This window comes from Schistocerca gregaria, chromosome 10 (assembly GCF_023897955.1).
Source record: "Schistocerca gregaria isolate iqSchGreg1 chromosome 10, iqSchGreg1.2, whole genome shotgun sequence".
Taxonomy (NCBI): domain Eukaryota; kingdom Metazoa; phylum Arthropoda; class Insecta; order Orthoptera; family Acrididae; genus Schistocerca; species Schistocerca gregaria.
Genome location: NC_064929.1, coordinates 222807446 through 223911072, shown reverse-complemented (window position 1 = coordinate 223911072; position 1103627 = coordinate 222807446). Strand labels below are relative to the sequence as shown.

Sequence of the window (1103627 nt, the reverse complement as noted above, 5' to 3'; positions counted from 1 at the left end):
GACAGTCTGGGACCAAGAAACAGCTGGACCACCCTGTTGTCGAGCACAACACCCAACACGACATTCTTCATTTCAATGCTTCACAGCCTGTGCCATCTGGATCCTTCCCATCAACACAATCTTTTCTGAACTGCACTGGCAGGAACTCTCCCTGCAACACATCCTATGTTCCCGTAACCCTCCTGGCCTCAGTCTGCATTAGTCATTGCCCTTACTCATATAGCCCATTACCTGCTCCCATATCGGCACTATACAGTCCTCTGTTCCACCACCACACCCTGTCTTTTTACTCCTCTATTGTTCCTCTACTCTCCCTCCGCTGTCCTTGGTCTAGCCTCCTGACTGCACCTAACTGCCATACCCTCTCTCCACCTCATTTTTGCTCGCTCCCAAAAGCAGCACTTTACAGTCCCCCACCCCTGTCCTACTATCTCCCCCCACCCTGCCCTCCTCCTTACCCACACCACTTGGTTGTCTCTCCCGTCATGCAATGCTGCTAGCAGTCTGGCTTCAGCTGCCAGTGTGAGTTGCGTTTGTGCGTGTGTGTGTGTGTGTGTATGTTCATCTATTTTTGACAAAGATCTTGTTGGCCGAAAGCTCACTTCTGACAGTCTTTCTGTTGTGCCTGTCTGCGACTCAGATTCTCTGTTATATGGTAACAATTATCCTATTCATAACACTGTAACATTCCATCCTGGATTTTCCATTGTTTAATAAATGTAATTTATTGCACATAAATAGGCGAAGAGACCCATTACAGTTGTATTATGCTATCAATGGAAACAATCACAACTGTTAAAAAGACCTAGGAATAACTGTCCAGAGTGACCTGAACTGGAATGGCCACGTGAAATCAACAGAAAGAAAAGTAGATGCTAGGTTGAGGTTGGTCAAGAGAATCTTTTAAGTGTTGTAGAGAAAATAGGATCCAGCTATTCATTAGAAATTGTAAAGGTGTAAATGGAAGACGCAGTACCTATGTAATTTGATAAAATTGAAATTCAATCCACCCCTCCTACTGAAATTAGGAAAATAATAAATTCACTCAAAAGTAAAAGTTCACATGTAATTGATGGCATTTCCAACAGAGTACTAAAACCTTGTTCCCAACAAATGAGTAGGATTCTCAGCCTCATATGTAGTAGCTCACTGAAACAGGGCATTTTTCCAGATAGACTGAAATAAGTTATTGTTAAACCATTGTATAAAAAAGGGGACAGATCTGATGCTAACAACTACCACCCAATCTCACTTGTGACAGCTTTATCCAACGTTCTTGAAAAAGTAATGCATTCGAGAGTAGCATCACACATTTGTAAGAATGAGGTTCTAACAAAATGTCAATTTGGTTTTCAGAAAGGCTTTTCAACAGAAAATGTTATATATACTTTCACTGATCAAATATTAAATACATTGAATAAATGAACACCACCCATTGGGATATTTTGTAATCTCTAAAAGGCACTTGGTTGTGTGAATCACGAAATTCTTCTAGATAAGCTTGAGTATTGTGCCCGGAATGAGATTTTCACTCTGCAGCGGAGTGTGCGCTGATATGAAACTTCCTGGCAGATTAAAACTGTGTGCCCGACCGAGACTGGAACTCGGGACCTTTGCCTTTCGCGGGCAAGTGCTCTACCATCTGAGCTACCGAAGCACGACTCACGCCCGGTACTCACAGCTTTACTTCTGCCAGTATCCGTCTCCTACCTTCCAAACTTTACAGAAGCTCTCCTGCGAACCTTGCAGAACTAGCACTCCTGAAAGAAAGGATATTGCGGAGACATGGCTTAGCCACAGCCTGGGGGATGTTTCCAGAATGAGATTTTCACTCTGCAGCGGAGTGTGCGCTGATATGAAACTTCCTGGCAGATTAAAACTGTGTGCCCGACCGAGACTCGAACTCGGGACCTTTGCCTTTCGCGGGCAAGTGCTCTACCATCTGAGCTACCGAAGCACGACTCACGCCCGGTACTCACAGCTTTACTTCTGCCAGTATCCGTCTCCTACCTTCCAAACTTTACAGAAGCTCTCCTGCGAACCTTGCAGAACTAGCACTCCTGAAAGAAAGGATATTGCGGAGACATGGCTTAGCACAGCCTGGGGGATGTTTCCAGAATGAGATTTTCACTCTGCAGCATTACCGATAGAGGGCGCCATGAACTTGTAAGTCATTTTAGCCAGGTGTCCGGGTACTTTTGATCACGTAGTGTACATCTGTTTCTGTGTAGTCTAAGTGTAGTGTGTGTCTCCTCGCGTATTTTCTGCAGAAGAAGACAGTGCGTCCTGGGGAACCTTCTTTCCCGCGTATGCTCGCAGATGTCTGTACCACTTCAAGTGCGTGGGATAAGGTCCGTGTCCGGTTAGGAGATGGGGTCGATGTGTTTCATTCTCAACCGCTCCCTTATGTCAGGAAGGAGGTCGTGCAGTCTGTGTCCCTTATCAGTTACATCGCACTCACCTTGCCATGTACTCAAACGCCAACTTTTAAGGTGACGTATCGTCTGTATCGGCACAACAGTTACGTTGTATGTACTTTATCTAGTCTCTCCATCTTTAACCAGTACCTTGCAACTGTGTATTTGATCGTGATACCTATGGGGCATATTCCGAGAACCACAAACAGTGCATCCACTGAGGTAGTACCGAAGGCTCCAGATAGCCTAAGTCTGGCTGATGGTTTGTCGGTGACCAGATTCAGTGTGTGTGCCCCCGAGGTAGCTGCGAAGAGCGCACAGTGGTACGTCAGCATTACTGGTAGACGCAGCCTGTACTATTTCGAATTTAGCCTCACCAGTTTATGTAGATTTTTTCTGCTTTATCTGTTGTTAGTCTTGTGTGTTGGTAGAAATGCAATTTCGCATCAATGTGTACGCCAAGATAATGTGTAACATGTGCTCGTTTGATGTTTGTGTCCCGTATTTTAACTGAATGTTTCGTTTGGAGTGATCCTTTCAGTAATATGTGTGTTGTTTTGTTCTTGGCTATACTGAGTTTGTTGTGGTGGCAAGACTGTGTAATTGTTTGTAGTATTCGACTGCCTTCCTCTTCTAGCTGGGCTCTGCTGGTTGCCGCGACTACAAGCGACTACGTAGGCGACAGTTTCGTCTCACCTCTCATTCCATCTACAAGATATCGGAGGGGTTCGATGGAACCGCAATCGACCTTTGACGACTTGAGAATTCACGACGCCCTCGGTAATTCTTTTAATTACTTTCCGGCCGTCCATCTGCCATTCGACAACTCGGTCTTTACAGTAGTCTAGGAAACTGTCGTTAAGTGATTTCGGTAGCTTCAGAGGTGTAACGTTTGAAGCATTGCCGGCTGTTCTCCACCGCTTCAGGTCATCGGTCTAGAGGGGGCCGTGCTGGCGGATGCTGTGGGCTGGTCGCTCGTGCATGCATCGAGCACAACTGGAGCCACTGCACTTCCCCACGGGAGGCCCGTTTCTCTGTGATATCCATCGGCTACGCTGTTCTCGGAAGTCGAAGAAGAGTGACGATGAGTCTAGTTAGGATAAAATGCTTGCTGAGGCTGTACACCTTAGCTAACAGCAGCTCGTGACTGACTCTGCTGAAATACCGCCCCTGTCACCTTACCAGCCTCAAACACCTCTTCGATAAAGTGCGTGAGATTTAGTAAGTGTCCGGTGCAGTTTGATAAAGAATAAAAGAATGTACAGGGTGCCCGGAAATTCTCGTTACAAATTTCTAAGACTTGTAGAGGTCACTGAATACATAATATTTTGATTTGGAGTCAAAGTCCGGAAACGTACCGTTTCCGTGTTGCAACCATTTCAAAACATGTTGGTAACGCGATCAATTTTACAAGTAATTTATTACGCGTGACCCAGTACATCACTTGTTCTACAATTCGATACATTAATAACGAAAGAAATAAAAAGAAAACTTTGTCGGTTTTCACAAACACCGTTGTCTGCACTGCGGCCTCTTTTGATCCATTGTGGACGTGGGACTGCGGCTTGTCAAATATTTTGATAAACAAATTTGTAAATACTCGTAGTTGCGACAAGTCATCGAAGGAAGCACCTGAGAATTCACGACGTCCAAAAACAGATGGCACCAGCGTGCCAATATCGATAATTTCTGAGAGGTGCTTATGGGTCCTGAAGGTGGCATAAAGAATTGCCGAAACTGGTAGCGAAAATAAAGTAAAAATAAAATAATTTCTCAATTTGTTGAATTTCTTTCTTAAATCTTCCAATTCGAGTGTGCGGCGTCTCCTCGGAGCAGCACAGCTACCGTTCCTCGAAGCCATTGTGTAATTGTGGCGAAAAGGATATGCGATGGATCTCGATAAACGCGACGAACAGCTCTTCCGTTACCGTGAACTTCATCAAAGAGAAGGATCGTGCCGGTGTATTCTGCAAATGTGTACTCAGTTATCTTGCTCAACACTCACAGACACGTGAATGAGGTTCACAGCAGGCAAGAGAGGTAGCACGGGTGTCACATAACGTCAGACATTCCGACATGATCACCCACACCGTGACAACGCTTTTGCATACCTACCTGGCAAACATGTTTTGCAACGGCTGTAACACGGAAATAGTATTGTCTACTCATTCCCCTCTACAGGTGCTATACGTTTGTAAAGGGAACTTCCGAACACCCTGTTTAACGACTCGGGATATTTGAGCAGATGTTGAAAGTGTGTGGCTTTCTTACAAAAAATTGAGTGTGAAATTAAAATTCGTAAAAGAGGACAAGAAGTTTTATCATTTGCCCCACTAATGCTGTAGAAAGGAAAGAAGGCAAAAATAAAAGAAAGTATGAAATCAAAAGTGGAATGATAAAAATAAAAAATTCAGCTCTAACTATGGCCATGTACCAGGTGCATAGCGAGTCCTTGGCCTGGATAAGATGTGAAGGATGTTGTCACCAGAGCAGAGCCTCCCCCATTGCTGCGGCTCCTTTTGGTCGGGAATCCCACGGCCATAATGCGAGTATTTGCGGCCGGAAAAACCCCGTTGACGTGACGCGTTGCGCAGCCCACGACACATCGCTACGGGTAGCAGGCCGCTGGAAAGTGCACACAGCGCACATAAAAAAGAATGTCCATTTTCAAACGTGTAACACAAATACACGACGTATTAGCAGCAAAGAAATTACACTACGTAAATTTTCGTCACATTTCGTGTTTTATTAACTTTAAAATCATTTCGTGTAAATTTCTGTTAAGCACAAAAAGGAAGGAAAAAAGGCGAGTCTCTCGTAATTTCGATGTCTTTTAAACGAAAAAATCATTGCACAAAGGCAATAACAATTACACTGAAATTTCTCACATTGAGGAATGAGAAGAAACGATCTTTTTTACTTGGTAAAAAAAAGAACTTTCCATAGCCAAGTTCGGTTTTGAGACTCTCTGCTGTCGCCTCCTGGTCTTCAAAAATTCTTGTTACAAAACGTGGTAATTGTGAATTGGAACCTCATTCCAAGTTGTCATATTAGTTGATAAAATGTAGTGCATTATTTGTCAGAAATAATACGTTTACAATCTAAAAGCACCTTGCGCAAGTGGCTACGACAATATATGAAGGGCTTATTTCAATAGTGGTACAAGTCTATTTTTGTTCCTCCTGAGATACAGAGTCCTAAAGTTAAATGAGCGCTGAAAAATCTGCAGTTGAGATACCACAAATATTCAACTTGAATACTTGAGCGCTTGCAGATTTTTGAGCGCATTAACTTTAGGACTCTGTATCTCAGGAGGAACAAAAATTGGTTAAGTCTTAAAACCTCAATATACAGTAAAATATACAATAGCACAACCATTTACGTTAGCTTGACACATTCCATTCATTAATGCTCCCCCTTAGACAGCGTATATGGTACAAATGGGCTATATACACGAAGAGGGCTAGTTGCACGAAGTGCTTTGTGACTGTAAACTTTTATTTCTGACAGACCTCTGCATAATGGCACTACGTTTCACTAATATGACAACAAAACTAATTGTAGAAAATAAAGAAATATCTATGCGATCTTGGATATAGAAAGTCTATTGCCAATAACAGCTACAAAACGATAGCCTAGGCAGTCTGTAAGAGCGATATGAAGACAGATTTGTAACGAACCCGAAACTCGTAATGTTATATATCGATATATATTTCTAAACCATACTCGTCGCTGGTCGCTGTTTTGAATTATAAACGTTATATGCAACTGTAGTAGAGCCACGGTTCTCACGATGTGTCTGCTTTCGGCAAGATAGCGATACAAAGTACAGTCACAGTAAAAAAAAGATTGGAACACCGAGAAGGGGTTGTGCGATGTAAACGAAAGTTGCTAGGCGTCTTTCTACACCTGAAAGATGGTGTCTATTCAGATTTTGCGCCAGTCGTATAAGAGTTCCGCTATGAGGATGGGAATCAGGTTTGCTCTGAATACACGCTGTGACGGACGTGGTGAGTTGATGTTAGTCAAGAATGCCTTTAATGCGACAAAGACGCTATTGTCGGCACCTCGTCGAGTTTGAGCGAGGTCGTGTAATACGGCTGCGAGAAGCTGGATTTTCGATTTGCGATACTGCAGAAAGATTTGGTAGGAACCTAAGCACTGTACACGATTGCTGGCAGCGGTGTACCGTAGGTCTCTAGAAGAGCGTAGCGTTCCAAAGGATTAGAAAAGGGCACAGGTCATCCCCGTTTTCAAGAAGGGACGTCGAACAGATGTGCAGAACTATAGACCTATATCTCTAACGTCTATCAGTTGTAGAATTTTTGAACACATATGTTCAAGTATAATAACTTTTCTGGAGACTAGAAATCTACTCTGCAGTAATCAGCATGGGTTTTGAAAAAGACGATTGTGTGAAACCCAGCTCGCGCTATTTGTCCAAGAGACGCACAGGGCCATAGACACGGGTTCCCAGGTAGATGCCGTGTTTCTTGACTTCCGCAAGGCGTTCGATAAAGTTCCGCGCAGTCGTTTAATGAACAAAGGAAGAGCATATGGACTATCAGACCAATTGTGTGGTTGGATTGAAGAGTTCCTAGATAACAGAACGCAGCATGTCATTCTCAATGCAGAGAAGCCTTCCGAAGTAAGAGTGATTTCAGGTGTGCCGCAGGGGAGTGTCGTAGGACCGTTACTATTCACAATATACATAAATGGCCTTGTGGATGACATCGGAAGTTCACTGAGGCTTTTTGCGGATGATGCTGTAGTATATCGAGAGGTTGTAACAATAAAAAATTGTACTGAAAAGCAGAAGGATCTGCAGCGAATTGACGCATGGTGCAGGGAATGGCAATTGAATCTCAATGTAGGCAAGTGTAATGTGCTGCAAATACATAGGAAGAAAGATCCCTTATCATTTAGCTACAAAATAGCAGGTCAGCAACTGGAAGCAGTTAATTCCATAAATTATCTGGGAGTACGCATTAGGAGTGATTTAAAATGGAATGACTATATAAAATTAATCGTCGGTAAAGCAGATGCCAGACTGAGATTCATTGGAAGAATCCTAAGGAAATGCAATCCGAAAACAAAGGAAGTAGGTTACAGTACGCTTGTTCGCCCACTGCTTGAATACTGCTCAGCAGTGTGGGATCCGCACCAGATAGGGTTGATAGAAGAGATAGAGAAGATCGAACGGAGAGCAGCGCGCTTCGTTACAGGATCATTTAGTAATCGCGAAAGCGTTACGGAGATGATAAACTCCAATGGGAGACTCTGCAGGAGAGACGCTCAGTAGCTCGGTACGGGCTTTCGTTGAAGTTTCGAGAACACACCGTCACAGAGGAATCAAGCAATATATTGCTCCCTCCTACGTATATCTCGTAAAGAGACCATGAGGATAAAATCAGAGGGATTAGAGTAGACACAGAGGCATACCGACAATCCTCCTTTCCACGAACAATACGAGACCAGAATAGAAGGGAGAACCGATAGAGGTACACCGTCAAGCGGCTTGCGGCGTATGGACGCAGATGTAGGTGTACGGTCGCCAGAAGGCCGGGTTCCGGACGGCGACGTGGCACTACCAGGGGGAAGGCCATCTCGTTCGGCGTATGGCTCTGGCGCTTCGTACTGCACCTGCACCTGCAGCAGCAGTCGGCACCGCAGTGACTCAGCGAACTGCTACGAATCGCTTACTTCGAGGACAGGGCCGTGGCATACGCCCCGTAGCGTGCATTCCACTGGCCCCCAAACGAGCGCCATTTGCGCCTCTAGTGGTGTCAAGCGAGAGCGTATTGCACGGCACGTTGGAGGTGTCTGTTTTCTGATGAAAGCTCGACCCGTCTGAGTCACGCTAGTGGCCGTGCCTTGGTTAGCAGGAGGACAGTTGAGGGCCCGCAGCCAACCTGTCTGCGTGTTAGACACGCTGGGCCCGCACCTGGTGTTAAGCCGTCGGCACACGGTCCGTGCATCCGAGCGTTGAGCGTGCCGAGTTTCTGGCGTCTCAGCGTGGAACAGCACGTTCCGGAGTCTTTCCGAACGTGCAGAGCAATATCTGGCGTATCAGATACTCTGAGCGTGCGTCTGAGTGTTGACCAATGAGGTGGCACAACGGCACCTACGTCGCACGCACGCCGTCTCCCTTCAGTACAGAATTGTGAGGCGCCATGTTGGCATTCATTTCAAGCCTATATGTATATATTCCGTTTCTGAGCACCAGCGAATTGAGGATCACTGGAAAACCCGTTGTTAGTTGCGTGATTCGTTCCAATAAAATAATGAGAAACATCGTATTCGTGGCAAAAGAATTACTGTAACCTGCGTATTACGAGAGTAGGCTATTTGAAGGCAGCGGCACACTGAAGGTCCACCAAAAATGCATTGTTCTCGGTACAATTCGTTATTATTTGATTTCAATTAGTAACTTAATTATCTACGATCATCGTTTTTAGCATGGGGTAACGCGGTAACACAATATGATTAAGTATAAGAAAGGTGTTGTTGGTTCAGCGTAAAAAAAAAAAAAAAGCGCGATGAGTAGCGTTTCTGTCCAGAAATGAGTTTTTGTTGGGGCGGTGGTTCGCGTCTTAGCACCTCCAATTTGTTTTTCCTCAACATTCGCGTTTTTATTAGGTTCTGATACTTTATTATTAGTTTAATGTAAGTATATGCTGTAATATTTGATGTTATGTAAATATAAGTTCACCATTTTTGACGGGTGACTTTGTTCGATTGGCTTCATCTAAAGGACAGCTTGCGCTACTTGTATAAAGATATTTTGCTCCTTTTTCTTTTACGCTTCGTAATTCACATGTTGCAAAGATTCTGCTAATGGGTAGGAACAGTGATCAAGCAAGACTGACCTTGGCGTTTTTAGTAAAATGTGGAAATGATGAAATAATGTTTATGTTATGCGGAGAAGTATTCCAAATTTGTACCGCGCTGTTTGTAATGCAACTTTCATAAGCCTGTGTCGTTATTGATTGGACATGGTACTTTCCTTTTCGTGGACGATGGAGGAAATGTGTGTTTTAATAGAACTAACGTCGGTATTTTACGCGCGCCCGTTGAGTAAACAGTGTGATTTACGGACTAGAAACATCCCTCAACTGCCGCTGGAGTGCGTTGCGATCGCGTATACCACGTTGGAGCCCACGTACCGTATGTACAAGTCGCATCGTTCCTGAGCGTTCAGCAGCACGTCGAACTTGGCACGCTCAACGTTAACGTTCGACAGCACGGTCCGTGTGCCGGCGGATTTACGGTCTGAAGTGTGGTTTCGTATGACAGCAGGACGCACCCTGACTGCAAACTCGTACGGCAATCTGGCGATTCGACCTGCTCCGTGCCCTTCACCAACAGCATTGCAGGACTTGTTGTCCGTCAACATAACGCTCGCCTGCATACCGCTTTTGTAACGGAAGATCCTGCACGGAGTGTGGACGCGTTGCCTCGGCCTTCTCGGTCACCACACCTGACGTACCGGACGTCAAAGTGGTTCACAAGGCTCTGAGCACTATGGGACTTAACACCTGAGGTCATCAGTCCCCTAGAACTTAGAACTACTTAAACCTAACCTAACCTAAGGACATCACACATATCCATGCCCGAGGCAAGATTAGAACCTGCGACCGTAGCAGCCGCTCGGTTCCGGACTGAAGCGCCTAGAACCGCTCGGCCACCGCGGCCGGCTGCGGGACATCGCCGGCGTCGTTCACAGGCAACATTAGCCGCCCCTGTGCTGACCCACCATTCCACAAAATGACATCTGGCACCTGTACAACACATGCTTGTATTCAACGTTCTGGTGATTAGCAGCGGTTCCTAATATACCAGAATTTCACATTTGCAATAGCTTATATCGCGCTTTTTGCAGTGTTAATCACTTGAATATGTGGTGCTACAGAAGAATGCTGAAGATTAGATGGGTAGATCACAGAACTAATGAGGAAGTATTGAATAGGATTGGGGAGAAGAGAAGTTTGTGGCACAACTTGACTAGAAGAAGGGATCGGTTGGTAGGACATGTTCTGAGACATCGAGGGATCACCAGTTCAGCATTGGAGGTCAGCGTGGAAGGTAAAAATCGTAGAGGGAGACCAAGAGATGAATACACTAAACATATTGAGAAGGATGTAGGTTGCAGTAGGTACTGGGAGATGAAGAAGCTTGCACAGGATAGAGTAGCATGGAGAGCTGCATCAAACCAGTCTCAGGACTGAAGGCCACAACAACAACATGTTACCTCGACAAATATATACCTGAAATATCATTTCTCTTCGTTAATAAATTCTTGGCCCTGAGATTTTTTCCCCTGCAGTGTATTTTTGAGGGAAGGTGGCCGTGACCCAAATTACACCCCCTTCCCCTCCATCCCCGCTCTCGTGCTGTGGGGCGGTAGTGTGGGAGCCGCCGCCAGGTGTCTCTGCGGCCGCAGCAACAGGTCTGGGATCGATGCCGCCGCCGCCGCGGCTGTGGTTATTTATAGACCAGGGCGGGGCGCGCCGGCCCGACCCGGGAAACCAACCAGCCGACCGTGCTGCCAGACGTCACTCAGTGCTGGGCAGCTCTGCGCTCCAACCTGGACCACCGGCCCCACCGCCAACTCAGGGAGCGGCAAGGGTCGCCCCGTTTGAAGACGCACTGTCCGCGGCGCGCCCGGCGCGAATTCTGCAAGTGGGCGCAGCTGCCTAAGTCTGCGTTTGTGATTTCAGTGGTGCGGCCATACTTTCTGTCGTGTCGCATTTCTGAGATCCCGAACACAACAAGATCCCGACTGTCCAGCTCACCGATTATCCGTGCGTAGTTCCGTGGTTTTTGAAAAAAGAAATAAAAAGTAGTCCATAATATTATTGCCCTTCTCCCGACCTGCTCACAGCCGGCATTGTTAGGAGCGGGCGTGGACTGAAACCTCCTGACAGGTTAAAACTGTGTGCAGGACCGAGACTCGAACTCGGACCTTTGCCTTACGCTGGCAAGTGCTCTACCGTATGAGCTACCCAAGCACGACTCACGACCCGTCCTCAGAGCTTCATTCTGCAAACATCCCCCAGGCTGTGTCTAAGCCGTGTCTCCACAGTATCCTTTCTTCCAGGAATGCTAGGTCTGCAAGGTTCGCAGGAGAGCTTCTGTGAAGGTACTGGCAGAATTGAAGCTGTGAGGACGGCGTGAGTCGTGCTTGGGTAGCTCAGATGTTACAGCACGTGTGCGCGAAAGCCAAAGGTCCCAAGTTCGAGTCTCGGTTCGGCATACAGTTTTAATCCGCCAGGAGGTTTCACGTGAGCACACACTCCGCTGCAGAGTGAAAGTCTCACTCTGAACTTGGTTTGGTTAATGCAGGGGTGGTCAGAGATGCCTCCCTCCCTGTCGTCAACCATTCAATCCCCCCACACTCCCTCATGGGGCGGAACTTGGGTTCCCTAAATGTGCGCGTGTAGTGTTATTTTCAAAATGTTTGAGCACCGTGTACCTCAGGCGGGAACTTGCGTACCAGTAACATCGTCACCAAGTCGGGTGTGACAAACCGTGTAAAACTCACAGCCAGGCTGTGCAACACACCAACCGTCGTCGTTAATCCGGCCGACGTTTCTCCCCGTCCCGAAAGGAGCGTGCCAACACGCGCGGCTATCCATACTGCTAAGCCTCAAATATTGTGTTGACGCATACGTTCTTACCGTTTTTTTTCACAACTTTAGTACGAGTCGGTGGAGATCTCTTCTGAACAGCACGTTGGAAGAAATCTCAGATATGCTCCATAATGTCGATGTCTGGGTAGTCTGGTGGGCAGCGGAAATGTTTAAACTCAGAAGAGTGTTCATGGAGCCACTCTGTAGCAATCCTGGACGTGTGGAGTGTCCCATTGTCCTACTGGAATTCCCGAAGTCCATAGGAATGCACAATGGACACGAATAGATGCACGTGGTCAGACAGGATACTTCCGTACGTTTCACCTGTCAGAGTGCTACCTAGACGTATGACGGCTCCCATATCACTCCAACTGCACACGCCCCACACCATTACAGACCCACCAGCAGCTTTAACAATCCTCTGCTGACGTGCAGGGTCCACGGTGTCATGAGGTTGTCTCCATACCCGTACATGTCCGTCCGCTCAGCGCATTTTGAAATCAGATTCTTCCGATCAGGCAACATGCTTCCAGTAATCAACAGTCCAATGTCGGTGTTGAGGGGCACAGGCGAGGCGTAAAGCTTTGTGTCGTGCCGCCAACAAGGGTACACGAGTGGGTCTTCGGCTCCGAATACCCATATAGATTATGTTTCGTTGAGTGGTTCGCACGCTGACACTTTTTGATGGCCTAGCATTGAAATCTGCAGCAGTTTGCGGAAGGGTTGCATTTCTGTCACGTCGAACGATTCTCTTCAGTTGTCGTTGGTCCCGTTCTTGCCGGGTCTTTTTCCAGCCGGAGCGATGTCGGACATTTGATGTTTTACCGGAATCATGATATCGACAGTCTGGTGAAACGGTCACACGGGAAAATTCCCGCTTCATCGCTATCTCAGTGGTGCTGTGTCCTATGGCTCGTGCCCCGACTGTAACACCACGTTCAGACTCACTTAAGTCTTGATAACCTGCCATTGTAGCAGCGGTAACCGATCTAACAACTGCGCCAGACACTTCTTGTCTTATATAGGCATTGCTCACCGCAGCGCCGTATCCTACCTGTTTACTTATCTCTGTATTTGAATACGCATGTCTATACCAGTTTCTTTCCCGCTTCAGTCTACCATCTCCTTCACTATTTACAACAGTTTGCCAACGCTGGTTTAACTTTTCGGTTGCGCGACTGCGGATATCATGTTGTTTTGAGCCGAAGAACTCGTCGAACCGTGTTTGGAGCGCGTTTTTATCCAGAAATGAAGTACCTTGAAGGTTGGTCGATAGAGAGCGGAAACCGTTAAGTCGAATTTTCTCATTTTAAGATAACTGAAGGGTGACATGTTTAATTGTCAAAGACCATTCAACAGCCGCGATCGAGTAAAATATTTTTTTTAATATTTAAGACAACAAGTTTAATAGACTATGATGTCATATACAGGTCTTAAAATCGTGTACTATGTTCACTTTATGCTGACATCACGCACAAGATGACAAGTGGACAAAAGTAGCACATTGTAAAAAGTTTGTCACCGCTAACATATTTAAAAACATAAAGCGCCTTGTGCAACGGGCTATGCCCATATACATATTGCACACAGTTGCTTATCGCATCATATAAACACTGTACAGAATAGCATAACTGTGACGTCCAGCTTATGTAAACAGTTGTTATTGCATACCGTGCATATGTGAGCAATACGGATATGGACATAGCCTGTTGCACAAGGTGATTTAGCGATGACAAACCGTTTATTATGTGCTATTTTTATCCACTTGACATCTTGTGCGTGAGGCCGGCGTAAAAGATTTTTAAGATCTGAAGATGACAACATTGTCTGTTGAAACCCGTTGCCTCAAACATGGCCGGCCAGGGTGGCCGAGCGGTTCTAGGCGCTACAGTCTGGAACCACGCGACCGCTACGGTCGCAGGTTCGAATCCTGCCTCGGGCATGGATGTGTGTGATGTCCTTCGGTTAGTTAGGTTTAACTAGTTCTAAGTTCTAGGGGACTGATGACCGCAGCAGTTAAGTCCCATAGTGCTCAGAGCCATTTGAACCATTTGTCTCAAACATGAAAAAGAATTATGCTGTTTTGGCTGTTGAATGATTTTTAACAGTTTGGAAAAGGTTAAAATCTAAGGGCACAAGATCAGGTGACTAACGTGGATGCGGAATGACTTCCGTACTCAACTCCTTTATAGTGTTCTTGTCGGTCTAGCGGTTCTAGGCGCTTGAGAGCCGCGCTGCTGTTACGGTCGCAGGTTCGAATCCTGCCTCGGGCATGGATGTGTGTGGTGTCCTTCAGTTGATTAGGTTTAAGTAGTCCTAAGTTCTAGGGGACTGATGACCTCAGATGTTGAGTCCCATAGTGCTCAGAGCCATTTGAATCATTTTTTTCTGTCTGGCAGAATGCTTGAGGTCGTTATCAAAAAATGGTTCAAATGGCTCTGGGCACTATGGGACTTAACTTCTGAGGTCATCAGTCCCCTAAAACATAGAACTACTTAAACCTAACTAACCTAAGGACATCACACACATCCATGCCCGAGGCAGGATTCGAACCTGCGACCGTAGCGGTCGCACAGCTCCGGACTGTAGCGCCTAGAACCGCTCGGTCACTCCGGCCGGCGGTCGTTATCGTGGAGTAGCATCCCTTCACGCAGTCTTCTTAATCACTGTTCTCGGACTGCGTCTGTAAGACGGCTCAGTTGTTGACAATACATGTGAGCAAAGATGTTTACGTCCAGGGGAAGCACTTCTCAGTACACCACAGTGTCTCCGTTCCACCTGATGCATAGGAAAGGAATGGGGGCTGTTGTGACGAGCAAGCAGAGACGCACAGAGGACCACCCGCTGAGTTTTGTGATTTTCGTGCACACTTTCCGGTGCCCATAGACCCGATTTTTGAATCTTCCTCATCGCACGCAAATGTCGGTAGACAGTGGAATGATCGCCGATCATCAACCTGCCGGTTCCCAAGTGCAGGGACACGGTTCGTTGGGTATTAATGCGTTTAAACGACCTTCGTCAAACACCTACGGTCTTCCTGAATGTGGGGAGTCACTAATATCCAAACGAACCTCCTTAAAGCGAGAAAACCATTTTGTCGCCGTGCTCTTTGCAATACCACCGTCCCCATGCACGGTGCAAACGTATCTGGCGGCCTCGGTTGCTGTCACCCCCCCCCCCCCCCTGCGGAACTAAAGCAGATGTACACAAACTCAAATACCAAACGTGGACTACAAATAAAAAATGACAATTGATAAATAAAGCCATAGCAACCGGAATGCCAACATGCAAACGAACGCTCCGAAGTATGCACCTACCTATTATTTTATCACGATTGTAACTAATATCTACGTCAGAATACGAATTTGTGGTTGTGAAATCGTAGACGGCTGAAACATCCCCGAGTGATCAAACACCGACGCCCATGAGACCGTATCTGACTCACCAGATAATGAGAACCGTATTTGGAAAAGAACGGGTGAAGAATGGAAAAAAGCGGGTGAAAATGGGAAAAAAGTGGACAGTTATTTCCCTAAAATGAAATGAAAGCAAGTGTCACTTAATGCATTGCGTTAAGTCTAATTTGGTAATCAGCCTGTCAGTTTCCGGCGAATGATGCAGGAGGGATTCAAACTTGAGAGACGGATGTTTCGTAAACACGTGTGTAGTCTGTACTGTCCGTGTTTTTTAGGTTATACGTGCAGTCTCGGATCCGCGGTAACTCTGACGATCGCAAGTTTGCTGTGATGGTACCGTATCGTGTTTGATACGTGTCAGCATAAATACAACAAAAATACGGTACACGTAACCCTAAAAATATTCAAAACTTACATAACACGTCGAGACAGCCATCACATTGCAGAATGTGAGCAGGCCAGCGGTTTAAACGGACGAAACCTGTCTAGTGCCGCACACAGCGTTACGTAACGATGCGCGGCCACGTGTGTCGGGTATTTTATGGCCGTGCACCTACGTTACGCTTACCTGGTTCGCCTCCTGCTGCCACCGCCAAATCAACGTAATCCTGTAATGTTCATCGGGCATTCACTCAAAGACGGCCACACACCTGGCAAAGAGTCACGTACATATATTTTGTCACAAAATATTGCGTACTCTGGGCATCCGTAGCTGTTAAAAGGCACGATGTTAAAGTCAGCTAACAGCTGGTAGGATTGTTGTTTTATTGAAAAACACCCTGTTTCGCGGCCTAAAACCGAGTCATCGCGTTCAACCTAGGCATTAGAGATTAATAAACATCGTCTCAACTTTGTGAATATTAAAATTATTAAAGGCAACATCTAACATATACTCAGAATGTAAAAAGAACGAAGGTGTACCCATCGCTCCTAATCGAGATATATTATTCTGTGTACATTACCTTGGCGAACGATGGCTGAAAAGGCGAGATCTATTAATGTCGTAAAAACTGCTGGTGGGTGGATCATCCAGTTAAAGGGCTGTGTTTTAAAAAATGCCTGCATCGAAAAGTAGTAAAAATATTTCCCGATCACATTCTTAGTAGTTCGTGCAAGCCGCTTCTACCCTTCCTGCCGTCACGCCGGTAAGTCACGTTAGCTGTGACAATTTTTGTGGCCAGTCGGATCTTTCAAATACTCGTATTATCTCACTAGAAAATATTTTTTCTTCTCTTTTTATGAAATTAAAGATCTCGTATTTGTCACCATTCGTTCTCCAAAATAATGAAGGTAATATCTTACATTGCGCCTCTCCGTTTAATTAATTTTTTCTATAAAATGAGATTTGAAAAGTGTTAATTGCTGTTGCAAATTGCCTTTAAAAATCGTAATGAAATAACTTCCATTTTTTAGTTGACCACAATAATGCAGTTAATAATGAATATTATTATTTGCCGGCTAAGCCCATTTATATTCCATTTCGAATATTACGTATTACAGTTTTTACGTAAGGCAGAGAGAGGAATAAAATTCGTAGTGGCCTGCGCAGACGTTGTTTAGCATCTGTAGTAATACCAACTGCAGCAGAAATACTTTACTCTCATATTAGTTAATGCTTTTATTGACCGTATCAAGCAACGGTCTTTACTGTTCAAAGAATATTGTAAGTGCCAAGTCTCAAGTCGGGCTTTAACTCAAAATTCAGTAATAAGATGTTCCGGAATTGTACTGCTCACCTTGTCTGCTGTTCTGAAAAAGAATGTATATATATATATATGATGGTCAACATTCAGGGATATTTGACAGGAATGATCATTCTAAGCAAAAAATTCAAGTAAACATGGGTTCTAAACCGCATACCTTAAGAGCCATGAGCAATTCTTGATCTTCGATAGTGTGTAATGAATCTTTTCTAATGCAAGCACTTTGGTTTCCGTGTTTTGGCAAGTGGTAGTATCGACCAAAACAAGAAGATAATGTCCGGTAAACATTTGCTCTAAAATGCATACCATAAAAGTTATGAGCACTTGGTCACTGGAAGTGTTTCAAAGTAGCTAAGATGAACAAGTTCTGATAGCTCTTAAAATATGCATTTTAGACCATAGGTTTACTGGACATTTTTTTCTTGTTTTGGTCAATACTGCCACTTTTCAAAATATGGAAAGAATTACTCAAGCAAATACAGTTCGACCATTAATATCGAAAGCAAATAGAAGAGAGAGCGTAATCTGTAATGTCGGTCTTTTTTTAATAACGAAAAATTAGCATGACCTCAGATATTATAATAATGTAACTCTAAGATACTTCTTTTTTATTTTAACATGAAGCTATTCTTTGATGATTATATTAATTACAAGAACCAATTTTTTTATAAATACATATTCCGTTTTCAGTACACAAGGATTCTTACCGTTTTGTGAATGTTTGTTAGGAAAACGTTTACGTTATTGTTTATTATTCATCGTTCGTAAGGAGATGTTATACTTCAGCCTGAGCGATGGATACACCTATGACCTTCCCACATCGTGAGCACACAGGGTTTTTCAAAAAGGATGACCTGATTTCAAAACCCTTTATTCACAAATACACGCTAAAACGTGGGATGGGGTGCAAAATACTCACAAAGTCTTAAAGTTTGGACTGTGGTATTACAAAAGCTCTGTGTGTCCGCCAGCAACAACATCTGGACGATAGCTAAAGTAGTCATAAACCTTAAAAAAGTATCTGCTTTTACCGACGTTGTGGCGGCTGTTACCCTGTTCTTCACTTCTTCTATGTGACGAGGTAAAGGGGACATGAACCCACTTTCCTTCACATATCTTCACAAGAAAACATCGCAGGAGGTGGTGGCTGGTGATCTTGGAGGCCAAGAATGCAGAGCAGTGCCTCGGGATTCGGCGCGTCCAATCCGGCATCGATTCTTCTTTGATACTGCAGAATTGTTTCTTCGCACAACTCCAGCAGGAGTCAGATGACTTCATTTTCCAGCAGTACGGAGCCGCATCAGACTGCCACAACACTCTGGACAGGGCGCACGGAACCCTCAAACACTGGCCCGCATTCTCGGCCTCCAGGTTTGCCAGACATTAACCCATCCAATTTTTTCTATTGAGATGATATGTGAAGGAAAGTGTGTTCATCTCCCCTTTACCTCGTGACAAAGGAGGAGTGAAAACAGACTAACAGCCGCCATAACTTCTGTAAAAGCAGATACATTGTGTAAAGTTTATGAAGAATTTAGCTATGGTCTGGATGTTGTTTGTTTGTTCTGCTGCTAAAGATCCCACAGGGCATTTGTAATAGCATAGCTAAAACTTTTTTATTTATAAATTTGCAGTTTTGAAGTCAGGTCAGTCTATGGAAACACCGTGTACTTTAAATATTGCTTTTATTGATTTTAATATTCACGAAGTTGAGACGATGTGTATCACCGACTAGCATTTAGGTAGCATCTGACGATGCGGCTTTAGGTCGTGAGACTGGTTGTGTTCTTATGAAACAACGATTTTACCAGCTGTTGTCGGAATTCTTCTTAACACGAACTACATTCTAGCAGTGACTTGACGTCAGTTGCACGGTTTTCAGCTGATCTGATCACACAGTGAACGTAAATACGGTGGCGTACAAAACTTGAGAACCAAACTGACTTTTGTATTACGTGTTACTGACAAGTAACATTGTCGGATGAAGTTTGACCCGTAACTGCTACAGCACAGGGCACAAGGCCACTGAAAGAAGTACCCAGTGAGACGAACAGAAAGCACACTTTTATCGGAAGACAACAGTCGCACCGAATTCACGGCGATTCGCGGTGGTCCCCTGGACGTCACGCAAGGCGGGACACGGCTGTCTTTATCATCAGGCACGGCGAGCGCGGCGCACAGCGGCTGTTCGCCCTCCACAACGCAGCCCGCACGTGCTCGACGGCCTGTAAGTCGGGGGAACCCATTCTTTCCCCGAGTATTGGCTCGTTCCAAGACGGCTCCCACCTGCCCGATTCGGCGTGGTCGCGCATCGTCATCCGTAATCCCGAAGGCAGGGACGACTGCACCACACGGCGAGGGAGTGCAGTCTGCCGATGGCGGAGAGCGGTGAGCGTACCGTGTTCAGAGATTTGCAGGTCAGTCCGCCCATTTGTCATTTGTACCCAGGTAATTAATGTAGAAAGGCTTCCGACGTGATTATGGCCGCACGACGGCAATGCGGAATGGTAGCTTGACTACACGCACGGGACATTCTGTTTCGAAGAGGATGCAAGCGCGGCGGTGGAACGAGAGCCGACACAAACGCTACAGCAGTCACTTGTCGACCGATTTGTCTTGCTTGCATTGGAATTGTATACACCGCCATGTGTTTGCGACACCATTGTGAATACGCAAAGTGAAGTATTGTCAACTTAAATTACTGTAATAAACTCCATTACTATGATTTGCTTCAATTGTTGTCTATCGATGCGAGAAAACAGCTTCCTAGGCACCCTATATTAGTCGGCAGCATACTACACGTTCCGTTTCGCAAATCCTTAGGGGATTCCATATTGCAAGATCCAGTGTCGAGATTATGCCGAGAATGCCAACATTCACGGATTGCCTGTCACCGCGGACAACACGGTGGCCGGCGGCCTTGACGTAACGAGCGAGAGCAGTGGCGTATGCACGGAGTTCTCAGTTCAAAAAATGGCTCTGACCAGTATGGAACTTTTGAGGTCATCAGTCCCCTAGAACTTAGAAATACTTAAACGTAACTAACCTAAGGACATCACACAGATCCATGCCCGAGGCAGGATTCGAACCTGTGACCTTAGCGGTCGCGCGGTTCCAGACAGTAGCGCCTAGAACCGCTCGTCCACCACGGCCGGCGGTCAGTGCTGGCAGACAAGCAACACTGCGTGAAGTAACTGCAGGAATCAGTGTGAGACGTACGACTAATTTATCCGTTCGGGCAGTGCGGCGAGATCTGGAGTTAATGGGCTACGGCAGCAGACGAGCGACGCGAGTGCCTTCGCTAGCAGCCTCTACTGGGCTCGTGACCGTATCGGTTGGATGCTAGACGACTGGAAAACCGTGGCCTGCTGAGACGAGTGCCGATTTCAGTTGGTACGAGCTGAGGGTAGGGCTCCAGTGTGGTGCTGATCCCCCGAAGCCGTCGGCCCAGGTTGTGAGCAAGGCGCTGTGCACGGCAGCCCCATAACGGTGTGGGCTACGTTTAGATGGAATGGGCTGGGTGCTCTAGTCCAACTGAACCAATCATTGACTGGAGAATGTCAAGTTCGACTTCATGTTCCCAGAGGACGAACGAATTTTTATGGATGACAGTGATTCGTGTCACTGGGCCACAGTTCTTCGTGATTGATTTGAAGAACAATATCGACAGTTCGAGCGAATTGTTTGGCCAGCCACACCGCCACCGACCGAGGTGGGCTAGTGCCGGCCGTTATGCCCGAGCGGTTCTAGGCACTTCAGTCCGGAACCGCACTGCTGCTACGGTCGCAGGTCAGAATCCTGCCTCGGGCATGTATGTGTGTGATGTCCTTAGGTTAGTTAGGTTTAATTAGTTCTAAGTCTAGGGGAGTGCTGGCTCAGATGTTAAATCCCAAAGTGCTCAGAGCCATTTCAAACACTTGAGGTGGGCCAGTGGTTAGAGCACTGCACTCCCGTTTGGGAGGACGACAATCGAAACCCGCGTCCGGCCATCCTGATTTAGGTTTTGCGCGATTTGCATAAGTCGCTTCAGGCAAATGCCGGGATGGTTCCTTTGAAAGGGCACAGCCGTCTCCCTTCCCGGTCCTTCCCTAATGCGATGGGACCGATGACCTCGCTATTTGGGTCCTCTCCCCCAGATCAATCGAGCAATCTACACTCCTGGAAATGGAAAAAAGAACACATTGACACCGGTGTGTCAGACCCACCATACTTGCTCCGGACACTGCGAGAGGGCTGTACAAGCAATGATCACACGCACGGCACAGCGGACACACCAGGAACCCGCGGTGTTGGCCGTCGAATGGCGCTAGCTGCGCAGCATTTGTGCACCGCCGTCGTCAGTGTCAGCCAGTTTGCCGTGGCATACGGAGCTCCATCGCAGTCTTTAACACTGGTAGCATGCCGCGACAGCGTGGACGTGAACCATATGTCCAGTTGACGGACTTGGAGCGAGGACGTATAGTGGGCATGCGGGAGGCCGGGTGGACGTACCGCCGAATTGCTCAACACGTGGGGCGTGAGGTCTCCAACAGTACATCGATGTTGTCGCCAGTGGTCGGCGGAAGGTGCACGTGCCCGTCGACCTAGGACCGGACCGCAGCGACGCACGGATGCACGCCAAGACCGTAAGATCCTACGCAGTGCCGTAGGGGACCGCACCGCCCCTTCCCAGCAAATTAGGGACACTGTTGCTCCTGGGGTATCGGCGAGGACCATTCGCAACCGTCTCCATGAAGCTGGGCTACGATCCCGCACACCGTTAGGCCGTCTTCCGCTCACGCCCCAACATCGTGCAGCCCGCCTCCAGTAGTGTCGCGACAGGCGTGAATGGAGGGACGAATGGAGACGTGTCGTCTTCAGCAATGAGAGTCGCTTCTGCCTTAGTGCCAATGATGGTCATATGCGTGTTTGGTGCCGTGCAGGTGAGCGCCACAATCAGGACTGCATACGACCGATGCACACAGGGCCAACACCCGGCATCATGGTGTGGGGAGCGATCTCCTACACTGGCCGTACACCACAGGTGATCGGCGAGGGGACACTGAATAGTGCACGGTACATCCAAACCGTCATCGAACCCATCGTTCTACCATTCCTAGACCGGCAAGGGAACTTGCTGTTCCAACAGGACAATGCACGTCCTCAAGTATCCCGTGCCACCCAACGTGCTCTAGAAGGTGTAAGTCAACTACCCTGGCCAGCAAGATCTCCGGATCTGTCCCCCATTGAGGATGTTTGGGACTGGATGAAGCGTCGTCTCACGCGGTCTGCACGTCCAGCACGAACGCTGGTCCAACTGAGGCGTCAGGTGGAAATGGCATGGCAAGCCGTTCCACAGGACTACATCCAGCATCTCTACGATCGTCTCCATGGGAGAATAGCAACCTGCATAGTTGCGAAAGGTGGATATACACTGTACTAGTGCCGACATTGTGCAAGCTCTGTTGCCTGTGTCTATGTGCCTGTCGTTCTGTCAGTGTGATCATGTGATGTATCTGACCCCAGGAATGTGTCACTAAAGTTTCCCCTTCGTGGGACAATGAATTCACGGTGTTCTTATTTCAATTTCCAGGAGTGTAGATTGCCCGACACGAATCCTGTCGAACATTTATGGGACATAATCGAGAGGTCTGTACGTGGAAAAAATTCTGTACCAGCATCGCTTTCGTAATTTGGGTCGGCTGTAGAGGCAGTACGACTCAGCAGTTCTGCAGAGATCTCCAACGACTTGTCGAGTCCACGCCACGTCGCGTTGCCCCGCTACGCCGGGCAGAAGGAGATGCGGCACGATATTGGTGGGAGTCCCGTGGCTCCTGTCACCCCAGTCCAGGACGCGTGGCCGCTATGTCTAGGTGCGAACAAGCAGCCGTCTCAGATGTACGTCTACGTCCGCAATCTGTGAAATACTGTGAAGTGCATGGCCGAGGGTGCATCACACCGTACCGTTTATTAGGATTTTCTCCCTTTCCAGTCACGTATGCAGCGCTGGTTTAAATGCCTCTCTGCTCGATGTAAGTGATCTAATGTTATACTCACGATCGCTACGTGGTTGCAGCGTACTCTTGGTGCCACCACTTACGTCCGGTGCTAGACGCCAGCTTGCAGCAGCAGGCGTCGCACACTCGGTGCCCTACTGAGGCGCGGCCGGTCGCCACGCACACGGCGGGACGCACCTGGCCACACAGTGCGAGCGATGCGCCAAAAATATTTCCATCATTTCTCGTCCCTCCACATTAATTTTAAATTAACAACAGCATCAGTTGCAATGTTTACCTAGAGTTACCTAGGTTTCAGTTCGGATAAGCCAGCCTTCTTCAGAATAAAACTAAAAACTATAATATAGTAATACATCGTCATATAACTTATCTGGGAAACAATACGACGATGTATTACTATATTATAGTTTTTAGTTTTTGACGTTGTCCAATATGGACAAATCGCAGTTCCTTTTATTCTGAAGAAGAATGGCTTATCCCAACTGAAACCTAGGTAAATCTAGGTAAACTTGGCAACTGAGGCTGCTGTCAATTTGAAACAACGTGCACTGCCTGTGGCCCACACCGCAGCTGCCCACAGCGCCACCACGTGCAGCCCACCGCCGCGTCGCCACTGCTCAACGTCCCATTCCGTCAACAGCGCCGCGCCCCGGAGAGAGGTTTGGAGACACTGTGCAAAGCGTGCCGGCCACAGCTTTCGTGCCACTACCTGTGCTCCATTTCAGGGGCAAACATTGGCGGCGAAACCTCCTCCCAGCACCAGGATTCGAAAGCGCTACCTCCTGTTCGCGAGCCACCGCACCCGCGCAGCCACGTGCTAGGGAACTGCGTTTTGAGCGAGGTAAGCAACTAGAGCAGTCCCCTCACACTGTTAGCTTTACCCGGACACTGCTTTTGTTATCAGCACATGTCTCGCAGGTAGCTAGCAGCTTTCATCTTTCTGGAGCACCGTATAAATTCACATCTGTCACTCAGGATTCGTGTGCGCTGATACCGAGGAACTTTTAGGCTATTCTGTACATTCGAAACTGGCCACGTGTGAGCAGCACGCTGGTACTCTGTTCCCGGCATGGACGAACCGTTTGTATGTACGTAATTAAGTTTGTACGGAACACTGACAGTCTCGCCAATTTTCACCCGTTACCGACCCTGATACCGGCGAGATATCGCTCCCAGGCATTCCAAGATTTTCGGCAAGTTTTAATTTCAATGATATAACTGCGACATAAAGTGATGCAGGAGGCAAGCGATTATTACAGTATAGTAATCAGCAGTTTTCTCTGCCTCGTGATGACTGGGTGTTGTGTGATGTCCTTAGGTTAGTTAGGTTTAAGCAGTTCTAAGTTCTAGGGGACTGATGACCATAGATGTTAAGTCCCATAGTGCTCAGAGCCCTTTTAAGCAGCAGTTGCCCATTCAGGCTGACTGGTCGCTGTGGTGAAAGTCAGACAGGCTGGTTCTAATAGTTTTGGCTTTACAGCCATTATATTCGGCTGCAAGAAGCTCTTCTTAGGAGCAGTAGAGAACACAGCAGTGGCAGGATGACGTAATGTGTTGTGAGGTATCGTGAGAAAGGTCGCCTAAATTATGCTCCTTCTCCGCGATTGGCTGCTGCATCGGTAGTTGCGCGCCGAAATGGTAATCGTATGTTATCAATATCGGACAAAATAAACATCGTTTTTACGTGCATTTCAGATTAAAGCATCTCTCAATAGCGTGGTATCATTCAGTTATTTCACAACTATTAATAACAAGCAGAATAATAAACAACTGCTAAGCGAAAAGGCAGATTAAGCATTTCGGTGATCTTCGGAACGCGCCTGACTTGGATGGTGGGCGAAGTGGTTCGGCTGTAAGATCAGAACCAGTTTTCGCAGTGTCGGAGGACAGATGTGTTGTCTGCCGCAGTCAGTTTCGAGACTTTATTAGCAGTCTGTGGTTATATGGACGTGTACTTGAGAACAGCGTGACAGTAATTACCGTGAGGCACAGTTCAGTATTTTCCTGATGAACGGGAGTCATTTGTGAGTGTAAACATGGCATTCCATATAAACAAATTATCTGTATCCGGATCCCGTTCCATCTACTGCCGGGTCTGGGTTGTTACTATGGAGCTGTGGCAATGACAGTGTCAGAGGGTCGCCGGATTCCCTTCCTGTCGCCACCCCGTACCCCTCCCCCCCCCCCCCCCCCCCCCCGGGTGAAAGAATGCGAACGTGTCGCGAAAGTCTGCGAGCCGTGTAACTGCGGCGGGACAGGGGGACCAGCCCGGTATTCACCTAGTGGGATGCGGAAAACCGCCTAAAAACCACATCCAGGCTTGCCGGAACACCGGTCCTTCGTCGTTAATACGCCAGGCAGATTCGATCCTGGGCTGGCGCGCCTACCTGAGTCCAGGAAGAAGCGCTTTAGTGCTCTCGGCTAACCTGGCGGGTATGTAAACAAACCAATTGGAAATTTATTTATTCACATATCAATTCCTCGCTAAGAGTCTCTTACAGCCTTGAGGTAACGGATTGGCCACCTACGTGCTGTTTTCTGCGCAGTGGAGAATAACTATTGTAGAAGACTGCAGGTTGGTGAACATTTATTAGAACTTTTGCATTCCACTGAAGGCGGTGGAAACAAATAGCACCTCGCCCGTACTGAAATCTTCAAATAAGATCAGTGACACGAGCCCTGTGGTAACACAGAGGAGGTGTGAAGGAGAGATATTTTCGAGGAAAAGTGTTTATCATACGCACGTATATAATATATATCCCTCTCTCTCTTTACTTGTCGTATAATCGCGAATATTCGTCTCACATACAACTTAAGGCGGTATATCTACGTCCTGCCTATCTGATGATGGATAAATTCCTAAACTCGTCATATCAGTAGTACAGTCACTCCTTGCCTGACATCTGACTTTTACCACCCCGGCCGGCCGCTGTGGCCGAGCACTTCTAGGCGCTTCAGTCTGGGACCGCGCGACCGCTACGGTCGCAGGTTCGAATCCTGCCTCGGGCCTGGATGTGTGTGATGTCCTTAGGTTAGTTAGATTTAAGTAGGGACTGATGACGTAAAGTCCCATAGTGTTCAGAGCCATTTGAACCATTATACCACCGCGAATCCGTCAGACTCAACGCACAGCTACTGATGGTTTTAATTTCAAGTTAGTCGTCGGATATCGAATGACGAAAGAAATATTTTTTTCTTGTGATGTAATTACAAATTAACAGTTTCTGAATTTTTCTGCTTTACCTTTACTATGAAACCTTACTTCTTGCCAAATTTCACCATTGTACATCAACGCCGCGCGGGATTAGGCGAGCGGTCTAAGGCGCTGCAGTCGTGGACTGTGCGGCTGGTCCCGGGGGAGGTTCGGGTCCTCCCTCGGGCATGGGTGTGTGTGTGTGTTTGTCCTTAGGATAATTTAGGTTAAGTAGTGTGTGAGCTTAGGGACTGATGATCTTAGCAGTTAAGTCCCACAGGATTTCACACACATCTGAACATTTGAACCTATCGGTTTTGATCAGTTAGTTAGTATGCGTCAAAGTATGTGACGTAAACGGCCATATCTTTTGGTTACTTTGACTAGAAGTTTACATTTATTACACCGCCAAGGACCTACAGACCTTAATATGTGACCTAATTTTCATCTGATACAACTATCCCTTCCTGAGAAAACGTTTTTGACCATCAGACGGACATGCAGACAGAGAGTCTGACAACAAATGACATTTTTTTCGCCTGATATAAATGTACAGGTTTAGAATTTTTTCCTCGGTTCTGCTGTGAAACTTTGGTTCTTGGCAAATTTCATGCTTCTAGGCCAATAGAAAGTAGCATATAAGTTATGATGAGTGACGTAAGTGTCCGTATCTTTTGATTGTATTAACTTAGAAGTTCAGTACGTGACATAAATTCCAATATGATACAATAAAGTGATGGTGTACGGGTTCCGTTTATATAGACTGAAGCACAGAATGCTGAAAATGGAGCTATTATCTGTCTCCTGCATGTACACATTATTTTCACTGTTCTCATACACGTAATTGTGTTGGACACACTGAGAAAGAAATAATCATACAAAGCTTTTACTGCATTTTTTCTTTGTCATCAGACTCATTCGATGCGGTCCGCCACGAATTCCTCTCCTGTGCTAACCCCTTTATCTCTGAGTAGCATTTGCAGCCTACGTCCTCAATTATCTGCTGGATGTATTCCAATCTCTGTCTTGAGTTTTTGCCCTCTACAGCTCCCTCTAGTGCCATGTAAGTCATTCCCTCATGTCTTAGCAGATGTCCTATCATCCTGTCCCTTCTCCTTATCAGTGTTTTCCACATATTCCTTTCCTCTCCGATTCTGCGTAGAACCTCCTCATCCCTTACCTTATCAGTCCACCTAATTTTCAACATTCGTCTATAGCACCACATCTCAAATGCTTCGATTCTCTTCTGTTCCGGTTTTCCGACGGTCCATGTTTCACTACCATACAATGCTGTACTCCAGATGCACGTTCTCAGAAATTTCTTCCTCAAATTAAGGCCGATATTTCATATTAGTAGACTTCTCCTGGCCAGGAATCTCCTTTTTGCTATTGCTAGTCTGCTTCTGATGTCCTCCTTGTTCCGCCCATCATTGGTTATTTTACTTCCTAGGTAGCAGAATTCCGTAACTTCATCTTCTTCGTGACCATCAATCCTGATCTTAAGTTTGATTGATATCCTTTCACCTTGAATTTTAATTCCACTCCAGAATCTTTCTTTTATTTCCATCCTTGCTTCAAAAATAGTTCAAATGGCTCTGAGCACTATGTGAGTAGATATAATATATTCCTTCTGGGACAGTCCCATTTTTAAGGTAAAAACTATCCATAACTCAATGATGTATTTTAAGGTTAAATTCGACCTTAAAATATTATCTAACCACACTTTAACTAAATTGTTACTTTTAGCCTTAACTTATCTTTATAATCTACGGCTACTTTAAACCTTAAAAATTATTTCACTATCTTATTAGCTACCTTATTAGTTGTGGTTTGTGTCTACCTTAACTTATATTATTTTCTTATTGTTGTTTAAGATCGTGTCTACCTTAAAAATTAATTAAATAAATATAAATATATTTTTCTCTTATCTTTACGGTGTGCTCTATCTCTACCTTAAATAATTTCCTCAATTTTTCTCTTTCGCTTCTTTAAGATTAATTTCCTTTAAGTGTTTGCCGAAGTCTTGCCTTTCTACACCTACTTTATAGTGTCCCCAAGACAAGGTGTGAATGCCATCCTCTAAAATACACCTCCTATCATCGAAGCTACTCAGAGCCTTTTTATTCATTTCTACTGTATGGATATCATGGTTTTTGCTTCTAAATAGTTTCTGCTTCCTGTACATACTTTCTTGTGAAAATAGGCATTTCTTATAATCATCAAATGAAATCTCATTCTTCACTACGACCTTTTTAATACCTTTGGCTTTCTTGAACTTGCAACTTAACTTATCATCATTGAATATTTTTAGGGCGTAACACTTGGACCTAAGACCGACTACCTCTTCCAATATTTTCCCGTTGAGCTCGTCCTTAAACTTCCCTAACACTTTCTTGTAAACTTGAGGCAGTCCATAAACATTATCCGTTGGGTAATCAGAAGTATCCACTTCATCGATTATATCTTTCATGTCACAGTAGAAGTCCTCAGTTTTCACAGCGAAAATAAGAGAGTCAGTGTCCTCGTACAGAAGCTTAATACTTTGGCCATACTTTTGTTTCAGAATGTCATACCAGAATCTGTACAAACACAACTTGGATGGCTCCAGAATCGTCATACCAACGTAGATGGGTTTATTTAGGATAATGCTTGTCTTTTCCATATCGACCGCTGCCAAATTTTCACTAAATATTGTTCTTGCTTTAAAATTTGGTTTCGCCACAAGCTTCTCAATTTGTTTATTGCTACTAGATAGCCTAATGTCTACCCTATTCCTTACGTTTTCCATAGTTTTACCGTAAACTGCATTATTCATCAACTTGAAGAAATCTTTTTCGAAATAATTTTTTGCTCGAGTTCTTAACTTTGTATTAAATTCTATGTACGATTTCAGCCATGGAGACTGATTAAATTCAAGAACGCGATGGATCTTTTTCAGTACAAGTCCGTGCTGCAAGTAGTATTTCAAAGCAGAGTAGTGGCAAATGTAGTTCTTTTTGTCGTAAAGTGTGGTCATGAGTTTGGGTAATTGTTCTCCGTTTATAATGTTCTCTGGTGCCAAGGGAAAGTCAGAGTGAGAGTCATGCAATTCTTTTGGATATTCTAAATCTACTTCCAGAAAGTACCCTTTGGACGAATCGTCATTGATCTTCGTAACATCGAATGTTTCAATGCGGTCCTCTCCAAACCATCTAAAGCCCCTGTAAGGCAAGTATTTTTCAATAGCGTATCCATATTCATTGTTAGCATCAAAATATCCCAAGTAAACTAACAGTTTCTTAGGGTGATACTTCTCTTTCATGTATTTGTTGTTTGCTCTAGTATATCTATTACTACACTGTGTTATTCCTCCTCGAATACCTTTCTCGATAAATAAATACATGTTAACATCTGTCAAAAGTTCTAACTTAACACCTGTCTTTTTTAACATTGCGTCCCAAGCAAATCCTGGTAACGTAAAATACCACGCTGGGTCCAGCTTATAATTGATCAAAGACACTTCTCTAAAATTTTCCATTATATCAGCCAAAAGTAGTACATCTATCTTATTGTATAGTTCGGTAAACTCTCTCAAGTTTTTAATGTTGAATCTTTCCCATATTTCTAAAGCATTGTTGTATTCTTCGTCAGATACTCCTTGATTAAGGCTGCTGTAGAACTTCTCTTTTGGTGGCAGGCTTGACTCATCATACTTATGATCACTATCCATATACTCATAAGGGTAAGCTAATTTTCTTGTTACAAGGCTTAGAGTGTCTCCCGGAAAAAACTTTGCAAGTTCATTGAAGTTATCCTTGTTCAAATTTCCAGCCAATTTCTCCAAGCTACTTTGTAGAAATTTGAATCAGTCCACGAAACGCAGTTTTATGCTCTACTTGTCACCACTTTCAGTTGTATAATTTATATACTTAGTAAATGAGATGTACCTCTCTTCCGTATTTGGAATAAGGTCGATCCTCCCAGCATCATTTCCAAATTCTTTAATGAAAAGATGTGCGTCATACCCAGCCAAATTGTGAAAAAATACTGGGATAAAGTTGGGGTTTCGGAAATTAAGATTGCAGATAGAATGTGCAGGTCCTCTGAATTCGCCAGTGAGATGGTCATGATCCATAACTTTCTTCATATTCTCACGTAAGTTAGATTCAAAAATTTCCAACTCTTCTCTATATTTCGAAGCTTTCTCCTCGTCCCCAACTTTAACGTAAAACTTAATGATTTCATTTAGAACATGTCGTTTCTTTTCTAGCATTGGTGGAAGCTTATTAAATCGTCTCTCGCAAATGTAACATTCTTGTGGGATCGTGTATTTGTACATCTCTTTTGGTTTTAGGGGAATCATAGGTAGAGGTGAGTCATACAGCTTTGCAATATTAATGGCCTCTTCTTTTAAGCTTTCATAAAATTGTGTGCCACAATCACTTCCCCAAAATGTAACTGGCGGCTTATACACATCTTTATTCTGATATTTTATATAATAAACGTTGCTTTTCGCTTCATGAGATTGGATTTTTACTGTGTAAGAGTCATTTGGATCGGTTTGGGCACCAGCTATAGAGCGCAATAATGCTTCAAAATCAGCATACATTGTAAATGGAACTTTTAAGGCGTGGTTGTATTTTAGAAAATTTGTAATCTTATCATATGGCTTTGGTAACTGTGCTTTCCCTTCTTTGTGCATACCGCAGTATTTTTTGTGCTCATGAAGTACCTCTTCTTTACCAAAATCATTCAGACATCTCTTGCAAAGATATATTCTTTTGTTATCTTTTGTTATCTGGTCCCTGCCTGCAAGTCTCCACAAATCTTTAATCCAGCAGTAATGGTCGGTGGTTGCATTCTTTATATACAATAAATCTACATGCTTCTCCTTCTCCTCTTTAGTTATATGTAGTGGGTGGATGATGTAATTGATATTGTAGTAGTACACATTTATCGATACACCTGCATTTCTTTCGAATTTGTCAATATCTGCAACTTTCATAGGAAATTCTATGTCTTTCAGTGCTGAATCAAACTCATGTTCAAATTCTTTATATTTTGTTATTCTTTCAGGGTGGGTTGCGACAGGGTGCAGCACTGCTAAAACAGACCATAAAAACACTTATTATCCTCATTTTTAACATTTTTTACAGCTTTCTTGGCGGCAATTTTTTAAGCAGTTCAACATATGAAGATCCTTTCCAGGGTGTGTACTTATTTGTTCTCAGTTCCAACCTTAAAATCTTGTTTAGTGTCCATCCGGAACCTTTTATTTGAGATTCGCTCCTTTCAGTGTTTACTGTTTGTTTTGCAGTTTCGTAAAGCTCGTTAAGATTTGTGGATTGAAGTACTACCTGATTTTTGGTCTTGAAATTAAGTTCTTTGTATTCCATATTTTCATCATTAGTTCCTTTCTTATATTCCACATACAATACCATGTTCACCTTTAAGCCCATCCGTGTCCCTGTGTGCTTAATTCTTCCAATAACCCCATTCTTCACATCATCTAGAAACAAATCGATATCTTTTATATTCTTGACGTTCTCAATTGCATATGTTTCCAGTCGTGATTTAAAAGCAGTTTCTTTCTTTTCAAAACGTATATGCTGTTTCGGTTTGTTAAAAATATTTTTGTTAAAGTTGAATACACGGTGAAGTTTCCTATGTTTAGTTTCTTTGATGGTGTTAGTGTTGTTTTGATCCTTAATTATCTTCTTGGGGGTATATTCGTTGAAGAGGCGCTTACTGAAATTAAGTACGTTACCCAGTTTAATATCCTTTGTTCCCAAATGTTTCTTAGACTTTTTATGCCTTGCCCAGTTAACTCTACTAACTTTCGAGTCACATTTCTCACACCTAACATACTTATCCTTTGGTTCTTCTACTTTTTCTGATAAGTGCTTGTTAGACTTGAGGTGCCGAGCCCAGTTAGGCTTAGTAATATTAGTATTGCATTTTTCGCAAATTATAGTTTCGTTTCGCATCATAATGCTGTTCATTTATTTACTTATTTTATTTTAAAAATTCATTTTTATAAACTCGTAAAAATCTTCCTTTAATGGTCCAATTTAACCATTAAAGAATATTCAGAGATACCAAAATTTTAAGGTTAACTCCAAGCACCCCTTAATTTTAAGATCAAAAACTACCCTTCATATCCAAATGTCTTATCAAAGTTTTGTCTCAGTTCTCTTTTTGTTTCATCGTAAGCTAGTATTCTCAATTTAGCTTCACAATCCTTCTTAGAAAACCTAATTTTGCTTTTCTTAAGGTACTCTTTAACTTGTTTCAAAGTGTGTAAATGAGGGCTTTCCTTCTCCTCGTTACCGGACGAAGTCCCGAAGTATCTCTCTTTTGCTAAGGTTTCACTGAACTTGTACTCTTTATATTTGTGTAGTATGTTCTCCAAAGCTTCTGCGTTAGCTTCATAAAACTTAAATTCCGGACTCTCCACAACCTTCCAGAATCCACCGAATTTCTCACAAAGTCTAAGTGCTTCAGGTGACAAACTCATTGTTGCTGTTTATTTATTTATTAATCATTTTCTTAAAATTAAAAAAATCAATGTTAAAAGGAAATAAAGGAAATGATTGAACCGCAGATATTGAAAAATTGTTTGAAATGGAAAATTTGGTCAAAAATATAGTACACGAATTTCATAATATTAAAGATTATGAAAAATTTTTAGTGGTCCAAAGTCGTACAAACTATGAGCATAGGACAGAAGAGGAAGAAAAACGAATCAAAAGAGCAATTTTTACTTATAAAGGTTTACTTAAGGTTATTTTTAGATCAAATTCAGGTACTGGGTATCGTTTCCGTCAGTGGGCTACTAAAATGGTGTATACAGCTCATCTCGGCACTGATGAACAAAGATTTGAACAAGCTTTAGATATAGCTGAAGTAAACGCAACTCTTGTAAAACCTGTTGTTTCCATAAATTTTAATGGTTCAAAAACCATTAAAATTAAACCTTCTCTATCAAAAGTTTTCAGTAATTAGTCCATGCTTAAGATCATAAGTCAGATTTCTTTTACCATACATAATTATGTATGCCAAAGTGTTATCAGGAATAGGCGCATTAAATGTCGCCAATAATTTCATTGCTGTTTTTTGAGCAGTGACAACATTCTTAGGTCTACTCACATTGATGACGTAAACAGGGTACGAATTAATGAAATTGTATGCACTAATTTTAACGTCACTCTTTAATTCAGTTATTCTCTTAAAGTCTGCAAATGCATCGTATGCATCCAAACAAGTACCAGGTGGATTAATGTTCCACAGTGCTTCAGGAAATATCTCATTTCGACCATTCTTTAGATAAATATTTTGTAGGTGAACGTGATCATACACCGATGAGTCCGCATCTTGGTTTCCTTTGCTTTCCTTGAAACACGAAATATGGCATGTCGAACTCCATAGAATTGTAGTAATTTGTTATGTCTAGTTCAAAGTTCCTTTTACCACTAATTCCCGCTATTTCCTGCGTTTGAAGATCAAAAAATAACATCGGAATCTTAGGTTTCTTTAGGATCTTTTACTCTTAGCTCTAGTTCATAGTTTGGTTCATACTTTACAATGGGCACTCGGATTTCCATATTTGTAATGTTTACTTTACCCAACTCAGGTCGAGAACCTTCAATATCGGCACCACTATTATTTTTTGAAAACCATCTATACAAGGCATCGCCAGCATTTGCGCTTCCCACAAAAGTAATGGTTAAATCACCTTCCCACATGATTTCTTTGTAGTCCTTAAAAAATCCACCCAACATTTTTAGTGGGTACAACACCTCATTTTCCTTTCTTTGTAACTTACCATTGTTAATGAAATTACCCTCGAATCTGATGTCATCGTTGAGAGAAGAAGTAAGGTGATACAAAACTGTTGAAGAAATACTAGGGTGTTCTAACCTGTAGATAATGTGTCCTCTCTTCTTAACAATTACTGCACTCCACAGCTGACTTGGAAAGTTGTCAACTAGTTTCACATTTGATTTTCCTTCATAAGAAGTGTAATCTGAGCCATTTGCATGAGTAACGTTATATGTCATTTTCAAGTAAGCATTGTTGTCAAACCAACCATCACCAACTTTGATGTCTATTTCTACATCTTTGTTCGGTAGGTTCAAATTATTTCTAGTCTTCTCATTTACTGGAAAATACTGCCACTGATAGCTTTCTATCTTATTCATTTTATTTACTGCAATATTTTAATTTTAAAACATTTCTAAAAGGACAGTTACCGACGCTCCTCCGAAATCTATCGCAGCATCATTTTCATCCGTTACACTTACTTCCAGGTTTTGAACTATGTTGTCATGAACCGGAAAAAATAATGGATAGCTAGGCTCGTGTATTATCGGACTACCAAACTGTAAATGGCCACCCCCCTCCAACTTGGGTTTAAAAGAAGCAATAATATTGATCTCTCGATGAAAGTGGTCAGAATCGTTTTACACACATACCATCAGCTAAGTTAAAATGCACTTTAATTTTTTCCAAAGGTATTAGTTTCGGTAACTCATTTGCAACCACGATTGTTACAGGTTCCACAATTTCGTCTCAAAATTCTAGAATCCTCCCAATACTACATTCCTTGTTAAAATACAGCTTAAATTCTGAGCTTTCTATCTCAACTCTGTTTAGGATTTCGTTAGCCTTAATCTTTATATTACTAGTATTGAAAGGTTCCTGGCTCTGAATAATCTTCTCTAAGTTGTGTAGACTATACTGCCCCGGAGGAATATTTATACTGTGAACCACACCGTCTTTCTCATAGTGTAATCTGTTATTATCCTTTGTGATATTTGGGGTTAAAAATGTTGAATAAAAACCAACCAAACCAACCTTTGTGTACGTGTTCCATATAGGCACATTAAGCCTCTTTTTTAAGTTAGAGGATGTACCACTGATTTCAAAAATTCTATTCATTTATTAAGTAGTGAATAAAAAAGTAAAATGACTAAAGATAAAACTGATTGGGATCCAAAGATCAGAATTCGAGAAAAACGAATCAAAAACAGACATGGGAAGCAATTACCTAGTTCAATTCGTTGCGCTATCGTTGGTCCAAGTGGTTGTGGTAAAACAACTTTAATGGTTGATAACTATCTGTTATGTCCAGGTTGGCTAAACTGGAATGATATACAACACTTGTACATCTACTCAAAAAGCTTAGAACAAACCAAATACAAGCATGTTATGGAAAAATGTAAACGAATAGAAAATGAACACCGTGAGAAGGTGGCTTGGCCACCTCTGTCAGTAACAGTGATGACGTCATACCCTTAGATGAGTGTGAAGAGTGCTCTGTTGTGGTGTTTGACGACTTTGTATCAGAAAATCAAGATACTGTTAGAGAGTATGTTACCAGAGGAAGGTATAAGAACATCGACTGCTTCTACTTAGCACAAACATACTCAAAGATACCTAAGCAGCTAGTGAGAGACAACCTTAACTTTTTGAACATATTTAGGCAAGATGACATTAATCTGAAGCACATCTACGACGACTTCGTGGGTGGAGACTTGAAATGGAGTGACTTTAGAGGCTTGGAACGTGGACTTTGGATTCATAACTGTTGATATGACTAAAAAATCGAATGGAGGAAAATACCGTAACAAAATTAAAACATGCTTTATAACCATTAAAATATCACATTTCTTTTATTTACCCAACTATTGTGTGAGCTATCAAAACCTAACCACTTTACAAATACTTTGTCACCCATTTTTCTTAAAACTTTTTCTACAAGATATACATCTGGGTACTTCGTTTTTTGTAACTCATGTTCGTAGAAGCTTCCTTTGATTTCTTCTTCACTCGTATGTAGGTGCATTTGTATTACTGATCTGACCCACTTGAAATATTTCTGTCGACCAATTAGCAGTATAGCCTTTCTCGAACAAGCCTTTCAGTTTACTTATCCTAACTTTGTCACCTATCACAAACTTGGGTGGATCTGTGTTGAGTTGCAACGTAGGTACCATCTTTTTGGCATTCTTATTGTTCTGTGTTTCCTGTTGTTGTAGTCATACACCAGTTTTGGAAGTAGCTCAACCCATTTTTGATTCCCCTGAAGTGCGGACTGTTTCCACATTTTTTCTTTTAGCGTCCTGTTAAACCTTTCAAAGACTGATGCTTTAAGTTCTGTAAGGGTTGAGTAGTGGTTTACATCTTCGAACTTCATCAACTCCTTGAAATTATTATTGTAGAATTCCTTGCCATTATCTGTTTGTAAGTTTTTTGGCTTCCTTTCTTGTAGAATACGTTTGAAAGCGTTGGTTACACTTATCCCTGATTTTTCTTTAACAGGAATTGCCCAAGCATACTTTGAAAAGACGTCTATTACAGTCAGTAAATACTTCATACCGTTATTGAATTTGGATATACCTTTTAGGGGACCAGAATCCATCTCAACCAAGTCAGCTTGCCACAAATAGTCTATACCGTAGGATGTAACAGGTTTTCTTGGAAAATTCTTTCACACTGGTTTGTGGCGCTCATGTATAATTTCTTCACGAATACTTTTACTTCTCGAAGACATTACTTTATTTTTATAAACTTACTTTTTTTTAGTTCCACACACCCCACAATGGCCCTCAATCCTGTGACGACCGTTTTTCGTCACAACTCTTTTAGGATGAAATGTAGCAGTAAATTTTTTGCAGCTTAGACACCAAATATTTTTTACGTTTTATCATTTATTTAATAGAAAATTAAAGATCAAACTTCTAAGCTCTCATCATCAATAGCATCTTTAACTGATGCAAGTTCTCCAAATAGTAAGAGTCTTACGTCAACGGGGACTGTCTTTGCCGACTCTTTTAGTCTTACAGTTACAAAATTTCCTTTATGAATTAATATTGGGTTATGGTTATTCTCAATTACGTGTACTTTGTCATACACACTTACTGCAACATCAAAATCATTAAATCTTAAATCTTTGTTTATATCTTTTCCAATGACAATAACTTTTTTCAGTACAAAATCATACTTGAAGGTGTACATTTGTTGTTCTAATCCAGTCATAAAAGTGATTGAACTGTTTGTTTATCACATATTTTGTTCTGGCCTAGTTCAGTTTTGTTAATGTATTGAGATAAATCACCTTTTGTATAATAATCTGAGAAAAGTTTCTCTAAGTCCTTTTTACTGTAGTAATGGCTAAGATCAGTTTTGTTCACGCAATTATTCAATAATGTTAGAATACTTGTGTATTCAGCTTTCGTGACAAGATTATTTAATTCATTTTCTAAATATTGTTTCGTAACTGCATCGTAACCACTTACTGGATCTTTTAAATCTACTAATCTTCTACCTTTGAAATCAATATAACTTTTAGTTGTCTTAAAAATGTTATGTAATTCTTTATGAAACTGTTTAATTGAACTTTCTATTTTTGGATCAATTTTAGATACTTCAGTTTTGATGTTTTCTAATTCTCCAGCGTTTATGTTGCAACCTTTAGGATGCCCCTTGTTTCCAAATATATTCATTTATTGTATCAAGAATTTTACTAAAACTCCATCCGTCTGTAAATAGCTGCAATACAAGCATACACAAATGGCCACATATAATCTGGTCGAAATTCTGAATTCTTTCTGCGTTGTAAAACAAATTATCTCGCCCCAAGTAGTGTACTAATGTAAGTGGAATACTACCACCAAACGTGTCGAAAACGGATACGTCTGATCACGTAGGTACTCACGGGATATGCTACTTCAAGAAGGGTAATGAAAAATTCAAGTTAACTACACCTGATTCTACTTTTTTAGGTTTCAAAGGTAGCTCGTCAGCCATGAATACACCTCTAAAGGTTTTGATTTTTAAAGACTTTACCAACCTCTCGATATCATAGTTGCTCAAGGGGTGACCATATTTTTGCACAATTTTTTCGACTTTTTTTAAAGATACCGTATCCCTCTTTCTTTTCCATTTCAAGAGTATACCTCTTTTGCTCCGCTAACTCAGCGTCTTCTTTTTGTTTTTTGTGCACAGCGCTTGTTATTGCGGCAGCACCCCCAGCTAAAGACCCGATCGCTCCCAACGCAGCAAGTATAAGTGGTAGAAATCCACCTTCATGCTTATTCAATCCAGAACCTTCTTTCAATCTCTTAGAGCTTAGGTACTCCAGTATCTTCTTCAAGACAGGTATAGAAAATGTTATCAACAAGCTACCACCTTTTTTAAGTTTATTAGCTTTCTGTTTCATTTGAGTCTCTGTAAGATAAGCATCTAGAAAGCCATGATTTTTCAAATCCTCGTTGGACACTTTTTTTTAATAGATTTCGCTCTAGGATTCCCACTGGAGGGAATGTTATAGTCAATACTAAATCCTCTGATTTATTAACTGAAATAAATAATAAATTAAAATTTTTAATGCAACATCCTTATTAAATTTTAATAGGTAACAACCCATTAAAATTACACCTCTTCATTCACATTTATAGTGCCCAACCATTATCATCTAAGCCTAGCCCTAGCTTCCTTTTCCCAAACATTATTTCGGCAACAGCTGTTGAAGCTAATCTTTCTCCTAGTGAAGCATCTTGGCTGAACCTCCTTTCCTTTGTTGCTTTCTGCAGTTCTTTATCAGCTTGATGTCTCTGTTCCAAATCTTTATGGTCTCTGTAGGCAATATCATGCCTTTTACACGCCTCATCTAGAGGATTAACTCCTACATCATCTCTAGCTAATCTTTCTTCTAGTTTGGTACCTGGCGGTACACCCTTCAAGGTTCCCCGAAGGCCGGACTGTATCTTAATGGATCATGGAAGCTGATCAGGCTTCTCACCACCACATCCGTTCAGTCTCTGAGACGGCTCCATACTAGACTGATCTGTGTAAAAATTGATATTTGCTAGAACAGGAACTCGCCTGCGGATTACCCAATCCTAATCGTTTTTACCATTGGAGCCGGTCATTACCCAGGTTCCCTCTAAAAATTTCCAAATAGAGGTGGTAGATTAGGCTCTAAGGGCGTTCCCGCAACAAGGTGTGTATTGCCATACTCTTTTCAAGCACAACAGTGGCCCAGTTAACCACAGTAATTGTAACCAGGGAGATTGTTAATTAGCGTGTTTACTAAACCCTTTCCATAACTTTCAGCCTTCCAGAACGTATGAGGAAGATTATTCAAGAAACGAATTAGGTAAGGTATCCCCTTTGGATTATTTACTATGAAGTCATTAAGTTTACTCGTAAGCATCTTGGTTATTCCGACTTTCTCGTTGTGGTAGTTATTATTTCCCGCATTCTCTTCACCGTGAATAACCATTAGCCTATCAATTAAATCTCTGACGTCATTCATCCACATATACTCGACTGGTTTGTCTGTATACCTCTTTGCAAAACCCATACCATTCTTTGAGTCTGGTGACGATGTCTCAGAGTTCATACGTTCTCTCTTGAGTGACTGCCAAATCGGTTTAATAATAGTGTTGTATTTTTCTGCAATACTTGATTTGGGTTTATTCCCCTTTGGATCGTTATTTTGAAATATTGCGTTGGTCGCCTTCAGCATAGTTACGTAAGCATCGAGATCATCCTCAGTGCAGTCGTTAGAGGATACGTTTTTAGAAGTTAATAGTTTCATCAATCCATCACTAGCATCAAATTCTTTACCATTAACAGAGATAGTATCGTTGTTAAACGTTACTGCGGAGTTACCCATGTAGTGTCTTCCTTGGTCAAATCGTAACCCAAAGGTTGTATCATTGAGGGCACCTAGGTATTTTGAGACCGTTGGTCCAAGGTAAGTTGTTGAGTAGTCTGAAACAGCCTTCATCTTCTGCCGTTGCTCGTCTTCAGTTTGTTCCAACAAGGGTTCTAATCTTCTACGCGTGTTCGGTGTGATAGGATCATCAACAAACAAACTTCTTTCAAACGATGTCTCCTCAGGAGTAGGTGGTATAGGGAACATATCGTCAAACCCCCCATCGTAAGGTAGTAGCTGCTTTTCAATCTCCCGATTTTTTTCTATAGCGTTAATTACGTCTTTCCCTATCGCATCTAATTTATCAATAACTGGTTGGTCTTCTTTTTTGTATTTTTCGTATTCAGTTATAGGCCTAATTTTCCATTGTTTGAACTGGTCTTTAAGCTATTCAAACTTTTTCCGGTTCTTCTTTGCTTGCTTAACAAGCTTTTGATCATACTTTGCAAACATTTTATTTACTGAAAAATTCTAAAAAAAATTATTGGACGTAGACGTTGACGTTGGTACGTTGGTACGTTGACGTTGGTACGTTGTCGTTGGTACGTTGACGTTGGGACGTTGACGTTGGTACGTTGTCGTTGGTACGTTCACGTTGGTACGTTTGAGATTTTAAGGGCAAAAAACCATTAAAATCAATTTAAAAGAACTCAATATCGTATATCTTGTTGTCTTTGTTTGTTTCTTTGGTACCATTGTATAACATCTTTAATCCAACCAAAGTATTGCAATCATCACAGCTTAATAATTTGGTGTATCTATCGGATAATATAATCTTGTATTCACTGTCGAGTTGTAGAGAAATCTTTTGACCATATTTTGTACTTATATCCTCAGCATTTGTAATGGTATAAGTGTGTCCCTTTTCTAAGTCATTCAGCTTCAGCTTCGTAAACGTTTTGTTGGCGCTGTTAAGTTTCAATAGCAGCTGATTTCGTTCCATTTATTTACTGCAATATTTTTTTTAAAAAAAAATCTCGTTTGGGTTTTAATGTTTCTAGCTCAGTCACAGTATCTTTTAAACTCTTCACTGGTGCCATAAATGAAGATGACTTCTTGGGACAGTTTATGCCAAATAACGAAAGTTCGAATTTTCCTGCTCTTACTAGTACGTTTGAGAATTCATTGTATTCATAAAATATGCCATCCTTAAAGTAGTACAGCAAACCATTTATGTATCTGAAAACAGAATCAAAGGCAGTAGGTACCCCCGGGAAGCTTTTACTAATCACACCGTAAGCTTTTGCTTTAAAGCTACAATCATCGATTTCTGCAAAATATATGTGGTCATAAAAAATGAAGGTTCTACCAGAGTAAGTGTTCACAGCTCCATGTACAACAGAATTTTCTCGCAACCCTATATCAGATACTCTTTTTGGGTAACCAGGTTGTAACGTTAAGCTCGGTATCTGAACCATGTATATCATGTTATTAATGATCAGAACGATTTCACCTGATGGTCTATGATAAACAGCAGATACATTTTCGAATTGTTGAGGTAGAAACGTTAACCAGTCTCTTATTAGTTGCGGTTTTGAAAGCTCGTCATTACTATTAAGAGCAGTCATCCAAACCCACGTTCCATAAAAAAATGTATAGAAACTCATTCACACTTACAGAACTTCCAAACTGCTTCAGTGTGCACAGTTCAGGCTCTTTTTCGGGTACTGCTTCGGGCGAGGGTGAAGCCGGAGTAGAAGTAGGGCGCTGTTCCGTATCGCTAGAAGCACGTTTCCCATATAAACTTTGAATACCACGTATATCATCTTCAGATAGGCTCAGGATAGTGTTATTGTAAAATGCTTACATCACCGATTCAGAGAAATCTGAATGTGCCACACCCAACGTGTGACCAATCTCGTGAACTAGAACAACAAACAGGTTTGCCTGTGAAGAAGGTGTGTTACCGTCCATTTCCATGTACCAATATTCATCCTGATCAACGTGGATTTCAATGGGGTCGTTGTACAATTAGGAAAATCTGTATGAGCTAGCACGCTTCCTCTACCATCAAAACTTCGTTGACAGAACTGTAGGGCTGAGTTTTGACGTCGGTGTGCTCCCCTCTTAGTCGAAATGATAATATCAGGACTTTGGTTGCTGTTCTCAAAAGTAAAATCCGTGTGTTCTTGCCACATTTTAAATGCAGATTGTGCCACCTGTAACATTTTCCTAGTTGCGAGATAGTAATGCCATTTTATATTCTTCTTATTCCACTTGTAGATGTGTGTAGTAAAGCTTAAAACGTTATCTTCCACGCCACACCTCGGGTTCTTCATTAATTGTAATGTTTCATCAGTCAGCTCACCATTAGCCACGAGATGATATTTCTGTTGGAATAACGTAAGTGCATCTTTGTACGCTTCTTCACTCAGTTGAGAAAGTTGATCTTCTTGATAGTCCAAGTACCCAAAGCTGTGCAAATATTTTATTGCTGCTTCATTGTGAGAAGATACCAAGGATAATATTGATAATAGAATTATTTTGTTCATTTATTTGAAAGGAAATTATAAAAATATTTCGAATCCAAGAATTTAAAAATTTGAATTTTAAGTTTGTATAGTAAATTAAATAAAGGGTGAGGAGTAAAGTTGTGTGGACAAATAAGTGCTTACAAATATGAAGATGCACCACCACTTCTTAAATTATTAGATGATGAATGTTTTAAGGATAAAAACGGGCATCCTCTTAACGTTGAAGTGAGAGGTGAAAGAAGCGAAGATAAGGTTGTTTTTAAAGCTAAAGATATAGCTAGAATTTTTGAGATGGAAAATTTATGTCATACTATTGTTGGCAAAAAATCGTTTATTAAAGGTAAAGATTATCGTATTTATTCTGTTTATAAAGCACTCCCTTGTAGGGAGATATCTAATATTAAAAAAACGATAATAGTGAGTTATCTACGAATAAAAGTAAAAATATAAAGGAAACCATTGGCACAAGTAAACCATTTACATGTTTGACTTATAATCGTTTATTAAAGGTTGTCCGTATTTTCATTGACGGTGGTTCGAGCAGCCTTGTCCCGCCTCGCCTCTTGCGATAGCTACACTGGCAAGGCCGCTGCGGTAGCGATAGCAGGCTGGGAGGCCAGCGGTGAAGGTCGGTCCGCCGACATCATCAGTGTCTGCATTAGTCACAACGGCGATGCTCTAGCGTAATATTTTAACTTAAATGTATAATATTCACTGATAAATTGTTGTTTTTGTGTGTTGTTGTGTATGTTCCACTACGTAATGTAAGTAAAAATATAAGTCGGATGAACTGGCGTAATGTTGAGACTAAGCTTAGTACCTTATTCGAATGCATTTGCTTCGGCGGCGCGGTAGCTCAGCGCGTTCGTCCGGGAAGACTGGCCACCTTTCTGAAGAAAAAAAAGTGAGTAAAGTTTTCATCGTGGAATTTTGAGTGACGTCATGAGACGTCCGCAATGATCCGCTGTCCCTCATCTGCTAAGAAGTATGAGACGAGACGTGGTAACAAAGAGGAAAAAAACCCTGTGGGGCAGAAGAACAACAACGACGAAGAAATGATACAGACAAAAGACCCCACAGGGTTCCTCGGCGGCGAGGTTTTGCTGTTTTCGACAAAAAATATTATATTTTTAAAAATATTGCAGTAAATAAATGTCTATGAGCAATAAACTAATACCTCCTTGTAGCATGACGGCTATATAATGAAAGGCGGCGACAAATCAGCAGTACTTCCTTTTGATATAAATAAGGTGCCAGAAAACCTAAGAGATATCGTTTATAATTATCTGCGCAGCCTTCAGTATTTACAACTGATTGTTATGGAACACGTAGAAGACGAGAGAGAACTCAACGCAATAGGTGAAGGTATGTCACAGCTAAAAAAACAATTTAAGAAGTTGATGGTTGAAATAATACCACATTGTAATTAAATTAGATGAAGATATTATTTTTAAGGTCTACGAAACCTTAAAACTATTTGTAGAAGGTAGACGAACTGTACGTATGTACAAGTAGGAAGATTTTTTCGAAAATAAAAAATTGATTTTTTCAAAATAAAAAATACATATAATAAATGAATATGTCGGAAGGAAATGAATATAACTATGCAGATAAATACTGCAACAAGTGTGGGTGGGAAATCACTTATAAGAATTGGTCCAGGCGCTTGAAATCAAAGGGTCATCTTAAGAATGACCCAAACAACGAAGAGAAGAAGGAGCAGAAGAAGGATAAAATATACCGCGAAGATCTTAGAATCATGGTTAAAGATTATAATATTAGTGGTGTTTCGAAAATGAAGAAATCGCAAATAATTAATGCTTTGGATAAGACTAAGGACATGTTGCATAAGAAGCAGGATTTCGAAAAGCTCAGGGTACCACAGCTACTAGAGATAGGAAGAAGTAAAAACATTTAGGTGACTGTTAGGATGAGGAAGTCTGAAATAATTGAATCTATTTTGAAGACACAAGACATTGTCTTTCGTAATAAGGTAGCTAAAGAGTTAAGATTTCACGACGACTTAATGCAACCACCTAAGGAAGAACGGAAGCCATCTTAATAGATATTAATTACATCCGTAATTTAAGATTAATAAATGGACACTCAAACAATGAAAATGTCTATAACAACATTTTTGTATGTTTTACGGGGATGATGACGTAAGCGTATTCATAAATCAGCTGACTGACGGTGCTACCGAGTATGTTTATAATCTTAACGGTGACGAGATAGATATAGTTTACAATTACTATAAGAAGCAAACACATACACCTGACTCCGTTTCAGATTTTTAAATTATTTTTGTATTAATAAATGAACAAGACATAAACCACAACTAATAAGGTAGCTAATAAGATAGTGAAATAATTTTTAAGGTTTAAAGTAGCCGTAGATTATAAAGATAAGTTAAGGCTAAAAGTAACCATTTAGTTAAAGTGTGGTTAGATAATATTTTAAGGTCGAATTTAACCTTAAAATATATCATTGAGTTATGGATAGTTTTTACCTTAAAAATGGAACTGTCCCAGAAGGAATATATTATATCGACTTATGTGGCTTAACATCTGAGGTCATCAGTCCGCTAGAACTTAGAACTACTTAAACCTAACTAATCTAAGGACATCACATACATCCATGCCCGAGGCAGGATTCGAACCTGCGACCGTAGCGGTCGCGCGGTTCGAGACTGTAGCGCCTAGAGCCGCTCGTCCACTCCGGTCGGCCATCCTTGCTTCCTCGAAATATAGATTGTATAGTAGGGGCGAAAGGCTACATCCTTGTCTTTCACCCTCTTTAATACGAGCACTTCGTTCTTGGTCGTCCATTTATATTATTCCCTCTTGGCTCTTGTACATATTGGTTCAAATGGCTCTGAGCACTATGGGACTCAACATCTTTGGTCATAAGTCCCATAGAACTTAGAACTACTTAAACCTAACTAACGTAAGGACATCACACACACCCATGCCCGAGGGAGGATTCGAACCTGCGACCGTAGCAGCCCCGCGGTTCCGGACTGCAGCGCCAGAACCGCACGGCCACCGCGGCCGGCTGTACATATTGAACATGACCCGTCGTCCCCTATAGCTTAGCTCTACTTCTTCCAGAATTTCGAACATCTTGCATCATTTTCCATTGTCGAACGCTTTTTCCAAGTCAACAACTCCTACGAACGTGTCTCGATTTTTCTTTAGTCTTGCTTTCATTATTAACCGCAACGACAGAATTGTCTCTCTCGTGCCTTTACCTTTCCTACAGCCAAACTGATCCGAATCAGCAAAACAAAAACAAGGAAGATCCTGTACAGCGTCTGTACAGATAGCTTGACAGCAAAGTGTTCCTGAAAGTGGTAAAGGAAAGAAGAAGATGTTTTAGGTTTCCGTGGACAGCTAGATCATTAGAGACGCAGCACACCGTCAGGTGGCTTGCGGAGTATGGATGTAGATGTAGATGAACTCGGTCGTCCCCTTTCGGTGGTAACATCCCGGCATTTGCCTGCAGCGATTTCGGGAAATCGCGGAAGACGTTAACCCGGGTTGAGCCGCCGTCCTCTCTGGTGCGAGTCCAGTTTACTGCTGGCCGCTGCCCCGGCCAGAGCAGGTCCGCACAGGGCGCCGACCAGGAGGGATCCGGCCGCCGACCAGGCTTACACTCACGGCCACCGCGGCCCACTGCTGCCGAACGGGCCCTCCAGGAAGTCGAGATCGGAAATGAAAACATCCAAGAGACGACCTTGCCAAGAGGAAACTTGTTAAACTTCGGAAATTTAGCAAAAAAAAAAGAGAGGCTCGAAGCTGGTTGCACGATCCAGAACGGTGTGAAAACAGGTGCGACAGGATTGGGTGCGTGCGGGACTCTGGAGGAAACGCTCTGTCCAAATAATGCGGCCCTCTGCTGGTCGCGAGGAAAGAGCGAAAATAGAGAGAGGCGTGCAGTTTGACAAGATTGATAAGGTGATGATGGCGTTGAAAAGGCGAGATACGTACTGAACTTTGTGTGTAGAGCACGACGCGCAGCGGTGGTGGGGGGACCGTAAACAGGGAGACAAACGACGCATATCGAGGCTGTGCGCGGCCGCAGGGCCGCCAACTTTACGAGCGCGCCTCGACTCGCGGGTATCGATCGCTGGCGAGCGGCGGGTCGACCGGCGCCCGGCCGGCGCCTGCGGCGGTGGCGGCGTCTGGGGGCGGCGTCTGGGGGCGGCGCGGCGCCCGCCGGCAACCTGCACGCCTGTGGACCGTCTCGAGTGATTCAAAGGAGTCTGGCACCTCATCTAACTGGGGTGGAATTACATCAGGTGTTCCACAAGGTTCGACCGTGGGTCCCCTCCTGTTCTCGATATATGTGGATGACCTCCCTTCTTATGTGAAACAAGATGCTGAACTAACAGTGTTTGCTGATGCTACATGCATAATTGTTAATCCAGTAAAAGAAAGTCCGATAGAAAATGATACAAATAAGGTCTTTGGAAAAGTTACTTATTGGTTTTCTGCGAATGGGCTTACTGTGAACTTTGAAAAAACACAGTACATCCAATTTTCTGCTGCAAAAAGTATAATTCCTTCAATAAACATGACACATCAAAAGAAGTCAGTAGCCAGGGTAGAGTGTATTAAGTTTTTGGGTGTACATGTAGATGAGAATCTTAATTGGAAAATTCATATTTTGCATCTCCTAAAGCGACTAGGTTCAGCAGCTTTTGCAATCAGAATAATTGCCAATTTTGAGGATTTAGAAATTAGTAAGCTAACATACTTTGCATACTTACACTCTCTGATGTCACAAGGAATAATATTCTGGGGCAACTCAACACTTAGGCAAAAGGCATTTGCTGCCCAAAAGAAAGTAGTGAGAATAATGTGTGGGGTTCATAGTCGCACATCTGTTTAAAAGGTTACATTTAGTCAGTGATGAATTTTTTCTCAACAGCATGGACCAGTTTAAAATCAACAGCGACATTCATGATTACAATACCAGAAAAATGAGAGACCTACACCATCCTTTACTTAACCTGTCTTTGGCACAGAAAGGGGTAAAATATGCAACTATAAAAGTTTTTGACAAATTACCAGATGAAATAAAATGTCCGACAGAAAGCAGTAATAGTTTCAAAAACAAATTGAAATCATACCTCCTTGACAACTCTTTCTATACCATAGATGAATGCTTGAATATAAATCTGGAGATAAAATATATGCATTTCGAGCCATTTAAGGGAATGGGATAGGTAATAGAAATATTTAGGTGTAACACTATAATGTAAAAAAACGCATTCCTTGTGCATTTGACACGTTCCACATCATAACCGTTTTCCGTGCTGTTGATCAATGGAACACGTAACTAACTAACACAACTGATGCACGGTGCAGGGCAGAGGGTGCCTCCTGCCGACGTTACCGGCTCCCTGCCTACATCCACATACGTCCTGTACCTCGCAAACCGCAGTGCAGTGCGTGGGAGAGCGTACTTAACAGGACCCTATTACGCTTCATTGCTGGATCGTCTGAAATTTGGGTTGACTGGAAAAAGACCGAGCTTGGCACTCAAAAAACCTGCTCTTTCACCCAAAAATGAATCATCCCATACATCAGCGATAACAACGGCCAAAGCGCACGGACTTGGCTTTGCACTGATTTCTCATCCACCCTGTTAATGAAACTTAGTCCCAAGTGAGTTCTTACTGTTAACTAAGTTGAAACTGTGGCTTGCTAGGAAGAAATTTTCATCAAATGAAGACTTGCAGTCAACGAGTATTTCACAGAGTCTGACAGAGCCTATTTCTCCGGAGGGACGAGAAAGCTGGAAGGTCACTGGATCAGCAGTACGAGACAACGTCGGGAACTAAGGTGATTTGTTAGCGAAACACTCTTACTTTCTCGGTTTTTTTTTTTTTACCAGACTTGTCGAACTGCCCTTGTATAAACTATGGTATCTTCCAAAGAACGCCTGCCATAACAAAGTCGGTGACTCGCATCGGCCGGCCGCTGTGGCCGAGTGCTTCTAGGCGCTTCAGTCTGGAAGCGCGCGACCGCTACGGTCTCATGTTCGAATCGTGCCTCGGGCGTGGAAGTGTGTCATGTCCTTAGGTTAGTTGGGTTTAAGAAGTTCTAAGTCCATAGTGGTCAGAGCCATTTGAAGCACTTTTGAACAGAACCCAGTGTGTTATCCTCGACGGCTTGTGTTCATCAGGGACAAGGGTATCGTCAGGCATGTGTGGTAGGACCGCTGTTGTTCTGTGTACACGTAAAAGACCTGGCCCACTGAGTGGACAGCAGTTTGCGCTTGTCTGCCGACGATGCTGTGGTGTACGGGAGGGCGGCGTCTTTGAGTGGCTGTAGCAGGGTAGTAGACGACTCAGACACAATTTCTAGTTGGTGTGATGAATCGCAGCTTGCCCTAAATGCAGAAAAATGTAAGTTAATGCGGATGAGTGAGAAGAACAAACCCGTAATGTTCGGGTACAGCATTAGTAGTGCCGTGCTTTTGGGGAATGAGGCAATGAAGGCAAACGGTCTACTTCGTTCCATTGGAAGAATTTTGGGAAAGTGTGGTTCATTTGCAAAGGAGACCACATATGTAGCACTGGTGTGACCTGTTACTGAGTACTGGTAGAGTGTTTGGGATCCGCGCCTGGTCCGATTAAAGGAAGACATCAAATAAATTCACATGCAGACTTTTACCGGTAAGTTTGAACAACATGTCGGTGTTACAGAGAAACACGGAACTCAAAAGGGAATCCTTAGAGGGAAGGCGACTTTCTCTTCGAGGAAGATTGTGGAGAAAGTTTAGGGAACCGGCGTCTGAGGCTGACTGCAGAACGATTCTACTGAGGTAAGCGACATTAGGGCTCATAACGGGGCACATGGACAGTCGTTTTTCCTTCACTCCATCTCAGAGTGGGACAAGAAAGGAAATGCCTGGTACTGGTACAGGGTGTAGGTCTACAGTTGCGACTCAACATTACACTTAAGAGTGCAAAATAATGTTATGCAGGCTCTAGCAGAGTACGGGGCGGGTTCGTCCACCAGCGGGCGGGCGCACCTTTACGTCTGCCGTAGAACACAATAACGGTTAAAAGAGCATGCGTTGAAAATTTTCAATATATGTTTGTTAGGCAGTAAACTAGATTACTTAATTACTTTAACCAATTAACATGGTAAAAGACAAAAATTTTACTGGCCGGTAACAAATTTCTTGGCAAACTTCCACCTGTCAGCATATTGTAGCGTAGGCCTACATAGATGTCTGAATATGAATTAAAAGCCTATTCATCATAAAAACTTTCATTTACATTGTGCAGAGTGGTATATCAACCGGTTTTGAATTATTTCAGAATGAAAACAGTCTCGATTGCAAAGGTATTGCGTTTCATCCTTTTGGGGCACCTTCAGATTCTCCACAAAAAAAAAAAAAAAAAAAAAAAACAAGACACCAATCAGTTACAGAGCAACAGAGGGAGGAGCGTGGTCCCATCTTGTAGGACTACGAAGGTAAAATAAAAGTAATAGAAACTTATTCAAAAGTTGCTGGATGTGTAACCCATCCGTCTTCAAAACACATAAAATACACTGCAGATTCAAATAGGCATGCGTATTCAAATACAGGGATATGTAAACAGGCAGCGTATGACGCTGCGATGGATAACGTCTATATAAGACAACAAGTGCCCGGAGCAGCTGTTAGATCGCTCACTGCTGCTAAAACGCCAGGTTATCAGGATTTAAGTGAGTTTGCACGTGGTGCAATGGTCGGCACACGACTGGCGGGACACAGTATCTCCGAGGTAGTGATGAAGCAGAGGTACCGTGAATATCAGGAATCCGGTAAAACATCAAATCTCCGACATCACTGGCCGGAGAAAGATCCTGTAAGAAGGGGACCATCAACAACAGAACAGAATCTTCAACGTACCAGAAGTGGAACCCTTATGCAAATTCCTGCAGATTTCAATGCTGGGCCATCAACAAGTGTCAGCGTGTGAACCATTCGACTAAACATCATCGATATGGGCTTTCGGTGCTGAAGGTCCACTCATGTGCCCTTGATAACTGCACGACACAAAGCTTTACAGCTCGCGTTGGCCCTTCAACACCGACGCTGGACTGTTGAAGACTGGAAACATGTTGCCCGGTCGGACGAGTCTGGTTTCAAATTAAATTGGGCGGATGGACGTGTACGGGTATGGAGACAACCTGATGAATCCGTGAAGCCTGCATGTCAGCAGGCGACTGTTCAGGCTGGTGGAGGCACTGAAATGTTGTGAAGCGTGTTCAGTTGGAGTGATATGGGACCCCTGATACGTCTAGATAAGACCTTGACAGGTGGCACGTACGTAAGCTTCCTGTCTGACCACCTGCATGCATTCACGTCGATTGTGCATTCCGACGGACTTGGGCAATTCCAGCAGGACAATGCGGCACTCCACACATCCAGAATCGCCACAGAGTGGCTGCTGAGTTTAAACACTTCTGCTGGCCACCAAACCCTCCAGACATCAACATTATTGAGCTTATATGGGTGCCTTGCAACGTGATGTTCGGAAGACATCTCCACCACCTCGTACTCTTGCGGATTTGTGGGCAGCCCTGCAGGAATCACGGCGTGAATTCCCTCCAGCACTGCTCCAGACATTAGTGGAGCCCACGCCGCTTGGTGTTGCTATCCTCCTGCTCCTCGTGGGGGCCCTGCACGATATTAGGAACGTGTACCAGTTTATTTGGCTCTTCAGTACAGTAAGTGGGCCTAAGTGGGTCAGTATATCAACAGGAACGTACAACAAGATGGCGGAGAAGTTTGAACGATTGTCGCATCTTACGTTAAGTACATCAGCTGACTCCGCCATAGCGGCAAAGAATAGGGCCACGCTTACAAAATAAAGGCGGTATCAGCCGCACAAAGAGCAGAGTGTCCTTTCGGCGCGTATACAAATGTGACAGACGACGCCACGAATAGCGCGGTAACAGGTAGGTGGCCGTCGGCTTGGCTACAGTGCACGCTCTCCCCTGCCACCCTCACGAGCAGTAGCTGCGTTCTGTCAAATCTGTGGTCCACCGCATTACTAACGTACTGCTCAGTCAGTGCTCTTTACAAAAGAATTGGGCAATTTGGAACGCATTGCTGTAGGGAAGGAAAACAGTCCTGCAATTGTTGATAGATAAAATATTAGTGCACCTGGAAAGACGGTGTGGAGTGTTATCTGGTGGCGTCGTGCTCCACCTGGGGATACCGGATGTACTGACACTGGTTTCAGCGCCGTTGTCCAGCAGGTAGGGCAGTGGCACAGCTACCAGAGCGCTATCTGTTGTCGCAAAAGGGTCGCGTATGTGAGTAGAAATGCATAAGATTGCATAAGATGAACCTGTAGGAAAGCAACCTGATGTCAGCCAGGACGCTGAGAAGCAGGAGAGGTTGTGTTTACGTGGTAAGGGACGCTGGAGTTACGTGACCAGCTACGACAGAATGTTCTGGAAGGACGGCAGGACACGGGAGGCGCGCGTGACCGCGGGGGATTGCGTCAGGCGAGCCGCTGCTGTTGCTGGCAGATTTCTTCGACAGTTACCTCAGAGGCTGGACCTGTGTTACTCTGCCCTCGAGAGGCACTTAGCTGCACAGGATACATGCAGGGTTGCACAACTTAATTCGATGTGTTTGTGCCCCTTAAGGTTCGACAGTGGTCCTATCCTACCTCGTGTTTCGTCTCAGTCATTTCATCAGAAATATACGTCCTTTATACCACCGAGTTCCCTTATCTGCAAAGAATTTCCAGCTTGTTTTCCAGCACCGGGACTTGGAGTTGGACGAGCCACGTCATTACTGGATTTAGCGTCTAGCTCCTGATCCGCTCGCAGGAAACTACAGACGCGACACTGTGTCTACCCTTTAGTGGGGAATGCTCACAGCCAGATGGCTCAGTGTGGTGGAAACGTGTGAAGTACGCAGTTAACCGTGCCCCGTGCTTCCCAGAGCGAAGTGAACGAGTCTGATAGGTGTTAAGTTGAGGCACTCCGTGTGGCGGGATTGTGCTGTCGAAGAACTGACACACAAGTCGGAGATGCTGTCTCAGTTGTGTATGAGGGTTCCCACCCCTAGGCGACGCTCTGAGTGTCCACGCAGCAAAGACGGCCACCTGGCTCGTCGTGTTGTAAGGGCAGCGGGGTTCAGTTGGCTCAGCACGCGTCAACACGGGCTGTTGCTGAGCAGTGGTCGGCAGCCGTGGCCCGCACACCTGCAGCCTGTCTTCCACTCACGCCGCAGCATCGGCTGGTGCCGCCAGAGGACCGCCTCAGAGATGCCACGCTGTGTCGTGGTCCTCGGCGATGAAGGCAGATGTTGTCTGCAGGGAAGGTGTGGTCGTTTGCGCTTTCGTCCTAGACATGCCGGCCCCATCCCAGGAGTTACGGTTTAGGGTGCGATAAGCTACGACACTCATTCACGTTTGGTGTTTCTGGAGGGGACTCTAAGCAGCGCTCGGTACGTGCAGAATGTTGTTGAGCCTGTTCTTTTGCCGTTCTTGCAACAGGAATGTGACGTGTCGTTCCAAAAGGAAAACGCTCGCCCACACATTGCCAGTTAAAACTCAACGTGGTCTGCCGCTTCCCTGCTCAGCAGGGTGTCCAGGCTTTCGAACAGAGCACGTCTGCTGGGATCTGATGGTATGAGAAGCGACTCGCCAGCCGACAGCTCTTGCAGAGCTAAGTGGACAGGCCGAGCCAGCTGTACGACCCCTGGGCGCCACAGCCTGCGCCTGCGCAGCCGCCGTGCTGGACGCGCCACGTTCTAGTGTGGCTGTTTCAGCAACGGTCGCTACCTGCTACCTCTCAAGCGCTCGTCCTATTCATATGTAAATGTAATCATTTCATGTACTCCATATGCAGTGTTTCAACAATTAATCTTGATTCAACTGGAAACATCTAAAAGGATGTACTAATTTTTTTCCCCAGAGGCGCACACAAAGAAAAGACACACCAGTAGCTGAGCACAGGGGTCTCCCCGTGCCGCTGCCTTCGAGGTCCAAATCTGGGAGGATACTCATCCGGTGGACGCGTCTTGTGTTCTGGTCAAGCATCACGCTTGAAAACCAGGATCTGCGTGTTGTTTTCACTACTGTGGATAACCGTCAGCATAATTACATCGTGAAAGGCCGCATACGAATATGTATTCCAGTGTGGTCATTGTGAAATGTCGTACATCGGCCAAACCGGCAGAATGTTTAAGAGCAGGTCCACTGAGCACGTATTAAGTAAGAAAGGCCACATTAAACAGAATTTCGCGTTTGCTGAGCATCTTAAGTCAAGCAGGCACCATTCTGCCCCACTCGAAAACTTGAGGAACCACACCTTTCTCGGAAGGGGGAAAGCTGAATATTCTCCAGAAGCTGCGAGTTGTCATACACCACTGTGTTCATAACAACAAGTTGCTGTGCTACCAGTTGATTAGCAGAGATCAAGTATAGCAGAATGGAACGGCAACATTCTTTGGAATGTTGCTTCGGTGACACCTTTCATTATATACTGTAGAGCGAAACAAACTGGTACAGCTCCCTAATATCGTGCAAGGTCCCCACGAGCACGCAGAAGTACCGCAACACGACGTGGCATGGAATCGACTAATGTCGGAAGTATTCCTGGAGGGAACTGACACCATGGATCCTGCAGGGAGTCCATAAATCCGAAAGACTACGGGAGGGGGGGGGGGTGAGGGAGAGAGGGGGGGGGGGGGGAGATCTCTTCTGAACAGCACCTTCCAAGGCATCCCAGATATGCTTAATAATGTTCATGTCTGGGGAGTTTCGTGGCCAGCGGAAGTCTTTACTCAGGAGAATGTCCCTCGGGCCGCTTTGTAGCAATTGTGCAAGTGTGGGGTGCTGCATTGTCCTGTTGGAATCGCCCAAGTCCATCGGAATGCAGAATGGACTCGAATGGATGCAGGTCGTCAGACAGGACGCTTACGTACGTGTCACCTGCCAGAGTCGTACCTAGACGTATCAGGGGTCCCATATCACTCGAATTGCACTCGCCCCACACCATTACAGATCCTCCACCAGCTTGAACAGTCCCCTGCTGACACGTAACACCCACGCATTCGTGAGGCTGTTTCCATAAGTGTACACGTGCATCCGCTCGATAGAATTTGAAACGAGAGTCGTCCGACCAGACAACACGTTTCCAGTCATCAACAGTCCAGTGTCGCTGATGACGGGTCCAGGCGAGGAGTAAAGCTTCGTGTCGTGCAGTCATCAAGGCTACACGAGTGGGCCACCGGCTTCGAGAACCCACACCGACGTTTCGTGGAATGGTTTGCATGCAAATACTTGTTGATGGCCCTCATTGAAATCTGTAGGAATTAGCGAAAGTTGCACTTTTGTCACGTTGAACGATTCTCTTCAGTCGCCGTTGCTCCTGCTCTTCCAGGATCTTTTTCCGGCCGCAGCGACGTCGGAGAATTGATCTTTCAACGGATTTCCGATATTCACGGTGCATTCGTGAAATGGTCGCACGGGAAAATTTCCACTTCATCGCTACTTCGGAGGTGCTGTGTCTCATCGCTCGTGCACCGGCTATAACATCACCTTCAAACTGACTTAAATCTTGATAACCTGCCATTGTAGCAGCAGTAACCGACCAAACTGCGCCAGAAACTTGTTGTGTTATATGGGGGTTGCCGACCGCAGCGCCGTGTTCTCCCTGTTTACGAATCTCTGTATTTCAATACGCATGCCTATACCAGTTTCTTTGGCGCTTCGGTGTATGTCGACAGCATTATTTGTTAACTTTCTCGTTTTGTTATGAGGGAAGTTATGAGAATTATATTTCAAGAGGGTCTTTTTAATGGCCTTACTTTATCGCAAGTGAGTTTACTTTTTTATGTTCCATAGCTTATATATCTTTATTCTAGTGACAAAAAATTGGTTTTTGTCTCTAGTTTTCAATCTTTACGACTGCACCTGGTCCTGATACTTTGATGTCTGAAGTTGTTGACCTTGAATGGGTTAGGTGTTCATACACTTTAACATTTAGCTATTTTACTCCGTGCGACTGTTTAGTGACGTATTTTGATACTTTTCATCTCATCATGTTACCTTTATTTTCGCTCTATGTAGGGCTGCCCTGTTAAATGTTTCATTGCACTTGATTGTATTGCCCAGTCTTTATTGCGCAACCTTGCCCCGCGGCCGTCGTGGGCGCCTCGTGGACACCCCTTGCCGCACCGCGCTCCGCCCTGTCGCAGCAGTGTTTTGTTTGCGCGCCAGGCCGACGTTTACGTGCTGCTAGGGAAGAGTCAGTCTGGTACGCTTAACGTAGCATGCGACGATTTCTGAAATTCCTCCACAAACTTCTTATACCTTCTTGAAGACATACTGGCGGTTTTCTTTTAGCTAGGCCCCCTTTCCATTTTACATGTTGCATGACGGATAGATCCGTGTTATATGTCATATGGATTTATGACGTCATGGGTTACACATCCAGCTACTTTTACGTAAGTTTCTGTTACTTTTAGTTTATTTTACCTGTGTAGTCATACAAGACAGGTCCGTGTCCCTTCCCTTATTTCTTTCTGATACATGGTTTTCTAGTTTTTGTAGACAATCTCACGATGCCCGAGAGGGTGAAACGGGTTATTGATGTTTAATAACTCTGTAAGAAAGACTGTTTTTATTCTGAAAAAACTTATTCATTATCATTATCCGAGTTTCTAATTCATGCACACAAAAAACTGATGTTCGAGAAAGCACTGCGCCCAATATTGATTTCCTTTTTGATCGGCTGTATCACTCAACGTACGTTCAATATGCTTCTACATCTACACGGTGTGCGAGAAGTGCCCGTACCAATTAGTATAGAATACTAACTGATTTGATTTGTTTTGTAGCACAAGTACTGACTTACGTATTTACGGCCCATTACATTGATATGTTCCCCATCACACTGCGAACACATTTCCATACGCCTCCGTGTTGTTCTTGACATATAGGGTGACAATTATTGAATTATATTGAAAAAGACGTAAATCAGTTAAAGACTACGGCGTTAACACACTTTATTCAATATGAAAACGTCATTACAGATATTCGGATTTAGGTTGTGACATGGTTGGTATGCCTGACACCAGTGGCAGGTGATGTGGTGCAGACGAATAGCGAAGTTCAGAGTGGCCCGAAGTGTCCGAACATCGATGCTGCCGATCACGTCCTGAATGGGTCTTTCTCAGCTCAGCAATGGTTTGGGGTCGTTGCTGTACACCTCGTATTTAATACAGCCCCACGAAAAGGAGTCTGACATGTTCAGATCCGGAGAATACAGATGCCAGTCGAAGCCCATGCCAGTGGCCTCTGGGTGCTCCAGAGCCAGAGTGCGGACCCCAAAGTGCTGCTCCAGGGCGTCAAACACTCTCGTTCCTCCGTCTTTCAGGAACCACATCTGGTCGAAGTCAGGGTCACTTTGGATAATGCGGATGAAATCATCTTCCAAAACCTTTATCTTGCGTTCGGTAGTCACCGTGCCATCAGGGAATATTACACCGTCTATTCCGTGACTGGACACTGCACAACACACAGTCGCACGTTTGAGGATGAAGAGACTCCTCGATCGCGAAATGCGGATTCTCAGTCCCCCAAATGCGCCAATTTTGCTTATTGACGAACCCATCCAAATGAGAGTGTGCTTCGTCGTCGCTAAAGCATACTGTACTGGACATACTAACTCACGTCACGCCCCGCGGCCAACCGTGCACTTTGAACGTCCTAATAATGACGATTTTGTTTGACGTAGTTTAATGACTGTCATCCTGTAGCTTCGGGCGTGTCCGGTGTTTTGGTGCGAAGTGGGTACTCAGCAGCGTGGCGCATAACGACGTGCAGATACACGCGTCTCAATGACCCCCCATAACGAGTCGTCAGGTGTGGCGGGGTCGGGACCGCTGGGCGGCCATTTCAAGGCAGCCGGTGTTGACGGTGGACGGCGACCTCTCCGCCGTCCAGGACAGCGTTCGTGTAGGAGGTCGCGTCCTGCAGCCGTGTGTGTTCTGTGAGGACCCTTTCCTCAACCTGAGCTATTAACCATTCTGTAAGATTTGTGAATAATTTGCATAGTTCACAGCCCCTTCAAAAAAGTTCGGTCGAAACGGATGTAGTGATGCCCTCGCTGCCGATATCATTACCTGAGGTGGGTTTCTTTCTAACTCGACTGTGTAATGAGGATTCTCTTTGGCCGAAACGACAATATTTGTACCGCGTGATGTGCAACAGATGGCACTTTTATCTGATAACGTAACCTTGGTACGGTTCACTGCATTTGGAAATTGTCTTAATAGACGACGGCATGCTGATACGCGCACATTCCGGTCTGTATCCTATAAGTGCCGGCCGCTGTGGAAGAGCGGTTCTAGGCACTTCAGTCCGGAACCACGCTGCTGCTGCTACGGTCGCAGGTGCGAATCCTGCCTCGGACATGGATGTGTGTGATGTCCTTAGGTTCGTTAGCTTTAATAAGTTCTAAGTTCTAGGGGACTGATGGCCTCAGATGTTAAGTCCCATAGTGCTCAGAGCCATTTGAACTGTTTGTATCCGGTAACTCGTTTACGAACTCGTCGGAGAGGCCTGACAGCAAGGTCTTTCTATGTGATCTCGCAGTGGTGTCACGAAGTACGTTTGCGTCTCGATCTCGTAGGAGACTGTTCAGAGACTCCGGCGCGTGTATCCCCTCGCGTCTCCTTCCTTCGCGGCGTACGAAATTGTCTCGAATGAAAAACAGGCACGCCTGCTGATCGAACCTACCGAAGGCCAAAATAACAGCACGTCTGTGAATGGCTTCGGTGTCTTCATTTAACCCGATTTGGTGAGCATCCCAGACACTCGAGCAGTACACGACAGTGGTAAACGTAATCTTCTTACAACAGAAGTTTTAAGTTTTATTTGCCCAGATCACTCTCTGCACCCGCGAAAGAATATAGGTCCATTCAGTATTAGAACTCGAGCTGTTCCATTTCCTCCAAGTTTATTCTCGACGCTAATAACATGTTTGTAGACAGGCATGTGGTGGCAGCGTTGACGATACACACGTCGGCGAGGCAACGTGGTTCAATGCTGTTGCAGATAGAGCTCACAGCGTGCACTGCCCGCTTATACAGGGTGTTACAAAAAGGTAAGGCCAAACTTTCGGGAAACATTCCTCACACACAAAGAAAGAAAATATGTTAGGTGGACATGTGTCCGGAAACGCTTACTTTACGTGCCACACCTCATTTTATTACTTCTCTTCAAATCACATCAATAATGGAATGGAAACACACAGCAACAGAAGATACCAGCGTGACTTCAAACACTTTGTTACAGGAAATGTTCAAAACGTCCTCCGTTAGCGAGGATACATGCATCCACCCTCCGTCGCACGGAATCCCTGACGCGCTGATGCAGCCCTGGAGAATGGCGTATTGTATCACAGCCGTCCACAATACTAGCACGAAGAGTCTCTACATTTGGTACCTCGGTTGCGTAGACGAGAGCTTTCAAGTGCCCCCATAAATGAAAGTCAAGAGGGTTGAGGTCAGGAGAGCGTGGAGGCCACGGAATTGGTCCGCCTCTACCGATCCATCGGTCACCGAATCTGTTATTGAGAAGCGTACGAACACTTCAACTGAAATGTGCAGGAGCTCCATCGTTCATGAAGCACTTGTAAAGGCACATGTTCTAGCAGCACAGGTAGAGTATCCCGTATGAAATCGTGATAACGTGCTCCATTGGGCGTAGGTGGAAGAACAGGGGCCCAATCGAGACATCACCCATAATGGCTGCCCAAACGTTCACAGAAAATCTGTGTTGATGACGTGATTGCACAATTGCGTGCGGATTCTCGTCAGCCCACACACGTTGATTGTGAAAATTTACAGTTTGATCGCATCGGAATGAAGCCTCATCCGTAAAGAGAACATTTGCACTGAAATGAGGATTGACACATTGTTGGATGAACCATTCGCTGAACTGTACCCGTGGAGGCCAATCACCTGCTGATAGTGCCTGCGCACGCTGTACACGGTACGGAAACAACTGGTTCTCCCGTAGCACTCTCCTTACAGTGACCATGTACAGCAGTAACTTCTCTGACGCTGACATTAGGGTTATCGTCAACTGCACGAAGAATTGCCTCGTCCATTGCAGGTGTCCTCGTCGTTCTAGGTCTTCCCCAGTCGCGAGTCATAGGCTGGAATGTTCCGTGCTCCTTAAGACGCCGATCAATTGCTTCGAACGTCTTTCTGTCGGGACACCCTCGTTCTGGAAATCTGCCTCGATACAAACGTACCGCGCAACAGCTATTGCCCCGTGCTAATCCGTACATCAAATGGGCATCTGCCAACTCCGCATTTGTAAACACTGCACTGACTGCAAAACCACGTTCGTGTTGAACACTAACCTGTTGATGCTACGTACTGATGTGCCTGATGCTAGTACTGTAGAGCAATGAGTTGCACGTCAACACAAGCACCGAAGTCAACATTACCTTCCTTCAACTAGGCCAACTGGCGGTGAATCGAGGAAGTACAGTACATACAGACGAAACTAAAATGAGCTCTAACATGGAAAGTAAGCGTTTCCGGACACGTGTCCACATAACATATTTTCTTTCTTCCTCGAAGTTTGGCCGCACCTTTTTGTAACACCCCGTATACAGTGCGAGCTTGCTGTAGCCCCGCTAGCACCACGCAAAGTCGGGCGGGTTGCGTCACCGACTCGGCAGGCGCTCAGCGGGCAGTGCGCCACTATGTTTCCGAATGTTTTCAAACTGTTGCATCCTTGAGCCCCCGGTTCGCGATGTGCTCTCCCCGGTTATAGAGGTCAGGGATCACAATATAGTACAAAATAATATATCCAGTTAAGTTACACTCTCCGCAAGTACGACAAGTCCTTTCATCAATACATGTATTTTTTCATCATTACTAACTTTTCTACGAGAACGTGTATACAATGTAAATTGCATATTACTATATACATAACTAGGTCTACTTTGGGTCTTGGGGCCAATTCCACAATGCCAGGTTTTGTAGGTGATGATATCTCGATCGGCGAAAGATTCGAGTCCAGCAAGGGAGGCGGTTTCACAACGAACGATAGCCAGTGTAAACCAACCACTACCAGAATTTCCGGTATATATATGACTAGTTTCGGCAGTTTAAATTACCACCTTGAGGTCACCTATATTACATCAACCATCGCGTCACTCTCATCTAATCATAAACATATTTAGGAGCCGCTCGCAAAATGTCAGGTGATCATAAGAATGTCGCGCTCGTGTTCTGTACGGGGCCCCCTTTATAGATGAGCTGCACTTTCTAAAATTCTCCCAAGAAATCGAAGCAGAGCATTCTCCTTCCTTAGTGCGGACCATGTTTCAAATCGCTTTATAGCGCTACGTGACTGTGCCAAACAGCAAACCACGAATACTGTATTCGAAGATCGCAGGATCGTTTTTCCTACTCATCTGCGCTAACTTACGTTTTTCTACATTTAGAACTACCTGCCATTGACCACGCCAACTAGAAATTTTGTCTATGGCATCCTGTATCCTCTAATAGTCACTCAGCGTCGTCACTTTGCTGTACCCCACATCAGCGGACAACGGCGTGCTGCTGCTGTTTATGTCCACACAGAGAACAACAGCGGGCTGATTAGACTTCCCTGGGTCACTCCTAACAACACCATTGTCTTTAAACACTCACCGCCGCCCAGGGCAAAGCACAGGGTTCTATTACGTGATAAATCTCTGAGACACCTATCTGACGACCTATTGCGTACGACCGGACCTTCGTCGGCAGTCTGCAGTGGGACACCACGTCAAACGCTTTCCGGAGATCTGGGAATGTTGCTCTTCACCCACGGGTCTTAGGATATCGTGTGAGAAAAGGCAATTTGAGTTTCGCACGAGCGATCTTTCTAAATCAGTGCTGTTTTATCGGCAGAAGCTTTTGTGTATCCTAGCTCAGAAAACATTCCAGAATTCTGCAGCAAACAGCTGTTAAGGATACTGGTCAGCAATTTTGCGGATTCGCTCTTATATGCAGGAGTAACCTGCGCTGTTGTCCAGTGCCTTCGGACTTGGAACTGGGTGACAGATTCTCGATGAATACAGGCTGGGTAAGGTGACGAGCGCTCTCTGTAAAACAGAACTGGGACTGCATCCGGACCTGGCGACGGTTTATTTGTTTTCAGTTCCTTCAGTTGTGTCGCAGCGCCAACCATACCTATGTAATCAATCTTATTTTCGCAAGAGTTTGTAAGACGGCGAAACGACGGTATATCTGCACGATCCTCCCGCGTAAAATGGTTCTTAAAGGCGGTCCCAGTATTTAAAACTTCGTCTTTCCTTTAGCTCTCTTCTGTTATCACGTCATACTGGTCAACGAGTGACTGAAGAGAAATCTTCTAGCCGCTTAGAAATTTTACGTACGACCAGAATTTTCTCAGCCTCTCGGCAAAATCTTTCGCCAACGTATGACGGTGGAAGTTGTATCCTTCGAGCGTCGATCTTTGTACAGAATCAGCCAATTTCTACAAATTTTGCCTGTTGGTATACCTCGGTTCTTTTTTGAACCGAGAATGCACCGAACTAAGTTTCCTCAGCATCTTCCGAATTATATTATGTAAATATCCTCGGTCTTGTACATCCTCAATCCACTTTCTTAGTGCAAATTTCTTGAGAGAGCGATTTACAGGAAGCTTAAACTTTGCCCGTAATTATCCTACATTAGTCGTATTGGAACTAATGATACGCATTCTTTGTCTGAGCTTACGTCTACATGACTACTCTGCAGTTCACACTTAAGTGCCTGGCAGAGAGTTGATCGAACCACCTTCAGTATTTTTCTAACCTTCCATTCTCTCGAACAGCGCTTGGAAAATTGGAACGCTTAAATCTTTTTGTACGATCTCTGATTTCTTGTTTTATTGCGACAACCATTTCTCCCCATCAGGATTGGCGTCAGTAAACCGTTTTCACTGTCGGAGGAGAAACTTGGTGACTGAAATTTCGCTAAATGATCTCGCCGCAACGGAAAACATTCTGTTTCAACGATTGTTTCTCTAATGGAAACTATTTTGGCTATTTCGCGATAATGTAGAACGAGCTGTCTTCCTTTGGACTTTTTTCAATGTCTTCCATGAATTCTATGCGCGTACGATCCCACAGACCATAGCAGATAACGCACGAGTGTAGCGTGAGCAGTCTCCTTAGCGGACCAGCTGCATCTTCTAAGCTTCCAAACGTAGGCTTCGGTTTGCCTTCTCCACAACATTACCTCAGCTCCAGTTCAAGTTGTCCATGTTGCTAATTCAGAGGTATTTAATTTAGCAGCCTTTAGAGTTATGTGATTCGCCGTATAACTGAAATTTAACAGATTTCTTTTAATTCTCGTGTGAATGACTTCTACTTTCCCTTATTTAGAGTGAATAGCCACGTTTCGCACCGTACAGATATCTTGCCTAAATAATTTTGCAATTCATTTTGATCATCTGATCATTTTACATGACGGTAAATCACGGCATCATCTGCAATCAATCTAAGAGGGCTGCCCATATTGTCTTCCCTGACAATACAACACTTTCTTGGGGAACGCCAGCTATCACTTTTGCTTGACTCGGTGACTTCCGTCAATTACTTCAGACTGTGATATCACTGACAGGAAGTCATTAGATATGGCGCGTTTTGCCTTCTGTCGACTAGGAATTTGTGTTACGTCTGTGGACAGAAAGATTCTGCTCGGAGCCCTACACGAGGGCCGCCTTAGAGCCGTGCGGGGTAGCCACGCGGTCGGGGCCCATTGCCACGGTTCACACGGTTGGCCCCGTCGGTGTGTGTGTGTGTGTTGCCCTTAGCGTAAGTTAGTTTAAGTTAGATTAAGTAGTGTTTAAACCTAGGGACCGATGACCCGAGCAGTTTGGTCCCACAAGAACTTACAACAACAACAAATTCGAGGAAGGCGGAAGTGCCTACCAGCAGGTAGAATGGGGCCTTCTGACTGCTTTCACGTAATTGATTATGGTAGTCTTGAGAGTAACTTACGCATAAGTAGGTTAGGAAATAGGGGAATTTACCACACAGCTCTGTGTTTGGTGATACGCCTCAATCACCCGCAAGGGGAAAAAATATGTTTCCGTACAATAGAGCAGACCGACAGAATGATACTTAGGACAGAGAGCCTGGCAGCCGACCATCGTGAGGTCTGCAGACTTTTAGGGCAATCATGCGCACGAAGAGGTGAAGGTTTAAACACAGATAAAGTTTACAAGAACCTCTTCTAGGGGCATGGCCGCGTTTACTACGATCCTAAAGAGACAACACCCAAGTGCTATGCCTTTACTAGAGACCGCCCACTGTGAAGGTCTGCAACTAAACTGCGATAGGAGCACTTTGGTTGGAAAGAAACTCGGTAGACTTCTGAACGAACTGCAGGCAGATACACTGAAGCGCCAAAGAAAGTGGTATAGCCATGCGCATTCTAATACAATGTAAACAGGCAGAACACGGCGGTGTGGTCAGCAAAGGCTATATAAGACAACAAGTGTCTGGCGCAGTTGTTAGATTAGCCGCTGTTGCTACACGGGCAGGTTATCAAGATTTAAGTGAGTTTGAACGTCGTGTTACAGTCGGCCCACGAGCGATGGGACACAGCGTCTCCGAGGTACCCGTGAAGTGGGGATTTCCCCGTACGGCCATTTCAGAAATGTACGGTGAACATCGGTGATTCGGTAAAACATCGCTGTGGCCGCAAAAAGATCCTTCAAGAACTGGACGAACGATGAGTGAAGAGAATCGTTCAGCGTGATAGAAGTGCAACACTTAAATTGCTGCTGATTTCAATGCTTGGCCATCAACAAGTGTCAGAGTGCGAACCATTTAACGAAACATCATTGATATGTGCTCTCCAAACCGGAGGCCCATTCGTGTATCCTTGATAACTGCAAGACACGAGCTCTACGCCTCGCCTGGACCCGTCGACACCGACATTAGACTGTTGACGACTGGAAGTATGTTGCCTGGTCTGACGAGTCTCGTTTGAAATTGTATCGAGTGGCTGGACGTGTACGGGTACGGAGACAACCTCATGAATCCGTGGACCCTCCATGTCAGCAGGGGACTATCCAAGCTGGTGGAGGCTCTGTAATGGTGTGCGGCGTCAGCAGTCGGAGTGGTATCGGACCCCTGATACATCTAGGTACGATTGTGACAGGTCACGCGTACGTAAGCATCGTGTCTGACCACCTGCATCCATTAATGTTCATTGTGCATTCCGATGGACTTGGGCAATTCCAGCAGGAAAATGGGACACCCCACACGTGCAGAATTGCTACAAAGTGGCTCCAGGGACTTCCTTCTGAGTAAACACTTTAGCTGGCCACAAAACTCGACAAACATGAACATTATTGTGCTGTTCAGAGGAGATCTCCACCCGATACTACTCTTACGGATTTACGGACAGCCCTGCAGGATTCATGGGCTGAATTCCCTCCAGCACTAGTCCATGCCACATCGCGTTGCGGCACTTTTGCGTCTCGCGGGGGCCTACAAGATATTAGGCAGGTGTACCAGTTTCTTTGGCTCTTCAGTGCATTATCTGTCTCCGAGAGCCACATACGCGTGGCGGGAGACTTCCAGGCTTCCCAAATGTAACAAATACCGGGACCCGAAATGCCAGCGAACGTAAATTACACAGTCGCAGAAATAAAACTTTGTTCTGTACATGCAGCCACAGCATGGACGAGAATCTTGGATTATTACATCCATGTATGCCCAGTATTCATGTTACATAGAGCCTTTTGCTGACCAAATAAGAGATATAGCGCAGGTTTCTAGGGACAAAATATTATTCATAGTTAGTGACATCAATGCACGGTCGACTCTACAGCACGCAGGCAATAGGGGGCAAATCGTAGTGGACGCAGTAAATGAATGGAGTCTTTTCGTTCTAAACAAATACCTACATACTGCAATAATGCAGGGGGGGGGGGTGCAGCAATACTGACATCTCACTAGCAGATGCGAAATGGAAAATATAAGCCGACAAATGGAAAGTACAAGAAAATGCTACACACAGTGGCCACGACGCCATACTCATCCAGACAAACACAGAAACTCACATCAACAAAAACAACGACTTCTAAACAAGGACGAATGGCAAAAATTAAGGGACGTGGTCGAAGAATTTTTCCTCCATACAGTCAATGGAAGCATAGACTATGAAGCTCACATTCTCACGCACATGCTTCAAAAACCAAAACATTAGCTATCCGAAAGACAAACCGTGCACCGAAACAGAAACTCCCCTTGGTCCACTGGGTTAACAAAACCAAGGAAAGGCGCTAGACTCAAAAGGAAACGTCACCAAAAAGCAAAAGCATCACAAGGGAGGAAGGCAACTTTGGAACTATACCTTGATGCAAAGCACAACTATAAAAACAAATTATACAAGACTAGACAGGATCACTGGAACAATTATGTCAAAATTCAGCTACAAAACAATACGCGTGGGAGAATTTAAACTTCTAACAGGTAAGGTAAAGATGCCGACAGTACTGTCAAGTGTCAGGCCCACAGACGGCACTGCTGCAAGCGGCCGCAGATGTCCAGCAGGGCAGCTGCGGGTGGAGCTTCCCCCTGGTGGCGACAGAGTGGAGGACACCTACACAAATGGCGCCGTTACCGTCCCATCGGCCCAAGAAGAGCCAGCGTTAGCAATAAAACACACCAAGAGCAACAAGACGCCCAGTCGCGGACGACATACGCTCAGAAACACTAAAAAATGCTGTCGCACAGCTCCCTTTCAAACAGAGTTGCGGGGTGTAGCCCTTCTGCAAGGCAGGGTCCCTGCCACGTGGAGAACAGCGAACGTAGCAATCATCAAAACATCAAAGGATCGTGACTCAACAGACCCAAAAACTTGCAGGGCCCTTTCCCTCTTAAGCACTTTGGCTAAAGGTGCAGGAGGGCCTCCTGCGTAATCGACTGCAGTCACACAGTTCGGCCCTAGTCCACACAAGCTCGCTTTTAGACCTAAAAGCTCAATCAACGATGCAGGTAAGCGCACGCTGGAAATAATACAGGATACACAAGAAAAATAGGCAGTAGCAGTGGCAATAGATACAGCACACGCCTTCGCAATCCCGGTGGCCTGCCTGGTTCGCAACGCTACGAGAGATGAAGACACCAACAGTCTTATACAACAGCTTACTCGGCTACTGCAAAGATATGGTGGTGCAATGGCCAGCGGGAACACAAACGGTTATCAAGAAAATAACAAAATGATGGCCACAAGCTCAATCTGTGGGCCATTTTTTTGGGATATTGCCATAGAACTAAACACTCTGCACGAAGATGATGGGGTGGAGGGTTCTGTAACCTGTGCCGACGACTTGCTGGCAGTAATAACCGCAGACTCGAGAATGCGACTCAAAAGCAAAGGATAAGTGACTGGTGCACTCATAACAAGCTCATAACTGCGGCAAACAGGATAGTATATTTACTGATCAAAGGGGCTTCGCGCAGAAACCTCACCATTAGGCTGAACAACACTAGCATACAAAGGAAAATAACAGCAAGATAACTGGGGATACACGTCGACGAACGACTGATATTCAACAACCACATAAGACCTACAACTGAAAAACCGACAAGACTAATGCATAAACTCGCCACGCTAAACTCAACTCATTAGGGACTACTGCGAATGTATCATACAGTTCTCTTTGAATCTATAATGTGTTTCGCAGCGAATGCCTGGACGCATAGACTGTCGCTCGGGACCCAAAAAGCTATGTTGAGGCGAGGACAAAGGGGTGTATTGTTCAGAATGTCAGGGGCATCTGGTACCACGTCCGTGGAAACCCTATGCGTTGTACTTGCAACATACCCTACTGACGTAACCTTTAGACGCAGAATAGTGGCTCAAATTGGGGAAGACTGGATAAGGTATATGAGATAACAGGGGATCACATTACAGAAAAACGACAATTAAATCTTTGGAAGGATGAGACACGACAAAAAGAATGCTACACATCTGACAAGAACCGTCGGGCTTTCTCCTTCTTCCCGAACATCCGGGAACGGTTGAGGGTCAGATAGGTTGGCCCAAGTCGCGGTGTGGCACACTTCGAGACGGGCTGCGCCCTTTACCTGCAGCGCTTTGGCCGTAGCCAAAGTGATATGAGTGAATGTGGGTAACATGGCTCCCCCGAACACATCACACTGAAATGTGGCACACACACACACACACACACACGTAAGGCCGACGTCAGACGTGGGGCAAGCTTTAAGAGACCCAGGTAGCTGGAGAACATTTAACCGCATCACTGATGAAATATCGAGAGCACTACACAAGACTTAAAAGTAGCAGCGATCATATAGAAGGTCGCTACCCGAAACTCACACTACGATAATAGAGATCGAAACACTGATATGGAAACGGGTTAACATACAGACACAGATGATGACAGGGACACTCTAATATCACCATTCACATGTACGGCATAGTAGCAGATCACACGACTGCAACAGTACTACAACTAATACATGAAAAAATTAGAAATAAGTTAGTAATAGATGTACAAGTAAAACAAGTAATTATTCAGTTCTGTGGATCATTATTTTCAAATACGTAACTGTGTAAATTGTGAAATGTATAAGATTCAAGCTGTAAAACATGCGAACTCTATAAAATTGTGCATAAAAGGTTGATATGCAGTGCAGTGAGACGTAAACACACACAGAGAAGCGCGCGACAGAGACAAGGAGCGCCCTGCGCGGAGGCGAAGCTCGTGGCGGAGGTTAAGTGGAGGAGGAAAGCTGCAGCGACAAGTGGCAGCAACGTCATACTTTACGCACAAATCACTTGGAGTTAATATCACAACATATCCACATGCGTGTAGTGGTTATTTATTTATTTATTTAGCGTATGGCATTACATATGAACAGCGACTAGCAATTGTGGATTATATAGTTTTACAAAATTTTACAAAAATATATTAATTTCGCAATGTATAATTTAAAAAATGTCTATAAATTAATATCTAATTTGTCGATGCATTCAAGGGCTACCTCTGTCACTTCAAAGAAATCTTCCAAGCTCCCATGCTAGGTTCTTCTGCTACAGCTTGTTACAATATGGTGGGTCGTGCGGTGCTCATTTGCACAGCCACGCTGAGAAGATGGACAGCTTCCCCATCGGCAGAGGTTTCCAGCACAGACGCCGTGGCCTGTGCGGATCCGGTTAATTGTTTTCCAGGCACGTCGCGCTAGTTCCATACCAGCTGGTCTTGCGTCAGGTCTCTGGAGAGTCTGATGTTCCTCACGGGCAATAGTGTTCAACATTTCTGACCAGTTTTTGTTCATACTGAAAGCGGTTGCCTGTAGCGATTCTGCCAGTAGGACACATGGCTTCCTAGATTTCAATCGGTTCGTTCGGAGTGCAGGAACGTCAGAGTGCATTGGAAGGTCGCGTATTTTAAGTAATTTCTGGTATTCCTTGAGGAGGGCGTTCTGCCTTCGGAGGTCTGGTGGCGCGATGCTGCTTAGAGGTGGTAACCAGTATAGAGGAGCAGATTTGATGCAGCCTGTAACTGTCCTCATTGCTGTACTCAGCTCGACGTCGGTTTTCCTCAGATGTGTGCTGTTGAGCCACCGCGGGACGCAGTATCCGGCAACAGACCAGACCAGCCCTGAGGCAGCGCGTCGCAGTCTCGTAGCTCTTGCACCCCACGAGGTACCACTCAGCTTCTGTGTCATGCTACTGCGTGATCTCACCTTTGCTGCGGTATTTTCTATGTGCTTCCTGTGAGAGGGTTGGGGAGAAGAGAAGTTTGTGGCACAACTTGACCAGAAGAAGGGATCGGTTGGTAGGACATGTTCTGAGGCATCGAGGGATCACCAATTTGGTATTGGAGGGCAGCGTAGAGGGTAAAAATCGTAGAGGGAGACCAAGAGATGAATACACTAAGCAGATTCAGGAGGATGTGGGTTGCAGTGAGTTCTGGGAGATGAAGAAGCTTGCACAGGATAGAGTAGCATGGAGAGCTGCGTCAAAGCAGTCTCAGGACTGAAGACCACAACAACAACAACTCCTGTGAGAGGGGGTTTTATCAAGTGTCACTCCTAGATATTCTGAAGAGCCTTACTGGTGAATGATCTGACCATTACAGGTGACATTCAACTTCGCATTGGCCATTCTGTTGCTAAGGTGAAAGCAGCTGACTTCAGTCTTCGTTGGATTTGGTATCAGTCTCCACTTTTTGAAGTATTCATCTATTTTGCTTAGATCTGCAGATAGGATTTCCTCACCAGCTTTAACAGTTCTCTGCTCGGTGGCCTAGGCCAGATCGTCTGCGTAGATGAACTTCCTTGATTCTGTTTCCGGGATGTTTACAAGTTGAACAGGATTGGCGCCAAAACTGAGCCTTGAGGAAGATCATTATCAAATTTCTTCTGTCTGCTTAGTTGGTTGACAAGGACTACTTGGTATTATCTCTTAGACAGCATGTTGTTTATGAGCCCGATTGTGGTTTGGCAGTGTATTACACTGGCGAGTTTGTACAAGATTCCTTGTCTCTATACTGTATCACAGGCAGCTGTAAGATCAATAAAAGCAGTTGTTTTAAGGCGACGTTGAAATCCAAAGTCTATGTGGGTAGTTAAGCTGAGCACTTGGTCTGCGCAGCTTCTGTTTGGTCTGAATCCTGTCTGTTCGATGGGGATAACTTCATGGATCGTTGGACCGATTCGGTTGAGGATGACTCTTTCCAAAAGCTTGTAGGAGCAGCACAGGAGGGCGGTTGGGCGATAGCTAGCAGTTTTGTTCAGTATTGCTATGATTTTTGTATTTTTTTAAAGGCTTTTGGCATGTTCCCTGATAGCATAATATTAGTGAAGAAACTTGCGAGCCATCTACGAGTCCTGTTTCGACAATTGATGAGGAACTCTGGATGTATCCTATGAAATCCTGGAGCTTTCTCTTTTTTCATTTCTTTGCGTGCTGTAGTGATCTCATCTACAGTGAAGTCTCTGGAGTACTCTGATTTGTTGGGTGCCTTGTGCTTCAGGTTTCTAAGCTTTTTCTTAGCCATTCTTGTGTGTGGCTTATTTTGGGGTGCTTTGGAGAGAGAAATTATTCTGTTCGCAGTCTGGTCTGGAGTTACTTGAGGATCTTTTTGGGGTGGGTGGTCGTCATCCTCCCAGTTTCCTCGAGAGGTTCCACGCCTCTCTGCTTGACCTCTTAAAATCCAGACTTTCTGTTTCTCGCTCCCATCACACTTTGCGAGCTTTATCAAGGTTCCGCTGTCATTAGTGGTTAAATAGGACTGATTCGTTCGCAGTCATTACTCTAGCCTGGGATATATTCTCTCCGGAATCCTCTAGGCATGCATTTTTTTGCTGTTGTTAGAATTGCTCCGACGAATCTTTCATAATTTTCACTTAGTGGGGGGGATCCATCTATTCACTTTATCAAATTCTTTGGAGAATTTAGTCCAGTCTGCTTTTCCATCTTGGTCTAGGCATTGATCAGATTACAGGAATTTGAATTGCTAAGTCTAGAATTACTGGCCGGTGTTGGCTTGTTGGGAAACCTCCAAGCACTGTCCTCGCTGTATGGAGAGGTTGTCCCTGGGAGTCTTGTTACAAAATATAGGTCAGAGTTGGAATCCTTGTTCCAGCCTCCTCCTGTGAGTCAAAAACTATTTTCAAGGTCCTCGCCATTTTTGTCAGTATCGCTGTATTTCCAATTGCTGTGATGGCTGTTGAAACGGTTCAAATGGCTCTAAGGACTATGGGACTTAGCATCTGAGGTCATCAGTCCCCTAGAACTTAGAAATACGTAAACCTAACTAACCTAACTAACCCAAGGACATCACACACATCCACGCCTGAGGCAGTACTCAAACCTGCGACCGTAGCAGCAGCGCGTTTCCGGACTGAAGCGCCTAGAACTGCTCGGCCACAGTGGCCATCTCATTGTGGGGCAGGAATTAACCTAAAATTCACAGGCATCTCGTAAACCTCTTTTTTGTCATTTCCATTAATTTTTAAAGGCTTGTGATGATAGATCGCTAGGCTGCCACTTGACCTGTGAACGTCCTCTAGAGGTTAAACAGCGCTGACGCCGCAGATTGTGCCGAACTCAAGAGAGCTGTGCTGCCCGAAAGATGCGGCGCCGCGCTGCTGAGTGAGGCATCTCCCGGCTGGGACGGAGGAAAGCCGCGCGGCGCGGCGCGCCTGCCGGCTGGCTGCTGGCTGCTGGCGCGCTGCGCTGTGGGCTGCCTACTCGCTCCGACACCTGCGCACACTGGAGACAGAAGTCGCGCAGTGCAGCCTCAGTCCCGGAAAGTCTGGAGCACACTCGGCCAGCGCCGGAGCGTCGCTGCCAGCCTCAGGTCGGTGCGCCGCGTGCCACGGCGGCCGTCAGTAAACAACGAACTGGACGACACGTTCTCAGATACTGCTTGCGTGGCCTCTTTGATACATGACAGCGGTCCCGCCTAGATGTCACAATAAAACGAGATGTGTAGTAGTCGAGAAGATAGGTTTATGACATTTATAGCTAGCACAATGACATACACAGACTTAAACTAAACTACTACCGAACTATTCGCAATAATTGGCAACACGGTGACTCTCCACTTTTGTAAATGGTTCTCCTGCTACAATAGCATATTTAACGACTGCAAACGTATTTGCGTGCACATATTTACACTATTTTAGTGCACGCTCATTTTCGTACCGTGGAGCAGTGCCCATTATTGCAATTATATCATAAATTCTTGTGTGCACAAACAAGTCATTAGGGTTTCCTGTACAATTATTGGGGAGCTATTCGGAATTGAGCTCAATTTTTTTTGTTTTCGCAAATTAGCAAATGACTTTTTTTAAAATAACAAAATTTGCGCTAGCGATATTATTTTTCTCACGAAATACTGGAGAACTATTTAAATTCTCCACATACAACTTTAGAAGTAAAACGTATCTACCAAAGAATCTGAAAAATGTATATTTCGCGAAAGTGGTGCCAACTTCACTGGACTCACAATATTGTGCAACAGTGTCCTGTGCCGACATCAGCCCACATAGTTTTGGTGCTCGGACGTGTGCCATAATCGAAACTGCTCCGTTGCCGACTGGTCGGCTGCCTGAAGATGCCCAGGAAGCTCGAAAAAAGGATAACCAATGTTACCGAGAAGGCAAATATTCTCGTGAGGAAACGATGCACGTCGTATTCCATCTGCTTCTGGAATCCTCGGAACCATTCGTGCCGAGAGTCCTGAAAATGACAGTTGAAGAAGATAAACAGAGACCATCTGAGGTAAGAGAGCTGCTTCTCGAACACTCTCCTGCTCAGCGGTCAGCCGCACGGCGGCTGTTCTGACAGCAACGGCGTAGGCGACTAACGTGACTACGGTTTTGACTCAAAAGTGTAAAACATCGAAGAAAACGTTTCAATAAGACAATATCGAGTTGTAACTCGTTATAAATACCTCATAATACTTTATACCCGAATAATTTATGATTTTTCTTCCTTCAAATTGGATCTGCCATTTTCAATTTTGTAATTTCGACATCTGATTCCCAATCAGCAATCCAAAGAATGTAAAAAGAGCACAGTTGTGTAGAATGTTTTATCAGTTTAACTATTATGTCCAGGTTTTGCAGCGAGCTGGTCCACTGTGCGCTCTGCCCGGTCCTGCCCTACCACCTAATATTACTCGCTCGCGTAGGGACTTGACGACAACGTGCGCGCTCATTCTTCCCGCAGCCGGCCGCGGTCGTCTCGCGGTTCTAGGCGTGCAGTCCGGAACCGTGCGACTGCTACGGTCGCAGGTTCGAATCCTGCCTCGGCCATGGATGTGTGTGATGTCCTTGGGTTAGTTAGGTTTAAGTAGTTCTAAGTTCTAGGGGATTTATGACCTAAGATGTTGAGTCCCATAGTGCTCAGAGCCATTAGAACCATTCTTCCCGCGCTGGAAAAGCGAGACCAATGAGGAGGAAGTGTAGTGGATGATACGATGCCAAACACTCTCTCTCACGCTCTTCACGTGCCTGTATGTTTGCGCGGTATGGATGTAAACGTGGACCGGCGTGGCTGCTGCCGCCCCCTGGGCCGGCATTCCGCTGCTGGCTCTCCGCACGCCGCGCTCGCTTCGTCGCCGCGTACGCCGATCCCAGCAGCGCCGGGCGTAATTAAATTTTTGTGACGCCCAGATGCCGGCATCCCTTTTGCCGCGGCTGTTTCGCGGGTCGCCTGTAGTCTCCACCGCAGGGGCTCTCTCTCGCGTGAGGCAACATTCTGGCGTTATTGGGACGGACAGTTCCGGTTTCCGTTACGTGCGCCTTTGTAGCCGTCGAATGCAGCTTTTCTCCGCAATGTAATAAAAATACCAGGTTCTGTTTTTTTATGCAGGACGAAATCGTAGTATTTCAATTAAAAGCGTTCTCTCGCTATTGTGGTGGTGTGGCAATAAATCCACCTCTGAGAAAAAATATACGGCGTGGAAGGTTATAATCACCATGTCCAGAAACGAGGGTGTAGTGTTGAAAAATAGACGGCGCGGAAGGTTATAATCACCATGTACAGAAACGAGGGTGTAGTGTTAAAAAATATACGGCGTGGAAGGTTATAATCACCATGTCCAGAAACGAGGGTGTAGTGTTAAAAAATTGACGGCGCGGAAGGTTATAATCACCATGTACAGAAACGAGGGTGTAGTGATAACACCCGAAGGAGATGAGAGAAAACTATTAGTTGAGAGGGGAATGAGAGAAATTTGTAGAGTTCCGACGATGTTATTCGATTTGTACGTTGAGCACGTAAAATCATATTAGTACCGATAGCTAATACCAACGAGCTACCTGCAATACGACGAACACGCGAAACCAGTATTAGTGAAGCGAATGGAAGATTTGGATTTCTTGGAAGTGTTCTGAGAAGTGCAGTGGTCTCGCACACAAGACGCTCTGCAGCAGCTAATCAAAAGTATCCGGACAACTGGTACTGAGCGCACATTAGCGCAGCGTGTGGGCGGCCTTCGGCTTTATGACGGGCCGAGCCCTGCTCGAGGTACTTTCAGTGAGGTGGCCGGATGTCCGCGGTGGCCCGCTCGTCCTCGAGATCCGAAACCAGAGCACGTAGTGACGTCGATCGCTGGAGTGCGGAGCGAAGTTCAGAGTTGTAAAGGCGCTGCCGCTCTGGGCAGGCCAGTGCATTTCAGGAATGCTGTTGTCTGCAACCCACTGTCTCAGTGATGCCACTTTATGACAGGGTGCATTGTCATGCTGATACAGTCACCGTCATTAGTCGACTCTACGCAGTACAAAATTCTCTAAGATAAGTTCGTATCGGTCTGCATTTACCACTTTATTAACCCGAATAAGCGGAGCTCGTACTAACCCCGAAAAAGAGCCCTGTACGGGAACAAAATGTCGTATGTGCTTCTCTGCTGCCCCTGCGCTATCCAGGCATTGGACAAACGCAAACACTTGCACTGGATTGGCGGAGGATATAGCTCGGTTTATCAGCCGAAATCACTGTTTTCCAGTCGTTCGCTGCCTATGCGCCTCTCTCTTCACGCCACTCCAAGCGTCGCTTAGCGTTCAATTGACAAACGTATGGCTTATGAGGGGCTGCTCCACCACTGTACGCCATGGTTTTCACTCCGTACCTGCGGTCGACGTGCTGTATGGGCTGCTGGTGGCGGTTTGGGACTCTCTGCTAATTTCGTGTCACTTTTTACACTCACTTTCTACAATTCTGACCATTCCTGGCCGATAGTTGGTGAAGTCTGCCGGGTCTCGGTTTAAATGCGATCGTTCCTTCTCGTTTCCACTTCACAGTCGCAAAAGACGATTAGGGGAAGCAGTGGAAGGGTTGAAATGTCGGAGTTTCTAGGCAGGTGACCTCCAATGAGTGGTCGATTTTGGAAGTCCCCTCTGCCATTGCTCCTTCTCTATTGATAACACAACACTGACCGCCTCTTTTTGTACTGGCGGGTCCACCTCTGACGACACGCAGTGATTACGTAGCGGTGCCGGCATACTTCAGACGAGACAGCGTATGTTGCAGCACCTGTAGGAGCACCGACAGCAGCCGTCGAATGAAGTGAGAGGGGCGCCGTAAGAGGATGGGAGAGTGCACACGAAACCGAAACACGAGTGTTTCGGGAACGTAAATGAAAATTATCGGACGAGGTAAGCCGCAGCTGTCGCGAAGCCATGTTGAGCAAGTTTAGAGAAGCTAGCGCGGAGAGCAGCGTCACAGCAGATTCCGGACTGGCGTTGACAACTCGTCACATCGTTCGGCTGGAGTAGGTAACCTGAGGAAGGCGTACGAGCGCAGTCCCTCTGTGCGCCAGTACAGTGGCACAGAAAATCTGCGAGGAGCGTTCGACGGATAATGCAAGACATTGTTTATCCTGGAAGTAGATTGGTCTTATTTAGGATTGCAGTACAGCATATTATTCCCCACCCTTTTGGCTACAAAACCCTATTTTTGAATACAGTCTCCGTTGAGTGTGACGCCCTTACGGCCCCTTCGTGAGGCGGCCTGCATGTCCGCACTCTACCTCTCTGCTGGTCGGCGTCTGCTGCGTCAGTAACCTCCCCGTCGCCCACGTACTGCTTCCCGCGGAGTGCAGCCTGCGTTGGGCCACACAGATGGGAGTCTGGAGGTGCGAGATCTGGGCTTGGGACGGACGAAGAAGAGCAGACCAGTGAAGGTTTCTGAGCTCCTCTCCGGAGCACAGGGTTGCGGGATGTGTTGCCTTGTCGCGGTAATGGTCTAGTTTGTTTCCATTCTCCCGGCGACAAAAACGATGAAGTTGTTGCTTCACTTTCCTGGCGGCAGCACAATACATATTCGATCGTTGCACAATAATGGAGGAGAGGGCATGCAGTAAAGTGGCGTAAAGCCGTCGCATTGAACAGAGATTATGTTGAAAAATAGGGTTTTGTAGCCAAGAGAGCGGGGACAAATATGCTGTATTATTATCCTGAATAATACCGATCTACTTCTAGGATAAGCAATGTCTTGCATTACCCGTCGAACGCTCCTCGTAGGTACCGCATCGAACTTTTACTTTGGAGGAGAGGTGATGTGGCGGCACTCCACCCATCGCCGTTTTATTTCCGGTTCGAAGTGATGAACACGAGCTTCATGTCCTGTGACGAAGCTAGACAAAAAATTGTGACAGTCGGCCACGTAACGTGCAGGCAACGCATACAGGCGGTCCTTCGTTGTTCTTTATGGTCTTCTGTTAGGCGGCGAGGAACGCAGCGGGCACACACACACACACACACACACCTCTGAGTACCCCAACTGGTGGACGAGTGTGTCGGCACTGACGTCCACTTGAACAGCGAGGTGTTTGTGATCCGTCAGTCACCTCGAATGACAGTGTCCGCACGATGCAACACTGCAGGAGTCACAGCTGAGTGCGGCAGGCCGGCGCGGGAGAGATCGGGTAGGCTTGCGCGACCTCGTTGCCATGATGACAGTCGCGCCGCTCAACGAATCGCCGTGCTTTTGTTCTCTGCCAGGTCTCAGTAGGCATTCCGCAAGCGCCTACGAAAGTCTGCGATGCTTTGGTTTCCCGCCGAAAGAAACCCAGCGTCCGCTCTGCGTTTGGAACGCACCTCCGCTACACACTGCGTATAGCGGCACCACCTATGGGAACTTCATGAAACTACAGCGGCTGAAGCGGCAGTGTTCCACCATGTCCCACAACAAAAAAAGAAGTGTTACATTACATATTGAACGCCCCTCGTAGTACCTTGTAAAGAAGTTTATTCACATTACGTACCTCTATAGCAGTGTATCTGTGTGTGTGTGTGTGTGTGTGTGTGTGTGTGTGTGTGTGTGTCTCTGTGTGTGTGTGTGAGTGTGTTCCGTTCTGTTCCACAGTACACAGGTTGTGGCGTATGTTATTGCTCTCAGATCATAGACAGTGACAATTCTTGATGATGTCTGACGTAACTGTCACATAGTGCAAATATTGACAGGTCAAAGATTCTACATTACCTGTCTTTCGTTATTTCTAATGCGTTCATATATATATATATATGGTGTTACAGAAAGGTGCGGCCAAACTTTCAGGAAACATTCCTCACACACAAATAAAGAAAAGATTTATTGTGGACATGTGTCCGGAAACGCTTAATATCCATGTTAGAGCTCGTTTTAGTTTCTTCTTCCACCTACGCTCAATGGAGCACGTTTATCACGATTTCATACGGGATACTCTACCAGTGCTGTTAGAACATGTGCCTTTACAAGTACGATACAACATGTGGTTTCGTGTACGATGGAGCTCCCGCACATTTCAGTCGAAGTGTTCGTACGCTTCTCAACAACAGATTCGGTGACCGATGGATTGGTAGGGGCGGACCAATTCCATGGCCTTCACGCTCTCCTGACCTCAACCCACTTGACTTTCATTTTTGGGGCATTTGAAAGCTCTTGTCTACGCAACCCCGCTACCAAATGTACAGATTCTTCGTGCTCGTATTGTGGACGGCTGTGATACAATACGCCATTCTCCAGGGCTGCATCAGGGATTCCATGCGACGGAGGGTGGATGCATGTATCCTCGCTAACGGAGGACATTTGGAACATTTCCTGTAACAAAGTGTTTGAAGTCACGCTGGTACCTTCTGTTGCTGTGCGTTTCCATTCCATGATTAATGTGATTTGAAGAGAAGTAACAAAATGAGCTCTAACATGGAAAGTAAGCATTTCCGGACACATGTCCACATAACATATTTTCTTTCTTTGTGTGTGAGGAATGTTTCCTGAAAGTTTGGGGGTACCTTTTCGTAACACCCTGTATACATATACAGGGTGAGTCACCTAACATTACCGCTGGATATATTTCGTAAACCACATCAAATACTGACGAATCGATTCCACAGACCGAACGTGAGGAGAGGGGCTAGTGTAATTGGTTAATACAAACCATAAAAAAATGCACGGAAGTATGTTTTTTTAACACAAACCTACGTTTTTTTACATGGAACCCCGTTAGTTTTGTTGGCACATCTGAACATATAAACAAATACGTAATCAGTGCTGTTTATTGCATTGTAAAATGTTAATTACATCCGGAGATATTGTAACCTAAAGTTGACGCTTGAGTACCACTCCTCCGCTGTTCAATCGTGTGTATCGGAGAGCACCGAATTGTGTAGGGATCCAAAGGGAACGGTGATGGACCTTAGGTACAGAAGAGACTGGAACACTACATTACGTCCACATGCTAACACCTTTTTATTGGTCTTTTTCACTGACGCACATGTACATTACCATTAGGGGTGAGGTACACGTACACACGTGGTTTCTGTTTTCAATTACGGAGTGGAATAGAGTGTGTCCCGACATGTCAGGCCAATAGATGTTCAATGTGGTGGCCATCGTTTGCTGTACACAATTGCAATCTCTGGCGTAATGAATGTCGTACACGCCGCAGTACATCTGGTGTAATGTCGCCGCAGGCTGCCACAATACGTTGTTTCATATCCACTGGGGTTGTAGGCACATCACGGTACACATTCTCCTTTAACGTAACCCACAGAAATAAGTCCAGAGGTGTAAGATGAGGAGAACGGGCTGGCCAATTTATGCGTCCTCCACGTCCTATGAAACGCCCGTCGAACATCCTGTCAAGGGTCATCCTAGCGTTAATTGCGGAATGTGCAGGTGCACCATCATGCTGATACTACGTACGCCGACGCGTTTCCAGTGGGACATTTTGGAGCAACGTTGGCAGATCATTCTGTAGAAACGCGATGTATGTTGCAGCTGTTTGGCCCCCTGCAATGAAGTGAGGACCAATGAGGTGGCCGCCAATGATTCCGCACCACACATTTACAGTCCACGGTCGCTGTCGCTCTACCTGTCTGAGCCAGCGAGGATTGTCCACGGACCAGTAATGCATGTTCCGTAGATTCACTGCCCCGTGGTTTGTGAAAGACGCTTCATCGGTAAACAGGTAGAACTGCAATGCATTCTCTGTAAATGCCCATTCACAGAATTGCACTCGATGATTAAAGTGATCACCATGTAATTGCTGATGTAGCGACACATGAACCGGTGAAAGCGCTGACGATGCAGTATGCGCATGGCACTACTTTGACCCAGTCCACCGACTTCGCAGTGTCCCGTGTACTCCTGTGTGGGTTCATGGCAAGAGCAGCTAACACACCGACTGCACCCGCTTCTCCTGTGACGGGCCCGTTTGCGTGCTACGACCATACCTGTTGCATACAGTTGGCGGTAGACGTTTTGCAATGTGCGGCACGTTGGATACTCTCTGTCCGGGTACCGTTAAGCATACACCCTGCAGGCTTCAGCTGCATTTCGTCGACACTCGCCATAGATGAGTATCATCTCCGCCTTTTCAGAGTTCGAATACACCATGGTCACAGTTCCTACAACACTATACTACCACAGACGTCTGGTAACACGGTGTACTACAGTTGGTCTGCGTGCGGAGACGAATGCAGAATAACAACAGCAACAAGCGCTACATGCGGACACTGTGACAGCTAGACCAAACCACAACAGTCCACTACAGCCACACTCGTAAACATGGTCGTCATCGTAAACATGTTCCTGCAGATGCTGCTCGCCGACCGTGGCCCGTGTTTGTTACAACACGCAACTGAACATCGGAGGTTTCAAGCGTCAACTTTAGGTTGCAATGCAACAAACGGCACTGATTACGTATTTGTTTATATGTTCAGATGTGCTAACAAACCTAACGTGATTCCATTTTAAAAAAAACGTAGGTTTGTGTTAAAAAACATACTTCCGTGCATTTTCGTATGGTTTGTATTAAACAATTACACTAGCCCCTCTCCTCACGTTCGTCAGTATTTGATGTGGTTTACGAAATATATCCAGCGGTAACGATAGGTGAGTCACCATATATATATATATATATATATATATATATATATATATATATATATATATATATATATATATATATATATATAGCCTTTTGACAGTCAGTATATTAAGGTAGAATGTATGAAGGTATAAAATTTTAAAGTAATCCAACACACCATGCCAAACTACACAATTTTACCTGCAAGTTGGAGAGACTCCGAGCCAAACTTATTCGGTTAAAGCACTGCTGAAATTTTGCCTATACATCTTATTCCCTAACTCTGTTTGTTCATTACGTATGGTGTGCGGTTGTTGCGTCATAAGGGCATGTATTTCAATTTTAGTATATTTTATAATTTGCCTTTTTCTGCTGTATGAAGAATGGTGGTGTTTTTATTAATGTCATTATCAGAATAGTAACATTCTCTTAAGTGATCGCTGAATGCTGAGGGATTGGCCTCACTAACATTAATATGTTCGCTGGATGTTCTTTTGAAGTTTCTCCCTGTTGGTCCAACGTAAAATTTATCACATTCGCTAAATAATATTATATATGCAGCTGACATGTTATATTTGTAATGCTTCTCTATATTCTGTATAATATGTGATATTACATTGTTCTCTGTGATGAAGCCAATCTACAGCCTAGTTTTTTGAAAGAAAGGGCTTAATAACTTGCGTGTAAAACTTTCCAATTTGAAGTGATATGTCGCATTATTTTGCAGTTTTATGCACACGTCAAAAAAAGTTTTGCATCACCTCGGTTCCGAGAGTTCCGGAACCTGTACAGAAAATTGAAACAGAGATCAATATAAACATCATTTCCGCCTTTATTGCTTCTGAAGATCACACATTGCATGTTGTACCACCATACAGGGAGACCTCCAGAGGTGGTGGTCCACAATACTGTACAAACTGGTACCTCTGATATCCAGTAGCAAGTCCTCTTGCATTGATGTATGCCTACATTCGTCGTGTCATACTATCCACAAGTTCATCAAGGCACTTTTGGTGCAGATTGTCCCACTCCACGGTGATTCGGCGTAGATCCCTCAGAGTGGTTGGTGAGTCACGTCGTCCGTAAACACCCCTTTTCAATCTATCCCAGGCATGTTCAATAGGGTTCATGTCTGGAGAACATGCTGGCCACTCTGGTCGAGCTATGTTGTTATCCTCAACGAAGCCATTCACAAGATGTTCCTGATGGGGGCGCGAATTGTCATCCATGAAGACGGATGCCTCGCCAATATGCTCCGATATGGTTGCAACCATTATTCAACATTGTGGCGTTGCTTCAGGGTTCCTCCGAGCCACAATCCGTAGGTAGCGGACATCCACTGCAGTAGTAGCCTTTGGGTGCCCTGGGCGAGGCATGTTATAGACAGATCCTGTCTCTCTGTATCTCCTCCACGTCCGAACAACATCGCTTTGGTTCACTCCGAGACACTGGACACTTCCCTTGTTGAGAGCCCTTCCTGGCTCAAAGTAGCAATTGATCGTCTAGGCATGGCAGAGCTACAGACAACACGAGCCGTGTACGTCCTTCCTGGTGGAATGACTGGAACTGATTGGCTGCCGGACCCCCTCCGTCTAATAGGCGCTGCACATGCATGGTTGTTTACGTCTTTGGGCGGGTGTAGTGACATCTCTGAACAGTCAAAGGGACTGTGTCTGTGATACAAAATCCACAACGTCTGTCTTCAGTTCTGTTAACCGGGATGATGCAAAACTTTGAAGTGTGTAGTTTTACTAGCGAACGCAGCAACTGCTAAATGTGTGTGGTATAGGTGTACATCCTAGTCTCCTTCATACCTCCTCCCCCGTTTCCGCCCATCTCGTCTCCCCCCCCCCCCCCCCTGTCGGTCCATCTGCTGCTCCTTTCCCCTGTCCTGTGTAACTCCAACACCGTCCCTCACCTGCTACCCCTATCACTCTCCACCTGTTCGTCGCTATCTCTCTGTCCATCTCCTTCTGTCCCCTCTTTCCATATGCATTCTCCCCTCCCCACACACTCTGTCGATTTCGTGTCTGCTGCTCTCTCTGGTCTTGAGCTTTGTTTATTGTTATCGCCAACAAATCCTTGAGGAATTGATGTCGCTTAAAATGAATCGTATACGCTTTCTGAGAGAGACCTCTCGAGGTGCTGGATCTGTGGCGATAGAAGCCTCAGCGACAGTATTTCGCATGGTTTTAATCTGTGAAAGGCTAAGATCACAAAGATTTGGTCGAATCAGGTTCTTTTTGGTGTTCTAATCGTAATAAAATAAGCCACAAGTGCAGTTTTCTTTTAAAACCGACTCCGAGAAAGAAAACAAAACGATGCACAGTTGTGTACTCAGTTTTTGTTTAACATTATACTCTGTATACCAGCGCACACTCCGCTGCAGAGTGAAAATGTCATTCTGGAAACATCCCCCAGGCTGTGGCTAACCCATGTGTCCACAATATCCTTTCTTCCAGGAGTGCTAGTTCCGCAAGGTTCGCAGAAGAGCTTCTGTAAAGTTTGGAAGGTAGGAGACGGATACTGGCAGAAGTAAAGCTGTGAGTACCGGACGTGAGTCGTGCTTCGGTAGCTCAGTTGGTAGAGCACTTGCCCGCGAAAGGCAAAGGTCCCGAGTTCGAGTCTCGGTCGGGCACACAGTTTTAATCTGCCAGGAAGTTTCATATCAGCGCACACTCCGCTGAAGAGTGAAAATTTCATTCTGTATATTGTGCATAGTCAGAAAATTATCACAAACGACCTACTAGCGATGTAACCCATTTTTGCGATGGTAGCATTCCCTTGCGAGGAATGACTGCCGGTCACACACACAGTGCGTGTGGTTTCAGTGAGAGTGCTGTCCGTGTTCAGGATGGGCAAGGCGGGCGATCTGTGTGAATTTGACGGAGAGCAGATTGCGATGGTCCGGAGGCTCGGCCGAGCATTTCGGAAACAGCACGACTTGTGGGGTTTTAGAGGTGTGCTGTTGTCTCTCCAATACGCGGCGAAACCGCGTCCAGGCGTCGCGGGGCAAGGCGGCCAGGCCTCACTACAGACGTCGGGGGTCGTAGGCCGGTGAAACAGGGCAGGCAGTGAACTGTGGCGGAACTAACATCGGACTTCAGTGCCGGGCAGAGTACAAGTGTGTCTGGACACACAGTGCACCGAACGCTGCTAACGGTGGGGTCTGCAGCCGAACACCCGTGCGTGTGCCAATGTTGACACCACATCGGCAGCTACGACTGAAAGGGGCACGTGACCATCGGGACTGGTAGTTGGGCCGGCCGGAGTGGCCGTGCGGTTCTAGGCGCTAGAATCTGGAAGCGAGGTTCGAATCCTGCCTCGGGCATGGATGTGTGTGTGATGTCCTTGGGCTATTTAGGTTTAATTAGTTCTAAGTTCTAGGCGACTAATGACCTCAGAAGTTATGTCGCAAGGTGCTCAGAGCCAATTGAATCATTTGAACCTGGACGTTGGCGCAGTGGCAGGGCGTTGCACGGTCTGACGAATCCCGATAGCGCCTTCATCATGGCGGTAGGAGGGCACGGATCCGTCGTGTTCCAGCACAACAGCTCCTTGACGTCTGTACTGCGCGACGGGGGGAAGCTGGCGGTAGGTTGATAGCTTGATGCTCATTCACGTCGCCATCCGTGCATCGAGCGGAGCACCGCGACAGCAAAGGGCTGTCGTGGACTGACTGCAGACCACGCACACTCGTTCGTGGCGATCACCTTTCCCGACGGCAGTGGCATTTTTCAAGAAGATAATGCGCAATGTCACGAGGCCGAGGGTGTGATGGAATGGTGCGGCGAGTTCCAGTTGGTGTGCTGGCCCCGAGGTCGCCAGATCTGAAGCCGACCTGGGATGTGAGTGAATGTGACGTCACGGCTGCCCGGGACTTACTTCTGCCGTGGTGGCGACTCCCTGCAGCGACCTGCCGAGGCGGCGCTGCTTACGTGGCGCCAGGTGGCTGACCGTAGCTCTGGGGCACACTAGTGCACTGCGCAGTATACAGTGCAGACGAGGGCAGTGCTGGGCAATGGACGGTAGCGTCGCCGAGACTCACAAATTCTTCTCGGTTTGTGTCTGCATTGTCATTATGTAAAACTTCCTACGTTTCGGTCGCTGTTGCAACTGACCTCCTCCAAGGATCTTTTTGTTTACTGCCAAGTGAGAAAACTTGGTTTCTTACATACTTGCAGCCGTGGCTGTCATTCAGTTCTGACAGGCTGTTACGGATGAAGGGGAGGGATGTTAGGAGTTCTTTATTGGTGTTTTTATTATTTCTTTTCATCATAAGGCGCTGTACAAAAAACAATCAAACCAATGAAAAGAAATAATAAAAACGCCAATAAAAATCGTCTAAAATATCTCCGATACGTACTTAACAGATTATCAGAACTGGATGACCGCCACGTCTGCAAGAATACAAGAAACATGGTATTCTCATTCAGTGGTAAACAAAACCACTCTTAAGAAGGTCTCGCAACAGTGACCGAAACGTCAGAAGTTGTACATAGTGAAAATGCGTTCACAAACCCAGAAAATTTTTTTTGACTGTCACAATGGTCGCTAAAGCCTATGTTTAGAATCAGTAAATTATTGTTTGACATCGTTTGCAAGAGGCGTTATAGCAGACACATACAGAAAACGGCACATTTACACGACAAGTTCCACTGTTCATTGGTTTAATTGGTAGTATACGAACATATGCTGCAGCTGGTGAGTCCCTGATATATTCAAATGTTTACTAGAAGTTTTGAGGGCTTATTTCGTGCCTTGTGCGTAATTTTCTCTCGTCTTTTGCAAGGCGAGCAACTGTGTCGCAACACGTGCGACTCGCACACCGTCGAGCGCCGACTAACAGACACGGCCCGGGCGCGAGCGCTGCGCCGTCCTCTGCGCCGCACACAGCGCCACTGCTGCGAGCAGCAGGCCGCCTCCCCGGCAAGCCTCTCTCCAGACTGCTGCGTGCAGCAGGCCGCCTCCCCGGCAAGCCTCTCTCCAGACTGCTGCGTGCAGCAGGCCGCCTCCCCGGCAAGCCTCTCTCCAGACTGCTGCGTGCAGCAGGCCGCCTCCCTGGCAAGCCTCTCTCCAGACTGCTGCGTGCAGCAGGCCGCCTCCCCGGCAAGCCTCTCTCCAGACTGCTGCGTGCAGCAGGCCGCCTCCCCAGCAAGCCTCTCTCCAGACTGCTGCGTGCAGCAGGCCGCCTCCCCGGCAAGCCTCTCTCCAGACTGCTGCGTGCAGCAGGCCGCCTCCCCAGCAAGCCTCTCTCCAGACTGCTGCGTGCAGCAGGCCGCCTCCCCGGCAAGCCTCTCTCCAGACTGCTGCGTGCAGCAGGCCGCCTCCCCGGCAAGCCTCTCTCCAGACTGCTGCGTGCAGCAGGCCGCCTCCCCAGCAAGCCTCTCTCCAGACTGCTGCGTGCAGCAGGCCGCCTCCCCGGCAAGCCTCTCTCCAGACTGCTGCGTGCAGCAGGCCGCCTCCCCGGCAAGCCTCTCTCCAGACTGCTGCGTGCAGCAGGCCGCCTCCCCAGCAAGCCTCTCTCCAGACTGCTGCGTGCAGCATGCCGCCTCCCCGGCAAGCCTCTCTCCAGACTGCTGCGTGCAGCAGGCCACCTCCCTGGCAAGCCTCTCTCCAGACTGCTGCGAGCAGCAGGCCGCGTCCCCGGTAAGCCTCTCTCCAGACTGCTGCGTGCAGCAGGCCGCGTCCCCGGCAAGCCTCTCTCCAGACTGCTGTGAGCAGCAGGCCGCCTCCCTTGCAAGCCTCTCTCCAGACTGCTGCGTGCACCAGGCCGCGTCCCCAGCAAGCCTCTCTCCAGACTGCTGCGTGCAGCAGGCTGTGTACCTGGCAAGCCTCTCTCCAGACTGCTGCGAGCAGCAGGCCGCGTCCCCAGCAAGCCTCTCTCCAGTCTGCTGCGTGCAGCAGGCTGCGTCCCCGGCAAGTCTCTCTCCAGACTGCTGCGTGCAGCAGGCCGCGTCCCCGGCAAGCCTCTCTCCAGACTGCTGCGAGCAGCAGGCCGCATCCCTGGCAAGCATCTCTCCAGACTGCTGCGTGCAGCAGGCCGCGTCCCCGGCAAGCCCCTCTCCAGACTGCTGCAAGCAGCAGGCCGCATCCCCGGCAAGCATCTCTCCAGACTGCTGCGTGCACCAGGCCGCGTCCCCAGCAAGCCTCTCTCCAGACTGCTGCGTGCAGCAGGCCGTGTCCCCGGCAAGCCTCTCTCCAGACTGCTGCGTGCAGCAGGCCGCGTCCCCGGCAAGCCTCTCTCCAGACTGCTGTGAGCAGCAGGCCGCCTCCCTTGCAAGCCTCTCTCCATACTGCTGCGTGCAGCAGGCCGCGTCCCCAGCAAGCCTCTCTCCAGACTGCTGCGTGCAGCAGGCCGTGTCCCCGGCAAGCCTCTCTCCAGACTGCTGCGAGCAGCAGGCCGCATCCCCAGCAAGCCTCTCTCCAGTCTGATGCGTGCAGCAGGCTGCGTCCCCGGCAAGTCTCTCTCCAGACTGCTGCGTGCAGCAGGCCGCGTCCCCGGCAAGCCTCTCTCCAGACTGCTGCGAGCAGCAGGCCGCATCCCTGGCAAGCATCTCTCCAGACTGCTGCGTGCAGCAGGCCGCGTCCCCGGCAAGCCTCTCTCCAGACTGCTGCAAGCAGCAGGCCGCATCCTCGGCAAGCATCTCTCCAGACTGCTGCGTGCACCAGGCCGCGTCCCCAGCAAGCCTCTCTCCAGACTGCTGCGTGCAGCAGGCCGTGTCCCCGGCAAGCCTCTCTCCAGACTGCTGCGTGCAGCAGGCCACCTCCCCGGCAAGCCTCTCTCCAGACTGCTGCGAGCAGCAGGCCGCATCCCCGGCAAGCCTCTCTCCAGACTGCTGCGTGCAGCAGGCCGCGTCCCCGGCAAGCCTCTCTCCAGACTGCTGCGTGCAGCAGGCCGTGTCCCCGGTAAGCCTCTCTCCAGACTGCTGCGTGCAGCAGGCCGCCTCCCCAGCAAGCCTCTCTCCAGACTGCTGCATGCAGCAGGCCACGTCCCCGGCAAGCCTCTCTCCAGACTGCTGCAAGCAGCAGGCCGCATCCCCGGCAAGCATCTCTCCAGACTGCTGCGTGCACCAGGCCGCGCCCCCAGCAAGCCTCTCTCCAGACTGCTGCGTGCAGCAGGCCGTGTCCCCGGCAAGTCTCTCTCCAGACTGCTGCGAGCAGCAGGCCACGTCCCCGGCAAGCCTGTCTCCAGACTGCTGCGTGCAGCAGGCCGCCTCCCTGGCAAGCCTCTCTCCAGACTGCTGCGAGCAGCAGGCCGCATCCCTGGCAAGCATCTCTCCAGACTGCTGCGTGCAGCAGGCCACGTCCCCGGCAAGCCTCTCTCCAGACTGCTGCGTGCAGCAGGCCGCCTCCCCAGCAAGCCTCTCTCCAGACTGCTGCGAGCAGCAGGCCGCATCCCCGGCAAGCCTCTCTCCAGACTGCTGCGTGCAGCAGGCCTCGTCCCCGGCAAGTCTCTCTCCAGACTGCTGCGTGCAGCAGGCCGCGTCTCCGGCAAGCCTCTCTCCAGACTGCTGCGTGCAGCAGGCCGCATCCCCGGCAAGCCTCTCTCCAGACTGCTGCGTGCAGCAGGCCGCCTGCCCGGCAAGCTTCTCTCCAGACTGCTTCGTGCAGCAGGCCGCCTCCCCAGCAAGCCTCTCTCCAGACTGCTGCGAGCAGCAGGCCACCTCCCCGGCAAGCCTCTCTCCAGACTGCTGCGAGCAGCAGGCCGTGTCCCCGGCAAGCCTCTCTCCAGACTGCTGCGTGCAGCAGGCCGCGTCCCCGGCCATCCTCTCTCCAGACTGCTGCGTGCAGCAGGCCGCATCCCCGGCAAGCCTCTCTCCAGACTGCTGCGTGCAGCAGGCCGCGTCCCCGGCAAGCCTCTCTGCAGACTGCTGCGTGCAGCAGGCCGCATCCCCGGCAAGCCTCTCTCCAGACTGCTGCGTGCAGCAGGCCGCGTCCCCGGCAAGCCTCTCTCCAAACTGCTGCGTGCAGCAGGCCGCATCCCCGGCAAGCCTCTCTCCAGACTGCTGCGTGCAGCAGGCCGCGTCCCCGGCAAGTCTCTCTCCAGACTGCTGCGTGCAGCAGGCCGCGTCTCCGGCAAGCCTCTCTCCAGACTGCTGCGTGCAGCAGGCCGCGTCCCCGGCAAGCCTCTCTCCAGACTGCTGCGTGCAGCAGGCCACGTCCCCGGCAAGCCTCTCTCCAGACTGCTGCGTGCAGCAGGCCGCCTGCCCGGCAAGCTTCTCTCCAGACTGCTGCGTGCAGCAGGCCACGTCTCCGGCAAGCCTCTCTCCAGACTGCTGCGTGCAGCAGGCCGCGTCCCCGGCAAGCTTCTCTAAAGACTGCTGCGTGCAGCAGGCCGCCTCCCCGGCAAGCCTCTCTCCAGACTGCTGCGTGCAGCAGGCCGCCTCCCCGGCAAGCCTCTCTCCAGACTGCTGCGTGCAGCAGGCCGCCTCCCCAGCAAGCCTCTCTCCAGACTGCTGCGTGCAGCAGGCCGCCTCCCCGGCAAGCCTCTCTCCAGACTGCTGCGTGCAGCAGGCCGCCTCCCCGGCAAGCCTCTCTCCAGACTGCTGCGTGCAGCAGGCCGCCTCCCCAGCAAGCCTCTCTCCAGACTGCTGCGTGCAGCATGCCGCCTCCCCGGCAAGCCTCTCTCCAGACTGCTGCGTGCAGCAGGCCGCCTCCCTGGCAAGCCTCTCTCCAGACTGCTGCGAGCAGCAGGCCGCGTCCCCGGTAAGCCTCTCTCCAGACTGCTGCGTGCAGCAGGCCGCGTCCCCGGCAAGCCTCTCTCCAGACTGCTGCGTGCAGCAGGCCGTGTCCCTGGCAAGCCTCTCTCCAGACTGCTGCGAGCAGCAGGCCGCATCCCCGGCAAGCATCTCTCCAGACTGCTGCGTGCACCAGGCCGCGTCCCCAGCAAGCCTCTCTCCAGACTGCTGCGTGCAGCAGGCCGTGTTCCCGGCAAGCCTCTCTCCAGACTGCTGCGTGCAGCAGGCCGCCTCCCCGGCAAGCCTCTCTCCAGACTGCTGCGAGCAGCAGGCCGCATCCCCGGCAAGCCTCTCTCCAGACTGCTGCGTGCAGCAGGCCGCGTCCCCGGCAAGCCTCTCTCCAGACTGCTGCGTGCAGCAGGCCGTGTCCCCGGTAAGCCTCTCTCCAGACTGCTGCGTGCAGCAGGCCGCCTCCCCGGCAAGCCTCTCTCCAGACTGCTGCGAGCAGCAGGCGGCGTCCCAGGCAAGCCTCTCTCCAGACTGCTGCGTGCAGCAGGCCGCCTCCCCGGCAAGCCTCTCTCCAGACTGCTGTGAGCAGCAGGCCGCCTCCCTGGCAAGCCTCTCTCCAGACTGCAGCGTTCACCAGGCCGCGTCCCCAGCAAGCCTCTCTCCAGACTGCTGCATGCAGCAGGCCGCGTCCCCGGCAAGCCTCTCTCCAGACTGCTGCAAGCAGCAGGCCGCATCCCTGGCAAGCATCTCTCCAGACTGCTGCGTGCACCAGGCCGCGTCCCCAGCAAGCCTCTCTCCAGACTGCTGCGTGCAGCAGGCCGTGTCCCCGGCAAGCTTCTCTGCAGACTGCTGCGTGCAGCAGGCCGCCTCCCCGGCAAGCCTCTCTCCAGACTGCTGCGTGCAGCAGGCCGCCTCCCCGGCAAGCCTCTCTCCAGACTGCAGCGAGCAGCAGGCCACGTCCCCGGCAAGCCTGTCTCCAGACTGCTGCGTGCAGCAGGCCGCCTCCCTGGCAAGCCTCTCTCCAGACTGCTGCGAGCAGCAGGCCACCTCCCCGGCAAGCCTCTCTCCAGACTGCTGCGAGCAGCAGGCCGTGTCCCCGGCAAGCCTCTCTCCAGACTGCTGCGTGCAGCAGGCCGTGTCCCCGGCAATCCTCTCTCCAGACTGCTGCGTGCAGCAGGCCGCATCCCCGGCAAGCCTCTCTCCAGACTGCTGCGTGCAGCAGGCCGCGTCTCCGGCAAGCCTCTCTCCAGACTGCTGCGTGCAGCAGGCCGCGTCCCCGGCAAGCCTCTCTCCAGACTGCTGCGTGCAGCAGGCCACGTCCCCGGCAAGCCTCTCTCCAGACTGCTGCGTGCAGCAGGCCGCCTGCCCGGCAAGCTTCTCTCCAGACTGCTGCGTGCAGCAGGCCACGTCTCCGGCAAGCCTCTCTCCAGACTGCTGCGTGCAGCAGGCCGCGTCCCCGGCAAGCCTCTCTAAAGACTGCTGCGTGCAGCAGGCCGCCTCCCCGGCAAGCCTCTCTCCAGACTGCTGCGTGCAGCAGGCCGCCTCCCCAGCAAGCCTCTCTCCAGACTGCTGCGTGCAGCAGGCCGCCTCCCCGGCAAGCCTCTCTCCAGACTGCTGCGTGCAGCAGGCCGCCTCCCCGGCAAGCCTCTCTCCAGACTGCTGCGTGCAGCAGGCCGCCTCCCCAGCAAGCCTCTCTCCAGACTGCTGCGTGCAGCAGGCCGCCTCCCCGGCAAGCCTCTCTCCAGACTGCTGCGTGCAGCAGGCCGCCTCTCCGGCAAGCCTCTCTCCAGACTGCTGCGTGCAGCAGGCCGCCTCCCTGGCAAGCCTCTCTCCAGACTGCTGCGAGCAGCAGGCCGCGTCCCCGGTAAGCCTCTCTCCAGACTGCTGCGTGCAGCAGGCCGCGTCCCCGGCAAGCCTCTCTCCAGACTGCTGTGAGCAGCAGGCCGCCTCCCTTGCAAGCCTCTCTCCAGACTGCTGCGTGCACCAGGCCGCGTCCCCAGCAAGCCTCTCTCCAGACTGCTGCGTGCAGCAGGCCGTGTCCCTGGCAAGCCTCTCTCCAGACTGCTGCGAGCAGCAGGCCGCGTCCCCAGCAAGCCTCTCTCCAGTCTGCTGCGTGCAGCAGGCTGCGTCCCCGGCAAGTCTCTCTCCAGACTGCTGCGTGCAGCAGGCCGCGTCCCCGGCAAGCCTCTCTCCAGACTGCTGCAAGCAGCAGGCCGCATCCCTGGCAAGCATCTCTCCAGACTGCTGCGTGCACCAGGCCGCGTCCCCGGCAAGCCCCTCTCCAGACTGCTGCAAGCAGCAGGCCGCATCCCCGGCAAGCATCTCTCCAGACTGCTGCGTGCACCAGGCCGCGTACCCAGCAAGCCTCTCTCCAGACTGCTGCGTGCAGCAGGCCGTGTCCCCGGCAAGCCTCTCTCCAGACTGCTGCGTGCAGCAGGCCGCGTCCCCGGCAAGCCTCTCTCCAGACTGCTGTGAGCAGCAGGCCGCCTCCCTTGCAAGCCTCTCTCCAGACTGCTGCGTGCACCAGGCCGCGTCCCCAGCAAGCCTCTCTCCAGACTGCTGCGTGCAGCAGGCCGTGTCGCCAGCAAGCCTCTCTCCAGACTGCTGCGAGCAGCAGGCCGCATCCCCAGCAAGCCTCTCTCCAGTCTGCTGCGTGCAGCAGGCTGCGTCCCCGGCAAGTCTCTCTCCAGACTGCTGCGTGCAGCAGGCCGCGTCCCCGGCAAGCCTCTCTCCAGACTGCTGCGAGCAGCAGGCCGCATCCCTGGCAAGCATCTCTCCAGACTGCTGCGTGCAGCAGGCCGCGTCCCCGGCAAGCCTCTCTCCAGACTGCTGCAAGCAGCAGGCCGCATCCTCGGCAAGCATCTCTCCAGACTGCTGCGTGCACCAGGCCGCGTCCCCAGCAAGCCTCTCTCCAGACTGCTGCGTGCAGCAGGCCGTGTCCCCAGCAAGCCTCTCTCCAGACTGCTGCGTGCAGCAGGCCGCCTCCCCGGCAAGCCTCTCTCCAGACTGCTGCGAGCAGCAGGCCGCATCCCCGGCAAGCCTCTCTCCAGACTGCTGCGTGCAGCAGGCCGCGTCCCCGGCAAGCCTCTCTCCAGACTGCTGCGTGCAGCAGGCCGTGTCCCCGGTAAGCCTCTCTCCAGACTGCTGCGTGCAGCAGGCCGCCTCCCCGGCAAGCCTCTCTCCAGACTGCTGCGAGCAGCAGGCGGCGTCCCAGGCAAGCCTCTCTCCAGACTGCTGCGTGCAGCAGGCCGCCTCCCCGGCAAGCCTCTCTCCAGACTGCTGTGAGCAGCAGGCCGCCTCCCTGGCAAGCCTCTCTCCAGACTGCAGCGTGCACCAGGCCGCGTCCCCAGCAAGCCTCTCTCCAGACTGCTGCATGCAGCAGGCCGCGTCCCCGGCAAGCCTCTCTCCAGACTGCTGCAAGCAGCAGGCCGCATCCCCGGCAAGCATCTCTCCAGACTGCTGCGTGCACCAGGCCGCGTCCCCAGCAAGCCTCTCTCCAGACTGCTGCGTGCAGCAGGCCGTGTCCCCGGCAAGCTTCTCTGCAGACTGCTGCGTGCAGCAGGCCGCCTCCCCGGCAAGCCTCTCTCCAGACTGCTGCGTGCAGCAGGCCGCCTCCCCGGCAAGCCTCTCTCCAGACTGCTGCGAGCAGCAGGCCACGTCCCCGGCAAGCCTGTCTCCAGACTGCTGTGTGCAGCAGGCCGCCTCCCTGGCAAGCCTCTCTCCAGACTGCTGCGAGCAGCAGGCCGAATCCCTGGCAAGCATCTCTCCAGACTGCTGCGTGCAGCAGGCCGCATCCCCGGCAAGCCTCTCTCCAGACTGCTGCGTGCAGCAGGCCGCGTCCCCGGCAAGTCTCTCTCCAGCCTGCTGCGTGCAGCAGGCCGCGTCTCCGGCAAGCCTCTCTCCAGACTGCTGCGTGCAGCAGGCCGCATCCCCGGCAAGCCTCTCTCCAGACTGCTGCGTGCAGCAGGCCGCCTGCCCGGCAAGCTTCTCTCCAGACTGCTGCGTGCAGCAGGCCGCCTCCCCAGCAAGCCTCTCTCCAGACTGCTGCGAGCAGCAGGCCACCTCCCCGGCAAGCCTCTCTCCAGACTGCTGCGAGCAGCAGGCCGTGTCCCCGGCAAGCCTCTCTCCAGACTGCTGCATGCAGCAGGCCGCGTCCCCGGCAATCCTCTCTCCAGACTGCTGCGTGCAGCAGGCCGCATCCCCGGCAAGCCTCTCTCCAGACTGCTGCGTGCAGCAGGCCGCGTCCCCGGCAAGCCTCTCTCCAGACTGCTGCGTGCAGCAGGCCGCATCCCCGGCAAGCCTCTCTCCAGACTGCTGCGTGCAGTAGGCCGCGTCCCCGGCAAGCCTCTCTCCAAACTGCTGCGTGCAGCAGGCCGCATCCCCGGCAAGCCTCTCTCCAGACTGCTGCGTGCAGCAGGCCGCGTCCCCGGCAAGGCTCTCTCCAGACTGCTGCGTGCAGCAGGCCGCGTCTCCGGCAAGCCTCTCTCCAGACTGCTGCGTGCAGCAGGCCGCGTCCCCGGCAAGCCTCTCTCCAGACTGCTGCGTGCAGCAGGCCACGTCCCCGGCAAGCCTCTCTCCAGACTGCTGCGTGCAGCAGGCCACCTGCCCGGCAAGCTTCTCTCCAGACTGCTGCGTGCAGCAGGCCACGTCTCCGGCAAGCCTCTCTCCAGACTGCTGCGTGCAGCAGGCCGCGTCCCCGGCAAGCCTCTCTCCAGACTGCTGCGTGCAGCAGGCCGCCTGCCCGGCAAGCTTCTCTCCAGACTGCTGCGTGCAGCAGGCCGCGTCCCCGGCAAGCCTCTCTCCAGACTGCTGCGTGCAGCAGGCCGCCTGCCCGGCAAGCTTCTCTCCAGACTGCTGCGTGCAGCAGGCCGCGTCCCCGGCAAGCCGCTCTCCAGACTGCTGCAAGCAGCAGGCCGCGTCCCCGGCAAGCCTCTCTCCAGACTGCTGCGTGCAGCAGGCCGCGTCCCCGGCAAGCCTCTCTCCAGACTGCTGCGTGCAGCAGGCCGCGTCCCCGGCAAGCCTCTCTCCAGACTGCTGCGTGCAGCAGGCCGCCTCCCCGGCAAGCCTCTCTCCAGACTGCTGCGTGCAGCAGGCCGCGTCCCCGGCAAGCCTCTCTCCAGACTGCTGCGTGCAGCAGGCCGCGTCCCCGGCAAGCCTCTCTCCAGACTGCTGCGTGCAGCAGGCCGCGTCCCCGGCAAGCCTCTCTCCAGACTGCTGCGTGCAGCAGGCCGCGTCCCCGGCAAGCCTCTCTCCAGACTGCTGCTTGCAGCAGGCCGCGTCCCCGGCAAGCCTCTCTCCCTGTCCACAGCTGAACGCTGCACTGCCCGACTCAGCAGTTGCCGAGTCAAGCCCCCGGGTTCGATTCTAGGCTTTGCTCCGGACGAGGGCTCGGCGCTGTGTTGATCTTAGATCGTATCGTCACAATTGACGCTGTTGTCTGGACACGACCCAAAAGCAAATAAAACAAAAACAAAAACAAAGCCGCACAGTCGGCGCCCACCTGCGACTGTCTGTCAGAGATGGTGGTTGTCGCCGAAACAAACGGTTTTTCGCTGCTTCGGTTCTGCTAGCTAGACTGTTAAAGCCGCTCAAAATTACCAGTTTCTGAAATAACCGATTTCCTTTTTTTGTCGCTGTTACTTCCTGTAATGAAAGTGGACATAGAGAAAAAGACTGAAAATTTCTAATCAAGGTGAAGCAGTAGGAGAACACGATGAATACAGGGCTGAGGCTGCACCAAAGGTCGCTCTCGCCGACCCCAGCAGAGGCTGCGGAGGTGCAGCGGGCGCCGCAGCCCGCTCACTCCCACGCATCCTCACTTTCGGACGGCTTCAGTTTTCCACCCTGAAGTAGCCGTAAACTTAAGGGTACAGTCATTTCCCCAAGCCTGTGGAACATCAATAAAATTATAAAGGCATCAGTCAAGTGTATTTTTTCTTCCAAATATCACTGTGGATGTTTCTTCTCCTTATACGACGTCACACCAATATTCGTGAACTAAGCTACAGGCCCATATCATTAACGTCGATATGCAGAAGGATTTTCGAACATACATTGTGTTCGAACATTATGAATTACCTCGAAGAAAACAGTCTGTTGACACACAGTCGACACGGATTTAGAAAACACTGTCCTTGTGAAACGTAACTGGCTGCTCTTCACTCGCACGCCGGCCGCGGTGGCCGAGCGTTTCTAGGCGCTTCAGTCCGGAACCGCGCTGCTGCTACGTCGCAGGTTCGAATCCTGCCTCGGGCATGGATGTGTGTGATGTCGTTAGGTTATTTAGGTTTAAGTAGTTCTAAGTTCTAGGTAACTGATGACAGCTGTTAAGTCCCATAGTGCTCAGAGCCATTTGAACCATATTCACTCGTACGATCTGTTGAGTGTCATTGACAAAATGTCAAATTGATTCCGTACTCACGATTTCCGCAAGGCTTTCGACACTGTGCCACGCAAGCGGCTCGTAGTGAAATTTCGTCCTTATGGAATATCGTCTCAGTTATGTGATTAGGTTCGTGATTTTCTGTCAGACAGGTCAAAGTTCGCAATAACTGACGGAAAGTCATCGAGTAAAACGAAGTTATTTCTGGCTTTCCGCAAGGTAGTGTTATAGGCCCTGTGCTGTTCCTTATCTACACAAACGATGGGGGAAACTATGTGAGCAGCCGTCGTAGGTTGTTTGCAAAAACGATTTAGAAAAGATGTATGGTGCAAAAATTGGAAATTGATTCTAAATAACGAAAAGTGTGAGGCGATCCACATGAGTGTTACAAGGAATCTGTTAAACTCCGGTTACACGATAAGTCAGTCAAATCTAATGGCCGTAAATCCAACTAATTATCTACGAATTACAATTTCGAACAATTTAAATTGGAATGAACACATAGAAAATGTTACGCGGAAGGCTAAACATAGACTGCGTTGGCAGGACACTTACAAAATGTAACAGACCTACTAAGGAGACTGCCTACACTACGTTTCTCCGTCCTCTTTTTAGAATACTGCTGCGCTGTCCTTACCGAATTGAATTGACGGAGTACAACGAAAAAGTTCAAAGAAGGGCAGTGCGTTTTGTATTATCACTGACATAATACACAATGTCGGGTGGACATTATTAAAATAAAGGTGGTTTTCGTTGGGAATAAATCTTCTCACGATATTTCCATCAGCAGCTTTCTCCACCGAAAGCGAAAATATTTTGCTGTCGCCGACCTACATAGGGGGACAGACCACCATGATAAAATAAGGGAAATCAAAGCTCGCACGGAGAGATATAGGTGTTCCTTTTTTCCGCGCGGTATGCATTTTGGGTTGGGGTTGTTTTCGGGGAGGAGACGAGACAACGAGGTCATCGGTCTCATCGGATTAGGGAAGGAAGTCGGCCGTGCTCTTTGAAAAGAACCATCCCGACATTTGCCTGGAGCTATTTAGGGAAATAACGGAAAACCTATATGAGGAAGGCGGGACGCGGGTTTGAACCGACGTCCTCTCGAATGCTAGTCCAGTGTGCTAACCACTGCGCCACCTCGCTCGGTACGGTATACGAGGTTGGAATAATAGAGAATCGTGAAGCTGGTTCGTAGAACCCTCTGCCAGGCACTTAAATGTGATTTGCAGAGTATCCATCTAGATGTAGTTGTCGCAATTTTCTAGTGCCTGCTCCAGTTTTTAATCTTTTAAAGTATCGTGCTTCATTGCTACCGCAATTCTTAAAATACTTTGACGAACTAGGGCGTTCAACGGGTGTGTGAAGGTGACTGCGAGGAACTGCCGTACAAACCGTCTGACACGCCACGCGCACGGCAGCACGTACAGTACTGCATTTGCAGCGCTTTGCCGATTCTCGTGTCACGTATTTCTTTCCAGTTTATAACTGTAGGCATTGCCATTAAAATAGTGGAGACCGCTTTTCCCATTGTCTACAATACTCCAGTACTTCAAAATAATGAAAGTTTTACGAATGAACGTATTCTTTATTAAAAATATTTTATTTAAAAACCAAACATTTTAGCACTGCTGCTGCGGCACATGAATGTGCCACTTTTCTTATCCGATTATTACTACATATATCTACTACATAAGAAACTATCAGCCGCGATTGTGGTAATGAAACCAACCTTTACCTAGGTTTCAGCCCAAATAATTGAGCCTTCTTCAGAAGATATGCCTGAACCTATAATTTGTCTAAGAGGGCAAGGTCTAGAAATAAAACTAAAACAGCCTGAATAGACTGAATTTCTAGACCATGCCGTCTTAAAAAAGTTATAGATTCAGGCATATCTTCTGAAGAAGGCTCAATTACTTGGGCTGAAACCTAGGTAAAGGTTGGTTTCATTACCGCAATCGAGGCTGATACTTTCTTATATATTAGATTATCGCGATTGTTGATTGTGTTTCAATGTAGAAAGTACAAAAACATATACCTGCATCTATGTATGTAGTTACACTGCAATTCACAATTAAGTGCCTGCCAGAGGGTTTATCGACCGCTCTATTTCTCTACCGGTCCACTCTGGAACAGCGCGCTTTAAAAAAACGAACACTTAAATATTTCCGTTGGAGCTTTGATTTATCTTGTTTTATTACGCTCATCGTTTCTCGCTATGTAGGTGGGCGCCAACAAAAAATTTTTACACTCCTGGAAGATAGTTGGTTATTGGGATCTTTGGTGTGACGTCACATACAGTGGACTGCTGATCAAATCGCTCGCCGATACTTCATAAAGTTTTAGATTTCCGATACTTATTTTAAAGTTTATTGATGTTAATATTTGCTGTAAAACTAATTTATTAGTGGATTTTCATTCATCCCAATCTTTATTTTTGTGTTATTGATTCGAGTGGTCTGTTATTCGTGTGTGTCCTTCCGCCGTTCATCGAAGTCGCAGCGGTGTGTTTACATTTTTGCTGTGTGCGGTTGCAGCTGTAGCGGTTCTAAAGGTAAGTACTGACAAAGTTGTATTCGAATATTAAATTTAGTAGTTTTCAGTCGTTCATCCAAATATTAGCGGCGTGTTTACATTTCACGGCGTGCAGTTGCAGCTGTCGCGGTTCTCAAGTTCTGACGAAGTTGTTTGATTACTGTTATTCGGTTATTAAATTTAGTAGTTTTCAACGGTGCCTCGTACTGTTTCTGGCGAAATAAACCATCAGAAACTTAGCCCACTGTATTTTTTAGAGTTGTACGTTGAAGTCATTTATGAATTTAGTACAGCAGCTATCAGCTTACGTTTCTTATTGTTTGAAGTGAAATATTTCAGTAAAATTTTGATTCATTGTGTTTAATTTCGTCGAGTGTTCGAATCGTCGCTTGAATTTTTGGTTTTAGATAAGAAATTGTATGAACTTTTCGTGGTATTGGTATTAGTTGTGGTTTAGTAATATTAATGAAAGTAGTTGTTTTCTTAGCATAGAGCGAAATTCAGGATAACTACTGCCAGTTCTTTAAATAGTTCTGCTGTTGTAATTGAACTTGGGTCACGTAGACGTTTAGTTTTTTCAGTAACTATTAACATTTTACCATGAGTGAGAAGTGCTGGCTTTGTCGTAGATTTGTGAGCAGCGGTTTACGGTAAGAGATTTGTTCATTAATGGGGGGGGGGGGGATGGGTTCATTGGGGAAGCCATTGCGAATCCTAGCGAGATCCTCTAATAGAAATGCAGAATTTATAGCAGTAATAAGTTGACAGAGGAAGAGGAGCGTAACATTTCTGCCCTTCAGGTGCAGTTACAATGCACAAAGGAGGAAGTAGAAAGGTCGAGGAGGCTCTTGGTAAGAAGGCAGCTAGGAGGAGGATCACGTTCAGAGGTGGTCAGGTATCCAAGTAGCGAAGCAACTAGCATATTTCATCAAAATATAAGAGGTATTAGAGATAAAATTAGTGAACTGCTTATAGATGTTGACTCACATTATTTGTGTATCGGAGCGCCACTTAAATGACTTGACATTTCAGAGGCTTCATTTACCAGGATACGGATCAGATGGTTCTTTTTCAAGCAGTTTCTTGCATGGTGGGGGACTAGCCATGTTCGTAAAAAAGAAAAAGAAAAAAAGAAAAAAAAGACAGTATTCCATTTGAGTCCGTAGACGTATCACAGCACTGCAATGAACAGGTATTTATATGTGTTGGAGGGACAGTTACATTTAGTGAAACTACACTTTCGACTGTTGTTGTTTACAGGTCCACTGACTTCAAAGCATTTCTGCTCAAGCTAGAGGGGGTTCTTGGTTCACTTTATAGGAAGTACCAAAAATTTATTATATGTGGTGACCTCAATATTAAGGATGTTAGAACATTTCCTGAATTCATATGATCTGCTGCAGACCGGTATTTTTTTTCTTTCAACAAGGCTGCAGGGGAACAGTAGCACAGCCGTAGACAATATTTTTATCCATTCTTCATTACTAGATGGACAATGTTAGTAAAAGGCCTTTCAGACCATGATGCACAGATTTTAACATTAAATGGTTTTTGTACTCAAACAAATGTTCTATATAGTTACAAATTACGTAGAAAAGCTAATCCTTCGGCAATAGAGTTTTTTAAACCTCGTTAAGGAACAAGAGTGGTAGGATGTTAAGAGTGCCAGTAAGATAGGTGATAAATATAAACCTTTCTTTAACACATTTCTCAGGATCTTTGAAATTTGCTTTCCATTAGAACCTTCTAAACAGGGTACTAGCAGTAAACGGCAGCCTGGGTGGTTGACTAATGGCTATCATGTAGAACAAAGAGGGCATTACATCAAAATGTTAGATGTAGTCCCAATCAAGCTACAGTAACCCATTACAAACAGTACTGTAAGGTGCTTAAAAATGTTATTACGAAGGCAAAGAATACGTGGTACGCAAATAGAATAGCTAATTCGCAGGATAAAATTAAAACCATATGATCAGTTGTCAAGGAAATGTCTGGTCAGCGGCTCAAGGTCCACGATATACAGTCACTTCGTAATAAAAATATTTCTCTTTGTGATGAAATTAATCTCGGGTGAACAGCCTAGCGTACAAAGGACAATATTTCGGCAATCTACCTTGTTGCTATCATCAAAAGAAGCATATTTCTGTTTCTGATAAGTCAGATATACGTACAGTATTTGACAATCATTTCCTGAGCATTGCTGGTGAATTAAATAAAAGCTTCGTTTCCACATCTCTTCGAAAATGTGCTTCCTAGACTGTCTGAAATACTCCTGTGTGATACAGACGAGGGGGAGATTGAGTTAATAATTAAGTCACCGGGGACCAAGCGCTCTCATGGGTATGACGGAGTGCCTGGCACAGTGTTAAAGTACTGTGCTGCACGTGTTAGCCCTTTATTTAGCCATATTGGTAATTTTTCATTTAGGAATGATCAGTTTCCTGAACGATTAAAGTACTCAGTAGTAAAGCCGCTTTATAAGAAGGAAGAAAGGGATAGTGTAACAATTTTAGACCCATTTCTATGCCATTGCTATTTGCTAAAGTTTCCTAAAAGGCTGTGTATGTAAGGATAACTGATCATTTTATTTCACATAATTTGCTATCAAATGTACAGTTCGGTTTTAGAAGTCGTTCAACAACTGAAAATCACCCATGCGGGTCTGGGGGTAAGAATAGGCCCGAGGTATTCGTGCCTGACGTAAGAGGCGACTACAAGGAGTATCTCATGTTTCGGCCTTTATTTAATGGTCCCCTGTAGGGTTTGATCTCCATTTTTCAAAATTTTCCCCAATATCGAGCCAACTGGGGAAGAACGCCTTACATGGTGCATCGTGTCCGTCGTGCATTGACATCTTCATCCCACGTTCTCGTCGTCGCATTGCAGTCCCGCCCATTCTCCATCTCTTGGTCGAGGACCCTTCCTGGGTGCGTTTTCGACCATGCACTGTGCAGTGTCACTGTCTGTGCCGACGACGACCGTGCACTTCTTTGTACCTCATATCCGGCGCGGTAGCTTGTCCATTGTGTACCCTGTTGGTTGTAGCCCCCTCACCACGCAGGGATCGCTGTGCTGATGCCTGCACCGTTAACTCGCCACGTATGCCAAGGGGTAGATGCCAATCCCTCTGGGGCATCGGGACTCCCGACAGTGGCCATCCTGCCAGGTGGCCTTTGCCGTGGCTGTGTGGCGCCCGTGGGGAGGGCCGCTGGTCGGAGTGGGTGGCATCAGGGCGGATGACCCGCCATGAAGCATAGTGCATCATCCCTTGCTGGTCATCCACAGTCAGCAATCTCTAAGAGGGCAAAGTCAAATTTTAATGCTAAGAAATATGACCCCAAGTCGTTCCGCTCCCTGACCACACCATGGGAGTAACGCCAGGCTAAGGATGGGGGTGAAGCTTATTCGCGCTAGTACCTTGTATGTGTGAGTGTTGACGGGGAGTCTCTCATGCCCATGAAGCCTCAGTTTTTTGTGGAGCATTTGCAACTGGAGGGCTTGGTCCAAAATGTGCTCTGGATCACTTTTTATCAAACAGTATCCTCTGCCCAGTCACAGGCATTACTCGCTTGTGGTAAGTTGGGGGATGTTTCTGTTACCATCACGCCTCATAAGAGCTTAAATATGGTCCAGGGTATTACAGGGACCTTCTTTTGCAGTCTGACGACGAGCTACGCGCCAATTTATAGCGGCGAGGTGTTCATTTCGTATGGCGCGTCCATCGTGGTCCGAGCGATAACCAGGTTGCCATTGGTGCCTTCATCTTGGCCTTCGTGGGTGACCAATTGCGCGAGAAGGTCAAGGTGATGGTCTGCTACGGTGACGTCAAGCCCTCTATCGCTCCCCCGATGCGGTGCTCTAAGTGCTGGAAGTTCGGCCGTATGTCTTCCCGCTGTACTTCCAGCCTCACATGTCAAATTGTGACGTCCATTACATCATAATACCATCTGCGCCCCGCCTCCCATCTGTGTCAACTGCAGAGAGCACCATCCACCTTGCTCGCCACACTGCAGCATTTTACAGAAAGAGAGGAAAATCATGCAATATAAGACCCCCCGGGCCGACTCACTTACACTGAGGCTAAGAGGAAATTTGAGCACCTACATCTTGTGGCTATGACCTCCTCAAACGCTGCCGCTAAGAGAACAGTTTTCGCCCCACCAGTTCCTCGAATTCCTGTCGCTTCTCAGAACCAGAAGACTACACCTGCTTGGTGGGAAGCACTTCCTTCCCTGTTGCTCCCGCACCACCTACTTTAGGAGCAACACCCCTCCCCCCCTCCCCACCAACCATTGGGGATTTCAGTCTTACTTCTGAGCTAGAGAAGCGTAAGGCTTCTTTGGCTCCTCTCGCTAGGAAGGGGTCACTCCCTTCCCGGGTTTCTGCTTATGGGAAAGGTGACACCTGCCAGAGGCTGAAGAGCCCAAAAGAAGGGCTTAACGCTCATCCTCAGTCCCGGAGACTGAGCCAGTCAAGTCGTCCCACCAGCGAAACCCACGGAGCAGCATGAGAAATCGAAAAAGAATTCGGCACCTGGATCTCGCTGGACCCTCAGACACAATCGATATAGACTGCTCAGGCAAAAAGTCGGTGGAAGCAGGTGACCCTGAGGCGTAAACTGCCTCACTGAATGTTCCATGCCTTTCCAGTCTCACGATGATATTATCCTAGAGTGGAATTTCTGCGGTTTTTTTTCCACCGCCTGGCTGATCTAAGGCAACTGTTAAGCTTTACATTTGCTTTCTGCATTGCCCTGCAGGAAACCGGGTTCCTGGCAATGCAGCCCCCTGCCCTCCGCGGCTATAAGGGATATTACAGGAATCGTAGAGACTATAATCGAGTGTCAGGTGGAGTTTGCGTTTATGTCCTAAACTCGGTCTGTAGTGAACATGTGCCTGTTGAAACCCTCCTTGAAGCTGTGGCTGTCAGAACACGGACGACGTAGGAAATAACTGTCGGGAATGTATATCTTCCTACAGATGGTGCAGTACCCCTGAATGTATTGGCTGCACTGACTGATCGACTCCCTAAACCTTTCCTACTTTTGGGAGATTTTAACGCCCATAACTCCTTGTGGGTTGACATCGTGCTTACTGGCCGAGGCAAAGATGTCGAAACTTTACTATCTCAGATCGACATCTGCCTCTTAAATACTGGGGCCACCACACATTTGAGTGTGGCTCACGGTAGGGTAGTGACTCGGCCATTGATTTATCAATTTTCTGCCCAGGACTTGTCCCACCTGTCCACTGACTACTTCCGCATCTTCCTGTCACTGAGGCCCACGGACGCCTGCCCAGATGGGCTTTGAACAAGGTGGACTGCGAAGCTTTCACCTTTGATGTCACCGTTAACTCTGCCCCACATGGTAACATCGATGTGATGGTTGATCAGGTGACTACCACAATCATTTCTGCGGCAAAAACATGATTCCTCCCTCTCTAGGGTGCCCCTGCCGAAAGACAGTCCCTTGCTGGTCGCCGGAACTTCCTGAGGCAATTACAGAGCGTCGGCGAGCTCTACAGCTGCATAAGCGACACACTTCCCTACAGCATCTCAGCCTTTAAGCTATTTGATAGCCAGGCAGACACCCACTTGATGTGGATAGCTATCGACGCATCAGCCTCAGCAACGTTGTTTGTAAGCTGCTGGAATGTTTGGTGTGTTGGCGGTTGGGTCGGGTCCTGGAGTCAGGTGTGCTACTGGCTGCATGTCAGGGTGGTTTCGGCCAGGGTCGCTCTACCACCGATAATGTTGTGTCCCATGAGTCTACCATCCGAGCAGCCTTTTCCAAACGCCAACACCTTGTTGCCGTCTTTTGATCCATGCAAAGCGTATTACATCACTTGGCGACATCATATCCTTCCCACATTATACGGGTGGGGTCTCCGAAGCCCGCTCCCGATTTTTATCCAGAATGTCCTGTCGCTCCATACTTTCCGTGTCCAAGCTGGTGCCTCCCATAGTTCCCCACGTATACAGGAGAATGGGGTCCAGCAGGGCTCTGTATTGAGTGTATCACTATTTTTAGTGGCCATTAACGGTTAAACAGTAGCTGAAGGGTGTGGTAGATTCTTTTATGTGTTTGTCTATTTATTGTTTGTCTGTTGTCGATGTATTATGCTCGCAGTAAAAGGTCGTAACAACGTGATAAAATTGTCTCTGATAGTGCTGTTAAAAGAATTACTGTTTGTTGCGCGTATGAAGAGTCTTGGGAGAGACGGCTGGATATTTTTAGCAAATATTCATTCGTGAGGTTGCAGGTACGAATGCTCTTGTCCACGTCTCTTCCCGTAGACGTCGCGTTCAATCTGAAACAATTTTGCTATTTCAATACTTCCAAAAATACTAATAAAGGTCGTAACGCCCACCTTAGTTCTCATAACGGTTTATTGTGTCTCTTGTACAATTCTCCACATAACATCAAAAGAAGCGAAGAGAAATCTCTAGTTACCCTTAGTTACGAGTCAACCACACAGAGAGTAATATTCCGAGGCAACGATACAATTATCATAGAGTCTCTCAGATAACGTCTTTGCCACTTAGCTTTCTCACAGTCCGTTCAGTACATTACATATTTATTACACTAGAAGGGTCTGTTTCTGCATAGTACCAATCGTGCACAGGCAGGGTGACCAAATGGTGCAAATTACCCCATAGCGGGTTGAAACCGGTTGGCACCAAAATAAATAATGCGATTGTCTCATTTGGAATAATTGATTATAAGTAAATTAATCGCTGTTTGTCTCCATACAACTATGTTGTCTAAAAATTCCTCCATTTCCTTACAATTTTTTGGTGACGCGCCTCCTCTGTATACGACAGCATCTTCCGCTAAAAGCGTCGTGCAATTTCCCGACGCCATCCACTGTGCTATTTACATGTAACTTGAAACATAATGGTCCTAAAAAGAAAAGAAAAAAAAAAAAACACTGAGGGAGCTCCGAAGTTAGTTTTACGTGTGAAGATGCCTCTCCGCCGAGACTGTCGCACTGTGTTCTCTTTCGCAGGAGTTCAATCACCAGTTAACATTGGAAATGAAGTGGCCACACTATTTTGCAGTTTACAGACGCGGATCGGAAATGAAAGATCGAAGTCATGTACGAAGTGCTTCTTGGTGTCCACTGGTTTCACTACCAAAACAGGTTCGGAGTGCTCGAGAATCCGTACATACTACAAAAATATATGTACGAATGTATGTGCGTGCTTGCGAGAGTGTATGTATGTTCCGCATCTCCTCGTACGCAACTGAATCGGTTTGAACCAAACACTGTACACACATCACTGACTGTCAGGCAAGAACCGCAGTTGCGGTACAAACCCTGTACCTATCATAGATCGGGAGGTATGATGTCATAAACACGGAAAACTGCCACATTGTGCATGGCGTTTAAATTTATTGCTTGTTCTCTACGCAATACATACTGCAGACAGCTTGCACACATGCCGCACAACGTACGTGAAGCAGGAGACGCGTAGGAGAATGGCACACGATGCGTACGGTTTTAATGCCTTCATTCTTTACTAATGCGACACTCCCACAGTCGAGTCAACTTGAGGTGATCCCCGACACGTGGCAGCTCGTCTTCTGCACTTACAGACGGAAGCATATCAGTGCTAGAAAATTCTAGTTTGTTAGATGAGTCCCAGCAAACAAAAGTGTTGCTGTTAACGGAGCCGATGGATGCAGTGAGAGCAGTGAAAGGTCGGGGCTGGTCCAGGACACACGAGCTCTGCGCTGTGAAAATACTGTAGCGCAGAAGTCGACAGAACGAAGAAACCTGTAGTCAGACGATGCAAGCGGTCTGGGTTAAGAGTCACAGCGGAGTGACCTGTAATGGGAAGGTTGACCAGCTGGCAAACGAGACAGCTCCTTACGAGTGGATTCCGATTGCGCGCGAAAAGTTTTACTCTTCGCCCAACTGCACGAGAGAGGGTTCAAAATTACCTCAGCAGACAGCTCGCCTGCGCGTGAGGGCCTAACGTTGGCATTGAGCACTGCTGTCGTTAGTCACTTTCTGAGAGTGCAGTGCGGAGCTGTGCCGTGTGTTCCAGCTGCTACTGCTGCCCGAATGCGACTAGCGAGTCAGAAGTGAATTGCAACGTTCCTGTGAGCACCTGATCCGTGAAAGCGGCCACAAACTCATCGTTGTTGGAAGAAATAAATTCCAGAGAGACAGAGCAACTCAACGTCGGCTACCGATCAGGAGCACAATGAAGACATGTAAATCACACGTTTACTTGAACGATTCTTTAATCCGCATTCTATTTACTAATTACGTCACTCGCGACCTTTCAGGCTTCGATAATTTTGAGACATACAACTTACAATAGTGTGAAACGGAAGGCTACTACTGAATAATGCGAACAAGTGTCAAATTAATTCGTAAACAAGTTGCCTCCAATTGACTCCATACTTCTAGTCAGGGTGTTAGCAACAGTAAAAAATGTTTGTCCGGTCAGAACGTCTCTTTTGCCGCCATTACCGAAAACGTTAAATGAAGTCCATGGTCCTTTTGCAGGAAATGACTAATTTGACTGTAAAAAAGAAGAAAACGCTTTTCATCAACGACTGTAACTCTAAAATAGTGTTCTTTTCAACTGAAAGTAATTTAGGACCGCTTTGCGATAACGACAGAATTGTTGTTGACGGTACCTTCGACTGATACAATATTTTTATCATTTATTTTTAATTCACGTTTCATACACTGATCAGTACATACTCTTAGTATTTTATTCGCTTAAAAGTTTTTGGAACACTGTTCCAGGCAGAATAACGATCTTTATAATATTGAAACTTATTTCAATCCATATAGTCGTCTATTTTTAAATTGTTTAACGTAAATGCGATCACGACTGTGTGTAGTTATTTTATTTGTTGCCTAACAAAACAGCGGTCACGTACGAAAAAGTATTAACTGAAAATGTAAATGCTTGAGACGATCGAACATTAAGTTTCAACCGTCATCATTGTCTGATTTCGAAGTAGCTGTGCACTAATCTGTTACTCGACTGAGTGACCGTTTCCACCAGTAAAAGGATGCGGTTAGCCGTCAAACCTGGTGGAGGGGAACTGACCCGTCAGGGCTGTCTTCCGATTGTAAACAGACACAGATGTAGATAAATAGTTGCTCTAGGTGTCTGGTTTGGCTTTCCCCCTGCTGACGAATTTGGGGTATATTTATTGCAAATTTAATAAGCCTTAAATGTGAAAGTGAATTTAATAGACTCACAATGTGGGTTTACGCGCGAAATTTAGGCTTCCTCTTTTATAAAGAACAGCCAGTGCATTTCACAGGGCTTTCGGCCCCGTGTCCAGACCTCTTATCCTCATCCAAAGCATTCTGTGGACGCTACCTCTGAAATTCGGACGACCACCTACATTATAATGGCATCTTAAGTCGCTGAAAATTTGAAGCTAAGTGCTGTAGTGCTCGCTCAGCCTGTGTCCTCCTTCTCCGCGCGCAGTTGACTGGATTCCCAAACCGACTGCAAGCTGTCTATTTCGAAAAGTGAAAGCGGCCGCAACTGAGCAAGAACAGGGAAAATTTTGGATGTGCGCGCAGTCTGTATCAGCCGTTTCTAATAGACAACATATCGGTATCAAAGCTCCCATTTGCAGAATTTTATACCTGCCGGCATGAAGAATGGCGACTGACAGGCGATGTGGAACACGTCGAAACTCCTACGGTGAAGGCGCTAAAGGGATATTTCCAGAATGAGATTTTCACTCTGCAGCGGAGTGTGCGCTGATATGAAACTTCCTGGCAGATTAAAACTGTGTGCCCGACCGAGACTCGAACTCGAGACCTTTCCCTTTCGAGGGCAAGTGCTCTACCATCTGAGCTACCCAAGCACGACTATGCCCCGTTCTCACAGCTTTACTTCTGCCAGTATCTCGTCTCCTAACGTAGGAAATACGAAGCTGCGATGCGGCAGCTGAATTAGTTACGTATCCGGTACCCACAGGAGATTATTTCTCGTTACAGTGAGAACAAGGCGTAAATTTTGCAGGCGACATTAAATTAACGTCGTAAAACAATTTATTTTGACAGTAATTTATGAACTCTTGAACATGACGACAGTAAGCAACTGTAGAATTATGGATACGATGGGATTCATACAGCGAACCTGTTGCACGTCGGAAGTTTATCAAGTGTCTACCTATGTTTCGACGGATACAAACTCGTCTTCCTCTGAAGAAGTAATAACACGTTTTACATATTGCATGAAAATGATGCATAAAGATCCTATGGCACAGTCATAAGGCTTATTTAACGATAAAAATGATCCATGTAAAATCTAAACCTACGTGTATCATACACAGAAACAGACAACTCCGAGCTGTTATTACTTCTTCTGAGGAAGACAGGTTCGTATCTGTCGGAACCCAGGTAACGGTTTGAATAAATTTGTGACGTACAAGTGGTTGGCTATATGGTAGCCACTGTATGAAGTAATTTATCTTAAGCTACAAACCTTGTGTGTTGTTACTCTATACCGTTTTAATGTGTGTTTAATATGGGCTGTGTTTCAACATGTATTAATGCTTGTTGAATATTGTACCTGCTTCACTGGTCTTTTCTGGTGAATTGATCGTAAAAACTGAATAGTACTTTTATTGCACCCGAAAAGCCATAGTAGTTCAAAATCCTTGTATACAAAATTCTTGTGCCAGAGTGGTAGTTGCCATACTCCTTCGAAACGACTCTATCGATTCTGATGAAATTTTTCATGTATATTCGGAAGGTCTGGGAATCGGTCGTAATCTGTTTCTCATACCCTTAAGTGATAAGGGTGGTCCACCCCGAAAATGTTTCTTATTTTTTGGAGGGAACTTTTTATTTTTTATGATGCGGCATTAAAAAATACAACCCTAAATTTTGACCCTTCTACCACCAACCCCTTATTTTTTAATAGCGATTTTACTAATTTAATAATTTTCAACACCAGTCGATAGCTGATCAATTATCACTGGATCAGTTATCCCCGTCAGGTGTCTTTCGGTGATAGTCCTATTCGATAGATAGGTAATTGAAGAAAACGTACCAAAAGCGACAATTCGAATATCCCTCTTTGAATCGACGTAACTAGACCGAGAAGTTTAACTAGGTAGCACTCGACATTCCCCAAACCGACATTTAAGCCTAGCGCACACCCTTAGATTTTTATCGTATTTAAAGCTATTGTACTATCAAATTCTTTTAGTGGAACAAAGAAGTTCGTATGCTCTCCGTTGTTCCTCTAAAATAATTTAATCGTACAATACATTTATTTACGATTAAAACCAATGCGTGTGCGCTTGGCCTTATTCATAATGCAGGCGAACACGCTTCGACACGAAATTGCCGCTATGTTTGTATAGTCATGGACGAGCCGCTAGACCGAATAGTAGCCGGTACTGCTGACTTCCCCCTAAGCCTTTCCTCACTCCCTACACAGTTCTGTGCCATTATTGTTTGTGGCACGAGCTCCCGCCAACAACGGCTATTGTGTTACACGCATACATTATTCTTATAGACTAGAGATAATTTGTATGGCAAAACAACTTCTGCCGGGTCAGCTGTAACATATAAAGATTTCAGAGGGGGAACGATGTTCGCCGTGTATGGCTAGTATAATTATAATATTGCTTTGGCCCATAAGTTCACGCCGTTTGTCAGTGTGCTCGAGAACTGGCAAATGCGGTGAAGTATGATCATTCCACTGTCATTGGACATTTCCATGCAGAGGAGAAGTTTCAAAAATGGGGTGTATGGGTACCGCACGCTCTAAGCCGAAATCACAAAAATCAGCTGGTGATTATACGTGCATCTCTGCTAGCTCGTTATGAGTTGGTTCGTGAGCGACACCGACCATTGCTATCCTGTGTCGTCGCTCGTGACGAGAAACCGCGTCTTTATGCTAATATAAAGTAAAATAAAGGAACGGTTGAGCCCAAACAGGGCAGCAACTGTCCGTACAACGACGTGAGCGCATACACAAAATATAAAGTCATGCATCTGGTGCGACGGTGTGGTGTGCTACGAATTGCTTCCCTGAGGTGTAACCATCAGTGGAAACATTTGTCAACAACGGAGTCTAAGGGCAGTGGTCAGGAAGACAGCGTGAGGTGGTGCCGCCCGCATTCTACATCTTCATCTACATTCATACTCCGCAAGCCACCCAACGGTGTGTGGCGGAGGGCACTTTACGTGCCACTGTCATTATCTCCCTTTTCTGTTCCTGTCGCGTATGGTTCGCGGGAAGAAAGACTGTCTGAAGGCCTCCGTGCGCGCTCGAATCTCTCTAATTTTACATTCGTTATCTCCACGGGAGGTATAAGTAGGGGGAAGCAGTATATTCGATACCTCATCCAGAAACGCACCCTCTCGAAACCTGGCGAGCAAGCTGCACCGCGATGCAGAGCGCCTCTCATGCACAGTCTGCCACTCGAGTATGCCAAACATCTCCGTAACGCTATCACGGTTACCAAATAACCCTGTGACGAAACGCGGCGCTCTTCTTTGGATCTTCTCCTTTTGTCAACCCGATCTGGTACGGATCCCACACTGATGAGCAATACTCAAGTATAGGTCGAACGAGTGTTTTGTAAGCCACCTCCTTTGTTGATGGACTACATTTTCTAAGGACTCTCCCAATGAATCTCAACCTGGTACCCGCCTTACCAACAATTAATTTTATATGATCATTCCATTTCAAATCGTTCCGCACGCATACTCCTAGATATTTAACAGAAGTAACTGCTACCAGTGTTTCTTCCGCTATCATATAACCATACAATAGACTGGCTGTCGGCGCTATGTAGGATTGGGTTGGAAAGTCACTCCGCACCCACCTTATTCACCTTTCCCGCTCTCTGTCCATCACCCTTCAAGGAACTGCCTTTCCGGATGGCTAGACGAGTTTTTCACCTCGGATGTACTTGATTTCTACAGTCGCGGAAACGAAAAGTTACCCTAGCTTTGGCAGACTGTTATAAATAGTGAGGGAGAATATACAGGGTGAGTCACCTAACGTTACCGCTGGATATATTTCGTAAACCACATCAAATACTGACGAACCGATTCCAAAGACCGAACGTGAGGAGAGGGGCTAGTGTAATTGTTTAATACAAACCATACGACAATGCACGGGAGTATGTTTTTTAACACAAACCTACGTTTTTTAAAAATGGAATCACGTTAGTTTTGTTAGCACATCTGAACATATAAACAAATACGTAATCAGTGCCGTTTGTTGCATTGCAACCTAAAGTTGACGCTTGAAACCTCCGACGTTCAGTTGAGTGTTGTAACAAACACGGGCCACGGTCGGCGAGCAGCATCTGCAGGAACATGTTTACGATGACGACCGTGTTTACGAGTGTGGCTGTAGTGCACTGTTGTGGTTTGGTCTAGCTGTCGCAGTGTCCGCATGTAGCGCTTGCTGCTGTTGTTACTCTGCATTCGTCTCCGCACGCAGACCAACTGTAGTACACCGTGTGACCAGACGTCTGTGATAGTGTTGTGTTGTAGGAACTGTGACCACGATGTATTCGAACTCTGAAAAGGCGGAGATGATACTCATCTATGGCGAGTGTCGACGAAACGCAGCTGAATCCTGCAGGGTGTACGCAGAACGGTACCCGGACAGAGAGCATCCAACGTGACGCACATTGCAAAACGTCTACCGCCAACTGTATGCAACAGGTATGGTCGTAGCACGCAAACGGGCCCGTCACAGGAAAAGCTGGTGCAGTTGGTGTGTTAGCTGCTGTTGCCATGAACCCACACGTGAGTACACGGGACACTGCGAGAGCCGGTGGGCTGGCTCAAAGTAGTGTCATGCGCATACTGCATCGTCTCCGCTTTCACCCGTTTCATGTGTCGCTACATCAGCAATTACATGGTGATCACTTTAATCATCGAGTGCAATTTTGTGAATGGGCATTAACAGAGAATGCGTTGCAGTTCTATCTGTTTACCAATGAAGCGGGTTTCACAAACCACGGGGCAGTGAATCTACGGAACATGCATTACTGGTCCGTGGACAATCCTCGCTGGCTTAGACAGGTAGAGCGACAGCGACCGTGGACTGTAAATGTATGGTGCGGAATCATTGGCGGCCACCTCATTGGTCCTCACTTCATTGCAGGGGCCCAAACAGCTGCAACATACATCGCGTTTCTGCAGAATGATCTGCCAACGTTGCTCGAAAATGTCCCACTGGAAACGCGTCGGCCTGCGTGGTATCAGCATGATGGTGCACCTGCACATTCCGCAATTAACGCTAGGATGACCCTTGACAGGATGTTCGACGGGCGTTTCATAGGACGTGGAGGACGCATTAATTGGCCAGCCCGTTCTCCAGATCTTATACCTCTGGACTTCTTTCTGTGGGATACGTTGAAGGAGAATGTGTACCGTGATGTGCCTACAACCCCAGAGGATATGAAACAACGTATTGTGGCAGCCTGAGGCGACATTACACCAGATGTACTGCGGCGTGTACGACGTTCATTACGCCAGGTATTGCAATTGTGTGCAGCAAACGATGGCCACCACATTGAACATCTATTGGCCTGACATGTCGGGACACAGTCTATTCCACTCCGTAATTGAAAACAGAAACCACGTGTGCACGTGTACCTCACTCCTAATGGTAATGTACATGTGCGTCAGTGAAAAGACCAATAAAAAGATATTACCATCTACATCTACAGCCATACTCCGCAAGCCACCTGACGGTGTGTGGCGGAGTGTACCCTGAGTACCTCTATCGGTTCTCCCTTCTATTCCAGTCTCGTATTGTACGTGGAAAGAAGGATTCTCGGTATGCTTCTGTGTGGGCTCTAATCTTTCTGATTTTATCCTCATGGTCTCTTCGCGAGATATACGTAGGAGGGAGCAATATACTGCTTGACTCTTCGGTGAAGGTATGTTCTCCAAAGTTTAACAAAAGCCCGTACCGAGTTACTGAGCGTCTCTCGTGCAGAGTCTCCGTAACGCTTCCGCGATTACTAAATAACCCTGTAACGAAGCGCGCTGCTCTTCGTTGGATTTTCTATCTCTCTTCCATCATCTAGTACGGATCCCCCACTGCTGAGCAGTATTCAAGCAGTGGGCGAACAAGTGTACTGTAACCTACTTCCTTTGTTTTCGGATTGCATTTCCTTAGGATTCTTCCAATGAATCTCAGTCTGGCATCTGCTTTACCGACTATCAACTTTATATGGTCATTCGATTTTAAATCACTCCTAATGCGTACTCCCAGATAATTTATGGAATTAACTGCTTCCAGTTGCTGACCTGCTATTTTGTAGCTAAATGATAAGGGACCTATCTTTCTATGTATTCGCATCACATTACACTTGTCTACATTGAGATTCAATTGCCATTCCGTGCACCATACGTCAATTCGCTGCAGATCCTCCTGCATTTCAGTACAATTTTCCATTGTTGCAACCTCTCGATACACCACAGCATCATCCGCAAAAAGCCTCAGTGAACGTCCGATGTCATCCACCAGGTCATTTATGTATATTGTGAATAGCAACGGTCCTATGACACTCCCCTGCGGCACACCTGAAATCACTCTTACTTCGGAAGACTTCTCCATTGAGAATGACATGCTGCGTTCTGTTATCTAGGAACTCCTCAATCCAATCACACAATTGATCTGATAGTCCGTTTGCTCTTACTTTGTTCATTAAACGACTGTGGGGAACTGTGTCAAACGCCTTGCGGAAGTTAAGAAACAGGGCATCTACCTGGGAACCCGTGTTTATGGCCCTCTGAGTCTCGTGGACGAATAGCGCGAGCTGGGTTTCACACGACCGTCTTTTTCGAAACCCATGCTGATTCCTACCGAGTAGATTTCTAGTCTGTTCCTTCGCGTACTCTGTGTAAAATCGAACTGGTATCCCATCAGGTCCAGCGGCCTTTCCTCTTTTGAGCGATTTTCATTGTTTCTCTATCCCTCTGTCGTCTATTTCGATATCTACCATTTTGTCAACTGTGCGACAATCTAGAGAAGGAAGCACAGTGCAGTCTTCCTCTGTGAAACAGCTTTGGAAGAAGACATTTAGTATTTCGGCCTTTAGTCTGTCATCCTCTGTTTCAGTACCATTTTGGTCACAGAGTGTCTGGACATTTTGTTTTGATCCACCTACCGCTTTGACATAGGACCAAAATTTCTTAGGATTTTCTGCCAAGTCAGTACATAGAACTTTACTTTCGAATTCATTGAAAGCCTCTCTCATAGCCCTCCTTACACTACATTTCGCTTCACGTAATTTTTGTTTGTCTGCAAGGCTTTGGCTATGTTTATGTTTGCTGTGAAGTTCCCTTTGCTTCCATGTGGACGTAATGTGCTGTTCCAGTCTCTTCTGTACCTAAGGTCCATCCATCCTTTGGATCCCTACGTTATTCGGTGCTCTCCGTGAACTTTAGGTCACAATATCTCCGGATGTAATTAACATTTTACAATGCAACAAACGGCACTGATTACGTATTTGTTTATATGTTCAGATGTGCTAACAAAACTAACGGGGTTCCGTTTAAAAAACGGTTTGTGTTAAAAAACATACTTCCGTGCATTTTTGTTTGGTTTGTATTAACCAATTACACTAGCCCCTCTCCTTACGTTCGGGCTGTGGAATCGATTCGTCAGTATTTGATGTGGTTTACGAAATATATCCAGCGGTAATGCTAGGTGACTCACCCTGTATTATTGACTAAAGTCTCCGTTGTATGTGTGTGCTGTGTGTGTCGTGTTTATTAAACTTATGTTGTTGTTTTTGGGGAAGAGACCAAACTGCGAGGTCATCAGTCTCATCGGATTAGGTAAGGACGGGGAAGGAAGTCGGCCGTGCCCTTTCAAGGGCACCATCCCGGCGTTTGCCTGGAGCGATTTACGGAAATCACGGAAAACCTAAATCTGGATGGCCGGACATTGGATTGAACCGTCATCCTGTAGAATACGAGTCCATATCAAACTTATGGAAGAACGTTCCGAACGTGTGCACCAAACCAATAATAGAAGAAATTGAAAGCTTACGGACAATGTTGATGATGGTCATCAGTGCAAAATACTTCCAAATTAATTCGTTGACCGTGAATTTCCTGACACTGGCTGCACTGGGTGTTGATCTCCTACCCAGTAATGACACATGAAACTGTGGACTACATCAGGACTAGAACCCGGATTTCGCGCTTACAGCGAGCGATCGCGGCAACTGCTCGAGCTATTCGTGCGCGCTGCGCGGACCCACGCGAACTTCCGTGTGCTTCACTGCCCACGTCCTCATACCGTAGTGCACTCAAGTCCTCTCCTAATGCTCGCAACATCACTTGGATTCAAGAATGGCGGCGACTCAGTGTTCCAATGATGCGGAGAGCCACAGCTGTGTTACGTCACGGTGTGCGAAGCCACTATGACGTCACAAGTCCTGCGTCCCCACTTGACAGTGTGTCGAGGAGCCGTGTTTGAACAGCCCAACCGTGGCCCGCACGTCGCACCTGTCCCCGTGAACTGTGGGCGGGGTGTCGAGGCACTCGCGTCATTATTGAGGTCGGTGCCCACATGTGTGTCTGATGCGAAGCGAGTGGTACCAGCAGGGGCGCCAACCCCTCCCCCGTTGCCGCTAGCCAGGATGCCGAGTAAGAGTTCAACAACAGCTGAGAGGGTGGGCCATCTCGCCCCAGGAGTGCGAGGGCTCTGCCACGCCTTTCCCAACGGAATCAGTGGATGCGTACAGGCCAGCAGGAGTAACTGGCAGCTGGGCTCGCTCTGTCAGTTCCTTTGTAACCCTGACTCCATTTCGGAAGTTTTATTTTATCAAAAACTATGTCAATGAATGCGTGGGCGAAGTTCTTGTGCAGTGGTGAGTCGCCTGTGCGTGCTTTCGCATGATAGATTATTAGTAATTCATTTCTGGTGATAATTTGTATTTTGTTTTATTAAAATTAAGTTTGGCTTCGTAAATTCACAATTTCTTTTATAAAGTCTTTCTGCGACTCCTCTGGCTGACTTAGGAACTAGCGAGTGCTCGAGATTAAGTGATCGGCCGCGTGGCTCATCAGCCAATAGCGATTAACCATTGTCCGCGTTTTTAGAAGTGCTTTATGACACGGTTCTGCGTACCTGGGAGTCTACGGAAACTGTCGCATAACGCAGATCAGTGCTGAACCGCGCTAAACATATATGTGCTAATATGGAGGAAATGTAATTATAAAGCGGCTACATTTTTGTACATTCTAGTGTAAGTATGGAATTTGTAGGTGGATTTGTGTGGAAATTACCCGCTTGTGAACTTTCTTCTCGCACTGCAAACTCCGCGTCGCGTGTTTCGTGAACATCGCGAGACAGTACGGCAAGTACTTGATTCTAGGAAGCCCACCGCATGACTTTACGCAGTAACTCGCTCATAGCTGTGGGCCAGTGGCTGCACGGAACGCTGAGGTCATTCTCGTCGCAGTGGTGAACTTCTGACTGCTTTCGTGTGGAGAGCTTGTTGTGAAACTTGCGTCAGCGTTTGTTCGCATTAAATACGGACTCGACAGGGTTTTGGAGGCAATGAAGACTAATTAGTTGAGATTTAAAAGATTTTCAAGCAAACAACCTTCTGTCCGTTCGGTGAGCGCAACTGGTTCGGTGAGAACGTTACTGCCACTAGTGTCCGGTCAAGTTACCACACAGCACCGTTTATCCATGGTGTATCGGAATATGTTGGCAGAAAGTTAAAAAAGACAAAAGTCTGTCCTGCATTGTTTAGTCCAAGAAATGTTGGTAGTAGTTACAGACATAATTAAAAGGACCCTGGCGTTTATGAGATTGCCTGCAATGGGTACTCCTAGAAATTTAAAGGTCACACTGGGCGGGCGCAATTATAACACCCGCACTAGACAACGCGTGAGCTTCCCTGCATCGCCTACCTCAGGTCATCTAAAAGAAAGGGGCCACCCTATTTCCAACATTGAAAAGAATTTGTGTATTATATTTAACAACACAAAAGCAAAGGTTTTAAATGGTTTGGAAGAAATACATATCACAAAGGCACTAAAGCGAGCCCCAGATACAACTTTGAACAATCAAACTGAACTGAAACACTACAATATCATATGGAATTTTGACTGAGTTGTCGCCGGGGGTCATTAGGATGATTTTCGAGTTGTTTTAGATAGTGTATAATGCTCAGAAACTACTACTTTGGTAATTTGTAATACTGAGGTACTAATGTAACGCAGATTACGTTTTATCTTCTACTTTATATGTACAATAAACTACGGATTTGTTTAAAGTTATATAACACGGTTCCCAGCCTTGGGTTGTTTTCCTAGTAACGGTTTCCTCCTCGCAGCTGTTTTTTTTTCTTTTTCTTTTTTCCGGTACCTCGCCCGTGCGCTTTCCAGTGTACTGCTGCCACCCACAGGCTGCTTACGCTGCATCGAGCAGCACGCACGCCACACGGCATTTTACGTTTCATTTACACTGCTTTCGTACAGGTGGCGTGTACCAGATCTTACAGAGTCCTACAGGGTGTCATGCCGTAAGCCATCTTTCTCATTTCTTCCATTCTCGACATTTTGGGATCTATATTACAGGGTTTTTTTAATAATTTTTCCCGTGTGCCTAAAGTAATTTCCCTAGACGCTAGCTGATTTTTAGGTATTTTTTCCTCGTTCACAGTACTGTCTTGTTCATTATTGGTTTTTCCCTCGCTTTTTTCCAGACTTGGCTCATTGACGTCCACACTAGATTTGGAGCTTTCGTGAAACTTAGCCAGTCTTGGGGATTTTCCGTTCTTTTGAATTTGGCATGCTTTTTTCGTTGCTTCTGCAACAGTGTTCTGTCTTGTTTTGTGTATCTTGGTGAATAACTTATGCGGTATGAATCTATCTATTGCTGTCGATACTGTATCTTTGAATTTGAGCCATATCTGGTCTACACTTACATAATTAGCTTGGAAGGAATGGAAACTCTTAGGAAGGCATCAAGCAGAATTTTTATCTGCTGTTTTAAGTAGATGTATTTTGCATTTATTTTCGTGGTTTTGGTTGATATTGTTGTGAGCCTCGCTACAATGACCTTGTGTTCATGGCGCCCTCTGTTACATCAGGATTATTTGTGGCTAAGAGGTCAATCGTGTTTTCGCAACCATTTACAATTCGTGTGGGCTCATGAACTGGTTGTTCAAAGTAATTCTCAGAGAAAGCATTTAGCACAACTTCGGAAGGTGTTTTCTGCCTACCACCGGCTTTGAACATGTATTTTGGCCAACAAATCGAGGGTAAATTGAAGTCTCCACCAATTATAGCTGTATGAGTGGGGTACTTATTTGTAATGAGATTCAAGTTTTCTTTGAAGCGTTCAGCTATTATATCGTCTGAGTCGGGGTGTCGGTAGAAAGAGCTAAGTATTGTTTTTATACGGCTGTTGAGTACAACCTCTAACCACAGTAATTCGCAGTATCTATCTATTTCAACTTCACTACAAGATAAACTACTACCTACAGACACAAACACAGCACCACCTACTTTATTTAATCTATCCTTTCTGATCACGGTTTGCGCCTCTGTAAAAATTTCGGCAGAATTTATCTCCGGCTTTAGCCAGCTTTCAGTTCCTTTAACGATTTCAGCCTCAGTGCTTTCTGCCAGCGCTTGAAGCTCTGGTACTTTTGGAACACAGCTACGACAATTTACAAATACACTACCGACTGTTGCTTGGTCGATTCTCGTCAATTCTTTGCCCTATACCCTTTGAGAGTGGAGCCCTTTTTGATCTTTCCCAAGACTAACCTAAAAAGAAAGTGGTGCAGTCCACGCCACACAGGCCCTGCTACCCGTGCAGCCGCCCTCTGTGTGTAGTGGACACCTCACCTATTCAGCGGAACCCCAAACCCCACCACCCTATGGTCACGAAGTAGCTGAAGTTAAGGTATCGTGCTACCTATGCAGCAAAATTACTCACGACGGACAGAGCAAGGAGGACATCGAAAGCAGACTAGCGCTTCCGAAAACGGGCTCTTCTGGCCAAGAAAATTATAGCAGTATCTAAACTAGGCCTTAGTTTGAGAAGGAAATTTCCGAGAATATACGATTGGAGCGCAGCACTGTGTGGCGGTGAAACGTGGGCTGTAGGGAAGCCGGAACAGAAGAGAATCGAAGCATTTGAGACGTTTTGCTACAGAAGAATGCTGGAAATTAGGTGGACTGATAAGGTAAGGAATGAGGAGGTTCTACGCAGAATCGGCGAGGAAAGAAGTATGTGTAAAACACTGTCTTGTATCCCGCCTGGGAGGCGGTGCGTGGGTCTCCTCCTGAGATCTGCAAAATAAACCGAATGGAGGAAGCGAGTAGGAGCAGTGAGGTAAAGCACTTCGGTACTGCAAGTAAAGTTGAAGCACCTTTACTGGTGTATAAACATATACAGACACATTACTTAACTTTTGCTACAGATGAGCATGTAGGTGCGAAGCCGTTCATGTATCAAAGTTAACTGTTACTAGAAGTAATGGCTAAGCGGCGCGGCCCTCTGCTCCTGACCAACTGGGCAGAAAGCACAGCGGCGCTCGTTGAGCTCCACAGGGGTCTCCTACTGCAAACCTGCGGAACTATCGATACCACGCACTGACAAGCAGGAGGGGTAGGATGACAGAACATGTGTTTCAAGATATCATCAAATGACTTGTGCCGTGATAGTCATTTAATGAGATAGCTGTAGAGGATAAGGCCCCAGGGGCTCAGCATTCATTTGCTGGGTACGGGCTTGGCGACCCCGGGGTCCTGAGCTGGGGACTGGTAGGCGCCGCCAGTCTCCTGTCACCGTAACCCCCGGACATGCTTCAGCGACCACCGTGCGGCGCGGCGGCGGAATGTTGGGGATCTTGGCTTGGCCGCCCGGATCGCGAGGATGGAATAAACCTCTATAAACTACCCCTCATTCTCAAGGTGTGCTGCGCGCCTACGAGATGCGTGCCTGTTGAGGTGGAACAGTCGCTAGCCGGCAACCTCTGGGGAACCTGCCGCACCCCAGTTGTATAAGGCTTACCTAGGCACGCGGGGCTCTGTCTAGGTGGACTTCTAGTTCCCTAGCTGCTCGTGGGACCGAGATGGAACCCTCCAACTTTTCTTCTTCTCCTCCCAGCGGAAAGGGGGGGCCGCTGGAGGGTTCTAACACCCAGTCTCTGGCGAGGGCTCGTGCAGTCAGTCCCCCTGGCTGCAGCACATCTTTGACAAGTGAAGTCTTTAGTAACAGGATGCATTCTGGTGCTCAGAATGTGTTTCTCATTGTGAACCGGAAGGAGGGTAGTTTCGAGAAGGTTTCGCCCTTCTATATACAAAAGGGATTGGAGGGCACCTGTGGCTCCTTGAAATCGGTGAAGCGCTTACGTAATGGGACCTTGCTAGTGGAAACTTCCACTTCCCAGCAAGCAACTAACCTCCAATCTGCTAAATGTCTCGGAGAGTATGCCATACACACTGAATTGCACAGCACCTTGAACTACAGCAAAGGTGTTGTGACATGCCGGGATCTAGTTGACATTCCCAAGGACGAACTGCAACGTGAGTGGGCTCCGGAAGGTATCGTTGATGTCCAACACATCATGAAGAGGGTTGATGGCAATCTTGTCAAATCCGACTCCTTTATTCTGACCTTCAGTAGCACAAAACTTCCTGAACATGTTAAAGCTGGCTTCCTTCGCCTTAGTGTGAGGCCTTATTTCCCGACCCCAATGCGCTGTTTTAAATGCCAGCGTTTTGTGCATACCACCTTAGGATGTAAAGGCGAAGCGACTTGTGGAAACTGTGGTAAGGCTGCTCATGAAGGAGTTGGGTGCTCATCTCCGGCTAAATGTATTAATTGCTCTGGGAACCACCCTGTTTGGAGTAGGGACTGCCGAATATTTTTAGAGGAACGCAAAGTCCAGGAAATCAAAACAACCAAGCGAATCCCCTATGGTGAGTCCAAGAAGATCTATAAGTCGATGCAACCTCCCACATTTGCTACATCTCTCGCATCCCTGGTTCAGAAGCCTACTCCAAAAGTCGATGCCTCAACGCAGACCGAGGTGGTGAGTGTTGGCACTAACACCTGCAGCTGTCAGTGCAGTTGCAACACAGCCAGTGTTTCAGAGCCGGTAGCCCCTACTCGAACGGCAGACAAGGGTATAGTGGCGAACTTGGGCCAGCCCCTGTCGCCTTCAACAGCTGAGGCTGTTCCCAAGCCCAGTGCGCCAATTACCACTCCCACATCAGCTCCCCCAAAGCCCACCAAACCACAGAAAGCTCCTGTACCGCAGCAACACCGGGTCAAATCCCGTGGTAAACCGTCTGACCATGCGGCTGTTGTTTTACGTGAGGCTTCATCTGATTCTTCACCAGAGTTGATGGAATACGACGTATGTGTGGGGCAATCAGCTCACCTCACACCTGCCCCTCCACCTGCTGCGGTCTCCCCGCCCCGTCGGAGAGACAGGATGAAGGTGCTACCCCCATCATAGATGGCTCCCATACTTCAGTGGAACCTGCAAGGGTTCAGGACGCATGTGGAGGAACTTCGTCTACTCTCTCAGGGTAGACCACTGTGTCTCTGTCTCCAGGAGACTTATTTCCATCCCTCATACTCCCCTGAGCTGCGAGGCTATACACTCCACAAAAGGACGACCTGCGTGGAGAGAGAGAGCTAGAGGAGGTGTAGGTATTTTCGTCAGGACGGACTACCACTCCTCGCCTCTCTCGCTTATGACGACTTTACAGGCTGTCGCTGTGTCTGTGCAAGTACGTCATCCATTGACTGTCTGTTCACTTTACTTGCCCCCACATGAGGCACTTGATGAAGTGGCCCTCACCGACCTTCTTACACAGCTCCCCTAACCATTCATTATTTGTGGTGATTTTAATGCCCACAATGTGCTTTGGGGCTCTGCAATTGAGAGGCTGCTCCTGTCATCCTGTGCCTACTTGCTCAATGGGGGACAGAGTACTCATTTCTGCACAGCGACTGGGTCGTTCTCTGCCATTGATCTCTCGCTTTGCTCTCCAGCTCTTGCCGCCAGTGCTCACTGACTTGCATGGCAGTGATCATTTCCCCATCTGGATTCACCTGCCAGATGGCGTGGGCCCCAAAAGGAGACCACCACGATGGATGCTCAGTGGAACTGACTGGACACTTTATAGCCAGTTGGCCCAATTCGAACACTGTGCGACTGTTGTGTGGGTGAATCATATTACCGAAACGGTCCACCACGCCGCTGCAGCATCCATCCCACAGTCCATGGGCCCCCGGAAGAGGCCACCTGTGCCTTGGTGGAGTGCCGACTGCCGCTCTGCCATCAGGACCACGCGTGCGGCTCTGCGTCGGTTCAAGTCTCGGCCGACTGCTGAGAATCTTGCAGTATTTCGGGTGGCGAGGGCAAGGTGTCGCCGCATTATTCGTGAGAGCAAGAAGAGGTCATGGCAACAGTTCCTGAACACCATTAATCGTTCCACCAAAAGTTCCATTGTGTGGGAGACCATCAGGAGAATTTCTGGCAGAGGAGGGAGGTGTCCCATAGCTGCTGTACTGAATAACGGCAGTCTCCACACGGATCCGCGAGACATTGCCCAGACTATGGCAGCGTATTTTGCCACAGTTACTGCAACAACCAGTCAGGATCCAGATTTCCAGCGCCATAGGGCCGTTGCTGAGAGATGTAGTCTGAACTTCCAGTCCACATCTCATGAAGTTTACTACTGCCCATTTTCTATGTGGGAGCTGGATTCTGCATTGTCTGGAGCTCGTGACACCTCCCCTGGTCACGACATGGTCCATTACAGTATGCTATGGCACCTCACAGTGCGCAACAAAGAAATCCTCCTCGCACTTCTTAATGGAATTTGGGCGTCGGGTCACTTTCCTGACGCGTGGCGTGAGGCAGTTTTAATCCCTTTTTTAAAACCTGGGAGAGACCGTACGAGCCCGAGTAGCTACCGTAGTTTTGTCTCACTAGTTGCATAGGGAAGACCTTGGAGCGGATGGTCAACCGCCGCCTTGTCTGGATGTTAGAATCCCGGCAACTCCTTAGTCGCTTTCAGTGTGGGTTCAGGAGCTTTCGTTCCACCTTCGATAACCTGGCCCTACTGGAGGCGGCTAGAAAACAAGCTTTCCTACGCCGTCATCAACTTCTAGGTGTATTTTTTGACATTGAGAAGGCCTACGATACCACTTGGAGTCGTCTCATCCTGGAGCAACTTCACGAATGGGGTTTTCGGGGTTGTCTTCCTCTTTTTATTCAGTCTTTCCTCTCGCCACGATATTTTAGATACCGAATTGGTGACGTCCTTTCTGATCGCTTTGAGCAGGAGAACGGTGTCCCTCACGGTAGCGTTTTAAGTGTCTCTCTTTGCCATCGCTATTAATAGCATTACGTCCATAGTGAAAAGTCCTGTCCAGTGTTCTTTTTTTGTAGATGATTTCTCTTTGTTTTGCTCTTCTTCAAGCCTTGCAACGACAACTCGTTAGTTGCAACTTACGATTAGACGTTTGGATGACTGGGCGCGGAAGAGTGGTTTTAAGTTTTCCACCGAGAAGTCTTTATGTGTTCTTTTTAACCGTTCTCGTTCGATTTTACCCTTTCCTTTCTCACTTTTAAAGACACGGTGAGGTTTCTGGGGCTCATTTTTGACTCGAAGCTCACGTGGTTACCTCATCTTAAAGACCTTAAACGGCGGTCGCTTAAGGCTTTAAGTATTTTAAAATGTCTTAGACACAGTACATGGGGAGCTGACAGGACTTGTCTGCTCCAGTTTTACAGGGCGTTTGTGCGATCTCGGCTCGATTATGGGTGCACGGTGTATGGGTCGGCGAGGCGTTCTTACTTAAAGATGTTTGACGTTGTGTACCATGAAGGGCTTCGGTTGGCCACTGGGGCATTCCGAACTGGCCCCATACCGAGCCTCTGTGCAGAGGCTGGTGAACCGCCACTTCCTATGCGGCAACAGCTACTTACAGTGCGCCAGGCGTATAAAACTTTGTCCACACCATACACCCCTACATATCATGCCGTTGCTCAGCCCCCTCTGGCACAGTTATTTCATAACCGGCAACGTGCGACGCAGCCCTATGGGATTCGCGCACAGGATTGCCTCGCTGCGATGTCTATGGCTGGTCTTCGTGTTTTGCGTCGCGGTTGGAGCAGATCTCCACCTTGGCGCCTCCGGAGACCCAAACTTATTTTAGATTTGACTAATTTTAAGAAAGATCGCACACCAGATTTTACGTTCCAATGTCTGTTTTTTAACATTTTAGATGTGCATCACGGTTTCACTGTCGTGTACACTGATGGCTCCAAACAGGAGAATTTCCTTGGCTGTTCTGTAGTGTTCCCTGATCAAGTTACCCGGATTCGCCTCCCTGCTGAATATACCGTTCTCGCAGCGGAGCTCCACGCGATCCTGAAGGCACTGGAGCAGATGAATCGTGTTCGGGGCGATCGATTTCTTCTCTGCTCCGATTCTCTTAGTGCCTTACAACCACTGTAGAACATGTATCCGACTGAGGCGATGGTCCAGCTGATACATGACCGACTGTACTTGCTCCAACGGCGGGGTACAGAAGTATGCTTCTGCTGGGTGCCTGGTCATGTTGGCATCTGGGGCAATGACCAGGCCGATCGGGCTGCCAAGGAGGCCTGCAGAGAGCAGGGTGTGGTCCAGTGTCCTATTCCCTTGCAGTCAGTCATCGCTGCACTCCACAGGAAGTGCATGGAGTTGTGGGAGGACGAATGGCTGGCGGTGACGTCCAATAAACTGCGGTTGATAAAGTCAACCACTCGGTCGTGGCGTTCCGCGGGAAGAGGTGGTCCTCACACGTCTTCGGATCGGGCACTGTCCTCTCACACATAGCTTTTTATTACGGCGGGAGGATCCACCGTTTTGTGATGCTTGTGGTGTGCACATCTCTGTTCGGCACATTTTAACAGACTGCATTTTATACCGTGATGCACCGGCAGAAGCACAAGTTGCTGGGGATCTGCCTTCGGTTTTAGCTAATGATGAGACGTGTGTGTGTAGGGTTTTTAAGTTTTGTGATGTGGCTGGACTCTGGCCTAAAATTTTAGGCTGGAGGTTTTAGTGTATTGCAGAGTGGCTGACTCCTCCTCTTTTCTCCTTGCGGTCAGCCAGCTACTTCCATCTGCTACATTGTTTTAGCTTCTTTTATCATTTTCTTCCTGTGTTGTCCATGTTTTACTGCTGATGCTCTGCTTCATCCCACGCTTTAGTGTGGGTGAGCACATGTTTTTCGACGATTGTTACCCATGTTTTCTGTTCCGTTTTATACTCCTGTTCTGGGATTTTTCTTGACACCCGTCTCACTAAGTTACTGAACGGGCGCTGAAGACCTCGCTGTCGTGCGCCCCAAACCCCTCTACTACTACCTGCTACTACTACCTGCTACTACTACTACTACTACTACTGTAGAGGATAAAACTGTAGGGCAAAGTCATTTAATGAAGTTACTCTAAAGGATAAAAACTGTAGAGGAAGACAGAGATTGAAATACATCCAACAAGTAATGAGGACGTAAGTTACAAGTACTTTTCTAAGATGAAGAGGTTGGCACAGGGGAGGAATTCGTGGCGCGCCGCTTCAAACCAGTCAGAAGAGTGATTAAAAAAATTATTACCCGAAGCAGCCTCCGTCCGTGCCTGAGAGCACGTTTCGAGCAGGCGTTCTCCTGGATGACAGCGCACCCGAACACCACCACGAAGCTGATGCAACAAGGGACGTAGTTCATCCAACCGAGCGCCCGTTACCTTCCCACTGCGTTCCACGATTGTATTTCCACTGGAATCGTAGGTGACGATGTCGTCGGATCCAAATGGGGACAGGTGTGGTGGTCGACCGTTACGGAACCCCACGACCGCCAGCGAGCACGAACGCTGTGCTCAGAAACACGGTCTCGCGGTTCTAGACGCTCAGTCCGGAACCGCGCGACTGCTACGGTCGCAGGTTCGAATCCTGCCTCGGGCATGGATGTGTGGATGTCCTTAGGTTAGTTACGTTTAAGTAGTTCTAAGTTCTAGGGGACTGATGACCGCAGCAGTTGAGTCCCATAGTGGTCAGTGCCGTCCCTGCACCAGCGCTGTGTTTTCGCCTCATATCTGCCACAGACAGCAGTGTGTCCCGCTTTACAAAGCGGACACGTCCACAGCACTGCGTGCCTCACGTGTGCTCCCACCGCCTTCGACTTCTTTCCACTGACGGCCACGACAGCGGCCGACCTGCTCCGCCGAGTTGCTAGTGCCCAGGCACCGGTTCCGTAACGATCTGCCCTCTGTCAAAGTTGCGTACGTCAGTGGATTTGCCCGCTTGGGACCCGTGTCGTCGGTAGAATGGTTCCCCACGAGTCTTTGTTGCGTTTATGCTGGGTGCAACGGGTATAAGCGCAGATACTTTTATTGGTGACTGAGGACGGTGTAGTGAACAACATTACACCAGTATTTACATTTGCAGCCTTATAATTAGAACTGTAACATGTCGTGTGTTTTTAGGTTGGTTAGTACTTCCACATACATGTGGCAAGAGCAAGCCATTAATGCTTCTTTTGCCCTGGGTAACAGGTCAAGTGTGGATGCAAAACCACTAGACTACACTGATGGTGGTGGTTCGTTTGTTTGTGGGGCGATCAACTGCGTGGTCACCAGCGCCCGTACAAAGTTGCAATTCAATTTTTTCACAGTCCTACTGGGGCACTGTCACGGATGATGATGATGATGATGTAATGATAACACAAACAGCCAGTCTCTGGGCAGAGAAAATCCCCTACCTGGCCTGGAATCGAACCCAGGACGCCGCGATCCAGAGGCAGGACGCTAGCCATTAGACCTCGAGCTGCGAACTTAGTTTACACTGACAGGCGTAGTCCACTTAGCGGTGCAGTGTGACCGTGCAGAAAACATCAGGTGCCGTAGTTTTTGTCGTACCTCGAGAAATTTGTTGTTCGATGTAGGGAAGAAAAACCGAAACACTGCTGTGTTTACACATTGAGGTACCGCATATAAAACAATCTGCACTTGTATCCGACACACACTGTGTACTTTCCTTAACGCGTCAAGTGTGTCCAGCGCCACCGTGTGGTATACAGTTGCGTGGTGGGCGGCAGTCGAGACGTTTTCTCTTATCGGTGAAGCAGCTGTCGCAGACGGGGATTTCTCTAATTCCTGTGGACGTAGCGCTGCCAGTGGTCAATCGTGGGTAGTCCACGTGGCTGAACTGACCGCGTGTTGAGTTTTGACCGCTGTCTTAGCTCAGACGTATAATCGGGTTGTGGAATGAAAAGAATAACGAAGGAAAAGACCATTGTGGCTTAAGAAGTGGGCTCTAAATAGTTCACCAGAAGCGCATTGACCAGGTGATATCAAGGAGAGCAATTTGATTGCCTTCCTGAATGCGTTTCACCTCTGATTTGCCAATAAGATATTAAACAGTCCGTGCAGAGACAAAAGCCCGAGCTACTTTATGCTATTAAGGCTTGGCAGATTCCACAAACGATCTGAAACTTCTATATCCTGTTCAGAAACATACAGTCAGTAAACCCACGGCCCATAGCCCTGAAGAAATTGGAAAGCCATTTACACAGTTCATAGAGATAAGGTAAATGTTATGTGGCTTTCGCTAGGAAGTTATTTACTGTTATAATTCTATTTAAGATTTTATTATAGGAATTGACATTTTTGTGAAAGGTATGTTACAAGTGAAACTACAGAAACGTTGTATCATAATCAAAACACCAGTAATACTCTCATTACTGTTGACAACTCATGTTCGCCTATGGATTACATCAACGCACAGGACCCGACATACATGAAGGCATACTGGTTGGTAGTGGCTTAGTACGAGCGGGAGGATAGTGGCTGGGCGCACTGAGTTAACTGAGTACTCACGCTGTCTTGCAGTCTCTACACCTGGCAATTGGCTGTGTGGATCGTTGCTAAACATTCATTTGCCGGATCCGAAAGACTCCTTATGTAAATGTTTTCAGTGCTGGTGCTGGCTTTGTAGTGTATTTTCTTCGTGTCCTGTCTTTGACTACGATTCAGCTTGTTAAATTTTGCAGTCTACGTAAGCACTTTCGAAATTCCTTTTCTTACGTCTTTATTTCTGCAACGTTCCATACTTGCATAATACAACTTCGTTTAACCTGCTTACAATTTCAACGAAGCGCAAAATTTCACTCTCTCGTTATTTCATACTCCGACATGGCGGAGGAAAACTGCTGACAGTCTAACAGCAGCCACGCTTTCCTGTGACGTCACAGGATGAATATTAGTGTTAACAGTAGCCCGAGACTTTTCGTAGATGATGCAGTTATCTACAACGAAATATAGTCTGAACGAAACTGTACAAATATTCAGAGAGACACTGATAACTTTTCAAAGGGTTCAATGACTGCCAGCTTGCTTTAAATATTCAGAAACGTTAGATTCTGCACTTCACAAAACAGAACAACATACTATCGTATCAATATAATATCAGTGAGTCAAAGCTGGAAAGTTCGCCAAGGGTCGATATCAAAATCATAGCACATGCAGGTGATATCATGGTTTTGGGAAGAAAATGAGTGGAAATTAGAAGAACAGCTAAACATCTGTCAAAGACTAATTAAAGACGTAAGAATGAAAATAAGCTTAACAGAAAGAGAGAAAAATGAAGTAAAATAAATAAAACACGAAAGATGCAACTTCCAATGGAAAAATTAGTGAAGAAGGAAATATCAAAAATGAAATTTCGGACAAAATAGAAAATTATTGTAAATTTTATTATTGTGTATCGGACGCAATTAGTAATTGGCAAATACCTGCGAAAGCAAAGATGATAATGTAGAAATCATACTGTCTTTTAATTATGACCTTTACTGTTGTCTGCACTCCATAGACGGGTTTGATGCAGCTCTCCATGCTACTCTATCCGGCGAAAATGTCATTATCTCCGAGTAACTTCTGCAACCGACATCCTTCTGAATCTGCTTACTGTATTCATCTCTTGGTCTCCCTCTACTTTTCCCTCCAGTACTAAACTGGTGATCCCTTGATGCCTCGGAATGTGTCCAACGAAGTTATCCATTCTTTACTCAGATTTTTTTCCCAATGCTATTCAATATCTCCTCATTAGTTACGTGATCTACTCATCTAATCTTCAGCATACTTCTGTAGCACCACATTTCGAACGCTTCGATTCTGTTGTTGCCTAAACTGTTTATTGTCCGTGTTTTACCTCCATACATTCCTACACTCCATACAAATACTTTCAGCAAAGACTTCCTGACACTTAAATCTATACTCGATGCTAACAAATGTCTCTTCTTCAGAAACGCTTTTATAGCCATTCCGGTCTACTTCCATCACCATCAGTAATTTTGCTTCCCAAATAACAAAACTCTTCTACTACCTTAAGTGTCTCATTTCCTAATCTAATTCCCTGAGCATCAACCGACTTAATTCGACTACAGTCCATTATCCTCGTTTTGATTTTGTTTATGTTCATCTTATATTCTACTTTCTAGACACTGTCCATTCCGTTTAACTGCTCTTCCAAGTCCTTTTGTGTCTCTGACAAAATTACAATGTCATCGGCGACCCTCGAAGTTTTTATTTCTTCTCCATGGATTTTAATACCTACTCCGAATTTTTCTTTTGTTTTCTTTACTGCCTGCTGAATACACAGATTGAAAAACATCTGGGAGAGGCTTCAACCCTGTCTCACTCCCTTCACAACCACTGCTTCCCTTTCATGCCCCTCGACCCTTATAACTGCCATCTTGTTTCTGTACAAACTGTAAATAGCCTTTCGCTCTTTACATTTTACCCCTGCCACCTTCAGAATTTAAAAGAGAATATTCCAGTGGACATTTTCAATAGCTTACCCTAAGTCTACAAATGCCATAAACGTAAGTTTGCCTTTCCTTGACCTATCTTCTACGAGACGTCATAGGGTCAGTATAGGCTCGCTTGTTCCCACATGCTCCGAACTCCAAACTGATCTTCCCCGAGGTCGGCTTCTACAAATTTTTCCATTCTTCCGTAAGGAATCATGTTAGTAATTGCAACTGTGACTTATTAAACTGACAGTTCAGTAAATGTGTTGTCTGCGCAAATGAAAAATCTTCCTGGAAACATGTTTCTTCGGGAGTGCCACAAGGATCAGTCTTAGGACCACCGTTGTTTTCTTTATATGTCAACGATATTTCGTCGGTTTTGTCCTCCTGTAAACATCATTTCTATGCCGACGACTTCCAGCTCTACCTAAGCGTCAGACCTGAAGACGTAAACACTGCAATGGCTCTGATGAATGATGATCTGTCTTCAGTAGTGACATGGGCGAAAAACCTGGGGCTTAAATTAAATGCAAAAAAGACGCAAGTAATCTTAATAGCCCATCAGAAATTAATAAGTTCAGATTTCTGCGAACGGCTACCTCCTATTCTGCTCGAAGGTACTCCAATACCATATCAGAAAACAGTGATGAACTTGGGTGTAACTTTGAACGAGCATCTCAACTGGGCGGAGAATACAGTCGCAGTGTGCCGAAAGACGTCTGCTTGTCTCTATGCTCTCAAAAAGTTTCGGAACGTATTTCCACAGGATTTGAAACGCCAGCTCGTGCAAGAACTCGTTCTACCGAGCCTCCATTATTGTGATGTGATTCAACAAGGCATGAGTAGTGAAAACAAAAGACGGCTAGAGCTAACCATGAATGCCTGTGTGCGTTACACTTGCAACATTCACCGATATGATCATGTTAGTGCTTCATACTCCGAGCTAGGGTGGCTGCGGCCGGACAAACTGCGTGACTACCACACTGTCTACTTCACCGGCTCCTCATCGCGCAAGCACCCCAGTACCTAGCTTCAGAGATTAAAATCCTGTCATGCCATCATAATCGAAACACGAGGTCACTCTTATCTGGTATCCTAACTGTGCCCACTCACAAAACAAAAACTTTTGCAAACTCCTTCTCAGTTGCCGCTGTCCGCCTCTGGAACAAACTGCCCCTTACCTTGAGGAAAATTCAATCTCCTGTTGCTTTTAAGAAGAAGTTGAAGCATTTCCTACTATCATCCGCATAAAATTCTCCACAAAATTAATGTGCAAGGCCAATCCTCTCATCTGTCAAATAGCAAAGCTAGCGTCTCCTATCTTGCTCTTGAGATGCCTTCCACTTCATCTATCTCTATTAGCCACGCAGTCTTCTTTTCCTTTATATTTTCCTTAATCATGTTTCATCATGTCTCTCTATTCTTCTCCTCCCTTCACCATGAGTCTCCCTCATACTCCCTGCTGCCAGCACTCCTATCTAAAATCTTTCTCTTCAATAATGTATTTTTCGAGGTGTACCTTTCTAATTGTTTATCTCACTTTTTGTATTAGATGTAGTTTAACATGCCTACTAAAACATATGACTGTAAAATAAGTAGAATGCCTGGTTAGATGTAAGAGAGGGCCTGATGGCCCTAATCTTGCCAGGTTAAATAAATAAAATAAATAAATAAATAAATAAATAAATAAATAAATTTCACATGTCGCCACTTGCATTCTTTGGGGTTGGAATTATTATATTCCTCTTGAAGTCTGAGGGTATTTCGCCTGTCTCAAACATCTTGCTCACCAGATGGAAGTTTTTTATCATCGCTGGCTTTCCCAAGGCTGTCAGTAGCTCTAACTGAATGTTGTGTACTCCCGGAGCTTCGTTTTGACTTAAATATTTCAATGCTTTGTAAAATTCTTCACGCAGTACCGTATCTCCCATCTGATCTTCATCTACGTCATCTTCCATTTTCATAATATATCCCTCATGTACATTGCCCTTGTATTGACTGTATGTATAATCTTTCAATTTCCCTGCTTTGCTTAGGACTGGTTTTCCATCTGAGCTCTTGATATTCATACAGCGGGTTCTGTTTTCTCGGAAGGTCTCTTTAATTTTCCTGTTGGCGGCATCTATTTTACCCTTACATTTGTCCTCTAGTTATTCCTGCTTAACTATTTTGGACTTCCTGTCAATCTCATTTTTTAAACTTTTGTATTCTATTCCGCCTCTTTCACCGGCCGCATTTTTGTATTTTCTCCTTCCTTCAATTAAATTCAATATCTCTTGTATTACCCGTGGATTTCTACTAGTCCTCGTCTTTCTACCTACTCGATGTTCTGCTGCCTTCACTATTTGGGCTCTCAAATCTACCCATTCTTCTTCTACTGTGTTTCTTTCCCCTGTTCCTGTTTCGCTAATGCTACCCCTGAAACACTCTAAACTTCTGGTTCTTTCATTTTATTGTGGCCGCGTCTCCTTAAATTGCTACCTTTTTGCAGTTTCTTCAGTTTTGATCTGCAATTCACAACCAATAAATTGTGGTCAGAGTCCGCAGATGTTCTCGATTTGAATTCTAGAATACTTATTGCGTCTGCTGTGGTGGAGTGAACGTTTTATTACGATAAGGGGGTTTCGACCTGGGTCGTCCTGAGATCTCTACTTGTAATTCCGTCCTGTTTTCGCTTGTAATGGGGTATGGACAGTAATAGTGTGAAGTTGTTTGCCGACTGCAGGGAGCCGGACGTTTGGCCAGCCCGGGCAGCTTTAAAGAGCAGCAGGCTGGGGAGGGGGTCGGCCTTGTGGGTTACGTAAGGCCATCGACCTGCAGGGCAGGAAGCCGCGGCGTGTAGCGTGGCGCGGCGGGCTGCCGCAGCCGGGCATCGATCCGCAGACTACTCCAGTCCAGCCGCGCCTCAGACGGCGTCTCGAGCAGGGACTGAGGGGTTGCACCGGCAAGGAGCACTCACAGCCAAAGGGGAGGGTGCGAGCACAGCAGGAGGGACCTGCTGTCCCACACCGACCTGTACACTCAAGAAAACGGAGGAATTATCCGGGTGGTACGGAAATCACTTTGAGAAATCAATTTGAGAAAAATTGAATGATTTATTCGAGAGAAAGAGCAGGATATGTTGATAAAATAGCTGCATATTTAGCAATTATATTCAACCACACGCCCACAGAAAGAGCCGTACCTAAAGACTGGAAAATTGCTCAAAGTCATACCAATACCCAAAAAGGGAAGTAGGAGTAATCCGCTGAATTACAGGCCCATATCACTGACGTCGATTTGCAGTAGGTTTTTGCAACATTATCAAGTACCTCGAAGAAAACGATTTATTGACACACAGTCAGCACGGTTTCAGAAAATATCGTTCTTGTGAAACACAACTAGCTGTTTACACTCATGAAGTAATAAGAGCTATCGACAGGGGATGTCAGATTGATTCCATATTTTTAGATTTCCACACCGTTCCTCACAAGCGTCTTCTAACCAAAGCGTGTGCCTACGGAGTAACGCCCCAGCTGTGCGACTAGAGTCGTGATTTCCTGTCAGAAACGTCACAGTTTGTAGTAGTAGACGGAAAGTCGTCGAGTAAAATAGAAGTAATATCCGGCGTTCCCAAGGAAGTGTTATAGGCCCTCTATTGTTCCTGATCTATGTTAACGAGATATGTGAAAACCTGAGTAGCCGTCTTACATTGTTTGCAGATGATGCTATCATTTACCGTCTTGTAAAGACATCAGATGATCAAAACGACTTGCAGAATCACTTAGATAAGATATCTGTATGGTGCGAAAAGTGGCAGTTGATCCTGAATAAGGAAAAGTGTGAAGTTATTCACATGAGTACTAAAAGAAATCACCTAAATTTCGATTACCCGATAAGTCACACAAATCTGAAGACTGCAAATTCAACTAAATACTTACGGATTACAATCACAAATAACCTAAATTGGAACGATGACGTAGATAATATTGTGGGTAGAGCAAACCAAAGACTGCGATTCATTGGCAGAACGCTTAGAAGGTACAACAGGTCTACAAAAGAGACTGCTTACACCACGCTTGTCCACCCTGTTCTGGAGTACTGCTGTGCGGTGTGGGATCCGCATCAGGCTGGACTGACGGACGACATCGAAAAAGTACAAAGAACGGCGCCTCGTTTTGAATTATAGCGAAGTAGAGGACACAGTGTCACACACATGATACGTGAATTGGAATGGCAATCATTTAAAAAAAGCGATTTTCGTTGCGACGGGCTCTTCTCATGAAATTTCAATCACCAGTTTTCTCCTCCGATTGCGAAAACATTCTGTTGGTACCCATCTACATAGGGAGAAATGATCATCATGATCAAATAAGAGAAATCAGGGCCTCCACAGAAAAATTTAAGTGCTCGTTTTTCCCGCGTGCCGTTCGAGAGTGGAACGGTAGAGAGACAGCTTGAAGGTGGTTCATTGAACCCTCTGCCAGGCACTTTATTGTGAATAGCAGAGTAATCACTCTGCTAATGTAGAGTAATGTAGAGCAATTCAGTAACGCGTATGTCTGCCTCTGGCCATTCTTCGGCTTGATTGATAGAGATTTGGATGTCCTCCAGACGGATATCGTGCCAGATTATGTCCACCTGGCGCTTTAGACCGTCGAAATACCGAGCTGGTTGGAGGGGCTTGCGCATAATGCTAGAGAAACATTCTCAATTGGGGAGAGTCCCCGTGACTCTTCTGACCACGGTAAGGTATGGCAAGTACGAAGCAGTAAAGCCTCGCCGCAGGCCCGTGGGCTTTATGTTGCTGAAATGTAAGCCCAGGACGGCGTGTCGCGAAGTGGGGCAACGAGACGCTGTCCTGTAAGGGCGGCGCGGGTGACAGCCAATGGGGCCTGGCCTCGAGATGCGATGACAGTTGTACTCCAGTCTGTGACATTTCAAACCGATGTAATTCAGTCTGTTCATTGAGCAGGCAGTAAAGGGAAGAAAAGAAAATTTTGAAGTGCGAATTAAAGTCTAGGGAAGAGAACTAATTACTTTCAGGTTTGCCGATGACATTGCAATTCTGTTCGAGACAGCAAAGGACTTGAAGGAGCAGTTGAACGGAATGGATGGAAGGATATAAGATGAGTATCAACAAGGATAATGGAGCATAGTCAAGTCAAATCAGGTGAGGCTGAAAGACTTAGACTACGAAACGAGTCAAAGTAGTGGATGGGTTTTGCTATTTGTGAAGCAAAATGACTCATGATTGCCGAAGTGGAGGGGATATAAAAAGTAGGCTGGCTGTGGTGTTTCTGAAAAAGAGAAATTTGTGAACATCGAGTACAGATTGAAGGGGTGGGAAGTCTTTTCCGAAAGTATTTGTATGGGGTGTAGATATGTATGAAAGTGAAACATCGTCGATAAACAATTTAGAGAAAAAGAGAATCGAAGCATTTTAAATGTGGTACTACAGAATAGTGCTGAAGAATTGATGGTAGATCACATAACTAATGTGGAGGTAGTGAAAAGATTTGGGGAGAAGACGAATTCATGGCACAACCTGACTACAAAAAGGGATCGATTGGTAGGACACGTTCTGAGGCATGAAGGGATGACCACTTTAGCACTGGAGGGTAGGAATCGTAGAGGGAGACCAAGAGATGAATTCAGTAAGCAGATTCTGAAGGCTGTACGTTCAGGTAGCTAATCGGAGATGATGAAGGTTGCACAGGATAGATTAGTACTAAAGACCGCAACAACAAATCTCGCTGAGCCAGTCGCCGGCGCTCCATCCTGCTGGATCCACACACGACCGACCAGTGGAATAAACCAATCGTGTGACGTGGCGAGGCACGGCTTCTGGTTCACAGCGCTGTCAAAGAAATGCGGGCCTTCCAAGTGGCTTGCAGACAGTGCAGCCCGGATCATCTACATCTACATTTATAGTCCGCAAGCCACCCAACGGTGTGTGGCGGAGGACACTTAACGTGACACTGTCATTACCTTCCTTTCCTGTTCCAGTCGCGTATGGTTCGCGGGAAGAATGACTGTATGAAAGCCTCCGTGCGCGCTCGAATCTCTCTAATTTTACATTCGTGATCTCCACGGGAAGTATAAGTAGGGGGAAGCAGTATATTCGATACCTCATCCAGAAACGCACCCTCTCGAAACCTGGCGAGCAAGCTACACCGCGATGCAGAGCGCCTCTCATGCACAGTCTGCCACTTGAGTTTGTTAAACATCTCCGTAACGCTATCACGGTTACCAAATAACCCTGTGACGAAACGCGCCGCTCTTCTTTGGATCTTCTCCTTTTGTCAACCCGATCTGGTACGGATCCCACACTGATGAGCAATACTCAAGTATAGGTCGAACGAGTGTTTTGTAAGCCACCTCCTTTGTTGATGGACTACATTTTCTAAGGACTCTCCCAATGAATCTCAACCTGGTACCCGCCTTACCAACAATTAATTTTATATGATCTTTCCTCTTCAAATCGTTCCGCACGCATACTCCCAGATATTTTACGGAAGTAACTGCTACCAGTGTTTGTTCCGCTATCATGTAATCATACAATAAAGGATCCTTCTTTCTATGTATTCGCAATACATTACATTTGTCTATGTTAAGGGTCAGTTGCCGCTCCCTGCACCAAGTACCTATCCGCTGCAGATCTTCCTGCATTTCGCTACAATTTTCTAATGCTGCAACTTCTCTGTATAGTACATCATCATCCACGAAAAGCCGCATGGAACTTCCGACACTGTCTACTAGGTCATTTATATATATATATATATTGTGAAAAGCAATGGTCCCATAACACTCCCCTGTGGCACGTCGGAGGTTACTGTAAAGTCTGTAGACGTCTCTCCATTGATAGCAACATGCTGTGTTCTGTTTGCTAAAAACTCTTCAATCCAGCCACACAGCTGGTCTGATATTCCGTACGCTCTTACTTTATCAGTGTGGAACTGTATCGAACGCCTTCTGGAAGTCAAGAAAAATAGCATTTACCTGGGAGCTTGTATCTAATATTTTCTGGGTCTCATGAACAAATAAGGCGAGTTGGGTCTCACAAGATCGCTGCTTCCGGAATCCATGTTGATTCCTACAGAGTAGATTCTGGGTTTCCAAAAACGACATGATACTCGAGCAAAAAACATGTTCTAAATTTCTACTACAGATCGACGTCAAAGATATAGGTCTATAGTTTTGCGCATCTGCTCGACGACCCTTCTTGAAGACTGGGACTACCTGTGTTCTTTTCCAATCATTTGGAACCTTCCGTTTCTGTAGAGACTTGCGGTACACGCCTGTTAGAAGGGGGGCAAGTTCTTTCGCGTACTCTGTGTAGAATCGAATTGATATTCCGTCAAGTCCAGTGGACTTTCCTCTGTTGAGTAATTTCAGTTGCTTTTCTATACCTTGGACACTTATTTCGATGTCAGCCATTTTTTCGTTTGTGCGAGGATTTAGAGAAGGAACTGCAGTGCGGCCTTCCTCTGTGAAACAGCTTTGGAAAAAGGTGTTTAGTATTTCAGCTTTACGCGTGTCATCCTCTGTTTCAAAGCCATCATCATCCCGGAGTGTCTGGATATGCTGTTTCGAGCCACTTACTGATTTAACGTAAAACCAGAACTTCCTAGGATTTTCTGTCAAGTCGGTATATAGAATTTTACTTTCGAATTCACTGAACGCTTCACGCATAGCCCTCCTTACGCTAAATTTGACATCGTTTAGCTTCTGTTTGTCTGAGAGGTTTTGGCTGCGTTTAAACTTGGAGTGAAGCTCTCTTTGCTTTCGCAGTAGTTTCCTAACTTTGTTGATGTACCACGGTGGGTTTTTCCCGTTACAGGCATCTTATCCGCACGGCTGTAACGGATCGTGCAGCCACATCTCGATCCCTGAGTACACAGTTGGGGACGTTTACAAGACAACAAACATCTGCACGAACAGTTCGACGACGTTTGCAGCAGTATGGACTATCAGCTCGGAGACCATGGCTGCGGTTACCCTTGACGCTGCGTCACAGACAGGAGAGCCTGCGATGGTGTACTCGACGACGCACGAATGGAAAATCGTGATTTTTTCGGATGAATCCAGGTTCCGTTTACAGCATCATGATGGTCGCATCCGTGTTTGACGACATCGCGGTGAACGCACATTGGACGCGTGTATTCATCATCGACATACTGGCGTATCACTCGGAGTGATGGTATGGGGTGCCATTGGTTACACGTGTCGGTCACCTCTTGTTCGCATTGACGGCACTTTGAACACTGGACGTTACATTTCAGATGTGTTAAGACCCGTGGCTCTACCCTTCATTCGATTCCTGCGAAACCCTACTTATCAGCAGGATAATACACGACCGCATTTTGCAGGTCTTGTACGGGCCTTTATGGATACAGAAAATGTTCGACTGCTGCCCTGGCCAGCACATCGTCCAGATCTCTCGCCATTTGAAAACGTCTGGTCAGTGGTGGCCTAGCAACTGGCTCGTCACAATACGTCTGTCACTACTCTTAATGAACTGTGGTATCGTGTTGAAGCTGGATGGGCAACTGTACCTGTACACGCCATCCAATCTCTGTTCGACTCAATGCCCAGGCGTATCAAGGCCGTTATTACGGCCAGAGGTGGTTGTTTTGGGTACTGATTTATCAGGATCTATGCACCCAAATTACGTGAAAATGTAATCACATGTCAGTTCCAGTATAATATATTTGTCCAATGAATAACCGTTTATCATCTGCATTTCTTCATGGTGTAGCAATTTTAATGGCCAATAGTGTATTTAAAACCACTTGTGCTGCCGTTCTGTGAATACGTCCTTCGTCAGCCTTATATGGAATGTGTTCGACACACACGAGCAAAATTCCAAGATCTTAGGCGAAAGTGTTTGGTACGCAGTTTCCTTTGTAGACTGGCTGCACTTCCCCATTGTCCTGCCAATAAACCGAAGTCTGTTCACCTGAACCTGTGTCATCGTTCCACTTAGTGTCCCTGCCAAGTGTAACACTCAGTTGCTCGTACGAGTTTACAGACTGCAGCTGTAGCTTATTGATATCGCAGTCACGGGATACTAAATTTCCTTTTGAAAAGTCCACATTTTGCATTTTTGTTCATTTGAACAAGTTTACAATCTTTGCCTCACTCTGAAATGTTATCGAGACCTGACTCGGTGTTTGTGCTGGTTTTGTAAGCCGCAGTTTTTGTTATAGGTGTCTCCATCATCAGGGGAGAGTCTGCTAGTATTCATACTGTGCGGTAGTGCAGTGACATGCCACGCCGGAAGTCAGCTGTACTGCTCTCCACACTGCGCCCTCTCTGCCAGTTCAGAAGAGGGACAAAGGTCGTCCCATGTGCCGTACCACTGTAATTTCGATAATTAGTGTTTCTGGCTGACTGCCCTGATGTGAGACTTTTCAGGATGTGACGTGAGAAGAGCTTGCGTTTGGTTTCTCGTCACTGGTATGGCGGCAATCGATGGTGGTTGCCATGGAGATGTTATAGATACCTGTTCAGTGGTGTACGTCTATGATGTATACGTGGCTACATCGGGCGTCTTTACTGAGCTCCGCTCTTCGGGCACGCACCCCGCACAGGACGGCCACCTCACTGCCGAGAGGCACAGACTCCGAAAGCGACCACCATACGAAATCCAACTGGCACTTTTCTCACGTGATATCCTCTGCCACCAATAGAGGCAGTGAGGTAGGCGCACTATATCTACGCTGATTGTCAAAAGTACGAGGGTATGGGGTACCGAGCGAAGTATTTGACTGGACTGAGAATTCCTCGGCTGCAGTGCGTGGCGCGTTACCTCGCTCCACTGCCCCCATTGTTCGTCGTAGATCCCGCATTCATTCCTGCGGTTTTTCACGCAGCGTTGCTTGTCTGTTAGCACTGACAACTGTACGCAAACGCAGCTGCTCTTGGTCGTTAAGTGAAGGCCGTCGGCCACTGCGTTGTGCGTGGTGGGAGGAAATGCGTGAGATACGGTATTATCGGCGCGCTGCTGGCATTGTGGACCTCGGAATATTGTATTCCCTAACGATTTCCGAAATGCAATGGCCGACGCGTATAGCTCCAGGTAAGATCCAGCGTTCAAGGTGTGTTAATTCGCGTCGTACGGCCATACCCACGTCGGATACCTTTTCCACGAATCACCTGTGCAAGTCTCTTCTTCTCGGAGTAGCTACTGCAACCTACATCCCTCTCAATCTGCTTCATGTATTCGTCTCTTTGTCTCCGTCTAGGGTTTTGACCCTCCTCCCCCCCTCCCCCCTCCTTCCTGCTTCCTAGCAGTAATAGGTGGTGATCCCTTATTGCCTCAGAAAGTGTCCTACCAACCGACTCTTTATTCTATTCGGGTTGTGCCACAAATTTCTCCCCAATCCTATTCAGTACCTCCTTATCAGTTACGTCATCTACCCATATACTCATGAGGATTGTTCTGTAGCACCACATTTCGAAAGCTTCTATTCTCTTCTTGTCCAAACTAGTTATCGTCCATGTTTCACTTCCATACATGGTACACTCCATACTAACACTTCCAGAAACAACTTTGACACTTAAATCTATACTCGATGGTTGGAAATTTCTGTTTTTCAGAAATGCTTTTCTTGTCATTGCTAGTCTACATTTTCTACCATACCTACTTCGAGCATCATTACTTATTTTGCATCCCAATACCAAATCTCACGTACTATTTTGTGTCTCATTTCCTAATCTAATTCCCTCTGCATCACCTGATTTAATTCGAGTATATCCCATTATCCGCGTTTTGCTTTTGTTGATGATCATCTTACATGCTTGTTGCAAGACACTGTCCAACCCGTTCAACTGTTCTTCCTAGTCCTTTGCTGGCTGTGACAGAATTAAAATGTCATCGCCAAACCACAAAGTTTTTATTTCTTCTCCCCGGACTTCAAATCCTACTCCGTATTTTTCTTTTGTTTCCTGTACTGCTTTCTCAATATACAGATTCACTAACATCAGGGATAGGCTGCGACCCTGTCTCACTCCCTCCTCCACCACTGCTTCCATTTCGTGCCCCTCGACTCATAAAATTTGTAAATTTGTGTTAAACCTTATGGGACCAAACTGCTGAGATCATCGGTCCCTAAGCACTACTTAATCTGTTATGGACGACACACACACACACACACACACACACACACACACACACACACACACACACACACGCCCACTCTGTACAACTGCCACCTGGTTTCTGTACAAATTGTAACTAACCTTCCGCTCCGTGTATTTTACCCCTGCCACCTTTAGAATTTGAGAGAAACCATTCCAGTCAACATTGTCAAAAGCTTTCTCTAAGTCTACACTTACAGATCATTTCTTATACATCAGAAATGATGTTTATGTTACTCAAGTTAATTAATCAGTTGTTTGGAATTTCATTAATGCCTCATCTGGGCTTCAGTGGCGGTGTGAATGGTAATGTAAGTATTCTCCCTGTAGTCATGGCAGTCATTAAGTGACACTTCCATTTGGTGAGTGCTTCTGCTGCCCGACTTCCCGCTCCTAAGTTCGCCATAGGATGAAACTCCAGAAGAAATTGCAGCCCTCGCAGCAGGGCGTGCGGGCGCTGTCCGTGCAGTGACACCGCTCGAGAGTGGACTCACGTAGCATCATCAGTCCAAGGACATCCTGGAGGAGGAAGAACACCCTTGTCTGGTGACCAAAATTTCTGCCAGCAAAGTTCTCGTCCTGCACAGCATCGTGGATTTTCGAAAACAGTGCAGCCGTCCGATGGGCAAGGCGGCGGCATTTGTTTTGCACATCACCACTTGAACAAAAATATCGTAATTGCCGTTCCATGTGTATTTTTCGAGCCGCGTGGGCTAGCAGCGCGGTCTGAGGCGTCCTGTCACGGTTCGCGCGGCTCCTCCCTCGGGCATGGGTGTGTGTGTTGTACTTAGCGTAAATTAATGGCTCTGAGCACTATGGGACTTAACATCTGAGGTCATCAGTCCCCGAGACTTAGAACTACTTAAACCTAACAAACCTAAGGACATCACACACATCCATGCCCGAGGCAGGATTCGAACCTGCGACCGTAGCTGCAGCGCGGTTCCGTACTGAAGCGCCTAGAAGCGCTCGGCCACAACGTCCAGCTAGCGTAAGTTAGTTTAAGTTAGATTAAGTAGTGTGTAAGCTTAGGGACCGATGACCTCAGCAGTTTGGTCCCATAACATCTTACCATAAATATATATAAAATGTATTTTTCCATACTCCTCTTATAAAGCAGTAATTAGTGTTCGCGTTTAATTCACTTCGACTTACTCCTTTCTTAAGTTTTACAATTTGAAAATCTCACAAATTGGCTGTCTTGCAACAATAGACTCCATTAGCGTCATTCAGACTTCAGTACACGTTCATCTAGTCGGATGATTAACACCACACTGAGTCTTTCGTTTCCGCCGTTGCTTACTTGCGAAGTCCAGAGAAAAGCAGTGCGCGCCCAGACCGCATAGCTCGTCTCTCGCAGGCACATATCGCAGACTGTCCCTTTCCTTTTCTATTTTTTAATTTCGTCGCGTTACGTGACTGTGAGAGAGCCGCACCAACCCTCGTAGAAAAACACTGCACAGTCCGGGCTGACAGACCGAACAGTCGGGCAACTTCGTTGACGGGTGCGTCTTATAGCTGCTAGGCTTTTTAAATGCGCCGTCACAGCACACACGTTCGCTGGTGAAATTCGTCATAAATAATCCATCAGATTCTAAGGAGAACAGTGATGTCCACACTTACATCACTAGACGAAAAAAGAGCTTCGCTATCCATTATCAAAACTGTCAGCGGGTCAGAAAGGAGTTCGATACAAAGTAAGAAAAATTTATGATCATTCGCCCAATAATACATAATGTGTGACAGGTAGATTTTAAATCTAATTTAAAATCAATTTTTCTGGTCAATGCCTTCTATTTAGCCGGTGAATTGTTACTTAAAACCTGGCAGCCAAAAAAAAAGAAAAAGAAAAACTTCGTTTCTAAGCCTCCGTGAGTAAGACTAAAAAGAGGTGTTCATTAATGTTGTAAGTACACTGCGCAGTGACTCGTTCCACTTCATTTCAATAAAAGATCACCTACGCAACATGTAACTAAGTAACTAAAAGTACACTACTGACCATTAAAATTGCTACACAACGAAGATGACGCGCTAGAGACGCGAAATTTACCCGACAGGAAGAAGATGCTGTGATAAGCAAATGATTCGCTTTTCAGAGAATTCACACAAGGTTGGCGCCGGTGGCGACACCTACAACGTGCTGACACAAGGAAAGTTTCCAACCGAGTTCTCATATACAAACAGCACATGACTGGCGTTGCCTGGTGAAACGTTGTTGTGATGCGTCGTGTAAGGAGGAGAAGTGCGTACCATCACGTTTCCGACTTTGATAAAGGTCGGATTGTAGCCTATCGCGATTGCGGTTTATCGTATCGCGACTAGCAGTCGAGATGAGAGGCATGTTATCCGCACGGCTGTAACGGATCGTGCAGCCACGTCTCAATCCCTGAGTCAACAGATGGGGACGTTTGCAAGACAACAACCATCTGCACGAACAGTTCGACGACGACGTTTGCAGCGCCTGCGATTGTGTACTCAACGACGAACCTGGGTGCACGAATGGCAAAACGCCATTTTTTAGGATGAATCCAGGTTCTGTTTACAGCATGACGATGGTCGCATCCGTGTTCGGCGACATCGCGGTGAACGCGCACATTGGAAGCGTTTATTCGTCCTCGCCATACTGGCCTATCACCCGGAGTGATGGTATGGGGTTCCATTGGTTACACTTCTGTCACCTCTTGTTCGCATTGACGGCACTTTGAACACTGAACGTTACGTTTCAGATGTGTTACGACCTGTGGCTCTACCCTTCATTCGATCCCTGCGAAACCCTACATTTCAGCAGGATAATGCACGACCGCATGTTGCAGGTCCTGCACGGACCTTTCTGGATACAGAAAATGTTCTACTACTGCCCTGGCCAACACATTCTTCAGATCTTTCAATAACTGAAAACGTCTGGTCAATGGTGGCCGAGCAACTGGCTCGTCACAATACGCCAGTCACTACTCTTGGTGCAGCTCTACCTGTACACGCCATCCAAGCTCTGTTCGACTCAATGCCCAGGCGTATCAAGGCCGTTATTACGGCCAGATGTGGTTGTTCTGGGTACTGATTTCTCAGGATCTATGCACCGAAATTGCGTGAAAATGTAATCACATGTCACTTCTAGTATATTTGTCCAATGAATACCCGTTTATCATCTGCATTTCTTCTTGGTGTAGCAGTTCTAACGGGCAGTGGTGTATGTGTGGTTATGGGCACGTCCAAGAACGATAGTTAGTTTGTGTGATACGTCTTGCTTCGCTATTTGCATACGAGTGACAGGTACATGGACAGTGCCGCTGCACTGAGATTCAAACTGGACAGCGCGCCCTTCAAGGTGGCCCCTGAGGTCGGCAGGTGGGCGGTGCGGGGCTTGGGGAGGGCAGAAGCGCCCCCCTGCCCCCCCGCCCCCCTGCCCCCCTGCCCCCCGGCTGCCCCAGACACGGACGGCGCCGCCGCTGCGGGCCCGGCTGGCTGGCGCAGCAGTGACGTCACCCCGTGTCCAATCGTTACCCGCGTGACGTCACGAGGCCGCCAGCGCCGCAGTGCGGTGACGTCACTGCCGGCGGGCGCAACAGCGGCAGCGGCCAACCCTCACTGTCGCTATCACTATAGTGCACTAGCGCGGCGGCTTGTGGACTGTAGCGTAGCGTAACGTAGTGTAGTGTAGTTTAGTGTAGTAGTGGGTAGCTGGCTCTGCCCACACGTTTGGTGACTCCTACTTGCGTGACCTGCGTCGCTCGACACGGGGGCAGGAAAGGTCGGGAAGAGGAGGGGGTGGAGGACACGAGTAGGAGAGATCTGGGCTGACAAGTACTAAGTAAAACCGTCGCACACGTTACTGGGTCTCTGGATTCCTATTCCGCGTGATCGCTGTCGGACTCCAGTTAAAATAGAGGACGCGAACGCCAAACGAGCACGTTACGAACTGTCTTGTGGCACACACAGATGCGAAACTGCATTTCCACGAACACAGAAGGCTAACAACAGACCTAGCAGGAAAAGTACTACATAAATTCGTGAGACTAACTTGAAAACGGTACTGACAGACATACCACTGTGCACAGGTAGCACGTGGACACAGCAGATTGAACCTGGTCACCAGCAAAGCATCAGCCAGTGTTCTACAGAGGCTGTCTGGCACTGTGTGTGGTGCTCGGAATATACGCCATAGATATGAAGCTGCAAGGCACCGGTTAAAGATGGGGAGACCAAGTAAGGCAGACACAGCAACTGGTGTACCGGTGCAGGAGGCACGTCGCCTTAAAAGTTGGCGTTTGGGTGGACGGCAATGTGAGTAAGGGAGGTAAGGGAGCGCTCGAAAATGAAACGTACCGATCCCAGGACACAGACCTTATCCCACGCAGTTGAACTGTGTGTGTCTCAGACACTAACCTACATGCACACGCGGGAGAGAAGGTTCCCAGAACACAGTGTCTTCTTCTGCGGGAAAAACGCGAACAGTAGACATACACTATACTTACACTACACAGGAATTTTAAGAGGCAAAGTACAATGGGCACAACTAAATGATTAACGAACAGTATTTTAAAAAAAACCAATACTTGAAGAGTATTTGTGGACCTGTCATTAAGAGACATGACTATATGAAGGGTACAAGTCCATTTTTGTTCATTTTGAGATACCGAGTCCTAAAGTTAAATGAGCGCTGAAAAATCTGCAGTTTCTTTCTCTTTGTTTGGATCATTAATTTCAGAAGCATTATAGGCAGAAAAGTTGAGATAATCGACTTGTACCACTATTGAAATGAGCCCCTCATATGCACTGTAACAACAGTCTCCAGAGGGTGAACAATGACAGCGAAAACAGTGGCACTGACGAGGAACAGGAAGAAGATGGGATGTAGTAATAAATAAGACACCTGGAACTATGCATCAGACAAAACATGCTAAAATGCGTCGACAAATTGTACATATCAATCCAATAATAGTTAATAGCGAATTCTAGAATAAACGCAATGTAAGCTTCTGGCATTATAGCCAAGAAAGCATTCAGTTTAGCAATACCGTTTCTCTACTACCAACTATGAACTATTTTGTTGTAAATGGCAGTAAACAGCCCTAAGAATCAGTTCGAGGTATTCACCGTTAGTCAGAACTTGTGATGGCAGTAACAAATCAATCGTCTATAGTATCATATTTTTACACTCTTCTTAAAACAAAATATTTATATATCAACCTCAAAATATTGTTATTTTTTAAAAAGCAGGCTGTTCTGTGACACATAATGTGCGTAAATTTAAAAAAAAGGAAAACATACGAAGAAGATGACAAGCGAAAACTGAATATCTGCATGTTTTAAAATATCAGGTAATAGGTCTTTAAATTTGTAGTAAACAAGTTAAGTAGCGGACTGCGGCTAGAGTTTGAGCCCTCGTCTGGTCGCCACTGCTTCCTTCCTGCCGTGAAACGCACGGTCAGGGGGTGGTCTCTGCTGCTACCAACATTTTAGCTTTACGGAATTCCATTTCGGCCGTGATCCGTCAAAACGGTCGTTGATAAATTAAAAAAAATATGTCGTACATTCAAAATCGCACGTCTGCAACAACTGGAAACAAGGCTAAAGTATCAGGAAATCTGTGAAAATATTCTTGTAAAGCTGCCAACGACTTGTTACGATTATGCAAGACTGAACAAAAAAAAGAATACCACTAAATATACCGCAAAAAGTACTGCAGCATGTTAAACAAAAGAATAGAAAGCAAACCGAGCGAGGTGGAGCAGTGGTAGCACACTGGACTCGCATTCGGGAGGACGACGGTTCAATCCCGCGTCCGGCCATCCTGATTTAGGTTTTCCGTGATTTCCCTAAATCGCTCCAGGCAAATGCTGGGATGGTTCCTTTGAAAGGGCACGGCCGACTTCCTCCCTAATCCGATGAGACCGATGACCTCGCTGTTTGGTCTCTTCCCTCAAACTATCCAATATAGAAAGCAAAAACTGTCTTACATGAAGCGGAATGTGAGCATGCTAAAAGCTGGTAAACAGTCGTCTTCTGTGAAACTGCCTGTCAGATTAGAATTGTATGTGGGCCGGAACTGGAGCCTGGGACTTCAGCGCCTTGAGGCAAGTGCTCCACCAGCTGTGCTACCTGAGGACGACTCGCTACCCATCCCGTCAGTACCTCCTCTCCTACCTCCCAAACTCCACACAACATTGCGGTACTGAGACTCCAGGAAGCGAGGATACTGCGGAGGGACACGGCTTAGCCACAGCCTGGGCGATGTTTTCCGGTGTCCCTGCAGCCTTTGTAGCTGCAGTGCGTCAGCCTCCCCAAGGAATGCAGGAGAACTCGTGTGGCGCCGGCGGGAGTAGAGCTGTGGGGGCGGCTAGCTCAGCTGGCAAGCACATGCCTGCTACAGGCGAAAGTCCCAGCCCCGAGTCCCGTAACGGCACGCAGTTTTAAGCTGCTGCCAGGCTGCTTCAGATCAGTGCACACACTGCCGCAGAGAGAAAATTCGTTCTCGAATAATCTTGTTTAATTGAACGACGATAAGTATAGTGCGTCCATGTAATACAGCGAGCAAAATGCCAGAAAACGACATATGTCTCTAACAATCCTTATATGTTCTAAAAAAAGTGTAAAAGAGTTGCTACGTGTGATTATCTGAAAACGAACGAAACTCATCTAGCTTGAAGGGGAAACCAGATGGTACTATGATTGACCCGCTAGATGGCTCTGCGATAGGTCAAACTGATATCAACTGTGTTTTTTAAAACAGGAACTCCCATTTTTTATTACATATTCGTGTAGTACGTAAAGAAATATGAATGCTTTAGTTGGACCACTTTTTTCGCTTTGTGGTAGATGGCGCTGTAATAGTCACAAACGTATAAGTACGTGGTATCACGTAACATTCTGCCGATGCGGACGGTATTTGCTTCGTGATACATTACCCGTGTTAAAATGGACCGTTTACCAATTGCGGAAAAGGTCAATATCGTGTTGATGTATGGCTATTGTGATCAAAATGCCCAACGGGCGTGTGTTATGTATGCTACTCGGTATCCTGGACGACACCATCCAAGTGTCCGGACTGTTCGCCCAATAGTTACGTTATTTAAGGAAGCAGGAAGTGTTCAGCTGCATGTGAAACGTCAGCCACGACCTGCAACAAATGGCGATGCCCAAGTAGGTGTTTCAGGTGCTGTCGCGGCTAATTCGCACACCAGAAGCGGACAAATCGGGCGAGAATCTGGAATCTCAAAGACGTCGATGTTGATAATTCTACATCAACATCGATTGCACCGGTGCCATATTTCTATGCACCAGGAATTGCATGGCGACGACTTTGAATGTTGTGTACAGTTCTGCCACTGGGCACAAGAGAAATTACAGGGACGATGACAGATTTTTTGCACGCGTTCCATTTAGTGACGAAGCGTCATTCACCAACAGCGGTAACGTAAACCGGCAAAATATGCGCTATTGGGCAACGGAAAATCCGTAATGGCTGCGACAAGTGGAACCTCAGCGACCTTGGCGGGTTAATGTATGGTGCGGCATTATGGGAGGAAGGATAATTGGTCCCCATTTTATCGATGGCAATATAAAAGGTGCATTGTATGCTGTTTCCCACGTGATGTTCTACTACAAGATGTTTCACTGCACGTCAGAACGGCGATGTACTTCCAACATGCTGGATGTCCGGCACGTATCTCGCGTGCGTTTCAAGCGGTATTAAATATCATATTTCATGGCAGGTGGATTGGTCGTCGAAGCACCATACCGTGGCCAGTACGTTCACCGGATCTGACGTACCCGTATTTCTTTCTGTGGGGAAAGTTGAAGGATGTTTGCTATCGTGATCCACCGACAACGCCTGACAGCATGTGTCAGCGCATTGTCAATCCATGTGCGAACATTACGTAAGGCTAACTACTCGCTGTTGAGAGGTATGTCGTTACACGTATTGCCAAATGCACTGAGGTTGACGAACATCATTTTGAGCATTTATTGCATTTATGTGGTATTTACAGGTAATCACGCTGTAACAGCATGCGTTCTCAGAAATGATAAGTTCACAAAGGTACATGTATCACGTTGGATCAACCGGAATAAAATGTACCTACGTGCTGTATTTTAATTAAAAAAAACCTCCTTCTTACCGACTGTTTGTCTAAAATTGTGAGCCATATGTTTGTGACTATTACAGCGCCATCTATCACAAAGTGAAAAAAGTGGTCCAACTAAAACATTCGTATTCCTTTACGTACCACACGAATATGTAATAAAAATGGGGGTTCCTATTTTAAAAAACGCAGTTGTTATCCATTTGACCTACGGCAGCGCCATCTAGCGGGTCAATCATACAATCATAGCGCCATCTGGTTTCCCCCTTCAAGCTAGACCAGTTTCTTTGTAGTCTTTTCGTTTGACGCTTATTTCGTGAGTTATTTGGCCTGGTCACTATCAAAGGACCACCCAGTATATATATATATATATATATATATATATATATATATATATATATATATATATATATATATATATATAGTGTTACAAAAAGATACGGCCAAACTTTCAGGAAACATTCCTCACACACAAAGAAAGAAAATATGTTATGTGGACATCTGTCCGGAAACGCTTACTTTCCAGGTTAGAACTCATTTTATTACTTCTCTTCAAATCACATTAATCATGGAATGGAAACACACAGCAACAGAAGATACCAGCGTGACTTCAAACACGTTGTTACAGGAAATGTTCCAAATGTCCTCCGTTAGCGAGGATACATGCATCCACCCTCCGTCGCATGGAATCCCTGATGCAGCCCTGGAGAATGGCGTATTGTATCACAGCTGTCCACAAAACGAGCACGAAGAGTCTCTACATTTGCTACCGGGGTTACGTAGACAAGAGCTTTCAAATGCCCCCATAAATGAAAGTCAACAGGGTTGAGGTCAGGAGAGCGTGGAGGCCACGAAATTGGTCCGCCTCTACCAATCCATCGGTCACCAAATCTGTTGTTGAGAAGCGTACGAACACTTCGACTGAAATGTGCAGGAGCTCCATCGTGCATGAACCACATGTTGTGTCGTACTTGTAAAGGCACATGTTCTAGCAGCACATGTAGAGTATCCCGTATGAAATCATGGCGGTGAATCGAGGAAGTACAGTACATATGGACGAAACTAAAATGAGCTCTAACATGGAAATTAAGCATTTCCGAACACATGTCTAGATAACATCTTTTGTTTATTAGTGTGTGAGGAATGTTTCCTCAAAGTTTGGCCGTACCTTTTTGTAACAACCTGTATATATATAAAGGGTGGCCAGAAAATGTGTGAAATGGTTGTAGGGATGTTACAGGGCAGGTTGTACTGAGAGAGAAATGTTGAGAAAGAAATCCGATACGTTGCTCCGTTTCCGAGTTATTTAGCACAGAATTCAGCCAATCGGGGCGTCGCGCGCGCGCATTCAAGCGGCCTGCCAGGGGCGGCGTTGCACCGCCCAACGAGTCAAACTTGCATTTACGCGCGCGACGATATATATATATATATATATATATATATATATATATATATATGTGTGTGTGTGTCATGTTTGAGTATTTCACGCTGAGGAGGAGCGCTCTGTTTTACTTGGTAAAAATTTCTTTATTTACAGACAACCGATTTCGACAGACTTCTGTCATATTCAGGTCCTTAACAGTTTGTGTTACAAAACGCGCTCATTTTGAGGTGGATCTCACCCGACGTTGTCTACATGACAACTTGGCGTGAGGTTGTAGGTGCCGGGGCTAGCAGTGTATTTAACACTAAATTCTTCTAGAATCTGCATATGTAAATAATGCTCTAACCCCCCCCCCCCCCCCCCCCCCCCGTTCTAACTCCGACTTTTGCTGTTGCACATGAATTAAAAAGAAATGCGAACTGACTTTAATCGACCCTGCAACTGGAGTAGAAAAGAGTTTGGGACCTGCAATAATTTAATTTGATAATTAAGTTAAAAAAAGGAAATGTTTCATTAACGTAATGAGAAATGATAGGGTTGCTCTACCGATTAACAGAATGAAAGTTCTGTCCAAAATAACAATATGATTTATTATGAGTAAACTCAAAATAATAAACAAAAACACATGAAACATTTACAATACATCAAATTGGCTCAAATTGGATACTCAAATAAATGCTGTGAAGGTGAAGTTGTCCCTAAACTAGATTGTGACATTTATGACGAAGTGGTATGTGGAGCCAATTCCTTGCAAATCAAATCTTACGAAGAGACCCAGCGAACCCAGCATTAATTGCTGCTACATTAGTGAGAACTCAGACAATGAACACCCAAGACAGAACAAAGAAAAGAGAAACAGGCGCGCTCTGCTGAGCTCTGATTATCACCTAGCAAAATTGCCTGCTTTGCCGGTGCTGCGGACGTACATTACCAAGCTGTCTTCTTAACTGCACGGACGCGATGGCTGGTTGCTTCGACGTCCCGTCGTGGTGATGATAATGTCGCGAGTATAGCCCGAAACAAATTGTCCTGGTCTGGTTGTTCCAGACTAAAGACTTCCTAGCAATACAAATGCGCCTCTGACGGAGACGAAGAAGGCTCGCCACACAATCACTGACGGTACAGTGATTGATTTTAACAAGCGAAGTCACAGACTGACTCCGGTACAGTCAGCTTTAGCCGAAACTGCTCAAGACTGACAACATAGGCCGCTTGAACGCAGAACGCTCAAATGCCAACAGTACTCGGAAAGTTACGTTGAAGTTTCGACAAAGACTGTCGGAATCGGTTGTTTGTAAATAAAAAAATATTTGTGACGTTACGTTTAGAAAGTTTGTACCTGGTGTATGTATATGTGTGGCGGATGGGTGAGGTGGGGTCTGAGGGTCCTGCAAGAGGCGGACTTGAGGGGGTGGGTCAGTCTGTTAGGCTGACGCATTGAGATGATTTACATGTACAACTCTGCATTTCGTGCAGCTGATCTTCCAAGATTAACGAATCTAAATGGCTGTACAGACAGTGTAGCGTCGACTAAACGATGTAAGGCTGGAGGCGACAAAACGAGAAAACATACTATCCCGTGTTTGCGCTATGATTTAACTACAGTTGAATCCAGCGGTCTCATACAAATAACTGGGAGTATGTAGGGATACGGAATTGCTCGGTCGCATAGGCTGAGTCGCAGGTAAAGCACGTGAGGGGCCAGCACTCGTTGATGAGCTATTGGGAAAATAGTAAGTCTAATAGACGAGGTTGCTGACAAAACACTCGTCCGAACCATATTACTAGACTGTCTAAGACCCGTACCACATAGTTGCTTAGATGGGGATATTGAATGTGAACTGAGAACGGCAGGACCAGTGATCACAGCTTTGCCTAACCTACGGAAGACAACCACTGACACGCTGAAGAAACTTGGTTGTGAGGCGCTTAGCCGGCCGCGATGGCCGAGCGGTTCTAGTCTGGAACTGCGCGACGGCTACCTTCACAGGTTAGAGTCCTGCCTCGGGCATGGGTGTGTGTGCTGTCCTTACGTTAGTTAGGTTTAAGCAGTTCTAAGTTCTAGGAAACTGATGACCTCAGACGTTAAGTCCCATCGTGCTCAGAGCCATTTGAACGATTTTTGTGAGGCGCTTACAGATAAACATGCGCTGTCTGGCGAAAGTCTACTCTTAAAGTTTCGACAGGTAATACACTGTCCGTCGACGCCAGTCTAGGAACCTTCCATGTTCGACGACGACGTACTGCGGGCGCCCACAGGTGGCAGCTGGCAGCTGGCAGCACCAGCAGTGGAGGATATACAAAGCGTGTCGGCGGAACGCGGGAAGTCGCTGTCGTATAATGCGGAGCGATTTGTCTGACGAGCAAAAGGTATGGCCATTGGCTTTGGGGTCGAAGCATTTGCGAAACGGCTAAATTTGAAAACAGTTCGCGTGTCGCCGCTGTTAAAGTATAGCGTGCGTGCCTGAATGGCGCTATCCAGTACCGGCACCGGCGCAGCTGTGCTTCACAGGTTTTGTGGGTGGACGACGGCTACGGCGCCGTCTAACACACGACATTAATCAACAACCACCACACTCACAAGAATCATAACAGAGGTACTATTTGGCAAGGAGCTAAACATTTGTCTGGAACTGGAAGTTTTTCAAAGTCGTATTTCGCAAAATAGAAGTTGCGTTTTGACGCTCTTTCTTTTGTTATTCGTCATCGAAGTGGTAAATGTGTAGTTTCCGTGAAGCTGTTAAAACACAGGACGTGGCAAACATCTGTGTAAGGTGAACAATGCGGCTTTTGTTATTGGAAAGCGAATGAAGGACAGGTGAATTTGGAAGATGAAACTTTTCCGTTATCGATTTTCTGGAAGCCGTGGCTGCGTATTCAATATAGATGCAGATAACCGTTCAGAATGGTTCAAATGGCTCTGAGCACTTTGGGACTTAACTGCTGAGCTCATCAGTCTCCTAGAACTTACGACTACTTAAACCTACCTAATACACTCCTCTAAATTGAAATAAGAACACCGTGAATTCATTGTCCCAGGAAGGGGAAACCTTATTGACACATTCCTGGGGTCAGAAACATCACATGATCACACTGAAAGAACCACAGGCACATAGACACAGGCAACGGAGCATGCACAATGTCAGCACTAGTACAGTGTATATCCGCCTTTCGCAGCAATGCAGGCTGCTATTCTCCCATGGAGACGATTGTAGAGATGCTGGATGTAGTCCTGTGGAACGGCTTGCCATGCCATTTCCACCTGGCGCCACAGTTGGACCAGCGTTCGTGCTGGACGTGCAAACCGCGTGAGACGACGCTTCATCCAGTCCCAAACATGCTCAATGGGGGACAGATCCGGAGATCTTGCTGGCCAGGGTAGTTGACTTAGACCTTCTAGAGCACGTTGGGTGGCACGGGATACATGCGGACGTGCATTGTCCTGTTGGAACAGCAAGTTCCCTTGCCGGTCTAGGAATGGTAGAACGATGGGTTCGATGACGGTTTGGATGTACCGTGCACTATTCAGTGTCCCCTTGACGACCGCCAGAGGTGTACGGCCAGTGTAGGAGATCGCTCCCCACACCATGATGCCGGGTGTTGGCCCTGTGTGCCTCGGTCGTATGCAGTCCTGATTGTGGCGCTCACCTGCACGGTGCCAAATACGCATACGACCAGCATTGGCACCAAGGCAGAAGCGACTCTCATCGCTGAAGACGACACGTCTCCATTCGTCCCTCCATTCACGCCTGTCACGACACCACTGGAGGCGGGCTGCACGATGTTGGGGCGTGAGCGGAAGACGGCCTAACGGTGTGCGGGACCGTAGCCCAGCTTCACGGAGACGGTTGCGAATGGTCCTCGCCGATACCCCAGGAGCAACAGTGTCCCTAATTTGCTGGGAAGTGGCGGTGCGGTCCCCTACGGCACTGCGTAGGATCCTACGGTCTTGGCGTGCATCCGTGCGTCGGTGCGGTCCGGTCCCAGGTCGACGGGCACGTGCAACTTCCGCCGACCACTGGCGACAACATCGATGTACTGTGGAGACCTCACACCCCACGTGTTGAGCAATTCGGCGGTACGTCCACCCGGCCTCCCGCATGCCCACTATACGCCCTCGCTCAAAGTCCGTCAACTGCACATACGGTTCACGTCCACGCTGTCGCGGCATGCTACCAGTGTTAAAGACTGCGATGGAGCTCCGTATGCCACGGCAAACTGGCTGACACTGACGGCGGCGGTGCACAAATGCTGCGCAGCTAGCGCCATTCGACGGCCAACACCGCGGTTCCTGGTGTGTCCGCTGTGCCGTGCGTGTGATCATTGCTTGTACAGTCCTCTCGCAGTGTCCGGAGCAAGTATGGTGGGTCTGACACACCGGTGTCAATGTGTTCTTTTTTCCATTTCCAGGAGTGTATAGGGACATCACACACATCCATGCCCGAGGCAGGATTCGAATCTGCGACCGCAGCGATCGCGGGGCTCCAGACTCTAGTGCCTAGAACCGTTAGACCACTGCGGCCGGCCAGATAACCGTGACCCGTCACCCAAAATTGTTGTGGAGGCTTTTCAGGCTGACGTAGAGGTGGGTCATGCAGAAAGCGATGCGTTGACTTTGCACACAAACATAAATACTGGGTGTCGCCGTAAGTCCACCAGGCACCGAAGCTGCAAAGAAACTGCTACAGGCGTGCGTGTTCAAATACAGAGTCGCGCGGGATTAGCCGAGCGGTCTGTGGCGCTGCAGTCATGGACTGTGCGGCTGGTCCCAGCGGAGGTTCCAGTTCTCCCTCAGGCATGGATGTGTGTGATGACTAACTGAAACCCTAAGCTGCCGACAGGTGTTGTTGATACGCCTCGATGTGGACAGTTGAAAATGTGTGCCCCTACTGGGACTCGAATCCGGGATTTCCTGCTTACATGGCAGACGCTCTATACATCTGAGCCACCGAGGACACAGATGAAATGTACCTTATAGACCGTGCAGCTTTTCCCTGGAATAATATATATATCAACATCACCTGTCGGCAGCTGAGGGTTTCAGTCAGTCATCATTTATTCCAGGGAAAAGCTGCGCTGTCATCAACAGTATTGTTCTTTCGAGAACAGTTACTGTCTTCACAAATATGGGTGTGTGTGTTCGTCCTTAGGATAACTTGGGTTAAGTAGTGTGTAAGCTTAGGGGCTGATGACCTTAGCAGTTAAGTCCCATAAGACTTCATACACATTTTTCAAATACAGAGATATGTGAACAGGCAGGATACGGTGCTGCTGGCGACAGCGCCTATATAATACAACAAGTGTCTGGCGCAGATGTTGGATCGGTTACCGTAGTTACAACGGCAGGTTGTTAGCATTTGAGTCTGACTGTGGTGTTTTAGCCAGCGCGCCAGTTGTGGGACACAGCATCTCCGAGTAGCGATGAAGTGGGAATTTTCCAATACGACCATCACCCGAGTGTACCGTGAACATCTAGAATCCGGTAAAACATCAAATCGCCGACATCCCTGCGGCCGGAAAAAAGATCCTGCAAGAACGGGACCAACAACAACTGAACAGAATCGTTCAATATGACAGAAGCGCAACCCTTCCGCAAATTCCTGCAGATTTCAATGCTGGGCCATCAACAAGTGTCTGCGTGCGAACCATTCGACGAAACATCATCGCTATAAACTTTCGCAGCCGAAGGCCCACTTCTGTACCCTTGATGCCTGCGCGACACAGATACTTACGGTTCGCCTGGGCCCGTCAACAGGGACGCTGGACTGTTGGTGACTCGAAACACGTTGTCTGGTCGGACGAGTCTGGTTTCATATTGTATCGAGTGGATGGACGTGTACGGCTATGGAGATAGCCTCATGAATGCAAGGGCCCTTGCATATCGTCGGGGGACTGTTCAAGCTGGTGGAGCCTCTATAATGGTGTCGGGGCGTGTTCAGCTGGAGTCATATGGGACCCCTGATACGTCTAGATACGACTCTGATACGTCACACGTACGTAAACATCCTCTCTGATCACCTACATCCATTCCATTGTGCATTCCGACGGACATAGGCAATTCCAGCAGGATAATGCGACATCCGACACGTCAAGAATTGCTGCAGTGTGTCTCCAGGAACAATGTTCAGGGTTTAAACAGTTCCTTGGCCACCGAACTCGTCAGACATGAACATTATTGAGCATATCTAGGATGGCTTGCAATGTGCTGTTCGCACTGTTACGGATTTCTGGACAGCCCTGCAGGGTTTACAGTGTCATTTCCCTCCAGCAGTACGTCAGACATTAGTCCAGTCCACGCGACCTCATGTCGCGGCGCTTCTGCGTGCACGCGGGGACCCTACACGATATTAGGCAGGTGTACCAGCTTCTAAGGTTCTTTAGTGTAGATAACCCTTCTAAAATAGAGATATTGCGTCTGCTTTTTGCGAAATATATCAGGTACCTCGCTTTCCACCACAGTGTTCGTCAAAACAATATTACTTTTTCGATTTTATAGTTCAGTTCTAGCTTCTGCTTCACCAGCAAAAATAGCACAACATTTTAATGAATTCCAAATACAGATTTACTGTATCACCTGACATTTAATTATGATAGTGGCTGTTTTTAACTATTTGCTTTCCGGTGTAAGACACACATTATAGAATCTGGATTAGTTCGTTAGTTACCAATTTTCAGACTCTGGTTAGAAAGGGCATAACACAGAGGCGCAATGTTCCAGTCCTACTGTACAATCTCTACATCAGGGAAGTGACTGCGGAAATAAAAGTAAGTTTCAGGACTGCGCTCAAAATGCAGGATGAAAAGATGGCGATGGTGAGAATCGCTGGTGGCATCTGCTATCCACGGTGAAAGTGAATGTTTTCGTTGCCGTCACACCTTTCTCAATGTTCAGGCAGGCTGAACAGTAGCTGAGAGAAGTTCCGTCCTTACTATCTTAACACCCTTCCTAGTCCGAGGACTTCTCCCAGCGTCTCCAATTTTCATCCTTCCCTTTTGGTTTCAGCAGGTGTTAACCGCATGTCGCAGGTGTTTTTCTTATACACTACTGACCATTAAAATTGTTACACCAACAAGAAATGCAGATAATAAACGGGTATTCATTGGATAAATATATTACACTAGAACTGACATGTGATTACATTTTCACGCAATTTGGGCGCATAGATCCTACCTAGAACAACCACCTCCGGCCGTAATGACGGCCTTGATACGCCTGGGCATTGGGTCAAACAGAGCTTGGATGGCGTGTACAGGTACAGCTGCCCATGCAGCTTCAACACGATACCACGGTTCATCAAGAGTAGTGACTGGCGTATTGTGACGAGCCAATTGCTCGGCCACCATTGACCAGACGTTTTCAGTTGGTGAGAGATTTGGAAAATGTGCTGGCCAGGGCAGCAGTCGAACATTTTCTGTATCCAGAAAGGCCCGTACAGGACCTGCAACGTGCGGTCGTGCATTATCCTGTTGAAATGTACGGTTTCACAGACATTGAATGAAGGGTAGAGCCACGGTTCGTGACACATCTGAAATGTAACGTCCACTGTTCAAAGTGCCGTCAATGCGAACGGGTGGTGACCGAGACGTGTAACCAATGGCACCCCGTACCATCACGCCGGCTGATACGGCAGTATGGCGATGACGAATACACGCTTCCAATGTGCGTTCAGCACGATGTCGATGTATATCACAGCATATTCTTCCTGTCAGTAAAATTTCGCGTCTGCAGTACGTCATCTTCGTGGTGTAGCAATTTCAATGGCCAGTAGTGTACTTTCGAACACCTTGCATCACTGTGTTAGCAAACGATTTTTCTAGGTTGAAAAATCCTGTAAACGATCCTTGATTTTTGTGCAGTCTTGCCCTCAGTTATCAACCGCAACGGCAAAAATGCCTCTCCGACGCCTTTACGAGTACCTTACCTAAAACCAAACTGACCGCCTCCTAACACACGGCCACTTTCCTTTTCCATACGCCTGTAAAGCATTCTCGGCAGCAACTTGTACGCATGAGCCATTAAGCGGATTGTGCGGTACTTCTGGCTTTTATTTACCTTCGCTATTTTCTGGATTGTGTGGATGACAGTTTTCGGAAACTTTGGTGGTATGTTTCTAGGCTCGAAGATTTAACACTGTAACGTAAATAATGGTTTGGCTGGCACTTCGTCAAATGATACAGAAAGATTGTTGTGTGTCCGTCCTGCCTGGTTCTCTACATTTACCGACGACATGTGCGTGTGTACTCCGGAAAGTGAAGACTTACGGTCTGTGGCGGAGGGTACTTCACCTCCCCTCTCTGCCCCTTTCAGTTCCAGTCCCGAATTGTTCAGGGGGAGAGCGAAGTCTGTGTGTGGGACTGAATTTCATTTTACCTTCGCGGTCTTTTCGCGAGTTATGCGCGTAGCAGGAAGCAATGTACTGGTTGTGTCTTCTAGCAACGTACGCTCTCGGAAATTTAGCAATAAGTCGCTCTGCGATGCAGAAAGTCTCTCTTGCAGCGCCTGCCGCTCTAGATGGCTTTCGCCATCACTAAATGAACCAGTCACGAAACACGCTGGTCTTCTTTGGACCTTCTCTATTTCGAAAGCTTCTGCAAAGTTTGGAAGGTAAGAGACGAGCTACTGGCGGAATTAAGGCTGTGAGGACGGCGCCTGAGTCGTGCTTGGGTAGCTCAGTTGGTAGAGCACTTGCCCGCGAAAGGCAAAGGTCCAGAGTTCGAGTCTCGGTCTGGCACACGGTTTTAATCTGCCAGGAAGTTTCATTTTTTTCTTTACCAGCAAAAATTCCTGCAGGAATAATTAACTACCGCTTTGCTATCTATCGCCACGATACGTGAAGCTTTTTTCCACACACTTGTGCGGTCCGCCGCGAGATGAGAGAGAAATAGAAATTTTTTGTTTCAAAGTGCTTTTATATAACGGGGATCTCCGCACTCCGTCGCGTCTGCGTCGCCAAGTGTGCCTTCAGCCAACCACCGTACCACCGTCTCGCTAGAGGTGACTACGTCATTATTTTTCGTGCTGGCTTGCAGCCTAGCTCTGTTAATGATCTGCCGCCACTTACCCTCGTTCCCGGCCGTATCTACGTAAAAGGAGTATTGTGTTGTTCTGACCTTATCCCCTGCTGCGCTGAAGTTCGCCGTTCTCTTGCTGATAGGGAGTTTTACCTCATTTACCACCTGCTCTGTTCGTCGCCGAAATGCGTTTCGCTTTAACTCGTTTGTTCATGCCAGTCCATATATTGGTAGATATTGTTTTGTTAGTTTTTGGTGCATAAGATAAACTACAATTGCCTTCTGTTGATATAATGTAATTATTATTTTCTGAGGATCGCATTCTGTATCGTCCTGTCGTTATGGATAAACCTCGTGTAAGGTCCATAAAATCCGGACGCCTTACATTGTAAATTTGCGAAAAGCTACTAGAAATACTGAAATAGAGTAAAAATGATAAAGAAATATGTATCTGAATGATCATTGTATGTATTAACGGCTGTTGCCGCGGATATGCTGTTTCAGGAATAGTACATTCAGAAGTGCAACAACGGGAAATTTTATCTGCGGGGCAAACATACAATAATGATGATAAATGTTAGACGGAAAGCGAAAAGGGACCTCTTGTGGAAAATGTTCGAGTTTGCCTTATTGTAATTTTTACATTCACTATTAAATTCCGAACAGTTTGTAAACAAAATATTTTTATCTGTACATCTGAATGAATAATGACAGGCTGAATGTCTGTGATTGAAACGAGATGTTTTGGGATAATGCCTTTTAATGTTTCACATTATTGCATTGTTTAAGTGGGAATAACTAAGAAACAATTTCTGCATATCAATTACCCTTAAAATGTCCTTTGTGAAATAGTACAGGTTTTTTTTTAAAAGTTAACATCACATTTCATGTGGTTAACCCCTTCAGACCTATAGCACATTTCAATGCACGTAAATTTAAAACCGAGGAAATTGGCCCCGCATTAAGAGAAATTAGTGAACCCTGTGCTGCTTTCTTTTGGCAGAGTATTTGTGGTTTTTTTTTTCTACGTTATGGTTGACTGCAATATTGGCTACATCTATAGGCATTAATGAGTCTGATATAAAGAAGGGACCACTTGTCTTCTTTGGTATTATTGTAATCACAAGATATTCTTCTTTTATACAAAAGTACTCTGAACTCTTTAAAATTTAGAGATGCTATTTTGCGAAGCGTTGCATGCACAGCTGCGATATATTAAAAAAGGTCCTCTGCTGGGGCCAATGTCATTTCTCCACAACTGCAGGTCTGTTTTCACAGGACAGACGTCGATTGCTTTTAATGATATTATTGACTCCCTTTGGGTTCGAGCAAGCCTGAAATCGATACAGACATGTACAGAATGAAGCAAATTAATAGAATACACAAAAAACGAAAATAAATGTTTTAGCCATTATCGCTTCCTGTTTCACTTGTGATGATGATAATCTTGTTGTTTAGTAACCACGTTGTGTAGAAGTGTAGAATGATGTGAAAGATGATTTTGTTGCAGTCCCCCTGAGAGTGGGCGTGAAATTGTCACCAACCACGTTTGTTGCGCAAATTGAAGTCATCTGAAAGCAACTGTTGTAGTTCTGGATTTGTGTTGGGAAATGTGTGGAAAACGTTCATGTTCCAGAAGGCAACGAGCGTAATGGTTGTCGCTGCGCGACGAATGGCGCCAGTTTGACTTTGCCACATCCGCAGCGAAATCCAGGAGTTGCATTTCTGCATTGGTCTGCACTGTTATCAATTGTCACATCGTTGTGGAATGCGTATTCAACGCAATGCTTGTTCGCTTTCTTGCACGATTATTCAAATTCATTCTCACGCGATTGGTCTCTACTGACAGATGGTGTCTCGTTTCATGCACATCGTCTTCGTTTGGATTTTGTCTTTCTTCTGCTGTAGGTGTTTAGAAAATCGATTCCCGTTCGATTTCATTTCGTTCTTCGCGTTTCTCTGCAGTTCGGTTGGATTGAAAGTTCGCTCGGCTTGCAGCACTGAGAGTTCTGTGATCTAAGCTGCTTCGTCTTATTGGCAGCATTTCAGTGCGATTAAGTTGTGTCGGATCTGTTCAATTGTGGCGACTGCAACACAGCGTCCGATACGTATAATCAGATATCATCTGAAAATGGACAACTGATTCGCTTTGTTGTTAGTGTATAGCCGTTTGTCACTTCAAAACTCACACTATTTCGTAGGCAAATATGTAAATTTATTTGAGATAAATTCGTGAAGTGACTTCGATGAACTCATAACATACAATAAGTGAAAATAAACGACTGAATCATTTTTTCGTCACTGTATAGCCGTTTGGCTTGACTCACAATTTGACAATGGACTCTTCAACTACATTTGCGTACGCAGTAGCGAATTACATTGGAATTGGAAAAGAAATAAAACTACATTTGTCGAAGTGATTGGAAATCAATAAAAAAGTAAAAAGGAATGTACATTTATTTTTAATTAGGCTGGAATGTGTTTTTTGCCCGATTTATTATCCACATCTCCCAGATTTTTTTCCATCAACATTCAGTTGAGATATTTCCATCGCCGGAGTAAACGAACGAAAAAAAAAAGTAAATACTTCATTCCTATCGTGAGTTTTGATCTTGCAGACTGACCTGATTTTCCGACTTTAGTTTGTAGCTGTCCCGAATATTTTTTTCCTGGAAACTTTTCCAGGACCGTAACGAACAAAACAAAAAAAGAACTACGCGTATCCATCTCTCGAATCGTGAGTTGTGGCCTTCGTGGGAAAACCCCATAGCCAAGTTTTCACGGGTTTTCCAATTTTTCTTGAAGCTTTTCGAATGTTTCTTTTCCTAAAGACCTCCTTCGGGCTATTACAAACCAATTTTTTTTTTAATTTGGCAGATCTGAGCAGCCGTTCTCAATTGATGCGCTTACCAGCGAGCGCCATTTAATTTTGATTCATACAGGTGACAAGTAATGGTGTTGTGCCATACCACCCATCTGATGTCACTGTTGCCTCTACAGCCGTTGAGAACGACACGGCGCGTGTTGTTTGCTGTGGACTGAGCTACTCGTTAGCACTGCCGGTCAACGAGCTGTCTGTCAGACTGGTGGAGGTTCTGCAGATGGTCAGTATGTGTCGGTTCACCTCCTTCCAGTGAGCTGCTTTGAGCTGTTGTCGCTACGTCGTCGCCGAAGCTAAACTTCACAGAAGAGGAGGTGAGTACGGTTATGTCGATGGTGTAAAAATTAAATGAAAGCAGGTCCAGCAGCGGGCCCTGTGGCATATCATTCTTTATGGTATGGGATTTACTGGCGGTTTCTCTAATTTTAACTTCAAAAGATTGCCTTTTAAGCGAGTTTTCCGTTAGTGCTGCGATGTTTGAGCTCGGAACGGTTTGGTTCAGCTCATACATTTATCCTTTCACTGCGGCACCATCAAACCGCGACTCGCAGAAGCAAAAGCAAACAGGTGTGTGGCACACACCAAAGCGCTCGAATTAAATAAATATTTATTCGTTCTCGTTTTACATCTCAAAGTTCGTTTCATTTCCCACAGCACTGGGGAACCGCGCGAACTGCAGTTTTATGCATTACCTGCTTACTTTTCCACGTACACCTCGCGAAGTGCGTGGTAGTGGGTACTTTCGGCGCTGCGTTGTGAAATGCCTGCCTGTAACAGTTAAGCTGTGCCGCGAGGGCATCCTGACGCTAGCTTGTGGCCCTGAGAGGCACGCTATAAATCTGGCCAGTTTTAGACCGTTTAAAACAAGAAACTGCGCTACAGTCTTGTTCTTCCTATCTTCCCACAATTTCTTCATGCGCTGACTGATGGTCCGCATCTGATATTATCCTCTGATGTTGTGGTTTTTGTTGTAGGATACGAATTTTCGATGTACTGATGTGCCTTAAATTTGCCCTGGCCTACATGGTCTCTTGTGTAATATTAGGTCTGCTCAGATCCCTTCTTGGCTCTTCCAGCCATCCTGTGGAGATTATTCTTAGTTTGGAAATGAAACGGAAAATTTTCTTGGTTAGCCTATTCTCATTCATACTGTGAATATGGCCGTAAAACTTTAATCTCTTCTTCCTTACTCTGTCTCTGATTGCTTCTGTATTTCTGTGCAAATATTTATTTTTCCTCTTCATTAAGCTGTTACCTTTGTTCCTTTGTAGTCCTAAAATTTTTCTCAGTATTCCTCCTTGCTTTCCACTTCTTTTTTTCGGTGTAAGGCATTCAGATCCGTACACTGCTGGCAGTTTAATTACTTTTGGGTTGTGTCTAATTTCTGCGTGGAGCGACGGCAATTTTCGTTGTATGATTTTTGCGTGCATTTGTACGCTGATTCCATTTTCTTTCATTTTCCCTCACTTCTGGTATTATCTCACCTGTCTAATAGTATCAAAATGAAAATATCTGGGAGAATGGACACACTTTCAATACCTCTGTTGTTTGTGCTTATGTAAATGCATTCCGTTTTGTTAAAAAATGGTTCAAATGGCTCTGAGCACTATGGGACTTAACATCTGAGGTCATCAGTCCCCTAGAATTTAGAACTACTTAAACCTAACTAACCTACGGACATCACTCACATCCATGCCCGAGGCAGGATTCGAACCTGCGACCGTAGCGGTCGCGCGGTTCCGCACTGATGCGCCTAGAAACGTTCGGCCACCGCGGCCGGCGTCCGGCGTCCGTTTTGTCTTCTCTTATTTGCAGCAGGCTTCAGGCTTCAATTTTGTGAAGTTTTTCTCTCAGTATCTTTGCACCTGTTTTGTCCTTAGAATTTACTGCAAAATCGACAGCAAAAGCGAAACATTTCACATCGAATCATCATCTTTCGCGTCCCAAATGGATTCCTTCCATGTTACCTCTAGTGGTTCTTTATTTGACTTTCTCATGCTCTTGTCTTATACGAAACGGAGGAGACTCAGTGAGAGCCCATCATCGTGCCGAACGCCGTGTTCATTCTGACTGGTTCAGAAAGTTGCTGTAGGAACTTAACTCTTGAACAAATATCACAGAAACCAATAGAAGACAAGAAGCTTATCCGAGGAAATGTCCTTCCAGGTACGTAGAAATAGACGAAGCTGGCTTATTTGTCCTGCTAATTTATTAAGCACATTCCTAACTGATTTCTGCTGCTACCTCCCTTCTTCCTTTACAGATGGTTCACTCTCCCTTTTCACTGGTCTTCATGCACTTTCTTGGTGTCAGTAATATGATACAAGCCTACTTACCGAGCTAAACAGCAGCAGATTCCACGCCACTCCTGTTTTCTCCCCTCTGAACTCACAAGAAAAGAAATTGTTCTTATCAGCAGACTAACAGCAGGTCACAGGGTACTAATGGAACGAGACACTTCATAAAATATTTGCCGTTGCCAAATGTCATTCCTATCTCACTGAAGAAGACATTATACGTAAGTTAATACAAAGATGATAAATACAGTCATCGAAGACTAATTGCACTGTATTGTGTTTTAAAACTTACCTATTATTCAGGGTAGCGGACATTTTTTTTGACAGAACGATGTCTGTTCAAATGACATTCGAAGGCTCTTGAAAACAAGTATACAGCGATATAACATTCGTTAATGTCGACGTTAAAACTTTTTGCAAAAGCATGCGGCAAATGTGCTGACATTGTCATGTCAGGCTTTGTGGCACAAACCGTGTGGATGAAACAAATCTGTGACCATTCGTGCTGACCTTCTCTGTATACGTCCAATATCCTCTGTTAGTCCAATCTGATACGTGTCCCATACAGATGAACAGTATTCTAGGACGGGTCTCACAAGTGATTTGTTAGCAATATTCTTTGTAGACTGACTGCACTTCCCCTGTCTTTTACCAGTAAACCAAAGTCTACCATCTGCTTCATCAACAACTGAGTCTGTGCTATCGTTCAGTTTCATATACCCACAAACTGTTACACCCAAGTATTTGTACGAATTGACCGAGTCCACCTGTGACTTACTGATATTATAGTCATACGACACGACATTTTTCGGAATGTGAAGAGCATAGTTTTACATTTCTGTGCGTTTCAAACCAAGTTGCAAACCTTCGCACTACTTTCAAATCTTATCAAGATATATTTGTCCAGCTTTAATAGGACTCCAACATATATAATTTCTTCCCCTGCAAAAACTCTGAAGATATTATTCTCTTCTAGAACGTTAATGTAGAACATGAACAGCAAGGGTCCCAACACTCTTCCCTGGGAGGAAGCCCGAAGTTTGTTCTACATCTGAAGATGACTCTCGATCCAAGACACCCAGTTGTCTTCTCCCTACCAGAATAATCCGAAATCCTGTTACAAATTTCAGTTGCTACTTCATACGCTCAGACTTTTGACAATAAGTGTAGCTGTGGTAGTGCGTCAAATGTTTTTCGGAAATCGAGAAATGCTGCACCTACCTATCTTGATTCGTGGCTTCCACTAAATCAGGTGATAACAGTGCGATTTGGGTTTACCATGATCGATGTTTTCGAAATATCTGCTGGTTTCGGCATGTAGGAGGTCATTCCGTTCAAGATACCTCATTATTTTTTAGTTCAGAATGGGTTCTAAGGCTCTACCATAAATGTCCGCCTGCCGGAGGTTGGGGACCGCTTGCGCTCCCCTTCTTCTAGACGGGCGCGACCCGAGCTCTTCTCGGTTTAATGGACTCTCTGAAGGTGTGGCTAACTCGGCATAGTAGCTGACAGGGATTCCATCGGGCCTTGGAGATTTGTTCAATTTTAGTGATTTCAGTGATTTCAGTGATTCAGTGATTTCGAGTAAAACTGAAGTGATATCAGGTGTTCCCCAGGGAAGCGTCCTGGGACCTCTACTGTTTCTGATCTATATAAATGACCTGGGTGACAATCTGAGCAGTTCTCTTAGACTGTTCGCAGATGATGCTGTAATTTACCGTCTAGTAAGGTCATCCGAAGACCAGTATCAGCTGCAAAGCGATTTAGAAAAGATTGCTGTATGGTGTGTCAGGTGGTAGTTGACGCTAAATAACGAAAAGTGTGAGATGATCCACATGAGTTCCAAAAGAAATCCGTTGGAATTCGATTACTCGATAAATAGTACAATTCTCAAGGCTGTCAATTCAACTAAGTACCTGGGTGTTAAAATTACGAACAACTTCAGTTGGAAGGACCACATAGATAATATTGTCGGGAAGGCGAGCCAAAGGTTGCGTTTCATTGGCAGGACACTTAGAAGATGCAACAAGTCCACTAAAGAGACAGCTTACACTACACTCGTTCGTCCTCTGTTAGAATATTGCTGCGCGGTGTGGGATCCTTACCAGGTGGGATTGACGGAGGACATCGAGAGGGTGCAAAGAAGGGCAGCTCGTTTTGTATTATCGCGTTATAGGGGAGAGAGTGTGGCAGATATGATACACGAGTTGGGATGGAAGTCATTACAGCATAGACGTTTTTCGTCGCGGCGAGACCTTTTTACGAAATTTCAGTCACCAACTTTCTCTTACGAATGCGAAAATATTTTGTTGAGCCCAACCTACATAGGTAGGAATGATCATCAAAATAAAATAAGAGAAATCAGAGCTCGAACAGAAAGGTTTAGGTGTTCGTTTTTCCCGCTCGCTGTTCGGGAGTGGAATAGTAGAGAGATAGTATGATTGTGGTTCGATGAACCCTCTGCCAAGCACTTAAATGTGAATTGCAGAGTAGTCATGTAGATGTAGATGTAGATGTTTCTCAACACCACTGCCACTACTATCTGTATCACTCATCTTTCCAGCGATGCAATAATTAAATTGGGAGAATAGCTTTGGATTTTCGTTTGCAAAGGAACATTTAAAAATGTAGTTCAGCACTTCTGCTTTTGTTTGCTACCTTCGGTTTCAATTTCTTTCTTAGACGTGGTAGTGGGGCACTAACTTCGGTACCACTTACAGTATCACGTAGGATCCGAATTTCTTTGGATTTTTTTTTTTCAGAGATGCTTCGATGATATTCTGCTACGGGGGTCGCTGAAAGCTTCACGCATTGCCCCTTGACAGCCAAACTCGTTTCCTTCAGCATCTCTCTGTGTCTAGTGTTATGCTTTGCCTACCTGGTGGTTACAATAACAGTGCATCTACTTACTGAGTTGCAGTGTGGGCTGTAATTATCGCATGGCAGCAAAACTCGGCAGATACGCTAACACCTTAACGCCGGAAAAAATTAGTTGCGGCTGTAGCCACCAGGTGCAAATCTGGCGCTCAACACTGTTTGACGGAATGACATCCACGCTGTCATTTGACAAGCCACAACGTTAGTCAGCACTATGGATATCTAGAAGGGAGATGGTCTGCAGTTAATGAAAGTGTTATATGTGAACGGCAGGACAGAGAGAGTATCGCCGAGTGAAAGATGTGGGGAGAGGCCTGATGTCGTTAAAAGGCTTAAGGAAGGTGATAATGAAATTCGAAAAACATGGGTGAGCATGTCGTGGCACCTGGAACAGGAAGGCGTCCTATCCTGGTGCACTTATTGACCAGACTACTGATGCTTTAGCTGATCACCCGGTGATGGAAGTGCCCGTGCACTGTTACGAGAGTTGTCCATACCGTGATCAGCAGTACAGGCAGTCGTCCGGGCTATATTACACTGGTACCGGTAAAAGATCCAGACGGTGCAGCAACTGAAACTTCGTGATCTGCAGGAACGTTCTGAATTTGATCTTCAGTTTCTGGCAGGGATCGAAGTTGATGACATGTGGCGGGGTAATATCCTATTGAGTGACGTGGTACGTTTTACACTACAGAGTACAGTGAACACACAGAGCCACTGAATGGGGGTACCATTAACCCTCGTGTTTTGACGAAGAGCCACTGCACTCACAGTATGTGGCTCTGTGGTGTGGATCCAGAAACACGCTTATCCTTGGTCCGTTCTTTTTTGAAAGAATACATCTAGAGTACCTTCAGGTGCACCGTGAAGGCTGCACGTTATCGAGACCACCTTGAGCACCACGTGATTCGTGCTGTGGAAAAGCGCAGTGAGACGTGGGTACTTACGATTATAACTTTCTTTTCACACAACCTGTTTATTTAACAATATATAATCATAATTTTTTCACAAAATTAATTTGTTAAATGAATAAGCTTATGCAGGAGAAATCACAACAAAAACAACATGACAATAATTACAAGACGACCGGTCCAGCAGCCCCTCGTTGTCGGGTGAAACGGCGGTGTTTACTACCGCCCTGCACACAGGCTGTCTTATTAAATGCCCTTCTGCAACAGGCGAAAACTATATAAGTACCATTGATGAAAAGACGGATTAAGTTACTCAAAACAGGTGACGTAACTTTTAATTTGGAAGCTTTATGTCGAAAGGTCCGGAGTTAAGATGCTCAACTGCGCTTAAAAAATGGTTCAAATGGCTCTGCCCACTATGGGACTTAACGTCGGAGGTCATCAGTCCCCTACAAGTTAGAGCTACGTAAACCTAACTAACCTAAGGACATCACACACATCCATGCCCGAGGCAGGATTCGAACCTGCGACCATAGCAGCAGCGCGGTTCCGGACTGAAGCGCCTAGAACCTCTCGGTCACAGGGGCCGGCCTACCTGTGCTTAACCGAGCGAGGTGGCGCAGTGGTTAGCATACTGGACTCGCATTCGGGAGTACGGCGGTTCAATCCCGTCTCCAGCCATCCTGATTTAGGTTTTCCGTGATTTCCCTAAATCGCTCCAGGCAAATGCCGGGATGGTGCCTTTGAAAGGACACGGCCGATTTCCTTCCCAATCCTTCCCTAACCCGAGCTTGCGCTCCGTCTCTAATGACCTCGCTGTCGACGGGACGTTAAACACTAACAACCACCACCACCTGTGCTTAAAGGTAAACAGATTGTCATAATTGTTTCCTGATGATAAGGCTTACATCAAAGCAAGCAACCTCTTAATTTCAATCAGCAACCAAGGTGCGACTGGAACCCAACCCGTCACTTTTGACAATCTTATTCTGACTAAAGCCCTGGTCACAGTTGGCTGTTAATATTTGAAAAGTTAAACTGATTGTCAGTTATGAAGACTGCTCTTAAGGAACGCTTTAAAACATTACGTATGAGAATACTTATTACAAGAGAACTAACTCGGCGGAACCACAAGATACACCAATAATGATCCGGTCTTTCAAAGACAGCAACGCACAGCTTAGTACAACAGGTTGTTCAGATTATAACTAATGCAATTACAATCAAGGAATTGAACCGGTTAACATCTAAACCTAACCAAAAGACCCCTGTTGGTTTACCGGCAACCTGGGCCTTGTGCAATTGTTCCTATTGTATTTACGGCCGGGAGCTGATTCATTAGAACATTAACGGACGGGTATAAAACAGAAAGGAAAGGCAATAGAATAGCGGGACCAATTTTTAAACCAGTGTGTTAGTACAATACTACGGTCTATATTTACGACCAATCCGGCCGAGTAAAACCCTGACGGTCGGGTAAAAACCAGGAAATAATTAGGAGTGCAGAAAGACACTGGCACCAATCACCACGAGGATTACTCCCCTTCATCGGCAAGCAGTTCCATGGATCCACGGTGCGTCGCGGCGGTTACTGAGTGGTGCCGAAGAGAGCCAGGCAGAGGAGGGCAGCCAGGCCACGAGCGGTCGTCCGGCACGGGTGTTGCCAGCCAGCAGGTGTGACTGAGGCCGGCTGTTCATCGTCGGCGCTGACCCGGGTGAAGCACTGCGGCATCTCACCGCTGCGCTGGCCCTCCTTGCGCAGCTCGTGGCTTCGGCAGCTCGGACCCCGTGACCACCTCTTGTCGCGGTGCTATCGCCAATGCCCAAACTTGGTGCCTCCTCTCTGTCCAGCGGACCCGTATGTGCACTCATGCTCATAGATTAGGGATAGTGCTGACACATGGTGAGCGACGCTCTGGTGGGCGGTTTGCGGGCTTAAATCACGTCGGGGTACGGCCGTGCGGTCGTCGCACGGTGGCGCTGGCAGCAGTCCACACACGCAGAGGTGTGTCGGTGCGTGTCAGAGGACGGTGCAGCGAGTAAGTGTGCACACGTTTTCTGACGTGCTAATGGTGACTGTGTGTTGAAAATGGCTCAAAGAACACGCATTGATGACGCGTTATGAGGGGTAGAATGCTAGGGTGTCTGGAGGCTGGTCGAACACAGCAGGTCATGCCACAAAGTGTGATCTCACGATTATGGCAACGATTCCAGCAGACAGGAAACGTGTCCAGGCGCTACAGTACAACACCGCAAGAAAACATCTCTCACCACCAGTGCCCGCAGACGGCCACGGAGTATTGCAGGTAGCCTAGCTCGGGGCCTTACCGCAGCCACTGGAACAGTTGTCTCCAGACACAGTCTACAGGCCACTGAACAGACACGGTTTATTCGCCCGGAGGCCTTGAAGGTGCATTCCACTGACCCCTGGTCACAGGAGAGCCCGTAAAGCCTGGTGTCAAGGACACGGTACGCGGTACATGGTCATTGGAGCAGTGGTCCCAGGTTATGTTCACGGACGAGTCCAGGTATAGTCCGAACAGTGATTCTCGCCGGATTTTCATGTGGCGTGAACCAGGGACCAGATACCAACCCCTTAATGGCCTTGAAAGGGACTTGTATGTAGGTCGTGGTGGGATTATGATTGGTGCTCATACACCCCTGCGTGTCTTTGAGAGACTAACTGTAACAGGTCAGGTGTATCGGGACGTCATTTTGCACCAGTGTGTCCGCCTTTACAGGGGTGCAGGAGTCCCACCTTTCTCCTGATGGACGATAACACACGGCCCCACCAGCTGCCATCGTACAGGAGTACGTTGAAACGGAAGATACCAGGCGAATGGAGTGGCCTGCCTGTTCTCCAGACCTAAACCCAATCGAGCACGACTGGGAAGATCTCGGTCGACGAATCGCTGCACGTCTTCAAACCTCCAGGACACTTCAGGAGCTCCGACCGGCACTGGTGCAACAGGGGGACGCTATACCCCAGCAGCTGCTCGACCTCCTGATCCAGAGTACGCCAACCCGTTGTGCGACCTGCGTATGCGTGCGTGGTGATCGTATCCCTTATTGATGTCGGGGTACATGCGTTTTGTAGCACATGTGTTTCGGGACGGTTTTCTCAACTTATCACCAATCTGTGTCGTGTGACTTGCCTATGTGTCTATACTAGTCTATACTATTAGCCCCAGTTTTGTGTAGTACCACGTTTTGTGGCACCACATTCTGCAGTTATCCTTAATTTATGAGCATGAGTGCATATCGGCAAGCAAAAACCTTCTAAGGCGCAACCTAAAGATACAAACTCTTACTGACGGATATTGGCAACGGGGCCGCAAGAGCGATAGTCGATACCACCATCGAGCTAGTGGCGCCAGGCTGAACAATCTACTAATTTGATGGCGCCACGGCCCACACAGGTGTATGGAGACCACTGTTTCCAAGCAAGATGGAGCAACACCTCGTGTCGCATTAAGTAGACATATCCTGTTACTGGACGAGCAGCTTCCGCGAACGTGTTATCTCCGGAGGTTTCCCAGATGCGTGGCCTGGAAGATCACGTCATCTGAAGCGATGAGACTCTCGGCTCTGGGGACATTTAAGAGAACGCGTTTCTCAGGAACACGTTCGGCCTCTACCTGATCTGAAGGCCAGTAAACTGGAACACGATGCTCAGATTCCACCGGAACTGCTGCAAGCAACTGCTGATCACGCTGAATGGATGCTGCATATCGTCGATATCGCTGGTACTTATACTGAACAAGTTGGGTAAGGGAAAGTTAATAACAAAATCAACATTATGCCTTTTTTGTCCACGTCCCGTTCCTAATAGATCACATATATGGAAACATTTCCACACGCCACTCTTGCATTCAGAGTGCCAGATTTGCAACTGGTGGGCAAAGTTGGAACTAATTTCTTCCAGCGTAAATCGGTTCCGTACTAATGCACTAGAGTTTCTACAAGGCTTCGATACCATACGATATCACACCCCACACTGGACCTCTGTCAGTGGCTGCAGTTTAGTAATTACTAGCAGCCGGTGCCATGCAGCAGTCCCTGTTTCCTTAGGAGGCTCTTTCCAACGACTATATACTATAGACGGTCTCTGCCATCATTAATTGTTCTACTGAGCACATATCTGTCAAAGAGCTGGTCTACCATTCTAAACCTGAGCCACTATCCATCTACAGGCTGCAGAGCTAAATATTTAGAGCTCCTTACTGAGATGTGACACTACCGCCGCTTGAGCTAATATGATGATAATATAAGCCCTTCTATTTCTTACGTCACTGTTTATACTTCGGTAATGAGCTCCTTTGGAGAACCGGCATTTGCGGTTGGCTGCAGAACGATTCTATTGCGAGTATGGACCAAGCAGGTAAGATCCCTCTGGACTCTTTCTTGTGACGAGAGACGTGCAGTCTTGGTTACAAAAGCCTGCTGAATCATAAGAGGAGCTGGTAGCCCCGATAACGGCAGCTGCAGTGGGAATTAAGGACACTGCGGCAGTCTTTGGCCATAGAAGATGATCGACCGGTGTCACCTCAGTTAATAAGTCGATGAAGGCATTTTTGAACCTCCAATTTAAGTAACTGCGTTGCGCTAATGTTATTGTGTCTTATATTTTGTCCTGACAGGAAAGCCAATTAGAAAAAATGTTTTCACTGCCCATGCAACCTCCGAGAGTTTGTTACTTTAGTTAATTCTCATCCAGAGAAAACTCCCTCGACCGGCTTAGAAAACGCTCGCACGAAAATATGACATTGGAGAAAAATATTTATTTCGGTGTGTCTTATAACCTCTACATCTGGATATGTTCTCTGCTAGGCACCGTACGGTGCGTGGCGGAGGGTATCCTGTATGTACCACGACTAGGCAGTTCCTTTCCTGTTCCACCCGCAAGTAGAGGCAGGGAAGAACTTCTGACTGCACGCCTCAGAATGGGCCGTAATTTCTCGTACACGTTCGCAGTCCTTACGTGCAGTAGAATCGTTCTGCAGTCAGCTTCAAATACCGGTTCTCTGCTCCTCGAAAAGAACGTCGCCTTCCCTCAAGGTATCCCCATTTGAGTTCCCGAAGCACCTCCGTAACAATTGCGTTTTGTTCGAACCTAACGGTAACAAATGTAGCAGCCCGTCTCTGGATTGCTTCGATGTCCTATTTCAATCTGACGTGGTGCAAGTCCCAAATAGGTCAGCAGTTCTCAAGAATGGGTCGCACCATTGTCCTGTATAGGATCTCCTTTACAGATGAACCACAGTTCCTTAGAATTTCCTCCAAGGAACAGAAGTCGACCGTTCGCCTTCCCTGCCGCAGTCATTGCATGTCATTTAATGGCTTTGCAACTTTAAGGCCCACACACTTAATCGACAAGACTCGGCCAAACAGCTTTGTTTTTCCCACTCATCTGCATTGCTTTACAGTTTTGTACTTTGAGAGCTAGCTGCCGTACATCACACTAACTAGAAATGTTGTCTAAGTCGTCTTGTACGTACATATGTTCCTACAGTCACTCGACGACGACAGCAGAGTTCGTCGATTTAAATAATGTTGACCCTATGTAATAAAACTGGTAGCAGCTACCTTGGAATTTTGCAAAAACAGACATAATGTCTGATGGGATAGCAGCAATCAGTGATTGTAGGATGTTACTTATAATCCGTCTTGATTTCAAATTTTTTTTATTGATATGACCAGTTTCGGTTCGTTCAGAACCATCTTCAGATCTGATATTTCAGTTACAGGAGTAACCCGTCCAAATCCAGCAATCATGATGCGACGCAGCATGTGAAAGCTGCTGGATTTGTAACTGAAATATCAGATCTGAAAATGGTTCTGAACGAACCGAAACGGTCATATCAATAAATTTTTTTGTAATCGTGGCGGATTATAAGTAACGTGCTACCTTGGAGGATTCGGTTCAGGATGTAATATTACGACTCTTCCGTGCTGCAGGTCGAGCTACACAAAAGGTATTGACGGCAGAGGAGCAGTCTGGAGGCGGTTGTACGAGGCCCCTGAGGGCTCTCGAGTGTGGCGAACTGCGGAGCAGCCGTGCAGACGTAGGCAGGAGCGGTGCAGTGGGGGCCGCGACTTGTCCGTCTCGAGCGTCACAGCGGCTGTGACCCGCGCCGAGAGCCAGCGGCCAGCGCGATCACCTACAGCGGCACCGCCTCTCACCCGCCCACCTCTCTCGCCAGCCTCCCGACTGCTTCGATGCAACCGCGCCGCGAATTCCTCTGCTGCAAGGTCGCAATTCGCCGCAGCGAGGCACCTACCCCTAACGCCCTACATTATTTCCTGGTTCTATTCCAATCTCTGTCTTCCCCTGCAGTTTTCACTATGCACGGCTTCCTCTAGAATCGTGGAGGTTGTTCCCTGAAGTCTTTACCCGTGTTCCATCACCCTGCCCTTCCTTCTTTAGAGTGTTTTCCGCGTTTTCCCTTCCTCGACTATTCTGCTGTGACCATTTCTATTTCAACAGCCGACCTAATTTTCAGCATGCTTCTGTAACGCCACATCTCAACCCTAAAATCCTCTTGTCTCCTACCTGCAAGAAGTATTGATCTCTAATGCTGTGACGTAGCGATATTGTACTCTTTATTTGCGGCTTCGTTCTGGAATTTTCCAAGTTAAGCGCGCTTTCTCTCTGGAATAGCGCTTCACAATCTGTGTTCCGCAAGAAGTGCATGAGTGCTCCGTGAAAAACAAGTAATTACATGGAGCTTTTTCGAATTTTTTTCTTACTGTTATGATTTCTGTGTTATTACTTACGAATTGAAGTACTCACACTCAGTCTAAATGCTACGGGGAAATCATACAAGAAAACGGTCTGTAAAAAGCTGCAATCGATCGCCGTCAAAAAATGACAACTGCAGTCAGATTAACACAAAAATTTATAATAAAAAAATCACTCCCAAAATTCAGTAAACTTAGGCATTACAGCACTGTAATCAAACCGGACTGTGTTTATGTAATTTAAATAGAAAGAGGGACATTGAAGAAATTCAAAAGAAAGAAGGAAAGAAATATTGTTAGGAAAATATTAGGCCCCAAAATTACATATGGAGAGACTTATAAGCTGAGTGGAGTGGTAATAAGGAAATCGAATAATACACGGACATACATGGTGACATGAGAAAACGAAGACTTACATTTTATGGGCACATTAAAAGAATGGCACCCACTAGGCTGCAAAAACAAATAGCAAAATTCTACGGAAACAGATGTAAGGCCAAAACTGAGCTGCGATTAACGAGGATGGTAAAGTAGAAAGTAGGAAAACAGTCAGGCAAAAGATACTACCTTGGAAAGCTGGTCACAGGGAAATTAGAAAACGGACTGGAACACCGTGGTCTCATGAAAGAAAGAGACTACATTCTGAAAGGCTGAAATAAATTTGGACAAAAACGAAGGCCAACAGTCAAAAGCGACATTGTAGCCCGCGTGCTCCTATTGGGCCCATACGTGAATAGTAATAGATTAAACAAGTTTTTCATATTTTTAAAAAAAGTTCTCCACCAACTGAGCTACCCAAACACGACTCACACTGGCTGTTGATATACTTTCCGGGATGTGAGGTCCTGGTCCAAGAACTTTTCTGCTCCTTACGTTTCGCCTAGGACTGCGCTGGACTTCCTCAGAGTCGCTGTTCCGCTGAGTCTTGACGACTCACACTGTGTTCTCAAAGCTTTACTTGTGCCAGTGTATCTTCTCCTCGTCTCCTACCTTCATATCAGCGCACACTCCGCTGCAGAGTGAAAATTTCAGTGCTGGAAATCTCGATCTATTCCACGAAAGCCTACCTACTTGGGAATGTAATTGCTTTTCAGTTGTTGAACTCTCTGCCGACGTCTCCGGCGTTGTAAGGCGAAACGCCAGGCAGAGAACTGTACCTCGAACCTCGCATGGCCTTTTGTCCGTACATGAAATACCGGCTGCGGACCTAGTTGACCTACTTGAAAAGTTTCATCAGCCAGTATTGATTGAAGAATCTGTCGGTCCTAGTGCTGCCTCCTTACGATCGCTCTTGCAGCGAACGCTACTGCTAGATTAATTACGGCTCCATCCGTACGCGAACCGGACGGTGGGAGCCACAAATACGTGAAGTACCCGCTGCCGTGCACTTCCCCGCTTCCTGCACGGCGTAGACGCAGAGCCTACAGCCGGGGGCTGCGCTGAACCGAGCTGAGCCGTGCTGAGTCAGCCGCCGGCGAGTGTAGACGCCCGCTGGTCGATGGCTGGCAATCGATAGCGCGCCAGGTCGACCGACTTGGCGAGGTCGCAGCAGGAGGAACGTCGTAGCCGCGAAAGCTGTCCGGCTGGGGGCGGCAGGGCCTGCCGGTCTGTAGGCGCTGTCTGAGTACTGGCTGTACGGTTAGGCCGGTCGCTACTGCGGTGCAGTCCAGTGTCGTCCTGACGTAAACCCACCAGCGGCTTCATTTAAGTCAGGATGCAGAAGCAGCAGCCACCCTCACTGTTCAGCTGCTCCCCGGAGGCCCGCCGAGTCTGCCGCCAGACCACGTAAGCCGTCAGTCTGAATAGTAGGCCATGCAAGTCAATTCATGTGTGCCTGACGCAACTGAAGTAAGGCTCACAAGCCCAGGGAAGGCTGGCAATAACTCGAATCACGTTCGTGGTAAATGAATCCGGCAACGTTGTAAAATATTTTCATTGACCAAAGTGTTGCACTGCACGACAGAGTTCGCTGTACATTACTACCGTTTCGGGGTCTTAGCCCCATCATCAGGTATATGTGAATTGTAGCAATAGTAGGACTTCATAGCCATGCCGAAACAGATTTTAGGCAAATGTGTGCCGTACGCGGACCGTCAAAGAACATCCCAAATTGTAGCTCCAAAGAATCCCAGGTCGTGACTGAAAGTAGTAGTTCTCTGCAATCATGAGTTGCGTCGCTATTTGACAGTCCACCTACGGTAGATGTTTGCCCGTACTATTACTAGATTTCACTCACTCCGGATGATGGGGCTAAGACCCCTAAACCGTACTAATGTATAGGAACTTCGCTCATGCAAGACTTGGGTGAATTAAAGTATTCTATGATAGTGGGGGTTTGTTTACAATGAAGATCGTAGACAACAGTTGCGGATGTCCCAGAAATAAATACTTTAATTGTAATTATCTTATTGTTGGGGAATCGTGATAACTAGTCAGCTGGTTGCACAATGGATGCACGAATGTACGACAGACACTGGGACACGAGGTCATCCTTGCTGCCACTCAGGTGATGGCACGAGTGCTGTTGCCGCGCTGTGTCGTTAGCTGATGGAAATTATATATATGTCACAGCCTCGCCTCATTGGGTAAGGCTTTTATTTAGCAACACTGTCAAAATCCTGAACAACTACCTTTTTCAATGCGGAGAGCACTGAGATACGCAGGAAGAGAGACAGTGGATCCTGGAAGGCACCGACCTGCATGTGGAGCCACGCCGGCTCCAGTACCGCCGCCACATTCGTTACGTCTTCCGGCTGAGGATCCACGGCGTGAACAGCTCGATCGAGACAGTTCCACAGATTGTCGACTAACATTAAATCCGGGTAGTTCGCTGGACTCGGTGGACTCATGCTGGTGCTCTTCGCACCACGCACGTAGACTGCGAGTCGTGTGACGTGTCGCATTGTCCTGCTGGTAGATGCCATCGTTCCGAGGAAACACAGACTGCATTATGGACGGAGATGGTCCCTAACGATAAATTCATGTTGGTATTGATCCTCTGGCCTTCCAGAATGTCTAGATGAGCCAGGTAATGCTTCGGAAACCGTCCCTATACCTCGACACCACAGTGTTTTTTCTCTGAGACGCTTCACGCCGGGCACGCCACTGGCCATCTACTGACGGAGCATTAAACGTGACTCGTACGAAAAGGCCCCGTGCCGCCAATTAGCGGGCGTCCGCGTGCTGCAGTGGCGTGCAGCCTGCAGCCTGCAGCCTGCAGCCAGCGAGGCGCCACTTCAGGAGGCTGCACGCTCGTTCAGGAGACACTGCTGGCAGACCCCAGCAGCTGCTCGCAGCCGTCCTGCATCCCCGCATACGCAGCCCGCACCACGGCTTTCTCGGCGCCCGTCTCGGATAGCACCGTTACACCGTTACACCTTGCACGGTGTGCTTAAAGCACGACGGTGCGCGAACGCCTTACATACTTGCTAGTTTCGGAAGTGATTCCACCCTCGTGCCCATTTGGAGGTTGGAGGTCAGATAAACCGCTCCGTTTCTGCCTCACGACAGCGACTGCACTGCTTTCCGCCCCCCTCCCCCACCTTCACTGCTAGTGCTGCCACCTGCCGCGTGTGAGTGGGTTACTGCATGTTGAAATCGAACGTGGGCGGTGGTCACATTAATACGACAAGATAGTGTACGGTTTCCATTGTCCTGTTATCCGAGCGCTGCGTGCTGCGTGTGCAGGGCGAACACTACGGAAACCGACAAGCTGCAGGGACGGGTTCCTGACTGCAAATTGGGGAAAATAGCTCCTATGAGTGGTGTGTCCGGGAATGCGTCGTTGCCACTGTAGACGGCGCTGGCGAACGGACGTTACCCTGACCACGTGCCGTGCGTTCCTTGTCTGTTGCAGGCTGTGTGGTCCGACACAGTGTTTGTGTGCGGTCGGGCTGATGGAAACGGTCGATACCACCAAAACAGGTACCCTCACAGACGCCAACCACATCACACCACATTTCAAGCCGTCTTTGGGCGTTTCTGTGATCACGGTTACTTTCAGACGGACGAAGCTGCAGAGACGGCAGATTGTGGATACAGGAACGGGTTCTACAGGATATTGAGAAGAATCCTAGTACAAGTGCCCCAGTGACGGGTGAGAGCTGCTACTGTCCCGTCACCTGCAGAGACTACAAGGGTTGCCAGCAGCGGACTTCTCTCTACGGGAAGGATTTTGTCGGTGCTTTTCGCCACAGGCCGTCACAGTTATGGGATTTCTGTCATCAGTTCTTTTCACCGACGAAACAACTTGGCATCATCAATCTACACAAGAGGAAGTTTCATTCGTCAGCGCCATCTACTGTGGCAACGATGCATTTCCGGACATAAGTTCATAGGTGCTCTTTTCCTCCATTTCCACTCACGAATCCGTCCTTGCAGCTTGTCGGTTTTATTAGTGTTCACCATGTATACATCTACGTGATTACTCTGCTATTCGCAATAAAGTGCCTGGCAGAGGGTTCAACGAACCACCACCAAGCTGTCTCTCTACCGTTCCACTGTCGAACGGCACGCGGGAAAAATGAGCACTTAAATTTTTCTGTGCGAGTCCTGATTCCTCTTATTTTATCGTGATGATCATTTCTCCCTGTATAGGTGCCAACAGTATGTTCTCGCAATCGGAGGAGAAAACTGGTGATTGAAATTTCGTCAGAAGAGCCCGTCGTAACGAAATACGCCTTAGTTTTAATGGTTGCCACTCCAATTCCCGTGTCATGTCCGAGACATGCAGCACAAATACTGTAACCAGAAACTGAGTACTTTGTAGACTTCATCAGGCCCCCTCTCCCACGTTTGAGCGCCGTCCGTCGTTACACCGAGTGGAAACGTAGTCCGTGTCTTCCTACTGTACTCCGCGATCGTCCACTTCCGAAACGTTCTTCCACACAACAGCGTCGTCGGCGAAGAAATGCGGAAGAGTACCGCTGCAGGATGAATGCGACACGTCGTGGAGCTCACGCTTCCACACGTCACGACCGGTAGTTGTGGTAAAAATGAAGCCATGTAATAAAAAAATTTTTGTCTTGCAGGTAGATTCCGCGTCTGCGCCGCGCCACACACTCAGATCCCCGCGGTATACTCCAGTAGCACGTCGCCCCAGAAACCGAAATAAAACCGCGCAGCCCATTCGTAACACGGGCTGTCGGGCGGCGGTTCACTTTCTGCATATCTACATCAACATCCATACTCCGCCATCCACCATACGGTGCGTGGCGCAGAGTACCTCGTACCACAACTAGCATCTTCCCTCCCTGTTACACTCTCAAACAGAACGAGGGAAAAATGACTGCCTGTTTGCCTCTTTAGGAGCCCTAATCTCTCTTATCTTCGTGGCCTTTCCGCGAAATATAAGTTGGCGGCAGTAAAATTGTACTACATTCAGCCTCGAATGCTGGTTCTCTAAACGCAGACAGCCACCGTGATGCCGAGTGTTGCTGGCGACTTCCGTGCACTAATGCTCACAGGCTCTGCTCGTTAGGGGCTAACCGTTTCACCAGCGTGTAGTGGAATTTTTAAAAAATAGTTTTTATTAGGGATAATTTTTTATTCAAAGACACTAGAATTTTTCAGATACGTGCGTTTTATCATCACTTCCGGACTCGTCAAACTCTGTAACGGACGGCCGCGGCTACACCTATGCTGCGCATCACAATAAGAAGAAAGAAACTACAGTTTCACTTAACACTATTCACGTAAGTATAAAATACCTACAATCTCCGAGCAGAGCAAGCCGTTTATAAAAGAATACGTTCACGTTTTTATACCACGATTGATGACACACTGGCAGCCGCCCGAGTGCTTTGCATTGTGTCTCGCGTTTATACTCGAGACCACGTACTTGACTTCTGCTCTTGCGGATTGTGGTGGGTGAGTCGGTAAATAAACTAAACACACTTCGCACAACGGGTAGTTTGGTTTTGTTTGTGATTCCAAAACACCGTATTATGCCCCACTCTTTCGGCTAGGAAACCTTATTTTTCAACATAATCTCCGTTCAGTGCGACGGCCTGTATGACAACATGTTAGCACGCTGCTGGTCGGAGCGAACGTCCTTCTGCGTCAGTTGCCTCCCTAGCGCACACACACAGTGCTTCCCGCGGAGCGCACGCTTCGTTGCGCCAAAGAGGCGGTCCTTCGTTGCTGTTCGTGGTCTCCTTTTAGGAGGCTGGGAACCTTCGAGTGCTCCAACTGGTGAACGAGTGTGTGAGCTCTACCAACAGAACCGCCCAACTGTGCAGTGACCCTGTTTGACAGCGATCCGTCGAGCACGTCGAATGAGAGTGTCCGCACGTTCCCACGTTCTAGGAGTGGCAGCTGCGCGCGGGAGGTGGGACAGGTTTGCGCGACCTCGTTGCGACGATGGCAGACGTGTCGCCCAACGACTCACCGTGCTTTCGTTCACTGCCAGGTCTTCGCAGACGGTCCGCAAGCGCCTGTGGATGTCTGCTATGCTCTGGTCTTCCGCCGAAGAAACTCAGCGACTGCTCTCTGCTCGGAACGCTCCAAGGCTACGAATAGAGCCATCAACTATGAGAACATCGTGAAACTTCAGAGGCTAAATCTGGAGTATTCGACTATGTCCCACAAGAAATTCCGCATTTTTTAATCGAAATTGGCACAGAAGAAAGTGTGTTGCATTATTTATTGAAAGGCCCTCGCATTAGCTCGGAACTATATTTTTTACTCGAGAAATATACTTGGCACTGAAGCAAACTTTTTACCCTGTTGGGAAGAAGGAGGAGACAACGTGTAGAACTCTAATCTAAAAACAAAACAAAAAATGGCTCTGAGCACTATGGGACTTAACATCTACGGTCATCAGTCCCCTAGAACTTGGAACTACTTAAACCTAACTAACCTAAGGACATCACACAACACCTAGTCATCACGAGACAGAGAAATCTAAAATCATTTCAAAAGTTATTTTCCACGTCTTTCCTCCAAAGAGACAGGATTAGCATTTAGAGGCGCACGTTCATGTGTAACGTTAATTGTGCCACTGTATTAGCGTTGAAGGAGTCTTATTGTAATAAAAAATGATGTGGACGTACTCGAAAAAGTTCTGGTCTTTCCTTGCTCGCCATTTCTTTGTTGTATCACAAGCGAACTGCGCTGCGGAAACCCCCTGGCGACATCACAGCGGGCTGACCGTAGGAGACACGCGGTGGCAGCGCGTGCTGCTCGTCTGTGTATTCAGTTGCCGGTGGTGAGTGCGTGTAGAAAGATCCCCGGTGCTTCACCTTCTTTCTCTGACAGCGTCGGTATGTGTGGGGCCGTGCTGTGGCGGTCAGGGGGCACGAAGCTAGGCTACAGGGCAGGTCCGGACTGCCGCGGCTCAGGTGGAGGGTGCTGGACTGTTCTGAGCAGGGCAGAGGTCGGCCGTGTCGTTCGCAGTGTGTGTGTGTGTGTGTGTGTGTGTGTGTGTGTGTGTGTGTGTGTGTGCCCCAGTGCTCTGCTGAGCCGAGGTCGACGCCACACTCCCCCGCCAGCCAATCAATACATACCGCCGCACAGCACAGCGCCGCCTGCTGCCTACCAGGACAGCTGGCCAAGGAGACATGCAGAGCCCAGTGTAGAAGCTGCCGCCACAGGGCAGGTGCACCGCAGAGAAAAAGTTGACTTCGCCCTACGCACCAACCAACCAACAGACCGACCGACCATTTGACGTGCAGCGTACACGCATCCCGAGCAGCTTCACTCAGCGATTGCAGCGCCGCCCTGTTCGAATCGCTATTTGCGAATTATTTCTAGAAAATTAATTGGGGTTAATTTCGGCGAGATGTTGCTGAATCAAAAACTGTGAATTGTCTCGACTGTTTTGGATGCTACAACGCCAAGAAAAACCGAGAAAAAGCTGTGGGCAAAGAAAGACATTAACTCACGTTCTTTTACTTCAGGATCTGGGAGCGAGCGATTTTCGCAATTATCTTAGAATGGAGGAACTACGCTCTTCGGAGCTGCTGAATATAATGAAACAATTTCGTAATATGTTCACTACTGGCCATTAAAATTGCAACACCAAGAAGAAATGCAGATGATAAGCGGGTATTCATTGGGCAAATATATTATACTTGAACTGACATGTGACAACATTGGCTGGTTCAAATGGCTCTGAGCACTATGGGACTTAACATCTATGGTCATCGGTCCCCTAGAACTTAGAACTACTTAAACTAACTAACCTAAGGACATCACACAACACCCAGTCATCACGAGGCAGAGGAATTCCCTGACCCCGCCGGGAATAGAACCCGGGAACCCGGGAGCGGGAAGCGAGAACGCTACCGCCCGACCACGAGCTGCGGACTGTGACAACATTTTCACGCAGTTTGGGTGCATGGATCCTCAGAAAACAGTACCCAGAACAACCACATCTGACCGTAATAACGGCCTTGATACGTTTGGGCATTGAGTCAAACAGAGCTTGGATGGCGTGTACAGGTACAGCTGCCCATGCAGCTTCAACACGATAACTCAGTTCATCAAGAGTAGTGACTGGCGTATTGTGACGAGCCAGTTGCTCGGCCACCATTGACCAGACGTTTTCCATTGGTGAGAGATCTGGAGAATGCGCTAGCCAGGGCAGCAGTCGAACATTTTCTGTTTCCAGAAAGGCCCGTACAGGACCTTCAACATGCGGTCGTGCATTATCCTGCTGAAATGTAGGGTTTCCCAGGTATCGAAAGAAGGGTAGATCCACGGGTGTTAACACATCTGAAGTGTAACGTCCACTGTTCAAAGTGCCGTCAATGCGAACAAGAGGTGACCGAGACGTGTAACCAATGGCACCCCATACCATTACGCCGGGTGATACGCCAGTATGTCGATGACGAATACACGCTGCCAATGTGCGTTCACCGCGATGTCGTCAAACACGGATGCTACTATCACGATGCTGTAAATGGAACCTGGATTAATCCGAAAAAATGACTTTTCGCCATTCGTGCCCCAGGTTCGTCGTCGAGTACACCATCGCAGGCGCTCCTGTCTGTGGTGCAGCGTCAAGGGTAACCGCAGCCATGGTCTCCGAGCTGATAGTCTGTGCTGCAGCAAACGACGTCGAACTGTTCGTGTAGATGGTAGTTGCATTGCAAACGTCCCCATCTGTTGACTCAGGGATCGAGACGTGGCTCCGCGATCCGTTATAGCCTTGCGGATAAGATGCCTGTCATCTCGACTGCTAACACTCATAACATACCGCCGTTTGAGTCTCGTACAGATTCCCTTGTGGAGGACATAGTGATAGACATCCCTGGGGGTTGTGAAGCAGCTGAATGGGTTGAAAATAAATATATCGCCAGGTCCTGATGGGATTCCAATTCGGTTTTACAGAGAGTACTCTACTGCATTGGCTCCTTAATAAGCTTGCATTTATCCCGAATCTCTTGCCCAGTCCCGAGCGACTGGAAAAAAAGCGCACGTGACGCCTGTATATAAGAAGGGTAGAAGGACGGATCCTCAAAATTACGGACCAACATTCTTAACGTCGGTTTGTTGCAGGATTCGCGAACATACTCTCAGTTCGAATATAATGAATTTCCTTGAGACAGAGAAGTTGCTGTCCATGCATCAGCAGGGGTTTAGAAAGCATCGCTCCTGCGAAACGCAACTCTCCCTTTTTTCACATGATATCTTGCGAACCGTGGATGAAATCAGACGGATGCCATATTCCTTGACTTCCGGAAAGCGTTTGACTCGGTGACCCATTGCAGACTACTAACTGAGGTACGAGGATGTGATATTGGTTCCCAAATACGTGAGTGACTCGAAGACTTCTTAAGTAATAGAACCCAGTACGTTGTCCTCGATGGTGAGTGTTCATCGGAGGTGAGGGTATCATGTGGAGTGCCCCAGGGAAGTGTGGTAGGTCCGTTGTTGTTCTCTATCCACATAAATGATCTTTTGGATAGGGTGGATAGCAATGTGCGGCTGTTTGCTGATGATGCTGTGGTGTACGGGAAGGTGTCGTCGTTGAGTGACTGTAAGAGGATACAAGATGACTTGGACAGTATTTGTAATTGGTGTAAAGAATGGCAGCTAACTCTAAATGTAGATAAATGTAAATTAATGCAGATGAATAGGAAAAAGAATCACGTCGATTAAATATTTGGGCGTAACATTGTAGAGCGATATGAAGTAGGACAAGCATGTAATGGCAGTTGTGGGGAAGGCGGATAGTCGTCTTCGGTTCATTGGTAGAATTTTGGGAACATGTGGTTCATCTGTAAAGGAGACCGCGTATAAAACACTAATACGACCTATTCTTGAGTACTGATAGAGCATTTGGGATCCCTATCAGGTCGGATTGAGGGAGAACATCGAAGCAATTCAGAGGCGGGCTACTAGATTTGTTACTGCTAAGTTTGATCATCACGCGATTGTTACGGAAATGCTTCAGGAACTCGGATGGGAGTCTTTGGAGAAAAGGAGGCGTTCTTTTCGTGAATCGCTTCTGAGGAAATTTAGAGAACCAGCATTTGAGGCTGACTGCAGTACAATTTTACTGCCGCCAACTTACATTTCGCGGAAAGACCACAATGATAAGAGAGATTAGGGCTCGTACAGAGGCATATAGGCAGTCATTTTTCCGTCGTTCTGTTGGGGAGTGGAACAGGGAGAGAAGATGCTAGTTGTGGTACGAGGTACCCTCCGCCACCCACCGTATGGTGGATTGCGGGGTATGTATGTAGATGTAGGTCTCGATCTCGACCAGCGCGAGCAGCAGTGTCGCGATGCGATAAGCCGCAATCTGCGATAGCCTGCAATCCGACCTTTGTCAAAGTCAGAAACGTGGTGATACGCATTTATCCTCCTCACACGAGGCATCACAACAACGTTTCACCAGGCAACGCCAGTCACCTGCTGTGTGTGTATGAGAAATCGGTTGGAAACTTTCCTCATGTCAGCACGTTGTAGTTGTCGCCAATCTTGTGTGAATGCTGTGAAAAGCTAATCATTCGCATATCACAGCATCTCTTCCTGTCGGTTAAATTTCGCGTCTGTAGCACGTCATCTTCGTGGTGCAGCAATTTTAATAGCCAGTAGTGTATCAAACATTTACGACACTACTGTGTTCTATTCACTGTATCAGATTGCTCTACAACGTTTCCACTGTAGGAAAGTAGAAACCTGCTTCAGTTCTCTTTGTTACGCCGCTGGCATATTATCTAATTTACGAGTCGGAGTCAGAGTTGTGGCGCCTGGATGAATTCATTGCAGATTTACAACGAAGATGTGATTGCTGCATTTCCTGCTTTCTTGTCACTTTATTCCTTAGAATTAATATAACAAAGTCATTTCCTATCGCAGTAATGCTGTCGTTTTAATATGATCACCCTCGGAATCTGTAGTGTTTGTCATTTCACTGTTGTGAGAGTCATTTCCTGCGCCATACAGCTGCCAACGTCTGTGAGGCAGTTGGTACGATAGCGCTGATCGCGGCGAAATTTGTAGCCGGACATGGTGGAGGGGGCAGGGTGGCGCGGTGCGGAGTTCGGCTGTCGGGTCGTCATACCCGACCAACCGCGCGGCGCGAAAAGTTGGTCGGTCGGTTGGCTGTCAGCAGCGCATACGACCATTTTGTTGCTCGGTGGGTCAGTGCGGTTGTAGGCCCCTTAATAATTACGAGACTAATAGCACACAGCTGGCCGTGTGGCCGAGCGTTTCTGGGCGCTACAGTCTGGAACCGCGCGACCGCTACGGGCATGGATGTGGGTGATGTTCTTAGGTTAGTTACGTTTAATTAGTTCTAAGTCCTACGCGACTGGTGACCTCAGCAGTTAAGTCCCATAGTGCTCAGAGCCATTTTTTTAATAACACAGACACACGTGGCTGAGCCCGGAGATCATGTCCGTAAGTCTTTGTCGCGCAGTATTTGTTTCGCCTTTAACGTTATCGTACTGGGTCGGGGCCAAGGAGATTTATAAGTCCTGTGGCGTACGTCACAGCACTGCAGCGACTGCCTCCATCGCTTTAATACCTCGTAGATGCGCGATGAAATACCCTCACGATGTCCATGTCATATGACGAAGTGAAGGAGTTTATTGGGTACTTTTCTGTTGGCATTCTGATTTCAGGGCTGCCCAGCTGCCTTTGTGTTTTTATTGATGAGGTGATCCAATTATAGCCTCTGTATACTCATCACCCAGCTGCACGAGCTGCTTCTTGCTGATACCGTAGAGCCTAGCATCAAGATCCCTGACGTGGTCTGCTAATTCTTTCTCTATTTAATCTCATAAAAATCTTTTTTAAACATCCATTTGTTGACATTCTGATTTGCAGCCTGTATGGCAGAAAGGCAACTAATGTGCCTTTCGCAGCGGTACAAGGACCCAACATGAGACAGTGAAAATGTTCGTCGGAATGCAAGTTAAAATCGGTACTACGTTGAAAATTACAAAATAATGAAAACTGTCAGTTTCTTTTCTGTGGTCAGTCTCGTGGCTGGCATGATGCGGCCGCCACGAATTCCTGTGCCAGCCTCTTTATCTCAGAGCAGCACTTGCAACCTACATCCTCAGTTATTTGCTGGGTGTTTTCCAGTCTCTACCTACCTCCACAGTTATTACCCTCTAGAGCACTCTCGTACTACTATGGAAGTTGTTCCCTGATGTCCTACCATTCTGTATCTTCTTCTCAGTGTTTTTCACATATTGCTTGCCTCGACGATTCTACGCAGAACCTCCTCGGTCCTTACCTTAACAGAGCGAGGTGGCGCAGTGGTTAGCACACTGGACTCGCATTCGGGAGGACGACGGTTCAATCCCGTCTCCGGCCATCCTGATTTAGGTTTTCCGTGATTTCCCTAAATGGTTTCAGGCAAATGCCGGGATGGTTCCTTTGAAAGGGCACGGCCGATTTCCTTCCCAATCCTTCCCTAACCCGAGCTTGCGCTCCGTCTCTAATGACCGCGTTGTAGACGGGACGTTAAACGCTAACCACCACCACCTTACCTTATCAGTCCACCATATTTTCAACATTCTTCTGTAGCACCACATCTGAAATGCTTCGATTCTCTTCTGTTCTGGTTTTCTCCTGGTCCGTGACTCACTTCTACACCGGTTATTTTGCTGCCTAGGTATCAGAATTCGCCGGCCTGAGTGACAGTGCGGTTCTAGGCGCTACAGTCTGAAACCGAGCAACCGCTACGGTCGCAGGTTCGAATCCTGCCTCGGGCATGGATGTGTGTGATGTCCTTAGGTTAGTTACGTTTAATTAGTTCTAAGTTCTAGGCGCCTGATGACCTCAGAAGTGAAGTTGCATAGTGCTCAGACCCATTTGACCCATTTTTTATCTGAATTCCTTAAGTTCGTCCAGTTTGTGATCCCCAATTGTGATATTAAGTTTCTCTCTGTTCTCACTTCTTCTACCTTTCATTGGTTTCGGCTTCCTTTCATTTACTCCCAGCCCTACTCTGTAATCACTAGCCTGATCATGCCACTCAACACATCCTGTAGTTCTTCTTCGCTTTCGGTGAGGATAGCAATGTCGTCAGCGAATCTTACCATTGATATCCTTTCAATTTGAACTTTAATTTCACTCTTGAACCTTCTTTTATTTACGTCATTGCTTCTTTTATGTACATATTGAACAATGGTGGTTAAATACTACATCCCTGCTTTACACTCTATTTGATCCGAGCAATTCGTTCTTGGTCTCTTAGCATTATTGTTCCCTCTTGGCTATTGTACAATGCAGTGAATGAAGAGTCTTATGATTGTATTTAGCTTGTGTAACCGACTTCACACAGGGAGCTGATACGATATGGTGTCGTAGTGTGGCCATATGAGAGTGTGTGAGTGGGACAGTCTACATCTACCATGTAATCGTCCCAAGTATGTGCTATTTTGAGACGACTTCAATGACTCTCATTTGTTTTTGTCTGTAAACTCCGGCTATTATGTCTTGTCAGTGCATGGGGGCTTATCTGTATCGAAGTTGTTTGATTTCTGACCACAATAAGTTCCATCTGAAAGTTATGAAGAGGTCAGATCTTCCATATTTTCTTATGTAGATCATGGCATCTTGAGTATATTCGTGCATATGTCTCGGACTTTCTACGTATGACGAGGGTAAGATTACAATTGCTCCAGTGTCTTCAATATTTTCGTCATTTATGAGTGCGTCCCGAAGGTGAATGTATTCTTCCGTGCGTAGTTTTTTCTGATTTGTTTTTATTTAAAGCATCCGTCCCGCTTCTATTTTTGCATACATATCGACCAGGAATTGATGGAATAAACGTCGAGTGTTGAAAATGTGATTTTATGATTCATTGTCTCTCACCATTAAGCGGCAAGCAAAGAACTGCCTGGAATGGAAGTGACTTTGTTTGCTTCTATGCCTGTTTCAGACTGGATTTGTGGTCGCAGTGCAGAAATACTAGTGGGTGCTGGGGGCCGTGACTGCGTGCCACGGCTTCTAGTCCTTGACTTCTCCGTCGTACAGTTACGTCACGGCTTGCGTTTTCGTTATCCACGCTTACGATGGCGACTTCGTCTCTCTGACGTCCATTGAATCGACGTTCGTGTTCTCCAGGTGGTGTTCTGTCGGCTCATCAGAAATCATTCGTTCTAATGCTGCTCTGAATACGTGAATCAGTTGATTGTATTCGTGTAAGATCCTCTGTAAATCTCGGACTTCCCGTCTCAGTCCACTGATATTTGTGCATCTTTCATCTATTGGTATTTCTTCATTTCCGATGAAATACATTTACAGAGCCGGCCGGAGTGGCCGACCGGGTTCGACTCTACAGTCTGGAATCGCGCGACCGCTACGGTCGCAGGTTCGAATCCTGCCTCGGGCAGGGATGTGTGTGATGCCCTTAGGTTAGTTAGATTTAACTAGTTCAAAGTTCTACGGGACTGATGACCTCAGCAGTTAAGTCACATAGTGTTCAGAGCCATTTTTTACATTTACAGAAATTCATGGTCTTAGTTGGGTAGTGGTAGTAACGACCCCATGTCGTGATAAATGTACTCTTATATGAAGAAAACATAATTGATTTCATCTCTGTTAGTGTTATTCGAAGTGGCACCGAAATAAGTCATTTGGAAACACGCGTTGTACGCTTTTATATTTTGAAGAAATTGTTTCGATCCTGGACTTCCCCGGTCATGTAACGTAAAAATTCCTGCGGAGGTGCTTCCAGTGGAGGTAAGCGAATTCTTTCATTCATGCAACAGAATGCTGGTGTTTCTGTACTGAATTTTTTCGCCTTGCGAAACTGGTATATGTTATCTATTTTTCCGATTACGACGTGTTTACGTTTGTTATATTCTTTCTTCGGGTCGCAGTGGAATGCTTCATTTGTTAGGTTGTAGTTTTTCCTGTCCACTTCCGCTCTTCTCGTGGGTTGGTATTTCCATGGTTGGTTTGAGTTCGCAGTCTTGTTTCGTAGTTCTTGATTCTTGTGCCCGTTCATTTCGTCGTTCTTCGGTTTCCCGCCTCCTCACTCGTTGGGACCTGAAACGCGCCCCGCGCTCTTTGTCTGCTTCGCTTTCTCACTGTTCTTTTCGTTTTCGCCGTTTTGCCTCAGAACTGGCAACATGTCCTCCTCTTTTATGTTTGGGCATACGCACTTTTCTGACTGTATTTTCTATTTTTATTCAGTCATGTATCATTTCTCTATTAGTGAAACGTGGGACTTAGGGAGAGCAGGAAAATGAGGACGGGGCCTAATCAGTTACCGTTGGTTGCACAGAAAACAGACACACTTTATTTTTTAAAGAAAGAAAACTCTCAACAATCATTTTTAAAAGATTTTACTACATTGACGGCTGAAACCTTATTAGAAGAATGGTAAGTTATCGTCGGCGGAAGGCTACAAGCAATGTGACACACAATCAACGGCTGAAGGTCTGATTAAGAAGGTTGAAAATTATTCGTGGGCTGAAAGCCACAAGCAATTTCAGAATACGCAAGGGCTGAATTGCAAACAAGAAAGGCAGTCGCACCTTTTTAAAAGAATCTTAACTAAATGTAACAGGCTATAGTGACGGCTGCAGGCCTTACAAAGAGAAAATTGAAAATAATTTGTCGGCTGAAGGTCACAAGCAGTGTTACAAAGAATTACAGGCTGAAGGCCGGAATTGCAAACGGGGAAGCCAATAACATGTTGAATTATTAGAGTAAATTTCAAACAATAATGACAACTTGTCGAAATAAGACGGAGTGATCCACAGACAGTGCTTCCTGGATCGACCTGAGGAAGGTGACTACAGCTGTGTAAGCGGTGAGACAGGCAGCCAAGAGTTGTACTCACGTAGGAGGATGGCAACCCACACCAGGGGTAGCTCAAGCGCCGACCGACCGACCGGCCTACCAACCAATCCGCCTAACGTCCGATCACCGGTACAACGGTGGAATATTTTTAGGCAAGGGCGAAAAGACGGACAGCACCACGTCTTCAGAAACACACCCAAGGCCGAAGGAAGCACTAGGGCCAAGGTAGACCTCCCAAAAACATGTGCACAATGCACTTCAAGGGGCTGTCGAACTACACGCCGTGTCAGACAGAATCAACACGACGAGGAGCGGTACACTGTCGGAAAAGTACGCTAGCCTCCAGGGCAGGTAACTGAGGCGTTAGCGGACCCAAGGAGGAAAATACCGCCGGTTGCACTTCACTAATAAGAATAATACTGACTCCAAACTAACATCAAGGGCTGGAAGGCGGCCAATAGCTTCCGGCAACCTGGCAGACCCCACTTGTTGCGGCTGGCCTGGGAGCAGCAACACGCAAAAACAACAGCGAGATCTCAAAGAGTGGAGGTTTCAGCGCTGGACACGGTTCACTCAACTCCAAACGTCCTGGGTTCGGTCCTCGGCTACAGCCCCCCGGTTCGACAGTCCTGCACGTCGCCAGGTTCCCGGCCTGCCCGCGCCCTGCAGACCACCTCGCTGCTCCGCCCGAAGACGAAATGACGTCCGTTCGCAAGTCTCACTAAATCCAGTTCGCAGACAGCATTAAAATAACTGCTCATTCAAAACCACAAGATACACATGGATCCGGGAAAACAGTTCCACCAACAACTCAAAATACTAAAAGCAGTCACTGTGAAACAAGACGGACGAATTATAAGTCGGTACAAACACAGAGAAGCAAGAAGCGGTCGGAAGACGACATGACGTCGTCCGCTGCGACGACCGACCGACCTACCGACCGAGTGAGGCACGGGGAAGAAAGATCCCAGTGTAAATCGTCGACTGACAACTTGTTGCCATGAGGGCGCTTCGACGGGCGGACACACACACACACAGGTGAAAGTTGCGCTGCTCGGATACCGCGGTCCACTCCACTAAAACTCGCTGAATGCGCTCCTTGACGTGGCTGTGCACTCTCGCGGCCACACCCTGCCGTCGGGCAGCGCCTGCGTGCCGCCGGCGGTCGGGCGAGTACCGGCTGTCCGGACCTCACTGCTGCTCCGTCCCAGCTCGCTAAAGCTCGACACACGACCACCCGGGAGTACTAGAGGCCGCGGCTGCTGCTCGCCACCCTCGCCACGGCACAGGTGCCGTACAGCAGCCAGGCCTGCGGGCCCGCCTGGCGCCCGTGTCTGTGCTCCAGCGTGCCACACTCGTCGCGGTGTCTGCACGTCTCTTCCAAACCCGCTGCAGGCAACACGGACCCCCGCGACGGTCAACGAACGTCGCTTACGAGCTCAGTGCCTTACTACTTTTTCACGCTATTTCTCGCTGTCGGCTTTAAATTTGCTACCTTCACCCCCTATAAGGACGACAACAGTACTGTGCCGGAACACACAAGACGTCGAGGCAGTACCAAAAAGTTTACGAAAATTAGGGTCACGCAAAAACGTTTATGTGAATCATTTCGAAAATGTATAAAAGGTTCTAAAATTATTTTCATTTAAACCAGAATTCGTCCAGTGTCGCAAGGCAGTATATGTAGCTGGACGTTTAGTTTCCTAACCCACGACTGATACTTGCGACAATGTTGGAAAGTGAGATACAATTCAAATAGAGTCTCAAAAACCCCTGTCTACATCCAACACAATTTTTTTTCTTAGTTGTACCGAATCGAGTATAATCGTAATGTGACCACTCCCTACACTACAATGAGAGGATCGCGTCCCTTCTTTGGTCTCGTTGACAATACACTATGTACAAATGTACACTACTGGCCATTAAAATTGCTACACCAAGAAGAAATGTAGATGATAAATGGGTATTCATTGGACAAATATATTATACTAGAACTGACCTGTGATTACATTTTCAAGGAATTTGGGTGCATAGATCCTCAGAAATAAATACCCAAAACAACCACCTCTAGCCGTAATAACGGCCTTGATACGCCTGGGCATTGAGTCAAACAGAGCTTGGATGGCGTGTACACGTACAGCTGCCCGTACAGCTTCAACACGATACCACAGCTCATCGAGGGCAGTAACTGGCGTATTGTGACGAGCAAGTTGCTCGGCCACCATTGAACAGACGTTTTCCATTGGTGAGAGATCTGGAGAATGCGCTGGCCAGGGCAGGAGTCGAACATTTTCTGTTTCTAGAAAGACCCGTATAGGACCTGCAACATGCGGTCTTGCATTATCCTGCTAAAATGTAGGGTTTCCCAGGAATCTAATGTAGGGTAGAGCCACGGGTCGTAACACATCTGAAATGTAACGTCCACTGTTCAAAGTGCCGTCAATGCGAACAAGAGGTGACCGAGACGTGTAACCAGTGGCACCCCATAGCATCACGCCGGGTGATATGCCAGGATGGCGATGACGAATACACGCTTCCAATGTGCGTTCACCACGACGCCGCCAAACACGGATGCGACCATCGTGATGCTGTAAACAGAACCTGGATTCATCCGAAAAAATGACGTTTTGCCATTCGTGCACCCAGGTTCGTCGTTGAGTACACTATCGTAGGTGCTCCTGTATGTGATGCGGCGTCAAGGGTAACCGCAGCCGTGGTCTCCGAGTTGATAGTCCATGCTGCTGCAAACGTCGTCGAACTGTTCGTCCAGATGGTTGTTGTCTTTCAAACGTTCCCATCTGTTGACTCAGGGATCGAGACGTGGCTGCACGATCCGTTACAGCCATGCGGATAAGATGCCTGTCATCTCGACTGCTAGTGATACGAGGTCGTTGGAATCCAGCACGGCGTTCCGTATTACCCTCCTGAACCCACCGATTCCATATTCTGCTAACAGTCATTGGATCTCGACCAACGCGAGATCAATGTTGCCATACGATAAACCGCAATCGCGATTGGCTCAATCCGACCTTCATCGAAGTCGGAGGGGGGGGGGGGGGGGGGGGGAGTGGAGAGAGGAGAGAGGAGAGAGGGATTGCCGCGAACCTGTGCCCTTGTCAAAACGAGGGTGCTGACTCACTATTCACTATACCACAAATCTTTGGCCGCCATTGGTCATCATTTTTATTCAAAAATAGCTGCACTAGGCCACGTGTTGCCGAGCCTCACTGCTATTCAAATGGAAAACGAAGAAAAGACGAACCACACGTTTCTGATATGCGTGGGAATTGGATATACGTCCTAGACTTCTTGTCTCCCCTGTCTCCACCTCTTTTCCTTCTCTCCTCACCTGCTCCTGCCGAACCTCACCCACTGTCTCCCCACCACCTCCTCGCCCTCCTCCTCCTTATGCTCCTGCCCCCTCTGTCTGTCCATCTCCTCCTTTCCGTTTTCTGTGTCCACTTTCTCCCATCTCTGTCCCACCAATCTTAGCCCCCGTTTCTGACTTTCAACCTTGTTTATTGTTGTTGGGAATTCAGGTTCTGTAGGAGTACTCTAATCATAAGCCAATAAGACACAAGTACATCTTTCCTGTTTGCTAAGAACATTTCGCTATTACGTATTTTATATATATTCATAAATGATATATACTAAAAATATACATATGAGTCGAAAGTTTCACAGTAACGTGTAAAAATTTGAAGTGAATTGGTCGATTAATTTGTTAGGTTTTAGGTAAGAAAGTATCTCATGTCTCTATTACATACACACACACAGATGCCCGAGGGAGGAGTCGAACCTCCGGCGGGGCAGCGGCCGTCCAATCCACGGCTGCGCGGCCGTTCCACGCGGCTGTGAAGAAAAGAGGCAGACCCGTGATTCGGGATACACACACATCACGAAAGGAAAGAGGCCAAGGAATTGCCTTTAAAGGACTATTGTGACATCTGTTGTGCAATGTGTGGGGATACATTCAGCCAGTTTACGTGCGTTTCCACAACCGGATTTCGTAAGCCGATATCCCAGTTCCGCTTTTGGTTGGTCAGGTAAACACTTCAAAATCGATTCTGCATATCTGCTTTTATAAAGTCGTTTTCCAGTTCCACAATCGATTTTCGTGCCCATGTAAACAGCTCGGGAAGCCTAGGTATTTTTACGTCTCTGCGTATCCACTGGACGGCAGCTGTCAGTCCTTAGCGGCGTTGCAGCAGTGCACTGTCAGTTGGTAGCTGGCATAACTGGCAGGCGGCATGGCAACAGTTTAGTTACAGCTGACAACTTCAGCTACTACTTGGACACTATATCGTGGCAGTCTGCCTTGACTGTAAACAAATTAGGAAAGAATTATATAAGAAGACAAAGCATTACACAGAACGTAAGACTTTTTTTTCTCAAAGGAAACAATTCTGGATGAGGAGGTTTTATTTTTACAAGTTGGCACGTGAAAAGTTCTCATTTGTTTACGCTCGCAGCCAGTTGCCACAATATAGTGTCAGAGTAATAGCAAGTAATTGTAACTGAAGTATAGGCAGGCCAAAGTTTTAACTGAGAGGCCGGAATATATTATAAAGAAAAGAAAATATCTTTAGAGATGATTTTAATTTTCGTAACAAAAATGTCAATGCCAACAGAATTTAATTAATAATTATTTTGTAAATGATGGAAGACAGAAACAAAATTCCTACAGAGTTATAGTTCAGGTACGTTCACTTCTTCTTTACTGTAGATGAGTCTGTAGGAATAATAATGGAATCCTAATGTGATGGTTGAGGGTGCTTCTGCTGACACAATTTTGAAAAGTTGGGTTCAATTCTTGACAACTGGAGACAGATGTGTGGTTCCGCATCTAGACAGCTTCGGTACTTAGTTTTGTGGGCAGCATCCAGATTCACACATGTATGTTGAGGCAAACGGAAGAAGTGCACGTTTTGCTTTTTCAGTAAGGGGGTAGTATTTCTTTTTATCCAAACGGATCCAAAAGTGTGAGTAACCGTCAATGTCAAAACTTGATTTCAAGGTAGGATCTGTTGAAATTTCTATCAACAACACATATTCATTTGATGATAGAATGTTCGGCTTTTTGGATACAGTGAATAGGTTGACCACCAGTTCTTATTTCTGCAGCTTCTCATATTCAGCTGTTGGGGAAATAATGCTCCAACAAATCAAGCTTCGCAGATGTTCCAGGATTTAATGAAACAAATTTTTCCCAAGCGTCAATGTTTTGTTTTTCAAAAACTCCTTGAGAAGAGGAAAACACTCGACCTACCCCTCCTCGACACTCTCAGCCCAAAAATTGATTTTCCTCTTGAATGGTCGAACTTTGTCTATAGGAGTGAGCTTTGTTTCACTTTGCCCTTGGAGCGAAATATTTATTTCGTTAATTTTGGAGAAAATATCAGACAAATAGGCAAGTATACACTGACAATTTTTGTCATTAATAAGATCTCCTAATTTGATGTTGTGCTCCGGAAGGAAAGCTAAGACATCCAATCTAAATTAGTACAACCGAGAGAGTGCAATCCCATCTGAGAGCCACCTCACTTCTTTGTGGAGAAGCAGGGAACGATGAAGGCTTCTCATATCTTCACACAGCGTTGTGAAAAGTCTTGATTTCAACAGCCTTGATTTTATGTAGTTAATGATTTGAATGGATTCGTCGAAATTTTCTTGAACGAAACAGGCATTTTTTGTAGCTAAAGCGTATCTGTGGAGAGCACAATTACAACTGCTGCAATTCTTGGCGTTTTCTTTTATTTTCATTATAGCTCCGACTGTAGGACCCGTCATAGCTTTTGCACCATCTGTGCACACATCTATGCAATTACACCATGAAACTTCGTTAGTCCTTAAAAAATCATCCAATGGACAGAATATTTCAGCACCTGTTGTGTTGTCAGGTAGAGATCTACACAATAAGAGGTCCTCCTCAAAACATCCAGAGTATTCATAACGGACAAAAGCCAACATCAGTCCTGCAACATCAGTGGATTCATCTATCTGCAGAGAAACAAGAGTGTCTTTCACATCATTTGACATGTGGATTCATCTATCTGCAGAGAAACAAGAGTGTCTTTCACATAATTTGACATGTCAACAATGCGTCTCTTGACAGTATTGTTTGATAATGGCACCGAAGATACAAGCTTTGCTGCCATTTCGTCTAGCATGCAAGAAACAATATGATTAACACACGGCTTTATGAGATTTTCTGCAGTGCCATGAGCTTAGCCTGCTTTTGCCACTCGATAACTGACCAAGAAAGAAGCTTTTAATGAATTTTTATTAATTGTTTTTGCATGAGTTTTCATGCAATGCTGAGAAGCAGCTAGTACAGCACTCTTCCTTTTGAAAAAATCGACGCCTTTAGCCTGGAAATCGGGGTGAGTACCTTCAAAATGACGGCGCCATTTAACTGGAACCATTGAACTGTTCGGAAGGGCTCGCTCACGAATTACACACTGAGCTTTACCCTCCTTAGTCTCCATAAAGCCCATTTCTAAATAGCTTTAGTTGCACTTACGCTTCTTGATTATTACACTTCCACAGGATATTACAACCAATGGAGTCCTTGCAGCGTTTTGACATAATAAATCCGGCTGTGGAGCTTCTTGTGATTATGTTCTTCGTTTGGTCGGCCTCCCTCCTCATTCATTTCAACTGGAAACTTCCCTTGTTGTGAAGGTTATGGAGAAACTGCACCCTTCTTCAATGTTTCTGACTTCAGCCACCAATCTATGTTAGAAGTGATAAACTCGTCAAAAACCGACTTATGAAACAGGTAGTGCACTGAGAAAGCAAGTTTAACATTTAATTGTGCCTGGGGCTGCATACGTGCCAGCGAGCGTTGTGATTGGTCGACAAAGCTCGCTCCGCGCTTGCGTAAAAGGTTTCAGCGCATCTAGCGCCGTGAGCCGGAGCAGAAACGACCCCCGTATTGTTGCTAAACAGTCGATCAGAGAAGCCGCATTCTCCGGCACTAAACTGTGTATGCGTTCTCAGTTAGGAACCGCAAAGGCTGCTTGGGAATACTACCTGAAGTAAAAGTATACATGTTTCTCACACAAAAAAATAGTGATGAATTTGATTTTCACATTTATATTCAATAATTTTACTCATTATTTGACACGATTTCGTGAAATGTGGCTGCGGACCTCCTAGAAAGAGCCGGCGGCCCCCTAAAGGGTTCGCAGACCACACGTTGGGAAGCCCTGCTTCAGGGCATTCGCTACGATCTATCCACCGACGAAGGCCAGTGGTGAGACGTTAACAGGTTTAAGCTATCTGGAAAAAAATACGAAATTTTTTATGAACATGCCTAGTTTACAATTTCCATATTTAGAAGTTATTGATCCTTGATTATTGCTTAAAGGGGATTTATTTAGGGAAAATGTAAATTTCGTTTTCCTAGGGCGGTAATATTTGATTTTGTAATACTGGTAGAAAATTAAGACAATGACTATTATACACACAGACTTTCATTTCATAGCACCAGTAGCAGCCAGTGTTTTGACAATACGAGCAACTGTACTTTATCGCTGTTTTCCCTTCCACTCTGAGGAGGTGATGTTTCCGTCAGTGTCTACTGGAATTACATGGAGAGGGTAATTTGGAAATCTGCTGCGAATTGTACCTGTTTTGAGAATCTTTATTTTGGAACCATTTCATAATCTGCGTTGGTAAAATGTTGATAGAAAACTGCTGATGAAATAGGTGCCGTTTTTGGTGCCGAGATTTTCCGAGAAATCACTCGTAAACACGTAGGCTATTCCTTAGGTCATTAACCGGCAACCCGTGATAACGTACGCCACCAGTTTTTCCTTTTTCACTCTCACGGAGCGGCACACGGCAGGAAGGTATCTGTGAGGAGTAGCGAGTGTATTTCGGATTATTATACATTGCAGAAACGTAGTATCGGCGTACCCTCACCACAGATATTCAACACAACGAGCAACACACACAACAGTAGCGTGAATGCTAACAGTTCACCAGTATGTGTAGCGGCATATCCTTTCGTTAAAAGGTGGCAGTGATTAGAGGCTAATCTGCAAACACAAAAAATACAGGGCACATATTACGTAGTGACTATTCGCAGCCTACACGGGCCCTTGTAATTCTGACGCTAACTATTCCAGAGTCCAGGAATGCCTGCAGATCTGTCAGTGTGCGGGGTAACGTACGGGAAAAACTGAAGCGCCACCGACACGCCCGCTCTCACGATATCTGGCAAAGTGCCGCGGCAGTTGGAGCACACTGGCGGGCTGTGCGATACCCAAGTGTTTATTTACTGACGGTACAGTCTGTGGCTTCAAGACTTCAAGAAGAATATAATAATTCCAATCCCAAAGAAAGCACGTGTTGACAGATGTGAAAATTACCGAACTATCAGTTTAATAAGTCACAGCTGCAAAATACTAACACGAATTCTTTACAGACGAATGGAAAAACTAGTAGAAGCTGACTTCGGGGAAGATCAGTTTGGATTCCGTAGAAACACTGGAACACGTGAGGCAATACTGACCTTACGACTTATCTTAGAAGAAAGGTTAAGGGAAGGTAAACCTACATTTGTAGCATTTGTAGACTTGGAGAAAGCTTTTGATAATGTTGACTGCAATACTCTCTTTCAAATTGTAAAGGTGGCAGGGGTAAAATACAGGGAGCGAAAGGCTATTTACAATTTGTACAGAAACCAGATGCCAGTTATAAGAGTCGAGGGGCATGAAAGGGAAGCAGTGGTTGGGAAAGGAGTGAGACAGGGTTGTAGCCTCTCCCCGATGTTATTCAATCTGTATATTGAGCAAGCAGTAAAGGAAACAAAGGAAAAATTCGGAGTAGGTATTAAAATCCATGGAGAAGAAATAAAAATGTTGAGGTTCGCCGATGACATTGTAATTCTGTCATAGACATCAAAGGACTTGGAAGAGCAGTTGAACGGAATGGATAGTGTCTAGAAAGGAGGATATAAGATGAACATCAACAAAAGCAAAACGAGGATAATGGAATGTAGTCGAATAAAGTCGGGTGATGCTGAGGGAATTAGATTAGGAAATGAGACACTTAAAGTAGTAAAGGACTTTTGCTATTTAGGAAGTCAAATAACTGATGATGGTCGAAGTAGAGAGGATATAAAATGTAGACTGGCAATGGCAAGGAAAGCGTTTCTGAAGAAGAGAAATTTGTTAACATCGAGTATAGATTTAAGTGTCAGGAAGTCATTTCTGAAAGTATTTGTATGAAGTGTAGCCATGTATGGAAATGAAACATGGACGATAAATAGTTTGGACAAGAAGAGAATAGAAGGGTTCGAAATGTGGTGCTACAGAAGAATGCTGAAGATTAGATGGGTAGATCACATAACTAACGAGGAGGTATTGAATAGGATTGGGGAGAAGACAAGTTTGTGGCACAACTTGACTAGAAGAAGGGATCGGTTGGTAGGACATGTTCTGAGGCATCAAGGGATCACAAATTTTGCATTGGAGGGCAGCGTGGAGGGTAAAAATCGTATAGGGAGACCAAGAGATGAATACACTATGCAGATTCAGAAGGATGTAGGTTGCAGTAGGTACTGGGAGATGAAGCAGCTTGCACAGGATAGAGTAGCATGGAGAGCTGCATCAAACCAGTCCCAGGACTGAAGACCACAACAACAACAACAACAACAACAAGGAAATAGTATCAGAAATAAGTTGAAATTTACCTTATAATTCTGTCAGAAACGTATTAACTATTATAATATAGTCTTCGTGGCTGCATCTGGAATATTTCTTGATTTTCTTGTAGGATGTCTTTTTTTTTTTCATTCTCCCTGGTCCTCTTGTTCTCCGTCTCATGAAATTTTCTTGAAGTTCTCACTGTCTGGATTAATGCATAAATTTGGCGATAACCATTGCGAATCACTACTGAAATAACTTGAAGACGCCGTGTGTTCTTTTCATAATAGTTTTAATTTCCACTTAAAATCATTCATTGACATCAGCGCCGAAAAATACACGTCTTAAACGTATGAAGACAAGATAACAAGATAGTAATGAACTAGCTGTTAAAACAAGCACCTACGCAAAAGTAGAAAAAAAAGATCATAATTACTTATGAAAATCTGTCGCTGGCACAGCGCTCTTCAGCATGCGCGATCGTAAATCACATCTTTGACTGGAGGAGGCGCGGTAGTCAAAGTACCGTTACAGTGTCCTGAACGATGATTAGATTCCGTTGAAAAATATATAAGATTTTGATTGTTTAGGATCGTCAGTGGATTAGAAGTAACGGTGAACGAGGTGCAAAATACTTTCCTTAAACCTTGACCATGGTTTCGACGGTTGAAAACCGCCTTCTTCAGATGTTGTACGCATTAACGAGATGACAACGTTGTGAGTGGAAGAAAGTAACATACAATAAGCAGAATTATAGGGAGTATTTAAAAAGAATTGTTGGTGAAGCACACTCGCTTAGAATCGCATTACCTACAGCCAATGTCGGAGTTGTTGACTCTCGTCGGTTAATCTCCATTTAAAATACATTTTTATATAAAAGTCTTTGAAAGGCTTTGTCCTAAAACTTTTTTAAAATATCACGTGTTTGACGCTAGGTAAAACAAACTATAGTATGCCACTTGGAAGTTTTATACAAAACTGACATTTAAGTACAAATCGTGACGTACAGAGCCAGAGCCAGAGCCAGAGGTGAGGCGCTGGCGTCGAGTCACCTCAGGTGGGGGCCGCTCGTGCGAGGCTGCGGTGGGCAGCGTCACCAGTACGTGTCAGCAACAGAATCAGCGAATTAACGAAACAGTTAGAAAGAGGGAGAGCAGAGAGGACACACTCATATGCCTTATAAACAACCTGCAGGCTCAGCTGAACAGAGCAGACTCTTTACAAAGTGTACAAATCGCACGAGAAGCACCTGTGCGTGAGTACGCAACCGTATAAAGCATCAGCAGCAGAGCAAAACAGCTTCAGTGAACACCACCGTTGTACCACAGGCCCGGCTAGTCTCTCCTCAGATGTTAAGTTCCGTAGTGCTCAGAGCCATTTGAAACATTAGACTCCACTTGACCCCTGTCACGCTAGATCATCGTAAAAGGACGCATCGTGACAGAGAAAATGAAAATGTTAAAAAACAAATGAAACTTGGGAAAAGAGGAGGGGATCTAGGAGGGGGGTAGGTTGTCGCTTGTAAAGCATCGCGCCGAGGGCAGTAGACTTACTGGTAAACCATGCTATATGACCACATGTACTAAACACACAATGCTATAAAATAACAAGTAAAATAATAATCGAAACCTGACCATGAAGTGTATATGCCCACAAATCACGACTCCCACGTTACACGACTCCCACATTAGCTATAGGTAATATGCTCCTACGTGAGTATGCTCCGCTAAAAAAAATTTGTAAACATTTCCTGTAATTTTGTTTATTGTAATGTTACTATCTTTGTTCCACGAACAATGTTCTAATCTTGTTAACAGGTACATCTTCTGAAGAAGACGGTTTTGAAATCGACTAAACCATGGTCAACGTTTGATTAGCCTGTTATTTCTACTCCACTGAACCTCTTGCATGCACAGTTACTGAAATGTAGCCATGTTCAAAGCCTAATATAGCATCTGTTACAATATGATGTAAAATATCCTTCAGTAAGTACTAATGTTACCAATAAGTGCAGAAGTATATGCCATACTTTCCATATTACATAAAAAATTGTACTCACGTTTTTATGTGCTCCCTTCTGGTCACACTTAAATTGCAATAGTTAAATGTGCACTAGTGTCTTCTGTTGTACTCGTGTGTTTTACTCATATTCTACTATACATCAGCTGTTTGACTCCCAAGTGCTGATCTGCTAAGATGATAAAATTAACGCAATTGTTAGAATACATTCTCTGCTTACAAGTATTCCGCAGTTAGGTTTTAATTCGCCCTTACATGAGCCATATGCAAGACACGCTTTCCACGTATGAGGGCAGTTCGTAAACATGCACACTTCTGCCCGTATGCACCTGTCTCACCTCGTGCTGTGTTTATGCGAAGTCGCTTCCAGCTGCTCCAGCTCCGTTTCCAGGCTACTGGAAAGTACAACGAACTGCCACTACACCGTCGGCCCATGGCGCCACCAACTTTCAATAAATAAAATTCTATGCCAGGCTTTTGTTAGCTATTTTAACCTAAAACTGTATATTGACACTTAAAGTTGAGCCTTTTTGTCTGTCGTGGAACCTCCTCTTCGTGTCCTTCGAAAACATAGTTTTGCTGCTAGCGCAGCTACCTGGCTCTGTATGTTTAATCCGTGACTGGTACGCCTGGGTCCTGGGGACCCGAGAGAAATTTATTTTTAAATTAAAAGGAAGGTCAGCGCTGGCCGTAATATTGCTATCAGTAAACCGTCAACATTACGGCCAACGCTGACCTTCCTTTTAATTTAACGTATATGGTCGTTGTGCACACAGCACTCCATGGAGTCGCCAATCAGTAAATTTATTTTTTCCAGCGCTTGCGCTCCAATGTTCGCAGCAGCGCTGGCCCGCACTCCTGTGTACTCTCCCAGCATTCAGTTGCCTACCAGCCCACAGCATTGTCTCTTTGCCAGTTTTGTATCTATGAAATTACGCAGGTCCCAAGGACCCAGTTGTATCGGCAGTAAAAGTTTTTTCCTAGCAATATTTTGGATTTATTGTATCAGATTTCATAAAAATGAATGAGGAAGATATCGTCGATAGAACGAACCAGTAGACAGACAGTGATATAAGCGTAAGAGACCATCAAAATACCAATGACGATGACAGCAATGAGGGGCAACCTACAGGTAGCTATATTTACGGGTGGAATAGATTCAAATGATCAACAATAGCCCGCATACGTGGAAGAGCCCCACAAAGCAATATCATCTCTCCAATTCATCTTCCTGGAATACGTGGCCCAGCTAGACAGGAAAACAAAGAGACTCCTCTAGCATTTTGGGAACTACTTTTCACTGATGATATGGTTGCAGAGAGAGTACTCAGAACCAATGAAAAAATTATATCATTACTACATGAGTCAAAAAAAATTGTTTATTTTCAAAAGTAACAGATAAAGTGGAAATAAAGGCCCTTAAGGGTCTTTGTTATTTCTCGGGAGCCTTAAAATCAAACAATGTATGGTTTGTATGCTACAAATGGCTGGTACACTAATTTTTAGAGCAACTAGGCCCTTGAAACGTCTATTATTTTTATTGCGTTGTCTTCGTTTTGACGATTCAGCAACCTGTGATGCCAGAAAACTCAGAGACAAACTGTACCACATCTCTTGGCTATTCATTTCATTTGTAAAAGCTTGCCAAGAAAACTATTCACTTGGAGAATATGTCACCGTGGACGAAATGCTTGTTGGATTCCGTGGCAGATGAGCGTTCAGGATGTACAATCCTTCCATACCAAGGAAATGTGGAATAAAAATATTCATCCTGACTGTTGCCAAAATGCATTACTGTTCGAATGCTGAAGTTTATAGTGGAAAATCAGCTGTAACCACCCCACAGCGTATGCTCATTCCAACAGCAGTTGTCATGAGGTTGGTTGAACCAATTAGAGGAAGCAACAGAAATGTGTCTGGAGACAACTGGTTCTCAAACGTAGAAACGCCATTTCACTTATATTAGCACTATAACAAATTAAAAAATGTCGTGTCACTAGGGTCTCCCGTCGGGTAGACCGTTCGCCGGGTGCAAGTCTTTCGATTTGACGCCACTTGCTCGTCGATGGCGTTGAAATTATGATGAGTAGGACAACACCCAGTCCCTGAGCGGAGAAAATCTGCGACCCAGCCGGGATTGACATTATGTGGCGCCGATCAATGCATTTTGTTCGTATTGATCGTTGTGTGTGTCGTTGCGGACGTCGCAAGACATCCTGTTCAATTTCGGTGGTTGATCCTTCCACTCAGATTTTAATTTTTTTTTTATAATTACAGAGTCCAACTGGCTCTCTGACCGAACACACTGAGCTACCGTGCCGGCACCACTCAGCTACCGGGGGCGGACACTATAAGAAATAATAAGGCTGAGCTACCACCGAACTTTTCGACAGTGAAAGGCAGAAATGTGTCTTCTTCAATCTATGGATAATCTGGCTGTATAATTCCACTTTCACACATCCCAAAAAAAAAAAAAAAAAAACTAGTGAACACGATATCAACAATGCACTGTAGTGAATGTGAGGTGAAACATAAGCCTGAAAATATACACGACTACAATAGAACAAAACAGGGTGTTGACGCTCTTGATGAAAAGATTCGTAACTATAGAACATCCAGAAGACCAAGGCGATGGCCTATGGCAATCTTCTATACTATATTGGATATAGTTGGTGTAAATGCTTTTGTTTTACTCCATGGCAAAGATGATGATGATGATGATGATGATGTGACTCGTAGAGAATTCCTCTTTCAACTAGGACATGTACTTGAGAGCATATGAAAAGAAGACTGGATTCTCCATTTCTGAGAAAAGAAGTGAGAAATTGGATTTGTGATATTTTAGGAATGAATCCTAACGAGGCACCAGGAACATCCCAAGCCCTGCTGCTAAATCTAAGACAAAATGCTGCTCAACGTGTCCCTCTAAGAAAGATCAGGAAAGCATCAGGAGAGTGTGCCAGATTTGAAGCACCATTGTGTTTGGAATGTTCCAGTGTTTTGTGCTCAAAGTATTTCGGTGGTTTGGACGCGAAAAATTACTGAACTTAATTGGTAAAACCAGTAAATTATCTAAAACCTGAGATATTTAACCAATTTCTGCTATTTTTTTTTCATTTTCATCAATAAGGTATGCCATTCGGCTGAAAATGTTACCATAGAACCTCCCCAGAGACTGTGCCTGCAGAAATCTTTATACTGTATGTGAACTTTTCTTTCCTTCGGTTTACAGCTTTGAAGAAGAGTCAGTTTTTTAATGGTAAATGTCTAATTTCAGTTATATAGGTTAAGGCTTGTAGGTGACGAGTAGGACTCGACAAATGTACGTTTTTCACTTTTGGTGCTGTAACTACCTCACTGCCAGTTAGGGGTTAAGTACGCACCCGTATGGTATCGGCCGACCGACCGACCACTTCCATGGCAGCCCGCGCACCTGGCCGTCGACTGTCTCGTGTCCTACCAGAGCGACATGGCGGTCAGTCAGTCAGGACGCCTGCACACCTCCAGTTTGTCGGTCGGTCGGTATGTATGTACATTTTGCAGTATGTCATACTAGTATGGTTTATTAACGAAGCTGTCTTATTTTTCCGACTCTTCGCTACTGCATATCAGAAAATATTTTCACTTAATTTTTTTCGGATTTCTTAATTGTGTGCACCTAATTTGATGTCCACATATCCATGTTGTTAGCTAGTGCAGAGTAAAATTTTTGTAATAATCTTCTTGTCCTTTACACACACACTTACAACCACGTACCAGTTGTCTGTACCTGGCTTCGTAAGCTAGGTCACCTTGAAACGTCCCCTGTGAAAAATTATACACGTCTGTGCTTAAACTGACACACAATATTTTTAGCGCAACGCAATCTGACTTTCAATAATCCCTACAAAAGAATGGCCCTGACTAACATTAACCTATACCTTTCACAAATCACTTACCTCACAAAAAATCTTCGTTACTCGAACTACTGCAATACAGCGAGCGCCACTTCTGCCAGCTAAATAAAAGATTCAAACTACGGAAGGCACTAACTACTGATAGGTATAGTTAGCAAATGAAAGATTTTAATAGAGAACAAACAGTGTATTTACCTTAATAGTCAAAATATATATGATAGTTCATGACATCCAGTCTTACAAATTACAAAACTCCGCCATCTCTCTCCCCACGTCCACCACTGCTGGCGGCTCACCTCCAACTGCGCAACGCTACGCGCTGTTAGCATCCAGCTGCCGCTGCCCAACACTACAATGGCGAGTATTACAACAATGCCAACCAGCCACAGACTGCACACGGCACAGCCAGTGATTTTTCATACAGAGCGCTACGTGGCGGCGGCGTTACCAATAAAAAAAAACCTAAACAGCCTACTTGCAACCTCACACACGCCTGTGCTGTTGTGTTCACCTCGGAGGTAAGCCGGTTCCAATCCTCGTGTCGCTTCTAGTGCTAGACCGGCAAGGGGCTGAGAGGTGGTGGTGGTGGTGGTGGTGGTGGTGGTGGTGTAGAGTTCCTGACCGCCAGACTTTTACTCCAGAGTCGTGGGTTAAATTCCGAACCTCTCCACAGTGTCTCGTGAAATGCGCGCATGTGGCACAGTCGGTCGTGGGTGATCCCTCCGTCGGGTGTGGGCGTTAGCGAAGGCTACACGGAAGTTCGTTTCAATGAAACGTTTGTGCAATAAATAAAGCAAAATGATGTGGCTACACTCTGCGGAAATAAACTCACACTGTGGAAGGACAGACGCTTTCTCAAGGTCGCACCGCAGACGGATTTCCTTGCCCCAGAAGACGCTGGTGGAAGTGGCCACACGTGTGTCCACTGGTGACATCGACTGTCGAGGGTTGCTCTGCATCCACTTTGCTACCCAGCTCGACAGTTAACTATGTAATCTGATGGCAGTGAAACGCTTAGAATGGAGGTTGAAAAGCACAAATATTTGTAAGATGTTCGCGACACTGATTATAAAAACAGTTATAGGAAACAAGATGCATGGCGTAGTGTATGTCGAACATTTGTCGGAGATCGATGAGGAAATGGGGAGCAGAAGAAAAAAATCAAATAGGTCGGCAATTGAAGCGTTATTTATTATAATTCGTAAAATAGTACAGCGATAACAACTCCATAAGCGCGTTAATGTTACTTAGTTTCATTAAATCCTAAGAGGCTGTTATGAAGTACGTTTGATAAGTAATTAGGTGCATAATGAAAACAATACAGACAATTTTAAGATTGTCAGTTACATCTCATTTTGTATAGAATCCAATCCCTCTATCTATATGCAGTCATTCCACCACGGAAGTAACCTGTGACGCGAAGTGAAATATACGGCAAAATTTTCTCGTACGTCGATTTCCCCACGATTTCCTGTAGTTCCAAGAGGTGATACACTTTCTAAAGGATACAGTAACGTGTCTTTCAACTCGAATCCGTCCCTTTTCCTGACGAAGTTATATAACGAAAAACGCGTTTCAATCATGGCATCCGCAAACTCAGTCAGAACGTAGAGTGGACGCCCAGAATTCGCCACTTGCACGCCAGTATTCCCAACCAGCAAATCTTCAGATCTGCTGAGCCGATAATTGAAAATTATTTCTCCAGATGTTAGAATTTTTCTTGGACAGGCCACTGTATAGATGGTAGAGTAGTAACAATTTTGACTCATTTCTAAAAGTGAGCGCTGGCTGCACCATACATTGTCATAACCTTATCACATCGCATAACTTATGGGGGAGTTCCCTAACGTTGTCAAAGCTAGCCGTAATAAGCCGACGAATCAGAATAGGATTATACTCATTACCAGTAAGAAAGTAATGTAAACCGTATTTACTTTTGTGATTCTGCTACTGCAATCATTGATTCCTACTACAGTGTATTTACTTTTCTTACACTACTTTCGATAAGATCTGTCTATTGGTGAACTACTGTTGTATAACGTGTTGTAGTTTCGCGGTTCCAGCGTTCCATTTGTGTTGTTCTTTCTAAGGCGGTTCCTGTGCAGTAATAGGATAGAATTCTTCTGTTCAACAACAGCAGGCGATATTAAGAGACTGAAATATAATTTTGCCTAGTTACTGGAAATTTGGTGACAAGAAGACGAGATGCACTGGAGAGCGAAGTGTCCTTATTGGTTTTATAAATCATTGCACAGCAATGATGTATGCTATCCCTATTTTCAGTGCTCAAATGAAGAATATAAGGAACAGACTTCAAGATGACGCAAGCTAAATACCAACTCCGAACACTTCGGCGGCTCTGGCACACTCGATGAAGTTTTTTTTTAATTTTTTTGTCATCAGTGTACTCACTGGTTTTATGCGGCCCGCCACGAATTTCTCTCCTGTGCCAACCTCTTCATCTCAGAGTAGCACTTGCAACCTCAATTATCTGCTGGATGCATTCCAATTCTAAACCTTCATGGTGGTGTTGGTTTGTTCAATATCGTGTCTCCCTACCACTTTCGCGCAACGACTCTCTCAGCATCTTTTTTTAAGGAATTGACTAGTTTGAACCTGGGACCTGTTGCTGGTAAGGAGACGCCAGACCACACATGACATGTAGAATTCAGAAGAGTTCAGTGAGACTAGCGATGATATAAACAAATACTTAATGATTTCAGTGTCAGCTCCACGGCACTCCCTGTAAAAGAATCTTAATACTAACTAAATGTAGTGGAAGGGGTTCAAGGCTTTCCTATTGTTAGTTAGCTGGTAAAATAACGTCGAAAAAGCAGTTAAGTTTACCATTGGAAATTTTATTCTACTCACAAAACATCGTTTATAAATTGCACTATTGATAAAAGGAAATGTTTTAATACAGGATGGTAACAACCAAATGCGTTCAACAAAAATGTGAACGAATATTCCCTGAATGGGTTTCCAAGTTCTACAATGGATCGAAGGATGACCTATGCCATATCACATCTATAATCTAGGTTTAATTTAAGTTTCACAAAAGATAAAACTATCAAAATAGTCTACAGTGACCCTCAATTATCTTTAATTACTTATCTAATTTGTCGTAAATTACAGTGGCTGATGTGGCTTCTCAATAACTATATAACAGAAAAACCATCGCGTTTCAGATTTTTACTTCAAGTGGCAAATGTGAACACCATGAGCTTTAATTTACGATCGACACTACTATTACGCAAAAAGGAGGTGTAACAGATGAGACTTCTGCAGTTCTGAGTGAAGCTTTATGCGCTGTTACGCAACATCGCGTGCGTTCATTACCTTGTCGGTGTTCGTTAGGAGGGCGGCAGCCGGCGCAGCTCCGTCCAGCTCGCCCTCTCGGAAGCAACTCCTTTCTAACTTCTCCTTACTACAATTTACCGAAGTTGGTTATAAAAAACCTATCTGGCTGTGTTTTCATCAGACCAAGCAGGGTCTCAATGTTAACCTTAAGCTCCGCCTACAAAAATTCTGTCTATCCAATTAGAAACGTTATACTTTTCGTGGTGGGGCAATGTTTTTAAGGTTTGCAACGTAACAGAGACGCTAAAAAGTCTCACGCTAAAACCTGCAGCTAGTGTGGTCCTTTTAGCGTTATCGTAAGATCTATACTGCTCTTCTGGAGGGCTCTAGCTTTTAACATGGGCTGGGGGGTGGTCCTTGACGTAACAGAGACGCGAAAAAGTCTCATGCTAAAACGTGCTGGTTGTGTCGTCCTAGTGGTTAGCTGGCTACGTGGGTGTCCAGTCCGTCCCTTATCGTAGGGCCTTCTAGCTTAACACGGTTCTGCTCTCGGCTTCTGTTGTCGTTTCTCCCCTTGGAACTGCGTCGGTCTCACAGTGGGAAGGTATGACATGCATTTAGGCATTCTTGTGTTAGTCTGTGGTATTCCATTTGCTCACTCGTTACTCGTATTACTTTGGTTAATTTAATGTCACGATTTATTCGGAGCTATGTGACATACTACTGGATTTGCTTATCATGTCAGGGTTTTCATGGAAGGTGTTGGATTTACATGACACCTTACACAATCTCTATCTTCCTCGAGAGTTTTTGCCCTCTACAGCTCCCTCTAGTAGCATTGAAGTCATTCCCTCATGTCTTAACAGGTCCTATAATCTTGTTCCTTCTTCTTATCGGTGTTTTTCATATATTCCTTTCTTTTCCGATTCTACGTGGAACCTCCTCATTCCTTACCTTATCTCGATGAAGTAGAAAAAAATCAAACATCTGGGCAACATTTTGAAACGCGGGTGTTTATTGTCGCAATTGTAAACGCAATGACCGCATACCGGGATGGTGCCGCCACCCAAACACTTGGAAGGCGCTCTCGCACTTCCAAATAATATTTACTCTGCACGTGGACAGGTGACGTGAGCAGATTCATCGCAGGGGCAGCAGTGGGTCAGGAATGGCTCCCACTCACCAACTGCCACTGTCCGCCCCCGCCAGCTGAGTGGTCAACGCAACAGAATGTCAATCCTAAGGGCCCGGGTTCGGTTCCCGGCTGGGTCGGAGATTTTCTCCGAGCAGGGACTTGCTGTTGTGTTGTCATAACCGTCGTCATTTCATTCCCATCGACGCGCAAGTCGCCGAAGTGGTGTCAAATTTAAAGACTTGCACCCGTCGAACGGTCTACCCGACGGGAGACCCTAGTCACACGACATTTACATCTTTACCAACTGCCATATACGTCAACGCAGACAATGTAAAGGAAATGAACATGAAAAAGAAGAATCAACATTATATATCTCACGATTTATTTTGGCATACTGTGAAAATTACATTTCTCAGAGCATGTTCTATTTCAGCGTACAACGCAGGGCATATCCCGCGTTTGAGAGCAGTTTTTCAACCTGAGCGCTGAAGCGCTGTTTATATGTAGCTTTCGATAAGCAGTACCGTTGATGTGACTCCATACGTGGCTCTTGTTTGAGGCCTAGAAGTCAGTCTTTCAGGTAATTGCTGAATTGTCATGGTAGGCTCGTTTCTCTCCCAGTTCGCAAATTACTCTTTCCTTTAGGCTGTTTTATAATTTTCGCTGCATAAATCAAATCGACGTGTCACCGACCGCACCTGCAATCGTTTAAACAATTTCAAGCAAATCCCTGATGGTTTCCTTTTCCTTCAAGCATGCTAAAACATGGTGAAAGTGTACGTCCTTGAATGTAGGACCGGGCAATGTAGATGTGAATAGCAGGTCAAGACAGTTCGTGGTAAGGGTGCAAAGTATAAATACGATATCTTCTAAAAAAATTGCTCTCTTTCTTCCAAATTGACGGCGAAATGTCATTATGAGCTTGAATCACACCGGACCAGGAACTCTACAGACAGTAAATACTTAGCTTTGGTTTATGTTCTACCGAGAAACCTTCGTCAGTGGAGCGCGGTTGTCTCGATGCGAGGAACCCCCGGCCCCCAGTGGGTGTTTCCTGAACAATCCGCCCCGTTTGTTTCCCCAGCTGACTTTGCATCTGAAACGCACTGACATCGAGCATACCTGCACGGCAGAACACTCCGTGTGTGGGACCGGCGCGTCGGCGTAGTTTGCATAAAGACAATCCCCAAACGACATGGCAACTTTTGACAAACTTCAGGTTGCCTAGGATGTTAAGAACTGGTGTAGTAACACTGATAAATAGATTGAGTCGTCATCTATTGAAGCTGATAATCAAGTGTATAAACGCTGTCTGAGCTTACGCAGCAGCAAAAGAAACAAAATCAGTCGAACACACAGCACACCACGCAACAACTTGAAATCAATAGGCGCATGCCTTATACCCTTCAGCATCACACAGTGGTATAATTAGTCAGAAAATCCTATCAGAACTGCAAAGTGTGGATGTTGTCGGTTTTTAGCCAGAGTGAGTGCAATGTGATAATTGCTCGTAAATGTAATCATACGAGGGTTGCGCAGAAAGTAATGCACCGCATTTTTTTTCTCAGCCGAAAACAATGCCACGGATGCGAAACGTTTTGTATGTATTATTTGAAGTCTCCCGTCACTTCCGGCAGATAGCGTGACTGCAGAACATTTTCAAAATGGCGTCTGTAGGTGAAGTTCGTTTCAAGCAACGTGTCGTCATTGAATGTTTCACTGCAGAGAAAGAAACTGTGGGGAATATTCATAAACGCTTGTGCAAAGTTTATGGAGCATCTGCTGTCGACAAAAGTACAGTTAGCCGCTGCGAACGGAGGGCGAGGCCATCAGAAGGCGGTTCGGCGGAGCTCCAAGATTTGCTGCGGTCTGGGAGACCGTCCACGGCTGTGACGCGTGACACGTTGCAACGAGCTGATGTCACTCGCGTTACGGCCCGGCAGTTGGCGTTGCATCTGTCAATCGGCAAAGGAAGGTCACACAGCGAAGCACTGGCTCCGCCAACAGGACGAGGATTCGTACCGACACGGCATACACACCGTTGTTCGCGCTGGAGGAAGGCCATAAAACGGGATGGAGTTTACGTAAAGCCGGCCGGTGTGGCCGAGCGGTTCTAGGCGCTTCAGTGTAGAACCACGCGACCGCTGTTGTGGCAGGTTCGAATCCTGCCTCGGGCATGGATGTGTGTGATGTCCTTAGGTTAGTTAGGTTTAAGTAGTTCTGAACCTAGGGGACTAATGACCTCAGATGTTAAGTCCCATAGTGCTCAAAGACATTTGAGTTCACGGTGTGTGTAGATTCTGTAGCGTGTGTAGTTCAATAAAGAATTGTTGAGGGGAAAATGCGGTACATAACTTTATGGACAACCTTCGTAATATTCTAAGCTGAAAATGGTCTATCACTGAAGCTCTTGAGTAATTGTGTAGTTCAAGGGCAAAATCTGAATGTACTATCGCGAAAGCTGAAAGTGTCCCTGTCGTTTCGTGTGCAAGTCTTTCCGTCATTACATAAGTACGTACACCGCAAAAAATCTCCCACAGCAATCTGCATTCTAAAAGCAGCTTGGAACTCACCCTCCACAATCCGACAAGTAGTCATGCTGTAGAACGGGGTATTTATTACTCATAAAGCGGCAGAACTGTATACGATTGGGTTGTGTTTTATTGTCTGTGCCACGGATAATCATTGAATAGGCAAAGGGGAATGTTATCAGTATGGCGTCACATAAAAGCCTGCATGAAAATGAAATGAATGACTTGGGAGAAGACAAATGAATGACACTAATACTAAAAATGATACTCTACATTAACTTCAGAGTGATCCAACGACAAGATATACACTACGCGGGAACGGCAATACACGTGAACATCAATCAAAGTTTTAGTAATCACTGAAATTCAAGTTTTCTATACGCGTCTTTCAAAAAAGTACTTACTAGTCCTAAATGCAAGGAAGATAAATCTGAGCGGAAAATGCAGCCGACTGAATAACGGCGACACGATCCTGTAATCAGCCTCCAACTCAGGAAACTAGAACTACCTCTCTGCCTGTGGAATGTACCACGACTGGAGTGTATCAAACGTTGCCTACTAATAAATATTGAAACGGTGTCACCAAATTTCTCCAGAACTGCAGCAGGTTCCTCGCTCCGACGTCCAGAGCAAAGTACCACACGGCCCACCTGAAGACGCCCTGCAGCGGAACCTGCCAGCGGTGGAAGGCAGCGGCAGCGCACAAAGCCTGCACCGCCTCCAAGTTGACGATTACAGGATATATTTGTGAAAAGACTACTTCCCGATCTAAAGAAAACAAAACTGTGAGTGTACTGAAAGTGCTGTTCGACGCACATCTTTGAAAGTTGCACAGGTGTTGCAGTGGCTTCATTACGACACGTGTTCAGAAAAAAAGAATCTTTCAAGTAGTGAAAAGATTACCACAGCTCTCACGTGTAGTCTTCGGACACGGGAGGTCAGTACTTTGCGTCTAACGCCTGCGCCACTGTTTTGGGCGAGGCGGTTTCTCTCCTCCACTCTCATACAGCAGCTTCAGCTCACACTTCGGAGTACAAGTCCTGCGTTTTGAGCTTTTGGTGCAGAAATTTCAGTTCGACTACATCGATAGGCTTCTTGAAGCCCTCTTCGTTGATGGATGTTGGTCCAGCAGATGAAAATTAGCGTTCAAGGAACACCGACTAACAACTACCAAGCAAAGGCCACATAACTCAAAATTGGAGGCGATATCTGTAAGTCCGTAAGAAAATATCGGGCATTTGCGATTCTAGCTATTTGCATAAAATTTGCAGTGCGATAGGGTCCGCAGCTGCGATGAATATCTTGAAGCCTTAAGCTTCCATTTTCTTTATTTCCTGTACGATTGTACAATTTCGGCCTTAGGTCGTTTTCAAGTAATATATGTACGATTTTTTGGTTACAGATTATGTCATATACGTCGTTGCTCCTATGACAACATGTTATGCTCATAAATTAGTTCGAGGTGGTCACGCTATTTTAGGTGCTCCAACCAAAAAATCAAACATTCAGTACTTGAAAACGGTCTAAGGCTGAAATTGTACAATCGTACAGAAAATAAAGAAAATGGCAGCTGAAGGTTTCAAGAAATCATTCAAAAAAATTTGCATAAAAGTTCAAAGTGTCAATCAGGCTTTATTGGCTCCGAACAAATTCTAAATGAGTGTAAAGTCGATATTTACTGCACAAACTACTATCAGTGCAAGTATGTTTCTGTTCGACTACAGGTCAAGCAGCCAGAATTCGGCCAGCCCGTCGCCAGCAAACTCCGCGCTGCACGCCCTACACACTGACCAGCTGCTGTTCGCGGGCTGCCACGTCAAGTCGTTCGGTGGCCTTCTTCAAAAGGAGTGCTCACCCCCATGTCTTTAACTTAAGCAAATATAGGCTAAGCGAACTTACCAAATTACTAAACCAATTTAAATAAAAAAAAGGTCCGCTGTGGCTGAGCGCTTCTAGGCGCTTCAGGCCCGAACCCTGCTGCTGCTACGCTCACAGGTTCGAATCCTGCCTCGGGCATGGATGTGTGTGATGTCCCATCATTGAACTTCTGTAATTAGTGTATGATTAATTCGATACTGTAGTGAAGTATAATCTCTGCAATGATATGTTTTGTCTTTCTTACATAATCTCTTTGGTTATCTTTGAGGATGGATAATTTTGTTTAAATAATTTTTTATAGAAATACTAATATGTGAAAATGTTCTGTTTTATTTAAAATGTTTGTTTGGTGTTATGTAAACTGCTGACCTTCACTTAGTTATTTTGTATGTAAAAGGTGTAGTGGTTCCCCTCGGGAACGGAACTGTGCAGCGCGCGCAAATTGTGGTTGGCCTAGGTAGAAAACATGGAACTAAGAGTCAGTCGGGGACGAACTACCAACCAATCAACTGCTCTTGTAAAAGTTGCGTATTTTGCTGGTTCCGAGAGAGGCTTTCCCTGACGCTTTCCAACGCCTCGGATGGAGCTGCAATTATTATGAAATTGCTATCCATCATCGCCACCAAGAAGGGACAGAGTCCAGCAATTCTACCTGCAATTCCACCTACCAACATGCAATCGCCACCACATTATGCAATCACTGTAATGGAACAGAAGAACTATAGTAATGTAGGTGAAGGATCAGCTTATTGGATCTGTTAGTGTGCTCAAATATAAGGTAATTTATAACTGAATTTATGTACCTACCTTAATTTTTTTTCCTTATCATAATACCTCTCAGATTCCTCTCTGTTTGAACTTAACTGATTACCGAGTGTCCTTATTGAAAGAACATTAAAGCCTAATGTTTTACTAATTAATGCCTGTTGAACATAGTAAAAAGTAAGTTAAAGTTAATATGGCAAGAGAGTGAGTTAAAGTAAATGATGCTTGCTGAAAATAATTTTCCTATTAATAGTGCTTACTAATATCTTGTTGCCACCTTCAAAATTAAAAGTTCTTAAGACTGAGGCTTATAAAGTTTTGCTTAGTAAATGATCACATTGCTGCCTGCTGTAAATCGCAAAAGGTGAGTCAGTATCTTACTACTGTGAGACACAAAATTAATATATTTGTAACAGTGGAAAACTGCAATAGTGGAAAGTTATATACTCATGCTTGCTAAGCACTTGTTTCTTTTGGGTATTGGAAGTGCATATTAATAGTGTAATAGGATCCACAGGTTATCCTTTATGCTCATAATAAATAACAATTAACAGAAAGACCACTAATTATGAAAACACTAATTTTTTATTCAAAAGACAGTGAGAAGTAACCTGTTAGTGAATTCCAATTACCTTTCATTCTAAATAGAATAGTATTTAGTTGAGAGAGACTTAACCTGTGATCAGTTCATAATTTTGCAGTGAACTACATTTACAATTTTATGTCAGCTAGGTAAATGTGTGAAAAGTAATACTGAACCTACAGTATATCCAATTTAATATTCTACAGTGAATATTAATGGTAATGTTGTAAAGACCATTCAGTTTGAATAAGCCCTGAAAGTAATAGTGTCTATTGTTATCTGTTATATATATATGTCAGTAGTTTGTACTGATCTGTTAACTTCAACCTCAACATGAACACACTGTATTCAGGTGCCAGAGTGGCAAAAGTATAGGTTGTGTTTGTCCATTGAAGTCACTCATACCTATTTTCTTAAACAAGAATCTTAATCATTCTCTTGACTAATTAGGCTGGCGACCGTTTTCTTTATTCTTTAGATAGTGTAGCTAGGTAGAATATTATTTGTTACTGTTCGAATATTTACGTAATTCTTTCGCTTCCGATAAGCCACCTCCGTTAGGTACAACGCGGTCAACATGACAAAATTCCTCTCAGAGGGTAACACTGCTGCTTCTACATACTATAATTACTTGAATAAGAATAATTTCATTATACGAACTGCCTTCGGCTTTGAGGTTATAGTATAGTAGTAGCAGACGCTAGTGTTACAGGTTGATTAGGTTTACGTAGTTCTGAGGCTAGAGGACTGGTGACCTCAGATGTTAAGTCCCATTGTGCTTAGAGCCATTTGAACCACTTGAACCAAATTACCCCCGGAAATAGAATATTAATCCATTTAATTGCTAATTGTCCTTCTGGCTGCTTTTACACAAAAGCACGTAGACTAGACATACGTCACTTGACTCCCGTGATTGGGCGAGAGCTGCTCACACAAACTCAATAAAATAAAACCTCTCTGTCTCCCGTCTCTCCGCCTCTCCCCACAACACACACAACAAATCATAATTAATCAATAATTTTGAAATGATCACTTTTACGTCAGAAAACTATTGCAATGAAAATGTGATATAACAGTTTCATTGAACTCGTATATTTGTTCGTAGTTTTTAGATGAGATTGTAAGTAAATGCATTAAAATCGCTAACTCTGTTTTGTCTTACAAGAAAAATTATTGTGAATTTTATGTAAAATTTCGTGTCTGCGAAAGTATTTAATATAATGAACTGAGATTTTTACACTATAAATCAAACAAATTAGCAACACGAGACTATATGTGGAGTGCTAAAAAGACGGAAGAAAATGTAATAATATTTCTTTAAATTCATGGGGCCTGTGAACACGTTTCTATAGTACTCTACCACTCCCCAACCTCTCATCGTCAGTTGCGCAGACGGGAGACCAAAACAAAAGCGACCTTCCCTTCCAGCTAAAAATTATATTAGATTAGTTTGCGTTCCATAGATCCGTGTTGAGGAGATCCTAGTGGATGTGGAACATGTCACTTTTTTTAAGCTGAAATAACAATACTAATAGTATAAATATATACATCATTTGTTTCTATTAAAAAATTCGTCAATGGAGTAGGAGTTGGCCACTAGTAAGTCTTTCAGGCTCTTTTTAAACTGATCTCTATTTGTAACTAAATTTTTTATGTTTGCTGGCAAATTATTGAAGATGAGTGTTCCTGAGTAGTCGGCCCCTTTTTGAACTAAAGTAAGTGCTTTTAAGTCCTTGTGCACAACGACACACCGTAAGCTGGCGCTCTTCACTGCAAAGAATAATAACTGAGAACATAGCCCCAGGGCCGATGCAATTCCTGTCATATTCTGCACTAAATCTGCAGCTGAGTTGGCCTCTCTGTTAACTAAGACCTATCGTAGGTCACTCGACCAAAACACTGCGCCCAGTTTTTGGAAAAAGGCACAGGTCACACCTGTGTCCAAGAAGGGTAGTACAAGCGATCCACAAAACAACCGTCCAATATCCTTGACATCGATTTGTTGTAGAATCTTGGAACGTGTTCTGAGTTCAGATACATTGAGGTGTCTTGAACGGAATGACCTTAGCTACGTCAACCAGCATGGATTCCGGAACACCGACCATGTGGAACCCAACTCGCACATTTCTCACGTGACACACTGAAAGCCACGGATCAAGGCAGTCAGGTAGCTGCAGTGTTTCTTCATTTCCGAAAAGCATTGACTCAGTACCAGGTCTACGTTTACTGTCAAAAGTTCGTTCATATGCGGTAACAAGTGAAAATTGAGATTGGATTGATGATTTTTTTGGTAGGAATGACACAGCATTTGACTTGGATGGACAGTCACCGTCAGATGTAGAAGTAACTTCAGGTGTGCCCCAGGGAATTGTGTTGCAAACCTTTCTGTTCGTGTTCTATAATAATTACTTTGCGGACAATATTTATGGTAACCTGAGACTTTTTGCACATGATGTAGCTATCTGCGATGGAGGCTGTCTGAAAGGACCTGCATAAATAATCAGTCAGATCGTGATAAGGTTTCAAAATAGCGCAAAGATTGGCGACATGCTTTAAATGTTCAGAAATGAGAAATTTTACATTTCACAGAACAAAAAAATGTAGTATCCTACGACTATAACATGAATGAGTCACAGCTGGAATCGGCCAATACATACAAATATTTGGGTGTAACACTTTGTAGAGATATGGAAAGGAATGATCACATAGTCTCAGTGGTGGGCAAGGCACCTAGTAGAGTACTGGGGAACTGCAGCCACTCTGCAAAGGACGTCGCTTAGAAATCACTCGTGCCACCATTTCTAGACTATTGCTCAAGTGTTTGGGACCCGTACCAAACAGAGGGCAGGGGACGTGGAACGCATACGGAGAAGTGCTGCACGGACGGTCACAGGTTTGTCTGACCTGTGGCAGAGTGTCACAGAGATGCTGTAGGAACTGAAGTGGAAGACGTAAACTATCCAGAGAGAGACTTATAACACAGTTTCGAAAACCGTCCTGCAATGACGACTGTAGCAATATGCTACAACAGCCTACGCATCACTCACACAGGCATCGTGAGGATAAGACGAGAATAATTACTGCACGCACAGAGTCATTTCAACAATCGTTCTTCCCACGCTCTATATATGAACGGAAAAGGAAGACGCCCTAATAACTGGGCGTACCCTCTTCCATGCAGTTCACGGTGCTTCTCAGAGTACATTGAAGTTTGAATAGTTATGCGCGATCCCCCTCGTCTAGTGGCACGAAGGTATATATATTTGTTACACTCAGTTTAATTGAGGGGCCCAGAGACGTCACTGTTTTTTAAGCTGAAATAAAACAAAACAAAATAGGCAGGCACTGCGGTCAAATTTAAAATATTGAGTCACGTCGATTTATAAATTGAACATGTAGTTTATTTTTCTTCAGTATATCCACTAAACACTAAAAATGCAGTCTGAGGGGCTCTTAAGTAAGGGCGGCCGTTAATAACTGATGCTACAACAGTTCACTATAACATTCATATGTCGCGATCGCCACACTCGACAGTCTGTTCTCAATTCACAAAATACACGCTTGTCTGCTGTCCTAAACCACTATATTGCGCTCCACTTGGTCGCTTTGGAACGTCGCTACATACATACCGGGTGATCACAAAGTCAGTATAAATTTGAAAACTGAAAAAATCACAGAACAATGTAGATAGAGGGGTAAAAAATGACGCACATGCTTGGAATGACATGGGGTTTTATTAGAACCAAAAAAATACAAAATTTTCAAAAAATGTCAGACAGATGGCGCTTCATCTGATCGGAATAGCAGTAACTAGTATAACAAAGTAAGACAAAGCAAAAATGATGTTCTTCACAGGAAATGCTCAATATGTCCACCATTATTCCCCACCAATAGCTGTAGTCGAGGAATAATGTTGTGAACAGCACTGTAAAGCATGTTCGGAGTTATGGTGAGGCATTGGCGTCGGATGTTGTCTTTCAGCATCCCTAGAGATGTCGATCGATCACGATACACTTGTGACTTCAGGTAATCCTAAAGCCAATAATCGCACGGACTGAGGTCTGGGGACCTGGGAGGCCAAGCATGACGAAAGTGGCGGCTGAGCACACGATCATCACCAAACGACACGCGCAAGAGATCTTTCACGCGTCTAACAATATGGGGTGTTTTTTTCCTAATAAAACCCCATGTCATTCCAAGCATGTGTGTCAATTTTTACCTCTCTATCTACATTATTCCGTGGTTTATTACGTTTTCAAATTTATACTGACTTTCTGATCACCCGGTACTTGTCCCCGAACGTGGCTACCAACCGACTACTAACGCCAGATTCGCGGCACGTCCGGCTCATAGCCTCCCTTGTCATCAAAGATGGCCGCCCTATCCACCCTCGAAACGACTGCATAACTCAAACCAATGTTTGACAAAATTTACGAATATTCTAAAACTAAACACAAAAACCTATATGATATATTAGAAAATATGGAAATATTCCGGGTAGTAACAATTTAAAGTCCAATTTTTTGTATGTGCCAGCAAATCTTCACAAATCATGTTCTATTGACGTGATTTTGCTTATCCCTGATTTTTTATACTAAACGTAAACAAACAAATAAACATACATGCTTAATTACTCATCTACCTCTTTAAACTTTAGAATGCTGCCGCTAATTTCGTCTCTTTAAATTTATTTATTACCAAAGCCACAGTTGCTCTCAGCGAATCCCATATTCCGATCTCTCATTCAAAATTGGTATAGGTTTTGCTTAATGGGCTATAATTCCTCAGTGAAGCTCTAACAGCCGCGTCCGTAGACACTTTATTTATATTAATCAGCCGAGGCACTGCCGAGATATTAGCTTTTGAACTATCATAAATTTACAATTTTTAAGACGACAACTTTTAAACTATTACATATTTTTGTGGCGCGTCTAGATAATTCAGTTTGACGTGTTTCTCTGTCCACGAGCGCCAACTCGCATCTCCGTGTCCCTCTTAGTTGTGTTTTTGTCAATGTTTCTCTTGCATACAAATTTCTCTAAGAGCGCCAGCACGGTCATGTGAGCCCTGCCAAGAGTCCACTCGAGTTTCTCCGAGGCCGCGTAAACTGCCGCCACAGCTTGTATGCTCACAAGTCACATATAATACCTCGATGTCGGGTTGTTTCATTGGCTTAGGTTTCGATATTGAAACATCGTTGACCTCCTGACACCAATATTTTGTAACTGTCGAATATCAGCCAACGTCCCTAACCGAATCATAAGCATCTTTGATATCTACGAAGGTCGCTACGGAATCTTTACTTTGTTGTTTCAGGTAATTGTTGTTGTTGTGGAAGCCATTGGCATCATTGCTAGTTTATAAGTGGGGGACTTGACAAGTTGTAATTATTCGGGGGGGGGGGGGGTGGGTGGCGGCAAAGACAGAAACATGCCGTCTCCCCCTTCCCCCGTCTCGTGCAGAAACAAACCGCGGAGGCTGCTTAACGCGTTGCCCGGTGTGCTGTGGTGTGGTATGGTGCGGTCCCCTCCGAGCGTCGGGAATGCAGCCCGCACCACAGGGGCGTCATGAAAATTGCAGGCCAATATGAGGCCAGGCGCGCGCCGTCTCCTGAATAATAACGGCGACCGCCGCGCGTGTCTATGTGGGACACGGGGCTACCCGACACCCCAGCCCCTCGCCGGCACGCAGTGCAGCGCCGCCCGCAGTTCCTTCCTTCCTTCCTTCCTCTTTATTCTCACTGCGGCCGCACTCGTGTCCTATTTGGCAAACGGCTCCCTCTACATCTACGTATTACAGTTGTGGCAGGGCAGAGGCGACTGTTGCAGCGCCCTAAACTTCTGAGAGAGACACTGGCAGCCATCTTGTCACGGCGTGCAGTGAAAACACGCTGCTGACCTTTTACACAACAACACAGTCAGCGCGACATGCGACAAACCCCAAACTGGCGTGGAGTGCACGGCTACTGTAGGCTTCGGTGTGCAGATGACTGGCATTCGTCGCAACGGCGCAAATCAGGCAGTATGTGCGCTGAGGCACCAGGGGACCTGGTATAGGCAAATACAGCAATATATATAAAGGCAGAATACCGCGCTGCGGCCGGCAACACCTATATAAGACTACAAGTGCTGGCGCAGTTGTTAGATCGGTTACTGCTGCTACAATGGCAGATCATCAAGATTTAAGCGAGTTTGAATGTGCTGTTGTAGTCGGCACACGAGCGATGGGACACAGCATCTCCGAGGCGGCGATGAAGTGGGGTTTTCCCGTACGACCATTTCACGAGTGTACCGTATCAGGAATCCTGTAGAACATCGCTGAGGCCGGAAAAAGTCCCTGCAAGAACACGACCAACGACGACTGAAGAGAATCGTTCAACGTTACAGAGGTGCAACCCTTCTTCAGATTGGTGCTGATTTCAATGCTACGGCATCAACAAGTGTCAGCGTGCGATCCATTCAACGAAACGTCTTCGACATGGGCTTTTGGAGCTGAAGGCCCACTCGTGTACACTTGATGATCGCGCGACACAAGGCTCTACGCCTCGTCTGAGCCCGTCAGCACCGTTGCTAATTGGAAACATATTGCTTGAACGGACGAGTCTCGTTTCAAACTATATCAAGCGGACGGACGTGTACGGTTATGGAGACAAGCTCACGAATCCATGGACCCTGCATGTCGGCAGGGGACTGTCCAACCTGGTGGAGGCTTTGTAATGGTGTGGGGTATTTGCAGTTAGCGTGATATTTTTTTATTCGTGTCAGAAGCACCATGGATACAGGAATATAAAAAAATGAATAGCACGCAGAAAAAAATTAATTACAGGCATATGAAAATATATATAAATATATATACAAATATGTGTGCACAGAAACAAAATGTTATAGGCATTTGGCCCATAAGCGGGCTACGTCGACAGCATTTGGGGTTGCCAACATCAGATCCGCTAAAGTGCAGTGTGAAGGACATTCAGGGCAGTTATACATGTGCTGGGTCGTCTGCACCTCTCCACAGTCGCAGAGATTAGATGTAGTACAATATCCCCACTTCAGAAGGTTATCTCTTGACCGTGCAGTGTTGGTGCGTAGCCTGTTTAGTGATCTCCAGATCACCCATTCCTCATCGTAACCTGGTGCCAATTCTTCCTTTGGTTCCATCCAGTGCCCTTCTCCCGACCGCTTCCATCTCTCCACCCTAGATCCAGGTTGGCGCTAAAACCTTCAGTTGCTCTGAGAAAACTGCGTCTAGATTTCAAGTCTTTGGTGGCTGGCTGAGTTTTGTGAGGGAGGTGGCTCTCTGCCATCTCAGCCCTCGCTTTTTCACTATAGGCTGCCGCTTCTCTTCGCACTGCAGGAGGTGCAATCCCAGCAAGATGGTAGAGCTTGTCTGTTGGCGTCACTTTCAGACATCCAGTGACGAGCCTGCAGGTCTCGTTCAGAGCAATGTCGACCTGTTTAGCGTGGGTAGAGTTGTACCAGACACTGCTTGCATATTCGCCCGCTGGGAAGCAAACTGCTAGTGCTGTGGTCCTCACTACCTCTAGCTTTGCGCCCCAGGAGGAGTTCGTTATTTTCCGAAGAATATTATTTCTGCCGCTCACCCTCATTTTGGTGTTAATACAGTGCTGTTTATACGTCAGAGCCCTGTCTAGGGTTACTCCTAGGTATTTGGGGTTAACGCAGTGTTCGAGAAGTGTGTCCTTCCAGAAGACACGCAGCTTACGGGATGGCTGCTTGTTCGGAGATGGAAGGCGCAAACTTGTGTTTTGCTAGGGTTCGGCTTGAGTTGATTGTCTAGCGCATCCGTGAGCTTTGTCTCAACATCCCCAAACGAGTCACCCTGTACGGCCATAGCACGGTCATCGGCGTAGATATAGTTTTCCGTACCAGCTGGCAGCGGTTGATCATGTTAAAAAGTCAGGGTGCCAGTACGCTGCCCTGAGGGAGACCATTTTTCTGGGCCCGCCACCTGCTATGCATCCCTTGGAATTCCACAGAGATCCTACGGTTCTCTAACAGACTTCTAACTGTGGATGTCAATTTAAAGTCCCTGGTAATGGCATACAGCTTCTTCATTAGCAGACGTAAGTTGACGGTGTCATATGCGGCTGTCAAGTCTATAAAGGCGACACCGGTTATTTTCCGGTTCTCATAGCCGTCTTCAATCAGCTGCGTGAGGTTAATTACCTGAGATGCAGTGCTTTTCCCTGGGCGGAAACCTGCTTGTTGGGGGATTAGGTAGGGTTCTGTGGCCCTGGAGAGGCGATCCCGGAGTATTCTTTCCAAGATTTTAAAGATATGGCAGCGAAGTGGTACGGGTCGAAAATTTCTGGGATCATTAGCATTTTTGTCTGGTTTTAAAATGGCAATAATTTTAGCCTTCCTCCAGATTGTGGGAATCTGACATGTTTTCATGCAATTGTTAAACAGTTTCAGTAGCCATTGTTTAACGTTGGGACCAAAGTGTTTAATCTGTTCAACAAAAATCCCGTCCAGGCCCGCGGCCTTCCTTAGCTTGCATTTCGCTATGGCTTTGTCCAGATCTGCCATTGTGAGAGGGGTGGTCAGAGTTGAATTTTCTTGGTGTTCAATCCTGTCTATTTTGGTCCCCGACTTCCTGATTTTGGTGTCGGGTTTCCCATTCTTGAGAAGCTGGTGGGCTATTTGGTCGGCTGTGACGGGAGCATGTCCTGGAGAGAAAGTCGGGTCATTGTAGAGACGTTTAAGGAGTGTCCAGGCTTTCTGACTGCTCCTTCTCATGTCCAATTCCTCTTGTCCTCAGCCGATCCTCTCTCCTGGTTTTAGCTAGTGACTCGGTTAGCTGCTCTCCCGCAGTGATAGTTTCCGCGGATAGAGGGTTTGCGTCAAACAGTGTCAGGTATTGCTGCAACTGGTCCTCTAATTCTGGCGTACGGCCTTCAACATAATTGCTTCTGCATCCTCTAGGGATCGATTGGTTGGAACACCAGTGCACAGCCTTCACGAAATTGTCATAGAATCTTGGTTCAGGTGGTAGGTTGTTTACAGAATCTTCCACGAGGTTTTGAAAGGTTGACCATTATGCTTTCTTAAAATTGTACCTACGGCGAAAAGGTACGCTATGGAGTTTAACAACAGATGTGATCTGGCACATTATTGGACGGTGCTGGGTGTTTGGTATTGGTGAGCAAACTCCTTTTGAGCATTGGGATGTTACCTGATGGCTAAAGAAGATGAGGTCCGGGTTATAACCTCTCCCCCATCTGCCACTGTTGTAGGAAGCAGGCAGTTTATTGTCATGTATCAGTTTTAGGTTGTTTAGCTCGGCCCAGTAGATCACAGCCTAGCCATTGTCGTCGTCTTCTTGGTAGCCCCACTGCGTACTGTGTCTGTTGAAATCACCGATTACAAAATTAATTCTGTCTTTGTTAAAATTGTTTACGTTGGAGCTGGAAAAGTCCACAGTTGGTGGTTTGTACACTGATGTAACAGTGCAGTCCTTAAGTTCAATGGTTAGCACTTCAGTATCATTGATATCGTTTATACTGCTTGAAAGGATCTGTATGTTTGGCCTGGTAAAGAGTGCGCTGCCATACTGACGGTGTGGCCTTTCAGCTACTAGTCGCATGCCGTGTATCTTGGGCTTTTGAGTGTGCTATCTCTGTGAGTTTCTTGTAGACACAGGACGTTACATTTCTCTTTCTGACAGAGGTCTTGTAGACGTTCTTTGCATGCAGACAGGCCTTCAATATTTACAGAGATAATCGTCAGTGCTGGGCCTGATAAGGCCCTTCTCTGTAGGATTGTCGTGTTTCTTCTGGAGTGAAAGGATCAGCCGGTATACAACCTCCCAGAGGACGCCCGAGTATGTGTATTGCATTACTCTTCGTGGAGGCTCCTTTGTTGTCCCCCATGAGACCCATGATACGTCTATGTACCATTCTGATAGGTGACACGTACGTTAGCACTCTGTCTTATCACCTGCATCCATTCATGTCCACTGTGCATTGCGACGAACATGGGCAATTCCACCAGGACAATGCGACACCCCAAACGTCCCAAATTGCTACGTAGTGTCTCCAGGAACGCCGTACTGAATTTAGACACTTCCACTGGTCACCAAAGTCCACAGACATGAACGTTATTGAACATACCTGGGATGGCTTTCAATGTTCTGTAGTGTGTAGTAGACCTACACTTCATGTCGGTTTGAGATCTGTTTCATGTCGCGTTGATGGTGATGTGATTTTAAACGCCAGCAGCGTATTTCTTGTGTACACCCGGACTGGATGGTTGCCAGTGTGTCTCATAGTAAATTACAACGTCGTGCCCCACGGGGTACTTTCACTACATGAACAGCGGGAAAGTAGTAAGCGATAAACATTCTCCCTTCCATCATTTTGTACTAATTGTAAGCGATAAAGAAGTTCGTAAAAATTTGAAATTATGTGTAAAATTATTGCAGGTCGCTAAGTGTTCTGTTCTCAAATACCGGACGGATAAGTTCGCGAGTCACTGGCTACGCGTCGTTTTCACCCCCACCCTCACCCCTTTGATAGGTAGGCGGTTCTTACACGAAATTACGCCTGACGATAAGATATATGAGGTACGACAACAACTGACTGATGTGAAAAAAAATGTTGCTCACCGTTTTAGTTAAGTTTAGTGTTGTCTCCTTCAAAGTAGTTCCCTTCTGATTGGACACACTTTTTCCAGCGCTTCTGCCATTGATGGTAACATTTTTGGAACTCATCTTCTGTAATGTCCTCCAACACCCTCGTCACGGTTTTTTGGACATTTTGTGTTGTTTGAAAATGGTGTCCCTTGACCGCCGTTTTGACTCTTGGAAATAGCAAAAAGTCGCACGCAGCGATATCTGGCGAATAAGGCGGCTGTGGTAGTACTGAAATTTGTTCTGAGGTTAAAAATTGTTGTATTGACAGAGCAGTATGGGATGGCGCATTATCGTGATGCAGAGTCCAATTATCAGCAATGTTGGCACAGACACAAAGTCTTTCTAAAATTTCTTTGTAGTAATAGTGGCTAACTGTTTTTCTTCGATCAGAAGAGTTCACGCACCCTGGCCAAGTTGAGATCAGTCCGTGAGGTTGATGGTCGTCCACTGCTGTCTTCATCTTCATTCGTTCTCCCTTCACTAAACATTTTATGCCAACGAAAAGCTTGAGCTCTTGACATAACCTCCTCTCCAAAAGCCTTCTGAAGCTTGAAACGTCCACTTAGAACAATTATATAAGACTGGTCTATGTGAAACGTCCTCTTTGAACAATTATACACGACTGTGCTTAAACTGACACACAATATCTTTAGCGCAACGCAATCTGACTTCCAAAAATCCCTACGAAAGAATGGCCCTGACTAGCATTAACCTATACGTTTCACAAATCACTTACCTCACAAAAATCTTCGTTACTCAAGCTACTGCAATACAGCGAGCGCCACTACTGCCAGCTAAATAAAAGATTCAAACTACTGAAGGCACTAACTACTGATAGGCATAGTTAGCAAATGAAAGATTTTAATAGAGAACAAACAATGTATTTACCTCACTTGTCATAATATATATAGCAGTTCATGACACCGATTCTTACAAATTTCAAAACTCCGCCATCTCTCTCCCCACGTCCACCACTGCTGGCGGCTCACCTCCAACTGCGCAACGCTACGCGCTGTTAGCATCCAGCTGCCGCTGCCCAACACTACAATGGCAGACAATAATGCAAACCAGCCACAGACTGCGCACAGCACAGCCAGTGATTTTTCATACCGAGCGCTAAGCGGCGTTACCAATAAGAAAACCTAAACAGCCTACTTACAAGCTTACCGTAAGTTGCCGTGGCGTTTTCACCCAATTTAAAGCAAAAAGAAACGGCATACCGTTGCGTAATATTATGCGGCTCCATTTGCGTGACGAGAGACACGAACACGCGTTAACTCATTACAGCACAACTCACGACTGAGCAGTTGCATCGATGTGCCGCTTGGACTAGAAGCAGCTTATAGACCGAGGACAAAGATATTGTGCCTACGCAACACACACACACACACACACACACACACACACACACACACACACACACACACACACACACACACGTGCTTCTTTCATCCAGACCCAGTATTTGAGAATGAGAGCACGTGGCGACTCGCAGCAAACTTTACACATACAAACGTAATTTCAAACTTCTACGAATTTCTTTCTCGCTCACAATTCCTACGAAATGATGAAAGGAATTTTTTTTATCTCTTTCTACTCTTCCGCCGTTCATGCAGTAAAAGTACTGCATAAGCATGACGTTATAAATTATTGCTTCTTTACTACTAACTGTGTTCGCGACACGTTTCATAGGCGATACTCACATCTGCCACTGAATGTACTTGCGAAATTATGTCATTGTACAAACTATAGTGCAGGAGGAATGGCGTCATGAAAAATGAGATGCATGAAAAACTGATGAGCTAGGCATAATGTTTACATTTATTAATACGCTGCTGCTACATCCATACGCAACACATTTTTCAGACGGATCAACATAGGTGACTGAATGTACCTACAAGGTTATATGATTGTACGACACACAGTTCAGGATATGTGACGTCACAGACACTAAGCACGAGGCCATAGCCGGCCGGAGTGGCCGAACGGTTCTAGGCGTTACAGTCTGGAGCCGAGCGACCGCTACGGTCGCAGGTTCGAATCCTGCCTTGAGCATGGATGTGTGTGATGTCCTTAGGTTAGTTAGGTTTAAGTAGTTCTAAGTTCCAGGGGACTGATGATCGCAGATGTTAAGTCCCATAGTGCTCAGAGCCACTTGAACCATTTTTGAACGAGTCCAGACGCTGCGTGGACGCACAGCCGAAAACAAACTCCTGCCCAGCACCGTGTCTCCGCGCTAGTTCTGTGTGCAGGGTCTTTGGTAATTGTAACATCTGTAAAACTACACATGGGATCCAAACGATTTACATTTAAAATTTGTTTCTCTCGGAGGGAGCCATTAAACGATAATAAACTCGATCGCCCACCCCACTCCTTAGTGTGTGTGTGTGTGTGTTTTTTTAAGGGGGGGGGGTAGCTTTGGAATATTAAATAGGAATCAACTTTTTTATTGCAGAATCGGATTCTAGGATAAAAATACGTGAATTTTATCCTAAACATTTTCTTCGTTTGGCGATAGATGTCGCCTGTAAGTTTCAAAATGCTGTCCAACGATACTTGAATTGGCCCACCACCCGCACGCTACGAGGGCAGAACAGGCGATTATTTAACACCTTTAAATGGGAGAGGCCGCTCCCAGCACCGTGTGCTCCTCCGACAAAACGAAAAGGGGGCTGCTCGACGCGCGGCTGTCGCCTTGTAGCAAAATATGAGACACGATTCACCACAGCAGGCAGCGTGGTCCCGTTAAAAGACATGAAATAACTGTCTGGCCCACCCTCGCACTGAGGAGGTGGGAAGGTAATTAAAGTGTAATTGGATAACATTCTACCCATCTTGAATTTTCAGATAACAGTGCCATCTGTTGCGCAACGAAAAAAAAATAATTCAGACAAAACTTAGGTATTTTTTCCGTAGAATCCAAATCTGCGATAAAAGTGGGGGCTCGCATTTAAGATCAAAGTTTCTCCCTCCGCAGCATCCTCAGACAGGGGGGCTAAGTTTGGTGTCATTAGATGTCCCCCTCTGAGACGAACAAATTTTAACTGCAAATATTTTGGATACAATGTGTTGTCTTCGAGATATTTCACTTTCTCCAGTTAAGAAGAACACCGCGTATGACAGGCGACAGGCGCCTGCGACCCGATGCCAGAATTTGGCAGCTGCAAGTCCACTACCCATGAAGACTACGATTTATCGGTCCGCACTGTTTACGCTAGCGTTGGTCGAAATGCTGCGACTGCTATGCGAATAATGAAATCGATCGGTCCAGCAGTGCCATGCATGACGTAAACGATCCCGCGCGACTAGCGCCCGAGAGGATAGACATGCTGTTCTCTCGGCCGTGTCTGATCGTACGGCGACGTCACACCGGCCTGACCCAGGTAGTGGGTTTGTCTCCAGCAAGGCAAGTGGTCTACATTTACCTTCATAAACGGCCCATTAAGTAAAGGGCCGACGATTTATGCTTCGTGAATATTGCGAACATTTCAGCTAATAAGTTTTTCTTTACCACTGAACTGCATGGTACGGTTTTTGTTTCTGTCTCAGGAGCGACGCAGGAGGTGTCGGCGGCGGCGGCAGCGGCGGTGTTCGGCCCGCCTGCCGGTCCGCCGGTTTCAGCGGCTGGCCGCGTTCGCCTCGTGGTCCACCGCCTCAGGGACAAACAAGATAGACGGGGGTTTAATGATACCAATTGTGCCGGTTTTTGAGAAATAAAACATGAAATAATGAACTGGAAATTTGATTTGTATAGAATCAGTGTGCATAAGTCTGGACCACTAACTGCAACTGTCCAGTCAGAAAAGAAAACATGTGAAATGTTTTAAAATTTATCTGGAGATTTTGAGATTTTTTTTCTTTTCTTTGTAAGTGTGTCTACCTGATACCTAGCTGAATTTTCTAAAAGAGTGTAATTAACTTCAAGCTTCATTATTTGAAGTGTATTTGAAGCAGATGCTAACAACAGGTCTCTCCAGTTTAATTTCGCAAAAAAAAAAAAAAAATCACATTCCAAATGGCTCTGAGCAGTATGGGACTTAACATCAGTCCGCCTGCTAGACTTAGAACTACTTAAACCTGACTAACCTAAGGACATTACACACACCCATGCCCGAGGCAGGATTCGAACCTGCGACCGTAGAGGTCGCGCTGTTCCAGACTGAAGCGCCTAGAACCGCTCGGCCACACTGGCCGGCTAATTTCACAGAAGCTGGCATTTAAAAAACTACAATAGGGGAGATTGAGTTTGTGTGAATTAACTTGGTCTAATAAGAAGTGTACAATCTTTAAATATACAGGTAGAAAAAGCCTCGGCTGTGCACTTATTTAAATATCTTGTAGTGGACAGTTAAATTTTGGAGCAGATTTAAGTATAAGAGACCCAATATTGCAGGACCTCTGGTGAATTCTAGTTACGTGAATTTACACTCAAGCCGAGATTAACGTATTGCATATAGATATCAGGATCCAAACTGATGTTAGTACCTACTAATTAGCCCGCCCGGCTAGCTGTGCGGTCCACTGCGCTGCTTCCCAAGCGAGAAGGCGTGTTGGTGCCCGGCACGAATCCGACCGGGGGATTAGCGTGGAGGTCCGGTGTGCTGGACAGCCTGTGGGTGGTTTTTAGGCGGTTTTCCTTCTGCCTCGGCGAATTCGGGCCGGTTCCCCTTTTCCGTCTCAGTTGCACTATGTCGGCGATTGCTCCGCAAAAACTGTCTCCAAGCGCACGTACACCACCATTACTCTACCATGCAAACATTTGGGGTTTACACTCGTCTGGTGTGAGACGTTCCCGGTAGGGAGGGACGGAAGCGCTGGTCCTCTGGGGGCCGAACCACACTATCACCCTGGGTTCGGTGTGGGTGGACTGCTGTGGCTGGTTGTGGAGCTGTGAAACACTGAGGCCCACGACGGGACGCAGCCTTTCCGTCGTTTTTAGGTCCCCGGTTCAATACACACACACACACACACACACACACACACACACACACACACACACACACACACACACACACACACACACGCACACACACACGCACGCAAACACGCGCGCGCGCGCGTTATTTTATCGGTTGCATCTAGACATAATTTGAGATTAACTCAAGATACGAAAAGTTATCAAGCTATGCCGCGAATGCGGCACATTGAGGTATCGGCCGCTGAGGTGGCCGCTGGTAGCGATGGCACCAAGGACTCGACAACATCACCACGACAGCGGACTCTATTCAAACTGAAGACTGATTTTTCCGATCACTGTACACTATTAACTGCCCGCAGTTAAACTTCGAAACACCAAGAAACTGACTACCCTGATGAACATCTTCGTATGCTGGTGGCTTACGTTCTTAGCAGGTGTACCGAACTTGTATCGCTAGAGGCAGCCACGTTACATAAAATCACAACGCACTTGTTCTAACGAGGAAGGTTGTGACATTGCAATCACCTAACGAAACTCAGTGACGTTTTTCTTACATTCCATTTCTAACAACTTATACAGAAAGATGTTTTTGTATCCTAGTGCGACCCTAAAAAACATACAAAAGCTGAAAATAACTAATTTGTCATGTCCGGGTTTACAGTCACGTTCTATCCCATCCTCTCTCTTTCCTGTTTCCTTCCTAATCAAATAATCTTTATTTCGGTTCTTCCAACTTCTGTAACTATCCTCTTCTTACGTTTCTAAAAAGACATTTCTATTCGCCATTAACACTAGCAAACTTTTTCACAAATGGTTCAAATGGCTCTGAGCACTATGCGACTTGACTGCTGAGGTCATCAGTCGCCTAGAACTTAGAACTAATTAAACCTACTAACCTAAGGACATCACACACATCCATGCCCGAGGCAGGATTCGAACCTGCGACCGTAGCCGTCGCTCGGCTCCAGACTGTAGCGCCTAGAACCGCACGGTCACTCCGGCGGGCAAACTTTTTCACAATTGTAATTTCGACCCTAAGGTGAATACCACGTGCTCTGCTGCGGACGAGTGAGAGTTAACTTCGACTCACGTCACATGTTACACTCCACCGACGAATACGCGAGTCATCGCCGTATGTAAGCCTTAAAACTGCGAGAATACGATGATGAGGTGTGCGCGCGTCCGTGGATTTTCGTGTGTGACGTCTGCTGAACCACACTCTTGCGCAGTACAGCACGAGGGAATCGCCGTAAGGTCGAAATGCCAATTGCGAGAATGGAAGTTTTATAGAGACAACGGCGAACAAAAATTTCTTTTTAGAAACTTAAGGTTAGTTAGAGAACTTGGAAGAGTTTAAGATTATTTGCTTAGGAAACAGGAAAGAGAGAGGACAGGGTAGAACGTGTAAGATTCCACGACCTGTGTCATTCCAGATGCAAAGCCTTGCACAGAAACCCGTCTCCTGTACCTGGCCACTACTGATTTATAATCTCAGAGACTGGCTGGCTGCAGCAAAGCAACTCTGAGTCAACGTACAGGCGCTGCCTTAAGGCTGCCTGACAATATTTTCTGTTCTAGTCTGTTACAATGTAATCTCCCTATTGTTCTATACGTTTGGTTAGTGTATTCCATTTATATGTCATTTACCGATAGTAGAGGTATAGGTCTAGGGACCCTATATAAATATTTTTCCTTTATTATTGTGTTTTATTAATAACACTTTGGAGTAAATGTCAATACATTCAATAATACCTGTACTTGAACACACATGTTTCAGTCTTCAAGGGTGACAAAAATATGGAATCACCAAAAACACGACACATTACCCACGCCTGATACAGTCTAAGAAAACTATTTATCGAATCCACGAAGGCTGGAAGCCGTTTTGGCTGGCAACAAAGATCCCGTAAGGTTGGAGATGTTACTCTAGGCGGGTGTAAAATGAATGCGCAACGGAAAAACTGAATCCGACAATGAAGATTTGGCCCTATCTGACTACCCCCTGAAGATCTTCCTCCTTCTTGCTCTTTAACATATAAATTACAACATAAACATAAATTAATGATTAAGGGAACTAGTAACTATAAAATGATAAATGCTGTTTCTGCTTGTACATTTATTGTACCGAGTGATCAAAAAGTCAGTATAAATTTGAAAACTGAATAAATCACGGAATAATGTAGATAGAGAGGTACAAATTGACACACATGCTTGGAATGACATGGGGTTTTATTAGAACCAAAAAAATACAAAAGTTCAAAAAATGTTCGACAGATGGCGCTTCATCTGATCAGAATAGCAGTAATTAGCATAACAAAGTAAGACAAAGCAAAGATGATGATCTTTACAGGAAATGCTCAATATGTCCACCATTCCTCAACAATAGCTGTAGTCGAGGAATAATGTTGTGAACAGCACTGTAAGGCATGTCCGGAGTTATGGTGAGGCACTGGCGTCGGTTGTTGTCTTTCAGCATACCTAGAGATGTCGGTCGATCACGATACACTTGCGACTTCAGGTAACCCCAAAGCCAATAATCGCACGGACTGAGGTCTGGGGACCTGGGAGGCCGAGCATGACGAAAGTGGCGGCTGAGCACACGATCATCACCAAACGACGCGCGCAAGAGATCTTTCACGCGTCTAGCAGTATGGGGTGGAGCGCCATCCTGCATAAACATCGTACGTTCCAGCAGGTGTTTATCAGCCAGACTGGGGATGCGATTCTGTAACATATCGGCGCACCTCTCACCCGTCACGGTAGCAGTTAAAAAACTAGAATCACGCATTTCCTCGAAGAAAAAAGGCCCGATAACGGTAGATGTGGTAAATCCAACCCATACCGTGACTTTCTCGTCGTCCGATGGAGTTTACACGACAGTTCAAGGATTTTCGGTAGCCCAAATTCTGCAGTTGTGGGCGTTGACAGAAACTCGGAGCGTGTAATGAGCTTCGTCGGTCCACAACACGTTACTCAACCAATGGTCATCTTAAGTCATCTTTTGAAACGCCCACACCGCAAATGCCCTCAGCTTCACTAAATCGCCAGGTAACACAGTTCATAATGCCGATGGATTTTGTACGGATAGCATCGGAGGATACGCCTAAGTGCCAACCAAACAGGAGTGTATGGAATGCCGGTGCGACGTGCGACTGCACGAGCGATGATTCCCCGTGCATAGACGAACCCGCTACATTCTCCATTTCTTCCTGAACTGTCTCACCAGCATTACGCCTTGTGCTCGGTCTAAACAACCAGTGGCTTCGAACTTCGAAATCATCCTCGCCACACCTGCATTTGTCAACGGACCGTTACGCGTTCGAATCCCCTTCCTATGGCGATAGGATTGTAACGCTGAACTAGCACATTCCCCATTCTGATAATACAGCTTCACTAAAAGCGCCTTTTCAGGTAACGTCAACATGCTACGACTGCTGGCGTATCTGATCCTCTCTCTCTCTCATTACAGCTCCTTTTAAACACGATTGTCATGCGCAGTGACTGACGTTTTGCTATCCAGCGCCATCTGTCGGACATTTTGTGAAGCTTTTTTTTTGTTCTAATAAAACCCCGTGTCATTCCAAGCATGTGTGTCAATTTTTACCTCTCTATCTACATTATTCCGTGGTTTATTTTCACCCGGTACATTAAAACCCCTTTATATATTACAATGTTTGAATATCAGTGTCCAATGGACGTAAAGAGACACAAATGAATTTCCTAACTAATATCAGTGATCAATTGCCCACATGTTCCCCTTTTTATGGCTACGCGATCGAATATAAATAACGCGAGTTGACTGACATCATCTACGTACCAAACACTAGAAGACACTACTGTCAAAGATGATCTACAGGGTGTGCAACTTCAGTGGAAATACAACTTACGTGATCACAGCTGTTTAGTCTTACAGCCCTAATAAGTCGAAGTAATTAGCAATACCACCGTATGTACTGCGTCCTGTTTGTCGGAGTGACGGTTCTCGTACACGTCTGCGACGATGGAAGAACTCCAGCCACAAAATAAACTCTTTCAGACACTAGGACGGCAGAAGACGGTCCTCTGACTAATGTAATCTAATGCTGTGTTCTCCTTTCTGTATTCTACAGACGAGAAAGGCGAACTTCCAGCCACAATGACGGAATTCAGATAACGTCTAACGTGAGTATAGAGAGAGGAACTGCTCTCAATCACTGAACGCTGCATACTCAACGACGACTTCCAACCCGGAGGCGAAGTACAGAATCGAATAAGTTCACAACAGTACAGTTCCTAACCGTTATAACTACAGAATCGCCTGAGGGCAAAGACAGCATTCCGTCTGTATCAACAAAAGGTGATCCTGAGCGATCGTCAAACTTGGGCGCTAAAACGGAAGACCTCTTCTCTCCACTGCTGGCTTCCCAGCAAAGCTGGGCTCCCCTTTCTCGTAACTGCAGAAGGCGAATCATATTCTCGAAACCACGGAATATTCTCCCTCTGTACAGATTCTTCCGAACGATGACCAACCGTATTTTAGTCTTTCGTCGTCCAGCGAGAAAGTTTGCGAGAGAATATCTGTACTCATACAATGGTATGCTTCGCAGAGTTAAAATCCTCGGAAATAACCGATCCTGCAATTACCGAGATAACGCTTCCTCGTTCCTCTCTGCTGCGTCCAAGCTTTTCAGAGTTTCCGAAGCATTATCCGGTTATTCTTCTGGCCGCACTACACACCGGCCGGCCGCCGCTGTATCGTGGTTCCGCGCTCAGGTGGCCTGACGTCCGTGTTGGCTGCTTCCTGTGTGAAGCAGGACCAACACGCCAGTGCGGGCTTCCCACCCAGGGCTAGAGTTGCTCCTGCCGTTTCATTTCCACTGGCCTTCCAACCTCTAAAGCATAGGTAATCATTCATTACGCCGTTTTGATAATAGACACTCCATCACCTTTCATGCACTAAGCGTTAATAACTATTCACAAGGTGTCCGTGACAATGTCAGTCTTCTTTAAATATTCATATGTACGATATACAACCTATCAAATGACACCTAATTGCAATTGTAAATCACGGAAAAGTATGTAGACGAGTGCTTGTAAGGTGCGAAATTATAGCCACCTTACAAGGTTCAAATGGCTCTGAGCACTATGGGACTTAACTTCTGAGGTCATCAGTCCCCTAGAACTTAGAACTACTTAAACCCAACTAACCTAAGGACATCACACACATCCATACCCGAGGCAGGATTCGAACCTGCGACGGTAGCGGTCGCGCGGTTCCAGACTGTTGCGCCTTGAACCACTCGGCCACTCCGGCCGGCTACAAGGTTTTCAAGGGAACCTCACACCATTATTCCTAGGAAGTTGTGACAAGCTAAAGAGATGATGCCACGGGCGGATAATGACCACGGGCACCCTGTTCTCCAACGTAGACCATAGAGACTCATTGAGATAGGCCCCGCGACACGCGACAGTGGACGCTCGTCTTCCTGGACGACTCGGCTAGTGTGGACAGGGGGAAGGCGGCACTCCACCGGGGAGCTGGTGCTGTGCTGCGCTGTGGGCCTGGTCAGCCGGGCTGTTCACAGAGAACTCGGCAGCGACGCGCCCGCAGCTTCTGTGGATGATTACGCTACTGGAGACGAAATCATCAGCGAACCGTCCCCGCATTTCACGCTTGGGGCGTAAACTGGCGCAGAAGACGGAAACACGGCGAAACCAGGCTCATCCGACCAAATGACATTTTTCTGTTGCTCCATAATCCAGGTTCGGCACCACGTTTACCCGTTGCAGGCAATTGCATCACTGGTGAGCGATTTTGGAAATCCAGCTCTCCTTGGAATTGCGTACACGTCTCGTTACTGCACGAGAGACCGCTTTCCACTATCGAAGCTGAACTATCGAGAGTAAGGTCGATGACGAGAGAACGCCGAGGGTTGACGTGGCGGCATCGCTGCTGAGTTGGTTTTGCGTTCGTATAGAGGCACCGATGAAACATTCAAATAAATATGTGCTGCACGTTATCAACGCGAAACGCGAGAAGGCTCTCGTTAATGCACTTTTAATAACTTTTCTTATGCCTTGACCATAGTTTTATTTTTGAAATACGCTAGGGAGCCGGTGCTGAGTGGAAAGGTACTGGGCAATTTATCAACTTTCTAAAAACACTAACCAATTCAAGAAGCAAAAATCCGAGAATAACATTAACAAATTACCTCCAGAACTGGAAGGACCCCAAAGGGGCAACAGTATAAAAGCACTTCGTTTTAGTAAGGAGTATTAAATGAAGTGAAAATACATTCACATTACAAACAGCAAAACATATGATCAAATGAATATGTCACATCAATCACCGACTATTGCTAGTAATTATCAAAACGTCATTGCCTTCGAAGTAGCCAAAATAACTGACAAATGTGGTTCAAATTTGATAATAGAGGCGGCGGCAGAGGCAACACCAGTAGCAATAATTCGTCGTTCTCTGCTAACATAGGACGGCGGTTGCCGCTACGACAGCACTAGAAACATTCGTTAAAAATTTTAACCGTGGTACACAGGCATCTGTAACTAAACCGCAGTTAAGAAATACAGTCACCTATTCTGTAACACAGAGACAACTCGTTAATTACTTAGGAAAAATTAAACATACTACAAATGCAGAGACGTACGAAATTTATGCAGGAAACTTTGTTTTGACTAGTGAGGCATAAAATTTTCCTTTTCTTTGGTAGATGCAAGCAATTTGGTAAACAATTCGAGCTCGTGATAGCAGCCAACAGATGACTATAGACATGCCTCAGAAATAAGGTAGGAAGAGTAAATAATTTTCACTCACTATAAAGTACAATTCGTAAATCAGAAGAATTACATCTGCATTCTCTACCCTTAGATTCTACAATCAGATTGGAACAGTGACAGCCACAAGCCCACAGAACTGAACTCAAGTAACAACGTTATTACTTAGTGGAATGTCAGGTCTTAAATTACTACAGAGAATAATTGAAATCGTGTGAGGAGTCGGGACAGGTTCCATTAGACTGGACGAAAGCAGTAATCACACCAATCTTTAAACATGGAAACAGAAAAGATTGTAACGACTACACAGGTATCTCTTTAATCAGCTTTATGGGTAAAATCTTCTCAGGTATTGTTGAAAGGAAAGTGCGAGTATTAGTTGAGGACAAATTGGATGAAAATTAGTGTGGGTTTAGGCCTCTTAGAGGTTGTCAGGACCAGATCTTTAGCTTAGGGCAAATAACGGAGAAGTGTTCCGAGTGGAACAGGGAATTGTATCTATGCCTTATAGACCTAGAAAAGGCATATGACCGGGTTCCTAAGAGGAAGTTATTGTCTGTTCTACGAGATTGTGGAATAGGAGGCAAACTTTTGAAAGCAATTAAAGGTCTTTACATAGATAGTCAGGCAGCAGTTAGAGTTGACGGTAAATTGAGTTCATGGTTGAGAGTAGAGTCAGGGGTAAGACAAGGCTGCAACCTGTCTCCACTGCTGTCCATATTATATATGGATCATATGTTGAAAACAATAGACTGGCTGGGTGAAATTAAGATATGTGAACACAAAATAAGCAGTCTCGCATACGCGGATGACTTAGTTGTGATGGCAGATTCGATTGAAAGTTTGCAAAGTAATATTTCAGAGCTAGATCAAAAATGTAAGGACTATGCTATGAAGATTAGCATCTCCAAAACTAAAATAATGTCAGGTGGAAAGAGATATAAGCGGATTGAGTGCCAAATAGGAGGAACAAAGTTAGAACAGGTGGACGGTTTCAAGTACTTAGAATGCATTTTCCCACAGGATGGTAACATAGTGAAAGAACTGGAAGCGAGGTGTAGCAAAGCTAATGCAGTAAGCGCTCAGCTACGATCTACTCTCTTCTGCAAGAAGGAAGTCAGTACCGAGACTAAGTTATCTGTGCACAGTTCAATGTTTCGACCAACTTTGTTGTATGGGAGCGAAAGCTGGGTGGATTAAGGTTACCTTGTCAATAAGGTTGAGGTTACGGATATGAAAGTAGCTAGTATGATTTCAGGTACTTGTAGATTTGAGCAATGGCAGGATGGTGTCCACAATGAAGAAATCAAAGAAAAACTGGGAATGAACTCTATAGATGGAGCAGTCAGGGCGAACAGGCTTAGATGGTGGGGTCATGTTACACGCATGGGAGAAGCAAGGTTACCCAAGAGAGTCATGGGTTCAGCAGTAGAGAGTAGGAGGAGTCAGGGCAGACCAAGGAGAAGGTACCTGGATTCGGTTAAGAATGATTTTTAAGTAATAGGCTTAACAGCAGAAGTGGCCCCAATGTTAGCACTGAACAGGGGATCATGGTGGAATTTTATAAGGGGGACCATACTCCAGACTGAACGCTGAAAGGCATAACCAGTCTTAAATGATGATGATGATGATGATATAACAACTGGCGACCAGGACACGTAGTGGAAATGGCCACTAGGCGACACCACGTGAGGTACACAGAAAACGCATGCTCAGCGCGGCTCCTCGTAAAGTCCAGCGCCCACTGACAAACGCTCGCTTACAGAGCGCCGACAGAAGGATGTTACCAAGACTGCTCGCAGTCGAAAACCCACGGGTATCATCCAGTACTTGCAAAGGTCAGACCCGACGCCAACCCGCCACCACAGTGGACACAAGCTGCTTGCAACTTCAGTAGCAGAGGTGCACGCTGAATACTGTGCGTGCTGCCGAGGTAGCTTTTAACGAGCCATGTTGACGGCTGCGGCCGGCACTCGGCCCCGCCGCTCCTGCACAGCCGCCTCCCCTGCCATCCTGCCATCCTGCCAGCCGCCTGGACACAACACCGCGCCGCCTCAGTCGCGTTCCCCCCCCCCCCCCCCCCCTGTCACCGTGTCACACTCTGCTCTGCTCCAGGTCGCCGAAGCCCTGAACTCCCTTCTCCTCCGACAGTAAAGCTCCGTGCGCTCTTGCGGCCAGAGGCTTTCCAAATCCGCGGGAATTACGCGTGCGCACTGCGCAATTGTTCTACAACCTTACACATTTCGACTTTACGTCATTTTCAGAGGCAGTGTTATGTCAGTCACATAAACTGCAGTTTGCACTTGTCTAGTGATCGAGAATGTTGACACGATACAACGTATCTACTCGTTTTATGTGACGGGAAGTGGAAACGTGTAAGGTTGTCGAAGCCCGCCCGGTTAGGCGATCGCTGTAGCGCACGGCTTTCCCGATTGGGAAGGAGCGCCTGGCCCCCGGCACGAATCCGCCCCGTGGACATGTGTCGACGTCTGGTGAGCCGGCCAGTCTGTGGATGGTTTTTAGGAGGTTTTCCATCTGCCTCGCCGAATGCGGGCCGGTTCCCCTTACTCCGCCTCAGCTTCACTATTTGGCGATTGCTGGACACACAACTTCTCCACGTACGCGTCCACCACCATTACTCTACCACGCAAACATAGGGGTTACACTCCTCTGGTGTGAGACGTTCCCTGGGGGGTCCACCGGGGGCCGAACCGCACAGTAACCCTGGGTTCGGCGTGGGGCGGCGGAGGGGTGAAGTGGACTGCGGTAGTCGTCGTGGGGGTGTGGACCACTGCGGCTGCGGCGGGGACGGAGCCTCGCCGACGTTTCTAGGTCCCCGGTTATCATACAATGTTGTTGAAAAATAAGAGTATGGTCAAGACGTAAGAAAAGTAATTAAAGGTGCATCCAAACGGCCGCACCCTCTGACAGCATTCTCATGCAAATCACGAGCGTCAACTGTGCTCCGGGCTGTAATTCGTGGAGGAAGCGAGACTGTTTTGGTGTGTGCAGCGGTCACGGTACGGTGGGTGACCGGCGAAGCAAGGTGTGCGTGCGCGGCGCGGGAAGGGCCTCGAACTGAACTGAAGCGGAGGTGCGGCACGGCGCGGGCTGGCGTCGCTTCAGAGCACGCGCTCCCCCAACAGTCCGTGGAGCTCGCCCCGACAGCGGTGGCAGCACGGGAGTCTCCAACAGGGTTTTCGGCGGCGAATCACTACCTCGCAATCCTGCAACGAGGTGAGCCGCAGCCGGGGCGGACACTTTGGAGGCCGGCGCTCTCAGTAACCAGAGTTCAGTATTGTCCTCTCTTTGCTGCTACAGCTGTGATATTGTTTGGATCGGCGGCGTTGTCGCTGCACAGGACGGACACAGTAACGTCCTGCTTGCTCTCGTAGAATTATTTCATTAGTGTGCGGAATGGTGGTCATTTTCTCTCTCACTCATTCAGTGCATTCGCCGTGTTTTGGCCCATTCTCATTTGTCACATAATAAGTAAACGACTTTCTTGAGTGCACAAATTTGCGAATCGCCATTACGCGATGTGCGCGGCGGGTGAAGCTGCCAGGAAAGTGATTTGAGGTGATTGGCCCGCACTACATTCGAATCTGACATCTGATGTCCATGTGGAAAGGATTTGCCTTGCGTACATCACTAACCGAGTTGCATGGCTTTCGCACCTTAATATACTTTGAGTAGCTCGAGAGAATTTCTCCCTGCGTGCGTAGTTATTCTTCCGCAACATTAAATGGTTCAAATGGCTCTGAGCACTATGGGACTTAACATCTGAGGTCGCCTAGAACTTAGAACTACTTAAACCTAACTAACCTAAGAACATCACCCGAGGCAGGATTCGAACCTGCGGCCGTAGCGGTGGCGCGGTTCCAGGCTGAAGCGCGTAGAACCGCTCGGCCACCCCGGCCGGCAAAGCCATTTCCAAGGGCTACAAGCAGATAAAAGCGTATCATGTAGAGACTATTTGTATAATTTTCTTCCTCTTTTATTATTATTCGTAGGAGTAGTGGACAAGCCTTTAATCTCTTAAAGGAAATGAAGCATTGTACTTCATTACTCTGTCGCTTCGGAAAAGTATTTGCAGACCAGAGTTGCGTGCCATTTTGCGACACAACGGACGTCCGCCTCCGACAGAGAGGAAGCACGGCGTGGAGCGGGTGTCGCACACGGCGCGCTCCTCCAGCCACGACCCACGGCAGTCCTTACGCCACCTGCCACTTGCTTCTTTCCGTTCGCATTGTTATTCAGACAGCACACATCACTTTTCTCGTTTACTACAATAAAGCAATATTTCAAACGAATGCAAATTCTACGGATAAAAATGACTCTTTTTTTAAGAGAGATTAATTTAAAAATGAAAAATTGTAGTGTTTCGGCTATGGCTAATTGATATTTCGGTCTTTTTACTAGGTTAATGGTAAAAAATATAAAAAAAACACTTGTTACAACCGAGACCAAACAGATACAGGAAAATACGGGCTACTCAAAACTAAAACACCGGTATCGATTTCAATCGGTCGCTACGCATGTGGGGCGAGATTAGGCGACGCCCCCCCCCCTCCCCCCTCTTTCCCCCTCCCCCTGCGCCCACACGACGCAGCCAGCCAGCCGTGTGCTGCTCTTGTGTACGCCTCTCAGTGCGACACACTAGATTCTGCTTCATTTTGTCACTAGGGAGCGGTAGCTCATTTGCCGACCGATCTGATTGACAATCAAACAACTGTGGTACTACTATTAATGTTTTTTGAACTGTTCAAGTTGTTCACTGCAATTTTTATGGGTATGCCTGTAATACGTTATTACGGTGGCTGGCGCACCCGTCTTTTTGGTAAGTCATCAGCGAGCGTCAGATTGCTGTGAATCTATTTCAGTTTTCCTCTTGTCTCACGTAATTCTGCTTCACATGGAACCACTTTTAACGCTGTTTTCCACGACGTGACCTAGTGCCACGGGTGAGATTGAGCGGGAGTGAATGCGACTGTATCTGAAACTGGTTTGTATCAATTTCTCGCATTTTCTCCATTTTAACCTCACCCGTTTCTGTTTATTTCGTAGGGCCGGTGATAAGTTCGTCGGTACTGCAGACGTTTACCTGCTACCTGCAAACAAACAAAAAATTAATTGCGAAGGTTATTTTACTGTAGGTGATACTTACACTGAAGAGCCGAAGGAAGTGGTGCAGCTGCGTCATATCGCGTAGGGTCCCCGCGGAGTGTGTGGAATGGACTCCACTGCCTGGAGTAGTGCTGGACGGGACTAAACATGAATCCTGCAGGGCTGTCCACAAATCCGTAAGAGTATGAGGGGTCGAAGATCTCTTCTGAACAGCACTTGCAAGGCATCCCATGTACGCTCAATAATGTTCACGTGTGGCGAGTTTGGTGGCCAACGAAAGTGTTTAAACTCAGAAGTGTGTTTCAAGAGTGACTCTCTAGCAATTCTGCACTTGGGGGGGGGGGGGGGGGGTGTCGTATTGTCCTGCTGGAATTGCCCACGTTCGTCGGAATGCACGATGGGCATGACTGCATGCAGGTGATCAGACAGCATGCTTACATGCGTGTCACGTGTCAGAGACGTATCAGTGGAACTGCACACACCCCACACCATTGTAGAGCTTCCACCAGCTTGAACAGTTCCCTGATGACATCCAGCGTCCATGGGTTGACAAGATTGTCTCCGTACCCGTAAACGTTCATCCGCTCGATACAATTTGAAACGAGACTCGTCCGACCACGCAAGATGTTTCCAGTCACCAACAAACAGTCCAATATCTGTGTTGACGGGCCCACGCGGGGCTTAAAGCTTGATGTCGTGCAGTCATCGAGGGAACCTTCGGCTCTGAAGCCCGCATCGATGATATTTCCTTGAATGGTTTGCACGCTGGTACTTCTGATGGCCCAGCATTGAAATCTGCGTCAATGTGCGGAAGGATTGCACTTCTACCACGTTGAAGGATTCTTCTCAGTCACTGTTGGTTCTGTTCTTGCAGGGTTCTTTTCCGGCAGCAGCGATGTCGGAAATTTGATGTTTTACTGGATTCCTGACATTTACGGTACACTCGTGAAATAGTCGTACGGGAAATCCCCACTTCACCGCTACCTCGTGCGCCGACTGTAGCACCTCGTTGAAAGTCACTTACATGACGATGATCTGCCACTGTAGCGGCAGTAACCGGTGCAGGAACTGCGCCAGACACTTGTAGTCTTACGTAGGCTTTGCCGACCGCAGCGCCGTCTTCTGCTCGTTGACGTATGTCGGTTTTTGAATAGGCGTGCCCACGCCAGTTTCTTTGGCGCTTCAGTGTACTCGTATGGACTTTAACGGATAGAGTCTGCCCCTTGAGACAGCCGCGGTCGGCCAGACAGCCGCTGCGTCTGCACGGTACGTGTGTGTGTGTGTGTGTGTGTGTGTGTGTGTGTGTGTGCGCCCGCTGCCCGCGCTGCACGCCGTGTCCCGCTGGTGACGCCCCCGGCACCTGTTGACACGAGCTGCGGCCACCGCGGCCGTGCGCCAGCCATGCGACAGCACACGTCCACGCCGACGAGCCCACACACTGTCGCGTCGTCTTCAAAAGTGGCGCAAGCCTTTTCTCATTTTCAGACGGCATTTGTTAACTGTTTGCGTCGCAGTGGAATCTAAAAGCCGTGCCCACTTAACACCACCGCTCATTATTTTCGTTATCCTGTCTATCGCACTAGCACGCTAGAAAAAAGCTTTGTCTCGCTGAGGGCACACCGCACTCACGCCGTGTGTGGCGCCATCCCTGCCAACTGGTAACGGCGCGGCCTCATTTCGCATGCTTCGGGTACCCTGCGTACAGCTGAATCCTTTTGTTGGCGAGTAATCGCTGTCAGAGCAGCCAAATTGTGAGGATGCTGCCTGCTATGTTTTACCCGCTGCTCCAGCCGGCCCCAAACGTTGAGCCGGCCGAGGTTCTGTCGGCTACCCGAGTGCGCCCAAACCACAGGTGGTAGGGCGTTACTCGCGAGGGCCAGCCGCCCTCCCTCCCGCGGACAGCTTGCACACAAAACAGCGCAATTCAGCCAGGAGTTTACAGTTTGACTGCACGTACAATCAAGTTTATGACCGGAAGATCACGTGGCCGGAAGTCCGGCCATGGTGGATATTTAGAGTATAAAAGGAGGCACGATCAGTCTTCGGTGCAGTTGAAGGTGTCAACATGCACTGCTCCAGAGTGCTTCACATGCCTCAGCTGTTACAGAGGAGGACGAGACCAGCAGACGAATGCTTTGCAGAACGAGGACAGTCTTGGTTCTAACATTGGCAACGTAAAGTACGCCGAAAATGGTACGCTCCTTAGCAACAATAATTTACATGTGCTTACTCCTATTAGAGGACCGCTTGCGATAACATTACGATGGTTAAAATCTGTGATCGAGAGGACTTTCAGGAGGCGTTAGGGAAGGGACGATCTGTAATGTTGAAGAAGGAGATGTGTGGCTCATTTAACTATTATGTGCGTAGTAAATTCTCCAAGTTCGTAGCTGCAAGACGTGTTGTCAAGACGAAGCTGCCATTTATTCTACATCGAAGCGACAGTGTGACAGCAAGAGGAATATTGGATGAAATCGTCAAGGAAGCACTGGAAACCATTTCGAAGAAATATAAAAATCGTGTGTCTATATACCAAATAAAGTGAAATTAAGCTACGTTAAATTGAATGTGCTAATGGCAGAGATGCCTGGAATATTGCAGCAGCTACTTGTAGACGGTTATTACCTTCTGGATTTACACATAACGCAAAACTTCGCAAGAATTTTTAATAAAATGCAGATGTGCGACTACCTAATATCAACTCACGACTTCTGTATGGAAGGAGACCATCAGGGAAGCAGCAATGTGATTATGGACAACGATAAGACAGCTGGAATAGACTGTTTTAACGTGGATGAGCTCCAATAGTAGAGTAAAGGTATATAACAAATATATATGTCAAACCACAAGTCCAGGAGTAAACAAAGTTATCGGTAACCATCTTATAGACTTTATAAAGTGTCCAGACACGCGACTGCGGGAAACTTTTACGTCTTCTATGGCTACGGAGCATGGTATTACCAGCCTGGACGCTACAACATGCAACTACAGAATGGATCGTGTGTTCGACCCAGTGCAAAGCTGCTTAAGTGTATTACACACTAACAAGCAGTATTAGCAATGTGGTCCTCCTTACTGAAAGCCAACTGACTCCATGTGTTTCAGCTAACTAATAGTTTACAGAACAGTTGCTGTGTGCGGACTGCTAAGGTCGCAGGTTCGGCTCCTGCCTCGGGCATGGATGTGTGTCATGTCCTCAGGTTAGTTAGGTTTAAGTAGTTCTAAGTTCTAGAGGACTGATGACCATACATGTTAAGTCCCATAGTGCACAGAGCCATTTGAACCATTTTTGAGTTGCTGTGTGCTGTTTAACAACGTACTGCAATTTGTCTACTGGGGCAATGAGAACATTCGAAAATTGACTGGTGTGCAAGTAAGTCTGCCGGACTCTCAGGACCGAGAAGAGCTTACAAGTTATGCTCTGTCTGCATACAGTTTCAATCATCTAGCTGTCAACTACCAAGGGATTCTTAACGAAGACTCCAACAATGACAGTATAAGAATTACGCAGAAGTGTTACATTAAACCAGGAGAAACTTATTTTTCACACTCTAGAACACTGTTCTCCACAATACATATCGCCGCATTGGGACTCGTTCTTACGAGTAATGTTATACTTCAGGTCTTAACAAAAAGAACCAGACTTAAATCAGTCCCCATTAAATAAATTACACCTTTAAGTGCAGTTAATGTATTAAATGTACGGAAACGGAAATTGGGAATGGACGGCTTCGAAGTAAGGAAAAGGAAACTGGAGGATATGGAGGCGACAACCGACGTAAAGGAAGAATATCGGCTGCAATTGCAAAAGGAAGCAACTGTTGGCGATGTGTAGGCCAGGCTTACATACGGACTTAAGCACGCTGTATGGAAAAGTCTGACTACGAAAGGGGAACAAAATTTTGGCATTTACAGCACACAGCGATGGAAACTGGTCACGTGTTGCAGTACTGACCGAAATCAGTGGAATCGGGAACGTTTACTATATTAAGGAAGACACAAACAATGTGTTGATTAAGCTCTGTTCCCATTTGGATCGGCTTAAAAAGGATGATTATATTCTATGTACGTGTGGCGAGCTGGATGTTGTCCACCCAGCAACAGTACAGCCATTTGCCGAGTTTAAAACTGATGGAATAACTACATTTAATGGGTACTCATTTGCAAAAGTACTAAACTTTAAGTTCTATACAGAACTCCCTCAAAAATGTGGAGCAGAAGAATTGCTGACATACACATAGAATAGGTGGAACGCTTTAACAGTAGCGTGACGGAGAAGACACGAGGAAAAATTAAAATCCCCGAATGCTCTCGCCTAGAAGAACTGCGGGAAGAGACTGAGCTAATAGTCAAAGCCATAAAACAAGTACTTTACAGGAAGAAAATTAGATATCTATTAGAATTCGATAATATACCTTCTCTGTATTTATCAAAATAACTGGATGGAGAAAGAAATAGATGATGTGGATTTTCTACATCTACATCTACATGACTACTCTGCAATTCACATTTAAGTGCTTGGCAGAGGGTTCATCGAACCACAATCATACTATCTCTCTACTATTCCACTCCCGAACAGCGAGCGGGAAAAACGAACACCTAAACCTTTCTGTTCGAGCTCTGATTTCTCTTATTTTATTTTGATGATCATTCCTACCTATGTAGGTTGGGCCCAACAAAATATTTTCACATTCGGAAGAGAAAGTTGGTGACTGAAATTTCGTAAAAAGGTCTCGCCGCGACGAAAAACGTCTATGCTGTAATGACTTCCATCCCAACTCGTGTATCATATCTGCCACACTCTCTCCCCTATAACGTGATAATACAAAATGAGCTGCCCTTTTTTGCACCCTTTCGATGTCCTCCGTCAATCCCACCTGGTAAGGATCCCACACCGCGCAGCAATATTCTAACAGAGGACGAACGAGTGTAGTGTAAGCTGTCTCTTTAGTGGACTTGTTGCATCTTCTAAGTGTCCTGCCAATGAAACGCAACCTTTGGCTCGCCTTCCCGACAATATTATCTATGTGGTCCTTCCAAATGAAGTTGTTCGTAATTTTAACACCCAGGTACTTCGTTGAATTGACAGCCTTGAGAATTGTACTATTTATCGAGTAATCGAATTCCAACGGATTTCTTTTGGAACTCATGTGGATCATCTCACACTTTTCGTTATTTAGCGTCAACTACCACCTGACACACCATACAGCAATCTTTTCTAAATCGCTTTGCAGCTGATACTGGTCTTCGGATGACCTTACTAGACGGTAAATTACAGCATCATCTGCGAACAATGTAAGAGAACTGCTCAGATTATCACCAAAGGTCATTTATACAGATCAGGAACAGCAGAGGTCCCAGGACGCTTCCCTGGGAAACACCTGATATCACTTTAGTTTTACTCGATGATTTGGCGTCTATTACTACAAACTGCGACCTTCCTGACAGGAAATCACGAATCCAGTCGCACAACTGAGACGATACCCCATAGCTCCGCAGCTTGATTAGAAGTCGCTTGTGAGGAACGGTGTCAAAAGCTTTCCGGAAATCTAGAAATACGGAATCAACTTGAGATCCCCAGTCGATAGCGGCCATTTTAGTTATAAGTTAAAAATTAAATTGGGCAGCATTAAAACTACACCTAATAACAATAAGGAATGAGTTGTTTTCTGTGTGTAAGTGTATATGCAAAAGTAAATAAATATTTTGTATGAGAATATTTACGTGTCTTATTCGCTAACCTACCAAAAATCTTACGACATTTCGTATATACTATCTATGTACATGTATTTCGGATGTGGAAGTCGCTGGCTGGATGACCTTGAAAAGCAGCTGAAACCAGGTAGTCAAAAATTATAGCGATCCCCTTTTCATACCTATATGAACGTGTCTGTGCATCAGTGTACTGCATTATTTTGTGGACGTGTCTGCAGACTCTGCAATGCATTATTTTGACAGTTTATAATTAGTGAGAGTGTTTACATAGCGTTTTACAAGCATCATTTTGACAATGCACCGTTGTTTTTGTGTCTGTACATCAGTGTAGTGCGTTATTTCGGTAATTTACGAGCAGTTTGCACGTCTGTAGGCTATGGATTGTGACCCCAAGCAGGGCGAGTGTTTTGTATCAGGGTAATACGTAAGCTATGGGAAATACAACCTTAAATAAATTGTTCCAACTTCTCACTGAAAATAAGTAAACCTTCCTTTCCAGCAGGAGTCTTTTTCCTGTCAGTTCCGAGGAAGAGGTTTCTCTGCCTCGTGATGACTGGATGTTGGGTGCTGTCCTTAGGTTAGTTAGGTATAAGTAGTTCTAAGTACTAGGGGACTGATGACCACAGCTGTTAAGTCCCATAGAGCTCAGAGCCATTTTTTGCACTGAGGAAGAGGTGGCGGTTGGACGACTTATGTTAGTGGAGGTAGCCCAAGTGACCATTTTTCCAGCCAAAATTTTTCCGCCATTTTCTTTAGTGAAGGTAACGCAATTGATCTATCTTCCCGCCAACATTTGAACTTCCCGCCATGACGTCATTGCGACGTTGCCACATCTATCAGCACCATCTTGGATGCGTCGTCTTGAATAAATTTGGAAACAATGCAACGTTTTGGGCGACGCTGCCTTTGTCCTACTACAAACAGCAACATCTGCCCACAACCTAAGACGGCTGCTCAGATGGTCTCCTAAATCGTTTATACAGGGTGAGGCAGCTATGTCATAAGACGCCTTGTGTCTCCCTAACCGTAACAGACACAAAGATGCCGTTTGGACAGTGAATTGCAGGGACAAGGGCTACTTGAATACATCACATTTCATGTTTGTGCTATTTTTTATCGCAGGGATATGAGGCTATCTTTGTTTTCTTTTTTTTTTAAATGGAACTCTATGTTAAATTTTAGCAAAACATGATGGGCTTAAAAAGGCGGTTTCAAATATGTCTTAATATTTAGGCGAATAGTTTTTGAGACACAGATATGTTCCCGTATCGTACTCGTCCTTCGAAGTGGCGTTGTCCAGTGCGACCTTTCCTGTTGTGTAGAGTACACGGTAAACGTCGCGAGTCCGTCCTTACACAAACAATAGTAATACATTCTGCGATATTTTGCTCAAAAATTAATTGATGATGTCACGCAAATATTAATCAGTTATTAGACAACTGTGATACCAAAGTAGTAGACAACACACAGTACTAAAGTACTACGAGGTGTTAGTACAATTTAAGTAACAGAAATACAAATGTGAATGAGGAGGCCGTTATTGGTCACAACTACTTCGTATGTATTTGTTTTTTGTTTGAAAATATTTACTATTGATCACAATACGAAGCAAATACAAAGATGCAAAATACATACCAAACGCGATAGAAAACTTTACTGAAGCATGTGCTCAAAGTGCTTCCCCTCTGCTGCAGCGCACATTTGCAGTCGCCATTCGAATGACTTGTGAACGGCTGCGAGGGTGTCACGTGAGATATCAGCGCACGCTTCGATGATACGTTGCTTCACATCGTCTGGCGTAGTTTGTATTTGAGCGTACACTTTATGTTTGATTGCTCCCCACAGGAAAAAGTCAAGAGGGGTCAAATCAGGAGACCGGGCTGGCCGCTTCACTTCAGCACGTCGTCCTATCCAACAGCCGGGGAACTTTTCACTTCACAGCTCTGCAGCCACACGCAGTGACGCGTAGATAGTGGTACCTCTCACAGCAAAATGGGCAGAACGTTTCGCAGGAACTGTGCACAGTTATTGCCATTTAGTGTACCAGGAATGACGTAAGGCCCCCACAGTGACATTTCCGACGATGCCGCACCACCGGTTACTGATGCTGACCCTGTCAAAGCCGATGAGGGTTTTCCATTGACCAGTAATGCATATTATGCAAATTCACGTTACCGTGGTTGGTGAAAGTCGCTTCGTCCTTAAAAAGCACCCGTTGAGAAAACGTTGGATCATCTTGTAGGCGCTGCAGAGCAAACCGGCAAAATTTCTGGCGCCGTTCGAAATTCAAACCGGGGAGTGCTTGGTGTAATGAGAGGTGAAACGGGTGAAATCTGTGCCGGTGCAATATGGGTAGAGCACTTTTCTGACTTGTACCACATTCCGATACCTCGCAGTAGGGTCGTTATGCCCCAACGCTAGGACGCCCTCTTCGTGTACCTCCGCCAGTTGCAGTTTTCCGCCTTGTCCTCTGTATGGCGCTCCCTGATCCCGATTCAAGTAGTTTCTTGCAAATACGTGGAAGAAGCTGGCGCGTAGGACGCTCACGATCAAGATACAGCATTCCACATCGCTTTATTGAAGCATATCTAACTTTTCTTCGTTGGTGTACATGTCTGCTCCAAGAAACTGTGACGGAAATGCGATGTCTCATTACCCCAGCGGCACTTTCATCATACCCTTCGCTCCAGCTATTTTACGGCGTTATCGAGAAGCAGGAAAGGAACACCTTCCATGTCAAGTTCCTCAGTGGTCAATAGAAAAGGTCGCATTGGACAACGCCGCTTCGAAGGGCGAACACGATATGACAACATATTTGTCTCTCATAAACTATTCGTCTAAATATTATGATATACACATATTTAAAACCGTCTTTTTAAGCTCATCATGTTACGCTAAAATTTAACATAGGGTTAAATTTTAAAAAATCAAAGATGTCCTCATATCTCTGTAATAAAAATAGCACCAACATGAAATGTGATGAAACTTCCTGGCAGATTAAAACTGTGTGCTGGACCGAGACTCGAACTCGGGGTCTTTGCCTTTCGCGGGCAAGTGCCCTACCGTGCACTGGTCCCGAGTTCGACTCTCGGTGCAGCACACAGTTTTAATCTGCCAGGAAGCTTCATATCAGCGCACACTCCGCTGCAGAGTGAAAACCTCATTATGAAATGTGATGTATTCAAGTAGGCCCTGTCCCTGCAATTCACTGTCCAAACGGCATCTTTGTGTCAGTTACGGTTGGGGAGAGACAAGGCGTCTTATGACATAGCCGCCTCACCCTGTGTAGATAGGGAACAGCAGCGAGCGCGAAACACTACACTGGCGATGACTTTGCGTCACTTACTCTGTACTGTTGCCTCACTGACAGGAAATCGCGAATCCAGTCACATAACTGAGACGATATTCCATAAGCGTGCAGTTCCACTAGAAGCGGCTGGTGTGGCGCAGTGCCAAAAGCCTTGTGGAGGCCGCAGTCTTCTGCAGTGGCCCCCTCTGACACCGCCAGCAAGTGAGCGACGCACGGATCCCGTTTGTTTCCAGCGGTCGCTGGAACACTCGTGTGGAGAGGCGGCGCTAGGTACCCGGCGGAGCCGTGCGCGCTCGTCGGTAACCGTCAGGCTAGCTCACAGGCCGGCGATTCCAGCCATCTTTCGATTTGCAAATACTCTTACCGCGGTTACTTGGAGTCAACGAGGGGGCTCCTCCTCGCGGCTGGACAGCACACGCGCCTCCATACGCTGCTGAGTACACTGTCGTCATTCCCGTGCGATCCGCTTCTTCCATCTACCATTGTGTGAGTGCGTGGCTCCCATGTTCAATCACTAATTGCATTTGGAGAATGAGTTTATCGATAGATGGTGCTCGGTCTAGGGTCACATTTTATGATATCGTGACCTCTGCGATTCTGTGCCTTTCTATGTAGAAAACATTGCTAGAGTCACATGTCTGGCAGACTCAGCCCATTGTCGACTTGGTGCTAGGTTTACATTTGGTCGCTGATTCTCTTTTTTTTTTCGTGACGTGCCTCCTGGTATGGTTCACGTGTAAGGGTGGTGCGGGGAGGGGGGGGGGGGGGGAGAATATGTACGTGTTGCAGCACTTCGGCTCACGTCTGACGTATACTCGTTATTAGTGCACAGATAAGTCTTCGCAGCGGAAACAGAGCTGTGCTGACTGTGCAGAGTTTCTTTGGAGTTCTACGGGTCAGTCGAAATTACACACCGTTCTCGAATTTTCTCACGGTTAGTATACGAGACTTACAAGTGCGAGAATTATCGCGCAATCAGCTTAACAACCCATGCATCCAAGTTGATGACAAGAATGAGAGAGAAAGTTGAGGGTGTGCTAGATAACGATCAGTTTGGCTTTAGAGAAGGTAAAGACACGTTCATAGGATTTGTCGACCTGGAAAAAGCGTTTTACTGAAATTATGCAAAATATTCGAAATTCTGAGAAAAGTAGGGGTAAGCTGTAGGGAGATACGGGTAATATAAAATATGTACAAAAACCAAGAGGGAATAACAAGAGTGGACAATTCGTCCCTAATGCTCAGTCTCTACATCGAAGAAGCAATGATGAAAAAAAGAAAGGTTCAGGAGTGGAACTGAAATTCAAGATGAAAGAATATCAAAGATACGATTCCCTGATGACACTTCTATCCTGAGTGAAAGTCAAGGAGAACTACATAATCTGCTGAATGGAATAATCAGTTGTGAGTACAGAATATCGACTGAGGGTAAATCGAAGAGAGATGAAAATAATCAGAAGTAGCAGAAATGAGAACAGTGAGTTTAGACGTAACTCGTGAAGTTGGGTGCAGCGCGCAAAATTGCGGATCATACGTAGGACTGAGAGCACTCGTGTACGTGTGTGGCTGAGGCCCCCGCTGGTGCCTGGCAGACCTCAAGCACCGAAACTTGTCATCAACAGGCGGCCGCCCGGCTCCAGTGTGTCCCAGTTTTAAAAGACGGGGAGTGTCCGTGCCTCAGTGTCACTCGCGTCTAATTCCGAACTGCCACTGTCTCAGGGCGTCAAGACGTCGACGCGATGTCGGGGACAGTCTTATTTTCATTGGACAAAATACATAAAATTGTGGAAAGTCCAGTAAAAGTACGTAAAAATTGAGAAAAATACCAAAAACTGAGTGTGGTTACCTATCTGCCTAGGCGAGGGGTCTGATGGTGCCACGTAATATTGTTATCAACAAATGGATCAAGAGTGAAGTATTTTGTTGTAAACAAATAGACACCACATTTCGGTATGCTCCAGAGCGCCTCCAGTTATAAAATACGAAAGTGGATGAAAATACTTAAAACTGGGGAAACTACGAAAAATATGGAACTGTGGATAAAAATGAGAGTAGTTAGATATCTATCTGGGTGTGACATCTGCTGGTGTCAGGCAAATTTGTGAATAGCAAACAAAAGTGAGGTGACGTGAGTTAGCGCAATGCTACAGGTATTATTCCCCTCGGCTACAGAGTGACCCCTGCGAGGCAACTGTCCCAGCTACGGAAGGTGAGGGCGGAAACGGGGTACGTGGTCCTCACTGGTCCCGCCACTTTTATGACAATCGACGACGTCACCTCGACGCATTCCCTGCGGTTCCTGGGGGGAGGGAGGGGTGGAAGCGAGGAGCCCAAGTGAGTAGCCCGACACGGCACGTGCAACATGACGCTGGACGCGATAAGATTGTTACCTGCGGCAGTGGATAACCTACTGCTATCCACTGTAATGCCATGTGGCCTGCCTCATACAGTCGTAATAGAGCAGGACGCAAAACAACAACTTTTTTTAAAGATCCGAAATGGCAGTCTTAACTATTGAAACCAGTCGTAGGAAAAAGTTGTACTGAATGCATTCTTGGTTATTAATTTTTCTTCAAAGATCACTCTTTCTTATTTCTAATTAAGAGAAATATCAATCAAAACTTTGTAGTTTGTCATGCTGCCTCAAGTTGTTCTCCAATGGATTGTTCCTACGCTATCGACGTTTCGACGGCTCTGCTGGGATCTAAAGGCTCTTGTGGTATCCAGCGCTTGTTCCGAAGAAATAGTGTTATCTGGTGACCTTTTTTTCGGTTTCTGTCGGTGGGCTATCGACATTGGATAGTAAACGAAACAGGCACAGCAACAGGAGGGGAATCTTAGTCTAAATACTGTCCTCTTCCCGCGGAGGTCACTACTGGGTTCGTGCGTCGTGGCTTCCTATTTACTTGCGTCTTGGAGAAAAGTCACGGAGCTGTAAGCTCATAGATGCAATTTCTATTTACGTTGCATTTGTTCTTGGAAGTCTTAACAGCTTCACGAACTTCCTTGCTGGAAATGTCGCTTTCGCCGCAGCGCTACCGCAGCTTCCGCGCTTTGTTTTAACCTCGTGTAGCGTGCTGGCGTGCTGTAGTCTGTTGCCTCGATGTCCGGCCAGTTGCGCTTGTACCCGCCCTGCCACAGTCACACATCACTCCACAGACTCAGAGGCCGCCGAGGAAGACGCTCCGCGGCGCTCACGCAGTCCCCGTACAGATGATGATGTCGCTTTGAGGGGCGCTCCACATTGCGGTTATCAGCACCCGTACAAGTCCTACATCTTTCCGTTTCCCGTTTCGGCACTTCCCAAATGATCATGAGATGATGAGGACAACACAAACACCCAGTCCCTGGGCGGACAAAATCCCCGACCCGGCCGGGAATCGAACCCGGGCCCCGTGATCCAGAGACAGTAGCGCTAGCCACTAGACCGTGAGCTGCGGACAGGCCGTGACACTGCAGGTGTCTACGGCGGGGGACCAGCAAGTATAATAACTTTCAACTGCGTGTTTAATTGCATGCGAGCTCTCTATAACACAGGAGAAAGGTAAGACCTGTTCATTGGCGTACGGATTTCCCGTGGGTCCAAGACGGAGTCGAGCGGGCAAAGCGGCTGATGTGACGTCACGAGTCGTATTTCTCTCTGACCCCGACAAACGCCCAGAGTGTGGAGGCGAGCAGCTTCATTAGCTTCCCATCGGAGAAAGTCTACTTGTGGTGTCACCGGCAGACACCACACTTGCTAAGTGGTAGCCTTTAAATCGTCCACGGTCCGGTAGTACACGTCGGACCCGCGTGTCGCCACTATCAGTGATTGCAGACCGAGCGCCGCCACACGGCACGTCTACAGAGACTTCCTAGCACTCGCCCCAGTTGTACAGCCGACTTTGCTAGCGATGGTTCACTGCCTACATACGCTCTCATTTGCAGAGACGATAGTTTAGCATAACCTTCAGCTACGTCATTTGCTACGACATAGCAAGGCGCGATATTCAGTTACTATTCTGAACAGATAATATTGTGAATCAGGTACCGTAAAGAGCGACGTTCATCATTAATGGATTAAAGTTAAGTATCAAACCACTTAGTCCGATTTCTGAATTTTAATTCCTTGGCATGTTCCAGACCTCACGTCAGTATAGTTCTTCCCTCCTCACGCCAGCCTGCATGAGCTAAAAGGCGTGCATTTCGGCCTCCACTAGTAACACGGTGTTGGCTCTTCTGCCAATACTACACTACTCTTTTGCTCTGACCGGAAAACGTGGTCTCTATAGCGCTCTTACGTACAGTTCTGCTAATGTGGTCAGCAAGTCTAGAAACGAATCGCAATCTATCAGAGTGAGAGGCTGTTTCCTCGTCCTTAATAGAGTAATTAATCACGGAACATCGTTCTAAAGACCCGTCTGCAGTTGAACCATTGTGGATATGCCTTCGTTGTGTTCTTTAGGGAATGGAACACTAATGAAGGTGGGCGCATGGAGACGAGTGTGGAGCACAGCGTTCCTCATTTTGCCCAACAGCCCCACTTCTTCAGCATAAGCGGGGAAAACTCCGTGTTTACAAGTGTTAAATCCTGCCCAAGCGTCTAGCAGGGGGTGTCGAGGAGACCTGCTTTCTCAGATCGCTAGACAACATTCAAACAAATGCTATTAATGAGTTGTAGAATACAATACTTAACTTTGTGTTACACAGATGTGTCTCAAGCAAAGGGTTACCTACGAAATAAACAAGCTTCTTCAGGACATACAGTTCTTAAGTCGATGCTACACGAGTGCCTAATGTTGATGCTGCTGCTCAGATGGCCGCGACCAGAGCAGAAGAAACTGAAGAGGAACATTACCCTACAAGATTTTATCAGTTATTATTAGTTTCTCCGTCTTAAGCTTATTGCAGTTTATGTTTTAGTAAGCGGTACAGTGTCGGTGAGGTTTACCAATCTCGGATAGAACTGATGTTTTTCGTTAGAATGGGTGTAATTTGTGGCTTTCAAGTTTGGCAATCTTTTCTCTGTGAGTCTTTAATTTTCTCTACCACTATATATATACGATGTCCAACCTACCTAACAAGTTGGGAGAACAAAGCGGTATTATTCAGAACTTCCGTATAATTGAGTTGTGCTCTGTATAGCTCCCCCTTCAGGACTTGCTTTTTGGCAGAAACAGAATTGATTTCGTTGTTCCGCCAAATTTTTTGAGCTACTCTGTTCCTTTTTAGCATTGAAAGAACAGTTTTTTAACCTGTACAGTAATACATTTAGGTACAATATTATTTGATCTGCAAGTGTGCTCAAAAGTGCCTTCTAATCAAATTGCGTGCCTATGGACTATCGTCTCAGTTGTGCGACTGGATTCTTGACTAACTGTCAGAAAGGCCACAGTTCGCAGAACTTGACGGAAAGTCATCTGGCGTTCCCCAACAAAGTGTAATAGGCCGTCTGCTGTACCTGGTCCACATAAGCTATTTAGGAGACCATCTCAGTAGCCGTCTTAGATTGTTTGTAGATTGTGCTCTAATTTACCGCCTTAAACATTCATCAAATGGTCAAAACGAATTCCAACTCGAATTAGACTACATATCTGTGTTACGTGATCTATACATCCGATCTTCAGCATTCTTCTCAAGCAATACATTCCTACAGCTTCTATTCTCTTCTTGTCTAAACTGTTTGTCGTCCATGTTTCACATCTATACATGTCTAAATGGACGATAAACAGTTTAGACAACAAGAGAAGAGAAGCTATCGTCCACATCTATACATGGCTACCCCCCCCCCCCCCCCCCGATGTACCATGGATCTTGGAGTTGGGGAGGCTTGCATGCCTCAGAGACACAGATGGCCGTACCGTAGGTGCAACCACAACGGAGGGGTATCTGTTGAGAGGCCAGACAAACGTGTGGTTCCTGAAGAGGGGCAGCAGCCTTCTCAATAGTTGCAGGGGCAACAGTCTGGATAATTGACTGATCTGGCCTTGCAACACTAACCAAAACGGCCTGGATGTGCTGGTATTGTGAACGGCTGAAAGCAAGGGGAAACTACAGCCGTAATTTTTCCCGAGGCCATGCAGCTTTACTGTAAATGATGATGGTGATCTCTTCGGTAAAATATTCCGGAGGTAAAATAGTCCCCCATTCGGATCTCCGGGCGGGGACGACTCGGAAGGACGTTGTTATCAGGAGAGACAAAACTGGTGTTCTACGGATCGGAGCGAGGAATGTCAGATCCCTTAATCTAGCGGGAAGGTTGGAAAATTTAAAAAGGGAAATGGATAGGTTAAAGTTAAATATAGTGGGAATTAGCGAAGTTCGGTGGTAGGAGGAAAAAGATTTCTGGTCACCTAAATACAGCGTTATAAGTACAAAATCAAATAAGGTAATGCAGGAGTAGGTTTAATAGCGAATAAAAAAATAGGAGTGCGGGTAAGCTACTACCAACAGCATAGTGAACGCATTATTGTGACCAAGATAGATACGAAGCCCACAACTACTACAGTAGTACAAGTTTATATGCCAACTAGCTTTGCAGATGACGAAGAATATGATGAAATGTGTGATATAAAATAAATTATTCAGATAAGACTGGGTGACTGGAATTCGATAGTAGGAAAAGAAGAGAAGGAAACGTAGTAGGTGAATGTGGAAGGGGGGTAAGGAATGAAAGACGAAGCCGCATGGCAGAATTTGGCACAGAGAGTAAGTTAATCATAGCTAAAACATGGTTCATTAATCATGAAAGAAGGTTGTATACATGGAAGAAGCCTGGAGATACTGGAAGGTTTCAGATAGATTATGTAATGGTAAGACAGAGATTTAGGAACCAGGTTTTAAATGTTAAGACATTTCCAGGGGCAGATGTGGACTCTGACCACAATCTATTGGTTGTGAACTGTAGAATAAAACTGAAGAAACTGCAAAAAGATGGGAATTTATGGAGATTGGACCTGGATAAACTGAAAGAACCAGAGGTTGTAGAGAGTTTCAGGAAGAGCGTTAGGGAACAATTTACAAGAATGGCGAAAGAAATACAGTCGAAAAGGATGGGTAGCTTTGAGGGATGAGTGACGGCGACAGAGGATCAAGTAGGTCAAAAGACGAGGGCTAGTTGAAATCCTTGGACAACAGAAGATGAATTGAATTTAATTTATGAAAGGAGAAAATATAAAAACGCAGTAAATGAAGCAGGCAAAAAGGAATACAAACGTCTCAAAAATGATATTGACGAAGTTCAAAACGGGTAAGCAGGGATGGCTAGAGGACAAATGTAAGGATGTAGAGACTTATCTCACTAGGGGTAAGATAGATACTGCCTACAGGAAAATTAAAGAGACCTTTGGAGAAAAGAGGACCACTTGTATGAATATCAAGATCTCAGATGGAAACCCAGTTCTAAGCACAGAAGGTAAAGCAGAAAGGTGGAAGGAGTATTTAGAGGGTCTATACAAGGGCGATATACTTGAGGACAATATTATGGAAGTGGAAGAGGATGAAGATGAAATGGGAGATAGGATACTGCGTGAAGAGTTTGACAGAGCACTGAAAGACATGAGTCGAAACAAGGCCCCGGGAGTAGACAACATTCCATTGGAACTACTGACGGCCTTGGGAGAGCCAGTCCTGACAATACCCTCAGACTTTAAGAAGAACATAATAATTCCAATCCCAATGAAAGCAGATGTTGACAGATGTGAAAATTACCGAACTATCAGTTTAATAAGTCACAGCTGCAAAATACTAACGCGAATTTTTTACAGACGAATGGAAAAACTGGTAGAAGCAGACCTCGGAGAAGATCAGTTTGGATTCTGTAGAATGTTGGAACACGTGAGGCAATACTGACCCTACGACTTATCTTAGAAGAAAGATTAAGTAAAGGTAAACTTACGTTTCTAGCATTTGTAGACTATAAAGAAAGCTTTTGACAATGTTCATTGGAATACTCTCTTTCAAATTCTGAAGGTGGCAGAGGTAAAATACAGGGAGCGAAAGGCTATTTACAATTTGTACAGAAACCAGATGGCAGTTATAAGATTCGAGGGGTATGAAAGGGAAGCAGTGGTTGAAAAGGAGTGAGACAGGGTTGTAGCCTGTCCCCAATGTTAGTCAATCTGTATATTGAGCAAGCAGTAAAGGAAACTAAAGAAAAATTCGGAGTAGATACTAAAATCCATGGAGGAGAAATAAAGACTTTGAGGTTCACAGATGACATTGTAATTATGTCAGAGACAGCAAAGGACCTGGAAGAGTAGTTGAACGGAATGGACAGTCTTGAAAGGAGGATAGAAGATAAACATCAACAAAATCGAAACGAAGATATGAAATGTGGTGTAACTAAATCAGATGATGGTCAGGGAATCAGATTAGGAAATGAGACACTTAAGCTGGTAGATGACTTTTGTTATTTGGGAAGCAAAATAATTGATGGTGGTCGAAGTAGACATAAACAAAAGCATAGGTCCATGGAATGTAGTCGAATTTGATTAGGAAACGAGACGCTTAATGTAGTAAATGAGTTTTGCTATTTGAGAAGCAAAATAACTGATGTTCGTCGAAGTAGAGAGGATATAAAATGTAGACTGGCAATGGCAAGGAAAGCGTTTCTGAAGAAAAGAAGTTTGATAACATCGAGTATAGATTTAAGTGTCAGGAAGTCATTTCTGAAAGTATTTGTATGGAGTGTAGCCATGTATGGAAGTGAAACATGTACGTTAAATAGTTTAGACAAGAAGAGAATAGAAGGGTTAGAAATGTGGTGCTACAGAAGAATGCTGAAGATTAGATGGGTAGGTCACATAACTAATGAGGAGATTCTGAATAGAATTGAGGAGAAGAGACATTTGTAGCACAACTTGACTAGAAGAAGGGATGGATTGGTAGGACGTGTTATGAGGCATCAAGGGATCACCAATTAAGTATTGGAGGGCAGCATGGAGGGTAAAAGTCGTAGAGGGAGAGCAAGAGATGAATACACCAAACAGATTCAGAAGGATGTAGCCTGTAGTAGGTACTGGGAGATGACGGAGCTTGCACAGGGTAGAGCAGCATGAAGAGCTGCATCAAACCAGTCTCAGGACTGAAGACCTCAACAGGGACAGCAACAGCTGCTGCGGAAGATGGCCATGCAAAAATGTACAAGATTTTACCTTTAACGAAAACGCCCGTGAAAGTCTGCAGACTTACAGAAAACGTTTTGTTTTTGTTGTTTTGGTGTCCTGAAGGCTAGTCTGACGCAGATGTCCTCTGTCTGTTCCTGCAGCTCGTAGCCTCGCCCTCCTCTGCAAAACTCGATCTACCCATCTGATCCTTAGCATTTTTTACGTAGCGTCACATTTCGAAAGATTGTATTCTCTTCTTGTCTGAACTGCTCACCATTCAGCTTTCACTTCCTGAGAAATACCTTCAAGAAATAGTTCCTAACTTTTAAGTTTATATCGAATGTTAGCAAATTCCTCGTATTCCTATAGCCACTCTGCATTTTATGTCCTCTCTGCTTCGACCGTCACCCGCATCTTGCTTCAGATCACCGCGCAGAGGTGTTTGGTTCTGGACCGTTAGAGTCACAAGTTACGTTTCTTTCACGATGTGATACATTGCTAAGTTTCCACAGTAATGCCAAAAAGAAAGTGTGTATTTACTGACAAAATTAAACCCGAGCTTCCGTTTGTGATGATGGAACAGAAAAGCGATAAATTGTTTTGAACATTTGTATACACGTGATGATAATAATAAAAGAATACAGTATTTGTTCGATTAGTAAAGCACGCTAATTTGATGTATTTTTAGTGTGAGTCATACCAAATGAACGCTATGATGAATGCAGTTGTAGCATAGAAGAAATATTTCAACCCAGATCTACTATACAGAGAGAGTTTAACCAACGTTTCCACAAATGTCGATTCATTTGAACACCTAATTTGAGTCCCATTTTGCGATTTTGGAAATCTGGTTACCCTAAAATAGATAATCAAGCGAGAATTTCACTTTTGTAGAACACAGAAATTCAACGGAGATTTTCTAACGTCGCGGAAATAGCCGAAGGCCGTACTCGTCCCGACGACGCGACGGTTTCCAACCGATTTGAATCGGACAGCAGACTCGGCACGTTGACGCGCAAAACGTTTGAAGGCGGAATCTCGTGTTTCATTTTACCGTCGGCGCTGCTGCCCTTTGTTTTACTACACCTCTACGAGTGTGCCGCGTCCCGCCAAGAAATTGCCCGTCAACAATCGCGCCGGTGAGGAAAAAAAAGAAAAAGTAGTGGAACGTTGGCAGCCGTGCGGGGAGCGCAGCGCCTCTGGCGGCGGCCGCGCGCACTAGCGCGACCTGGAGAGGCCGCGAAGCCGCGGAGGCGAGTCCAGTCTGCAGCGGACGGCGGCCGGCGAAGGTGTGCGGGCGCGCGAGGAAGTCACAGAGCAGCGGATAGGGTTAGGTGAGGTGAGGCGAGTGCTGAGGGGGAGCCAGGCAGGGAGAAAGTGCGCCGAGGCGATGGAGGGCCCGCGGCCGACCGCGCTGCTGCTGCTGCTGCTGCTGCTCACGCTGGCCGCTGACACAGCCAGCGCCAAGGGCGACAAGTCGCTCGAGTATAAGATACGAGACGACCCGGACCTCTCACAGGTAAACACGGCGCACTCCCGCTTCTGTAGCAGCCGACTGCGTCTGCAGCTGTACTGTGACGTGCGTGGCACGGCGTGCTCCCAACTCGCTGCCTAAGCGTCTCTGTGTGCGCTGTAATTAGTGTAATCGTATGCCTTCACTGTCCGCACGAGATCGACCTACATATATGCTCCGCGAACCACAGCACGATGCACGGCGGACGATACATCTCATGTCACTATTAACATCGACTTTCGTTCTTACTCCATACGTATGTTCGGCGAGGAAAAAGACGACTGTACGTCTCTGTGGGCATCTTAATGTCTCATCTTTTTCGTACGCGATGTATACGAAGCGGAGCAAAGTTTCGCGTTCTGCTGCAAATGGGCCAACCCGATCTACCGACCGCCGTACCATCCTGTGCCAGTGGCGTCATTTGGATGCGGCTCTCCTGGTCGCTGAGCGCCGAGCGCCACCCCCTTCCCGCCAAGAAAAATGTCCCTGGCAGTGCCAGGAATTGAACTCCGAACCTCCGAATGCTAGCCAGGCAGGCTGAACACTGAGGTCCGTAGGTGGACCGACATATGGGAAGCTGCCAGCATAACGTTCGGCGATCTCTTTCGAATACAATTTCTCTAAATTTAACCGACGACGTTCCGCGAGAACTACGCCTTACTTCCAGTAACGTTCTCCGAACACCTCCGCCAAACTTCCGTGTTGGGTATACAGCTATACCTTGAAGCCTTGTAACCGCGCCTCTGAATTCGTCCCGTGTTTGCTGTCACTACTACTTGATACGGACTCCAAACACTGGAGCAGTACTCTAGAATTCGTCGCAATAACATCCTTTATGTATTTTCTTTGACTAACGCAACACATCTTCCGAGCATTCATCCAACACACCTAACACTTCCAATCTTTTTACTGGATATTCATTTTTCTTGACAGTCTTCTGTCACGCTGCTTCTCAGTATTCCGTTAAACAGGTGATGTGATATGTAGGGGTCTGTGATCTGTACCTAGATTCTTTACGTAATAGCGGTACTGGAAACTTTGTAAGTAGGTTCTAAATAATGAATCCATTTTGAGAACCGCCGTAGGGTCTCAGTTTTATTATCCAAGAGTGCAACCATGTGTGCATATATATAACATTACTTCCAATATCGGGCGTTCAGCATTTTCAAATTGCCCTCTGTTTTAACTGACAATCGAAGGAATTATGTGGGACTCTTAATTATTTTTTAAGAAAAATGAGACAGCTACATATTCCTTTGTAGTTACATTGCCTTTTCTATTGTATTTCTTGGGTATTAATTGACAGTTTCAGAACATTTGACCGTAGTTCGACTTTCTTCAACGATGTTTGATGGTGTGGTCGGCCATGCGTGAGGTGGGGAAAGAGTGAATGTAGTAATGTAAAACTTATTCCCTCTTGTTTTCTAACACTGTACGCATTTTTAGCGACATTCGTTCGTGCTAATTTTCGTAAGGGCGATCATGACGTCAAGGTTGAGTGCCCCCCCCCCCCCCACCTGATACACACACACACACACACACACACACACACACACACACACACGTCTCATCTTCAGTGGTCTGCTACGTCAGGTTATGCCCAAGACCCTCTACGGCAGGTTAATCCAACATGTCGCCTTCTTGTCATTTCATGGCAGACGTAGTGGCAGTGCTTGGCAGACTCGGGTCAGTCACATGAGTGGGATACCACAGGGAAAGCGAAATGTGAAAATTATACAGTACAATAAAAATCAGCAACATTCACAAATCAGCAGCATTTTTGACGTGTTGACTTCTTAGTGGAGGCTCTCTGATAACCAACCGAAGCCCTTGTGATGAAGTCTTTCCGAAATTTGCATTACCATTGTAAATTTGATGACAAAGTAGAAGACGGACTTTATTATCACGTTTTCCAAATAGTTCATCATTTCTTCCACCTATCAACTTATGCGTTTGCTATTTCCTGGAAGTCTAACTTGGTACGCGTTCGACACACTTGAGCAATATTCTATTACCGGTCGCACCGGTGCTTTATAAGGAACGCTATTTGTAGACTGCATGTCCCCGGTACTCTACCAGTGAAGCTATACACGCACCTATAACCGAACCTATACGATTGTTCCGTTTCGTACCTCCACAAAGTGTTACACCAAGGTATTTGTGTGAATTGGCCGATTCCAACTGAGACTCGGTGGTGGTATAATCATAAGGTACTACGCAGTTTGAGTTTTGTGAAATGGGCAGTTTTAGATTGCTGAACATTTAAAGCAATTATGCATCACTTTTTGAATCTGATCCAGAGCTGCGTGGATAGTTGCGTAGCTTTCTTTCTAGTAGTATTCCATTAGAGACAAACACATTATCTGCGTAAAGGCCGACGTTGCTATTAGTATTGTTCGCAACGTCATCAACGTACAACATGTATAAGAAGGGTTCCGACAGACTTCCCTGAGGCTCGGCTGATGATACTTCTACATCTGTCGATGACTCTGCATCCAAACTAACATGTGTTCTCCGTACCAAGAAATTCTCAATCCAGACGCAGTTTTCGTATCCGCTCTGTTATAGGCAGGTATTTTTGATTTTGCCCTATTTCAGATTAAGCTTGTCAACTTCAGCTTGTATCAGGTGGTTTCCTTATCCATACGGCACCGATGTCTCAGTTGCTGTCACAGTACTCTACAAGTCTGCTCCATTGATGTTGGTGGAGCAATTGAAGGCTTGAAACATTTGCTGTATACCAGTGTACCACTGACGTAGTTTTAGAATGGTACGATAAAAAGTACGTCTTCCATTTAACACATCTTCTGACCCACCTGTCAATACAGCTGTCAAGTAACCTCATTGCGAAATAAACTTTCATAATTCGACGACTTCACAAATAACTGCTCCAGCAAAAGTTTAACACCTACTGTAGCTCCACTAACACCAGAGAAGCAAACGTGTCCTGTATTGTGTCAGCAAATGAGACATCGACGCCACATGGATATCGAGACCACCTGACGTAACCTGGAGACGCCGAAATAGGCCTCTTATGATAAACAGTATAATCCAACGCTGAAGCGTCTTTATCTCACGGCATAACGTCAAAGTTCCAGGTGTTCTGTTTTTACAGCGTTGGTTTTTTCTGCACTTTTTTGAGGGAAGCCACAATTACTGTGTCAGAGAGGTGGAACATACGACTTTATCCTGGATGGAGATAATATCCAGTTTTCTGCTGCCACTAAAGTATTGTAATTCTTGTTTTCTGAACAATTAACTTTCCGACATAATCACAAACTATTTCAGTAACAAGTACGTTCCCCCCGCGACTGCTACGGTCGCAGGTTCAAATCTTGCCTCGGGCATGGATGTGTGTGATGTTCTTAGGTTAGTTGGGTTTCAGTAGTTCTGAGTTCTAGGGGACTGATGACCTCAGATGTTAAGTCCCATAGTGCTCAGAGCCATTTGCACAGGTGTGGCCCAAACCGGAATTTCGTGTTCAAATAGTCTGAGACTACAGGAAAGTGAACTGTTTTGAAAACGTGCACTTGAATAGCGAGTGACTGAGTTTCTGGCGTCTCCTCCCACGCCTAAAGGAACACCTGGTGCTCCCCAGGGCACTGTGGTGGGGCCGCTGTTGCTGGACACTGTTACTTGAAAACTTAGGTTTTTCCGTAGCGGCTGGAGCTCTGTGTCTCTGCGATAAAAGTTGCCGCAATGTCGAGTTACACATCGACGAATTGTAGGGCTGTAGCAGCTGGGTGCAAGATTCTTCAAATGGCTCTGAGCACTATGGGACTTAACAGCTAAGATCATCAGTCCCGTAGAACTTAGAACTACTTAAACCTACCTAGCCTAAGGACATCACACACATCCATGTCCGAAGCAGGATTCGAACCTGCGACCGTAGCGGTCGCACGGTTCCAGACTTAAGCGCCTAGAACCGCTTGGCCACATCGGCCGGCTGTAGCAGCTGGGGAAGTGGACTGCACAAACCGCCTCGCCTTCCATTTTTCGGACACTTCTGCGAAAAGTTTTAGTGCCGACAGTAACGAAGGTTACATCACTCCACTCGTGTTTCCAAGAGCTCTGGAACGGTATGAAAAAAGTTTATGTTTCCATTTAGCAAAAACTATATCTCCTTCAATACCTCTGCTTATGGAAGAATTAAGAGGATTAGAAAAAAGTCAAAATTACAGCCCCATCTGCGTGCTATCATTTGCCGGAAACTGCATTTCGACATCTTGAACCGTTCACGAAATGAATGGGGCCTTAAGTGTTACGCGACACGGTGCATTACGGAGCGAGGAAGAAATGGACTTTTTATCTTATTTTGACGATCCGTGCCCGAGATAAGCCGTGGAGGCGCCACGCTCGCATTGCAGCCTCTCTGGAATAAAAAAAAGAGCCACCGAGAGGTACTCGCGAGCACGCCGCTTCGTTTAACTTTCCTCGACATGTCTGTTACACTTTCGCGTTTGTGTGCCGGTTAATCAATTATTTCTGCTCCGGACTGTGTTTTGTGAAGACTGCGCCTACTAATCAGAATAAAAAAGTACGTAATTGTGCGTCAGTCAGAAAGTTCTATTTCATCCACTTTATGCTCCAGTGGTTAACTGTCGTCATCGGATAGAAGGGACCTTTTACATACTTACCACTGACAGCCGTGCAAAAAGCGCCTTGTGGATGAAAGACCACTTTCTGACAGGCGCATACTTACACGCTTTCATGCGGTCCGTACCTCCCTGTTACGGACCTATGATCACGTCTCCCAATCCATTCGATTTGTGCTTCCACGCCTGATTGATGAGGACCCCAAACACTGGAACAGTATTCTAGAGTTGGCCGTCTTTTACGTTGTGTCCTTCGCAAATTCACCGCTCTTTCCCAGAATGCTTTCAACAAATCCAGGTTGCCCATTCGCCTTCCCCAATACTGGTTTTCTACGCGATATTCCCTTTTGATATACTATACATTATCGCCTGATACGCTAAAAAATTGATGGCCTGTAAAAGCAGTTCACCAATCCTGGCTAAAGGCTGCCTCCAAAGTACTAAGAAGTGGTGTTCTCCCCGTGGAGACAGCAGAGGCACGTTTACACTAATTACAGGGGCACGCAGGCATAGCTCCTTACGTAAAGAAGCCGTAATAAATGGGACAGTGCGAAGCGCCCTGTGCCGTGCACTGCACAGTGGTTTGCACAGTATAGCTGAAGGTGTAGACGAATTGCAGTTGTATGCTAGAAACGACAAAGGTAACGAAAACAGGTAGGTGGAAGCGAGACGTGACCAGAATGAAAGAAGTAATGTCTGTTTTCATCAATTTCCTCTTACAAATACTCTCCTTTCTGTGTCGCCCCGCACTCACTCCGCTACTTGTATTCTGCTGTTGTCCCGCTTTCCACTTACCCAAACCTCGTTTTCACATCCATAGCAATCGTATACTTATTTCGAGCACCTAGTATTGTCTACTGGAAGCTGTGACTGAATATTACACGAGATAAACCAAAACACGTGTTATTAAACCTCCACCGAGCGTTTCGAGCATTTCCAGTGCCATCTTGAGTGCTCCCCACTTGAAATTTTCGCTTACTGCAGCCGGTCGTCTACTTTGCGTTACATCTTAGCTGTAATCTACGCTGTGGCACATTACTCTGTGAAAAATAGCACAGTTACTCAAGACTGCTTCCGCAGAGCCGCATATTGAACGGTATTAACATACAAACACCTCGCATTACTGACTGTATTCGCGAAGACAAACTGTCCATAGACTGTGCAAACTGAACTCGAAATCGACCGCCAGAGTTTTCGGCGTATTTTGTTGCGAGAGGCCCGTCGCCTCCAGCAGCTCGCTACAGAGTACTAGCGTTTCGCTGTTTCCCTGTCCCCATTTCTGCTGGCCGACGGTGTGTGGCGGAGGGTGCGTTTGGCGCCAGTGCGAATGACGCGTGGCTGGAACGACTCCCGGTACTCCCAGTTTTCCGTTGCGCTCATTTCCGGAGACGTGTGTGGCAGGAAGCAGCAGCACGAATCCCCGCTGTTCCTGTAACAACCCACTCGAAACTGAGTTTAGATCTTGAATCTAATAATAGTCCAACTTTAATTTACGTAAATCGCATACTGAAAATTCTTTCTTTGGCGGAAACTTATTAAGAAGAACTGTGGCCAAGAGATGAAATTATTTGTCTTTAATCTAGCGTAATCTGTTTCCATGAAAGTCATGAATAATTAATAGTGTTATTGGTTCGGTTCACTTAATCTCTGATAACAGCTACGGCCCACAGTGAAGAAATTTCGTAATTTTTTGTAACTGACCGCGAAAAGAGGAGAAGTACTCCCTTCGGAAAACATAATCCGGAAATAATATCAGACGTCGTAAAATGAATATGGCTGGAATTTCTACGGAATCAAGGCAAAATGGCGCCTAAAATGATCGTGAACAAAACGAAAAGCTTCCGTATTTAAGCATTCTCATTCAGTTAGGTACTTTACTATCGTTTGCACTGCTTTAAATGACGTAATCTCTACATATAAAATACTTTTAAAATCTTTTAAATGTGAATCAGCTGTTACACAGGTTCACTTTATGAAGTCAGTCAGAGAGACGAAGAAGTCGTAAAAGTATATATAATAGTTTAGTAATAAGATATTTTTCTTGTGTAAAAGAGATTTGTCTGTTTTTTAATGTCATTAATGGTTGTAGAGTTCATGCATCGCCGCTCAACTTAGATGTTTAGAAAAAATAAAGTTAAATATCACTTCAACCAAACGCACTGCCGGCCGGTGTGGTCTCGCGCTTCAGTCTGGAACCGCGTGATCGCCACGGTCGCAGGTTCGAATCCTGCCTCGGACATGGCTGTGTGTGATGTCCTTAGGTTAGTTAGGTTTAAGTAGTTCTAAGTTGTAGGGGACTGATGACCACAGCGGTTGAGTCCCATAGTGCTCGGAGCCTTCTGATCCACTCTGCACCAAACGCACTAGTGACTGTCCTGTGATAAATACCACTCCTGACACGCTGGACATTCTCTGAGCGCGACACTGCCGCCTCTCTCTCTCTCTCTCTGTCTCTCTCTCTCTCTCTCTCTCTCTCTCTCTCTCTCTCTCAATAGCAGTTCCTCCCCCCGACTCCCCTACCCCTCTTGTAGTGCCTGCCACTGCAGTTGGTTGAACATCTCAGGGAGGCTTTTGCTCCTACCAGGAGACTACGCGAAGAAGGGGCCCGCTCTTCATTCGACGTTCTCCATCCCTTCCATTAACCGCACTTGTCAAACGTCGCAGGCTGATTAACAAGAGCCGCAAATCGGTCGTGCCAGTGTTCTGTAAACCACTTTTTTTCGTGGATGAATATGTTTTTGTTTAAGAGTCTCCCAGTGAATCTCAAACTGGTATTTACTTTTGTTGCTGCTATTCACCAACCATCTATCCTCATGGAGCAGCGCGGGGTAGCCATGCGGTTTGAGGCGCCTTGCCACGGTTCCCGCGACTCCCCCCCCCCCCCCCCCCGAAGGTTCGAGTCCTTCCTCGGTCATGTGTGTGTGTGTGTGTGTGTGTGTGTGTGTGTGTGTGTGTGTGTGTGTGTGTGTGTGTGTGTGTGTGTGTGTTTTTTGTCCTTAGCGAAAGTTAGTTCAAGTTAGATTAAGTAGTGTGTAAGCCTAGGGACCGATAATTTCAGCAGTTTAGTCCCACAGGAACTTACCACCAAATTTCCTCGAGGAGTTTTCCGCGCTATCCACTAAATGAGCTATGTATGCCGCAAACAATAACGACCCTCTAACACCACCCCCGGGAGTACATTTGCAGACGAGAGTCGTTACCTTCCCTCTGTGTTTTATGTGTAGAGTGTTAGAGATTTCCTATTACAGGCTATTTCACTGTTGTGGTGAAATTTTGACAGAAACGAAGGTAACCCGGGTACTAAGCCGAATAAATCCTATTTGTACCAGTAATCTCTAACGAGGCACCGGAGATCACGGTTAGCTTATATTAAAATACTCGCAAAATATGCCAGAACAACGTTCTGAACTCTCTTGGTGGATTTGAGGTCGACCATACGCAGATAAGTACGAGCAGTGGACCATATGTCAAATAACACTGAATAATTGCATAAGGAACTTATCAGCGTTATGTAGCAAGTCATAGAAAAGAAAACCTAGACCAATTCCTTTCTGTCTCACAGTTTTTTCGTGAATATTGCATTTTCGTACGTGCTAACGTATTTCTATTACAGTTGCACTAACAACCAGTGGACCCCCAATTGTTTAAAGAATGAAACTCCCATATACGAAATAGCTTCAAAACTGTGGTTACTTAACGAATGAGATACTGTGTTAAATATTTGACTTTAAGCACGTGAGTGAGAAAAGGTCGAGAGAAGGCTTGGAATTATGTTTAAAGTGTTTTGGAAGTTGCGGAGTGCTCTTCTTCTCAAACACTGGGCGAATATACTGTGCTTTGGGAATTTTTGCGCCTTGTGATCTTCGCTCCTCAAGACGTTTTAAACTTTTAGCATAAGGTTACGTTCTTAACGAGCAGATTGTGACGGCATTTTAAATTTCAAAATTCGGTCAGTAGTAATATGCAATACTACCTCAGCGTCCCTTGCTTCGCTCGCGTTCATGTAGTAATGCCAATAAAAATATTTTCGTAAACATATATTAGACCTACCGAAAAATTAATGTATCAGGGAGTCGTTTTTTTACTGTGCAGTTCTGACAAAGCTGTCTGTCGCGGTGACTGTTAATTAGCTTTCTATGATTTCGTGCACAAATTGCAACACCTTCCGAACTTTACACGCTAATTAAACCCGTACAAGCACTTCCGACCAGAAAGCGATTCTCGCAACTGGAGTGGTGGGTTTCTGTTATTCTCGCCTCTTGAGTTCTTGTGGTGATATTTCCATAGAAACTTTCATTCTCTATCTCGCACTTAGGGGTGGGATTTCGAAAAATCCGTTCGTAAACGATGCTTGCAGTATAAGATCAACGCCTTCCCGAATCTGAGGTTTCTGTGCTTGGGCTTGGCGATTGGTGAATCAGTCAGGAAACTTCCTTTCAGATATAGAGATTGACTACCAGATTTTTGTTGCGCCTGAAAGCCCTCAGTTAGGCAATCTCCAACTGGCACAAAAAATGTTATCTCTGCCACTTTTATTCTGGCACGTTCGCTACCATGTACGAGTCGTTTCTGATGGTTCAAATGGCTCTGAGCACTATGGGACTTAACGTCTATGGTCATCAGTCCCCTAGAACTTAGAACTACTTAAACCGTAACTAACCTAAGGACATCACACAACACCCAGCCATCACGAGGCAGAGAAAATCCCTGACAACGCCGGGAATCGAACCCGGGAACCCGGGCGTGGGAAGCGAGGACGCTACCGCACGACCACGAGATGCGGGCTTGTTTCTGATGTGACACGCGGAAATGTTTTCAGCATTTCGTTTCTAACCTGTTTTGACAAAGTTTCTTTATAATATTACAACACTAACTGTGCCTTCTGTTGCTGTTGTTAGCAATTTGCGAAATACAGGTTGCCATGAGTTCTATTATTTTATTACTGAATGCCATTTTAGTGTTGAAAGAAGAACGCTGGACAGCGTTCGTGAAGCATGGGGCGTGTTGGCGGAAAACGCGTGCCACAGCTTTGGTGCGCGTCTTCCGCCGGCTCGCTGCGCGTGTCGTGTGGACCCCCGTCGCCTCGCGCTGCTCACGCTCTGTCCCTTGCCGCCGTTTCCCAGCAGACGGTGGTCAGCCACGCTTCGACGGAGCCCGCTGGTCCGGGAGCCGGACGAGGCCCTACGGCGCCCTCAGTGCGGCCCTTGCACAGCGATCTGAGGGCTGCACAACGTCTTTTATTCGCTTCCACCCGCGCCGCTTTTGCTGTTTGTGACGACGTCTGCGAAAGTGGGTTGTGCGTTGTGCTTTCGGAGTAAAGCGCCTGAGGTAACTTTTAACGCGACAAAGTACAAGCAAAGCGAAGTACCTGAAGGAATGTCTGTTGTGTTTAACGGCCTGGAATATTTTCTTCTGAAGTGTCGAAAGCAGCTCAGACAGGGTGACGGAAAACATTTATGTTTTAATTAACTGAGATGACAAAAGACACGGGTTTAGAAAACATCGTTCCTGTGAAACCCAACTATCTCTTTATTCACATGAAGTGTTGAGTGCTATTGACAAGGGATTTCAGATCGATTCCGTATTTCTGGATTTCCGGAAGGCTTTTCACACTGTACCACACAAGCGGCTTGCAGTGAAATTGCATGCTTATGGAATATCGTCTCAGCTATGTGACTGGATTTGTGATTTCATGTGAGAGAGGTCACAGTTCGTAGTAATTGACTGAAAGTTATCGAGTAAAACAGAAGTGATTTCTGGCGTTCCCCGAGGTACTGTTACAGGCCCTTTGCTTTTCCTTATCTATGTAAACGATTTGAGGGGGACAATCTGAGCAGCCGTCTTCTACTGTTTGCGTTTATCGACTTGTCAAGTCATCAGAAGTACAAGACAAACTGCAAAACGATTTAGAAAAAATATCTGAATGGTGACAAAATTGGCAGCTGACCCTAAATAACGAAAAGTGTGAGGTCATCCACATGAGTGCTAAAAGTTAAAGTCGTTAAACTTCGCTTACACGATAAATCAGTCTAACGTAAAAGCCGTAAATTCAACTACATACCTAGGTATCAGAATTACGAACAACTGAAATTGGAAGGAACACACAGAAAATGTAGTGGGAAAGGCTAACCAAAGACTGCGTTTTATTGGCAGGACACTTCTAAAATGTAACAGGTCTACTAAGGAGACTGCCTACACTACGCTTGTCCGTCGTCTTTTAGAATACTGCTGCACTGTATGGGATCCATACCAGATAGGACTGACGGAGTACATCGAAAAAGTTCAAAGAAAGGCCGCACGTTTTGTATTAGCGCGAAATATGGGAGAGTGTGTCACAGAAATGATACAGGATTTGGGCTGGAAATCATTAAAAGAAAGGTGTTTTTCGTTGCGACGGAATCTTCTGACGAAATTCCAATCACCTACTTTCTCCTCCGAATGCGAAAATATTTTGTTGACACCGACATAGATAGACCTCCTGGATAAAATAAGGGAAACCAGAGCTCGTACGGTAAAATATACGTGCTCATTCTTTCTGCGCGCTATACGAGATTGAAATAATAGAGGATTGTGAATTTATTTCGATGAACCCTCTGCCAGCCACTATTGAATGTGATCTGCAGAGTATCCGTGTGGATGTAGATGTAAAAGAGACGCCTCCTAGTGTGGCACCTACTTTGGTGCGGCGTGGCGCAGCAGCTCGACTTAAAAGAGTCGCTGCGAGCCCCCTGCGGAAATACTGCGTGTGCAGCCGTCCGTAATTGCGAAAGTATTGCCGGTGCAGGATTTTCTACACGAACTGACCTCTCCATTACGTCCCATAAATGTTCGATGGGACTCGTGTGTGGCGATCTCAGTGCTCAAACCACTTACTGAAATCGTCTAGAATGTTTTGTGGCCACGTGACATCGGGCAATGTCACCCATAGAAATTCCATCGTTGTTCGCGAACGTCAACTCGATGGGTACCTGTGAATGGTATCCAAGTAGCCCAACATAATTGGCTCTGAGCACTATGGGACCTAACATCTGAGGTCATCAGTCCCATACAACTTAGAACTACTAAAACCTAACTAACCTAAGGACATCACACACACCTATGCCCGAGGCAGGATTCGAACCTGCCACCGTAGCGGTCGCGCGGTTCCAAGCTGAAGGGCCTAGAACCGCTCGGCCACACCGGCCGGCCCGAAGATAATTATTTTCAGTGAGTGATCGATGCAAACGCAGCCCACAGAGTGCTGCAGCCACTCGCACTGGACAACCTGGGTTCACGGCGTCGTGGGCTCTGCGCCGCAATCCAACCGTGCCCTCAGCTCCTACCGACTGGAATCCGGGCTCATGTGACCAGGGCACAGTTTTGGAGTTACGCAGTATCCAACCTATATGGTCACGTCCCCGAGAGACGCTCCAAGTCATGTCGTGTGCTGTTAGCAAACACATTCTAGTCGGTCGTCAGCTGGCACAGCCTCTTTAAAGCCAAATTTCGCCCCACTGTCCTAACGGATTCCTTCGCCGTACGTCCCACATTGATTTCTGCAGTTATTTCGAGCAGTGTTGCTTGTCTGTTAGCACTGACGACTCAAAGCAAACACCGTTGCTCTCGGTCATTGAGTCACTGCGTTGCCAAAAAATTTGCTATTCTCGGCACACTCGTGAGACTGTGGACCTCGGAATATTGAATTCCCTAACGATTTCCGAAATGCAGCGCCCCATTTGCCCACCTCCAACTTCCACTCCGCGTTCAGAGTCTGTTACTTCCCGGCGCAGGGCCATTAATCACGTCGGAAACCTTTTCACATGAATCACCGGAATGCAAACGAGACCTCTGCCAGTGCACTGCCGTTTTGCAGCTTGTGTACACGACACTGCCACCGTCTCTGTGTGTGCGTACTGCGGTCCCCGACCTTTGTCACCTCAGCGTGGCAGGGGATCATTTGGAAAGCGATTTGATAAGAACTCAGAGTCCTGAATAAGTGAAACAGACGACGTGAGCGACAAAGAAATACAAGCTGTTGTAATAAAACTTAAACGTAAGTGAAGATAACACTGGTTTTCTACTTTATATTTTTACATGGTTGGCTGTTGTTTCTTCATATTTAGACGACTGCTCTGAAGAGAGGAGATCTTCCTTTAGAAATTGACACACAGTCGCCACCACAAAGACATTTATTTTGATTGTATTCAGTTTCGGTCAGTTTTTGACCATCCTCGCTGGTAGGCGGTGGGGTGGCATGTTGTAACTCCACTGATGTCACACCGCCATGGCCTTTTTTTTTTTTTTTTGTTATCAGTCTTCTGACTAGTTTGCTGCGGCCCGTCACGAATTCCTCTCCTGTGCTAACCTCTTCATCTGAGAGTAGCATTTGCAAGCCACGTCCTCAATTATCTGTCTTCCTGTGCAGTTTCTGCTGTCTACAGCTCCCTCTAGTACCGTGGAAGTCATTCCATGATGTGTCAACAGCTGTCCTATCACCCTGTCCCTTCTGCTTGTCAGTGTTTTCCACATATTCCTTTCCTCTCCGATTTTGCGCAGAACAGCCTCATTCCTTATCAGTCCACCAAATTTTCAACATTCGTCTGTAGCACCACATCTCAAATGCCTCGATTCTCTCCTGTTCCGATTTTCCCAGACTCTGTGTTTCACTACCATACCAGAAATTTCTTCCTCAAATTGAGTCGATATTTGCTATTAGTAGACTTCTCTTGGCCAGGGATGTCCTTCTTGCGAGTGCTAGTCTGCTTTTGATGTCCTCCTTGCTCCTTCCGGCATTGCTTATTTTACTGCCTAGGTAGCAGAATACCTTAACTTCATCTACTTCAGGAACGTCAATCCTGATAACTTTTTCGCCGTTCTCATTTCTTCTACTTCTGATTACTTTCGCGTTTCTTCGAATTATTCTCATTCCATACTCTGCAGTCGTTATATTTTTCATTCCGTTCTGCAGATCATGCAATTCTTCTCGACTTTCATTCAGGATAGCAATGTCGTAAGCGAATCGTATCGTTGATACCCTTTAATCCGACTCCTGAACCTTTTTTTTATTTCCACCGTTGCTTGTTCGATGTACAGATTGAACAATACGGCGAAGGACTACATCCTTGTCTTACACCCTTTTTAATCCGAGAACTTTGTTCTTGGTCGCTCACTCTTATTATTCCCTCTGGATTAGATTAGATTCAGTTTTCATTCCATAGACCGAAAAAACCAGATGATTCTCGTGGGTGTGGAACATGTCAGCAAGTATAATATAATAACATAAAACACTTAAATGTAATACTGACTAGCCTGATCATTTGTCAGTAGATTGTCGAGATAGGTGAATAAAATTGTGCATATTGTGTATTACCCGTCTGCCCCTATAGCTTACCGCTATTTTCATTAGAATTTCGAACATCTTGCACCGTTTGTCGAACGCATTTTCCAGGTCGACAAATCCTATGGTCGTCTCTTGATTTTTCTTTAGTATTGCTTCCATCATCAACCACAACGTCAGAATTGTCTTTCTGGTGCCTTTACTTTTTCTAAGCCTACTATCATGAAGTGAGCGTCCGAAGATGTTCAAAAACTGACCGAAACCTGTTACCATCAAAATAAATGTTTTTGCGGTTGAGACCGCATGTGTTTATTCGTAAAAGTACTTTTAGCCAGCCATGTTGTCCACGAGAAATGTTCTCAAAAACTGTAAAATATAGCTTTTAACACCCGGAACCGTATTCATGACTCACAATCAGCCGCAGAGATTTGTGTTTCCTGTTCTTTTCTTATTCGGTTCTACATATTCCTGCGAACAGTCGTTCCGCCATGGAACCGTGCCTCAAGTTAATGACATGCGTCACTCTTTGTTATGAATCAGTTTTTTGCATACCTTTTACAAATGTACAGTAATTTTCTTAATATATAACATCGTTCTTACGCATGATACCAAGTTTTATTCAAGGTACCTATAGTTCGACTAAGACCTAAAACTGTAAATAATGTTTACTGAGTTAATTTTAGGAACAGCTGTGGAATGAAACAAATGAGATGTCGAGAATTGAGAAAGGTGTGCTCAGATGGTCTGGACACAGTGGATGGACGAGAGGAGAGAGACGAAACAAGATTACGAGTGTTGACGGGAGAGTTAGAAGGGGTAGACCTCAGTGAAAGCACCGCATTCACAATGTGCATATAGTCATCTGTGTAGTTGAAGTTTAAAAAATGTGTCCCTCAAAAGACATTTTATTCGTCGTACTGTGAGTGTTTGGCTGGTGCGATTGGCGAGTTTGCCGGCCACCGCTGCAGCCTATGGGGCAGGTGGCACGCATCGCTGACTCTGAACCGCGGGCGGCGTGGGAGGAAGCGGCGGCGCGTATTGGGGACAGCCGGCCATTAAGGCCGCACCGCGCAGCCACCAGCCACCAGCCACCAGCCACCAGCCACCAGCCACCAGCCACCAGCCACCAGCCACCAGCCACCAGCCACCAGCCACCAGCCACCGGCCACCGGCCACCAGCCACCAGCCACCAGCCACCGGCCACCGGCCACCAGCCACCAGCCACCAGCCACCAGCGAACGCGTCTCAGCCACTGTCAGCATGACGTCACTGGCGAACTCTCGGTGCTAGTGGTGGATACGACCCAACTGAAACAACCGGTTCACTAGGGTAATCGGAAGCAATCGACGCATTCGGTTATAGTTTTACATTGTTGTTGTTGTGGTCTTCAGTCCTGAGACTGGTTTGCTGCAGCTCTCCAGGCAACTCTATCCTGTGCAAGCGTCTTCATCTCGCAGTATCTACATCTACATCCATACTCCGCAAGCCACCTGACGGTGTGTGGCGGAGGGTACCCTGAGTACCTCTATCGGTTCTCCCTTCTATTCCAGTCTCGTATTGTTCGTGGAAAGAAGGATTGTCGTTATGCTTCTGTGTGGGTTCTAATCTGTCTGATTTTATCCTCGTGGTCTCTTCGCGAGATATACGTAGGAGGGAGCGATATACTGCTTGACTCTTCGGTGAAGGTATGTTCTCCAAACTTCAAAAAAAGCCAGTACCGAGCTACTGAGCGTCTCTCCTGCAGAGTCTTCCACGGGAGTTTATCTATCATCTCCCTAACGCTTTCGCAATTACTAAATGATCCTGTAACGAAGCGCGCTGCTCTCCGTTGGATCTTCTCTATCTCTTCTATCAACCCTATCTGGTATGGATCCCACACTGTTGAGCAGTATTCAAGCAGTGGGCGAACAAGCGTACTGTAACCTACTTCCTTTGTTTTCGAATTGCATTTCCTTAGGATTCTTCCAATGAATCTCAGTCTGGCCTCTACTTTACCGACGATCAACTTTATATGATCATTCCATTTTAAATCACTCCTAATGCGTACTCCCAGATAATTTATGGAATTAACTGCTTCCAGTTGCTGACCTGCTATTTTGTAGCTAAATGATAAGGGATCTTTCTTTCTATGTATTCGCACCACATTACACTTGTCTACATTGAGATTCAATTGCCATTCCCTGCACCATGCGTCAATTCGATGCAGATCCTCCTGCCTCCTGCATTTCAGTACAATTTTTCATTGTTGCAACCTCTCGATACACCACACCATTATCTGTAAAAAGCCTCAGTGAACTTCCGATGTCATCCACCAGCTCATTTATGTATATTGTGAATAGCAACGGTCCTATGACACTCCCCTGCGGCACACCTGAAATCACTCTTACTTCGGAAGACTTCTCTCCATTGAGAATGACATGCTGCGTTCTGTTATCTAGGAACTCCTCAATCCAATCACACAATTGATCTGATAGTCCGTATGCTCTTACTTTGTTCATTAAACGACTGTGGGGAACTGTGTCAAACGCCTTGTGGAAGTCAAGAAACACGGCATCTACCTGTGAACCCGTGTCTATGGCCTTCTGAGTCTCGTGGTCGAATAGCGCGACCTGGGTTTCACACGACCGTCTTTTTCGAAACCCATGCTGATTCCTACAGAGTAGATTTCTAGTCTCCAGAAAAGTCATTATACTCGAACATAATACGTGTTCCAAAATTCTACAACTGATCGACGTTCGAGATATAGGTCTATAGTTCTGCACATCTGTTCGACGTACCTTCTTGCAAACGGGGATGACCTGTGCCCTTTTTCCAATCCTTTGGAACGTTTCGCTCTTCTAGAGACCTACGGTTCACCGCTGCAAGAAGGGGGGCAAGTTCCTTCGCGTACTCTGTGTAAAATCAAACTGGTATCCCATCAGGTCCAGCGGCCTTTCCTCTTTTGAGCGATTTTATTGTTTCTCTATCCCTCTGTCGTCTATTTCGATATCTACCATTTTGTCATCTGTACGACAGTCTAGAGAAGGAACTACAGTGCAGTCTTCCTCTGTGAAACAGCTTTGGAAGAATACATTTAGTATTTCGGCCTTTAGTCTGTCATCCTCTGTTTCAGTACCATTTTGGTCACAGAGTGTCTGGACATTTTGTTTTGATCCACCTACCGCTTTAACATAGCACCAAAATTTCTTAGGATTTTCTGCCAAGTACCTACTGCAACGTCATCCTTCTGAATCTGCTTAGTGTATTCATCTATTGGTCTCCCTCTACCATTTTTACCCTCCAAGCTGCCCTCCAATGCTAAACTGGTGATCCCTCGATGTCTCAGAACATGTCCTACCAACCAATCCCTTCTTCTAGTCAAGTTGTGCCACAAACTCCTCTTCTCCTCAATCCTATTCAATACCTCCTCATTATTTTTATGATCTACCCATCTAATCTTCAGCATTCTTTTGTAGCACCACTTTTTGAAAGCTTCCATTCTCGTCTAGTCCGAACTATTTATCGTCCATGTTTCACTTCCATACATGGCTACACTCCATACAAATACTTTCAGAAACGACTTCCTGACAGTTAAAACTATACTCGATGTTAACAAATTTCTCTTCTTCAGAAACTCTTTCCTAGCCAGTCTACATTTTATATCCTCTCTACTTCGACCATCATCAGTTATTTTGCTCCCCAAATAGCAAAACTCCTTTACTAGTTTAAGTGTCTCATTTTCTAATCTAATTCCCTCAGCATCACCCGATTTAATTTGACTACATTCCATTATCCTCGTTTTGTTTTTCTTGATTTTCATCTTATACCCTCCTTTCAAGACACTGTCCATTGCGTTCAACTGCTGTTCCAAGCCCTTTGCTGTCTCTGACAGAATTACAATGTCATGGGCGAAACTCAAAGTTTTACGTGACGGTTGAATTATTCAACCAGTCTGTGGGAGCAACCGAAAGAAAACAATCGTCCAGTTGCTCGGACAACTCATTCTTTTGACTGCAACCAATCTGTGGGAGCAGCGGAACGAAAACGGTCGAGTAAGTCGGCTGTAGTTTTACTTGATGTGGTTCAAATGGCTCTGAGCACTGTGGGACTTATTCTGAGGTCATCAGTGCCCCAGTGAAACTCGACGTCATCTGCGAGACGTGCAGCAACTTCTCTGCCCAGCACTGTCTCCGTATTTAAGTCGAGCACGTGTGGGATACGGCCGGAAGAGAGGTGACTCGTGCGATACGTCAGGGAACAACTCTGCGGAACTCAGAGAACAGGCCGAGGAACGCCTGCCTTACTCCCCACCTGTACGATCGACCGGTCGCCGGAGTTAGCGTCTGCGTTTCCGCCTGCAGAGGCTGCACCACGTACTAACGTGGGTCGATACCTGGTTCCCCAGAACCGTTTCTGCTTTTCATTTACAAATGTTATCATTTCATATACTCCATACGCACTGTTGCAATAACAAACGTTGAATGAATCGGAAACCTCTAAAAGGATGTACTATTTCTTTTATCGAACGTCGCCGCCGATACTTTGTTTTCATTCACACGACATTCTGGAACGGAATTACTATGACTGCGCAAATTACCGGTATTTATTATTTCATTCTTTTACCACTTTATTCAAAAAATGTTTTAAATGGCTCTTAGCGCTATAGGCCTCAACTGCTGTGGTAATTAGTCCCCTAGAACTTAGAACTACTTAAACCTAACGAACCTAAGGACATCACACACATCCATGCCCGAGGCAGGATTCGAACCTGCGACCGTAGCAGTCGCACGGTTGCGGACTGCGCGCCTAGAACCACTTTATTCTGAGAAAATGTTTGCAAGAGATCACTGGTTCATTGAGCCCAAGTGCAAAAAAAAAAAAAAAAAAAAAACTTCGATGAGTAGATAGCGTTATGATAACATCCTCAAAGTCCGGCAAAGTCACGGCATCTATACACAGGCACATAAAAAAAAACTTTTCCATCACCTCGGTTCCCAGAGTTCCGGAACCTTTACAGAAAACTCGAACACAGATTATTTCCGCCCTATTTGTTGCTCATGAACAGCAGACATTGCCTGTTACACCGGTGTGCTGACATTTGCCACGGTTTCACCTGCTCCGAAGGGCTGAGTCCCTTGTCTCCCTCTCCCCCCCCCCCCCCTCCTCCTCCCCTTCCTCCTCCCTAACTGAGCCTTTCCGCTGGTTATTTTTCTAAATCGTTTTGCAGTTTGTTTTGATCTTCTGATGACTTTATAAGTCGATAAACGACAGCGTCATCTGCAAACTACCGAAGACTGCTGCTCAGATTGCCTCCCAAATCGTTTATACAGATAAGGAACAGCAAAGGGCTCACAACACTACCTCCAGGAATGCAAAAAATCACCTCTCTGGCAGCATATCATAAATCCAGTCACATAACTGAGACGATATTCCACAAGCACGCAGTTTCACTACGAAATGCTGGTGTGGTACAGTGTCAAAAGCCTTACGGAAATCCAGAAATACGGAATCGATATGAAATCCCTTGTCAATAGCACTCAACGCTTCATGTGAATAAATAGCTAGTTGTGTTTCACAGGAACGACGTTTTCTAAACCCGTGTTGAAAGTGTGTGAATAGACCGTTTCCTTCCAGGTAATTCATAATGTTCTAACATAGTATATGTCCTAAAATCCTGCTGCATATCGACGTTAATGATATGGGCCTGTAATTTAGTGGATTACTCCTACTACCTTTATTGAGTATTGGTGTGACCTGTGCAACTTTCCAGTCTTTGGGTACGGATCTTTCTTCGAGCGATTGTCAAGTATTGAGCTAATGCATCTGCATACTCCGAAAGGAACCTAACTGGTATACAGTCTGAACCAGAAGACTTGCTTTTATTAAGTGATTTGAGTTGCTTCAGTACTCCGAGGATATTTACTTCTACTTTACTCTTGTTGGCAGCTGTTCTCGATTCGAATTCTGGAATATTTACTTCGTCTTCTTTTGTGAAGGCATTTCAGAAGGCTGTGTTTAGTAATTCTGCTTTGGCAGCACTGTCTTCGATAGTATCTCCATTGCTATCGCGCAGAGAAGGCATTGATTGTTTCTGGACGCAAACATACTTCACATACGACCAGAATCTCTTTGGATTTTCTGCCAGGTTTCGAGACAGTGTTTCGTTGTGGAAACTGTTATAGGCGTCTCGCATTTAACTCCGCGCTAAGTTTCGAGCTTCTATAAAGGATCGCCAATCTTGGGTTTGTTTGCATTTTGGCGTGTTTGTTTCGTTGCTTTTGCAACAGTTCAAAATGGTTCAAATGGCTCTGAGCACTATGCGACTTAACTTCTGAGGTCATCAGTCGCCTAGAACTTGGAACTACTTAAACCTAACTAACCTAAGGACATCACACACATTCATGCCCGAGGCAGGATTCGAACCTGCGACCGTAGCAGTCACGCGATTCGAGACGGCCACTACGCCCGGCTTTTGCAACAGTGTTCTAATTCCTCCCATAGACTGCTTTTAGTCGAAAAAATAGTTGAGTAATACTCCAAGCGACAAGTGAAACTGTTGGCCGAGCGGTTCTAGGCGCTGCTGCTACGGCTGCAGGTTCGAACCCTGCCTCGGGCATGGATGTGTGTGATGTCCTTAGGTTAGTTAGGTCCTGTTGGAAGAACTCATCACTTTGTTGCTAGAACGGAAAAAGAGCTGGTCCAACAACATTTTGTCCTCAGCGGTCGCTGGTGAGCGTCCCCTCCCCCTCCATAAACGAGCCCAGAACATAAAGCCGGCCATTCACAGCCGACCGCTCGCTCACGGTACTCGAGACAAGGGGCTGTGTGTGGCCACCCCCACCCTCTACCGCTGGACGGCCACTACCTGCGAGCGCACAGTCGTGTGGCAGCGTTCGCCATGCCAAAACGTGCTGTGGCTGCAGCAGGGATGTGTACATGAAGACAAGAAAAAGAAACGTTGGTGGATGAAAGAATGGTTGAGCGATAAATCCGAGTTTTCTCACACAAAACTGTTACGTACCTTCCAAGTTCAAGAGCCTACAGACTACAAAATCTTCTTACGTTTGGATGACAATACTTTTTGTGAATTACTGGATCTCATATTGCCTAAAATCGAGAAGAAAGAAACGGATATAAGAGCTACCATCACAGCTGAGGAGTGACTAGTAGCAAGCATGTCCTGATTAAAGAACCTGCGGGTAGAGGCTCCTATTACTATAATTACAAAGGTACTTTCAGTTGTCCTTTTCGCTGTTTTAAATGCAAACTATGAGTTTATATATGTTCACACCGGTACGAATGGTCGAGTGTCAGATGGTGGTATTCTAAAGCTTACAGACCTCTACACTTCACTAGTATCTGGAACTCTAAATTTAGCAGATCCCGTTTATGTGGAAGGAGTGGATTCTACAGTGCCATTTGTGTTCGTAGGTGATGAAACTTTCCCTTTGGTGCTGAATTTAATGAAACCGTATCCTCAAAGGAACTTAACAAGGGAGAAAAAGATCTTCAATTACAGGCTTAGCAGAGCTCAGCGGGTGGTTGAGAATGCTTTTGGAATAATGGCAAACAGATTTAGAGTGTTATTAATGCCAATAGCGGTTGACGTAAAAACTGTTGACGGAATCGTTCTTGCATGTACAGTTTTGCACAACTTTTTAAGGAAGAAAAGCCCTAATTACATTCATACTGCCGGTGATTGCAATAACTAACAAACTGTAAACCTTACCGATAAAAACTTGCAGTGAGGTAGTCAACAAATGTTAAGACTCGATACGACACGACAAACCAGTACAGTTACTGCAGAGGAAGTGCGAGGAAAATACAAGCAATTTTTCAGTGACGTGAATGAATTAGAATTTCAAGGAACATTGATTATTTAGAGTTTATGTGCAGAGCTACATTTATTTATACTTCGTATACTTAATAAATAAAAGCGTTTGTATACTTCCAACAATATCATTTACTTCCTCAGTCTGTTCATCCTCCAGAGTCCTCCCCTGTGTTAGTGAAGATATCCCACATCGCACTTCTTCTCGATCCAGGGTGAACTGCAGGAGATCGTAGTACCAAAGCGTCGGTTCTGGCACGTTTCCAGCAGCGCTTCCAGTTGCCGATTTAGCGTCCTGTATTTTTCTAAACTGTCGCCGGAAAGACGCTCGTAGAGAACAAATTTTTTTAATAACAAACGCCTCGTCTGCTGCACGATTTATCTCTTTGCACTTGGCTGCAAGAAATTTGTAGGCTTTGTTCCTCATATTCCTATTGGAGTAGTCCTTCGATTTTTATCTCCGTCAAACATGGCCATTCTCTGTACATTGTTAATGAAACATGCCCAAAAGTCTTTGTTTTCCTCGAACGACGTTATCATAAAAGCAGCGAAAAGCAATAACAATGAAAGAAGTAGTGAATGACAGAGAGTCGGGCACCGTACTGACGAAACGTGGGCTCGGAGGAAGCGGCCGGCCTGAGCTGTGGCCCCGGCTCAGCAGGTAGCCGCTGGAGGCGACGCACCCCAACTTCGGACACGAGAGCGACCCGCCGCCCACACACAGGCGAGCCGTCGGGGCAACCCTCTCGACGGGTCGGTCCGGCTGTGTATGGGCTGCTTTAGACACACTGTCCAGCGAGTGCAGCAAGGTGGAGGTTCCCTGCTCTTTTGGGGTGGCATCATGTGGGGCCGACGTACGCCACTGGTGGTCACGGAAGGCGCCGTAAGGCTGTACGATACGTGCATGTCGATAGTGCAACCATATCGGCAGCATACTGGGGAGGCATTCGTCTTCGTGGACGACAATTGGCGCTCCCATCGTGCACATCTTGTGAATGACTTTCTTCAGGATAACGACACCGCTCGTCTAGAGTGGCCAGCACGTTCTCCAGACATGAATCCAATCGAACATGGCTCGGATGGATTGAAAATGTTTGTGGACGACGTGACCCATCAACCACCCTGAGACATCCACGCCGATTCGCCGTTGAGGAGCGGGAAAATCTGGACCGACAGTGCATTGATGAATTTATGGATAGTATGCCACGATGAATACAGGCAGGCATCAGTGCAGGAGGACGGGCTACTGGGTATTAGAGGTACCAAGCGGTGTGGACCACCAACTCTGAAGGTCTCGCTGTATGGTTCTACAACATGGAAAGTGTGGTTTTCATGATCAATGAAAAGGGGCGGAAATGATGTTTTCGTTGATATGTGTTCCAATTTTCTGTAAAGGTTCCGGAACTCTCGGAACCGAGATGATGAAAAACTTTTTTTGTTGTGTGTATAATGCTGTTGTGAGTTTTCCGGGCTTTCAGGGTATTATCGATACGCTATGTAGTCATCCAATTTTCTTTTTTTTTTTTTTCACACTTGGTTCAAATGAGCCAGTGATCTCTTGCAAACATTTTCTCAGAATGAAGTGGTAAATGAATGAAATAATAAAGGCCGGTAATTTGCGCAGTCATAGTAAATGTGTTCCAGAATGTCGTGTGAATGAAAAGAAAGTATCGGCGGCGAGTATCGATAAAAGAAATAGTACATCCTTTTAGAGGTTTCCGATTCATTCAAGGTTTGTTACTGCAACGGTGCGTACGGAGTATATGAAATGATAAAATTTGTAAATGAAAAGCAGAAACGGTTCTGAGGAACCAGGTACCGGCCTCCACACAGACGGGGAGTTGCTCGGCCTGTTCACTTTGTCCCGCGACAGTTGTTCGCTGACGTATCGCACGAGTCACCTCTCTTCCCGTCGTATCCCACGCGTGCTCCACTTAAATACGGAGACAGTGCCGGGCAGAGACGTTGCTGCACGTCTCGCAGATGACGGCGAGTTTCACTGGCTGTGTGCGCGCCAGCGTTATCCTGTTGCAAGAACTCGTCACGTTGTTGCAAGAACGGAAAAAGAGCGGGTCTAGCAACATTTTGTCCTCAGTGATCGCTGGCCAGCGTCGCCTCCCCCGCCATGAACGAGCCCAGAACATGAGGCCTGCGGTGCGGGCCGTGTGTCGGATGAACGCACTCGCCAGGTCCACGTTGTAAGCGCAAACGACCACCCCTGGCGTGCAGCCGGGATCTGCCCCCATCGCTGGAGATCACGGCGCGCCTTTCCGGCTTGCGAGTGATCCTGTGACGGCACCAGGCGCGCCGTGAACGCTGATGCTGTGACGCGGCCGCGACTGGAGGAGCGCGCTCTCGCAGCCCCACCGCTAATAAGCGGTTGGCAACACTTCGTGTCGACGCGTCTGGGCTCACACACCCTCTTATCTGTGCTGTCGCAGCTGAAGGTTGCTGCCCTTGCAACACGACCATCCTAGCGGACGTTTGTGCCGCGTCGACGTGCACAAACTCGTCTACAGTTGACACCGGCACCGTTGCACAACTGTCGCAGCGCGTCCTGCTTGCGTGGCAGTTCTCCGGTTGGACTTCCCCACAACTCGGGAGGCCACAATTTGCCCCATTCAGACTCGCTAAGTGTGGTGCAGAAAGCACGAGGGCGCCTCCGTGCCACGTTTGGCTGCTCGCTTCGCACAAACCTTCCAGCTGTGTGCAGTCCCACTGAAGGCGCCGCCCTGGCAGCCGCGCCACCACGCTCTCTGTTGCCGGACGACTGGGGGCCATTATCAGTGCGTCTGGCATCCCCAGGTGGCATACGCCGCCATCAGATCACAGTCTTTCTGTGTACTTCTTTTTATTATTATTCTGGCAGTGTATTTTGAAGTGGTGGTCCTTCCCTACACATCCTGTTAATCTGTGAGGGGAGTTCGCACGGTCTTCTTCTTACGTGTAAAGATGCCATTAATGCAGGTTTGGCTTTCTTTAAGAAAAGTCGTAGGGTGAGTAATGCCTCGCGTGTACTGCATCAAAATGAGAGCAAAAAGGCGGCATCTATTGCTGTGACATTGGGGTGGTGGTGGTACTGGACGTACCGTGCACCCTCCACTAGTTTGGGGGTGGGGGTGTGGGTGTGGCTGTGTGGTGCGGGCCACAGCCTGGATCGGTCGCCACCGATGCCGCGGAGACACGGGATCGATCTCCGGATACGGCGAAGAGTAATTCTGTAGCGGCGGCTGCAGTTCCAATCAGCAGAGTCGCGCTTACTGCTGGCGGGAGGAAGGAAGGAGGCGTGCGGAACAGAACGGAACAGAACAGGACGGAACGGAACAATGGCGGGCTGTCAGGCGCTGCGCTCGGGAAGTGAATGGAGCGCCGCGCTGAATGAGAGTCAAAAGCTGGCGGGCAGGCGGGCTGATGACGGCGAGGGAGCCGGGCAGGTGCGAGCCGGGCTGCTGGCTGCAGGTGTTCCCAGCGGCTGCCGGCTGTGAGGCATTCAGCCGCGTGGCATTCCGCGGCTAATGTCTCCACACACCCCGCTCTCGTCCAGTAAATACTGTCTGTTCCTTCACACTAATAGCTGGAGCTGAAATTCCGGCACAGCGCCGGGCTTATATGGGGCCCTGCCCCTAAATAAAGTCCGCCTCTTGCAGACATATAAATTAAGACCGTTCACTTCTGACTTGAATACTCCCTTTAAAATTATGAGGTGGTTGTTGTTGTTCTTGTTGGGTGGTCTTCAGTCCAGAGACTGGTTTGAATGCAGCTCTCCATGCTACTTTATCCTTTCTCCGAATAACTACTCCAACCGACATCCTTCTGAATCTCTGTATTCATCTCTTGGTCTCCCTCTACAATGTTTACCTTCCATGCTTCCGTCCAATACTAAATTGGTGATCCAATTTCCCTCGCCTTGTCACTGTTTTCCACATATTCCTTCCTGTCCGATTCTGCGCAGAACGTACTCATTCCCTACATTATCAATCCAAAAATTTTCGACATTCGTCTGCAGCACATCTCAAGTGCCACAGTCCATGTATCTTCCTACAATTAAGGCGTATGTTTGATACCAGTGGACATCTGCTGGCCAGTAGTAGTCTGCTTCTGATGTCCTCCTTGCTCCGTCCGTCATTGGCTACTTTGGTGCTTATTAGTTGGTGACCGTCGGCTTCTTTCTGTTCCTGCTACTTGTCATTACTCTCGTCTTTCTTTTATTTACTTTCAGTCTGTACTCTGTGCTCATTAGACTGTTCATTCCAATCAGCACATCATGCACTTCACTTTCACTCAGATTAGCAAATCCATCGTACCATTGAGACGCTGTCGCCTTGAATTCAACTCGTACTAACACATGTGAAACCACCAGATGTTGGAAGTTTAAACCTTCAAAACGCTTCTTGTTGTTGTGGTCTTCAGTCCTGAGACTGGTTTGATGCAGCTCTCCATGCTACCCTATCCTATGCAAGCTTCTTCATCTCCCAGTACTTTCTGCATACTACATCCTTCTGAATTTGCGTAGTCTATTTATCTCTTGGTCTCCCTCTACGATTTTTACCCTCCACACTACCCTCCAGTACTAAACTGGTGATCCCTCGATGCTTCGAAACACATCATACCAACCGGTCCCTTCTGCTAGTCAAGTTGTGCCACAAACTCCTCCCCAATTCTATTCAATACCTCCTCATCAGTTATGTGATCTACCCATCTAATCTTCAGCATTCTTCTGTAGCACCACATTTCGAAAGCTTCTACTCTCTTCTTGTCCAAACTATTTATCATCCATGTTTCACTTCCATCATGGCTACACTCCATAGAAATACTTTCAGAAACGACTTCCTGACACTTAAATCTATACTCGATGTCAACAAATTTCTCTTCTTCAGAAACGCTTTCCTTGCTATTGCCAGTCTACATTGTATATCCTCTCTTCCTCGACCATCATCAGTTATTTTGCTCCCCAACTAGCAAGACTCCTTTACTACTTTAAGTGTCTCATTTCCTAATCTAATTCCCTCACCGTCACCCGACTTTATTCGACTACATTCCATTATCCTCGTTTTGCTTTTGGTGATGTTCATCTTATATCCTCCTTTCAAGACACTGTCCATTCCGTTGAACTGCTCTTCCAAGTCCTTTGCTCTCTCTGACATAATTACAATGTCATCGGCGAACCTCAAAGTTTTTATTTCTTCTCCACCGATTTTAATACCTACTCCAAATTTTTCTTTTGTTGCCTTTACTGCTTGCTCAATCAACAGATTGAATAGCAGCAGGGAGAAGCTACAACCCTGTCTCACTCCCTTCCCAACCGCTGCTTCCCTTTCATGCCCCTCGACTCTTATAACTGCCATCTGATTTCTGTACAAATTGTAAATAGCCTTTCGCTCCCTGTGTTTTACCCCTGCCACCTTCTGAATTTGAAAGAGAGTGCACATAATAAACAGTGACTGGTAACCCATGTAAAAGATAAGACCATCCCGAACGCCGATAACGAGGGTAAGGTCTCTGTCCTCGACAGAACTAGAAGTCAGTTCGGAGGTGCCGAAGGGCAGTGTGTTGGGAACCTTGACCTTCGCGTTGTACAGTGAGTAGTTCGGCGTATAAGTGTTTCGTTTTTACCGACTGATGGACGCGACCTAAGAAATGAGCGAATCCCCTGATGCTGATGATACTTGGACGAAACATGTGGGGATGAGGAAATAGGATACTGTTTGTTAAAGGCAGAATCATTTTCAGAACTTGCTTAACTTGTTTGTGTCTTGGAAACTGTGGGCTGCGTCCATTTGAGCTTAGGTCGTGGACAGAAAAGTGGGAGGAATACGCGGGACGCAGTTCGCGCAGCCTCTGTGGTTGCAGCTAGCTGCAGAGGCAGGACGGTGGACTGGTGTACGGAGCAGACCGGCTGTGCTGCAGTAAGTGGAGGCGTCTGGCGGCGCAGAAGCCTGTGCGGGCGGCCACGGCCGTTATGTCGCGGCCGCCGCCGGCCAATGGCGGGAAGCCGCGCCCGTGACGTCACGCACAGGTAGTTGTCAAGGTCGCAGCAGCGGTGTTTACGCTGCAGCCCGCGACGGCGACAGCGGCGGCTTAGCAGCCGTGTGCAATGCGAGCTGGGGAAGGGAAAAAACCCGTACCGGGAAAATTTATCCGTGCATCTTTGCTCTCGCTTATAATAGAAATAAAACGTTTTAAAAGAAGAGTAGTGTTAAAATTTCTAGAGCTTTCAAATACTGGGTCATTATAAAACGTAAGAAAAGTGATCTGTGCTATTTTAATAGCAACACCTGAAATAACGATCGGCACAGCACTGCACAGACGTTCTACAAAATAATGCTGAAATGCTTCAAACATAGGCTTGCCTTTCTTTACTGTATGCTCTACCAAAGTCGTAGAATAATAAAAAAAAGAGCGTAACGATCAACAGATGCATGGATCTTTTTGTTTATTTATTACATTATTAGAGTATTTTTATGTTGTAATCACTGACGTCAGTTAAACTCTTCCTTGTTGTACTATACATGGTCTACAAACATCAAAGATGCTACGCCAAAGTGTGTAGAAGGCGTTACAAATAGTGTTGCCAACTCTAAAAAAACCCGAGTCGCTAGAGTCAATATCAAAAGTTGCTAGAAAGTCGCAAAAACTGAATTTACTAGGGGTGTAGGCGTACTGAAAATTTCGTGCTGTGAATGGTGCAATAAGCAGGGGGGGGGGGGGGGGCAATAAAATATTAATAAAAATTCTCATACGTAATTGCTGTATTGTCTTAATTAAATGACGCATCGCTTGCAACAACATTCATATAAAATACGCTAACACAACAATTTGTGTGTTGCATCAATTATGATAAGATGTTTAATTAAAAACATGTTGTCATAATTGACGCAACACACATATTGTTGCTTCAATCACAATAGTCAAATGTACTAGAAATATACAACAATATTTGTAACAAAAGAAAGCAAAAACTCAAATTAGGTTACAAAATACATACATGCCGACATGTCAGCTATTCATCGCCGTCACTCAGAAGATCGAATAACTCTTCTGTTTCATGCTCTGACAGAACTGTATTTGATGTAGAGGGTTGAACGCGCTCAGAAGATGATGTTGCAGTTCGACTTATTTGGTCGCAAAAGAGTAACTTTTGTTCGTTCCAATAAGCTCCAATACGTCTGACGGCAAGTCTTTATTTTGTTTCTTCAGCTGGTCTCTCAACATGATCAAAACATTAATTGTCTTTAACGATAATCTGTTAGGTTTTTTAGTTTTTATAATGTTCATAGAACTGAATATTCTTTCCACTTCTGCATTTGAATGCGGTAGGCATAGAACAGTCATTGCTAGCTGTGAAAGCAAAGAAAAAGGATTCTCCCCTGCGGCATTTTTATACTGCAAAACCTCTCTAAAATCGAACAGTGTTATTAGTGTTATCCACCTAATGAAGTTTATATTATGCCATTCTTGCAGCATACCGCCTATGAAATCGCCACTAAAACCCAATTCTTTGGCTACATCCGCTACAGCATTATTTTTATTCACTTTTAGTGTTTCTTCAACATTCAGCATTGACATTTTTTTTCAGGATCATAACGTTACTTGGCAGTCTTTATTGAATTTCTTTTATGAGTCTCAGACTAAACTGAATGCATCTCTTCTTCAAATAAACTTTATTTTCATTAGACAAAGTCGACTCAGACAATTTCTGTTCAAATATAAAGCCAAGGTTCGAATTTGCGTACATACATTCGCTTGGAACTGGCGTTGTCAGCAAATCAACAGTTGGGAAAGCTATGTTTTGTCCGAGTGACTGCAAGAGAAATACAAGTGTATCTAGTAATTAAGTGCGGTCATTGTCTTCTCCTTCAAAAGCTTTTATTGGTATTTGTACGTCTTTTAAAGCATGTTTAAGGTAAAAAATGTAAAGATGATTTGAGTTGTCACAATACATCTTGTACAAAAGATCGGCAGTGTAACAATTGTCTTGAACCATGGCAAGTAAAAAATGTAGCTTTAGTCCTTCCCACTGCTCCAGAATTCTTCGCATTGCCGGTTCAATTGAAAGCCAAGATGCTGTACAGACCTTCAAAATTTTTAGTGGCTGTTTTCCACAATTTATTGTGTCATAAACCTTTTTATATTCCTCTTGTCTTTTGGGTGAAATGGAGAAGCAATTGTAGGTTTCCCGTACGAGAAACTCTTTGTTTCTAGGTATGGTATTCACTGAGGGCTGCGAAACTGCAAGCTGAAGAGAGTGACAAATGCAACGGATCAATACCAAATGCTTCAAACCATATTCTCTCTTGCGTTGTTCGAAAAGACCATTGTTCATTCCAACCATTGGAGAAGCATTATCTGTGCCAATTCCTACCATATTAGCGATTGGAAGTTTGAGATCTTTCAAAGAATTCACAAGAACAGCAGCCAGATTTCTTGCATCTGCAGTTTATACTACAGAGAGTTTGAGAAATGCTGATCTAATGGTTTGGTTGTTTACACTATAGTACCTTATAACGATACCTAGCATTTTAGATATTGATACATCTTTGGATTCATCTATTAGTACACTGTATTTTTGGTTACCTATATCTTCAACCAATTATTGTGTAAAATATGGAGCCAAAACTTCAGTTATAATCACCGGAAAACACCTTCTTGCACAGTGTTCCTAAATGATCTACAGCTAAAATAGGACAATGTTCAGCAATAAGTTAAGAAAGGGCGCCTTCCGCTCTGCTGGCTATTCAACTGCAGTTTTCGGAACAATTTTCACAGATAGGGTGGTTTGTGTTTTTTTTAAATTAATTTTTTGTTTATCCTTAATAGTTTTCGAATGCTTTCTAATATCACACAATTTGGCATAAAACTCTGTTGCACATACTTGACATCTTGCCTTAAATAAGTCTCCAACGACTGGCTTCAGCCACCCATTGAATTCGGGTTCTGCTTCCCACGCATCCCGATATTTTTGAGCGTACTGCTTCTTCTTCTGCGGTAAATCCATTATGTAAGCGACCACAACATAAGTTTCACCAATTTATAATCACTGAAAATACATTAAAACTCTAACTACAGGTCATGAAACAATCTACGCACTCGGTAACTTGATATCAGTCCTATTGTTCATTGTTTAAAACGTAATAATTTCTGAGATACCCCCATCGAATTGTTCTTGCGTTACCACTGTGCATGTAGTAATAATTTGACTGCGAGTTAACATTACGCAAAATTAGAGGTTGCTGGACAGAAATGTATTTTATTATACTTAATATTACGTATGTTTTTTGTCAATTCGAAAAATAAAGGGAGTTCAAAAGTTGGATTATTGATCGATACGCTATCGACGATAACAAGCTAGTGGGTAATGAATAATGAACTGTTCTATAGTCAAGGTTTTCTTACTCTGTAGGCAATTCCCACATTCAGGTTTACTAAATGCTGAACAGTGCTACATGATCTGCTAAGAACTTAATTTAACGTAGTAAATCTAAAACAAAGTCAGTATAGTACCCATCCTGTGGTTAAAATCTTAGTTTTGTTAATGAAAATACTGGCCCAAAGTAGTTTTGATTTGTACTTCAAAAGTCGTCAGTACTTTAAAAGTCGCTAAATAATTTTTGTCGCTAAAAAGTTTTTTTTCGTTAAGACGAAGGCAAAAGTCGCCATTTCTAGCGACAAAGTTGGTAAATTGGCAACACTGGTTACAAGGTAACAAGATCGATACATTGATAGTGAAGTCGGACCAAGCTTTGTTTTGGTCGCCATCTTGTTCCAGTTGCATAGTGGTGGTGGTCGTGAGTAATAGAGTTGTGTGTTTATAAGTGTTGGTTTACAAATCTCTAAACGTTGTACGATAACATGCAGCCAGCCACAGCAGGGGACGCGAATGAATACGTCACAAGGAGACAGCCTTTCAGGTGAGCAGAGTGATTTGTCACTTTCGTTTTCCTGTGTTGCGGGAAGAGCAGTATTTACGTTAAATGGTTTTGTATTGACATCTTTTCCTCTGGATGTGGTTACGTGCGAAGGAAATTAAATAATTTGAGCAGGTTAACAAAAGCGATTGTATGTGGTACTAGCCCTCTGGAAGTTCTATTCGTAAATTTTAACGATGAGAGTTACTTAGTGGACACCCCCCCCCCCCCTTGCATTTTTCCCAATTTATATACGATGTATGTAAATAATGTACATGAAACTATTCGCCACAGGCATGCTCACAGTTGGATAAATCAGAATTTCCCTTGCATTTTAGTTTTTATGACAAAAGATGCGTTAATATTGCAAATTGCGTTAAAAAAGACGCTGCAGGTCAATCTGTTATCACATCCTTTATGTGGCATTGCCATTGGTTGTCTTCGCTATTTCTCAAAATGTGACGCCTCTAATCTATCCTAGACATTGGGCTACGCTGTAGGTCAGTCGGTCACGACAGCCAAGATTTTATGGGGGGGGGGGGGGGGGGGGGGCAGTACCACACAGTAGCCAGTTTCGGCATGTTTAATATATGCATTATTAAACTGGAAGCTAGGATGATTGCAAATTACGTGTTTTTAACGGCTACATCGCGGTACCAGTCACCTCTGTCTTTGCAATATTAGTCGAGTCGTCTGTAGGTAAACTGGAGAGCGAGCACGGCTCGTGGTGTGGAAGTGGGGCCGTTCCCGGAAAAACTTCTCAGCCGCCGCACAGGTTGACTAACTGCGAGTTTCCCTTCAGTCAGTGCGACGCAGCGTGGGGCGGTTCACACACATTCTGTTGACGTGCGTTCCCTCCGTTATATTTCTTAGTAGCAGCTGTTTTCAGTATTTTTTTAACACTCTCGGCTGTGTCTGAGTACTGCGTCGCGACTCATTAAACGCGCTCTGCTTGTGTTGAGAGTCTGTAAAACTTTACGAGAGAGCAGCGAGCAGGCGCTGCAGTGTAGTGACGTGGTTGTGCATAGGTTCGTAGAAAGTCCTTTCTCGCTTAGGCGGTCTGTACCTAATGTACTCGCTGATGGGCCCACAATCTGTCTCCCACAACCTTCTCCTTTAATGCTTGTATATACTGCTGTCGAACCCGGCTATACTCCGCATTTGCTAAATATGTACGTAATTTTGGATATATGACCTTATCTCCTACTCCCCCTCCCCCCTCTCTCTCTCTCTCTCTCTCTCTCTCTCTCTCTCTCTCTCTCTCTCTCTCTCTCTCTCTCTCTCTCACACACACACACACACACACACACACACACACACACACACACGAGGGAGGACTCGAACCTCAGCTGGGACCAGCCGCACAGTCCATGACTGAAGCGCCCGAGACAGCTCGGCTAATCCCACGCGGCTCCGACGTAGAAAATAGACCACCACACCGCCGTGTATTCAAAATCGTATGTGGAAGAAACAATTTGTTTAATGGTTTACATACCCTGGTACCTAGTCGAAGCTGACTGCCAGGAAAAAAGGAACGAAATTGCATGTTTTCACAGCACAGCATTTTCTTTCTTGCAACCTATTTCAACAGAAAATCTGTAAAAGATTGTTTAAAAAATATATAGCATACGCCAGTCTGAATGTTTCTTAGAGCATCGTGTAAAAATGTAAATTACATCATATATACTGCAGCCTTTGCCCGTCGCGACGTTTGTTAGAGTATGGTGTAAAACTCTGAATAAATGAGTCGACTTTTGAAGAATTTGGTTAGTAACGTTGGTCTTTTACATCTCGACACGCGAAAGGAAATATCCCAGCCCAAACCGCTACGGACAGTGTGTTCGAATTTGCAGGGAGTGAATTAGGGGATGAATGGTATTTTTAAAATACGTCGCTGCTCAGGCAGTTTTTGAAACTAGAATTACGGAAATTGGTATTTGATTTCTGGGTCACAAATAACGAGACCGGCGTGTCAGCATTTTTGGTCATTTAACCCCCGCGAGAGGTGGAACAGTGGCTCATTTTTTGTTTGAATAAATCAGTATTAAAAATTATTACAGCATTTTTAAAGTAGCATGCCCTGTGGGAGTGTAATAGTGGCTGGATGTTTTTTGTTTAAATAAATCATTATTAAAAACTACTAAAGCACATTAAAGCAACATCTAGGAAACTTATTTGACTTTTCAACAACAAATAAAAATTGTGTGTTTCAGTGCTCTTGGAAATTCCCCCCAAAGAGGCTGAAATAGTGTACGGTATGTTTTGTGAACATATGTAATTAGCAAACATTTTTAAAGTTAAATGTACGGAATTTTGAATCTGGCTTCGTCGTTAGGAGTAAAAAATTACTTGTGGCCATTTTTTTTGGGGGGGGGGGGGGGGGATTCAACACCTAAGGGTGTGAAAAAGGGGTTGACTCATTCATGACGTATCATCACCCGGCCCAAATCGCTAAAGACAGAAATTGGAAATTTGACCACACACACTGTAGGTACCGTTTAGAAACGGCTTCTTCGAAATCCTGACCGTAAGGTGGTGAAGGACGAGATGAAATGTTATTAACGCAGTTTTGAAGGTAGAACTACTAAAATTGGTATTATTTCGTTTCTCGGTTCAAGAAATTCAACCAATTGGGGGGGGGGGGGGTAAAATAGTGGGAGAAAGTTTATTTTGAAAATAAATAGTTATTAAAGAAATGCTGAAACATTTTTAAAGATACATTTACGAAAATAGGTATTGAACTTATCGATTACAAATTTTTATAAAATCATGTTCCAGTATTTTTGAAAGTTCAACCCCTAAGAGGCTGAAACAGAGGATGAAAATCTTTAAGAGAATATGTCGTCATAGTACAACATGTTTAAAGAAAATTATATGTAAACTGGTATTCTAAAGGAATATATGTGGGGGATGAAAGTTTTTATGCAAATATCACCACAAAATTCAAAAGGCTTGATTAACAAAGACCTCCGACTCCAGCTAGCAGAGCCGCTTTTTGGTCACACATTCGGAGAAGACAATGCTTTTATGGCCTTAATTAGCATGAGTAGTTCAGATTGTGTTACGCTTTGTGAGCAACATTAAAATTCGATTAAATAAGAAGAAAAAACCTCTGCAGAGGAACGTGCTGTAAGCTAATATTGTGTGTGTGTGTGTGTGTGTGTGTGTGTGTGTGTGTGTGTGTGTGGTTTGCAGGCAGCGGCTGGCGCTGCGAAAGGGAACACTACGTGAAGTGCTCTGAGGCTCGTCCTCTCCAGCCCGTGCAGTCCCTGTGCAGAACGTTTTTCTTATTTTAGCTCTTACACTGCAAACGGAACCGAAACAATGCTGGCTGTATTGTTTTGAATTAATATTTTCCTGAAAGGCATGATAAGGAAAGGCGAGAGAACGTTTCGGATGTGCAAATAAATTTCCATGAAATGATTGAGAGGCGTTCACAAGAACTTCGTATATATAATAATTTTTTTGTAATAAAGTTGATGATTTACATGTGCCGGGGCGATATTAATCGTAAAAACAGGGGAATCAGTAATTTTCTCGGCGTCTTGCACACGTGGCAAAGCCGCTGTCTCACCAGTATGTGATTGCTTAAAAATTTATGTACGAAAAGCTTTTACATGCATAAAATGTTATCTCTTATCGCTGTTTGGCAGCAAACCGAGCGTAACGCTGTTGGCGAGGATAGCTGGTGACGTCGCATGGAATGTATTTTGACGCAGCATACTCGGAATGCGAGTTCCTTTCCTTCCTCGAGCAGATAAGAGCAGTTTCTAAGCATTTTCATCAAATTCTGTATGAAAAGACAGAAAAACAGACACTGCAGGATTGCGTTAGCTGGTCGAGACCTGCTGGAAGGCCAAAAGAAATTAACAGGGCACGAAGTGCTGTGCGTTTGAACTACATTTTACTGCTCGAGAGGTCTTCGCACAGTTCTCGCGGACGCTGAAAGTACGGCCCTTTCTCGGAAACTGATTTTTTTGCTGTGCCTTTCCGTTTGATGCCTTTTATGAAATTATTAATAAACACAATATACTGAGCATATTCCGGTTTATTTCCAGTGTAGGTAACTAAGAAGTTGAAAATGGGAAAAAATACCGCTGGAGGCTCTTCGGATTGCAGTTCTGAATCGTTTGCCGTGCGCCACGCCTGCTTCAGAGCTAAGCCAACATGAATGTCTCATCGCATGCCCTTACCCGCGGCAGAAGTTGTAATTTCTTGCTAAACGCGTGGCAGGCCCTGCGTGCGCTGTGCAGTGAATCTGGCCGGCATGGGACACGTCCCGGGTGACAGCTGAGGTGTGGCGGGGCTCTGCTGCAGTCGTGTGGGAGGTTGGGTTTTACGTAGCCCAGGCGGCCGCTCCGTTAGACTTCCGTACTTGGGACGACACCACGTTCTTTTTGAGTCTGGCAATGACTGATGGGCATAAATCACCCTTGACTATAGTTCTTGGAGATTCGAAATGTCCTTTTTTGCATCAGTTACTTGTGGCCGCAGCGAAACCGAGGCAGTTATATATGTTTTAACTTTTTGTGCCATTTCTGAACTAAAATCTCACTTACAGAATCTTAATTTTATTTGAATAATAACGGATGTATCGAACTGTAAGTACGTAAAAATATTCGCGTCGGTTTAATCCAATTGAGAGGATTCGAGTTAAAATATTTATCTCAAATGTTTGCCTCTTTGTGCAGATAATACGAACTGTAATTTTGGTGGTATAAAGAGGTTTAGGTCATATCTTACCTAGGGTTCGGTGTTCTGCTCATAAAATCCGCAATACTATCCAGATGGCTTCTGATGTCGTTCCTGTTGATGTTGAAGGCATTGTTTCTACAGTGTTGTTATTCCTGTTTGTGTACTGTAAGAGTTGGAAGTTTGTAGGCAGTAGTAGAAGCAAGCTTTGGGCTGTAGCAGAAGAAGGCTCTCTCAGAGGCTGGACGCTGGGCGGCTGTGTGGACTACAGTACAGTACAGTACAGCCAAGGTGTAGTAAGGCAGTACAGTACGCGGTGTGCTCGTCCACGTCGCCCGCTGCTGGCTGTCGCTGATGCGAGGAGAGGCCGCGGTTAACCGGCGAGGCGAGCGATTACAGGCGCGTTAAGCGCACCCCTTGCTGCCCCCTCCCCAGCCGTACGCCACTCATAGCGTCCGCGGCGGCTGCTGCTGCTGTTGCTGTTTACGGCGCTCGCTAATTACGCACTGCCAGGTGACGGGCCGCCGGTCCCCTGTCCAGGCAGCCAATTACCTCGAGTCCCCTACCTAGGTCCCCTGTGGTCGCACTCCCATGCGCTACGGTACCGCCAGCTAACCAATCCCTGGCGACGCCGTCGTCGACGGCACGTTAAGCCCTGACCTCTCCCACCCTCCCCCCTCCCACTCTCCCCCCTCCCACCCTCCCCCCTCCCACTCTCCCCCCTCCCACTCTCCCCCCTCCCACTCTCCCCCCTCCCACTCTCCCCCCTCCCACTCTCCCCCCTCCCACTCTCCCCCCTCCCACTCTCCTCCCTCTCCCCATCTCCCCCTCGAAATTTGAAAAAAAAAGACACCTAACAGTTGATTGTGATTTTCTGCGCTGTTATGTTGACAACGCTTCATAAAGCCCCACGCATGTCGTCTCGTTACGCTACGAAGGCTCTGATTGGCGACGAGAAACTACAAGTTTTCATTTTTAATGAATAGATATGACAGTTTGGCCGCTATAAACGATAAGTCACTGCCTTTTGTCAGAAAATTGGCGCAATGTTCGCTGCAACTTAGCGAAAACCGAAGGTTCACGTATATTTTCTCGTTTTCAATACTGTACGCCCCATGACCATTTCAGTAATTCCTGTGTCGACCCCGTTTACAAGTCCTGGTATTGCCTTAGATCTTTGCTCTGGACCGAAAAAAACGGCAAGTATATCGTCTCCTTTACCTTTAATACTTTGAAGTATTCTTTCTGCAGCAACGTCCGAGTACGCTCGTTCTTTTTTGGTGTACGATCATAATAATCGCCCGAATAGATAGCCAAACTGCAATGTAGTCACTTACAGGCTACTTGATCATGCGAAACAATTTGTTCCCCTTCTGTCACCAGTTTATAGTAGACTGCTGGAGCAACAGAGGGTACCTAGCGACTGGAAAAAAGCGGAGGTCATTCCCGTTTTCAACAAAGATTGAGAAATAGATGCTCGCAATTATGGTCACAGAACGGTTCTTTAAAACACAATAAATGTTTCACGTGGTTATCAGTTTGTGAAAATGAACAGATTAAATTGCGAAGTGAAGTTGATTCACTCAGGTGTTTTTCTTATTCTGCGTTACGCCGGACAGCCTCGGGCGACAAAATGCCTCTCAGTAACGCATCGGTCCGCAGGGAACGGCCAGAATGAATAAATATCATCCTTTCCCTTCTCCTTGTCAGTGTTTCCCACGTACTCCTTTCCTCTCCGATTCTGCGCAGAACGTCCGTCCTCGTTCCTTACCATACCTGTTCACCAAATTTTCAACATTTGTCTGTAGCACCACATCTCAAATGCCCCGATTCCCCTCTGTTCCGGTTTTCTCTCTGTCCATGTTTCACTACCATACAGTGCCGTACTCCAGACGAACATCCTCAGAAACATCTTCCTCAAATTAAGACTTGTGTTTGATACTAGTAGACTTCTCTTGGCCAGGAATGCCCGTCTTGCCTTTTTACTCTGCTATTGATGTCCTCCTTACTCCGTCCGTCTTGGTTATTTTGCTGCCTAGCCAGCAGAATTCCTTAACTTCATGTACTTCGCGACCATCAGTCCTGATGTTAAATTTCTCGCTATTCTCATTTCTGCTACTTCTCATTACTTTCTTCGATTTAGTCTGAATCCGTATTCTGAACTCATTACACGGTTCATTCCATTCAGCAGATCATGTAATTCATCTTCACTTTCACTCAGGCTAGCAGTGTCATCAGCTAATCGTATCATTGCTATCCTTCCACCTTGATTTGTACTTCCTCTCCTGAACTCTTTTATTTCCATCATTCCTTCTTCGATGTACAGATTGAGCAGTAGGGGGCTTAAGACTGCATCCCTGCCTTACACCCTTTTTAATTCGAGCACTTGGTTCTTGGTCGTCAGCTCTTATTATTCCCTCTTGGGTGTTGTACGTATTGCATATTACCCCTCTCTCCCCATAGGTGACCACATGTTTCTCAAAATTTCACACATCTTGCACTATTTCACACTGTCGAATTCTTTTTTTCAGATCGACAAATGCTACGAAGGTATCTTCATTTTCGTTTAACCTTGGAACGACAGTGAACTAATTTTGTATTCCGGCATAAGAAAACTGGACAGGAAATGCTGCGTATTTTTATACTGGAGTTATTTGCAGTTTATCGAGCGACTACTAAGATTTGGAGCTGTTCAGTGAGCTGTTATGTAAATCGGCTTAACAGCTGTTTTTGTGTGCCACACTGAAGAGGCTGTCCCGAGTGCAGCCCGTTGTCGATGTGTAGTCGACACCCTCGATTTCATTGTCTCCGCTGTCAGTGTCTGGAATACTTTTCACAGCATGAAGGGTATCAAATACCACCGCTCTCCCAACATCTCAAGAGACTCAGACGCTTAAAGAGCACCCCTTTACAACAGAAGTACGTCATACATTTCAACGTAAGTCAAGCAGTACAGGGCAGCAGATTAATGTTCTAGACTGGAACATGACCAGTCGCGTTGCAGCATACATATTCATCATCATCTTGGAAGCTTCACTGTGCATGTGTATAAGTGGCTCTATGCAATGTAGCAATTCCTGAATGGAAGAGATTTAGGTAGCGCACCAGTAGTACAGAAGGAAGGACAGAAACGCTTTGGTCATTATTTCATTCTTTGATTGCCCAACGAAAGTGACAACAACAGTTATATAGCTCCACCGTACGCTGTGAATGACAGGCGGCAGCGAGGACTCGCGTTTGCCAGTCTCTTTCCCACCAACACTACACATGTCACCCCCTTCATCAGACTTATAAATGAAACACTTCTGAGGCATTGTTTACTGGAACATATTTTACACAAAAGCTCGCATAACACCCAGAAATCGAGGGTAATCTCAAAAGTAAGGTCTCCTATTTTTTATGAGTACATAGACCTGTTTAATTCTACAATGGTTTGCGTCAGTTTAGAGCTTGAACATTTTGCTATTTTTCGACATAATCACCATTTCTGTCGATGCATTTTTGTAGACGCTGTGGCAGTTTTCGTATGCCCATCTCATACCAGCTCGCCGCTATGGTGTTCAGAAAGTTACGAAGATATTCTTTCACTTCGTTGTCGGAGCTGAATCTTTGGGACCACAATTAACGCTCAAAGGCACTGTGAGACTGTGCAAAAACACAAATGGGCAATTTAGAACCGGAGAAAAGGAATGTTGAGCAAGGGCGTACACATTCACCATGACAACGCTTGTCCACACATCGCTCGGCAAACCTTTGCTCTCCTGCAACAGCTTCAGTGGAACATAATCGCCCACCCACCCTATAGTTTTGACTTGGCGTCCAGTGACTGTCACCTGTTCCATAGGTTAAAAGAACATTTGGCCAGAAAGCGATTCAGCTCCGACGACAAGGCGCGAAAGAAGAGGTTCTTAACTTTCTGAACAGCATGGCGGCGAGCTGGTATGACACGGGCATAGAAAACCTGCCACAGCGTCTACAAAAATGCATCGACATAAATCGTGATTATGTCGAAAAATAGCTAAATGTTCGAGCTGTAAACTGATGTAAACCATTGTAGAAATAAAAAATAGGAGACCTTACTTTTGGGATTACCCTCGTAGTTCTCATTTAAGAAACTGAAAATATTTCCAGTATATTAAGACGAGATCAGTGAACTTATTTTGCATTGTGCGATAAGAAAACTGGACAGGAAATGCTGCGGAGATACAGTCTGTTTGTAAACTAAAAGGCGAGCAGCTGTCGCATTGGAGGAAGTTGTCTCTGCCGTTCAGGGTGGGTAAGAGTCAGTGTAAGACACTGTAACCGTATGCGTTAGCTGCTTTAGTATTATCTGCATTCCGTGCAGTGTTGACGCGTTTTGCGTGAAATAAAATCCCCAGGGCACGGCTGCGCACTGCCTCGCCAGTGTTTCGTGGGCGCTTCTGGTGACGTGGCGGGCGGGGCAGACGGAGTGGAGGCTGAGCAGCTCCAGGCTGCACAGTTGTCCCTTAGGGAATTATAAAAACTGAAGTACGTGAAAAAGCAGCGGCGTGGTCGGTCATGTAACAAACTGACTCATTCGCATAGTGATCAGACGTCTGAAGTAGTTTTACTGACGGGAGTTCGGCCGAATCAGCGTTAGGAGTTGCCGATCGTATTGTAAGCGACCGGTGTCGTGTTTTGTCAGAGAGATCCAGTGCAGGGTGTGAAGAAACCCGCCAACACTGTGTGTATGTGTGTGTGTGTATGTGTGTGTGTGTGTGTGTGTGTGTGTGTGTGCTACTTGCTGACATGTCAGCATCCGCGCGGAGGGTATCGCGACTTTGAACGCAAGCAAAGCCTTTCCTTGTCCGTATCGGATGACGGTATGAGTATTTTTAGAGTCGATTTATTGCTGCTGATACTGTACGAGTGACCTTAATGCAACGGCCGCAGTAGGAAAAACAAAGTCCTCGGTGCTGGCGTTTTCCTCTGTGGCACCGGGAAAACGAGAAGGCGGGTGAGGGAGGTTAGAGGTGACTCCGGTCACCTCTGCGCCGCTGCGGGCCAGAACAGTCGGCAGAGAGTCCGACAGCGCCGGCAGCGAGCGGTCGCCGTGGCGCGGAACTTACGTAAGCATAGCACGGGCTCGCCTCACGCTTCCAGGGGAGGTCGCATGTAAAGTACACAGGCGGCAAGGCGCAGTCAATACCTCCGCTGCGCAGTGCCGATGGTACTGTTACCGACGACTGTGCCGCTAAAGCGGAATCATTTCCCGAAATTCCTTCACCAGGGAAGACGAATGGAATATTCCAGAATTTGAAACACGAACATCTGCTAGCATGCGTTTCTTAGAAGTAGATACCTTAGGGGTTGCGAAGCAACTCAAATCGCTTGATACGGGCAAGTCTTCAGGTCCAGATTGTATACCGATTAGGTTCCTTTCAGATTACGCTAACACAATACTCCCTACTTAGCAGTCATATACAACCGCTCGCTCACCGATAGATCTGTACCTACAGATTGGAAAATTGCGCAGGTCGCACCAGTGTTTAAGTAGGATAGTAGGAGTAATCCATCGAACTCCAGACCTGTATCAATGACGTCGGTTTGCAGTAGGGTTTTGGAGCATATACTGTATTCAAACATTATGAATCACCTCGAAGGGAACGATCTATTGATACCTAATCAGCACGGTTTCAGAAAACATCATTCTTGTGCAACGCAATTAGCTCTTTATTCGCAAGAAGTAATGGCCGCTATCGACAGGGGATCTCAAGTTGATTCCGTATTTCTAGATTTCCGGAAAGCTTTTGACACCGTTCCTCACAAGCGACTTCTAATCAAGCTGCGGAGCTATGGGGTATCGTCTCAGTTGTGCGACTGGATTCGTGATTTCCTGTCAGGAAGGTCGCAGTTCGTAGTAATAGACGGCAAATCATCGAGTAAAACTGAAGTGATATCAGGTGTTCCCCAGGGAAGCGTCCTGGGACCTCTGCTGTTCCTGATCTATATAAATGACCTGGGTGACAATCTGAGCAGTTCTCTTAGATTGTTCGCAGATGATGCTGTAATTTACCGTCTAGTAAGGTAATCCGAAGACCAGTATCAGTTGCAAAGAGATTTAGAAAAGATTGCTGTATGGTGTGGCAGGTGGCAGTTGACGCTAAATAACGAAAAGTGTGAGGTGATCCACACGAGTTCCAAAAGAAATCCGTTGGAATTCGATTACTCGATAAATAGTACAATTCTCGAGGCTGTCAGTTCAACTAAGTACCTGGGTGTTAAAATTACGAACAACTTCAGTTGGAAAGAGCACATAGATAATATTGTGGGGAAGGCGAGCCAAAGGTTGCGTTTCATTGGCAGGACACTTAGAAGATGCAACAAGTCCACTAAAGAGACAGCTTACACTACACTCGTTCGTCCTCTGTTAGAATATTGCTGCGCGGTGTGGGATCCTTACCAGGTGGGACTGATGGAGGACATCGAAAGGGTGCAAAAAAGGGCAGCTCGTTTTATGTTATCACGTAATAGGGGAGAGAGTGTGACAGATATGATACGCGAGTTGGGATGGAAGTCATTAAAGCAAAGACGTTTTTCGTCGCGGCGAGATCTATTTACGAAATTTCAGTCAGCAACTTCCTCTTCCGAATGCGAAAATATTTTGTTGAGGCCAACCTACAAAGGTAGGAATGATCATCAAAATAAGAGAAATCAGAGCTCAAACAGAAAGGTTTAGGTGTTCGTTTTTCCCGCGCGCTATTCGGGAGTGGAATGGTAGAGAGATAGTATGGTTATGGTTCGATGAACCCTCTGCCAAGCACTTAAATGTGAATTGCAGAGTAGTCATGTAGATGTAGAGGCGCCACTGGCCGGCTGCGCCGACTTCCGGACCGCACGGCTGCAGAGGTGCCAGCACGTGCTTCTGTGTGCCAGTTCAGTACTGCCTTCACGGCAACTGTCTCCCGTTTCATATGAACGACGGGCAGATTTTCTCTTTTCTGCGCGTGTAGCCATCGTTGTTGTCAAGTCGAGCAAACGAGCAGCTACATGATGTTCAACTCTTATACGCACAGAATGAGATTTTCACTCTGCAGCGGAGTGTGCGCTGACATGAAACCTCCTGGCAGATTAAAACTGTGTGCCCAGCCGAGACTCGAAATCCGCACCTTCGTCTTTCGCGGGCAAGTGCCCTTAACATCTTAGCTACCCAAGCACGACACACGCCCCGTCCTCACAGCTTTACTTCTGCCAGTACCTTGTCTCCTACCTTTCAAACTTTACAGAAGCTCTCCTGCGAACCTTGCCCGCGAAAGCCAAAGGTCGCGAGTTCGAGTCTCGGTCCGGCACACAGTTGTAATCTGCCAGGAAGTTCCGTACCAGCGAACACCTTATCTGCCAAGATCGGAGTTCTTTGTAACTTCAGTTGCCATTTTCAAATCACTCTAGGACAAGCAGCAGCGCTACAACCACCATTAAACGTAAACATTTTGTCTGAATCGGTAATAATGAGACTCTCAGTGATGGTAAATGTCATTGATATGAGTAACACTTTTATCACTTACGACCAAGTGTCAACCTTTACCATTACTGTCGGTGACATCATTAAGAAAAAGTGTCAGTCTGTAGTGGTCGTTGTAGACATTACTGCTTGTACTAATGTGATTTGAAAATAACTCAAATTTGGCGTACCTACTCGTCGTTCTACAAAAAATTGCTAGCTTGGCAAATGAGGCCATCGTGTAAAATTTTAGCATTTACGATTACTGATCGCCCATTAAAAGAGGTTGTTGTTGTAGACAACCACAACAACACTACAAGAGTATGTAAGGTAATTGAAAAACAGAAAACGATGTATATCTTAGTTATTAACTGATTTTGCACAAAAGTGCCGCGCGGGATTAGCCGAGCGGTCTGGGGCGCTGCAGTCATGGACTGTGCGGCTGGTCCTGGCGGAAGTTCGAGTCCTCCCTCGGGCATGGGTGTTTGTGTTTGTCCTTGGGATAATTTAGGTTAAGTAGTGTGTAAGCTTAGGGACTGATGACCTTAGCAGTTAAGTCATATCTCACACATTTGAACATTTTTTTTCACAAAAGTACTTCCGTTAAACAAAAAATACACGCAGATTCAGTACATTTATGTACTGTCAAAAATATGTCGCCTCCTGTTAACGTAGTGTGAAAAAAGGTAGTAATTCCTCAAGTAGAAGGGTGTGCCAGTGACGAAAAGCTTAAAAACAAAGGTAGTAGATGTATTAAAACATTTAGGTTCTGTTAGTTTTGGTACGGAGTAGTTGCCATTTGTTAATACATAGAAATGGAAAAGCCATAATATAGATTCACTGATATTAAATAGGATAGTGTCAAAGTATTCACACTAAGGGAAGTAATTAAGATTATGTGTGGGGTTCACTCACGTGCGTTTTGCAGGCTGGACACGTGTTTAGGCGATTCGGAATGGGCTTCTCACCGGAGCTTCAGTGTGTATCTCGTTCTCTGCTCACATCTCTTGCCAACAACCGATTGTAGGTTGAAACTCACGTACAGCGCGTGGACAAAAGTATCGAAACGCCAAAAACGCAACACGTTACTGAGCGTGATAAGTGTGTACGGGAACCCGTCGGCATTCAAAAAAGCTCGCAGACAGGACGGACATACACTGGGACGTTAAACACCACAGTTCCTGCAGAACAGTGGTAGCTTCAGGTAACCACGCTGGAAGCGGGCCGTGCTCACGCACGCTTCTCTTCAGAGGAGACCGCAAACGCCCAATAATACTGAAATACGTGCACTGCGGTGGCCGCGGGGGTGGAACAACTCGTCATCCCGAAAGCAGTCCTGCACGGCGCTAGCCGCCTCAGCAGGGGAGCCACTCGCTTCCGAACACAGCATCAGTATGGGGGGACAAGTTTTGTTCGCAATGCCGCCGACCTGATCAGCGAAATTCGTCACGTAATCCGCGGCATGTTGCGGCACTGCACGGTATCCGTGGGCCCACGGAATAGCACGATACGCCTGTCCAAATCGTCAGCGAACCCCGGCCTGTTTCTCTCTTGGCACGTACACTCGGCCAGAAGTTGGGAACGGTGAGCAACGAGGCCAGTCCGACGAAATGGCTCTCTCCCATTGCACCGTGGTCCAGGCCATACGGCTTCGGCCTGTAACGGGTGTTTGCATCGTTGGCGAGTGGTCCCGGAATCCCACGTGCCCTGCCGTTCCCCGCTTACGGGGCTCCCTCCGCGTTCCATTTGCTGCTGACAGCGTTCGTGAGCGCCACTCTCGTTCCTGCAGCATCTGCCCTCTTACTTCCCGTCACAGCCCCCTCCAACTACCGTTTGTCGCCATCGCTCAGCACACACTGTCGCCCACGGTCAGTGTTCTTCCTCTTTCCCCGCGCGCTGTTCCGGTGCCTGCGGCTGCCTTGGCTACGCAACCACCTACCATACGAGCGCCAATTTGCCCTCCTTTGCATTGGCCTGGCTTTGAGATGACGCGCACACAACTACACAGAACGCTGTTCCCACCACGACTGAGGACACTGAGCTGGTGCAGTTCGTGATGAAACACATCGGCGCCGCCTGCGGACCTGGCTGTCACCAGCACACATTCCTCTCTGTGTTTACGTATTCTATTTGTTCAACCGCTGTAGGTATTCTCTGCTCTGACATTTTGTAGCTACTGGAGCTATTGGTATTAATGTTTTTGACCTAATTCAGAGCTGCGCCGCAGAACAGATCATTTCTTGACTCGAAATACGACGGAACATTGCACCATTTGTGCTTATTTACGTTAGACCACGCGACCTGTAGCTAAGGTCTGATAAGCTTTAGAGTGCGAAGCTTTCACAGTGTAATCTGCGCCAGAATTTCTGTAAGCACGTCCGACGTTACCTCAGTGACACCATTCCAGGATGTCGGATTCGAAGAGGCGGAGCAGAAGATGCACTCCATCGCCGGTGGCCTCCCAGGTCTTCAGATCCCACACCTTCTGGCTTTTATGTGTGGGGTTACGTAAAAGACCGCTTTTTTAATCGCCTCTATGCCTGACACTCTTCAAAGTGTGCGACATCGCATTGTCGAAGCTGTGAATCCGATGAGGAGTGGGGAGCTGCTCAGTGTGTGGCAGGAAATGAGCCACCGTTTTGATATCGGTCGTGTAACACACGGTGCTCACATGGGATGCATAAAAATTTGAAATTGTCTCTTTACGCAACCGTTGGAATTGTGTTTCTATCGGCTGGTCCCGGCGGAGGTTCGAGTCCTCCCTTGGGCATGGGTGTGTGTGTTTGTCCTTAGGATAATTTAGGTTAAGTAGTGTGTAAGCTTTGGGACTGATGACCTCAGCAGTTAACTCCCATAAGATTTCACACACGTTTGCACATTTTTTGTGTTTCCATCTTTCGTGGTTTGGAAGCAATAAATGTTTGAAATCTCTTCCTCCTTTTTGAATAGCCCTGTACACCCGTACGAGCCGGAAAGTAAGCAAGCTCTGTTCCGAGAGCAAAGGTTCTTCGGTGTCGCGGAGCCCCTTTCACGAAAACGACGCATTGTTTCCCTGGTTGCTCTGCCCACGTCACTGCAGTTGGACAGCCGATGCTGAATGAACCACATGTAGCAAATGGCTCCCCCAACTAGTCGACGATGGCAGCGAAGGCGGCCGGAGACGTGCCGCGTCTGTCTGCACAACGCACTGCGAACGCCTCGGCTGCTCGTTATTTGACGGAGGAAAACAGCGAATGTGAGTGGCTCAGGTTTGCCTCATCCACGCCATTTGCCGCGTAACTCGTTTCTGTTTCGTGTCAAACAAAAAGTGTGCAGATAGTCACTTTCGTCACTCTGGAGTCCTCAAGGATCACGTTTTTAGCAGAGTGGCGAAAAAAGTGTTTCCATAATTGGTTAATCGCGCGCAAAACCGTATACATCTTGGAGGCGCATATTTTGTGAAGTATGAAAACAAGATTTTTAAAAAGATGCTTCTGCTTCATTGCTTTTTCAAAAAATGTAGCAACAGGGGTACAGTTGCAGCCACACACCTCCTCGCAGATGACGTCAGCGCGGCCTTTGTGAACGAGACAGGCAGCAGCGCGTGAGTCGCTCAGCTCAGCTCAGCACGCAAAATGCGTTTCTCAACCTCTGCATTCGCAGCTGGACGTGTACGCATCTTCTGCTGGAATCTGCTATAGTCAAATCGTACTGATGAACAGTACAACAACATTTAATTTCTGCATCCACATCCATACTCCGCAAGCCACCTGACGGTGTGTGGCGAAGAGTACCCTGAGTACCTCTATCGGTTCTCCCTTCTATTCCAGTCTCTTATTGTTCGTGGAAAGAAGGATTGTCGGTATGCCTCTGTGTGGGCTCCAATATCTCCGATTTTATCCTCATGGTCTCTTCGCGAGATATACGTAGGAGGGAGCAATATACTGCTTGACTCTTCGGTGAAGGTATGTTCCCGAAACTTCAACAAAAGCCAGTACCGAGCTACTGAGCGTCTCTCCTGCAGAGTCTCCCACTGGAGTTTATCATCTCCGTAACGCTTACGCGATTACTAAATGATCCTGCAACGAAGCGCGCTGCTCTCCGTTGGATCTTCTCTATCTCTTCTATCAGTCCTATCTGGTATGGATCCCACACTGTTGAGCAGTATTCAAGCAGTGGGCGAACAAGCGTACTGTAACCTACTTCCTTTGTTTTCGGATTGCATTTCCTTACGATTCTTCCAATGAATCTCAGTCTGGCATCTGCTTTACCGACGATTAATTTTATATGGTCATTCCATTTTAAATCACTCCTAATGCGTACTCCCAGATAATTTATGGAATTAACTGCTTCCAGTTGCTGACCTGCTATACTGTAGCTGAATGATAAGGGATCTATCTTTCTATGTATTCGCAGCACATTACACTTGTCTACGTTGAGATTCAGTTGCTATTCCCTGCACCATGCGTCAATTCGCTGCAGATCCTCCTGCATTTCAGTACAATTTTCCATTTTACAACCTATCGATATACCACAGCATTATCCGCAAAAAGCCTCAGTGAACTTCCGATGTCATCCACCAAGTCATTTATGTATATTGTGAATAGCAACGGTCCTGCGACACTCCCCTGCGGCACACCTGAAATCACTCTTACTTCGAAAGACCTCTCTCCATTGAGAATGACATGCTGCGTTCTGCTATCTAGGAACTCTTCAATCCAATCACACAATTGGGCTGATAGTCCATATGCTCTTACTTTGTTCATTAAAGACCAATACCCGATATAAACCGATGTTGTTGTTGTTGTGGTCTTCAGTCCTGAGACTGGTTTGATGCAGCTCTCCACGCTACTCTATCTAATGCAAGCTTCTTCATCTCCCAGTACTTACTGCAACCTGCATCCTTCTGAATCTGCTTAGTGTAGTCATCTCTTGGTCTCCCTCTACGATTTTTACCCTCCACGCTGCCCTCCAATACTAAATTGGTGATCCCTTGATGCCTCAGAACATGTCATACCAACCGATCCCTTCTTCTGGTCAAGTTGTGCCACAAACTTCTCTTCTCCCCAATCCTATTCAATACTTCATTAGTTATGTGATCTACCCATCTAATCTTCAGCGTTCTTCTGTAGCACCACATTTCAAAAGCTTCTATTCTTGTCCAAACTACTTATCGTCCATGTTTCACTTCTATACATGGCTACACTCCATACAAATACTTTCAGAAACGACTTCCGGACACTTAAATCTATACTAGATGTTAACAAATTTCTCTTCTTCAGAAACGCTTTCCTTGCCATTGCCAGTCTACATTTTATATCCTCTCTACTTCGACCATTATCAGTTATTTTGCTCCCCAAATAGCAAAACACCTTTACTACTTTAAGTGTCTCATTTCCTAATCTAAATCCCACAGCATCACCCGACTTTATTCTATTTCTTTGGGATTGGAATTATTATATTCTTCCTGAAGTCTGAGGGTATTTCGCCTGTCTCATCTTGCTCACCAGATGGTAGAATTTTGTCAGGAATGACTCTCCCAAGGCCGTCAGTGGTTCCAATGGAATGTTGTCTACTCCGGGGGCCTTGTTTCTACTCAGGTCTTTCAGTGCTCTGTCAAACTCTACACGCAGTGTCGTATCTCCCATTTCGTCTTCATCTACATCCTCTTCCATTTCCATAATATTGTCCTCAGGTATATCGCCCTTGTATAGCCCCTCTATATACTCCTTCCACCTTTCTGCTTTCCCTTCTTTGCTTAGAACTGGGTTTCTATCTGAGCTCTTGATGTTCATACAAGTTGTTCTCTTATTTCCAAAGGTCTCTTTAATTTTCCTGTAGGCAGTATCTATCTTTCCCCTGGTGAGATAAGCCTCTACATCCTTACATTTGTCCTCTAGCCATCCCTGCTTAGCCATTATGCACTTCCTGTCGATCTCATTTTTGCGACGTTTGTATTCCTTTTTGCCTGTTTCATTTACTGCATTTTTTATATTTTCTCCTTTCATCAATTAAATTCTATATTTCTTCTGTTACCCAAGTATTTCTACTAGCCCTCGTCTTTTTACCTACTTGATCCTCTGCTGCCTTCACTACTTCATCCCTCAAAGCTACCCATTCTTCTTCTACTGTATTTCTTTCCCCCATTCCTGTCAATTGCTCCGTTATGCTCTCCCTGAAACTCTGTACAACCTCTCGTTCTTTCAGTTTATCCACGTCCCATCTCCTCAAATTTCCTCCTTTTTGCATTTTCTTCAGTTCTAATCTACAGGTCATAAGCAATTGATTGTGGTCAGAGTCCACATCTGCCCCTGGAAATGTCTTACAATTTAAAACCTTGTTCCTAAATCTTTGTCTTACCGTTATATAATCTATCTGAAACCTGTCAGTATCTCCAGGTTTCTTCCATGTATACAGCCTTCTTTTATGATTCTTGAACCAAGTGTTAGCTGTGATTAACTTGTGCTCTGTGCAAAATTCTATCAGGCGGCTTCCTCTTTCATTTCTTTGCCCCAGTCCATATTCACCTACTACGTTCCCTTCTCTTCCTTTTCCTGCTACCGAATTCCAGTCACCCATGACTATTAAATTTTCGTCAACCTTCACTATCTGAATAACTTCTTTTATTTGATAATACATTTCTTCAGTTTCTTCGTCATCTGCAGATCTAGTTGGCATATATACTTGTATTACTGTAGTAGGTGTGGCTTTTGTATCTATCTTGGCCACAATAATGCATTCACTATGCTGTTTGTAGTAGCTTACCCGCATTGCTATTTTCCTATTCATTATTAAACCTACTCCTGCATTTCCCCTATTTGATTTTGTGTTTATAACCCTGTATTCACCTGACCAAATGTTTTGTTCCTCCTGCCACCGAACTTCACTAATTCCCACTATATCTAACTTTAACCTATCCATTTCCCTTTTTAAATTTTCTAACCTACCTGCCCGATTAAGGGATCTGACATTCCACGCTCCGATCCGTAGAACGCCAGTTTTCTTTCTCGTGATAACGACGTGCTCTTGAGTAGTCCCCGCCCGGAGATCCGAATGGGGGACTATTTTACCTCCGGAATATTCTACCCAAGAGGACGCCATCATCATAATTAGTCATACAGTAAAGCTGCATGCCCTCGGGAAAAATTACGGCTGCAGTTTCCCCTTGCTTTCAGCTGTTCGCAGTACCAGAACAGCAAGGCCATTTTGGTTAGTGTTACAAGGCCAGATCAGTCAATCATCCAGACTGTTGCCCCTGCAACTACTGAAAAGGCTGCTGCCCCTCTTCAGGAACCACACGTTTGTCTGGCCTCTCAACAGATACCCCTCCGTTGTGGTTGCACCTACGGTACGGCCATCTGTATCGCTGAGGCACGCAAGCCTCCCCACCAACGGCAAGGTCCATGGGTCATGGGGGGAGGTATAAACCGATATAAATGGTATAACAGCTTGTTTATAGCGTTTAATTTCTTTTGCTTAACAGTTATTATTTCATGCAGCAAGTCGTGCCTTATTTAACTGATTATCTTTTTGGCACGATTTCAACTTTATTGCACCCCAGTAAAGCCGTAACAAATTATAAGGAGATCTATTGACTTGCGATCGTTTTACGGCTAACAGTAAGACTCCAAAAAAGCGGATTCCAGTAGAATATGCAGTTCTCGTTTTTACGTGCACACGTAGATAATAGTTAAGAGGTACAGAAACGTAGTTTCTCTGCTGAGTTGAGCGGCCTGCCTTTCTCGCGGGCCTCTGGCCTTTGTCAGAGGTTTCTCCGCCGGCCCCGTTCGGGAGATAAGAGCCGGCTGCGTGTTAAGTTATCTGCAGCCGACCACTGCGAGAACCCTCAAGCCTCAGCCTCGCCCTTACACCGTATCTTAACCTCTGCCATTGTCTAGGCACGGCACGGGACGGCCCGGGAAGTCTGGGGAGATACGGCGGTCGATCCTGCTGCTGCTGCCGCTTCGCCGTCTGCGAGTTGTATAGGCTGTGCTGGTACGCCGCCCTGCGGTGCGTGGCTGAGGGTGCTGAAGCTAGCGGCGCCCCGGAGGGGGGGGGCTGCCAGCTGACCACTGCACCAGTCCTCTGTCAGCAGAAACCGTCTGATTCACACGAGACGCAGCAGGGACATGAGGTGCAGTAGCTGTCCGGTGCCGTGGTGCTTGACTTCAGCAAAGCGATCGACACAGTCCCCAACGCAGGCTTAGCAACAAAATACGTGCGTGCGGAGTCTCAGACCAGCTGTGGCACTGACCGAAGAGTTCGCAGCAAACACACCTCAGAAGATCGTCGCTTCTAGCAGGGGTTTCAGCTGACTGTGATCATAAACTAGTTTACTATACTACGCATGAATTGACAGAAACACTAGTTAATGCATCTTTTCACGATTACGAAATCGTCACTGGATGTCCTTAGTTACACCCATAGAATATCACATAGTACGCGTGCGAGTAAAGTACTCGCAGAAAAGTCGGATGCTTTGGTAGTACACCCAGGAAGCACCTAGCTTACAGAACACTCGCAGCCTTCAGAACCCTCGTTCGAACAACACCATTAACAGATATATATGGAGTGTGGAAGATGCAAAGAAGAGCAGCCCGTTTCGTATCCGGTAGGTTTATTGAGCGCTGGAAAGACTTCTCGAGAGGTTTAGTGTTCCGAGTCTGTACTTGGCAACAGCAGCCGATAAAAACACAATCTGCTTACATGTACGTCTCGCGAAATGACCAACACGAGAAGACTGGAGAAACTGGATCCTTACCGAGACTGTTGCTAGAGAATCCTTGAAGATATTCTCAGTTCGAATATAATAAATTTTCTTGACAACAGGAAGCTTATGTCCACGAATCAGCATACTTAAAGCCAAACTCAGCTCGCCCTTTCCTCACATGATACACTGCGTACTGTTCATGGAGCACGACAGACAGATTCCATACGCCTCGATTTCCGAAAACCACTGGACACGATGCCCCACGGCATACGGAACTGGTTCGCAGACATATGACTGGCTCAAAGACTTGTTAAATAATACCAGAAGACAGTAGGTTGTCCTCGACGGGTGGTGTTCATCAGAGCGGAGACTACCGACTACCGACTAAAGTACGGCACGGAAGTGCGGTCGGACTGTTGTTGTTCTGTGCGTACGTAGACGACCTGCCGCTGTCTGCTGGCGACCTCGTGGTGTGCGTAAAGGTGTGGAGGTTGGGCGCCTGTAGCAGGGCACGAGGCGACACAGACCAAATCCCTAGTCCCTGCTGTGAAGGGCAGTTGGCCGCGAATATAGGAAAATGTTAGCTACGGCGGGTGAGTGGGAGAAACGAACTCGTTACGTTGGGGTACAGCGTTGCTGGTGTCTTGCTCGACAGAGTCGCGCCGTTTGAATCTTGAGGTGGAGCGAGCGCGTCAGCAGCGTTACGGAAGGCGGGCGGTCGAATCCAGTTTATCTGGAGAGCTGGGGGTCAGTGAGGTTCGTCTGTGCAGGAGGGCGCACACAGGGCGCTAGGTTTGATACCGGTAAATTGGAGAAACACGCAACTGCTCCCTGGAGGGAAGACACGTTTCTTACGAGGAACACTACTGAGAAAATTCAGACAACCGGCATTTTAAGTTGACTGCAGAACGATCTTACTACCGCCAACATACATCTTGCGTAAGGACCACAAAGATAAGTTATCAGAAATTATGGCTCATAGGAGGTATCCAGATGGTCGTTTTTTCCTCGATCCATTTGCAAGAGGAGCAGGAAGAGAGAAGGACTAGCAGCGGTACAGGGTACCCTCCGCCATGCACCGTACAGTGGCTTGCGGAGTGTGTACGTAGATGTGGATGCAGAGGTAGAGTTTTCCTTCCCAGCAGCCATTTGAAAATGGATCCTCACAGGACGCAGGGCGGAGTACTCGCCGCCACACACCGCGCGGTGGTTTGCAGTTTGTGGCTCTATGTGCATGGTGTGTAATGTGTGCTGCGAAAGAAGAATCCTCTCGCACGTTGTGTTTCAACACATCTTCGGACTCACTTTCCTGACAATCATCACACAACATAGGAACGTCACTTTTGCTTGACGAATGATACGGTTAGAGATCTATCGTCTGCAGGAGCACCTGACGAGGTCAACACCTCAAGTGCCATAATTTCTTTTCGAAATTTGTGGTAAGGTGTTACGGGAGCAAACTGACTAAGTCATCGCTCCCTAAGCTTACATATTATTTAATCTAACTTAAACTACCTTCCGCTAAGAACAACACACACCAATGAGGACTCGAATCTCCGACGGGGAAGGGGGGTTTGCGGGGGGGGGGGGGGGGGGGGGGGGAGCCGCACGGATCGTGACAAGACGCCATAGAGAGCGCGGCACAACTGTCACAACCCTGTTTCCCAGAAACTTGAGTCAGCGGAAGAGGAGTCAAAATAAATCGCCCGTTTGTGAAAATAAGTTTCCGGACCTAATTTATGTGCCTCTTAGCGAGTAAATGGTCTGACTGGAGCGTCGGCGTAGTGGCAAACGTCGCGGATTCACACCTTTGCTCCCTGTGTTCGAAACCATATTATTTTTGTTCTTCATTTATCTCCCTCTGTTCTAATTGCTTCAAATGGCTCTGAGCACTATGGGACTTAAGATTTGAGGTCATCGGTCCCCTAGAACGTAGAACTACTTAAACCTAACTAACCTAAGGACATCACACACATCCATGCCCGAGGCAGGATTCGAACCTGCGACCGTAACAGCAGCGCGGTTCCGGACTGAAACTCTGAGAACCGCTCGGCCACAGCGGCCGGCTTACCTCTGTCCGCAAAAGATTACTACACGAATGTTTTCCAGTGTATATTGAAATAAGGTTGTCTTTATTCGTCTACTAATTGTATGTCTGGTGAGTGAATTAGAAAAAAGAAGAAGAAAATTATTTAAAACTGTTTTCGGTGAAATTCCTGTACTGTGTGTTGATTCATAATCAGTTGCACACGTCACTTTTCGAAAAAATGATTCGTTATACGTGAATGTACACACACACACACACACACACACACACACACACACACACACACACACACACACACACACCTGCACTGCACTGAAGTTGCACACGTCACTTTTCGAAAAAATGATTCGTTATACGTGAATGTACACACACACACACACACACACACACACACACACACACACACACACCTGCACTGCACTGACGCATTCCTGACGGAAAGAAGGTCCAGAGCACATGTCCGGAAATGGACGGCGTGCGTGCAACAACACATCGCAGAACAGGGCTGCGCCGTGTCCACGCCACAAGAGACGCCCCAGTGTGCTGTGGAAGCCGGTCCCCAGGTCTTCCCTGCAAGTTTGTCTGTCTGAAGGGACCCACGGTGACACAGACGCCGAAAAAGGGCTTCAGGTGTTGAGTGGCGTGGTCTGTGTCTGTGACGGTACGTGTTTTGATTCAGCTGTGCTGCCTCTCGGCCGTTTCCATCTGCTTGGCGGTACGCAAACACCACCTCAGCTTATTCCCGCCATGAGTACCGCAACCATTCTGCTGCTTACAGTACGCTGCGTCAATCTCACACCCTGCAACACACGAGGGACATACGGCACCTGGACACAGGAACTTTAATTCTTCAGCGCCATCTACCGTGGCAACGATGCGTTTCCGGACACGTGTTTATAGCATCTTTTATCCTCCATTTTCAGTTAGGAATCCGTCCCTGCAGTTTGTCGGTTTTATTAATGATTACGCTGTATAATAAATATCACACTTGTTGCGAAATACAGTTGTAACTTCACAACTAATACATCGCCCTTGTATCCCCTAACTTGGTAAGAAACATTCGTGCAGTAACATGGTACGGACAAGTGTAGATAAATGAAAAAATAAAAGAAGAATAACAACGGAATTTGGAACACGGGACGCAGAAGTGAGAGGCCGTGGTCGTACCTCCTAAGCTGCGAGCTGGGCTTGAAACGTCCCCTTAGAAAAATTAATGAATCACTGTGCTGGTAAACCCCTAAGTTATTTGATTTGAGCAAAACTGAACGTACTCGGACATTTCTCTCATTACTTATTCTGATCATCACTAAACTGACACACAATATTTTTAGCGCAACGCAATTTGACTTTCAATAATTCCTACAAAAGAATGTCCCTGACTAACAATAACCTATACCTTTCATGAATTATATTACCTCACAAAAATCTTCGTTACTCGAACTACTGCAATACAGCGAGCGCCAACACTGCCAGCTAACTAAAAGATTCAAACTACTGAAGGCACTAACTACTGATAGGCATAGTTAGCAAATGAAAGATTTTGATTGAGAACAAACAATGTATTTATCTTAATAGTGTTCAAAAGTCATTATAATCAGTTCATGACATCCATTCTTACAAATTTACTCTTTCTGGCGGACACACGTCCCGATCATCCGCTCTCAAAACTCCGCCATCTCACTCCCCACATCCACCACTGCTGGCGGCTCACCTCCAACTGCGCTGTTAACAGCCAACAGCCCAACACTACAATAGCAAAATATTCCAACAATGCAAACCAGCCACAGACTGCACACAGCACAGTCAGTGATTTTCATACAGAGCGCTACGTGGCGTTACCAACATAAAAACCTAAACAGGCTACTTACAGGCTGACTTTTCTGCCCGCTAAAAGAAGACACCTAAAATTTGACCGCCGTTGTTTTTTAGAGACGGTCCGGTATCTACGGATAAGCCGAGACACGTCTGACCTTATTTTGACCCCTCCCCCACTCAGGGAAGTTTCTGAGAAATCGGGTTATGGCACCTGCCTTGTTCCCCTAACTTTGAATAGTTTCCAAGTTGTGCCACTGTTCAAATGTGCTGCGTGAAATGTGAAATTATAATAAATAAACGTCCGGGTGAGTCTTGGAGTCGTCATTTCTTTCAGGGAGTAAATATCGCCGGTGCACGATATACTGCGGCACGCAGGATAATGTCGGCTATAAGCGGCAGAAGAGCACTCAGCGGCCGGATGGATCGCCGCGCCTTCCTGTGTTGGGGGTTATTGTGTTGTGGTGTTTATCACTGGACGCGGCGAGTGTATTATGATAAAAGCCGCGCGGCGCGTAATCTGCTTCCGCTAGCGCGTAATCGGATCTGATGGTCTGTCTGGTACTAGGGGGGAGGTGGAGGGGGTAGCACCGCCGCGGCGGAAAGACCGGCCAAGTGCTCACGGAAAACAGCAGTTGGAGAGCGGCGGGGGCAGTTGGAACAGTTGTCTAGTAGCACTCTACCCTGTCCTTAGCGAATATTTTACAGGCCGCAAGAGACTCGTAGTCGAATTTGTGTCGGTCGCAGGGAACACCACGACGGCGTCTCTTTCCGACACCCAGCCATTACAATTATTTACAGTATTTCCGAAGTTTACAAGAGTACCACGTAAACACAGCCCACGCCATTATGGAGCCACCAGCAGCTTGGACAGTGCCTTATTGACGACTTGGGTGCACGGTTTCGTGAGGTCTGCACCATACTGGATCCGTACCGTCAGCTCTTACGAGCTGAAACCGGGACCAGGCCACAGTTTCCCAGTCGTCTAGTTTCCAGCCCAGGACAGGCGCTGCAGGCGCTGTCTTGCTGTTAGCAGAGCCACTCGCGTCGGTCGCCTGCTGCCGTAGCCGTTTAAGGCCAAATTTCGCCACGCTGACCTAACGGAGACTTTCGTTACACGTCCCACATTCATTCCTGCAGGTATTTCACTCAGTGTTGCTTGTCTGTTAGCACTGACAACTCTGTATGGAAACGCCGCTGGTGTCGGCGTCGGTCGTGTAGTGAAGGCTGTCGGCCACTGCGTTGCTCGTGGTGAGACGTAATGCCCCAGATTTCGTATTCTCGCCACAGTGTCGACACTGTGCATCTCGGAATACTGAATTTCCTGATGCTCTCCGAAATGCAATGTCCTATGCGCAGATTCCACTACCAATCGGCGTTCAGAGTCTGCTAATACCCGTTGTGCGGACATAATGACGTCGGAAGTCTTTCCTTATGAATCAGCTGAGCACGAATGACGTCTCCGCCAATGCACTGCCCTTGTATGCCTCGTGTACGCGACACTGTCGCCTATGGCTGTCGTATGACTTTCTCCACTTAAGTGGAATTTCCTAGGTTGTGACGTTTTCTTGTTCACTGCAGTTTTTGTGTGTGTTGGCCACACAAGTTGAAGTGATTTTATGTTCACCACAATTTGGTGTCATTTAAAGCTTTGCAAAACTCCCGTTAGTCTTAATTACTGACTTCTTTCCTCGTCGCAATAAAAAAATAATAATTTGTGAAACTATTGGTCGTGGTACTCTACGTCTTGTCGAAGATTCTTCAGTAACTAAACATTTAGGAGACGAGATACTGGCAGAAGTAAAGCTGTGAGGACCGTGCGTGAGTCGTGCTTCGGTAGCTCAGATGGTAGAGCACTTACCCGCGAAAGGCAAAGGTCCCGAGTTCGAGTCTCCGTCCCTCACACAGTTTTAATCTGCCAGGAAGTTTCATTGAACTTTCGATATTGATCTCCTTATCCTCCGGCGTCATCCATCAGGGACGTTAGCAGTGCGACACGCCTGCCACTGCAGTTCCACATCTCTCTCTCGCTGTATGCCCGTTACCGAGCAACTGGGGCACAAGATAGTAGTTAAATTCCTGAAGCTTTTGATTTTCAGCCGTGGTCTCCTGAATACGCAGCCAACCGTCATTCAAAATTCTCGAAGCAAGATGAACACATTATTGTGTGCAGTCTATTCCATCGTTTTCCTTAAGGCAAGAACAAGGCAGCAACACTGAACTTGTTTCCGCAATCATTGAATAAAACAATAACTGCAAGCCATGAAATGTTTTTCAGGAAACAAACTTCTAGCAGGTTGGACAATAACTGACCCGAGCCCCATTTTGATCGAGGCATGCTGGTTTCAATAGCTGATATAAAACGATGCTCTGTTTCTCGCTTTTTGTTCAGTAGGGAAGTGTAGACGTCTGGAAAAGTGTTTGCTTTCCTGCTGGTAACTTGTGACATCACCGTGAAAAATAAGCAACGGTTCGAAGTGCTTCCTCGAATTCTCGAAAGTTCCGTCTGCGAAGACTCATAAACAGCTTGAAAACTACCATTTTTCCTTATCGCGAACAAACACCAGTATTCTCTAATTCGGTCCCCAACTATCATCTGCAATTAAAAAATTGCTATCGCCTTTCATCAGTATTTTCTTAAAAGAATACGACTCGAGAATCGGTCGGATGTTGTCTAGCTCGCAAGTGTCTTCGCCTAATGCCATGTAGCACTGTTTCGCAGTTCTATAAGGTGGTGCGGGCCGGTTTATCCTACTTGTGGACCAGGCTGTTCGTACCTGAAGAGTCCTGGGCTCCGAAGGAGCGTGACCGCGCTCCACGTCCGGCAAATGTCCCACACCCCACGGGGCCCTTGTGTGTGTACTGGCAGTCGGCTAGGCCAGCTGCCAGCAGCGAGACGGTGGCGCGTTGGAGAGAGAGAGAGAGAGAGAGAGAGAGAGAGAGCAGTAGTGGTGATACCAGGGTACACCCTGCTGCTGTTAAAGAAAGGTCTGTACCTGGTGGCATGTATTGCGTGGTCAGCACATTCTACGCAAGTTGTGGGTTTGGTGACTAAACGTGATCAAAGGTATCCGGACACCTGGCTCAAAATGAGCTTCAAGTGCATGCCGCCGTCCATCGGTAATGCTGGAATTCAGTATGATGATGGCCCACCCTTAGCCTTGATGACAGCTTCCGCTCTCGTAGGCATACGTTCAGTCATGTGCTGGAAGGTTTCTTGTGGAATGGCACCCCATTCTTCACGGAGTGCTCCACTGAGGAGAGGTATCGATGTCGGTCGGTGAAGGCTGCACGAGGTCGGTGTTCCAAAACATCCCAAAGGTGTTCTGTAGGATTCAGGTCAGGACTCTGTGCAGGGCAGTCCATTAGAGGAATGTAACCACTCCGCCACAGTCCGTCCTCCATCGTGCTGAAAGATGCAACCGCCATCCCAGAATTGCTGTTCAACAGTGGGAGGCAAGAAGGTGCTTAAAACATTAATGTGGGTCTGGGCTGTGATAGTGCCACGCAAAATAACAAGGGGTGCAAGCTCCCTCCATGAAAAACAGGACGACACCATAACACCACCGCCTCCGTATTTTACTGTTGGCACTACACACGCTGGGAGATGACGTTCACCGGGAATTCCTCATACCCACACCCTGCCATGGGATCGCTACATTGTGTACCGTGGTTCGTGACTCCACACAACGATTTTCCACTGTTCAATCGTCTTACACCAAGCGAGGCGTCGTTAGGCATTTACAGGCGTGATGTGTGGCTTACGAGCAGCCACTCAACCATGAAACCCAAATTTTCTCACCTCCCGCCTAACTGTCACAGTACTTGTAGTGGATCCTGATTCAGTTTGGAATTCGTGTGTGACGGTCTGGATAGATGTCTGCCTATTACACATTCGGGCCCTCTTCAACTGTCGGCGGTGTCTGACAGTCAGCAGATGAGAGGTCAGCCTGTACGCTTTTGTGTTGTACGTGTCCCTTGACGTTTCCACTTCACTATCAAATCGGAAACGATGTACCTAGGGATGTTTAAGAGTTTGGAAATCTCGCGTACAGACGTGCGACACAAGTGACACCCAGTCTCCTGACCACGTTCGGAGTCCGTGAGTTGCGCAGAGCGGCCCATTCTGCTCTCTGACGATGTCTAATGACTACTGAGGTCGATGATACCGAGTATCTGGCAGCAGGTGGCAGCACAGTGCACCTAATATGAAAATGTGTGTTTGGGGGGTGGGCGGGGGGGTCCCGATACTTTTGATCACACAGTGTAAGGACTGTAAAGCAGATGCTAACAACTCGAGACACACTGTGCCAAAAGACAACAAATGTTCATATTTAGGAGTATTCGGGAATAAAAGGTAAAAGAGAAGCCCAGTAGAATGCAGTAATTAGTTTTGAAGTGTGGCATCGCAGCGTCGCGTTGTGGGTGTACCACGGTGGCTGCAGCAGTCCACGTAGTGCCCTCTTAGCCTCTGACTCCCACACGGTCCTTATGGCTCAATGTTGATACAATGGAAATACTCTTGCTGAAATTTGGCACCCAACATAAGATCCAAAGGTAGGGTTGGGGGCGGCGCTATCTGTAAAATCAGTCAGTAACTGTACTTGAAAAAGCTGCTAATGAAAGTGCGATGAAGGAAACCTTAGCTACTTTGAATGAAATTCAAATCAGTGAGCTGATGATTTAGTAGAAGAGTTTGTTTTTGTACACAACAAAACGAACAGATTATGACAACCTAAGTCTAACTCGGTAGACAATTATTAATGAGCACAAGTGTGTATGGAGGATTCAGGCTGCATATTGGCTCAGTGGTGTGAATAAACCCCGCGAATCTGAATTCTACTACCCAGTGGTTGGTTGTTGGAACTACAAAGAAAAGCACCTGTCTTGGCAGCTGCAGTGTGCCGTCGCTGCAACCTCGTGAGGTGTCGGGCTGCCGCCTGGCGTGCCGGTGCTGCCACGGTGTGCTCGCCCCGCCGATTGTCGTGGGTCGACACCAGACACCAGACACCAGACACCTGCGCCGGAACCTCCGCCTCCTCAGCGGCCGAACACGCGGCGGGCCGGTCGCTCAGTGTTTCCCATCGGGCGTCTTTGCGCCCCACCCCCCCATCCGTGCCGCACTGAGCTAAACAATCAAGGAAAGTGCTCTTTAACTCTGAACAATGGCGTGCAACTGCAGGGTTGAATAATTTCCCGCCGCGGGCTGTACCGAGCACACAGCCCATCTGGGAACACTCCTCTCAGTCTGTTGCGGAAATTCCCGTCTGACATCGCGAGACGGCAGGTGACTACAAGGGTCGTTTTTGAAACTCAGAATTTCCAGCACGCCACGAGAACGAGAGGGCAACTCCGCCAGGTGAGGCACCCATAGCAGCAGCCCTGGCCTCTTACAGAAAAGTGGCCAGGAGGCGGGCCGTCCATTAAGATGGAGACCTCCTAGCGCAGCAGCGGACACTACCGAAGGCCGCAACAGGCAAACTCCCTCGCGTGGCACCGCCGTCACCGTAACCCACGGAGTTAATTCTCTGAATGGCGAACGGCCTGGCCGGTGTCTACATCGGCAGTTCCCTAATCTGCTGGAGAAACCGACTGGAAGGTTCGCACAAATTCCCGTGGCTGAAGCGACATGTTCAGACAAATGACGCCTGCACGTTTCAGTGTTTTTGTAGTAGTAGTAGTAGTAGTAGTAGTAGTAGTAGTTGTAGTTGTAGTTGTAGTTGTTGTTGTTGTCTTCAGTCCTGAGACTGGTTTGATGCAGCTCTCCATGCTACTCTATCCTGTGCAAGCTTCTTCATCTCCCAGTACCTACTGCAACCTACATCCTTCTGAATCTGCTTAGTGTATTCATCTCTTGGTCTCCCTCTACGATTCATACCTTCCACGCTGCCCTCCAATACTAAATTGGTCATCCCTTGATGCCTCAGAACATGTCCTACCAACCGATTCCTTCTTCTAGTCAAGTTGTGCCACAAACTCCTTTTCTCCCCAATTCTACTCAATACGTCCTCATTAGTTATGTGATCTACCCATCTAATCTTCAGCACCCTTCTGTAGCACGACATTTGGAAAGCTTCTATTCTCTTCTTGTCTAAACTATTTATCGTCCATGTTTCACTTCCACACATGGCTACGCTCCATACAATCACTTTCAGAAACGACTTCCTGACAATTCATCAGTTATTTTGCTCCCCAAATAGCAAAACTCCTTTACTACTTTAAGTGTCTCATTTCCTAATCTAATTCCCTCACCATCACCCGACTTAATTCGACTACATTCTATTATCCTCGTTCTGCTTTTGTCGATGTTCATCTTATATCCTCCTTTCAAGACACTGTCCATTCCGTTCAAATACAAAAGGCTACAACCCTGTCTTACTCCCTTCCCAACCACTGCTTCCCTTTCATACCCCTCGACTCTTGTAACTGCAATCTGCTTTCTGTGCAAATTGTAAATAGCCTTTCGCTCCCTGTTTTTTACCCCTGCCACCTTCAGAATTTGACAGAGTATTCCAGTCAACATTGTCAAAAGCTTTCTCTAAATCTACAAATGCTAAAAACGTAGGTTTGCCTTTCCTTAATCTTTCTTGTAAGGTAAGTCGTACGGTGAGTATTGCCTCACGTTTTCCAGTATTTCTACGGAATCCAAACTGATCTTACAGTACTCGGAATAAAGTGGAGTAATCAGAGTTACTTGAAGGGGTGAGAATGGTGTGCTCCTCGTATCTCGCCACGACACGGGCAGACACAGTGAGCTTAGTAACGCACAGCTCACATCGCTCGCTTCACAGGCAGCCTCTTCCGTGCTGCTGTGCTGGAGCTCGATGTGGGAACACACGCAGCTACGCGCAGCTGTTACGGTGCCTTAAAATGTCAACGATGATTCCGAAAGTGGCTGCGTTTTCTGATGTGATGTGATAGCGTGTGCCACAGACGGCGAGGTAGAACGAGAGTTTACTTCTCCTGGCTGTACCGGTCGCTCGGAAATACCTGATGTGAATCATAGCCTGCGCCGATGTCGACGCTGCACTGCCGGGGTGAGTCAGTGGCGGAGGTTTCCTTCGTGCCGGCCGCCGCCGCCGCGCTGCCGCTGACCTCAGTGTACGGCAGTGTGCGGGAACTCACGTCTCGTCTTACGACGGTTCATCTGTCCCCAATACAGGGTATCCAGTATGTAACTGTGCCGCCCGCCCGGTTAGGCATGCGGTCTAAGGCACGGCTTTCCGGACTGGGAAGGAGCGCCTGGTACCCGGCACGAATCCGCCCGGCGGACTTGGGTCGACGTAAGGTGAGCCGGCCAGTCTGTGGATGGCTTTTAGGCGTTTTCCATCTGCCTCGGCGAATGCGGGCTGGTTCCCACTATTCCGCCTCAGCTGCACTCTGTCGGCGACTGCTGCGCAAACAAGTTCTCCACGTACTCGTACACCATCATCACTCTACCGCGCAAACATAGGGGTAACACACGTGTGGTGTGCTGTGGTGTGAGACATTCCCGGGGGAGGGGGGGGATCCACCGGGTGCCGAACCGCACAATAAGCCTGAAAGAGTGCTTCGGTGTTGGGCGGCGGAGGGGTGAAGTGGACTGCGGTAGTCGTCGTGGGGTTGTGGACCGCTGCGGCTGCGGCGGGGACGGAGCCTCTCCGTCCTTTCTAGGTCCCCGGTTAACATACAATACAAGTAACAATGATGTTCATAACTTGCCGCATTATACTCATGGAGTTTATAAGAGATGCTCGAAGTGATCCCCTTGAAGTTGAAGACACAGTTGCACACGTTTCTGCATGTTCTCGAAGACGTCGTGCAGAACATATTGGGAGCGATGTTCCGGTTGCGACGTGCCAGTGCAGCTTTGAAGTTCTTGTACGGTGTGCGGGTTGCCTTCATAGGCCTCTCCCTTCAACGTACCCCGTAGGAAGTCACCCGGTGGAGCCAGATCGGCTGACGCGGGGGCCCAGGTCCTCGAGAGATGATGCGGTCGCCGAAGATGTCCTATAAAAAGTTCATCGCCTTGTGGGCGGTATGTGCATCCAGGCATTCTCAATTTATTGCACATTCACCTACGACGGATCCGGCCGGTGTGGACGAGCGGTTCTAGGCGCTTCAGTCCGGAACAGCGCGACTGCTCGGGTCGCAGGTTCGAATCCTGCCTCGAGTATGGATATGTGTGGTGTCCTTAGTCGGCCCCTGTCGCCGAGCGGTTCAAGCCGCTTCAGTCCGGAACCGCACTGCTGCTACGGTCGCAGTTTCGAATCCTGCGTCGGGAATGGATGTGTGTGATGTCCTTAGATTAGTTAGGTTTAAGTGGTTCTAAGTTCTAGGGGACCGATGACCTCAGATGTTAAGTCCCTTAGTGCTCAGAGCCATTTTCATCTACGAAGGGCTCCAGAATGCAGGTGCAGTACCGTTCTGCATTTGTAGTGTCATGTAAGTAGATCGACCCAATCCTGGTTTTACGAGTCACAGCACACCAAATATCAACCTTTTGATTATGCAGTTCTAAACATTCATGGTGGTATCTGTATGTTCTATATCGTGTCTCCCTACCACTTTCGCGCAACGACGCTCTGAGCGTGTTTTTTTAGGCAATTAACTAGTTTGATCCTGGGACCTGTTGCTGGCAAGGAGACGCCAGACCACACATGACATGTAGAATTCAGAAGAGTTCAGTGAGACTAGCGATGATATAACCAAATACTTAATGATCTCAGCGTCAGCTCCACTGCACTCCCTGTAAGAGAATCTTAATACTAATTAAATGTAGTGGAAGGGGTTCAAGGCTTTCCTATTTTCAGTTAGCTGGTAAAATAACGTCGAAAAAGCAGTTAAGTTTACCATTGGGAATTTTATTCTACTCACAAAACATTGTTTATAAATTGCAATATTGATAAAAGGAGATGTTTTAATACAGGATGGTAAAAACCAACTGCGTTCAACAAAAATGTGAACGAATATTCCCTGAATGGGTTTCCAAGTTCTACAGTGGATCGAAGGATGACCTATGCCATATCACATCTATAATCTAGGTTTAATTTAAGTTTCACAAAAGAGAAAACTATCAAAATAGTCTACAGTGACCCTCAATTATCTTTAATTACTTATCTAACTAGTCGTAAATTACAGTGGCTGATGAGGCTTCTCAATAACTATATAAAAGAAAAATCATCGCGTTTCAGATCTGTTCTTCAAGTGGCAAATGTGAACACCATGAGTTTTAATTAACGATCGACACTAGTATTACGCAAAAAAGGGGTGTAACAGCTGAGTCTTCTGCAGTTCTGAGTGAAGCCTTATGGGCTCAAAAATGCGGCATCGCGTGCGTTCACTACCTTGTCGGTGTTAAGGCAGCGGCCGGCGCAGCAGCCATCCAGCTCGCCGTCTCGGAACCAACTCTCCCCTAACTTCTCCTTACTACAATTTACCGAAGTTGGTTTAAAAAAACTATCTGGCTATGTTTTCATCTGACCAATCAGGGTCTCAATGTTAACCTTAAGCTCCGCCTACAAAAATTCTGTCTATCCAATGAGAAACGTTATACTTTTCGTGGTGGGGCAATGTTTTTAAAGTTTGCAACGTAACAGAGACGCTAAAAAGTCTCACGCTAAAAACCTGCAGCTGGTGTGGTCCTTTTAGCGTTATCGTAAGATCTATTCTGTTTTTCTGGAGGGATCTATCTTTTAACATGGGCTAGGGGGTGGTCCTTGACGTACCTGAGACGCGAAAAAGTCTCACGCTAAAACGTGCGGGTGGTAGTCTTAGAGGTAGGCTGCCGACGTGGATGTCCAGTCCGTCCCTTATCGTAGGGCCTTCTAGCTCAACACGGTTCTGCTCTCGGCTTCTGTTCTCGTTTCTCCCCTCGGAACTGCGTCTGCCTCACGGTGGGAAGGTACCAGATGCATGTAGGCATTCTTGTGATAGTCTGTGGTATTCCATTTGCTCACTCGTTACTCGTATTACTTTGGTTAATGTAATGTCACGATTTATTCGGAGCTATGTGACATATTACTGGATTTGCTTATCATGTCAGGGTTTTAATGGAAGGTGTTGGATTTGCCTAACACCTTGCACAGTGGGGACACCTTAAATTGATGCGGATTCTCCGTGGTCGACACACTACTGTTCTGGCTGTTCACGTAACCGGAAAGGTGGAACCATGCGCCAGCCGCGGAAAACGTTCTGTCAAGAATACTCTGACGATTGTCCTGCAGGAAGGACAGAAACCTGCTGCAAGAGTTTACACGCGCCGGGCGATTGGTGTGTCTCAGTTGGTGCTCGACCGACATTTTGCACGGGTACGTGGACAGTGGCTTCCGGAGAGTCTCGTGAGCGGAACTTCTGCACACGCGGGCCTCTCGAGCTGCTCGTCTGACCGATTTGTTTGGGCTTCGCGGCCTCGTGTCCTGCACCTCCGACTGCTTCGGGAGTGGCTGTGGATGGCCTGCTTGATTTTGGAGCACTGCGAACGCTTCCGGTCTTTCGAAACCTGCTGATGATGTTCCGTACTGCACTTCGGCTAGACACCTTTACTCCTGGGAAATTTGCTACAAATGCAGCCACTACTGATGAGGTAATGTGGTCTCCGTTGCGGAGCACGTGCTCCACAGGAAACTCTCTTCTTCCAATCGTCCGGATGATGAAGTGGATCACAATGATGACACACAAGACGTTGGACTTCAATCAAACCGATTCCGCGAATAAATACAAATACCTGGTAAAATATGGCTCAAATATGTTAAACAAGGGAAAATGTTGGATGCCTCTTAGTGGTGTAGCGGGCACGTGACGCAGCGAGGGAAGACTGTAAGTGCGGGAGAGACGAATGGGCAGTTGCTGTAGAGAAGATACGGGACGCTAATGCGGAAATGCTCTCATGTAAGCGGCATTGACAAACGATGTATTATTGTGGCCCTGCATCTGGAAACGAGGATCCCTGAAACGGCGGAGCTGGTCGACCGTCGGCGGACCGCTGCCGTGAGCCCCTGCGGAAAGCGGAGGGAAGGCACTGAAGTAACGAGTAGGCCGTGTGGTACTGGGCGACGACGCCTCACCACGAACTGTGGGTGTATACTGGTATCGGTGTGTTGGGTAGGGGCACTAGGAAGGTTGTGTGTGGACGTATAAGATGGGAATGTGGGTCTCGCGTGAGGCGTGCGCCAGCTAGGCCCTGCAGTCTCACTATACTCTGTGGCCTCGGTGGCTGAGATGGATAGAGCGTCTGCTATAGAAGCAGGAGATCCCGGGTTCGAGTCCCGGTCGGGGCACACATTTTCACATCTCCCGGTGATACATATCAACGCCCGTCAGCAGCTGAAGGTGTGTAAATATAATTTCACAAACTGTAGAGGTCGGAGGATCCCGCACTGTGTAATCCAGGAGAGGCGGCGGTCTGTGGCACGTGTGACGGCAGGTCACAGCGCTGGTAGAGGGGCCATTGTTTCGGAGCGCGCCGTTCAAAGGCCGCTGTTGCACGTGGAGCTGGCACGTGTGTTGACGCGACGGCGTGGCCAGTTATGACCGCAGTGGGCGCAGCGCACAGAAACGTGTCGCCTGTCGAACGAGTCGGACTCGAAACGTGCACCAAGCCAAAGGTGCAATGCCGCCTGTGAGGGCAGAATTTTGCTGCGGGATGCATTGGTTATTATTCGTTTCAAGTTTCTGCTACCAGCCACTTTTTATTTTATACTTAATCTAACATAATGCAACGCGTTTCGAACATCTTCTGTTCATCTTCGAGCCTTTATACATACTTACCTAGAGGAATGTTACTTAAAAATAAACAGCCTTAGACTAGATTAATTTAGAACACTTTGTCCATTGTTTTTTTACTGCAGCTTCTGTGTGGCATTTGCGGGAAAGGAGGGGGGGCAGTGTATATCGAGAAATCGATATCAGTGATGAATTCTGCTGGTTTTCTTCTTTGTTGTTGTTGACTATCTGTATCACAGCCTGTATCGGATGCAAATAGATTTGCATCAGTTATGTTTACGAAAGTAGTGTGAAAGGCTTTTATATGACAGATGATCACTTACAATTTCATCATCTTGATGCTTGCATCACTGATGTAATGGCGGAGCTGTTGATGTAATGTCAAATCCATCTGCATCCGAGACAGGCTGTGATATAGTCAACAACAAAGAAGAAAACCAGCAGAAGACATCACTGATTTCGATTTCTAGATATACACTACCCCACCTCCTTCCCCCCAAATGGCACACCAAAAGCTACAGTAAAAAACAATGGACAAAGCGTTCTAGATTAATCTAGTTTAAGGCTGTTAATTTTTAAGTGACATTTCTCTATGTATGTATGTATGTATGTATGTATGAACGCTTGAAGACGAACAGAACATGTTCTAAACGCGTTGCATTATGTTACATTAAGCGCAAAATAAAAAAGTGACTGGTAGCAGACACTGGGAATCAATAATTATCGCACACAGTCACGGTTCATAAACATAGGCATTATGGCTGAAAATGAAAGGGATGCAGTGAGCTGGGCTTCCGTGGCGTCTGTGGTGGTAATCGAAGGCGCCACGTCGGTGGTCAACTCCGCGAACATTACCGCTGACCCCTGCAACGCTTCGTGTCTGAAGTCTCCCCCTACGGCGACGACGGCTTCCACCACCGTAACTGCGCGTCTTGCAAGGTCAGAGCCGTGCTGCAGTGGCTTGGCCGAACTCCGTTTGCTGTCTTGGCCGGCAGATGTAGCCGCTGGAACACAATCCGAGCGCCAGCTGCGTGCCCGCTGTCCGCCGTCCCGAAACTCGCGGGAACTGCTTGAGGTGTGCGTAGACCCATGGTGCGACGTACTTCTGGAATCCTGTCCAGGATTTGTAGGATCCGTACCAAGCAGAATCTCTGTCGCACTGTGTGTGAAAAGTGGAACAACACGCTATTAAACAGGTGCTCATAATGTTTTCGCTCAAGTGTGTATGTTACAGTCTCTTGAGTAAGATCGTAGTCGGCCAAATCAGTAGAAAATGTGTTTCACTACAAACTGAAACATATACAAATGTCACGTACGAACAAAAGAAAAATTCAATTACTGTTAATCATACGTCCAGTGACCCGCAGCATCGATAATTGTTTGGCATCTCCGAGGCATGTTTGCAACAAAGTTGTCCGCGTATTCACGTGTAAGAGACATGCAAATGAAACGAATGCGCGTCGGCAGCTGGTTTCAGAATGAATTTTGCTGGCACTTGACGCAATGTTAGCAATGTCTTTCCCTCAAAAAGGTTAATAATCATTTTTTTCCACTTTTGGAGTCACGACACCGATTGCGCCTCATTCTTCGAAGTAACCCACTTTTTAACCTTTTACAGCCCAATTTTATGTTGCATTAGAAAAATAACGTAAAACATTATTTTTGACTTTTAAATTCTTCTAACACATGAGACAGGATTTAAGTTTTTTTTTCAGTTACTTTAATTTTTTTTTCTAGTGCCGCGATATGGATTATTATCGCGTTGGCGGTACTATCTAGTGATGTAGTTTACACACTAGAACGCATTGGTGCCATGTGGAACCAGTGGGGTTTCGTGGGTGTTGCAGAAATATGTAAAACTTGTAATGGTTCCAAGTGGACGCAACTGGGCTGGAAAGGTTAAGCAATTTACAGCGTGTTACCCAATTTCGTGCAACCATATACGGCGCTATGACTCATTTTCGGACCTTTTGCTATCTCAAAACGCGACGGGTAAGCTGCTCACGTGTCTCTTCTTTTCTACCGGAGTCAATAATTTAAAGCCGATTAACGGTTTATGGACGTTGCACGCAGGACAAAGGTTTCCTCTACTGGGCTGTGAAAGAACTAAGGCGGCATCTCCCGCCATCTGTGTGTAGCGCCGACCACGATCTTGCTTAACATATTGTTTTTTGATTACTGTGTCCTTCACACATGAGTTATTTAACGAATCGCCGTCCGCTGTGACCAACCGGTTCTAGGCGCTTCAGTCCGGAACCGCGCTGGTGCTGCGGTCGCAGGTTCCATTCCTGCCTCGGGTATGGATGTTCGTGATGTCCCTACGTTGGTTAGGTTTAAGTGGTTCTAAGTGTAGGGGACTGACAACCTCAGATATGAAGTCCCATTGTGCTTAGAGCCATTTCAAGCATTTAACGAATCCCTGGTTCTGACAATATTTGTGTTGTTTTTGTTATGAGGGAACTGGCTTCTTTGTCTCTTTGTCCATTTGTAAGTCTCTCTCTCTCTCTCTCTCTCTCTCTCTCTCTCTCTCTCTCTCTCTCTCTCTCTCTTTCGCTCGGGCGCCTGTATATGTGTGTGTGAGAGAGAGAGACAGAGACAGAGACGAGAGAGAGAGAGAGAGAGAGAGAGAGAGAGAGAGAGAGAGAGAGTATCGTAATTTCCTTGCTTGATGCGACCCTGACCGTCTTGTTTGGTTTACAGGTAAGCGAGAAGCGAGATGGCGGGCGCGTGCTCATGTGGTAGCAGTCTCAACCTGGTGAGTAGCAGAGCCTAGTCTAAGCGTCAACTTGTTTCAGAGAAGCGGCACGGATTCTCAGAAAAAACAGAGCTCTGGCTGAAGCATCTTGTGCCTCACACACGCACGTCTCGGAAACCGCAGACGCGGCTGGGCAGGTCTCGTCGCTGCGGCTATTGGGAAGGCGAAAGCTTCAGCTGCGGCCAACCGATTGTGTTCGTACATGAAATGTATCCGCAGTGGCGAATATTAACAACCGTGAGCCGCACGGCGGTTTGACGACAGCGAACATTTGTGCCAGACGGGGATTTTCTGCTAATCGCAAGCGTCGCCTTGCCGTCAGACTGCCAGACGCATTCGACCATGTGTCTGCAACCTACAGCTCACGCATTCATTACGTACAGGCTGGGGCAAATAAGAGTGGCCCGGAAACATCACAACAGACGAAAAGAGATACAGTGCGAACCTGCCTGCTCAAAGTGACCACCATTCGTCTCTGGTCACTTTTGGGCCCTGGTCAGCAAGCTGCTGAAGCCGGATCGGACTGCTGTCTCATCCGAAATGCCCTGTTCCAGTTCTTCAGGCCTGTGAGGGCTACTGCTATACACCCCACACACGGTAATCGCCCGCTGACAGATCGGGTGACCCGTGTGTCCAGCTAGGGCTGCGACCAGACTGCTAGCAGGTCTGCCTCCGGGAACACTGTGCGGGTGTGGCACAAGGTTCGGCCGGCTAGACGGGCAGTTGCTGCATCCTGTTGGGAAGCAACTGTCGGTCCCTTCCTCGTCCCTTAATGCTGCCACAAATTCACGTCCAATGTATCCACTGGTCCGGGCCACTTTCATGTGCTGTGTATTCCCGTACAAATGAGACACTTGACAGTCGCTTGCCCGTTGTGGGCGGATAAATAAGATGTCGCAGGGCCTGTGGTATTTCGAATTACGATGCAGTGTTGCTTCGGATGTGCATGCATGCCCGAGGGATAAGCTAGCGATAAGCCGGAAACGCGGGTTCGAGACCCGACCCGGCACAAATTTTCATTGTCGTCATCCCATTCTACAGCTGATGGTTGTCCATATTTGCAACAGCGATCGCATGTCATCTGTTTCATAACGGCTGTAGTGCCCGCATGGCAATTCCTGATGGCGGCACAGCCACTGTGGTGTCGGGTTCTGCTCGTACCTGGGGGTCGCTACTGCAGAGCCTAAAACGAAAGATTCCGAAGTATTTCGGCTCAGTACTCGCCTACCTCCCCCCCCCCCCCCCCCCCGTTTTGGGCACAACTAGTTCTAAAATTCGTCAAGCGGAAGCGACTGAGAATTGACAGGATCTACAGGTGAGTGAGAACATAGCGCTTTTCATCATCAAATATGTCGTCCGCAACCGCATAATTTGCTACTAATAGAGGAAAGAAACCGCCACGACCGCCGCTTATGTGCCCGTTGTTAAGTTTTAGCTGGTGGGTGGAAGCGCATCTGCTGTGGCTGCAGAGAAGTGAAACTCTCACACCAATTCTACACTTTCGTTATCTGTATTTTTTTTCGTATCGGAACTGGTTGCACTAGGAAGGTTAATAATTAATGAGGGACAGTAACAAGGCAGCCAAATAAAGTTCTGAGACAACTTCAGTCGCTAAGGAGTTGAAACTGTAATGTTGGTCACTGTACAGTTACCTTCGAACAATTACATGGATGGTACCTGCCGTATAAATATTGAAGCAGGCGTCAGGAATGTTTAATGATGCAGTCCCGAAGATTTGGGGAAAAACGAACTTGGTTTACGTTTCAAAATAGTTGTTTTTCGGGAATTAATTTTAATGCGTACCACGCGCAGATCATCATCGCCTAAAAAATCTGTGCTGAAAGCCGGTCACGACTTAGGACTCGTATGTCGTCTTTGCATGCGCCCGGTTGTGCGATGACCGCTGCTTTCCAGAAGCACGTCGCAGTTTTGAATCCTGTCTTTCGACACTGGTTAATTCCCAGTAGTATTGCCTGAAATTCTTTTCTTGCAACGAGGCTAAAAATGTTTAATTCTTTACTAGTTCAAGCCATTGGAGAAACTGGTTTGCCTACTCTGTTATTGTAGCTTACTGATTATCTTACTAACGCTTCTCCTCATTATACTGCGTTGAGCAGTGTTGACCTCGTGGCAGTCGTAGAGGTTTATTTCCTCGCTTTCTACGAAAGTGTGCGTTTGCGGACCAAATATTTAACGATGGAAAGTGTTGGGTTGTCAGTTACGTATCGTCACGATTACCTGACATTGGGAGCTGTATCGGGGCCTCCGCCTTGTAAGCGAGGCACGACCGAACGAAATGTGTCCACATGTGCAGGGTGTTCACAAATGAATGTCGGCATCATAACGCTTTATAATATTTATTATCTTATACTTACAGTTATAAACGATATGTCAAATAAAAAAAGTTTTACCAAGAACCTTATGAATACTCAATGTGAGCACCATTTGTCACACGGTACACGTCAAGTCTATAGCTGAGTTCTTGCCAAACATTGAAAAGTGTCTTCAGTGATTGCAGCAACAGCTGCTTCAATCGGGCTTCTTAATTGAGGGAGGTCTGCTGGTAGCGGAGGCACGTGCACACGATCCTTGATGAAGCCCCACACATTGAACATATTATAAAGCGTTAAAACACCCTGTACGTCAGCCGCTCGCTGACTCTTCTGCAGACAGAAGAGACCGCGTTGTTGTACAGACGGCCGGTATTCCAAAGAAACCAGAGTAACATCGGGTATGCCGCTAGCAAACGGAATGGGAGCTCTGGTGTTAAAATAAATAATAAATCGCTCGTGAGAGGGAAGCAACAGGGTGCAGCGTTGTTCGACGCGTGTGGCAAAGTACCGTCGCTGGACGGCTGAAAGGAAATGCGCATGCGCGTGGACAAAATTCTCGCAAGATACCGCGTGTAAGAGATAGATAACAAAAACCGTAGGCGTTTCGTTACACCTCTGGTTGTGAAAACCTCGAGTAGGCCACATCGTCACTGTATCAGTAGCAGCAGGTAATTGTGAGGTGCGAGATGAGACGGTTCGGTGGCGAAGAGTAGCCGGAAGAGTTCCGCGAAAGAGCGTCGTGTCTGCTGAAGGGGAGGCCGTGCAGGGCCGTCAGAGGTCGGTGTTGTCCAGGCGGAACAGCGACACAGGGGCTCGGGCGAGCGTAGTGGGAACCTGCGGCAGGAGGTCAGCGTAAATGCGTTACCCGAGGTGATTCGCAAACAAAGAACGGACTTTATCTGTTTATTACTGACGAACTGCGAAAGATAGAAACGCACTACGCATGGCACTGGACAGAGCAAGGTTCAAAGTTTTATGATTGAGCAGACACTGGACATGAGCAGCGACCGGCGCTCGAGAAACATCGAAACGGCAGTCCATTTCATTCCACACACGAATCCGCACGTCACTGTTTGTTGAGTGGACAGCTTCAGCAATTCCATTTCTCACCTGTTAGAGTGGGTGCCGTACAGGGGGGACACACAGTCTGTCATTTAGGTATACCCACTGAAGGAAATAGCAAGGTGCGAGGTCTGGTGACCCGAATGGCTAAAAGCCGTGAACGACATCTTGTTGTCCACCGTTTCCAATCCAACGTCTTGGGTTGGCGTTGTTGGAAGATATGGCCGCACCTCAAGGTGAGGGTGGGGCGAGGCGCAGTCATGCATAAAAGTTGAAACGTCCCCTTAGAAAAATTGTACACGACTGGTCTATGTGAAACGTCCTCTTTGAACAATTATACACGAATGTGCTTAAACTGACACACAATATCTTTAGCGCAACGCAATCTGACTTCCAAAAATCCCTACGAAAGAATGGCCCTGACTATCATTAACCTATAAGTTTCACAAATCACTTACCTCACAAAAATCTTCGTTGCTCAAGCTACTGCAATACAGCGAGCGTCAGTACTGCCAACTAAATAAAAGATTCAAACTACTGAAGGCACTAACTACTGATAGGTATAGTTAGCAAATGAAAGATTTTAATAGAGAACAAACAATGTATTTACCTTAATAGTCATAATATATATAGCAGTTCATGACATCCATTCTTACAAATTTCAAAACTCCGCCATCTCTTTCCCCACATCCACCACTGCTGGCGGCTCACCTCCAACTGCGCAACGCTACGCGCTGTGAACATCCAGCTGCCCAACACTACAATGGCAGACAACAATGCAAACCAGCCACAGACTGCACACGGCACAGCCACTGATTTTTCATACAGAGCGCTACGTGGCGTTACCAATAAGAAAATGTAAACAGCCTACTTACAAAGTGGTTCACTGGAATCTTCGTCAAGTTCACGTAACAACCAATTTTGGAGCATGTCCAAGTACGGCATTCTTGCCAATTTCGCCCCCAAAAAAAGAAAGGCCCGTAAAATTGGTGAAGAGAAGCAGCACAAATCACATTCAGTTTCGGAGTGCCTCCGTCACGTTGCAGGACGACGGCAAGATTTTGTGTCCGCCGAATTCTTAAAAAAAAATGTCAAATGTGTGTGGAATCTTACGGGACTTAACTGCTAAGGTCATGAGTCCCTAACCTTACACACTACTTAACCTAAATTACCCTAAGGACAAACACAACACACTGATGCCCGAGTGAGGACTCGAACCTCTGCCGGGACCAGCCGCAAAATCCATGACTGCAGCGCGTGAGACCGCTAGGCTAATCCGGCGCGGCCCAAATTCTTACATTGAGACAGTTTACTTTACCCGATGGACAAAACTGCGGTTCGTCCGACAAGATGAGGCTTCCGGAAAAAGGGCCAGCTGCCGTACCGTGAAAAACTAAAATGCAAAATTCGTTGGTCGGTTGGTTGATGTTGGGAGGGGACCAAACGGCGACGCCATCGGTAGAGAAGAATGGGGAGGGAAATCGGCCGTGCCAATCCTAAGGAGCGGCGGTGTCAGGAAGATGTCGGGAGACCTACGTGTGGGTGGCCGGACTGGGGTTGGAGCCGTTGTGGTCGGCGCGCGCGCCTCCTCGCCCAGGCCACACTCGCGCGCTCCCCGGCGCTCAGTTGCGGCAGTAGCTGCAAGCTGTAGGGCTTCGTAAGCAGGCGCCGCTTCAGGACACGCCACGCCGTCGTTCTACACCTGCATCCGTACTCCGCAGGCCACCTGACGGTGTGTGGCGGAGGGTACCCCGTACTCTGAGTACCTCTATCGGTTCTCCCTTCTATTCCAGTCTCGTATTGTACGTGGAAAGGAGGATTGTCGGTATGCCTCTGTGTGGGCTCTAATCTCTCTGATTTTATCCTCGTGCTCTCTTCGCGAGATGTTGACTCTTCGGTGAAGGGATGTTCTCGAAACTTTAACAAAAGCCCGTACCGAGCTACTGAGCGTCTCTCCTGCAGAGTCTTCCAGTGGAGTTTATCTATCATCTCCGTAACGCTTTTGCGATTACTAAATGATCCTGTAACGAAGCGCGCTGCTCTCCGTTGGATCTTCTCCATCTCTTCTATCAACCCTATCTGGTACGGATCCCACACTGCTGAGCAGTATTCAAGCAGTGGGCGAACAAGCGTACTGTAACCTACTTCCTTTGTTTTCGAATTGCATTTCCTTAGGATTCTTCCAATGAATCTCAGTCTGGCATCTGCTTTACCGACGATCAACTTTATATGATCATTCCATTTTAAATCACTCCTAATGCGTACTCCCAGAAAATTTATGGAATTAACTGCTTCCAGTTACTGACCTGCAATTTTGTAGCTAAATGATAAGCGATGTTTCTTTCTATGTATTCGCAGAGTTGGCGAGAGTTGGGCGTTCCCGGCCCGTCCCTCTTGGGACTTCCAAAGTCTGCGTCTGAGCGCCTCGCATACGCTCGATCCTTGCATCAGATGTGCTTAGCCGAACACGTCTGCTACCTTTGCATATGCAGCCAACTTGAAAGAATTTTGTACGCCAGTCATAAATGTGACTGTTCAGGGGCGGACAACCGAGCACGGAACGCACGTTGCACTTCAACGGTCCGTTGACTTCGCTCAAATTCAACACACAGAGTGATTTCTCTTGTGCCGTGTTCGCCATGTTGCTACAAAGAAACACCAACGCAGCTCTGTGACAACTCTGAACCTTCTTCCATCTAGCGACACGCGCAACGTGTTTCTATCCTTTGTAGTTTGCCTGTGATACACATATGAAACCTGCAGTCCCCTTTTAAATCACCCGGTAGAGAGAATTTGGCTGGACTGTAGTGCGGAGCCGTGTAGTGTAGTGTGGCAGTGGACGGCGGTTCAAATCCCTGTGCGACCGTCGAGACTTCGGTTTTTCCGAAGTTTCCCTAAATCGCTAAAGACTTGGCCCGATCCTAGTTCGTACTTCGTATCTAACGATAACGTAATCGGCGGCACGTTAAACTGTCGCCCGCCGTTGCTTACGCTCTCTTGCGGCGCAATTCTTGCCAAAGTTGTTGTTGTGGTCTTCAGTCCTGAGACTGGTTTGATGCAGCTCTCCATGCTACACTGTCCTGTGCAAGCTTCTTCATCTCCCAGTACTTGCTGCAACCTACATCCTTCTGAATCTGCTTAGTGTCTTCATCACTTGGTCTCCCTCTACGATTTTTACCCTCCACGCTGCCCTCCAATACTAAATTGGTGATCCCTTGATGCCTCAGAACATGTCCTACCAACCGATCCCTTCTTCTGGTCAAGTTGTGCCACAAACTTCTCTTCTCCCCAATCCTATTCAATTCTTCCTCATTAGTTATGTGGTCTACCCATCTAACCTTCAGCATTCTTCTGTAGCACCACATTTCGAAAGCTTCTACTGTCTTCTCGTCCAAACTACATATCAAGTATGCTGGATAAATTCGCGGAGCGGCGTGCGAGCCGGCGTAGCGCGCGGCCACGAGGAGGTGGTCGGAGCCGCAGCGGCCGTCCAGTGTGATGCGCCCACCGGCATGATGCGCCGCAGAAGTACCCTCCGCCACTGAGTGCAGCCGGCAGGCCGTCAGCGTGCCCACCTCACGAGAGCTCGCCTCGCCTCGCCTCGACTGGCTGCCAGCACCAGAAGTACTGACGGGCAGCGCTGGCGGCGCCCGTCGACGCGCTCACCGACTCACCTCCACTATTGACGGTTTCACAAGTCGGCAGCTGTGCATTGCGAGAACTTCGTTTCATTTCAGAAATAGTTTATTAATACTGCGTGTTTCTGTCAGACAGCAGTTTTCATAGGCCAGTGCAGCGGTAATCACTGTAGGTACGCCTTTGGACGGCCAGTGAAGGGATCCACAGTGCCATCGCTTTCTTTATTATTCTGAAAACATAGTATTTTCTCGTCCAATTACACAGCAGGGTGGAAAAACGCGTCACCTTCAAAAATTAGGTCTGATATTGCAGTGACTGGACATTTCCTTCCACTTTCGCATAAGAAAGTGTTTGCTGGTATTACAGCACTAAACTTCTAGAATCTGAATGACCTTTTGCCGGCAAAACTACTAACCTCTCGGCTACTGCGACTGCCTCTTTCATTAACGTCTTTTGCTTGGCTACTTTGTATCGTACAACCATTAATAATTTCTCGTACGAGGTACAACTCATTCGAAACTACTTTCATTACATCTTCCGGGCCTGTGGTTCTGATTCAAGGCAGTAAATTAACATGCGAGAAGTCACTCATGTGGCAGCAGTTATCGGCTCCGTTTCTTTTTTATCGCCGTTTTTGTTTGTTGCCAGTTGTAGCTGACGAAAATGGGGCACCGGCTTTCCTTTCAGTGTTCCGCTTGTTGACCCAGCGAAATCGCCTTGCAGACGACGTCTCACTACATTTACAAAATTAATTACTGATGGTCGGAGAGTCGCCTCAGTAGATTTGGACGACCGAGGAACAGCGTCGTCGCGTAAAACACTGCCCTTACACTGTGCCTCTGTCCTGTGCTGTGCTGTGTTCTGGTGTCAGGGTGGTACACGGCGCTCTGCTTGCTTTATCCAGCTGAGGCGACCGCATAATTCGATGAGTGGGGGGAGAGAGGAGAGGGGGGGGGGGGGGGGACAGTGTCGTCTTGGCTTGAGCGGTCGCCACGCGCGGGACTCCGCGTGCAGCTCAGTTACACACCGAGGTGGCCAAAGTCACACAATACCGATATGCTGTAGCATTACATAAGCATTTATCTACTTTGCGTCACGTGAGTGTAGGGGATTCGAAACCAGTAGTGACCCATGATGTCATATCAGCTTGAGATTTTTTAATACATGTCACTCATTTCTAAATTTTATTGATTATTTACAGAGTAAAGAATTTAATTATGTGCAACATTTAATAGCTAATCACTTTTAATGAGACAGATATAAATATGTTTTGACATAACAAATAACCTTGTTGCATTACGCACGATACGGTTTCTCTTTGTAACAAAAAAAATTCCGTGCTGCTCAAGTAGTCACGAGTGCGGATCTGCTGTAACTTTCGCCAATGGGCACAGAATTGTTAATTACAACACGGAGTTGCTTTGAAAATTATTCTAGGGAACCGCCGTCCGACTTTGGTGCAAACAAATCGGGCGCGAATTCTCAAATATCGGCGTGGAGTTTAAGATAGCGGCTGGATATCGGGCATTATCGTAGCGTGTGTGATTCAGTAGCATTAACCGCAATTTACGGACATCAGCTTGGTAATAACTATGAAAGACCTACATGAGCGGCATGGTAATGGTCTTGATGCTTAAAGCAAGCGAGAAGCGATTTACTGTCGGGATACGACAAATACTAATGATTGCATAGTCAGCTTCTTGATACGTTGCTTAGCAACTCATAAACGGACAGTGATAGAATTATTGAAACGATCTTTGAAATATTAATGAGCACTACAATCACATCAGAAACTAATTACTCTTAACTGTGAGTGACTTCTGGATTGGATGAGTTTATTTATTATTTCAGCTGATCGGTATTAATAAACTTCTTTAGAGGTTGAAACTCCATCAGTGGTGTCGCGCTCATTCAGTTTAGTAGAACGACACATAGTACTCAAGAGAGCACATGGCTGTTTTTCTTTTGAGAAATGTTCGTACTTCAGTCGTCAATCTTCTCCAAGCAGAGGCACGAGTGACCCTCCTTCACAGCACTACGATATTGTGAACCACCACACACGTGGCCCCTTCTCACTACATTTCTACACTGAAAACCTCGGTACGAAGAAGGAAGAAAGAAGAGGAAAGATCAGCGAAAGACACGGAGCACAGAGAGAAGGGGAGGTCGCAATGGCCGTGTACAGATGGTGGCAGAATTGCATACACAAGTAACAGGAGGGCAGTGCATTTCCGGAGCTGTCATTTGCACTCGGATGATTCGTGTGAAAAAGTTCACGACGTGATTATGGCCGCAGGACGGCAATTAACCGAATTTTACGCAGAATGGTAACTGGAGCTGGGCGCGTAGGAGTTTTCACTTCTGAAATCGTTGGGGAATTCAATATCCCGAGATACATAGTCTCAAGACCGTGTCAAAGATAGGAAATTTCAGGCGCTGCCTCCCACCACGGAAAACGCAGTGCCCGACGGCGTTCAGTTAGGGACCGAGAGCAGCGGCATCTCTGTAGAGTTGCCAGTGCTAGCAGACAAACAACACCGTGTGCGATAACAGCACAACTCAGTGTAGGACGTACGGCGATGTCAGGGCAGTGCGATGAAACGTGGCGTTAACAGGCCGGCGGTAGGGTGCGAGTGTGCCACAGACCCACTATTGCATGGATTCAAGGTATCGACAAGGACTGTACGAGCTGGTGGTGGCTCCATGATGGTTGTGTTTACATGGAATGGACAGGGTCCTCTGGTCCAACAGAATCAATCAATGAGAGGAAATGGTTATGTTCGGGTACTTGGAGACCATTTGCAGTCGATCATGGAGTTAAGTTTTTATCGACTACAGTGCGCCATGACACGATGCCACAATGGTTTGCGACTGGTTTGAAGAACATACTGGGCAATTCGAGGTAATAATTCGGGCACTGAACATCCGACGCGAATCCCACCGAACACTTATGGTACATGATCGACAGGTCAGTTCGTGCACAAAACCCCGCACCCGGCAACGCTTTCGCAGTTACGGACGGCTGCAGGGGCAGCGTGGCTCACTATTTCTGCAGGGGACTTCCAACGACTTGTTGAGTTCAAGCTACGCCGAGCAAAAGGGGTCCGACACGATATTACGTGGTGCGACATGACTTTTGTTACCCGAGTGTAAGATCACGGGGTGCCTGCATACAATGTCACAGGTCACGGGTTCCACCAACTCCCCAGCCACAACCAGCCCACTGCTCTCACTGACGAGCAGCCGTTCACAGAACACGAACACGGATCGCTCAGCGCACTTGTTCACCGGCCGCCACAAACCGCGAATGAGACCAAAACTACCAGCGGGTCGCACCTGGCGTCCCTAACATTCGTTAAATGGCTACTAAAAAGTTATAGTCGGCGAAAACGACGACGTCCATTAAGTCTTTTTTTTCTTTATTTTTGAACTGAAGTAAATGTACAATTAATCATCTAATTTGAATCGTATCTAACTCACTGAGAGTGTATTGTTATAACCGGTCCGCCTGCTTAGGTGAGGGCTCAGCGCGGCAGAAAGCAATGCGAGGGTCCCTGGTTCGGTTCCCGCTCGCGACTGCAGGCAGGCGCAGCTCCCAATCCTCCCGCGGTCAGAAAAATGGTACCGAATACTCCCAAGCCCGCAAGGGTCTGAAAAACGACGGGACCGAATCCTCCCGTTTGAACCAGGTAGCAGTTCATAACGTTACGAATACTCCAAGCAGGTAAAGGAAACCATATGAAGCTACAATGGAAAACGTAAAATTTTTTCGCCTGTATTCTATGTTTAAAGCTTTTATCTTATTGAGACAACGTCCGGCCGGCACAGGGCCAGCGACCAAGTCCAGCTCGAGGTCACGCGCAAAGCGTGCGTAAGTGAATCAATATTTTTAGTTTAAAAGATGGGAGGGGTGGGGGAAGGGTATAAGGAACGTGGCAGAGGGGTAGCGTCTTTGATTCATAATCAAAACGTCTTCGGTCCCGGGTTCGATCCCCGCCACTGCCTAAATTTTGATAAATAATCAGAATTGGCGGCCGAAGACTTTCGGCATAAGAAATCAGCCTCATTCTGCCAACGGCCTTGTCAAAGAGGGCGGAGGAGCGGATAGAGGTTCAGGGCACTCTCTTGTCCTAGGGGTGGGAAATTGCACCTAATGGCGGAAGAATCAGCAATGATCAACGACATGAGGATGCAGAAACCACTGCATTAAAGACACGTAACGTGTATCCACAGGACATGTGGCCTGTAACTGAAGAAGTGTCATGGTGATCTCTCCGTTGGCAAAAGATTCCGGAATAGTCCCCCATTCCCATCTCCGGGAGGGGACTGCCAAGGGGGAGGTTACCATGAGAAAAAGATGGAATAATAAACGAAAGGATAATGTTCTACGAGTCGGGGCGTGGAATGTCAAAAGCTTGAACGTGGTAGGGAAACTAGAAAATCTGGAAAGGGAAATGCAATCTAGATATAGTAGGGGTCAGTGAAGTGAAGTGGAAGGAAGACAAGGATTTCTGGTCAGATGAGTATCGGGTAATATCAACAGCAGTAGAAAATGGTATAACAGGTGTAGGATTCGTTATGAATAGGAAGGTAGGGCAGAGGGTGTGTTACTGTGAACAGTTCAGTGACCGGGTTGTTCTAATCAGAATCGACAGCAGACCAACACCGACAACGATAGTTCAGGTATACATGCCGACATCGCAAGCTGAAGATGAACAGATAGAGAAAGTGTATGAGGATATTTGAAAGGGTAATGCAGTATGTAAAGGGGGACGAAAATCTAATAGTCATGGGCGACTGGAATGCAGTGGTAGGGGAAGGAGTAGAAGAATAGGTTACAGGAGAAAATGGGCTTGGGACAAGGAATGAAAGAGGAGAAAGACTAATTGAGTTCTGTAACAAGTTTCAGCTAGTAATAGCGAATACCCTGTTCAAGAATCACAAGAGGAGGTGGTATACTTGGAAAAGGCCGGGAGATGCGGGAAGATTTCAATTAGATTTCATCATGGTCAGACAGAGATTCCGAAATCAGATACTGGATTGTAAGGCGTACCCAGGGGAAGATACAGACTCAGATCACAATATAGTAGTGATGAAGAGTAGGCTGAAGTTCAAGACATTAGTCAGGAAGAATCAATACGCAAAGAAGTGAGATACGGAAGTTCTAAGGAATGACGAGATACGACTGAAGTTCTCTAACGCTATAGATACAGAAATAAGGAATAGCGCAGTAGGCAACACAGTTGAAGAGGAATGGACGTGTCTAAAAAGGGCCATCACAGAAGATGGGAACGAAAACATGGGTACAAAGAATGTAGTTGCGAAAAAACCATGGGTAACAGAAGAAATACTTCAGTTGACTGATGAAAGGAGGAAGTAATAACATGTACCGGGAAAATCAGGAGTACCGATACACAAGTCGCTGAGGAATGAAATAAATAGGAAGTGCAGGGAAGCTAAGACGAAGTGACTGCAGGAAAAATGTGAAGACATCGAAAAAGATATAATTGTCGGAAGGACAGACTCAGCATACAGGAAAGTCAAAACAACCTTTGGTGACATTAAAAGCAACGGTGGTAACATTAAGAGTGCAACAGGAATTCCACTGTTAAATGCAGAGGAAAGAGCAGATAGGTGGAAAGAATACATTGAAAGCCTCTATGAGGGTGAAGATTTGTCTGATGTGATAGAAGAAGAAACAGGAGTCGATTTAGAAGAGATAGGGGATCCAGTATTAGAATCGGAATTTAAAAGAGCTTTGGAGGACTTACGGTCAAATAAGGCAGAAGGGATAGATAACATTCCATCAGAATTTCTAAAATCATTAGGGGAAGTGGCAACAAAACGACTATTCACGTTGGTGTGTAGAATATATGAGTCTGGCGACATACCATCTGACTTTCTGAAAAGCATCATCCACACAATTCCGAAGACGGCAAAAGCTGACAAGTGCGAGAATTATCGCACAATCAGCTTAAATGCTCATGCATCGAAGCTGCTTACAAGAGTAATATACAGACGAATGGAAAAGAAAATTGAGAATGCGCTAGGTGACGATCAGTTTGGCTTTAGGAAAAGTAAAGGCCTTTCGCCCCTACTCTTCAATCTGTACATCGAGGAAGCAATGATGGAAGTAAAAGAAAGGTTCAAGAGTGGAATTAAAATACAAGGTGAAAGGATATCAATGATTCGATTCGCTGATGACATTGCTATCCTGAGTGAAAGTGAAGAAGAATTAAATGATTTGCTGAACGGAATGAACAGTCTAATGAGTACTGAGTATGGTTTGAGAGTAAATCCGAGAAAGACGAAGGTAATGAAAAGTATTAGAAATGAGAACAGCGAGAAACTTAACATCAGGATTGATGGTCACGAAGTCAATGAAGTTAAGGAATTCTGCTACCTAGGCAGTAAAATAACCAATGACGGACGGAGCAAGGAGGACATCAAAAGGAGACTCGCTATGGCAAAAAAGGCATTTCTGGCCAAGAGAAGTCTACTAATATCAAAAACCGGCCTTAATTTGAGGAAGAAATTTCTGAGGATGTAAGTCTGGAGTACAGCATTGTATGGTAGTGAAACATGGACTGTGGGAAAACCGGAACAGAAGAGAATCGAAGCATTTGAGATGTGGTGCTATAGACGAATGTTGAAAATTAGGTGGACTGATAAGGTAAGGAATGAGGAGGTTCTACGCAGAATCGGAGAGGAAAGGAATATGTGGAAAACACTGATAAGGAGAAGGGACAGGATGATAGGACATCTGCTAAGACATGAGGGAATGACTTCCATGGTACTAGAGGGAGCTGTAGAGGGCAAAAACTGTAGAGGAAGACAGAGATTGGAATACGTCAAGCAAATAATTGAGGACGTAGGTTGCAAGTGCTACTCTGAGATGAAGAGGTTAGCACAGGAAAGGAAATCGTGGCGGGCCGCATCAAACCAGTCAGTAGACTGATGACAAAAAACATACAACGTGTCAGTTTGGGAGGATTCGGTCCTGTTACCTGCTTACCTACCTGGTTTTGGGACGATTCGGGGCCGTGGCCGGCGGGCAATGAGTGTTGTGTTATCATCATCATCATCATCATCATCAACAGGCAAGTCGTCCAGTGTGACGTCAACTGAAGACACCTGTAACTAGGTAGCCGAACTTCCCCAGGTCGGGGAAGTGCCATATGATCAATTCATTTAATTTTGTGTTACGCATTAGGTTTCGGGTTTGGCTTGTTAAAGGAAAATAAGTTCGTGGTTGTCCGACCCGAGAAGACGGTATGTGAAGTTGTGCGTGTGAGAAACACGGTTCTTTCAAATAATTCACTGTTTCACTTGTTTGCAGTTCTGCTTTATTAATGCTCGTACTGTACGCTAATCTTCATGGGAAATTGCAGCCTTTTAAGGGTGGAAGGTTGGTTAGTTGAAATTACTGGGATTCGTAGTGTGAATAACTTGCTATTTCTTTCCAGTCAAAATTTCCGCTTCTATGATGCTGTTTGGGCTAGGCCACATTGACTGAGTTTAGCAATTCTGCCGGTAAGTCTACGCTTTCGCCTTGATTCGTCGTTTCCCATTGGATTTAAATATTTATTTATTTCCGTGGTATCATAGTCTGTATTCGATGCCTCATTTGTTTAACTGCGTAATTTTTTTTTTTTTAGGTTCTAAAACTGTTCGCTGGGACGTCGATTGATTGTTTACAAAGTTTCTTTTCGTAACCCAATACACTTTTTCCATTAGTTGCTGTCTGTCTTTATCACTATAGGTCGCATGAATGCGGTATGTGCGTTTTTGAAAATTGTATTGGAGAAAATTCGAAAATATTATTAATAGCTCAGGAATATTTTCTCGTTAAAAATGCACCGATGCGAAAGAGACGGGAAGGGTGCTCCCGCGCTCCACAGTGTGACTGCGACCGCTCGGCCACACTGGCTGCGTCGGACGGAGTGACCGAGCGGTTCTAGGCGCTTCAGTCTGGCACCGCACGACCGCTACGGTCGCAGGTTCGAATCCTGCCTCGGGCATGGATGTGTGTGATGTCCTTAGGTTAGTCAGGTTTAAGTAGTTCTAAGTTCTAGGGGACTGATGACCTCAGATGTTAAGTCCGATGGTGCTCAGAGCCATTTGAACACTCGCTGCCCCATCTCCACAGGCACGACAGCCGCCACCACACAACGGGACATCGAGCGTACGGACAGACGCACAAACGAGTGACTGGCGGTGGGTTCTTCAACCGCAAGCACTACACGTGGATTTGAATAAAAACAGCCGTGTAACTTACATTACACGTGAAGAAAATATATTCTTTCCCGTACAGAAACGGCGCACCTGTTCACAGTTCTGCATTCACGCAGTAACACCATCACAACCAAAGTGAAGTCTTTCTTGTTTCTGAAACATTTTTACAATCGAAAATATTTTGATCAAACAGCACAGATGAAACACAGTATCTGAAATTGAAGTTTTCGTTCTGAACAAGCGTAGTCAGGCGGTTAGGTAGTCACAGGGCGAATATCGGGAGTGGAGCATGCCCGGACCACCTGGCCTCAGTGACACATGTTCCTGCGAGCGGGTGCCACCTGTGAACGATTGCTGTCTCTAGGTGTAAATACTGAAATGTATCTTATTTCGTACTGTTAGTTACTTAAGCCCATCCACCACGGCAAGGTCACGTCACATCTGATGAGAAAAGTCGGTTTTTAACTGTCCCGAGGCCAAAAACCGCTTAAAACGCACCACTGACCTCTGTTTTTAGTTGTCCCGAGGCCAAAAACCACTTAAAAAGCATGACTCACCTCGGTTTTTAACTGTCTTGAGCCAAAAAACCGCATAAAAAGCGTCAATTAAAATGAAATCGGATTATTAATTTCCGTGTGGCTGGCGCAAAACATGTTCAGTTTGCTGTCCACCATTTTCTACAAGAAGTTGAAATCGAGAAACAGCACGTTCCACAACTGATCGAAATGTTTCGGGGGTCACGTTCAGAATGTGTTGCGCAATGCGTGCCTTCAGTGCACCTAAGTTTGAAATCGGAACACTGAACACAACATCTTTCAGATAGCCCCACAGCCAGGAGTCACACGGGTTAAGATCAGGTGATCGGAACGGCCAGGCTGTAGGGAAATGGCGGCTGATAGCTCTAGCATTTCAGAAATGGCGTTTCAGCAGCTGATTAACTGGATTTGCAATGCAGGGAGGTGTGCCATCTTGCATAAAAATGATCCCATCCACACATCCACGCTGTTGGAGAGCTGGAATGACGTGGTTGCGCAAAAAGACACTCATAGCGCTTACCAGTGGCGGTACAGGTAACAGGATCGGAAGCACCTGTCTCTTCGAAAAAAGATGTTCACAATTCTGCATATTGACACACACTTTCAGACGGAAGTGGACTTCGTCTGTCCACAAAATCTTCCACGGCCAGTCATTGTCCACTTCCATGCAAGCAAGAAATTCTAAAGCAAACGTTTCTCTTGCTGGCAGGTCAACAGGAAGCAACTCTTGCACATGGGTTATTTCCAAAGGATAGCAAAGAAGGATGTTTCGTTGGATTTTTCGCACCGCGTTCACGGGTATGTCCAATCCTAGGGCAGTTCTCCGTGCACCACACGTTTGCACACCACCAATCGTCCCCTCCTGCACTGCTGTGGCCAGTGTTACCACTGACGTCGAATCAGTTCATTTCCTCCCTCTACCAGCTTGAACACCAAAAGAACCACTGTTTTAGAATTTCTGAATTATTTTCTCCAGACCCACGGCACTCATCGCACCGATGCCTTTCTTTTTTCAAACCCTTGAGTGTAGCCGGCCCGTGTGTCCGAGCGGTTCTAGGCGCAACAGTCTGGATCCGCGTGACCTCTACGGTCGCAGGTTCGAATCCTGCCTCGAGCATGGATGTGCGTGATGTCCTTAGGTTAGGTAGGTTTAAGTAGTTCTGTGTCTAGGGGACTGATGACCTCATAAGTTGTCCCATAATGCTCAGAGCCATTTGAACCATTTTTTATTTTTATTTGACACCATTTTGGCGACTTGCGAGTCGATGTTGATACGGTGATGATGTAGTTCTAGAGATGATAAAATCTCCTTCAAAAAATGGTTCAAATGACTCTGAGCGCTATGGTACTTAACTTCTGAGGTCATCAATCTCCTAGAACTTAGAACTACTTAAACCTAACTAAACTAAGGACATCACACACATCCATGCCCGAGCAAGGATTCGAACCTGCGACCGTAGTGATACCGCGGTTCGACTGAAGCGCCTAGAACCGCTCGGCCACACCCGTCGACCACACTGGCGGCACTTCTGAGATAAACACGTTCTGGTTTGGTTCACGGGAGGATGTTTCAACTTGTGTGTACAAGCTGGTTTCATTTTGTAACAATTTATTTGCGTATTGTTTTAGCTTAAACCTAACTAACCGAAGCACGTAGTAGGTGTTGCCACCGGCGCCAACCTTGTGTGAATGCACTGAAAAGCTAATCATTTGCATATCACAGCATCTTCTTCCTATCGGTTAAATTTCGCGTCTGTAGCACATCTTCGTGGTGTAGCAATTTTAATGGCCAGTAGTGCAGTTTATAAAGTGGCGTAGCACGGACAGATATGCTGTACAGTGTCTCCGTAATCATCTGGGAAGCACATGTTGTAGTACTGAATTTGCGTTATTTCAGTTTCACATTAGTAAACTATGTAATTTTACTGACCTATCCATTTCTTTTCATATGACTTTCGTGCCCCGCTGGCAGGGAAAAGAAGGGAGTCAGCGGGAAAATGCTCCTCTCGGAGCAAAAAAAAAAAAAAAAAAAAAAAAAAAAAAAAAAAAAAAAAAAAAAAAAAAAAAAAAAAAAAAAAAAACCCGGATATGTTCCCGTTTATTTAAAAGACTCTGACATGGGATGCCAGTCTCCCTCAGCACCTTTGAAAATATTTACAGAAATTTTTCTCAGAACATATTCGCACTTTTTATGCTGAGAGAATAGGATACATTGCCAATGGCGAAGAGATGGAAATGTAGTAAATACAGGAAGATAGTAGGCAGAGGTTGTGTCCTAGAAGGAGCAAAGGACACAGTGGCAGTTGAGAGGAAGAGAGGGACACAGTGGCTGTGAAACATAGTGTCAGGAAAAGGGTAAGAGAGAGAATACCATTGAGAGATGAATAAAGAGGAGGAGAAAATGGGAGTGGGTGAGAGCCAGTGAGTGACAACAGGGAGAAGAGAGAGCAGCAGTGGCGAGGAAGGAATGAGGCAGTAGCAGTGAGAGAGAGCAAGGGGGAAACAGCGGCAGTGGGAGCAGACCGTAGCAGTGGGGCAGAGCGAAGGACAGTGTGTCCGTGACACGGGAGACAGTGGCAGAGAGGTGATAATGAGTGCGGCTGAATGAGGAAGGGCAACTGCGAGTGACTTGACAGCGGCCGACTGGTGGGTGTTAGGGGGCTTGTGGAACTTTGAGGCGATTTGCATGTTAAAAAAAAGCTGAAATATGTAAGCATGCCAAAAGCCTTGGAAAACTTTACAAGGTGCTGTGTAAGATAGAATGATGCAGATTTTATAACAGTCTTTTAAATAAACAGGACCTTTTTGTGCTCAGCTAGGAACACATTTCCGCTGCTAAGAGAGTAATATTTCTGGCTGGCGACGAGGGAACTCCGTGCGCCGCTCTGAAGATCGAAGCGTACGGGCAGAGAGAGAGCCGGCGCCGCGTCGAAAGCTGAACACACTGTGTGGTGCGGTGAGACTGCACAGGATGGGAATCTGTCAGTCGAGGCGTCTTCTCCGTCAGCGAACGAACTGAGCAGGACGAGGTTGTAGGGCTGTATCGGTTACCGGGAAACCATAATGGTGATGTACTCATATGGATATGGTGTCTGTTCCGTCGTACATGTCCGAAAGAACAGACACCATTGATGACATGCAGCCGTCGAGAACGGAATTACAATTATATATTAACACCTTCAGCGGTTGACGGGCGTTGATATATATCAACGGGGACAGGTGAAAACGTGTATCCCGACCGGGACTCGAACCCGAGATGTCCTGCTTACATGGCAGACGCTCTGTCCATCTGAGCCACCGAGCACACAGAGGATGGCGCGACTGCACGGAGTATCTCGTGCACGCCTTCCGCGAGGCCACATTCTCACCTTTCATGTCCACACACTACATTCGTAGTGTGCCTACGATAGCACACTCATTGCTCGTGGAAGACATTCTTACCAAATCCCGTAAGAGTTCGGGTAATATCTGTGCGTCCGCACAGAAGAAGAAAGTCATACCTGGTATTGCCAGAACTATGTGCGAAAGAGCAGACACCATATCCATATAAGTATATAGTTCTGGCCTTCCTCTTTTGCGCGGTTGCACACATATTACCCGAACTCTTACGGGATTTGGTAAGAATGTCTTCCACGAGCTATCGTAGGCACACTACGAATGTAGTGTGTGGACATGAAAGGTGAGAATGTGGCCTCGCGAAAGGCGTGCACGAGATACTCCGTGCAGTCGCGTCATCCTGTGTGTGTTCGGTGGCTCAGATGGACAGAGCGTCTGCCATGTAAGCAGCAGATAGCGGGTTTGAGTCCCAGTAAAGCTTCTCTACCAGTAAGCTACTTCAAGGTGTCTGGCGGAGGAGTGCTTCCGGTGTTTGTGTCTCTTCCAATCTTCGTTGTTCCATTCAGTAACGTCGCGTGGGAAGAGTTATTGTATTGAACCTGGGAACTGTCCAAGTTTCCGGCCGGGATTGTTTTGCGACTCGTATCTGAGGCGGTGGAGGGGGACTGGAACGCCGGCGGCCTCTTGCCGCAACACTCGCCACGTGGCTCCAGCAGTAAAGGTCTCCGTGATGGCGCGCACACACTAGCGCGACCAGCAACAGACGATGGGTTCGGCCGAACGTTGGTGTACAAAAAAACGGTTCAAATGGCTCTGACCACTGTGGGACTCAACGTCTGAGGTCATCAGTCCCCCTAGAACTTAGGAGTACTGAAACCTAACTAACCTAAAGACACCACACACATCCATGCCCGAGGCAGGATTCGAACATGCGGCCGTAGCGGTCGCGCGGTTCCAGACTGAAGCGCCTAGAACCGCTCGCCCGTTGGTCGCTTCTCGTCCACAGAAGGGCTACCGGTCAAGGGATTCGGACATGTGAATCGCAGCTGGTTGTGATAACTTGCCGGCGTTGTCACCATTCTGTTATTGTCATAAAGTAGCCTTTAAATTGCGATTTGACTGGCCGGTATTGTGAGGGAATGAGAGTATTTTACTGCATCAAGCTGATAATAATCATCATCAAACTAAGAGGAAACGACGGTGGCGGGCGACCTCCCTTTTAAAAAGTAGGGAGAAGTGTAATGGCATAAAACTGTCTGACGTTATAACTGAATCGGAGTAGGGGCTATTTCATAATTTGTGTGCCTAATGAAAGATATAGATTCTGAATTGTTGTAGAATGTGTAGTCCTTAAAATTTGGAAATGTAACACTTCTTGTAGCAGAGCTGTATGTGCAGGAGAAAGATAAATCCTCACTTCCAGTTTTGTCTGTTTATGGTCCAAGAAAAGATCTAAATGGAGACACCATTTTCCTTTGGACATCATGCTTATCAGTTTCCAATAGGCTAATTATTTCACTCCGAACGTCTAATCTTTTCAATTTGTTGTTATAATTACAATTCGAAGAGGCCCATAAATATTGCCGTCCAAGATAAAACTTTGTCAGCTGTAATCCTGCCTCCATATCCGACTATATACTCCAGTATTTTTAAACAGAGTGCATAGAGACCTTTAGCTACAGCAGGTACTGGCTGCAGGAGAAACAGAACAGCCGACTGTCGGAATTTAGTTTTTCAGGACAGCCACAAGGTGCACTCAGTATATTTCATTGGCTGCTCTTTGATCTAACAGACGACTACTGTACCTGAAACTGTAAATTCAGGGTTTCTGATAACGCTGTTGTGAAATTAGAGAGCGAAACCGGCTGCAGAACCTACGGACCCGGCGTCCGCGCTAGGAGAGCGGTCCCAACGCCAAGGAACCGCCAACGCTTTGATTTCGCCGCCAGCAGTCAGAATCGCAACCGACGCCGCTTCGATGGCTCCGGTTTGCCTCCCCTACACACCCAGCCAACGAAGCGGCTGGCTGTTGGTTGTTGGCCTTCGTTCGCCGAATGTGCACGCACGTTAACGCTCTCGCCCCTGACGAAACACGTACCACCTCTCCCCCTCTCTCTCCTCCTCTCTCCCTCCCCTCCCCCCTCCCCCTATCAGTAGTTCTACCTCGTAAGACCCGCGCGGGATTAGCCGAGCGGTCTTAGGCGCTGCAATCATGGACTGTGCGGCTGGTCCCGGCGGGGGTTCGAGTCCTCCCTCGGGCATGGGTGTGTGTCTTTGTCCCTAGGATAATTTAGGTTAAGTGGTGTGTAAGCTTAGGGACTGATGAACTTAGCAGTTAAGTCCTATAAGATTTCACACACATTTCAACATTTTCTTGTACCTCGTAAGAACCCCAAATTGACAAACAGTAATTAAGAATCGGTAGAACAGTTGTTTCGTAAGTTCCGTCTTCCACGTGTAAAGTACATTTCGTAAAATTGTCCCACCAAATGTCAGGCTGTCAGTGTGGTTTTCGCAGAGCTCGCCTCCTGTAGTCATTCTACTTGAGGTCGCTGCAGGTATTTACTGCTGGATGTTTGGAGTGGCTGCGATGTGCCCCCAGTTCCATGTTCGTACACGTCGCCACGGCCTTCCAACGTCGCCGGCTCCCCGCAGACCACGGCCGCCGGCCGCGGATAGCCTCGCCGAGACTCCAGCGCTGCCTCTTGGATCATTAACACGTCTTGTAAACAATAGCGACCCTAGAACACTCGCCTGCACTACTCTGACGCAATCACATTCTTATGACACACTGATAACGGGTTTCGGCCGTACAACGACAATCTTCAGATTCTTTAGTATCTGAAGATGTGCGTTATATGGCCGAAACCGGTTATCACTGTGTTATAAGAATGTGATTGCGTCTATAAAGAAAACAAAAATGTCTACAAAATAATCTCACTCCATTGACATAATGTTTTTTTCCAAAAACTCTGCATATTACCTTTACCTTTGTCTATTTTATTTTTTTTGCATTTAGAGGGATATGCTGAGTTGTGCCTGTAGTACCTGTAACGAAGTTCTGTTTCCAGTCAATCTGGTCCGATATTTCGTAAGCTCTTCTGCCACACAAGCGGACAGTTCAGGGGATCACGAGACGGTTCTGCTTCGTACCAACACATACCTGCGTAAGACTGTCATGACATTTCGCCGAGAAGCTGAAGAAACTAACTGTGCCACTGAGCAACGCCCCGGTGCCTGTCGGTGCTCACCAGGGCTGACCTGCTGCACTTCCCCCGCCCGCAAGGCTCCGCCTCTGCTGCTGCTGCCACGCGCGGCCTGCTCAACTCGTGTCCACCGACAACTTACGACTGCCGGACGACGCCTATAGTTGGGGAAACCCACCACTTATAACTGATACCCGTATTTTAGTTCTGAATAACCGGCATTTTACGGCATATATTTGCCCTCGGTAGTTACTAGTAACTGGGTAAAAAAAAAAATCCGTTAGCCACAGCAACAGCGCTAAAATTTTTGGTTTTAGATACAGTTATTTTTAGGAAACGAGTTGTTTTTATTCGACAAATTTCCATTGCTTTTTAGTATCGCTTCATAACAGAAAATGGGACACGCGATCAGTCCTATTTTAATAACGATACCGACAAAAAGTACGGAAGTACATAGAGCGTTGCTTAGGCAGTACTGTACCTGTTGCCACGTGGCGTCGTCAGCTAGATGGCGCGCGTTTACGAAAGCTCAACAGTTAACTTGTAGTTTACGATAACAGTGGAAGGTAGGCGATCTCATGCCCCTGTCTGCATAACACCCCTTCATTTGCTTCTGGCCCTTAAAAATGGACAAATTAACATGAAAAATAAAGTTCTTCACCTTCAGTGTCCACCCTTTCGTGATACTCAGTCGTCAATTACAACACGATTTTTGAGTACTTTCAAAAAATTGGAAATCAGTAGGAGAATACTGGTGATTTTTTTTTAATGGTATACAAGAAGTTATCACTTTTTCAGGAAAGGGGCGAACGGTGAACGGACTAGGTTTTCTTTTACTTGCCTGTTTAATATTTTGATTCTCTGTACTTTGAAACTGAGGCACTCAAAAATTTTCAGTCTTCGTTCCGATTTCTATGTTTATTATTGGAAACAAGAGGAATAAGAAAGCTATAATCGGTAATTTCAGGTACCGGTAATTTTGAGCGGTTTCAACAGTTGAGCTAAACTGCCATTGCAAGAGAACCGATATAACCGAAAACGGATTGTCTGAGCGGTAATCTCGGTCCTTAACGAGACCTGGCCCGGCGTGACTCAGTCGCCTACTTGGCCCCCGAAGCTGAGAGGCGCGCCACACGTCGCAGGCGTACAACTGAGACAACCAATAAAGACTGCGCTGTCTTCTAGGGTGAACGACTGACCACTCAGTGCAGATTAACACCCGTGGCGTCGGCTCTTGCTTCGGATCATCACGTATGGATGCTAGGCGTGATCTACGTCATCACACACAACGCTCTTAACCCTACAACGCTTCCAGAACAAAGCTTTCCGGATCATTTCGCGTGCTAGCAAATACGTCCCAAGCACACACGTACGAGACCTACGGAACCCAGACCTCCTTAGTAGATGTTATTTTTTGTCCATGAAACTTTGTGTGAAGGATCATGTAATTGATGGATTGTCTTAGGACGGCAGACTTCATATGACAAAGCTTATGCTGTCCCTACAATTACACAGTGTGTTGCAGTTCCGTTAGGACTGTGTTTATGACAAATAATAGTCACGGATTATTTTCACACAATCAGTATATTTATTCAAAGTGGTTTCCCCCTGAATCGATACACACGTGAAATCTTTTTAGAAGCATTTTCAAGCAGTCATTCTAGTCATCTTTTGGAATTGCGTTTCATACCGCAGTATAATTTTCATGTACGTCCTCAACTCTACCGCGACGGTGGCCTTTCACTTGGGTAAGAAGCTGGGAGTACGGCGGGCGATCCGGGACTGTGATGCGTTTCCCAGGTCACTTTGCGGGCTGCCTCTCAACATGCGGATCGACTTTGAGGAGTTCTCGTCTAAAATCATAACGTTTAACACGAAAGTTGATGATGTTGGCTCGGCACTCCAGCGCCATTTTCTGACGTGTGTCGGACCAGTATTGTTGTTACATTCGCGGCCGGGACGCATGCTAGACACCTGCCGTTTGCATCCTTAACGAAACTGTGCGGGACACACTGTGTGAGCGGGGACATGGCATCGAGTATTTTTCTTCAAGGGCGGCTAGCAGATGCGTGGATTACGATTTTGTCGTTTACTATCTTCATCTTGTCATCCTTGTCTGTAACCCTGAATAATTTCTAATGTAGTGAGCTAAGTTTCATTCAAAATGAGTCTGAATGTTGCAATACGAATCCACATATTAATGTTAAGAGCCACTGTGTTATTAGATCCAATTTTCAGCAGCATATTGTTGGCAGAAACAAAACACTTCGACGTTTCACCGATCCGCCGTTGGTGTGATTTCGTTACTAATTTTCAGTGTTCTTTTTCTTTTATGGTACAACCTGAACCTGCCGTCATTGAAAGTACCAGCACGAGAATTTTAAATGGCGGCCAGGATAGAGCGATTATGAGATCGTTGTATGCAATTTGCGGTTTCAAAAATTCCATCTACATCCACACGGATACTCTGCAAATCACACTTAAGTGCCTGGCAGAGGGTCCACATATTTAATTGCACTGCTAGCAACACCGGTCTGGGACAATTCCAACGTGCATTGCTTTACTACTTTGGTACTCATTTAGTAAGAGAAGACGGAAGTCAACTCACACAACCCACCATTTATTTATTTGTTGCTTATTTATCCTGACTAGATTAGGGCCTTAAAGCCTTCTCTTACGTCTGACAAGGAACAACGCATACAGAAAAAAATTAGTCACACTGATAATAATAATAATAATAATAATAATGGACAGAAGATAATAATAATAAAATAATGGAAGCATTCAGAATAATAATTATTAGATTAGCATTTCAGTAGCGTTCTTTGGAATTATAAGTAGTGGAAGGGATAATGAAAGAGGATAGGATTGAAATGAAAGAGACAATGGCTGCTAATAAAGAAGAGAATTTCAATAGAGAAGTGGGATGGGGGTCCGATGAGGGGAGCTGGAGGCAGAGGTGGCTGTTGTGGGCCAGTGACTGCCTCCTGGAGGCTGGGAGCATTTAAAGTTCCCTGACGTCTTCAGGATGGTTGTCCGAAAGTTGTTCGTGATACAGAAAATGATAGGAGAGATCCTGGTGGTAGTGTATCGTGGAAAAGGGAACATTTTTACTTCGTTGAGAACGAGTGTTTCTGCTGTACTTTCTGTTAAGACAGTAGCGTGAGGGTTGAGGATAAATCGGAAGCAGTTCAAAGATTGACAAGACGGCAAAGGGTGCGACAGTCTCTAAGCTTATCGGCACGTAGCCTTGATAATTGTTCATGAGCAGGAGTTATATGGTCGAAATAGGGTACATCACAGATGTGTACACATTCATAAAGGGTAAGCGAATTACTTTACGAAAAATCACGGTAATCGCCCCACCTGCTCATACAGCGGTTAGGGCAAGAGCTTCTGAAATCTCAGAAAAGTCACACAAACGTTTACAGTAAACAGACACGCCTCGAACCCCCACTTTCTTCAAACCGCAGGCGCTATGTGAAGTCTGCCTGGCAGAGCCGAGCGGCTCTACAGACTTCAAAACCCGAATCATCGCCTCGTCGTGGTGGACGCCACTTCGCCGCGATGCACAGCGGTGTGCGCCTGCCACCCCACTGCTGCCTGGACAGGTCTGGACGGATCGCAGCCAAGGTCGCAGGCGCCTCACCTGTGCTGGGGCGCCCCTCCCCCCTCCCCCTCACTGCCTGACCCTCTCTTTCTTCCCCTCGCCTCCCCTCCCCTCCCCATTTCCATGTCCCGTCAGGACTCCGTGTGCCGACCCCCCTGTCGTCCGACTCACACACTACAGTTGAAGCCTACACACTGTGCCACGTCGTCGCAGAAAGCGCGCGCGATGTGAAACGAGAGTACAGTTCACTACGCCACTTGCTTGATGTGACGTGCATGGATCACTCGTACGACTAAGCGTAATGACGCGGAACGAGTCGGTGTTTACCCGTGACACCGTACTGTGAGGGATAGTGGCGACATCGGGTGACCGTGTAACAGGATACAATATGACTTGTACAGAATTTCCATTTGGTGTGATGGGGGAAATTTACTCTAAATCTTCGAAAATGTAACGTAATGAAGATGTCCTGGAAAAACAATCCCGTAACGTCCCAGTACAATACTATTGGAGTCGTGCCGATCGAATATCTAGCCGATATGGAGCGGAACGAGGACGTAAGGCAAATGGTATATTTCGGTTTATTTAGCAGAATTGTTTGGGAGCTATCTCAGCTGTTGAGGAGGCAGATGTGGAACAGTCTCCCAAGTCATTCCAGAGTACTGCTGGATTGCTTGTGGACCCCACCAGATCGCATTAATGGAGGACATCGAATCAATTCGGAGGCGGGCTGCTAGATATGTTACCGGCAGATGTGAACAAGACAAAAGTGTTTTGGGAACTCAAAGGTGAACCCGTGGTGGGAAGCCGACGTTCCTTTCGAGAAACAGTATTGATAAAATGTAGAGAACCGGCTTTTGAAGCTGGCTGCAGAAACATTCCGCGTAAGAACCGTAAAGATAAGATGCAAGCGATTAAGTTTCGTATGTAGGCATACAGACAGTCGTTTTCTCCTCCCTCTATTTGCGAGCGAAACACGATAGTTAATGATTGGCAGTGGTACAGGGTCGCCCCGCCACGTTCATACTGTGCTGTGGCTCGTGGAGTGTGTACTTAGAGCTAGGCGTTATGTCGTAGTTACTTGACGCGTCATACGCTACTACCCTACACCACGGCCCTCTGTTTACATGTTTAAAACGTGATGCGTTGTTCAGTTTGCCTCACTGTTGACACAGTGTCACTTCCACTTGGGGCATCCTGAGGAGGTTCAAATGGTTCAAATGGCTCTGAGCACTATGGGACTTAACATCTGTGGTCATCAGTCCCCTACAACTTAGAACTACTTAAACCTAAGGACATCACACACATCCATGCCCGAGGCAGGATTCGAACCTGCGACCGTAGCAGTCACGCGGTCCCGGACTGAGCGCCGTAACCGCGAGACCACCGCGGCCGGCTCCTGAGAAGGAACTGTCCGATTCGTAATGGAGGTAACCGTAGAGGAAGTGTGTGTCTGGACATTTACCGTAAGTGGGCTGAGACGGGTGTGGGTCGCAGTATTATGCAGAGGCTTGCACGGGGTATACTGGCGCGTAGAGCGGCGTCTTCGGGGATGAACACGACAAGAACAACGGCGGCAACCCGCCTGCCTGGACGCCTTCACGTTGTGCCCCACGGCCACAGCACCGGCGACGCGATCCCAGCACAGCGGGCGCTGTGGGAGTCACGCCACCTGCCCAGCTGCCCAGCTGCCCAGAGCGTGACTTCCGGCGCTGCCTATTCCGGCCAGCCGCACCGCTAGTGGCTCTGTGTTCGTCGCCCTCTTCCACCTGTGGCAATAATTAGCCTCAGCGGCGCTCCACCGCATCGTGATGGCCGCCGGGCTGTACAGCGACACGCAGGGCCGGACGGACAGTCCTCCCTGGACTTCAGCACTTCCTACTCTCTGTCCTGTCTCCTCAGATCCGAACACGAGACGGCATCGAGCACAGTCCTCACACAGGTATCTAACCAGTGATACTTCAAGCTCTCTATACGCGAACGGAAATCACAAGGAGGTCCAACTGGTACAGCACCCTCTGGCATGCACTTCACTGAGGTTAACAGAGTACCGATCTAGATGCGACCTAGGAGACGCGATATGTACTTCATCTGCTGGTTCCATCACGGATAGCCAGAGTAGTGAGAAATTCGCGGTTGAAAGAGAAATCGGGCACGGACATTTCGTAGCATGTTGACTGATGTCAACGCTACTAGTTAGAAAAGTCAGCAGAGCTGCCCGGATCGTCTCACGTATTTTCATTCATTATCTCGTTTAGGCCGCTCTCGTCATCACATCTGCAAGTACGTAATTCGGGAGTCTTGATACAGGGAGTTTCAGCAGAAAGAATAAGCGAGAAGAGGCAGAAAACTGAAAAGCGCATTAGCAAAATATAAGAAGATAGGAACTTTAACAGTGACAGCTCGTACAAAATAGACGTGTGTTTCAAAGTTTTACTCACCTTCAAAGTAGTCACCAGCACTGTGTATAAACCGTTTGCAGCGATGCGGAAGTCTTAGGATACTCTTAGCAGTGCCAGTTGTGTTGACAGTTCGAGTGGCGCGGTCTGTTGCCCGACGAATTTGTAGCAGTTCTGAAGCGAATGCGCGAACTGTTTCCTTCAGTTTAGAAATCTAGTTGAACCTACGAGGGCCGGCCGGTGTGGCCGAGCGGTTCTAGGCGCTTCAGTCTCGCACCCTACGGTCGCAGGTTCGAATCCTGCCTCGGGCATGGATGTCTGTTATGTCCTTAGGTTTAAGTAGTTTTAAGTTATAGGGGACTGATGACCTCAGATGTTAAGTCCCATTTGAACTTACGAGGGCTTAAGTCAGGGGAGTGCAGTAGGTGGTTCAGCAGCCCCATCAGTCAAGCAAATCAGTAACAGTTTGCACTGTACGTGCTTGGGCATTGTCCTGCAAAATGATGGCCAGGTCCTGCAGAAGGTGTCATCACTTCTGTCTCTAGCCTGGTCGTAGGTTGTGTCGCAAAAATGAACAGCATAGAGGCAGAGGGGCTGGTGGCGCACAGCACAGCAGGCTCCCGCCTGTACTGGCAGCGTGCAGCGGCGGAACCTGTACTCGGCAAGCCACCTTAGAGTACCATTGTTAATGCCCACCCCCTTCTCTTTTCTGTTGCAGTCGCGAATGAACGCCTTCGTGTGGTCTTGAATTTCTATAATTTTACCTTCACGATCTTTTCGCGAGATATTCGTAGGTGGAAGCAACGTACTGCCTGACTGTCCTCTGAATGTACGCTCTCGGGACGTGATGCGGAACGCCTCTCCTGCCGCTGCAGTCGGCTGAGTACCTCCGTGACTCTTAGGCGATTACTGAATTAGCCCTTGACATAACGCGCTGCCCTTCTTTGGATTGTCTCTGTTTCCTCTATCACTGCCGTGTGACGCAGAATCCAGAGTGACGAGCAATGTTCAAGTATGGTACCAACGAGTGTTTCGTAAGCCGCCTGCTTGTGGATCCACTACGTCTCTTCAAGACTCTTCCTGTGAATCTGTCCGGCGTCTCCTATACCTGCTACTACTGTCTACGCTCTCCTTGCACTTCAAATCGCTCCGTACGTATACACCTAGATGTTTATGGATGTGACTGCACTCAGGGACCGTTGCGCACTCGTTCTGTCGCAGAACAATGGATCTCTCTGCTTGTTAATGCCCGCCGGTGTCACCGGGCGGTTCTAGGCGCTTCAGTCTGCGATCGCGTGACCGCAAGGTCGCAGGTTCGAATCCTGCCTCGGGCATGGATGTGTGGTATGTCCTTAGGTTAGTTAGGTTTAAGCAGTTCTAAGTTCTAGGGGACTGATGACCTCAGATGTGAAGTCCCATAGTGCTCAGAGCCATTTGAACGATTTTTTTGCTTGTTAATGATAACTTATTACATTTCTTAAAGGGGAATTGGAACGCCCTATCCCAATAATGTTAAATTTAGTTACTTGGCTTCCCTGTATTTCAGGAACCACTGTTGCCATTGACAACAAACTTTTACAGGACATTAAACTGTATGTTCTGAGTCTACTGAGCTACAATAACGGCAGTTCAGCCATTGCTTTCGGAAATAATTTTTTTTTATTACACGTTTAAAATTTTGTGTACTTTTTTGTACGTTATCCTAAATAATTGTAATTATACATAACATTATGTTCTTCTTTTAGTTCAGGATACGTATGCTAATACTCCCTGAAAATTTGAATACTCTACTCGAAGTGGTTTCTGAGACTTACGGAAAAATGCAACAGATAATGTAAATTTTCAGGAACGGCTTTTTTTTAAAAGTTTCAAAAGACCGTAACTTACTTAATATATGATTAATATTTTAGTTTGTCACTCAGAAGCACCTTGCACCATACTGTATATCATCCTCTTGATATTTTCCAAGTTTTGTGCTTCTTTCTGGACTCCTTAGTGGCCAACTGTGCTGCACACTCTGCTTTATCAGTGCGAACCTCGTGCATCCGTTCAGGTTCTCTGATGCACTTCGCTCCGGGATTAATTCCCACATGCCGCAGCGCTTCCACCCTACCAATACTGCCGTCATTAAAAGCAATAACAGCAACACTCACACCCCACTCCAGTGCCTTCATTTCAACAAAACATTCTTCGGTAAACGAGTCCATATCACATTATTGAACGACTCTTGGCGGCCGGGCGCAGTGGTCTCGCGGTCTGGGGCGCCATGTCCTCCCTCGTGTGTGTGTGTGTGTGTGTGTGTGTGTGTGTGTGTGTGTGTGTGTTTTGTTCTTAGTATAAGTTAGTTTAAGTAGCTAGGGACTGATGACCTTAGCAGTTTGGTCCCTTAGGACACATTTGAACATTTTGACTCGTTCGGATTTTGAGTCTGACCATGCAGACACATTTCAATAATTGAGGATTTGCCAGGTCTCTGTAAATAGGTTTTATGATATCCATGACTGCTGCTGGGATGGAATGTTTATGGCTGTATCAACTGTTTGAGTACTCGCCATTGCGGTAACTGCACCATGAATCAGGTCCACAACGGCAAAGGTGGTGTACTGGATTTTCATCAGCTGACAGTTCTTCCCTTTGGAGAAATCAAGACTTTTGTTACACCATAAATTGAAGAAACTTCCAAAGCAAGGACATTCCTGTGTAACAAACCTCGTTTCTGAAATACCATGTCTGGAAAATAAGCCGTACGCAATGTGCTGTCATAGCTTATTCAACATACCTAATTAAAATATCTAAACATTCAGTAGTATTGTAGTTATTTATTTTACTTATATTTGTTTCATGTTCTGAATTGTTATTTTACGTTTTGAATTTATGGTGTGCTTGCTTTATCGAGAACCGTTTCACAGACATGTCTTCCATTAACTGAAGACAACAAAGAAATGTATCTTAGCATTATCGGACTTAAGTTCTGTGGTCATGAGTCCCCTAGAACTTAGAACTACTTAAACCTAACTAACCTAAGGACATGACACACATCCATGGCCGAGGCAGGAATCGATCCTGCGACCGTAGCGGCCGCGCGGTTCCAGACTGAAGCGCCTAGAACCGCTCGGCCACAGCGGCCGCCTTGAAAATAACAATAAACTCATTATCATGCTAGAAAAATACTTCAATAATAATAATGTGTAAGGAAATGCTTATAACATGACGGTTTTTTATTTTTATTTTTATTTATTTTTATTTATTTTTATTTTCTTTGTCATCAGTCTTTTGACTGGTTTGATGCGGCCCGCCACGAATTCCTTTCCTGTGCTAACCTCTTCATCTCAGAGTAGCACTTGCAACATACGTCCTCAATTATTTGCTTGACGTATTCCAATCTCTGTCTTCCTCTACAGTTTTTGCCCTCTACAGCTCCCTCTAGTACCATGGAAGTCATTCCCTCATGTCTTAGCAGATGTCCTATCATCCTGTCCCTTCTCCTTATCAGTGTTTTCCACATATTCCTTTCCTCTCCGATTCTGCGTAGAACCTCCTCATTCCTTACCTTACCAGTCCACCTAATTTTCAACATTCGTCTATAGCACCACATCTCAAATGCTTCGATTCTCTTCTGTTCCGGTTTTCCCACAGTCCATGTTTCACCACCATACAATGCTGTACTCCAGACGTACATCCTCAGAAATTTCTTCCTCAAATTAAGGCCGGTATTTGATATTAGTAGACTTCTCTTGGCCAGAAATGCCTTTTTTGCCAAAGCGAGTCTGCTTTTGATGTCCTCCTTGCTCCGTCCGTCATTGGTTATTTTACTGCCTAGGTAGCAGAATTCCTTAACTTCATTGACTTCGTGACCATCAATCCTGATGTTAAGTTTCTCGCTGTTCTCATTTCTACTACTTCTCATTACCTTCGTATTTCTCGGATTTACTCTCAAACCATACTGTGTACTCATTAGACTGTTCATTCCGTTCAGCAGATCATTTAATTCTTCTTCACTTTCACTCAGGATAGCAATGTCATCAGCGAATCGTATCATTAATATCCTTTCACCTTGTATTTTAATTCCACTCTTCAACCTTTCTTTTATTACCATCATTGCTTCCTCGATGTACAGATTGAAGAGTAGGGGCGAAAGGCTACAGCCTTGTCTTACTCCCTTCTTAATAAGAGCAATTCGTTCTTGATCATCCACTCTTATTATTCCCTCTTTGTTGTTGTCCATATTGTATATGACCCGTCTCTCCCTATAGCTTACCCCTACTTTTTTCAGTATCTCGAACAGCTTGCACCATTTTATATTGTCGAACTCTTTTTTCCAGGTCGACAAATCATATGAACTTGTCTTGATTTTTCTTTACCCTTGCTTCCATTACTAGCCGTAACGTCAGAATTGCCTCTCTCGTGCCTTTACTTTTCCTAAAGCCAAACTGATCGTCACCTAGCGCATTCTCAATTTTCTTTTCCATTCTTCTGTGTATTATTCTTGTAAGCAGCTTCGATGCATGAGCTGTTAAGCTCATTGTGCGATAATTCTCGTACTTGTCAGCTCTTGCCGTCTTCGGAATTGTGTGGATGATGCTTTTCCGAAAGTCAGATGGTATGTCGCCAGACTCATATTTTAAACACCAACATGAATAGTCGTTTTGTTGCCACTTCCCCTAATGATTCTAGAAATTCTGATGGAATGTTATCTATCCATTCTCCCTTATTTGACCGTAAGTCCTCCAAAGCTCTTTTAAATTCCGATTCTAATACTGGATCCCCTATCTCTTCTAAACCGACTCCTGTTTCTTCTTCTATCACATCAGACAAATCTTCACCCTCATAGAGGCTTTCAATGTATTCTTTCCACCTATCTGCTCTCTCCTCTGCAGGTAACAGTGGAATTCCCGTTGCACTCTTAATGTTACCACCGTTGCTTTTCATGTCACCAAAGGTTGTTTTGACTTTCCTGTATGCTGAGTCTGTCCTTCCAACAATCATATCTTTTCGATGTCTTCACATTTTTCCCGCAGCCATTTCGTCTTACCGTCCCTGCACTTCCTATTTATTTAATTCCTCAGCGACTTGTATTTCTGTATTCCTGTTTCTCCCGGAACATGTTTGTACTTCCTCCTTTCATCAATCAACTGAAGTATTTCTTCTGTTACCCATGGTTTCCCCCCAGCTACCTTCTTTGTACCTATGTTTACCTTCCCAACTTCTGTGATGGCCCTTTTTAGAGCCGTCTATTCCTCTTCAACTGTGTTGCATACTGCGCTATTCCTTATTGCTGTATCTATAGCGTTAGAGAACTTCAAACTTATCTCGTCATTCCTTAGAACTTCCGTATCCCACTTCTTTGCGCATTGATTTTTCCTGACTAATGTCTTGAACTTCATCCTACTCTTCATCACTACTATATTGTGATCTGAGGCTATATCTGCTCCAGGGTACGCCATATAATCCAGTATCTGATTTCGGAATCTCTGTCTGACCATGATGTAATGTAATTGAAATCTTCCCGTATCTCCAGGCCTTTTCCAAGTATACCTCCCTCCTCTTGTGATTCTTGAACAGGGTATTCGCTATTACTTGAAACTTGTTACAGAACTCAATTAGTCTTTCTCCTCTTTCATTCCTTGTCCCAAGGCCATATTCTCCTGCAACCTTTTCTTCTACTCTTTCCCCTACAACTGCATTTCAGTCGCCCATGACTATTAGATTTTCGTCCCCCTTTACATACTGCATTACCCTTTCAATATCCTCATACACTTTCTCTATCTGTTCATCTTCAGCTTGCGACGTCGGCATGTATACCTGAACTATCGTTGTCGGTGCTGATCTGCTGTCGATTCTGATTAGAACAACCCGGTCACTGAACTGTTCACAGTAACACACCCTCTGCCCTACCTTCCTATTCATAACGAATCCTACACCTGTTATAACATTTTCTGCTGCTGTTGATATTACCCGATACTCATCTGACCAGAAATCCTTGTCTTCCTTCCACTTCACTTCACTGACCCCTACTATATCTAGATTGAGCCTTTGCATTTCGCTTTTCAGATTTTCTAGTTTCCCCTACCACGTTCAAGCTTCTGACATTCCACGCCCCGACTCGTAGAACATTATCCTTTCGTTGATTATTCAATCTTTTTCTCATGGTAACCTCCCCCTTGGCAGTCCCCTCCCGGAGATCCGAATGGGGGACTATTCCGGAATCTTTTGCCAACGGAGAGATCACCATGACACTTCTTCAGTTACAGGCCACATGTCCTGTGGATACACGTTACGTGTCTTTAATGCAGTGGTTTCTGCATCCTCATGTCGTTGATCATTGCTGATTCTTCCGCCATTAGGGGCAATTTCCCACCCCTAGGACAAGAGAGTGCCCTGAACCTCTATCCGCTCCTCCGCCCTCTTTGACAAGGCCGTTGGCAAAATGAGGCTGACTTCTTATACCGGAAGTCTTCGGCCGCCAATGCTGATTATTTATCCAAATTTAGGCAGTGGCTGGAATCGAACGCGGGACCGAAGACGTTTTGATTATGAATCAAAGACGTTACCCCTAGACCACGGTAACACAACATAAAATTCAGCAGGATTTGTAAAATTGTAATGGGTGATCCTCTAAATACACTGATTTGTATCGGGCACATTTCTGCACATTGGTAAGCCTTCACGTACAGAAGTTGTTATTTACTAGTGAATGCAGCTTGCTTGCGTCATTCCCCCTCAAGAGGAGATAGACACCACAATCACTGAACAGAAGTAGATCTGGAAGTCTCCTCACAGAGTTGTCCCAGCATGGAAAGAAGTGCACGTCGCGTAGCCGTGGCTGCAGCGTCGAGCCCTTTGGGAGCACCAGAGCGGCAGCTTCCTTCTGGCTCTGAACGGTTCCTTCATACTGACGCCGGCCGGTGTGGCCGGCGGATCAAGGCGCTACGGTCGCAGGTTCGAATCCTGCCTCGGGCATACATGAGTTGGATCTCCTTAGGTTAGATAGGTTTAAGTAGCTCTAAGTTCTAGAGGACCGATGACCTCAGAAGTTACATCCCATAGTGCTCAGAGCCATTTGAACTTTCATACTAACCAGGAGATGGTGCAAAAATCTAGCAGTAATACAGATATTTCCCCCTCACTGGGAAAAAAGAAACCATTGTAATATCTTTTGACCTTATAAGACACTTTTTGTCAGATATCGTTAGTATCACAAGGACATTTGGGTTTCAAAGAGAGAGACTCGAATTCCCAGTCGATCTCATCATAACTTTCTTTTATAACTATGAACAGGCGGGTGGTTAGTGTGGAAAAAAAGGTTTGAACGTCTTAACTGAGAACAAGGAACATCCGGAGATTTCTAAAACGCTCACCGGCACAGCTACAGCCGTGGTACACATACGGGTTTCGATGTTGGAAGAACTTTGTGAGAAGACTTTCACATCTACTTCTGTTCAGTGAGTATGGTGTCAGTCTCCGCTTGATCAATACAATTGAGCTATGTTTAGTAGTACATAATCTGTTCTCTTGGCCAAAGCTTACCGACGTACTGAAATATGCCTGATACAAACCAAGATGTTTAGAGGATGTCCCGTTACAATTTTAAATCCCGCTGAATTTTGTTTTACATTGGGTTCTCCGTTGAGTATATTGCATGGAGAAATTTCGTTCATTTTATGTGCATGGTGTGAAAAAATGGTATGTTTTAAGCATTTCCTTACATATTATCAGTATTGTAACTATTTTGTATCATAATAATGAGTTAATTGTTAATTCCAGTTAACAGAATACACGTATGTGAAACGGTAAACTAAAAAACAAAAATAGCACCAAGGTAAAACGTAAAATAACAATTTAGAACATAAAACAAAAATAAGTAGAACAAATAATTGGAGATAAAATAGAAGAAATAAACAAACATATAACGCAAATTAAATGATGCTGCATAATTAATGTGTCAAGTTACCATTGAAATGCCGACCACTCTGGCCGAGCGGTTCTAGGCGCTTCAGTCTGGAACCGCGCGACCGCTACGGTGGCAGGTTCGAATCCTGCCTCGGGCATGGATGTGTGTTATGTCCTTAGGTTAGTTAGGTTTAAGCAGTTCTAAGTTCTAGGGGACTGGTGACCTCAGATGTTTAGTCCCACAGTGCTCAGAGCCATCTGAACCATTTAAACGCCTGGGTGTTTACGTAAATCTCCGTTTTGTTTGAGGTAAGCAGAGGCCAGCTCGGTGAATCTACTGTTCGCCCTGCCACAAAGCCGACCCCACCACCCCACCAGGCGGTAAGCGTTTCAGTTGCTCACCTCTCACATCCCTCACTATTAACGATTTTTATCTGCCCGTTTCTCGAACCTGAACCACGCGTCTTTCAGGAGGAGTAATGTCATTATAGTTGCATTACTCGGACACTTCAGAACTCGTGTTAATGCCATTTATACATTTGACCATTGAATTTTACGCGCAGTAAATTAAAACCTTACAGCAGGCGGTATCTTTTGTGATAGCAGTGAAACTGCGTAAGCAACAATATTTGTAAAAGCGAGAATTTACAGAATCAGTCTTGTTGCTAGCAAAAGGCTAGTATAGTAAAGGGGTCACCTTTTAAATTTTTATAAACCACCAGTAAGTGGTACTTTTGCCACTACTATTATTTTATAAATGATTATTTCTTTAATGTTGGAACAATGACTGCTCAGAAACTGATTGAGTAGTTTGTCAACAGTGAGTGTTCGGGGAAAAGATATTATTAAAATACTGGAACTTTCACATGAATATTTTCGTTGCATTACTTTTATCGGTTTTCTTTAAATGTCTAACTCCACAACAATACGTCGAATTTAAACAGTTGACAAATTCATTAAACAGACGTAACATACACTAGCACTCCAGCAAACCAAGTACAGAGACGAGAACTCCTTTGAATAAGAGGGATGCAGGATGTATGAAGAGAAGTTTGCGTCCCCGTCAGATCGAATACCACTGCTCTTGTTTAGACAAACAAACAAAGGCTTTACAATCACAAATGCACATGCGTCTACCAACAATGACAACGAAAAAAAATCCAGAAAAATCCAACAATTTCGGAAACACTAGAAAATGAGACATCAAAAATACGAAAACACCACATAAAACTACTCGTAGGTGACTTCAGCACACAGCTCGACAGAGAAGAGAAATACAAGGCAATACTAGGAAATTTTCTTACACTCAAACCCACCAGTAAGAACGGAAAAAAGCTCAACATCTACAGGTAATTCGACTTAAATCCGTCAACATATTTTCAGAGAATCAACAAGAAGAAAGGTTCATCTCAAGTGGATCACAAAAATAAGGAAGTCATGAATAAACGGATCAGAAGACTATTTTTACCAATAATCAAAACCAGATTTCAAAGACACCAAAAAAAGTGAATGTAACCGACACAGTTTTTGGCGGAACAGAAGCGTATCAATGAACAGTTGACAAAGAAGATGGGAAATTGGGATAAGATCAGAGAAGTTGTGAGAGAATCAGTGAAACAACTAGAACAAACACTAAGAAGGGAAACATAGATGACGGAATAAGATATGTGATGAAGCAACAGACCGTAGACTAACTTCTTGGAGAAATGGAACTCCTGCGAAAATGAGAGAAAAAAACTTGAACACGTTCACCGAGATCTGAAAACAGACATTAAAAATTATTTGAACAGATTTACGGAAATATGGCAGAAAATGCTTAGAGGAAATAGATGCATAATCCAGACATAACACTAATTTTCAAAGAAGAGGTTACAAGCTGATGAGCCTATACTTCAAAGATTCAATAGACAAACTGATTACCAAAGAAAAAGACAACCGTGAGTTACTGGCAAAATATTACAAACATCTTGTAAACTGCGAGGGACCAGAACACCGACTAATTTTTAGGCAGCCTCAAAAGGAAATTCCTCCTTGAGAGCCACCGTCACTACACCAAACAATACACTGGCCAGTTGGGAAACAACACGGCTCCAGGTGAAGACGGGATATTAACTGAGATTTGGAAACTGGGTGGGAAGCTGGCAGCTGAAACCATTTGTGAGGTTATTAAAGATGCTGCGAGCAAAAAAGAATACCAGAAACACTGGAAGCAAGCCATAAGGCATCCGCTGAATAAGAATGGCGGCGCGGCAACCAACAATTACCGAGGTGTATCTCTGTTTCTAGTGGCTACAAAATTCCATCCGAAGTTGTGCTGAATAAGACAGAAGATGAAGCAGAGCACCGAGTTGGCGGGTACCAAGTGGGACACAGAGAACAATAGACAGCCCACAGGGTAAATTGATAACTTGAGAACAATCCTAAGAATTTGGACAATGCAGAACCTTTAACACAGTCGTTACTTTCCTCGATTTAAAAAAGCCAACTGTGACACTCCTTTTCTTTTTCGCCAGACGTCAGCAGGAACACCTGTGAGTGCGTAAGCATTTATAGAATAAATGACTGGTGTAAGGGGTGGAGCCTTATTCTACGACAGAGCACAACGGTGTTTAAGCTGTCCACAAATTGGTTTTGATGCAGATTTATCGTCAAGAAAGTACACGAATTTACATAGGTTGTAATGTGACAATGTTAGGACAGTTGTTAACATAACACATTTCGTTCTGAGTAGTCGAAAAAATCTAAAAACAATAATATCAAATTTCGTACCAGGAGTTTCTTTACAAAATTATTCTTACTGCTACGTCGTGAAGTTGGCCAATATTACGACAAATCATCCGATTCCAGTTCTAAGTTTGGTACTATTTAGGATGACAAGTCTACAGAGAATGGTTAGTTTTTTGTGACGAGCTGGGCAAAAGATTACTCAAGGTTGCTCGAGCTTGCAATGGACGTAAGCTGGTGAACCAACACCTCTGCTTTCGGTATTTACCTTAGCTGCGATGAGCTGTCCTCTGCATGTCTGCTCTCGTCCTCTGAAATTCCTATAAAAGCTAATCAAAACCTTTGCTACTCCTATCAGCAGCAACTCTCCTATGTTTCTCGTTGATTCTCGTTAGGCGAGACAACATGTACTCATCCCTAGTCTTGAACTATGGCTATATGCATGCGCATGGCTGGAGCAGCATGCATACTAGAATGCCTTGTCAGTTCTCGCAGGAACGATTAACTCTGTGGCTGGTTCGCTTCTCTGGTGCTGGAGCTCAGCAACGCTACAGCTAATACCTGGCAGAATGTCAGCTGCAGTGAAGGCAGTGTCCACATGAAATTCCTCCTCTGCACCATACAGAGCGTTATGCGCCCGACTCTGCACTTGATGCCAGTTCAGAGGAGAGAGTCCCCAAAATTTTCGGTCTTGTCTCTCTCATAGCAAAACTGTTCCCTACCTGGGTGCTTTTGTGCTCCACATGATAGCTTTTTGCAACTAATAGCAGCATTCCTCTTATTTCGTGGAAACACTCTGCCATTCGCAAAAGGTACTACCACTAAACTGCAGCGAAATTTCGGCACTTTACTCCTTCCTAGTTCGTGTCAGCCAATCGGTCCTTTTGCCCCCTCTCCAGACGCCTAAAAGTTACATGCGTACATCACGAGCATACCACACGCAGTTCACGTCATCGGCTGCGTCACTGGTTTGTTCGTATCCATCTGGATATTCCCCAGTGAAGTTTTATAAAGATTCTTTCCATACGACTCCGGCGGCCTGCTACTTGCCCTAATTGGAGAGTCTCCTGGCTCATTGGTTGTTTCCCGCTGCCGGTCGCTTTTAACAGCTTTCCATTGTACTCTGCCCTTGATGCGCCCAGGATGTCGCCCCCTCACATTTGTTTCCCAAAAGAAACGTTTCCTCCAGCAGCTTGTTTCACCTCTTGCTCATTGACATGCAGGATCTATTTACGGTGTGTTAATACTGTCGATTATCATCCCTTTGCATTCCATACTGTACATTTTTATAGACAAATCTGTTCATTCTCGCCGAAGTATGTTAGGTGACATATTCATCCTTCCTGTTACGATGTATAAAAACTCTCATGTAAGGTGTGACATTGACCTTTATTTAATGTGCCACCTTACACAATAACAAAACCAGCAGACAATTAGTTGAACGAGCATTCACAAATACAAGTTCAAAGTTAAATTCCAAGGAGAAATTTCTGAACCCTTCAGAATTAACACGGGCTCTCACCATTTCTCTTCAGTCTGGTCGTAGTGAAGGTCATAAGGGAGTGCGATAAAGAACTACAACAGAAAACCATCTACGCATGGGACAAGGAAGAGGAAGATTTGAGGCACAATGCCTTCCTTTTGTTAATGATACTGCAGTCATTTCTAAGGACAAAACAGTTGCAAAGATAATAATAGAAACATTTTACGAAATTGTTCCTAAAATCAGATTACAAGTATCGTAGAGGAAAATGGAATACATTGAACATAAACACAACAGAGAAAAATATGTACAAAACACCACACGGAAACATCAAAAGAGTAAATTTATTTGAGATAATGGATACAATCGAATGGGTTAGGCAATACCACAAGTAAAGAAAGATAGAATAAAATGGAATTACCATACAAACTCAGCCCAAACTGATACAACGATCCACGCAAAAATTAAATACCACACAATAGTAATTGAACCGGAGGCACTATGGGGATATGAATGCGTAACACTGAATAAAGAAGAACAAGAAAAACTGAAAAGAAAGAGAAGATAACACTTAGAAAAATTTAAGCACCACAAAAGAACAAAAATAACGGTTGCACGAAGAGAAGAATTGAAGATCTATACAGAAACGTAGAAACAATCATAAACACAATGAGAAAGAGAAGATTGACGTTTTACAGTCACATTTAGAGTGATGACAATAGGGTAAGGAAATAAATTTTTATTTCGCTTCCAAATAATAAGTGACCACAGGATGGCTGGAAGAGACGAGAAGGGCCTTGAGAAAACTTGACGTCACAGCAGACTCCGTGCAAGACAAAGTTTCAGGCTGCTCGTCAGTGCTGTGAAGTTTTCTGTCCAACGACAAAAGCTGTAGCCTAGGAGAGCAGTGTCCAATGAACAGAGGGAGGCAATCAGCCAACGCATGAAGTGGTTCTGAGAAGATAAGAAGAAAAAGATTGTACCTGAGTATTAGGTTCTAAGCGGTCTCAATCAGTCAAATTTTGTTGAAAAAGGACAGAAATACGTCGAATGGCTTCGTTCGACTTTTTGGTGATCGGGTACCTCCAGAAAAGAAGATTGGTTTCCTGAATTTCGTCGAGGTCGTGATGCCATCAGCACAGAATGTGTTGAAGGTCGACCAAAATGAGTTGTTTCGAAAACCACCGATGCAGTAAATTGGGTTTTGCATGAAGGTTTAGCGGTGGAAACGATCTGTTCCCGACAAATTCCTCACGCTTACACACTAGGTCAAAAGCAGGATGTTATCAAATGTTGTATGGAAATGCAAAAGAATTCAATCGAGGAACTCAGGATTCGTGTACAGTATCGTAACGAGAGACGAATTCATATGGGCCGGAAATAATAGTAGGTGTCAACTGCTTGGCTGTTCCAGTACGCAAGGGAAACAACTGAAGTGGTTCGCTCGCGAAGCACTTCCAAGAAAGCGGCGAGTCTTTGGTTGCACATCACATGTCGCGACCATTCATTCAGTCGGGAGCTCACAGTCGGTGGACGAATGAGTCATAACTTCAGCGTCACACATGTTCGCGCGTTGAGTCAGCCGCCGTCTCGGGCAGACAATGAGTGGCGAGTGAGTAGTTGAATTGAGAGCGAATATTACATTCATTACTATAAGTCAAAGCGTAGCTTTGTAGTCCACCAGACGAGAGAGAACTTTGTACAGCCTTGAGCGATAAGAGTAATTAAGGACAGCATGATTTTCAGCTTCTTAATGACGTAACTTTTGAGATACATAAATTCACTTGAAAGGAGTGTATAAGATAAATACCAACAAAAGCTAAACGAGGATAATGGAATGTGGTCGAATCAAATCAGGTAATTCTGAGGGAATAAAATTAGGAAAGGTGACACTTAAAATAGTAGATGAGTTCTATTTGGGGAGCAAAATAACTCGTGATGGTCGAAGTAGAGAGGATATAAAATGTATACTGGCAATGACAAGGAAAGCGTGTCTGAAGAAGAGAAATTTGTTAACATCGAGAATAGATTTGTCAGGAAGTCTTCTCTGAAAGTATTTGTATGGAAATCTAACATGGACGATAAATAGTTTAGACAAGAAGAAAATAGAAGTTTTCGAAATGTGATACTACAGAAAAATGCTCTAGATCAGATAGGTAGATACGTAAATAATGAGGATATAGTGAATAGGATTGGGAGAAGACAAATTTCTGACACAACTTGACCAGAAGAAGGGACCGGTTGGTAGGACGTGTTCTGAGGCATCAAGGGGTCACCAATACTGTATTGGAGGGCAGCGTGGAGGGTAAAAATCGTAGAGGGAGACCAAGAGATGAATACACTAAGCAGATTCAGAAGGATGTAGGTTGCAGTAGGTACTGGGAGGTGAAGAAGCTTGCACAGGATAGAGTAGCATGGAGAGCTGCATCAAACCAGTCTCAGGACTGAAGATCACAACAACAACAAGAAATTTACTTCCGAAATTGAGAACATTGATGAGTCATTTCATGACATGTTAATGTATTTTTTTGTGATATGATTATTGAGGCAGAATTACGTTAACTTGTATTTATTTTGTTGTCTGAGTAAGTGAGAGAATAAACGTGGCGTGTAGTTGAAGTGTGAGGCACTGCAATTGTGAATAAAGAAGTCCGTATGGGAAAGTCTTTTGTGCGGTTCTGATGTGGGTCACATACACGGAAGAGGGAGGGGGGCGAGGGTGGGGGGAATGAGAACTGTGCACCGAAAGAAAGGTGAGGATAATTTGTTTTATCTGTTTTTCCGGAATATGTTACATGGTAAATTAGTTTAAAGTAATACTGGGACTAGATTGGTTCGAAGCAGGAGAATACCAGATTGTGTGGGTCATAATCAAATGGTTCACATGCCTCTGAGCACTATGCGACTTTATTTCTGAGGTCGTCAGTCGCCTAGAACTTAGGACTAATTAAAGCTAAGTAACCTAAGGACATCACACACATCCATGCCCGAGGCAGGATTCGAACCTGCGACCGTAGCGGTCACTCGGTTCCAGACTCTAGCGTGTAGAACCGCACGGCCACTCCGGCCGGCGGGCCGTAATCGAAAGCTGATTGGCTACTTTGGGATTCGGCGAATGAGGAGAGAGATAGTTCACTTGCACTACAACAATCGTAGATGGAGTTTACGGAAGTTTCAGGACTTTTTCTGTGCAAAGTAGAACTTTCGTTCAAAGGGCAAAAATTCTGCGTCGCGTGCTGTGCGGCCGTAAAGGAGAATTTTCCAAGTCCGAAGTGTTGATTTGCAAACCATATGATTGAGCCTCCCACGTATAAAACATCCTGTTTCATTTTCAGTATAGGTTCCTGTTGAAAATCTTAGATTACCAAAGCGTTACTGTAAGTGTGAATGTATTAGTACAGACTTTGTTGTGCTTATTGCTTTTATGCTGGGAACTGTGCAATACTACTAAGTTAGTGGAGGATATTTTTATAGAAAATTGACACTGGAATGGAATCAACATTCGATGACTTTCGCTCATCCGGTATTGTGGTCAGTCCTGGAGGACTTGAATTATTTTGCACGCTGTCGACGCGCCTAGAGCGGCTGAGTTTTCTTTACAGCAGCCGTGGTGAGTGCTTTCCGGCGACAGCAAACAGCAAACAGCAAAGGGTGCAGGTTGCTTCGGGGGTCGGCGGGCAGCCACCGGCCGCCGGTGTACGGCTACCGTACTGCTCCCAGTAGCAACCCAATGCTTGGCACCAGTCTTCATCGTCACAGTGGCAGCTGTCCCAGCTCATCCTTTAACTGCCAGAAACACACAAACTGTCGTCTCATTTGCCCGTATTCGCCTGATTTGGCGCGAAACGACTTCCCACGCTTCTCTTACGTCGTACGAAGGACGTTCGTACAGTCTGTTGAGCTACTGATTCCTTGCAAAACCGTGTCTTTGTGAAATAGACGTCAAAGTGGAAGACTAGAAGTGTAGAGATTTTAAGGCGGTAATTTTTAGAAAAAATTAAATGACTTCTACACCAAAAAACTTACTTCCAATATGTTTAATACAAAGGCGGTACTTTAGTTAAGGAAACAGTGTGGGAAGTTAAGCAACTTATATAAGACGGTCCGTTTGTTTGTTTGTAATTCAAACAAATCTATAATTGCATTGCCAACCGGTTTGGCCGAGCAGTTGTAGGCGCTTCAGTCCGGAACCGCGCTGCTGCTACGGTCGCAGGTTCGAATCCTGCCTCGGGTACGAATGTGTGTGATGTCCTTAAGTTCGGTTTAATTAGTTCTAACTCTAGGTGATTGATTACCTCAGATGTTAAGCCCCTTAGTGCTTAGAGCCATTTGGCCCATTTTAAAGCTGGAGTTTTACAGATAAAAGCCCTTGATGAGTGTTGGGACAGGCTTTTCTCCTTATTATTATTATTATTATTATTATTATTATTATTATTTAGACGATGCACTTCCCTATTATCTTAGACGGATGCCACCGCCACGGGTCTTACCCGTAACCGACGAAGCAGCGGCAGCGGCTGCAAGTTCTGCCCTGGGCTCCATCACTGTGCCGAAGTGAGACGCGCTTCCCTGTCATAGCGCGTTGAGACTCCATGCAAATAGACCTCTGGAGTGTCAGACAACTAGTTTTTAAATTTCGCTGCGCGCCACTTCCAGGATGTTTCAACGGGTCAGTTCGTACAAATGGTGTGGGGGATCTGAAGTGGATTACGTAGCTGAGTCGTAGGTACACCAGGAAGCATACTTCTGTGCGTTGGTCGCATGCTGAGCAAATGGAGCCAGTGTAGGAGTGCGGTTGGTCACAAAACACGCGTGCGAACCACTAGTCTCAAGTCTGTAGGGGTAGCGGGTAGCAGGCACGGCTGACCGGGGATACTGCGCGCAGCAGAAAAATAACTTGGGGAAAGTCACGAGACGGCAACACGGCCAGCGATCTGGTAACGCTGCGTGTTCATCCCTGCCATATGCTCAGCTCCGTACAGCAGTCAAGTGGTTTTCGAGAGCGTATCGGCGAAGTTGTGTTCCTGTACGTTACGAAAATGGGACAGCGGAATTCAGAGCAACGTTATGCCATCACGTTTGGTGTTAAACTTGAGGAATCCGCGAATGGGATCCTTGAAAAGTTGAAACTGGCCTATAGCGTTAGCTTTTTACTGGCGCAAATCATTTGTCGAAAACCGAGAACACTCTGAAGATGTGCCACGCTGAGCGGGACCTGCGGGTTCAAAAGCCGACGGAAATGTCAAATGTGTGCGGCCTATTGTCAGATCAGACCGACATCAAATTTTGACCGAAAATTTGCGCATGCGGAAGTTTTGTGCCAAAGTAGTGCTGAAGAACCTCGCAACAGAGCAGATGGGAGCGGGTGCGCCGATCTTCAGTGGCCTGCCATTCACCAGGGAGGTGTGACTCGCCTAACCCCACGTGGCGAGTCCTGCACCTCTGACTACGACCCTGAGACAGAGCGGCAGAGCGAGCAGCGGCGCACTGAGGCGCCTCGTCGGGCGAAAAAAGCTCCAGTGAGTAACCCAAAGATCAAGGCGGTGCTCATTTGCTTTTCTCACAGCAGAGGTATCGTGGGTAAGTAATTTGTTCCTGCAGGAGGGCCTCGAACCGTCGACCAAGCGTTGTACGAAGACGTCCTCAAAAGGCTGAGGAAGAGGGCGAATCTGATCACACCGCACACTGCAGACAACTCGATGCCGCATCACGGCAAAGCTCTGTGTCACATGGCAGATTCCATCACGAAATTCTGGGCCTCAAGAGGCTTTCCTGTTTTTCCACAGCCTCCTGTTCATCTGATCTGAGTCCTTCTGACTTGTTTCCTTTTCCGAATTTGAAAAAAAAAATCTTAAAAGGACGACACTCTGGGACTCCGGGCAACATTCAAAAGTATGCGACCGAGTTGTTGAAGGCCCTGCCGTTTGAAGCCTTTCAGCGCTCCTGCCCAGAGTGGGAACAACGGCCCCGCCGGTGTGGTGTACAGCTGCCGAAGGGGCAGTATTGTTGTTTGGAAAAAAAAGAAACTTCGGTAGGTAAAAAATCAGTCTCATTACTTTTCTCACATACCCCTACAGAGAAGGGCAGCTCAAGTTGTGACGGGTTAGTCTGACACGCAGAACGACATCACACGAATGTTGAGAGAACTGCACTGGCAAGCTCTCGAAGACAGAACCACGTTTAGGAAGCACTACAGCCTTCTCCGGATCTGTCCCTTGCACTAATCGCAGCCCGCACAGAGGAATTCAAGCAATGATTGTCTTCGCGCTTAATACGCGTGTGGAATGGGAATAACCGCTAATAACTGTTACCGTGGTAAGTTCCCTCTTGTTTGGCGGTGCTTGAACGGAGTGCGGGACGTGTCGACGTAGGACGCCGTGAGCACTCGCCCTGCCCGCCGCGTGTCGCGTGTCCTGGGTCGGCCGTTCCCTCCGCCCTTCTCTGGTGTGTGCTTGCCCGCAAGGTGGCGCGTGCCGCGTGTCCTGGGTCGGCCGTTCCCTCCGCCCTTCTCTGGTGTGTGCTTGCCCGCAAGGTGGCGCGACTGCGGATCGGGGTCAGAGTGGCGCGATCAATGCGCTGGCGCCAGTGCCGGCTGCCGCCTGCTGGCGCCAGTCGTCCCGCGGGGCTTCGACCGCGGACCTAAACTAGCCGGTTGACTCGCCTCGGCTCTGTTAACGCTAGTAATAGCCCACGCTAACTGAACAACAAATTCCAACAGCTCACTTCACTTCGTTATCAGCTCTTTTCCTCCAGTACCACCACCAATTATCTACGGGTGGAGTCTTTGATTAGCACTCCAAACGATCTCGGTCTCGCGTTAGTACCCTCCACTCCTTAAATTTTCAATAAAAATCATCAGCAGTGGCGGCCGAAGACATCCCGCATAAGAAGCCACACCCTCGTGCTGCCAACGGCCTTATCGAAGATGGTGGAGGAGCAGACAGAGATTCAAGGTATCTTTTGCACCAGGTGTGAGAAACCGCCCCTCAAACGGAAGAATCGGCAATGAGTACAACGAGGATGCAGAAGGCAATGGAAACCAATGTATGAAAGACACACAATGTGTATCGCAGGACAGAGGAGATGTGGCCTGTAATTCAGTAGTGTCGAGATATGTCCATTGAGGGGACAGCCAAGGGGGAGGTGACCATAAGAATAAGCACGAATAACCAACGAAAGGATAACGTTTTACTAGTTGGGGCGTCGAATGCCACAAGCTTGAACGTGATAGGGAAACTAGAAAATCTGAAAAGGGAAATGCTATGCCTCAATCTAGAAATACTGGGCGTCACTGAAGAAAAATGGAAATGAGACAAGCATTTCTGGTCAGACAAGTTCTTAACATCCACGTTTCCCCCCGTACAAGGCTACACTCCGTACAAATAGGCTACATTCACATAAAAAACTTGCAGACATTTCAATCTCTATTCGGTGTTGAACGAATTTCTCTTCTTCAGAAACGGTATTTATGTGCTCCCACTCCGGCCACCATCAGTTAAAGCCCAAACAGCAAAGCTCATGTACTACTTCTAGTGTCTCATTTACTAACCTAGTTGCGTCAGCACTGCCTGGTTTACTTGAACTACATTCCACTACCCGTGTTTTACTTTTGTTGTTGTTCATCTTGTATCCCCTTTTCGAGGCATTTCCATTCCATTCTAACTTTGCTGTCTACTAGAATTACGCTATCATGGGCAGACCTCAATGTCTTTATTTCTTCTTCATCTTTACCGCCTTTCCCAGCTTTGTCTCCGTTTTGCTAGATTACATGATCAATGTCCGATTGAATAACATCGGAGACAGGCTGCAATCCTATCTCACTCTCTTCTGAACCACTGCTTCCCTTCCATGCGCCTCGAGTCTTAAAACTGCCATCTGGTTCCTGCACATGTTGTAAATAACATTTCGCTCCGTGAATTTTATCCGTGCTACATTCAGAATTACAAAGAATATATTCCAGTCAATAACGTCAAAAGCTTTCTGTAAGTGTACAAATTCTATAACCGTAGGCTTGCCTTTCTGTAACGTAACTCGTGAGGTAATTCGTAGAGTCAGAATTAACTCGTGTGTTGGTACAACTCTGTGGAATTCAAACTGATCTTCCCCGATGTGCGCTTTTACCAATTTTATCCATTCTTCTGTAAATAATTCTGGTCAGTATTTTACAACCGTGAGTTATTAAACTGAAACTTCGGTAATGTTCACACCACTCATCACTTGCCTTCTTTGCAATTGGAAATATTACATTGTTCTTGAATGTCTTTCGTACATCTCGCACACCAGATGTCATGGCTCACTTTCCCAAGGATCTCAGTAAGCCCTGAAACTACGAGAAGAAACACTTGGTGTGAAAGAAAAGTAAACTGAAGAATAGAAAGCAGTCCGCTCCGTAGTGTACAGCTGTGACGGCGAGGCGTCGCTTTGACGCCGCCCCCTCCCCGGCCAGCCGCCCGCTGGCTTGTGGAGGGAGGCGCCGCCTCACCAGAGTTCCCGGCCAGCGGAAAGAGTGCACAGTGGCAATAACTTTCGTTATTTTCAACTTCCTCGTTACTTACTCAGCAAGTAAACAGAAATAATCATCAGCATGTTGCACGGAGTATTTATTAATATCTTTAGAAAAGGTATGAAAAGGAGACGCAAACGAAAATTTGGGATTGGAAAAGAAATTTCAAAAAAGGATAGTACATAGAAGTACGTAGAGCGTCCACGACGGCTCTGCTGATAAATTTCCAAGAACCTCTTGTGATTGAAGCGCACAGCACTTCGCCTTCCGAGCTGGGTAGCCGCGCGGTCTCTGGCGTCTTGTCACGGTCGGCGCGAGTCGCTCCGTCCGAGGTTCGAGTCCTCCCTCGGGCGTGTGGGCGTGTGTGTGTGTGTGTGTGTGTGTGTGTGTGTGTGTGTGTGTGTGTGTGTGTGGTCCTCAGCGTAAGTTAAATTAAATAGTGTGTAAGCGGGGGGACCTATGACCTAAGCAGTTTCGTCCCACAAGATCTTAGAAATTTACAAATTTACTTCGCCTTCCGCTAGTGTCATTATTCACCTTCGAGCAAGTGGAAACTGCCAAACTGCGCGATGACAGAGCACTTTTTATGAACGTAAATCAAGTTTGATTTTCTACAGAAACTTTAAAACTATGTACGAGAGCTTCGTGAACCGTGACGTCTCTAGGCGCAAGAGTCTGGAACCGCGCGACCCCTACGGTCGCAGGTTCGAATCTTGCCTCGGGCAGTCCTTAGGTTAGTTAGGTTAAAGTAGTTGTAAGTCTTAATCGCGTGCAGTTCATGTTCCTGAGAGTTCAAAAAAATGTTTCAAATGGCTCTCAGCACTATGGGACTTAACATCTGTGGTCATGAGTCCCCTAGAACTTAGAACTACTTAAACCTAACTGACCTAAGGACATCACGCACTTCCGTACCCGAGGCAGGATTCGAACCTGCGACTGTAACAGCAGCGCGGTTCCAGACTGAAGCGCCTAGAACCGCTCGGCCACAACGGCCGGCTGTTCCTGGGAGTTGCAGTCTCCCCTTTATCTACTATAATGATGAAGGCTGAAGCAATGAATCAAAATTTCTGTCGGCGCCGGGATTCGAACCTCGTGTCTGCTGCTTTCTAGGCAGGTGCGCTTGTCAGTATGCCACTTTATCTACGATAAAGATCAGATTCGATATGTTTGGGGAACATCGTGTGCGTATGATTAATGTAACACCCGGTACAGTTAGGACTAACCCCATTTCGTTCGTTGCTAAGTGGCTATTCCAGTATTGGACCTGTGCTACACAGACAAATGATTACAGTTTCAGAAAAATTGAATAGTTTAGTCGAGAGAAAAATCTTCATGAATTGACCAAAGTGTTGTTCCACTTCTGGCCCTTATGCAAGCAACTACTCGGCTGGGCATCGGTTGATACACTTGCTGGATGTCCTCCTGAGAGATATCGTGCCAAATTCTGTCCGATTGGCGCGTTAGATGGTCCCTGCCCGCAGTGCTACAGACTTGTTCAGTTGTGGAGTGATTCAGCGACTTTACGTCCCAGGTAGTGTGTGAGAAGCACGAAAAGCAGTAGAAACTCTCACCGTGGCGGGCGTTGTTTTGCTGAAGTGTAAGCCTGCCGTGAAGAGGCTTAGAATATCGCCGATGTACGCCTGTGCTTTAAGCGTGCCGGGGATGACAACCAAAGGAATCCTGCTGCGAAAAGAAATGGCGCCCCCACAGAGCAGCACTCCAGGCTGTCGGGTCGTACGGCAGCCAGCCCGGTGCACCACCAGCGCCACGGAAGACACCACGTCCCTGACTGGAGCAGAATTGCCTTGAGTGATGATTCCTGCTTCGAACTCAGCACCGATGGCCAGCAAAGGCATGTCTCGAGACGACGCAGACAGCCGTGGGGTACCGACCTGGCGTCGCGCGCGACAGCCACTACTGCTGCTCTGGGGCCCCATTTCGTTTCATAGCAGGACTCCTTTACAACACAGCGCTTGTTGCTGTGGTCTTCAGTCAGAAGGAAGACTCGTTTCGTGCACCTCTCGATGCCACTCTATGCCGTGTGAGCCTTGTCACATCCGAATAACTACTGGAAACCACGTCCTTTTGAATATTCTTACTGTATTCATCTCTTGGTTTCCCTCTACGACTTTTATCCTCCACGCTTCCCTCCAGTACTAAATTGGTGATCCCCGCTGTCCCAGAACGTGTGCCATCAACCGATCCCTTCTTCTAGTCAGGTTATGTTCCAAATTTCTTTCCTCGCCAGTTGTATTCACTACCTCGTTATTAGTTACGTCATCAGATCTTCGACATTCTTCTGTAACGCCACATATCAAAATCTTCTATTTCGTTCTTGTCTAAACTGTTTACAGTCCTTGTTTCACCACCATAAATGGCTACGCTCCACACAAATACTCCCACAAAAGACTACCTTACACTTAAATCTATCAATAAATTTCGTCAGAAACGCTGTTCTCGCCACTGCCAGTCTCCATTTCATATCCTCTCGACTTCGGCCATCACCAATTACTTTGCTGCCCGAATACCATAACTCATATACTATTTCAAGGGACTCATTTCCTAGTCTAATTCTCTCAACACCACCTGATTTAATTTGGCTACACTTCACTCCTCGTTTTGCTTTTGCTGATCTTCCTCTTACATCCTCCTTTAAAGACACTGTCCATTCCGTACAACAGCTCTTCAGAGTCCTTTGCTGTCTCTGACACAATTACAATGTCATCAGCAAAGCTCAAGGTTTTTAATTTTTTTCCCTGAACTTTAATACGCATTCCAAGTTTTCTTTGGTTTACTTTGCTATTTGCTCAATGTACAGAATGAATAACATCGGCGATAGGCTGCAACCCTCGGTCTCTCCCTTCTCAACCACTGCTTCTCTTTCGTGCCCCTCGACTCTTACAGCTGCCATCTGGTTGTAAATAGCCTTCGCTCCCGGTGTTTAGCCTTGCTACCTTTAGATTTTCACCGAGAGTATTCCAGGGAACATGGTCAAAACCTTTCTCTCTGTCGACTAATTCTATAAATGTAAGTTTGTCTTTCCCTAACCTGTCTTCTAAGGTAACCCGCAGGGTCAGTATTGCCTCGCGTATTCTACACTTCTCTGGAGTCTAAACTAATCTTCCCCAAGGTCGACTTCTACTAGTTTTTCCAATATTTTCTAAAGAATTCGTATTCCAATTTTGCAACCATGTCTTATTCTCACACATATCAGCAAATGCTTTCGTTGAAATTGGAAGTACTACATTCTTCTTCAAGTCTGAGTGTGTCTCGCCTGTGTCATATATCTTGCATACCAGATAAAAATGTTTCGTCATGGCTCACTCTCCCAAGGCTATATGCGGCGTCTATCTTTTCCATAGTGAGATATGCTTCTAAATCTTTACATGTGTTCTCTGGCCGCCCCTGCTTAGCCATTTTGCGCTTCCTTTCCATCTCAGTTTTTAAACGGTTGTATTTCTTTTTGCCTGATTCGTTTGCTGCAGTTCATTGTTTCTCCCTTAGTCAGTTAAATTCAGTATCTCTTATGTTATCCAATGATTTATACTAGACCTTGTCTTTTTACCTGTTTGACCGTCTCGTACCTTTTCTATTCCATCTCTTAAAGGTACCCATTCGTCTTCTACTGTATACCGTTGCTCTGTTCTAGTCAGCTATTACCTAATGCTCCCTCCGAAACTCTGACACCGCTGGTTCTTCTAACTTATCCAGGACCCATTTCCTTGTTTTCCTACCCATTTGCAATTTCTTTAGTTTTTAATCTACAGTTGATGAGCAATAAATTTTGGATGCGCTGGAACCCTCCGCGGCTCCAGGACACGGCGGAACGCAGCCTGGCCCAGACCGGACTCTTTTATCAGCTGGCCGCTTCTCTTTATTTTATGGAAGGTCGCGTTCCAGTGCTTTGACCCGTCTTCAGCTTGCGTCACATATCTACAGATCTTCGTCAGCATAAGTGTTTGTTCAGTGCATACTGAAGGCTGCAGCTGCGCTGTGCAAAATAACATTGCGACCAGCTTTTCTGGGTTATCCATTTACGTTTAATTATTTCCCTTCTGTTCCAGAGGATTAATTTATTCAGTTTAATCAGTTTTCGGTTTACAGGGACCTTAGCAGTCTTTAAATATCGTCGTCAAAGAAATTGCATACTGATGATGGCCTTGTAAGCTGAAAACTGATTAACGAGAATAAATTAATCCTGTACAACATAGCCAATACTGTGTTTTAGATTTGTACTTGGGTCGCTCTACCAAGAGCCGACAGAAGAACCACTTAACATGTTTAATTACTACTTAGCCGCGCTTGCTTTTGTTCTGTAGCCGGCCGTAATGGCTGAGCGGTTGTAGGCGCAAGAGTCTGGAACGGCGCGACCGCTACGGTCGCAGGTTCGAATCCTGCCTCGGCCATGGATGTGTGTGATGTCCTTAGGTTAGTTAGCTTTAAGTAGTTCTAAGTTGTAGGGGACTGATGACCTCAGCAGTTAAGTCCTATAGTGCTCAGAGCCATTTGAACCATTGTTGCTTTTTCTGTAACTCGTGTCTCCACTTCCCGCCGTTCCTTGCACAGTACAAGCACTGTGCTGATTACGTCTCGCAGACAATAGTAACTCATGTGGGACGACAAACTGCAATGTTGTTGCTCCATTAGCACTCTAACAGACTATATCCGTTAGTTTCTGTAGTGCGAGAATGTACCGGCACATGTAGCGTCGGGTAGAAACCACTCCCAAAATTTTTATGGATGAAATTTTGGGAAAAAAGGTGCGGCTTGTATTCGAACCAGGTACGGTATAACGGAGGTAAGACCGAGTATACATCGCTGTGGTACAACTCTTGCGATTAGCCCTGACTGTGGAGATAGCGTTTCGCCGCGTACACGTCCAGTAGACACTTGGCGTGCTTTTCGTTACGCAGTGTAGAGTCCAGAACAACGTGCAAAAGTCTGAAGGATGCTGTGTTGTTAAGGACTCGCTAGTTGTGTGTGTACGTGACTGTGTATAGCGGGCGGCCTGGGGACGCAGAGCCGTTGCTTTCTCCAGTCGCAGCTACTCCTCTCTCCAGAGCTGTGGGATGTCGATAATGGCGCGGTACTGGAGGGAGAGAGAGAGAGATCCCCGGAGCAGTCGCTTATAATTGCTGCAGCGATTGGTGGGTGTGGTTGGAGGGGCAGAGGGAGTGAGCTGGGAGGTAGGAGGCCGCTAAACTCCGCGGCGACTGGAAGTCTGCTAACGACGCGCCTCGAGATCCAGTCCGCCGCCCTGGACTCCAGACCGGAGCCCCGTGCCGTGTGCAGCAGTGCTGGCAGCAGAGTGCTGCGACCAGCTCGCAGAAGGCCGGCGTTCTGGGTGCCCTCGTATTGACCGGCCCAGCACTGCAGAGAGAGAGAGAGAGAGAGAGAGAGAGAGAGAGAGAGAGAGACCGACCTCGCCAACGACTCACCACTGCTGTATATACCCAGAGGTGAGGCTGAGCCCCGGCCTAAAGCGGACAGCGAAGCGAATATTCTGCAGCACAAAAGTAGTTTCTGACGTTTACAGCTCCCCAGCTACGACACTGACCTCCTGTTTAACCGATCCATCTACTCGTACCTTTTATTGCGGTACTGCATACTCCAAGGAGAACTTGAACGACGTAACTTATGCGGAAACTGATCAAACACCAGCAAATTTCTCATTTTTTAAAAAGTTTTCCTTGCTATAGACAAGACTGGATTTTATACCGTCTATAATTGGGGCACCGTCAGCCACTTTCCTGTGGTTGGTCGATTGCTTGATTTGGGTGAGGGGACCAAACAGCGAGGTCGTCAGTTCCTGAGGCCTGGCGCCAAGAAAGGCAGGAATGAGAGGGGATTGAGGACGGAGCCTGATCAATTGCTGTTGGTTGGTTCATTTTTCAATCACGTACATTTTGGAAACAACAACAAATAAAAGGTGACAATAAATTAAGATGTGTTCCGCGCTGAAGGCCATAATGACAGCAAATTCAAAACTATTTCTCGGCTGAAGGTCCCGATAGTAATAATTTAAAAACTGTTTCACGGCTGTAGGCCTGAATAGCAGTCCTTAAGAACCAGTTAGCATCTTCAAACTTGAAATTACAGGTATTAATTTAAAAAAAAATCATCAAATCTGACGAAACCAAGGGGGGCGCAAAAGTTGCTCCTAGGATCGACCTGGAAAAGTCCATCAAAATTTCGCAAGCGATGAGACAGGAAGCCAAGATTTGCATTCACTTCACGAGACGGTAACTCAGACTAGTGGCAGTTTAAACTCATGACCTATAATCATTTGCCGAATCTACCTAACGTCCGATGACGAATGCAGCGATGGAATAAAACACCCAAGGCGGAGCCGGCAGTCAGCACTACGTCCAGACTCAGGTGTTTAGAGCATCTGGAAGCAGAAAGGAAGAGTACTACCAGAGAAGGGAAAAAACACCAGCTGGCACACAAATGAAGCTGTTGAACTACACGCCTTACCATAAAGCAGCGGCAAGGTGAGGAAAAGTACACTGCCGTTACATACACTAAGCTCCAGGGCAGGTAACTGGGTCGTTAGTTGCCACTAGGCAGGAAAAAATACCACTGGTTGAACTTCACAAATAATAGCACATAGAATGCAACAATTAATAATAAGTGGAGGAAGGCTAATTAGGTTCGCCTTCCCCAAACGCTCCACTCGCTGCTCCTCATCTCAGTGACACTGCGAGCAGCAAACCTCGAGATCTCACAATGGTTGAGGTTTCACGACTTCAATTAAGGCCCACTCGACTTGACTTCCTGGTTCCGGTTGACAACGAGGTTTTGTCCCTCGCGACTACAGCCCCTCCATCCGGCAGTGCACGTTTGCCGCAAGCGGTCCCGTCCCGAATTCGGACTCACACGACACTGAAACACCACAACTCGCCTCAAGGATAGTATCACCGTTACTGGATATCGCTAACCACCGCTGCTGCCACTAGCGGACAGACAACGCTTCCAAACGGAGTGGCGCCGATGAACACAAGAAGAAGAGACCCGAAACTGTACCAACTAAACGATGCCAACCTACCAACGGCATCAATGCGAGCCGCAGCTCGGCTCAGTCTCATAGGATGAGGAAAGGATGGCGAAGGAAGTCGGCCTGCCCTTTGAAAGGAACCATCCCGGCATTTCCCCGAAGCGATTTAGGGCAATCACAGAAAACCTAAATAAGGATGGCAGGACGCGGTTTGAACCCTCGTCCCGCGTGTCAAATTCTGCGCTGTCTCGCTCGGTGCTACACCCCTGTCCGACTCCCCCGTGAAGCACAGCTCCGCTTCCGTGTTATGGGCTGATTGCAGTCTGGCGCCTGCATAACCTTTCACTGCCTGTATTTTACCCCTGCTACCTTCATAATTGCCAAGTGATCAGGACACTGTGAAGCGCTTTCTGTAAATGTAGATGCGCTTTCCCCTTGCTTAACCTGTCTTCTAACAAGGCTATCTCCCCATCGCAGCTCCACCCCTCTCAGCTTTAGTGTAAGATGGCCGAGCGGATGGTCCGTCAGAAGCTGAACACAGATGAAGAATGTAAACAGGAAGGCGTACTGGACTGTGAAAGAAGAAGGAACATAGAAACAGTGAACGCTGCAAGCACGTCATCTGCAACATCGATAGAGTTTGCATAGCGACGGCGTCGTGGTTAGGTGGTTAGGTGGTTACGGTGTGGGGCTCACAGGGGAAGCTCCGTGTTCAGTCTCCCTCGTCGCCCATCTATATATTCACACAATTGTTCCTGTCTTCGACGTCCATGTTCGCTGAATTCAAATTTGTGTCTGTGCGGTAGTGTAACGTCTGTGAGCAACAGCGCGGCGTAAGGAAGGTAGCTCCCGACGTACATATATCGTATTTCTTACGCACAAGTAGCACATGTTATCAGCCTTGCTTTCCGTTTTGTAAGTTCCGACTCTTGAGTTCCTTCGTTGTAACACAGTTCATTCTATGCGGCATCTCTCTCTCACACTATTCATCGCAATTACTTGCAACGGCAATGTATTCTTATCACATGAGTCATCTGTTGTAACGAATATATAGTATGACAGTTGCCAAGAACAGAGACGTCAGTAGCCGGACGGAAAGTTTATTACTCTCTGGAAACAAACTGTGCACGAGGGTCGTTTCAGCTTTGCAGCCCAACACCGTGACCACGCAAGCACGACCCCGCGGTTCTTGCTAGTCGCTCGGCGTTGCAGGTGTTGAGCCTCGGCTTGGACCGTTCGCAGTTCCTGTTTAGCTTCTCTTTTGACCGGCACACCTCATTTCTGTTTTCGTGCCTGATCTGTGTTCAGTTTTTGACGGTCTATCCACTGGGTCATCTTACCGCTACGTGTGAGGGAGGGTGGGGGTGATGGGGAGTTCACCCTGTGACGTAAGTCGCGTAGGGTCGCTGATGCCTGTGTTCCGACACTTCGAAGCTGATTCTGTCCTCGGTCGGCTCGTACCAATTTTTTATGCAAATTATCAGTGTCACTATTCCCAAGAATGGCCGATAGTACTCACACGTGTGTACAGCTGCCTTCCACCGAAGTGCAGTCGTTGTATTTTTGCGAAACTCGACTGTATTTCGTCTGCTTCACACATCCGTTGTGCACAACGTGGAATACTTTCGTTATCACAACCTCTCCCGAGTATCGCAAAAATTCTGATGGAATGTCGCCTACTCTAGGGACCTTGTTTCTGCTTAGATCTTTCAGTACTTAACGGTAAAAAAAAGAAGAAGAAAAAAAGGCATTCAGACTGCTGACTGCCCAGAGAAGGGTATCTTGGATCATGTGTAGGTCAGGAGTGAAGTACAGATGAGGTGGTCGTACTGTATGGCGATGTGGTTCGCGTTTAGGATGTGATCATCTCCTTCCGATTACGAACACAGGTGCACACTTTATAGCTTTGTGTAGTGCGTACAGTAGAGGGACACTTCGCAGACGATGAGTGTATCAGTACGATGATACACCCAGTCATTGAGCAGTGTCTCTGATGCAGTGGTTTCGAGGCAGTTAAATTTCTTAAATTGACTGAACTGCCCAGAGTCCTGACCTCGATCCGTTGGAACTCCTTTCGGATGAGTGACAACTTGGACTGCACCCCAGCACCCAGCGTCACTGCCTCCTCTCGCTTCGACTCTCGAGGAACAACAGGCTCTAATTCCCCCACACAGCACCAGACACCCCACTCAGAGTGTCCCCAGCGCAGTTCAATCCGTCGCCAAGGCGACAGGTCGGCACAGCCCATCTTAATGTCCACAAATACACTTATTTAATCGGTGGCCTTATTTCCAGGGATTCTTCTGGAATCGTATAATGATACACTCGCGAATCTTTCCGCCTGGCTGTTTTATTTAGGATTAACTGCGAGTCAGTGCACCGTAAATCGACTGTGTGCATTTCCACACAGTTTCCCAGCGTTGCAACATCTCTATGTACAACAACGTTATCTACAGACAGACTCACGGATGTTCCGATGTTATGCCCTAGGTGGTATAATTTTTCTATTTTTTCTATAACACTCCCTCCGGCTACTCCTGAATTTACACTTACGTCTGAAAATTCAGATCTTTCACGAATGACGTGCTGTCTTCACTTTTCAGGGGACTCTTGAGTCCTCTGATATGGCTGATCCGATGATATACTGGACGCTCGTATTTTGTTCGTAACAACTTAATTGACGCTTTGAGGAAGTCTTGTATTACTTCGTCTCGGATGCAAATGTCTCAGGCATGTCTTCTCTCGGTACTCTGTGGTTAGCTGACTAATGTACTGTTTGTATCAGGTAGCAGCAGACGTGTGCAAACGTGGAACACAGGGGAGGGTGGCAGACGGCTCAGTTTTGTCCCGTGTGGACATCGCAGAGTGTGTTGTCCCGGTGGACGGGGTCGGCCCGGCCCGGCCCAGCCAAACAGCCCCTAGCCGGCTAACTGGCGTGGCACCGTGTTTGCACGGGTCTGGAGAGCCGCCCTCAGACCAGCAACCTCTGCCCATCTGGGCCCTCTGCCTCAGACAACAGTGGAACACACACCGCGCCACAGCAGCTCCCAGCATCGACTGACAGCCACCATGACACACACACGCACACACACACACACACACACACACACACACACGCACGCATACGCACGCACACGCACACGCACACACACACATACCAGCAGCGTAACCGTGAGGTGGCGGCTGCGTTTCGTCTCCCGTATCCCACCCTCAGCCATCTGTTCCTCCACAGAGCTTCTGTGTAATGTCAACAGACCGCGCTCCCCACTCAATTGCGAATGGATCTTTCAGGAACTCCCTATTTATAACTTTTCAACTGACTCCTTGGCGAGGCGCTTATTGTTCACGCGTAAGCAGTAAACCTCTTGTGCACAAAAAATTGTTTCACAAAAAGCTGTACGCTGATACAGACAGTAAGAATTATTTAATTTCTGAAATTTATTAGAAGTGAAGGATGTGTCCAATCCGTCCTTCAGTTATGTCACATATGATTATGAGCTGGACAAGAGGTTTTTTTTTTTTGTACCATCCAACTTCAAAGAAAATGATAAACCCTCCTTCAACATCTACAAGACACAAAGCTGCACGTATGTAACATAAAGAGCTCAATGTGACATCCAAATCCACCAGTTAGCAGCTCGTCAGTGTGTGTGGGGAGACGTCGAAGTAGATGCAGACGGTAGCCAGGGGCTACGACGTTATCCACGTGATGTTACAAACTATCGAACAAAAGTAGAAACTGTCGGAGAAAACACATCCAAGTACTATATACCTGCCTTTACTCGTAGACAACGTATGCAAATAAAAAAAGAAATTTGAACAAAGTAACTACAAAAATGACAATGAAGAAACTGACATTGTCTCATCTGTACAGACGACTGTTACATATCATTATTCAGAACCTACAAAGTCGTGGGAGCAATTTTACTGCCCCAAATTTCGTGTACGCTGGCCAGGGATGAGAAATGTAGATAAAAAGGAGAACGTTTAACATCTTATGCCATCTATTGAATCCAGTCCAATAAAACATCCAAATTAATATCACCGACTGACTGTCAAACTGGCTTCGTATTTGGTAGAATATAAGTAGTTTATCTTTTCTAACAGAGCGGAACAGCCAGAGTTCTGTGGAAGCGTTTCAACGTGACGAGTGAATTTTGACTAATAGAAATAACTTTGTTTCGACTTGGAATACAGGAAAAAGAAATTAATTTGAATGAAATAGACGTTTCTCTATGAATCAATAGAAAATAATATTTGCAACTTGAGTACTCAGTAATAACTACAAACCACAAAAGAAAATGTTTCTTTACTTTTCTTTAACTAACTAAAATCATAATTGCAGGACAGATACAACTGTGGTAATTTATTCAGTTTCCCGTAATGCCTTAGTTGCTTCAAAATTCGTTGGGATAAGGCAGTTTATTTTTTGTCATACGGAATTCTCTTCTTTTACAGTGGCCTGTAGTATATATATATATATATATATATATATATATATATGCATTTACACACACACACACATATATATATATATATATGTGTGTGTGTAAATGCATTTTGTAGTAGTTACAAGTATGTTAAATTTTCTCACGTTTTTTCTGGTTAGAAAATACTTTTGCACAAGTAAGCTGAGGTTATCAGTAGGTGTCGCTCACAATTTCCAATAATGCTGGCCCGCTTGTGTGGTCCTGCAGATGCCTTTACTCGCATTTATTACAACACTTCATTTGTGCTTTTCATCTTGTGCTGAACGTGTGTCTGTTTACAGTGTGTAGCGCTCCCAACTGTCACTGTGTTTATATTTCGTTTCGTGTGTGTGTGTGTGTGTGTGTGTGTGTGTGTGTGTGTGTCCGCCGGGTTAGCCGTGAGCGCTAATGCGCTGCTTCCTAGACTGAGGTAGGCGCACTGGCCCTGGATACAATCCGCTGGCGTATTAAAGACGTGAGCCAGTGTGCCAGCCAGCCTGGATGTGGTTTTCAGGCGGTTTTCCACATCCCACTAGCTGAATACCGGGCTGGTCCCCACATCGTGCCTCAGTTATATGACTTGTAGACATTTGTAACATTTACACTAGACGCAGACAGCTAGGGTACACTGATTCCGCCCCCCCCCCCCCCCCCCCCGTCCCGTTATGGCGGGACAAGGGTGCAAGCAAAAGTAGTAGTAGAGTGTGTGTGTGTGGGGGGGGGGGGGGCAGAGGATTTCATTAATTGTTCACAAAGGTTATGTTTCGTTTTCTATTCGGTATTGTTTCAAGGGCTAACATGGTCAGTGAGTTATTGCTTATGTAGATTTGGTCTTTAGTTACTTCGTTTTTCATTCCAAGGGCTCTTTGCGTGTGAAAGTTGTCCTGTAACCTCAGGCGTTATTTTATGAGGTATTGACCAAAGGTAGAATGGGTGATTTTGATATTTCCAGCTTCTACCTTTGCTGAAGAAATGATAAAACATGGACGTGAACCATGCGACATGCAACAGGACATGAATATTACAGTACACACTACAAACGCATATAGACGTGCAAGTTAAGTGTTGTAAAATGTGGTGGTTGGAAAAAAAACGCCGTAAATCGGCGATCTGCAGGGCCACACGCAAGGGCGTGCATCGCTGGAAATCATGAATGACGCCAAGCGATAATTCAACCTCACAATACTTCTGCTGAAAAAGTTGTTTCTCACCTGAAAAGGAAGCGTAAAATACTAGAGACATAACATGGTAACATACATGTAACTGCTACAAAATGCATTGTTTATTTATATAAAAACAAACATCTTACTGAAGACACTTCATAGATAGAAGAAGCGAAGCGCGTATGGGAGAAAAGAAACTAGGCTACCTGTCATTAATTTGCAAAGACGGAACTTACTTCCATGATATACAATTACGTTGCAGGTTTTCATGACAATTGGGTTACTGGTGTTTGCAGATACCACGCCAGTCAGACTACCTCCCTGTTGCCAGAAATTTCATTTTCTCGTAACATCTTTCAATTGCAATTTTCTCTTCCATTACCATGTTTTCTACATCTGTCCTGTCCCGTGAAATCATTAGTAATTTCTCATAAGCCACAAGAGACATCGGGTCTCAATGAACATATTAGGATGGCGTATATCGCCCTTATTTTCTCAACAATTTGCGAACCTACAGTTTTTTCTTTTTTTACAGTTAAAGTACCAAAACAGGAACAACTGCTTAATCGTTCTTCGACGTGTTGGCTTTTTGAAAACGAATTTCCAGACGAAAACGCTGACATAAATGTCGATGGTGTAATTTTGCTTTCACATTGAAGGACTGAGAGTACAGTACTGTTGTTGTTGTTGTTGTTGTTGTGGTCTTCAGTCCTGAGACTGGCTTGATGCAGCTCTCCATGCTACTCTATCCTGTGCAATCTTCTTCATCTCCCAGTACCTACTGCAACCTACATCTTTCTGAATCTGCTTAGTGTATTCATCTCTTGGTCTCCCTCTACGATTTTTACCATCCACGCTGCCCTCCAATACTAAATTGGTGATCCCTCGATGTCTCAGAATATGTCCTACCAACCGATCCCTTCTTATAGTCAAATTGTGCCACAAGCTCCTCTTCTTCCCAATTCTACTCAGTACCTCCTCATTAGTTATGTGATAAACCCATCTAATCTTCAGCATTCTTCTGTAGCACCACATATCGAAAGCTTCTATTCTCTTCTTGTCTAAGCTATTTATCGTCCACATTTCACTTCCATACATGGCTACACTTCATACAAATACTTGCAGAAACGACTTCTTGACACTTAAATCAATACTCGATATTAACAAATTTCTCTTCTTAAGAAACGCTTTCCTTGCCATTGCCACTCTACTTTTTATATCCTCTCTACTTCGACCGTCATCAGTTATTTTGCTCCCCAAATAGCAAAACTCCTTTACTACTTTTAAATATGTCATTTCCTAATCTAATTCCCTCACCATCACCCGACTTAATTCGACTACATTCCATTATCCTCGTGTTACTTTTGTTGATGTTCATCTTATATCCTCCTTTCAAGACACTGTCCATTCCGTTCAAATACAAAAGGCTACAATCCTGTCTCACTCCCTTCCCAACCACTGCTTCCCTTTCATACCCCTCGACTCTTATAACTGCAATCTGCTTTTTGTGCGAATTGTAAATAGCCTTTCGCTCCCTGTTTTTACCCCTGCCACCTTCAGAATTTGAAAGAGAGTATTCCAGTCAACATTGTCAAAAGCTTTCTCCAAGTCTACAAATGCTAGAAACGTAGGTTTGCCTTTCCTTAATCTTTCTTCTAAGATAAGTGGTAGGGTCAGTATTGCCTCACGTGTTCCAGCATTTCTACGGAATCCAAACTGATCTTCCTCGAGGTCGGCAACTATCAGTTTTTCCATTCGTCTGTACAGAATTCGCGTTATTGCACTTCCTGTCGATATCATTTTTGAGACGGTTGTATTTCTTTTTGCCTTCTTCATTTACTGCATTTTTTATAGTTTCTCCTTTCATCAATTAAATTCAATATTTCTTCTGTTACCCAAGTATTTCTACTAGCCCTGGTCTTTTTAACTACTTGATCCTCTGCTGCCTTCACTACCTCATCCCTCAAAGCTACCCATTCTTCTTCTACTGTATTTGTTCCCCCATTCTTATCAATTGTTCCCTTACGCTCTCCCTGAAGCTCTGTACAATCTGTGGTTCTTTCAGTTTATCCAGGTCCCATCTCCTTAAATTCCCACCTTTTTGCAGTTTCGTCAGTTTTAATCTGAAGTTCATAACCAATAGATTGTGGTCAGAGTCGACATCTGCGCCTGGAGATGTCTTACAATTTAAAACTTGATTCCTAAATCTCTGTCTTACCATTATATAATCTCTCTGATACCTTTTAGTATCGCCAGGGTTCTTCCATGTATACACCCTTATTTTACGATTCTTAAAGCAAGTATTAGCTATGATTAAGTTGTGCTCTGCGCAAAATTCTACCAGGCGGCTTCCTCTTTCATTTCTTAGCCCCAATCCATATTCACCTACTACGTTTCCTTCTCTCCCTTTTCCTAGTGACGAATTCCAGTCACCCATGACCATTAAATTTTCGTCTCCCTTCACTACCTGAATAATTTCTTTTATCTCATCATAAATTTAATCAATTTCTTCTTCATCTGCAGAGCTAGTTGGCATATAAACTTGTACTACTGTAGTAGGTGTGGGCTTGGCCACAATAATGCGTTCACTATGCTGTTTGTAGTAGCTTGCCTGTACACCTATTTTTTTTCATTGATTATTAAACCCACTCCTGCATTACCCCTATTTGATTTTGTATTTATGACCCTGTAGTCACCTGACTAAAAGTCTTGTTCCTCTTGCCACCGAACTTCACTAATTCCCACTATATCTAACGTTAACCTATCCATTTTCCCTTTGTAAATTTTTTAATATACCTACCCGATTAAGGGATCTGACATTCCACGCTCCGATCCGTAGGACGCCAGTATTATTTCTCCTGATAACAACGTCCTGCTGAGTAGTCCACCCTCCCCCCCCCCCCCCCCGCCCCCCCCCCCGCCTCCCTCCCCCCCCCCCCCCCCCCGGAGATCCGAATGTGGGACTATTTTACCTCCGGAATATTTTACCCAAGAGGACGCCATCATCATTTAATCATACAGTAAAGCTGCATGCCCTCGGGAAAAATTACGGCCGTAGTTTCCGCTTGCTTTTAGCCGTTCGCAGTACTAGCACAGTAAGGCCGTTTCGGCTATTGTTCCAAGGTCAGATCAGTCAATCATCCAAACTGTTTCCCTTGCAACTACTGAAAAGGCTGCTGCCCCTCTTCAGGAACCACACGTTTGTCTGGCCTCTCAACAGATACCCCTCTGTTGTGGTTGCTATCTGTATCGTTGAGGCACGCAAGCCTCCCCACGAACGGCAAGGTCCATGGTGCACTGTTAAGAAATGCCAAACGTGAGGGTATCCTTTATGTAGTGGGGCTGTAAGCAGAGACGCGGATACGACGGTCCGAAGGCGGGCGTTTCCGAACGGCTGTTGTGCCCTCAGGCCTGCTGCGAACCCTGCCCGTGCGGCCCTCGCCGGCTGCCGCCTGGCACAAGCGACGCTTCAGCTGTCGCGTGACGTCACGGCGGACGCACTCGCGTGCGTGTGTGTCCGGGTCCCGGCCGCCAGCCGCCTGGGAGGCTCCTCTGGACGAGGCCGGCGTCCGCCTCCCTCCCTCCCTCCCCGACCCTCTCGTCGGCAGCACGCCTCACACTATACAGTACGAGTACACGAATGCTCGGTCCCTCCGCGGTGCCACTTAGTGAAACGGTCTCGGCGCTTGACCTGCGTCAGTGGTCAACACGTGACCGCCTGCCGGATGCACGCCCCGGTCATTGTGAAATGGTATCTGACTGCTGCGTCCGTGACAGGGACGATCTTATACATTGTGTTCAAAAATAGAGGGCGTCAAGAGCGTCGTTGTCAGCCGTCGTTCTGCGGCAGCGCTTCGACGAGTTTCCTACTGGTCATCTTCAGGAAACACTTAACATGAGGAATTTTTTTCGGGTTATCAGCCGAGTCAAGGCGTCGTTCTGCGACAACGAAAATTGTTCAAATGGCTCTGAGCACTATCGGACGTAACATCTGAGGGCACCGGTCCCCTAGAACTTGGAACTACTTAAACCTAACTAAACTAAGGACATCACACACATACATGCCCGAGGCAGGATTCGAACTTGCGGTCGCGCGGTTCCAAAGTGAAGCGCCTAGAACCGCTCGGTCACAACGTCCGGCTCTGCGCCAACGATTCGACAAGTTTCCTACTCGTCATCTTCAGACGAAGACGGAATATGACGCGTAGGAAATTGTCAAACATTTTTTAGCAGAACGTTGCTGATAACCCGAGAAAATTTCATCGAGAAGATTCGCCGAAAAAAGCCAGCATTCTCTGAAAGAGCGCTGTGGCTTTACAGAGCGCGCTCGTTTCTGGTGAGGGGGCGACTAGCGTGTTTTTAGTAGCGATTACACCGTGCCGACGCCTGTACTGTCTGTAGTGTCAGCTTCATAATGTGGGATGGCAACACGCTGCAAATACCTATCCGTGAACTTTCTTGGTGTTTATTTTGGGACACACATCGGATTTGTTTTTTCAATGTATTGGGTTTTGGGACCTGCCCATACAGTCATTTCACTAATATAATGTCAGTTATGACGATACGAACGCAAGGACAACACAACGGCCAAGTCCGTGAGCGGAGAAACTCTTTCACCCCGCATTTCGTTACTACCGTTGCAATGACATCGCATACCCTCTCAGCACGTCAAGTTTCATTTGCTTCTTTCCTCCTTGATTCCATTTTGTGTCAGGTACTGCACTGTATCGTATTTATAAGGAAATATATTATTACGAACCTCAATGTTAAAGGTAATTTTAACAGAGAAAAGGTTACAAAGTAGTGGGGATGCAACTGAGGTGTAAACTACATAATAAGTGTCAAATGAATTGTGTCGTTAACAATTGTGGCTATTTGTGTCGCGGGACATTTGTAGTAAATATTTCGTTGTTTTATATAAGAGAGAGAGAGAGAGAAAGAGAGAGAGAGAGGCACGGAGTAATGAAGGAGATAATAGTGTCTTAGCCAAAAGAAATTCTAAAATTTACGCAAAAGCAAACTGAACATCTTCAATAAGCGCAAAAGTCTAAAGAGCCTAACTTCATAGTATTACAGCATTCTGAAGCTAAGGATCCTTTCAGACGAGTGTGTAAGCGTGTGTTGACTGTTGCAGCATTCTCCCCGTGTAGCTTACACATCGCGAGAAACCGGTCTGAAGGGCACTGCCGGCTCTCTACTTGAGCGGGAGCCTTAGAGTAGCTGACTCGTTCCTGCCGTCAAGGGCAGACGAGACATGGATTCCGTGGGAGTTGTCGTGACATCACACACCTGTAGCAACGTCTGCCATTCTAGTTGCCCCAAGCATCACTTGGTGCTTCGATCAAAAATGCCAAGTAGCGTTATTTGCGGGTGTACTAATCATTCTGACTATAGCGTGAACCAGTCACAGTAGTTTCATTCATAACTCGTCTCGTTCAAATGATAATTTATTTTATGTATGTGAATGTTGGTGCCGTGTTTACTTTCACTGTAATGGCTTTTTATGTCATTTGACTTTAGATTTCCTATGAGCCCGGCCAACTTTAAAAACTGTCTGGTTGAACGTTCCGAGAATGAAAGAAAGGGAGCCGATCAAACATGGCATAATATGAGTTCAGCATTATCGGAGGGAAGATAAACACCGAAGATCCCTTTCGTCAGTCTGGATGACGAAAGCACCCTTCTCATATAGTATGTTTCGCATCTTGGTTAAAATATTCTGACTGAATAGTAGGGTACCTGCTGCCTCATTGTACTTTCCTCAGCCGCTTTAAAAATTTTCCCTAAATTTTCGACATGCGAACATATTCGTGCTTTTTTTTCCCTCGTTCAACTAACCTCTTACTCCCACAAGCTACCCTAAATGTATGTCGCTCACACCAACTAGTTCTTCGCTCCCAGTTGCCCTTCCTCACTCCGTCATTCAGCACAATTCTCTTTTTTTCTGTGTCTGTCACTACCTCCAGTGTTACAGCCACAGTCCCCTTCGTTCTGTCCTCCTACTGCAGTCTTCTCGCTCTGCCTCACTGCTACTATCTCATTCCTTCCTTCCTTCCTTCCTTCCTTCCTTCCTTCCTTCCTTCCTATTGCTACTGTCTCTTCTCCCTGTCACTATCTCTCTCTTTAGCACTTGCTCTCATCCACTTCCACTTTCTCTTTCCCTCTATTTCCTCTCCCACTGGCGCTGTCTTCTTCACTTTTCCCCTTGCACTGTTCTGTCACTCTCAACTATGTTCCACTGTGTCCCTCGCTTTCTGTCAAACTACCATTGTATTCTTCGCGCTTTCCCTAACACAACCTCTGTGTACTGTCTTCCAGTTTTTTTTACCGTCTCTTTGTCATTGCCACTATCTTCTTATCTCTCAGCATAAAAAAGCGCGAATATGTTCGCATGCCAAAATTCTTGGGAACATCGTTAAAGGTGCTGAGGAATTTAGAATAAGCCAGTTGGCATCCCACTTTACAGTCTTAGAAGCAGGAGCATATTCGTCTTTTTTTGTGCTCCAATAGCATTTTTCCGCGTGTTCCCTGGTGCAGCAGGACATGAAATTAATAAGAAATGTGCAGGTCACTAAAATGTAGGTAGTTCACTTATGTGAAATTGAGGTAATTACAAAACTAATTTTACATCTCAGACAGGATTTTGCGCGAAAAAAAATGGTGCAACACTAGAACGTCGGGTTTCTATACGATAATGGAGACACTCTACATCATAGTTCTCCGTGCTACGTTAGTTTATAAACGACTTTTTCGCCACAGGCTATATTTTTACGTGTGCAAGTAAGGTAACTTGGAACTTCTGTAGTTCGGAAATGCATATCGAAATTGTAGGAATATACCTTAAAAATTACGGTCATTTGCTATGCATAGCCGTCTCTGAATCTGCGGCTGAGTTTTGGTCCACTGGTGACTGTGAAAATATAATACAAAGAAAGCCTTTTCGTATGGCTTTCCGAGGACTCACCCATGAACTAACGTTGGCTCCGTAAGTCCCATCAGGCCCACCGTAGACCACATCGAGTGCGAAAAGAAACAAGCTGTTTGCTCAATTTGACTGAACCTGGGAAAGTGTGATTCATACCTTGGCCCTTTAGTATAAGATAGTGACACCAAGACTGCCCTTCTGATCCTTCAAATGGTCCCCAGCGCATCACCTACCCAAAACACCTGACCGTACATTCCTATTACCGATAGAACCCGAGGTATGAGCACCGGAAAATTCCGTTTTCATGCCCGGTGTTTGGGTACACTTTAGGTAGCGCATGCTGTCAGGTGCATACCGGTTTAAGAACAGAAAATCACCTGAAAACGCCGTCCCAAAGTCGTGTTCTTCACAAAAGCACTTTCAACATTTTATGTTTAAAACCTCTGAGCGTGCGCACGGCAGGAGCTAAGAAGCGGTCGTAAAGAGCAGTGCTGCTAACGTTCTGGGCCATTTACGGCTCCCAGGCAGGGAGCAGCGCCAGGGGCGCCTGGCGCCACCCTCCCCAGCCACAATGGCGTAGAGAGCAGCAGCGGCTGGCAGAGGTGCTGTGCTCCTTTCTGGAGAGCAGGGCTGCGGCACGGACCAGTGGCTCCGACAGGTGTCCTCAGCTGACGCAGGGTTGGGGTGGGGACGGACGTTGTGCCCAATTAGGTCGGCCATCATCCAGTTCCGGCACGCACGGCCAGAGCGCGCGAGACAGCGGCAGCAGCAGCAGCTCCGTTCATTCACCTGTCACTGGACATTCACGTACATGGCAGGCGTGTCGTCGGCCGTCGTCTTATAGTGGGAGCCATCTCGGCAGGTATAAGAAGTAATTTAGGAAACCACGGAAAGCCTAAGTAAGGACGGCCCTGGTGAAAATTGGAGCCACCACCTTCCTGGATACAAAGCCAGTCTGTTTACAGCAGTCTTACCTCATTCGGTCCATCCATTAGCCATAGGAAAAGCTGAGACAGCATCCCTCCATAATTCTTCTCGTTTGTATGGCCATGAATTAGATGTTGAGTACAGAAAGAGAGCAGCGTCTTAGTATTTTACATGGAGTGGCTCTGGGGTCTTGCGCAGTAGCTGTTAGAGCCCTGCATGACCGAGTAAGCGAGCACAAAATACGAGATGGGGCGAGCACACCCTAACTGCATAGGCTGCCCGCACTGTTTCTAGTGACCGAGCATAGAAGCCGTGACCGAACACACAGCACGTAACGTCAAGCACATTACACGTGTCATTATTAGTGTGAGACTGCAGCCATTACGGGCTTCTCTCTCTGTAATCAAGCAGCGCGAGGAAGCCAGTGCAGTAAGACGTAAGATTGAAACCAATGTTTACCCATTGAAGAAACGTATGTGTGTATGTATATGTGTGTGTGTGTGTGTGTGTGTGTGTGTGTGTGTGTGTGTGTGTGTGTGTGTGTGTGTTTCTGTGTGTGTGTGTGTGTGTGTGTGTGTGAGAGAGAGAGAGAGAGAGAGAGAGAGAGAGAGAGAGAGAGAGAGAGAGAGAGAGAGAGACAGAGGCGTTGGATTTGTACAGTACAGTGCGGCGAGGCGAGGTGAGACGTCAGCGGTGACCGGTGATGCTCGGTTATCGGCGTGTCCGGAATCCGGACATCAGACGTGGGGCGAGCACGTGGCAGAGCCGAGTCGTGTGCGAGCCGAACACTGAGCGTTGCAGCAGTGCAGTACCTGTGGCAGAACAACACAAGTGCAGTCACTGGAGGTTGTGCTCAAATGACCAGTGGCAGCAGTAGGCGCTCCCAGCGACTGCTGCGCACGTGCTGCCATGTCAGCGGAGGTGTCGTTGCACATCGTTGCCCCCAGGCAGCGTCTTCTCAGGCGCCAAATCCGGGGACGGGCCGGCCAAGGTACAGATCCTCTGCGTCCAGTCCAGCAACCTGCAAACAATTCGTCAAGACGTGCTGTAGTACTTCCTGCAGTGTGGGCTTTAGGAGGCTGCGGCACTTGGGTGCGTTCAGTGTTCCGCCTGTGAAGAACGGGCCTGTCAGCTCACTGTGAACTGTCGCACAGCACACGTTTACACTACGTGGACGCTGGCGTTCCACCTAAGCGTTTGCACGCAGCTCCTGATGGAGAGAGATATGTTAGGAATGGAACCTACGCCGATGGAGAAAGCGTGGGACAATTGCCTGATTCGAGAGACTTCCTCGTGAGATTGCGCGGCAGCTGACGCAAGGATCAACTGCAACCAGCAGCAACATTAATTTCCCCTCTCTTCTGTCGTCACTTGTTTCCTTCTGTTACGTTGTCTAGGTATCTGGTCGAAGTAGTTCATTAATGACTGCCTAGGTGGTGGATGCTTATTGGGGTATCTTAACGCATATAGCATAGAAACTGCATCCTCCCTACGCTCTCCATACACCGTGAGCTTGTCCGCGTTTTGGGTTACTGGATCCCATCGTTCACTTACCACCTACTGTTTGCATCCTCAGACACAAAGTGACCGGCAACTTGCGATGCAGTCAACGAACTGACAAGTACACTGTAAGCAATCTTAACAACTACGAAGGTCGAATTGCACAAACAAGTGTCGGTGTGGAAACTTTAGAAAATCCAATACCTCGTAAACGACTCGCTCCAGAGTTCTGCAGCAAACACCACTGACATTCTAATTTGCCCTTCTTTTAGTCTGTTAATTCTAGTAGGCATTGTTAAATTTAAAAAGTGTATATTTGCACAAAAAATACACTTCCTAAGTATTATTAGCGAACAATACGAGCTCGTAAATACCAGTCCATGCTGTGAAAACCACACATCTGTAGCTATTTACATTTCCGTAAGTTTGCAGCGCAAGTTTTCCGATATCTGCAGTGAAGTTTACTGTGATTGTGTGTTCATGAAACTATACCCAAGACACTGCCTGACTAGTCTCTCTGCGATTTCGGTTTATCGTCTTCTCGTTATATATAGAACGAAATTTTACAAAGTTACTAGCTATGCGCAAATGGGTAGCAAAGTTCATTTTGTGGAGTTGTACGCAACTGGCAGTTTTTACTTCACTGTCGGTGGTCTCCCATTAACGTTTGAGGGTGTAATTTAAAACTAACAACCACGTGATCACAGGAAATTTCCTGTTACTGTATCTAATCCGCATTTTCCAGAGCGAAAGCATCTTTCAATTAAAATTTGACAGGGAGGAGGACAACCAATTATGGAAATAATGACTATTAAAACTCATATGAAAACATCGTCGCTCGCGTGCCTTCCGCGCATGAATCAAGTTTTTAGTACGGACATAAACTTATGATCTCGTGTGTCATGACCACGCACCACTCCGATATTATTATTACACTTGGTCTCCCGTTGCCTTTATCGGACATGCGCAGTGACGTTGCAGTAAACCAAAGGCACATCCGTTTGTTTTTTTTTGACTGTCTTAATCACTGTGGCAGTCCGGATAGCTTCAACAGCAGGCTGTCTGGACGTTAAAGCATCAGAGTCGGTTGTGATCGGCTTCAAGCGCACACCTAAACACACCAGCCGACCGAAGCGCCCTCCGTCTTAGGTGATTGGCTAATACCAGAGGACACAAGACTATGAAAGAAGAGATCACATAATTCCACGTTACACCCCATAAAACTACCAGGAACTTGCGGCAATTGTTCATTGCCCCTAGGCTATGGAAACCGATCTGCTCTGTTCTTGTTCCACAGATACCTTCATGAGAGCAGCTAACGTAAGACTTTCCTGGTGCCGATTTACATCTTCTTACGTGGTCCCCAGTTGGGTGCTAAGGGGAAGTTTATCGCCGGGCTCAGTTCTGGTACTGCTCGGCCTATCACGCTCAACTTAAATTCGACTCCTGAAGCCTTTCTGTTCTTCGCATCATTGCTTCCTCGGTGTACAGATTCAACAGTAGTGGAGAAATACTGCGAGCCTGCGTGTTGCGCTTCTCAGCCCTGCGCTCAAGGTGTGCGGAAGACCAGCCTCCCGCCGTCTTTGTCTTAGGGCGGCTCAGGCCGTATTCCCAGCCAGCGTGTCCCCCACGGTACAGGAGCGGTCGCTTGCTCCGTAGCACGTGTGTACCATGCGGGTGTAGCTCCACCGCACCGCGTTGTTTACGTCCTTCCAGTCCACCCTGTGACGTACTTCGTTGTCGCTCTTCCGCTCTTGTTGTTTCCTGTTGTTTCTTGTTGTAGATACTGCTTGTCATTCCCAATCTACCTACCTTTTCCCTGTATTTCCTTCTTCCTTTCCATATGTCTCTCTCGCTATTTCTCTATTTCTCTGTGATATATTATGTTTTCATAATTTTTCATTTGCACAGTAAATTGCTTTTCTCCCTTACTCTCCTAGCTCATTTTTCTCTCTCTGTTTCTCTCCTTCCTCTCTCTTTATCTGTGTCAGGACATTGTTTTCCTGTACTTTGTATTGATTCTCTGACTTCATTTTTTTTTTCTTTCTATCTCTCTCTTATTTTCTCGATATGTTTCTTCGAGTTTCTTAATCCGCACCTCCCACCCCCCCTCCTTCTCTCTCTCTCTCTCTCTCTCTCTCTCTCTCTCTCTCTCTCTCTCTCTCTCTCTCTCTCTCTCTCTCTCCCCCTCTCCCTCTCCCCCCCCACCCCCCTCGCTTTTCTCGGCTGTGTAGAGCCGCAGGAGCTGGAGTATCTCGCGGAGCCAGACGCCACACAGAACGTGTCCAGTAATTACGGCCTGCCTCTTGTTATTCCGCCTTGTCGCTTCTGTGTCCTCTCCGTCCGTGCGGCCGTCCTAATTAAAACTGCAGACCGCCTGACGGCCGCCGGACAAATCGCAGCTCCGCCTCTACCCACCCACCCACGCAGCCACCTGTCTTTTGACGTCGCCGCCCCCACCCCCACCCCCACCCCCTCCGCGCTGTTCACGACTTCCTCCACCTGCTTTCAAAAGGAAGCCTCGTACGGAGGACTCAACATTCTGCCGCCGCCTCGAATATCGATGCGTCGCTAAACAGGTGGAAAAGCATCTCTGCGAATACCGACCAGCCTGTGCTGAAAGCCACACTGACGTCTAATACGGCACGCGCCTTTTACACATGACGGCTCTGGAATTAAAAAAAAAATGGTATAAACTGTTTCAAAATATTTACTTATAACACCGTTTTTGCAATTTAACAAAGAAGGGAAAGCAGAAAGGTGGAAGGAGTATATAGAAAGTGTATACAAGGGCGTTGTACTTGGGGACAATATTATGGAAATGGATGAGGATGTAGATGAAGATGAAATGGGAGATATGATACTGCGTGAAGAGTTTGACAGAGTGCTGAAAGACCTGAGTCGCAACAAAGCTCCGGGAGTAGACAACATTCCATTAGAACTACTGACAGCCTTGGGAGAGCCAGTCCTGACAAAACTCTACCATCTGGTGAGCAAGATGTATGAGACAGGTGAAATACCCTCTGACTTCAAGAAGAATATAATAATTCCAATCCCAAAGAAAGCAGGTGCTGACAGATGTCAAAATTACCGAACTATCAGTTTAATAAGCAACGGCTGCAAAATACTAACGCGAATTCTTTACAGACGAATGGAAAAACTGGTAGATGCGGACCTCGGAGAGGATCAGTTTGGATTCCGTAGACATGTTGGAACACGTGAGGCAATACTGACCCTACGACTTATCTTAGAAGCTAGATTAAGGAAAGGCAAACCTACGTTTCTGGCATTTGTAGACTCGGAGAAAGCTTTTGACAATGTTGACTGGAATACTCTCTTTCAAATTCTGAAGGTGGCAGGGGTAAAAAACAGGGACCGAAAGGCTATTTACAATTTGTAAAGAAACCAGATGGCAGTTATAAGAGTCGAGGGGTATGAAAGGGAAGCAGCGGTTGGGAAGGGAGTGAGACAGGGTTGTAGCCTGTCCCCAATGTTAGTCCATCTGTATATTGAGCAAGCAGTAAAGGAAACAAAATAAAAAGTCCATGGAGAAGAAATAAAAACTTTGAGGTTCGCCGATGACATTCTAATTCTGTCAGAGACATCAAATGACTTGGAAGAGCAGTTGAACGGAATGAACAGTGTCTTGAAAGGAGGATATAAGATGAACATCAACAAAAGCAAAACGAGGATAATGTAATGTAGTCGAATGAGTTCGGGTGATGCTGAGGGAATTAGATTAGGAAATGAGACACTTAAAGTAGTAAAGGAGTTTTGCTACTTTGGGAGCAAAATAACTGATGATGGTCGAAGTAGAGAGGATATCAAATGTAGACTGGCAATGGCAAGGAAAGCGTTTCTGAAGAAGAGAAATTTGTTAACATCGATTATTGATTTAAGTGTCAGGAAGTCGTTTCTGAAAGTATTTGTGTGGAGTGTAGCCATGTATGGAAGTGAAACATGGACGATAACTAGTTTAGACAAGAAGAGAATAGAAGCTTTCGAAATGTGGTGCTACAGAAGAATGCTGAAGATTAGATAGGTAGATCACATAACTAATGAGGAAGTATTGAATGGGATTGGGGAGAAGAGAAGTTTGTGGCATAACTTGACTAGAAGAAGGGATCGGTTGGTAGGACATGTTCTGAGGCATCAAGGGATCACCAATTTAGCATTGGAGGGCAGCGTGGAGGGTAAAAATCATAGAGGGAGACCAAGAGATGAATACACTAAGCAGATTCAGAAGGATGTAGGTTGCAGTAGGTACTGGTAGATTAAAAAGCTTGCACAAGATGGAGTAGCATGGAGAGCTGCATCAAACCAGTCTCAGGACTGAAAACAACAACAACAACAACCTAAGGACATCACTCACACCCATGCCCGAGGCTCTACGTGTTGTCCATCCCGTGCAGCCACTCTGACTGCTGACGGAGGAGAGCGTCTCCTGCCATTTGGTCACAGGCGTGCTGTATGCGTTCCTCCGGGTGTCTCAAATCACGGATGCTCTCAGCATACACTATCCACATGCTAGGGCCTCATGACGCGTACTTCGTTTAGGACTTTTCGCAAACGACTCAACAACCGCAGTTGCAGCTTCCCCATTGGTGACAGTCCTTGGTCGCCCACTACGTCCCCCATCGTGGACAGAGCCCGCCTCCCGGAATCTGGTGATCACGTGAGCCACCCTCCTGTGCGAAACCGGTTCTCTGTCTGGGTGCCGTCTGGTGCAGTCAGCTGCTATTGTTCCGTAGCTGCGTTCCCCTGGTACAAGGATGATTGCGATCTTCTGTTCACGTGTCAGACCCATTTTACAGCACCTGGAACAAAGAGAGACATGAGTCGGTATCAAGGTAACTTTGAACATTAATAACTTCTAAACTGCATAAGATAGACAAAAACAAATTACACCACTAAATTCCAGAGCTCAAGCGAGTGTTATTTGATGTCATACAGCCCCCTTCCCATAAAAAAAAATGACTCGAATCCAAAATGGCGGATTTCAAGATGGCGGCCATGAATGACATTCACTCCAAAAGTTGGGGCCCCACGTCAAACCTATGTTCCCATCATCACATTTCAATTTTCCCTTAAATCTTCCAATTTATGAAGGTGTCCAAGGACTTTTAACTCGCCCTTTTTTACAGTCACAAACATGATTAATGCACGAATAGAGCAGTGATGTCACCGAGTTCACGTTTTCCGCTCTACAAAGATTTTTTTGTGGAAATAGATTTTTATTGCCTCGCGAAGCTGTTGAAACGTCCTAGAGCAAGTTTTTGACGTACCCAGACCACAGCTATGTCAGCGGCGCTGATTCTTTTTGTGTCGTGCTCCCGTGTTCTTCGCCGCAGAGACACGTAAGCACCCAAAGCGAAAAGCCACAAGCCACAAGCTGTATGGTCACGGTACCTGGGGTGACGAGGGAGCTGAGGGTACACCACCACCACCACCACCACCACCACCACCACCACCACCACCGCCACCATTGCGGCCAGTCCAGCGATGCAATAGTTGGACATTTCGGTGGCGACGAACATCGAGACTCCAATGGGGGAGGGGGGTGGTTCCTTCTCGATGCAAGCTGAAATTCTGAGGATCAGCAGCCAGTTGTGGAAACAACTGCAACGTATCAAGGGAAGAGGCGCCTGTCACAGTCTTCTCAAAGAACAGAAACGGCCCACACACCACCTTCTGTGACACTGCACAGAAAAAGTCTTGGCGAATCTCGTTAATGCGGCACAATTTCGTGAAGATGTTCAGTGGCGGGACTCTGACGCTGTGGCAGTAAACTTCTCCAGACAACTGGAAGGTTGCTTCGTAGCTCGGTACCAGGCTGGAGGCGAAATGTGCGTGCCGCGTTGTGATGTAAAAATGAACGCGCCGACCGGTGTTAATTACTGCACGATCTGAAATGTAATCGCCGTCGCAAAACCTCTCGCCCAGTTTGCTGCGGTATTTGTAGTTCGTGGTTTGTGCGGATCGTTGCGTACGAAACTTCCCTCATTTTCTCCACGGTTGCTTGTGTACACACGCAGCCAGTATCCCTAAATTGTCGATACGAACGCACCATACTGTTTACTTGACGGTTCTTCTCCAATAATGCACGTTGCACTGTTGTAACAGATAAACACGTCCCGTATGGCGATACACAAAAACTTCTCTCCCGCTTTGCCGCCGGTTTGTCGAGGCGCAGCGCTCACAACGCCAGCTAGTGAGCGCGGTGCAAGCTCTATGAAGTTGCGGTTCTGTTCATGCAACAACAATATCTGTTCACATAATGTTTTGGAAAATATAGAACTCTGAAAATGAATGAATCATTTACAGTACACTTGTATTATACTGACTTAGCATTTTCTCGGTCGAAATTTTTGAGCATTTCCTTATGACATTCGAGATGGACCTGTTTTGGAGCTTCGGTCAAATTCCGCGGAATTCGCCGTGACTTTAAACCACACCCTCGTAGTTAATAGCATAAAGGGAAACAACTTAAAATAACACTAAACGATATAAGTAGCGTATGGAGGTCCACTCAACGTTCAAACCACCAACACAACAACATGGGGCCTGTCACATGTAAGTAATAGCAACAACAAGTACAACACTTTATGGCCACCCATTTAGTTCTCAATTATAGATGAGTTTCACGAAAGAAGCACCATGCCAAATGTTCTGCCGACAGACCCATTTCGTACGCACGGGCCGTTACCCACTAACGCACCACGTCCTCACGTCCTCGGCTCCAGCGAGGTCCACCAGCGCTGACCGCACAGCCCACTTAGCTGCGCCCGTGATGGCGCCGGCTGCGGTACGGTCCAGATCACTCGCTCAAGCCAAAACACGAGGAGTCTAGAAACGAACCGTTGGAACACACTTGCCGTTCCAGTTCCACAAGCTGCGGGCAGTTGACCCGCCAGAAACACAGTCCACCGTTGACAACTGTGATATCGTACCGCTTGCATTCTACATTTCGCTGAGTAGAGCGCGTCTCTGCACAACAAATCCCCCCCCCCCCCCCCTGGAAATTCGAGTGTTTCCAAATACGAGGATAGTTCAATAAGTAATGCTGCATATTTTTTTCTCAGAACATATTTATTGTTGAAGACTCAGAATTTGGTGACAAGATACATCATCATATCTTGTCCACGTCCTATTTTACTACGTAGTCTCCATCACGTTCTATGGCCTTACGCCAACGTAGTGGAAGAGCATGTATTGCTTGCTGGTAAAAGCTCTTGTCCTGTAGGCGTAGCCATGTTTTCACTACATGACTGACACTCTCATCTTCAAAGTGTGGTCCCCATAGGGAACCTTCAAGCGGGCCAAAGAGCTGGAAGTCCGAGGGTGCCAGGTCTGGACTGTAAGGTAGATGAGGCAGTGACGTCCAAGATGTGCGTGGCTGAGGGAAGCAACGAGGCCACTAGCTGCGGACTCATCTCAGCAGCGCTATTTAGTAGCCTACATATGCTAGTGTTCTGTCAGTAGATCTCACGGGATATGGTAATAATTGACGTGGGAAAAACAAATGTTGCACCGTTGTCTTTTACGCACTGATTAGAAATTTTAGTACAAGTGCTGTAATGCATATGCCGTCGACTGGGTACTATAGTCCGGCATCATCGCTTTGGTGGGTGAAGCCGTTGCAGTTACTCGGCCTTCACGTTGTGTGACATGGCGAATAATAAATACATCGGTTTGTTCTGTTAGCATGTGGAAGTTGGCCACCAATAAATCTGTTAGCATTCTCCTATACTGAGCTGTATTAGTAGCTAAGTAGACTTTTCTGTAGTTGCTGGTAGCGTGCTGGAAATAGATGTGCCTCAACACCTCAACAGTGAACTCGTCACTGGATCGAACAGGGTGACTCCGTCTTTACGAAGTGTGTTCTTATTCCTGGTACTGGTATCGTGAACTCAGCTGTTGGCGTGTAAGAGGGATGTATTACTTACGACAAATTTAATTAAGAAATAAATATTTCGGTAAGCATTCATTAGTACACCCAGTTCCTTAAACACGTCTCTGTAGCACGCTCTTGAATTCACACGACAAATAATTCGTGTTAAACGCTTTAGGACTCTGAAAACTTTAGTTTGGCGTCATGAGGTTACCACAGAAAATGACTTTGTATGACATTACGGAATGAAAGTAACCGGAGTATGCCGGCTGCTTTATTTTTCCTCTCATCACTGATGAAAGGGTAATGACAGTATTACAGAAATAAAATATTCATATTTACAGGTCTAGTACGACAAGGGTGGGAGAGGTAGTCGGCCGCCGCCTTTTAGTGTAAACCACTGCGGCATTCGCCTGAAATATTTTAGGAAAACGGATGGCTGGACGAAAAGTATGGCCTTAACACTCCCGAATACGAGCCCACTGTCTTTACAACAGGGCTATCTCATCCGGTTTATGGCTAGTGTACAGTACTGCTTCTCAGAGAAGAGAGAAGTTAATAATGTGAAAAGCTAGTGCTACACACACACACACACACACACACACACACACACACACACTCTTTCGCTTGTGCCATTTTTCCTAACGATTCTTTCAGTGCTTTTACAGCAAGGCTACTCTCGTTTTTATACATAGCGTTATCTCCTCCGATTACGACATAGTTCACACCACCTTTTACTGCAGTTTCACAGTTTTTCAGCACTTGTCGTAGAGGGGCTCCAGGTTTTGTAATTTGTGACTTCATACTCCGACTGGATTCGCTGAGAGAACGTAAATTTCTTCTTTTTTCCTTCTCTGCGAATTATTATCCCGCGGAAAACAGTTTTATCCCGTAACTGAGTTCACATGATAAAAAAATTCTTCGTGTAGTTGCACTAAAGTATTGTACTGTCAGAAGTAAACAGCCGAGATGTCGTAAATTAGATCTACCGCTGAATTACCATATCTCGGTGTGTATGTACTTGTCATATATGTTCCCTGTAAGTACTCCGTGACACTGCGTAACCAGAGCGTATAATACGCATTGCAATCGCTTCTAAATTCGATCCTCCAGATGGTAAATAGCTTTTGTGTTCACATATTACGACATTCTTATGTGGGTATCAACATGGATTCCACAAATTACGTTCTCCAGCTTTCAATACTCGTCCACGAGACTCACAAGGCAACAGATAACGGTATCGAGGTTGCTGGAGTGTTCGTTGATATCCGGAAGGCGTCGATACAGTTCCACACTGTCCCATAATGAACGAAATAAAAGCGTGCGGGATGTCCACCCACTGTTGAGACTGAATTCGAGAGTTTCTCGCAAATAGAACACAGTAAATAATTTTTGATTGAAAGAAGCCTTCATAGTACCCTCCGCCACACACCAAAAAGTGTTCCCCGCAATGTAGATGTAACCTTCGCCGATTACTCTTTCGAGATATGTTTTACAGTAATATTTAGCAGCTATTTGTAAATAATATTTTACGTGTGATATAATTTCCTACTACTCTAAATGTGAATTGAATAACAAAATTAGTGTAATTGATTTTTCTTGATAACTCCCGAAGCTATAAAATATTACCCCTCAAATAGTATTCCTCACCAGTTACTTTTTCCTGCTGTTAAGAAATTACATTCAGCTATTTCACATTTATTTAGCAAACGTAGTAAGTTTGGATATCGATGTACCCGTATGTAACCATCTTTGGTTTGTTGTGAAAAACAAACCTGTTGTTCCGACATTGGCAGCGAGCACAAGGTGGAAACCCAACTTACGAGGTATTTTAAACCTTGGCACGAGTGTTTTATACATTAACGAGATTTCTTGATGTCCTGTGGGACGTGAGTTGTTACATCTCTCGAAAAATGACTGTAAGTAAATAATAGATGTATTATCATGTTTTTAGAAAGTAGTTACGATCAGTGTAGTTGTGCACACAATTGCTTTGCTTACTGTATTCGCTCACGAATTTACTGAAATTAGTGGGTTACGCAACGTGAACACACAGTGATAATCAATAATACAGGCGCATGGAAGCTGAAGTAATGCTTTGATGAATAACTTAAATTAAATACTCCAATTTTGTGAGAATTTAGTCTCTGGGCTTGTTAAAGGTTATTTTGCGGTGCTTTGATGTAACTGTAGGCGCTCTAAATTTTTACTCTGCGAAGTATATTTTACAAGAGTTCGCGTTACATATTGCTAATGTTTTTAGAATAAATTTGTCCGCTCCAGTCAGGTACCGCATGTAAATTACTCTGTTAACAGTTATACTAGACAGTCCTGCCAGTAGCTGCGAAGCATTCAGGTTTATTGCTACAGTACGGTATGAATACCCCCATCCGTCCCCCCCCCCCCCCTCGTAATCTTATTTGTTGACATACCGATCTCTAGCGTAGCACGAGGTGTAGGCCAAGTAGGAAGATGATAACTTCGTTGAGTTGCCAAGCTGACGAGGGAGACTGCAAATAAAGTTGTGATAACAGACTGATCAGTAGCGTAGCCCGGTGTCTATGTTCGCCTCATATTTTATGCACCTTTCGTAAAAAAAAAAAAACAAACTGCCAGCTAAATTCAGATTACATGGGTTAGATATTAAATACTGGACAAATCTCTGGGAAGTATTTTGGTGCATACTACAAACATGTGCCGTATATAAACGCAATCCAATACCTAACTTTCTGACAAATACGGTATAATGACGACGATTATATCTCGTTCTGCAGTGTGAATGTAATGATCACTTTCTTTGCAGATATCTGCAGTACAATCACTCTTTTCGTTTTGTTACATTCTGTGGTTATTCTTTGTTTATACCGTGAGTTCAGCCTGTATCTTCCTGCGTGGTCACAGACAGTGCGAAGCATGGAGTACCGGATGCGGTCGTAACCTGGTGCAGTGTCAGAAGTCTCACTAAGAGCCGATTCAAGGTCTCACATGGAGGAAGGGGAGTTGTACGCCTCAGAACTGTTCGACCGAAAGTCCAAGTTCTCTCTTTCGACAGTCGCCCGGTAGCGACGAAACGCTGGATCCTGATTTGCAGTGGCAGTACTTTGTGCAAAATGCTCTGCCAGCGTCTGAGCAATGGCTCTGGGTGTCGTTCGGAGGCATCCCTGGTTCAGGACAGCAGCTATTGGTAAACGGCTACGTTTACCGAAAATCCGCCGGATGGCTTCCCATACTTTTGTGGAACAAGTGGGACGGTTGATGGAGTCCAGGAACGCCTGCCATGACCTTTTCTTGCTCTCTTTAATGACACGGCGTGCCCTGGCTCTCGCTATTCGAAAGGCGGTAAGATTGACCGCTGTTGGACGTCATTTAAATCGGCGAAGAGCCGCTCGCCTGTCCCGGATGGCTGAACGGCACTCTTCTGTCCACCAAGGCACAAGGCGCCGCTTAAGAGTGCCGGAAGACTGTGGTATGGACAGGTCAGCAGCATGATGGATCACAAGCGTGATGTGATCCACCCATTCTTGGATGCTATTGTGGCGGTCAAAGACAGCCAACCGAGTGAACAGTGGCCAGTTAGCCCTGCCAATTATCCACGATGGTGGCCGCTGCTTCAGCAATACACCATCCAGGAGATGAATGCGGATAGGGAAGTGATCGCTGGAATGAAGGTCGTCAATGACCTCCCAGTGAACAGAGTCGGTGAGGGTTGGAGAGCAGAAAGATAGGCCAATGGCTGAGAATGACCCTGTAGCAGGAGAGAAATGAGTCGGAGTATCTGTGTTGAGGATGCACAACAATTGAGATGTTAGGAGGCTCTCCAAAATTCGACCTCGAGCGCAGAGAGAAGTGGAGCCCCACAGGACATGATGGGCATTAAAGTCTCCCAGGAGGAGAAATGGGCGGGGGAGTTGGTCGATAAGATGTGTGAGAGCGTCTAAGGTCATTGCATCCAGAGGGGGTAAATAAAGGGAGCAAACGGTAAGCCTCCGAGGTGAATGAATTTCAACTGCAACTGCTTGCAGGTCAGTATCCAGGGGGAGAGGAGAGGAGTGGTGGTCATTATTGACAAACACAGCGACTCCGCCTTTGGCCCTTTCTCCAGTCAGGTCATCTTTGCGATATGACGTATAGCCCTTTAGTACAGGAGCATCAGATGGTTTGAAATGCGTTTCCTGTAAACACAAGCACAGGGGGCGTTGCCATGCTAGGAGGTGCAGTTCCTCCACATGTGCCCGGAATCCATTCATGTTCCACTGTGTAATGGGAGCCATCTATCAGGGTGGGAGTACCTTCATTCTCACTTTCTGTCGGGGAGGAGAGCCCACAACAGACGGAGGCTCAGTTTTGGGGCGAGATGAGTGCCCCAGTCTGACATCAACTTCCATCGCCTCTGAAGAGGAGTCGAGAGAGACGTCAGAGAGAATGACATCCACATCAGCAGACTGTAGAATGTCGGTCTCCTTTAGCGGGCGAGTCTTCACCTTTGTCTTTGGCTTCGATTTTCTGGCCTGAGGCGGCATTGGAGCCAAAACCTCAGAAGCAGTAGGGGGTGTAGCAGTGCTGGGCAGTGCACAAGACTGGACCCGGGAAGGGGCAGGAAGTTCCGTGACGTCAGCTACCACGGCCTGGTCAAAAGGCCGGGGGCGGAGCAGCAGGCTTCACGGGAACGGCAGCAGCACACGTACACTGACAAACGCAGGGGCTAGTGCTGACAGTAGCAACCTCCGTTTGTGTAGTGGCATCGGATTTCAACACTGGCTGTTTGAGAACGGAAGAAAAGGAAGCAGCGAACGTGGGCGGCTGCATGGACTTGTAAATTTTCTTCGCCTCACCATACGAGAGGCGTTTTGTAGTTTTAAGTTCTTGGATCTTCCGTTCCTCAAGGAAAACTCTGCAGTCCCTACTCCACACAGGGTGATCCCCAGAGAAGTTGACACACTTGGGAGGAGAAGAGCAACCAACTCCCTCATGGGCGGCTTCACCACATTTCCCGCAAGTGGCTTCCCCTCTACAGCCGAGAGTAGTGTGTCCAAAGTGTTGGCATTTAGAACACCGCATGGGGTTGGGGTAATAAGGCCGTACACTGAGACGAAGGAAACCGGCCTTCACATCCTCTGGCAATTTGGTGGTGTTAAATGTAAGGATAAACGAGTCAGTCTTTACGAGAGTACCATCCACCCGTTTCATAATGTGTTGCACGTCGACAATTCCTTCCCGGGACCATTCAGCCTTCAGTTCGTCTTGGGGAATGTCAACGAGATCTCTGCAAGTCACAACACCCTTGCTGTAGTTCAAGGTGTTCTGAAATCCAGTCTCTATCGCAAACTCCCCAAGAAATTGTGCCTTCCGAAGGTTCTGGACTTGCTGGAAGCTAGATGTTTCAACCAACAAGGTGCCATTTCGCAAGCGCTTTACAGATTTTAGAGTGCCAGCAATGCCTTCTAAGCCCTTCTGGATATAAAATGGTGAAACTTTTGCGAAACTCCCATCTGTTCTTTTAATTACAAGAAACACATTCTGCGAAGCAGCATGCGTTCTGTTACGACTACCTGAATCAGGAGGACTGGCTACACGAGCCCTCTCGTTAGATTGGGTGTTAGAACCTACCAGTGGCCCACCCTCTCCGCTGGGAGGAGAAGAAGAAAAGTTGGAGGGTTCCATCTCGGTCCCACGAGCAGCTAGGGAACTAGAAGTCCACCTAGACAGAGCCCCGCGTGTCCAGGTAAGCCTTATACAGCTGGGGTGCGGCAGGTTCCCCAGAGGTTGCCCGCTAGCGACTGTTCCACCTCAACAGCCACGCATCTCATCGGCGGGCAGCACACCTTGACACTGAGGGGTTGTTTATAGAGGTTTATTCCATCCTCGCGATCCGGGCGGCCAAGCCAAGATCCCCAGCATTCCACCGCCGCGCTGCACGGTGGTCGCTGAAGCATGTCCGGGGGTTACGGTGACAGGAGACTGGCGGCGCTCACCAGTCCCCAGCTCAGGAACCCCGGGGTCGCCAAGCCCGTACCCAGCAGATGAATGCTGAGCCCCTGGGGGCTTGAAATTTCGTGAGAATATCCCGCCGCAACGAAAAAGGCTTTTAGTTTAATGAATTCTACCTCAAATTCTGTATCGTGTGTGTAATACTGTCTCCTCTATTTATGGATAATACAAAACGTGCTGTCTTCGTTTGAACTTGCTCGATGTACTCCGTGGATTCTATCTTGTAAGCAGTTCTCAAAAGAACGGATAAGTGTACTGTAGGCAGCCTCTTTAATAGATCTGTTGCGTCCTGTGTTATGCGAGAAAAACGCAGTCTTTGGTTATCCTTCCCCACAACATTTCCTGCGTGTTCCTTCGAATTTAAGTTGTTCGTAATTGTAATTCCTAGGTGTTTAGTAGACTTTAGGACCTTTAGAATTGGTTGATTTACCGTGTAACTGAAGTTTAACGGATTCCTTTTAGCACTCATGTGGATGATTTCATATATTTCATTATTTCGAGTCAGTTGCTAATTTTCGTTCCGTACAATATCTAAATCGATTTTCATCTTTTTTGTTTTTGTGGTGATTTTACTAGACGATAACGACAGCATCACGTGCAAGCGACCTAAGGCGGCTGCTCAGATTGCCTGCTAAATCGTTTATATAGACAAGGAGCAGCGAAGGGCCTGTAACACTACCTTAGAGAACGCCAGAAATCACTTCAGTTTTGCTGGATGACTTTGCGTCAGTAACGAACTGTGACATGTGAGAGGAAATCAGGAATCCAGTCGTATAACTGAGACGATATTCCATAAGCACGCAATTTGTTAGATTCGACGTCAAAAACCTTCTGGAAATCTAGAAATACGAAATCAGTTTGAAATCGCTTGGCAATGGCGCTCTTTTCGTGTGAGTGAAGAGCTAGCTGTCTTTCGCAACACCATGATTTCTAAGTCCATGCTGACTGTGTGTCGATAGAGCGTTCTCTTCGAGGTAATTGATAATGTTCGAATACAGTTTATGTTCCAAATCCTACTGCATATCGACGTTAATGATATGGGCCTATAATTTAGTGGATTAATCGTATTACATTTCTTGAATGTTGTTATGACGCGTGCAACTTTTCTGTCTTTCAGTACGAATCCTGCGTCGCGCGAGATGCTGTATGTGGTTGTGAAGTATGGATCTATTGCGTCAGCATAGTCTGAAAGGAGCCTAACTGGTCTACAGTATGGACCGGGAGAGTTGTTTTTATTGACCTAAATTGCTTCATTACTCCGAAGATACCAATTGTTAGGTACAGCTCCGTTTCCTAATGATTGTAGTTTATTGTGGCCAGTAATAGCAAATATGCCTCTAGCACATCCGTCCTTGTGAAGAACGACACTCATAATTTTGCAAATCTATTCTGTACGTCTGCCACTTCAGAATGCAAGCTGTGATGCAGTTTGTGTGTTTGTGTTCAAATGATTCATTGGAAAGGAATAGTTGTTCAGGCGAGGCAGCAGCTCTGTAGTATGTTGCCTGCAACCGAATTTCAATGGCGACATATCAAATATGTCACTCTCTTCTGACTACATGCCCTGATACATATGTCACGCAGAAACCTATTGCATATTGTGAACTGCATATACTAAACTTTTTTCCCAAGGATATTGACAGTGAAATGACTGATAGCCATTCTAAATGCCAATGAAAAGTTTATTTGCAGCTGCAAATCGAAGGACAAGTGACCGGTTACTTATATGCCAAACTTTTAAAATGTCATTAGTATTGTGACGTGCGAGCCTACTAATAATAAGACGTTAGCTGTGTTGTTATCAGTGCAGAGACTGCCTTGATGCGTTTCTCCATGCTTCTCTATCATGTGCAGATCTCTCCGTGCTGCACAGCAATGGAGCACAGTGTTACTGCACCTGACAAGTGAGAGCGCGTCGGCCAGTGCGGGATTCATACTGCCCGCCCGACTCACCTGGTGTGATGACACCGCGACTGAGTGCTAAGTACCCCCAGCCTGCGTCCACACGGAACTACGTACTGCAGTTACCCCTCTGTCAGCACTGTACAGTTTTGCCCCCCCCCCCCCCCCCCCACACACACACACACCTCTGTTATCAAATTCACGATTTCTTCACGGGTCGGCATGCACTTTATCATGCGACTCTCTCTTTGTGTCAAGTTGTGCCATTAATTTCTTTTCTTCTGAATTCCATTCAGTACCACTTCATTTATTACTCGGTCTACCAATCTGACCTTGCGGATTCTACTGCAGCACTAGATTTCAGAAGATTCTTGTGCGAACGTTCCACTTCGGTACAAACCACATTCCAGGCAGCCACCTTGACGGAAAGGTTCCAGACACATTTATATTAGATTTTAGTAAAGTCATGTTCTTCCGAATTGCCTTTCTTGCTATTGTGTACATTCACGTGACAAAACTCGTGGGATAGCGATATGACGTATACAGATGGCGCTAGCATCGTGTACACAAGGTGCAATGGCGCAGCTGACGTCTGTACTCAGGTGACTCGTGTGAAGAGACGGCATCGTGATTTTGCCCGCTCGGCGGGTACTGACAGACTTTGAACGGGCATCGGTTGTTGTAACTAGACGCGTGGCACATTCCATTTCGGAAATCGTTAGTGGCTGACGGTCTTTACTTACCGAGAGCAGAAGCATTTGCGTGCAGTTGTCAGTGTTAACAAGCAGGCAACACAGCTTGAAATCAACGTGGGCCGCACAACGGACGTGCCCGTTTGGATAGCGCGGCTGCGCTCGTGGCCTACACGACTGAAGAATGGTGGTCCGGCCACTTGAGCCCCGACTTCCGTTGATAAGAGCCGGTGGTGCAGACCTCACGAAGCCATGGACGCAACATATCAATAAGCCTCTGTGCGACCTGGTTGTGGCTTCATTATGGTGCAGGCTGTGTTTTCATGGTATTCACTGGCTCCGTGGTCCAACTGACACCATCATTGACGGAAAACAGCTGCGCTCGGCCACGGGTAGGCGCGGCCACGGATCGGATCCGCCCGGCGGATTAACGACGAGGGCCAGTGTGCAGGCGAGCCTGGTTGTGGTTTTTAGGCGGTTTTCCACATCCCGCTAGGTGAATACCGGGCTGGCCCCCACGTTCCGCCTCAGTTGCACTTGTCGCAGACATTTGAAACACGTTCGCATTATTTCACGATATTCACTCGATGCAGACAGCTGGGGTAGACTGATTCCCTCCCTGGGGGTACGGGCTGGTGGTAGGAAGAACATCTGGCCATCCCTAAAATTAACTTTGCCAAATCCGTTCTGACCACGCCGACCGTGCGATCGCTGCGGGACTATGGCGTAAGCGAAAGAAAGAAAGAAAGAAAGAAAGAAAGAAAGAAAGAAAGAAAGTTGTGCTCGGCTGCTTGGAAACTGTTTGCAGCCATTCAGCCGTGGACTTCTTACGGATGACAATGTTCCATGTCATAGCGCACAGTTGTTGGCGATCGGTTTAAAGATCATTCTGGACAATTCGAGCGCATGATTTGGCAACCGAGATCGCCCGACACGAACCCCATCGAAATTTATCGGACATAATCGAGATGTCAGTCCGTACGCAAACGACTGCACTGTCAACACTTCCGCAGTAATGGACGGCTATAGGGGCAGCGTGGTTCAGTACTTCTGGAGGGGACTTGTAACGAGTTGTTGGGTCCAGGCGAAGTAGACTTGCTGCTCTACGCCGAGGTGCGACACCGTATATTAGGAGGTGTCTGATGTCTTATGTCATCTCATTTTATCCTATCTACTTCAGCCGTAGTCAGTCAGTTTTGCTGGACCAATGGGAAATGCGTTCTATTATTTTGCTTTCTTGTTTCTTAGTCTGTTGCCCAATTCTCTCAGTATCGTCTCACTTAATTCGACTTCATTCCGCCTGCTGTGTTGTACTTTTGTCGATATTCTTGTCATGATCTCTCCCTGTGGCTTCGTCCATCCCACTCACCCGACCATGCAAGTCGTCCGGCACGTGACGAGCGCAGGACGTCCTCGCCGCCCTCAGCCCTGCTGGCCCGCTGCTTCCGGCGGCGGCTTCGCTGAGGCACGCAGGGTCTACGGATCAGCCCAGCCCCAGCCCCGGCTCATCAGCCTCGTTGGCGCGAGTTGACCCCTGGGGGCGCCGCTCTCCTCTCCTCTCCTCTAATGGCCGCAATTAGCCGCTGCAGCTGCGGCCGCCCGCGCGCGGGCCCGGGTTCGTCTCCAGGGGCCGGCGACCCACAACGGCCCTGCTCGCACTGGCGGTCTCGCATGCGTGCAGCGGCGTCTCACAGGGCGGCCCAACTGCTGAAGATGGCACTGCACGGCAGGCACACGTAGTGTCAGCAGCCAGCTAGCGCTGACTTTCCAAACAGCTTGTATCCAAATACTTTTATGTCGCTCTCGATACTTATCGCAACACTACAATTTCCGGCATTCCCCGAAACAGCGAATGGTGCGCAGGGGAAGAAGCTTCTCGTTAAGTCTTGCTGCTGCTGCTGCTGCTGCTGTTGTTGTTGTTGAGTGCTTGATGCAGCTCTCCGCGCTGCTCTGTCCTATGAGCGACTACTGCCACCTTCATCCACACCCACCTGCTTACTGTACTCCCTCCCCCCCCCTCCTTTCCATCGACGATTTTAAGTCTCCCCGCCCCACCCCCCTTCCTTTCGTTATCAAAATGACAAAACTTTGAGGCCTAAAAAGTGTCCTTTCGATCGGGCCCACCCTTTTAATCAAGATATTCCATAATTTTTTCTCCCAAATTTATCAGTACCACCTCATTTAATTCGTGTGCTTCCATTAACCTTGCATTTATTGTTGCCATTCATGTTTGTATGTTCTCAAGACAATATCCACATTTGTTGCGTTTATGCTGTTCTCATTCATTCAATACAAGTCTAATTCTCATCATTACTTCTAGTGTTCGAACCATGCGTAATTTGGAGTATTATACTGTCAATAATTCGTCTTTTAACTTTCTCTGTTCTCTCGAGCTTATATAGAGTGGTCCTGAAGTCAGTACCTATTTACAACAACGAATATTTCAAAAAGTAAACAATTCATCGTAGTTTTATTTCCAGTGAACACATTATTCAATCTTTTAGAAACAAAATCCACTGCTTTGCTTAGCATCTCAACTGGAACACTTGCAAACACTTCACGGATGTTTTCTTCAACACAGTTATTACCCATTTTTCAAGTTGTAGACTTGTTTCTTAGGTCAACCCCAAACGAGGAAGTCGCATGGGGTCAGATGAGGGTCGCCGGCGGCCAGCCGGTACGACAGGGAAATTGTCATCGGCCTATTTCCTCACCGGAGTTGCTTAGTGGGACTGAACTGCATCTTGCACGAACATCACTTCCCTTCCAATTTCCCATCTTCGAATCACAGCCCGTACCTACGTTGGCTGCATCTCCAAGTATCGTGCACTATTCATGGCGTCGCGTAGCACAGATGGGCCATTGACTCTGACCGACCTCATCCCACACCAGACGGTTACCTTTGGTCTCGCTTGCACTTTTTTTTTACCAGCCGTTACATTTGGATCAAAGTTTGACCAACAGTGAGAACTGTGATACTTCACAAAACCTCCGATGTAAAATACCGCTTGTCGTAAACATCGGGATAGTTAGCTCCGCAACCCCGTATAACCTCGCAAAATTCCATTCTCCTCATCGAACAATTGTTGCGTGTAGTGTGGCCTCCAAGGTCGAAAAAATAGCTCACTTTTTAACGGTGTCGTTACCGTGTGACGTGAGAACCCCGTTTCCGCAGCAACTTGTCTCGTTAAGTTTGAAGGGCTGTGTTGAAAGATGTGCAGAACAACATACAGTTTGTCTTCGGATTTGGTTGTCGATTTACGTCTTTCACACAATCATTTGTCACGTAATTTCTTATGACAGTTTTCTGCTATCTTTGTTAAGATTCCTGCCTCGCTCTTGCCTCCAACATGTGTGCACTTACGCTACCGACCGCCAGAGTCCATACCTGGTGTAAATGTTAGTTGTGTCTCCTACTGCGTGTGCTCCTGCCATTTTTTAGTTTTCACTCGATCGACCTTTGAAGTCATAAATTGTAATCATCGTGTTAGTCAACGTTGTTACATACGAGCAAGAGCTGATGATACTTTCTAGGAGAATCAGAATTAAAAATTGACATCCTTGCAAGATCCCTGTACTTGATCGATAAGCATACACAGACATATAAACATATGATACCATTGTGGTGTAATGTTTTAGTCTTTATTTCAAGATACGCATTTCTTATGGGTGCTTTTAAGCAACCTGTATGTTCTATTTTACTAATTCTTGTATGTATTGCAGACTTGTCTAGTATATTCTGCTGTGTTTTCTCACAGTTATTTAAACTAACTAAATATTATTATTGTAGTAATGATTACAACGTGTGCAGTAGGTTCTGTAAACGCCAACGGCCCTACGCCACTGCCTGGTGGTGGTTGTTTTACATCTGATGGTATCCCCACTTCGTGAGCAACGTGCTGACAGCTGTAGAGGCTGGCGCACGAGAAGCAGTACACTTTCAGTTGGTCACCCGGCTAAGACCTGCAGTAGATCCGCCCGCGCCGTCTTCGTCATCTAATCGCTCACACAGCGTGCCACTCAGTTCAGTACGTGACGCTGGCCACTGCAGGCAGTGGAGGAGATGCGTCGTGTGCAGAGCGTTACCACGGTACGCCTCGGAAGAGACGGCCACTCCCGTGTTCCAGACACAACAACCGCGTGGATAGAATAGCGGTGCGAGACGGGTTCTGTGACCAGTGTCAAAAATAAGTGACATCAAATCACAGTTTGAACGCCCGAAAATATAAGAGTTCGCCCAGCTCTGGAACCCAACGTACAGCGATCTGACGGTCGCCGTTCCAGACCGTTTCAAACCTCTCGTGAGTCAATGCATAGCGCTGTGAAATAGGATTTGTAGTTTCATCTTTACAATTTGTAAGTGGCTCAATCGTTAGGGCCTGGAAACGAAGCGAGTAGCCGCAGTTACCTGACAGTTGACCAGGACAACAAATATTGGCTTCTCATTAATGGCAGTGTGTGTAGAGTAGTTGCCTATTTCTAATATGGGCGCAAATGTGCGAAAAGCCTCACAGTAGCCAAATGAGAAGGTGCTGCTTCCCGCGGGGCCGCTCTGTACACGCTCCACGAAGTCCTGAAGCCACCCGCCAGCGTCACACTCGCCGTGCTCGCCTTTTCCTCTCACCAGGCGGCAGCGATTAATTCTGAGGGCACTAACTTCAGCGTCCTCATTTTTGGTTTGTGATACACGCCAAGAGCGGCGCTGACAGGGTTTTCTTTTTGTTTCCAGGTAAGATGGACGATGTGTTACAGAACTTCTCCAGCGCTGGATACTCGGCGGTGAGTAGCGTTCTCTGGTGGCGGTCTGTCGGTCGCTGCTCTTAGGCTAAGCAGACTTTGATGTGTGCCAGCATGTGATTTACATGCGAGTAACCCCCGCCAGGTTGAATCTCTGAACACAGCACCGGCATGGAAGTGGGTCCCTATTTTCTCCACCTCGCCAGACAGTTGTAAAAAAGCCGCGGAATTCCAGATACTCTCCTCCCCCCCCCCCCCCCACCCCCCCACCTCCCCTCCATGGTAAAGGCGCCTTGGCACGGCTCGACTCCAGGACGAGAAGACGAACTTGATTGTTCTTGACTTGGTCCCAGTGGTAGAAAACGAGGGCGGAGTGTCAGTTATTCTTGCCAGTGAACGCTGAAGTCTATAGAAAGGCAAAATAGACTTTGCATCCCGTTTATCAGGAGACCGCCTTGTTGGCACGTAATAAATTACTGACTTGGGCAGAACTGAGAAAACGAGTATATGCGGAAAAGAGGAAGCAAAAGGCCAACACACACCTCAATCAGATAACGACTCCTGCCTGTTAGACGACTTCTGTATGAAATGTCTGTTATTACGCGGGATGTAAAGGTCAGAAAAACGCAGGTCAGCTGCTGCCTCAGGTGGTGGTTACGAATTAACACTTGGAGTGAGTCTTTTCTGCTCCCTGGCCTGTGTCCCGTGCCTGCGATGTGGGCGTGCTAAATCCTGGATTTGACAAACCTCTGTGCTAGAGTGTAGCTGGATGGCCTGTTAACGTGGTGGTCACACGCTGCCAAAGCTGTTTCGGAACAGCAAGAACAAGCTGCCTGCTGCTTTGGCCCACAAACTCCTGCGTCCGGCTCAAATCACTCCAGCAGGGCGTACGTGCTGTGCAGAGGGCTGTCCGACCCAGAAGGCCCCAGCCGCCAAGCACAATCAGATCGGATTCTGTGCCTTGTTACTTCGGTCCTCTCCGCATCGCGCAATAAAGCGATTACCGCCACTGACTCTGCATCACGGGCTCCCAAGCTCCATTTGTGATTTTTTATTTTAAATTTTTAACACGTCTAATTCTGTAGGACCAAATTGAGGAGGAAAACTCCATGGCCAAGGAACGAGTCTGTACATTAGATTAACACAATAAAATAAAATTTGGATGAATCGTATGCAAAGACGAGCTCCGAGTATACAAAAAGGTACGGCCAAACTTTCAGGAAACATTCCTCATACACAAAGAAAAGATGTTATGTGGACATGTGTCCGGAAACGATTAATTTCCATGTTAGAGCTCATTTCAGTTTCGTCAGTACGTACTGTACTTCCTCGATTCACCGCCAGTTGGCCCAATTGAAGGAAGGTAATGTTGACTTCGGTGCTTGTGTTGACGTGCGACTCGTTGCTCTACAGTACTAGCATCAAGCACATCAGTACGTGGCATCAACAGGTTAGTGTTCGTACGCTTCTCAACAACAGATTCGGTGACCGATGGACTGGTAGAGGCGGACCAATTCCATGGCTTCCACGCTCTCCTGACCTCAACCCTCTTGACTTTCATTTATGGGGGCATTTGAAAGTTCTTGTCTACGCAACCCCGCTACCAAATGTACAGACTCTTCGTGCTCGTTTTGTGGACAGCTGTGATACAATACGCCATTCTCCAGGGCTGCATCAGCGCATCAGGGATTCCATGCGACGGAGGGTGGATGCACGTATCCTCGCTAACGGAGGACATTTTGAACATTTCCTGTGACAAAGCGTTTGAAGTCACGCTGGTACGTTCTGTTGTTGTGTGTTTCCATCCCGTGACTAATGTGATTTGAAGAGAAGTAATAAAATGAGCTCTAACATGGAAAGTAAGCGTTTCCGGACGCATGTCCACATAAAATATTTTCTTTCTTTGTGTGTGAGGAATGTTTCCTGAAAGTTTGGCCGTATCTTTTTGTAACACCCTGTATATTACCATAGTCAACAGTGTAACACCCGAATCATCTTAAAAGATTTTCATGCCGGGGTAGCTTATTGAAAACGGGCGCAGCCTAATACTGCACACATTTCTCCACAGGAGTCAAAAACGCTGTATCCAAATGTAGACTGGATGTCCGTCCAGTAGTAACTGGCTAATTCCGCTGGCTGCTAATTCTCGGAGCACATTGCTAAGAACAAACGACTTTAAAGAAAATATATATCGAGAGGGCAGTGTCAGAACTCCCAGACTCTTGAACAGGAGTCGACAAGAGCTTCGCGAACTTACATCACACGTACTGCTCGAACTGCCAGTTTGAGCCAGCAATACCGTTTGCGAATGGGAAGAGTTACCCCACAACATAATGCCGTATGTGAGAAGCAAATGAAAATAAACAGAGTGGACTCATAAATTGCAAATGATGGTAAATATAGCAGCATTCAGTTTTTAAACAAGATCTTGAATATGGGCTTTCCATGACAGCTTACTATCTATCTGAAGATAAAGACATTTGAACTGTCCAGACTCACCAATCATATGCCCATTCTGTGTAATTAAAATATCTGTTTTAGTTGTGTGTTGGGAACTATAAAAACTTACTGTGATTTTACATTAATTTATTTTCTACAGGCTATCATCTTTTGTCTTGAACCGTGCTACATGATACATCGGCTTTGGTGTACTCAACATCTTTAAGTACCAACCTAACGTCATCACGAAACGGAAACACTTTGGAATCAGCTGTCATATTAGAAGACATACCGTTGATATCCATAAATGCTTTAGTACTTGGATAGGTTGTTTATGTACTTTCGTACAGACGTAACACACCCCGAAAATTGTTAAACTGTTTGACGTGTTTTAGCCACAAACTTCAGTGGGTGTTGAAACGTCCCCTTAGAAAAATTATACAGGACTGGGCTTAAACTGACACAATATTTTCTTGTCGCAACGCAATCTGACTTTCAATAATCCCTACGACGAATTGCCCTGACTAACATTAACCTATACCTTTCACAAACCAGTTACCTCCCAGAAAAATCTTCGTTACTCGAACTACTGCAATACAGCGAACGCCACTACTGCCAGCTAATTAAAAGATTCAAACTACTGAAGGCACTAACTACTGATAGGCATAGTTAGCAAATGAAAGATTTTGATAGAGAACAATGTATTTGCCTTAATAATGTTCAAAAGTCATAATGTATATAGCAGTTCATGACATCCAGTCTTGCAAAATTTCAAAACTCCGCCATCTCTCTCCCCACATCCACCACTGCTGGCGGCTCACCTCCTACTGCACAACGCTACGCGCTGTGAACATCCAGCTGCCCAACACTACAATGGCAGACAACAGTGCAAACTAGCCACAGACTGCACACAGCACAGCCAGTGATTTTCATACAGAGGTGGCATTACCAAGAAAAAAAACCTAAACAGCCTACTTACATTGTAATTATTATTTTTTTGTAGTGGGTCTTATCATGCTAGCTTTCCACTTACACATTCACCTACTGATGCTTAATGACAGTCTTACTATCGGCAAGAGCGTGTGATGAATTATCATTATGGACTTGCAACTGAACTATGAGACACCGTAGCTTCCCGATAGTTTAATATTTAAAAAAAAATCAGTTTTGTTGTTAATGCACACTTGATAAATATTTTTTAAAAATTTATTAAAAGTTTTCCTCCTTTTCATAAAATCCTACTTTGGAAATCTGAGCAACAGTGGATCACCTGAGGATGTATGTGTAACGGTGCGACACTAATGTAGAACTGCAAAACAGCTAAGCGACTTGAGGAGCCTTCATTCACTGTGAATCTCGTAAGGTTGTAGACTTTTCTTAGTAAGAAACGGTTTGAAGGATCTTGAATATTAGCAATACAGAAACCTCCATCACAAACACTCGTAAGTCGCTCACGTAACGTCAAATAGAGAGACTTGCACCACGCTCTCAAACAACCCCAAACAGGGTCTTTCGGCTAAGAATGGCAAATGACCAAATGTCAGTCGGGTGCTAGAGCATTGAGCAGAGACTTCACACCCTTCGCCGCCGCCCCCCCCCCCCCCCCCCCCGCTCTAGTTCCTTCCAGTATGGACAGAGGTGGTGGACCTGCTTACCTGTTGCGATAGGGAGGCCTCACGCCACACTTTTTTTGTTTACGTGAACTGTCAGGAGATTCCTGAAAGCGCGAACATAAATTCCGCTTCCTGAGGTGCCTGATGACGTGGCTAATGGGTTTCAAATTCTTTAAATTGATCGCGAAATGAGCCTAGCAATTTATACGCATTCTGGTGTAATAGAAATTTTTCTAAGGTAGACCTGTTCAGGTCTCATTCCTCGATCAGTTCTTAAAATTGTCGTTTGCTATTCATACTTCGCTTTCCACATTTATCGAAGAAAAGAAGCGTAGCAAAGCCTTCTTTCTGAATGGTCTGAAGCGAAAGGTCACGAATTTCTCTGCTCTTCGTCTCAGAACAGTACCTGCACCCCATGTGGTCAGTAACTTGTTGGATTAGTTCTAAAAAAGTGTTGATCAAACTTGACCGCATAAAAGCGTACATTTATTCATAAGTCACAACTTAGGAGCAAAAGTATTTTAATGCGGTCAAGTTTCAGCCATGTACTATGGCATTACTAGTTGATTGCGATCGCTGCTGTGCCCAATATTTTTATAAACATTATTAGTCTTATGTACTCTGAACTGTCTTCTTCACAGCTTTTACCCCCTACAATTCCCTCTAGTACCACGGAAATTACTCGCGTTGTCTTAAGGCGTGTGCTACCATGCTGAACCTTCTTGTCCTCAGAGTCGGAGAGGATAGAAATACGTGAAAAACCTGACAAGTTCCTCATTTATCTCTTCTCCTAGCTCTCACCACATCTCAGTCTTTTCGGTTCTCACCTTTTCCGGTTGCCACACAGTGCACAATTCACGTGTGTACAATGGTTCTCGGAAACTTGGTCCTCAAATGAAGGCCGGAGTTCGACACCAGTACTCTTACTTTGCGTCGGCCTGTGGTCTGCGTCTTTCATTTGTTAAAGTAGCACGGTTACTCCACCTTCTCTACAGTGTGATTCGACATTTGGATATCTTTGGTGCCAGTCTCACTTCCGCTATTCCTCATTACTTTCCTCTTTGTTCGATTTCCGCTCAGCGCACACTGTCTGCTCACTAGACTGTTGATTCCATTCAACAGGCCCTGCAGTCCTTCCTCGCTTTCACTGCTGATGCCGTTTTGTCACTGGAGCCCCTTCGCAACAGAGCAGTAATTGCCAGACCCACCGGGGAGGTTCTGTTTGTCAGAGCCGCACACCTCCCGGCTTCCGCTGTGACGGGGCTCGCGCTGTTACTCAGCGTCAACGAATGCCGTGCCAGCCGCTCCACTGATTTACGGCTGTTTTCCGCGACTTTTCGTTTGCCACTCACTGTTTGTAAATCCCATTCCTCCGGCTGGCAGCACAGCTGCGTATCAGTAGTACAGCAGAATGACTGCTGAGAGGCGTCTGTGTTCGCCGTAATTATGCTGATTCTGTCTTCTACGTGCACTCCCAAATTTGTCACTCGTTACTGGTTGCCTAAACTTTGTAAGTAGGTTCCCGAGAGACAATAGCTGTCTCACAGTGAAACACACCTCTGTTTCTTGAAATGTACCTGCGACCATTCGCGATGCCCTTAGTTGTAAGGGTTCAGTATGCTTGTTCGACCTATGTAGCATCAGTTTCACACACTTGACCAATATTCTAGGAATGGTGGGATCTCCTTTGTAGAGAGTTTCAACTGTCGCAGTACCCTGCGAACGTTCCGAAGTCCGTCACCTGCTTTACCTGCAACTGTGTGTCTGTTGTCCTACAGACGTATCCGTGCAAATTGTTAGACCCAGCCATGTGCAACATTTGATTCATTTCCAATTTTAACGTATTGATTACTCGCACGATATTATGTTTTTCGGGTTTGCGAAGAGCACATTTTTTATTTTTCTGATCACATCACTCAATCAATCAACATAAGCACCACTTTGAAATCTTATTAAAATCTGTCTAAATACTTTTGAAACTTTTTTGAGATAACTGCATCGGATATTACTGTTAATATGGTCGCCCAACTCATTTATATACAACGTGTTCCGAAACTATTCGATCAGTTTAACGCAGGAGGTAGAGAACATCAAAACACATGTAGTTACCTTTCTTTAAAGTCAGTACCGCCATTACACTTTTGTATTTGCAGTGTTACATTTACCCGGTGATTATTTTAGCTTTACAATGCCATTATCAGCTGTTTTAATGTTATACAGTGCCTTATATGGCATACTGTCGTATTTTAAATACGATAGTGTGCCATATCAGGCGCTGTATAACATTAAAACTTGGCACTGTAAAGCCGAAATCATGATCGTGTAAATGTAACACTGCAAATAAAAAAAACAGTCTAACGGCTGTACTGACTTTAAAGAAATATGACTGTGGCCACACATTATGAAAAAAATATTAGATGTCATTGCGGAGCGTACGGCTCCTGGCGCTGGGTATGATTCCCACAGGGGGCGGTCCAGCGCGTCAACTACGGCAGTGGCGGGATGCGAGGCAGCTCGCCTGTATTACTGCAGTAGGCCTACGTCGTCGGACGGTTGTCTGCTGTGCCAGTTCGCAGTTCTAGCGGCAGGGTTTCGTACCCCAGCTGCTCTGTACGCCTCCCAGAGGAAGAAACCCGGACAGGTTGGGGCCAGGTGAGCTGTGTGGCCAGGCCGCAGCCACAGATAAACCTCCACCGATCCGTGCATTCCCGACAGCAGTGTTGAAATGGGCCGGAAGTACACCCTCCGGCAGTTCTGGCGAGACACGTTCCACCAAGATGCGGTATCTCCGTCCACTGAAGCAGAGTGAAAGAACGTATGTTCCGATCACCTTATAACCGAAAATACCGGCCCACACTTTACTACTGGAACGCTGTTGGTCAGCACGAGGCCGAGTACCTTGAATGCTGAGACAACTATCACGTGTAAACAAAACCTCGTCGCTGCATAGGACCTCGGCCGGAAATAAAGGATGCAGGCAGGGCAGTTTGCTGGAAAACCCAGGGTGAAGCTCCTGGTCACGTAACACCTTCGACGCAAGGCCATGTCTGACGCCAAGGAAGTGAACAGTACGCAGTGTAAGGATCTCTTCTCCCACTTCGGGAGTGTACCTGTATCATGCATATTTGCACGGAAAGTGTCTGTTGCACGTAGCAGCCGCTGCGGAACCTGCGGCTGGGAAAGCGCTGCCGACACTCCCTAGCCGCAGAACGGGCAGTTGCATTCTCACACTCGCCTACCAGATGCTTGTCAGCCATTCCGGCCTACGTAAGCCACTCCGTGTTTACTGTTGTTGTCGCAGGTCGCACTGAATAGGGGTGTCTACAGTGATTGCGACTGAGTAGGTGTGTCTACAGGGAACCAGCGCTGCTGTCATATGGCGGCCATGCTTGTGAATGCATGTTTCCTAGCCGACCTCAGAGCCCACCATCCGTACAGAGAGCAGTTTTGAAGGTCGGTACACATTTCCAGTGAGCGTCACCGACGCAACAGCTCATCTCAAAACCTCAAACAAAATGTTCCCTAACATTACACAGACCATATGTTCCTTGTCCAAAAATGTTTGTTTTCATATTCGCTTACCCCTTGTACTAATTTGAACAAATGCTTTCGGAACACCCTGTATGACATGTACAGCATGACCAGCAGTTTTGCCAACATCTTTCTGCTGGACGCCTAAAGCTACTTCTTATGTCGATGGCACTGTTTGCGAGGTAAACACGTTGCATCCTCCCTACCGTGAAATCTCTGGACGATCGTAATAAGTTACCTCCGTTCAATAATCACCCGACGTCGAAGAGGCAGGTACTGGGATGAGGAACCGTGCTGTAGAAAATCAAATAAGATCACTGCTGAGGACTGGAGAGATGTACGAAACTCGTGATGCTTGTAAATTCTGGAGATATGGTGCGAAACAACTTGTTTACCTTCCAGCAACAAATAACTTAGTGTATATTGAATATTAATGTCCTCCTTCGGTGCGAAGTTTTTTTTAGCTCTCCACGCTACTTTATCCTGTGCAACCCACACCCATCCAACCTGCTTCATCTACTCCTACAATTTTTACCTACTCCCCCCCCCCCCCCCCCCGCACATGTACTTCCTTCACCAAGTAAATAATTCCTCAATGCTTGAGCATATGTCCAGTCAACGCATCCCTCCTTTCAGTTTTGCCGTAAATTTCTTTCATCCCAATTCGATTCAGTACCACTACATTGATTAGGCGGTCTACCCATCTGATCCTCACCAATCCTCGTATCATCACATTCCAGAAGCTTCTGTTGTGTTCTTCTCTGAACTGCCTACCAGCCACGTTTCACTTACGTACGAAGGTACACTCCAGACAAGTAATTTTCCTAACACTTCAATTTGTGTTAGATGTTAACAAATTCCTATTTCGAGAATCACTTTCCTTGCTACAGCATGTCCTCATTTTATGTCTCGTCTGATTCGCTCGTATCAGTTGTTTCTCTCCCCAAATTGCAAAACTAATTCACTGCTTTCAGTGTCTCATTTCGAACCGCCGGTGGTTAAAGTGGACGCGGGACATGGTGTGCAGGAACGTTTCGTGGTACATACCAATGGGTACGACGGTCCTGGAACGGTGTCAAGTCTTAAGTCTTCATCCCATGGTGGAAGCCACTCGCAGCTAGAGCAGCCACAATTTAAACGCCCGTGACACCATTGGGCCATTTACCCATAGCATACAGAACATTTGCTTCACTGACAACGTGATTCCGTATGAGCCGCAGTGCCGATGGCGAGTCTGTGACAGTAATGGCCGTAGCTCCATCTAAGCCGTCAGCACTTTTAAGTCCGGCTAGTATTGTAGTGAGCTCCGGTGTTACACAAGGCCTACGCAGCGAACTGGCATTTACCACTATGGCGAATCTGTTCGTCATGAAATGCGCTGCTACGGCACCTGAATTACATGACAAATCTGTGTACAGGCTTTTGCGGGTGTTCCCATCCACTTAATAAGCGCGTCCCCAAGCTAGGTTCCGTGTAGCGTGTTTGCATGGCAACGTGTAAATTTGGTGTATTCCTGTAATGAGATTATTTGCGAGGTAAACATGTTCCTTTTGGGTGTCACAGTGGTTGCTCTTGAGAAAAACAGCAAACCAAGAAATGTAGTTATTTGAGAAGAATCAGTTTAATCTCTCGCGTAGCGAAGATTACTGCAAGAGTACTCAACAGACAGCTGGAACACAAAACTGAAGTAGGTAGAGGACACGAGCAGTTTGGATCTAGGAAGGGATAGGGCAAGGTGAGGATACTGAGACAATTTTGGCTGTTAACGAAGTAGTTTGTGTTTGTTTTATAGACTGCCAGAAGGCCTTTGACACAGTCAACTGGATAAAATTGAGGAACATCCTTAAGGAGATAGGAATAAACTGTAGAGACCGGAGACTAATTCTCAACTTTTACCTGGGACAAAGAGTAAAGATGCGGCTGAACTATGGAGAAACAAGCGGCGTGGAAGTTGGAAGAGGCGTTAGACAAGGGTGTTGTCTGTCCGAGTCTCTTCAACCTGTATGGGTAATTGTTGGCGAGAGAGCTTTGAAAGGATGCGGAAACTTCAGGGCGGGAGGACGCCTCATCAGTATCGTTAAGTGTTCAGATGACCTGGTCGTGCTTGGTAGAAATCAAAGACAACATCAAGACATGACAAACTAGTTGGTGGAAACTGGAAGGAAATAAGGCATGGAAGTCAATATACGTGATGCGGATTTCAAAAAGGGAGAAACCTTTGTGGGTAGTCATCGACAATCGAGAACTGGAGGATGTGAAACAGCTCAAGTACGTGGGAAATTTAGTCACAAAGGATGCCGAGTGCACCAGTGAAATTCGAACAAGAATCGATAAGGCCAAAACTGCATTTAATAAAAAGGGGAATCAGCTGAGCAGCAAGTTAAGGAAGAAACTGGTGAAGTGCTACATCTGGAGCATTGCACTGTACGGAACAGAGACGTGGACCATGAGAAAAAACGAGAAAAAATTCGTTGTGGAGCTGGAGGAGATGATCAAGTGGACCGATCGAGTGACGGATAACAATGTAGTGAGAAGAGTAGCAGAGAAGAGAGACATTCTGAATACAGTTGTTCAGAGGAAGGTCAACTGGATCGGACACATACATGGAGGGCGAGGAAGAAGAATAATTCAACTTTTGGATGACATGAAAGATGGAAAGAGGGACAGCAGGCTGAAGGAAGAAGCTGAAGACAGGGAACACTGGCATCAGAAAGACACCGAGCTACCACTAGGCAGAATACTACATAATAATAATAATAATGATAATAATGGCATCAGGATAAAGTTGACATTATACCAATTATACTATCAACTACAGGAGTCATACCACACAATATCCACAAGTACATCAACGCAATACAGCTACATCCAAACATATGTATACAACTACAGAAATCTGTAATTATTGATACATGTTCCTAAATGCAATGTAACGTATACCGAACAGTTACAAGGGAGTCATGCTTGATCAAGGTCCGCGCTAGTTTCCATTTTTGACCAGACATAACGTCTGAGAAAAACATTATTATTATTATTCCTGTAATCTTCCTTCCTGTTGTAACCAGGGGACACAGTGGTGAAATATCATACGAGATACATGCTACAGATGGAATTTTGTTTATAAAATAGTATCTTATTAGTGAAGAGTTTCCTCGCCTATACCGGATCCGCGAAAACTCGGGCCTCTTCAGCCTGCACTGTCAGAGTTCCAGTGGAGGCTCGTTAGCTTCGACGAGAAGAGTATTCGTTGGCGTTGACCACAGGCCGTCCAAGCAGCACCTGGACGCTTTTACTGGCATCTGTCAAGAATTTGTTTGGCAGAATCAGTGGGCGAACCGCGGCAATGGCAACCGGAGTCCCTATGAGGCCGGATTAGCTTACGATATGTACTGATACGTGCTACTGGCCGGCATACCACCAACCTCCCGTAACTGAATGTCTAATATTCATGTAATGTTAGTCGCCTTTTCAGTTTTTTTCGGTATCTATCTCGTATGGTAGGACCAACCGAGCTTCCTGTCGATATGAAAGCCAAGTTAGACATTGTGATCAGAAGTATACAGAGATCCCCGTGTTACGTAAAATACGCGACTAGATGAGGCGGATCCCCAGTATAAAAGGAGAAGAGAGTGTTGTGTTGTCGGCAGAATCGGTCGGTCAGGAGAGCTCAAACGTGGACTACTACAGTCACCTGAGTAGCAAACCCATCAGGGACATTGAGGCCTTTTTCTAATGCCGCTCACGTCGACTCTTCGTGATGTGGAAGTGAAGTAGAAACTTGAAGGAAGAACGACGGGCTCACCCGAGAGCAGGCAGACATGAGATACTGACAGACAGGGACCGGTGTTTGTGAAGAACTCGCAAGATATCAGTGCAAGGAATCAGTCGTGACTTCCAAAGTGCAACTAGCACTTCAGAGAGCCAGACAGCACGCGCAGGGAGTCCGAAAGAGCTGAGCAGCTCCTCTGGGGACAGGCATTTCTGTAGTCAGCGCTGAGCGACAGTGGATAACTGGAAACTGACTGGAGTGATTTGGAGAGGTGGACCGAGCTATACTGTGCGCGAACCCTTTGGAAGGCTTTGCATTCAGCGAATACCTGGGCAATATTTTCGTGCGACCGAGTGTAGTGCCAGCAGTGAAGTACGGAGGGGGTGGTGCTTGTTTTTCGTAGGTAGGCCGTGGTCCCCTCACTGGTCTTAATAAAACGCTGAATGCTGATCGATGTGAACACATTTTACAGTAGTGGGTACTGCATTCTGTAGAGGGACTGTCCGAAGACGGTGAGTATTTGTGTCAGCGGGACAGTGCACCCTGTCATGGGGCGAGTGATCTGTGGACTGTAGCGTTCTTGGACTGGACTGGACTGGCCTGCCCAGAGTCCCGTGGAAGACTTCTGGGGCGAGTGAGGGCGTCCGCTTCACTACAGACCTTAGCGCCTCACATCGCTTCCGTACACACATTCGTACACCCCTGTGAAAGTGTCCAGAGCACAGTTCAAACCGTGATAAAGGCGAAGGCTGGACACGCCCTGTATTAGTAAGTGTGTGAGGCAACTCTCCCAACTGGGAGGTTGGCTATGTTGGCCCACGAGGTGCAGAGCGCTGTGCAGAAAGCTTTCGCACTGCCACTGCTCTGGACAAAATAGTAGCTGCCGAGACTGTACGGCCGATACGACTTCCTCCACGAATCCTCTCTTGCGCCAACCTTTTCACCTCAGAACAGCACTTGGAACCAGCGTCCTCAGTTATTTGCTGGATGTGTTCCGATGTCGTTCTTCCTCTACATCTCCCTATAGTACCGTAATGTCTTAATGTGTATCCTATCATTCTGTCGCTTCTCCTTGCCGGTGCTTCCCATACATCCCTTTCTTCGCTGATCCTCCGTAGGACGTCGCGACCCTTTTTTCCTCAGCCTTGCAACGTCACGACTGCCTCTCCGGTGTGTTTACCGTTCGCAAAGCTAGACTGATCGTCATGTGAGACATCCTCAGTTTTGTTTTCCATTCGTCTGTATATAATCGTTTTCAGCATCTCGGATGCATGGGGTGTTCAGGCGATTGTGCGATAGTTCTCGCACTTGTCAGCTCTTGGGATCTTCGGAACTGTGTGGATAATGTTTTTCCGAACGTCTGAAGGTGTATCGCCAGTCTCACAGATTCTGCACGTCGCACGCCAACGTCAATAGCCGCCGTGTTGCCAGTATCACCCTCCCCCCCCCCCCTCCCCCCACACACCTCTCCCCACGTCATTAGATCGTGCGGCACTGTAATCTTCAAGCCGTCTACTATTAGTCTATGCACCGGTTACACTGATAAATACGCAGCCAGTTTATGATCCCGTCCACATTCAGACGTTTTTCTAGTTAAAGACTGTAAAAAAAAATTCAAATGTGTGTGAAATCTTATCGGACTTGACTGCTAAAGTCATCAGTCCCTAAGCTTACTACACACTACTAACCTAAATTATCCCAAGTACGTACACACACACACACACACACACACACACACACACACACACACACACACACACACACACACACACACACACCACACCACACCTGCCCGAGGGAGGAGTCGAACCTCCGCCAGGACCAGCCGCACAGTCCACGACTATAGCCTTGGGCGGATGTTAAGCCGCTGTGTACAACGCGTCAACGAAGTCAGCCGTGCAGCCTGTCGCCGACTGTATGAAACCGCGTCACGCCGGCGCACACCGTTACGTACAAAAGCTGCGCGCTGCACACGCCGTGCGTGCTGCGACCAATGAAGCGAGCCGAGGTGGGGCTGTTGGGGCCAGTCGGAAGTGACGCATCAGCCGGCGGTGCGTGCAGCCGGCACACACACGCACGCACACACGCACTCTCTCTCTCTCTCTCTCTCTCTCTCTCACTCTCTCACTCTCTCACTCAATCACTATAGAAGTAGTTGTGGAGCACAATGAATCATTCTGGAAACAATACCTTGACACTGTGGCTACTACGTTTCCCCGCAACTTCTATTCGTCCACAGATGTTAGCCCTGCAAGATACGCAGAACTACTTGTTGTATCTGGTTTGTATGGGAAATGTAGAGGACGAAACATGAATGACAATTAACACTTTCAATTCCTGATAGAAGAATTGTTGCCGAAGACGACACTTACATTAAAACATTGATCGACAATTTGATTAATAGTTCACGTACATTCGCGGCATAATTTCGTGGTAATTAAAACGATTAGAGTTGGACTAGTCATATGAGTGTGCCGCTAACTGGAGGTGTACCTTACGGGTTTCGGTACGGTTATTATGTCTCACTTTGAAGTACTCAAGAGCTTAACTAAGATTGCGGACCGTTAATTTCAGAAGCGTTGTCTCTCGCGGGCACGCCAGAACACGCCCGACACGATAGCTGCGTGACGGGACCTCCGGGCAGATGTCCGTTTGAAAAAACTGTCGTCTAAGGCGCTCTAACGGAAGTCCATCCGTGGACATCTGCTCATACGCCTTCACTACCATAGGAAAGCAGACTCACTCCGTCTAACACGACGCTGCTGTCCCTGCTGTCCGAGACTTGTGATGGGCTGGCCGGGGTGGCCGAGCGATTCTAGGCGCTACAGTCTGGAACCGCGCGACCCTTACGGTCGCAGGTTAGAATCCTGCCTCGGGCATGGATGTGTGTAATGTCCTTAAATTAGTTACCTTTAAGTAGTTCTAAGTTCTACGGGATGATGACCTCAGAAGGTAAGTCCCGTAGTGCTCAGAGCTATTTGAACCATTTGAACTTGTGTTGGCGTCAGCACTGCATTTGCAATATGTGACGACGACATGTCCAAATACCCGTGGGGTTAAATACACATATTTTAATCGATCTTTGTCCAGACGATATGTCAGTAACATCGATATTTTGTGGTGGTGTAAAATACAACATTCAAATTTACTTTCTTTTTAACATTGAAATATTAACAATATAGGCATGTACTTAGATTTTTTACTTTGAAATTATTAAAGAAATATTGAGTACTTTGAGTTGTGTATTTTCGTAACGTCGTTTCACTCGAAAGTAAGGCTGAAAGACATGTTTCAAATGTAATTCTTGCCGTCTTTTCAGTTTTTGCTGTTCGTTGATTGATGTATGCTCACATCAGTGATTTCGCAGCGTGAAGAGAAGAGGCCTCTCAAAAGAAGTCTGGGGAAGCATTTTAAATCAAACTATAATAGCTGTGCATTTGTTGTGGGAAGGTATTCAAAGCTGCTCCGATGCCACCACAAACTTAGCTCATCCAAGTCCCAGCGTACGCAGGGGCGGACAGCTGCCGTCTCGTCGAGGAAAAAGGCTTCACGACTGAACTCCGATTGTGCGGCTACAGAAGCAGGACTTTCACTCCCGCAGTTAGTCCAACAACTGCTTCGACTTCGTCGGCTGCCTTTTCAACTAGTATTCAAGGAAGCATGGCAGCTGCTTTGAAAAATGTTGCGTTACTTGCAGGACGAGAAAAATGACAAAGTAAATGAAACTATTTTATTTCACATTTGCAAAGATGGTGCGCTATTTTATACTGTGGAGAAAGGTTTCATCAGTCTTACAACAGTATTATTAAAATAATGCATATTAAAATTTGGTTTCCCTCATTTTTTTTATTCGGAACATGCACTCCTCAATAACACGTGCAAACATAAGTTATAATCTCAATTTTAAACCTAAATGTTTCGCGCCGATTTATCAAATTAGCGTTTTTTCTTCCGACTAATTGTTATGGATATTCAGTACTGCGGTTTTCGATTGTATCGGATATTGACACTTATCTACGGATTTCCAATCCTAAATCGGCACCCAGTGGAAGGGAAGACAGCCTCCGTCACTCCAACCGGACACAGGTAATGAAAGGCCGACTGCTACGCGATTCGCCCTCGCTTCAGCTCAAATTTCTCACGAGTGTCTCGCAATGCCTATCACGTTCGTTCTCAGGACGTTAGCACTGCATCAAGCGCCGGATATCGGTGTTCCGAAATGGTAGGGGTAAGCAGACCCGATCGTAGGCCTTAATACCATCCAGCACACTTATCGTAATGGTTGGCGACCCGCCACAGTCGCGCTCCAGCAACTGGACGCCAGACGTCGGCCAGCACATTCCAGTCTGCGGCAGGAGGTACTTCTCCCATCGTTGAGCCAAGCGGATGCTCTTATTCTTCTCGTGTATAAGTGTTAAATGCTCCACTCAATGCCTAAATAACCTAGCTAGTGGAGGGCAGTAGCTGATTTCTCCTTTCCCTATCTCATCTTAATTAGGCATCAAATGGCTAGTTGTATAAGGGTACTGTAGTAATCGTTTCTGCTTCGGCGTCTTCCACTAATGCTAAAACAAATATTTAATATTTCCCGCTATAAATTAAGAAAATCTGACTGCAATAAAATTTTCACTAACTTTTGTGTCGTCTCGTTGTCACTGTAGGCTTGTGCCATGGGAAGCAAAGACAGGTTGATGTTGGTGGCCGGTATCCTCTTACTGTGACACAGCTGCACGCATGTATTAACGGGGTTATTTATTTATCAGGACAGAAAAGTACTTATCTCTTGCGTAGTAGTCCACGCCAGCCTCACTGCTGGTGAAGCACACGTCCCGCTATGAACACTACTCTGGTCGCTAGTTGCTGACTGACGCTGAGCCAGGACTGCGACTCCCACTGGCTGCGACTGACGACTCGACTAGGTGAGTCAGCAGCTGGTGGCCTCGTGGTCGCGTTCTCGCTTCCCGAGCACGGGGTCCCGGGTTCGATTCCCGGTGGGGTCAGGGATTTTCAGCTGCCTCGAGATGACTGGGTGCTTGTGTTGTCGTCATCACTTCATCCTCATTCATGAAAGTGGCGAGACTGGGCTGAGTACAGGTTGGGAATTTGTATGGGCGCTTTTGACCGCGGCCCCCAAACCAATGATGATGATAATAATCGACTCCGTGACTCACTGGATGACTGACTGGCCCTATGCTCCGCGCCGGCGACCTGAATGCTGGTGGTGGAGAGGGCGTTGGTGGTGCGTCTCATGTGAGGTTGTCTTTGGCCTCTTCTGATAGGCTCACTTGCTCCGCTGCCTACTATCGATCATTTCGCAGCCTCTTTGCCGATCGGAGTGCTGGCGACAGCCAACACACTGTCTATATACTGGCTGTTTCACAATTCATGTTACGCATTCTAGAGGTGGCAGAGGACACTTAGTAGATAAAGTTTCACATAGGAAACCACGACGAGAAACAGTTCGTTTCCATGTTACGAGTAAAACAAGATGTGCAGATTCAACTCCTCTTTACTGTGTTTTTACAATAGTGTAACTGTGCAGTAACTTCGCACGAAGTGTGTCCAACATGCATGGTGTATGGTAAATAACTTCTGCCGCAGATATCATCCGTGCAACCAGATCTTCCTCCTCCTGGACAGGGGTCTCTGAAAAAAGACTCATGTGGTACCACAAGAAAAAGTCCAAAGGGATCAGATCTGGGGGTCTTGATGGCCGAGCCTGTCGTCCACATCGACTGATCCACCTGCCCTCGTAAATGGTGGTGGTGGTGGTGGTGGTGGTGACGACTTTGTTTGTCGGGCGCTCAGTGGCGTGGTTATCAGTGCCTGTACAAATTCCCAATCTTTGCACAGTCCAGTCTCGCCATTTTCCCGAATGATGAAGTGATGAGGGCCCTTCGGCGGAGAAAATCTGCGACCCGACCGGGAATCAAACCTGGGAGTCTGTGATCCAGAGGCAGCAGCGCTAGCCAGTACACCACGAGCTGTGGTCTGCCTCTGTAGGCTACCTTCAGGTTGTTTTGGACGCGAACTGCAAAATACGCTGTCGCCATCATGCTGAAACTCCGCCAGCACTTGCTGCAGGAACATCAAGTCCCTGACACCTGTTAGGCGGGGAGGAAGGATGAAGGCCCAATCACATGACCTTCACATACGACCGCCCAGGCATTCATGTCGAAGGTGTGCTGAAATCTGAGTGTACACGTGGTTTTGATCCCGAATGTGGCTATTTCGAGCGCTCAAAATACCTTCCCTATTGAAATGCGCTTCGCGTGTGAAAAAATTCGGCTTGAAAACTCAGGAAATCCACACAACAATGTAAAAACCAAGTACAGAAATGGACACGTATCACAAAATGGCTCGTATCTTGTGAGGGTGATGTGGGGGGAGTTGCTGTTCGTGCAGGACACGCCAGACAGACAAGGGAGACACACGTAAATCACGTTAAATGGTTCGAGTATTTGTGGGTGGGCTCGCTCCAGCTTGATTCCTCTCCTAACACGACATCGCACTGCTGCCTTGGAACGCGCCCCCCCCTCCCCCCTCCCCCCGCCCCCAGCACGAGTTTGCGTCTCGCAGCCGTTGTTCTACTCTGGCGAACATGAGATGAGGTGGAGCCTCACGACTTGAGACGTACTCGTGGTTCACACGTTGAGCATCACCGTAAATTAATAAGATACCGATGTACTTTGCGAAAGTGTACTCTGGCATTCTGTTACTGCAGTAATAGTCACAGCAGTGTCACGAAGCATGAGAACAAGGCAGATGGAAACAGAGGTCATCACGTCACCGTGCCATTCATAAATGTGGATAGCCTACCATAACAAGGAAATGCTTAAGAAACATCTGGCGGGCGGTTGAGTAGCTCTTATTTCCCTTGTAACATGGGTTCTTATGTAAGACTTGATGCATTAAGTGCTATGTACAACCTGTAATGGTGTGTAACATGAAATGTGAAACACCCTCTGTATAAAAGGCAACGTCCTGACTCACTGACTCAAGGGTGCCCAGCGGAAGCCGCCAAGGATGGAAACGTGAAATTTGGAGAGGGCGTCGTTTAGGGAGGGATTATTCCACATTCCACTCCTAAACTGCTGAAATAGGGGATGAAAGGTTTTAAAAATATGTCGCTATTAAGGCAGTTTTGAAGCTAGACGTTCAAAAGTTGACATTTGGTTCCTCTGTAAAAAAATATTGAAATACTTGTTTCACCGTTATGGGAAATTTAAGCCCTGTGGAGATGAAATAATGAGTGAATTTTTTTAAAGAGCACATCATTGTAAAAGAAAACACAAAGTATTTCTAGAGTTACATTTATGAGCATTGTTATTTAACTTCTCTGTCACAAGTAAAAGAAATCGCATTTGAGAGTTTTTGGCTATTCATCCCTAAGGGGGTAAAATGAGAAATAAAAATTTTTATTCTCGTGGTGCTAAATTTTTAAAGCTGACTCTAGGAAAATTAGTATTTCACTTCCACGTTAGATATAAATAAATCTGTATTAGGGGATGAAAGTTTCTGTGGAAATACCAAAAGAACGCAAAAGTCTTGGTTAAGAAAAGTCGTGGACGCCAGCTGCCAGAATAGTTTATTGGATAGAAGTACGTTCGGAGTGGACCGTGCTTTGATGGACGTAATTAGCGTGAAAAGTTTTAGGTGTTGCAATTTGTGAACAGCATAAAAATTCAATTAAAGGAAAACAATCTGTACAGACCGTACAGTGTAGGCGAGCGAAGCAGAGGGCGCTTAGCTAGTTACTGTAATACAACTCATCTCGCCATCGTAGAAACGTTTCGAAATACATTTTTTTGCGAATATTGTATGGCGCATATTAACTGTGTAAACGCGAACTGTGTTCACATACTACCTGGCCAGCGACTCACATCGAAATGGCACGTTGCACCCCGCTTTGTTTGCGGGAGTCAGCCAGAATTAAATAATACGGTTAGTATGATAACGACTGTTCTTGTGGCATTAAAAAGAGATCTGGTGTGAATCGAGCAAGTTCTTTTGCGGCAGAGGAAGCTATGAAACAGAGACCGTGTGAAGAAGTTTGAAATACTGGGGGAAGGAGCTGGCGCAAGTTGGGCTGTGAGTCGCGCTCGGCCAGCTCAGCTGGTAAGAGCATTGCTTGCCAAAGGCAGTGATCCCAGGCGCGAGTCAGTTCCGATCTGCCAAGAAGTCTCAAACCAGCGCGGAATCGACCACATTGTGGGAAGTTCAAGGGATTAGGCTGTTTGACGCTCAAGCTTCACATCTGAGCGCTCACCCTGCGTTTCGGCAATGAGTAAGCAGGTGGGTGGTTGTGTGAAGGAAGACACGAGAGCGATGCACGGGGAGGCCGTGCTACACGTGCCTCGCATGTGTGGCCGCTGAGTGTGCGACATTGGACCAGCGCGTCCAGCTACCAGCGAGCGAGCTGCTTCACACACTCGAAGAACGAGAGAGGGATAGAGAGATTGATTGATTGGTTTTGTACATCAGTAAGCCTTTGTTCATATTGAGAACGTACTTTTCATTCCAATTACATGTCTCGCTAAAAACTGTAAGGAAACTGTGGCAATAATGTACGTGATAAAAAAGAAACGCGCAAGTGAGATAGAGATTCCACCCCTCCGACCAAACACGAGTTTTAAACTATTAGCCAGCAAAAAGTAGTGGACAAATACCTTTTCGTTGGCCTGTGTAATGTTGAGGAGGAGGGAAGAGAGGTTTCACGTTAGGCGAACTACCGACATGCCAGTAAGCCGTAGTGTTGTGTGTGGCTCCTGTTTGCCTTTTCGATGGCGGTTGTGAGAGTGCCTCTGGGAGGGAGGGAGGGAGGGTGGAGCTGTTGTGTTCCGGAACCGTGGCTGCCAGTGCTTGTGGGGGTGTCGCCAGCTGTACCAGTGGGGTGGGGGGGCGAGGTGGCACACCCCACCACGGGCTGGACGTACTGCAACAACTACTGTAATCCCAACATTTTTACGACCTAAACTCGTGATAATTATTTCATTCTTTGTCGAACACAATAGCGGAATTTATTTATGACTATCTTCGGAAACTCTAATACGATCAGTAACAGTCGCTGTCGAGATAAAGAACCACCTAGGTATCACGGTTCAGGAGGTATGGTATGACGTCATAAACACTGAGATCCTCCAAAAACTGCCCCATCATGCACGAGGTTTTAATACATTTATTCCTCACTACTAAGACACCCCTACAGTCGAGTCAGATTAAGGAAGTCCCTGACACCTCACGTGGCAGCGCTTTCGACAGCTTCCAGCTCCGAAGCGCAGACAGCTGCAGGCGAAAACAGCAGCCGTCTATAGAGGTAGGTGTGGAGAGGCATTGCCGCAGACACGTTTACAAAATCGCTCTGTAGACACGCGAAGCAGCTGCGCTCAGCGTACAGGAACTGTTGGGGATCACCTTTCTTAATTTGGGTACTGCAGGATACTTATACAGATGTACATCGAAAGGGTGTAAAAAAGGGCAGCTCGTTTTGTATTATCACGTAATAGGGAAGAGAGTGTGGCAGATATGATACGCAAGTTGGGATGGAAGTCATTAAACCAAAGACGTTTTTCGTCGCGGCGAGATCTATTTACGATATTTCAATCACCAACTTTTTCTTCCGAATGCGAAAATATTTTGTTGAGCCGAACCTACATAGGTAGGAATGATCATCAAAATAAAATAAGAGAAATCAGAGCTCGAACAGAAAGGTTTAGGTGTTCGTTTTTCCCGCGCGCTGTTCGGGAGTGGAATAGTAGAGAGATAGTATGATTGTGGTTCGATGAACCCTCTGCCAAGCACTTAAATGTGAATTGCAGAGTAATCATGTAGATGTAGATGTAGACGTTATGCTTATTTCTTTGTATGACTTTTTCATGATTAGAAAGGTGTTTCCACGAATACGTGGAAATGATACTTGTACGATAATTCACTACAAACACAGTTCATTTTTTGGTTTCGGTTCTAGTAGAAAATTGACTGAATGCCTGGGCAATGCTGTGTTTGTGAGGCAGTGTAAATGTAAAATAAAATATCGTCCACAGCCGTGAATCACGATATGCTCTCTGTAGCATACATGAAATCCGCCGTCGCTCTAACTAAAAGTCCGGGATCACGCACGTACATATTATAGGTGACATATGCTACACACAGCTTCTTGTCCGACTCCTAGAACTACGTTGCGCATCTATTACATGCGATTTAAAAACACAGAATGTTCTCTATTATAATTCTACTCGCTACTGTCATTATTGCCAAGTGGAAGATATGCGAGCGTTATAACATTCTTCATTGAAATTTCATTGAGTATGGTGTATTTTGAAACGACAAACCATCCATCATAAAATAACATGAAAACAAACAAAAACTTTTTATAAGGTGACAGTGGATAATCAGTTTTCACACTAGGGCAGAGTATGCGTCATAAAATAAGGAACAGCGGGATGTAAAACGAAGTAGAAACAGCACTATATGCGTATCTAACAGTTTATACAGTAGAGGCTCGCCTCGAGCATTGGTGGCACTCGTCGTTGCGGCAGCAGGGTACTTGGTTGGCGGTCATGTGCCTGGCAGCAGGGTACTTGGTTGGCGGTCATGTGCCTGGCAGCAGGGTACTTGGTTGGCGGTCATGTGCCTGGCAGCAGGGTACTTGGTTGGCGGTCATGTGCCTGGCAGCTGAGGAGCGTTCCCGGCGGACGAGCACCCTCCAGGTGCGCGTGGACCCTGGCTTGGTGGTAAGTTACATCGACGGCTGGTTGGTTCATCTGGGGGAGGGGACCAAACGGCGAGATCTTCTGTCCCATCGGATTTGGAAGGGAGTGGGAAGCCACCCGTGCTGATTCAAAGCAACCCTCCCGGCACTTGCCTGACGCGATTTAAGGAAATGACGGAAAACCTAAATCAGGATGAGCCGGACGCGGGTTTGAACCGTCGTCCTCCCGAACGCGTCGACGTGTGTGTCGGCGCTGGCACCTCCGCGCTCAGTTTCCGTACAACCACCTGGACCAGAGCGGGCCCTGCCAGCCGCACCCAACTTGACGCCCGCGCCCACTTCATGTGTAGCAGAAGTAAGGTCACGCACAAAGGAAGTAGGACGGTTGGAACCGCTGAAACCGTGTGAAGCTGGTTTTGAATAAGTGTGTGTTCTGTTGTACCATTCATCAAGGTAACTTGTCTGCAGAACTCCACATTGTATTCAAAGATTAATGAATCTAAAGAATCCAGAAGCGCACACGTGGGTGAAGAAACAGTGCAGTCTGACAGCTACGGCCAACAGTCACAAGAATCGTAGGTAAGGTGTTTTGTAGCAAAGAGGTAAACATTTTCCTTTCACGATATACAGCCATTCGGCAAACATGCGGAAACACCGTGACAAGTGCGTGCCTGAACACAGACGCAGACGCTGGAAAAGCCTGCGGGCTGCGCTGCGCTGCTCTGTCTGACCACAAGTGGCACCTGTCCCACAACCTCTGTGCGTTTCACGCGACGGTCTCTGCCGGTGTAGTGTCCCGAGTAGTCGGGAGTGAACTTTGTCCGGCCTAAGTGTTCGAACGTGGGCAAACTGATATTTCTCGTGTGGTCGTGGTAGGGGGTCTCCATAAGCCGGGAACTGCAGGGCCAGCTGGGATTCCAGAACCATTCATCAGTGATTGAAATGTCTGCAATAGGAAAACCTGATGTCAAAGCCGTAAAATCTGGACTATGGAAGAGGACCGTTGGGTGGGTTGCGGGCTATAAATGTAGATGTACAATGCTATTTGATCGGATGCGTCTCGTTTCAGACTGTTCCTAGTTTCTAACTTTTGGACGAGTTAATGTGGGGGTTCGGTATGACTTGGACAGCCATATTGCGGTATTCCACGCACCCCAAGGCTACTTTGCACGGTCGCACTATTGCGAAGCATTATGTCGACAATTCTCTGTGAACAAGTCCTTCCCGTGATGCGATGTTTGTTACCCAGTTGTGATGGTGTGAGACTACAGGCTCCCTGTTCACACGACTCGCATCGTCCAGCACTGGTTTTCCGAGCGCGAGGCCAGTTTTTCGCAACTCCCCTGTCCATCACATTCAGCAGATCTCACTATCATTACAGACCTTGTGGTCTACTTTCCAAAGGACAGCGCGTGATCGCCATGCACCTCCATAACCGTTGCCTCAGTTTGGCACAATTTTGCAGGAAGAATGTAATAAGATTCCCTTGAAAACTATATACGAACTCTATTTATCCATCCCAAGGCGACTGGAAACTGTTTAGAACGCCAACAGGCTTCCTACATCATATCAGGCACGATAACGTCTCGCGGTTTTTTTTTTTCACATTGCTGTCCAAACCCAGCATGTTACGACGTGAAGTGCTCATAGCGCAACATTTCGCATAATGCAAGTGCCGTGTTGTCATAATTCTTGCCCCATGCGCCACTGAAGGCCGGCCGAATACGTAGTTTGAGCAGTGTGCACACATTTGGCAAGACCAACAGCCGGAGAGCCTGAATGACTTGCGACGTCCCCACACTGCATTTGCGGGGCGTTAAGAGCCGCAGCGACCACACCGTTCCGATGTTGCACACAAGCGGCCCCCCTCCCCTTCTTTTCAGTCATCAGTCTTCTGACTCGTTGGACGCGGCCAGCCACCAATTCCTCTCCTCTGCGAACCTTTTTATCTCAGAGTAGCCCTTTCACCCTACATTCTCAGTTATATGCCGGATGTACTCCAATGTCCGTCTTCCTCTACAGTTTTTATCCTCTATAGATCCCTCTAGTAACAATGAAGTTATTCCCCGATGTGTTAACATATGTCCTATAATCTTGTCCCTTTTTCCATATTGGTCTATTTCGCTGCCTCTGTAGAGCAATCCTTCAATCGTGGTGTTACATTTCTCGCCGCTCTCATTCCTACCCTTGTTATTTGCGCCTCTTTCCGATTTACTCCCAACCCATACTGACTCCATTCAACAGACCCTGTAATTGTGTGCGTCATGTTCTTCCGAAAGTCTGATGGTATGTGGCCAGACTCATACATGCTACACACGAATGTCGACAGTCGTTCACTTCCTCCAATCATTTCAGAAATTCCGATGGAATATTTTCTCTCTCTGGATAACGTCGTAAGCTCCACGAGGCTTTCCGTGGGTGATGCTGTTCTATACAGGGAAGTCTCAGCTTACTTCATCAATCAGTCTAATCTTCATCCCTGTCCTGCAGAACCAAGGCAAATATCTCCAGAAGTGACCTAACTTGTAATTTATAGTACGTGTTAACAAATTCATCTTTTTAGTAAACGCTTTTCTTGCTGTTGGCAGTCTGCGTTTCATATACTCTGTAGTAAAACACCTAGCTGGATAGCGCAGTGGCTAACTCACTCAACTCGCATTCGGGAGAACGGCGGTTCGAACACGCGTCCAGCCATCCTGATTTAGGTTTTCCGTGATGTCCCAAAATCACGTAAGTCAAATGCCGGGATGGTTCCTTGCAAAGAGGACGACCGCTTTCTTTCTCCATTCTTCCATAATCCCAGCTTGTGCTCCGTCTCTAATGATCTCTTTGTCGACGGGACGTTAATGTCCCTCCTTCTCTACTTCGACCGCCGTCAGTTATTTTGCTGACCAAACAGCAGCGAGCTTCGGGCGATTAAGGTATCGCTTTCCAATCTCATTCTGTAAGCACCACATGATTTATTTCGATTGCATTACATTATCCTCGTTTTTCTTCTGCTTGTGTACTTTTCAAGACACTGTCAATTCCATTCAACTCATATTCAAAGTTCTTTGCCGTCGCTCACAGAATTACAGTGTCATCGGCAAACGTTAAGGTTTTTATTTCTTCTCCTCTAGCTGTTATTGTGTTTCCAAATCTCTCCGTGCTTGTTTGATTTGCAGGCAGAACATCATCAGTAGTAGGCTACAACCCTACCTCACTCCCTCGTCAACCACTGTTTCTCTCTTATGTCCCTGAACCCTTATAACTCCAATCTGGTTTCTTGTCAAGTTACGAGAGACCTATTGCTCCCTGTGATGTATTCCTGCTAGCTTCAGACTTTGTAAGACTGTACTCGAGTCAACACACTGAAAAGCTACGTTGATCGTACGAGTCATCTTACAAGGTAGGTTAAAGACATGGAGACCTACGTTTAAAGCACTTGTAGATTTTAAGGACGCTTTTGACAAAGTTGACTGGAATACACTATGTGAAATTCTCAAGGTAGCTGAGGTAAAATACAGGGAGCGAGACTTATTTACTATTTGACAAGAAAGGAAGATGGGCTTAGGAGGGAACTTGAAAGAATGACTTGCACATTATTGCGGCATACCATATAAGTTTCATTGAATGCTGCACCGCAGTTGAATGTGACGCAGACATGTGGCCCTATTTTTCAACAGTTTCCCTAAGTTTCCGTAAAGTACGATCGGACCGTTGTAGCAGTCGTCCAGTAAGTACCTCGATTTTATTCCTTCTTTGCTCACGGAACCATTCGAGAACCTTGTCGCTGAAAAATCTCTCTTTCCTCCAAATGCTCTTTCAGCTTGGTGAGAAGGTTCGAGTGGCACGGTGGAAGATCTGGCCTATACTTCGAAACCTGCCATCGAGCGTGTGTCGTGCGCGGAGAACAATGCCTTTCCGCTTAATTTCCACGCCTCTGTTCTTCTCAGTGGTAAACCGTACGTGTTTGTCTGTAGGTGACGGTGGTGGCGGAACATATTGTGCTCACAATTTCGGGCGGCAGATTGAGCACTGCCTGCTGAGGGTGAGCGTGTGCTCAGCAGTGTCGGCGACTGCTGCGAATCGTCTTCGATGTCGATGACCTCAGCATCAGCCACGTCTGCGCCGCCCCGATCAATCTGCTGGCACCATTTCACTGCGGCTGCACGACCGCTTCCGTACACCGCCAGCATTTCATGGCGAATGTGAGGTTTACACGTTTGGCCCAGAAGAATCGTACATTACACTACAGTACAGTGTACTTCAACTTCGGAGTATGCCCGCAGTCACCGCCCCGTTTCAGTCGCACGCTGTGTGGTGCCACTGTTACCCGTACCGCGCCGGAACTGTAGCTACAGCAAACCTGGAGCTAGTGTGTGCTCTCTTCTCAGAATGCTACCCTCTCCAAGCGCAATGCTCTTAGTCTGAGCGGTCGCATTTAGCTTACTTTCTGAAGTTGCTGCGTATATGAGCCGAAAGACACGAATGGGAAGCCACGGCTGAGAAGGCAGTGTGAGGGCGTTGTTGCCATTTCGCTATGTTGCTCAGCCTGTACTCTGAGCAAGCGGAGAAGGAAACCGAGGAGAAATCTGGAAACGAAATTATAGTTAAGGCAGGGGAGATAACTTTGAGGTTTGCTGATGACACAGTAATTATGCCAGACAGTAAAAAAGCTGCAAGAACTGTCGAACAGAATGGACAATCTTGAAAGTAGGGTATAAAACGAACGTCCACAGAAGCAAAACAACAAGGGTACTGGAATGAAGTCATAGTAAGTGTACGTACTGCGAATGAGATGATTAGTATGTTACCTTCCATTAGGTGCGTAGTTGTCTGGAGTGTAGCGTTGCGCGGAAGTGAAGCAGTTCACACAAATACGTGAGAAATGCCTTCGAAATGTGCTCTTCCAGAAGGATTCTGAAGACCGGATGCATAGATAGCGTACGTAATCAGGAGCCACTGAATGGAAATGCGGAGGAACGAATTTATTGCACAACTTAAGTAAAACATGGGCTTGATTGATTGGACAAGTGCTCTTGCATCAAGAAATCGTCAGTTTCATAATGGGGAATGTGTGAGCGGTGACAATTGTAGACACACCAGTGTATAAATGCAGTAAGCGCATTGAAAACCAAGAGACTTGCTTAGGGTAGAGTAGGATGGAGAAGTGCATCAAATGAATCTTTGGACTGAAGGCCACAACAAGAACAACAACAAGAAGACAGGTACAAACGTGCATAATGTTGGCAAGCGTCTAGACACTCCAGATGTGCAGCATGAAGTCGGCGAAGGAACTTGCGGCCAGTAACGGCGTACGGCGTGTAGCCGCCGTGCTGTGTTAATCAGGCGCAGCTGTGGTGGGCGGAAACTGAAACCGTCTGCTCTGTGGCCGCAAGCACACATAAGAGTTCCTTGTTTCATTTCAACGCGTGCGCGCGATCGCCATAAAACACGCTTATTACTTTCCCTTTCCCTTCCCCTTCGTCCCTACGGCGTCGTGCGTTTGAAAACTCGAATTTCACTTTTCGCTCCCCCCCAGGCGGGCCGTCCGTTTCTGTCTCGCGTTCATTCCATTGTCCTGGGAATGCCATCTGCGTGTTAGAAAAAGATAAAAGAGCAGAGAAACACGGTCGGCGCGCCCCCACGCTCGTGTGTGAGGGGAGCGGAATGTACTGCCGCGGGGGCGGCGCAGCCGGTAATTTGCGACGTAATGGAAGCAAAACAGCGGCAGGTGTGGCCGCCCCTCCGAAGCTGACCCCACGCACCCCCGGCAGTCGGCAGCCGGCTGTACACCCCCCACCCCCCACCCCCCACCCGTGTATTGCCGTGTCCGGACACACCGCGCGGGACGCACAATTAACTGCGCCACAGGCTCCGGCGACAAAACTGCGCGGGATGTTCGGCGAGATTCTGTGACTGTTCTGGTGCAAAGTAACCGTAATCTCCGATGGCTCGCTTCAGGGTAAGAATGCAGGGGCCTAATTATCGTTTGTTCAAATGGCTCTGAGCACTATGGAACTTAAAACATCTGAGGTCATCAGTCGCCTAGACCTTAGAACTGCTTAAAACTAACTAACCTAAGGACATCACACATACCCATGCCCGAGGCAGGAGTCGAACCTGCGATCGTAGCGGTCGCGCGGTTGCGGACTGAAGCGCCTAGAACCGCTCGGCCACACGGGCCGGCCAATTATCGTTTGTACATCCATCCCTAAATTTCGTAAACCACCTTCTGATGTGTGGCGGGGTTACGTCTGGCAACAATATCTTTTGCCTCCTTGTCTGTTCCGTTCGCCGACCGGGTAGAGGAACGGCGCTTATCGATAAACTTTCCGAAATTCTGTAGGTGATGGGGGTAAAATACAGGGAGCGAAAGGCTATTTACAATTTGTACAGAAACAGGGATGGCAGTTATAAGAGTCGAGGGGCATGAAAGGGAAGAAGTGGTTGGGAAGGGACTGAGTTAGGGTTGTAGCCTCTCCACGATGTTACTCAATCTGTCTATTGTGCAGGCAGTGAAGCAAGTAGATGAGTTTTGCTATGTTGGGAGCAAAATAACTGATGATGGTCGAAGTAGAGATGATATAAAATGTAGACTGGCAATGGCAAAGAAAGCGATTCTGAAGAAGAGAAATTTGTTAACATCGAGTATAGATTTCAGTGTCAGGAAGTCATTTCTGAAAGTATTTCTATGGAGTGTAGCCATGTATGGAAGTGAAACATGGACGATAAATAGTTTGGACAAGAAGAGATTAGAAGCTTTCGAAATGTGGTGCTACAAAAGAATGGTGAAGATTAGATGTGTAGATCACATAACTAATGAGGAGGTATTGAACAGGATTTGGGAGAAGTTTGTGGCACAACTTGACTAGAAGAAGGGATCGGTTGGTAGGACATGTTCTGAGGCATCCAGGGATCACCAATTTAGGATTGGAGGGCAGCGTGTAGGGTAAAAATCGTAGAGGGAGACCAAGAGATGAATACACTAAGCAGATTCAGAAGGATATAGCTTTGCAGTAAGTACTGGGAGATGAAGCTTGCACAGGATAGAGTAGCGTGGAGAGCTGCATCAAACCAGTCTCATGACTGAAGACCACAACAACAGCAATGTAAGAAAAACGTTCTCGACGGGTGTTTATTTTCGTGGTAGTCGGCTTGCCATAGAAAGAATATACCTGTAGATTTAACAACGTAGGTGAAACACATTACAGGTATTCACCTTACAGAGCATCTTGTAAGCAAGATAGTCACAAAATAGAGTATGCAAATACTCACCAGCGACACAATATGCCGATGCTAAAAACTAAACTACGCCCGAACAGGCCATGAAGGCGCAACGTTACCGGCCGGACGCCGTGTCATCCTAAGCCCACAGGCGTCGCTGGATGCAGATAGGGAGGGGCACGTGGTGAGCACACGGCTCTCCCGGTCGTCTGCCAGTTTACGAGGCCGCAGCCCGTGCTCCTCGACCGAGTAGCTCCTCAGTTTGCCTGGCTAGGGCTGAGTGCAGCCCGCTGGCCGGCGGAGCTCCGCAGACCTGTTCTTACAAACATCTCATGTTGTAACTGCAAAGACAACACACTGTTCCATACAATCTACAAATATACATCTACATCTACTAAATCTACATCTACATCCGTACTCCGCAAGCCACCTGACGGTGTGTGGCGGAGGGTACCCTGAGTACCTCTATCGGTTCTCCCTTCTATTCCAGTCTCGTATTGTACGTGGAAAGAAGGATTGTCGGTATGCTTCTGTGTGGGCTCTAATCTCTCTGATTTTATCCTCATGGTCTCTTCGCGAGATATACGTAGGAGGGAGCAATATACTGCTTGACTCTTCGGTGAAGGTATGTTCTCGAAACTTCAACAAAAGCCCGTACCGAGCTACTGAGCGTCTCTCCTGCAGAGTCTTCCACTGGAGTTTATCTATCATCTCCGTAACGCTTTCGCAATTACTAAATGATCCTGTAACGAAGCGCGCTGCTCTCCGTTGGATCTTCTCTATCTCTTCTATCAACCCTACCTGGTGCGGATCCCACACTGCTGAGCAGTATTCAAGCATTGGGCGAACAAGCGTACTGTAACCTACTTCCTTTGTTGTCGGATTGCATTTCCTTAGGATTCTTCCAATGAATCTCAGTCTGGCATCTGCTTTACCGACGATCAACTTTATATGATCATTCCATTTTAAATCATTCCTAATGCGTACTCCCAGATAATTTATGGAATTAACTGCTTCCAGTTGCTGACCTGCTATTTTGTAGCTAAATGATAAGGGACCTATCTTTCTATGTATTCGCATCACATTACACTTCGCTACATTGAGATTCAATTGCCATTCCGTGCACCATGCGTCAATTCGCTGCAGATCCTCCTGCATTTCAGTACAATTTTCCATTGTTGCAACCTCTCGATACACCACAGCATCATTTGCAAAAAGCCTCAGTGAACTTCCGATGTCATCCACCAGCTCATTTATGTATATTGTGAATAGCAACGGTCCTATGACACTCCCCTGCGGCACACCTGAAATCACTCTTACTTCGGAAGACTTCTCTCCATTGAGAATGACGTGCTGCGTTCTGTTATCTAGGAACTCCTCAATCCAATCACACAATTGATCTGATAATCCGTATGCTCTTACTTTGTTCATTAAACGACTATGGGGAACTGTGTCAAACGCCTTGCGGAAGTCAAGAAACACGGCATCTACCTGTGAACCCGTGTCTAAGGCCCTCTGAGTCTCGTGGACGAATAGCGCGAGCTGGGTTTCACACGATCGTCTTTTTCGAAACCCATGCTGATTCCTACAGAGTAGATTTCTAGTCTCCAGAAAAGATATTATACTCGAACATAATACGTGTTCCAAAATTCTACAACTGATCGACGTTAGAGATATAGGTCTATAGTTCTGCACATCTGTTCGACGTCCCTTCTTGAGAACGGGGATGACCTGTGCCCTTTTCCAATCCTTTGGAACGCTTCGCTCTTCTAGAGACCTACGGTACACCGCTGCAAGAAGGGGGGCAAGTTCCTTCGCGTACTCTGTGTAAAATCGAACTGGTATCCCATCAGGACCAGCGGCCTTTCCTCTTTTGAGCGATTTTAATTGTTTCTCTATCCCTCTGTCGTCTACTTCGATATCTACCATTTTGTCAACAATATACACGGTGTTACGGTTGTAAATGCAGGTATTCCTATTGATTACTAAAAACAGTGTACTGAATAATGTCACGTTAGTATTTACTTCACGTGCAGACTAATAATTGTAACTATAAGTAGTAGTAGTAGTAGTTTTTAGATTGGTTAGTACCTCCAAGTATGGGAAGAGCAAGCTATGAATGAAACTTCCTGGCAGATTAAAACTGTGCGCCGGACCGAGACCCAAACTCGGGACCTTTGCCTTTCGCGGGCAAGTGCTCTACCAACTGAGCTACCCAAGCATGACTCACGCCCCGTCATCTCTACTTTACTTCTGCCAGTACCTCGCCTCCTACCTTCCAAAGCTATTAATGCTTACTTCGCCCTGGGCAGCACATCAGGTGTTGAAGTGTGGATGCAAAACAGTTAGTCTATACTGGCAGCCGTGCTCTACTTAGTGGTGCAATTACGACCAGCCAGGAAACATCAGGTCGTAAGCATTCTGAGATGTTTGCGGTAAGACTGTTACGTACAGAGACAAAACAACACATGAAGGAGCACATACTGAGGTCTGAATGATCACAATATCTGGACTTACATTCCTAACAACGTATGTTTAAGACACTGAGAAGGATGTTAAATACTTAACAGGCCGTTAGTAGCGGCCAGATTATAATAAGATTGCCCTCTGCCTGCAGTAGATGGAACTATTACACCGCGTTTATCTTTCCAAAGAATGTAATGTAGGTACGCAGCCGCGTCCTGCTCCACATATCTCTAACTCTGTTATGTTTGCATACACAGTATGAGGATTTCGTAACTGTACGGTCGCTGTTTGCAGATCTCACTGTTCGTTGGTTGCCCTACCAATCGGTCGTGCAACGGTGGGCGGGTGTTCTCCCTTTGTAATTCTTAGCATCTGCGTCTTGCTATCTAGCAGCTGCCGACAGCTACTTCGTAGCTCCACATGTCACCAGTCGGTATGTACTTACTATATTTTGTAACGATTCTTGCTTACGTAATACTTTCTAAGGGGAATAGCTGTGTTGTATTTCGCCTACTTTGTGCATTTCAAACTTACGTACTTGTCTCAAGATGGTCTTTCTATAACTGGTACTGGTTAGCAGGTAAATAAAAACTTGTTGCGATGTGGAGCGACCATTTTGTGTTAAATTACGAAAGGAGATGGCCGTTGTCTGAATTATGATTTCAAAATTTACTTTCGTATTAGATTTAAATTTTGATTTTGTCGTGAAAGCCTTTTGCGGCGACTTACCTGGGAGGAATTAATGACTGATTCGTGTTGCAACGTAAGCTCTCGGAATTTCGATAGTATACATTTCCGTGACGCGGAAGGCCTCTCTTGCAGCGTCTGCCGTTCGAGTTTGTTCAGCATCTCTGTGACGCTCTCGCACCGAGTAAACGACCCCGTGACGAAACGCGGTGCTGTTCGTTGGATCTTCTCAATCTTGTATTAGTACAACCTTATAACGGCCCCATATTGATGAACAATACTCAAGTATCGCCCTTGTAAGCCGCTTTCTTCGTGGATGAGTTACATATCCTTAAGATTCTTGTAATGAATATGTCTAGAATGTGCATTCTCTACTATTTGTTTTACGTGGTCATTGCAGTTAAAGTCGCTATGGAAAGTTATTCCTAGATATTTTACAGTAGACACAATTTCCATCCATTTTTCTGCAATGGTGTAATGGAATAGCAGCAGATCTCTTCTGATATTCGTGCGCAGTAAGTTACACGTTTGCGATGCGGGTCAGCTGCGCGTTCTTGCTGCTTTAGAAAACAGCATCGTCTGCGAAATTCTCGGGAACCTTGCGGCGTCGTGCACGACATCATTTGTGTGTATTTTAAACTGTAACGGCGGTGTCACACTTGCTTGAAGTGGTCCCACCACAACGCGATCTGTTGCCCAGATTCCCTTTCTTCCCGTGCAAATACGCTGCACTTCGCGGCACCACACGAAGCGACCGGAGTTTCTATCAGTCGGTCGTAGCGGAGTGTCACAGTGAGTGAGGACTGAGATCAAAAGAGCCGACGACAGCCTGTCACCTTCTCCCTACTAAACGGGGAGGGGAGGGGAGAGGAGAGGGTCAGTCAGCCGCTCACCCTCTGTCCCTGGGCCGCGGAGGGACTCGTTCATGCTCGATGGTGTCCACACGTACTGTAAAACTCGGTGTGTGTTTGTGCGTTTATATTTTCCACACCTGGTCCTAAACCAGTGGATCGATTTCAACCAAACGCAGTACAAATGTCCCCTACTGTCAGGAAGCAACCGCAGTGGCGGTAAGAACCAGCTACCTCTCATAGTTCAGGAGGTTTGACGTCATAAACACTGAGATACGTGAAAAAAAATGTCGCACCATTCATACGAATATTTATTTTTTAGTACTAACAGACTACTGCAGTCGAGTCGACTTGAGGAAATGCCTGATTCCCGGCACCCGTTTACACAGCTTTGAACTGCGAAACCCAAACGGCTGTAGGCGAAACCGATCGCCATAGAGACATTCACAAAATCGCGTTTCAGACACGCATTTTAGACACACTTACAGATTTGTGCATTATCCATTATTCTTTGTACGACTGTCTCATAATTTCAAAGGCGTTTCGACGAATACGTCGAAATAAAACTTCCATATTACATTAGGGAAAACGGTTCATTTTTTATTTTCGTTTCGAAAAGAAAATTGGCAAAGTACTCTCCCTCTTCCCACCGATAGTGCCATGTTTGTCAGGGACTGGTTAATAAAAGGGGAAAGCTACGGTAAGGAAAGGCCTTCAGTAAAGTTTAACGTAAAAATATGATGCAAACCAAAAGAAAGAACTTGCGTAATTAGAGTTACCAACGATTTGACAACCTGCCTTCCTGCTATACTCGAGATATTACACCTGAGAACACACCAAGAAGTTAATAAAAGCAATGAAGAGTGGAGAATGAGCGAGAAATCACGGCAAGAATTGATCCTCGAAAGTGAGAGCTCCAAGCCACGGGTCTTCAGATACGCCAGCAGAAACGCAGACGGCACGCTGAAGCTCGCTCCGTTAGTGGCTGAATGTGGTCGACGCATTCGCCGTGGCTGTAAGGTAGCATCTGCCAGCGGCTGCCGCCTTCTGAGACGGCGCCACCTTCCACGTTGGAGGCACTCACAGAAGTTCCAGCGGCTGCGTGCTTTTAGGAGGTACGGTACGCTCCCGCGGTAGGCGAAGAGGTGCTGCGTCGCATAACAACTTAGGCCTACAACTGCTGCAGCGGATCGAGCGTTAGAAGTTTGGGTTGCTGGGCCCGTTCGTAAATCAGTTCTTCGAGTGAACTCGTAGACATTCGCTGTGCCAGCGTGCCTTCTAGCCGGCTTTGAAGCTGAAGCCTGCGACTAAACAAGACTCGACATCTCGAGTGGTTGCAGTATTAACTGGACGGTGGGGGGGGGGGGGGGGGGGGAGGGAATGTTTGGCCCCCTCCAGCCAACAGTCCGCGTGGGGGCATGACGTCGGTTCTGCCTGTCACCGAGAGAAAATTACTTTTGATACTCATATTGATTGATTTAATTAGTGAGATTTTTAATTACACAGTTAATAGGTTCGTGCTTGGTACAAATAAACTCATCTCGTCAGCATATCGAATCTGTAATCGGATTTTCTGTATTAGTTTTATTTCGTTCGCTCTGTTTCTATTTTTGACGTCAGCAAGGGCAATAGCCACATGCTGCCTCTGTCCACGGGAAGTGTACGGGCTACACAAAGTAGCATCGGGTGTCCTCTGATTAGCCACGTAGCGTTCTCAGTACACCTCAACGACCTGCAGCAACGTCAAGCTGATCACAGTGACCCTTTGGCGGACGCGGCTATTGCGGTTTGGCGATCGTTGTCAGATGCGGAAATATTTGAACGAAATTTCTTTCAAGGCGTTCTGCATGACAGCTGTTTTTGAACGCGCGTAAATGCAAGACTACATGTGCCAGAAAGAGAAAGCAGCGTGTCGCATCACATTCCAAGGCTAACTGTGCTACGTCTCGAGTATGTCTCACTGTATAAGTATTTAGGCTTAATGCTGGCAAGCGTCATCCTTAATAGTACTGGGGCAGGTCAGAAGATAACTGGCCGTCGGGTTTCAGTGGTGTGCAGCGACGCTGAAAGGAAAACACAGTAGAAGCCGTACAGTGTACAATTCTGGCGCCTTGTTCCAATGGTTGCAGTCATTACCATGATACGGGGCAAATCCAGAGACGAGCTCTTCGGGTCGTAACACGTCGTTGTATCCCATTCAGAATTTTAATAGGTCGACGTAACCCATTTGAAAGTGTAAGAGAAACTGAAATCTGTGTCCCTAGAAGGAAGATATGCAGCTCTCGCGAAACCGTGTCGAATAAATTTAGAGAACATGTCTTCGAGAAGGACTGAGCGACCATCCCACTATTAACGTATGATACATTGGCTAGAGATCGTCACATGAAGATCAAAGAGCTTAGGCCCGTTACAGACTCTGTCACTTTCGCCCCACTGAGTACCTGTATGGGATAGGAAAGAACCAGTAAAGCTCCGATTCTTTAAATAATCGAATTCCGAGGTATAAATAAGTTAGAAACGTTTGATTACTTTGCAAAAGAGTTAGATGTTTTACTTTTAGCGTATCAGCGAGGGAAAAGTTCAGGAAAGGTTTGTTAGAAGTTCTCTTGTACTGTCTTTCTCAAATACTGGATAAATAAAGTCCCGATATTTGCTCGCCGTTCTTTACGCTGCACACACACACACACACACACACACACACACACACACACACACACTCACACTTTCTAGTTATAATATGTCTTATTGTGTTAGGGGTTACCATAAGGTTGTACCTGTTAATAAGCAGACAATGATAGCATTTTAAATTTTCAAATTAACTCGGTAACTATGTGAAACATTGGAAATTAAATTATGTGCAAATGAAATTCTCGTGTTCTTCGTCGCCGTTAGATACGCAACTTGCGACTCGAACTGGGTTGCGCGACAGCGGAATAGTAATGTCTCTCTCGCTAGTGTTAGTCCGTTGTAGCTCCTGCCAGGCACTGCACAGCAGCTCGCGGAACATGTACACTCCGTACACACGGATGTAAGTGTCGGTGTTCGCTAAGTGACTGTAGCCAGAGGGAACCCAACTCATTTACCTGCTCACTGCCCGTAAATGTTGAGTCATTCCATATACCGAAGTAAGTACGGCTCTTTGAAGTGGAGTGTTACGTTTCGTTTAAAGTCAACCAGCTGGTTCTGAAAAGACGAGTACACTGGTACCTCGCTTGTCGATGTTGGTGTTGAAGCTTTTGGCATGAGTGACTGAGAAACGAGTTAGGAGTAGAGAAGCACCGCTGTAGTCCTCCTCCGCTGCTGTATGTCGCGGAACCAATGGCCGAAATTAAAACGAAAGTGAAGTGCAGCAATGACCAAAATGTCTTTTGACGTTCGTATCTTCGGTGGAAGTGAAGAAGAATTACACGAGCCGAGCAGCGGAATGAACAGCCTGATGCGCACAAGCTGTTTTGCAAGTAAATTGAAGAAAGATGAACCTCTTGAATATCTGCAGAAGTGAGACTGCCGACTTAACTAGTCAAAGTACACGAAATGAAAGCATTTTTCCACCTTGGACGCAAAATTACACGTGACTTACAGAAATAGTAGAACAGCACAGGCGAAGAGGACTCTCCTACCAGAAAGTAAGTTTGCAAAGGTAAGAAGAAATTTGTGAGAATGTACGTGCGGGGAACGGCGTTGCATGGCTGTGAATCGTGCGCCCTGGACAAACTGAAGATGACAGGGAGCCGAAACGTTTGAGGTGTGCTCCTTTAATGCAGTGTTGAAGATCAGGTGAACTGATAAGGAGTGAGGTCGTTCCCTGCAGAACAGCCGAAGTGGAGAGAGACGGACAGGAGGATGGGACATGTCAGGCATTGACCTCTGCTGTAACAGTGTGTTCTGCATAAGGTAACAAAGACAAGGATTACAATATGTCCAGCAAATTCTCGACCGACTTTAAATCTTTATGAAGATTACTGTTACTTCTAATAGTGATTCCATGATTACAGACGTTGGTTTGAAAGAGAGTGTATTATTTGTTGACATATTTCCTTAACGAATATTGTGAACCAGTAGCTGCTGTCCCTAAAGGGTGCCGATTCTTCTGAGAAAACCTGCAATTCTCGGGCAATTACTTTTTACCTACAAAAATGAGAGTAATCTCGGGGAATTTTCTGTTTTTAACGTAACCTGGAATTTAAAGTTGAAACGCCTCCTTAGAAAAATTAACGAATTACTGTGCTCATAAACCTTTTACATTATTTGATTTTCAAACAGCTGAGCAGAACTGAACGTACTGAGACATTTCTCTCTTTACTTATTCTGATCAACACTAAACTGACACACAATATTTCAACAATCCCTACAAAAGAATGGCCCTGACTAACAATAACCTATACCTTTCATGAATCACTTACCTCACAAAAATTTTCGTTACTCGAACTACTGCAATACATCGAGCGCCACTACTGCCAGCCAAATAAAAGATTCAAACTACTGAAGGCACTAACTACTGATAGGTATAGTTAGCAAAGGAAAGATTTTCATAAAGAACAAACACTTTATTTACCTTAATAATGTTCAAAATTCGTATATATATATATATATATATATATATATATATATATATATATATATATATATATATATAAGTTCATGATATCCAGTATTACAAACTTACTCTTTCTAGCGGACACAGGTCCAGATCGTCCGCTCTTAAAATTCTGCCATCTCTCTCCTCACATCCACCACTGCTCGCGACTCACCTCCAACTGCCTAACACTACAACAGCAAATATTCCAAACAAGCAAACCAGCCACAGACTTCACACAGCACAGTCAGTGATTTTCATATAGAGCGCTACGTGGGGTTACCAACATGAAAACCTAAACAGCCTACTTACAAAGTTATTGAGCTTCATAAATCACATATTTTAATACTCCATATTTGAGAGTGTGTTCATCGACTATTAGTGCATATAAATAAGACATGTTAAAGTGTGGTTTATCTACAGCCGAGAGGAAAGAAAAGTCATTGTCGTTGCTATGACACGATCCCCTCCCCCCTACCTCTCTCTCCCGGTCAACGTTAATTTCTCAGGTTTTCTTATGGCATCATCATCTTCCTCGTACCTGGCATACTCACTTTTTAAAATTTTATTTCAAGTTTGACTAGCCATCATGCCCTAGTTCCTTCAGTAGGATTTTGCAGTAATTTGTTGTGTTGACATCACGAATGATTCGTATTAGACGGTTTTGGACTCTGAAGACGTTACTAGTTACTCTTTCAGTTTGGCGAGGATGAAGCACCACCTAGTCGGCCAATAAATTGCACAACTTTTCTGAAGCGCAGTAATATTGAAGGCCTAGGAGTCAGAGTGAGAGCCTAGGAAATAATATTAGGAACATGGAAAATTTTTGAAATTTTTTGCGCTGCTCTGAAATATTGTGCCATCTGTGGGCAGTGTTGACAACATCCTTGCCAATCTCTCGCGTGCTGCAGATTGTGAATATCAATGTGTTCACTGTTCTTTTTGTTGTGGTATTCAAAATGAGTTCAAAATCAGACGAAAGAGGACTATGATTGGAATGCATCGAAATCTATAAATAATTGCCGGGGTTGCAGGATGTTAAGGCAGATGTGTAAAAAAGAGAATTGTTACTAGTGAATAGTACGATATGTTGCTCAGAAAACACGATGAAATCCTACGAAGGACGATGTTTTAAAAAATTAATTAGTGCAAAATTGTGAATAAAACTATGTATAGTTATTTGTGTGTGTATTTTTCCACCCGAATGTAGTAGTTTAATGCTCATATTATTGCATGACACGAGACGTTTGCGTGACTATGTGTCAAGTACCTGAAGTTGAAGCTGCACTTGTGGATTTAGAGAGTTCTGAAGAATTGCAGGTAGTATGTGTTCGTGTCATAGTAGATAAACGGTGACTTGGTAGAATTACGTCTCTCGTTTTAGTACTTTGGTTTTTGTTCAAGCGGGTATGGGCGTCAGCAGAATTTTACCGGGGGTGGGGGGGTTACAATACTCTCAACATAACTATTTTGAGTGTGAATGAATTGGTCAGTTTTGAGACTTACAGTACGTAAGTTTTATAGTTGACATAAAAAATCTTGCATCCCAGAGAACTGGTTGTTATCCACTTAATATTTTTTTTCACATACTTTACTTCACTGGTCAAAAGAACGAACGATTTTACAGCAGTTGCTAAAGGCACAGCATCGTCTCGCCGCTGTCAGCCTCGTAGTGGTACATTGCGCTAAACGAGAGGCTTGGTGCAATCATCGGAAATTGACGCTAGAGGTGTATAAGGATTTTGTAATGAATAAAAACACCGCACTCCATATTCCAAGGGCGGGGAACGGCAGGTGCCCGTGTACGGGGCTGTCTGTCCATGTTGACGACCATTTGTAGTCGTGTATCAGATTTTGGACTATCAACAGACAATAAGTTATGATAATCTTTTGTGTTTCTTTTCTTTTCGCTGAACTTCAATTCTCTGAACAAGTCTTCGCGAGTGATCTTTGACGCTCCTCGATCCAACTTTTTTTTTCTGTAGCAACGAAGTCGAACTGTTACCACAGCAGCAGCGTCTTTATCGTCCAGAATTCCGAACCACGCTGTTACTGGGCCGCCTAGGGAGAACGTCAGTGATATTGCACGCTATGGTTGTGCGGTATTATTGACCGTCTAGGGACCGTTTAAGCGACGCAACGGCTGTTGATGCAGCGCCGGCAGTACACGCGGCTGTACAACGGAACAGCCTGGGTTGGGTCCCCGGAGACAGACAGACAGACAGACAGACAGACACTGAGCGTTGCGGACGGCCGGTTAGGTTCTGCAGTCTTCCAGTCCTGTCCCAGAGGAAGCGGCCCGCTGCTGGGTGGGTGACGTCACGCCAGGCAGTCCAGCTGGAGCAGTCCCTGGCGACGCAGCTGCCCGGGAGTTATCTGTTTTGCAGCGTAACGCTTCACATGCCTCCGCAACAGGCCACGGCTCCCAGAGCACGCAGCAGTTCTGTCTCCGTTCACGCGGCAGATGGTTGGTTGAGGACAGCGCGATAAAAACTGTTTCAGTCATTATCATTAGCTAGCTTATTACTTGGCATTACCCTGTTTTCTCGACATTCTGTTTTACAGCAAAAGTAGTCAAATGTTTACACACACACACACACACACGAGAGAGAGAGAGAGAGAGAGAGAGAGAGAGAGAGAGAGAGAGAGAGAGAGAGAGAGAGAGACGACGCACCACGAATGGATAATTTATTCACGAGAAAGACCTTCGCAGATTGAAGAATTCATTAGCGCGTTGGCCCACCTCTGGGCCTTATGCAAGCAGTTACCCTGATTCGCACTGATCGATGGACTTGTTGGACATTCTCCTGAGGGCTCCATGACAGATTCTGTCCAATTGACGCGTTACATTGCCAAAATCTCGAGCTGGATGGAAGGCTTTGTCCACAATATTCCAGATATTCTCAATCTGCAAGATTACTGGCCAAGGCAGGTTTTGGCAAGCAGGAAGAAAAGCAGTAGAAACTCTCGCCGTGTGAGGGTGGAGGTTTCCTTGCTGAAATGTAAGTCCAGCATAGCTTGCCGTGAAGCACACAAATCGAGGCGTAGAGTACCGTGGATGTACCACTGTAGCGTAAGGGGCCACGGATGGTGGGGTCCTGCTGTGAATGAAGTACTGGAGCAGTCCATACGATCACCCCTGGTTGTAGGGCAGCTAAGTCGTGCTGGTATCCCACCTTTGTCCAGGGCGTCTTTGCTATTCATCAGGAACCGATTCGTACCGTGCGTCATCACGGGAGACAGTTCTACACGAGTAGACGATATTTCAGGGTGATATCCCGACACCACTGCAAACGGGCCTGTTGCTGTTGAGAGGTCTACGGAGGTGGATGCGGGGGTCGCCGTGAGCTCAGCCGCCTGCGTCTCTAGGCCGACCGCTTCCATCCTGACAGTGTGTTCGGCCGTCGTTCACCCACGCCTGCCACCATCGTCGAACAGTGGTATCGCTCCTATTTAAATTCACCAAATACTCCAACGGGCTTCTTTGAGCCCAACTTCACGCCCTCTCCAAAATGCTGACATCTTTCTTCCAGGAGTGCTAGTTCTGCAAGGTTCGCAGGAGTGCTTCTGTAAAGTTTGTAAGGTAGGAGATGAGATACTAGCAGGAGTAAAGCTGTGAGGACGGGGCGTGAGTCGTGCTTGAGTAGCTCAGTTGGTAGAGCACTTGCCCGCCAAAGGCAAAGGTCCCGAGTTCGAGTCGCGGTCCGCCACACAGTTTTAATCTGTCAGGAAGTTTTACATCTATTTGACTTGCATAACATATTGTCTCCTCCTATAACTTTTACCTCCCACACTTCTCTCCACTAGCTAATTGACGATTCTGTAATGCTTCTAGATGTGTCTTCTTTTGCTCAAGTTGCGCCACAAATTTCTGTTTTCTCCCATTCGATTCAGTGTCTCCCGATCATTACCTCCATCTCCCCATCTAATCCCCAACATCCTTCTGTAACACCACGCCTGTTTTTGTCTGAACTGTTTATCGTCGTCCGCAGCTCGTGGTCGTGCGGTAGCGTTCTCGCTTCCCACGCCCGGGTTCCCGGGTTCGATTCCCGGCGGGGTCAGGGATTTTCTCTGCCTCGTGATGACTGGGTGTTGTTTGCTGTTCTTAGGTTAGTTAGGTTTAAGTAGTTCTAAGTTCTAGGGGACTGATGACCATAGCTGTTAAGTCCCATAGTGCTCAGAGCCATTTGAACCATTTTTGTTTATCGTCCACGTTTCACTTCAGTACAGTTTTAGACTCGGAACAAATACCTTCAGAAAACACTTCCTAACAAATGTACACCAGACGAGCGAACCTGCCAAAACCTCGCTAATATATCTGTAGTAACCCCTTCTCTGTCCATATTCCCTTCATGTCCCCCCTTCTCTCTCTCTTTGTGTGTGTGTGTGTGTGTGTGTGTGTGTGTGTGTCCTCTTACCTTCTTAGCTACTGTCTCTGACATTATGTTTTGCTTACTGTTGTTGCGAACGAAACCTTTATTGTGAACTGAAGTCCTTAAAATGAACGGGTAAACCGGTTGGGGTCATACGAGGTATGAGACACCTCTCAAACTGCTCTGTGAGAATAGTAGCTTCAGCAACAGTACTTCCCACAGTTTTAATCTGCCAATGGGGACGATTTTAAAATCTCGGACTATTCATATTGCGTAATAGTATTCTAATCATAAACCATAAATGCAACTTTATTTTCTGTTGATACTAAATACGAAAAAGAATAAGAAACCGCATAGTTTCACAGCGTAACAGTCTACAATGTTATGTCTCGCAGTTGATTTCGATGGAAAACTACGGCATTGTTTCTTAAGGAAATACGTACTTTGTGTCCATCTGAATGTTTGTTACAGTATTCTATAAAAATTCAAAGTAAATCATTCAAGACCTTTTCGACATTTTTGGTAACATCGTTAGACAACGACTTGCTTTATATAGTACTGTAGACATCAACTACTTCCTCTTTTGTTCCTAGAGCAGAAGAATGAAGAAGGTCGAAGATTGGCGGAATGAAAGTTCCCCTTGTTAGAGATCATTTTTCACTCATTACACTGTTCTTTCCAGTCGAGAGCTCCTACAATTCTTTCTCATTTTGACTGAGGATGGAAAATCATAATTGACGTCCCTTCATCTTGCACTCCTGAACGTTTTTTCTGTCTTTGTTTGTGTCAGTTAGAGACTGAATACGAGGGTGAATGACTGCATCACTGTCTTACACCCTTTCTAATCAGAGCACTTCGTTCCTCATCTTCTATTCTTAGTATTCTTCCTTGTTCGTTCTATGTATTGTACATTACCTGTCTTTCCGTACAGCTTGGCCCCTACATCTCTTTTCGTGAGAATATCGACCATCTTACACCATTTTTGTCTGTCGGCCGCCTTTTCTAAATCGACAAATCCTATGATTATGTCTTGATTGTTCTTAAGTCTTACTTCCACTATCATATGCAACGACTCAACTGCGTCTCTGGGGCATTTATTCATCGTAAAGGCAAATTTATCATCACCTAACACATCCTCAGTTTTCTCTCTCTGCTCCCATAAGTCCATTAAAACTGCGACATGCAAGGTGATTCCCAAGTGACGATATAATCTTCAAGTGGTGTTGCTGGAACGTATATGCATCAGTTTGAGGTACAGGACCCCAGTCTGGAAACGACATAGTCGGAAGGTACGAGCGAAGACCTACTCAAGTTCCGCCTCAGCCCCGCGCAGCGCTCAAACTGACAGCCCAAACTTTCGAAGCCTGATCATGACGTACGGGATTCCCACAGAATACTCCACAAAACCCTCGGGTAATTTCTCCTGTTGATGGATTACTAACGGCCTACTCAACTTGATGTCAGAGAGACCGAAAATCCAGACTCTGCGGTACAGCAATAATGAATTCCATTTACCTGCACAACTTCCACGAGCTGGTGCATTTCAGAGTGGCGCCCGCCGTCGTCAGTGCATGCATGGCGTCATCGCACGAAGTTCTGTCGTACCCGAAGAGCCAAAGAAGCTGGTGCACCTGCCTAATGTCGCGTAAGGCGCCCGCGAGCACGCAGGAGTGCCGCAACACGACGTGGCACGGACACGACTGATGTCTGGAGAAATGCTGGAGGGAGCTGACAACACGAACCCTGCAGGGCTGTCCGTAAGGTACCAGGCGGTGGAGATCTCTTCCGAACAGCGCGTTGCAAGGCATCCCAGATAATCTCAGTAGTGTTCGTGTTTCGGGAGCGTGGTGGCTAGCGGAAGTGTTTACACTCGGAAGAGGGTTCTTGGAGCCACTCTGTTGCAATTCTGGACGTGTGATGTATCGCATAGTTATGCTGGAATTGCCCAAGTCCGTCTGAACGCACAATGGGCATGAATGGATGCAGGTGGTCAGGCAGGATGCTTACGCACGTGTTACCTGTCAGAGTCGTTTGCAGATGTACCAGGGGTCCCATATCACTCCGTCCGCACACCATTCTACATCTACATCCATACTCCGCAAGCCACCTGACGGTGTGTGGCGGAGGGTACCCTGAGTACCTCTATCGGTTCTCCCTTCTATTCCAGTCTCGTATTGTACGTGGAAAGGAGGATTGTCGGTATGCTTCTGTGTGGGCTCTAATCTCTCTGATTTTATCCTCATGGTCTCTTCGCGAGATATACGTAGGAGGGAGCAATATACTGCATGACTCTTCGGTGAAGGTATGTTCTCGAAACTTTAACAAAAGCTCGTACCGAGCTACTGAGCGTCTCTCCTGCAGAGTCTTCCACTGGAGTTTATCTATCATCTCCGTAACGCTTTCGCAATTACTAAATGATCCTGTAACGAAGCGCGCTGCTCTCCGTTGGATCTTCTCTCTCTCTCTTCTATCAACCCTACCTGGTGCGGATCCCACACTGCTGAGCAGTATTCAAGCATTGGGCGAACAAGCGTACTGTAACCTACTTCCTTTGTTTTCGGATTGCATTTCCTTAGGATTCTTCCAATGAATCTCAGTCTAGCACCTGCTTCACCGACGATCAACTTTATATGATCATTCCATTTTAAATCACTCCTGATGCGTACTCCCAGATAATTTATGGAATTAACTGCTTCCAGTTGCTGACCTGCTATTTTGTAGCTAAATGATAAGGGACCTATCTTTCTATGTATTCGCATCACATTACACTTGTCTACATTGAGATTCAATTGCCATTCCGTGCACCATGCGTCAATTCGCTGCAGACCATTACAGACCAAGCGACCGATGACCTGAGCGGTTTGGTCCCGTAAGACCTTACCACAAATTTCCTACCATAACAGATCTGCAGCAGCTAGAAAAGTCCGCTGCTGAGATGCAGGGTCCACGGATACATGAGGTTGTCTCCATATTCGTACACGTCCATCCTCTCGATACAAATTGAAACGAGACTCGTCGGATCAGGCTACTTGTTTCCAGTCATCAACAGACCAGTGTCGGTGTTGACGGGCCCAGGCGAGGCGTAAAGCTTTGTGTTGTGCAGTCATCAAGGGTACACGACTTGGCCTTCGGCTGCGAAAGCCTATATCGATGATGTTTCGTTGAAAGGTTCGCACGCTGACTCTTGTTAATGGCCCAGCATCGAAATCAATTTGCGGAAGGTTTGCACTTCTGCCACGTTGAACGATTCTCTTCGGTCGTCGTTGGTCCCTTTCTTGCAGGATCTTTTTCCGGCCGCAGCGATGTCGGAGATTTGATGTTTTACCGAATTTCTGATATTCACGTTACACTCGCAAAAAGGTCGTACCACGAGGATGCTGTGTCCCATCACGTGTACGCTGACTGTAGCACCACATTCAAACTCACTCACATCCTGATAACCTGCCGTTGTAGCAGCGGTAACCTATATAACAACTGCGCCAGCCACTTGTTGTCTTGTATAGTCGTTTCCGACCGTAGCACCATATTCTGCCTCTTTACATATCTGTGTGATGGAATATGCATCCCTTTACCAATTTCTTCGGCGTTTCAGTGTAATATCCGCGGTGTCGTTTGAATAGCGTCACAGGCAGCGAGAATTCTTGGCAGGAGATGGTCTTCGGTCTCGGCAGGTGTTTCGTACACCGACCTTTCCGATGGCTCCACAAGAAGAAATCAGGCGGGGTGAGATCAGGTGAACACGGGACCTCCTCAGCTCATCCACTTTTCAGGGAATATCCGGTCCAGGTGTTCGTGAAACCTCAGTCCACAGTGAAGTGCGGTTCCAATCACGCTGGAACCTGTAAGTGGGACAAGTGCCATGAACCTCGGTAGCTCGTCTCTGATAGATGACGTGCACGTTTAAGTGGGGAGGAATGAGAAACGGGCTGAGTTCGTAATCATTGACTATGGTTGCTCACACGTTGGACAATCTGTGTCGATGACTCTTCACAACTATAGCACGGGGATTCTCAGCGATCCAAACATGACTGTTACGATCATGAAGCATTCCGTCTTTGGTGAAACAGCCTTGATCCGTCCAAGCTTGATCCGTCAAAAGCACATTCGCAGCAAAGTGTGACACTTCAAGAACCACTGAGTGAACACGATGCGAGGTCCGACGTAAATACGAGTCATAGCGAGCACCTTCTGTGAATGGCAGGGCAGCTGTTGTAATTCCCTTGGCACTCGCCAGACATGCCGATTGCAAGGCGCCTCATCCACTCCAGCAAGCAGTGCGTTCTCTAAGTCGGGCGTAGTACTTTTGTGGTAGCTGCCCTGTTCCGTGTCATAGTTGGAATGGTGTCTGAAGTGAGGTGTGAGCCGGATGTCTCCTACGAAGGTATTTAGTCATCCACAACCATTCCGCTTCTCTGCTACTTCACTGTGCTTGCCCTCACAGGAAAATCGTGTCAACCGATACGACTCCACTGGTTTACGGCTGATCCAGCTTGTAAACTCAAGAGCGGAGGCTACTACAGTACAGATATTGTACACGAGGATTGTCCACGTGAGCCGACAACACGCTATCTACATTGGATTGGTTGAGTTGTTGTCCCGACGTCTTAACCTCAGTACGGTACATGTATTCCACTAGAAACGTTCCCTTAGAAAAATTAATGAATTACTGTGCTCATAAACCTCTTACGTTATTTGATTTTCAAACAGGTGAGCAGACATTTATCTCTTTACTTATTCTGATCAACAGTAAACTGACACAATATTTTCAGCGCTACGCAATCTGACTTTCAATAATCCCTTCAAAATAATGGCCCTGACTAACAATAACCTATACCTTTCATGAATCACTTACCTCACAAAAATCTTCGTTACTCGAACTACTGCAATGGGCATGCTTAGCAAATGAAAGATTTTGATAGAGAACAAACGATATATTTACCTTAATAGTGTTGAAAATTCATTATATATATATATATATATATATATATATATATATATATATATATATATATATATATATATATATACGTCCAGATTGTCCGCCATTAAAGTTCTGCTATCTCCCCCCCTCCCCCCCCCCCCCCCCCCCCACATCCACCACTGCTGGCTCACCTCCAACTGCGCAACGCTACGCGCTGTTCACATCCAACTGCCCAACGCTACAATGGCGAGTATTACAACAATGCCATCCAGCCACAGACTTCACACAGCACAGTCAGCAATTTTCATACAGAGCGCTACGTGGCGTTACCAACATAAAAACCTAAACAGCCTACTTACATACTCTCGGAGGTATCAGAACGATCCTCCCTTTTAGATTTTAGCTTACCTGAAACTGATACGTTTGTCATTCTTGAGAAATTTGTGTGATTATCAGTCACCTTCCATATAGTGTGCTTGTTTTTTGAGACAACTATCTGGAAAACACGTAAAAGATGTTCTGGGTGAAAAGTTAATATTAGTAAAATTAATATTAGTGTCTGTGTTACAACTGACGGCCTAAACACGTGTCTGGCATGGGCAGGATCAATTTTGTGTTTTCGAATGGGAACCCGCAATATTTATTGCGTATTCAGTTTCTACTCGAAAAAGTAACTACAGTTTGCTCAAACTATTGTTTTAGGATCGTCGCAGATGGCGTTGGAAAGGCAAATACCAAGTCTGGTTGTTTTTGCAATTAAGAACCAACGACACATTTGTTTCTTCATTTCGTTTACGATGTAAACCTTTGCGTTCTAACGATTGATACTGATGTTGAGACTGACGATATAGCATGGAAGGTACTTGCGTGCTAACGCAATTTCCTCTTCGCTAAGGTGTTGATTGTGGTGAACCCCCGAACCGTCGGGGTGCTAGAGTTCGGTGGCCGCCATGAGGGTGACTGATTTCGGCGTGTGTCTCCACCCGACCGTCGAATTCTGTCGCTAACGGCCACGCGGCTACCGGTGGAATACAAACCACAACCACTGTAATGAGGTACGATGTCCTTGACAGGCGCACCTGCCGTGGATTTTCAACGAAACCAAGCAGCTCAGTGGTGAGACGCGAGGGGATCCACCCATATAGACCACCCCGGTGGGAACAGGAAACTATTACATCGACGTTGTTGTTCCTGCACGACGCTAAACGTAGTTTTCAACCAGGCAGTGAAATTACTAGCTGTATTGTACTGTAGTATCAAAGCTGCAACACTAAAGTAACTTTCAAACATAAATATCAACAGTTAGGAAACCAGGGTTTACATTTACATCGTAAATGAAATGTAGAACGAAAGGCGCTGAAATTGCAAAAAACAAGCGCACGTGATATTTGTCGATTACGTTGCCATCTTCCACTGATGAAAAACAATAGTTTGAGTGAACTGTACTATTTTTTGGTGTAGAATTCGGGTATGCGATGAAAATGGGGATTCCCATTTGAAAATATAAAGTGACCCCGCCCACGCTGCAGTGGTTAGGCGTTCACCAGTTCTAGGAGAGACAAATGCCACATTTCCTGGAAATAGCTTTGTACCTAGAATTTTTTTTCCGCACAATGCGTCGTTTTCCAGATACTTACACGTCTCTAGTTAAAGTGCTCTGTATATAGCCGTGGAAGACGACGCCTGCCGCGAGGGTAGGCAGGCTGCCCGCACAGCTGCGGCGCGAGGCGGGCAGCCTAACGACGTCCCCAGGGGCGGCCAGGTGGACCCGCTCTGTCCACGCCTCTGGAACCCGCCCCTCACTGTCGTGCTTTCACCCCATGTGATGCGATAACGCGGTCTGCAGCCGGAGGGTTATATCGGCGGCTACTCTGCGGGTGAGAGCCCGGTATGTCGGCAGTAACAGGCCGGCTACTTGGCCAGTAAAAGACCGATACATCGCCGGTAATAGGCTCGCTAGAGTGCGGATTAAAAGCCCGCGCCGATGTGTGTGTGCGCCACTGACTCTGCAGATATCCTCAGAAAGTGATGCTTTGTGTCTCAAAGCCGAGAGGGCGGTGTCACAACCTGGAATTTCGTGTGTTGCGTTACACGCGATTTATAAGAAGAATTATTACTGCTTTGCGTTAATAGTGTTAATGCGTCTAGAACAGACTCTCAATACGTTTGCTTCACTTGACAGTGTCCTGGGAACGGTGAAAGAGTTGTCTAGTGCGACAATGCCTAAACATGGTCACAGGTACATGTAGCTTTTGTCGGGCAAGTAGCGGCCTTACGCCCGAGTCATTGACGTGACAGGTCACTTAGGCAGCTGGGCAAAGCTGCCACAAGACTTAACAATGTGGCCTGTAAGGTGCTCCACCTATTGTGATCTTCGCTCTATGCTCGCGCCCATTTTTGTGTGTCATAAAGGGCACCAACAATATTCGGTATAAAATCAGTGAATGTGTGTTTATTTTATTTAGGTTGAGTTCACTGAAGAATACTGCCAGTAGCTTAGTGCAAATACTATTAGTGGAAATGGCACCATACAACATATTAAGCTGCTGTTGAGTTTTTTATGTACTGTGCGGCCGGTTTCCGTCAAAGACGACTATGCATCACAGAGGTTTTGCTAACAGCTGGAGTTACATAAACAAATCAAAGAAATTTTAAAGTTTTCCCGGCGAATTGACTGTTCAAACAATTCGGGACTCCATTATTAAAGAATCCCTACAAATACGACTGGCGGAAAATCTGTTAAACCGTGACAGCGGCTACCAGCTGGACAGTGCACGGAATCCCATCTCAAATCGAAGACGACAGAGTTGGTCGACGGCCGCGGCAAACAGCAACGCAGAGGGCGACCGAGTGCCGCTGCTCCAGCAGCGAGGGCGCTGCCCGCGGGCCGGCTGGTCCGGCCGTCAAGTGTCCGGCGCGGGCGCAGAATAGCTACTGTGCGCTATGTATTGCGGGACGGAGGACGCTTTCGCCGCTCAGCGACGGCCCACCTGAAGGTGACTGATCTGCTGGACGCATTCCAGTCTCTGTCTTCCTCTACAGTTTTTGCCCCCTACAGCTCCCTCCAGTACCATCGAAGTCTTGATGTGTTAACACTCGTCCTGTAATCCTGTCCCTTCTCCCTGTCAGTGTTTTCCAAATATTCCTTTCCTCTACGATTCTGCGCAGAAACTCATTATTAACCTTCTCAGTCCAGCTAATTTTCAACATTCGTCAGTAGTAGCACATGTCGAATGTTTTAGATTTTCTTCTGTTACGGTTTTCCCACAGTGCACGTTTCACTATGATACAATGCCGTGTTCCCATCGAACATTCTTAGAAATTTCTTCCTCAAATTAAGGCCTTTGTTTGATTTGATACCAGTAGACTTCTCTTGGCCAGGAATGCCCTTCCTCCCATTGCTAGTCTGCATTTCACGCCCTCCCTGCTCCGTCTGTTCTTTGTTCTTTTTCTGCCTACACAGCGGAATTCCTTCGTCTACTTCGTGGTCACCAGTCCTGATAATTTTCTCACCGTTCTCATTTCGGTTGCTTTCTCATTACCTTCGTCTTTTTACGATTGACTCTCACTCCATATTCTGCCCTGATCCGAGTGTTCATTCCGTTGAACACATGTTGTAATTCTTGTTGACTACCACTGACAATAGCAGCCATCGGCGAATTTCATCACTGACGTCCTCCTTCCTTGAATTTTAATCCTACTCTTGAATCTTTGTTTCATTTGCGTTATTTCTTCGATATACAGATTGACCAGTTTGAGCGAAAGACGTCATCCCTGTCTCACGCCCTTTTTAATCAGAGCACTTCGTTCTTGATCTTTGACTCTCATTCTTCCCTCTTAGTTATTCCACATTTTTAACATTACCCGTTTTTCCCTAGAGCTTACCCCTATTATTCTCACGGACATCTTGCTCCATTCTACATTGTGGACCGCTTTTTCGAGGTCGGCAAATCCTGTGAACGTGTCTGGATTTTTCTTCAGTTTCGCTTCTACCTGTGCCCCAGCTGCACCGCAGCTTACTCGCAGTGTTTCCTTCTGTGACGGACTGAGAGGGGCGATTTCTGTGCGCCCTCCCCCTCGGCTAGTCTCCACGTCGGGGTCTTTCAATCGGACGAACGTAGGCTGGCATCCAGTACAGGGCGGACTGAATGTGGGGCTTTTCCTCTTAAATGCATTTGCAAGATCGCAGTGGAACTATCAAACAGGACGAGTGTAGCACATCAGCGTGATTTAACACTATTGTGGATTAGCGCATCTTTTATAGATGTACTGTAAGGTTGATAGTAGACACTACGTAAGTTGGGATGCCAACATCTTACACGACTGCATAAAGCTTCCAGTTGTCTGAGAATAATTGCTGCGCAGAAGATTTCACAAAATCCGTTTCAGTAATTACGACAGCAAGATGTAAGAATATCTCGCGTTAAAATGCGGTCGTGATCGGGCTCTGCGTTCTTTATTTGTAAGATGTAAATTACCAGATTGACATGAACAGTCGAACATTAAGGCCCGTTGCGAGAGCAGCGTCGGAGCTCTGGTGTACTCGCTTACCGACAAGATTGAAGTGGCTCCCAAAATTTTAATACTCGCGGATGCGCGTGAAAGACTAGTGGATGCGGATTTAATTTCTGTTTCCGTTTCTGTACCGATAGGGAAAGACAGGTAACAATCAATACAGTGACAAGGAAAAAGGAGAAAATTTTGAAGTAACTCACACGAAAATGAAGGAAAGGAATTTAAAACTTCTCGCGTTGAAAGCGAACAGTAAGTCATATTCCATTAACATGTCGCAGAAAAAAAGAGAGTTGTTTTCGAAGGTCCGTAAGATGGCGGCCATTATAACGCATACGCTCTTGGAGGTGGACTGCTGTGATTTTGCGAGAGCTTTGAAACAGCTCGTCCACGGGTAGCTGCGCTCGGGTTTGGTGCTGCCACACGTCGCATTCCGAGTGACTCCGCAACCGCTGCAGAGCGCGACGGACTGCCCGCTTCTACACAACTCGCCTGCGACAAACTCTCAGATTGTAGCGTCCCTGCGATGTAACGTCGAGCAGCAGTCGCAGGCGACGCAGGCAGCGCCCGACTCAGACGTGCGCCACGGACTCGCAGCGGTGCTTTCTAACGACTCCTCAGCGCTGCTCCTGCAGCTGCGGCAACTTGCAGGCTTCCCGATTCTGCGCGCGGGGACTGCGAGGGCGAGACGACAGTGGCACACTGGCGACCGCCACTGTCGTTGAGGCACTCGTGCAGCCGCCGTTCCCCTGCTGCTCGGCCAGAACGTCTACAATCAGCGGTCGAAGCAAAGCGGAACCCGAGCAGGGGTGCGATTACAGTCCAGCGTGGAAGAATATCGGTGACAGGACTCGGTGATCGCACTGCTGTAGTCAGTGAAACTGAAGAATTACGGGACTTGTTGAATGGAGTCAAGTCTGACAAGGACAGAGTAGTGCTTGGAAGCAAACGGACGTAATGAGCAGTGGCAGAAATCACAACAGCAACAAATTTAAGATCAGAATTGGAGACCACAAAGTAGAGCGAACGAACCCTTGTACGATGGGCTTGCGATAAGTGATGTAAGCAATTTCTTTTCTCGGCCTATTTTGATCGAAAAACTACGGGACATCGTGCAGTGTTCCAACTTCAGTTCCTGTAGTTTCATGAAGTTCCCATAGGTGTCGGCGCTATGCGTACGAAATCAAATGTTATGTGGTATCTGTTCTTTCGGACATAACCGAATTGTGGTCCTGCAGCCACTATGACTCACAAGACACAAATAAATTAAACACATTACCTGCCACTGGGCACTGATTTACACCCCGGTTCGGCACAAATTTTCAACTATCCCCGTTGATACAAACCAATGCCCACTGGCAACCTCTTAGTTATCAGCCTTTCTTCAAAATGTCGTATGTAACGGAGATGCGTGCGAAGCACAGAGCTGACACTGTGTTGCTTTTGGGGGGAAAACCAGAGCCTCGAAGATATTCATAGGCGCTTGCAGAACAGCTTCGGAGTTGGGCGACGTGTCCGTCGTCATAGCAACAGGGTCTCTCAGACCTGTCCCATGTCCCCGCCTGCCGAGCGGCCGCACACGGCCGTGGCTCCTGGAATGCTACGAGTACAGCACGCTGCCGTGGCTCCTGGAATGCTACGAGTACAGCACGCAGCCGTGGCTCCTGGAATGCTACGAGTACAGCACACAGCCGTGGCTCCTGGAATGCTACGAGTACAGCACACAGCCGTGGCTCCTGGAATGCTACGAGTACAGCACACGGCCGTGGCTCCTGGAATGCTACGAGTACAGCACACAGCCGTGGCTCCTGGAATGCTACGAGTACAGCACGCAGCCGTGGCTCCTGGAATGCTACGAGTACAGCACACAGCCGTGGCTCCTGGAATGCTACGAGTACAGCACGCAGCCGTGGCTCCTGGAATGCTACGAGTACAGCACACAGCCGTGGCTCCTGGAATGCTACGAGTACAGCACGCAGCCGTGGCTCCTGGAATGCTACGAGTACAGCACGCAGCCGTGGCTCCTGGAATGCTACGAGTACAGCACACGGCCGTGGCTCCTGGAATGCTACGAGTACAGCACGCAGCCGTGGCTCCTGGAATGCTACGAGTACAGCACGCAGCCGTGGCTCCTGGAATGCTACGAGTACAGCACGCAGCCGTGGCTCCTGGAATGCTACGAGTACAGCACACAGCCGTGGCTCCTGGAATGCTACGAGTACAGCACACAGCCGTGGCTCCTGGAATGCTACGAGTACAGCACACGGCCGTGGCTCCTGGAATGCTACGAGTACAGCACACAGCCGTGGCTCCTGGAATGCTACGAGTACAGCACACAGCCGTGGCTCCTGGAATGCTACGAGTACAGCACACAGCCGTGGCTCCTGGAATGCTACGAGTACAGCACACAGCCGTGGCTCCTGGAATGCTACGAGTACAGCACACAGCCGTGGCTCCTGGAATGCTACGAGTACAGCACACGGCCGTGGCTCCTGGAATGCTACGAGTACAGCACACAGCCGTGGCTCCTGGAATGCTACGAGTACATCACACAGCCGTGGCTCCTGGAATGCTACGAGTACAGCACACAGCCGTGGCTCCTGGAATGCTACGAGTACAGCACACAGCCGTGGCTCCTGGAATGCTACGAGTACAGCACACAGCCGTGGCTCCTGGAATGCTACGAGTACAGCACACGGCCGTGGCTCCTGGAATGCTACGAGTACAGCACGCAGCCGTGGCTCCTGGAATGCTACGAGTACAGCACGCAGCCGTGGCTCCTGGAATGCTACGAGTACAGCACACGGCCGTGGCTCCTGGAATGCTACGAGTACAGCACACAGCCGTGGCTCCTGGAATGCTACGAGTACAGCACACAGCCGTGGCTCCTGGAATGCTACGAGTACAGCACACGGCCGTGGCTCCTGGAATGCTACGAGTACAGCACACAGCCGTGGCTCCTGGAATGCTACGAGTACAGCACGCAGCCGTGGCTCCTGGAATGCTACGAGTACAGCACACAGCCGTGGCTCCTGGAATGCTACGAGTACAGCACGCAGCCGTGGCTCCTGGAATGCTACGAGTACAGCACACAGCCGTGGCTCCTGGAATGCTACGAGTACAGCACGCAGCCGTGGCTCCTGGAATGCTACGAGTACAGCACGCAGCCGTGGCTCCTGGAATGCTACGAGTACAGCACGCTGCCGTGGCTCCTGGAATGCTACGAGTACAGCACGCAGCCGTGGCTCCTGGAATGCTACGAGTACAGCACACAGCCGTGGCTCCTGGAATGCTACGAGTACAGCACACGGCCGTGGCTCCTGGAATGCTACGAGTACAGCACACGGCCGTGGCTCCTGGAATGCTACGAGTACAGCACACAGCCGTGGCTCCTGGAATGCTACGAGTACAGCACGCAGCCGTGGCTCCTGGAATGCTACGAGTACAGCACGCAGCCGTGGCTCCTGGAATGCTACGAGTACAGCACGCAGCCGTGGCTCCTGGAATGCTACGAGTACAGCACGCAGCCGTGGCTCCTGGAATGCTACGAGTACAGCACACGGCCGTGGCTCCTGGAATGCTACGAGTACAGCACGCAGCCGTGGCTCCTGGAATGCTACGAGTACAGCACGCAGCCGTGGCTCCTGGAATGCTACGAGTACAGCACGCAGCCGTGGCTCCTGGAATGCTACGAGTACAGCACGCAGCCGTGGCTCCTGGAATGCTACGAGTACAGCACGCAGCCGTGGCTCCTGGAATGCTACGAGTACAGCACGCAGCCGTGGCTCCTGGAATGCTACGAGTACAGCACGCAGCCGTGGCTCCTGGAATGCTACGAGTACAGCACGCTTACACTGTCACTCGAGGTGATCGGCGCATCACACACACACCTCGCTGTTCGTAGTGGCGACACACTCGTTCACCAGATGGGGTACTCAGAGGTGTGTGTGTGTGTGTGAGAGAGAGAGAGAGAGAGAGAGAGAGAGAGAGAGAGAGAGAGAGAGAGAGAGAGAGAGAGAGAGAGAGAGAGATGGCTGAGTTCCCCGCTGCCTGACAGATGACTGTAAAGAGCAACGAAGGACCGGCTGTGCGTTACGAGGCTGATCGCGACGAGTTTTTGTCGAGCATGGGTTGATCACTTCAAAGCTGGAACAAACGGCAATCCATGGGCAGGCGGCTACCATCCCCCCTCCGAAGACGACGTCCAAAGGCGCACCGTCAGCCGGTCAAGTCATGGCCAAGGACTTCTGGGACTCTAAACGGGTTGTTCTGTCTGATGTCCTCCTCCGTGGTGGGACGATCAAGTGTTTTGCACCACCCTCAGGAAATTGAAGAAACGACATCAGCGTGTTGGACGCCAGAAGAATGCAGACTGACTCCTGCTTCTCCGTGAGAACACAAGGCCTGACAGGAGTCTATGCACCCGAGAGGTGCTCACAGAACTGCACTGGACTGTTCTTCCTCGTCCACCCTACAGCCCTGATCTCGCACCTGCCGACTTCCGTCTGTTTGGCCCAATGAAAGATACACTCCGTGGGAAGCGGTATTTGGACGATGTGGATGCTGTTGATTCAGCAACCCGTTGGCTCTGACGTCGGCCTGTAGAACAGTGGTCCATGCGGGCCACACAGGCCACCCAGGAAGGTAGTGTGAGGCCAACGCATTGAACGGAGGTTATATTGGAAAAAAAATAGAGTTTTGTGACCAAAGAGTGAGGAATACAATGGTGTACTGGAATTCTGAATAAAACCAGCCTGCTTTCAGAAAACGTATTGCGTTGCTTACCGAAGGACTCCTTGTACGTTCGGAGCAAACCGAAGGTCGACAGATTAAGCAAGGTGGAGATAAAAAGCAGAGGTAAAGAGGACATTGCTGGCCAAAAGAAGTGTGCTGGGATCAAACATAGCTCTTGATTTGAGACAAATTCCGAAAATTTTCCTTTGCAGCTCGGCATTCTATGGCAGTGAATGATGGTATGTGGGAAGCCGGAACAGATGAAAATCTGAGATGAGGTGCTACAGAAGGAGCTTGCAAATTAGGTGGGTTTATAAGATGAGAAATGAAAGGGGTTCTCTGCAGGCTCGGCGAGGGAAGGAAGATTTTGAAAATAGTGTGAAAAATGAGGGCCTGGATGATAGTACATCTCTCAAGACATCAGAAAATAATCTCTGTAGTACAAGAGGAAGGTGTAGCGGGTAAAAATCGTAGAGGGAGGAAGAGGTAACTTTGAGTTACGCAATGCGTTTAGCTGTGTGGAATGTTTGAAATCATCTTATTACTGTGGTATGATGCTTAATTTTTGCTGCTACAGAGCCTCATTATCTGTTGTAGATGATCATGAAGATTTGGTAGGCGGTGGCAATATTACGGGCTTCCTGTTTTGATTTTATAGACGGCTGCTGTAGCCTAAACAAACCTCGTTAGATGGCGGAGATGTGCGCGGCCTCTATGCTGCCCTTCGCCATGAAATACGGCGCTCTGCGACCCTTAGGGGAGCCCCCTCGCCCTTTAAGGGCCGCAGCCGCCCCTGGAGCAACAAGTCCGCCTCCGCCGCCCCCACGACTCACGGGGACGGCAGTCTGCCTGCCTGCCTTCCTTCCTGCCCTGCCTCGTTCCTGCCAAGCTGTGCTTCGCAAAAAATAACGTGACGCCCCCTGTGTGTGTGTACAGACCTTCTGCGGGTAAAGTTCTTCATAATGACTGCATGGGAACTGGCTGAGCTATCCGCTGCTTCTCTAGTGTACACTGTATGGCCAGCACACGTCTTTTGTTGTACATGGTATGACATTTAAAAGTGGTTTCTATTTTGCCATTACTTTGCGTAGTAATTAGAACAAAAGTTGTTCTATAAACATATATTAGGCCTACTAAAAATTAATGCTGTGGAACAGCCGTTCCTTTTTCTGCACTGTTCTGAAAAAGCTGATTTCTGGTGGTGACTGTTAAATAGCTGTACTCTGATTTGGTTCACAAACTGCAACACCTTCTAAAATTTCACGCTTGTTAAGGCCATAGAAGTATGCTCTTTTCCGAATGTACTTATGACCAAAAAAACTATTCTGTTAGTTGGAGTCGGAGATTTTTGTTAGACATTCTTTTTCGATTTTTGTGGTCGCATTTGCATATAGACTTTCATCCCTTAATACGTGTTTTTTAAATTTCTAACCGAGAACTCAAATGCAAATTTACGTAGATTTAGCTTTAAAAGTCCATCCGTAATGAAATTCTTTCATAGAATATTTCATTCCCCATTTCACCCCCTCCCCCTCTCCCCCCTAGGACGTTGGTGGTACTCGTGACTCTGAGATGAAAAGTTTGATACAGGAGAGGAATTCGTGGCGGGCTGCGTGAAACTAGTCAGTAGATTGATGACTCGAAAAAAAGGTTTCATTGTGAATTAGAGTGAAACATGTAGTTATTCATTCCGGACTGAAGTCAAACACGAATTCTCATATATTTAGCCTTAAAAATGCTTCAGTAGTTCTTTAATCATCATTTATTGTCAAATAAACACTTTCACCGAGTATTTCACACGCTTAGGGGTTGGATTTCGAAAAATGTTGAAACACGTAATTTTTTTATTTCTGACCGAGAAACAAAGTACCAATTGTAGCTTCAAAATTACAGTAGCTACGGACATATTTTCGATACAACCTTTCATCGCCCATTTCGCTCCCATAGGAGAGAGATTTCCAAGACGACCACATCGAACGATACCTACAGTACTGACACCAACAGCCTCTCCAAGTTTCCAGTTTCTGCGCTTAGCGGTTTGTGATGGGCGATGGTCACTCACTGAACCATTCTGACACTTTCTCTTCTGTATAAGTATGGCATTAAATTTATTTAGAAAGAGGCAAACGAGGAAGCAAAATTCTCAGTAAACAGTGCGCTTGTGTGGGTTGCGCGAAGCGCCTAGCTCTTCCAGTTGCAGCGTAGGGAGGACAAAGCGGCAAGTGGGAAAACAGAGCAGCAAGAGTCCACGACTTTCGAAATACTCGGAGGAAGGGAAAGAAACGTTACCTTTGGGCCATACTGCTCAGAGGATTGTCACGGGACTGGCACAAGATTTCCAACGACTCGTGTTCTTTATTTTCCACTGTACCACAGCAACGGGCACTTTGTCTTTTGCTGGCTTTTCTGCCCCCGTTTCGTTTTATGACATTTTTTTGGTTTCTTTAAGCATGTTGTGAGACTCTTCACCTTGGACTTATTTATTTGGTCAGTTATTGGCTCAGTGAAACACGCGCTACAAGTGAGAAAAATGGTTCAAATCGCTCTGAGCACTATGGGACTTAACTGCTGAAGTCATCAGTCCCCTAGAACTTAGAACTACTTAAACCTAACTAACCTAAGGACATCACACACATCCATGCCCGAGGCAGGATTCGAACCTGCGACCGTAGCAGTCGCTCGGTTCCGGACTGCGCGCCTAGAACCTCACGGCCACCGCGGCCGGCTACAAGTGAGACCATATGAGATATGCTTTCCTGCCGAGGCTTCAGCTGTGGAATGGAACGTCCCCTTTCAGGTAGTGACCGCTCATAACGGAATCCGACGGCTGCAGATCATTTTGTTTCTTGCGGAGTGTACCAGCTACACTCTGCCTCTCTCTCTCTCTCTCTCTCTCTCTCTCTCTCTCTCTCTCTCTCTCTCTCTCCCCCCCCTCTCCCTCTCTCTCTCTCTCTCTCTCTCTCTCTCTCTCTCTCTCTCTCTCTCTCTCTCTCTCTCACACACACACACACACACACACACACACTCACACTATACTTTCTGAGCTTGCCAACCTGTTTGCTACAAAACACAGTAGACAGTTAAGAATAAGAGACCCGCGTCTGAAGTTGGTGCTGTTGAGATGGAAACTCCGCTATTGTCGCAGGATTTGTGCTTTCCTACTGTTAAAATAGTAGCTTTGTAAACAGTCGGTTTTGAGTGTTTCATTAAAAGAAGGTACTCCTTTAAGAGCTGAGATGAAGTGGCCAAAAGTATCTGGACACTGTCAAGTACAGCGTAATTGCCGGCCGGACTGGCCGAGCGGTTCTAGGCGCTTCAGTCTGGAACCGCGCGACCGCTACGGTCGCAGGTTCGAATGCTGCCGCGGGCATGGATGTGTGTGATGTGCTTACGTTAGTTAGCTTTATGTAGTTCTAAGTCCTAGGAGACTGATGACCTCAGATGTTAAGTCCCATAGTCCTCAGAGGCATTTGAATGAAGACGTAAAGTGGACACACCTATTTCTGTTGACAAGGATATTTTAGATTAGACAGTGTCTGATGAGAGAAAGATTTGCACGCTGATAAAATTTTATTCTTTAAATATTTTTGCAAGTAAGTCATCGGTAGTTGGTCGGCATCCCTAAACAACTGCATCATAGTCGATACTAACAAAATTAGTCTTTTTTCAACGTCCTGTTCGCACTCTGCATTTTTTATCTCCTTTACTTCTCATTTCTATTCCCGAATAGAAAAACTCATCGACTGCTTTTGGAGTCACATTTCGTGACGTAATTTGCTCAGCTTGGCCTGGCTCACTTCGACAACATTCCATTAGCCTTGTTTCACTTTTTACAAACGTGTTTTGAGGCCCCCGTCCATTCCGTTCGAGTACTCTTGCAAGTCGCGTGCTGTGTGTGGCGGGTGTGCGGTGTAGCAGGGCGCGGACACGCCAGGTAAAGGCGTGAAGGCCGCCAACGGCTACCGCGCCGTGTGGGGCGCGCAGGCGGGCGTCAGCGGGCGAGCCGGGCCGGCGCGACACGCCCGCCAGCGGCCCGCAGCGGGCCGCCACATCAAACGCCGCCGCCCGCGGCAGCTGGGGGCGGATTCTGCCCCCGACAGGCCTGCCGGCCCCGGCTAATTACCGCTGCCGCCCCCCCCCCCCCCCCACTCTCCCCCCGTCTGATAACTGCGCTGCTGCTGCACTCTGCGCGGTTCTCGCTCATCTCACCCCCAACCCCGCCCTGGAGCATCGCGGGAGCAGGCGGCCCGCCTTCTCGTTCTCCATTAAAATGTCACACACAGTCAGTAGCTTCTCGAGGAGACATCAAATAAAGAATATGGACAAGGTTATCTAGTCGGTAGCCCCGTCTGACAACAGAGATGCGTGTGCAAGGCGACACGTAATGGAGTGCCGCTGAACATTTGCCCGATACGGCCGGACCTTTATCGTCAGATGGTTCTCCTCCACCATGTAATGCTAATGAGGCACAGCCCCGCGCACGAGCGCAGCAGCACAGCAATTCGAACTGTTTCTCAGATGACAAGATCAAACCCGGCTGTCTCGTGTCAGGTTGTCACCAGCGTTTAGAATCTGCCCACTTTATGTAAACGGAAATAATTAAATCAGGACCCGAGATCTCGTCCACACATGGCAGACGCTCTATCCATCTGAGCCACCGAAGGCACAGAGGATAGTGCGACCGCTGGGATTTATCTCTTGCACGCTCCCCGTGAGACCCACGTTCCCAACTTGAAGTCCACACACCACAACACTCGTACTTCCCCCTGCCCATTACTCGCTGCAGACAATCTCACTGAGTCCCGTAAGGGTTCGGGCAAATTCGTGTGCATCCAGCGCAGGAGAGGAAGGTCAATGGCCGGTCAGCCTGAACTATATGAAGATGGTATCTGTTCTTTCGAAGAACACATACCATCTTCATATATGTAAGCAGTTGCCCTGTTCTGGCCCTGTGACGTAACAAGCATGTGCAGCGATGCAGACATGTACGTGGTCATTTACACAAAGCGCTTCATGTTTTTAAGTATTTTAGTTGCGACAAACCGTTTATACCGTACTGATTTTTATCCACTTGACAACATACCGTGAGGTCCAACGTGAAATAAAGATTTTTTTACGCCTGGACATGACAACAGTCTGTCGAACCCGGTACATTAAAATATTTTGTTTTTTACCTGTTTTTAGCAAGTAAAACAGGTCTCCCTTCGATCTTCTCAAAATGACAAATTTCGATCACGTTAGGTTAAGTTGTAGTGCATAGATTGTTTGACCGGAGATGGCGACGTGGTACTTACTTCGTTCCTGGTGCCGAAGTGCGACTGCAGGAGTGCGTCCGTCAGTGCGACGAAACGTGTTCTTCACCAACCGTGAGGCAGCCCTCCGAATATCGGTGTGGATGGCCTCGGCGTCGTGAACAGCACATACCGTCACGGGTCAGTGGGAAGAGACGGATCCGTCCCACGAACCGGTCAGCATATCTTAGGGAACAATAGTCGTCTTGTATCTAGTGTAGAATTCAGCACTGAGAAATTACTGTGCTGCAGAAAAAAAGGCTGCTTAAATATTTTTATGAAAAGTTCAATAAAGTAAGATAACAAGTAACTAGACGTAGACATTGAAATGTAGCTGCATATTGCTGGAGGGAGGGAGGAAAGAACCGATGAAAAGATGGGGAAAGGAATTAACACCAAGCTCAGCGTGTCAGGGAAAAGACGCGGGCATGAGCTTCAGCGTATTATTCCCGCTTGAGCCCCTAAAGCTTCATGAATTTCCGGTAGGTGGCTGCGCTATATGTAGCCTCCAGAATGACATCTGTAACTGAGGTGCGCTGGAAGCAGACAACTGCCGCTGAGTTTCTTTTGAATGCGTACCAGAGCGTTGCAGATATTCATAGGCGCTTTCAGAATGTGTGCCGGTCAACGAAAGCACGGTGAGCCGTTCGGCGAAGCGTGTGTCGTCGTCGCAAGTGCCAACCTGTCCGGTCTCCCGGGGGCCGGCCGGCCGCACGCAGCTGCGACTCCTGCTCTATTGGGGCGTGCGGACACACTCATTCGAGGTGATGGACGGATCACAAACACCTGATGGCTCAGTTAGACGCCTCTGTTGGTAGCGCTGACGCACTCGCTCGGCAGTTGGGGTACCCGAAGCTGTGGCGCTTGCTGTGGTCCTCGCCACCCAACAGAAGACCACAAAGGCCATCTGTTTCGCCCGATGAAGGATGCACCCCGCGATAAGCAGTGGGTCGATGATAGCGGAGGAATTATTGATGCAGGGAGACGTCGGCCAGTAGAGCGGTACCATGCGGACGCACATTGCTCTCCCTGTATGGTGAAACGAAATTATGTTGAACAATCGGGTTTTGTAGCCAGAAGTGTTTATTGAATCCTGAACAAAACCAACCAGCTTTCAGAAAAAAAGATTGCATTAGTTATTGAACGCCCACACACACACACACACACGCACACACACACACACACACACACACACACACACAGAGAGAGAGGAGAGAGAGAGAGAGAGAGAGAGAGAGAGAGAGAGCACGGTACTCAGGTGACTTGTCTGGTCGCAAGCACCGTAAAATCTGGCGGTGTGAGGCGCCGGCGCGGTCAAGTGGGCACGTATGTCGCATATGTAATGCGCGCAAGCATTCGTGGTTGGTTGCAACCGTGTAGACTTCCCATTGATCGTGCGGTGCAGGATCGCATCGGAGTAGTGGATGTTTGCCAGAGGGAGTGAAAGCGTAAGTTTGTTTTTCACATGCTGCTGGACCGTCTTTCGAGACTTCTAGAGGGAGCAGAGGTAAGAAGGCAGTATTTTCTGCTTATCCGAGGTGCTCATCCACAGCTACGTACAGTTTCCTCATTTGATGCGATATTGAAATGCAGCCGAGAAGAATAGGGGGTAGGTGCACGCGAAATTCGGAATCAGTTAATATTTGGTGGGATACTGCGATCAGTGTGGGCTTGGCAGCAGCAGTTTCAGTTCCCATGTTTAACGTCCATGCCAACATTGAAGAGAGATGGTCGCTGCATGTTTCGTGTCTTTCATTTGGGTGGAACTGGAACTCATCGGGTAGAAATGTTATTTGTAGCACCACTGGGTCCACGAGATGTCACAACAGACGCCACGAGTGTTGTCGTGTCGTGCGTTCCTGACACTAAGTGTGGAGGCGATGTGCAGTGTGCGGCAACTGAAGGAAACTTGACGAGCCGAAATCGGTAAAGAAGTGTTTTACTGGCTGACCGGTTTCGACAGAGCTATACTGTCGGCATTGGATCCGACGCTTATGCTTGCGTAAGACCCGATGATAAAAGCATAGTTCTGTCGGAACCGGTCAGCCAGTAAAACGCTTCTTTACCGATTTGGGCTCGTGGAGTTTTCTTCAGTTACAGTTGGTTTCCGTCCGTTCCTCTTCAGAAGCAGCTCCGGAAGCGGTCCCTGGCACTGTGTAGGAACAGATCAGCGCATCCGGGACTGAGTGCGGCGGCGGGGTGGCGGTGGAGGGGAAAAGAAAGGCGTTCCCAACATCCGTGCGAGACAGCGCGCCGTGCTGCGTCTTCAGGCTCGCTCGTCGTGACTGGCGCACGGTGAATACTTGCGGGGAACGTGCGCAGTCTGTCCGGAGACATCTCCGTGCGGCTCATTTTGTTCTTCTGAGCGTCTGCGACGTGTCATCAACGCTGGGCCTTCTAAACCTTTCTGTTACGCCTGCCTATATATCTGAGGTACATCTAACTAGGTCTGTACAGTTGTGTCCAAACCACATAGTGTAACCAGTAATGAGCATGTTGTACGACCAAGTTAGTTTCGATATCTGTGTTTTAGTTAATCGCCAAACACGTAGTGGAAGATAGTATTTGGTCAGTTGGAATACTTCAGTATATACATAATATATGAAGTTATGGAAAAGGAAGACGTGGCCGTCAAGCTACAGTACGAGTTCATTTGTTCGGCGACTCGTTTCGATAACATTCCTTTGTGGGTGACCTGTTCAATATCACGGTTATTGGAGCTCCTGTGTCATTCTGAATACGATGCAAAGTTGCTTTGGACATGCGTGCACGTCCGAAGGGAGAGGCACTGCGGCGAGTAGAGCCGTTACGAAATCCGCGGCCCACCGTCAGCTGTGGGTTGGAACGGCGACAGTGGAAACTCGTGCCGGGCCGGGACTCGAACCCCGCTTCCCGCTTATCGCGACCGCTCGCCTCACCACCTCACCGCCAGACCCAGAACAACTTCTGAACAGAACAGCCACTCCAGTGTCACATTTATCCCCGATACCGGGTAAGCACGTTCAAGTATAATGTCTTGTACGGGAATATACATAATGGACGTACGTGTACAGGTTGTAGACACGTGGTTAAGGACATGTGGAGGTTTGGGTCTGAGCGTGAGTCGTGCACGGATAGCCAGATGGTGAGGCGACCCCTCGTGATAAGCGGGGAATCCGGGTTCGAGTCCCGGGCCGGCACGAGTTTCCACTGTCGTCATTCCAATCCACAGCTGATGCCGAATTCACTTAATGGAAATTTGAAACATGGCTGAAACACCAACTGTCGCAAATCTTCACGGTAAATAATAACAACCAAACAGGCAAGTACTGATCATATGCCATGTTCGTATCAACCTCCTATTCATAATTATGCTGTACAAATGCAGGTGATATTTTTAACTATTGCCGACGCCTTTGGCACGATTGTTTTATGTATCTCCACTGCAGCATGTGACTTTACTGTAAATTTGCTTCTGATGAAGGTATATTTAGATATACCGAAACCGTGGTCAAGGATTTCAATTCATTTAATATTAAATAATTTGTTAAATGGTATGTATGTATGTATGGTAAAATACATAGAACCAGAGTGCTTCATGATGCATGTAGAACATGCAAGATGTAATGAACACCCGATAGCGCAAGGAATGGGGAGACAGCGACAGGGAGATAAATTTGTTCTGTGTCGTCTGTTGCATGTATTGGATTATCGGTAAACAAGTGAGCTGCTCCTGCTGTAACGGTGTTCTGTCAACACGTCGCCTTTGGTAAGAGAATATCGAAAACAAAAGACCTGCAGTGAAAATAACACGAGGCAGAAACATACTGACGCTGCCATATGCAAGAAAGTAGGCGTACCGCCAGGCCGGCGATGGGTTTCTGAAGCTCTGCTAGCGACCTGCCGTAATTCGTGCTGAGCGCCGCCGTAGCCACTGGCCAATAAACTGAGCTAGGGCAACGGATTTTGTAATGTCTATTAATTTCTGTGTCCGGGTTTAGCATAAGAAACCCATTATGGGTAGTAGACATGAACTGCGGACTAACGCTCTGGTTCTCCGGTTTGCAGGTAAGACGACGGTGGAAGGCGCGCTCGCCGGCTGTCGCTGAGCCCCGCCACGCTGCCCCACCACCCGCTGCCACCAGGTGAGTGTGGGAGGGCGGTCCCACTGCGGGCGGCTCCCCTCCTCGCTGCTCTACCCTGATGAGCCAAAACATGACCGCCACCTGCTTAATAGCCTGTGGAACGAAATACGTCACTCACTCTACGTATCAGGGATCAGACAGTTCGTTGGTAGGTTTGTGCAGGTATGTGCCATTAGATGTCTACGCACTGATCGTGTAATTCGAGTAAATACAGCGCCGCTGACTTGCGTACGCCGTGATGGCGCCCCATAGCGACCCAGATGTGTTCCGTAGGTTTTGCATCAGGCGAATTTGGTCGCCGAGACATCGGCGTGAGTTCACTGTATGCTCGTCAAACCACTGTAGCACGGCTATGACTCCGAGACACGGACGAGATGACATCAAGCGTGAAGGGATGCAGGCGCTTCGCAGCCGTCGGCGTGTCTCCGGTTTCTACGACGGGTCCCACGCAAGCGCAGGAGGATGTCTCCCTCAGCGTAATACTGCCCGCAGCAGCCTGCGTCCGCTGCACGCTGCATGCGGCACGTTTCTAGAGCCGCCGTTCATCTCCATGACGGTGTTGGTGGAGATGACCAGCGAACTAATGTAGCAAAAATGTGATTCACGCGAAGAGGCGACGCTACCGTGCACACTGCAGCCGTAACTGACGATGTCGGTGGGTCGACATGAGAACCCGTCTGGTGGTCTGCTGTGGAGCTCCACGTTGAACGGTGTGCTCCGAGGCACTTGAGGCCACGGGTCACCATCTGCCCTACTTTACAGAGCAGACAAGTCTCCGAACCCCACGACCTGTGAAGTGTGCTGAACGTCCGACCATTTACCAGCTAGTGGTACGATGACGGTCCTCCTACCTATTTCCGTAGATGGTCACGATAGTAGCACGCCAACATTTGACTAGCTTCACTCGTTCACAAGCTCTCCGTAACAGTAATGTGCCCTTTGTCAAAGTCGCTTACCTGAATGGATTTCCCATTTACAGCCCGTATCTTCGGCAGGTGATGCCCCCCCGTGTGTGTGTACATAGTTTTGTCGCCGCGTCACCTGCCGGCAATGCCACCAGGCGGCATACAGCTTGGCGGTCACAATACTTCGGGTGATCAGTGTGTGCCGCAAGTACAGTGCCTCACACAGAAACTGAAGCACCCACAAGACACTGTCAAAACTCTTACACGTACACACGGTCGGCGGGTGTCTAAATGATTAGCGTTGCAATCATATGTGGTACGTAGAACGGCCACCAGCGTCTATTACTGCAGTTCATATTTACTATTATTAGGAGACACCGTGTAACGTGTATGCGACTAATTCGCGCCATATCTAACGTATGTGCAACCAATTCAACAGCAGCAGCAATTACAGCTTATTGTTACGAAGAATGAATTTATGAAAAGGAGTTTGCTTGGGTCCTGTTAACTAGCAAATAACTTTTGAGAAGGGATTTCATTAAGTAAGTCTATTTAAAACTTCAGAATCATCTTGAAGTATTAATAATGACAACGACAAATGACACATCCATCAATAATGCCAGATTAACAAATTACATCAATTTCAAAGTTAGATTAACATTTAGTAACGACAGCGTGTTATTCAGGTGTGGAGAATAATATAATTATTGTTAGTATTTGCAGGATAAGGAGGCTGCTTTGACTGACAAGCAAAACGTGGAATTATTGCAAACTCGGACTAACAATCACGAACGAAACCCTGCAATTGCGCTTTTGCGCTGTGTTTGCCGTTTTTACCTTCAATTCCATGTTCGAGCGTAGTTAAACCATCTAAATCTCTCCTGGCTACATAAATGAAACCAGGCCTCGAGTGTGGAGAGATGTGCCATCACCGACGTGAGGGCAGCGTGACACGCCTTCTGTCTCTGCACAACAATGTTTGGAATCGCGCTCCATGTTTCACCCTCAGATTGTTACTATGCATATCCGAGTGCTCAGAATGCAAAGAATGGCGTTAAGTTGGCTGCGTTGTTTTATGTAATGGAGAGTCCTGACACTCCTTACAGCCCAGGTGAGAAAGCTCATGGAATAGTACATATACAGCTGGCGGTAGCGTCGCGTGTACAACGTATACTGCATTGGCGGAGCTGTCACTTGTGCCCAGCTGATTCATGTGTAAAGTTGTACGACGTGATTATTGTCGTATGACGGGAATTAACACATTAAGAACACGGAATGCTGGTTGGAGGTAGACTCACGGGACGTTACAATTGGGGGAATCGTTAGGAAATTAAATATTCCGAGATTCACAGCGGCAAGAGTGTGCGGAGAATACCACAGGTCAGGCGTTACCTCTCTCTGGTGAGAAGGCAGCGGCCGACCACCTCCACTTAACGACAGACACCAGTGGCGTTTCTGTACAGCCATCAGTACTAACAGACAACCACTGCTACGTGAATTTGACGAGTGTGGCAGCAGACCAACGGCGGAGATCCTTTTCCAACAGCACGACATCGCCTGCAGCGCTTTTGCTGTGCTCGTGACCGTATCGGTTGGACCCTGGACAGCTGGAAAACCGTGGCGTGGTCAGATGAGTCGGTAAGAGCTGACAGTAGGGTTGGAGTGTGGCGGAGACTCCACGAAGCCACGGACCCCAGTTGTCAACGAGCCACTGTGCAAGCTGATGGTGGCTCCATAATGGTGTGGGCTGTGTTCACATCCAATTTCTGGGTCCTCTAGTCGAACTGAAGCGATCATTGACTGGAAATATTTGTGTTCGTCTACTTGGCGACCATCTGAACCATTGAGTGTCTTCACGTTTCTAAGCAACTATGGAATTTGTGTGGATGAAAATGGCCATGTCACAAGGTTACCACTGTTCGCGACTAGTTTGTAGGACATTCTGGGCAGTTCGAGGGAATGGCTGGGCCACGCAGATCGCCCGATGTGAATCCCACCGAAGATTTATGGGATACGATGGAGAGGTCAGTTCGTGCACAAACTCCTGCACCGACAACAGTTTCGCAGTTACGGACGGCTCTAGAGGCAGGATGGCTCAGTATTTCTGCAGGGGACTTCCGACGACTGGAGTCCATGACGAGCCGAGCTGCTGCACTGTGCCGGGCAACAGGAGGTCCGACGCTGTATGAGGAGTGGTCCCAAGACGTGGGTCACGTCAGTGTGTAAGGGGGCGTGAACAGCGTCAGGTGCTGAGAGGGAGATACGGAGGCGTCCTGCGCACATCAGACACTGTGTTACAGACTGTAAAAGAGACGTCATTGAGTCGCCAGCTGGGCGATTTGTGCAGTATCGGGATTTGTGGGCCTTTTGCCTGTGACAGGGGTCCCACGTTGTGCTGCATTGGTGTAAGGAGGGGCGTACTCCCTGTGTAGGTAAAGGCAGTTGCGTTTACGTGGAGTGTGGACCACTGGTGAGTGGCATCGCATTGCGAATTGTGGGCGATTATTGTGGGGAGTGGGGGGAGGGCTGGTCAGAGGCGCCGGTCGTCCAGTGTTTTGAAGAGGCACAGCCATGTTACTCCTCGAGTGACTGAGGGAGACGTCGTCAAACTCTATTCCGTAAGAGCAAATACTGACATTGGTACGTGGCACTGAGGCAGCGTAGGAACGGGGGAAAGTCACCACTGAAAAAGAATTCAATTGTCACCAAAGCACCGTTATCGATGGAAGCCAACCAGTTACACATTTTTCATCTCCATATAAGGCAATGCGAAAAATATTTATAACAAGAAAATAATATAATCCAACTACATGCATTCTTCTGAAGGCTGCATACAGTGAGTTAATTGTTAATTTTCCGTAGCACTGTGGCCAGTGCCTTCGCTACAGGGAGCTGTATTTGTTTTTCTGATGTGATGACACGTTTCTCAAACCTCTTCACTCTCCAGTGACTAAGAGAATACCGACCTGATGCCTCAGACCGTTCTCACTGGGACTTGTATTAGGCCAAATGTTACAGAAAGGAAACCGTTTTAAATAATGTGACTTGATTCACTGGTCACAGCGACTCCGTTGGAAGCGGAACTGATCACTGAAGACAATTCCACTCCCAGTGCGATTCCAGACCGAAGGCGCATGTGGAGACATCCCAGACAATGACAGCATAGCAAGGAAAGTGACTGACCATTGCTACACGGGCCGACAACTAGTAATCGGGGTGTCACTTCTCTTCATAGCGCGACCCCTTTGGTAGTCATTCGCGACACCCATCCAGCAGAGAGGTACGTCGACGATATTCTAAGTGCTGTGCTGTTGCCCTTCGTGGCAGACCATCGGCGGCTTACGTTTCAGCAAGACAATGCGCACCTTCTGGTGGCTAGAGTCTTCGTGCTTGACAAACGCTACGTGGACCAGCAGCGGTGACGGATCTGTCCCCAATTGGGAACGTTTGGAGCGTTATGGGAGGGGCGCTCGAACCATCTCAGGAGTTTGACGATCTAACGTTGCAATTGGACAAAATTTGGCACGATATCCCTCAGGAGGAAATCCAACAACTCTAGCAATCAGTACCATCCGGATAACTGCTTGGATAAGGGCGTGATGTGGACCAACGCGCTATTGACTTGCTCAATTTGCGAAACACTTTCTCTCTCTTTCTGTCCGCACGAAAATATCGCAGTTTGACGAGCACTGGATTTAGGGAATTCTGACGGCACAACAATAAGTCACGTACGTCCTGCGCCGTGGCGTGTAACCTGTCTCGCGACAGAACTGTTGAGCCGTTCTTCGACGGGACAGTGCTGTCCACACGTGGCGCTTGATATTGAGCTACTCCCTTGACCAGCGAGACCCTCAGCTCTGTCCCGGATAGAACACGAACGAGACCACCTCGGTCCTCAACTGCATCCCGGTGCCAGTAAGCAGGTAATCAGCAGCCGGGTACAAAAGTTGTGGACCAGCTCGTCTCACAGGACGACACGACGGGCTCGTGGCGGCCTACCAAATCGAGAGCACAGAGCCAGGCCAGGTGATGGTGCGACGTGCCCTCACACTGCACACTTCTCTGTACATTTGACTCGATTTCGTAATTACTGGAACGACGTCAGATACCCTGTCGATCCGTGACTTTTCGTTTGGTTTCCTGCTGCCCTGTTGGGCGCTTCACTTTTTCCGACAGGCGGTGTATAATTACATCGCGGCCGGCCGATTCTGGCGTTCTGAGGGCCGCCAGTCAGGCAGTCAGCTGTTGCCTGCGTTGCTGAGCAGTCGTGGAACAGCCTGTGAAGCGCAGGGAGCAAGAGAGAGAGAGAGAGAGAGAGAGAGAGAGAGAGAGAGAGAGAGAGAGAATTACGCAGTACGGTCAACTATCAAATGTGATTTGGCAGAGACTAAATTCAGAACCCACAGTCACCAGCTACCGCTGTTGCTGCATTGCTTGCTTGCGCTTACATCAGTATCTGACGTTTGAATAACGGAAGATCTGCGTGAAATTTCTCTATTCATACGGGGATGGTTAGTTCGTTGTTCAAAAGAGAATAAGTAATATGTAGAAAACTTTCTGCTACCAGTCACAATAAGAAATTACTTATTCGCCATACGACCGGTTTCGGGCTTGTGCCCATTGTCAGGTGTTCATACATTCGTCTACATGTCTATATTGCTAGAGATCACTGTATATATACGAAGGAAATAAAATAATTTTCTTTGTATTTATACGGTGATCTCCATTAATAGAAACATGGACATGAACGTATGAACACCTGAGGATGGGCACAAGCCCGAAACCGGTCGTCTGGCGAATAACTAATCTCTTATTGCGACTGGTACCGGAAAGTTTTGTACACCCTATAAAGGAACAGTCACGGAGTTCATCAGCATCCACTATGGATAAGGTTCACTACAAATAAGTAATGTTATCGACTGACACTGCTTGCACTCAGAAATTATTCACTCAAGGGCGGCCTTCCAAAACTTTTCAATTTGCACAAACACCCTTTCTTTGTGAATGTTTTGTCCTAATGTATAATACATCACCTATTCGGAAGCTGAACACTATACTTGGTTTGAAATTTATTCTGAACAACTGTTATTGATTCTCTTCTGTCACATCTGATAACATAAAAACCTTTTTGTTGAGTAGGTGCCATCATCACACTGACAAAATAAATGAAAGTTACTTGGGCAACAGCACAGCTAGTGCCCAAATGAAACTTCAGAGCTTGCTTCAAGTGATGACAGACAGAGCATAGCTCTCCTTTCCTTCTCTGCAGAACTCTCGATTTTCAAAGTTGTGATATTCTATTTGAATCAGCCTGTATTTCACAATGATGGTCATTTCTTCTTACTTGGGTGGCCGCCAACATAATCATTTTGACAGGTGAAAGTAAGTGATTGAAATTTCATGAAAAAGATCTCGCCTTTGTTTTAATGACTGCCACCCAGACTGGCGTATCAAGTCCGTGACACTCCCTGCCCTGTTTCGCCACAATACTAGACGAGCTACCGTTCTTCGAGTTTCTCGATGTACTCCGTGAGTCCTGCCTGGTAAGGATCCCATGCGGCAGAGCAGGTCTCTTAACATGGGACGAGGCAGCAGTGTAGGGTAGCCAGTCTCTGCATCTCCCGAGCGTTCTGTCAATAAAACGTGGTCTTTCGTTTGCTTTTCCCAGAAAACTACCGATGTGACCGTTACAATTTAAGTTACTCGTGATTCTAATTGCAAAGTATTTAGTCGAATTGACTGCCCTTAGAGTTGTGTGATTTATTCTTCATCCGGAACTTAACGTGTTCATTTTCGTACTCTTACGGATAAACTGTCTGTTTTCATTATTCACGGTCACTTGCAACTTTCCGTACTGTACAGATAGCGTATCTAAACCATTTTGCAACTGATTTTGATGGCCGGACGAGTTCGCTAGACGGCAAATGACACATCATATGCGAGCAATCCAAGAGGACTGCTCAGATTATCACGTGAATCGTTTACGTAGATCAGGAACAGCAGAGCTCCTGTAACACTTTCTTCGAAAACGCCAGATATTACTTCTGTAATACTCGACAAATTTCCGAAGATTACTGCGAACTCTTGCCTTTCTGACAGGAAGTCCGGAATCTAGTCGCATAGCTGAAGCCATCCTTCATAGGCACGCAGTTTCATTAGAAGTCACTTGTGAGGAACCGAGTCAAAAGCCTTCTGGAAATCTAGACATACAGAATCAATTTGAGATCCCCTATCGAGAGCACCCATTACTTTGTGCGAAAACAACAAGAGCCAGTTGTGTTTCACAAGAATGATACGAGGGCTGTCCAGAAAGTAAGATACGATCGGTCGCGAAATGGAAACGACTATGAAAATCCGATAAAGCTTTGCAAAGATGTGTCGGGCAGTGTCTCTAGTATGACTCTAGGTAGAATCGCTCTTTTCATTCCTGAGCTCTTAGTGAGCGCGTAAAGATGTTATAGAAAATAGTGTCTCCCGCCAAGTACGAGGACCTGGTGAGAATTTTCCCATGAAGTTCTTTAACCAACATTACATAACTGTCGTGCGGTTTTTACTTCAAGACAGTTCTGAGCGTCATTCTGCAGGGGCAATGAAGATGTTCCTGCATCGTTTCAGTTGGAAGTGTTTGGTTACCCTCAATACAGCCCGCAGTTGTCTCCCACTGAGTTTCATCTCTGCTCAAACGAACCGCTGGCTATTGAGACAACATTTTGGCACAGACAACGAGCTTTAGGCCAGCGTAGAGAATTGGCGGAAAGCACTGGCGGCTGCCTTCTATGATGAGGGTATTGGAAAGTTGGTACAACGCTACGACGAATGTCTGAGTCAGAACGGTTACTAGGTACAGAAGTAGCTGAAAGGTGTAGCGAACTGTTACAAATGAAACATTTCTGATTTTCACTGTCATTTTCACTGCGCGTTCAATCATAAGTTACTTTCAGGACAGCCCTCGCATTTTGCGAGTCCGTCTTGAGTGTGTGTCGGTACACCTTACCTCCGTGGTGACGTGCTGTGAAGAGGGAATCCGTGGACATACTGAGCCGCGCTTGTCCTCAAACTTGTTTCGGCGGTTTTGTGTAAACGAGTTTGCTTGCCTCGCACCGCTATGGTTCACAACAGGATGCGTTTTCCGTTCTGTGCGAGTACTTACTTATTTAAGCCGATTATGCACGCGCCCTGAACTCGTGAGCTCCAGACAGCTGCAGTTATGCGAGACCCAAAGGCCGCGGCTGCGTTTTGTGTGAGGCTGTGTGCGGTTTCCAGCTTCCTCTCGCGTCCTCAGGACAGTGCGCCCAGCTGCGCGGCAACGCAGTAACCGTTGCTTTAAATGGCGGGAATTCGGCTCCGCCTATTACGTACATAATTCATTTGTCGATTTGCCATGGAAGTTTCGGCATATTTGCGTCGGTATCAGTAAGTACTTTCGATCAGATAGATGAAAGACAAACATGTTTTGAGTAATAAATATCGTTACAGAAATTTGACCTACAAAAATTATACATCATTGTTATTATTACTTTATTTTATATACTGTTTGATTGGGTGGACCCTTTTCTATATTATTATATGCTTTATTATGAACGAGGAAACATTTTTGTGCAGTAGGTCGGCTAATTAGCAAAAGTAGGCACAGTGAATGAATTATTGGAAGCAAAATAACCTATGAAAGTGTTAGATAGGGGCATGAGAAGCAGCCTAGGACAGGCAGAAAAAAAAGCATCCCTCTTCAAAAGCAGGCTATTGGTATCAAACATTGGCCTAATTTCTCACACTTTACACGTGGAACAAAACACAGTATGGTGGCGAATCATAGACTTTGCGAAAACCGTAACAGAAGAGAGTCGGAGCTGTAGAGATGTGGTGCTACAGGGGGACCCTGGAAAAGAAGCAACCTGGTAAGAACTGAGGTTTTTGGGAGAATCTATGAGAAAAGGTGTGGGAAACATTGACAAGAGAAGGGATGGTAGGACATCTGTTAAGAGACCAGGGATTAACTTCCGCGGTAGTGGAGGGAGCTGTTGAGGGTAAAAACTGTAGGGGAAGGCGGAGATTGGAATACAACACTGGTTTTAGTTGTATATCTGAGATGAAGAGGATGGCACAGGGAGGAAATGGTGACGGGCAGCTGCAAACTAGGCAGCAGGAGACTGGCTCTCGACGAGTACAAGTCATTTGAGTGCCAGTATGGAACATACTCAGTTTTACTGCTGATTACAACCACAAATGAAATAGTTTGGCACCAGGTATGTTCGTACCCGACGGAGAAATATTTGAATGGTCAGTCTTGTCCAGAAAATCCATTTTTACGTCTTTTTGTGAGGTAAACAAGTCAGTATGACTCGGGTATACTGTGAGTCATTGTTTACTGTGAAGGCCAGTGCTACTGCACAGTACGGGGTCACTCTTGTAGCGTCGCTATCCTCGTGAGAGCTGTGAAGCTGTAGTGACAGGTGTACTTGGCGTACTACTCGTAGTGAAATGTCTTCATGATGGCGAAAAACTTTAGTTCGAGATACTTTTCGATTACGAAAGTGAGCCGCGGAGTGCAGTGTCGACGTAGGAGCAGCAGGGCCTAAATAAGCTCGTGCCGCTCGGAGGCCACGTGCGTTCCGGCAGTACAGTGGAGGGGTTTTGGCCGCCGCCGGTTCAGACAGACCGTTTGTCAGAGCGGCTATAAGCTAATTTGTTGCTTTATCCCCCCTGCTGCGTACCTGTGGGGATTCCCCCTGACGCGCGACACGGGTCGATAGTCGCGCGACGTCGACTGCCGGCTTCCGGCCCGGAAGTCGGGAGACACGGGACGGGGGGCAGAGGGCGCGGGAGGGCTGCAGAGAGGGGCGCTTGTCCGCCGCGTGCAGCAACGGTGTCGCCGTAGCGGTGCGGCGCAGCTGCCGCCCCCAGGAAGGCGTCAGTTTGAGGCGTGGCTGTTGTCACTCACGTCGTGGTGTAGCTGACGCAAGAGTCGGATACAATAAAGTGCCCATGTTGCGTTTCGAACTGGAATTTACCACAAATGACGCAGTGACGTCAAACAAAACAGTACACGTAGCACTTCCGGATAATGAAAGCTAATGTCGAGTACTTGTACAGCTGTGGCTCGCGTTAAAGATGCAGTCCTGCCTCGAATAAAGCTGGAAGTGACACTTGGATTTTAGACATCTGGCGATTACAACTCTCCAATATTTAAGCCTATAACACGTTGCCAAAAGTGTGGTATATTGGATGATGTTCGCGATGACCCAAATACTGATTTAAACGTAATGTTTCAGACGTGCAACCCAAATACTATGAAATATTAAACTTATTCCATATCGAATTTTGGAGCTATGCTTTGTCCAAGTGCACAAAGAGGCACTGTTAATTGACTGATCAGCCAGAATATTGTGACCACCTACCTAGTAGCCGGTATTTTCACCTTCGGCACGGATAATAGCGACGCGTCGTAGCGCGGAAGCAACGAGGTACCGGTAGGTGGCTGCAGGCAGATGGCGCACCATATCTGCACAGACAGGTCGCACAATTCCCGTAAATTCCGGGGACGGATGACGATGTGCCCTGTGCCACGTTCAGCCACATCCCAGATGTGTTCGATATTCCTCAGATCTGACGAGTTGGGAGGCCAGCACATCAACTGGAACTCGCCACTGTGTTCCTCGAACCACCTCGTCACGCCCCCGGCCTTGTCACGTGGCGCATTACCTTGCTGAAAAATGCCGCTGCCATTAGGGAACACGATCGTCATGAAGGGGTGTGCAACCAGTGTACAATTCTCCTTGCCTTGCAAGAGCTGCACCGGATGCGTGGATGCCGACGTGAATGTTCGGCAGAGCATAACGGAGTCGCTGCCAGCTTCTCCCCGTTCCGCAGTACAGACGTCAAGGAGCTGTTCCCCTGGAAGACGGGTTCCCGGGTTCGATTCCCGGCGGGATCAGGGATTTTCTCTGCCTCGTGATGACTGGGTGTTGTGTGATGTCCTTAGGTTAGGTTTAAGTAGTTCTAAGTTCTAGGGGACTGATGACCACAGATGTTAAGTGCCATAGTGGCCAGAGCCATTTGACCCATTTTGAACCCTAGTGTTGGTCAGTGTTGGTACATGCACGGGTGTTCGGCTGCGAGGCCCGTCGTTAGGAGTGTGTGAACACTCGTACTCTGGCGGCACTGAAGCCTGACGTCAGTTCCCGGACAGTTGGCCGCCTGTCCTGCCTCGCCAGTCCGCGCAGCCTTCGACGTCCGGCAGCTGCAACGGCCGGTGGTCGACCAGCCGCGCGGCGTGTCGCTCTGCTGCCGCCCCCCCGGGCCATCACAGGCCGCCCTCGGCGAGACTCGCGCACAGGCGGCGCAGCCGCACCCGCACTCTGTACACGGAGAGCGCGCTGCGTGCCTCTGGCCAGCAGTCACTCCTCTGTGGCCTGGACAGGATGCTCTGGCTGATCACTGCAGTTGGAAACTACACGAGTGCCACCAGAAACGTTCTTACTGCCTTTTTTAGATCCACTCGGCAAGTCTTTAAAGAGCATTGAAGTCTCCAGTACTAGAATATGAGTCTACTGAAACTATTGGATTAATTTTCACCATTTTTACAGTAAAGTAAGCTGCTGTGAGACCACAAACTACGTTTCACGAATTAAATGATACTGTCTTACTCACATGCTGTGTTTATTTATGCATCATCTAATACAAGCGTCACGTAGTTTCGTCTGAAAAGTCAAAAACCATTATGCGAGCGGAGCTGTTCTAGGCGCTTCAGTCCGGAACTACGCAGCTGCTACGGTCACAGGTTAGAATCCTGCTTCGGACCTGCATGTGTGTGATGTACTTTCGTTTGTCAGATTTAAGTAGTTCTCAGTGTAGGCGACTGATGACCTCAGATGTTATCCCATAGTGCTTAGAGCCCATTCGCCCATTCGCGCGTACATTGTCACTGCTGTTTTACAGACCTCAGCGAAGCTCACCCTCATACAGTCTAACACTTCCTTTCGCGACGTCCGCGTAGGCATTTGGTTGTGACGCGTGTTCCTCTCCAGCACACGACCGCCACGCACCGCCTGTCGCTGTTCCACAGCCACTGTCCAAACAGTTCATACGGCACTGCTCTGTATTACGTTTGTATTACGCAGCGCATTTATGAGAAGCATTCCAACTTTTCCCTATTCATTTAGTAAGAGATTCGTGCAGCGATATAAATAATACGAGTCAACATGCAAAAAATACTGTAGACCATTAAAGATACACGTACAGAGCGAAAGAAAGCAAAAAGAGGAAGTGAACATTTATATCTCGTAATTACAGCATCTTGGCAATGGATGCACAAACTTGTCAGTATCGCAACCCTTAACAGTTGCAGACTCAGAGTCTGGCGGTGTATCATTTGCAGTCAGCTGGCGTGTCAGTTCTTCGTATCGCGTGCGACGTTTGGTTCACTCACTCGCTTTCAGTCTTAAGTCAGTGTTGGCATGTGGGCTGACGTACATCCTGCCCCGTGGATCGATTCGACTTCTCTCTCTGGTTCGAGTGCCGTCTGACTGCATTAAAACTGCTGTGTTCACTCAGTACCCAATTTGTATCCTGCTGCCTCCACTGAAGACAGAAGCGAAGTGCGTAACTAGCTTACAAAACTTTCGTCTCTGCATTCGTTCACTTCTCAACTTCCCCATTTGTTTGCAACAATTTTTTTCTCTTCGTATTGTTACCACCATTTCTTTCTTCAGCTTTTGCGTTCACACACTGTTACTGCGGTGAAGGTAACCAGTATTTTACGCGACTTTTTCTGTAAGAATAATTGCTAGCATTACGCATATAAAAGGCAATAACTGAACACATTTTTTGCACATTTTGATTCACTGATGTTTTACGGGATAATATTGTGCAATAAGTACTCATTTTGGCAAAAGTGGGGATTTCAGAAGCGTAAATTTTGCAGAAATCTCTTTAAGCAGCGGCGAATATTGTGACCCGACAGTACAATGATTAACGTACGTAACTTGTTACCAACAATCCAAATGATTTTCAGAGCAACTGAGACATTCACAACTATTACACTTGAAGAAAAACTGGATGTTGATCAGTCTTTAATGAATGTAACTTTGACACAGGACGAGGAGAAATGTGGAGCTTCAAAACTCTCGCAAATCTACCCATGGAAATTAAAATAACTGCAGATGGCAGAAGCGTTTTCAAATTCACATTAAAGGTGTTTCTGCTTAACAAATCCTCTTCTGCTACTGTGAAATTCTAGACTAGAAAGTAACTTTTACAAAAAAAAAAAAAAACTGTAAATGATCAGCATATCGCAACAGAAATAATTTTTTTAAAAAAAAATTCTGTTCTACGTGCAGTGTGACTGCATTAAAACTGCTTTCTTCACTCATTTCCCAATTTGTATCCTCCTGTCTCCACTGAAGACGCAAACGAAAATAATCACGTTACATAAGCCCAACGTAGTATCAGTGGAAAGGCGAGCAACAGAATACTGTACTGAGAAAGTTTGTGCTTCCGTCTGCAGTTGCAGTTTAATATTTCGCCCACTGGCTACCGGCTACAGGGTTTCGGTACACGCTGCCCTCCTCAGTCCGTCCCCTGGCACGCAGCCTCCATGCTGACTTCCAGAGCAGGTGTGTCAGTGTAGGTGTTGTCAGTGTGCGGCACGCCTACCTGCGAACTCAACGTGAAACTGTGTGTGACGGGTGTACCGCGTAACGTAACCAGTAGGGGAAAAAAATACGGCTACAGAGCCGAACAGAAACTTTGTCAAGTAAGTAAGTAAAAAAAAAAAGAGATGGCGTGCAGACGCCGAGCTGGTCAGCTGAAAGTCTTTCTGCGTACACGACACTTTCCGCTCACACTCTGACTGACGCTTTACAGAAACCCTCTTGGAAGCGGCGCCGTGGACAGGAAAACGTCGCAGGAGTGGGCGACGCGGTGACAGCGCAGTCTGGCGGCGATATTAATGGCCTGTCGGGTGTCGGAGCGAGACAAAGCGGTCCTGTCCTGTCCCTCCGGATGACGCCTTTATGAAGTCCGCCCGAAACGCTGGCCGGGCTGCTCCCGCCGTCTTCCCCGCTTCTGGGAACCCCGTATTCAGCACACGTCAGCGCTGATGGGAAGACGTCACGTTCTGAGAACTTCGCAGAACGCGGCCTCTGGAGAAACGTGTCGATCGCCTTACCCCTCGAACCGACCTTGTCTTCACCCTGGAATATCACGCTGCACGCCGAGTAATCTGACCGCCATAACAGGCGCGGCTCACCAGCAGAACACGCAGTTTGACGCATTGTGTCCAGGGCACTTAATTGTCACCATACGACGGAGACTCAAACTTGTCCAGTCTTCAGACAGGGTCGATTACCTGTGAGTTAGGAAAGTCAGATGTCGTACAGCTAATTCTGAAAAGCATCAAAAGGTTCACTGCTATTTTTCACAAAGAGCTGTCGCTACTTTCTTCTGAGTGTAAATGACAAATCTCAACAACATCAAACTAATTAATTTGATGATTTTATTAGCACCTTGATTCACAGTAGCTGATTTTTTTTAATGCTCACATAGCACTTGCAAATATTAGTTTTTATTTGCTGTACTGTCGCACAATTTCGGAGTTTGGCCTTTTTCAAGTACTCAAATACATTAGTTGACGGTCCGAACATCAAAATTTGCGATAAGAAAATGTTTCTAAGTTGGTGTCTTGCACGTGTAATGTGCGCACGGTGTTGTTGGAGGATTGGTCAACATTGACGGATATGGCAGTAACGCTCGTTTGGAGAAAAAACACTTTATAAGTATGCATGCCCTATTCCAAATGATTTCCGAAAGAAAACCCATTTGACACAGGTTTTGATGAGTGAAAACACTGCTGGATTGCTGGTCACACTTGGGTTTAATTCACGTCGCTACCTGTTTGACGGCTTACAGCCGCATCTTCAGGTGCAATCTCCATACTTAAGATATGAAGTATGAACTGCATTCGAACTTTGTGCTATTACATAAAGATTATTTGAAGACTTGTCCTTGCAATAATTATTACATTAATCAATAGACCATAGGTGAACGCAACGTTCTTTGCCAGGTTATTGCAATTCAGAGAATATTGCCAATATTTAAAACACCAGACGGACGAACGTTACTGGGGAAGAATGTGGTTCACGTAGTGTTATCTAATAATCTTGTCGGGTACATCTTACCGGTATACTGCCCATTCATTGTATGTACAAGTATCCATTAAAAAAAGGAAACAGTGCTGAAGGCTGAAACCGATTTCAAAGATATAGCTCATAACGTAGTTAACGTGGAAATAGTAGTGTTAGACAAAGCAGAATAAAATACACACACACACACACACACACACACACACACACACACACACACACACACACACACTGGTCCAGTGATCCTCCAACTTAAAAAAAAAAAATGAAAAACCGGTTCTGTCGAACTTTTCAAAATACTCATTAACTGCAACTATCGCTTCCCCATTTGATGAATGTTTTTTTCCAAACAAGCCAAAGTTGTTGGTTAGGGGACAGGAAGAAGTCGCTTGGGGCTAAGTATGGTGAATACGGTGGATGGGCAGCCACTTCAAAGCCAAATTCAAGCTTTTCCCCTATTGTTGTCGCTGATGCGTGGGATGGTGCCTTGTCCTGGTGAAGGGGAGCGCCAACGTTGGTCTTTTCTCAGTCGACGCAAGTTTCAAAAGATCCAACAGTGAAGCGTTGGAGGGACTAATGTGGGTCTGTCTTTTCACACGTATTCTATGAGCGTTATTCCTTGGGAGTCCCCCAAAACAACAGTGGCCTTCACCTTACCAGCTGACAAACTGCTTTTTGACTCTGGTGCCTACTTGAAGGACTCAGGTCCCGCACACAGCCTCAAATCGATGCAAAGCGTCACGCAGATTGCCGTTGTTTCGGTCGACTGTGAGCAGTCGCGGCACCCACCTCTCACACAGCTTCTTCGTAGCCAGTTCTCCGTGCAGGATAATTTACGAACTTCAGCTGAGACGACTACTACAGTCTCAGCAGCCGCTCGAATTTTTATTCGGCGGTCTTGCGTTACCACATCACGGATTCTGTCAGTGGTTTCCTTTGCTTTGTGGTGACCTGTGCCGCACGGCCGGAGCGCGCTCCGCCCTCAGTGCTCGCCCGGCCACGTGTACGTCCAGAAGTGCGTGCTCTTACGTGACGAGGCCGGGTGGAGGCCGGAGGCGACTCTGGAACAGCCGCTGTTACCGAGCGAGGTGGCGCACTGGTCAGCACACTCGCCTCGGATTCGGCAGGACGGCGGTTCAAACTCGCGTCCGGCCATCCACATTTAGGTTTCCGGAGACTTCCCTTGCAGATGCCGGGACGGTTCCTTCGAACTCTCCCCCCCCCCCCCCCCCCAATCCGCTGACACCACCCCCCTCTCCCACACCAGCGCCACTCGGCGACTGCCGGCCAGTGGATGAACTCGCCGCCGGCGGACAGGACATGGGTCGCGGGCGCCGCCCACGTGGCGCCGCCCACCCCGTCTGCTTGTTCCGGTCCCAAGGCTTTTTTGAAAATGCGTCGTTGTTAAAGAACTACTAAAGTATTTTTCAAGCTAGGTCTGTGAACGTTGGTATTTGACTTCTCGGTTAGAAATAAGAAAAAATACGTGTTTCAGTGTTTCTGGAAATTCAGCCCTAAGGCAGTGTAGTAAGAGATGAAAAATTTTAAGAAAATACTTCCTTACATTAAAAAAAATTAATGCTAAAATGTATGAAAATTCATACTTCGTTTTGCAGTTAAATATAAAGTATTATTCGTTGGGGGATGAAAGTTGCTATGAAAATATCTTCACAAGACCGCAAAAGGCATGATTAACAAGATCTGTAGACTCCAGCTACCAGAATCGCTTTTTGGTCACAAGTACATTCGGATAACACCATGCTTGAATGCCCTTAATTAGCGTGAATAGCTTAGAAGGTAATGCACTTTGTGAAAAAGATAAAAATTCGATTAGAGAAAAACAAATCAAGCAAAAGTCTCTCCAGGGCAAACAGTCTACACGAGCGAAGCAAGCGGGCACTAAGCTAGTTCCATTACTATTTACGATGTTAAAATTGTTGGGTAACTGTGGTATGTGCGAAATAGGGGTCCGAGGTAAGAGGGGGGTCTAAAGGTCACTACACTTAAGTGTAACGTTATGAGTCTTTCTACAGAAAAGAATTGTCCGTGTTTGGCAATTTTAAACAAATTGCGAGAGGCGTCGCTTTTGTTACGAAGCGAGGTGTGCGGGACAAACTTTGGGCACCCTTCGCTGACAACATTCTGCAAGATGTCTCCAACCCTCGATTCAGAATCGTCGCTCGGTCGCGACTTGTGACACCACGGCCGACCCCCACCGCTTATCACTTCCTGGCGACAAGTGACCGGTCGAATGCACATCCGCTGATTACAGTTGCCAGCTCAGGCTGCCACGTACACCCGAAATGAAATCAGTATCGCAACGTTTCGGACGGGCGGCTTATAAGTAGAGTCACTCGACATGTCTCAATGTTGTCGTCTGAGATTAGACGGCGCGACGTCAGTGTGGCAGGCAGAGTGCTGGAGAGGTTATTGCTGTGTGGCGGCGCGGTACTCGAGAGCCACGCCCCGGCAGCCAGTTTCAGAATTTCCGTGAGCAGCAGAAGGCGAAAGTCGCGACAGGGGAGGGAATACGCTGTGTTCTTTCGAGTCGGACCATCCCGGAACTTGGCTTAAGCAATTCAAGCAATTTCACGACCGCGTAGCTAAATCAGGACGTCCTGTCGCGGCGTCGACCTGGCGACCTCCCAGGTACGATCGGTGGCCGGCACGCGCCCTCGTTTAGACGCGAGGAGCGGCGCCCGCCGCCCAGGGTCGGGGGCGGCGCCGCACCGCGCGTCCCCCTGGTATCGACGGCCTCCGCCGCCGCCGCCCCCGTGGCGCCGCCCCTGTTTGCGTGACCGGCGCCGGGCAGGCGTCTGGCGGTACCAGACACCGGGCGCCGCCGGATCAATAGGCGCCGCCCCGGCAGCAGCGCCCCTGCGCACCCCCAGGTGCCTACTGACCACCAGCGAACCCGGCGAGTCTTTAAGCACTCCAACTACCATTCATAAAACATCTTCAAACTTCTGACTACTCGACAAGTGAGTTAATGCATTAAATATCTGACATTCAACATGTAAGCAAGAGCAAGTCCATAAAAGCCTTGAAACTGTGCTTAAAGTTCGTCGGAAGTGGCCAGTGCTCTCATTACGAAACCCTTGGTAAATATAGGCTGGGCAATTTGTGCGCCGTGTTAAGGAACTGCAACTTTTTCACGTATCTCAGTATTCATGACGTCATATCTTCTAAACTGTGTGTTTTACAATGATATAATGTAGTGGTAGGGGACTGTGTCGAGACGCTTCTTGTTCTTGTCGTCGTGTATTAACGGCGTTGTAGGCAGTATTAACAGTAACCTCAGATTCTTGCCAGGTGTGGAGCTACTGTGCTGAAATGTCGTCTGATAAAAGCTGCAGAAATATGCAACGAGATGTTGAGAAGATTTCACAGTACTGCAAAGGCGGAGAGCTAGGTTCTAGTATAAAATTGTGTTCTTCAGAAAAAAGGAAACAATATTGTATCTTATGACTACGAGTTGAGTTGCATTCGATCAATTGTTACAGACACCTGGATGTCCAACTTGTAGAGAAAAATCAATATAGGCGTGACGTAATCACGGAGGAGTTGTGCAAACAAGTTGGAAAACGTCTGTGGTCTGCAAAATGTTGAACAGGTCGCTGGGGAAGAGTCACTGACTGAATGGAAAGTAACTTTATCAATCCATTACTACGAGTTTCGACATTTGCCGTCGTCAGATGTGTTGCAACTTCAGCTAACCTCTGGACACAATAGTTAGACGTTGTAGTCCTTTGCCGTGCTTGTTACCACTACAACGTGTCCATTCGCTGCTTGAGGTTCCAGGATATCTGATGTTGACACAAGTCGAAACGCGTAATACTGGATTAATGAAGTTATTTTCCATTCAGCCAATGACTTTTCGGCCAGGAACGTAGTCAGTGCTTTGGGGACTATACGTAGTTTGTAGAGATATGAAATGAACGGCGAGATGGACGCAGTCGTAGGGAAGGCATATGTCAGATTTGGATTTACTGGTGGAGTACCAGGGAAACGCAGCCACTCGTGCGATGCGTACCAAATACAAGACACGGGGGATATTCACCACGTATGCACAAGTGCAGCGCGGGTTGTCAAAGGTTTCTCTGGCGCACGGGAGGTGAATGCAACCGTGATAGACGCCGGCTATCGCCGCTTACAGAGTTTGAGGTACGGTGTCAGTGAGGTCCGTCCCGCAGCTGGCCCCCAGCTGCAGCGTCCAGGTCCGTGCGGGGGCGGTGCCGCGGGCGCCCGCCTGCAAGCACGCGCGCAGTGGAGCGGCCGGCTGCAGCTGTTGTTTCGCGTTAGTTTAGCGCGGCAATGAAAGGGCGTCCGGCCGCAGAGGTATACAAAAACATTCGCTGATGCTTCACTACCTGCTAAGGCTTAAAACTGTACTTTTCCAACACTGTACACAGGATGTGAAACACTTCTGTGTACGTTGGTACAGTTCAGTGTGGGCGCCGTTTGTAGATCGAAGCAGTACCCCACTTGTCGCCACAGGGCACTGGTTATGCGACGTCTCATCCCACATCCACGAGGATCTCCTCAGCGTGGATCTATGCAACTAAAAACTAATCTAAATTAATGTAACCAGGATAGTGGCAACATCCCCACGAAAGTGAGGGGGGGGGGGGGGGGCGCCGTCCTTATGGGAAGTGATGTGTGGAGGCATCTCTCTGGCACTGCGTAGTTGGCCAACATGGCGAGGTAGGTGACTCCTGCCACTGACATGCGTGTATCGAGCGACCCAGCGCTGTTCTCGAAATGGTGACGATGACATCTTGCAGGGAGTCTCTGTCGACTTTGTAATCCCCCGACAGCGTAAAATGTCGAATTATTTCGTTATGAGGATTTGTTTGTGTACATGCCCAGCCCAGACACCAACTCTATTTTACGGCAACCGGACCGAATCGGAAGCTGAGTTGCTAACGCGAGAGTAGTAGTGCAGGCGTGTAAACGCTAACGTAGCTCTGCTGAAAATCAACTTCAGACATTGTAGGGCCGTTTCCTATGACCTTAAATATTCTAAATACTGCGTCTGGTACAAACATCTGATTCCAAGAATCCTTTCTCGCCGCTTAGTGTGTTATTCAGTTAGTTATCTGGAGAATTGAGGAGTTCGATACGCTGCTTGTAAGTTAGACAGGCGGTTAGGAAGTAAGTTGTGCGAGTAAAGCTACCCGCCGATGCTGTCCGGATCAAGGGTCCGACGCCCACCCAACACGACAGCGAACAGAAAAAGACAGTATTCGAGAACAAACCTCAATCTAAAACGAGCGTTTCGCCTTACAGCTACTACTGCTAAGTGCGAATTCTAGGAGCACACTTCAACCGCATAGGTAGTGATTTGTTCGGGCGCTCAAAACACCACCGGACGAATTACATTCCGCCTGAGGAATCCAAGCAGCCGTACTTCGTCATCTCCGTACGCGAATGGAGCCGCCAGAAATCTTCAGAAGTCGGACAATGAAAAGTACTCTCTTCCATGCTCTTTACAGTACTTTGCGCAGTATGGCTGTAGATGTAGATCCGCTTTCAGAACTGAATTGCCGCAGTATAAACAGTGACTTAGTGCTTGCAAAGTGCCACGGTGCTGGCTGTGGTACGAAAGTCGTAGCAGAACGCTGCTTAAGTGTAGCGACCGTCTAGAGGTCTCGCATTCACCGTATTTCTTCAACATAAACATTGGTATGGTTCTAATGTTTTCATTTTCACCCCATGTGCTCTTTATTATTATTCACGTGCTTCGGGTAATAACTCTCGAAACTTGCTGGCATATTAAAACTGTGTGCTGGACCGAAGCTCGGCCTCGGGGCCTCTGCCTTTCGCGGCCAAGTGCAGGACTCTTCTTGTGGTTCGACGCAGTATCAGGCGATGACATTCTCGTCGTGTCTGCAGCAGGGTCGCGCTGCGCATCTGCACAAGAGGTGTCGGCGGTCGATCTGAGGCGCCATCTTCAAGGTGACTGTGTCATCTGGCTGCAGACCCGACAAGAAAGTTATCGGCGAGGACTTTTGTCGGCGAATGTAACAACGTGGGGTGTGCGCTCCGCTAGTCAGTGCATTCCGTAGCAGATTAAAACTGCGTGCCGCACCGGGACGGAATGTGGAGATATTCCGCCAGCCTGCGGCCGAGTGCGAGAAGAGTTCCGTGAAGCCGGAGAGGCGGTAGAGCCGTGATCGGGTGGCGGCCGGCTAGCTCAGAGGGTGAGGGCGTTGCCTAGTGAGCACCGCGGCCGTTGTCGCCTCCCGGCACAGCCTCACTGCACCAGAATGAAGCAAGTGCGAACTGCGTAGCGCAATCGGCACGTTAACGAGAATGGGTTAGTTAAACACAACGATGAAAATATCTCCGAGCGAATCCACATACTTACTGCTAAAAGGCCAGCTTATCAGGAATCCCACTGTCAGAATCGATGGCTGACCAGTTCTTCGGCGACGGGAGGCGCGATATCTGGGAGTCATAATTGACGAGAGATGGAACTTTGGAAGACACAGAAACCGTAACGCAGAGAGCTCTCCGACTACTAAACAACCTCATTTCCATTGGACATAAACGTTTTCATCTCCCCCCTCATCTCATCAAACTGTATCACAATAGTATCCTGACTCGGGTCGTGCCCGCCATGCCAGTCAGAAGGGTCCAGAGAAGCATGATTCTGAGATCAGTAGCGGCCTACAGGACATCACCAGGGGGGCTCTGTTAGTCATAATGGGGCTCTGCCCGTTAGATGTCAAGATACGCGGACAAGCAGCATGGTACTGGGCCAAAAAAGGGAATGGGGAGAAAATAACAGAGAACATGGGTGTGAGAGTGGAGGATAAGAGTGAAATAAGAAACAGAGGGGAAGAACTGTGGCAGAGGGTTTGGGAGAACAACACTGCAGTTCTTAACTGATGTAGAAGAACGCCGGGCCATGAAATACGTCGAACCTACTGCCCTCTTTTCAACGACGTTGCGACAACACTCCGAGACAGACTTCCAAACAACGAGACGTACGATCTACTCAGACATGAAGACTCTTTCCGTACTCTGAATGCTCTGGCAGATGAGGTATCGCGAAAAGTGTTAACGGATTACCTGAGGCACCAAGAATAGGCACAAATTCATAAACCAACCGATCAAGACCTGATCCCATTCCCGTACCGCCTGTGCGTGGAGTGACCGCCACGTACGGGATTAGGGGGGGGGGGGGTGTCAATTACACCGATTGTGACAAAGCACCAATGATGACGTAGGTTAGGTTAGTAGTAAGTAGGACTTAGTTTAGAACGCTAACGTAGGAGACTGCAGCGAATGCTAACAGTGCCAGGGGCACGCTAGCTCTCGAGGAGCCTGGCCGCTCTAGGGAGGTTTGTACTCTACTGGCACACCTGTGACGCTGCAGTTAGTAGTCATTTCTAGGTGAGAAAATTAACTAAAGAAAGCAGGTAAAACTGAACTGCCCAGTGTTGTAGGAAACTAACCATACTGTAGTAACTTAGACTGTACTTCACTAACATGATTTTAATGTCAAGCTGCATATAACTTATTTCTATGTAACAATAAATGGCCCACTAATCATGTTAGAAGGTGGGTCAAATATGTATAATTAGTAGTGTTGTGTTAATAAAGATTTCTTTCTAAAAGAAATGGGTTAGTTATAAATTGCTGTTAACCTTTATATCGGAGACGAGAGGGAGAGGATCCCCTTGGTTTGAAGCAAGTTAGTTTCCTGAAAATGGGTTACAGAATTGCAATAAGCAGAAAATATTGGTTAGTTCCTATCAAGCTTATTCTCACCTACACTGATGTGAGGTGTCGGACGATAACCCGTTAGTAAGATTCAGTCTATTTATTCGGACTTGCTACTTCAAAGCTAATTGCCGGTGCATATAAGAAAGACCTACAAAGCAATCACTTGTTCTCGGTTAGCACTGAAATCTCTCTAAGTAATTGAGACAAAGACTGCCAGCCTCTGTTCAACACTATTCCAATGAAACTCTAAAAATCCTACTTGACCTGTAGTTCCTGAGTGTCCACCAGAGTCTGTCACCATCTTCTCACAGTTGAAGTCTTCACCAGCTGTACCGGCTGCCACTATGGGCCTTCTCGGCCCCGCTGGTGTCTCGCTGCGGAATCTCCAACCTGCCGGCACTGGCTCTGAATCTGCATCTGAATCTCTGCCCCTACCTAGTCCGCTGCCTGGCCTTTTATTTCGTTTCTCATGTACTTGGGTGCACACGAGTGAATTTGTTTCAAACGACCCTTTCATTTCTAAGTGAAAGGATTGCAAAAGAATGCCTTCGGTTCCACGTGACAGTTTCGTTTCTAGCTGCACACAACTTAATTTGGTTCCACACGAGTCTTTTCCGCACGTGACTGACACTCTCTCTTGCTGTATTACCGCCCTGGTCTTTGCGTCTTCCATTGCGCAAGTTTGGTTCGTGCGGCTTCCTCTGGCAGGAAGTCAGACAGTAGGTTATTTGATCAACAAGCCGTACGTGGCAGCCTCCGCCGCTTATCTTGTCCGTACGTCCTGCTGGGCTATTTCTTAATGTCGGCCGGCTGTTTGCCTATGGATCCTGGTCACAAAAGCAAGAATATAAATTGAAATTTTGTACGGTCACAAGACGGAGTCGGGCGCGCGGTTCGCAGGCGGCTCCCCGGTTGAGGCCGACAGGCGCCGGCAGCAGCCATTGTCCGCCTGTGCAGCTCGCCTCGCCTCGCCTCGCCTCGCCTCGCGCGTTCATCCGTGGAGTCGCCGCGGGCCGCCGTGTCCTCCCCGATAATCGATGCGCGCCCGGCGCCGCCGCCCACCCACGCACCCACCCACCCACCCACGCACCCACGCACCCACGCACCCACCCACGCACCTCACACCGGGTTCGTCCCTGAGAGCAGCGGGCGGCAGCAGGGGCGACGGCCGTTGCTGAAGGAAGCAGCTGCTCCTCGGTTGTATCGTTTCCTGCACCACTTTGACCTCACTGTGATGACCGCTCAGAACAATAGGTTTCTGAAATAACCCATTTTGGGTTTTTTATTCCTGTTATTACCTGCGCAAATGGAACGACGGTTGAAAAAGTTCACTCTCTCAGCTTCGAGATACATACAACCAAAATATTAAATGAAATACGGAAAAAAATAATGTGTCCACCTGTAGGCTAGGCTCGCTACACTTACGCAGCGTTCTGCCACGGCTTTCGTACCGCAGCCAGCACTGTGGCACTTTGGAAACACTACGTCACTGCTTATACTGCGGTAATTCAGTTCTGATTACTGGAGAAAATCAGCAGCGCACTCCTACTGATTGTGATTCTTTCAAACTCTGCTGAAGAACCCTGTTGCAACCTGGGACCATACCACTGTTTGCTGTTTCGGGATTACAAGCAGTCCGTGCTGAAGGGTGAAAACCGAGACTGAAGAATTGTCAGCCCTTTTCGGGGGCTACAAGCAGATACGTAGTCACAGGCTGCAGATTAGCTACTTCCTCTTTTCACTGAATGAATTTTTAAGTTTTTAATCCATTACTGTTGACATAATTTCGTTCCTCTCTTATTATTTCACAGAAATCGTACAGAAATCTTTAACCTTGGAAAGCAAATGAAGCATTCTACTTCTTTGCTACGCCACTTCGTCAAAATATTTCCACATAGGTTTGGCGCCATTCTGCAGTACAGCGGATGCCCGGAGGCGAAGCGAGAAACTGCCGTACGTGCCTCAGGCCTTCGGCAGCAGAGACATCGTTGTCTGAGAAATGTTGTACCAGTTCTTATCTATCAAGTTCGTTGCTCGTTTCGGCATTGTTATTAAAATAGCGTTGATCGCTTTTTCTGTACTAACGTAATATTTCAAACCAATCCATATTTTCCGGATAAAAATTACTCCTTTTTTTAACGAACATTTGTTTAAAAACGAAAAATTTTAGGACTGCTGGTATCGCTAATCGGTACAACGGCTTTCTTACTCGTTTATTTGTAAAAGGTAAAGAACACCGGTTATACTCGGGGCCAAACAAATACCGAAAATGCCGGATTTGCAGAACTAAAGTACCGGTATGGATTTGAACCCGTCGTCTCTTCCCGCTGCGAGGAAGCAGCAGACAGCACAGGTGATGCAGCCGGCCGGAGGTCGGAGTGTTCGACGGCGGAGCCAGCCGCGCCCTCCACAACTGCGTGCATGCCCGGGGAGGTGTTCTTCCACCTGTCTCCGAGCGGCCGTCCTGGTGGTGGCTGACTGGACAGCGCCGTGTCACCCCGCTTCCCTGTGTTCTGCCGATAGACTTCCGCGAGCGAACCGAATTTTCGGGCCATTTCCGCAACAGCTGCGTGCCGGCCGCACCTGGCAGCACTGAAACGTCACCTCTGGCACAAGAACTGACGCCACGCGTGCTCAGTTACGCTATTATCGCTCTTCTAGATTACAAGTAATCGATCCTAAGAATTCCTCTCTTCGTCGGAATCGACATTATTTTTAAGCACGGCGCGAATATAGGTCAATAGCCATGCTGTATACAGATTCTTCATTTCTTCCCTCGAATTTATTCAGTTTTCCCTTCCACTAGTTTAGATGCAGAAAATGTGCATCTCGTCTGTGTAGATGCCGTATTTTGAGATCTATTTCTTCCGGTTATATGAAAAGAAGTGTTATTCCTGCACAATGTACAATGGTGGGAACACGTGCAGGTCAGCCGAAAATGCTTCATTGTCCGTCAGAAGTCGGAATTTTGTGTAGTAACTTTCCTGTGATGACGGTACTGGTATTGGCGAATGTTAGCTCCACATTCCGTGCACCCAATATCCATGCTAGTTTCCTGCTTATTACTTTTCTTTCTTATTTTTATCCTGCGTAAGTGTAGTGTGGTCATTCGGACATACATGCAAAAATCCTTACAAACACTGTCAAATACACACGCCGCCCTAATGAATTTCATGCCGAAACCAAGCCACCCTCAGGAAGAAACTAAATAAGCGTCCGTGTGCGGGCATCACGTAAATGTGTGAGCCGTGCGGGGAGCACTCCCTGACAGGGACGCCGTGATCTGCCCGTGAAGCACGCTGGGGCGTCCCAACGACTGAGGCGTCGGCTCGCCTAAACCGGCAGGTCCTGGTTTCAGTCCCAGGCCACCGAAAATTTTCCTTCTTCTGCAGTGTGTTGTACAGTTCCCGTGGTTGTCGCATTTCCGATTCGCGAATACGTTTAAATACTTTATTTGTAGTTCAGTTGGAAAGATTGTCACCGGTGAAGGCTGATACCGGCTACCTAAAGTTACTGGTCCGATGGTTTTTCCATGTAGAGGTTTCCAAGATCCATTACAAGTAACCTAAATTGGAACGATCACATTGATAATGCTGTCGCTGGAGGAGCAAACCAAAGACTGCATTTCATTGGCAGAACACTTGGAAGGTGAAACACGTCTACTAAAGAGACTCGTTACACCACGCTTGCCCGCCCTGTTCTGGAGTATTGCTGTGCGGTGTGGGATCGGCATCAGGCGGGACTGACGAATGACATCGGAAAAGTACAAAGAAGGGGAGCTCGTTTTGTATTATCGCGAAATAGGGAACATAGGGGACAGACATGATTCGCGAATTGGAGCGGCAATCATTAAAACAAAGGCGTTTCTCGTTGCGACGAGATCTCCTCATGAAATTTCAATCACCAGTTTTCTCCTCCGATTGCGAAAACATTCTGTTAGCACCCACCTATATAGGGAGAAATGATCATCACGATAAAATAACTCCGGGGTCGCACAGAAAAATGTAAGTGCTCGTTTTCCCGCGCGCTGTCCGAGAGTGGAATGATAAAGAGAGACACGTCGAAGGTGGTTCATTGAACCCTCTACCAGGCACTTCACTGTAAACAGCAGAGTAATCACGTTGATGTAGATCTCGAATGGTTAGTATATTACTGATTGGTGCGTTGCTACATTTTGCGACTTGCGAAGGCATAATGAGTTGTGTCTATTAAGATTTGTTTTAGTTGGCATCCTTGAAATTTCTGAAGGCATGTTTATTATTACGTTTGACGATACTTAGAGTATCGTATTTGTATGTGGCGTGAACATTGTTAGGAATGTTACTGAAGGATGCACTGGGCATGCTGCCTGTTGCCCCAGTCAGTGGAAGAGACTCTCTCGTGTACATAAATTTGCTAAAAGTGTATGTTTCGTGCGTGGGAGGCATACTGCTTAAGACTGCAAAAAAAAGTTCCTCGCCTCAGATCTCAGTGCAGAATAGATAACACGATGTTTGTAAAATATGTAAATCTAATTCATTTCGCATCGTACCGTACGCGAAGTCACCGGCTCCAAAAGACTTAAACTGCCGTCGAGATGTGTCACTTGACACTGAGAGCGACGCCTGCTCCCCAGCCGGCAGCGACACGGCTCTGTGTGTGTGTGTGTGTGTGGGGGGGGGGGGGGGGGGCGAGCATCTACTGCCGTTGCCCACCTCCCACCTCCCGCCTCCCACTGTGTCGGCACTCGGGTTGTTCAAAGCGTCGTGCCGGACGGTTGGCCACGTAACTCCGGCCCAGACTGAAACTGACAACTCGCTTTTAACTTGCGTTGTTTCCGTAGGAAATACAGAGTTTAAATGTGTTAAGACTTGAATGTTGAGAAAAATCAATAAAAAACGGGACGTTTTCCGAAGGTTACACGTACCAAACTGAGTGCGGTACAAAGCTGTGGAGACATCCGAGCGATCGATTTATTTATTTGTGAGCTTTTATTTTGTTTTTGAATGATGAGCGTCCCCGCTGGTTTGAATCGGGCCGCCACGAATTGCTCTCCTGTGCCAGCTTCCTCACCTTCACTGTTTGTTGGATGTACCTCTTTCTTCCCCTCTACGTCTCCCTCTAGTACAGTTCCTGCTGTCTTACAAGTGCCCTATCATGCTGTCCCTTCTTCCAGTCAGTGCTTTCGACGGGCTGTTCTGCCCGTCCATTCTGCGGAGAACCTCCTCACTTCTTACAAGCCGATCTTCGGCATCAGCGTGCAACACGGCATCTCGAAAGCGTCGGTTCCGTCCTTTGTCGGTTTTCCTAGTCTGTGCTTTACTTCAGTACATTATCGAGAACTTGTGCCTCAGATTAAGGACTTCTCTTCGCCAGACCTTGCGCTATCCTACTGCTTGCGCACCCCTTGCGCCGTCCTACATTTTGTTGTAGAGCCAGCAGAATCCCTCACTTCGTCGCCAACATTGGTGGTGCGGTTATCAACAATCTGGTTCGTATTACGCCTCAGAGAAATGTTCAAATGTGTGTCAGATCGTATTATTCTAAGGACAAACACACACACACACCCATGCCCGAGGGAGGACTCGAACCTCCGCCGGGACCAGCCGCACAGTCCGTGACTGCAGCGCCTCAGACCCCTCGGTATTACGCCTCATTTCTTTTGTTTCTCTTGTTGGTAATCAACAAAACAAAGTACTTCATTTATTCAGTAGGTTTTTCTAGAAATGGCCGCACCAGTTTCGAACGGTTTAGTCGAAATTTGATGCATTTCAAAAAATAAAAAAATAAGGTCTGTCCGTACATATGAAAGTGAGGGTATTTTTGACAACCTTACACACCATATAAATATATATCACATGTTAATGTTAGAAATTATAAGTGGTTTTGTCGGAAACACACGTGAAAGCAATTTACTATCGCCACGGATAGCGAAGCGCTTTGGCGTTTCCGCGTGCAGGCAGTAGTCCATTTGTCGCTACTCCTGACCTCTGACCTTAGGTGCGGGCTGATTTAACACACGCTTCATGCCGATACAGAGAAGTTTCTCCGTGAAAAGTAGCTCTTGGTCAGCACGGGCTGAGAAACCTTCTAATATACCGTACAAGTCTACAGCTTGCCTAGTGATTTTTTTTTTTCCGTCTCGGCGTCGATTTCTTTCCTCTCTGCAGTTCTCGTGCAGTCCTGTTGTGCTAGTGTCCCCGCTGGCAGTGGTACCGCGATCGATAGCTGGCGGCGCCCTTTCTGCTCGCGTGACACCGTGGACGCCGGCGGGTATTAACGCTCCAGTTAGTCGCCCCGCTCTGGACGGCTGAATTATTCATTGCCTGCCCGGGGCTCTATTTCCGGCCAGGCGCGGAATACTGTGTGCGTTTTTGTTATATCCGGGGAAATCCGTCCCCGTCTCTCTCTCTCTGACTGTGTGTGTCGCTTCACGGACCGGTGCACACTCAGCGCCGGTCCTCCATGGACGTCGCTCCAGTTGACTGGTTCTCCAGGCCGCCCAGCCCTGGAGGAGACGGTGCTCAGTTGTGTGGGACGGGTCGAGCCAGACGTCCGCCCATCCGCTGTGAAATCGTGCGTCTGCACCGCCATATGCGGCGCTAGAGGCCAGGCCAGGCGAGGCCAGGCCAGGGGCGGCCACACCGAAGTGTACCAGCGGCCTCACTGCGGAACCGAAGACGCGGGTTGGCTCTCTAAAGTTTTGACAAGAACAGTGAAACAATTTTTTTAGCCAATCCTACTACTGTTTCTCCAAATGTTAGCGTTTAAAATTAATGCACTTCTGCCTGCTTTTGAACCATGATGTGCCTCATATACCAGGCACGTTCAGTAAGTATTGTAACGCAATTTTCTTCTTGCCCGATTTTGGCTGAAAACAGTGCTGAATTTGTAGTGGGCCATCGTGGAGTATTCCCACTTGCCCCCTGTAGTTTCATGAAGTTCCGGCAGGTGCGGCGCTGTGCGCAGCCTTCAAAAATGGCGTCTGCCACAGAGGTGCGTTCCGAGCAGAGAGCTGTGACTACAGCTTCTTTCGGCGGAAAACCAAAGCATCGCAGATGTTCATAGGCGCTTGCAGAACATGTGCGGACACTTCCCAGTGAACAAAAGCACGGCGAGTCGTTGGGTGAGACGTCTGTCATAATCACAGCAAAACCTGTCCGAACTCCCGCGTGCCGCCCGGCTACCCACAGCTATGACTTTGCAGTGTTGAAATGTGCGGACACTCTCATGGCAGTTAATCAACGAATCCCAAACAAACACATTGCGACGCAGCTGGATGCCTCTGTTGGTAATGCTGACACACTCGTCCACCAGTTATGTGACCACACTGGGTACCTCAGCGCCTACATACACTTCGATGCGTTTGCCCCAATGAGGGAAGCAGTACGTGGAAGATGGGGAGGTTACTGACGCAGCGAGGCGTCTGCTCTCGCGTCGATCAGCGGAGTCCCGCCATGGCGGCGTGCGGAGGCTCCCACTAGAATGCTGTAAGGCCTCTGCAGTGGGCGGAATGTGGTTTTGCACCCGAAAGAGTGGGCAATAACATGGTGTATTGGAATACTGAATAAAACACACTGACTTTGACAAAAGAATTCTTCAATAACTCATTGATCGCCCCCCTCGTACATTAGTTTTGGATACATTCAATAGCTTGTTGTTGTTGTCTTCAGTCCAGAGACTGGTTTGATGCAGCTCTCCATGCTACACTGTCCTGTGCAAGCTTCTTCATCTCCCAGTACCTACTGCAACCTACATCCTTCTGAATCTGCTTAGTGTATTCATCTCTTGGTCTCCCTCTACAATTTTTACCCTCCACGCTGTACCCCAATGCTAAATTTGTGTTCCCCTGATGCCTCAGAACACGTCCTACCAACCGATCCCTTCTTCTTGTCAAGTTGTGCCACAAACTCCTCCCCAAATTTTATTCAATACCTCCTCATTAGTTATGTGATCTACCCATCTAACCTTCAGCATTCTTCTGTAGCACCACATTTCGAAAGCTTCTATTCTCTTCTTGTCCAAACTATTTATCGTCCACGTTTCACTTCCATACATGGCTGCACTCCATACAAATACTTTCAGAAACGACTTCCTGACGCTTTAATCTATACTCGATGTTAACAAATTTCTCTTCTTCAGAAACGCTTTCCTTGCCGTTGCCAGTCTACATTTTATTTCCTCTCTACTTCGACCATCAGTTATTTTTCTTCCCAAATAGTAAAACTCCTTTACTACTTTAAGTGTCTCATTTTCTAATCTAATTCCCTCAGCATCACCAGACTTAATTCGACATTCCATTATCCTCGTTTTGCTTTTGTTGATGTTCATCTCGTACCCTCCTTTCAAGACAATAGCTTCTTAATCAGATGAAAATTTATGTCGATCCATTTTTATTTTGCACAAGGCAAGAAAAAGAAGTCGTTAGGCTTTAAGTCAGGCGAATGGTGACGGCGAGACGTTAGTTCGGTGTGTCTGGCTCCCAGCGGAGGACGGGCAGCCGCTCTCGGCCGCCTCTCGCGACTTCTCGCACGGCCTGTGTCAGACTGACTGACTGACTGACTGACTGACTGACTGACTGTCTGACTGACTGACTGCCCTGCCGCGTCCCACAAAGCGCCGGCCATTGTTCCATAAACCAGCTGTCGCCGCATGACCAGCGAAGTAAGCGACCATTTCCTCGGAAGCGATTCGCCATTCAACCATTTCTGTTTCTTTTTCGTTCGTGTTACAACACTCGAACAGTCGACAGCTGCTTAGCTTCCGATGCGTACGAATGTATCAAAGTTTCGGCTTAGGATAAGCTTGCAACTATAATGAGGGAAAAGACAGTGGCCTGGGAAACTAGACAACTTTATAAATTCGCTATATTTACATCAAAGAGCGTCAAATTGGATAAAATTAAGAAGTAAGACAAGGCCGCTGTCTCACTCGTATCCTTTTCTGTCTATACTTAGAAAATGTGATTCACCACTGCCCTCTAGACGACGTTGCGGTAAAAATCGGAGGACGGAGATAGTGGTGTGCAAGCGACATGGTGCTCCTACCAACATGCAGACACCACTGATGCCAAAGGAAATGCTTATGGAATGAAAATTAGTACAAATAAAAACCAATTGTGCCAGGGCGAAATAAAAAGTTAAACATAATGCTGAGTGTATCATCTAACAACCCTGCCACAACAAAGGTCAGCATTTAATAACAATTGTGGTGTTGCTCACGCTGCTAAATACTGCATTTTCGGGCAGCAACAGTCATATTGTGTGGCAGGTGTCATTAGAGCACAGTTAATAAAGCCAGTTCATGTAATAATGAAAAAAACTAGGCAGTCATCTTTTTGTGTTTCCCACGCTGGTCTCGTCGTAAAATCATGGCTGAATCGTTGAAAATGTAGGTGGTTATGATTCCAAGCTCGGATGCAAAAAGGCCTAGGTTTTATTCTGCTATATTCAAAAGTTTTGTAGATGCGCTTCACAAACCATTCTTGAAGATTCTTTTTTTTTATCACCATTGTCCAGCAAAAGTGTAAACAGCACTCCGAAATTAAGTCACACTTCCTTTTAATTGCTTTTATGGCAATATCACGCGACACACTCAACCTCACTTCACAATACAAAACATCTTCCTCACAGTCACTGTTAAAGTTCACATTTTATAAGCCGACGACAATATTCCCCCTTCCAACATGACGTCCACGACTTGAACTTCTCAAGGTCCGACTCTCTGACAACTCAACAACTAACCAACAACCGCTTACGCGCCCAAAAATCAGAGTTACAAGTACGTCAAAGATCATAGCGACAAAAGAAAGAATACACATAAGAATAATATCATTGCAATATAAACATTTCGATGTATCAAAAGTGAAATCAAATCTGAATGTTGTCTCAGAAGTATGTCAACTACTTCACAGAAATACAGTAGAATATTACTGGTATCGAGAGGTTCAGATGAGGTGCCGTAATTCAAGTGCCATTACAGGCAGTATAATTACAGCGCGGAAGTGCCCTAACAAGTATGTCCGAAGACGTCGCGCGCGCTATCGCGATTTGCGAGGGCCCTGGTCCTCGGTTCCTATTTGAGTTACGCACATTGGGTAAAAAGTTTGTAGTTTAGCCCGGACCAGGATCCGTCAGTATAGCAGTTCCAGCGTCTCACTGTAGCTACGTTACAGGATCTTGAGCAAGGTTTGAACGACGAACCAGAGCACCCGCCCAGGAAAATTGTGCGAATCCATCAATTCGTTTTGCAAAAGGTTTTGGTGGGACTGAAATTAATGCTCAGCCAACGGCACCATTTGTATGTGCACCGTTCAGATTCTATATGCAAACAGACACCTGGAAGGTTTTTGAAGCTCGCCGCTTCTGTACTTTGCCCTTTTACGAATCGGTGCAAACTTGGCACGAAGGTAGATAAATGGATAAAATCAAAACGAAAATTTTTCATCGAGTAGTCTTCATTCGTCACATACGGTGGTTGAAACAGGAGGTAAGTGTAGCACGCAAAAATTCGTTCTTCGGTGAATGAGGAGAAACGGTTTCAAGTGTATCACATAAATTAAAAATGGATTCTTACGACAAAACTGAAGACTTAATTTCAGAAATCTAGAGTCTCTCTAATTTTACGTGCAAAAAATGCGATTTTCTTTGTGGTTTTTGAAGAGCGTATGTCCTGTGTTTGAGGCTTTTGCGAATGTCTGAGAATTTTGTAAGGAGATAGAAAAATATATGCAATTCAAGGGCGCCCTGTTGTTTTGCGAAAGCTATATCCGCACCCACGATACATGCAACACGGTTCGAACCGGATCAGTTGTGGCCCGAGTCAAGGAGAATCTACATCGGTTGCCAAGCTATGGCGGTCTGAAGTCAAAATCGTGATAGAGCAAAATTCGGGAACCAGAATCAAAAATGCTCCTGTCATAGCACAAGAAAGGTGAAATGTCTTGGGCCGAGTTAGGAATGTGAAAGGAAGGGAATAACGTTTCAGACTTATCTGGCAGCTTCAAACGCATTTAGATAAAAGCATCTCACCATCTTTGCACTTTTTTACGAGTTACCCCTACTTGCCCAGCGCAGTGAGCTCTCTTAGCTGCGAGGTGTTGGCACACCTGCATCCTGCGATTTGTAGGTTAAAATCCCTGACGCTGCGCCAAAATCCACAAGATTAGCAAGCATAGTAAACAATACATGTCATGTGGCTGAAGAGCATAGGTGTAATAGAACAAGACGTTTATCTGCGTGGGATAAAATTTCTATGGTTGCATTTGTTCCTGGGGGAAAACAATTCTTTGATTATTGTGTTGGAGGGAGAGTGATTTTTTTTTTCCTCAAGGGAGCATTTTTACTCCAGACCCACAGCTTGTTACATGTACGTTGAAGGATGTAAGAAGAGAGACAAATTTACATATGCGCTTCTAGCGAGTGGGATACATCTGCAGTATTAAGTATCCCAGAGTAGGGACGCATGCATCCTAAGCTGTAATGACACGGTGTGTCATGTTTTACGACATGGCATGTGTCATGTTACTTTACTTTACACGAAGCACTACATTACGTGACACGAGCATTAATACTAACAAGTATATAAGCGCGAATGTGTCGAGATGTTTTGATTTAAATGCCTTTTAAGGATCCAGAAAAGTCAGAATGTTAGTTTCCTTCTTTTGCATCCCTAACTCTGTATTTTTTGTACTTCAATAGCATTTTTCATTCTGGTGTGTTGTAAATGTGTGTTAATAAAAGTAGTTATAAATATGAAAACAAATGTATACAATTGCGTTTCTTGTTTGGAAAACTGTAGTGGAGGAATCGGACTCAAAATGTTTCGGTTCGTGAGGTATTTTCGCAATTGCAAAAGTGGAGGGGAATGTTTGTTGTAATGTATTTATATGTCTTTATCGTAAAGCTAGATGCACAAACGGAATTATACTTAATCGGATTTCGTATGTAGGTGCGGTAGGTCGAGTGACGATTCAGATATGTTCCGCAGCGGACTGGTCATGGTGAGGGAATCTGTACAAGTAACATAACCTTTAAAGGATAAAGCTACGACCACAACTCGAGAAACAAATTTTTGGATAATAAGTGAACACAGACGTACTTGTAGGGTTGAGTTCATGCGTGTCATAATCCTAGAAGCTTCAGAGTGATACGACCTTTCAGTTCTCGCTATGCTTAGATTAACGCTGTGAGTAGCGGATTTTAGGTGCTTAATTCACAAGATTAAATTCGCGTTAGTGGCTCTGTTGTGGCATATTAACATTGGACCTTAATACTCACTCAAGATCGCACTCGCTGTCTGCATTGACATGCGTGAATACTGATTTCTGTCTCGCTAATGTGTTGTTAACCGTAAGTTTGCTAAAAACTTGTCTAACGTAGTTGCGAAACCCGTATGAGAAAAGAGAACTGAAAAATTACGTAAAGGAAATTCTGAGGGAAGGAATAAATGTTTTTAAAAATGGTTGTCCCATAGAACGTGTTAGTCCAGTATGGATGTCATTTTGGAAAGAGGCACTAGAGAAAAATTCGAAGAATAGTGATGGGTACTCTTAACGGAATTTGGTTTTGTAATATTTTAGGGTCCCGTCTGGTGTGGTTATTTCATTTATGTCAACAAACACGCAACTATGAGCCTACATATGTTCAGCCATGTAATATCACATTTCAGTCTTTCTGTTGGATGAAAAGGGCATCCTAAATATGTCTACACGCATTACGCTGTTCTGTACACTTGGTACATACGAGATACTTTGTGAGAAATATTGTAAAAAAAGTTGCGTGGATACGTTAACCGCTAAGAAGGTAAACACTGGCGAATCCTGAGAGATGGGCAAAACGTGACGGACGACTCAGCCTGTTGTGTAGGAGCTCTGTGTCACGCAGCTGCCGAGTGACGTGCAGCCGCTAGCGTGCGTACAAAGGCGGACCCTGGCGAGCGCCGTACGGTTCAGCGGCCGCAGGCGAGGCTGTGACGTGCTGTGCTGTGCAGGGACAAGCAGCTGGGCCTGGGCCGCTCCGTTTCTGTTCCGGTGGCTGGCTCCTGTGTTTAATGGCAGGGCAGGCCAGGGCACAGCTTGGGGTGGCGTTCCTCTGCTGCTGCCGCCGCCGCCCCCTACATCTCTCTGCGAGTTCCAAAGTCCTGCGGGAAATTCCCGGCGCGGCAGTCCGGGGTGGGGGATTCCCCCGGCTTTGAGCCGCCTTTGCCTGAGCCCTCGCCTTTGCCTTTGCCCGAGCCTCCCCAGGAATTCCTTATCTCCTGACTTGGCCCCGCCCCGCCTCTGGAATTCTGCCTGCTCTGTCTTGTTTCCGTCTCTCACAGCATTCACGCCTGATCCACTTCCACCGTCCCCCCCCCCCTCCCCCCTCCCGACAGGGGCAGGCAGCTCTGGCTCCGTATTGTACTCTTAACTTGTTAATCTTAATCGCCTTGCTAAACTTGCTACACAATTCTGCGGAGTTTGGTTGCTACAGGCTCTCGCTCCCTTTGCCACCTGTAGCGGCGTCTGACAGCTGGACAAGTGTGTGTGTGTGTGTGTGTGTGTGTGTGTGTGTGTGTGTGTGTGCGCGCGCGCGCGCGCAGGATTGTCTACGTGAAGTGACACAAACGTTGTTCCATACGTCGGCAACCTTTCGTGAAAAGTAGGCAAGATGGCGAGCAAACACCAAGTTAAAGTAATCTTCCGCCACCGGCGAAGATTAGCGTTCTTTTCGGTTCGGTAAAGGACGATGTGGAATTGCGAAGACCGGAAGTTTCAAAATTCGTCTCTAGTGTTGTGGTAAAGCTTACAGATGTCAGACGATAAGCACAGTACATGAAAGGTGCGTTGAACATAAGCGCCACACGCGGCTTTGACAGCCGAGTTAGTCGGCGGTAGGTGAGTACCCTATTACCAGAGTACGCTCTATGGATTATTATGTCACAAAAATCTTGTCCCCGCGAGATCCTTTCGGGATTCAGTAATTAAAAAATCTATTCACGCACATCTAGCACAATATGTTATAAATCGTGATGGCTTCCAACTGAGCAAAGCTTGTGATCCGGTAATCTCTTTAATTTCTTCCTAGAGGAAACATTTTGTTCATAATGACACGTCTGGCGACACCTGATTTTTATTTTTAGCGCCGCGAGTGCGTCCCGACAGAGAGCGAACACTTTGTCGCACCTTTAAGCATGTGCGTGCGGGCCACACTATTCCCCAAGAGGACGCGGATTTCGATAGAGGACACTCCGCTCCAATTGCTGCTAAAAGCAGAGATTGCAAGATAGCAGTCTCCTAAAGATGGCTTAACGTTTCCGAGCCGAAATTTTGTGGCAAGGAGTGAAGATGACGCGGCTGCTATTCCGAAACCTCGTAGAATAGGCCAGAAATTTCTTCCGAGCCTCGCCTTGGGTGAGAAAATCGACAGGCGACGATCCGTGAAAGAGAATCTTTACAATATTGTGTTTCGTTTGACAGTAGTCATACTTTTTCTGTGCCTTCCTGTAGCAGCGTCAGCATTCCCTTTCTCCTTGTATTTCTTTACTGACTGCAGACTGTGAAAAACCTGCCTTAGTGGATCCCTGTCTTGTGGCGAGACCAACTGAAGCCCGAGCAAGAGTAGCAGATTTCTGCTTTGGAGTCAATTCCAGTGGCCCATCCATCTTTTCACTTCAAAGTGTTAACACAGGATGACTGTGTGGACACTGCGCCAGTGTACGTGAACTTTTCATACTTCGCAAGGAGCAGCTCAAAACCGAATCCGCTGAGAAAGTAAAGTTGTGTTGCCTTGTGAGGGACAGGGAGGAAAGGAGTAGTTAAAAATTGTGCTAGACACAATGAACGTCTGAACACTGCGCAACCAGAACACTGTGCGGGTACGCTTAGAGCACAGTCTGTGTTTCAGGCAGCCAGAAGCAGCGTTGAGGCTGAGAGAAGAGGAGCCGCGTGCAGACGTCTGCTGCCCTGCAGAGCGCCTCCAGCCCGCCTCTGCGCCCTCCCTCTCCCTCTCCCTCTCGCTACGACTGCGCCTCCTCGTACTCCACTGCCGACTCCCTCACTAGCGGTGAGGGAGTTACTCATGGCACGACCTACAATCCAGTGCTTTTATTGTAATCGTTCAAAACTGATTTCCCTCTCTTCCTTTAGGAATCAAATAAGCGGAACAGTTTCATCTGTTTTATTTAATGTTGATTTATTCCTGCAAAATGAGTTATTTACATTTGATCACTTTCTCAAGGCACTGGTTGCGGTTCTAGGCGCTCAGTCCGGAACCGCGCGACTGCTACGGTCACAGGTTCGAATCCTGCCTCGGCCATTGTGATGTCCTTAGATTAGTTAGCTTTAATAAGTTCTAAGTCTAGGGGACTGATGACCTCAGATGTTAAGTCCCATAGTGCTCAGAGCCACACACACACACACACACACACACACACACACACACACACACACACACACACGTGTACCCCATAGTCCTGAGAGCCATTTTGAAGTTCCCGCCTATTCGTGTTCCCTTTTTTGCGACGGCATTTCCCATAAAATTCCAACAATTCTGAATAGGATTGAGACTGGGGCTATCTCAAGGCCAGTGCAACGTTTGAACCCCATCTTACCTGATGAAAATTTCTACCTGAAACGTAAAAATGTGTAACAGCTAAGCTGGAACTTCATCAGCTTCATGTCACCCATATATGTTGACCACACGTCTGTCCTTCCAAGTTTGCGGCAAGGAGCAGAGTAATACAATTGGAAATATCTTGAAACTGGTCTGTTATTGTAGTCGCCAGCGTTTACGGACTTGCAGTGACTGTGCCGTTTATGAAGTAGCCCAGACCACCTGCGTGGGTAGAAACACATACTCAGACCTCCTGGGCGATTCACTGTCTGCGTTATATATGAAGGTAAAAATTCTCCACCTGCACCTTCTTCGTGATGCACCAACACTTTTCCATCGGGGCCATACAGATTGAATTTCAAGTGGTTCACATGGCTCTGAAAACTATCGGATTTCCTCTGCAGGTGGATTGTTTTTGTCAATTAAGGCTCCTCTCTACCACGGCTGGCTGTGAGCCAAGCTGCCAACGGTTTGTTACTAACATTTGTACTGCTTACTGAGGTGTCACAAGTAGTGATTCGTGAAGTTTTCCGCGCTTACTGTATGTTTTGCGGGATAGCAGCCGGGTCATGTTGACACCTTGCCATAATATTTCGGTTGGCAGTCGTCCAGCCATCTTCAGGTGAGTGCCCGCCACTGGAGGCTGCTGGTTCACGGTGTCGGCTTTGTAGCAAAAATTGACGCGTATAACGCAGGCGCATTGCTGGCCGTCACAGAAGGGTCCTGTAGCGAAATCGCCGCCCTCTGCAAATACTGCAGCGGCATCCGTAAAGCTGAAGCAACATATCCGCAGTCGCGTCTCTAAAAACAAATCTCGCTAGACGTGTCATTACGAATAGAATGTTTACTCTCGGAGGAAATTAAAGGTTACCAAGCATTGTCCACTTCAAAGTCGCCGTCACGATTTATAAAATCTTTCGCCGGACGTGTTTGCACAGATTCTGTTATTACTGAATCCCGAAACCACCTCGCCGGGGACAAGATTTTTCTGGCGAAATAATCCAGAGAGCGTTCTACGGTAATACAGTGCTGAGCCACGTCCGACTTACTGGGCTCTGAAAGGCGAGTGTAGCGCTCATGTTTAACTCACATTTGATGTCGTGTGCGTGTCGTCTGGCCCGTGCAAGCTTCGCCACGCCTTCCACAGTCGCACACCGTCCTTAATCGAACCGAAAAGGGCACTAATCTTCGCTGGTGCCCGGGACATGACTTTAACTTTGTTGTCTTAGGATCGTGCTTACTTGGGATGAAAGTAAGGAACGCTCTGGACTGGTAATCTTCCAGCCACCGGCGAACGTTAGTGCCGTTCTCGCTTCGGTAGAGGACGATCTGGGATTACGGTAGACCGGAATTTACGACATTCCTTGCCAGTGTGGCAAAGCTTGCACGGGCCAGAAGATACGCACAGTAGATGAAAGGTGCGTTCAACATGAGCGCCACACTCACCTTTGGTAGCGTAGTAAGCGGTCGTAGCTGAGCACTGCATTACCAGATGACGCTGTATGGATCATTCTGCCACAAAAATCTTGCTTCCGGTGAGATACTTTTGGGAATCAGTAATTAAAGATTTCTGGAAATACGTGTAGCATAAGGTCTTATGCATCGTGACTGCGGCTTTGAAGTGAACAAGAGTCGGGGCCCGGTGACATCTTTCTTTATTTTCTTCTGGGAGAAAACATTTCATTCACAGCGACACGTTTGGTGCGCGTGCACCTGCGCGCTACAGAGGGAGCAGTGTCTGCAGGGTCGCGCAGTTGTGTAGAGGAGCCTCCTGCGACGGCCGCCAATGCGCGTGCATCCCCGCAGCATTTTTTGCTGTAAAGCCGACATCGCCAACTATCAGTGTCCAGTGACGGATGCTCACCTGAAGATGGCTGAACGGTAGCCAGCCGAAATATCAACATGGTCAGGCTGCAGTGCCGCAACCTCGCAGACGTCTCGTGAATCTCGCTTTGGTCCAGTTGAGGACAGGCGACGATCCGTGACACAGAATATTTCCAATATTCTGTCTTGTTGGGCAGTGGATGACTTTCTTGTGTCTCTACCTTTCGCACAGCCAGCATTCCCTTCCTCTTCGTATTTCTCCAGTAACGAGAAAATTGTAGACTTTTCCGATAGCTATGTCAGTGGATTCCTCTGTTGTAGAGACCAACTGAAGCTGGAGCAACTACAGCAGGTTTCTCCTATGGCATTAATTGCGCTGATTCTTCCGTCTCGTCACTTCAAAGTGTAAACACACAAACAATGTATGAACACTGCTTCATAGTAGATGACAACAGTGAGAACGAGGAGTTGTAAGTTGTTGGAAGAAATGTGATAGGAATTGATACAATACAGTGAAGAATATTTAACGGACGATCTGAGAAGAATGGACTAATGTAACGTGAAGGAAAGACTCGGGGCAGACAAATTTGTTGATGATGTATAGATCCGAGAGCATGATATCCCCATCGTTTCCACCATCGCACAAATAAGAATACGTAACAAGGTTGCATATTAAAACTACTTTATTGCGTCTCAGGACGTTGCACAATAAATGCGAATACTATGCTAAGTCATTATGAGGTGCCGTGTGACATTCGGCAGCGGCCGAGTCTGAAACCAGTCTGGAGAGCTCCCAGCACTGCAGCTGGGGCAAACGAATGTTTACCTGCCGGCGGGCAGTCGGCCCGCACAGTGGCGTACAGCCTACTCTTGGAGTTCCAGCACTTCACACAGGGGGCAGGCCAGGCTGGACAGCATCACTGTCCAGCTTCAGACTGCCGCCAGACGGCCATTGTGAGCCAAAACAGTTGTGGAGACCCGGTGATGCAATAAGTGATTCGACCAGTGTAGCCGGAAGAGAGTAGAGAAATGGAACGACATAGAACGTGACGCTACGTCTGTTGACGAGGAGGGAGGCGGAGCTTGGTGGAGACGGCGGCAGGCGGAACTGCTGGGGGCAGGCGGAGCGCAGCAGCTGAGGACGTGCTCTGTGTCGCCAGGAGCAGAGCTCTCCACGCACAGGTGGAGATTCGTCGCTGGCGGTGGCGCGGCCGCGGTCCATCTGCTGGCAGGCAGCGCTCTTCTGGAGAGGGCGATCCCAGGCTCAGTCGTCACATTGGCTGTTTACCATCACGGTCGAAAGTCGTGCAGAGCAAAAGTTTCACTTAAAATATGCCGCCGTTCCCTCCGCCCTCTGCAGTAGCCGAGACGCAGCCAGCCCCAGCACCCAGCTGCAGCTGGTGGCGGCAGTGGGGCGCTGTGATCGCTGCCGTGCGGTGGGGCGGCGGGCGGCGAGCCAGGAGGTACGGCGGCTGCAGCTGTACTGCTCGAGACACCCACCCACGGCTCTAACCGTACCGAGGCTATGTTCTGTCTCTCTTTTGCCACTCACTGTTAGCGCCCGTGTGTGTAACACTATGTCTGTGTCATGTGGTCCTCTTTCAGTACGGTCGTCTTTTTGTTCCCGGGGTCGGGTACTCAACACCACGATGGTGTGCGACCTTATTGCTCTCGGCTTCGTCTCGTGGCTGGATCATCATCTAGGAGAGTGTGCCTCACTGCCTCGAGCTGTTCGTGTTCAACTATAATGTGCTGTGTGCTTCAGATATTTACGCCCGTTGTCAAGACAGAGCCACTTATGAATAAGTCATAACTTCAAAAACACCATTCAGCCTGCCTGACGACACCGAACTCAACTTGGCTAGCAGACAGGACCGGCACCCGCCCATCCTGACTTAGGGTTTCCGCCATTTCAGTGAGTCGCTTACGGCACATGCTGGGACGGTTCCTTCAAGAGGGCACGGTCGATTTCGTACTCCATCCTTCTGGAACCCGAGCTGTGCGCTCTCTCTATTGTCTCTGTCAAAGGGACGTTAAATGCCCATTTCCTGCCGCTGCTCGTCCCAACTCAAGATCTCAGATTTACAGTCTCCATCTGTGTTGAGCGTTTACGCCGCAGTATCATCTGCTTTCTCTAGGCTGTTCGTGACATCTCGATGGGATTTCAGAAAGACACAAATGTTGACGACCGGGAAGTGCTGCCGCTCTCACCACGGTGCGCTTCGCCGCTGCTGCGTTACGTCACCGTCTGCACAAGTCACACATCGGGCTGCGCACCGCGCGTTTTGCACACTGCATAAAATGTTTCTAAAAGACGCGACCATCTTTCGCCAGCACAAACGTTTCCAGTGGCACATTGTGACGAATAACCCCATGTTAGACTAGAGTGCAGGATGTGAGTTGAGTTGTTGGGTCGGTGCAGTAACGTCACCCAGTAAAGTCCCGCCCGCTCAGGCCTGCGGCCGGATGCCTCTTACTCGTCCAGTCAGGCTGACACCGGCACGCCAGCCACCAGCTTCCTCCTCGGCCGGTCATCTAGGCTGCGAATGAAGCCCGACCAGCATTCCAGCAGAACACGCATCACTCTCTGATGCATTCGTGTGTGCACAAGTTGCGGGAGAGCAATTTATGTTCGCCGGAGACACTCGTACCTCGTGGGAGGTCGCGTTCTGCCTCTGCTAGGCTGCGCGTGATGAGTTTCCCTCGTCCCACACAACTGTCCCCCGAAAAGAATCCGTGTGTACATTTTAATAAATTCCTCGACGCGGAATGCCGCGCCAACTACATATTTCGTGGCTTTGTAATTTTGGCTGGAATTCGCTGCGGGCGTCCCGTCGGCTTTCCCCCCTCCCCCCGCCATCAGCCGCAGAGCGTGGCTTTTTTAAGGAGCGGCTGCTGACCGTAAACTGACGAGGACCGGTCTGCAGCGTGCGGACTGCGGCGACAGCTGTCCTGTCCTGTCCTGTCCTGTCCTGTCCTGTCCTGTCCTGTTGTCGAACAAGCTGCTGGCCACAGCGGCAAGGGCCGAAGCTCTGGTGGATGTGGCCAACAAGCTTCCGAGTATTTTGTAAGCACTCACTGTTCTGTGTACAAAACCAAACGTGAAACACAGCGCTTGCAAGGACACTGGAGGATTTATCCACAAATCAGATTACAAAAACTCTGTATTCACTATGTGTATTTTTTCTTATAATTAGTACTTCACGTACACCAAACTTTATGCAAACAGACGTAGCTATTCTAATGGGTACAGCCGGTATTGGTGACTTTATTATTTCGTCAGGCCCCGGCGACGCCCTTCAAATCGTTCCCCTACCAATCTCGCACACCAAAACCTATTCTGACACAACCACCACTTCGTAGCAAATGGCGGAGATATTTAGACGGTGCCGGCTCTGTTTGCTGTCTCGTAATATGATTTGTTGCTGCTCAGGAGACCATCCTCATGCAGATTGTGCAGACAAGGTAAGAATGATTACATCCACCGTTGTATCATGATTTAGAGTGTCGGTGTGTAAAAAACGGGAAAGAACACACACGTTTTCAGATACATACGAGCTTCGTAGAGATGGTAATTCAAAATTTCTTCCTTATTGTCGACATCTTGAAACTTGACGATAAAAAGTAAAACAGCCTGGCAATGTCGTAAACAATGAAAGGCTACCTGCTGACGTTGTATGCAATGAAAAGTAACACTTGGGGTTACTTTATTAAAGTGATGATTCAATTGAGAAGGCACACATGATTTAGTTTACTCGCAACATTTATATTTCCAAACACACAAAAAACAAAACAAATAAAGACAGGGCTAATTAAACCTAAACACATTATTTTCGAATATCGTAAAGAACGAACAGGTGGTTTAAGACCACAATGGACAACGATCCTGGGTGGCAAAGGTGAGTCAAACACTGGCCCTAAAAATGTGGACAACGCTCTCGGTGTTAATCTGACACTGAGTAGACTTTGACTTGTTCACTATACCATAGGCCATGTGGGTGGAGCTGAGAGCAAGCGGCGACTGCGGTTTGTGCGGCCAGGCAAGGCCGCAGCAGCAGTACTTTACCTCGCAGCAGCAGTACTTTACCCCGCAGCAGCAGTACTTTACCCCACAGCAGCAGTACTTTACCCCGCAGCAGCAGTACTTTACCCCGCAGCAGCAGTACTTTACCCCGCAGCAGCAGTACTTTACCCCGCAGCAGCAGTACTTTACCCCGCAGCAGCAGTACTTTACCCCGCAGCAGCAGTACTTTACCCCGCAGCAGCAGTACTTTACCCCGCAGCAGCAGTACTTTACCCCGCAGCAGCAGTACTTTACCCCCCAGCAGCAGTACTTTACCCCCCAGCAGCAGTACTTTACCCCCCAGCAGCAGTACTTTACCCCCCAGCAGCAGTACTTTACCCCGCTTGCTTCGTGCAGCGACGTAACTTGCAGCTGGCGACATGTAAGGCGGGACCTGTGAGTCGATCGCGCCCACGAAAGAAGTGAAAAATACCACGACGTAGCGATCGGACAGGCGGACCGCAGTTTACTCCCTACTGGAGCCCTGAAATCACGGAAGATCTCAGTGTGTGGCAGGCCCGTTCGCTGGTCCTACCGAGGACCAATTCGGCTCACTCAGACGGCAGAGTGCACAAGGACGCCAAACGTAGAGACTGGTGAACCAAATGGAGTAAGTGTGCCCTCGGCAAACGAGTAGTCCAACACGTTTGAGGTCACACTCTCGGTGCAGTGAAGACTTCACCACAGGCTCTCCAGTCTAACTTCTCGCAAGTTGAGTCCGTCGTAGGACGGGTCCGAAGTACGGACCACACGTGCCGGAGCTTCGATGAGAAGTTGCTTCCAGACCCGAGTCCAGAGCCCGAGAGCCTCGCAGCTCCCCAGGTAGAAACAATTCCCGTTTTTCGGCACACTATACGAACGACGACGCCTTCCATTTCGACTTGAGGCAACCACAGAGCTTTAGAGGCGCTAAATTTCCCCTCCTACACGACAGCACAAACTCACGACGAACCGGCGCAAGAATTAAGAGACCTGCGTCTCTGGGAAAAAAAAGAAACCGGCATTTACAGCCATTTTTAACATTGGCGGTGGAAGCAGATGTTTTCCCCCGAAGTTGCTTACCACGGCAGCAAGCGAACAGATACAATCTTACAGATCTTTATCTTAATTGCCTGTCCCTTGAAGCAAGTTAGTCCTAGCTATGTGGTGTAATAAAGATTCTACGTCTAAACGTGTCCTAGACGCCAGTGTTTACTTTACGACCAAGTCGACCGATAGAAGTGGGTCAGCGGCCCATTTGCAGTTTTCGGCGAAGACGAAAACTTGTAAATTTTTTTTTAGGCGTAGCGCAGTCCACAATGCCCTGCTTACAACCCCAGTGTGTAAACGCGTCCATTCAGTCCGTCGCCCTGAGCCCAGCTTACGGTTGGCGCTGATGCAGGTAAAGCGAACGTTGTCCTGCTGGAAACCCGTCTCCACTAGGGGCTGCTCTGTCGCCACCTTTGCGACGTTGGCAAAGTCCGACAAGGTCAACTGAGGGACGGCTCGCCGCCACTTGCGCTCAACGTGTCATTTCTAAGAAACAATTACCATAAACATTCTACCTCCATCAACGTCCGCTCAGGCTGTTAACCTCTGGGGTTTCTCAGCGGTTTGCGAAACGGTGGAACAACAATAGTCATTTCAAACAAAATATTTATGAAGAGGTGAGACAGTGACGTGTCCTCGAAATATTTATGAAAATTCGGTGAGAGAGAAACTTGTCCTCTCAACCTCCAGCTGAGTAATGTCTCGTTGCTTTTGCACCCACATGGAATACCTCATTCCATACAAAAACGCTGTGTAAAACTAAGTCAGAAATGGGCATTTTGCACTGAGATGGAAAGATACGAGGGCTATCCACATAGTAAGAGAAATTTGAAATAATAAAAAATTAACGGTACAGAAAAACAGAGTATTATTACATACATTTCAAAGCTACACTCTTAAGTTATTTTCCTACATAGTCAACATTCAAGTTCAGGGACTTCTCGTACCATGACAGAAGCGTTTCAGTGTACAAGTCTGACAGTTGCGATTGAATATTGGAAACCCACGCAGCACAAAAATTGTTGCCAACGTGCTTTTGCGCCGCAGTTTCGAGCACCAAACTCCGTGAAATTTGCGGAAAATGTTACGAAAGTTCGGCAATCGTGAAAGGACGGTTTTCACGAATTTCTTCGTCGGTTTTTGTCACCAGTTGGTCAGTGGCATGGCTAGGCCTGGTAACGTCACTCGCATCAAGGGGAGCTGAGCTGCGGTGAGGGGGTGGCGGGCCCAGCCCGAGAGCGGAGAGCGGAGAGCGGCCAGTACTGATGCGTGGTGAGGGGGTGGCGGGCCCAGCCCGAGAGCGGAGAGCGGAGAGCGGCCAGTACTGATGCGTGGTGAGGGGGTGGCGGGCCCAGCCCGAGAGCGGAGAGCGGAGAGCGGAGAGCGGCCAGTACTGATGCGTGGTGAGGGGGTGGCGGGCCCAGCCCGAGAGCGGAGAGCGGCCAGTACTGATGCGTGGTGAGGGGGTGGCGGGCCCAGCCCGAGAGCGGAGAGCGGCCAGTACTGATGCGTGGTGAGGGGGTGGCGGGCCCAGCCCGAGAGCGGAGAGCGGAGAGCGGCCAGTACTGATGCGTGGTGAGGGGGTGGCGGGCCCAGCCCGAGAGCGGAGAGCGGAGAGCGGCCAGTACTGATGCGTGGTGAGGGGGTGGCGGGCCCAGCCCGAGAGCGGAGAGCGGAGAGCGGCCAGTACTGATGCGTGGTGAGGGGGTGGCGGGCCCAGCCCGAGAGCGGAGAGCGGAGAGCGGCCAGTACTGATGCGTGGTGAGGGGGTGGCGGGCCCAGCCCGAGAGCGGAGAGCGGAGAACGGAGAGCGGCCAGTACTGATGCGTGGTGAGGGGGTGGCGGGCCCAGCCCGAGAGCGGAGAGCGGAGAGCGGCCAGTACTGATGCGTGGTGAGGGGGTGGCGGGCCCAGCCCGAGAGCGGAGAGCGGAGAGCGGCCAGTACTGATGCGTGGTGAGGGGGTGGCGGGCCCAGCCCGAGAGCGGAGAGCGGAGAGCGGCCAGTACTGATGCGTGGTGAGGGGGTGGCGGGCCCAGCCCGAGAGCGGAGAGCGGAGAGCGGCCAGTACTGATGCGTGGTGAGGGGGGTGGCGGGCCCAGCCCGAGAGCGGAGAGCGGAGAGCGGAGAGCGGCCAGTACTGATGCGTGGTGAGGGGGTGGCGGGCCCAGCCCGAGAGCGGAGAGCGGAGAGCGGCCAGTACTGATGCGTGGTGAGGGGGTGGCGGGCCCAGCCCGAGAGCGGAGAGCGGAGAGCGGCCAGTACTGATGCGTGGTGAGGGGGTGGCGGGCCCAGCCCGAGAGCGGAGAGCGGAGAGCGGCCAGTACTGATGCGTGGTGAGGGGGTGGCGGGCCCAGCCCGAGAGCGGAGAGCGGAGAGCGGCCAGTACTGATGCGTGGTGAGGGGGTGGCGGGCCCAGCCCGAGAGCGGAGAGCGGAGAGCGGAGAGCGGCCAGTACTGATGCGTGGTGAGGGGGTGGCGGGCCCAGCCCGAGAGCGGAGAGCGGAGAGCGGAGAGCGGCCAGTACTGATGCGTGGTGAGGGGGTGGCGGGCCCAGCCCGAGAGCGGAGAGCGGAGAGCGGCCAGTACTGATGCGTGGTGAGGGGGTGGCGGGCCCAGCCCGAGAGCGGAGAGCGGAGAGCGGCCAGTACTGATGCGTGGTGAGGGGGTGGCGGGCCCAGCCCGAGAGCGGAGAGCGGAGAGCGGAGAGCGGCCAGTACTGATGCGTGGTGAGGGGGTGGCGGGCCCAGCCCGAGAGCGGAGAGCGGAGAGCGGCCAGTACTGATGCGTGGTGAGGGGGTGGCGGGCCCAGCCCGAGAGCGGAGAGCGGAGAGCGGCCAGTACTGATGCGTGGTGAGGGGGTGGCGGGCCCAGCCCGAGAGCGGAGAGCGGAGAGCGGCCAGTACTGATGCGTGGTGAGGGGGTGGCGGGCCCAGCCCGAGAGCGGAGAGCGGAGAGCGGCCAGTACTGATGCGTGGTGAGGGGGTGGCGGGCCCAGCCCGAGAGCGGAGAGCGGAGAGCGGCCAGTACTGATGCGTGGTGAGGGGGTGGCGGGCCCAGCCCGAGAGCGGAGAGCGGAGAGCGGCCAGTACTGATGCGTGGTGAGGGGGTGGCGGGCCCAGCCCGAGAGCGGAGAGCGGAGAGCGGCCAGTACTGATGCGTGGTGAGGGGGTGGCGGGCCCAGCCCGAGAGCGGAGAGCGGAGAGCGGCCAGTACTGATGCGTGGTGAGGGGGTGGCGGGCCCAGCCCGAGAGCGGAGAGCGGAGAGCGGCCAGTACTGGAGTACACGCTCACCGAATCAAAAGCACAACACAATACGGCGGAATCATTCCTTAAATGCCTTTGTTTATAACAACAATGCGTTATAATAATTTTCACACAGCCAATTTACAGGTCTGTTTTCAAATTTAACTATGTTTATTGCAAGCAAAAACGACTTACTTCGCATAGATAAGAGTACTTGGTTGGTTTCCACGTGGCTCCTCTTAGATTTATGTCAGCCCTGTTGACTGCGACTGCGACTGCCCACTGCTTTCGTCTTTCTGCATTGCGTGGAAATGCTAACGTGAGAAATCCACCTTCGCCTCTATTGGAACAACCAAATGCAGCACAACGTGGCATCGTTTACGAACGTCTGCAGAACGAATTACAGATGTAAAAAACAATACTGTACAGTTGCTAACGTGTTTACTACAAACATGTAGGCCTACCGACTTCATCACAAAACGCTTCATTATTTCAACTCGTATTTAAGATCGCAAACGCTAATTACGTACTAAAAACGATATACAACTAAATCGGACATGCATGCACAACGTATAACAAGTCTCTCAATAATTCAAAAACCTTTTAATCGTTTCCAAAAGTCCTCTGAACTTCAACTGAAAAGCACGGCGAACATAGGAAGCGCGAGAGACGTTTGGCGCCATTTTTCTGCCAAAGCTAATCAGCGAATCGCGGGCAACTTCACCTATGGCCACTCTCTGCCTATACAGGCTCTCTAGAGAGGGGGGGAGCTGAGCGCCGCCGGAAATAATGGGGGGAAAATGCCAAAATGGTGTCGGGCGCGTGTCTAGCTGGCGCTGTGCGAGCTGAGAGACGGCCGCTCACAACCGGCCGACAGTCTAGACCTACATGCAATAAAGCGTGAGAGCAAAGGGACTCAACGATGTTGTCAGCGTCGTTAAAACTACAGAAGTTGACACTTGGCAGTCAGTAAATATTTGCACAGTGACCCTCTGAATTAACAACTTTCAAACTTTCTGGAATTTCAACAAGCGGTATCTCACGTGATAGCACTGCACGGTAGCTATCATCCCTTACAGCCACTCAACGGTATCTCTCTTATTTCTCAATTTGTTAAATTTGTTGCATCTTTTCAGTATGCAACATCGTATCCTCCGCAATTACAAACTAAATCAGTGCAACATAAATACTTCGTTTTGTCCTACTTTTGTATTTATTTAATGAAAAGTTTAATGTTTTGCCAGTAACTTTATTTAAATATTAACTACAACTGATAATACAAAATGATGGTAATTTAAGAAGTGGTCAGTCACGCGTGTTAGCTGAAACCAATTTGTAGAAGAGTGCCATAGGACGCTTGTGACGGCTGCATAACTGCTCGATCCACATTTAACCACACTGCCTTGTCACTTATCACGAGCGCACTCGTGCAGTAATTCCATCCGATTTACTTAATGGTCAAACCTGTACGTTATTTATTGCGAACCATCTGTGCGACACAATGTTTATAATATTTATTTATGTAAATATTGTTGCAATGTATTAGTTTGGAGTGGGAAGTGGTCAAGATAAATCAAATCATGTGTGTAGAACTTAAGGAAGATATGCAGGATGTACATAAAGTCCGGGAACACTTTCAATTATTTATTGCACAAGAACCAAACATTGTGCAGATATCATACACATGTCACTTAGAAGAGAAATCCTGAGAGGTTCTTTCTTTTTTTCCTTTTTTTTTCATCTATACCGCCACAGTCTAATTCGGTAATTTGCCGATAGTCAGCGCTAGTAGCAAACATGGCTGCGGAGCGAGCTGTTTCATGCAATGGCCTCCCCGATCACCAGATCTCACTCCGTGTGACTTTTTCCTGTGGGGACACGTTAAAGTTGTACCGCCTCTACCACGTCCGGTAGCTAAGCTCCGGGAGAGAATACGGGAAGCGATGGCAAGAATTCGACTACCGTATTGACGTCTGCCGCATATGGAATGTTTGGAAAAAAAACCACTTAAGAGTTTCTCTTCACAATGCACTATTATGAGACCTATACAATGTTCGGTTCTTGTGCAATAAATAATTGAAAGTGTTCCCTGACATTATGTACACCCTGTACTTTTGGTGGGCACAGCGTTCAGACAGTACCTCAACACTACGGGAGTCAGGTGGACACTGGGACTATTCAAGTCAAGGGCTCAACGTAGTGGTTCTGGACACTTGTACACAAGTTGCGGAAGGAGGTAGACCTATCTGTGATAACAAATGATATTCGATTGTGTGTGTGATTGATTCCGTGCTGTGAGCGGCCATTATCGTACTCTAACGCCTGATCGGACTTCATATTTGAATTTATTCAAAGTAGGACTCTCAACTTATTCCGTGTCTATCGCGAAACTGACAATAGACAGAGTATGACTAAATATTCCTTGCAGCGCCTGTGTTAATTTGTAAATCATCAGGTTGAACACTGAACTGTTTTGAGCTGGTGAAAATTACGCGTGCTGTGAGTAAGAAATGGGCTTAGTTTTCGCCTATGTTTGCTGACTAGTTTGGTAACTTTTCTGCCATTCTCGTAACGCTCTGAACGTATCTTTCCTGTATGTGATAAAGGTGTTTTCTGCCTTTGACTGCATATCGTAATATACAACGCTTTTTATCAAATTATTCGTTTATCATTTATCTTGTATGTCTGTGTACTTCATTAACTCGTAATTGTAGCCAATGCATTCATTGTTCGACCTCAGGGTCACAGCTACAGGTTATTGTTCGTAGAGAATTAGACGTAGGACATGAAAGCAGACGTGCATGGCTGGACCGTTCGACTACATCGAGCTATTCTTTTCAAACAGAGCCGTGCTTAGACCAAGTACGTAGGATACGAGGAGCCTCAGGTAGCGCGATTGGTTTGCTCGTATGGGATGCCATTCGGAAGAGCAGCAAGCGCCCGGTGTCGCGTCGGTGGGCCACTACACCCACCATTGCCTCACTCGGCTCTCACTCATTACGCCTTTTCCGTACACATGACAGAGGCCTCGACAAACTTTAAGTGGTTTGCAGTTTTTTGTCAACAAAAGCACAATCACAAAATGCAGCTGACATGTGGCGGGATTTTTCATGGTAGCGCACATTTTGACACGTCACAGAAGGAAAAGTAGCACAGACGCACACCACATGCTACCACCGAGTGTACAAATGTTACGGCAGCAAGATGGCGGCCTTAGCTTCGGCCGCCGCCACGACATAGACCAAAACGCCTGTCACTTCCTGGACCGCCCTCGTAGTAGTACTTCAGAAATGTCACCTCGTAGTGGATATTCCACTGTCACCTTCCTTTGCATAAAAGGCGACATCAGTGAACATGAACTTCTAGTTAGCACAGACGGTAACGAGCAAGACAAAGGAGCAAAGAATGTATATCGTTACAGAGTAGGAAGCCACTATGGACAGGGAAAAAATTTCACACACACTTCGTAGCGATCGCTCTAACACAATTTGGGATGTTTCAGTTACGTTCGAATTCCTCAGACTTTGTTCCCAAAACGTCAGATTAGGTGTCTGCAGAAACGGAGGCACTGATTTCTTTCGAAGTAGTGGCGGCGTACTCTGTCGTGTAACCGTGCAATGCTGTGACAATCCGGAAGATACACGCCTGCCGCCGTAAACCTGTAAACGAAACGAAATTAAGTTACGATTCAGAAAAACAAGCTTGAGGTCCATATGGAGAATGGCACTTACTCATAATTCCACCGTCTTAGAGTAGGAAGCGACGTAACGATTTGCTAATAATTAACCTTCACACATTACAGGTCGAAACTGTAAGAGAAGATAGAGGTATAGTAAAGGTACCTATCATAAAACGCTATAAAAAGGAAAAGTGACTGGGTCTCCAGGTCAGTGTAAGAAATGTCCATTGGTTGACATGCCAAGGTTTCTTGGCAGAGTGGATCATGAGCAGAGTACGTTATTGTTCACCAGTGCCTCTACCCTACCTTTCAGTCTTAATTAATTTCATTTTACTTCACAAAACACACACACACACACACACACACACACACACACACACACACACACACACACACACACACACACACACACACACACACACACACAGGATATGCGAACAAAGTGCGCGCGACCTTTAAAACTAATTTGTACTATCATTGAAAAATACGTGATCCAATGGAAGAGGACCGCTGTAGGGGGAGGAAGGAAAAAGCGGTTAAGTAAGTGCAGAGGGACGAGTGGCGCGTGCCGGAGTGTTCCGTCCTGAGTGCACAGTGCGAACCCTGAAGTCTGTCGTACTGGACGTCGTGCGGGTGACGTACTGAGGGAGACGTCGGCAGTTGGTGCGTTTCGTAGCGTGCCGACCCATCATCAGGAGGCAGCAAAACCTGGCCTGCGTGTGGTCACAGTGGCGCGGCGTGTGCGATACCGCACGGAGCAACGCGGCGCGGGTTTTGCTCCAGCAGGCCGCACTGGAGCTGCGGTTTTTGTCGCCGCCGCCTCTCCCGGCACGCGCGTGCCTGCCCCCCCCCCCCCTCTCTCTCTCTCTCTCTCTCTCTCTCTCTCTCTCTCTCTCTCTCTCTCTCTGCCCACTTCCTCCCCCGCCAATGACCCCCTCCTCCACTACCACTGCTCAACAACGCACGACACCGCGACAGCTGCCCGGTGTCCTGAAATTTGCTCCTACTGAAATTTGCTACCCCCCCCCCCCCCCCAGCTAAATTTGCGTCTGCCGCCCGCTAGTGGCCTACTGCTTCTTTTTGGCGTCGCTGCTTCTGGTTTGTGGGTCCCCAGGTTCGACTGGGGGCGTCGTCAGAGATCTCCGCTCGTCGACTGCGTCCTTGCACTGCCGTAGTAACTGCACCCAGCCTTCATCAAGAAGTCGCCGGAGCAGAGGCTAACCGAGAGACGCGCGCAACAGCCGGTCCAACAACTCCGCACCAGTAGCGCGGTGCGATCGTTTCCATTTGCTCCCAGAAAAGGCTGAGCAATTTTCCCGGCAGACAGGATGGTCAACGGCTCCTCTGTGGTACTGTACTGTACAATAAAGGCCGCCGAGGAGCACTGGAGGTGCTGGAACAAGAAGTGTAATGCCCAACTTTACAGTCAGGAGTGATTGTGATTTATTATACTGCATATCTGTCGCAATCACAAAACTTTTACTTAGGACTCGACCTTCATAATCTGCAATGGAAAATGTAAAACCCAAATTACTAACACGGAATTTGAAACCCTGTCCTCTTCTACGTCAGAAAGCATACTTTACAGTGAACAAAAAATGAAATGGTACCCTTAGGTGTTCATCACCACATGACATACGTAATGGACGTAAGATCCAGAGTGATACTACTTAAAAGGCCGGGAGAGAGAGCACGTATACAGGTGACGGAAGCTGTACACAGCTGATTCGGCACTTTTGTAACAGAATCGTATTTTCGCTTGCGTACCGCATCGTGTCTTTAAATTACTTGAAGAAACACTGCGGCCGGCGGCAGCGCCCTGTTGTATAGCTTCAGCTAGGCCAAGACACATTCTGGATTACAGGCACCGTTCGTTTAGAACAACAGACGTTCGGTGAATCGCTAACGCAATTGAACGAAAAAGTATTACCGGATTTCTTCAGGTTATCATGAATCCCGCCTGAGTTATTACAGTTCAAACAGTGCAAGCTCCATTGTGGAATACCGTGTACTTTTTTTATACCCATTCCTGTGCTGTGTACACATACTCCGGTCACAAAATTGCTCTCCGACCCTGCGAGTAGGATGGAACCGATGCGCTTTGATGCAAAACGTGTCAGCGTTTACACACCACTTCACATGACGTGTGCTCCTCTTCGGTTAAATAAGGCGAGCGAGTGACCTCTCGTACAGCCCGCCACCCCAGCGCAGACGGTCGCTACCCGACTTTTTAAAAGTCAAGCTGCGGCGTGGTGGCCCAGTGAGGACTGAAACTGCGGTCGTGGGAGCTGCAAGCCGGCCGCCGAACCCGCGGTTTCCGAATTTTCGATATATTGGACTGTTCACGTGACCGGCCAGGAGCCGTTCTGAGAAGCAGGTTTATCGGAATGCAGGGCTTTCGAGAGCCCGTTGTGACATTTGCATCACATACTGCTCGTTGCTGTCCGAGCATTTCCATTGCGTTTATTTGTTGAGGCGAGTTGCCTTCAGCGGAAGGGAGCGAGTAATTTGAAAATGCCGGTGTCGGTATAAAGGTGTACCGCAGAGCAGCGGTGGCCCGCGCGACACACAGCCCGCTTGCTGTGCGTGTGTCCGGACAGCCAACCGTGTGAACGTAAGCCCGAGAAAGAATGTTGGCTGCTTAGAAACCCCAAGCTCAGGGAGGGTCTCGTTAATCATGAAAGAGCTCCCCGGTGACGTACAGCTCCAACTGAGGCACCCCTACCGCTGTCGTTTAATGCAACCCGCCTTCATAAAGCACACGCGATAGTTGCATATTCTCTCGCTCGCTACGCGCCAACTATTACTCCGACAGAAAAAAATGAGCACGACATTTTTGTAGGAAATATAATGTAGCTAAATGTTGCGCTGGGTTAAGTTTTCTATGCATACCACGGTTTGGACTTATTCAGAAAGGAAACATACAAGAGTGACCTTATAACGGAGCTCCACCAGCTCACTCGTCCTTCACCAGTGAGGGTTTCCGGTCCCAGTGTGTTGCTCGTGTCGCTGCCTCGACCACTGTACACAATTTTCCGACTACACCACATATTCCCGATGTTCGACCTTTATTGGTCTCTTATTGGTTCGCCTACTACGCCACCAGCATAGTCGGCTACGACGACGCAATTGTTTATTTCATGTTGTTCTAATTCGCAGAAATTTTAGTTAAATTTTCACAAAATTCAATTTTACAGTTCGTAAGTGCTCGACTAAGCTGGTGGCGCAATAAGGCCAGTAAATGAAGGGGGAAAAAGGTCGAATGTGGGAAATAATTCGTGAGGTCTCAAATATTTGTACATTGGCAGTAGGTAATGCCATGGCCAACATAGCTACTAGAAAACCTGACCGATTGGGGCTGAGTGTGGCAGTTGGGGATGCGTTTGAAAGTCATTTGTGTACTTCTTTTTAACTACAGTAACTCGAAAATAACTGAAATAAAACTGCACGTCCTAAGTGGTAATAGATGCTTCCAAACGTTTAACAAACTGTTGGCCTCTAGGTTATTAAAAAGGTAACTGAAGCTGCGACTATATAAGATCTTGATCGGGCAGGTTGTAACCTACGGATGCGAAACACGGACGCTAACGCTTCTGGATCAGCGACAGCTCAAGTCATATGAACGCAGACTGCTGCGCAAGATCTGTGGGCAGTTCCGGAGATGGACGACAAATACTGAGCTGGACGGCCTCATACAAGCTGCCGACACCGTAAGAATTATAAAAAGTGGAAGGATAACCCGGCTTGGATATGTCGTCAGGATGGGTACTGGAAGAATGACTAAAAAGATTTCTGAATGGGGGTCAGCCGCAAGAAGACAGAGAGGGAGGCCAGGAAAACGGTGGACGGCCGACGTGGAAGAGGATGTAAAATCTCTAAGTCGACAACTTCATCTACAGCACACTCCACAAGCTACCTAATGGTGCGTGGCGGAGGGTACTATCGGTACCACTACCTGATCCCTCCAACCCTGTTCCACTGGCGAATAGTGCGTGGGAAAAATGCTGAGCCTCTGTATTGGCTCTAATTATTCAAATTTCCTCCTCGTGCTCAGTACGCGAGACTCGTCCTGAAAAGCGCTCTCCCCAAACTTCAGTAGTGTGTGTCTCCGTGCTGCGTAAAGCGCCTCCTGTAAAGTCTGCCAGTGGAGTTAGTTCACCACCTCCGTAAAGCCCTCTTGACAGCTAAACGATCCCTTGACGAACGCGCCGTTCTTCGTTGGATCTTCTCTGCCTCCTCACACATTCCTACCAGGTAAGGATCCCATACAGCCGAACAGTACTCAAGAACAGGGCGTTCGAGCGCCTTATAAGCCACGTTTTTCGTGGATGAGTTACATTTCCTTAAGATTCTTCCGATGAATCTGAGTCTTGTGTCTGCTTTTCCCACTATCTGTTTTACGTGGTCATTCCGCTTAAGGTCGCTCTGGATAGTTACGCCTTTTACGGCAGACGCTGTCTCCAGCTGTTCGTCATCAATAGTGTAGCTGTATATTAGTGGATTTCTTTTCTTATGTATGCGCAGTATGTTACACTTATTTACCTTCAGGGTCAAATGCCAGAGTCTGCACCATTCATCTCTTGTCTGAAGGTCATTCTGCTAATTCTCACTATACTGTGGCGTTCCTACTTTGGTATAGGCAACTGAATCATCTGGAATAGCCTTCAAGAGCATGCGACGCCTTCTGTTTTGTGAACACTAACGGTGCTATCACACTTCCGTGTGGTACTGCGAGTATTACCTTTAGATGGGTCCATTTAGTTCGGTTTTGAATATATGTACAGTAAAGTCAGACGAAGAAATACGCATGTTATTGTGATAATATGATTCTAGGTGTGTGTGTTTTGTGGTTGGTCACCGACATTAAACTCCCTCAACAGTAGGAGCAAGGCTGAAGAAAAGTGTAAATAATACGTGTGTTCCGCGTTAAGTACGGTGGACTACCTGCTTAGGGAACCGAAGGCGTCCTCGTGCATGTTTAGGAAATCGCGACAGGTGACGGGACCCGCGTGCCGATCTCTGCTCTGTACCACTGATGGTCGCTACCTTCCCTGCTTCACTCGCGAATTGAGTGACCAAACACGACTGTCTGAATGCCTCCGTACGAGCCCTAAGCTATCGCGTCCTGTCTCCGTTGTCATTACGTAAAATTTGCGTTGTCGGCAGTAGAATCGTTCGGCAGTCAACTTCAGATGCCTTTTCTCTAAATTTTCTCAGTAGTGTTTCACGAAAAGAACCTCGCCATCGCAACACTGTGTCCCACTACAGTTCCCGAAGCACCTCCGTAACACTTGCGTGTTGGTCGAACCTGCCGGGAACAAATCTAGCAGCCCGCCTCTGAATTTTCGATGTTTCCCTTCAGTCCCATCTGGTACGGATCCCAAACACTCCAGCAGTTCTTAAGAATAGGTGGCATTACCGTCTGTCATGCGGTCTTCTTTACAGACGAACCACATTTTCGTAAAATTCACCCAATAAACCTATGTCGACCAGTTGCCTTCCCTACCACAGTTCTCAGATGCTCGTTCCGCCTCGTATCGCTTTTCAACATGACGTCCACATATTTGAACGACTTGGCTGTGTCAAGCTGGACACTACTAATACTGTATCCGAACATTACAGGTTTTTTCTTGCTACCCATCCGCATAACATACATTTTTCCACCTCTAGAGCTAGCTGCCATTCCTCACACCACTTACAAATTTTGTGGACCCCTGTTGCATTTTCCTAGAGTCCCTACAACACGGCATCATCAGCAAACAACCGTAAATTGCCGCCAAATCATTCGTGTGTACAGAGAACAACAGCGCAGCCTGCGGCACTCCCACCTCTGCTGGACACTCGCCATTGAGGGCAACGCACTGCGGTCTCTTGCTCGAAGCCTTCTAGCCACTCACAGAACTGGAATTTACTCCATATGCTCGTACCTCTGCACCGTCAAAAATCCTTTCCGAAAAGTCTGCGACCACAGCATCTACGAAAATACTCTGTAACATCAGTATGACCTTGTTGTAAAGTTGTTTTTCTAATGCCATTTAGCCTGAAAATGAGGTTTAACCCTCGAAACATGTCGCTATATAAATAATACAATAGTTGACAAAGTTTGTCACTGGTAGCGGTAATTTAAAAAAGTCACATATTTCTTGAGACAGTCACGGTCGAAAAATAGTGAAAATGGCTTCAAATTCTATTGAATGTACCTGTTGCCCTCCATCCACGGTTCGCAGTATATGATGTGAGAAGATGGCGAGCTGAGCTTCGCATGAGCGATGCTTCCTCAATTCGTCCTTGTCAGTGCACAAAAGGTTTTCCGGCTCAATGAAATTCACTATATTCGAACAGAGAATATGACAAAAAATTCCGTAGCAAATAGTTGTTACGGGTATTGAACGGTAATTTTGCGGTTTTTTTTTTTACGCTTCTTATACACAGGAGTCGTATACACTTTTCGCAGTCACTTGGGATTTTGTGGTGGGCGACACATAGTGCAATCTACGTAACGTAACAGGGCAAAGCCGTACAGAAGTCTGTAAAATGCAATAGGTACCGGCAATAGATGTGACATCCAATAAACGGGGACGGAGTAGTTGTTATTGTTACACCATGTAAGCGCATCAACAGCGCTAAATTGCACTCATAAGAAAACCCCTGACTGTAACAACACAAACCATTAAATGCGTATGTTCGTAAATACGAGGAAAATACTGAATGTTAGAACACCATGGCTTTACAAGCAAATGAAATTTGTTTATATTTGAGAGCTGCTTTCTTATGTTTTGCGAGTTGAATTCCATGTAGTTTATTCCAGTTCTTGTAATAGCTTAATTATCGTCATTTCAAGATTTTATGCGCATTAAAAATGTATGTGACTAGACAAAATTGCCGATTTACCGGTTTATCCGATTTTAAATCGTAATCAATGCCTAAAAGATGTGAATATCATATTAAAAATGCATTTGCCGAGTAAGTCCCCGACTAAAGCTACAATTTATAACTGGTAGAGCAATTTAAAAGACATCGATTTTTTTCACAGTGATGAACTTTGCGAAGAACGCCCACTGCTATGAGTCAAATGCAAAACATTTAATTTCAACAGGCAGACATGAGAAAGCTTTGTGTCGGTGGCTTTCTTATAAATTGACTCTCGATCAAAATCAAGGCTTTAACTGGTGCAGAAAAACTCTAAACTGGCACTTAAAACTTGCTTTGGAATCGCAGCACCGGTGATAAATCTTGGATTTATTGTTAAGATCCTGAAAAGATAAGTTGTTCGTCTCGGTGGGTCACTTGATCGGAGGCTGAGTCCAGAAGAGCCCATAAACTCGCTGTGCTGGTAAGAAGGTGGTTGCTAGAATTTTCCTAAAACAGGCAATATTGTTACTATAGCGTTACGCTGCTGCCGGTTTTTACACAAATGCGTGTTTACGGCAAATTTTTAGAAAATTTCAGGGAGAAAACTCCCATAACGACTGCGGATTATCGCATAGGCAAAACTAAGAGCTGAGCGTCTACAAGCACTAGGAATCAGAGTCATCATCAAGGGCCCTCCACCACAAAAACTGCCGTGACCTAGCAGTTTGTGATTTCTTTTAATTTTCAGAAGTTAAATATAAATTGAATTACTTTTCCATCATCATATGAAGAAGTGGAACGTTAAAAAAACTTGGTTTGTGAAGTGACACATGAAGAGTGATATCATTGCTTTAAGGACAGTTTTCATGGAATGCGAAAAGTATTGATATTAAAGGAGAATATCTTGAAAACCAGTAAAACCATTAAAAAATTTTAAAACTAATTTTTGTTTGACCTTTAAAAAGTTTCGCTGTCGCCCTCGTATTGGCTGTATGACTCAACTAAATTGTATGAAATTAGGAAGAAGCAAGAGTTTTGACAAGTGTGTGCAGTGTGACGTGAAGTGTGAGTGGAGACTAGGTGGCTTTGCAGCAGCTGGAGAGGAGGCTGGGATACTGAGGATGGGAGAAAGGAGCGAACCGGCAGTCACGTTTTAATGAGCGCCGGGCATTCAGGTCGTTTCTGCAGGAGACGAGTCCACCTTTTGGACGTTTTCCAGTGGCGATGTGACCTTCCATAACGATGCGGAATAACTCGGTATGACCGAACACCAACTTCGCCGACAAAACTTGGGACGTTCTTCGTCGATATTTTCCTCTGGCGGCTCGTCACGGGATAATTTTGCTTGTTTTGTTTTCCCTGTCCCTATTTATCTCTGTGTCTGTACTTCACTGAAAAGATCTGCACAGCAGCGCAAATTTCGTCGGTATGTGTTACGTAGGGCAAGGACGCCAAATTTCGCGATATTTCAGCAAGTGTAGCGCAGTGTTCATAAACGAAAAAAGGTCGTTTGAAAAACAGCCCAGAAACAGCGTTCTAGAATATTACGTTTCGTAAATATGGTGAAGAGGTATAGGAATTAATTATCTGAGAATGCCTCCTAAACTCGTGACAAGGTTTATAAATCCTAGTTAGTGATATGTTAATTCCACGAATGCCAACCTAATACCGCGAGACCAAATCAATGAAGATAGAATATAATAAAATATACAAGACGACCACTTTCTATTATTAAATTTTGAAGTACTGCTACTACATTATGATATTACTACTACTACTACTACTTTGTGAACGAGGCTTAAATGGCACAATCCGCAGAAAATTATTTCGCTTAACGGAACACATATCTTATATACGAAAAAAGAAAAAAATATACATAAAGTAAAAAAAGAAAGCAAGTAAATACGGCGATTAAAAAAAGAATCGGAAAGACCAAACAGGAGTCGCGCAACATAAACGAAAGTTGGTAGTCTCTTTCTACATCTGAAAGGTGATTTCTATTCAGATTTTTGCGCCAACGCTTAAAAACAGTGTTTACGGATGCGGCTAGTACAGCTGCACCGAGCAATCGAAGCCGATTTAGCTTAATGTGTACCACTTTTGAATGAGAGGTCGAAATATGGGATTCGACTGAGGAAAACTTTGTTTTTGGTAATAAATAAATTTTAAGAGACGAAACTAGTGGCAGCATTCTAAAGTTTAAAGAGGTAGATGAGTAAGTATGTAATTTTTATTTGTTTATTTACGTTTAGCATAAAAAATCCGGAATAGCAAAGTCACGCCACAAGAACATTATTTGTGAAAAAGCTCTGGTAGATAAAAAAAAAAGGACTTTAAATTGTTATTGCCTGGAAAATTTCCATATATATGTTTTTGTGTTTTTTAGCCACTATGGCTACAATACATTAGGTCTCTGTTTTTATAAAACAGATCTGATGATGGTCATTATAGACCGAAACCGGTAATCTGTTAAATTAGACGTATATTAGAATACACTTATTGTATGTGCCGGTCACACTTTTATACGCGACAGTGTCGCAGCTTGTGAAGCTTTCGTTATCTAGCCCTAGATATGTTGTGAGACGAAATTTTCTTTTTGGTTGCAGGTAAGGAGGTGCGGAAGCTGATGTTTAGCGGGTAACGTATGAGCGCCTATATCTAAACTCTGCAACCAGCGGAGCGGTGCGTGGCGGAGGAAACTGCTGCCACTGTCTCGCTGTCGCCGCTCCGTATGAGCTGACTGCTTTATCCTTATGGTCTTCGTCATGTAACGAGATGTCAGGAGGAGGGGGGACGAGTGCATTGCAAACAGCAGAACGTCGTAGAAGGGCGCCAACAAAGTGACTTACGGTGAGATAAATTCATCCTTCGGCATACCGAATACTGCAGCACATTCCATTTTGTACGAACATTTCTCTGAAACTGTAAACCAGGCTCGTGTTTACTGGTGTAGGGAAGTGTTCCAGAAAATTGTACCGGGGAAATGGAAAAAATCCAAATACAGCATTGCAACAAGACACAAAACCCGGCACTATTCGTACGAACCAGAATCTGAGCAGCAGTCAGTTGCCGTCTTGTTCAGAGATAAGCGCAAACGGAAAAACAGCGCTCCGTTTTCGAAGCGCACCCGACAAAATTATTCCTCGTTCTCTTAATTCCACTGGACACGTCGCGACCATTGCTTCATAAGGGCGGAAAACAGTTTCTGATGAGCGATATGCAGTTTCTTTGCGACAAGTCACGGATGAAATCAGGTCGAGCAATCGTAAACGAAGCTTCGTTCTCTCCAATCGTAAACGAAGCTTCGTTCTCTCCCGTGACAATGGCAGGTGTCACTCAGCGCTGCCAACAGTTCTCTGTTTGACGGAGAGAGATGTGGAACGAGCACTTGGCTGCCCGCGCTAGCCTCATTCATCGCATAACGACCTCCGTTTGTTCCCCTACGTCAAACAAAATATGGGTGCGCAGCGGTTTTCATCAGCTCGAAACAGCATTCCCGATCTTCCCAGAGCATTTATTATTGGGCGGCATAGTGAAAAATAAACTTTCAAAAACTGCCTCGAAAACCTGCAGAAGTGTGTATATTTTAAAGGAGAAAATTATGAGAAGCAGTAAAATAATTAGCAAAAAGAAAGTATTTTGTGTCAGTCGTTTGGTGCGTCGCTCGCAGCCAGTGTGCATTAGGTGCCGCTGTCTCTTAACCAGGCATTTGGTGCTGTCGTCATCTGTACACGGAACAGGGATGCGGCGTACACGTCTTCCAGGAAGTTGCTCGGCTATTGGCTTGAACGTGAGGCACAGATAAACCACTCGTCCACCCCCTTAAGCAAGCGACTCCACAGCTGATGTCAGAGAAATAAGATAACCTTTTCCTGAGCGATATTACTAAACATGTAGGCTTTTGTGCTTGCTTTTCTACACCTTCCTATGTCGCTGTCCACTATCGCTAAAACTTAATCGCGATTAGTGGTCCCAGTGGCTATTTGATTTGTGCTTAAAAAGTAGTCATATTCTGCTTGTTGTAGCGTGTAACGATGTTTGTGTTTGCAAAGAAAAATTGGATAGACATTCCGTCGTAAGCAATATACAGTGCCGGGGAAAGAATGCAACGCTGTGAAGGACTGTCTTGTGCGGCATCACGGTACAGTATGTGCGTACCTATCGGCTGTAGTGTTGGTGATTCGCCTGTCACGGTAGCCGGCGATCACGTGTGCCGCCGTGTTTTGAGTCTGTAGGCAGCGTCAGTTTGGAGGTAAGCAGTGTCTGCAGCACGCATGCATTCTGAGCTGCAACGATGCCGCACCGACGAGCGCGTATGCGCACAGTATACCGGCGGCGTGTCGCCGCTTCCGGCTCTGGTGCGCAGGACATTCCGCACCTGCAGGCCAGGGCCTCGACGCCCGCGCAGCACACACGCACGTCTCGGTGTACGCACTGTGCGAGCAGCGGTGGCTGACCGGCGACACCCGGGCACGTGTAGAACCTGTCTGCCGTGTCGCCGCTGCATCTGCTGTTTGTGCAGCGTAAAGGAGTACACGGCACGTGCGGGTATCCCCGCGTTACAATTCTTAGACATGAGGGCGATGTGCTTTTCCAACAGGACAATGCACGTCTACGTACGGCTCCCGCGACGTAGCGCCCTCTTCGTGGTATGCAAGCACTGCGGTAGTCAGTAAGATCACCAGATCCCTCGCCACCTGAACACCAAGTGGGACATAAAACCTGCAAAAACCATTCTCGAATTGCAGTAAAAGGTGCGAGATGGCTGGAACAGTCTATCACGGTCTTGGTGTTCGTCTCTTTTTTTTTCGCTGAGGATGGGACCCCTCGACGCCCACATCAACGTGGTGACCAAACGTCAAGTTCTACGGTCACCTCCGTACAACATGTTAGTTTTTGAATCAGGAGTCACAGGATGCGGGCTGTGTGTTATGCATGTGTCTGGGTAATGTTACTCATTTACATGGTCCATCATGAGATAGAAGTGGTCGAAAACGATAGGACAGTAGCGGTTGTAAGGGCAGAGGAAAAAAGTGCCAGGGCAAGAGCCGAGGGGAAAAAACCTGTGCGACAGTAGGACGGGTAGTAGGGGGAATGGCGGCTTGCTAACTGCCAGAGAGCATGCGGGCTGGGGTGAAGTTGGCGTGAGGTATCGTGACGGTGTTCGCCTCCCCTGTGACCGTTTAAATACGAGAATACAAGCCTGCGTCGGCAACAGAGAATGGGGGGAGAGAGACCACTGTGTACTGGTGCGACTGTGTCAGGACGTTTTAGTCTGACGTGTATGTTTCGCGATGTCTCGCACTGCTGCTGTTTGTCGCAACGCGTCCCTGCCGATGTTGCCGTCCTTCTTTTGGTCGGATGCCGCCCATGCGCTGACACTGATGACAGAAGGCAGGCAGTCCGTTCGCTCCGCCGTTTCGTGATGACGTCTGAGAAGACGTGAGACCAGCTGCTGATCCAGCTGTCAGTATTCACAGCTGGCTCTCGTAACGGCTGGGCCCTCTCTCCTGCTCGGGAAGCGTGCAGCAGTGTAAGCAGTCTGCAGGCACATTCAGTCGCCGTACACGGACCTCAGTGTGGCGAGGAGGCGACGCTGCGTACCAACCACGGTGCACCGTGCAGCACGCTACGTAGTTGTTCTGTGCACACAGTTCTCACACGCTCTTAAATACAAATATTGTGGAGTGAGTCTGGACTTGCGAAGTCATTTCCCGACACGGGCTTGTTGTGAATATGTGACTAAATGGTCAGTGTTCACCTGTGAAAATCTTCGTGATCAAATTAATTCTCGAGCAGGCGTCAAACATGGGGTAGAGGTAGAGGAACCAGTCCGGTATTCGAATTCCCCTCAAGGCATTTGGGGAACCCGTGACAAAACATAAAGCTATGTGGGCGCCGTTGAAACTGCTCTTACGTACGACACAAGTTCCGCAAAGCGAAACCCCAATGGCGGTTAATCGTTTCTTGCCGCTGTGTTTGCATCTTAAGGCCTGAGACGATTTTGCTAGTCAAGTCAGATGTCAGTTTTCCGATCTATGTTGTTCTACACATATGACCTCTGGAAAGTAGCGGTCGCACTTCCCGACTTAGTCAGTTACGTACTGGAGGCGGCTACCGTCTCCGTCAGCACAGCGTCTCTTGTGGTCCTCCCATGCAACACCCACTCATTCCATCCACAAGACTCGACCTCTTATTTTTAATAATGCAACATAGCAAACCGAATAAAAACGGAATATCCTGGAATTATATTCGCATTGTCGAATGTTCAAACGACCAACGATAAGAGGTTTACGAAAACTGAATATGCGAGGCTCACGTAAACACAATAATGTCTCCACTATCTTATAGTGAGTGCCTTTCCGCGCTCTCTCGGTTGTTCTGTTATATCGGGAAGCGTAAAAGAGGCAGAGATCTAATAGACCTCTCAAAACTGAAGCTACGAAATTAAATTTCGTTTCTTTGCTCATGTACGTGTCTGAAGAGTTTAAACATGTCTGTGTGACAGGAATCCTACAAGAATATGACAGGTACAAAACAGCCAGCTCGTTTCATTAGAATTTACTTGTATGAGATTTCCATACCAACTATGTGTGTTTTTATCAGAAAATCCACGATTACCTAAAAGGACTATAAACGAGCATTACCATAGAGAAAACCTAAGGAATAAACAGCTTTTGTTGCGAACATGTAGTAATTCACGAACAAATGTAAGAGTAGTAATGCTCGCGACACACGAAAATACTTCCTTAAGAAGCTAAAGCACATGAAATTAACACTGTATTGTAGTGTGTGTGTTACATGTCCGAGTAAATACTGCTTCGTACTTCTGACCAACAGATACACTGCAGTATCGTATTGCAGGACCCTGTATATGGAAACACAAATAACATGTTAAGACGAGTATGAGAGAACACACAGCATAGATCACACTTTATGATGTAGTAATAAATTAAATCGTAAAATTACATTATGAAAACATAGTATTGACATCCAAAACAAAATTTATTACCGTGTATGTTGCAAAATTTTTGCACCAATGACGTAATACGTAATGGACTTGAGGGGAACCCACACGTACAATGAGTCGCTTATACTCCTTATAGCCTATTGTAACATGTGACAGGGCATTTGCCACACGAGACGTTCCTCGGCAATAGTTGGACGTCATATATCGCGTATGGTACTTTTATCCTGTGTGTACATATTGACGGTGGCTGTTAGTGATGTTGGCAGCATTGTTCGTAAGCGCAGCAAACGTTGGTCCGTTCCTTCAGCATGACAATGCAGGACCACACACGAGCGCTGCGGCACGCGCAGTAATCCGACGGCTCGGGTTCACTGCCAGCGATCGCCGCCCACACGGTCTTGACGTGGCCCCAACAGAGTGTCATCTGTCCCCAGAACCTAATCCAGGGCTCCTCTTCCATAGTAAAGAAGCGGTGCAACCAGAGGCGACTTTTGGCTCACTTGACAAGTCAAACATTCTGCATTGACCGTGTCAAATGGTCTCTCGTTGGGACAACTGTGTTAGCAGCTTGGGTGTCTGTGTAGGGAAATAAGTAAGTAGACACGAAGAGTAAACACGTAGAATGATAATAAAGTTTACTTTACTTAAAAAGCTATAAGGGCTTTCACTTAAGAGTCGGAAGCGTCACTTTTCAGCTCGCTCTAGTATCATGAAGTGTCGACTGTTGTCACTGAGGACGTCATTGGGTAGAGATCGTATTTAAAAAAAAAAAATTGGGGGGGGGGGGGGGTTAAAGACTATAAGAATTTGAGTGTAATACTTTATCCGAAAGGAAATTTACTGAACAACTACAGCAACTAGACAAGTTAGTACTAGAATATATCTCAGTCGAATGACTGTCAGAACAATATTTTCCTTTTCGGTTGAATACGTGAAAATGTTTAGCAAGTTCAACAATTTTCAAGTAGTTTCGTGGCACATTTTAAAAAAAATGTAAGCACTTATTGGTGGGAATTCTTCAAGTAGAATATACGATTTCAGCGGTTTGATAGTGACGTTATTAACACGCCAATAAAAAAATTAACTAATGCGCTTTCAATTTTTGTCGCAGTTCTTCATATAACAAGCGAAATGATTTGTAAATTAGAATAGTAAAATATTCCATTATTAAGATAAAAAAAATTACACTATTTTTTTCGTTCTTCCGACTGAGTTTAGTAGCTATCACATTTGTATTGCTGCTAGGAGAATGAGATACTTGCCATTTTCTCTACTTTCAGTAAAATCTGTTGAGTATGTCTGGAATTACGTTAAGTGAAAACGTATCGTTTCTTCTTTTAGTATTTACCACTGGAATTGATTGAGTAATGTGTTTTTGTTACAGAGAAATAAGTATGTAGTACTCCTGTGGATTTATTTTTAGAATTCTTACCAAGATAAAAAGACAAGGCAATAATATATGAGGAACGGCGTGCGCCGAATGATGAATTATGTCGCTTGTGTTGCAAAAGTTTCTCGAACCGGCCGTGCAGGTAACGACGCTGCAGATGCGTACCTGCCGCCGAACAAACCAGAAATTATAGATCTGTTTTGCGACGCGATAAGCAGCTCTCGGAAAGCGTCCCAGATGTACGATGTGCAGCAGGTTGCTGCTGCCATTGAGAGCAGCCGCTGGCTGCGGCGGAAGCAGACAGGAAACAGCACGGGCGGTAAAGTGCCGTGCCGTGCCGTGCCGTGCCGTGCCGTGCCGTGCCGTGACGTGACGTGACGTGACGTGACGTGACGTGACGGCTGGCGGCGGAAGAGGCGGACAGCGCAGTGGTACAGTGTGGTGTGGTGTGGAGTGGTACAGTGTGGTGCTGTGGTAGTGGTGAGGTGTCGCGCGGAGCGCTGGGTCGCTGCCGGCCTGGCTGGCGCGTAATTGGTTCGGCCTTGCTTCAATTGAAGGCAGAGAGAGAGAGAGAGAGAGAGAGAGAGAGAGAGCTAGCTAGCTAGCTCCACTCAGTGCAGGCTCAAAGCCGTGCGGGCAGCGGTGTAGGCGAGGCGCAGATTCCACTGTCCAACAATACCCGTCTGTGCGTGTACATGCTATAACCTGACGTCTATCCCAATGGAACTACTGCTAGTTACTGAGAAGCACGTTTCCGTGAGCCGGCACAGCCAGTATGGCCCTTATGGAAAGCAGCTGGCCCTTTGTTTACACGAAGTGACGGGTGCTGCACACAGAGCGATCTGGTCCCATATTGTCCTCAGGACGTGCACTGGGTGTTAGAGTCGCTGCCTCTACACCGCGGGGTCCCTGCTTCTGCTTCCCACCGGGTCGGAGACTTCCTTCGCCCGGGGAGTACGTGTCTGCGTAACTGTCATCATTTCATTTCCAGCCAAGCGCGGGTTGACGAAATGGCGTCAAATACAGAGGCGCTCGAACTTCCCCAGACACTTCCCCAGTGTCGCAAAATCGCTTTCGACACCGTCCCTTACAAGCGGCTTCCCAACAAAGCGCGCATCGTCTCACGGCTTTGCGACTCCACTTAGAGTTCCGTTTGGTAGGTGACTGTTTGTATACATTGGCAGGAAGTTATATAGTGAAACGGATATGTATCTGTGATTCCCCAACGAAGCTATGGAGGCCCTCTCCCGTCCTCCCATCCCGGATTCTGTCGTAGTGCGATGTATAGAAAGGCCTGAAATATATGTTGTTCACTTACGTAATTTTGCACGTATATTCAGTGGTGTAGATTCTAAGACAAGGAAGAAGACGCACCACGAAACAATTAACGGATCGGAAATCGGTAGACGTGAAGATGTACCGACAAATATATATAAGTTTCAGAAAAAAAGGGATGGTTTTCAAGATAGAGCCTCAAAAGTTGAGCAAGTCAATAACGCGTTGGTCCACACTGGCCCGTACGTAAGCAGCTGCTCGCCTTGGATGTCCGCATGAGAGATATCGTGCCACATTGTGTGCAACTGGCGCGATAGTTCGTCAAAATCGTGAGCTGGGTGGAGGGCACGACCCATAATGCCCGAAGCGTTCACAACTGGGGAGGGATCCGGCGACCTGGCCGAGGTAGCGGCCGGAAAGCCCGAACAATACCAGCAGAAACTCTCGTCGTCTGCGGGCGGGCATTACCTTGGTGAAATGTAAGGCCAGGGTAGCTTGCCATCAAGGGTAACATAATGGGGCGTAGAATATCGCCGCGCCGTAAAAGTGCAGCGGATGGCAACGAAAGGGACCCCACTACGGACAGGAACGTCCCCCCACACCGTGAGTCACGTTCGTATCCCATGAGTGCCGCCGGTGTTTAGAGACACGCCGTCCCTCGGCCGAGGACTCGTGTCTCAAGACAGTGCAGTCTACTGCAGTCAGTGAGGTTCCACGCCAGAGACGCACGTGGAGCCGTTTCCGGGCGATCCTCGCCGTCTCCCGACATTCAGTCCGACAACTCAGCCATGCCCTGGGCTGCTACTCCGGTTATTTCCTTTCGTAGCAGGACCGCTCTAGTTGTCATCCGTGGTACATTTAAAGGACAGCGGTACGTCGAAGATACTCTACGATCCCTTTTGTCGTCTTTCATTTGAAGGAACTACGCAATGCCCGTCCGCACGTGCTGAGATTTTCTACTGTTTGCCTTCGTGCTTGGCAAGCCATACTTGGGACAGCAAGGTCGCCAGATCAACTGAGGTGCGGAGCACAGTGGTCTGAGTCCTCCAACCAGCTCGGGATTTTTGACGATCTCACGCCGCAGTTGGATGGAATTGGGCACGATATCCATCAGGAGGGCGTCCGATAACTCTGTTAATCAAAGCCGTGTCACATAACTGCTTGCATAAGGGCCACGCGTACACCAACCCGTTATTGGCTTGCTCAATTTATGAAGTTCTTTCTCTTCAATAAATCATGAATATTTTCTGAAATCAAAATCATGTAGTTCTCTGTCTCACCTGCCGTTTTCCGTCACATCGTGACAAGAGTTTTTTGGTGCTTCGTTTACGTTTCGTCGCAGTGTGTGTCTGGGCGCTGTCTGTAAAGTGAGAAGTGAATAGAGCTAGTAGTTGCAGTACTAGTAACGAAGTAATAAATTAAAACGTCATTTTTGGTGATTTCGTTATTTTGTGCAACTGTGAGCGAGAAAAAGTTTCCAAATGTTTCGAAATGTGGAAAGTTTCTCGGTAGTAGCGAAGTGCTCCCATTCTCATCTACCGACTCAACATAGTCTGGGTGATTCCTGCGGCACGAGGTGGGCTGCCTCAAGCCACACAGTGTTTCCGACATTCATACTTGGCTTCCTGTGTTTAACCTCTGAAATATGATTATACGGGTTAATGAGTAGGGTATCAAAGCTTTTAATTTTCGCTGATAATTGTGAGGAGTGTTCAATAAATAATGCAACACCTTTTTTCCGGCCAATTTCGGCCGAAAAAATGCTGAATCTCTTGTCGGAGGTTGTGGAATAATCCCGCTCGAGCCTCTACTGTTAGACGAAGCTCCGACAGGTAGCGGCGCTGTACGTAGTCTTGAGTACGGCGTGCGTAACGGAGATGCTGCGGCTGAGTTAGTTTTGGCGGAAAACGAGAGCATCGCAGGTATCCGTGGGCGCTACGGAGCCCTGGCAGTGAACAAAAGCGCGGTGAGTCGTTGGGCGAGGCGTCTGTCACCGTCGCAACAGACCTGCCCCGTCTCCCGCCAGAGCCGTGGGTCCGGCACTGTCGGTCGCCAAAGAAGTGACAACGAGCTTCTCCTCCTCCTCCTCCTCCGTGACAGCGCGAGGCCTGACACGAGGCTGTGCACCCGGGAGCAGCTGACAAGGCTTCACTGGGCTCTTCTTCCTTGTCCACCCTACGGCACGGATGTTGCACCTTCCGTCTTGCATCTGTTCTGGCTAAGCAAGGATCCACTCCGCGGGAAACAGTACGTCGATGACGGGGAGGTTACTGGTGCAGCGATACGTCGGCCCCGGCGTCGACCAGGCCCTGCCATCGAGGCGGGATTGTGCTGGCGCATAGAGTTTTGTAGCAAAGAGAGTGGGCAATAATATAGTGTATTGGATCTCGCAATAAAACAAGCCTGCTTTCAGGAAAAAATGTGTTCATTACTTCTTGAATGATCCTCGTATGTAAAACGTCGAAAATGGTAACACTGGAAGACGTTAGCTACTGGATGACTGTTGATCCGTGTACTTAAAAGGATGGGACCAGCGCTCGACTTTTCCTTCAGTTTGCTTTATTTGTAGACAGTGGACCTTAAGCCGCTCCGAATGGTTTCTCATAGGTACTTTACGGTGGTTCCACTTCAGTAGTGCAATGTAATGGTTGCGGGTCTATTTGGCTACTTATATGCAGCGAGTTCTCCACTGCTACACGCACCGTCGTCCACCTCCTGCTGCCCTTCCTCCCGAACTCCCGCTACGGCCTCGTGCCGTTGTTACCTCGCTACACACTCCGTAAGTAGGCTGTTCAGGTTTCTATGTTGGTAACGCCACGTACTGCTCTGTATGATAATCACTGACTACGCTGCGTGCAGTCTGTGGCTCGTTGCACGCATTGTTGCAATATTCACTATTGTAGTGTCGGGCTGTTGGCTGTTAACAGCGCGTAGCGTTGCGCAGTTGGAGGTGAATTGCCAGCAGTGGTGGATGTGGGGAGAGAGATGGCGGAGTTTTGAGAGGACGATCTGGACGTGTGCCAACCAGAGACAGTAAATTTGTAAGGCTGGGTGTGATGAACTGATATATATGATGACTTTTGAACACTATTAAGGTAAATACATTGTTGGTTCTCTATCAAAATCTTTCATTTGCAACCGGCCAGTGTGGCCGTGCGATTCTAGGCGCTCCAGTCTGGAAACGCGTGACCGCTACGGTCGCAGGTTCGAATCCTGCCTCGGGGATGGATGTGTGCGATGTCCTTACGTTAGTTAGGTTTAAGTAGTTCTAAGTTCTAGGGGACTGATAAACACAGATAAGTCCCATAACACTCAGAGCCATTTTAACCATTTTTTCTTTCATTAGCTAACTATGCCTGTCAGTAGTTAGTGCCTTCAGTAGTTGGAATCTTTCATTTAGCTGGCAGTAGTGGTGCTCGCTATGTTGCAGTAGTTCGGATAACGAAGACTTTTCTAGGTGATTCATGAGAGCTATAGGTTATTGTTAGTCAGGGCCATTCTTTTATAGGGATTATTGAAAGTCAGATTGCGTTACGCTAAAAATATTATCTAACAGTTTAGTGACGATCACAATAAGTAAATAGAAAACTGTCTACGTCCAGTTTTGCTCAGCTGCTTGAAAATAAAATAACGTAAGATTTTTTCCAGCACTGTCATTCTTCACATACAAAGGGGAATTTTCAACTACTCCAGACACTTCGTGCAACTTGCAGCCTAGTCCACCACATCGTAGCAGCGGCCTCGTAACACTCCATTCGGGGACTCCGGAAATTACATCTGTCGATCCTGTTCCTTTAACAGCGACGTTTTGGGCTGTATCCGCAAGGCAGTCGTGAATCCAGTGGAAAACCTTTTGTGACTCTCGGCAATATCGTATTCTGTGTCCGTTAAAAGACAAGGAGCTGCCGGGGCGTTCTGAAACGTCGTGGACCAACAGTTTGCGCCGAGTTTTTATGCGACACCCCCGTCTGCGGAATGCCTCCTCCGTCTCGCCCTAGGGCTGGCGAAAAACCGACCGGTTAAAACCGGTACACGTACTTTTCTTCTGAATAAACGGTATTTTTCTTTATTTAGTTGGCCCAGGTTGCAACAGGTATTTCTTATTTTTTACTAATCAGCAACTAAATAAACAGAAATATCAGTTAGCCACAGTGGGACTGTGAAAACCTTTCGTTTTTAAATAAATCTTTTTTTTTAAAAAAAGGGAGTAATTTTTATGCGTAAGATTTGCATTGGTTTGAAATATTGCGTTACTGTAGAAAATGGGAAAAGCGATAAGTGGTGTTTTAATAACAATGGCGGCGGGAAAGAGCAGCAGACACTCGGCACAGCATTGCTATGCCCCTGATGCTTGAGGTACGCAACGTCGCTGCCCACCTCGTCTGTGCTGTATGCAGTTCCTCGGTGCCCTTGTCGGTCACCCGCTGTGTTGCAGAATGACACCAACCCTATTCTGCTAATATTTTTACGACACGTAGCAACCAAGTAGAATGCTTTGTTGCTTTAAAAGGTTAAAGATTTGTGTGCCATTTCTACCAAATAATAAAAGAGGAAGGAAATTATGGTAACACCAATAAATGAAAATAATTGATTCAAAGTATACGAGGGGCGTTTGAAAAGTCCGAGAGACGGTACGCACCCTATCGACGTCATGTTAGTTAGCGGCATCTTTGGAAAAAACGCACAGCAAGTTTCAGCCATATCGGTCTATTTCTTTGTGTTTGCAATTCGTGTGAATCAAGGAAGTCGAGTGATTATCAAGAAATGGACGACATTACTTTATGAAAGGCAAAACGCCCCAGAAGACTAAAGACAGGCTTGATAAACATTACCGTGACTCTGCACCTTCGATTAGAACAGTTTATAAGTGGTTTCAAAATTTTCGGAGTGGCCATATGGGCACAAGTGATGATGAATGTTCTGGACGCCCTGTGGAGGTCACGACTCCAGAAATCATTGATACAATCCATGATGCATGAGAGAGGAATTAAGGTGCGTGAGATTGCTAGTGCTGTGGGCATCTCGAATTAACGGGTACAGAATATTTTGCATAAACATTTGAACATGAGATAGCTATCCACAAACGTCTGAAGTATTGTAAGGATGGTTTTGAAACTGTTCAGGAAGAATCCGCAGGACTTTAAGCGTCGTTTCGTTACTGTGGGTGAAACATGGATACATTACTATACACCTGAGACAAAACAAGAATCTACACAATGGGTTACCAAGGGAGAATCTTCACCAAAAAAGGCGAAGACAATTACTTCGGCTGGAAAGGTTATGGTGACTCTCTTGGGATTCGCAAGGGATAATCCTCATCGACTATCTGGAAAAGGGTAAAACTATTACAGATGCATATTATTCATCGTTATTGAAAACGGAGCTGCAAGAAAAACACCAGAGATTGGACCGCAAAAAAGTCATTTTCCATCATGACAGTGCACCAGTACACACCTCAGCAGTTGTGGTCGCAAAATTGATGGAAATAGGATTCCAATTCGTTTCACATCCCCCCTATTTTCCAGACTTGGCTCCCTCGGACTACTATTTGTTCCCCAATTTGAAGAAATGGCTGGCGGGGCAAAGATTTTATTCATACGAGGAGGTAATTGTAGCAACTAATAGCTATTTCGCAGACTTGGACAATTCGTATTATTCGGGAGGGCCCAACAAATTAGAGCAGCGTAGGACGAAGGCTATAACTGTAAAAGGAGACTATGTCGAAAAATAAAAAAGGTTTACCCAAGAGAGGTAAGTAGCTTTTATTTTTGCACGCACTTTTCAAACGCCCCTCGTACAAAAAAAAAGTACAAAATAATTGATCTGCTGTCTGTGGATACATAATATGCCTTTATATGCTTGTAACCCTTAAAATGGACAGATTAAAACAAAAAGAGTTCTTCAGTCTCAGTTTTGACCCTTTACCGCTGAGTGTTGGTAATGCCCAGACAGTGGTATGATCCACTTCTACATCATTATTTTTGAGCAGAGTTTAAGAAAATTAGTCAATCAACCACTTACAGCTTCTCGAGAAACGCAGTGAACGGTTTTCTTTTATTTGCCTATTTAATTATTTTGAATCTGTGTATCTTAAAACTGAGAAACCTAAAGTTTCTCAATTTTTGTTAGGTTTCTACGTTTATTACATAAAATAATAGGAATGAAAGACGGAAAATTTGTTATTTCAGAAACCGACTATTTTGAGCGTTTTCGCCAGCAGGTTAAATTGGCCTGGAAAAAAGATACAATCAACCGCAAAGGTCGTTTCAGCGATAATCGCAATCTCTGCAGTCGGTTCTGAGAGATGACGTTTGGTTCAGATCACACTCATCTCATGCTGACTCAATTCAGTTTCTTCCGCCGCGCGGGGTAGTCGTGCGGTCTGGGGCGCATCTTCGCGGCTCGCGAGTCCTCCCTCGGGCGCGTGTCTGCTTTGTACTTAACGTAAGTTAGCGTAAATATTGTGGACCTATGACCTTCGCAGTTTGGTCCCACAGGAACTTATCACAAATGTCCAAAAATTTCAATTTTTTCCCTATTTGATGAATATGTTACTTTCATCCTTTGTTCGTAATTTCCTACCGGCGACTGAGAAAGCAGCAAGCTACAGGCAAAGGACTGCTTTTGACATTGTTTTCGTGCCGATGAAGGTAGAGGAGTTGATGGTTGGTTAGGCACTGTGTTTGTGTGAACACGTGAGCTCAGTGGGTGTAATTGCGGTTCTATATCGTTCCCTTGGTTCTTGCCGTGGTCGCTCCTCTCCCCCTTCCGCCTTGCGAAATTTACTATGCGATGCCAGCCAGTTCTGTTAGTAAGTGCGCCTAATTACGCCCGCAATTGAGAACAGTGTCCCAACACCGGCTGCTGGCCGCACGAGACCCCGGCGGTCATCCCGCAGTAGCGGTCGGCGCCACAACTCGCCGAACACAAAGTGCGCCGTGCCGGAACTTGTCGCCGATCCGGTAGATCACTGACACGCCTGCGTCCGCATCCCTGCACTGCAACCACCGTCAGGTGTGTCGCGCAGCTTGTTCACCACTCTACCACGTGTCAGGGCTGTGGCAACAACGAGACTGCTTCAACGCCTCTGTTCTGCAATCCTATGTCAGCAGTATACTCTGGGCTGGAGAATACTCCTACGTTTCTCACTCAGTACAGGTTCTCCAAACTCTGCAGGCAGTGTTACGGCACACAGTAATGTGTGGTAGGAAATATTTTTCGTTGAAACGCATTAACTTTGCTGCAGGCAAATTACCGTCATGCGAGAGACAAGAGACGGAAACAGGAACCGGACCGGTGTACAGCAAGTGGGTCGGGCCTTCGACACGCTACGGTCCAGTATGCCGAGTCAGCGTGTCCATTCAGCAGAGGAGGCTGCGGCGGGAAAGCAAAGGCAGCGGGACCAGCACATTCGTTAGCAGAAGATTGTAGCGTGCAAGTGACACGGCCTGGTCACAGCATTTACGTCAAGGGCATAAAGTGGCAGTGCACTGTCACCTCTACTCAGGTGATTCGTGTGAAAAGGTTTCCGACGTGATTATGGCCGCACGCCGAGAGCCTTCGCTTGACACTTTGCCCTCCGCACGTGTCGCACAGAGTTACTCGCTCGGCGCCGGCAGTGCTGAGTCTCATTACTTGGCTTGTCCCCGGCCGATCGTCACCTTCCTGTCGATGACGAGCTTCAAACACATTGACTTCGATCAGGTGTCAATAGTTCCATCACTGTTTTTGCTAAAGGCTCTCCAGCGTCGGAATATATCTTGAATTAGGAAACGTGTCCCGTACTCGAATCACAAAGCATCCGATTGAATATCCCGGATTTAGTAATTTTCGACGGATGGTAGACTCTACAATTTAACCGTCCACGCTACGGTCTCATTCTTTCATCAATTGAGACGCTTTGACTTGCATTACACGTTTCTTTAAACTTTTTTGGAAAAAAAGTCAATTACGAATTGCACTTGCACAAGGCGATCAGCATTATCCGGTTTATTGTTGCTGTCGGAAAAATGTAAAAATGATAATATTTGTCAGAATCGGTTGCAGGATATCGTTTTGCGAAATACTGGTGTGTGTATCAACGGATTCATTGACCAATAATCATCGATCCTGCTTCTTTACGGTTCCCGTAAGTATAGCAAGCTATGATATCCTCGACGCTCTGTGTATCTTTGGGAAACATGTTTGGGCCTGGAGGTCCTTCAAATTTTCTATTGGTCCTCGGTAAATCAAAGTCTGACAACTGTGCACTGGCTTCTTCGTATCATTCATCCGAATCCGTTGACAACCTAGCGTTCGCCGAATTCTTCTTGGACGTATTTCACTCTTCACGATTCTGCTTCACTAGAATTTTTTTTTTTTATACATCCAGTGTGTTCTTCCCAATCGGTCAAATCGTCCGGAACCTCAGACAAGACGTCCGTGCATTCATCGTAAATAATCCTATTGTCCCTTTCGTCCGCCATGATGAAAGGGCACAAGTACTTATAATAAAAAAAAGAGACTTGTCGACGTATGTAACTTATTGTTTCCTAAACAAAACACCAACAGAATGCAAAAGACGCCAAAGTGCTGTCGCCGGCCACTGCGCGATGGTATGGTCACGACACCACTGTGGAGTCGCCGGACGCCATAGTGTTAGCAACCGAGAGCAGCGCCGTTAGCTTAGAGTTGTCAGTGCCAATAGGCGAACAGCACTGCGTTAGACAACAGCACAAATCAGTCTGGGACGTATGACAAACGTATCCGTCAGCACAGCACGACGACACGCGGTGTTACTGGGCTGCGGCAGCAGATGAGCGACGCGGCTGCCTCTGCCGGCGTCGCGGCGTCGCGGCGTCGCCCCCCCCTCGGCTCGTACGGACCGCAGACGGCTGCGAAGCCGCGGCCTCGTTACACGAGTGCTGCTTTGTGTCGGTAGGCGCTGACGGAGGGGTTCGGACGTGGTGCAGACGCCTTCCAAGTCGTGGGGCCAGGTTGCCAACAGGGCACTGCGCAGGCTGGCATTGGCTCCATAACGGCGTCAGCTGTGGTCGCACGGAATAAACTGCATTCTCTGGTCCAATTGAACCGACCATTGACTGCAAGTGGTTATCTTAGGCTTAATGGAGACCATTTGGAGCCATTCGTGGACGTCATGTTCCCAAACAACGATGGATGGCATTGTGCCGCGTCACCAGGGAACAGTTGTTCGCGGTTGGTGTGGACAGTGTCCCGGACAACTGGAGTGCGGGTGCACGGGCGGCGTGGCAGAGTACTTCCGCGGGGGACCTGCGACCACTTGCCGACCCCAAGCCACGTAGAGTCGCTCCACTGCCCGACGCGATGCCGTGACTTCCGTCACGTCACAGACGGGCAGAATGAGCCCGGCCATGCGCTCACAGCGAACCCAGCGTCGCTTCACAAGCTCGCGCTGGTCCCTTTAGAAATATCCGTGTTTCAGCTGTCATCAAGAGTTCAGTGTCGTAATTCCATAAGTACGATACTGCTGTGAATCTGTGTCCTAGATGCTCCAGCACAGTCTGTGAACTAGCCGAAGATGTACTTCCGTCTTCACCTGTTCAACATGTTACTCAGCTCCGACCATCCACTGTTTGGCTTCTGTGTAGCAGTCATTCGTATGATGCGTGGCGTCTGTATTCAAGCCATCACCACTTCAGTTTTATATGATTTTTGTAACGCTCAAACAAGACCTGTGACCATTGTTTATACATGTTGAACATTCCCTGTTAGTGCCATTAAGCATGAGTTGCACAGGCTTGATCAGTTTTCTAGGATTAGTCGCAGAGGACGGACTGCGTTATCCTAGTATCTTACCAGTGAACCCAAACCTGCCGCTGCCTTACCCACTCGTGAGCCTCTGTCATCGTCCCAGCTACAGACTGTTACACGCAGGTATCTGCAAGAGTCGCCGGTTGCAGTTCTGACTAGTTGATGTCGTAGTTATAGGCAACAACGTATTTTCGTTTACTGATGTGCAGAATTATACATTTCTGGACATCTCGAGCAAGTTGCCAAACTTGGCACGGCTTTGAAATCTCGTCACGTGTTGGCTCATTATTTGTGGGGCTCGTTTAAGAAACTGCTCGGCAACAGACCACTTCGTCCTATGTGAAAAGTCTGAGGTCGCTGTTAATATTATCTTCCAGGTTATTGATATAGTACGTGAACACGAAGGATCCCAAAGCATTGAGTATTAATAAAGGCACTTCTACTTGTATGAATGGCTCCCCGTCTAAGATGACATACTGTGTGTTTGCTATTTAAAAATCGGTATCCGGTTACAAATTTCAGGAGACACGCCATAGAAGCATAATTCCGTTAGCTCTAGGGAATATTGTCTCATTTTTCGAATAAGACAAAAGCCGCGTTTGCGCGGGCAATGAAAACTTGCAGATGCACCCCTTGACAACCGCTCATACCAGCTGACTTGCAATTCGAGACATCCTGCTGGGATGTTCAAGCGTGTGGCGCAAGTCTTTTTATTTGACACGCCGTCGTTAATTTGCGTGTGGATTATGATAAAATGATGGCGAGGACAACACACTCTCCCAGTTCCGAGTGGAGAAAATCTGATCCGGCAGAGAATCGAACCCAGGATCCCGTGATCGCGGGTCGGCAGTGCTTACCACAAGACCACGAGCTGTTGACGTGCAGCAGTTCTCTTACGACCGTCAATGGCGACTGTGCTGGACCAACATGTAGACTTTCCCAAACTATCAAATATCGTTAAATTGACGAAAAAAGAAAATAAATGATTTGTAGTTGCTTGTAGCGCAAAATTCATAATACTTGTGTCTGCGGTAATGTCAGCCGCCCTCACGTGTGTTCTTGTTACGCTCGCAGCCGCGCCAAAACCCTCACACGCCCTGCATATAAGTAGACGATGGATGTGTCTGTCGTACAGCACTTGGATGGCGCCGTCATTGAAAGTCTCCAGACGCCTCAGAAGCTACAAAATGCGCTCGACGCTCAGCGGTTTAAATGCGAGGAGCACGTGACTGACAGTAGGGCGTAAGTATGCGTTAAACAGGTCGAGGGGTAAGTGAGCGCCGGATCGTGTCGTGCACAACATGTCAAGTAGAAAAAGCATTTTCAGTAACATAACACAGTTTGAAAGTCAAACAGTAAATTGCTTTTCAAAAGAGTAATTATTGTTACATATTTCGCGTTATATTCTTCAAATCAATAAGTACCTTTACTACACACTTTTCCTAAAGCAGCCTATGTTATCATCAGCATTAAAGCTCTCTCCATACCGAATTTCATCAAAATCGCTTCATCGATTTAGCCGTAAAAGCGTAACAGACGGAGTTACTTTCGCATTTACAATATTTGTGTGGATTGGCAATACTAGTAGCATCGTTAGTTTCTTGCCATTAGTTTCCAGTTAGTAACATTGTTCCAAACATTAGGTAATTGAAATAAAGTCTCAGATCATGTTACTTATGGTGATAAAAATTATTTGGGAATTACGCAGCGTCATTGCTAAAAACTAACAACAATAATAAACTGAAATCGACGTTCCGGCCGAATTGCAACGGCCTTCCTCAGGGCACGACTCCTTTTGCATGGGGATAGTTGCTTCTTTTTATTACAGACTACCGATGTCTGACGTCACTGTTGTAAAACTTTTAATCATGTTAGAGAGCCAGTTAAAAGTTTTACAACAGTGACGTCAGACATCGGTAGTCTGTAATAAAAAGAAGCAACTATCCCCATGCAAAAGGAGTCGTGCCCTGAAGAAGGCCGTTGCAATTCGGCCGGAACGTCGATTTTAGTTTATTATTGTTGTTAGTTTTTAGCAATGACGCTGCATAATACCCAAATAATTTTAATCACTATGACACCTGCCGCGGAAGCCTACGTTCTTATGTTAATTATATTTACTATTATTTCATCACTGCTGTTATTCAAGTTAGTGTGTTGTTTTAATTAATTCTGATGGACACATTATTGTTCGTGTAGTTGCTGGTCCGGTGTAACAGGGGGCCTGAAGCCCGTAATCTAATCAGGTAAAAGCAAATAAAAATAAAATTTTCTTATCCACCATTTTGGCCATGTGCCTCCTCTTTTCGCTAACCTTTGTGTGTGGTCTTGACCTGAAGTCCGTACAATTACGTTTAGCCTCCCGCTGATTAGTTTCTAATACACACCATCTCGAAAGCGGTGCCGTTAGAAGTTTCGACCGCGCTCGTGGAAACATTTGCTGCCGAGCCCGGGCATCGATGTCTGCGGAGGGGAGCGCAGGGTGTGAGGGGACGCGCGAGTTTTGATTGCCTGTGCCGGCGGGGCCGCTCATCAGGCCAATCACGCCGGCAGATGGCAGCAGTGGGGAGGGGTTGGCGGCCCTGTCTGTTTACAGGGCGCCCGCTCTGGGGGAACCCCCGCCGCGACAATTAGTCCCGCCCGGCGTTTAGTGGCAATTACACGGGCGCGCCACTGGCTGGCGGCAGATTGAGCACAGGGCGGCCGCTGGGGCTTGCCTCGTGTCGCATCGCATCGCGTGGTGTGGCGAGCGCGCCGGTACACTAGACGGGACCTGTGCTAGCTAGAGCACGGCGGCCGTCGGGCGTGGCCGGCTGGTGTGTAACACGTGGGGGCGGCGTCCCGAGCCCGCCATTACTCCCAGCAGCGGACCGCCCACGTTTCCCGTTCCTAGCTACACCTACACTTACAGACATACTCCGCAAGCCACCATAGGGTGCGTGGCGGAAGGTACCTCGTACCACAACTAGCATCTTCTCTCCCTGTTCCGCTCCCAAACACAACGAGGTTAAAATGACTGCCTTTATGCCTCTGTACGAGCCCTAATCTCTCTCATCTTATCTTTGTGGTCTTTCCACGAAATATAAGTTGGCGGCAGTAAAATTGTACTGCAGTCAGCCTCAAATGCTGGTTATCTAAATTTTCTCAGCAGCGATTCACGAAAAGAACGCCTCCTGAAGCATTTCCATAACACTCGCATGATGATCAAACCTACTAGGAGCAAATCTAGCACCCCGCCTCTATTTTGCTTCCATGTCCTCCCTCAATCCGACCTGATAGGGGTCCCAAATTCTCGAGCAGTACTCAAGAATAGGTCGTATTAGTGTTTTATAAGCGGTGTCCTTTACAGATGAACCACATCTTCCCAAAATTCTACCAAAGAACCGAAGACGACTGTCAGAGAGTGTCGCAGCCTTTCGCAGATACGCGTACATGTCATCGAAATAGATTTGTACCAGGTTACACGAACATATACTGTGCTCCAACATTCTGAACACCACAAAGAAACCGCTCTATTGATATACACTGAAGGACCAAAGAAACTGGCATAGCCAGATACACGTAAACCGGCAGAATACGCCGCTGCGGTCGGCAACGCCTATACGAGACAACAAGTGTCTGGCGGACTTGGTAGATCGGTTACTGATGCTGCAATGGCAGATTATCAAGATTTAAGTGAGTTTGAACGTGGTGTTATACTCGGCGTAAGAGCATTGCGACACAGCATCTCCGGAGTAGTGATGAAGTGGGGATTTTCTCGTGCGACCATTTCACGAGTGTACCGTGAATATCAAGAATCCGGTAAAACATCAAATCTCCGGCATCGCTGCGGCCGGAAAAAGATCCTGCAAGAAAGGGACGAACGACGACTGAAGAGAATCGCCCGACGTGACGGAAGTGCAGCCCTTCCGCAGACTGCTGCAGATTTCAGTGGTGGGCCGCCAACAGGTGTCGCTATGCGAACTACTCGACGGAGAATCATCGAGGCGGGTTTTCAGAGCCGAAGGCTTAGTGGTATACCCTTGCTTACTGCCCGGCACAAAGCTTTACCCCTTGCCTAGGCCTGTCAGCACCGACAGTAGACTGGAAAGATGTTGCCTGATCGGACGGGTCTCGTTTCAAATTATATCCAGTGGCTGAACGTGCACGGGTATGGAGACAACCTCATGAATCCGTGGGCCCCGCATGTCAGCAGGGGACTGTTCAAGCTGGTGGAGTCTCTGTAATGGTGTGGGGCGTGTGCAATTCGACTGATATGGGACCCTGATACGTCTAGGTACGACTCTGGCAGGTGACACGTACGTAAGCATCCTGTCTGACCACCTGCATCCATTCGAGTCCATTCTGCATTCCGACGGACTTGGGTGATTCCAACAGGACAATGCGGCACCCCACACTTGCACAATTGCTACAAAGCGGCCCGAGGGACATTCTCCTGAGTAAACACTTCCGCTGGCCACGAAACTCCCCAGACATGAACATTATTAAGCATATCTGGGATGCCTTGCAACGTGGTGTTCAGAAGAGATCTCCACCCCCTCGTACTCTTACTGATTTATGGACAGCCCCGCAGGATTCATGGTGTCAGTTCCTTCCAGCTCTACTGAAGGCATTAGTCGAGTCTATGCTACGTCTTGTTGAAGCACTCCTGCGTGCCCTATACGATATTAGGCAGCTGTACCAGTTTCTTTGTCTCTTCAGTGTGTAACCGACAGGAATTCAGCTAATACATTTCTCGTGAAACGCAAGTAGCTCTTTACTGATGCGTCGCACTGAGTGGTACTGAGAAGGATTTCTAATCAAATTGGTTGCCTGCAGAGTATCGTTTCAGTGTTGCCACTGGGTTCGTGATTTTGTGTCAGAAACGACGCAGTCTGCAATAGCTTACGGGAAGTCGTCTACGAAACAGAAGTGTTGTCTGGGACTTCCCAAGAGAGTGCTACAGGTGCTGTGCTGTTACAACTCTACGCCCGACGATGTGAGTTGCCGTCTTAGACTGATTGCAGATGATGCTGACATTAACCATAAAGTTACCAAAATATGAAAACCAGTTGACAAATGATTTAGAGAAGATATCTGTATGGTACAAAAAGTGGCAAGTGACTTTATGAAAAGTGTGAAGTCACCCGCATGAGTAATAAACCGTTCTTTTGCTAAATTGCGGGTACTTGATAAATGTCACAAACTTAAAGGGCTGTCCGTCGTTTAATTAAATACTTAGCGATTACAATTACGAAAAACTTAAGTGAACGATCACTTTGAGAATGTTGTGGGGGGAAAGCAAACCAAAGACTATGATGTATTGGCAGAACACTTAGAAAATGTAAGAGGCTTACTGAAGGGACTGCTTACACTACGCATCAGACAGGGCTGACGGAGGTCATCGAAAAAGTGAAAAGAGGGGCAGCTGGATTTGAAACATCGCGACATAGGGCGAATAGTCTGAAGACTATCCTGTGAACGATCTGCTGAAAAGTCGCAGAATTATGTAGTAGTAGAAGTCTGAACTGTCGGTGGTCCGAGTTTCACTTTCCTATAAGGTTACACTCCGGACAGAGAAGTTTTCCTAGCATTTAATTTCATATTCTATGTTACAAATACTCATTTTCAGAAATGCTTTTCTTGCTGATACCTGTTTGAATTTTGCATTCCCTTCGCTTCTCCCATTGTCAGTTATTTTGCTGTCCAAGCAGCAAAACTCGTGGCATAACTAAAATATCATTCGCCAATGTCGAAGTTATTATTCTCCCTCGCTGGTTTTTTTTTTCTTCAAATTCCAAATCTGTCTTTGTCTGCTTGCTCGATGTACAGAGTGAATAACGTCGGGGACAGACTACAAGCCCGTGTCACGTGACTCCTCAACCATTGCTTCCTTTTCATCTACTTCGAATTGTGCAGCTGGAGTTTTGGTCGTGTAAAAGTCGTGGATTACCGTTCGCTGGCGGTGTCCTGATGACTGCAGACAGCGCGATGCCCCGGACACCCTTCCCTGAACACAAGTGTAAGCGCACTCGGTTCCCGCTGCCCGACCATCTGCGACGCACTGCTGGCTGCAGAACTGCCAGGCGCTGCGCTGCCGACGTCACGCCCCACTTTGAATCCAGTACAGAACGTGAGCGCTCCGCCTGTACCCCTCCCACCTTGCTACATTCCTCTTCACCACCTCCTCATTTTCATCACTTCCAGAATTGCCTCTGTCGTTCCACTGATCACATGTGCCCTGCAAAATGTGTGTGTCTCGGAACGTCCCAGTGACTCGAACTGCAGCTGAGGATTCTGTCGGCGACGGGCGCCGTCTCCATGCGTGACTCCTCTGTCAGTTCTGAGCTGCGCGATGTCCTGGCGAGGTCCAGGGTCCAGCAGCTTCTCAAAACGCCTCAATCGCTGCCAGTTATTGGTCCCTTGACTAAGTTAGTTCAACGACTTACAAACGCCGTGTCCATATCTGAAGCCAGCTTGTTCCTTCCATCGGCAAAATTCCAACGCATTTTTCTGTGTTGTGGTTGTTAGTAACTTAACTGAATATTAGCAATGTCACGGACAACCGTCTTGCCCGCCTCCTGTCCCGTGAAGGAAAAGAATTACGTTATAGTTCCAGATTTACCAAAATCCTTATTAGCCAATTCCGTAATATGGTAAGTGCGAAAAGCAATAATGTCTCTGTCAACAAAACTTTCAAGTCCAGCAACACTTGGTACTCCAGTACCTCCTCGAACAATGGCAACGGTAAACCATCCATTACCATGACCAAACGAATCGTTAATATCTAAACTAAAATTAAGTCTACAACCGACGAAAACAGCAGGACCGTCCAGCAGAGCTTGTGCAGCGACAGACATCGAATTTGCTACAACAGCTGGAGACAAGAAGAATCGTATTCCAGTTAAGTTGCCATTGTTCGAGGAGGTACTGGAGTACCAAGTGTTGCTGGACTTGAAAGTTTTGTTGACAGAGACATTATTACTTTTCGCACTTACCATATTTCGGAATTGGCTAATAAGGATTTTGGTAAATCAGCATATGTTTCCTTTTGCATTACTTTGGGTTCAGCTGCGGCGACATGCATTAAGTCGTCTTTCAACGTACATCGAATGGTGACGAGATGTCTGACAGTCTACCGAAATGTGAACTGTACGTCATTTCCTTGCGCTTTTTCTATACAGTATCACGAACGCTACCGAAATGTGCCAGTACTCAACAGAAATAGAAGGTTGCGCCGGGAAGGCGAGCAGTAGGGAGTATTTTTGACGCCGGCCACTCATTACGTAGTGTAGACTTCGGCTCCAAAAGTGAGGAAGCGTACAATTAGTTCACTAATTAGCCTGCTGAGTGAGATATACGGTTCGTTGTTGTCGAACAGTTAGATTTTGCGAATTCAACGTTCATGTACGTCTTTCTTATTTTATACAATAAAAAAAATGTGTTTCTGGACGAGTGACAGGAAGAATTATTGACAACTTCCTGGACAGGCCGTTCAATACACAATCGCTTCGTGCACACTCGTTTACATCTTAAAAACACAGTTACGGTGCAAGTATTGCAGGGTGTTCTCACGGAGTATAAAACCAGTTGTTGAAACAGAAATCCGCCAGCCAGGACCGCTTTTCCAGCATGTACGCTGAAGTGTTCACGGGACGAGGTAGTAGCGAAACTGGAAATCAGCTTACGATGGGTTACAAACTTGATTTGGGAGCCGTGTGCCAGTGTAGTGCATGGAAGCCAGGAAGCGTAGTAAGGTGGTCATTAGTGGCGCTGCGTGACGTAACTGCCCTTCCGCCGGCTCTCGTCACAGCCCCCCTGTCGCTCACAGATTGAGTGATCACGTGACGTGTGCCACCACCATTATACCCAGACCGGTTCCTCGACGCGAGAAGTTCCGCCGGCGGGTCTTCATGCAGATTTACCGGGTTGATATATTACAGTGACGCGCCGTTTGATGAGAGGCTTGTTCGTCCAGCAGACGCCGCGCCCAAACAGGATTCGCAGCTGCCGAGCCGGCCGGCCGAGAATAAAATTTTGACAAATGATCTGACTGAAAACGCTAAGACGTTTTTGTCCTACATAAAGCCAGCTAGCGGTTAGAAGTCAAGTGTTCCATCTCTCCGTGACGGCACTGACTCTGAAACGGAAGGTCGCAGAGAGAAGACCGAAATACTGAATTCAGGTACCTAAATTATCGCACCGTGCAGCTTCGTAATACGGTTCCTGTTGTAAATCGTCGCAAGAATGCCGAAATTGCGGACACAGAGATAAGTGATCGCGGAATAGAAAAAGAACTAAAATCGCTTAGTACTGCAATGGCTCCTGGACCATATGATACACCCGTAAAATTCTACGGAAATTACGCGGAGACACTTGCTCCCTTTCTAGTTCTTGATCAGTGGAGCAAAGAAGGGTACCTAGCTATGGAAAAAGAAGCACTAACAATTCCTGTTTCCAAGAAAGGCTGTGCAACAACTCTCGTACTTGCAGGCCTACATCGCTGACTTCAGTCTGTCGTACAGACCGTGTTCTGTGACGACGCATTATGACGTTCCTCGAGAGCAAAAATCTTCTCTGTTAAAATGAACGTGCAATTCGTAACGAGAGAATTTGGCAAAGACAGTTCGCCCTCATCGTCCAAGAAACTGACACACTCCTAGGCAAAGGCGAACAGGTTCCTTGACTTCGATGTTTCTTGATTTCAGGCGCGCATTCTATTTGTGACTACATTCAGGACTTCCCTGCACACGGAAGTCGACACACGGCGGTTAAGCGTATTTTCTGGAGTGTTATACTACAGTATGTGTTGTGTCGTGTAGAGGATAGCGTTGCAGCCTCGGCGCCGCCTTTGTCTGCAGGAAGGCTGCAACGCCACGAGAAAGGAACACCTGCACGGGATCGATAATCGTCTGCCGACTTTGACCGCATACAACTGTGACGTATTCTGCATACTAAATAGGCCTTCGCATCCACTCGTTATGGATTACTCTGTTGGCGACACACCATTGGGAGCAGCAGATACAGTAGAATACCTGGAGGTTAGCCGTCCGGGCCGACCTAAAGAGGGATGACAGAGTGGACAAAAAAATAGTCTGAATACATAACAAAGTCTGTTCGGAACATTCAGTGAGCGAGTCGTTTCGCATTTGGCCACTCTTTTTCCCGTCAGTGCCGCAGTGCAATCTTCATCGGGTTGGCAGGTTGCTACGTGCTTCTTAAAATGCTGTTTAATTTGGACCAAGCGCCTTTTTTAATTAAGGAAGGAAGAAATACTGACCTAAGCGGGGAATTATTAATTTTATTTGCTTCCTTGTCGAGAGACACTGTTTATCAGATGGGATGAGGTAAAATAGCAATAGGGCGATGGGACTGCACTTCGGCATCCTCTCTGCAGGGGATTGAGTACTGCAGCCACTCCACGCGCGTGGCACCCGGCAGCAGTGCGATTCTCTGTGGCACAACATCCGAACTGAACACAGATTCACCGTGTCTAGTTCTGGCGGCATGTGGGCCGGTTAAGCGTCGCGCCCAACCGTAGTCAAGCGGTGGCGACAGCTTGACCAGAGCCGCGTCGACGTGTGTGATGCTGTTCGGGGAGGCAGGTGACGGACACGGACCACAGAGGGTAGTGACCAGACAAATGGGAAAGAGGTGTCCCATTGAAGATGAGACGGCCCCGTCACCAAGGAGCGGAATTCTAACATCGAGGAGGAACTGAGCCACAGACAGAACGCTGCGGCAATTGCTTACAGGGGCGTGACGGTTATAGTCTCGTGTGTGTGTGTGTGTGTGTGTGTGTGTGTCAGTTTGAACTGTAGTCCAGCATTCAGTGAAAGTACGTTGCGCTGACATAATAATGTCTAACACACGCTTTGAAGCCTCTAATATGTAACGTTGTACTTAGTGATGATTTTATACATCTTTTCATAAAATCAAATAAAAATTTCAGCAACTACTTTTAAGTCCACTTTTGGTAATTGGAGAGGAACCATCTCAAGAAACAAGCATTATTCGCAGTTGGGCTTGCCTCCATTACGTCGTACTAACCTGAATTTTTCTTTAGTCGTTCACATATTATGTTCCAGTCACTTACGCCAATCTCCGTATTTTCACTTTGATGACAACTCAGTAACTTCCGTTACGGGAACTATGTCTCTGAGAGTACCGCACGTGTTAAGATATATTGACTGAAGCAAACGTTACGTTTCTCCTAAACAGTACCCCATTTGTGACTGTCGGGAATCAGTTGCACATAGTTCTCGATTATGCGGTATTACTTGTTCAATGACTTTTGCTTTTGCTGTCTTTACACAGAAGTTGTACACAAAATGAGAGCTTTACTGATACATACTTTTGACGGGATGTAGAGAAAAAGACACATCGTCGTCTCTTTCCCTTCTTCTTCGTATTGTGCCAATGTCCTTATGGAATCCTATTGTTGATACTGTAATTGTATGTAATCGTTGAAAGCCGGTGATCGACAGAGAATTATGTAAATCGCCGTCATCTAAACTGCTGCGTTGCTTCTGGATCGTGTGTACCGCAGCCTTTGCGGCCTTGTCATTTGCATCATGTGAGTGTGTTTCGGGGTTGCGCGACCTTTGATGACAAGTATGCGTCGGATGTAAGACCAGATGTGACACACGGTCCTGCAGGTGGAACGATTCAACGACACCATATGTCTCACAAGTAACAGTTGCGCTGCCAGTGTTGTACAATTTTTCTCGGGTTGCAGTTTTTCGTGGACTGTCTTATATAACTTTCCATTCACCTTGGATGGTAGAAAGGTCCTATGCAAATTCCTCCAGACAATGTTCAGCTTTATTTGCTTTATTTCCTCCATATGATTTTTTTTACCGCTCTTCGTTAAAAAAATCATACATGTATTGCAAATACACTTGTCGGGTTTGCCGCCGGATCGTATTGTGGAATTCCCACAGTACTTCGTCGATGCAGCTGCTCCACATCTCCAGGTGGTGGTAGTTGCGGCAGTTTCCGCTGCCGGACGCGACTGATGAACATCAACGGACGGCATTGACATTTATCAGGCCAGGAGCGGGGAAGGCGCTCGCAGTAGGAAGAAGAAAACGGTTCAGACGGCTCTGAGCTCTATGGGACTTAACTTCTGAGGTCGTCAGTCACCTAGAGCTCAGAACTACTTATACCTAACCAACCTAAGGACATCACACACATCCATGCCCGAGGCAGGATTCGAACCTGCCACCGTACCAGCAGCGCGGTTCCGGACTCAAGCGCCTAGAACCGCTCGGCCACACCGGCCAGCGCACTAGGAAGAAAGCATTGCTCGAATTGCCCCCCGCTGGGAGCCGCAGAAGTCTTCCCTGCGTGCGCTGTGGCCAATGACAGTGCAGCCGGACGCTCGTGAGGTTAAAGCCTGACTTAAATCTCAGCATAGCGCCGCATCGAACCGTGAAGCGCAAGTTCTTGTTTTCGCAGTTTTGATTTAATGGCAGTCAGTGCCGGCGCTTAGTCGAAAACATCCTAAGACTGTCCAGCGTGTAGATACGTATGGCCTTCTTATCCGTACAGTCTTTCCCCTGCTAGCTTTCGTCAGTTAAGGTGTTGCCCACGTTACCTGTACGTTAGGTGGGCTGCATACGTATCAGGCGTTACCTCCTAACAGTCGCTTTCTTTACGTATGCGGCCAATGTTTCAGTAGATTCCGCTGAAAATTGGAAGCGGTGATCCGGCTACAAACTGATTGGGAATATATGAAGGGTAGGATTAGTTACGGAACACTTTTGTTCTTCCACGTTATAGTCCTGTCTGTTGTTTAAAACTAAACTGTATTTACAGCAAAACTTTTAATGTTTAATTCAGATTTTATTTGGAAAATTGTTGATTTATAACGTGCAACAGCTATGTTGTAGAGCAAGCAAAGAAAACAGTACAGATTTAACATACAGCGCTAGAAAACGCAGTTTCATCAACAAAAAGACGAAAAAACAAAGAACCGTAAAACAGGAAACTCGTGCCTTTCATCATGATGAAGACCGTTGTATTCAGTACAAAATAACAATAATTACGAAAAATATTTTATGTTTGTGCTTGTAAACTGTAACTGCGTAAGTTACGTGATCTAGAAATTTTTATTATTTACAAAGTGCAATTTATATTCTGTAAGGATATAAAATACACACTTATTGATTGGCGACTCCATGGAGTGCTGTCTGCACAAGGACCATATATCTTAAATTAAAACGAAGGTCAGCCTTGGCCGTAATATTGATGTTTTATTGATAGTAGACTAAATTTTCGATCACATAGTGATCATCTTCAGTGCTGTACAAATTAAATTCAGACGCTGGTATTGCGTTATCAATAACCAAAATTGAGAAGCGATCACAATAACAATAGAGTTATTGTGATCGCTTGTCAGTTTTGGTTATTCATCACTTAATAACAGTGTCTGAGTTTAATTTGTACAGAACTGAAGATGATCAGTATGTGATCGAAAATCGATTCTGCTGTCAATAAAACATCAATATTACGGCCAACGCTGACCTTCCTTTTAATTTTAAATACACACTTGACGAATACTGAATGATATGTGGGCTAATCATGTGCAAAACAGACAGACAGAATGAAGGGGAAGAGAAGTGGTCGGCTGCCAGTTGCTCTCTTACACATCCACTTGTGTTTCTTGCCCTGGCAGTGCTACGAGTAATGCCGGTAATCCTGCGATTTAATACGTCATTTATGCGATCTACCAAGACTACGGTTCCGTTTCCCAAATGGTTTGGCGGACTAGAGAAGTTTGACCGCTTACAGGTGGTTCCCGTGATACCAGCTGGTGACCCGGGCAAACTGCACACTGACCACCACGACACACCGCACTGACGTTAGCCGCTCCTTTCCTATTCTTTTTATTTATTTCCCATATCGTGGCAGACCTGCCGGCCAGGCGTATCGGTAGCGAGCGGATTTACGACGCCGGCACTGCCCGGCGATGACGTCGCGGCGTCGCGGCGCCCGGAACGCCGCGTCGCGGCGGCCTAATTGTTGTCGGCGGGCGTGGCCACAATTACCGCCGCCCATTAGCAGGGGCTGGGCGCCCCCCCCCCCCCCCCCCCCCAACCGGCCGCAGTCTGCCACTCACTCAGTCACGCGCCCACCAGCGGAATTGTGTGTGGGCGGGCTTCCAACTGCGGTTTTTTATCTTTCAGATTACTCACTTTTGAGGCCCTCATTTCGGATCTTACTTTTTGTCAATGAGAAGTTTGTATTAGTTGTCAACGGGCACCGTTTTGCGACAATAGAATGTAAAAATGGTTCGATCGACAGCATAACTTTCGCACCTGTTGATAAGAAATACTACGTATGTTGGAAAATAACTCAAATACGTTGAATGTTAGAGAATGTCAGTATTAGACACCTAAAAACTATGAAATGGGTGTCCCTGTAGTGTGAGAGACTGTACGAACGTAGTCTCTGTGCCACATAGAAAAAATACAAACCGCTGTATTGTTATCGTGAAATAAACGATGACTTACTTTGTAGCGTAGTGTGTGTTAGCATGTAACAGCACCTTCTAAACACACTCCAGTCCAAAATTACTAGAAACAAATAAAAAATTGTCTTCGAAGATAGGCTGACACTGCGTTGAAGAGGTTAGTCAAATGGTGGGAGGTATTGGAAAGGTGCAGATACGAAAGTGACGCAGTGAAAGCACATAGTGTAAAACACAGGTCAACAACGGCGGTCCACGGGCAGAAATTCGTGCGAGAGTTAGCGAGGCGGCGCAGGACTTTGCAACGGAAATTTTTAAGAAAGGCGTTGTTAAACTTCGTGAGTAAAAAAATAATGCACGCGACGGATAAATAAATGAGAGCGTCTGAATGTGGAGTGCATGTACTACCGAAAACACGTGTTTCGAGAGATAATTTGTTGGGGTGGCGTCTCAGGAGTTGGGTGCCATTCATATCTGTGCCCTGCTCCACAAACGTTAACATCACGGTTGCAGTAGTTTTGAATTGACGCCGTAAAATCTCTGCTGTACGCGACGAAGTGGCCCGCTAGCTTAAACGTGATAATCAGACCCGGGCGACAACAAAAGTTGCCCATGTGTGCTGTAAAGTGTATGCTGCAATCACCGAATTTACTTCGGTCGCTCAACTGGAAGGGAACGAAAATTGTATGTACCATATACCTCAGATAGAAACGAAATGGCCGGCGGGAGTGACCGAGCTGTTCTAGGCGCTACAGTCTGGAACCGCGCGACCACCACGGTTGCAGGTTCGAATCCTGCCTCGGGCATGGATGCCTATGATGTCCTTAGGTTAGTTGGGTTTAAGTAGTTCTAAGTTCTAGGGGACTGATGACCACAGAAGTCCCATATTGCTCAGAGCCATTTGAACCATTTTTTAAAGCGAATTGGTTAAAATTTGAAGTGTTGCATGCACTCCATTTTCATCTTGGGTTCTCAAATACGTGATTCTGGAAGTATTCAATAACTTGTTGTAATGAAAACCACTGCCCATGCTTTGTTTGGGTAACACGACAAAAAACATTCGTAAGACGATAAACCAGGTGATTAGGTGCAGTTAGATATTCGATCGATAGCAGTATCACCAGAGATAAAGGAAGTTCCACACCATGACGTTTGTAGAAGTCGGCTGTGTCGGGGGGAACCTGGCCTGTGAGACCGACCGCAGCTGCCACGACCACTTGTTCGCGAAATCCATCAAAATTCACAAACGCGACAGCAGTTTGACCGAGAAATAAGAAAGGCTTAGCGTAAACGGATCGTGGGTTCCCTTGCTGCAGCGAAGGGCGGTAGTATCGGGGGAGGGAAGGCCGCCTCCAGCAGTCGATTGTTGGGCGCGCTACGTGACAGCAGGCATTGTCACTGCGAAGAGTGATGTGACGTTTCTGGTTGTCTCTCCCGCTTTCGTAGAATAGTTGTGACAAACAAGTTTTCGTATACCATTCGGCGTTAACTGCGGGGATGGGCAATAGTTTTGTGGAAGCGGAGGGTCGCACCTTTTGAAATGTTCCATAAATTAGTTAACTTTGCATCTGGGAAAAGGTGCAAATTGTTAGATAACAGTTGTGACTGTCTCGGCAGGCCGCTATTGACGCACATGTGCCCTGGAGCAGGCGTGTTCCGTACGAGGTGCTGACTGGTTGGCGACAGGAAGGAACCCGTGCCACTCCGACACTGCCCACATGCGGGGCAAACGCACCACACAAAGAGGGTGTGTTTCACAGCGCTTCGCAGCGTGGGTGTGTCGTGTAGCAGAGAGAGGGGCTCTGCAGTCCACTACGCTTCCAGCTCTGCCCTTTCACAAACTCTGCCCCACCATTTAAAGTCCGTTACGGATTGCTAAGCAGCGAAATGGGAAAGCTGACGAGTACAGTGGCTGACAACGTGCTAAGCACGAAGCAGGGCGCGACACGTTGTGAGATAACTTTTGTTTTGCGGTCCTTTCTGCAGCCTCTCATCTTGAGGTTACCAGAGGCCAGGGAAGCGTCAGGTGCGACGGATAAGGCGAGGGCCAGTCGAGACGGATCACGTAGAAGTAACACCAGCACGTCTGTGATTCCGTCTGCAGGAACTGCGCGACTACCGCAGAGATGTCGTCTTGTGAAAGTGGCCGCGCTCTGTTAGCAGTGGTCAGTCTGTAGGCGCCGTCTCGCAAGTGTGGCTGGGCTGAGCAGTTACTCAGTGCAGACAGCAGTGAGCGCGGATAAGCCGTGGCGTGCGGCCGGCAGCGGCAGCGGCTGCGCTGCAAACCTGTAGGGAGCCGACGGTTTGTGCAGCGGCCGGCGGTCGACGCCGAACCTAAAAGGAGTGTAGCGACCGTCTGTACGGCTGTCTGCACCTCGGCCAGACGGACGACGTCACTTTCAGATGTTCACGGGAAAAGAAAAGCCATTTGTTACGTCTGACAACTCTTACAGATTCTCGGTGGACCATTGGCCGGTTCTTGCCTGACGCTGCACGTCTTACATGATATAATATTTTACACTCATATCACCGACAAACTTAAATTTCGTATCCAGGGTGATTCACGAAAGAATGTAAATATTTCAGTAACTAAAACTAAAGGAAAAAGTTCATTCAAACATAGGTCCGCTAATGCTTACCTACGGAGTTACGGCTAATAAAACATTTTGCCTTAAATTTAGCAACTTCGCTTATAAGAAGCTGTCGCAAAACTGTACGAGGTTAAAGTAAAGCACAATTTCCATTTATTCCGTTGTTGCTGGTCTGGTGAGTCTAATAAAGCATGTCCCAGACGTGTATCTGCAGTAGTTTTTCAGAACATCTAGAGAAGCAAAGTAGTAATTTCGTAAAATTTTTAATTAATTAATTGGCCCAATCTGTTTTTTAAATTCCGGACAGTTGGGCAACAGAAGTTGTACAGAATTTAACTGTGGAAAAATGATGGTAATAACCTTAACTGAAGTTGTTTGAATGTGTCAGATTACCCGCTTTTATTAATACTGTAGCACGCGTGAATTCGTGTTAAACCGGAAAAAACAAAGCCCATTGTTAAGGAATTTGTACAGTGTACATACAATTTCACAATACATTCACGATAAATGTTTAAAAATGTCTCCACCGATTTCAATGCATTTAGCTGCATTTGTATGAACAGATTTTGTTGCTCGTTTCAGCTTCACAGGGTTGTTCTTAATTTCGTCTACTGGATTCACAATGCGACCAAGTAATGCCTCATAAAATATGTCCATCGTCCATCCCCATTGGCAAAAATCCAATGCTGCCCAATCGGGCGATATGGGTGGCCACAAACGTGTAGCACCACGACCAATCCATTTCTGGGGAGAATGTTCATCTAAATTTGTAGTAACAACGTTGGTGCAATGTGGACGCGCGCCGTCATGTTGAAAATACATTTGCAATCCCGTAGCAAGTGGAACATCTTTGTGCAAGTGGGGCACTGCTTCTTGAATGAATTGTAAATACGTCTCGCCAGTTCGACGTCCTAGGAAAATGTATGGTCCAATAAAGTGTGTGTTGATTATATCACACCACAGATTTATGCTAAATCTTTGCTGGAAACTGCGTTGCACAGTTGCGTGTGCGTTTGCTTCAGACCGTACGAGCTCGTTATGTAAATTGAGCCCCATCAGTAAATAAAATGTATTTGTGTAACTGCCGATTAGTATTTAACCAGTTGCACGATTCCAAGCGAAGGGCAGGATCTCCCGGATGTAAATGATGCACTTTTTGTTTGTGGTAAGGACACAGACTACTGTACTTCAGTGTACGCCTTACGTACATTATGACATGGCTAACAGTTGAGAGACACGTCGTGTGCTGGTACCCGGGCAGCATCCATAATATCGTCACCGTCTTCACGTATCGAGCGCCCGTACTGATTATGAATGCTAGCTAGAGAACCTAATGGTTCCCGCATTCGGAATCCTCCGACTCTGATAACGTACGCGATATTCGTCGACTGCAGCCGTAGCATTACCATCATATTTGCCATAAACAGACACCATATCGGGGTATTCCTCCGTCGTGAACTTGAAAGGCATTCCTATTACATAAATAATCCTCAAACTACAACAGTTATTATGTGGTTTCACTTAAATACAATGTTGTTGTTATGTTCTTTCACTGAACAATACAGAAAACTTAACTCAATTTCAAGGTTAGAAAACGACTGAACCAACTCACCAACGATCGCCAACAATGACATATACCTTTTTACATTCTCAAAGGAAAAAACATTTACTTGTATAATAATTTTTGCTTCTCTGGATGTTCTGGAAAACTAATCCAGATACACGTCTGGGACATGTTTTATTAGATTCAGCAGACCAATAACAACACAATAAATGGAAATCTTGCTTTACTTTAACCTCGTATAGTTTTGCAATGGCTTCATATTTACAAAGTTGCTGAATTGCAGGCAAAATCTTTTATTAGCCTTAACTCCGTAGTAAACATTTGCGGACCCATGTTTGTATGAAATTTTTTCTTTACTTCTACTTGTAGAATAACATATTAAAGTATTTGCATATCTCCGTGAATCACCCTGGTAAGGCTTCAGGTACAGTATTACTTGTGTCCCGCTTGACGCAGCCACGTCGTTTAAGTATCTGGGCCTATCGTTGCAAAGCGATATGAGGTGGAACAAGCAGCTGAGGATCATCGTAGGGAAGGCGAACGACCGACTTGACTTTTGTCTGGGAATTCAAGGAAACAGTGGTTTGTCTGTAAAGCAGACAGCATGTGGGACACTAGTGGAACCTTTTTTTCGGTTTAGCTAGGTCGGTTTGAAGGAAGACGTCGAGGAGTCAGACTTCTAGGTTTTTTACCTGTAGGTTGGAACAAAACACAAGTGTTACGGAGATGCTTCGTGAATTCGAATGGGAATCCATGGAGGGAAGGCGACCTTCTTTTCGAGAAACACTACTGAGAAAATTTAGAGAAGCTGACTGCAGACCGGTTCCACTGCCGCCAACATACAAGGTATTCGGATTTAGGTTATGACATATTCGATGTTTTTGTTGTTATTGTTGTTGTGGTCTTCAGTCCTGAGACTGGTTTGATGCAGCTCTCCATGCTACTCTATCCTTCATCTCCCAGTACCTACTGCAACCTACATCCTTCTGAATCTGCTTGGTGCATTTATCTCTTGGTCTCGCTCTACGATTTTAAACCTCCACGCTGCCATCCAGTACTAAATTGGTGATCCCTTGATGCCTCAGAATATGTCCTACCAACCGATCCCTTCTTCTCCCTAATTCTATTCAGTATCTCCTCATTAGTTATGTGATCTACCCATCTAATCTTCAGCATTCTTCTGTAGCCGCACATTTCGAAAGCTTCTATTCTCTTCTTGTCTAAACTATTTATCGTCCATGTTTCACTTCCATACATGGCTACACTCCACACAAATACTTTCAGAAACGACTTCCTGACACTTAAATTTATACTCGATGTTAACAAATTTCTCTTCTTCAGGAACGTTTTCCTTGCCATTGCCAGTCTGCATTTTATATCCTCTCTACTTCGACCATCATCAGTTATTTTGCTCCCCAAATAGCAATTTCCTTTACTACTTGAAGTGTCTAATTTCATAATCTAATTCCCTCAGCATCACCCGACTTAATTGGACGACATTCCATTATCCTCGCTTTGATTTTGTTAATGTTCATCTTATATCCTCCTTTCAAGACACTATCCATTCCGTTCAACTGCTCTTCCAAGTCCTTTTCTGTCCCTGACAGAATTACAATGTCACCAGCGACCCTCAAAGTTTTTATTTCTTCTCCATGGATTTTAATACCTACTCCGAATTTTTCTTTTGTTTCCTTCACTGCTTAGATTGAATAACATCGGGGAGAGGCTACAACCCTGTCTCACTCCCTTCCCAACCACTGCTTCCCTTTCATGTCCCTCGACTCGTATAACTGCCATCTGGTTTCTGTACAAATTGTAAATAGCCTTTCGCTCCCTGTATTTTACTCCTGCAACCATCAGAATTTGAAAGACAGTATGAACTCAACATTGTCAAAAGGTTTCTCTAAGTCTGCAAATGCTAGAAATGTGGATTTGCCTTTCCTTAATCTATTTTCTAATATAAGTCGTAGGGTCAGTATTGCCTCACGTATTCCAATATTTCTACAGAATCGAAACTGATCTTCCCCGAGGTCGCTTCTACTAGTTTTTCCATTCGTCTGTGAAGAACTCGCTTTAGTATTTTGCAGCTGTGACTTATTAAACTGATAGTTCGGTAATTTTCACATCTGTCAACACGTGCTTTCTTTGGGAGTGGAATTATTTTATTCTTCTTGAAGTCTTAGGGCATTTCGCCTGTCTCATACACCTTGCTCACCAGACTGTAGAGTTTTGTCAGGACTGTTTCTCCCAAGCCTGTCAGTAGTTCTAATGGAATGTTGTCTACTCCCGGGGCCTTGTTTCGACATGTTCGATGTGGCTGCCATAATTGACATAGCTAAATTTTACGTGGCCCGCTGAAGTGTCGGAACATCGATGCTCTCGATGACAGGAATGGCTGCTTTCAGCTCCGCACTGGTTTTGGGATTGCCGCTGTAAAACTTGGTTTTAGTGCGGCCCCGCAGACAGGGGCGGCCCGTCGACGCCCCTTTCAGCGGCCTCTGGGCAGCGCGGAGCCACCCTGCGGTCCCCAAAGTGCTCCTCACGTCGCAGCCATCTGCCGAAACGTTCAGCAGTCACTGTGCCATCGAGGAATATGGCGCCGGTTATTCCCTGACTCGACACTGCACACCAGTCAGTCAGCCGTTCAGGGTGAAGAGATTTCTCAATCGGGAATTCAGGCATTTTGTCCTTCCTAACAAACTATTCGGAAGTTATGCTGCGCGGGGTAGCCGCACGGTCTTAGGCGCCTTGCGATGGTTACCACTCCCCCCCCCCCCCCCCAGTCCCGTCTCAGGTACTGGTGGTTGTGCGTGTGTGTGTGTGTGTGTGTGTGTGTGTGTGTGTGTGTGTGTGTGTGATGACCTCAGTAGTATGGTCCCATAAGAAGTCAGCAGAAGCTACGACGATTATACTTCATATAGTTCTTTAATTGTCACCGTGTACATTGCGTTTAAAGACCACGAAGATAAGACATGAGCAATTAGGGCTGCTGCGGGTTAATATAGATAGTCGTTTTTCCCTCACTATTCGTGAGGTAAGGGAATGGCTGGTTGTGATAGGGGGTATAATCTGGCACGTGCTGTACGGTGGGTTGCGAAGTATCTGTGTAAAAAAACAATGCATTGTCATCTTTAGATAATTTAGACATGCGACGAGTATTCAGAGACATAGGTTTATCAGTAAAAAATATCCGTAATATATGAGTACTTGTAGAAACTTCTGCTTGCATTACAATACATTTTTCGACATGCAGTTCTTCACGCGGGGCCAAATTTTCCAAATACTAGCCAAGTCAACACGAGAAACAGCTACAATAAGCCAGGCTTGACCAGCTTTTACGTAAACATCAGTGAGTGCGAAATGAAAGCGGCCGCCACGGAACAGTGCTGGACCATGTAGCACGTCAGTAATGTTAGCAGTATCGGCATCCATATTGCAGCCAGTCTCTACATGTAAAACAGTCTTGTAAATAGCAGGATGCCAAATGATTTATGTAGGCTCGTGATATTTCGGTGAATCGGTAAAAGCGACAGCGTCGACTTGCTTAGCAGAGCGTCTGCTGGACTGACTGCAAATACGTAGGTTGGCACTGCTGACACTACGTGATCCGTGAGTGTGCTGCGGCGGCCCTATTCATTTTGCATAGAGTCATGGTGAAGCGCAAGCTGGTCAAACCTTGAAACTTCCTGGTAAATTAAAACTGTGTGCCAGAACGAGACTCGAACTCGGGACCTATGCCTTCGCGGGAAAGTGCTCCACCGACTCAGCTACCCGAGCACGACTCACGCTCTGTCCCCCACAGCTTTAATGTTGCCAGCACCTCGTCTCTTGCCTTCCAAACTGCCAGTCAACTATTTAATATTTTAGTTTACGGTTCGCGGGAAGCACTGAAGCCAGGCCGAGAAGCTGGTCAAACGTTGGTTGCAGTAGCTACTTTTCGCGTTGATTCTGGATTACATCCATTGGTTACTAGTATCGAAAATTTACCTTTACGTGATTTAATTGCATGTCTAACATTTAAGGCTACGCAAGCTGACGTTTCTAGTCTGTGACCGTTTAACGTCTTCGCCCTTGACGAAAGTCTGCCTGCTGCGGAGAAATACAAGAACGCAGACCCTTAACACGCAACTAAGTGCAGCCGTCATCGAGCCTGAGACCGGTCTGAAGACCGCAGCCGGCCGCTGTGGCCGAGTGGTTCTAGACGCTTCAGTCTGGAACCGCGCTGCTGCTACGGTCGCAGGTTCGAATCCTGCCTCGGGCATGGATGTGTGTGATGTCCAAGGGTTAGTTACGTTTAAGTAGTTCTAAGTTCTAGGGGGCTGAGGACCTCAGATGTTAAGTCCCATAGTGATCGGAGCTATTTCAACCATTTTTTTGAACACCGCAGCAGTTTACCAGGGACGGCGCTGTAGGACGCCATGAATTCCTCCGACGCACTCAGCACGTTGTGAGGGCATTCGGTACACCTCGTCGTCTTCTGCATCGACAGACACTGCCGGAGCTGAGAGAAGTCGTAAGTGATCGGGAATCCATCGCGCGACGTTTCGATTCATTTCGTTCAGCTCTTCGGAGCGCTGGCACTTGACCGCCCCTTCAGCGAGTATTTTGTACCTCCTCGGCCTGGCTTCGGTGCTCCCAATATCCTTCTCGCGAACCCTAAACTAGAAGATTAAATACTTCATTCTCGCGGTTTCAGACAGTAGCGCCTACAACCGCTCGGCTGTTCTTCCATTATACATTTGTACCTCTTCGTCAATACTCACATTTTATGCCTTCTTTGCGAAGTATGCTAACTGGACTATAATCTAAGGGTAGCTGCTGCTGCTCTCAGTTTCAGGAAAAAAAATTCGAGTCTGCCACAAGTACACATTTGTTTTGCTCTAGTCTCTGTAATCCTGATAAACCGTCCGAGATTTTTTTTTCTACTCGATTTCTGTGGAGATTCGGGTGTGTACCAGTGTGCCGGCGGTACGGTAGCTGTCGCACTGCGGACTGCGCTTTAATATAAGCTGGTGCAGTTTTTCGCCTTTGGAGACTGTCAGTTTACAGCGCCGTAACGCACGTTTAATTGGAGTTCGGGTTTGTCGATATCTTTCCAACGACCGCTGGGTGCTTCGGAAAGAGGCTCCGCAGTAGGGCGTGCGGTCGTTGACCCCCGGCTTCGCCACGCCCTCATTACCCCGGACCCCTCGTTATCGGGCATCGTTTACCTGAGAACAGTAGCCGCACCGCATTCGATACTCCGAAAATAACTGCGGCTGCGGTGGAAGGCGACAGCCGTTAAAACGAAATTGAGTCAGCTGCCAGACGCGGGTCGCGGTACGGTGTCACTTAGCACGTTCACGTTGATCTGGCGAGGCCAGAATGGCATCAGGCAGAAACGAGGTGGCGGGCGGGTTTCGCGGGCAAAAAGGTTGCGTACACTGCGCTGCACTGCACAGCATAGGTAAAGGAGAGTTGTTCGGAAAAAAAATTGTTGCTAAAGTTGGTGTCGCAACGTCAACAGTGTCAAATTCGGAGAATAAACCAAAGGAAACTCTATTTTTCCAAATGCTTGTTTGTCTTCAGACAGTGATCATAGTCATTGGGCAAGATATGTGGAATTCGCCGCTTACTGTCCAGACATTATGATATACGCAGACGCAGCGGCGGGATAGCGAAATAACAGCTTCTCTGCCGGCAACAGTGGCCGAGCGCCTCTAGGCGCTTCAGTCCGGAAACGCGCTGCTGTTGCGGTCGCAGGTCCGAATCCTGCCTCGGGCATGGAAGTGTGTGATGTCCTTAGATAAGTTAGCTTTAAGTAGGTCTAAGTTTTAGGGGACTGATGACCTCATATGTTAAGTCCCATAGTGCTCAGAGCCATTTGAACCAATTTTGAACTGCTTGTTTGGAACGCCAGGCAGACACGACTTCGGCTGAACTACATCCAAAGCTGCCGAAAGGCCTGCGTCATCGCTTTGCTCGTAAAGAAGCACTAATGTGGCTGCAAAATTAGACTGGGTAGTCAGATTGTTTCTGTGTACAAAACTCGACAAAATTCATGTAAAAACTGCATAATTTGTGCGTTTTAAATAAATTCAACGTGGGTTTTTATTGGCGTTCAACATATGTCGTGACTTTGCGCATTACCCCGATTTTCGAGAAACCGGCTAACCTACGGTCCCGCCCAGTGCTGACGGACGTGATTATACTGACGGACATCGTATACGGGAAGACGCCAAAGTCGAACTCTTACACAACATAACGCTCAGGGCCAGAGTTACCGGAAGAGCGGTAGTGTAGTGGAGTGGACACCGGCTGGGAGTGTTGGGAGCCCGCTGGCCCGTGTAGAGGCGCAGTTGCCGCTCTACAAACACGAGCTGTAGTGTAGTGGAGTGGACACCGGCTGGGAGTGTTGGGAGCCCGCTGGCCCGTGTAGAGGCGCAGTTGCCGCTCTACAAACACGAGCTGTAGTGTAGTGGAGTGGACACCGGCTGGGAGTGTTGGGAGCCCGCTGGCCCGTGTAGAGGCGCAGTTGCCGCTCTACAAACACGAGCTGTAGTGTAGTGTAGTGGACACCGGCTGGGAGTGTTGGGAGCCCGCTGGCCCGTGTAGAGGCGCAGTTGCCGCTCTACAGACACGAGCTGTAGTGTAGTGGAGTGGACACCGGCTGGGAGTGTTGGGAGCCTGCTGGCCCGTGTAGAGGCGCAGTTGCCGCTCTACAAACACGAGCTGTAGTGTAGTGTAGTGGACACCAGCTGGGAGTGTTGGGAGCCCGCTGGCCCGTGTAGAGGCGCAGTTGCCGCTCTACAAACACGAGCTGTAGTGTAGTGGAGTGGACACCGGCTGGGAGTGTTGGGAGCCCGCTGGCCCGTGTAGAGGCGCAGTTGCCGCTCTACAAACACGAGCTGTAGTGTAGTGGAGTGGACACCGGCTGGGAGTGTTGCGAGCCCGCTGGCCCGTGTAGAGGCGCAGTTGCCGCTCTACAAACACGAGCTGTAGTGTAGTGGAGTGGACACCGGCTGGGAGTGTTGGGAGCCCGCTGGCCCGTGTAGAGGCGCAGTTGCCGCTCTACAAACACGAGCTGTAGTGTAGTGGAGTGGACACCGGCTGGGAGTGTTGGGAGCCCGCTGGCCCGTGTAGAGGCGCAGTTGCCGCTCTACAAACACGAGCTGTAGTGTAGTGGAGTGGACACCGGCTGGGAGTGTTGGGAGCCCGCTGGCCCGTGTAGAGGCGCAGTTGCCGCTCTACAAACACGAGCTGTAGTGTAGTGTAGTGGACACCGGCTGGGAGTGTTGGGAGCCCGCTGGCCCGTGTAGAGGCGCAGTTGCCGCTCTACAAACACGAGCTGTAGTGTAGTGGAGTGGACACCGGCTGGGAGTGTTGGGAGCCCGCTGGCCCGTGTAGAGGCGCAGTTGCCGCTCTACAAACACGAGCGGTAGTGTAGTGGAGTGGACACCGGCTGGGAGTGTTGGGAACCCGCTGGCCCGTGTAGAGGCGCAGTTGCCGCTCTACAAACACGAGCTGTAGTGTAGTGTAGTGGACACCGGCTGGGAGTGTTGGGAGCCCGCTGGCCCGTGTAGAGGCGCAGTTGCCGCTCTACAAACACGAGCTGTAGTGTAGTGGAGTGGACACCGGCTGGGAGTGTTGGGAGCCCGCTGGCCCGTGTAGAGGCGCAGTTGCCGCTCTACAAACACGAGCTGTAGTGTAGTGTAGTGGACACCGGCTGGGAGTGTTGGGAGCCCGCTGGCCCGTGTAGAGGCGCAGTTGCCGCTCTACAAACACGAGCTGTAGTGTAGTGTAGTGTAGTGGACACCGGCTGGGAGTGTTGGGAGCCCGCTGGCCCGTGTAGAGGCGCAGTTGCCGCTCTACAAACACGAGCTGTAGTGTAGTGGAGTGGACACCGGCTGGGAGTGTTGGGAGCCCGCTGGCCCGTGTAGAGGCGCAGTTGCCGCTCTACAAACACGAGCTGTAGTGTAGTGTAGTGGACACCGGCTGGGAGTGTTGGGAGTCCGCTGGCCCGTGTAGAGGCGCAGTTGCCGCTCTACAAACACGAGCTGTAGTGTAGTGGAGTGGACACCGGCTGGGAGTGTTGGGAGCCCGCTGGCCCGTGTAGAGGCGTAGTTGCCGCTCTACAAACACGAGCTGTAGTGTAGTGGAGTGGACACCGGCTGGGAGTGTTGGGAGCCCGCTGGCCCGTGTAGAGGCGCAGTTGCCGCTCTACAAACACGAGCTGTAGTGTAGTGGAGTGGACACCGGCTGGGAGTGTTGGGAGCCCGCTGGCCCGTGTAGAGGCGCAGTTGCCGCTCTACAAACACGAGCTGTAGTGTAGTGTAGTGGACACCGGCTGGGAGTGTTGGGAGCCCGCTGGCCCGTGTAGAGGCGCAGTTGCCGCTCTACAAACACGAGCTGTAGTGTAGTGTAGTGTAGTGGACACCGGCTGGGAGTGTTGGGAGCCCGCTGGCCCGTGTAGAGGCGCAGTTGCCGCTCTACAAACACGAGCGGTAGTGTAGTGGAGTGGACACCGGCTGGGAGTGTTGGGAGCCCGCTGGCCCGTGTAGAGGCGCAGTTGCCGCTCTACAAACACGAGCTGTAGTGTAGTGTAGTGTAGTGGACACCGGCTGGGAGTGTTGGGAGCCCCCTGGCCCGTGTAGAGGCGCAGTTGCCGCTCTACAAACACGAGCTGTAGTGTAGTGGAGTGGACACCGGCTGGGAGTGTTGGGAGCCCGCTGGCCCGTGTAGAGGCGCAGTTGCCGCTCTACAAACACGAGCTGTAGTGTAGTGTAGTGGACACCGGCTGGGAGTGTTGGGAGCCCGCTGGCCCGTGTAGAGGCGCAGTTGCCGCTCTACAAACACGAGCTGTAGTGTAGTGGAGTGGACACCGGCTGGGAGTGTTGGGAGCCCGCTGGCCCGTGTAGAGGCGCAGTTGCCGCTCTACAAACACGAGCTGTAATGTAGTGTCTTGGACACCGGCTGGGAGTGTTGGGAGCCCGCTGGCCCGTGTAGAGGCGCAGTTGCCGCTCTACAAACACGAGCTGTAGTGTAGTGGAGTGGACACCGGCTGGGAGTGTTGGGAGCCCGCTGGCCCGTGTAGAGGCGCAGTTGCCGCTCTACAAACACGAGCTGTAGTGTAGTGGAGTGGACACCGGCTGGGAGTGTTGGGAGCCCGCTGGCCCGTGTAGAGGCGCAGTTGCCGCTCTACAAACACGATCTGCCGCGTGTTCAACTCTCGAGTGCGGCCACGACCAGCGCTCTGCTACGACGACTGGCTGCCTGCGCCGTTTCGATGGCTCACACTCCACACTCGTTTTAAAATGAGTTCACGGGCCAAACTGCGCAGTAATGAAAGCAAACCAAACTCCATCCGGTGACAGGTTCTGTGGCGGAATCTTATCTTCTGTACATTCGTTTATATATTTAACAGCTTACGAAACCGCGGACGTCATGCCAACCCTGTGACGCCTTGAGGAACGCGCGGTGCCGACCGACCACCGTGTCACACTCTGCCGTCGGCCACGTCTCCCCACCGTTGTCGTGTTCCCAGCTGCTACTTTTCATTCCAGCAGCTCCCCTGTTGGCCACACGTTCAGTCAACCCACCGAGGGGAAAGAACAATTACAAGGAATACCAGCAGTTGAACGCGAGTACTCCGAACGACGGTGAATTGTGCCTGACGTCCAGTGTACGGAAGACGACACTCAAATCATTAATCTCTTATTTTCCTGGTGGGTCTGAAAATAGTTTCAACCCTATCGAGCATTTCGCTCCTAGGCAGACAATCAGGAGCAACGACGAACAAAAGTCGCCGATGGGCAAAGTTTTTCTTCCGTTCATTTGTAAGATCACAGATCGCATTGGGAAAGTTTTAAGCAAGAACGGGGTGGAAACTATTTTCAAACCCACCACGAAAATAAAAGAATACTTAAGATCGGCAAAAGATGCACGACACCCTTTGGCTACACCGGACGTATATAAAATTCCTTGTAGTTGTTGACAGGTTTATATCGGTACCACAAAGAGAAGCGTGAACACCCGTCTTGTTGAACATAAGAGGAATTCTCGCCTGGGTCACACGGATAAATCGATAAATCGACCGTAGCGGAACATGTTTACCAGGAAGGTGATCGTGAAATAAAATTCAGCTAGACGAGCGTCATATCAAAATCCTCCCATTATTATGCACGCTTGTATCGAGGGGCTATCGAGATTGATAAACACCGTAATAATTTTAACAGGAAACACGAAGGTGTTAAACTGGATAAAATTTGGAAGTTAACGTTGCACCGCAAGCGTGACGATCGATTACTTTCAGTCGAGAATGTTGGCGTCACCAGAGACAGTCCCATAGCCCACGCCACATGATCGACGGTGTGCTGCCTATATAATCAGCGCTTCCTCGACTTCTCTCCGCAGTTCGCCGCTTTACCTCGGAGGATGTCTCCCGCAGTCGGAGACGAAACGTCAGGGGAGAGTTTTATACTTCGACCACAGGCTATCAGCCCGGAAGTTTTAAGTGGAGACAATACCGGCCGTGAAAGCTTACATTGTATGATCGGACAAATCCGTTGGCGTATTTCCAGGTCTTGAGAATAATGTGGCAGACCCAGCTGTACAAGTTTGAGCGCCAGTTAATCCAGTCTACTCTCCTTGCAATGTGTGTCGCAGTAGTTGGAGCACAAGACAACCGCTTCCTCTCCCCCCCCCCCCCCCCCCCCCCCCGCCTCCCCACTCTCCGTGGTCCCGTAATAGGCTGTAGGCGGGTAGGCACGCAGGGCAGCTATACACAGTAGCTGTCAGTTACATTCTTGCGGCGGCGCTGGATAAGTTATCTCGCCCGCAAGTTTGCAGCGAGCGCGCGCTGCAAGTTTCCCACACACAGACACGCCCCCGCTTCTCCCCAGAGGCTGGCCCTGCCCCTGACCCGCCACCGCCGCCTGCGGCGCGCACGAAGCGCGCGCTTTATTTGATTTTCCTGCCAAGCCGCTCCTCTTCCTCTCTGTTTTCAGGCGCACAATCTTCTCCCAGAGGCGTCCATTTCCGGCGCCAGAACATGACCCCCTGTGCTCCAGGGAATGTGTACCCCACTCCGTGTTCCTCTAAAGCGACGCGCGGTGGTCCGGAAAGCAGTGTGGCCCGTCCAGACACTGGCAGGTTCCGATTATTGTTCGTGCAGGCAGGAAACTTGACAGTCCCCCCCCCCCGTGACCTCCTCCACACTTCAAAGACACCTGCCGCTGCTTGCGCTGGACGTCAGCTGCCTTGTTTACGTTACACGACTGAATTGGTACTCAGTACCAGATTTTACTGGGTGGTGGTGGTGGTCAAATTTGCACTGAAAGGGCGCCCATGAAAAACGAGTGATTGCAGCACAGCGAAAGTGCGTAAGGCAAATAGCGAATAAAGCATTCAAAGGAACGCATTTTAATTTCTATATTACAGCGTAACATTTGTTAATTACGCGCGCGCGCGCACACACGCACGCACACGCACACGCACACGCACACACACACACACACACACACACACACACACACACACACACACACACGAGAAAAGTTTGTCTCGCGCAGTGTTACCAACTTCTGACCCACGTAAAGATAACGTGCTATGATACAAATGGCACATGAAAGTGACATTTCGCGAAACCGCATTCTACAGACGATCGCGTTTAGATGTAGCAGAGGTTCGTTTACGGTTAGGACGCGCATACCTGGCAGCTAGAATGTCGCAACTGCCAGGCTGCTGATGATGTCAGCAGTGGAAGACAAAACGGCGTAGTAACGAACTTTTGCAGTCAAAACAGATTGTACATAACGTTGTTTACTGGAGTCGTTTGCTTGCTTACTTTTTGGAGCTAGCGTTTTGGTCATTTTCCGCCGTTACCACAAAATTTTAACCAAGTTCCTAATTTCAGTTTGTTGGTTTTCAACAGCTAAGACTTCCCTCATTGTACGAAAACTGTACTTTTCTTAGGCTACGCCTCGAAGAAGAACGCTAAGGAGTCGGAATGGAAGACAAGGAGAGAGAGAGAGAGAGAGAGAGAGAAGTTTTGCGTAAACAATAATGTGGATACCGATAATGATATTTGTACTGGTGTTTTGAAAAATACTTGTAGACAGATAAGTAAATGCAGTTTGATGAACTTCTACTGCAGGTTTTGTAATGAAAACCATTTCCATGTGCGGTTACTTTACTTGATGCAACGGCGTTCCAGTTAGAAACTTTGAACATAGCTGCTTAGGTTGAGTGACCGTGTCAGAATTATATTAGAATAAATAAGCCCTCGGTCACAAATACTAAGTCAAAACTGACCAGGTTTCTACGCTACTATGAGCGTCGTCTTCAGAACTAAACTAACTGTTCTGAAACATATTAGGTATATAATATATTAATATAATTAAAGTTTGTAGTGACTGGAAAGAGATGTAGTACTTACAAGTCACATTTTAAAAAATCTAAGCCGGAAAGGCGACGCCATGAATAGTTGTAAATAAGATGGCGAGCCGCTAAGGTCTGCTCGTACTTGAGTGAACAAGGGTTGCAACAAGACTGAAGACGACGCTCATAGTAGCGTCGAAACTTGGTCAATTTTGACTTAATATTTCTGACCGAGGGTTTATTTGCTCTAGTATACTTCAAATTGGAGTTTTCCTAATGGAGAAAGTTGTTTTCCGCCATTAACATAAATTTTATGTTTCCAGCGCATTTTATCAAGGACTCGCTTCAAATGACTGAACCCTTAAAGAGAAATCAGAGAATTATTTCAATAATATTAATAGTTACAACGTAGCATTTGCTACAGTCATTGTTGAAGTAGAATTTCAGAGACGCTCTTGCATGAAGTGTATCAGTTTAAATAAGATACACGATTTTTTTGAAAATCACAGATCCGGTACAATGACTTGTAAGTATCGCCGTCCACCTGGTTATAGCATGCACACAGCCGGTCTCATTTCGACGACACGCAGCTCTAGTTTTGTTTACTTCACTGACAGCGGTAAACGTTATCGCTATCAACAGAAGGCAGGGTCCGCACTGACTGAATGACTGACTCACTCATTCACCTCACTCACTGATTCCTCATCGCCCAGTGCAAACCGCTAAGGATAGAAATTTTACATTTGGAGAGCACTCGAATCTTACGTTGTAGGCGTCGTTTAAGAAGGGATACTTCGAAATTACACCCTTAAGGTGTAAGTTATAAGAATTTTTTGAAAATACCTCGCTGTTAAGGCAATTTTGAATGTAAGACGGCGTAAATTGGTATTCGCTTTCTCGCTCAGAATTGAAGAAGAAGAAGGCTATTTAGCATTTTTGGAAATGTAACCCGTTATGGGATGAAATAGTCGGTGAATGCGTTTTAAAAATTAATCATTATTAAAGAATTATTAAAGTATTTTTAAACCTGCGCCCATGAAAATTGCTTACAAATTAAAAAAAGTACTTGTTTCAATGTTTTGGGAAATTCAACAACTAAGGGGGTGAAGTAGGGATGAAATGTTTTGTGAAAATACTTCATTGTGAAAGCATTTTCAAAGCTAAATCTATAAACATTTGAATTTGGCTTCTCGGTGTTGAATAAACAGAAACATGTTCAAGTTTTATTATTTTTTTTAACGAAAATATTTAGTTATATTAAAATAAATTTAAAGATAAATCTATGAAAACTGGTATTTGACTTTTAAACTAATATATGTTAGAGGATGAAAGTTTTTATGGGAATATCATCACATGAACGCAAAAAAAGGCAGGACTAATGAAGACGTCCGACTACAACTACCAAAACCACTTTTTGGCCGCGTTTATGTTGGGAAAAAACCATGCATGCGTGGCCTTAATTAGCGTGAAAAGTTTGGAAGGTGGTGCAATTTGTGAACAACATAGAAGTCGAAAGAAAAGAAAAAAAAAAAGAAACAAAAATGTCCCACAGTCTACGGGATCAAACACTGGACTCGCATGCGGAAGGACGATGGTTCAATTTTGTGTCCGGCCATACTTTTTTTTTTATATTATTTCTCTAAATTGCCTCAGGCAAATGCCGGGATAAAATGCACGGCCGACTTCCTTCACCATCCTTCCCTAGTCTGATGGGACCGATGACGTCGTGTCTGGTTTCCTCACCCCAAATCAACCCCCCCCCCCCCCCGCCCCTCCGTCCATGGGAGCAAAGCAGCGGGAGCTAAGCTAGTTTTATAACAAAGCCGATGCTTTGTTTTTAAACTCACAGGCATCCAACATCCACGCCTTGTGCGCAAAAAAAGAAACGTAGACAACATTTCAGTGGAAGTGAATGTGTCGGAGGAACTGCAACGTGTTTTGTAGTGTCTGTGTCGATTTGGATGAAGAGGAGAGTTATGAACAACGTCCCCCACCCAGCTAGCAGGCGCTGCTCTCCTCAGAGGGTGGCTGCAGATGACCCGCTGCTGCGCTCGCGAACCGCACGCCCCCGACCCCTCCACCCCCAGCCGACCACGTACTGGTGCGACGGTAGAGGTCTCTCTTTCGCCTCCTGGCTTCGAACCACCTGGCTGACGGGGGCGAGTAACTTGATATTTTCCTCCCCTCCGTGTATAAAGGGAGCTATGTTGACTGATTCACTGACTCATCTACGCCCAGCCCAACGTCTGAGGACAGAAATTCGATGCGGTGCGACCTGGTATTGTAAGCGTCGTCTAAAGAGGGATTTTTCAAAATTCCACCTCTAACAGCGAGACAGGATTTCTTGAAAATATGCATCTATTATAGCTATTTTGAAGGTAGAAGAGCAAAAAATTCCTATTTGGTTTTACACGGTTTGCAAAGTGTTTTGATTTACGGACGAGCAATGGCGTAGCAAGATACAAATTTGATTGAAGAGAAACAAAAAGAAAACAAAAATTATGTGTGCGCACCGTAAACTCTACGTGAGCGAAGCAGCGTGTGCCAAGTTACTTAGTAAATAGCTGCGAGACAGAGGAACTCCTGGCACTGCCTGGAGCCGAACAACAGAGGACAGGCATGTGTCCACTGAGCCGGGTACATGGTGCAGAATTCCATCCATCCTTGTTGACGGCTACGGACACGCGAATTTTTCTATGCTACTCTGCGGCAAAGTACGTTTCGAGGTACACACGTTTCATTGGCCTCCTTGTATTAATAATATTAAAAATCGGTATTTCAGTTTTCGCTGTTGATTTACTGATTATATAATCGTGAAAACAAGAAGAATCCGGTACTGGCAACGGCAAATGTTTATGAAACAAACTGCTCGCTACCTACGCGCCTCTGTGCCTTCCACTGCCTCGACGTTCCTTCCACTTTTCCCGGTCATGCGTGACGTCCACCGTCACTTATTTTTCGCCCTCGTCCTCTGGAGTGCAGTCCGGCCACGTGTTTCCAGATCTTCCCGTTTCCCTGGAGCTCCGCGCTGCCGCCCTCCACCACTCTGCTTGCAGCGTGAGCCTGGTCCCCTCTCCACAAGATGCGCCGATGACACTGCAGTCTTCTCTCGTGGAGCGTCTTGGGCACTTCACGAACTTTCACGGATCCTCGTGCATCGTCGTTTGGGGCTGTCTGGTGACTCCAAACTGCCACCTCAACAACTCCACCTCACCTACACCCGGCCTATCGCGCTGGTTCCTAGTCGTTGCCCTGGCGATATCTGGTTCGTACAATAACTCTGGACTTAGAACTGCCTTATGCGCCTTCACCTTGTATTTTTGTGGTGGAAGATGCCAGACGTCCTTTTCCAACTTCTCCACTGGGCTTACATTTCGAAGCCTATTTGAGAATCCGAACTTGCGTTACCTGCCTCAGCTGAGGCGACGTGTCACCTTCAGGCTGCGCCACCTTCCGCGCTTCCCAGCCACGAGTTCTCCAGTCTCCCCCCTGCTCTCCAGTGGTCGCCTCCAGTCGTCCTGCTGGCGCTGCACTAAACGTCATCGTCTGCCGTGCGCGGCTAGGTCGCGGTTTCCTTCCGCCGCGGCGTCCATAACGTAAATGGAGAGGTAGGGGCTGCCTGCTGGTTCGCCATGCCTACACTGCGTCCCATACTTTTACTTGCATTGTAGTAAATACCTCGTGCTTAGATGATATTAGCTTCTCTCTCGAACATCTCAATTTTTTCCTACCGTAGCACCCTGCCCTGTGTTTTCTCTAGACCTATAAAGACCACTTGTAATTCCTTCTTTTCGTAATGTTTCACCTGAGTGCCAAGGTAGCAGTTGTTGTTCCTTTTCGTGGCTCGCCTGCTGGGCCTTACAGTGCGACGCCGGTCCACGCCCCCACAACCGCCACGACTGCGCTGCCCTCCCACTCTCGTGCTTAGACAGACCTCATCCCGTCAGGGGCCACGGCAACTCTGCTCCTGTCCATCTCTAACGCTCCTCTAGCTAATTAACGAAATAGCTAATATATTTTCGCGTCCCACTCATTAGTTAATTATCAGAAGATACGAATCATCGTGAAATAAAAACAGCCGTTCTCACTGTTTTAGTGACATCAGCAACAACTTATCCGTGAAAAAATACTTTCGAATACATGTGTAATTGGGGCTTACTCCGGTGAAAGCAATAGAATATAAACCCATATTTAACGGAGGAGAGGCATTTGTTTCCGTTATTGTCTCTCCTTATTATGATACACGCATTCCGTGACACGTAACAATTTTGCATGAAGTCTAAAGGTAAAAACATCCCGCGCTCCACTTTCTAATACACTAATGTTTTTGTAATAGTAATTGCTTTTGCCTAAAAAACGAATGAGTTTAAGATTTTGCCGTTCTGGCTCATACGTGGCAACAATTGCGGAATTGCTTTCTTCAGTGGAGTGGAAAAAAGTTTTATCGCTTTTGGCGTTTCATCATCGCGGCAGTGTGGTTTTCTTTCAGCTACAGTTGCGGTTGCTTATTTGATACGTTAAAAAACACGATTACTGCATTCCGTACAAGTATAGTGCTTTCCACAACTGCATATTTAACTGTGCACGTAGTGACGAAAACTTCACGTTTTGAGTACATACATGCGGCGTCTTTGTACAAAAGGTAATATTTTAATTTTTTAAAGAAAACCTTTTTTACCGCGGTATTTGTACGTTGCAGGAGAATCGTAAATAAGCTTTCGTGTACTGTACGGTTTCATACCTCTCATGGTACTTCGGAAACTGAAGAGGGAAAAGCATTGTCATTTTCTAGTTCGCGTTGATTCTTAAGGCGCTACATACGCCGCTACATACGCTGCTTATTCTAGAAGTTGTGTTACAGATCAATACAAACAATGCGTTATGCGCCCACCCGACTTCGTATTGAGAAGTGTAGATTTCTCTCCGCTTGGAGCTCTGCTGTCGCAGTGTCTTATACTGTGGCTCAACATAGGCGCTTTCAAAACTCTGTGACTATTTCATCTCGCCCAGCTGTCTTCCCAGTTACTTCATAATAAAGAAAACCACTAAACTATTACACTTCCGACAAACGACAGGCAACCGATTCAAACGAAGTCGCGTTCGAAGCCCTCCCATACTACTACAACTACTACTACGTCAGCCACACGTTTAACTTAGTTACTGGATTTTCTGCATTTAAACCCAAACAAATTTCAACGCCTCTGTGCCATCATCAGTGGGTACCATTTCTTCGCCGGCCGCGGTGGTCTCGCGGTTCTAGGCGCACAGTCCGGAACCGCGCGACTGCTACGGTCGCAGGTTAGAATCCTGCCTCGGGCATGGATGTGTGTGATGTCCTTAGGTTAGTTTGGTTTAAGTAGTTCTAAGTTCTAGGGGACTGATGACCTAAGATATTAAGTCCCATAGTGCTCAGAGCCATTTGAACCATTTCTTCAATTCTGTAAAACGTAAATGTATTCTAAGTACCAATTATTCTTACTAAATTAGCCCTACACAATATTTGGTTGTTGTCATTACCTTAATTTTGCTACATTCTTGGGTTACGTGCGACCACCGTACATTACTGGATATCGGTAAGTTGTCGTGTACAATTACACAATGATGCTGTGCGCTCGGTTGGCTAGTTAACCAATCGCTTTACGTACAAACGCGATTTCGTTGTGCAAAAATATTTCGCGACTTTAGTTTGCGATTACTTATAGTTAATTGCAAGCTACCAATATCCAATAATGTACAGAGGATCTATACAGCCAAGAAATGTAGCAAAATGGGGTAATTTCAACAACAGACAAAATTGTGATGCCAGAAAGGTGCTGAAATATGTTTGGGCTTTTGTTTGCATAACAGGCGGACTTCATATCTAGTGATTTTGTCTGCAAACATAACTACTGCTAGAGGTTCAAAACCAACCGATCAGCTCAGATTGCACCAGGGTAGGGTGCCGCCAGGTATACGAATGTACACTCCCCGACAGAAAAGTGGCGGGCTAGCAGGAGAAGAGGGAGTGAAATCTCACGTTGTTGTCAAAAGCCATCGATATTTTTAATTGCAGCAACAACCGGATCACTCGTCGCTGACTAAATCAGGACGACGACGACAAAATTTTGCAGATCAATTGGGCAGAGTCACTTTCTGGAGGCGATTGACTTCAAAAGGTGAAAGAATCGAGTAGAGGCGTTGTTGGCGAGATAGACCTTTCCAAAAATCGGAGAAAAAAAACTCCCAAAGCCTTCACGTGTTACATCCATTGTTACACGATATACAGTTTTCTTAAACACTCGCCGTATTTGTCAGTTTCTGAAGTGCTATTGTTTTAGCGATGCCAAATTTTAAGACAACATTGAAACATGTGAATACGTCAGACTGTATTGGGCGTATGTAATGAAGTGTTGGTATCCTACTGATAGACTAATTGCTGTTTTCGGACAGTTATTGTTTTAATAAAACACTGAATAACCAGTATGCTGTGTCACCAGCGAGATCAGAACACATGACCCACACAACTGGGTACTGTACGTGCCAATTACGCTAATAGCAGCGTTCCGCGTTCTGTTTGTTTGTTGCTGTTAGCGTAATTGCGTTATCTATTGTTTATTGCTGTTAATAGTAATTGCAAGGCACCGCGGAGAGAGCAGCTGTTTGTTCTGTACGATAATTTGACGCTCAGGTATCAAACATTAATGACGATGCACAAAGAGGCCAACGTGTTCATAATATAATTGCGCCATAGTTGCTGTATTCGTGGCAGGCAATATTGACAAATGCTTCCATAGTGTTAGAAGTCGAAATTAGTAAAAAAAAGTTGGACTCGTCAACGTTCGTAAATGACATTAAAATTCATATAAAAGTGACTTTCTCTATAGAAAAAAAACCGCAACACATGGAATTAGTTGTGTGAGATAAAGGAAAGCTGGTAGGCGTATTTCTACACCTGTAAGGTGACGTTTATTCAAATTTCGCGCCAGTCAAATAAGAGTGGCGCAAATATGCGGATGCAAATCGGGTTTGCTTTAAATACACGCTGTCACTGTCGTGAGGGTCCGTGACCTTTCAGATTGGACTGATGAGTCGATGCTAGTGGAGACTGCCTTACAGGTGACAAAGGAGCCATTATAAGCAGCTCACGGAGTTGGAACGAGCTCTCGTAATGGGGCTACTGCGATACTGCAGAAAGACTTGCTAGGGCTGTAGCCACTGTACACGGTAGCTGGCAGCGGTGGTCGCAGAACACTCGGCTCCTGGCACGCACGCACCACTAACGAGAGGGGAGACCGTCGTGTTGAGCGTATGGCTCTGGCGCATCAGCTGGAGCAGCAGTTGGAGCCACGGTGATGCAGCGAACTGTTATGGATCGGTTACTTCGAGAACAGCTACGAGCCACAGACCTTGTAGTGTGCATTCCACTGATGCCAAACTGCGACTTCGGTCGCATCAAGCGAGAGCTCGTTGGAGGGAAGCTGGTTCTGCCTCGATGCCAGCGATGGAGGGGCCAGCTGAGGGCCTGCGTGCTGCGCGCACCGGACGTTCACCTGGAGTTACGGTCCAGTGTGGGACTTCGTGAAACAGCAGCAACACCCTCACTTCCAAATTCTACGTCAGTCTGACGATCTGACCTGTTGTGCTGCGTTCGAGAGGGTCTTTTGCAACATGATAACACACGTCGTCATATCGCTGTCTTAACCCAACATGCTCTACGTAGAATGTAGATATTGTTGTGGTATCAGACGCCAAATGTAGCGTGAAGGCACCAAATGTAGTGGGGTGGGTGCCAGGAGATGCCGTATTAAAACTCGGCGAGAACTTTCCAAATGATTTATTCGCTTCCACTTCAGTGCTCCGTTCACCCCAGTGGCCTGTGCGATGCGACACTGTGCCGGGCCGCCATTGTACGCCGGCTGCAGAGTTCCAACTACGTCAGGAGGGCTGCGCTAGCACCAACTCAGCACTGCTCGGTGTGAGCCGCGCTGCTCTGCCGGCAGCCGCAGGCCGGCCCCCCTTTCCTTCCTCGCCGGCGTAGCTGAGAACACAGCAGCAACGTCCGCCCGCGATCCGGCATCACAGTCTGCGACCCTCACCTCGGAAGTCTCCGGCGTGTGTCAGAAGCTGAGACGATTGCCCGCGGTAGCGAGCCGAAGAGTGGCCTGCCCTGGCTGTCTGTGGACCCCGCATCAGCTTCAGAGGGTCGAACCGACGACCCGCCGTGGCCTGGGACACTGTCGCGCCTCAGTTGCTGTGTGTAGCCCGACGGTGTGACACACCCTGCCAACCAGGAGCGCGAATCTGGTTAGAAAACGGCACGTACTTATACTCGGCTGCGCGCCGGTTCGCGTAACACTTGAGAGGCTGGCCACTGGCCGCCGTCAGCCTGCGGCCTGCGCCACGGAAACTGCTGTGTGCGCGCCCTCTCCGGCACTTCTAAGCCGCTGCGACCTCTATTTGCCTTCACAACTGCTGGTATGGGTAAGTCACTGCAATCTGGCCCGCACCTGGCTGTAATTTGTGCTCCAAATATCGCAGAAAAGTAAACTTTCCCTGTGCTAAACGGTGGTCCCGCTACAATATGTTACCTTTGCCTGCTGCATCACCAGTTCTGTTTGTAGTCGACAACATATGGAACATCAATGGACGACAACTGGCATTAACGGCCCCTGTATTAACCGACCGAGTGCGAGTCGGGCATCTGTGAAACATAATGCGTGCACGTCTGCATCCTGGAATTTAACGTGCTGGCAGTTACATCGGTTATTAATGTGCCAACATTTCACATTTGTAATGGCTTACCTCTTGCTTACATTAACCTGTGAACTTGCAATATTTATGACTTGCCGAAATTTGATTATCTACATTATTTTCGATATTGCAAAATCCAAAATATCTCCTTATTTGGTAAATGTCAGACTGCAAGTGGAAAGATCCAGAGTTCGGCGTTAGGATCACATCTCTTACTTACTGCTTCTCATTTTTCTTACAGTCGTTTCTTTTAAAATTAATCGTGTGCGTTTCGGTGAGTTACAGTCCGTAATAGAGTGCCAAACTGTGGCCCCAAAGGTCCCAGGTTCAATCTGCAGTCACTCGCACGACTTTTATCTCCCTCTTCAGACTCCTTCCACCCCTGCAGTGTTTGTTGACGTGACAGATGTCGAATTGCACCGCAGTCCGTGCTGATCCTCGTGTAAGTGGTTGGGTCTGAGTCACGATTTGTAGCGCCTACAGTAGCAGACCGACCTCCCAGTGGATGGCACCTTTATTTTCTCTTCGTGTCCAGTTCAGTACAGGGACTGTACCTCTTCACCTCAAGAGTTTACATTCTTGTTCTGCCAAAGTCTTCTCAGTTTCTCCTCGAAGTTTCTCTTCCATTCTTCCGTACACGCTGACTTGGTTCCAGTTCTCATTTTGTCTGCAAATCTGTTATTCTTGACAAGTGTTCAGAATGCACTCCTATCCTGTAGCGTGTCACCTGTAACGCCTTTTTTCCGATCCAGCTCTGTTTCACTTTGAAGCGGCTAGTTGTTAAGTATCACTGAGAAGGTGGCAAGACAGCAGCCGCCGGAGTGGTCTAGCGGTTCTAGGCGCTACAGTCTGTAACAGCGCGACCGCTACGGTCGTAGGTTCGAATCCTGCATCGGGCATGGATGTGTGTGATGTCCTTAGGTTAGTTAGGTTTAAGTAGTTCTACGTTCTAGGGGACTGATGACGTCAGATGTTAAGTCCCATAGTGCTCAGACCCATGTGAAGCATTTTTGACAACACGGAGTCTTCCGTCGGTGAGCCTGACACCGCTGATTCTGAGAGTGTAGCCGCAGACAGAAGACAACCCGTGACGCTTCTGTTGGGTGGTTTCACTCGCGCTGTGTTACCATTTAAACTTTTTTTTAGCCCTGTCTGTGTGGGGGGGGGGGGGGGGGTCGGCAGCGGCTTCCCCCGCCGCCCCATGTCGTGCCGCTTATCAGCTATCTGTCTGTCTATCTGCCTGTCTGTCTGTCTGGCTGGCTCTCCCCGAGGGCAGGCCGGGCCCCCATCAGACCACACACACACACACTCACACAGAGCTTGTTTCGACTGTTGCGATAGCATCTTCATTCCCCCGTTAATCAGGCCATTTTTCAGAATTACGGCGATCAGAGTCGCGCCGGCTGCCTCCGGGAGCCGCGATATCTATCTGCCCGTGACGTCATGGGGGGGGCGCCCGCCCCCCCCCCCCCCCATTATAACGTCGCGTCGCTACCGACCCGCACCACGGCACACAGCTGGCCACAGCCGCACGGATACACGCAGTTCGTGGCGTTTTATACAGGCTGCGAATGAGCCACTAGCATGGCTAAACCGTAGGTTGCGTTCAAATGGCTCTGAGCACTATGGGACTTAACATCTCAGGTCATCGGTCCCCTAGAACTTAGAACTACTTAAACCTAACTAACCTAAGGACATCACACACATCCATGCCCGAGGCAGGGTTCGAACCTGCCACCGTAGCGGTCGCGCGGTTCCAGACTGAAGCGCCTAGAACCGCTCGACCACACCACACCACACCACACCGGGCGGCCGTAGGTTGTGCAGAGTAGGTATTCTCCTTCATTCGAGAGCAGCATGCGATTGTGTCTAGCGTGCAGTACGCTATGCAGATTGGAACATTACTGAATTAGGAGAAAGGTCCGTCAATGCTATACTTGGTACGTGGAAAGTAGAAAGCAGGAGACTGTTCTGTGACGTCGACAAGGACTGTAGAGGTTTGAAGCTGACGAGGGTCACGTAAAGTGGTGAGATCCACGGGATTCTTTCTGCGTCCGTTGCAGTCGGAAATTACACTGAGTACATAATATTCTCACTAGGAACCCGTGTCAGGAAACGTTACTCAACGGCGCTGCAGTGCATTGAGGCTGTACGCGGTGGCGCCTGTATACTCGTATCTACGAGGGTCATTCAGTAATTAGACAGACAAACTGACATGGGAAAAAACTTTTAGTAGGGCAACTTTGCTACTTTTATGGCTTTAAATTGGTATCATTGGGATGAGCCCTGATCAGCTGCTATATCAACATTGTTTCGTTTATAACCTCAAAAATACATTTCAAGACAGCGAGTCTTTATTCGTTGTTTTCCAGCTGAAGGCGAGAAACCAGTGAATATGTACTGTAGAATGCCTGAAGTTAATTGTGAAGATCGTGTGAATCGCCACTCGGTGACTGACGAACACCGTTCTGACCCATCAGTTGCAGTTTCAACACACTCGAAATCGAATTGATGACATCATTCGTGCCGACCGCCGTGTCCGTGTGGAAATGATTGTTGATAAGGTTCAAGTCAGTACTGGTACAGTTCATAACATTATCTGTAACAAGCTGAACTACAGCAAAACATGCGCAAGATGGGTCCCAAAGGAGTTGACGCGGCGACACGAGCAAACAAGGTTGAGAGTCTGCACAGAGCTAAAGGAACATTATGAAAGAGAAGGTGAGCACTTCCGCAACAAAATTTTAACTTGTCATCAAACTGGGTTTCACTATTATGAACCACAACCAGTAAGACAAAGCATGGAGTGGAAGCACACGGACTCACATATTAAGAAAAAATTCAAAACCTAAGCATCAGCAGGAAAAGTGATGTTGACGTTGTTTTGGGATGCTGAAGTTCCAGTTTACTCTGATTATCTCGAATTGCAGCGTACAATGAAGAGCAACTAGTACTCGGTTTTGCTTTTAAACAACGTGAAGCCAGCCGTGAGAGTTCTTTGCAGCCGGAATAAAAAAGCTTGTATATCGTTGGAACAAGTGCGTAGATGTCCAAGGCGATTATGTTGAAAAGTAGAAAAACTACTGTTTTGAAAAAATAAACGCTTTTTTCTCCATACCAATTTGTCTCTTTAATTACTGAATGACCCTCGTATGTATATAGAGGGCGTCCGTGGTGATGATAGAAAGTTTCTACGATGGTGGAGAAGGATAAATGTGAAACTTCCTGGCAGATTAAAACTGTGTGCCCGACCGAGACTCGAACTCGGGACCTTTGCCTTTCGCGGGCAAGTGCTCTACCAACTGAGCTACCGAAGCACGACTCACGTCCGGTACTCACAGCTTTACTTCTGCCAGTATCCGTCTCCTACCTTCCAAACTTTACAGAAGCTGTGAGTACCGGACGTGAGTCGTGCTTCGGTAGCTCAGTTGGTAGAGCACTTGCCCGCGAAAGGCAAAGGTCCCGAGTTCGAGTCTCGGTCGGGCACACAGTTTTAATCTGCCAGGAAGTTTCATATCAGCGCACACTCCGCTGCAGAGTGAAAATCTCATTCTGGAAACATCCCCCAGGCTGTGGCTAAGCCATGTCTCCGCAATATCCTTTCTTTCAGGAGTGCTAGTTCTGCAAGGTTCGCAGAAGAGCTTCTGTAAAGTTTGGAAGGTAGGAGACGGATACTGGCAGAAGTAAAGCTGTGAGTACCGGACGTGAGTCGTGCTTCGGTAGCTCAGTTGGTAGAGCACTTGCCCGCGAAAGGCAAAGGTCCCGAGTTCGAGTCTCGATCGGGCACACAGTTTTAATCTGCCAGGAAGTTTCATATCAGCGCACACTCCGCTGCAGAGTGAAAATCTCATTCTGGAAACATCCCCCAGGCTGTGGCTAAGCCATGTCTCCGCAATATCCTTTCTTTCAGGAGTGCTAGTTCTGCAAGGTTCGCAGAAGAGCTTCTGTAAAGTTTGGAAGGTAGGAGACGGATACTGGCAGAAGTAAAGCTGTGAGTACCGGACGTGAGTCGTGCTTCGGTAGCTCAGTTGGTAGAGCACTTGCCCGCGAAAGGCAAAGGTCCCGAGTTCGAGTCTCGATCGGGCACACAGTTTTAATCTGCCAGGAAGTTTCATATCAGCGCACACTCCGCTGCAGAGTGAAAATCTCATTCTGGAAACATCCCCCAGGCTGTGGCTAAGCCATGTCTCCGCAATATCCTTTCTTTCAGGAGTGCTAGTTCTGCAAGGTTCGCAGAAGAGCTTCTGTAAAGTTTGGAAGGTAGGAGACGGATACTGGCAGAAGTAAAGCTGTGAGTACCGGACGTGAGTCGTGCTTCGGTAGCTCAGTTGGTAGAGCACTTGCCCGCGAAAGGCAAAGGTCCCGAGTTCGAGTCTCGATCGGGCACACAGTTTTAATCTGCCAGGAAGTTTCATATCAGCGCACACTCCGCTGCAGAGTGAAAATCTCATTCTGGAAACATCCCCCAGGCTGTGGCTAAGCCATGTCTCCGCAATATCCTTTCTTTCAGGAGTGCTAGTTCTGCAAGGTTCGCAGAAGAGCTTCTGTAAAGTTTGGAAGGTAGGAGACGGATACTGGCAGAAGTAAAGCTGTGAGTACCGGACGTGAGTCGTGCTTCGGTAGCTCAGTTGGTAGAGCACTTGCCCGCGAAAGGCAAAGGTCCCGAGTTCGAGTCTCGGTCGGGCACACAGTTTTAATCTGCCAGGAAGTTTCATATCAGCGCACACTCCGCTGCAGAGTGAAAATCTCATTCTGGAAGGATAAATGTGTAAATTTGAGATGAAGGTTCACTGTACCGGAGACGAACCAGTCGAAAGTTGCAGGCGGAAACCGTTCTGATACTTCCGACAGACAGTGGAATACATGTGGCGGTACTGTTGCTGCTAACGCTGTAGGACAGGCAGCTTTCAGAGGTGGTAGTATGGACCAGAATGCAGTAAACGTGGGCTCTGAAATGCATGCCCGAGGAGTTGTGGGCATATGTTCGTCTTCCCTACTGTGAAACACATCTGTACTGAACAAATGCATGTAAGATTATAAACGGGAAGAAATTAAATCGTAATGTATAAATAAGTGTAGCTAAATTCACATTTACGAAGGTTGCAAGTGGAGAGAGAACTAGAAAATAAGCAATTGAAACAATTGATTCGCTGGTTAGAATGACGTGACAAAGGAATAAAATTAAAAAAATACTTTAAACCACTTAACTGAACGAAAATAACGATGAAAGTCTTTTCGACAAAAATTAAACAATTAAACATCTCAACGCACATATGAGATTCGAACCCGAACCTTTCTCGTGTGGAGACCGGACTATAAGCCTTACTCTATGTCAAGAATCTGATCGATCTCACTACTTACTAAGCTGTAGAAATACCACGTGAAATTCCGAATTGTTGTTATTGTTATTATTATTATTATTATTATTATTATTATTATTATTATTATTATTGTTTCGTTGCAAATGAGGGCCCCGCCAGAGGGAATGGCTGCAATGTATGATACCTGCAATCTTAACCTCTACCTCACCATATAAATGGTTTCCAGATGTCCACCACACCGCTGTGGACCTCTCCTTGTGAGTGGCGGAGAAAGCGCGTTGACCAAGTGAGGTTACGACCCGACAGCCGGCAGGGCTTTTCTCGTTTCAGGACAGAACCAGCGGAGTTAATTCCTCACTATTTCTCATTTCCAGTTATAAGGTTTGGAGGGGCTGAGTCAGTGGAGATCCAGCGTCCGTCGTGCAAGTCGTTTTGAAAGAATGCTGTTGTTTCCATCAGATTTCGCTGCGATGCATTTTTCATTCCTGTCGCTTGTGAGTATATATTGCGTAGTTACTTTCCCCACTTTGTTTATCTCTTATGTTGCCCCTCGTTAAACATTTTATCAGTAATTGTTAGTGAGACTGAGCTGCTTTAAGCTTCATCAAAACATAGGCTGGTTCTTCTCTTCCTTCCCCTGACATTTATAATTCCGTGCACTCAGTTGGACAGTGACTACGCATCGCCGAATGGCGCGTTAACAGTGTACCCCGATGTCAGCATTTGAGTGACGACTTGTAGTCGTGCTGTAAGAAGTCGGTTTAACTAATCGGCGTTCGCCCCCGGTAGCTGAGTGGTCAGAGTGACAGAACGTCAGTCCTAAGAGCCCGGGTTCGATTCCCGGCTGGGTCGGAGATTTTCTACGCTCAGGGTGTTGTGTTGTTCTAATCATCATCATTTCATCCCCATCGACGCGCAACTCGCCGAAATGGCTTCAAATCGGAAGACTTGCACCCGGCGAACGGTCTACCCGACGGGAGGCCCTAGTCACACGGCATTTACATTTACATTTACATAATCGGCGAATCGTTCGACATTTCAATATGAGCGATACCACTATCCGACGACGTTGGCAGCGATGTGGGGTACATTCGGTCTGGAATCCCACTTACTGAAGTAGAATTGTCTTGAGTGATTCGAAGTTAGCTCCCATGAGCAGCGAAGACGTGTCTCGAGATGGCCCGGACACTGATGGGATACTAAACTGACTGCCGCCCGCCGTATGCCCCGACAACCTGGGATGTCATTCCTTTTCATAGAAGGACCCCTTTGGTCGCCATACGTGCACCATTTCAGCGATATGTCGACGATGTTCTACGCCACCTTTCCTTGTCCTTCATGGCAAGCCATCTTGGGCTTACGTGTCAGCAAGAACGCCCTCTCGCACACGGCGAGAGTTTCTACTGCCTGTCTTCATGCATACTAAAACCTACCTTAGCCAGCAAGTTCACCGGATCTGTTCCCAATTGAGAACGTTTGGAGCATTACGGGCAGCGCCCTCCAACCAGCTCGGGATTTTGACGATCTGACGCGACAGTTGGAACAGAATTTTACTACTGCGTCCCTCAGGAGGACATCCGACAACTCTGTCAATGAATGCCAAGGCGAACAGTTGCTTGCGTAGGGATCGGAGGTGGGCCGTCGCGCTACTGGCTTGCTCAATCTGAAAATCTCTTTCTTTAGGGGAAAAAATCACTCAGTGTTGTCAAACTGTGATCATTTCTTTGTTAGTAACGTACGTCACGTCCACAGATTTCCATCCCATTCTGACAGTTCATTCCCAGTGCGTCTTTTTTGTATCCAGAAGTGTCTGCCGTGTAGTTCCGTTCCTACCTTAATTTTTTTGTGGTCGATTCAGAAAAATTTAGTAATTATGTTAACACGTGCATTTGCAAGTTAAGATTTAGCGAACCACAGATTGTATGGAAATTATTTGCGTATATTTGCAGCTACATTTCCTTCTTTATGGAGAAGGAAACAGCGAACTGCTTTATAATAGATTAGACGAGGAACAAGGCGACAGGCGACCTTGTAGTACTTAGGAAGGATTCACATGATTGTTGTTGGACACACATGAAGTAAATGATACAAAGATGATCAAACGAGGAAACGTAACTCGACGAAGATAACATCTGATGCAAGATCTAATTGTTTAGTTCATATTTTGGAGCTACTGTATCAGTGACACGTCTGCATAGCTGCTAGCGTTGGTACGCCGCTTCCGGGATTCAGGGATTCGGTCGGCGGATTAACGACGGGGATTGGTAAGGAGGATAGCGTGGATGCGGTGTTTAGGCGGTTTCCCACATCAGACTAGGTGAACGCCGGGCTGGCACCCACGGGGAAAGAATTTATGCCCTGGTAACGACATGTTGCCAGTTCTGCGGCGAAACTGCGCTGCTGCGTCACAGCCGCCGAAGTTCAGAATTCTGCGTTTTCCATCGCCAGGCCTCCTGTGTGAATACCAACTTGTGAACGATTTGCATATCTGCTTCGTGGTGCGTCGTTTGTTTCTTGGAGATTATTATTGTTATTTATGCTAATGCGGGATTTGAGCTTTCACGAATCAGCAGTTGGTGCAATATATATCTCAATCAGCAGTTAGCACATCGTTGTGCATTACGCGAATAGAAGATGGGTGAAAGCGCGAAACACGTATTGGCATGAACAAAGATTCACAAAGAAAATGACTGTGTTTCTTAAAATAATGTAATGTACATCCACGGAGCTCGACAAAAATGAATTATCGTTTATTTATTAAATTGTTGATTTATCTATTTCCCTTTTGAAATAGCTAGTGGCTACCCGACGCAGTAGGTACCTGTTCGCGGAGTGGATGCGGCGCTGGCGACGCCAGTCCGTCGCGTCCGCCGGCGAGGCGCCACGTGTCCGCTGCGTAGCGTAGGCCGGCATTAGTCGGCCATCCTCTCCTCTCCGGCCGCCCCCGCTCCGTATAAGCTGCTGTCGCAGGGAGGGAGGGAGGGAGGGAGGAGGGTAATTTGGACGGCCGGGGTCACGCCGGACGAAACAGCAGAGCGCCGCACAGTGGCGGTGACGTCACCTCCCGTCTGGCCGGCTGGTGGGAGGGGGACGTGGGGATGATTTATAGCCTGCGGCCGCCTGCTCGTCACACACACACACCTACCTTTTTTCGGAAGGTTACTCTGCAGGCCAAATGAACACACCCTCTCCGCCTGTCCCTCCTTCCCTCCAGGTCGATTTATCGAGACCTGCCATCGCGCGCCGTTCCACCGGAAGTTGGCATTCAGAGTGACAGAGTGTGTGCTCTCTCTCTCTCTCTCTCTCTCTCTCTCTCTCTCTCTCTCTCTCTCTCTGTGTGTGTGTGTGTGTGTGTGTGTGTGTGTGTGTGTGTGTGTGTGTGTGTGCTGTCCACGCGTCATTAAACTCCACCGAGTACAGAGCTAGGGTGTCCCGGCGTCCCACGGTGAGGACCCACCTGTGTGGGTAAACTCGTTTCGGTGACAAATGCACAGCCGGTACAAAAACTGCAACTGTTTTGTTCGAGAAGCTACAATAACATGTCTTTTAATACCGTAGGCATGAAGCTTACGGAGAGTGAACAACAATACGTCGACGCCAAAAACACATTACGAGGCCTAAACCGTGTGTAGGAAAACCGTAGCCATTCGAAACAGCTTCCAGTCGTTTTGGAGTCCATAAATACAGATCATGTATGCTTCTGGAGGAAATGTTGTTCAGCTAACGATGTTAGATGCCGATAGCGATCAGTCACCCTTCTCTGCAAAGCAGACTGCAAAGGCTGAGTAACACGAATACCTGGCGGCTAACGTTTCCAAGGGAGGCGGGGCACCTGGTCAACCAGCTGAGCCGGCAGCGAGCGCTGTCGTCGTCGTCTTGGAATACAGCGTGAACGCTGTTGGGGGGTGGGCACAAACACTGTACCAAGGGGTGGACCTGATCACCCAGAAATGGACGCACAGTCCTTAAGAGTAATGCGACTCTGCAGAGTAGCCGTGGAGTAGCACGAGACATGACTGCCTGTATCGTCACCGAACCCTCGCCACATTTCACTCTAGTCGGCAGCACTGTTAAACAAGAAACGACGTTTCTCCATTGTGCATGGTGCAGGTTTGATGCCTTCGGCGCCACGTTTTCCTCTACTGGTGTCTGCACCACTGAGTTCCCTGCTTCTGGAGATGCCTCCCTGTTGCGTTGGTGGACAGGATTTGCGAAGTGTGAAAACTAGTTCTGCAGTGGTTTCCGCAGCTGACGTCTTCTTATTTTTCGTTACAATCCTCTTGAGCGACCGTTCATATGGATCTCTCGACACACACTTTTTTCAGCCTTGTCACTTGGTGCATGGAGTTTACGGCTTTCCCTGCTTGCGTTATTAATCTCCGAGGATGAGGAGCCACTTGAAACACCGAACATTTCGGCTAGCTTGGTTGCAGAACCAACCACAACACTGGCACGAACGGTCTGCCCGCGTTCGAATTCACTCGGTGAGAGTTAGACGATGCCGTAACGAACGTCAACGTTACTGCGATGTCTGCATTCTGGCCAAAAGGAACAGTCATGTACTTAATTACGAGAAGATGAAATGTGATTGCTCCACAGTAAGGTTGTGTTTTAGCACTAAGAGGGGTACACAGTGCTGCAAGAAAAATTTTTGATCAGGTGTCCGCGAAATAACGTGTGACAGAAGCAAAAGAGAGTTTGAAAACAAAGTGTAAAAAGTTTCTCCTCGACAACTACATCCATCCCGTAAAAGTTGTATTACTGTTGTGTGTAAGAGGTGGTGGGTTACAGTACTGACTCACATATGTACAGTTGCAAATAAAGCCTTGTAAATGCTCACCATGCAGCGATATTTAAAAATTAATTTGCGATATGAATGTAAAATGATTCGTTCTACGTCGATAGGATTTGCCGTGCAAAATGATCCGTGGACTACAGAAGTAACAAAGAACACAGCCACGTACTTTGCAACCAAGTTTGTTTGACGGATAGATTTATGTAGACACACATCCCTTTTACAACAGCCGTCACAACCGCTGCTGACGACATAGCAGTGTTAGCTGAAACTGATACGGAACTGAACTTGAGCTGGCTGCTTGGTGTAATACGCACATTAATGAGAAGAAAATTGACCCAATGGTGTGTGAGTACCAGTGGGCAGGCGGGGGAGAGAGGAAGACTGGTGATGAATGGCTCAATGTCAAAGTTGCGCAGCAAGATCAAGAAGAAGCAGCCTTTTGCATCTACGTGGTAGTAGCAGCACTACACAGAGAGAATGAACATATATTAAAAACGTAGTATATACTAGGAAGGATTCCACAAAGGAGAACTGCTCTCTGTCTGAGAGGAAACGTGCTAACATTGATATCGGAAAAAAAAAACGTGGATTCGTATGTCTGGAGGGTGGAGAAGACATGATACCAGTACTTAGGTTACACTAGAAGGCGGCACGAGACCAGCCTTGAGACTGTATGTTTGTTAATTCTCTCTCTCTCTCTCTCTCTCTCTCTCTCTCTCTCTCTCTCTCTCTCTCGCTCTCTCGCTCTCTCTCTCTAGCTGCGTTCTGTTTGTCGAGCGTATTATTGTTTGCAGGAAAGCACAGCGACTTGTAGTAGCTTCCGCTTGGCGCATTGAACTTGGTAGAATGCAAGACAGCGCCAGCAACACAGAGGCCGGCAGTGAGAGGTGACGTGTTTTGTGACCAAGTTAAGCCGGCTGTGCCGTCCACAACCAGACGTGTACCGCAGTCTCGCAGAGGTGTGTCGCAGGGCGTAATGTAGGGCGAGGATCTGGAGCTTGTAGTTGCTTTCCGGTCATTTTCACAGGCGTGTTTTGGGGATGCAAATACTCGTCCCTAGTCGCCCTGACGAGCGCACACTCACCCACGTGTATCTGCGGAACTTTTGCATAAACATTCATGGAAACAAACGCGTTAAGTATGTATACTGTAGTAGTACTTATAAGTCTTTCGGTACTTCGTCAAGGGACGTTATGAAGTGAAGATCACCAGAAGTAGAACAAGGGTGATGGAATGTAGTCGAATTAAATCACGCGATGCAGAGGGAATGAGATTAGGCCGGCGTCATCATTTCAGGGATTAGGGCCCACGGTTTCAGTCCACCTTCGTCCGGATTTCCTGGGTGTCTCCGGCCGATAGGTTCGTGTGGCAGTGTACAATGTAACCGTCTTGCTACAGATAAAAGGTGTCAAAATAATATATAAGTAAATCAGTCAAAGTTAAAACGTCCCCTCAAAAAAATTAATGAATTACTGTGCTGATAAACCTCTACGTTATTTGATTTTCAAACAGCTGAGCAAAACTGAACGTACTCAGACATTACTCTCTTTACGTATTCTGATCATCACTAAACTGACACACAATATTTTTAGCGCAACGCAATCTGACTTTCAATAATCCCTACAAAAGAATGTCCCTGACTAACAATAACCTATACCTTTCATGAATTATATTACCTCACAAAAATCTTCGTTACTCAAACTACCGCAATACAGCGAGCACCACTACTGCCAGCTAAATAAAAGATTCAAACTACGGAAGGCACTAACTACTGATAGGTATAGTTAGCAAATGAAAGATTTTAATAGAGAACAAACAGTGTATTTACCTTAATACTGTTCAAAAGTCATAATACATATATCAGTTCATGACATCCAGTATTACAAATTTGCCCTTGCTGGCGGCTCACCTCCAACTGCGCAACGCTACCCGCTGTTCACATCCAGCTGCCCAACACTACAATAGCGAATATTCTATCAATGCCAACCAGCCACAGACGGCACACAGCACAGTTAGTGATTTTCATACAGAGCTCTAAGTGACGTTGCCAACATAAAAACATAAACGGCCTACTTAAAAAGTCTTTAACAATAGTAATCTTGAACAAAGTAGCTAAAGCTGTTGAAGTTTGACGAGTGTATCTGAGATTGTTAAAACAGAAAGGAATGTTCACTGGAACTTAACTTCTTTCCGTTGGTCCGCTGCAGTTGGTTCTTCCGTAGATTTCTTACATGATGACGGGCGAGAACACGTGGAAGGTCAAAAAGTGATTCGAGTGTATTCAGAACTGTGATCGTGGTTCATTTCTTGACTTGATGTTAAGTCAGCCAGTGCAGCTCTAAACCTCACACTGTGCTAGCCTCCTCGCACACTGGCGAGGCAAAACATTGCGAGCAGCTGCTTAGTAGCGTGACGGTCCACCCACAGCCGCATTTATGCTCGACTTGGATTCGGCCGGTCCTCGGAATCTGGAGGCGCCGTCTACCCCGCACAGCTCACGCAGTGGCCGTAAATTACGGACAGGTGGTTTGTCGGGGCCGATGGCGCCCCAAGTACGTCCAGATCCGGCCAGGTCGGTGGCCCAGGCGTGGACGTGAGTTGACTGCAGTACGCCTCAGCGCTCCAGCCGCTTCCCGCAGACGCCGGCGACGCCAGCACGGCAACGGTCCACCAGCCTCGCCCTTTCCGATACCACCGTTTCCAGGGCCCGACCGTAACAATGTGTTCCCTGCCAAAGTCGCTTATGTCACTACATCCGGCTGTTTGCTTCACGTATCGTCGCCAGGATGGTTCCCCACTCCGCCCTGCTCTCCTCAACACGTAGCCAGCGGGCGGCTTTTAATCTCGCTGTGGGCAGAGCTCGTAATGTTTTGGCTCTTCAGTCTGTACATTCGCTGACCGTTGGAACACTCCCACATATAGAATTTCGTTACTTACAATCACAGAAGTTGTTCAAAATTACAGAAAACGTTATCATTCGGAAGTTGCAATTGAAATAGACGAAATAAGATGCGTCAACTGTCTATCCGTCGTTTTGGTGAAAAATGAAATGAAGTGAAGCGATTCAGATGAACAGTGCTGATTACATTTTTGCTAACTACGTTATGCCAAGTATTCCTGCCATGTTTCCTACTTCAAATAAGACTGCATTATTTTTAGTGTGGAAGTAATTGCAATTTTTAAGCAATAGCCTGGGTGAACACTTTGTTTACATTCTCATTTTCGTTTCTTATTGCGAATTACAGTAAGTGTAAAGTAATTAGGCGTTGTTATGTTAAACAATAGTGTAGCAACTACAAAACAGGAAAAACTAGTACAAGAAGTTGGCAGTATGACAAGCAGAGTTGTTGCAAGTTTCCAACATCATAATAAACACTATGTTTGGTATATACTTTTATCCAGTTATACAGTTGTTTTGTAAACGAATAGTGCTAACTGGAACTGAACGAGTCGACGACACACGTTCCTAGCAACACATGTACCTACCACTCCGACAAGAAGTTGCAGAACTGAAATGGCGAAACTACGTTGCGGGTCCTACCCAATGACATAACAGTTGACCGAGCGGCCTGACTCAGCTGCCAAGTCGTGTAGACAGTCAGCTGTTCTCTTCCAGCGGCTCTTTCCTAACCCTTGTAGTGCCCATTCTTTCAACACCGAAGCAGACTACGATTTCAAAATTAAATACGTCGAAAACCTAGATTCACAGAAAAGTGCAACAAAATATATGTTCTTGGTGAACGCAGTAAACATTTTGTACAACAGTTACTGAAATTTGGCTGTACTAACAAATGGCACTGTGCACTATGCAATTCTTACAGTCAGCAGGGTGCATAATCAGGCTCGCCCTGTGCAGGCGGCCTCTGCAGTCTCTTCGAAATGTCCGCTACTCGCGGCACGGAGGTGGCTGGCGCAAGGGAAGAACGAAGCTCCCTGCTCTGTGTCAGCCCACAGGTTGCCGGTTAGAGGCCGTCCATCGTGGTGGGACAGTGTCTCTCAGTGAGACCGCAGCAGCTCATCACAAGCACCTACCCACCCGTGCGCCAGTATTTCCACAGCAATGCAGCGCTGTAGCTCTGTCCACGAGGTATTCGTCGAGAAAGGGAAACAGGTGTTGGGTGTTGTGTGGTGTGGCCCCCGTCTTGTTCGAACCACTTGGTGCTCGGTCGATACTGCAACGCTGTGCAGCGTCGCGTTCGCCGGTGGTCACTTCTCGCGTGAAAGAAAAGGACCGGTAATGCCTCTGCTGCGTGCCGCAGCCCGAAGAGTGACTTTGGGAGAACGCAGTGGCTTCCCTTCGCGCACACGTGACGACTTTCGGAACCCCAAACTCTTAGTTTTGTTTATGCGCGACTCTATTGAGGTGGAAGTGCGGCTCTTCTCTGAAGCAGATGCAGCCAATATCAAATCCTGCGTTATCAATCACTGTGAGAATCTCTCGCACACCTCGTACGGGTATCGCGTAGAGGCTTTTGATTTTGAATGGAAACGTGTGTCGGATCTTTCTCAGTATTACTCCGTGGTCGAACACTCCAAAACAGCGTCTGATGTGATTTCCACGAGGGATTTCCTCGGGTTCTGGTCAATAATTCCATAACCCGTGGCGACATTTTCAGGAGTAACTACTGTTTGCCTGGGATCAACATTCCCGCCTACATCATCAGCCAAGGTGTCTGTCCGTTTGAATTTGACGAAAAGCTTGCGAACGTTTCTGTCCTCGGGTCGTTTTGCAACATCAAACCGTGCCTTTTTGCCGTAGTACAGTGTTCTGACTTGCGGTATTCCAGAACCGGAGAATCACGCTGTTTGGCGCACCGGGTGTCAGCTGTGAAACTGACCGCGGTGTATAGTGCCATCTGTTAGTAGCCTTGGAACTATTTCGAAACTTTTGTATAAAAGTGTCACAGATTTAACAGTAAGGTTACCCTTCCTTGCACTCGTCTACTGATATTAGCTTTCGAGACAATTCGTTTTGTAATTTAGGGCTGGACACCCTGTAAATGTCCTTCCCACTTTTTTGTGTGTTCCTCCATTTCACCTAGTATTGCAGATATTTCATACTGATTGCGTATATGGTGGTATCTTACTTTATCAAAGCGTCTCTCTCCCAGCAGCGCCCCTTGTGGCTTGTATAGGTCTCCTGCAGCTTCAGCTGTTTCCAATGTTCTCCGAACAGTTCCGCACGTCGCCTCGTATCTTCCTAGTTTGTTATTTCTCTCTCCTTTGCAATCGTAAGACACATCCGAGCCTAAGTAAATCAATGCGTAAGTAATAGCTGGCACAAAAACGCGGTAACTGATGCAATACCGGCGGGGAAAGATTTCTTTGACTGTCCGCATTTATACATTATGACTCCGTACTGAATAGTTCAATACATTATGGGCATTGTGACGCTCACATTCAGTCCCTTCTGCAAACTTTTTCGGCCGCAATTGTCTCACTTCGCTGATGGTCGGGAGACACGCGGCCGAAATACCAGCAGCAGAGGCAGAGGGGGGGGGGGGGGGGGGGGTGTCACACTTTGCAGGCCTGGACGCTGCCGTGGGTGCGGCAGAAGCGGCTGTTACTTGCCAGGCTGTGGCCACGCCACGGCTCGCCTGCGTACCCACGCCAAGGAATAAGCTTAGAAAGAGATGAAAAGTTCGAAAACAAGCGGTCAGACGCTTTGTAAAATGATCTGTCTGAAACTGAGAAAGTAGAGAGAGAAACGTTTCATGCGCCTCTGAATTATGCTGGAAATCATGAGCAATAACTGAGGTTTTCACTTGCAAATTTAAACTCAAACACGCGTTATATGTTTCTCTAAACTATTTTATTTCTTACTTTTCATCATTTCACTTCAGTAATCAGCGTTTTTTTTTTTCTTTTTCGAAAATTTTCTGGTTTTGTTCAGAAACGACGAATTGTTCCGCTTGCGTTCCTGTTTTCGAAATTTTGCAAATTTAGTACTCGATTAGAAGAAACCCATTTTGGCAGTTACGTATCAAATCATTGTATTTACACGTACAATACCTAGGGCTTGAAGAGATGTACTTTTTGACACTTCATTTACATAGCCAGAAACAGTTGTTCTTGAAATATTTCAATTTTCTGTCAAACCACTAATTGTTTCTTCAATACCCCTATTCCTTTAATTTTTTTGAGAATATACTTCACAGTGGTCACTTTGATAGCCTATCTGCCCATTTCTTCCCCCTCGTTCGATATGAAAATTGCAACAAAAATTCTGTTTGCAATTTCTAGCGTTTTCTTTCGCTCCGCCACTTCACCGAAAAGTACAAGTGAGTAGCGTAGGACTGTGACACGGGGAGTGAGGTGGTGTCTGCCTGAGAGAGCGAGGCCGCTGCTGCCTGCGGCTTCACAGCGCTGTGTCCCGCAGGACCGGCGGAAACCTCTCCTCGTCCCCTGCCCCGCCGGCTTTTGTTGTAACCTGAGCCCTGAATGCGCGCCCTCGCCGTTCCTGTGGAGCTACCTGCCCCTGTCAGCCCATCTGCCGGCTGTTGCGTCCCAAACCTGTCCAACAGGCCCTCCTCGCCCTCGCACACACAGCCGCTATCAGCTTCCAGCGCTGGAAGTAGCAGCTCTAGGCGTGCCCCAGTATGTAACCTAACGACGGCGTCTCTAGTGTTCGCAGTATACCTAAAAATATTGAGCAGGGAGCGTGAGGGGCACTGTGAAGTTACTCGCTGGAAATACCGTCGTTGGGCTACCGTAACGGACTGCAGGAACACTGGAGCTGTCATTTGCTACAACCAGACCTTAACTTCGATTTGCTTGGAAGAAGCTTATCATCATCAAAGGAAAGTGTGTATAGCAGGGGCGTACAGCCCGCAGTGAATCCAATTCTTGTAATTTTGTTTTATTTTTTCACTCCTTTTTCATTCCCTCAAGAAAGCAGAGGATTGCTCCTTTCAGAAAGTTGTTTCCAGAATCTCTTGTTGTAAGCATATCTCTTAAATAAAGAGACTGTATGTGAAACAAGTTATTCGCACCGCAGTGCACGGTTGTAATCTGTTCCAGAAAGCACCTCGCGGAAATCCGATTTTTCAGCGGTTATGTCGAGGTCCATTGATCGCAGAGATGAGTGATCAATTGTTTTGGATAGCCGTTGGCCTAACGACGGTTTCTGTACCCGTCTGAAGAGCGAATTTACTGTGCTATTCTACGGTACAGGGTCAAAATTTAAACATTACGCACTTCCTGCTGCCAGGCAAATTGAGGAAATAGGTTGTTTCTTCTGCGGTGGCTCTTGTCTAGGATAAACCTTAGGCAGCTTCTGAAAGCACCATTTGTCCATTTAGCGGTTCCTGAGGTGGTACGAACAGTACCAGCTGCGGGGATGGCCACTTCTGTCACTCCTGTCCATTTCATATTGTCGAAACTTGTACTATATACTGTATTCTTAAGGTCATATTCTCGTGGAATTTTCAAACTTTTTTCCGTATCCTTATCTGTTACCCAGATCTCAGAGGTTCGAAATTACCGTAACTGCGGACGTAAAATATGCTCATACTATCCGGTATGAGGCGTAAGTGTGGTTATAAATGACGTAAACTACACATGGGTAGGATTATCGCAAGACTTCTGACGTCCCAAAGTATTTTCTAGTGAGCATTTGTTCAGCCATAAGACTTATGGTGCGCTGTCTCCCTCTATAGAACCTATTTGATATGCCTGTAGTGCATACTGCAGTAACGAAAAAGTGCTCCAAAAAGAACCTTATCATTCCTAAAACAACTTAAAAACTACCCAAAAGTATGTAAACCTACAAAAGCTGCAATTTCAGCAAAATATTTCTAATCAAATATGAGTTGGGAACGATCGGCATTTAATGCGCACTTATCTGTTGGTTATGTGAGCCCAAATATATAAATGTAACAAAGGATATTAATAAATTGCCAAAACTTTACTGACCTGTAGAATTCACTTTATACAAGCAGCACACCCTGCTGGAGCAGAGAAAAAAGGTAACCATCTGGAAGACTCTCCTGTCTGAACATGAAAAAGGCGGTTGTGTTCCTGTTTAAAGGAGTCTGACAGAAGAGTGGGCAACAGCTGCTTCAACCCTCATTGCGCCTTAGTGACCAAACATTTTGGCACACCGTCGTGTCCGCGCTTTTGTTTTTGTGCCGACGGAGAGGAGCAGAGAGACAGTGACGGTGGGAGAGAGAGAGGAAACAGTGGCAGTGGGAGGGGGAGAGAGGAGACAAAGTGAAAAACACACACACACACACACACACACACACACACACACACACACACACAGAGAGAGAGAGAGAGAGAGAGAGAGAGAGAGAGAGAGAGAGAGAGTTTGGTGAAGGGAATAGCAGTGGGAGTCAAAGAGAAAGGACATATTCATGTTGAGTGGCTGTAAAAGAGAAGACCATACATACGTTTGTTAAGTCTGGGCCCTCCCAAACCAGCGAACTTTAACACGTGGATTTAGGGAGAGGCAGCGCATTTTGGACTGAAATTGTAAACTTGTGGATGTGGGCAAAAAACTAAATTAGATCCCCAGAGTTTCAGGCTCTAAAACCTTCAGTATTTGAACCGACTCTCGCAACATCAATACTGTTGCTAGCTGGCAACCCGGTTTTAACAAAGTTAGTATGTCGAAGACCCAAAAGAAAGTGTATTAGCTGTAATTGATAAACAGTAGAAAACAAACTGACAGGGGAAGTGGGTCGGAGAGTGGCTGAAGAACGGAGCGACTTGTCGGACGTCAATTGACTGGCTGAAATGAGACCGACGAACCGGAATTATTCCATAAACTATTTTCTGATGAGTCCTGCATCCTACCCCAAAATTTTACTATCGATACGACATGAAATGCAGACTGGAAAATTTGTCAGTGGAACAGGCAGTGTGAGCAAGAGATTGCGTGTAATTTTGAGGACAGTCGAATGCTTGTAGTGGTCCAACATCGAAAACCGAATTACAAAAAGTATTGTTGAAACTTGTGAATAAATTATATCTGACCTGCAGTTCTATGCTCTGGTAATTAACGCAATTTTTTAAAAAGTTTTGTGAATATTTTGTGTGGCTGACGTGTATTTGGGAGTTACTGGGTGTATATGGCGGGGCGTACTGTGTTTGCAAATGAGTAAAGCAGGCAGTACGACAGTCATTCCTCAGTTGGCCACTTTAAAATAAATATAACGACCACCGCTGCAGAGGCCTATTAAAGTTTTGTGTTGAGACTTCTTCGAAAACTCAGTCTACTGGCTGTTACACACACAGACGTAATGAAAACGTAAACAGTGGACTCGACCGGCTCTCTCTCAACATGTGAATGGCGCAGCCGCCGGTTCTCGACCTGACGGGGTCACTACGTGCGGTACTGACAGTGCCGAGAACACCTTGTAGGCCGTCGCTACTGCTGCTCAGAGTTTGTGGGACGGACGGCCCGCCAGTGCGTGGGGCCGCGGCCCGGGTCCGGGCCCGCTTCCACCGCGGCGGGCCGCGCCGAGAACTCTGGGGGAAGACAAAAGCACCGATCAGCTGCAGTCACAGCACAGCACAGCACAGCACAGCACACGTGTCACACAGGTCCGCCAGTGATCACAGCGTTTCTAGTATGGCGCCGCGTTGTCCTCACTAAATACAGGATGTATCAAGAAGAATCATCCGATTTGGCACGTCTCTGTTTCTGAAACTAATAAACATGAATAGTGTGTTTTGATGAACGGGAACCTCAAAAAGGTTTTTTTCATAGGTGTTCAATATGCCCCGTGAGATCCACGGCATATATCAGTGCGGTATTCAAATTGTCCCCACGCTGCAGCGAGCGTGTCTTGAGTTACAGCTTCCGAGATGCCGTTATGCGATGTCTCACTTCATTCATTGTTGTTGGTAACGGAGGCACATAAACAGAGTCTCTTATAAAACCTCACAAGAAAGAGTCACATACAGTGAGATCCGGTGGCCTTGGAGCCCAGTAGTGTAAGGTTGAATTATTTGGTCCAGTGCGACCGATCGATCTTTCAGTGAGCCTTTGATTTAATCCTTCCAGATTGCAGTGTGGCGGTGCCCCCATGCTGTTGGTACATGAAGTCGTTAGAATCGGTCCCCAGCTGTGGAAAGTTCTCAGGCATATCGAGATATGTGCTTCCTGAAACAGTGTTGTCGGCACGGAAAAATGGACCGTAAAGCCCTTCCCGTGAAACTGCACAAAACACATTAAATTTTGGAGGGTACCTCTCGTATGGTACAAATTCATGTCGTTTTTCCGTACCCCCATATCCTGACATTATTATGGTTCACCTTTCCATTTAAATGGAATATTGCCAGGTCACTAAACACTAAGCGTAATCTTGCCAAGGATGAAATTACGGAACTCGACACGTCGTTGTTTGTCACCTTCACGAAGAGCTTGCAGTAGCAGAATTTTCGATGGTCTCGTGTGTGGACGTCGACGCAGCACACGCCAGACGGACCTCGGGGCCACGCTGCACGGGGAACGCATTTCTGCGCACTCCTTGTCAAACTGTGGCGGAAGCGTCTCACACAGTTCGCGACGGCCCGGCGATTTGCCTTTACACCACTAACCTGTTTCTCGGAATTGGTCCTGCCGTCGTCTAATGCTCTGTGCTGTAGGAGGGCCTACACCATACCTGGTACCAAAGTAACGCCGAACACTGCGCAAAATTTAGAACACGAAACGCTTTCTGTTGTCGGACACCATTTCTGCCACAACTGAAGTGGGCCCACACTGCTACTATCTAGCGGGATCCACGTAAAATCGAGAGTTTCCTCTTTTCGACAGTGCCTTGTTCACGCACATATCCCAAATAACATAATAGTTACGATTTTGTAGTTCGGATGATTCTTTTTGATAAAACACTGCACAATGGATTCAGGAAAACGAAATACAGTAGTAGGCGCAGAAGGAGGCAACTGCAGCAGTGGCAGGAACGTTACTTCACCCGCCACCACACACAGAAAACCTTCACCGTAAGTGGTTCCGTCTGCTGGAGACAAGGCAAGTGTGAAAGTGTGCAGTGTTACTCCAGTGTTGGTGGTCCTCGTCAGAGAGTACGCATGGCAGCAGACGTCGAACGAATTCACAGGCGCGCTGCTGGGATCGTAACAGAACGAAGTGGCTGGCTTTCTGCGGCAACCCTCTGAAGAAAGATCTACAGTACTTCTCGCGAAATCGCGTTGGGCAGTCTGAGGCAACTCTTTCAACGGAAGAAGGTTATGGCGTCAGTTAGGCTGCCGCCCTCGTATACGTCACGTAAAAGTGAGATTATGGCAAGTACACAGGCACATAGTCGGTTTTGTTTCGCTCCATTCGTGCAAATGGAACAGGACAGGAAATCGGTAGTAGGGGTCCAAAGCGACCTCCGCCGTATGCTGCCCACTGTCCTCCGGATTACGTGTGTAGACGTATTATGGTGGCGTGTGCGTGTGAACTTGACGGTGTTCTCCTCCCTGTTCCAGGTGAGCTCCGCTGTTCGGCAGCCTGCTGGCTCCAGCGCTGCTGGCTGCCGCCACATGTGCTGAGTGGCAGACTTGTGTCTTAGAGTTTTACGTAGTGTGGGCGGACCGTGTTGTAAACGTGTCGTACCCTCTCTGGTACTTTGGGCGGAACTGGAAGCCTGTGGCAGAGTTGCGACTGCGCGCCACACCGGAAGCTGAGCTGAGCTGCCCATCCGTGACTCGCGCCACCTGTGCACTCACCTCACCTCACCTCCGCTACCGCCAGCGCGCCGAACTGGACCACTCTGCTGTAGTCGTACCTTCGCCTGTCTCTGTAATGTTTACATAAAATGTGTACGCCTGTCAGCTGTATAATGCAATGACGACACTGAAAATCTCTGCCATACCAGGAGTTGTACCCGGATTTCCCGCCTTACGCGGGCGGTCGCGCTAAACCGCTTCGGCCATCCGTGCACGGCTCACGGCCAGAGCCGGACTTTGACACGTTGTCGTTCCTGCGTCACAGCCTCCACCCGTACGCACATCGTGTAGTTCCCGTTCAGGGGAGGAGATTTTTCTCGTGGTAGTTCAGAACGTGTCTCCTCAGCTTTCGGCTCCTCTCAGTCAAACTGTGCCACACACGATTCTCCCCCACAGGCCGGATCAGAACAAACCACCTTAGTAGTTACGATATCTCCACATGTAGTCTTCAGCATTCTTCTAATAGCATCACATTTCAAAAACTTCTACTCTCTCCTTCTCAGAACTACTAAAAGTATTAAAAGTATAAACAAATCACGGAAATGAAGTAATTTCGTGATATTTCTTTCTTAATTCACTGCGACCACACATGTTGAGGGGCAACACGCCACGTCGGCATGTACTGCCATGGGACGTCGTTGTTATTGGCCTAGTTGGACCTATCGTGAAATGACGTTTCACTTGTCGACCAACTGCGTACTCAATCACGATCTTACTTACGAGTGTGTGCACTACTTGACCATCAACCTAAATTCCACACATTTCTTACGACATAAAAATTGCTACATTTCTATCTGCACTTGATGCGACTAATATGAGTAGCTGAATGCAATGCTTTCATATTACTTTAAAAAAATTCTAAATACAAATCTATAACAAATACGCAGCCCTTTACTTTACTTGCCGAAAATATTTGCCAATACTTAAATTTACTTACGTCTGATGTCCACAAATTTCTATCTTCAAGGGAAGCTTTGTCTGTTGTTGTTGTTGTTGTTGTTGTGAGTCAACATTTTGTGTCTTCTTTACCTCTGCCATCGTCAGTTTTGTGCAGGTGCGTCGAGAGGCATTTGCTGCTTTCGGTGGCTAATTTCTTATCTATTTCCTCAGCATAGCCCGATTTAATTCGACTACAATGCATAAGCGTTCGTTGATATAACTGTCACGACTTCTTTCCAAGACACTATTCATTCCGTTCAGCTGGTCTTCCAGATTGTTTTGCTGGCTTTTACAGAACTACAATATCAGCAGCAGACCTCAAAGTTCTTTATTACTGACAGTTCAATCTTAAGTCCCTTTACACATTTCTACTCGCTTTTATTAACTACTTGCAGTATGCACAGAGCGTAAAATACGAAGGATAGGTTACGTCGTTTTTCAATCACCGCTTTCCTTCCGGGTGTGTCGGCTGACATAACTGAACAAATAGGTGCCACGCACAACGCTCGTGGAGCAACGCGTTCGCGGAACAGTGCCGGCTGTACACTGAGGCGACTAAAGTCGTGCTGTAGGGCCTCTTCCTGCTCGGCGAACAGCAGCAGCTCTACAACACATGGACCCAACAAGTCGTTGGAAGTCCGCTGTAGAAATACTGAGCCATGCTACCTCTATAGCCTTCTATAATATAGTTGTTTCAAAACATGAATTCTGTGAATGGCTGCAAATTGTCTCCAGGTGCCGAACATAATCATTTCCAGTCAGTGATCTGTTGGGTTGGACGAGAGGACCCAGTCCGTTCCAGTTCCCACGACTATGGACCCACCACCAACTCGCACAGTGCCTCGTTGACAACTGGGCTCCCTGGCTCCGTGGGGTCTGCGCCACACCAGAACCCCACCCTCAGCTCTTACCGACTCATCTGACCGGGCCACGGTTTTCCAGTCGTCTGGACTGCAGGCGATGTCGCGATTTAGCGATGGCTCCCGCGTCGATCCTCTGCTGCCGTAGCTCTACGCAAACGCCGCTGCTATCGAAAGATGTTCAAATGTGTGTGAAATGTTACGGGGCTTAACTGCTAAGGTCTTCAGTCCCTAAGCTTACATACTACTAAGGACAAACACACACACACACACACACACACACACCCATGCCCGAGGGAGGTCTCGAACCTCCGCTGGAACCAGCCACACAGCGCTGCTATAGGTCGTTAAGTGTAGGCCGCGTGCGACTGCGTTTCTCCTGGTGAGAGCCAAGTCCCTGAAATTTGGTGTTCTCGGCACACTCTTCACACAGTGGACCTCGGAAAGCTGAATCCCCCAACGAGTTCGGAAATGGGATCTCCCATTCGTCTAACTCCAAGTACTATTCCGCGTTCAAAGTTCGTTAATTCCCGTCGCGCGATGTTGATAGCATCGGAAATGAATCACTTGAGAAACAAATCACAGCTCCGCCAATGCAATGCCCCTATATTCCCCGTCTGTGCGATACTAGCGCCATACTTATATGTGTCTATCGCTATTCCGTGGCTTTTGTCACGTCAGCGTCTGAGTGAGAGCGCGTGTTCCGTCTGAGGGGTTGCCAATACGAATTTAGTACGAAACGCCTGAGTTGTTGATTGCGTCTTCCACGCTTGTGCGAATTCCGTATTGGCAGCTACTGTCCTCTTCCGACTGCGCGGACGACGGCAGAACCGGTGGCCGTGACGTCAGAGCGTGTGCCAGCGCCGTGTTACACAGCCTCTACTTGCCCTTTCATCCTCCTGCTCTGCTGCTGCTGCTGTGTTTACCCTCCGGGCCGTGTGTGATGCTAATCAGGCGGATAAAAACCCCGGCGTGCGCGGCCGGCCGTGTCGCGTAGCGCATTGTGCAGTGCTGGGGAGGGGAGCTGACCCCGGGGCTGTAATCTAATGGCCCGCGTCCGGCCGTGGCTGCGCTGCGCCGGCTTTGTGAGCGCCGCGCCGTGGATTAAGGCGCCCCCACGTGCCGTACGCCCTTGTTGTGACAGACACGCCGCTGACGTCACGCAGCCGCAGGCGGGCCGGCGTCTTGTCACGGACACGCGTGCAGGGGGAGGAGACGTGGCGGTGGTGAAGTACCGGACCGCGGAACCAAATGTGACGGGTTCGATTCCCGGCCAGTCTTAGGATACCTGTGACTGTCTTGTGCATGTGCTACACTGCCGGTTGTAAATGCCAGCTGTTATGTAGAAACGTGAGCTGCCGACTAGTACAGACACACGGTAGAGATCCCGGGGCGTGTGCACAGTAAGCAGCAAGTTGCGCTGCTGAGGTCACAGTGAACCCACAGGCGCTCAGTTGCTCCCAATTGCCGATACCATATTGTGTGTTCATTGCGTTAACGAACGAAGATGGGGTTACTAGAATGAAATTTTCACTCTGCAGTGGCGAGTGAAAATTTCGTTCTAGAAACATCTACCAGGCTGTGGCTAAGCCATGTCTCCGCAATATCCTTTCTTTCAGGAGTCCTAGTTCTGCAAGGTTCGCAGGAGAGCTTCTGTGAAGTTTGGAACGTAGGAGACGAGGTACTGGCGAAATTAAAGCTGTGAGGACGGGGCGTGAGTCGTGCTTGGGTGGCTCAGTTGGTAGAACACTTGCCCGCGAAAGGCAAAAGTCCCGAGTTCGAGTCTCGGTCCGGCACACAGTTTTAATCTGCGAGGAAGTTTTTGTACTGGCGATTGAGTGCAGAGTTACGCCATAACTATGAATGTATTCAGAGATGTTTCAGACCGAGTTTGTAAGTGAAAAATAATGGTTTGCTGCGTGTCCTAAAAACAGTAAGACGAAAAGAAAATCGGCAAATGCTTGTAAACTTGCAAATTCGCTTTCAATTGGAAAAACTCGTCTCTCCTCAATAAATTTTACTGCTTCGGAAATTAAAAAAGATTTGAAAAGTGAACTGTTGAATATTCCACCGAAACGCTAGTTAAGACTGTGTCAACTCTGAATCTACGATCCTCCGGTGCTGATTTCCTCCGTAGTAATAATAATGAGAGAAATATTCCAGCACAAAAATGAAGCTGTCGCAAAGAAACAGAAGATAATATTTTACAAAACAATGAAGGTATTAGTACCAGCGAAAACTTCAACTCTGAAAACAAACAGTGCGACATTGCGTGGTTATGCCAACAGTTACAAATTATGGACTTAGAAATGAAAGACTGCAGGCACACAGTATCGTTTTTCTTGAAGTACTGCTGAGTCACTAAAATTAAAACATGTTGGAAAAGTGATTGAGGGCTCTTTTTCTGATTGTCAACAACAGTTGGTCATCTGAAAATATTGCAACGATTGCGAATCTATGTTGCCTATTTTATAAAGCGTTATCTTTTTTCATAACTTCGCTGTAATGTATTTCATAACGACACACACTTTCTTCAGAATGAAAGCTAAAAGAAGCAAAAAATGCAGTTAGTAAGCAAACTGAGAAAAGACAAAAACGGAAAAAATGGATAAAGTTGTCAGGTAACTTTCCAGAATAGAAAAAAACCTTTTAATGCAATTACTGTGTTTGAAATGATGATACCGGGGGTTTCACCGTACTAGAGATCAGTCTGGTCTAAGCCTACGTAAGCCTCTTCCTCCACAAAATAAAAGAAGTGCGTTCCGAGGTAGTGAAAGAAGTTGACGTGCTTTGGATGCTTTACACTAGCACTTCAGCGACCATAGAAAAACATAGCCTAATGTAAACCTCAATAATAATAATAATAATAATATTGTTGTTGTTGTTGTTGTGGTCTTCAGTCCTGAGACTGGTTTGATGCTGCTCTCCAAGCTAGTCTATCCTGTGCAAGCTTCTTCGTCTCCCAGCACCTACTGCCACCTACATCCTTCTGAATCTGCTTAGTACATTCATCTCTTGGTCTCCCTCTACGGTTTTTAACCTCCACGCTGCCCTCCAATGCTAAATTTGTGATCCCTTGATGCCTCAAAACATGCCCTACCAACCGATCCCTTCTTCTGGTCAAGTTGTGTCACAAGCTCCTCTTCTCCCCAATCCTATTCAACACCACCTCATTAGTTATGTGATCTACCCATCTAATCTTCAGCATTCTTCTGTAGCACCACATTTCGAAAGCTTCTATTCTCTTCTTGTCTAAACTATTTATCGTCCACGTTTCACTTTCATACATGGCTACACTCCATACAAATACTGTCAGAAACGGCTTCCTGACACTTAAATCTATACTCGATGTTAACAAATTTCTCTTCTTCAGAAACGCTTTCCTTGCCATTGGCAGTCTACATTTTATATGCTCTCTACTTGGACCATCACCAGTTATTTTGCTGCCGAAATAGCAATACTCCTTTACTACTTTAAGTGTCTCGTTTCCTAATCTGATTCCCTAACCATCATCTGATTTAGTTAGACCACATTCCATATCTTCGTTTTGCTTTTGTTGATGTTCATCTTATTTCCTCCTTTCAAGACAGCCGGCCGCGGTGGTCTCGCGGTCTAGGCGCTGCAGTCCGAAACCGCGGGACCGCTACCGTCGCAGGTTCGAATCCTGCCTCGGGCGTGGATTTCATAATATATATTGAAGCGCCAAAGAAATTGGCATAGGGATGCGTATTGAAATACAGAGATACGTAGACAGATAGAATATGGCACTGTGGTTGGCGACGCCTGTATAAGAAAACAAGTGTGTGGCGCAGTCGTTAGATGGGCCACCGATGCTGCAGTGGCAGCTTATCACGCTTTGACTGACCTTGAACGTGCTTTTATAGTGTGCGCGCGAGTCATGGGACACAACATCTCTGAGGTAAAGGTGAAGTGGGGATTTTTCCGTACGACTATTTCACGAGTGTACCGTGAATATCAGGAATCCGGTAAAACATCAAATCTCCGACATCGCTGTGGCCGGAAAAAGATCCTGCAAGAACGCAACCAACGACGACTGAAGAGAACCGTCCAGCGTGAGAGAAGTCTAACCCTTCCGCAAACTGCAGCAGATTCCAGTGCTGTACCCTCGATGACTGCACAACACAAAGGTATACGCATCGCGTATGCATGGAAACATGTTGCCTGGTCGGACGAGTCTCGTTTCAAATTGTATCCAATGGATCAATGGATGGAGTTTAGTGGTTTGAAGACAACCTCATAAATGCATGTACCTTGCATGTCAACGGGGGCTGTTCAAGCTGGTGGAGGCTCTGTAATGGTGTGGGACATGGGTGTCTTGAAAGATATAGGGCGCCTGATACGTCTCGATACGACTCTAACACGTGTCTCATATGTAAGCATTGTCTATGACCACCTGCATCCATTCGTGTCCATTGCGCATTCCCATGGACTTGGGCAATTCCAGCAGGACAATGCAACACTAGACACCTCCAGAATTGCTGCAGAGTGACTGCAGGAACAAGACATGAACATTAGTTGAGCGTGTCTGGGATGTCTTGCAACGTGCTGTTCAGAAGAGATCTACAAGCCCGTGTATCCTTATGGATGTATGGACTGTGCTTCTGGATTAAAGGTGTCAGTTCCCTCCAAGACTATTTCAGACATTTGTTGAGTCAATGCCACGCCGTGCTGCGGCACTTCTGCGTGCTCGCGGGGATCTACACGATATTAAGCAGGTGTACCAGTTTCTTTGGCTCTTGCCATAGAGGGAAGGTCAAAAAATACACAGGAAATGATCTTAGCATTGTTGCACATGTTTAAAATGTGGTGTCAACTAGGTCACAGTGCTGACGGACTCACCTTGTTAACAAGGCTCCTCTACTGTGGTACGGTAGCCATTAGACGTTGCTACTGTAAGTCTACACACATTCGTGAACTATTGAATTGAACAGAATACAATAAAATGAAGAATATAACTGATAAAATCTATAGTCGACTCATTAGGGGCTAAGTTAGTACAGTGATAGACGCTGACTTCAAAGAGGTTAATGCATTTGCTCAAGCAATGGGCAGCATGACGAAGGGAACTTCGTTAATTACCTAGGCTTTACCACTAAGGAAAGTGACAAGCAAACATTTTAGATCCTGAGAGAACCTGGATGCAGGATACAGACATTATTATGAGCACCAGGTCAGTGATTCACACTCTCTCTCGTTTACATTAGGCCCAAAGTGAAGTACGTAAGGAAGTCAGTATTTTAAAACTAATTGCAAAAGCCATTTTTTTACGTAAATTATGGTATGCACCTGTGCAATATGTTGAAGAAACAAAAAAAATAAAGAGCATGCAAACGCACATTCACCCGGGAAACAGAACTAATGCAGATAGAGAAAAACCTATTCAGTGACATTTCAACGGCTGATAGAGAGCTGTTTCAGATATCCTAAGGTGAGATGTGATTTTCAACTTAACAGCAGCCAACAGCGTCGTGTGGAAGACAAGTTGTGAAGTGCATATGGCAAATTTGAATCTGTCATGTACAGGATTGATCATAACAATTGTGCTGAGTATTCTGTCGGCCAAAGCGGCAAGGTTCAAGAAGCACTCACCTCGAGTACAGGGAGCACTGACGGTGTGCGGGAAAGGACCCTACTCTACATTTGTCGGAAGAGCTGGAAATGTATGAATCCGGAAAAGAAACAAGCAGCAAAAGCAGACAGAGTTTGTACATGGCGCTTACTTTCCTTTGTTCAAATGGCTCTGAGCACTATGGGACTCAACTGCTGTGGTCATCAGTCCCCTAGAACTTAGAACTACTTAAACCTAACTAAACTAAGGACATCACACACATCCATGCCCGAGGCAGGATTAGAACCTGTGACAGTAGCGGTCGCTCGGTTCCAGACTGTAGCGCCTAGAACCGCTCGCCACTTCAACCGGCAAACACGTGAATCATCATCCGATAGGTTGAATATATGTTGATGCGGGTGGCACCTGTAGTGGTTACTGCACGGCTTGAGGCGGTTGTCATTTATGGGAGCTGTGTTGAACCAGGCTCACGCAGTGCGACTCCTTGATGCGGTGCAAGTTGGAAGGGCGGCGGTCTGCTTGATCGGAAAGGATGGACTTTCGGTGGTGTAGGTGTAGGTGGCAGTGGCTCTGCGCCCGCCACCCGCAGCCCGTGCAGGCAGGTGAGCACACGAGGCCGACGTCCCCGGTGGCCACCTCTGGGGTGCGCCGTCGTGCGGGTGTCTTAAATACTCATACGTGCCTTCCTAAAACAGACGTGCCCCAAATTACTCAGACACTAAATAAACAGCAGCTTTCATGTTAAACATTCAAAAATGCAAATTCCTGGTAGATTGAGTTCAAGGCGGAGACTCGAATTGGGAACCTTTCCTTTTCGAGAGCACAATTGACGACCCGTCCTCACAGCTTTACTTCCGCTAGACCTCATCTCCTACGTTCCAAACTTCACGGAAGTTCTCCTGCGAATCTTGCAAGACCAGCACCTCCGGAAACGTACCCCTAGGCTGAGCCTGAGCCATTTCTCCACAGTATCCGTTCTTCGAAGAGTTCCAGTTTTGCAAGTTTCGCAGGACAACTTGTGTGACGTTTGGGCTTTAGGAGACGAGGCACTGCCGGAATTTGAAGCTGTGGGGGCGGGTCGTGAGCCGCGCTCCGGTGGCTCAGTCGGCAGAGCACTTGCCCGCGAAAGCCAAAGGTCTCGAGTTCGAGTCCCGGTCTGGAAGACGTTTTTAATATGCCAGGATGTTTCACAGGAGCGCACATTCCTCTGCAGAGTGAGAATCTCATTCTGGGTCCAAAAATTCCTTTTCTTCGATACTTGAGCCCTGCCAGACGCGACGTACTGAAAACGTTTACACGAAAGTAATTGGGTACTGTAAACAGCAACGAATCACGATTTTTTTCAAGAATCGTAGAACAGTCGGGGTAGCAAGTATACCAGACGCAATCAACCATTCTAATTTCATCTTATGTTAGGTACAAGCCGGTAAACTGTTAGAAAAGCGTTTCACAGGTGGTCGTGTTGTGTCAACATGATCGTGGTGCCAACTGCAAAGTGAACGAAACTTTCTTGAACGGGAGACGTTGTAGCGAGACAGGCGCCGTGTCGCTAGTGAGACACAGAGGCGAGCGAGTGAGCCGGGACTCGTCCCAGTCCACTGCTGCAAGCGACTCGTCAGCGCGTAGCGCACAAGTACTGCACCGTAATTAAGAATAAAATTAAAAGTTAAAATTGTTTATTCAAACTTTGTCAACCTACACCTTAATGTTATAATGTTTCAAATGCCAAGTCTTACAGTGAGTAAACCAATAGTTTTCCAAAGTAGGCCTACATCGTTTTAAGAAAAAAATAACTGGTGGTAAACAATAAAGCAGGAAAGCCAAAAAATCACCTTAATGTGCAGATGTATGTTAAATTAAGTGGTGCAAGTGTCAACATGATAAAATAAACATTGTGGTCAGAAGCAAAATTGAAGGCGCTGAATATTAGACTTAGGAATGTAAAAATTTGTATGAAACTTCAGTTGAACCTAAAAATAATAACTACGTGCCCACCTTAAGTTGCCTCTAATAGTTTTCGACTGATTTAATGAAAACTAAATTTAGAACTGAAACGTCCTCTTTTGTAGTAGATTGTCTGTAATTTTGATACTAGAAAATTTTCGTTACAACGCATGATAAAACCTATTAAATAATAGAGCTGAGGCAAATTTTAGAACCGTAATGTTAATAACCAAGCAAGTGTGCTAAAAAATTTTCTGTGATTTCAACCAACCTACCTACATGCTTGTTCAAATGGCTCTGAGCACTATGGCACTTAAGACCTGAGCTCATCAGTACCCTAGAACTTAGAACTACTTAAACCTAACTAACCTAAGGACATCACACACATCCATGCCCGACGCAGGATCCGAACCTGCGACCGTAGCGGTCGCGCGGTTGCAGACTGAAGCGTCTAGAAACGCTCGGTCACTCAGGCCGGCTACATGCATCTAAAAATAGAGATTATTCTAAATTAATTCATAACTTGGTTATTAAAGAGTGTGTGTCCTAGAAAGCGGCCGTTTAGAGGTTCTGCCATGTACGTAAGGTGGATGATAGCAAGTGTTCCCTTGGCCGTCCGCTGCACCACATACACTAAAAAGTACAGCCCGAGGGGCAAGACGAGGCTGTCGTAGAGGTCGCCTCTGAACTGCTCGTAGTGCTGTTTAGGATAGATTCATTTACTGTCGATATGAACATAATGAATTTCACATTGTTGTGCGTGTGAAACTTTACGAAATATATGTGTCAATTCGAACTCTAAATCTTCATTTACAATCATAGTCCTAACTGCTTTAGGCAAATAGAGAATAGAAACATTTCTTTCAGTAGGCTGGACAAGAGTGTGGACCTGCAGGCTGTGAATATTCTCCATCGCTTTCTGGCTGACCACACAAATAATTGGCAGGCCCTCGTAAAGAAGACGGCGAGCTATTACTGTAATCGTGACCGTCGCCCCACAACGTTCGACCGGTCCTCGCCTCCCGGAACTCGACCACGAAGGTCGAAACTGGGCAGGTGCGCGAAATAGCGGCGTGGCGGAGGACAGGGAAAGCGGCGAGGTCACCGTCCGCCGGCGACGCGCTGCTCGCACCCCCTAGTCCTGGGGGGTTCCCCTGATTGAGTAATCGGCGGTCGGCCAGTGGCGGGCTCCGGGGTCGCGGGCCTCGCTCCTCATTGGCTGCCGGGCGAGCGTCTCCACCCCGCAGCTGGGGTGCGATTGGTTGACGGCTGGTGGCTGGGGTGCTGTGCAGACACCGCGGGTCCGCTGCAAACATTTCGGCGAGTCCCCAGAGCCGCGCCGCGGCCCGGTGTGCTAGCAAAGGCCGCCGCCCGAATGAGCACCGCGTATACATCCGCGCGCGCCGGCCGTGTTGAGCACGACAGCCGACGCACGCAACGAGCTCCTTCAGAATGAGGCAGTCACATTGACAGTCACTTGCTATCTGTAGTTAGCCAGTAAGACTTTGTGTTCGTTTTGATTAATCACACGTTACTAGTGGTTTCAGCGTGACTTCGGGACTGTACCATAAACATCGGCACGTACAGTACGTTACTCTCAGTAACATAAACCTGTCACAGTAGGACAGTGCGTGATTACGTCACAAGTGTAGCTGAAGAATAAACGGGGGTCACAACCACTGGCGCAAAGACAGGTTCCAGTGAAACGCCAAGCCAGTCCTTCTGTTCATTCACCCCACGCGCAGCCCACCAGGTCTCCGTTTAATTTAACTGCATTCCGTCACCCTCCACTTAGTTTTTTTCACGTTCGTCGTATTAGGTTGGTGCATAAGTTTGTAGCGTTTACATTTCGCAGGTTGGTATCCCGATTGCTATGAGTTTACATATTGCTATTTGAAGGAGTGGACGCCAGAGAATGCAGTTCCAAGCGCAGAAATAGGAACATTTCCGACATATTCTCGTGTTTGAATTGAGTAGAGGGGTGAGAGCACCAGAGGCAGTCGGAAACGTTTGCGCCGTGCATGGGGATAACGCAACTGGGCAGAGCTCATGCCAAGGAAGTGCTTTTCTGGTTTTGAGGAGGATGGTTTTGACGTTAGTGAGACTTTCCACGCTCAGTCTTTATACGTATCGTTTAAACGCTTTAATCCACAACAATCCACGTTTGTGCACTCGAGAACTGTGACCATTTTACCTTCGCGCTTCTGAACAACACGCATCATTCCTATTCTGTATGCTTACTGGTGACGAGAAGTGGTGTCTCTATGCTGACGTAAGGAAAGGAGAGGAATAGTTGAGCCCAAACAAAGCAGAAACTCCCCGTACCGACAGGCCTGCGTGCATCCACGAAAGATAATGTTTAAGTACGTGGTGGGACAGCGGTGGTGTGTCGTACTACGAATTGCTTCCCGGAGGTATTACCGTCACTGCAGGCATTTGTTGCCAACAACTGAGCAGTCCAACAACAACGACCAGGGAGGCGGCGTGAAGCGGTAGCCCGTAGCCCCGCCGCCCACTACACAGGTGTTGGTTAGGGACGTCATTCCGCCCCCACCTTATTCGCTCAGATTTTCATCTTTTGTGCTCTCTATCGAGCAACCTCCAAGGAACTTCCTTTCCTGATGAAAATGCGCTCCGGACATGGCTCGACAAATTCTTCGCCTCGCAACCATGTGACCTTCACATGTTACCCCAACGTTGACAGACTGTTGTAAATAGTGAAGGAGCATATGTTCTTGATGAATAAGGTCTCTGTTGCGTGTATCTGTTCTTTCCGTTAACATTAATAACTTTATCTTGGAATTCTTCCAATTGGTCCGTGTTTGCATATAAAAACAACAATATCAGAAATTGAGTCCGCCTTGATGCACAGCACCTTGGTATTTGTTTACTTACTTATTTTCCCAAACTGGTTTCCGCGACAAATCTCACCATCACGCAGAAAATGGCATAATTATACAAACTGTGTTTGTATAACTATGCTATTTTCTGCATGTTTTACATTCAAAAAAGCCCACTGATGATGGTGATATTCGTGTCCGTAACTAGTTTAGGAAAATAAATAAGTAAACAAGTAACAAGGTGTTTTGCATCAAGGCGGACTCAGTTTCTGATATTTTTGTTTTTTTTATGCAAAGCACTATGAACTTCTCCGGCGACACAATGTGTAACTTTTTTCCAGTATCAGTATCCATTTTATTCAGCTACTGTTTCAAGTCTTTCGCCACCTCTGCCAGAATTACATTTTCATCCACGAGACTCAGTTTTTATTTCTTCTCCTTGAACGTTAATTGCCTGTTAGGTTTCTGTACAAGTTCGAAATAAGTTTGGTTCGCTCGGCTTTATCCCTGCAGCACAAGTGTGTGTTCCAGTCAACAAACTCACAAGTGTTCTATAAATCGAAAATTCTATAAACGTGTATCTGTCTTTCTCCGGCCCATCTTGTAAGCTAAGCCTCACGTGTTGCTACATTCCTCAGGAACCCAAACAGATCTTCCATTTCTCTATTGACACTCTGTTGTGGTACGTCCGCCAGCCTTGTCCCGAACTGAGGGTTGTGTTCCCCTCTTAGGATCTTTAGTTGCAGTCGTTACAGTTGATGCTGTACAACTGTAGCTACGCCTGTCTGCTGCTTGACTGGGGCACAGTTTGGGCGCACTCTCGCTCGGAGAAGCGTTTGTAACGTCTCGTTATTTCACCACCTCCAGCTTTGGAAAAGTCTAGGTCGACGTAAGTAGAAAGAGTTCTGTGCTTCTCTGTCTCCCTGTTTACGGGGACCGAGACGATTCCAGAGATAAAATTATCCCAAGTGCTCGTAACTAACAAGACGCAGTAACGGTTTTTCCGATATGATACATACGCGACACCACTAAAAAATAATATGCGTGCTAAGCACGGTGTTGCAGAAAGAATGAATAAAAATGTTAAATGCAATCTTACATTTTCTTTTTTTTCTACGTAATTAATCAAAAGACCTTTTATGCTTCACTGGTGAAATCTTCTTTACCAAGACTGGTAAACGAGATTCCTGTATCCCTCACTAAATAGTAGTTCTTCAAAGTTTGTCAATAGGCTTTGCCGGGATAGTTTGCGTGTCTGCCATTAGGCGTTATCGAGATCACGTTTTTCAGGATCTCTGTGACACTCTCCCATAAGTAAAACTAACCTGTGATCATTTGTGCTCACATTCTTTCTATACGTTCAAAATCCGCTGTCAGTCTTATGTGGAACGGCTTCCACACACTTCAGTAACATTCTATGACGTGTCGCGTGAAAGTTTTGTACACTGGCTGCCCTTGCGCAGTGCCCTACCAACAAATGGAAGTCTAGCAGCTGCTTTACATAAAACATGCTTTGCCTTCATTTCGTTCCATATCTCAACCATTCGTGACACTCTAGTTTTTGTACGATTTGAACGATTCCAATTTTGACTCACTGATATTGTAGTCAGAGGATACTGCGTTTCTTCGTTTTGTGAAATGCACAAGTCTACATTTCCGGACGTTTAACGTAAGTTGGCAACTGCTGCAGCACTTCGAAATTCTATCAAAATCTGGCAGAGCATTTTTGGACCTTTCGTCATACAATACCTCGTCATACAGGACTGCATCATCTCCAAGGCCACTAGAGTACAAGATGACCGGCGTTGGTCCCAACACACTCCAATGGTGCACCTGACGTTTCTTCTACGTGTGTCGTACGGCAAATTGGAAAAAGAGAGATGAGACACGGTGCGATATATATATATATATATGATAAACTACTTGCTTCGGGAATTTCTCTCCTCCAACCTTCTCTGTATTACCACACGTGACGTGTCACTCATGTCATTCCTACTGAGGTTAGAGTTGTTTTCTCCTGCGTAGAAAACAGCACGTAGGTAGTGAACCCGAAATCTTGAGTCTGTAGGAAACTCCTAGCGAGGAACTGACATGCGAATAAATTAATTTCCAATTAGTTTGTTAATATGGAATGCCACTCGCTTTTCATTGGCAGGACACGAGAAACTCCACAGTTACATTCCACTTTAAAGTCACAAATCATTCTTCGACAAAGTAATGCACTGCGTATTTCGGTAATTACTGTCACACTATTCTCAACGACGTACCCATAGAACCAAACATTACTAATAAAACTCGACAGACAACGTGTCTATCCTGCGACGCTGCAAAACCGGCTCTGAACCACTTCGACCACCGTCCAAGTTAGGCGCCATCCAAAGATCACCGAAGTGCATCGTCCGCCTTTTCGTTTAGCAGTTGTTTATTATTCTGATGGTTATTAATACTTGTGAAATAATGGAATGATAGCACGCTATTGAGAGATGTTTTAATTTGGAATGCAAGTAAATACGCTGTTTAGTTGTCCGATATTTATAGCAGAAGATTACTATTTTGGCGCGCAACTACCGAACGCAGCACCCAATCGCGGAGGAGCAGCACAATTTAGGCGGTCTTTCTCGCGATACCCCTCCCGAACAAACCATCTGTCGTCGGTACCTCACACCACATTACGTCCTCTTCCCAATGCTGCCTTCTCTACTGCTCCTAAGAAGAGCTTGCTGTAGCCGAATGTGATGGCTGTACAGCCAAAAATATTACAGTCGTTTCTGCGTTTCTGCTTTCGGTAGTCTGTCAGTGTGATACTGACACGAATCTCTTTAGTTTTTTGCGAATATATGCACTTCTGCGTGTTTCTGTGTCTCTCAGTGGGAAGAGTACGCCGTTGAACGCGGACAAGTTGTTCTGGCGACAGTACAGGAGTGTAGCGCATTAGGCGTGAGGCGCGCCTCGCCAGCCGGGACGAGTTAACTGCAGTTGCGAGAGGGCGGCCGCCTGGGGAGGTGTAAAGAGGGAGGGACGACAACTGCTCGCGATTGGCCAGATAGGGCCGTGAATTTCCATTAGGAAAATTGGATCGCCACTTTGGCCGGCGGCGGCGGATTTTCCAGCTGCGCGCACACCACCCTCCGCCACCGACCAACCCTTCCGTCCCGACCCTTCCCGCCCTTCCGCCGACACGTGTGGGCCCTGCGCCCTGTGTAAACCCGGCGCCTTCCCGTCTGCTGACCTGCAGTGCCTGCCAACACACGCACAGCGCGCGGCCAAATTCTCTGACCGCCAGAGTTTGTTTACAGCCGCCGCGTAAGCAGGCAATAGTGTCACGGTTCGTGGCATTCATCTCGCCGCTGTGAGATACATCCAACCGCATATGTTCCATGTCGATCACATAACTATGGGCCCTCGGAATATGGAGCAATTGGACACGCTGTACCACAAGGTTCTATCTTTGGTCCGCTGTTAATTGGTTCATGTGGTTCAAATGCCTCTGAGCACAATGGGACTTAACATCTGAGGTCATGAGTCCCCTAGAACTTAGAACTACTTAAACCTAACTAACCTGAGGACATCACACACATCCATGCCCGAAGCAGGATCCGAACCTGCGACCGTAGCAGTCATGCGGTTCCGGACTGACCGCCTAGAGCCGTTCGGCCACAACGGCCGGCCGCAGAGGAATTCAGAAAATAGCCTTTCGTAATTTCGATGTAAGACTCTAATACACGAAATGTGTCAAAGAAATGACACGCGATCTTGTATTAAAACGCAGTCGTAGCGAATAGAATGCGAATTATGTGGTCCAACTTCACGGAAATTGAATCCAAGCGCGAGCTTTAACCGTGACCGCTCTGGCCCGCCAAATGGGTTGATAGTGGCGCTCAGAACTGCAATATCGACGAATGCGGATAAGAAAGCTTGCGTATGTGGGTGCCATTCTCTCGTGATTCTTCATTTTCTTACGATGTATTGCTTGTCATATTATTTAATAAGAAGTTTCGTGAACAAATTGACGTCGTTTCCACTGGAAGTCGCTTGTATCTCTTGGTGGGCAACTTTTTTTCTATGGAAAATTTGCAGAAAATTTGTAGGAGAAGGCGTTAGATTGTGCAATTTTCGAGCCTGTACGAGACGCCGTACTAAACCCGCAGGACAGGACAAGTAGCTTAAATTGAGGAAAGAAGCCAAAATAAGCGGCTGTCAATTACACTCGAAGATACAACTTTATTTATTTGACCAAACATTAAAAGAGCCAAGAAAAATCTAAAGAAAAAAACCAAACACAGCATTAATTTTTGGAACTTAATAACCGGCTGAATACGCCATACAGTCTCCTGCCTTAAGGGCAGGACCACTTTATAATCGGCTGAAAGCCAATAACTTAAACCTCGACCAAAATCATAAATTTAAAAGGCAGAAGGCCTTATCTTAAATCAGTTCTTTTACATAGGCTGAAGGCCCAAAGAATGTTAGGCCTTCATGGCAATACAACCCTAATTTAAAAATCGCCTAGAAGCCATACAATAGGAACAAGAACAAATAAGAAGAGGCAGCTCAGAAATTGCGAGGGTCGGCCTGGAATTGGGACACTAACGCTCGCTTAGGTGAGACAGGCAGTCGCTCCAACCGTTACCGTTCTCGAGGCGACGACAACCGCACCGACAGACAGACAGTCAACGGACCCACCGACGAGATAACCTCGGCTCCACCCGTCCAGCACACAACAGGAAACTCTACCGGAGGGTGGCTAAAATTTGCCAACTTGAAAACATGAAACGTCCCCTTAGAACAATTATACAAGACCGGTCTATGTGAAACGTCCTATTTGAACAATTATACACGAATGTGCTTAAACTGACACACAATATTTTTAGCGCAACACAATCTGACTTCCAAAAATCCCTACGAAAGAATGGCCCTGACTAGCATTAACCTATACGTTTCACAAATCACTTACGTCACAAAAATCTTCGTTACTCAAGCTACTGCAATACAGCGAGCGCCACTACTGCCAGCTAAATAAAAGTTTCAAACTACTGAAGGCACTAACTACTGATAGGTATAGTTAGTGAATGAAAGATTTTAATAGTGAACAAAGAATGTATTTACCTTTATAGTCATAATATATATAGCAGTTCATGACATCCAGTCTTACAAATTTCAAAACTGCGCCATCTCTCTCCCCACGTCCACCACTGCTGGCAGCTCACCTCCAACTTCGCAACGCTACGGGCTGTTAGCATCCAGCTGCCGCTGCCCAACACTACAATGGCGAGTATTACAACCATGCCAACGAGCCACAGACTGCACACGGCACAGCCAGTGATTTTCATACAGAGCGCTACGTGGCGGCGGCGTTACCAATAAGAAAAGCTAAACAGCCTACTTACAACCACATGTTGTTGCTCGCGGGAATGTCCCAACAGCCGGCAACGAAATCCAAACGACACAGTGTGAACAGTCGAGACTTGCTGGTAGATTAAGTCAAAACTCAAGTTTCGTGTCCGGGACCGGTGAGCCACGGACCTCGTAGCAATGTGAACAGCACCACACACTGAGACACCGCATAGAGGCCGTGAGCGGCCTCGGCCAGACTAACGCCAACTGAGCACTGCTCAGGCCCGGAAACGGTGGAAGGTCCGAATATACGTCGCCGGATGAGACGACCGACCAACGGCCGTCCCGCTCGAATCTGCCCAGCGGCCGGCGAGCGCTGGCTTTCGGCGCCTCACCGGGGCTGCGTGCCTGACTCCACTGCTGCTGCGTCTCGGCTGCACTGCTGCTCTATCTCGAACTGACTGCCAGACTCGCGAGCTGCTGTGTCGGCAGCTGACCCTAATTGAGAGATGACACTGCTGCTGCCGCTCACGGACAGGTAAGGCAGGAAGTTAGTGACGCCAGTAAATGGAATAAGAAAACGACGCGGCAGTACTGTAAAAGAAGACGACAAACAGTAAGTGGCATGAGTAGGAGCCGTGCTCGGCTCACTGTCACCCTTCGCACAGTGGTTCAGTGTGGCCCCGTATGGATCACCTCTTAGGCGGTCAGAGTTAGGTTCGGGCGAACGTCCAGTTCACCGCGGATCTGGAAGAGGACTGGTGCCTCGCCTTCTCGGATGCCTCGGCTCACCGTTAAGTGTCGGCGCCTTTGTCCCATGTCGACTCGTCGCAGTAGCCGGGAGAAGGGGCCGTGTGTCGTGAGTCGAAACATAAACAGCGGCGCAGTTAAGAGACGAGAGGTGCTGGCCGCGCCTAGGAGTCACAGAAGGCTGCATAAAATGTCAGAGGCAGCCGAAGAAGGTAGCCTGCCAGGGCTGAGTAGAGTTAGGTACGGTACAAACAATCCTGTCGGAGGAACATCCGCAACTGGGCATTGTAGGAGAGTCTGAAAATACCGCTACAGTTGCAAGGTTCTTATATTTAGAGGCAGTTTCGGGCTCTTATACGCCCATCTTCGGGTATCGCCGCGCTGGACGAGCACAAGGCGCCGTGTGCGACCAGCAGCCGATGTGGCAACGCTGTAGCGGCAAGTGACACACGTCATGTCAACCACCACGTAATTTTAATCGGACTTGACTGCTGCTTCTGCTGCTGCATAGCTCTACGACGGGTGCTGGACGGGTGAAGCGGAGGTTATCTTATCGGTGGGTCCGTTGACTGACTGTCTGTCGGTTCGGTTGTCGTCGATGCGGCAGCCACGAGGTATGTTGGAAACGCTCAACACGGTCACGGCCTGCCTTGTAATCGGACACCGCCCGGTTGCAGGCGACACTCGAACACGGCGCTTCTCTTCACAGATGTTGCCTGTTTCTAACGTGGAGCGATGTCGGAAGCGGCCGCCACGAGCTATGTTGGAAACGCGAGTTGCTGTGTCGGCATCTGACCCTAAGTGAGCGATGACTCAACTGCGATACACGACGCTTTTTGTAGCCCTCGATTTTAACCTGTGTTGTGAGCCAATTACAGTCTGTTGGTGTGGAGCGTATCCTAGAAACTGGCGATCGACAGCCTGCGGCAGAACTAAAATTACTATCGCTTTGTTCACGGCGATTAAAGTTAACCTCTACGAGCAAATTCAAGATAAAAAAAATTCAGTTTCAGTGCTAAAAGCGCACTAATTTCTCACTGTCGTTGGTTACGTGAAACCATCCTCACACTGACAGTAGCAGCTGGCGCGTTAGAAACCGCTGAGCAGTCCTGGTTGGCACTCGGTTGCAGACTACCGACGACTCGGGAAGATCCCACACGAAAAAAGAATGTCAGGAAGAGAGAGTCCATACCATGATGAAAATGATATTGCAAAGAATTAGAAATAAAACATGCAGTTAAACCAAGTAATTGAACATAATAATGAAACACTTTTGATTAAACATTAAAAAAATTCTCTACAGTTGTGGAGGGTTGAACATTTGGGACGTTGAACCTACGATCTTTCACACGCCAGACTTAAACGCTGACGCTTAATCGCTTCATGTATTACGTGGTTATATTTATGATTGAGAACCCTAGTCGCAACGATCAATAACAGCCTTAAAAATTCGCTTTCACGCACTGCCGTGCGAAGCTCATCTAAAGTAAGACGATCCCTTTGATTATGATAACTGTGTGACACTATATTGCGTCTTGTGTGGAAGAGTGCAGTGGAAAATATCGGAAAGTTGTGGTAAGTTCCTATGGGACCAAACTGCTGAGGTCATCAGTCCCTATGTTTAAACACTACTTAATCTAACTTACGCTACAGACAACACTCTCACACACGCGCACACTTACGCACGCCCATAGGAGCATTCGAACCTCCGCCGGGGGAGGGGGGTGGGGGTGGGGTGGGCAGCAGCCGCGCGAATCGTGGTAAGGCGCCTTAGACCGCGTAGCTACCCCGCGCGGCGACTGTGCAGTAGCTGTTGGTTGGCGCTGTATATGGAACTTGTATAATTCAGTAACAACGTTCTGTGTGCTTGTAGTTTTTGCTATGATTATCATGTGTGATGAAATAGTATTTAAAAGTATCACGAATAGTCACAAGTCGAGATCCAAACATATCGAGAAACGTTTTTATACCTGGGATTCACAGTCATGTAGAAGTTAATAAAAGACACATTTATAGCAGTGACTGTAACATTTCTTTACTTCACGATTGCAGTTTCGGCCTTAGACGATAATCAAGTGTTTCGGCCTTAGGCCATTATCAAGTGAAGATGTTATGGCTATTAGGCCATGTCAACCGAAAATGAGCTGCAATATAAATGTGTTAGCTCATTTCAGGTTGACATGGCCCAATAGCAATAACATCTCCACTCGATCATGGCCTAAGGCCGAATTGCAATCCTGAGATAAAGAAAGTCTTACAGTCACTGCCGTAAATATGATGTCTTTTATAAACAGCGAGAAAGAATACCGTACAAGTAATTAGACCAATTGCTGCGAACGGTTCGAGCGTGATATCGAGCGCTGTGATTGGAGGAAACCAGCTGCAACAGCTGAAATGTCTGCTAGCGAGTAGTTGTAATCGGACTGCGGTAAGCGGTAGGTTGTTGAACGGGCACGTGAAATGAGTACTGGGAAAGGCGAATGGGAGACTTGGATTTGTTGGAAGGGTTGCGGCCCAGAAGCGGCGCATCGCTGAACAGAAATCATCTACAAGACGCCGGCGCGACCGATTCCAGAGTACTGTTGGAGTATTTGGTGTCCGGCGTGAGTGGCAACACTGACACCTGCCGAGACGCCACGGCGACAGGGAGGCAGGAGTCCCGTGAGCTTTGGCCGCAGACAGCGAGTGGTCAGGTGAGAGATAGGTGGCGCGTGAGGTGTGTGTGTGTGTGTGTGTGTGTGTGTGTGTGTGTGTGTGTGTGTGTGGTGCGAGGGGGGCGGGGAGGGGGGGGGGGGGTGGCCGGCCTTTGTGCGCGGCGTAATGTGCCCGCGCAGCCGGAAAATCGCAATGTGCGTCTGTGTGTGTATGTGGAGGGGGAGGGGGGCTCCACACGTCGTGTAGTGTAGTGTAGCGTCGTCCGCTGTGCGCTCTGACGCGACCCGCCGCCTGGGTCGTTGCTCTCTGACTGCCGCGGAAAGAAAAGGGCGCGGTCCCGCCCACGCACCCAGCGGGGTTACGCGGCGGGGGCGCGCACACACACACACACACACACACACACACACACACACAGAGAGAGAGAGAGAGAGAGAGAGAGAGAGAGAGAGAGAGAGAGGTGTACCAGTAGCTGTCTCCTCTCTCCCTTGACACCCATGTTACTGACACGGGCAACTAGGCGTTTGATTCATTTTCAAGCTTATGACGCCTGCCTACAGCTCATCCTCGTGGGTCTACAAATGAGCAAATACGGCTTTTCGTGTGCAATTTTGAGCGCCAATCACACAAGTGACGTCTTTGTCGGCTTGTGGTTCTCACCAAGTCGTCGTCAGATGACCTGTTAGAGGAGAAAGGGAAGGGGTGCTAAAACAATACGCAAATACATTGTTACAAAATAAAACCAGCTTGTACACACAAGTTGAAACGTCCTCCCGTGAACCAAACCGGAACGTGTTCATCTCAGAAGTGCCGCCAGTGTGGCCGGCGAGTGTGGCCGAGCGGTTCTAGGCGCTTCAGTCTGGAACCGCGGGATCACTACGGTCGCAGGTTCGAATCCTCGGGCATTGATGTGTGCGCTGTACTTAGGTTAGTTAGGTGTAATTAGTTCTAAGTTCTAGGGGACTGATGGACTCAGATGTTAAGTCCCATAGTGCTCAGAGCCATTTGAACCATTTTTTGAACAGCCAGTGTGTAGACGGTGATGCGGCAGCTGTACTGTCACACTGAGCTCGCGTCCTCAGTGGGGACTGCAGCAGAAGAGAGAGGGGTAACCCGTTTCTGGATTAACTCTGCGAGTCGACACGTGAGACACCCTGTCTCGCTCGTTTGACGCGTCACAGGTGCATTGGGCAGGAGTGCGGCTGTAGCCGGACACGCCGGGCTTCCGACGGCAGCGAGCAGCAGAGGGCCGCCTGCCCCGCTCTTGCGCGGCTTCTCAGCTGAGGCCGCGAAACCGCTCCGGGTGGGGGTGTAAGCAGGAATACAGAGACACGCCGTAAAGACGTGTACCAGCCAGGGCTATCCGGGGTGTTTCCTCGTTGGTGAAACGAGCGGAAGACACGGTGTGTGAGACAGACACGGTACGCGCAGAGCGAGCGAGGAGCAGTGCTGTAGTCTGTGAGCTGCTCCCCCCCCCCCCCCCCCCCATCTCCTCAATGCTCGCCCGACGCTGGACAGCTTATTTCAAATCACAGCGTAAGTAAGAACTGTATTAGGAATTACTGAAACTGGCAAAATGTTACTTTCCAGTTCCAAGTCGTAATGTCAGTGCTGAAAGGCTGTTCTCTTTCATAAACATCCAGTGGAGAAAATTATAAAGAAAATAAGTGTGTGAAATCTTATGGAACTTAACTGCTAAGGTTATCAGTCGCTAAGCGTACACACTACTTAAGCTAAATTATCCTAAGGACAAACACACACACCCATGCCCGAGGGAGGACTCGAACCTCCGCCGGGACCAGCCGCACAGTCCACGACTGCAGCGTCCCTGACCGCTCGGCTAATTCCGCGCGCCAGAAAACTATACCGGCAAGAGTTCCACGAAATGGTTTCCAACGAAAATAACGTTCCTGGAGGAGTGGGTTGAAATCGGAAGCCTAATACCTAACTACAGATTATTATATTTCTTTATGAGCCCAGTTCAGATGATTGAAGGTCTTGTATATCCTTCTCTTTCAAGCCCCCTCAGAATAGATAATAATTATTTGTTTGATGAGTAACATTTTTATGAATAATTTCAGGCAAAAATAAGAAAGTTACGCTGTGACGTCCGCTGAAGGTTGTGAGTGTAGTTCTTCAATTGCGTGCAGTGTAGCCATTCCGATTTTCATCTGAAAAAAAAGGATTTTATTTTACATTAATAAATTATTTTGTAAGAATATGAACCTCAATACAGGTGAAAATATGAAAATGAAAAATTTTGCACTCGTTTGAACAATTTATTTCGATTTGCACAATTTTTTCTCTAATTATGCAAAGAAAAATAGCCTTAAAATCATTGTATCATCTGACAAGTTGGTTCATTTTCATAATAATAGTTTCTATACTTTTTGAGTTAGACTACATGCAAATGTGAAAAAAGTCATTTCGATGTAAACACGTTTGAAAAATAAATTCTCGGAAACTAGAAATTCAAGAAAGTTAACAATAATGTAAAGTGCTTATCGATTAATATGCGATTCCAGCACCATATATAGTAATCCTTCCTCTTCCTCATTGGCTTCGTTTTTGCGCTTTGCAGCAGTGCTTTCCGAGCTTCCTTCGATTCCAATGAACTACGTCGATTCTGCCGGCTCACGCGCTGGTTATCCATTTGTTCGACATAAATGAAGCTTTGCGTGGCTACTACGATTCCTGCCTCGTTCATGACCCTCACAAGGGATGTATTTCTTTCATTGAATAAGCTCGCTGCTAAATACGATGGCAATTCAAAGAGTTTTAGTCGGGAGTGCAGGTGTTTTGGTACTAATCGCCAAATGGAATTAAAACTTTCATTCGCATTTTGTGTGTGGCCACCTAAACATCTCTCCAGTAACTCATTGCTTGATAAATCTTCATATAGTGGAAGAATTTCCTTGTGTACGTCGGGGGGCAATGGAGTAGGGTGCGGTTCATTTTCCATTCCAAGGGCTGTTCGTTTCTGCCGCTCGCACCAGCTGTCTTCCCCCTCTGGGCAATACTCGTGTCGACGACTTTCATCTGTAGTAGTCATATGATAGTATGTCGCCGTAATTGCTTTTTCCATATCTTGCACACTGTGTGTCTTCGAATCGCTAGTCCGTAGTAAGTGCTGTGCTTTTTCATTAATGACTCTGTGAGTTCGCCTTTTCCACCAAGCTTTTTAGTTTTTCGACTGTTTCGGGGTCGAGTCCCTATTCTCTTCTGGTCGTGGCCCATACATTCGCTTTTTAAAACCAGATGGTCATAAAATCCAAAAGAATGCGAATTTCGCTTTGAAAGTTTGACTGCATATTCTTGGATAGTTAATCTAGCGATTAATGCAATAAAAAGTCGATTTTTGTAACCTCGTAATATGGTTTCGCCTCTTAAAAACGGGAATGAGCTGCGCTTTTTTTTTTCGAGTCGTTGGGTACGTTTCGTTGCTCAAGCGATGTACGATAAATTACTGATAGAAGGGGAGCATATTCTTCGTAGAATCTTGTAGGTATCCAGCTGGTCCTGACACATTCCACTACGGGCTTCCGTAATAGTGCTGCAGATGTTTCTCTGTTTCCCTCGATACGAACACAGTGAAGGCGAGTCAGACGAAATATGCCTGCAGCACAAAATTTTCTCCAAGCATTTGCAGGAAACCAGCGAGACTGAAATTTTCAGCTTATGTGAATGAGTCGCCGTGTTACTCCCTGCGCGTGTTGCGCACTTCAGACACTGCTGCAGTCGCTGAGACGAGATGTGCAACCGACGCCGAATCAGTGGTGTGTCGCGTAGAGACAGAAGTGCCTGAAATTCTCGCCCGACCACTGTGTGGCGGTACAGCAGCAGCTGAGAGCAGGGAGCGGACTTCTGCCTCTAGCGACGCCTGGCGCCCTCTATCGGTTTATGCGCAAAGTGTTTCTCTCTGACTGACGTCGAAGCTTGTAGAAGGATTGTCCGACAGAACGCTGGCTATCCCATTAGCTCGGACAGGTACTTAGTGTAGCTGAAAGACCCAATCTGTCAGATCTCGGGTTGTTAGCGCGGGTCAGACCAAAGGTCAGGCGGGAGCGAGGCGTCGCCCACCATTCGGCAATCCCTGCCGACGGGCGTCCCAAAATCCCGACTGACTGGACGCAAATCCTCTCACTTCGCTGCTACGAGTGACGTCAGCGTAACGCCCAACAGGCTGACTGTCAAAATATTTGGTATACGTAGAAACGTTTTGTGTAATATAAATGATATAATTCTGTACTAAAATTAGGCCGGCCGGAGTGACCGAGCGGTTCTAGGCGCTTCAGTCTGGAACCGCGCGACCGCTACGTTCGCAGGTTCGAATCCTGCCTCGGACATGGATGTGTGTTCTAGGGGACTGATGACCTCCGATGTTAAGTCCCACAGTTCTCAGAGCCATTTAAACCATTTTTTTACTAAGCTTAGGCAAAGTAACAGCTGTAATGGAAATGATGTAATTGGTAATTAAGCTTAGATAAATTTTTACCTTGCAGACAACACAAACACACACACATAAGGAAGTACAAATAATGTACCGATTTTGCCCTGTATTAATCACACGACACCTATAACGTATTTAATATAAGTGAGATACAAATACAAGTCTGTACACACCTACTATTAAATATATATTTTGTACGCTACCTCGAATGTGGCAGACTCCATTATTTTCCGAGCCGTCACGACCGAGGTAGCTAAGCGTTGGAGTCTCTAATACCAATGTATGTACTTCTCTCTTATATTTAATGTCTCCCTCTTAAATGCAAGAATATTGTTATTGTAAAAAAATTGCGAATTTGTAATATGTCATAAAGTTATATCATAGCCTCTTCTCTGACGTCTTCAATTCCTGTCTTTTATACTTCAGCCGTTACTTTTAAGACTTACCGTTTCGTTAATGTTTCAAGTCTGTAAGTATTTAAAGCTGCAATATTGTTAAACCTCGTTAAAAATACGGAATACCAAATAAGTTTCGGATTCTACACATGTATAATTTCATATTGTAAAAATACAAATTTCTTAGCAAAAAGGTGGGGGGTCATTTCCAAATCGCAGCAACTTTAAAAAATGAGAAGCAACAGACTACTGAGCTGGAGCAACGTGGACAACTTGCGCTGTTCCGTCCTTCTCCAGACCGATGAATTCCCGAACACGTCAGCAACGAGTCGAAGGCTCGACAAATTTATAATTTTACGTTAACAGTGACGGTAAATGTAAAAGTCGTGTGACGAGGGCCTCCCGTCGCGTAGACAGTTCGCCGGGTGCAGGTCTTTTGATTTGACGCCACTTCGGCGACTTCCGCGTCGATGGGGATGAAATGATGACGATTAGGAGAACACAACACCCAGCCCCCGAGCGGAGAAAACCTCCGACCCAGTCGGGTGCGAACCTGGGCCCTTAGGAATGACATTCTATCCCATTCGGTCTACCGGGGCCGAGAACAACTGCGGTAAAATATTTTAACTGTAGAAATTACTGCATTTCTAATGACGCACACACCATGATATAGAGGGAGGATAATTGGAGGACCTCGGCTGGACGGAAGCAAAGAAAGGCGGAGCCGCCGCGCAGAGCGTCACTCACTCACTGCAAGAATTTGCTTTACGGTGAAACGCCCCCTTACAACAATTATACACGACTGTGCTTAATCTGACACACATTATTTTTAGCGCAACGCAATCTGACTTCCAAAAATCCCTACGACGAATGGCCCTGATAAACATTTACCTATACCTTTCTGAAATCACTTACCTCGCCAAAAATCTTCGTTACTCGAACTACTGCAATACAGCGAGCGCCACTACTGCCAGCTAAATAAAAGATTCAAACTACTGATCAGCATAGTTAGCGAATGAAAGATTTTAATAGAGAAACAATGTATTTACCTTCATAGTCATTATATATATAGCAGTTCATGACATCCATTCTTACAAATTTCAAAACTCCGCCATCTCTCTCCCCACATCCACCACTACAATGGCAGACAACAATGGCAACCAGCCACTGACTGCACACAGCACAGACAGTGATTTTCATACAGAGGTGGTGTTACAAATAAAAACCTTAACAGCCTACTTACATAGCCCCCACGCTCCCCACAAAAAATTTTACTAATTGTTTTGGGCACTGGCCAATAAAGATTTGAAAAAATTTTCATAATTATAATTACAATAACAAAGAAACCAAATGCACACACTTATTGATACAATGTTGGTCAAAAGCTAAAATTTTCTCACAGTTCATAAAGACAGTCCTGATCATTCATCACAGTAAAATACCAGTGTTTTTGCTCAATGTCTGAGCAGTAAAAGAAAATGCACACGGAAGTAGAGGATTTCCATGCAGTCTTGAAGTAGTGTTGTCCTTCCAACAGAAAGACAGCGTTGACTCTTGCCAGGCAGACAGGTAATGGGCCACAACAGAGCAAACCACAGCAGAGGCAGCCGAAGTTTTGAAGAATATTGATAGGTTGGTCATCACAGAGCAGAACCACTGTAGTCGTGGTAGAGATTATGTTATTGGTGGGCCACCAGAGGAGCAGACCCACTGCAGTCCTTGTAGAAATAATGGTATTGGTGGGTCATCAAAGGTGCAGACCCACTGCAGTCCTTTTAAAAATAATGGTATTGGTGGGCCACCAGAGGTGCAGACCCACTGCAGTCCTTGTAGAGATAATGGTATTGGTGGGTCATCAAAGGTGTAGACCCACTGTAGTCCTTATAGAGATAGCCAGTAGCCATCTGTTGCGACTGTGCAGGTGCACAATCACCATCGAAGTGTCTTGTGGAGAATATAGCAAGTCCATAAACCACCACTTGTCCACTCACAAAGAATTTGTTTGAAATGTCCTTAGAACCAGCAATGCTGTTATCCAGTCCCTTACTGAATTATTAGCACACGTGCAAACACTATCAGTCCCTACTTCTCACATATTGTCCATATATTATGACCAACAGAAACGTGTGCAGTGAAATGTAATTTACAAGTTACTTAATTAGATGAACTGGTGTCAATTACAATTTTATAAAATGCGAATACAGTAACAAAGGTACAAAATATATCATTAAAGAACATAATAATACAGATAACATTTACAGTAATACAGGGTTTACAAAAGCATCGAAATAACATGTACATCAGTGTTACAGGAATTATGACATAAGTACATACATAAAAGATCAGAATAACTTTTGAAACATCAACTTCACACATGAGCATTAAAACAAAACAGAATAAATAATGTCTAAACATCTTTACAAGGTAAATAACATATTATCAGAAAAATTCTACAACTTAACTCTCATCAGATAAACACATAAAGACAGGAAGAACACAAATATACAAGAGTACACAAACACATAGCGGAATAACAGAAAGGGAAAGGAAAAGAACAGGGTTTGTTTTACTGCAGTATCTTGCAAACAAAACTGTCTTTACTTCTTGGAGATCTCCATTCTTCATTATTTCAAAAAGTGCTATCTATACTTGCTTTCTGTACTTTTTCGTAAAACTTCTCAATGCATTTCTTCCAATTCATTGCAACTCATTTTCTTATATAGTCTACCCCTTTTAAGCTAACTTAAATATACTGAGCTCAGATGCTAAACTAAGGGACGACCCAATGCAGCAGCACAAAACAATTAATACAAACAGCAATAAAAGAATGCAAACTGGCAAAGCTAGCAGCAGTAAATGTAATAACATATATCTAAACATGACAAACCCAGAAGCAGAAAAAATAGTACACTAAAGACAACAACGCAGATAAGGGAAATGTATATTCACATCTTAATGTCTATGTAATTAAAGTGGTGCACCACAAAAACTAAAAGATATTACCAAGTAATTGAAAAGAAAATTAAGTATGCAGTAGCTATTATTAATCCATTCTTATTGTTCCTTGCTTTCCAAGTGCTCCTTTTTCGAAGAACGTGGATCATAAAATGATTATTTAATAGATCTGTTGACAGAAAGTGTTCACATTAGCAAATGCATTTAATTTTATTTTATAAAACCAATGCTACAACACAGCTCGAAAACAAACATCAAATGAAATAAGCAATTACGCAAACTAAAGCATAAAAACATCATTCAACAGCTATGTGGCATTTAATAAGTCAGTAGAAATTCTCTCAATTCTCATAGAAAGACACTTGTCATAATCAGGTGTGCAGATGTACGAATATTTCCCATCAATTCACAAGCATTTCAGTGAGTAGCACAAAGTACGAGTAATCATGTTTCCAAGTAATGAGCGTATCGTATCGTATTTGCGATGCTTTCTACAAAGGAATGTCAATAGCGAGGATAATGGCCTCTCTCTCTCTCTCTCTTTTTTCACCTAATGGCTTTCTTTTGTCAGGTGGCTGTCGCGCAACTGGGAGCCCACGACGCATTACGTGCAGGTGGTCACTTAACTGTCTTACCTAAATATTTACGACACCAGTTTCCACTACAGTGGCAGTCTCATATATAAAATTTCACAGGTCAAGAATTTGCGTTTAACATCTGTAGAAACAAAATCCTATTGATATAACAGTGTCCAAAAAATTTTCGTCGGCATTGTAATACATTCACGCATTTACATACATTTCATAACTCTTAAAGTAAGATTCTTGGTTTCCAACAACATTTTTCACAAACCAGAGTCCCTAACCACTACTCATTATTCCTTACCTTATTCGTCGTCACTTCTTCAATATTTCATCATAAGAGATACATAGCATAATCAAGTAACTCATATAGCATCAGCTTATTGACCATAAACATACCGCAACAGCGTAATACACATTGTCATCGTAATAATATCATCATAACACCTCAGTCCACTCTCAAAATCGTCGTAGTTTCCTCCAATAATTGCAAAACCTAAAAAGAAATCCCCGCTTATGTCAAAAGTGTCATCTGCCTCAAAGGTACTTTAAAAATCATGATCCTGTACCAAATACATCATTCAAAGCTCTCATAGTATCACAATGGGTCCAAAAAAATATGAAAATTTCACAAAGTACAGACAAAATACAATTTCATAAGTGTGAAGTTATCCAACCGTGTAATTACGTAAACAAGTCACTGATGTAGTAAAATAAATGTTTGTTTCTCTGTTAAATAATCACTTAGCTGTGTAATTCTGTGTTGGAGAAATATGGCACCGATGTGTAAAGTTGTATAAGCAAATACCATATTATCTAGGGCTCCTTGTGCTTGCCAAACACATGGTACACAAAGTAAGCGTGTGTATCCTCAGGTGTTGCAGATTACAGCAATGGAATGAAATGTATCACGGAAAACCTTTGTATCATTGTACTTCAAATATCTTTAAAAATAAGTGTTTTAAGTACAAAATTAGTCACTCAAATACGTTTACTGTAGTGCTAAACTGTGCGTCGTGTTGTAAGTTAATCTCTGTGGAAGTGTCGTAGTTATCGTCCTCCGAAAGCTAAGTTCTGCAGAAGTCAATGTACTTACCTCAAGATAAACAAAAGTGAAATGCTATGCGTATAGATATCGTAGTTATTACGTACCTTATCGTGAAGAAAGTACTATAATGTAACATATTGTTGTGCTACGGAAAAGGCTGTCTCATTGTAGCTATACCACAAAAGTTACTAGTAAAACATGTTTTACTTTCGAGAATAATACAGAAAAACTGTGCAGATATAAAACAGATACACCGCAAAAGCAACATTGTAAATTGTCACATATTAGTAGCGTTGTGATAAAATCGTGTAGCTGTCACATAAACTAACCACTGTGTCATCTGGTATCTCACAGAAAGTACTTTAAATCCAGAATGTATCTTCAAGTAAACCAAAATGTTGCATTAAAATCTCGTTAGCAGTACCCGTATATGTCCTAAGTATGTAAGCCTGATAGTCGTCACGTGATCGTGCAATTAACAAGCAAGAATCTACAAATACAACAGTGTCGTCTGTTCACTATAACAGTGTATTAGTAATTTCTGTTTAAAAATGTTCCCTAGGTTCTAGACTGGATATCTAACTTCAAAACATTGTTGCATGTTAACAGTTTCTCAGTGTGACAAAGTATACTAGAAATGTGAAGTGAAATGTTTTATGGCAAAGACAAAGTTAAAAAGCAGATTATCTCTCAATAAACGGTTTTACATGTGAAATATGGCGCAATTCTTTACTCTTCACAGTACTCAGAGTTTCAACTTCAACGCAATTATCATGTGGCATACGTCGGTAAAGAATACTGGAACTTTTCTCAAGGTTAGCGCCTATGTTATTTTTCTCTGAGCCAGCCGGCGCACGCGGCTGCCTGCGGTGCGAGTCATTGTCTGTCTCTTTGTTGGCGTGCGTCGTTATTGGGATTAGGAGCCCTAACTTCTACAAATTCACCTTGACGAGAAGGCCCTGCCCTGTTTGAATCCCGGCAGTTCTGATGAAATTCCGGTCTGTCGTTACGATCATATCGTCTGTCGTCATGTTGGTAGTTCCTGTAGTTTCTTTCCTGTCGGTCATGTGGTGGAGAATTTCTCCCTGAATTGTAACTGCGTGCTGGACCGTTACGTCTGAAGTTATTCTGTCTCCCTTGATAATAATTATTTTTGTTCCCACATTGTCTGTTTCTATAGTAATCTCTGTCATATTCATTACTACGGAAATGCGATCTTTCTCTGTAACTATTACTCTGCCAGTGGTTGTCATATGGGTGGTGTCTGTTTTGGTCACGAATTGTGTTGTGAGAATAGCCTTGTCGTGTCCAGTTATTATTTCTTTCATCACGGAATTGCGACGGATGTGACCTGTAATTGTTGTGTTCCTGTTTTCGCGTTCCGCGATTGTCAGTGTCAATTTCTAGTTCTTGTAACAGTCCCCGAAAAGCTTCAATGTCGTCTTTGCAACGTCCTGCCAAAATAATATGTCGTAAATGTTCAGGTAATTTAGTTAAGCAAATGCGGATGAATTCTGAGGGGCTGTATGGGTTTGACAGGTACTGATTCTTGTGCAACATGTCTTCAAAATATTTCACAAGACTGGAAAATTCAGATTGTTCGAAACGTTTCATCATTATGATGCTATGTTTTACGCGGTCTTGTGCAGCTTGAGACCAATATGCTGAGAGGAAGGCATGGTAAAATTCTCCTTCACTGTGGCAATCGTGAATGACCGGTCGCATTCTTACAGCTGGTTCATTCTCCAAGTAGCCACACATAAATTCTAATCTGTGCTCCAATGACCAGTTGGGAGGAAAACAATGAGAGAATTGATGAAGCCATGCTTGTGGAATGTCGTTGTCAGAATTCTTAAATGTTTTGAATTTACGTGTAGTAATGAACAGCTTATAGTCAAAATCATCGTGTCGGCGAGTCGCATATGGGTCATTGTTACGTCCTGTCAGCGGTTCCATCTCAAAATTCGGTGCACCTTGCCAATTTCTTTCATAATTTCCGAAATGCCCTGTGTTATTATTTTGTGGATTTTCCGTATTTCTAAGTCCCTTTTCCCGTGTTGGAGCGCGAGTGTCCTCTGAAATAAGTAATTTTTGTATTACCTGCATCAACTGATCTTGTTCTTCCCGGATTTCTCTTTTGTACTGTGTATTGATTTGATTTTGATTTTGTTTGAATTTTCTGATTTGTTCATACTCTTCTGTGTCAGTGAAGGCTACGGTTCTTGTGTCATTCAGATCATCATCTACCTTTGCAGATAAATTAGTGAACTTATCCGAAAGTTCGGCTACTTTCTCCGATAGTGAACATATTTCCTCAGTGTGTTTTTCTGAACCAAGTTTCAGCGTGTCCATTTGTGTTCAAATCGAATCTACTGTGTCCTTTAAGTTTTCCTGAATTCTTGCAAGTTGCGTAACCGAATCGGTGGATGCAACTGAGTCCATCTTCGTTACTCGAACTACTGCAATACAGCTAGCGCCACTACTGCCAGCTAAATAAAAGATTCAAACTACTGATCAGCATAGTTAGCGAATGAAAGATTTTAATAGAGAACAAACAATGTATTTACCTTAATAGTCATAATATATATAGCAGTTCATGACATCCATTCTTTCAAATTTCAAAACTCCGCCATCTCTCTTCCCACATCCACCACTGCTGGCGGCTCACCTCCAACTGCGCAACGCTACGCGCCGCTAACAGCCATCTGCCCAACGCTACAATGGCGAGTATTACAACAATGCCAACCGGCGACTGACTGCACACAGCACAGCCAGTGATTTTCATACAGAGGTGGTGTTACAAATAAAAAACCTAAACAGCCTACAGACAACGGATCACGAAAGGTGGTTGCATGGTAGGAAGAAACCTGGACACTGGGAAATGTTTCGTAAGTAAGTGTAGACCGAGGTAGTTTTTGCTGGTAGCTTCGATCAGCTGAGGTCGTTTCCGCGCCACGGGTACGTAGTCTAGCTTGACTTTCAATCTGCATTTAATAAGCGACAAATTGTGCTCACTTTAAACACTGCACCCGCAACTGCTTTGGAGTTCAAAATTTGGCCTCGAAATCTAACTTAACATACCCTTATCTGTTTGAAACAGAGTTGCGCTCTACCAAGTGTACGGTCTCGTAGTGTCGGTACACTGCATAAATGATGTAGTAGAGGAAGAAACACAAACGAATGTGTGACGGAGAAACCTCAAGCCGAAGAATTCTCTCTTTTTTTTCTGTAGTTCTGCACATCATTCAGTGTTAGTTCACTGGATATCTTATATCCTTACGGAACATAAAGTGTATTTTATAACTAATATTTATTTGTTCAACCTGTAACTTGTGTGCTTTTATGCAGACAAAGCAATTAGTTTTGACGTAATTACAGTCTACATGCACAAACATAAGGTATATACATAATTACTGATATTTCGTACTCTATAGAACGTTCTTCATCGTGATCAAGAGCAAGAGCTACCTATTACAACTAATAAGTCCGGAAGTTGTTTATGGATAACAGAAATATGTTTTATAAAAGTTCGACGAAGTATTCAAGCGAGGCTTCTTTTGCTTTCTTTTTTAACTTTTCGTTGAGTAACTCGCTGTATGATAAAGTCTGTACTTTTTCTCCCCTCTGTTTCAAGCTACAAATCAAAAAATTTCGAATGAAACCCGATTTAAACATCGACAGTTTCAGTTTTGCTATAGTACTGTTTACTTTGAAGTATCAGATGGGGGATAACTACGTAGAACAGAAGTGATGCAGCCCTTTACATATTCACACTCACTTTCTAGACTGTTCATCGCTTCCGGTTTTTTGGAGGGACTAGTATGACGCAAAGAAACCGATCGTTATGAGATAACGCCTGATAGGTGTAACTGAGGAAAGGAGAAAATATAAAAAGTGCGGTAACTGAAGTACGTAAAAGAGAATGCACTCTACTAAATACGAGACTGACAGTAAGTGCAAAATGGCAGAGCAGGAATGGACGGACGATAAATGCAAGGCTGTGGCATCGTGCACGACTTGGGGGGGGATTTTGAGGTACCTTTGGAGAAAAGAGAAGCAGCTGTGAGGATTTACGGGCTCAGGTGATAAGCAAGTACTAAACGAAGAAGGGAAAGATGAGCTGTGGAAGGAAATCGTCTGGACCTCCCTACTGGGAGGCGACGTTTCTTGAGAACTTCCGAGACCCTCGTGAGAGCAAGTCGTGACACAATTGTCCAAGAAGTGTGACACAGGACAAATACCCTCGACGCCAGTAAGAAAGTAATAATAGCGTTTCCAAAGAAAGCAGTTGCTGACAGGTGTGAATATTACCGAACCATCAGCTCAATAAGTCGTGATTGTAAAAAAAAAAAAAAAAAAAGTAATTTTTACAGAACGACGGACAAACTGGTAAAAGCCGATTTCGGGAATCAGTTTGGGTTTCTGGGAAATGTAGGAACACGGAACACAGGAGGCATTGCTCACTCTACGACTTATCTTGGAAGATAAGTTACAGAAACGCAAACGTAATTTACCAGTAATCTTATACCGGTGTTCGAGTTAATATTTTTGAAAGTAAACGTATTTTTATTTTTGGAGAAATCACTTTTGATCTTTGCAGCCTTTCTTGTACGTTCCTTCTTTATGTTTTCTACTTCGCAGACAACCTGCCAACCTCCTCGAGAGTCTCTTACCCTGCTCCCACACCACTGCCACATCCAGTCCTCCACGTTAAACGCGGGTGGTGAGATGGGCAGCCCTGCCCCCCCCCCCCCCCCACCCCCTGCCATCACTGCCGCCAGTTTACTTCGCGTAATGAGTACGTGAGCCACACTTCCACCCCTTTAGTCGCTGCTGCACACTGTCACAGCACAGTGCGTCTGCAGATGCTGCGGCCGTGCCTGCAGGTCTCACCCCTGTCTGTTAATAACCGCAGTGCCTCAAGTGGTTTAAGGAACGCCGCCGATTTTTCTGCCGACTGAAAAGTCTTCCTCTCCTAACCTACGGGCTGATTCAGAAAGACTCACGAGACTCCACCGGCTACACGAATGAAAATTAACTCTCTGGCTGCATTTTAAGCAACAAATGTATCCACAAAGTTTGTCTCGTATTTTGCAAGAGAATATTTGTATTTTTTGTTTACTCTTTAGAATCACGTAAAGATTTCATTTAGTTTTGACATGTTTTTATCAGACCTGTGACAAGTATCGACACAATAATATTTTTAACCGGCTTAGGTTCGTTGATTCATACTGCCCACAACTTGGTACAAATATAAAGCTATGTATACAGGGAAATCACAAAATAAATAGTTTGAACAATGATTTAAATTATTATACAATTTCCATATATGTTTAGTAGTTGTAAATCTTGACATACCATTTGAGCACAAAGTAGAATATTAAAAAGAGAACTCGAGAGAAGCCTGCGGCCACAGATTAGAGTGTTTATCCGATATATGAGCAGAACCTCCTTTTTTACGATTTTCACACATATATCTTATTAGTGACCACAGAAAACCGCAACAGTAATTTGTAGTTGTCAGTTCTCGTGGGAGGTTTTTACACTGGGCCAACAATGATCGCTAGATCAGATAGGGGCCTACACTACCATGGAAGAGGAAAGATCAAAGTGAAACATATTTTAAGCTAATCATTCGATAATCAAGCTTCATTACTAAAAGTTATAAACAAGTAATCATAATGCAATAATGCTTGATACTGTGCAAAGAATTCGTCATGCAGATACACGTTACATGTCCCGCACTATTTGACACCTTTATTTCCTACAAAGTGCACATCTTCTTATGAGCTAACCAGTGAGAATAATGCGTTGAGCTAAATGTTTCCTTACAGTAGCAGGTCAGGCGTTTTCATTTGCCGCTGTGTTTCTGCATTTCTGGGAGCCTGCCCTGGGCCCAGTACTGGCCGACTGACACGTGTGTTGTGCCGCTCAGGTAGCGCCATGGTCTGCGTTAAGCAGGCACACACACAACACGCACGTAACAACAAAAGGCCAAGTTCACGATATAATAAACAGAAGCACTTGTTGGAAGCGACACGTTCATCTTACAACGTTCTGGAGTAAGCGCTTTTGCCGCAATTTGAAGAAACTGCAGGGAAACAGCAAGTGGTTGATATCTGCTTCTTCTTTGCTCTGACAGTCGCAGGCACTATTACCCTTAATGCCTACACGACGCAAGTGGCAAGGAGCTGCACCATGGGTGACACACATTCCTTCCCCTGTGGTTACCAGTCTGCTGCTCGCCTGAAATTTTCGGAACCTGTGTCGTTACTGGTAAGACCGCAGCTCAGTCTTGACCAGAAGGGCGGTAATCCTCTAGACATTCTTTCTCATCCATAACTGGGAGTCTGGGAATGGCAGACTGACGATTACAGGGCCAGAGACTCTGGCTGCCTCCACAAGATGGTGGGACTTGTCGCCGTACTCCAGTACACACACCTCTTCCTTTACTTCGCATGACCTCCTGTACGGTATTTGAACGTTCATTTTATGCTTCCACTTGGGATTTTCAATAGATTGCAGTACGCTTTTTGAGTCTCATACTATCATCAAGTTCTGGAGTCTCATGTCACCACCAAATTTGAATGTGTTTAGAATCGCGATCGCCCCCTCGGTGAATATGAGCTATATACTGCCAGACGTAATTGCTTGGAATGTTTCACTAGGGGACCAGAAATGCATATCGCTCAGCTCAAGTCTCTCGATGTCGAGATCCCCAGCGTACTAAAGAACGAAATGCGGCCAATAAAGAGTAGTGTAAGCAGTGAAGTTGGCATTGATTATGCTAAAGCTATCTTTCATAGAAATATAATAGTGAATATTGAGGTTCTCCCAATCATACAAGAGAACTTTCAATAAGTAATGCAACATCTTTCTTTGCTGGCCATTTCCGGTCTAAAATGCGGAATTTCCCCTATACTTTGCCGGCCATTGTGGTCGAGCGGTTCTAGGCGCTTCAGTCCGGAACCGCGATGCTGCTACGGTGGCAGGTTCGAATCCTGCCTCGGACACGGATGTGTGTGATGCACTTAGGTTAGTTCGGTTTAAGTAGTTCTAGTTCTAAGTCTAGGGGACTGATGACCTCAGATGATGAGCGCCATTGTGCTCAGAGCCATTAGAACCCAATAGTTTCATCGAGTTCCGTTAGGTGGCGGCCTATGCGTACCCTTCAAAATGGCGTCTGTAACGGAGGGGCGCTCCAAGTAGAGAGCTGCCATTCAGTTTCTTTTGGCGCAAAACCAGTGCATCACAGATATTCGTAGGCGCTTCCAGAATGTATACAGAAGCCTAACAGTGAACAAAAGCACGGCGATTCGTTGAGCGACGTGTCTGTCATCATGGCAACTAGGTCGCGCAAACCTGTAGGTTCCCTCGCGTGGCTACCGGCTGCACTCAGACTGTGACTCCTGCAGTGCTAGAACGTGCGGACACTCTCGCTGCTCAACTTGACGTCTCTGTTGGCACTACTGACCCATTCGTTCACCACTTGAAGTACTTAAGGTGTACGCGCGCAGGGTCCTTCGCCTCCTAACACAGGATTATAAAGAGTAAGGAAGGACCATCTGTGCAGTGAAGGATGCCCCCCACCAGAAGCAGCACGTGGGTGATGGGACATTTATTTACACAGAAAGTCGTCAGGTCCGGCGTGACCAGTAATACCATGCGGGCATGCAGGTACTCCCAAGAAGGTGGCACAATTCCGTCGCATTGAAGGAGATCATGTTGAAAAATATGGTTTCTTAGCCGAAAGAGTGGAACATAGTGTGATGTATTGGAATTCTAAAAAAAAAAAAAAAACCTTTCAGAAAAAAGCGTTGCACTACTTACTGAAAGCTCCTCGTATGAATGGTCTGTCAAATATGGTTATGTAGCAATGTGTTTGAATTTAGTGCACTATGGCGCGCACTGAATCAAACTCGTCCACATCATTTGCGACCGAGTCTGGAGTTTCAGTGCTTTTCAGGGAAATGTCGTAGGCGGAGTCTTTCAGGAATCTCCTACCGGGATACCAGTGGCGCACTGCGATCGATCGCTCAACCAGTTCATTTTTAGGAAACACTCTTAAGTTGCAGGTTCCAGTACGGTAGTGCTCCGCCCTCTTGAGAAGTGAAACTTTCGGCTCGTTTTCGCAGTTGTGGAAAGAGTCAGATCTCTGACACGTGCAGCTGCTTGCGCCAGAGAGGCACCGCCACGTGATCCTACTCTGTCTTGTGAGACAGTGCTTGTGGAACGCCCTGTAATCGTGTGTGCTCTGGTCGTGTGGCGTGCTACTAGACTGACTGTACGGCCTCACTGTGTTCGAAAACGTAACACTTACAGTATGTCCATGGTGCGCCGGCCGTGGTGGCCGGTCGGTTCTAGGCGCTACAGTCTGGAACCGCGGAACCGCTACCGTCGCAGGTTCCAATCCTGCCTCGGGCATGGAAGTGTGTGATGTCCTTAGGTTAGTTAGGTTTAAGTAGTTCTAAGTTCTAGGGGACTGATGACCTCAGAAGTTAAGTCCCATAGTGCTCAGAGCCATTTGAACCATGATCTGGTGGAACTCGTCCAGTGCGATAAACTTCATTCACGACACTGTATGGATCGTCACATTTCCATTTGTAGCCCTACCTTCAGATTAGTGGGTAGCTTCGTTAAAATTCTTAGATACATTTTTTTCTTAATTCTCCTAATTTCTTCTGAGCGCTATTAACATTCCCACCGTCACGACTTGTTTTCTCCCTTAGCTACTCCCCTGTTTAGTTGGTGTGTGTGCTCCCTAAAGTGACCGCTCGGTAGTCAGCATGCAGTATCCACCTCATCCATCCTTACTTCGTTGCAATTTTGTACGTTTGCTGCTCTCTTCCGTGATTGAACCGTTTACATCGTTTCTTATTTGATCCATCCTCCATGTACTGTTCTTTGACTTACAAGACTTCCAGTGATTCACTTTCATAAAGATCCATACTTTTGCCATTGACGGGCAGTATCTCATTGTGCACGGCTGCCTCATTTCTGCACTTCTTTGAATGCAGGTACCCTTACTGCTGCATTTACACGTCTGTCGAGGCCGTTTGATCGATATTCTATACAATCACCCGATAAACGCACCGGATCTACTAGTGCAGTCTATCTCTGATCCTCTCAGCTTGTTTAATCCAAATGTTTCAGTTGCTTTCTCACCCTCTCTCTCCCTGTCTCTTCTTTTATCTGAATTATATGCAAAAAAAAGTCTTTGATGTATGAAAATGATTCGTAGAAGTACCTCAGTTTCGACGCCCTAAAACAGTGAAGTTGTGCAGTTTAGTTTTGGTCGTGCAGGTCATTGTGAAGTCTAATTCTTTAACATCGCCACAGTGTGTTTCCAGTTCCACTGCGGTAGTCGCTCATAGTACCCTCGTTTGATCCTCGAGAAGCCACGTCACGCGCAACCATACGTAAATTAACTGTTCTGCACACAGGCTAAATTTCGTGCTGATGGAACACACAGAGTACGGCGATTGTACGTGGTACTGCGAGGCCGAATGTGCTGCGGGAGTTAGTGCGGGCTTTCGGTTTTCGCTGCGAGCGCCGGGCGATGCGCGCTGCGCGATAGCGGCCCGCCTTCCGATCCCGCGGTGTGGAAACTGCCGATAAGCCCGCCGGGTTTGTCCGCCGCCGTTTCGTGCGGGCGCCTGCCGGCTATACTGACCCGCGGAACCGCCGTGGCGTGCCGGCTAGCTACACGCGAGGGGCCGGCGCGGCTTATGCTGCCGTAGTAATTCCCCGGGCAGATCCTATCAGCGGCCGGCGCTCCCTCTGACCGCATTCCCCGTAACGCAGAGGCCTACAAGGCGGCGCCGTCGCTTGTATCGCAAAAAAGTTTAAAATTGGCACTCTCGTGCAGATATTCCTTCGACAAAATTTCCATAACGATGAGGAGAAAAGATTGTCCCCGACTTTCATCGTTCTTGTCACGAATAACATTTATTCGCTGTTTCTACACAAATATCTAGACAGATCTCGATTCGATCTGAAAACAGTACAAAGATTGCCGCCCCGCTCTTTAAATGTTAAGAAATATAAAATTGTGCACGTAATAAAACGCAGAAACTTATCAGCCCATGACTACAGCACTATTTTCTATCCGTAGGCTGGAAAGTACAGTGATTGCAAGTAGTCCCATTCTAGCAGGCACTGCGGCTGATTCCCGTCCCAACGATGTGTAAAGAATGACTACATGAGCACCTGTGGGCCCGCTGTAATTAATCTGAGACATCTGTGATTAAGCCACTTATGCCTGGGTTCATGCAGGATCCCCCATTTTGGTTGACGCTGACGTGCTGTTCCAACACAGCTGAAGAGGCTCTGCAACTCCGATGACTGCTGTGTAATTTCCGGATAGTACGAATATACACAAATGTGGCCTCTTGTTAGGATGTTGCATACGGATTTCGCATTTCCTCAGGCGAAATTTGAGGATTTTTTTATCACCAAACACGAGCCTACTTTTGCACTCTGATCAAATGCGTGGAACGTGTGAGGAGATCTTTCCCACAGCTAAAGTTTCCTGTGAGCAGACTCTACGGCCGTGTTCGGTAGCCTAATTACGCGTCTGTCTTTCGGTCAGACGCGGTTGTCACTGCCACAGTACGATGTACGATGCGACACGCGAACCGACGCAAAAGCGACGTGGAAACGTTGGCCGACTGCCCTCACTGCGTGACGTCACCGGCACCTACACGCATTTCGCATCGCACGGTGCAGCGCAATGTGATGGCAGCTCCACGCAGTTCCGTCGTACGATACGCGGAGAGAGAAATTTAAAGTGTGATGTGCGTCAGAAAAATTATTTTCTGCAGATGCAGCAAAGCTACGTTCGTCTCTTGTGTTAGTTTTCGGTAAAGCTTTTTCAGCTTTCTTGCAAGGAAAGGATCTTATAGTGTGACGTCACACCTCGATGGTGAATTGATTTTCTTTCCATTACCGTGGACTCCGTGTGCGCGGATTCATTATCCGCGATTTCCTGTATACGCGATTTTGTTTTTAATTAAGTGCTGCCATGTGTCAACAGTACACGGAAGCTGTAATGCGTCAGCGCAGCTTGACGCGCAGGTCTTGTGTCGCGAATTTCGAGGCGTGAATCGTCGGTTCATATGAGTAGAGCTGTATTTAAAATGTCAGGTTGAAGGAGAGGGAAAGAATCGTATATCAAGGCCGTATTTCTTAGAAACAAAGAGGGAACTTTGGATCGGTATGAGAAAGGTCAACGTAGGTTGACATTCAGTATACGTTGAGACTTCTTGAATTCACCGTCAGAACACTTCTTAACGACGAGCAATCATATGAAAAACTGCTCACTGTTCAACTGACTAGTGATCAAACCTCTCTGTGGAGTTATTGTTAGAGCTAAAGCCGAGTGCTCGCATGCAGATTTAACGAAAGAAGAGGACCGTTCTCGCCCACCTCAGACGGGTTTGATGGCTCCAGGCTTTCACAACATTAGAGTGACGAGGGAGGCAGCTGCGGCCTACGGAGAACTGTGGTAGACAAAGGCTACTCTGCGAAGCGCGTTTCCGACGTCGAGGAAGCGAGCTTATCTTGGAAAAGAATGCAGAGCCGCGTGTTCATTTCTGTTCAAGAAAAAAGAGCTCTGGAATTTAAGGCTGCCAGGGACCGACGTACGGTTCCTATAGGAGGAAATGCTGCAGGGGATTGCAAATTAAAATCTACAATTGTCAAAAGCGCAGGGCACTGAGGAGATGCTGTAATAGCACACGCGTAGTTTACTGGAGATTTAATGATATGTTACTTTGTTATTGTGTGTTTGTGTTATATTTTTGCGTTAAAATGCGTTTCATTAAGATGGTGATGTTTCGCTAATAATACTAAGCAACTCCGTTAGTATAAACGTAAGGTGTGAGAAAACGAGAACCTAACCCCATATTTTACACATAAAATGACTCTCGATTTACGGGAATTCGGTACGCGCGGCGATTCGGCGGAAGGCAAGAAACGCGTACAGCGAATGTACATGTACTACAGCGATCAGCAGAACACAGATCATATTTTGAAAAGTATGTAGAAAAAACATAGGCGGTGGTCAGTTTGTTTGTAGTGCTGGACGGAGCGCCACACGCCTTTCCGATCCGCTGTAGCCACGCGGCGTGAGCTGAACTCCGTCCTCTTCGACCGCGTCCCGCACTGTGTCGACGGTTTCGGGCGAAGAGCAGGCTACGGTCGACCTTCACGAAATCCACCGCCGATGGAGCCACGACCGCGGCAGTACTCTGCAAACCGGCCACAAGCGTTTGTTTCACCGAAGCTGAGTGACGACGAAAAGTTGAACGCATCTGTCGGAGGCATTGGTGTTAAACGTTTCCCAAATCCGTTAAAACATCATCGCCCGAAAACGTTCACCTGAACTGTCTGCCGAGTAAGTGGATTGGGGGCGGGAAGGATGCGCCGTGGTTTCACAACGAAATTTGGAAAATGCTCAGGAAGCAAAAGCTGTTGCACGGCCAGTTCAAAAAAGAACACACAAATGACGGCAAGCAAAGTTTCGTGCAGCTGTAGAAACATCGATGCGCGAAGCATACAGAAAGTATCACCGTGATACCGAAGCAAGAGATGTTGCCACCGAACGAGGTGGCGCACTGGCCAGCACACTGGACTCGCATTCGGGTGGACGACGGTTCAATCCCGCTTCCGGCCATCCTGATTTAAGTTTTCCGTGATTTCCCTACATCGCTGCAGGCAAATGCTGGGATGGTTCCTTCGAAAGGGCAGGGCCGACTTCCTTCCCCGTCCTTCCCTAATCCGAGAAGACCGATGACCTTCCTGTCTGGTGTCCTCCCCCAACAACAACAACAACCAAAGATGTTGCCGAGAGAATGTTGGTGATAAGTAAAATCGCTGAGCGAGTCTAAGGCTTCTATGCAGTCAGTCGTTGACGAATCTGGTGTGGCAGTAGAAGATACGAAAACGATAGGCAAGGTTTTGAATTTTGCGTCTAGGAAATTGTCCACACAGGACAAACGTACAAACATACCGTCGTTTAACTGTTGCACACACTCACGTATGGAATACACAGCGACAGATGCATCCCCCGCGTTGAGAAACAACTGAAAGGTGTAAAAGCACATAAATGACCAGGTCCGGATGGAATCCCAGTTCCATTTTAGAAAGAGTACTCCACGGCTTTGGCCCCTCACATGACTTGCATTTATCGCGAATGCCTCGTCCAGCGCAAAATCCCAGGCGACTGGAGAAAAGCGCAGACGGCTCCAGTACATAAGGAGGGTAAAAGAACGGACCCGCAAAATTACAGACCTGCGTTCTCACCATCGGTTTGGTGCAGCGCTGTTGAACATCTCCTCAGAATAAATTTCCTGGAGACCGAAAAGCTTGTGACCACATATCAGCATGGTTTTAGAAAGCATCGCTCGTGCGAAACACAGCTTGCCCTTTTCTCACACGATATACTGACAACTATGGATGAAGGCAACAGGCAGATTCCATATTTCTAGATTTCCGGAAAGCATTTCACACGGTGCCGCATTGCAGGCTGTTAAACGGTGTTGGAGTATATGGAATAGGTTGACAGATATGTCAGTGGCTGGAAAGCTGCTTCAATAACAGAACCGAGCACGTTGTCCCCGACGCTGAGTGTTCGTCAGAAGAGCCGAGAAAAGCGCGACAGAACCGCGGTTGTTCTCTGTATACGTAAATGATTTGGCGGACAGGGTGAGCAGCAACCTGCGTTTGTTTACCTGATGGTGCTGTGGTGTACGGTAAGGTATCGAACTTGAGTGACTTTAGGAGGATACGAGGTTTGATAATGGCAGCTAGCTCTAAATATAGAAAAATGTACTTAATGCAAATGAGTTGCAGAAGCCGGTTCGTAATTTTCGGATACAGCATCAGTAGAGCTCTGCTTGTCACAGTCACATCACTTAAATATCTGGGCGTAACGTTGCAAAGCGATATGAGCGAGCATGTGAGAATTGTGCGCCCAAGGTGAGTGGTACATGCTACACTTCGGTTTAGTGAGAGAATTTTAGGAAAGAGTCATTCACCTGTAAAGCTGTCGGCATACAGGACGCTGGTGCTACCTATTCTTGAGTACTGCTGACACGTTTGGGATCCGTACCAGATCTGACTGAAGGAAGATATCGAAGCAATTCACAAGCGGGCTGCTAGATTTGTTAGCGGTGGTGTCGACCGACGGGCAAGCATTGTGGAGGTGCTTCCGGAACTGAAATGGAGATCCCTGGTCGGAAGAAGACTGTCTTGTTGCGGAACACTACTGATAAAGGTTAGAGAACTGGCGTTTGAAGCTGACTGCACAAAGACTCTACTGCCGTCAACATACGTTTCGCGTAACCACCACGAAGATACGAGCAATTGGAGGTCATATGCAGGCATATACAGAGTCCCGTTGTTCCGTCGCTCTGTTAGCGAGGAAACAAAAGTGACGAGTAGTGGTGCAGGGTACCCGTCGCCACGCATGGGTCGGTGGCTTCCGGATTATTTATGCAGCAGAAATTGTCATTTTTGCAAGAGCACTGCTTCTTTGAACGCTCACCTTAAAGACACTGCTCGGTCAGTTTCTGAGTTGCCATTGTTTTGCCTACAACAAGTGACGAGGCTCGAATGAGTGGGGCAGTGGCGGGCGTGCGGTCGGGGCGGGCCGGGCTGCTCCAGCTCCAGCTCCAGCTCCACACTGCTGTCCTCTCCAGTGGTCGGCACAAAGCCGCTATTGACGGCTGGCATCGCTCGCTTCCGGCCGCCGCTGCTGACGTCACACGGCCTCAGCACCCTCCGCCTGCCTCCTCTGCTCGTCTCTCACGTCGGCGCCGCGCAAGCAGTGTGTGGCAGAGGGTGCTTACCGTCAGGCGGTATCATTCTCTCTCTCTCTCTCTCTCTCCCCCAACCCCCCCCCCCCTTCCCCAACCCGTCAACCCCCTATAAATATATCTAAAATTTTATTTCGCTGGTGTCCGCATCCTCGGAGAGTTTTGAGAATGAAAACACGGTCCAAATAGGCTGCAATCTATTGTCCTTGAAACAGCGCCACTTCAGTGTACAGAAATCGTATTTTTTAAATTTATTAGCGTATTTTACGATTGACACATCTGTTGGCATAGTAAATTTGTGTTCCTATCACTTTGTTTATTTCATATCCATGCTACATTTTTCTACCCCATTCCACACTGAAGAGGCAAAGGAACTGCTACACTGGCCTAAAATCGTTAATTGCAGTCGGTTATTTAAATTAGACCACGTGCCTTTCCGCCATGTGCAGACCATCATCTCAGCGTTATTGTTCACTATGGCTGCTTGTTTAACTCGAATTTGGAATCGTATGAAAATTTGCTTTTATCGTAAATACCTCCGTATTCCTCGTATTTCCGAGATAGAGAGATTCTACGTGGTTTAATCAATAACGCTAACTTTTCTTTGACGCAACTTGTTTCTAATGTGGTGTATAAATTGATTCTTACACTACAACAATAAGCCAAATATGATAATTAGAAACTGTGTGTGTGTGCGAGTTTGTGACACTGGTCACTTCTTGTACAGAACCGAAGCTCTTGGCACGTGCTGAGGTGTGCTTTGCGCAGTGGCTATCGTCTTACACGGATAATATCAAGCATTCTTCTAGTGAGCAGTATAATTCGTAATGGAAGCAGTTGTCAAATGTTATTCGTGCATAAACGTTATGTGGTTTCTGAATTGTGTTCCTAACATTACTTGTGCAACCCGTCCAACTTTTTACTCTGGCTCCCCGAAAGACATCTGATTGCACAATTTCTTTCTTTTTTTTTGGTATTTTGTGTGTGTTAATACGGAAGTTTGATTTTTAATTCGATCAAATGCCAGTGAGAGACGCAACACTCCAATGATTCAATGTAATATTGATTGATTTCATTCGCTCTGCCGGGCTCTGTAGCAGAGCGGTTCTAGGCGCTTCAGTCGGAAACAGCACTGCTGCTACGGCCGCAGGTTCGAATCCTGCCTGGGGCATGGGTGTGTGCGATGTCCTTAGGCTAGTTACGTTTAAGTAGTTCTAAGTTCCAGGGGACTGATGACCTCAGAAGTTAAGTCCCATAGTGCTCAGAGCCATTTGAACAGTCGCTTCTTGCATCGCTCCATCTGGTAAGCGATAATAAGGTAATAAACGGTAGTGGAACAAGGTACCCTGCAAAACGCCCCGTACGGTGGCAGGCGGAGGACGCATGCGAAGTAGTTATAAAATTTCGCTTGCGCACGCTCTCCTAGCTTTCACACGAGATACGATTTTCGTTTGCTTTTGCGCGTTCACTTCGGTGTTGAGTGCCGCCGCAGAACTGCCTACGGAAGCGACAGTGGGGGGAGTCCCGGGCCAGTGCTGACAGTGGCAGGCTTCTAGCGCCGTCGCGTTGGCAGCCCTGTGCGGCCGCCACGCACCTGTTCTGCTGAGCTGCGTCCGCTGCACGAGGCCGCTGCCGCCGCCGCTGCCGGCTTAAACTGCCGAGCGCGACAAATTGGTCCGCACAGGCAATGGCGGCTGCTGTGTAAGAGCCCCAGGGCACGTCACGTGAACACCGTAACTCCTGACACCTTGCGCATTTAGTGGTTCTTTGTGTTTGGATGATGTTGAACATAATGTACACGCGGTAATCTGACATACACGGAACTAAATCTTGTGCACAGTGCTGCACATTGCTCCATTAGACTCGGCGAAACTTGGCATCAGCGTCGTGAGCAGACTTTCACTTGTGCAGCTTCTGCGCATGCGTGACGGAATTGCCTGACGAGTGAGATATGTAGGGATGGATGTACACACACGGCTGCCACTGTGCACTGCTAGACGTTACAACTCAACTACTAGTTCCGATCAATGCCACAATGTGGCGGCACACTTGCAGCAAGCTTCATCTACATTCGCTTGGCATACATCCCGCTAGGCGGTAGCACGCTGCACAGATATGCGAGTTTACATTGTACATACTAAAATTAGATGCGACACCAGTATACGTTATAATTATACTGATATAAAAACCTCCTTTGTGGGATTCTGAATGGGATATAATTTTTGGATTTTTTAACAGAGTAATCCATTAGAGGCGCTGAGAACCATGAAGCACATCATCGTCGATTGTGTGTATACAGCATTTATTCGTGCTTCTGGCGTCTGTTGATGTTACGGTGCGTCAGTTTTACCTGTCCTGCAGGCCCACATTGTACGTGTACCTGAATATTCAGCAAAAGCTGAGTCACCGATTTCTCTCGCCAACTGCGACATGGTCGTGTATACAAAGAAGAGGATCACTGTCTTAGACCCCCTCCCCTCCATATTCAAGTGAATATCACAGAGATCATTCAAATATTTTTTATTCCAGCTTTGATCACAATATGAATTCTTTAGACGGTGGCCGCTTTCAGTCCGTAATGACCATGTTCAGATCTTTGTTACACCGTGTCCTAAAGTGATGAGACCATAATGGCATCGTCAAAGCATACAAATACAATCAGCATAGCGTCGTCACACAGATCTAAGATGAGGTGTAGAACAGGCCGCACCGTCCACATAGTCATTACTGCAGCTGGCGATCCCATCGCGGCCGTATCACGTCAGGACACCGTCTAACAAGGATCCGAGCATGGTCGATACGGACTGAAACCGGCCACCGTCTAAAGAATCCATATTGCGATCAAAGACTGGAATAAAAAATATTTGAATGATCTCTGTGATATTCACTTGAATATGGAGGGGAGGGGGTCGAAGACTGTGTTCTTCTGGCCCTTTTGGCTCTGTGTTTCATTCGCATTCTAGTCAAGTCGCCTTGTTAGTACATAGCATGCCTTGAATGTAATCACTTCCGCAAACGGCAGTTTGTGCTTGGAATTGGTTGTGTACTGTGCAGGAATCGGCTCTCCTGTGGGGGTGTCAACATGAACTCTGTTGAATCTGCATTAAGCGGTAACAGAAAAGAGAATTACCAGGAAAAGTTAGCCGCAAAGGAACTAGGGCAGTCCAGGCCAGATCAGCTTTTCGAGAAACTGACTAAATCTAATAATCGTGACTGCAAGCGAACATTTGACAAAGAAGTCAATAATAAGCGTAAGTTGTTATATAGGTGCAACGTAAGAATGTCAGATTTTCAGCCCAGAAGTTAATTCGTTAGTGAATACATGATCTTGTACATTTGTCCGAAAAAAATAAAAAAAAAACACGAAAACTTCTACTTGGACCAAAATACGAAACGAACAGTAAGGAAAGCTTAAATATTATTTCCTTCTTGCCATAAATTGTACGGAATTACACAGAAAACAACAAAGTTTCATAAAAGCAATTTTTCCTTTTTTCTGACAAGTTATTATTATTATTTCTTTCTTATCTCACATGTTATGTCTGGTCAAAAGTGGAAAGTGACGCGGACCTTGATCAAGCGTGACTTCCTTTTAACTGTACGGTATATGTTATATTGCATTTAGAAACTTTTGGGTAATTGAACATGTATCAATAATTACGGATTTCTGTAGTTGTATACATGAGTTTGGATGTAGCTGTATTGCATTGATGTACTGGTGGATATTGTGTGGAATGACTCCTGTAGTTGATAGTATAATTGGTATAATGTCAACTTTATCCTGATGCCACATATCCTTGACTTCCTCAGCCAGTTGGATGTATTTTTCAATTTTTTCTTCTGTTTTCTTTTGTATATTTGTTGTATTGGGTATGGATATTTCGATTACTTGAGTTAATTTCTTCTTTTTATTGGTGAGTATGATGTCAGGTTTGTTATGTGGTGTTGTTTTATCTGTTATAATGGTTCTGTTCCAGTATAATTTGTATTCATCATTCTCCAGTACTTTTGTGGTGCATACTTGTGTGTGGGAACGTGTTGTTTTATATGTTTATGTTGTAAGGCAAGCTGTTGATGTATTAATTTTGCTACATTGTCATGTCCTCTGGGATATTCTGTATTTGCTGGTATTGTACACCCGCTTGTGATGTGATCTACTGTTTCTATTTGTTGTTTGCAAAGTCTGCATTTATCTGTTGTGGTATTGGGATCTTTAATAATATGCTTGATGTAATATCTGGTGTTTATTGTTTGATCCTGTATTGCAATCATGAATCCTTCCGTCTCACTGTATATATTGCCTTTTCTTAGCCATGTGTTGGATACGTCTTGATCGATGTGTGGCTGTGTTAGATGATACGGGTACTTGCCATGTAGTGTTTTCTTTTTCCAATTTACTTTCTTCCTATCTGTTGATGTTATGTGATCTAAAGGGTTGTAGAAGTGGTTATGAAATTGCAGTGTTGTAGCCGATGTATTTATATGAGTGATTCCTTTGTGTATCTTGCTAGTTTCTGCTCGTTCTAAAAAGAATTTTCTTGAATTGTCTACCTGTCCATAATGTAAGTTTCTATGTCGATAAATCCCCTTCCTCCTTCCTTTCTGCTTAATGTGAATCTTTCTGTTGCTGAATGTATGTGATGTATTCTGTATTTGTGGCATTGTGATCGTGTAAGTGTATTGAGTGCTTCTAGGTCTGTGTTACTCCATTTCACTACTCCAAATGAGTAGGTCAATATTGGTATAGCATAAGTATTTATAGCTTTTGTCTTGTTTCTTGCTGTCAACTCCGTTTTCAGTATTTTTGTTAGTCTTTGTCTATATTTTTCTTTTAGTTCTTCTTTAATATTTGTATTATCTATTCCTATTTTTTGTCTGTACCCTAGATATTTACAGGCATATATTTTTTCCATCGCTTCTATGCAGTCGCTGTGGTTATCCAATATGTAATCTTCTTGTTTTGTGTGTTTCCCCTTGACTATGCTATTTTTCTTACATTCATCTGTTCCAAAAGCCATATTTATATCATTGCTGAATACTTCTGTTATCTTTAGTAATTGGTTGAGTTGTTGATTTGTTGCTGCCAGTAGTTTTAGATCATCCATGTATAGCAAATGTGTGATTTTGTGTGGGTATGTTCCAGTAATATTGTATCCATAATTTGTATTATTTACCATGTTGGATAGTGGGTTCAGAGCAAGGCAGAACCAGAAAGGACGTAATGAGTCTCCTTGGTATATTCCACGTTTAATCTGTATTGGCTGTGATGTGATATTATTTGAATTTGTTTGGATATTAAGTGTGGTTTTCCAATTTTTCATTACTATGTTTAGGAACTGTATCAATTTTGGATCTACTTTGTATATTTCCAATATGTGTAGTGACCATGAGTGGGGTACACTATCAAAAGCTTTTTGGTAATCAATTTATGCGTAGTGTAGCGACCTTTGTTTAGTTTTAGCTTGATATGTCGCCTCTGCATCTATTATCAGTTGCTCTTTACATCCTCGTGCTCCTTTTTGTTCTTCATTTATAATTTTGTTCTGTGTTGTATGTGTCATTAATTTCTGTGTAATGACTGAAATTAATATTTTGTATATTGTTGGTAGGCATGTTATGGGGCGGTATTTAGCTGGGTTTGCTGTGTCTGCTTGATCTTTAGGTTTCAGATAAGTTATTCCATGTGTAAGTGTATCAGGGAATGTGTATGGGTCTGCAATGTAAATGTTACATAATTTAGTTAGATGTGAATGTGTTGAAGTGAACTTCTTTAGCCAGAAATTTGCAATTTTATCTTTTTCAGGGGCTTTCCAATTGTGAGTAGAATTAATTGCTTTGGTGACTTCATGTTGCAAAATTATCACTTCAGGCATTTGCGGTATCATCTTGTATGTCTGTTTCTGCTTCTATCCACCATGCATGCCTGTTATGTTGTACCGGATCTGACCATATGTTGCTCCAGAAGTGTTCCATGTCTGTTATGTTTATTGGATTGTCTATTTTAATGTGTGTGTTATCTATTGTCTGGTAAAATTTCTTTTGGTTTGTGTTGAATGTTTGGTTTTGTTTCCTTCTACTTTCACTTTTTTGTATCTTCTAAGTCTTTTGGCCAATGCTTGTAATTTCTGCTTCTTTTCATCCAATTGCTCTATCGCTTCTTGTTGTGAGATTTTACCTAACCTTTTTCGTTTTTTTTTCTGACATTTGATGTCTTATAAATTGTGTTAGCTGTCCAATGTCTCTTCTCAGTTTTTCTATTCTGATCTGTAGCCTGTGTTGCCATGCTGGTTTTGTGAGTTTCTTCTGTGTGTTGGTTGGTTCTGATCTCTGCCTAGTGTGTATATTTAGTGTAGTGAGTGCTCCTATACAAACCAGTAGTTGTAACTCTTCCATAGTTGTGTTTTCGTTTATTTTGTTGTGTATGATTGTGTTGATAGTTTTTATTGTTGTTTCGACTTGTGGGTTATTTGGCGGTCTATGCAAGAATGGTCTAATGTCTGTATTTGTGTCTTTGTATTCTATATATGTCAGCTGAAATTTTTCTTCTATATCTAACATGTGTGTCACTTCGTGTTCTATTTGTACTTGTTCTGGTGGCAGTCTTAAGATTTCGTTTTTCTCTGATTCTTTAATTGATGCGTGTTGTTCTTTGTTTGTTTGCTCTGGGATGTGTGAGTACATTACTGTATTTTCTTCTTCTGATTGCACATTATTTTGTTCCAGTATCTGTTGTACTTGTTTGATGTTTTCTAATTCTGACTGGGGTATCCTGTTACTTGTTATTATTACACGGATCTGATCAGCTAGTCGTTGTTCTGTTAAAAATTTTAATTTTGTGTATCTGGTATTAAATGTTGTGTATGCTTGTGATCTGTATCCAGTTGTGCTGGTTCCTAGGTTTGTTGCTTGGTAATAACAGAACATGAGGTGTCGGTTAACTTCATCTGACCATCTCATCCTCTGTCTTTCTTTTCCTTCTAGGGTGGTTGCAGGAAGCATATCCTGCAAAACACCTCTATTTGGATTTAAATGATTTTCCAGTTGGCTAGCAGTGTCGTTACCATTGTGGGCGGCCATGGGGTTCAAGCGTCGTCCCCGACCATGACGGCGCTTGTCCGAGGCTTCTTTAGTTGTGTCCTGAACCAACTAATCACACTAAAAGGGGGTTAGCCCTATTAGTAGTTTGTTCTTTTCGTCGCCTTTTACGACTGGCAGAACATACCGGAGGCCTATTCTTTTCCCGGACCTCCACGGGGAGTTTATTATTATGATTGACGGTGGCTGAAGTTGTATAAATATGTTGATGAGTATGAGTGTTATAAAGCGGATGCTATTAACCTCGGATTTTGATATTTACCTGAATTTAAAAATTTGTGAACACCCAGAGTGTATACGTGCGAGCCGCCGCTGCGCCCGTGCTGCTCGTTCCACGTTTGCCGTCAGGTGCAGTAAGACCAACAACACACACACGTCTCTGACGGAATTACGTCCCCCACGGCGAGAGGCATGCATTCCGAAAACGCTGATCGCCTTAAACCCAGATTGCACTTTTCTCACTTTGTGGCTCAAGGCACACAGGTGGGCGTAACATTTCGCCCTAAATCTCTTTCCTCCTCAAATCGATTACGTATCTCTTCATTAATTACCCGACCTACGAATCTAAGGTGCAGCATTCTTCTGCGGCATGGTGCTACTCTTACGACTACATCTACATTCCGAAGGGCACCTTGCGGTGTGTGGCGGAGAGTACTTTGTCTACCACTGTGGCTTTTCCCTCTTCCTGTTCCAGTGGCGTATGGTTCGCGGGAAGAAAGACTGCTGGTAAGCCTCCGTGTGGGCTCTGAATCTTTCTAATGTTATTTTGCCGATCTTTTCGCCAGATTTTCGAACTCACTTGTTCCTTGGGTGAAGTACGTTTCCTTAAGATGTACCGGATTGAATCTCAGCCTCGTACCAGTTTCTGATACACCTGTTGGTACGCGGGTCATTCTACATTCATACTGCTAGGTACTTTAGAATATTGAAGGATCTGTTGCGTGTTCGTGCGCAGTGTTCTACATTTGTTTGCGTTGGGAGTCAGTTAGCAGTCCCTGCCGCAGTCTCACATCCTCTGCAGATGTTCGGACAGGCCGCTGCGATCTTCTGACGTTCCACCTGTGCCGTATACGGCTGTACCATCCGCAGACGGACGGCTGCATGTGGCTTTGTAATTTTATAAAACCTCGTTGGCAAAAAAAATGGTTCAAATGGCTCTGAGCACTATGGGACTTAACATCTGTGGTCATCAGTCCGCTAGAACTTAGAACTACTTAAACCTAACTAACCTAAGGACATCACACACATCCATGCTCGAGGCAGGATTCGAACCTGAGACCATAGCAGTCCCGCGGTTCCGGACTGAGCGCCTAGAACCGCTAGACCACCGCGGCCGGCCCTCGTTGGCAGTTTTGTAATGACCTCGTCGCTACTGCTTTGGAGGCCGAGTTTGTGAGTTCGTGAAATGGCTTCTGGTGCAGTACACCGCTAAGACAATTTCTGAAGTCTGCAACACTGCATGCGATACATCACGAAGGACCGTCAATGCCTAAGCGTAGATAATCGTAGGTAAACTTCGAAGCACACAGCAAATGCAGCTACAACTACTGTCTGTTCACTTCTAAGAGTTTACTAAACGACGTTCCCTGTTTAAGTCTACCCTGGACGATGCTGTATATATCCGTGTGGGTCAGAGCTGATCTTGTATCTTCCGAGTCATCGGCAGATTGTACTCGGCCGACATTGGCCGAGGCGAAGTAGATACCTTCATCCTGAGCGCCGGTAGAACTCGCGGAAGTGGCGAGTATCTGTGGCACCGGCGCCAGCTGGCACCTCTGTGGCTGTGGTTCTTTTGCGCTGGCTGTGTCTTGCTCGGACGACAAAGCAAGAAATTTGTCCACCAGGTGCAGTGTACAGTACCGGCTCAGAAACATTCTTCACGCGCTCTTTGTCGTACCACCCAGAAGTGTGTGTCTCGCACCAGGCCTACTGCCTGAGGGAATCTGCATGTCGCGGGGCAGCTCAGGGGTGCAGTAAGCGAATCGGGGAACTCAGGAGCGCCAAGCAGTTTCCCTGAATCTTGCGGCGGCTCAAATGGAGGAGAGTGTTTCCGCGACACGTGTGTGGCTGTAGTCGCTCACTCGCTGATTCACTCGCTCGTTCGCGAGCAGCTAGCTACTACGCCACAATCTGCGGCGTATGTGGGACAGCCGCAAGCGGCACCGATCGACCAGCCAGCCAGCCAGCCGGCACTCCGCCCCGTCTGGCTGACGGCGCAGTCTCCTCGCGGCGGCTGCGGATTTAAACGCTCGCAAAATTAAAGCCAGACGGCGGGCGGCGGGCGCGCCTTTCACGCTCCTCATCGCTGGCACCGGAATTGGATATCGACCGGCTGGCAGGCTGGCAGGCTGGCAGGCTGGCAGGCTGGCAGGCTGGCTGCGCTGTCCTGGCCTCCAGAAGGGAACCCGACCGCCAAGTCCGCCGTACACTGTCTGTGTCTGCCGGCCGGCCGCGGGTCGCCCACAGTACACGGCCCCTCAACCCTGCCGCACCCTCCACGAGTAGCTTCATTTTATTCCTCCTCGTAATCCAATAATGCAACACACAGAATTACATGTACGTGAATTTTCACGACAACCTACACTACTGGCCATTAAAACTGCTCCACCACGAAGATGACTTGCTACAGACGCCAAATTTAACCGACAGGAAGAAGATGCTGTGATATACAAATGATTACCTTTTCAGAGCATTCACACAAGGTTGGCGCCGGTGGCGATACCTACAAAGTGCTGACACGAGGAAATTTTCCAACCGATTTCTCATACACAAACAGCACTGACGGGCGTTGCCTGGTGAAACGTTGTTCTGATGCCTCGTGTAAGGAAGAGAAATGCGTACCATCACGTTTCCGACTTAGATAAAGGTCGAATAGTAGCCTATCGCAATTGCGGTTTATCGTATCGCGACACTGCTGTTCGCGTTGGTCGAAATCCAATGACTGTTAGAATATGCAATCGGTGCGTTCAGGAGGGTAATACGGAACGCCGTGCTCGATTCCAAAATGGTTCAAATGGCTCTGAGCACTATGGAACTTAACATCTGTGGTCATCAGTCCCCTAGAACTTAGAACTACTTGAACCTAACTAACCTAAGGACATCACACACATCCATGCCCGAGGCAGGATTCGAACGTGGCACCGTAGCGGCCACGCGGTTCCAGACTGAGGCGCCTAGAACCGCACGGCCACACCGGCCGGCTGCTCGATCCCAACGGCCTCGTATCACTAGCAGTCGAGATGACAGGCATCCTATCCGCATGGCTGTAACGCATCGTGCAGCCACGTCTCGATCCCTGAGTCAACAGATGGGGACGTTTGCAAGACAACAACCATCTGCACGAACAGTTCGACGGCGTTTGCAGCAGCATGGTCTATCAGCTCGAAGACCGTCGCTGCGGTTACCTTGACGATGCGTCACAGATTGGAGTCCCTGTGATGGTGTACACAACGAAGAACCTGGGGTGCACGAATGGCAAAGCGTCATTTTTTCGGATCAATCCAGCTTCTGTTTAGAGCATCATGTTGGGCGCATCCGCGTATGGCGACATCGCAGTGAACGAACGCACATTGGAAGCGTGTATTCGTCATCGCCATACTGGCGAATCGCCCGGCGTGATGGTATGGGCTGCCATTGGTTGCACGTCTCGGTCACCTCTTGTTCGCAATGACAGCAATTTCAAGAGTGGACGTTACATTTCAGATGTGTTTCGACCCGTGGCTCTACCCTTCATTCGATCCCTCGAAACCCTACACTTCAGCAGGATAATGCACGACCGCATGTTACAAGTCCTCTACGGGCCTTTCTGGATACAGAAAATGTTCGACTGCTGCCCTGGCCAGCACATTCTCCAGGTCTCTCACCAACTGAAAATGTCTGGTCAATGGTGACCGAGCAATTGGCTCGTCACAATACGCCAGTCACTACTCTCGATCAACTGTGCTATAGCTGCATGGGCAGCTGTACCTGTACACGCCATCCAAGCTCTGTTTGACTCAATGCCCAGGCGTATCAAGGCCGTCATTACGGCCGGAGGTGGTTGTTCTGGGTAGTGATTTCTCAGGATCTATGCACCCAAATTGCGTGAAAATGTAATCACATGTCAGTTGTAGTATTATATATTTTAACCAATGAATACCCGTTTATCATCTGCATTTCTTCTTCGTGTAGCAATTTTAATGACCAGTAGTGTGTTTATTTTTCCTTCTTTACCTTAAATTTTACTCTCCTGTTGTGCACGCCAAGTTCACAGTGTCTGTAATATTTTTCTTCCCTTACCTTCATTTCTTTATACTGCTACAACACTAATAACATTCAGATGCCTACCTATGTGTTACTCTACATGAACCGGTGTGGCTATAATTAAAGTGCAGCTACCCACACAGGTCCAGTCTTGGGCCGTACTTATACACTCCTGGAAATGGAAAAAAGAACACATTGACACCGGTGTACCAGACCTACCATACTTGCTTCGGACACTGCGAGAGGGCTGTACAAGCAATGATCACACGCACGGCACAGCGGACACACCAGAAACCGCGGTGTTGGCCGTCGAATGGCGCTAGCTGCGCAGTATTTGTGCACCGCCGCCGTCAGTGTCAGCCAGTTTGCCGTGGCATACGGAGCTCCATCGCAGTCTTTAACACTGGTAGCATGCCGCGACAGCGTCGACGTGAACCGTATGTGCAGTTGACGGACTTTGAGCGAGGGCGTATAGTGGGCATGCGGGAGGCCGGGTGGACGTACCGCCGAGTTGCTCAACACGTGGGGCGTGAGGTCTCCACAGTACATCGATGTTGTCGCCAGTGGTCGGCGGAAGGTGCACGTGCCCGTCGACCTGGGACCGGACCGCAGCGACGCACGGATGCACGCCAAGACCGTAGGATCCTACGCAGTGCCGTAGGGGACCGCACCGCCACTTCCCAGCAAATTAGGGACACTGTTGCTCCTGGGGTATCGGCGAGGACCATTCGCAGCCGTCTCCATGAAGCTGGGCTACGGTCCCGCACACCGTTAGGACGTCTTCCGCTCACGCCCCAACATCGTGCAGCCCGCCTCCAGTGGTGTCGCGACAGGCGTGAATGGAGGGACGAATGGAGACGTGTCGTCTTCAGCGATGAGAGTCGCTTCTGTCTTGGTGCCAATGACGGTCGTATCCGTGTTTGGCGCCGTGCAGGTGAGCGCCACAATCAGGACTGCATACGACCGAGGCACACAAGGCCAACACCCGGCATCATGGTGTGGGGAGCGATCTCCTACACTGGCCGTACACCTCTGATGATCGTCGAGAGGACACTGAATAGTGCACGGTACATCCAAACCGTCATCGAACCCATTGTTCTACCATTCCTAGACCGTCAAGGGAACTTGCTGTTCCAACAGGACAATGCACGTCCTCATGTATCCCGTGCCACCCAACGTGCTCTAGAAGGTGTAAGTCAACTACCCTGGCCAGCAAGATCTCCGGATCTGTCCCCCAATGAGCATGTTTGGGACTGGATGAAGCGTCGTCTCCCGCGGTCTGCACGTCCAGCACGAACGCTGGTCCAACTGAGGCGCCAGGTGGAAATGGCATGGCAAGCCGTTCCACAGGACTACATCCAGCATCTCTACGATCGTCTCCATGGGAGAATAGCAGCCTGCATTGATGCGAAAGGTGGATATACACTGTACTAGTGCCGACATTGTGCATGCTCTGTTGCCTGTGTCTATGTGCCTGTCGTTCTGTCAGTGTGATCATGTGATGTATCTGACCCCAGGAATGTGTCAATAAAGTTTCCCCTTCCTGGGACAATGAATTCACGGTGTTCTTATTTCAATTTCCAGGAGTGTTGTATGGCAGTGAAACTCTGTAGATATTGTAAAGCGTTAATTATTTATGCTGGATAAACAGATACTTCCAATTTTGTCGCTGTGAATGGAAGAAAGACGCATAGAAGTGTTGCCGTATGTGGAATGGATTAGGAACAAGATGTCGGCAGAAAAGGTGAAACAAGTGAAAAAGTCACAAAGCTGCTTTTATTATCAACTGTCGCTTACACAGTCGTTCAGTATGTCCGCCGGACACGTCGACGACACGCTGCACGGCGCCATATTTGCACCTGGCGGCCAAAATTGCAACTAATATTTTTTTCCCAGCGCATATCGTTGCCGTATTACCGCTTTCCCATATCTACAAACTTTCGCTGCCATGCGATAATTACAGCCCACTGAGGACCTCCGTGAGTATGTGTATTTTACTTATAAGCGCAAAGTAGTTTACCTGTAGCATCATTCTCCACCAACACTCGAGTCTTCCTTTGTTCTGGCACAAAAATAACCTTAGGTTTTCGTTACTTCAAATATATGTACTAATTGTACACTTTGTAACTGCTGCTATTTGTGCTGCTACTGCAGCATCTACTACTACCACTACTAGAACAACAGACAATATAAATGTTACTCTAGAAGTTCTGCATTCATTACCCCAACCTTCATTTTCCTTCAGGGAATACTGCTCCAACCGAAACTTATGCTACTTATTCTAGTACTTCTACGATGACACGTCGTAACCCACGGTCACTGTCCGCTGCATAATACTTCAATAACATGTTGTTGAGTCAGAGTGCTTTGCCATCTTCCTCCACTCTTCCATTACTGGGCCAAGCGATCATAGACCTGTCGGTCTTCAGCATCCTTCGCTAGGGATGTATAGAGGCCTCAACTCGTAACTGCTGTGGTTTCTATTCACTATAGTTATGCCTTAAGTTTTCTGGTACATTAGCTACAAGATTTGATGTATCGAAGTCCTCTTTTATTATAATTACGTGGTAAAAATAGATTCGTAAGACTCCACGGCCGGTATAGTTTTGGATAAAATAGTTTTGGATACTGAGCCATGTCATCGTAACTGCTAAAACAGCTTAATTGCCGACATTTCGACCGACTTATTGTGGTTCTCTTCAGGACAGAGTGAACCTCTCTGAAGAGAACCGTAGCAAGTCGGTGGATACGTCGGCACTTTACCTGTTTCAGTAGTTACAATGACATGGCTCAGTGCCCAAAATTATTCTATGCAAAATGTGGTAAACAGTTTTCCGTCTCAAAGCGTCGCTAGCAGTCCATACTATATCTTCAGCTAGAGGAAGATATCATGTCACGTGATTCGTTGTGCCAATTTTGCTGCACTCACAATTGGTCGTTGCACTCTTAAGCAATTCGCACTCGTGGGTTTTGGACAACGCCCGAACCGGTTGTCGACTGGTCCCTACACAGGCGCCTCTTTTGGGTCAGCATGTGTGGTCTGGAGCCTTTCGTTTGCACGAGCAACAATTTGAAACACTCTACTTCCTGCGTCTGAGGCATTCCATCTGTGCTGCGATTCTGGAAATACTGAAAAGAAGTAACTGATTTGCAACAAGAGGTTAGTACCAATTGCCAGCTCCACTACATGACAGTAGCAAGAACTAGATTAGCGATAAAATTAATACTAAAGTTGTTAAACGCGTCGTAAGCAAAGTGAGAGAATTAATTCTGTAGTACCGTAGGATATATTGTTGCGCGTGAGACGTGTCAGGTCTGTGGTAAGGGCGTGTAATATAAAAGAGATAAGAGGTGATACTGAACCACTCTTCCAAAACAAAAACAGCTGGAGAAACAGAAATCTAAAGTCCAGTAGAATCAGATGGCTGCCTACTTACCACCGTGATGGCCGTTTTCTAAGTCGCTATTTCAATTGGAGCTGTTAATGTCCAAATGCAAAGTGGACCTTGTGATGTCAAATAGATGGAAGAATACACGACAAAAATATTGGGGTATTCATCTGAGTACAACTTTATCGCTACTCGTAGCACAGAGTGTCCGTTTCTCGCGGACACCACTACCGCTGTCTGCCGCTGCGGTCTCCAGTCCGGAGGCTGGTGTGCTACGCCTCGCCACCGTGCCCATACTGTGCAAGTCTCTTCCCTCCCTCTGCAAAATACCGCAGCCCACCCGCACCTGCCTAACTGGCACCAAGCGCTGCTACCCTACAATTACACCCCCCCCACCCCCCACTCACTCACACTCACACACACACACACACACACACACACACACACACACACACACACACACACACACTCACTCCCTTCCGTTACCAAACTGACTGTTCCTTGATGCCTCAGGACGTGTTCTGTGAAGTGATCCGTCCTTTAAGTCAAGATGTTCCAGAATCTCCTTTTTTCACTAGTTCGACTCAGATCCTTTTAATTAGTTGCTGGGCTATCCGCTTAACCTTCAGCAGTCTCCCGTGTTACCACATCTGAAATGCTTCTAATCTCTTCGTATTTGGCTACCTCTGGATAATGGGATCCCAGGTTCGATTCACGGCGGATCGGGGATTTTCTCTGCCTGGGGGCTGAGTGTTTGTATTGTCCTGATCATCATTCGGAAAGTGGCGGGATTTGAACTGTAAAGATGGGGAACTTGCGTGGGCGCTGATGACCTCGATGTTGAGTGTCCCGCAAACCGTCTTCTTCTTCTTCTTCTTCTTCTTATTATTATTATTATTATTATTATTATTATTATTATTCTGCTTATTTGAACTGCTTATCGTTCGCATTTCACTTCCGTACGGGCCTACGTTCCGTATGAATACCGTCAGGGAAGATTTCCTAACACTTAAATCTGTATTCGATGTTAACAGACTTCTCTTCCTCAGAAATGCTTTTCTTCTCATTATAATAGTTGTATCCTCTCTACTTCCGTCGTGGTCGGTTATTTTGCTGCCCAAATAGGAAAGGTTGTCATCTTCTCCCAGTGTCTTATCTGCTAAGCTAATTCCCTCGGCACTGCGTGATTTAATTCGGCTATTTCCGCTCGTCTTATTCTCGTTTATATTCGCGTTGTATCCTCTTTTTCAGTACGCTGTGAGGGCGCAGGAAGCTGTGGTCTCTGTAGGTGCATGATGCCGAGGTCGGGACGTGGAAGTGCGATTAGGTTGTACGCTCAATCGCGTCGGCGATGGAGCGTCGCCTGTAAATACGTTTATTATGAGGATTCGTAGAATGAAAATAGCCTCTGCGTTCGTCGGTTGGCGGATTCGGGGGAGGGCCTCTCCTCTGCCGCCGCTGTAGGCGGCGTTCTCCGCCTCGACCTGGTGCGGCGTCGTGCGGGATGCCGACACGGGGGTCCGCAGGCGTTGTTCGCCCGGCGGGGCAGCCGCAGCTGCTCACAGGGCAGCAAGAGGTGCCGGGTCCCGCGGCTCACCCTCCACTGGCTGAAGTCACCACAGGAATATCAGACATATCTTCATGCGGCAGTAGAAACATGGATTCGCTGTGAGACAAAAGTGTGGCACACTGTCTGACTGCTTCGTACTGGATAGCAGCCTGTGTGCTCCACAAGTCCTGCCCGGTGCTTGTCCGGGTCGGCTCGCACCGATGACGTTATCCAGCTGTCTTTGCATGTCTACCCTCCTTGTAGATAAGCTTTGGCTGTTCGGTAGGAGGTGAAAATTAAAAGTACCGGGAGCCTCCTCTTTTGCATTTAATTTATTCACGCTAACAGTTTCGGTGTTGCATTACACCATCTTCAGGCCCCTTGAGCAACGTAACCTGGGACGACTTCTATCTCGTGTGCGGTCATAACGGGAACCAAAATTAAATATCTGCTGTGGACAGATCTCCGGCTTAAAGCCACTATTACTCCGTTCATAAACGACACACTTGTCGGGTGATGAACGGAGTAATAGTGTCCTGTAAGTCGGAGATCTGTCCACACCAGATATTTACTATTGGCTCCTATTACGAGTGCACTCGAGATTTGATTCTTTCCGATTTACGTTGTCGGTAGCCCTGACGATGGTGTAATGAAACATCGGAGCTGGTTGCGTTAACAAAGTAAATGTAAAAGAGGCGGCTGCGGGTGTTTTCAGTGTCGTTTTATCGACCTGTGGCGACGAGCGAATTCAGCCCCTTTTTCTAAGCTTGTCAGCCCCTCGCATCGCACTGCGGCCTACCGAGCGAGGTGGCCCGGTGGTCGCCACGCTGGACTCGCATTCGGTAGGACGTCGGTTCAGACCCGTCTCCAGCCATCCTAATTTAGGTTTTCCGTGATTTCCCTGAAGCGATTCCGGCAAATTCCGGGATGGTTCCTTTGAAAGGGGACGACCGATTTCCTTCCGCATCCTTCCCTTGACTCGAGCTTGTGCTCTAATGACCTCGTTGTCGACGGCTCGTTAAAGACTAGTTTCCTGCGGTGTCTTCCAGGCCCTCGGGGTGGGAGTAGCTCTCGAGTGCTGTCACGAGAACTCACGGCGGCGTCAGAGTGACGTCACGGTGCAGTGCGACACTCCAGCCTGTCTGGACTCCTGCTTCGCGCTGACCAGCGAGAGACCTATACCAGAATTTTTTGTTCATCCTGGATTTCTTTTTCCGTTACAACAGCGCCATCCCTTCTGGCCAACTGCTCTTCCAAATCCCTTACCGCCTCTGACAGAACTACGATATCATCAGCAAACCTCAAAGTTTCTATTTCTTCTCCCTCAATTTTAATTCCTACTCCACATTTTTCTTTCGTTTTCTTTAAAGCTTGCTCAATGCACAAACTGAATAACACCTTGTATGCCCACTACTCTCTCACTCCTTTCTTAGCTGCTGGTGTTCATTTATGCCCTTTTATAAATATCGTCTAGTTCCTGTACAAACTGTAAATACCGCAACAACAAAAAAGGAACGAAATGCGTTGAAGGCAGAAGAAGAAGTAATTAAAAGTTTGTTCCGGTTGATTGCACATGAGGATAAGTGTTTATTCCAGAGGGAGAAAACAACGCACAGTGTTTGCCAGGACGCCTGGCTTTGGGGCCGGCCGGAGTCCTCGAGAGCTGAGCGCGGCCTCCCCCTCCCCAGTGCAGCCACGCTGCCTCCACTCCACTCCACTCTGGCTCGGCAGATAATCGGCGCGCCTGAAATATTCAGCGCCGCCCTGTGCAGGCGGGATTAAAAACGGGCCCCCTGGCTGGCCCTTAGCCCTCAGACCCGGGCCGTCAAAGGCAGCCGCCCTTACACAGCGGCGGCCGCCCCGCCGCAGTTCTCCAGGCGACGCCCCTGCCGCTCGCGTCCAGACTCCACGTCGCACACCTCTCTGACACCCGCACCTTGACACACAGCTTTCGACTTATCATTTTACAGCGTCTGACAGTAACCGCTTCCTTCGCGCTACTAAAAGGTACACCGCAACACCCTTCCACGAAGCCATTCGTGCCGCTCGTGCTGCGACACTAGGATGGAAGACTTGCACCGGTTGAGCTGCAGAGGAAGAAAAAGTTAGTTTATTCAAGGATTTACTTTTGGAATACACAGTAAATCACAAGACTCCATTAGATCACTTCTTGGAGTATCTCGGCAAAACACTTTTCAGTCTCGAAATTTAACACTTCTTTCCTCGGTACACTGTGCAGCAAGTACACCGTCAGATAAAAAAGTTAAGCAGCCGCGAGGGGAGGAGCGTACGAAATAAGATTTGGGGTGTTCATAGGACGCGCGATGGTGTCTCAAATGTAGAAAGAACGCGACAGCGGGAGCCTACGTTGCACGCCCTCTGCCCTCTGCTGGGGTAGGCCGGCTGGCCCTCGACAGCAGTGTGTGACACGTCCGGCAGCAGTTCTGCGCCAGGAACTTCCGGGTACATCCTGGAGACGTCCCCCGGGCTCCGCGTATCCTTTCTTCCTGGAGTGCCAGACCTGCAAGTTTGGTAGTACTCTGTGAAGTCTGGAAGTAATAGAGTGCTTGCCTGCTTATCGAATATCGTCTCACTTATGTGACTGGATTTGCGATTTCCTGTCACAGTTCGTAGTAATTCAGGGAAAGTCATCGAATGAAACAGAAGTGGTTTCTGGCGTTCCCCCAGGTAGTGTTACGGGCCGTTTGCTCTTCCTTGTCCGTACAAACGACTTGGGAGACGCAGTCTGAGCAGCCGTTTCCTTTTGTTTCAGATGACGCTGTCGCTTGTCGACTAATAAAGTCAGGAGAAAATCAAAATAGAACGCAAAACGATTTAGAAAAAAATATCTGAATGGCGTGAAAAGTGGCAGTTGACCCTAAATAACGAAAAGTGAGACGTCATCCACATGGGTGCTTTACACGATAAATCAGTCTAATCCAAAAGCCGTAAATGTAACTATATACCTAGGTATTACAATTACGAAGAGCTTAAATTGGAAGGAACACACAGAAAATATTGAGGGGAAGGCTAACAAAGGCTGCGTTTTATTGGCAGCACACTTGGAAAATGTAACAGACATAGTAAGGAGGTTGGCTACTCTACGCTTGTCCGTCTTCTTTTTGAATACTGCTGCTCGGTACGGGGTTCTTACCGGATAGGACTGACGGAGTACACCGAAAAAGCCCAAAGCAGGGCAGCACGTTTTGTATTATCGCGAAATGTGGAAGAGAGTGCCACAGAAATTATACAGGATTTGGGCTCGAAATCATTAAAAGAAAGGCGTTTTTCGTTGCGATGGAATGTTCTCACGAAATTCCAATCAGCAACTTTCTCCTCCGAATGGGAAAATATTTTGTTGACACCGACCTACCTAGGGTGGAACGATCACGACCATAAAATAAGGGAAATCGGAGCTTCTACGGAAAGATATAGGTGTTCATTATTTCCGCGCGCTATACGAGTTTGGAATAATAGGGAATTGAGAAGGTGGTTCGATGAACCCTCTCCCAGGCACTAAAATGCGATTTTCAGAGTATCCACGTAGATGTAGATGTAGAGCAGGCGGTGGCGGAAGCGAAGCTGCGATGACGGGTCGTGAGTCGGGTCGCTCGGGCTGTAGAGCAGTCGGCCGCGAAAGGCGAACGTCCCGGGTGCGAGTAGTTTGCTTCTGGTCCTCGATGCCACGACTGCTGCTGCTCCTTCTGAACGTGGTCCCCCGTGGGCAGGCGTGGCGACGCTGGCCAGCACGGCAGCACCGCGGCGCCACGCGCACACTTCGTACGCTCACACGCGCAGTGTGCTGTTGGAAAATGGCACCGCAGCACTGCCGCACGAGAGCGCCCACAGCGCCAGCGAGGCGCCGCTGCGCTGTCAGAGGTGGCTCGGCGGGAGCGCCGCTGCACGGGCTGCAGCCCTCCTAGGGGCCTCGTTACTGAACACCGTGCGACGCGATTCACCAGCAGTCCGTGCCTCCAGACGTGTTGCTGGCCACTCCCTATTCCGGCTGTTGCCACACTCTGTGACGTTGTCCTCCCACGTGGCCCGCAGCTGCGCACTGCGTCCCTCCTCCCTCCTCCCTTGTGGCGGCCACACTCGACCCACCGGATCCTGGATGACCAGCGAGGCTGCCCTCGGGCTGTCCCGTGCAGTCCACTGTCTCTCTCTCCCTCTCTCTCTCTCTCTCTCTCTCTCTCTCTCTCACACACACACACACACACACACACACACACACACACACACACACACACACACACACACACCCCTTTCAAACTCTGTGAGGTGCTGATAACGCTGCCGCACACGAGTGCCCTACACGGCGATCACGTGACAACTGTCACTGTTCTCGCCCGTTGTATGCCCTACCGGTCCTGGTGATGACAACGCTAACCCGTTCTGGTGACCGTTCTGCCCCTCACACGGAAGTACAAGTCTCCGTCACTTACACGCCGGTACGCACGCTACACGGGCCGCACGTGTGCACAGTGGGGCCGACATGCGACGCTGTTCCGTGGGTTGGTGCTCCGCTCTTCCGCCGCCGGCCACTCGGGTGCGCCAGCTTTGAGCCGAAAGCTGCCGCCTCGTGGCGCTGCTTCTTTCGGTAGGCGGTTTCCAGTGAGCGTCGAATGGAAAAGCGGCGCACCTCACGTCCTGGCCGTTTGGATCTGGTCGGCGGGTCCTGGCGCGCAGTCTGGAGCTCCAGGGATGTGCATCTACATCCATACTGCGCAAGCCACCTGACGGTGTGTGCCGGATGGTACCTCGACTCTCTCTATCGGTTCTCCCTTCTATTCCAGTTACGTGTTGTTCGGGGAAAGAAGGGTTGTCGGTATGCCTCTGTGTGGGCTCTAATCTCTCTGATTTTGTCCCCGTGGTAGGAGGGAGCACCCCCGAATCCGCCGTACGTGGTTCCTGTCCAGTGGCAACTCCGGCTGCGTGCGACGCCAAGAGCGCGAGGCGCGGTCGCATCACTGCCTGCCGAACACGGCGGGAACGGCCAGTAAGCGGGGACGAATAGCAAGTGTTTTAGCAGAGGCTCATTCGAGTAGAGCTCACAGATGACGTTAAGCGAAGGAAAATCAATTTTGAATTGTCATCTCAGCACCACGCGCAGGTCTTTCGAGGTAATCTTGGCTGTCTTTCATGAGGGCAACACCACTTTTCTCTGTAGAATTCAGCTTTCAACCATCCGCACTGCCAAACAAATCACGCGCAGACAGAACGACTGTTTAAATTCCAGTCGTACCGTCCAGATTTAGCTTCACCGTGATTTCCCAAACTCGCTCCAGGCAAATGCCGGGGTGGTTCCTTTGAAAGGACATCGCCAGTTTCCTTCGTTATCAGAGGTTGTGAACCGCCTCTAAAGGCCTCCCTGCCGACGGGACGTTAAACTCTGATATTGGTTCCTCCCTTCTGATGGGACTGGAAGCTCGTTTGCAACAAAGCCCGGATAACGGAGTCCTGTAAGACTATGCAGTAACACAAGACTACCGCTTGTCTGTCAAGTAATGGATCGATGAACGGAAAATTCAGTTACCGCTCTCCTGGAAATGCAAATAACAATATTTCCACTTCACCTGGAATCAGCTCGTAATTTCTTTCTATATTACGCACCTTGTGCAAAGTATAAAGATAACCAGTTTTTTCCGAGCTTTAGTCGCGAGTTTAAATGAAAGCCGAAGACAAGTATGGTACGAGGACCAACAAACACCCTCTGCCACGCTCTTCACATTGAGTGGCAGTTGCCGATATATATTTAGGGGATTATCGGACACAGAGAAATGCGAGGAAATTACCGGTACTTGGGTCCGCCCGTGACAAAAAAGAGAAGCTTCATAAAATTTTAGCGGGATTTTTACATTCGCGCGTCTCGTACTGAGAGATTATTATTGAATAGCCAACCGAGCCTTTGACAGCGCTTTCGCATTTATTAGCGATATATGTCGCAGTTTCATATCCATGAATTCTCGCGCATTACAACCAGAACGACACACACACACGGCGGAAGCACGGCTGAGTTAGTTAACGCAGCTCTGCCACGAGGCGAAATGGCGCGTGCACTTTTAATGTCTGACAGCAACCATTATTTACGAGAGGCCCTCATCTCGTGGTCGTGCGGTAGCGTTCTCGCTTCCCGCGCCCTGGTTCCCGGGTTCGATTTCCGACGGGGTCAGGGATTTTCTCTGCCTCGTGATGGCTGGGTGTTGTGTGATGCCCTTAGGTTAGTTAGGTTTAAGTAGTTCTAAGTTCTAGGGGACTGATGACCATAGATGCCATCTGAACCCATTTACGAGAGGTACCGCTCTGGAGTACGCTCGCGGGACACCACCGTTGCAGAAGGCCAGCACTCACTCCACACTTCTTGAAGAAACACAATCGGCTGTAAGCACGACACAACACCTTGCCAATGCACAGGCGCATACCTGTCGCTGGAACACAAACGAATTCGCCCCGCCGTTCACATTCAGCAGTCACCGTTCTATCTCGTCGCCTGCGGCACGGGTTTTCTGCGCACGCGCTCCAGTGACTGAGGATACGTCCCACTGAAGCACTGAATGGGTGTTCGTCCCTCCCCATTCGCTTACGGAGTTGGGCAAGAATGACTGCTCGCCCTGTGATTGGCGTGACCTCGCCTTCGGACTCCCCACAACAGTGGTAGGTCACACAATAACCAGTTTAAATGAAACAGCACCCTGTGGCACGCTCTTCACACTCACTGGCAGTTGCCGATACCTGTGGATGTAGGCTGTTGCGGGTTAATTGCTGTCTGTAGTAGATTTGTCTCGGCATCCCAGTGGTATTCTCCCGTGGGTCAAACCAATCTCTGGCCATTCGTGATGCCCTTCTTCGGTTGCCTTCGTTGTCGCTCATTTGTCCCGTTTTGCACAGAATCCACACACTTCAGCAGCATTCCTACATGGGTTATGCGAGTATTCTCAAAACAATCCATCTTCTTTCTAAGCTGACTGCATTATCCAGTACTCTGCCAACGAACATAAGTCTGGGACATGCCGCATGTGCAGAACATACTGAAACTTCGACTGAAATAAATAACGGATAGAGAGTTCTTTATCTTTCGTGCAACGTGTAGCCACTTAAAATTCTTCTAATACATTTCATTATTGCTTCTTAACTTCCAAAAGTTTTGCAACTGCATCTGTGTGATCATTTCATTTCGGATCGTTACAGCGAGGTACTTGGGTTCGGTGAAAGATTACAAATGTGACTCACCGATATACCGAACTCTGTTCCTGCACTTCTTCAAAGTGTACAATTTCACATTTCTGAAAATTTAAAACAACTTTTCAATTTCTGCTAAACTTTGAAATCATTCTTCCGCTGACTCCGCTTTTTTTCCCTATTACAGCACCTCTTGTCACTCGTATGAAAAGAACTCGGTCGGTCAGTAACATCTTGATAGTTTACTTATGTGAAACTGAAATATCGCAAAAGAAAATTTTACACTTAACACTTTACCTGCAGAGAAATTTTCCATCTGCTTCAGCACCACAACAACGGGTTCCCAGACCCTTCTGACGCCAACAGAGACACTTCGGTGCACATTTCTCCCTATTACGTCCCATCATACGCTGTATTTTCGCCACACAATGGATTTTACGTGCGTACAAGAGGAGTAACTTTGAAACTGTGAGGCTCGAAAACGAATAAAGGAATCAAGAAAATTTTCAATGTTGTTCGCGATCGGGATCTTATGAATTCACCGTAAAAATTTCAGTCATTAGCTGTGCAAATGGGGTCCGCGGCTACTGTTTAGTACGATGGCGAATAAAGATTTTTGAAACTGGGAGGATGGAACATCTAGAAGAATATATCAACAAAATTTGAGCAATTTGTTGCAGTTAGTTGTTGAGATACCCGCTACTTCCCAAGAGGCACATGGTGCCTCCATAAACCCATTAACGCGCCCATATTAGACCACATCTCGTGCAATATGAACCAACATATTTGCTCCACTATTTATCTGAACTGGAAGAAGTGTGTCATATTCAAAGTTTGACCCTCTACTTCAGGACAGTTACAGTAAGACCACCTTTCTCTTGGGTACAGATATCGTTCCTCACCCAAAGGCTATTCAGAAAACTGCACCGTACTACCGTTTCGCCGTCTCAACTCAATGTATGAGCCCCGATAGAAGAAAGGGAAAAAAATCCCGGTTTAATGCGCGCCGCTTTGCCATAGTCCGCGTACACAGCTCTTTGCCACCAGGAGGCGTGTTCGCTACACGCCAGCGCTGCTAGAGACCTCTGGCAGAGAAGCCCTGCACTACGGACGCCTCGATAGATACGGGACTACTAGAGACATCTAGCAGCCAGGTGATGGAAACTCAACACGGGTACGAAAACTGAAAGACTCAATTTTCTGGTTGCTGTCATCTGTTTCTTAATTTACACGAATATTAGAGAACAACATGAAATGGTATGGAAAGCGAGTGTCTTTTTACCAACATGTATGCATATTCTACCGGCACACATTGTGCCATTTTCCATTATGTTCAGTATGCACATAACTAGTCTTCATAGATCATGACGGAGCTGTTTCTGGATTATTGTCACATCGAAAGATGGCAGGTAATAAGACAGAACCAGTAATGTGGTGGTTTATGCTAGGGGTCATCTCGACCTAATATATAGTCTGAATCTTTATAAGATCGCATATTCCATTTTAGGATAGGTCTTCAAATATTTTCTCAGATGTATTACCAATGCAAACACTGGCAATGAAATGTCGACACATTGCTAGAAAAATCTGCAATAAAACCTAGTAATAATAAGTAAATATTATATGGAATGGAAATAGCTGACAGATTTGTTTAATATTGAGCGCTAAGTGTAAAAAAATTGTGAGTATGAAATTTTATATTACAAATGTAATTCTTATTTGAGACAGCATAATCAGGCTGTGGTTTGCAGCTGGCGTGTGAACGCCACGTGGGATCCGAAGCACGGACCCCACGGGGGTTCCCGGCATGCTCCACATGCCAGGGGAGAGGTGGAGGCTAGGGCCAGGGAGTCTGAAAATTCCAGCGCCGGCCGGGGATTGAACCCCGGCCCGGCTGGGGCGAATAGCCGGAACGTTCAGACCCTCTGACCACTAGACCACCGAGGACCCCGGCCGTGTGTGGCTTGCAGCCGGTGGTCGCGGCGCTTCCCGCTGTCTGTGTTTACACGGGACACCGGCAGAGTGACGCAGTCTGGCCTAGGCAGCAGGCGTGTGTTTACCGGGCTTGCAGCGGCCGGCGGTCAGGCACCAGGACTCAATGTTTGCTCAAGTCAATTTGCAAATTACAGCTGATAGTGTCCACGTTGCAAAAGAAGTGTTAACATAGACCGTCATATTCTTTATACGTTCGGCAAGATAAAACTTTCAATAATTTGAGTGGAAATGGATGTGCTGAAGTTTTCTTGGAACATCTTTGCAGCACTGGGAGGGCAGGTGAAGGCGTAGTGTTAGGTGTCGTTTCATCTTCCATATAGTGACGTGTTAGTCACGTTGTTCATTTATCAAAGTACGTCAATTCATTCTAACGTTAAATCGCTTTAATGACTGACTCAACTCGCGTGACACATTATGCAGTGTTTCCGGAGGTTTGCGCTGAGGTACTGCAGTGAGTGCTGCGGTTGTGTGGTGTGCGGGGCAGAAGTTGCGTTGGATTCCTGCTTCTGGAACCGCGCGTCCACTACGATCGCGATTTCGAATCCTGCCTCGGGCATCGATGTGTGTGATGTCCTTAGGTTAATTAGGTTTACGTTCCAGGATACTGATGACCTCAGAAGTTAAATCGCATAGTGCTCAGAGCCATTTGAAGCAGCCAAAGTTTTTGTCTAACGCTGTGAGGTTAAATTAAAAAATGTCACTGCTTTTGATTTCTGTAAAGATGGTTCAAGGGCTCACACAAATGTGGCGTATCTGTGAATCACTCAACAGGGTGGCGGCTGCAACGTTCTTTCGTGACCCGTTTACTTGTCTTTAATATACGGGTATCGCTACAACGAAGAAATAAAATACGCAGAGCAAAGCAGATCAACACGTGCATATATAATCGAAACGGTTCCGTTTTTAGTCCTCGGTATTTCGCAGCCGTTTTTAGTGCTAGACTAAGCTACTGACGTGAAAGTATTAAATACAGTACAATACAATATATATTTTTCTGATAGTTCAGAACTTAAATACAGTAATAATAATACGATTCTGCATCATTTGTACTGTAGTCAAATTATTCGTGTGTGAGCTATTCATTATCACACAACGATATTGCCAATGCTTCACCCTTGAGTCTGGTGCCGGTTTAGTAAAAGATTTCGCCGCGAGAATGCCGCAGTATCACTACAGGCATAGTATACGGAGTCCTGTCTCGACAATAAACAATGCTGTTGGGTATTCCATGCTAAGCACTGAGTGTTCCACGGAAGCCAGTCTTCTTCTCGCCGTCTCTACAGTTTCCGTGTCCCTCCAATTTGTTATTCTTGGCGGCCAAGTCTGTAAAGTGCCGAATACATTACTGTCGAGCAATGGACTCGAAACAGCGGCCGTGGCAATCCCTGTACACAGGACCAGCGAAAGAATGCACAAAGAAGGCGAATATGCTGCTGCTTAAAAGTCTGACCGGAAAGTGGGTCACCTGCCGCACATTCTACCTTCATCAGCACCTTTACAAATTTCTCCAAATATTTTCGAATGCCAACATATTGGTACTTGAATGAGATTTTCACTCTGCAGCGGAGTGTGCGCTGATATGAAACTTCCTGGCAGATTAAAACTGTGTGTCCGACCGAGACTCGAACTCGGGACCTTTGCCTTTCGCGGGCAAGTGCTCTACCATCTGAGCCACCGAAGCACGACTCACAGCTGTACTTGTGCCAGTACCTCGCCTCCTACCTTCCAAACTGTACAGAAGCTCTCCTGCGCACTGCAGCACCTTGTGTCACTCGTATGAAAAGAACTCGAAGGGACGGTAAAATTCTGATAGTTTACCTACGTCAAACTCGAATATCCCAAAACAAATTTTTCGCCTTTTTGCTGCACAGAAATTGTCCATCTTCTTCAGTACCATACCATGGGTTCCCAGAACCATTCTGACGCCAACGGAGACACTTCGGATCACATTTATCCGTATTACGTCCCTTTATACGCTAAATTTTCGCTTCACACTGGATTTTACGTGCGTATTTTGTGTGTACAAGAGGAGTAACTATGAACCTCTGTTTCTCGGAAACGAAAAACAAATCAAGGAAATTTTCAGTGTTCTTCGCGATCGGGATCTTAGGAATTCATCGTAAAAGTTTCAATAATTTGCATTGCGTAGACGGCTTGGTGTTTGGTGCCGAAAAACCATTTCCCTGGGGTGTTTCTCGATTGCGGATAAAAATTTTTGAAAACGCGACGATGGAGCATCTAGAAGAATGTATCAATAAAATTCGAGCAATTTGTTGCAGTTTGTTGTTGAGATACCTGCTGCTTCCCTTGAGCTACATGGCGCCTCCATAAGCCCATTAACGCGCATCTTTGACCACATCTCGTACAAACCATTTGCTATACTGTTGTTCTTTTTAGTCCTGAGACTGGTTTGATGCAGCTCTCTATGCTACTCTATCCTGTGCAAGCTTCTTCATCTCCCAGTACCTACTGCAATCTACATCCTTCTGAATCTGCTTAGTGTAGTCATCTCTTGGTCTCCCTCTACGATTTTTACCCTCCACACAGCCCTCCAATACTAAATTGGTGATCCCTTGATGCCTCAGAACATGTCATGCCAACCGATCCCTTCTTCTGGTCAAGTTATGCCACAAACTTCTCTTCTCCCCAATCCTATTCAATACTTCCTCATTAGTTATGTGATCTACCCATCGAATCTTCTGTAGCACCACATTTCGAAAGCTTCTATTCTCTTCTTGTCCAAACTAGTTATCGTCCATGTTTCACTTCCATACATGGCTACACTCCATACAAATACTTTCAGAAATGACTTCCTGACACTTAAATCTATACTCAATGTTAATAAATTTCTCTTCTTGAGAAACGCTTTCCTTGCCATTGCCAGTCTACATTTCATATCCTCTCTACTTCGACCATCATCAGTTATTTTGCTCCCCAAATAGCGAAACTCCTTTACTACTTTAAGTGTCTCATTTCCTAATCTAATTCCCTCAGCATCACCCAACTTAATTCGACTACATTCCATTATCCTCGTTTTGCTTTTGTTGATGTTCATCTTATACCCTCCTTTCAAGACACTGTCCATTCCGTTCAACTGCTCTTCCAAGTCCTTTGTTGTCTCTGACAGAATTACTATGTCATTGGCGAACCTCAAAGTTTTTATTTCTTCTCCATGGATTTTAATACCTACTCCGAATTTTTCTTTTGTTTCCTTTACTGCTTGCTCAATATACAGATTGAATAACATCGGGGAGAGGCTGCAACCCGGTCTTACTCCCTTCCCAACCACTGCTTCCCTTTCATGTCCCTCGACTCTTATAACTGCCTTCTGGTTTCTGTACAAAATGTAAATAGCCTATCGCTCCCTGTATTTTACCCCTGCCACCTTTAGAATTTGAAAGAGAGTATTCCAGTCAACATTGTCAAAAGCTTTCTCTAAGTCTACAAATGCTAGAAACGTAGGTTTGCCTTTCCTTAATCTTTCTTCTAAGATAAGTCGTAAGGTCAGTATTGCCTCACGTGTTCCAATATTTCTACGGAATCCAAACTGATCTTCCCAAAGGTCGGCTTCTACTAGTTTTTCCATTCGCCTGTAAAGAATTCGTGTTAGTATTTTGCAACTGTGGCTTATTAAACTGATTGTTCGGTAATTTTCACATCTGTCAACACCTGCTTTCTTTGGGATCTGAATTATTATATTCTTCTTAAAGTCTGAGGGTATTTCGAATGTTTCATACATCTTGCTCAGCAGATGGTAGAGGCTCTCCCAATTCCGTCAGTAGGTCCAATGGAATGTTGTCTACTCCGGGGGCCTTGTTTCGACTCAGGTCTTTCAGTGCTCTGTCAAAATCTTCACGCAGTATCTTATCTCCCAATTCATCTTCATCTACATCCTCTTCCATTTCCATAAATTGTACCCAAATACATCGCCCTTGTATATACCCTCTATGTACTCCTTCCACCTTTCTGCTTTCCCTTCTTTGCTGAGAACTGAGTTTCCATCTGAGCTCTTGATATTCATACAAGTGGTTCTCTTTTCTCCAAAGGTCTTTCTAATTTTCCTGTAGGCAGTATCTATGATATATGCCTCTACATCCTTACATTTGTCGTCCAGCCATCCCTGCTTAGCCATTTTGCGCTTCCTTTCGATCTCATTTTTGAGACGTCTGTATTCCTTTTTGCCTGCTTCATTTACTGTATTTTTGTATTTTCTCCTTTCATCAATTAAATTCAATATTTCTTCTTTTACCCAAGGATTTCTACTAGCCCTCGTCTTTTTACCTACTTGATCCTCTGGTGCCTTCACTACTTCTTCCCTCAAAGCTAACCATTCTTCTTCTACTGTATTTCTTTCCCCCATTTCTGTCAATTGTTCCCTTATGCTCTCCCTGAAACTCTGTACAGCCTCTGGTTCTTTCAGTTTATCCAGGTCCCATCTCCTTAAATTCCCACCTTTTTGCAGTTTCTTCAGTTTTAATTTACAGTTCATAACTCCACTATTTACCCAAAATGCAAGCATTGTGTAATATTCAACATTTGACCCTCTACTTCTGGACAGTTACAGTTTTGTTGGGTATACAAAAGGTTCCCAGCCCAAGGCCTATTGAAAACACCTGACTGTACGACTCATAACTCGAGCCTTGGAGTAGAGGGTCCCGGTGTCATGCGTGGCGCTTTGGCATAGCCCTCGTACACAGCGCTTTGCCACCAGGAGGCGTGCTCGCCAGCGCAGCCAGAGACATCTGGCAGAGAAGCCCCGCATTACGTACGCCTGAATAGATAAGGGACTACTAGAGACATCTAGTAGCCACGTGGTGGAAACTCAACACGGTACGAAAAGTGAACGACTCAATTTTCTGGTTGCTATTATCTATTTCTTAATTTACACGAATATTGACATGGAAAGTGAGTGTCTTTTACCAACATGTTTGCATATTGAGCCGACACACATTGTGCCATTTTCCATACGTTCAGTATGCACGTAACTAGTCTTCATAGATTATAATGGAGTTTTTTTGAGGATTATTGTCACATCCAAAGATCCAGGTAATAAGACAGAACCAGTGATGTGGTGGGTTATGCTAATTCGTGTCCATGTCGGCCTAATATACTGTCTAAATCTTTATAAGATCGTATATTGCGTTTTAGGATAGGCCTTAAAATATTTTCTCATAGCTATTAACATTGCAAGCACTGCCACTGTAATGTCAACATTTTGCTATAAAACCTATTATTAATAATTAAATATTATATGGAATGGAAATATCTGACATAGATTTGTTTAATATTGAGCGCTAACTGTAAAAAATTGTGAGTATGGTATTTTATATTACAAATGTAATTCTTATTTGAGACAGCATAATCAGGCTGTGGTTTGCAGCTGGCGTGTGAACGCCACGTGGATCCGAAGCACGGACCCCACGGGGGTTCCCGGCATGCTCCACATGCCAGGGGAGAGGTGGAGGCTAGGGCCAGGGAGTCTGAAAATTCCAGCGCCGGCCGGGGATAGAACCCCGGCCCGGCTGGGGCGAATAGCCGGAACGTTCAGACCCTCTGACCACTAGACCACCGAGGACCCCGGCCGTGTGTGGCTTGCAGCCGGTGGTCGCGGCGCTTCCCGCTGTCTGTGTTTACACGGGACACCGGCAGAGTGACGCAGTCTGGCCTAGGCAGCAGGCGTGTGTTTACCGGGCTTGCAGCGGCCGGCGGTCAGGCACTAGGACTCAGTTTGCTCATGTCCCACCTCGTAATTTACAAATTACAGCTGATAGTGGCCACATTGTAAAAGTAGTGATAACATAGCCCTTCATATTCTTGTTACGTTTGGCACGGTACAACGTTTCGCTCAAATGGGTGTGGTCAAGTTTTCTTGGAACATATTCGCAGGCAGGTAAAGGCGCGGTGCGATGTTAAGTTACGTGGCATCTTCCATATAGTTACGTGTCTCATCTATCAAAGTACGTCAATTCACCGTAGCGTTAAATCCGTTAGACGCGCTACACTTATTAATATGTCAAGTGTTGCATTGTGTACCTGTGAATGTATTTAACGGAGTTGTTGATATATTCACTGGTTATGTAAGAATATTTGTTCGCAAGTGTTCGTCTTCATTATTTGCCTATTACGCCCTCTTAGTTGAAATTATTGATCTTTCCACCTTTTCCAGCCCATCGCGGAGTGAATCAACATGAATTTTGGTATTGTGTGGTGGTCTTCTTGAGCTGGTCTTGTATTCTTGAGTCACGTCATTCAAACTTTTGACTCCAAATTCTCCTATCATGTGTGCTCTTTTCGTCCTGTACCCAACTTCTTTTGATTGAGGCTCTCACGTATTCCATTTCCGTCATAGTCAGCAATATTTTACTACAAAGTTGTCCCTCCCTTTGTTGCAGTGTAGCCTGGCGTAGTAATGTTTCCATTCTTTTTCTTGGTGTCGACCAGTGTTAAATGCAATTTGCGGGAACTCCTCTAGTCGAACGGCTGTTGTCAAATTTCACACCTGTCACTATTGACATGTTCACTGAAGGGATGGGAAACCATACCTCTCTTCTTCATTAACATCACTTTCTGTTGTAAAGAGACATGAAATTAGATGGAAGTTACTTGCGTACAAGCCTTGGACCGTTAGAACCTGCAAATAAGATAAGTAAACATTGACATTTGGAGTTTAGGAAAATTTAACTTTCGCTTTTCATGATTGGCATATGGTGCTATGAAGTCCGTTTTAATACGAAATAACGCTCGATCTGTTTGCATTGATGTGGAATAGTATTTCTCTGTCTCTGGTAGATGTGTCAAGTTAAACATCAACTCACGTATCAAGATGTACGGTCGCTTCGCGGTGTACAAAACTTCTAAGTGAATGCAATCTAAAGCTACGGCTATTTATGTGACACACAAACTAACTCATCACAATCTACGCGGCACTTTCCGTTGACCTAGAATGATGATATTCGGCGAGAAACGAGGTTTGTGCATAAAAGAAGATAACCCGGAAATGGTCAAGTTGAAATTTTATCATACGACAAAACTTTTTTTGTGCTGTTTGGTATACGACTGTTTGTCCGTTCGGACCCCTTTTTCCTCAGAAACAAGTAGAGGTATCAAATTTACATTTATATCGCATGGTCCCTTGGCGGTGTGAAAAACGTAAGCTTTTAAGGCTGTGCTGCCAAAAGATACGGCCATTTATGTCATACATTTGCACACTCGCGAACTCAGTCATCAAAACGTACAGGGTATTTCCCGTTCACGTGGAATCGTAAAATTCGTTAAGAAGCAAGGTGTGAGAGTACGATTAAATTTTTATCGTTGTCGAAAGTGCCCGAGTTCCCGCGACCGATATCTTGTCGGTAGCGATATCGACAACAGCTGAGATTCTCCACTGTAGGGATGGCTGAACTGTGTGTACGGAGCCCCCGGTGGGCGTGTCCCACTCACACTTACACGATTTTTTTTCCCTTTCGTGCCAGTTGGAACGGCAGGTCGAAGCGTCGTTGGCAGAGTATCTGAGCCTGACGCTCGCTCCTTTGCAGCAGCCGCTATCTGGAGCTTTCCAGGCCATTTCTCCAGCAGATCTCGCCGCGTCAGGCGTTCACTTTCTGCGCAGCCCAGCGCTGTCACGGAACAACGGATAGCGTCCACCCACCCACCCCACGCCACGCCACCACTGCCGCTCCCCGCGCTACCTGTGGCTCCTAACGTAGGAGGGAGCTGTGTCAGGCCTGCGAGCTCCCCGCTTATAGCTCTGCTCTCCTGTAACACGGCCTAACAGGAGGAGACGCCTCTCAGTCTAACTACATACACGCGCCCACGCTGTCGGTGAAATCGTTAGAGCTACAGTTTTGTGACAGATGGAAAGGCCACCGGAGGGCAGTGGTGTAAGTAGTGTTGTTACCAGAGCTGACGATGCGTGAGACAGCGTCAGCGTGAGCGCTGTGAACGACACGCAGATGCCGGTTGGTAAACCTCCGTGTAGACGCGTCTCTCTAATTTCTCGTTCGCGGTCTTTGTCGTAGATATAGGTGGGAGTAAGGCTTGAGGTCTTACGACCGTAAACCGCAGTTCGACGAAGAACGCCATTCTTGTCGCATCTGAGCATCTCCGCGATTGTTCCGCAGTTTCGAAACGAACGCTCCAGTATTCGCAGAGACTCTGTTGTGAGGACGAATTAGGGATAAAAGGTGAGGCGGGTGGGTGGCGTGACCTTTTTAGGCCGCACGCTCCCCTGGCGCCGGTCACTGGCCGCTGCGTGACGTCACGCGGAGCATGCGCAGATGTGCTGCTGCAGCGTGGGCGCCTCACCGCGAAACAGTAGGCGGAACTTTCACTACGTAGCCAGCGAAATGTACGTGTGGGAAGAGCAACGTTGGCCTCTTCGCGAAATGATGCAGGGTCACGCTGCACCGTTTGTTCGCCAAACTGATGCGTTGGGGTTGGGTTGTTGGAAGAACAGATGAAGAGTGGCAAAGTCAAACGTTCTAAACCTCCAAGTTTTCAGGCGAATCGAAAAACAAATGTGTATTATGCTGCTCACCGGACCACTGCCAAAAAATACACTCTTAAGACAAAAAGACGACACACAACGAAGAAATTATCACAATGGAACTGAAATCAGTAGATACGATATACTTGTGTAGACAAACGAATGGTTACAGTTTCAGAAAAGTTGGATGATTTAGTCAAGAGAAAGAGCGTCACTAACTGAGCAAGTCAGTAACGTGCTGGTCCACTTCTTTCGCTTATGCAAGCAGTTATTCTGCGTAGAACTGGTCGTTAGATGCCCTCCTGGTGTATGTAGTGCCAAATTCTGTCCAACTGTCACGTTGGATCGTCAAAATCCCGAGGGGTGCAGGTAGGTAAGCAGGTAACAATACCGAATCCTCCCAAACAGACACATTGTATGTTGTATTATAGACCATAATATAATTATCTCTACCATGTTCCTTACCTCCTTCCCCTACCCCACCTATGTTTTAAACAAAATATATTGATTCACTTACGCACGCTTTGCGCGTGACTTAGTCGCTGGCGCTGTCCCGGCTGGACTTTATCTGAGTAAGATAAAAGACAAAATTTTTAAACATTCAATACACGCGAAAGTTTTTTTACTTCTTCTAGTGTAAGTTCAAATGCTTTCCTTTGCCTGCTTGGAATTGACATAACGTTTAGAACTGGTACGTGCTTCAAACGGGAAGATTCAGCCGCAGCAGGCCGAGCGGTTCTAGGCGCTACAGCTTGGAACCGCGCGACCGCTACGGTCTCAGGTTCGAATCCTGCCTCGGGCATGGATGTGTGTGATGTCCTTAGGTTTAAGTAGTTCTAGGGGACTGATGACCTCAGAGGCCAAGTCCCGTATTGCTCAGAGCCATTTAATTCCGTCCCATCGTTTTTGAGACCCTTGCGGGCTTGGAAGGATTCGGTACCATTTCTCTGACCGCAGGAGGCTTCGGGGCTGGGCCCATCCCGAGCTGGTTGGAGGGCCCCGCCCATAATGCTCCAAATCGTCTCAGTCAAGGAGATATCCGGCAACCCTGCCGACCAAGGTAGGGTTTGGCAAGCAGTATAACTCTCGTCTCCTGAGGACGGGCATTATCTTCCTGAAATTTAAGCGTAGGCTGGCTGCCTTTTGGAGGGCGTAGAATGTCTTCGCAAAGCTGCCGCGGATGACGACCAAGTGGGTCCTGCTACGAAAAGAAATGGGGCGTCAGAGAGTGACGCCCGGATGTCGGCGACAGACCCCACCGCTGTCCGGGGGCGCCTCCAGACGCTTCTTTGCTAGCCGTGGGCGCTAAGTTCGAATCGGGACTCATTACTGGAGACAGTTCTGCTGCAGTCGTTGAGATTCCACGTTCCGTGGGTGTGATTCACCACCGGCGCACCGTGCCGGGGAGCAGCGACGTGGCGGTATGTCGAACGTACTCTGTTGGGTCATAAAAGTTGGCCGCTCTTACAACGGTGGGCAACTTCGGGAAAAGCTGACCCATCGCACCTCACAGCGACAGATCCCACTATTGCAGCCGTGCTTCCGTAGCGTCGGAATAGACAGAGCAGCTGCGAGGTTTCACCGCAACAGATCTGTCTAAAAAGCGAGCCGCCGCCCCCCGCACAGAACGACATCTACCGTCAGTGTGTCCCACCCGCACGCAAATTTCTACTCCTTTCTCGTTTACTATTCATATCTTCTCGCTCTCGCCACACATTTTTCCGCTTTGCTCACTTGTCCGGGGACATCAAACGCGCGTGTTTTTTTGTCCGCTTACCTTCTTATATGGCGCAGCTTACAAAACATAGCGAGTCGTAGACGGAAACGAAATAAAAACTGTGTTGCCGTTTCTGCTCTCCGGCAGCGAGAGGAACGACGTTCCGTGTGAACTCCAGGGAGGAGTGTGGCGGAGGGTGCTGCAGGCTTAAAGGGCGCAGCTGAAAGGATTCCGGGCCGTCCTTTCGCGTCTCGCTCTCTCTGCCGGGTCGTTTTCCGCGCGGCTTGCCACGACAGACACACACGGCAGATTGACGGATGAGAGTAGGAGGAGAAGACACAGACAGAGAGGTATCAGAAGGAAGGCTACAAAAGTTGCCGGAGTGCGCGCCAGAGATCAAAGTCCCGCCCGGGGTTTTGGCGCTCGCGCCGCTGAACAGGGCGTAACGAACCGCACCCAGTCCCCGCCCCGCCCCGCCCCTAATAGCCCACTAAGAGGTGGTGCGGTGGGGGCGCGCTGCCGCAGAAAGGACAACTCGTGACGTCACTGGGACGACCTGCAGCGCGGGTTAGGTCGAGGGGGAAAAAGAAGAAGCACTCCACTCGTGCGATCACTGCCGAGTCCGCATCGTGGCGGCTGCCCCCGACCCCAGCCACCCGGTACGCACCTCGGGGCCGCTACTGCTGACGCTGTATGCCAGGCGTTGACCCCACTGAAAATCACGGCTCCTCGCACATAGTCAGAACTATAGTGTCCGTGTTCATGGGACAATGCGCCGACATAAAGGGAAACCCTTTTCCGTCGTTTTATGTTCACACGATCTTCAGATGTTTACATCTAGTTACGCCTCAAGATCATTGTTTGTTTACTACGACATGTAAAGTAGGTGTATTAAAATTTCTGTTCCAAAAGTCTCCGATGCCACTTGTATAGAAAAGTTCACGACACGTAAGTAAATGTAAACATGTGAAGGTGGGAGGCTGGGCATCTTCAAAATAAACACCTATAGAAGCAACTGCTTACAGCTGATCGAATATAGGTTTTTAATTACCTTCAGTTTCAAAAAGTGCAGAGTTGTAACACGTCCACAACGGACAGGAAATATTTACTAACGCTAATACGAGAAGAAGGAGAAAACAAAATACGGCAGTGAGATAGGCAATCGCGGTCATTCGAGGGCTTGAAATTTAGTGTGATGATATCCACAAACACTAGTAGGGAATTTTTTTTAATATTGATCCAAGAATACTTTTGATGACTGACTGACCGCGTTGTTCATGTATCATTACATAAAATAATTTTCACTGACCTGCGTTATGAGGATCAAATCCGACGCGAGCCGAGCGTCGGCAGGAGTAGTGGGAAACGCGCCCCGGTTAGAAGGCAGCCGCTCTATCATCCACACGAGACGCGGCTCGCCCCGGCGGAGGTTAAAGTGCTCCCTCGTCCTTAGCGCGAGTTAGTTTAAATAGTGCGTGAGCCTAGGGACCGATGACCTCAGTAGTTTGGTCCCATCGGGACTACACGGATGTGACGGCGCCTAAACCTTGCTATGGATGCTGATGATCGCCACAATCTGCCGGTTGACTCTGAACACAGTGTAACTGAATAGACGTCTCATCAGGTGGTGGTCTGGCAGACACTGGCGCCGAGTGCATTCCGTCCACAGCTGTCTGTAGACGAGCAGCCACGGAGAGTTACTGACTCTGTCGTACGCGCCGTAGAAAATGTGTTATTGGTAACTCCTATCGACACTCACATTTACTGGAAGCGGCTCCCCCTGTGGGTTCGGGGGTAAGAATAGGCCCACGGTATTCCTGCCTGTCGTAAGAGGCGACTAAAAGGAGTCTCAAACGTTTTGGCCTTGTGAGATGGTCCCCTAACGGGTTTGACCTCCATCCTTCTAAATTTTCCGAAGAGCGAGCCGATTGGGGAAGGGCGCCTTACAAGGAGCGATGTGTCCATCATGCATTACCATCTCTAAGCGTTCCTGGGCTCAGTACAACGCAACTACATATGACCCCAAATCGTTCCCCTCCCTGGCTACACCATGGGAGGAACGAAAGACTAAGGATGCCAGCGAAACATACTCGCCCCGCTACCTGGTGTGTACGAGAGCTGATGGTGAATCCTTTACATCCATGAAGCCTCAGTTCTTCGTCGAGCACTTAGAGGACAAGTTCGGGGAGGTGGAGGGCTTGTCCAAAATGCGCTCGGGCTCGGTTTTGATCAAATCGGCGTCCTCCGCCCAGTCCCGCCGGTTACTCGATTGTAACAAGCTGGGGGATGTTCCGGTTACAATCACGCCCCATAAGAGTCTTAATATGGTCCAGGGCATAATATTCCATCGGGACCTTCTATTGCAGTCCGATGACGAGCTTCGCGCCAATTTAGAGCGGCGAAGTGTTCACTTCGTCCGGCGCGTACATCGTGGTCCAAGGGATAAGCAGGTTGCCACCGGTGCCTTCATCTTCGCCTTCGAGGGTGATACTTTACCTGAGAAGGTCAAGGTGATGGTCTATTGTTGTGACGTCAAGCCATATATCCCTCCCCTGATGCGGTGCTTCAAGTGCTGGAAGTTCGGGCATATGTCTTCCCACTGTACTTCCAGCCTCACATGTCGAGATTGTGGACGCCCATCACATCCCAATACTCCATGTGCTCCGCCTCCCATCTGTGTAAACTGCGGAGAGCACCACTCGCCTTGCTCGCCGGACTGCAGGATATTCCAGAAAGAGCGCAAGATCATGGAGTATAAGACCCTGGACCGCCTGACATACACTGAGGCCAAGCGGAAGTTCGAACGCCTCCATCCTGTTCGAATGACTGCCTCTTACGCCGCGGCTACTACTGTTATGGCCCCATTAGCTCTCCCTCAGACTGCCACCTCTCAGAGCCGGAATGCTACACCTGCCCCCTTGATGGTGGGGGGCACTTCACTCCCTGCTGCTCCTGCACTACCTGCCTCAGGAGCAGCAACCCCCCAACCATCGGGGACATCAGTCCCCACTTCTAAGCTGGGGAAGCCTCAAACTTCCCCGGCTCGAATAGCACGGAAAGGGTCCCTTGGGTCCCTTCCTTCCCAGGGTTCCGCCTCTGGGAAGGGTGACGTCAGCCAATGGAAGAAAAGCAGACCAGCGGCTGGTCGCAGGGCTTCCCGCTCCTCCTCCGTCCCAGAGCAGAGACTGACACGCTGGAGCCCTCCCAGCCAATGAAACCCAAGGACCAGAGAGACAAGCCGAAGAAGAAGACCTCTAAGGCCAAGGACCACGCGGTGGCATCCACCCCACTGCTCCCTACAGGCTCTGCGTCCGAGGATAAGGTGGAGATCCGGGCGTCCGCTGAGGACCTGGATCTCGCCGGACCCTCAGACACCGTGGAAGCAGATTGTACTGGTCCTCCATCGGTGGCAGCAGGTGACCCAGTGGCGTGATCTGCCTCCTCGGTCCCTTCACGCCTTTTTCGGACATGGACAAAGCGATACTCCAGTGGAACTGCAGCGCTTTTTTCCACCACCTTGCTGAGCTTCGCCAACTCATCAGCAGTCACCCTTTCCTCTGCATTGCCCTCCAGGAAACTTGGTTTCCGGCAATGCGGACCCCTGTCCTACGTCGGTATCGGGGTTATTACAAGAACCGGGCAGCTTATGAGAGGGTATCTGGTGGAGTCTGCGTCTTCATGCTTAACTCTGTCTACAGCGAATGTGTACCTCTTCACACACCTTTAGAGGCTGTCGCTGTAAGGATGTGGACGCCTCAGCCTATTACTGTCTGCAGTTTGTATCTTCCGCCAGATGGTGATGTCTCGCGTCATGTGTTGGCTGCATTGATAGCACAACTGCCTCCTCCTTTTGTGTTACTGGGCGACTTTAACGCCCATAACCCCCTGTGGGGTAGCGCCGCGATTACTGGCCGGGGTAGAGATGTCGAGACTCTTCTCTCGCAGCTTGACCTCTGCCTCTTAAACACGGGAGAGCCGACACATTTCAGCGTAGTCCATGGCACATTTTCGGCCATCGACCTTTCTATCTGCAGCCCCGGACTTTCACCATCCATCCACTGGAGTGTCCATGACGACTTATGTGGTAGTGACCATTTCCCCATCTTTCTGTCACTACCACAGCGTCATTCTTCTGAACGCCCCTCCAGATGGGCTCTAAATAAGGCTGATTGGGGCTTGTTCTCCTCTCTCGCCACTATCGCACCTCCTTCCCATGACACCATTGATGCGGTGGTTCAGTCGGTCACCACCGGCATCGTTTCTGCGGCGGCATCTGCGATTCCCTGTTCATCCGGGTCCCCTTGGTGGAGGACTGTGCCTTGGTGGGCGCCCGAGATCGCAGAGGCGATTAGAGATCGCCGGCGGGCTCTTCAACGCCATAAGCGGCACCCGTCCTTGGAGAACCTCATCGTTTTTAAACAGCTCCGTGCCCGTGCCCGACGCCTTATTCGCCAACGGAAGCAGGAGTGCTGGGAACGGTATGTTTCCACCATTGGCGTCCGTACCTCTGCATCGCAGGTTTGGGCTAAGATTAGGCGACTCCATGGCTATCGGCCGCCTGTCTCTGTCCCTGGGCTTTCGCTGAATGGAGTGGTGTTTCCTGACTCCGACACGATTGCGGACCGGTTAGCAGCGCATTTTGCTCAGTGTTCCGCATCTACGAATTACCCACTGGCCTTCCGCTCCCGGAAAGAGCGGTTGGAAAGTTGGAGGCTTTCCTTTCACACGCGCCACGCGGAGTCGTACAATGCTCCTTTCAGCGACTGGGAATTCCAGAGTGCACTATCTGCTTGCCCTGATACGGCTCCTGGGCCAGACCGCATCCACAGCCAGATGCTGAAACACCTCTCTGTGAATTGCCAGCGACGCCTCCTAGATGTTTTCAACCGCATCTGGGTTGAGGGTGTGTTCCCGTCTCAATGGCGAGAAAGCATCGTCCTCCCCGTGTTGAAACCTGGCAAGAACCCGCTGGAGGTGGACAGCCACCGCCCCATAAGCCTCACCAACGTTCTTTGCAAGTTGCTAGAACGTATGATGAGCCGGAGGTTGAGTTGGCTCCTCGAGTCTCGAGGCCTTCTGGCTCCGTCTCAGGGTGGGTTCCGTAAAGGCCGCTCTGCCGTCGATAATCTGGTCTCCCTAGAGTCTGCCGTCCGTACAGCCTTTGCACGCCGCCAACATCTGGTTGCCGTCTTCTTCGAAATGCGGAAGGCGTACGATACGACTTGGCGATATCACATCCTGGCCACACTTCATGGGTGGGGTCTTAGGGGCCCGCTCCCGATTTCTGTTCAGAATTTTCTGTCGTCTCGTTCCTTCCGCGTGCAAGTTGCTGCGTCCCGTAGTTCCTCCCGGGTCCAGGAGAACGGGGTCCCACAGGGGTCTGTCCTCAGTGTCTCCCTGTTTTTAATTGCGATCAATGGGCTCGCTGAGGCGGTGGGATCGTCCGTCGCAGCTTCGTTGTATGCAGACGACTTCTGCCTCTACTACAGCTCCGCTGGCATTGCAGCTGCTGAGCGCCAGCTGCAGGGCGCTATCCGCAAGGCGCAGTCGTGGGCTGTAGCGCACGGCTTCCAGTTTTCGGCCGCTAAGACCTGCGTTGTGCATTTCTGCCGGCGTCGCACGGTTCACCCTGAGCCACGCCTTTACCTTGACGGTGAACCTCTTGCTGTGGTAGAGACGCATCGGTTCTTGGGACTGGTATTTGATGCCCGGATGACTTGGCTGCCTCATATTAGGCAGCTTAAACAAACATGCTGGCGGCATTTAAACGCTCTCTGTTGCCTTAGCCACACCGGATGGGGTGCCGATCGGTCCACACTTCTCCGGCTGTATCAAGCGCTGATCCAGTCCCGCCTCGATTATGGGTGTGTGGCTTATGGTTCGGCATCGCCATCAGCGTTGCAATTGCTGGATCCCATCCATCACTGCGGGATCCGACTCGCCACAGGAGCATTTCGGACAAGCCCTGTTGACAGCTTACTTGTGGAGGCTGGTGTTCCTCCATTGCGGATCCGGCGCGACCGACTTCTGGCCGCTTATGCTGCCCACGTTTGTAGCTTGCCAGGGCATCCCAACTACCGTCTCCTGTTCCCGCACTCGATCGTCCATCTTCCAGACAGGCGGCCCCGGTCAGGGTGTACGATCGCGGTTCGCATCCGGGCTCTACTGTGTGGGATTGAGTTTTTTCCTCTCCCGCCTGTTTTCCGGGCCAATCTCCGTCTGCCCCCTTGGTGTGTGCGCCGACCATGCATTCGGCTGGATTTGGCACAGGGTCCGAAAGACTCGGTCCCTCCTCCGGCCCTCCGCCGCCGCTTTGTTTCTCTCCTTGCCGAGTTTCCCGGATCTGCCGTGGCCTATACCGACGGTTCGATGGTCTCTGGTCGCACTGGTTACGCTCTTACTCTAGAGGATCATTGTGAGCAACGGTCGCTGGCACCCGGGAACAGTGTATACACTGCCGAGTTGGTTGCCATCTATCGCGCCCTAGAGTATATCCGCTCCCGCTCAGGTGAGTCCTTTGTCATCTGTAGTGACTCCCTGAGTGGTTTACGAGCTCTCGACCAGTGCTTTCCTCGTTCCCGTCTGGTGATGGCCATCCACGAGTCGCTCCATGCTCTTGCCCGTTGCGGCCGCTCCGTGGTCTTTGTTTGGACCCCAGGTCATGTCGGCATCCCGGGCAATGAGCGGGTTGACACGCTGGCTAAACAGGCAGTGAGTTCACCGGCTCTGGAACTCGGCCTTATGGAGTGTGATTTCCTGTCGCTTTTGCGCCGGAAAGTGCTTGGTGCCTGGGGTGACGAGTGGCGCACCCTGCCCACGCCCAACAAACTTCGGGCGGTGAAGGAGACGACCGGTGTGTGGCGCTCCTCCATGCGGGCCTCTCGGAAGGACTCTGTCGTCCTCTGCCGGCTGCGCGTTGGCCACACGTGGCTGACGCACGGCCATTTGTTGCGCCGGGAGGACCCACCGCTATGTCGCTGCGGGACAGCTCTGACGGTGGTCAACATTTTGGTGGACTGCCCGCTTTTAACAGGACTCAGGCAGACGTTTGCGCTGCCTGATACCCTCCCTGCCCTTTTATGTGATGACGTTGCTATGGCGGACCTGGTGTTGAGTTTTATTCGGGCAGGGGGTTTTTATCGTATGATTTGAGTGTTTGTCCTTTTATTTCCTGTATTGACTTGGGCCTTTGGCCTGTGGTTTTAAACTGTGGGTTTTAATGTCGTTTGGTGGTTGGCTTTTCCTTATTTTCATGGTCGGCCAACCACCTTCACACTCGGTGTGATTTTAGTTCCGTTTGTCTGGTCTTTGTCTGTCTTTCTTGTATTGTGTCGTCCCTTGTCTCAGTTCTCCGTTTTTAACGACTGACAGTTTTTATTTCGTGTGATTTTATCGTGGAACAAGGGACCGATGACCTTAGCAGTCTGGTCCCTTCAATCCCACACCCAACCAACCAACCAACCAACCAACCAACCAACCAACTGGAAGCGGCAGTGTCATTGACACACGAGAGATGTCGCTCGCGAGACCCTGGATCAACCGACTCTCAAGTTTTCTTCTTCAGACTGGGGCTCGGCGTTAACAGAAGAGAAAGACCACCCGATGTCGCTCGCGAGACCCTGGATCAACCGACTCTCAAGTTTTCTTCTTCAGACTGGGGCTCCGCGTTAACAGAAGAGAAAGACCACCCGATCAAAAGTATCCGAACGCCTGTTGGACTCTGCTGGGAGCAGTTTCAGTGAGGTATCTGAATGTTCAGTGGAGGAACGGCAGCGCATTCTTCCTCGAGAGCCGAAACCGCAGATGGTATTAATGTTGGATGCTGCTGTCTGGAGCAAATGTGACGTTCCCGCCCACCTCAAAGCTGGTCCATTGGGTTGTGGTCGGAACTGTGGGAAGGCCACTATGTTTCAGGGATGTTGTTGTTCACAAAGCATTGCCTTACATATCTTGCTCTATCGCAGTGTGATTTTCGCATCTTTTGGGAACGTGAAGAAATACACGCGTGGACATCGGTTTCAGAGGGACGAAAAAGTGCAAGAGTGGGTGTGATTGCGGATCTGTCAGCAACCGACCGTGTGCTACGAAACAGGAAAATGTCGTCTCGTCTCCCAGACGGATAAATGACGTAACGCGTGTGGTGATTACCTTTGAGTGGAAGCATTCCGTGGTGCTGTAGTTGTACGTGTTCAGTTTTCGTAATTCCGTCAGCATCGCCCGTTTCAATTTGGCTAAATTCCATTAATTTAGTTTTGGTTTCGAGATGTTATTTAGCCTGTTCTCTTCCGAGTCGTTTGGCGACTCTCAGAGAAATGAAGCGCCATTCGCAAACGTCTTAAGTTCCCATTTCCCTCCCATAACTTTTGGCTACATTTCCAAATGTCTCCTTGCCTTACTTTACTGCACGCTGAATGTACAGGTTGAATGATATTGGGTACAGACTACATCCGTGTGTCACTCCCTTCTCAACCACTGCTTCCTTTCCATGCCCTCTGAATCTTGTAACAGTATTCTGATTTCCGTCCTACTGTGGACAGTCTTGCTGTCCGCATTTTCCCCTGCTTCCTTCATATCTTTAGACGGTGCCTTCTTTCCGGCGTACTCTAATCTGCAAATGCTATAAATACAAGTTTGCACTTTGTGGACCGTCTCCGGTTAAGTAATTCGTCGGATCAGCATTGCGCGTGAGAACAAAATTCGATGAACTAGTTGACACAGGTACGAGGTACGGCGAGTGGCTACAGCGTTTGACCCCAGCAGAGCCACGAAGGGGCGTGGCCGGCACTTTTTAGAGCCCCCCCCCCCTCCCTCTCCCCCGTCCATCCCGAGACGGGCTTAATTAGTTCGCCTAATTGCGGCACAAACATTTGCCCTTCCCTGCGACGCTCGTTAAAAGTTAATACCAGAGGCGCCGCCGGCCGCGCTCTGCGGTCACACGTGCACAAAAGTAGCACGCTCTAACAGGGAGGTGGGCTGACATGACACTACGGCTGCAGTGCTTCGTTCGTCGCGGGGACAAACCTGATCCGAATGAAGACAAACGCGATGATGCGTGAGCAGCCGCAGCATACGTACAGCGGTCTCATCACGCTCTTGGAAATTGGCACAACTTCTGTATTAGGCATCTTGTTACTGTGTCGTCGTAAATGAATCTTTAAGATACGAGGGGTAAGTAATGCAAAAGTTTTCTTCCTGAAAGCAGCGTGGTTTTATTCAGTATTGCAATAAACTGTCTTTTTCTCCATTTTTATAGGTACAAAACCCAATTTTTTTAAAACACGTTAGTACGAGGAACCTCCTGCATTTGTGGCTTTAATTCAGTCGGTCAGTAAACGCTGTTTTACTGCATTGCAGGGCAAAATAAAAAGGGTTGCCGTGCCGTCCATTCAGTCGGACCAGCGTCGCCAGCTGTCCGGTAAAATTCGTGAGAGTCCGCTTCTCTGGCGAGGAAGTACCGGAGGCACAACTAAGGCCCCATCCGAGCTAACGGTGTAAGTGCGAAGAATCAGGAGGTTTAAGGATGTGTAGGCGTGCCAAGCGAAGCCAGTGTTCCGTGTGCGTGCGTGCTTAGTTGTTGTTCATACGCCGAACGAGCCACCGCCACGCCACGCGCGGACACAGCAGAAGGCAGGGCGTGGCGTGGCGTGGCGTGGCGTGGCGTGGCGTGGCGTGGCGGTCGGCGGGTGCCCGACCTACCCTACCCTACCCTACCCTACCCTACCCTACCCTACCCGTGTTGAGACGCGCAACCCACGCCCGGGTTCGATTCCCGGGGGTCAGGGATTTTCTCTGCCTCGTGATGGCTGGGTGTTGTGTCCTGTCCTTAGGTTAGTTAGGTTTAAGTAGTTCTAAGTTCTAGGGGACTGATGACCATAGATGTTAAGTTCCATTGTGCTCAGAACCTTTTTTGAGTCGCGCAACGCCGAACTGGGGTCCCTCTATGCTGCACCATCGCAACTGCAGTTTTTTCTGTACAATTGAAATGACGCAAGTTATCGAAATTCTTTTCGTTTTCCGTCCTAGAAGAACAGATATTTTTCTTTTTTGTTCGACGATGAGCTTTTAGTTGATTTTGACGTAATCCTATCTTACGAAGTACACTGACCAATTAAGAAAACTGAGCAGTTAGTTTGTATCATAACTGCCAATTATAAGGCTTTTTACTGAGACATTTATAAAAATTTAAGCCCATCTCAGGTTGATCTCGCGAAAAACTGACTATAATTATCAGTAAACGGCTGAGAACACTCAAATGATAGTATTTATATTTAAAATACGTAGTTAGGCTTTTAGGGCGAAATGTCCGGCGCTGAATACAGGGCTGAGGGCGGCCCTTCTGTTTCCGGGGAGCAGGACGGTTCAAACCCGCGTGTGGCGATCCAGATTCAGGTTTTTCCGCGATTTCCCTAAAGCTTCAGGCAAATGCTGGGGTGGTTCCTTTGAAAGAGAACGACTGACTTCCTCCCCTAACCCGATGCGACCGATGAGCTCGCTGTTTGGTCCCCTCCCTAAAATCGACCAGTCTGTTTCTCCACCTGGCAACTGTAGTCGCACCACAGTGAAAAGTTTCGACCGTTGCTGGAACGTTTCTCCTCACACCTGTCTGGCAGTACCGGGAATTGAAGCCGGGACCTCCGCGTGGAGTGAAGAGTTGGGTGGGCAGGGAGGCTGCGCTAGATGCAGGTGCCGGCTGCCGGCTGCCGGCGGTGCGAATGCAAATGGATCCCCGACCAGCCCCAAGAGCGTGGGGACAGCCGAGGCGCAGCACAGCCTACCGCCTACCGCCTGCACCTGTTGATCCGCCGTCTGGCGCATTCCAGCGCTGGAGGCTCCAGGGGGACACTCGGCCAGCAGCCGAGGGGGGGCAGCCCCCGTAGCGTTGCTGTCGTTTTGCTAAACATCTGCTCTCCTGCCACGTCGTTACTCCGCGAGGCACTGCCTAATGACGGGGACGCTGCGCGCTGCTTCCCGCTCCAATCGCCGTGGTCCCTGCACCAGCGATCCAAATGGCTCTGAGCACTATGGGACTTCTGACATCATCACTCCCCTATACTTAGAACTACTTGAACCTAAATAACCTAAGGACAACACACACATCCATGCCCGAGGCAGGATGTGAACCTGCGACCGTAGCGGTCGCGCGGTTCCAGACTGTAGCGCCTAGAACCGCTCGGCCACTCCGGCCGGCGCCAGCGATACAGACGCCGTCCCAAGAGGAATGGTCAGTATTTGAGGATCTTCGTCTACGTGAATTCACAGCCCTTAGATTTGTGCGTGTCATCGTGTAAACGAAATTTAGCGTATATCTTTAAGTAGTCATGTGGACGACTTCACAGTTCTCATTGCTTACAACCAATTGCCGGTTTTCACACCATACAGACATCTCGTTTGAATCATTTTTCTATTGGTTTTGATCACCTGATGATTTTAAAAGGCAGTAAATAATAGATCCGTCTGAAAACAGTCTAAAAGGGCTGGACACGTTGTCTCCTAAATCGTCTGTGTACATCACGAACAGCAGAGGGCCTGGAACATTTCCTCGGGGAACGGCAGATATTGCGTTTTGCTCGATCACTTTCCGTCAGTTACCATCAACTCTGACCTTTGTGTCAGTAAATCGCGAATCCAGTTGCACAACTGAGACATTACTCCGTAGGCAAGCAATTTGATATCTTGTCGCTTGGGAGGAAAGGTGTCAAAAGCCCTCCCGAAATCTAAAAACAGCGCTCATTACTTCGTGAGAACAAACAGCTAGTTGTGTTTCGCAAGAACGATATTTTCTGAACCCGTGTCGGCTTTTGGTCAGTAATTCGTTTTCTTCGAGGTAATACATGAGGTTCGAACAAGTATATGTTCCAAACTCCTACTGCAAATCGACGTTAATGATATGCGTCTGTAATACAGCGGATTACTCCTGTTCCTTCCTCGGGTAATGGTGTGAACTGTGCAACTTTTCTGTCTCCGGGTACGGCTCTTACTACCAGCGACCGGTTGTATATGATTGCCAGGTATAGACCTATTGTGGAAGGAATGCCTTTACTGGAGGATTTGACTTTACCGATATAAGCTTCTTCGCTACATCGAGTATATTTACTTATAAGTTAGTCACGTTGGCAGCTGTTCTTGATTGTAATTCTGCAATATTCTCTTCGTTCTCATAGGTGAAGGACTTTCGCAAAACTATTTCGTAACTCTGGTTTCGTGGCAGTGTCATCGAGAACATCGGCATTGTTAACGCGCAGTCACGGTATTGACTGCGTCCTGATTCTGCTCTACGACCAGGGTTTTCTGTCAGATTTCGACACAAAGTTTCGCCATGGAAAGTATTAAAAGTATCTCGCGTTGTAGTTTTGCGCTAAATTTGGAGTATCTGTAAAACTTCGCCAATCTTGGGAGTTTCGCGTTCTTTAGAATTGGCATGCTTTCTTCATTGATTCTGCAGCAGTGTTATGACCTGTTTTGTGTGCCATCTCTTTATTAGTTTAGTTACTATATATTCCTCTCGATACGGTTTCTTTGAATTTAAACCGCACCGTGTCCTGTGCGTACATAGTCAGACAGGAAGGAGTGGAGACTGTGTCTCAGAAATATGTCAAGTGAATTGTTATTTGCTTTTTTAAATATATTTATTTTGCTTGGGTTTGGATGTTACGATATTCGGTCTCATTATAGCAACCGTGGGTTACTAACCTCTGTATCCTTCATGATGCTCCCTATTTGCTAAGGATCGTTCGTTGCTAACAGGTCAAATACATTTTCGCAACCATTCACACATGGATTGGGCTCCTGAACCAATTTTTTAAAATAATTTTCAGAGCAATCATTCAGTACGATTTGGGACGTTTATCCCATCATTGAATTTAAACACGTATTATCAGCAGCTTACTGAGGGTAGGTTGAAGTGAGCACAAACTATAATTTTAGGAGTGGAGTATCTATTTGAGATGATTATCAAGTTTTCTTTTAACCGTTCAGCAGCTGAGTCGGGTATTGGTAAGTGGAACCAATTAGTAATTTAATTCGATAGTGAAGAATAACCTCTACCCTGACTAACTCAGGGTAACTATGTGAACACTTGTATTTCAGTACGATGTAAACTGCTTCTGACACCAATAAGCGCTCCACGACAAACTGTTCTTAATGTACCCTTCCTGGACACATTTATGTTCTTCCTATGACACGAACGATGGTTCGAAACAGTTAAGTCTATAAAATGTGGGCTCTAAAATACACATTTTACCAGATATGCGCGTTTGTTCAAAAGAAGAGATGTGTTTGACAATATCGAAGATGAACAACTGTTCGTACCTCTCGAAGTATGCTTTTTAGAGGCTTGCTTGGGAGATCGTTGCTGCCATGTCCTTTCTGGGACACCATGTGGAGAAGGCTGCAGTATATTCCTAGATTAGTGACTCAGTGCCGGTTCCTGAAAGTTTGCACGAGGACCATTCCGAAAGTAAGGTCCTACCGCTCGCGAAATGGAAACCACTGCGAGAATCAAAAATGTTTTATTTGCTGCAATTACCTACACGTTCCCGCCACTTGTCTATAAAGTCGCCGCTCCGAGTTACAAATTTGTCGCAGCGTCGTACCACCTTCCCAGTACTCTCGCTTTCCGCCAGTTCTCTACGCTGATCAGCTGTGTCAAGAAGTCGTCGTCATGGCTCAGAGATGAAACTCAGGGGCATCCAGTCACGGATGATCAAACAATTCCCATCGAAAAGGCATCCATTGCTCCTGCAGAGTGCTGCACGAAATCTCTCGTACTTGGCGGCAGACAGTATTTTATGTGCATCTTGATGCGCTCAGTACTGAAAAGAGAGACGTGACGCTACCATTCTTTGTGCACGTTCAGTATCTCTCCATTAGTCGTATTCGGTATTAGTTACAAGTAGTTCAGCAATATTATGGGGTTGGTCACAATCAGGTATTTGTACGAATTGAGTCATTCCAGTTTCTGCTCACAGAAATTGTAGTGACAGAGTACTAAGATTTTTATTCCAGCTGGAGGAAACGTGATAGAAACAGAAATCGTATGCGTATAGCGCAAGACTGTAAGTCGTGCATAGCTTGTGGCGTGTCATAGAGAGACTGGTGTCTGCTAAGACACACCAGATAGCCGATACGTCGTCCGTTCAGATGAGGGCGTATCTTATAGTAGCTGCTCGTTAAAACTACAACACTGCAGAGGATGGCAAGTGGCGAAATGTTACTTTGTTGTGCGTGTACAGTATAGTGGAGAGGGGACTGTACAGGCTACAGATTCAGTACACAGAGCAGCCACGTCTGGTTGCAAGAACAGGTGTAATCGATCTGAGAACCGAGTGGTTGATCGCCCCCCTTAAGCTCTGCGCCAGCGCTCACCAGTAGTAGCGACTGGCGAGAGCGGGTGCGATGTTTGCAGTGGGCGGGGGAACCGTCCCAAGCTGTGTCGAGTTAAACCAGGGCAATTCGCGAAACGCGTCGATTTGCGTTATTGTGTTGGAAGTGAGGCCTTTAACTCGTCAGTAGTGTAATGCCTGCTGTCCAAATTACTGGCTATATGAGTCAGACGTGGCTGTTGCTGAGAAGCCAAAGCCCCCACACATTACACGGCAGGTGTTGAGCCCGTGTGATAACGACGCTTGCAGTCTGCAGACACTAGCTTTCCTCGGGGCCCCGACACACCGACACGTTGGGAGCGCCGCTGCCCTTCCGCCCCTCCCCGCTGCCAGGTCACGATAAGCCCTGCCGGCCGCCGTCGCAGCCTCGGCGTGCGTGGATACTCGTGTTGCCGGTAACGAGCTCACACGAAGCGCGTGCTGTGGTTGCACGACCCTGGACAGCGTCGCGGCATCGCGCACCGTCCTCCCCCAAGTCTCGACGACTGCGGGATCCCTGGTGGGGCGAGCGGTCAACCGTAGCCCCGCAGTCTCGGTCCGCCGGGCGGCTGTATGACGCTGCCTGCTAGGTGACAAGTCACTCTGAGAGTTCCCGTTTGACATCGACAGTAACTGAGTGCCACCCGTCAGTCGGAAGCGAGACGTCGATAGTGTAGCAGATATCGACTCACCGCATTCTCAACTGTACCTACGACAACTATTGTATTCCACTTTCTTATCAGATCAGGGGCCATTTTCGGGCTGCATTCATTCAGAGACTAACAAGTTGCTGCTCAGAACATAACGTCGGGGTGTAGTCTCAGTAATAAAGTTCTGTTCTTCTCGGTTACCTGGACGTGTATCATTGTATCATCCACATCACGGGGCAGTAAACAAACGCTAATGCCATTTCTGAATCAGACACCCGATGCGTAATATTTCCTTATACACTCCGAGACAAACAAAAATGCAGTACGGAGGAATTATTCGAATGGGGCGGAAATCAGAAGATGCAATCGTTTGTTTGTCCGCACACGTAGATTACAATTTCAGAAAAAATGGATGACGTATTCGAGAGAAAGAACTTCACAAATTGAGCAGGTCAGTGATGCCTGGCCTCGCTATTGGGTACAGAGATGTTGGAGCTCCTCCTGACGGATACCGCGTCGAATTACGCTACTGGCCATTAAAATTGCTACACCACGAAGATGACGTGCTACAGACGCGAAATTTAACCGACAGGAAGAAGATGGTGTGATATGCAAATGATTAGCTTTTCAGAGCGTTCACACAAGGTTGGCGCCCGTGGCGACACCTACAACGTGCTGACATGAGGAAAGTTTCCAATCAATTTCTCATACACAAACAGCAGTTCGCCGGCGATGCCTAGTGAAACGTTGTAGTGATGCCTCGTGTAAGGAGGAGAAATGCGTAGCCGGGCGGGGTGGCCGAGCGGTTCTAGGCGCTACAGTCTGGAGCCGCGCTTCCGCTACGGTCGCAGGTTGGAATCCTGCCTCGGGCATGGATGTGTGTGACGTCCTTAGGTTAGTTAGGTTTCAGTAGTTCTAAGTTCTAGGGGACTGATGACCTTAGAAGTTAAGTCCCATAGTGCTCGGAGCCACTTGGAGAAATGCGTACCATCACGTTTCGGACTTCGATAAAGGTGGGATTGTAGCCTATCGCAATTGCGGTTTATCGTATCGCTACATTGCTGCTCGTATTGGTCGAGATTCAATGACTGTTAGGAGAATATGGAATCGGTGGGTTCAGGTGGGTAATACGGAACACCGTGCTGGATCCCAACGGCCTCGTATCACTAGCAGACGAGATGACAGGCATCTTATCTACATGGCTGTAACGGATCGTGCAGCCACGTATCGATCCCTGAGTCAACAGATGGGGACGTTTGCAAGACAACAACCATCTGCACGAACAGTTCGACGACGTTTGCAGCAGTATGGACTATCAGCTCGGAGACCACGGCTGCGGTTACCCTTGACGCTGCATCACAGACAGGAGCGCCTGCGATGGTGTACTCAACGACGAACCTGGGTGCACGAATGGCAAAACGTCATTTTTTCGGATGAATCTAGGTTCTGTTAACAGCATCATGATGGTCGCATCCGTGTTTGGCGACAACGCGGTGAACGCACATTGGAAGCGTGTATTCGTCATCGCCATACTGGCGTATCGCCCGGCGTGTTCATATTGACGACACTTTGGACAGTGGACGTTACATTTCAGATGTGTTACGACCTGTGGCTCCACCCTTCATTCGATCTCTTCGAAACCCTACCTTTCAGCAGGATAATGCACGACCGCAAGTTGCAGGTCCTGTACGGGCCTTTATGGATATATAAAATGTTCGACTACTGCCCTGGCAGCACATTCTGCATATCTCTCGCCAGCTGAAAACGTCTGGTCAATGGTGGCCGCGCAACTGGCTCGTCACAATACGCCAGTCACCTCTTGATGGACTGTGGTACTGTGTTGAAGCTGCATGGGCAGCTGTACCTGTACACGCCATCCGAGCTCTGTTGGACTGAATGTCCAGGCGTATCGAGGCCGTTATTGCGGCCAGAAGCTGTTCTGGGTACTGATTTCTCAGGATCTATGCACCCAAACTGCGTGAAAATGTACCCACATGTCAGTTCTAGTGTAATATATTTGTCCACTGAATACCCGTTTATCATCTGCATGCCTTCTTGGTGTGGCAATTTTAATGGCCAGCAGTGTACGTCCAGTTAGCGCGTCAGATCGTCAAGATCCCGCCCTGACTATAAAGCTGCGAACGTTCACAGTTCGTGGGGAGGGGGGAAGCGCGAACACAAGAACTGGGCAGTATTACCCACCTTCAGCGTAAGTCCAGGATGTCTTGCACGAAGGGGAACAAAAGAGGCCATAGGATATCGCCAGCGTACCACTGTCCCGTACTGTAGCGGTGCCGCGGATGACAACCAAACGGGTCCTGCTGTGTAGTGAAAGGGCACCACAGACCACCACCGCTGGTTGTCACCTCAACCGTGTCCGGGGCACGTCTCCGGCTTGCAGCAGAACAGCCTCGGTGCGGCGTCCATATTGGATCTGAACCCTGGCGACCAGCGAAGATGCGGGCCTGACTGTCGCGGCCTGGACCGCCGTTTCACTACACAAATGTGGTTGTCGTCCGCGGCGCCTGTACAGCCAGCGCTATTTCGACGGTGTTTTGTTTCCCGTCCTGGACTTACCTTTCAGTAATATAATGCCCGCAAGCACACGGCGAGACTTTCTACGGCTTGCCTTCGTGCTTAACGAACTTTCCCTCGGCCAGGGTTTGTTGCACGTTTGGAGCATTACGGACAGGGCCGTCGAACCAGCTTGGGCCAGTTGGACAGAATCTGGAACGATGTCCTTCAGGAGGACAATCAACAAATCTATCAGTCGCTGCTGAGCGAAATAACTGCTTGCACATGGGCCAGAGGTGAACCAAAGCGTTACTGACTTGCTCAATTTGTAAGCGCTTTTCTCGAATAGATAATGGAATTTTTTTGAAATCGTGATCACTTGTTTGTCAGTACATGTGCATCACACCTACCGGATTCAGTTCCATTTTGATGACTGCTTCGTCGCTTGTTCTGGTCTTAGCGTATTTGCAGGGTGAGTCACGCAACATTACCGCTGGATATATTTCGTAACCCACATCAAATACTGACGAATTGGTTAATACAAACCATAAAAAAATGAACGGAAGTATGTTTTTTAACACAAACCTACGTTTTTTTTAAAATGTAACCCCGTTAGTTTTGTTAGCACATCTGAGGTGGTCGCCAATGATTCCGCACCATACATTTACAGTCCACGGTCGCTGTCGCTCTACCTGTCTGAGCCAGCGAGGATTGTCCACGGACCAGTAATGCATGTTCCGTAGATTCACTGCCCCGTGGTTTGTGAAAGACGCTTCATCGGTAAACAGGTAGAACTGCAACGCATTCTCTGTTAATGCCCATTGACAGAATTGCACTCGATGATTAAAGTCATCACCATGTAATTGCTGATGTAGCGACACATGAAACGGGTAAAAGCGGTGACGATGCAGTATGCGCATGGCACTACTTTGAGCCAGCCCACCGGCTCTCGCAGTGTCCCGTGTACTCACGTGTGGGTTCATGGCAACAGCAGCTCACACACCAACTGCACCTGCTTCTCCTGTGACGGGCCTGTTACGGACCCGTTTGCGTACTACGACCATACCTGTTGCACACAGTATGCGGTAGATGTTTTGCAATGTGCGGCACGTTGGATGCTCTCTGTCCGGGTACCGTTCTGCATACACCCTGCAGGCTTCAGCTGCGTTTCGTCGACACTCGCCATAGATGAGTATCATCTCCGCCTTTTCAGAGTTCTAATACACCAAGGTCACAGTTCCTACAACACTACACTATCATAAACGTCAGGCAACACGGTGTACTACAGTTGGTCTGCGTGCGGAGACGAATGCAGAGTAACAACAGCAGCAAGCGCTACATGCGGACACTGCGACAGCTAGACCAAACCACAACAGTGCACTACAGCCTCACTCGTAAACACGGTCGTCATCGTAAACATGTCCCTGCAGATGCTGCTCGCCGACCGTGGCCCGTGTTTGTTACAACACGCAACTGAACGTCGGAGGTATCAAGCGTCAACTTTAGGTTACAATATCTCCGGATGTAATTAACATTTTACAATGCAACAAACGGTACTGATTACGTATTTGTTTATATGTTCAGATGTGCTAACAAACCTAACGTGATTCCATTTTTAAAAAACGTAGGTTTGTGTTAAAAAACATACTTCCGTGATTTTTGTATGGTTTGTATTAAACAGTTACACTAGCCCCTCTCCTCACGTTCGGTCTGTGCAATCGGTTCGTCAGTATTTGATGTGGTTTACGAAATATATCCAACGGTAACGTTAGGTATGCAGAATATATACGGGGTTACACGTATCTCGTTCGTGCGGTTGCGCTGAAATGCCAGTCCTGTGGACGTCGGAGTGCACCGCAGGACAGCGAGTCGTGTCCAGTGCGGCGTCTGAACGCCATCCAGAACGGCCCCTGTTTCCCTGCGCCGTGCTCGAGCGGAGTGGCGACGTCCCGGCGTGACGCCCTGCGCCGAGGTCCGCGGATCGATACCCGGGGCGGCCCTCCTCAGCGTGGCAGGCGCGCCGCAGGAATGAACGAGTTTATACGGTGCCGAAAATGTACGGCGGCTACCCATAGTTCTGACTGTGACCTTGAAAAAAAGAAGAAAGTGGCCCCGTTATTTTGACATGAAAACGCTTCTATGGTCTCCTGTGTGACAAAGTACCGTCAGATTTTAACCTCTAATAACTGCGATACTGGTAATTCGTAAACAGTGGTGGAGCACGTTACGGATATATCGTACCCCACCACGATACTACTGTGATAAACGTGTATAGCAGTGGCTGACGAAGGCGCGTCGCATCTTCGTGAAGTATCACGAGAAGCCGACCCAAACGCACACATTGCCAGGTGTAATTGTATTGTGGTCGTACAGCCTTTGTGAAGTCATCGTACGAGTGTAGGCGCGTCTGAGTGACTGTAACAAATTAGTTTTGCGTAAAGTTATAAATTGGTGTAGCGTGGAAACGCGTTTAGGTAGGATATCGGTTCGGGTGTCATCGTGAAGAAGTTGCGCAGCATTGCTGCGACCCAGAGAGAGAAAATAAAAATATTGGACGCAATATAAGTGAGAATCGGGATTGAACTGGAAATAACAAAATAATAAGACGCCTCTTCGCCGGCCGGAGTGGCCGTGCGGTTCTAGGCGCTACAGTCTGGAACCGAGCGACCGCTACGGTCGCAGGTTCGGATACTGCCTCGGGCATGGATGTGTGTGATCTCCTTAATTTAGTTAGGTTTAATTAGTTCTAATTTCTAGGCGACTGATGACCTCAGAAGTTGAGCCGAATAGTGCTCAGAGCCATTTTAACCACCATTTTTTGATGCCTCTTTTTTTTCAGTCGTCAGTCTTCTAATTTGTTCGATGCGGTCCGCTACTAATTGCTTTCCTGTGCCAACCTCTTCCTCACCTCAACCTACCTACGTCCTCCGTTATTTTCTGGATGTATTACAATCTCAGTTTCTCTTTACACTTCCCTCTAGTACTATGGAAGTTATTCCCTCATATCTTAACATACGATCTACCATCCAGTTCCTTCTCTTGTCAATGTTTTCTACATAGTCCTTTCCTCACCCATTGTGGTGAGAAACTCGTCATTCCTTACCTTATGAGTCCACTGAATGTTCAACATTCGCCTGTAGCACGACATTTCACATTCTTCGATTCTCTTCTGTTCCAGTTTTTCCTACGGTCCATGTTTCACTACCATACCACGCAATGCTGCGCTTCAAACGTACATTCTCAGAAATTTCTTCTCCAAATTAGGCCTTACGTTTGATACTAACAGACGTCTTTTGGCCAGGAATGCCGTTTTTGCCAGTGCTGGTGTGCTTCTTATGTCCTCTTTTCTCCGTCCGTCATGAGTTATTTTACTTCCTTAATTTCCTCTCCTTCGCGATCATCAGTTTAGATGTCATTTCTACTACTTTTCATTACTTTCGTCTTTCTTCGACTTGCTCTGGCCATTTCTGTACCCATTAAACTGTTCGATCCATTCACCAGATCGTATAATTCTTCTTCACTTCTACTGAAGATAGCAGTGTCATCAGCAGATCTTATCACTGATGCACCACCACGTTTAATTTTAATCCCACTCTTGACTCCCTCTTTTGTTTCGGTCATTGCTTCTTCAATGTATGATGAACAGTAGCGGCGAAAAAACAAATGGTCATTTGGAATCTACAAGAGAACTAAAACATCTCTGGAGAAGTCTTAGCACATTTAAAAGCCTTCGTATTTAACTACTCACTTAAAATATATGTACAAACACGTGTGATGGACGGTAAAATGATTACACATGTGAAACAACAAAATAAGCAACACCGTATTACAATTGTTCATACATCTAAACGTGAATATAATGGCGTAGCTGAGTGGCACTGCTTACGAAAAAATAATTATAGCTTAGCTGTGGCACGAACGGTTATAATGGTATTCAGTCGTGTATCACGTCATTTTCCTTACAGTGACTTAATTAAAGTACATTACCAATCAGGTTTAACCATAACACGGGTATACATTTTCTAATAATGAATAAACATAAATGTTTCCATACATCGTATGACTTACATGTGTAAATTTAAATGAAAGAGGAGTAAATGACGTGAAACGGAACAGTTAATTAAGAGAAGACTGCTGCTTTTTTGGAAGAAAGTTCAACCAAGCATACAATCTTGTTCCTGCAACTTTCTTCATTTAACAGGTGCGAAAAGGCTAAAGTGTCATTATGCTTCAGAATTTGTTGTGGAACTTTACTACTTTTCCAAAAAAGGCACTGAACCCCATAAAATACTGAAATACGTTTGTACAAGATGACTTTTTTGCTTCAGTCTATAAAAAGAATAACTGAGCAGTGCAAAACTCTTGTTTTAAGCGTCCCTATTGAAAAGTTTTACCAGACAAACAACTCTCACTTAAGTATGGTAGACAACATTCTAAATGAAGAAGTTACTAAACTATATCTTTTTTTGTGTAATAGTCTTTCGCTACTTACCATAGCAAGTGTATTCCTTCAGAAAGAAGAGCCAGTGATTCATAAACTTCATAGCGTCGTAAATACCTTATTTAGGGATTTGCTTGTCAGGTTTATGAAACCCTCTGAAGTACTTACATCTGGCTGTCTGCTGGAATTGAAATTGTGAAGAAATAAATATCAGAAAGAAGATAATGATACTGTCATTTGTGTAGGCACTAGAAGCTATATTCGTCATACCAGATTTTAAAAATCTGTTGTTGCAAAACTTTATTTTTATGTCTTTTCGTCAACTAATATAGTCACATCAAAGAAAAACTTCCTATAGCTGATGCCTTCTTAAAAAAATGTTATAAATATTGGATCTAGGAAAAGTAAATTCTTCTCATCGGTTGCAAAGCTGAACTATTTCCTGCCGTTCTGAGGCAATACGGAAAAAACAATAGAATTGGAGTTTCCGAGATATACGTTGGAGGACCTTCCACTTAACGTGCTTTTTTATTTAAATTGCAGTTGGTTTTTATTTCAGGAAAACGTTCTTTGTGCCGGAAAGTGACAGATGAAAGGACTAAACCAGGACCCGTCTCTATATTTCACGTGTGATTACTGACGGCTGTTTCTCAAGTTAGGTAGCAGTGCACATCGTAACTGCTTACTGTCAGCTGTTCCATACTTACATTCATCCACAGGTGAGCAGAGTGTCGATTCATTACACTGCTTGGAAATGTTGCGCGTCTCCTCAGGGTCACCCAACATCGAACAACGTTGCAGTGCTGCAGATCCTAACTGGTAAACCGTTTAGTATTCTCAATGTACACTGCCGGCCGCTGTGGCCAAGCGGTTCTAGGCGCTTCAGTCTGGAACCGCACGACCGAGGTTCGAATCCTGCCTCCGGCATGGATGTGTGTGAGTCCTTAGGTTAGGTAGGTTTAAGTAGTTCTAAGTTCTAGGCGACTGATGACCTCAGATGTTAAGTCCCACAGTGTTCAGAGCCATTTCAACCTTTTTTTTTTTTTCGTCAATGTACGCTGCCCGACGAAAAAATGAAGCACATACAAAATATTGCGGGTGCTATCTTCCAAATCCTTTGTAAATTTGATCTAATTTTGTAATAGCTTTGAAGATAGAGGTCCTATTGTGCTTCCGCGAAACACGCCCGATGTCACTTTCACTTTTGTCGAACGTGTTCCGACCAGAGTGAAGTACCGCGTTTTGTAAGTGTAACACTCTTCGGGCCATTGTGGTCACTCGGTATGTGATACAGTGGCCTGTGTAGCACAGCACAGCACAGTACAGTAGAGTACGGCAGGCTGTGTGTGGGTTTCGGTCCGGCGCCGTTTGTAGGTCACCGCCGCAGCCTGGTATCGATCCCGGGACTCTGGCTGCCAGTGCCTTCGGGCGGAAGCGCGCAGTGCTGCCGCCTGGCGGCCGCCGCGCGCAGCCTCCGGCCGCCAAATCGGCAAGAACAAAGGGAAAAGAACGTGTGTCACCAGTCCAGGCAGCTGTGTTGTGACAGGTTCTGTCAGAGCAGGGACCGACAGTTGACACTGGACGTACGTAAAACTAACAGGTTGCTCATAAATAGGCCAAGACATCGGCTAGTGTTCGATTACAGTACACTATGGGCGGTAAGTCACTGTAGACAGCAACTATAGTAAAATACATAGGAATACTTATCCAAAGCGAAGTGGAATCACCCATAAAAGAGTTAGGAGCAAAGGCAAGTGCTAGTCCACGATTCACTGGAAGAACATGAGGCAAATGTAATTCACCGATTGAAGTGTAAGAGGTAAACAAGATCCACGTAGTAGCGGCGCGTTTCGTCACGGCGGGAGGTGCTCAGCAGGCGCCCGCATCACGCACAGCTCTGCTATTCAAATTCGGAGAGTCTTCCTTCCAGTGAGAGGCTTGCAACACCTTGCTTCCGCGCCGGAGCCTCTGGCGAAATGACCGAGGACTGAAAATCGGGGTGGATACGAAGTTTTCCGGTCAGTCGTTGTACATGTGTCCCGTTCTCCAGTGGAACAGGTAAGGGGAAAAATGGTTTTTCTGCCTCAAGTACACCATCGTGTGGCGCGCGGATCATCCACCTACCAACTTATCTGGGGTTGCCTGCGTGAGTGAAAATTAAATGATTCTACAGGAACTTCATAAATTTACACAGCTGTTTTCTCATTGGTATCCTAAATTGAAGTCGCTATTCCACAGTAAACAAATTAATCAATGTGCTGAGACTGTTAACTTGTAAAATATCGCTTTTTTTATGTCTCCTTATTTGCGCTCGAGGATCACTTCGCAGAAAACTAAACTCTTTTTCCGACAAAGCCTCCGTTGTTTGAATCGTGAAATCAGTGTCACGATCTTACAGACACTGAGAATTCGCAGCAGAAATTGTGCTAAGCAATGCTGTGTTCTGTATGTGAGGCACTCTGGAGACGGATTTCAGAACACATTATTCAGTCTCCATAAGTGACAGTAAATGTGACGTCACGTGGCACAAAATCCACGCATTCGTATTGACATATTCCGTCTTTCAGGAATCCTTGCTGTGATATGACGCTAATTCCGTGAGGTTTCTTTTCCGTTTACAGGAATATTTTGGGAAGGTCGTTACTTCCGTTCTCCATGCCAGTCTGTACCGCTTAACGGCCCTCATACTTCGTCTGTGGTCCTAGTTGCAGGTTGCTTTGCTGAGGCTTTTCAGGCGCACAAAAAGTTTGCTTTCAATATTTTGCATACTTATTGATGGAATTTAAAATGCTGTCAAAACTTAGTCATTAAGTTCTATACTCTTATGTCAGAAGTTTGTCAGAGTAAGACAAATATTACTGTTAGAAACTCAGTACTATGAGTTCTGGCACGGAAATTGCGCAGGCCATATTTACCCAGTGACTGAGAACAAGACCACTTGCCAGCATCTGACTAATTTTACACCTTTACGAAACTTTTTTTCGCTGATGTCCCCAACAAAAAACATTACATGTCGCTGTTCTTCCAGTAAAACTTGAGCATCAAGCACGACGTTTCAGTTCATTACTGACTCTGTTCTCGACAAAGTTTGCACCGAAGCGATAAGTCCCGCTGAATGTACTTCCGAGATTATGTTGCTGTACGACACGACACGCAGATCAGGAGATAGGGGAAAATCCAGCTTTCGCTTGAAACGGAGTGCAGCGACTTCCAGCAAACGTTATAAAAATAATTTCGAACCTTTTCTTCGCTTCCATGCTGAACGTCGAACATTTAACATATAAAGTCGTTTGTAACATAATCATGAAGCTGTTTTATAAACTGGAATTCGATTTTTTTGACAGTTGTGGGTTGACTGGCTGTGGACCAAAAGCGTAAATAATTGCGAAGTCATAATGGAATCGTTTTATTTTAAAGGAAAAAGTTTTTCTGCATTTTGTATCCAGTTCTCCTACAAGTCAAAACTCTTAAATCTGTTCTAACTGATAAATATGATCGACATGTCGAATAAGGTGTGAGTAATACTAGACTCCTTATAAAAAAAAATAGAAGTCGAATGCAGTACAGGTCACTAGAAACAGAACAGCCTTGCGGGCTGCTCCTCCTCCTGCAGCCTCTGTGTGACGTCACAGCCTAAAGTATGTAAGGGACCAGACTGCTGGCGTTATCGTAAACTAACTTATGCTAAGAACAACACGCACACACCCATTCCCGAGGGAGGATGGAACCTCCGGCGGGAGGGGCCACGCAGTCCGTGACACAGTCGCCAAACCGCGATGCAAAAGAAGCATGTCCCTTGTAGCGTTAGAGGGAAGGACTGGACTGTTGGCGGCACCGCCCTTCTAGGTCTGTCAGCGTCGTTCTCTTCGCGCACTGTACGGCAGGCCCCAGGAGGAAAAAATCCGATGAGTGTGGGCTCTGCAGTGCATACCGTCAGAGCTGTGAGCACTTCTTCGTCAATGCTACTGAGAGAGACATGTCTTCTAATGGAAGCTTTTTGCTTTCCATATCTAGGGAGTAGGTTACGTGCACGAAAACAAGGAAATCTTGTCCAGGGAACGTGGGTTCTAAAATGCCTACCTTCCGGCCTGAGAGCACTTTCTCAGTGGAATAAGTGTGTTCCACAATAGCGAAGAAAACCACGTGGTTCATTGCTGTTAAGGTATGCCTCTCAGAGCCGACATTTACTGGGCATTTTTTGCTTCGAATGATCGTTCCTGTCGTGTCTCTGGCAACTGGCCATTCCTCCTGGTAAACCCTGTGCGCTTTGTAGCTTAAATACGAGCAGTGAGGTTGGGACGCCGCCACACCCGCCGTTTCAATCTGCGCCACCAGTCACCTTTATTACAATGTAACAGAAGTAGCGTGTGACCCACACGTGGCAAGGAGCTTGCTAAGTGCTTTCGTGATCGTGAAGAGAGTCACTCCTTGGAGAACCCTAACTTACAGTAAGAACCATTTTCAGAATTCTAATGTATGTTCAGTAGACACCTCGTCAAACACACGGCTGTTTTGACGAGCATGTCCTTTGTTGTTAGCAATATTTGTGGTTTTTCAAAAATAAAACCAGCACTAGAACAGTGATGTCAGAGACTTCAGACGTTCAACATTAATACAAAGAGGAGTGAAATGTATGTGCTCAGATGCAACCAACAGTTTCCAGAACGTAATACATGTCTTGTTGCCGACAGTTGGGAATTTAACAGTGAGAACAAGAACTTCCTACTGACCCATTTTTACTGTGCTGCGTAACACCTTCACAGTGACTGTTAAATGTTTTTATAACTTAACTTTACAAGTCTTGCAATCGTTGTAAATTGTATGGCAGACGTTAGTTCTGCGCCCGCCAGGTAACGTTAAGCTGTGCCTATGTGAAGAGAGTAACGTGTGTGTGTGTGTGTGTGCCGGCAGTTCTACTCGTGGCTGGAGCACAACGAGGTGGCCAACAGCACGCTGCAGCTGCGCCAGGTCACCGTCTTCGCGCCCACCAACCTCGCCTTCCAGAACTACAAGGCGCGCGACGGCGACGAGAACATCATCCTCTACCACATGAGTGAGTACGGCCGCAGCTCCGTGCGAACGCTGTAGCACCACCCCTCAACCACATCCTCAGCCTCCACTGCGTAAATAAGTACATCGTGGCACGTTTGGAGTGTACCACAATACGATCCTCACCGACATGAGGGAATACACCCCCTCCCACATCATTACTTGTGGCCAGCCCCCCCCCCCCTCTTCATCTGCTGGCATTTTTGTGGTCGATGCGTGCTGTGCATTAGGATGTTGAGCTTCGGAATGGCAGAGTTTTGCTTCTTGTCACGATTCCCGCTACATTTTACGTGCCGCAGTGCCTAGCGACGTGACGCAGCGATCGACATCGTGCTCTTACCAGCAGTGCGCGGGGCTCCTCCAGAACAGCGGCGGCCGCTGGCGTTCTCCTTCTCCTCTGCCTTCCTGTCGTGCTCGCTCTTGTTAGACTGATGCGGCCAAGGCAAATTCCTCCGGAGCTTACCGACATTCATTCTTCCCGCGAGCAGTTAGTGTTAGCAGAAGTTCCCTCCGTCGACACTCCACGTATTGACTCCTCCTCCCTGTTCCGTTAGCGCTAGCAGAACGAGAGCTCCGACGCGCCTGCGTTGTCGCCATCCCTACGTAGCGGCCTGCTGCGCCTTTGCACATTTCTCACTTAAGTAGGCTTCGGCGTGGCAGTCGGGGTCCGTTCCAAGCGTCAACCGGTCCACGCTTTTCAGTATTCCCCTGACGAAACAAACCTGTGGCCATCCGTGATGCTCTTCTTTCTGTACGTCCACTATATTCTAGGATGAAGTGCCTGCCTATGGACTACCGCTGCAGTTGTCCGACGGGATTCGTCATTTCCCGTCAGAAAGGTCACAGTACGCAGTAAGTAACCGGCGGAAAATTCTACAGTAAAACAGAAGTGCTACCCACCGTTCCCACGAGGAAGTGTTGCAGGCCCTCTGCTATTCCTGATCTACATAAACAATTTAAGAGACAATGTGAGCAGCCCTGTTAGATCGTTTGCAGATGTTGCTGTTTTTTACCGTGTGGTAAAGTCATCAGAATATGGAAAACAATTCCAAAATGACGTAGACACGATATCAATATAATAAGAAATGTGCCAGTTGTCTCTGAATAAGGAAAAGCGTGTGTACATGAGTACGAAAAGAAGTCCGTCAAGTTTCGGTTATACTACAAATTTAAAGGCTGTCAATCCGACTGGGGAATTAGAGTTGCGGACATCTCAAATTGGAACGATCTCATAGATAATGTTGTGGGGAAATCGAACCAGCGACTGCGATGTGTTGGCAGAAGATACAAGATTCGTGTTAAAGGGACTGCTTGCGTTACGCCTGGCCGGCGCCTCTTCTGGAGTGTTGCCTACCAGACAGGACTGGCGGAGGACTTGGAAAGAAGGGCAGCTCATTTTGTGCTCTCGGGAAATAGAGCACACAGTGCCGCGGATATGGTAAACCGTCGTTAAAAGAAAGGCGTTTTTCGTTAGTCCGATATTTTCACGAAATTTCAATCACCAGCTTTCTCCTCTGAATTCGAAAATATTTTATTCTCGCCAACCTACGTAGGAAGAAATAATGACCGTAATAAACGGAATAACAGCTCGTACAGAAAGATTTAACAGCGCGTGGGAAACATGAACACTTAGAGTGTGGAACAACGGAGAAACAGTGTGAGGGTGGTTCGAAGAACCCTCTGCCAGGCGCCTAAGTCTGAATTGCCGGGTGCTCTTGTAGTTGTAGTCACCAGTAAGCTGTTTCCAGGCAATATGTGCTCGTACTGTACCAGTGAACGGAGGTTAGCGACCCGGTCGTTCCATGTGATATCCACACGAATTCTTAGGTGTAACTGTTTCTACAATACTGGCCATTAAAATTGCTACACTACGAAGATGACGTGCTACAGGCGCGAAATTTAACCGACAGGAAGAAGATGCTGTGATATGCAAATTATTAGCTTTTCAGAGCATTCACACAAGTTTGGCGCCGGTGGCGACACCTACAACGTGCTGACATGAAGAAAGTTTCCAACCGATTTCTCATACACAAACAGCAGTTGGCCGACGTAACGTTGTTGTGATGCCTCTTCTAAGGAGGAGAAATGCGTACCATCACGTTTCCGACTTTGATAAAGGTCAAATTGTAGCCTGTCGCGACATTGCTGCTCGCGTTGGTCGAGATCCAATGACTGTTGGCAGAATATGGAATTGGTGGGTTCAGGAGGGTAATACGGAACGCCGTGGTGGATCCCAACAGCCTCGTATCACTAGCAGTCGAGATGACAGGCATCTTATCCGCATGGTTGTAACGGATCCCTCAGTCAACAGATGGGGATGTTTGCAAGACGACAACCATCTGCACGACGTTTGCAGCAGCACGGAGACCACGGCTGCGGTTACCCTAGACGCTGCATCACAGGCAGGAACGCCTGCGATGGTGTTCCCGACGACGAACCTGGGTGCACGAATGGCAAAGCGTCATTTTTTCGGATGAATCCAGCTTCTGTTTACAGCATCATCATAGTCGCATCCATGTTTGGCGACATCGCGGATAACGCATATTGGAAGCGTGTATTCGTCATCGTCATACTGGCGTATCACCCGGCGTGATGGTACGAGGTGCCATTGGTTACACGTCTCTGTCACCTCTTGTTCGCATTGACGGCACTTTGATAGTGGATGTTACATTTCAGATGTGTTATGACCCATGGCTCTACCCTTCATTCGACCCCTGCGAAACCCTACATTTCAGCCCCTGCGAAACCCTACATTTCAGCAGAATAATGCACGGGCCTTTGTGGATACAGAAAATGTTCAACTGCTGCCCTGGCCAGCACGTTCTCCAGATCTATAACCAACTGAAAACGTCTGGTCAATGGTGGCCGAGCAACTGGCTCGTCACAATACGCCAGTCACTGCTCTCGATGAACTGTGGTATAGCTACATGGGCAGCTGTACCTGTACACGCCATCCGAGCTCTGTTTGACTCAATGCCCAGGCGTCTCAAGGCCGTTATTACGGCGAGAGGTGGTGGTTCTGGGTACCGATTTCTCAGGATCTATGCACCCAAACTGCGTGAAAATGTAATCACATGTCACTTCTAGTATTATATATTTGTCCAATAAATACCCGTTTATCATCTGCATTTGGTGTAGCAATTTTAATTGCTAGTAGTGGATGAACTGGCCCGCTCCAATTGTGACACGTTGATGTATTAGTAATAGGATACTACACTTTTTTCGCATACTCCGAACATTTAGAGCACTATGCCAATCTTTCCATCACTTCAAAATGTTTTCAAGATCTGCTCGATTATTTGTCCAGCTTTCTTCACCGTAGGTAACTGCATCATCTGTAAAAGGTCTTACGTTTCTATCAATACTGCCTGTCACGTCATCAGTACAGAGGTGAACACCGAAGGACCCAAACACACTCCCTGGGCACGGTTGACGTTATTCCTACATCAGTCGACGGCACCCAAGTCACTGCATCCCCCTTACAGAAAAACCTGTCTGTTACTCCGTACGACCGTATTTTCTCTGGTTAGCGACGGTGTGGCGCTAACAATGGACCCCGCCTGCTCCTCACCGTCCAAATGTGTGGTACGTGCAGGGCGTGGCCGGAGATCAAAGTAATACAAGAGTCAGCTCCAGGTGGCCAGGCGTTTAGAAAAAGAAAACAAAATCAAAGTATGTGGCGCGAGAGACATTAGCCGTGTATTGTGCAGGCTGCGGAAAGAGCACAGAAAGGTAATCCGAGGGTCGTGGCGTCGAGACCGTCTGCAATAGGTATTTCTTTTATTTTGAGTTTACACGTTATTTACGCTACAAATGCTACGAAATAATGCTCGGTATATTGTGTTTATTAATATATTTTTTTTAAAAGCTAGAAAAGGAAAATTTGAGATTGTGTATGAATTTTCAGGAGGGGATTGAAAGGACCAGACGACAACTTCGTGTACGAAATTAGATACTTTCATTATTTTACAGTTGATGACTTACACGTTCAGGGGAAGCAATAATAGTCTTGGCAATTTCCTCACGTTACGAGCGACGCAATTTTACGATTACATGATTGTATTAATGTTGCTGTAGTAAAACATACTTGGTTTACATTCATATGTGGTTCTCGCTCACCGTATAGCAAAATAAGCGTTACACATCATGGCGCCGATAGCTGGTATGTGGAGTGTGTTCTCCGCATGTGATTTCTTTTTCTCACTCGATGGACCGATTTAACAAGGACTGCGAGCCTTTTGAGAGGGGTGGGGGGGGGGGGGGCGCCTGGGGCTGCAAGATGAAAATTAAGCTGACGTTTCAATTACAGGCCTATTGCGCGAAGTTATTTGCAAAGTCCTTGTGGACTCTGTAAGTATGAGGGTAATCCCAAACGTAAGGTCTCCTATTTTTTTTATAAGTACATACACCTGTTTATTTCTACAATGGTTTACAGCTTCGACATTTAGCTATTTTTGGACCTAATCACCATTTCTGTCGATTAATTTTTGTAGATGCTGTGGCAGTTTTCGTATGTCCATGTCATACCAGCTCACTGCCATGCTGTTCAGAAACTTATGAACCTCTTCTTTCACTCTATAGTCCTAAACTTGGCGCCCAGTGACTATTACCTGTTGCCTAGGTTAACAGAACATTTGGCCGGAAAGCTATTTAGCTCCAACGTCGAGGTGAAAGAAGAGGTTCATAACTTTCTGAACAGCATGGCATCAATGTGGTATGACATGGGCATACAAAAACTGCCACAGCGTCTACAAAAATGGTGATTATGTCGAAAAATAGCTAAATGTTCAAGCCGTAAACTGATGTTAACCATTGTAGAAATAAACACGTATATGTAGGTATAAAAAAAAAAAAAAAAAACAGGAGACCTTACTTTCGCGACTACCCTCGTAAATCCTTTCTTGGATTTTTTTAAATCAAACATTTGCCTTTGGCATACCTTTCCACGACTTCTGTGCAAATATTAAAAAATGCTATATATTCACCATTATTTCAGTTTATTTGCTGTGTAAATAACATAAAAATTGTTGACAGCGTTTCGACCCCCTTAAGCTCTCCACTACCGTTTGTATGTTTTCCGCTGCGCCAACCTTGGTTTGGCAGTTAGGCTAACATTAATGGTTTATGTGTCGTCAGGCCCGCATCAGAAGCGCTGTTTTTAGAGTTTCGTACTTCAGTTCAACATTAGAGGATCACTTCATCCTCCATCTGTTAAAAACCCTGTTTCTCAGCAACAGGTAGGCGTATCAAGTTCAAAATTTACGTCATACAGTAACATTTATGGTACCCTGTCGATATAAAAAAAATGAATGCAATCAAAAGACACAGCAATGTATGTCACATTCTTTGATGTTCAGAAACCTGTTGTGTACTTAGTGTATGGTAGTATATTTATGACAATTCTGGCGCACAGGGCATATTTTTCCATATTCTGAGATTTAAAAACACGATTTTAGTCTTGTAGCTTATCCCCAATTAAGAATTTATCTACGATTCTCATTTGATTAAATACTGAAGTTAAAAAAATACATTTTATTGGAATTCAATAACATGAACTAATTTATCCTTATTTTGTTTTTTACCTCAATAAATAAATATTATTCGACAGTTTTTTTCTAATTTATCATCTTCTAAATATATATTGTAATGTTACGATCTGCAGTTGTAATTTTGTATGTCATCTAAGAGTAATAAAACTTTTTCTCCATAAGTAGTTAAGATATTTCTAAAGCCGAAAATTTTGGTAAGACATGCTTTTAAACTCCAATAATTTAGTGAACGCTTCTTTACAACCAGTATAACTGCTTAGTAACTAGATTTTCAATGCTGACATTCATGATCATTTTGTTTTGCTTTTATGTATATAGAAAAATTTAGATTTTTAAATTTGGTTCCAAAAAGTTAAAACATGTCTCAAAATGTTCTAATTTTTGAAAATCGAATTTTTTCTTCTCTATCATTCTGAAAATGAAACACTTTTATAACTTTTTAAATCATTTATATAATTAAAAATTTTCAATTCAAATCAATGTTGTAAATTATTAAGTTAAATTCTTTTTACCATACATAATTATATATGCAGTTGTATAATTTGGTATATTTCATTAAAATGCACATGTCATTTATGTTTTTATAGTAGTTAAAAGATGCATTCCTCAAATGAGATTCATGGCATAGATAGGATAATTTTCAATAAAATTGAATGGGATTACATTTGCATCGTTATTTGATTGTGTTATTCTTTTTTGAAAGCTTACAGTGCGTTGCAGATTTTAAACATTTGTTCATGGATAAGGAACCCATAATTCTTGAACAGAAACTTCATTTCTTCCATAGATATTCTGCAATTTAACATGATCAAATAAAGAAGAATCATTTAACTGATTATTTTCATTGTTTTCCACATTTATCCAAAAATAAAGTAAAGCATACCAAATTCGACAGAATTATAGTAATTAGTAATATCTAGTTCAAACTTTCTTTTTCCATTTAATCCAGCAAATTCAATAGTTTGCAGGAAAAAGACAGAAACTGGAATGTTTGAATTTTTCAGTGTTTCTTGTTGTAGTTCAAGTGAATATTCTGCGTCATATTTAACAACAGCAACAGGAAATTCCACGCATTTTACAATAATTTCACCTTTTTTTGGAAGCGTATTGCTATCATTATTATTAGTCCATCGAAGAATAGAATCTCCCTGACCTTTTCTTGAACTGTAAGTAAAAATTACTGTAAAATCTCCTTCCCAAATTATTCTTTTAAATACTTAAAAAAATCCACCAATATAATTCTAATGTATAAAGTACTTCATTGTGTTTGTTTTTAACATTTCCTTCCATAGTTAATTCATTTTATAGAGATGAAGTTAATTGAATTAGAGTTGCTGAAGCAATCAATAGATGTTCTACTCTATATAAAATTAGATTTACCATAATATGCTGAAAAATCTGTGTGAATAACATCAAATGTCATATAAATCTGTGAACAATTACGATGAATCTAGTCATCACCAATATTAAAATCTGTCTCTTCATTATGAAGATTTAAATAATTTTTTGTTTTCTCATTCTTAGGTAATGAGTAAAATTTATAGCTCTCAACTTGGCTCATGATTTATTATGGAAAAAATGTATTAATTCATTTTTGAATTATTGTTACACTAGTACCACTGAAGTCAATCAAATTATCGTTTTTATCAGTGATAGGAATTCCTAAGTATTGAGTAGTATCAAAAATTCGAGTATTTATAGGATAAATTGGTCCATAAATTATTGGTCCTCCAAATTCAGCATTTGGTTTAAATGATGAAATAATAATAGTTTCTCTATGAAAATTATCATCATGTTTAACAAACACACCATCAGCTAAATTACAATTAATATTTATAACTTTAGAATATCATAAGTAATTGCTTTTTCATTAGCTTCCATAGCCTAAAATGTAGCCAGTAGAATCTTCTTTATGTATAAATAATTTAATGTCACTTTCAGCAGTAACTCTGTTTAAAATTTTAAACAATCTCCTTTATGTTTATATTACATTTTCTCATTTGCAAATTTACTCAAATTGTATTGCCCAACAGGAATTTCTATTGTTATTATGTAATTTATTATTTTTCATTGGATAAACACCACCCAGTGAATTATTTTTGTAAGTTTATCACAACAGTTATATTTCTTTTCAGAACAGATGAACTGTCAATCAATCGAAATAATCTACTCATTTATACTAATAAAAATTTTGTAAATACAAGACAGATTAGGAAAAAATAAGAACTCATGAAAATATTAAAAAGATAAATACCAAATACGATTGAACGAAATCACAATGAAAAAGTTGGTGAACATTAAAAAAAATTCAGAATAAGAACAAGAAATTAAAACAATTCTATTACATTCAACTGTATAAATGACCGAGTTAACTTCATTTTTCTGTATTGTTTCATATTATGATCTAAACAATTATTTAATCAATGAAACTAATTTCCCTTTTTACAACATTTTTAAGTTCTGTACATTTTTCTGCTTCTTTATTACCAACTTCATAAGCATATATTTTCCATCTTATACTAAAATTCTCTAACATAATTTTGCATCTTTGATTTTCCTTCAAACTTTCCTGTGGAATTCCATAAATATAACCTTTTGAATAATCACTTGTGTCAAATTCGTTTTTTCACCGATTTCATGTCTTTATAAAAATCTACAGTTGTTACATCACAAATAAACGAAGCTGTTTCCATATAATATAAATCAATTTTTCACCCTGTAACATCATAATGAAAACAGTGCATTTTTATTTTCAGAATATTCCCTCCAATGTAAATTCGTTAGTTGAATTTTTTTCATGTGAACTACAACTAGATTTTTCTGAAAATACGGTAGCATGTTCATAACATGATTTTGAAATAAATTTAATGTATTTTCTGGAACTGTTATTATGTCTTACCAAATACTGAATTATTCAAGAATTGTTAGAAATCTTTTTGGTTGAAAAAGATAATCTGATTGTTCAAATGATAAGATCCTATGAAGTTTAAGCAAATATTAAAACATTGTTTAAGATTTCTATAATGTTAAACACATTCTCCTTTATTATTTCATGTTGTTATTAATTAATTTCCTGCTTCTGGTGCTAATCATAAATCTCTGTGTAATTCTTTTGGATCATTAAAATATACTTTATTAATAATAAATTTGTTGCAGCCAAACTGGCTATTTACTGCATGAATCACAGCAATTATTCTACAGAGTTTCACCAGCGATTCTGTTCCCAACCTACAGTTTGTAGTGAAATCCATGCATGGAAGCTCTTGTCACTTTGTACCGTCCTTGCATCCATTCACAGTTTGTCATGGCATCTATAACATAAAAATGCTTCCATCTCTTGTAGTTCTGTCAGTAAGTCCTGGTAGGCTGTCGTCACTGATAGTAAGTGCTTCAGTTGCATCTCTTCTGTGAAGAAGGGCTCTGTGGCCAATTCATACACAAGTCACGAGAGTGTGTATTTGGACAGACATGGCACCCTTTTGAAGTAAGTAGCCTTCAGTTTCCTTAATTTTTCGAGATCTGTCTTCCTCAGGTGAATCCATATGAAATTGCAACAGATTCAACTGTCAAAGCACTGTTTCCGGGGAGAGTCTGCCTATCAACTTCATATCATTTATGGCTCTCGTTGCTGAGCTGGCTCTATAGTTTATGTGGTGTGTGAATACTGTTCCCTGTGACTGAAGGGTAACGCTTAGGTACGTAAAACTGGTGACTGACAGTAGTGGTGTCTCTTCGATGTAGAAAGTGCCAGATCTTCCTTCTCTTCATCCAAGGATAGGTATTTTTTTTTTCGTGCCCAGTACACTAACTAGTTGAAGTTTTTCTTTAGATGATTCTCAGAAACTGAGGTTAATGCCATGTTGTCTGCATACATTCTTGCGTGTTATTGTCTCAATAGTGTCAGCTAAGATGAAGAGTAAGGAGTCAGTGGCTCACCTTGCAACATTCCAACTGTTTGCCGTATCAGGCTTGACCCAACTATACCATGATGTAGTTCCACCCAGTTGTTAGTGACAAGATCTTTACTGATTGGCAATAGGTAATATCTTGGACCTTGGGCAGTTTCCCGTATCCTCATTAGAATGGATCTGCTGATCGTGTCGAACACATTGGTGTAGTCTATGAAAATTATTTGAAGCTTCTCCCCCCTCCCCCCTTGTTTCTCTAAGCTCATTTCTATATCGTTTTGGAGACAGTGTTCAGCTTGGATCATTGACCTGAGACCGAACTGTGAACTGAGTATTATTTTAAGACTTAAAACATATTGGTTCTAACCATCTGAAATCGCTAAATGGTAAAAATTGAGGCACTGCCCAAACATGCTATATAATTTTATTGTTTTCTGGTTAAAATATTAATAATTTGATTTAGCATATGTATTAATGCATTGAAAAATTCCACCTCGAATTCTTTTTTTTTCAAGAAATAAAAATCATATCATAATCGTCTGATAAATGTAATTCAATTTTTGTCATTTAGAACAAGAAAACCTCAAGATACATCAGGTGCTAGAAAATACCAAGATACATCGAGTTTATAAGATTTAATATATGTCTGTTTAGTGTTTCCTTTTCTCAGGGTTCTGCTGTAAAAATACAAAATGTGATTGGGTTTTTAATTTTAATGGAATAAGTTGGACTTCACATTACTGATTGAGTCAGTGCTGTAATTTGACTGTGAATGGCAGACCGGGTCGGCAACACTTCAAAAAGGGACTGTAAGGAAATAGCATCTGAAATAAGTTGATATTTACCTTAGAATTCTGTCAGAAACCTAGTATCTATTATAATATAGACTTCATCTAGAATACTTCTTGTAGGTTGGCCCTTTTTTATTATTATTATTATTCTTCGCTGGTCCTCTTGTTCTCACAGTCTGGATTAATTTATAAATTTGGCAATAACCATTGTGAATCACTTGAAGACGCCGTGTGTTAGTTTCATAATATATTTATAAATTCCACTTAAAATCATTCTTTAGCATCAACATAAAAAAACACGTTTAAACGTGTGAAGACAAGATAACAATAGAGTAATGAACTAGTTCTTAAAACAAGCACGTACACATAAGTAAAAAAGAAAAGAAAAGATACTTCTGAAAAAATCTGTCACTGGTGCAATGCTCTTCTGCATACACGATCGTAAATCACATCTTTGCTCTGGCAGAGGCGCGGTAGTCAACGTACCGTTACAATCTCTAAAATTGAAACATCATGTTACATAATAAATCCTGTGTAACCACCAAATTTTAGTATTGAATTCTTCCCATACTGTTTATGCACAATTATAATCCCCCATCAGAAATATGTCCTTTATTAAGCCTTGAATTCTTCTCTAAATTATTCCTTTGTAAGATTAGGACACAAGTTTTTCAATGTTGGAAGTCATAGATTTAAATGTGTCCCAAAATCTTAATCTATCTTCAACGTCTCTACTAAAAGTACTATATTTTTGTCATTATTTGGAACAGCATTAATATGTTTTAGATCTATTACCAATTTTTGAATGAACATCATATTTGTTAAATTATGAATACAAATTGGAATAAATTTAGGAAATTAAGATTACAATCTTTGCGAGTACTTCTCCGATATTTTTCTGTTAAAAATGACAATTATTTCTTACGTTTTTCTGAAATAAAACAAGTTTCTATCTTCATCATTGATAATTTCAGCAATTATACTACATTCTTGTTTTTACATTTCAGTGACTGTATCTATAAAAAAATGCCAGTACACATTAAAAAAAAAAAGTAATACGTGTTTGTTAACATCTTTGAAAAGGTGCAACAGGCATATCTGTTTTTACTTCTTTAGATAATCTCTAAAACCATTATAATCTTTTTATGTGTAACACAAGCATAAAGTTTTGATTTGTTGTTTGTGAGTTTATTAAGCCAAATAAATATTTTATCCAACAATAATGGGAATTATTTTATGCTTCAGTTGAGAGATTAACATGTTTTCTTGTTTATGTGGGAAAGACGATAAACAATAAATTTTTTTTGTCGAGTGTAAGAATTAATCGAAATATTTAACTTAATCCAATATTTGATAATATCAGTTGAATGAAAAGGAAAAAAACTTTTTCTTTTTCAGAATGTTTTTCTAAAACAAATGCAATATTTTTAATTTTTGCAAATCTTTCTGCATCAGAAGCTACTCGATATAAAGCTGTTTTTATTGAATAAAGATAACATTTTTTATCTTTTTTTCATTAAATACAGCGTTTTATCTTAAATTCTTTAGGTAAATCGATATAAGAAGAACCAGGATTGGATTTTGTCAGTCCAAGTTGTTTATTTTATATAAAATAAATAAACTTTTTTCTTTGAATTTCTTCCATTTCAGATAATAGTTTATTTACTTTTGATAGTGATCTTCTAAATTAGTTGTTCCAAATACAGCTTCATTACAGATTATAGAATGAAATTTATTTTCATATAAAAATTCTTGTGGTTCAACAGTATTCATTTCATAAGTATTCTCCTCGATTTAGGGGTTTTTCTATTAATTCGTTTTAAAAAATCGTCATCATATTGAAACCAATGTTTTTGTTTCCAACACACAGAATTCTCGCCATGTTTGAGACTAGTGTTGACTATCGCCAAATCACACTGTGGCGGTATACATGAAAAAAAATTGAGGGGTGTCTTGAAAATGACATATGTATGATGATTCTTGTGCAATAAATAAGTGTTCTCGGACACAAGCTTGGAGAACTTGTTTATAAACAAGAATTATTTTTTTATGGAAATTATGATTTTGTTCATGGAGGTGATATGCTCACTGCCACCAACTTCTCGACTTCCCACTGTACTCTTGCACACCCCTCCCTGAGGTCCTTTACTTGTCACTAAATTTAAGAGCCATCAAATCAAAGACTACTATTTCAAAAGAGAAGAATTTAATTTTAAAACAAGTAAGAAGTTTTATTAAGAACAACTAATTTAGAAGATTGTCAAAAACAATGAACTAGTAAAAGAAATGCAAAGGAAAAAAAATCTGATTGATCTTTGTTAAAACGTAATTCAAAACTATTTATCTAAAATAGACACAAAAGAAATTAAAAATAAAATGCTATAATTAATGTAACAAATGCAGTTCAAAAGTGATTTTTTTTTATTGAGTAAAGAGATCACCTTTATATCGAGCAACTGATCACACAGAAGAGTTAAAATTGTAACAAATGGGATTAGAATTGGATGAATTCTTGGAAAAGAGAAAATAAATTTTGATGTTTAATTAACATAGTTTCTAGAATTAGAGAAAGTCAAATAATGTCTATGCATAACCTCATTACCATACAAAACAGAAACACATCACTCTTCTTTTAATTTGGGAAGGAAATAATTCCTATTATTTTTAAAATAAAGATGTGTCTAGATTTATTAAATCCCAAACACAAATTCATCCTAGTGATAGACGTTTAAGAAGTTTTCTTTTTATTCATATAAAAAATAAGGCAATTACGGAAATGATTGTGAAGAACTACAAATCGATATGCTTGTACGTGAGGGAAAAAAAATTAAAATGTTCCATGATGAGTATCTTTTGTAATTTATGCAGGTTTTGGATGACTTTTACAAGTGTTAACATTGTTATATTAAAAAAACACTTTAAAAAAAATCACCACTTTCATTTAGATATGTAAATATTATAATGATGACTATAAAAAAATCTTGTTACACACCCAGGTAAAGCTGCAGTAATAATGTTTGTGGAAATATTAAAACCAAAAAAATCTATAGTAACTGCATAAATGTATATATTCAAAACATACAAATTATGATTAAAAAAATCTGTGAAAAAGGATTTACTACTGGCGAAAAAAAAAAATTCAGAGAGAGAGATGTCCGTCATCTGAGCGGAAAATATAGTGAAAGTCCTCACAAAGATTGAATTTTAAATATCAAAACTGTAATTTTTATTTCAGTTGATATTCATAATTTAACAAATTACGATGTTCATTATCTGTAGAATAAAAATACATTAATGTTGTGTCAAAAATTTATTTCTGTCAGTAGAAAGGATGAAGATGGATTAACTTCTTTTTGGATATGTTTAAATATATGGCCTCAAGTATTCATAGCTTATCTTCTAATCTTACTAAAGAACAGTTTTGGGAGATTAACATATGTTAAAGGTTTTACAAGAAACGAAATGGCTAAAAAATGTTTCTAAAATAAAAAAAAAATTTGATAAAGATTAAAATTTTCCAGGACTTGGTTATCTTGATATTCTGTTTAAAAAAAATCACAAGAATTTAATTAGAGTCATCAGACTATTGTGATATAATTTTATTCTTGAAGAAGGAATTTGAGGTGGCATTTCTCAAAGTATTAAAACATATGCGAAATCAAATAATAAATATAGAGAAACCATGAAATTACACACCAATTTTAAATACCAATACTTATAATGGTTAGGCAAGTCTTAATTTTTACCATTATTCATTTTGAGCGGTTAGAACCAAAATATGTTACTTAAAAAAAAACACGTTTTATGTAAGAATTTACCAACATATTTTGGTTATTATTATACAAATCTTGAACAGTGTTGAGAAATTAACGAAAATTCATAAAAAGTATATTTTTTACACCTAGATTGGTTAAAATGTAGCTGACAAATTATAAAATGATTTCTATAAGGTAATGAATATTTCAGTACTTGGAAAATATAAATAGACAGACCACTGGGAAAGCTAGATCAATATATTTTGAAATCAAATTATGAACATACTACTGTATTTTAGAAAACAGTTTTTCACATTAGCAAAATTCTAGACATGTCGCAAAAATATTGACACATTAGTTTATTTGTAATTAAGAACAGAAGGTTTTTTTTATATAGATATGAAATCGATGCTAAACGAATTTGACAAAAAATAATACTTATGGAATTCCGCATGAAAACAAGGTAGTTGTATGAACAAGGAAACATAGTGGCAGTTTAATATTAAAAATGTATACTTATAAAGTTCGTGATATCGAAGTGAAAAAAAAATGTAAAGGAGTGAAATTAGTTTTGATTATATTTAAGTGTTTTACTATGCTATAATCATTCATGTAGGAGTTGTATACAGTGGAATGTATTCACATTGTGCTGACAATGATAAACAGTTTTATTAAAAGACTGAATTTTTTTTTCTTTCAGATATACTCTAGAAAGAAGCATTCATCCCATTTTTTTCATCTATTCTTCTTGATAATTTTTAGTTATTTATGAATTTCTTGTTTGCTTAATGGACAAATCATTTTATTTTCACTTTCCATTTATAAAGATAGAATTTTAAAAAAAAAACTTATATTACATATGTAAATGGAGTCATCTTCAGATCCAAACTGACATACAGCATTTATAAACTTTAAATAATTATCGATGAAGATCATAATCTGTGGTTTAAAGCCAAAGATTTGGCTAAACTTTTTTTATATCATTAAAAGTTGACAAAGCCTTAAGCATGTTCATAATTAAGATACATTAGAAAAGTAAGAGGAACTTCCACCCTCAACTGGAGGCATTCAATGGAAAAATCGACTGTCTTCACCAATGATGATCTTTATACTTTAGGAAGGAAGTTACTGGTAACCCTTTTTTTTTTTGGAGTTCAGGATGATTCTGTTCTTTCATGGACTAATGATAATAGCACAAACAAAAACGCAAAGGCAAATTTTCCAATTTATTTCATTAAACTACCGAATTTTTTTTGGTTTAAATGGGATAACGCTAATTGACCTAATTTCTTTTAAATTTGGCATACTTTCTTTTTTTTTGAATTAGTTTACTGTAAAAAAATCATTTAAATGATTGTTATTTTGTAATTTGTCAATACAGCAAGAAACTACTAGGATATAAATCCATTTAGTTTTATTGAAAGCTATACTATATAGTTCAAATACCATTCTTATTATATAATCTAAATTAACAATGAAAAATATGATATAATTATGTATGGAAAAAAAATTTAATTTGTGAATCATAACATAGACTGTATTTTTTATTATATAAATGAACTGTCTGTAAAAAAATTCGGGGTTTAAAAAATTCAATTTATATAGAAAAAGACAAGATTAGCATGAACAACTCCATTAAAAAAATATCTAGTATAGGTTATTCAGAGGTGAATATCTTACATTTAAAATATTATAAAAAGCTTAACTAAACATGGTACAAATGTTTTATTGCTTTTAGATGATAAATATAAAAACTACTCTTCCACATCATTGCATTATTATTTCCTTACAGAATGAATAAATTTTTAAATCAGTGAAAATGTTATTTGTGGATACAGATATTTTTTTTTTAATGGGAAGTCAACAGAACTGTAATCTTGTTTCATATTAAGGAACTTTAAAAATATTCTCTTTTGTCCAGAAACCCACATATACTTCCTCAGACTTCAGGAACAAAGTAATAATTCCAACTTCAAAGATAGCAGGTACTGACAGGTGTGAATATTACCTACCATTCAGTGTAATAAGTTGTTGTTACAAAATACGGACACGAATTATTTACAGAAGAGTGGGAAATGGGTAGAAGCTGGCTTCGTGGAAGGTCAGTTTGGTGAGTCAATACTTATTGTACAACATGTCTCACAATATAGCTTAAAGAAAAGCAAACCTAGCTTTATAGGAACTGTAGACTTACAGAAAGCTATTTCTGATGTTGACTGCAATACACACATTGAAATTTTGGAGTAAAAGGTCTTACACACACCTCATGTAGAAACCAGAGGTGCACACTTACCACAGTCGAAGAACTTGGAAGGGATAAAGTAAGACAGTGTTGTACCCTACCCTCACAATATTCAAGTGAGCAAGAAATTTCGATAATGAATTCAGTTTCAGGGAGAAGAAATTAAAACTTTCAGGTTTGCCAACAGCGTTGCAAGTCTATCAGACACAGTAAAGGACTTGGAAGAGGAGTTGAGTAGAATGGATAGTGTCTTGAAAAGCAGATGATATAAAGGCATGTTTGTCTTTCTGTAAACTATATTGTGAGACATCGTGGAGTCAGTAATGATTTGTGGTTGTTTTTTTTCTCCAGAATCCAATCTGATCTTCCCCAAAATCGGCTATTTTTTCAACTCTTTATTTATTTATAGTTCCATGAGAGCAAATTAAGGAGAACTCTCCTTGGTCACGGAATGAGTCAATACATGAACTTATAAAATGAAATACAAGAAACGCATTCAGGTGACAATTCATAAGTTTAAATAAAGAAAAATCCACAATGTAACACTGGAATTTGCTTAAATTTTCAGCTCTTCCAGTAGCTCCTCGACAGAATAGGAGTAAGCCATGAGGAAACTCTTCGGTTTAGACTTAAAAGCGTTTGGGCTACTGCTAAGATTTTTATGGTAGGTTATTGAAAATGGATCAGCAGAATAGTGCACTCGTTTCTGCACAAGAGTCGAGGAAGTGTATTCCAAATGCAGATTTGATTTCTGCCTGGTATTAACTGAGTGAAAGCTGCTAACTCTTGAGACTAAGCTAATATTGCTGACAACAAATGACATTAAAGAATATATATACTGTGAGGGCAATGTCAGAATTCCCAGACTATTGAACAGGGGTCGACAGGAGGTGCTCGAACTTACACCACATATAGCTCGAACAGCCCGTTTTTGAGCCAAAAATACCCTTTTGAATCTGAAGAATAACACCATACGACATAAGCGTATGAAAATATGCGAAGTAGACTACTTTTCGTGTTGAACTGTCACTTATTTCAGATACCGTTCTAATGGTAAATAAAGCAGCATTTAGTTTCTGAACGTAGGATTTCCACAACAGCTTACTATCTATCCGAACACCTAGGAACTTGAACTGTTCCATTCCGTCTGATCAAAATATCGGTTCTGGTTGAATTGTGAGTTAGATACTGTGATTTAGCATCAAATTATTTCCCACAAGCCACGAACTTATTTAACGAACTACATTACTGTTTCAATATTACACACAAGATCCTTCACTATCAAGCTGGTGTCATCAGCAAACAGAAATATTTTTGAATCACCTGTAATACTAGAAGACATCATATATATAAATAAGAAACAGCAGTAACCCCAGCTCCGACCCTAGGGGAACGCCCCACTTAACAGTGCCCCATTGGGACTGAACATCACAACCACTCTCAATATTACGGAGAATTACCTTGTGCTTTCTGTTCTTAAAGTACAGGGTGTTTCAAAAATGAGCGGTATATTAGAAACGGCAATAAAAACTAAACGAGCAGCGATAGAAATACACCGTTTGTTGCAATATGCTTGGGACAACAGTACATTTTCAGGCGGACAAACTTTCGAAATTACAGTAGTTACAATTTTCAACAACAGATGGCGCTGCAAGTGATGTGAAAGAGATAGAAGACAACGCAGTCTGTGGGTGCACCATTCTGTACGTCGTCTTTCTGCTGTAAGCGTGTGCTGTTCACAACGTGCAAGTGTGCTGTGGACAACATGGTTTATTCCTTAGAACAGAGGAGTTTTCTGGAGTTGGAATTCCACCGCCTAGAACACAGTGTTGTTGCAACATAACGGAGGTTAAATGTAACCGACCGAAAAGCGATACAATAAAGGATCTGTTTGAAAAATTTCAATGGACTGGGAACGTGACAGATGAACGTGCTGGAAAGGTAGGGCGACCGCGTACGGCAACCACAGAGGGTAACGCGCAGCTAGTGCAGCAGGTGATCCGACAGCGGCCTCGGGTTTCCGTTCGCCGTGTTGCAGCTGCGGTCCAAATGACGCCAACGTCCACGTATCGCCTCGTGCGCCAGAGTTACATCTCTATCCATACAAAATTCAAACGCGGCAACCCCTCAGCGCCGCTACCATTGCTGCACGAGAGACATTCGCTAACGATGTAGTGCACAGGATTGATGGTGGCGATATGCATGTGGGCAGCATTTGGTTTACTGACGAAGCTTATTTTTACCTGGACGGCTTCGTCAATAAACAGAACTGGCGCATATGGGGAACCGAAAAGCCCCATCGTCCCTGCATCCTCAAAAAGTACTGGTCTGGGCCGCCATTTCTTCCAAAAGGAATCATTGGCCCATTTTTCAGATCTGAAACGATTACTGCATCACGCTGTCTGGACATTCTTCGTGAATTTGTGGCGGTACAAACTGCCTTAGACGACACTGCGAACACCTCGTGGTTTATGCAAGATGGTGCCCGGCCACATCGCACGGCCGACGTCTTTAATTTCCTGAATGAATATTTCGATGATCGTGTGATTGCTTTGGGCTATCCGAAACATACAGGAGGCGGCGTGGATTGGCCTCCCTATTCGCCAGACATGAACCCCTGTGACTTCTTTCTGTGGAGACACTTGAAAGAGCAGGTGTACCGCCAGAATCCAGAAACAATTGAACAGCTGAAGCAGTACATCTCATCTGCATGTGAAGCCATTCCGCCAGACACGTTGTCAAAGGTTTCGGGTAATTTCATTCAGAGACAACGCCATATTATTGCTACGCATGGTGGATATGTGGAAAATATCGTACTATAGAGTTTCACAGACCGCAGCGCCATCTGTTGTTGACAATTGTAACTACTGTAATTTCGAAAGTTTGTCTGCCTGAAAATGTACTGTTGTCCCAAGTATGTTGCAAAAAAACGGTGTATTTCCATCACTCCTCGTTTAGTTTGTATTGCCGTTTCAAATATACCGGTCATTTTTGAAATACCCTGTAAAAGGGGAACAAATTGTAAGCTACTCCCTTTACCCCATAATGGTCCAACTTCTGCAGTAATATTTTGTGGTCAACAGAATCAAAAGTCTTTGTTAAATCAAAGAAAACACCTCGCAACCTTCTGTAAATAATTTGTGTCAGTATTTTGCAACAATGGCTTATTGCTTAAATGTTTTTTTGTACTCTACGATAGTGAAGCCATTGTCACAGTACATAAAAAGGTTTCTGTAACAAGTAGGGGTACTTTACTAGTTTCAACTAACTGTGTAATCATTTTCAAATGTAAAACATCAGTTGTTCATTAAATAATGGGAAATATTCAACTGCTGTTTTACATTTGAAAATGACTATGTAGGTCGTTGAAACCAGTAATGTAACCCCCTCTTTTTAAAGAAGAAATTTATGTACTGTGACTCTGGCTTCACTATCGTTGTGTCCAGTAAACATTTCGGTTGGATTTTGGTCACACTCCTTTCGGCAATTATGTCGGAATATAGAATGACTTATTACACTGATAGTTCGGTAAAACTCACACCTGCCAGCACCTGCTTTCTTTTTAATTGAAATTAACGATAAGATCAGCATCAACAAGAGCAGTGGCATGTATTCTAATTAAATCAGATGATGCTCTGCAGATTAGATTAGGAAATGACACACTAAAAGCAATAGATGACTTTTGCTATTCAGACAGAAAAATAAGTGATGTTGGTCAAATCAAACATGACCTAAGTTACCGACTGTATATAGAGTATTTTCTGATGCTGTTTTTGTGGAATGTAGCATCGCATGGAAGTGAAACGCGCACTATAAGCAGTCAAGAGAAGAACACAACAGGAACTACTGAGATGTATTACTATAAGTGCTGCCCCCCCAATGAAGCATGGACCTTGCCGTTGGTGGAGAGGCATCCGTGCCTCAACGATACAGATAGCCGTACCGTAGGTGCAACCACCTGTGAGAGGCCAGACAAATGTGTGGTTCCTGAAGATAGTCCCCCATTCGGATCTCTGGGCGGGGACTACTCAAGAGGACGTTGTTACCAGGAGAAACAAAACTGGCGTTCTACGGATCGGAGCGTGGAATGTCACATCCCTTAATCGGGCAGGTAGATTAGAAAATTTAAAAAGGGAAATGGACAGGCTAAAATTAGATACAGTAGGAATTAGTGAAGTTCGGTGGCAGGTGGAACAAGACTTCTGGTCAGGTGACTACAGGGTTATAAACACAAAATCAAATAGGGGTAATGCAGGAGTAGGTTTAATAATTAATAGGAATGCAGGTAAGCTACTACAAACAGCACAGCGAACGCATTATTGTGGCCAAGATAGATACAAAGCCCACACCTACGGCAGTAGAAGAAGTTTATATGCCGACTAGCTCTGCAGATGATGATGATGAAATAAAAGAAATTATTCAGATAGTGAAGGGAGACGAAAATTTAATAGTCATGGGTGACTGGAATTCATCAGTAGGAAAATGGAGAGAAGGAAACGTAGTAGGTGAATATGGACTGGGGCAAAGAAATGAAAGAGGAAGCCGCCTGGTAGAATTTTGCAGAGAGCACAACTTAATCATAGCTAACACTTGGTTCAAGAATCATAAAATAAGGGTGTATACATGGAAGAACCCTGGCGATACTAAAAGGTATCAGATAGATTTATATAATGGTATGACAGAGATTTAGGAACCAGGTTTTAAATTGTAAGACATTTCCAGGCGCAGATGTGGACTCTGACCACAATCTATTGGTTATGACCTGTAGATTAAAACTGAAGAAACTGTAAAAAAGGTGGGAAATTAAGGAGATGGGACCTGGATAAACTGAAAGAACCAGAGATTGTACAGAGTTTCAGGGAGAGCATAAGGGAACAATTGACAGGAATGGGGGAAAGAAATACAGTAGAAGAAGAATGGGTAGCTTTGAGAGATTAAATAGTGAAGGCAGCAGAGGATCAAGCAGGTAAAAATACGAGGGCTAGTAGAAATCCTTGAATAACAGAGGAAATATTGAATTTAATTGATAAAAGGAGAAACTATAAAAATGCAATAAATGAAACAGATAAAAAGTAATACAGACGTCTCAAAAATGAGATCGAGAGGAAGTGCAAATCTGCTAAGCAGGGATGTCTAGAGGACAAATGTAAGGTTGTAGACGCTTATCTCACTAGGGGTAAGATAGATACTGCCTACAGGAAAATTAAAGAGACCTTTGGAGATAAGAGAACCACTTGTATGAATATCAAGAGCTCAGATGGAAACCCAGTTCTCATCAAAGAAGGGAAAGCAGAAAGATGGAAGGAGTATATAGAGGGTCTTTACAAGGGCGATGTACTTGAGGACAATATTATAGAAATGGAAGAGGATGAAGATGAAATGGGAGATACGATACTGCGTGAAGAGTTTGAAAGACCTGAGTCGAAACAAGGCCCCCGGAGTAGACAACATTCCATTAGAACTACTGACGGCCTTGGGACAACCAGTCCTGACAAAACTCTACCAGCTGGTGAGCAAGATGTATGAGACAGGCGAAATACCCTCAGACTTCAAGAAGAATATAATAATCCGAATCCCAAAGAAAGAAGGTGTTGACAGATGTGAAAATTACCCAACTATCAGTTTAATAAGTCACAGCTGCAAAATACTAACGCGAGTTCTTTACAGACGAATGGAAAAACTAGTAGAAGCCGACCTCGGGGAAGATCAGTCTGGATTCCGTAGAAATACATGTGGCAATAGTGACCCTACGACTTATCTTAGAAGCTAGATTAAGGAAGGGCAAACCTACGTTTCTAGCATTTGTAGACTTAGAGAAAGCTTTTGACAATGTTGACTGGAATATTCTCTTCCAAATTCTGAAGGTGGTAGGGGTAAAATACAGGGAGCGAAAAGCTATTTTCAATTTGTACAGAAACCAGAAGGCAGTTTTAAGAGTCGAGGGGCACAAAAGGGAAGCAGTGGTTGGGAAGGGAGTGAGACAGGGTTGTAGCCTCTCCCCGATGTTATTCAATCTCTCTATTGAGCAAGCAGTGAAGGAATTAAAAGAAAAATTCGGAGTAGGTATTAAAATCCATGGAGAAGAAATAAAAACTTTGAGGGTCGCCGATGACATTGTAATTCTGTCAGAGACAGCAAAGGACTTGGAAGAGCATCTGAATGGAATGGGCAGTGTCTTGAAAGGAGGGTATGAGATGAACATCAACAAAAGCAAAACGAGGATAATGTAATGTAGTCAAATTAAGTCGAGTGATGCTGAGGGAATTAGATTAGGAAATGAGACACTTAAAGTAGTAAAGGAGTTTTGCTATTTGGGGAGCAAAATAACTGATGATGGTCGAAGTAGAGAGGATATAAAATGTAGACTGGCTAGGAAAGCGTTTCTGAAGAAGAGAAATTTGTTAACATTGAGTATAGATTTAAGTGTCAGGAAGTTGTTTCTGAAAGTATTTGTATGGAGCGTAGCCATGTATGGACGATAAATAGTTTGGACAAGAAGAGAATAGAAGCTTTCGAAATGTGGTGCCACAGAAGAATGCTGAAGATTAGATGCGTAGACCACGTAACTAATGAGGAGGTATTGAGTAGCATTGGGGAGAAGAGGAACTTGTGGCACAAATTGACTAGAAGAAGGGATCGGTTGGTAGGCCATGTTCTGAGGCATCATGGGATCACCAATTTGGTATTGGAGGGCAGCGTGGAGGGTAAAAATCGTAGAGGGAGACCAAGAGATGACTACACTAAGCAGATCCAGAACGATGTAGGTTGCAGTAAGTACTGGGAGATGAAGAAGCTTGCACAGTATAGAGTAGCATGGAGAGCTGCATCAAACCAGTCTCAGGACTGAAGAAGACGACGACGACGACGACGACGACAACAACAATAGAGTGCTGAAGTCTAAATGGGTTGATCACATAACTAATGAGATGGTACCGGGTCAAACTGTGGAGACAATTTTGTGGCACAACGTAGCAGAAATTATTTGAAAGCAGTCTTGATCGCAGCCGATGTTGTCTTCTGACCGTTGTCGGCCTTTTCATTATGGGCCATCTTGATCAGAGTTTGCTCCATCTGTATGGTGGCGATGGCGCCTATTCATTGGGAGCTCCAAGGTGTAGTGCAGCCAAATTATTAATTTTCCTGTTATGTCTTTTTTCTGCAGATTCTCGTGTGCAATTAATTTGGAAAAAAAACAGGGTGGGGTTGACAGTGTTGCTCAATGCAAGGGGTAATTTATACATTTGAATATAATGAAATTCGCTTCAAAACTTACTTTTAATAAACAATGTGTGGCTTTTAGAGTTATTCCAAAATATGCAGCAGCAATGTTGAAGACGAAATCTCAGCCTAGCAATGTTGTATGTACAATGTAAAAGCAGTAACCTCTGTATGAAGCATGAAATTAGAGTCGCTTATAGAATGAAAGATGCTTCTAAGTTTCCAATGTATAAATTACACCTCATGTCGAGCAGCATGATGTCCCTCCTGATTTTTCTTTTTCAATTTACTTAGTCTTATTGATGACAAAATTAATTACACATTGGAATGTGAAAAAAGACATAACAGGAAAATTAATAACTTGACTGCACTACAACTTGGAGCTCTCAATGAATATGCGGCATCATACTCTGATGATGGGCCGTAATTAAAAGACCTGAAACGGTCGGAAGTCAACATCGGCAGCGATCACGACTACTTTTAAATAATTTTCTCATAAGATCGCTGTTGTGCGACAGTGTTACATGTAAACTATCAACGTAACGGAAACTGGAGACAGACTGAAACGACACATTCTCAGGCATTAAGGAACTGTCATTCTATAATACGAGGGAAATATGTGACTAAACATTGTAGAGGGAGACCAGGGCCTGGACACAGACTGATGTAGACTGCAGTAGTCACGCACAGGACAGAGTGGCGCGGAGAGCTGAAGGCCACAGCATCGACAGTCACTGCGTACTTCAAGAAAAGATAACTTAAATCGCTCCAGTCTCCTTTAAACAACGTAAACAAAATATAGTTTTTTCGTATTACGAGACTAACCTTTCATTAATTATCCCTTTCGTCACACACCATAAATGTGTTATGGCAGATTTTTTCATTTACTCCCATATTTAAAAGTAGTCGTATAAGAGGTCGTTCGTTGCAATCTGTAGCCAGATGAGAAGTTTGAGTTAGCATCTCCATGTGATATCGTTTCTTCTTCCGACGCGGGCAGTCTGTTAAAACAATGGCACCATCAGGGGCATATTGTCGATTCATTGATTCCATATAGCGCTGTCCCGATAGCAGCACTTTCTACTTCGCCGGTAATCGATATTGCTATCGTAAGTTAATGTTATTAACCCCCCCCCCATTTTTTATAGGAATAATTATATACGATTTGTTTGAAAACAAAAGTATTGGCCTCAGAAATGGTCTTTGGGCGCTGAAGCACCAGAATTTGAAGAACGCTCAAGAGACTGTGAAGTCTGTGGTGACTTGAATGCACGGTTGGGAAAGTAACAGCTTCTTCATCTGACCTATGCAGGAGTACAATTTTCCTGCAGTGCGGCAGTAGTAGTGTTGAATGTCATGCTCCTTCAGTCTGGAGGCGGGAGACACTGTTGGCTACTAGGGTTGTGGAAAGTATGGAATAATTTCACGTCGTCGAGGGCAACAAAGGACAGAAATAGGCAACTTCTGTGTCCAGTCAACTCCTGCCTGTTATTAGTGTGAGTTGTTGTAGTAGTGAGAAGTAGTTAAACCTAAGTTCTAGGGGAGTGATCACCACAGCAGTTAAGTCCCATAGTGCTCAGAACCATTTGCTGATTTTGTGGAAGAACTTCTCGTATGGAATGCTCAGAACCGAGGTCATGACATCAAAAGATAGTTTGCAGCAATGAGGTTATCCCACATTATCAACTCTTAGTGAATGTGTTAAAGTGCGAAGATGTATACAAGCTCTGAAGCCACAATTATCAAATACTGGGATAAAGATGCTTAGATTGCCACTTTTGTTAGAACATTCTAATGTGTTCTTGAGGTTCCAAATTATCACTTGTTCGTAAGTGACCATGATACTGGAATTCGACAAATTATACCAATGTAGTCTACATCCTACAAGATATACTAAGGTTCTTAAATTTTAAATTTATCAATTAGTTAGTTACATATTCCATAGGTCATTTAAACGATTCTTTTATGGAAGTGTGGAACGAGTCAGTTTAGACGATGTGTCTACAGGATTATTGTTTACATTAATAAATAAATTTTTTTAGTCGTACTTATGGAAGTACATTTAAAAATATTTGTAAAAAATGTACCACTGTTTAAATAAAAATTCTTCTATGCAATAGGAGGAGTTGTCCGGGACAAATGGTTTTAGGTTACATTTAAAATTTCCGTTGCTGCCCATCAGATATTTTATGTTATTGGATAAACGATCCAAGATATTTGTTGCTGCTTACTGAACTCTCTTTCTGAGCCAGCGACTGCTCTGATAATGGTAATAAAGATCATTTTACACTGTAGTGTTTTTAGTATGGACGTCACTGTTATTCTCAACATCGATGCATTATTAATGACGATTTACGTTAGCGAATATATGTGTTGTGACTTTGCAATTAAAACGGCTAATTTCTTGAACACATTACGACCACGGCTGAACACAACATATAATTGCTACTGCTCGCTTTTGTGCAGTCAGTACTTTCTTTCCAAGTGAAGAGTTACCCCAGAAATTTGTTCCACAACTGTCTTCCCATCCGTGTGCTACATTAATTGTTGGTATGACTGTGTTTGTTGTACAGGAATAAATATTTGCGTCTTCTCAAAATGGTGGGATAATTCAATATCAGAGAACAAGTAGTTAATTCTTTGAAAAACGTCATTAACAATCTGTTCTGTTGGTTTCTTGTTAATTGAATTTGTAACACTAGTATTGACTGCAAAAGTGCCAATTCTGGTTGCCGAGTGTTAAGTGGAAGGCAGAGGAGTGGATCCAAAATTGAACAGTGTGGCACTCCCTTTGAGATTCCTCCCCAGTCACTGAAATTTTGTATCCTCCAAACATTCTTTGAATTATTCAGCACGAGGTATTGCTTTCTGCTAGTTTATTGTGTCAGCATTCTTATTTTGTTTATTAGTGGTATCAAAAAAATGGTTAAAATGGCTCTGAGCACTATGGGAATTAACATCTATGGTCCCCCTAAGGACGTCACACAACATCCAGTCATCGCGAGGCAGAGAAAATCCCTGATCCCGCCGGGAATCGAACCCGGGTGGTGTCGCTCACGGATCTTGTACGGTAAAGGTGGGTGGTTTTCAAAGAATAAATAAAAAGTGCTAAGCAGTGGTTGTACCCTCCGATGGATAAAAGTGTCGAGGCTTTCGCCTCGGGATCTCGGGCAGATGGGGTGTGTTGTTTTAGTGATGTATCTGACGTTTCGCCATCTGCAGTGGAGGGCGAGCCTTCGGCAATGAACCCAGCCACTCGGCCTGGCGAGCGCTGACGCGCCCCTCTGCCTGCAGCGAACCTGGCGCACTCGCTGGACCAGCTGGGCCACAAGGTGCTGTCCGAGCTGGACGGCAACCCGCCGCTGTGGATCACGCGCCGGCGCGACAGCATCTTCGTGAACAACGCGCGCGTCCTCAGCGAGCGCTCCAACTACGAGGCGGTGAACCGGCACGGCAAGAAGCAGGTGCTGCACGTCGTCGACTCGGTGCTGGAGCCCGTCTGGTCCACCTCCGGCCAGCTCTACAACCCGGACGCCTTCCAGTTCCTCAACCAGTCCGAGAACCTCGACCTGGGCCTGCACCGCGTCCGGTGAGTCTCTCTCTCTGCACTCGCAACGGAGCATACAATAAGGCTATACGGAGGAAAAGTATCGCAGCACGAAGAAACATAATTAATGTAGAGTAATGGAATTCCGAAAACACATTTGTCTAGGCAGCATATTCCAGTTGTCAACACTACAAGATCGTAGGTTAATGTAAGCGCCAGAAAACCATTGCAAATGTGAAATGCTGGTGTATTAACAAGCAGAACACCCGCCAGAATACTGAATGCAAACGTGCATCAATTGTGTTGTGCAGGTGCCGGATATCGGCTTGTGCGCGATGGAGTTCCGTGCTGTTGCACCTGTCCGACCAAGTCCCGTATGTGCTCGACTGGAGACACAGATCTGGTGATGCAGCGGGGCAAGGCAACATGTAGAACTTGCTGGGTTACAACATCGGTATACGGACGAGCGTTATCCTGTTGGAAACCACCGCACGAAATGCTGGTCGTGTGTGGCAGCACGACACGGCGCCTCGCCCACACCGAGTTACAGACTTGCGGTCAGGGTGCGTGGGATAAGCACTAGATTCCTCCTGCTGTCGTACGAAATCGCAACCCAGACTATAGCTCCAGTGTGTCCAGCACTCGCACAGGTTGCTGGCCTCCTCGTGACCAACAGACAGCGGGTCCTGGGTTTGTGCCCGTGATGGCCGTCGTCAGAAAGCGTAACAGGCCTCCAGTGAGCTCTCGCGTGACACCACTGAAGTCGGAAATGTCGGTGGTTTGGGGTGAGTGGAACGCACGCTACAGGGCGCCTGCGATTTGTAACGGTTCGTCGTGTGACTGTGGTGCCGACTGCTGCCGGAGCCGTACGCTGAGCACGGTGGCCTTCCCTCTCGGTAGTGCCGGGACCCGGTGCTCTGGTGACCACGTGCCTGCCAAGTCCTTCTGTAGTACCGCACCTCCATTACACGACATCATTCAAACTCAGTGGTGTCTATCGTCTTAAAGGCATTCTCGGCCAACACCAACTCAGCGCGTGCACTCTCACGACCGTTACAGCGTGTATTCAAATCAAACCTGATTTGCATCATCATAGTGACGCTAATGGCGCCACTGTCGTACGAAATCTGAATAGGCGTCATCTTTCAAATGGAGAAACACGTCTACGAACTTCCAAAACCTTCGTGGTGTTGCGATTTCTGTTCCGTCGGTGTATTTCGTGCGCCCCTGCCCTCAGTTTCGAATGCGCGTCGTACGTTCGAGTAGTAACGATTGGAAAAGGAGGCGGGGGAGGTAATTGCGGCAGCCTGTCGTGTGAGGCTCTTTGTCGTCGCCACTGTTCAAGGCGGCAGCTTTCCCGACCAACCGGCGGCGCCTCAAATCTCCGTCCGCGATGACTTTAGGGAGAGCAGTCGTCAGACTCGACTGTGCTTTCAAGTCCGTGGCACAGATTACTTTCTACGAGACCGTCTATTAGTGGCGGCTCGTGGGCCTGAACACTGGAAAATCGCCTTCCCTTCCCAATTAATGTACACTTACCTACCGTTCCTAACGACCACCACCACCACCACCACCACCACCACCACCACCACCACCACCACCACCACCACCAATAATAATAATAATAATAATAATAATAATAATAATAATAATAATAATAATGGCATTTTAGATAGGGCGTCTGAGCGTTGTTACTCGTAAAACAAGCTAACTCAATGGTTGTTCTTCTTCACACACATCCATGCCTGAGGCAGGATTCGAACCTGCGACCGTAGCGGTCGCGCGTTTCCAGGCTGAAGCGCCTAGAACAGCTCGGCCACTCCGGCCGGCCTGCCACACTGTTTTTCAGATACGTTTTTACACGTTTCAGACAAAAAAAATAAAACTCCTTTCAGCTGAAACATTTGTTGCAGAAATGTCAGGAATTACATAAAATAGTTTAGAAACTTCTGGAAGAATTCGGTCCGTTTCATTCTTCTTAGAACAACTGACAGACTCAAATGATGCTTTATGCTGGAAAGAAAAATACAGTCTCGAGTTGTACACACAACAGCGAGCTACTGGCCGGCGCACTACAGGGAATCCAAACTGCCAACAGTGAAATACTGGGTAGCATCGCCTAATTTATGGAAGAGGAGGTTATCAACATGTGAAAGTCTTATTTCCAGCTGTGTTACAATATTTTCTGGCACCTGTAACTACACCTGTTTGTATTGTGACATCAATGGATTCCCAACGCATTCGTCCCTCATTTCGTGAAAGCTTCAGCCAGCAGATTAGTCGAGCGTTTTATGGAATTTAAAAAGTCGATCATTTAAGCTTCATTTCTCAAGTTCTTCGCGTTAGCTAGGCCTTCTGGCGCAACACAGTTGCAAAACTCCCCATCACTGTTTTTTTTTTTTTTTCTTAAGATAGTTGAAATGCCTTTTACTCTTCGAAAACACGCTTGAAAACAGAGAGAAGATAATCAAAGTCTGGGAGGCTATTTTTGAAACCACAGACTTCTGTTGCACTGGAGACTTGACCGCCGACTATTTCATTTAAAACTTCAATTATCCCCCGACGGTTTTCATAGTTACCCGATATTACCTTGGCGTTTCAGTTCCATCTCGTGTCGCTGTTAGAACCAATGCGCTTAGCAGCAATTCTGTCGACAGTTGTACGTTTGAAAGTCCGGTGGAAGGAAACATTTCCGTAGTCCTGAACGTATTATTTATTAGGAACACTATTGCAGTTTCTAACAACCTTACTATAACAAAGGTCAGAATTTAATAACGATTGTGGTGTTGCTCACGCTGCTAAATACTGCATTTTCGGGCAACAACAGTCATATTATGTGGCAGGTGTCATTTGATGTAATAATGAAAAAACTAGGCACTCATCTTTTTGTGTTTCCCACGCTGGTCTCGTAAAATCATGGCTCAATCGTTGAAAATCAAGCTCGAATGCAAAGAGGCCTAGGTTTTATTCTACTATATTCAAAAGTTATGTAGATGCGCTTCACAAACCATTATTGGAGATTAAACCTTTCAAAGTTGGCACAATAGTGATATAAAAAAAGTAATCAGCACTCCGAATTTAAGTTACACTTCCTTTTATTGCAATATCACTTCACAATACAAAACATACTTGAAAACATCTTCCTCACAGTCACTGTTAAAGTTCACATTTTATAAGCTGACGACAATATTCGTCCTTCCAACATGACGTCCACGACTTGACCTTCTCAAGGTCCGACTCTCAGACAACTCAACAACTCACTATCAGTCGCTTACGCGCCCAAAAATCAGGGTTACAAGTACGTCAAAGATCATAGCGACAAAAGAAAGAGTACACATAAGAATAATATCATTGCAATATAAACATATCGATGTATCAAAAGTGAAATCAAATCTGAATGTTGTCTCAGAAATAAGTTAAGTAGCTAACAGAAATAAAGTAGAATATTACTGGTATCGAGAGGTTCAGGTGAGGTACCACAATGGTTACGTAATTCAAGTACCGTTACAAGCTACAGCACTGCTAAGGGTGAGAGTCTAACGTTCAGGACTACGAAAATTAGAGCAGATATATCAGTTATTGTTAAAAAGCAACGTATCAGAACAACAGTTTTACCAGCCGACATTACGAAGAAAGAAGGGATTTAGCAGTCGTCTCATGGGTAGCATTTATTTCATTGCAAAAAGCTGATCATCAGGAAAAGAAGGTGGACCATCTCTCTTTTAAAAAGTAGCGAGCAATGTGGTGCAAGAAAATTAATGTCTGACCTTAAAACTGAATTGGAATACGGACTGTTTCATAATTGTTTGAGGATGAAGGCTAAGGACTTCGAATTGTGCAGGCTCCAAAATTTCCAAGGACGACACCTTTTTTTAGGAGAGCTGTATCTCCATTAAAAAGTTAGAATGTAGTAGCTCACTTATTTCTCCTCAAGCAACTACTTTTTTCGTTTGTTTTTGCTGTCGCATTTCGCACGGACCAATTGCCCTGGGCTGTCTCCGAACCTCCGACCCGCGGTCCACACTGTGGAGGTGGGTCCCGAACCCCCAGCCGCTTAGTCGCCCGTGCACACTAGCACATTCCGGCCGTGTGGTGCGTGACAGTAGCCTTCCTGTCACATTTTAATAATCTTCATTTTTATATCTATCCAGTAGTGCCAACTGACTCCGACACCTCCGAGATCCCATCTCCGTTGTCTGTTAAGGTCTTTATAGTTGTTTCAGTTATTTCCCATGTCTCTACTGCAATCCTTCCCATATTTTTTGAAATCCTGGATTTTCTCTAAATGTAAAGGAAAAAATGTACAACTTCGTGTGACTCGATACCTTCAAATACCTGAAAATAAGGAATCTACGTATGCTGGAGAAAATCCGTAAGCGAACTGTCTGTGTTTGAAAGCAAGAGAAAATTCCGGAAGAATGAAAGAATGCGTCCTGTATATGAAAGAGAAGATCCCTTTACCAGCAACAAATACAGTTGATATCATTACTCTACGTTGTGTATAAAAAATGCCTAACAAACTTTATTTATCGAGACTAGAAACGTATCTCGAAGGAATTACGGATTGTGCGAGAACTGATTTCTAGTCTCATTATCAACAGTGGATAATATTTTATGAAACCTTATTGAAACTAAAGACAACGTTGACCCTTTTTCATAAAGGAGTGAATTACTCAGGCATGTATATTTCCAGTGATCGTGCTACATTTAAATTAATTCTGAGGTGTGCGCATACCCAGAAATAAATTCTTGCACAGGGGGAAGGTTCAAAGCGACCCCCATTAGCAGCCAAACAACGTCGATCCCGCTGTGAGGTGTGGGGGCCACGGTGGGCATTCCATTTATCCGTCGTGCAGGTAAGCCTCGGACATCTCTGTGGTAGTGAGGCAGAGCGCCAACTTGTTGTCGGTATAATCTTTCATTTACAAACCCCTCTCGATTGGCAGGTAAAATCGATGTTTGCAGTGTACGAAGCTATACCTCAACAGTTACGGAACCCCCAAAGAAGAATGGGCCAATCAAAGTGCGCGAAGACAGACCACACCACACATTAACGTGCGGATTTTCGGGAGCCCATTACACACAGCTGTGCCGGTTTACTGTAAAACTGAGTTTGAATTCCACAAATGTGCCTTCAAACCACTCGCAGTGGTTCTAGTCTCATTGTCCTCGTTCGTAGCGTGCAGCGATCTTGGAGTGTACACTTTCCACTTTGCAGTCTTCAGCATTCGTTATGTGCTGGGTCGGCTTACCCCGCTTTCACAGATTTTTGAGGTGACCCAGTAAAATGTTGCCACACACCAGCGCTGGAAGCTGGACTCCATGTTTTTGGCCGGCCGTACCTTCCCTTTCGCACGTCCTGAACAGTACTGTCGACTTCGGATTTGTCCCAGATACGATAAACGTTGCAATTGTTATTGGCTGAGTTTCGTAAACACTACGCCAATGCAGTTGTACCTCCATCATGTTTTCATATTCCAGTACGGCTTTGTTGTTTGGGCAACGCAATCTTACTTCTTCATTGCTACACTGTCTTTTGCTGGAAAATGCGTGCCGAGATCTGCTCAGAAAACAGTAGACTACACTACCGTGCAAAATTGCGATTATTTGTCCTTTTTCCAAAGATATTACCTATAAAGAGCGTGTACATTTTTCTCTGGACCCATATATGTCAATAAAGAAATAATAAAATCATAGTGCAGAAGAAACTCATAACTTAGACGATATGAGTATTATCATGAATCTACCATATTTACTCTGCCGTATCTATTATTGTAAATTTTATGGTTAATTCGTATTTATGAATATTGTAAAAACACTCACTTGCTCTGCTCCGCGCAAACTACTCTGACAATCAGGCAACTCCAGGTAGAACATTGTAGGCTGTTCTTAAATTCTGAAGTAACGCTATTTCGTTGTAATGAGTTCAGCAAAGTCATAGCTGTTAGGAATACAACTATCATAAACGTCGAGTCTCTATATAAAGGGGGGAGGGGGGGGGGGAATGCTGATAAAGATGGATCTGCGATAAGTTAACTTTGACCAGAAACGTGGTAGATGTGACAAAGGAAACAAAAAGGTGACTAATTTCGTATCTTCGGTGATATCTCATAATATTACAAACATATAACACAGGCAGTTTTGATAACAGGTATCTACTTGGGGGGGGGGGGGGGGGGAGAAGAGTTCGAGCCCTGACTATTGTGGCCAGTTAAAGTTGTTAAGAGAAACAGTTACAGGAAAGAAAACTAATTGAGTACTTGTGTTCAGATAACACGAATCATATAACATATTTGGGAATTGTGATTCCGCCTTGATGCAAAACACTTTGTTATTTATTTATGTATTTATTCCCCAAACTCTGACATATGTTTCAATATTGATGGGTTAAAGAAAAATGTAGATTATCACAAAAGTGAAGTACAAAATAATGTTACCATTTATCACCAAAATATTCTGGGATTGAAGAATAAAGTATATGAGCTCCTGGTTTGTTTGGATGACATTGAATCTGATAATGTAATAGATATACTATGCCATGAACCATGGACCTTGCCATTGGTGGGGAGGCTTGCGTGCCTCGGCGATACAGATAGCCGTACCGTAGGTGCAACCAAAACGGAGGGGTATCTGTTGAGAGGCCAGACAAACGTGTGGTTCCTGAAGAGAGGCAGCAGCCTTTTCAGTAGTTGCAGGGGCAACAGTCTGGATGATTGACTGATCTGGCCTTGTAACAATAACCAAAACAGCCTTGCTGTGCTGGTACTGCGAACGGCTGAAAGCAAGGGGAAACTACAGCCGTAATTTTTCCCGAGGGCATGCAGCTTTACTGTATGATTAAATGATGATGGCATCCTCTTGGGTAAAATATTCCGAGGGTAAAATAGTCCCCCATTCGGATCTCCGGGCGGGGACTACTCAAGAGGATGTCGTTATCAGGAGAAAGAGAACTGGCGTTCTACAGGTCGGAGCGTGGAATGTCACATCCCTTAATCGGGCAGGTAGGTTAGAAAATTTAAAAAGGGAAATGGATAGGTTAAAGTTAGATATAGTGGGAGTTAGTGAAGTTCGGTGGCAGGAGGAACAAGACTTCTGGTCAGGTGACTACAGGGTTATAAACACAAAATCAAATAGGGGTAATGCAGGAGTAGGATTAATAATGAATAGGAAAATAGGAATGCGGGTAAGCTACTACAAACAGCATAGTGAACGCATTATTGTGGCCAAGGTAGATACGAAGCCCACACCTACTACAGTAGTACAAGTTTATACGCCAACTAGCTCTGCAGATGACGAAGAAATTGAAGAAATGTATGATCAAATAAAAGAAATTATTCAGATAGTGAAGGGAGACGAAAATTTAATAGTCATGGGTGACTGGAATTCATCAGTAGGAAAATGGAGAGAAGGAAACGTAGTAGGTGAATATGGAAAGGGGCAAAGAAATGAAAGAGGAAGCCGCCTGGTAGAATTTTGCACTGAGCACAACTTAATCATAGCTAACACTTGGTTCAAGAATCATAAAGGAAGGTTGTATACGTGGAAGAAGCCTGGAGATACGAAAAGGTATCAGATAGATTATATAATGGTAAGACAGAGATTTAGGAACCAGGTTTTAAATTGTAAGACATTTCCAAGGGCAGATGTGGACTCTGACCACAATCTGTTGGTTATGACCTGTAGATTAAAACTGAAGAAACTGCAAAAAGGTGGCAATTTAAAGAGATGGGACCTGGATAAACTAAAAGAACCAGAGGTTGTACGGAGTTTCAAGGAGAGCAGTAGGGAGCAATTGACAGGAATGGGGGAAAGAAATACAATAGAAGAAGAATGGGTAGCTTTGAGGCATGAAATAGTGAAGGCAGCAGAGGATCAAGTAGGTAAAAAGACGTGGGCTAGTAGAAATCCTTGGATAACAGAAGAAATATTCAATTTAATTGATGAAAGGAGAAAATATAAAAATGCAGAAAATGAAGCAGGCAAAAAGGAATACAAACGTCTCAAAAATGAGAGCGACAGGAAGTGCAAAATGGCGAAACAGGGATGGCTAGAGGACAAATGTAAGGATGTAGAGTCTTATCTCACTAGGAGTAAGATAGATACTGCCTACAGGAAAATTAAAGAGACCTTTGGAGAAAACCAAAGAAGGGAAAGAAAGCAGAAAGGTGGAAGGAGTATATAGAGGGTCTATACAAGGGCGATGTACTTGAGGACAGTATTATGGAAATGGAAGAGGATGTAGATGAAGATAAAATGGGAGATACAATACTGCGTGAAGAGTTTGACAGAGCACTGAAAGACCTGAGTCGAAACAAGGCCCCCGGAGTAGACAACATTCCATTAGAACTACTGACGGCCTTGGGACAACCAGTCCTGACAAAACTCTACCAGCTGGTGAGCAAGATGTATGAGACAGGTGAAATACCCTCAGACTTCAAGAAGAATATAATAATTCCAATCCCAAAGAAATCAGGTGTTGACAGATGTGAAAATTATCGAACTATCAGTTTAATAAGTCACAGCTGCAAAATACTAATGCGAGTTCTTTACAGACAAATGGAAAAACTAGTAGCAGCCGACCTCGGGGAAGATCAGTTTGGATTCCGTAGAAATATTGGAACATGTGAGGCAATACTGACCCTATGACTTATCTTAGAAGCTAGATTAAGGAAGGGCGAACCTACATTTCTAGCATTTGTAGACTTCGAGAAAGCTTTTGACAATGTTGACTGGAATACTCTCTTTCAAATTCTGAAGGTGGCAGGGGTAAAATACAGTGAGCGTAAGGCTATTTACAATTTGTACAGAAACCAGATGGCAGTTATAAGAGTCGAGGGACATGAAAGGGAAGCAGTGGTTGGGAAGGTAGTGAGACAGGGCTGTAGTCTATCCCCGATGTTATTCAATCTGTATATTGAGCAAGCAGTGAAGGAAACAAAAGAAAAATTCAGAGTAGGTATTAAAGTCCATGGAGAAGAAATAAAAACTTTGAGGTTCGCCGATGACATCGTAATTCTGTCAGAGACAGCAAAGGACTTGGAAGAGCATCTGAATGGAATGGGCAGTGTCTTGAAAGGAGGGTATGAGATGAACATCAACAAAAGCAAAACGAGGATAATGTAATGTAGTCAAATTAAGTCGAGTGATGCTGAGGGAATTAGATTAGGAAATGAGACACTTAAAGTAGTAAAGGAGTTTTGCTATTTGGGGAGCAAAATAACTGATGATGGTCGAAGTAGAGAGGATATAAAATGTAGACTGGCAATGGCAAGGAATGCGTTTCTGAAGAAGAGAAATTTGTTAACATCGAGTATAGATTTAAGTGTCAGGAAGTCATTTCTGAAAGTATTTGTATGGAGTGTAGCCATGTATGGAAGTGAAACATGGACGATAAACAGTTTGGACAAGAAGAGAATAGAAGCTTTCGAAATGTGGTGCTACAGAAGAATGCTGAAGATTAAATGGGTAGATCACATAACTAATGAGGAAGTATTGAATAGGATTGGGGAGAAGAGAAGTTTGTGGCACAACTTGACCAGAAGTAGGGATCGGTTGGTAGGACACGTTCTGAGGCATCAAGGGATCACCAGTTTAGTATTGGAGGGCAGCGTGGAGGGTAAAAAATCGTAGAGGGAGACCAAGAGATGACTACACTAAACAGATTCAGAAGGATGTAGGTTGCTGTAGGTACTGCGAGATGATGAAGCTTGCTTAGGATAGAGTAGCATGGAGAGCTGCATCAAACCAGTCTCAGGACTGAAGACCACAACAACAACAACAAAAGAGTTACATGTTTGCACCTGTTACTGACCTTCAAAGTAGTCACCAGCACTGTGTAGAACTCATTGCCAGCAATGTGGAAGGCATAGTATACCGTTAGCAGAGCTTGTTCTGTTGATGGTTTGCAGAAAACTATATTTAAAAAAAATTGTTATACAAACACAACAGCTACGCTATTTTTTTCCATGGTTTGGATGTAAAGAACCCACTGAAGATGGCGGTATTTGTCACTGAAACTAGTTTGGGGACTAAGTAAGTAAACAAATAACAAATTGTTTGCATCAAGGCAGACTCACACAATTCCCACATTGTTGTTTTTCTACACAAACACGCACCAACTGGGAGAGTTCCAAGCTAAAGTTGTTGCTTATAAGATGCTTCACACAAATAACGTGACCAAGTTTAATGCCTCTAGAAAGGTGATCAGGGAAGAAACGAAAGGTAAAACTATCGTAGTTGACTCGATGTGGAACTATGACAAATTTAAATGTATCTTAATAGTGATTGTGCATGTTAAAAAAAGAATAATGTTAATGGACACAAAATGACTTGATTATGTCATTTTAACATGTGAAAAGCACCATACAAAAACACTACTGGGTATACGAGAATTATGTTTATAGGGTATTTAGTAGGACGTTTATCACAGATCAAACCCATTATTCACAAACACTGTACAACAGAAGCATGAATTACAATTATAGAATATTCAGTAGCAGCTGAGTATTTCCATATAGTGCCACATACAGCACATCACGGCCGACTATGAAACTATTTAAACAGAAATAACGTACCCCACAACTACATTTGAAAGGAAATAAGTAAAGAAACAGAAGGAAATGAGTAAGGTGTTGAGTGGAAGACAGGCACATTAATAAAAGACTGCCTGATATTATTTTCGCTCTAGGACTGAGTACTTCATCATATGCAGACAAAACTTTCACATATTCAAACACATGGCCAATGTAGTCTCCTTTGCTCAGGCCCAAGTGCCCAGACATGATGGTCTCTCTCTCCATTTGTATATATCTGACAAAGGACTTAGACCAATAGTTAAAATAAAATCTAGTAGTCTTTTTCTCAGTATGTCTATACGCCACTCAACATCTCTGTGAGATGAGTAGCAATCTATTCTTTTGTTATTGTGGTTGAGATGTGTGACAGATAATCTAATACAGTAGTTTTTCTTACTTTCACCGACACAGCAATGTTGCTGATAATTGTACGGTCCTTTACTTTGTGGTGTGTACAAATGTATTCATTTCCTTACAGATCATTCAGGCAGCGAGTCTTCCAGAATCAGAAGCAAAACGATTTCAAGCTGGAGGGCAAGCATACTTTCTTCATTCCTGTGGATGAGGGTTTCAAGGTTGGTATCCTTTGTCATCTTTCAAATAATGTGGTAAACAGACTACGTGTCAACAGTAGCAGCAATTATTGTAAGAAAACTTTGCACGATTTGTCAGTCAGATAGTGGAACTATCAATAATACTTTGTGGAATTAATATTTGTAAGTTACCACTGTCAAAATAAATGGGAGAAACAGTTGCTAAGTAAGGGAGTTGGAGGGATAAGAAAAGATTGTTGTAATACGGGACAGTTGTTCACTCTAGCTAGCACTGCTGCATTCCGTTCCAACCGACAGCTCAGGCCATGTATATCATTACAACAAACTTCCAGAAAGGCCTCCATCATTCACGAACATACATTTTCCACAATTTCCCAACAAAATCATAAAAAAGTTCACCCACTAATAAAGTACAGTTCATAGCATCCTATAGTATTTATTCTACTCCAGCAGTGAATGTCTAGGGGAACCAATTCAGGTAATATTATGTAATATTTCCTTACATTGGTGAAATATGATTAATTTGTGTAATGTATCTAAAATAATAAACACTATCAAATCTGCCTCCCAATCTATACTTTTGAAGCAGAGACAAAATGAATCATTGTTAGGTCATTTCAACACAATTTTTTGACTGATTCCCTAGACTCATTAATTTTGGGTGAGTCATAAGATAATTTATTACTTTGAAGGACCTGTCAATTTTATGTAAGAACTGCATAAATATGAATTCACCAAGGATTTTACTGTCTATTTTGACAACAAACAATAATAAACTTATTTTGCATATTTTGAACAAAATGAAGATGCTAAAAGCAACAGACATTATCAGGAAAAGTAGCAGAGAGGAGAAAAATGCTTTTAGAATGCGGTTTGTAAAGTGCCTTCAAGTTTTATATCCACATTCAGTACGACATCGTGAAACACTTCCACGTCTTCTGACGAAGCAGCTGATTCTAAGTACCACATCGAATTGCAAAAACATTTGTCAGAAACTGTTGCATATAACATCACCAGAAGTAAAACAACTGGAGGTACTTGTGTTAATTGTATTGAGAGGACTGACTGGAGATACTGTAAAATTACAAGGAAAACCGTACTTATCTTCCAGAGCAAGATTTCAAGTGCTGCAGACACAAGAATTCAGAAGCAGAAAAAAGAACATACTTTCTTCCTCTGAATGCCACGTAACAGCAGTACCAGACAGCCATTCCGCCCTGCCATAATTCTCCACTATTTAATAAGCATTTCAACACCACAATGCAAATACTTGTCACCTTGCAAGAGTACGGGAACTTCCGGCATCACGAGTAAGCGCAACACACAGTTCACTGGCAAATGCAGTTGTCTGCAGTAATCAGATTGTTGATTGACCAGCATCTCAACTATGTTGCAAGTGGCTACCTTTACTCTGTCTATTATCCACTGAGAAATTTACTTTACTGTGTTTCTCAAATAGTCACTTTTTATTTAATCATTGTGACACATAACGGCTTATTAGATTGGTGAAAAAGCTTGTAACATTTTTGTTTTGCATGCTGGTGTTATGGTGCTCTGCATCTATTTATCAGTTGTTATTTGAGTTTACATATTGTCATGTAGTCATTTGGAGATAACAAATGGAGCTGAGGATACTAGAAAATGAAGTGCCAATTGGAGAAATCTGAACATTTCTGACATCTTCTGTCAAGGTTCAATCGAGGGGTTACAGCAGCAGATGCAGCAGGAAACATTTGTGCCATGTACGGGGATAATACTATTGGACAGAGCACAGCAAGGAAATGGCTTTCTCATTTTCAGGAGGATTGTTTTGGTGTCGGTGACTCTCGGGATTCGGAAAGGCCTTCGGGGTTTTAGGAAGATCGGTTAGACACATTAATTCACACAGGTACATCACACTGTAAGCCAAAAACCACAAAAAATCAGCTGCTCGCTATGTGTGCATGTCTGCTCTATTGTGACGAATTGGCTCAGTGAACAGCACCGACCATTCCTATCGTTATTGGTGATGAGAAATGGTGTCCTTATGCTAATCCCTAAGAGAAAGAAAGGAATGGTCAAGCATAAACAAAGCAGCAACTGCACATATCCAAGAAAGGTTACGTTATGCATCTTGTGGATCAGTGACGGTGCGGTCTATTACAAATTGCTTCCTTGAGGTGTAACTGGCAACATTTATTGACTGCAACTAAGACATCTTCGCAAATACCATCTGAGAACAATAACCGGGGAGACTGCGTGAAGCGACGATTCTCTGTGATAACGCCTGCCAGCATTCTGCTAGACTGATGAAAAACACTATACAGGAGTTGGGAAGTCATTCTGCACCCACCATATTCACCTGGTCTCACACCCTCAGATTTTGACCTTCACCCCTCTCTATCCGACTGGCCGTGGTGACCGAGCAGTTCTCAGCATTTCAGCCCGGTACCACGCAACTGCTACGGTCGCAGGTTCGAATCCTGCCTCGTACATGGATGTGTGTGATGTCCTTAAGTTAGTTAGAATTACTTAAACCTAAGTTCTAGGGGACTGATGACCTCCGATGTTAAGTCCCGTAGTGCTCCGAGCCTTTTTTTGAACTTCTCTATCCAGGAACCTTCCCAGAGGAAAATGTGCTCTGAAAGTGGCTCATTGAGTTCTTTGCCTGAAAAACCTTCAACTTCTAAAGTCGTGGAATCGAATAGCTATCCCAGGATTGGCAGACCAGTGTAAAGAGTGAAGGAGAATAATTATTGATGAATAAAGTCTGTGTTGTGTGTATCTGTTGTGTTTATAAAGCTTATGGAAAATTGATACAAACTTATACACCAAGGTTTTTTCTTTTTCTGTGCACCTTTATTGGCCCAATAATGAAACAGTCCTACTTCCAGTAGCTCTGTAGATATGCTCCTTACATTGTATGTTTTACTTTCTCCAGCCACTTCCTCGGCCTGAAAAAATTGACCAGAAGGTGATCGACGGTCATATTATTCCGAACCATGTGTTATTCACGAGTGCTACTCCACTCGACGAAGAGTACGAGACCTTGGCGTTCACCGACATGCTACGCGTCGTCATCTCCTTCACCATGGAGTCCGACGGCAAGGCCCATAAGCGTAAGTATCGGCTACACACAGTTGGGCTCTCATTTTGACCTTTTCTGCCCTCGTGTCGGTTGGGGACAGCAGAGGACTCTCATTACACTCACCGAACATCTGTTTCTTTTTAGTGACAGTCATAATTGTGTTTTTGTTCCAGTTAGCTCTCTGATGCATTTGCTTGTTTATCTGTCTCTTCTATTTATTCCAACACGGTTCACTCCATAGTTGACTGATCAACCCTCAGATTTCACACCAAAAGCCCGTAAGTCAGACAACTTAATACACTTACATTGTAAATTTTCCATTACAGACAAACCGGAAGTTTTGATTTGAAAAACTTATTTGCTGTACCGAAAGCAGAAGAGAACATTTTTATTCGTGCTGTCGACCCAGTTGTCATCTTCAGCTGTCCTTAATAAAGAAAAAGGAGTACAGTAGTTTGCTTTGAGATTTTATCACTTTTTACTTCATCTCTGTCCCATCTTTCATCTGTACATTTTTGTGTATCTTTTGATTGGAATGAATCATTAATCAAATCAATAGACCCACAAAAGAGGGAATCATCCTGGGTGTGGAACATGTCAGATAAACACATTACAAAAATGTAATTAGAAAAACTTGAGTGTCATTAAAATTAATGATCCTCAGTCAATAAACAGTAAAATTATGTACATGAATTAAAATTATTTACATCTGCTTTCATTAAATCCATCATTCACACAGTACCTAGTTACTTGGTTGTTACAACCAAATATAGTCAAAAGTTAAAGTATAATAAATTTTCATTAAAATGGTCTACTGCACTTGTTGAGTAATTCATGGATGGAATAGGAGGTGGCCACCAAAAATTCTTTTAAATTATGTTTAAATTGTGCCTTGCCTGAAACTGAACTCTTAATGGTTGCTTGTAAAATATTGAAAATATGCGTTGCTGAATACTGGACTCCTTTCTTGGCAAGAGTAAGTGATTTTAAATCTTTATGTATATTCTTCTTATTCCTAGTATTGATACTGTGTACTAAGCAGTTAGTTGGAAAAACAGATCTATAATTTACAACAAACTTCATTAAGGAACAAATACACTGAGAAGCGGTGGTTAACATGCCCAATTCTTTGAATAGGTTTCGACATGATGTTATTGGATTTACATATTATGCACATCTGTACTCTAAATTTTTTTTTTCTCAGTTTGCGCAGTTACCCCAAAATATGATACCATGTGACATAAATATAAAAAAAACTGGCATATTTTGCTTATATCCACTCCATTATATCTCCTATGTCTGACATCATTCGCATTGCAAACACAGACTTGTTTAGGCACTTAAGCTGTTCCTCCTGTTACCTGTTGCCACTTTCCACCTCTCTCTACCCTTCTCCCTCCTTAACCTGTTCAGATCTTCCCTAGCCCGCTCTAACTATGCCTGAGGGGCAGCAATTTTCCCCTCCTGTTCCACTATTTTCCTATCTCTACGGCATATCCTACAGAACCACTGATGAGTTTGATTCACTTCCCCATTTCCCAAGCCGCTACAGTTACCCCAATAGAAAAAAAACTACTGCAGCCATCACACCAAACCCTGGAACTAACAATTCTATGGCTCGTCAGGCACTTTTCTCTCATGGTAAAAATCTTACTTTAGTGAGAATAAGTCAAATTAAATTACTGAAAAACAAGGAAACACATTTACAAAAGATTAGTTCTAATCTCAGTCATATGTAAACAAACTTACTTTAGTGACAGTAAGTTAGATTACTGAATAAAAAAAGAAAAACACATTTACAAAAATTAGGCCTATTCGTTTCTGTACAACTTGTGGGTAACCTTTTGTTCTTTGCATACTACCATATGTGCAATGTTTCCAGAAACCAGAACCTAACATTTACACTGTGCTTCGCAAAATAAGAGTTAAAGTACAAAGGGATACGCTTTTCTTAACTTCCTGGAATGGAACAGAACAATCAAATAAGATTCTATAAGTTTTACTGTGCTAAAATGTATTCAAGAATACGATTGTGACCCTACTTTACGTTCCTTTCGTGTTTTCTGGAATAATACGCAAAGAGAAGTGAAACCTTTAATAGTAAGCTTGCAAAACACACTAATACAGGTATTAAACTAGTTCCTTGAACAGAACTAAGTTTCATTACATTCTAAATCACTTACCTGTACAGGAGCACAAAACTCACACGTCTCGCCTGGTGCAGGCGAGCAGTAGGTTGGGGTGTGTGATACATATAGAATCTTTATTGCATTGCATTTTTCTCGTCTTTGTAACTGATTAACCTATCAATTTAATTAATCATGTTCGCAGAATATTGACGCACATTAATTGTAGAAAATAATTTGGGTTCTGGAGAAATGTTGAGATGCAAGGAAATGCTGACTGTACTCTCTCTGTTTGGAGATACATTTGTAATTCTGGAAGTAGCAGGGACAAAATGCAGAGAGCAAAAGCTTATTCACAAGTACAGAAACCAGACTACAGTCGTCTAAGGCAGAGGGTACGAAAGGGAAGCAGTAGCTGAGAAGAGAGTGAGTGAGAGAGAGAGAGGGTTTAGCACCTCCTGTTATTCTGTCTTAGGAACAAAATTTGAAAAGGAATAAAAGTTCAAGAAGTAGAATAAAAACTTGGAGGTTTGCTGATGACAATGGAGTACGGTCAGAGACAGCAAAGGCAGTTGGTTGGAATGGATAGTGTCTCGAAAACAGTTAAAAGATAAGCATTAGCGAAACTGGTACAAGGTTAATGGAGTATAGTCAAGTAAGGTGATGCTGAGGGAATTAGAGTATAAAATGAGACTATAAAAGCAGTAGACGAGTTTTACTATTTGGACGGCAAAATACCTCACGAAAGCTGAAGTAGAGAGGATGTAAAATGCAGACTGGTTATACCAGGTAAAACTTATTTGGAAAAAAGAGACATTTGTTAACATCTAATTTAAATTTTAGGAAGTTTCTCCTGAAAATATTTGTGTAGCAATTACTTGCTAGTTTGCAGACAAAATACAGTTGAAATGGCACATCCTGACAAAAGGAAGAGACTGGTTGATGGGACAGTTCCTGAGGATTCAAAAGATAGTCACTTTCGTAACGGAAGTAAGTGCATGGGTGGGGAGGGGCTTATGGCTAGATTACAGATAGCAGGTTAAAATGGATCTAGGTTGTAGTAGCCGGACAAAGACACCTCCACAGAGATGCATCAAACCATTACAGGCCACAGCAACAAACACAAATGTGATAGGTAATTACCTATCACACTGTAACGATAGATTCTTTGCTACCTCTTTTGACTAAGCACATGTATTGAACCACAAGACAAGACATTATACTCCATTGTGCTGTATTATGTATAAAATTTGTGCAGCATTAACAAATGCTTTCTATAACCTCTATCAGTCACTGAAATATTTTCAGAAATCTTATTGAAATGATACAGGCAATAATTATATCACTATTGTCATTTTATAGCTTGTACAATTTCTATGTATTCCATTTTACTGACAAGAGATGTATAATAAAGACATTTGCTACAAACATTGCTCTCTCTTTAATAGGAAGTAGTTTGTATTGAGGTTTTATCACTTTTTACTTCAGCTCCGTCCCATCGTTCATCTGTATATTTTTGTGTATCTGTGCAGAAGAGTGGGAGTGTGTGATACACCTAGCAATTACTTCCTAGTCTGATAGGAATATATGTTTTTTTTAGTATCTAATCATCAAATGTCAGAATGTTCCTTTCGATGCTGCAGCGTACGTTAAAAGTAACACAGTTATCGGCGACGCGAACCACGCGACCGGTGCCGTCCTCGCCGAAATCGTGAAGGCGAACATCCCCGTCAAGAACGGCGTGGTGCACCTTATCCAGCGCCCACTCATGGTTGTAGACAATACGGTGAAGCAGTTTCTGGAGGTGAGTAGCCAATGCGGGCGGGGGGGAATTGTGGAGGCAGTCAGTGGCATTCTCTCATTATGTGCACTCGCACAATCTCCTAAGCCGACGATGTTCTATTACACTGTGGAAATAGACACACTCCTTTTCTATTAGTGTGGCTACATGTCCCAAAAAGACAGCTGATAACTGCCATAATGAATGGTTTGTGATAAGTTGCCAGTCAAAAAGGTGAAATTAGAGTTTTTTCTTAAATTAATGTGAGTTTCTTTTCTTCAAATTTTCTAATAACCACTGCACATTGTAACATTAATACCAAACGTGAGATAACATTGTCCAAATACAAACTGTGACACACAATGTATTTTACCTCAAAATGTCCGCAATTGTGCTAACAGAAGTGTGCAATATGGTGAGATGTGTGTGAGTGTCATATTCTCGCCCTTCACAAGAAACACAAGTTTCTGAAAATAACTGGGAAGCTCCCGCACTCACAACATTAGACAGCTGGTTAATAGTTTGTCCTGTAAGTGCAATGCAACTGTCTGGTGATGAATAAAGTGTTTGAAGCTAGTAATGGCAAGAAACAAAGTGCATCTTACCTTACACAGCAGTACCCTCAAAGTGTCATAAACTGACAAAATAGCTTAAGCTAACACAAAAACTGGTGTAATAGTTAAATTATTAACACCCTGTTGCAGATACGTGATAGTTCATAAACATATAGTGTGAAACACTGCCTAAAAATTTTTTATTTTTAAAGTGCTGAATTCTGACTGGCAGCAACAATTTATTATGCGCAAAACATTCATTAGTGAATTTATACAATCGCAGTTGCAGAAATCAGCATATACAGTGTAGTCAAATGTGTTAAAAACACTGGCCGTGTAACACACCAAAGCTCCAATTCAAAACATAGTTTGAGTGAAGCACTGAAGAACTGTAAAATGCTTTTGCTTCTTCTGTGATGTACGTAGTGGGAGAACCCCACCAACAGTACAAATTGTGTACAGACATTCCCCCCCCCCCCCCCCCCCCAACTCCATTGTGGATAAAACATGGAGGGAAGATCACAAAAACATAAGAACACACAGTGTGATGTAGAATGTGATACCATTCACTAATATTTCCCATCACTCTTAGGCCTCCCACATTATCAGTAGGGATATAGCGATACATACACTTGACAACAGTAATTGAACTTAAATAAAATGTTACATTTTACACTTAACAGCTGCTGAAGGTGGTCACCAGTAATGCCACTGCACTAAAATCATTGTGCAAACTTGAGATAACGCCCACAGTCCAAAGTTTAGCAGAGAAACATTTAGATTCCCAGTTCCTATAAATATAGTCTCTTGTAAGATTAAATCCACCGTGTTATCTTTATGATATAATTTGGCGACTTAAAGGGCACCCTCATACATTATATGCTGTTTTCAACATATAGTTCCCTACTATGTTGACCAACTTTGCCAGGAAAACACTGTAGTTCTAACAGGATATAGTCTCATGACAGACTATTTATTTTTATAGGAGATAGGAATCTAAATATTTCTCTCCAAGAATTTCTACACATAGGCACAGCCAGGAGTCAACCCTTAGCTACAACAGTACTGAATAGCACTAGCAAAGATTGCATTGTGGTCTTCATACTTCTCCACGACATCAGGTTACAGGCTAAAGTTATGCATCAGAAATCAGGGTGTGAATTGTGCATAATGAGAAGATGCCTGTGTTGAATTTTGAGAAAAGTTTCAGCCATAAATATTCTATTATGTTGCAAATTTTTGCAATAAAGTACAATACTGCTGTCACATTTGCTTCAGCATTCACCTTCTCAGCTAAGAATAACAAAGTCTTAATTTGAGCTATTTCTCTTCCTGTACAAGAAAAGACTACTCTTAACAGAACAAGAGACAGTGACTATTCACATTAAAAATATTTTCCAAATCACTTGGTCACTTGTTTATGTACAATATACAGTGTGCATTTCTGTTTTACAGCTTTAACATTTGTGATCAGATATTGGAATTGGAAATCCACTGTTCACAGTAAAACAATGCACGAAAATGCTCATATCTGTTTTTAGTTGAATTCCTGAGTTTCATCAATTTATCTTGTAAAAATCATGGTACTTTTGCTGTTCAAAACATCACCATCCTTAAAGACAAGGAATTGACAATCTACATTTTTCTGTTATTTTATATGCCTCTCAAATGCACACAACAAGACTAGTTCATTTGAATTAATGTGTGCACGAATTGTTCAGAACCTAATCAGTGCATAAAATTAAAAAAAAGACCTGTAGAACAGAATGCAATACATGACAATATTTTTCAGTTCAGGAATGGGATTGCTTGATGTAAATTGTATGAAAAAGAAAGTCAAAAAAGCAGTTCAGATTTCAGTTCAGCAATTATAAGAAGCTGCTTTTTTTGCAAACATGTGGAGATAACGTTTCAGTTCAGTGCTCTTTGGTATTTAGAAACTAACGGAAACAAAATGGAGTAGATTTCTTTGTCACACTAATTGATTATGAATTACAGATATAAAAGATGTCACACCAGGAAAATTATCTCTGCAGCAACCACATTTTTTTGTGCATTACTTACTGTGAGTTTTGAGTTATCTGAACGTCAGTTATATTTCGTGTCCTTTTGTGGCTTCGGGACCAATGGAAATGAACAGCTTTCTCTTGCAATCCCATGCCTGAAACGTGCAAAACCAACTTGTACTGAAATTTCTCTCCATTCCAGCACCACAGTACCATCAAATACTGTAACAATTTCATGCACAAACAACTAAATGATTCCTTTTCACTTTTTCTTTTCATATTTGGGTAACTTGACTATCTTCTGAAGTCATTCAAGGTAAAATAGTTTTCTTAGTTTCTCTCAGCATCTTTCTATAATACATGGTGTTCTGTTATTGCTTGGAGTTTTGTAATTAATAATGGACGTGTTTTTACTTGATGTAGTTTTCATTACTAATATCCTTATAACTGTTACTGTTGATGTTTATTTTTGCAACATTCTACAACATAATGTAATAACATATTTTGTATATGTCGAAAAGTAACGGTTAACTGCTGTGGTGGTGTGCGTAACTTAACACCAGCTGACATTTTTCCTCCTCCTCGTAAAATCTGGCGGAGGGTGGCTTCCAGAAGGCGACTCCTTGCCATTGAAAATTTTGATGCACAGAGTTTTGGGCATAAAGTCTCTCACCATTTGCAAGGGCTGTCAGTAATACAAGGAGGGGATGGGGACAAGGGGCCTCTTTCACAATTTTTCTAATTGCATGGTCACCCCCGCCCCCCAAAAGAAAGAGGCAGTTAATTTGGAAAATAAGTAAATTTGTCCATGTGTCATCACTGCAGCTTCAAAATGCAGTTGACATTATTGGGTTGTATATATTGTTGAATATAAAAATATTGTATTTTGTTCAACAGAGCCAATGAATTTATCAACGAAATTCACCAACAGCTGTCTAACTGAGATGTTATTTTATTTTCACTACAAGTTTCAGCATTCCACTAGGCCATCTTCAGGCCCCTCGCGTATTAAGAGTATGCTTTTAGTGTATATCGAGGTGCACAAAGCAAGCTTTACAGAAAGCAATTGGTAATCATAAAAGTACCTAAAGCTACAAAACGAATCTCTGTTACAATCAGAAGCTCCCCCAAATAAAGCTTGTCAATTTTTTTCTTTATTTGAATATAAAAATCCTATATAATTGTTAAACTTTCAAACTGCCGTAGAAATAACACCACTGCTCAGAATGACATCAAATTGCAATGGAATATTATCGGAGAAGGGGGAAAACGTATGGCAGAAGAAAAATAAATAGTTACAAAATGTAGCAATAGATGGCACTGTAAGCATCATAATTTAACAGTGGTAGACTACAAATGACAAGTGAACCATTCAGCAATGCCTGACGTTTACATTTGACACTAAACAATCTGTACTACTCAGTGTGCATGGGTGCACAGGTGTGATACTGTTAGTTACATAAGGCCATCCACCACACTGGATGGGAAAAATTAGTTTTTCATTGTCCTGAGGCCAAAAACTGCATCAGTCAAAATCAAATTGGATTATTAATTTCCGTGTGACTGTTCAATATGCTGTCCACCATTTTCCAAAAAAAGGTAAAATCAATAAACAGCATGTTCCACAACTGATCAAAGTGTTTCTGTGGTCACATTCAGAATGTGTAGCGCAATGCATGCCTTCAGTGCACGTAAGTTCGCAATTGTAACGCTGAACATGACATCTTACAGATAGCCTCACAGCCTGGAGTCACACGGATTAAAATCAGGTGAGCAGGATGGCCGGGCCGTAGGGAAATGGTGGTTGATAATTCTAGCATTTCCAGAAAGGCGCTTCAGTAGCTGCTTAACTGGATTTTCAATGTGTGGAAGTGTGCCATCTTGCATAAAAATTATCCCATCCACACACCCATGCTGTTGGAGAGCTGGAATGACGAGGTTGCGCAAAGGACACTCTTAGCGCTTACCAGTGACGGTACAGGTAACAGGACAGGAAGCTGTCTCTTTGAACAAATAAGGCCCTACGATAAATGGTGACGTAAACCTACACCACACAGTGACCTTTTCAGGATGAAGTGATACTGGTTGATTTGCGTGTAGATTTTCTGTTGCCCATATTTGACAATTCTGTGTATTGACATATCTTGTCAGATAGAAGCGGGCTTCGTCTGTTCACAAAATCTTCCGCTGCCAATCACTGTCAACTTCCATTCGAGCAAGAAATTCTAAAGCAAGGGTCTCTCTTGCTGGCAGGTCAACAAGAAGCAGCTCGTGCACGAGTAATTTTGAATGGATAGTAAAGAACGATGTTTTGTAGGATTTTATGCACCGTGCTCACAAGTATGTCCAATGTTCAGGTGATTTCTCCTTGCACTACAGGTTTGCACACCACCACTCATCTCCTCAAGCATTGCTGTGGCCACTGCTTCCACTGACATAGATCGAATCAATTCGTTTCCTCCCCCAACTAAGCACTATCCACGACAGGTGTTTTCATTTATGTATTCTGACACATACAGCACCATCTATTGATCAATTTTCACACTGTTTTTTTTCTTCTTCTGCCGTAAGTTTTCTCCCTTCTCTGATAATATTCTATTGCAATTTGGTGTTATTTCTACAGCATTTTGAAAGTGTAGCTTTAATTATAATCACCCTTTAGATGAGAAAACACGTAGTATATATGAGTACCTATTCTCATTTAAAGTAAAATGTCACTCTGTGATCAAAGTACAACAATGTGCATATATATAGCCTAGGTACTATGACAGCTACTGATATAATTAGTTCTCACGGGCATCAAAAACCCAACTTAACGCAAAACTAAATGCCAGATAACATATTAAGAGAAAAACGGAATGTACAGAGTACGCAAAGAATAGTCACAAATACCTTTCCAGCCTATGTTAGGCACCAAATCAAAATTAAAAGATATGATTTCGTGTCCTGTTGCTTAACAGGTTGGCACTACCGTGGTGAAACAATTTAACAAGGCTCTCAAATCTAACTTAACTAAGGGCAGTCATCAAAGTTTTCAGCCGACAGTGTTGTACTACACTCCTGGAAATTGAAATAAGAACACCGTGAATTCATTGTCCCAGGAAGGGGAAACTTTATTGACACATTCCTGGGGTCAGATACATCACATGATCACACTGACAGAACCACAGGCACATAGACACAGGCAACAGAGCATGCACAATGTCGGCACTAGTACAGTGTATATCCACCTTTCGCATCAATGCAGGCTGCTATTTTCCCATGGAGACGATTGTAGAGATGCTGGATGTAGTCCTGTGGAACGGCTTGCCATGCCATTTCCACCTGGCGCCTCAGTTGGACCAGCGTTCGTGCTGGACGTGCAGACCGAGTGAGACGACGCTTCATCCAGTCCCAAACATGCTCAATGGGGGACAGATTCGGAGATCTTGCTGGCCAGGGTAGTTGACTTATACCTTCTAGAGCACGTTGGGTGGCACGGGATACATGCGGACGTGTTTTGTCCTGTTGGAACAGCAAGTTCCCTTGCCGGTCTAGGAATGGTAGAACGATGGGTTTGATGACGGTTTGGATGTATCGTGCACTATTCAGTGTCCCCTCGACGGTCACCAGAGGTGTACGGCAAGTGTAGGAGATCGCTCCCCACACCATGATGCCGGGTGTTGGCCCTGTGTGCCTCGGTCGTATGCAGTCCTGATTGTGGCGCTCACCTGCACGGCGCCAAACACGCATACGATCATCATTGGCACCAAGGCAGAAGCGACTCTCATCGCTGAAGACGACACGTCTCCATTCGTCCCTCCATTCACGCCTGTCGCGACACCACTGGAGGCGGGCTGCACGATGTTGGGGCGAGAGCGGAAGACGGCCTAACGGTGTGCGGGACCGTAGCCCAGCTTCATGGAGACGGTTGCGAATGGTCCTCGCCGATACCCCAGGAGCAACAGTGTCCCTAATTTGCTGGGAAGTGGCGGTGCGGTCCCCTACGGCACTGCGTAGGATCCTACGGTCTTGGCGTGCATCCGTGCGTCGCTGCGGTCCGGTCCCAGGTCGACGGGCACGTGCACCTTCCGCCGACCACTGGCGACAACATCGATGTACTGTGGAGACCTCACGCCCCACGTGTTGAGCAATTCGGCGGTACGTCCACCCGGCCTCCCGCATGCCCACTATACGCCCTCGCTCAAAGTCCATCAACTGCACATACGGTTCACGTCCACGCTGTCGCGGCATGCTACCAGTGTTAAAGACTGCGATGGAGCTCCGTATGCCACGGCAAACTGGCTGACACTGACGGCGGCGGTGCACAAATGCTGCGCAGCTAGCGCCATTCGACGGCCAACACCGCGGTTCCTGGTGTGTCCGCTGTGCCGTGCGTGTGATCATTGCTTGTACAGCCCTCTCGCAGTGTCCGGAGCAAGTATGGTGGGTCTGACACACCGGTGTCAATGTGTTCTTTTTTCCATTTACAGGAGTGTATTTCCCTGAGACTATTAAAAATTACCGTAACAACCTATCTACAAAATGACAAGTCCATCTAAACAGTACCAGACACTTAGCAAGCTGGATTTTGATAGGTAATACGGGTACAGAAAAAGCTGAAAGACAGATGAATGAGCGAGACAAACTTAACATCAAAGATGAAACCCGCTAAATAAGTAACGTACTTGCGTGCCAAACGGGCACCAATTCTGCACAAAATAGAGTTTACTAGCTGGAATCATATTATAAATGGCAGAAAGTGTGTCTGGGTCTAAAATATAACAGGCTAAAAAGTAGTATGCTGACGAACACACAAAATCACACCATAATGACTGGTAGAAAACTTCATTGTCCTAAGTATAAAAGTAACATACAAGATAACTAAAAAACCAAAAACTTTGTAAGTAATAAAAATTTGTGCCCATTTCCAAGAATGTCCACAGAATAACTCCACCCATTGTTTTTAATAACATGAAGCATATGCTGCCAAACAAGTTTATACCATTGTTTTTAGTTAAAGTCTTAAAGACTCTCCATTCTACATAGTGATATTTCAGTGCACCATTGAAGATGGGTGCATGGACTTAAACAATTTTCTTTGCAGCTAATGTTGACTTTGTATGAATTGCTGAGCACAGAGTATGTAAAATGGGTAAAAATGAATCTGGAACCAAATAAAGATTAAATGAATTCGTGTCTAGTCATATGGGGAGGGGGGGGGGGGGGGGGGTGGAATTGGTAGTATTAGATTGATAGAGACAAACAAAAGCCAACAGCAGAACGCACTTTTATCCAGTCAGCAACAGGGAAAGGGGTAGTCAAAGGACTGCACAAAAAAGTTACACAGGGCCCTGAGCTGATGGAATACTAATTCAAAATGACGTCAACAAGTAAGATTTGAAGTCTGGAATTTACACTGTCAGAAAGAGAGCTTTTGTTCTTGTAAGAGCTTTTGTTCTTGTAGGTCAGTCTGCTGCCATTGGGTGAATAAGTAATGTTTGTCTGTTGGATTTCCCATATATAGTACTCCACAAACATTGACCATTGTTGATAAAATCTTCTCGGGTTGACAGCCGAGTCAAATTTCCAGTTGGAAAACAACACACTGACTCGGCTGTCAACCCGAGAAGATTTTATCATCGAGATTCGCCAAGAAAGCCTGCAGTGTATCATTATACATTTCCTTTAATTTTTAGAATGTTGTCACACAATCACAGACCAGTCACACAACGTGGAAGCTTTATTCTCTGTTAATCATCATTATCATCACATGCCAGCAACTGCCAGCTCATCTTCATTAGCCTTCTTATTTTTTCTTGTACTCCAGTCTGTTCTGTGACCCATTTGTTTGCCTTCACATTTCCGGTAGTTATTCTCGACCTTCAACTTTTTAAATATTTTTCACAATAAAAGTCTGTGTCCAACTTCCTTGAGTAAAACCTGTCAATGCACACTCAATGTGGGCCTTCTCATCTTTCTTTCTCAGACACATCGGAAGCTCACTCCGAGCCGTGTGTACTCTTCTGTTTACTTATTTTCTATCTTTTGCACGTTCTTTCACACCTGCATAACTGTTGCACCTCAATTGCGTCCAAACCCAGTTACCAGCTTCCAGATTCGAGCCTCGGTTGCCCTCCATTGCCATGTTAACTTATCTTCGAGAGATCAAGATGTACACTATTAATGTCTGTCTTCTTTTAATCGAGTTGGGTCTTAAAGATCCTTTCTGTCCAGTTCAGTATTTCAAAAGCTTGTATTCTGTCATTGCCTTAAAACAAATCTAAATTCAGTAACCCACCAGCAGGTACAATGCATTTGTAAAATACTCAGTTCTCATTTTATGTAGATCACCATTTTAAAAGAGGATCAGGTAAACACTTGAACTTTGAAGTCTGAGTCTCCGTTGTTGTCAACGTAGTGTGTCAGTTTGACACCAAAAACTCTAATCACCTTATTCGCACACAGTGGCAAATGTTCCACTACCACCAGTTACACATTTAGTCCGATTTGATTCACGTGAACACTAAATAACTCCCACAATCACTGTCATCCATTTCACTATTGGAAATAAGCCGACATAACGGAAGCTCGAAACCTTAATCTTCTCCAGCTCCACAAATAGAGATCGCGCATATCCCACCAGACGTTCAGGGTGACCTGTCAATATACGTGCCCCCGATCGGCTAAGACAGATTCGGATTTTATCGAGACAAATTGTAGATTACGTACGACTAGCCTCTATACGGGGAGACGAGGTACAGAACGTTCGACATCACCGCAACCCGTACCGTCTCGCCGACGTCACTGTCAGCCGAATCTGCAAAACGTAGCTTCGAAATGCTGTCGACTCGATCTCTACTCACTGACGGCCTTCAGCTTTCCAGAGAAGTGGCGTTTAAGTCCTCACCCGGCCACTTTAGTCCGAACGCCGTTTCTCGTAAATATTTGCAGTGAATCCTTCGAAAAGACCACTACCGATCGTTTATTTGCCCCTCCCTCGTGGGGGGCCGTCCCCGAGGGTCTTGTCACTAGGACTCTGCCAGTGCTCGGGCCCTCCTCTCGAGTCGTGAGGATGGAGGAATGGGAGGACTAACGTCCTCTTTAAAGAGAGACCCGGGTCCCTTCGGCTCCGGACAGCAGCACACCGTAACGGCCACATGCCGGGGTTATGTGGGAAAATGTTCTACATTGTTGAAAGTGAGAAAGGATAAAGTCTCAGTGGTGGCAAAGTGTTCAAATGGACTTTCTGTCCTATTACCTGTAGCGCCTACACTCCAGAACAATGGCTACAAAAGGTGTCAGTTACTGTGACAGGGGTGGCCCAATCCCGTGCTGGCAGGCAGTGGCTTCCTCATCGTAATAGTAGCTCGTATACGAGTGTAACCTGCACGTGACGCACAGTTTGCAGGGTGCCGGGAACTGTCAGAAGTGGGCAACTAGTCACCGACGCGACGTAGGTGGGCACCGTCAGCGTGTCGACCCGAAGAGCTGGTAGACCTACTGGAGGAGAAGAGAGCAAAAATGTTAGGCCTTTCGTAAAGTCGAGCAGAAGAGAAGAGGACGCTCACTTTATTGACACGGTGGGCGAATGCCCAAAAATTAAGTTTAGTAAAACTACCGTAAACTGGTTGCAGACTGCGTACAGACCTCCATTACGATCACGTTTCGCAACGACTGACATTTTTCGGCAAGATAATGTGCTGGGAGTGTGACAGAGTGGTTAGAGGAACACGGTGGTGAGTTCCGTCGATGTGATACGTATGCGACGCAAATGAATGTGTGTCACAGGTCGTTGCCCCCTTCCCCAGAATTTACAGGAACCGGGTGCCTTATGTAGTGCCGACTCCATCTAGTGACTCACCGAGACCTCACTGCTTCCGTGCCACAGTGCATCATCACTGTTATCTGTGGTTGAGGACAAGTAATAGAATAGACTGCTTTGTCTGAGTATATACACCCCAGAAAGGAAATAAGGGAACACTGAGCAATTCCTAGACAAATAAGAGGATGAAATTACAGATGTGGAAGCAATAGTGATGGGTGACTTAAATGCACAGGCAGGAAATGAAAGACAAGAGAAGGAAGAGAGAATGGGTCTGCACAGATACGAGAAAAAGAATGAGAAAGGAGAGAAATTATCCAATTTTTCTGAAGAAAATGGTTTCATTATGGGCAACACATGATTTAGGAAGGAAAGTAGTCAAAAGATGAAATGATTTGGTCAGTGATAGAGAATGACAAAGGCAGTTGTTAACCACTCTCTGATGGAAAATTGAAATAGTATACAGTTAATGGATGTAACTGCCCTCTCAGGAGATGTTTTTTATAGAGACCATTAAGTATTTGTGGCAAAAATGAGGATGAGTGGAAATGAATGAATAAAAGCAAAAAGGAGGAGAAAATAAATTGTGGAAAACGGAAGATACAAGAAAAGTTCAGAAAGTTAGTTAAGCTAATAATTCTGAGAACTGAATGTGGAAAAGAAATGAAGTAAGTCCAGATAGGTGTCTGTGCGCATCTGTGGCAGAACAAATGCGCAATATAGCAATGTAAAGGGAATAGAAGTATGGCAGAGAGTCTTAGAGCTAGACCTGGAATAAGAGAAAAATATTACAAGGTATCACCGTTATTATTTACAACAATGGTGGGTGGAATTGTGAACGAGACAAAAGTTGACGGAGGAAGGGAGACAAAGTTACTGCTATTTGTCACCTGTATTGGGCTGTTGTGGTCTGGTGTAGGCATGTATAAGAACTAATAAATATTTTAAATTAAAAAAATATGCGACAAAATGCAGTGTGAAAAAAAAAAAAAAAAAAAAAAAAAAAAAAAAAAAAAAAAAAAAAGTTTGCGGTGGTAACTAGATAAGACAGAGAAGGTAAAGAACAAATTAATATTGTAGAATAGGACAACTTTAAATATTTAGGAAGTGGAATAATGCAGTGCGAGGAAGGAGACAGAAATAAGCGACAGGGTACAGCAGAGCGAGGCATTTCACCAGTATGCGAGATGCTTAGTCTGGGGAGGGAGGTGCCACAGGAGACGTCTCAGTGTATGCTTTATAAATCTGGGCAGTAATGAGAAGGGAGGATGGAGAATCTGGGACAGTGGAAGGAAATGCCCAAGGAGTATGTCGGCGAAAATGAGGAGAGAGACAGAGAGATGATGTGAAGAGAATTGGAGTAGAAAAGCTGAATGAGAAGAACTGGTTAGGCCATGTAAAGAGAATGGAAGAGTACCAAAACAAATGATGCTGGCCAACTTTGAGGGCAAGAGAGAGACTGAAAGCAAGATGGATAGACTCTGTCAAGATCAATTTAGGAAGGAATATGGATGGGAACAAAACAGTTATAGGAAAAGAATGGTGGAAAGACGGGGAAGTGTCCCAACCCGGCCTGATGGCAGATAAAGGAGGAACGAAGACTGTGACAAAATAAATGTGGCTTCTCATATTACTCAGGGGCTGTATGTTTTCAGCTTTTCACGACATAATTCTGCTCAATTCTGGGCAAGCATCTGTCCGAATTCCTATTCTTCCACTGATATTTCACCGCTGTGTCATCTGGCCACCATCTGAACGTGACCTAGTGGATTATTAGTTTATATTCATCGTGGTGTATTAGTGCCTTATTTTTTCCATTTTGAACTGTGTCATTCTACTACAACAAGTTTCACCAAAGCAGATGGACACAGTGTTAGCATTGCGCTCTTACACACTGCCAGAAGACACCGTATACAAAGTCGGCCACAAAAGTAGCGGGGGAAGTTCTGCAAACATCTCAACATAGCGAATATGGGAACTGAGTATCTCATGACAGCATCCTCGTACGAAATATTCCTAAAGTTCTCGGCATGTTGCATTAGAATTAAAATATAATCTCTGGCAGAATGACAGTAGTCAGTCATTTGTGATGAAGACAGTGGAGATTTTTTATTGTCAAAAGTTGCAGTTTTTATTCTAATTTTGTGTGTCAAGAACTGGATATATTCAGTCAGCTGTGATGCCCACGACTACACATCAGTTCCTTCCACTGCCCGACACATTCTAAGATGTGGAGATGCGGTTTTCCTCGAGGCCGTGCAGGAGCTCGGACCCATTTGCCTCACGGCAGAGACCTCTACAGTGTTAATTAGTTGCACGTTCTGTCGACCGTACTTCTGACTTCGCACTGGGATCTGGAATGACACAGTTTCACAATATAACAATACATCTTCCAACCATTCACACGATTTCATAAGTTACAGAGACACATGGGTTAAATTCTTTTCGTCGGTGGGTAGGCGGTCAAAATTTTTTATTTCCTAATGCATCACTCTTTTCTGTGTCAGACTGAGGTTGTGTGACGAATAGTACAGTTGTACTAAATTGCCACAGACTCGATGAGTTTTGATACACTGTAACGACACAGTTCTGAGTAAAGACGCTCAGACTACTGTGCATTAATATGCTGTTGCAAATAGATCGTTTGCAGTCTCGTAGTGTGGTCGTATTTTCTGTGAGGCAGTTTTCTAATACAATAATCTCAATGGAGAGCATTCAGCAGGAGTAAGCAAAGGATATCGAAGAAAAGTCCTTGGAAATATCCTTAGAAGTTTCCCCAGAACATATTTTCTGTAGCAAAAAGTATATTTCCTGTGCTGAAAATAGTACAACATTGGTAACCCATTATGGATACGAGATGAATATGTCTTAAGGATCTTTCAGGGGGAATTGGAAAATGAAATTTCTCCTTTCATGTTTCTCAGAATTCTTAGAATAGAATCTTTAAGAACACGCTAATTGTATAAGTGAGGCAGAAGTGAGTCGCACCCGGAAAATTCTGTCGGCAAGTGAATGACTTGCTGTGAAAGGTGAGATTACCATTTTGAGTCACAGTTTTAATTTGCTACGAAATATCAAAATGGCAGACACTTGGCTGCAGAGTGCAACACTGTAAAAAAATTACATATTATCAGTGGGGAGTAAGTGACTGACTAATTATTGTCTTTTATCTTCTTAACAAAAAATCACTTAAGACTTTTCAAAATGCAGTTACGACCAACTGGTGGTCATTGTCAAGGGGTCGGTTGAAACCGGGAGCTACATTTTGGAATGTTTTATGATTATTATCACTAGAAAATAAAAAAAAGATCAAAAGGTTCATCCAGAAATTATACGAGTGTGACGAAAACCTCAGATGTTTTTGGCAGTCCCCCCTGCTCTGTGCATCGTCTACAACTAAAGTTGTAACAGTTTCAATAGCAAGGACTCGACCTTTGAAAAAGGAGCTGTAGATACCCAATTCGCACCTTGTGTGACCTGTAACCTGCTTAACTCACACTGTGTCCATCTCACTGGACTGCTAAGGGACCAATCTTTTGACCTTGTACAGACGTGTGGGTTTAATATGGCACCTACAGGATGACTTGTATATATTATCATTATTATTTTATTTTTATTTTGCTGCTTTTTGCTGCAGTAGTAGAAATTAACAACAGAATTAACTAGTGTTTATCTGAGATAGCTCAGAGGTCCATAACCTTAGTTGTGACAGTCTTAATTTTTTTTAGAGAGGTTTGTAATAATGCCTGCAGACAGTCTTGTGCATGCTGTCTAGATATTCGGGGAGGGCAGCGAACTAGTGATATGCGAGCCCACGACTGTCCGTACCCTGCTACAAAATCCATTGTGTTGCGAACTTTTACTCGAAACTCTGTTCTTGTGTTTCAACTATATTTGCACATGTTTCACAAACTTTATTTCTGAAGTCTTTTGATGCTTTAATAATCTATAAAGCTTGGGCCAGAAAGTAAATATTGATTTAAGATGTGTGTACTGATCTTGTAATACAGATATAAAAAGGTACAGGTGACTGCATTGTTCCCTTACATTTTCTTTAGAATCAGATGCCCAGTAAAGTTATTTTAAGTGATTCCAGCAGACGGCTTTTGTACATGACTTTTCCCACAGGAAATTCATTTCTTTTTGAAGCTGAGTGAACTTTCATAATAACTTTGCATGAATAAAAAGAAATTAGAAATTGAATAAAAAAAAAGTGCTTTTGCTGCTTGACAGGAAAGAAATTTAAATAATAAAAAAAAAGAGACCAATTTTCACAGATTAATATGTGAAATGTGTAAATAAGGACTGACTGGATATAAAGTTTACAGTGATTGACAAAGTCCATGTGATTGAGAAAAAAAAGGCAAAGCAATTTTAACATATTGCACTTGCACAGTCAGGATTTACAGAGAGCACAACATATGAAGAGGGTGGGTTTGTTTGTTTGTGTGTGTGTGTGTGTGTGTGTGTGTGTGTGTGTGTGTGTGTGTGTGTGTGAGAGAGAGAGAGAGAGAGAGAGAGAGAGAGAGAGAGAGAGAGAGAGAGAGAGAGCACATTTGTGAGAAAAAGGAAAAGGACTGTGTAGATCATTGCTTCAAAAGAAATGAATATTCCACATGGATTTTGTAATCATTTTGCTGATACATACAATAGGGGTAGCTGGCTACATTGAGCACAATGTCTGAGGGAATTCTGGACCTTTGGTTACTGACTGCATGCTCTAACAATTATCCCTCTGCTCAGAACAGAATGTACAGCTGCACTGTTCTGAGTAGAGACTCGTATTTGCTGACCTTAGACAGTAGAATGAGTTGCTTAGTTTGGTTTTGGAACTTCACAGTAGAGCTTTGTAAGTAGCCACGGGCACCCTGCATGCGTCATCTGTGTTTCTCACCAACTCTCAAAGTTTCTTGTTGCTATTTCTGTCTCTTCCTGTCAGTTCCAGTAAAGTTTCGTTTGGGCCACTGCCATGCGAGTCGTAGCACAGGTATCGATCGGGCAGTCACCGTTTTTAACGACACTCGTTTAACGTAATGAAATGGCTGTGACTGTAATTTTTGTGTTCTCCAATAGACTGGGCACCTGTGTGAAGTAAGATACCATATCGTAAGAATTCTTGTATTACACGTAATACACTTCAGAGTACATCCAAAATATTGTTGAAATGTATTTCATACTCATGTGATAAAGTAAAGTGTAACTTTTTATCTATTTTATGAAGTATATTATGTGAACTATGTAGCATGCAGTGGCTCAACTTTAGCTTAGAAGGATGCCAAACAGAACGGATTTACTGAGGTGGTGTAAGGGACCACAAATCAGCCCTGTTAGTAATCTCAGATGAGATAATGTTATGATTCAATGTACAATGATTAAATGTTGTGCAACTAAATGGAATACCGTATATCTGTCTGGAAATAGATGCAGTCCACTTAATTTAGTTTGGTATGCCCTGTCTCCTTCTAGGTAATGACACAGATTACACCATTGAGCCAACTCGTATGAGGCCGATCTTGTATATGATTGGTGACTTTTGCTCTAAAATGAAGTAAACTGGCAGTACATTATCATCCTGGAATACAAATAATGGAAGAAGTACAAACAGCCACACACTGTATACAGCACGCAGTGCGGTACTTGAACTGTTGTGTTAAACCTATTAAATGTGATTGGTTAAAGAAGAAACAGCTCTGAAGCCAAACACGACAAAATGTTCTTCCAAAGGAACCACTATTATTTGTAGCAAGTTCTCTTCCAAGGGATTATCAGCCGATCTGTCTACACCCTCTCTGTAATGTGAAAACAGCTACTCAGAGTTGAAATGTGGAAAACAAACTTATTAAACCCAACAGCAGCAAACTGTAGGTTGTCAAATTTCTGCAGGTAATGAAACTTAGTAATGTCCCCATTTCTTGCCGGCACGGGAAGTTGCTTTTCCATTATACACTGAAGCTATTTAGTAACAAAGGCCTTGAAGTGCCAGCACGGGCAAAATTCACTATCATCGTCCTGAGGTTACAACGAGAACCTATAACCACCAAGACACACTTGCAACGATCTGTAGCTAAGAGTTGCTGGCCAACCGACCCAGCACTAGCTTCCTCCTGCTTCATGTTTTTGTCTCTTCATGTTTTTCCAAGGCATTCTGATGTCATCAGCAAAACTTCCTTTTGTCACACGGTGAAGCTGTATTCAATCCGTATTAACTCTGAATAGAAGTAACGATGTTATCTGGCGACAGCACGTCATCTGACACTTTTTAACTTCAAATCATTGCAAAAAAGAAAAAGGAGGGGGGAGGGGGGGGGGGGGTGACAGCACGTTTTGGAGATATCTTGAATGTGGTGTTCTTGTAGTATACAACTAGAAGTGGAAGTAAAGAGAACAGGCACCATGTCAATTTACTTGATTGCAAAGATACCGTGACTTAATTGGTGATTTTCATATTTGTACTTACGTATCTTGAAAATACACAGTTTAATTGATGCGCTATGAAAGAGATCTCTCTGAAATGTGTCATTTTTGGAACAATTTGATGTGGAAAAATGCCAGGAAATGTGATATCAGTGAATAAAACTGTTAATGGTCGGGTATTTTCATCTGGGCGATCAGTTATTTTAAGGTTATATGGACGTCAGTCCTGTAAATAAATTCGAGATCAAATTTTGGAATAAAATAGCTATCAGTTTATAAAATTGGTGAACTGCTACTCTCAGATTTATATTTATTTCACGAGAAGAGTAAATACCATATTCTTGGCATATCATAGAAGTAATCTATTTCACCATATGATGTTAAACTGCCAACTTCACCTTATTGTTTAAGCAAAACTTCTGTGCCCTAGTGCTGACCATTCATTATCTGTGCAGTACCGTGCGAGTTGTTGCATATAATCCTCCTATTATTTGAAGTCGGTGATACAGACTGGATTTATTTTTGCTTCTAAGGGCATCGGTTTGTTGCGCTTTTTACTTCTTGTCGTTATATCTCGAGTACTTATAATAGTACTCTGTGACACAGAAGACCCGATGGAGTTGCATATCCCTAGAAAAGACCAGGTAGAACTGTCACGAAATCAACAGGAATTTTTATCACAATTTTTTTTTTTGCACTTTTATTGTGAAAAAAAGACTTACACTATATGAAAATGTAGATGAACATGTGTGGTTTGTTTTGATTCACAACTATTAATGTATTCTAAATGGTAGTTATCATACATAACATAGTCTCTGAGTATTTTAGATTGTATGACATTTTCTCAATTCGGTCACTAATATTTAAAAGTATTTTGCTTGTACACTTGTTTAAAACACACATGTACCAAATGACATCTTTTTCTCAAGTCCTATTTTTAAAAGCCACCTTCAGAAATTTTGATTCTTAATGTATTTTGAGTAATCACGTTTACAAACTGGTTTGGATATAAAGTATCAGAAGATCTGCCTAAAAATAGTGTGTACCTATAGACTGAAGCATCTCCCAGATGTGCTGACCACTCCGGCACGGGCTGCCGTATCACGACTCCCTCCTCAATCCAAATTCCCACTCGCGCGTCAGCCTGCACGGTATTCGTCACAGATGTTTGAGGCTCGAAAATGTCTCTGGAACCTTATAATTTCATTTGATTGAAGCACCCACACTTGGGTTTTGGGCCGTATCCCCCATTTAGTTTGGCGTCGAAGTGTTATTCTGGTACACTCGGAGAGCCCAAGTTTCATTTGCCTCGAAGAAATTAACACTGTTTATGCTAGACAGTAGTCATATTTTCTGTGATAGATTATATTTCACAGATACAGCAAGCCATTTTTCGTCAAAGGTTGCTGGTGGTGCTGTGTTTTGTCACATAATTTCCAACCTCGTCATCACACACACCAGTACTTTGAATTCTGCGACGGATGCTATTGCAAAATTCCTCTAAATCTCCAGTGGAGTCATTCAGATAATTTCTCAAGTAATTGGGAAGGCTCATTTGTGTTTCTCTCTCACACACTGAATGGCCTGCTGCTTCAGTTCACGAAATCTATCGTGATTTGGTCCCCTGAAAGTTGGGTGCTTAGAAGTGGTGATCTACAATTTATTCTTCCTGTGGCACCGTGTATGGACGTGCACTTCTGTGGCACCAATTTTCTTCGCGCTCTATTGTTATTTGTGGCTTCTCTGTTGTGACTGACAATTAACATAAATTTAGTTTCGTATTGTCTCTACGAACCAGACGTGCACTGCAAATTTGTAGACCCACGTTTCTCGACTGTGATTTTTGTCTTATCGATCACTAAAATACGTCATTATTACACCGTTAAGCAAAATGAATAATCGTAATTTTATCCTTTCACCTCCTCAGTGTCAATTTGTTCGAAATCCAACCACTTCGGGTTACGTATAAACTTCGTCATTTGTTGCTGAGCCTGTAAACCGACTTAGCGCCATTGACGAATCTCATGTGAACACATTTATGTTACAATTAATTGTGTCTTCTGTAGAGATGAATATTGTCGCCGAACACGTGTCCGATTGTAAAGTCGACAGTTTCAGCTACGTTCAGATTCGTGTGAACTGCAGTTCAGATGTTGTAGATGTTCATAAACGAGGTATGTGGAATAAATTATGGTTGGGAGCTCGATGAAATTTGTTGCCACTCATCACCGAGTTCCCCTCTGGCCACACGGTTACCTCCACACCCTGTCCTGCCTTTCTGAAATTGTCAATTTAAATCCAAGTGTGACCTCAACCTGTGAATGTAAGGTGGAAAAACTTTGGTCTTGTAGTCAGGTAAATATGGTATTCATACACCTCTGTGTATTCTTAAACAGTGTAAATGTCTTCAGTTCATGGGAAATATTTTTTAAAAAATACAAAGGATTCATTTGAGAAAGTGCTTATCATGTATTTTTAACTCTGCCTTTTCCAGAGCTGGGGATTTCTTTGAGCCCTTTACGTTTACAGTGCAGATAATGCTCATCAGTCATTCTAAAAAACTGAAGGAAGTGTGAAACTATAATGCCCTTATTGCACAAATGAATCATTACCAGTTACTGATTTTCTTTCATTTTAGCGCAAAAGAACACAATCGCACACACTGACAATTGGCTGAAAACAAAAAGTTGCAGTGTAATAATTCTAAACTCTAAATAACATTAAAAACTTTTTACTAAAGCTAGATAATCGATACTGATTATCAGAATATATGACTGTGCTACTACCGGATTAAATTCTATCTCTTAATTGTTGTCAGCTGTTCTTTCCCCTCATTGTAGACTCAGTTAATACCAGAATTGTTCAATCAAAAATGTCTTGTGCAATTTCTGTCTCGTGCTCACTCGCTAAGAAGAAACAAATCACAAAAAGTACATTCTGATTGAAGATGTGCACAACCGTGCCTAATTTCTCTCATTTATGTCTATGAAACTTCTGGCTACAAAATTTTGTATAAGAGTTTAGAATGAGTAAGTTTTGAGCGGAAATTAGCAACCACTCAGTTTCCTTAGTTTTTGAGGTGCAGCCACGAGTATGAGCATGCAGTGATTAAAAAAAGTTGTGCCCTCTGCACCCAGGAAAATTTTGTATTTACCGGATGTAATAACTGTTACATTTCAGCAGTAATTAGTGTACTAACGTGATTTAAAAGTCCTTGTGCAGTTTATCAATGGGCATACATTGTTCAAACAAGTTGTGACCGCCCTTTGCATCACTCTGCACACAGCCTTTGTCTAATTAGAAAAGCAGTAGCTTTTCTCGGGGTAACTAACTCTGTCATTCAGCCTTACCTCCCTCCCTCCACATTACATTTCAGAAAGAATTTAACTGAATTTCATTTATTTCTTCTATAGGAACTGTCATAGTTTCGGTAATTCAGATCATTTATCTAGCTTTAGACACTTTTGAAGGATTTTCCCCAAGAAATGTCTCTTACCCCATGTTATGGTGTGAATATTAAAATTCACTGCTAATTTTCTTCACACTTAAATAATCACACCACCAAGTTGATAGCAGTATAGAATAATCTTTATAACTTAGTACACCACCAATATGAGAGAGAGGGAAGTTTGGCATCCTTATTCATGAAGCTGCACTCTGTATATGGCCCTTGTCTCTTCTGTGTACTATCATCTGAAATAGCCTACCCTGTAAATTAACTGCTGTCAAACAGATATTCTTCAAATGAGTATCCGTGCTTATCAATTTACATTTCTGTTCTCTTTTAAGTGTATGTTCACAGTCTTTTCAGAACAGCTTCTTTGTTTTGTAAAATATGAGAAAAATTTGTCTTATGCTGTAATGTGCTGTGTGGTGAGAATCAATGTCTGCCTTAAAAAGATGTTTCCTGTGTAAGTATTTCTGCAATGATTAAGAAAATAAAATGCTCAATTTTTTTTTAGAACACCACATTCCAGCAAGTGTGTATTTCAGTTAATTTTTTCTTAATTGTTACTATTTGATGCATATTATTATATTTACACTGTTTTTCAGTGTCAATTAATGTACTTCTTCCCTTGCTTTGCATGTGACGTCGTATTGCGGACTGCATGGTGTGAAAAAAATAGGGTTTTGTAAGTATCGATTTTTTTTTTCATTTGTAAAATTGAATAGTGGCAGTCGCTTCAGAGATACTCGGAAGGCACTTTCCTGCCGACAGGGGGTCAAATGAGGCGTACGTTCCGTGTGGCTCCAGGCAATGTTTTCTGTCGAAGCAGAAACCGGTAGTCACAAATCTTTTTCGAAGCATTTACAGTTTTGTAGACTTTACAATTCCCGTGTTTCTCAGTGCCACATTCTGTAGTCTAGGCAGGTACAGTTTAACGGTATTTCACTGCCCACCACAACTCGGAAAATACTCTTCCGTGTCGGCTGTCGACTATGAAAATTGTACTGACAGTGAACACACGTGCCTCCTACACCACCGCTCTGCACTCTCCAGGTGGATGCGGGCTACTCCCCTTTCATACAAGTTTTGTACATTTTATTTGTGATACTGGAGCACTGGTATCGCTTCAATTTATAGTGTCCACCCTCGAGCGGTCGAGCCAATTTTTGTAACACGATCGGACACGTGGCAAGATTTGTACACCTGTAAGGAATACCTGTCTTTATGTTACCTGGGTAAATGTGTGTCAGCAAAATCACAGTTTGATCTTAGTTTAATTAAACAGTGACAAAATGAACATATATTATATCAGCTAAATCACTATTTAATTAAACACTAATAAAACTAACTTTCACTGTCTGACTCTGGTACTGCATACAAGTTTAGCCCAACAGAATGACTCACTGGGAGCATTAAACAGTGCAGCTTCATCACCTCATAGACAACTGTCTCGTCGTGGGACTGTGCCGGTAGGTCGGAATCTGGGGCATTTTCTCGCACAGATCTTCAAGTTTTTCTCACCGACCTTGTACACCAACTGCTCACTCGGATGTACGACGCCACCACTTATCACTGTGTTAGCTGAAATTGCAGCAGAGCAATAGGTACTGGCATGTGAAAATGGTACTAGACACTGTGACTCCCAGCCGGCGCACTTTATACGCGGGTGCACCCGCTCGAGGGTTAGTAACAGTCCAAATGTGGGGGCGTGCCCGGTGACAGGAGGTGCGCCTTCTGACCCCCCACCTCGCACTGTGTCCTGCCGCACAGGTAAACGTACTAGTTCTGTATCGTTTTGGAGGAAGCCGGAATGGATAGTGACTATTAGTGAGTCTTCACAGGGCCAGTTGTCACAAAATCTCAAAACTATTTCACCTTTATCCACTATTCTTGTAGTAATTGAAAAGCATCCAGTAGTGACGTACCCTCACTTCACTCTGATTTCTTATTATACCAGTCACTGCTAGAAACTTCTAAAAATTTATTCTCACGTAAATCCAAATGTCAGCTGCCGGAAAACAAAAATAATACGTACAGAGGTCCTGGCAGATTGGAACTGTGCTCCGGACTGAGACTCGAATTCGGGAACTTTGCCTTTGGTAGACGAGTGCTCTACTGATCGAGCTACCCGAGCACAACTCATGACCAGTCCCCACAGCTTTACCTCGTCTCCTACCTACCGGACTTGAGTGCTCACTCTACTGCGGAGTGAAAACTCATTCTGGGGTAATAAGTACAAATCACTCAGCTGAGTACACTGGTAGCGGGTGCCTTTTATAGATTGGTGGCATTGCTATATTTTTGGTAATTGATAAACACAATTTTTCAATAATTTTGAGTTTTATTTGGTAATAAATACTGCTTTATTTCCGCGCCCATCCCCCCACCCCAATACCCTTCCCATCATTGAAACTAATATGATTCTCCTTCACTCTCACTTACCATCTCAGATTGTAATCACATTTTTGCTCAAAGGCCTGTCATTGATTATATGGTTACAAATTTGACAGTAAATTCTTGAGCAAAAAGGATTGTGTTCTTGCTTGAGGAAGTGTCAAAGTATAGAAGAGAGACATGAGGTAAAGAAATTTTCTATGTAAGAACAAAGTGAGTACACTGTCTGTCATACAATGATTCAAAAATACTAACACATCCAAAATTGCTTCTCTCTCTGTGAATGAGTCTCCATCCAGAAGAACACGTTGCAATTTGCTTGTCAGATATTCTGAGTTTGGGTCTGTGACCAGACTGAGAATTTTTTGACAGGTAATACATAACACACTATCTCGAGCAGACAATCGCACGTAGATACACAAGTAATTGCGGATGTGTACGTAGGTGGTTACAGTCTATGTTAAATTGAAAGTCATTAAAAGCACAGACCATTAAGTACATATAAAATTGAAAATAGAATTCAACTTTTCATGGTAACAGGGAAAAACTCACACAGGTAACTACCCTCAAATACCTTGGAAGCTGTACTTTGGTGGACAGATGTAGTAAACTGAATGCGTAAGTGAGAATAGCCCAGCAAAATGAATCTGTTCTCAAAAAAGATACCTCAATTGTTATTTGTCACGGGTTCTCTCGATATATGTTAAGCGTGGCAGATGATTCAAAAAATGGTATATTTGCAGATATATTATAAACATTCTGAAAGATGTGGAAAGTGATATAAATAAATCAGCGAGTAGGATAGTGTGTGGTGCCAGCACAGGGCTTACAACATATCACTTGAAAGTGACATCATCTGGCGTCTGGTACACAACTATTATAAATGCACGATTTTACCATCACGAGATGCAGGCTTACTAAAGAACCCATAGAATGAAAGCAAAAGAAAGACAGCTGTTCAAAACCGGAATAATACTGCAATTTCTCTGCTTTCACAAGAAAGAGAACAAAAGAAAAAAAGGGAACTGTAGACTTGTCAGTAACCTCTCTGTGATGTAGAAAACATTCATTAGAGTTATAAACAACCACATTGAAAAAAATGTTGGATTTTGAATGAGCAGGTGAGCAAGCTGAAAATCTTACACCAGTGAAAAATGGATGAATTACCACTTTCCCTGGGATTCAGTTTTAGAGAAAGTTCTCGATTCAGTTTCAGCAAAATCGTTCTCTCTTAGGAAACGGAGCACCAATGTAATCTGTGTTCGATTACTGAAGAAAACACGTAACAGTACTACAGCTACCGACATTAATTGATTGTTATTGAGGGCAATTCAGAATTTAAAATCAGGTGAGCAGATTCTACACAACCAAATCTACTCTCAGCAGACATAGAGAAGCTTTTCAGTCTAAAGTTGGGAAAATGGCAAAGAAATGCGGATTAACGGAATGTGTCCTAACTGCCATAATTTTGTTGATGATATTGTACAGGTTGCCTCTAATATTAAGCACTAATGGAAGATATTAGTAGAACTGGCTTAATAATAAGCCTTAAAGTCATTCAAAATTTGTCTATGACTGACACATTAAAAAAGAGAAGAAAATAGTACTAATTAACAATGGAGTCATAACAGCAGATCATAAGGTTTAGAATGTAAGTCAGTTGAACATGGAAGCACAAGAAAAGAAACAAACGGAAGAATAAATATGGCTCGGGATGATTTTGATGATCTAAATAGATTTTTCATAATGAAGATTCCAATTCCTCTGAAATTGAAAGTTTACGTTTGGTACGTATACCACCAATTTGGACTTAGCGATAGTGAGATAAGAGGTCTAAAGTAAAAACGTGTTCAAAAAAACAGTGAAGGGCTGCACACAGTGGCGCGAGGTGGGTGTTGTAAATTACCGGGATGGACAGGAAGATGAACAAATGAGTCGGGGTGGCACAGAGTGAAGATGTAACTGTGACAAAAAAAACATTTTGGAACTCATAACCATAATGCGTCAATGGAATGATCCATTGTTTGACAACTGTCAAAAAAATAACAAAATTTTCTATGGAAGGTAAATACGTGACCTATATTAACAATTCAGAAAGTAAAAAAAATTACATTCCGAGATGTTTCATGGACAGCACTCCATCTAGGCGAACACTTGAAAATGGTATAATTGCGTCGTGAACTCGTATAAAAGCGACAAGAAATTTTGGAACTCCTTATCTTGTCATCCTACTGCACACAGAGTATGTCACTAAATATCTACAAGGATTAGTTATAAAGTTTTAACTGTCACCTCAGAAAATAAAGCTACATAATGAATTGTTCATTTAGTCACTCACCGGCAGTGTCCGCGCAGTCCCGGTACGTGTCGAAATCCCCACCCCACAGTACAACCCCTAGAGGAACCAAAGCGCAATGGTACAGTCTGTCGATAAAGTGGTGTATTGTGCCAAATTCGTTTTTGGCAGTAGCAGAAATGTGGCAACTCTGTAAGGCCGACCCAAATGACTTCTTTAGTTCTCTGGATCGGCCTGGCAAGGCCGGAACATTTCTGGTGTTGCCGAAAACAAATTATTGCACAATACACTATCTAATTGTTGTGCCGTACCATTTTGTTTTGTCTTCTCTAGTGGTGTGTCAGGGTGTGAGATTGTAAATGTGCATCTGCAAACAGAGGGAAAAAACTAACTAAATAATTAATATTTTAAATGTGATATTAAAACTTGATGGCTACATCTCACAGTTAATACTGTTGCCCCATATAAAAGGAACTACAAGTCCGTAATCTCGCTACGAATAATAGGCGTCAGATACCTGTATATAAATGGAAAGCCTACCTCGAGTTCGACTCATTTTGCTGTCTATAAAAATTCCTCACGACAGTTTAGATGTCCCTCTCGCTTTACAATTAGCCGTTACGTGATCGAGTGGCTTGGGTTGAGACTGTCCCACAAACCTGAAAAAATAAGGCAGGAAAGAAACAACAAGGTTAATCATTTTCACTACGTAATAAATCTTCTAACAATATTTGAACTGAAGTTTATGTTGGACAGTCAGTTATATTCTGACTGCTCAGGACTATCGGCCACAGAAAAACGAATCCAGATTACTGTGACAGAAAAATGAGTAGCCGAGAAGAAACAGTGTTTTTTCCTGATCTATTTCTTATCTCCTCCTGCTCATAATGCTTCGTAACTGTGTTTCAGGCTTTTCGGATTATGAGTCGCAGTTTCAGCAGAAATAGATCGACTGTACAGCACTGCAGACTGTAAATGTCGATCTTATTGAAATTGTATGCCCAGTAGGGCTTTGAAAACGAGTATTTCTTTGAAAGATATACCTTAGTAATGTCGTGAGAGACAGAATTTTATAGTTGCAATTAACTTTAAAAAAGGAAAATATAAAATTGTGTGTTCTGACAACAAAATTTTAGGAAAAACTCGGTTCCTAAAATTTACCTTTTTATGTCAATACGGTGTAGTATTCTGCTCTCACGATTAATTCTATTAAACACTTGCCCCGTAACACGTAGCACCCTATTTCACTCCGAGGACTGCGTCGATCCACTGTGAGTCACTAAGAGCATTTCGGAGGCACCTGGATCACTGACTGTTCAGCCGGTGCCCACAGCAGACGGAGATCGGTCAGAGCTGCACGTGAGCTACAGATATCTCACCGAGTGACAACCAAAACGTGTTCAGTAGAATTGAAGTCAGGGGAAATACAGGGGCCACACGGCCACTAAGGAATGTTCTTCTAACAATTTCAGTAATTTTGGGAGCAGTAGGGCGGTCCACCGTCCGGCCGACTTACACGACGACCGAGGTGCCGCAACCGAACACACCGGTGTCCGACGAGACACTAGTTTCGCCTACTGTTCGCCAGGGAGAGTTGAAGGCAGGGGTACAGGGAGCCCATTTTATCAGGTGTAAACAACCCGCACACAATAATGCCTGTACCATCTGCAGGGTGGGTCCTCTACTGTTTGACCTGCTCATTGAAGAAGCAAAGACAAAAACGTTCAGAAGTGGGTTCAATGTTCGAGGTGTGAGGAAATTGGTGATCTTCACTGTTGCCGTTGCTTTCTGCAGTGAAAGTAAAGAAGAATTACAGGACCCGTCCAATGGGACGAACAGTATAATGAGTGCACATACTATGGATGAGAGCAAGCCAAGGAAAGGAAAGGTGATACTGACGAGGAGTACTAGAAACCAAAACTGGTGACCACAAAGTCGTCTGCCGCCACGGGAGCAAAGGCTGTATGACGAATGAAACGAGGAGGACACAGGCAGCAGAATGACGAAATCAGAGACAGCATTCACTGTCGAAAGAAGCCAACTAGTCCGTACATCACGATGTAAACATTGTGCTACGTACTCTCCTGCATTTGCTATCACCTCGTCGGGTTTTATTTCCCGTACAGCTTCAGCCGCGTACAGTCGGGTACGATAATAACCTTACGTTTTACACGGCAGTGAAGAGCTGCAGATAATAATGTGGAAGCTTATTTGTTTCCGATCGACATTCCACAACTGGTTGTTAATAATGTTTCATTTAATATGTTTCGATTTGCTTTTAACCGTTCTCACAGATAGGTATTTGAAAATGCCGGAATTATGAAATTATCCGTGACAAAAATACCGAATTAAAGCATTTGGAAGCAGATGAACATTACACCTGCAGATAATTAAAAAATTCGACAAATGGCAGACTTTAAATCCCATTTAAATTTTACTACTCTTTCTTCTGTTCTTTGTGCACCTACTGTAGACATTCCTACGCTCGTGCTAATCTCCGTGCCCCTCGATACGGGGTGAGCGGAGTTGGCTTGGTAGGACCCGTAACGCACACCGAGGAGACGGCTCTGACCCCACTCGCGCTCTACGCGGCAGAACTCTAAAAGCCTCTACGATTTCAGAAATGGAGCATCCCACACGTAGAGCACCTGCAGTCGAACACGGCTTATCTCTTCTGTCCCCTGCTCGGTGAAATGAATTACAAAATTGCGTTACCTTACGTACTCGTGTACGATGATCTTGTGCGGAGTGGAATATCGTCTGGTGCCTGTTCTCGAACTGTTTAAAACAATTAGACACACATCGCTGACCTCAAAATACATTAATTCTTATATGGAGTCTTTCGTGAAAATAATGGCAGCATTCATAAAAGCAAAATAACATTCAGAACTAAAACAGCACTCACTATCTACAACTTAACATAGCTCTTGAACGGAAAGGATGAAAGTAAACAGCCAAAAAAATATTTGTCCACCTCCCTTGTGAATTACATATAGAAGTGGATAATGAAAGTATTTTAAAAATAACTGGAATCCGTTCTGCTCGACAGCTGCTTCTACTCTATCGATCAGTTTCCTGTACGAAGTTGGATTGCATTTATCACATTTTATTGCAGATTTAGATACATAAGTCTAGTTATGCAGGGCTCCAAGTAGCAACGTTTTCACATAAGAAACGGAGTCTTAATTGTAAATCTCCTGACGCGTTACACATTATACTGTGTTGTTGAGAAACTGATTGCGGAATGTGACGAGAAACTACAGTAAACTGGCCAGCATGAAGTCTGGGGGAAAGGGTGGGGGGGGGGGGGGGGGTGGTCTTTACGCACTCACTGACATGTCAGTGATCTCGGCTGTATTATGTCTCCTTTCGTCACACTCTCATTTCGTTTGAAGCTTATACTGTCAGTTCTCTAGTGATGGTACCCTAAAAATTCTGAATACCAGTTAATGACTGAATAGGTGTTTTGTTTTTGCCATCATCATCATATTCTGCAAAACACCATCAGAAATTTCAGTTTATCTGCCACCACATCTACTTGCATGTGTAATTTTTCTCACCAAATTTTATGTGTAGATTATTGCTATTCAATTTATCTTACAATTTGTGATACTCTCACTTTGTTGTCATTGTGAGTGAAAGTCATCCTTCTAGTAGCTGGTGTCTGTACATGATCCGCAGATCTCATTGCCTGGAGTGCTAGTAATAGTTGTAAACAGAGGCGATTTTGTCCGGTATGTCGACACGTATTGGCTCGACTGGGTTCACTAGTCCGAGCAGACGCGCAGGGCAGGAAATGCTCGTACATTTACCTCACTGAAGCCACTGCCAGTAGGAAAATTACTGAGTTTTTTTGTTATGACAGGGTCCAGAACTCCTGACTCTGCTCGAATTGGCATCAAATTTTTTTCCCGAGGGTCTCGTTTTGTACACGTACACAAAAATCTTTGTCTTCTCGAACGTTATCGGATACGAATCGGCCAACAGTGTGGGTACCAGATCACTTATTATTGGCTTCAGAAATCTGCTAGCTGAAAATAAAAAGCTTCGTACAATCGCTTAATTCACACACACTCTTGTGTCTACACAAGTTGATACCTGCGTCTTTTTCATTATTATTCTTTTTTATGTAAGTAATGTTTTGGAAAATCTTTTGTTTCATTTTGTGTGGCAAATTTTTATGTCTTTACATTGAAGTCACCTAAAATTTAAAATATTTGTAAAATTACTATGAATTAGATTTTTGAAAATCCAGGAGAGAAAAAGGTGAGTGGGAGTTATTTAAAACTGTTTCTGGCCCTAGAGTGTGGACTTCTGGGCCCATTATTAATTAGTTTTTATCTGTCTCCCTCTGCCTGCTATATTTTTAATATGACACTCAACTGTCTGTCACTCGCAGGCATTGACCTAAATGTGTATTTTGAGAAATTATTTGAATGTGTTAGTACATTTTTTAACTAAAAATACATATTGATAAAGTGTTACACCTCGTGTAAATCTACGAATAAAGTTGTTTAATAAAATTTATTGAGAAATAACTGATTACTGTTATCTTTTGGTGAATTCTACACAGAACATTTTTAATGAAAAAATTTTTTTAAACTGATCTTTTTTCTGCAAGTGTAATTTTGATATTTTTGTCTTTTACTGTAATACATATTTTTGTGGTTGTCGTTTTTCATTATCTGGTTATATGGTTGCAGTTGAATTATTTCCAGTAATTATTGTAGTTACTTACTGTGATAATTTTGCATGCACCCTATTTTGAGTTACTGCATGCTTACTTTTCTACAAATACTTGTTAATTTTTTTGTGTTTGTTTTTCGAAATATGTTTCATTTTGATATGTCAATTCACTGATGACAGTATGTCCAGAGTGCTGAAAGTAAAGTTTTGTGGCATGGGAGTTATCGTTCACAGGCAGTTGGAATAAAGAATTTTGATTTGTGAGATGGATAGGAGTCTGCCATCTTGCATATTAATTAATATCATTGAGTCATCTTGCATATTAATTAATATCATTGAGCATTCCTACAGCGTAGCTGAAAGATTTAAGATTTTAAAAATACAGACAGAATTAATAGTTTCAGTGTATTATGAAAGTAGTTGACACAGTAGACATTGGCAACAAACTGGTTGCTGTAAGAAGTTAAATCATTTCCTTTGTTATTCCCTTTCATATCCTCATATCACCTTCTGTCATTCCAAGTTTCCAGAGCTGTGGAGCGGAACAAATCCTCAATCAGCCATTGGAGAGTAGGCTTTCACCAGATAAGGGCACAGAGAGTGACAACCAATTGCTTCCTCAGTAGTTGCCCAGCTGCACTTAATGGTATCAACATTTATGTGGAGTAATAAATTTCTATCCCAGTAAATCCTTTGTCAACAGAATAATAGATATTGTATAGATATTGTTACAATAGATACTGTTACAAAAGTGTAAAAGAATGGATGAAAGTTGCTGAATTAATTACATGTATAATCAATGGTAGATGAGTGGTCAGCATGACAGAATGTCAATCCTAAGGGCCCGGGGTCGGTTCCCGAATGGGTCGGAGATTTTCTCTGCTCTGGGACTGGGTATCATGTTGTCCTTATCATCATTTCATCCACACCGACACGCAAGTCATCGAAGTGGCATCAAATCGAAAGACTCGCAACCGGCGAACAGTGTACCTGATGGGAGGCCCTAATCACATGACATTTATTATTAATCTGTGGGTGTGTAAGTAGATATGTTACATGAAGTACAAGAATCATTAGTCTGTGACTCACTGAAGGAAGTGTAAGAGGATAATCACCAGGTGGACTGTCAGAATACTATCTTCAACCGTTAACAACTCGCGTGCAAAGCAGAGGTTGTCAGTGTGCACCTGTGCCGTGGCGCTCAGCTCGGAGGTAGTCAGTTCGAATCTTGGTGCTGGAAGAAGTTTTTGCTGACAGTGTTTAGCCGGCAAGTAGAGGAGAGAGGACCTCACTCGCAAACTTTTGCACCGGTGCCCCGCATTAAAATTCAAACCTCTCCCCAGTGCCTCACAGAATGAGCTTGCGACACACTGTCGATCGATATCTGTCTGCCCGACGAGGACGTCGAGCCTGGCAGTCCCCCGGTGCATTTAGGGAGAGGAGTAGGCTGTATGCCAGCATCTGTTTACAAACTCTCCTCTCTATCATCGGCATACAAACTAGACACAATGCTACATTATGTACTCACTCAATACATTCACCTTCATTTAGAAACACTACTGTCACACTACTAAACTTAAGCCCACGCATTAATTGTTTAAATAACATGTGATGGACCCGAAGAATTCCCTCGACGGCTGTCGATATTTAGACAGACAAACAACCTACCATTTTTTTTGAGGTACCGGTGCAGTGAAAGATTGTGGCGCACGGCAATTTAAACAGTCAGTGGGCAGAACTGTACTGGTGTGGCAATGGAAAGGTGACGTGTGCAGAAATATGACATACACACAGGGAATAAAAATCGCCCCAACACGATCGAAGCTGACTGACGTCGGACATTATCTGTAGTGAAAAATTAACTGATGACAGTGGAGCAACTAGGATCGTGTCCCCCTGGTTGTTTGACCAGGGAGGGAGGAGGATTTAAGGGAAAAAGAAAAGAAAAAAAAGGTGCACGATAGAACATCTGTGCCGTTATTATTCCATAAGATGACCGGTATCGAGCCGGCAGTCTGTGACACCAGATCTTCTGGTATGTTGTGGGTGAGTGTAATGCTTATGTTACATATGCCAATCCTCCTAAGGTTTGAAGGTTCCACAGTTGCACGGGATACGGCTGCCACCCACATTACGCAAACTGAGATCGTCCATCGCCGATCCTAATCGTAGACGGTGATTTCTGCTGAGCGTGACCGATTCTCTCAGAAATGCTGCCTGCACAAGTAAAAAGGATGTAGGTGGCACCTCATTATTTTTGACCCCCGACCGATTTGCTGACGGTCAGTAGTGACGACCCGGGCGGTGACGACTGTCGGTCCAGAGGTACAGATCCGTTCGAGTCGGAAGAGGAAGAATACCGTTCTGATTAAGCAGCCAAACCTAACTTTCAGGGTTAGCTGACTGTGCTGTGCAACTCAGCTTCAATTTTTACAATTTAATTTGTGTATTAGGTGATGAGCTGCAGTGTTTAAAACGAGATTGGAAATCCAGTTCAGCTACATACATTTATGTTTCCTACAGTTTCCCCAAGTTATGATACAGAGTGAACTGGTTGTACAAGCTCAGTCATAAGCACAACAAATTGCAGGCTAAGAGTGAAGTGTTGGATCCTGGGAAAGTGCAGTTTTGTTGAAAAGAGACTGTACAAATCACTCATATTGTGAATACTTCTCAAGCGTTTGGAATCTGAATCAGAGTGGACTAACACAGGATATGGAGTGAACTGAAAGAAGATTGTGCAAATGCTTTCTTCCTCTTGACTGGTGAGAGAGTTTAAAGCTGCTTACAAAATTCTGAGATCTGTTCAAAAATGGCTCTAAGCACTACGGGGCTTAACATCCGAGGTCATCAGTCCCCTAGACATAGAACTATTCGAATCGGTGACCTCAGCAGCAGCGCAGTTCCAGACTGTAGTGCCTAGAACCACTCGGCCACAGTGGCCGACCCTAAGATCTGTCCTTATGTATATTTCTTATACGAAGACTGTACCGAAAGAAAGGTTCCCATATTTTTTACAAATAGAAAATAATGCTTGTTGTCATTAATTTATACATTGTCGAGAACCTTACACTTTTGTCTATTTTTCAACATTGTCTCCATTTTTATTACTCACTTTTGCAGACAATGCTCCAGCTTTTGTATTCCTAAGTCTCGCACCGTCCCGTCAAGGAAGTGTGCTCAGACTCTATCGTCGCTCTCGAAGCATTTGCCGCCTAAGTGTTCCTTTAGCTCGGGTAACGGGTGGGGGCCAAGCCTGGGTCGTAGGGGGGACAGGGCATAACAGTCCACCCAAATTTCTTCAAAAGCTCCCGTGTTTCACCAGCGACGTGGGGTCGAGCGGTGTTGTGAAGAAGCACTACTCCCTCCTCCAGTCGTCCTCTGCGGCGACTCCGGATCGCTCGCCGGAGTTCAGTCGGTGTTTCACAATAGCCGTCCGAGTTTATTGCCGTCCCAGGTTGCACAAAATTGACGAGTAGTACCTCCCTTCAGATCCCAAAATGCAGTTGCCGTAACCTGCGTCCGTTTGAATTTCTTCGGTGGCGGTGAACCGGAGTGATGCCGATGACGAGACTGTCGTTTCGTTTCGGGGGTGTAGTGACACACCTACGTTTCGTCTCCCTCGACAATAGAGTCCGACAACTTCTCGTCGCCTCACCGCCGACACTGTCGAGGAAACTTCCGAGCGCACTCGAGGTGTCGTTAGCTGTGACCGCCGATCGCCGTCCGGGGAACCCGGCGAACACACCTCGCGATAACCCATAGTTTCTGTTAAAGTTCTTTCGAGTGTGCTACGGGAAGCTTCAGAAATGAGTTCGACGAGTTCACGGACAGTGACGCTCCGATCTTCGAGCAGCTCACTGTCGATCTTCCGGACAGTCGCATCTGAAACCGGCAGTCTTCCACTCCGTTCTTTACCGTGAACTACTTCGCGACCCTCGGCAGAAGCCCTGTGCCGTTCGCATACGTGTCGAACGAACGTGCACTCTTCACTGTAAACTTCGACGAGTTGCCGACAAATCTCCCCGGCGGTAACTTCCGTAACTTCGTCGCGTGGAGAATCCGGATCGGTGCGCGAACCTCGCAGTCGGCAGGAGCAGCGATCGACACTTCCGTCTCTGACGGCTGCCGAGCCAACGCCGAGTGAAGTACGAATCGCGGACAGGTGGGCTCGAGAGTGGAGTAACCACTGCGCACGGCTCTGTCGTCGGATTTAGCCCGGCACCTTCCCTAGAGGTCGCAGCTCGTCGGGAACGTTACTTTCAATACAACTCTCGTATCTGTAACGTACGAGGGTCAGGACTTTAATAGTGGGAGCTATTTATTTACAGCTCGTAAAAAATAGATACGCGTTTCAATGTTTCACCGATCTTCAAAGTAGTCACCGGCATCGTGTATAACCCGTCGCCGGCGACGTGAGAGTCGTCGGGTACTCTCAGCAGTGCCGTCTATTGCCCGACAAATTTGTAGCCGTTCCGAAGCGAGTGCCGTGAAGTGTCAGAAATTGAGCCGAACCCACAAGGGTCGGAGGCAGGAGAGTGCAGTAGGTGGTACGGCACTTAGCATCCCCACCAGTCAAACAAATCACTAACAACCAACACTGTACGCACTCGGTAAAAAAAACGCAACGTTATTATTCCTCAATTTAAAAAATAGTGGGACAAATCTTTTGGAAATGATATGTCCAATTTCATTACCTGTACATGTCCAAGTTTGAATTCCGTCTCTAACGGTCACATAATTGACAGTACATTACAGCCGTAATCTACGTTCTGAATAAATTCGGCAAGTGTGACAGACACGTTTTTGGGATAGGTGGTGACCAGTTTACTTCTGGGCTTTTGTCCAACAGAGTGAATAGGTGTAGTCTCAAACTCTGATCTTCCTTCACATGCACCCGGTTTGGCCACTGCAGATTATGTAATACACACTTTGTCAATTAAAACACTACACGCTTCTTAAGGCTGTTCCTCAGCACTGTGGGTGGGCGGCTGCCACTTACACTGGCACATTGCAGCCGGGTTGCCGAGGAAGGAAACTTTATAATGACACACACACACACACACACACACACACACACACTCTCTCTCTCTCTCTCTCTCTCTCTCTCTCTCTCTCTCTCTCTCTCTCTCTCTCCCTGTCTGTCTCTGAAAAGCTGTGTAGTGATAGCCAGTATTTAAAAAAAAATTGTACTTAAGTCTTCACTTTAAAGTGTAACATACCTTATAATGTGTGTCCAATCTCTGTATATTTTTGAAGAATGGTTATAGATAACAAAATTATTACTGGATGTATTAAACAGCCGGTATATGGTTCTCAGTGTCAAATGCATTCTTAAATGTTAAACGAGACAAAAATGCTTTATTGTCAGATGTCGTGACTTTTGAGATAGGCTGTAGCTTTCTATTCTGCTCCTTTCTTTGTCTACTTTCGTGTGACTGCACTGCAGTTAAGATAATCTCCCTCAACTCTCGAGCAGCTTTTTCGATTCGTTTGCCCGACCACTATACGGACGGTGTCGTAAAACACATTTTTCCACACAAAATATATGCCAAAAACTTTCACGTACACACCACTATCGAATAATTCTTCAAAACGCGTAAATGCCTGGGCATTTACGAATTTTGGGCATTTGCCCGAGCATTTATCTCGGGTATTTGTACCGGGGATTTTACAGCTACAGACACATTCACAATGTTGCACTGTAATGGAGTGAGCAGAGGAGGAGGGAAGTAGTGGCAACCGTAGGAGGAAAGGAAATAAAGGCGGAGGACAGGAGAGTGAAAGAGTAAAGGGCAGAGAGGGTCGTGGTGATGACGAAATTAAAACCGAGAGTACCGATCCGGCGAGGAAGCATAGAGTTTTTCAAAACGCTCTGACATCGATTTTAAAAACTGTATTCTTTACTTTTTTAAAGAAAAATAACACAGTTTAAAGAACTCGAAGCACGAGTAAAAACAGTGTAATTCCAGTTCGAGCGCGATGCTGTTCCGGCGACGGCACTCTTGTTTGGGTATTGTCCGAGGTAGGTCGAAAAATTGTCCTCCGAATTTCCGAGTCCAGATATCTCGAGAGCTCTGGCTTCCTGAAGGACTACGATAATCATCTGTTTTTCAGAGAGAGTCGTACTGACCTTTTCGGTAGTCTGTAAAGAATAATCGGAGAGTGGAAGGTCCGGTGAGCCGATACACGTCCCCCGGCTACCGAGTACGGCATCCGGAACATTATTCTTTTAAAAGTGTCACATTTTCTCTTTAGCTTTGGCAGTCATATCTGGACCCTATTTAATGCAGTCTCAGTGCACCCACTATAATAAACCATTTGTATTGTTGTAAGCCGGCACTGTGAGGTGAAAGTCTCAGTCCAGTCCGATCCACTGCAGTACGGCTCACTACGTAACGGGTTCGAGGGATGTCGTATCAGTTAGTTACTGACTGTTTCTGGCAATTCTGTTTGTTTCTATCGGTGCTCTTCAGTCTGTGGACTAGTTTGACGCCAGTCCACACTGTGCAGATCTCTTAACCTCCGTGTAACTACTACGACCACAATCGAACCGGGATCCGATTAGTGGATTCGGGACTAGTTTCGGCTCTACGATCCCTCCACTTCCCTCCGTTACTGAATTAACTACTCCTCGCCGCATCGAGACCTACCCCACTGGCCGATTCCTTCTTTCAGTTGGGTTGCTCCGTAAATTTCTTTTTGGTTCTGTCCCTCTTCTTAGTTATCCAATCTGGCCATCTAATCTCCCTCACTCTTTTTAGTAGCACATTAGAAAAGCTTCTATTCTCTTCTCATCTGTGCTGTCTGTCACCCTCATCTCACTTCCATTCGAGGCTACATTCAAGACAAATACTTTCAGATAAGACTTACTAACAAATACATTTCTTTTTAGTATTAACATATTTCTCTGTACTGTACATGCTTTTCTGCTCTTGCCATTCTGCATTTTGTATCTTCCCAACTTCTGCTATTGCCACTTATTTTGCTTCCCACATAACAAAACCCCCTGTACTATTCCCAGTTTCTCATTTCCTAATTTCCACAATATCGGCCGAGTTGTTTCGTCTTCACCCCGTTATCCTCATTTTAGTATTGTTGATTTCATCTTATAACCTCTTTTCCGGACACCGTCTGCTCTACCGGACGGATCTTCCGAGTAATTTGTCATCTCGGACAGAGTTACAGTGTTAGTGGCAGACCTCAAAGTTTGTATTTCTTCTCCCTGAACTTCATTCTGTTTCCACACTTCTCCTCAGTTTGGTTTGCTGCATGCTCGACCTACAGAGTAGTACTGTGGGAAACGGGCTAAGTCCCCATCTCTGTCACTGCCTCTCTGTCGCGGCCTTTGCCGGTACTGTAAGAGTGCAGGCAGGTTACAAGGTTCCGTGCATTTCTGATACTCGAAACCTCTGTATACGGTTATTTCCTTCCAGCCCTAGTGCGACATTTGTGACGGAGAAAATTGACAAACTCTCCTCCGTGAAGTGGACAGAGAGAGAGCTCGTCACACTACCAAATGGCAGTCTGCTGAGCTCTTTCGATGTTTTCTAGTCTTATGACTGCCTCAAAATGTTATCTTTGTGTCAGATGCTATTTGCCCAGTACTAAATTTGAAGGTAGTTTGGTGGCTCTCTTACCTGTCATGTCTCTAAGCCGGTGCCTCATCTGCCGTAGCTCCGGCCTCGCTTACAACGTTTTAAACTGTTAAGAAAAAGACAACTCCCTAAATTACCACTGAGTCTTTTTTATATTTTTTCTACATCTAATTCAATCTGGAATACTTTGTTGGGTCAGTTAATAAAATAATTTACAGTCAAATCTTTATTTAACACTGCATGTGTTGCGTACCCAGTTAAGAAGTCAAATATTGCTGTACATATGCAGGCAGAAAAGCTTTTGTAAATAAATATTTGCTTCTTAAGATGCTATGTTTCTCGAGAGATTTCCATTGTTTTGTGTAGAATGGCACTCATTATTTGAATTTATATGTTTGCTTAATAGAGAAACTGTACAAAATACAGTACTTTAAGTTTAATAACTTATGTAAATGAAAAAGTAACAGTAAGAAGTGCATTATATAAAAGTGTGATGTTCTGGAAGTAACAAACGAAATGTAAAAGTAGATAGCAAAGGGATACTTACCTCATTAACAACAGATCTAAGTTAGTGTTGCAAGCAAGAGAAGATTGCTCAGATTTTAAGATGCAAATATCACCGAGTCTGTATTGTTATGACAGTGCCTGATGCTCGTCATTATTCGACCCACATTTCTTGTCGTATGCTGGCTTTATCCTGCGAAGGATTTGCTCACTAGTAAAAGAGTATTTTAATTTTTGCAGTGAGATACAATTAAAAAGGTCCACAAATGTTTTTGTCTGAGCGAAACATCAGTACAAAACAAAATTAAGACAGCAGGTATGGACTTGGTAAAGCATCTTAAAAGTTTAAAAATTGTAATCTAAAATATTCCTCCAAACTCCTAACAGAAACTAAACAAAATACTGAGGGTGTGAATACAATAGCTACACAGCCTCCACTTCCAAAACAAATGAGTAGTAACCCATTACTACAGAAATACTCTGTCTCTCTTTAACTAACGTTATCAGCAAATTACATTTGCTGCACAATTGAATGTTCAGATCAAATACTGAGCTCAAGAACAGACTTCGGCGGCAGCTAATCTCTTACGAGTTTGCCTTCCTCTAATACAATAACATTTACTCCACGAAAGGATATGCCAGGTGAGGTAAACCAAGAGTTTTGAAAAGTGAACCAGCTACAGTGCTCTTAACTTTTCCTAGATAATTTAGAGTTAATGGTGAGATAACTCCTTTGAAGAAGTGAGCAATTCTCAATCCAATCCTTATCCAGATGTTAAAGTTCTCAATCTACAGTGACCAAAATGGCAACAAGACACTTAACTTTTGTTACTGAATAGCACGCTGAGTGCATATCTTGTCAAATATACAGGGTGTTTCAGAAGTTGTAGCCAATGATTCACACATGGAAAGTACAGGTCAAAAGTAGTTAAAAGCTAATGTTGTTGCACCCTTAGGCATAAATTCTCTCTAGGAAAGAAGTCTGCATTGTCATGGGCACGCACTCGCTGTAGATGATACGGACAGAGTACTCACCGATGTAAAATGTGCTACACACTGCTACGACTCAGAACACACTCTCAGGTAGCAATTCTCCTCCTCAAAGTACTCGAACGTTCGTGTACAGTGCCTAACACTCTTCCCTCAACATTGGGAATTACGGATCTGAGTCAGCTTTCTCATACACGGTGTACAAAACTCCCAGTTTATTTAAGGTGCTGACATAACAGGCTAAATGTGTGCCTGTCGGGCTGTCTGCAGAGAAGAAAAACTCCTTCGTACAATTGTGCAGCTTCGAGGGCACTGCCATTCACTATGCCGTATACAAATTGACGTATTCCTCATTGGTGTAACCTCTAACCTCTGTGCACGGTGATTCACTTTCATAACCGACTGTGAGGCTGGTATGGCACAGTACAGAAGGAGAGGGGGGGGGGGGGGGGGAATGAGGATTTACGCATGCATAAACAAACAGATAGTTGATCCCAAACCTCGAGAACCGACATAAATACGGCAGTACCCGGGGGCACGTAGCACTGGTCCCCGACTCAAATTAATGGTACACCTTCGTAACAGTTGCTTTGTGGACCCATGTTCATTAGATCTTTTTGGCTAATTTTGGCCTGTACTTTCCATGTGTGAATTATTGACTATCACTTCTGAAAACACTGTATACTAGGTTAGAAATTAATGGTAGTACTGTATGTGTTAAACCTCATAGGCTCCTCTTCTAACATGATAGGTCCTCATTTATTTCTTGCAACGCACGCTAGAGCTACAACAAAATTTGTTGCTGTAAATTGTCAGAGTACTTGTACCTGACTACTGACAGCAAAGTGAGAATGTTATATTGTCAGAAAGTAGAATCGGGCAGATATGGAAAGTTACATTTATGTGTGACCTGAAGGTGAGATGAAACTTTGTGTTTGAAACCTATATCATAAAATTTAAATTTTCATACTGCAACCATTAGAAGTCTCAGTTGCAGATTTGACATGAAAAGAACAAGATTGTGTTTGGAAGAGCATGTGGTTACAAAGATACTGCAGTAATGGGAGTTCCATTATGTAAATGGAAGACAAAAATTGGGATATCAGAAAATATGTAATTATTGATCTCCACTTAAAGCAAGAGAAATTGTGTAACAGGTCGTTTCTTACTGGACGAATGAGATGCCACAGTATACATTAAATTTGTGGGTGGGAGGCCTCGTGTTCAAATTCTCTCACAGTGGCTCTGCTGTCATTTTCTGTGTTCTGTAGGTAAACGCTGCAGTGACTATCTTACTCGAGGATCACAACAAATGGATTTCCTCCAGTCATTGGCCCGTTGTTTCGTATAAACCAATTTCCCATATCTACTGGCAAAAGTCTATTTGCTACAACACCAAATTAGTGAAATAGAGAATTGTGTGGGTGGACTGGCTTACACTGCTGTCTGGCCATTTGCTCAGTTTTCAGAATGTTATTTAAATTATTATCTAGCTCAGATGATCAATTTGATGTGCCAGGTTTTGCATCCAGTCTCTTACTTGCCTTACGGTGTTTCTCATCCGGCAGCACTGTGCGTATCCTTACGTGGAATGTTATTTCAAGTAGAGAATCACTTGAGACGTAGAAGTAATTTCTGGTGTGTCGGGACCCCTCACCATCTGTTAATGACCTGACAGATCCCAGACTTTTGTAGACAATCAGTTATCAGCAATAAAGTACTGTCTGAAAAAATATGCAGCACACACATTCGGTCAGATCTCGAAGAGGTGTAAAGATTTGCAACTTGCTTTAAATGTTCAGAAATGTAAAATATTGCACTTCACAAAATTTAACGGTATAATATAGTGTGACTGCAATGTCAGTGAGTCATAAATGGAATCAGTAAACAAATACATAAATCTGGGTGTAACAACTGAATACAATATGAAATGGAACGATTAATTAAGTTCAATTGTAGGTAAAGCAGGTGGCAGACTTCAGTTCATTGTAGGAATCTGGGCAAAATGGCCTACAGAGGATTTACCTTACAAAATGCTCGTGCGAGCCATCCTAGGGTACTGCTCGGGCCTGTGAGACCCGTACCGAATAGGATTAACTGGGGAACAAAGGCAGCACAAATGGTCACAGGTTTGCTTTACCTACTGGAGGACAAGACAGGCACTGAAACGCCGAAAGATAGGTTCTAAATGTGCTGTGAAAGCCTGCTCGCATTCCCCCCGCCACCCTACGTATCAGACCTAAAGCCACTGCGAAGTTGAGATTGGACTAATTACGGCGCACACAGTGCCATTTGAACAGATGTTCCTCCCAAGTTCTTTACCCAAATGGAACAGAAAGAAATTGCTATTCACCAATACTTCCATTTCCTGCAAGAGAATGATATATTTTTGTTGTACCTGATGACACATAACAGTGCCTATATAAATAAATTCAGACATATTGTGTTAAAACGTCCTCCTCAGTAACAGAATAGTCGACACAACCGATTGCCGTACGGAGGACCCGGATTCAACTTCCAGTACGTCAGAGACTTTTTTCTCCCAGTGAAAGGGCCGGAACGGTGTGTACTCTGCCTCGTGAGGCTAACTGGTTGGCTACTCGACCAAGAAGTTGCGGATCGGAGGCCCAGGAAACATAGAACGGAGTGCTGACCCCGCACTACACCACGTGGCAGAGGACGGCACGGTCCTCTGGGCCAAAGAGCAGAGTAGGTGCTTTTCTATCTCAGAGCAGTTCAGAGACACAGTCTGTTATCGGGAACAACTGTCTGTCTGTCCGAAACTGTTTCCCCGGTGTGCCCGCACCGGTAAAGGAGGAACTCCGAGATCATTCCTTCGCAGCAGCTCCTCTCCTGTCCCCGTCCACCTACGCCGACTCTCAATCTGCGACGGCCTCTCCGTCGACACGACACCGTTATATCACCTTTCCTCTTTTCCCTTCCGGCAGTCTCATAAACCCGACTCCCATCCCGTGAAAACTAAGTAACTGCTCAGCTTCGGTCACAGTCACAGAACTTGCCTGTCGGCAGTCGTGTACGACCCCGCCCCGGGGCGCCGACACTGTCCGGACCGCTCCTCACGTGTGCCATTTCGTCTTTCTGACTGTCCCGTAGGAAAAGGAGGATGGCCCCCTGTACAAGTTCTACCAGGTGATACTAGATGCGGGCGGCGACTTCATCAACCAGATCACCGAGATGAAGGACCTCACTCTCTTTGCGCCGTCCAACGCCGCCTGGTCGGAGACCACAGCCAATAACCTTCTCACCGACCGCAAGAAGTTCCGAGAGATCCTCAACCTGCACATCGTGGCCGAGAAGCTCAGCATAGAGAGCATCGTGGAGCAGAATGTCAAACAGGTACTGCCACACACCTGTCCGCTTGCTGCACCTTGATTCAAAAAATTAGGAAGTATTAGGCACTCTTTTTTTTGCCTTAAATATCACTTCTGTCTTTGTGGGAACTTGAATGGAGAAAGTGTTTGACAGTTTGTGATCTGTTTATTGTAAGATGAGATTATTTCTTTGTCACATTTTTGTAGTACATCCCCTGATTTCACAGCGAAAAATTGGTGAAGTCTTTGAGAGCAGTCGGTTGTGAACTGTCTTATTTGAGTAAGGTGGTAGTCTGCCGTCAGGTCACCTACCCTGCTGGAAGCTGACATTCCAAAATTCCGTTCGCGAGTTAAACTGGGATGTAAAGAGTTACACAATTTTAAAAATATTTGCCACTTGGTACCCTAACCCAATGGAAACTGCAGAGGACGTTACCAGTTTGATTTATCGAGCAAATTTGCACTTAAATAAGAATACCGTCCTAAAATTTGTTAAATTTGCAACAAAACAGACTGTAAGTACGGTTCTCGGATGTCACCGTGAACACTCCAAAACAACTTGTCGTTACAATCTACCGACACCTTCGGGTTCGGCGAACACAGCATTTGGCAGCGCGTTCGCCACACCTGAAGATGTCGGCACGTCGTGTGACGAAATATTGTGGAGTTCTCACGACGACATCCGACGTCTCACCCAAGAACTGTATTTATAACCGGTCCGTCGGGAAAGGCTTAAGTGACGAAACAGATTCTCTGGTCAGTACTTTACTTCGAAGGGTGTAACTCCCAGAATGACAGATGGCCGCAAAAGTAAATAACGGCAGAGATTTTTTCTTGACAATGACTTTGTTTTATAGCTATGAAGAAAGGACTGGTGGTTCTAACCTGTAAGAATATGTTGTGAAAAGATGAAAATTAGGGTCTAATCTGTTCTACCACAGACTTTCACGTGTCACAACACATTCATTACAATGCAGTTTCAGCACACTTTTGACCGATATTTCATTTCATTGAGTTTAATTCAATTTGTAAAAGTTAACAGTCCTATTTGTCTATTTTGTGTTTTCGTACAGCGATGTCAAAAATTCACAGGGTAGTGATATACACATATATAGATGGCAGTAGTATTTTGTGCACCAGGCATAAAAGGACGGTACATCGGAAAGCTGTCATTTGTACGCAGGTGATTCACGTGAAAAGGTTTCCGGCACCATTACGGCCGCACAACAGGAATTAACAAACTTCGTATGCGGAATTGTAATAGGAGATGTTACAGGTGGGACATTCCATTTCGGATATTCTTAGGGAATTCAGTATTCCGAGATCTACAGTGTCAAGAGTACGCATACCAGATTTCACGGATTACCACGAACTACACAATGGCCGAAAGCCTCCACTTAACGGCTGCAAGCAGCAGCATTCGTGTAGACTTGTCAATGCTAAAAGACAAGCGACACTATGCGAATTAACCGTAGAAATCGACTCAAGATGTATGACAAATGTACCCGTCAGGACAGTGCAACAAAATTCGGCACCGACAGGCTTCGGCGGTAGGTGACCGACGAGAGTGCCTCCGCCAGTGGCACGACGTCACCTGCGGCACCTCTCCCGGGCCCTTAACCGCCTCGCCCGGACCCCAGACGACCGGAAGATGGCGGCCCCGTCAGACGAGTCACAATTTCAGTCGGTAAGGGCCGACTGTAGGGATCGAGTGTGACGCACATCCGCAGACCCGTGGACCGAGCAGTCTAAGAGGCACTCGGTCGGTGGCTCTGTAATGTTAAAGGCTGTGTGGAACAGACTGGACCTCCTGGTCCGACCAAACTTACCGACTGGAAATGCGATCGGTACGGAGAACATTTGGGAAGTCGGCCACCAGTATCACCCGAAACAAATCCCGTCGATCGTTTGAGGAATGTAATTGAGAGGCTAGCTTGTGCACAAAATCCTGCACTAGCTACACATTCACAATTGTAGGCAGCTGTGATACTGGGAGGCAACCCGGCACTTTTTTCAGCTCAGTCTATTGTCCTTATTGGGAATTGTGTCTGCGAAGAGAGGTAATGACTAGATAGTCTTTGTATTTTAGCAAATACATTAGATTGGATACATAAAAGTGATACAGGAAAACTGGAATAGGTAATTCACGAACAGTGATAATTTACAAAATACTTTAAGTGTTTCTGTTTTGTGGAAAAGCTTCTTCAACATTTCACACTTTGCAACACTTGCAGTACAAGTGAGGCACTTTTATTTACCCAGATACTGGCAATTTTAAGTTTCATAAGTTGATTTTAAAACTAGAATTTTGATAAGGGTGTTTCAAAAATAATGTAGAAATTTTGAGTCCTATAGTTAAGTTTCTGACATTTGAATACAACAAATAATGATATCAGATTCACACTTTAAATCGTGTTGATTGTCTTATGGCATTAATTATTTTCTCTGCCAATTATTATTATTATTATTATTATTATTATTATTATTATTATTATTATTTCCTTCCTCAATGCACTGTTACTCAATTTCTAATGACCTTGTTGTTGACAGGATATAAATCCCGGTCTTTCATCTTTTTACTAGTTTTAGCTCTGTGCTTTGTTACTGATATGAATTAATATTTGAAAAAAGTCATTTAGATAGTGAGATATAAAATATCAAATGTATCATTATGAGACACGTGCTGGGTACGTTATTTTAATTCTTTGTAGAAAATGCTTCACGAAAACCATAGATGAAAAATCCAAGTGAACCCCTTTTCTAACAGGGAGCTACATCTTAACACTCCTATTTTCTATTTGTTGATATTTTTAAAATTTCACACTGTCCTAAAACAACTATTTTTGGATGCACAATTTACATTGCTGACAAACAATAGGACATAAAACAATAGGACATAAAACAATAGGACATAAAACAATAGGACATAAAACAATAGGACATAAAACAATAGGACGTAAAACAATAGGACATAAAACAATATGACTATGAAACCATCACACTTGAATTTGCCAATTTTGAATCAGAACTGGGTTACTATTTTTAAATATTAATATTACATAGTTAAAAAAATTACAGTAGAGTCTCAGTTATCCAAACTTCGGTCAGAAGAACAATCGCTCAACTGAACTGTTACTCGTTCGTGCGTAACAGAATAATATGTCCCAGTTGCTCAGTGTGCTAAAATGGAATACTTACCATGAATGCGACAAAGAAGGAGAAGTCGAAGCACGGACAGATCCGGGGCACTGAACAGTGTACGAAATTGTTAAGCTCGTCACCGATAAAGCTGACGTCGCTAGCACCTTGTTGACTGGTGGTCTATAAAATGGAGGAGAAAACGTTACAGCTGCTTCTGAAGAATTTTCACATTTAGATACTGCCTTGCAACAATTTGAAGCTCAAGATGACAGTGACCAGTGTCAAACATGTGTCCAGAAAAAAAGTGTGTGACTTACCTGCTCGTAAGCAGGTAGGCTCGCTTAGAATGATCAAAATTAAGGATTTTTAAAATGTTAAATCTATACGTATTTCACGTGCAGAATGTACATCTATTTCATATTTTTTGTTTACTAGGCTGTACTACATATATTCCTACTGTACTTGCCTTTTTAATAGCAAAAGAAGTTTCATATTATTATAAATATAACAATGAAAATCTCAGACAGAATAATGACAGTATTACAAAAAGGATAAGTTCCTACTCACCGTACAACGGAGATGTTGAGTCGCAGACAGGAATGACGAGAACATACTAAATACGTAAGCTTTTTGGCCAGAAGGCACACTTCTGAGATAGACGACACGTGCAAATGCAGGTCACACGCACGTGACTGCCGTCCCCGGCTGCCGAGGCCAGGTCACAAGGAGCGGCACACGGCGAGAGAAGGAATGGGGCGGTGGGGTGAGGAGGAGGGTACCGGTGGGGGGGGCGGTAAACTACTACTCGCAGGTGGGGGCGTACAGGGACGAGGTGGAGAAAAGAGGATACAGCAGCTAGGTGCACTCACGAGATTCGACATCGGGGAAGTGGAAGAGACTGCGAGGCCGCTCGAGGAATAGGAGGCTGTCGGATAGGGACGGACGGGTAAAGGACAGTGACTTGACGGAGGTTCACGCCGGGAGGGTTACGGAACTGAGGCCGTAGCGCGGGGAGAGTTCCCGCGTGTGCCGTCGGGAAAACCTGGCGTGGGTAGGAAGAGTCCGGACGGCACAGGCTGTGGAGCAGTCATTAAAATCGAGAATACTGTGTCGGGTAGCGTTCTCGGTAACTGGGCAGTCCGGCCGTTTCTCGGCCACATTTCCTAGGTGGCCTTCCGTGCGGACAGACAGCTCATCGGTTGCCGTGCCGACGTAGAATGCGGCACGGCGGGTAGCGACTCGGCTCGTAAATCGTGTGACTGCTTTCACGTGTAGCCCTGCCTCCGGTGGGATAGGTGACGCCCAGGACCGGACCGGAGTAGCCGGCGGCGAGAGGACGTACGGGACAGGTGTTGCATCTAGATCTGCTACAGGGATACGAGCCGTGAGGCGAGCAGTTGGTAACGGGGGCTGTGTAGGTACGGAAGAGGATATTGTGTAGGTGCAGTGGGCAGCAGAATACAAGTGTGGGAGGGGTGGGAAGAACAGTGGGTAGGACATTTTTCACTTCGGGGCCTGACGAGAGAGTGTGTCAATCCTGGCGGAGTGGTACCGAGTGAGGAGGGGTGGGACTTTGGAAGGTGGTGGCGACTGGAGCGATAACGCACCAGACATACATTTCTCCCGGAGGTCGGGAGGGTAATTTTGGTTTGCGGTAGCTCCGGTAAGGCCCTCGGTAGATTTCGAGAGGGACATGTGCGACAGCTGTGGCGGCTAGGCCGTCTGCGAGAGACTGCTCGGTACGGGGCGGGTGGCGACTGTCCGAGTGGAGGTATTGCCGGCTGTCGGTAGGTTTCGATACGTACGGAGGTAACGGTGTAGCCGTCTCCGAGGTGGAGGCCGACGTCGAGGAACGGGGCTCGTCGGTTTGAGCACGACCTGATGAACTGAATGGGGAGAAGGTGTTGAAGTTCTGGAGGAACGTTGATAGGGTCTCGTCACCCTCGTTCCAGATCACGGAGGTGCTGTCGGTGAATCTGAACCGGGTGAGGGATTTGGAACTGGGTGATGACGAAGAATTCCTCTAGACAGTCCACGAATAGGTTAACACGGGGTGGTGCCGTGCGGGTGCCCATTGCAGTTGTTAATTAAAAATGTATGTAAATTTTATGGGTATAATAAACGTCTACAGTCTGATTATCCAAATAAATTATTTTACGAACGTCTCGAGTTGCTAGTCTCGATTAAGGATACGAGCACAATTAAATGTTTGTTGATGTGTCGAGCTGTGTTTGGGGGATTAGTCTCGAGTAAGGATTTACGAGTGGAACAATTAAATACTCGTAGATTTGTTGTACTATCTTCTACATTGGCATTGTGGTGAAACCTCGTAACTGAAATTGCATTTAATGCAGGGTTTGTGTTAGTGGCAGTTATAAGTATTTAAAATTGTAGACTTTCCTGTATTTGTTTGTTATGGGCATACTGAAATAGGTTTGTATTAGTGTGAAATTACACGAATATTTGCACGAATTCTATGTTTCTTCTTAGGATCTTTCCTACCGACATTCTCACCACATGTTTTATGTAATGTGTGGTTTGTGTCTATCGCTAATGAATCTTTCTGGAACTGTGTGTGATTTTTGATTATCAAACTGAGCCCCTCGTGGGGAAACATTATATTGTAGGCATGTGCGAGAGATTAATATTTCTGCCAGAGGCATCTGGCACACAGCAGTAAACGCAGTAGAAGGAAAGGAAACGGAACACGAAGAGTGCGTGCAGTAGCACACGTGGTTGGAGAAAAAGCTGATGGCACCTCGTGTTAGCAGATAGACCACATTATCACACAACAAGAATGTGATCATCTTATTGTGAAAATTAACGATTGACTAAAGCCTACAGTATCATTAAAATCATCAATGACTTTGACATACTCGTTTACAGTTACTGCAGTTCTTATATATTGACATATACGAAGGTGCATTCTCGGGATTTCTGATAGTCTTCGAACAATGAATAGAACAAAATGAACAGTTGATTAAGTGACGTGTGACCTGGAAACAAAATTAATAATAACGACAGTTGGGGAAAATAATGACAGGCATTAACATCAGTGGCAGTAACACTGCAGCGACAAGACTCGACCGAGGTCTGTCCGAGTATTCAGGGGGAGCGTTCTACGATACAGTGAAAGACACACACAAGATCACATCACTTTTGCCTGGAGTGATATATTGGAGCTGTTTTAGCAAATTATTTTTTAAAAAACAGAAAGGGATTATTTTTTCTATTACCATGTATTTCCTGTTCTCCAGATATATTTCACCATTGATTCTTAACAGTAAACTTTTCATAACTTTAATTTTCAGAAGGATTGTTTCGTGCAGGTATGTATACTATCTTCTGTTTATTTCACATACCTCATACCTACCCTTCCCGTAATTCACACGTGCTAATTAAGATGACCTACTTTTCCTCTACATTTCTTAAAAGCTACCTCTCACCTTTATATCCAGACTTGTAAAGACCGACTCAAATCTGCTTTCTGCATACAATAGCAACAAACTGTTTCCACAATATCTGTACTCCACTGCATTAGTGTAGCGCAGCTTGGCGCTTAAATAGGAACTGCTCGACTTGGCGCGTTTATTTTTTTTCCATTCTGACTACCCGGGTGAAGTGAGTTTGGAAAGAACTTACATTTCTCTAAAATTCTTCACTTTTGGTGCAGTGGTAAAATGACATTAATATGCTACATTATTTGCAAAATTTTTGACACCTAAGTGAAAAATGTACTCAGGTTTGAATAATATTTATATCTGTCAATTAGAAATCCAAAGAATAAGCTCACATTTGCAAAAAAATAGAAATTGTTGTACTGCTGACTTAGTTGTTACTTGAAGTATGAAATTACTCTTATGTAATGTAATGTAGAGAAACTGTAATTTGTCACATGTTATAAGCATTTTTATGAATGGATAATTGTAGTGAGTGTGGTGAATGATAAAGCTGTACTTCCTAAAGCAACACACAGAAATACAGCCAACGGTCGCATCAGGAGTGACCGAACACCAGCATTTGTGAACGGTATGACTTTGTCTGGGGATGGACACAATATGAAATTTAAAATTGGTTACTGATGAATGAGTAAGTCAGATCCTTTAGTCACACATAGAAGTATTACAACTTCAGAATCCACACTATACAACACTAATAAGTTTTTTTTTTTTTTTTTTTTTTTTTTTTTGTGCGATTTGTAAAGTGGAAAAAGTTGGTAAAGCACACGCTTAGAGCTACTTGGAAACTTAAGAATTTGTTTTGGTAGCTATATGTGGTTGTTAACAATAAGTAGTACACGAAATCTACCTCACACTATTGTGACACACAATTTTGATGGGTTACACGGAAATACAGTGTAATAGGCAGCCACTGTTAGTGTCAATGTTGCTGTTATACAAGGTGTTTATAAATGAATATTGGGGTTTTACTGCTTTATAATATTTGTTACATTAAACTTACAGTTATAAATGATAGGTCAAATGAAAGAGCAAGTCAAACAGTTACGTTTGGCAGCAGTGTGCGTGCGCAGTGGGCAGTGTATCTGCCACGATCTGCTAGACTTCACTGTACCCGAGCACTGGATAGACCACAAGGGGTCCAATGACAGGGCTCATTTCGCACGGACTCCACATTCACCCGACCTAACACCACACGATTTTTTCCTTTGGGGCTTCATCAAGGATCGTGCATATGTGCCTCTGCTAACAGCAGATCTCCCTCAATTAAGAAACCGGATTGAAACAGCTGTTGCTACAATCACTGAAGACACACTTATCAGCATTTGGGAAGAACTCGGCTATAGACTTGATGTGTGCCATGTGACAAATGGTGCTCACATTGAACATTTACAAGGTTCTTGGTAAAACTGTCTGAGTTGCTCTTTCATTTGACATATCATTTATAACTGTAAGTTTAATGTAATAAATATTATAAAGTGTTAAAACCCTGAAGTTCATTTATAAACACCCTGTAGAATTTTGTCATCTACTTGGCTTAAGATGTTACATACACATCCTATCAGCACGAGATGTCAAGGTGAGGGATTAGAATTTTGATAAAATGAGTTCTGAGAACATTAAGGTGTTTTAAATTTCTACGTCAGACAGTATACCAAATGTTTTAGTTGGGGTGACAGAATCACTGTAATTAAGTTCTCTGAAGCTCTACATCTTATATTGGTACACTGCAAAAATTTACCACAGCTGCACCGAGTCATAAGACGTGCCATACGACAGTGCCGAGAAAACGTGTGCCGGCAGTCCCGGCGAGAGCTCACCACAGTGAGAGGTGTTTCAGAATGCGAAGCGGGTTAATGTGCCAGTGCTGCCCCCTCGGTTCACTAACGGGCTGCACACTTAGAAATTTCAAATTTGGAGTTTCAGTCCGGTGCACAACGTCGATTTCTGTTCCCGTTACGTGCCTTTGTAAGCCTGTCCTGTTTTTCTCGTGCACCCTCCACCAGTCTGCACTGCCTGACAAAAAAGTGAAGCAACCAGAAGGGGAGAAGGAAACTGAACGAAAACTCGTGGGTCGAGGCAGTACACCGTGTTATTTCAGCAATTACAAAATCGAGCCAAATTTACGAAGAACTTGCCAGTACGAGCCACCTCAGTTGTGGGTGCAAATGCCGATTTGGTGGGGGAGGGTGCCGTAGAGCTGTCTTAACTTCTCCCAAATCGCAAAAGCTCGAGACTACCATAACCGATCCTAGGTATCCCAGATATTGGCACCGGAACAGTGTCGACGATCCCGTGCGTGACCCTTCGGGAACTGGTCCAGGTATTTTGCCCACTGCGCGAGTACCTCGACGCCGCGCAGATGGTCCGTAGATGTACGTACCACATGTGGGCGAGCACAGTCCCGTCCGTATGGTACTGTCGCACGAGAACCAGTGTACTTGTGTGATCAGGAAACGTCACAATTTTAGAAGATTCCATGTAAAGAACAGGAGGAGGCGTAGCACTGTACCTTGCAGGACACTGCAGGACACTTTATTTAATATTTCCCCACTCCAAATTCAGTCTTGTTCCTGTTGTATCATTTGCTAATGTGATGCTGTGTGGCTTCCTCTAAGCAAATACAATGCCTTTAATGCCATAGCATTTTTGTCTCCCCCAGGACAATTTTATGATCTACACAGTGAAATGCATGAACTCTTGTATCTTCCTTAAATTAGCTTTTAATCCAGATTTCATTGCCTACACTGTTTGGAGGGTAAGGCCGAAGCTCTGCAGGAATGCAGCTGCAGCTCGTAAATGCCCCAGAAAAGAATAGCTGAGCACAGTGCTATTTCACACATTGTGTACTGCTTGACACTGTGTGTGTGTGTGTGTGTGTGTGTGTGTGTGTGTGTGTTAAGCAGTTTTCTTTACTTACATCATTGTTTGTTTTCTACCCAGTATTTTCAGTTACTGTCTGAGTATTTCCTTAGTTTGGTTCAGATGATTGTAAAATTTCCCATTTCACACTGTCGGGGCTACCTCCTCTGGCACAATCACATAAGGAGATCCTTTCCTCCTCTAAAACAAACGTGACAGCTTTTTGAAGGATGGCTTTTGGTAAATATATTATAAGCACAACAGAGAAGCTAGTCAGAGGGAAATTGCTCGGTAGTGTTTTTCTGTAAGACTCGACACATCGCCTCGACTGGTGACTCGGATATTGGTGTCGAGGACAAGTCTGTACCCGGTGCGGGGGGTGGGGGTCGATGTTGAAGTAGTGTTCTAAAGGCAAAAAAGAAGTATAATTGTCACGGGCTGTATTCTCTGTGTTATTCTAGGAAGTACAGTGTTTCCATATACCTTTATGTAGTTTTGAAATAAATGTTTACTTTTACTAAAAGAATTACAGAAATGTTTACTAAAAACTGAACTCATTATGGCTGCTCAAAGCTATGTTTTGATTTTTAATGTGGTGGTGGTTGGAATGTTAATTAAATGTACCTAGAATGGTGAACGTACGGGAATGGCATGCGGAAAGGCACCGGCCCGGACGGTACCGACAGGGGGATGGGGGTGGAGAATGGAGGGATGGAGGGGAGGGGAGGGGAAGGGAGGGGAGGCGAGGCGAGGGGAGGGGAGGGGAGGGGAGGGGCGGGGAGGGGAGGGGAGGGGAGGGGAGGGGAGGGGAGGGGAGGGGAGGGGAGGTCGTGTGGCTGAGGTCTAGGAGTGGACCACTCTGCTCCTAGTTTCCAGAACCACAGAGTCTCTACTCTCCCTGCAGAGACAGTATAAGAATAGACCACACCCAACCTAATGGTACGGTACTGGTAAAGATGGAAAAATAAAGACATACTTTTTTGCATATTTGAGGCACCTAAATTTCACGCGAATTATCTTTTTGAGGTAAAGATATTGACAATTTTGCACATTGGCACATACTCATTAAGGCCTCATCAAACAGTGCCATTTCTACAGTCCATTTTAACATCAAATTTATTTTTTAAAAGTGAACTGTGCCATTTGAACTTCAAAATAGTAGGACTTGACAGTCTTCAATAGTAAGACTGGATTAAAAAATTGAATTTTGTCTCTGTCTTTTGATAAATTGATTGATCCATTGTCCGGAAGTCAAAGGTTAATATTCACTTCTGTATTAGGAGATGTCGAGCGGCTGAGTACCGTTTACTGGGGGACTCGACTGAGGTAGAGAGCACCGACCGCCTACCGACGTCCGTGCCAGATTCCTTCCTCGGACTCTTAATCGGCACGCAAGGTACTGGCAGCAGTAGCACTCTATCCGAGAAGTAGATATCGACCTGTCAGTAGGAGCCCGGAAGGCCCCGGATATGAGAGCCGAGCAGTGGCCGAAATGTTGAGTTGCTGAAAAGGTGAAGGAGGGAAACTCTGCAGTCTATATCAACCAAAAGATTTTGGTTCCACTAACAGTGGGCAGGCTTACAGGTCAACATTTGTCGCTCGTCGGAGGCATTCATCGTTCTGTACTCCGTTCGAGTCCTCCGGCAAATGGTACACAGCTGGCCTACGTCTTTCGCTGCAGCAGAGAATTTTAACCTCGAGTCATTTGACACACCAAAAGATAGGCAAAAAATTAAAATTTTTAATCCAATCTTATTCTGTAATTTCTACTCAGGCCTGTGCAAAATAGTGATTCTGTTGAATTTGCCCGACTACTCTTTTGGATCCAGATGTGCCATAGTTCCATTTGAAAAACAATAATTGATGTCAGTATTGTTACAGAAAATCAAAATGATGTGCCATTAAATTTTACAGCTAAAGTCTAAAAAGGGCCAGCCGTGCACTGTGCTTGGTCGCAACTTCTAGTAGACGACGGTAGTGCGTCTCTGTGTCGAGTGGAGGCAGCCCATTAACAGATTTTAACTGGATACATTTTTATACCTCTAAAATACAAATTAATCAAAGTTTGCAAATGGCTTCTCATCCACATCGGTCGTGTACTGAAGTTGACGTAGGTAACGAACGCGATTATTAAGCCTAGGATGCGGTGTCCAATCTGTAGCACAGTACGAAATCTAGGTTCGGTCTGAAAGTGACAGTGAGGCCGAGAGTTGGTGAAGCTAGTGAAAGAGAATATAATATCTGCTGAGGGTAACAACGCGAGGTCTGGGTACCGTACACATTTCTCAGTACGACACGACAGAGGAAATAGCCGAAAGCTCCCGGTCGCGTACGAACCTCTGATGACGAGAAATCTGTGAAGCATTTCTCTGAGAATGTCGCCACAAAAACTAAGATCTCACAGTTTCGTCCCCATTAATACCACTCTTTCATTTTGGTGAACTTACTGCCCTATCAGTTTTATTAGTCGAGATATATTCAAAGCTGCCTCTTTACCAATTTCTTTGTCATCTATTTGTTTGGAACTGCCACTGTATCCTCGTTTTTGCGTCATCTGACTCACCGGAAGAGTGACAGAAAAACCAAATTTTAAGTGTATTTTTACTCTGTAATTTCTTGTCAGTCCTGTGGAATACGCTTTTAGCCAAAGGCACCTCACTGAGAAACATTATTTTGGAGCCAAAAACTTCTTATTCATTTGTGGAGCGGATTTTTTCACTGTGGCTGAATGGAGTTGCAGAACTGATAGGAGACACAAGACATCGTACAGCTTCAGAGTGATGCTCAATATATTTATGGGGAATAGTCATACAGTTTTAATTATCACCTCCTGAAATTATCGTTAAGTAACTAGTTTTATATTTACGTGCAGGTTTGCGTCAGCACCCGGGCACGTCAAATTCCGTGTGCCACACCGTAGTGTGCTGCTGGGGGAGCCATTTTCATTTTTATGTAGGCCCCATTATTTCAGTTTGGCTTTTCTAGGACACCAGAATTCCCCGTTCCTGCAAACAAATGAGAAATCAGTTACGTAACCATTTTTTCGGGGTGATAAAACTCGACCACCCCTCGTACCGTTAGGCACGCTGTAGACTCACAGTGGGTCGTGGTGCGAGAAAGTGGTCCACGCCTCCACTGCCACGGGCAGTGAATAGGTACAGCCTCAGAGTGCCTCGTACATCCGAAAGGCTGCCTCTTTGTGTCGAGACACGGTATATTTAAATTTATTTTTGGACGATTCACATCTGGCAGTAGTAACAGAAAGACTAATTAAGTTTCAGTATCGACCGTGAAACTAAATGACGTTCAGTGCAATTAATTTAAACGTGTCTGCATTAAAGGGACTGAAACTCGCTCCCGGCCGGGGAATGACATCTGCACATGACAGGATACTGTCGCCCGGTTTGTTCGCACGACTGTGCCGGTCGACGTCCGGGCCGGAGGCCGGTGCTGTGATGTAGACGCTAACTGTAGCGGGTGCTGTGTGTACTGTTTCTTCTGTGGACTTGACGTGTAGATGTCGCCTGACGTAGTAAATTGCATAACTTTCTTTCTGTTTCACATCACTGTTGTTGCCTTTTGGAACAAACTACCCACATTCCATGCTGCACCTGTGACTTGCGGAATGCATGTAGATCCGACAGGTATGTTTTGATTTTTGGAACTTTAATGCTATGTGTTTGTTGCTACTTCTCTTTACTTAACTACTTTTTTCCTACCTCTTTTATCTTAGCTATTTGTTCTGTAGATTAGGACGTATGTGGCTTTTCTCAGTTCTCACCTCTCCGTGTAACACGGGAGCACCCGGCCAGTTCGTACTTCCGCCGTCTAATGAGAAGAGTCGGGACGACTGCTCGTTCGTGTCTGTCATAAAGGCACCGCATTTTGTGTGCAAATAATTCCTTGTTATTTGTGAGGGTGACTTCGTACTGTCACCTAAAGGTTTCGTTCAGACATTTCTCCGTGTTCAGAACTGTGCGAGTTTTCCGAAGTGCACCTTCTGAACTTCCCAGTTTGCACCTTCTGCGGTTCTCCCGAGTGGGCGGTGGCGTAGTTTCTTTCAGTAACGAGGTCAGTCCGAACGAGCTACCGCTCGATCTCGAGTGGCTCCACAGTCGACACTGACAGGATGTTTCCCGTAACCTTCCCTTTCCGGAACTAATCTCCCACTGTGCAGACTGTGGCAATTCAGGCCCGTGCAGTAGCACAGGTGATTTCTCGTGTTCCTTCCTTCTGTCCATTTGAATGAGAAAACAACTGTGCTTCAGTGTCGAGTGCAGAGTGAGAGCTCGTTCTGTTCCGTCACCTGCTGCGCACTTCACTCGTACGTGTGTGTCTACTTGCTCGACTCGGAAATTATCGAAACGAACGAATGGAGTGCAACTTACATTCGGCCGTAAGCTTCACTGAGGAGTATGTGCAGTCGGTTGTAAATTGCAGAATGTATTTGGTGAGAAATTGTCAACTCTCGTTTCATCAGACGTCACTGCATTTTTAATATAATTTCTTCTAATTGTCGTCAAACTCGGCTATGTTTTCATTTACAGGTCTCGGCAATGCTTTTGCTGTATCAGTTAGTAAGCTCATTTTCAGTGCATTTTTAATTCCTCTTCACAACACCTCTTCACCATCTCTCTCCATCTATAGCTAGTAGATCACGCCCGATAATAAGAGCAGACTTCACTACCTGAGTACCTGTCAGAAATGCACCACCGAGGGACTGGAGCCTTAAAATGGCAGATGGTCGGTGACGAGTGCACAGATGTGAAGTGCATTTAATGCGACTCGCAGCAGCAGCTGCACCCCGTTACGTTAACGAGCGCAGTTACTCGTCGAACTAGCTAGAGGTAATAGTTTAAGCTGAAACGTCACAACAATTTTAAAACCTTATCTACAGCCAGTTTTACTACTACCGAGTGAAGCTCGACTGTAGAAATACTGTAATGAAATTGGTTTGTGAAGATAGTAAGTTTGCACAACAAAAACAGCATTGCAGTTAAGTAGTTGACACATGTGTGGAACAATGGGATTAAAAATTTTAGGCAACATATTTTAATTTTTGAATGAACTTTTCTTCTAACAGGTATACCAATCATAACAGTGATCCAAAAGGCTGATAAAACAGAAAACAGAAATAAATTGTTAAATAATGTCATTTTCTTACATATATCACTCCTCCCAGCCCCTGGCCACCACCTCCCACTAATTCACAAATTTCTGCTTCTGACATCTCTGTGAAGTTAAGATCCTTGAAGAAATGATTAATTTACCCTATCAAAAATTCCTAGTACTTTGCAATTGACTGCTAAAAATTCAAAAAAATTTTTGACGGGGTTTCAAATTCAGCCCATTTGTTGTACATTGGGTGTCATTTTGCGACTGCAGCTGAAAGACAGTGTTAGATGACCTACAGTTGTCTGAACAATTTTACTCAGTTGAATGGTCAATGTAAAGTTAGTAAAATTTATACATTTGTCACTTGTCTTCACGTCCCTGACATTTATCATTGAAGATACGATCTATTTGGTGATAGCAGTGATGTTGTTTTGCAAGTTATTCTCATTTATCCAGTTCTGTACGAATCATTTTCATTATAAGTCGTAGACACGCATTTTGACTACCTGGTTGCTCACAAAGTGCACATTTGATTATTTTCAGAAGTGGCTACAAATCTTCGCAGTAGGCTGATATTTTAGTCAAAATCTGGCTGGATACCATCCCATTTTTGATTTCCCCTCTTTCCAATTAACATTCAGTGAGAAAACTGCATCACTTGCAAAAGCTTTGTGACCGTAATACTCACTAAATGTCATTGCTGTACAAGGTGTATCAGAAATACAGTAACAAACTTCGAGGGGCAGTAGAGGTGTTTCGACAAATCGAGGATACGAACTCGGGTCCAGAAATGTCACCCGTCGGCACTACAGACAGTCCGAGTTACAGGGGAAAAGGTACGCCACCGGGCCGAAGCTTCGGCAGTAGAAGTAATGCTGCAGGATTGCGGAAAGGTACCCACGTGACAGACCCGACAGTATACGAGATGCCGTGATACTGAAGCGTCCGCACCCGTCACGGCGGCACTGCAGGCGCTGCCGAGTACGGTGACGGGAGACACGATACTGCGGACGGTCATGGCGGCAGAGGCACGAGCTGGCCGACGTTCTCGCTGTCTTCCGGTGCACGTGCCATGTAGATCGGTGTCCAGGTGTCGTAAGAGTAGAGGGCGGAGGTCAGGCACTTCACCCCAGCTGTTCCAGGTTCCGACGATGGCTGACCGTAAGAACCTCTACTTCAACGTCGTGCACGGCCCGGCGGGGAACAAGACGGTCACTGTCGAGGGCGGCGGTGTCAACGCCACCATCGTTCAGCCTAACATAGCCGCCACCAACGGTATGGTGCACATCATCAACAAGATACTGGGTGTCCCGTACACAACAGTCAAGGAGAAGCTCCAAACGGACCCAATGCTGAAGTAAGTAGCTAGTGAAATGGTAAAAGTGTAGTACAGCATATCATTTCTCGACTCAGTGAAGAATAGAAATTTGGAGAGTGACAACAGGAGCGAATCTCAGTAAGAGGTGTAAGAATTGTCTGCAGTGCTAAATATAAGGAATTGTACCGTGGCCCGTTTCCGAAACCCGATTGCCGATGTAATAAACCTGTATATTTGAAATGTAGTATTTCTCGTTAAAAGACTACACCTCACATATATCTCGTATGCTTCAGTACAGTGTCGGAAACGAAGAAAAATTTTACATCAGCAGCCAGAGGAGAGTACTTTGTAAGAAGGATCCAATACGTAGGATGAAAATTGGCCAATATACTGCCTAGTATGGTCCTGTGAAGTTTATGAAGTTCCTTCTGCAAAATCCTTTCTAAACATTAGAAAGGTGTCATGTTGCAAGGAGAATAATGAATATTTTGGAAAAAATACACAAATAGCAGCATACCATTTATGTGCAATGTTATTAGATGTTAATCAGTGATGTATTGCATGAATTGTAACCTTTGTTGTTTTTATACATACTCAGTAAATCATTTGATGCTGAATCGAGGGTTGTTTGGTCGATTAGGCTGCACGGTCTACCAATTCCTTTTTAATGTGTGTCTTTACTTGCGGGTGCGCGCGCGTGTATTTTTTCCAAAATATTCATTATTCTCCTTGCAACATGACACCTTTCTAATGTTTAGAAAGGATTTTGCGCGCGCGCGCGCGCGCGCGCGCGCGCGCACGCACGCACACACACACACACACACACACACACACACACACACACACACACACACACACACACACACAATGACCTCATGAAACAGCTAACATCGAGTTGCAGTAACGTTGTTTAACCACAGAGATACAATATCAAATTTGTTTCTTCAAATGAAACTGGATTTTTTGGTTTCAGAATAGTGTTTCTACACAAGTTGTTATGAGTCTTATTCATTCTGTACAAGGTCACATATAGTCAGCTAATTCTTAATTACTCATAAATCTTGTAGACATAGAAAAGCTTAATAGCATATGACAAAAAATATTTTATCTTCTTCTTCTTGTACGTGATCAGGCCCAGTGGACTGCACGCTGCTACAGGTTTCCTCCTCCATTGGATTCTGTCCGTTACTGCTGTCCACCATCCGTCCACATCTATTGGTGCTCAGTTTAAATCTTCACAGAGGCCATCCCTGCGACGATTCTCGGGTCACCCTTTGGGGTCTCTTTCGTGCAGCTGTGAATTCCGGAAGCTTCCGAGGCCATCTGTGATCTTCCGTCGGGCCACATGGCCGGCCTACTGCATTCGTTTGGCTTTGACAGTTCCCACTTCGTTCAGCTGCCGGTGTAGTTCCTCGAGCTCTCGGTTGTGTCTTATCCTCCGATCCCCCGTGTCTTCATCCAGAACTGGACCGGAGATCTTCCGAACCACTTTTCTCTAAAAAACTAGGAGCTTACGGAAGTCCAGTTTCTGGATGCTTCGTGTCTCACAGCCACATAGCATGTGCCCCTAGGTATTTAAATTTGTGCACTCTTTTCTAGGACTGGTATCCCACTTGCAGTGATTGTAGACGATCAGCAGTCTGACTTTAATCAGGCTTCATAACGAGGTATTCTGTCTTGGCTTTGTTTATGTTTAGCCCAAATTTGCTATCAGCCTCCGTCAGTGCTCTGGTCATTTGCTCTAACTCCTCTTCAGACCTAGAGAGTAAACAGACATCGTCTGCATAGGCTAAGTATGCCAGTCTCTTTCCTTCGATTTCAATCCCTTCGTTCTCTCGGAAGGTCTCACGTACCATCTTCGTGAGGGCAAAGTTGAAGAGGATAGCGAACGAATCGTCTCCTTGTCCGAGTCCCGTCACAATTTCAAATTCCTCAGTTACACGATTTCCCATCTTCACCTTTGCACGTGTCTCACTCATACAGGTCTTTATCAAATTGACGAGTTTCTCTGCCACGCAAATCTTTACCACATTCTCGCAGTTTCTCAGTTAGCTGCTCGAGATTGAAGATGTGCTCTACTGTCGATCGCTCTGGCCAGAAACCTCCCCAGTTCTCCCCTATCACCGATTCTGCCACTGGCCGAATTCTGTGTACGAGGCAATTGGACAGGATCTTATAGCAGACGTTAAGCAGGGCGATTCCTCGACAGTTGTCACATTTCGGTTTGTCGCCCTTCGTACGTATTGGGCAAATCGGAGCTGTTTTCTCTTGTGCCAGTAGTTCTTCTTTGATCCGTATTGCCCGTATCGCTCAGTGTATTCTTTCTGCAAGTTTCTCTCTTCCTGCCAGGGTCATTCCAGATTCCATCTTCACCTGGACTCTCATTCTCCCGAAGGTGTCCGTTTCTGGTTTTTATCTCATCCGGTGTAGATGGGGGATAATCTGCATCGGCTCTAATTGGGTACTGGAAATCAAACTGCAGTTCGGGTTCCTCACAATTTAGCAGCTGTCGAAAGTACTCTTTCCAGCTCTCAGCTATATCGCTATCATTTGTCTGGATCTTATCGTGGGAATCTTTAACAAATTTCTGCTCGGCCTGGTGACCTTTGCAGAGGTTCATCATCTTCAGAAACATTTCTGCAGTCTTTTGTCCTCTGAAGTCTGTTTCTGCTTCAGTGATGATATACCTTATATATTTCCTCTTTGCTCTCCTCAGAGTTGCACGTATAGACTTTCGGACCTTCTCAAATTGTACTGCGTCCTGTGCCAGATTTGTCCCCTTCAGCTACTTGCTCCTAGCTTCCTTCCTCCTTTCCAGGGCATTTGCACATTCCTTTCCAAACCAGATCATCTTGCCCACTGTTTCCCACAAGTCTTTCCTTTGCCGTATCACTAACTGAGGTTTGTATGTTTCCCACACAAATATTTTATCAACAGCATAAATTAACTGTACTTCTACGTGCGTCAATTATCATTTCAGTGCACTCCGTTCAAATCTTCAGATAAGAAACACTCAATTAATTGAGTACTTTCCATATATGTGAGGCATTCTGTTGCCACGAGAAACTCAAAATTTCAGAGACAACGGAAACAAATGAGAGATGTGAAAATGGATTAAAGTTCTTCACCAGCTGTGACTACGAAATCCACATAGACTACCATCTTTTTTTTGTCATCTCCAGTAGTATCCTACTCTTGTCATCTCGTTTTCCACCGTATTAAATGTGGCAAGATACCTATTATTTTAAGTATTGTTACTTTACAAAATTGTTTAGGCTTTCTCAGCCACTTGTTGGCAAACTGTCTGCCTCGGGTTCTTCAGCCGACTTCGGTCTGACGATTTTTCCGATATTTTGCCGACACGAGTGGCCGATACTGCCGAAGTTTCACCCTCCGTTGCCAGTGGTGGACAGGAGTAGAGTTTGCTGTCGCAACTGTACGTACCTCTCACGCACGTCCGAGGGCTTCTCCGCAGTCATTTCCGGTGTGGTTCTCCTCTCGCTATCTGCAATGGTCATTCGCTACAGCACGGGAATCTGAGATCCATCCACTTCGAGGCTTTCTCCTTTCTCGTCAAAGCGTCTTTCACGTTCGTGTATTTCTATAGCTTCACTAAATAGGCAGGCGTGATAATTCTTCTCTACAGCAAGAACTTCGGTCTGCAAATCTCACCGAGTGGTCGCCCTCACACAGTTTCTCCACCTGCCCCGACCCGCAGTGCCACTTACGCCCCAGTGTCGACCGATCGTCCAGCCGCAGCACCTCGGACACGAGAGGTGACACCCGGAAAGCTTCGTAAGGAGCAAAGGGTACTCCACTAGTCGTGTAAGAAGTGCAACAGAGTCAAACACTTGGAACAAGAAATGTCGGGTACCGCCTCTGTATTGTACGTTCCTCGAGTGACATCGGTCACGTATTGTACAAACACGGCGTAAACACTATTTATAAACTAATGGAGAAAATCGAAGAGTGTCTAAGATCGGCAAAGGAGAGAGAGGGCCTACTCGCAATGTCGAAACTACACTGATACAGTGCATATGCAGAAGACTTCGTGTCAGAAAGACCGGACCGTCACTCGACACAGGGATCGGAGAATGTAAGCGGCACTACGTGTGGGGCAGGCGGAGAAACCGTGCGAGGCCAACCACTCGGTGAAATTTGCTGAGACAGAAGTTCCGGCTGTAGAGAAGAACTGTCGTGCCCACTCGTTTGGCGAAGCTATGGGAATACACAGACGTGAGAATAGCCTCGACAAGAAAGAAGACAACCCGAGGGAGAACGGATCCCGGATTTTTGTGCCGTAGTGAAGGACTGTCGCAGGTAGTGAGAGGAGAACCGCACCGGGAATAATTGCGGTAAAGTCCTCAGGTGTCGGCACGAGCTCGACTGCACTCCGCCACCAGCAAAGGAGGGTGAAGCTTCGACGAGGCCAGCCACTCGTACTGGCGAAACGTCAGAAAAATCGTCAGACAAACGTCGTCCTGAAAATCCGAGACAGAAGTCGACAGGTAGTTTTTCATTGTCGCTTTAACTATTACGTGTGCATTTCATCCCAAAAACACAGCTTCTGGCATCGACACGCGTGTTAAACTACAATAACGTGCATAGTGCTGGTAAAAAAAAAAAATCTGTGTTTTTGTGGTAAAATAACACGCTTGTGTAATAGTTAAAACAACAGAAGTGAACACTGAGCTAAATTCGTAGTCTCGCCTTTCATTTAAAAATGTTTACATACTATTAAAATCTTATTCGTAGCTGATGTAAGGTTGTCTTAAAAAACTGATAACTGTATTTCAGTAAGACGTACCACCTCGGGGAGATGTCAGACTTCAACAAGATGCTGGACGAGAAGCACACCAAGTTCACATATTTTGTCCCCCGAGATTTGGCTTGGAAAAAGTTGGAGGTCCGCGACCCGTCAGCGCACCGCAAACTCTTCATGAAGGAATTTACCTACCAGGTGTGTACCCGTGTCCGACACGGCACGTCACTACATTTAATCTTTCGACCGCGAAGGAATTCGACAGGAGTCCGAGAGTGGCGTGCCGGGACAGGTACGCCCGGCACCGCAATTCGCACTAGAAAATTTTTCGAGACTCGCGTATCTGCAGACGATTCCAGTGTCACTCTGTCGGCAGCACAACTGGCGGAAACTCGCCAAACTTTCTCGTGTTACGTAAGGCCCATACGCAGTGTTTCGATGTACACAATTTTGTCGCCAGTTCACCGTTAGCACTGACGGCACCTTATTTCGGCATTTGACAGGCCGTTTTAGCTAGACACAAGCTGACAGGACACAGTCACCACCTCGTACGTCTCGAGTGGACACAGTATGGCCGGGACGAAAAATTGTACCCGGTGTCTGGCGTACACTCGTGACGGCCGGTGTCACCCGACGACTCGCCAAGCAGTCCAAACTAACTGTGACACCGTTTGTGTGACCTGCGGCCTGAGAGTACAGTAACAGAATTTTGTGAACACATCGAGTTTCAAACGACCTTTTTTAAAAGAATGATTTTTTGTTTTGTTTGTGTCTTAAGACACACTACTAATCAGAAATAAATTACCTGGTAAGAACTCGTACCACAAATATGTAACAACTGCAAACAAATTTTTATGACTTTCAATAAAAACACAAAAGATGTGAATATAAAAAGTTATAGTAAATTCAGAATTACTATCCTTTTTAAAAATACTATTGTACTAAAAACAGAACTAATGTGGCAGCACTGTGAAATGCAGTGAGGTGTCCCCCCCCCTGTTTGTAGAGTATTTGTATTTATTTCGCCCGGTATTTGCAGGTGAAACAGATCCTGGAGAGACACCTCGTGATCTCAGACCGGGTGTACACGATGGGTGCGCTCAAGAAGCTCGCCTCCAACGCTTCGTCCGTGCTGCCCACCATGAGGGACCACCTCAGGCTGAGGGTTAGGGAGACCGAAAAGAGTAAGGACAACTGATTCTTTCAGCTGGCTATCATTTTTCTTTAAATTCTTTGTGTCTTTTTCCGACATTCACTCCCGTAACAGATCCTCAGTATCTGCATACGATTTTCTCTTTTACCTCTTGTTCTTCGTCGTTAGATGTGCACGTGTGACTTTTCTGTGTTTTAAGTGTACCGTTACTAATTCCCCCTTTCTCGTTCACTTTGTGAAGCATTTTGACACTTCCCATCAGGTTAAAACGGGGTCTCGTACTCAGTATCTGGCCTATGCCATCTGTCCGGGAAATTCCGAGGTCAATTTTGTTCCCGGCTTACCGGTCGCACCGGCACAGTAACTGCAGTGACGGCTCGATACCGTAAATGATAGTCGCGCATTCGGCCACCGAGTTGCGAGCGGGCAGTGTCGAGTAGTCGACGTGCGACTGTAGTGCGCCGATGTCGTCACGTAGTGAGTCGCAGCAGAGCAGCTTCTCTAAACAGAGTGTTCGAGAATGTTTCGAAAGATAAAAATGTGTGCGAGTAAAGTCCGTCACAAGCACACCTCGACTTTCGAACGCAGACGACAACGTGCGGACACCTTCTGCGATGTGACCGAAATGCACAGTGTGGACAATTATTTCTGAATAAAATCGTCACAGGGGACGAGACACTGCGTTATCAATACGAACCTGCCAAAAAACGAGAAAGTACTGAAATTTGCACAAAGGGTCGACACTAACTGACATTAGAGCCAATACGATAAAATTATTTAATTTGATAGATGAAAAATCTACTCACCAAGTGGCAGAAGGACACGCGCGTAAAAGACTGTTGTGATTGGCAAGCTTCTGGAGCCAGTGACTCCTTTAGGCAGAAGGGTTGAAGGGGAAGGTAGAAGGAAGAAGGATGAAGGAAAAAGACGGATAGGTCTAGGAGAAGGCGAGATTTTGAGAAAGCCACCCAGAACCGCGGGTCAGGGGAGACTTACCGTACGGGATGAGGAGGAAAGACTGACTGTTGTCCCGTACGGTAAGTCTCCCCTGACCCACAGTTCTGGGTGGCTTTCTCAAAATCTTCCCATTTTCCTAGCCCTATCCAGTCCTTTTCCTTCACCCTTCCTCCTTCCCCTTCAACCGTTCTCACAACGAGGAGCCAGTGGCACCGAAAGCTTGCCAGTCACAACAGTCTTTTATGTATGTCTTCTGCTGCCACTTTGTGAGTAGATTTTTTATCCATCTAATTAAATAATTTTATCAATAATTGATTGTTTTCATTGTTATTTAGAGCCACTGTCATGCACTAACTGAACATCCCGAAGAACGAGTTTTCTGGCATTTTGATACGGTTGTACGAATGTTCTGTGCATTGTACTCAATTGTGGGAGGCTATGTAGAAAACTTGAGGCATTAATATCACTTTCCATATGTTTTATTAAACTAGTCTCAAAACGTTTTGGACTGACGGGTGTATTTTGGGCAGTGCTCGTACCTAATGAGCTGTGCAGCCCCTCCCTACCCCTCCCCCGATTCCTACTTCCCAAAATTCACAGCAGGCCTCACAGATAGCTTGCTGGACAAGCACCCCTGGGAGATGGGATATTACGGAGTGACGGCTTAGTGATAGCCTAGGGGTCTGTTTCCAGGTTGAAAATTTTCACTCTGTACTGGAGTCTGCACATTTTCAAACTTCTGGTAGGTTAGATGTGTGTGCCGGACCGAGACACGAACCCAGAAGTAAGCCTCACACGGGATACGCCATTATGAACTGAGCCAATTTGGCACGACACGGAACCCAACTTCAAAGCTTCAATTGCCTCGAGATGTTTCTAAATGTCACCAACACTGCTACAGAGTAAAATATTTATTCTGGAAACAGTCCACTAGACTGGTTACCCATTTATTCACATATCCTTTTTCTGAGAAATCCTCGTCCCTCGAGGTACGGTGGAGAACTTCTGTGAAATTGGTAAGGTATGAGATGAGGTCGTGGTGGAAGTAACTCGGGGAGAGATGAGTCACGAGTTGTGCTTGTCAATGAACGATGAGGTTGCAGGCTCAAGTGCTGGTCCAGCACAAAGTTTTCAGCTGCCCTTCCCTGCCCCGCAACCCCCCCCCCCCCCCCCCCCAACATTATTAGAAAAGTAACATTTTTATACAAATTTTATCATGTTTCAACTCTCTCAAGAGCACAAGAAAAACTTGACTGTGTGACTTAATGAATCTCAGAATTTTCTTCATTATTATATTCGTACAAAGTCTGTCAAAGAAATATTGAGCTAGAATAAGTACAGTATAAACAGTTAATGAGACAACAGTGCTATCGGTTGTTGGTCGATGTTTCCCATAATGTCGTACTGCGGATGAGAACAATGAGTACAATGTCACCGGCAGCACAAACCTACGATAAAGGCACAAGACAAACGATTCAGAAACCTTTCAAAGCAGTTCACTTTTCTTAAAGAGACCACGAGAGTTGATGTCGTCTTTTAAGGGCAACAGTTGACAAGAATTCAGCAAAGTGTCGTACAAAATGGACTAGAGAATTGAAGCGCTCGACATTACGGGTAGAGCAGGGTGTACTCGGCACGAAATGCAGTGCGAAAGTAATTCTGTGCCTACTCTTGCTACAGAAAAATTGAAATACGATTTTTCTCGCAGTAATAATTAAGAAGTGATTCAATTAAAATTTTCACTGGCCGTTTATTGAGTATGTGTTTTGCACTCGAGGTCTGACGTGATATTGGAAAGTAACCTTAAGACCCATTTATTTTGTGTGCACCCCCAAGGTTCATCATATATTTATCCACAGTTGTCCAAACCCCACCCACCCCTCTGGAATTGAACAATGCACAAAAGTCGTGAAATGAATGATATTTATTGGAAGAACAAAATGCTCTGTACTGAAAGAATGAAACAAACCTAATGAGATGAATCAGCATTGGAATAAATGTGAAATTTGGTGTTTTTTTGAAATAAAGGTCAGTGCACAATCCAGTTTACTGGCATTTTTATTTTTGTACAAAATACAAGAACCAAGGGTAACACTTTCCGCAATAAGAGGTATGGAAATGAAGAAGTGTCCAACCGAATGCCAGACTCCTTTCGAGATGTCCGACAGCGCCGATAATCCTCGGCCTCTACGAGAAGCGCGTCAGCAAAAACCTGTATCGCGAGAGCTCCAGACTGCCGGAGTCGCGAATAGAGAAGTTCTCGTATGTGAACACTGTGTGCCAGTGCGTCTGACACGTCAGATAATTGTCACTAAAAATATAAAAAGCTTGTCAAAATGCATCTGGAAATAAATATAGAAGTGAACGGCAGCACGTTTACTGTGTAACGATTCGGTAACTCGTCGTAGAAATAATTTGACCGAAGGCAGGTCACCGGCTGCCGGTATTGTGTACTCTCCTCAGTCAGAGACTCTGACAGTTCTCTCTGTAACATCCTAGCATTAAGTGCAAATGTGTGATCATATAAATTTTTAGTTAGTAGAAATGTTGCTGTGAGTGTATTTTGCCGTTTTCTGACTGTTCCGAGTTGACAGAGAATTTGTTTCGGCTTGTAGGTAAGCAGAACCAGTCGCGATACACGTCGGGTGAGTGCGCGAAAAGCCGGCTGCCTGCCTGTGTGTGTCTGCCCCTTGTGTGAACACGTGCACCCGCGGCTGTTGTCGCTCGTAGATCCGACTGCTGGGGGTCGCTTAGCACCAGAAAGCTCCGCTTTGCACTGTCCTCAGGTCACATCCCACTGCATCGCACTGTCGTAGTTGTGGAGTGTGAAACTACTCGAGTTTGTCTTATCTGTCTCGTTTAATGTAGTGTTTGTGTGTGACGTGTCTTGTGCTTATTGTACTGCTTTATATCTTCCCTCAGAGAAATCGCCTCTGCATCTCTTCCTTCTCTGACTGCCTAAAGAAAGGAAGAGCCACTCCGTCTTTCACGTGTACAGATTTCACAGCTTTTCTTTCCGGGTGTAAAGATTCACAGCTTTTGGCTTACATTAACCCTAATGCACGTGTGTGAGCACCGTCTGTCAATTTCCTCTGCTGTACCTGTGTTGCATGTCAGTGTGTTTCGTTTCCGTGACTGTCCTGCAAATTTGGAACACCCTACTTGTGATTCGAAAATTTTGCCAGTGAGTTACACCCCTCAGGAGTTCCCAAATGTCCGAGAAAATGAAATTGTATAAAGTGCACGATATTTGAGCAGTGCTCCGTGCTTCTGATAGACGCGTATAAAAGGAAATACCCATTCCCAGGAAATGTTTATAAGACTGACACAGAACTGATGCCCGTTAGTGAACAGGAGAACAGCCCACCACAGAAAATGCTGGAAACCTCAATTACGACGCACCGCACCACTGCCGTCACACGTCCGAGCGCGTGCGTCTCCCATGTGCTCTGTCCAGAGTACTTCGACGTCTCGTTATGTCTGAATCAGTGAGAGGAGCGGACGTGTTTTGTGACCGGTCGAATGCGATGGTCCTCGCGATAAAACGGCACTCATCAGTTGCCGAGTTTTACGCGGAGCAGAATTCGAGGAAAATGTACACGGAACTGTTTGTGCCGGGAGGCAGTTTGAGAGCGGAGGTGTTTTATCGAAGCCTCCGGCAAAGTCTACAGCACAACACTTAGTGGCAAAATGGCATGAAATGGGCTCTGAAAAGGGACAAAGACATCGCTCGAGTGAAGGAAAGCCCCAAAACGGAGTCTGACAAAAACTCGGCGCCGTTCACACGCACGAGACGGAATTCGGAGATCGTCGTGTCCTAAAAAATTTACTGTTGTGCTCAACTTAAAGGATCAGTACAAACTTTCACATACTGAGCCCTGCCAGTGGTTTCCAAGTGAAGTGGAATCAGAACTTTCAGATCCAGTTTTTTATTTCGTCAGCTGTGATTCCGTTATAAAATCCGTACACAGAAAAGTCGACATCTGTCAATACGTGTGACGTGTTTAAACGATACGGGAGAATCGGTCAAACAGATCGCCAGCTGAAAATTTGAATTAAGTAAATTTGAACACCTCGTCACAACCTCTTAATGTAAATGACAGTATATTGAAAACAAACAAAAAAACACAGCAAGATTAGTACTAACATTTGAAATGGGAACTTCTCTCTGATAATAACTGGACCCGTGCTGTATGGGATGTTTTATTTCAATTGTTCTGTACCACTACCCCCCTATTTCCCATTTGTCATATATACAAGTGTAAAAATTCCCAGGCCCCTAGAAGAGGCTTCAGCAAGACATTAAACTACCAACTGTGTACAATACTATTCTACACACACCTCGTCCGGCACTTTCGTATTTTGTGGAGATGTCTGACAGGTGTGGAATTTGTGTGGGATTCTTATTCGGGACATTGTACGAATTGGTTTGATACATAGAGATACAAAGAAAGATTGAAAGTGTTGTGAACTTGTCCTTCTGTTCAGCTTTGGCCCAGTGCATGCAACCCTTCCTTGTCACAATTAGGCTGACGGTATGTCCAGAAAATGCTTTTTGTTTCGTTCCACAATATCAGGCGTTACAGCACTGTGGTTGTGTGTGTGTTTTTGTAAACAGCACTGTATTAGATTATGAACTGTAGTCTAAATATATATAAATGAGTTCTCCAGTGGAACAAATTACAGGAACTGAGCAGGAACACAATTGTGAATATATCTCGTATACTCTTACAGAATTTATTTTAGAGGAGCACATAATACGTGATCTATTTCAGTGTATTAATTGAAAGGGATATTACGATATTTTTAAGTGATTTAATCCACAGTATACACCCAAATGGCTAGAACTACACGATTATAAATCACACATACCTGTACACCTTCCCTGACAGTATTTCGTCAGGTACCGAGTCTGTCGACACCAGCCACATGCCACTGTGACGTTGCCGTGACGACGCTCACTTGCCGCACCGGCTGAGGATTGGCCAAATGGGCAGTGTACCCTCTGCATGGACTGAAAGCTCTCTCCGGTCGGTCAGTCGCACTTATGTATCGAGATGCAGAGTCACATTTTGTTCTACATAAAATCAGTGATTAATATTAATACAGTCGCCAGTCCATTAAGGAGTTGGCGCATTGCGGTGTCTGAAATTCTCACTAGAAAATTATAGAATTGTGAGACAGAATTGCTGGCTAGTAGTGAACGTATCTTCAGTGGAGATATCAGTACTGCCAGTAAAGTACATACGCTGTAATTTTGGAACAGGTGTGTGTGTGTGTGTGTGTGTGTGTGTGTGTGTGTGTGTGAATTTTCTCCTGAAGGAACACAGTGTCGTGTAAGGTGGGAAGCAAATAATTTCGAAATTTGAGTTACTGTGTGTTTAAAATAATGTTTAATTTGTAACACACTCTGATTTAACAAAAGAAAAAGACCCCACTTATTTGCAGAGTACTGAAGTTGCATGCATTCAGAGACAATTTAAATGATAATTTTTAAGACTAATTCACTGCCAAGCTATATCCTAATTAAGAACAAAGTCTATCATGATGGCACTGCCGTGTAAATTATTCTCGGACTTCTCGCTTCACCAGTTCAGAGTAAAACCTCGAGCTTTCGACGGTACTCATCTCCTCTTCGTCGACAACAACTGACTGTCAAAATATCTGCTGTGGCAGCCACACATAGCCCAAAGACATCTTCCAATCGCTTGGTAGTTACAACTTGCTGCCCGAGACAGTGCCATTGTCAATGCTGGTGGCACAACTGATCCTGCCGTAGTGTGAACATCGCAACAAATATCTCCGGATCTTCTCTGCATCGACAGCTCACTTTCGGGCAACCCTGAGATTATATCCACTGTTACAGTTGAAGGTTTTCTCACTTATTCTTATTTATATGGCCTCTTCAGTTATACAGTGGCAGTATGTGGAAGCCTGGGACAAAAATTTTGTTTCTTCTGACACTATTTTATGACAGTTTGTGAGACTGTGCTCGGCAACTGCAGAGTTCTCCAGTTCTCGATTTTTAATTTGTCACCAACATTCTGCACAGTGGTCGAAAATGGTGCGGACGGACTGACCGATCCCAGGAATCCTGTCCTAAACACACTGTAACATCTGTTTTATCTTCTCAGGAGGTCGGAAAATACATCCGATATCTCGCCTTCCCAGGACTCTCCGTCTTTTCCCAGATGTAGTGCTGCAAAAGGGAAGGAATGCTGACGGTGGCTCGTCACGCAAACGTTTAGCATTTTCACACTTTCTTTTCTCAGATAACGTCGACTCGATATCACGTGACCCGTGGCCGTTGTCTCTGAACATGTGCTTCAGATACTTAATTTTGGAATGGAAGTGGTCCTCATCAGGAAAGGTTTCTGCTCTGTGTACAAGGGTCTTTAAAGCTGCCCTCTTCTGGACCGGACAGAGAAAACTCTGGGCAGTGAGATGTAAATCGGCGTGCGCCGGCTTGCGGTACACCGAGTGGCCGAGACATCCTTCAGACCCGACTTGCTTCGTATCGGGACATCTAAAAATAGCAGCCTTTCTTCTTTCTCTGTCTCGATAGTGAACCACATATCTGAGTGAATGCTTTTCATATGATCCTGGAAGTGCTCAAGAGCTCCTATCCCTGTGGCCAGACCATAAATGTGTTGGTGAAGATGAACAAAGAGGAGCCAAATTTATTGCACAGTTGTCAAAATGTTCCATAAAACTGCACCCATGTACGTAGCCTGTACACCATCAAGACTGAGAAAGAAGAAAGGCTGCCACACAGTGTACCGCGATCCGATGTACACCGATTTAAGTCTCGGTGCCCAGAGTTTTCACCATCCATGTCGAGAAGAGAGCACCTTTAAATATGTCGATACACGGAACAAAAAGTGTTTCTGACGAGGACCACTTCTATTCCGAAATTAATAATTCGAAGCACGTGTTCAGAAAGGAGGCTACGAGTCACACGATATCGAGTCGGGCTCTCGGAGTAAAGGAAATGTAAAATGCCAGACTTTCACGTGACGAGCCAACGGACGCATTCCTCCCCATTCCTCCCCTTTCACGGCACTACATCTAGCCTAATAGGAAGAGTCCCGGGAAGACGAGGCATCGGACGCTTTTTCTGACTGCCGAAGAAGATAAAGCAGATGCTACGGTCTGTTCAGGATAGTCTCAGCCTCAGGATTCCCGGGCTTCACAACATCGCGTGCGAGTGCAGAAGGAGTTACGTCAACTAGTCCGTCTGCAACATTTCGGACCACTTTGCAGAACACCAGTGGCATATTAAAAATAAAGAATTGGAGAACACTGCGACCGCCAAGCACAGTCTCACAAATAATCGTAAAATACTGTTTGAAGAAACAAAAGCTTTTTCCCCGTCTTCCACATTTTGGGACACTATAATTAAACCGGCTGTAGAAATAAGAACGTGCAAGAAACCCTCCACCTGTGACAGCAGATACAACGTCGGCAGAACGCGGAAGTGAGCTTTCGGCGCAGAGAAGAGCTGAAAGATATTAGTTGGAACGTTTACATTACGGCGGAAAGGGTGGCGCCACCAGGGCAGGCACAGACTCCGTCTGCAACAGCGCGGCGTAACTACCGACCGGTCGGAAACTGTCTACGAGGTATATAACACCGCCACGACAGCAATTTCGACAGTCGGTCGCTCCCGAGAAGTCGACTGCGGATACCGCCGAAAGCTCGAGGTTTTATCCCGAACTGACGGTGCGAGAAGTCCGAGAGTGTTTCGTACGACCATACCCTAATTACCGAAAATAAATGCACTAAGTAACCGTCCACGAAGAGTTATGACACGGGAACACTTTTCATTACAGAATCCACCGAAGTAACCTGACGACCTATTTTATACTACACTATTTATTACACTTTAAACAAAACATAAAACAGGACCAAAGTACTGCAAATGAGACACTGCGGTCATTAGAAAATTATATTGATCAGAAGTATTTGTGTCTTTGTCTCTCTTTAATTTTTAATGTTATTGATTTTAAAGTAATTAGTTCTCAAGTAAGTAGTTACTACTTACAACACAATGCCTGTTATTAATATTGAATGTAAATGTAAACTCCATCTCCATGTCATCCTCTGACAATGGCACCGTCAAATGCTGCTCTCCTGGCTACTGCTGCTCGGTCGAGTAGCTCCACGAGGCCAAACACACCCCTGTCCAGGCCTCCCACCCAGGGAAGTCTGTGGCGCTACGGGGAACCGACCGCTCCGTTACGGAGGTGTACCACGTGCCGGATGTAAATTAATATATTCTTATCGAAATCGATATAAAAATCGAATAAGCAAAATTTGGTTAGGCACTAGAGATTTTTAAAATTTATTTATATAAATATTTTTTTAATATGACTTTGGAAATTTAATGGGATAATGGGAGAGAGGTCTTTGCCCAAGCTAACAACAAATGAGAAAAATAAATATTTTTTCTAAACTGCAGTTAAAACAAAACAACATTCTCGAATTTTGAAAGAAAAAGTAAATTCACAGCCACCTAACTATGCGAATAAATCATTTCTTTTCTTTCCCCAGAAAAATAAAAATGAGCGAGATATCTAGGAAAAAGGAAAAGTTTGTCGCACGTCGAGTTTCATTTCTTACATCTTTGAAGAATGTACTGACAGCTGTGTCAATCGTTATCTATTCTATTACGATGGAGAGATCCTGTTTTAGTTTGGAGTTGTTCTACAGTGCCAGAGTTTTCGTTGTACCTTACCTGAGGGTTCTTTAAAAAAATATGAAGAAGAAGAAAAGGAAGTTAAATGAAGTGTTCCAAAACTTATTGATGTAAATATAGGTGTAACACAGTGGGATAGTTCATCTCCAATCCTCTTACACTCTAATCAGGGGCAAATGGAAAATTATCAGAACATAAATTTTCAGCATTAATACTTGCAAGAAAAAACAAAGTTTTCAAAGTAAATTGCTTGGCATTTGCTGGCAATTCTCCTATACTTTCAGGAAGCTTAACAAATGTGGTAGTGGAAGGCAAAGTTTGGAGATGCTAGCCAATAAAACAGTTTTAACAGTCTCTATAGAACTAACTAAAAGCTTAAAAAATCTCCGTAATTTTTACTGGGAAATGTTATTTAATTTAAAAAAAGGAAAACGTCAAACATTTTGTGGATTGTGAATCGGTTGGTTGGTTTGTGGGGGTTAAAGGAACCAGACTGCTACGGTCATCGGTCCCTTTTTCCAAATACTAAAAACACCCAAAGAGAATAAAAACGATCAACAGACGATAAGACAGACGACACAGAACAAGAGAAACGTAGACAAAGACCAGACAAGACGAACTAAAATCACACAGAGTGTGACGGTGGTTGGCCGACCGTGCAAACAAAAAGGGAAAAGCCAACCACCGAGAAAAAAAAAAAATCAGACAAATCGTAGGCCATAGGCCAGAATCGACACAAAAACACACACACTTACATTAAGCGATAAAATCCCCCTGCCTGAATAAAACGCAGAACTATGTCTGCTATGGAAGAGTCGTCAGATAAAAGCACAGAGAGCATATCAGGCAGCTCAAAAGTCTGCCTGAGCACAGTTAAAAGGGCGCACTCCAACAGCATATGGACCACCGTCAAGGACGCCCCACAACGACAAAGAGGGGGATCCTCACGACACAGGAAATAACTGTTCGTGAGTCGGGTGTGGCCAATGCGGTGCCGACAAAGGACGACTGAGTCCCTGCGGTTGGCTCGCATGGATGACCGCCACACAGTAGTCGTCTCCTTGATACGGTGGAGTTTGTTTGGCACGGGCAGGTTGCGCCAATCAGTGTCCCATAAATCGAAAGCTTTGCGGCGTAATAGTGCCCGCAAATCAGTCGCTGGGAGGCCAATCTCCAGAGATGGTGCACTGGTGGCCTCTCCAGGCGGTCAACAGTTTCATTTCCGGGTATCCCAACATGGCCTGGTGTCCAAACAAAGACCACAGATCTGCCGCAATGGACAAGAGTATGCAGGGACTCCTGGATAGCCATCACCAGACGAGAACGAGGGAAACACTGGTCGAGAGCTCGTAAACCACTCAGGGAATCGCTACAGATAACGAAGGACTCACCTGAGCAGGAGCGGATATACTCTAGGGCACGAAAGATGGCGACCAGCTCAGCAGTGTAAACACTGCAGCCAGCCGGCAACGAACGTTGTTCAGAATGGTCCCCTAGAGTTAGTGCATAACCGACACGACCAGCAACCATCGAACCGTCGGTGTAGACAACGCCAGAGCCCTGATACGTGGCCAGGATGGAATAAAAGCGGCGTCGGAAAGCCACGGGAGGGACAGAGTCCTTCGTGCCCTGTGCCAAGTCGAGCCGAAGGCAAGGGCGAGGCACACATCACGGGGGGTGTACGCAGAGGGGCCCGGAAAGGAGGTGGAACAGGGAAACACCCAAGCCAGGAAAGAAGCTGTTTGACACTTACGGCAATCGGACAACCCAACCGGCGCCGACGTTCTGGCAGATGAACGACTGACTGCGTAACGCAGGTCTTGGCTGCCGTAAACTGAAAACTGTGCGCTACAGCCCAAGACTGCGCCTTGCGGATTGCACCCTGTAGCTGACGTTCAGCAGCTGCAATGCCAATAGAGCGGTAGTAAAGGCAGAAGTCGTCAGCATACAGGGAAGCGGAAACAGAATTTCCCACGGCCGCCCGTTAATGGCTATTAAAAACAGACACACACTTAGAACAGAACCCTGTGGCACACCGTTCTCCTGGACTTGGGAGGAACTATACGAGGCTGCGACGTGCGCGCGGAAGATGCAATACGACAGAAAATTGCGGATATAGAGTGGCAGAGGGCCCCGAAGACCCCATCCATGAAGCGTAGAAAGAATGTGATGACGCCTTGTCTTTTCATACGCCTTCCGCATGTCGAAAAAGACAGCAACCAGATGCTGACGGCGGGCAAAGGCAGTACGAATGGCCAACTCCAGGCTCACCAGATTGACGGCGCAGCCTTTACGGAACCCACCCTGAGACGGAGCCAGAAGGCCCCGAGACTCCAGTACCCAATTCAAGCGCCGGCTCACCATCCGTTCAAGCAACTTGCAAAGAACGTTGGTGAGGCTAATGGGATGGTAGCTGTCCACCTCCAAAGGGTTCTTCCCCGGTTTCAGACTGGGGACAACAAGACTTTCCCGCCATTGCGACGGAAATTCACCCTCGACCCAAATGCGATTGTAAAGGTCGAGGAGGCGTCGCTGGCAGTCCACTGAAAGGTGTTTCAGGGCACTGCGAAATTCCCACTCACTGAATGGAACATTGTACAATTCAGGATGGTGGGTGCAAAAAGAAAGACTCCTACGCTCTATCCGCTCTTTAATGGGGTGGAAGCCCAAGGGGTAGTTGGCAGAAGTGGAATTCAGAGCAAAGTGCTCTGCCAAGCAGTTTGCAATGACGTCGGAGTCAGTACCAACTGTTCCATTCAATGAGAGCGCAGGGACGCTAACAGGGGTCCGATAGCCATAGAGGCGGCGAATCTTGGCCCAAACCTGCGATGGAGTGACATGGAGGGCAATGGTGGACACATACCGCTCCCAGCACTCCTGCTTGCATTGGTGGATAATGCGGCGGTCTCGCGCACGCAGCCATTTGAAGGTGATAAGGTGTTCGATTGAGGGATGTCGCTTGTAACGCTGGAGCACCCGCCGGCGAGCTTTAATCGCTTCAGCGATCTCAGGCGACCACCAAGGCACAGTCCGCCGCCGAAGGGACCGAGAAGAACGGGCAATGGCAGATTCGGCGGCAGTAACGATGCCGGTGGTGACCGATTGAACCACTGCATCAATGTCATCGTTAGAGAGAGGCTCAGTAGCAGCAGTGGAGGAGACCAAGTCCCAGTCAGCCTTATTCAGAGCCCATCTGCTAGGGCGCCCAGAAGACTGACGCTGTGGCAGTGACAGAAAGATCGGAAAGTGGTCACTACCACAGAGGTCGTCATGCACTCTCCATTGGACAGACGGTAAGAGGCTAGGGCTACACATCGAAAGGTCAATGGCGGAGTATGTGCCATGTGCCACACTGAAGTGTGTGAAGGCACCATCATTTAATATAGAGAGATCGGGCTGCACCAATAAATGCTCAACGATGGCGCCTCGACCTGTTGCCACCGACCCACCCCACAGATGGTTATGGGCGTTAAAGTCGCCCAGTAACAAGAAAGGTGGCGGCAATTGGGCTATCAGAGCAGCCAGGACATGCAGCGCGACATCACCATCTGGTGGAAGGTAAAGACTGCAGACGGTAACAGCCTGTGGCGTCCACACCCGAACAGCGACAGCCTCTAAAGGTGTTTGGAGAGGTACTGACTCGCTGTGAAGAGAGTTTAGGACATATATGCAGATGCCACCAGACACCCTTTCATAAGCTGCCCAGTTCTTATAATAACCCCGATACCATGGAGAGCGGGGGTTCGAATTGCCGGAAGCCAAGTTTCCTGCAAAGCAATGCAAACGAAAGTGTGAAGGCCGATAAGTTGGTGGAGCTCAGCTAGATGGTGGAAGAAACTGCTGCAGTTCCACGCGAGGATGGTGTTGTCCATGGCTGAGAAAGGCGTGACAGGACTGGGAAGGCAGATTACGCCGCTGGGTCACCTGCTGCCTCCGATTGAGCACCTGTGATATTGCTTTCCATGACGTCTGAGGGATCGGCGAGATCGAGGTCCTCAGCGGACGCCAGAATCTCCACCTCATCCACAGATGCAGAGCTGGAAGGTTGCGGTGGGATGGCTGCCACCGCGAGTTCGTCAGGCTGAGAGCTCTTCTTGGGTTTCTCACGCCGTTCCTTGGGGCGCACTGGCTGGGAGGGCTTCACCGATTCAGTCTCCGGGACGGAGGAGGATCGTGAAGCCCTACGACCAGCTGATTGCAGGCACTTACGCCACTGTCGGTCGTCAGCCTTCTCGCTGGTGGAAACCTGGGAAGGGAGGGATCCAAGGGACCTCTTACGAGCATGTGAAGCTGAAGAAGTTGGACACTTCTCCGGCTTAGAAGTGGGGACGGACGTCCCCGATGTGTGGGATGGTGTTGCTCCTGAGGTAGTTGGCGCAGGAGCAACCCGGTGGGTAGAGCCCCCCACTGACGAGGGGGCATGAGGAGGTGTACTTCTCGTCGATCCGGCCACAATTTGAGAAACATACGGGGGCTGGCACAGATGTTGTAGCAGCAGGAAGATGTCATTCTCACAGGATGGAGTCGGTCGTATTTCCTTTTGGCCTCAATATAGGTCAGTCGGTCCAGGGTCTTGTATTCCACGATTTTATGCTCTTTCTGGAAAATTCAGCAGTCCGGCGAGCAAGGTGAATGGTGCTCCCCGCAGTTGACACAGATGGGAGGCGGGGCACGTGGAGTATTGGGATGTGAGGCTGGAAGTGCAGCGAGAAGACATATGGCCGAACTTCCAGCACTTAAAGCACCGCATCAGGGGAGGGATATAGGGCTTAATGTCACATCGGTAGACCATCACCTTGACCTTTTCCGGTAATGTATCCCCTTCGAAGGCCAAGATGAAGGGACCGGTAGCAATCTGATTTTCCTTCGGACCCCGATGGACGCGCCGGACGAAATGTACACCTCGGTAAATTGGCACGCAGCTCTTCATCAGACTGTAAAAGAAAATCCCTATGGTAAATAACGCCCTGGACCATATTTAAACTCTTATGGGGTGTGATCGTAACGGCAACATTCCCCGACTTGTCACAAGCGAGTAACCGTCGTGACTGGGCAGAGGATGCCGTTTGTATCAGGACTGACCGAGAGCGCATTTTTGACAAGCCCTCCACCTCCCCAAACTTGTCCTCTAAATGCTCGAAGAAGAACTGAGGCTTTGTGGAGAGAAAAGACTCCCCATCAGCTCTCGAACAAACTAAGAATCGAGGCGAATAACTGCTGCTGCCATCTTGAGACTTACGTTCCACCCACGGTGTGGCCAGGGAGGGGAACGTTTTCAGATCGTACTTCTGAGCGTTAAACTGAGCCCGAGAACGCTTAGAGACTGCCGGCGGCTGGCCACCAGTGAGAGAGGATGTACCACGCTTCATTGCGGGTCATCTGCCCTGATGCCACCTACTCCGACCAAGGGCCCTCCCCACGGGCGCCACCCAGCCACGCCAAGAGCCACCTGGCAGGATGGCCATTGCCGGGAGTCCCGATACCGCAGGAGGATAGGCATCTACTCCTTGGCATACGTGGGGAGTTAACGGCGCAAACATCAGTAGAGCGATCCCTGTGTTGTCAGGGGGCTACAATCAACAGGGTACATTGCGGCCCCACCACAACAGACTGGCTACCGTGCTGGATGTTAGATAACATGTGATCCATGGTCGCCGTCGGTGCAGAAAGAGGCACTGCACAGTGCAAGGTGTAATCTGCACACAGAAACAGAGTCATGCCCAAGAGATGGAGAGTGGACAGAACTGCAATTCAATGGTGTAGAAGCTGGCAAAAGGTCTATCGCAAGATGGACACAATGTACCAAGTAAGGCGCCCTTTTGAGAGATGGAGGTCAAACCCAACAGGGGACCATCATATAAGGTCGAAAAGTTTGAGACTCCTTTTAGTCGCCTCTTACGACAGGCAGGAATACCGCGGGCCTATTCTAATCCCCGAACCCGCAGGGGGGAATTGCGAATCATCGGTGACTCTCGTGCAACTGGTTAGCTAGCATTAAAATATAAGCTCTGTGAACTAGTAATATAGAATATAAGAATTAGAAGGAAAATACTGCCGAGCTCTTGGAATATAGGAAGCGTAGCAGAAACACCTAGACGAAATTTGTTCATTTGTATGGAATTAATGACAACAGAATAACCAAACAGATCTCAGTCATTAAGATGCTGAGTTCAAGAAGGATATCCGAAGAAGTAGCACAAGAGTAGGAACAACAGAGTAAAGCAGTATCAGAGGAAAAATGTTACGGATGAAAGGATTCGTAGCCAGGAAGGAAAAGAAAAGAAAAGAGTAAAGCAGTATCAGAGGAGAAATGTTATGGATGAAAGGATTCATAGCTAGGAAGGAAAAGAAAACAGGTTGTAAGTGGACCTATAAAAGGAAATAGCAACACAGTGAAAAGCTGGGGAATAATTGACAGAAAGGAAAAAAAAAAAATTTAAAGTGATATGTATTCCGCAAAAGGTCTCAATCATCCTCTGAAAGACGTTGTACTATAATACTAGAAAAAAGATTCTCAAGAGAAACAATTAACGCAATACAGATGACATATGCAGGTGATTCTTAATATACCAATATACAGGGTGATGCAAAAAGGTACAGCCAAACTTTCAGGAAACATTCTCCACACACAATTAAAGAAAAGATGTTATGTGGACATGTTTCCGGAAACGCTTAATTTCCATCTTAGAGATCATTTTAGTTTGTTCTTCCACATACACTCAATGGAGCACATTATCCTGATTTCATACGGGATACTCTACCTGTGCTGCTAGAACGTGTGCTTTTACAAGTACGACACAACATGTGGTTAATGCACGATGGAGTTCCTGCACATTTCAGTCGAAGTGTTTGTACACTTCTCAACAACAGATTCGGTGACCGATGGGTTGGTAGAGGCGGACCAATTCCGTGGCCTCCACACTCTCCTGACCTCGACCCTCTTGACATTCATTTATGGGGGCATTTGAAAGCTCTCGCCTACACAACCCTGGTACCAAATGTAGAGACTCTCCGTGCTCATATTGTGGATGGCTGTGATACAATACACCCTTCTCCAGGGCTGCATCAGCGCATCAGGGATTCCATGCGACGGAGGGTGGATGCATATATCCTCGCTAACGGAGGACATTTGGAGCATTTCCTGTAACAAAGTGTTTGAAGTCACACTGGTACGTTCTGTTGCTGTGCGTTTCCATTCCATGATTAATGTGATTTGAAGAGAAGTAACAAAATGAGCTCTAACATGGAAAGTAAGCGTTTGCAGACACATGTCCACATAACATATTTTATTTCTTTGTGTGTGAGGAATGTTTCCTGAAAGCTTCGCCGTACCTTTTTGTAACACACTGTATACTCAAAAATTGGTGCCAACAGCAAAGCTAAGAAAATGAAGAACGAATGAGTACAGAACTGAACCTAAGTTCCAGTATTTTCACAAAAAAAGGGATTAACTTTAATTCAAATAACAGAAATTGAGACCTGTGTTTGAACAAAAAATATGTCCCAAAACTCGGGAATAAATTGGAGATTTTTTTTAAGTAAATACTAAATTCAGATAGATATATATGCTGAAAGCTAAGAAATCAAAAACATTGTTCACAGAAGAAGGAAAAAGAGCAAAACGAGGAGCCCACACTGCAAATGCAGCAGCATTTCACATAATTTGTCGAAATGAGCTGTTGCCACAGTTTTTAAAATGAAAACATACTTCACTGTCACTAGTAAATTGCTCAGTACAGCCGAGTATCCTACCACCCAACCTCCACATCACAAAATCTGCTGCTACGACTCTTAAGAAAAACGGTCAGTCAAATTTCAGACCAGGAATCTTATTTGCTTTCTGTTGTTTTCACAGATGATAATTACAAGTGAAATACCTTCAGGTGCAAATTTAAACACAAAATGTTTAGACGATGTCACGACAGTGCACACGGTGTCTTTACTCTGTGCTTCCTGCAGGTTACTACGTGGAGTGGCAGGGCGAGTGGATCCACATCTTCCGGCCAGACGTGGAGTGCACGAACGGCATCATACACGTAATGGATTACGTCTTCATGAAAGAGGGCGACATCGTCGTGGGCGGCCCGGACGGAGCCGGCCAGCAGGTCGCGTCGTTGGCGGTCGTCGCGTCCGCTCACCTCGTCGTGCTCGCCACTGTCCGATGGTTGCTGCACTAGTGGGCACTCGGCGAGGTACGTGCAAATCGAGAGAGTGCAGTGGGATAAAAAAAAGAAGATGCTTACATTTTGTCTTACTCGACAGAGTTTGCCACTTTGCCGAGTCAGCTATTTCACTGAACGGGTAACAAAATTGTTGAATGTTGTAATATAAGCAGCTTGACCTCTCTGTGAGGAATCTGAATGAGTCACTAATTAGATTTTAGTCAAAGAGCGACATTTTGTGAAATTCAGTGTTCGAGTATGACCACTTTAGTTCTCATTTAAGAACCCAGATACAGGAAGCTACATCAGACTGTCGAAGTAATTCACCACATCGGGACGTCACGGAAAGAAACTGAAGAGAGTTTCTGCAGACTTTAATCGCAGACCTTTATGTTAATGATCTGCCATTTTATTTGAAGCGGGAGATGGAATTAGTCCTTTTAGTTTACGACAAGTGTCGTCGTCAAACCCTGTAAAGATTCCTCTAATGGAACCATTAGAAAATTTATTAAGTAACAACAGTTACCTCGAAGGAAACTGCAAAGCGTCAGCTGGAATTAGGTATACGAGGCAATGTAAATTACAAATTTAATGCTTTTCAACCTTTAACAGATGTTTCCAGTGAGTGTGAAATATGGTGCCATTTGTGTGTAAAAGCAGTAGATATTAAGAAAGGATAACATAACAGAAAGACGTGTGTATACAAAATGGAAGGATGAGAACAGATGTGCAACTGCTTTCAAATTACAGAATATATAACTCTTTATTAAGAAGAATGGTGAAGTCAAAAAGCTCACTTATAAAGTCAGAGATGAATAAATCTGAAAATAAAATCGAAACAGTAAGGAGCAGAACGAGAAGGGAAATGCAAAAGTCTCCCGGGGGATGAGACGATGTAGTAATAGACCGTCACCCCAAATTGATTGTAAGCTTCTTCAAGAATCATTTTGTAAACATAACTAAAAAATTCTAGTCAGTTCGAAAGGAAAATCCTCGCCATATATGCGACAGTAGGTACCGCGAGCATTTAGTCGATTCGAAATTACTCCAAATTCTTCCAGAGAAATCGGAAAATTAATTAACTCTCTCAATTGGAAAAATCCTCACGAGGTTCGTAATGTTTTAAGCAAAATATAAAAGCACGTCCTCCCGATACGGCTGCTATACTCTGCCATATATTTGATGCACCACTTTCACGAGGTATCTCCTCTTACAGATTAGAGTACGTGCCGTTTAAGAAAGGGAGTAGAATAGATATCGAAAACTGTAAGCTCGTTTCAGTATTCACTCCCTTCTCAAAAGTTGTTGAAAAGATAACGTATTTAAAAATAGTCGAGCATATATGCAGGTATAATACTTAAATCGTACAGTGTAGGTTGTCTCAACCAGTGTCTACATTTGTGGTTCAGTCGTGCGGTCATTAGGCCGTACTGTAAGGCATGTTTAATCTCCTAACGCCGGAGACACCGTCAGAGGCTCGTTCGCTTTTCAGAATCGAATGAGATCGGCAAGCAAAACTGTGTGTCGGTCGGGTCGTGACGTCATCAGACTGCTGCCACAGATCACCGAAATGCACCAGTGCGTTTTATGGAGTTTCTCTCACAAAGGAGTTTGTACCTTTTGTTGAGGTTAGCACTGAAGCCCAAAATTTGTCTGCTTTCAGTCCTCCTCATCTTTGAAACTCCAGATCGGAGTATCAATAGTGTACGGAAAAGAGAGACGCAAACTTATTGTAAGGAAGACACTTACACATTAACTTTCGGCCACGGACTTTGTCAGAAAAAGAAAGAGAGAAACACCCCCCTCCACACACACACACACACACACACACACACACACACACACACACACACACACTCACTCTCTCACTCTCACTCTGTAGGAGACGGGGTTGAAACAGTCGAGCACCGACCTGTTTACGGGCCAGCTAGAGGCGGCCTTCCTAGCCTCCCAAAAAATCTGACCCCTAGTCTGGTTCAGGATCATTGACGATACCTTCACAGTATGTACTCGGGGCTGAGACACCGTACCTCCATTCCTTCACAGCCGCACACCCACTTCACCTGGTCCTCCTCACCCCCGCATGCCCCCTCCCTCCCGTCTCCACATCAAACACACCGAACCGCACCCTCTGCCGGGGCTCCCGTCACTTGTCACCGTGACTGGGGACGTCCTACCCCAGATTCTTCCCGACTCTCGTAAAGCGGCGTCCTGTCGCCCATCCGACTTCCACGGTGTCGTACTCCGTCCCCGTGCTGCTTCCGGACGCACCGTCTCGCTGTGAGAATCGTATCCCCACGGGAGACCCGTGTACGACACTGCCCCGCACTTCTTATTCCGGTCCCGTCAGAGGACGGCCGTCTGCCCTACGGCAGTTTTGCTGCGACCGCCGCACGGCTTTCGGTCTGTGGCCGAGAGCGAAGTAGACGGCCCGCACAAATCTAACGTGCTCGATTTCTGTGGCCGCTTCACTACCCGAGCCGTCCGGATCTTCCCCTCCGCCACCAGCTTTTCCGATGGGAGTTACCCGAAGTTGTACCGGCCTGGACCTACGGTAATCTACTGTCCCCACGCCCTCCGCGTCACAGTTTCGACTCCCTCTGTCCCGTCACCTTCTCCCGGTTCTGGTCTCCCACCCCCTGCCGATGCACTCACCACACTGCTCTCCATTTTTGTTCCGTTAGCCCACAACCTCTGCATTTTTTGGCATTCTAATCGCCGCACATTCCACCAGGCGTTGTCTTTCTGCCGGTCTGTACCACTACTATCCGTTCCCCTTCCCCTTCTCCGCCCCCTGCAGATTGCCGCTTGCATCCCACGTGATAGTCACATTCCAGCCTGAGATGCTGGAGTTGGCAGCCATACGTTTTAGGTGCGGTTACTTGTGTATGTGAATGGCGTGTGTGTGTGTGTGTGTGTGTGTGTGTGTGTGTGTGTGTGTGTGTGTGTGTGTTACTGATGAAGGCTGTGGCTGAAAGCTCTACATAAGTGTGTTTTAAGTATGCCTGTCTGCAACTCAAGATTTCTTCTTTACAGTAAGTAGCAATCTGTCTTTTCCTACCCCGTGTAACACTTTTTATATGTGTATTCTTCCACCGCAACTTGGCGAGTATGTTTTTTATCTATAAAAATAAAGGTTGTCCCTCACAAACTTCCTTGATTTCAAAGACCCAGGACAAAAAAGCAGAGTAGATATGACAATGGAAAATGCACCACATTGTAGAGCATCTCAAAGAATTTATTTATTTATTAACAATACACCTCTACATGTGAACCATTTGTAGTACGAAGAATATCGAATCTATGTTCAGTTTCTTGCCAAGTTTTTTGGAATATTTCCTCCGTTATTGTTGCAATCGCTTTAGCGATACGATGTCGCAACGTAGGAATATCGTCCACTTTGGTCGTGTACACGCGGCCTGTCATGAATCCCTGCACAGAGAAATGGAGTGGCGTAATGTCGGGTGAATGCGGTGGCCGAGCAGTGGGTCCTCCGCGTCCGATCTGACGATTGGGAAATTTCCTATCTGGGAACTCGGGTGTGAACGGTCGTCGACCAGAGCGGCGGAGCTCCGTCTCGTTGAAGAATGCTCTCGGGTTGCAAGTCTTGTATCTGAGGTTACACAAACTACTCTGACGTGTCCAGATACACTGACTCATTCACTGTTTGTTCTGCAAAGAGGAACGGTCCAACAATCCTGTCTCACATTTGCCCGCACCAGACGTTTAGTTTAGGGCTATCACGAACACGTTCAGTAACATCGTGTGGATGTTGTGAACCACAAATCCGAATATTATGCCTGCGAACCCTTTCTGATAGATGACAGGTTGCCTCATCTGAGAACAAACATCTTTCCAGGAAGCTGGCACCCAATACACTGCAGCATATCCGCAGCAAATTGTTGTCGGCGTGGTTTGTCGTCGGGGGTCACGTATTGCAGAATTTGCACTTTGTATGACACTGGTGAACTACACGATACCATGTCGATCTAGGTACATCGAGTTGCCTAGCTGCTTGACGAAGTGATTTACGTGGGCTTCTCTTTGTCTGATGTCCTCCACTGTCTCTTCTGAAACTCCGTAATGTGCAACGCCAGAACGTTTCATCATTCCTTAAATGTTTTCACATCAGGTGCACATTCACACATGACAATAATTTCTTTGCACAGTAATTAGCGATTTTGTTTCTGCAAACCGCACAACTGCTTGCGCACACTGCTGTGGAGTCGCATTTTTACTCTGTGTGACTGTGCTGCACTCTGGCACTTCTGATTTGGGAATATGAATTCTTATGCTTTGAGATGCTCTACAATGTGGTGCATCTTTCATTGTCATACGTACTGTGGATTTTTCTCTCCCGTGTCCTCGAAATCAGGGAGGTTCGAGTGGGACACCCCCTACGTTAATTTTTAAAAATTGATTATTTTCCTTGATTTAGGAAATTAATTAAATACAGTGAAATGATATCAGTGCAAACTATTCAGATAAGCTCAATCTGAAAAGTAACGAGTATGTTGTGACAGTTGAAAATATGGCTCGATCCCAAATTTCCCGTCACAATTTGGTCAATTATCTAATTCTTTGACACTGGAGGCATTGTACCCTGACCAGCCCACTCGCTCTTTGACTCAGCCTTAAACATTTTATTTTAATGTGCGGTACGCATTAGCCTACACAATCGGTTCTATATTTCAGAGGCCGGGTAGTGCCAACTGGGATCTCCTCGTTCCAGAGTAGAGACACTGCCCATTTCGGCTCCGTGCCAGACGAAGACTGCCCGAGAACTACAAAGTGAAAGGTGTCACCGTGTCAGTGCAACAGGACGGGACCACCGCAACGGAGACGGGCGGACGCAGTCGTCTGCGCGTGCCGAACTGACGGACTGCATTCCGGCTTCTCGGGCACACTGTGGACTATTACGTATCTAATTCGGTTGAATGTGTGACTTGTGTAAACTGTATTGTGTTCTCCTTAGAATTTCTGTCTACTGTCAGCCTGTCGTGTTGTGACTGTGTGACGATCCCACGTGACACACCGACAGAAGTTCACTCTCAGTTTCGGTCTGCTGCTCTCTCGAGTAGAGGACCTGTCGTCTCTTAATGCGACCTCAAATTTTTGTCATTCCTTTAATCTCCTTGTTAGGTAATACTCAATATTTTATAGGCACAACAGGTTTTCCAATTCTGCATTCCATTCCACATTCCTTACTAGATATATTCAGTCATACAAACATTCCATTTGGGATGTAACCTAACCTGTTTATGGAGTTATTTTTCTTTTTTTAATCTGTGTGTTCAAGAGTATAATAATGGTATCTTATGCTGAAGTAGGCTCTGTTGCAGTGTACATCTAGTCCATTAAGAGACTTCAGTGTAAGGTCAGTTGAAATGCCATTTATTTGAAGTCGGGTCCGACACGTAGTGCGTAAAATCTACCACTGGATTAAAGGAAACATATACGTATATTAAATCTTTAAATTGAGTGAAAACATTTGGCTTTGTTTTAAAGTTATGAACTAATTTTGTGTGCATTTCCTAAAAAGAACTGACAAAGAGTCATTTGAATTGATTTGTAGGTGTAAGTGTTCAGAGTATGCTTTAGATTTTATTTCAAAGATAAAGTCTATTGTCTCAGAGGTTATTTATCATTGTAGGCTAAGAAAACAGTGCTATGTAGACAAGAATAAAGTGATATTGTCAAAGCTGTGAGTAAGATTACTATAGCTGCCTCTTTGTAATGCTAAAGATGATAAATCAGATGGGAATTACTTTTTCATATCTCAAAAGTACAAGGGTTAGTGCTGCAGAATTAAATGTAAAGCAAAGAATATTTTAGGCAATAACTGTAACATATTTGTGCAGGATACACCTTGCTCAAAATATCGGATTCTGAGAGATTCACGCGTTAACACATTTTAATAGCAGAAAAAGAATCTTTTTGTTAGTATTGTGATAGCCAATATTTGTGCATCTCGTAAATCTGGATTTCGTTCTAGAGACAATAAGAAGAAAATAAATACACCCTCAACTTAGCACACACTCCACGTATGGCACTAACCCAGACCACTCTGTTACCTACACCGTTTCCCTATCACAATAGATTTAGTAAACACGTGCAGGGTATTGTGTCAAATTCTGACCCGTAGGAAGAGCGTCCTGCCAGAACGCAGCCGGGCAGCTTCTTGTGACCAAAGTAGTCTGTGCGAATGTAACAGACGTTTTCCATAGCAAGCTTCAGATTTGGGCCTGGTTTTGCTGTAGAACGTGCACATATCATAGTGGCAGGATGCCCTAAAATGTTTTTAAACTCATTTTCTTATCCTCCTGGAGACCAATAACAATACAGGAGGATACCGGGAAGAGAGGTATCCTCGAGCCGCGTCACGAGAGCTCACGGCAATGATTTGCCCCGTCAGCAATTCTGTACTGGCAGGAAACTTCTTTCTCGTCAAACGTCGAGCTCGGGCATCCTTTTCTTTCGAGGTGCCGGTTAGCTAGTGATTACTTACTTTAAACTGCACACAGCCAAGTTTCCTCAAGTAGTCGAAGAAATTTTCACCTACCAGAAAACTGATCTGCCAAAATATGTGTTAAGTCTGTATCCCTGACAGATTGTAAATCTTTTAAAAATGCATAGTGAAAGGTTTAGAAACAAGAAATAATTTTTTGAGAACAAAGAACTCTCACTCTAATATACTTTATTTTAAGGAAGTGAATTGCAATTGTTAAATATACAGTTTTATCTTTCACGATTACAACAGATACAGGTGAATAACTGTATCATTTAAAAGGATTACATCTCAACACTGGAGCCACATTAATATATTTTGAACTAATGCGTATATGTATATTTGTAAATGCGTACTGTGTCCCAAAGTTTAATTTGCTCGGTGTTTACGGCACTACTGCTGCTCCGAAGAATGTCGGTGTGTTAGCACGTCAGTCTCGTGTGCATTCTCCGAGCCTGTCGTGCGCTCTAATGTTCTGTGTTGTGGGTAGTAAGATGCGAGACACTGCTGCCGTGTGTGCTACTACTTGCGAGCGAGCAACTGGTAACCTGTCTCCGTCTCCTTCCGACTATTTCTTTGAGAAGAATTTCTGAGGTACACTCGTGGTATAGAATGTAAAGATTCTCTAACTCTGTTTGTCAAACAGTTCATTTATTAAAACTCGGATTTTAAATAATGCCGTAAGCAAGATTGTACTCGACGTGTACGAGAGAAACTATTTAAACAAATGCGAGTAAATAAGCTGCGTTCAAAAATAAAAAGGTTCAATTAATTTTTAGTAATACTGTTCCTGTACACATTATCATTACAATTTAAATATAAGCCCGAAATAAATGTGTCAGCAATAAGGGTGGCAGTTAATGAACAGAGCTATTAGAACCGGACTGTCATCACACTCCAAACTAATTATAGCCGAGCAACATGGCTCCAGGTGTTAACTGGAAGCCAACATCTGAAGTATGAGTATGTAGATTCGTCAAAAATGTTTCCTCGGCTTCAGAAAATGTATTCTTAAGTTTTAGAATCATGTTTACGAAAAATCTCGTGCATTACTTTAAATAAATATTGTTTCCCAGTGGATTAAAATGGACTTTTTATTTATGGACTTTGTGTATGTATGTTAGTGTGACTTATAATTGTACACCAAAGTGATTAGCTTTTTGTTCTGATTGTGAATCTCTTTGTATGCTCTGATTAAGTACAAATTGTATGCCCAAATACAGCTTAGAAACTCTGACACAAAATTTAGCAATATTTATTTCATATTATTGATTAATTACTAGCAGTTTTAAAAAACTGTACTATCAATAAAAATGTGGAAAAATTGTATCATAAAACTGTTGCTCTTCTGTATCAGGGGCAGAGAACCTCATTTTTGTGCAAGTCAATAAAAGTGTAATTGTGCTTACTAAAAGACAACAGCAAATGTGTCTACTTACCATAAGATCACAGTCAGGTCAGTGTTTGCTGCTGTTAATTTTTTTCCAGTAACCTGGAGATGTCTGCTGTTGCGGTGACGGAAGCCACATACTGAAATGTGAGCTGTTTTTAATCCGCCAACTCGGACACTCGTCACGGTGGGCTCTGTGCTGTTTCGCTGAGGGTTAGTTTGAGGTCACGTAACTTTACCTGTAACTGTGTAAACTAAAAATTAATGGACCAAAATAAAGTGAAACTTGACACACAAGCCAGACTTTGGAATGTTTATGGCAGATAGGGTCTTTTCCCCGACCCTTCTATCACCACGTACCTCCCACTCGTTACTGGCTGAGCTCTTGTGAAACTTGCACTGTGATAAATTTTACTCTTCTCTCCGCTTGTATGCTCACTAGACAAAACATTGATCACAAGGTATGTCAAAGAAATAGTGATTTCAGATCCCTGTGCATGAGACAGCAATTACTATAATAGAATGCCATTCGAGTACACCAAAATTTGTAGATCGTGCTCTAATTATACGATAAGTAAAAATATGGAGCAAATTGCATGAGAAAAGGGAGGTCTCGTGTAGGAAATAAGAAACGTAGGTTATAAGAATTTATTTGACAATACGACGGTATCCCAGATCAACTTAAGTTCAGGATACAGTGAATAAATAAGATTATACTATAATCTATGTAAGGTGCATTAATTTAATGGAAGTACTTAGACAAAAAGGAAACGAGGTTTTACATACAAAGAGACAAAAAGGAAAGAAAATATCAAGAGAGACGAGGCAACTATGGTAGTGGAGGTAAGATTTTCCAGTACCCATTAGTACTAAGACAGTGATATATGAGGACTGAAGAAAGCATTTTGTAAGTGTAAAAATGTTAATACGATAGTGGTCAACCCTCAGTGGACCACAAATAACCAGGGCAGAGCTGCACTGGCCAGTCGACAGGCACATAAGAGAGATTGGAAAATTGTTCAGGTTTCAGTATTTTCCCTTCACATCTACCTTCATCTTTCACGAAACAGATCTTTGGTTTTTTTCATATCTTCTCTTTTGTATACTCAAGGCAGCAACTCACAACATTTTTGCTATTTTGCTGTACTTATCAGATATATTATTGCTTCCACAAACGAGATCAATAGCTCCCATTTTGACACATATTGTCAATATAACAATTCTGTGTAAGGTATTTTGTCCAGCCGAGTCACCGCAACTGCCGTCTCGTGCGGAAAATTTGTGTCAACCACCAGTATGCCTCGTCACGTGCACAAAAATTTTATGTTATTATTTTCTTACTACATGAATTACTTTTGTTGTAAGTATTGAAAAGAGATAAGGATATGCCTCAATCCGCCTGAAGCCGTAGGTATCGCCACGTACTCCCCAACTTATACGAATGATCTCAATGTAGACATATCTGTGTGCTATACGTGATATAAATATTTGTACTCTTAAAAAGTCCTAGGATGTGAGTCACAAATCTTTCAGGTATCTCTTCCTGCATACACTATGTGAACAAAAGTATCCGGACACCCCCAATAACATACATTTTTCATCTTAGGTGCATCGTGCTGCCACCTACTGCCAGGTACTCCATATCAGCGACCTCAGTAATCATCAGACATCGTGAGAGAGAAGAATGGGTCACTCCGCGGAACTCTCGGACTTCAAATGTGGTCAGGTGGTCGGGTGTCACTTGTGTCGTACGTCTGTACGTGAGATTTCCACACTCCTAGATATCCCTATTTCCAATGTAATAGTGGAGTGGAAATGTGAAGGGTCACATACTGCCCAAAAGCATACAGGCCGACCTCATCTGTCGACTTACAGAGGCTGCCAACAGTAGCAGAGTGTCGTAATGTGTAATAGGCAGACATCTATCCAGACCGTCACATTGGAATTCCAAACTGCATCAGGGTCCACTGCAAGTACTATGACAGTTAGGTAGGAGGTGAGAAAACTTCAATTTCACGGTCAAGCGGCTGCTCGTAAGCCACGTATCACGTCGGTAAATGCCAGACTACACCTCGCTTGGTTTAAGGAGTGTAAACATTGGACAATTTAACAGTGGAAAAACATTGTGTGGAGTGACGAATCACAGTACACAATGTGGTGATCCGATGACAGGCTGTGGGTATAGCGAATGCCAGGTGAATTCGGAGGTGTGGTCGTGTTTTTGTGGAGGGGGCTTGCACCCCTTGTTATTTTGCATGGCACTATCACAGCACAGGCCTACAATGGTGTTTTAAGCACCTTCTCGCTGCCCACTGTTGAAGAACGATTCGAGGATGGCGACTGCACCTTTCGACACGATTGAGGACCTGTTCGTGAGGCACGGCCTGTTGCGGATGACAATAACGTCCCTGTAATGGACTGGCCTGCACAGAGTCCTGACCTGAATCCTATACAACACCTCTGGGACGTTTTGGAACGCCAACTTCATGCTGGGCCTCACCGACTGACGTCGATACCTCTCCTCAGCTCAGCGTGAAGAATGGGCTGCCATTCCCTTAAAAACCTTCCGGCACCTGATGAAATGTATGCCTGCAAGAGTAGAAGCTGTCATCTAGGCTAAGGGAGGGCCGACGGCATACTGACTTGCTGCATTACTGACGGAGGGCGCCGCGAACTTTTAAGACATTTTGAGCCAGGTGTCCGGATACGTTTGATCACATAGTGTACATTTGCCAGTAACGTAAACAGTGTGATAATGATTCTTTTGTCAACAACCGCCTTATGTGTTTATTACCTATTCTACTTCTGGCAAAGATATTTGACACTAATATTCTAATGTAATGACAGTATGTTGCACTTAATGTACTTGACACATGGACATAGCATTGCTCGACTTATAACGGACATTTATGGCAATCTCTTTGGTTTGTTAATTAGGACTTAAGACTTGTATAAATCGAAATTAACTCGACAACAACTTTATAACTATTAGAGCAAGAGTTTGCAGGCTGTTTCCTTCTAATACAAACTTCTGCAGTCAAAATAGATTGTACATATGTGCTATAGTTACAAGATACAATCTTCACAATCACTGACTCGAGAGGTACGTTGCACGCCGTTTGGCACAGGGGTTAGCGTTGCAGATCGGCGTGCTGTGGTTTGCCCGTTCAAACCCGACCGATGGCTGTTATTAGTTATTTAGTATTTATCACTTGTTTATATATAATGGGAAATTTGATGTGTGTATAAATACTAGCAATCTGAAATATTCAGTGTTTGTACAAGTATCTGCTCAGACCTCCTAGAAGCTCAGTGTACCCACCTGCAACACACAATGGAAGAACCGTATACAAAGTATGTTTGACCAACTGACAGTGCTCGAAAAATAACTTCATTACTTGTGTATCAAATTATGAAGTTGTCTGCCCAAACACCTGCATGATAGCACTAACTTCCCAAAGAAAGTCAAAGACCACCCGGTGGAAAAGGAATTTCACAGTGTCGAAGAGTACTTACCACACTTAATTTCCTTATACAGTTGTATATAATCAGTGACATTAGAACATAAGCAAAATGGCTAGGAAATAACTTCTAAGAACTTTTTTCTGTTTCTGATGTGTCCTACATTACACATACATTTATTGTAAGCCCAGAGGATCGGGTGACAATTTAGTTCATAACACGCTTTCAGTTCTGCGTGTTTTACTTTACTGACAACTCTGCCTCCAGATTTGCATTCGACTGTGGTTTCAATGCTGCCAGGTATTTCAAAACATCTAAATCCCCCGTGGCTCCAATTAGGCAATATAAAAGTCACCGTCTACACAGACGGTAAGAAGAATTTGAGCAGTACATTGTTTCTAAGGTGTATATATTCGGAAGACCGACGAGTTCCGAGATGGCGGGAAGTCGGCCGCACCTCAGTGTTTCCTGGATAAGCGCATCAGCACCCGGTGAAATTGCCAAAAGAATTCCGGTGAGTCACTGAGTACAGTAGGTGGAAAGGTGTGACGTCTTTGGTAAACGCGTACTTTTCCTCGAACGGCAAAGCCTGCAGTGCTTTGGAAAAAGAAAAAGAGTGAGAAGTTCGATCTGGGACAATTCCAACTGAAGGCAATAATTGGCAGCACGTCCATTTAGTGAAAGAACAGGGCCCGATACCGTGGAGAAACGACACGGTCGATAGACGGCACGTTTCAACTCTGCGTCACATCAAGACCCCCAATATGACAGAAACTGATGAGAGTCACACTCTATAGGAGTCGAAGAAGACACGTACTGAGCTCTCGTAGTAAAGGATTCAGGAAAACAGAGGAGTAGTGCCAGTAAATTGACGAAATACGATGGTGTGCGGTTCCCGTGGCAGTTGCGGAAGACCACCGTAAACTCGCTTCTCTCGTGTGCCAGATCGTGAGAGAAGAGATACGGAACCGTACGGCAGCCAGAACCATCGGGCACGAGGAATAGCAACCATGAACGTCAGTGCCGTATCTCAAGAGCTGATACAGAATGTCAAGCGAGAGGTGTAGAAGTGTCAATCTTTAGCACTAGTCTCCATTACTAGTCAAACATTGCAGGAAGAGTGTGCTCTGCCAACTGGAACTAATGCCACAACGTTCAAATGACAACCTAGCATCTGACCGACACAGATAACCCGAGTCCTCCACCAAAGAACAGAGAACTGTCAAATGACATCCTAGCACCATGCAGTCGATGTAGTTACCTATTACATGACAGAACTCATTTTAGAAGAAAGTTCGTGCTCCGTTGATAACAGTGCTGGACGATTAAGTTTCAATTGGCTTAAAGAGAATCTTAAATGGTTTTTGATTAATGCCAATTTATTAAATCCTCACGCCTGAACAATAGTCACTAGTAGGGCCACAAAAATCTGGAGTGCAATGCAAAGTTGAATCTGAGTTTATAAATTCTATTTGTTTTCTGTTGTCTTAATGAAATCTGGAAAAGTAGCTTCTCTCGCTGTCTTACACAGATATACTTCTCGATAACATTATCACTCAGTCCGACAGGATAAGTTCCAATTAATTTCTTAATTGTATTGCAATCATCCAATGTGGTATTTATATCTGAGAACAGATTCAAGTGTTGAACAAATGTTTCTCGTTTCATCAGACCCATAACTGATCTGAGAAACAATCTAATCTATGATTACAACAAAAAACCCTTCTTGAAGCTGCTGTTCTTCAGTTCCGTGTGGGAATGAGCAGGTGCTCCACTGCACAGTCAGATTCATCAAAGAAAAGCTTCTTTTTAATTCCTCTCTTTTTTTGCAAAAAGTGCCTCAGTTCTGATCTCAGTACCCATTTTTTTTTGCCTGTGCTTAAGAATTCAGGCCAGAGAGCTCTTACATCCTTATTTATGGTGGCTGTAAGAGGGAGCGAAAGGCTATTTCCAATTTGTACAGAAACCAGATGGCAGTTATAAGAGTCGAGGAACATGGAATGGAAGCAGCGGTTGGGAAGGGAGTGAGACAGGGTTGTAGCCTCTCCCCAATGTTCTTCAATCTGTATATTGAGCGAGCAGTAAAGTAAACAAAAGAAAAATACGGAGTAGGTATTAAAGTCCATGGAGAAGAAAAGAAAACTTTGAGATTCGCCGATGACATTGTAATTCTGTCAGAGACAGCAAAGGACTTGGAAGAGCAGTTGAACGGAATGGACAGTGTCTTGAAAGAAGGATATAAGATGAACATCAACAAAAGCAAAACAAGGATAATGGAATGTAGTCAAATTAAGTCGGGTGATGCTGAGGGAATTAGATTAGGAAATGAGACACTTAAAAAAGTAAAGGACTTTTGCTATTTCGGGAGCAAAATAACTGATGATTGTCGATGTAGAGAGAATATAAAATGTAGACTGGCAATGGCAAGGAAAGCGTTTCTGAAGGAGAGAAATTTGTTAACATCGAGTATTGATTTAAGTGTCAGGAAGCTGTTTCTGAAAGTATTTGTATGGAGTGTAGCCATGTATGGAAGTGAAACGTGGACGATAAATAGTTTGGACAAGAAGAGAATAGAAGCTTTCGAAATGTGGTGCCACAGAAGAATGCTGAAGATTAGATGGGTAGATGACATAACTAATGAGGAGGTATTGAATAGAGTTAGGGAGAAGAGGAGTTTATGGCACAACTTGACAAGAAGAAGGGACCTGTTGGTAGGACATATTCTGAGGCGTCGAGGGATCACAAATTTGGTATTGGGAGGGCAGCGTGGAGAGTAAAAATCATAGAGGGAGACCGAGAGATGAACACACTAAGCAGATTCAGAAGGATGTAGGTTGCAGTAGGTACTGGGAGATGAAGAAGCTTGCACAGGATAGAATAGCGTGGAGAGCTGCATCAAACCAGTCTCAGGGCTGAAGACCACAACAACAAGAGCTTGAATATTTTTCAGTTCAATATTTGACTGGAGGCTCAAATTTATAACATTTATATGGTCTAAAATGTCTCTCCAAACATTCAAGATAATCAGTATTTCAAACTTGGAGAAATAACTGATCAGCCCATTTACTTCTGCTATCCCATCATGAATCAAAATTCACTGACATTGTGTGCATTTTAAAGCTTCTATTACATCTGGTAACTTTTCTGCCCCAATTCTCGCGCTCCCATCTCGTTACAGGCAGCCCACGAAGAGATCGACCACCAGTGTATTTAGTAACTTTTCCCATCTTTCTGGGCTTGCACTGAAGAAATTATGCAGCTGATTCTGACACGTGAAGAATTTACCTACTATTACATTATGTGTTGCTGCACATAATCCTACTAGGGTGAGAGTACACGCTGCAAAATGCGAAAATGTTGCCAGAGGAGAAATGTGTCTGATTTTTACCTGCACACCTTTTATTTTCACAGTCATATGTGAGTCATTATCAAAGCACTGACCACAACAATGCTGTAAATCAATTTCATGCTTGTTTAACATATCTCTGATAGCATTACTAATGCATCACCTGTCTTTTCTGCAAATGAAAGTATTTCAGAAACCTCTCATGAATTTCCCATTTATTTTCCTTTATGTAAAAAAACACCACACTTAAAAAAAATACTGAAAAACAGAGCTTCTTGTATTTTTAAAATATTTTCTTTACTATTTTACTCCCACACGAAGATTAAACCTCGCATTGTGACGCAACATAAATGATGAACTCTCTTCTGTGTTTATCTTGACAGCTTTCAACATTGATAGTACATTATCTTAAAAATGGGTCATATCTAGCCAGTGACTCAATTAAACCTGAGAAGTCAAACTTATCTGTCTCTCATGTTCCATGAGGCTAAAAGATGGTAATATCTAAAATCTTTTTAAAAGCTTACATAAAAAGTCTCTTTCTTTCTACTAAAGTTTCTGGATCGTGGAATGCACACTGCTACACACTAGGCTTTGTTCGTAACACCTCCATGCTAAATAATTATTTTTATGAAGGAAACAGTACTTGTGATCAGCAAGGGATAATTGTGCAGTCATATCCTTCATCTAGTTTAGCTAACCTATATGTAACAGGCTTTTTGGGATTATTCTGAAATTTCTGAAATAATAAGCACGGTCAATAGAAGAGTATTTTTCTGTCTGTCACTTCACACTAAGGTCGGTTTGTGAGAGTGAAGTGACCAGACTACAAGGGCCATCAGTGCTCCCTTCACAGTAAGAAATCTCTTTTTTCTTCAGATTTGTTATTGGAGCATTTGGCAAATTTTCCACTTTGTTTACAAACTGTTGGACTGTTCAAAAGTCAGTATCTGAAATGCCCTTTCTAACAATTGTGAGTTAAGCACATGTATTAAAAGGATCACTTTGATTTCAGTCACAGTCACTGCATCCATCAGAATCAGACTTTTGGTCGGTTACCTTTCATTTGTCAGGTGGCAAAATACCTACATCAGATGCAGTCAGTTTATATTTTTGCTCAGAACAAATTTCTGCTTCTGCTCCCATTAGAGGATTACTAACAATCAACACTGAATTCTCTGTGGTAAACGGTAACCTATGTGTTTTTTATTTTCTCTAGCTCTTTCACAGATTTTTCATTGCATTTACATTTTTCTAGTGTTTACCCACAGAATTCACAAAGATACCTCTTCAAGGGCTTAGACATTTTAACTAAGCCTTTCACAATACATTTATTTGCTAATGAAATTCATCAGAAATAATCCATCACAATTTAAGAATTGCGATGTTCGTACCTACAACACTCGAGGAAAAATCATCTCTATTACCCATTACTAAAGCTGTCAGTGACTCAGTAAAAAGTTCAATACATAGCAAAAAAATCTCCGATCATTTGTCCAACAACATAAAATATACAGTAGGTAGCAAAGCAAGTTTTAAATCTAACTTAAAACTATTATTCCTGGACAACTTCTCCTATTCCATTGATGAATTTCTACTTACAAACTGACAGTCACTAAACCAAAAAGGAAATCTCATTCTTAGGCATAGTTACACGAGTAGCACAAAAACTAATGTTTCATTAATTTGTGAACACTAATCATGTGTACATATTGTGTAAACTGACTAATTCCACATCATTTTGATAAAAGAATCATTCAGATGATCTACAGAACACGTAACTAACAATTCTGACGGGTTCTGCGAACCAGATTTATGTGCACAGCCCGACAGTAAATAAACGCGGAAAGGGACAAGTTAGGGAAAACACAGATAACGTATATCTGGAATTTTTCCCGTATTGTGTTACCAGTACGTTTAAACTGCACCAAACGATCTTTAACATAACAATAAAATTAGACTGCTGAATCGCACGACCTCCCCCGGACCCAGTCCCAGCTATCGGCAGGCCTGTGTTCGGAGCAATGGAGTCACACAAAAGTAAATAATCTGGAATAAATAAATGCGAAAGTAAAATAATTCTGACAAAATAATATGTTTAAGAAATTCACAAAGAATGTGGAATCTTGCAGAAGCCAATTACTTGTGGTAAAAAGTGATTTCAAGAGTTGAGCAAGTTAATGCACAGAACGGGTGTTTCGAGTGACTTGTATACGCTGGCTATCTCGACATACCGTTTAGTGAGTATCATTTTACTTTCACGTTTTCTCATAACTGTGTCCCATCACACGAGGTCCAGTACGAATCGGTAGCCTACTTGTACTTTTAAAAGTCAAGCTTCCTCCTCTCTTCCACCTTGTGCAGTTTGTCACTCACAACGGCCCCTTTTTCCTTTCCATAACATATCTATAATTAGGTGACAAAAGTGACAGGATGCCTCGGACTTCCTGCCGACAGGCACAGTTCGGCAACTCGACGTCGCACAGACTCGAGTCGTCGGAAGTTTCCTGCGGAAATCCTGAGTCGGGTGTTTAATAAAAAAAGAATAAGAGAAGAAAAGAAAATGTGGAAAGAAATCGTGAATAAAAATGAGTTTTAAAATCGTTAATGACCGTGAAAAAGGGAAAGAATGAAATGCAAGTCGGACTTCGTATTACAGAAAAGTTATCGGACTTCGTGATTCGGAAAAGGTATTGTTGGGGTGGTTCTTGTGGCGTTTCTGAGCAAAAGTCAAACCAATTTCCACTACAAAAAATATTTGAAAGAGAACAGAGAATAACAAAATGTGACTAACAGGGGGAAATGCCGTAGATAAGAGTTCATTCTTTACCATGTTAACACGTCTTCTCTCGTGCGGCGTCCAGGTCTTGTTTTCCAAAAATGTCCTGTTTCATTTACGCGTGAAAAGTCGTAGCTGCTCCGAAATTTTGCAATCGTCCAGGAATCACTAATTTATACAAATCAAAACCATCTCGGCACTGAATGCAATTTATTTTACGTTGCTACTTCCATCCTCCGAATTTCATACCAACTTCCACAATACGTCTGCACATCAATGACTTTTTTCGTCTTAATCCGACCACGACTAGCTAATAAGTAAGTTAAGCTTCCGCTCTCAAAGACAAAAGCAGGTAGAAAAACAAAAAAGTTACAATTTTAGTACCTTCATTTTCTTATGTATTTTCTCTGCCGTCGAGCGCTCGTACAGTTGTGACGGTATAATTTATATCTGAGGGAACGAGTGTAGCGCGGCGAAATTCAAAGCCCCGCTACAACAGCCGTCCACAATTGCAAAAATGTTGCCAGTGCAGGATTTTACGCAGGAGCTGACCTCTCGATTGCGTCCCACAAATGTTCGACGGGATTTTCGTATACGGCAATATCGCTCACCGAACGATTCACTCCAATTGTCCAGAGTGTTTTTCAAACCGATCGCAAACATTTTTAGTCCTGTGACGTGGCGCATTATTATCCACAAAAATTCCATTGTTGTTTGAGAACACAAAGTTCAGGAATGGCTACAAACGGTCTCCAAGCAGCTTGTGATGTCTCTTGCAGCGGTCTCTTCGCGATATTTTCAGAAATTTTATAAATTATATATCTCGAAATATCTCTTCTTATGCTATCTGTTTTCTCTTGTGAAAAGAATGATTGGGATCTTGCGGATTAGCCGTGAAAGAAGGATGTAGATGTATGTATTGTAGAGCTATTCGCCATCTCGATGAGATTCTGTATGAGAAGGAATTTAATACATGAACTAAACTAAAGTGTGTTCGCGTATTATTTAACTGATTATTATTGCCAGTGTCTGCTTACTACGCTGTGTTGCACGGGATCAGTGGGGAACGTCTGATTTACACTGGACGAACATGCCGCTTTTGTATGCTCTAAGATATCCAGTTATTACGTTAAGCTCAATTTAATCAGGATGGAACGGTATTGAACTGTGTGAATGTTATAAGCCTGCTTTGTGAATGAAAATACCCTTAACATACGCATGTTTTTACTATGATCAGTGAAGCTAAATCAGGCCGGTGTGAGAGCGGTTTTTAATTTTTTTGAATACCACAAAAAAAAATTAAAAGCTGAACGTGTCATCGATCGATAAGAGGACCTAATCGTATAAACACAGCACACGCCATTACGGAGCAATCACCAGCTCGCACAGTGCCTCATTCACAACGCGGATCCACAGCCTCGTGGAGCCCGCGCTACACTCGAACCGTACCGTCAGCTCTTACCGACTGGAATTGGGACTCGTCTGATCGTGCCAGGGTCACTGCAGGCGATGTCATTCTGTTAGCAAAGGCGCTCAATTTGGTCATCTGCTGCTACAGCCTGTTAACACTAAATTTTTACGTAGTGTTGCTCGTCAGTTAGCACTGACAACTCTATGCAGACGCCATCTCTCTCGGTCGTCAACGGAAGACTGTCGGCCACTGCATTGTCCGCAGTGAGAACTGATGCCTGAAGTTTGGTATTCTCGGCACACACTCAGGTCACAGTGTATTTCTGAATATTGAATTTCCCGGCGATTTCGTACCATACATCTAACTCCAACTACTGTTCCCATTCAAAGTCTGCTAATTCTCGTTGCGCTGCCACAATCACGTCGGAAACCTTTCCACTTCTTTCACTCGAGTACAAATGACAGCTTCGCCAATGCACTGCCATTCTATACGTTGTATACATGCAACTGCTGCCATCTGTATAATTGCATATCGCTATCCTATGACTTGTCACCTCACAGTATATATTTATATAAAAAAAACGCTGTCATCAAAAATCTCAAAAAGCAGTTGACGAATTTATTTCAGATTTTTACACGATAGTCTAATAAATGTTTGTACAAACAAACACTATGTGTAAACACACACACACACACACACACAGACAGACTTATATAAAGACAAGAAGAGTTTCATATTATTACCGAAAATCTCTGAAAATTCTTGACGGCTTTACTTCCAATTTCTACATAGCATTCTAATAAACATACAGACGGACACGGTACATAAATATATACAATGTAAGGCAAAAGTCGCAGGACAGCCATCTGTACATATACAGGTGGCGGTAGTATCATGGACACAAGGAGAGTGCATTGGTGAAGCTGTCAATTGTACTCGGGTGATTCGTGTAAGAAGATTTCGATACGATTATGGCCACACAATGAGAATCCACACTTTCTGAACGCAGAATGTATTTGGAGTTAGACGCATGGGAAATTCCAATATCCACAGTGTCAAGAATGTGCAGAGAATACTACATTTGAGGCATCACCTCTGACTGAAAGCAGTGGCATTTGTGTGTCCAGTTATCAGTGCTAGAACAATTCGGTGAAATTTTGTGTTAATGGGCTAGGGCAGCAGAACACCGATGCACGAGCCTTTGCTGACAGCACGGCATCGGCTGCAGTGCCTCTCCTGGGCACGTAACCCTAATGGCCCGGTCACGAGTCCCGCTTTCAGTCGGCTAGAGCTGAGTGTAGCGCACACCTCACAAAGCCGTGGACTCCAGTTGTCAACAAGGCACTGTGCGAGGTGGCGGCGGCTCTATAAAGTTTGAACAGACTGGGTCCTCCGGTCTGTTCGGCGTCTTCGGGACCATTCACAATCGTCCGTGGACATTCGTGTTCCCGCGACTTTTGTCACCTCAGTGTGTATTCCTGGAAAGCTCTTGACCGAATTACTTCAAATTTTTACTCAGCGCTCTCACGAAAATTCACAGACATAGGCTATACAGGGTGATTTACGAAGATATGAGATATCTTAATACGTTATTCTGCAAATAAAACTAAAGAAAAAAGGTTCATATAACCAACGTTCACAAATGTTAAGTTACGGCTAATAAAAGATTTTGCCTGAAATTTAGAAACTTCACTAATATGAAGCCGTCACAAAACTGTACGAGGTTAAAGTAAAGCCCAATTTCCATTTATTTTGTTGTTACTGGTCTGGTGAATCTAATAAAACATGTCCCAGACGTGTATTTGCAGTAGTTTTTCAGAACACCCAGAGAAGCAAAGATTATTATACATGTAAATTTGTTTACTTTCCAATGAGAATGTAGAAACGTTTATATCATTGTAGACAACTGTTAGTGAGTTGTTTCATTGTTGTGTATCCTTGAAACAACTTCGTTTTCTGTATTGTTGAGTGAAACCACATAATAACAGTGTATTTAAGTGAAACCACGTAGTAAATGTTGTAGTTTGTAAATTATTTATGAAATAAGGAAGTTACAGGAGACAGGTTCTCTACCTGACGAACGCTCCATACGTTAATACGATCAGGAGGACATTACGGATGCTGCTCAACGTGCAGCACCTGTCTCTCCACGGTTAGGCAATTCACACAAGTACAATAATCTGGGTCCTTACCATAAACAAAAAGTGCATCATTTACATCCGGGAGATCCTGCCCTTCGCTTGGAGTTGTGCAACTCGTTAAATACTAATCGGCAGTTACACAAATACATTTTATTTACTGATGGGGCTCAATTTACATAACGAGCTCGTACGGTCTGAATCAGACCCATGCGCAACAGTGCAACGCAATTTGCAGCAGTGATTTAGCATAAATGTGTGGTGTGATATAATCAGCACACACTTTATTGGACCGTTCATCTTCCCAGGACGTCTAACTGGCGAGGCGTACTCGCAATTCCTTCAAGAAAAAAATGCCCCGCTTGCTCGAAAAATGTTCCACTTGCTACACGAATGCATATGTACGATGGCACGCCTCCACATTTCACCAATGCCGCTACAACACATTTAAATTAACATGAAATGGAATGGTGGTAGTGCTACACGTCTGTGGCCAACCAGATCGCCCTATTTAAAACTAGTAGATTTGTGGGTATGGGGATGGGTGAAAGACACAGTTTACGAGGACAAAGTCTATACACGTGAGACATCACTTGCCCGCATTGTGAATGCAGTAGACGAAATTAAGAGCAACCCTGTGATGCTGAAACGAGCAACTAAATCAGCTAAATGCACTGAACTTGGTGGAGACATTTTGAACATTTATTGTGAAATTGTATGTACAACCTTCAACTTCCTCAACACTGAGCTTTGTTTTTCTTTTCGGTTTAACTTCAATTCGCGTGTGCTACGGTATTAATAGAAGCAGATTATCTCACACATTCAAACAGTTTCCGTTAACGTTATTACCATAATTTTTCCAAAATTTAATTCTCTACAACTTCAGTTGAAAACTTTCGGCAATTGAATTAATGAAAATACGAAACATTTTGTGTAGTTAAGATGATTACATTCGAAGTGATGACCCTGTCAGCAAGAGGTTCAATAGAAATCTGCAACACAGGGGGTGATGAAGAACAAACAAAGGAAGAAGAAGAAGAAGAAGAAGAAAATGATGTCCCTCGAAAAATTAATATGCCTGTAGAAGCCATTGCATGCATAAATGATGTTATGGAATTTGCATCACTCGCAATTTCTCCCAACTTCTTGGAACTATTGTATTGTGCAAAAAATTGTCTAGGAAAAAAAACAAATAAACATGAGAATAATATGTATGTACATGCAATGATAAATTTAAAGTTCAATTAAAAATATAGAAATACCACGTTATTTATCAGTTGGTGGTAATAGTCCAATGTTCTATTGACTAATATAGAATAAATGAGCATCTACTGTACTGGAGTGAAGGTACACAAATACAGCATATGCATAATTACAAATTTTTACTGTACTGATACCTGACAAATTTTATGTAGCCCAGTGAGTTTTCTGTAATCAAGAAACTTGCCCAATTTAGAAAATTATTGTAGTTTCAGGCGATTCAATATTGTACTGACTTCGTAAAACATGAACTGTTTTAGTATTAATTAACTTCATTTTTTCGAATGACATTTGTGATGTAATTGCACTCCTGTTTCTACTACGGAAATAGTCAAATGTTGTGGGGAATCAATTCTTTTTTAATCTTTCAACTGGCTTTTTCAAATCCTTATCTCATTTTGTTCAGAAGTTTTGAGCTCGTAACAAACAAAAGGACTGTCTAGACAATAACGTTCCGTCAGAACCCTTTAGTTACAGAATCTTAAAAACGCAAAATAACATTTTGTACAAATATAAATCTACTCACCTCAATATAAACGACAATTCTCCAATGGTGAGACTCTGGGCCTGCAATTTGGCACCTATATCTGAACAGTTACGTTCCCAGCTCGTTCATCAAATGACTACCGACACATTCCTCTCACGTAAGTGAAAAACTTTTTGTCTTATTTTCTCAGGTCATTACAGAAAACTCTCAAACTGTCCTTACTTCTTCACTCTGGCAGCAGAGTGTGGGCCCAATATTTTTTCATTTGCTGCACACGGGAAGCGAATAGTCCAGATTGTCCGCTAAACGGTCTCTACAGTCCAGTCGCTGCCACTAACCACAGCTGCCGGTGATCGATCGACAGTAAGGAAGAGAACCGAGAGACTGCCGGAGAGCTGAGGAATGGCAACTGTATGAATAGAAGAATATACAGAACTGCCCTGCAGGCAGGGAAAGCCTGTGTTATATTACTGGTCCTCTGTTGCCTCTTATCTCAACTAAATTAATGTTCATTCTGTGATGGCTACATCCTTTAAACAGTTTCTTAAATAATTCAAGTCAATACCATTGCAGTTGATGCATATTTGTCACTCGTTACACTGGTGATAATAATGCTACTACAGATGATGGTAACTAATGACCAGTCATAATAAATCAGATGAGTGGTGCAGACTGACTGTACAAACCTAATGCACCAAAGGATCAACCGTGACGAACTTTAACATAATCCACAGAGGAAAATTTTTAAGTAGCTTTGCATTTTGGCTCTGAGCACTATGGGACTTAACTACTGAGGTCATCAGTCCCCTAGAACTTAGAACTACTTAAACCTAACTAACCTAAGGACATCTCACACTTCCATGCCCGAGGCAGGATTCTAACCTGCGGTCGCGCGGTTCCAGACTGAAGTGCCTAGAACCGCTCGGCCGGCTAACTGTGCATTTTAAAGATATTACTGTGCATATTCAATTACAACATAAATGTCTGGAAAAAAAGGAAATACATTTTACACTTTGTAAGATGAAGTTTTTGTTTAACTGTTGACCATTCATTTTTCAAAGGGCATTAACAGCAAAGACTGCTAAGAATTTACTGGTAACTCAAATATTATATTTGAACATTTTTTCATAACTAATATGTTATTTAAGTGAGAATATAAATTTCTGGATACAGAAAATTAGGACTTTGTTCAAGACAGTAACACCATATTTTTTAGAAGATTACATTTTAAGCTTTTTATGGTCTTCAAATTTTAAAACAATGTTAATGAGGGGTTTTCAAAAATGACATGAAAATCCCAAGATAAGCATTTGTTAGTGAGATCAGATTTTTAAATGCACGAAGTTTTCCTGGATTGTAATTTTTTTATATTTTCTTACAGAAAATGTTCCTACATGAACTACTTATGCTTTGAATAATAAACACTTGTGAAACACAGCTTGGAAAAGAAACACTATACTTCAATTATATGTGGTAAATGTACCGAGTACATAAGAAAAAAGAGAACAGACAGAAAAAGGTATTTATACTGGCTGTGGTTATACAGAGAGTGCAAATTAATCAATCTTGCTGCATTTCAAGGGGTACATAATATCTTTTTTCACTTTTTATGGAGAATATATAGTGATTACTGGGCACCTAACACACAAAAACTTCAAAGAGAATTGAAGGGTATTTAATCATCAACTTGAGACAACCTGATGCCACAACACTTACAGCAGGTGTGTAGAACAGATTAAAACTGTGCTGGAAAAAATACAAGAAGAAAGTGAAAAGAAAGGTCTGACACCAACTTGAAGGAAACAAAAATTCTAGCTATATCAAAAAGCTGAGGAAGTTGCAGTTCGGAAAAACTGCTGCAACAAGAACGAAGCACATTGTTAAAAGAAAAAAAAAAAGCTTTCTCTACTAACCAAAACAGAAATGGTAGAAATTAATGCTAAATATGTAACGAAACCTCCCATGAACCATGGACCTTGCTGTTGGCGGGGAGGCTTGCATGCCCCAGCGATACAGATAGCCTTAACATAGGTGCAACCACAACGGAGGGGTATCTGTTGAGAGGCCAGAGAAACGTGTGGTTCCTGAGGAGGGGCAGCAGCCTTTTCATTAGTTGCAGGGGCAACAGTCTGGATGATTGACTGACCTGGCCTTGTAACACTAACAAAAACGGCCTTACCTTTGTGGTACTGCGAACAGCTGAAAGCAAGGGGAAACTACAGCCGTAATTTTTCCTGAGGGCATGCAGCTTTACTGTATGATTAAATGATGATGGCGTCCTCTTGGGTAAAATATTCCGGAGGTAAAATAGTCCCCATTCGGATCTCCGAGCGGGGACTACTCAAGACGACGTCATTATCAGGAGAAAGAAAACTGGCGTTCTATGGATCGGAGCGTGGAATGTCAGATCGCTTAATCGGGCAAGTAGGTTAGAAAATTTAAAAAGGTAAATGGATAGGTCAAAGTTAGATATAGTGGGAATTAGTGAAGTTCGGTGGCAGGTGGAACAAGACTTCTGGTCAGGCGAATACAGGGGTATAAATACAAAATAAAATAGGGGTAATACAGGAGTAGGTTTAATAATGAATAAAAAAATAGAAGTGCGGGTAAGCTACTACAAACAGCATAGTGAACGCATTATTGTGTCCAAGATAGATACAAAGCCCACACCTACTGCAGTAGTAGAAGTTTATATGCCAACTAGCTCTGCAGATGACGAAGAAATTGATAAAAATATATGACGAGATAAAAGAAATTATTCAGATAGTGAAGGGAGACGAAAATTTAATAGTCATGGGTGACTGGAATTCGAGAGTAGGAAAAGGGATAAATGGAAAGATAGTAGGTGAATATGGATTAAGGGAAAGAAATGAAAGAGGAAGCCGTCTGGTAGAATTTTGCACAGAGCATAACTAGATCATAGCTAACACTTGGTTCAAGAATCATAAAAGAAGGTTGTATACATGGAAGAATCCTGGAAATACTACAGGGTATCAGACAGATTATATAATGGTAAGACAGATTTAGGATCCAGGTTTTAAATTGTAAGACATTTCCAGGGGCAGATGTGGACTCTGACCACAATCTATTGGTTATGACCTGTAGATTAAAACTGAAGAAACTGCAAAAAGGTGGGAATTTAAGGAGATGGGACCTGGATAAATTGAAAGAACCAGAGGTTGTACAGACTTTCAGGGAGAGCATAAGGGAACAATTGACAGGAATGGAGGAAAGAAATACAGTAGAAGAAGAATGGGTAGCTTTGAGGGATGAAATAGTGACGGCATCAGAGGATCAAGTAGGTAAAAAGACGAGGGCTAGTAGAAATCCTTGGGTAACAGTAGAGATAATGAATTTAATTGATGAAAGGAGAAAATACAAAAATGCAGTAAGTGAAGCAGGCAAAATGGAATACAAATGTCTCAAAAATGAGATCGACAGGAAGTGCAGAACTGCTAAGCAGGGATGGCTAGAGGACAAATGTAAGGATGTAAAGGCTTATCTCATGAGGGGTAAGATAGATACTGCCTACAGGAAAATTAGAAAGACCTTTGGAGAAAACAGAACCACTTGTATGAATATCAAGAGCTCAGATGGAAACCCAGTTCTAAGCAAAGAAAGAAAAGCAGAAAGATGGAAGGAGTATATAGAGGGTCTATACAGGGGCAATGTTCTTGAGGGCAATGTTATAGAAATGGAAGAGGATGTAGATGAAGATGAAATGGGAGATACAATACTGCATGAACAGTTTGGCAGAGCACTGAAAGACCTGAGTCAAAACAAGGGCCCCGGAGTAGACAACATTCCATTGGAACTACTGACGGCCTTGGGAGAACCAGTCCTGACAAAACTCTACCATCTGGTGAGCAAGATGTATGAGACAGGCGAAATACCCTCAGACTTCAAGAAGAATATAGTAATTCCAATCCCAAAGAAAGCAGGTGTTGACAGATGTGAAAATTACCGAACTATCAGTTTAATAAGTCACAGCTGCAAAATACTAACACGAATTCTTTACAGACGAATGGAAAAACTAGTAGAAGCCGACCTACGGGGAGATCCGTTTGGATTCCGTAGAAATGTTGGAACACATGAGGCAACACTGACCCTACGACTTATCTTAGAAGAAAGATTAAGGAAAGGCAAACCTACGTTTCTAGCATTTGTAGACTTAGAGAAAGCTTTTGACAATGTTGACTGGAATACTCTCTTTCAAATTCTAAATGTGGCAGGGGTAAAATACAGGGAGCGAAAGGCTATTTTCAATTTGTACAGAAACCAGATGGCAGTTATAAGAGTCGAGGGGCACAAAAGGGAAGCAGTGGTTGGGAAGGGAGTGAGACAGGATTGTAGCCTCTCCCCGTAATCTGTATATTGAGCAAGCAGTAAAGGAAACAAAAAAAAGATGTTCGGAGTAGGTATTAAAATCCACAGAGAAGAAATAAAAAAATTTGAGGTTCGCCGATGGCATCGTAATTCTGTCAGAGTCAGCAAAGGACTTGGAAGAGCAGTTGAACGGAATGGACAGTGTCTTGAAAGGCGGATATAAGATGTACATAAACAAAAGCAAAACGAGGATAACGGAATGTAGTTAAATTAAGTCGGGACATGCTGAGGGAATCAGATTAGGAAATGAGACACTTAAAGTAGTAATGAAGTTTTGCTATTTGGGGGGCAAAATAACTGATGATTCTCAAAGTATAGAGGATATCAAATGTAGACTGGCAATGGCAAGGAAATCGTTTGTGAAGAAGAGAAGTTTGTTAACATCGAGTATAGATTTAAGTGTCAGGAAGTCATTTCTGAAAGTATTTGGATGGAGTGTAGCCATGTATGGAAGTGAATCATGGACGATAAATAGTTTGGACAAGAAGAGAATAGAAGCTTTCGAAATGTGGTACTACAGAAGAATGCTGAAGATTTGATGGGTAGATCACATAACTAATGAAGAAGTATTGAATAGGATTGGGGAGAAGAGAAGTTTGTGGCACAACTTGACCAGAAGAAGGGATCGGTTGGTAGGACATGTTCTGAGGCATCAAGGGATCACCAATTTAGTACTGGAGGGCAGCGTGGAGGGTAAAAATCGTAGAGGGAGACTGAGAGATGAATACACTAAGCAGATGCAGAAGGATGTAGGCTGCAGTAGGTACTGCGAGATGATGAAGCTTGTGCAGGATAGAGTAGCATGCAGAGCTGCATCAAACCAGTCTCAGGACTGAAGACCACAACAACAACATGTGATGAAAGCAGAAGTCTTACTATAGAGTTAAAATTCTCAAAACAACGAGTCAAGGGCAAAGAGGAAAATCATGGAGAAGCTGGGTGGATGGCATGAGAAACCTGACGTGTCATCCTCCAATGACGCGGCATTTGGGGACGAATGGAAGGATATCGTTAGCTGTGTCACAGGGAATCAGAAATGACTTTAAGCATCAGAATAATCTGTGATAAGTACGCTTTTGAATTCACATTTGGAAACAGATTTATTCAGACATCAACTCCACTGTGAAGTGATAATTACAAAAATGGAAACTAATTATGAATACTTCATTCTTGAAGACATAAGATTACAATTTTATCAGAAATTAAAAGTGGTGAGAAATATTACGAGTGTGAATAAATGCAGTATCGCATATGTCTTACAAGAAGCTACAGTCTTGTTACATTTCTAGTAAATGTTAAGATTTTTTCAATACTTTGTTGAAAATGTTGAATGATAATGTTGTCTTTTTAACACGCAAAGGCTGGAAGAATATTTTCTTAGAGATGCGAATTAGATGTACAGTGCAATTTTATGTAACATTTTCTATGGATTTACATTTACAAACCTCACTTCTTACCAATTACTTTTCTTTCTTAACTCTTCATGTGCTTTACTGTATTTCAATAGTTTGATGACCACTTATAACTTTGTTGATGAACACACTCAAACTTAACAAGTCTGTTGCAAATTTTGCTTCCATTCGTACATATATTGCCCAACGTCTTAGTTATATGACAAATGGTAGTTTATTTTTATGTAAAATTTTATCTCAATAATAGAAAGTTGAGGTTAAGAATTCGTCTTTTTCCTCTTTTATGGCTTAACAGTTGGTGAAACTAGGCTCTAAAATGCTCTCAGATTGTGGGGGAGAGAACTTTTAGAAAACACACACACACACACACACACACACACACACACCTACTGATGGCCACTTTTGAAAGTCATCTCAGACATTATTTTTTCATAAATTTTGGGAGATTTACCTTCAGGAGGCAACATGACACTATCCTAGCTTTTGGAACTATTAGTCCCTTCATCATGGAGGAGTGAGGGAAGGAACAGCTCACTCTTGACTCCAGCACAAGAGCGACTGATAGGTAGTGAGGATGTAGTTGACAGAGAGGAAGGGGAGGCACTGGAGAAAGTTCAAACAAACTGTGTCCAAAGATGATAGAAGGGCACAATAAGAACTAAGGATAGATTACTGCAAGTAAGATCTGAGAAAAATAAAGAGAAAGAGGCAAGGTAGAATACAGTGACAGTAAAATAAAACACTGACAGTTACAATGTCTTCATTTACACGGTGTCTGTATCTTCACAATACAATATACCTCAGACACGTACGTAGACAGACACTGTCACTGACGATTACGGCAGTGGTAAACATTACAAAATAGATTCACATTCTGCAACTGTACACTAATGTCAGCTATTTGTCTCAACAGGCAAAATTGACGATCTAACATTTGTCTCGCTATGCAGGAATCGTGAATTCTGTGAGCGTAAGGGTCGTGACTATGTAACGTACGGAAATTTGGACAGATCCCTGATGTCTGCTCAGGTAACCGAAGTGGTCAACGAGACTGCTCACAGCTCACGATAAGCAGGAAATGCAGATTCGAGTCTCAGTCGGGCACAAATTCTCGTGTGTCGCAAATAGTCAATGTCGACGTATCACGAAAAAATACAATTCATAAAGAATATAAATGATACACAATAAATCTTAAAAGACTTAAGAGTTCAGATCTAGTGATGATTATGGGGATCCAAATGCCCCACAAGGTACAGAAGCAGCAGCGGGTACTCCACTCCTGGGAGAGTGCTGACTGACGGCTGTACACTGGCGTGCAAGCCTGCCATGTCCAATCATGCACTTTAGTGGTAGTCACACCAACATAAAACAGTACGATGTCAACACGAGTTAGTCATTAACAACATGCACAGTTTTGCCAGTTGTTCTGCCTTTGATATTACAGGATTTATCACTGGTGGAACAGAGTGGGTGGCTGTTGTAGATGATGATGATGACGACGACGATATTATTATATTAGGTGAAAGGCTCTCAACATCAAGCTCGTTAGCACCCTGACGAAAACTCAGCGTGCCAATTTCACGGGTGGGGAAGAAGGTTGACCCCACATGTCAAGCAGTTTATAATGCACTGAAGTCTGCCTCCCTTTCCCACCAATTTTGCGTCGGGGCCCAAGAGTCGACATAATTTCACCACTCTCGTATCATCAGAACCAGTACAGGCAAGGACGGTGGACATATCTCCGTCGAGACTGAGGGCTGCCCCGACATCGGTACAAAGGACACACTTTGCCAAAATATGCTGAACTGGAAGTGGCACGCCACGGACCTCACATAGTGGTGGATCCTCCCACGTGTTAAAGGTCTACGTCAGATGCACAGCCCGGTAAGTAGAACCTCCTTCCGGCAGTGAGGCTTACGCGAAGTGCGCCAAGCACCTGCGACCAATTTGAGCGACCGCAGTTCGTTTTCTGTCACCTTCAACTGTTCGGTCTCCCACTGGTGCGCGATACGCGTCAGAAAATGAGATGACCTCCTCGCCACCGTGTCGGAGCCACAGTAAGGAGTCGTGCGTGAGCTGAATCGACTGGCCTACATTCGGTAAAGCGCTTGCAGAGCACTGAGTGAGTCGGAATATACGAGAAACCACGTATTCGGAGGTGTCTGCAAGTCGTCTCCGGTGCCGTATAACTCTGCATCGTAATTTGTAAATTGTTCCGGAAGGTGCACTTTGAAAACCTTGTCGTGGAAAACAGCGGAACAACTGAGGACATTCTCTTGCTGGGATTCATCTCTATAAACAATGATACAACTACGGTACATACTACATATGGAAGAAAACAAAGTAGTAAAAATGTACTCCAGATTACAAGTTCTCTCTACCGCATCGAGCTTAAAATCACTTCGAGTCCCTGAAGACACTCGGACGGCAACGTATCCCGACTCCGATTGCGTATCCGGAGGTCCGATAGACCCAGATCCTCGAGACAGTCAGTACCACGCACCCAGAATGGCTCAGTCGTGGGACCGATTCCTGAACAGCTGTTTAAAGGTTTAAAGTTGGGTCGGACCACAGCACTAAATGCCAATCAATGATGTGACATTGAGAATTTTAGTGGCTGTCGAGCCAAGAGGATATGTCGCCAAAACCAGAGTGGTGGATCACCGGCATCTGCAGACACACTCTTAACTGGGCTGGTCCGAAGGGCTCCAGTCGATACCCTACTGCCCTCACGCTGGACGGCATCTGACATTTCGAGGTAGGAAATACGGGCCGATCCCAGGCCACACTGCCACAATTTAAACGTGATCGAGTACCCTATAAAGCTACAGGCCGTGAAACCCGTCAGCTCCCCAAGCTTTTCCGCAAAGGCATTTCAAAATATTCAATGACTGGAAGCCCTCTTTTTGTAGGTCTTTCAGGAGTGGGATCCAAGTTAATTTTGAATCAAATAAAAAACCCAAAACATGTACAATTTCCTGGAAATGTAAAATATCATCCACTTTTGTGAACACTGGTCAGTTAAAATTTCGACAAGCACGGTTAAGACTGACACGTGTAGTCTCCTCTGGTGAGAGCCAAAAATCAGGTCTCTGCCCAAGTTTCCAACCTACTGATGGTCAGCTGTAGCTCTCTCATTGCCACTGTCAGACAGCAGGAACAGAAGAAGATTGCGAAGTCATCCACAAACAAAGAGTACTTGACAGGACTCCTGACTACAGAGAAAATGCCATTGACAGCAATGGCAAACAATGTGACACCGGGTACACTGCCTTCGGGACCCCATTCTCTCGAACATAGGGGTCGGACGAGGCATTGCCATCTCGATATCAAAAGTGCGGGTCCTCGAGAAAGCATTGGGTAAGAAATGGTAGACATCCACATTTGTGAAGTCGGTTAAGGACGTCATGCCTTCAAGTACTGTCGTACGCTTTTTTGACGTCAAAAAACACACAAACCGAATCATTTTGGAATAAGGAGGGCTCCTGTATCGTCATCTCCGGTATTAGGTTGTCGAGGGTGGAACGGTAACACCTGAAACTGCACTGGGAGCGGCTCAGGTGACCTCGGAATCCGAAAGAGGCGGCAGTTGACTACGCATTCGTACAACTGGTAAGGGCTACACTCTGGTGACTGTTAGGGGTGCTACGGTCCTTGCTCGGTTACCATAAGGGAATTAATGTTGCTGCCTCCTTCCAATTCCTGATGTACTGACCGTCGAGCCAGATGTGGACAAAACCAGAGGGGAGCTGTCCTTTCGCTTCGGAGCGCAGATGACAAACATGGCACAATGATCTCGTCAGGTATCTGAGCATTCAGTTCCCGCACGGAGAACGGAAGGTTGTAGACTTCCTCATTATGCGAGAAGAAATGGTACTTCTGCACGTCTGTATTTCTACGGCACTCCTGAAATGTGTTCAGCTAAAACTGAGCCACGTCTTTAGGGACACCCACCGAGACTCCATTTCTCGACAAGGCCAAAAGGGAACGTGTACTACCCCTGCCCAAAATCTGCCTTACGGATTCCCGAACTTCCGCAATGGAAGTGGACCGGTTAATGGAAGACACAAATTTCTTCTGTTCTTTTGTCACTCGCCTTGCAGCTGCTCTCAGATCTGAAAGCACAAAGGTTTACTATAGTTTGACAGTCTTTGAAATTCCACAGAGCTGTTCGTCCAGTTGCTATCGATAAGTGACAGTCTGCATTTCACCGAGGTGGTTGCTTCACTGGGGGATGGACTCTGCAGCTGCCCATTGGATCTCACAAGTGATATGGACCACCACCTCCTGTACACAATCCTTTTGTTCAAAATACAGTTGACTGTACTGCAACCGATTTGCCATTCAAATCGTCCATCTTCGTGTTCTCCTGTAGGTCACTGTCCGAGTCAGCAGACAGATCGACACTTGGGAGTGGTCACTAGAATGTGAATCTTTTGCCAGTTCCCACTGACATCTGCAACATCTGGGGAGAAATAACAAAGGTAATGGCTGAAAGACACTCTGTAGCTACGAAAAAATGTGTCGTCTGACCCGAGTTCAAAAGGCAAATATATTCAGAACGGACAAGTCGCTCGATAATTCGACTCTGGAGCAGGTCGAGTGCAACGAATCCCTCCACAACGAGGAACGGCCGTGGGAGTGATCACAAGAGTTCCATCACTGTGTCTGCATCCAAAGGATCAGTAGGTGGAAGATATAAAGAACACAGTGTGACGTCAAACGGCGCTAGAACTTTTACGGCAACTGCTCGTACGGCCTCGGTAAGAGGAACACGAGAGAAGCGGCATCTGTTACCAATGGAAACGGCCCCTCCACCTTCAGCCCTGTGTCCAGTAATATTGTCCTTCCTGTAGGGGTGATAACCCCTTAATACAGGAGTGTCAGCAGGTGCAGATGCAGAACAGTTTCTCCTGGACCAGGAGCTGTAATTTTTCCGAATGTGTTCGGTATCCATTTAAATTCCACAGCAACACAGAAGTCTTTCTGGCAGCTGTCAATTAGCAGTGCTCAGCCTCGTCTTTCTCCCTCGGAGGTCAGGGGCAATATTAGCCAGCACCCGGCTCTCTGGTTCCTGCAACTGGAAATCCATATTCTCGAGAGTGAAGTCCCCACGTGAGAGGGAGAAAGCTCACCGATCTGAAGGTTTAAGTGCCACTTTCTTAAACTTTGAACCACTTTCTGAAAGACTTTTTCCTTACTTGTGGGAGAAGTCGGTTGCTCGGGTGGAGGGGACGGTTCAGTAGGCTTAAGACGGTGAGCAGTGATACGACGGCTTTTGAACGATTTCTGGTTCAAGTGTAGTGTTTTCCCTCACAGGTACACAGACGAGTGTATGTGCTCGTACTAGAATCTGTGGGCCGAGGCATCACACTTGGTGAGTGGCTGTTGCAAAAGAAGTAGCAAAAACTGGTTGGTCGGTTTGGAGAGAAAGGGACTAAACTACAGGGTCATCAGTCCCTTTCCTCTTTCAAGCAGGTCTCGTATTAAAACTGTTCCCTAAAATGATCTACAAAAACTTTGCCAGAACAGGCCAAGAAGACCGACAGTACCGACCGGCCTCCGTGTCGTCCTCAGCCCACACGCATTACTGGATGTGGGTACGGGAGGCACACCGCTCTCCCAGTCGTACATCAGGTTACAGGAGAGCCACTACTTCTCAACTGAGTAGCTCCTCAGTTTGCCTCACGAGGCCCGAGTCCACCCCATCGGACGACAGACCGGACCGTCACCCGTCGAAGTGCTAGCCCGGACCGACAGTACTTAACTTCGGCGATCCGACTGCGACGGCATTACCACTGTCGCAAGACCGTTGGCTCCCGAAACGATCTGGGAAAGTAAAAATGGCGCAAAAATATCTGACATCATCACCGAATGAGAAAACAAAAGAAGTGAGCCAAAAGGGGAGGCCAGGAGGTTTTCAGGTTTTTTCGCAGGTAACGGGATCGTCAGGAACATCTGCAAACATCGAGATGCCCGAGAGCTGGCGCTAGCCCTCTACCCTACACTCTTCACGCTCGAGCACTACAAATGGAAGATCGATCCAGTCAAAGTAGCTTACAGCTTCAGGTCGGGTGCCTGGCAACTGGGTGACGAAGAAAACATTCACACAATTTATCATCCGTTTCTGTGTTTGACATCCACACAGGCACCTCGTATGTAAGAAATGGATCCACCTGCTTAGAAAGGCGGAAGCATTTCAACTCCTTGACAAACCCATTTCACTGTAACAAGTAACAGTTATACATTCCGTAGATCAAATGAACGATTCTCTTATCAAAATTACGTGGAGCAAGTCAGTTTCCACGATATCTATACAGAATCAGTGTTAACATTAATGAACAGAAATCTTTTTAGTCGTGCTTGTACAACTGCATTTAAAAACAATTCGTTTCTCTCCCGGTTGCCAGTTTTCAAGTACAAAATTGTCAATGGAATAGAAGGCATTGTCCAGGAGAAATGATTTTTCAATTAGGTTTCAAATTTGTTTTTCTAGATGTCAGACATTTTATGTTACTGACCAAATAATCAACAATTGTTGTTGCTGCATACTGAACTGCTCTGGGAGTCACTGACAGATGCTGCATAAGAAAGGTCTTTTTTCCCTCTAGTGTTAAAAAAAGGTCAGTAGGCTTAGATGGAGTACCAATGTGTGTACTGAAACAATGCAGAGAGATTATACAAGGCCCCTTAACAAATATAATAATTAAATCCTTCACATCAGGGACGTTTCCAGAGCAGTTAAAAAGGCAAGAGTTGTACCTTTGCTTAAAAAAGGTAATACAAAAGACATAGAAAATTACCCATCCATTTCCTGCTGTCACAATTCTCAAAAATAATAGAAGCAATTATGAAAGACAGATTAATGACTTCTCTGAATAAATACAATCTTTTAAGCAAATCACAGCTTGGTTTCTTGAAGTGATAAAAATACAGAGTCAGCCATAGTAGAAATCACAAAAATTGTACTTGATGCTCTCGATAAAGATGAGTGTGTCACAGGCATATTTTTGGATCATTCCGAGGCCTTCGACATAGTCGACCACAAGATTCTATTAAAAGAATTGGAAGCATTTGGAATAAGAGGGGTAGCTAATGACTGGTTTCGATCATACCTAGCAGATAGGGTACAAAGAGTGGATATAGCACATACTTCAAATAGACCCAAACATTTAGTAAAACACTGACCAGGACGAAAATACATTAATGTAGGGGTTCTGCAAGGTAGCATATTAGGACCAATACTGTTCCTGATATACATCAACGACTTTCCCAGTAGTGTCACTTGTGGTGAAAAAATTCTATTTGCTGATGACAGCAATATTATAGTCATTGATAAAACGAGAGAACTCCTTGCAGAGAAAGCAAATGAAACTCTCGAGGACGTTTACTATTGGTCAATAAGCAATATAGTGACACTGAACATAAAGAAAACTAATGCCATGAATTTTAGTCTGAAGAGGGGAAAATGACAGTGTTAAATTAAATGTAGATGGCACCTTTATAGACTGTGTAACAAATGTAACATTTCTAGGAATGAATAGTGATTCTCAGTTGAAGTGGTGTGAACACACAAAGGTACTTGCAAACAGAATATCATCAGCATGCTATGCCTTTAGAGTCCTATCATCAGTGTGTAATATACTATTCATATGTACACTCAATTCTCAGCTATGGCATTCTGTTTTGGGGAATAAATGTACAAAACTTGAACACAATTTTCAAACTCCAGAAAAGAGCCATAAGAATAATAACCAAAAATAGTAGTTGAGCTCATAGTAAAAATCTGTTCAAAACACTGGGGATTTTAACTGCTCCGTGTGAATACATTTACCAGTCAGTTGTACACATCAAAAATAAGATTGGTGATTATTGCACAAACAGCTCTGTCCATGACCATGGAACAAGAGCTTGACTCAACTTACATTTACCACGAAAAAATTAACTTAAAATTCAAAATAGCATTTTCTGCCAAAGAATAAAAATGTGCAATAAATTACCAAAAGAGATTAAAGAAATTGCAAAAATACCCTTATTTAGAATGGTGTTGTTGTTGCGGTCTTCACTCCTGAGACTGGTTTGATGCAGCTCTCCATGCTACTCTAGCCCGTGTGAGCTGCTTCATCTCCCAGTACCTACTGCAACCTACATCCTTCTGAATCTGCTTGGTGTATTCATCTCTTGGTCTCCCTATACGATTTTTACCCTCCACACTGCCCTCCAATACCAAATTGGTGATCCCTTGATGCCTCAGAACATGTCCTACCAACTGATCCCTTCTTCTGGTCAAGTTGTGCCACAAACTTCTCTTCTCCCCAATCCTATTCAATACTTCCTCATTAGTTATGTGATCTACCCATCTAATCTTCAGCATTCTTCTGTAGCACCACATTTCGAAAGCTTCTATTCTCTTCTTGTCCAAACTATTTATCGTCCATGTTTCACTTCCATACATGGCTACACTCCATACAAATACTTTCAGAAATGACTTCCTGACACTTAAAATTATACTCGATGTTAACAAATTTCTCTTCTTCAGAAACGACCATCATCAGTTATTTTGCTGCTCCCCAAATAGCAAAACTCCTTTACTACTTTAAGTGTCTCATTTCCTAATCTAATTCCCTCAGCATCACCTGACTTAATTCGACTACATTCCATTATCTTCGTTTTGCTTTTGTTGATGTTCATCTTATACCCTCCTTTCAAGGCACTGTCCATTCCGTTCAACTGCTCTTCCAAGTTCTTTGCCGTCTCTGACAGAATTACACTGTCATCAGCGAACCTCAAAGTTTTTATTTCTTCTCCCTGGATTTTAATACCTACTCCAAATTTTTCTTTTGTTTTCTTTACTGCTTGCTCAATATACAGATTGAATAACATCGAGGAGAGGCTACTACCCTGTCTCGCTCCCTTCCCAACCACTGCTTCCCTTTTGTGCCCCTCGACTCTTATAACTGCCATCTGGTTTCTGTACAAATTGAAAATAACCTTTCGCTCCCTGTATTTTACCCCTGCCACATTTAGAATTTGAAATAGAGTATTCCAGTCAACATTGTCAAAAGCTTTCTCTAAGTCTACAAATGCTAGTAACGTAGGTTTGCCTTTCCTTAATCTTCCTTCTAAGATAAGACTTAAGGTCAGTATTGCCTCACGTGTTCCAACATTTCTACGGAATCCAAACTGATCTTCCTCGACGTCAGCTTCTACTAGTTTTTCCATTCGTCTGTAAAGAATTCATGCTAGTATTTTGCAGCTGTCACTTATTAAACTGATAGTTCAGTAATTTTCACATCTGTCAACACCTGCTTTCTTTGGGATTGGAATTATTATATTCTTCTTGAAGTCTGAGGGTATTTCGCCTGTTTCAATCATCTTGCTCAACAGATGGTAGAGTTTTGTCAGGACTGGCTCTCCCAAGACGGTCAGTAGTTCCAATGGAATGTTGTCTACTCCAGGGGCCTTGTTTCGACCCAGGTCTTTCAGTGCTCTGTCAAACTCTTCACAGAGTATCTTATCTCCAATTTCATCTTCATCTACATTGTCTTCCATTTCCATAATTTTGTTCTGAAGTACATCGCCCTTGTATAGACCCTCTATATACTCCTTCTACCTTTCTGCTTTCCCTTCTTTGCTTAGAACTGGGTTTCCATCTGAGCTTTTGATGTTCATACAAGTGGTTCTCTTATCTCCAAAGGCCTCTCTAATTTTCCTGTAGGCAGTATCTATCTTAGCCCTAGTGAGATAAGCCTCTACATCCTTACATTTGTCATCTAGCCATCCTTGCTTAGCCATTTTGCACTTCCTGTCAATCTCATTTTTGAGACGTTTGTATTCCTTTTTGCCTGCTTCATTTACTGCATTTTTATATTTTCTCCTTTCATCAACTAAATTCAATATTTCTTCTGTTACCCAAGGATTTCTACTAGCCCTCGTCTTTTTACCTACTTGATCCTCTGCTGCCTTCACTACTTCATCCCTAAAAGCTACCCATTCTTCTTCTACTGTATTTCTTTCCCCCATTCCTGTCAATTGTTCCCTTATGCTCTCCCTGAAACTCTGTACAACCTCTGGTTCTTTCAGTTTATCCAGGTCCCATCTCCTTAATTTCCCACATTTTTGCAGTTTCTTCAGTTTTAATCTACCTTATTTAGAAAGGCAGCTAAAAAGTACCTGTGATGCAATACATTTTCTATATTGAAGGATTACTTAAATAAAACAGAGTAGGGGTTTGGTAAAAAAAAATTATACAAATAAATAATAATAATAATAATGATTATAAAACATTCAACTTTTCATGTAACACGTTCACACTATGTTTTTATTCTTCTTTTTCTCCTTTTCTAGACATACTTACACCCAAGCTGTGATAGCACAATACTAATGCCTCTTCCTCTTTCTGAGCTCAACATCTCACTCATTATAGAGTGATGGCAACTCAGTTTTTCAGGATAGCAATTGGGAAGTTGCGGTACAGAAAATGGCCCAGAGATCACCAGTGTGTGTGCGAGAGAGAGAGAGAGAGAGAGAGAGAGAGAGAGAGAGAGAGAGAGAGAGAGAGAGAATGTGTATATAGTGTTTGCAATGTCTGAGATGTAAGTGAACAGTGTGGCATTACATTATTTAATAAGTTATTTGTAAAAAAAAAATTGTATACCAGGAGGAAATCTACTGATTGTCCCTAAGTAGAAATCTGTAAATGTATGCTTATACGATTACAATTTAGCATATTTTACATTGGTCTAAACTTGTAAATAGTGTGACACATCCTACATCCTAGGATCTACAGATGAATAAAGCACCTGCTGCTGCTAGATTATTCGTGACGAATAAGTGAATAATATACTGTGATAGCACAGTTAAAATGCATATTCCCTTAAAGACATACTTACATGGTGTCTGTGGGTATGAAGCCCACACATTATTCTTAATGCTCGCTGCTGAGCAATCGGCACATTCTTTCCGAGTGACGAGTTGCCCCGAAAAATTATCCTGTAAGATATTATTCGATAGAAAAATGCAAAATATGTCAGCAAGCTGATTCATTTACTTCCAAGTTCGGCATTACACGAAGAATATTTCCAGAATGCTACGGGGTCAGACAGCGCCAGTGAAGAGACTGGATGCAAAAATACTATAAAAGACAACCTGCACTTTAATGGAATTCAGTATCTTTCAGAATCTATAACACATTAGAGCAAAGCAGAGGGGGTGCCAAGAGAAAATTTGAAAGCTCACACTCTGTTTATTGATTTATTTTTCCACCAAGTATTCAGTAAGACACAAAATCTGGTACACACGTAGAAAATGAGATCCCGCCGTGCAGTGCAGCCGGCGGAGCCACCGCTGTCCCATCCCTCGGGACGGACGGATCCGGACGCTGCCTCTCGATCTCGACAGTTTCGACCCGTCCGCAATGTGCGGCTATTGGAACTCATAAAAAACAAAATATAGGTCTGTAAATAGATATATTATTTATCAAAACATACCGACAAGGTTACAGACACTGAACATTGAACAATGACACACAATCTGTGCTTATCAAAGGCTACAGCAACGTCTAATACCTTTTGTAATTTTTGTTCCATTTACATCCACAGTACGAAATAATAGACACACATGAAGAAGCTGACAGAAAGCTTACTACAAGAATATAAAGTTCTGTCAGGGACAGCACAGACACTCCACACAGATAGTTCACATAAAGTATACGTCAAAAATTACCCTGATTTTGCCATTTAGTTCTTACAATACGTGTACACATATATATGTATGTCAGTAGCACACAATATAAAAACAGTTTAGTTTCATAACATTTTGATAGTTCCTTTTAGAAAAATATATGACAGCTTTAATCTAACTTTATACACACTACTATCAAAATCACATCTTATGTCAAAAATGACATCAGTTCTCTTAAAACTTTCACACTATATATCGTACAGATCAAGTGAGAAGCATTCAGACCGCTTTACAACACGAGGAGACGTGCCGCAGCACGTCAGCCGAACAGAAGAGATTCCGATACTTGTCCGATACTGATTTACGTACGTGACAGCGAACTTGAGATCGACAAAAGAGCAGTTTGAGCCCAGAATTAAACAGTACAGTTAATATAGTGACATAAGCTAAAATTTTGAAAACGATTACAGAGAGAATTCGAACTACAACAACCTGCCGAGTTTTGCATATAAACTGTATGGTGCTGCTACAAATGATACAGCTACACAATTATTTTTAGAAGTTACTTACAAATTGAGCGAATGTGGCTGCTACAGTTCTGTTTACGTCGTAATTATCAGTGAAACAGTGGAGGACAAATCAGGCAGGTTAGCAAAACTCGACATTTGCAGCTGACACCTGACTAGCTGAGGCGGAGGCCATCCTAGTGGTTCACGTGAGCACAGAGTGTCTGCCTACTGCATAAACACAAACAACTAATACTACTGCTCACGTAAGAATCAATTCACCATTTGCTAAATAGTTACATAAATAATCTAGGTTTGGGAATTTTGCATAATTTTACATAATGCCACAGCAAATTTTTGGATCTCTCTGTCTGAGCTAACCGAGAACAAACAATTTTCTTATTCAAAAATTAGTTATAACTATACAGACATTTAAATTTGTGCAGCACACTTAAAAAATATATAAAACGAACGAGATTTATAGGAACTGTAATGGCCATTCGACCCGTACAGTGTCCGAGCATCAGTGTCTTATTAAAATTCATTATTCAGAAAAATCGACTGTTGCCGAACACAGTGTTACAACTATGTTCGATTTGATATAAAATATCTTCTACACTTATCAGACTGGTGGCCGACATCGGGAATAACTCGGAAGCTGGCTTTCAGTGTCGGGAGACTAACAGAGAAATTTGCCGGGTCGGTAACATTCCGACAGGAGCGACAGCGAACAGACAGACAGACACGGACATGTCTCACAGTATGTCGACAGTCTGACGTTCTAGACGGTGACGACAAACTACTGCCGAAAGGTGAGCTCTTATTCTAGCTCGACACAGCAAGAATACTGAGAGTATCTTATAAGAGTCAGATTTGTACTAAATGTCACATAAATATGTGTAGGGTTGTTTTGCAACAAATGAATATCGTACGGGGTTTTTATATTGCTCAGTGTGTATCACGTGGTGCTCCACTTCAGAAAACACAACCCCGAAGCAGTCGCTCGGTGTTTTGCACGCTACATTATTTACTGACAGACATTGTCAGATACAGGATTTATATGAAGACACATTAGCTCCAATGGAATATGGAGGAGGGGGAGGGGGTCATAGTCATGTGGCAGTCTGTACGGAGGCACTGTTATGCTGAGGAAACTGAAGGCGGAAGGTACAGCTGTGTCATCAATTTAAAGCTCATTAGAGATGGGACACCGACATTTATTACCTGTGTCAAAAAAGACCTCACCTCAGCATTCGTGAAACTCAAACAGAGAAATGACTCACAATCTCAAGCAGCACACCCCCTTTTCCCAAGTACAAAGCAGATTGATCAGTCACCACCCACCCTTGTTCTGCTTTCAGAATTTCACATTACTGACTGTATTTCAGTCTGTACCAGGTCTGTCTCATTGGAATCGACATGCTCTTTCTCCAGAGGAATGGCACATACTGAGGAGGTCAAATACTCTGACCTGGTGTCAGTCTGACTTTTAACTGTGGATGAAGCCCGACCGACAGGCATTACGTGCACTGAGCAAAAATAACAGTGCATCGAGAATGGTTAGGTTCTAGCTGAAATCTAGATCTGCACAATCACATTTAAAAAGGACAACTGATCGCTGCAATCTACAATTTACAAGTCAATATAACAGTCGCCGAGTGCGACAGCTTTCTGAATGGAAGGTAACCTGATCATTTGTAGTAGTATTCATATTTAGTCTCAGTTTCCTAAACAGCCCTTACTGGTCATTTATTATTCTGTCACTCAATAATTTCACAATACCTATTTTCTTTCTAAAAGTGCCCTGCATTCGAAATATTTTTTTGAAAGAAATTTCCACTATTTGGCTGTAAATTACTATCAATTTATTTCACATATCACAATTTCAGCTTTATAGCCATGCTAGAGGACGAGCTGAAATGTCACAAAATGTCCGAGACACCTAAATGACGCGTCACCATTGAAATAGCTTATCTCTGGTCTCACGATCGTGTCGTCGTATTACGGGATACGAGCGATACGACCGGTTTGTAAGACCGAGTTGGACATTTTGTGACATTTAAACTTACACTCGAGAATGGCTATAAAGCCAAAATCGTGATTATGTGAAATAAATTAATAGTAATTTACAATCAAATAGTAGAAGTTTCTTTCAAAATGTTCTACGTGACTGTGGTCCCTTATAATGGAAAAACTTAAAAATATAGTCCCTAATTACATTCACATCACTCAGTCTCACCTCTGACACTGTTTTTATTTCCTGACAGTGTTTCCACTGCTACCATCAATGCCAAACACCACACGAGCACTTAGCTCCTTACACATTATCACATCGAAGCAACTTCAACATTAGATGCTTGAAAGTAAATTTGAAACTTTAATCTCTACCGAAGATCGAAGATATCTGGTAACTGCGCGAAAATACGACCTACACAGGGATGATAGATCGTCATAAAATAAGGGAAACCAGAGTTCACACAGAAAGATACCGGAGTTCGTTTTTTCTGTGTGCTGTTCAAGATTGGAATAATACAGGATTATCTCACAGGTGGTTCGATGAACCCCCTGCCGGGCACTTAAGTGTGATTAACAGAGTGTCCGTGTAGATGTAGATTGTGAAAGTACAAATTTAACTATTAAAACAACTCAAAAGATTATAAATAACTCTTTGTGCATTTCCAAAGCAGGTGCAGTGTGCTTACACAATTTTAGACATATTCAAATAACCAATGAAAATGCAGCTGAGGAACATCTTTCACACAGGTCCCGTAAGTTATCTGAATATTCATTACATTCAGATTTTAGGCACATTTAAGTGATATGCTGCAAACTTCTCTTAAATACTGAGAAATATTTGACTTACAAAAAGATATGAAAACATTCCATTTTAATACTAAATTTATGTTCTTAGTATGCAACCTTGAAAATTACGTCCTCTCCCCAGAACCAATGCAAAACTGTTCCAAGAGAAAGCTCAGCAACAATATATACATAGCAAACTCATTGTGTAGGCCTACATATAAATTATGCAAACTTGCAGTGTTTCACTACAACAACAGAAATGAGTATCACAAATATAATAATGCACATGCTAATTAATACTCAGATGCTTATCCTTTAGCACAGATTGAATAATAACATAATTAATCAGCAATACAGGAAAGGTAGCACCAATGTTCTACTAAAAAGTAAAATGTAAATTACACACCAAAACAGCACTGTTAATGTCACTGCTGATTGCAGATCCACTCTCAGCTTATACAGAGCACACAAAACAACTTCTGATGTTTCATTCGAACAACGTACACACTTCCTATAGCACAATTTTGTTATGTGCATAGGGGAAAGGCAGGACACAGGTATCCTATCTTATGTGGAAGATTCTGCCTGGACGACACTTGCTAATTTAAAATGCTGTGCCTTTACAGGAAGAAAACATGATCCATATATTTTCTACTGAACTGCATTCTGTAAATATATGATACAGCAGTTATATGAAACAAGAAGCCAGAATGCCCATAAAACCCTCAATAACTTTGCGAGTTCGCAGAGAGATTGTCACAGGCTTAGAGACACTGTGTTTCCCCAAAGTGCCTGACATCTGATATGTGACTATCTCTAACCACAAGTGTAATATAATCTAAAGTTGAATATCTCAAGGAACCCATAATTCTTCATGGTTAGCACTGATAATGACATTCTTTACTGGTTGAGTGTAAAGGCAAGCATTTTGCAATCCACTTGGTGCTCTAAAGATTACTACTTCTGGCTGAACACAGATTTCTCTCAAAGAAGAAATACTATTTTAGTGAAAATACTTTTTTTTAGTACATTTGGAGAACAAGAACAGTATTCAGAAATATAAAAATTGTAAAGTTAGGTTAATTATGAAAGACCAACACTTTCTGGTTTCTGGAACAAACATTCACAGTAGTGCATGCAGTAAGAAAAGAAGTTGAGAGAGGTACAAAACAGCTCATAAAGTAACTTAGTAATTACGATACGAATGGCATTTGCAAATAATTGTCCAACCGAAGTTTTTCACACCGGCCGGAGAACTAAGCTATTATTTGTAACAATATAAGGAAAAAGATAGTGCTCAGTGGAATCAGCGGTGTTCCCCACGTTCTCGTAAGGGCCGCGTGACGTGGACTGCGGAGGCTAGAACGAGGTGCCCCCAAGATGTGGTGTCGGAGAAAGATGTTACGAATAACGCAGACAGAAAGGAAAAGCAATGCTTTCATTACAGAAGAACTTAGCATCACAAGAAATGTCTCTTCCTGTGCCAGTTAAAGCTACTTCATGCTCCTTTGACACATTTTAGGAAGAAAGGGAATAATTTTGAAAGACCATATAACCAGGCAATATTGAAGGTAAAATACCACAAAGAAGAATAACAAGTGAAGAAGACGGTACAGTTACATGAGAAATAAAGTCACGACATTCTGCATTAAGTCAACCGACTGACGATGATGGACACTGCCACCACCAGGTGGATTTAGATCAATCAGATGTGGATGATTTGTACGTGCAAATTTTGAGTTATCTGTGGCCCCATCAGGCTCTTTTTCCAGTCGTATTCACATGGCGTGCACTTTCTATTAAAATCTCTCCAAATAGGTCATCCGTCTCATGCTGACTGCAATCTAATTAAGAAGAATTACACCAGACATGTTTCGCTTTTATTTATGAAGCATCTTCCACTGTTATTGGTGTTTCTTTAAATATTCTGTTCCTTCCCTCCTCGCTAGCAGCAGTTGGTTCATTTCACATTTGCACTCTGCAGTCTTTGGCATTCTACAAAATTTCCTGTGCTGCATTATTTACACTTCACCACCACAGTGGCAGTGTGGAATGAGAAGCAGTTTAAGAAAGTGAAGTGTAAATAAGGCAGTGCAGAAAATACACCAGAATGCCAAAAACTGCCTAGTGCATATGTGAAATGAAGGCTTTCCACACCAACCACTTCTAGCAAGGAGGGAAGGAACAGAATATTTAAAGAAACACGAATAACAGTAGAAGATGCTTCATAAATAAAAGCGAAACACGTCTGGTGTAATTCTTCTTAATTAGATTGCAGTCAACTCGAGACAGATAACCTGTATGACAGATTTTAACAGTTGCTGGAGAAAGTGGCCACACGAACAAACGTATTCTATAAATATACTTTATAGAAAGAGTATCTAGTATAAATACAACTGGAAAAGAAGCCTTTCACAACAGGAAGGTGATGTTTCAGATTGCAGAAAAGCTAAACATACAAATTGTCTGTGATTCACTAATTGAAACAGGTCCACCAGATGACAGCTGTGTAATCCTCAGAAACGTGCAATGGGAGAATAACAAATGTACACGGTATCGATAACTTGTGCTTGCAATTCAAACATAAAAATAATAAATTGTCACACCTACTACAGGGATAAGGACGATGACACTTTGTGGCAGTAGGAAAACCTAAGAGCGAGACATTCAGTATCTACACCCACATTGACGAGGGCACACACAAGTGGGAAAATGTTATAGATAATACGAAGTGCAACTGTTACAAATCCCTTCACCAAAAATCTAGAAACACAAGCTCACTCTTCACACTCTGACATGACAAGATTGGCAGAGTGGAGAGCTCCGTACCTGAGGAACAGTCCCGTTATACCTAAGTAAGACTACCGTTACAGATCGCATTGTGCAAATAAATTAGTGACAACGCCAATAAATACACCTCCGACAGACAGACGTCGGCACCGCGCGAGAGGAATCTCTGCAGAGCTCGGGTCTTTCCTCTGCCTTCTCGGTCGGCTCAGAGCTCGTCACGTACGGCGGTCCTCAAGAACGACACAAACCCGTCCGCGGTTCGGGCGCCCCGGTAGTCCCCGATTACGGAACCCGAGCGGAAGAGCTTCAGCGTAGGGAATCCCGGGACTTCAAAACGGCCGCGCACAGTCGCCGCCGTCGAGGCGTCGATCGCCGCCACCGTCGCACCCAGCTTCTCGTCGTGCGCCCGCTTTGCCGCCAGCGCGTAGTCCGCCTTCATGCTGCGACAGTGCCCGCACCCTGCGGGAAGGAGAAAGCTGCGGTCAGAGACACCTGGCGGCTAAACCTCTAGTCTCACTGAGATACAGGCGACACCCGACGCGTAAATATGACCTACGGGAAATGGAAGCGGAGTGCGCATCCACTGGACCGGCTCCGTGACGTGGAACAATGGAAGATAATGGTGACTGCCATTTTATGCAAATTTGTGACTCGGCCACAGCAACCGGCCACAAGTATGGTACGAAAAAATATTCAGATTTAATCACTACCTTAAAAATTCAATGTCAGATGCCGCTCACAAAATTGCACAATAAATTGAACCGGGAGAAGCATTCTACAGAACTATTCGTGCACATAAATGAATCTTTATTTGCAGTTGTGATATTCTGAGATGCAAATAAAACGGCTAGCACACTTCACTTACTTTCAGTCCGTAATATCATTCTCGGGAGTACATCATCAAAAAAAAGCTGAAGTTTTCAGACTAAAAGCACGTAATACGAATAATTTGTGGTGTTTGGAACTCCAATCCAGGAACTCGTTCATTTGAAGGCCGTGTTCGAGCACAGCGGAGACTACATGAAGCAGATTTGTCGGGCTACAGAGTTTGGACTATTTCCCAATCTGCCTCACATCAAAACACAACGTTCTCCAATCTTCAAGAACGATACACTGTCGACACTGGTGTCGTAATAGTGGCGGCACCTCCGAACTAGCCCCGGCAGCGGGAGCTGCGGAGGGTGAAGCACGCGCCACGTACGCCACGCAGGCCTACGTGGGACGACAGCTCGCAGTGTCGAAGTCGGTTTTCAGTCAGACTCAACCACGGCGGCATTTTCGCGATGCGGGCGACCGGACAGATCGCCGAATGTCGATTTTAGGACCCGGCAGTAAACCCGAGGAGACCGACAAAAATTTGTACGCAAGGAAAGCCCGAGCAGTCAAAACTCGGGGAACCCTCAGTTTTCGTGTAGTATATTGACGACCTGGCAGACAGTACACGCGAGGACTTCAGAACGTAAGTCACGTGCTCAGACCGCTGCACGACAAGCGTGGTGGACTGTCAGGAGGGAGTACACATTCCGAGTTTCCTGCAGATGGGGTTGTGACATAGTGTGGGTAACAGGTGCGTCACAGCAGGAGGGCGGAACGACACAGCTGCTGAAAATTTACTCCCAAGTTGAAGTATGCGAGACGGTACAATTATTGCATGCAACTCGTCTAAATTGCACGCAGATTCACCGTGAAATCCTAGCGGCGTATCAACCGAATGCAATTTTGCATCCAGAAGTAGTGCGACAGTGTCACCAATTTGACAGAGGTCACGAAGACGGGGGCCGAAGCCGGTCCGGAAGGAAGGCGTCGCTGTCGACCGCAGAGGACCGAGTCCGGGTACCGAGGAAGAATGCGCCGGGCCGAAGAGATTTTCCACAGACGAGGCACTCGCGTGGCGATTCTGGATTAGCTCCGTGACCGATGAGTAGAATTCTGCACCTGAGAAACTAAACGGTCAGCAGAAAGTTCTGACCGATGTTAGAGAGACTCGATGACTACACTGAAAACCAGTGTCAGATGTCTGCGTCACTTTGACGTGTAACACGGCATTCGGCGTAAGTTACTTGGCCTGCCCTTATAATTTATAACATGCATTTTGAAATCCCCTCACAGTAACCTCAGACTTTTTGCAGGTGATGTAATAATCAATAACGAACTATTATCTGAGAAGTGCTGCAGAAGTATTCAATCAGATCTGGGTAAGATTTAAAAGTGGTGCAAAGACTGGTAACTTACTTTAAAAGTGCAGAAATGTAAAATTATGCACTCAAATGAAGCAACTTACGGCTACAATATCAGTGATTAACAAATCGATTCGATGACTTTGTGCAAGTGGCTGTGTAAAGCAATTGCTCAGGGTACAGAGTGGAACGATCGCACAGTTTTAGTTGTAGGTAACGCAGATGGCAGACTCGGTCCCTTTGGTAGAATGCCGAAAGAATGAAGTCTGTCGCAAAGGAGACCGGTTACAAAACAGTCATGAACCTTCCCTCAGAATACTGCTGCGAGCTGTGCTGCAGGCAATGTGGAGTAGGGGGCAGCTGTCCCTCCGAATGCAAAAATAGTTCGTCGACGCCGACCTACGTAAGAAGAAACGGTCGTCGTAATAGAACTAAGCTCACACGGGAAGATACAGGTGTTTGTTTTTTCTGTGCACTGTTTGATAGTGGAATAATAGAGGATTTTTTTCAAGGTGGATTTACGATCGCTCTTCCAGGCACGTAACAGTGATTTGCAGAGTAGGCACATAGGTAGAAGTAGACGTAGAGTCACTGGCTGCTGTGCTGCAGGTCGCCGGTTCAAATCTGATCAGTTCAAATCTGTTATTTAGTATTTATCATTTTTAAAAGCTTCTCAGCTTTTCTTGTGTTTATAATATTTGCATACACTGGAATATTTGACATCTGTACAAATAGCACCAGATACTGTCCACAAAGCAGTTCTGTTGTGCATATATCTCAGTGTCTGTAATAAACGTGCTTTCAATCTAAGTGTGTCACTTCACTAATGCCACCAGTTTCAGATTTGGACTCAATCTTCGTTGCGACACGAAAGTATGGCTCGAGAGTGAGAGACCGGTACCGAATAGGAGCGACAGGAGACACTGAATATACAGGCTCAGTCTAAATGATCAAGTTTCAAAGTACTGTTTATTGCCAAGTATAAAATGTGGAAAGATGAGTGATACACGAAAATATAGATACACTCGCCATTTTCAAAAGCCCGCCTCTTGGCGCGCACACACACACACACAAAACACACACACACACACACACACACACACACACACACACACACACAAACAAACAAACAAACACACACACACACACACACACACACACACACACACACACACACACACACACTAGATGGCAGGTTTGTCACTGTACTCTACAAGATCACACATTAGATGGCAGGTTTGTCACTGTACTCTACAAGATGGTGGCAATGGAGAAGAAGAGTTTAGTGTGTCGGAATATGCGAAGTGTTTGTCGGTTATGAGCACGGCCCACAAAAGTCAACAATTTGTACGAACTGTGAATGGGACATTCTGCAGAAAACACTGTGAAATGTTTTGCAGGGGCATTTGCATTTCAAACCCTACAGTTTGCAACTGCTACAATACTTAAGTCCGGAGGATTACACTTGCTGACTGCAGTTTTGTACCCGAATGCAGCAAGTTACAGAAGGTAACAACTACATGGGGACAACGATATTCGGTGGCGAGCTGTCTTTCTACGTGACGGGAAGTGGGAATCGTTACCGTGTGAGACTGTGGAATACAAAGTGAATCTCTTCTGCGCAATATCTGAGACAAAGGTGTACAGCTTATTTTTCTTCGCCAAAGCAGACGGTGACAGGTTCCGTGTACACGAGACGAAAATGTTGCAGTTGTGGTCATTACCACAACTGACTGCCGGTTCCTCAATTTTCATCTTTCGGCAGAATGGGGCTCCGACTCACTGGAGCAAATCTGTCTAAGCCTTTCTCAACAGAGAGCTGCCACACCGCCAGACGGGATGCGCCAGTTTCGGTGACGTCCCTCCGTCGCCACGGCCGCCGAGGTCACCATGTCTCGTGCCGTGCAATTACTTACATTGAGGAAAAAGTTCACGTACCCCCCCCCCCCTCCCCCCGACGCCGACGATGCTGCGAGAACTGCAGAGGTGCATCACTGCTGCTGTGACAGACACCGACAGAATCGTGCTACCGAATGTACGGACGGTACCAAATTACCAATCGGACACGTACCAGGTGACCGGGGTCACACGCACTGAACATTTGTAGAATGCAGCAGAGTCTTCGTTTCAGTATCTGTCATTTCACGTACCACCTGTCTTTGTACGTCACATACTTGCAAATAAACAGTGCTTTTCAATGCGGTGAATCATTTACGCTAACCCTGGATAAAAAGAAGGGCAGCAAGAATGGCCAGAAGTTTGTTGGAACCGTGGGAAAATATCACAGAAATGTTGAAAGTGGCACACACTCAAAGGAAGACACTCCAGAACCTGTATTAAATTCAGAATCTCGAGATATTTTTCTGCCTCATACACATTGCTCCCATAGGGGCTGCGAAGACGGGATCAGACTAACTACACCACGCACAAAGGTGCTTGACTGGTCATTCTTTCCGTACTCTGTATCTGGTTGGGGGTGGGAGGGGGAGGAAGAACCACTAATGTGGTACATACCCTCTGCCATGTACTTCACACTGGTTTCCTGAGTGCAGTTGTACCTGGAGATGCAGATGTGTAAGGAGCAAAATTCTGTTGCTTTATTACAACTGCTAGTTCAGCTTCAGAAAATGCTAATACTTAGTGAAAAGGCCACTTAAATAATACAAGTTTATGAGTTAGAAAGTGCTTTTTGTTTGGAGTATAGCCTCATAAGGACATCTAAGCTGACTATAAACAGTACAGAGACAATGGAATAGAAGTTTCTGAAAGTGGTGCTGCCGAAGGATGCTGGAGATAAGACAGACTGATCAGATAATTTGGGACAAGTTACTTATCTGAGTTAAGGAGAAGAGAAATTTATGACACTATCTGTCTAAAAGAAGAGATCAGTGGTAGGATACACCCAGGGGCATCGAGGAGTCAAAAATACAAGTGCGTGGGTGGGGATCGAGGCCCGATTAGATCAGATGTACATTTTGTTCCACTCGATTCAGAGTGAGGAGATTCTCTGGGGTATGGAACACGTCAGAAAACAAGATTCTTGGACAACGTGTATTGTCGAATAGTGGACATCTTTCTAAAATGAAGTAAATTACTTTCTAAATCTTACTGAAAGTTGTTCTTATTTCTAATAATGATTCCACGGACTGAGCTGTCGGTTTACAAAAAACATATATTTTTAATGCCAAATTTTGTTAAGGAATAGATATATTCAGAAGCAGTAGCTAGTACCCCCAGTCCCTTATACAGCCCTCTGCACGATGTTCTTGAGTTCACACCACAAACAATTCGTACCGCACATTTTGGGGCTCAGAAAAGTTTAGCTCGGCTCGACGAGTTTCCTAAGAAAATAATCCTGTACGACATTGTGGAATAAAGTAAACACAGTACACTAGGTTTCTTATATTTATATCATCTACATCTGACATCACACTTCCGCCATAGTAGTAGTTGGTGAAATTGTCAGGAAAAACACAGTCCACCTGTGGTACACGCCTCACAGTTAAATTTATTATCGAGCTGTAATCCCGAGAATTATACGCTGTCAAATTCTTCTATACACTCGTCGTCACAATTTAGGCATCTGTCGGAGGCAAACCTTTTACAAGTTCTGAACTACGTATAGTATATTTTTTCAAGGTTTAGCAACAGAAAACTCGCTACAAACCATTTACTTATGTCCACAAAAATTTTATCAGTTGACCTTTCTGAGGCTGTATTCGATTCACTAATATGCAGAATACAGTTAGCAGGTCGGACTAACACGGAGAGCTGCACCAAATGAGTCTCTGGCACAATAACAGCAACAGCAATAGGAAGGAGGGGGGGGGGGGGGGGAGGAGGAGCAGGCACCCGAGCAGAGCCACTCGTACTCACAAGGGGCGTAGAACAGCACGAGCGTGGGTGCAGGCGAGGCGACGGCAGCGTCCAAGTCCGCCTCAGTCAGCAGCCGGACGTGGTCGCCGCCCGGCAGCGCGGCCCACCCCTCCGCCTCCGCCGTGTCCGCCGGAGAGTCTGCGGCGGCGCCCAGGGGGTCGCGCATGAACCGCACGAAGTACTCCTCCTGCAACACGGGACTCGCCGGTTAAAACCTGTGGCGCACAGAGCCGGTCGGTCGGTCGGTTTAAAGTTGGGAGAAGGGACCGAACTACGAGATCGTCAGTCCTCGTTCCTAATAAAACAGTGCCACAATAAAACGGACGAAACATATAACACTAAACTGAAAGAAAGGAAAAGCCAAAAGAAGAATAAAGGGAAGGCAACGGACACTGAAAGTAACAAAAGAGGACAAGAAAACAATAGAGACCCACTAGAAACAGAGGAGAGTAAAACATGAAGGCAGATTACAGTGGCTGGCCAACCACGAGAATAAAAAGGGAAAGCCAGCCACTCTGCAACACATTATAACCCCCACCCTAAAAGGACTAGGGTGGAGGACACAGAGAGACAAAGTACATGCGTTAAAACCTACATAGAAGTATAAAAGTCACTCTCACGGATAAAACGTAAAACTAAAGCTGCTATGGAGACCCTGTCGCCCGAAACCGAAGGTAGGGTGCCAGGAAAGTTAAAAGTCTGCCGCAGAGCGGCTAAAAGTGGGCAGTCCGACAAGAGGTGGACGACTGTCATTTTGGAGCCGCAGCGACACTGAGGTGGGTCCTCACAATGGCGTACGTAACCACGTACTAGCCACGTATGGCCTATGCGGAGCCGGCAGAGGACAACTGAATCCCTGCGAGAGGCCTATATGGAAGACTTCCACACATTCATAGTCTCCTTAATGATGTGCAGTTTATTGTGGGTGCTGTTATGCCGTTCGATCTTCCAAAGCCAGAAAACCCTGCGGTGTAAGACAGAACGCACCTCAGCTTCGGAGATGCCTATCTCTGGAAGCAGTTTCTGCATCGCCTGTTTGTCCAGCCTGTCGGCACGTTCATTGCCGGGGATTCTGACGTATCCTGGGGTCCGTACAAACACCACAGAACGGCAGGACTGTTCCAAGGCACAGACGGACTCCCGAATGGACGCTACCAGAGAGTGGCGAGGGTAGCACTGGCCGATACCTTGTAGGCTGAGTCAGTGCACACGAGAAAAATGACTCGCCAGGGCACGACTGGATGTACTCGAGAGCACGAAATACAGCCGCCAACTATGTAGTGAAAACACTGCAGCTAACTGGCAAGGACTGCTGCTCAATATGTCCTTCACGAACATATGCGAAGCCCACGTGACCGTCAGCCATCGAGCCATCGGTGTAAACTACTTCAGAGCCCCAGAATAAGTCAAGAATTGATGCAAAAGGTCCAGACGAAGCTGCGGCCGAGGTGTACACTGTGGAGGCATACGTCAACGGACCGCAAGTAGAAGTGGTAAAGGGAAGGACTCCAGTTCGGAGAGAAGGGACCGCACACGACCCGCAACCGGAAGCCCCAATCTGGGCCGCAATGCGGGAGATGGAGCGCCGCGCGCAGGAAAAGGATACGGTAATTCGGATGCTCGGGGTAAGTATGAGTGCGTGCTGCACAACTGGCGAGCAGCTGCGCACATTTGATCTGCAGTGGAGGGACACCAGCCTCCACCAGTACACTGGTCACCTGACTCGTCCTAAAAGCTCCTGTCATTAATCGAACCACACAGTGGTGTACAGGGTGGTAAATGCAATGCCGAAGGTGCTGCCGAACCATAAACTACACTCCCATCGTCATTCTGGGATCGGACAAGGGCTCTGTAGAGCTGCAGCAGCGTACAGTGATCTGCACCCCAATCAGTGTTGCTCAGGCTGCCAGCACTTCTGCTTAAGCTGACGAAGATGAGGGAGCCAAGTCGATCGAGTGTCAAAAACAAGTCCTAGGAATTGATATGTCTCCACTACAGTGAGCAGATCGTCATTAAGGTAACGTGCAGGTTCCGGACGAACGGTACGATGCCGACAGAAGTGCACGACACACGACTTTGCGGCTGAAAATTGGAAGCCGTTGGCTAGAGTCCACAACTGCACCTTGTGGGTGGCTCCCTGGAGGCGCCACTCGGCGAAAACAGTACTGGAGCCGCAGTACGAATTGCAGAAGTCGTCTGCATACGGAGAAGGTGAGACTGAGGGCCTGACAGCTGCTGCTAGACCGTTAATGGCCACTAAAAATAGAGAGACTCAACACAGAGCCCTGCGGGACTCCATTCTCCTGGATACGGATGGAACTATGGGAGTCACCAAATCGGGCACGGAAAGTACGGAACGACAGGAAGCTTCGGATAAAAATCGGGAGGGGTCCACGTAGACCCCTCTCGTACAATGTGGCAACGATACAATGTCGCCAAGTCATCTCGTACACGTTACATAAGTCAAAAAGGACGGAAATCAGGTATTGCCTTCTGGAAAAGGCAGTTTGGACGGCAGGTCCGACAGACACAAGATTATCAGTGGTAGAGCGACCCTGGCGGAATCCGCCCTGACTTGGAGCCAGCAAGCTACGTGACTCCAGGACCCAACCAGGCCGCCGACATACCATACGTTCCAGCAACTTACAAAGAACGTCGGTGAGGCTGCAGGCCAGTAGCTATCCACATCGAGCAGGTTTTTACCGGGTCTGAGCACAGGAATGACTGTACTATCTCGCCACTGCGAAGGAAAGATGCCATCACACTAGATCCGGTTGAAGACAATGAGAAGATGTCGCTTGTAGTCAGATGAGAGGTGTTTAATGACCTGGCTGTGTATGCGATCAGGCCCAGGAGCTGTGTCGTGGCAATGTGCGAAGGCACTGAGGAGCTCCCACTCTTTAAACGGGGCATTATTGGATTCACTGCAGCGTGTAGTGAATGAGAGGACGTTCCTTCCAGCTGCCATTTGAGTGTGCGAAAGGCTGGGGGGAAATTCTCCGATGCAGAGGCTCAAGTACAGTGCTCAGCAATCGCGTTTGCATCGGTACATAACTCGCCATTTATGGTAACACCGGGTTCAGCTAAAAGCCTAAAAAGACGTTTGATCTTGGGAAGGTGACGTGTGGAACCCAATGGTGGAGACGTATCTCTCCCAGCACTCCTTCCATCGTTTGATAAGGTAGCAGACACGGGCACGGAGCCGTTTAAAGCCTACGAGGTGTTCCAGGGAAGGGTGCCACTTACGTCGCTGTAGAGCTTGCCGACACTCAATTGCTTCGGCGACTTCCAGCTCCCACCAAGGGACTGCCTTACACCTCGCGCACCCTAAAGAGCGACAGATCACATTTTCTGCTGCAGAAACAATTGTGCTAGTCACCTGCTCAACCATCACATTGATGTTACCATGTGGGGGAGATTCAGCGGTGACAGCAGAGGTGAAAGTTCCCCAGGTCGCCTCGTTCAAAGCCCATCTGGGCAGGCGTCCCTGCACCTGATGCTGGAGCAGTGACAGGAAGATGGGGAAGTGGTCACTACCATGCAGGTTGTCCAGTGGATAGCTGGAAGGAGTACTGGGCTGCAAACTCATAAATCAATGGCCGACTAACTACCATGAGCCACACTGGAATGTGAGGCGGTCCCAGTATTTAAGACGAAGAGGTCGAAATGCGATAGTAAAGTTTCAACATCTCTGCCTGGCCAGTAAGCATAGTACCACCGCACAAGGGTTTATGGGCATTCAAATTTCCCAGACAACAGGTGTAAAGCTTAACAGTTGCCACAGCTCAGCCAGGAGGTGGAAAAAACTGCCGCAATTCCACGGAAGGATGACATCGTGAGACTGGGAAGGCACAGAACATTCAATGAGGCAGAGTCACCTGCTGCCGCCGATTTATTGCCCGAGCAGTCTATGTCCATTGTGTCTGAGGGTCTGGCGAGATCTAGGTCCACAGTGGACACCAAAATCTCCACCCCATCCTCAGTCGCAGAGCTTGTAGGTAGTGGTCGTGTGGGTGCTACCACAATTTCCTTGTTCTTAGGGGTTTTCTTCTAGGATTTCTCTCACTGCTCCTCGGGTTTCCCTGGTTGGGAGGACTTCACTGGCTCAGTCTCCAGCACTGAGGATGAGTGTGAAGCCCTACGACCAGCTGCTTTTGGGCTCTTCACCCACTGGCAGGTGTCATCTTTTCCATTAGATGAAACCGAGGACCCCTTCCTAGCAAGAAAAGCTGAAAAAGACTTACACTTCTCCAGCTTAGAAGTGGGGACGGACGTCCCCGATGGTTGGGGGCGGGGAGTTTGTGTTGCTCCCAAAGTAGTTGGTGCAGGAGCGACAGGGAGGGAAATGCCCCCCACCATCAAGGGGGCAGGTGAAGTCTTCCAGCTCTGAGAGTTGACCTGGGTTGGCAGAGCTGACAGTGCCAGAACTGTTGTAGTGGCGGCATAAGATGATGTCGTATGCGCAGAATGCAGGCCCTCAAATTTTCTCTTAGCCACAGTGTAGGTCAGTCTGTCCAGGGTCTTGTACTCTACGATCTTTGTTTATTTCTGGAGAACCCTACAGTCAGACGAGCAAGGCAAATGGTGCTTCCGCAGTTGACACAGATGGGAGATGGGGCACACGGGGTATTGGGACGCGCCGGGCATCTGCAATCTCGGCACCTGACGCCTACGTACAGCGGGAAGACATACGGCGGAACTTGCGGCACTTCAGGCACCGCTTCGGGTGAGGGATATAGGGCTCTACATCACACTGGTAGACCGTCACCTTGACCTTCTCGGGCAACGTATCACCCTCAAAGGACAAGATGAAGGCATATCCGATTATCCTACGGACCCCGGTGGACACGAAGGACGAAATGTAAATCTCGCCACTCTAAATTGGCGTGCAGCCCTTCGTCGGACCGCAAAAGAAGGCCTCTGAGAAATACGATACCCTGGATCATATTTAAGCTCTTATGGGGCGTCACGGTTACGGAAACATCCCCCAGCTTCTCACAAGTCAGGAACTCCCGTGACTGGGCTGAGGATGCTGTTTCGATCAAGACTGACCCAGATCTCATTTTGGACAAGCCCTCCACCTCCCCGAACTTGTCCTCTAAATGCTCAACTAAAAACTAAGGCTTCACTGTCACGAAAGATTTCCTGTCAGCTCTCTAACATCCGCTGCCAAACTTAGCCTGACAATCCTCCCCTGGTGTGGCCAGGGAGGGGAACGATTTGGGGTCGTACTTCTGCGCATCGAATTGAGCTCGTGATCACTTAGAGACTGCTGGTGTTTCACCACCAGCAAGAGACGACGGACTACGCTCATCGAGTGTAATATTCCACAGTTTTATCAGTAATAATTCTGATTAAGGTTAGCGGACTGATTGTAAACTCCCGTACCTAAAAAGTTAAGTTTAAATAGCACTTCATCCGCGAGTCGTTTAATCGTGTGGATCCTCACAACAGTTGTGGAAGGAAAGAGATACTGCTATAAACTATATTAAATATGTCTGCTTGGGTTTGTGTATGTGCGGATGGATGTGTGTGCGTGTGTGTGCGCGCGCGAGTGTACACCTGTCCTTTTTTTTCCCCCTAAGGGAAGTCTTTCCGCTCCCGGGATTGGAATGACTCCTTACCCTCTCCCTTAAAACCAACATCCTTTCGTCTTTCCCTCTCCTTCCTGACGAAGCAACCATCGGTTGCGAAAGCTAGTAATTCTGTGTGTGTGTGTTTGTGTGTTTTGTTCTTGTGCCTGTCTGTCGGCGTTTTCCCGCTTGGTAAGTCTTGGAATCTTTGTTTTTAATATATTTTTCCCATGTGGAAGTTTCTTTCTATTTTATTTACATCATATTAAAATATAGAATGAAGAACAAATATTGACTGTAGACGGCAGACAGTAGGCCAGTTAGGTGTTGTCATCTCGTCCTCGTCCCACTGCCACTCCCCCCTCCCCTATCAGAGAGTGGTGAAATGTCACCAGCAGAGACCCAAGAGACCCAGTCAGTGAACAAATCCTCAAGAATGTGAATACGATAATAGTATTTGTTGTTTTTTATCATTTTTAAGTTGGCCCTGTCCTGCCCTACTCCCGAAAAACACCCGAGGGTGCAGCAGCGTCCGAACGATCGATAATCGGCACAATATCACCAGAAATGGTGTATTTGACATTGGTGTTAGTCATTTTTGCTTATTTTTAAATGTAACCTACATCTCGGCCCCCAAAAAATCTTTAATGGTGCTATGTGTGTCTTACCACACCAACATACTTTTCCAGATAGTAAATTTTACATTCTGAATATTACACACTCACTCTGATTAATAAGTCACAGTTCCGATACACTGACTCGTACAATTTACAGACAAATGGAAAAACTGGTAGAAGGTAATCACACGGAAAGTCAGTTTGCATTCTGGAGATATGTAGGCACACAGGATGCAATACTGACGTACAATTTATCTTAGATTAAGGGATGAAGAAGCCATACTTGTGCTTACAGCAACTGTAGATACAGAGATAAAATAGGAGGAACGAAAGGTTATCTGTAACTTTTACAAGAACCACACTCCTGTTTCAGCAGTCAAAGGGATAAAAACTTTGAAGTTCGATTACGACACTGTAATTCTGTTGGAGACAGAAAAAAAAATTTTGGACATACGCTGAATGGAATGTAGTGTCATAAAATGAACACAAACAAAAGTGGACTAGGCATAATGTAATGTAGCTGAATTAAATAAGATGATGCGGAAGGAATTAAATTACACAGTAATAGCAGTTCTCTTATTTAGGCACCAAGATAACTGACTGCCAGACTTCTGCAGCCCGTTTCTGGTTTCTTCGAGGGAATTCGCTCTGGGCTTCTTCCTTAACACTGCGATGATGATGTCTCCTGATGCTATATTGTTTTGAGTCGAAAAATGTGTCTCTGGATTTTTTCTCGTGTCTCGGTGAATGAAGGTGAGATTTTCTCGAGAGAATCTAGAACGGTGTTCAGAGCAGTTGAGAAGGTCAGAGAAGTACGTTAACAATTCCTCACTGTTTACCTGATTGGGGAGAGGGAATTTTTTATTTGGTTTTCTGAAGAACTAATTTTGGGCCAACACTTCGTGGATCTTTCCTGTGGAAGTCCAATAGACGTTCCTCAGGTTGTAATATGAAACTTTTCTTAAATGAAATCTCGATTTGTCTGAAGGTTTTTGCTATTTATCTTCTCATTCTCTAGAAGATTTTTTTAAGTTCATAAAGGTACGTTTTCATGCATGCAGTGCTTTCTCACATTTTGAATCCCACGTGTGTGTGTGTGTGTGTGTGTGTGTGTGTGTGTGTGTGTGTGTGTGTGTGGCATGGGGGCGGGCGGGCAGGGTGCTTTTTTAAGGGCATCAAATCTTCGATGTTTGTCACGATTCTGGTGTGAAAGTTATTGCAAGTGTCTGCCTGCTCTTTACCTCTTGCCTCTTTGCAATAATTTTCTATGATTTTTTGTGTCAAAATTTCAATAACTGTGTTTTTGTGGACTTTTTTGGGGCGAATTTCACTTTAATATGTTTCAAATAGAAATCTGATGCTAAATTTGCCTCAACAAAGTCTTGGACACTGTATTTCTTTCTGTAGAAAAAAGGAGGCGGTAGTACAATCCACATTGCTGACGAGCCAGAACATCATGACCACAGACCTACCTGCCCAGGTGCCAGCAGCGTCATCTGGAGAGGAACGACTCCTGGTCATAGGCACAGTGCTTCTGGTATCGAATTTTCTCATTATGTGAGTACTGAAGGATGATCTGCTTTAATTGTTAAAAACCATTCAAGAGCCAAGATTGCACAAAATACTTTTTAGTCGAGTTAACCGGTTTGGACAGTCATCTTCAGGTCTTTTGATTTTTTTGTAGTAAAACTGTTCATTTTATGCTGAAGTTCACGCACAAGATGTCAAGTGGATGAAAACACGACACATTTAGGAATGACAAACGTTTCCTATGTGCCGAGTTTTACCCACTGACATCTCGTGCACAAGATCCTGCATAAAATGAACACGCTTTAGTTAAAAAAATCAAAAGCCTCGAAGACGAAAGCTAAGCCTGTCGAAACCAGTAGTCTCGAATAAAAAATATTTTGTGCAATGTCGGCTTTCGAACGGTTTTTAGTACGTAGTATCACCAACCGTGCTGTCCACGTGTAGAACGTGGAAGTCGCACAATCCGTCCGAGTTCGACCGAGGGCAAAATGACACGGCTCGGAGAGTCGGCACGGGCATTTCAAAAACTGCAGAACTCGTCAGGTGTTCGACGAGCACTGTGGGGAGTGTCTTTGACGTGTGGCGAAATCAAGTGAAACCACCGTACGTCCGTCTCCTCAGAGATCCCGTAAAGTGAAACCGTGTACAGACGTCACGGGTTCGGGTCGCCACACCCGGTTACGCGTGTCGGAAATCGTAGGACGGACAGACTGGTAAAGCAGAAGAAGCGGCAAACTGTGCCAGAACTGACACCGGACTTTAATGCCGGGCAGAGCACAAGTGCGTCCGAACACACACTGTGCAGAACACACTAAATAGTGCCCCGTGTCACGAGGCCAATAGTGTGACAGAACGGTTTGAGAACTCCGTGTCTAATTCCAAACGGTGTAATTTAATGTGGCGTCAGAGCTCGTCACTCCCGTCCTCGGAATTTACGAGAATTGTGCGACTCTTATTGTTCTGACTCCCTCCAGTGACCTACTGAGGTCTCACAACTTACACGTCACAGTGCGTTGCTGCTTTTATCCCTGTCAAAGGTGAACGTACCGGCTATTAGGGAGGCAGCCATAACGTTCTGGCCGATAAGGGTACACGGCGAAAATGTGTAAGATATGTCTCGGCGGCTTCAAATGTGCGATTCGTTTTAAAGGAGATGTAGGTGAAACGACCTCTTATTCTGCTTGTAGGCCACATGAACATTACTCTAGAATACCATAAAAGTTATTAGAACGGCTGTGCAGCCCGTACCGTCCGCTCGCCGCCGTAGTCCCGGCTCTCCTTGTTGAGGTAGTGGAAGTACTTCACGGTGGGGTAGCCCTTCACCTCAAAGGCGGCGCACACTGCGCCCAACTCCGTGCAGTCGACGGCCGCGAACTCCACCTTGGGGTCATCGCGGAACCGCGCCGCCGCCCGGACGAACTCCGGCTTCGCCCTCTTGCAGTGGCCGCACCCTGAATGCGGGAGAAATGCACGCGTACAAAAATGCTTAATCTCGCTTAAGGCCGATAATAAGTTTAATCGGTAAAAACGGAATCCTACAAATATTGGGAAATGCAGATCAGAAAAATTGATATGTTGAAAATAAAAACAGTTTCTTCAATAACACGTACGACAAAGCAAAGTAAGAGCTTGCTAGAAAATGACTTCTTTGGTAAACTAATCCAAACAATAAAAGTGAAACTAACAAAGGTTACTCAATCTTCTAAGCTATAGCAACATAAAGCTTAGAAGATTGAGTAACAGCAAATAGCAAATTTGCCAAAAATTCACTATTCAGGAATATGAAAGATCTCATTTATGAAAGAAAGGAAGCACGAATGCAAAGTCTGTAATTTAGGCTAAATTATGAAGTCAATGAAACGTTTTCTCAGATATGACTCAGTGTTAACTGTCTTTCTCACAACTTCTCAATTATTAGAATAATACCAGAATATAAATTGTAAGATATACTTTGTCCTCCCTTAAATTTAAGTTGAGAACAGGAGCTCAGGCTGTGTTGTCTGTTTCTCAGGGACATGGAGGCTGCACGAAAGACTAAAGACAAGCAGTAGAGGGAACAGACAAAAGGACGACCAGATCTACAGCAAAATATTCCCTTTTCTTTTTATGATAACCTAGGATGAAAAGTACCTTATCCTTCCACATTTATAATCAGTTAGTGAAAAATTTTAGTAATGACACCCACCTTAGTGCCTACAAGTATGGTGAAAAATGTGAGTACTGGAAAGTGAAAATTTCACGTATGTTTCTTTTCAAGTAAAGACCGAAAAATTTTAAATGAAAAAAATTTAATAACGATTATGTAACAATTGAAAAATTTATGCAATGTTCTATGTAAATGTATGTAAATGATTTTGTGAAAGTCCTTAATAATATTTTTTCTATGTGTATATCAGTATGATTATTTTATGTGTGTAGTAATAAGAAATTTTCTAAAAATCAATTTTATTTAAAAGAGGTAAACTAAATCAGTACATCACTATCTTTTTGGATATTTAATTTTGTTAAAAAAAGATTTTTTCAAAAAAATTAAAAAGCGGTCGGTGAAGCAAAGCGAGCACTGTATCGTGTGAGAGAGACGAGTGTGCTGGGACTTACCCCAGTTCACTGTTAGTAGCGCCCAGCCACCTTAACACGTCTGTGCATAGCGAGCAACTATCACACTGCAATTAAGTATGAAATTAAAAATCAAAATTTATGTTAAAACTTTGTTTAAATATAGTTCAGAGTAATAATGTTCCAAATATCAAGTCTCTATGTCCTAGACTTAACAGTTTACGTACAAATGCTGTTTTAAGAGCAAAATAAGTGAAGCTAAATAATCAAGCTGGAAAGCCAGAATTTGGTTAGAAGGTGCAGTTAGAACTCATAAGTAAGTGACGCAGCTTTCAAAAAGCATATAACAAAAATTAACACCAGAATCCACGTTTTAGAAAAAATCAGGGGCGTTAAATATTGTACTTAGGAACATGAAAATTTGTTTTACGATTCAGTTCACCCCAAAAATAATAACTGAAAGACCACGTTAAGCTGTTTCTTACAGATTTGAAGTAATTAAGTAAACACCAATTTTGTAACTAAAATGTACCCAATTGTTGTAGATTAAGAACCTATAATTTTAATGATAGAGAATTTTGGTTAAAGTGGATGATAAAACATAGTTAATGATAGAGCTAATCAAATTTGAGAGTTGTTGTATTAACAACTGCTGACATTAAGTCCTAGTGACGATACGGTTTGGAGGTAACGATCTACCTTTAGTTCCACTATAAAAATTTTAGAAGGCAAAGTTTTCATTCCAGCAAGTTGAAACGTAACTGAATACAAATAAAAATTAAGAAGTTTCTGAAGTAATTTGTAAATATATTATTAAAGATTACGTGCCCGAGATAGCGATCATTCGGATGCTGCTGCAATATGACAATAGCCATAGACAACATGTTTCTTCAGTCATTTGCTCCAGCACCTATATAAATACAGCACGAGAGGCAGTAGAGGACTTCACTTTGGATTCAGCTACTGTACAATCCACGTCTGTTAAACATCAGATCGCGCTCTGCCCCGGGTGACGTCAGAGCCCAACTGTGACAAAGGGCGTATTTTCGGTAAAAACGGATAGTGAACTTGCGAGGACTGTACACTGTCCCGGATCGCTTCAAATTCACCAAAGTAACTGTCAGTGTGCCGTCCGTGTGAATTACAATTCGGCAAGTGGTGACTTTATTTCCACTTTTATGGTAAGAATTAATTTTGAACATTTATTGCAAACTTTCATCGAATAATTTTAGTCAGGGTGACAGACCATCTCGTAGGAACGTACCGTAGAGGTCCCCTCTCAACTGCTAAATGTGCTGTTAGAATAGAAAGACTCGTTTTCAATAGAACATAGTGAATTTCCAAGTGTTTTATGAGAGAAACTATGTAATATAATTTTTAACTGAAATTATATTCTTTTATTTAAATCATAGCCCTGATTCTGGAAAGAAATAGGAGAATAGAAACTTTCCGTCGAGTGGCCTGGACCAGAATGTGGCTGTGGAGACAGGAAACTAAGGTCAGTATGTTTCCCTTCGTTTTTTTGACCGACTGCTAAATTAGTTGCCAGGCTCGCGTGAGTAAGACGGTATCGGGAAATTTTACCCGCCACAAAACAAGGGCAGACATAATGGATGGGATGAGAAGTAAATACTGATTGTTGGGGACTGAACTGGACCATATTTTAAAAATGGGAACTTAAAGGTGGAAGATCAGGTAATTTGGTAGACAGCGATTACTACCAAAACATCTTGCACGAGTTATTAAGAATAGAAAGCTGCGTGCTTTGTATGTCACAAAGGTGGTAAGGGGTTAACAAAAAATTGTCAGGTCGGAAAATGAGAGATATAGAAACTAAAACGGGGTGAAGGAAGGAATAGTTACTGAGAATAAATATTGAGGTCTAAGAAATTTACGTAAATTAGAACTAGGTGGCAGGGTGAGAACTGAAGACATGTTCCCCCAGAATACTGAGAAAATGATGTATGGGGGAAGAATAAAGATGCCACATCTGGTGAAACAGGCACTGAGGTCACGACTGCCATGTTGCAGAGCATGCTCTCCATCAGGATGTCGTGTGTCGCCAGTGTAAGCCGTGTCCCCACACCCATTCATCATAACTGGTAACTCTGTAGTTGTCGTGCCGACATAAGAGGCCGAACAGTGTTTACGTAACAGCCGGTATACGAAGTGCGGTTCCACGATCCACAAACCCAGTCACCCGGGCCGTCCCATACTTGCTGGCTTCAAATAACCCATCAAACATATCTGCCTTAGTCGATTAACACGTGCAACCCACAGTACAAAGATTTCCCTCCAACCACTTCTTAAATCAGCTGAAATCCTTTTCGGTTCCACTCCCACCACAAAGCTCGCTCGTTACCACAATACCACCTCCCTCTATAACGACATCACCCTCGTACACGGTCTGTTCATTGCTCGACGGCACCTACCTGATTCCACACCTGTGGCATTCACCTTACCGACAACTACTTTACTTTTGAGGGGCAAACATACAGCCATAGAGACCAGGGTGGCTCTTTCCTCGAGCCACTCGGATGGGGTTTTCTGGGGACCGGGTGCCACCGGCTCCCACTTTGTTTTAGATACACTGAGGAAACCTTTACCAGGTAAAATTCTTGGACTCTCTTAATACATTCTTCCAATTAAATTTCACAAAGTCCTATTCTGAATTCAGTGGCACTTTCCTCGGCATTTATTTCATCCTCACTGGAGGTCAGCTACACACACTTCTGTTCACATTACACTTAATAACAAACAATAGTATTTACTGCCTTTCCGAGTCAACATTCCCTCTCGTACAGCCTCGACATTCGAGGCAACAGTACCTGTTCAGATGCGGACTCTTTACAGAAAAACATCGACACCTGCAGGGTTACATCGCAAATCACGATTAAGTGCCCGACAGAGGATTCGTTGAACCACCTCCATGACAGTTCAAAATTGAATGCCGGTGTCTTCCTATGTGAGGTCCAATTTCCCATATTTTATTACGTCGATAGTTTCTCCCTACGTAGGTCGGCATTAACAAAATATGTTTGAATTCGAAGTAGAAAATTGGTGCCTGATATTTGGTGAAAAGATTTCACCACAGCAAATATTGCATTTGTTTTAATGCTGTCCACCCCAAATACTGTATCACGTACGCGAAAATTCTCGATAATACAAAACGTGCTGCCCTCCTTTGAACTTTCTCTATATGTACTACACTAATCGTATTTGGTAAACATCCCACACTATGCAGCAGTACCCCAAAAGAGGGCAGACGAGCACAGTGTAGGCAGTCTCTCTAGTAGATCTGTTACCTCTTCTAAGTGTTTTGCCAATGAAATGCAGTCTTTCGTCTCACAACATTTTCACCACTATTCGCACCTCCGTCTTCGCCAGATGTAATTACCCCACCGGCGTAGTATGGAAACAGATTTTCTGGGCCGTCACGTCTAATCGCGGTACCGCTGATCCGTCCAAAAAAAACAACTGAGGGCTACACCACCTGTCACTCAGAATTACTCTGGTCTCAAATTTATTAATCAGCTCCTTTGACTAGGCAATGATTTCCAAAAATCGTGTCCTGAAACGAGGTCCATTCTGTCTGACATTTTGCCCGCCACACTTCAAAATAGCTTTTTATCGCCCTCCCAATCTCTGCGATTCCCTGGGTGGCTCCTACCCATTCGACTGTTCTCACTCTGAGATTTGTCCTGTGCACCCTCCTACCACCACCTATATAGTGGACTTGTAACTGGCAGAACACGTACTACCACAGGGAGAGCCACGTGTTAAACGACACGTCACATACCGGCTGTTACGTAAACACTGTTTGGACTCTTACTTCGGCACGACTACCACTGAGTTGCGAATTGAGATGAATGGAGAGGGGCACTAGGCGTACGCTGGCAATACACAATGTCCTGCTGCAGAGCACACTCTACAACATGACGTCTTGTCTGTTTCACCACACGTAGCATCTGGGTTCTTCCCCCAGACGTCATTTTCTCAGTACTCGGGGGGAACAAGTCCTCAGTTCTCACAAGCCACCTAGCCTTAATTTATGCTAATTTCTTTGGTGTGAGCATTTACACACAACTTTCTTCACCCCCTTTTAGTTTTCCGTATCTCTCATTTCCCGACCTGACTATTTTTTTGTTACCCCTGTACCAACCTTGTGACATTAAAAGCACTCAGTTTTCTGCTCTTATTAACTTGTGCACGATGTTTCAGCGGTAATATCTGTCTTGCAAATCACCGTATCTTCCACCTTTAAGTTCCCATTATTCAAATCTTGTCCAGTTCAGTCCCCAACTATCAGTTTTTCCCTCTTGACACTTGCATTATGTCTCTTTTTGTGAACTCTTATCTCTTTTTTCTAAATCTCACCAGTTCTCTTCCTTCAATCATCTTCCTTCACCTTGAATCCTTTTGCCAGAAGAAGGAGCCATTAACTCTAAAAGCTTGCAAAATTCAGTACCATTATACGGGTGTGTTCTCCTGCTGCCACTTGCAGAGTAGATTGTTTATTTATCCAGCTACATTACATTTTCAAAACTTGACTATTTTTATTGATATATCAGCCCACAACACGGGTAGAGGTATAACGAAATTTAGAGAATACATATTCCGAGATGAAGTGACAATTCTGCTCACCGTTAAATATCTCACACGAGATACTGGGGCAGATACGCAATCATTTCTCCCTCATTCGATACGTGAACGAACGGGGCAGAAAACATATCGGTAGGTAGTATTCTCTGCCGTGCACTGCACGGTGCCTCGTAGAATGTAAGTGCGGATGTCGTCGCTGCTTCCCGACGTGGCTGCGACAAATCTGACGAGACGAGGATACTCACAGGGTGCGTAGAACATGACGAGGACGTGCTTCTTCTTGCGCAGGAAGGGCTTGAAGGTCTCCTCCGTGAGGTGCACCACGTCCTGGCCCTCCTCCTCACTCCACGGCTTCTCCGGGGGCGGCGGTGGCGGAGGTTCCTTCGGGTCCCGCATGAATTCTGTCAGACGGTCGGCGTCCCGCAGCGTCCCGACGTCGTACGCCAGTGCACCGTCGCGGAAGTACTTGAGCGTCGGGTAGCCCCTGACGTCGTAACGTGTCGCTATCGCCTGTTCCTTCGTGGCGTCTAGAGCTGCCAGCACTCCCGGAATCTGAAACGGCAGAAACGGCGACGACGACTCGCCGTGAGGTACTGTACGTGGGCTCACAGACTCGGTTACGTAACAAAATGGTGAAAAAATTATGTAATGTGAACACCTCTATTGCACTGAAGGAAACACGAAGCACTGCGACACGACACCTCGGCGGAACACTACCGATCTCTTTCTCCAGCCTTTCCGTGCCTGCGGGATAAGTCTGTTAAAATTTCACCTTATGCGAGCTTATTGCCAGTACAGAGAAAAGTCAGCCCTACATATAAGGAACAGTGTGAGTGAACAATGGTGACCGGGTGAGTGTCACATTAGTGCAATTTTTCAGGTAGATATCCCAAGACGGCACTGCTCGAGGACCGGAGCGTCCGGCCGACTGCCTCCTTTCTGCCTTCAAGAAAGGTCACACTGTCGGCACGAGGGAACGGGGGACTCACAGAGAGAGTGTGCACAATCGATCGGACGTAGTGTGACGACTGCAGAGTGCGTGACGGGCTCGGGACGACAGTGTGACGAGAACGGTACGCACGGGTCCTTCCGGAAGCAGCACACCGCCCGAGGATCGTAGGACCTTTCGACCAGATCTGAAGAGCAGACAGATCAGAATTGCCGAAATACGGGTGGGAGTTACAGGCAAAGTGTCACCCGATACTGTACCGCAGACGAAAGAGACTCTCACGATGTACGGCCAGAGTGAACTGTGACGCAGAGTGGGAGTCTGTGGTGCTCGACAGTGAGTGACTCTTCCGTCTTCCGGAGTGAGATTGACGGCAAAGCACGTTTACAGGACGTGCCGAAAGGTCACAGGAAGTGGCAATTCTCGATACCTGTACCTCTCAGACTCGTCAAAACGAGACACTGGGAACTATTTGATACGACGACAGGATCGATTTGGTAACTGTCGAAGGTGTCGGCAGTACGAGAGAATTAAGATATGTCCTGCTGTCGTACCTTTCGTAATGAGGGTAGCAAATCTCGTATCCGGCAGGGTATTGTGAGCCCCAACACCGTAAACACACCGACGAACGTAAGGATTGGCGACCGGTCTCCCCACAGTCCCCTCGACTGCCCCCCCCCCCCCCCCCCCATGGGCATTCACGTTTATTTCCATTCCAGAACGAATGCTAGAGTGTATTCGTGTCGTGGGGAGTCCACTTTCGAACGGCAGGTGCACGTCCGAAGGGGTTACGACCGGAGCACGGTAAGGCAAGCCCCACACTTGGCGGTCGGACGCAGTCGACAGGAACCTCGATGAAGAGTGCGTCCACTACGACATTTCCTCGCACTCGCCGAGACTGGGCCACTGTCGCTTTCGAATACCCCAAAAATCTGAATATTTCACAATTCCACCAGTTGCAAAAAGCAGACCATCAACGAAATCACTTTAAAATGTCACGTGGCGATAGCACTGCGTCAAACAAGTTCGTGGCACCTCCGTGTCCTTCGCACTGATCGATCGACGTCTGACACTGTCGGTGCCCTTTACATTTCCTACCTGCAAGTATAATCATTTAAGTGCCTGCTGTTGTGCATATGCGTACAGAGGTACACTGACATCCGAACACATCTTCCTGGTGCTTCATTTTGTCATGCAGTGTACAAACCAACTTAGTTGCACCCTACGATGGGGTGGGCGGGTTAGTGAGGGAGGGGGAGGCTGGACGGGTGCACGCACCTACACGACACTGAAAGACAACTGGTCCGATAGCTCCATCTCATTCAGATACCTACCAAGGATGGAGCACCTCCACTGTATGAGTATCCTACTTGTTACCTTTACCCTCACATTATTTGTGCCCCGCCAAGGACCTTCTATTAGCATATTAAATGGCATTTCGAGACTTCAATTTAAATAAATCTGCACCTTATGTAACCATACAAAAACATCAAAAGGTCAATAAAAGAAACATATGTATACACAAACTGAGCATAGTGTTACAACAGAAGTGTCACATAAAACTCTCAGGGCTGATGTCCACCAGTGTCATATGCAAACAATATCCTACAGCACGTCTGGTACTACAAGGAAGTTTTAATCCCTCTCCAATTGCAGTACTCGTTGACTAGATCGGAACGTAAAAAAACACTTTCCTCCAATATTACCTTCTGCGCCTTCAGCGTCTCGGCAGCTTTCTCGTACTCTGGCTTCATTTTCTTGCAGTGCCCACACCACGGTGCGTAGAACATCACCAACACAGACGGCTCTTCCTGCAAAATACCGTAACATTCACTTTTACTGTCCTACCTACCGTCTCTGTTCGTACGGTTACATACATTTCTCGTCAATAACGTATCCCACACACGAAAAAATTGGACACGATTGACCGCAGTCTAATTCCACTAGTTTTACCTTCACACACACGTGATATAACTAATGGAGAATACGAGGCGAGTCACAAACGAGGAAAAATATTCTGCGAGCAGACGCCGCTACGTGCACACGTCGAGAATTGCCGGGCTTTTTCTGCCGTTTAAAAAATTGGGGAAAAACGTTAGCCATTTAACGAAACACTGAAGACACTCACGGTCCGGGCACGGCTCTCTGCCACATTACACGAGACACCGAAGTTACGATTTCATAGGCCGATGCCGAGAAGACACGAGTCACGACTCCGCTCGCCGCAGACTACGAACTACCGTATAAGAACTCGTCAAATGCACATTCCGACAGTACGGCCCGCGTCACTACGGGTCTGAAACGTTAATGGGAAGCTCGACAGACACGGACTACTGCAGAATGTGGGAGCCTCGGGCAGTGTTTTGCTCTCTCTCTTCACAGGTTTCCATGCCACATGGGGTTACTTAAAAGTTCAATTCACATACCTTCTCGGTGGGTTAAAACTGGATGTCATACTGGGACTCGGACCGAAAATTTCGCCTTTCCCGGGAAACGCTCTTAACAGACGAGTTCTTCGAGTGCGGCCCCCAGCTTCCCTTCCGCCCCCAGCTTTTCCCGGGCTGTCGTTAAACCATTTCTCGGCAGAACCATTTTCTCCAGGAGTACTAGTGTCGCAAGATATGTTGGAGATCCCGTGTGCAGCTGGTGGACAGTAGTGAAGAGGTCCCGTCAGAAACGTAGCTACGAGGGCGGGTCCCAAGTTCTGCCGAGATACCTCTGTCAGTAGTGCACTCGCAAACAAAAAAGCAAAATTTCCGGGATCGAGTTCCAGTCTGGTGCACAGTTTTAATCTCCCAGAAAGCTTGAAATCGGAGCACATTCCACTGCAGAGTGAAAGATACATTCTGGTCTTCAGTTTGTATTTCTCAAATTTATAAAATTTGGTTGTATAGCCATTTATACACAGAGGAACAAGGGAAAAAAGATTTTACGTCTGCAGCTCAATATGCATCGTATTCTCATTTACGTGCAGTGAAGGCTTTTAGTTTCGTGCAAGTATAGTAATACCTAACTGATTTATTGCTTTCAGATAAGTGACATGTTTTGTGGAAAAACACTTGCAGCAAAAATATCCAAGCCTCGACAGAACCATTGCAATGTATCACGAAAATGAAACGAGTAATAACATATATACTACTGGGAGATAAAAGTACAAAATCACCTACTGTAGTAAAGTGAATGCAGTGATAATAGAGTAGCATCCAATATTAGCCGGTGAAACCACCGTCCCTTGAAACATTACACGAGTATGTCCTATATAGTCAGATCTCCTTTGCGTCACGTGAGTGTAGGGGGATCGAAACCAGTAGTGACCTGTGATGTCATATCAACTTTAGATTTTTTTTTACGCATGCCATTCATTCAAAATTTTATTCATTATTTACAGAGTAAAGAATTTAATTATGTACAACATTTAATTGGTAACGAGCTTTAATGAGATAGATATAAATATGTTTTGACATAGCAAATCACCTCGTCGTATTATGCACGATATGCTTTCTCTCTGTAAAAACAGAAACTTCCGTGTTGATCGAGTGCGCGATCGAGTAGTCGTCTAGCGCGGATCTGTTGTAACTTTCGTGAATGGGCATAGAATTGTTAATTTACAACCCGCAGTAGATTTAAAAATTATTCTAGGTAACAACAGCCCGACGATGTTGACCAACACACACACACACACACACACACACACACACACACACACACACACCAGAAAGTAACTATTCTAACTGGAAAACGGAACAATTATTGTTTGCTTTCACTCTCTTATATGGAGAATAAATGAGCCGTAAGTGTTTCTGTGTATTTTGATACACGACAACATACAAGATGAGCCAATCTGACAGAACACTAACCTCAAGGAAAGAATCAAATGTCTCTGTGGTGAGGTGAGTGACAGAGGTATCAGTTTCAGCCCAGGGAATCTCCTTTGGCTTTTCTGGAGGTTTCTCGGGGTTCCGGATGAACCTTACGAGTGCATCCTTCTTGTTCTCTCCCTCGTACACCATCTTCTGGCTTCCATTTCTGTGGAAAAAAGAAAATGTGACTGAAGCACTGCTGCACTATTATTACAGTAAGTTACTATAGATCGACAAGAAATGCAATGACACACACAGAATTTCCAACTTCTAAAATTATTAGTCAATTTGTGATGAGAGTGAGCCAGCAGTCAAAAATGTTTCGTAATTATGCTCAGAGTTTGTCGGAAGTGACTAAGTGCTCCGATTCTCAAATGCTGCACGATTAAAATTTAGGTATTAGCACATCGTGAGTTATGCTGCCTCGAGACAGATTGGTTTTACTTTGGGGGAGGGGACCAAACGGCAAGGTCACAGGTTCCATCAGATTAGCGAAGGACAGGGAAGGAAATAGGCCGTGCCCTTTCAAAGGAACTGTCCCGGCATTTGCCTGAAGCGATTTAGAGAAATCGCAGTAAAACTGAAATCAGGACGACCACATGTGGGTTTGAACAGTTGTCCTCTTGAATACGAGTCCAGTGTGCTAACCACTGCGCCACCTCACTCAGTCTCGAGACAGACTCACAGCTTCTAACTGTAATATTCATCTTATCGTTTAAAATTTTAAATCTAAGATAATGGCAGCCTTTTCAATTTGGTTGATAAACATGCAAAATTTTGAAAATCAAATTTGTGTTGCCCCTAGACGCTGTTAGATAGGCAAACTGAAACTTGCACCAGGTTCTGGAATAATTGCTCAGTAACGGACAGCTGTCAAACTGAGCATCTAACGAGGTACAAATCCGTTACACAGCAGCATTTATCTTAAGCATGCCAGACTATACATAACCCATCTACAGAAGACAATACAGTAATACCGTTCAATGCCACCTTCAGCCTTCACCTTGACTGCAATTTGGTAAGGACTGTCCGAGCTTGCGCTAACAGTAACTGGTAAATCGAACGAATGGGTCTGAGCCGCGGTACAAAAACCACGCACACGTATTATATACTCCACACATTGCAGATTAAATGCCTCATCGAACTGCCAGTATATTCGATGCCTCGCACCGTTCGATAAGAGCCAATACTGCGACTCATTTAGTCACACCGCTACGTCCGTACAGCAACGGCCTCGTTTCTGTATAATTTGGCTCACCGAAAACGTGAAGTTTTACACGGCGCTCGACCGTGACCTTTTGTGAGGTACTGAACTTCAAATGTCTGCACGTGCAGTTCCATTTTCAATCTTCAATTCGGAATTCAATCTTCAATTCGGAAATGACAGAGACGGACCTGCGGTCGCTAACGACAACCATTTCTGTCAGGTCAGAAACAAATTGTCTCTGGCAGAGTGTGACAGTCGTCTCCGCTTTGGATCTTTTTTACAACTGCCACCAGTATGCCGCATTACGTGGCTGCGAGTGTATCCCCGTGGACTCCAAGTCGATAGACCGACAAATCTGACAACTTCGATGTATACTCGCGAACGCTTCTAAACACCGTAGCATCTTTCTGTCATTCTGTCACGTCTCCAGTACCTATTCTACACAACTGACAGGAACCACTTTGCTGCCACGACTTTACATACACGACCACTGGCAGCAGTTCTACAGTCGAGCCCCGTGGTGAAGCGTGTGCTCAGAAACAAAGTTCAAACAACCGAATCGCGATCAGACAGAGTTTTCTACTCTGACTTTTAACCTAGCATTCACCTCTCGACAGTGGGGAGGTCTACTAGAAATAACGTGCAGTTCGGATTTCACATTAAACTGTAGATCTTCTTCCTGACCAATTAACTGGGTAGGTTAGGGGCGAGCGATTCACGAAGTGGCATCCTAACAGAAGACTAGCATCTGGCCATTGAGCCACACAAAGTAATTATTATATTGGTCCTTGGCAATCTGTAGCACTCGAGAGAGGGTAGTGTGCCCTTTTAAGAGGTGACTAACATTTTGTCCAGTGAGTTTATATAAAGGATGGAATAGATGGACTTTTCTTTCTCTACGTTATCGTAAATGATTCTGCGCACTGCCATGTATACAGTTTTTTGTGAAGAGGGAATACACTCACACGAGGACGACTTACGGAATTTTGATCGTGCCCAATAAAATGAGTACCTCGTACCCTTCTAAAAGCCGAGGAACAATGTTTTCAGAGACAGGTTTCTAATTTATTCAGGAGCGCACCAAATCACTAACCCCTTGTGGGTATTTTCTTTGGGAAGCTTCTACACCTCTGCAAGTGTTGACAACAAGTAATTTTTTTGTTTTTCCATGTCCAGTTGTTCCTAATAAAATACTCTGTGTCCCTCTAAACACCACAGTCTCAGACATTTCATCAGAATTGCCACTCTACTGTACCCTGTGCCTCTGGACGTTGCCGATTTTCTCAGTTTTTCAGCAGTACCCTGTCTGACAGACCGGCCACTCTGCACACGAACCTACTGCACCTGCCAGCGCTCTCGCAGAATTGCAGCACTGGCATATTTACGGTCTTTGCAATTTTCGAGGCCTTTAACTAGGTTACTTGTGTGATAGGTATACCACACTGTACAAAGGAAAGAACCCTCACTTACAGTTCAGGATATTTCCCAACTTTTGTGGCTCTGCAGGATTTGCTTCACAAAACCACACATTACATTTTAAAAGCTTCACTATTAGAACTGTCCTTCGCATAACGAATAACGGGGAGCACAAAATTTTTGTTGTAACTGCACTCAGTTCCGAAGTTTGTCAACAGCTGTCTTAAGCCGTATACCACACTGTACAAAGGAAAGAACCCTCACTTACAGTTCAGGATATTTCCCAACTTTTGGGGCTCTGCAGGATTTGCTTCACAAAACCACACATTACATTTTAAAAGCTTCACTATTAGAACTGTCCTTTGCATAACGAATAACAGGGAGCACAAAATTTTTGTTGTAACTGCACTCAGTTCCGAAGTTTGTCAACAGCTGTCTTAAGCCGTTACCACTCGGCGGTGTACATTTAATTTGCCTTTTACTTAGACAAAAACTTTGCCACACCTGTATCTTAAAATAAGATAACTGAAAGTGAGATAATAGTCACTATCTAAACGAGAAGTGTACAATAGAAAACAATTAAATTTTTACTAAATATAAGACTAATTTTCAAACATTAATAATATAGCTGCTCCATATTGAACTAAGGAAATTACAATTGACGTACATATAGTGTGAAAATTTACCAGTATTTGTAAGGTCACACAAACACGATCAATCTTAACTGTTTTGCTACTACAGAAGTGCTCTCCGCATTCCATGCTGAGTGCAGCTTCGTTGTGGCCGTAACGCTCGTCAAATGCTGGTACCTAAGCTGGGAGCTGCATTCCAGCCAATATAAAATACTTATCGTCCAATTTTAAGAAAACTATTATGTGGAAAAACTTGACTTTTGCATATCTTACAGTCCAATATCTTCACTTGATAGAAAACTGTATTTCTTTTTATTATTTGTCATAGTTATTGGGCTGCATGCAGTTAAGTAAAACAGTGCACAAGATTTTAAAGAGTTTGAGGAGTTAAATATGCAGTGCGAAAACTTTTTGTATGGTTCATTTTAGCGCAGACACTGCTATTGATGAAATGTAATTAAGATACCAAAATTTTATTTCAACTGAGAACAGAATGATATTTCATTTTGTTCTTGAGTGCAACAGAAGGTAGCGCGATGTGTCCACTTCTGTCCCTGCACGATGAGAATCAAGTGGTCATATTTTGTAGGTGCAGCTCCCCGTGCTCCTCTAGCTCGTGCGAGCTTCCCAATCTCCGAAAAACTACTGCGACCTACATCTTTCTCGACCTATTTGCCGTATTCGTCTCTCAGTCTCTCTATGATTTTTACCTCCCACACTTCTTTCCGGTACTAAATTGATGATCCCTCGACGTCTCGGAAAGAGTCCTATTGACCGATCTGTTGTTCTGGTCCGGTTGTGCCACAAATTCCTCGTCTCCCCGACAAATTCCTCGTCTCCCCGACAAATTCCTCGTCTCCCCGACAAATTCCTCGTCTCCCCGACAAATTCCTCGTCTCCCCGACAAATTCCTCGTCTCCCCGACAAATTCCTCGTCTCCCCGACAAATTCCTCGTCTCCCCGACAAATTCCTCGTCTCCCCGACAAATTCCTCGTCTCCCCGACAAATTCCTCGTCTCCCCGACAAATTCCTCGTCTCCCCGACAAACTCCTCGTCTCCCCGACAAATTCCTCGTCTCCCCGACAAATTCCTCGTCTCCCCGACAAATTCCTCGTCTCCCCAATTCCATTCAGTACCTCTCATTAGTCGCACGATCGACCCGTCTAATCTTCAGTACTCTTCTGTGATGCCCTATTTCAAAAGCTTCTATTCTCTTTTTGTCTAAATTGTTTATTGTCCACATTTCACTTCCACACATGGCTACATTACAGCCAAATACCTTCAGAAAAGACCACCTAGTACTTAAATCTATACTTGATATTAACAAATGTCTCTTCTTCAGAAACTATTTTCTTGCCATTGCCAGTCTACATTTTATATCCTCTCTACTTCACACTAACTACTTTTAAGGGTCTCACTTCCTAGTCTAATTCCCTTAGCATCACCTGATTAAATTCTACTACATTCCATTATCCTCGTTTTGCTTCGGTCCGATTTTTTCTTACGTCTGCCCTTCGAGACACTGTCCGTGGCGTTCGACTGCTCCTCCGAGTACTTTGCCGTCTCTGACAGAATTACAATATCGTCGGCAAACCTCAAAGTTTTTATTTCTGCTCCCTGGACTTTAATTCCTGCTCCAAATTTTTATTTTGTTTCCTTTACTTCTTTATCAGTATACATATTGAACAACATTGGGGATAGGCTACAATCCTGTCTCACTCCCGTCTCAACTACTGCTTCCCTTTCTTTCATGACCCTCAACTCATATAACTGCCATCTGGTTTCTGTACAAGTTGTAAATAGCCTTTTGCTCCTCGTATTTTAGCTATGCTACCTTCAGAATTTCAAAGCTTTCTCTAAGTCCACAAATGCTACGAACCTTCGTTTACCTTTCCTTAACATATCTTCTTACGTAAGTTGCAGGGTGAGTACCGCCTCACGTGTTCCTGCATTTCTCCATAATCCAAAATTATTTTCCTCGAGGTGGGCTTTTACCAGTTTTTCCATTCTTCTGTAGAGAATTCATGTTAGTATTTACGGCCGTGGCTTATCGAACTGATTGGTTGGTAATTTTCACACCTGTCAGCACCTGGTTTCTTTGGAATTGGAATTATTACATTCTTCTTGAATGTCTGAGGGTATTTCACCTGTCTTGTACATCTCGCACACCGAATAAGAGGCTATCAGTAGGTATGACGGAATATCGTCTACTCCTGGGGCCTTGTTTCGATCTACATCTTTCAGAACTTTGTCAAATTCTTCTCATCTTCATCTGTGTCCATTTTCCTTTGTATAATATTGCTTTCATATTCATCTCCCTTGTATAGACGCTCCATATACTACTCCTACCTTTCAGCTTTCCCTCCTTTGCTTAGGACTGATTTACCATCTGAGGTTTTGATATTCATACAAGTGGCTCTCTTTTCTCCAAAGGTCTCTCTAATTTTCCTGTAGGCAGTATGTATCTTTCCCAGAGTGAAAAATGCTTCTAAAGCCTTACATTTTTCCTCTAGCAATTCCTGCTTAGCAATTTTGCACTTCCTGTCAATCTCTGTTTTTAAACGTTTATATTCCCTTTGCCCTGCTTCGTTTGCTGGATTTTTAAATTTTCTCTTTTCATCAATTAAATTCAATATCTCTTGTATTATCCAAGGATTCCCACTTGGCCTTGTCTCTCTACCTATTTGATCCACTGCTGCCTTCACTATTTCATCTCTTAAAGGTACCCATTCCTCTCCTACTGTATTTCTTTCACCTTGTTCTAGTCAACCGTTATGTAATGCTCCCTCTGAAGCCCTCAACAATCTCTGGTTCTTTCATCTTATCCAGGTCCCATCTCCTTAATTTCCTACTTTTTTCCAATTTCTTCAATTTTAATCTGTAATTCATAACCACTAAATTGTGGTCAGAGTCCACATTTGTTCCAGGAAAAGCCTTACAATTTAAAATCTGGTTCCTAAATCTCCATCTAACCTTTATATAATCATCCTGAAACCTTCCAGTGTTGTAGGTCTCGTGCACATATACAACCTTCTTTGATGATTCTTAAAAAGTGTTAGCAATGATTAAATTATGCTCTGTGCAAAATCCTATCAGGCGGTTTCCTCTTGCATTCCTTTCTCCCAGTCCATATTGACCTACTATTTTTCCTTCTCTTACTATCAAATTCCAGTCACTCAACACGATAAAATTTTCATCTCTTTAACTATCTAAATAATTTAATTTATCTTCAATCTCCTCATCTTACTTGGAGCTAGCTGACACGTAAACTTGTACTACTGTGGTAATCACGGAACCGATGAAGCAGTTACTACACTTGAAAATCTTTAAAAATTCAGTTTCACAACACGTCAGCAAAAGATGACTGATCACTGTATAATTGGTTCACTACAATTGTACTCACACAACTGTTGTGTCAGGAACAAAACTGTTACAGTCAGAAAGTGCTTATTTTCAAAGAATGAGTGAAGCATGTCTAATCAGTAGTTGTAGTAGAAGGAAGATGGTTAACCAAATCGAAAGAAAAATTCACACAAGAAAACAATAAACAAACAGAGGCTGTAACGCAAAAAGAAGAAGAAGAAGAAGAAGAAGAGGAGGAAGAGGATGAAGAAAACATTAAAGTACTGAGGCAGAATTTCTGCACAGTACTTACCTTCAAGACACAAAGTGCTCAGTAAAGTTGGCACATACATTTGAAAGCACATCTTTGAGGTCTATTAGTTTCTTTCCCAGGGAAGAAAGAGGGACAGGCTAGAAAGGACAGGGTAGGTCACTCAGACCCAGAGATGAAAGCGACACACCTTACGTCGGGACCAGGGATGACAAAAGATCAATAATAAAAATAAACATTATCTTTTATGTTAAACAGCACAGACAGTTATTTTTGTGTATTTTGGGAGGTAAAGTGGGTCATATCAGGGGGAATAAGGAGTTCTACGAAGGCAGTTGCGAGTCTTCGAGCACCTTGAGGGCCCTAGTGCTCTGAGCATTTTCTGAGAGTCCAGACTGAAGGAAGAGTTTCGCACATCGAGGTTGCGGCACTCGCGCCACAGTTTGGTTTACGATTTGTCGTACTGTACATAACGTATCTGCTGCTGTAGTTATGTGAGCCAGTAAAGAGACCGGTTACAGCTCCCGACAGACCGTCACGCCAACTAGACCCGGAGTGAGGGAAAACTCTGACAGCAGGCAACGTCTGCCCTCGTATGACAGCCAATCAGAAGGAGTCCCGCATGAGATTTAGCCCCCAGATGTGTAACAGTCCGTGTTAATATTTAATGTACGATTGATTAAAACACTGATCTGACAATACCTGTAACGACATGTTAATCATTACAATATCGTTTATTAAGCACTGACTCACAAAAGTTAACAGAACGATCAGACCTCCATTACAAATACCGGCAGTATGAGCTGAACTGTGGAGGAAGTGTGTCCCGAACTGGCAGGTGGAGAGCAGTCGGTCACAGTCGCGTTCTCATCTCGGAGAAGGCACCGGATCATCTCGGAGAAGGCACCGGATCATCTCGGAGAAGTCACCCGACGACCTCCGCAATGTGAACACGTACCGATTGCGAACGTTTATTTTCAATTAATTTGAGTGATTTATAGCACAATTTTGCCTCAGAAATTGTTAGTTTTGACTTAAGAGACAAGAAAGTAATTGTAGCAGATTAATATTTACTATCTGTGGTGCTCGAGGTATTATAATTGCAGTCCACAATTGTCACAGTGATTTATGGGTTTAGACTGGCTCACACACAGGATCGGTTGCATAATATTGATCAGTTTCTCCTTATTTTACTCAGAAGAATAAATACAGTGGCATCACATTATCTTAATGACTCAGAATATTACTGCTGTGCATAGTAGCAGTCCCAAAAGGCACACTGAATTTTATTGATCAAAATAGTACATTAGAAGCTGTGACTTTCAGAAAAGAAATCTAACAGAGACAATGAAACCGTTACAGGACGAAGGAGGTAAGAAAGCCCCTATCGAGCAACAGGTGACACACTGAGTGCAGAGTGCTAGGATTTACTCAGACAGTTTACCTGACACAGCTCTCCACATCAAACTTCACATAAGGGGAAAATTACGGTGTCTCATATTTAGATGCGGTAACCTAGCCGAACAGTTAGCGTCACTGCCCGGTGTGTGAAAGAATTCGGTTCAACTCACAGCGTCACCACAGATTTTTTAGGAGGTACCAAAGTCTCAAATGGAGTCCACTCGGCCTCGTGAAGTCAGACGAGGAGATGCCACACCACTGTCGGGATTCGTCTGCCGGCAGTAACGGCCAGAGAGATCGGCGACACACTCGCAGTCGTCTACCACTCTCACCCGTAAGCTGCAGTCGGCCAGTCGGAACATGCCAGAATGGCGTTTACGTTTAACATGTTGCGGCAGGAAGATTTTACGTCGGAAGAGACCGGTAGGTGAATTAAATTTCATTTATTTTTAGAAATGCACAGACGAGTGACACAGTAGAGGAGTTACTGTTAACCAAAAGGACTACGACAGAGCAGTGTGCCGTCAGGTCACAGGTACCTCAAGTGAAATTCCCGTCGACAATGAGGTCTCTGAAATGGAGAACTAGCTCAAAAACAGAAAGGCGAGGAAGGAAATTGACTGTGCTCTTTCAGGGTAACCAACCGGGCACTTGCCTAAAGCAATTCACGGAAAACTTAAGTCTGAACAGGCAGAACGTAATTCGAACCGTCGCCCTCCCGAATGCACCTCCGGTATGCTAATCACTGCACCACCCAACTCGGTCAGTAAAATTTTTAGTTTCTACGGCATTTTTCGGGAAGGATTGAGAGGCAATGCTGAAAGTGAAGACTCCCTGCAACATATAATGTGACAGAATTTTCGATCGTACATCCCCTTCGCCACCCGAGGTAAATATTCTCTCTCTCTCATAGGCGCGTGTCGGCCCGCTGTACCGTCTCACTGTAACGGCACAGTTACAAAAGGAGAAAAAATGAGGGCGGCAGAGGAGGAACGGACACGACCGTCCCGAGAATCGCAACGCGCATTACCGACTCACTCGAAGTAGATGACGGTGGGGAAGCCCGTGATGTTGTATTTCTGCCGGAGGACCGCGTTCTCCGGACGGTTGACATCCACGGCCGCCAGCGTGGCGATGCCCCTGAGCTCCGACGCAGCCGCCGCGTAGTCCGGCTTCAGCTGCTTGCAGAAGCCGCACCACGGGGCGTAGAACAGCACCAGCATCTGCCGCGGGCCGTCCCTGCGCTGCAGCACCTTCTGGAGAGCCTGCGAGAGACAGCACGGTTCTCGCAGTCTGCCCTTCCGGAGCGCAGGCGACGTAGCAGCTCAAATAAAAGGTGCGCCAAAATAATGTCACGAGGGGTATTCGAAAAGTAAATGTCACCTACTAATATTTAAATATTAAATATTGATTGTCCCAATTACGATCGCCCCAAAAACGAAATTGTCATCTTCCGTACTCAATCTTACCTCTCTTTCTGCCAGCGAATCATTGCCAAAAATCCAATCCACAGTCAAAGAGTCAGGAATCAAAACTAACACGTCAAAATGTCTGTTTAAAATCTTGCACCTAATGAGTGACTATGTATTAAGAGTGTAACTGATTTGCCCAGCTGCTGATATGTAAACTACTGACAAGGAAAATAAGTACCTCTACTATTTCATGAAGCTGTTCATACAAACTTTTGCAGATCACTGCAGTATCACTACCACAATCTAAAATTGCTGTCATTTTCCGACTTACACTACGTTGAGTCACCAGATTCGACACTTCATCTACACATGTTTATCTTCTGTCAGTAGTTCAGCACTAATATCTTGAGTTTCATGTTTAATTGTTTGCATTCTACTGCTTGACCCATTAGATTGTGCGGGTCTCATTCAAAACTACTTCTAGTTTACTGGGAATTGCACGTATCTCTGAGTGGTGAACGATCCCGAACTCTTCCGTCGTCTACTGTCTGCCGGTTACGCCTACCAAAACCATTTTCTCTCCTCTCACTGTTTCAAATTTGGTCATCATTATGCCAGTAATTCCTCCACGTGGGTCGTTATGTTGCTGGCAATTGCCGTGTTATTGGTCCCACAACTGATATTCGTAATTATCTTGCCTGATTTCTTGGAAATTGTTGATTACGATGAGTCAAATTTCACTCTGATTCCCTCAGCATTCATTCACAGTAAGTCATGAAAACCATCAAATGTTCACAATGCTAACTGTTTATTTACTTTCCACAGCAAATGCTTTATCAAAATTATGATCAAACTGTCATCACCAAGACGATCATCCCGATAACAATTGCGCCCCCCCCCCCTCCCCCCCCGCCCCACCCCAGTAATTTTGAAGAAAGTCACACATCGACCCCTCCCGCACGGCATAGAATCTCTATTTTATATTTATTTTTCATGTGAACACTTACTAACTGATCGACAGCATCAGAGACATCACCACACCCAATTCAGCAAACTTTGCACACTTCAACATAGTCAACATGTCCACCATCGTACCTATAATACACACGCTCCGAATAACAAAAAATAACTTAATGCGTCATAAAAAGCTAAGTAACGTAGAAACCTATTAGCTAATGGGATTGCTTGAGTTAGTGCCATCCCACAGTTACTTTACCTTCAACAACAAAATATATATTCAAATGTTGGTCTAGCAATGGGCAGTTAGCCTTCTTGCTGACATGCATGAGGGGGGACCCAAAAATAACTGGAATTTCTTTCTAGAAAGCATTTACTTTATTGTTTTCAAAAACAAACTTACTGTCCTTCAAAGTACTCCCCACTAGCATTAATACACTTGTCCAAACGTTCTTTCCAGTGTCCGGAGCACCTTTTAAATTCGCCCTCTTTGATACCTGCTAGCACTTTCATGACATTGTGTTTTACGTCTTCCACATCCGCAAAACGCTTCCCTCTCAAGTCTGTTTTCATCCTCGGGAATAGGAATAAGTTCGAGGGTGCTAAATCCGGGGAATAGGGTGCGTGGGTCAAGGTAGTCGTCTTCGTTGAGGACGAAAACTGGCGAACGCTGAGAGCTGTGTGCGCGGGAGCATTGTTGTGCTGCAGAAACCACATGCCAGAATCTCACAAAGCCGGACGTTTTCGCGACAAACTTCTGCGAAGCCATTTCATAACCTCCAAATAGAATTGTTGGTTTACTGTCTGGTTTTCAGGGACAAATTCAGAGTGTACGATCCCTTTGTTGTCAAAAAACAGATCAACATCGTTTTCACATTCGATTTCACTTGTCGAGCTTTTCTTGGTCGAGATGAGCCAGGTAACTTGGATTGTGATGACTGTTGTTCACTTTCTGGATCATACCCATAGCACCATGACTCATCACCTGTAATGATTTTGTTGAAAAAATGTAGATCATCTTTGAACGCGTCCTTCATTTCGAGACAGGCTCAAACACGACGATCCCTTTGATCTCCGGTAAGAAGCTTCGGCACAAATTTTGCTGCCACTCTTCGCATCCCCAAATCGATGGTCAAGGTGCGCCAAATTGAGCTCCAGGACAACCCGGACAAGTTCTCGAGTTGGTCGATTGTCCTGCATCGATCTTCACTCGTGAGATCACAGACTTTGTCGATGTTGTCTTCGCTTCGAGCAGTTGAAGGTCGACTGGAACGGGGCTCATCTTCAACCACCACTTCTCCCTTTTCAAACCGAGAAAACCATTTGTACACTTGTGTTTTACTAAGAGCATGGTCTTTGTAGGCTGTCTGAATCATTGCAACAGTTTCTGCTGCATTCTTGCCTAATGAGATACAAAACTTCATTGCCGCACGTTGTTCGTAAGAACTAACCATTTCCTCGTGCCACATCTCCACTGTACGCACACTCAAAGAACTGCCAAAGAAACCACACTTCTCACTGTTGGGTGACGCTGTGTGGCAGAATGACTCAGCAGAGCTCCTACTACAACCCTTTGGTGGCGGAACCTGTTACTACAAGATGTGCAGCATTACGATTCCAGTTACGTTTGGGTCCGCCTCATACATCAATGACATAAAAATCAAATTCTTTAAAGCAGACCAAATAGGAAAGGACAAACTCATTTATTATAAACACTAAGTTGCTATATGATGGGACAGCCACTGATGTTGACACTTTAGCTGATAACTTAATAATGTTCATCCAGTAATACAGCTTACAGTACGACATCAAACTCAATACGGAATCAACTTTCTTGACCTAAATATAGTACACCACAACAATGAACATAAATTTCAAATATATAGGACACCCACAATATCAGATGTCATAGTTAACAATACATCATGCCACTCACAAATCAGCATACACTAGCATTCTTTATATCAGCACTCAACCTAGTAAACAAAATTCAATCTGAACCTACTATAACAATACTTATGATCCAACCCTAGTTGATACACTGGATGTCAAAATGAAATCCTATAAAACAATACGAACAAGCCAGCCCTCAGCAGCAGAAGAAACCAAATAAGTCTGTATGCCCTTTCTTGGTAACATGTCGTACAAACTCGCTAAGCTGTTTGAACCACACAATGTTAAAATAAGTTTTCACATGAACAACAGAATACAAAACAAAATAGTCCACAATACTACGAGAGCCATCACACCCTTTCACAAATCTGGCCTACATAAATAAAGGTGTGATAGCTGCTCCTGCTACTACATAAGGCAAACACGATACAAAGAGCACACTGATGCACACATCTAAACAACTTAAATAGATCAAAGTTTGCCACCCATCTCACAGAAAATAAACATTCTGTTACAGACATAAAAACCAACCTCTGTATCCTACAGGGTGTAGTCGAGGGAATAATGATGGATCTTCTTGAACAATTAAAGATTATTCATCCAAGAGCCTAAATCACCATACACCATTTTAGATGAACAGACAGAATTAGCAAATAACCCCTTCTTTCATAATTTTAAAGACCCTTTAAACTTTAACTAAATTGTCGCCACCCAGAAACACTCTCTCTCTCTCTCTCTCTCTCTCTCTCTCTCTCTCTCTCTCTCTCTCTCCCCGTCCAACCCACCCCCAGTCTCACAGTGTCTCTCCCTCTCCCCTCTCATTGAAACCCCCCCCCCCCCCCCCCACACACACACCACTCATACATGCATTCCACTCCCTACCAAATGCCTATATTACTTATTAATTGTAAATTAACCACTAACCTGCTAACCTCAAAATTGTATGGCCAGTTCAACCAATATAAATAGCTGTTAGAAGAAATCCTAACACCAGTACTCTTAACTGTAACAGAAATATCATCTATTGTAAATTGCACTTATTAATTTACAGCTCAATTTTTACTAATTTAAGTTAATATGACATATATATTCCCTGTAAGTAAGATATAACCTTCACCAGTGTGTGTTAACCAACAACTTCTTTGGTTCAACACAAGATGTTTGAGCCTGTAGCTTAATCACACACTCCAGTTTTTAAAACATGGAAGTTGGTGCCTGTGGCAAAGTATGTTAACTGCAGTGTGTAAAAGCAATTCAAAAACATGAATACCATTTTCCAATGTGCTACACATAACGAATATATACCTGCAGCATCTACTATCCATAAGTAACACCTTTTAAGTAGAACTTGTACTGTAAATATTTTGTGAAACTGTATCACATGTAGCACTTATTTCCTGTCATTTCCTATCTTGCCACAGATACATAACAAGCCTCACAACAAAAAAGCACTGTACGTATATATGTACCATCTGATGAAGAGCTACTAGGCAACTCAAAACCGATCACAGTATACTGAAAAACTGTCTATTAAAAAGGCAAGTGGTTGTCGTAATTTCTGAAAACCTTTCCATAATCCGATTATTTGTACCTCCCTTATACTGTCAGTGTCTTAATAACTAGTATACAATATCATGAAAAGGACAGATTGCTACTCACCATATACTGGAAGTGCTGAGTTGCAGACAGGCACAACGAAGTGACTGCTAAACAGGTAAGCTTTCAGTAAAAAAAATCCATCCTCCCCCCCCCCCCCCCCCACACACACACACACACACACACACACACACACACACACACACACACACACACACACACACAGAGAGAGAAAGAGAGAGAGAGAGAGAGAGAGAGAGAGAGAGAGAGAGAGAAATATGACTCCCACACACATGACCACTTGCCACTGTCTCTGACTGCCAAGGAAGTCTGGTCTCGACAGCCAGGCACGGTGGGTATAAGAGTTGTGTGTGTGTGTGTGTGTGTGTGTGTGTGTGTGTGTGTGTGTGTGTGTGTGTGAGGATGGGAAAGGAAGTCAGCCGTGCTCTTTCAAAGGAACCATCCCAGCATTTGCCTGAAGCAATTTGGGGGAATCACATCTATCATTTTCATAATACACAACATATCAGCAACTTAAATAGTCTACAAGTGCTCTAATAACATTTCACAAGTGACAGTGCTGATAGTTAACATATTAACTCTAATCTTTCGAAGCTTGACGACAACTGAAAAATACTGACCGAAGTGCAATTGCACAGCAGTTTACGCATCGATTACCGGGTGCGAGAATAACAACTCTACAGGTTAACTGCAAAACCACAACTGACTCTAGGTCCTTACATATTGAATCTCACTACAGATTAAGACTTAAGAACTATATAGCTTAACAACTCTACAACGAATGACTCACTCAATGAACAAACTGAACAACACAGAGCCCGTATTGAATACTTGCCACAGACAGATTCGGAACTACACGCATCAAATCTCAATCACACACTAGTTGTGGCTTCGTGCATGAAATCTATATAACGATGTGCATAGTTTAGAAATAACAAAATGGTAAAATACAAGGTAAATAGATCTTCAATGATAATATAAGAAACAGAAAATTAAGTAATACATCTACACTTTATACAGTGAAGTAATTTGGTTTAATTTATAAGTAGTACAATAATGAAATGGCAACAAACTTAGGTCGGTTAGGTGGTTTAAAAGAGGGAGGGGAAGGGAGCAAACTGCGAGGTCATCGGTCTCTTGTTCCCGGTAAAGTAATTACACGAGGGAAAGGAGAAAAGAAAGGAGTCGTACAGCACAATAATAGGAGAAAGGAAGAACCAGAAGAATGATAGGAGGACAACCAGGACTACTGTGGACAAAATAGGAAAAGAAAACCACAGAGAGAAGCAAGAATCAGGTAGAAGGGGTAAAAACAAAAGAGCAGATGACCGTGGCTGGCCAAACACGAGAATAAAAGGGAAAACAGATGGTTTGACTGTAAAACTTGAAATTAAATAATTTATGTGAGTTCAATGTACATAAATTTTACAAACATGATATTTGCCAATACTGTTATAACACGTAAAACTTGTTATAATCACAATATACTCCAGCACACTAGAAGATATTTGTATATCACTTTCATAAAAGTTGTGTGTTCTCATATATTACAGTCCATACAACCTAGTTATGTTAGTTTAATGGCATTGTTTAAATAAATGTTCTTCCAAATAAAATTAAAAATATTTTGCACAATGCTGAATAGCATAGTAAACACACATTACTTTTGTAGTATTTGATTACTGTGTGTTCCTTCAGTTTGGTGGTGAAAAGTAATTACATTGAGAGTTTATTTAGTTTTGTATGCAAAGGTGACAAATTTTTGGGTATAATGTGCCCTTGTCACCGCAACTAATAGACGCATCTTAATTTGAATGTTTATCCATTTCATATGAGATCAAAGAAACAAAACAGTAGATACCATGGCAACGCACAACTATAGCCAGATTTCCTTTGATGAATGTGTAATACTTTCTTCTTTTAGTATTATAAGTTTATCTTTGGACTGTTTTTGGCACATGTACTACATATAGATGAAATATTATCTTCTCATACGGATCCTGTTCGGGCTGGGCTAGTGACGGTTGTTTGATGTTACGGTTAAGTGTGTACGAGTACATATTACCAGACTTCATTACATAGTGGAGATGCTGAGTTAGCTGATAGCCACAACAAAAAGACTGTCACACAATCAGCTTTCGTCCATGTTTACTGCATGACAGTCTTTTTGTTGTGGCTATCTGTAACTCAGCATCTCCACTATATGGTGAGAACAACTATCCTTTTCATATTATTGCTACATTCCATACCAGCTTTTCCACTGTTTGATACTACCACACTTTGAGTATATCTACAACAGCAGAAACTTGATGAAACAATTATGGTGGTAATTTGTCACTTTTCATACTTGTTGCTATATTTGGCATGTATTTTTGACCAATTGATGTACATTATTGACACGTTCCACCTCATTACGAAAGAATCGTGTTCATGATCCATGGAACAAGTAATATAACTAACTATAACTAACTAACTAACTAACTAACTATCCGATGCTTCAACGTTTTTTGCACCTGCTTTCATGTGTAAAACTGTAGAAAATCACCAACTTGTATCATGTCTTGTACCTTTCAGTATCTCCTAGGAAGATAGTAGCCCATACCAAAACCCGTAGAGAATAAATAAAATTGTACAGCTGTTGGGACAAAAAGGGTTTTTCCCCCCAAATAATCTGAAGGTGGAATATTAAACACCTGTGTTGTTACACTGTATGTAAGGGGGCACAGCAGGTAAAGAAGTCTGAAGCCACTATTGTAAAATCATTGTGAGACACTGCATTCGAGTAAATTAATACTCAAAAGATAATGAGCTCAACTTTTTTTAGGTAACTAATAACAGTTCATGTGTTAAAAACCATTATTTGTTTGTGTGTTTCAGCCCATAACTGTACCATCCCATAAAAGGACTTAATACACAGTATACATAATGTAAATTCTTTTATCTGACTTATATGTATACAATGTACTATATATAAAGTCCTTTCAAACGATGTTCTGATGCTGGGCTTTGCCCAAAATGCATAAACAAACAAATATTTTTAACAAGTGAACTGTTGTTGTTAGTAACCAAATAAAGCTGTGAAAAAGAAAGTGTGCCCACTAATCACATAATGTTTAAAGGCCTCCTGCAAAATTTTAAGTAGCAGCATAAGGTAATAATAATAATTACCGAAATGAAAAATGAGCACTGCATATCGTAACATTACGGAGTCATCGAATACCTCGTAATAATAGGGAAAATACGCAATATTTTTGGGACGGGGACCTGTCAGCTAAAGGCCTGCCTCAGCCAGCAGAGAGCAGACCAGCTGTCGGCTAACACTTTTACGTGTAGCTGTTTTTCTGCTGAGGATGTGCAATCTGTGTGTATTTTCCATGAATAATGCAGGTGTCATAAGCAAACAGACTAAAAATCCAATTAAATTAACTATTTATTTTATAAAAAGAATTAAGGGTGTGGAAGTTAATCCTATTCTCACGCTGCTAAAAAGAAATAGCAGTTTTTGCACTATAACAAAGATTTAAAACTTTGTGATTTGCGCGGGGGGGGGGGGGGGGGGGGGGGGGGAGAGAAGGAGAAGGAAGAGACAGACATCAAAATGGAGTTCAAGGCTGTAAAGAGAGAGGGGTATTGTATTTTGTTGGAGACTACAATGTAGTGTATGCTGTTGGAAGAACCACATCTATTTGCTTCTCAGATTGCAGGTTGATATTGCGAAAAAATTCATTTACAGATAAATGCGTACAGGATTTTGGGTTTGCCAAGAAAGTAGATTTAACTGTTTCCAGTTCAGACAGTACTGCACTTACACAGGGCTGACTTCGACTTTTTTCCCCAGTTACTGGAGTAGCTTGCCATAGCTTTTCACATATTAAAAAAAATAAATAAAAATAAAACCAGCTTCATGAGATTTGTGCTGGAAATATAACCTATTTTGTGGCAGTGATGGTACAACTTTCTTGTGAAGTCATAGTAAAGATTGAGTTAGCCAACTGCTTTCTGTTGAAACAGACATCCACATTCTTTCCTATAAGCTCAATGTCTGTGGAAAAGGGTGCCTCTTAATATGTGATACTGATGGTATAATTAACTTTGAAGTAGAATACATTTTTTGTAATCCACAGAGAGCAGATCTTTTTACCTTTAAAGCCACCATATACACACTACAAGGAAAAAATGTACACTGGTGCACAAAACTTAAGAATGAAAGTTACATTCGCACGACGTGTCACTGCCGAGTGACATGGCGCGATGAAACTTCATCTGCACGTAGATATAACTGTTACATTATAGTATTGTAGGTAACCGAAAGCAATACACAACTACATGGACAGAAATGACACTTTTAGTGAAGGGGGTGGGAGGTGGCAAAGAGAGGGGGAGGGGAGAACGACACAGTTTTTAACGTGGTACGAAACCACCACAGACGACAGTGCACATCCCAACGTGAGCTCCTGTGCTGGTCAAAAAGGTCACTAATAAGTTCTCACAGTAGAGCGTTCCGTTACTCCACCAGTGGCCGATAACTGCTGAACTCTCATCGGCGTACAGACGTCCCGTGTTACAAGTCACAGACATTCTCACTGGGATTTACACCGTGGGAACAGGCAGTCCATTACTGAATATCCTCTCCTCCACCTGGACTGTCCGATGCAATGACGCACTGTCCACCAGAAAAATGAAGTCCGAGCCAAACGCACGTGCGGAATGGGTACAGTGTCACAATAATGTCGACCCGCGAGTGTAATGTGTCCAAAGATTTGGAGATCACTACACCGTGGAACATTACGTCTACCCACACCGTAACACTCTGAACAGTGAAACAATCACATTCGACGACGTTCACGGGTGCCGTACGTATTTCCACTTCCCGCCAAAGGGTACGACCGTCCACAGTTATCGACAGCTGCCGGAGGCACGGAAACCGGACACAGAGCACGCACTGTCATCTGTGACGATAACACACACTATTAAGAACTAAACTGTGCCTTTTGTAATACCTACGGACCATCATAAATCACTCTGATTTCAGTGTAATTATTACCCTCGAATAAGAGCGTCATTTCCGTCCGTCTCACCGTATACGTCTCTCAGTTGTCATCTGTGTTACAGTGCATTAATTCTTTCTACGTACGGACCGCGTTTCACTGAACTACGTTACTCGGCAGTGGTGCGGGAGTTATTTTTGTCCTTAAGTTTTGCACACTAGGGTGTGTATTGTGAAACAAGAATCAGAAAAGGTGTCAGCTTTATTGATCATTTGAGGTCGGACTTCATACTTTCTTCCAGCAAACTCGTATTTTGAATCAGGTCTACTGGGCGTCAGTAGACTGGTGACTGAGCGTTACTCGGTTACTGACCGTGGCATCGGGCAGGTGCGCGACGTCGGTGGCGGCTGGGTCCTCCTCCCAGGGCGCGTCGCCGGCAGGGTCCCGCATGAAGCTGACGATGGACTGCATGGTCAGTGGGCGGTCGTAGTTCTTGTGGAACTCGCCGTCCTTGTAGTGGCGCAGCACCACCGGCTCGGGGTCCACCTTCAGCTTGCGGCACATCTTGCGGGCCTCCCTGTGACACGTTTCCGAAACTAGTTAACACCGACAAAATTTCTGCGCTCTCTGGACAGACGGACGTGTGGAAAAATTGTAGGAAACCTACTTCGAAGTGCACTAACACTCGTGAAAATTATTAACCGAAAAAGGTGTACGGGACCGAACTGAAGAGTTTAGGTGCGCGACGCCACACAGACGGCACTGGTGGTGTCAGTTTTTCCTCGTGCTGTGGTCTAAGGCACATTTGCGTGTGTCATCTCCTCTGACAGGAAAGATCCACAGAACTTACAAAGACGTGCTGTGCTAATTTTCAAACGTAAATTATTTTGCGAGGTGAAATTACGGAACTGTTCGTCGATAACCACAATACGGTCGAGTTGAGACGTCATCGCACTGCTGTTCAGTATAGTGGAGTTTCACAGGGCGCGTCAGAGTTTGTTCGGGAAAAGAATCGAGGTGCAATCGTTATCGTACTAGGATGTACAGAGAGGTCACATAAATTTAAAAAAATTAATAAATAGATAAAATAAAAAAAGTAACAGATAATACAAAGAACTGAAATTAGACAACTCGTGGGCTCCAGTGCAAAATATAGCACACGGCACCAATTCCTCACGACGACAACTTACTTCGGCCAAATTCTGCGATCCTCGACGGCAGTAGGCTGACGTCACAACTCGACGATTGTGCCCTTGCTGATAAAAAAATTCGGTGACTTGGTAAACAAGTTTGCATTTGAAAATAAATTACACCTTTAGAGGCTCCACATTTGTCTCACGCAAGAGGGAACAAAGCGTGACTCACACAAGCGTACATTATATTACTGCTGTCGTGAGAGTTAGCATTAAGTTACGAACATGTGAACAGCCTGGAACTCTCCGTTTTGGTTCTTTCAGCCTATGGCTACTTTACTGATTATGTGGCTTTCTGCAAACACGTGTGGCAGGCATTCTTGCAGAATTATCATCCATTACGTGTCACGGACTGAAGACAACCTCGAGAGTTACGGCCATCTGTACTTGCTGAGGAGTAAAACAGTCACTACAGTGCACAGCTGTGATTTGACGAAAAACCTTTTCCTGAGCTTCTTACTTGGATTGAAAATAATAATTTCACATTACATTTTCATCTATACCAAACTGAACATCGTTTAAACTTAATCGTGACTTCCTTCTGTCCTCCTCAAAATTACTTGTCAATGTTGGAATAATTCAGTCAAGAGAGTACTTCCACGATTAAATTGCCAACTGTTTCATTTAGTGCTCTGAACTGGCACACGAGTAGAAGCATCCCCTTTTCCCAAAATGCGAAATCGAGAAACTTTTACGAAATTTTTCAATTTTTTCTCAAAATGCAAAACTATTTACCTTTGAGCAAAATCACAAAATGATCGAAGAAATTGCGTACAATCAGATAGTTTGAAGTTAGCTGTGATAATTCGATTCAACTTACGGTAATTAAATCCTAATATCGAGCTGAATCGATTCTACACCACTTCCTCGTATATTTCTTTGAGGTGACCGTGTATTGCAGCTGATCATCGGCACCGGAGTTGTTAGGTGTATTTCAAGTCCTGTACGACATACGATCCTAAGTGGAGCATTATAAGTGAAAGTATGATAATTTTGAAATTCTCACTTTCTGAGTGAGGAACCAGTGCAGAACAAATCAACTCTGCATGCATTATTAGGTTACTGTCAAGCGAATACGAACAATGTGCAAGACAATGGACTTGGCTTACATTATTTAGTTGAGCGTAAGAACATCATCCGATGCACGAGCCTGACAGCGTGCCTGTTGCGCAGTAAGGTTGACTTTAGTGCCGTCTGTCCATTACGGTTCGGCTTAATACTTATGTATTTAACCAACAATGGTTTTCAGCTAGGTGCTTCCCATGGTTTATGATTTCTCATTACACCAGCGGCTACGCTGTGAGCTGTTTAACAACAATTCTCAGTTCTTCGGTATGTAGCACCACTTGTCAAAGAAGATATAACATTAACATTTTGTGTCATTTATTATGCACGTGTAATGTCAAGGAGTGATGGGTGTGTGTGAAGTGTTTCTATGCCAAAGAAATCATACCTGACAAACGAACTATGAACCACAGCTTAAAATTACTGTGTTCCTACTGTCCTACTGTGTTTTTAATACAACTGACCACTTGACAGCTATGTTAAAAGGTGTGTTTTCTCATTCTAACATAACACAAAATCATGTTATGCAAAGGAGTGAAACTGCGACTATTATAAGAAATTCTATTGCATCTTTTCATAAAAATGATAATATTTCCAAGTCTGGCAGGGTAAAATTCTCCATTTCGACAGATGAAAGTAGCAATATTGATTCAGTCAGTTGTACTTGCATTTTTGTGTGCTATTATGCCAGAATGGAAAGCAAATTCTTCAGTTTGACTGAAATAATTACAGTGTCTGTAAGTGGGGCAACGGGGGCTAACTTGTATGAGAAACTCACTCGTGCCTCAGTACAGTATACAGTGTATGCTTTTCCATCAGAAAACTTAACTGGCTCAGCAGGAAGGCACACATGCTATGGTGGAGAAGCACAATTCAGTATCCAGTCGACTAAGAGAGTTTCTTCCTGGAAATGTACCAACACGAGGCATTTGTCATTCGATTCACTTCTGTGCTAATAATGGAGGCAATAGACTTCCTAGCCACAGTGACGAATTTGCAACAGGTGTATCTAGTTCTGAAAATTAAGTTGCAATGTAAGCAAGCACAATTTCAAAAATGTATGCATCTTAAAGAACATAAAATACCACATCCAACGCAGACTCCTTGGCTTTCACTACTATCTTTTGTGGAACGAATGTTGGAGCAGTCGGATACATTAATTTTGTTTTTTGTTGCTCAGTGGGCAACAGAAAAGTTTAATAAGTGCTCCCTGAGCCATTTATTAATTGGTATTTCCAATTTCTGAAGTGGATTTTGCCCAAATTTAATATAATGAATGCTTACTTTCAGTCTTCAAAAACTGCAGCGCTCAATTTAAACAAATGGAAAAATCTGCTAAAAACATTTCGTTAACCTACACAAAACAGAATTACATTCAGAAAGGATCTCTCAATACAATTATTGTAGATCCTGTAGAGGTGGCACACGAGACCAGTTTTATGAACATTGACATGTATTTATGAGTAGAGCTCCTGGAAGCAATGAAGTCAAAGGATATTTCGGTTGTGCCTCATCCTATGTAGGAATTTAGGGAAAGATGCTGCAACTTCTTAATTCATGGATATAAAGAAATTCAAATGTAGTTTAAATTTAATGACCCTCTGCTAGAACATTTATCGGTATTATCTCCGAGAACGGCCTCGTCTCGTACCGAGAGAGAAGTTGCATCTACATTAACCACAATGACAGATTATTTTTGTTCGAATCTGTATATGAAGGGAAAAGAGATAAGCCACACTTTAAATATATTAAATACTGGCCTACCTAAAGGACAGTGTATATCTTTTACACAGTGCACAAATCTCATCCGACGACCGTGTGCATTTATATGGCACTCGAGTCCCGTAAGTTCCGCATTTCACGGCAGAATGCGAGTGAGTATTCTGGTAAGATAAAAATCAACATTGCCAGAAGATTTATAAACTGTTTGGTTGTCACTGTTACAACTGGTGAGATTACTTAATGAATGAAGAAGAGTTAGAGATGAGACACCCCAATTACAAAATTTTGAGTACCATTTTTTAAAACTAATTTCCTTTTTAAATTTTTGTTTTCAGCCAGATATTCAGAATGAAAATTTGAAGCTGCCTGTGTGTGCCTACAGTGAATGGAACTCTCCCAGCACCACACGGTTAGGCTGCGGCTCCGCTACATTCCAGCCAACAGAGTCTACGATTGAAAGAATGACTACAGCTCATCTTTACCCATTGGAGGATGTACATAAAGCTGATAAATTTCCAACTATATCAGATGACTGTACTGAAGTCAGCAACAGTGAGCAGATTCATCTAGACAGGTGCAAACAGTTTCTAGCAGTGACACTGTTTATTTATTCATTTTTTTATTATATTAAATACTTTTTTAACTTTCGAACATAGGCCATTTAATACTATCAGCATTAGGCCACGATGGTAGTAGGTGGGCAAGGATTGAAAAATAAAAATGTATTATATTTTTCAGAGATATTTTTGTAGTGATTTGTGTGATCCATTTGCAGTGACTTCTAACAACACTGGTCGGAGCATTCAGTCTTAACACTTTGTGATTCGTTTTTGTGCTGCAATTTGTTAATAGGATAGTGACAGCTTTTGCCCGAGAAAAAGAATTTCGTCAATAGGAATTTACGTGTTTGGAAAAATTATAAAGATACTTTTATGCTAATTCTGCAATGTGCAAACTGAGTGGCAAAAAAAGGGCATGTGCCTAAAACATATCAATAACATTTCTTCTCATACAAAGAAAGAGGAGGAGACACCAACTGGTGTCAAAAGGCGAGTTACACTCACCGACATCATTGCAGTGGCAAAACAAGCAAAAATCAAAACAAACAAAAAAGAATTGGTATCGACCACTCGAGATTTCGTCAAGACTAATATTCCGCTGGAAAAACTTGTTTATCCAAAGTAGAGAGAATGGATGAACAAAGAAGTACCCGGACTGTGTAACATAACACTTTTTCGAAAGATAAGAATTTTGAGTTTAAGTTATATTGATGCACAGTTCGGCTGTCGGGTTTCGGGGCAGAAATTTTCCTAGTTTTATTAAAAATAGACAGGTGCGAAGGGGGGAGCGAGACGGCCTGCCGACCCTTCCACCCACTGATAAGGTTGAATGTCCCACCCTCAAATAAAGCGATAAAAACCCCCACCACGAAGAAACCGTAAAACGAGATCAGCCACTGAGGCACTGGCAGTTAATGCCAGGGGTAGCGAGTCAGGAAAGCTGAGAGGTGAACCTCGGTCAACACCGATCTACAATGACAGAGAGGGCGATCCTCGCGACAGAGGAGATAACCGTCAGTCACCCGAGTACGGCTGACGCGGACCCGGCAGAGGACGACAGAGGCTTTACGAGAGGCCCGTAAGGAGGACTGCCACAGAGTTGTAGAATCTTTTATTGCTCCGAGCTCGTTTGGTGAAGAGAGAGTGTGCTATTCTGCATTCCGAAGCTCCGAAACCTGACGACACGATGCAGAGCAAAGGTCTATTTACGGAATGCCAATAGCAAGAGATGGCCTATTAGTAGCCAATTTAGCTAGTCGATCGACTATTTCGTTACCGGGGATCCCGACACGGCCCGGGGTCCAAACGAAAACCACCGAGCATCCACGTCGATCGAGGAGAGAGAGGGAGTTCCGGATAGCTACGATCAACAGATGACGACAGAAGCACTGGCCGATAGCTTGCAAACCGCTCAAGGAGTCACTACAGGTAGTGAAGGACAGTCCTGAGCAGAAGTGGACACGGTCCAGTGCGCGCAAGGTGGCTATCAATTCTGCAGTAAAAACACTACAGCCATCTGGCAAGAAATGAAGTTCGGCGTGTAAGCACCCGAGGAAGAAGGTATGGCTGAAACAGCTGCAGAAAGAATGGCAGCAGTCAAAGTCTGTGTAGATTCAGCAATACTGCTGCGTGACAGTACAGGGGGATGGCAGCAGAGGAGAGGCACCCCAGACCCCTTTAGAGAAGGCCCACCTGGGACGGTGACAGAGCGAGATACACTGAAGAAAGGTCAAAACAATCTGCTAACGAAGCATAAAAAGCGCCTGTGGTAAAACAGATGTCGCGACGGTGGAAAGTATTGAGGCGACATAAGAGGGACGATCGTGCAGAGGCGTAAATGAAACACTCGTAGTCTAGACCGGTACACACAGAGGGGGGTGGCCCAATTTGCTCCCCAGGAAGTACCGCTGAGGACGTGAAGGACATTAAGGGACTGCCTGCAGGGGGCGGCCAGGTAAGAAACGCGACAGGAGCGAGAAAGTTTCCTATCGATCACGAGCCCCAGGAGTTTTGTAGTTTCGACAAACGGAAGAGCGATGGGCCCGAGATGGAACGATGTTGGAAGAACCTAATTGCGCCACCAGAAATTCATACAAACAGTGACAGTGAAAACCACTGTCGATGCGCCACGAGAAAAGATGATCGAGGCATCGCCGAGGACGTCATTTGAGGAGACTAGTCCGTGGCAAACTGCAACGGATCGCAAAATCGTCGACAAAAAGGGAGTCGGGGACACTTGTCGAGACACAGGTCACAATACGGTTAATAGCAATAGCAGTCAGGATGACTCAGGACAGAACACTGAGCCACACCGTCTTCCTTGATGAAGGTGTCCGACAAGGCAGAACCGACAGGTACCTTAAAAACTCAGTCTTTTACTCAAAGGAAATGGGGCAGGCGGCCACTGATGCCCCACCTGTAGCTAGTACAGAGGATACCAGTCCTCCAGCAGGTGTCACAGGCTTTCTCCAAATTGGAAAACACGGCCACAGTCTGGTATTTCCGCTGAAAACTACGCACAATACGGGTCGACTAAGTGACAAGATGGTCAACTGCAGAACGGCGCACTCGAAAACCGCAACGTGAAGCAGTTAGTAAATTGAGAGACTCGAGCCACCGTACCAGCTGAGCACGAATCGTACGTTCCATCACCTTGCAAACACAGTCGGTGAGAGAGATGGGGCGGTAGCTTACCACACTCGGGTACGGGTACGATAGTGGCTTCACGCCAGCATCTGGGAAACGTGACGTCTGCCCAAATGTAGTTTTACGTACGAAGGAGAGAATGCTTGCCCACACCAGACAGGTTCTGCAATATCCAAGTGTTAACACTGCCCAGCCTGGGGAAGCAGGTATCACCCAAGCCTCCTCCACTAGTTTCCAACGCAGGAAGGCACGGGGTAGTGGACGGAGCTCGAAATCTCAACAAAAAAGGTGTCGGGCCAGAAATTGGTCCCGGAGAGCTATCAGAGGTTGGCCCAGGCGACAGAAGAGGGAATTGAGCTGTTAAAAGAACTAGTAAAGGAAATCCAGTTAGCTTTTTTGCTATCCCGAAGAAAGCAACGACACTGTGCATGCAACAGTCTACAACAAATACAGTTTGCCAACGTAGGATGGCGGTTAAACACACGGAGAGCACATCTCCGCGCAGATTGGTTGGTTGGTTTGTGGGGGTTAAAGGGACCAGACTGCTACGGTCATCGGTCCCTTTTTCCAAATACTAAAAACACCCACAGAGAATAAAAACGATCAACAGATGATAAGACAGACGACACAGAACAAGAAAAACGTAGACAAAGACCAGACAAGATGAACTAAAATCACACAGAGTGTGACGGTGGTTGGCCGGCCATAAAAACGAAAAGGGAAAAGGGAAAAGCCAACCACCAAGAAACACATGGAAAAAAAAAAAAAAACACCAAACAAACAAACAGACAAATCGTAGGCCATAGGCCAGAATCAACACAAAAACACACACACTTACATTCAGCAATAAAATCCCCCTGCCCGAATAAAATGCAGCACTATGTCCGCTACGGAAGAGTCGTCAGATAAAAGCACAGAGAGCATATCAGGCAGCGCAAAAGTCTGCCTGAGCACAGTTAAAAGGGCGCACTCCAACAGAATATGAACCACCATCAAGGGCGCCCCACAACGACAAAGAAGGGGATCCTCACGACACAGGAAATAACTGTGCGTGAGTCGGGTGTGGCCAATGCAGAGCCGACAAAGGACGACTGATTCCCTGCGGTTGGCTCGCATGGATGACCGCCACACAGTAGTCGTCTCCTTGATACAGCGGAGTTAGTTTGGCACGGGCAGGTTGCGCCAATCAGTGTCTCATAAATCGAAAACTTTGCGGCGTAATAGTGCCCGCAAATCAGTCGCTGGGAGGCCAATCTCCAGAGATGATGCACTAGTGGCCTCTTTCGCCAGGCGGTCAACAATTTCATTTCCGGGTATCCCAACATGGCCCGGGGTCCAAACGAAGACCACAGATCTGCCGCAATGGACAAGAGTATGCAGGGACTCCTGTATAGCCATCACCAGACGAGAACGAGGGAAACACTGGTCGAGAGCTCGTAAACCGCTCAGGGAATCGCTACAGATAACGAAGGACTCACCTGAGCAGGAGCGGATATACTCTAGGGCACGAAAGATGGTGACCAGCTCAGCAGTGTAAACACTGCAGCCAGCCGGCAACGAACGTTGTTCAGAATGGTCCCCTAGGGTTAGTGCATAACCCACACGACCAGCAACCATCGAACCGTCGGTATAGACAACGCCAGAGCCCTGATACGTGGCCAGGATGGAATAAAAGCGGCGTCGGAAGGCCACCGGAGGGACTGAGTCCTTCGGGCCCTGTGCCAAGTCGAGCCGAAGGCAAGGGCGAGGCACACATCACGGGGGGGTGTACGCAGAGGGGCCCGGAAAGGAGGTGGAACAGGGAAACACCCAAGCCAGGAAAGAAGCTGTTTGACACTTACGGCAATCGGACAACCCAACCGGGGCCGACGTTCTGGCAGATGAACGACTGACTGCGGGAAGAGGACACGATAATTTGGATGCCCGGGCAAGCTAAAAACATGGGCAGCATAAGCAGCCAGTAATTGTTGGCGTAACAACCGCAGTAGAGGGACACCTGCCTCCACAAGTATGCTGTCCACAGGGCTGGTCCGGAAGACACCAATGGCAAGGCGTATCCCGCTGTGGAGGATTGGGTCCAGCAACCGCAACGCAGATAGGTGAGTAGATCGGTCAGCGCCCCACCTGGTGTGACTCAGGCATCGCAGAGCATTTAGATGACGCCAACACGCCAGTTTAAGCTGCCGAATATGAGGCAGCCAAGTCAACCGGGCATCAAAAACCACCCCCAAAAACCTATTTAACTCCACCACTGCAAGAAGCTTGACATCAAGACAAAGCCGCGGCTCCGGGTGAACAGTGGGTTGCCAGAAGAAATGCATAACGCAGGTCTTGGCTGCCAAAAACAGAAAACCATGCGCTAAATCTACATCTAAATCTACATCTACATCCATACTCCGCAAGCCACCTGACGGTGTGTGGCGGATGGTAGCCTGAGTACCTCTATCGGTTCTCCCTTCTATTCCAGTCTCATATTGTTCGCGGAAAGAAGGATTGTCAGCATGCTTCTGTGTGGGCTCTAATCTCTCCGATTTTATCCTCATGGTCTGTTCGCGAGATATACGTAGGAGGGAGCAATATACTGCTTGACTCTTCGGTGAAGGTATGTTCTCGAAACTTTAACAAAAGCCCGTACCGAGCTACTGAGCGTCTCTCCTGCAGAGTCTTCCACTAGAGTTTATCTATCATCTCCGTAACACTTTCGTGATTACTAAATGATCCTGTAACGAAGCGCGCTGCTCTCTGTTGGATCTTCTCTATCTCTTCTATCAACCCTATCTGGTACGGATCCCACACTGTTGAGCAGTATTCAAGTAGTGGGCGAACAAGCGTACTGTAACCTACTTCCTTTGTTGTCGGATTGCATTTCCTTAGGATTCTTCCAATGAATCTCAGTCTGGCATCTGCTTTACTGACGATCAACTTAATATGATCATTCCATTTTAAATCCCTCCGAATGCGTACTCCCAGATAATTTATGGAATTAACTGCTTCCAGTTGCTGACCTGCTATTTTGTAGCTAAATGATAAGGGATCTATCTTTCTATGTATTCGCAGCACATTACACCTGTCTACATTGAGATTCAACTGCCATTCCCTGCACCATGCGTCAATTCGCTGAAGATCCTCCTGCATTTCAGTACAATTTTTCATTGTTGCAACCTCTCGATACACCACAGCACCATCTGCAAAAAGCCTCAGTGAACTTCCGATGTCATCCACCAGCTCATTTATGTATATTGTGAATAGCACTCCATTGCGGCACACCTGAAATCGCTCTTACTTCGGACAACTTCTCTCCATTGAGAGTGACATGCTGCATTCTGTTATCTAGGAACTCCTCAATCAAATCACACAATTGGTCTGATAGTCCGTATGCTCTTACTTTGTTCATTAAACGACTGTGGGGAACTGTGTCAAATGCCTTGCGGAAGTCAAGAAACAGGGCATCAACCTGTGAACCCGTGTCTATGGCCTTATGAGTTTCGTGGACGAATAGTGCGAGCTAGGTTTCACACGACCATCTTTTTCGAAACCCATGCTGATTCCTACAGAGTAGATTTCTAGTCTCCAGAAAAGTCATTATACTCTAACATAATACGTGTTCCAAAATTCTACAACTGATCGACATTAGAGATATAGGTCTATAGTTCTGCACATCTGTTTGACGTCCCTTCGTGAAAACGGGGATGACCTGTGCCCTTTTCCAATCCTTTGGAACGCTTCGCTCTTCTAGAGACCTACGGTACACCGCTGCAAGAAGAGGGGCAAGTTCCTTCCCGTACTCTGTGTAAAATCGAACTGGTATCCCATCAGGTCCAGCGACCTTTCCTCTTTTGAGCGATTTTAATTGTTTCTCTATCCCTCTGTCGTCGATTTCGATATCTACCATTTTGTCATCTGTGCGACAATCTAGAGAAGGAACTACAGTGCAGTCTTCCTCTGTGAAACAGCGTTGGAAGAAGACATTTAGTATTTCGGCCTTTAGTCTGTCATCCTCTGTTTCAGTACCATTTTGGTCACAGAGTGTGTGGACATTTTGTTTTGATCCACCTACCGCTTTGACATAGGACCAAAATTTCTTAGGATTTTCTGCCAAGTCCAAGACTGCGCCTTGCGGATTGCGCCCTGTAGCTGACGTTCAGCAGCTGCAATGCCAACAGAGCTGTAGTAAAGGTAGAAATCGTCAGCATACAGGCAGAATTTCCCAGTGAGCCTGATAATGACTATTAAAAACAGACAGACACTTAGAACAGAACCCTGTGGCACACCGTTCTCCTGGACTTGGGAGGAACTATATGAGGCCGCGACGTGCATGCGCAAGGTACAATACGACAGAAAATTGCGGATATAGATCGGCAGAGGGCCTCGAAGACTCCATCCATGAAGCATAGAAAGGATGTGATGACGCCATGTCGTATCATACGCCTTCTGCATGTCGAAAAAGACAGCGACCAGATGCTGATGGCGGGCAAAGGCAGTACGAATGGCCGACATCAGGCTCACCAGATTGTCGGCGGCGGAGCGGCCTTTACGGAACCCACCCTGAGACGGAGCCAGAAGGCCCCGAGACTCCAGTACCCAATTCAAGCGCCGGCTCACCATCCGTTCAAGCAACTTGCAAAGAACGTTGGTGAGGCTAATGGGACGGTAGCTGTCCACCTCCAAAGGGTTCTTCCCCGGTTTCAGAATGGGGACAACAAGACTTACCCACCATTGCGACAAAACTCACCCTCGACCCAATTGCCGTTGTAAAGGTCGAGGAGGCGTCGCTGGCAGTCCACTGAAAGGTGTTTCAGGGCACTGCGAAATTCCCACTCACTGAATGGAACATTGTACAATTCAGGATGGTGGGTGCAAAAAGAAAGACTCCTACACTCTATCCGCTCTTTAATGGGGTGGAAGCCCAAGGGGTAGTTGGCAGAAGTGGAATTCAGAGCAAAGTGCTCTGCCAAGCAGTTTGCAATGACGTCGGAGTCAGTACCAACTGTTCCATTCAATGAGAGCGCAGGGACGCTTACAGGGGTCCGATAGCCATAGAGGCGGCGAATCTTGGCCCAGACCTGCGATGGAGTGACATGGAGGGCAATGGTGGACACATACCGCTCCCAGCACTCCTGCTTGCATTGGTGGATAATGCGGCGGTCTCGCGCACGCAGCCATTTGAAGGTGATAAGGTGTTCGATTGAGGGATGTCGCTTGTAACGCTGGAGCACCCGCCGGCGAGCTTTAATCGCTTCAGCGATCTCAGGCGACCACCAAGGCACAGTCCGCCGCCGAAGGGACCGAGAAGAACGGGCAATGGCAGATTCGGCGGCAGTAACGATGCCGGTGGTGACCGATTGAACCACTGCATCAATGTCATCGTTAGAGAGAGGCTCAGTAGCAGCAGTGGAGGAGACCAAGTCCCAGTCAGCCTTATTCAGAGCCCATCTGCTAGGGCGCCCAGAAGACTGACGCTGTGGCAGTGACAGAAAGATCGGAAAGTGGTCACTACCACAGAGGTCGTCATGCACTCTCCATTGGACAGACGGTAAGAGGCTAGGGCTACAGATCGAAAGGTCAATGGCGGAGTATGTGCCATGTGCCACACTGAAGTGTGTGAAGGCACCATCATTTAATATCAAGAGATCGAGCTGCACCAATAAATGCTCAATGATGGCGCCTCTACCTGTTGCCACCGACCCACCCCACAGATGGTTATGGGCGTTAAAGTCGCCCAGTAACAAGAAAGGTGGCGGCAATTGGGCTATCAGAGCAGCCAGGACATGCAGCGCGACATCACCATCTGGTGGAAGGTAAAGACTGCAGACGGTAACAGCCTGTGGCGTCCACACCCGAACAGCGACAGCCTCTAAAGGTGTTTGGAGAGGTACAGACTCACTGTGAAGAGAGTTTAGGACATATATGCAGACGCCACCAGACACCCTTTCATAAGCTGCCCAGTTCTTATAATAACCCCGATAGCCATGGAGAGCGGGGATTCGAATTGCCGGAAGCCAAGTTTCCTGCAAAGCAATGCAAACGAAAGGGTGAAGGCCGATAAGTTGGCGGAGCTCAGCTAGATGGTGGAAGAAACCCTTGCAGTTCCACTGGAGGATGGTGTTGTCCATGGCTGAGAAAGGCGTGACGGGACTGGGAAGGCAGATTACGCCGCTGGGTCACCTGCTGCCTCCGATTTAGCACCTGTGATAGTGCTTTCCACGGCGTCTGATGGACCGGCGAAATCGAGGTCCTCAGCGGACACCAGAATCTCCACCGCATCTTCAGACGCAGTGCTAGAAGGTTGCGGTGGGATGGCTGCCACCGCGACTTCCTTGGGCTGAGAGTTCTTCTTGGGTTTCTTCTTGGGTCGCACCGGCTGGGAGGGCTTCACCGAATCAGTCTCCGGGACGGAGGAGGATCGTGAAGCCCTACGACCAGCTGATTGCGGGCACTTACGCCACTGTCGGTCGTCAGCCTTCTCGCTAGCAGAAACCTGGGAAGGGAGGGACCCAAGGGACCCCTTGCGAGCGTGAGAAGCCGAAGAAGTTGGACACTTCTCCGGCTTAGAAGTGGGGACGGACATCCCCGATGGGTGGGATGGTGTTGCTCCTGAGGTAGTTGGCGCAGGAGCAACCCGGTGGGTAGAGCCCCCCACTGACGAGGGGGCATGAGGAGTTGTACTTCTCGTCGATCCGGCCACAATTTGAGAAACAGACGGGGGCTGGCAAAGGTGTTGTAGCAGCAGCGTAGGAAGATGTCATTCTCACAGGATGGAGTCGGTCGTATTTCCTTTTGGCCTCAATATAGGTCAGTCGGTCCAGGGTCTTGTATTCCACGATTTTATGCTCTTTCTGGAAAATTCAGCAGTCTGGCGAGCAAGGTGAATGGTGCTCCCCGCAGTTGACACAGATGGGAGGCGGGGCACGTGGAGTATTGGGATGTGATGGGCGGCCGCAATCTCGACATGTGAGGCTGGAAGTGCAGCGAGAAGACATATGGCCGAACTTCCAGCACTTAAAGCAGGGAGGGGATATAGGGCTTAACGTCACATCGGTAGACCATCACCTTGACCTTTTCCAGTAATGTATCCCCTTCGAAGGCTAAGATGAAGGCACCAGTAGCAATCTGATTTTCCTTAGGACTCCGATGAACGCGCCGGACGAAATGCACACCTCGGCGCTCTAAATTGGCGGGCAGCTCTTCATCAGACTGTAAAAGAAAATCCCTATGGTAAGTAACTCCCTGGACCATATTTGAACTCTTATGGGGTGTGATCGTAATGGCAACATCCCCCAACTTGTCATAAGCGAGTAACCGTCGTGACTGGGCAGAGGATGCCGTTTGTATCAGGACTGACCCAGAGCGCATTTTTGACAAGCCCTCCACCTCCCCAAACTTGTCCTCTAAATGCTCGACGAAGAACTGAGGCTTTGTGGAAAGAAAAGACTCCCCATCAGCCCTCGTACAAACTAAGAAGCGGGGCGAATAACTGCTGCTGCCATTCTGAGACTTACATTCCTCCCACAGTTTGGCCAGGGAGGGGAACATTTTCAGATCGTACTTCTGAGCGTTAAACTGAGCCCGAGAACGCTTAGAGACTGCCGGCGGCTGGCCACCAGTGAGAGAGGATGTACCACGCTTCATTGCGGGTCATCTGCCCTGATGCCACCTACTCCGACCAAGGGCCCTCCCCACGGGCGCCACCCAGCCACGCCAAGAGCCACCTGGCAGGATGGCCATTGCCGGGAGTCCCGATACCCCAGGAGGATAGGCATCTACTCCTTGGCATACGTGGGGAGTTAACGGCGCAAACATCAGTAGAGCGATCCCTGTGTTTTCAGGGGGCTACAACCAACAGGGTACATGGCGGCCCCACCACAACGGACTGGCTACCGTGCTGGATTTTAGGTAACATGTGGTCCATGGTCGCCGTCGGTGCAGAAAGAGGCACTGCACAGTGCAAGGTGTAATCTGCACGCAGAAACAGAGTCATGCCCAAGAGACGGAGAGCGGACAGGACTGCAATTCAACGGTGTATAAGCTGGCGAAAGGTCTGATCCCACGATGAACACAATGCACCAAGTTATGCGCCCTTCCCCAATCGGCTCGCTCTTCGGAAAATTTTGAGAGATGGAGGTCAAACCCAACAGGGGACCATCATACAAGGCTGAAAAGTCTGAGACTCCTTTTAGTCGCCTCTTACGACAGGCAGGAATACCGCGGGCCTATTCTAACCCCCGAACCCGCAGCGGGGAATCACTTCATCTCCGTGCAGAAATTGCGTTGCGGCACACCTCAGTCCGTCGAGGGACCTCGACACAGAGCAGTAAAGAGGAAGTGCAAGGAACGGAACTTTCTGCGGCAGTAAGGATAACATTCCCAAGATATTTTATCCGTTCGTCACAACCGGCGAAATGCTGTTTGACAAAGGTCACTAGGGAGGAGTAAAGCCTCCAGTCAGCCTTAGAAAGCTCCCATTTGGGTGTGCACGTAGATAAGTCAAGTGTCAGCAAACAGGTAACACTCGAGTAGGCATCGGAAAAAATGGACCACTCGAGATGGAGGGCAATCTAGGTAGGGCAGAAGGATAGGTCCAAATGGGAATAGGTGTGCACAGAGTCTTAAAGGAACGTCGGTGCTCCAGTGTTAAGGCAGATGAGGTTACGTCGCGTGAGGAGTTCAGCCGAGAGGGAGCACCTCTGGCAGGTTCCCGGAGAATCCCAATGGGGATGGTGCGCATTCAAGACACGAAGCAGCAGAAAGGGGTGAGGGAGTTGCCCAATAAGCCGGAGGAAGTCTGTTCCGGTGACACCGGATGACAGGGGGATGTAAACGGTACAAAGGAAAAAGGTCGCACGAGGAAGGAAAATGCGGACCACCACAGATTAAAGCCGGGTACTCAAGGAGACGGTTTGGTTACGATCATCATCCAATACAAGCAGCACGACTTCCCCATGAAGTGACACGCCATCCTTGCCGAGAAGGTCAGAGGGGACGGGGAAGGAAAGGGAGAGCTCGATGCAGTCGTGAGGATGTAATTTTGTTCCGGGAGACAGAGAACAAGCAGATGGCGCGATTCCGAGAGCAGCCGTAAGTCCTCTGTCCGATCGGAGACCGCAAACATTCTTTCGGAGGAGAGTCGTAACGAAAGGGGGGAAGGAAAAAAATAAGGGGTCGCCATCTCGGAAGCTGCAGACTGCCAGAATTTGGAGACCACCGCTACGGGGCGCAGTGGCCGGAGCACCCTGCTCCGTGAGATCTACAGAGGCGTCAGTATTCCCCGTCTGTCGGTCTACAGCGTCCAGGGCAAAAGGAACAGTTGGAAGTGCACACTGGCACCACGGAGATCAGCTGGGCGAGGGTAGCACGTGACGAAACCGTCAGAGAGGATCTAAGAGGCGGCGAAGGAGAAGACTGTTTGTCTGTCTAATTTCTTGGGTCCTTTCTGGTTGGCAGAAGAAGAATCAGATGTTAGGTGGCTGGAGGAATCTAATAAGTCTTTGCAGAAGTATTCCTTCTGTCCTTTCTGGCCTGCCAGTTGCGTAGCAGGCGACTTCACCCCCTGAAGCAAAAGTTTGGTGGCTTGTCGCACAGCTGGAAGAGACGGGAACGCTACCGTAACACTGGGCAATTTTACAACCACAGTGCCGAATTTGAGGTTGCCTGGCTGCACGGCCGTGTCATTTGTGGAGCGAGACATAGCGAGAACGGTACTGTAAGTGCTGGAAGGTAGAAAGTGGGATTTCCGACAATCTGATAACTTGCGAGCAACTGGGTAAGGCACTTTTTCCTTCACCCGGTTCTCCCAGATGGCGCGCTCGTCGAGGTATACGGGACAATCTCGAGAGGAGGTAGCACGGTCACCATTGCAGTCGATACAAAGGGGAGGAGGCGGACAATCGTCCTCATGAGCATCTCTACCACAAGTTCCACATTTGGCCAGGTGTCGAAACGACATTCGAGTGTGTCGTAATGATGACACTGGAGGCAGCGCATCGGGTTCAGAATGTACGGTCGGACTGTGATAACTTTGTAGCCTGCGTTGACCTTGGATGAAAGCACCACTCTATGAAAAGTGAGAAAGAGTGTGCGTAGGCACTAAGGATGCACCTCTCTTTTTCATCACCTTTTGACTGCAATAACACCCCGATCAGAGAGGCACGTTTGGATTTCTGCCTCAGTTACTGTCCAGCTACCTAGTGTACATAACACCGTGGGAAGAATTCAGCATTCGACGGGTCTCGACACAAAGAAGATAGCTGTGGAGGAGCAAAGCTGCAAGCAGATGTACTTGAGAATCAGACATCGTTTTCCAAAGCTGAGTATCACTGTGTAAACGAGAGCATGATTTCAAAGGACCAGCAACTGCATAAACACCTTTCTGAATAAGATATACCATAGCAAAGGACTGCCCGTCTTCAGTATGTGAAACCACGAGGAACTGTGGTGCAGCTGGGAGGGTCTTTGTATCGTTACCCTCATTATGTCTACAGTAAGTAGATATCAACTCTGAAAAAAGGCAACTGGCTCGTTGTGATAAAATCCCTCACGACTGCCTGCATCTCCGATGGTGTGCTTCTCCCGACTGGGAGCCCGCCCTCTCAGAGGGGGGCGCACCCCCCTTAAGTGATTGTTCACACCTCCTGAAACACCTGACAGGTGGACCAGTGTGGGCTGGCCTTCAGGAGCACACAGTGAGGAAGAAAGGAAAAGAGAAACCCCAAACGCCGAAGCGAAGGAAGCACAAGAGAATGGAAACGAACAAAAAAAAAAAGGAACGGAAAACAGTGAAGAGACTGTTCTGATATTGAATACTGAAAATGCAGAACACATTCCCAAAAACATCTCAGTCATGCTTCCCCAGGGAGGGGAAAAAGAATAGCAACATGATACTCGTGCAGCACAAAAGGGAAAAAGTGGCTGGGCTCGGTGGTAGCCGAGCACGAACCCAGCAAAGAGCGGTGATCCCCCTGGGGCTGCACCTTCGTTAATACCCAACACAGAGAGTATGCTTCGATTCAATTCTTAAATCAGAAATATGAATGTGAATCCACAGAAGCTAAACTGTTCCCTATTCCTGTCATCACCAGGTGAAACTCATCGTTTGAAAGTGTCGTGTACACCTTGGAGAATATCTCAATGATATAGTAGAATCCAATGAAACTTTTGAAGAGGAGAGAGCTGCTGGAAACCATTTTAAAGCCTTGATCACTAATGCAGTAAAATAAATAAATAAATAAATAAAAATCAGTGCCTAGCTATTTTTATTGTCAAGTATCGCTCAAAAGGTTGCAATTTGCTGTTGACATTGGAGAGCTCCAAGATACTATAATATAAGCTTAATAACATTTCAAACGTTTTAAATTACTAGAGGAGGCATTTTTTCCTTATTTTCCCTAGAAAACCTCAGATAAAATTCATAAACTGCTGAAGCACATGAAAGTACATTAACATCCCTGTTCCAATCTGAAGGTTGAGAAATCCTGATAAAACTGAATTCCTTAATGGAATGTGACACAGGAGAGGTTGTCATTTCTTCTATGGGCAAACTGCTTAATCCAAAAAAGCTAACAAAATGTGATTTTGATAGTGTTGAAATCTCTCAGTTAATGTAGCAAATTCCCATTCCGCAAGAACTTTCGACACCAGAATATCTTGACTCGTACACATTGTTTAGGGATTTAGTAGCTAGTTCTTGTACAGACTGTAAAGAAGCTGATGTGATTGCTAGTCTTCATTCCCTGGAATTAGAGTATGGGTATTTGTGGAAGCTGCAGTGGAGGCTGTGTGGATCGCAGTCAGTAATGTTGATAGTGAGCTCTGACCCCCCCCCCCAGTAATACGGCTAGTCCTAGTCATTAAAGTAACAGGGTAAACGTTTTTCAAACATTTATGCTTTGATGTATGTGTAAATTTTCATGCTTTTTGAATTTATGTAAAAATAAAAGATTGTTTTACTGCAAATATGCTATCAATGGCTTTTTCTTTAGCTTTTATCACTGGAAAGTGATGATAAAAGTTAGCAAAGTTACACTCAAAATGACCTAAAAACAGAAAAAAAAACATCTCAAAATTGCTTTTTAAAAAATGACGACATCAGGCAAAATTTTTCACCACAAATAGGTGCCTCTAAATATGATTAAGAGACCGCTTTAATACGGGGAAATTCTGAGACCTGAGTGTGAGGATCAAGGATGAACTTAATAATTCAAACCTCCAAAACTGACTGTTGACGAGAAAGCACAAATAAATTAGTGAGTTGCATACTGTTTCCTTTTTGTTTTACATTATAATTAAGTTTGCTGCAAATAATTATTTGCACATAAAATCTTTCACAACAGCCAAACCTTTGGTAAACATGAAGCTTATGAGAAACAACGATTTAGAACATCAGTTATCTTTTTAAACTGTTGGAGAAGTACAAACTTTCAAAATGTGTGAGGCTACAAAGAGCAATTGGTATCCATTACACTTCTGGTTGTAAACTGCTGTATTTCAGAAGACATACTGGACAAAGGTGAGTAGGTTATTCCATCTCCAATCAACACCGAGTCTAAACCTCACCATCTCAGATTTCCTTGAAATTGGTACTGGTATAGACTCAGAAAACTATGAAATTTTACTGAGATATGTCAACTTGTTTCTAAATTACAGAGCTGTAAAGTTACCATAAATGGGCCCAAATGGGGAATGCACTTTTTTGAATTGCTCTAGAAGCATTCCCAATTGAGCTACAGACCTGGGATATACACCATTTTACATGCCCATTTTACATTTTTCGTGCCCTTACATATGGTACACTTACAGGGTGTTTCAAAAATGACCGGTATATTTGAAACAGCAATACAAACTAAACGAGCAGCGATTGAAATACACCGTTTGTTGCAATATGCTTGGGACAACAGTACATTTTCAGGCAGACAAACTTTCGAAATTACAGTAGTTACAATTGTCAACAACAGATGGCGCTGCGGTCTGTGAAACTCTATAGTACGATATTTTCAACATACCCACCATGCGTAGCAATAATATGGCGTTGTCTCTGAATGAAATTACCCGAAACCTTTGACAACGTGTCTCGCGGAATGGCTTCACATGCAGATGAGATGTACTACTTCAGCTGTTCAATTGTTTCTGGATTCTGGCGGTACACCTGCCCTTTCAAGTGTCCCCACAGACAGAAGTCACAGGGGTTCATGTCTGGCGAATAGGGAGGCCAATCCACCCCGCCTCCTGTATGTTTCGGATAGCCCAAAGCAATCACACGATCATCGAAATATTCATTCAGGAAATTAAAGACGTCGGCCGTGCGATGTGGCCGGGCACCATCTTGCATAAACCACGAGGTGTTCACAGTGTCGTCTAAGGCAGTTTGTACCACCACAAATTCACGAAGAATGTCCAGATAGCGTGATGCAGTAATCGTTTCGGATCTGAAAAATGGGCCAATGATTCCTTTGGAAGAAATGGCGGCCCAGACCAGTACTTTTTGAGGATGCAGGGACGATGGGACTGCAATATGGGGCTTTTCGGTTCCCCATATGCGCCAGTTCTGTTTATTGACGAAGCCGTCCAGGTAAAAGTAAGTTTCATCAGTAAACCAAATGCTGCCCACATGCATATCACCGTCATCAATCCTGTGCACTATATCGTTAGCGAATGTCTCTCGTGCAGCAATGGCAGTTGCGCTGAGAGGTTGCCGCGTTTTGATTTTGTATGGATAGAGGAGTAAACTCTGGCGCACGAGACGATACGTGGACGTTGGCGTCATTTGGACCGCAGCTGCAACACGGCGAACGGAAACCCGAGGCCGCTGTTGGATCAACTGCTGCACTAGCTGCGCGTTGCCCTCTGTGATTGCCGTACGTGGTCGCCCTACCTTTCCAGCACGTTCATCCGTCACGTTCCCAGTCCCTTGAAATTTTTCAAACAGATCCTTTATTGTATCGCTTTTCGGTCCTTTGGTTACATTAAACCTCTGTCTTGTTGCAACAACACTGTGTTCTAGGCGGTGGAATTCCAACACCAGAAAAATCCTCTGTTCTAAGGAATAAACAATGTTGTAAACAGCACACTTGCACATTGTGAACAGCACACGCTTACAGCAGAAAGACGACGTACAGAATGGCGCACCCACAGACTGCGTTGTCTTCTATATCTTTCACATCACTTGCAGCGCCATCTGTTGTTGAAAATTGTAACTACTGTAATTTCGAAAGTTTGTCCGCCTGAAAATGTACTGTTGTCCCAAGCAAATTGCAACAAACGGTGTATTTCTATCGCTGCTCGTTTAGTTTTTATTGCCGTTTCAAATATACCGGTCATTTTTGAAACACCCTGTATAATATGTAGGTTAATATAGGAAAATTCTTTTCAAAACATTTAAAATGTTAATTTACTTTTTTCAAAAGTACATATTTTAAAATTTGCAAATTTCCTCCATGAGTAGCTAGTATTATTGTATATCCCAGTCCAAAATATACATCTGGGATATCAATTTCTTCATTGGTAAAAAAACAAAATACTGAAGCTCTATTTCCACAATTTGACTGTGTACTCATGCTAATTGCTACAATTCTCAATGGGCTGTGTGTAGCAGATCAGTTACTTGTGAACTGGTATTCAGGATTACTTATTGTTTTGGCCAAATGTTTAGAGCTTCAGCAAAACAAGGTGTTACTCGAAGCTATAAAGTGATTTAAAATCAATCATGAAAATGTAAAAGTTACTGGCTAATTTTTAACAGGTGATTTTCCACTCTAACGTTAAGTGTGTTTGAGTGTCCCTCACCCCTCAAGATGGAAACACACACATTGTTCCTATGGTGGAAACAGACACATTGCCCCTAAGATTACAGAAACAAACCCCTTTTGTTAGAGACAGGAGAAAGCTTGCCCAAGTACTATGGAAAGGTAAACGCTTAGAACATGTTTACCAGATAATTGGAGCAGAAATATAATGTATCACTTTAATGCCCCGAGGTACGCGAGCAGGCAGTCAAAAAGAAATCTTAAACAAAAAGGGTTTTGGAAAGTCCAAATTTGTTATTGTGGTCTTCAGTTTGAAGACTGGTTTCATGCAGCTCTCCTTGCGAGTCTCTTTTTCTCCGAGTAACTACTGCAATCTACATCTTTCTGAATCTGCTTACAGTATTCATCTCTTGGTCTCCCTCTACAGTTTTTACCACCCACACTCCCCTCCAATACTAAGTTGGCGATCTCTTGATGTCTCTGAATGTGTCCTACCTACCAATCCCTTCTTTTGGTCATGTTGTGCCAGAAATTCTTAGTCTTCCCAATTCTATTCAGTAACTCCTCACTAGTTACATGATCAACACATCTAATCTTCAGCATTCTTCTGTAGCAACACATTTTGAAAGCCTTTTTTTTTTTACTTAAGCTGTTTATTGTACATGTTTCTCTTCCATACTTGGCTACACCCCAGACAAATATCTTCAGAAAAGACTGACTAATGCTTACATCTATATTCAATGATAACAAATTTCTCCTATTCAGAAATGCTTTTCTTGCCATTGCCAGTCTACATTTTATATCCTCTCTATTTTGTATTCAGAAGTTCTGTTCCTCCCACCATCGAACTTCACTAGTTCCTACTGTATCTAACTTCAACCGATCCATTTCCCTTTCCAATTTTCTACCCCACATATCTGATTAATGGATTGCCCACGCAACTACTGCCACTCTTCAGGAACCACAGGTCTGTCTGTCCTCTCAACGGATACCCATCCACCGTGGTCGTAGGTACAGTACACCGTGGCACGCGAGCCACTCTGTCGACAGCAAGGTCCACGATTCCTATTTCGACGTAAATATAGTTCGATTATTATTACTTTAAATTCGAATGGGCTACAATATCAGAAGAGTCAATATTCGGTGTTCAAAATATTGAAAATACGTACGCAAAGTCACTGTTTAACAGACAGACACCTCAACTCGATCACTTCCACTTCGCTCTAGTCTCAACTGACAATACCAATTTCACTGTGGTAAGCGTCGTTCTACATTGTTCCTCACGAACACCTTGAACATTTTCTTGGAACATAGTCTGTGACAGTTAACATTTCTTATCACTCGCAAGAGACTTAACTCAATTCACTCGATCCACTTTTAATCAAAACAACTTCTTAGTAACTCCTTATTAACGGCTTTCATTTGTATTACTGATTAACATTCACCTTTTCTTCACATTTCCACTATTTTGCTCACTGTTTTCATTAATCTCACATTTGACACTGTATGGATAATCCCATTCCTTTAACGAGAAGCATCACATCCTTAATAACACGTGTCAGAGGAAAGATGTCCGTGACAGTAATCGATAAGCTGCAGGCACCCCACTGTCGAGAGGTGTTTCAAATAGTAGATGCCAATACCAGTGACTGCACGGAAGTGGGCAGCAGTCAGACGACCGTACCTGCCGAGGTGGAGACAGAAGTTCCACGGAGCGGGCGGTGCAGTAGAATGAGCTACACAAAATCTAAGAACGCAAAATGTCAGAGATAATAAATGTATTGTAATTGTTAATTATCAAGTCGAGTATCAGATCTGTTGTGTCTGTAGTACAGAAGGGCAGCATACGAGTTGGTACCCATCTTCACCTATCGTGTATTGAACTGTAATTTTGAAGATAATATAAGAAGGTGAATTGCAGCTCACTTCTTATTTATGTGGTGGAGTGACTGAGAACAAGAAGTTAATTTTCAGCAGCTTTTTCTGCAGCCTGTAAGGAGGCAAAGTCAGCCGGAGGAAGGAGGCATGCCGATCAGGACACGGCCTATCTGGACCCTAGCTAACAGTGACCGAATATTCAGTAAGCGACATTCACGGTATATAAAAGTGTGCGGCGACAACTTCTTTAAGTTGTTTGGTGCACGAGGTGAAGTATAACAAACCACCACGCAACCCGAGCCGACCCGAAACACTTCGGCACCACTCGCCAAACTCCGAACGTCTTGAAACACATATCGCCTCCACGTCACTAGAAACGACTCGACTCGCTGACGACAAAACGGAAGGGTACGCACAAAAGAATAACCCCACAGTGTCTCTCTACCGAAGAATTTGTACTCAATAAGTACAGTGTGGTACCATTTACGAACTTCTATCTGTACACCAGAACTTCTAATGTAACCGATCACTTCACGACGATCACAAATATGACAACGTTCGTACAGACCGAACCTGGCAATCTTAGTTTTGTCGTACAACTGAGATGGGAAATAACGTGTTATTAAATTCCAGTCTCCCCAGATGCCCTGGTCCATTAGCCGCAAACAAAAAGAATTGGAGCTGTAACCTCACTATCTTTCTACACACTGCAATTGTCAGTCAGTCAGTCCCTCAGAGTTACACCCTTAAAAAAACTGCACAACTGCTCCCGCACCACGCCGTACGCACGTGTAACACCCTCCGTTCTCGACAAACCTGCAGTCGACTCCTTCTGAAAGCCAGAGCAATGTTAATACGAGAAGTCGTTGAAAATTTCGATTCCCTAGTCGGGCTGCACTGTGACTACTGACCGGCCACAGGTGATGCTGCTGGTTCTGCCGTCTCTTTCATTGACAGCAGCTCTCTGCAGACTGCCGGATCCAGGTAAGTGCTCTCGTCAAATTATTTAACACACTACTAGTCAGAAAATCATGAGAGGAGGAGGTATACTCGGAATCTCGGAATAGGCCGGGTGTTACGGAAAGATCTCAGATTACATCACAGTCAGGCAGAGGTTCCAAAATCAGATCCCGGATTGAAAGGCGTACCCAGGAGCAGATATAGACACAGATCGCAATGTATTAGTGTTGAAGAGTAGGCTGCAGTTTAAGAGATTAGTCAAGGAGAAGCAATACGCAAAGAAGTAGGATACAGAAGTACTGAGGAATGGTGAGATATGCTTCAAGTTCTCTAAGGCTATACATACTGCAGTAAGGAATAACTCAGTAGGCAGGACAGTTGAAGAGGAACAAACATCTCTAAAAAGGACAACCACAGAAGTTGGAAACAGAAACATAGGTACAAAGAAGGTAACTACGAAGAAACCGTACTTCAGCTGATCGATAAAAGGAGGAAGTACAAAAATGTTCACAGAAATTTGGGAATACAGAAATACAGATCACTATGAGGGGTAAGATTTGTCTTATGTGATAGAAGAAGAAATGAGAGTCAATTTTAGACAGAGGCTCCAGTATTAGAATCAGAACTAAAGACAGCTTTGAAGGACTTAAGATCAAATAAGACAGAAAGGATATCTAAAACAATTGGGGGAAGGGGCCACAAAGCAACTACTCACATCGGTCTGCAGAATGTATGAACAGCCGACATACCATCCGACTTTCGGAAAAATACCATCCGTACAATTCCGACGACTGCAATAGCTGACGAGTGTGAGAAGTATCACACAATCGGTTTAACATCTCGTGCATCCGAGTTGCCTACACGAATAATATACAGAAGAATGGGAAAAGAAACGGAGGAGGCATTAGATGATGCCAGTTTGGCTTTAAGAAATGTAAAGGCACCAAATAATAAATTTTGACACTGCAGTTGATAAAGGATGCAAGATATATTCGTAAAATTTGTCGACCTGAAAAAGCGTTCGACAATGTAAAATGGTGCAAGATGTTTGAAATTCTGAGAAAAATAGGGATAAGCTATAGAGAGAGACAGGTAGTATACAATATGTACAAGAGCCAAGAGGGAAAAATAAGAGTGGCTGACCGAGAATGAAGTGCTCGGATTAAAACGGGTGTATTACAGGGATGTACTCTCTTGCCCCTACTCTTCAGTCTGCGCATCGAAGAAACAATTATGGTAATGAAAGAAAGGTTCAGGAGTGGAATTCACATTCGAGGTGAAAGGATATCAATGATACAATTCACTGATGACATTGCTATTCTGGATGAAAGCGAAGAAGAATTACACGATCTGTTGAACGGAATGAATAGTCTGACAAGTACAGAATACGCATTGAGAGTGCATCGAAGAAAGTAGAGGAAATGAGAACAGTGAGCAACTTAACACCAGAATTGAGGGTCACGCAGCAGAAAAGAAATCCTGTGACTCCTACTGGAAGAAGTTATACTTTACTTGAAATTGATGTGTACCAAATGAATTAAGCCTTCTCAAACTTAGAATGATAAAGAGATCCTGTTAATTAATAGTTAATTTTACTGTGGCCTCTTTGCTTGTATCTTTATCACAACAGTGTTCATGTTTATTTTCAATAAATGTCAATATTAGTAATGTTGTAATAATTTACATGACTACAGAGTCATTACTGGAAATAGGGCTTCAATCTTTTTTTCTTTTTTTTTTCCTAATGAAGAAATTATCATACCAAATTTATATTTTGTCCTGTGATTTAAAACACTAGATACTCGTGGATTAAAATTAAAAATTTTAAAACATGTACTTTCTAAAAAAAAACAATAGAAATTAAGTTTGTGGAGGTATGTTCCATTTATGCAACTAATTGAAGGCAATTTGTTTATTGCCATACGCATTTCGCTTCTTTTATTTGTGAAGCATTTTCAGTGGCCTGTAATACATGTTTGTTTTTATACATGTAATAAACAAATTACATGGTAGTTACAATATGTTTCCATGTTACATTTTGTCGTGTTTTTTTCTTTTTCCCTTGTTTTTTAGGTTAGAATCAACTTTCATATCACAAATTTCGTGATGTGAAATTATCATTTGGTGTTCTTAAGATTTGCAGCACTGTCAACTTATGCATGTTTCCATGCTCCAGTTGGCCGATTTCTAGCATTCTTTACCCACATTTGATTATATGGATTTGGTCACTGAGCACCTTTTCCATTGCAATGGCATTTTGTATGTGAAAGTTTTCTTGCAACGTCAGGAGCTTTTTGTCACAATTCCTCATCTGGTAATTGTCATGTCACATTCCATGTCGGATGGTTCGTGTCCACGTTTCATCAGGTGTTTGGCGAAGGTAGAATGGTGATATTCATATATCCAACTTCTTATATGTTCTTTGTATCTAGTTTTGAAGTTCCTGTTTGTTATCCCCAGATATACTGATTTACATTTTTGGCACTCATCATCATCATCATCATCATCATCATCATTATCATCATCATCACCATCACCATCACCATCACCATCGGGAGCCTTTCTTGCTGGGGCGTCAAGGAGCCTTTCTTGCTGGGTTGTCAAGGAATAATCAGACAGGTAATGTAGGGCAGACGAGGCTCCGTTACAGGAGGCAGGTCGCAGAAGACGAGAGCCGAGCACAGAGTAAAATAGTACGGACAGCAGCATCAAATATCTCCCGACTGCCGAATGTGACAGTAATCTATTTTATTTCCACCTCGAGTGAAATTATGTAATTTGGGACCACGCTCATTTCATTTTGAAGCTGTTATTGCAAAGCTCTACAGAAATAAGTACTGCATTTCTGCACCAGTACAAAAGAAGTTTACAGTTTAACATCACACAGTAAAAAGTCACTGGAGGCAGAGCTCGAGTTCTTATCGGGAATCAATCGGCGACTTTCCCGGAAGGAATAATGGAGGCAATCGACTGTAGTGAAGTCGGGAAACTGAGTACCGGAATTTAAACCTCGAAAAATAGAGTGGAACTCTAACCTCTAGCTTTTGTTAGCAATCGCCTTGCTAACCGAACAGTTGAGGCACACCCCACAGCCCGTGTCATGTTACACGTCCGCCAGTTGTGACAAAAATTAATCTTTTTAGTTTTGCAATTGACAGTTGACACTGTGCATTTCAACATTTGGCAGAGTTTCTCTGCACAAACATCTCACTCTCACTACCGCACGCACCGGCCAGCCGCACCTCGTACTGTGTCGACCACGCGACTTCCCGTGCACCCCGTCTTATTCTCAGTGTTAAGCTCGGGTACAAAATGCACTCTACGATTTATGCGGTTACATTATCTGTGGGATAATCTCTGCTCTGAACACCACATCAACTACGGATTTTATTTACATCGTATTATTTATTACCATTATTTGTTTTGGCAGTTTTATCTCCTTTGACAGCACCTTACCAGTTTTGTAACATTAATTATATTCTGTGGTTTGTAAGTGTTAGTGTCCTACTGTGTATTACATAAATTAATGATAGTATATAGCAATATTAACGTAATTCACCAAAAAATTATCTCTCATGTGAGAGTCACTCTTTACATTTTATTTTTATATGAGAGCACTCAAGGATGGGGCTACAGTAATGAAACTAGTAGCAAACAAGGAAAGAGAGAAAAAATAAAAATGCACGGCTGTGAATCTGTTATACTTTGTCAGCTGTGGGCTCACACACAACCATTTTTCTTACAAAATAATGGAGAAGATCACGAGAAATTCCGACGTGTTACAGAAAAGTGAGTTAACACACGCCAGAACTGAAGTCGGGTGTTAGTAATACAGTTCAGCTGTTTCAGAGTAATAGCTCACCGATAATTCTGTACACAGAAAACAGTAAAAAGTAAACCGACTACTCACCCCGAACAGTCGACCAGCACCATCGTGCCCTGCCCGCGGACGGCGCCCGCGGCCTCACGGAACACCTTGACGGTCGGAACAGCTCGCTTTAACGAGCTCACGAAACACACCAGCACGTTGTTCTTTGTGCGCAGCAGTTTCTTCAGCTCCTTCACGTCAGAAACCTCCTCGACCAGCGGAGCCTTCTGCCGATTCGATTTTGCTTCGACACATTTTTGATCTAAATACGATAAAATCTGTAAAGGTCCAGAAACGTTTGCAATATTTGTCTCTAGGTTCTTAAATCTACTAAAGAGCTAAATAAATCATCCTTTACACAATATATTAACTTTGAGAAATAGTGGAACAAATAGATTAGGAGTAATAAATTTGTGTACAAATTTGATCTCTGGTTAGAATGACTGCAACACACTGAAGGTACAAGAGATTTCTTGGCATTGCAAAGAAATGGAGTGTGATCTTTTTTTTATTTTTTGGGTGAAGGAAAACAGTTTAGAATCTGATATAGATCAGAAACTATCTGATACAGATAGTCAGAAATGAGACGGTTAGATACGGAGCACAGAGTCAGACTGTGGAAAGAAACTGGGCTGAGTTACAGACCAACCAGTGCAAGGGCCACACAGGGCAGTGTTTCCCTGCTGCTGAAATTGAAACCGTTCGGTTCTCTCATTTCGATTGGTGGTTTTGTTCTAACTTTTTGTTGTGAGTTGGCAAAGCCAGAGAACACTTCAGGTACAAAGAAGCAGTCTCGAGGTGACAGACCGGTCTCCAGCACAGTCCAAAGCGTCGGTTAAGTTGAAATACAATAATCTGGTTGAGAGTCGGCAATGCCGACGTATCTTATATTGTGACACGAATGTTAGCTACATTTACTGAAGAGTACATACAACAATTCAGAATACATTTAATCGTCACAAATAATGTACGAGGTCTGTTCAAAAAATTCGGGAACATTCGTAATTTCGTGCCGATGGTGTGTCGGAGTGTAAGCATCCCTACACACACCTGTGTTTAGTGTGTAACTGCTGGAAGTTTCGTTGTCGTGCGTGTGTCAGTTATTGTTCGGTGCCGTATCAAGTAGAATGTCGTGTCGCACAGTTCGCGAATTTCCAGATGGCAGAGTCGGAGGAGCAATGCGTCTCCATTAACTTTTGTGTGAAACTAAAAAAATCTGTACAGAGACACACCAAATGAGGCAGGAAGTCTACAGTGGTACTTAAGCCATACTCTGTGTTACGAATGGTTCACACGGTTTAAAAATGGCTGGACGGAAGTTAAAGACGATCCCCATTCGGGAAGCCCTTCGACATCTACTGACAACGCTCACGTCGGGGAAGACAGAGACTCTCTGTGTACCGACCGAAGACTGACTGTCCGAGAGATTGCAAAAGTGTATAACATTTTAATTGGATCGTGTCACAAAATCCTGAGACGGCATCTCGGAATACGTCGTGGTGCCACCAGGTTCATCCCACAACTCACAATTCGAGACTAGAAAGACCTTCTCCTCACAATCTGTGAAGGGCTTTTGGATCGTGAAGATGAGAATGAGGTGTTCCTTAAGAGAGTCATAAGAGAGACAAGACTTGGGTATACGGTTACGATGTCGAGACCTACGTTCGACCTTCACACTGGATCGGAAAAGGTTCTCCGCGACCGAAAGAAGCTCGTCAGATCGGGTCAAACGTCAAAGCAGTGCTGATAGTTTTCTTTGACTTTGGAGAATTAGTTCATCACAAATTCGTGCCACAGGGACAAACTGTTCACGGTCGGTACTACCGGGAAGTGTCTCGCGAAAATGTGAGAAGGAAACAGCCTGAAATGTGGCGAGACAATTCGTGGTTCTCGCATCGTGATCACGCACTTGCACATTCGTCTCTGTTGGTGTGTGACTACTGCACAAAAAAGGAAATCAATGTGCTGCCTTGTATTCCGTATTCTCCAGACCTGGCTCCTGTGGATATTTTTTTTTATTTTGAAACTTGAAAACCCCGTTAAAAGGATGAGGATTTGCAACAACAGACGAGATAAAAGAAAATTTGTAGATGGCATTTCGCACAATCTCGCAAGAGACGTACCTAGACTGCTTTCGGGGAGCAGTCTATCAATTGAGGAGAAGATTATTTCGAAGGAGACTGTCCGCAATAAGTAAAAGGCGAGCGCGGAAAAATTTTGTGGCCAGAGTTCTGAATTTTTTTTCGAACAGACCTCATATATCTCACATACTTATAGGTTCTTACTGCAGTTACAGCTCACATATATCTTACACTCTGTTTACTACGGAGAATATTTTACATTCCGTTAATGCAATAACTACTGTAATGCAACTTAGTGGATTTAAAGTATTCACACATGACACTGTTTGCTATTCTACCTGTTATATTGACTTCGAATGTTTTAAAAATAAACACACGATATTTCGTGAAAAAATTCAAGACTATGTAGCAGGGTGCCGACACACTGGCAGAAGATTTCTATGAAGTGCTAAATGAAAGCAAATTTCACAGTGAGGTGATAAACACAGGATTTAACACAGGCTCCCTAATGAAAAACAGAAAATGTGATTGACTATATTTCACCAAACAATAACGAAGTAACACAGGATGCAGTGTTCCCTCAAAATAGGATACGTCAGAACTCCTAGTGGACACAGCCTAATGGACACCGTGTCTCAGAGCGTCATTCGGATGCGGACAGGAGGTCACGGGGTCACTGTTGTCGAGCTCAGAGCCACCACTTACCACCCCAGTAGCTCCTCGGTCAGCCTCACAAATCCGAGTGCGTCTCGTCCCACTCTTCCCACCGGAGAGAGAGAAAAAAAAATTCCCTGGCCGTGCCGGGAATTGAATCCCAGCCCTCGACACAGTAGACGACACACACCGACCTCTCCATTACCGAGACCAATAGGGAGCAGACTAAAATTAGGTACAGTGCTAGCGAGAAACAAAAATTGTCAAGTGGAAAATTATAAATACACAATTCAATATATTAGCTTTGAACATGGAGGTATACTAGATGAACTCAATCATATTGTTCAGCACCCTAAAAATTTAAGATGCTGATATAGACATAAGAGGCAGTTATTTAGCATCAATGTTTACACAAACAGCCAAGGATTTTCAGCTATAAAGACTTTCCATAAATAATGGGCAAATGAGGTTTACAGAATCATTCTAGATACAAAAAAATATTGAAATGCACCTGCAAACAATATGCTTCAATAAAGGTGAAAGTAAAACTTTCCCCAGCCCAAAAATCAATTTGAATGAGGCACTGCTATGCTAGGCACAGTATTACTGGGATGGTGTACCGTCGCCTTCCTCTCACCTCCGGAATGAGCTGTAAGGAGACCTACAGTTTAATGTACACTTCAAACTGCAGTGCTGCTTGGCACTTATCACATAACTGAGCAACTGCCAGAGGTGAAGCAAAAGAAAACAAATCATCAGATCAAATGGGCCTGTCGTTAGCAAGAAAAGCTCTAAATCTTAAATCCAAATCCAAAATTAATTCAAATGACTTTATTGTTTACAAGGGCCTACCACTAAGCATTTCAGACTTTCATCCATCAACTGCACTTCAGTCACTAGACACTAAAATGGAAATTATGAAAATATGTGCGTGTGCAGGCGCGCGCGCTCGTGTGTAGGGGCGCGCACGCCTGCGCGCACGCAAGCGAGCTAGCGAGTGTATACCCGTCCTTTTTTCCCCCTAAGGTAAGTCTTTCCGCTCCCGGGATTGGAATGACTCCTTTCCTCTCCCTTAAAACCCACATCCTTTTGTCTTTCACCTCTTCTTCCCTCTTTCCTGATGAAGCAACCGTTGCTTGCGAAAGCTTGAAATTTTGTGTGTGTTTGTATATCAGATGACACAGAGACACTTGACAGTCTGAAGGTAATCTACAAAGATTGAAACCAGGTACTCCAAAAAAAATATTTTGCGATCAAAACTGATTACTTTAATAAAATTGATTTAGGATTGTTGATTTCCAATTGTGTTAACAAAAAGCACGTGATATAAAATAAACCGTATCTTGACTTTTTGTAACAACCTGTTTGCTGTCGCTGCTGTTTAATAACAGCTGGGTGCATACAACTGGTGCCGCAAATTCAACAAGATGATACCAAAGTCACATTTTTAAAAAAAGTGTCTGTGGTTGCAGGGACTTTTTGTGACAACATTTACATACATTTCTGTATAGTATGACTCCACTGTCATCTCAAATTTGCAGCACAAGTTGTACCGTACGACGGACGATATTCCGAAAGACGTAATGTTACGTCCGTATAAGCAAACAAACATTTCAATTAATAATGTCTGTGACAGTGTCACGTCCATAGCTAAAAGACAAGTCCTGTAAAAAGTAGTGAAAGTAAGCTAAAATAAAGACAAAGGATGAGTGTGGCAGGAGACGTAACAAGTATCAGTCCACAGGTGTGCAGGAGAGAGGCGTGGGAGGCCTTTAAAAATAAGTTACCTGATAAGATTTAGGACGTGAAGTCTGGAGACAGTAAAGGATCAATAAGTGAAGTGAGGTGCTTAGGTAATGTATACAGCAAACGCCGTAACAGAGAAAGAGAGATGGCCTCACGGTGGGAACTAAGCAATGTCACGAAAAAGCGACAAGTGGTTTAGAACGTACTCTGCAGTTGTACAGGGAGAGAGAGGCTTCCTATCTGCTCCACTCACACTCTGAAAGATTTCTAAAGAATAATTAACCGAGTTAGCCAATAAAGTGACGCGAATGTCTCCGAAATCGTACCGTATCACGTATGGGCAGGATCGGAGGGGAAATCAAAATAAAACTCGTGGGCCTAGTGTCCAGAGAGAGAGAAGGCGATCAGAAGAGAAGTTGGCGGAAGTGAGACGTTCGGAGTCGGAGTTACGGGCCGGAGTCGAGACAGCTGAGAGGCTCTGCCAATCTCAGACTGTGCGAGAATTACAGTTCGCAGACAGACCAGTGATATGCAGTCACTGTATCTCTGTATGAGCTGTGGTAGAAATTGCTCTTTTGAAGAGTGCACCGCAGCGCGTAGTGTGAAACAGTCGCCCTCCGTTTCTGGCGGTGGCGCTGTGGCAATCGCAGCCTTGGTGTCTCCCTCTGGTGGGAAAGGGGAAAGGTTGCCTGTTCACGTGCATTTAAGGGGCGCTATGAGCTCGCCAGGGGTCAGTTGGTCAGTCTCTTGTCCCCAGCTTGCTAGTCTGTTTCTCGTCTGAATTTGTTAGGCAGTTAGTGCGTGTGTGTCTGTCTGTCTGTCTGTCTGTCTGTCTGCCGTACGTTAATAGCTCTCTCTGTCATGTTTGACGGATTCGGTGTGTTAACGAATTTATTGCTTGAAGTGTAACAGCCTAATTCCTGAAATATGTTTCATCTTGCCTATCATCTTGAGAGGCGGTTTACGTGTACTGTAGAGCATGTTTGGCCAACCTTGCATAATTTTATATAAGATTGCATTTCATGGGCTTTTATTTAAATGATCATTTTAGTATATAAAGTTGCCACCCATCCAACGTAAGACATTTCTTGGAAATTAAAATCGAGTTGCACCTTCGGTGGCAAGTTAATCTTTTAATTTTAATGTTTTTTTACCATTTCCATTCCTCCTACAGAGTGCATAGTTCGTGTACTTGTGTGAATTGTTAAAGCTTTTACTTTAAGGTAATCTGGAGTGTTGCAGTTTTTAACCTGTGTAGTCTTCCAGAGGCTGTTGTGAGCAGTCGTGACTACGGCCGTGTCAAAAGGGAGCAGCAAGGTTCTCAGCCCGAAAGCTCATACACTCAAAAATGTGTTTCTTTCTACCTCTTAATGAATTGTAACTTGATATTTAGAAGGTGCTTTCTGCTTATAATTTTTAATCTGTTTCTTAAAAAGAAAGGCTTTTAGGAATAAAATTCCTATTTGTCAAAAGCAATTTCACTTTGATTTCATCAGTTACTCCCTGGCAGCTACTTCCACGCTCACACAGTGTGATTAAATGTGTTAATGTTCTTGACGAATAGCTAGTAAAATAAAGTAAATTCTTAAGTAAAGGTTTTGAAAGTAAATTCATGATTCATTTCTGGTAGCAGAGCGTGGTTAGCATTTGTGCTACTACTATTTGAATAACTGACAGAATTGTAGTTGTACTTATTTTATAATTTTGTAACATTTCGATTTGCCCAAGTGACTGTTCAGCTGCGCGTTTCAGGTTGTCGTAGCAGCCAGAGAATGTCCAGGATTAGGCCTGTTGCGTATTCATAATATAAACAAAAAAGGTACTGTTCCCGAGTTGCTTGTGCACTTAAAAGATGCCTTGCTCTATCCAGTCCAAATTTCACCGGAAGTTATTGGTTCCTATCCGACAGCCATGTCAGTGGCGGCAGGAGAGGTCAGTGAGTTCCAACAACATTTAGAAAGGTTTTACGTTGATCAACAGAGTCGCAAGCAGTTAGCTAGACTACGCGCACATTTGGTCCACGTGTTTAACCGGGTCTCTGATCTAGAACAAGTTACTGTAAATGAGGCTGATCGTAAGGAAGTGGATGAGTTGCAGCAAAAGGTGGCTGTTGCAGATTAGGTCAATTGGGTTAGAGTCTAGCTCCGAAGAATATAGTGGCCACTGATAATCCGTTAAGTTAAGACATTAGCTTGTGGTCTTAAAGTTCTGGTAGCTCATTGGTTGTCAGCTTCGAACAGTCCCTTCAACCTTGGTCATCTTGTGAAGCTTAGCTCGGTGCCTTCTACTGTGTAGGGGTGTTAGATAGCCTGGGACATGTTTCCCCTGCATTGTTGAAGTCCGAGCAGGTATCTCACTATTTTCGTTGCCGGCTTAGCAATGGCTGTGAATTGGTCGTCTTACTGGACTTAGGTCAGTCTCTTCGCGGGGCAGGGATGTCGGGTAGCCTGAGGGTACGATTCCTCTGCAGCGGTGGGGTCGACCTAGTGTTTTGCTTGCGGCCTTTCTCGGCCACTGTCTTGTCCCCTTTAGAAGCTGCTAGTTTGTTTCACCCACGGGTTCTATTTTGAGGGGAGGAAGTTGAGCAGAGGTAAAAATTCCTCTTTCAAAGAGCATAGTGTGAAGCAGTCGCTTTCCGTTTCTGGAGTTGGCACCGCTGTGGCAGCTTTGGTGGTTCCCTCTGGTGGGAAAGGGGAAAGGTTGTCTGTTCACGTGCATTTAAGGGGCGCTATTGAGTTCGCCAGGGGTCAGTCGGAGTCAGTATGGGTCAGTCTCTCGTCCGAATTTGTGAGGCAGTTACTGCCTGTCTGTCGTCCATAGTGCTAGTATGTCTGTCAGTCGAATCAACCTTTAAGGCTGGCAAAATGAGAGTCTTTCCACCCCGCCAGTAAGAGAACTTGGCGAGTGGTCGCCCGGTTAGGGCTTAGTTCCTGCATTTGAGTCTTCACATTAGGCCGCCAGTCTTGGGCAATGGTCATTGGCGGTCGGATCGATTTGTTGGTCGGTCACGCATCGAGACACGAGACGATTTGTCCGTCGGCGCATTTGAGGTCGCCACGTGAGTACAGTGGGCCGCGCAGTATAGCGAGTGGTAGTGACTTCGCAGTCGACACGAGAGCAACAGGAGTCAACCCACGACATCGGTCTGGTCGGTGCGAGCTGCGACGCCGCGAGTTAGCTGGTTCTCCGAGCGCTTCTGGGCCCCTGCAGTTACCATCTTGTGGAGCTCAGCTCGGTCCTTTCCGTCTTCACGGTTGGGTCCGAGCCAGCATTTCCGCCGTCACGTGTCTGGAAGTGAGTGGGAGACACACCAGCAGTGCAGTCGCGACGGAGCAGCAGGCAGTCGGTCGGTTGGTTGGTGCGGACCAGGGGGGACAGGAGATTGGTGCGCCTTCCTGTGTCCATTGAAGTGGCTTGCCACAGACGGTTCACGAGAGCGATTTGGGGGGTGCTGCACGGTCTTCTCCAGAAATCGCAGTTATTAGAAGTTAAGTGATAGGTGATATGTTGTTTCATTTACTTGCTCAATTCTACTTGTTTTCTTGGTCAGTCTCTCGTCCCCAGCTTGCTAGTCTGTCTCTCGTCTGCATTTGTTAGGCAGTTAGTGTCTATCTGTCTGCCGTACATTAGTAGCTGCCTTTGTCACGTTTGACGGATTCGGTGTGTTAACGAATTTATTGCTTGGAGTGTAAAACCTGAAATATGTTCTTATCTTGCCAATCATCTTGAAAGGCGATATATGTGTACTGTAGAGCATGTTAACTCATTTGACCAACCTTGTATAATGTTATATAAGATTGCATTTCGTGGGCTTTTATTTAAATGGTCATTTTAGTATATAAAGTTACCACCCTTCCACCGTAAGACTTTTCTTAGAAGTTAAAATCAAATTGCACCTTCGATGGAATTTTATCTTTTAATTTTAGAGTTTTTTACCCTCCTACGGGGTGCACAGTTTGTGTGCTTGTGTGAATTGTTAAAGCTTTTACTTTAAGTCCGGAGTGTTGAAGATTTGCACCAGTGTAGTCTTTCAGAGGTTGTTGTGAGCAGTCATGACTACGGCCGTGTCAGAAGCTAGTGGCAAGGTTCTCAGCCCGAAAGCTCATACACTCAAAAATTTGTTCCTTTCTGCCTCTGAATAAATTGTAACTTGATATTTAGAGGGTGCTTTCTGCGTATCTAAAAAAAAAAAAAAAAAAAAAAAAGGCTTTTAGGAATAAAATTCCCATTTGTTAAAAGCAATTTCATTTTGATTTCATCAGTTACTCCCCGGCAACTACTTCCACGCTCACACAGTGTGATTAAATGCATTAATGTTCTCGATGAATCGCTAGTAAAATAAAATAAATTTTAAGAATATTCTTTGAAGATAAATCCACTTTAGCTCGGAAGTACCTCAGCTGAGAAAGCCTCTCTGTTAATTGAAATACAGAATAAACTTGGAGGTTAGTTTTATGTTTCGAGTGCTAATCCTCCCCACCTACACCTGCCTCGAAGACCAGAGTCCCTCCAATGCAAACTCCCTTCACTCGGTCCCCGGCACAACCCACACTCTGAACACGACGACTTGTGGCAGACGCAAATATATAGCTACACTTTTGTTACTGAAAACTGTTTTCCAATACTGGAACAATGTTGGTGTTCTACTTTGGAAAAAAAGGTAATATGACAAAATGGTCTCATCTCTGGGATGTAAAAAATATTCACTAATATTACCACCAAAAGTGGAGAAAGAAAATGCTTTTAATGCTGTAAAGGAACGAGCAGGCAGCAAATCTGAATACTAACCGATGCCCGCATACGACAGTATATAAAGAAACGATTCCGTAACTTTATTTTTTCGAGATCGTAATTAAAAATGAATGACCACCCCCCACAGGCGAGAAAATATATGTCAGATTGACTGAGATGGCAAATGACCATGAGGACGGAACAACAGAACGTGTGGCTGACAGAGTAATGTATACGGGCACATCTGAAGGGACCTGTGGAAAAGTCTAGACGAGATCTTCGTGCAGCAGCTGCCGATTACGAATAATCGAGTGGACTTAAAATTATTAGGAACAGAATGAAATGGACTTAAATTATTCCGCAGAAAATAGGATTAATCAGAGGAAAAACTCTTTGTAAAACTGCACTTTGGCACTGACTGCCAGCACTCTAGCAGAAGCTTACCGAAAATGGGCACCGCATAGTGCAACAATTTTTTATTTATTTTTATTTTATTTATTTATTTATTTTTTTACAATACACGAGGATGCATCTCCCATTTAGTAGACGGATGCCATTGTTTCATTTGCGGTGCCAACAACAAATTTTATAATCGAGCAGACATACTGCGATGACAGTTTCGGGATGCTGGAAATGCCTTTTTACAGATCTACATGAGGTCGACAACTGCTTCCATCTGAGTGACCAGCATTCCTTGTCTCTAAACTGAAATTTCCAGTGTATTAACCTACGCAATACAATTCAACACAAAGTTCTGAGTGAAAGCAAGACTCCCGGACCAGAGAGCATTCCCTCAGGAGATGTACCAGATATTCTCTCACTTTGGAAAGAATTCAATAATCCAATTCTGAGGAAAGTGTGAGCTGACACGTGTTTGTCATTGAACCGTCAATTTAATAAGTCACAGTTGCAAAATACTGACATTGATTATTTACAGAAAAGTGACAAGACTGGTAGAATACAGTCTCAGCAAAGATCACTTCAGACTTTGAAGAAATGTCACAACATACGATACCGACTCTACAGTTTCTCTTACAAGATATGCCGAAGAAAGAGAAACCACATTTATAGCATTTCTAGATTTAGAGGAACGCTTTCGACAACTTCGACCGGAATACACTCTGAGAAATTGGTTGGTTGAAGATTAAAGGGAACAAACTGCATAAGTCATCGGTCCCTGGTTTCATAAACACACAGAGCACAGTGAAACCATCCATTTGTCATTCGAAGCACAAGATAAAAATTCCAAGGGAAGAAAATCCCCACGGTCAATAATAAAGAAACATGGAAAACGGAGCACAGCAACAAAAAGAAAATAGAGAAGAAAGGCAGAAAGAATTAAAACTGTACAGCAGAGGATCGTGGCTGGCGGATCACGAAAATAATAGGATGAGCCAGTCACTGTGCAACACGTTAAAACCTCCACCTAAAAGATTAGGATGGAGTCGAATTACAACACAAAACTAATTAAAAATACAGCTCAAAAGAGGGTGTTGTAATAAAATTAAATGGAGCTATAAAAGCCACTTGCGTGAATAAAACGTAAAACCCGATCTGCCATAGAGACATTGTCACCTAAAAGAGATGATAAATCACCCTGGAGATTAAAAGCACGTCTGAGAGCGGTTAAAAGAGGACATTCCAACAACAGATGCGCCACCGTCACGGTTGCACCACAGCGACAATGAGGGGGGTCCTCTCGACGCAGCAGAAGACCATGTGTCAGCCAAGAGTGACCAATGCGGAGCCCACACAGAACAACAGAATCCCTGCGAGAGGCCCGCATAGAAGAACCCCACACAGTCGTGGTCTCCTTTACTTGCCGCAGCTTATTAGGTGCAGACAGAGTGCGCCATTCGTCTCCCCACATCCCAAAGACTCGACGGTGCAAAATCTTTCGGAGATCAATTGCCGGTAGGCCGATCTCCAGTATCTGTTTGCGGGTTGCCTCTTTGGCTAACTCGTCAGCAAGTTCGTTTCGATTCCAACGTGGCCCGGGGTCCATATGAACACCACCGAACGACCACGCTGTTCAAGAGTGTGAATGGACCCCTGGATGGCACCAACAATGGGATGGTGTGGGCAGCACTGGCCAAGAGCCTGCAGACTACTGAGCGAGTCACTGCAAATGACGAAGGACTCTCCAGTGCTGATACGAATACGCTCAAGGCCACGAAAAATGGCTGTCAGTTGTGCGGTGTAAACACTGCAGCCTTCCGGCGAGGAGCGCCGGTCGACATAGTCCGCACGAGCATAAGCGCACCCCACACGGCCATCAACCACCGAGCCATCGATATAGATAACCTCCGAGTCGTGGTATGCGCCGAGGAGAGCAAAGAAATGGCGGCGCAAGACTGCAGGAGGAACCGAATCCTTAGGCCATCGGGAAAGTTCCAGCCGAAGCTGCGGCCGACGAATACACCGAGGTGGTGTATGTGGGCGGAACTAGTAAGCAGACGGAAGAGGCAAACCCTCGAGTTCCCGAAGGAGCGACCGAACACGGATCCCAATTGTGTGGCCTGATCGTGGCCGCTGGTGTGGGATACGGACTGCCGCATTAGCGAAAAGGAGACGGTAGTTAGAGTGACGGGGCAAACAACGGACGTGGGCAGCATAGTTCGCTGACAGTTGTTGACGCCGAATACAAAGTGGAGGAACCCCAGCCTCAGCAAAGAGGCTATGAACAGGGCTGGTGCGGAATGCTCCTGTCGCCTGTTGAACCCGCAATGGTGAACGGGGTCCAGCTGAGGGCGATGCTGAGCCATACGCCACACTCCCATAATCCAGTCGGGACAGCGCAAGGGCTTTGCAGAGCTGCAGCAGCGTACGACGATCTGCACCCCAAGTTTGTTGCTGAGGCAGCGGAGGGCATTCAGGTGCTGCCAGCACTGACACTTGAGCTGACGAATATGTGGAAGCCACGTAAGCCGTGCGTCGAACAGCAATCCCAGACAACGGTTAAGTGTCAACAACCCTGAGCACGGCATCCTGAAGATACAGCTCAGGGTGGGGATGGGCAGTTCGACGCCGACAAAAGTGCATGACAAGTCTTCGCAGCAGAAAATGGGCTAGGGCCCATGCCTGCGTCTTGTGTATGGCTCCCTGCAACCTATGTTCTGCAACACCAATGGTGGAGGAGCTAAAAAAGATGCAGAAATCGTCAGCATATAACATGGGTGAGACAGACGACCCTACTGCTGCTGCAAGGCCGTTAATGGCCACAAGGAAAAGGGGCACGCTCAATACAGAGCCCTGTGGAACGCCGTTCTCCTGGATATGAAGTGAACTATGAGATGCACCAATTAAAACGCGAAATGTCCGAACAGATAAAAAAATTCTGAATAAAAATGGGGAGAGAGCCCCGGAGACCCCACCCGTGCAACGTGGCGAGAATATGGTGCTGCCACGTCGTGTCATATGCTCTGGAGAGGTCGAAAAAGACGGAGAGGAGGTGTTGGCGCCTGGAAAAAGCAGTGCGGATTGCAGACTCAAGGAAGACCAAAGTATCGGCGGTGGAACGGCCCTGACGGAAGCCGCTCTGGCACGGAGCCAGAAGACCCCGAGACTGGAGCAGCCAACACAGCCGTCGACTAACCAGACGTTCCAGGAGCTTGCACAGAGTATTTGTCAAGCTGATGGGCCGATAGCTATCCACATTAAGCGGGTTCTTACCAGGCTTCAGCACCGGAATGATGGTACTTTCTCGACACTGCAACGGAAAGACACCATCGCCCCATATGCGGTTGAAGATGGAAAGAACACATCGCTGACAGTCCAGGGACAGGTGTTTGAGCATCTGATTGTGGATGCCGTCTGGCCCAGAGGCTGTATCGGGGCACTGTGCCAGGGCGCTTTGGAGTTCCCACAAACTAAACGGGGTGTTATACGCCTCACGCATTTTAGAGCGCAAAATGCAGGCGGGTAATTCCCTGATGTAGAGGCCCGAACACAGTGCTGCGCGAAATGCTCGGCAATTTCATCGGCATCGGTGGATAGCGCCCCGTTGATGGTAAGCCCTGGGACACCTGTAGAGTGCTGCAATCCAAAGATGTGCCGAATCTTCATCCACACCTGGGAGGGTGAGGTACGGGAACCAATGGTGGAAACGTACCTCTCCCAGCACTCCTGTTTCCGCCTCTCGATGAGCGCCGTGCCTGAGCGTGGAGACGTTTGAAGAAAATGAGGTTCTCCAAAGACGGGTGCCGCTTATGTCGCTGAAGAGCCCGCCGACGTTCTTTAATGGCTTCAGCGACCTCCGGAGACCACGAAAGCACCGACTTTCGCTGAGGACACCCTAACGAAAGACGAATAGTACGTTCCGCAGCGGAAACAATAGCTGCAGTCAGTGTCTCAACCGCCACATTGATGGTACCATGGGGGAAAGTGGCAGCAGAGGAGAACGTTTCCCAGTCGGCCTTGCTAAATGCCCATCTAGGCAAGCGGCCACGGGACCGACGCTGGGGTAGTCAAAGGAAGATGGGAAAATGGTCACTACCACACAAGTCGTCATGGACTCTCCAGTGGACCGACGGTACAAGCCCTGGGCTGCACAACGACAGATGTAGGGCCGAGAATGTGCCGTGCGCCACACTGAAATGTGTGTCGGCGCCTGTGTTTAAGAGGCAGAGATCGAGTCGGGAGATGACATCCTCGACATCTCTGCCTCGGCCAGTAATCTTCGTTCCACCCCACAGCGGATTGTGGGTGTTAAAATCCCCCAAGAGAAGAAAAGGCGTGGGAAGTTGGGTGACAAGTGCAGCCAATTCGGTCAGGGAGACTGTACCACCTGGAGGGAGATGACACTGCAGATGGTTATGTCCTGGGCAGTCCTTACTCTGAGAGCCACAGCTTCCAATGATGTTTGAAGGGGCACATGAGCACTATATACAGAGGTAAGGACATACACGCAGGCTCCACCTAACACACAATTGTAAGTGCTACGGTTGCAGTAAACCCCTGTATCCACGAAGGACAGGGGTCTGCATTGCCGGGAACCAGGTTTCCTTGAGGGCAATGCACAAAGCAGGAGTCGTGCTTAGAAGCTGACGCGACTCAGGTAGATGGCTAAAATAACCGCCACAATTCCACTGGAGGATTGTACAAAGCGTGTCCTGTAGGGGCATGCAGGCACGGAAAAGGCAAATTACTTTGCAGGGTCACATGCTGCCATCGACTGAATGACGGACATCGCCGCGTCCATCGTTTCCGAGGAGACGGCGAGATCGAGGTCATCAGGGGACACAAAGAGCTCGACCTCATCCTCAGAGGCTGAGCTGACAGGAAGCGGTGGTGCGGGAACCAATGAGTCCTTATCCTTCTTAGAGACCTTCCTCTTCTCTCTCTTGTCTTTCGGAGTAAGGTTTGCATGCTGGGAGGGCTTTCCTGCCGCATCAACAGGAACAGACGAAGAGCGTGAAGACCTTCGACCAGCAGCTGGTGGCTTCTTCAGCCACTGGCTAGTGTCTTGTGAGACACTGGGGAAGTCCTTGGAAGGGACTCCCCCAAGGGATCCCTTCCGAACAAGTGAGGCCGGAGGAGGCTGTCGCCTCCCCGGCTGAGCAGTCGGAGAGGGCTGTCGCGTCCCCGACTGAGCAGCCGGAGAGGGCTATCGCGTCCCCAACTGAGCAGCCGGAGAGGCCTGTCGCCTCTCTGGCTGAGAGGTGGGGACTGACGTCCCCCACTGTTTGGGGTGCACTGCTCCCTAACTGGGTGTTTTGGGAGTAGTGGAAGAGAGAGTGGCCTGTCCCAGCTGTAGGGCAGGCGTTACTTGATTTCTCTATGGGCCAACAGAGAAGGGAGTCTTTGCAGGAGCTGGTGGCGGCAGTGTGACAGTAGCATAACTCCTCAACATAGGTGTGAGGTTGAGTCGTTCTAGCTTCGTATTTGCCTCTTGGTAAGTTAAACGGTCCAGGGTCTTAATTTCTTGTATCTTCCGCTCTCTTTGGTAGACTGCACAGTCTGGCGAGCAGGGAGAATGATGCTCCCCACAGTTAACGCAGGTGGGAGGCGGAGCACATGGAGCATTAGGATGCGGAGGTCGTCCACAATCACGACATGTGGGGCTGGCAGTGCACCTGGAGGACATGTGTCCGAATTTCCAGCACAGGAAGCATCACACAGGGGGCCGGACATAGGGCTTGACATCGCACCGGTAGATCACGACCTTGGCCTTCTCAGGCAAGCAGTCGCCCTCAAAGGCCAGGATGAAGGCACCGGTAGCGACCCTATTATCCTTGAGCCCCCTAAAGACACGACGGAAAAAGTGCACACCTCGTCGTGCCAGGTTCTCCCGTAGCTCATCATCAGACTGGAGCAGAAGATCTTTATGAAAAATAATCCCCTGGACCAAATTTAAAGACTTATGAGGAGTGACGGTAATGGGGATGTCACCGAGCTTCTCACAGGCGAGTAATGCCCGGGACTGTGCAGATGAAGCTGCTAGTATCAGAATAGCCCCGCTCCTCGTTTTGGAAAGAGACGCCACCTCCCCAAACTTATCTTCGAGATTGTACACGAAGAAAAGAGGCTTAGTTCCCAAAAACGAATCCCCATCAGTTCTGCTGCACACAAGGTATCGCGGTGAATATGACTCCTGTCTGTCCGCAGCCCTACGTTCCTCCCATGGTGTGGCTAGGGAAGGGAACGATTTCGGGCTATAAGTCACAGCGTTAAATTCCACCTTACCACGCTTAGAGACATTGGCGGTCAGGCGACCACCAGAGTGAGATTTCACCCGCTTCATTGCGGGGCATCTGCCCCGATGCCACCCACTCCGACCAGGGGCTCTCCCCACGGGCGCCACCCAGCCACAGCAATGGCCACCTGGCAGGATGGCCGTTGCCGGGAGTCCCGATGCCCCAGAGACACGGGCATCTACTCCTTGGCTTACGTGGGGAGGTGTCAGCTCAGGCATCGGCAGTACGATCCCTGTGTTGTCAGGGGGCTACAACCTAGAGGGTACATGACGACCCCACCACAACAGGCTGGCTACCGTGCTCGATTTTGGGTGCCATGGGTAGTCCATAGTGACCGTGGGTGCAGATGGTGACGCACTAATGATGGAACTTACACAATCCATCTGGGGTGTATGCCCAAAATAAGGGATGGAAGGTGTAGTTACGACGCCAAGACGATAAAGAGTGCCAAGGTCTTAGAGCACAGAGGACTGATGGTGCACCACATAAGGTGTCCTTCCCCAAAAGGCTCGTACTTCTGTTGAATTTGGAAAAATGGAGGTCAAACCCTAATGGGGACCATCACATAAAGCCCAAAACAGTTGAGACTCCTTTTAGTCGCCTCTTACGACAGGCAGGAATACCGCGGGCCTATTCTTACCCCGGACCCGCAGGGGGGTCTGAGAAATTCCGAAGGTAGGGGAGATAAAATATTGGGAGCAAAGAGTTGTCCACAAGTTGTATAGTAACCAGAGTGCAGTTACAAAGCATCGAAAGACGTGAAAAGAATGCAGTAGTTATGAAGGGAGTGAGCACGACCTCCGTGTCATACGTTCTCCACCTCAGGAAAGCTTTTCACACAACAACCACTTGTATTCTATATAACAGGGGGTGGGTGAAGAGTTGGAAAAACTGATTGTCAGCAATCAGAGGAAGAAACGAAAGACGAGCCCGACTAATTGATTCCTGCTCGATGTACCAATTAGTTATCGCAAACACACTTTTCCCACATTACGTGCAAAGACAGAATATCTGGAAGGTCCCGATAGACTTGAGGCAACAACAGGTCGCTAACAGTTTAGTGAAATTACATTTTGGAAACTGAGTAAAAGATTGTAGGAGCTATCTGTTTGGAGACACAGACAGTGATCACAACCTGGTTCTGATGAAAAGTTCATAAGAGTTCAAATGTCTGAAGAAAAAGACAGTGAAGCAGAAATCAGAAGTAGAAAATTTGAGAATGAGAGTCAGACAGGGCAGTATACGCAAGAAACATACAAACTAGTTAGAAATTTCCAATACGGCAAAGTGAAAGAAGACTGAACAAATGACATCTGGTATATATAAGGTATTAGGAAAGATAGTTGGAAAATCTAAACCCAAAAACAAGAGCAAATGTATTACAGAAGATAATCTTCAGCTTAATGAAAAGACGACTAAGCAAAAACACAAGAAAGTTTTCTCGAGGAAATAGGCACAGAAAGAGAGGAAAATATACAAAACGGAAGAACCGATATAAATAAATTTTGTAACAAACAGAAAACATCAATCTCAGATACAGCTGAAGACAAAGAGGGAAAAATACTGTCTGTGAAGACACGGTGAAGGGACGGAAAGAATAAAACTAGGAATTGCACGACAGAATGCCTTTATCAGAGGATGTAATAGGGAAGGAAGAGGAAGTATATGAAGATGACAAAGGAGATGACATTCTGCAAGAATAATTTGAGAAAGCTCCTAAAGGTCTTCGGGAGAACAAAACAGTGGATACTGAGGAAATTCCTGCAGAACTAACTGAGAATGTTGGTAACAGCACAATAATGGTTATACTGAAACTGATTAGGTCTATCTGTAAAACAAGGGAGATACCAAATGACTTCCAGAAATGCACAACAGTTCCTATGCCGAAGAAGGTGGCAGCTATAAAATGTCAGCAGTACCGAACCTTAGGCCTAATCACGCACATTGACAGGAGTATAGTCATCGGATGCTGCGCTGACGAATGGGCAACAGTTGCCCCCTAGAGCTCCGCAACGCTAACACCATCGGTGATCTAGTTAAAGCTGAGCAGAGGAATTCTCGCCCCAGTTCACAGTCACCAATCGAGATGACAGTGTCGTCTCAGATAGCCCAGCAGTGTAGTAAATGCCTTCGGCAGAAGTTTAACGAGAACATTATGTCAGTCGTGCCTCGAGTGAAGAGTCTCGCGAATTCACCTGTATCGAGTGATACTTTAATATTCGGAGACAATGGTAAATACTCTGAACATTATTGTGGAAATGGATTGTTCAAAGTTAAATATGAGCGCATAACTATACTGTGATAAAGAGAACTAATATTTTGTGTGTTGCAGTTTCACTCAATCTACTCCTCATCTCTGTACTGGTGAGTGCATTTTTGTCAGGAATAATAAGTACGGTACGGCGAAAGATGAGATGACTGTATGCAGTGCTGAAGAAGAGTACGAAAATCTAAGAATAATAACTGGTAGGTAGGAGCTAGAAGTGATAAACAAATTTGACTGTTTGGGAAGAAATATCACAAGGGATGGCAGAAAGAAATGGTAAGCAGAATACAGCAGCAAAAACTGCATTCAGAATGAAAAAGAAGTTACTCACTAGCAAGAATAAACGATGCAGTCCCCAACAATCAGTCTTTCCTTCTCATCCCGTACGGTAAGTCTCCTCTCACCTGCAGTTCTGGATGACTTTCCCAAAATTTACCCCTTTTCCTTCACCCTTCTTCCTTCCCCTTCAACACTTCTGCCCGAAGATGAAGAAGGAGCCACTGGCTCCGAAAGCTCGCCAGTCACAACAGTCTTACGCGAGAGTTCCGCCGCCGCTCAACAAGTAGACTTTTTATCTATCAGATTAAATAATTTTATCATTAATTAATTGTTTATGTAGTTATATTAGTCTGGACATAAGGACGCATATCACGAAAGCGCTGCTCAGAGTGTTGCCCTATATGGGTGCGAAACTTTGACAGTAGGAAAACGAGAGGGAACCCCAGGAGATGTGGTGCTACAGAAGGATAACATAGACCAGCTGGAGAGATATCTGACATTAAGAAGTGTTGAGAGGAGTACAAGAAACCACATCTCTGTGGTGGCTCATCTGAACAAGATGAGAGAATCTCGTACCGCACATTTTAATACATTACATCATCACTGGAACAATAGCAAAAGTATCTACTGAGGGAAGGAATCGTGGGAACGACTGAGGATGTGCGGTGACTATATACTACTAAAAACTGATATCAGAGAGACCTGATATGTTTGAGGAAACAATAAATCTGATTATGCTGTAAACAAAACATTAAATATGGCAATATAATACAAGTAATACATAAATATAACATATGTCAAGTGAAAATTGGTTGTACACTGTCACAGAAATTTAAGAACAAGCAAGGGTCTGTTACAAGGCTGCTCCATCTCATTAACATTATTTAAAATCTATGCAGACATTAGTCTTAAGACAGGGTCTCGTAAATGCAATGAGATGGGGCTGGAAATTAAAGATGGAGTTTATTTACATCACCTACTATTTGCTGATGATCAAGTACTTATAGCACAAGATGGGGAGAATGCCAATGGTATATGTAACCAATTAACAATGGAATACAGAAACTGGGGATTGAAGATTAATTACCAGAAAACAGAATACCTCACTAATGATTCAGATGACTTATACACAGTGAGAAAGAAAATTAAGATGGTCAATACTTCCTGTTATTTGGGATATATTTTAAGGGTGAAGGGAAAATCAGAGGTAGAAATTAGTAAAGGAATTAGCAGTGGAAGGAAGGTCACAGCGATGCTCAACTCAGTCTTCTGGGGCAGAAATACAATAAACTGAACCAAAGACCTCATATATAAATTGATACTATGGAGAATAGATATGTATAGGGTGAAGACGTGAACTACTGATCTGAAAAAAAAAAAAAAAAAAAAAAAAAAAAAAAAAAAAAAAACTGCAAGCAGCAGAAATGGACTTCGGGAGAAGATCAGCAACAATTTCTATGAAAGAGAAAAGTGAGAAATGACAAAATAATAAAAAAAAAATGGAAGTAAGAGAAAGAATACGTGATGTGGTGGATAGAAGGAAGTTACAAGGGTACAGGCATGTAAGAAGAATGGAGGAAGACAGAATTCCAAAAATGATCCTGGAATGGGAACCGGAGTGAAAGAGAAGAAGAGGACACTCTATGACCACCTGGCTCCAGAGTGTACAGTTAACAATGAGCAGACGTGGTGCATGGGAAGAAGATATGCAAGATCGGAACATCTGGACGGATATTCTGAGGAGATAAATTAATATTTTATGTGAGAGATGTAATTATTTCCGGGTATTTGTTATCTTGGAGAAAAACCTTAGTATAGAGGAAAATCTCAATAAATAATAAAATAATAATAAATGTGAGAACATCACAAAGGCCATTCCAAGATCAATGCACATACTTTTAATACGATATGCAAATTTCGGGTCAACAGATGTGTCCGTGACATATGGGTTTTGTGGTGTGTGATGTCACGACGGTGCACAGTTTAGTTTACGAGTTGGCTGTGTTTGTAGATGTCATCTTGTTGCGGTTGGTCGTGTCCTGTGGTGGTGTGTGTACGGTCTGAATGTTACGTGGTGTATCGGGTTCCTTTAAGCGTTGTCAGTAAGTGTGTTCAGAATATGTTAAGTACATGGGTAAGTTGGGTGGGCCGGGGACAGCGGCCGAGACAGACGAATTGCAGTTTGAGAAGAGAAAATATGAGACGGGTAGTCTTCGGTCGGTTTATGGGTGTGGGGGGCCATTAATTTCAGGAGGTGGATACGCAGACTGTGTTTTCAGGATTTTGGAGAGACGTACGAAGAGGGAATTGGTGGGGTTAATGGAGGGTATATAGAGGAGTAGAGTACGGTAGTGTCAGATGCTTTTTCATCGTATAAGGGGTTGGGAAAGAGGGATCATCATCATTTAGTTGTAAATCGTAGTTTACAGTTCAAGAATTACGAAACTGCAGCATGTACTAATACAATAGAGGGGCTTTTCACGGCAGTTAACTCAGTCACAGGGAGGGGGAAGAGACACTCTTCTAACCTGCAATCTCATTTAGATGAGTATTGCTGGCAGAAGAATGCTCCTGCGGAGTATTTCATTTCTCGCATTTTTTTGAGGGCTGTTGGTAAAATGCATATGCAAAGGATGGTTAGTTGAGGGGTTTTTGTATGTGGCAGGTTGTTGGCAATGTCTGTGGATTTAGGTGGGTTGTCTTATGATTATGTTGCCGAGGATTAGTTTTGTTGCAGTTGTTTTTGGGTTGTAGTGTGTGATTGAGTTACATTTATTTTCTGGTTTTTATTTGTTGGCCGATTTTTGTTTTTGGGGGGAAGGGTGAAGTTTGGGGAGGAGGAAGAGAGGGGTTGTGGTTGGTAGGTTGTGTGTGGGTTGGGAGTTTTTTTGGTTGTGTTCTGTTTGTGTGTGTGTGTGTGTGTGTGTGTGTGTGTGTGTGTGTGTGTGTGTGTGTGTGTGTGGAGGGGCGTGGGGGGGGGGGGGGCTGTGTTTGAGGCTGTGGCCGAGTTTGATTGGGGTAGCTGACCTAGTGTGTAGCACCGGAATTTTTTCGTGGTAAGTAGGCTTTTTTGAGTCTATTGTTCATGAGTTTTGATGTTTTGTGGGGTTTTTCCATGTGTTGTCGGTTTGGTGTTATTTACAAGTGTAGGTGTTTGATGCTTTGGTACTGTGACCTGTGGTTGATTTATGTAACTTAAGGGAAGTATCCGATTCCAATTTTTGTAGTTGTAGATGCGTTTTGGTGTTGTGAGCTGTTGTTGACCTATATAGGTCCAAGTGAAGTGTCCAATTCCAAGTCGTCGTAGCCCTGTGTGTTTTGGTATCATCAGTTGTAGTTGACCTATATAGGTCAAGGTAAGTGTCAGATCCCAGTTTTTGTTGCTTTTTGTGTTTGTTTCATGGTATCGAAAGTTGCCGTCTGATTATAATTTTTGGGTGTTGTCGGTTTTTATTTTGTGGTATCGACAATTGCGGTTGAGTTATGCAGGTAGAGGGAAGTGACCGATTATTACGAACATTGTGAGTGTAGCAGAATGTGGGAATTTTGTGTCGTTTTTCTGTTGTTTTGCGTGGTTTGGGATCGTGGTATGTGGTTTTATGTGTTTATATTTAGTTTGTACCCACAAAAAAAAAAGCCCAATTTCCCACACTGATCCCGTTAGTTTGATTACATTTTTAGAGGGACATGTGTTTGTTGTTTTTATATCTATATGTTTATGTAATGACATCATAGGTGCCATACTGGGGATGTTGAGAATGGTCGTTTCCACCATATTGGTGACACCACAGGTCAAAGCAGACGGGTTGAATCTGACGCATCTGTAATCCCCAAATTTCCATCAAAGAAATAAGCACACATCATAAACACATTGGTATGTGCAGTATTTTGAAGAAAGCACTGTCATTTGTGTTCTCATCCCCTTAGTCCTGAGACATTGCCACCTAAGAAGGCCAGATGAAAGCCAAATGCCAGGATTTTCTCAGAAAATTCAGGTTTCTTGCTTACTAACTTAGTGACCAATAGGCTTCTTATCCCAAAGTATGACACTGCAGAGTTTCATTTATGTGATTCAATTATGAGTGAACTGCATTAGATAAATTTTCCATATACTTATACGAATAACATAATTCAAGTTTAGCACAACATTTATAAGTACAGTCTTCGGAATCCACAACATTTAAAGTTTGCTAATCCCCATGACTATAACAGCTAAATTTTCAATATGGTAATTTCACACAATTTGCTGTTTCATTACTATTTAAAACTTAAAATGAAATTGCTGCTTTGAGGAGGCATTTCTGAAAGTATCCATTTCATCGTCATCAGCAGCAGCAGCAGCAGCAGCAGCAGCAGCAGCAGCAGCAGCAGCTGCTAAGGAAAATGGATGGGTAACTGTCGGTATTAGTAGGTCCTTCCAGACACTTACATTTTCAGTTCTTTGCATAAGCACTACCCCAATATATGGGTCTTTGGTTACTGTCCCACATATAAAAAAAATATAAGGAGCGCACTACATAGATAACATTCCAGTCTCTGTTCTGAAGGTATGCACAAAAAGCATACAAGCCCCATTAATAAATGAGTCATTTAGTTCAGGTATTTACCTAGAGTACTGTACCTAAAGACACCTAAGGTATCATTACTAATTACAGACAATTGAATCAATCACGAACACTACACTAATGAGTTACATGAATACATACAACATTCTTAATAACCTACAGTTTGGCTTCCTAAGTAGGAGAAGTACTTCACCTGCCTTTATGGAGTTCACAACAGTGATACTTTAGACACATGGCAAGGATGACTGCGCTACGTGCATATTCTTAGCCTTGTTTAGAGCTTATGATGCTGTCAGCCATAAAATACTACTAATAAAGCTACCATTAGATGTAGGCTAAGAGGAATAGCAAATGAGTGGTTCCAATGTCACCTCGAAAAGACGTGAAAAGAATGCAGTAGTTATGAAGGGAGTGAGCACGACCTCCGTGTCATACGTTCTCCACCTCAGGAAAGCTTTTCACACAACAACCACTTGTATTCTATATAACAGGGGGTGGGTGAAGAGTTGGAAAAACTGATTGTCAGCAATCAGAGGAAGAAACGAAAGACGAGCCCGACTAATTGATTCCTGCTCGATGTACCAATTAGTTATCGCAAACACACTTTTCCCACATTACGTGCAAAGACAGAATATCTGGAAGGTCCCGATAGACTTGAGGCAACAACAGGTCGCTAACAGTTTAGTGAAATTACATTTTGGAAACTGAGTAAAAGATTGTAGGAGCTATCTGTTTGGAGACACAGACAGTGATCACAACCTGGTTCTGATGAAAAGTTCATAAGAGTTCAAATGTCTGAAGAAAAAGACAGTGAAGCAGAAATCAGAAGTAGAAAATTTGAGAATGAGAGTCAGACAGGGCAGTATACGCAAGAAACATACAAACTAGTTAGAAATTTCCAATACGGCAAAGTGAAAGAAGACTGAACAAATGACATCTGGTATATATAAGGTATTAGGAAAGATAGTTGGAAAATCTAAACCCAAAAACAAGAGCAAATGTATTACAGAAGATAATCTTCAGCTTAATGAAAAGACGACTAAGCAAAAACACAAGAAAGTTTTCTCGAGGAAATAGGCACAGAAAGAGAGGAAAATATACAAAACGGAAGAACCGATATAAATAAATTTTGTAACAAACAGAAAACATCAATCTCAGATACAGCTGAAGACAAAGAGGGAAAAATACTGTCTGTGAAGACACGGTGAAGGGACGGAAAGAATAAAACTAGGAATTGCACGACAGAATGCCTTTATCAGAGGATGTAATAGGGAAGGAAGAGGAAGTATATGAAGATGACAAAGGAGATGACATTCTGCAAGAATAATTTGAGAAAGCTCCTAAAGGTCTTCGGGAGAACAAAACAGTGGATACTGAGGAAATTCCTGCAGAACTAACTGAGAATGTTGGTAACAGCACAATAATGGTTATACTGAAACTGATTAGGTCTATCTGTAAAACAAGGGAGATACCAAATGACTTCCAGAAATGCACAACAGTTCCTATGCCGAAGAAGGTGGCAGCTATAAAATGTCAGCAGTACCGAACCTTAGGCCTAATCACGCACATTGACAGGAGTATAGTCATCGGATGCTGCGCTGACGAATGGGCAACAGTTGCCCCCTAGAGCTCCGCAACGCTAACACCATCGGTGATCTAGTTAAAGCTGAGCAGAGGAATTCTCGCCCCAGTTCACAGTCACCAATCGAGATGACAGTGTCGTCTCAGATAGCCCAGCAGTGTAGTAAATGCCTTCGGCAGAAGTTTAACGAGAACATTATGTCAGTCGTGCCTCGAGTGAAGAGTCTCGCGAATTCACCTGTATCGAGTGATACTTTAATATTCGGAGACAATGGTAAATACTCTGAACATTATTGTGGAAATGGATTGTTCAAAGTTAAATATGAGCGCATAACTATACTGTGATAAAGAGAACTAATATTTTGTGTGTTGCAGTTTCACTCAATCTACTCCTCATCTCTGTACTGGTGAGTGCATTTTTGTCAGGAATAATAAGTACGGTACGGCGAAAGATGAGATGACTGTATGCAGTGCTGAAGAAGAGTACGAAAATCTAAGAATAATAACTGGTAGGTAGGAGCTAGAAGTGATAAACAAATTTGACTGTTTGGGAAGAAATATCACAAGGGATGGCAGAAAGAAATGGTAAGCAGAATACAGCAGCAAAAACTGCATTCAGAATGAAAAAGAAGTTACTCACTAGCAAGAATAAACGATGCAGTCCCCAACAATCAGTCTTTCCTTCTCATCCCGTACGGTAAGTCTCCTCTCACCTGCAGTTCTGGATGACTTTCCCAAAATTTACCCCTTTTCCTTCACCCTTCTTCCTTCCCCTTCAACACTTCTGCCCGAAGATGAAGAAGGAGCCACTGGCTCCGAAAGCTCGCCAGTCACAACAGTCTTACGCGAGAGTTCCGCCGCCGCTCAACAAGTAGACTTTTTATCTATCAGATTAAATAATTTTATCATTAATTAATTGTTTATGTAGTTATATTAGTCTGGACATAAGGACGCATATCACGAAAGCGCTGCTCAGAGTGTTGCCCTATATGGGTGCGAAACTTTGACAGTAGGAAAACGAGAGGGAACCCCAGGAGATGTGGTGCTACAGAAGGATAACATAGACCAGCTGGAGAGATATCTGACATTAAGAAGTGTTGAGAGGAGTACAAGAAACCACATCTCTGTGGTGGCTCATCTGAACAAGATGAGAGAATCTCGTACCGCACATTTTAATACATTACATCATCACTGGAACAATAGCAAAAGTATCTACTGAGGGAAGGAATCGTGGGAACGACTGAGGATGTGCGGTGACTATATACTACTAAAAACTGATATCAGAGAGACCTGATATGTTTGAGGAAACAATAAATCTGATTATGCTGTAAACAAAACATTAAATATGGCAATATAATACAAGTAATACATAAATATAACATATGTCAAGTGAAAATTGGTTGTACACTGTCACAGAAATTTAAGAACAAGCAAGGGTCTGTTACAAGGCTGCTCCATCTCATTAACATTATTTAAAATCTATGCAGACATTAGTCTTAAGACAGGGTCTCGTAAATGCAATGAGATGGGGCTGGAAATTAAAGATGGAGTTTATTTACATCACCTACTATTTGCTGATGATCAAGTACTTATAGCACAAGATGGGGAGAATGCCAATGGTATATGTAACCAATTAACAATGGAATACAGAAACTGGGGATTGAAGATTAATTACCAGAAAACAGAATACCTCACTAATGATTCAGATGACTTATACACAGTGAGAAAGAAAATTAAGATGGTCAATACTTCCTGTTATTTGGGATATATTTTAAGGGTGAAGGGAAAATCAGAGGTAGAAATTAGTAAAGGAATTAGCAGTGGAAGGAAGGTCACAGCGATGCTCAACTCAGTCTTCTGGGGCAGAAATACAATAAACTGAACCAAAGACCTCATATATAAATTGATACTATGGAGAATAGATATGTATAGGGTGAAGACGTGAACTACTGATCTGAAAAAAAAAAAAAAAAAAAAAAAAAAAAAAAAAAAAAAAAAAACTGCAAGCAGCAGAAATGGACTTCGGGAGAAGATCAGCAACAATTTCTATGAAAGAGAAAAGTGAGAAATGACAAAATAATAAAAAAAAAATGGAAGTAAGAGAAAGAATACGTGATGTGGTGGATAGAAGGAAGTTACAAGGGTACAGGCATGTAAGAAGAATGGAGGAAGACAGAATTCCAAAAATGATCCTGGAATGGGAACCGGAGTGAAAGAGAAGAAGAGGACACTCTATGACCACCTGGCTCCAGAGTGTACAGTTAACAATGAGCAGACGTGGTGCATGGGAAGAAGATATGCAAGATCGGAACATCTGGACGGATATTCTGAGGAGATAAATTAATATTTTATGTGAGAGATGTAATTATTTCCGGGTATTTGTTATCTTGGAGAAAAACCTTAGTATAGAGGAAAATCTCAATAAATAATAAAATAATAATAAATGTGAGAACATCACAAAGGCCATTCCAAGATCAATGCACATACTTTTAATACGATATGCAAATTTCGGGTCAACAGATGTGTCCGTGACATATGGGTTTTGTGGTGTGTGATGTCACGACGGTGCACAGTTTAGTTTACGAGTTGGCTGTGTTTGTAGATGTCATCTTGTTGCGGTTGGTCGTGTCCTGTGGTGGTGTGTGTACGGTCTGAATGTTACGTGGTGTATCGGGTTCCTTTAAGCGTTGTCAGTAAGTGTGTTCAGAATATGTTAAGTACATGGGTAAGTTGGGTGGGCCGGGGACAGCGGCCGAGACAGACGAATTGCAGTTTGAGAAGAGAAAATATGAGACGGGTAGTCTTCGGTCGGTTTATGGGTGTGGGGGGCCATTAATTTCAGGAGGTGGATACGCAGACTGTGTTTTCAGGATTTTGGAGAGACGTACGAAGAGGGAATTGGTGGGGTTAATGGAGGGTATATAGAGGAGTAGAGTACGGTAGTGTCAGATGCTTTTTCATCGTATAAGGGGTTGGGAAAGAGGGATCATCATCATTTAGTTGTAAATCGTAGTTTACAGTTCAAGAATTACGAAACTGCAGCATGTACTAATACAATAGAGGGGCTTTTCACGGCAGTTAACTCAGTCACAGGGAGGGGGAAGAGACACTCTTCTAACCTGCAATCTCATTTAGATGAGTATTGCTGGCAGAAGAATGCTCCTGCGGAGTATTTCATTTCTCGCATTTTTTTGAGGGCTGTTGGTAAAATGCATATGCAAAGGATGGTTAGTTGAGGGGTTTTTGTATGTGGCAGGTTGTTGGCAATGTCTGTGGATTTAGGTGGGTTGTCTTATGATTATGTTGCCGAGGATTAGTTTTGTTGCAGTTGTTTTTGGGTTGTAGTGTGTGATTGAGTTACATTTATTTTCTGGTTTTTATTTGTTGGCCGATTTTTGTTTTTGGGGGGAAGGGTGAAGTTTGGGGAGGAGGAAGAGAGGGGTTGTGGTTGGTAGGTTGTGTGTGGGTTGGGAGTTTTTTTGGTTGTGTTCTGTTTGTGTGTGTGTGTGTGTGTGTGTGTGTGTGTGTGTGTGTGTGTGTGTGTGTGTGTGTGGAGGGGCGTGGGGGGGGGGGGGGCTGTGTTTGAGGCTGTGGCCGAGTTTGATTGGGGTAGCTGACCTAGTGTGTAGCACCGGAATTTTTTCGTGGTAAGTAGGCTTTTTTGAGTCTATTGTTCATGAGTTTTGATGTTTTGTGGGGTTTTTCCATGTGTTGTCGGTTTGGTGTTATTTACAAGTGTAGGTGTTTGATGCTTTGGTACTGTGACCTGTGGTTGATTTATGTAACTTAAGGGAAGTATCCGATTCCAATTTTTGTAGTTGTAGATGCGTTTTGGTGTTGTGAGCTGTTGTTGACCTATATAGGTCCAAGTGAAGTGTCCAATTCCAAGTCGTCGTAGCCCTGTGTGTTTTGGTATCATCAGTTGTAGTTGACCTATATAGGTCAAGGTAAGTGTCAGATCCCAGTTTTTGTTGCTTTTTGTGTTTGTTTCATGGTATCGAAAGTTGCCGTCTGATTATAATTTTTGGGTGTTGTCGGTTTTTATTTTGTGGTATCGACAATTGCGGTTGAGTTATGCAGGTAGAGGGAAGTGACCGATTATTACGAACATTGTGAGTGTAGCAGAATGTGGGAATTTTGTGTCGTTTTTCTGTTGTTTTGCGTGGTTTGGGATCGTGGTATGTGGTTTTATGTGTTTATATTTAGTTTGTACCCACAAAAAAAAAAGCCCAATTTCCCACACTGATCCCGTTAGTTTGATTACATTTTTAGAGGGACATGTGTTTGTTGTTTTTATATCTATATGTTTATGTAATGACATCATAGGTGCCATACTGGGGATGTTGAGAATGGTCGTTTCCACCATATTGGTGACACCACAGGTCAAAGCAGACGGGTTGAATCTGACGCATCTGTAATCCCCAAATTTCCATCAAAGAAATAAGCACACATCATAAACACATTGGTATGTGCAGTATTTTGAAGAAAGCACTGTCATTTGTGTTCTCATCCCCTTAGTCCTGAGACATTGCCACCTAAGAAGGCCAGATGAAAGCCAAATGCCAGGATTTTCTCAGAAAATTCAGGTTTCTTGCTTACTAACTTAGTGACCAATAGGCTTCTTATCCCAAAGTATGACACTGCAGAGTTTCATTTATGTGATTCAATTATGAGTGAACTGCATTAGATAAATTTTCCATATACTTATACGAATAACATAATTCAAGTTTAGCACAACATTTATAAGTACAGTCTTCGGAATCCACAACATTTAAAGTTTGCTAATCCCCATGACTATAACAGCTAAATTTTCAATATGGTAATTTCACACAATTTGCTGTTTCATTACTATTTAAAACTTAAAATGAAATTGCTGCTTTGAGGAGGCATTTCTGAAAGTATCCATTTCATCGTCATCAGCAGCAGCAGCAGCAGCAGCAGCAGCAGCAGCAGCAGCAGCAGCTGCTAAGGAAAATGGATGGGTAACTGTCGGTATTAGTAGGTCCTTCCAGACACTTACATTTTCAGTTCTTTGCATAAGCACTACCCCAATATATGGGTCTTTGGTTACTGTCCCACATATAAAAAAAATATAAGGAGCGCACTACATAGATAACATTCCAGTCTCTGTTCTGAAGGTATGCACAAAAAGCATACAAGCCCCATTAATAAATGAGTCATTTAGTTCAGGTATTTACCTAGAGTACTGTACCTAAAGACACCTAAGGTATCATTACTAATTACAGACAATTGAATCAATCACGAACACTACACTAATGAGTTACATGAATACATACAACATTCTTAATAACCTACAGTTTGGCTTCCTAAGTAGGAGAAGTACTTCACCTGCCTTTATGGAGTTCACAACAGTGATACTTTAGACACATGGCAAGGATGACTGCGCTACGTGCATATTCTTAGCCTTGTTTAGAGCTTATGATGCTGTCAGCCATAAAATACTACTAATAAAGCTACCATTAGATGTAGGCTAAGAGGAATAGCAAATGAGTGGTTCCAATGTCACCTCGAAAGCAGGGTGCAAGAGGGAGAGCTAGTTCACATATCTTCTGATGACAATTTTTTTAGTACAGCAAGTGACAGGCACGAATAACACAGGTGTTCCTCAAGATGGTGTTTTGGGTTCAATTCACAGTTAAGGTGCGAGATTGGACACTCCCCCCCCCTCCCCCCCCCCCCCCCCCAACACCCTGAGATCTAGCTAAGGTTAAAGGGTTGGCATTTGTTCGAGAGCTGGCAAAACCCAAAACATATGAAAGCCAAACAAATATTGCGGTAACAAATTGACTAGTAGTGTAGGCTAATGTTTAAAGCTGTGACACACTGAAAAATGCAAGGGGGGGGGGGGGGGTCTATATAACATTAACCCAATTCTGTTTTCCATATAAATCAAAGACTTTACAGACAATACAAGACACAGAAAAAAGTTCTCTTTAGTGATGGCAACAGCATCATACTCACTGATAAAATACCATAACCTCTATTACAGTAAGCAAATGAAACTCTTAAGGCTGTTTACAGTTGTGCAGTGTACAATAAATTTACATTGAAAATGAAGAAAACAAACAGTATGCACTTTAGCACCGAGAGGGATAACAGTTCTGTCACATTAAGTATAGATGAAAATCTGTAGACTGTAACAAACACAAAATTTCAAGGGATCAATCCTGATTGCCAATTAGCATGGAATGACACAATAAGATACTGGCAAAAAGAAAGTTATGAGGATATTTTTCTCTTGGGTTCTATCATCAGTTTGTAACAGCTAATGTCTTGCTGTGACATATTCTCACACACACTCAGTTCTCAGCTATTGGATTCTTTCCTGGTTGCGAAAGACCCAGAACATGGGGATCACTTTTAAACTGCGGAATAGGTCTGTAAGAATAATAACTAGAAGTAGTTGCCTGGCTTACTATAAAGAACTGTTAAAAACGATACATCATTCCTGCACCAAGTGAGCACATCTTCGAAGCTGTTGTGCATATCAGGGAAAAGAATCCTAAGTGTTTCACTAATTGGTCTACTCGTAGCTATAGAATAAGAGCCAGTTTGGAATTACCGTGGAGAAACAGAAAAAATTCAAAACCGCCCTTTCTATCAGGGAATAAAACCATATACTGAATTGCCAAACAAGATGAAAAATATTATTAAAATATATCTGTTTAAAGAAGTAGTTAAAATGTTATTCATAAGTAATTTATACTATACAACCATAGATAACTTAGACGACTCAGATTAGTGGTTATAGTGAAACTGGATGACAATAGAGCTGTCACATTAAAATATCCCATGACAATATCTACACAGCAATCATTCTCCTGAGTTCAACATCTCACTCATCATGGGGGATGCTGACTGTTATTCAGGCAGACTGAGGGTAGGACACGAACACATCCTTGGAGCATAGTTGTACGTCCACAGACACGGAATCAGTTTTCCAAACAGACTGGAGTTTGTGTAATGGGTATAGCAGCATGTTTATGGTTCAGGAGTCACTAGCAAGTGTCCTGGGTGTGTGCACTAACAAAGAGCAAATGTATATTTTATATAATAAGTTATCTGGAAATAGTATGCATATCTAACAATATTGTACAATAGGAACAAACTGAATGAGAAAGTGCAGTTATTAAGACACTGATCTCAAATTCAGGGCTATGGGAGTTTGTTCTGTCCGGGCATCCTGACTAATGTTTCTCTGAATTATTTCAGGTGGATGCTACCATGATTCCCTCATAGAGGCCACAGCCAATCGCATGATCTAGCCTCGTAAATCATACTTACATATTCAGTGTGTACATGTATTTTGGAGAAACTTATTTTCATGGTATTACGACGGCAAATACTGTATCACTGTATGATGATTCCTGGATGAATAAATAATCACACGGCAACTGGAGGTATTTTGTCGTTATGTAAACGCGCAAAAGAATTATTTGCTAAGACACTATAACTTTTTTCGGTAATATTGTTCTCATTTTATTTATAGTTCGGATGCAGCGATATGAATGCCCGGAACGCTAAAATATCCTTCCCTCTTCAAAAGTTGCAAGCAACGTTCTAGAGTAACAAAACATCGATGTGATGGAGTTCTTAAGAATTTTTTTTTTTTTTTTTTTTTTTTTGCGCCAATTCAACGCGTTACTAATTAACACACAGATCTTTCATGAGAAGGTTTCCCCTGACATAACTAGACGACGTGGGCAGAAGGGTTCTTGGATAAGAACCATCAGCTAGTAATCCGTATGAATATATTTTATCTAACGACTGAACACTGTTTGCAATTCATTTCAAAGTCTTACGTAACAAAGAATATTTATTAAGTTGCCAGGGGTCCTGGTATATCATGCTTCTTAAAGCCGGCTGGTCCTGGTGTTAACTAGTTTCGCGTACAGGACTAATATTATAATAACCAAATATGGATAAAACTTACTCCTACAAAGAGCAACAGTAAACACACGACGTTTCTATTCGGATTCATAATTGCACAGTCACTTTACTTTGAATTCACTATACGCGTCATATACACATTGCCTACTCTACTTTGACAACTTTAACCGGATGTGACGTATGTAAACATGTGCCGCTGACTTATTCAAAACACTCGTTATGGCAAAGACGTATTTTATAACTTATTGCACACTTTCGCCAACATAGTTAGAACTATATCACACTGAAATATCGAGTATTTAGACTCCTCTAATCAATTTCTGGAATATGAGGAAAATATGTATCGTGGCAAAATGTAATAGAATAAATAGATACACTCTTATCTCAGGGAAAAATTATTACACTACTTGTATTTTGTTTCAGATTTGGCCACCCTGAATTTACGGACGACGAATTGTTCTATCAATACAAGTTCGTATAGTCTGTGAGTTGTAAATTTTGTGCAACAGCTGGGAAGATGAGGGGCGTCCTATTTGGAGCATTTTCACTATTTCTATGCGTCTCGTGTTCTGCTGACAAACTGGATTATGTGCCGGATGTTGTTCCTCAAGAACCATCATCGGTTTTAAATGTTCACTACGGAAAACATGCTGTAGAAAACGGCAATCAGTTGACGCCTACTGATGTAAAAGACCATCCGTCAGTAACGTGGGACGCGGAGAAAGATACCTATTATACTCTTGCGATGACGGATCCAGATGCGCCGAGCAGAAAAGATCCAAAGTTTCGGGAATTTCTTCACTGGCTCGTGGTAAATATTCCCGGAAACGACATTGCCAAGGGGGAAACACTGGCAGAATATGTTGGATCTGGGCCGCCGCGTGGAACTGGCCTACATCGCTATGTATTTCTCGTGTTCAAACAACCAGGAAAGCTCGATTTCGACGAAGAACCTACAAGCAGAACCTCTCGTATCGGCAGACCCCGATTTTCCATTCACAAATTTGTACAAAAATATAACATGGAAGAACCAGCAGTAGGTGGAAATTATTATCAGGCACAATATGATGATTATGTACCTGTTATTCAACGGCAGCTAAGCGGCTAAATTTCTCGCTTCCACCAATAATTACTTAACCGAAAAATCCATGACATTTGCTAGTCTAGTTCTTGGAATCTCATTATTTTTTTTTTAGTTGTTGGTCAGAATAGAATGTTAATATCTAGATTAAATGATATTTAACACTTACTTTGTGCCTTGTAAGATAGTTACTTCGCAATTTTTTCTAAAAATATCGCTGTGGAAGATACAGAAATCAAAGTATTTCGTTATTATTGTGCCAGTTCCTATGCTTATCTTTCTTCTGTTAGCTTGAAGCCTAGGGTAGTATTAGCCAATTTTATGTGCCCTTTATGGATTATATTGTTTATAGTATTGATAAAACATTGAGCTTTTTGTGCCATTTAATAAAGGTGATTTTATTGTAAATATTACTTTCTAACTAATAGGGTAACATGGTGCCACATAATTTTCATTTTGCCAAATTTTACTCATAGTAATAACTTACTACTTTTTGTACCTTTTTATGAGCTGATGATTAAAAATATTTCATTCTATGAATTTCAGTATTAAATGAAAAAATTAAAACAAACTTTCTTCATTTCCAGTCTCTATTTTTATGTAATTTCTGTCTTTATCAATGAAAGACTACTTCACAATATTTGAAGCTGTGTATGGTTGGCTTTACTGTTGTGTAAGAGTGTAATACATATCTAACATTACTTTCAGGATGTTACTGTAGAGAGAGAGAGAGAGTGTGTGTGTGTGTCTGCTTGGTATCTGCCCATGCTTTAACCATATAGTGATTTCAAACAAAAATGTTCTAGCCTCTGTCCAATATTATTTTGCCTGCTTTTGCTCCGTTAGTGTACTTCACCACAGACAGCAATGTTTAATTTGGATTTGCATTGCTTGTTACCAACGTAATAGGTCCACCTTTTCTATGCAATTTACCTTAGGTATTTGCTTCAATGTGATGGCCAGAGCTAAATGGGCAATGCTAAATGGTTTGTGCTACACTTCAGAATTTCATTCCTTTTCAGTTAATGCACACTGCAGCCTATCATGTCTCCCACATAAAACACTAGTGTAATTACTTATTACATGAATTTTGTGTTTATTGGATTATAATACACAGGTATATACTTCGGAAGTAATATTGTGAACGGAAAATTTGCCACATAAGTGAAAATTGGACATGATTTAGACACACACATAGTCCCTGCTTGTAGAGAGAGAGATGTACAGAAATAATTAGATTTATATTCCATGAAAATTTTTCATATATTCCTATGTTAAGCTCCTGTTAAAAACTGTATATTGTTAAAATGAATTTAATATGTCTTTAAAATTAACGAGCATAAACATGACACAAAATTATTTAACTATTAATTTAATAGCAGTTGCGAATGCTAAAACCACAGTAGCTAAGCTTAGTGGATTATCACTAAGCTTAGTGGATTATCAGTTAAGAGTTTAAGATATTTGACTGTAACCAAATACAATGATATCCGGATTGGCTAAATGGTGTCCCTGAACTTGTTATTCATTTGAGTACAACAGACAGTGTGACAAATCACTGTGATTTAACTCAGAGCTGAGGTTATGTATGTATGATGCATATGACAAATTAGTTTTAAAAAATATTTATTTTACAGGAGTCATGTTTTATTTTCTTGTTTAATTGCAAAAGTGTTGTCATCAGCTATGCAGCAACACTGTGGCATAGCCGAGCAATATTCCTGTTGAAGAGAGACCTTGCTGAGGTGTTATGACCTGAGGCCAAGTCAGTACCCACTACAAAGAAGAACGCATACAACAGGAATGCAGCAGGTGTTGGTTTTGCATTATGACGTACTAGATTCTATACTCCTGAGCAGAATAATATGCAAATTCAAAAAAACATTGTTATGCAGCTGTGCCAACGTTGTGGGAATGGTTGGTTCTACTAATGTGAAAAGGTCACATGTTTTCAGCATGCTGGTAGGCCCTACTTCCTGTATAATAACGGTCAAATTCTACATTTGTGTGGCTATGGATCTTAAGTGGCTGGATAAACACTTTGTTGAAGTTGGTATTGTGCATGCAACTACTGGAATGCGTTATTTCGCCGCGATAACCGCTTTATTTTATTCAGTTGAAACGTAGTGATCGGTTTTCTCATCTGTTTCTTGCTTACAACGAGGACTCGATGTTTTCTTTCACATTTCACAAGAATTTTCACCTTTGGCACAGATGCAGTGAATAGAAAAGGGAAAAAAATGGTGAACAATGAAAAGCAACACAACACAGCAAGGTTGACAATGAAGTTTACTTGTAGGGTAACATTTTTCGGACGGCCAATAACACAGCGGGGAGGGAATGAGAGGTTAAAGGATTGTTTTTCCGCTTTATTTCGCTTTAGCTCGGAAGATGGTGTGTTTGTTATCAACAGGAGTGTAGAAGTGCGCAAACGGGATAACTGTGAATTTCATAAGTATGATGCATACATCAATGACCAGAGCTGTGGAACACAGAAAGTAACACTACCTACAAAAACAGCAGTCTGAAAGAGGGCACTGTTGCTGCACAAGCATAGTAAAAGGTCTGCATTAGTGTTTGTTAGGTAGCTAAAACTTTTTTCAAACTTCGTTACGTGTGTTCCGTGTTCATGGGCAGCAACTTGCGAACTCCGACTTCGTATTGCGGTGTTCGTTTACATTACTTTTCACATCCTGTAACTGGTTGAGACATACCACATTAGTGTGTTAATGGTAAATTGACCGATCAGCTTCATATCACGGAAACAGAAGAAGTTTGTTTTTGGTTATAATAATTATGGTCGTGATAACCAGGGCGCGCGTTCTCGTATAATTCTCATGAAATTACCAATATCATTAACATTCTCGTATGTTCTGAATAATACTGTATTCGTGGTATATTATAGACTATAGACTACATGTAGTGGCTAAACAACTTGATTTCGAAGAGATGTAGAATAAAAATATAACAAGATTTTGTACCTTTGATTCAAATTCGTAGTCCATTTCTTCTAACTATTCTTGCCTTTTCGTTTTATACAGAGTGCCCTACGTCATGTTTTGGTACATTTCATGTATTGGTTGAGAAGTTAAACAAGTGACATTTTCTGGATCCACGTAATACATTCGGTGGCAAGAAGTGTCCCATCATTTAGTGTGTTGGTTTGGAGTTGCTTTCTGATTTTGGTTTTCAGCGGGTTTAGCTGAAATTTAACATAAAATGTTAACGTAAAAAGCATGATTGCATGTTAATAACCAGTTTGAGCTTTAAAGATTTACATAACTCAGAAAAAAAATCTTTCACAGAAAGCACTTAAATGAGTTAAACTCAAAACTGAGAGAGCAAAATAGCTCAATTCCTTGAATACTTCAGCTTAATTATTTAATATATTCCACATTATATCTGGTGATTGCTCCTTTTGTAGATTAGTACTTGTTCCATAGATCATGAATACGACACTTCGTAATGATGTGGAACGTGTTAGGTTAATAAACGGTGTCTATACAAGATATTACATCACACAAAATTATATGACAATATTTTCAATTTTTTTTTTGTAGGAGGTGGGGAAATTACCCACTTACTATGTCCAGTAATTCATCTAATGAGTAGAAGGAGTTGCCATTAAGAAATTCTTTTAATTTTCTTTTAAATGCTATATGGCTATCTGTCAGACTTTTGATGCTGTTAGGTGACCAAAGACTTTTGTGGCAGCATAATATACCCCCTTCTGAGCCAAAGTTAGATTTAACCTTGAGTAGTGAAGATCATCCGTTTTCCTAGTGCTGCTATTAATTTTGAATTCGTTTGGATTGTTAATAACAAATTTCATAAGTGAATGTATATATTGTGAGGCTACAGTGAAGATCCCTAGCTCTTTAAATAAGTGTCTGCAGGATGATCTTGTATGGGCACCAGCAATTATTCTGATTACACGCTTTTGTGCAATGAACACTCTTTTACTCAATGATGAGTTACTCCAGAATACGATGCCACAAGAAAGCAGAGAATGCAAATAAGTGTGGTAAGCTAATTTACTGAGATGTATATTGCTAAAATTTGCAATGACCTTAATAGCATAAATAGCTGTACTCAAACGTTTCAGTGGATCTTCAGAGTGTTTTTTCCAGTTCAACCCCTCATCAGTGCATACACCTAGGAATTTTGAATATTCTACCTCAGCTACCGATTTCTGATCGAAGTCTATATTTATTAATGGTGTCATTCCATTTACTGTGTGGAACTGCATGTACTGTGTTTTGTCAAAGTTTAATGAGAGCTCATTTGCAGAGAACCACTTAATGATTTTCTGAGAAACATCATTTACAATTTCGCCAGTTAATTCTTGTCTGTTGGGTGTGATAGCTACATTTGTATCATCGGCAAAAAGTACCAGCTTTGCATCTTCGTGAATATAGAATGGCAAGACATTAATACATATTAAGAACAGCAGTGGACCCAATACCAAACCTTGTGTCACCCCATTCCTGATTGTTCCCCAGTTTGAGAAACCACCAGTTTTTTGCATTATTATGTGAACTGCTTATTTCAACTTTCTGCACTCTTCCAGTTAAGTATGATTTAAACCATTTGAGCGCTGTCCCATTCGTACCATGTACTTGAGCTTATCTAGAAGTATTCCATGATTTACACAATGAAAAGCCTTTGAGAGATCACAAAAAATCCCAACGGGTGACTTCCAGTTACTCAGAGCATTTAATATTCAGTAGTGAAAGTGTATATAGCATTTTCCATTCTGGTAACCAAACGGACATTTTGTTAAAACTTTATTTTTCAAAGGTGTGAAGCTACTCTACAATACATTACTTTTTCAAGAATTTTGAATAAGGCAATCAGAAGAGAGATTGAGCGGCAGTTGTTGACATCAGACATATCCCCTTTTATATGCAGTGGTTTAACAACGGCATACGGCAGTCTATTTGGGAAAATACCCTGCTTGAGAGAGCTATTACATATGTGCTAAGAATCTCACTTATCTCTTGGGAACAAGCTTTTATTCTCCTGCTGGAAATGCCATCAATTCCATGTGAGCTTTTAATCTTGAGAGAGTTTATTATCTTCCTAATTTCAGAAGGAGAGGTGGGTGGTATATCAGTTGTATCAAATGGTGTGGGTAAGGCCTCTTCCATTAACTGCCTTGCTTCTTCTAATGAACATTTTGATCCTATTTTCTCTACAACATTTAAAAAATAATTATTCAAAATGTTTTCGACTTCCGGCTTGTTGTTTGTCAAGTTTGCATTCGCTCTGATGGTAATGCCGTCATCCTGTACTCTCGGTTGCCCTGTCTCCCTTGTAAGAGTATTCCAAACTGTTTCGATTTTGTTATCAGAGGTATTAATCTCAGACATGATGCACATGCTTCTGGACTTTTTAATAACCTTTCTTAATGTAGCACAGAAGTTTTGATAATATTTGGCTGTTTCTGGGTCACTACCCTTTCTTGTTGTTAGACACAGTTCACTTTTGTGCTTCCGAGATATTTTTATTCCTTTAGTGAGCCAAGGTTTTTTTGCATGGTTTCTTGGGGAAACAGTTTTCAAATTCTCTTACAAGTGTATTACGAAATATGTTATATTTTAAATTAGCATCGGGTTCCTCGTACTCCTCATCCCAGTCTAACTGCTGAAGATTTTCTCTGAAATTTCTAATTGTTGGGTCATTAATTGAACGCACAACTTCGGAGTTAGCAGGGCAGTTAGTCTGCGAGTCAATTGAAAACCAGGGGGAGACGAGTCCACTGGTCATCTATAGTTTGTGTTAAATCAACATCTGTGGGAGCAAAAATACGTGACTTAAGTTCCATCGAGGCCACAAACGACGGTCTCGTTCTCCGAAACTTTGTGACAGAGCATGTTTAGGTTTCAGAGCTACTAGTGTGGGCAGCACTTTATCATCCGTAGCATATCTCAATTTGATCTGGCTGAAGCTGTCTGTAAACCCTGAGAATTAATAGCACGCAAGGTATGCCTTGCTGCAGTGGCAAAAACCGGGTCCCTTCGTATCTCTGAAGTTAGCGCTGTGGAGCTAGGCTGGGTGACCGCCGAGCGGGCTGCACTCAACCCTCGTGAGGCCAATTGGGGAGCTACTCGACTGACAGAGGCCTCTCCACATCCACATCCGCATCCAAATGCCACACTAGGCGATTTGCTCCAGGAAAGGTCAACGATTTTTGTCGCACCGTAAATGGAACTCCTTATTGCAAACGGAAGGTGCCACGTTGGGCTGTAATTGTTGCTGCGCGGCACTGTCGCAGCTGAATGGGCCCGGGCCTATTTTCGGCACGGCAATACTCGTCGGCGTCCCTGCCACACTATAGACTGTTGTTACGAGTATCACCAGTCGCGCAGCAGCCACATGGATACTTCTCACTTCTGTGTCGTTGTTCCAATGGATCATTTCGACAGTGAACTGATAATTGAGTTGGAGAGATATCCCTGTCTCTACAACATAAAATCGCAAGACAAAGACGATCTTTGTCTGCTGAAAACAGAAGCAGGGAAGAAGGAGCGTGCAGATGTTGTTGGGGCTGAGAAGTGGAACTCGTTATCACTGGATGCACAAAATGCAATTCGTAAGATGATATACGTACATACATGTATCTAGGTGCATGCAAAATTTCATGAGAATCGGCGTAACTTTCGCCTAGACAACTACTAAAAAAGTAATTTCTATTTTTCCTTCTCCCTCTAATAGTTTGTCATGCATACAGACTTGTTGCGCCAAAACAATTTAATTAATTGTGTTGAAACTTTGCCTTATTTGATTTAATGTGTTTATAGGTATTTTCAGACCGTTTTCAATATTTGAATAAGTTATTTCAAAAGTTGAAAGGGCAACTACAAAGGGTTGTTTGAAAGAATGGTATACTTGTGAGCGCATTCGTAGCATTATGTATTTAAGTCATAAACCAAATAGTGTCACATGACCATGTGAACATGAGATGTATGAACTATTAATACAACTAAGTGCAGCTTATGACGACAATGACATCCTCAATAATTCTACGTTTTCCATAGATTCCAGAGAACAGTCTGTATCTTCAAACCGATAGCCATCACACTTCCGCACAAAGTTATGCAGAACGCAACAGGTTTTTGTAATACTTTCAGCCAATATGGCCCTGCGGAAAATTCGCCAATTGTTAGCAAGGACACCAAACGAACATTCTACCAGACGCCTTGCTCTACTTAGCCTATAATTAAACACTCTCCTCGAGAATGTGAGTGATTTTCTTGCAAAAGGCTGCACCAAGAGTTTTCAAGAGCAAAACATTCGTCACTTATAAATACGAAAGGTACATTTTCATTGTTTGGTTCATTAGTCAAAGGTTTGGCGTCTGGTAAAGGCAACCTTCCAATATAAAGTGCTCTTCGGAAGTTAGCTCGTTTTAAATTATTTTAATCACTATCGTGTCCATAACCTCCTGTATCAATGTATCAGAAGCAATAATTACTATCTGCAACTGCCATAAGCACTACGGAATGATACTGTGTATGCCAAAAAAATTCACTTCCACTATTTCAGGGCTTCACCAACCGCACGTACTTACCGTCAAAGGCACCTATACAGTGACGAAAATTTGTGGTTTTCTCAAAATTCAGAGCTATTTCCTATAAGTCCTTTTTCCTTGGCATTGGTTGTAAACAGTTCCAAATTTCTCTGCACGTATCTTTAATTGTAGATGCAATAGTTGAGCATCCTAGTAAAAACTCAAAGTGCAGGGACTTCTTGGAGCATCCCATTTCAAGACACCTGTTATAAATAAATAAATAGAGTATAAAACACAATATCAGGTTGATGGAAATTAATTAATTCCCATTAGCAGGTGTAAGAATAATTATTTTTACTTTCCGTCAAGGAAAGAAGAACAAAAATGGTGGAAAAATATGCGTGATGCATACGGTCGCACCCTGAAAGAATTAAAATAAAAAAAGAGTGGCAGCACAACGACCACACACATGTCTACTATAGACAGATGTCTTTCCTGCAAGGAGCCATGGAACTGAGGCAGTAAGTAAAAACTTTCTTCTGCAATTTTGTAACATTTAAATGTACTTCTAATGGGTATGGTAGTTAATTACCTACTCAGTACCGACTTACTATCTACTTATCTCATCACACAAGTGGCATGTGGGATTTCCAGTAATGTTTCTTTTAATTTCAGGAGGTCAGGAAATATGAATGATGCCTGTGTTCTTGAAGACGACGAAGTGGAAAAGCACCTTTAATACAGTGCACCACTGCTGCTAAGCCGTCCACTGCTGGAGGAAATAAAAGGAAACTTCAGGGCGTATTTGAAAGAGAGCCGATAAGAGTTTTAACACACAGTTCGACTTGTGCCGTACCAGAAAAGGATCCTGATGAGTTGTTTTTGACATATATTTTGCCTTGCTTAAAAGAAATGACTACCGACGATAAACTAGACTTTCAAATAAAAACATTGCAGTTAGCAAAATCTTACAGCCGAAGGACTGCAGGTAGCCGCCAGGTACGTCGACAACGACAAGCACACAAAGCCCCACACCTGAGAGCCCATTCACTTATTTTTCACCAGTTACTGGATGAAGACTCGATCTTGTCATTTGAAGAATATTACAAGCGATTAGACAGTTCAAAATGGTTCAAATGGCTCTAAGCACTATGGGACTTAACATCTGAGGTCATCAGTCCCACAGACTTAGAACTACCTAAGCCTAACTAACCTAATGATATCACACACATCCATGCCCGAGGCAGGATTCGAACCTGCAACTGTAGTAGCAGTGCGGTTCCGGACTGAAGTGCCTAGAACTGCTCGGCTAAAGCGGCCGGCGATTAGGCAGCTGACACGAACTTGTAATGTATACTGTTTCTTTGTAACCTAGTTTGTGTTAACATTTTCTAAGTGTATGTTCATGTCCATAAATTATTTATTCTATTTAATTAAAAAACGCACCTCAAAGTTACGCACCAACACAGTCACGTAATTTGGTATCCTTTTGTAAGTTAGTTTCTATATTCGAGAGCAGTAAGTCAGAAGATGCAACGGACATGTGGTAATAATCAAAGAATTTCGCCTGATAACTCCTAAATTTCTTGTATAGCAACACAAACTTTCCTTCATTTGGACGATTCGTAATAATTGGATGAATCTACCATTTTCGACGTCGAACTACTATAATTCTACTGCAGCTAAATATTTCATCTCTGATGACAGGTCATCATGCACGGTATCTCTCGTGGCTGGTTGCAACACAACTGCAGGAGCCACCGATTTTTGTCGCTAGTGCGTCACCCAGTTTCGTCGGCGCGACTTCATCGACCGCGATTATAATCGTTTGCAAGTGTGACACCCTAGGCGACTATTTCAGCCGTGATTATTACCGAGGGGACAAAATCGTCTAATGTGGCATTAGCTTAACATCTGAGGATGACACGGCGGTCCGTCGGTACCTTTGGGCCTCCCGATGCCTGCAGGAACGGACAGTTAGGTATGCCATACATAAATTTGCAAATGTATAGAAACACGAAACAATAAAAATATAAAGTCACATAATAGGAGCTTTTATGAGTGCAAAGATCCTAATATGCGCACCCACTCGCATGGACAAACATTGCAGTAGAAGTAAACAAAATTCTTAGGACATTTTTATTTGAAATTCATAGTAGAATAAAAATGAGCTTCATCCTTTTCTATACCCTATAGATAAAACAAAGATTGGTCCTACTGTGTACTCAATGCAAGGAAGCTCCTGCATCGACGATAAAAATCGTTAGGAAAGGGTCGGTGATATTACAAAAATTCCCTAGCGTGTATCTCGGTACCTGCTTGCCACCGAACTGTGAGCTCCCGTCGTGGTATTACAATCGCCTGTTCCAAGCCAAATAACATTTTCATACGGAATATTTTGATTTTGTAGAGATTCTCTGCGACAAAAGCTTTCTCAATATTTACCTGTGCATCACTGTAAATTTTATATAACTCCCAAATTTTACATTCAATGCAACCTGCAACACGAGAAGTGGTACAAAATTATAACGAAAAAGGAAATTTTTGTTTTAGAGTATAGTTGAATTTTTATTTCAAGAGGGACTCTCATTATTACTCACCTGAATCCTTGTCATAGAAGTGGACCATCATACAGGAATTTTATACAGTTCTGATATTGGTTGACTCGCCCATCACTATACCAAATTTGACATACTGTAGCGTTTCCACCGCCACCTCTTTGTGTCACTGTGGTTTGAGCTTCGGCCCGTTCGAGAGTCACGGCCCGTGCAATATCTGAGTCTCGAAATATTTCTTTTGACAAATCGGATAAATGATGAGCTGCTAAAAATGCCACATTATGCTCTGCTAAGAATGCCGATAACAATTTAATTTCAGTATTAGCAACTGTTTGCCAACAACATTGCTGCAGTTGTAAACATTCATTCCTATCATATCACCAAAGTTAAGCACCGGCTGGCCTGGATAGCACTTGGATGGGTAACCGTCCAGATTTGCCGAGTGTTGTTGGCAAGCGCGGCGCACTTAACCTTTTTGAGTCCATTTGAGGAGAGGTAGCAGCTCCGTTCACGAGAAGTAACAGCGGCTGGGAACGTGGTGTGCTGATCACATGGGCTGAGGATGACACGGTGGTCGGTCGGTAGCGAGGCCTGTTCGGACAGACAGTTTTTATTTGTAGCGCTCCTCTGAATCCGCTGCGCATTGAGAAACTGAAGGTTGTCGTACATTGATGCACTGCACAGTTCTAAGGTGCTGCTTACTTTCTGAATGGCTTTTAATGTTTTGAACTTCAGAAATAGCGCATCAAACAATTATGAAACTCTGGCATATTTTGGCATTCTTCTTGAAATTTTTGCAAGCCAGTAGAATTTTGCACAGAGAATAACTTAATCATAGCTAACACTTGGTTCAAGAATCATGAAAGAAGGTTGTATACATGGAAGAACCCTGGAGATACCGAAAGGTTTCAGATAGATTATATAATGGTAAGACAGAGATTTAGAAACCAGGTTTAAAATTGTAAGACATTTCCTGGGGCAGATGTGGACTCTGACCACAATCTATTGATTATGAAGTGTAGATCAAAACTGAAGAAACTGCAAAAAGGTGGGAATTTAAGGAGACAGGACCTGGATAAACTGAAAGAACCAGAGATTGTACAGAGTTTCAGGGAGAGCATAAGGGAACAATTGACAGGAATGGGGGAAAGAAATACAGTAGAAGAAGAATGGGTTGCTTTGAGGAATGAAATAGTGAAGGCAGCAGAGGATCAAGTAGGTAAAAAGACGAGGGCTAGTAGAAATCCTTGGGTAACAGAAGAGATACTGAATTTAATTGATGAAAGGAGAAAATACAAAAATTCAGTAAGTGAAGCAGGCAAAATGGAATACAAATGTCTCAAAAATGAGATTGACAGGAAGTGCAGAATGGCTAAGCAGGGATGGCTAGAGGACAAATGTATGGATGTAGAGCCTTATCTCACGAGCGGTAAGATAGATAGTGCCTACAGGAAAATTAAAGAGACCTTTGGAGAAAAGAGAACCACTTGCATGAATATCAAGAGTTCAGATGGAAACTCAGTTGTAAGCAAAGAAGGGAAAGCAGAAAGGTGGAAGGAATATATTGAGGGTCTATACAGGGGCAATGTTCTTGGAAATGGAAGAGGATGTAGATGAAGATGAAGTAGGAGATACCATACTGCATGAAGAGTTTGACAGAGCACTGAAATACCTAAGTCGAAACAAGGCCTCTGGAGTAGACAACATTACATTAGAACTACTGAAAGCCAGTTTGCAGTTATAAGAGTCGAGGGGCATGAAAGGGAAGCAGTGGTTGGGAAGGGAGTGAGACAGGGTTGTAGCCTCTCCCTGATGCTATTTAATCTGTATATTGAGCAAGCAGCAAAGGAAACAAAAGAAAAGTTTGGAGTAGGTATTAAAATCCATGGAGAAGAAATAAAAACTTTGAGGTTCGCCGATGACTTTGTAATTCTGTCAGAAACAGCAAAGAGCTTGGAAGAGCAGTTGAACGGAATGGACAGTGTCTTGAAAGGAGGTTATAAGATGAACATCAACAAAAGCAAAACGAGGATAATTGAATGTAGTCGAATTAAGTCCAGTGATGCTGAGGGAATTAGATTAGGAAATGAGACACTTAAAGTAGTAAAGGAGCTTTGCTATTTGGGGAGTAAAATAACTGATGATGGTCGAAGTAGAGAGGATATAAAATGTAGACTGGCAATGGCAAGGAAAGCATTTCTGCAGAAGAGAAATTTGTTAACATTGAGTATAGATTTAAGTGTCAGGAAGTCGTTTCTGAAAGTATTTGTGTAGAGTGTAGCCATGTATGGAAGTGAAACATGGACGATACATAATCTAGACAAGAAACGAATAGAAGCTTTCTAAATGTGGTGCTACAGAAGAATGCTAAGGATTAGATGGGTAGATCACATAACCAATGTGGAGGTATTGAATAGAATTGGGGAGAAGAGGAGTTTGTGTCACAACTTGACATGAAGAAGGGATCGGTTGGTAGGACATGTTCTGAGGCATCAAGGGATCACAAATTTAGCATTGGAGGGCAGCGTGGAGGGTAAAAAGCGCAGAGGGAGACCAAGAGATGAGTACACTAAGCAGATTCAGAAGGATGTGGGCTGCAGTAGGTACTGGGAGATGAAGAAGCTTGCACAGGATAGAATAGCATAGAGAGCTGCATCAAACCAGTCTCAGGACTGAAGACCCCAACAACAATAACAATGTACAGGGCGTTCGATTTTAGGGACTCGCCTCTCTTGAGACTTTTTTCTGGCGTGCAAGACTGTGGCGCGCTCGGGTCTTTTCCAAATTCAGTATCACTTCCCATTTTTGCACACACTCACAGCAAGACGCAATGACACGAAGCACTTACAGAAAGTGGATGGTAAATGAATGCAGCTGAGCATATTGCGACTGCGAACCACTTACTGGTAATAGCATCGTTTTCTGAAGTCGAAACCTTGCTGCCTGATGCAAAGTCATTATAAAATTATTACTAAGACAGTTGTTTGTCTTTAACAATTCAACACTGGGTAAATTACTATTCATTTTTCTTCAATTATATCAGAATATTTGGAATGACTTTTTAGCAAATTGATATTCTGGTGACCTCTATATTTCTGAAACTTAATAACTCCAACTGAGTGCAAAATGTTAAACAAAAACAATGTAATTCGTTATTGTTACTTTGCAGCCTAATTCTCGGTCGGCGGTTCGGTGCTGTCTCTCTGGCCGAAGTCGTCGGTAGACTGAGGACCACGTCGTCCTTAACAACTTATGCGCATTTCATAAATTTATCATGTGATTAATTATTTCCTCAATAAATGTGTGTAAAGCACGTTGGTAAAAAACTTTGGTCTTAGGGAAAATTCTCGTATGTTTTGCGTAAGATAGTCGATTTCATTCATACTTAGGGTTGCCATCTGTCCTATTATATAGGGATGAACACTAAAAAAAAAACTCAGCTATCGTCACTCAGTGTTTTGACATTCGTGGCGGCGCCCTGAAAACAGACACACACGCAGGTGACCCTAAATGATGGCCAGTATATGGCATTCCATTCCACTCATGATCTGCAGGGTTTAACTGTCACTGCAATAACACTGCTGTGGGCAATGTATCTAGAAAATTCCATGGCATCAGAGAGTCACATGATGCCTTGTTTGTTCCAGTGTTCGGAGGCAGGTCCAAGCAGACCAGCCTCTTCTGGTTTAGACAGATGGGATGCTGTCCTTCCCCCGTCCCATCTTTGTGGCTTTAGAGCATCTCCAGACTAGCATTTGTAGGACATAGAAAATGTCAACCATTTTTCTCATGTCTAGGACACTGCTTCAAATTCTGTTTGTGTTTGTCCGTCATGATCTGTTGTGGGTTTCGAAAGATGTCACGAACTTTTAGATATGTAACTGTTCTGATTTTCCTGTCTATGCCTATGTAAAAAATAAGTCCCTACCCATCGCTGACGGTAGCAGCTATAAACTAAGCCCACTCAGCGTTTCCATGCCCGGTCAGAATAAAAAAGCACTGCAATTGCTTAAATATTCCATATTGCCTTGTCAGTCAAAAATTGTTTAAATAAACAGTATTCCGTACAGTGCAGTCAATTTTCCGACTAATTCATTGACTGAATACATAAACTATGTTCCAAACACTGCCTTGTATCCCGTAAATTGTTCAAATAAAATATATTCCACACATTGTCTTTTGTACCAAAAATTGTTTAAACAATATTCCGTACACTGCAATCGATTTCCCGCCAAATTCTTTAAATAAATACGTAAACAATATTTCATACACCGTCTTGTATTCCATAAATTGTTTAAATAAACAATATTCTACACATTGTCTAAATTGTTTAAATAATATTCCGTATACTGCAATCGGTTTTCCAATAAATGGCTTATCAACGGAGTCTTTTTCCCCACCAATTTCCAGGTGGTGAGCGGACGGGTGGGGAGGGGAGAGGGGGGGGGGGGTTAATTAAATGATCGATGATATCAAAAGTCGGCTCTTGCCCTACTATTCCCTTCTTGTTAACAGGTGTGACCTGCGCCTTTTTTCAAGAACTGGGAACAGTATTTTGTTCAAGGCATTTGTGATAGATTATAGTCAGAAGATCGGCTAACTCGTTAGGACAGTATCTGAAAGCAATTCCATCGGGCAGTGGAGCTTCGTTCAGTGTTAACGATTTCATCTGTTTCTAAACGCCACTGACACTGAAGTGGCCGGCGCGAAAATAGGGCTTCAAGGTCATGCCGCCGACTTAGGCATTGCCAGTTTTTTGTAGTGATAATTTCAAATGTTCATAAAAAATTTAAAAAAAATATTGGGTAACTCTGTTTTTAGTCTAGAATATGATGGGGTACTTTCCAAAAGAAAATTCTCACTAACTGCTAGGTAAAGAAATGAAAACTAACGTTACAAGAAATTTTGGAGGAAAATAATTCTTTGCTTCAACCTGTGATAGTAACAGAATCACTAATGTAATTGAACTGAAAAAAATATGAGCATCCTCAAAGTTTACAGGTGCGTATGATGCGTCTTTTATTTCGGAACCATAAAAGTATTCCGAGTTAAAAAAATAAAATATTATAAGAGGTATGAAACTGTGCCGACTGCGTAGCGAAAAATGTAGTCGCTGATGAATTTTCGTTCTGTAGGACTGCGAAGAAACTTCCCACGGGATAGTTGTTAAGAAAGTACAAAATTTTTTTGGTAGCATTTCAGACGTCATTATTGTATCTATCACACACAGACGCAAGTTACTTCAGCAATGTTCCGTGCGCGGCAGCGCGCGAGTCGTTGTAGGCCGTCGTCAAGAATTTTGTTCGGACGGCTCGCTTTCATATGACCGAGAATATTCCCTACTTCCCGAAAATATTTTACTGACTGGTAATACTTATCTTTGGTCATTGCATCCATCACTCAAAACGCCAATATACGCTACGCAAAAGTAATTGTAGTTATTTTGAAGACAATATTTTCACTGAAGTCGAGCAAAATATTTGTTCGAAAAACCTTAGAATAAACATACATTTACAATCTCCAAAAAGTAACTTAGCGCTGGACGTGTTACCTGTTTATGTTTGTGGATTGTGCATAACTTCCCACTGTGTGAGCCCCCGACACAGGCAGAGTGAGGCGCACGCTTCAGTCTCAGGACGTGCGCTAGCTATGCGCTTCATTTATTTCAAGCGTCAACTTCGCTTCGCAATTTCTCGGGATGTAAATGACGTATTGCGATGCAACCAACGCCATTATTTTTGTGATTTTTCATGCTATTGATTGCATACGAAATAATAGTAGGTGTCCATTTAAAAATACACAAGTTTCTGTCGAAAATAGTATTTGTTTACGTTTTAAAATTTCGCATAGTATTTGGTTTCCTAAGCCTCTGCCGTACGTTCATGCTAGTGGAAACCGTTTTTGAATATCTACTGTTGTTCCAGAGATATTTGAGGTGAGACACCCTGTATATACAGTCAATACAGAAGCACCACAACGTTTTGTCATTTTGTGAACTGCATTACCCTTATCACGAAACAGCCAGTAAATCCTCCTGTGAAAAAAAGAAGCTAAATTTCGAATGTACAAGTAAACCGAATGCAGTAAGATTATATCCGAATGTAAAGACATTCGATACAGGTTTTTAGGAAAAAAATGTTATTAATTAATGCAGAATTGACAATCTTATTTTAATTGACAGTTATAGTTGAGTAAACTAATCGCCACCACTTGCGATAAATTTATTAGATGTCTACTGTAAGGGATAAACATTCGCAGTATATCCTCTATAACTGAAATGAATAGACAAACATTTAAACCAAGTCAGCTTTATAGATAGACGGCACTTACCTAACCTGAAGTATCTTGTGGCTCCGTGTCTTCAGATTCACTGTCGCTTGTTCAGCCAGGTGAATCATCTTGGATACCACTATGCTGTCGCTTAAACCCTGGTCCAAGAAATCAGTTTCTTGCAATGCTTGTGCGTGTTTACGCATCTCTCGCACTCCCGCTGAGTATCTTTGTCAGGAACTTCGTGTGTTGGCTCCTCTACATCAGTAAGTTTGAAAGTAGTATTTCTTTTCGCTACTTCTCGCTTTACTTGGGCCCATATCAATTCAAAGGAAGTATACTGGCAGTAATACGGTGGTAGACATACCACTCGTTTGCCAGTTGATCTAATTCGTAAGTCTTTTTGGCACTTAAGATTTCTTCCTTAGACAGGGGTTCAGCCTTCGTTTCATCAACTGAAAATGAAACGTTCTTTCTCTTTAACCACTCCATAATATCTGCCTTGCGCCAATTTGAATGTGGCGGCTTTCCTATCTGAATGGAATGGTAGCTGGCGTTATCCATCATGATAATTGACCCTTCTTTCAGCGCAGACAACAGTCGAATAAACCGATTCTTAAAAACGTCTCCATTCATTTCTGAATGGTAATCGGATTGGCAAGAACTTTTCCCGCACCTCTGGTGTGAAGCCTGTGGTTAATAAACCAGCGTGGACGATGATTAATCGGCCATCTCTACCAGTAGGAACTTTCAAACCGCCGTTTCCTTTGGAGTCGTGCCATATATATTTACTGGTGTGGTTCTGTGAAATCCAAGTTTCATCCAAGTTCACTACAGGCCTAGAGTCTTCAGCAGTCAAGAATTGCATTGTGCGCAAAAGCTTCGCTCTTGCTGCTGCAAGAATTTCACTCCGTCATTACACTTCTCGAATCGGAAACGTAGGGAGCAGAGAAGACTAAGAACGGAGGTGTCTCAGCCCGAGTAATTAATTTTTTCACGGAAGTCCGGTTGTATTTTTTTGCCGTTTAATACTTCCGTCTGTCGTAATATCCAAGTACAGTTATACACTCGAGCTCTTTGTTAAAATCGTGAAAGTCGGTTGATTTCTGTTCACGTTCGTATCCCTTTCTTGGAGAATCGAAACACTCATTCACGTCCGGAGATTCAGCCAATGACACAGATTTCTTAATACGGCCTACAGTTGACTTGGAGACACCACACGCTTTACCAATAAGTTTATGAATTTGCGTAAAATTGAAGCCATTCCTTGCTTCTTCATTTTCGGCCAGATCAGTAAAAAAATTGAGTACATTCGACTTGATAATTTTCGATTGTTTTCGAATGTCTTTCCGCCCTTTACGCACACCGACCGGAGGAGTACTACAAGTAGGCCGTTGCTCCTGCATTGTTGTCCACCATAGAACACACGTCAGAGCGCCTCTCTGAAGGCAGCGAGACGCTGAGACCAGCGGACACGGTAGCACTGAGCTCTCAGCTGCTCCCACCTACCGCGCCGCCAGCGGTACCTGCCATCACACCCGCTATTTACAGGGGGTGCTGTGCCTACACGGCACGCAGGCAGCGGCCGTCACCTCGACGATCCTACTTTCGTGCCGGCCAGCTTATTTTGTTCATCTTTTTAGCGGCACGAGGATTGAACTGGGGCAGTTCTCCTGGGTCTTCCTTTGTAAAGGAACATTTGAGAACACAGTTGGGCATAGTATCCCCCTACAGTTGACAGCCAAACGCGTTTCATTCAGCATCTCTCTACATCTGACCCTACGCTTTATCTTACACCTATTATGCAGTAATCTGTTTCCTTACAAGTTACTTTACAGTGACGGTACACCACGCAGGTTCCCTCCCATTATGAAGTGCTCTACTGGGTACATTATCTGTCTAGTGCACGGTCAACTGCTCTTTTAAACTTGAGCCACAGTTCTGACACATGCTCCGGCCCTCTGTGGAAAGTTTCATGTTCTTCATTGAGATATGACAATCTTTCTGTCGTATTCACTGTTCTTTGTACTTTGGTTGCTGCCACAACCAGTCCCTGATCACTGATACCGGTTTCGATGTGGACATTCTCAAAGAGGACAGATCTATTTGTTGTCATTAGGTTCGACATATTTCTATCATGAGGGGGGTTACTAACTAATTTTTCTATGTAATTTTCAGGAAGGCATTTAGTAAAGTTTCACAGGATTTCTTAGCACGCTCATCACTACCGAAACTGTAATTCTCCCAATTAACTGCTGAATAACTAATGTCTCCACCGCCGAGCGGGATTAGCCGAAAAAAAGAAAAATCCTAGGCGCTGCAGTCGTGGACTGTGCTGCTGGTCCCGACGGAGGTTCGAGTCCTCCCTCGGGCATGGGTGTGTGTCTTTGACCTTAGGACAATTTAGGTTAATTACTGTGTAAGCTTAGGGACTGATGACCTTAGCAGTAATGTCCCATAAGATTTCAGACACATTTGAACATTTTGAAAGTCTCCACCGCTGATTACAGTCTGGTTGGGGAACTTGTGTACAAGTGAACTGAGGTTTCCTCTAAAGTTTTTGGTTACATCGTGAGGTGAATCTGGTGAGCGAGAGAAGGATCCGATTATCATTTTATGCTGAACCGTGACACTGAGTCTTGCCCAAACGATCTTTCATGTGACTTTAATTACTATCTCAGTGGATTTGAATTTCTTGTCTACTGCAACAGATACGCAACCTCCATTTCCCAGATGCCTGTCCTTTCGATATACACTTAAATTTTTCGAAAACATCTCGCTGTTGTCAACCAGCGTTTTATTCCTAGTATTACGTGAGCTCCACTGCTTTTCACGAACGCTTCAAACTCAGGCCCTTTGTTGTGAATGCTTTAGCAATTAACCATTAGGATTTTAATACTCTCTCCTGTGGGAGACATTTCTTTCGACCTTACACTGATGCTTCTGGATTTAATAAATGAAAAGCACCAGCTTGCTTTTGTTCTACAGTATCTGAAGATGGCCCTGTAAGCCAAAAACTGGTTAACACAATTAAAAATTAAGAAGAACTGTAGAACAAGTGCAAACTGGTGCTTTTCATTTATTATAGTGTTGTTCTATCAAGAACCGACGGAAGATTCTGTTAACTTGTGGATTTCCTACAGTTATCGTAATCCAGGCTGGACGGAGAGTCGCCCACACACCCGACCCATTTAGCGAGGCCCTGCAGTTTTCAACCCTAGTGCGCAAGTCCGTGAAGTCGGAGCCTGCCTCGTCACACAAACTCCAAAGTCTTCAGTTCGGTTCCTCCACTCAATTCAGAACCAGAGGGCCACGGTCAGGTCTCTTCTGGGGACAATGCTGCACGCTGTGAGCTTCGTTGAAACTCCGTGCGCGAGACTGGCCTTCCCAACCTCGTCTGGCAGTGAGCCAAGAATGACGTCACAGCATCATTTGTTCCAACATATGGCACACTCTGCATTTGCTTGCACCTCGTTCCCGTAGTGGCTGCTGAGATGGCCTCGGCCCCCAGGCACACGCACTGCGTGCAACTGATATCCTTTACTGCAACACCATCTCAGCAGCATGACAAGGTCGTTTAAATAGACTGGCATCGATGCATATACATTAAGCTATTGCATCAATGATGATCACTAAGGAAATGTTGCGTATCTTCTGTGGGAACCATAAGAGAAAACATTCATTTCATTATATGTAATAATGACTGTGATAATGCACCGACGTCAATGGATCGATGTGAATGCAATTTTTTTATTTATTCGAGCCTAGTTTGATCAGAGTTGTCCTCACATATATTTGATGAAAGTTTGTTCAGGTGTTTAAAGGAAATCTACTATATAAAATAAAGACTTTCCCAGTAGCAACAGGATGCCTTATCAATAAGCGGTACATAATTTGATGTCATATCACAATACAGATCTCAAAAATCTCTGTAAGAAAGTCCACGAGGACATATGTTAACTTTCACGGTTGACCCACAATCACCATTTTTGCCATGTCTTTTGGATTCGCTATGCCAGATGCGAACAAAAGACAAAAATTATCGTGGGTCAAACGCAGAAGCTCGGCGTATGCTCTCGTGGACGTTTGTGTAGATCTTTTGAGGTCTAAAGTTTCGTGCTTTCCAATTTGACATAGCTCTAACCGCCTTCGCAACGTACTGTAAACTAGTGCATTGCCGACAAAGATTTTGCTGCCTTCAATCACTAAGATCGAGTATTATTACTTCTGTGTACTGATTTAATTTTTTTTTTCAGTAGCCTACGTTCTTTCTCAGGGTTAAAGCTATCACCATGCCAAACTTCATCAGTCGGCCGCTGTGCTAGCGGTTTCCGGCGCTTCAGTCTAGAACCGCGCGACCGCAGTGTATTGTGCATCTACTCGTCTAAATAAAACTGGCAGTACGTCAACGGCAGCAAACGTACAAAAAAATTTGATTCGTTTTCGGAGTATACTATGGTACTTAACATCTGAGGTCATCAGTCCCCTAGACTAAGAACTACTTAAACCTAACTAATCTAAGGACATCACACACATCCATGCCCGAGGCAGAATTAGAATCTGCGATCGTAGCGGTCGTGTGGTTCCAGACTGAAGCGCCTAGAAACGCTCGGCCACAGCGTACGAGTGGTCTGCTCGATTTAAAAATGGCGACAGGTCGATTGATGAGAAACCTCGCTGTGGACGTCCTTCGACTACCCGAATCGATGAAAATATTGAAGCAATTCGAGAACTTTTGCTCGCAAACCGTTGACGGATAACTGATCAATTGTCAGAGATTAGTGGATTATCTTGGAGCTCGGTTCAGCGAATTTTAACGGAAGATTTGGGAATGAAAAGCGTTGCTGCCGAGTTCGTTCCTCGGGATCTGAGTGACAATCAAAAAGAACATGTTGTACTTTCAAACGACAGCTTAAAACTGGTCCAGGTTTTGTGCCAAAGATCATTACTGGTGATGACTCACGGTGCTATGGTTATGACCCAGAAACATAGCAACAGTCAGCCAATGGGAAACCCGTCCAAAAAAACATGTCGTCAAGTTAAATCAAACATCAATCGAATCCTGATTTCCTTTTTTGATGACAAGATCGTAGTTCATTCAGAGTTTGTTTCCCCCGGGTCAGATCGTCAATCAAACCTTTTGTTTGGAAGTTTTAAGAAGGTCGCGCAACAGTGTTCGTCGAAAAAGACCCGATTTGCGGTTCTTCAATCGCATACAACGTGCAGCGGTGTCTGGCCGAAAACTGCACTCTCCTGTTGCCCCACGCACCTCACTCATTTGGCCTGGCTCTGCGTATGAAAAGAGGAGGAACACCGACTTGACAACATTGAACAAATCAGGGGGGAAAAGCGAGGCAGGAGCCGTCAGCCGTATCTAAAAATGACTACAAAAAATGTTTCGAACATTGGAAGCACAGGAGGGACAAATGTATTCGTTTTAATGGGGAGCATTTTGAAGGGAAAGAAGTTGTTTTGTAAACAATTTGAAATCATACAGCTTTTGAAAAATAATTCCTTTTTTTGGATACCCCGTTGTATAACATTGGCACCTTATGGATTACTCTCTGTGCCTTCCAACAAGGAGTGAAGTGCGCTGGTTGGCGATAAAACGCCGAACAGAAGTGGGCGCTCTGTCTGCCGAGAAGACTCAGGTCAAACGTCGCGGCCGCGGAACGTGGCACAACCACAAAACGAGGCTCAGAGGTCAAATGGTTGCCAAAAATATCTGGATCTGTGTGCTTGGATGCAGCCCTAGAAATTTTCAAATCTTACAAAAAGTGAAAGATTTCACTCTACTGGCATAGCGAGTGAAAGCTACAAGAAGGCATAATACATTAAGTCACACTTACGCTCCGTTAATTCGAAGCTCTCTGGTTTTTTTAAACTCACAGTTACATGCTGCCCGTAAGTAAAACTTGTGATTATTCAGAGGGTCTCTCTCTCTCTCTCGAATGCAGTAAACTATAATAATAATAGTTATTAAAAATTAAAATTAATTTTATACATTTGAACTACCGGTATTTGCTTACTAAATTTAACAGAGAAACAAATCACAGTTGGCTATAAATGGAGGGCGTTGCGCTGTATGATATATACAAGAGCAGTATCGTTTATACTTTGTAAAAGCGAAAGAATGCAAGCTACTTCTCTTACTGTGCTGTTTTGTAGAAAACTGGTATTTTCAAACCGTGACTGTGACAAAATATACCTAGGTTGACTCCTTCAAAGAAGAAGATAGCAGACAGTCACTACTGATAATGCAAATCTTCTACGAAAGTAACACCGTAACCGGTTTAGAAACAACAGCTTCATCTTCGCACTTTTGTTGAAGTTGTCATAATTTTTTGGCTCTTGATTCCCGGGACCTCGTAGTGAAAGATTCTTGGGTGGGTAGTGTCCTACAGAAAAAAAGACATTAGAAACGGCCTATTTGAAGATTTAGATTATTGGTTTCTGGTATCTTTCAGTGCGTGCTCTACGCACACATACGAGTTGGTAGCAGGTCGATTGCGAGTCACTTCCTGTGCGATTGTCGCGTGGGGTAGCCGCGTAGTCTCAGGAGCCTTGCCACGGTTTGCGCGGCTCTCGCTGTCGGAGGTTCGAGTCCTCCCATGAGCATTGGTGTGTGCGTGCGTGTGTGTGTGTGTGTGTGTGTGTGTAAGCGTAGGGACCGATGACCTGAGCAGTTTGGTCCGCAGACGGCGCGACTGCGAGGTGACTCAGTGGTAACTCGCCTGCAACTCGTAGGCAAGCAGTTGCCGGCGAGTCGGCGATCGCTTTGCCAAACGATCATCTCCTCGAACACGGCTCTGTATTGCTTTAATTTGAAGATGAACGAGCAGGCTGTCAACGTTAGCTTTGTAAGCGAAGTTGAAAAATATCTCATTTTACACAAGTACAAGCTCCAAGGATAGTGCTTGCTGTAAGCTGAGGAAAGAATTCCATGCAACGGGTGCAGTGTATTGTGCATCTACTCGTCTAAATAAAACTGCCAGTACGTCAACGGCAGCAAACGTACAAAAAAATTTGATTCGTATTCGGAGTATACTTTTGCGTGACTAGCAGCATTTGTCATTCTGTAAAATTAGTTGTCAAGTGGAAAGCCACTAATCTCTGATACGTGCATACTCTGTGGTGTTCACATAGAAATGATTTGGGTTTTCAAACTAAAAATAACGCTGTGTTATGGCGGAAGAAATCGTTGGTGTCAAATCACTGTAGCACTGTTTAATCTTTCTATAAAAAAAAGCTATGTCGTTTGAATTTGTCTGTTTGAGCTGCCTGGGTGTAGTTTTTATTTTTTTGCACATGTGGATGAATCCAGAATGTTCTTCGTTTTCTCATTCGTGTGTAATAATGATAATAACTACATCTTTCACTGTTCTTCAATCTGTAGTGGAGAATCGAGTTTAACCCAAACATGCTAGGATGAAATGAACGATACTCCATCTACTTTAAGCTCGCACGCGGCAACTGCATTTTAGAGTTGTGTCGTGTTCGGAATTGCGTTGCCAGCTAGTCGGCAACCAATAGCCAAAGCAAATCGCCTATCTGTTGCATTCCTTTGCCTTACCTTATTACGGTGGTCATTACTGCCAATGTCTGGGGTGGAGGGGGGGAGACAACAAATTTCGCGTTCGGAGGAAAAAGTTGGTGAACGCAATTCTTCTATAGATCTGTTTCATTTTGTAAGTTTCTGCCAATGAATTGCGGCCTTTGGTTGGCTGTCCCCATAACAAAATGGTTCAAATGGCTCTGAGCACTATGGGACATAACTTCTGAAGTCATCAGTCCCCTAGAACTTAGAATTACTTAAACCTAACTAACCTAAGGACATGTACCCGTGGTCTAGGGGTACAGCTGGCACGGTAGCTCAGCGTGTTCGGTCAGAGGGTTACGCGCCCTCTGTAATAAAAAAACTGAGTGAATGGATCAATAACGAACTTCAATGGGTGTCAGGTGACGTCCGCCACGAGCAATTGAAACGAACAATAAGGAACAAAATGAGATTAAAAAAAAAGGTGGGGTAGCGTCTTTGATTCATAATCAAAACGTCTTCGGTCCCGGGTTCGATCCCCGCCACTGCCTAAATTTTGATAAATAATCAGCATTGGTGGCCGAAGACTTCCGGCATAAGAAGTCAGCCTCATTCTGCCAACGGCCTTGTCAAAGAGGGCGGAGGAGCGGATAGAGATTTAGGGCACTCTCTTGTCCTAGGGGTGGGAAATTGCCCCTAAAGGCGGAAGAATCAGCAATGATCAACGACATGAGGATGCAGAAGGCAATGGAAACCACTGCATTAAAGACACGTAACGTGTATCCACAGGACATGTGGCCCGTAGTTGAAGAAGTGTCATGATGATCTCTCCATTGGCAAAAGATTCAGGAATAGTCCCCCATTCGGATCTCCGGGAGGGAACTGCCAAGGGAGAGGTTACCATGAGAAAAAGATTGAATAATCAACGAAAGGATAATGTTCTACGAGTCGGGGCGTGGAATGTCAAAAGCTTGAACGTGGTAGGGAAACTAGAAAATCTGAAAAGGGAAATGCAAAGGCTCAATCTAGATATAGTAGGGGTCAGTGAAGTGAAGTGGAAGGAAGACAAGGACTTATGGTCAGATGAGTATTGGGTAATATCAACAGCAGCAGAAAATGGTGTAACAGGTGTAGTATTCGTTATGAATAGGAAGGTAGGGCAGAGGGTGTGTTCACTGTGAACAGTTCAGTGACCGGGTTGTTCTAATCAGAATCGACAGCAGACCAACACCGAAAACGATAGTTCAAGTATACATGCAGACGTCGCAAGCTGAAGATGAACAGATAGAGAAAGTGTATGAGGATATTGAAAGGGTAATGCAGTATGTAAAGGGGGACGAAGATCTAATAGTCATGGGCGACTAGAATGCAGTTGTAGGGGAAGGAGTAGAAGAAAATGTTACAGGAGAATATGGGCTTGGGCCAAGGAATGAAGAGGAGAAAGACTAATTGAGTTCTGTAACAAGTTTCACCTAGTAATAGCGAATACCCCGTTCAAGAATCACAAGAGGAGGAGGTATACTTGGAAAAGGCTGGGAGATATGGGAAGATTTCAGTTAGATTACATCATGGTCAGACAGAGATTCCGAAATCAGATACTGGATTGTAAGGCGTACCCAGGAGAATATATAGACTCAGATCACAATATAATAGTGATGAAGAGTAGGCTGAAGTTCAAGACATTAGTCAGGAAGAATCAATACGCTAAGAAGCGGGATATGGAAGTTCTAAGGAATGACGAGATACATTTGAAGTTCTCTAACGCTATAGATACAGCAATAAGGCATAGCGCAGTAGGCAGTACAGTTAAAGAGGTATGGACATCTCTAAAAAGGGCCATCACAGAAGTTGGGAAGGAAACCGTAGGTACAAAGAAGGTAGCTGCGAAGAAACCATGGGTAACAGAAGAAATACTTCAGTTGATTAATGAAAGGAGGAAGTACAAACATGTTCCGGGAAAATCAGGAATACAGAAATACAAGTCGCTGAGGAATGAAATAAATAGGAAGTGCAGGAAAACTAAGATGAAATGGCTGCAGGAAAAATGTGAAGACATCTAAAAAGATATGATTGTCGGTAGGACAGACTCAGCATACAGGAAAGTCAAAGCAACCTTTGGTGACATTAAAAAAAGCAACGGTGGTAACATTAAGAGTGCAACGGGAATTCCACTGTTAAATGCAGAGGAGAGAGCAGATAGGTGGAAAGAATACGTTGAAAGCCTCTATGAGGGTGAAGATTTGTCTGATGTGATAGAAGAAGAAACAGGAGTCGATTTAGAAGAGATAGGGGATCCAGTATTAGAATCGGAATTTAAAAGATCTTTGGAGGACTTACGGTCAAATAAGGCAGAAGGGATAGATAACATTCCATCAGAATTTCTAAAATCATTAGGGGAAGTGGCAACAAAACGACTATTCACGTTGGTGTGTAGAATATATGAGTCTGGTGACATACCATCAGACTTTCGAAAAAGCATCATCCACACAATTCCGAAGATGGCAAGAGCTGACAAGTGCGAGAATTATCGCACAATCAGCTTAACAGCTCATGCATCAAAGCTGCTTACAAGAATAATATACAGAAGAATGGAAAAGAAAATTGAGAATGCGCTAGGTGACGATCAGAATGGCTTTAGGAAAAGTAAAGGCACGAGGGAGGCAATTCTGACGTTACGGCTAATAATGGAAACAAGGCTAAAGAAAAATCAAGACACGTTCATAGGATTTGTCGACCTGGAAAAAGCGTTCGACAATATAAAATGGTGCAAGCTGTTCAAGATTCTGAAAAAAGTAGGGGTAAGCTACAGGGAGAGACGGGTCATATACAATATGTACAACAACCAAGAGGGAATAATAAGAGTGGACGATCAAGAACGAAGTGCTCATATTAAGAAGGGTGTAAGACAAGGCTGTAGCCTTTCGCCCCTACTCTTCAATCTGTACATCGAGGAAGCAATGATGGAAATAAAAGAAAGGTTCAGGAGTGGAATTAAAATACAAGGTGAAAGGATATCAATGATACGATTCGCTGGTGACATTGCTATCCTGAGTGAAAGTGAAGAAGAATTAAATGATCTGCTGAATGGAATGAACAGTCTAATGAGTACTGAGTATGGTTTGAGAGTAAGTCGGAGAAAGACGGAGGTAATGAGAAGTAGCAGAAATGAGAACAGCGAGAAACTTAACATCAGGATTGTTGGTCACGAAGTCAATGAAGTTAAGGAATTCTGCTACCTAGGCAGTAAAAATAACCAATGACGGACGAAGCAAGGAGGACATCAAAAGCACACTCGCTATGGCAAAAAAGGCATTTCTGGCCAAGAGAAGTCTACTAATATCGAATACCGACCTTAATTTGAGGAAGAAATTTCTGAGGATGTACGTCTGGAGTACAGCATTGTATGGTAGTGAAACATGGACTGTGGGAAAACCGGAACAGAAGAGAATCGAAGCATTTGAGATGTGCTATAGACGAATGTTGAAAATTATGTGGACTGATAAGGTAAGGAATGATGAGGTTCTACGCTTAATCGAAGAGGAAAGGAATATGTGGAAAACACTGATAAGGAGAAGGGACAGGATGATAGGACATCTGCTAAGACATGAGGGAATGACTTCCGTGGTACTAGAGGGAGCTGTAGAGGGCAAAAACTGTAGAGGAAGACAGAGATTGGAATACGTCAAGCAAATAATTGAGGACGTAGGTTGCAAGTGCTACTCTGAGATGAAGAGGTTAAGAGGTTAGCACAGGAAAGGAATTCGTGGCGGCCCGCATCAAACCAGTCAGTAGTCTGATGACAAAAAAAAAGACCTAAGGACATCAGACACATCCATGGCTGCGACAGGATTCGAACCTGCGACTGTAGCGGTCGCGCGGCTCCTACAACCGCTCGGCTACCCCGGCCAGCTATCCCTATAACATTAGCTATATTATTGTTCCAAATTAAGTTACTCACGATTGTAACTCCTAAGAATTTAATTGAATTGACAGGCTTTAGATTTGCGTGATTTATAGTGTAGTCTAAATTTAGCGGATTGGTTATAGTACTAATCACATGGACAACTTCACATTTTTCATTACTTAGTGTCAACCGCCACTTTTAGAGCCATACGGATATCTTGTCTAAATCATTGTGCAATTGATTTTGATTTTCTGGTCACTTTACAACATGGCAAATGACAGCATCACCTGCAAAGAACCTAAGAGCGCTGCTGAGAAGACTAGAACAGCGGAGGCCGTATAATCCTTGCCATCACCGCTAGCGTTGCGCTCGGTGTGACGTCACGCAGAGTGTGCCAGCCCCGGCAGTGCGCTGCACTCACAGAACCGAGACGCGCAGCCTGCTACGTTGCTCAAGCGATCTTACAAAATCTTTTCGGTAAAAAAAAAAAAAAATTGATTTTTACGTTACTTGTAGTTCTACATGTCAGCTTCAAGATGAAGTTCCCATTGTTCCGTTAGTGGTCTTACTTACTGTGGTATTACACATATAGGTAACGTATTCGAAAACGTTGCAATAAAAAACAGGGTCGCTACGTATTTGCATTTGGTGCATATTAGACCACGTGTTGCTGTGTTTGAAACGTAGATAACATTTTGAATTTTTCTTTAAACTTGGACGAGGGTCAATATACCTAGTGGTTATAACTAAAATATCCCTACTTTACACATTACAACACGGAAACTAATTACCGTACCAGTACCAAACTTGGTAGCACCAATGTCCAGAGTATGGGGTGCACAATTTCCACCTCCATCCAGTCCCCACTGTGGCCACCAGGTGCCGTAGCCGGTCATCGTGATTCGTAGTGTCACACACACACACTCGACCAATCGCAGTGAACTTGTTGGTGTGTCAACACGAGCCTGGGCAAGAGGAGCAGAGCATTATTGGTGAAACTCTGTCATCTAAACAACAGTAATTCTGCAGCCGCACTTTGAGGACATCGCCGGCTGAAAGGATTACAGAAGGGTCGTCTTTCTCCACCGGTTGTGCAGAGCGTGAAGAAGTTGGAATCGACTGGAGCAGAGGCCGACGTCCGGCTGCAGCACACGTGGGTCACGAAACCGCTGTCGCTGCGGCAGGCGACGCTGCGCGCAGTTCAACATCCCATGGTCGTACGTGCAGAAGGTACTTCGAACCATTCTCAGACGGTATCTGCACAAAATCCACACGGCGCAGCAGCTTGCGCCACAGGACGCACGACGACGTGTTCACTTCCCTCTTCTCCTTCTCACAAGGACTGAAGTTTACGAGGGCTGGCCTCAGACCATCCTACGGACACACAGAACTGCCGAGTGTAGGTTTCTTCACCTACAGTGACTGTGCACGAAGTTCCTCAGTATAACGAACGTGTCCCCGTACGGTGTGGCTTCACTGCTACGTTCATCATTGGTCCATTCTTTTTGAACAGGCTGGCTTTCGAGGACCAAAGACGTGCAGTGTGGCTGGGCAGCATTACTAGGCGCTACAGTCTGGAACCGCACGACCGCTACGGTCGCAGGTTCGAGTCCTGCCTGGGGCACGGATGTGTATGATGTCCTTAGGTTAGCTAGGTTTAAGTAGTTGTAAGTTCTAGGGGACTGATGACCTCAGATGTTAAGCCACATAGTGCTCAGAGCCATTCGAATCATTTTTGAACTGAACGGTTTTCATGCAAGATGGTGTCCGACGGCACATCGCTCGCGAAGTTCACCTGATTTCCCAAAACAAATTTGGAAACTCTCGAATTATCTGCGGATCGTTTCCAAATGCTTGGCCAGCACGATCACCTGATCTCACTCCCTGTAGTTTCTGCTTGTGGCGCTACCTGAGGGATGTGGTTTACCAGGGAACATTCAAACGTGCTGATCTGAAGTGCAAGCATATGAACAGACGTAGCCAGCGTACCTACGGGCCTGCTTCGTTCTGCTGTGCAGAATGCAATCCTGTGCTTTCAGACTCTTCTGGAGACTGACGAGTGTCATATTGAGTCTCTTTTGTAGCAGTAATGGTACCGGTATGCAATGGTACTATTGACCGCAGCAACACATCAAAAGTGTTTCAATTGAATTAATTCGGCATTATTTCTCTTCTCCGTGTCCTTGACATTAATGCTACAAAGTTTGGTACCCATACAATAAATAATTACCGTGGTTCAAAAATGGCTCTGAGCACTACAGGACTTAATTTCTGGGGTCATCAGTCCCCTAGAACTCAGAACTACTTAAACCTAACTAACCTAAGGACATCACACACAGCCATGCCCGTGGCAGGATTCGAACCTCCGACCGTAGCGGTCGCGCGGATCCAAACTGTAGCGCCTAGAACCGGCCAACCCGGCTGGCAATTAATTTCCGTATTATAACATGTTAAATAGGGAAAGTCTAATGATAACTACCCGACATGCAGCCAGTCTGGAGAACAAGGACTTTACGTGGCGCGTTTACTACCGAACACATGCGGACAGGTATAACATATTCATAAAATCTATAATATTTCGTTAACTGTTCGAGATATCGAAACGAGATTTTGGCAAATGATAGCATGTAAGGAGCAGAGTATTTTACCGTCTGATTAACATATGGAACTTGGTCTATAGCCATACAGCAGAAACTAAAGTTTTCATTTTATTTTTCCAAACCAGTACTGCAATTTTTTAAGACTCATAAGCAGGTAGTGGAAATTTCCTAGGAGGAAGAACACAATTTCTTTTCTCGAGACCAGAGGCTGATATTGAGCCTCTCCTAAGTTTAAAGAAAAATTCAAAATGTTAGCTACATTTTATACTGACCAACATATGGTCTTAATATCCACTAAACGCAAATTCATAACAACCATTATTTTTCATTGCAATGTTATCGAATCTATTACTTGTATGTGAAATATCACAATGACTATGAGCGCTAATGAAATGATGGACACTTCACTCAGAAGATGACACATAAATCTACAAGCAACGTGGATTTTTTTTTCACCACATAGATTGCATAAAATCGTTTGGGGACTAAAGCAGGGAGGTCAGCTCACTCTTCACGACGTCACACCGCAGCCTTCTCTGTAGGTGACGGCGGTTCAACACATCCTCAGGGAAATGCCACATACCAGTTCTGTTTTACCTGACGACATTCTGCCAGTTGCTACGAACTGAGATCTCTCTGACAGAAAATCGCAAATCCAGTCCCACAACTGAGATGATTACTACTGTATGCTATTTGTCAATACTTTAAAAAATTTAATCCGTAAACTAAACACTTTTAGCCCTCAGATTAAGTGGATAATGTAGTCGTACAGGACCAAACAAAACTCAATCAAACAAGCGAACCTATTACTCTAAATCAAACGAAATCGACAGATGTAATTTAGGGTGTACCCCAAGGGAGTGTTACACAGTAAGGACTGTTTGCATCAAACACATAAATGACGTAGCGGTCAATGTCGGAAGCTACACAACGCTGTTCGCAAACAACGCCGTCGTCCACAGAGAGGCCTGCAGAGGGATGAAGCCTGGCAGCGGACGGCCGGAGGGACCGGACCGACCTGAAACCAAACTGAACAGGCCTCCAAGTCCCGCTCGCCGTGTCGTCCTCAGCCCACAGAGCAGGTACGGAGGGGCCTGTGGCCTGCACTCCACTGCCAGCTGACGACACCGGGGCCGCTGCTCCTGTCTGCCTCACTGGGGCTGGCTGCACCCCGCATGCCGACATGCTCTGCACACCGGACGGCCGGAGGGACCACACCGACCTGAAGTGGAACAAGCCAAACTGAACAGGCCTCCAAGTCCCGCTCGCCGTGTCGTCCTCAGCCCACAGAGCAGGTACGGAGGGGCCTGTGGCCTGCACTCCACTGCCAGCTGACGACACCGGGGCCGCTGCTCCTGTCTGCCTCACTGGGGCTGGCTGCACCCCGCATGCCGACATGCTCTGCACACCGGACGGCCGGAGGGACCACACCGACCTGAAGTGGAACAAGCCAAACTGAACAGGCCTCCAAGTCCCGCTCGCCGTGTCGTCCTCAGCCCACAGAGCAGGTACGGAGGGGCCTGTGGCCTGCACTCCACTGCCAGCTGACGACACCGGGGCCGCTGCTCCTGTCTGCCTCACTGGGGCTGGCTGCACCCCGCATGCCGACATGCTCTGCACACCGGACGGCCGGAGGGACCACACCGACCTGAAGTGGAACAAGCCAAACTGAACAGGCCTCCAAGTCCCGCTCGCCGTGTCGTCCTCAGCTCACAGAGCAGGTACGGAGGGGCCTGTGGCCTGCACTCCACTGCCAGCTGACGACACCGGGGCCGCTGCTCCTGTCTGCCTCACTGGGGCTGGCTGCACCCCGCATGCCGACATGCTCTGCACACCGGACGGCCGGAGGGACCACACCGACCTGAAGTGGAACAAGCCAAACTGAACAGGCCTCCAAGTCCCGCTCGCCGTGTCGTCCTCAGCCCACAGAGCAGGTACGGAGGGGCCTGTGGCCTGCACTCCACTGCCAGCTGACGACACCAGGGCCGCTGCTCCTGTCTGCCTCACTGGGGCTGGCTGCACCCCGCATGCCGACATGCTCTGCACACCGGACGGCCGGAGGGACCACACCGACCTGAAGTGGAACAAGCCAAACTGAACAGGCCTCCAAGTCCCGCTCGCCGTGTCGTCCTCAGCCCACAGAGCAGCTACGGAGGGGCCTGTGGCCTGCACTCCACTGCCAGCTGACGACACCGGGGCCGCTGCTCCTGTCTGCCTCACTGGGGCTGGCTGCACCCCGCATGCCGACATGCTCTGCACACCGGACGGCCGGAGGGACCACACCGACCTGAAGTGGAACAAGCCAAACTGAACAGGCCTCCAAGTCCCGCTCGCCGTGTCGTCCTCAGCCCACAGAGCAGGTACGGAGGGGCCTGTGGCCTGCACTCCACTGCCAGCTGACGACACCGGGGCCGCTGCTCCTGTCTGCCTCACTGGGGCTGGCTGCACCCCGCATGCCGACATGCTCTGCACACCGGACGGCCGGAGGGACCACACCGACCTGAAGTGGAACAAGCCAAACTGAACAGGCCTCCAAGTCCCGCTCGCCGTGTCGTCCTCAGCCCACAGAGCAGGTACGGAGGGGCCTGTGGCCTGCACTCCACTGCCAGCTGACGACACCGGGGCCGCTGCTCCTGTCTGCCTCACTGGGGCTGGCTGCACCCCGCATGCCGACATGCTCTGCACACCGGACGGCCGGAGGGACCACACCGACCTGAAGTGGAACAAGCCAAACTGAACAGGCCTCCAAGTCCCGCTCGCCGTGTCGTCCTCAGCCCACAGAGCAGCTACGGAGGGGCCTGTGGCCTGCACTCCACTGCCAGCTGACGACACCGGGGCCGCTGCTCCTGTCTGCCTCACTGGGGCTGGCTGCACCCCGCATGCCGACATGCTCTGCACACCGGACGGCCGGAGGGACCACACCGACCTGAAGTGGAACAAGCCAAACTGAACAGGCCTCCAAGTCCCGCTCGCCGTGTCGTCCTCAGCCCACAGAGCAGGTACGGAGGGGCCTGTGGCCTGCACTCCACTGCCAGCTGACGACACCGGGGCCGCTGCTCCTGTCTGCCTCACTGGGGCTGGCTGCACCCCGCATGTCGACATGCTCTGCACACCGGACGGCCGGAGAAACCACACCGACCTGAAGTGGAACAAGCCAAACTGAACAGGCCTCCAAGTCCCGCTCGCCGTGTCGTCCTCAGCCCACAGAGCAGGTACGGAGGGGCCTGTGGCCTGCACTCCACTGCCAGCTGACGACACCGGGGCCGCTGCTCCTGTCTGCCTCACTGGGGCTGGCTGCACCCCGCATGCCGACATGCTCTGCACACCGGACGGCCGGAGGGACCACACCGACCTGAAGTGGAACAAGCCAAACTGAACAGGCCTCCAAGTCCCGCTCGCCGTGTCGTCCTCAGCCCACAGAGCAGGTACGGAGGGGCCTGTGGCCTGCACTCCACTGCCAGCTGACGACACCGGGGCCGCTGCTCCTGTCTGCCTCACTGGGGCTGGCTGCACCCCGCATGCCGACATGCTCTGCACACCGGACGGCCGGAGGGACCACACCGACCTGAAGTGGAACAAGCCAAACTGAACAGGCCTCCAAGTCCCGCTCGCCGTGTCATCCTCAGCCCACAGAGCAGGTACGGAGGGGCCTGTGGCCTGCACTCCACTGCCAGCTGACGACACCGGGGCCGCTGCTCCTGTCTGCCTCACTGGGGCTGGGAGCACCCCACATGCCGACATGCTCTGCACACCGGACGGCCGGAGGGACCACACCGACCTGAAGTGGAACAAGCCAAACTGAACAGGCCTCCAAGTCCCGCTCGCCGTGTCGTCCTCAGCCCACAGAGCAGGTACGGAGGGGCCTGTGGCCTGCACTCCACTGCCAGCTGACGACACCGGGGCCGCTGCTCCTGTCTGCCTCACTGGGGCTGGCTGCACCCCGCATGCCGACATGCTCTGCACACCGGACGGCCGGAGGGACCACACCGACCTGAAGTGGAACAAGCCAAACTGAACAGGCCTCCAAGTCCCGCTCGCCGTGTCGTCCTCAGCCCACAGAGCAGGTACGGAGGGGCCTGTGGCCTGCACTCCACTGCCAGCTGACGACACCGGGGCCGCTGCTCCTGTCTGCCTCACTGGGGCTGGCTGCACCCCGCATGCCGACATGCTCTGCACACCGGACGGCCGGAGGGACCACACCGACCTGAAGTGGAACAAGCCAAACTGAACAGGCCTCCAAGTCCCGCTCGCCGTGTCGTCCTCAGCCCACAGAGCAGGTACGGAGGGGCCTGTGGCCTGCACTCCACTGCCAGCTGACGACACCGGGGCCGCTGCTCCTGTCTGCCTCACTGGGGCTGGCTGCACCCCGCATGCCGACATGCTCTGCACACCGGACGGCCGGAGGGACCACACCGACCTGAAGTGGAACAAGCCAAACTGAACAGGCCTCCAAGTCCCGCTCGCCGTGTCGTCCTCAGCCCACAGAGCAGGTACGGAGGGGCCTGTGGCCTGCACTCCACTGCCAGCTGACGACACCGGGGCCGCTGCTCCTGTCTGCCTCACTGGGGCTGGGAGCACCCCGCATGCCGACATGCTCTGCACACCGGACGGCCGGAGGGACCACACCGACCTGAAGTGGAACAAGCCAAACTGAACAGGCCTCCAAGTCCCGCTCGCCGTGTCGTCCTCAGCCCACAGAGCAGGTACGGAGGGGCCTGTGGTCTGCACTCCACTGCCAGCTGACGACACCGGGGCCGCTGCTCCTGTCTGCCTCACTGGGGCTGGCTGCACCCCGCATGCCGACATGCTCTGCACACCGGACGGCCGGAGGGACCACACCGACCTGAAGTGGAACAAGCCAAACTGAACAGGCCTCCAAGTCCCGCTCGCCGTGTCGTCCTCAGCCCACAGAGCAGGTACGGAGGGGCCTGTGGCCTGCACTCCACTGCCAGCTGACGACACCGGGGCCGCTGCTCCTGTCTGCCTCACTGGGGCTGGCTGCACCCCACATGCCGACATGCTCTGCACACCGGACGGCCGGAGGGACCACACCGACCTGAAGTGGAACAAGCCAAACTGAACAGGCCTCCAAGTCCCGCTCGCCGTGTCGTCCTCAGCCCACAGAGCAGGTACGGAGGGGCCTGTGGCCTGCACTCCACTGCCAGCTGACGACACCAGGGCCGCTGCTCCTGTCTGCCTCACTGGGGCTGGCTGCACCCCGCATGCCGACATGCTCTGCACACCGGACGGCCGGAGGGACCACACCGACCTGAAGTGGAACAAGCCAAACTGAACAGGCCTCCAAGTCCCGCTCGCCGTGTCGTCCTCAGCCCACAGAGCAGCTACGGAGGGGCCTGTGGCCTGCACTCCACTGCCAGCTGACGACACCGGGGCCGCTGCTCCTGTCTGCCTCACTGGGGCTGGGAGCACCCCGCATGCCGACATGCTCTGCACACCGGACGGCCGGAGGGACCACACCGACCTGAAGTGGAACAAGCCAAACTGAACAGGCCTCCAAGTCCCGCTCGCCGTGTCATCCTCAGCCCACAGAGCAGGTACGGAGGGGCCTGTGGCCTGCACTCCACTGCCAGCTGACGACACCGGGGCCGCTGCTCCTGTCTGCCTCACTGGGGCTGGCTGCACCCCGCATGCCGACATGCTCTGCACACCGGACGGCCGGAGGGACCACACCGACCTGAAGTGGAACAAGCCAAACTGAACAGGCCTCCAAGTCCCGCTCACCGTGTCGTCCTCAGCCCACAGAGCAGGTACGGAGGGGCCTGTGGCCTGCACTCCACTGCCAGCTGACGACACCGGGGCCGCTGCTCCTGTCTGCCTCACTGGGGCTGGGAGCACCCCGCATGCCGACATGCTCTGCACACCGGACGGCCGGAGGGACCACACCGACCTGAAGTGGAACAAGCCAAACTGAACAGGCCTCCAAGTCCCGCTCGCCGTGTCGTCCTCAGCCCACAGAGCAGCTACGGAGGGGCCTGTGGCCTGCACTCCACTGCCAGCTGACGACACCGGGGCCGCTGCTCCTGTCTGCCTCACTGGGGCTGGCTGCACCCCGCATGCCGACATGCTCTGCACACCGGACGGCCGGAGGGACCACACCGACCTGAAGTGGAACAAGCCAAACTGAACAGGCCTCCAAGTCCCGCTCGCCGTGTCGTCCTCAGCCCACAGAGCAGGTACGGAGGGGCCTGTGGCCTGCACTCCACTGCCAGCTGACGACACCGGGGCCGCTGCTCCTGTCTGCCTCACTGGGGCTGGCTGCACCCCGCATGCCGACATGCTCTGCACACCGGACGGCCGGAGGGACCACACCGACCTGAAGTGGAACAAGCCAAACTGAACAGGCCTCCAAGTCCCGCTCGCCGTGTCATCCTCAGCCCACAGAGCAGGTACGGAGGGGCCTGTGGCCTGCACTCCACTGCCAGCTGACGACACCGGGGCCGCTGCTCCTGTCTGCCTCACTGGGGCTGGGAGCACCCCACATGCCGACATGCTCTGCACACCGGACGGCCGGAGGGACCACACCGACCTGAAGTGGAACAAGCCAAACTGAACAGGCCTCCAAGTCCCGCTCGCCGTGTCGTCCTCAGCCCACAGAGCAGGTACGGAGGGGCCTGTGGCCTGCACTCCACTGCCAGCTGACGACACCGGGGCCGCTGCTCCTGTCTGCCTCACTGGGGCTGTCTGCACCCCACATGCCGACATGCTCTGCACACCGGACGGCCGGAGGGACCACACCGACCTGAAGTGGAACAAGCCAAACTGAACAGGCCTCCAAGTCCCGCTCGCCGTGTCGTCCTCAGCCCACAGAGCAGGTACGGAGGGGCCTGTGGCCTGCACTCCACTGCCAGCTGACGACACCGGGGCCGCTTCTCCTGTCTGCCTCACTGGGGCTGGCTGCACCCCGCATGCCGACATGCTCTGCACACCGGACGGCCGGAGGGACCACACCGACCTGAAGTGGAACAAGCCAAACTGAACAGGCCTCCAAGTCCCGCTCGCCGTGTCGTCCTCAGCCCACAGAGCAGGTACGGAGGGGCCTGTGGCCGGCACTCCACTGCCAGCTGACGACACCGGGGCCGCTGCTCCTGTCTGCCTCACTGGGGCTGGCTGCACCCCGCATGCCGACATGCTCTGCACACCGGACGGCCGGAGGGACCACACCGACCTGAAGTGGAACAAGCCAAACTGAACAGGCCTCCAAGTCCCGCTCGCCGTGTCGTCCTCAGCCCACAGAGCAGCTACGGAGGGGCCTGTGGCCTGCACTCCACTGCCAGCTGACGACACCGGGGCCGCTGCTCCTGTCTGCCTCACTGGGGCTGGCTGCACCCCGCATGCCGACATGCTCTGCACACCGGATGGCCGGAGGGACCACACCGACCTGAAGTGGAACAAGCCAAACTGAACAGGCCTCCAAGTCCCGCTCGCCGTGTCGTCATCAGCCCACAGAGCGGGTACGGAGGGGCCTGTGGCCTGCACTCCACTGCCAGCTGACGACACCGGGGCCGCTGCTCCTGTCTGCCTCACTGGGGCTGGCTGCACCCCGCATGCCGACATGCTCTGCACACCGGACGGCCGGAGGGACCACACCGACCTGAAGTGGAACAAGCCAAACTGAACAGGCCTCCAAGTCCCGCTCGCCGTGTCGTCCTCAGCCCACAGAGCAGCTACGGAGGGGCCTGTGGCCTGCACTCCACTGCCAGCTGACGACACCGGGGCCGCTGCTCCTGTCTGCCTCACTGGGGCTGGGAGCACCCCGCATGCCGACATGCTCTGCACACCGGACGGCCAGAGGGACCACACCGACCTGAAGTGGAACAAGCCAAACTGAACAGGCCTCCAAGTCCCGCTCGCCGTGTCGTCCTCAGCCCACAGAGCAGGTACGGAGGGGCCTGTGGCCTGCAGTCCACTGCCAGCTGACGACACCGGGGCCGCTGCTCCTGTCTGCCTCACTGGGGCTGGCTGCACCCCGCATGCCGACATGCTCTGCACACCGGACGGCCGGAGGGACCACACCGACCTGAAGTGGAACAAGCCAAACTGAACAGGCCTCCAAGTCCCGCTCGCCGTGTCGTCCTCAGCCCACAGAGCAGGTACGGAGGGGCCTGTGGCCTGCACTCCACTGCCAGCTGACGACACCGGGGCCGCTGCTCCTGTCTGCCTCACTGGGGCTGGGAGCACCCCGCATGCCGACATGCTCTGCACACCGGACGGCCGGAGGGACCACACCGACCTGAAGTGGAACAAGCCAAACTGAACAGGCCTCCAAGTCCCGCTCGCCGTGTCGTCCTCAGCCCACAGAGCAGCTACGGTGGGGCCTGTGGCCTGCACTCCACTGCCAGCTGACGACACCGGGGCCGCTGCTCCTGTCTGCCTCACTGGGGCTGGCTGCACCCCGCATGCCGACATGCTCTGCACACCGGACGGCCGGAGGGACCACACCGACCTGAAGTGGAACAAGCCAAACTGAACAGGCCTCCAAGTCCCGCTCGCCGTGTCGTCCTCAGCCCACAGAGCAGCTACGGAGGGGCCTGTGGCCTGCACTCCACTGCCAGCTGACGACACCGGGGCCGCTGCTCCTGTCTGCCTCACTGGGGCTGGCTGCACCCCGCATGCCGACATGCTCTGCACACCGGACGGCCTGAGGGACCACACCGACCTGAAGTGGAACAAGCCAAACTGAACAGGCCTCCAAGTCCCGCTCGCCGTGTCATTCTCAGCCCACAGAGCAGGTACGGAGGGGCCTGTGGCCTGCACTCCACTGCCAGCTGACGACACCGGGGCCGCTGCTCCTGTCTGCCTCACTGGGGCTGGGAGCACCCCACATGCCGACATGCTCTGCACACCGGACGGCCGGAGGGACCACACCGACCTGAAGTGGAACAAGCCAAACTGAACAGGCCTCCAAGTCCCGCTCGCCGTGTCGTCCTCAGCCCACAGAGCAGCTACGGAGGGGCCTGTGGCCTGCACTCCACTGCCAGCTGACGACACCGGGGCCGCTGCTCCTGTCTGCCTCACTGGGGCTGGCTGCACCCCACATGCCGACATGCTCTGCACACCGGACGGCCGGAGGGACCACACCGACCTGAAGTGGAACAAGCCAAACTGAACAGGCCTCCAAGTCCCGCTCGCCGTGTCGTCCTCAGCCCACAGAGCAGGTACGGAGGGGCCTGTGGCCTGCACTCCACTGCCAGCTGACGACACCGGGGCCGCTGCTCCTGTCTGCCTCACTGGGGCTGGCTGCACCCCGCATGCCGACATGCTCTGCACACCGGACGGCCGGAGGGACCACACCGACCTGAAGTGGAACAAGCCAAACTGAACAGGCCTCCAAGTCCCGCTCGCCGTGTCGTCCTCAGCCCACAGAGCAGCTACGGAGGGGCCTGTGGCCTGCACTCCACTGCCAGCTGACGACACCGGGGCCGCTGCTCCTGTCTGCCTCACTGGGGCTGGCTGCACCCCGCATGCCGACATGCTCTGCACACCGGACGGCCGGAGGGACCACACCGACCTGAAGTGGAACAAGCCAAACTGAACAGGCCTCCAAGTCCCGCTCGCCGTGTCGTCCTCAGCCCACAGAGCAGGTACGGAGGGGCCTGTGGCCTGCACTCCACTGCCAGCTGACGACACCGGGACCGCTGCTCCTGTCTGCCTCACTGGGGCTGGCTGCACCCCGCATGCCGACATGCTCTGCACACCGGATGGCCGGAGGGACCACACCGACCTGAAGTGGAACAAGCCAAACTGAACAGGCCTCCAAGTCCCGCTCGCCGTGTCGTCCTCAGCCCACAGAGCAGGTACGGAGGGGCCTGTGGCCTGCACTCCACTGCCAGCTGACGACACCGGGGCCGCTGCTCCTGTCTGCCTCACTGGGGCTGGCTGCACCCCGCATGCCGACATGCTCTGCACACCGGACGGCCGGAGGGACCACACCGACCTGAAGTGGAACAAGCCAAACTGAACAGGCCTCCAAGTCCCGCTCGCCGTGTCGTCCTCAGCCCACAGAGCAGCTACGGAGGGGCCTGTGGCCTGCACTCCACTGCCAGCTGACGACACCGGGGCCGCTGCTCCTGTCTGCCTCACTGGGGCTGGCTGCACCCCGCATGGAGACATGCTCTGCACACCGGACGGCCGGAGGGACCACACCGACCTGAAGTGGAACAAGCCAAACTGAACAGGCCTCCAAGTCCCGCTCGCCGTGTCGTCCTCAGCCCACAGAGCAGGTACGGAGGGGCCTGTGGCCTGCACTCCACTGCCAGCTGACGACACCGGGGCCGCTGCTCCTGTCTGCCTCACTGGGGCTGGCTGCACCCCACATGCCGACATGCTCTGCACACCGGACGGCCGGAGGGACCACACCGACCTGAAGTGGAACAAGCCAAACTGAACAGGCCTCCAAGTCCCGCTCGCCGTGTCGTCCTCAACCCACAGAGCAGCTACGGAGGGGCCTGTGGCCTGCACTCCACTGCCAGCTGACGACACCGGGGCCGCTGCTCCTGTCTGCCTCACTGGGGCTGGCTGCACCCCGCATGCCGACATGCTCTGCACACCGGACGGCCAGAGGGACCACACCGACCTGAAGTGGAACAAGCCAAACTGAACAGGCCTCCAAGTCCCGCTCGCCGTGTCGTCCTCAGCCCACAGAGCAGCTACGGAGGGGCCTGTGGCCTGCACTCCACTGCCAGCTGACGACACCGGGGCCGCTGCTCCTGTCTGCCTCACTGGGGCTGGCTGCACCCCGCATGCCGACATGCTCTGCACACCGGACGGCCGGAGGGACCACACCGACCTGAAGTGGAACAAGCCAAACTGAACAGGCCTCCAAGTCCCGCTCGCCGTGTCGTCCTCAGCCCACAGAGCAGGTACGGAGGGGCCTGTGGCCTGCACTCCACTGCCAGCTGACGACACCGGGGCCGCTGCTCCTGTCTGCCTCACTGGGGCTGGCTGCACCCCGCATGCCGACATGCTCTGCACACCGGACGGCCGGAGGGACCACACCGACCTGAAGTGGAACAAGCCCAACTGAACAGGCCTCCAAGTCCCGCTCGCCGTGTCGTCCTCAGCCCACAGAGCAGGTACGGAGGGGCCTGTGGCCTGCACTCCACTGCCAGCTGACGACACCGGGGCCGCTGCTCCTGTCTGCCTCACTGGGGCTGGCTGCACCCCGCATGCCGACATGCTCTGCACACCGGACGGCCGGAGGGACCACACCGACCTGAAGTGGAACAAGCCAAACTGAACAGGCCTCCAAGTCCCGCTCGCCGTGTCGTCCTCAGCCCACAGAGCAGGTACGGAGGGGCCTGTGGCCTGCACTCCACTGCCAGCTGACGACACCGGGGCCGCTGCTCCTGTCTGCCTCACTGGGGCTGGCTGCACCCCGCATGCCGACATGCTCTGCACACCGGACGGCCGGAGGGACCACACCGACCTGAAGTGGAACAAGCCAAACTGAACAGGCCTCCAAGTCCCGCTCGCCGTGTCGTCCTCAGCCCACAGAGCAGGTACAGAGGGGCCTGTGGCCTGCACTCCACTGCCAGCTGACGACACCGGGGCCGCTGCTCCTGTCTGCCTCACTGGGGCTGGCTGCACCCCACATGCCGACATGCTCTGCACACCGGACGGCCGGAGGGACCACACCGACCTGAAGTGGAACAAGCCAAACTGAACAGGCCTCCAAGTCCCGCTCGCCGTGTCATCCTCAGCCCACAGAGCAGGTACGGAGGGGCCTGTGGCCTGCACTCCACTGCCAGCTGACGACACCGGGGCCGCTGCTCCTGTCTGCCTCACTGGGGCTGGCTGCACCCCGCATGCCGACATGCTCTGCACACCGGACGGCCGGAGGGACCACACCGACCTGAAGTGGAACAAGCCAAACTGAACAGGCCTCCAAGTCCCGCTCGCCGTGTCGTCCTCAGCCCACAGAGCAGGTACGGAGGGGCCTGTGGCCTGCACTCCACTGCCAGCTGACGACACCGGGGCCGCTGCTCCTGTCTGCCTCACTGGGGCTGGCTGCACCCCGCATGCCGACATGCTCTGCACACCGGACGGCCGGAGGGACCACACCGACCTGAAGTGGAACAAGCCAAACTGAACAGGCCTCCAAGTCCCGCTCGCCGTGTCGTCCTCAGCCCACAGAGCAGCTACGGAGGGGCCTGTGGCCTGCACTCCACTGCCAGCTGACGACACCGGGGCCGCTGCTCCTGTCTGCCTCACTGGGGCTGGCTGCACCCCACATGCCGACATGCTCTGCACACCGGACGGCCGGAGGGACCACACCGACCTGAAGTGGAACAAGCCAAACTGAACAGGCCTCCAAGTCCCGCTCGCCGTGTCATCCTCAGCCCACAGAGCAGGTACGGAGGGGCCTGTGGCCTGCACTCCACTGCCAGCTGACGACACCAGGGCCGCTGCTCCTGTCTGCCTCACTGGGGCTGGCTGCACCCCGCATGCCGACATGCTCTGCACACCGGACGGCCGGAGGGACCACACCGACCTGAAGTGGAACAAGCCAAACTGAACAGGCCTCCAAGTCCCGCTCGCCGTGTCGTCCTCAGCCCACAGAGCAGGTACGGAGGGGCCTGTGGCCTGCACTCCACTGCCAGCTGACGACACCGGGGCCGCTGCTCCTGTCTGCCTCACTGGGGCTGGCTGCACCCCGCATGCCGACATGCTCTGCACACCGGACGGCCGGAGGGACCACACCGACCTGAAGTGGAACAAGCCAAACTGAACAGGCCTCCAAGTCCCGCTCGCCGTGTCGTCCTCAGCCCACAGAGCAGGTACGGAGGGGCCTGTGGCCTGCACTCCACTGCCAGCTGACGACACCGGGGCCGCTGCTCCTGTCTGCCTCACTGGGGCTGGCTGCACCCCGCATGCCGACATGCTCTGCACACCGGACGGCCGGAGGGACCACACCGACCTGAAGTGGAACAAGCCAAACTGAACAGGCCTCCAAGTCCCGCTCGCCGTGTCGTCCTCAGCCCACAGAGCAGGTACGGAGGGGCCTGTGGCCTGCACTCCACTGCCAGCTGACGACACCGGGGCCGCTGCTCCTGTCTGCCTCACTGGGGCTGGCTGCACCCCGCATGCCGACATGCTCTGCACACCCGGACGGCCGGAGGGACCACACCGACCTGAAGTGGAACAAGCCAAACTGAACAGGCCTCCAAGTCCCGCTCGCCGTGTCATCCTCAGCCCACAGAGCAGGTACGGAGGGGCCTGTGGCCTGCACTCCACTGCCAGCTGACGACACCGGGGCCGCTGCTCCTGTCTGCCTCACTGGGGCTGGCTGCACCCCGCATGCCGACATGCTCTGCACACCGGACGGCCGGAGGGACCACACCGACCTGAAGTGGAACAAGCCAAACAGAACAGGCCTCCAAGTCCCGCTCGCCGTGTCGTCCTCAGCCCACAGAGCAGGTACGGAGGGGCCTGTGGCCTGCACTCCACTGCCAGCTGACGACACCGGGGCCGCTGCTCCTGTCTGCCTCACTGGGGCTGGCTGCACCCCGCATGCCGACATGCTCTGCACACCGGACGGCCGGAGGGACCACACCGACCTGAAGTGGAACAAGCCAAACTGAACAGGCCTCCAAGTCCCGCTCGCCGTGTCGTCCTCAGCTCACAGAGCAGGTACGGAGGGGCCTGTGGCCTGCACTCCACTGCCAGCTGACGACACCGGGGCCGCTGCTCCTGTCTGCCTCACTGGGGCTGGCTGCACCCCGCATGCCGACATGCTCTGCACACCGGACGGCCGGAGGGACCACACCGACCTGAAGTGGAACAAGCCAAACTGAACAGGCCTCCAAGTCCCGCTCGCCGTGTCGTCCTCAGCTCACAGAGCAGGTACGGAGGGGCCTGTGGCCTGCACTCCACTGCCAGCTGACGACACCGGGTCCGCTGCTCCTGTCTGCCTCACTGGGGCTGGCTGCACCCCGCATGCCGACATGCTCTGCACACCGGACGGTCACCCAGCCGAGTGCCAGCCCTGCCCGACAGCGATCGACTTCGGTGATCTGACAGGAACCGGTGTTACCGTTCCGGCGAGGCCGTTGGCCACCTAAAGTGGAATGAGGACATACAACTAGGTGTACGATAAGTAGATGACAATGTTTTGCTGGCAGAATCTCGAGGAAATGTAAGCCATCCAGGAAAGAAATGGTTTACAAAACACAAGCTCGAACGATTTTTGAGTATTGCTTGTTGTTTTGGGATTTAGCAGGTCAGATTAACCAAACGGGTAGGCAACACCAACGGAGAGCGGCATATTTTGTCAGCGAATCGTTTAGTCGGTACAACGTCGTTACGCGGATGCTCGACAGACTTCGATAGCAGACAATACGAGAGGAGCACTGGGCATCACGGAGAGGTTTACAATTGAAATTCCGAGACAGTACTTTCCTAGAAGAATCTTGGAAACTACGCAGACAGGAAAAAGAAATCGCAACACCGAGAAGGCGTTGTGCGACATACGAGGGGGGACCCAAAAGTAACCGGAATCGTAATGCTGCACATCGTGTACTTGTAGTAGCAGATTGCGCCGGCAGAGGGTTGTAGTAGGAGCTCTGCTGAGTCATTCTGCGACTCGGCGTCCGCAATAGCCAGAAGTGTGCTTTCTTTGGCTGTTCTTTTAGTGTATGTACAGTGCAGACGTGGCACGACGAAATGGCTAGTTCTTACGAATGTTTCTTGCTCGGCAATAACGCAGCAGAAACTGTTATGATGATTCAGACGGCCTACAAAGACCATACTCCTAGTAAAATGCATGTGTACGAATGGTTTTCTCGGTTTAAAGAGGGAGAAATGGTGGTTGAAGATCAGCCCCGTTCCAGTCGACCTTCAACTGCTCGAAGCGAAGACGACATCGACAAAGTCTGTGATCTCACGAGTGAAGATCGACGCAAGACAATCGACCAACTCGAGAACTTGTCCGGGCTGTCCTGGAGCTCAATTCGGCGCACCTTGACCATCGATTTGGGGATGCGAAGAGTGGCAGCAAAGTTCGTGCCGAAGCTTCTTACTGGAGATCAAAGGGATCGTCGCGTTCGAGCCTGTCTCGAAATGAAGGAAGCGTTCAAAGATGAACAACATTTTTTCAACAAAATCATTACAGGTGATGAGTCATGGTGCTGTGGGTACGATCCAGAAAGTAAACAACAGTCATCACGATGGAAGTCACCTGGCTCATCTCGACAAAAAGAAGCTCGACAAGTGAAATCGAATGTGAAAACGATGTTGATCTGTTTTTTGACATCAAATGGATCGTACTCTCTGAGTTTGTCCCTGAAAACCAGACAGTAAACGAACAGTTCTATTTGGAGGTTACGAAATGGCTTCGCAGAAGTTTGTCTTGAAAACGTCCGGCTTTGTGGAATTCTGGCGTGCGGTTTCTGCATCACGACAAGGCTCCCGCGCACAGGGCTCTCAGCGTTCGCCACTTTTTTGCCTCAACGAAGACGACTACCTTGACCCACGCGCCCTATTCGCCGGATTTTGCTCCGTCGGACTTCTTCCTATTCCCGAGGATGAAAAGAGACTTGAGAGAGAAGCGTTTTGCGGATGTGGAGGACGTAAAACACAATGTCACGAAAGTGCTAGCAGGTATCAAAGAGGACGAATTTAAAAGGTGCTTCGAATACTGGAATGAACGTTTGGACAAGTGTATTAATTCTCATGGAGAGTACTTCGTTGGAGATCGAGGTTGTATTTGAAAAGAGTAAAGTATATGCTTCCTAGAAATAAATTCCGGTTATTTTTGGGTCCCCCCTCGTACACGAAACTTGGTAAGCGTGTTCCTACACCTTAAGGATGATGTCTGTTCAAAGTACGTGCCAGCCGCATAAGTGTGGTGCTAGAAGCGCCAGTATGAGGGTGGGAATCAGGTTTGCTTCAAATACTCGACGTAACGGTCGTCAGCGTTACTTACCTTTGAGACTGGACGTCGTCAGGCGACAAAGACGCCATTATCGACTCCTCACTGAGTTCGAGCTACGTCGTGTAACAGGGCTATGAGAAGCGGGACTGCAGAAAGACTCGGCGGGAGTGTAGCCACTGCACTGCACGCGATGGGCGGTCGACGTCGCCGTAATGCGGCTACAGCAACAACTTGAGCAGCAGCCTCACACAGCCAACTGTAACAACTCGTTTACTTCAACGACAGCTCTGAGCCAGACGCCCTACAGCGTGCATTCCCGGGACCTCAAGCAACCGTCATTGGGACTCGGGTGCCAGTGACGGCCGCGTGTTTGTTAGAAGGAGAGCAGTGCAGGGCCCGCGGCAGACCTGCCTGCGTGCTAGGCACACTGGAGTCACGGTCTGGGGTGCGAATCGGTAGAACGCGGGAGCGTTGTCGCGGTTATCCCGCGCACCCTGACAGCAAATCTCGCGACTCGACCCGTCGTGTTGCCATTCCAGGGGGTGTTTTCCACAAGTTAACGCTCGCCCGTACACCGCTGTCGTAACCCGGCGTGCCAGAATGCTCTACAGCGTCGACGTGTTGGCGGGGCCTGCCGAACCACCACATCTGTCTCCAGTCGGCCACACGCGGGACACAACTCCAGCGTCATCGACAAACACCGCTGACCGTCGCTGTATTGACCGATCGGGTGCAACTGGCTCGGAACTCCATCCCACAAACTCACATCCGGCACCTGCAAAACACAATTCGTGCACATTTGCGTACTTCATTTCGACATTGTCGCTGCTACAGCGGTTGTTAATGTAGCAGAATTTCAGATTTGTAATGGCTTATGTCGCGCTTACATTAACTTGTGAGCTCGCAACGTTAATCACTTAAATGAGTTACCTAGGCTAATGTATTCCCGAACTTTCATTACCCTACATTAATTATTTTTTGCTGTTGCCATTTTTTTCCGTCAGTGTAAATGTTCGTGTGCTCGTTCTCGATATTTTCTGGAGCATTTTAAGGCCACTTCGACTTGACAGGTTTATCCGCTATACTCACTAAACTGATTGTTTACACCATTATTGCCGCGTAAACAACAATAATATGCCTCAGTTTTCAATGCATAATTCTGAAACAGTCAATTTACACACATACGGTTCCTGAACCTCTGGTTTATTCGAATACCGACAGTGCTGAGCGCCACAGCAGCCCGTTTCCTGCCCGCTGGTGGTCACGTTCAGCTCAGTGGTTCTTATCTGGACTCACTATCTATCTGTCTACATCCGGATCCCGCTGCAGCTACTGCCGGGTCTGGGTGCTGACGAGTCCTCTCCATTTGGCTCGGTCCTCCCACCACTTTTCTTCCTCCACTTCCTGCCAGGTCACACCTCTCCTTTCAACAGATAGTCTCACTCCCATTTTCCACCGTGTTCTTGGGCGCCCTCTAGGTCTTTTCCCATACATCTTTAGTTCTTCCATAATTTTGGGGAGTCTCTGCCCATGCATCCTCTTAACATGCCCATACCATCTTAATTTATTTCTTTCAATTTATTGTCTCATACTTTCTTGTTTGAGGTCCTTTCTAATCTCTACATTTCTTACTGTGTCCATTCTTGTTTTTCCCTTAACTGCTCTGAAAAATTTCATTTCCCCTGCTTGTAGCCTGCTCCAGTACTTTCTGTCATTGTCCATGTTTCTCCACCATACGTGACAATAGGGATGTAATAATTCTTATACATAAGGAGTTTTTCTCTTTCTGACACCTCATTATTCCAAATCTGATGTTTTATTGTTCAGTAGAAATTGCCTCCCTTCTGTAACCTCCTATTAATTTCGTTAGTTATTCTTCCATCCCTAGTATTTCACTCCCTAAATAAGTGGATCTTTCTACCACTTTGAGGGGTGCTCCATTCAAGGTAATATTTTCATTGATTCCTTTCTCTGTTCCAAATACCATTACTTCACTCTTATCTTTATTTATTTTTAATCCATACTTTTTCATTATTTCCTTCCACGCATCAAGCTGTAACTGTGCATCTACCTCTTTATCACCCCATATTACCATATCATCTGCAAAAATCATCTTTTTGTCTTTGATTGTGGCACCATACACAATCATTAACCTGGCTCCAGGAAGCTATTCCTCCACTGGAGTAATTCCTGTCTGGCGCGTCCACGTCGCGGAGGTGGGCATCCTACACTTCAGTAGGCCGAAGTGCAAGGATGGCTGAGTTCAGGCAGGGACCCAATCCCATGGGGTATAACACGGAACTCATGCCCAGGGTTATTACGGGTGAAGACGTTAATGGCAGCGACGGCGGAGAAGGAAGACTTCGGAACGGCGTAGCTGGCGGATGAGGCAACCCTCCTTTCTAGGGATTAAATGAGAAGGGAACCGCTGCCTGGTGGTGGAGGATAAACTCCAAAGGCTAAGGGAGACAACCCCGACAGAAAATCCTTCCTTGCTTTAGGCCTAGCAAGCTAGTAGGGAAGTCTTCATATATTGCTTTCAAAACACAGACGAGCCTGTCTGGACTCACTATTCTGCAAAAACTGCATCTTCAGAGTGGCAGAAAATCCTGTTGGGCGCAGGATCTAGTAGTACAGGGACGTGAACCTGTTACAGCCGCTTGATTCGGTTGTTGGCCACCTCGGCAGAGAGGCTGCTGCGGTAGGGGACGAAACTCGGAAGCGGACTCCGAGTACGGACTGCACACGTGCGACGGTTAGGGGCAGCAAGACGCACCGGGCAGACGGAGCATTTCGTGGTAGGGAGGTCGCTGAGTGTTGCCACGGCTGGAGAATCGTCGGCACAACAACAACTGAATTCGGGGACACAATATCAATGGCAACTTCACAGCTGTCTCAAATGACGCAGTTATCTATAATGCAAAACTGTCTGAAAAAAAATCTGCACAAGTATTATAAAAACATTTATACAAGGCGATTAACGAAGATATGCAAATATTTTAATATGCTATTCTAAAACTAAAAGTAAAGGTTCATATAAACATAGGCCCGCAAATGTTTAGTTACGAAATTATGGCTAATAAAAGATTTTTGCCCTAAATTTAGCAACTTGGCTAATATGAAGTAATCGCAAAACTGTACGAGGTTAAAGTAAAGCACGATTTCCATTTATTCCGTTGTTATTGGTCTGGTGAGTCTAATAAAGCGTGTCTCAGACGTGTATCTGCAGTAGTTTTTCAGAACTTGGTGCTATGCCAGTGGAAGGCTTCAAGTTCGCATCGTCCCAAAAAAGCTCTTCAGGTGAAGTCAAACATTAAAACTATGGTGATTTCTTTTTTCGATTTGACAGGAGTCGTCCTTGTTGCGCGGGGTCGGACAGTTAAGCGGGGTTTCTACTGGGAAGTTTTGAAAAGATTGTGCAGCGGTGTGCGACCTGATTTGTGGCAGCCGGGTCACTGGTTTTTCCTTCGCTCACACAGCCCTGTCTGTACGACAGTTCTCGATCAAAGCTGTTCCTCGGCACTCCCCCCCCCCCCCCCCCCCCCCACCTTCCCATACTCACCCGACCTTTTTTGTTTGTTTCGTTTCCAGGAGTGGAAAGAGACACGAATGGTAAGCGTTTAGCTGATGTTTCTGTGGTGAAGTAAGAACGACATAGTCGTTGTCAAGTGTCACAAAATATAAATGTTTTAAAAAATGGAATAAAAGGTTAGAAATGCGTATTAGTGAAAGTGGAGAGGACTTTGAAGGGGACTGATTTGTGCTTAAAATGTGATTGAATAAGTTTAAAAATTAGTTCGATTTCTCTTGGGTACCCACTCGTACAAGGGTTACTCAGAAAGTAATGCATCGCGTTTTTTCCCTTATCGGTCGTAATGAGAATTACACATGTGAAAGAATGGTGTTTTCGCACGTAATCTCCATCCCATTGTACGCCATTCCTCCAGCACCAAACAAGGGCGCGTATCCCACGTCGTTACCAGTGCTCGTCCTGCTCACGGAGCCAGCGCGTCACCTCCTCGTCGTCCTCAACATGTCTTCTGCGAATGGCATCCTTTAGTGGCCCAAACAAGTGGATGTCCGACAGGGGCTAGGTCAGGGCTGTAGAGTGCATGTGGTAACACTGTATGACCCTGTTTTGCCTTGTGTTCAGCAACCCTCTGACTTGTGTGGGGCTGACAGTTACTGTGTTGCAGCAAAACGTCTCCTGGGTTGATGTGCTACCCAAGTCGCCGGAAGTGCGTCTCGAGTTTTGTTAACGTGTTGACATACCCTTCCCCTCAGCTTCAGTACTTTGCAACAGATCAAGACAAATGTTTTTTCTGTGCGATTTGTATCCACCGTTAGACACTGCGGGACCGATCTTGCACACACTTTTGAATATCCGACAGTGTGGATAATTGCGTCCACGCTGCCTTTGCCGATTGACAGATGCAGCGCCAACTGCTGAGTCGTAATGCGTCTGTCCTCGCTGCAACATGTCACGTGTGACAGCTCTGGATGGTATCTCCGACCGCTGCACGTATCACTCCTGCAGGGATCAGGAAGGCGAGATTAGACCAGTTACACCTCGCACAGTTAATACTTTTGTCACGCGATATTTTAATGTTACATTCCATCCTGGATTTTCCACTGTTTGATTGAAATGTGTCAGTAAGTGTTCTTTGAGAATAGCGATCATTAAGATTGGTCAATTTATTATGCGTTCCTAAGTCAACCTTAAGTTAGAGGGTGGAAAATATTCATACCAATGAAGATGTGCTGAGAAATTGGCAAGAAATTAGCAATGTCAGCTTCAGTTAGTAAAAATATGGTCTCAGCAGAAAAACATTCCTACAGCACTGTGGCCCGCAATCAACTTCAGATCATGCAAGTAAAGCCACATTTGCTGGAACTTCAGTATAAGAACCAGTTTCACGACTTTCACAAAATGCTTCTTCAAGCACAGCCAAAGAGCCGACCCTACGTGCTTCGTCTGTACTTTATGTTTCACCAGTGGATCCTCTTGACAATGGGTTACCGAGACTATCATATCAGTTACTGCAGCAGTGTTTCATTAGCTACATCTTCTATATCAGAATATCTTCAGCATTCCGTTCTATAACCTTTTCCCAGCAATTCATTACGCTATCAGCCACAACTTCGTATGCCACTGAACTATGCTGCCTCCACGAAGTCGTTCGTATAGAGCTAAAATAAATATTCTTTAATGTAAGTTCAATGCTTCTAATTATAAAAACAAACTCAGAGTTAATAAATACTGTGCCTGTTATATTGGAGCGTGTGCATAAACTGTTTTCGAAAAGTTGCGAACTTTCAGCAATAGTCCTACATCTGCACTGCCAGAGGAAATAATTAATATTATTATTTCAGCAGATAATAATTTTGAGATAATTTATGAAATATTATTATCTACAATGCTCATTCTCCGTTAGAAGTAACATTTCACACCATATAATTATTAAAATTGGATGTAGCTAGGAAGGAAACTCAAAACAATCTATTCGATTATGTGTACAGTGCAGAACAAAACTAGCTGTAAATGTGCTTACAGACAAACCCGATATTGATTTTACACTTTGTAACGCAGGAAAAGCTACTGTGAATTGGGTGTAATGTTGCTAGCATCAGAGGAGTAAATCCACAGCTGACTACTGCTAGCTGAACACAAAGCCAGGTCTGAAAGTGAGTGCCCTAAAGGCCGTCGGTACATATTTGTACAGTGACTCACTGGGTCTCCAATACCTGGGGCCTGTTGACTTACAAACGTAAAAATGGTATCCGTACTTATCAGAGAAACTATTTTGTGTATATTAATGCTGATACAATTGGTCATTTACGAGTCAATTGAAGGGTTAACGAACCATCCTTCCCTAGCCCCGTACTGCCGTGCATTCCACAGTGGTTTGCAGACTTGAGACGGAGATGTAGAACAGAACTAACTAAGCACTTTGTTGAAAATAGCAAACTGGGTTTCATTTCCGTGACCCTATTTCTCTTTTAACTACATACACTGTCGAAAGAAAAACAGTACATCCTTTTAGAGATTCTCAGCTCTCACGAGATTTAGTGTCGCAACAGTGCATACGGGGTACACGAAACCATTACATTTACAGATCAATAGAACAAGTAGTTCTGAAGTACCAGGCACCGAACCCTGCCGAAACGCGCATACTAGTACACGGTGCAGCCTCCACCGGCAGCAAAAGAGGTGCTTCCGCTGCTGCCCTTAAATGTGACAATCCTGGAGGGTATCTGTGCTGGCCGGACACCCAAAACATCGTGTACACGTGTAAGAATGTTCCCGCGACCACTGATGCTAGGGCTCTTGCACAACTGGTGTCCAACTCGTGTGGCGGTTCTCAGAAGGTCACAATACGATCCTTCAAACTCACTCAGTCGGCGCCGTTGTCTGCTCGCTCGACTTGTTTGCACCACAATTAATGGATCGACACAGATGGCCTTCTGGTAGCTATGCCACAATATACACTATCAGTGCATCAACAATCCCTGAGACGGCATTCGTCACCGTAGGATCAAAATCGATGTCATCTTTGCAGGTGTATTAATTTTTTTCCTGCAGTGTACAAGTGACGGTTTAAGACAACTTTAAGAGCCATTATTTACTTATTTTCCTTAAAAGAAAAAGCTGACGACAGCATTAAAAAACTTTCACACACTTCCCAGCGTGAAATAATTATAAGACCCACTGTCAGCCACAGTTTTATCGCCGAACAAGCTCTCACCAGTATGTTTCTCAAATTGATAACTGTACTCATTGATATTCGTACTACTTGTCGAGACATTTCTGAAAGTCACCGACAAAATATTTTGGGCAACTTCACACACATCTATCAGACATTCTCTATACAGTTCAGCATTTAACTGCAAGGTCTCGTAATAACTGGCAGCTGTGAGGACTGACGAGTAGAGAGTGTGCCACCTCTCGGCAATATCTACCTCGAGGGGGAAATCTTGACAGTAAAGACGGTGACCGCAGGCACACGGTCGAGGAAGAAAACCCGATTTTGTCGGCCTTCCTCCGGCACTGGTGGGTCGCGGGCCTCCAATGTCATTTTCCCAGAGTTACGTGTTGCTTCAGTCTCTCCTTTCATTCGGCTGACTGGTTTGTCCAGCTGCAAACGGTTTCAGTACATTTCCTCCGCATCTGCCTTAATTTTGAAATCACTCGCAATTAATACGAGGGCCCACTTTCAAATTTTAAAGAAAAGAAAAAAAACTTTTTGTACAAATCGTAATATCAGGAAGCACACTTAAAATTTCTACATCTAGATCTACATCCGTTCTCCGCAAATCACCACGAAATGTACAGCAAAGTGTTCATCCCGTTGTACCACTTATTAGGGTTTCTTCCCGTTTCGTTCATGTACAGAGCACAGGAAGAACGACTTTTTGAATGCCTCTGTGAGTGCAGTAATTATTCTAATCATACCCTCACCATCCCAATGTGAGGGATACGTAGTATATCCCTAGAGTCGTCATTTAAAGCCAGTTCTTGAAACTCTTGCAGCAGACCTTTTTGGAATAGTTTACATCTATAGTCAAGAATCTGCCACTTCAGTTTCCTCAGCATCGCTTTAACACTTTCTCACGGGTTAAACAAACCTGTGACCATTTGTGCTGCATTTCTCTGTATACATTCAATGTCCCCTGTTAGTTCTAGCCGATGCGGATCCAAACACACGAGCAATAACTGGAAACCAGTATTCCACCAATAAACCAATATCTACCACCTGCTTTGCCCACAACTGAGTCTATGCTGTCATTCCATTTCATTTCCCTCTAAAGTGTTACACCCATGTATTTGTGCGAGTTGGCCAGTTCAAACAATGACTCATTGATATTACAGTCACAGCATAGTATGTTTTGTGCATTGCAAAATTTTACGTTTCTGAACATTTAGAGCAAGTTGCCAATCTCTACACCACATTGCAATATTATCAGGATCTAACTGGATATGCAGCTCCTTTCAGACATGAGTAGTTTTTCCATTATAGATAGCTGCATCATCCACAAAAAGTCTGAGGTTGCTATTAAACAAGGGAAACTCCAGGTAGGAGTATCAGCAATGCAGGAAAAGAGTGATTCCTACTTACAGTAGAGACGACACATCAAGTAGCAGACAGGCACGATTAAAAGGCACTCACATGCAGCTTTCGGCCACATCCTTCATCAGCAGAGAGAGAGAGAGAGAGAGAGAGAGAGAGAGAGAGAGAGAGAGAGAGAGAGAGGGAGAGAGCGGTTGTGTGTTGAGGTTACTATTAACATTGTATGCAAGGCATTAATAGGCAACACGAAGAGCAAGGGTCACTACTTATTTCCCCGGGGCACACCTGAAATTACTTCTGTGTCTGACAATGATACACCACCCAAAATAATGAGCTGTATCCTCCCTCCGGTCACTTCTCTCACTTGACACTCCATATGAGAGTACTTTTGACAAAAAGCGTACAGGTAGTATTGAGTCGAACACTTTTAGGAAATCGAGAAAAGCTGCACCTGCCAGGCTGACTCGATCCAAAGCTTTCAGTATGTCACGTGAGGAAAGTGGCGAGTTGGGTTTCACATGACTCATGTTTCCAGATGTTTGGCATTGGGGTCATTCTATTTGAGATACCTCATTTGTTTGAGCCCAGAATATCTTCTAAGATTCCACAACAAATTGATGTCAAGGATATTGGACGGTACTTTTTGGATCACTTCTACTAAACTATTGTAGAGGGATGTGACCTTCGCTTTTTCTAAGAAATGGGCACGGTTTTTCGTTTGAGGGATCTACGAAGGATTACGTTTAGAAGAGGGGTAACTCAGCCATACATTCAGCACAGGATTCAGTCAGGCACTGGAACTTCATTCAATTCCGATTGCAGTTATTTCTCAACACAACTTATCTCATTCATCTTTTCGTGGTATGAGAATTAAACTTGGGCAATTCTCCTGGGTTTTCCTTTGTAAACAACATTTGAAAACAGAGTTAAGCATTTCAGCTTTTGCTTTGCTGTCTTCAATTCCAGTTCCAGTGTCATTTGCTTGGGACTGGACATTAACAGCCTTTGCATACTACCAGAAGTTCTTTGGATTTTGCGGAATGTCATTTGACAATATTCTGCTACAGTAGCTATACAAGGCATCACACATTTCTCTCTCGACAGCCAAATACATTTCATTTGGCACCCCTCTGTCTACATCCATATTCTTTATTTTACATCTGTTATGCAGAGGTCCCTGTTTCTTTACAGTGACTGTATACCACGGATGTTCTGTGCCATTACAACTGGTTTTACTGGTTACATGTCCAAGTATTCTTTTAAGCTTGAGCCTTAGTAACAACAATACCAGGAACAGAGTGCACCTCATTGCAAATCACCTCGTTATTTTTTTACTTATTTATTTTCCCAAACTAGTATACGCGACGAATATCCCCATCATCAGTGGGTTTTATTTAAATATAAAACGTGCAGAAAATAGCACAGTTACACAAACACAGTAACACAATATTACATTTTTACTGTTCATTTTTTGAAATACAGTTTTATAAGGATACTTTCATATTGTTGTTGTTGTTATTGTTGTTGTGGTATTCAGTCCTGAGACTGGTTTGATGCAGCTCTCAATGCTACTTTATCCTGTGCAACCTTCTTCATCTCCCAGTACCTACTGCAACCTACATCCTTCTGAAGCTGCTTAGTGTAGTCATCTCTTGATCTCCGTCTACGATTTTTACCCTCCACACTGCCCTCCAGTACTAAATTGGTGATCTCTCGATGCCTCAGAACATGTCCTACCAACCGATCCCTTCTTCTTGTCAAGTTGTGCCACAAACTCCTCTTCTCCCCAATTCTATTCAATACCTCCTCATTAGTTATGTAATCTACCCATCTAATCTTCAGCATTCTTCTGTAGTACCACATTTCGAAAGCTTCTATTCTCTTCTTGTCTAAGCTATTTATCGTCCACGTTTCACTTCCATACATGGCTACACTCCATACAAATACTTTCAGAAACGACTTCCTGACATTTTAATCTATACTCGATGTTAACAAATTTGTGTTCTTAAGTAACACTTTCCTCGCCATCGCCAGTCTACATTTTATATCCTCTCTACTTCGATCATCATCAGTTATTTTGCTCCCCAAATAGCAAAGATCCTTTACTACTTTAAGTGTCTCATTTCCTAATCTAATTCCCTCAGCATCACCCGATTTAATTCGAGTACATTCCATTATCCTCGTTTTGCTTTTGTTGATGTTCAGCTTATATCCTCCTTTCAAGACACTGTCCATTCCGTTCAACTGCTCTTCCGAGTCCTTTGCTGTCTCTAACAGAATTACAATGGCATTGGCGAACCTCAATGTTCGTATTTCTTCTCCATGGATTTTAAGTCCTACTCCGAATTTTTCTTTTGTTTTCTTCACTGCTTGCTCAATATATAGATTGAATAACTTCGCAGAGAGGCTACAACCCTGTCTCACTCCCTTCCCAACCGCTGCTTCCCTTTCATGCCCCTCGACTCTTATAACTGCCATCTGGTTTCTGTACAAATTGTAAATAGCCTTTCGCTCCCTGTATTTTACCCCTGCCACCTTCAGAATTTGAAAGAGAGTATTCCAGTCAACATTGTCAAAATCTTTCTCGAAGTCTACAAATGCTAGAAACGTAGGTTTGCCTTTCCTTAATCTTTCTTCTGAGATAAGTCGTAGGGTCAGTATTGCCCCATGTGTTCCAACATTTCTACGGAATCCAAACTGATCTTCCCCGAGGTCAGCTTCTACCAGTTTTTCCATTTGTATGTAAAGAATTTGCGTTAGTATTTTGCAGCTGTGACTTATTAAACTGATAGTTTGGTAATTTTCACATCTGTCAACACCTGCTTTCTTTAGAATGGGAATTATTATGTTCTTCTTGAAGTCTGAGGGTATTTCGCCTGTCTCATACACCTTGCTCACCAGATGGTAGAGTTTCGTCAGGACTGGCTCTCCCAAGGCCGTCAGAAGTTTCAATGGAATTTTGTCTACGCCCGGGGCCTTGTTTCGACCCAGGTCTTTCAGTGCTCTGTCAAACTCTTCACAGAGTATCTTATCTCCCATTTCATCTTCATCTACATCCTCTTCCATTTCCATAATTTTGTTCTGAAGTACATCGCTCTTGTATAGACTCTCTATATGCTCCTTCCACCTTTCTGCTTTCCCTTCTTTGCTTAGAACTGGGTTTCCATCTGAGCTCTTGATATTCATACAAGTGGTTCTCTTTTCTCCAAAGGTCTCTTTAATTTTCCTGTGGGCAGTATCTATCTTACCTCTAGTGAGATAAGCCTCTACATCCTTACATTTGTCCTCTAGCCATCCCTGCTTAGCCAATTTGCACTTCCTGTCAATCTCATTTTTTAGATGCTTGTATTCGTTTTTGCCTGCTTCATGTTACCTTATTTATTATATGTTATGGCACGTTTTTAAGAATTATTCTGACTGTTGCGGCATATTTTCTGTGCTTTTTTCTGTTTCCATTTTTTCTCAGCTTACATCACGTCATCTGCAACTGTCTCGTGACATCGCACAGTGGGACCACGAAAGCAATCAAAATCCAGAACGGTGACTGGAATGCTCAGGCACGAGCCTCGAGGTAAAAGTGTATCCAACTTTAACCGACTGACCACCGGGCTACTCTTTATTTTCGTGCCTCTGTGCAGGGCACGAATTAGGAGAGCAAAAAGGAGAGTATGTTCACGATTTAGAAAATTTTAAGAGAACATGCAAGAAGATACTATGTTGCCCAGAGGGAGCCAAGTCAACAACTGAGAAGATATAAGTGGGCACATGTAATAGTGTTGCCCTAATTGGTTTGATAAATTCAGAAGAAATAAGTTTATTTAGTGTTAAAACTGAGGAAGTGTTAAGTAGTAACAAAAGTTGAAAAACTAATAACAGTTGACCACAGCAACGGGGTTTACAGTGATAGGTATTTCAGTGCTCGAGCAAGTGTGTCGAGAAGAATCTCACAGAATAACTGCGCGTCGCAGCTTCGCAGCAGCGATCTCCGAGCCAGGCGACCCGCGCACCCCTCCAACACCACCTTTTCTGAACTGTGCGAACGCGTCGGCAGTGCAGAGCAGCTTGTGCAGCCGATTAGGTGAGCTGTAAGCGGCCCTGTGCTCAGAGCTACAATGTGACTACCGACCGGGACGAACTGTCACCACCGAATTATGGCCAACAGCACTGCCCAATTCATTCCCTCCATCACGACATTAAAAAGTGCAGGAGATAGAATACTTCCTTGCTTAAGTCCTTGTCTTATTTCGAAGTATTCAGAGTTCCCCAATGGTGTTCTAATTTTACAATTGTGGCCTCTGTACATTGTCTTTATAACATTAATGTATCCATCTTCTATATCTATCTTCTTCAGTTCTTCCCAGAGTCTTTCCCTGTCAACTGAGTCATTGCCTTTTCTATGTCTATAAAAACCATTATCACCCTTTTGTTATACTCCCAACTTTTTTCCACCATGGCTAACGACAGGTAATTGAAACCCGACGGAGGACGCGATTCGGTCGTTCCGAGCGAGAGCGGTATCAGGTGACGAACGGGGCAGTCCTCTGCGGCCAGCTCTCGGGTGTAGTGGCGGAGATCGGAGGTACGGAGGAAAATCTGTTTGCCGACTAGGTTCGGAGGACAGTACCCACACGCGAAGGCTCTGTCGAGACTTTCAACACACTGGGGAAAAGAGTTCTCGTTACTGCAGATATGCAGTGCCCAGGTGGCCGGGCTATAAGGGAGGCATTTTTTAGTGTACGAGGGACGGCAGCTCACAAACTGTGGCTACTGTCAACGCGCAGTGAGTGTAATGTGGACAGAGGTACGTGTGGAGCCGTCGGAGGGGAGGAGGCCGACATCCGAGAAGGTGGCACAGTGGATCGGGGAGGACCAGACGAGAGAGAACGCATTTGGGAAGTCGTCTCGGCCCCGAGTCTAAACCATGATGGTGTCGTCAAAGAATCTGAACTGGACTAGACTAAGAAAGTCTCCTCTAGTCTGACCATAAACAGGTCGGCATGCGGGGGTACCCGAAAGGGCACGGGGGATATCGACGTACGGGGATTGGGCACCGACAGTGACGAGAAGGGATCGACGAGTTAAAGGGGCGCGGGTGGTGCAGAGTCAGTGAAGGAAGTGGTAGTTATCCTTGATGTGAAAGGGCAGATTATGGGGAAATGGTTGGAGGAAGTGGTCTGCGAGGGCTGAAATTCTTTAAGTGGGGACACAGTAACCACTTACAATAGGGCATCCAGGAATGTCGGGTCTGTGAATTTTGGGAAGCACGAAGAATGTGGGTTGCCGTAGGGGTGAGGAAGGAATTGGCTTCGGGGCAGAGTTTCTAGGAAGGGTCTTAAGGCTTTAAGCACGGATTGGAGGTTATGTTGGACTCACTCTTGGAATCGCTCTGGCAAAGTTTATTAACCCATTACTGGCCAAAACTCTATCGGATCACTTTTTGCAAACTTTAATACATAAATACGTTACATTTAGTGATTAACTGAATAAAAAGTTGTTTTGAAAATTTTCAGTTTATCAGAACAAAAACTACAGACCGTCCCATTTTTGGGACATTGGCCAAATGACCTATCCAAATTCACAACCTTATTCTCCGTGCATAATATTGTAAGAAACAACACAAACAATAAATAAAGAATTTTTTAATATTATTGAATATCTACTCAGTATGAAATGAAGCAAAACACTTGAGTACACCAACATTGCACCTATCACAAATTTTTGTTGCTTTTTCTTGCAGTAAGCACATCTCTTCTGTGTTTTACTTTGCATAATGAAATGATTTCCTGGATCTAGTCGTAGATCTGTGCTCACCCGTCCTCCCACCAATTTGCTTCCTTGTGGTCCTCTGCGTTTTGGTACTGATCCTGTTTCCTTTGATAGGTAAAACATCACTATTCTCCGTTGGACATCCAAAAGTGAGAGCTTCTCATTAGAGTTAGCAATTTGGTATGCACGCCATGTGTGTTCACTACACAGATATCTATCATCTGTGTGAATTATGGTCACCACCATTTCTTTGACCTTATGCTCGTCCTATGAAGTGGTATCTGCTCGTCCAGTAGATCTACGCCACCCATACGGGCATTATATTCTTCAATGAGATGTGGCACTGTAACAGATATTTCCTTTTTCTTTGCTTGTGAGTATCTTTTAGTAGAACTCGGAGGAGTAATAGTACTGTAATTTGTCGCTATACGTACTGGTTTGTTGTCACTCCATTTCAAAACCAGAACTTCGTTCTCTCTGTCAAACATGCAGTCGTAGAATCCTCGTTCCTTTTCTTTTTGCCATTCTTTTCAAGTCAGTCAAAGGACACACATTAGTTCGGATCTCTCTTATTGTTCCTGTAGCTTTCATTTTACTCTTTGCGAGTGTGATCAGTGTGTCAACACTGGTGAAAAAGTTGTCAAAGAAAAGCTTATAATCCAGATACTCTGATTCGGAAATCATTTATTACGCTTGCACCTAAAGGCTCCTGTTTGTTGTCAGTCTTGCCACAGTATGGCGAAAAATTATAAAGAAAGCCACTGGACCTTGTAAGACACCAAATTTTATATCGAAATTTGATAGGCTTTCCCCTCAGAAACATTTTAGCTGAATGTTTGCCTAGTAATGTACCATTATTTCATCAATTGAGACTTCTGAACAAAATACACCAAATTTACCAAATTCCTTTTGTACACCTTGTCGTTTTTGTCTATTTTGGCGTTGTCAGTGAGATGAATGAATCTCTTTATTTCCCGAAACCTATTTCTTGACATGGAGTTGAAGACTAAAGGAACACCGACATCAGGAGCCTGTTCCCAGCACATATTCTCATGGGGGCGCTTGTGATAACCACTCAGAAGTAGTATGCCAATAATTGATTTTAGTTCTTCTTTGGTTAGTAAAAAATTAATTTTGTTATGTTGGCAAACATAGATTTTGCTTTGTTTAATAATAGTATCCATTAGTTTCTAAGAAAAAAAAAATCCTCAAACACCTGGGGCACTGTCTTATTTGCTAGACATCCCGCAACATAATGTTCGTTGCTCTTCCCTGGTTCACTAGTGTTTGTGTACATTGGTTGACATTTATACCACTTAACATTTGTATTTTTTTTTTGGTAGATACCGTACCACTTTCTGCTCCATCTCCTAACGCATTCCTTCTTTTGGCTTCTCAAGGTATAACTGTAGCATTAGCTTCATCTCGGCTGGTTATGAGCTCTAAAGTACCGGCTACAACTCGTACAACAGACTCATTGTTCAGTGCATTTTCGTCAATGTCTTCTTAATCTGTTATTACATCTGCATCGGGTGGAAGAATCACCAATTCTACGTCATCATCTTCATCGTCACTCTCTCAATGGTTCTCTAGTTCTGCTAGAATTTCTTCAAGTGTAAGTCCACACGACATGTTTTTATCCTGTTTGAATCATAAAATTCGAATAGAATATGAAAAAAAGCAGATATAAAGAACGTAAAATGCAATTCTTCTCTGTATAATATGTGTATACGAGAATAGGGCACATCAACAATAAATGTTAGTGTAACATGCCATTGTCCCATTATAGGGACACATAAAATATATCGATATTGCGTTTACTTGAAAAATCTGAAGTATACTTAATCTAACACGGACATCCATATGTTCATAACAAACATGCCCACGCAACTAAATCACAGCTCATTGTCGTCCAGGAACTACCAGCACACATACAGTGCTGCCAAGTGTTAGAACAAAAAATCGGCAAGTTTATAATTTTCCTGATGTGAAGTACTTATAAAAAACTTATTAATTTTACATTTACAGGCATTACAGCAGTTATTTTAACCTACAGGTGCAACAATAAAGGCTAAAAGCTCCATTGCTCTTAAGTAAAATATACGCGTCTCAACAAAGGGACAATGGCCAGGGGATGGGCTCACTCTGGCAGGTTTTATTAAGTGGAGGAGTCAGCCAATTAGCCTTTTGGCCAGCAGTTGCTGCTACTCTGTGACAGTGGTAGAGCCTTTGTCTGCAAGGAGGATGATTAGGTCAGCATCAGTTTTTAAATTGTATATGGCTGTTCTTTCCTCCACTGAAAGGACATTCTCTGATAAAATAGCATAGAACACTCCATGATACCCAGAAATAACAAAAGCTCATCAAAAGAAATTCCTAATAAGAGATGATTGGGCATCTAAAATACTGACAAATTCCACTTACCACAATTAAGAGTATCTAATGGGTTAGTAGGAACACTTATACAGAGGTAGTGATCAAAGCACAGACTGCACGTGACCATCGAGGGGCAATGTGAAATTTGAGCAGCTAACCATCCCCCATTTTCCTAAAATGGATTGAAAAACATACTGGTGAAGACCCAGATATTCAATCTGAAATTATTGTTAGTCCTCCCCCCCCCCCCTGCCCCCCCCCCCCCCCCACACACACAAAAACTGTACCAAATTATTTCAAAGCTTAGCACAAAACAGACACAAAATGAAACAAGACTGAATATTGTGTCGTACCTGAAAAGCCCAATTGACAGAAAGCAATGCACTGCGAAGCCAGGTCGCAAGAGGCTGAACTTTCTCACAACAAGCATGCACACTGAATTATGTTCTAACAGGTGGCGCATCGAGGCAGCTGCGGAAACACAAGATGCTGAAATGGAAAGAAAAAATTCTCTAAATTACCTTATCTTGTTAGAGAGTTTTTCATCCTTTTTACTGAATTGTAAATCTAGCACAATTCCCCAATTCCTGTAAAGTGTATCACATTATCTTGATCCTGGCTTCTAGTAGTCCTTTTTATAAACGACAATTGCACGTCATAGTTGCTGCTACCCTCCCATAAACCACGGACCTTGCTGTCAGTGGGGAGGCTTGCGTGCCGTACCGTAGGTGCAACCACGATGGAGGGTTACCTGTTGGGAGGCCAGACAAATGTGTGGTTCCTGAAGAGGGGCAGCAGCCTTTCCAGTAGTTGCAGGGGCAACAGTCTGGATGATTGACTGATCTGACCTTGCAACAGTAACCAAACGGCCTCGCTGTGCTGGTACTGCGAACGGCTGAAAGCAAGGGGAAACTACAGCTCTAATTTTTCCCCGAGGGTGTGCAGCTTTACTGTATGGTTAACAGATGATGGCGGGCTCTTGGGTAAAACTTTCTGGAGGCAAAATAGTCCCCCATTCAGATGTCTGGGCGGAGACTACTCAAGAGGACATCGTTATCAGGAGAAAGAAAACTGGCGTTCTACAGATCGGAGCGTGAAGTGTCAGATGCCTTAATCGGGCAGGTAGGTTAGAAAATTTAAAAAGGGAAATGGATAGGTTAAAGCTAGATATAGTCGGAATTATTGAAGTTCGGTGGCAGGAGGAACAAGACTTCTGGTCAGGTGAATATAGGTTTATAAATACAAAATCAAATAAGGGTAATGCAGGAGTAAGTTTCATTATGAATAAAAAAATATGAGTGCGAGTAAGCTACTACAAACAGCATAATCAACACATTATTGTGGCCGAGGGACACAAAGCCCACGTCTGCCACAGTAGTACAAGTATATATGCCAACTAGCTCCGCAGATGACAAAGATATTGATGAAATGTATGATCAGATAAAAGAAATTATTCAGATAGTGAAGGGAGATGAAAATTTAATAGTCATTGGTGACTGGAATTCAATAGTAGGAAAAGGAAGAGAAGGTAATGTAGTAGGTGAATATGGAATGGGAGTAAGAAATGAAAGGGGGAGTTGCCTGGTAGAATTTTGCACATAGCATAACTTAATCATACCTAATACCTCCTTCAAGAATCATGAAAGAAGGTTGTATGCACAGAAGAGGCCTGGAAATAATGGAAGGTTTAAGATAGATTATATAATGGTAAGACAGAGATTTAGGAACCAGGTTTTAAATTGTAAGACATTTCCAGGGGCAGATGTGGACTGTGACCACAATCTATTGGTTATGAACTGTAGATTAAAACTGAAGAAACTGCAAAAAGGTGGGAATTTAAGGAGATGGGACCTGGATAATCGGAAAGAACCAGAGGTTGTAGAGAGCTTCACTGAGAGCATTAGGGAACAATTGACAAGAATGGGGAAAAGAAATACAGGAGGAGAACAATGGGTAGCTCTGAGAGATTAAATAGTGAAGATAGCAGAGGATCAAGTAGGTAAAAAGACTAGGGCTAATAGAAATCCTTGGGTAACAGAAGAGAAATTTTGAATTTAATTGATGAAAGGAGGAAATACAAAAATGCAGTAAATGAAGCAGGAAAAAAGGAATAGAAATTTCTCAAAAATGAGATCAACAGGAAGTGCAAAATGGCTAAGCAGGGATGGCTAGAGGACAAATGTAAGGATGCAGAGTCTGATATCACTAGGGGTAAGATAGATACTGCCAACAGGAAAATTAGAGAGACCTGTGCAGAAAAAAGATCCACAAGGAATATAGAGAGGGTCTATACAAAGGTGATGTCCTTGAGGACAATATTATGGAAATGGAGGAGAATGCAGATGAAGACGAAATGGGAGATATGATACTGCGTGAAGAGTTTGACAGAGCACTGAAAAACCTAAGTTGAAACAAGGCCCCGGGAGTAGACAACATTCCATTAGAACTATTGATAGCATTGGGAGAGCCAGCCCTAACAAAATTCTACCATCTAGTGAGCAAGATGTATGAGACAGGCGAAATACCCTCAGACTTCAAGAAGAATATAATAATTCCAATCCCAAAGCAAGCATGTGTTGACAGATGGGAAAATTACCAAACTATCAGTTTAATAAGCCACGGCCGCAAAATACTAACATGAATTTTTTACAGACAAATGGAAAAACTGGTAGAAGCTGACCTCGGGGAAGATCAGTTTGGATTCCGTAGAAATACTGCAACAAGTGACGCAATACTGACCCTACAACTTATCTTAGAAGAAAGATTAAGGAAAGGCAAACGTACGTTTATAGCATTTGTAGACTTCGAGAAAGCTTTTGACAATGTTGACTGGAATATTCTCTTTCAAATTCTGAAGGAGGCAGGGGTAAAATACAGGGAGCGAAAGGCTATTTACAATTTGTACAGAAACCAGAAGGCAGTTGTAAGAGTCGAGGGGCATGAAAGGGAAGCAATGATTGGGAAGGGAGTGAGACAGGGTTGTAGCCTATCCCTGATGTTATTCAGTCTGTATATTGAGCAAGCAGTATAGAAAAAAGAAAAATTCGCAGTAGGAATTGGAATCCATAGAGATGAAATAAAAACTTTGAGGTTCGCCGATGACATTGTAATTCTGCCAGAGACAGCAAAGGACCTGGAAGAGCAGCTTAACAGAATGGACAGTGTGATGAAAGGAGGGTATAAGATGCACATCAACAAAAGCAAAACGGGGGATAATGGAATGTAGTCGAATTAAGTCAGGTGATGCTGAGGGAATTAGATTAGGAAATGAGATACTTAAAGTAGTATAGCAGTTTCGCTATTTGGGGAACAAAATAGCTGACGATGGTGGAAGTAGAGAGGATATAAAATGTAGACTGGCAATGGCAGCATTTCTGAAGAAGTAAAAATTTGTTAACATTGTTTATAGATTTAAATGTCAGGAAGTTATTTCTGAGAGTATTTGTATGGAGTGTAGCCATGTATGGAAGTGAAACATGGATGATAAATAGTTTGGACAAGAACAGAATAGAAGCTTTCGAATTGTGGTGCTACATAAGAATGCTGAAGATTAGATGGGTAGATCACATAACTAATGAAGAGGTATTGAATAGAATTGGAGAGAAGAGAAATTTGTGGCACAACTTGACTAGGAGAAGGGATTGGTTGGTAGGGCATATTCTGAGGCATCAAGGGTTCACCAATTTAGTACTGGAGGGCAGTGTGGAGGGCAAAAATCGTAGAGGGAGGCCAAGAGATGAATACACTAAGCAGATTGAGAAGGATGTACGTTGCAGTAGGTACTGGGAGATGAAGAAGCTTGCACAGGATAGAATAGCATGGAGAGCTCCATCAAACCGGTCTCTGGACTGAAGACCGCAACAACAACACTTGCTGCTTCTTTGAATTCAGAATGACATTTTCACTCTGCAACAGATTGTGCACTGATATGAAACTTCCTGGCAGATTAAATCTGTGTGCCGGACTAACACTCAAACTCGGGACCTTTGCCTGTCGTGAGCAAGTGCTCTACTGACCGAAACTACCTAAGCATGACTTGTTCAGTATTTATCCATACATTAGACAAATCCTTGGAGAAAGAATTATCACAAGAGCTAATTGTTTACATAAATGACAGTTTACGCGTTTCTAAAACACGGGAAGAGCTTGTACTCTACTAACAAATACTCTACAGTCATTCTGTGAAAAACTTGTTAGTATTTAACTATCCAAATCTCATTTTTGCAGGAAGGAACTAAGGTTCTTAGGACATCTCATGGGGAAACATGGCATTAAATCAGATCCTGAAAGAGGGGAGAGCCACACATGGTTGTCCAGAACGTGAAACAATTATGATTTTTCCTTGGACTAGCAGGATTTTGTCGCTGACGTGTGCAGGACCAGGTAATGAATGATCCTAAACTAAATGATGACTAACTGACACCCTCAGCTGCCGGCAGGTGTGGTTGATATACCTCGATGTGGACAGTTGAAAATGTGTGGCCCAACCGGAACTCGAACACGGGATCTCCTATTTATATGGCAGACGCTCTATACATCTGAGCCACCGAGGACACAGATGAATAGCGCGACTGCAGGGACTTATCCCTTGCACACTTCCCGTGAGACTCACATTCCCAACTGTCCACAATTCTACATATGTAATGTACCTTATAGACATTTGCCCATTCACTTGTTACTCGCACAACCTGTGCCCAAACTCTTACAGGAATCGTCAAATTGTGCACGAGTAATGAGTGAATGGGCAAATGTCTATAAGGTACATTACATTTGTAGAATTGTGGACAGTTGGGAATGTGAGTCTCACGGGGAGTGTGGAAGGGATAAGTCCCTGCAGTCGCGCTATTCATGTGTGTCCTCAGTGGCTCAGACGGATAGAGCGTCTACCATGTAAGTAGGAGATCTCGGGTTCGAGTCCCAGTCGGGGCACGCATATTCAACTGTCCACATCGAGGTATATCAAAAACACCTGTCGGCAGCTGAGGGTTTCAGTTAGTCATCATTTATTCCAGGGAAAATCTGCACGGTCAACAACAGTAATCTGTTCTTTCGAGAACAGTTGCTGTCTTCATATATATATGATCCTAAACTTTTGTTATTATTAAAATGGAGACCTAAATGAATAAGAGGAGAAGGGGCATCAGAAGCCTTCAAGAACATTAAAGAAGCATTAGTGAACATGATTATATTGAATCACCTTGTGATGTAAGAGTTAGCAACAGATGTGTCAGAATACGGTGTTGCTTCAAAATTATTTCAAGGAGAATGGAATCGTGGAAAGGTTGAACATAAGACTATCACTTTCGCAGCAGAAGCCTTAACAAGCATGAACTTCGCAGAGAAGTTGCTAGCTATTGTTCTGAATGTACAGAAATTCCAGATGTTGATTTGGGGATCAATAATAACAATAACAATAATAATAATAATAATAATAATAATAATAAGAATATATACTGGCCATGAAGCATTAGCATCCTTGATGGAAAGCAGGCTATTGCATAACCACACAATGAGGTGTGCCTTGTTTTTACAAAAATTCCAAATAGAAATAAAGTTTGACATTGCAGTTTATATCACCTGGAACCAGTATACAAATTCATCCTCTGGATGTTTTACTGTGCCTACTTCCAGCTACGCCTTAAAGGATAGCCAGTATTACTATAAGCTTTGCAACAGACTGTTTCGCATTTACCTGCGTACCATCACAACGATATTATGCTTTTATTAAAAGTGGATACGTTGAACGTCTTGCACAATTTTTAATTCCCACAGATACAGCCTTCAATCTTTATTGCGTGAACCTTTGTGATTACTGAGGTGCGCCATTTTTCCATTCTGTCTTCATGATGCTGTTTTGAACATTTCTTGAATGTCAACATCCATTTTGTGAAGTAACGCATACATCCCATAGAAGGTTGATCTCTGCACCTCCTCGACACTCATTTCCTGTCGCCTTGCTGATGCACATGGAGCATAATTCGCAGGTAATATTTTCCCTGACATAATAGTTAACACAACACTTTCAAATGAGCCTTACTAAAGAATGAATTTGCGACCTTGCACTCGAGGGATTTCTTGTGAGGGACCTGGTGTCATTTTTGTGATTAATTTTTTAATCTTAAATTATATCAATAATGAGATAAGCACTCTGGTCTTAATAAGGAAGCAGGGAATAAAGACAGATTGGTATTTCCACTTACATTGGGCACCTGACTAAATTTTATTAGTTTAAGAATTTAAGTAGGAAAATAATAAAACTACTGTAATCCTATTAATTATGCCAGAACATTAAAGATGATAACAGCTATCTACAATGTAAGTTATAATAAATAATACCTGAAGAAATACACGATTTAACTGCTGCTAATTTTTTTGGACAGTTATCTACAGGTGAGTGCATAAAACTCTATCCTATCAAAGAAGCCAATGCAGATGCAGTGATAAAATATTTAATCCTCCAGTGGGCGCTCTGTGGCATACGCATCGCAAATGTTAGTTTTCTGTGTGTCCACTGGCTGGTGGAATCCAGTATGCAATCTTCATCATAGATGGAGTGTGTGTAACCTTGTTTGAAACCAGACCTGGCCACTGTTCTGTTGCAACAGCATTCTTAACTTCAGTTCTACCTCTGAAGTGCGATTGCCGCCACATGCCCGGTCGTGTAAGTATTTGTTCGACGATATATGCTTACCATTTGTTACAGACGTTTTCGTCATTTATTACTGTTTAGTGTTTTATGGGTATGCTATATTTATTTCCTGAGAAAAAGTGATATTGAAGGGATCCTGAAGAGACTCTACGAATTTCAGCAGAAATTTCAGAAGATGAGTTGACATGTGATGTATCTGAAGACGATTTTGATAGGGAAGAGGGAATTATTGAAGCTGACAATGGTGAATCCGAACAGTCACAGGAAGAAGAGAGAGTCAGGAAACAGTGGCACCTATGTTATGGAAGGTAACTATACATTTTACATTAGAAAAGATGGTGAAACTCTTTGTAGTGATACCAACTATCCTAGATCTGGAATATGTCACATATGTGGCCGACACAAAATTGTCGTGGAGGAAGACATCGTGCAACAATTGCGGAAACAATGTCTGCAAGAAGCGTTCTTGTCAGAATGTCGTGTATTTCTCTTGCGATGCTGATGACCAGGAGATGGAATTTTGTTCCGACTGAAGATGTTTATGTAACCTATTTGAATAGAGTTGATTGATTTTCCGACATAAATAATTAATGCAATGACATTCTGTTTTATTTCAGTTTGCCTAAAAACGATAACAACGTGAAGACGAAATTGTGGTGTAAACGCCACGGCGCGCCAACTCACGTGAAATCAGAAGGTGCTCCCACCAGAGGGTTACGAGATTATTTTAAAGATGTAGGTAAGCCTCACAGATAATAGATCATAATTTACAAGACATAAATTCAAAGAATTTTTTGCTTGGGAATGCGTAAAGCATGTAGCTATTTCAAAGTATCACCTACAGTCTAACCCTAACCCTTGTGCATGGGTAAAATAAGGAGACTGGACATCTTGGTACAGCCCACTGTTCTAACAAGTACGGGTTTATTGTATACCTGTGTTCCAGACTATTTTGAATGAAGCACTAGATGTGTCTACAGCTTTTATCACTCTTAGACATTATGAGCAGAAATTTTATTTGCGAGCCACTTTTAAATTTGTTTTAAGTGGCAAAGACGGATAGAATATTTTGAGCAAATAACATTACATTAAACCCATTACGGACCAAGTATTAAAATAACAATCGTTTTGAAAATAATGTTTATTTGATCTAATTGTACACTAATATAGACATAAATATACAGGCCATAAATAAAGTACAGCAAAATGTTGCGTCGACACAACTTTGGAACTGTGGGGAGTCTTATTTTGTTCTCTTATGAAATGTTTGAAAGGCGATGCACATTACATTTATAAATTTTTATACTTTTACATATCCTACATAATTTTCTTGCTTTATTTTCCTCCTCTATTATTATGTGGTCCAAATCATAACAACGTATTTCTTTTGGAAGAGGATTTGGAGGGATATTTCTAAGTGCATTTTATGGTGTCCTGAGGAGTTGCAGTTTCTCTTCTTCCTTCAATCTCAGTTACAGTATCTTCCAATTTCATTAGGGTCACATGTAAGTATGACCAAAATTCAAGTTGTGACATATTTTCTTCATTTGAAAGAGTGTATATTTTCCATTAATTCACAATTACACTGTCTATCAAGTTGGTGAAGAGATGCCACCACCATTTTTTGCCTCTTATTCGAATTCTATAATTGGCAATAGCATTATCATGTAAATTGACAGCACCTATATGTTGATTGCACTGAGCTATTACCCTGAGTTGAAGCAGAGAAATATTTTACCTTTCTTTCCAACTGTACCTTTTTGCATCCACTTAAGGCTGGATGGTGCCGTTGTTGGTAAGTACTGTCACAGTGGAACTGTCATTCCAATTTACCATCACGACATCAGCTTTATCGTCAAAGAGGAAGTCAAACACACTCTTGCCTTTTTTCTTCATGCTTGAGGTGGATTCCAAAAGGCACTTTGCAGTGTGGTTCTCCTAAAGAGTGCCAGTGGCAAAAAACCCTTTTGGTTTAAAATGCAAAATAAAGAACAAGAGGAAAAGAAATCATCAAAATATATAAAATGACGAGACAGGTCTTCAACAACTGCAAGAAAATTCATAACTATTTTATTCACCCAAAGAAAATTCAGATGTTTCACATCCTGCCATTTTCCCACCATAAGGAAAGAATTTGCACAAGTAGCCATTTGAACTGCATAAGCACCACAATTTGAAGCTAAATCTGACAGGTTTTCCTCTGACGAAAAATAATAGACCATTTCCTCGTCAACAAATTATATGAAAATATTCCAAATTGAAGATATTTTTCCATTGACTATATAAAAAATTGGTCTCACTTCAGAAAACTTGTTATTTTTATCCCAGTATGCCATTTTCAGACAAATGGATGTTTTGTTTGACTGAATTTACTACAACTCAGGCAAATTCTTACATTTGGTAATCCTTTGCCTTCATCTTTTGACCAGTACAGTTTCATTGCAGGTAATGTGTGATATCCTGAAAGAACCATTATTCCTATAAATTGCTTCAGCAATTGAATAGTTATTTAAAATGAATAGTGATTATCATCTTGTGCATATTTGTGTTTTCAGTAACTTCTGAGTCAAAGTGAAGTGAAAAAATTTCATAAGGTGGTATGTCTTCTGTCTTGGTTAGCTCCTCTGTTATTGGTGAAGAAGTGTAAGTTCATTAAAACCTCTTCCAGTTCAGAACATTATCTTTTCATTACATTCACACTAATTCATTTTCTTTTCTTAGCAGGTGCACTGGGATTTGACCATACAGTTGAATTCAAATTTACCAGCAATATCGGTTGCTTCCTCTTCCTATCTTCTTCATCTGTGATCTGGTCAACATCTGGCGGAATGTACATTCGATCAATGCCATCTGCAACCTCAAGTTCTTCATCTTCATACAGTATGGCCATAAGTTCTTCAGTAGATAGGGCTTTTGTGTAATAATCAGACATTCCTAAATAAGCAGAAATCCCGGATGTATTGTCTGCATTCATTTACAGCAAAGCTGTTAAGTTTCAATTTGTAATACGCAAAAGTAAATAAAATGCAAAACTTGAATAAAACTGACTTACCGGTCGTGAATATTTGATCGGAGTTATTGTTCCATCTGTAAACAAAATGAAACTGCAACCAAACTGAATGAACATGTTTCAAAAACAGCTAACAGTAATAAACTGGTCAACAATGGAATACCAATATATAATTACGGTACAATGAAGCAACCGTGTTTCACAAATATACTCGACAGTCCCAAAGTTGTATAATGCAACTTTATTGTAAATAGCAAAAATATAGTTCGAATTCTAACTGATATGTCTAAATAGTAATGTAGTATGATAACAGAAGTTTGTAACAAGTCCCTGAATAAAATTCGTGTAAGAATCATTGTGTTCTAATTAAGAAAGAAAATGAAAACTTCTGCAATAAAACACACAAATTTATCTGGATGTTTGAAAATTCATAGTGGTCAACATTATGGTCAGTTCCTAATTAAAATGCCTAAACTTTTTTTTTTTTTTTTTTTTTTTTCCCAGACGTCCTCTGAACGGTGTAATAAATTCAAAATTTGTGCAACTCATTTTATATATAAAAAAATTACAAACTAACTTTTGCATTAGAGCTACTTTGGCCCTTAATGGGTTAATTGTATTCCTTGTCTAAATAAGCTAGATCACTCGATTAAGATTTACCTTCAATGATAAGATTGGATTCTGACTTAAGGGACCTTAATGGAGTTGGAACACCCTATCCCGACAATATTAAATTTAGTGACTTTGCTTCCCTGTATTTCAAGAACCACTGTAGCCACTGACATGAAACTTTTACAGTGTATTAACCTGTATGTTCTGAGTCTACTCAACTACTATACCTGCATTTCAGCCACTGCTTTCGGAGATACAATTTTTTAATTACGTGGTTAAAATTTTGTGTACTTTTTTGTATATTACCTGAAATATATACTGTAGCACTTTCACCCTACCAATGTTGCCACCATTAGAAGTAGTAACAGTATCGCCGATCTCCCTCCCCACCACTTTAGTGTCTTCATTCCAACAAAAACATTTTTTGGTAAGCAAGTCCATGTAAGATTACTAAAGAACTCATTGGGATTTTGTCTGACCATGCAGACACTTCTTCAGTAATTCAGGATTTGCCAGGTCTCTGTATATAGGCTTTTTGATATCCATGACTGCTGCTGGGATGGAGTGTTCATGGCTGAGTAACGGACATTGTGGTAATAGCAGCATGAATCAGGTCCAGGAGGGCAAAGGTGGTGCACTGGCTTTTCACCAATTGACTGTCTGTGGACGAAGGTAGCCCGCACTACCTGCGTTATTTCCAACAAATCCTCAGTATGATTTCTAATGGCCATCCCACGAGACTGCTGTAGTTCTTCATTTTGTCTGCCATGAAGTAATGCACGTAAACATTTTTAACATATTCAACTGGTGTAGATCATATTTAAACAAAAAATTCTTCCTATGAGTTTATAGGTGATATATATTATTAGGAAAATTGCAAATTTTGTTGAGAGAAAAATCCGAAAATATGAAAAAAATTATTTTTTTCCATTCTAACACTGGAAATAATGACAGATATGATGAGAAGCAAATTATTTAAAATTTTATTATGTGTTTTTTATTATGAAGTTGGGTTACAAAATACTTCTTGTCTAACTGGAAGCCTCTTGTGGCGCATCAGATTCACATAACACGTTACACCTTTACCCTCTTAGGCCAATAGACAAGAGTCATGGAAAGTGAAAACAGTTTGGGTAATGTTTAAGTGTGGAACATCCCACTGGGCACTTTAACATATGTGCAGATGGGCTGCAGAAGCCACCAGGTCCAGACGTCGAGGCTCAGCGGTGATCGCACGTCTAGCCCCTGTTGGGGAGGCTCACTTACTTTTTTGCTTAATGCTTGGAGAAAAGGAGGCACTGCCAAGAATGTAAATGACCGAGCAGTTGGAAACCGGCACAATAAAATAACACACAAACACAAAATTTCTAGCTTTCGCAACCACCGGTTGCTTCCTCAGGAAAGAGGGAAGGAGAGGGAAAGACGAAAGGATGTGGGTTTTAAGGGAGAGGGTAAGGAGTCATTCCAGTCCCAGGAGCGGAAAGACTTACCTTAGGGGGGAAAAAAGGATAGGTATATATTCACTCGTGCGCGCGCGCGTGTGCGCACACACACACACACACACACACACACACACACACACACACACACACACACACAGAGATATAAAAACAGAAAGAAACTTCCACATGGGAAAAATATATTAAAAACAAAGATTCCAAGACTTACCAAGCGGGAAAGCACCGGTAGACAGGCACAATAAAATAACACACAAAATTTCTGTGTGTGTGTGTGTGTGTGGGGGGGGGGGGGGGGGGGGGGGGGGCGCAATGACTCCTTACCCTCTCCCTTAAAACAGACATCCTTTCGTCTTTCCCCTCTCCTTCCCTCTTTCCTGATGAAGCAACCGTTGGTTGCGAAAGCTAGAAATTTTGTGCGTGTGTTTGTGTGTTATTTTATTGTGCCTGTCTAGCGGCGTTTTGGTAAGTCTTGGAATCTCTGTTTTTAATAAGCTACAAATTATGAGCAATCTGCATCACTTGCGATTGTAAAAATATTGCTGTTACAATACAGAAGAGTTACTGAAAACTTGTCTATGTCATTTGGTAGCTTGGGCAGATTAAAACACACTTCCAGCACTCTCCCCAACTGCAGAACGTTGAGAGATATCACACTTCACTGTCTCTTGACACAGCATAGTAAGACCGTCATAGTAATCAACTTCCAAAGCGGTGACCGACAGGACACAAGACATTCACATGCACGTACATAAGGATGAAAGATTGTACACGGGATGTATCACACCATAACCAATCAATCACACAACGTTAGATTTCAGTACTTTATATACATGTATTAGTCAGTAGTAGAATGGACTTTCAAAAGGGTGTCACCTGGGCAGGGAGTATCACAGTTGCCAGAAATTTCCTCAAGTGAAATTCCCTGATTTCCAGACAAGTTTTAGAATATTTTCCTGATAAATTTTGAGATCAAGGATAAGTAAAGGATTAAGTTGACAAAACATGTAAGGACTTCTGTATTTCTAAATGTGTAAACAAAAATCCTTTGCAATAAATTGTTTTTAGATGGAGAAAGCAAGCCAAACAGTATATTATGTCTCATTAAGAACACTGATATTTTATTTCAATAAAACAAAATACGTTCGGTGACAAAAATACGCATTTCGATGGAGTTGCAAGACGAATGTAAAATATCTTCACCGATTTCGGAAATAATCACAGAAAAAAAGCAGGCCTCTTGAAAGATGTGTAGAAGGCTGGGAAGTGTTGCATAAATCAACACTATAGCTGAGCGCCAATAAAATGTCGGTTCTACTATGTTCGTTATTGTCAGTTACTACCCACTTTGTTACGTCTACTATTTTTACAGGTATTGTGTGGTTTTTCTTCCAAGAAATACACTAGTACATAGCATACTAACTGCCACAATTTTCTTCTTATTATTATTGTCCATACTTTCTAATACATAAACTACTTTCAAAGTGCCAGTATGTAATAGAATAAAGTTCTATAAAATGACACTCAATACAACGTACTTGTGGTGAGGCAGTTGCAATTCCTGAAATCCATCAGCACTGCAGTCCTGGGTTCGTAGATAAACTATGAAAATCCGCCACACACACACACACACACACACACACACACACACACACGGCTTGCAGGCAGATCAGTGACAGGGCCTGCACAGTGGGAAACAATGAGCTCCAGATCGGTATGCCCGATCCATTACAGATACCCACAGAAATGGCCTGCAGTTTTGGCCCGCCGTGAAAGTCCACTGGTGTTGCCAGCTATTTGCAAACACCGGGTTAATGAAATGAGACTGCAGTGATCGATCCGTGCAACAGATAACTTGTGCGAATCAGAACTAATGAGGATAGGTTAGAACTCGCTGAAGATGATTGCTGAGCCACAGACCAGCACACAGGAAAGACAATCACACTCTCGACTAAATTTTTGACAATAGCCTCTGTCAGAACATGACAGCACACACATTCACTATGACAACTCGTGCACACGTGACCACCGTATCGGGCACTGCATCGACAGTCTCTCGGAATCCGATCCAAATGAATTACTACTACCACCTCCTTGCCTCTCGTCGGCAGCTGCTAGGCTAGCAGCAAGAAGTGGTGGCACCACAGATTGCAAGCTGAGAGGAGTGGTAGAGAAGGGAGAAGCAGTAAGAATGAGGGAGTAGGGAAGCAGCCCACATACTTAGCTGTGCCCAGCCAGTGGCAATGCACGACATCTTCGTAAACAAACCACTTCACCTACTGAGACGAAAGTGTGACTTTACAGCGTTCATTTAGTTATTCAAATTTCCGTGACATGTTTGAAATTCCCCTACTCCCAAACTTGTGGCAACCCTGTATATTTACCTGACCGTGATATACTAGTACCAATAAGATATTACCATTGGCAGAATTTTGTGACTCGGCTAAAGCCATGTGAAACACGGTATCTTGAGCGGAAGTTCCACACTGTGTAACAGCTAACACAGCAGGCACTCAATTCTTAATCTTATCTGAACAACAGAGAGCAGTGTGTGCGAGTTTGGTGTTGATAGTGCAGCAGAAACCAGACACAATTTGAGTGCACCAAATCTATTGTGTCCTCTGTCATTTCTGAAGTACATATATGATCTACTCGTAGCAGATTTTGTTGTCTTTCCAGGCAAAACAAGAATAGGAACAAAAATCATCAGTCACCTTTCAGAAAAGGCACCTAACAATGTATCCAGTAACAACTGACGGTTCACGGCAGGTGCATTACCACCGAATTTTGACAATACTTACGTAACTCCCCAAGCTATAAAGGTACTAAGTTTTAGGACTACAGATTGAGCACATCCTTAATTGGAAAACTCACCACCTAGAATTAATGAAGCATTTTAGTGCAGCTATATTATCAGTGCACGTAGCTACTGTTACAGGCAATTTGAAAATTAATGAACTAGGCATATAACAATTCACTAAAAAATTTATCATTTTCTGCAGAAACACAACTTACAAGTATATTACAGGACGGTTGATCATTAAACTTTCACTGCTCGAGTGTGGTGGTAGACAATCGAACTTTGTGGAAACATGTGTTATAACATGTGGAACAGAAAAACTGAACAAACCACTGAAAGAAACATTTTAGTTTCCACAAGAAAAAGTAACACTTTTCAATTGCGTATCATGTTTGCAAACATTGCTCAGTATGACATACATCTGCATCCGTGACAGTCTGAAAGTGCTTTAGATATTACTCTTCTGCTGCCCAAAACATCTCAGTTGCTTCTCTCAGCTTCCGACGTGTGTTAGTCACCTAGTGATAAACTCTGTCCTTCATGTAACTTCGCAGACAGAAATTACACTAGTTCAAATTTGGTGATCTCACAGTCTTGTAATGACCAGCTTACTCTATTCTCCTAATGTGTTACGGAGTAACCGAGTGCCCTCGTCAGGATTATTATATACCCTAGTTCAAAGTTGATTATAAGCACCCTGTACTTTTAGAAAACAAAAGCATGCTGTAACCAACGCCGCCGCAACTACTACATATTTATTCGTTAATAGCCGTGGTCACTACCAGTATTTCTCCTTTCCTGAGGAACAGTGGAATGCACAAATGTCAGACTAGGACTGTGCCTGTAGACTAAGACTTAAGGAGGCGAACGTTACCACAGAAACAAGTCAGCCACCAGACAGGCTCTAACTGCAGAAAATTACAGTTTTGTTAGTATCGGACACTAGATGTCCTCTCTGAAAACTACTTACAACTGATGGTTAGGAACCACACTAATGATGGAAATATACTGGATCTCACGGCAACAAATAGACCTGACTTCTTCGAGGACGTCCACATTGAAACTTGTATAGTTAACATGAAATGGCTGTGGCAACAATGATTACCCCACTACAACTAAAACAAGCAGAATGATATATAGGTTCAATAAACTATATTTTAAAAAATCAGCAGTGTTATATATCAATGAGGAACATTAAACTTTCAGCACAGGTCAAGAGCATGTAGAGGAACTATGGCTCCAAGTTTAATAGCATAGCTGACCACTCACTGGATAGTTATGTACCCAGTACAGCAGCTCGTATCGGGAGGCAACCTCCACAGCATACAGTCACTGTAAGCGACTGACCGAAGACTTATTTGTTCTAATGTAATTCTGGCACGGTCACTGGACCTAGGCCGCTATGTTCAAAGTTTTTAAAAGAAACAGACTACTGCATAACAAATGTAAAACAAAGAACAGGAATGTAGATGGAGAGATGCTGAATTAAATACATTCAGCTATCAGGAGAGCAATGTGTGATGCCTCCAGTGACTACCAGAGCAGACTATTGTCAGTTAACATTCCACAAAATCCAAAGAAATTCTGGTCATATGTAAAGGCTGTTAGTGGGACCGAAGTTAGTTAACCTAGTGACTGAGACAGGAACTGGAATTGAAGATAAAGCCAAAGCTGAAATGCTTAAATCCATTTTCAAATGTTCATTTACAAGGGAAAACCCAGGAGAATTGCGTCAGTTTAATCCTTGCACCACAAAAAGATGAATGAAAAAAGTATTACTGAGAAACAACTGCAATTATTAGAATTGAATAAAGTTCCAGTGCCTGACTGAATCCTGTCAGATTCAGTACTGAATGTGTGGCCAAGTTACCCCTCTTCTAACTAGTCTATCGTAGACCTCTCAAACTAAAAACCGTGCCCAGTTTTCAGAAAAGACAAAGGTCACACCCATCTACAAGTAGTGATCCATAAAGTACTGTCCAATACCCTTGACATCGATTTGTTGTAGAATCGATGAATATATTCTGAGCTCACACGAACATGAGTTCCGAAAACATCAATCGTGTGAAACCCGACTCGCACTTTTCTCACATGACATACTGAAAGCTTTGGATCAAGACAGGGAGGTAGGTGCAGCTTTTCTTCACTTCCTGAAAGCATTTGACTCAATACCACACGTACACTTTCTGTCAAAAGTACAATCATATGTGGTATCAAGTGAGATTCGTGACTGGAGTGAGGACCTTCTGATAGGGAGGACACAGAGTCATTGTCAGATGTTGAAGTAACTTTAGGTGTGCTGCAGGGAAGTGAGTTGAGGCCCTTGCTGATCAAGATTCATATTAATGCCGCTGCATACAATATTAATACTAACCTCAGACTTTGCAGTATCTATAAATACCATGTAAAAGTAACAGCATAAATGTTCAGGCAGATCTTGATAAGGTTTCAAACTTGTGCAGCGATTGACAACATGCTTTTAATGCTAAGAAATGTAAAACTGTGCACTTCACACAGTATCCTATGACTATAATATCAATGAGTCATCTGAATCTGCTGACCCAAATACCTGTGTAAAACTGTCTGGGATACAAAATGGAATGATCATAAGGGCTCGGTCGTGGTAATAGTAGTTGGCACATTTCAGTTCATTGGTAGACTACTTAGGAAGTGCAATAAGTCTAAAATCACTCGTGTGATTGGTTCTAGAATATTGCCCATGTGTGTGGGACCCATTCTAGATAGGACTAACAGATGATATTGAATGTATACAGAGAATGGCAGCACAAACTGTCACAAGCTTGTCTAACCCATAGGATAGTGTAACCTTGATGCTGAGGAAACTGAACAGCCAGATTCTTTAACACAGACGAGAACTTTCCTGAGAAGGTCTACTAACATAGTCTCAAGAACCAGCTTTAAGTGATGACTAGGAATATACTGCAATCACCTACGAATCGCTGACATAGGGATTGTGAGCACAAAATCTGAGTAATTACTGCACCCACAGAGGCATACAAACAATATTTTCCTCATGCTGCATACTTGAATGGAAAGAGAAGACACCCTAGTAACTGGTATTGTGCCATGCACTACGGTGGACTTACAAAGACTGATTTTAGCAAGTTCCTGTGAACAGGTGTGCTGTTTTTCATAACAAGAGCAGGTGCATGGTGTACTTTGTACACAAACAATAGCTGTTTTTGTTACATTCAAGAGTAGAATCAGGTTAATTAAACAAGGATAAAATTAACCTACATAATACATGCTAAATCACTGTTTAATTAAACAATAATAAAATAAACTATCGTTATATAGCTTGTTGCCATGGACAAGTGTTAGCTCACAGTAATGATCTACTTTAAGCATTAAACAACACAGCTATCTCAGATCCCAGCTAACCACTTACACAATTACTCATTACCTCGTAGATAACTGCATCACTGTGGGATTGGTATTGTGGTGCCAGCTTGTAATTTGGGTCATTTTCTTGCAAGAAACTTAATATTTTCTCACCTAGCTAACTGTCCATTTTATATCGCTACTGCTTCCTTGGGCACATGACCGGACAAATTTTCACTATGCTAGGTGAAGCAATAATGAAAAATTAGTTAAGGGGCTGTAATTGTGAAACAATGGAACAGTGCAAAACAATTTTATTTGTGACTGGCGCACTTTATATGTAAAAGCACATCAACCGAAGTTTAAGAATTTCTTCACCGAAACATTTAAATGTTATTTTATAATTAGAATTAGCACCACAAGTCACTTATAATAAGCCATTCATTATCCTGCATTGAAATTTAGTTAAACTTATTCCTTAGATTTATTTTCACATCCCCAGAGGCCACTTTCCACAGGATTCACGGACTACAACTTGTGCCAAACAACATCAGGTTGTTTTTTTTTTTTATTTTTATTATAACACTGACCAATTAGTTACTAAAAGCAAGTCCACAGTTACCAAGTGAGGTCTCCAACAGGAATTGAGGAATCATTCAGTGGAAACCTCAATGTGAATTTTTACGTTCTTTCAAAGCAGTTTCTTTTAAACGCCTCCTATAAACAAGTTACTCAGCCATCATTATTTCAACATGAACGAGGTTTAAAACTGGCCATGAAGTATCGTAATGACATCACTTAGAGGTAGTTTGTGTATCTAACTTCATTGTACACAGTTGGCACAACATATGAAAAACTGCCCCACATACTACTCTAACTTACAGTACAGTCCACCATATTATTTGTCTTGTCTGCAGCATTCAGTACACTAAGCACTGACTCATTCTATAATCCAGTAACTGTTGCTCACATCAAACCTGATTATATTAAAAACAGATTCCAAGACTTACCAAGCGTGAAAGCACCGGTAGATAGGCACAATAAATAAAACACACAAACAAACACACAGAATTTCGAGCTTTCGCAACCGGCGGCTGCTTCGTCAGGAAAGAGGGAAGGAAAAGGAAAGGATGTGGGTTTTAAGGGAGAGGGTAAGGAGTCATTCCAATCCCGGGAGCGGAAAGACTTACCTTGGGGGAAAAAGGATAGGTATATGCGCGCGAGAGAGAGAGAGAGAGAGAGAGAGAGAGAGAGAGAGAGAGAGAGAGAGAGAGAGAGAGAGAGAGAGAGAATATACACATCCATACACAAGCAGAGGTGTGTGTGTGTGTGTGTGTGTGTGTGTGTGTGTGTGTGTGTGTGTGTGTGTGTGTGTGTGTGTGTGTGTGTGTGGGGGGGGGGGGGGGGCGTATATACCTATCTTTTCCCCCCTAAGGTAAGTCTTTCCGCTCCCGGGATTGGAATGACTCCTTACCCTCTTCCTTAAAACCCACATCCTTTCGTCTTTCCCTCTCCTTCCTAAAGAAGCAACCATCGGTTGCTAAAGCTAGTAATTCTGTGTGTGTGTTTTGTTCATTGTGCCTGTCTGCCGGCGCTTTCCCGCTTGGTAAGTCTTGGAATTTTTGTTTTTAATATATTTTTCCCATGTGGAAGTTTCATTCAGAGAACACTTTTGAGAAAACTGCCATGAATACTAAGATTTTTCCACTTGTTAAGTGGAAAACCACATTGTGTGTGTAAAACGAGCAAATGCTATCATTGTGAGAGTGTGCTTATTTGCGACTCAGCATCTCTGCTATATGGTAAGGATTTGTGAATGCTCATTTATAGAGATGGTAATCTCAAATGTGGTACTTCTATTGCAAGGAACATTAATTTAATAGAGGCTGTTGTAACAAACACAATTAGAAGAAAAAGAACAACCAAACCATTTAGTAAACACGTGCGATCGTGTTTCGAGATCTAAACTTAGACAATGGGAGAAAAGGGGTTAGCGCACCCGGCAGCTATCTGAGCATTCTTAGGCATTTTCCGTCTACGGAAAGATGCCACCTGAGGAGCTACTCGAGACCCCTCATGCCGCACCTAACACCACCAGGGTCATCCAGCAGTCGGTCCGGTCTAGCCCGCCAGGGACAGAAGGAAGAGTTTTATCCATTTCAATATAAGTACAAGTACTCTTATTAATGAATTAATCATATTTTTAACTAACACAAAATATTGCCAATTAGTGTCAGCCTTGGGCTCACTGAAGGTGGCAGTAACCCAAAACTGAACAGTAACAATAAGTGTTCCAAAATGGTGCCTACTATCTGAGGTGGTGGTGGTGGTGGTTGTTTTCAGTTCTGAGACTGGTTTGATGCAGCTCTCCATGCTACTCTATCCTAAGCAAGCTTCTTCATCTCCCAGTACCTACTGCAACCTACATCCTTCTGAATCTGCTTAGTGCAGTCATCTCTTGGTCTCCTCCTATGATTTTCACCCTTCACACTGCCCTCCAATACCAAATTGGTGATCCCTTGATGCCTCAGAACATGGCCTACCAACCGATCCCTTCTTCTGGTCAAGTTGTGCCACAAGTTCCTCTTCTCCCCAATCCTATTCAATACTTCCTCATTAGTTATGTGATCTACCCATCTTATCTTCAGCATTCTTCTGTAGCACCACATTTCGAAAGCTTCTATTCTCTTCTTGTCCAAACTATTTACTGTCAATGTTTCACTTCCATACATGGTTACACTCCATACAAATACTTTCAGAAACGACTTCCTGACACAAATCTATACTCGATGTTAACAAATTTCTCTTCTTCAGAAACGCTTTCCTTGCCATTACCAGTCTACATTTTATATCCCCTCTACTTCGACCATCATCAGTTATTTTGCTCCCCAAATAGCAAAACTGCTTTACTACTTTAAAGTGCCTCATTTCCTAATCTAACTCCCTCAGCATCACCCTACTTCATTCCATTATCCTCGTTTTGCTTTTGTTGATGTTCACCTTATACCCTCCTTTCAATACACTATCCATTCCGTTCAACTGCTCTTCCAAGTCCTATGCTGTCTCAGACAGAATTACAATGTCATCGGCGAACCTCAAAGTTTTTATTTCTTCTCCATGGATTTTAATACCTACTCCGAAATTTTCTTTTGTTTCCTTTAGTGCTTGCTCAATATACAGATTGAATAACATCAGGGAGAGACTACAACCCTGTCTCACTCCCTTCCCAACCACTGCTTCCTTTTCCATGTCTCTCGACTCTTATCAATGCCACCTGGC

At 45.5% G+C, this 1103627-nt stretch overlaps 4 protein-coding genes, 1 long non-coding RNA gene and 1 other non-coding gene across 10 annotated transcripts; 3 read left to right on the top strand and 3 right to left on the bottom strand.

The window, feature by feature from the left end:
* Positions 1-52053: 52053 nt before the first annotated feature.
* Positions 52054-207926, bottom strand: LOC126293257 (G surface protein, allelic form 156-like). Its single transcript, XM_049986373.1, has 6 exons — positions 207824-207926; positions 192668-192809; positions 144277-144562; positions 89814-94427; positions 85287-89750; positions 52054-52143 (listed from the first exon to the last, which is right to left on the bottom strand). The coding sequence occupies exons 1-6, from the start codon at positions 207924-207926 to the stop codon at positions 52054-52056; spliced, it is 9699 nt and encodes a 3232-aa protein (XP_049842330.1).
* A 56069-nt stretch (positions 207927-263995) lies between these two features.
* On the top strand, positions 263996-874735 carry LOC126293557 (fasciclin-1). Of its 4 annotated transcripts, none has more exons than XM_049986833.1 (13): positions 264008-264282; positions 739640-739781; positions 766535-766829; positions 777840-777936; positions 780836-781013; positions 784752-784912; positions 826697-826939; positions 842633-842847; positions 847606-847768; positions 848610-848754; positions 852296-852325; positions 866338-866570; positions 871236-874735. In XM_049986833.1, exons 1-12 carry the CDS (start codon positions 264154-264156, stop codon positions 866553-866555), a joined length of 2016 nt encoding a protein of 671 aa, XP_049842790.1. In that variant the 5' UTR covers positions 264008-264153; the 3' UTR covers positions 866556-866570; positions 871236-874735. The 4 variants fall into 4 exon arrangements, with proteins under 4 accessions (XP_049842792.1, XP_049842790.1, XP_049842789.1 ...); XM_049986832.1 differs by having other exon boundaries at positions 842624-842847; XM_049986835.1 differs by lacking the exon at positions 852296-852325 and having other exon boundaries at positions 263996-264282.
* Trnal-uag (transfer RNA leucine (anticodon UAG)) lies at positions 331789-331862 on the top strand. The gene has a single exon. It is a non-coding gene; the product is annotated as a tRNA-Leu (tRNA).
* Positions 784933-823763, bottom strand: LOC126293569 (uncharacterized). 2 transcript variants are annotated; one of them, XR_007552312.1, is made up of 5 exons: positions 822636-823763; positions 810345-810463; positions 809847-810171; positions 787507-787603; positions 784933-785015 (listed from the first exon to the last, which is right to left on the bottom strand). It is a non-coding gene; the product is annotated as an uncharacterized LOC126293569 (long non-coding RNA). The 2 variants fall into 2 exon arrangements; XR_007552311.1 differs by lacking the exon at positions 784933-785015 and having other exon boundaries at positions 785940-787603.
* Positions 874736-906358: 31623 nt separating the features above from the next.
* LOC126293558 (protein disulfide-isomerase A5) lies at positions 906359-1019094 on the bottom strand. The gene is made up of 10 exons (XM_049986836.1): positions 1018956-1019094; positions 986446-986681; positions 958149-958353; positions 947948-948174; positions 938637-938805; positions 936486-936590; positions 934076-934382; positions 927921-928123; positions 918953-919139; positions 906359-913358 (listed from the first exon to the last, which is right to left on the bottom strand). Exons 1-10 carry the CDS (start codon positions 1019001-1019003, stop codon positions 913105-913107), a joined length of 1941 nt encoding a protein of 646 aa, XP_049842793.1. The 5' UTR covers positions 1019004-1019094; the 3' UTR covers positions 906359-913104.
* Positions 1019095-1019371: 277 nt separating this feature from the next.
* Positions 1019372-1020533, top strand: LOC126293564 (protein D3-like). Its single transcript, XM_049986844.1, has one exon. The coding sequence runs from the start codon at positions 1019430-1019432 to the stop codon at positions 1020018-1020020; it is 591 nt and encodes a 196-aa protein (XP_049842801.1). The 5' UTR covers positions 1019372-1019429; the 3' UTR covers positions 1020021-1020533.
* Positions 1020534-1103627: the final 83094 nt, after the last annotated feature.

Excerpts from the sequence above, each read along its gene's own strand:
- LOC126293257 (XM_049986373.1), bottom strand. The coding sequence starts at position 207,926 with ATGTCACCAGTGGACACACGTGTGGCCACTTCCACCAGCGTCTTCTGG. Across the intron at positions 192,810-207,823 it reads AGCGTCTGTCCTTCCACAGT|CGGGTTTGGAAGAGACGTGC; the intron begins GTGAGTTTATTT and ends TGTTGCCTGCAG. Across the intron at positions 144,563-192,667 it reads AGCAGCAGCCGCGGCCTCTA|TGACGTCACCGCACTGCGGC; the intron begins GTACTCCCGGGT and ends GCCCGCCGGCAG.
- LOC126293557 (XM_049986832.1), top strand. The coding sequence starts at position 264,154 with ATGGAGGGCCCGCGGCCGACCGCGCTGCTGCTGCTGCTGCTGCTGCTC. Across the intron at positions 842,848-847,605 it reads CAAACGGACCCAATGCTGAA|TAAGACGTACCACCTCGGGG; the intron begins GTAAGTAGCTAG and ends ACTGTATTTCAG. Across the intron at positions 848,755-852,295 it reads GGTTAGGGAGACCGAAAAGA|GTAAGCAGAACCAGTCGCGA; the intron begins GTAAGGACAACT and ends TTCGGCTTGTAG.
- LOC126293558 (XM_049986836.1), bottom strand. The coding sequence starts at position 1,019,003 with ATGAATCCGAATAGAAACGTCGTGTGTTTACTGTTGCTCTTTGTAGGA. Across the intron at positions 986,682-1,018,955 it reads TACTGTTGCTCTTTGTAGGA|ATTTTATCGTATTTAGATCA; the intron begins GTAAGTTTTATC and ends GGACCTTTACAG. Across the intron at positions 936,591-938,636 it reads CATTTGATTCTTTCCTTGAG|GAAGAGCCGTCTGTGTTGGT; the intron begins GTTAGTGTTCTG and ends GGTATTTTGCAG.
- LOC126293564 (XM_049986844.1), top strand. The coding sequence starts at position 1,019,430 with ATGAGGGGCGTCCTATTTGGAGCATTTTCACTATTTCTATGCGTCTCG.